Source organism: Alternaria ventricosa (genome assembly GCF_023758065.1).
Source record: "Alternaria ventricosa strain BMP 2768 chromosome Unknown scaffold_9, whole genome shotgun sequence".
NCBI classification, from domain to species: Eukaryota; Fungi; Ascomycota; class Dothideomycetes; order Pleosporales; family Pleosporaceae; genus Alternaria; species Alternaria ventricosa.
In genome coordinates, this window is record NW_026055689.1 from 222,286 (window position 1) to 1,303,148 (window position 1,080,863).

Consider the following 1,080,863-nt stretch of genomic DNA (forward strand, 5'->3'; position numbering starts at 1 on the left):
GGCTGCGGCGTGACTGCCCTGGTGGGAGGATGAAAGGATCGCATCCTGAAGTGGCGCGATAGGAGCGGTCGAAATCGCCGTGGATCTTGATCTGATCGCATATCGCAACGGGGGGATGAATCCTTTTAACGGAGATATGGGTGCGAAGGAATACACTCCCAACCCCCATCAATGACCACTGCATTATTCGCACAGTTCTCTTCGGCAGTGCTTTGGGCTGCGTATGCCCAAAGATTAAAGGTTTCTCACGGATCACCATTAGGTTTTCGTGAGCACTCTATCTGAGAACGATAGCGACCCCGAGTAATGTCGAAAGTGTATATATCACCTAGGTTCCCACGCGTGTGGTAAACGGACATAGTACCCGTTGTAGACAACAGAACCGATGCTATTTTCTGAGAATAAGATGATTCAGCAAGGGCAGGGTGTCGAGCGTAGTATGTGCTGTGCTGCGGGTTTTCGGATGCTGAACTATCCATGTGGTGCTCGTGGGGCAAGCGTGGATGGGATAATCCAGGGGGTGGGGAAGCCGGAAAACCTAGTTTTGCACTGTAATATTGTAGTCGTAAGAGATGGTTTGGTTTGTAGATTCCTAATCTACAAGTCATGGTCACGTACCCTGGTTGTAAGACGCGTAGACGGATTTAGGTCGTGATGGCTAGCTAACCCACGCGTAGACTATCGTGGCTGCAACATGTTTCCTTTTTCATACCAGCGCGCTCCCGGGTATAGAGCCTCCCGGCAACGTGTACACTTGGCGGCGAGGCGAATAGAGATCCTGATGCGGAACTAAAGTCCCGACGATTTGAGGTTTCGGTGATCCGACCTAGTTGTACAAGGGGGTGCGCTGACTAGTGGAACCCCGCATTTGGGTTCCATGCGTGAAGATCGTTAGCAGCGATTCCACACCCTCGATCGCTCGGGGGACGTCCCGCCTGTAAGATCTCGAACTGTGGTGCGTGGAGATTGCCGTGAGCAATGGAGTGAGATTGGTGGCGTGATAGTCGATGCAGGTATTACCAGGTTTTGCATCGCATTTAGAAACCTGGACAAAGACATGCCCACGCGATGGAAGTGGTTGCTTGTGGGGCCTGTCGAGCGCAGCACACATATCGATGGATTTCGCGACTAGATCTGTACGATACTGAATGCGGTAATTTGGGCGAATCATGGCTCTCGGATGCGAGTCCGGTGACAACTGCCGCGTATCGGATCGGAATCTCTACCGGTGGCACGGGCAAATCTCCCGAACAGAGCCGATGGATGAATGGTTCTGGTGATACCCTCAGCATCCTTGAATAATATCGTCACTGCTCAGCATTTGGTCGTCTGAGTAAGACGATTTTCGAAGAAACAGGCGACCAGCGATTCAGGGTCCATGAGGGTATCTGCCGAGTCGTGCATGGTGCGTGGCTAGCGAACGGGACTTGCCTTTTCACGCTTCTACAAAGTAGTACTACTGCGCTCTAGTTAGGGAGGATAGTGAAACCAGCGCAGCATGACGAAGGACCGATAGCTCAAATCGGGTTTTCGATTCGAGATGCGTCCGTTGTACAAAGTGAACCATACTATCTTCAACTTTGAGAACATGGTGTGGTTCAGGCGACGGGGTGGAATCTTATTTTCGCAACGCATCGCGGATAACTCCGTCGCAGCTGCGACCGGGGACATATGACGTAGAAATCGGATGATTAGTTGGAGAAGAACCGTATTCCTAGGGTTCGAGAGCCTTGTCAGCAAGTGAGGCTGCGTGCCCGCTAGGATAGAGACTTTAGTATACCGGCTTTCTATATAAAATAGGAAAGGTGTCCCCGAAGCAATCGAACTTTAACCATAAGGCGAGCAATTCGACGGAAAGTCGGCCAAGACGTGATCGGCCATGACAGCTGAGCGGAGATGGCTCCGTAGCTGTCTGGTCGATCATAATGCAAAGCTTTAAAGTCCGGCTGTTGATAGCGGACGCTGAGGAACTGTGCCAACGTCGAAGCGCGTCTAGAAGTATGCGGCCGGCGTTACTTTCGTGAATTATAGGCGGGGTGTTGCGCGGCTGTCAACGTGTCGCGTTCACTCTCCTGAAGATCATCCACTGAGTTTACCAAAGCGGACACTAGCCAACGTGATGCTGATCTCCAGAGGTTCGGTATGGGGCTCCGCCATGTCGGGCAGGCAGCGTGGCGACAAGACTGGACGTTCGAGAGGCGCTAGAAAACGTGGTGACTGCCAAGTTAATATGGGCTTGGTGTTGAGGAGTGGTGTGAGGGCCTCAGCAAACTCAAAGTAGTGAGAAACGTTCATCTCAACGATGTGCTGGTCTGAATTCAAAGTGATGCGATTGGTCCTGCATGCTCGAGCGCAACCACCCCCAGACTTCGGGCAGCGACGGTCAGTATCACGAACTTCCTAACCTCCAGCGGCCTACGCAAGGTTTGACCAAGGCGCCCTTGCTCTTAGAGATATTTTCCTTCTAGACGATGAGCAGTCCAGGCGTGGTTGTATGACTAGCTTATATCCGAGTATCTGCCCGTAACTAGCTCTTGAGAAAGCGAATGCGGAGACCACATAGCCGGGAATGGTCGCGCGTATGCTTTCAAAGCAATTCACCGGTATACGGAGTACGGTGCGTTGTCGTTGCATAAGAACGAAGATGTTGCATATGCGCAAGGATCAATGACTGTATCATGCGAAAGAACTGCCGTGGTGTCGATAGTTGCTCATATGGCTCAGGCGCAGGACGTGATAGTCGCCAACGTCGAATCGAGCATTGAACGAAGAACCCACATAGAAGGTGGGAATGCATTCTGCGATGTGACATATCCAGTCTGGCGGGTCTGCCGTATCGTTTGAGCTGGCGAAGGATTTGCTATACGCCCGGCATCTGTGTCTTTGTTGCCTCGGCGAAGCCTGACCAGATGGAGGTTGCACCACGGTGGTGCCATGGCGCAGGCTGCAGGGCTGTGATGCAGCAATAGTCGTACACCCTTCTCCAAGAGTCCCGGAGATACCGCAGTACAGTGATTGTCGATGTAGTGAGACAGGTGGGGTCGCAATGCTGACATTCGTGCCCCAACCCCAACGTGGGGGCACTGTGTCGTCTCTGCTATAGGCAGGAAGTACCAAAGCTACGCAACATTGATACGGCTCTGCGATGTTGGTACTCGTGCTTTGATAACGGGGTGGTAATGTCGGTCATGTCCGCTGCCACCTACTACGAGAGGCTAGCAGTAGTGTCGAGCAGTGCTGGCCTGTATGCGTGAGGACGGTGGAAGAGACGATGAGGTGGTGGAGCTTGATATCGCGCCGCCGGCGCATGTCACCACGGCCAATCAGGGCGTGCTGGTGGTCGAGGTGAAGGACGCGCGGGGTTTTGGAGCTCTTGCTATCTGTGCGCATCATGACACTGCAATTGGCAGGCGCGCACCACAATGACCCAGGGTGGAAGTTGCGATTAAGCGAGCCAAGACTAGCGAGGGGGAGGGCACGATGCAAGCCTCGCACGAGCGTTCACGAACGGATGAAGCGCCGTTCGCCTGTGCAGCGGCGCAAACACCAACTACTGATCACCAGTTATCCCCGACTTCTTGATAGCCGGCGCTCCGCCAAATCGATCGGTTGATGTCCGGTACGTTTCAGATACACTACACTACCGCGTACAATTTAGCCAGAATACATGACTGAACTCTGCGCACGACCAAAGCGACTCGCATCCTCAGGCCTAAGGGCTGGAGAGTCGGGGGGCATTATTACCGACGACCTGGTCTAAAAGCGTCAAATCGATATTACCCTCCAATGACGTGCAAAGCTAACACAGGCTGTCGGCACCGGCAGGATGCAGTGCTGACCGCGCGAACACGATGAGTAGCGGACACATGGAAGACAAGAAAAATGGAGAACGTGGGATAGCTTTCCCTGCTTCTTGGGCGGCGCTGGCGCACTGGGAAAAAGAAATATCCTACGCCTCACCATAGACGCGCCACTGCGGACCGGTGGGGGGAGACGCTGTGCAGGTGCCGTCGGGAAATAGCAAGCCTGCTGGAAACCGTCTGACCACCGAAAATTCGAGACGAATTAATAGGCCCGAAGTGCTTTTGTATCAGATCGGTCTTCCACGTGCAATCGCCTGTCTTGGACAACGCCCGTACTATTGGTGTGCAAGTCATGCAGCGACCGTAGCCAGAGCGCTGGGTCAGGCCTCATGCGCATTAACCGACGACCGGCGGCCATCACGTACTGCAATCCAGCTTGGCCAGTGACATGCTCGCTTGACCACGCTTGTGCAACGCAACTGTGGAATCGCTGATTATCCTCAATCGCGATGACGCGAGTGGAGATTAGTCGAGCCTTTGCCAGGGCCTTGCTAGCGAGATGAACACTGTGGAGAAGGACGCGCCTTCGCAGCCAATTTGTCGCAGGATAGCATACCATGACAGCGCCAGCAGTTCACGTCGGCGTCATCCCTGCACCACACTTCGAGACCTCTCCAACGACCGCGAGCATCGGGGGATCATCGCAGCGGGCATTCGCTACTGGGCGGTCACGTCACGACGTCTGCGTATTGGGCCCTCATCTGCGCAAACCAAACCCTACCAGTCTCCAGTCTGCGTCAGCTCTCTCGCTCAGGCACTTCGGCCCTGTCTCCATTGAGGCCTTTATCGCCGTCCTCATCATCTTAGATCCGGACACTGTTGAATCTCACCCTGGCTCAACCACGCTTCCCCGGCGACGTTCGTACGCACAGAGCCATGCTAAATTAACCTCACAGCTTGCATACTCCTTAGCATACTGCCTTGTATAGGCCCCTTACATACGTTCCAGAAATCGGGGTCAGGCAGACAGTACATCCGTCTCTTCACCAATCCAAGGCCATCCACATGGTGGCTTGACTAGACCTTCACACAAGACGATGCAAGTGGATCGCGCCGCCGCTGACGCTAGGCGGCTACCGCTGGCTGTCATCGCATCCCACCGTCGAGACGTGACAGGCAAAGCATCCCAAACAGCGACTGTGCGAAGGGTCCGAGCCATCAAAGTCATGACGCTCGGACTTTGCTGGCCTGCACACCCATCCATCCCGCACATCACTTGGTCCAAGCGGGCCCACCAACAGCAACCTGGTCGCTTGGCCTCTAGAAGATGATCTTGTGCTTGTGAGGAAGGAGGATTGATGAACCCTGTGAAATCCTCTGGTGCGAAGAGGCGCTCCAACGCAGCAGTCCGGTTGCGTAGTAGCGTGGATATACTTCGCCACTTTTAATCATCCACTTGTTCAACCAAACAGCGTCGTCTAAATTTCTATATTCGGTCCCTACTTCTTTTCGTATGTACGCAGGCTTTTGCTTTTGGCGCCTGTTGTCCTGAAGATTGCAATGCGCCCCCGCTAACGAACGGCCGTGGTAACGACTAGCTGCCTTGAGCTGTCACTGTCGGTGCGCAACTGCTTCACCATCGCTTCTGCTACTTGGTTATTTACCTGGTTCTTGACTATTACTACCTCTTGGCCCCTGCTGTCAGTGCGCCTCCAAAGCATTGATTAGATCGAGAATCCCATGGCACGGTAGATCAGCAAGTGTCCCGTCGACCGCTCCGCAAGCAAGATCTTGTAGTGCCGGCTCCAGCGTTTGAGAAGTCGCCTCGTTTGACATCCCAGGTATGTACACTGTTTAGCTTCCTGTCCATCATGGATCTTTGTGGGGCCTTGTTGAACTTTAAACATTAAATGCTTATACCCTCAGGTCCTTCAATGCACTACGTATTGCCGCGTCTTGATATTCGGGTCTTGCGACAAGAGTGCGCCTCACATGGCTGTGGGTACAGAACGCCGCGCGAAGAAGACGGCAGCTAGATTAGAGCACTCGTTGCTTTTACAGCCCCTTCAGGACGCCATGTCATTCAACCCCCCGAACCATAACACTGGGTTTGGTCGTTCCCATGCCGCCGACACTGCTTCTACACCAAGCCCCACAGATCGACTCGAGTCCGCCCATGATTCTGCGACCGGTCAGGAACCCGCTACCCAACCTCACCAACATTCGAATAAGAAGAGACGCTCCTCTAAGAGCAAAGTACCGGGAGAGCTCCGCAAGTCCTCATCAACTCCACACATGCGCCACTTAGCACTTGGAAACCCTGGTGACCTGTCGCCAACAAGTAACAAACCAAGGAACAAGCTAGGATACCATAGAACCTCAGTTGCGTGTGGTAAGTGAACAAACATCGCATTTTGGTGTCGTTCTCGATCACTGACTGTTGGGAACAGGACACTGCAGGCGCAGAAAGATACGATGTCTTTTAGCTCCCGACGATCCCGCAGGCCGTTGCTCCAACTGCATTCGGCTGAAAAAGGAATGCAACTTCTACCCAGTTGAGCATAACCCTGATATGCCGCAGCCCCAATCTATCTCGTCGAAGTCGGGCAGTGCAGTTCAACCAGCTACACCTGTCTCTACTTCCCCTCGGCACCCCTTGTCCTCCTCAGGCGATGCCATGGAGTTCCGTACACCATTCTCTGGACCTGCGTCGAACGGGCACCCTCCAAGCTTCGGTTATCATGGCGAACACGAAAGTGATCCTCATCATGCATCTGTCACTAGTGGCCGTAGGTTCAATGCTGCCTCAGGCCCGCATTCGCTGACGAACAAAGTCCCAGTACAGCACCCTCCTTACCCTTATCCTCCTCCAATAGAAACCCACTGGCCACCAACGAACAGTTTCCTACCTTCATCCACCGTAGGCGAAAGCCCCACGTGGCGCAATTCACCTTCAACCGCAAATTCAGCGTACGGCAGCGAATCAAACGTTTCAGGTGGTCATACACCAGCTGCGATGAGTACGAGCTCGACCATGTCCTACGGTCACCAGGACGGCCACTGGAGCCAGCAACCATCGTTTCAACCACCATCACGCTCGATGTCATACGGGAACATCGAAGGACTTCCGCAACAATATCCAGGCCAAGGTCTCGGTATCCAGCACGAAAACTACCGGAGAACTTCTCCGTATCCATATCCGACCACGATAGACACAAACCCTTCCACCATCCACGCGACCACGATAGGCGCATCCACGGCGGCGCCATTGTCTGCACCCGTTGTTCCGAACCACTCCTATTATCCGGCTCCCTGGTCATCATACGACGCCATGCCCAACCATGGACCACCAATGCCTACAGCTGGACGTTCTATGAGTGCGCAGTGGTATGGGGAGCCAGGACATCTCGACCGGGTACAAGAAGAGGTGACCCCACCAATGGCATACCATCACCAAGGGCTACCGCAGTTCTACTCCGGAGCATAGTTAGCCACCAAGCGCATTGCGGTTACAACAATACAACTTTCGCGCGGTTTCTGAAACTGCGAGCCTCAATTTCACACTCTGTATGGTGGCCAATGGGATGGGTCATGGGCTACTTTGGCGGCATCTCCGATGCGAGCGGTCTTATCAAAATCATCATTTCCGGAGTTTTGGGCGCGACACGACTGGAATTACGATACATGGTTGGGAGATCATGCTTCTCCAATGGGCCAATAAGTGATCTTGGGCGTTACTAGCATTGCAAGTTTTTGATTTTCAGCTTCACAAGGACTCCATAACGGGGCGTCATTCTTCCAGGTTCATTCAGGTTTTGCTTGGGCAGCCTTCATGTCCCAATTTCGGCGGTTTCGTTTCACACTTCCAATCAGCATCTCACAGCCACTATCACATGTACAAACAACGCCGATTGGAGGATCATTTAGAGAGATGCTACATGTAGCTTTCCGAATACTTCGAAAGCATATGCGCCGAATTCGATACCCAGATAGTAACACATCGCTACTTCACTACCTGAGCACCTCGGCACGTTTGTGACACCTGTTTTCTGTCGTTCACGGTATGGCGTCCCCGCAACTACAGCAAGCATACGTTACCCACATGGTTTCATGGGGACCGCGGGGTCACCAATGCGAAACCGACTTGTCAAATTCCACCGGGTACTTTGCAGGTCATAATTAGGTTCAGAACATGGCACTTCCTGGTACCAATGAAAGTATTGTTCTGGAAGGTGGCATGGCTATCTTGGCTTTGGCCTGAGGCACACACGCAATGCTCGGCGAAGGCAAGGCGCTCCGAAGTAAAACTACGGTTGAACGGAGTATTCCCAAACACCTACACTTACATCATGCTTACGAAAGTCCCATGATCAGTAATCTTTGCACAACCCCATTTTATATACCTCCTCTACGTCAATATCAGCAATGCAATGGGTACCATCATGGTACAATTATCTATGTGTCAATCAGACAATGCATGAAGGTCACGGACCGGCTGTTAGCGAATGGCATCGCACTGAAGCCTCATTACACGCGCGACGATGAAGCCACGCAACTAGCTGTACCATAGCATCTTCGTACCTGCGTCAACATAGTACGATCTATAAAACCGGTTCTATGAACTCGGTCTTTCAGCCTTGAAAAGAGCCTTGGATAATATCAAAAGTCAACCGTCGTCAGCAAACCCTAATGACGTTTGACCTTTGTGCAAGCGAAGCATGTATCCCAGGGCCCGGAACAAATTCGCTTCCCAGCCCAAACCTGCGGACATTGCGCAGACACCCAGGCCTCCTGTCCAGACTTCTTGAGACTGTCGTATGCAACTTGGAATACGTACCCGAACCTCGGTCATTCAAGGTCGCAGTTGATCCACTTTTTCTCGTCGCTTCTCTACGATACTGGGAAAAGCTCGGACCGTGAGTAATCCTCCTTCAATTCCGGACCATGAGACAATGGCTGCGGAGGGAACGGAAATTGCTTTTGCCTTTGGCTCCCAGTTTTGCTGGACCAGGACTCGACTTTTTCCCCGCTACCACACAGCCGGGTAGGAGGCCCGTCGACGTTTGCTCCGGAATGACCCTTGATCTTTTCCGACCATGTTCTTGCTGATCCCGCTTGGCTGAATCATGGGCCTCCAAAGCCTCGGTTGTTAATCCTCTCGGCGCTCTTACCACAAATGTAGAGGTGTGCCTGTACGGACTAAATCGAACAAAGAGGATGTGGGCTCAGCGCATGGACACGATGTGAAGAGGTGCGTTTTTCTGCTTATTCCCAGCAGCAGCTACTGCATGGGCTCAAGGGTCTCTGTGGAGAGGCGTGCGTAAAAATCGCTAGTTTGCAATGACCACGTTAGTCGAATTCAGCGTAGTTACGTACACGAGCTGGTGGTCACTACGTTTACAAGTTTCAGCGACACTCTCGAACCACTCGGCAGCCGCGAACTTCATGCGCGCAGACACTCCTCAAAGTTACACACATGTACGCGCAAGCCACTGCAGCCCTATGCGCGAACGACATACTGGCAGCACGATGTTACATCATTTGGTGACACAAGTTCAGGGTTTCTCGAAGGATTCAGAGGCGTGTCTAGGCATCCAATCGCGCATTTCTCCCATGCAGGATACTGGGGCACAAGAGATTTGTCCTGTCACAGTTAGGCGTGCTGGCGGGATGTCTTCCGGCAGTAGTACTGTATCCACACAGATCCTCAGCATCATCGGTCTGCACACCAGCTTGTTTTCATCACAGTCCACCACGATTGCCAGCTTCTTAGCGTCGCAAAAGCCGGCCGTTGCCGTATGACAGTTATCGGCATCTAACCCCTGCAACGGAAGGTTGCAACGAGTGTCGCAATCGCGTTCGTGCGCGTCTGCAGGGCAAAGTTGAAGGAATATGCACGCAAGGTTGGGAACGCTACCTTCCCCATCGCTCGACTGACGCATATCCAACCGCAAGAGTCACTGGCCTGTTACTCATGGAAAATTCACGCGTGTAAAGCCGCGGAACTGAACCCTGTCAGATCCGCCTATCCGTGCTTCCTGTCAGTCATTGAGCGCGCACCGTACCTCCCGTTCCGCTGGGTTTTGACGCGGTTTCGACGATCCAGGCTCCTTTGCGAATATCAAGCATAAACGCCTGCAACCACCCTGGCGGCCATGTACGCCTAGAGGATTTCGAGACATACAACGAGTCGGAAAGCATGCAGCCACTACATTTTCCCACACCACCCGATAGCCTTTCCCTCGCGTCTCTGACCCAACCACCACGATTGTCATACAATCTAAACTGCATACCAACAAAGCAGCGTGACTTGCACGCAATGCGCTCATGCTGCACCGCGCCGCGAGGCCACACCTGCAGCATTAGCCGTCCATCTTTCCAAAGTCCACTTTATTATCCTTCCATCCGATCCGGGCAGGATTTCCGAGCTACGCCCCAATCGTACGTGTAGATGAACAGCACACACGAGCGGCATTAGGCAAGCAACCCAAAGACTCTGTTCTCTGGGTCCGCTGCAAACGCATCATGCGCGGTCGGACCTCTCTCTCGTTTTTGCTGCTCGTGTGTCATCACATATAGGCAGCGCGTGCTGCACTCCAGACTCTTGGCTTCACGCATGGCGCTATTGCGCAAACTTACATCCGCACGCTATGGCATCGACGCTTTGGTTGCATGTCCGGACTGGCGGTTTGTGGAGTACCTGCATGCCTGTTCACATAGCTATAGGCGGGCAGGGCGATGTTGTGCATGCGCCTTCCCAGTGTAACATGGCTGAACCACATGGTAGGTAAGATGGACAGTATGCAAGTCATTTCGGCGGATGGAAGCCTTCCCGGTGTCAGTGGATGCTGTGGGTCTGTCGAGATGCAGTATATCCTCATGAAGATTGAAGCTGGCTCTTGCATCGCATCATGCACCGCTACGTCGAGATAGGAAGACCACGATGACCTCTAGCTTAGCCCTCAAGACGGATATCCGCGCAACTGCCCCGTAGCCCCCTAACCACCTACGTGTCTCTCTACTCCGGAGTAACCAACCCCGATAAAGACCTTCCCTTACGCCTACAATTCCATAAACACTGCAAAGCAAGACGGTCCGAATAGCAAGCGGAACTAGTACATGTCAAATAGTGCTTGATGTGGGTTGCAGACTAGATGCTCTTCCACCGGCTGCTCTGCTACAGTAACCGGTGCGGCGTGCCCTAGGTTTGAGCTAGCTGCTGGCTGCCTACTGTACGCCTGCTGATCACTACAGATGCGTAAAGGCTTGTTTGGATGTTGAAACAGAGTCTGGAGCTAGGAGATTGCCGGTAGCTTACATGCGTGTTCGCTAAGGTGTCTTGGTGTGATTGAGAGTATTCATGCGTGTAGGGAGATGTGCCCTATCAAGACGACGGGGATGGTCACTGAGGATGGTGCTAGGGATTCTAGGCGCAGTGTGTCGTACAGATTTGGAGAGGCTTGAGATAAAGGTACCTAGGTACTATGCTGAAGTGAGACCTTGGTGCACGCGCATGGCTGACATAGTCAAAAGTCGATTGGACAGGAGAAGATATAAGGCGATAGATGCATATACTGGCGTTAAGGGCTTCCAGAGAATTGTACGTTGCGTAATGTAGACCCCAAACCTATCTTTTGGCTAAAAGGTAGTTGCAAGTCCTTACTTATCGTAGCGCACTTTTCGTACAGAATCCACGCGTTGTATTGTCTTCAAGTATAGAACGAGAAGAACGATAGGTAAAAGAAATACACGGAAGCCATATTTTGTCCATCCAGAGACTGAGATACGGACTATACTATGCCTTTGCTCACCCGCGGCCATGTTAACTGTTGAATAAAGTCACAGCCATTGAGGCTTCAATCTTCTATCGCAACGATCGGAAACTGGATTTTCCTCGCCTACTTCTTCGCCAGTATTCACTGCCGTGGCTTTGCACCTTGTTTGCGCGAGGACGGTGCTGCGACACGACTAAGTCAAAAGCTACAGCGCACGGGAATGAGCTATCAACGACCGGGAACTCTTTACAAGCTTCCAAGGCCTGTCTGTTCTTTGTGTAAAAGCTACGAAGAAGGCTTAAAAGAGGCGTGTTCTATTGAAGTGAAAATAGGCTCTTACCAGATTCGTACAAAACGAAAAGAAAAGCACTCACTAATCAAAAGCAAATCTATACGAAGACTACATATAGCTAGCATAGTGCCGCGTACATTCGAAGAGCTACTGCTACTGTCCCTGTCGCGTCGTCGTTGTCGTGATCGTCGTGCATCATTTTCCAAAAACATGCTTCATCACCACCACACCATCCCCTCCCCCAGGACAGGTACCACATGCAAGCAAAAAGGAAAGCCCGACGTGGGGGTCGAACCCACAACCTTGAGATAACCAATCGAGTCTTTAGGACGTGAAAGCTAAGAGTCTCACGCTCTACCGATTGAGCTAGCCGGGCGATTTGATGAAATCTGATGATTTGATGGAGAGTTTGAAAATTACAGTATTTATAGACTCAACAACACGAAAAAAGAGCACAATGAAGGGATCAAACATTCTTCCTTGGTTCTGATGTGTCGGTGGTACATCTTGGGCTGCGCAAAGTGGGGTAGGAGAAAAAACTGCAGTGGGCCGAACCACGCCGCATCGAAGCAAGGGAATGCATTGCAACACCAGAACGGCACCAACAATGCTACCCAAAGGCACTCTTTCGAGACGAAATACAGTTCCGATGTTTGAAGTCCAAGAAAGGAGAAATTGGGGTATGCTTAGCTCTGGCGCGTATACATGCTCTTAGGTCTCCGCGCTTGCAACCGGTGTCTGATACGTTATTCATGGCAATGTGAGAGGACGGTATCTACGCTGCATGCTGCCTACGTGTCCAGACTGAGGAATTTGACTATAGTGGCTAAGATTATTTATACCCCCATCTTTATATTGTGTTTGACAGGATGTTGGTAACATGCGCCACAAGTTTCGTCGTCATGCAGTGAACGAAATAAAGGACCATCGTTATGGCAGCTAATATGTCACTTTGTTCTTGTACCTCGCGAACCTGAGAGGACCAAGATTAAATAGGGCAACTCGAAGGGCTAATTGTCCTCAACGCGACATGGAAGACATGAAGCTCTGATATTTACTACCGTGTCATTGCATGCTCGTGATACAAGCTTAGTGTATGTAGTGTTGCTAGGCTACTTATCATTACATTACTATTCGAGAGCTGAAGGTTTATCGAACTATCTTTCGCTAACAAAACGCCGTCATACCCAGAGTGGCTGCATCCCATCGTAATGTACAATCTATGCGAACGATTAACATCGAAGGCCATACTTGCGAGAGTGCAGTTCTTGCAGTCATGCGATAGATCCAAACGCCCTCTCTAAGACTTATTTGTTGCGCCGCCGCATTCCGTGACCTTTTCGAAAGGCCTGAAATCACCAGCGAATACCCACGAAGAAATCTCACAAGTTCATTCCATCCCAATCATCCTGCGTCGGCCCTCCGAACCGCTCCCGCCGTAGCCTATCATTCTCCTCAATCAACGCATCCCTCTCCTTCTCAATACTCTGAATATACTCAATTGCGCTCGCCAAAATCATCGCCTTACTCGGTTTCGGCTGACCAACCGCACCAACCTCGTCGCTCTGCCTCAATATCGGCACCGATTGTCTTAGCCTCTCCAGTTCGGAATTTAGCCCCTCACGATACTTGCGCTCAACCTGATTATGCGGTAACCGTTTCGAGCGCTGATACTTTAGAGTTGGAGAAGACATGACTTGGCTGTCGGTAGTACTGCGGTCCATCTTCGGGCGACCCCGCTTCCTCGTGGGGCGTTTGGGGGTGGATGATTCGGAGGCAGAGGTTGGCGAGGATGGGGATTCGTGCTTTAGCATGTGTGGGGAGAGAGATGGCGATATGAGCGGTTGGGGCGCGTCTCCACCGTGCGACGAGGATTGCGACGTTGTGCTTGTGGGGGAGAAGCAGTTTGGTTCGTTCGGTTGTGCTGACCTGGTATCTAGGGTGAAGTCGAATGGGTATGGCTCGAATGGACTGGGGTGTATGGTGTTGAATGTTTGCGTCATAGTCTGGTTGTTGTCCCTGGTCGATATGCTGGCCCTGAAAAACGTCGCATTGCAATCTTCTTCTGTCTTCGATGTCGTGCCGGATACACTTTGAACAGACGTGAGATTTTGATCGAAAAATGTATCGGAGTCAAAGAAGGTGTTCAGCGAGTCGTCTGGGCCTGGCCCGCCAAGGTAAGGATTGTCGAAGTAGTTGGTGTACGGCATGGTATTCTGTGGTGGAGAATGTTCGGTATGTTCGGTCTTGGTTCCCTGCGCATCCCTCGGGAAGTTCATTCAGACTGTGTCGACTCGTGTATCGGTGGACGTGTTCGTTGCTGTTTGGCGGTTGATGTATCGGTGTCGCTGGGAATGACGAAAGGCCTGGTATTATAAGAATACGAGGACGTAATTGTATCGACGATTCGAGAACAGCACATCCAACAGAGTAGGTAATAGGTCCTCGTGACTTGCTGGGATCCCACCACTAAGGTTGATCAGGTTCCGGTGTAGTGGCTCAGTACAGTCAAGATGCTTCCAGTAGCTGTACGGTAAACCCAAAATCGCAAGTTAGTTGTGGATCCGTCCTATACTCAACCATTATTGGCACGGCTAAGTAAGCCTTCCGCTTCCGCGAGTTTCACTGCAACGTCTGCTACTCATTCAAAGGATCGAGTTTTTACAATGACTGTAAACGTCGAACGATAAGCACCTCATCGGCACAGTCCGGTAGGAGCAGCATCTCGTGTAGTCCCGGGACGAGCTCCACTACGCCGAAAGTCGGTTTCCGCATATGCTCCGAACCCGAGTCTCCGATATGACTCTGAAGCCGCATTGCAAAGACTGCGATATTCGTTTACGTGCGTGTAACCTAATTTACCCTGTTGATCCTGGTAAGGCCGCGAATTGCGGTCTCAGAATGTACTCAACAAAGCCATGATGCAGGATCTGATTTGCGTTCGCTTGTACGCGGCTAACTCGGGACGGATCGTATAAACCACCTGCGATGCCGGATGGCTTCCTCACGGTATGATTACCGGCTTGCTTCATCAGCAGAAGTTTTGCGGTACCCCGATCGCCAGGCATATGTCAGTAAAGTATCCCTAAAGCCTCATTCTTGCCAACGGTAGATTCCCGGATGATCCCGGATACAGCGCGTTGCTTCTAGATACCACAAGTGAGTTTGCTTACTCCTTGGTATTGTGTCCTTGTGCTCTGCCTGATGAGGGTTGAGGTTTTCCCCGAGCACCTGTCATGGTACCACGTGTAGACATCGGCGTGTGCCAATGGGCATCTCCACTAATCTGGTATCCGAAGGGAATAGCCCGGGCTTAACGAAAGAGGCTGAAAAAGTCGAGAAGTCCTTGCGGTGCACAGTGCGCATGTGGCTATGTTGAGGTTGGTGCAAGGCAGCTCGTGAGAGTGGCGTGATACTTGTCGGCAAAGCCCGAAGTAGTAAGTCCAACCGGCAAGGATATGCATAACTCGTGGCCATCGCGTTTTTCTGCGACCTTGGCGAGTGCATCGTAAAGAATGTTAATCCTGCATGAGGCTCCCCGATAGAAGTCATAGACGTGTATAGACTGACAGCGAGTAGCAGCATTATCTCGCAGCCGAATTTGTAGCTACCATGGCAGACGAAGGGTATGGTAGCAGTGTTTTGAATATCACCACTAATAATAGACATGGAAGATAATGGACGTTTCTTACATTCATGAAGGTAATGTTGTTGCCTACAAACAAGATATGTTTGTCGATTGTAGACACTTGCGATTTATTGAGGTCACAGCTTCCCAACCCCGCTACCCCTCAACGCGCGGACTGAAGCTTGTAGCTCCCAGCCTCCGCCATGACAACCTCAACAACCTCAACGTCTAATCGCGTCAAAACACGCTTTCTCATCATCTCAGATACTCATACAAAATCTCCTTCCGATAACATCGCACATGATGAGGCTGCTTTCCGCCCGCCACTGCCCACGGCAGATGTGCTTCTTCACTGCGGCGACCTGACCATGATCGGTCATCTGGATGAATATGAAAAGACTCTGGACATGCTGGAAAGCATAGATGCGGGCTTGAAGCTCGTCATAGCTGGAAATCACGATATCACTCTGGATGAGGCGTATTACGCCAGGAAAGGCGAATACATGCACAGAGGGGACAGATACGACAAAGACCTGCCCGCCAAAGCGAGAGAGATGTGGAAGGGCGAGCGGGCTAAGAGAGCTGGTGTGACGTACCTGGAAGAAGGAACGCATACATTCCAGCTCCAAAACGGGGCCAACCTAAGGGTATGCGCATTGCTAGACAGCCGACACTTCCTTCAAAGCTAACAGCGTTCAGGTCTACGCGTCTCCGTACCAGCCAGAATTCTGCGACTATGCCTTCCCCTATTTCCGCAACGAAGACCGTTACAACCCTCCTCACCAATGCACGCCGAACGCCAAACCCATCGCCGAGAACCCCGTCCCAGACTTTCCCAACATCGATGTTATGATGACCCATGGACCGCCTATGGGTGTCATGGACGCGACAACATCAGGACAGCACGTCGGTTGCGACCACCTACTTCGCGCGGCTCGACGCTGTAAACCCAGACTTCATTGCTTTGGGCACATACATGAGGGATGGGGCGCGCAGAAAGTGCGGTGGAACAACAACGGTCAATTGGATGTCAGGATTGAACAGCATATTGAAGATGTGGACAATGTGCCTGTTGATCACGATGCGGCTAGGCAGAGAAGGGCGGCTACTGTTGACATTGGCCAGGGCAGCGATACCGCGGTCGAATTTGGGCGGGCGACTCTGATGGTCAATGCGAGTATCATGAGCGTAACGTATAAGCCGTGGAACGCGCCTTGGCTTGTGGATATGGACCTCGAAATGTCAAAATGATTCGGAATGATTGTACGAAGAAGACAGCAAAGAGACTCAAGAGCGCAACTAGCTCAAGGAGTGGCATCGATGAGAAGAACCAATTCGTAGGCCTGCGCGATACGGTTATCGGTATTACCAGAGAACGATCGATCGATACCTAAGCAGCCGGGTTAAACCTATGAATAAGTTACATGCGACAACCTTCTACGCATCTTCCCACAGTCTTTACATTGGGTCTTGCATTGGTCACAACTCGTATCTACAGAAAGACTGCTAAATGGAGTTGAGTCAGGATCGAGCGAAGACTCCCGGGCACATTTTGATTCTATAAAGCCCACGAGTTGACGCCTCGTAAGTATGATGAACTAGTAAAGACCCCACCACATCGAGCCGGTGATCAAAACGTGACAGCGCGCGCGGGTGGATCTATAATATCAGTGATGCAATCATGACCTGCGTCAATCGAAGCCCTCTTCAACGCGTTTGAAACGCGATTTTGCGTCCATTCCCCCCCATTCGGATCTCAGCCTTGTTTGATTTGTTCAACCAAAGCCCAATTTTATTAATTTCGAAGACTAGATTTTCGCGATGTCGTTGAGAGTCCCACACGTCACCTTGACGCGCTTTGCAACGCGGTGCTCATACCGTGACGTCAGACCGTTTACCCGCTATATCACAACTTCTGCAGCACGACCTCTCCCCTCTTCAATCTCTGCGCTCTCAAATCGCATGCAATCAATTGAACGCACGAAACAAATCACAAATCAATTTCAACCACAAAATCAACAGCGCAACTACGCAAACATGGCTCCTACCAACAACGCCGAGCTCCAGATGGGCCAAGTCTTTGATGTCAAGGACAAGGTCGTTCTAGTCACCGGTGGTGGCTCTGGAATTGGTCTCATGATCACACAAACTCTTGCTGTCAACGGTGCCAAGGTGTACATTGTTGGACGAACAGAGGAAAAGCTCGAGAAGGTCGTTGAGGTGCATGGCCAGAACATTTCAGGACAAGTAAGTCTTCGACACGATGAGAACCAGGAATGTAGACTAACAGTCACTAGATCATTCCTATTGTCGGAGACTGCAGCACCAAGGACGGCGTATCGTAAGTCACCCGTGCCATTCGATCGAGAACGGAGTCTAACTACCTCACAGCAAGATCAAGAAGGAGATCGAATCAAAGGAGAAGTGCCTATGCGTCCTCGGTAAGTTCTCTCCTACTTATACATATCTCGGATAACGCCAACTAACACCCCCAGTCAACAATGCCGGCATCGCCCCCGGCAAGACCGAAGTAAAAGGCTCCGCTGAAGACCTCGTCTCAAAGCTCTTCGACGGCACAACCGAGCAAGAATGGCTCGATGTCTATCAGACCAACGTCGTCGGCCCCTTCCTCATGTCCACCGCCTTCCTTCCTCTCCTCCAAAAGTCCACCGAGACACACCCCGGCTACTCCGGCACCATCATCAACATCTCCTCTATTTCCGGTCACATCAAGATCTCGCAAGGCCACTTTGCGTACAACTCCAGCAAAGGCGCTGCGATACACCTTAACAAGTTGCTCGCGTCTGAGATTGCGAAGAACGGGATCAAGGTTCGGGTTAACTCGATTGCGCCGGGTGTGTTCCCTTCGGAGATGACCACCCAAGAGAGCAGAGACGACAACCAGAAGAGCGAGATGCCCAAGGAGCACAAGGAGGGTCTGCCGGCTCAGCGTCCGGGTAAGGATCAGGATATGGCTGCGGCTATCTTGTTTGCGGTTGGCTGCCAGTACCTCAACGGTCAGACTGTCACTGTTGACGGTGGCTACGCGATTCAGGTCGGCAACTAAGCTTGCTGCTTGGTTCTTCTCTTCTTACGATTCCTACTGCTTCACTCGGAGATGAGCTTTACGATAATGTAAAACATGGATTAATTGAGCAGTTGATTGCCTCACCATAATGAATTACTTGCTCCACTGCAACCAATCGTTACCGTGCTTGCTCTCCTTGCTTTCCACTCCCAAGACCCAACCAGGCAGACCAGGTAGCCTTTGTTTCCCAATGTCACCAGCCTCTTCAATCGCCATTTCTAAACCAATATCTCTACTCCACCTCAGAACATTCTGCATATGCGCCGCAGTTCTCTTGAAAAGGCTCTTGTTACCCGCGCTTAGAGTGGGGTGTTTCGCTCGATCGGATGTCTCGATCATGCTGCCATCAACATCTCTACCGAGGCATACGCGCTGGAACCTAAGGATTGCTTTGTAGAGCCTCCTGATTGCGAAATTGTCTGCGAACGTTTTGGGGTCATTTCCATCTTTGCGAGAGGGCATCGTGGAATAGGCGGTGGCGGGTAGATTTGGTACGTTCGCTCGCGTATATACGGCGTTTGTTTGCTCGCATCTTCTCGTACGCAAGCGTATGTACCCTTTCATGGCCGAGTGTTTGCGCTGTAGCAATCTAAGGAAGAGTTATATGCCGGTGGCACGACTGTTTAGTAACAAGCTGATCTGCGCTCTTTTGCCTTTCCCAACTCAATCATCAGCCCGTCACCGCAATCTCCTCTAAACGAACCCCCAAGATGTGCGGCCCCGGTCCTCTGGAAAAGCTCTACTTTCATGGCTGCTTCATCGATCCGTTCTTTTCCCTCACCACCGAAGCCGAGAGAATGGACTGTCTTACCGGAAACGTGATGAGCCCGCTAAAAGATATGAAGTATGTTTACTTGGGTACGTGGGGTAAAGATAAGTTCAGAACGCTCGACGAGGAGCAAAAGCGACACTTCAAACGCTGTATGAGCAAGATCACGGCATATCTGGAAGAAATGAATGAATGGGTCGATGAGATCGAGGTGGAACTTGAGGAGGAGGCTGGGATACGGCGATGGGATTGCAAGGTGGAAAAGTAGGACTGTTATTGACAACATCCGCTATGTAAAAGAAACGTAAAACGCCAACCCAGGCGCCATGCAAATATGCAACAACCACTCATTAACTTCATCAAAATCCTCTTGATACATCTTACAACTTGGACTTCGGCCACTGGTCCATCAAATCCGTCATCTCGAACCTAGGCCAGTCGGGGTTTAGGCTAGGCGCGGGCCTCTCACGATCCCATGCCCACTTCTCCTTGAGCGCCGGTTCCAGCTCGTCTTCCAGCATCTGCACGACGTACTTGCCGAGAACAGGGAAGAACTTGTAACCGTGGAAGGAGCCGCAGGTAGCGACGTAGAGGCCCTTGGCACCGGCGTGGGGCGAGATGATGAAGTCGGATGAAGTCGTGAATGCGTCCCTGGGTGATGTTAATACTGATCGCTCAGGAGAGATGTGGGTGTAGAACTTACCAGCAAATGCGATGCTTCTCCATCTTCCAGTTCGCGCCCTTCTTGCCGTAGAACACATCATTCGCATGATCAATATCCAGCTTCAACGGGCCAGGCACATCCCACTGGTTATAATCCTTTCCAGACGGTGGCGCAGAAACGAAGCGACCGGGTAGTACTTCATGTGTGTTCTTGAAGATCTTCTCGCCCCACCACTTGAGCTCACGGTCCTTGGTAGGCGGTAAGCTGCCGATGAAGGGTCCATATGCGGCGGTGTAGCCCTGGACACCAACGGGCATGTCCTTGAACTTCTCGTACGACTTCTCGTCTAGAGTCGTCATGCCGGTCGTGATACCACCAGCAACAATTCTTGAGCCAGAACGTAGGTTGGGGTTGCCGCTTTTCTGGGCGGCTTGCTCGAGGAGCTTGGCGGTGTAGGCGCCGGTTGAGAGGATGGTGTGTGTGGCTTTAATGGTGCTGCCTTGCTCGGTGTTGACGCCTGTGCAGCGGCCGGCGCTGTCGAAATCTAGGTCTTTGACCTTCTCCGTGATGTACTTGACGCCCTTTGCGATCGACCACTTGGTAACTGCTCTTAGCGCGTCGCCAGCCTGTGCCCAGCCACTCGTCTTGTTGACGAGTACACTCTTCGCGCCATCATAGTTCGCATCCTCGAAAAGACCACCGAACAACTTCTTCGCCTCCTCAATGGTGACTGATTGCAAGTCTGCTTCGCGTCCAAGCTTCTTGTAGTTGTCGATGACTTCTTGTGCGTAATCTGAACGGCAGACCCAGAAGATGCCGGTCTCGTGGAAGTATGGTTGCCATAATGGGTCCTCCTTGAAAACATCTTGCGCCTCAAGCGCGAGTCTGCAGTAGATGACATCGTCGTAGTCGGCGCGCACGACCTTGTTCCAGTCCCACGAAGCTGCTACACGGTTATCGGCGTCCCAAGCATCCTGGTCGACAACGGTAACTTGTCGGTCTGGGTACTTCTTGATAAGGTGGTAAGCTGTGGAAATGCCAAAGACGCCGGCGCCAACGACGAGGTATGAGGGCTTGCTCGACGACATGTTGTTCAGTAACCACGGTTTATCGTCGCAGAGCATAGAAGTGGGAGAGGTTTGATGCGGCGATGACCATCCAAGACCATCGCATTGCGTATTTATACCATCACGCACTACTACCATCACTCGCACCACAAGCGGCTAGTGAATATAGTGGGCCGAAAGCGGCCATGTCGTTGTGGTCGCTGTAGACTAGGCGCGGGGCATTCGTGGAGGTTGTTTCCTTATCGAGCAAGATTTTGCGACGGGCAAGCTCCGTCTCTTTTCCCGATGCCCTCTACGCCGGCTGCCATGGCTCCAATTGGACATGGCTCGTGATTAATCGTCTGCCTATCTGCTGATATCAAAGTCTGGAGAGTTGCGCAGTCGTCACCGACGGTTCCGATTATCGTGGCCGTTGGAGAGGTCGCCGCATCTAAGCGAGATGGCGGCCGTAGCGTGCTAACCCGATTCAGCTATGCGGCGCGATGAGTGAATCCATCTGAAGTGCAGACTGACACCACGTTGAGCTGTTGAAATCTGGTAATGTTGAAATAAATAGAAAATAAGAGATCTTAGATTCATCATGCACTGGTTGATCCAATATATGGTGTAATGACCATATAGTGCTGCACCCAGCTTGGCAGACCGTCGCGAGCTTGTGCTTTCATGGAATACCATCACTATAGTCATACTATTCGCGATGTATTTGAGATACACCTTTGTATGTTGTGCGGAAATGGGGTGTCTGGGTCGCAGGGTGCTAGCATCGAGCGTCACTGTAGTTAGCGGCACGATCGAACCCATGGCTTCGTCGCGAATTACGCGACATCTCAGCTTTGCTGCAAGGTACACAGTAGTTCATGCTACATAAGACTCTTACTATAAATAACAAGCTTAGGTATTTCGAGAGGACGGTGGGTCTCCCAACCAGTACAAGGGGCTTCAACGTATCAGACGGCCTTCAAGCCAACCATAACCAGAACCGAGACAACCATACATCGACTAGAACGTCAAACAGAAGCTTTTGGATACGCTAGTTGCAGACGCGAATGCAAGCTCGATGCAGTACCGACGGACTAGGGCTGACAACGCGGCCCAATGGCCCTGCAGGATGGCGTCGCGAGTCTGCTGCGCGTGGACACGGTACATCAACCGATCTAGTGCGACAGACTCTCGGCCATTGCCCAATAAGAGATCTTATACAATCACATGGCAGCTGCCTTCCAAGATAACCCACTATCACCATCGCATCGCTCGCTCAGTACCGATACACTATGCCTCTTTCAGGCAGTGCGGTTCTGTCCTCCAGTCCACTGCGGACAGCACAGCTTTCCTGAGGACCGGGCGCATCCTCACTATCTGATGACTCCGGGCTAGAAAGAACGATGTATCGCGGTGGGGCCGCGCGGCCAGGAGTGCCAGCTCGCGGTTTCTTCTGACTACTGCGCCCGTTGGGTCCAGACTGTACCCGCTTGTGAGGTGCTTTCTTCTTACTGACTTTTGGCTTCAAGATGAATATTTCCTGCTCTGGTTTGTCGCGTGTTCGGTAGAAGTCATGACTCCCCGGAAAGCTACCTCCCCAGTCGAGCGAGTTGTGCTCAATCTTGGAGCCGAGAACTTGCGAATGTCAGTTCGAGAGGACAAATGTTGAGGTATTAGGTATACTAACTATGCGAATCTTCCTTGCGCTGTTTTCTCAGGTCCGTTTGTATCGGCTTACGTCGCACCTGTGGTGGCTCGAGGCTCGGGGCCGCGAGCGGAGTTGGCGGAGCCATTTGACCTGATGAAGACGGACTTATGCTTGGTGGCTGATAGAGAGACACGCTATCTTCCATATCATCATCATCGCTGACACATGGGAGTTGGTGATTGAAACACGACCGGACTGGATATGTGGCATCGGAGCGTGAGCCAGTCTCAGCCAAAGCTAGATATGTCAGTAGAACATTCTTTGAAGATTCGAGATATGGTATGACGTGACTTACGTAGTACAGGCTCTTTATCCGCTTCGAGATCCGGTAGGATAATGTCGTCTTCCTCCAGAGGTTTCGTAGACTTCGGCCGTGGAGAAATGAAAGCCCCCTCAACGTCTCTTGAAACAGAAGGGACGTATTCATCGCCGATACTGAGGCCTGTGAATGTGACTCCGTCGCTGACAGCTTGTGACACCTCAAGAGGGCAGGAGCAAAGTCGATCTGTTCGTTGTTAGCATGGAATCCATAGCCATAGTGCTCAAGATACTTGCCGCCACCATGTACAAAGTTCCTGTCCAAAATGTGTTCTTGTTCGCATCCGCGCCGATGCAAGACTACCCTGACGGTCTTGCAGTTGTGCCTATGTGAGTCTACTGACTCCCAGGTGACCCTGAGTTCGCCTTTCTTCTCTGTTGTGTAGCATTCAACCGATCGGGGCATCTGCGACAAGCGACTTCTTGCCATACTCTTAAGCCAGCACTCGTCGGCAACAACTTGAGGATATTCGCCATCAGCCATGAGCTGAGATATCATAACATCCCACAGCTGTAGAACTGCATGATCACACGAGAACAGCTCTTGTCCAGCGGATTGATCCTCCTCGCAGAAAGTCTTCTCATGCGCTCCTTCCCAAGTCAGCCACTTGTTGTGGAATTTCCACGTGCCCGAAAAGAATCCAGCGTTGATGTTCAAGTGCTCGCCTTTTACAAAGTTGAGTTTCATACCCTGCGTCGCCGGCGAAGACAAAAGTAGGCATTTCAACAGTTTCTCCATGTGTGTCGCAAAGCTACCGTGGAGATTTTCCACGACTTCTGCAGATTTGAAGCGGTGAAGCAGCTCATCTTTAGGTTGTCGACAAAGGAAGTACTTCTTCAAGATCCTCCATAGCTCGGGGTCGATCGGGACGGGGTTCTTACGCAAGCTTTGTTTGATAATGTGAGCCTGCTGAGATGCTGAATTAGTTGAGGTAGATTCAGTAGATATCTTTCGCTTACATCTTTTCCCTCAGCAGACGAATAGTAGAAAGCTACCCGACCCTCTCCATCCGTGTTGAGCATCAACATTTTCGCCCAGACCTGTCTGGCGATATCGCCAGGCATAAGCTCGTTGCCTCCATCTTCAATCTGCATCATTACGTCGCCCTTCTTGTTGATGGATTCTAGAAGCAGTTGAGTGTAGTCAGAGACAAGCTTAGAATCAGTCGACTCATCTGCTCGTATCGCAGCTATCCATATGGCGGCAATCCCTTCACGCTCTTCTCCTATTCCCGAAAGCGCATCGCGATCAGAGCTAGTACTTCCTTCAACGAAGTTATAGCCGTATTTGTAGTTCCTTCCATTCGTTCCGCCACTTGGTAAACGAAGGCCACGCAGGTACATGCGTCCTTTGTATCTGGGATCGCGGATGAGATCGCCATGAACAGTGCGGATAAGATCTTTGGGTGGATTGATGTCGAGTGTTACGGTGATCCATCTCTTGAACTCGCTGAGATTCAGCCGCTTAGCTGATATACGACGCCCATAAATGTCTCGGGTAGGTCCGGCAGCACCAACGATCAAGCAAACATCTTCCCAGGGATGAGAGGTATGAGTCCTGGGTTTGCCCTTGGTATCCCATTTCCTGAGAGACAATTTTGAGTCGGTGATACGAGTGAGAGAGCAGGCCAAGTTTCCCTTCTTGTAGATGAACCTCCACTTGAAACTGCTGCTCTCATAACAGACGTTATAGTTGTTGCGCCGATAAACAAGAGCAGAGAGTTTCATGCCGTCGCCATGCTGTCCGGTCTGTCTATTGTCATGGAATTTGGTTGTCGCTCCAGTACCCAAGTTACGATACTGCAGAGCGGCTCTGAAGTTGACAATCTTGAGACCTCCCAAGCAGTATCCGTCCTTGTCGTGTTTGAACTGAATGAAGCCAAGAAGTTCTTCGGTATCCGGATGGCGCGCCTCGATGAGTACGGAGTGTTTTTTCTCGATATACGTAGGAAGAAGCTGGGATAGATTGAGGTTGAAAGAACTCAGAATGCCGTCTCTCCTGTGGCTTGTCAGAAATTGCTCTTTGGGAACTGCCAACACATATGCTCACCAGTTTTGATATGACTCGCGAAATGCTTCTTCGCAAGACCAATGTGGTCTGTACGTGTTCACAATATTGAGGTCTTTTGTAGTGCGATTGATACCAGAGAGATCAGTATTCAGATCAAGGTAGGGACCATCCTCATCTGAATATCCGCCTGCGTACTCTGAATCAAGGTCGTCATCGGAGTCGACGTTTCGTGCGTCATATTCCATAGCTTGATATGGAAATGATACCGCACTCTTGCATACGCAAGTGTTGTGGTAGCGTAATGTTGATGAGGTGAAGCGTAGGAAGCGAAGACTTAGCCGTCGGTCGTGAAATACGGCAAGGGTAGAGATTGTGAAGCTACCAAAAAGCAAGCTGCCTGAACGAGAAGGAGGGGAGGGGAAAGCTGGAGCAGCGGTTGTTTGCTGTGACACGGGCCACACTTAGCGTGGCGCGGTGTCACGTGGCCATGCGATAGAATCGAGCTGTCTTCTCTGACCCCTCGTAAACAACACACGCAACCTCAAACAACAGTAACCGTCGCGTTCCCCCTCAAATCCATCGAGCTCGCCCCAACATGCACAACAAAGTCCCCCTTCTCAACCACATACTGCATCTTCCTATCCCAAAGCCCCCACTTAGCCACATCCAACTCGACACTAACATCCACCGTCTCACCCGCCTTGATCATAACCTTCTTGAAGCCCTTGAGCTCCTTGTTCGGCACAACAACACTAGCGAAAACATCTTGAACATAGACCTGCACAACTTCCTTGCCATCCACATCAGATTCGTTCGTCACGGTTACGGTCGCGGTGATCGTGTCACTGGGGCTGACTTCGGTCTTGGAGAGTGTGACGTTGGAGTAAATGAAGTTTGCGTAGGAGAGGCCGTAGCCGAATTCGTATAGTGCTTGAGGGCTGTTGAGGACGTATTGGTGGCCGAATTGGAGGGTGCCGTTTGGCAGGATGGCTCCGGCGTCGGTGGCGCGGCCAGAGTTGAGGTAGTCGTAGTAGATTGGCAGGGTACCGACGTCGTAAGGGAAGGAGGCGGAGAGTTTGCCGGAGGGCGTAACGTCGCCGAAGAGGACATCGGCTAAGCCATTGCCGCCCTGCTCACCAGGGTAGAATTGTTGGAGGAGTGCGGCTGCGTTGTCGGAGATCCAGGGCTCGGTGACAGGCTTGCCGGAAGAGTATACGACGATGGTGGGTTTGCCGGTCTCGATGATGGCTTGGACGAGCTCGCCCATGGCGCCGACGAGATTGAGTGATGCGACGTCTACGTGTTCACCGGTAGTGGCGTTCAGTCCTTGCCAGAGCTCTTGTTGATCGCGGGACCAGGTGCCGACGACGACTACTGCGACATCTGCAGCCTCGGCCGCGGCAACGGCATCGGGAAAGCCGGACTGGTCATTTGACCAGCGCTCGCAACCCTGGGCATATGTGACAGTGCCACTGGCTGCGCTTTGAATACCCTGCAATGGGGTAACGTTGGTAGGGTTGTACTGAGAGCGGTAGACCACGTAATCTCCAAGGTTGGTGATGTTCGCCATGGGGCCAATGACAGCGATGTTCGCAGACTTGGAGAGAGGCAATGTGCTGTTCTTGTTCTCGAGCAAGACGATGGAGTCAGCCTCAAGCGTCCTGGCAAGCTGCACATGCTCTTCAGGGTGGATGATAGACTCAGTCGCGTTCGTGGAGAGGCCTTTGTATGGGTTCTCGAAGAGACCCATTTCGAACTTCGCTCGGAGCTGGCGGCTCACGGCTCGGTCGACGATCTCGATGTCCAGCTTGCCTTCTTCGACCAAGCGTGGGATGTTTGCGTAGTTGTATGAGCCTCCACCCATCTCCACATCGTTGCCGTTTGGTAGAGCCATGAGTGTTACCGCTTCGCTATCGATTGGTGTGTCTTCTGTTTTGCATTGGCACAGCTTGAAGTTGCAACACAGCCTGTCTGTAGCGCCCGCATCCGAAGTCAGCCAGTACTTGTAACCCCATTCCTCGCGGAGAATCGTCTCTTGCATATGACCATCCGCGATTGAAGGTATTCCATCGTAAGAGTGATAAGCACCCATGATGTTCCAGGCACCAGCATCCATGATTGCACGATGAAACGGCGGCAGCCAGGTAGTCCGCAGCTCTCTTTCGCCTCCATGAACTGGCCCAGTGTTGAGACCTTGCTCTGGATTACTGAATCCGGCAAAGTGCTTGACTGTGGCGCTAACATTAAGACTTTGCACTCCCTTAACGTATTCGTATGCCATTTCGCCGGCCAGGAAACCATCTTCGCCGTATGTCTCTTCCACTCTTCCAAAACGCAGCTCACGCGCCAGATCCGCGAGTGGAGCGAACAGTTGATTGATACCGAGAGGAGCCGATTCCTTTGCAATCGCCACAGCCATGTCGTGTATCAGCTGCGGATCCCACGAGCATGCCTGCCCAATCGGGCTGTTGTAGATGGTCGCATTGCCGACGAGCAAGCCATGTATAGCCTCCGTCTGAACCATTGCTGGAATGCCCAATGTCGTGTTGTGTAGCAGGTAGTCCTGGCCAATTTTGACGCCATTGCTGATCCATTCTGCAGGTATCGGATATCCGACGTAGAATTGACCCGCACGCACGCGGAAATTCCATTCCAGACCTGTCTCGTTGACAGCATTGGTGGTGGTGTTGATCCAATTTGAGATATCTCCCTGAATGAGCTGAGCTGTCTTTTCCTCGATAGTCATGCGGGAAAGAAGATCCGCCACTCTGTCCTCGACTGGTGCGGACGCATCCTTGTAAGTCGCATTCGCTGCTTGTTGTCTGCGAACCAAGTCGTATGCACTGCTTGGAAGGAGCAGAGCGCACCCAGCAAGTAGGGAGGCTGAACCGGAGAAGAATTGCCGCATGCTGGAATGGAGTATACACCGTGTGAGTGCAGTCTCGCCCAGATACTGGGTTCTAGACAATGTACCGTAAGTCTTATAGATGCTCTCCAGGGTCTACGGGCCGTTGGAAGGGGTGCATGCAGACTTCTGGAGGTACTGCGGGCAATCTTCACCCGAGACGCTCATTGCATATTGAGGTACCGGTTCAATGGGCGACGATCTATGTCATACTTCCCAACCGAAATGATGCCGCCGGTTGTTGGGCTGCATGCGACGCGTGCCAATTCATCGCGCGCATCATTGGCGGAGAACGGAAGGCCAGCTATTATCGCATTTTCGTTATAGACGCGTGATTTTCGAATTTACGCGTGGAATCGAAGCGAAGACGGTGATGTAGAGTGCGTGGAAGATGGGGTTTGATTGACGGAAGAAATCGTGGCTTGCGCTAGCCAAGGCGCTCCTCCCCCGCTCTGATCTCCAACGAACAACGCTCTCCGCACTTCAACCCCGGATCATCTCAGTCGTTGAACTTTTTGGACATAGTCTGATGTACTGATCTTGTTCTTTCGGAAACTAGGGACTAGGTCCGTAAGCTTTGCAGCGATGTTGCAGCTAATTGCAAACTCGATGACGTCGCCGGTTTTGAACGCAGCCCTGGAGTGTATGGCAAGTTTGCTTGACTGAACATCTGCATTTAACATTATATAATATTCTCCCAACATCTAAAGCGCTTCAGAACTCATTGTAGCATACCCCGTAGACGATTGCCCATTCGACATCAAACCCAAGACCCCGACTCTAGTATAAACGCCATCTATACGCCGCGAAACCTGGTATATCCTCCTCTTTCCTCAATCCTATCCTATCCCATCCCATGTCCGCCCAAATTACTCATACAAACATTAAATAATATCATCGTAATAAACACATAAGAATCGTAAACGTCTTCTCTCGTAACAACAACTCCGTTCCATTCTTACCGCATCTACCCCAAAAGCAACAGAGGCACAAAGAAAGCGACCCACCACACCCTCTCTTTACTCCTGTCACTCAGCATACCACTCGCGCCTCCGGTGGCAGCCGGCGGTGCAGGTGGTTCACCGGTGTATTGCGAGATGCGTGTTGAGGTTGAGCTTGGTGTGCTGGCGGTGCTGAGCGTCGAGCCGGCGACGAGGGCGCTGGAGGGTTCGGGAGTGGGGCGAGAGATGGGGGATGCGGAGCCACGGGAGGCAGAGGGGTTGTAGGAGAATGGCGGGGCGGTGGGGAAGGCCGTGTCAGTGTTCGAGGGTGATGATGGCGTTGAGGATGTGACGGTGACGGTGGAGAGAATGGTGGATGCGGAGTCGGTAGGTGATGATGACGATTCATCTGCATCGCTGGTTGATGTCGAGGTTGGCTGGTCTACTGATGCCGATGCGGAAGCAGACGTGAGTGTAACCACGGTCGCTGTCGTTGTCGCCAATGCAGTAGATTCGACGTCTGAAGTGGTCGGAACTGGCGGCGTGGGCAGCGTCAGAATGACGGTGGTTGTCGTGGTCGTGGTCGTAGTGAAGATGGTTTGGTGGTTGACATCGGGTATCAAGATCGACGACAGGAGCGGGAGGTTGATGGAAGAAGCAGCCGGCTCATCAGCTTGACCAACTGCAGCTATGGCCAGTCCAGCATGGATGCTGGCAAGAACTGACGAGGGAGTGGCGCTGGGAGTTACTGCAGTTGAAGCAACTGAAGAGCTCGGCGTTCCTGAGTAGTATACTGTCTCACAGACAACCTCGACTACTATAGGCACATAGCCTGGGGTAGGAACCGAAGCAGGCGAGACGACGGTTGCTGAGCCCGATAGCGATGGGTATATGTATGTTGAGTTCTGAGTAGTGGCATTGAGCGAAGTCGATGTTGTCAGTGCCGCTGGTAGTGCTTCTTGCGAAGAGCTGGACACTGCATATGGAGTTGATAACGAAGGAGGGGCGGCGACGACTGATGTATTTGATGGCGACGGAATCGGGTACGGGACGATTATTGCTGAGCTGGGCTCTGGTATTAATGTCGATAAACTGTATGGCGATATTGGGAGATCAGTAGCATGTACGTGCGGTCGTAGTGCTCCAACGGTAGTGGCTATTAGGGTCAGTGAGTTGAAACACCCAAGCAACTACTTCATGTACTTACTACTATTCATCTCATAGCGCTTGGACATAGCACCACCAAGTACACCCACCGACAGCGTACTCAGCACCATTATTGACGAACTTCCCCTCATGATGAACGAATGTGGAACTGTGATTGCGCAAGGAACGACGTGCTGCTGTTGGCCAGACACAGATCTCAAGAAGATCCGACGAAAGGGACAAAAAGAGTGCGGATTGACAGAGACACAGAGCGTTGAAAGAACTACTCCGAAGAACCAGCCCTCTGATCATATGTATTAATATTGGGGGGCTGATATTGACCGTTGCCAAAAACCAGGGTGGCCGGTCATGCCAGCCACCGGGCGATCCTACGAAGAAGCATGTTTGTCGCACACCAATGTTCGGCGTAGCGCAGCGCATGCACAACCTATGCACCGTGCCAGCGGCAGCTATCTGAAACTTTCCGGCTCATAGATTTAGACGCATGCGATGGCAGTCGAGATGATGCGATGTTGCGGTGAATGAGGCGACAGTGAGAGTTGGCAAGGAAGGCGCGTCACGCACGGACCTTCACCACGTCAAAAACCTGGTACAACGCGCTACTTTGGTGTCACGATGGCTTGTCGCGCTGGCTACTGACAGCAGAAGCTGCAAATCGCCGTGGCACTGACCACTGCGCGACAACACAAGTTATAGCAATCTCACCGCCAGCGCAAAGGGCGGAAAGCGACAAATCGTTGACAGCCCTGCCTAAACTTCAAGTTCAGCGAGACCTTGGACGTGAAATGAAGTGTGACGTCGACGATGCGGTGGAATAGAGTCACAAATGAAGGAACATGTGCAGTGGAATGAGGGTTATTAATTCAAGTCTAGTATGAAGCGCGCAAATGCTGGGATGCACACCACGTAAGATCTGTAGCCTCTCTCGTTAGCGGAGCTCTCAAGAAAAGGCGGTTCGAGAATGGGAGTGTTGGATGCAAATCAGACAGCAGTTGGTACAATTTTGGGTCGACAGTAAATTCCGATCAGGTCTGTGATTAAAAGGTTTTTTCATCATTGCATGGGGGAGTGGGGGAAAAGTGTAGACTTACCAGTGACAAACAGATCATTCCACTTTGCGACGCTTGAAGAAAGTCTCGATGCTTCTCTGCGATGCATCATGACGAGAGCTTCCGACACCACCGCCAGTGCGTTTAAGGCTGCGGAGATGGTCCTTACCATTGATCGCAAGGATGGTTGCGCACCACCCTTCAGCGAGTCGCGGTGAAGATTGACCAGGTACCCGGGTGGGTGCTTCTGACTCCTGCTGGCATGCAGGGCCATGTTCGGTTGCCGCTTGTGGTACTATGACCTCGCCCAGACCTTGATCCGTGGCCGGCATCTCAGCGGGTGACGAAGAAGGTTCTGGGGTAGGCACCACATGCACATCGGCAGAGGTGCTATGGTCATCAGGCTCTGCCTTCGTCATGTGCAGCTCGAGGTAGCCAGTGTTAGACCAGCCACCGAGATGCTCAAGCGAAGGTCGCGCCGTCGCTTGGAGCTCTGGAGAGAGCGCAACACTTTTGTGCGGAAGGCGCAGAAGCAGGCGCTTCCAAAAAGTGGAGAGGAAGATGCCGTGCGAGACGATCGCAACCACGGCATCAGCGTCTTTCGAAGCTTCGCCGAGGAGCGGCAAGAGATGCTCATCAAGGAATGAGTCGGCTCTGTGCGCCATGATCTCTTTCGACTCCACTTCCACAAAGCCTGGTGTATCCTTGTTGTCCAGTCGATCGTGGAACTTCTTCCCTTCCTTCGATCCGAAGTCCTGCTCCATCAACGCCCGTAGCTGCACGACATCCGGGACCGCTTTCGCAGTGTTATCGTCGCTTGCGGGCGTCAATTGAGCCTCTCGAATCTTGCCAGCTGTTTTCACAGCCCGCTGGAGGTGCGACGAGAAGATGTGGGTGAACGTCAGACCCTGGGACTTGAAATGCTGACCAAGGCGGGTGGCCTGTTGGTAGCCGTGGTTGGTGAGCGCTGAATCTCTGCTACCGGCACTGTAATAATTAGCAACGAACGCCGATGACGACATACGGAAAGCTTACTAGAGTTGGGCGACATTGTCAACTGTCTCCCCATGCCGGATCAGAAACAGCCTCATCGATCGCGCCATGGTGCCCACATAGGGCGGTATGAAGCGCCGTCGAGCTTCATGGATGAGTGAGGCGGGTAGAGATAGACAGAGCTCTAAGAAATTGCGCGCGTCATTTTGGGGTGGTATGGTCCGTGTTAGCGTCGTGATGACTAAGTAAGCCAGCTCCCTACAGCAGAGCATCACGATCTAATTTCAGCGAAGACAGCACCATCAGGCAGCTACGTTAACCTTTGGATAACGCTACGGGTACGCAATATTCTACCCACAGGTATACGTAGCTTTATTCAAGTCTGGACGCCCACACATACGCTCTAGCCACAATCGCTTTTACGGACGCAAGCAGGTTATGACTACCTAGGTAACGGGCAATCTGTCAGAATATTACAGATCGTCAACGAGTACTCGTTGCTCGAGAATCATTATTACATTTCATCGCATTACTTTGTGTCTTCGGGTACAAACTTACGGATAAGTTGATGCTGTTACGACATGGCAGAAGTTCACGTCCGTGGATCTGTCGCAATTTCAACCCCTTCAATGGAGAATCCTACGCTATAAGAACAGCAAACTAGAGCTCTTCTCTACGTCTTTCGAATCATAAGTTTTCCGAATCTTGTCGTTTGAGACAGACGGAAACCGCGCGCCATAGCCCAGCAGACTTGTGCATACCCAAATCATTTCATCATGAGGAGCACAATTCGGATCACCAGCATATCTACCTTCCGGTCGTTGTGATTTTGATATCTGGATTTCTTCCATTGGTACCATGTGGAGATATGAGGTTCTCCGCCTTGAACTACAACGAACCGACCCCACCCGGCCGTTCGCTCTTGGAGATGTCTCTCACCTCGCTCACACCGACTCTTCCACCGCTATGTAATAACACCTCCGGTCAAACATTCTCTTCGCTAAACTTCCAGTCCAATATCACTTCTTTTCATACTTCCTTCAGCTTTTGCGTTTAGCTAAAGTTATCAGACCCTCGGTTGCCCTCTTTGAGATCTGCTTCTGCTGCTGAGCGACAGATCATTTCTCATCTTCACCCCGATTCTTTCGCTGTCATTAATTTGGTCCTAACAAGACCATTGATGTTTGCTAAACTCTGGCGCACCTAGACTCACCTCTCAGCCTTCTCAAGCGCCAGCGTGTCTATCACTAACGCACCTCCGTTCTTATGTTGGCTACGGAATTCCACACACGTGCTTCTATCACCAGCCCCGCACTTCGGATGGACTTATCCTATCACTGTACCATTTCGACTTAACTATCAAAACCTCGACGTTTCCTTCATCACTACTCGGCGCGCAGATCTTCAACTAGCATGGAAGACGATGCCATGCCAGCTCGTCCTGAGGTCGAGTTCGACTTCAATCTCCCGCATGGCCTTGACACCGAACAAGAGACAGTCGCGCACAATGCTGATCACGATGATGTAACGCGATCCAGAAGCGAGGGTGGCCTTGATCATCATGAGCCGATGGAAGATGTTCAGCAAGTGGTGCAGGGAGATCTTGACCTGGGTCTACCTCACCAGAACGCAGCCCAACACGATATGAACTACAACGCCTTGGAAGAAGGATTTTCCGACGACGAGGATGCCCCGGAAGCATTCGACCGCTCTTGGACTGCTCATCAAGCTCGAAGGTCTTCGCCCAGGACCAAGAAGTCGCCGAGAACCGATGATGGCGACGATGAACCCAGTCCTAGGAGCAAGAAACCACGCCAGTCACTTTTTGGAGGCTTGGCAAAGGAGGTGGAAGAAGACCATTTCGACGATCTTTTCGAGGAACAGCCTGACGATCCCCTGGTAGATGAGGAATTAGACTTACCTGAGACGGAGATGCCCAGACATAGCATCGGCAATCGCATGTCTAGTCTCAATCTCGACCAGCAAGAGAGCGAAGTCAGTCCGTTCGAGCAACAATTCAACCTTGGCTTTGAGCAACCCGGAGACTCCGACAGAGAAGGCATGTCTTCACGAGCATCTCCAGCGCCATCTGACGGCGAGATCGTCATTCCCCCAGATACACAGGTGAGACTGGTCATTCTATAACCACTGTCATAGTCAAGTACTTACTCTACCAGCCAGCCTATGGATTGCGACAAGGTATCGACCGAAAGAAGACTTATACCTATGTCGATCAGGACGCCTCTGGCAACTTCGATCCCGCGCAAGAGACGCAAAATAAGGCGCTGAAGTTGAAGCAAGCAAAGGCTGCCAAAGCCGCCAAAGCTGCAAATCGTTTCAAGAAGGGGAAGCAGCGCGCACCTCAAGAGAATATCATGAAGTGCATTGTCAAACTACCCTTCAAAAGCTTCGGCAATGTGAGGAACGTTACCAACGAGGAAGACCACTGGCCGGAGGAATGGTCTGACATCGATTCTGACGCTGAGCGCGAACTGCAAGAGTATCGAGATTTCTTCCGCCGTAAGACACCTGATCGCACCATGCAGCAACCCATCGAAGATCCGCGTTCCGAGATCGACGATTTGACAGGTCATCCAGTAGCGCGAGGCTGCACATCTTGTCGCAACAACGAAACAGATTGCTCTCTAGTAGCAGGCGGTACATACCCTTGCCAGGAATGCTTCGACATGGCACAGGAGTGTGAGCCGATCATCTCGCCTACCGAGAAAGGCCGCTGCAAGCAATGTGTCGAAGACAATAACGAGCGCTGTTCTTTCGAAGACGAGCCGCGTCAAGCCATCTGCAACCATTGCGCCGACAACGAGTACATATGCGAAGCACTTCCGCCGGTGGGCTACCGCGCTGAACGGATTATCATAGATGAAATCATCTATACCGAGAATCGGCCCCACATACAATGCACGCACTGTCGCCTGGAAAAGAAGCGCTGCAGCCTGAAGAAGAAGACCGACAAGCCCCCGTGTAAGCGCTGCAAGAAGAATCACATCGGCTGCACGTTTCAGGATCTTCCAAAGGTCGTCAAAGAGAAAAAGAAAAAGGTATTGGGTCCGACTGAGGGAGACGCACCGGAAGTCGCTGTACCTGACCACGACTACTTCACTAAGGAAGACCTTGAAGATCTATACGGAGAAGACGTACCGATGTTCTCACGCTCCCCAACCCCTGAGCTCGAGATGGAAGACGAGGCTGGCCACAAGGGTCTGCTGACAAAGATCAAGACAAGTTTCGCACATCCTATTCAGTTTGGTGGGCACAAGAACACTAGCGACTGCAATTTTTGCGAAGTCCCGGTGTTTGGATTCACCGGAATGTTCGAGAAGGAAGTTCATGTGATCCGCTGGCACAACGGGATGGGATACACCGAAGTTGGCGGCGGACATGCAGAGAACAGCAACGGCGCAACGACTATGTGCCAGGCCTGCACTATGAGTAAGATCCTTTCTTTTCCATGCTCATCAATGCTTTGACGTTTCACAGATCATGTTTGCTAACTATTCTACCAGGCAGAGCGCAAACTATGCTTTGCCCCGGACACGAAATTCAACATATCTTCCCTAACGGCGCGACCCCGAATTTCGAACAAGCAGCCGCCGATCTCATGAAATCTGCCGATACATCGGCCGGTGTGCAACAGCAACTTCAGCGCTGGTGTTCGATGTGTTTCACCCCCGCCACTTTCGTCTGCTGCACGCGCCAGGGCTCACTGCTCGACGCTAATGGCGACGAAGAGATTGATGGTTGTGGTTTGAGACTCTGCATAGGCTGTCAGGTCAGGCTCACCGAGCACTTTGAGAACGACAGCAGCCTCATGGCAGAGACGCTGGACCGCGAGCCGAAGGCTAGCGGGGATGACGATGACGATCCCGAGAACACTATGGTGGTCAGGGCAGACGTTGGTTTTCTTTCGAGGGATGGACTACTCATGGCTAGTCTTGCACATGAAGAGGAAGAGCCAGAACTCTGAGTTGGGTACTTGTTTTGGTGTGTCGATATTGGAAAAAGGCGTACCGGCGCTATGGATGCGCGAAAGCTTCGGGTGTGGAGTGAAACTTCGGCGTCATGCGGAGCCAGCATCTTTCTCATTCATGAATCTATTACACGATCTCGTTATCTATTCGAATATACATCATTCAGCTCATAGGACAGTACTCTATCTGTTCTGACTTTCATGATGTTCTGAGCAAGTACGCGTTCGTGGGCTTTCCTCCGCGCCAGCTATGACGTATGCGATCTGGCGTGTCTCTTCCCTTTCCCAACCTCGCCATTTGTTCAACTCGGACAACGTCACTGCCAACGTCGCTCAACCCTCAATGGAATATCATCTCTCCTGTTCACTCGACAAGATTCCAGGGCGACACAATAAAGTTCCGATGGCGGCTCCAAAGAATGACGCGTGCACTTCAGGGCACATCATCTGTCGCGTAACACACTCTGAACATGTCGACACTCAGGGGAATAACAACTGCATATAAGATCGCACACTGACTCTACTAGTACTCAAAGCCAGCCGCCTTCTTTTCCTCGACATCCGTCTCAAAAGGCGCCTCAGCCTGCGGCGTAATCCTCGCCAAATGCCTGCGCGCGCCATCATCCCAGTCGAGCAGCGCACTGTGCGCCGTCACGCGATTATCCCAAACCACAACCGTACCCGGCGCCCACTTGACGCGTGCTTGGAAGTCCTGTCCTTTCGCGATATGATCGTACAGGAAGTTGAGTAGGAAATCCGATTCTTCCTTCTTGAAGCCCACAATACGTCGACTAAACTGAGGGTTCACGAAGAGCGCTTTCTCGCCTGTCGCAGGATGGGTTCGCACCAGCGGGTGGATTGAGGTTACTGGGTCGCGACGCACGATGCCGCCACGGTTCTTGCTGTTGTCGGCTTGCTCGACGGCTGAGGTGGTGTTAGTACTTCTCACGGGCCGTTGTTCGGCGTCGACGCTTACCTGAGTGTACGACTCTCAAGCCGTGCAGCCGCTTCCTGAACTCTGGCGAGAGTCTGTTATACGCTACCGCCTGGTTCGCAAACAAAGTATCGCCTCCCGCCGCCGGCCCATCAAGAACATACAGGAAGGTAGTACCGGGTGGCTGCTTCTCATACGTCACGTCCGAATGCCAGGTAATCGAGTTCGTCCGCTCTTCAAAGAAGTCTCGCGCCGTGGTATCGTCAGTACCTCGGTGGACGAGATGAACCTCAGGATAGCCCTCAGGAGCACCCGATGTAGGATGGATATGGTGTCGACCGAAGTATCCACCGAAAGCGAGTGCGTCTTTGATTGGGATGTCTGCGAAGTCTTGATCACGGAACGCTACGACTTTCTTCTGGGCGACAAAGAGTGCGAGTTCATCTTTTCCAGCATCTGTCAGCTTGCTCAGCTGGACGCCATGGACTTCAGCGCCGATGTTTGCTGTGATGTCGGCGACAGTCGCGTTCGCCAAGAGGTTAGGGAAAGAAGGGTCGGCATCTTTTCCGTGCTCAGTGTGCTCGAATGGCTCCCATGGTGGGTATCTATGTCTTTGATCAGTCTCTGGCACCACTATCGGTATCGCAATACTTACTTTCTGCCCTGCTCATTGTCCCAAGTCGGGAGGTAATGCGGATACTTGGCAGGCGCGTGCTTATCAGTGCCGCGCAGCTCGAGTTCCTTCTGGAAGACCTTTGGACCACCAAAGGCAGCTTCTTTGTACTGACCAACTCCAGACTTGTAGCCGACAGTTGTCTGCTCGGTGACCTCTTCGATGAGTGCTGGAGCCATGTTGCTATCAAACAATATTGCTTAGGGTGATGGTGAGGAGCGTCAATCTGGAAGTCTATCACATCACCCATGAAGTGGCCTTATATGTACGAATCGCATCATGAGTGTGAGTAGCAATGCTTCATTGCGACTCGACATTGGCTACGCGCAACCCCGCTCTTGCGAACTCAACGCCAAGTTGCCACAATCATCGGATGTCGCAGTCAAGTAACCTATCTTGGCGATCCAGTGAATTTGACTGCCGCGATATGCTCCGATCAATCAGCGTGCGATCAGATTGCATCAAGCATGCACTGTATTGCTTCATACTTTCTTCCTACCTGAGACTAACCGCGAGCAGCAAAGACCAACGAGTCATGCAAGGCTTCATGCAACCGAACCATCCCACGCGATGTCGAATATACCAAGACTCTGGCGTCAGTATTATCTCCGAACGCACCGTTGTAGTAGTGGCGGATATGGTGTTCCATATCTATGTCGCCAACACCCCAGCCAATCACGCAATCCATCATCGAAAGAGACCACGACGAATCAACTCCGGATATACTGCACAGAACCGCTCGACCCCGCTGCGAAATGACACCCACTGTTTGCGTGCTCGTTAGATATGGCGGCACGATTGTCGCTGTCAGTTCCGCGGCCAGTATCAGAATCCAAGTGTAACCGAGAGGCGCAAAGATGGCGAAGATGCATTGACAGTCGGTGGATACACGGTCATCGTGCGTTGCAACGCTAGCAAAATTGCGAAACTGTTGCACTGAAAGATGACAACCCAGAAGCTTTGCGCATGGGACAGTTATCGCATGGGTCAACGAGCGAGAGAGCGCGCACAGATATAATGAGAGCGCATCCTCGTTGCATTCTCAATATGAGAGTACTCCATTGACCTTAAAGAGCAGCTCAAGTTTCAAGATGGTCGCCAATGATACTGCCGATGACTATCCCGTCGATGGTAAAGTGATTCTCAACACTGCGGGAAGCGACAACGACAGCGACACGGCAGTCAACACATCCGGTACCAAGACAAGATATGGCACGACCTTCATCTCTTCAGACATCGGAAAAGACCGATACAGACCCGTAGATTCCTACGAGGGCATCCATCGATACGATCCGGACTTCGTCTGGGACAAGCCAGAAGAAAAGCGTCTCGTGCGCAAGGTAAACAGCATCGTTCTTCAAGTATCCACGGAGCTCACGCTGACCTACCCCAGATCGACAAGCGCATCTGCACCTGGGCCTGTCTAATGTTCTTCGCCCTCCAACTCGACCGAGGCAACATATCGCAAGCCCTCAGCGATAACATGCTCGACGACCTTGGCATGAACACCAACGACTACAACTACGGGCAGACCATTTTTTACCTCTGCTTCCTATGCGCTGAGCTTCCATCGCAACTCATCAGCAAGAAGCTCGGACCCGATAATTGGATTCCTGTTCAGATGGTCAGCTGGAGTCTTGTGGCTAGCTTTCAAGCTTTCCTGAGCGGACGTAGTTCGTTCTTTGCTTGCCGCGCGCTGTTGGGATTGATTGAAGGTGGATTCATTCCTGATAACATCCTTTACCTCAGTTACTTCTACACAGGGTGGGAGTTACCTGGGCGGTTGAGTTGGTTCTGGGTGAGCTACCAGTCTACTCAGATTGTCTCTGCCTTCTTCGCCTTTGGCATATTGCGTCTGCGCGGACACAACGGTATGGAAGGTTGGCGTTGGCTATTCGCACTTGAGGGCATGTTGACAGGCTGCATCGGCATCGCATCTTGGTTTTACCTGCCACCCAGTCCGACACAGACTGCGAGTACGGCATGGAACCCGTTCCGTGGAAAAGACGGATGGTTCAATGAGAGAGAAGAGAAGATCATGGTTAACCGCATATTGAGGGATGACCCTAGCAAGGGCGACATGCACAACAGACAAGGTCTGAGCTTCCGCATGCTGTGGGATTGTCTTAAGGACTATCACATGTGGCCGATTTACCTTCTTGGCTTATCATGGACAATACCGACAACACCTTCAACAGCGTATCTCACGCTTCAACTCCGCTCCCTTGGCTTCGGCACCTTCGAAACCAACCTTCTCACCGTAAGCACCCCCTTCCGATCTCCCTACTACGACTAACAAACCCACAGATCCCCGCATACGTCCTCTTCATCCTGCAACTCCTCTTCTGGACCTACATATCCGAGCGCTTCAACCAACGTTTCCTCGTCGGCCTGATATCGCAGATCTGGGCGTTACCCCTGCTCATTGCTCTAGAGGTACTTCCTGCAACAGCGTCGCCCTGGTCACGCTGGGTGCTATCAACCCTTCTCGTCGGACACCCGTATATCCACGCTATCCTTGTTGCCATCACATCGCGCAATGCAGGCGCAGTCAGGACGCGGACGGTGGCTAGTGCGCTGTACAATATGTGTGTGCAGGCGAGTAGCATCATCAGTCAGAACATCTACCGTGATGATGATAAGCCGCTTTATCGGAGGGGGAATAAGGTCTTGATTGCGATCTGTGCGTATAACTTTGCGCTGTTTGTTGGGGCCAAGGTGTATTATGTTGCTGTTAACAAGAAGAGAGATGGGATTTGGGAGAGTATGACCAAAGATGAGAAAGAGACGTATCTGGAAACTACGAAGGAAGAGGGGAATAAGCGGTTGGACTTTCGGTTTGCGCATTGAGTTCTCTATTGGATGCGAGCAGTAAGGAGTTCTAGTTCTTTTGCGTTGTGCTGTTGGGTTGATTGCGAGATCCCCGTAGCTGAATACCGGAATGTAGACTAGCTAGATTCGGTATCGCGCAACCATCGAGACTACCACGAGCCACTCAATATAGATCCATCGACTTTGCTTGGCCTTGAAAATATCGTGATCTTGCATGTCACAAATGAAGCATCTAGCACACTCATCTCACGGCCACTAGATACAGGAGTAACGAAAAGATCGCTACGTTGTAAGATAGACGTCATCAACGTCATAGGCCATTTCCTCCATGTATAACAAGAACGATCATCTCAAGGTGCCCGATACTTAGACAATAAACCTTACCGAATATTACTGGATCGTTAATCCAACCTAAACTCAGGTTTCACACAAACTAACACCAAAGTTACCATCACCACCACAATGCCAACAGCAGTAATAACAGGCGCAAACTCTGGCATCGGCCACGCCCTCGCCAAAATCCTCATCAACGAAGTCCGCAAAACCCCCCATCTCCATTCCCCTCTCCCTCCCTTCAACAGCCTAACAAGCCCCCATCCAGAACTACACCGTACTAGCAACAGACCAAACCCTCGGCCCCACCCTAACCTCGCTTCCCTGCGAAACCCACCAGCTCGACGTTTCCTCGCTTTTATCAATCCAGTCTTTCGCCCAGTGCATCGGCGCAGACACACCGATTGACCTCCTCCTGCACGTCGCCGGCGTCATGGAAAGACCGGAGGACGATGCGCTCCGCACAGTTGATTTGGATGGACTGCAGAAAACGTTTGCGGTGAACACTTTCGGCCCGCTGCTCCTGACGCAAGCGCTCTTGCCCAATATCACCAAATCCTCCTCACCGAAAATCGCAGTGGTGTCGAGTCGTGTGGGTAGCATGGCGGATAACACGTCTGGAGGCCAGTACGCGTATCGCGCGAGTAAAGCGGGGGTGAATAGTTTGTTTAAGAGTATGAGTGTGGATTTGAAAGGGGATGGCGCGGTGGTGTTGGTGCTGCATCCGGGGATTGTGAAGACGGATCTAGATCCGCGACATAAGGAAGGAGCAGATGTACCCGGGGCGGTGGAACCTGATGAGGCGGCGAGGGGGCTGTGGGATGTGTTGAGGGAGAAGGGAATGGCGTATACGGGGAAGTTTTTCCATAGGACGGGGGAGGAGTTGCCTTGGTAGAGAGAGACATGTTGTCATTTGGAGCAAAGACAGTATATCCACTCCCCTGCGTATCCATTGAGTTTCGTTGAACAGGTAATCTCGTACACATATCGCAAACCTACAACCTGGAAAAAGGGCACAGCAAGCAAATGACAACAAAACGCCGGCGCGGTCTACACACGCAACCCACAGACGTATCCTCCAAACACAAGAAGAAGAAGAAGCAAGACACAAAACGTACACATACAACACCGCCTATCCAACCTTTTTCTTGTCACAGTTAAGCGCCCACACCCGCAACACTCACACCTCCCGCTGCCAACCCCATACCCAACCCCATCCTCGTCCCCCCTCTCGGCCCCACAAACCCCTGTCTCTGCCTCCCCGTCCTGCCTCTCCCCAACCAATTATATTTCAACTCCTTATTCAGCCTCCCGATTTTCTCCTGCGCATCATCGCTCGACTGTAGAGATACAAGTACGGACACGCATTGCAGCATGCGACCGACTGTTTCGGTGACTTTGGTGCTGTCCATGGGTGTTTGCCGCAGGGAGGAGGGGGCGTTGGATGAGAAGTTGCTGTGGGATGTTGGAGGTGGATGGAGGTGGGAGATGGTTGGGTGGAGGGCGTTTGAGGAGGAAGTAGGGTGGTGGAGTGATTGGGGGTGGTAATGCGGCGGCGGGTGGGAGGATGGGTTTGAGGAGAAAGATCCAGCGGAAGTGTTAGACGTCGCCCTACTCCTCGTACTGTTCGCGAATGTCGAACTCGTCATACTCGTCGTCGACTCCAAGTACCCGGCTGAAGACGTAGACGTCGAGTTCAGACTCCCCATCTCACCCACCCCTCCACTCTGTCTCTCCCCCGCACCACCAACGCCACTCCCCGCCGTCCCAGGCCTATGATCTGGAATCGGACTCGGGCTTTCCAGTCCCGCATTCAGATTCTCCAAACTAAGTCGCGAAAAAATCGCCATGAGCGCCTCATACCGCGGCAAAATAACAATATCCCTAAACATAAGCAGCGTAATCCGCCTAACCTCTAGCTCGCCCAAGATAGGTATATTTCTATGTTCAGGACTCTTGGTATTCATCTCATCAGGCAACATAACGCCCCAGAACTCGCCTGCCTGGGCACTCGTCATTATGCCGCTGCCTCTGAACTCGAGGTCGAGGGGGAGGAAGACGGCTTGCAGGAAGGGGAGGATGGTGGTGAAGACTACGAGCCACATTTCTACTAGGTGTGGGATGAGGCGGTCGTCGGGGACGTGGCGGAGTGTTTGGTCCAGAGAGCCGAAGCCGGTTTGCAGGAGTTCGTTTAGGTCTTCGATGAGGATTATGGGGGAGCGTTTGTGGATGCAGCGTTTTATGTGGACGGTTACTAGGGCGTTGAAATCTTCGACAGGGGGCCGGGGGTCTTCTCCTTCGAATATTAACAGTACTCGTGCTTTGAGTAGGGGCCAGGCGTCGTCGGGGGAGAGGCCGTTTATGCCAAAGGAACTGCCTAGATGTAGCATCTCTGTTGTGTGAGAGATGGTTTGGCTGGGCGTGCTCATGTTGGGGGTTGTGGTTATGCTGCTAGCTAGAGACGGCCATTCTGAGCGCTCGGTGCTAAACGACTGGTTCCGCTCTCGGTATGGGGGTTCGAGTTGCGCGTCTAGAAATGCGGCGGCCTTCTCTTCCTTCTTCGCTCGTCGGAGGTGGCGTCCTCCATGCCGGAGATCCAGGCCGGTGACTGAATTTGCAAAACTACTCGAATGCCCTGGCGATGAAGGCGCGGCAAATGAATACAGCGGCTCTGGTGCGCTGGGATTTGTAGGTTTGGAGTTACTGCTGGCAGATGACAATGGCAGCGCGAAGCCATCCTGGTCTTTCAACTTGTTCTTCTGCCGTGACAAGAAGTGGTGTTTGTGCTTCTCTTCTTTCCTCTCGGGTAGAGAATCATTCCGTGGAGGCACTAGCGTGGATGTCGACGCGTTGGCAGAAGAGTACAAGGAAGCATTACTGCTATTTGTCGCCGAATCGACCAAGCTCGTCGTCGACCCCGCCATCATCATGCGATTCAGCGCCTGCGAGCTATGAATGCCAATGCCAATCTTGCCCGGCGACGGTAGAGCCTGATGTTTGCCATCCAACCGGTTGTCCACCTTGATGTTCTTCGGCTTGGACGAGAACAGCTTCCCGCCTATCCTGCTCTTCCCCTCCTTCGGCTTCTGCAGCTGCGGCGGCTCAGGCGTCGACACTAATTTAGGCGACGCGTGCGGTTGCTGTGTCCCTTCAATGCCAGGCGAGTTCAGCGGACTCCGTGGAAAAGCCGCGTTCGCAGCACTCGTCGCGGCCATCCTGCCGCCCCCGACCCCATTCGAATATGTGATGCCATTCGTCCTGAACGTGACCTGCGCCGGCACAGGCGGCGGACTCATGGGCTGGCCCCGTCCCGCAGGCGCAGCTTCGTTCGGCGCGGGTATCGTGGTAGAGCGCTTGCGATTGTGCTGGGGGTTCGAGGCATATGCGGCCTGGGCGGCAATCTGCGAGGCGGTAAGATGGGTCTGCGACGCCATGGTGTTGTCTCGGTCCCGTATCGAGCCCTCCTTCATGGAACTCAGACTGGGCTCGAAGTAGCCTTGGGAGCGCTGGCGGGGGCGGTGTCCTAGATGCGCGCCAATGTGACTCTGGCTCTGTGTTGCATCGCGCACAATGCCTGGACGCGAGTAGTTTTGCGCTGGGGCGCCGCGCGAGTCTGCTGAGGTCGGCGACTTTGCGGACGAGGGCGAGAGTATCGAGGCGGGCAGGGGAGAGCGGCGCTGTTGCTGTTGCTGCTGCTGCAGCGTGGCCTGGGAGCCGTCCGAGTCGGAGTCGTCGAGCGAGGGGCGGTGTATCGAGGGCGTGTGGATGGATGGCGTCTGGGGAGGGGGTGAGGAGGGCGCCATCGTGGGCCGTCGCACTGCAGGCCCTCTCGTATTACCGCGTGGGTTGCTTTTGCGACAGTGTGGCTGTTTGCAGGGACAGGGTGTAGAGGCGGTGGCTGTAGGCCGGGGCTGCACACACGGGACGGATGGAAAGTGAATATGGGAGGGAGGAAGAAGAAACTCGTGTCTAGTCGTATTCCCTCATGGCCTGCATGGAGAGAGTAGCAGATACAGCGTTATCCAAGCTCAGGTGGAGTCGTGGGAGGAGCTGACGTGCATCCTACTGCCACTGTTACATGCGCCGTTGATGGATCTACGTCGCGTGGCCGTGCTGTCTCCACCCCGAGCCGCTTGACCCCGCCTATCTTCAATTAACCTTCACTCCAACACTTCAACACACCAACTACATATCCACCCCTACTCCGAAAATACCACCCGCTGGAACTCACCACCCAACATGCCCTCCCTAACAGCAACCTACACATCCCCAACCTCGGACCCCCAGACCTTCACCTCCGAACTCCCCGCACTCGCCTCACCACCCACAACCACCGATCGTGTCGCATACCTCGATACGCTCTCCTCGTCCCTCAAAACCCTCCAGGCAGACGTAAACGCCTTTCTAACACAAAAAATGGCCGACGACAAAGCCGCCGACGACGCAAAAGACGAGGAGACATATGGCGAGGAAGTCGTTGATGAAGACTGAGGCACGATTTCATCAAGAAGAGCATTCTTGACGGATAATACATCTTAACCACAAGCTCTTCTGGAATATGCTATAGCACGCTCCACGACAATCCCATACTACCGCCACCCCGCACCCCCAGTCCTCCTCCCAGACGCAGCACCTCCAAACCCACCACCAGTACCCGTACCCAAACTCCCCCTTGCACACCCACTATGCACAACCCCATTATCCGGAAACACCCTAATCGCACTCCCCCCAAACCTCTTATGACAGACCGCACAATGCCTCTCCTCATCAATCACGACCCTCCTATTAAGACCGCCCGGCACCTTCCTGCCATACGCATCCCTCTTCTCCTCTCCGCCCAACAACACCGCCGCCTCCACAGCCACCTTCTCCACCCCCCTCAAACGCGCCACAATCCTCTCTTCGTTGAGCAAGGAATTGGCGTTGCGGATGCGGCCGAAGAAGTAGGATTCCAGGTCTTTGACGGGGAGGCTCGGGGGGATGAGATCGAGGGTTGTGGCTGCGGGGAGGCGGGCGCCGTGCTTTGATAGGAGGTCTAGGGCAGGGGGCCAGTTTGGTTGGTGCGGGGGTGGGGGTTGGAGGTAGAGGGAGAGGAGGACGTGGTAGATTGATAGTTCCGTGTCTTCGATTGTGCCGCGGGTTGTTTGCGGGGAGTGGGGGCGCGAGGAAGGGGATGAGGTGGGGGGTGCTGTGTAGACTTGGTTGCAGTATCTGTGGTGGTGTGTTAGTGAGATGTTGTTGCTAGATAGTAATAGAGTGGGTTGGGAGGAAAGACGTACTCCTCAGCTTTCTGGTAATCCTTCAACTGGAACACGTAAATCGCCAATGCCTGCTTGTGACTCCCCATTTTACTCAGCACAATAGCTCTCGCTTCGTAGTAATCCGGATCTACATCTGTTAGCAACAACAATCTCATCTCCAACTTGCGATAGAGAAACATACCATTCGCAGGAAGTTGCTGAAACACCCTATACCGATTATACTGCGCATTCCCCTTCTTCAAAAAAACCTCCAACCTCTCCTTCCAATCCCTCTTCTCTGCCTCCCCCTCTTCCCCTTCCCCAAACTCTCCCGCCTTTTTCAATCTCTCCAACAGCAAATCCACAAGCCTCTGGTGGAAATCCACATTCAGGTCATTCAGCTCCTCGATAATGTGTTCGAGATACCTAACCGCCAGTTTCAAATCAATGTTTTGCAGAAACTCCAAAACGCGGTCGCGAGGTAAAGTTTCGGCGTTTTCGGTGTCGGCGAGGAAGATTTCCATGCCGAGTTTGGGGTCGGTGCGGAGGGGCCATTCTGCGTATTCGAGGATGAGGTCGATGAGTTCGGGGGGCAGTGCTTGTAGATAGCCTACTGTTCTTTGCGGTCCTTGCAGTGCGGGTGAGACCTCTTCGTCGGCTTCGTTCTTGCCGAATTTCTCGAGTAGTTCTAGGGCCTGGCGGTGCAGTTTCTTGCCGTGGAGGAAGTCGATTAGATCGGCGTAGCGGCCTGTTTCGTAGAGCTTCTCTTGCACGACGTCTGGTTCGCAGAAGTTGGGGAGCCGGAAGAGGGAGCCGGCTACGCTGGGGTTGGCGATCATGTAGGCGCGGAAGAGGGTTGTGTCGACGAGTTGAGCGACTTCAAGCAGTTTTGCTTTCCAATCGACGGGAGATTGAAGTGAGGATTCTTCGATGAAGATGTGGAAGGGTGGCTTCTCGGCTTCGAGTTGGCTGCCGCTCGGTGTGGGGAGAGGTTCTTTCAGGTTACCGTCTGTGTCGATGTAGCGTTTTATCTGGACACGACATTGAGTGAGGAAAGACTGCAGAGCGCGAACAGAATCTTTGAACTCTTTCTCTGCGGCCGCTTTGTCGGGCTGGGAGGGGTCGGTTGGCCTCTTCTTCACACTCGCCGGTTCCATGGTATCGTCTTTGGCAGAGTTGGTGCGAATAGATGCAGCGTCTGAATCAACCTTCTTATGGCCTCCGACTCCGAACCGACCCATCATTGACCGACCAATCGTGGCTACAGGAGCGGGCGTGCTTTCTTCTTGCTCTTTCGTTGGCTTCTCTCCATTCGTCTCTTCCTCGTCCGCCACACTTCCATCGCCCTTAACACTCTCTTCTGGCGCTAGGTTGCCAGCGATAGACCGGGGATACATTGCGATGACGCGCTCGGGCGGGGCCTTTGCATCGACAAACAGCTCCATGGCCTCACGATACTTCCTCTGATCGAACAAGGCCTGCGCCTTCAGTATCTGTATCTCCCGCACCCTCTCCTCCTTGTCAAGAAGCAGAGTATCTTCCAGCATGTTGAGGAGACTGAGCGACTCGTCGTAACGCCCATGAGCGACCAGCTCATCAATCTGTGTCTCGTAGCTCTGTGCTCCCATGCGCCATATCGATCGATCGCTCGCGACGAGGAAGCCCTTCCCGGCGTGGGCTAAGCTGATGTTCGGCTGCGGTACGTGAAGGAAGCTGACATTTGGTAGTGCGATTGTCTGTAGCAGGCTCAGGGTATCCGGATTCCTGACTTCCAGACTGCCCTTCGAAGGAGGTAGTAGCGTGAGCATATATGGGTACGAATATGCGATGGTCTCGGGGGCGGAGTGCCAGGGTACTTGTCGCTTCTCGAGGGCATTCCCGTCTGTATCGATGAACAGGCTGTTGACATCTTTCGCCAACAGCATCTCGCCCTCTCCAAGTCGTGTCGCGAGCGGCTTCGGCACCCAACTACCCATGCCCATGTATCCCATGCCTGACGACGAAACAGCACCGAAGCGTGCTCCGCCCTGACTCCCGTTCTCAGCCAACGCGCCTGGTTTGATGATGTCCTGCACCTCCTGCGTCTCGATGTTGACCATTACGAAGCCGGGGTCCATGCCAGCGACTATCTTGGTACCCGTCGCCCATGTCAGGCTCTTGACCGAAGCGATGAGCGAGATCTCCACCGCGTCACCCGTCAGCTCCATGTCCTGCCATGTCCACAGTATGATCTTCCGCTTCACGGCGACAGCCAGGTGGCTCACGATGGACGGAATGCCAGTCGAGGGATCCTTGACGATATTGCTTGCCGCAGCGAACGTAGTCGCACCCCGTGTCTTCTCGAGCTTCTCCTGCAACTGGTACGTCTGAATGTCGTGGATCGAGACATAGTTGTCCGACAGCGAGACCAGGATATTCGCTTCCTTGATAATCGCCAGCTGTTGTATCGGGCGTCGGGAGAACTTCTCCTCTTCGCGTAGGAGGTCGGCGGGTCTGGCTTTTGGCGTGGCAGGTGCTTCGCTTTCGCCGTTCGGGTCGCCGTTCTGCTTGCGGTCGGGCTCTACATCCTCGATCTGGTCGTTTACGCGGTAGATGCGCAGAGCGCCCGTGTTCAAGCCTACGAGCACGCGGTCGCCTGGTTGTGTTAGTAAGCTGGGGAGATGCTGCAGGCGGGCGCTGTACCATATGCGAGGATGGACTCGATCTTCGACTTGTCGCGCTGCTTGAGCTCGACGATGGGTCGGGCGGTGAATGCAGAGAGCATTGTGGCTATTGTATCGACTGCGACTTCATTTGGACATGATCATGCCCTATGCGACGGGTGCTGCAAGCTCCATGGGTGCATGGGATGCGCCTGGAGCTCGGCGGTCATCGTCATTGCCGCGGAGCTTTGGCCAGGGTCCAGCCAGCCACGTGCAGCCACATCACTCTCGGACACTTGACTGCTCAACAGATACAAGCAATCACTTTTCGAAGGACAATGTCGAGATCAGATGCTTTGCATTGATAATCTATCTAATCTATCTAAGACGCTCGCCTGATTAATAGGCATTTGAGCAAGAAACAGAATGAGAGTGGGTGTTGCTGGTTGAGCGAGTGGGAAAACAACTTCAAACATGATTGTGCAGTAACAGGATAAGGGAGGATATTTGAAATTTCTACCGTTGGCCCGTCATGCGGCGGGACCATCTCTCCCTTATTTTTCACACCCACTGACACACCACTCGAGTGGGGTTCTTTCGGGCTATCCAGCAACCACCACCAACACCCTAGAAAAACGCCTGCAATAACAGGTCCCGGGCGCAAGCGCCTCCAGGATCAACTCAAGCGGCGGTTCTAAAGGAAGAACACAGCAGAAACCAACCCTTCATCCAGAGGGACGAGGATGCTTCCACCCGTACAAACAAACACAAAAATGTCGGCTTTCAACGTCAACATATCTTCCTTTATTCTCCCAACGCGGCCCTCTCAGAAAGCACTGGAAGAAAGGAAAACAGGAGGAAAGCACAACGCTTGTTACCAATCAGCACATCAACCCCTCCTCTTGACCCCCAAACACGCAGCCACAAGCAACGGGTGCAAAGCATACAAAGCCAGAAGTGGGCTGGTGAGCCAAAACAGGAGTCGGAGGGGCGTGGCGAATGAGCGAGTCATATCCACATATTGCCGGTTCGTGTCCAGCAAACACAGCACTACCCCCGTTGCAGCCTCGAACCACAATCATCATGCACACCAAGAGGTCACCTGTGCAGCGCGCCAAGCGGGCAAGCCACGGCGAGGCGGGGTGCGGCGGCGATACAGCGTCGAGGTGTGGGAATGAAGGGCAAGGGAAACGGGGATGTAGGAGGGCTGGACAGAGGATCGGGCGTAAGGGACCTCGGGAACAGACATACTCAAGGAGATATACACAAAACCTCATCATTTGATGGAAAGACATCTGCAGACAAACACACAAAACATCTCGAGTAGCATGGAGAGTGATGGAAAGTTACAAAAGTAGTTTGTCTGCAAAGCTTCGCTGTCAAACTTTTGGCGATGAGGGGATATCAATCCAACACGCACTCGCAAGAGAGAGCAGTAACACAAGACAAATAAACACAAAGAGAATTACATCGTGGTTTAGGGTATATTGAGAAAAGGGCCAAAATGTAAGAATCAAAACACCGGCACAAGCACAGCGGAGAAGCAAGCTTCATCAACGCGGTATGCATGTGCCCGAACCCCTTCCTCAGAGAGCGTGTTATCGCATCATCGTGAAAGGAAGGGGAAAAGAAAACTTCAAACGCAAGGTTCGGTCTGAGCAATTACGGCTCATCGCAGGTCGGTCAGGTTCGTAGGATTGTCTCGTAGTAAGACCAGTCGTTGGCCGGTTGACGCAGAAGGCAATCCGAAAGGTCAGGTGGTTGACGACTGGCTTACAGATGTTTTCGACAAAATACGGATCTTAGATGAACGGGTTCTGCTGCTGTTTTTCCTGCGGATAGGGCGACTGAGTGTATTGATGGGGGTCGGAGAACGGACCGGAGCGGTCGTCGGCAGGTGAGGGATCAGCGAGCTGACCATGGCTGCTTGTGCGTAGATGCCCTGGGCGTGCGGAGTCGGTCACCGCGCGTAACCCAACTCGGCCGACCTTCTCTGTTGCTGGCTCGATGTTGTCGCCAGATTCAAATGTTGAAAATGGTCGGGGGGCAAGCGTGTATGGCGCTGCCTTGTTCACGTTGTAGTCGTTGGGTACGTATTGCGGTGGCGCGGTGGTGGGGTAATCGGCGCTGGCCTTGGGCTCACGGTCGAGAGTGGGGTCGACGACATAGGGATTGCGTCCGAGTTCTGGATCGTCACGGCGGAATAGATGGGTCGAAGCGTAGACAAGGCCACCAAGGGCAATGAAGAGCCAAATAAGGATCAGGGCGGTGGAGATGAGCGCTTCGGTTTGAATGCCGCTCATCAGTTTGTCGATAACGCGTTCCACGGCTTCGGTGATCTCGTCCTTTGCTTTGCCGTTCGGGTCAGCGAGCAGTTGGTTGGCAGAGTCTGAGTCGCTTTGCTCAGCAAGGGCTCCAATAGATAGCGTGTCGTTTGCAACGCCAGGAAAGTTGACGTGGGCGTGCTCTTGGACCCAAGTGAGACCACTTTGGAAGCTGGCAATCTTCAGGCCGATCAGGCAGTTGAGAACTTCCTTGATCGGGTCGTAAAGTACAGTGCCACCGAACGTGTCGTTGAGCGTGGTGCTCATCTGATCCACAAAGGAGTTGAGAGTGTCGTTGACTGCCGTCGTACTGGTGTTTACCCAGCCGAAGATGTCGTCGTTGATGGTGTTGTCCAAGTCAGCGACGGCGCCGTTAACGCCGTTAGACCATGACATGGACGCGTTGTTCATCGATTCAACGACTTTTCCGGCAAAGTCAGCGACTTGATCCGTGAGCTCTGGGGTCTTGTCTTCGATGGCCTTGAGCAAGAGGTATTGACAGAAGCATGCAAAGAGACCAGCGATGCCCAGAGAAATCAAGAACATCATGGGAATGGAGGTGGCGTAGGCCCAGGCCCAGCGCATGACAGCTTGTCGACGAGCTGAGCCGAAGCGCCTGCCGAACCACAGGCCGATGCCAGAAGATGTTGGCCGGGACGCGAGAAAGACGACGTCCATACCATCGTGGCCCTCGGCGAAGAGAGCAGCACGTTCTTGCATCTTCCGGTAGCGGCGCATCTCCATCCACGCCATCGGGACGCAAACAAGGATGGCGGCGACGATGAGCACACCGAGCGCGATCTTCCGTGCGTTGTAGGCCAGCTCGATCAGATCATCGAAGAACTCGTTGATCGAGTTGCCGTCGGAGCAGAAGCTTAGTGCTTCCTTCTGTGGCACGGGAAGAACTGTGCGGTCGAACTCGAATGTGTCCATGCCGCGGATCAACTTCTTGACCTCTTCGAAAGGCAGGCGAATGATACCATCCGTAAAGTTTTGCACCTGTTCGAAGTTCGGAATGGAGTTGTTAAGCTTCTGGAGACCCTCCGACATATCAGGAGGCATCTCCAGTGATTTGAGCTTCTTGATCTGGTCGTCCAGGTTGATCTCTGGTTTGTTAAATCCCGGGAGGTTGAAGTTGATCTTGTCCATGATGGAGTTGATGCCGTCGGAAACGGACTTGACGGCGTCGCCCATGTCTTCGGTGACAGACTCGATTGTTTCGTCGAGCTGTTTGTTGATAGCTTCGCCGATTTCCACAGCGGCGTGAAGGCTGCCGCTGACAGCGAGGGTGATTAGGCAGAGGTAGGTACTTGTCATCATGTGAATGACGAAGAGGATAATCTCTTCGACACCCGTGACACTCATTTCGAGCATTTGCATGAGGCCACTGATTGCCTTCTCAACCCCGGAGGCTGTCATTTCGTTGACACCCTTGGCCATGTAGTGGGGCATGGAGGCCATGGAGCTGCCGATGTTCTCGACTTGGGTGCAAGCACTGAGGGCTTCCCGACGGGCGGAAACGAGGCTTGCGTCGGTGCTTGCGATGGCGATAAGTAGTCGCACAAGGACTAGGAGCAGTAGGATCGTCCAGCGATTGATCCATATCTGTGAGAGCCTAGCTCGAAGGCCGAGGTATGGTTTGAAGTTTGGTGTCTGGTTTATTGTAGGTCGTGGTGCATCTTGCGATGGGTAGTAGTCTCGCATCTCATGACTATCGCCAGCGGACATAGATGGAGGCACAGGTGGAAAGAGTTGCTGTTGGTTCGCGGAGGAAGCCATGGCGAAGATGTATGGCTGTGAAACGTGGTCTGGCTGGCGTATTAGACTCTGAGGTTCAGGATCGATGATAAATCAGTAAACAAGTGCGGTCGTGGTAGTAGGCCAGCTAGGTCATGAATGTCTTCCAGAGACAAGGTAGCGACGTAGGAAAAGGTATTAGGCGAAGTATTGCAATGTGAAGACAATAGACAACAATAGGAAAACCCAACGCTCCGTACAATGCAATAGGAAAAGGTGGTAGTGAAGCAGCGTGGTGAAGGAGCCTGGAGTGGGGAAGACCGCTGTGAATATCTACTTCACAGCGACTAGGGTGAAATGACTGGAGAATCCACGTACCGCGAGAGAGCGAGGACCAGTAACAGGCCTCTCCACTAGGTACCAATGATACCTCGAGAAGAGGCCTGCACGACCAGAGAGTTTCAGCAGGGCATACACGATCGTGAGGCTCAAGTTAGAATAGGCAAATCTAGGAAAGGTGGTGGCCCGAGAATACGCGCCCGCAGAAGTGGAGCAAGCCACTCCCGACCAGTCACCCGGTCAGTTGTAGAAAGGCCCAAAACAAGACGCTAAAACAGATCGAACTGCCAGCGTCTGTTATTTTGGGCCGATTTGTCCTCGAGTGGTTGTCGCAAGTCGAGCCGGGTGTCCTTTGTTCCACGGCTTGCGCTCTTTGGCGTGCGATATTCCCGCAGACGGTGGAGAAAGGCAGGTGCACGACCTCGTGACATCTGGGGTCGTCGCAGGATGGGGTTGTCGAGCGCAAGGGAACACGACCTCTGAACGTCGGTCGATGGCAGAGGAGGTGCTCAAGGCGCGGAGAGATGCGCGACGCCGACGTTATGTAGCAACACGTCGCCGCACGGCTGTCCGAAGGCCTGTGGCGCCGTCATGCCTTGATTTCGCGTTTCTGCAGCTAGCGAAGACGTCATACCCAGTCTGGTCTTCTGCAGCTGTCAAAGACCCAACTTCACACCCAGAAATTCCATCAACAGCGCCGCCAGATGTTGCGCATTCGATGAGTTCCAAAATAGAACGAGTGTTCATGTCACGCGCCGTCATGCTTGACCGTGAAGATGCCGTAGCCAGAAATCTGATCAATACGCCAAGTTGCATGCGTGGCTGCGGCGTAGCGCTGGTGTGGAGCCATGCGCCGGTCGCTCCTGCCCGGCCGCCTCTGTCCAATCATGCCATTTTCGCTTAGAAGGCTCAAACACGGCCCTGTCGTCCCAACTTCATCTCCTCGAACCCGCTTTCAAACATTCTTCCGTACTGCATCAACGCCAACGACGACAGCTCACGTCCAAGATCTTTCTGCATGGCCACGCTGTACATATTGATGCGACTCCTCTCGGTTACGCATTTGCCTTCCGGATCACACGTCTTTAGAATTCAACACCGAGACCACCATAGAGTTCACCGCACCACCGATATATCCAACCTATCTTGTATATCGGCATCGCCTCTGCCATCTCTCTTGTCCTCTGGAAGATTGCTGAGGTGTTAGGTTGAGTGACATGACTGACTCTCACAATGTAGAACCTGCTTCATGAGATGCATGACCTCGTAGGATGTATGTCTAATCGCCGCTGAACCGCTCATGTCAATTCCCCTTGGTAGTCTTGTGATACAAGTTCACTGCTATGGAGTGCGACACGTCGCTGAATGAGAGGAGATGCATAAGTCTTGCCGAGGTTGTCGTTGCCAACAGTCCTCATGGGCAGTCGCTTCCTCACGTTGCACGCTCTTGTCGTATTCTGAGCGCGCTTTCCTTACATCTCCTGCTGACCAAGACATATAACAGCACTTCATCTTTGAGCCTTCGACTCCTCTCCAAATCACCATCTTTTTGTCCGAACCCCTTTCGTTTATTCTCACCATCACCGTCTATGATTATCGTCCGCTTGCCTCTCCTTGATAGCGCTGGTCGCTACACGTCATCCGTTATCCGCTTTTGGTCTGCTGGAGTCTGAGGAGTGGTGAGGTGAACTCGAGCTTCCAGCACGTTCCGCGTCAACGATGAGCCCGGGCGTCGTTGTTGCAACTCGACCGTGCAGGCCGTGCTCAGTGACGAGAAACCTCACCTTACCCCACCAACCGCAAATTACGACTTGTTTACCCACTCCGCTTTGCCCACTCGTTCACTACGCTCGCGCCATACTCGTTCCGGAACCTCCCAATTGCTCGCACTTTGCATTGCCTGACGTGACGTAACTTTATTAACCACTCGCAGTACATATCAGATCCCTCCGCTTTCGAACCGACCGCACTTGTTACTACTCGCCCGAATCGTCCCTCCTGTCCTCTACTTTGTTATCAGTTTGGAGAGCGCACAGCCGAAGAGACCGCAATCGTTTTCCAATATTACCGCTCTCGCGACAGCGTACCGCATCCCAGTCCCCGCTCCGCTCAATACACCGCTGGTCGAGCAGGTGAACACGTACCTGAGCCCGGTGACCGATATCGCAGGCTACTACTGAGAGTACAATAACTTCGATCACGCAGAACGTACGCTCTCATTCTCACCTTCTATCATCGCTAGGCAGGACCTATGGCAGCTAAGACATCTATTAGGCAACTTTCAGCGCTACAATAACACACATTTCTGTCGGTAAACCTCTTCTACCCAAGACTTCACCAAATAATCAACTCAACTTACCAACTACACTCCTCGTAAGCTTGTACATGTGAGCAATCAGGTCTGCCTCATTCGCTCACTTTGAGGTTCAGAACAAGCGCTCGGGTTCAACAACTTGGCGCCTCACTATCTCCCCGGGTATCTTGTAAACCCCGCACTTGCAAGGCCCAGACTCTCAGGTATGTGACAAAAACATTGCACATCGATGCCGCACTCTCCGAAACTTTGGGGCGGTGTCGACTCAAACCTCGTCTACTGGTCTCCCGCAGATGACAGAAGGTTTTGCGCTATCTATCTCATCCCGCGAACCAAGTGTTCGGGCAGCAAACTTATACCGACCACCATCGCGAAGGCGGTGACGCTGTCTCTTGACCCGAACCAGCGCACGTGTAGTGAATCTTTGCTAATTGAACTTCGTGTATAGTCGGAGTACCTAGATTGATCTAGTCTCTCGTAACCGCTTGGGCTCCTACCATTACCACTCTTGGCTCTATCAGACCTACAAATTACAGTCTCAACACATCGCTGCTCTCTACCATATCCACACATCACCTACACGCTACAGCCCCACGCAAAGTTGAACACCGTTGGCCTTTACCTCTAGGGCTCGAACCATTGCACAGCCTCAGCGCCTATCTTTCTTCCCACACCACCCCATCAGGCATCGTTCAATGTCACCTTCTATGGTCGATCCCATCAAAGTCGTAACTGGGGACTCAGTCGTGACGCCCAGCAAGGCTTTTGCACCAGAACTCCAGGATACCAAAGTCACATCTCCGACGTCCGACTCTAGCGGCGATACCCTTCATGACGAGAGCTCTGACGTTCGCTCCAGCGGCGATGGTCTTGAGACTCCTAATAGCCCCATCAGCCCAGACAACCTCAACTTCAACGGTTTGGCCATCGGCGGTGGTGTTGATCTCCGCAGGAGCACCGTAGACCGCTACACTAACCCTCATCAGCGCGGACAGAAGCAACACAACGAGCCGAGTGTGTATGGTCCTCCTGGTCGTGGGTTCGGTGGCAACAATCGATTCGGAGCTGGCTACAACGGTCGAGGAGGTGGTGGTGCGGGTAGTTACCGCAACTCTCGTACTTGGATGTCCCCGGACGCACAGGTCCAGCAAGAGTTTCTCATGATCCGTAATGCAATGCGCCGACTCTTCAAGAACTCTGACGTCTCAAAGTGGAAGTTGAGCGACTATGTTGCTCACAAAGAGGCCATGCTAGCATCGCAGGCGAACAAGCTCGCAAACCAGGTCAAGAGCAAGGAAGACGCCCGTTTCATATCCTCCCCCATCTCCTCTGACATCCAGAAGACGCTCACTAGGTGCGGTCTAGAAGGCAACTTCGAAGAGATTGGAAACTACGGCCGCGCTCTAGGTGAACAAACCATCTGGTGCAACGACTGGGAGAACGGCAAGGACGAAATCGCTCCGTGGCCCTCAATGGCTGAAATGAAGTGGGAGGGCGATGACCGAGCTAAGACAGGTGTTGGTCGCTTCCTTCCTCTTCCCCGCGAGGAGGGTCCTCCGGGTCTCATGTGGAACCAGCTCCCCGCCATCGAGCAGTACCCCATGGACCAGGTTTGCAAGATCCCCACCATGGAAGACGTCTACCTCCCCGTTGACTACCACATCGAGCCAGACCACGAGTACCTCTGGAACAAGGGTCTGGAGAAGGAGATGGACGACTTCCTGGAGTCATAACAACCTCCTTCCACGCACAAAGCCCCACACTATGACACTCACGCTGCTACATCATGGTCTGGATGTCAGCTTTCACCTTTGGAGTACTTCCGGTTTCGCATCGATTTGGCGCACGCCCAGCTTCCAACCAATGTGACTATTAGCTACTACAACTGTCACCGACCTATCTGTGGCCAAGTCGATCCTCTTCCCGGCGAGATGCCGGTTGTTTCTCTTATGTTCTGGGCTTTGGCTTCCTTTGGAGTTTTTCGCGTCTTTGGGATTTGGAGTTCCGATACGTAGACGACACGGCACGATTCGAGTCATGCACACAGCCTACGATTACGACGAAATTGCACAAAGCCTCTACTTCACTCTTCGATACCCCGGCTGTCATGACTTGCGTTGTTGGCTTCTGGTCTGACTGGAAGGTGACTTTGGAACACGCGTCATTGACTCATGTGCACTGCTTGCGTTGAATCTTTTTGCTTTCTGAATTACGACAAAATGGAGGGTCACTGGGAGCATGTGGCGGGATTGATATTGGGCATCGGAGCCGGATGCGTTCGGTTTCATTGTGCTGGTGCGTTCTGCGATAACATATCCTAGTCCCCTCAAAAAAAAAGTGTTTTACACTCTTGCCTCCCGCTGCTCCATCAAGTGAAACCGTGACTGACACACTCGTACCCGACTTCGGCGTCGTCAGGAATTGCCGCAATGGCTCTTGTCGCTGCTACCCAATTCCGCCAGCGCTTCCGTCTAGACCTCTTCTCCAGTCCAAATACTCTTCGCCCCGCTCGCTGTTCGTAATGCTGGCAGACCGCGCGTATTGAAGCGGTAGGTGCCTTGTTGGTCCGGTGATGATCATTGCTTCGCGTGCCATTGGCCCTCGCATCCTCGTGGCAGGTTTGAGTGACTTCACATGCCACCGCCTGTCCGGAGAAGACCAAACACTCCCCGGATTTTTACGCCATTCGAACCCCAGAATGACTCTTCTCGTCCCCGGTGAGCAACTTTAACGGCTAGACTCTGAAGCCATAAGCCACGTATGCTGGCATTATCGAATGGACGTCGACGGTGAGACTACGTGCCCGATGGTACGGTGATGATGACAACAGCCGTTGACAGCGCGGCGGCTTTAGGATCGGACATGCTGGCGGTGTATGATTTCAACTCCAGGGTGAAGCTAACAATCCAAATATCGGCGCCTTAGTTATAACAATTCGCGTGATCCGCGAAAAAGAGGAACTAGAAATCGTCTACTCAAACAACCGGAAGATCTCGCATACTTGATATACGAGCCACCAAGCTTCTTACTCGAGTTCTCTTTCCTGCTCTACCCTGTGATACCCCAATCAAGACCGCACCATAGCGCCACAAGCAGTAGATACGCCCGATCGGGTGCCTTACCGCGAGGCGTCCATCATCCACTAACCCAAAGCGGCAGGGTTCACGCTTCCTTGACAACACATCACCGCATTTCACCAGCGTGCAGGAAGTCGTTAACACGGGTCATCATTGCGCCGTGTACGGTACCACTTTAGATCTCGCTTACAAGCTCACGGGTCACGGCTAATACCACGATCGTGACAACCTTGGAAGGGTCGGTTCGCAGAATGTATCTTTAGGTCTACACTTTACCAACTCCCTCCTCCCCTTCCCAGCCCTATCTCAGACCCCATCTATTGCCTCCTCCTCATCCAAATCCTTAGTCATATGCAAAATCCGAATCCCCTCCCCATTCGGACACTGCACGACATCCACCCTCCCACTCCTCACATACCCACACCTCTCATACAACTGCACTCCACTAAGCGTCGCCCCCATCTCCAGTGTCTTAAACCCGTCCGTCTCATCCGGCTTGCCTTCCCTCGCCCTCGCCTCACAATACCGCATCATCATCGTGCCCAGGCCTTTCCGCGCATACTGCGGGCTCGTGAAGATTGCTCGTATGCTCGCGCGGTCAACGGCTGGATCGCGTTTTTCTGGCATGCGCAGGGGAGAAGGTGCGGAATCACCGCCGTACAGTGTTTTGCGGAAGGACCAGCCGCCGCAGGCGCAGATTGTGAGGGGCTGGTTGAGGGGGTGGAGGATGTAGTATGTTCTGTTGCGAGATCATCAACCTTACTATCCTTAACATTCTTCCCCTCCCCATTCCACTACTAAGGTTTCTGGATCTGGTCTTTGGCAATGTGGAGAAGAGGGGTACATATCCCCCCTACCTTCCGCAAACGGATGATGCTTGATGACACTTGATGACGGACGCCTTATTCTTGTTGATCTATTGGTTGGAATTATACGTACTGGTCTTTTATCAGAACGGAATCTGGACCGAAGAGATAGCCTATCGAGCCATCGAGCTCGGCGTCTGTGTAGTATCCTTTTCCCAAGCTGCGGAGTGAGGATGCGATCATGGATTGTAGGGCAGGTATGTCGGCGGGGGTTGCGGGGCGGAAGGTGTATTGGTGGGTTGCTTCTTGGGCTTTTGCTGAGGCGACGGGGTCGTGCATTTTGGAGTTTGGAATTGTTCTCTTGTTCTTTTCGAGTCCGGATTGAGAGTTGTATAGGTCTTGTGCAGCGTGAATGTATCTTCCTTGGTCGTTGGCTTGCTTGGCCCAACCATACGTTATCGTTATCGCGAGGCTTGGGAGTGGGATGCTTTCCGACGGGAACCATCCCTGTTCCGCAAGGTTGGTTGCTTCGTATCAATCATTCCGAAGTCTGTATGGCGCGTCTTCCTTTCCAACGGTTACACGTACGAGTCGTAGAGGTGTATGTTCCTCGTCTTTAACGCGCATCTCATAAGGTTCGCCGGACGGCGCGCTTTGACCACCGCCGGGTGAAGTCGTCATTCTAACTTTCCGCCTCTGGCACCCACGTGGCACCATCGTCTTCCTCCAACGACCTCCTTACAACGACTCTCGAACGACTCAAACCCCCGGCACTGACCGCAATAGACCTGATAACGAAGATTGTGCAATGTCAATGTCGACCCGGCTCCAGGCCCAGAGTGTTCAACAGCGCCCCGCACTTAGCGAGATGAACAGTCTGGAAAAGCGAACGCGAGCATCGACATGTTCATCACAATCAATGCCGTTTTCCCTCCGAGTCATATTGCCAGAAGCTCAGGGTTGGAGCGACTCAGCGACTCATCGACTCAACGGTTAATACCAGGCGTAAGGTTAAAATGATCGCGCCTTCCTTGCGAGTCATCCAGCGCGGGCAGGTGGTGCGGATGAATGGGGTTGCAGAAAGATCATGGAAGCATCGATCGCAAGATCCAAGATCCTCAACAACGGCAACACCCTGCAGTGGCTGATGCTGTACCTGCTTCTTTTGCTCCCAAGAACTGTTCGTTTTTGGTGTCCGCAGGATGAAGCAGGGTATAGAGTCGTGCACTAAGGGTGTTGCGATGGCTGGCACCCTTGGCCAAATTGCATCAGCATCGCCTGAAGCATCCTGACAGCAGAATGCCGTGGGTGGAAGCAAGCTCGTCTTACATGCCCAGTCTGCCAGCATCGCATACACCAAACACATCCATCTATTGGAGTACCTTTGCGAAAAGAATTCCAACGTCACCAGACGTCGCAGTCAAAGGCAAGAAGGCATGGCTTCCATGTGCGGCGCATTCCGCTCACAACGGTCAAGTTGCGATGCTGGCGTTGCCAGCGTTTGGCCATCTTTGGTGCGCTTGCTTTTTGTATCACGTTGGGTGTTGAAACAGCTAAGAGCGTCAGGCGAATTTAAAATAGCACACGGTCCATAACGGGACGCTCCCGTGACGTCGATCAGCCCTATACCAGCAACGGCAGCAAATATGCGAAAGCTTATTTGCGTTTGGAAGCGTTCTTGACAACGAACAGGAACTTCGCTATATGCAAAACCGCAGTATCATGCAGGAATATCGCCATCCGCAGACTGCCCAATCGCATCTTATGTCGAGAGTTTTCCTCGCATTGCTTGCGATGAAGTCATTCCGCTTTTTCGAGACAGCCGTTTTCTTGTCAGCTCAATCTCCTACACTGACAGCTCGGAGACGGACGTCACTATGGCCAATGATTCACAGCAGACTTCACAGCGTACCGAGGCACGGCAGGCACGTTGCGGACGCACTAGGAACATCCTCGCGTGGGGCACTGCCCTGTAGCAAGATCAGCCGGGGTGACTAAAAAGTAAAGTCCGAGCGCATGAATGATCATAGTGCTTTTTCGGTTGTCGGATCACTTGAAGGTCCTGAATGGTTGACCGTACAGGTTGTTCGAGTCGAGGAGGCTCAAAGTGGGACTGGTATTCCTCCGTACCCCATCTCCACCATGACTCTCATGAGAACTCAACCAACTTGGCAGCACTTGGTAGCAGTTGCATGACTGGGGCTTGTTGTCCTTGTAATACATCGATACAGAGTTGGCCAATCCAGTGTCGAGTCGACGAACACCTTCCTCGGCTGCGATTTTAGTTACCGGTTGTTTCCACTTCATCGATGAGCCCACTGATACCTTGGCGGTGCCTGGCACTATGCCCTGTCTTTTCGACTTGATCGTCGTCATGGGTAGATTGAGCTTGGCCATACGTCTGGCCGAACATCTTGGGATTATAAGAAGGTAGGACGCCGGCTTCAGTTGGAGATCATCATCAGTCAACACTGCCAGCAACACTACAGTTCACAGGCCCGGTGCTTACATTCGCTCCTACCTTTTTCACTTCTTCTCTATCTTCTTGTCAATAGCAGATTCAACTTCCATCCCACTTCCCCCTATCCATTCACCACTCAACACCATGTATACCAAATCCGTCCTCATCGCCGCCCTTGCCGGCTTCGCTTCCGCCAGCCCCATCGAAATCGAGAGCCGCCAGCTCTTCGGTGGTGGAATCGGCGGCACAGGATCCAGCTCGAGCGAGTTCAGCCGCGGCGGCTGCAAAGACGTCCTCTTCGCCTTTGCCCGTGGCTCCACCGAGATCGGCAACATGGGAACCGTCGTCGGACCCCCTACCTCGAACGGCCTCAAGAAAGAATTCGGGGCCGACGCTGTCGCGACCGAGGGAATCCCCTACGCCGCCTCCATCGGCACCAACGTCCTCCCCGGCGGCACCGACACACGCTCCAAGAACATGATGGCCGACACCCTCAACAGCATGGCGCAGAAATGCCCCGACTCCGTCATCGTCGCTTCAGGCTACTCCCAAGGCGCCGCTGTCTGCCACCGCGCCATCGAAGGCCTCGACCCCGCCGTCATGGAGCAAATCGCCGGTGTCGTCACTTACGGCGACACCCAGAAGCTGCAGGACAGGAACCAGATCCCCAACTTCCCCAAGGAGAAGGTCAAGATCATTTGCCAGCCCGGCGATGCTGTTTGCCTGGGTACGCTGAGCGTGCTGCCTGCGCACTTGACATATGGTGTCCGCGCGGATGAGGGTGTTGCTTTCCTTGTCCAGCAGATTAAGGGTGTGCAGGCGAAGATCAAGGCGAGGAACGCGAAGAGGGAGGCGGAGCAGATGGCCGGGGACGCTGAGTTGCAGAGGCAAGCTGAAAAGATGAACGCTGAGATGCAGGAGGCGATTAAGCAGGCTGCTCAGGAGATCGAGGCTTAAGCGTTGAGTTGATGGGATTCGGGGCTGGATACATGTGTGGCTGGATCACTTGGGGATTTTTTACGACCTTCTTTACTTTCTTTTATCTTTTCTTCTTGGATTGTAGTGTTGTCTTACGAATTTGATTGAATTGGGCCCAGAATCATTGAGCTTCTTGTCTTGAGTGTTATCTGCTCGTCGACTAGCCTGTATCCCAGATAGGCAACTTACGATAAGGTGTTGATCGTGGCACCGTCGCTTGCCCCGACTGCCCCGAATGCTCCCCGCTGACTGCCCCGCTTTGATAAATCGCCGCAACGACACAGGCTTCAGCCACCATTTTGATGAGAAGGCGACACCAGCGACAACTCTCGATGCGTGAAAGTTTCATTGCGGCTTTTTCCCTTTCAGAATTCTCTTTGCCTTGTGTTTGTCAAACTTCCAGCATGAGAAGCTCACGGTACAAAGATGACATCAATACGGAGCGCATATCATACTACGAGCCTAAAGGCGCACGAATAAACAGATTCAACCCTCTCATCCTGAAGACGAGAAAATATCTGGTTTAAGGCAACGTTCAGTGTACTATCAAACCAGATCGTTGACGACAACTGACGCCCCGCCACCCAGTCGTAGAATTCCATGGTCACGCCGTACGACATGCATACTAGCCTTGTACACGTGTACAAGTTGCAGACAAAGGTACGGGATTAGGAAGTGCCCTGATGCTAGTCGTAACCATAGATTGAGCATGTCCTCCGGCCATTCACATTAAGCCCCGTTACACCATCACGCAGTGAGCCAGAAGCGGCCTCCAACGGCGCCGGCAGAAGACCCAAATCGCCAATCACCATGTTACGCAGCATACCAAGAAGATCCGAAGCGAGACTAGGTAGTCTGCCACTATGGTGGAGTTACGCAGTAGCTCGCGGACGATCATTCGCTGGGAGAGCAGCTGTGCGGACCATTCGAGCACATACACTCTCCTACCTCTACCATATCAAGACGAACTACTAAATTACTTACCAACGCGAAATCCATTAAATATCGTCTCTCAGACAAAACCAAACACCACGCACCCATCATGCCCTCCCCACCACCCACGCCCGAAGAAGCCCAGCGCCGCCAAACCGAAGCGCGCGCAGCCGTCACGGCATCCCTCGCCAGCGTCGGCGCATCCGTCGACAACGAGATGCGCACACGCACCGCCGACCTGCACGCCAACTCTGCCGCAATCGCAAAGCAGGAAAAGGAGCTAGCGAAGCAGACGGCGGCGCTGGCGAAACAGACTGCCGAGTGGGATAAACTGCTGCAGGGGGGCACGAAGAAGTTGAATGAGGTGGGGGATATTCAGAACTGGGCGGAGATGATTGAGAGGGATTTGCTGGTGTTGGAGGAGACAGTTCGGTTGGTGGATGGGAAGGGGAGGGAGAGGGAGGAGTCGGCGAGTGGGACGGGGGGTTGGTAGGTTTAGTGGTGCTGGACAAGACTAGGGAATCGCATGAAGTCGACGATGGTGGTTCTTCTATGGTCATCGATGTGTTGTTCAGTAATGCGTAATATCATTTTCAACTCTCGGAGTTACATGCTCATACATGCAACGTCATTTGGTGTCGATAGTGACATGTCTGCTATCGGGAATTATCTGGGACGACGGACGTCAGTGTAATCGACCCATGGATTGACATACGAGCGCCCCAACAGGCCCGGCGTAACCGCAAGCGTGATACCGTCTCTTCACCGTCTGCAGAGACAGTGAAGACAGCGCGTCGCTTTCGTGACGCTCTAAGCTTGGATCAGCGGGCACGGACCACGTCTCCATCATTGCGGAAACTGCTACTTGCGGTGCTCGTAGCTGGAGCTCCAACAACACCTTCACCTCACCCACCGCCCGCCTGCCGACACAGAGGCTCCCGCTATTTCACGGTTGGCACCTGCACCCTGCCACCAAGCCCCCAACTAGCTGCCCAAGATCCACGCCTGCACCGTGGAATCTACCAGCAACCCACCACCCACGCCTCTTGTCCGCCAACCCGCCCGCTTGTAGCCATCGCAACATTTCGCGGCGACCGCTTTTGTGTGCAGACCCACCGACGACATACATCATCACGACCCCGCTTTTCGCTCCACTAAAGCCGCAGCCACTTTGGGTTTCTGCGCTTCCGGTAAAGGCAATCGCAGCCTGCCTGTAGATATCCTCTCACGCCACGACCACCGCGCCGTGATATCCGACCGCCTACACGCAACCACTGCTCGCTAGACACCGGCTTCATAGAGCTTGCATGTGAGCAAGCTTCGTCTTCCGAGCGCCCGGCGCAAACATGAAGATCAAGAAACAGGCTACATCGCGACATGAGTCGACTCTGGTAAGCTGCAGCTCCCCGCGCTCCCCTCCTTCGCCACTACTAACACAGCGCGTAGTCGTCGATGATAGCAGACTTTGTGAAAGCGACAGAGTCAATACCGCTGTTCCAGCTGCCCGCACATCTCGCCTCGTTCCCCAGGCACTGGCCCTTTCCCCGCGGTGACGCATACCACTGGATCCCCGCCCTCAACCGCTTCGACCACATCCTCGAGCTCTTCAACAAGGAATATGGCCTGGTAGATGGGCCCCAGACACAGGCCTTCCAGCGCCGGCTGCTGCTCAAGGGCGATGCCGAGGAAGGAAGCACCAGCTCCGAGCAAACCACGACCGATGCCGTCCTGGATACCCTGCACGTATCCCGGGATGGCGATCGCGAGCTGGTCGAGCAGATCCTCAACTTCACGCGCATGCTCTTGGAGAACTGCGGGAACCGTAGTCTGTATTCCAGCAGTGAGCGCCTGGACAAGCTGCTAAACACGACCTCCACATCTCTCCTCAAGGCCACGCTTCGTCTAGGCCATCGCCTCGCTCAGCGCTATGCTGCCGCACGCATGCGCTTGGCCCCGGCCACCCTGCACCCGTCCCTTCTCTCCAGCCACTACAACATCAACCTCGACAAGGTCCAGAAGCTGGCTAGCCCATTCGCAAAAGGTCCCGCAACGGCAGCACCTGTCTTCGGTACTCCAGCAGGCAAAGGCAAGGACCGCGCTGGCAGCACTGATAAGGTCAGTCCGTCCGACTTAGTCGCTCTGTACTCTCTGTCCGAGTCCTCGATGAGGCAGGAGTTCGGAGGTGTCCTTATCTCGTACTATGAGCCCACCCCCTCGTCCGAAGCAGAGAGCGGCAAGCAGGCATCTACAGAGGCACCCGCGCCCACCACCCCGACTCCCGTACGGAGGACGTCCAGCATGGGACCCAACCGAACACCGAGACAGCCCCAGCCTGCACCCGCTACCGATTCGCCGAGCACACCTGCCTTCACTCCCGGACAACCCAGTAATACAACCAACGGACCCAAGACTTTCCAGCTGTCAGCGGACAAAGTACACAAGACCGACATACACGACCTCATAAAGGAAGGACTCGCAAGTCTACCGGAGACGGTGCACTACGAATTCCTCCACAAGCTCCGCATCGCAAAGATGTTCAACGAGGGACGCACAGGGCGCGACAGTGCAGTTGCCATCCGCCTACTGTCCATTGCGAACATCGGTTACGTACACGTCGAAAAGGAGTTCATGGCCAAGCTGGGTCAGCAAGATGCAGACGAACCACGCCGGTTACAACTTGCCTACCAACTCTCTGAGCTCGTCCATCCGCCTGGAAACGGCGAGACTGGCATTTCGATGGAGCTGCAGACATATACCATGAGCGCGCTCGAGGCCCTTGCAAAGCACAAGTCTAAAGCGGCTGATGTTTGCACCGCCCTTAGTGTCAACGTCAACCACGGCGTGTTGTTCTACGTTGTGCGCAAGCTGGTCGCTGGCCTTGGCGAGGAAACTGGTAACCCGGATGATATCGAGGAGGACGAGTGGCGCGACGCTTTGTTCTCTCTGCTGAACACTCTGCCGACGTCTCAAACACGCACTGGTGAGCAGATGGTGGCTGCGGGTCTTCTGGAAATTCTTGTCGATGTCCTCAAGCTGCGTACAGCAAAGGCAGAGCGCAACCACCCCAAGATCCTCAACTTCCTTGATACCTTTGTGTACAACCTGCGAGACGCCTTCTCAGCCCTTGTGGCCGCGAAGGGGCTCGAAATCATTGCTGATCTGATGCAATATGAGGTCGACACGTCCAAGAAGCTCGCAGAGGAGGACAAGGGAATGCCCAAGGAGTACAAGACGCAGCTTACTGATTATCAAATTCCGTTCTATCACCAGCAGAGTCTACGCTGGCTTTTCAAGTTCCTCAACCACATGATGTCGCACACAGGCGGAAACTTCGATCGCTTGATGCGAAACTTGCTTGACTCACAACAGCTGCTCAGCAGCTTGCGCACTGTGCTATCAAATGCCAAGACGTTCGGCTCAACTGTCTGGAGCATGGCGGTTACGATCCTTACCAGCTTCATCAACAATGAACCCACTAGCTACCAAGTCATCGCCGAGGCAGGTCTTAGCGATGCGTTCTTGGAGACAGTCGCTGGAGAGCCTGCTTCAGAATCGACGGCTGCAGCCAACAATGACCCCAGTGCTTCAACACCAACGTCATACGCTCCTAGGGAGGGCGGAAAGCCACTTGCCGAGGGTATTTTGCCTGTAGCTGAAGCCATCTCGACCCTGCCCCCGGCTTTCGACGGCATCTGCTTGGCTGAAGCCGGTATGAAGCTGTTCCAGTCATCGACGGCCCTCCAGCGATTCTTCGAGATCTTCGAGAGCCCTGCTCACATCAAAGCTCTTGACGCTGATACGGAGATGCCTACCCTGATCGGAAACTCTTTCGATGAGCTAGTGCGCCATCATCCACCTCTAAAGGCACGCGTTCTCGCCTGTCTAAGCGAGCTGATCGCGCGTGTGGTCCAACTTTGCGCGGACAAGGCCGAGAAGGAAGGTGTAGGAGCCAAGCTCTGGACCGAGGATGCTGCTGGAAGGCTCACAGTAGCAGGCGGCCGCCAAGCGCTTTCTACATCAGGCTCGCAGCAAAGTACAGCTCAATCATCAGGGACTACAAGCACTGATGTGGAGATGAAAGATGTTGATGAGACTGCTAACGAACCAGTCGCTTACAGTCAAATCACCGAGACTGAGGACAGCACCAAGGGCCCTACCACCGGTCAGTACATCCGCGTACTCTGCCGTTTTCTCTCTGGGTTCTTCTCAAACCACGCCATGTGCGCTGCGTACGTCGAGCTTGATGGTGTAGATTCTATCCTTGACATTTCAAGTCTCGCTTGCTTAGACCCAAAAGCAAGCGAGTACCGCAGCATGTGCGAGCAATTTGGCCACGTTGTCCAGGTACTCGTTGAGCAGAAGCCCCATATTGCGGTACCTTCTCTGATCAAGCGGACACAAGTGGCCTTGGAGCGCCTGCAACCACTCCTCGATCACACAGGCAAGCAAGCCTTCTTCGCACCTTTCACAAGCACTGGTACTTCCCAGAGTCCAGAGCATATGCAGCAAGGTACACAATACGTCAAAGCATTAGTGTCGGCCCATACCCTCGTCGGAGCCATGACCTTGACCTTCCAGAGTCAGATGTACACCACTCGTTCCTCTCACAATGTCTCCAGTCAAGTCAATCTCGCAGACATGTACGCACGTCTCGTGGACAGCCTCGGAAAGCTACACCGAAGCTGTGTTTGGGAAGAGCTTTTGCTCCAGCGTAATATGCCCACAGAATGGGAGAAGGAGACGCGGATCACCAGTTCTGGTTTCGGCAACGATGAAGCCGACAATGTGTTCCGTCTTGGAAACAGTGCGGCCGAACCACCTGCCAACGGAGACGCTGCTGCCTCTGGATCAGCTTCTGAGACCACGGCTCCAAGCCAGAACAGTGCACAGTTCAAGAATACGCAAACTCTCCGCAATCTGCTTAGTAGGATACCTATGGAAGTCGCACCGTTCTTCCAGTCGCTTGGCAAACTACTCTTATTCCGCCGCAGTCTTGAGGCTTACCAGAGGCAATGTGCAACGGTCGTGTCAGACCAGCTTGCCCAGGCAGTCATTGACCAGCTCGAGTACGAAGGTCCCAAGGAATCAGAGATCATTGAAGACCGCTATGCGTACTGGATCATCATTCTTACTTCGCTGTCACAGCTTATCGTGGAGGTAAACCTCGACCGATCGCAAGCGTTGACACTGTTGCTTGTGTCCTTCCGCAACCTTGGTGGATTCGATGTTCTGGCGAACATCCTCAACCAGTTCTACGAATCGGCGCTTGAAATCACCCAGAAGCAGGCAGAAGATACTAGTGAGGAGTCAAAGCGAGTGCTCAACCTCTCTCTCGGAGGTATCAAGATCATTCTGGCCTTCTTCTCCCAGATCATCAACTTCAAAGTCATCTCAGAGTCGCCACAGACATCATCGATGCAAACCCGGCCGGATCGCGATCGGGAGAGGGCTGATCACTTCTTGACTGCTCAGTTCCTCGTTGAGATACGCTACGCCGTTATCGTGCCTGTGGAAAAGATCTGGAATTCTGATCTCATGGATAAGGCTACTACGTCGTTGGTGAAGACGTCTGTCAATATACTGAAATCTGTTCTCGAGTGCGAAGGTGAGCATGGAGCTTACAAGAGCATCGACAAGATTCCAAAGCGTAGCAAGCCCATAATCAAGCCTTGGACTGCCCGAAACGGAGACCACTTGCCACGCTTGAAAGACAAGGGATACGAGGAGAGCCTTGCTGAAGAAGCCTTGTATCGATGCTGCGACAACTTCAACATGGCGGAGGAGTATTGCAAGAACCAAGTCCGTCCAAGTGCCTCAAGAAATCCTATACCACAGTATGAGATCCAAGCGCGAGGCCCGCCATCCGCTTCACCAAGTCGAGCTGAAGTGGTGGTTCCCGAGCATCCAGACGACGCTAGCATGACAGGGAGCGAAGTAACGCGGGATGAAGATGGTTCTGAACACCCGGAGACACAGTCCGTCCACATGGAAGACGCCGACGCTTCGACTGTAGAGTCAGATGCGCCTACGTCTACTACACCTGTACCAGGTGATCAGTCAGGTCAAGCACCCGCGCCACAGGACGCTCTTGCTTACCAGAAGCGGATGGCTAACGGCAATTCGACCCAGCTCGTTGCCATAGACCAGTTGGATGAGCAGCGAGCCAAGCTCCGCCAGAACCTTGTTGATCGATCTCTCGACATGCTCAACTCGCACGACGATGTCACCTTTGAGCTGGCAGATCTCATCATTGCCGCCGTTTCGAAAGCGCCCGACCCACCCGAGATGCGTGCCGAGATCGGCATGATGCTCGTGCAGTCTCTCATGTCGCTACAGAGTGAAGACGACTTCCGAACTCAGAGCAAGAAGATCGCAGCTTCGGCCCATCTCCTAGCGTTGGTGCTTCAAGAAAAGGATTTCTATGACGTTATTGTTGAACAGCTAAAGGAACACTTCACTACCTTGTTGGGCTTCATCAAAATCTTCCCAGATCAGTCTCCGGAGGATTCATCACCTTGGATCGGTCAGGTCTTGCTGATCGTCGAACGATTACTGGCTGAGGATCAACTCCCGCATCAGGTCCAATGGACTCCGCCAACAGAAGAGTCCCAGGAAGAGACCACAGTCGACGATTTACCGCAACCTATCGTCAGTATCGAGGAGAAGGATCTGCTTTTCAACGCAATCATCGAGATGTTGCCTCGCATCGGCAAAGATGAGTCGCTGGCTCTGTCTGTGACACGAGTGCTAGCTATGCTTACTCGCACGCGTAAGATTGCCACGCGTCTTGCAGAGAAGCGCAATGTTCAACGTCTGTTCCTCATGGTAAAGCAGCTCGCTGGTATCACTAATGAGGGCCTTCGAAGCGCTTTCATGATTGTGCTTCGTCACATGATTGAAGACGACGAGATGATTCGACAGATTATGCGTACCGAGATCCAGCAGATGTTTGAGTCGCGCGACCGAAGGCAGACAGACACTACTGGCTACACTCGCCAGATGTACGCACTAGCCATTCGTGCGCCTGAGATCTTCGTGGAAGTCACCAACGAGAAGCTTCAACTTAAGGGATTCGATCCTAATCAGCGACCGCAGACACTTATCCTCAAGAAGACTGATCCACCTCCGGCTGAGCCAACTGAGCCAACAAGTGTCGTTGAGTCTTCAGAGGTTACTGCTGAGGCCGATAAACCCAAGGAGTCTAGCGAAGCGCCTAAGCAGCCGTTCCTTGAGCGAACAAAGACTTCAGATCTTAAGGTGCCTGTAGTTGAGAACCCCGATGGTGTTATCCATTACCTTCTCTGCGAGTTGCTAGCCTACAAGGAGGCTGAAGATAAGCCTGAGCCTGCTAAGCCTACCGAGAAGCCCGCAGAGAAGCCCGCAGAAGGTGTAGCTGAAGGACAGGCAAGCAAGGAGTCGAGCTCGGACGCCGCCACCACCACCCAAGCCACCGCACCTACAGAGTCTGCGAAGCCCGAGAAGCCTGTGTTCAAAGCTGAAGCACACCCAATCTACATCTATCGCTGCTTCATCTTGAAGTGTCTCGCTGAGCTTCTGCAGAGCTACAACCGCACGAAGATTGAGTTCATCAACTTCTCCAGGAAGGCAGACCCTTACACCGTGACACCATCAAAGCCTCGCTCCGGTGTCCTAAACTACCTTCTCAACAACGTGGTGCCTATCGGCAGCTTGAGCCATGAAGGCGACCTCGCTTTCAAGAAGAAGCTGGCGACATCGAACTGCGCCATCGACGTCATTGTTTCACTGTGCAACAAGACGGGAGAGTTCGTTCTACCCAAAACCGACGTACCATTGTCTCCATATACGGAAACTGAGCCAGACTTGCTTTTCGTACGCAAGTTTGTCCTTGAGCATGCTCTGAAGGCGTTCAAGGATGCAAATGCTTCGGATGAACCACTCGACATGAAGTACTCTCGTCTGCTGAGCATTGCCGACATCTTTAGTAGGATGGTGTCGCAGCGACCCAACGGAGAGATGCTTACTCAGAACGCTGATCTGACACCCAACCTAAAGCAGATGGCCAAGATCATGTACGAGAAGAACTTTGTCACTATCCTGACAACAGCGATTTCGGACATTGATCTCAACTTCCCGAATGCCAAACGAGTGGTTAAGTACATTCTCAAGCCGTTGAAGTGGCTTTGCTACGTTGCCATGGATCTGAGCATGCACTACGATACTGGTTCAGCCCCAGACTCTGCCGACGAGTACGAGATCTCGACAGCATCCGACGACGATCTCGTTGATAACACACGCGAAGAGACGCCTGATCTGTTCCGGAACTCCACGCTCGGCATGTTTGAAACTGGTGACTCGGAATCTGACGAAGACTCTGAAGACGACGAGGGTGAAGAAATGATGTACGACGATCCTTACGCGGATGACATGGAGTATGACGAGGCTGATATTGGTGACGACGATGTTGTTTCCGATGACGATGAAGAGATCCTTGGGGAGATGGGTATGGATATTGACGGTATGGGTCCTATCGAAGGTCTCCCCGGCGACATCGATGTCGAGATCGAGGTTGACGACGATGGCAACCAAATGGGCTCTGATTCTGATGACAACTCTGATGACGATTCAGAAGACGATGAGGATGACGACGAAGATGACATGGATGACATGGACGATGGAGGTGACGACGATATGGACGATATGGATGAGGCCATGGATGCCATGGAGGAAGTCACTGGTGATGACGAGAACGCCAGTCTCGCTGAAGATCAAGAAGATGACTGGAGTGATGACCAGGACGACTTCCCAGGTGGTCCCAACGGCGAGGGCAACATGGGCCCCGGCGCGCTCGGCTTTGTCCTTGATCCTCCTCAACTTCTCGAACAAATGCGTCAACAAGGCGGAGATCTCGAAGACTTCTTAGATGACGAGATGGCGGAAGAAGGTCCGTTGCTTCATAGGATAGAACGCTTATCACGGTCGCTAACCCAACTAGATATGGACGAAGAAGAAGAGGAGTACGATGAAGAAATTCACTACGATCCTGGAATGGAGGATGAAGATGACGCCATGCCCGAGATGGGTTGGGGAGGTAGCTGGGAAGACGCTCAAGCCCCTGCCGTTCGACACACCCACCGCCTCAGCCCATGGATGTTCCCCGCAGGGCCGGGAGACCGCATTCTTGTACCAGCTTACCGTTCGCACCGCCCAGGTGCGGGTCCTCGTGTTACTGACGACGGTATCAACCCCCTGCTTCAGCGAGGTGGTCGCTCTGCTGGACGAGATGGTCTGCCGCGCAACGAAGGCCAGAGCGACTGGGTTCATGCTATTGAAGGCCGTGGCCCCCGCGTCTTCAGCCAATCCGACAGCCCAGTCTCGTTCATCAGCAATCTTTTGAACGCGATGAGTTCTACTACTGGCCCGACAATACACCAGCACGGAGGCGCATTGCACCTTTCTTTCGCCAATCCCATGGGCATGCCACCCTTCGACAGCGGGATGCGACGCGACATTGCTCGCATGCGAGAGTCGTACACATCACGCACTGCTCGCGAAGACCCACATTCTGCGGTATCGTTCGTCAAGGCGTACACCAGCCAGCGCTGGCAGGAAGAAGCCCGGATCCTGTTCGGTCCTGGCGCGATAGAGAAGAGCCAGCGAGTGGTCAACTCCATTCTGAAGGTCATGGTTCCTCCTGCCATGGAAGCGGCGAAGAAGCGTCTAGAAGAACGCCAGGCTGAGGTCGCACGCAAACTCAAGGAAGAGCAGGAACAGAAAGAGAAGAAGGAGCGTGAAGAGCGTGAGAAGCGCGAAGCACAAGAGAAGGAGGATCGTGAGCGACAGGAACGTGAAGCTGCTGAGGCTGCGAGCCGAGCTCAAGAAGAACCCGCAGAAAGCGAGCCAAAGACTGAGGCCGAAACTGCACCTGAAGCGCAAGCCATGGAGGGCGTTGAGGTCGGAGAGTCCTCGTCAGCGCCCGCCGACGCCTCCGCTGCGGCTGAGCCCGCGCCTGCGGAACCTGCTGCGCCTCCAGCACCGCGAGTCACAACAACGATTAGAGGTCATGAGTATGACATTACGGACTTGGGCATCGACACCGAGTATCTAGACGCTCTTCCCGAGGATCTGCGCGAGGAAGTCTTGATGCAGCAGGTAGCTGAACGTAGAGCCGAACAACGGGCTCAAGCGCGACGACAGGAGCAGCAGCAGTCGCAAGCCCCGGCACAAGCACAAGCCCCGGCCGCGCCCGAGGAGGCAGGTCCAGCAGGTGAAGCACCTACAGATATCAACCCAGACTTCTTGGCTGCTCTTCCTCCAGAAATCCGAGATGAGTTGCTTGCACAGGAGGCGCAGGAGCGTCGACGCCGAGAGCGGGAAGAGCGCCGCCGTCGCGACCAAAGCAGTGCTGGCGCCGCCCCTCCACAGGCAGAAGACATGGATCCTGCAAGCTTCTTCGCATCGCTGGACCCCAATCTGCGAGCTGCTGTACTTATGGATACTGATGAGAGCATTCTGCGCCAACTTCCACCTGACATGTCTGCGGAAGCTCGAGCAATGGGAGAAGATCGCCGGTTACACCAGTTCAACGACTTCGGCTATAGACGCGATCGCCGCGCGCAGCCAGACGACCCTTCACAGAAGAAGAAGACCCGTCCTTGCGTTCAAATGCTTGACAAGGCAGGCGTTGCCACGCTCCTTAGGCTCATGTTCATCCCACAACAGGGAAGCGCCAAGGGTAGTCTGAGCTCCATCCTCCGCTATGTATGCGAGAACCGTCAAAATCGTGCCGAGGTCATTAGCATCCTGCTCTCCATTCTTCAAGACGGTAGCGCCGATGTGAATGCAGTTGAAAAGAGCTTTGCTCAGCTGTCCATCCGAGCAAAGCAGCCTCAGCAGCCAGCAGACAAGACTCCGAAGATCTCCCGCAAGAATGGCGCTCTATCGATCAACGCCGATGTCTCTCCACTCATGGTCGTTCAGCAATGTCTCAACACACTTACTCAGCTGACGGAGAAGAACCCTGCTGTATGGCAGTTCTTCCTGACCGAGCACGAGACTGGTGTTGGCTTCAAGAACCGTGCCAATCGCAAGGGCAAAGCCAAGGAGAGCAAGGCGAACAAGTACCCAGTCAATGCTCTCCTTACCTTGCTGGACCGCAAGCTTATTGTTGAGAGCTCTACCATCATGGAGCAATTGACATCACTGCTCAAGGTCATCACAGCACCACTTCAAGTCCTCAAGAAGGAGAAGGAGAAGGCTGCTGAAGACGCAAAGAAGGAGGCGGAGGCCTCTGCGGAGGGTCAGACTACTGACAATGAGCCCGCTGAGACCACAGCCACGGAGACTCGTCCAGAAGGTCAAGATACAGAAATGACGACTGCTCCCGAGAACGCTGCTCAGCCAGATCCCGCTACTGAGGGCGAGGGCAGTACTTCCAAGCCTGACGAGTCAAAGGCCGAAGAGGACAAGAAGAAGCACCGTACGCTCACACCACCCGATGTACCTGAAGCCAACCTTCGACTCGTCGCTAAGATTTTGGCTGCTCGGGAGTGCAACAGCAAGGTCTTCCAGGAGACTTTGTCGGTTATCAGCAACCTCTCGCCCATCCCAGGTGCCAAAGAGATCTTCGGTCAAGAATTGCTTGGTATTGCCAAGGATCTTGCTAGCTCAACACTTCAGGATCTTGCGAGCTTGACAGTTCAAGTCTCAAAGGCAAGCTCGCCTACTGACGTCCAAGGCATCGCACTTGCCAAGTTCTCCCCAGCAAGCTCCGACCAAACCAAGCTGCTGAGGGCCTTGACGGCGCTCGACTACCTCTTTGACCCGTCGCGCGATAGCAAGGACAAGCCTGAGGCTGCTGCAGAGGCGCTTGAGCCCGCTCAGAAGGAAGACATCCTCTTAACCCTATACGAGGATTCTGCTTTCGCGCCACTATGGGAAAAGCTCAGCGAATGTCTCACTGTCATCCGCCAGCGCGGCAACATGCTCAACATTGCTACTACGCTGCTTCCGCTTATTGAGAGTCTCATGGTCGTTTGCAAGAACACCACACTCAAGGACATGCCTTTGTCCAAGATGCTTCCCAAGGAGTTCGCTTTGTCTAGCCCACCACCTGAGAGCAGGATGGAGAACTTGTTCTTCAATTTCACTGAAGAGCACCGTAAGATTCTCAACGATCTTGTCCGCCAGAACCCCAAGTTGATGAGCGGAACTTTCTCCCTCCTTGTGAAGAATTCCAAGGTGCTGGAGTTCGACAACAAGCGCAACTACTTCAACCGAAAGCTTCATTCGCGAGGTGGCGACCGACAACAACACCAGCCTCTCCAGCTCTCTGTTCGTCGAGACCAAGTCTTCCTAGACTCTTTCAAGTCGCTGTACTTCAAATCGGCCGATGAGATGAAGTTTGGCAAGCTCAGCATCCGCTTCCACGGTGAGGAAGGTGTTGACGCTGGTGGTGTTACCCGCGAGTGGTTCCAGTCTATCTCACGCCAGATGTTCAACGCTGACTACGCTCTCTTTGTACCTGTCGCTTCCGATCGCACGACATTCCACCCCAATCGCCTTAGTTCGATCAACCCTGAGCATCTGATGTTCTTCAAGTTCATTGGTCGCATCATCGGCAAAGCACTTTACGAAGGCCGCGTCCTCGACTGCCATTTCAGCCGAGCGGTCTACAAGCAGATCATGGGCAAGCAGGTCAGCCTCAAGGATATGGAGACGCTTGACCTTGAGTACTACAAGTCCTTGGAATGGATGATTCACAACGAGATCACGGATATCATAACGGAAACCTTCTCAGTTGAAGTCGAAGCCTTTGGAGAGATGCAAACCGTCGACCTCATCGAAAACGGCCGCAACATTCCCGTTACTGAAGATAACAAGCACGAGTACGTCCGCCTCATCACTGAGCACCGTCTTGTAGGCGCCGTTCAAGAGCAGCTCGAGAACTTCCTCAAGGGCTTCCACGACATTGTGCCTGCAGAGCTGGTTTCCATCTTCAGCGAACAGGAGCTCGAACTTCTCATTTCCGGTCTGCCTGACATCAATGTGGATGACTGGAAGAACAACACCGAGTACCACAACTACACAGCTGCCTCGCCACAGATCCAGTGGTTCTGGCGCGCTGTACGAACGTTCGAGAAGGAAGAGCAAGCCAAGCTGCTTCAATTCGTCACCGGTACTAGTAAAGTGCCGCTCAATGGTTTCAAGGAGCTTGAGGGCATGAACGGCTTCTCCAAGTTCAACATCCACCGCGACTACGGCAGTAAGGATCGTCTGCCATCTAGTCATACTTGCTTCAACCGTAAGTCATTCCCCTTCCTCCTCACGTCAACTCCAAGCTAATAACCATCACAGAACTCGACCTCCCTGAGTACGAGACGTACGAAGATCTTCGCAAGGCCCTCTACACCGCCATGACAGCTGGTGGCGAGTACTTCGGCTTCGCCTAAACCCATCCCGCTCGCTGTCACAAACAACGAACGAACGGCCTCTTTTCCTCACGAATATCGCTTTTTCGATGATTACATATTACGATCTTCTTTGCATTGCAGGCGCAGGAAGGGCGTGTATGTGTATACGGGATATAACTATACCTTTTCAGATGAGCGTAGGGCGCGAAGGAATGGAAATGAGCATTTGGCCGATGAGAGGAAGAGTCAGTAGTGATTGATGGTCATGCTCGATCTTTTTTTCTTTTCAGTTTTCTCTCTGTGTAAGAGTATTAGTCAAAATTGGAGTGAAGGGAGTATTTTTCACGAGGTTATGAGATGAGGATCATGCAGGAAGTCCGGTTCAGCTTGGCTGGTTCGAACGGATGGGGAAAGAGGATGATCTGGGAGTGCAGGCCTGGATTGTCTTTCTTTGTCTTGATGGGAGACTGGTTGAGCGGACCGGGTGAGAGGATTAGTGCGGTAGTAGATAGAATCTATGAGTTTCTTTACCCAATATGCGAAGTCTCGAGTCGGTGAATGGCGTGAAGTTCCATGGGCTCTTTCGCGTGAGAGTTGCAGTATTGGTATCGTCACATTTGCTTAGCATACTATAGCGCATCGCTAGCCACAACATTCGCTTCGTAGTTCCCCATTCATCTCGGTTCAACTGTTACGCTCATTACGTACCATGTCGAAAGTGCAATGGAGGGGCTTACCTGACCTGGGCAGTCAGGCACGGCTTACCCGATTAGGGCAACTATCGCATCCCACACATTGTGGGGGAAGACACACGAACAACATCATCTTGGTTCTTTATAATCTGCTTTCAGTACTGAGTCTTCAAGAAATACCATCTTAATATCACTAACCAATTCGCTTTATCCAAAACACATCAAATAGTAAGCTAAACCCTCCTCCCGGATGCGATAGAACCGAGGTGGCGGTCTCACAACATTACTAACGCGCATCGTGCAAACAGTGTCTGGAAACCTCGTTCCCCTTACCGTCATCAAAGGCGCAGGCCATGAATTTATCCCCCTGCCAAAAGGCGACAACGCGACTGTAGCCGATTTCCACACGTAAACAGTCCCCTCCCTCCCTCCTCGCCAGCCATTTCACTCTCCCCAAACACTAACCCACCCACGCCAGCATCCGTACACAAACCCCCTCCTCACCCGCCCACCTAACATCCGGCTTCTACAAGATCGAAGCCGGGCCCTCGAAACCCGCCTCTTATGATTTCGAAGAGACGAAATATGTACTCAGCGGCCAGATCGATGTGCTGGATGAGGCAACGGGGATTGCGCATCATCTTGTAGCGGGCGATTTTGCGTTTTTCCATGTCGGGAGCAAGGTGCAGTTTTCGACGAAGAGTGCTGGGATGGCGTTTTATGCTGTTACGAGGCCGGTTAGGGTGGCGCATCCGGGGTTGGTGGGCAGGGAGGAGAGGGCGTCGAAGTTGTGAGGAGTGAGAGGATTAGGAACGGGAAGAGAGGGGAGGATGATGCCGAACTTTGGTGGTATGAAGGGAAGAGGGAAGGGTTGGTTGGTGCCTAATACGCGGCGAAGGAGCTGTTGATGATCGATCAAGGCGGAGGTCGCTGCAGCAGAGACATTCTTCAGCGGCACGTACGGATTCGGGGTGTATATAGTGCACGAAAAATTGATGAATAATGCTACGTCAAAGACAATACTCTCTGTCTATTGTGCGATGGCTGAAAATCGCGCGGCGAAGTCCTTCTTTGTGCGACGATATTCTGGTACAGTCGCATAAACGTGCTGCGATTTGTAGCGCCGTAATGATAGAACGCCACACACTTTGTATTCAGTACAACTGCGTCGCATGATACGAACGGATTGATCCCGTGCTAGGTCAAAGTGCGCGATAGTGGTGATGGGTTGAATTTTAACCACCAAGATTACCATGAAAAGAAAGAGAGCAAAGCAAATATCACACTTGGAGCCCAGCCCAGAGTGGATCCATGTACACCATGTGTATTGTATTATGCAAGCTCTCTTTTAGGTAGCCAAGGCCATGGTATGGGATTTCCAGGTAGCTCGAGTCAAAGCACACTCCACTGAAGCTTCTCGACCAGGTACACCGCCTGCACCTGCAGTTCACGATGCTTGATATGGATACGTCGGATGGAGACTGTTTTAGCTAATCGCTTCGATTGGCTCTTATAGTAGTCTATTGATTCGGAGCTCTAGAATGTCGGAAGGGGTCGAATGGTCCGATGTTGGCGCTCTGGTGGAGGATTTGGCGATTTGGGCCACCTCCGACTTTGAGATCAACGCCGTGCTGGTCTGATGCCTGGTCGCAGTCATCGATATCGCAGTCCGTGTTGGAACTGAGGGGCAAGAGTAGCGTTCAGGATGCGACTTCAGCGACAAGACATTCGGAGCGATAAGACCTACCAAGCATCGTCTCTCCCGCATGCTTGAACAGTGATGTCTGCGCCGCCGGTTCTGCCCGAAGCAGCCCCCAACCCGCCATGCGAGAGCCATGCGAGGACCCCGGGTTCCACCCACCTACCCAACAACACGGGCTGGAGAACGGGGGAAGACGAGGCTGGAGCGGAGCATGTCGGACGGCGTACTTTAGTAAGGTATGCGCCCTCTGCGCTGCCCTCCCGGCTCGTCCCAAACAGGCATGGGCGCCGAAGTAAAGCGTTTTCTCCGATGGTGAGGGGATATGCATGGCCTTCACACCAACCCGCCCCTCTCCCCATGCTCCGATTCCGATGCACGCATGGACTTTCTGATCTTGGGGGAATTGCTATTCGCGCCGTTTCCTGACACATCACGAGGGCGTTCGACGTCATTGCGCGCGTTGTTTGTTGGCGTAGCGCGCAGAGTTTGGTATTGGTTGGGCCGTTCGAGATGCCTGGTAGTTTGGGAACTGCGAGAACTGGTCGCGAACGTTACGCCATGCGCCACTGCCGCATGTTCCGCGATGCTTATCTTCATGTCAAACTTGGCGCCCTCATTGCCAGCGATAAAGAAGCCTTGCTGTGGTATGCAAAAGTTCCTCGAGACGACTACACGCGCGACCTTCCACACCTGTCCGGAGAGTATTTCGGCAGGAATATTGGATCCAACCGCAGAGCCGCATGTGGGACGCTAGAAGCTTCTTTGCAGCCAAGCTCCACCAAGGCGGTCGGTCCTTTGCTTGTTTATCTCCACCCGTCTATACTCTTCCTGGGCAGCCCATGATAAGTCTGCAACAACCGGCTTTGCGCTGGTGCTTACTACCCCGGCATTGCGATCCGCGCAAGGCAAATTTTTTGCCGCGTTCGTGCCATGGAGACTCCACGCGTACGTCACGTCACGTTGGTGGTGGGATGGAGAGCGCCATGGGGAGCTTCTCCATGGGCATGGGTCGTCTCCACTGGGGTTTATAAAGGGCGGAGATGCGTCCGCTTAGGAGGGGGTTGTGAGATACCAGCCTTTTGCTGCAGCCTTTCTCCCTTTCTCTTCCTCCCTTCCTCACTGTTGATCTCTTGTTGATCACTGCCCGTCATGGACGAGAAGGACACCAAAATGGTTGAGGAGACCTCGTCGCCGCAGCACACTATGCAAACTGAAAAAGCCGACAAGATCCAGGTCGTACCTACACCGGACTATTCCGCCCCCAAAGCGAAGACGGAACAACTCGAGGATGCGAGAGGATGGGAATCCGAGAACCTGATCCAGGATCTTGAGAAGGAGCTGGAGCAGGCCAACTACAAGAAGGGCTTCTTCGACATCGAGTTCAAGAACCCCAAGCATTTCACATGGATGATTGTCGCGTTCGCATCCATGGGTGGTCTGCTATCTGGCCTGGACCAGTCGCTCATCTCTGGTGCTAACCTCACACTTCCCGACGACCTCCACCTTACTGCCCAGCAAAACTCGCTCGTCAACTCTGGTATGCCGCTCGGAGCCGTCGCTGGTGCCTTCCTCATCTCGCCATGTAACGAATACTTTGGTCGCCGCTGGGCCATCATCATCTCGTGTATCCTCTACACCATCGGTGGTGCGCTCGAAGCCGGATCCATGAACTACGGCATGATTGTCGCCGCTCGTGTCATCCTCGGTGCTGGTGTCGGTCTCGAAGGTGGTACCGTACCCGTCTACGTCGCTGAGACTGTCGAGAGCAGACTCCGTGGTAACCTCGTCTCCCTCTACCAGTTCAACATTGCCCTCGGAGAAGTTCTTGGCTACGCCGTCGCCGCTATGTTCATCACTGTACCGGGTAACTGGCGTTACATCCTCGGCAGCTCCCTTGTCTTCTCCACCATCATGGGTATCGGTATCCTCTTCATGCCCGAATCCCCTCGATACCTTATGCACAAGGGCAAGCCTCTGGAGGCCTTCAAGGTCTGGAAGCGCATCCGCGGTACTGCTACCCATGAGGCTCGCGAGGAGTTCTTCGTCATGAAGGTCAGCACTGAGATGGAAGAGGCTGAGGTCGCTGCTGGACGTACCAACCGCTTCCCATGGATGGACTTCTTCACCAAGCCGCGTGCTCGCCGCGCCATCATCTACGCCAACATCATGATCTTCCTAGGTCAGTTCACAGGCATCAACGCCATCATGTACTACATGTCCGTCCTTATGCACCAAGTCGGCTTCGACACGGTAACCGCCAACTACATGTCTCTTGTCGGAGGCGGCTCCCTCCTCCTCGGTACCATCCCCGCCATCTTCCTCATGGAGACCTGCGGTCGTCGTTTCTGGGCCATTGCCATGTTGCCCGGTTTCCTGATCGGTCTCGTCCTTGTCGGTATTTCATACCACATGGATTCTCTGAGCGCCACTCTCGGCACCTACTTCACCGGTCTCATCCTCTACGAGCTGTTCTTCGGTTCCTACGCCGCATTGACCTGGGTCATTCCCTCCGAGGTCTACCCCACCTACCTCCGTTCTTACGGTATGACCACCTCCACCGGATGGCTCTTCCTGTCCTCCTTCATCGTTACCTACAACTTCACCGGCATGCAAAACACCTTCACCAAGACTGGTCTTGCGCTCGGTTTCTACGGCGGTATCGCCGTGCTGGGCTGGTTCTACCAGATCTTCTTCATGCCTGAGACCAAGGATCTGACGCTTGAGGAGATTGACCAGTTGTTCCAGAAGCCTACACGCCAGCTTGTTGCTGAGAATGCGAAGAGCTCGTGGCAGGTTACTAAGGACTTGTGCCACTTTAGGTTCAAGAAGGTCTTCATTGATAACAACAGGAGGCGCGGACGCGAGGAGTAGGAGATGAAGGGTCTCGATAGGAGGGTCTCAGGTTGCCACGTGCATCTGAAACTGTAGAGGTTCATTACGATGAACACTCGTCTTATGAGCGTATGATGAACGCCGCAGTATTAGGTCGGAAGATATGATAATTACAATATACCCACAATGTACATTTTGATTTAAACACACTCGTTACCATCCATTGTAGCCTCGTGATTAAGGTCTTTTCTTCGGTCTTGTCTCGGTAGACGTAACGGCCAAATTTTCTTAGCAAACACTGCGCGCACTGCTCTACACACGGCCTCTGTAGCAAGGAGAGACCTCAAGAAACCCGGGCGTCTCCAGAAATACTAATCACATCTACATTGCGCCAGAATATCATTAGCTCTCACCCTCTGTCCCCACCCCCCATTACGCCCTCAAACAATCCATCAACCCCCAACCAAAAGCCTTCGTCTCTTTCCATCTCCCCGTCGAACTCGTGCCTGGTGTTGAAATTACATCCTAACTCAGACAAATCTAAGACAGTCCCAGCGTCTCCACCATAGCGTAAGACGAAACCCAGACACACTCACTCTACACCGATGACCAGCGCCTCCTACAAAACACGCTCTTCCGCATGCCTATCGACGCTCTTTACGCGTGACTCCGTCGCGCTGATCGCATCACGCTCGTTCTCAACAATATCAATCATCCTTCGCTCATCACGCTCGTTCTGAGGGTAACGCAACAAGATCGATCATTCACATCGCTATTATCTTTACTACGTTTATTTCACTTCTCAAGCTGTTCGTTTCTCAGACCCACGAACCGAACGATCCTACCAACCTACGAATCCATCGCCATCATCATCCACTAATCCATCAAACGACCAATCATGACACCAGACCACCTCCCCACCATGTTGACGCCCATCGAACTCCCAACCATCGTCAAAGAAAACGCCTCTTCCGCTACCAACATCCCCGGCGCGCTTCTACTCATTCTCGTCACCAGTCTAGCGGTCGTTGGAGTGAACATTGTGGGGTTTGTGATCGGAGTGGCCGGTTGTATGGGCTGGGGTACTTTGAGTGGAGGAAGAAGTGGATATGGTATGTTTTTGTTTGTTCTTCTTCCGACATGGGGTTGGGTGATGTTTGGGTACTTGGGAGTGGTGAAGCTAATATGTTCCTTTTGTTAGACGAGATCACTGCGAAGGGTCAGAATGCTATTCATGACCATCTTATCGGGGATGGAAGAGGTCATGTGGTAGCAGAGGGTATCGTCAAAGTATGTGGAGACACTGCGTAGTTGGGTGGATTTGAGGAAGCGGACACATGTGTTGTGGAACGAAAGCATGGCGCTTCTTGGCCAGAGGAATGATATCGAGCTATTGGAAAAGAAAAAGTCGCAAAAGAGAGAAAGCTACGCAGCGGGAAATAGCAGCGGAGCTACTTAGACAGAAACGACGAAGCGTCGCGAAAGTTGATACACAAGCCGAGGAGAACACCGTCTCTAGACCAGCTTCCCATCCATACCAACTACATCCCGCGCACTCAAATTTGCACCTTCTTGAACTTCAACGCCTTCGTCGGATCAGGCATACTCTGCGTGCCCACATCAACCATTGGATACCTTTCCGTTTCGTCGTTCGGCATCTTGACATCATACTCCAGAATCAGCCTAACCAAAATCATCTTAATCTCATTGGCAGCAAAGAAGCGACCAGGGCAAGCGTGGGCTCCGTAGCCGAAGTTGAGGTTGGTCTCGTTGGTGGTGACGAACTGGTTCCGTGCGATATCAGCTGCTTTGCCGCTCTGGCGTGCCTTGTAGGCGCGTAAACCGTCGAATTCGTCGGCAGAGGGGTAGTTCTTCTCGTCAAGGTAGACGGCTGCGGACGGAACTTCGATGGTGACGCCGGGCGGGATGTATTGACCATTGCTGAGAGTGATACCCTTGAGGACACGGCGGTTGAAGGCAGCTGGAGGGGGTAGGGTTAGTTGCGATATTCTTCAAGAGGGATACAAATCGACAGGGTATAACTTACTGTAGCCTGTTGGGTAGAAACGAATGACTTCCTTCATGTAGCTATCGACTTTCTCCATCTGTTGCAGAGCGCGCGAAGTAATGATTCCATCGTTGTTGGCCATAACATTGCGGATCTCCTCACGGAGGGGACCGATGTACTCTGGTGTTACGGCGAGTGTGTGCATGATGCTGGTGACGGTCATGCTTGTGGTGTGGATGGCGGCGAAGATGAGACCGAGTTGGAGCCTGGTGATATCGTCGATCGAGTCTTTACCATGGCCCCTCGCAATCATCCACTGCAGCATGTCGTCTGGCTCTTGCCAATTCGGGTCTTTCGACTTGGCGGTCATCCTCTCCTCAACGATCGGGTGCAGAAATTCGCTCAATTGTTGCTCGATCTTGCGAAGCTTAACGATCTCTGGGAGGCGGGGACACAGGAACGGCTTCAGCCATGGGCGGACCTTTTTGCAAGCTGAGACTCCTGCTACGAGATCCATTGTATAGTTCGTGCCGAGCTTGATGTATTCTGGGTTGCGACATAGTTCTGGTCCGACGAAAATGCGACCGGAGACTTTAGCAATGACATCGACAAGCTCTTTGAAAATATAAACGTCAGTCCATTCTTCGCATGGTGGCATAGCCTCTCGTAAAGCCATGTCGACTTCCGAGGCGATTGTTGGGTTTAATCGAGCTACCATTATATCAGCTTCACTAGCTCGTGAGCAGCGTTGGTCTTTTTCACATACGGAGTGCTGGCGTAAGGTCCTGCTTGACCGAGTGAATACCGGTCTGCCCCTCAACCTGCAGCCTGGTGTATTTGACTTCCATGAGCTGTAGGCGTTTAGCTTTGTTTCGATGTCAATTGCTCATGTCTACATACGTTTTTGACGGCGGCAGGGAAGCTGAGAACATCATCTGGGAGTTTTCGCAGCTCTGGGAGCAGACTTGAGGGTATGACGATGTTGTCTTCGCCTAAAGAGGTATGAGCGATGCGCTTTCTTTTTCTCGGGACGAGCTGACGTACCCTGCTCTCCTACAATTCGGTAAACCGAGTCTTTGAACTGGCGGCGTTGTAAGCAATAGCATCTCAAAACACTCACGAGTAGCTTACTTTGGCGTAACCATCTTCATACATCTTCTTAGCAGAAGTGAGGTATGCCTGTCGGTGTTTCTCTCCGCTCTCTCCGCCGAGAACCGGCAGGCTTCCCAGCTGGGCCCTTCGTTTGAGCTTGGGAACATATGCGCAGACTGCGAAGAAGAGGGTTGCTATGGCCACAGTCTGCAGCGTGTGCGTTAACTGCGCCATGGTTTGGCTGTCCATCATCGTAGATTCCTGTGTAGGAGGCACCGCGGAGGTGTTGATGTTTTCGAATTTGGCGGCCATCTTCGAAAAAAGCAGTGGGGTTGCCCTTAGGTTCGATATGTCACCTGCGGGTGCTGCGTGTTGGTGTCAGGGAGGTGGACAGCGGGTGGCGGATGGAGTCGCTACGTGGTCGTCCTTCTACATATACCGAGAATGTTTCCCCTGGCCGAGAAACGCCAGGATCATTGGTGCGCTTCGCTCTATACGGTTGATACGGTGTATACACAGACCGGATCCTTGGTTCCGGCGGTCGCGCTGTTAGCGATGGAGCCGTCTAGTGACCGCTAGGGTCTGACGGGCAAAGCGCTCGACGATCCCCAGGCCAAGCCTGACCGTTGCGTTTCGGGGTCACACCTTGAGTTCAGCCCTCCGCTCTCCATTCGAGTTCGACGTCAGACCACCGGGCCAAGGGGGAAATCGGACGTTCTTAGCGGATACCTCATATGTTCTCCGTGTAGGTTGCTGAATATGCCTCAGCGCCATGGTGCCACCGATCTTTATCTTTGACGGTGTGAGACGATCCAATCGATAGCCTTGTAGTACGGGAAGTACGCCCGAAGTGCTTCACCAAGCAGCCTAGACTGACGCGTATGTGCGGCTCGGAAGGATCTATACCCTGGCAGGGCGTTGGTGAGCACGGTGAGGAGCATCAGCGCAACCCTGACCGCGTTCCGCACGCGCCCGTTCCGGCGATCAAAGAGCAATCGCCCATGGTGTCGGTGCATGCAGTGCACGATGAAAATGTTTGTGTAACCAGGTCGTTAAAGAGAGGCAGGTGCAAGAAGGAGCTGATGGACCCTTGCTGCGGCTGACGCCTCTTCCGTCTTCCGTTCATCTAACCGAGATCTCTACGCGAGGCTGCTGCACCAGCACGGGATTGTACCCGAATCTGAATCCTTCGCTGGCCATTCTCCATCATTATGATCCTTGCTGATTCATCCAATATGAAGTCGATGGATACGACATACGACTGTCTGTGCAGCTACCCAACTTTGCGACAGTCAATACCTGCAGCAAGGACTCCACAAGCAAGGAGGGATGGCTGCCCACACCGGATCACGATATTCCGACATGTCGCTGCACCACCTTCCTCCCTCTTGGTCCTCCAACAAACGCATCGTAAGCACTTTATCATGGAGGACCCATGGACAAACCACATAACCGATGCGAAAGACGCCTCATCGCTTACCCTAGTACATGGACATGTCCACGCGTCCAACCAGGCAACGAAGAAGTAAGCGCCGTTAAACCAGACCGATATGTCGCGCAGCAAGCCACGCTCACCACGTAGTACATACCACAAGGAAACGCTCAATTGCACATCTTCAACAGCACTGTGGCACTTGGCGATTGTAGGACAATCTTCGTCTCGACAAACTTTGGCCCACCGTATCGCGCGTATTCCGATACCCAATCAAAGCGCAGAAGAGCTCTACTCTCTCTCCAACGCAAATGTGTATCTAAACTTTCGCGTTCGCGTTCGTCGCTGAGGTTGGCCGTCGACCTGGGCGGACCGATTCCCCCGCCTCTTCGCCGTCATCAATCCGGGCTGTAGATCGCCCGGTGCTAGCACACCGGTGCACTCACGTGATTTTCACATCTGCGCAAAAATAACCCGCCCTTGGTAAGCTATCTATTAATGATTAGTACGGCAAGCATCGTGAAGGCCATAAAATCTGGTGCAATAATAATCCGTGGCGCTCTTGGCATCATCAACGATAGAGTGCGCCTTAACCTCAAACTAGGGCCTGGTCTTGGCTCGGGCTGGTTATTGAGATTGCACTTTGGCATACGGCATGATTGCGATGGGTTTGATCTTAACTGGGCATCACCGAAATCACTTGCGCAGCATCAAACTTCATGTGCCAAGAGTCTCACGACTTACCTGTACCTGATGGTGAAACGGCGTATGGAGCTGTGAATTTCCAGTATCTTCCGGTTTCAAAACGATCATATCATGAAGTGTAGTTGGCAATTTTGATATTCCATTCTATGCGAATAGATAGTTTCCTAGTGTTACTATCAAACCATCATAGCGACAGAATGAGACCAAAAGGTTGCAAAAGAAGCTTCACAGATGAAGAACGAGAAGTCCGGTAAAGTGTAGAGACAAACGTGGATCTGATCACGATGACTATATTCAAAATCATGGACCTACACTCCCGGCAACCGAAGTCAGAGAGAAGAGCACTTAGGCATAGAAGAAGGTTTGCGAATAGAGATGAGATCACGAGGAATAGCCGATACGAAAGATATAGCTCAGCGGAGTAGAACGAAACGTGTTATGCTGCCGCTGATCTAAACTAACCCTAGACATATTATGTCGATCCGAAGAGAGTGGAGATGCGTTTTGTACATTAGAAGGTGCGAGGACGAAGCACGAATGACACCGACGCAAAGCACCTCCCCTGCGAGATGCGAACTACTAAGCTTTTTCAACATATGCGGCGTACAGACTTCTGTTAGTGAGACAAACGATCAACAGCTACACAGGCTGGGCGAGTATTGTGGTGCGAAATAGAGATCCTGATGTAATTTTTCTATTTTCAGAACGCGATGTAAGCAAGAAAGACATGTATGGCAACAGCTACGACATGCAACCGCTCCAGCTCTTGTCTTGTACTCTTCACTCGTATATCATCTCATCGCCGCTCCGTGTCATACCCCGAACGATTGAGTCTACCTCCTTTCCTTCGAAATCATCTCTTTATCCCTCTACAGCGTCTCAGCACAAACCATCGGCCCCTCCACCTCCTCCCTCTTGTCCTTCCCACACATCACCTCCACGATCGTAAGCGCAAAAAGCATCGCAGTCCCCGGCCCTCGACTCGTGATAACCATGCCATCAACCACTACCCTCTCCTCGCTGTACTCCCACCCCGCCTTCTCGACCTCCTCCCTCACACTAGGGTGGCTCGTGACTTTCCTCTTCCCCTCATCCACTGTCTTTTCCATAGCAGCATTCTCCGAAGTAACAACCGCCGTCGTTGCTGCGCAAATGGCAGCAACCCATTTCCCGTGGCGACGGAAGTCCCAAATGAGTTTGAGGACGTGATAGTTTTGGCAGAAGGTTTTAGCGCCGGGTGCGCCGCCAGGGAGGATTAGGATATCGTAATGTTCATACGCCTTATGTGCCGTCTGATTTAGCAGATCGGTGACTCTTCGGTAGTCTGGTACGATACGGATATTGCGGGACATGCTAAAATCCTGAGTGAGTTGCTTTGCTACGCGCGGATTTGTGGGGGACAGAACAGTGCAACATAACAATTGGGATGGGAGATGGTGGAGAACAAGATGGGTAAAGCTTACTGTGCATAGCCTTCATTCTTGAGCTCTACACCAGCGGATTTCACCTCGAAGCCCGCGCGGGTTAGAACTGCGATGGCATGTTAGCGTCGGCATCTCCATCAGCAGATTGAATAGATCTCTCCTTCACGACCGTGAAAGTAGCCCACTAATCGTCCTAAAGCAGTATGCCTCAAGTGCTTCCAAGCCATCCACAACATCCTCTTGCGTAATCTCTTTGTGCGATCCTCAGATTGGAAACGACTTTTTCGGACTCGCGCATGGGTATAGTTCATGCTCAGCTGCTAAGCATCGGTGCAAAAACCAGGAAACGGGCGCGGTTGTTGAAAAGTTTGAGCTTGTAGCTCGAACAGTTCGACGGTAATCCAGTTGAACGGCACGTGCCTTTCAATAGCTGGGGGGTGTGATGAGATGAGATCTTATTGAACGTACCGTCGTAAGGCGTCACGAATTCGATCTCCTCGGATCCATCCGCGACCAAGATGAGAGCTTTCGGCATCGTGGATATTAAACCGCACTTCCTTGATGAAAATTGTGGTGGTACTACAAGGTACGTGTGGGGGAATTGTTTGAAGCAATGGCTGAGAGAGGGTCGATGTTGAGCATGCTCCTCACTTTAGGCTAGGGTGACGTATGTGGAGCAAGAGAGGAGGGGCTCGGAAGCACGTTCCGAATGTTTCCTACAATCATGTCTTGCAATGGCACACAAGGTAAAGCATTCCAAGATCCATGATATATGTGAAGGAAGTTAATTAGTTTATATCACAAAGTCACGACATCACAGCCAACTCCATGCGGAAAAAGGTCGTCAAAGATATAGCATTCGCAGCCTCTCCTCCACGGTACGTTACGCCCAAAACAATCGGTCGTCAAGGATATCACAAGAATAGAGGACACAGTGTAAGCCTCCCCGTCCGCTATCTACACACCTTTCGCCCGTCTTGTGTGCTTTGCTCGTAGGGGTCCACCTAGATTCCCATCCCGTGTGTAAAGTAGAAAAGCAAAGGCGCTTGAACAAGATTCGAGTCGAACTCAGCAGCATCGTCGAAAAACACCAAAATGTGCAGCAGATGCATAAATCACCACCATCTTCTTCTATGCATTCGCGTGGAACCCCGGGGATATCTCTCTTCCTCTCTCATTCTCTCTCATAAGCTCATGCAATGTGACACGAACCACCTCACTCTCATAAGACAGGACGTCTATAAGAGCGAGCGGTCCTCCGTCTTCGTCAAGATATTAGAGCGGTTATTGCAACGTGATGGAGCGCCTGCCTCCTCCATCTTTGCCAGCTGGGAAAAGCAAAAAGCAAACAGGGTATGTCACAAAGAACCGGGAAGAAAAGCAGCCAGACCGCGTCTATCGTTGCAAAGTGGTAAATCGCATCGCGGAAAGTTTGGAGGTATCAAAGGCGAGGTAAAGACGTGTGGGTGAACAAGCAAAAGGTCTCCTAGCATGACCATGCTCGCGGAACTCCGAAACACCGGGTACATCGTGAAAGCAAACGCAGACATAGGTTCGTAATGTGCCCCAAAGGGCCTCCCAGATCGGTGTGTAGAACTGGTGGTAGTGATAATGAGGAATACGCAGGAGTTTGCGGAAATCACAAACTCATAGTCAGCCATTCCTGTAAGTAGCTTGTTAGCATTCGATCTTTGATCTTCGAGAAGATATTACTTACCCATTCAGCAGGACCAGATGATTGCAGGCCTTGGCCCATGGCACCCATCGGAAGTGCGCCCAGATTCTGGCTTGGGAAAGGACTGGGACTAGCGATGGCAGTGTCTTTTCTGCGCAATGGCGCTCTCCCACTCGTATCGTCCGCATCGCCCATTTCGAGCTCCTGTGATTCCACTTTGCTCGAGCCGCGAACGCGCTTCGGCGCAGGAGCGACAGTGCGAGTCTGTGCCAAGTTTACGGAGCTGTTGGACTTAGGCGGACCAGGCGCGATTGGAACCACACCGCTCGGTTTTGAGGATGTCGGTGTGGTAGATGAGGACATGGTACCGGAGGCGCCTCCACCCGAGCCAGTAGATTTTGGAGACTCAGACTCGGCCGCCTTGTGGGACGTGGGAGTCGTCACCGGGGTGTGCGCGATTGAGTTCTTTCGCGACGACTTCTTTGACGATCGCGTAGATGTCGTGCCTACAGGTGCGTTGCCGCTCCCGCGGTTGCGCTTCTTGATTACATCGGTCTTGAGCGACAAGGGCCGAACAACTCCGTGCAGCTTTAAGAATAAGCCACATGCATTGCAAAGTGGATGTCCCTCCGGGTTGCGTCTCCACAAAGGCGTCGTCTGGGTAAAGCAGTTGGTGCAGGTTGTGGGGGCACCGCCGTCACCCTGCTTCGATCCACCAGGACTCTGAGGCCGTGATGGGGCTGCAGAATTAAAGCCAGACTCTGGCGGTGAATTGGGTGACGAGACTAGACCATGCATGCCCTGGTGCAGCATTCCAGCAGCGTTAGGTGTTGAGCTAGTGCGGGGTATTTTCTGGCGTCGTGGATCGCTCCCTCGATTGCGTATGTCGCTTACAGAGGCAGCCGAGCCATGCGTCCGCCCAAGACTGCCCCCAGGACTCCAGTGATCTTGCGGTGAGTGCACCATTTCGGTGCCGCCAATTGTGACTGTCTTGCGTGGGGGTCCTGCCGGGTACCGCGCTTGCATCGGGTTGAATTGATTCGAGAGATTTGTCTCCCACTGGTAGCCAGCATTGAAGTCAAGTGACCCGTCCTCCATCTGCGAGTAGTCCTGTGGCATGGTACGGTCTGCAAACGCGCTTCCCTCATCGTCCTCGGCGTCAGAATCTGCGCCGAAGGTGAACATGTTTTCCTGGCGTCCCATCTGCATCTCGTGCTGCTGTCGTAGCGGCAGATGGTTGTGGAGAACTTGGGACGGGTCTACGTGACTCGACTGGCCAAACGACGACGCTGAGGAGAATGGTAGCGACCCGCTAGTGCTCGTGACTGGACTGAAGACAGAGTCGGGACCGCCGGCTCCAGGATTGAAGATGAACTGCGGCTGCATGGAGGTCGACAGGTTAGAGGGTCGGTGGGGTCCATACGAGGCGTTGCCGTGCGAGTTGCGGATGTCCATGCCACTCCGGTCAAAGTACATCTGGTTGTCCTCGGGGATGGGCTGTGGGGTGGAGACAGTGGAAGGGAAGGCGGAGCTGGGCGGGGAGTAGTAGTCGGTGGAGTTGAGGGAGGAGGCCATGGACTGCTGGTTGAACATGTTGGAGTTGAAGGCGTTGTGGCTCATGAGGGGCGAGCCGACAGGAGAGAAGCCCGAGAAGTTCTGCTGGTAGGGGCCGGCGGAATGTATGACGGGGTCGTCGTGCATGGAGAAGGTGTCTATGCTGAAGGGGGCCTGGGCCTGTGAGGCTGGGAAGGTGGGGGGCTGCATGGAGTGGTCGAGCGAGTACTGGTGCAGGTCGTGCTCGGCCTGGGCGTCGGTGGGTATCATGATACTGTTGACGGGAGGGACCAGAGGAGAGGCTTCGGCGCGCCGCTTGGGAGGCTGATAAGAGGTTAGTGAGGAAATGGCAGGGCGAGAGATAAGGAACTCACTCGTCGCTCGTCGATGCTGGTCTTGCGGACGTGTCGCGGAACGTAGCCAAATTCATCCTCTCTGTGGATAGTAGGAGGCACCGAGGGCGCGGAGGCGCGGGCGAGGGAGAGGTTGTGGTCGTTGGCTAGATGCGGCTTTCTTATCGGTATCGCTGGGGCAGTTGCATTAAATGGAGCCGCATCCTCATTCGACAATTCGGGCGACAGGCCTGCAGGACTGCCGACGGACGACGGAAATATAAAATCGTCCAGGTTCATCTGGTCGTGGGGCGAGTTCTGCTGTACCTGCGCTTGCTGGTCCTGCGACTTGCGCAGCTGCTGGGCGATGCCGCTGGGAGCGGATCTTGGCGGCGGTCTTGCGCCTGCTGTTGAGGGCGGCGGCGGCATCATTTCAGCGTGGTGCGCATCGGGAGCGGGCCTGCGCGCTCAGAATCACAGTTAGCCAGCTGGTCGTGGGGAGTCAAGTGGTAGCGACGCAAAAGCAAGTGCGGCATATGCGTACCCTTTATTGCGATCCATCTCGGCGCGGCGCATGTTCATGGCCATCATCCGCCAGGTCAGGTTCTCCATGCGCTCAGCATTGGGGAGCTGCGTCTTTGCCCGCGAGTAGAGCTTCCAGATTTGCGTGCCCAGCGGGTCGTTCTTCTGCAGCTGCTCTGGCGATTCCACGCTGGGGGCGCCCGCATCGTTGCCGAAGGCTGGGAAGATGGCATCCTGGAGCATGCCCCTCTTGGAGCTCGTGTCATGGGCCGACTGTACCTCCATTTGGCCCTCTGGTCTGTCAAAGTCCATGGGTTTTCAGACGGGGTGGTGCCCTCTTTGGTGGGCGGCGGATATTGCGAGTGTGCCTCTCACGGGAAAGCGATGATGTAGCTGCGTCGGCGCGTGCTCTGAATCGGATGGGCGCACCCCACGTTAGCTGCGGACCTCAGCTGCAACCAAGCCGAAGTAGGCCCTGCACTGACTGGAGGCAAAGGCACCTGGGCAGACTGCGAGAGCAAGTAATAGTATGGCAGTAAGTTCCAGTGTGCTTGTCGTTGCTTGATGCGTGCTGAGTGCTGGCCTCGCACAGCGACAACGGCCTGTCACGAGTAGATATTGGACTGTGGCTGCTGTCCTCCACGGGGAACAAGGCTCGAAATGTTCGCGCTCCCGGGACCAGTGAGCGGCGCAATAATTCAAGACGACGGGCAGCCGGTGGCACTGGGTGGGTCGTGAGTCGTGACGCTGGGCCTTGGTGAGCAGAATGAGATGCCTGTGTGGAGCGTTCGGCACCCACGCTCAGACTACGCTGCCCCCACCATTCACTCTCTTCACTCTCGGACGCCAATCACACGTGCAGCCTGCACCCTAGCTGCTAGGGTCCTGTTTGGGGCGTTCCCTACCCTCGCAGCGCGGCACGCCCTCTCCACACTGTCGTCAAGTGCGCGACTCAGAAAAGCAAAGCTGCGCGCACACGACACCCAGGCCTGACGCGTTTGCGGCGTGAAGCCTCCGGGCCCGCAGCCACTGCAACCTCAGATGTGCGATGACCCACGGCGGTTGAGCTCATGGCCCGCGAGGTGTGTGTGGGCTGAACGGGAGAATGCTTGCCTGCCGCTTAGCATGCACGCCCTTGCTCCTATCGAGACCGCCTGAACCGTGCTGCGAGGATACTTGGGAACCCCGGACAGAGTCTCGGAGCTCAGAATTACGAGCGGCCAATTTGTCGGCGAGCTGTGCTGTCCAACACCAAAGCCCTACCAGAACAACCTTAGGCCCTCGGTGTCTCGTTTCGAGAACAATTAGAGAAACCACGATGCACGATGCCATCTGCACTGCGCTGATCCCGGGACGTCACTTGCTTCAGGCCTCGCCAATGTTCCCTCTTGACATGTTCTACTGCACGACTACGGCCCACCAACACCAGCCGGCAAAAGCTTACGCGAAGAGACAGCCCGCCTCGATTGGCTCCTGTGCATTGCCTACCCGCTCCTGTTGACGTCTAAAGCGTCTAGTACCCAGGCGATGCTGTAGTCTCGATGGAGGCTGCACTTCACAACCCAGGGCAAGTATGCCTTGCCACGCTGCCTCACCGTCAACGCGAGCCTGTCAGCCGACTGCATACAGCAACAGCATCGTGTCTTGTGACCAGCCCGAACAAGAGGGCTTTCACCGCGTGTATAGATCCATAGCACTCCCATCGTTTACCCGACGGTGGAGCATGTCATCCGAATGGTGCCGAACGCGACTGCATCTCGGCACTTCCTCTCCTAGATTTCCCGATAGCCTCACAAATCTCAGGGTCTTTGTTTACCAGACCCACAGTGTATCGACGGGCGTGTGCGACAACGGATCCACCGCACATAGCGCTGAGCACGTGGTCGCCAGTGAACTGCGCTTCTAGTCGCTCATCCGACAACGCCTGCCGGTACCAAAACACACACGCCATTGCAGCTTTGTGGCGCACTCAACAACAGTAACACTGCAGCTGACGCCATTGGGCCGCGGCTGCTGCTCCCTCACAGGGCATTGGCACAACCAAACTCTGCTTCTTCACAATTATATACTTTCATTCTCTTGCCTGGGGGGCCTGACTGACATGCGGTTCCGCAGTCATGATCCGGACGGGCGGTAGATACATTACCACGACAATGCGAGATCCAACGGTGACGCGGACGGTGGAGACAACTGAACTGTAAAGTCGAGAACATGCAGCTTGTCCTGTAGTCGCTGTCGCAGTGGCGGACGTACCTCTCCTTCTAGAACTATGCACCTATTGCAGTTCAAGATCTCGAATTCATGTTAGGGCCGCATCGGGCAGGGAAGACTCGACGGCTCCTTCAATACACTATCCGACTGACAACGGACCACGTCCACGTTACATTCCCAACGATCGCGAGACACGCTGAGCGGTACCTGTGGATCGGACGCCGTTGCTTTCGCTCTCTCGCACTCGGTCCCCTCCTTTCCCAACCGGACGACAATTTTAGCCGCGAGCTGTCCCTAATATCAGCCTACAGGGAGTTGGCTATTGGTGGACTCGTTTCATGCAGCATATTGCTTTTCCAGGTCGAACTGCGTACCCACCGGGTTACCCACCAAAGTAAAGGGTCCAGGGCGATGTTGATCTTTCCACTCGACTCCCTCCGACATCTGCAATGGCATTACTTCGGCCGTCGATTTCATCTAGCACCAGCCGCGAACACCCAATGTTTGATGTTGCGCGTCCGCTAACCTGGATACAATCGCCGGACCCCTGTTGTCCGACCGCCGTGGTGGAGTTTCACATGTCAAAGGCTCGGAAACAGAAAAAGGTACGAATACACATAGGACGCGCAACAGCGTAAACAACTAATCCTGCATCTCACTCCTACGTGAATCCTACAGGAACAACCCGCCCGCTAGCAGTTACTCATCAATGACAAAACTATGCATAGGCAGGGTATGCCAGATATTGATCGCACGCAGCGACCCCACGCTCATTGCCCCAGAGAGTAAGCGGCCTCGCTGCTGTGTCCCCTGTCTCATGCAAGCCTCCCAATCCACTTGCATCTGACTTGCATGCATGCAATCAGCCAGGATGTGGAGCCTAGACGCTTTGCTAAACCCGACAGAATCCGCTCTAACCTCGCTTGTCGCCGCATTGCCGACTTGGGCACGCTACAGACGCAGATGTCGTTCAACACACTTGCAATTTTACCATGCTATTCTGCTTTCTGCGGTCTTGCACTGGCTGTAATCCTGATTTTTCTTCTGGCCCGACCAAGCGAAGCGACCATCCGATCCCGCTCTATTTCATTTCCTTTGTGCTTCTCCAGGGCTACCGCGGAAATATCCGTTGCGAGCACGCAATGTCCGGTCGCTGTACATATGGCGTGCTGGCAACTTGTATACCAAAATCCACAACTGACGCGGAACTACCCAACCGCCCGACCCGCTGAAGAAATGGTATTACACAGCCCCCCCTCGTCTTAACAAGACGGATGCACGTCTTTGTTGGTCGAGTTGAAACATTGGCTGTCTGCTGAGTGGGCAAGGTCGCATGCGCTCCTGATACGAAAACGCGGGATGCCCGTGGGGGTCCGTGTACGTGATTCATTTAGACGTTGTATATTGGCAAAATGATTCGGGGGAAATTTCCCTCTGGACGATGACGACGGACCCCTCGCCTGTCTGTCCGTCTTCTCCTCATCGACCATACGTCGGTCGGTCGCTTGGACGGACGGACGATCTCCACAGTTGGGCTCGCAACGGTTGGCCATCGTACTGAGGGGCCGATCGTGGGTTAAGACGAGGGCGGACGGGAAAGGGTCCTGCTCGTGTGCTTGCTGCCGCAGCGCTGACGTGGAGGCTCGCGTGCTCGTGTTCCGTTTCTAGTCCTTGTTCCGGTTGATCAGGCCAGGCCAGCCTTGGTCGGGCGCTGCGACTCGATGTCACTCGAGGCTGTTGTAGCGATCAACGCTTTGCCGATGCTGCGAAAAGACAATGACGTCTGACGGCGCTACTCGCCGTCTTGGGCGCCGCTCGGCGGGCATGGATAGCGGAGGTATTGCGTTGCGTGGCTCGGCGGGCGGCGTGAAATGTGCGAATAGCTTCATGCTGTCGTGAAATCGTGAGGCTGTCTCGCAACGAGGTCAAGCCGATCGAGGTTCCCGGGGTATCACCATGAACTCTCCTCACCGTCTTTCCATCTCCATCGTCATCCACTGTCGTCCATCATCTTCCCATCCCAGGTAGGTAAAGTCGCATCAATCCAAAGTATATCGTCTTGGCATTCCGGAAGAGGCAGTCGAACGGCGGAGCGGAATCGAGTCCAGCAGCAAGAGTAAGCACCATCAAATCCAACACACAAAGACGACACCCATCTACTTATAACCCAAGCACACGCACGCTCAGACCCAGCGAAAAACCTTACGCACGCATAGATAGGCCGGTGAGACCATCGCTCGTTATCATTGCGCGATTGATAACGCCACGCTTAGTGGTCCATGATTGACCTGCCAACCCCCCCTCCGAGGCTCACAGGGGCCATTGAGCCTCACAAACTCTGAAACCATGTCCACGATAGGAAGGCCAGCCACAGTTCCCCGGACTTCATTGGCTTGTGGGTTGCCGTTTGATGGCGCAGCGAGGAGATAGTAGAGATAGTGATAGTACCTATCTCTCGGTAAGGACCCTTATCTGATGCAAGGTACGCGGGCGTGCATGTATGTCTGTTGCGGGTATGCGGTTCGCATTGGATGATGGGCAGTGCGGCGCGGCGAGCGGGAGATGTGGTACTGGGAGGTTGGCGGCTCGGTAGCCTGGAGGTTATCGTCTGGAGATGTTGGGGAACTGGGGGAGGGAGGGAGACATCTGTGCGCTCGTTTGATAGTAGGTTGCTAACTAGGGTGCTCGCCGTCGGCCACTGTCTATTCGATCTTTTGAGTGGTTGAAACAGCGATGATACATAAGATGTGCTTCCTGTAAGGGAACATGTACGGTGGGATTTGTGTCGATATTGACATCGCGGTATCTGAGTACATTGCTGGATATCTACGACGGCGCACAACCGTGCACTACGACGCGTCCGTCGCGTCTCGTTGACATGATCAATACATGTGTCTCTGCAGAGAGGCCCATCCTTTGAACAGTATGGACAATTCCAGCCACAATATATGGCCCTGGTATATGTTCCAAACCATCACTTGCAGACGAGGATACCGCGTCTCCTCGGGACGGGGGATATGTGCTCTACCTGTTTCCTCCACAATGTCTCTCGGTGTATTTCCCGCAGATACAACTCCGCGGCGCGTTATCGTCGATGCGTATCGTGGTGCTCTCGGGGTGGGATTGTTGCATAATCTCTCTCCTCTCAGCCCGCAGCCTCACTTATCGCCCTCTTTGCCTTCCTTATCACCACCTCCCCCCTTGACCGTCTCTTCACCCAGAACTTTACTCGCAGCCATAAACCTACACACATCTCATTAGTACACCGTCCTGTTACAAAATCCCAGGCCGGCCCAACACCTTCCAGCCCTCCTGCTGTTCCGCGGGACAACTCACATAGCACCAGCATACCCACCCAGACCACGCATGTCCTGCGCCTGACCGGCTGTCATACGCATCAAGCTTTCCAGATCCGACATATTCGCCGTCAACTGCGCGAGTTGCGCTTGTAGGTGCGAGAGTTGGCGTGGCTTCTGCGAGGGGACGGTGCTGAGGCGTGAACCACCGGCGGGAGTGTGGGAGCGGGGGACGTTTGACATTGCGGTTGTCGAATCGGTTTCTTTTACCCGAGCGGCGATTCGAGGTAAGGTAGGGTCGAGAGGTTTAGACGGCGTGTGTTTGTGTGTGTTGTGCTGGACTGCGTATGGGGGAAGGCGCGTCGCACGGCATCGGCTTTGTTGGTGGGACTCCCGCGGCGAAAAGGCCTTGGCGGTTGATTGAATATCCACCGAAGGTCCTCGCACTTTTTCCCTCCAAGAGCAACGTTTTTGTTCATCGCAACATGACTGTGTACCGCCATTGACACGTCGTCGTACCGAAATACACTGCTTCTGGATTTACACAAGCCATGGCAACTCTTCAGACGGTTCGTCGGTGGATTATGACAGCCGCCGTCGCTTCAATTACGATTACGGGTACTATCTATGGTGCGGGATTGAAGGGGCAGCAGGAAGTTAAACAGGTATGTTCCGTCATCCTTCATATATTGCAGCCCTCCTTCCGAAAGACCTTCACCTCAATGCGCACGCTGAGCGTTTCTTCGCTTCAATTATTTCATCCATCATCACCCACTAACCCCACTCCTCATAGAAAACAAGATATATGATCGAAGCCACGCCCGAAGAACGCATCGCACAGCTCGAGACTACGCGCGCCGAGCTAATGCTCAAGAAGAACGAGATGGAGAGGAAGATGGCTATCTTTGCTGAGCGCAGGAAGGAGAAAGAGGCGCGCGACAATGGGAAATGAGAGGTTGGAAAAGATGGCGTCGGACAACTATGATGAGGGGACGGGATACTTGAATATGGGAGAAAGAGTGGGTAGGCTGGCATACACGAGAGGCGAGGGCTGGGCGATGAAGAGATGGTAGTGTGAAGGCGCGCTGATGAGGGTATCGGCTCTTTTGGCACGCACGAAGTACTCGCGACGAAGGACGTCTGTGGGCGACAAACTCTGCCCGCTGCCAGCATATGTCCATCGAAAAACGTACCGCTATTCCTTCCACCTTCTCACGCACCGCCGATCCAAACGTTCACACGTCCTCGAAACGAAGAGCCGACACCCTCGACACCCTCGACACCCATCTCGATCACCACGCCCACCCCACATACGAGCACCAGCAATTTAAAAATCCACCAAGCAGCGAGCATCGACTACAACCCATGTTCGCTATTGCTATTACCCACACGCTTTGTCGTCCCCTCCGCGGAACACATCGCCACGTCGATCTCTGTCGATCCTGCCACACCCTCTGCCGTCGCTTTCGGGGTTCCCACCTCGCCTCGCCTCGGTTCGCCCTGCCCGCCGCTCTCGATTCGAATGGCCCTGCAGATTTTGTATCCGCTAGAGTATATTGCTGAGGGTCCAGTGGGTGGTCGCGTGAGGCTGCCTTGATGGTCCCCTGTCATGGAGAGGGTGTGCGACATCAACGGCACGGCGTTGGTCTTTACGCGGCCTTGCAGGTGAGCTGTATGGTGACGACATGGGTTATGTTGTGCGGAGATGAACATAGAAACAGCGTCCTCCTCCGCCCATAGTAACCCATGACTCGTTGTCTCCAGTGTGTCGCGCTCCTCCACGAGCAATCACGTCGATGTACCGAAGGATAATATGCTCAGAGTCAGCTTTCCACGAGCAGATTTTGGTTTTGGAGATGGCTTGAGTTGATTCGAAGGTTGAGTATCTCAAGGAGCTGTGAGATGGAATTTCACTACTTGGTCTTGTGAAGGATGGGGTAGAAATGGCTGTTTCGAGGAGATCTTGAGATCATGGGGAAGGTACACTTCCCTTTTACAGGTGGCCTACTAGGGATCTGTTAGATACCAAAGGATCTAATAAATTTTGAAAATACACGAGCTAGACAATTCATGTATTTTCAAAATTGTTTACATCCTTTGGTATCCAGCAGACCCCTTGTGGTCCACCTGTAAAAGAGAGGTACTAGTGCCTGCGTACGTTACTGTTGTTTCTGTACTTCTTACATGCCACTCCTGCTGTTCAAGATCATTGCTTCTCTATTCCCTCTCTCCGCAATCATGCCTTGTCAACTGTCTGCGGCAGCAATTTCCTTCCAAAGACACAAAATGTCATAATTCGGCGCTCGAGCATATGCAGTTTCTTACCACAAGAATCTGCCATCCGCTCCAACACGTGGATTTTCTTTGATCAGCCAGTCGTATGTGCTTCTTCGATCAATAACGATCAACAACGCTTCTTCGATTTCAATACCTGTTAACCGTATGTACTATTCTGGTGTCCATCACCCTCATGGACGACCCTCTTCATGGCCTCCATTCCGTACTCAACAGCATCCTCCCATCAAAGCGTGAAGAACTCAAGATACCCCTCCATCTCGCCACCAATATGTATCACATGCTTCCCAATATTCTCATTCTTCATCGCCACCGCCCCAGGAAGATCCCTCAAGCCCATTTCCCTCCCGCTAATCTTCAGTACCATCATCTCCCCAGCCTCAAACACCATACCCGCCGGCCAAAGCTGAACACGCAATCTAACCACCTCCCCCTTCTCCACTTTGTCCTCGCGCTCCAGCGACAGCGTTTCCCAAGTTTTCCCTCGCAGCGCGTCTGAGACATGGCGTTTAGACGCGCGCAACATGCCGCTGGGACCGAAGTACCGCCATACTCTATTTTGCGTCATTTCTTCTGCGACTCCAGAGGGCGTGTTGGCCGGAATGGGTATGTTTATGTGAGATAGTATGGTACCCGATGCGGAGCCTTTAAATATGTGGGCGTGGATGTCTAGGTCGGTGTGATCCTGTGCTGCGATGGAGAGGACGAGGGTGGAGGGACCAGTTAGTACGGTTTTGCTTGGGAAGATGTATGTGAAAATCAGTTCGGAGGAGGAGTCGGCTTGGTATTCGATTGTGTTTTCTGAGAGTGGCGCGGTTGGGGTGAGGATGCCGTTGGAATGGAGGTGCAGTTTCTGGACTGTGGCTGTGGGGAGGTGCCATGGTAGGTCTGAGTATTCTTGGTCTAACAGGGCTGGTTTGGTGAAGTTTAGAAATGATATGCGGACTGGTGAGGTCTGCGGCCAGTCGTTGGGGGAGCTTTTGAGGTGGAAGTCAAAGAATCGGGCGAGGTCTGCGGTGCGTGCTGGACTGTATAGATCGTACCATTCTTGGGATGCGTGAAGAACGAGCCTATGTGTGGAGTTATCAGTCTCTCCCTACAAATTTGTGAAGAAAGCAAGATGGAGATATACTCACCATTTATCTGGGTGCTCGATCTCCTCGAATGCTCGTAGGGAGCCGACGGTATGGATAGGTGATGAATAGCTCGCCCCGATATAAGCAGGCACCTTGACCCTCGCCATATCCACACGCTTATCGTCGATATATTTCCTAGGCACAGGTTTCATCTTGGCCATTGCAGCAAAATCCTCTATCATATTCCTTCCCATCAACATAGTAGCGACCCATTCATTGAACGCCGTATTCGGAATACCTCCTCGAAGCGTTTGCTCGCGCAGAGGATCTGACAAGCCCTCCAAAGGCGCAATGCACGCCAAGTGTGGTGGCTGCTTAGCCGCGATAAAGTACTGGGATATTGCGAGCCAGGAATTACCCGCTAGGGCCAGTTTGCCAGAGCACCAGGGGAGCTTGGCGAGCTCTTCGATGGCATCGTGGCCGTCGCGCCCTTCGATGCTGCCCCAGAAGTGGATGTTGCCCGAGGAGTTGTTCACGCCTCTTGGGTCTACGTTGACGATGGCGTAGCCACGAGGTACCCATTCTGCAGGGTCGAGACTGGAGTTTTGGTTAGTGAGGGATTCAACTTCTGCTTTCATGCTATCCTGGTTCTTTGCTTACCCTTCGAAGTTTTCGTAGCCTGATAGCTGAGTCTCTGGTATACCGGCTCGCAGTGGCATGGCACCAATGTTTAGCATGCCCGTTCCAGTCTTGCCATATGGACCCCACATGACGATTGCAGGTACCATCTCGTCGGTTTTGGGACGGAATATGTCGGCATAGATCACCGTTCCATCCCTAAGTGTAAGGGCTTGGTCTTGATCGAAGATAGTTGTTGTTTCAAGTGGGCGGTATGTTGGCTGCCTTCTGTGACCGGGTGGGAGTTCGGTCGTTCTTGGATTTAGTGGAGGGATGTTCTGCTTGAAAGCGTCGCGAAATGTGACGTCGACTGAGCCGATCTTAAATGAAGTCATAGTAGCTAAGAGGCGGTGACAAGAAATTGAGAGCCGATAGTAGTTTTTGGGATGAAATTGAATCGATCGTACACCAACAGTGGAACATCCTGCGTAACTGCACTATTTGTGCCCGCATTTCGAAGCATACTTAATAACTTCCTAATGCCGGGTTGAAGTGCCGGATCTACTGTTGCGAACACATGACGTTGAGGTGTGAGTAGGCTCGTGGTTAGAGACATGGATGGTGGAGGACTAAGAGGAGGATGATATACTTTCGGGATGTCTGTTCGTCCGGCTCCGTTGTTCGATCATCGTACAACAGCACTGGGCATGCTCGGCCCGAAGACTTGGCACATACTCTCCAACTATAACTGACGTTAAACGCGTCGAGACTAACAGGGTCGGAAGGATACAATTGCTAGCTCCCGGCAACCTCCTGGGTCAGTACCTGCATTGCATACGTACGTGCTGTGGCGCGCAATAATGCACGGCATGCGCGGGTACCGACCATGGTGACTAAAACCGTGAGTACAAGACGACGACTTCCATATTGCACTGTATTAGTACGTTCATCTCAATCCCAACCTTACTCTCGCTGCTCCAATCCACGAAATAGAAGTTACCAGCCCACCAACACAAACCATGACTACAACATCCAGCAAGGCGCTGTACGTCGACGAAGACGGACAAATCCAGATCCGAAATGACATCAAACACGAGGAAATTGCGGCCAATGAGATAGTAGTGGAAGTGAAATACTCGGGTGTCAACCCGGCGGACTCCAAACACTCACAGCTTGGCATCCGTTCGACAGTCAGTGGCTACGACTTCTGCGGCACTGTTATATCGACACCTACCGGATCGCGCTTCAAGAAGGGAACCACAGTAGCTGGCTATACACCCTCAGGAATTGGCCGACCTTTGAAGTACGGCGTACACCAACGCCGTCTCGCGTGCCCAGAAGACATGGTATTCGAAGTGCCGTCTAATCTTCCGGAGACCCACGCCGCAGCGCTGACTGTAGTGGCGATGACCGCTGCAGACGCAGTATTCAATCTGTTCCAGTTCCCTTTACCAACCGCTCCAGTAGTCTGCACACAACCAGTCCTGGTTTGGGGTGCTTCTTCTAGCGTCGGCTTCAGCGCCGTTCAGTTCCTGCGTGCCAGTGGGTGCAAGAACATCTTGGTGACTGCTTCGCCAGCCCGGCATGAGCTACTGAAGAGGATCGGGGCAACGCTTGTTTTCGACTACGCTTCGTCGACGGTTGTATCTGATATTGCCGCTGCGGTGGAGGCTCTTGGTGAGGGCGCAATCTTCCATGCCCTGGACGCGGTCGGTACTTTGTCTTCAGCGGACCTGGTTGTGAGAAGCGTAAATAATCCTTCGGCTACTTTGGCTTCTGTAACCAAATTCGATGGCGGGTTCCGCATGCCAGTTGCGTACGCAAAAGACAGCTGGCGCATCCAGCCACCTGGTATTCCGCTTGAAATCGAGACTCCTGCCAGACCGGAAGACCATTGGCATGCCTGGAAAGCATTGCAATGGGCCGTGGAGAACTACGGCGACCGCTTCGAGCTCCCGAATGTAGAAGTTTTCCGAGGCACCGCTGAAGACGCGTTGCAGCAGATTGTCAAAGTTGGTGGTTTTGGAAGAGGTTTTGGAAAACTAGTCATCCAACAGCCCCTGCTGTGAGTCGAGTTGTTGGTGTTGTGGAAGCGGTAATGGATTTAACAAAATACTGCTAGCGGTAGTATGAGAAAAGGACATGCTTAATCGTGTAGATACCATACGTGTTAGCAAGACGTAAAGAAGCAGAGCTAAGTAGCACTCGCATCTGCCCCTCTACTACTTACGGTTCTTCAAACTAACTGCAGTCTACTCTATCTGGCACCGATGCAGTTGAAGTCTCTCATGAAGCAAACATGGGTGCAGTGCGAGGGAGCTCTTAGCAGACAACGGATCAACTAGCAGCATCGCATGATCATCGTGTTACATATAGACCTCCATGATCCTCCCCTCGGATGACCGGAGCTATGAGCCTATAGCAGGAAGCATTGCCCTTTTCGAGAAGCCCTTGCTTGCAACGCACCCAGAATGTCGGGTCCACCTTCTCAAGGACAACCCCACCATATGCACGATCATGCGTACAGTATCGGGCGCGTCACCTCGATAGGCGACGTGCTTTCGTCTCCTTACCGATGAGAAACGTGTGATGATGCGTTTGGGCGTCTCATGCACTACCAGTCGGCTTTGAGCGAGCCAATGAAGGGCTGTAGGTTCTGTGGGAGATGCCGTTGAGGGAGGGCAATTCCCGGTGCAGACATCGCTTTTTTCTTGGGAAACGAATTGGTCGCCTTAGCCATTTGAACGTGTGTTCTGGTATCGCTGATAGAGTTTAGGGTGAATCATATTTGCTAACCAGCGACGTGGTAGCACATAACGGTGTGATAGACGTACAAGAGAACGAAAGAGGAAGGCATGCATTGGTGTGAGCATGTAAGTCCTTCGCGCCCGAAGTTTAGGTCCAACGTCGGTGTATTCGCTGACTCGTCACTGATTAGGATCGTTCGATGCAGTCAATTTCAGACACCGGCATTCAGGCGCGAGCCAGTCTTGTGTAAGTAACTGTCAACAAGTCTTTTCCTCACACGTGGACAGAGTGACCTTGGTTACGCCGCACTGCTATCGCGGTAATCGCGGAGGGCGGTCGCCGAGGAAGTTTGAGTACCGGTAAGGATGCGCATTGTTCAAGGGATGTGAGCGTGGTTAGTTCTGACACCTCACCTCAAGCCACACTGTGTACGACAGCTATAACGTAGCATCAGTATAGCTCTACAACGAATTTGTAAAGGTCGAGGCGTCCAGGTGGAGTAATACAATCTACTCAATCATACATTCAACCATCCTTCTCCGTGCCGCACCTTCTCGAAGGCGCATCTGCGACCCGCCATCTAGGTTCAGCCGTGTGATGGGGCGCTCCTTGAATCCGCAACACGGTTTGGACATTGGATCATCACAACAAGCGCCAAACTGTAGTGCGTTACGGGCCGCAATCCAGCGGTGTGGGCGTTCAGAGAGCAGCATCGACTCGTGGGGACGGCAAAAGAGAGGAAGGAAGGTAGTACCAACAGCTATGTTGATTTGCCGTCTTCGCTTCAAGCGGCTAGCGCGAACCACATCGTGACAGCCTGTCGGTCGCCTCGTTATCTCCCGCGCACCATCCCACTCGCAATTATCCATCGCACACCAGCCCAGCAAGCAACAGAGCATTCAGGAGATGGCATATCGGTAAAGGTGAACAAGAAAAAGCAACAGTGAACCGCATAGTTGGTGTAGTTTTAGGCATCCACAAACACGCGCGAACCAATGCACCGGGACATCGGTCACGCCCGCGTCCTTCAGCCGCACGGACATGCACTGTGGCCCTCCCTTCTTCGACGTATGCCGTCATCGAAGCAAAGCCTTTCTCGTAAAACCGCTGTGTAAGAGAAGGGATATGTAACGCCGCGCGGTAAGGGTGGGAAATGCGAGATGGGGGTTAGAGAGCGGCCTGTGCAACGTCGAGCTGCGTTCCAGTGCCTTTGCTTTTTTCCTCGTCTCGATTCAAACGGCATGTCAAAATGATGGTGTCCACGTCGGATTCATGTCAAGGGGTGGCTTTAGCCACTTATTCCTGCTCTTCTTTTTCTTCTCTTCTCTCCTCCCTTCTCGTCGCCGCACCTGTCCCTGAGTGCGTCTCTCCTACCACCCACACATTTTCTTCTTCTCCCTCTTCTTTGCCAAGTGCCCTCATCGAAGCCGTTACGCTAGCTCAGCCTTGAGGATTGCATCATCGAAATCGGGTAGCATTATCCAGGCTCAGGGTTGCTCTTGGTGAGGCTACAAAGGCCGTAGGTGGAGGCAACTGGCAATACTGGATCCGACTGAACCCCGTCAGTTGGGATGTTGTGGCAAGATTGTTAAGAGGTGGTGTCGAGATTGTTCACGATTAGAGCAGAAGAGTATACAAGAAGAGCTCATCGCAGATCCAAAGCGTATCACAATAAAATCCCGAGCTTCGCATCTACCTTCCCTAGAGCCCTAGCGCGATCAACCTCCGAAACGAATATATCACATCGACTCATCTCGTTCCGGTCCTCAATACGCCCATTCCACGACTCATCTACGCTCGATACGACCCCATCCAACGCCTCCCGAACATGTGCTACATCGTCTACACCATACACGTGTGCAACCACTGGATACCCCAACCCCAACCCAACAACGGCCCCATACTACGCATATGCGAAGAAGCCGAGAAGCTACGACTTGGCCACCCTTGCCCGGAAACACAACGAGAGCACAAAGTCATGAACCGAAGTCAAGGAATGTGTACAGGCTGCATGTGGAAGAAAGTCAGCAAGTAAGCCATCCTCAAGATCGCTGAACGTTGTCAAGGAAAGAAAAAGCGGGGACAATATGTGGGGGTTCTTGGACGAAAGAGCCGCGGCAGAATCAAATAGCAGGAATGTGGAGATGGGATAAGGGAAAAGGAAAAGAGGAAAGAACAGGATTACGGGGTGGAGAAGGGCCGATAATCTGCCTTCTTTGCTCGTTTAGCCTTCATAGGCGGAGACAACCGTCAACCGTCGACCGCTTCACTCTGGCTTTCCAAGGTTCTGTGTCGCGGGTCGGCGTGGGCGGTCATGATGACAGGCACACGCCGAAAATAAGGCCGCGTGTGAACGCCCACCTTCCCAACCGGAACTGCCATTGCGAGGCTGAGAGAGCAGCGACACGTGCGGCTTAGCTCTGGCGGTGCATGCACGATACGGCCCGGGTCTCGGTCCGATCAAGGTGTCAGATTTGCCGTTTGTCTGGGGGATTCGCTGGGTGAGCTTGAGGGTTCTTGAGGCGCCAGGAGTCGATGGAATACAAATATACCCGGGAGGTCTCGTGTCTTTTACGTTAGTGTTTGGGATAGAAGGGTGCAACTACCGATAGTAACGTATTTCTAGTCCATGATATGATCGACCATTGCGATACCAAGAGCTCAATGTCTCCATCTCCCAAATCCGCCTTACGCGCAAATCAATGCTTGAAGTACGAATCCATGCATGCTACTCAGTTTAGCCTTGGGTAACGGGTCAACTCTTGCCGTCATAGCCATGTGCTTTCCAAGGGAGCCAAGCGAGGCAAAGTCTTTCAAGCGTTGGCCGTTCTTGTTGCTAAAATTGGAGTCTACTCCAATTGACTTTGGCGTCGTTGGAGTCGCCGCGTGTTATCGGGGCTGTTCGCTAAGGCTGGTCATGTCAGACGACGGGAAGCATGCGGAAGTAACCGGCGGCTTGTTGCGGTTCGGCACAATTTCTCCAGTATGATATGGGGATCTGATCGGTATTCTTGTGGTATAGTAGGTACCCGCGATATGCGACCTGTAGTCTATGCTGCAAAGCTGCGAGGGGCTTGGAACGGGGAGGTTGTTACACTTCCACGTATGAATAGAAGGCCATGCATCATATATCCTACGCTCGCATTACCTACCGTCTGATACCATTGCATATGGCTCCTGATCGCCCAGGATCCTTCCGTTTACAGCTCGGAGAGGAATCGTCCGTGTTGGAAGTGGTAACGTTCATCCAGATAACGGGGTCTTCTCATCATACCAAAATAGTGACTTGAAACCATCGAAGACAACCGGAGACGTGGAATCGTCGGTATCCCCGAACACGACGATTTATACTTTCAACCATTCCCAAGGCAACAGCGTTCCCGCCGAGCACATGATCTCGCACTCATTGTTGAGATATTCCAAAGAACCTGTACCAAAAGCCCGATATCGACCAACCGATCATGGAACACTCTATGGCACTGTGTATGTGAGACTCCAACATATAGTGTAACGATTGGACTATCCCGTAGCCTTTACCACCAGTTTCTTTTGCCCAGGCGCTCGTAACACCTACTAATCGTGTGGCACTGGACTGAGCGACGTTGTCGATATCTCTAAGACCGATATGGTTGCAGAACAAGCACAATGAATGTCAGGCAGACCAAAGCCGCGGACAGGTGAGAAACGGGAGAGACAGCTCTGGCCCAAGCCATTGCCGGTCTTGAACGTGTATAGTGATCCTCACCCTTTGACGCTTGATGAGATGAGAAAGCATGCGACACCACCTAATGTCATGATTCCGGCTGCATTGCTACATATGTAGCACGATATTCTAGCAAGTCACATCTGAGATAATGTAGACTTACACCATAGGCTTTAGCGAGACTTTCTGAATAAGGAATATTTACAGGCTACAAGTGACGAGGATCTAGTGATCCGTTGTGATGATGACGTTGAGTGTAAAGAAGGCCAGGACGCGTAATCTGTGCTACGGTGACATATCGGGCTTTCAGCCCAACCATACAGGCAAGAGACGGAAGACGTCTGTATTCGGTTACTCAGCCTGTAGAATGAGGAGATACTGCTCGATATAGGAGAGAGAGCTAGAGGCGCCTCTTCGTGCGTATTACGCTTAATGATGTTGCGACTTGTTGAAGACGCGCGACAAAAGCATGATCGCGCACAATTTACCACGTGGCTTAGCATCTCGGAGATATGCCCATGAACTTACCATGCGACACAGTATGTGTTCCTGGCTAGTGGTTGCGGAGTTGAGTCTATCAGATTGAGAGGGAAAAGGAAATCTGATCCGACAAGGAGGCACCCATGAAGCTTGACTCGTCAGAATACGAACGGAACCATGGACAGTCATGCCGATGCACTGTTGGAGTTCGGAGTCTCATCCGGTAAATCGTGCGACATATCCATGTGATAGCAAGATGGAATGCAGAGTGAGAGTAACGCGAGGCGTAGAGCTTCGCATCCAGACAGTCTACACTCTGTCTGCGGGATCGGTTCGGCACCAAAGTGACGATAGCCGTAGCGAGCAGCGCCGCATCAGCCACCACACCCTTGCGTGCGTTTTTGCTTTTCTTGATAAAGACGGCCTGCAGCCCGCATGATTGCTCATGCAGCCCGTTTCGACCTCGGGAATGTCATCCCGGAAGGAGAATGGATGTGGTCCCACCTTTCAGGGTTGCACCGAGAGGCCGCCCGGTCCCACACAACCCTGAGGCGAACATCTTCATGGAACATGACAAGCTCATGGCGTACACGAACCAAAGTTTTTCGCAACCAAACAGATGAGCTACGGGTTAAAAAGCGTGGCAATTTTCGGCGGTGGAGCCTCCCTGGAAATGCGAGCGGGGAATATTGCGGGCCTGAGGGAATGCAGAGGTAACACAACGCATCATGCGCTTTCCCGTTTTCTTTGAGCCCTTCTCTGGGCGTGCAGCTTCCTGTTGCTTCGACAATCGAGGGATCAAGTGGGGGGATAAAGTGGGTATCGGAAAATGCTTGACCTTCCCTCCACTAGCCAGGCGACTAAGGGTGTTGTCGGACAGAACAGCGAGGTTGCACAACCTGTCAGCTAACGGCTCTCACCAACCACTTATCTGTGTCGCCGATCGCCTGCATTAGCTATATGCAGACTCACCCGGAAAGCAGTGTAGAGGTGAAGATCGCAGCATTTGGCGGATAGAGCCATGTTCCAGATGTTGTACTCTCCGGGGAGGAACGGTTTGCCAGTCATGTCACAGCGCTGAACGGCGCGCAGCATGCAGGTGAGTGGAAGCATCAAGCGCCGTGAAACGTTCGGATGCGCGATAGTAGTAGGTAGGGGTGAACGTGGATTACCACTGGTATGGACGGGATGTATTGGCTAAATACATGGCCTGCCTTGCTCGCCAATGCGGGGAGGCGGTTTATTGATAAATGGTCATGGTCCTCGTGTTGGCGGCTTATGGCAGGATATGTTTGCTTGCGACGCAGTTCTGCAGGGGCTAGCGACGTAGGATAATAGAGTTTCCTCATCCAAGGACGAAACCGAACAGGTCCTTCTGTAGCATACACTACTAGGAGGACGCAAGTTGAAAACCCAACATTAAAATAGGCGTGAAGGTTGTCGAGTAAGGCATACACTATTCTTTTGCTTTCTGCTGCAATTGGAGACGTCCGGTTTTCCCTTGTCTAGGGTGGAGTCGACAGAAACAAATACCGGGTGCCGCTCGTCAGGCAGTTAGATGATGAACGAAGCAAAATCCCCGGGCCGCAGCCGCCAGCTGGAGCGCCAAGACGAGGCTCAATCCTTGGTCGTCCCACGAAATGTTTCAAAAAGACAATCGCACTCTCTAAAGGTCGTGTCGCTGATGACAGGATGGGGAGCATATATGTATCTATCAAAGATCGACAAACTCTCGGCTTCTCGGGTCACGATGTGAGCGGACGGGCACGATGCAGATCTGAGCCTCGCCATGACAGACACGGACGCGAAGAACGTTTTGCTGGTGCGTTTCGCATGCGCCTCGCCGTTACCGCACAAATCTGCCGCGTTCAGACAGAACGTACTGCAGACAATATTTGGAAGATGGAGAACTGACAGTAGCTCCTAGTGGCAGCGAAATGTTAATTGTTTGGTGAGGGAGCTAGATGGACCTTCCGCATTGGTAAGACCGCAGTCCCTTTAAAAACAGCCTCGCTTACCGGCACGGCTTTGATGACGCGCGCAGGCCAGCCCTGGATCCACAAGCTGGAGTTTCACGTGGGTGCGGTTCTTGAGCCCAGATGCTAAGAGAGGGGCTTTTGCTAGCGGCGGCCCGATGTCCTTTTCTCGGTCACGCTGCTCCGTGGACACCAGCGACGGAAACGGTATCGACAGATGTGCTACGGGTGCGGTGGGCTGCAGCACGCCAAGACAGTTGGACGCAATCATGGCTCGAGTGAAGGGCGGCAGATGCCAGCGGCTTGGTCCTGCACCGAGGCGACGCAATCCCGGTTGCATGCTCATGCGCCAACAAGTGATCGACTCTTGTCAGATTCAGGCTGCGGCAGGGGGTGGATTGGGTGACACGAGCCTTTTTGCCGAGGACGCGGGAGCGGAGGACAACTGCGTCACATTGCGATGCATGCCGAGAGCCGCTAAGCAGACGACGGAGGCTTCTCTGTTCTCATGTGGAGGCTGGCTGATCGCCCGCCCCCGGCCTTTGGACGGTACTGCGTGTGGATGCGCACCACCTGTGTCAGCACCGTCGTAGGCCTTGGTGCCCCTTTTGCAGGCCCTATATCAGCCCATTCCTGGCGGTTCCGAAATGACAACCATGCCGTTTGACCTAGTGGGCTGCGCGAGCTGAAGACGCCGTAGGGCCACGATGGGGGTCTGGGTGGCTGGCATGGCAATCTGGCGACGCCTCCCAGAAAGCCCCGCTGCGCGAACAGGCAGTCTCGGGAAAAGAAATGCACCGTCGCTCAGCGTGGGTGTCGCGCTGTGTTGGGTGCCTTGTCGAGAGTTTATTTTGCAGGGAGAAAGTTGAGGCTGGAACATGCTCGAACCGCGATCCACATGTGTTCGCAACGTCCAACGGCCCCTGCGACCGTGGCTCATTAACTCGTTCAGGCAGAGGGTGTGGCGTTCTGCGCTGGCAGTGTATCATCATGGCAGTAGAAAATCGGCGAACCCAGATTGATGTGTCCTCTAGATGCGGCGCATATAGCGTAATAGCGGTAGCGTGTCAATCCATCGGCTCCGCTGTTGGGTGAACCTGGGACGAACCGTACCAGATCCGACGGAACGATCTGAAACAAACCATTCGATCTGCCAGAATTAAATCGCCTGGCGCAGCGTGATGAAGCAGTCTGGCTCGTCTGTCACCTGGCACCAATGTGATGTAGTAGTACAGTAAGGCGGCGGCGGTGGTTGCATGGGTCGCGGCGGATAGTCAGCGCGTCGATGCTAGGCACGTAATTTACGGCCCACTGGCTGGCACAAAGTGGGTCTTGTGCTAGCCGTGCACGCTAAACCATGCATCCCTGCAACATCTGGTCCCCTTACCCACGTCTGATGGAAGGGACGTTGGAGCGCCCCTTCCATCTGTTGGTCTGCGGCTTCCTCATCTGTTTTCTCTTCCGCGAGGCTGCATCCTACACCAGTCCTTCCTTCTCAACACACGTCGTGGCGAAGACCACCACATCGATTGTTGCTCTCTGACAGCTCTGCCCTCCAAGTCGGGGTCCACACCGTCCGTGTTCCTCTGCGCGCTGCTGTCGTTCTCCGCGCCAACCTCCACGCCTCGACTCGCACCCGTCAGTACGCTTGCGAGACGCGCTCCCACGCCCGACTGTACGTATCCATCCCCCATCACCGCCATCAACCACCGTCTCCTGACTCATCCAGACCGACAGTCCGGCCATCACTCAGTTGCTACAGTCTGCTCTTCCCCTCCATCAGACTATTCCGTCACTGTCGCAGCTTCAGTAGCGCAGACGTCGCATTGTAGCCAGATCGGTCGCAAGCAGCCTTCATGGCACAACACCAGCAACCCTCGCCCACTACGGGCATGCCTCCGCATCATGTAGGGCAGCATCATCCCGCGCACGCGCAGGTGAATGGACACCCGCCGCACGCGACCCAGCCCAAGACACCATCGCAGTACTTGGGGCAATTGACCGAGGCTGTATGGACTCAGATGGGTAAGCCAGTATCCCATGCGCGCATGACCGACACAGACTAACACCCAACAGGCTCCCTATCTGAGCAAATGCAAGACTTAGAAGGCGCCATGCAATGCTACGAACAGGCCTTGAAGTTCAACCAGTGGTCTGTGCCAGCTATGCAAGGTATTGCGTGCATTCTGCGCACCAAAGATGCCTTTCCAGCAGCTGTCGAATACTTGCGCACCATCCTCAAAGTCGACCAAGCCAATGGCGACGTTTGGGGCAGCCTCGGTAAGAAGTCTGCGCGCATCACTCGCGAACCATCTCACTAACAAAACCAGGTCACTGCTACTTGATGATGGATGACTTGCAGCAGGCGTACTCTGCCTACCAGCAGGCGCTGTATCATCTGTCTGACCCAAAGGAGCCCAAGCTCTGGTATGGCATCGGAATACTATATGACCGCTACGGATCGCTTGAGCACGCCGAAGAGGCCTTCTCGCAGGTAATGCGCATGGAGCCTACGTTCGAAAAGGCAAATGAGATCTACTTTCGCCTTGGCATAATCTACAAGCAGCAGCAGAAGTTCAACCAGAGCTTAGACGTAAGCATAATTGGATCTCATCACACGGAAGCCTCTAACATTTGACAGTGCTTCAAATACATCGTCACCAATCCTCCTCGCCCACTGACCGAAGAGGATATATGGTTCCAGATTGGACATGTGTACGAACAGCAGAAAGAGGTTTGTCTCACCAAGCTTCGTAAGCTTTCACCACTGACATGACGATTAGTTCGAAGCAGCCAAGGGCGCCTATCGCCGGGTTCTCGAGCGTGATGCCAACCACGCCAAGGTCCTACAGCAGCTGGGTTGGCTACACCACCAGCAGAGCACCAACTACGCTAGCCAGGAGCAGGCCATTGAGTACCTGGAGAAATCTGTTGCTTCCGGTAAGCATTGTATCCCCGTGTGATTATGCGCGTGTATCTAACCCATTGCTCTAGATCAAACGGACGCGCAGAGTTGGTACCTGCTGGGACGCTGCTACATGTCACAGCAGAAGTACCCCAAGGCGTACGAGGCTTATCAGCAAGCTGTGTACCGTGACGGCAGGAACCCGACCTTCTGGTGCAGCATTGGTGTACTGTACTACCAGATCAACCAATACCGCGATGCGCTAGATGCATACTCCCGTGCCATCCGTCTCAACCCCAACATCTCAGAAGTCTGGTACGATCTCGGCACACTGGTAAGTGCTTGATCGTCCCTGCGCTGGAAGCTCTTCACTAACAATGGCACAGTACGAGTCCTGCAACAACCAGACAGCGGATGCACTGGACGCATACCAGCGCGCGGCCGACCTCGACCCGTCTAACGTACACATTAAGGCTCGCCTGCAGCTTCTGCAGAACGGACAGACATCTGCCGGCGCCCCGAACCAGGGCAATGCTCCTATACCACAAGACGTGCACCCTCAGGCCTACCAGCCTGCCTCTGTACATGGTCCTACTGCTCCGCAATGGGGCGCACCTCAGCCCCAGCAGCCTCCGCAAGGTCCCGCTCCTCCAGCCCTAGCGCCCGGATGGGATCGCCCTCTGGCACAGATCCGCGACCCTGGCCTTCCACCACAGCAGCTGAACCCATATGAGCAGCGCGAGGGCATCCGACCGCCTACACAGCATGCTCCCCAGAGGCCCGTAAGCCCCCGACAGGAAGCTCCCAGGTCATACGCAGAGCCTCCTCGTCCTCCCACAAACGGACCGGGACCTCAAGGGCCAGCTGGTCCCCCACCTCCCGGACCACCCGGGCCAATGCGCCGTGGCATGTCTCCATCACCGAAGACACACCACGCTGCTCCCAGCCCTTACCACCCTCAGCCGCCGCAGCTGACACCGCAGGCGGCTCATGCGCAGCCACAGCCACCTCTGCCCCTACACCAGCAACAGCAGCCACCTCAGCCTAACCGTATCTCCAACCCGAACTACGGTCCTCACGCTGGTAGTGTTCCTCCTCCACCCCCGCCCCCACCTACAGGTCTCGGTGGCCCACCATCTCAGGCCTCTAGCCAGAGTGGCGTACCCCCATACGGTGTTCGCCCTGCCAGCCCACCTCCGGAAGTGCGCCCGATCGTTGAGAATCGAGCGGGATCTCCACGCAACGGATATCAGGGACCGTACCAGCACCATGCTGATCCTTCTGCTACCGGTGGCATTGCTAGCGGAGCTCCTCCACCAGCTTCTGCACAGACAGCTGCTGAGCAAGCTGCCCGCGAGCGCGACGACCGACCGCCGACTGCTCCACCGAAGCGACACCGCGAGTGGGAGGAGAATGACCACGCGAATGCAAAGCCTCCCATGAACGACGAGAAGCGTCAGAAAATGGAAGAGCCTCACAGCCGCCGTCCAACTCCCCCACACCGCATGTCGTCTCCCCAGGTGCCGCGCCAGAGCCCTCAGGAAGGTCCCGACCCCCGGCGCTTCAACGATGGCTATCACCCGTCCGAGGCTGCTCACCACCCGCCGTCGCTCCCACCCATGGCAGCTGCGCGACCACTATCACGCATGTCGGAGACACCAAAGCAGGAGCGCATCGAGCGACCTGAGCACCACGAGCCGGCTGCCCGCCAGATGGACGTGGATGAGAACTACGATGATGAGGGTGATGACGCGAAACCTATCGCGCCCAAGTCTGAGCGCAGCAGCCCTCGCAACGCGCCTACCAACGGCGTTCCTTCTCATGCTCCCACGCCAGCCGAGCAAAAGTCTTAGGATGATTTCATGGAACTCTTCGGGCAGGGCTAGAATTTTGACTGGGCTTTACTTTCTTGTTTTTGCAATTAGTTACATGAGATTTGGGGAGTTGGGGATGTCTAGTTGGAGGGCAAAACATGGAAGAGACGTGGTAACGTACTTCCGCATGGCGATGATACCCTGCGCGCCTTACATAGTCCCCGCGCTTTTCGAGTGTTGTATGTATTCCTTAATCACCCACGAGAATGAAAATGCGATTATCACTATATACCCTTTGCCTTGGTGTGCACTATGACTTGATCGTAGCAATTTAGTGACTATTGTTCATCCGTAGCGTAGGTGGTGCCATTCCTCGCAGTGATCAAGGTCGGCGCAAATGGTGGGGTTGCTCACCTGCTCGTGGAAACGCCCGCAGTTAGCTGCTGTTGCGTCATCGCAGCGCGCTGCATCGCGAAATCATGGAAAGGCTTCTCCAACATCTACCTCGTTATACTGTACATCCTGACTACACGAAGCTCTTTTCTGTCTCATATATTCCCAAACGACTCACGCGCCATAACAACAACCCATCCTCCTGTATCGCTGTCCGAAATCACCAATCCACACGTCGCACCTTCCACTCCATCGTCTCCGTCTCACGTCCTTTCCAACCCATACGTGCTTGTTGCGTCAAAACCGTTCGCCTGACCGCTCTTCGTGACATGTCTTCCGACGCCGACTACGCCGCTTTTCTCGACAAAGCAAATCAGGACACTGGCTCTGCGGAGGCCAAGGACGTGTCGCAGAAGAAGAGCTATGGCACCAAGAGCGTGAACACGGCCGTACCCAAAGCGCTGGAACAAGTAGAGGAGTACTATGTCAGCGACTCAGATGAGCCGTTTGAACCGGTTGCGTTAGAGTTTGATGGCGACAGCGTGTCTGCTGGTGGGATTCCCCTCATTTACGCGCACAGCGACGACAAGCCTCACGAAGTATAACATGCGCTAACATACACACAGACGATTTGAAGAAGCTCATCGGAAGCGACTCGGTAGAAGAGGTCAAAGGCACCGGCTTCGAGAGCCAATACAAGAAGATCATCGACGCGGTGAAGGCAGCCGGTGCCGGGACCGTCAACGTATACCGAGTGGAGCTGTCGGGCACCAGGGCAGAGTACTACGTGGTAAGCGTGGACAAGACGGAAGGCAGGATCGTGGGTCTCAAGGCTCTTGCCGTAGAGTCGTAAGCAGCAATGCACCGGGAAATGAAGACATGAACACGATCACGATGCGTTGCGCCGGATTATACACATGCCGATCTACATCGAACACGTTCCTTCCTGCGATGATGGGGCTCGGTTGCCCATGGCGCGAATAACGCCGTTTGAAACACGTCGCGCTCGCTGGGTTATGGTTGACAGTCAACGGGTCTCACTGACAAGATGGTGGAGCGTGCAGGTTAATGATGCGACGTCAGAAATTCGATTAGTAGATGTAATCTGCTGGTAGATCTGCGCTACGTGCATCTCTACATACTGTACGGTTGTCATAGCTTTGGGCTTCAGTGCGGACTTGTTTTCTCCAACCTCCCCTTCAATTATCGTACATGTTTGGATAAGGAAACATGTATGCATGGTCGCATGATGCCTGTGCGTGTATGCACGCGGCAATGGTGAAGTCCATGCCACACGCATGAGTCGCGCGGCGTACTTCCAACCGCCAGTATTGCAAGAGACGTCCAGCAGGCTCATTGCTCGACTTCAGCTTGCGCGACATATAGATAGTTCAGCCTCGTGTACGTCAAGACCTCAGCCTTGCAATACGGTGTCGATATATAGTTTGATTGGCTGTTCAGACACACTAGTTCGCCTAATCCGGCTATGCCTCGGCCGGACGTTGCAAAGTTCCAGAACCGGGCGGTCAGCTGCGCCTCCGAGCTTCATTTCGGGTGTACCCTAGGGAGCGCTTGGCCCCGGGCAATAGGATCCAGCAGTCTCAACCAGATTGGAAGCCGACCGATACGTGTCGGGAAGCCTAGGACGACGGCAAGCTGGATAGACCGGCGTGGAGCGGGTTGATTAAGATGCAGACGACGATAGGGAACGGTAGAGACGAAACGGATGGGCTAGAGCATTGGCCATTGCATGTCTCGGGGATCCGAAAAGAAGGTGAGGGACGTGGGAAGGATCAAAAAGGATGGTGTCAGATCGCCACGCTATCTTCGGCAGCGATACGGTGGGCGACCTGGTCAACACGAGATAAGATCGTGAAGTTACATGTACGTTTCTCAACGGTCGTGAGCACGAGGCACGTTCTTGTAAATGGTACCTTGGTACAAGTGCGGTAGCAAAAGCCGCTTGCGAGGATGGGGGATTGCGGTTATTATATGTGGGCAGACGCGTAATGGTAGAGGCGATGATCTTAGGCTATCGATTGCGCGTGCAAAGACGCGGATGCGCGTTTGGATTCTTGGAATGCCATGTTGAGGCGCGGGATATGCAGAGCTAGCGGTGGAGATGCAGCGTGCAGGCGGTTTCTATAGAGACAATCGTGTGTACCGTGGAGAGGCTGCAGGTGAGGGGGTGTTGAGGGGCGTGACTTGCTGGTTGAAGGCGTCAAAGTTTGGGTGACAGGCAGACAGACAGACAGCAGGACGACGGGCTTCACGCATGACATGGCAATTTGGGTACTTTTTGACAGGCTCCACCATAGGAGAGGAGTCGAAAAGTGTTGAAACGGGCTTGGTAAATTTAGCAAGGCTCTCCCGCTGGTGTGCGTAAGCGGGCCTTTGAATCTTCGCCGCATGCAAGCGCCGTGGCAGCGACGATTGGCCGCTCCTTAGTCGAGCTTCGAGATCTTCGCCCTCCCTGGAGTCCGTGTGGGCCCGACTCAGGAACAAAGCCCTAACCTCTCCCACCACCCACCGCTGCTTGCCACTCTCTGACCACGGCGCCGTCGCTTGTTGTGTTCCTGTCACTATCCCACAACATATCAGTGCCTCTCTTTGTTGCATTATTTCCCGCATCATTACCATCGCCATTCTAATCTGCACCTTCCAGCCCAGTGCGTCCTGCGTCATCCGTCATTCGCGCCTGCTGCCGTTGACCAGCGCCTGCCCTGCCAAGTCCCTTATCCTGGGCGCCCCCGTTTGGGCCAGGAGCCATCGATTCACCTCCCCTTGAACCTCGACCTCCCCCATTTTTCCTCACGCCGCCCTCCTTCCTGCTCCTCGACGCCCAGCAGCGATACCGAGCAGCATCGCATCACGAGTGGAGGATTTTCGGCTTCCCGCGTGCTTTACCTGACACCACTAGCTGCAGCATAGCCCCTGTTAGGATTTCGCCCACCCGCGTGCCATAGGTTACCGCAACACTCGTTTTCCACCTGCATACCGCCTACGACGATTCATCCTCTTCACTTCGCTCTGCTATCCGAATAGCAGCTAGCCAGAAACTATCGCCAACCCTCACCGCATACGCTCCCTCGCACCATGATGCCGCAATCGCCGAGGGGAGACGGGCCTCCCCATCTCCGCCTCAACTCGGGCTCCCACGAGCCCAGGACCGACGACAACTCGATGCCTGCTGTGCGACCCAACACGGCACGAACCAACTCGGCGCGCTCGTTAACCCAGCCAATCCGCCCCGGCACCGCCCCAAGTCAAGGCATCCGATCGCCAGGCGCGCCTGACGTATACAGCAATGCGTCCATTGCAGAGTCCGCCGAGATGTTGCTCCCACCGCAGAAGATCCGGACGCAGCGTTCCTACCGAGACGAATCGCCCATGCAATCGCCCTCTGGCTTTTCCTCGCGGCGGACAAGTTGGAGCTCAGACATGACGGGAGGGCCTTTTGCTTCGCCTTTCGACGACTCGAGAGCGCCGTCGCGGGCTGGCAGCGAGGAAGATCTCAACACCCAGACTGTCTCTGAGAAGTTCAACATTCACCCTTCGGCTGGATTGTTGCTCTTCCCGGAAGACGTGGAGAAGGACGACTATCTGCATAATCCCGACCCGAACGAGAAGGATAAGAGAGACTGCGATGTCTTCACACGGAGAGGTATAGTCAATTTGGGTGGTTTGGCTATCCTCGCGCTCGGTCTTCTCATGCTTTTCATCGGTTATCCCGTTCTGTACGTATTTGCGACTCCGACGATCTTCGACTCTACTAACGCGTCGCAGCACGTTCGTCGAGGACCTCACGGCACCAGAACGAGGCCCATGCACAGACAATCCTCTGTGCATAGAAGGCAAGCAAAACGAGCCGCTACTCAACAACCTAAGAAAGGGCCTCATTGATCCCGATACGCCCAAGGAGGCCATGACGCGAACATCGTACAACGGCGAGGAGCAGGTCTTAGTCTTCTCGGACGAGTTCAACACTCCCGGTCGCACCTTCTACGACGGAGATGACCCATTCTTCCAAGCTGTTGACATCTGGTACGGTGCTACTATGGATTTGGAGGTAAGTTTCGAAATAGCCATCTTCAAATTGCAGCGCTGACATGTTCCAGTGGTACGACCCAGATCAAGCTTACACTGAAGACGGCGTTCTCGTCCTGAAGTTCACCAAAGAGAAGAGCCACGGCCTCGATTACCGCTCTGGTATGATTCAATCGTGGAACAAGCTCTGCTACAAGGGTGGACATTTGGAGGCCAGCATTTCGCTACCTGGTCGTGGCAACACGAGTGGTTTCTGGCCCGGTTTCTGGACTATGGGCAACCTGGCTCGCCCCGGTTACCTCGCCTCGACCGAGGGTCTTTGGCCATACAGTTACCACGACAAGTGCGACATTGGTATCACACCGAACCAGAGTTCATACGACGGTCTCAGCTACTTGCCTGGTATGAAGCTACCCGCTTGCACCTGCGAGGGCCAAGACCATCCCAGTCCCGGCAAATCTCGCAGTGCTCCGGAAATCGATGCTTTGGAAGGTTCAGTTCATTTCCTCGGCCCCGGAGAGTCTAATGCCATTGGTGTCGTGTCTCAGTCCTTCCAGGCAGCACCCTTTGATACATGGTACATGCCTGACTACGGTAAGGTCTTTCACTTCCGTTTGATTGGATCCAACTAATGTTTGACAGAATACATGGAACTCTACGACACCTCGATTACCACCATGAACGCCTACAAGGGTGGTCCCTTCCAGCAAGCTATCTCTGGTTTGACCAACTTGAACAACGACTGGTACAACGGCAAGCAGTACCAGACATATTCATTCGAATACAAGACCGGCGACGAAGGCTTCATTACCTGGTATGTCGGAGAGGACAAGACATGGACCATGACCGCACCAGCGACGCGTGCCAACGGTAACATCGGCACGCGAGTTATCCCGGAAGAGCCAATGTCCATCATTGCCAACTTCGGAATGTCGAACAGTTTTGCAGCCATCAACATCGAGGACATCGAGGCGCATGACCTCCCGGCCAAGATGCGGATAGACTACATTCGCATCTACCAGCCAAAGGACAACCAGATCATGACTTGTGATCCCGAGGGCTACCCTACTACCGAATACATCAGGAACCACCCTGAGCCTTATGCGAACCCTAACATCACTGACTGGTAAGTTTATACATCGCATCTGTCATGATGGTACTAACATGAACCAGGAAATCCAGCAAGTACGACTGGCCCAAGAACTCCTTCATGGATGGTTGCAAGGCAGAAGTGGAGACCTAGTGACCTGCAACTTCCCAGAGACTGCTGGCTTTCGGTCTCTGTTGTCATCACTTCCCTTGTGTCGACTACCTTACGTGGCCATGGCAGTACGACGAATACCCCTCAAGATTGGAATTCCCTCGCAAAAAAGCACGTTAATTATAGATCATCGTTTCCTCTTTTCGACCTTTTCGAAGGCCACATTAGCATTTGCATGGAGCCGGGGGCGTTTACGACATTTCGAATCTCATATGCCTTCGCCTTCGCCTTACTTGGGGACCCAAGATGTTATCTGGCCTGCGTGCGACTGTCCGGTTTCCTGGGACTAGGGGTCACTACTTCAGCGCTCCACCGCCACGCCGATACACAAGCCGCCGGTCGCTCGCTTCGACTGCGCGCTTCCCTCCGTCTATTGAACGATCCCCTTTCAGCAGCGGCTTCGTCGGCAAAGAATTTTTCTCAACCTTCTCACATATAAACGGCGCGCGCAACTCTGTATATCACGGCATCTGTTCTTCCATGCATCGCCTGTACAAAGCATACTTGCAACATCAAGACTTCTCAAGACCGCCTTTCTGTTTCCCGTCTTCTTTACTCATCTTCTTCCGAGGGTCTTGGTCAAAGTGGAGTTGCTGGGCGGCGCCTTACAACTTCCAATCACCCCAACTTCTTACCTTTCATCTGAATTGTTGTCTTGTAATGCATCGCTTGGCTTCTATTTCTGCTGCTTCATCTTTTTTTGATATTGTTGGATATTTTGGGAGCAAACATGGCAAAGGATTACTGGGGATGGAATGATGAATGAGGAAATCTTGTCTTTTTATATTGATATATCCGGGCGTTTTTAATGTTTAGCAGAGGCAGAGGATGTAGATGTGAGAGAAGGGGTTGAGGGGGGCGGTGGCGGTGGTGGAAGAAGCTGCTGCTGTTGTCGGTAGAAAGGAGACATATGAATGGTGTTGGACATGGGAGAGAGGGGGAAGAGTAGACAGGAAACAACATACCCCCTCATGTGTATACTGAGAGTTTATTCAATCAAGTTCAACAAACAGCACTTCTTCTCTTGCATGTATGAGGCTTGTGGACGTGTGGTATGATATGAAAATGCCATTCAACAAAGGATACACAGGTGTCTGGCTTAAGATGTGGCAGTGCAGTCCTGCAAGTCCGTTCAACATATCCTCACCAAGACTCGAAAGCATAAGGGACCAGTACCCATACGTCACAACATAACCAGTATCAACAACATATTCACATTGAAATCCCATTCGTCATTTCCCAGAACGCCCACCATTCAGTCAATTATCCCAAGAATACGTACAGATATGACTAAATACTAATAAAGAAGCTCTTCTCCCCTTCCTTCGGCTCCACCCACGCACGCTTTAGAATGGGGTCCGCACAACTGATCCTTATCCGCTCGACCGTCGCAGGCGACGTAAGCGACAAAAGCGACGTCTCGCCAAACTGTGCGCGCGCAGCTTTGAGCGCGTCGCGGATGGCGAAGAAGACAGCGCTGCCCATGAAGAGGGGGGGTTCGCCTGGTAGCATCAAGTCAGTAAACAGACATCTGGCACAAAGGAAGACGAGTAGGCAAGGAGAAAGGAAAAGGGGAAAAAAGAAGACAACATACCAACACCCCTACTCCTCTGAATCGTCCTTAGATTCTCCCAGTTGACGTCTTTGAGCAAACTGACGTTCATGATTTGAGGCACATCCCTAAACCCAGGAATCTTATAATTCCCCGGCCCCTTCGTCGCCACACCGCCCGTACCCCTCAACCACAAACTCTCCTCGGTAGTAAACAGCCCCTGACCCTGCACAAACGCGCCTTCAATCTGGCCGTAGTCGATCGCAGGATTAATACTCCTTCCTACATCCATTTTGATATCGGCGCGACGCGTCGTCCAGTCACCGGTGAGCGTGTCGATTTCGACCTCGGCAGCGGCTACACCTTGGGTGAAGTAGAAGAACATTTGGCCCGTGTTGGCGCCCCAGACGTAGCCTATGTCGGGGGTTTTGTAGAAACCCTGTGCGGAGAGGTTGACGCGGGAGAAGTAGGCGGCGTGGGCGAGGTCTTTCATGGGGGCGTCTTGGCCTAGTTTTTCGCGGAAGGGGGCCAGGCGGGCGTTTAGTTCGAGGCAGGCGTTGTGGATGGCGTAGCCGTTTAGGTCGGAGGAGGCGGAGGCGGCGGTCGAGGAACTGTTTGCGACGGTGTTTGTGGCCGTTTCGCTGATGAAGACGGAGTCGAGAGGGACGCCGAGGGTTTCCGCGGCGATTTGCGTCATCTTGGTGTGTAGGCCTTGGCCCATTTCTGTGCCGCCGTGCGCGACGAGGATGCTGCCGTCGTGGTAGATGTGGACGAGGGCGCCGGCTTGGTTGAGGAAGAGGGCGGTGAAGGAGATGCCGAATTTGGTGGGGATGATGGAGAGACCGCGTTTGTTCCACTTGTGTGTTTTGTTGAACTCTTCGATTTCCGCGCGGCGTTGGGCGTAGGCTGATTCTTCTTGGACTTGCTTGTACATGAGTGGGACGTACCAGTCCTTGATTTCTTGGTTGAAGTGCGTGATCATATTTGTCTCGGCAGAGTACATGTTGATTTCTCGTAGCTTCTCCACGGGGATGTTGAGATGGTCGGCGACTTCTTCCATGTAGGTCTCTGCGATGAACATGCCCTGTGGTCCACCGAAGCCTCGGAACGCGGTGTTGGAGACGGTGTTTGTTTTCGCGACACGTCCGCGGACGTGGATGTTGGGTATCGAGTAGCAGTTGTCGATGTGGGAGAGAGACCGCTCGACGACTGCACCAGAGAGATCCTGACTCCAACCACCATTGCAGAAGACGTCTGCATCAAGGGCTTGCAGCTTACCGTCCTTGTTGACGGCAACTTTCCAGCGAGCGAGGAAGGGATGCCGTTGTCCAGAAGTCATGATATCTTCGTCCCGGTTCAACATGCAGCGTACAGGTCGACGAACCTTGTTCGCTGCGCAGGCCACGATGCCAGCGAGCTGGACTGAACGCGTCTCTTTACCACCAAAACCACCACCCATGCGCTTGACACGAGTGACAATCTTGTTGGCGGCGACACCGACGACCTTGGACACGTATGCTTGTGTCTCGGCTGGGTTCTGGGTACTGCTGAAGATCTCCATCTCGCCATCCTCAGGCTTGGGGACGGCGACACATGCTTGAGTCTCAAGGTAGAAGTGCTCTTGACCACCCATGCGCGCTACACCAGTGAAGACGTGATCGGCCTCCGCAAACGCCTTCTCAGTATCTCCCTTCTGGATGTGACGGAAGTGGTTGAAGTAGCTATCTTTCTCGATGGCCTCTTCAATTGTGAAGATAGCTGGAAGCTCCTCATACTCGATCTTGACAGCACGTGCGGCCTGCTCTGCATGTTTCGCTGTGTCAGCCAAGATCATACCGATTGGCTGACCAGCAGTGAAGACTTCATCGAGAGCGAAGAACGTCTCATCGCATGACGGCGCACCCCACCAGTTGGCTTCTGGGGATGCAAGATCCCTGTGGTCGACGTACGTAACAACACCAGGAAGTTCGAGAGCGGGTTCGGCATCGACGGAGAGTAGCTTGGCATGCGCCTTTGTCGAGAGCACCAAGCAGCCGTACAACTCATTCCTTTGCAGGGGAATATCGTCAGTGTACTGCGCTTCTCCAGTGCACTGCTTCATAGCCGCAACATGGTTCTTCGACTGCCCGACTTCATTCTGGATGTAAGCCTCAGCCGCCTTGTCGTCCTTCTTGCCCGAGCTGATATCTCTTTCAATCTCGCCGATTGCGTGTGTATCGACTTCAACTTCCTCAGCGTGCAGCTCAGCCAGGATTTCATGGTAAAACTTGTAGAAGAAGCCGAGCGCGAGAGACTTCCTGTATGTCGCCATGCCACCCGGGACACCGAAGCGCAAATCAAAGTCTTCTTCGAGCTTGTCCATGACGCCCTCCAGTGTTGGGAGATCAGAGAACTTCTTCCCTTGGAGGAAGTCCATTGCTTTCCGCGCGTGGATCGTCGTAGGTGCCATACCACCGTATACCAGGTCCACACTCTCGACTGTGTGCTGATCGTCCAGTGATATCCTCAAAGCAGCATTCACGATCGCAATATCGTCATCTTTCCTCTTTGCCTGCTTGTACGCGCGGATGTACTCGCCCTTCTCCTTTGCAATCGGGATCTTCAAACCAGCAATGATGGCATCCGGTGGCAGTGCAGTCTGCCTGTATCCCTTGAAGAACGTCGACATGGGAATCTCCGTCGTCTCCTTGAGGCTCTTCGCTACGAGCGTCGCGTTTGTCGCAACAAATACCGGATTCAGGTCGGAGATGGGACTCGCTGTCGCAAGGTTGCCAGCCGGTGTGCCCACATTTCTAATCTGTCGTCCAGCAAAATATCGTATCTGCTTAAGGATGGTGGCAAATGGCTGACCCCGTACCGGTCCGTAATGTTCGAGAGCGTCTTTGCAAATCTCCTCCAGATCCGTGAGCACAACGTTTCCGCCGATTTCGAGATGATCGTCGTGCAGCTTGAACTGTCGTAGTTCCGCAATGTCACCGACAAATACCGAGGCGTTGTAGTTCATACCTTTGAACTTGATCTCGATTTGTGTCTCGGTCGAGCCACCAATGAGCTTTGCGGAGGGATAAACGTCCTTGATCTCCAGTAGTTGTTGCAAAGTCGTTGGTTTGAACCACCTCTTCTTCTTATTACCGAACGCCAATGGCTTGAACTCGTGTTTCCGTAGCTGTGGAGGAAAAATCAACTCCGTGTCTGGCTTATACTCTATGAATCCGGGTGGTGTGAATCGCTTGATCGGTTGGTCGTCATCAATGTTCTTGCCGCAACCCCCGCCATTCGCACCGTCCTTATCCATACAACATCCGCCTCCACCATTGGCCTTTGCCTTCGCGCAGCCTGACTTCACGCTGAAGCTCTGCGCCGCGTCTAATATCGGCCTGTATCCAGTACACCGACAAAGGTTACCATCGAAGGCTTCCTCAACTTCGAGTTCGCTTGGCCCAACATTGTTGCGGAGGAGAGCATATAATGACATTACGATGCCTGGTGTGCAGAAACCGCATTGGCTGCCATTGCCTTTTGCTATCCTCTCCTGTGCAGGATGTGGCCGCTTTACATTGCCAATTCCCTCCACTGTTATGACGTGTTTGCCGTCTACGCTGACGAGGGGTGCGAGGCATGCGTTTACGGAGGCGTGGTAGATCTTGTTCGTTGTGGGATTGAACTGCGATATAACCTAGCAAATTGTCAGTTCTCGCCCTTGATATCTTGACCAATCTTTCCGATGGTCCCAGAACCAAAGATCATTATCTTGCACTCTGCATCCAGAGTCCCCCACCACAACCATGAGATAAAGTAAAGTGGCAAACATACCACAGTACAAGCACCACACCCACCCTCCGCACACCCCAACTTCGTCCCCGTTAACCCAATCCCCCTCAAATACTCCAACAGCGTAACCTCAGGATCCGCGCTATCCAACACCACTTTGGTGCCATTCAGGTAAAACCGGAGTGTATCATCGTACTCGGCCGTGACTTCGTTCAGCGACTTGGTCGCATCGTTCGACACGGCTGGTTGTGGGGATATGAGACCCGGCGCCATGTTTGCCACTCGCGGTGCTGTCGGTAATCAAAGGAAAAAGAGAGACGTAGAAGACACAAACACAGGCGAGAGGAATGGGAAAAAGAGAGAGGGAAGGCAGGAATGTCACAATAGGTATCACAAGCTTGATCCTCTAGCTGTTCAGGGTCCTGTCCGTCGGGCTTGTGGGGAATAAGCAAACTAGTTATGGCAAGCGCGGCGGCATGAGGGATTGCAGCGGCGTGGAGCATCGGGAGCATGTATTACATGAGTTAGTTGAGTACTCTAGTTGGTGGACAAAGTGGCTTTGGCGAATCAGCATCAACGCGTTTGTCCCTTATCTTCGTACGCGGTCTAGGTTGCATAGGCAGTGGAGGCTCCGCGTGCAGGAGCTCGCCGATGGCCGTAGTTCGCGTTCTTGCCCCTCCATAGCCCCACCCCACGCCGCACGTGAGCTGTCAGGTCGCTTCCCGCCTACTGCCCAGGATGGCGAGGTCCGCTGTTGTCGGAAAGGAAGGAGGATGCCGATGGCCATAAGGGAGATTATTTTTACTGAGTTGATTGGGGTGAAGTGTGATGCATGGATCCGGGTAAGTTCTACGGTCACATACGCCAACATAGAATACACAGGATATCTTCGGGGTAGGCTTCGATATTTGGATTTACAGCGAGTAGAAACAGGCTTCTTCGTACGGCTGGCTGCGCGGAGTCGTTGTGAGTGTCACGAGTGCACATCATCCAGAGTATCGCGATAGAAGAAACATGCATGAAGGAATTAATTTTGTGTGTTGAGCCACAGCATCTAAAAGCCATGATTCGGAAAAGCTACTATACAAACGATGATTTCCGAGTGCAACGTCCATTAACGCGACTATTTAACCCCAAACGTCACTGCCAACCAAGGCAGATGCAGGTCCAGATTTGTGTGTTGCGCGAAAATACAGGCATGAAGAACAAAGTGACGCTTTTTGGTGGTAGAAGAGTCTTCAAGAGGAAGATTCGAAGACCAACGTCGATCGATGACGGAGGTCTATACCAATTGCACGCCCGTGATAGACATGCAGACAAAGATGTGGGAGTGCGACCTGGCAGACCAGAACATGCCTTGCTGATCAAGATGTAGCAGGCGTAAATGAGAACAAACAGCTGTCGACTTGTTGCGCGGACGTGAGGGTTTGCAGAAAGGGCATCCTTGAAAAGAGCATAGTCGAAGCGATGATCAGCTCACACAATGCAGGCGACAGCGATGACAAGAGTGAAGCCGTGAAAACGAGCCAAAGGCTACGATGTCGGTGACAGCCGAGGCTGAAGAGGAGGCTCTTTTGACGGATGAGCACTCAGCGCATAGTAATGCATGCAACAAGGCGAGGCCGGCTACGCGCAAGTCAAGAAGAAGATTTCGAAGATAGTCCAGGTCATCGGGTGGATATCATGCCAGGCGCAGCAAAGTTCCAAGCAATCGGATCATGCAAACAGGGCAGCATTCGGCGAAGTTCAGCAAAATGTGCATCGGTCACGGCAACTAAGCGACGCTTATGCGCCGGGAGGTCCTTGGGCTCCTTGACCGCCCTGTTGTTGCTGGGCGATGGACGCATACCACATTGCAAGGTAGTTTTGGTAGCCGCCATAGACAGCATATGGGTCAGCAGAAGCAGCGCCATTTGCATCGGGTGCAGCTGCTTGAGGAGGCTGCGCGGCCGCGGCGGGTTGTCCATATGAAGGTGTCTGCTGGTGTGAGTATCCATTGTCGTTGTTTCCGTTGTCACGTCGTCGTGAGTTGTTTTTCTCTCGCTGCGTCGTATTAGCATCCGTGCAGATCTGTCAGACAGCAAACAAACTTACCACTTGGTCGACCTTTTCCCAGATAGCTCGCTTAGCATCATCAATGGCTTGACGGGTTCCGACAAGACCGATCTCGCGCTCAATGTCGGCGCCAGAAGCTTGCGATACGTTGATCTTGCAACCAGTCTCTGATTGCATGGACTTGATAGTTTCACCACCTATGAATCGTTAATACGACAAACACAACATATTCAGAGCGATATTACCTTTGCCAATAATCATGCCAACAGCATCAGAGGGAACATGAATGCTATCATTGATCTTGCCAGCTCCAGCGCCTCCAGCAGCGCCTCCACCGTAGGGATCAAAGTTATCACGCCTGGTGAATGCTTGCTGCGGCGGCGCGGCGGCACCGCCACCTTCCATTTGCTTAGTGTCACTGTCGACAATCTCCATGATGAGCTCCTTGGCATGTGCGGCAGCAGTGGGACTTCCGATGAGGTTCACAGGCCGCAGACCATTCACGCTCTTGTTTTCACCGACAATGTTGACGTGGCAGCCACTGCGCTCTTGCAGATCACGGATAGTCTCACCGCCACGGCCGATGATGAGACCAACAGTACGATCAGGCACCATAATTTGCGACGACTGTTCACCCTCACGAAGAGCGGGCTGTTGTTGGCCAACCATCTTAGCGGCGGGTCGGGCATTGCGGCCAGTCTCACGAGCAGGATTGCCGCCATTTTCTTCGATGATGCGGTTGATCTCGCGCTTAGCACTGATACGAGCACCCGGGCTACCGGTTATACGACACTCGCGCTGCGGTCCAGCCTCGGGGCCGTTGATGAATTGAATGCGTGTTTGGGATTCTTGTTCAATGCGGCGGAGACTCTCACCTTGACGTCCAATGACAAGGCCAACCAACGAAGAGTCAATGAGAATCACCTCAGAGTTGTCATTAGCAGGGGGCGAACGTGCTTGCCCGTACTGCTGCGAAGGAGAGAAGGTGTCACGCCTAGGAGGAGAGCGATCACGTTCACGTCCATAGCCACCTCGGCGCTCATCACGACGCTCATCGCGGTATGGGTTGTAGCTTTCACGCACGGGTTCTCGGCGCGCTGGGGACCGCGAGCGCGACCGAGAACGTCGGTAGGGCTGGCGTCCGCTTAGTCGCGGGTCTTCTTGATAAGCTGGAGCTGTGTAAGTTTGCGCTGGGACACCATAACCAGACCAAGACTCAGGTATACCTGGACGCGCTTCGTGTGCAAGGCCCTTCTGAGCCGCAAAGCCACGCGCCTTGGCCAGCGCATCCTGGATGCTGACTGAGCCGGAGCTTACGGGCTTGATAGCGCTGAGATCAAGACTTCCAGAGTGTGTGGGAGGAGGGAAGTTGTATCCGGGCATGGCGGGCGGGGTGGCAGTTGGCATTGCGCCTGGGAAGCCTGGGGGAAGGCCTTGGGGAGGGGCATGTTGCGCCTGGGGAGGCTGCTGGGGCGTCTGCGATGGGGTAGTCGAGGGACGTCCAGCAGCTACAAGGGCAGTCAGTACAAACGTCGCGAGTGTGGTGAAAGTGTGAGCGACCTACCGAGCGCCGCCAGGATGGCGTTGAGATCGGGGGGAGCGGCCATCGGAAATGCGCGCGACCAGGTGGTTAGTTTCAAAGATGAATTGGGGCAGCAATGTTGATGAGCGACAAGAAAGTGAGTAGGGCGCCGTTGAGTCGAGTGCGCGGGTGGTGTGTGTCGTGTGCAGAGATCTTTGTCGCGGCGAAGAAGGAAAGAGGAGTCGGGCGCAGCTTTCGTACGCACAGGCCACTAGCGTGGTATTAGCCGAGCCGTGGCTGGTTCCAAGGTTCTTTCACCAAGTGAAAACGTGGACCTTGGAATGGATTGCGTTGGAATTCGGATACGAAGAACGTTGCTTGAGTTCACGAGTCAGATTACACGTGCTTTGCGGTTTTGATATAAATTACGTCAATACTGGCTATGATGTGACACGCGCCCGCAACCTGATCGCGCCCAAGGAAAATGACGATGAAGAACAACAGAAAGATCTAGTACAGTCCCAAATGCGCGCGCTGATATACAAAATGAAGACGGGTATAACATCTATGACACCATCCACCAGGCGCCGACCACAATGGAAACCAACACGAGGATGGTGAGGATGCTGGCACCAGCCTTGTCGCCAGTGGTCACGACATCAAACTTGATAGGATCATCACTCTTATCGTCGTTACCAGCGTCGGGGTTACTCTTGGAGATACCGCCCTTCTCGGCAGTCGCAGGACCGCTGGTAGACGGGTAGAGCAGCGCCTGTACGACTTCCATGGCCGCCATCTGCTCACCAACACCGAAGCTGCCGTCGTTTACTCCATTTGTGGTCCACTTGAGCCCACATGAAGTCTGTTGATCACCTCCGTTGCACTGCTTCGCCGCGGCCTGAGCGGATGCCTGGAGGTAAGGGTCAATCTGTTCGCGGGTCCAAGGTGCGACACTGGCTGTGTATGCCATGGAACGTGCAAGATAGGCCTTGAAGGAACGCTGGTCTACGTCACACTTGCCGTTGTTCTCGCAGGCGACTTCAGACATGACCTTGTCCTTGAAGAAAACGTCGATACCGTCAATGACACCCTGGACACGCGTCTTCCACTTTTCGTCCTGTGACACGTTCCACATGGCAGCAGCACCGGCCATGTGAATGCCAGCATTGTACGTCCACTGGATATGGTTGATGGTTGAGCAGTTCTGCGTGTCGTCGGTTCCATCGTAGTAGTGGTAGTCCGGGCTCATAAGTCCTACCGAAAGTTCCCACTCCCAAGCCTTCTCAGCCCAGTCAGCGTAGGTTTGGTTTCCGAGGTATTTGTACAGTCGCGAGGCGATGTTGAAGAAACAACCGTTCGAAATGGTGTTCTTGTAGTTGTAACCTTGGTTGAAGCTGAAGATCTGCCACCTCAAACCACCACCGCAAGTCGACAAGTCCCAGCGCTTGTATTGGGTGTTGAAGACAGCCTGTGCAAGAGACAGCCAAGAAGGCTTGCCATCGGGAAGATCAGGAAACTTGTTCTCTGCAGCCGTCATGGCGGCCATGCCCCAGAAAGCTTGGTCATCGTTTCCGAGCGTCTTGGTCTGGTTATCAGGCATGTAGTTGGCGTTCACTCCGATCTGGGCCTCTAGAGCCTGGGTGGTGATTTTGTTATACTGATCATCACCCGTGTAGTACCAGTAATCAACGAAGGCATTGAACATGGCGCCACATTCCCACCAGTAGTATGGATCTGGGAGATTGCCTGGTGTGTCGCCTGGGTTGTCACCGGTGTAGTACTTGCGCAAGTTCGCAGAGAGTGACTTGGCGGTCTGCTTGATGGAGTCTGTACATGTCAGTACGTGTGCTTGCAGGCGTCGGACTTGAGGAAGTCGCACCTGGGGAGCTAATATCCAGGTCGACGGCGCCCACACTTGCGAACAACAGGTTCGAGGCGCCAAGGGCGCCGAGGGCAGAGGTGAGCTTCATGTTGGGTCGGGTCTAGTCGGCAGTTGCAGCCAGGGTCCAGCGCCAGGCTTGGAGACACACTGCGCAGTGTCGCGAAAGGAGTAGTGTTGAAATGATCAAGCTTTCAGGCCAGCAGGCGGCTTGGCTCTGACGTGGGGTATCGTAGAGAGTGTCGGGTTGATTGACGGGTGGTATGAAAGGAGCGACGGGGATCAGGGGCGTGTACGGCACGGCGGTCGACACGGGATTAGAGGTGTCTATCGATTAGGAAGCGGTGCAGCGAGTGTGTTCGAAGAGAAGGGAACGGGAAACAGGAAGCTGGCGGTGGAGCAAGCGTTGCGCGAACTCCTGAGCGGCGAATGGGTAGCAGACACCGAGACTCAAGACATTGGACACGCGTCTTGGCGGCGATCAGACCCACTTGCCAGGTACAAACGGCGCCTGGCCTGCGTGAGGCCTGGGGATGCCTCTCGCCCTGATAGGCTAGCGACGCAGGCACACTCTATTGTCGACAATGCACGATTCTTCTGTTGCATAATGTGTCTCGTTAACGAAGACGCCTGTTGCTTCTGTTTGTTGCGCAGAGACGTCACGATGCGGGCATCTGGCTGGGCGGCGGCGACGACAGTGATGACGAAGCGCCGACTGCACACTACGTTTAGTGTAATTGTCTTGTCAAAATCCGGTCCGTCTTTGTTCTCGTCGCATGTCGTATTGCCGTGTTGCCACGCCGCAGCTGCGGACGGAAGTCTGGTAAGCAATAAGATTGGCCTCGTAACATCGAGGCTGAGACGATGGTCACATCCTTACTTTCAAAGGCCATCGACGACAGATGGAGGACAGGTGGAATTTATCTTGTGAAGTTTTCGAGCGTGTAGACGGACCGATGACGGATCGTGCAGCACCTGTTGCCTCATGGCCAGAGAGTGTCGTAATCGCGAGGCTGGTGTTCATCACGTGCAGTGGCGCAGGCTGGGCAGCCCAGATCCAGATGGGGGCCGGAAGCAGGCACGGCAGCGATCGCATCAACTTGAATTGAATACCGTCATAACCGTTGGAACATCAAATTCGCTGTTGACTCGACTGTGCACACTGCGCAGACATATTGGCATTCACAGATTAAATTTCCGTGTTGTTGCGCCAGGTTTCACGCAAACATCAGCCTCACTGCTCAAACGGAGCTGACACATTGCGCTCGTTCGCCATCCGGGCTGAGCGGACTCTTGGTCTTCCTCTGGGCAACCGCACCACCATCTCCATCCTCCAGACACCACCTCACCACCCACACCTATCCATCACCACCACCTCTTGAAGCCTACGCAAGTCGCACGCTACCCGGAATTTCCAGCACACTTCATCTCCAACCATGTCGAGCCGCGAAGAGCCCCCGTACGATCCCTACATCCCCAGCGGCGGCGCCGGTGGCCAGCAGGGCGGCCAGGGCCAGAATGGCAACCACCGCACAGCTGCGCTCCAAGCGGTATGTTGTCCTTTTTCTTCTACGTAAGGGTGCGAGCGCTGTGTCGTTTGTCGCATCCTCGCAAGGCACCTATGGTCGAGCCGCAGCGACCGGCAGAGAGCTTGCGTCAGCGATGCGATAATGACTACACTGCTTCGCACCCTCGCTGCACCTTTCCACTCGCTTTGCGCACATGGGCGAACGTACATGCATGCGCAAAGGAGCGGTTCAAAGAAGCTTAAATCATGTGTGAGCTCGTGCTGACTCGTATGCCAGGAAATCGACAGCACCGTTGGCATCATGCGGGACAACATCAACAAGGTCTCAGAGCGAGGAGCCCGTCTAGACTCGCTACAGGACAAGACCGATAACCTCGCCGTGTCCGCCCAGGGCTTCCGAAGGGGCGCCAACCGTGTGCGCAAGCAGATGTGGTGGAAGGACATGAAGATGCGCATGTGCCTCATTGTGGGCATCATCATCCTGCTCATCGTCATTATCGTTCCTTCTGGTAAGCCATCCTACATAAACAACGATGACCTTCATATGGCTAACACACACAGTCGTTGCCACGCAAAAGAACTAAACCACACCCACGAGATACCACGAACCAGTACATTAATAATAGCGCGGACGGGGGAGGTTGCACAGCCATTGGGGGACGGAGGAGAATGGCTACGAGTTGCACTACGATCAACGACAGCGGTCTCACTGTAGGATGTGTGTCACGGCGAACACGGAGCGATGGATCAGATCTGTTTCTTGTCTTTCTTTGCATTCAGACGGTCGTGCTGTGCTGCACTCACGGATAAGCTCCTTTGCATGGAACGAACTCCGCCACCGCTAAGAATATCCAACGAGAGCCCAGTTCCCCAGCATGGTCGTCAGACGAGCAAATGGAGTTTTATGCATTGTGAGTTGCTGTCTTGCATGTCTATAGTCAATTTACATCTTATGCCTTGATTGTGTACTGCTGCGTGAAAGAATGGAAGAGTGAATAGGGAGGTGGATCATTGTTTGGGAGCAACCTGGAAGAGCTGGTACTCAAGCACCGTCCTTTTCACAATGCGTACAAACAGGGACTAGACTGATCACGCAGTATACTCGGTAACGAGCGTTCCAACAACACTCTGTACAACGAACACTGGCATCATATCCATTCTTGAGCGGGGTGATTGCGGCAACCGCCGTACCACCCGACTAGATACGCCATTAGCTCCTGGGGCTGAGGACGTTCTCGGTGAACACCAGCAATATATCGCAAATACATCAGATCTTTCCAGGGATGGTTGGATAGATTAAGGTCCGTGGCACTGGCCTGCTAACATTTAATTCGGCCTTGAGTAAACCATTGACAGTAGTATCAGGCCAACCACACACACACGGCTATGTCGGTAAGCGATCCCCTTGCCATAGGCCGACTGAGCTCCGATCCGGCATTTCTATGCCGAGTTCACCGTCACGCTGCTTTGCGACGTCCTTGTTCAAGAGCCATATGCGTAAGGCGCTCTACACTATAATTCTCAAGGTCGAACTCATGTACGCCACTATGCGCCGCGTGAAAACAAACGCACTCCCTTGGAACAATACTTAAAGCCTGTCAGATGGTATTCGAGCAGTTCACTCTCACGTCCATCTGTCATCTTCCTGTACTTTTCGCTACTCCTCTAACCCCGAGCCTCCCCACGCGTGAAGCACATCTCCGTCTTTCTGATTTGGAAATAGACTCCGCAGGAACAAGCAGTCTTGTGCACGCAACAAGGTAACGCAGCTCGACTTACCTCCAATGGCGAACTGTACAAGCGATCTCAGCCTTACACGAGAAGGCCAATCGAACTGCGACAACGTCCAGGGAACCTGTGCATACGCTCTCTGCTCCGATCCCTTTAACTCGGCACAATGTTACGGTCTAGACGCTCGTCTCGGTCTACAAACCAACTACCCGTCTTACTCGTACAACTGCTACACCAACTGTCCTTTAGCATGGGATCCTGAATATCCGCTTGCGCAGGGGAACACAGCATTGTAAGCTCTGCTATTCAATTACATACCCTGGTCAAATTCAAAAGCACCTGAGCAGCATCTATCCGCAGCTTCTCCAAGTCGAAAACGCATTAACACGACGAACAGTTGTTGCGACGACCCTGGTATGGTGGTGGTGTGTCGACCCAACTGTACCTGTACCGATGTCGACGACGTCGCCCCATCATCGCCACCTCTTTCGTCACTAGCGCCCTCTACGTCACCAGCGAGCTCCTCGGTGGCCGACTCGACCACGACACCCACAGCCGATGTTCCGACGACTGGAACAGATACAGCCTTGCCTTCTAGTACTGGTCCGTCTGCGGGCTCCAAAGCAGGGGTGAGTGTAGGCGTGGTTCTGGGAGTAGCGGCGCTTTTGGGGTTGGGTCTTGCGTAGACGATGCAGATGCGCAGTTGATATGTCCCAGGGTTTGCCAACAGGAGAAGCTGAGGCGAATTATGGTACCCATGGCATGTGGGAGTGTAGTCAAGGAATGTAGGTAGGTTCAGAGGATGTTTTTGCAGCGATGGGTCGTTGTGAGCTGTACGGTAGACAGGTACATGCGGAGGCTGGCCACTAAAGTAGATGCCATAAGGATTATTTGTTTTTTTCATGCGTTTTCGCCTTGATGAAATATCCATGGAATTGTCGAAGAAACATTTTCTACATGCTCGTTTGGTAAAGTGGATATATTTGAGCGATGTTCCGGATGTCACCTGAGTAGGTATGATTTGGTCACTGTTCCGGTAGTGGTAGCGGTTGCTGGATTCCGAGTGAGCATTTTGTGCCTTGATTGGGGTGTAAGAGCTCGATTGGTATTAAAGATACCTGAGCAGGTTTGCTGTATTTCGGGACCATAAAGTAACTTCGCGTGGTTGACAGCTGAGCACAATGTGGCCTTACCCGTTTAGGACTAGGCTCTCAGCTTTCCAGTGTCACTACCACAATCTTTGGTATTTCGCATGATACAATAGATTCAAGTAAGGGAACAATGCATCTAGTGGACCTTGGCCTAATCCTTCTCGTGAACCTAGTGCTAGGTCCTCACATGCTGCTAGTGTCCACAATGCTGTGGGTTGGGCGGCGCAGGATGGGCAAGCTGGGAAAGGGCCTTTTGTCTTGTCGAGAAAATTTGCCTCAACAGCAGCTCGAAGCGCGCAGGCATGCAGGAGTGAGGGCTGAAAAGTCTGATCTGCGGCTGCCGTTCTCCATGCGTACGCTGTAAACTTAGGTAGCTATCTCCGGCGGCGCTAGGAAAGTTCCCTGTGGTCTGGGGAAGCAGCGATAACGGCGCAGCGAAATTTGTTGCTTCCGCGTCATATCTCGAGACCCGTTTGGTCCCTCACGGCTCCACAGTCTAGTCACCGCAGCAATTCGCGTTGGATTAAGTCGCCCAGGGCCCGAGCTGCGACTGCGACTGCTTCTGCTTCTTGGGAGCGACACTCACCATGCAGAGCTTTGTACGAGCCGGCCGTGTGGCTGCCCGATCCTCCTCCCGCGTCCTCGCCAGCCAGACGCCGCGAGCCCTCCCGCGAGCCCTCGTCGCTAGCACCACTCCGAGCCGCCTGTACACGACGTCCAAGGATGGCCGCAACTCGTCCATCTACGCCGCCTTCCTCAACCTGCTGGCCAGCTCCAGCTCCCGCCGCGAAGTCGACCAGTACCTCGGCCAGTTCCGCTCCGTCTCGCCGCACCAGTTCGCTGTCGTCAAGGTCGGAGGCGCCATCCTCACCGACCACCTCGAGGAGCTATGCTTTGCCCTCCAGCAGCTGCACGCCATCGGCCTGTACCCCATCATCGTCCATGGCGCCGGCCCGCAGATGAACCAGCTGCTGCTCGACTCGGGTGTCGAGCCCGACTTCATTGACGGCATACGCGTAACCGACAAGAAGACGCTGGGCATTGCGCGCAAGCTGTTCCTCGAGGCCAACATGGACCTGGTCATGACGCTGAAGAGGGATTGGGGCGTGCCCGCGCGGCCCATCACCGCGGGTGCTCTGCAGGCCGACTACCTGGACAAGGAGAAGTGGAAGTACGTCGGAAACATCACCACCGTCAACAAGAGGCAGATCATGGATGCGCTTGAGAACAAGGAACTGCCCATCCTGTGCTCCATGGGCGAGACGCTCGACGGCCAGATCCTCAACATCAACGCCGACGTAGCTGCCGCAGCTCTGGCGCGCGAGTTCCAGCCCCTCAAGGTCATCTACCTATCTGAAAAGGGAGGACTGTTCAACGCCGAGTCCAAGCTCATTCCCCACATCAACTTGGAGGGCGAGTACGACACCTACATGAAGCAATCCTGGGTTAGATACGGCACGAAGCTTAAGATAGTGGAGGCCAAGAAGCTCCTGGACGGTCTCCCGCGCACGTCGAGTGTAGCCATCACACACCCCTCGAACCTCGGCAAGGAGCTGTTCACCCACACCGGAAGCGGCACTCTTATCCGCAACGGCGGCAGTGTGAAGGAGACCAGCAAGTTCGAGGATTTGGATATCCCTGCTCTTCAAGAGGCTATCACCAAGAGCAAAGCCGCGGACGCTGCGGATGCTGTCAACAGATATATCCAGAACCTCAAGACGCGGCCATTCGAGGTTTTCCATGATGATTCCATGGGCGTCGTTGCCGTCGTTTACCCACCCACTGCCGACGGTGAGTTCGCACAGCTTTCGCACTTCAGCATGACCAAGGATGCCTTCCTGAACAACCTGAACGACTTGGTCTTCCAGCGCATGAAGCAAAAGTACCCCAAGATGTACTGGATTGTAGACGACCAGTCGCAAAACTACGTCAAATGGCACCTGGAGAAGACGGATGGCTTCCTTCGCCGCGAGAAGGAAGTCTTCTGCTGGTGGGGCGCGGCCGAGTCTTCCGAGATCTTCTCGCTCCTCGAGAACTACCAGAAGCAGGGCCGCAGCATGCTCAAGGACAGCTTAGATGCTCAGTTCCGACGGGCGGCCGACTTTGTTGCTAGTTTGAAGCAGGGCCAGCAGACGCGTGGCTACGCGACCATTGCTGGCCAATCTGCAAGGCCTCAACTTAGACAGATCAGGACCCTTCCTGCGTTGTCCCGAGGCTTCGCTACCACTGCATCGCGTTCAATGGATACCACTAACCCCAACCCACCATACGGTATCAAGCACAAGCACAGGGACTACCCCGCCAAGGTTGCACTGATTGGTGCGCGAGGCTACACAGGGCAAGCTCTTATCGAGCTGCTTAACAAGCACCCCAACATGGACCTGCGTCATGTATCATCACGTGAACTTAACGGCAAGAAGCTTGAAGGCTACACCAAGCGACAGATCACTTACGAGAACCTGTCAGCCGAGGATGTGAAGAAGATGGCCGAGAACGGTGAGGTCGACTGCTGGGTCATGGCTCTCCCCAACGGAGTGTGCAAGCCATTCGTCGATGCCATCAACGAGAGCGGCAAGGAAACTCTCATTGTCGATCTGAGTGCCGACTACCGTTTCGACGAGAGCTGGACCTACGGCCTACCAGAGACCGTTGACCGCGCCAAGATCTCCGACGCTACACGCATCGCCAACCCTGGATGCTACGCAACTGCTGCTCAACTCGGCATTGCGCCCCTGCTCGAGTTCATCGGCGGCCAGCCAACCGTCTTCGGTGTCTCAGGTTACTCTGGAGCAGGCACCAAGCCCAGCCCCAAGAACGATGTCAAGAACCTCGAAAACAACCTCATCCCCTACAGCTTGACAGACCACATCCACGAGAAGGAAATCTCACGGCAGCTAGGTACTGAGGTTGCATTCATCCCCCACGTCGCAGTCTGGTTCCAGGGTATCCACGTAAGTTCCCCCTTCCTTCCCATCTAAAAAAGTCTCGATCACGTTACTAACATTCCAAAACAGCACACCATCTCCATCCCCCTCAACCGCACAATGACATCCCGCGACATCCGCAACCTCTACCAGGACCGCTACGCCGGCGAGAAGCTCGTCAAGATCGTCGGCGAGTCTCCGCTCGTCAAGAACATCTCTGGCAAGCACGGCGTCGAAATTGGTGGTTTCGCTGTTCACAGTTCGGGCAAGCGCGTCGTCGTCAACGCTACGATTGATAACTTGCTCAAGGGCGCTGCGACTCAGTGCTTGCAGAACATGAATTTGGCGTTGGGCTACGGTGAGTATGATGGTATTCCGTACTAGGTGCATGGACGTCTTGAGGAATTGGAGTGGGCGGATGGGTGTTGGTGGGTTGGATTGGAGGATTAGCAGGAATGAGGAACAGCAACATGGTTTCTTAACATGGAAAATAAGGAACTATTGGCGCATTTCGTACGTGTGTATACGCTAGACAGGACTTCTTTTTAAGAGAGTTGAGAACTTGTAGATATATCCAATTGCAGAGCGTGTGTTCAAAAGTGGGCTGTTGTTTTCGACTTTGTCTGTTCGTCAGCAAGTTTGGGTACTGGACATCCAAGTCTTTCGTCAACTAAACGCAATCTCCCATGAAGAAAGATGTGTAGTTTAGTCGCCTTATGGGATCGTAGGTGCGGTGTAGGGTAAGCCGTCATGTTCATGTGTGATCTCGAGGAAAGGACATCATCATAGTCGAAGAGCTTAAAAAGGCAGCATCCAGGACTAGTCGCAGGAGATGATGCTGTCTAAGTAAGTATCATCCATGGCTTTTCGACAAAACGGGCGTGAGGCATGCATGCGCTGAGGTATAATTTGCGAGTTAAAAGAGACCTTTCAAGAAGAACCTGTTTGATTGAGGGAAAAGAATATTAGCACAGTTGTTTGCAAGATTTGTACACGGTGACCATATTAATATTGTGGCTGGTATCTTGAAGTTGGCGATGAGCTATGGAAGCGAGACGGGGAGCATGTGGTAATTGGTCTAAGGAGAATTTATTAAGTAGGCGAAGAGTTCTAGTAGTAGAGGGGAGTGGTATGTGCAGGCGTTATGTGTCAGTGTAGGCTCTTCCTAGATAATTTCAGAGGAAGACGTAGCTTGAGTTATCTTTTAGAGTATCTTAATGCAAATTCGCAATTACGTGCTCTCTCAGGACAGAGATATCAGAGTAATTTGTGGAAAACGCTTTCGCATGGTGGACTTTGGGAACAAGCCTTGGCATACAGTCTACCGCACCCCAACAAGCAGTCTAACTACAACAACATCGTAAAGATAGCAGGGTAAGAGCTGAGACTAACAACATGCGATCCATAAGACGTTGGGAAAGTTCTTGTATTACTAGGAGACATTTCCGGAAAAGACATGTCATCCCTATATGCTCGGGCGGGAGGAAGACGGCCAGCGACGACAAGGTCCACATGCAGGCACCGCTAAAACCTGATGCATCGAATAATGATCGTCTGTCCGTTGGCCCAGTATCTTGAATGCCTCTCTCGTCGTACATTGGCTGCTCATACCGACTCTACATGCAGACACTCCCCCATCCCAATCCGGAAGTGTGCAAAAGTGCATTAGGACCATACAAGTCATGCGAATCCCTGTCTTTTCGAACAGATCGAGTCTCTCCAAACTACTTGCGAGCGTTGAAGTCGATTGCTGCAGAAGAGCAAGCAGCCGAGGGGGCGTAGTGGTGGAAGCCAGAGCCCGGGGGGTGTCAGGCGAGAGAAAGCTTGGCGGGCTGCTCGCGCACTGTATATACTCGCACCGCCCACCATCCACCTCTAGTCCCCTTCCACCCTCCTCCTCCCCACTACCCCTCTCCACATAACCATCCCACAACATCTCTTCTTGGTCGAGGAAGCAACTTGGAGGACTTGAGAAGGCTTTGCACATCGCTTTGAACTCTCTTCTCGCTTTTCCCACAACACTGGCTGCATCGATGCCGTCGTCGTCATCGCCAGCACAGCAGTCCGCTCGCCAGACACCAGCCATGGGAGGGCCAAAGCAAGAATGGAACAAGTACCGTCAGACGACATACCACAATGGACGCAATGTCCAGATCGAGGAATCTCGTCGTCGCTCCTGGGCAGTCCGCAAGATCGACTCTCCAGTCCAGGCATATGCCGACTTCGTCTTGTACCCTATGGAGAACGAGCGTACAAGCCCACGAAGCAGTCTTCAGCAGGTCGAGCAATCACCCCCCGCACCGAGAGGTTTGGCCGCAGGGCCCGGTGAGAGACACGTGACACACGTGACTTCTGCCAAGAACGTGTCGAAAGAAAGATCAAAGCCAGTGGTCCTTCATGGCTCGGCAAAGTCGAGCCAGAAATTGCCGTTAGAGTCGAAGGGGGCTTTGCACTTCTCTGCGGGACCAACACCTCCTCCTACGCCTAGGCTAGGGCGGTTGCCGACGCCTGATCTGGATGAATTGAACGAGGAGGCACCCTTTTGCGGTTGTGGTAGAGAATCGTATGTTGTTAAGCGTTGTGCTGAATGTGGCTTGGAGGTTGATCCCTGGTCGGCGTGATCTCCTACTTGACGAGGTTTTTCGGTGTCTCCTTTTCGTCGTGGTCGCCCTGGGTCTGGTACTGTGATTCTTTGCTCTAAGCTTTTCTCTTATCTCCGAAGCTGATTTGTGTGTGCCGACGAAGGCCTATATACAGCGAGCGAGCACTGCTAGTTCTCCATGCTCACGCAGCCGTCGTTACTTTCTCGACGTCCTTTCTTACGACTGCGGTGGCGTTTGGCGTTTGGTTTCCGTTGGCAAGGAATGTTGTCGTTATCCGACTCTTCGCCACACTCCATACATAGCAATGACAATGCTACCCCAAACTGATTGCTCCTGACCCAAACGTGTAGAATAGCCTAGGACGAGAAGATCATTCCTGCGGCCGTTCGCTCTCTACGACAAAGTATTTGCCAGACTTCCGTTCCGCTGAGCCCAGAACATCCCAATCCTCTACATCTCTCGCATCCACAGGCGTAGGATCTCGCTGTAGCCGCTTATGATGTTGTCCTATAACCTTCTCTTTATCCAAAGCATCCCTCAGCGTCTCCAACGTAATCGTCTGCTCTTCTTCTGCAGCCATTGTTTCGTCCCGTATAGCCCGCAACGGCTTCACACCTGTTGTATCCACTTCCTGTATCTTGCCCACAAAGTGTAATTGCGCTGCTAGTGTGTCTAGCATCTTCTGTTCTTGTTCGGCCGTTTCGGGTGGCGGGAGGGCTGATAGGCGGAGGAGATGGTGTAGTTGCTGGGAAGTGATCTGGGGAGCGTCGGGGGCGCGCGTCTTCGGTGGTAGTAGAGACTCGACGGACCAGGTGGGCTTTGCTAGAAGCTCTTCGAGTTCGTCGGGATGGATGCCTATCTTCTTCTGTGCCGGCTTTTCCTCGGTCGACGGATCCTCATATAATCGTACACGTGAGGGCGTGTATGAGCGTATTTGTAGGTATTGTGAAGGCTTGCAAAACTTCGTGAACGCAAACGCGCGACGTGCCGCCATGATGAATGTGATGCGCGAGGCGGGGTAGGACGTTTGTTGGGACGGAACGAGATTTTCGGTGTAGACCGTGTGATACTTCAGCGCATCGATATAACGGCGATCTTCCTCTTCTATCGCGAGACCCGAGCGACGCTGCTGTGAATGTAAAGTCGTGAAGCTCGAGGCGGTTGCAAACACTAGTGCGGATGCAGTAGCGCCGCCGCCGAGGTCACAGCCCTCGCATGGACCAACGTGGGTCGTCATCGCATTGAGACAGCAAGTGCAGCCACCTGTCTCGACCAAAGTTTCAACATAACGTCTGCCTGCGCAGTCACATACTCTATTCATCCCCTCTCCACTTCGTATACCACCAACTCTAGAGAATTCAGCGAATATGGCCGGCGATCCACGAGCGCTGCTGCGACAGGTGGGGCCTACCCTCACGACTCAGCCACACAGCAGATAACTGATATCGAGGTGGACAGGCAGAAACATCATTGCAGAAGGCAGGCGGTGGCTTCAGTTTCTTCAGTAATAAGGCAGACAAGTGTATGATACAGACCGCGGCATACATGCTCTTTTTGGCTGACGCACGTGATAGATGAGGCAGCCGCAGAGCAGTTTATCGCTGCAGCAAATGCGTTCCGCATGCAGAAGATGGGTATGGGCAGATGCATCCTACAACACAACGCGATGTTGAAGGTTAACGAACTCCAGGCAAGGAGGCAGGCGAGGCTTTCGAAAAGGCAGCATCAGTACAACGTCAGCACCTGAACGAACCTGATGACGAAGCAAACACGCTCACAGACGCCTTTAGTATGCTTCTACTCTCACGTTGGATTCAGTTTCGACTAACACGACATCAGAGGCCTACCGTAAAGATGACCCAGAAGCAGCTGCGAGGTGTTTAGACAAAGCCATTGCGCATTACTGCGCCAAAGGCAATTTCCGCCGCGCAGCCACTCACAAGCAGAATCTTGCCGAGCTTTACGAAGTCGAGCTTGGTGACAACGCCCGAGCCGGAGCCGCCTACGAGGAAGCGGCTGGCTGGTACGAGAGCGTAAGTACTGTGTCATGATATACTCTGGGCCACATGCTAACTTGTCTCTAGGACAACGCTGAAGTATTTCAACCAACACCCAACTTTTTGGCAAAAACTAACCAACCCTCACAGGCACTCGCCAACAAGCTTTGGCTCAAGACTGCTGATCTCGTCGCCCTAGAAGGCAAGGACTACTACAAAGCCATCGAGCTTTACGAGAAGGTCGCAAAGACCTCGATCTCCAACAACCTCATGCGCTGGTCCGTTAAGGAGTACCTTCTCAAAGCTGGTATCTGCCAGCTATGCACAGGTGATCAGGTTGGCGTCAACACTGCGCTTGACAGGTACAGGGAGCTAGATCCCAGCTTCCAGCAGCAGAGGGAGCACGCACTGCTTGTTGACTTGGCAGGTGCGGTGCAGGAGGGCGACCAGGAGATGTTTGCCGATAAGGTATGTTTTCCCAAGAGTTACGCTTTCCAAGTACGCATTGTGTTGACGCGTGATAGTTGTTCCAATTCGACCAGCTGAGCAAGCTCGACAAGTGGAAGACTACGCTTCTGTTGCGAGTCAAGAACACGATTGAAGAGGGTGGCGAGGACTTTTCGTAGAACTTGGTTGTTAGGGAGGGTTCCTCCTCTGCACGACTTTTCAGTTTGCTTTTGTGTTTGGTATAGACACTGCGTCTTTGAGTCCCACAATAGAGTGAGCTTTCACAACATCGCCGTATGAAACAGGTAGTGAGCGCGATGTCTGTATCAATTCGTTCATTTGCTATTCAAATCATACACGTGCTAGTGTGAAGTACCTGCTCCGCTGAGAGACATGGCTAATATACAAAGAATATGTCGTAAAGATCGTCGCGCTGCGAGAACATACAAACTCAATGCTCCTATGAAGTCATTACTTACAACTCCATGTTCTCAACAAAAGGCTGAAGGCGCTCCTTGAGGTCTTCGACATCGAGCTCCTCACCCTTCCAGAAGACCTGCTCGCCACCAGCAGTCTTGGGTGGGATCAGGACGTTGGAGACGACCTGGATGACACCATCGCTAGCAACACCGTCGTGGACAGTGACGCGCGAGAAGCCGTTGATCCTAATCTCAACAAAAGGTCCGTAGCGGCCGACATCAACAGCAAGGTTCTTGCCGCAGAGAGCAGTGGGCATGTCGTAGTGGTATCCTCCAGGACGCTCCTGAACAGAGTCCTTGTCATCCTTCTTACGCCCATCGTAGAACGCATCGGAGTAAAGTGTCTCATCAACAACGATGTGGTACTTTAGTAGAGCCTTGAGGTACTTCTCGCCGTACTTTGAGAACAAGAAAGCATTGGCGCGCGCACCAAGTTTCTGGAACGCAAAGTTGTTGGGGGCGAAGAAAGTACCGCCGTTGTGCTCGTACTCTGTGCTGTTCATCTTATCAAACAGACCGGTCTTTCCTAAACCCAGCTCGAGTGTACTGAACTCGCCGGGGAGCAGGTCGATGATGGAGGCGACGTTGGGGGGAGGCACAAGGATGGAGTCTACGCCGTGGACGACACCGTTTGTGCCAAAGATGTTGACGGCTACGAGGCGGCTGTAGAAGTTTATCGCGGGGCCCTTGAGCGTGACGCGGACGGTCAGACGCTGCGAGTGGCCTAGAAGCTTGCTGGGTGCGTATAGAGTTGGGATGGTGTATGTCTTGAGTACGCGGCCAGCAGGGTACAAGTCGTCAGTGACGTGGTACAGGAGGATGTCCTTCAGAACCTCCTTGGAAGGCTTGTGGTGGTGCTCGGGGATCTTCTCGAAAGCCTCGTCTGTGGGGGCGAAGACGGTGTAGTTCGCCTTGGTGCTGTTGAGCGCCTCGACGATGTCGTCGAACTCATTGATCCACTTTGCGAGCTTTGTAGTGTATTTGCTCTCGTTGATGAGCTCGTAGACTGTGCGGTTCGGCTTCTGGTCGTGCGGAGGGTGATGGGGCTTGCCGTGGTGTGGCGGTCCGTCGTGACCGTGATGAGGGTCCTCAAAATCAACAACACTGTCGTCGAACTGGTTTCCCTCTAACCACGACTCAACGTCGGCGCCAGCATGATGGATCTTGCTGTAAACATCCTTGGCACCGTCCTTGACCTTGCTGAACGCATCGTCAAGCACGCTCTGGGCGTTGTCGAGAACATTGTGAGCGCCATCGACAAGCTGCTTTCCAGACTTCTCGATGTTGATGTTGGAGAAGACTTCCGGTTCGGTAATGACAAATGCAGTCGCCAGAGGCAAGACTGGCACAACGCGTGAGAACCGCATGGTGACCTAGTGATTGATGGGGAATCGGGGGATGGGGAAAAGTGGTAGAGGAACACAGGTAAGATGTAGCTAGGCAGCGAAGCTAAAGAGTAAGACGAGTCGATTACAACACCACTGCGTGGCGACGTTATTGGGGGGCGGAGCGCGGGTAAGTGACCCGCTTGTTTGGGTGTCGGACTACAAGGCGGACGAATTCAACGAACCAGAATTGTGCCGGAGGGGATAGAGGAAGATGCTGCAGCAATGCTTGGACAGTTTTGCTTTCGTATTCACTCGTATACCTAGGTACCAACACCCGGCCTTGAGGTATACGCCCGACACACCGTCAAGACCGCGAGGCCGCGAGGCCGCGTGCTGTACGTACCAGGCTGTCAAGGACGCGTCAGTCGATCTTCCCCGCGTTTCCACGGCGGAGGCGGATGTGTTGGATGGCGACGACGTGACTACGTCATGATCACCGATCCATCTCACCACCCGAAACTTTGAGTGTTTCGTAGCCTTCAACCGGGTAAGTCTGCGATCTCAGATCCAGTCTTTGGGATGCCCTAGCGGATGTGTATACACTTCCGCTGGGAATCTCCAACATTCAATCCGCATGGGATGCTCGGGGTGTCTGGCTCATCACGTGATGACGCGCTGTCGGCGAAACAATGTACCGGAGGGGTTTCGTCATGGACCCATCAATAGCACAAACACATCAGGGCTACTTGCTTCCGGCTAATGCTACAACGCAGGTTCGTCACCATGCGTTATTTTCGCTCTGCGCTTCCTCTGCAAGGTACGAGGCTAGAGCAGCCAGTACCGGAAGACGACGCGTGTTTGGTTTCTTTGTTTGCCAGTGCCCCAGTTGAGCACATAGCCAACGCCCGCAGTGGGCCGCGGAAATGCATCCTTCATTGGCTGTCATGCCTTCTCCGAGGCCTTTTCACTGCCGGAAACAAGCTTTTTACCAAGCAAATGTCAAGCTTTTCAGATCAGGTTCTGCCTGGGCTGCAGATGCCAATTTTGCTGCATTGCCGACGTGTGAGGGAGCGACAACGGACGTAATGTGTCGTCATGCGCATGTACGCTGTCTACGTGTACCAGCAAACACTCGTATAAGACTGAAATTCTCTGCACAATACATGCAAAACTTGCATCAATTCCAATCAATTCCAACCGGTACTAACATAACCACCTTCTTCGAACATTCATCACTATGGCCGGACTCGCTAGACACGTTGACACCGATGAGCTCCTCGAGACTCTGAAGGACCACCCCATGCACAAGGCTGGAGGCCACAAAGCCTCGAGCCGGGCAACATCACACATCACACCATACTCAAGTCGCTATGCCGCTGGTACCGAATTGTCGAAATTCAAGATTCCTCAAGATGGTGCTCCGGCGGACGTCGTTCACCAGTTGCTCAAGGACGAGCTTGATCTGGATGGGCGTCCAAGCTTGAACTTGGCGTCTTTCGTCGGAACCTACATGGAGAAGGAGGCCGAGCAGCTCATGATTGAGAACCTGTCGAAGAACATGTCAGATGCTGACGAGTACCCCGCCATGATGGATATGCACGCACGATGTGTTTCCATCATTGCCAACATGTGGGGAGCACAGAAGGGCGAGAAGGCAATTGGATCAGCGACTACTGGTTCGAGTGAGGCTATTCATTTGGGTGGACTTGCAATGAAGCGTCGCTGGCAAGAGAAGAGAAGGGCAGAGGGCAAAGATACTTCGAACCCCAACATCATCATGGGCGCAAATGCACAGGTCGCGCTAGAGAAGTTTGCAAGGTACTTCGAGGTTGAATCACGTATCTTGCCCGTAAGCGAGGAATCGTCTTACCGTCTGGATCCCAAGCTGGTGAAAGAGAACATTGACGAGAACACTATCGGTGTGTTCGTTATCCTCGGTTCCACATACACCGGACATTACGAACCTGTTGAAGAGATCTCCGATATCCTGGACGCTTTCGAGAAGGAGACCGGCAATGACATTCCTATACATGTGGACGCAGCATCTGGAGGCTTCATTGCCCCCTTTACCCATGCAAAGGCTGGCAAGAAGTGGAACTTCGAACTACCGCGCGTCAAATCCATCAACACCAGTGGACACAAGTTCGGTCTCGTCTATGCTGGCGTCGGCTGGATTATCTGGCGAGACGAAAGCTACCTTCCCAAGCACTTGATCTTCGAGCTCCACTACTTGGGTGGAACAGAAGAGTCATACACTCTGAACTTCTCCCGTCCAGGAGCCCAGATCATCGCGCAGTACTACAACCTGATCCATCTGGGATTCTCTGGCTACCGCGCCATTATGGAAAACATGTTGGCCAACGCACGGCTACTGAGCAGGGCGCTCGAGCACACGGGCTGGTACCGTTGCGTCAGCGACATCCACCGCAAGAAGGGCGACTTCAAGTACGAGAAGGGCAAGAAGCAATTCGACGAAGGCGACACAAGTGCAGACTACAACGCTGGCCTACCCGTCGTAGCCTTCACGCTCACCGACGAATTCCACAAAGACTTCCCCCACGTCAAGCAGGAAGCAGTCAGCAACTTGCTTCGCGCCAAGCAATACATCATCCCTAACTACCCCCTCCCGCCCGGTGAAGACAAGACCGAGATCCTCAGAGTAGTCGTCAGAGAGAGTCTGTCACTTGACATGATCGACAGACTCGTTACGGATATCTGTGGCGTTACCGAGATGCTGATGAAGACGGATGCGGTTGATCTTGCAGCATTCCAGCCCGGCGCCAGCCCGAGTATCGAGAAGACGCATGCTAATAAGGGATTGAGGAAGGAGCATAAGCACAAGGCGCAGAGGCCGAGCTCGGACGGTGTGTATCGGACTGTTTGTTAGATGGATCTCGCGATCGGAGATGTGGCAGACGCGGGCTATGCGGGTGGCGTGGGGGAGAGGTGGGATGGTGATCAGGCCATGGTGGAAGGGAGGCTTGCGAGGCGTATGTGGCTTTTGGAGAGGATGAGTCGAGTGCCTGCAGTGGAGTAATGAATACGTATTGATGAGACTGTCAAACACAATCAGTGCATCTTCTCGTCACTCCGATGTCCTTCGCTTGACCCTTGTTTTGTCTAACTAGATCAACTGGTAAACATGATGTTGGTTTGAACAGTCTGCCTCGCAATAGCGTTGACGTAGGCTTATGATCATATGTCGGAAACAGAGGTATACTGATCGAAGATTGGCAACCTCGCATTTGCAACAACACACATCCTGGTACACTACATTTCTGCAAGCTCTCATGCTCTATCGCCGTTTAGATAAAGATTACCGATAGGCCGGACATACTAGTTTGACATGAGCACATTTTACTCAACTACAACATACACTGTGGCTAATGCGAATGATCAGGCTCGTTCTCATGTTATCAAATGGGTGCAGACTGCGCATGCTCTCTGTCAGCCAGCCGTCACGGTAATTCAGATCGGCAGTATCCTGCGGTATTTCTTGACTTTGACTTGAACTCTGTGATGCCTGTCGTTCCCGCAGTGGTGCGAACACTCTTGCGTATGCGGGCGGAAATGTGCTTCCCCGTCGTCAATCTACGTGGCACTGTTACGGCGGTCGCAGCTATTGGTGCCCGCAATGATGTACGCTTGACTTTGTGCCAGGTGCGAGCCATGGATACTAGAAGTGTGTTCATTGCGTTTGGTGTAGGTTTGATGTCCAATGTAGTATGAGACCTTGTTTAGATGAGCAGGTGGGATGGTGGAGATACGACGTATTCGGGCCTCGGTTGCCCGCAGTATATAGTTTTGGGATACGATAAGGAAGGAGTGGTTCAGATCTGCGCTAGGCCCAATCTAGACCGTGGAGGTAAAAGAGAGAAGTCGCGAGCTGTTGAACCGGCCGTTCCCATAGCTTTAACCATGTTTCCTTCATGAAGATGGTTCCCTTGGGCGTTTCATGGTAAATCACATTGACTTTGGAAGAGTGATTACCTAGAGACTTGGCGCGCTGGTGCATTCTTACGGCTCAGCCAACTCCATCGCCGTTCTCCTACGAGATGGCGCGGCCCATGCCCAACACATGGCTCAACCACGATCACCAGCACGACTGTCCCCTTCCATCGACGCACACGTCTGTGATACCCTGCTCAATCAACCACTCTATCCGAAACTCGCACCTATTGGACCACGAATGCAACGGCGGCATACACATGCTGCAGGCTCATCACTACCAGCACTTGGTGATGGGGCGCATAATACAGTGTAGAGGGCAAGCGAGGTGGCACCGCATTAAACAGTCTTTGACCATGTTCTGCGAGTCGGCGAGACATCGGACAGCCTTGGAACGGAGCATGCCAGGTGTCATGTCATACCTCGAGCCGGGTCGCAGCCACGTGCCCCTTGCGGTACCTGGCACACGATTTCCGCCCCGAATCGACAAATATCGAGATCAAGCTGCACGATCAACGCTGCTAAGATGAACGATTAGCGGTCCCTGCGCGGCTGCTTTGGGCGCCGAACCGTCTAGAACTCAGGTGGTCCCTAACCAGTCGCGGCATGGCGCATGCAATGCACGTCTCGCGATCGCTCCGTACTTCCATGACAGCACGACCATCGCCAGCTTTACGCTCCCTACGAACGCTCGGCCCGTCCCCAAGTCGCTCGTTTTGCGTCCCTGCAGCGGCCATAGCGAATTGTGGCGGCGCGCTAAGCCGTCCCTCACGTCATAATCCTGGTTGGCGATGCTGCAGCAAGCATCACCAATCTTGAACCGGATCTCCTCAGTTTCGACCATCTGTACCCCTTCCGGTGGAGAATACCTGATATGGCTGACAGATGACATTTAGGGCACCTTTTAGTGTCCAGCGGCCTCGTGCCCTAGGAATTTCGGTGAGAGCCCCATTGTCGCCTTCATAGGGTCATGACGTCCCACAGGCCCTGAAGCTTCTCTTTTGCCTGCGGCACCGCAATGCTCCCGACTCTCCACTACCAGGTCTTCTATGAATCGTAACCTTGATGTTACGACGTAGTTGCTCCTGGCCGCCGTGCAACACCTGCGATTTATTTGTTTGTTCCGATTGTTGCACTCGCAATTTTAGTGCTGCCGACGACGAGCCTCCGATTATGTCCAGCCGCATTCCTCGCATCTTGCTCTACGTACTCAGTCGCGATGTCCGCCTTTCAGACAATCCTGCCTTCCATGCTGCGTCCCTTCACGCCGCGCGCCCGAATTCCCCCAGAAACTCTCCAAATGGTGACGGACGGCACCGCGATGACTCGTTGACCTCGGAATACGGCGGCGCAAACTTTACGCACCTCTTACCCGTATACGTTTTTCCCGCCAACCAGATCGAAGTGTCCGGCTTCCTCTCCTCCCCAACCGACAAAAGCCCGTATCCCGAGGCGCGCAGTGAGGTGGCCAAAGTATGGCGGACAGGACCTCATCGCGTGCAATTCATAGCGGATGGCGTGTGGGACCTTAAGGAAAAGATCGCAGGGCTGAACTGCGGCTCTGGATTGGAGATGCGCGTGGGCAGAACTCCTGAGGTGGTCTCTGACATTCTCGAGTGGTACTCCAAAGGCGAGCACGAGGGCAAGATCAGCGGTATCTGGATGACCGCCGACGACAACACAGAGGAGAAGAAAGAGGTGGACAGCGTAAAGAAACTCGCCGAAGAGCATGGAGTAGACTTCAAGGCCTGGGCCGACGAGAAATACTACATAGATGAGTAAGTTTTGCCCTGGAGTTTTGTCTCTGGATCTGGGAGAGTATGCTAACGCGCAACAGCCGCGACTTACCCTACGACAAGATCTCCGACCTACCGAATGTATATACCTCATTCCGGAAAGGACTCGAACCACTGCGCGAACGTCCTCGCCAAACTCTACCCACGCCGTCCCAACTCCCACCGCTACCGCCGAGCATACCACCCCAAAAACAGCCATTTACTATACCTTCGTCTTTGGAAAAGTTGAAGAGAGTTCTGCTGTCTCCACTTGAGCAAGACAAAACATATACCCTCACTTGGCCACCACAATGGCCGACTGATGCTCAGTCAGCGCATCCTTTCTCAGGAGGAGAAACTGCTGGTCTGAACCGCATAAACCATCTTATCAGCTCTGGGGCTATGAGCTCTTACAAGGAGACAAGAAACGGCATGCTTGGTCTTGATTTCAGCACTAAGCTTTCAGCCTACCTTGCTCAAGGTCACATCACCGCCAGGCAGGTCCATTGGGCGATGCTTGATTTTGAGGAGGGGCGTGGCCCTGGCGAAAAGATAGCTGGCTACGGAAAGGGTGAGAACGCCGGGACAGCAGCCGTACGTTTTGAGTTGTTGTGGCGAGATTACATGCGGCTTTGCATGCGGAAATTTGGGCATAAGATGTTCAGTCTGTACGGCATTCAAGATCGTGGTACCAAAGGCCAGAACGGCCAGTCACAAACAAAGAAGTGGAAACGACTAGACAAGTCTGGTGGTGCAGGGGACGATCCAGCCAAGACGCTTGAATCTTTCCAACGGTTCCGTTCTGGACGCACTGGAGTCGGTCTCATCGACGCGTCAAACCGCGAACTCTTCGTCACTGGGTACACGTCGAACCGCGCGCGGCAAAACGTCGCCTCTTTCCTGTCGTCACACCTGAACATAGATTGGAGAGTAGGAGCCGAGTGGTACGAATGCTTCCTCGTGGACTACGACCCCGCTAGTAACTGGGGCAATTGGCAATACGTCGCTGGTGTCGGCAACGATCCACGGCAAGGCCGCGTCTTCAACCCTGTAAAGCAAGCACTCGACTACGACAAACACGGCGAATACATCAAAGCATGGGTACCGGAACTACGAGGTATCAAGTTGACACGAACGGTCAGTCACGGAAAGGAAGAGATAGACCAACAACGGTTGATGGGTCTCTACCAAGCCTGGAAGCTCAGTGATTGGGAGAAGCAGAACTTGGGTCTGAAGGGCGTTGACTGGGTCGAACAGCCGCTCACTAGGATACAATTCCAGGTTGGTCGTGGACGTGGTGGCGGTGGACAAGATGGTAGGTTGAAACGAGGAGGCGGAGGCGGAGGCGGAGGCGGAGGCATGCCTTGGCGGGGGAGAGGAGGAGGAGGTCGTGGTCACGGTCCTGATCGCAACTCTCGACGTAGAGACGATGATGGTCCTACCATTGTGAGCAGTGAACGAGCTTGAGCATCACGCTTTGCTCCGGCCTGTCGATTCCCCCCCGTTTCTGTATGATACTTCGCGTGTGCTCTTGCTTAAAGCCGCGCGTGATTCAAATGCATTTTCAGTACTTTTCAATTTCATCATTGTTTTGTGAAGTTTCGAAGTCTCTTCGTCGCAAGACAGTTGCGTCATCATTTGTCCTGCTAATATCCCGTCTCGCAACAGATCGTGACTCTTGTCGTCACCAAAAATAACGGTATGTCACGAGAACCTATGTGCTAAGACTCTCACGCATGATTGCGACACATGGTGCTGGTCTGCTATGAGATGCAAACATCATCATCCATCATTCTATCTGCCCAGACAGATACACTTACTTGTTGTCAATAAACTACCACCAAGGTGACTAGCGACCGTTGTTGTTCAATAATCCAACGCCACCATATTCACAACTACGCCCGTATCGCAACAAATCACCCTATCCATCCACCGAGCATCAAGTCGTATACATTCACCACACGAAAAACCAACTTCACATCCCTCCGATATCTCATTCATACCGCGTGCACACCAAATCTCCCCTCCCCAAAGGCCCCCAAACCGGTGAGGCCCAACCCCACTCGAGCGATTACACTACACTACCCGTCCGGGGCCATGATGACGCGCATGCCCGCCCAACGCCACAGCAGATCATTGAAATGAGAAAAAAGGACGCTTAGTAGCGCCATGAACCCACCCGTCTGTCCAGCCGAACGCATGAGTTATTTCCCAGCCAGTAACAACTGGCCACTGACGTGCATATGGCACGTTTAGCCAGTTACAACCCATGCATTCAAATCAGAGTTGTGAATTCAACGCCAAATCAGCCGCTCTTTCCCCTCGACATGCGATAGGTGGGCGGCGTCGAGTCCCGTTGGCCAATGTTTGCGATACTCGCCCGTAGTCCACCATCTGCCGTGTATCCACGAGAGGGTGTGGTGGTGGATAGTTCGCCGACTTGTGCGTGCGTGAGCGATGACGTGTGGGGACGGGATTAGGCTTGGATAGACAGACGCCAGTCGTGTGCACACGACCATGCGCGTATGTAGAGAAGTTTGCGGGAATTACTGGTTGATATGTAAGTTTAGTTGTGGTGAGTTGTCTTGTGCAGGAATGCACATGTTGATTTACGTGGCATGGACTTTTCGATTGAAAGGTGGTTTCTTCATACAGCTCTGACTACTGCTACTGCCACTGTTACCTAGGTACTGCTTCTGTTCCAGCTCCAACTAAACTCGACATCTGAGTATGCGGGCTATCCTTTCCCCACAACGTCTTGAGCTCCTCGTTATGGAATTACTTTTGCATCGTGTTTACCTCAGTGCATGCTCAAACACTCGTTCAAGCCAAATGTATACTGTGACTACATACATCTTGTACAAGAAACCCTCCGACGGCTCGATCACCTCACTGGGCTGGCGTAGTGTCTTTCCCGATCGAAATTCTAGCGGACGAGCCGCATCCAGCAGGTCTGACGTCCAGAATCTTGCACAATCAACGCTTGAGCCTGTTGCTAGTCGTGTCCCGTCGTGTGTGTTGGAGCCACATGTGTTCTAAGAGTCATGTTGAAAGAATTTCTAATGACGACACTCCATGTACGGATCGTGTGCCGTCGCATCGTCACTTCCCAACTCTGCACTGACCTGATCAGAAGCGCTGCACACACAGTCATTGATGACATCTCGATTAATTCAACAGATGCGTAGTGTCAGAAGCGGCTCACGCATTCTTTGATCCAACTACCTAGGTAGCAATCTGACCTCATCATGCTGTAAGGGTTTTCGAGGTTTTGTTTGCGTAGACTTACAGTTCACCATCAAGCTTTCCGCCATGTATCTGACCTGATATGATGCACCTAATTTTGGAAGTGACATGGCAGTTTGCTAAGCGTTATCGAGCGTCGAGGGTGCACGCGCACCTTATGAGAGTGCAAGACTACCCAATTAAAGATAATTCGGTTCTTCTACCTGTCGTGTCAGCGTCTATTCGGATCTATTGACTATATGGTTACCATCTTTAGAAGCGCAGGCTCATCACTCGACTCATCTGCGTCTTTTTAGGGGATATCGGGAATGCACATGGACTTGCGCTATGGCAGCACAGGAGAGCAGGAGCTGTTTTTGGATTCGTCAGGGGCTCAAGTTACAGGAAAGATGAGAGGAAGTCGAAGTAAGGTCAGACAGACGTTATCACAAGATCAGTAGAAGTTTACTCAATAGCAAAATGCCGCCTAAACAGTCTTCTCTTTATTCCCGTTCAACCTCCTCCGATAATAATCATACAAAGCCCTTGCACTCCACTATCTGAGAACGAGAACGACGAAATGCAGAAACGCCACTGGGTCGAGAACATTACCTCGACAACCCCCAGTTCCCATGCCATGGTATACGAAAGAAGCCAAACACCATAACCCTTTCGTCCCGAATCCCGAAATAGAGAAGCATGCCCCAAACGCCTGATCCTATGCATCCATGCATGTTCTGCTTCGTCAGTTGATACACGTACATCCGTTCTTTACAACCTGAGCGTTATTCCGGCTCCCAATCCCCATCCACGTCGTCATCTGTATCTCCCTCCGCATCTCTATCCGTTCCCCCACCCACGTCTTCATCCGTATCTCCCTCAGCGTCTAGGAAGGAATTCTACTCTCGGGGACTAGCCATATGCTGCTCTTCCTCTTCTTCAACGGAACTCTACTCCGGACTCGCCACACTACCCCCAGGCTCTACACTCGTACTCGCCCTACTCCTCTCCTTCCCACCGCCACCCAGGCTGAGCTTGATCTTCTTCTTTTTGGGTGAATCGCCGCCGACATCATCAACATCTCTGTCACGCTTGCCTTCCCCTCTTTCACTACTCTCACTGTGTTTACGATCACCTATATCCGGTCTTCCTGTTTTTAACTTGACTTTCAACGTGCCGTTACTGCCACCACTCCCATTAGACGGTTTATCACGATCCGCTTTTTTAATATACGAGCTCTTCTTCTTCATCTTGCGGCGTTCGGGAGTATCGTCGGCGTCGAAGTCGTCGGCATCGTCGGTGGCGGCGAGGCGTTTGACGGGCGAGATGCCCTTTGATTTACTGCTTGTTTTGGTCTTTTCGGAGGGGTCTTGGGAGCCAGGCGCAGGAGTACCCATGCGGCTTCCGAGCGGCGTGTTGCCGACGCCTGAGCCTGTGCCGTTTTGACCAGTGAGTTTGGCCATGGCGTTGCGCGAGGACTGGCGGCCGCTGATGCCCAGGCACTTTTCGAGGTGTTGGGCGAATCGCGTTATGAGTAAGCTGCGCTTGCAGTTGGGGCACGTGTGCCAGGGGATGTACGAGGCTGGTTTGCCGCCGGTGTTGAGTTTGATTTCCTTGGTGTCGCCGCCGGCCATGTCGGTGTCTTGGGAGCCGGGGGTGCCTACGCTCTCCTTTTCGGCGTTCTTCTGCTGCTGCTTGATGAGCTCGCGTTCCTTCTTGCTCTTAGCCATGTCGGTGGGGAACGGGTTGCCGTAGACGTCGTGGCCGGATCGCTGGACCCACGGATACAGCATGCAGTACTCCTTGGTCAGGTCCGGGTTCTGCATGCCCTTGCCCATGATGGGGTGCATCAGCCGGGGCAGCTTGCAGTGCGGACATATGATCTCGGGCGTCGTCTTGAGCGGGTTGCCCTTGAGGAAGACGCGTCCGTTCTCGTACTTGGCGGCGGATGTCTCAGCGATGGGTATCGACGTGGCGCCCGTCGTGTTTTGCTTCTGCGACTGGGGCTCGAGGTTGGCGAGGGCGATGGATTCGGCCTGGGTCGCCGCCGACTGCATGCGGAGCAGCTTCTCGGAGCGGTGGCACGACAGGGCCGTGGTGAAGACGATGTTGCTCAGCAAGTCGTCGAGGATGTTGGTAGTCTGCGACAGGATTGTTAGTAGCCGAGGAGGCGGTTTGCGGCGGACAGGCGTACCAATTCTGCCAGCGCGTCCGAGGGCAGGCCAACGGCAGCGTCGACGCCCTCGGCCTGGTCGTCTGCCGGGCGGTCCTCAGACATGACGCAGCTGGGCGTGATGGACTATGGTGTTCAGGGCGTGGAGAAATGGTTGCTGAGACGTTAGCGGCCACGACGGGAGATATCGCGCATCCCTGCTCCGGCACCGATTTAGCGCATGCAGCCAGAGTTGGCCTACCCCACACACCCAACCCACACACCGAGAACTGCCTGTTCACCCAAGAATCTGCGGTGGAGCTGCATGTCTCCACTGATGCATAAGGGTGACTGCAACAAGCAATGGGTATCATTCAGAGCATCTATCCACGGCTATCTTGGCTACCTAGACTACCTCCCATCTCGCCAGCCTGCCGATGGTACTTCCCGCCTGTCGCACAATGCACACGCGATCCGATTTTGGCACGCCCGAGTCAGACCCAGCACTGAGTACCCTGTACATTACCAGATTTGCAACCGCGGTCGGCATGCCCTCTGCGAGGTTGTAGTTGCCCGTTGTGACGAAGCCGATTAGATCCACTTCGTCAGGCACTAGAGGGTAATTCTCCTCGCCAGCGCTCGGTGGGCCGTTGTCTAGGAGACTCCTTGCAAGATCCCTGCGCTGGATATGGTCTGGTTGCTTAACGACACCTCGACTCTGTTGCTTCGTCGACGTACGCTTCGTGCCGGGTTGTGGCAGCTGGGCTAGCCATTGCCCACGGAGTTGTGGGTCGCTAGGCAGTCGGTAGATGCGAGCGCAGTCTGTAGGGGTGCCTCGTTGGACCATTGTGATCTTGACAGTGAATACATCTGATGGCAACGAGCCGCTCGACGAAGCCGTACCGTCAATCAAGCCAACTGCCTGTCTGAAAGAGAGCTGTCTGACAGGAGCTCGAGATTCTTGACGTGAAGACACATCTGCAATCAACCTCTGCCAGTCGCAAGACCACGGATCTCCAATCTCGCCCTTCCTACCCTTACCGAGATCTATAGTCGACCATTCAATCCTCTTCCCCTTCGGACGCTTAGTCCACTCGTGCTTCCTCACTTCACGCTCACGCTCTTCCCAGACCCAACCAGCCTCTGTACCAGGATGGTCGTACGGGAAGTGCGGCTTCGAGCGCTCAAAGTCGACCTGACGTCTCTCTTTCAAGCCGCCGAATCTGGGGTTGCCGCCTGTGGAAACCGGGTAGCGCATTATCTGTCGCCATACAGGCATGACGCATTTCCAGGGAAGGAGAATGGTCCAGGACTTGCTTTCTCGTGACACGAATACAAGTGTCGGAATGCGCGGGTCGGTGGATCGGGCCTCAGGGTCTTCGCCTAATGTGCATGCACCCTTCCGACGATTAATGGATTTTTGAGACGGCATGGTTCGCTGTGCGGCTAGCCGGCTGTTGGTGTCGAAGATTGAGGCTGGAGTCGAGGTATTGTCTACTGGCCAAGTCGCGAGAGTTTCCGTCAAGGCAGTCAGCGACTGTTGATCGTGCGATATGGGCGAAGTTCGAGGAGGATCGTGAAGTCGGGGATCTGAAATATCAAACGCTAACAGCGCACCCGCCGGTAAGGATGCAGCGTCCGTCACGGAAGCCAAAGCCGGCCAAAGAGACTGTGGGGCATCAGAGCCAGCCTCAGGGAAAGGCACAGGAGCAAGAACAGAGCAGAGGGCTTCCGCAGCGGCAGGACCCGTAATCTCAATAGACCCAATTTCGAAACGGAGATCTCGAACGGTAACAGCTGGCTTCTGCACTTTAGCAGTTCGAACAACTTCCTCCCAGAGTTGCAAGAAAGCGCCCGGATGCACCCGAATAAAAGCTTTCGTCTTTTTGCCATCTGCATGCGGTGCACACCAGACGATAGTCACCCGAGCAATCTTCACCAGCGGCTTCGCTTCTCTTTCGTATATCCAGCCTTCCCAGGTCCTAGTGCCATTCCGCCACTTCTTAGCCCTGCCTCTGTTCTGCCATGGGTCCTCTGCGTCCTCTGCAGAGAAGTGCAGACCCTTGAGTAACCCCGCTATACTGGCTTCAGGACCCTCTAGGCTGAGAGTTGACATGTAGCTCATATCCCACGCGACAGCTCCCCGAAGGGTTGCAGCTCTGTGTGTGAGACGATATGCCTTGACCGCTGGCTGCAACGGTATCGCAAACCGCCAGAGCGGCTCCTTAGGGTCCGTCATCTTTGCGCGCTTGGTATGCCACAGGTGCGTAGGAAGCCATGTCTTGTCTCGCTGGCGTCTGCGGAATCGCGATGGAGGGGTAGCCGGCGTGGCCAAGGGCGGGAACTTGCGCTTCGGTTTCGGTAGTGAGGGTTTCGTGACTTGCTTCGGCGCATCCTCCATCTTCGCGTCTCCATCGTCGTCTTTCCCACTGCCATCCCTCCTCTTCTTCGCCTTCTGCCGACTCTGCTCCCTCCCCTCCTTCCTCAGAAACTTCTTCTTGCCCTTCCCAATACCACTCCCACTAGTACCTCTGGCAATGGGCGTGTTGTCTTCTTTAGCTTCCTGCCGCGCCCTGACCCGCAATCTCTTCGGCACGCGCTGCGGATTGTGACTTGCGGTTCTCCTCCTCAACTCCCGTGGCACATCCTGAAAAGCCCGTCGCGAGAGGCCTTTCTTGGCCGCCTTCATGGCGCCCTCGAGCGACATGATCTCATTCTCGTGCGACTTGAGAAAGTTCTTGACGTTGATCTCGCCATTGGGGTACGCGTTGCTAGTCGAAACCGCGGGGATGACGTACTGGGGTCGTTGCTGGAAGCGGGTGCGTTTGACAGGATTACCGGGGCCCGTGTTGGCAGGCTGCTTCCTCTTCCTCGAGCTATCGGCCATGGTGGGACGTCTATCAGCTTATGCTATGCTATCTCAAGCTCACTGGGCCAACGGTCGCGGCGAGTGAAATCTTAGCGAGATCTCCACACCAACGGGCCTACTAGCGCGGAGTCATTCGTCACGTCGGCACGTGTTTGGCCGAAGCACTGACAGCCTACCAGTGCCGCCCTGGACCCTTTGGCATTGGTCGAGCGGACGTGAGCTTACTAGGCCAGCAACTGCATTCTGTTTCATCGCGCCGACCCCCCTAGCCCGTTGTTTGATTAATTACTCCATTCACAACATCTTCATTTCGCGATTCGGCCTAGAGCTCCACTTGCTGTGCCCCCCTGTGATTGCACCTATCCCCTGCATTGTGCGCAGCCACCATGCTGCCCTGTCCATGTGGTCTAGGACATGTCCTGATCATTCAATGTTTTCCCACACTGCGTCTTCACACAACAACAGCATCTCACAGCATCTCTACTTTGAACAGCGCCACCCACAACACATAGCATCCTCTATTACTATCACCAGCTATTGCTAGTACATAATGACCACCCACACATACACCACAATGTCTCCGACTCCCAGCTTTCAACCTCCTTCCGAGCAAATGTGCAAGATAAATTTCAGCCCACTGCGATCGCCCTCTCCACGCAAACGCTTCAACAACCACGGGCGCAATCAGTCTGAAGCCATTCAACGCCCGCGGCCCATTAGTGTAGCAGACAACTCCCCCATGGTGCAGCACACAAAAAGGTCCTCGATATACGTGTCAGAGGGATGCTATACTCTCAAAGGCCCAGCCATGGCCTCGCCGACGAACGACCCCTCGGACGTCGTCGATCACTACGCTATCCTCGAACTCACACCCAAGGCCACCACCGACGAGATCAGAGCTGCGTACCGCCGTCTGCGTTCTGTGTACTTTGCCAACGACGCGAAGAAGTACCGTGCGCTACAGACTGGCTTCGATTGCCTCATGGACCCGAACACTCGCCAGGTTTACGACGCAAGTTACCAGCCAGCTGCGGCAGCGCCGGATTCGCTGTCTAGTATCGGTGAGGTCTTGGATCAGGGAAAGCACTGGCGCAAGGATAGCGCTCACGGCGACGACGCGAATGCTGCTATTCCCGAGGAGGAAGAGGAGGAGGAGGAGCAGGACCTACGGACTGACGACCCGAATTGGGCTCTTAAGCGGTTTCAATGTGAGGGTCATGAGATTATGCTGGGCACTGAGCCGTATCAGTCCTGGATTCCTCTGCCCACATGCTCACTGCGGGCATGTAGAGGACCGAAGTATCTCGGCAATTTCGCAGTGAACGCATGGCCATCCGCGAACTAGCCTCTTTCCCATCGCTCGATACCCCAAATCCAAATCTAACACACAGCCTTATCTACTCGGCTTGATACGCCTGAGTTCTTCATGATTGTTTATAGCAGAGCAGGTCTTGCATGCATTTAGCGGTCTGGCCTTGCGGCGCAACTGGGCGGTCACTTTGTTCCTTGGTCCCTTTTGGTCCCTTTGTCACCTTAGCGTTGTTTTTGCACACAAGCGGCGATTCACCATCATCCCCTTATCTGTACAGGATAGAAAGTCCCAACTTTACTGCAAATTGGCTACACTCACTACATATCTCGTATATCGAGCACACTTTGAATGATAATGTATGACACTAAGAGATTTGGTTCGATCGGCGTGCATATGCATGTGATGAAGTTTATATGGTGAGTCTGAAACATCAGGTCCGCATACTTCGTACGGCGGTGTATACGGTATGCAGGAGATGTGCAGGACTAGACAAACGACGGGAAGACTAATGGTGTCACGCGAAGGGGGTCATGACATCACGAGGTAGCGGTGCAGTGGGGTGGCAAAGTAGATAGACCAGAGTCGCATTGCTGATATCGATCGCTATGATACAGGGCTCTAAGTTGCGAATGCCACTCTGATCCAATCCTGTCCTGCTCTAAGAAACTGTCGCATGCTGGGTGTCGTCGCGAGCTTTCTACTGGTCGAGCTTTACGGGGAAGTTGCCAGCCTCTATATCGTGTGTTAGCTATAACTCTTTCAAGGTTCGTTGCGCATGCAGATGCATTGTTCGGAATCAGATACTCACCACGCTGGTCGTCCCATCGCGATGTCCAGCCGCTGGGGCACAGGGACTTGTAGGCCAACATGAACTATATCCATCAGTATGCATGCCCATCTTCAATGCAACGTTTCCGGGGTGCGCACCTGGCGGCAGGGGGCAAAGTCCTCGCCCTTGGCGATGATGCACTTGTGGTAATCGACGTAGTTTTGCCAGCAGTGCTTGGTCTGGTTCTGGTTGGGGAAGCGGGCATCGAAGCCTATATGCGCCGAAGCATGTTAGCACCCAATATGGCCCATCTCAAGCTCCAGGCGTCATTTTGGCAGGCGATGCAGGGCGCAGTGCAAGTCCGGGGAAGGCGTACCAGCTGTGCGGCGGCAGATTAGCGATTGAAGCTCGACATGCGGAGGTGCGGGAAAAGCTCACCAGTGACAAACTTGAAGGGCTTGGTTACGAGCTCGTCGCCGTTCTCGCCGTTCTCGTTGTCAGACATGATTGCGATGGGGGATTGGGCGTGGTTCGGGCGTGGGCGTGGCGGCAATGGCAGGCGGGCGTGTGCAGTCGAAGTGGTGACGGAGTGAAGTTGTGAGGTTGCGATGGTTCGACCCGAAACGCATTGTCCACACACAATTCGCTCGGCGTTTTCCGGGCGACAGGGCCCGCGAGCTCTCTCAGCATCTGCGTGCCTCACTGTGACGAAAGCCCGCGAAGACGACCTTCGATCCCCCACGACAACGTCTACGAACTTGCCTCCACCCCAATTGCGAAGTCAGCAATACCGCCACCATGTTCAAAGCCACCCGCGCCCTCTCCATGCAGCCAACTCGTATGTTGGCCATGCAGCCGACACGCATGGCGGCCATGCAACCTACGCGCATGATGGCCATGCGCCAGAGCCCCCAGCTCTTCATGAGGCAGACAATGGGCCTGCGCAACCCCGTCCCCGTATGCCTCGCCGACTTCCGTCTTCTGGGAACTTGATGCTGACTATACTGCAGAAGGAGGAGCACGGCGGTAAGCCAATCACAGCATCCACTTTATGACATCCAACATGAATTGACGATTGACCATGTAGCCCACACCGTATCCCAGCGTATCCGCCAGCTCAAGAACATCCCCACTGAGATCTGGCCTCTGAGTACGTCTATCTCTACCCGTATCCCTGACTCTTGCTGACCCAAACTCTAGTCGTCGTCCTCGCGTAAGCCCCTCCATTGCGCCCGCATAAACCCTCATACCCTCATAACACGTAGTCTAATACACCCACAGCATCGCCGTCGGCATGGCCTTCTTCTCCATCACCCGGAAACTCTGGGTCGACAAGACGCTCCGTCTCAAGCGACAGGGCAAGCAGGACTAGATGTCTGGTCGACAAGGAAGGAACCGGATACGAGAAGGACGGAATCGGCGGGCTTGGAAGGGCTCCAGCAGCCATTGTGTATAGGTACAGCATACGGGATAGAGTCCGAGTCACGTTCGATAATCAAGCATGAGATCCCTTTGTGTTGTGTCGTGGGTTTGAATTTGAATCTGATAAACACGAGACATCTTGAATCGTAGCTTTGATATTGCGGCTGACTTGGCGATGTACGAGACAGAGCACCAGTGATTTATGTCGTGGGTTTGAATGTGTAGTTGATATGATATGCACGAGACAGCACTTGGTATCAAATGTTTCCCAAACGCCTGCAAACGCCATGCTATGAGACCAAAGAATCAAAGAGATTACACTGGCTTCGGTCCAGCCTCGTCAAGACCCTCCAGGCCCTGCATAGGGTCCATGGGCCCGTTCGCCTCCTCTTGAATCTGCTCACTTGCTTTGCGATCCTCCTCACTCACGGCGTGCTTGGCCAACCAGCCCTCCTGCATTTTGTTAGCATACCAGACGTGTAAGTTTCAGATTGAAAGCAACGTACCTGCTCCCAGATGGCGGTCTTGCTGCCTAATCCTTCATTCGCGTCTTTCTGTGGCTTGGCTGCTGCTACCTTGATGACGGAACCGTACAGCTCGCTCCGGTCCATGTTGTCGATGGCGTCTGTCGCGTCGGTTGCAGACTCAAACTCAACATAGCCGAACCCCCGATGTTGATCGCCCTGGCTCTGGTTCTCCGGTTTGGGCAAGTTGACTTCGACAATGTCGCCAAAAGGCAGGAAGGCGTGGAAAAGCGTCTGCTGGGTGACTGCCTGGTCGAGGCCGCCGACGAACACGGTGGCCTTTAGTCGTGACGTGTCTGATAAATTCGACATGGCTGCCTGTGAAATGCGATTTGCGGCTTTGGTGGTAGGATGGTCGTGTTCTCAAGAGCGCGCTGAAATTCGATATCACGTGGTTAGCGGGACCCACCTTGGCTGGCGCGCCCGCCATAGACCAGGGAAGGACAGGTGGATGGTCCATGGTGAAGCACGTCGTTGCCTTAACTCCCAGTCCGCGCTCAAGACACATTGCGGACTCTCTTTAACACCACATAACCAGCTCGTCGCCCTCTACAAAACCCACTTCCTTGTCCATCATTTTGTTCGTGCCGTATTCCCCAATTCGCTAATCTGACACCGAGGCGCCATCACCGCCCAACACCGTCATGGTCCGCCTACGAGAAATCCCCCGGACCGCCTGTTTCGCCTGGTCGCCAGGCCCGACGCAGCCCCTGATTGCTACTGGAACCAAGGCCGGGGCTGTAGATGCCGACTTTTCGAATGAAACACAATTAGAGCTCTGGGAGCTCAAGCTGGACGACAGCGAGCAGGGTGTCGAACTCAAGCCCGTTGCTACTGTGAGCGTAGAGTCGAGGTACTAGAGGATATTTCTAAGCCATTGGGACCAAAGAACTAAACGGCATGCCAGGTTCAACGACATTGCGTGGAGTCAACCCAGCGAACAATACCCGCGGGGCATAATAGCGGGCGCGCTCGACAGCGGGGCACTCGTGCTATGGGACGCAGAGAAGCTGCAGGCAGGCGAAGGGTCAGAGCGCATGGACAGCTGCATGCAACCACAGAGTGCTGACGTTATGCAGCGACGATGCGGAAATTGACCAGATTGACAAGCACACCGGCCCCATCCAGGCGATACAGTTCAACCCCTTCCGATCCAACATCCTCGCCTCGGCCGGTGCCAAGGGCGAACTCTACGTCCACGACCTCGCCGACGACTCCAAGTCCTTCCGCCTCGGCAAGGCTGGAGCGAACCCCGACGAATACACTACACTGGACTGGAACAAGAAGGTTGCGCATATTCTGGCAACCGGCAGCAGCGGCGGCTTTGTTACCGTGTGGGACGTCAAGCTGAAGAAGGAGAACCTCACATTAAACCACTATGGACGGAAAACAGTCAGCGCGGTTTCTTGGGACCCCAATGTGCCCACGAGACTAGTCACCGCTATCCCGACTGACCAGAACCCGCTCGTGCTGGTGTGGGACCTCCGCAACACCAATGCGCCCGAGAAGACACTTCAAGCACACGACCAGGGTGTACTGTCACTTTCGTGGTGTGTGCAAGACAGCGACCTTTTGTTGTCTTGCGGCAAGGACAACCGGACAATTGCTTGGAACCCGCACACCGGAGAGCAATTGGGCGAGTTCCCAGTCGTGACAAACTGGACCTTCCAGACCAGATTCAACCCTTCGAACCCGAACCTCCTCGCGACCGCATCCTTTGACGGCAAGATCGCAGTACAAACACTACAAAACACTGGGGCTGACGCGGACCAGAACAAGGCGGCGACGGAAGCGCCTGCAGGCGAGGACTTCTTCGCTCAGACCCACGCAGAACCCCAGGGCGCATCCTTCTCACTGAAGACACCCCCGAAGTGGCTGAAGAGGAGAGCAGGTGTGGCTTTTGGCTTTGGTGGAAAGCTGGTGCGATTCGGCATCGTCGATAACAAGTCCAAGATTTCCATCTCCACATTTGCTGTAGACTCGGACGTCAGCGCCGCGAGCGAGGAGTTCGACAAGGCTCTAGACAAGGGCGACATTACGGCAATCTGCGAGTCGAAGATTGCAAAGGCAGCCAACGAGGAGGAGAAGGCCGACTGGACCGTGATTGAGACTCTCACGTCGGAGAACCCGCGAAGCAAGCTTGTCGAGTACCTGGGCTTCTCTGACAAGGATGAAGAGCCAGAAGAAGAGAAGAAGGAGGAAAAGACAAACGGCGATGCGGCCGAGGGATCCTCGTTCTTTGACAATGCGACAGACGAGGGCAACTTCTTGTCCGATCTCGCGGCTTCCAAGGGCGCGAAGACCAACAACCCCTTCCAGATCTACACTGGTTCCGAGTCGGAAGCCGACACCAAGATCACTCGTAACCTCATGCTTGGTGACTTCAACGCGGCGTTGGACGTGTGCCTAAAGGAGAACCGACTGTCAGATGCTTTCATGATTGCCATCTGCGGTGGAGAGAAGTGCATCGCCAAGGCACAGGCTGCATACTTCAAGAGACAGTCTGACGCACCTAACTACCTGCGCTTGCTTGCATCAGTGGTCGGAAAGAATCTATGGGACTTCGTGTACAATGCCGACCTCAAGGACTGGAAAGAAGTCATGGCTACGATCTGCACGTTTGCCGACCAGGCTGACTTCCCCGACCTTTGCGAGGCTCTCGGAGACCGTCTCGAAGAGGCCATCTCTGAAGAGGAAGGAACGTACCGAAAAGATGCGTCTTTCTGTTACTTGGCTGGTTCCAAGCTTGAGAAGGTCGTTGTCAACTGGGCACAGGAGCTCCAAGAAAGCGAGAAGGCAGGTATCGAGCAGACCGACGGCGACAACAGTTTCTCCATACACGCACGATCGCTGCAGGAGTTCATCGAGAAGGTCACGGTATTCCGAAAGGTCACTAACTTCAAGGATGCCGAACAGCAAAAGGAGGACGACTGGAAACTCGAGCCTTTGTACGCAAAGTACGTTGAATACGCTGACATTGCATCTGCCCACGGTCAGCTCGCAATTGCGGAGAAGTATCTGGATCTCCTGCCTCAAAAGTATCCAGCGGCAGACGTTGCCAGGAACCGGGTCAAGCAAGCCACCAGGAAGGTTGCAGCTCAGCCAGTGGGAGCACAAAAACAGGCCCAATCAACCACTGCTGGTCGTCGTCAAGTTGTGGTCCCGTCGTATGGACAGCCTGCACAAGCAACACCGGCACCGCCCCAGCAGACGCCCTACGCTCCGGTCAACCCTATGCAGACACAACCAAGAGCGTCACCTTATGCTCCAGCCAACCCCATATCCTCACAAGCTCAGTCCACTGGACCATCAACATTCACACCAGCAGCAGCACCCGGCAACTCGTACACACCGGTTGGTTACCAACCATCTCAGCCTCAGGGCTATGGTTACAACGCAGCGCCCCAACAAGGAATCGCACCTCCGCCACGCAACTTCTCAAACTCGCCATCAATCGTGCCAGCAGCCAACAGAGGCAGTATTCCTGCCTGGAACGACACACCAGACTTCGGTCCACCCAAGCCAGCTTCGCGTCGTGGCACTCCTATGAACACTGTAGCTTCTCCGTTCCCGAACCAGCAGCAGCCCCTCGCAGGTCCACCTCAAGGTTCATTCTCCCCAGGAGCAAGGTCGACACCTCCACCTCCTCCAAAGGGTCCTCCTCAAGGCCCTCCCCGGATGACTTCTCCTCCGTCCGGGCCCCCAACTGGTGCTTCGAACCCATACGCACCAGCGCCAGCGTCAAACAACTATGCTGCTCTGCCTGCTGGCTTCGCACCTCCACAGCAGGCACCGGTACAGCGTGGAGCATCGCCATACCAACCACCGACTGCTGCCGCTCCGCCATCGAACCGCTACACTCCTGCTCCAGGTTCACAGCCATCGGCTCCCCCTGGACCAATGGGCGGAATGCCACCACCACGAAACATTGCGCCTCCTCCTGGCCAGTTCACACCCGTAGGATCAGCATACGCACCGTCGCCTGTGCAGCAGATGCCACCCGCAGCCGCAGCACCGCCACCAAGGGGTCCACCTCAAGGACCTCCGCGTGCAGGACCTCCTCCAGGCGGTCCTCCAGGCGGTCCTCAGGGCGGACCACCAAGGCCAGATTCCCGACCTGGCACCGGACAATCGCAAGCGGCAGCGCAAGCAGCGCCCAAGTACCGTAAGTGCTCCCCAAATTCCACAGAATCATCTCAATCTAACCCCGCAACTAGCTCCCGGCGACCGATCTCACATCCCCGACGCCTCGCGCCCCATCTACGAGATCCTCGACGCAGACCTCCAACGCGTGAAAGCCAAGGCACCAGCTCAATACAAACAGCACGTCGCCGACACGGAGAAGCGCCTGAACATACTCTTTGACCATCTCAACAACGAGGACCTGCTCAAGCCTGATACTATCCAGCAGATGAATGAGTTGGCGGCCCAGATTCAGGCTAAGCAGTATGATGCTGCGGTTGCCATTTTCTCGGATCTCATGACAAATAAGACGGATGAGGGGAGTAATTGGATGGTAAGTCATACACGGTCCGTACAACGTGAGCGTAATGCTAATATGTGTGTGTGTGACTAGGTTGGTGTTAAGCGGTTGATTCAGTTTAGCAAGTCGACTGCTTAGGGGGCTGGTACTGCGAAGGCTACTGCGACTGCGGCTGCGCTGGCCGATGGGACTGATGATGGGTATGTCTACGTGGACAAGGTGTATAAGTAAAGGGTTGGAAGGGGAGTAGATGAGATTAGCTGGAATAGAGATAGTTTCGAAGAGACGTCTTTAGCGCTATGCATTGCTTAGAGAATGAAGACAGCTAAACAAGTCGTGTGCGTGTGTGTGATGGCGATGGTGTGAGTGAGTGAAAGCTGTCTGTCGTCTGTATCGGCATGATAATGGATGTGTCTCTATACTTACGCGATAGATATTTTCCTGTAAAGTACCTCTCATGTAGCTGCGCCGTTCCAAGGTTTGCACAGAAACAACACCACCAAAGCCGGATCAACACTCTAAGAAGTGTACGCTATCAATCTCAAATTACGTGCCGGAGTGAACAAGGCATACCTGCTCAACCACGTGGCAACTGCAAACCTTGGTGCAGAGTGAAAGTATGCGAATCCACGAACCGAAGTACGTGCGCTCGTTCTTAAAGCACAATATGGTCACAATGTGAGTGTAGCAACACCCTTCTTTGCCGTCAAACTACCCTAACTAACTCCCACAACAGCGACTGGACAGAACACTACCTACAAGTCAGAACGCAATCATCCTCCGAACAAGGGACACTGTGGACCACATCAACACCACACCACCGCACAAGAGAACCTTGGGAAAGCGTCCACGAAAACGAACACGCGCGTGGAGCCATCTTTCTCCGCAGTTGAACGACATATCTACATATCGTACCCTATCTACAACGCCTGCGACGACGATAATGGTTTTTAAAAGCTTCATCTGGCTGTGGATAGCAGTATGCGTCTTCTTCTTCCTGCATATGGTGTTGCTGATGTGGATCGCTGAAAAGGGAGTGCCGGGGTGGTTGAGGGGGTAGTGGGGATTAGGGGATTAGGGAAGTGGAGGAGAAGGGGAAGAGGAGGATGTGAGGGGCAGTGGTGGAGTGGTAGGGGTTGAGGGTAAGGATGAAGATGAGGAAGCCCGAGAGGGGTGGGAGGTAGACAGGAAGGCAAAGAACAAAGTGGAGAGAAACGAAATTCGTGTAGGTACCGTGGGAGGTGCTGTAGCGCCGAGTTTGGAGAGGAGGCGATGGCCATGTTGATTCGGAGGATGCTCTGACGTTTCGTGTGTTGCAGTGTCTTGGTCTGTTGTGTGGGAGTAGGAGACAGGAGAGGCCTGGCAAACAGGTAGTGTTTAGTCTCACGATGAAGGTGTGAACTCAGTATTGTGATTTGAAGAGAAGAAAAAGGGCGTTGGAGATGGTCTGGTTGTTTTTGTGATGGCTGAGTTTGGAGGACTGCATATGGAGTCACTTTAACATTAGGTTCTAGTACTACTGTGCCTCCTTCAGCCCGTACTGACCTAGGATGACATGATGGTACTATCACCTACTTTTATGAAGGTACGAGGATGCAGAACAAAAAGTAATCAAGCCTATATTGAGAAGTTTCCGGAAACGGCTGTGCTGCTCCGTTCCTTTGGATGGTCTTGCGATATCGTAATAAAGTGATCCGTTTCTCGCGTTTTTCGTGCAAAGTCTCGGTCACCAAGCTAGTGCTTTCAGATACCATCGTGAAAGATTGATCTAGATGCGCTGATGACGATCGAACCCCTTGGATCGCGATATATTCAGGCCATCAGTGGACCGTGTGTTTCAGTGGAGCTTTGCACAAATGACGATTGTGCACATAGATTGTGCATAGCATGCCATACCGCTACAAGCATGGCCAAACATCACAATCGCGATGCTCTGTCGAAGTGTGAATTACGTAGCGATAGCCTCCTTGATGAGACCAGACGAATGCAATTGTGCTCGTGATGGGATTGTTGAATGCGAAAGATGGGATCTGGCATGAGATCGGGCGGGTTCGCTAATCGTAGCCGATCGGGTCTGAGCCGATCTCAGACAACACCAGCGTCATACTATCAAACCTCAATGTAATGACGTAGTCGCGAGCTCGACGCGTTAGCCACCCAATATGGCAATAGAAGCACGGTTCGCGGGTTTCAGCCTCCTTTCAATAAACTTGCTGTTCCTCTGCAGCGGCATCACCTGAGTCCGGACACATGCTACGTTCCCTTCACAGCATCTGCTCTCGTGTCGCATTCCATCCACCACCCCGAGCGACGGCAACTTTTCAAAGATCGCGCGTGATCTCCTATTTTCCAACAATGCCCCCTAAGCGGAAGAGATCTGCTGTAGCAGCTGCGGTGCCTACGACCGAGGAGGCGCCCCCAATGGACCGATCACAGATGCGCCGAACAGACGTGCCTTTGCCGTCAAACGTCGCGAAGCCTCCTCGTCGCCAAACGACGCGTGGGGGAAAGGCTGAGAAGACGGACCCTAATCTCAACCCTGACATCCTCGATGGAGTCACTGCATTACGCGCATCGCCTGACGGACACGAAAGCGCCGCGCATGATGCTGTGCTGGAATCTGCCGTCAGCAACGGTACTGCGAATGAGGCGAATACTGCATCAGGTGCGCCTGCGAAGAAGAAGGCGCCCTCAGCACCTGCCACAAACGGCGATGCGCCCGTAGCGAATGGCGCCGCCCCTGCAGCGAATGCTGCAAAGAACAAGCGAAAGAAGGCCGGCGCCCAGCAAATCAAGGTGGAAGAGGAAGACACCAACAACGGCGCCGTAAATGGCGTAGCTGGAAATGTCACTGCACCTGCAGCCAGCACTGGGGCAGCGGCAGATCCCGACGATGTCGATAACCTCGAGGCTGAGGACGAAGACGAGGCAGAGGTCAAGGAAGCCCTGTCGAGACCCCCACCGGTCAACTCTGAATACCTTCCTCTTCCGTGGAAAGGAAGACTTGGCTATGTATGTGTCCTGCAGGTACCTTTTAATCTAAACTAACGAATGTGCATACAGGCCTGTCTCAATACGTACCTCCGTAGTGCTACCCCTCCCGTCTTCAGCTCCAGAACCTGCCGCATCGCGAGCATCATCGAACATCGCCATCCCCTGAAGGACCCCTCCCAGCCCGAACATGCCACTAAGAATCGCCCCGATAAGGAACAACCAGCGGATGTCGCGCGGGGCATGAAATATGTTGAAGAGATTGGCCTCGCTAATGCGCGGGATATCATCAAGATGGTGCGCTGGAACGACAGGTACGGCATCAAGTTCATGCGCTTGAGTAGCGAGATATTCCCGTTTGCAAGCCATGACGAGTATGGCTACAAGCTTGAGCCTTTCGCTGCCGAGACGTTGCGTGAAGCAGGCAAAGTGATCGGTGAGCTGGGTCATCGAGTGACTACTCATCCGGGCCAGTTCACACAATTGGGCTCCCCGCGAAAGCAGGTCATTGACAACGCGATGCGTGACCTGGAGTATCATGCTGAGATGCTTTCTCTTTTGAAGCTTCCAGAGCAGCAAGATCGGGATGCTGTCATGATCCTACATCTCGGTGGAGCATATGGCGACAAGCCAGCGGCCATTGAGAGGTTCAAGGAAAACTACGCAAGGCTTCCTCAAGGAGTCAAGAACCGTTTGGTGCTTGAGAACGACGACGTTGTATGGAACATGCATGAGTTGTTGCCTCTATGTGAAGAGCTTAACATCCCATTCGTGCTTGACTATCACCATCACAACATTCTCTTCGACGATACTCAGATCCGTGAAGGTACCAAGGATGTCATGGAGTACTATCCCCGTATTCTTGCAACATGGGAGAAGAAAGGGATCACGCCTAAGATGCATTACTCTGAGCAAACACCTCCTGCCATTACTCGCACGAAGCGGAGAAAGCATTCACCCCGCGTCATGACATTCCCTCCCTGCCCTGACACGATGGACTTGATGATCGAGGCAAAGGACAAGGAGCAGGCAGTGTTTGAGCTCATGCGAACGTTCAAGCTCCCAGGCTTCGAAACTTTCAACGATATTCTGCCACATACGCGCCAGGATGAGAACAAGCCTTGGAAACCCAAGCCCAAGAAGGCTGTCAAGAAGAGCAAGAAGAAGAAGACCGACGAGCTTGATGAGCTGGATGCGAAGATTGAAGAGGAAGAGCCAGAGGACGTACCCCCACCCATTGTACCTGACGAGGAAGTAGGCATGGGAGGACCAGAGGGAAGAGTGTACTGGCCACCAGGAATGGAGGACTGGCTCAGACCCCCAAAACGGATCATCAAGAAGAAAGAAGACGGCGCCGCTACGCCAGCGAAGAAGAAGCGCAAGACCGCCGCTGACGCGGCCTCCATAGCAAGTGAAGCCGCTCCACTCGAGGATGTCAAGACGCCCATCAAAACACCAGCCAAGAAGGCCGCACCAGCTAAGCGAGCAGCAGCTTCATCGACTAAGAAGAAGGCAGCAGCAAAGTCCGTGCCAACACCTTCGGCGTCAGACGAAGAGGAGGATCAACTTAGCTCACCCCCGCTTAGCGACCTAGGGACCGAGGACGAGGCTCCTGCTGTGCAGAAGCGAAATGCACGACCTGCCGCAACACGGAAGAAGTCTGGCAGGGCCACGGCCCAAGTCAGCTACAAGGAAGAAGCGGATGAAATGAGCATGTAGACAAGTGTACAACCAATCTCATCGGTAGCCCCAAGGCAGCTAGTAATGTCAATCCAATGTATGAATACGCGAAATTCGGTCCTTCAAACACGAAATAGCGACATCCAAAGCATAATTCACATCATCTCGGTTGTACGAGGTGTGTCAAGTGTGCTTGTGCTAGAGGAAACAAACCTCCGAAGCCTGCTAGATCCTTCCCTTCCCGCTTCAGGCCGTTGTCCCGCCCCCTTCCTTCCCGGCCTTGTCCCCCTCTTTCGTTCTCCGAAACACTTGTCGTTGCTCTGGCCTACTTTGCTCTAATTCAGTCTTCAATGCGCCCTTCCCCACATTATTGACGTAGGAGCCAATGGGTTATGTCGTGTTTCTCGCGCTTACCTATCTATTCACCTTCCCAACCTAGCTGGAGTGGCCGGAACGCATGTACTGTACATACGAACATGCGTTCGTTGGGGGGAAGACACGAACGCATAAACATGCACTATGTGGACCTTGACATTCGCTAGAGGGGGTAGAGGGGGAAAAAGAAACCTTGGAAGGGAAGCAGATAGGTGCACAGCCCAGCCAGCCACCTCCACGTCGTGATACCCCTCTCACCACACCACACATACCCCAATCCAATGGGGAAGATAGTAAACATGTTGTGTAGCAGCGGCTCAGAAGTTCTCGAAGCGGTTATCGAAGCACGGCCCGTTGCTGTGCCGCACTAACCGACGGTTGCCGAGGCATTCCGCATATCTTCTTAGCACCTTCCATTGCATATCCCACGGCCGGATGGGGGTTAAAGGTCTCACCCGAAGCGAGCAACATGTCAGCACTTGTTGTTTGCGGGAGAGAGACAAGCCAGGCAGAGAGAGAGGGTGTGGTAGGGGAAGCAGGCACAATCACAGCACAGTGCATGAGATGCGTCGATAGCTTAATCGATAGCTTCACATGCATGGTGTCATGCATGGATGTGTTGTGAAGAGGTGATCACTGGTTCTAGGCTAGCTAGCTGGCGAGGAGAGGGGAGCTGCAGATAGATGCAGGACCACGTCGGAGGACATGGACTAGAAAAGGGTAGGAGTGAAAGATGTTAGTGCGAACTCTAGAGGATAGTCTGGATAGTTACTTTGAGGGGTATGGTGGTGGGGGGTTGATCGTGGTGTGTCTTGGTTTCAGGTACGAGTCGCGTATTGGAAACCTTGGAAGTGTGGGATGGGGTATTCATGCGTTGTAGTTGAGGAAAAGGGTCTACCAAGACCGTTATCTGTGGATATTTTGAGAAGCCGTTGAGATGTATGGGTTCTTTGATCCGACGTGTATCCATTTTCCCTTTACTCCACTACGATACAGTTCAACATACGATCTCTGGTCTGTTAAATTCCCACCAATGGTACTTCGCAACTGGTCGGTCGATTTACAAACTGATTTCCCCTAGAGCGTCGCTTGGTTTGTCAACACCAGATGCTGGGATCTAGAAGACCCCCCTTCTAGTGTCCGTCGATCAACGATGAACAGCCATGACTCGAATCTAGGCCGTGTCTATTGTCTCTCTCTTGCCTGTTGCCAATCAACCCCCAGTCACCTGGTTGCTATCCGCAATCGGTTAACTTCCCGCGGCTACATATCTGCAGGTCTATCTGCACAGCCTTGCACAGATTGAGGTCCATGCCCGTACCATGTCCATGGACTCTTGAATCGAACATTCGGTGCGCTAGTGGATTTATTTTTGCATTGACGATGTGATATATCATGGGTCGAATGATAGTTACGAGGGACCGGTAGCCTATCCCAAGTCGTGGCTGAGCGTGGGCAGGGGAGTTGGATGTTTTGCTCGGCTGCCGTGCGGAATAGCATTGCGCCGGTGGCCCGTCTTGAGGCCGTACCGCCGTGGCTGGAATTGAGGACCATGTGGAGAATCTGTTTCTGGATGTTTGGTCAGCAGTAGGCGGTGTGGCGTGCTTGTTTGTTGAATTGCAGTGAGCGAATGATGTTTTTGGCGGTTAAGGCGCCGCAAGTAAAGACGATTGTTTCCCGAGGAAGAACGTCTGAACGGTTCGTGTCAGTAGATCATAGCCGTTGTAGAATAACCGAGCCGTCTGAACAAACTCGCGTCGAGACATGATCTTCGGCACTACACACTGTGTATCCGCGGCTTCTAAATTCGCATTGCCATCTTCAACTTATTGCCTTATCACCAACGGACTTGAAAACATGTCGTATATGACGCGGTGTCGCTGCGCTCAGACCTACAGGATCCACATGCGATAAGAACACGAAGACTGTGCTGGACATGGAGAAAATGGAGAAAGGCCGAGCTTGTGAATATCTACGCGAGAGGCCTGAGCTCAGAGAGAAAAAATCATCAAGTGCCTCGGTGTCCGTGCAAGATACGCACAGAGGAGTTCAGAGGATCCTTTCGGCATCCTGATGCACGGTTGCAGTGGAGTGCGCATAGGCTATGCGGTCCGGCAGTCTTGATCTCGATGACAGGTGCTATGATGTAGGAGGCTGACAGAATGTGGTTGTACAGGACGATGATGAAGAATACCAAGACGATCATCATAAGAGATTTGAAGACACTTAAGAGCCGGAATCGTTGCGATGTACTGATAATCGAGGTTTTCGTGCTCTGGAAAGACGGCATTACACCTGGAGGCAGGTCTGTGCTCGATGGCGTATCTACCATGACGTTATGGCCGTTAGACGACGGTAGAGGTTCACGATGGTCATTTTGCCCAGGAGCCGGTACGCAGCTATCGACGTTAGGGTCTGCGATGCTTCATTCTTCGAGTGACGTGCGTTTCCGTGGGGTTGAGCGGGCGTCAGACCCGATGAACAATCATGGTGAAGGCGAGATGGGCGTAACAGTCGGAAGCTCCGGCTTTCACGGCGCGCAACAGCACATGTTTTGTTCTTGTAGCTTTTTAGACTCTTCTTTACAGATATGTTTCAAGTTAAACATTATCACCAAGAAACTACTGCAGCACCGATGTAACCAGAATACAGAACACGTACGTGTTGCTCAAGTCGGCAGCGAAACGGAAGTCGCGGCCTAGGAACCACGTCAAGAGCCTCTATCGCGCCTTCACGATATCTGCTTTTTCCCTCAGCCACAACGTCACCATTCCAAACCTCTCAAACCAATCACTTTGCTCCGGCTCTCCATGGCTAACTCAGCAATGCGCACCCGACGCACACACATCCACTACACAACTCGCCAGCCGTTTCGGCCCTTTGGTGATCGAGTGCTGTGGCCCGCCCCGCGATCACCACCATCCTGCGCCTCACGCTCGCTACCCTTCGCACGCAGCCCAACGCAAGGCCATCCGCACCCCATCACGGAGCCTCCAGCACCGTATCCAGTGGAGACAAGCCAGCAGTTAAAGCGCTTCTCTCCACAAACTACCGGCTATGCTACTCCGCAAAACTAGTTGTGGTTGTTACGTACAAAGATTGTTTCCCCAGATTATCACATGCAAGACATAACCGTCGAGCGTCTGTCAGACAAACTCAAGCTCTAAGCCGCGCGCCCAGCGCAGCCGTCTTTGTAGATAATAGCCGATGGCCGCATTAGGCATTAAGCCCGGCGTGAGTAAGGGGGGAACTTGGAACTTGTAGTGCAAGTGCAAGCGCCCGAGAGGCGTTCTTTTCGTGGAGGTGTGACGAGACGAGCGGTTCCTGCGTATCCGACATAGTCACCACACCAAACCAACGCAACGCGTCTGGCGTCGTGCTTGCGCGTCATCTTGTCTTGGTACTTTCTTAAACCCGTGCGCTGGTTGTTGCGATACTTGGGTGCTAACAATAGGCATGGCCATTGCGACAATAGCGACAGGCTGTCGGTAATTCCGAACGAGATTGTTAAGGTTACCTATATCCCAGGGAAGGGAACTGATAGACCACGTTAATAGAGACGGACTACTCCCGAAATGCGACGGCGGAGTGAAGATCTCGAGTCACGTTCTGCTGCGCAATTGGATCCCATAGCGTCGGGAAACTTGTTACTTCGAAATCCGCGAGTAGTTCCTAGCGCTGATGATGATGGGGCTGGCTTTCATGCTACTGCTACAGTACCCTTTTTTTTTGGTCTTGGCTCGTTCGGCTGAGCTTACTTGCTGCCTCTTCACCATCGCACTATAATAGTCGAGTACCCGTCCGAGGAGCGAAAGATGGAGATGCACGCACGGAGATTGGAGGGGGTAGCGCAGGTAATGCGACACGAAAGAGCGCTGGGGAATATCGAGGGGTAACGTTAGTACGGAGAGAGGGGCAGTAGTAGTGAGAAGCGTGGGGTAATGGGAAAGCGGTTGAATTCGTATTATCGAAATGCCCCGTTACGGGCTGCGCATGAATTACATGTCCGAAAGTATACAGTTTCGAGGCGTCCAACAACGGCCTTCTCTCCGCTTCGTGTCGTTGTACTCCACCCCCTCTCGGATAGCAACTGCGGCTCTCTGAAATTGGACTATACTCTGGTCCCCGCAATGAGAGAAGCAATGCGCCGACGTCGTTTCTGTGTTGCGATGCACGGGGATGACGTGTGTGACTTGAAGGCGCATGGATAGACTTGCTTGCTGGTATGATGTGGTTTGAACAAAGGAAATAATATGGTGTATGTACGTACATGAGCTGAGCCATAATCCCACGCTGTACCTGGCAGAAAATCACTGCAGATCGCCGTTCGGATGTCCATCGCAGCACAGTAGACAGGGCAAGCTGAGCCGGAACGAGCGAGCCTACCATCCACGCGCAGGGACGTACCATTACCACGAGCGCATCGGCATCGCCATGCTACATGTCGTCCCGCCTCTAAAAGCCATCATTCTTTATTCTCCATCCAAGAAACACCAGTAACAGCATGTCGTTGCAGCACCGGCATCTCCGAAACCTCCATTCCTTTTGCCCCGCGCCGCACTGCCACTGCGACTTCCCTACCCAACGCTGTCTGCCGTCCGGTTCGTCAGCACTCTAATCCGCCATAACCGCCTCTTGCGCGCCACGGCCGTTCGCCATCGCCGTGAAACCTTGAACCCTCCTGTGAACCCTGACCCTGCGTAAATGTCCTGTTACGCAAGGTAGCGCTGTCTTGTAAGTATGGTGTCAGTGTGTCAGTTGTTACCACCGTTGCAGCTTGCGGGTCAAGGCATCAGCTGGTGCAGGCATGTGAGATGCGCACATCCTTTTGAGTAATCATTATTGTTGTCGTTTGACTGGTCGGTTGTAGTACACCCTACCAAACTTTGTGCAATGACGATGTTGATCGTTTTTTTTAGGGACATGTGGTTTGATTTTGCTTTCCGTCGCCCGTTCTCCTGTCAGATGCTTGTTGTGCATGTGGACGGCGCCCGGCAATCTACGCAGGGTTGAAAGGACCGACATGTCCAAAGTCAGCAAGTTGTACGATTTGCTGACCGGCGCCGAACCGGTGAGCCTCGTCCGAATGATGGCCTGAGGACATCATTTTTTCTTCACTTCTTTTTTCCCGTGTAACCGCACTTGTAATCCGTTGTAGTGGTAGAAGTCCGGCTCGTGCAGCCTTGCATGGGATAAGCGTTGGGATGCATGTGTGAGACCGAGAGTACGATGTCTGTGCAGAGCCCGATCTGGCTGAGGTTGCGCAATCTTGTAAAGATAGGAAAATTGGATGAAAGCCTTGGTAGGAAGAATCACGTGTCTATTGTTAGCCATGGAAGCAAGGAGCGAGTAGACGTGGGGGTTCGAGTAGATGAACGCTTTTCATTTTCATTTACTGCGTGCTGTTGTTCACAAAACTTCATATCGTTGCAGGGTATGCCGCATAAACGTCGCTACAAAAATATACACAAAACGATGCCGCGACCGAAACCTTGTTTCCCAGGGTCGCTTTTCCCAACCGACCCAATCATGCCAGAATCCCATGAAATGTCGTAAAACCTGTTCATGCACGTTTTTCCTCGTTGGTATGAGCTCCGTATGTGTGTATGTGCTCAACCTCGTATGTATGTGTGTGTTTGTGTGTAGCTTGTGTCCAGCAAAAGCGTCGTAATCAAAGCACAATGTACTCCCCGTCCACGCGATCCATGGCTCTCCTCCATCGGAACGGATGCTGCATGTTGCTGAAAGGTCCGTTCTGCCTCGGTACATGCACATCGCCGTCTGACCATTCGTCGTCTTCGCGCCATACGCGCTCTAGCACTTCTAGACCGCTCAGGTTGTTGAAGAACCCGCTCTCGCGTTGGATCTCTACACACCGTTGTCGTACCACAGCGCGGTGTTCCGGATCAACGCACTCCGTGCCGATAATGAACAATGGCCAGAGTAGGAATTTGTTGACACAGCTGGTGATGCCGATCTGGGATATGTGGTAAAGACCCTGTGATACAAGATTCTGGAAATTTAGAGTCGAGGCGGGGAGAGTCGGTTGTGCTAGGCGTTCGGTGTAAAGAAGCGCTGCATAGCGGAAACTCTCGCTGATGTGGAGAAGCGCAGCCTGTTCTGGCGACATGGCAAGCATGGAAGACGTTGCCTCACAAGATGTGGAGTGCATGTCGCCAGGTGACGGGAACTCCCATTCTTGGAGCCGAATGCGCAGATCGTTCCACTCGCTCCAGAACTCAGAGCGGGGATCATCGCGTGCAGATGTGAAGGGGTCGACGTGCTCGGCAATCGGCGTTCCCCAGCCATTGCCATCCATATTATCGAAGCTGAAAGAGTAAAAGTCTTTGACTTTCTTGGGTCGGGGAGAGGATGTAGGCGTGTCATCGTTATCGCGTACCGGTCGGTTCTGACTAAGCAGGTTCAGTCGTCCAAGTCGTGCAATGAGCTTAAACAGCCTGCCTTCGCAGCCAGAATGGTGTTCCATTGCACCCAAATTGGCACTCAGGTTCATCATGTCGAGCGAATCGCCGCGCACTTCTATTTCTCGGTCATTGACTGCAGCAGTCATAACGTCGAACCAAGTGAAGAAAGTCTCGATCCACCCGACAAACTCGGACCGAATTGTCCTGTCGCGAAGACTAAGCAATTTCTGCACGCCAGCAAGCTGAGTCTTGAACTTGGTAAAGCCGGAATCGCAGACATGGAAGAGACAAAGAATCAGAAGCGTGGCGAGTACGGAGTCGTCCTGCGAACCATCGTAGTCGACAAGCTTTTTGTTGAGGAGGGCAATAGAGTTGGCCTTGTAGTGCTTCTCTTCGTCGGTTGCCTCGCCATGCATCTCGCGCAGCTCTCGTGTCGTCATTTGCGAGTAGGCATGATCTGGTATGAGGCGTGTGTCATGTAGTACACTCAACCGCCTTCCCTCAATACCTCCGCGCATGCGCATGTTGTTGGTAGCGAGAGCACCGATGGCGTTCTGCAACTCCTCGTTGCGCATGGCAAGATGTATGATGTGCATCCGGTAAGGGTTCGTATGGCTATCAAAAGCCACCAGCACCGGGCATATAAATTTGTCGTAGTAGTCCAGAAGGGATAGCATCCGCGGGGAAAGGGGCGAAGCGATGGTAAGGCTCTGAGGAATAGAAGTGGTGAGCGACAGTACGTCTTGAGACAGGGGGCCAGAGCCATAGGAAGACATACCCTCCGACGGGAGAAAGGAGAAACCGGGCTGGAATCCGTTGAAACTCGAGCTCATCTCCCCCTCAACAAAAACATCCTGAAACACAACAGGACCCATTGGTTGCGAAGCTGCGCTCACTTCGGGATAGTCATGTATACTCTGATCTGAGCTTACGCTGGAGCTCATGTCGTCACCAGTGGGTAATGAGCGAGGCGCCTCATGGATGAAGTAGTGGTCCAAAGAGCCCATTGGCGCCTGGTCAAATGGCTGATAGCGTGGTATCGACGGGTCCGCAAACGGAAACTCGTCGACGGGTGTGTTTGGGAACTCGCTCGGTGAAGGGAAGTCGCTATCGCTGTATGTACCCAGAGATGCCGAAGATGCCGACATGCCGTTATCCTCGAAAGGCACATGGAGAGTGGTTTGCAGTCTTTGGAGAGGACCCCTATGAGGCTGGTGGTGTCTGAACTTGGAGGCTTGGGGATGTAGGAATTCGAAGTGCTCCCCATGATGTTGCATAGGATAGCCCATAGGAGTAGACGGAGTGGGTATTGGTATTGGGCTGGTCGGACTGAAGTACTGGTATTCCTGGGGCGCAGAGAACATGGGACTTGTAGGACTCCTTGGTGAATGTGCACCAAAGTCGATACTGGCACGGTTGTTGAAGTTGTGCTGATGTTGGTGGTCACTGGTGGTGGAGGTAGTGCTGGTGGAAGCTATCGAGTTCATCCGTTGGGCCTTTGGCTCCTGTGTGGCAGTTGAAGGAGGCGACTTTGCAATAGGCAAAGACATGCCTCGAAGCTTTCCACGGCTGGCTACTCCCACACCCCAAGTTAGAGTGGTACGGTATCCGGAGCATTCTTTCCCAATGTCGACGCACGGCCCACAGTATGGGCGGCGTCGATCACACTTGACTTGACGTTTCTTGCAAGCAAAGCAGTCATCCGTGGCTCCAGTGGCGGGAGCTCTTCTTCTTCGTTTCCTAGGGGCAGCAGCGGCGGTGTTGGTGTTGGTGGCGGTGTTGTCGACTTTCTGGACCTCAGCAGGCTGAGTGGTGTTGGGAGAGACGGCCATGATGGGTGTAATAAAAGAGGAAGTGCTATTGCAGTACTCTACAACGTTGCATCTGCAGGATGTGGATCGTGTATAGTAGGTGTATGAACAGAATAGACAAGAAGACGAGGGGTAATACTCAATGGAGCATAGAAGAAGCGCGTCACGGTGGGTAAGTATTATTTTGGCTCGACGGGTCTGGGTAAAGGAAGCTTGGTCCCCGTCAGATAAGGTCAGGGCCCTAGCTTGCAGGGCTCTGGTTCTGCCAAGATGAAGGATGCAAAATGCCGCGGCATACTCGACGCTAGGATATTAAGAGAAGAGGTGGTCATCTTGAGAGATGTGCATGAAGGATGTGGCCCGCAGCGAGTAGGCCAGGTGCCCGCATGTTCTTGCAGCGGCAGCGAGGCTTTGGCTGTGGCAACCCCTACCACACCCCACACGGTGACGGCGAATTGCAGGGCAGGGCGAGGTAGCGTCGGGTTACATCGTGGAAAAATGGTGGCACCCCGGCAGCAGAGCAGGGTGGATGGCGACAGAGGCCTGCTGCAGGACGGAGAGGGCTGGACGCCACCAAGACTCCACGAATGAGAGGCTGCAGCGCACACGATCTGCTACCGGCCGCTAAGTTCGGAGCAGCTACGAGGCCACAGCCACTGAGAGAGCTTGTGTCGAGGGCTCCGGGGTGAAGGCGTCCAGGGCGTCTTCGGCTCGCGAGGTGCTGCACAGCTGCAGGCCGCCAGTGCTGGCTGCTGCTGATAGCGTCAGGGCCAGCATGGGCAACGTGAGCGCTCGGGCGAATGACCATTCGCAAATGGTCACGGAGCCGACCGAGGCGATCAAGGTGCCGTCGCGAAGACGCATCGAAGCTGTGTAGAAGGGCGCCAGGACAGCCTGGCATGGCCGCGCTGAGGTTTGCCAGTGGGAGCAGGCAGCGACAAGCCGCCCGCTGTGAAGCCTCTGCCAAGGCCAGCCCTGGACGAGTACGTAAGGTTAAAGAAACGGTCGCTCATTAGACAGGACGAGAGGACGACAGACGACAGGCCAACCCCGCAGCCGACACTGATCTGCCGCAAGGCATAATACAGTAAGGATTGGGATGCGCGAGGGCTGCGCGAAAGGCTGCGTGATGCAATTTGCGCACCTCTGCACGCGAAGGGCACGTCTGACGGCGCGGATATTGCGATGACATCGAGGACTGAGGACACGGCGGGCCCAGGCGTGAATGATGCAAAGCTGCACGCAATGGCCGGGGTGCCTGGCTGTACCGGACGACTGCCAGCACTGCGCAGCTGTCGTTGCTGCTGTCGCCTGCTCCGCATGCCTCTTGGCAGAACCGTTCTTGTGGGACCCGCTGTGATAACAGCCATGCGGGCCTGATGAGCGCGCGATATGACCATGGCCATCCGACTGCCACCCCCACGGCGACTGCTCCTGCACCCAGTCCGTCGCACTCCCCAAACACCTCATGAGCTCATGAGCTCGCCCTCCGCCCTCTCTCATCGCATCACGTCTCCCAACAGCCTCAACCGTCCGGACTAGGCAGTCCATGATGCCGTGGCTGCGGCCGCCGCACAGGTGCCGAACTCCAGGCTGCTAACCCAGCGCGCCTAGTCCTCCAGCCGTCCACCACCTTATTCGTGTGCGTGCAATCCGTCGTCGAATGGCGTCTTCACCGATTCACACACGCTAGCCTCATCATACCATTGTGCACGTGAGCGCCAAGTCAGACATGCATCGGAGACATGCGCTACTTTGGTATGCTGGCTGCGCTCCACCACTCAACGATTTGTCTCAGGTAACAAGCAGCTTCAACCTCCCGTCAGCAGATGGCTTTTGTGTTGCTAGACAAGGTTTCATTCTCAGACAGGTCGCTAGCCGTCCGTACCTGGGGAAGCAGTTCACCGTCCATGCGCCTGCGCAAATGTGCACACGCGGGGTAGTATGGGGATACGAGCCAGACCTCGTTTGCCCACTTGGTACGTCTCTCACGAATTCGTCGTGTCAGTAGTGTTGCCAGTCTGCCCTCCTTGTCCGCAGAAGACCCGCGTATGGTCTCCTGATTCCAGGCCTTGCTATCGCACCGAACAGAACGGAGAGCCTCACGGATGCCGGCAGAAGGCCTAGCTTCTGCCAGGCTAGACAAAATGATAGGACAGTTGCGGCTTCTCATATTCATTGTCAAGCTCCGGGCAATGTCCGACAATCATCCCATTATGATGCATCAAACGTTCAATGCCTGAGGGTCGGAGTTTGTCCGACACGTACGAGTAGAGCAGCTACGCCATGCTGTGGGACATGTCTCGAAGCGAGCGGGCCATGGCTACTCTTTAAAATCCTCATCTCCGCCCTAGCAATTCTTCCGGCGCCAGGTAGAGTTGTACAAGATCTCCAGGGCTCGCTTCCGGGACCCTCAAATCTACGATGCCCGGCCCGACAGCAGACGTTTCAAAGACTCTGGCCAGGCCGAGGCAGTCTGTATGGAGAAATGCTTCCGTGTTTACATCTTGAAGATCGTCATTTCGCCGGCACTTGGTAGGGAACGACAGAAACGAAGGCGCCCGCAAGCGCTGGATCTTGAACAACCGGCGGCTGCGGTTGGAAGAGCGACTAGGGCTCCTCGGACCTCTATTTATGTCTCCACTTGAACCCTGCGCTAGCATCCAGCACCGTCGATAGGACCCGCTGGGTCTTGGGTATTAGCGTCGATATCGTCTGAACGCATCCGGCTCTTGCACACGCGGACACTGCGCTTTCAAGCGACGCAGAAGAGCGGTCTGATGGTTGCGGTTCGACACAATACTGCGTGCAGATCCGCTAGATACATGTCTAGCACGTGAATTGACTATTGGCTGTGGTGGAGAGCGCTTGACAGAGTTTCGGCTCACTAGCTGGAAGCGCCTTAGCTTGCACAGGTAATTTCGACTTCCCACGACGCCATGGAGCTCTCGTGGAGACGAACCTGTGGCCGTCGATGGCGCAATCCAAGTGCACAATCGGAAGTGGGGAGCGAAGGGAGAACTTCCCGAGTATCCCGCCTGCTCGAGAGTCGTGCTCTTTGAGAGATGTTGATGTCAGAGACGGATATCTGGAAGCTTCGTGGTGCAGCGGATGCAGTTAGAGCGTGCCAAGATTTCAGTCAAGGCAGATGTCGTACAGTAACTCCATGTTGCTAGGAGTTGAATGCGATGCGGGTTGCCAAGTACTACAACTCGCTTCACGATGCATGAGATGCAATGCTCCACGTTCACGATGCTCGCGTGGTGAAATGTCGAAGCTTCCTCCTGGGCAAGGCTGGAGCTCCAAGCTCGGCTCAGCGGTCCATGCATAACCTGATCCCCGCAAACATCAACCCCACAAACCGTCTGACAGCTATGCACGTCATGTCCTACCTCTGAATGCAACCCTGAGTCGCACACTACATACACGCAGACTATCGCCATGACGTCCAAGTTCTTCTGCCTCCGTTCAGCGCGTCTCGCTGCGCGTTACCCGTGCCCGCGACGAACATTTGCTTCAGCCGCCTCTAGCCGCGCAGACCACGTTCGCATTGTCGAGGTTGGGCCACGCGATGGATTGCAGAATGAGAAGCAGACGATACCGCTGGCGACCAAGATAGAGCTGATTGAGAGGCTGGCCAAGACTGGTCTGACCACCATTGAGGCAGGCTCTTTCGTCTCGCCCAAATGGGTACCACAGGTGAGCCACGGCTGTTGAAGCTGAGAACATGCGCTGACCACCAAGACAGATGGCCAATTCGGCTGAGATCCTCGAACACGTCCTCTCTCGAGCGCCCCAATCACCGCATCCCATCACGTACCAATGGCTTCTCCCGAACGTCAAGGGCTTCGACAACTTCCTCTCCATGTGGCAGTCCAAGTCGCAGCCAGGCCAGGACGCATACCCAACACCTCCACCATCCCCCGGCACCGACAACGGACCAGCCCTAAATACCTCCTCCTCAGACCCCAACGCCATGCCCTCCGCCTCCTCCGGCGCTGAAGCCATGAACGCGAGCCGCGACGCCCAAGCCCCCATCCACGAACTCTCCATCTTCACTGCTGCAACCGAGTCCTTCACACAAAAGAACACAAACTGCTCCATCGCCGAGTCGCTACAACGCTTCGAGCCCATCATGTCAAAAGCAAAGGAAATGGACCTCAAAGTGCGCGCCTACATTTCCGTCGCCCTCGGCTGTCCCTACGAAGGCCCAGATGTAGATCCACACAAGGTCGCAGAGCTAGCAGTGAGCTTGCTGGAAATGGGCGCGGACGAGATATCAGTCGCAGATACCACGGGCATGGGCACCGCACCGAAAACCCTCGAGCTGCTCAAGACGTTGAACGCCGCTGGTGTGAACAAGGATGACCTAGCACTCCATTTCCACGACACATATGGTCAGGCGCTCGTCAACTCCGTCGTTGCTCTCGAACACGGTATTCGTACGTTTGATGCGGCGGTGGGTGGGCTGGGTGGTTGTCCATTCAGTCCTGGTGCGACGGGGAATGTTGCGACGGAGGACTTGGTGCATTGCTTCCACAGTTTGGGTGCGAAGACTGGCGTTGATCTCGAGGGGCTGGCAGAGGTGGGAGAGTGGATAAGTAAGGAATTGGGTCGGGGCAATGATAGTAGGGCGGGCAAGGCGACGTTGTCGAGGTTGAGAAAAGCGAGGGCGTAAAGGGGTTGGAATGGGGGGTTTGTGTTCAAGTCGGACTCTTGATTGAGGATGCTTGATCATCTGGGTGGAGATTCATGATAGTGAGCCTACACAGTCATTCCGAGTGGGCTTGTTCGAAGCGCCAGAGACTTCCAATTCACAGGTACAGAAGACTGGGGCCTATTTTCCTGACTCTAGTGCGAATCGTTGCGAGAAATCTTGTGGTCATCAAACGCACCTTCCTCACTTGCACCGCGCTAGTAACGAGGCAACTCCCCAAGGCTATTTATCCGCGCCCACACTTGCCCACCTCACCCGTCGCTCATAGATCCTGCTTGACAACTTCAATATAACCACGCTTACTCGCCAGCACTATCGTACGCTCGATACCTTTTGAGGCTACACTACCTCTGACATCTCTCGTTGGTGCGTACAGTCCTGAGCTCATGTAGATGTCGCACCTTCCTCTACTCCTCGTATTAACTGAATGGTAGCAGTAGTCATGGCGGCCAACCTTCCCAGCCTACCAATAGAGCTCCTTCTCAATATCGTATGCTGTGCGGAGACTCGCTCCAGCAGTCGCAAGCTATGCGAAGCGCTTCGTCTTACATGCAAACAGCTCGATGGCAAGATCGTGCGGTATTTTGGTAATACCCACTACAAGCGAATCAAACTACCGTTCAGCGAGACAGGACTCAACCAATTGCTGCGCATCTCAAGGGGACCACTAGCCCACCATATCGAGTCTGTGACTATCCAATGTGGTACCGTCCATCCATTCCGGGACGTATGCATACAGAAGGACCCAAATTCACTATTGGACGAGAACATCAGCACCTGGCTAAAGAATGGTGATTGTGCAGAAATTCTCGCTTCTGCTTTGTCTAAGCTACCGAATCTTGTTGGGTTTCACATCAGGGAGACTGGCTACAATTTCAGGGTCGATGAACGGAAGCAACTCGAGCTATTGTGGACTTACTGGGCTACAACATTGAGAACGCTACTGGCGACGGCAATTCCTACTATCCGGTCTCTCGAGGAGTTATCCATATGCGCCAACAGCACTATCATGGCAGCTGATCCCTCTCACCTGGGAGACATCATCACATTAACGAATCAACTTGGAAAGCTTCGGATGCTTCATATAGACATGGTTCTCGGTACTGGCAAAGGTACGTACATGACTGGGGTTCATACAGCCGCTCCATACTGAATGGTTACAGATAATGATGCTGGAGATATTCGCAATCTTTGCAGCCTGCTCCGAGCCGCCGCAAAATTGGATGATCTACACATTGGATTTGGAGGTGCAAGTCACTGCGACAAAGTCTTCGAATCCATCAATCAGTCCTTGAATCTGCCCACGCTGCGTCGGCTATCCTTTTCTAATCTGAAAACGACACAGACTCAACTCGAAGACTGTTTACGCCCCATCAAAGATACCTTGAAGATCCTGTGCTTGGGGGAGGTATGGACCCGTAAGGTCACCTGGCCTGTCGGAATCGTACGTTTTATTAGGAAAGAACTAAATCTGGAAGAGGTCACCATACGACAACTCGGCTTAGGCGACTTAGGCCTTTACCTGAGGAGGTTCCACCAACTTCGTCCAAGTGTCGTGGAACTGAATTATGAGTATCATCCAGAACTGACTGATGAAGGGTGGGCATATGTTGATTGGGAAGACCGTGGTTGCGATGAGGTTACCCTCAAGTATGAAGATGGTGATGACATCAAGTACTGGCTCAAAATGATTGAAGACAACTACAGGTTGAAGGCGCCTTGGGGTTTTGACGGTGGAAGACGAATGATTATTGGTACTACTGATACTACTAAGTGTTAAACTTCATGGTTATTCTAGCTTGTATCAGACATAAATCAGTCCAAGCAACTGGCAAACGATAGGATCCAAGCATATGGCTTAAATGCCAGGTTATCAAACTATCAGTGCACCTCCCATAACAAAGCGTCTTACGATCAATCGCTTGCAAGAACCAGCTCAGGAAGATCGACCCGATTCCAAACCGCTTTCGGCTTGACACGACACACATCCCTAATCGGCCTGACACGGCACACATCCCTAAGATGAACTAAGAACGACTCTCTAGTGAAAACTTCCCGCTTTATCGTAGTTCCCAAGCAACACAAGCAGTACAACTTCTCCTCCGCCGCCAACGGCACCGTGTCAATCACCGGAGCCCAAACAGAGCACATACCCATGACCGTCCTCTTCGGTACAACATCCACAATCGTACGGCGATAGCCAGTCTTAAACTGCGCCTTCAATTCACCCATAAAGATGCAACGCTTGAACCAATAGTCTGTGTATCGAACACCACCAGTGTCGCGTGGGTTTTGTGCCTGATGCAAATACACCTCATCGACATATTCCCAATCGTACATGTTCTCCTCTGCCTTGATCCAGAACCTGTTCAACCCATTCGTCAACGTGACAGGTAGAACCCGGAAATGGGGCAAAGGGCTCAGATCCTCATGGCCCGTGTTTTCAAGGTGGCGGGCACGCACTACCGCCTCTTTACTCGCGGGCCGCCGGTGGCCGGTCTCTAGACAGGAAAGGCAGAGGCGCGTGCATGTAGGTAGGTAGACTATTTCTGCTGACCTTCCACAACACTTGCCCCCACTCCTTTTGAACGAGCAGCCTCGATGTCGGAGTGTGCGTAACAACATCCTCGGTGTAATGTACACTGTATTCCGTATCGCTATCATTCCTTTCACGGTGTTTGGCGCCCACTTCAACGCGTACCGCAGAGGCGACTCGGTGTCGACGAGGTGCATGGCAAAGCGGCAGCAGCGTCGGAAACGCATCGTGTCTCTGATGGTAATATCTTCGATGATTTTGAGGAGGATTTCTGTGGGGAAGATTTCGAGAGACCCGCAGACACGGGTTTCGGGTGGTGGGTCTATGAGGAAGGAGATTGGTGACATGCGGTCTATGAGGCCGTCGAGGATGAGATGGGGCTTTTTGTGCGGGAGAGTGTAAGTGAGGGTTTCGATGGGTATGTCTTGGGAAGATGACATCGTGGCTGCTGGCACTGCGCAAGCGCTTGTATGATGGGCCGTGGTTGTCTTGGAAGAGGGTAAGAGGGTTGTGAAAAGAGGTTACGGCGCAGGTTGCTCGTACGTGTTGTCGTAAGCGAGTGGGTTAAAGTGCACAGCGTGAGGGATGATTGAAGATAATTTGAACAGTTTTATGACCAACAGAATATATACTCGTCTCTGACTCACACTGTTACCGTGTGGTTGTGATGGCAGAACTATACCGTGGTTACCATCCACTTTATCCCATGGTACGGCCATGACACCTTAATAACGAGCCACACATGCCTCCTGCAACCAATACCATACGCCATCCGAGGTACTTGTTAACTATATAAGCCGTATGTATCGACAAGGAGGAATGGCTTTATTCCCATGCTCGTTTTGTGATACTGAGCTCCACTGGCTGGTAACAAATCCAAGTCCAGATGTGAGATTGAGCATGGTCGGTGTGCAACAAACTGCGACGCAGATTCCAACTGCCTCCCAGATATACGCTGTCTTCGACCAACTATCGGAATTTGATAGTGTGAGTGAGTGTGTGTGTGTGTGTGTGTGCAGCAAAATGTGAGAGAACAAGAGGATAAAGAAGATAAGTACAATCGTCGACTTTAGAGAACCAACATGGAATGTGAGGGAAACCATCTTCAGGATAATACAACATGAATTAGTAAGATCCTGTTTCTTCCGACGCGCCGTTATTCGTCCCAGATGGTTTGATGTCGGCCACGAAGATTATCTCAGCGCTTTCTATGCTTGACTTGTCTTCACCCGATTCCCCACCTTGTAAGTAGACCAGTATCAAGAGAACGAGCCATTACGTCTCTAGAACCTGTTCTTAAAGACTCCTGCGCATTGCCACAGCACCCGGCCACTCTTAACACTGTCTCTTTATGAAGGGCCGCAAATCTTGTGTGAGGCCAGCGAAAGACAAGGAAGTTATGTTGAAGATGCACGGCGCTGCTGAGGCGAGCAAGGGACGGGTATGCTTTCGGAGTATAAGAAAATACGTTCCAAGGTGCTCTCCGTTCTCAGACTGATCTTGTCATTTGAGACCGGCGACGTGTAGTTAGCAGAGAAACTTAGTATGAAGCAGGGACATGTTCTGGCCCATGCGTGCTTGAACGCATGTGAAATATTAAGCCTAGTATCGATAACGGGGACGTTCATAATATTTCCAAGCACAAATTTCATTGCATACCATTACGACTCTTGCAAACCACTCCATCTAGTCCAACTCGTTCTGATCACTTCGAGTGACAGCGCTCGATCGTCATCACAGCCACGGCGCCGCCGACGATCATCGGTAGCAGCCACGACGTCACGCACTGCCACCAATGTCTGATCGCCGGCTAAGGTAATTTCGTGGGGAAGGTAGCGTGCGGCTGCGGAGGGTCCTCCGCATCATAGCAGATAGGGGAAAAGCAACTGCCGCAGCTAAAACGATCACGATCAGGCTGAGTTCAGGTTTTGCTAGTTTGGTTACACAGCACCGCGAGCATTAGACACATAACGGCGCTGCGTACCACTACCGGATCAGACGGATCCGAGATCAACGAACCACGACGGCTTATGCGAACGCGAAAGAAAAAGAAAAGAGAAGCGTGCGTGATGCGGGAACGCTGGGCGTGTGGGCGATGGAACGACGGAACACATTTGTGTTTCTTTCATGTGACGGTTGAAACATTGGAATATCGAAACTTGAAATGGACATGACTTCGATGAGGGCCTGGAACGTGTGCAGGGAGTTACCCGCCTATGTGCATTGTGCCTGTCAGACTGTGGCTTGCCTCGTATCCAGTCGCAGCCACGTCGACGACTTCATCCAAAGAACCCTGGAAAACCACCAACACCTCATCTGCCAAGTTTGCGCTTGAGATCATCTTGCTTGTGGCAGCACCATCACAAGCTCCGAATTTGAGTTTCCTTTGTCGGCGAAACCCTCGGTCGGGGCGCAGTCCAGGACGCTGTTTGGTCGATTCAGGGCACAAGTTTGATGAGATAGGTCGGTGAAAAAAATGACGTGTGGTCGATGGCAGAGTAAAAGCAGGGTTCAAAAAGCGGGCTAGTGGGTAGCGTGGCTGACGCACGGGGCGGGATCGACAGCGAACTTTGACGGAACAAGGCAGGGACGACGGCGCCAATGCTGGATGATGGAAAGCGAGTTGCAAGGCTGCGTCATCGCCCGGGGCAGTATCGAAACAACCAGAGACACATAAATCCTTTTCGCTCCCCCTGTGGCTGGCGAGTATTCACAATCTAACATCACAACAAATACACACACCTTGAGCATCGCCCTTCTCATCACCTCTCCGATCCTAGCACCTCTCTCATCTACCTCGAGTCTTAATTGCGACAATGGGTTTCGGCGGTGCTGCTTTGAAGCTGGGCTCTACAGCGCTGTATGCGCTTGAGTTCTGCTGTGCCGCGATCATCCTCGGTATCTACAGTTACTTCCTGTCTGTAGAGGCGGACCGCGATGTCAACATCCCCGTCTGGCAACAGGCCGTTACCGGCCTCGCTGGTGCGACTGTGCTGTACACCATCTTCGCAGTCCTGTTGACCTGCTTCCTTGGCGGAAAGGTAAGACAATCCCTTGGCGATATAAATACCAACACACACTAATGCCATGTCCAGAAAATCTTTGCTTTCCTCGGCATACTCCTCGACATCCTCTGCTGCGGTGCCATGATCGCCGTCGCCGTCCTGACCCGCGACGGCGCATCCAAGTGCTCCGGCCGCGTGCAGACACCCCTCGGTGACGGACCCGCCAACTCCAAGGAAGGCTTCGGTTCCAACGGCCGCGGCGACCAGATCACCTACTCCGCCTCGCTCGGCACGATCTGCAAGCTCAACACCGCCTGCTTCGCCGTCGCCATCATCGGCGCCTTCCTCTTCCTGCTCAGCGCCCTCGTCCAGGTCTTCCTCATGAAGCACCACAAGAAGGAGAAGGCGTTCGGTCCCGGCCCCAGCAACGGCTACACCAAGGGCTCCGGCATGAAGTTCTGGCAGCGCCGCAAGGCTAACCGCACCACTGGACACCGCGACCCTGAAGTCGGTACCGTCCCTGCTACTACCGCTGGTGGCCTCGCTGTACCTGCTGGCACCCACGACTACCGCCCCAGCCACGACACCGCTTACACCGGCTCCACCGTCGCTGCTCCCCACACTGGTTTCGCGACCGACAAGCCTGTGACCGGTGGATACCACACTGCTCCTCACGTCGCTCCTACTGCCAATTACGCCAACAACGGTAACACCGCTACCTACGGCTCAGCCACCAACTACTAAGCCATTACACCCCATCTTCATGAGAAGATGAGATTGGCGATGCTCTAAATTGAGTAAGGTCAATGCTTATGAGCATGACCACTTTTCCTTACACCTGTACTCTATTACGACGTTTACGCATTATACCACACATGGAGAGGAGGGAGTTGAATACTTGAATTGAGATGAGATCAGAAGAGATTGTATGATGAAGTGGATACGAAACGAAACTTAATACCTAATGTCAATATCAAAGAAATATATATGATCTAAAACACTACCGTACTCTTGGTGATGTTGGTACTAGATCTCCGTCACATGTCATTGACGAATTGTCAAGTACAGCCAGCGATACGCGAACCATCCGGACGTATCATTACACAACATTATCCACCGTCCCAACATTCACAAATGCAAACAAGCTTTTCACGTCCCCGCAAACCAGCGGTGAATTTGGACAACACGCATGATCGACATGTAGCCGCCGAGAGTATTGGATAGACCACTAGTTCGGGTTCTCACGAACCTTGTGCATTGCGCGCCGGCCAGGAAATGCTTGCCGACAGTTCCCCACCAACTGACCCCACTCAACACGATGAGCAACGACAAGTTGTGATTCCTTCAGCTACTGGATACTGCGTCATGTTCGCAGAAAGATAGCCAGGGTAGTCAAAACCTGGTTCAAATGGCAAAAACATAGAACCTCTTTTTGCCCTCCACACGCAAAAAAAGTCCAAAAACATACAACAGCGGGGATTCCCCGGTGGTCACCCACCCGAGTACTAATCCGCCGGTATCTTGCTTGTATATGGCTGAGCGGACGGGAAGCCTAATTCTCAAGATCCTATGGTCGTATGTGAAAGATATGTCCGTTGTGGGAGTAAATATTAACGGTGAACGACGAACGAAAGACTGTTCGCCCAATGCTTCCCGGCAGCTAAGCTACGATAAAGGTTATCGCACAGCGTTGTTAGTGACAAAGTTTCTAATAGCGCTTAGCTTGCAACATCGTTTGACGTGTACATAGAAGCTGTTGCCTTCTATTAGTCGCATAGGGCATGCTTGTCGACCACCTTCCGCTAATTACTCCTACTTAACACGATAAGCAACAGCAACATAAAAGAACAAGTAACATGCTACACTCTACAATTTGTTTACCCGAGCCCCCAAAGCCTTCTTAGGTCTGCTGCTCTACCAGAGGTTATCCAGCCAATCTCCTGCTCTATCTTGGATAGGTGTCTCAACAGCGCGAGCTTCTCTGCCGCATACTTCACATCGTTTGCAATGTCGCTCTCATTCAGTCGTGGTGGGACAACTTGCTGCTTAGTCGAGCTATCGCCGAATACCTGCCCAGCAATGTAAAGAGGCTGTAAGTGATTGCCCCAGTTGGCATGCGATGGATTCGCCAAGCTAATCCCGCAGAGCTCTTTGGCATGCCAGATTGGATCATACCTCTCTGTCTCAGCGTGCATCTCGTCCTGGTATACATTTCCCGTCCGTAGCAACAGAATGGACCCGGCATGGTAGAAAGTGTTGCCGCAAACCGACGAGTTGCTGGTATATAGAACAGTCGGAAATGGGTTCCCTTGATGTGCCTCTGTTCTGATGAGAGAAAGAATTTGCCTCGGACGATGAATTCGCCAATCTTGTAGTTCACGCCACAATGCGTTAATAGTAGACGGGCTGTCAGATAAGTGTCCTTGTTGTTTCCGGCTCATTGCAATGAGATTTATTATCTTCGCGAAGATAAGTATAGCAAGATTGCAGTAAGCGTCAATTGATGCAGTGGCCGCAATTGACTGCACATTGCTGTCATCGACCCAATCACCGGTTGGTATCAGGGTCTCTTCTTCGAGAACAAAGGCTGCCCATACATCTGAGAACGATTCAGCAAGAGTACGTGATGCGATGTAACCATAATGTACCTATACGTGCGAAAGCCCAGAAACAGGCGTTCACAAGTCCTGGACTAGAGCCGTTCCAACCCTTAGACTTCAAGTTCCAGACACAGCCCTGTAGAAGAAGTCAACATCGGCAATCCACCAATCTTACCTGGCAAACGAACCTTAAGATGGCGTCTCCACTCGCCAACATCAGAAGCCATCATTTCATAGACACTTAGGAGGATACAAGTGGCTAATGTAGCTTCACCACACTGAGATGGTTCATAGTGAAGCAGTGACTGCACAGCATGCTGATAAAGGCTTAACGTACTCTGACGCGGACTGTGACGTACGGCGTCAAGCTGTCGGGATGCCAGAGCCATGGCTGCGGCTGCGAACGGTTTGTTCTCCATCAATTTATGAACATATGATCCCGTAAAGTGCCTGCCTGAGTCTGTGGCCTCGCACCACGTTCCCGTTTCTTGCAGATACACACGAACGAGAAGAGCCTGTTCCGCCTTGGATACAGGAAGGTCAGCCTCAATCTCTGATGGCGCAATACAGCTGACGGATCGATCAAGTAGAGATGAGGAGGCTGACGTGCTCACTGACGAAGTATGCCAGGACAGAGAGGGAAAGGTGCTTTGGAGCAAACGACCACCGTCTTCAAGGCCCTGACTTTGAGCCGTCGCGGCCAATCCTGCCGCGACGTTGCGGTCCAACACAGCCGAACTTGACGAGGTGAGCTCCAATTCGGCGTACTCTGCAACGGAAGCTTCCAGATGATAATCAGAAGTGCTCGCGTCCAAGTGGCTTTCTGACCGAGCTGCGGCCGCGCTCGAGCTCCCAGGATCTAGGGATGTGGCAGCGTAGAAATCTTGGTACTCGCGCACGATTTGATCCGTGTTATCCACGATCTGAACACTGTGAGCACGCACACTTGACGAAGACCTATGAAAGCTGTCGACCCTAGCTTACAGTCGTTACGGATTGCCCGCCAGATTGGCCTCGTTCCCCTTCAACGGCAAGCAAAGCAGCGCTATCCTCGCTGGACAATTGTAGCGCCCTGGACGGATGGAACGACGCTTTCAGACCCCAGCGGCACTCATCACCGCGAGCTTGACAACCCCGGCATTGTGGCTGAGCTCCATCGCCTAGGAAAAATGAACCAAAAAACACGCACGAGAACTGGGATAGAACGCACACTTCCGCCTTCTACGCCGGCAGCATAGGCTTCAGCTTGCAACATTAGCATTATGAAGGCAATGATGACGTAGTTTCGATCTTACCAACCCAATCGAGACCTTGTTCGACTGGCTTGCGCAACGATCTTTGAGTCACCTGCCATTAAGGCAATATGTCAGAAACTACGTATTGATGTATCATGTAGGACGGGGGATGGAAGCACTAATGCACTGAGGTGATCGTAGGGAAGGTGGGTAAGCCCTGGAGCGCTTCCACTTGCCCTGACCTCGGGACGCTAGGGTCTCAACGATTACCAAGCACTTTACCGAGGTTGGGCCGTGTCAGAAGCAAGCCGAAGCACCCGATATCCCGAATAGGGAAGCACGCACGAAAATGATCGCACATCGCCTCCCCTAAGCGCTATCTAGCCAGACACAAGCCAAACCCAGCATGTAGTTTGGAAAATAAAAAACGTGCAGTCCAATCTCCATCCGACCAAAGACCTGGCGCTTGCGGTTACACCTGTATGAATAGCCCTAGTGCATACAAGGAACCATCTGCTCGGCGGTGTGGTTTGGTATGCAGATACATAATGTTATCAACATTGGGTTCGATATACTTGGTGCCCCTAGAAAGCTATAAAGGCGCTCAGGTACGATCACCAAGCTGGGTATTCAACTTGCTTCGTCACACCTTTTACCCCTCAATCTTTACACAGCCTATTCGCTATGACCACACAACGAGTTTTTCGACTGCCCCAGCGCACTTCCATCCAAGACCTTCAGGTTAGCGAAGAGAACGTGCCCAAACCCTCCGCTCAAGAAGTCTTGATCCGAATCAAGAATGTCGCTCTCAACTTCCGCGACTTTGCTGTTTCCACCGGAAAGTACCCTTTCCCGGTGAAAGACAATGTGGTGCCTTGCTCTGATCTTTCTGGAGAGGTTGTACGTGTGGGCAGCCACGTGGAGGACTTCGCCGAGGGAGACAAGGTGATTGCATCCTTTGACTTGAAGACCTTGTACGGTGCTATGCCGGATTGGCACCATAGCTTGGGTGGTTGTTACGATGGAGTTCTTCGAGAATTTATTACATTGCCTAGCTCGGCACTCGTCAGGGTACCTTCAACTACTAAGCTCAGCTTCGCTCAGCTCTCGGCTCTGGTCTGCACAGGAACCACCGCGTGGAATGCGCTTTACGGCAACGTTCCGTTGAAGCCTGGCCAGACAGTGCTCTTTCTCGGTAAGGGTTCTTGTCTTTTAATCATAAGAGCTACTGCTAATTACATTTGTAGGCACTGGTGGTGTTTCGATCACTGGGCTTATCTTGGCTAGGGCTGCAGGCGCTGTCACGATCATCACTTCTTCGTCAGACGACAAACTCGCGCACGTTCAAAAGACGTACGGTGCCGACTATACCATCAATTACAAATCGACTCCTGCTTGGTCCCAGGAGGTGCTCAAGATCACCAATGGCCACGGTGCAGACTTCATTCTCGAGAACGGCGGAGCTGGAACGATCGGTCAAAGCATTGAGGCAGTGGCTTACGGCGGGAACATTGCTGTAATAGGGTTCCTTGCCTCCTGTCCCCAGGAGAAGATGCCTGACGTGGCAGCGCTTGCCCTATCAAAGGGTGCAATCGTCCGCGGCATCATGGTTGGATCTAAGCAACAGCTGGAAGATGTCACACGCTTCGTAACTTCCAAGAACCTCAATGTGCCCGTAGAAAAGGTGTTTGGCTTTGGGAGGGATGAGGTCGTTTCTGCCTTTGAGTATTTGGTATCAGGTCAACACATCGGCAAGGTGTGCATTGCTGTAAACTAAGGTAGCTAAAGGCTATTATTTACAGCTTTACTTCTATAAGCCCGCTCTTGAAAGACAGCTACCCTTGAGGCGACAGTCCAGCAGCAATCTGCTTCCCTCTGGCCTCGTCTAGAAGATTCGCTATGTTCTTGTCGACCAAGTCGAATTCTCTTTCAATGAGACCTTTGCGCTCCTTTGATCTCGGCTCAAAGACAGCAACAAAAGGTTTTGGGCCGGACACAAACCCAGTTGTAAACATTTCTTCTGATACCTTGATCCTTGCGCCATCTTTAGAGCGTATGTTGAACGCCCAAAGCAGCCTTGCCATGGCTATTGCTAGAGAGTTCCGTGCGATGAACCGTCCAGGGCAAACTCTTCGGCCGTATCCAAAGTTGGTAGGCTGAGACTTTTCGATCCAGCGTTCAGGCCGGAACACTTCTGGTGAGTCAAATGTGCTAGCGTTCTGGCGCATTGCGGCGAACACAGGAACCACAACCGAGCCCTTGGGTATCAAATAACCTTTGTAGAAGTCCTCCTGAGTCGTAGCATGCGGAATCCCAGCTGGCACGATGTGCCGCCATCTAAAGTTTTCTTCTACCACAGCCTGAAGATAGGGCAGCTTACTCAGATCTTCGAATTCAGGAAGACGATTCGTACCGACGACTTCGTCGAGCTCTTTCTGAGCCGTCGCAATCCAATCCGGGTAGGCTACGCACGCCAGAATGAAAATCTGCAATTGAATTTGTGTGGTTTCGACGCCAGCATCACACAGGATACCGAGGTCCCATGCTATCTCTGTCGCAGCGAGATCTTTTGCCTCCTTTGACTTGTTGAATTCTTTGGCCCAGTTCCATCCATTGCGCTTAAGGGCGTCTTCCATGTTGGCCATGTGGAGATTTTCCCACATTTGGTACCACGCCTCAGCAGTTTTCTTCCATGGCGTCAATGGTGCTGGGAGGCTGTTAAGAGACGGGAAGAGATCTACTATCCACGCGCCGACCTGACCGGCAATAGTGAAGTTCTTGAGACACTCGTGACTGGTCTGAAGTTGCCATTCGTCGCCGGTGATGATGCGCATACCGAAGGTGATGGAATATACTATGCTCGCCGCAAAACGCTCAAACTCCTTGGGGAAGTCGTTTGATTGAAGAAGGTTCTTCAAGAGCTGTTTGCTCTCTAGGTCCTGAATTGCCGTGTAACAGGCTGACGCACGCGGGCTGAGCACAGGAGCTTCTAGTCGTTGGTGCAAGAGAAAGTCACCATCGAATGGCTTGAACATTATGTGCTTGCTCTTACACGTCAACTCTTGTGCCATGACCTTGGAATATCAGGTCGCCATTACAGCTGTCGGCAGAACGGACTTGTGACTTACCATGCGTGGCCGACTACTGTAGATCATTGCCTTCTTGTCGAGCAGATCTTTGGCCACCTCGTGGTCTCCAATCAATATCACATTGGTGCCGCCGAAATTGAGGTACACAAGAGGACCATACTGTTCCACCCATCTCTGGTATGTAACCCAGACTGCTTCTTTGGGAGCCTGGTGTAAGTTGCCGAGAATGGGCAGACGAGGCGGTCCTGGAGGTAAATTCGAGTCTTGTCGTTTACGGAGCCAGAGGTACAATATTGCTAACAGACTGACAACGAATAGGACTGTTGGTGATAATGTGGCCATTGTGACTGGTTTGGAGTGGTTTATATCCAGAAATTCGAGGCATGAGGGAAGGCGCTGTTTATCCGAAGATGCGATACAAGGCGTTGACGGGGCATGTTTCGAGCTTTCGGCGCCTCATCTCAGGCGACCTCGGGAGGCTTCGATACGTCCCGCTCCCTGAATTTGAGTGGGGCGGACGCCGGCCCGTCCTCTGTCACAGCCAATGACAGTGCGTGTGGCTACCGGGTTAATACGAGCGTACCCAGGTAGCGTCGTGTAGGATTGCGGCACAGCTTGAGCCGCCAAATCATGAAAGCTCATGAGACGCTTCTACAGTACTTTCGGCAGGTAGGAAAGTGTGACGCGCCAGAAATCATACGGCGCAAGCTTGGCATACCTGAACGAGCGATAGCACGCTCGAAGGACCCATACTTGGGACCCAGTATGTCCAGGAGCAGTATGTGAACGATGCTCTGCCCTGCGAAGTGTCTTTTGAGTGCCATTACGATGTATTCGAGGTTTTTCGCTGCTCCTTTCCGCCGACATGCATGATTATCGAAAAGTCCTCAATGTTGTTGGGTGGACGCTGGTCTCCTTTTCGTCCATCTTCGTCTTAGCGCGATCATATACACGCGCACGAATCGTGACGACGACTCTGGGCTGGGACGACTGGTGTATGATTGCTGGCCTGGTGAGTTCGACTTTAGATCTCAGTCCTACATTCGATTGCCATTGACTTACTCGAACATCAGATCTTCGCTGTAGTGTGTACATCGCTCGTAACAGCCGGCACTGCACACGGCCTTGGACAACATGTATGGGACATCAGCGATCCAGAAGATCAGGCAGTGGCTACTATGTACGTGCTGTTAGCGCCTTGCTTCTCCATCGTCAGCGCCTTCTTCACGAAAGCCTCAATTATCATCGCACTAATGAGAGTAAGTACACAGGACTATGCAATGGACGTGACTCTCAGCTTACCAGCCTAGATCCGAGGACACACGGCGCGTCTATCGCACAAGTGTATCGCGTACGCCCCTCTGGTCGTCCTACTGATCGCCTCCACACTCTCATGCTCTGTCATGATTTTCTTTTGTTCGCCCGTACAGAAGTCCTGGAAACCGCAGATGGAGGGCACATGCTTGAGCCCCGCAATGCTGGATGTTATCGGAAAGTCTGTCTCAGGTATGTTGGAAGAATGCCAATGTCTCTGCCATGTGCTGAAGCCTCAGTGTATAACGCGATGATGGACGTCTTTTGCGCTATAATGCCATACTTCATCATAAGGACTTTGAACATTCCTCGGAAAGACAAGCAAAATCTTGTAATACTGATGGGTGGTAGCATCCTGTAAGGTCACCTCGCCGCACTGTTGGTGCAATTACTGACGTTGGCAGTGGCACATTCGCAACCATCATGAAGATCATAGCAATGGGCAGCATCTCTAATGTCGCGGACATGACACACTCTTGGTCAGAGATAACGATCTGGTATCTGTGAGTGTAGTGTTATTGATCACAAGGGACCTTGACTCACTCAAGCAGGACTGAAAACAATGTTCTCATGATTGCTGGATGTTTCCCTGCCCTGCGGCCGTTCTGGCGTGTTGTGATTGGCAAATATAGCTCGTACCTCTCGTCGAACGCATCACGCAAAACTCCTCCACGAAGCGAAAACGGACGATCGACCGAAGACAAAGAGCTGCAAGTGTACACGGTGGGATCGCAGCCCAAATTGGGGAAGAAACCCAATCTGTATTCGACAACAATCCGCGTCAGTAGTGAAGAAAGGTTGTGTCCCGGATTAGACGGAACTTCTGTGGAGACCATTGAGAGGATCCTGCATAACCATGGAGACGAGCGCTTCGAGCGTCAGGCCTGCATTGCCAGCACTCGGACAGGTGGAATATCGCCCAGCGATTGCACGAAAATAACGGTTACTAGTGAGGTAGAGATCAAGTGAAAAGCGTATCCAATTGTTTCATGCGAAATTCCTGTGTTCGTGGCATGCCAGTAGCGCCCAGCACTGCGAGTTTTGAAGGATCGCGAGGGAAAACTAATTCTCAAGATTCTGTGGTCGTATGTGGAAGATAAGCTCGTTGTGAAAGGATATATTGGCGGTGGACGGTGGGCGAAAGACCAAATCGCTTCCCAACATCAAGGCAACTCCTGCCCCGTCCTCCCGTCCATCTCATATCTCGCCCTCTCCTGTTCCAACTCAGTACGCCCATCGGGTGGTGCTTCGTGCGTGGAATCCTGCATATCCTTCGGAGCAGCATGGGCCTGATGCATGGTTGTGTCCATGGCCGGTTTCTGCAGTGCTCTTCTCTTCTTGCGCTCGCGGAAGAAGAGCCAAGCGAGCAACGCAATGATGATTATAGCAGCAGTTGCGCCGACGCCGATGCCTGCTCCTGCGCCCGCCGATATACCACCGCTCGACGATACATCGGATTGATCTGTGGTGTTGGTTGCTGTTGGAGACGGTGCGCTGGTGGGTGTAGAGGCCGCTGCACTACCGTCCGAGGATGCGGGTGTACTTTGTGAATTGGTGGAGGTTGTCGCCTCTGATGCTGCGACGCCTTGTGAAGCAGTGGCCGTACCCAAGCTGGCTAGTATACCTGAGCTATCGACCTTCCACCACATTGGCGTCTTTGTCGCGTCTGAATCTTTGTCTTGTGCGTCGCTTACTTCTCCAGTCAGCGGGTTGACATAGCGCAGTTGAGATAGCCCGTCTGTGCAACAGCGATCATTCCCATAACACACGACGTTCTCTCCGCATGATATTAGTCCTATCCCTTGCCAATCTTGTTCTAGAAAATCCTCTTAATAGTGCTCTGTATGAAGACTTAGACTGTATGGACTCACCGGGAAACAAGTCACTACAGCCCGTCCAGTTCTTGTCGGCGCAATATTGCCGGCCAATGTTTCCTGATCTTGTACACAGCAAGTTGCTGCCGCAACTTTCGCTCCATAAGCAACAATTGTTCGTGCCCTTGCCACATGAGACTAATTCATCACTAGTCGGGTTGTTAGATTGGAAAGTCTTGCCTATGAGAAGCGCACGTTAGCAATAGACAGAAGGGCCTATGATGGCAAGACACTTTTAGTTCGGAAGTACGGATGCATACGCACCATCGCGTGAGTAACAATCGGCCCAAACGCCTGCTGCCAAAGTGAAGGATATTACCTGCTGTAGAAGGCGCACACGCATCGCAACGTATAAGGGAGTTAGACGACGAGGATGGCAAGGAGAGGAATGACGAACAAAGGCGAACGGACTCGTCAGGTAGTTAATTAAATAAGACAGACCGATGTAGGCAACCTGTGTCACAGCCCTACGCAGGGCGTAATTGTAAGATTCGGAATAGCGCTTAGGTTTGGCCCCCAGATCCATCTACTTACCCAAGTAGAATCGTCTAATTTGGGATTCAGCCGTGCTGATCTGTGCCAATAACAAGATGATGCTGTGCCGGATATAAAGGTGTTCTCTGAGTGTAGCGCCCCACGGCCTAAGAAACTGGGGTGGGATGAAGTCCCGGGCGCGCAATGGGAAGTGCGCTGTTGTGGCGCGTCAGAAGGGCAGATGACTGCAGATTAGCCAATTGTTGGTCCTGATCGTAAGAGCCACCCAATAGAATAAGATCGTACGAGGCGCCCAATAGAATAAGACAAGTAAATGAAATGGTACCGATGGGAATCTGACGCGAGAATATGCGTGATCATCCATGCGCAGCTTAAAAGAAGTCCTATGCGAAAGGGCTTCGCATCTGTCAAGGAATAACACAAGGAAATTGGCCTGTGGTTACAGTCCCATCAGAAGGCTAAGTCGGTGTTTTAGGTGCTTCCGAACTGCATTGTATGTTGTGTAGAGAATGTAAGGAGAGAAGGAACCATGGACCAGCGGGAGCCAGTCAGCGTGTGGCTGAATAATCCGACAAACGTCATATTTCGTTTGGCCCGAGTTCCCGAACTTTGATTCACGAACCTACATACCTCGCCATTGCGACCACACCACCCTACCCACCAAACATACCATCCACACCTATACAAAAGATGGCGTCAACCACAATCCCACGTTCTGCCATGCGCAGCCTGTCCCGAGCGACACCGTCTCTACGCTCCGCAACACCGCGCATCGCCACGAGATGTCTGCACCAGCAATCATCGCCCATCACAGCTTCGAGATTGCAACATAGACCGACCGCACAGCCATGGAGTCACAGATTAGTAGCTCCATCAGCGACAGTCGTGCGACGAACCATGTTCATCCAAACCGAGCCAACACCAAACGCCGATGTACGCACTCCCTCTAACCCAAATCCTACCCCATACTAACTCCCCCAGGCCCTAAAGTTCAACCCCAACCAGCGCGTCCTCCCCGAAACAATCTCCTCCCCCTTCCTCGAATACCTAAACCCACGCTCCACACTCGCGCCACCACACCCCTCCCCGCTCGCCGCGCAACTCCTCAACATCGACGGCGTGACCAGCGTCTTCTTCGGCGCCGACTACATCACCGTAACCAAGGACACATCCACACCCTGGTCGCACGTGAAGCCTGAAGTTTTCGCCCTCATCAACGAATACATGACGTCCGGCCAACCCATCGTCAACACCGTCGCCTCCAAGCCCGGCGAGCAAGGCCAAGGCGGCCAAGAAGCCGACTCATTGGCCTACGACGAAAACGACGACGAAGTCATCGGCATGATCAAAGAGTTGCTAGATACCCGCGTCCGCCCCGCGATCCAGGAAGACGGCGGCGACATTGAGTTCCGCGGCTTCAACGACGGACAAGTTATGTTGAAGCTGAGGGGCGCATGCAGGACCTGCGATTCGAGTACCGTGACGCTCAAGAACGGGATCGAGAGCATGTTGATGCATTATATTGAGGAGGTCAAGGGCGTGCAGCAGGTGCTGGACCAGGAGGAGGAGATTGCGTTGCAGGAGTTTGCCAAATTCGAGGAGAAGCTTAGGCAGCAGAAGGGGCCGGATGCGACGAAGGGGACTGTGGGGAAGGGAAGTCTGGATTATGTGGAGTAGGCTAAGACTGGGGGTGTTGAGAGGATTGGACATTGACCATGTGATACCAATGCATTCATTCTGCTGTTGTTCGGCGTCTGCGATGGGATGTGTAGTGTGAAGTTGCAGCCAAGTTTAGACTTTTGCCAACGGCGTGGTATATCCACCGGGGTATGCAATGTACCGCTTATTAAACTGTTATGATCATGTCATAGAATTCAGTATATAAGAGTAGCGTTTCGCAAGTAACCAAGTATACTACATAAAAAAAAAGAAGAGAAACAGTAATCATGCAATGCCAATCATCAACGATAAATGGGTATCCAGAACGTACCAATGCTGTTGCGTCAAAGGAAGAAACCAGAGAACGAAAAGGACAACGCCACTCATATGCTCACAACATAACCCAAAGTCTTTCCACAACCGTTCGTAATCCAAATGCAACCACCTCCTCTTTCATATGCAAAACCGCCTCTTCATCCTTCATCATTCATGGGCTCTGGCAACGGCCGTAAATCATCGTAAATCTCAATGTAACATCCAAATGCGTGATTCCAAGATCGTCGTTATAATCGTCAAATGCAGTGTCGGTCGTAGGCAAATGTTCGTAGCCCAAATCGTTCAAATCATTCCTCCAAGAGCAAATTCGAAACCGCATCCAGTGCTTCGCCCATGGAGCCCCAGAAGCTGCGTCGGGGAGGCGATCGGATGATGGTAATAACCTTCCGCTTGGGCGATGACGGCTCTTCAGTGATGAGAGTGTCGACGGTATCGCGTAGTAGTTTGGAGTATTCTTCGTGAATCTCTCGGGATAGATCTTCTTCCTCGACGAGCGTCATACAGCTGTCTAGCATCCCGAGCTCTTTCGATGTGTCGTTGTTGTCGTCGTGTACTGATTCGTCCGACTGTAGCGCCTCGCTCTTTGCGCCGAAATCCGACCAGACAGATTTCGTGAGATCGTCATGATGGTAGCTTTTGTCCAGCTCCTCGCGCATACTCTGGCGGACGGATCTCATCTGCTTGCGCAAGTCGTTGATGATGTCGGTTTGAATGCGGTTCAGTGTTTTGAACTCGTCCATGCGCGTCTTGAGGTCGTAGATGTACTTTTGCACGCCCGCGATGTAGTTGCCTACTTGCGAAACATAAGCTTCGTGGTGCAACGTTTTGGCTTCAAGTTGTTGTTGCTCACCCTCTGCTTGTGTGATGATGGCGAGTTCCTGACTAGAGTCGGAGGAGGGCTTGTCGTCGTGTGTCGCTTCGGTTTGGGCTCCGCTGGGCGAGGAGAGGTGCGCGGTCATGGCTTCGAATTGTCCGACGATGTACTCCATTTGCTCTTCGTCGGGGTGGTGTGTCTGGATGAGGTTCTCGAAGTGTGCGATGCAGGATGAGAGCGCATTCTGTACGGGCGATGAGGATGTCTCCGAGTCGTCGTCCCATGGTGTCGGTGAGGCGGGGAGTTCGGTGTTGTTTCGACGCAGTATGCGCGAGCTATCAGGAGTGTAGGGATAGCGCGGTTCGCCTTGACTTTGCTGATGCGATGCATCGTCATAATACGGCCGTGTGGGTGTGTATGGTGCTGGCTCAGTAAGTCTTGAGCTGGGTTTTGGTCGCGGTCCTGTCGCAGGTGTATTCAATCCGAAGCTATCTGTGACCCAAGAAGGATGGTCAGGCGACCGACTGGCCTCTTTCAGCCAGCGCTGCTCGGTCGCGATAGGATATCGTGGAGGAGAGGTGCCGTAGATGTTGAAGTAGTCTGCCTTGTCTTCGAGTTCCGGAGGGGTCCATGGCCGGTCTAGGGTGCGAGGAATGTCCATTGCGCTTTCGTGGCCGCGCGATGGCCACATCCTCCTCTTTGCTTCCAAAATAATGCGCGCGCAATCCAAAGGCTCTCAGAGGTAAAATGTAGCTCCAACAGCGATGCGCTCTGGTGTTGAAGAGAGCGGACACCTGCGTAAGCGCGGGAGACGGGAGAAGGCTGGTCACCGCTTGTGACGTGCGTGCATCGCCGAGGCCTGCGGAGATCTAGTGCGCCAAGGAATCTGCTATCGATAACATTTTGTGGCCCCTCCGATTGGCCCAAGAATCATCAATTCTGGCTTCAATACACATTACGAGGACTGTATTTCACACGTTCTTCTGTCTTACCGCTTATCAGACGCTTTGTAAACGCATCCTTCATTTCCTACAAAGATGGCGTCACAGGTATGTCCATGACTCCACACACGGCTGGCTACAGAACTGAGCGCATGACCACTTAGCTAGGCGTTCAGCCATCGCTTGACACCATTCGAGAGGTATTGGCTGCAGCAGTCAAGTCGCCCAACCCACCGAACCTCGTGCCCGTTTTCTCCTCGATACCCGCCGAATTCTTGACCCCGTCAAGCATATACCTAAAGATATCCGCAAAGTGAGTGTGACTCATTTCATGCGATGTGGACTGGAGGGGTTGGGTCGCGTCGAAGAAACGCTGTCAGAAACGACTGTCAGAAGCGGGAGGGGTTGGATCGATTGCGCACATGCTAATCGTGGGTGTCAGATCCAAGTCAAGATTATCCTTCCTATTCGAGAGTGCTGCGACAACCGAGACCATAGGGCGGTATAGCTTCATTGGCGCAGGTCGGTACTTGAACAAACTTCCGGCATACACAGCTGACAAGCTTCAGACCCTCGCAAAGTCATCAAGACCGGCCCGGGCCATGGCGAAGAAACCGATCCACTACCCCTCCTCGAGAAGGAACTCGCGAAGAGCCGCGTCGCGACCGTACCCTCGATACAACTACCTCCTATGACCGGCGGCGCGGTGGGATATGTTGGGTATGACTGCGTCAAATACTTCGAGCCAAAGACACGGCGAGATGACATGAAGGATGTGCTGGGTGTACCGGAGAGCTTCTTCATGCTCTTCGACACCCTGGTAGCTCTGGACCATTTCGCGCAGGTCGTCAAGGTCATAACGTACGTCAAGGTCCCAGACAGCATGGACGACCTAGAACAAGCGTACGAGGAAGCGAAGAGTACACTAAAGAAGTACATGACGATACTCAAGGACAAGGACATCCCGCTGCCGGAACAAGGGCCTATCCAGCTAGGCCATCAGTACACATCGAACATTGGCCAGGAGGGGTACGAGAACCACGTCAAGACATTGAAGAAGCACATTGGTGTCGGCGACATCATCCAAGCAGTACCTTCGCAACGGTTTGCAAGGCCGACATCATTGCACCCTTTCAACGTATACCGGAACCTCCGCAACGTCAACCCCTCACCGTACCTCTTCTTCGTCGACTGCGACGATTTTCAGATAGTGGGGGCAAGTCCCGAGCTGCTGGTAAAAGAGGAGCAGGGTCGCATCATCACGCACCCCATTGCCGGCACAGTGAAGCGGGGCAAGACACTGCAAGAAGATGCAGCACTCGCAGACGAATTGTCCAACTCGCTCAAGGACCGGGCCGAACATGTGGGTTGCCTGACATCAAAGTGCATGCAGCGACGTTGGAAGCTTACATTGTGCTGTACAGGTTATGTTGGTCGACCTGGCTCGCAATGACGTCAATCGCGTGTGCGACCCACTTTCGACACGAGTTGACAAGCTAATGGTTGTCCAAAAGGTGAGCAGCGTTCCGTCCGAACCGTGATTACCGTGGATCATGCGATGAGCTACCGTGCGATGATATCAAGCGAGCGCTATGATATCAAATTGATGGCTATGCTAACTGCAATCAAAACCAGTTTTCCCACGTGCAGCACCTGGTCTCGGAGGTGTCGGGGGTGCTGCGACCTGGCAAGACACGATTCGACGCGTTCCGCTCCATCTTCCCAGCTGGTAGGTAGCGCGTTCAAAAAGTTGGAAACGTCGCTAACCGGGTACAGGCACGGTGAGCGGTGCGCCCAAGGTGCGTGCTATGGAGCTCATTGCTGAGCTGGAGCGGGAAAAACGCGGTGTATATGCTGGCGCGGTGGGATACTTTGGCTACGGCAGTATTGATGGCGACAAGGAGATTGAAGGTGCCATGGACGTGAGTAGTCTTGCCTTGTTCCAGGTTGACAGGAGGCTGATTTTTGCAGACATGCATTGCGCTAAGAACCATGCTTGTCAAAGATGGCATCGCGTATCTCCAAGCAGGGGTAAGTTTAACGAATTCCCTGCTTTAGCTGCAAGACACGAGACTAATGATTGGCTGCAGGGTGGCATAGTTTTCGACTCGGACCCCTACGATGAGTGGATGGAGACGATCAATAAGTTGGGTGAGCTTAATTATTCCTTTTGTCGTCTTCCCCGAGTCAAACGCACAGAGCTGACCGCTGTTTGGTAGGCGCGAACACGCACTGCATCACCTCAGCTGAAGAGAAGCATCTGGCCGAGCAGCAGGAGGCGGGCGAAGGGGACAGAGACGGGTCGGCGCCGAAGCTGGAGGGCGATGCAGAGGCGCGCATTTCTCTTGCGGCTTGATGCTGCGGCTTGATACTGCGGCTTTAGACTGCGACATGCGCCACAAGTGGTATTTGCCGTAGGGTGGGTGGGTGATTGGCAGCTGTTGGCCCGGTGAAGAGCGATCTATGGGCCTGGATCTCATCCAGCCCCCCTGCACTCGTGGGGAAGCGAGATTCGTGGGTTCTTGGTAGCTTTGTGAAACGGAAATGAAAGGGCGGGTAAGACTCAAGCGGCAGCCGCTATCTCGACGTCACGACGACTGGTAGTGCTTGAATGCACACAAGATTTGATTAATTTGGTAGCCCGTCACACCAGCGCGAAGACAGATTGTGCGCAGCGACGGTCGAGCTCGGGCAGGATGCTGTGTGAAAGCGTGACTGTGGAGCTGGAAGGCATGACGAAGGTGACGGAGCGGATACCACAGTCGAGCGAGTCGCGACGAGAAAGCTGGTTCGACATGTGAGTTGTACATGCACGTTCGGATATCGGCCCTGGGGTGTGGTTGGCGTGGCTACATCATAGGGTAGGTGCGAGGCGGCATTGGCCAATGGGTGCGCAGGGGACCGGTCGTGCATTCCGACTTTCCCTGCTCTGGCGGCGATCGTGGAGTCTCTGTGCCTGGGCTTGGCTGCTGCTCCCTGCTCGCCGCTAGTCCCGCTACTGACGCGCCAACCCGTCACCAGCCCGTTGCAGCCTCCTGTTTGCGCGCAACTTCACTAACCAGCCACGGCCCAGCCCCGACTGTTTGTGTTCTTACGATATAAACCCACTCTCTCTGCCCTCCCTCTCAATTCCTCATCCAGCATCCTCAACCTCAGCACCTCTCAACTCACCTTGACTCACCCTCACTTCGATACCTAGTATCCTACTTCAATATCCTCTTCACCAAAAACTCTCTCCCCCACCTCCAGTCAAGATGAGGTCTTACGCCGTTCTCGCTGCCACCTTCGCCGGTGTTGCTCTTGCCCAGGACATGCCCATGCCCAGCGGTGACTGCGCCGTAAGTGTCCCCACTGCCATTGACTATCTCGACCAATGCTAACAGTCGCTTAGAACCTGTGCATCAACAACATGGCCCGCATTGCCCAGACCGAGTTCCAGTGCGAGGACTCCGACATCAGCTGCTTCTGCACTCAGTCCAACTGGGCTTACGGTATCCGCGACTGCACTCGTCAGGCCTGCGACGAAGGCCAGTCTGCTTCCGCCGTTCAGTGGGCCTACGCTCGCTGCGCTGGTGTCGCTGCCACTGGCTCTGGCACACCCGCTGCTCTTCCCATCTTGACCTCAGCCGTCGCTAGTGCCACCGCTGTCCAGTCTGATGGCTCAGCTGTCACCTCCGTCATCACCTCCGTCGTCAGCGAGGCTTCCAGCGCTGCCTCCAGCGCCGCCTCTGGCCTCGAGAGCGTCACCTCTTCCATCGCCTCTGACGTTAGCTCTGCTATCAGCTCTGCTAGCGGTGCTCTCGCTTCCGCCAGCTCAAGCATTGCTTCCGAGCTTGCTTCTATCACCGAGTCCGCCAACAGCGCTGCTTCGTCCGCTACCGACTCCGCTGGCTCTGCCCTTTCCTCTGCCACCGACGCTGCTGGCTCCGCTGCCTCCTCCGTCGTTGATGGCGCCGCTGCCAAGGCCACTGGCATGCCCATCCTCGCTGGTGCCGGTATCGCCGCATGGCTCCTTCTCTAAGCGTCTCACCTTCACGTCTGAACCAAGGTCCTCGCTCGATGGAGTAATGTGTATAATGACTGGTAGCATCGGGTCGGTAATGCGAGGCGGGCTTTGGATACGTGGATGCATGGCGCAGCTTTCTCTTCTTTCCTAACGAACACTCACGCGAAGGCATAATGATAATGACGGATTCATTGTGCCTGGGCGGTCTTTTATGACTGCGATTGATACCCCGACATGGGAAATGGATGGGCCATTAGCATTGGCTCCTGTAGATAGTAACTCAATGATAATCTCTCACGACATTACTCTTCCCATCATGACTGTGTTGACACTCACTGATCTTGTTCCTTTAACTGCTCTTGTGTCACCGCCCTCGGAAGAACTGTGTAGCCAACTGTGTACAGCCGTGACGCAGTCGCCATCACCACGTCGCCCAAACCCACATCGCGTTCCGCTACACAGCTCATGCCAAGCATACGTGGCACACCGTCACAGCAGCAGTCGGCGCGAGTCACGGAACGCGCAAGGCCACATTGAACAGGTAAACAAGTTGTCAAAGTCGCGCAACTGAAGACATGAAGTCAAGTTAACCTCCAGCCTTGTCCTCCACTTTTATCCTTTTCCGCCCCAGCAGATCATCAGCATCAGCCTCAGCCTTGTGGGGGCGCGTTTCTTCTCCGAACGCTCCGCGGCCCCATACATGAGGGTTTGTGCGTCCGTCGTGCTTACATACAATACCAGCAACTACTTTTTTTGTGGGAAGTGCTGACGCGTATGTACCGGCCGGGTGCAGATCGTGTGTATCAGATTGCGGGTGATCAGGAGTGTTGTTGTGGGGACTAACGGGTAAGGCAGGTAGAGCAGGGACCATGTGTTTACGACAACGTTGCAGAATGGTGTCAGTGCATAGGCGGGTGCGGCTGCGGGGACTGGCATGAGGTCCGTGGAAGATGGTGATGACGATGATGGGATGGGTAGGCTGGTATGATGGTGGTTGGGATGACCTCGGGATAGCGTCGGGGTGGCTGGCTGAGCATGGGCGGTTGGAGGGGCCGCGGGCTTCCGGTGGGCACGTACTCAGCGTTGCGCACGAACGTGGGATAGTATTATTGCAATCTTAATGTGTAGTTGGTGTTGTAGTTGGTGTTCTAGAGTCATTATCTATATGTGTCTTCGGTTTGGTGAGATGGATGGGTACGTTGGTCGGGGCTTCGTCGTTGCCTGGATACCTGGTCCCTGCCTTATGCATGCTGCGCTCAACAGTGCCGCCTTGGTACTGTCTGTTTTAGTTCTACCCTCGTGACTAAGCATGCTCTACTGCACTCACTTCTTTTGGTCATGTCGCAGCTCTTCCTCTAGAGGTTGCGAATGCGCCATACCCAAGGTTTTTTTCAATGGCGACTCTTTCGCCCGCCTCTGGGCTATTAGGAGTGTACCTTGACGACGAACACCGGGCAGATTTAAGAGCACGAACTCTCTCGCGAGACTTGGTCACCTGCACTAGGGAATGGAAGAACGAAGCGTTCACTGGTACAAGCATTCAATCACTCGACTATACAGCACCGACAAGCATTGCTTCGCGACATGAATCTCAGCTACTTCTGCTCCCAATCTAAGCCTGTGTTGCGCGGACCACATAACAACTCACTACTATGAATACAGTCATGCCTACCGAAACCGAGAAGAAGCTAGAGGAGCTCAGGGTCGGATCAGTTACTACTGGAGTCCACGCAGCTGGGTCTGCAGGTAGTGATTCTAAATCTATAAAGGATGAGAAACCGTCGATCTCGCATGTTAGCGAAGACTCCGTGACAGGCACTCAGCTCGGAAGCGATGACTCCAAACCAGACTCTACCCAGGAACCGCAAAGCGAGTACCTCTTCAGACCACCCCAAACAATATTCAGCTCATTCCGCAGCACACATCAATCCCGTTCCTACGAGCAGATGGTGTCCCGCCAACCCTCCAGACGCAAGTTCGAGAATAAGGACGATGTTCGCGATATTCACGATTGTAGCTACCGGAACATCCTAAACACCCATGGATGTACACCAGAGCGTTTCATGACTATCACTGCCCAACAACTATATGGTTCCAATCCACCAAGTCTAGAAGAACTCCGTATTAGCGATTATGCTCTTGGTCTCATCAGGCCTTTGGCCTTGGGAGACACACCCAAGCAATCATTGACATCCGATACCTCACATCCATTCAACGATGATGAGCCAGTCGATGGAAAGCCAGCAACGCCCACAAAGCGCGGCTTGTTCGATAGTGCTAAGCCAACAGCTTCGTCACAGTCTAGCTTGCCCAACATTCGGAAGGAGTTAGCTAGTGAACTGACGGCTGATCCAACTAGCTCGACAAGCGTCACTGCCAATTCGATCAATCCATCGCCAACGATGAGCGGGAAGATAGATCTGGGAACACGTTCAAGTGGACGCCAGGTCTGGTCGAAGCAGTGCAAACTGTGCCCCAATGTTCGTAGATTTCACTCTGCCGACGAGCGTCTGGCTGCAAGTGACCTATGTGAAGGGTGTGAGACAGAGAGCACGACTTCATGTTAGCTCTGCAATAACAGTGACCCGCAAGATGAAGTAAATCTTAGGTGAATTTCTGAGAAGTAGAATTGGCAGGTCTGGTAGCATAGTGAGAACGACGGTGTATGGTGGGGGCTTCACGGCTTCAAGCGACACGTTATTAAAATAGTGAGTATTGAACCGATTTGATGAGGCCAAAAAAGAACTGAATTGCATCGCGGGCCTGTTCGGCACTCCGCGTCATCTATATACCCAAACGCCCAGAACAAAGGAAACTCGTTAACCCAGCAGATCAACCGCCAGTCTACCACTTCAGCTTCTTGTCCTTGCCGATGAACTCATCAATGATATCCAAGTAGTACTCCTTGAGGTCCTCGACCTTAGGCACCTCATCGCTCTTGCTGTAGAGATCATACGGGTTAAAAGCCTTAACAGCATCCAGCATACGCTCATCCTTGCCATTCATCATCCACTTGTACGCACCACCAGTGTGCCACGGGTAGAAAGAGTGGTACCTGATCATCGCAAGACCCTCATCAGGGATACTGCTCTGCTCCTTCATGATATGGTAGAGGTACTCGTCGTGGCCCCAGCTCAACATGACATTGTCCATACCGCAGCCCGGCGTGTAGATGCCGTGCTCGGTGCTGTAGATCTCGTCCTTGTAGTCTGGGTTGTTCTTGAAGGTGTCGGGGTAAATGATCTTGGGGGAGTAGGCGCAGCCGACGGGGAATGTGTCGCCGACTACGTCCCATTGGCCCTGCGCGTCGAAGAAGAAGAGGAGCTTGCCTAGGTCATGGATCAGGCCCACGAGTTGGAACCAGCGTGGCTTGCCGTCGCGGCGGATGGCTTCGGCGGATTGGAGGAGGTGCTCGATTTGCGAGAGTGAGGTGTCTGGGTCGGATTCGTCGATGAGCGTGTTGAGCTTCTCCATGGCTTCCCAGATAGTCATCTCGGCACGTGTCTTGCTGTGGAAGGCGTTGCGCGCTTTGAGGTTGTAGGCGACGGTTTGCTTCTCGTGTTGCTCGCGGTAGAAGTTCTTGACGCGGTCGCATGCTTCTTCATATTGGCGGAATTGGGTCTTGTCCTTCTCGGCATCGAACTCGGATTGCTCGTAGATGTCTTTTTCCTTTTGGGTTGCGGTGCCGTTCTTGACCTTCATGGCGGCCTTGAGCACGTTGACGTCGTCGATGGCGTCGGAAGTCGCCTCGAGGGCAAGACCATCGCGGTGGTCGTTGAAGTTCTCGGCCACGTTGGGCGTCTCGAAGATGGCGCCGGGTGCCATGGTGTGAAAGGTAGTTGATAACGAAGAGGGGTATCTTAGAAGTATGCAAAGTACAACAAAGCGCTAGGCTACGATGTGATGTTTGATGAGGTAGATGAAGATTGAAGTTGTGTGATAGATGTCTGAATATCGACAAGACGAGAGGAGTACTTATCCTTTCCGTACCTCGATACGACGCAGCATGGTATTGCCAGAACTAGCAAACATCATCACTTCCGAAGTAAGCCCAGCCTGAATTCCTGGAGTCAGATTTCTCATCGTCTCCATCTTTGAGATCCACTCGTGGAGGTCACTCCGCACTACGTAGGGCCGTCGTAGGCTCGAACAAAGATAAGTCTGCACCATGAGGCAATTCTCCCCGTTTTGGGAATCTGCCGTTGAGCAATCGGAGCGAGATCTGGGGTTCTGGAAAGGCGGCTAAGGGTCCAGTTTGGCATTCCGCCCGTAGTGGTTGGTTAGTTGCGTTAGATCTGCCGTGGTTCGGTGGGCACGCATCGCACGCGTCTCTATGGGGTTGAAGGGTGCAACTTTCGCCGCTCGCGTCTCGGAACGGCAATTTTCGCCGCCCCAACAGCCGACGGATTTTCACCTCGTCGTGAACACTCGGAAGGCTGCAGTAGCCCAGAAAACGTGCTGCACTATGACGCCCCAGCTGGCTCCAACTCAGCCCCTCCAAGCACGTGACGCTCGGTGCCACCTTCCCCGACAAACCCCACGAACACGTTGGCTTTCCTGGGCGTCGTCTCCTGCGAAAATTTCGCGTGAGGCTGAAGCGCGTCGAGCGCGTATCAGAAGCCTCCCCGGACCGAAGCTACGCCGGCGGGGGATGCATGGCGGGGCAGCATCGGTCGTCGGAATGAATTATAGAGTCAATCACGGTTGACGTGTGTCCTGAGCCATGCCGGAAGCGTAACATTCAGCCACAATATGGAAGCTTCCAAGCAATGCGAGCAAGCCTGCCCCTGGCCTGGCCAGCAACACCCCACTGCTACTAATACCTAAGTAAAGCCGGAGTCGCGATGAATCCCGCCCTCTCCAAGTTTATGCTCAAGAGTACACCCAAGAGTATCCTCAACCCACAGCCCGAAATGAATACCGCTATCCCTCTCAACACTGGCGCGACCATCCCCGCCCTGGGTTTGGGAACGTGGCAGTCTGCGCCTGGCGAGGTCAAGAAAGCTGTCGTCCACGCCATTGAGAGTGGTTACAGACACATCGACTGCGCCTTCTGCTACCAAAACGAGGATGAAGTCGGCGAGGCGCTTCAGGATGTTATCTCGCGCGGAATCGTGAAGAGAGAGGACTTGTTCATTACCAGCAAGCTCTGGTGCACATTCCACACTCGCGCTGAGGAGGGTCTGCAAAAGAGCCTGGACATGCTCAAGACACCTTATGTCGATCTCTATCTTATGCACTGGCCTGTTCCCATGAACCCCAAGGGTAAGTCAAACGTCTTCAGACAAGACGACAACAAGACTAACGAATGCGCAGGAAACCATCCCCTCTTCCCCAAGCACGAGGACGGCTCGCGAGACATTGACACCTCCATCACCCACCAAGACACATGGAAGAATCTCGAGAAGCTGATCCAATCACACCCTGACAAGGTCAAGGCTATCGGTGTCGCCAACTACTCCGTCAAGTACATGGAGAAGCTCCTGAAAATCGCTACCATCGTCCCCGCCGTCAACCAGATCGAGAACCACCCACTGTGCCCACAACAAGAAGTCGTCGACTTCTGCAAGGAGAAGGGCATCCACATCACAGCCTACAGTCCGCTAGGAAGCACAGGCTCACCACTCTTCAAGGACGAGGGCGTCAATGAAGTCGCAAAGAAGCACAGCGTCGGCCCTGCCGTTGTACTACTGAGCTACCACCGTAAGTCCCACCCACCCAATTCCTCACACCCATCATACTAACTCATCTCAAGTCGCCCGCAACTCTTCCGTCCTCGCAAAATCCGTAACCCCATCCCGCATCGACGAGAACAAGAAGCTCATCTCTCTTGATGACGAGGACATGCAGAAGCTGGAGAAGATTCACAAGGAGAAGGGCATCACCCGCTATGTATACCCGCCGTTTGGCGTCAACGCTGGGTTCCCAGATAAGCCCGAGGGCATGGATCTCAGCGGACCTTGACTGTTTGGAGCAAGCAAGTTGTAGGTTGTGCATGTAGGATAGGGACATAAATTCTATACCCAAGAAGACATTGGAATTTTCATCGCTCTCAAGAAGCACCAAGTGATTTAGATGTTCTTAGGGTATTCTAATAGCTTGAGAAGTTTCGTGTGATGAGATGAGAAGTCAGGTCAATAAACCCCTTGATCCAAGACTACATTGCTTGTTCATGCAAGTTGCTCAAGAAAACGTGCCATTAAAAACTCTCCAGCCATCTACCCACACCAACCTATCTACCAATCTACCTACCCATCCACCCCCCATCAACAGTAAGCACCTCTCCACTAACATACGCACTCGCCGCGCTCCCCAAAAACACCACCGCGCCCTTAAAATCCTCCGGCGCCCCCCACCTCCCCGCCGGAATGCGACTCAAGATACTCTCCGCCCTCTTCTCATCCTTAATCAACGCCTCATTCATATCCGTCGCAATATACCCCGGCGCAATCGCATTAACACTAACCCCCTTGCTCGCCCACTCATTCGATAGGGCCTTGGTAAGCTGGCCCACACCCCCTTTACTCGCCGCATACGCCGGCACCGTAATACCACCTTGGAACGTCAACAAGGAGGCAACGTTTATGATGCTTCCGCGGCGGCCGAGGGGCAGGTCTGCGGGTTGCGATAGCATGTGTGCGCCGACGTCGCGGCAGAGTTGGAAGACGGAGGTGAGGTTTACTTGCAGGACGGCGTCCCAGTCTTCGTCTGGGAACTGGTGGGCTGGGTGTCGCTTTTGGATGCCGCCGCAGTTTAACAGGATGTGAATTCTGTGGCCGTCCGCGAGGATGGTAGGGATCAGGGCGGTGATGGAGGACTTGGAGGAGAGGTCGGCGGTGTAGATTGTGGCTTTACGGCCGAGGGATTCGATCTTTTGTTTTGTGGTTTGGTTGCTGGTGTCGCGCTGGGAGAGGTTGTTAGTGGAGAGGGGATGAGGAGGGGGAGGGAGGGCGTACTTGGACGAGGAGGATGTCTGCTCCTGCTTCTGCGAGCGCGAGAGCCATGGATTGACCGATTCCTCGTGTTCCGCCTGTTACAAGGGCGGTTTGGCCCTCGAGCGAGAAGAGCTGCTGTACGGATGCCATGTTGATGTGTTGGTAGGTGCGGTTCGGAATGCTGTTGGAGAAGAACTAGAGCTGAGATAACGAGCAAAAGGTTATCTGGTGGTCTGAAAAGACAAGCAACTTAAGCAAAGAACTTCAGGAATCTAGCAAAAGGCAACCAAGAAGTTTGAAAGCCTGCGGCAGAAGTCGACGGCTTTTCCTGCAGCGCGATGTTGGGGCAGCTCGGAACTGCCTCGGAAAGCCAACCCCACCACCCTAAAAGAAGCGTCGGCATCTGATGTCCCGCCATTTCAAACGCCGAAGGTGGAATTTGTCTCCATCTGTTGCTGTACTATGAGGCAAGGCGCGCCGAGTGTCTGGCGCGTGATAGCTTCCCATGCTTTGCGAGATGAACTGATGCTCCAGCGACCTTCTCCCTCACTTCTCAGCTTCAATATTGCATTGCCGGTGAGCTGAACGTTACTATACCACGCGTGCTAAGCTTCACTTGTACATTCATACTTCCGAGTGCACTACGAACCACGACAACATGTCCTCAGAGAGCAAGCCAGACGTTTCCCAGGGCGCGAGAAACATCCGCGCCTCAGTACTTCACGGAGCAAAAGATCTGAGAATCGTATGCCACATAGAAGTCCCTCAGACCTGCAGACACTAACATAAAGCCAGGAAAACCGCACCCTCTTCCCACCCTCCCCAACAGAGCTTCAAATCAGCGTCCGCAGCACCGGTCTCTGCGGTTCAGATCTTCACTACTACCGCCACTACCGCAATGGCGACATCATCGTGCGAGAGCCCATGTCGCTGGGCCACGAATCGGCTGGTGTGGTTGTAGACGTAGGTTCAGAGGTGTCGGGATTCAAGGTTGGAGATAAGGTCGCGCTGGAAGTTGGACAGCCGTGCGAGAACTGTGAGAGGTGTAAAGAGGGGCGGTATAACATCTGCAAAGGCATGAAGTTTAGGAGTAGTGCAAAGGCGTTTCCGCATGCTCAGGGTACGCTACAAGATCGGATCAATCACCCGGCTGCTTGGTGTCATAAGTGAGTCTCGTTTCCAACGTGGTTGTTAATGGTGCTAACGATGAACAGGCTACCGGAGGATATGTCGCTAGACCTAGGAGCCCTCCTCGAGCCTTTGAGCGTCGCCATTCAAGCATCGAAACGCGCACAACTAGCACCGGGTTCAACCGTACTGGTGTTTGGAGCTGGAGCTGTAGGCCTACTGGTTGCGGCTATGGCGAAGATATCAGGTGCTGGCACCGTAGTGATAGCAGACATTGACGCTGGACGAGTGCAATTCGCCGTCGACAATAAGTTTGCGCACCACAGCTACACAGTGCCTATGAAGCGTGGAAGCACGATAGAAGAGCAGCTGGATATCGCGAAGGAGGTAGCTGCCGAGGTCGGAAAGCTGTCCAAGGAAAGTGGTGGTGAGATTGGTGAGGTGGATGCCGTATTCGAGTGCACCGGCGTACCATCATGTGTTCAAGCATCGATATATGTAAGTTCGCCCGGCCTAGTTAAGTCGAGTGAATACTAACAGCTCCAGGCAACACGACCCGGCGGCAAGGTTTTGCTCATCGGTATGGGCACGCCCATTCAAACACTCCCAATTTCCGCAGCTGCACTTCGCGAGGTCGACATTCTTGGTGTATTCAGATATGCGAACACGTACCCAACAGGAATTGAAGTCGTGTCTAAGACAGGCGATGACTACCCTGCCTTTGCCAAGCTGGTAACACACACCTACAAGGGCTTGGAGTCGGCAGTCGAGGCATTCGAGATGGCCGGAAAGACGAAAGACGATAGCGGCAAACTGGTTATCAAGGTCGTACTTGAGACTGGTGAGGAAGAGAAGTCGAATCTCTGAAGCAGTCAGTAAGAGTTGGTGTTCATAGGTGTAGAACGATGTAGCAATAGAGCGATGCAGTTGCGATCTCGATCTCGCTCGACGTGATCTTCAACGGACAACAGAATCCCGATACCATCTTTCCCTCTCAGCACTTATTCTGGAATTGGTAAACAAGTGACGTATGCGGGGAAGCACGGCGGTATTCCAGCCTTGAGCATGTGAACTGTCGCTAACCCTCTCTTTCTTTCACCCACGCACCGCGGCCCCAGCCTTTCCCCATCATCGCCATCCGTCTCCACAACGCGAAATCTTCGCATCATACCCCAGAATTAGTGAACGACTTCCCATCGCAAGCCGGCCTGTTTGCGCGGAGTAATTTCGCCCTACCCGATCGAAAGAGGAGATTTTCCCCATTCGCTCAACTCCGCCTTTTGTGCCTGGGCGCGCGTCGACGCGACTCCACGCGTTCCCCACACTTTCCGTCAACACAAGATGCATTTCTCCACAGCGCTTTCGCGTGCCGCATCTGCCATCGACGTAATGCCCGTGCCGGTGATCCGGCCCAGACGTGGCATGTGCGGCTCAGCGTAGAGAAGTTGGCCGCACAACCTGGGCCTTGTACCGGGGGAAAGAATGACGGGTGGCTTCGAGATGCAGTGATGGATATTGGTTTACGCGGATGATAGGGAGGACGAAACTCGGCGACTGGATATGGAGGAGCAGCTGCTTTTGCGTCTTTGAGCCTAGTTTGGACCCTGAGAGGAGCTTTGACCAAGGTAGGATTCTGGGAGGATTGAAAGTCGGTGTATTTCCGTAGATGCTCAGTCTTGCATATATCTCCTCGCTCTTACTGTAGAGCTCCTCCGAATCATACCCTTTCTCAATCTCCTTCCGCCTCTCGCCAACCCATCCTCCACAATGGCACCCGCGATCCGCAGACTCCGTATTGCCGTCGCAGGCCTCGGCCGCATGGGCGCTCGCCATGCCAACCACTTCCTCCACCGCACACCCAAGGCTGAACTCGTAGCCGCTTTCACACCCGCTGAAAACGAGATTGCATGGGCGAAGGAGAACCTCGAGCCATGGGGCGTCAGGATCTACACCGATTATGACGAGATGTTGAAGCACGAGGGTCTCGAGGCTGTCTGTGTAGCTACCGTTACCACAGTACACGCCGAGCAGACAATCAAGGCGATTGAAGCTGGAAAGCACGTGTTGTGTGAAAAGCCGCTCAGCACCAAGTTGGATGTGGTATGTATCTTCTCCGTCCGGATCCTGATGGTCTATAACTAATCGTACTATCCAGGTCCACCAAGTCCTCGACACCGCAAAGCGCAACCCGCACGTCAAAGTCATGTGTGGTTTCTCCCGCCGCTTCGACTCCTCCTACGTAAACGCCTACAACATGACCCTCAACGGCGACATCGGACGTCCCACGATCCTGCGCTCACAAACCTGCGACAAGTAAGCAACGCCTCAGTTTCCCACAAACACACACACAACACGCTCTAACACGTCCACCCCCACAGATACGACCCCTCCGGTTTCTTCGTCGCCTACGCCGAGTTCTCAGGCGGCATATTCGTCGACTGCAACATCCACGACATCGACCTCGCCCTATGGTACTTCTCCGCCGAAACGCGCGGCAAAACCCTCCCTGTCGTAAAATCCGTCATGGCCGTCGGCGTCACCGCCCTCGAACCCGACCTAGCCAAACACGGCGACGTCGACAACGGCGTCGGCGTCGTGGAATTCCATTCCGGCCAAATCGCCTACTTCTACAGCTCGCGCATGAACGCCCCTGGCCAGCACGACATGACAGAGATCATCGGCACAAAGGGCAAGTTAGCTGTCAATTCAAACCCTATGACGGGTTTGTTGGAGAGCCATATGAGCAATGGGATTAATAGGGAGATTCCGCAGAATTATTATGAAAGGTTTGAACAGGCGTTTGTGGAGGAGGCGCGGCAGTTTACGGATGCGGTGCTCGAGGGGGGTGAGGTGCCGGTTGACTTGCAGAGTAGCATGGAGGCGGTTAAGATTGGGGTTGCGTTGCAGGATAGTTTGAGGAGTGGGAGGAAGATCTTTTTTGATCAGCAGGGCAACCGCATTGATGATGCGAGGGCAAAGCTGTAGGCGGTCCTGATGGGCTGATAGGTTAACAGGAGCCTTGGGCACGTAGATGGATGTAATTTTGGATGCAAAGTATGATCATTAGATCGTACAATAGTTTACCATTCCATGGCCAGTCACCATGTTACGATAATAAAGACATAAGCAATGGGCAGCGAGCAAGACATCAGTGTGGTGGGTACAACGTCTTCTGTTATTGGTGTGGCTTATCCTTCGTCCGTGAGGAGTCTCAAAGACCATATCATACGACGTCTATCTACCAGTAGTCCTTCCATCCCAGATCATACTGTTCATCCATTCATGCACATCAGCCATACCGTGTCGTTACATGATAGCGTAAGCCCAACCCAGCCCAATACCCAGAATCCAGTCCACCTCATAAGACCACCAGCACCTATCGCACAGGCATGTTCTCGACATTCTCGAAAGCAAAGCTCGGGTAACCAGGCTCAGCAGTAGCAGCTTGCGGTGGAAGTTCCGACCGTGTCTCACCCTTGCTACCATCTTCCTTGATGACAGTACCGTCCTTGCCACCTTCACTGACGGTGATGATCTCCACATCCACACACTTCTGAACAGTTTGCTTCAACCCGGGTACCATAGCGCGCAGCGTGTTCAGCTCATCGAACGCGAGTTCGCGGTTAAGGACGACATCCTTGGGCTCGCCGTTATCGAGACGGCGCTTGAGGCCGTTGATGAAGGGCATGGCTTTCTTGGACTCGGACTTGTCGATGGACTTGCTGATGGCTTTGATGTCGAGGGTGTCGGCGTCGCGGACCATGTCGATGTACTTTTTCTGCCAAGCGGGCCATTCCTTCGCAGCGAAGATGATGATCTTCTTCTCTTTCTTGGGGTCGAAAGTAGCTGCTTTGCCCTTGGATAGCTTCTTGATGGCATTGCCCTCTGCTGATGTAATGTTCGTCTGTGTTTGGCGGACGAACTCTCGGGCGGCTGTGAGCGAAGCGTTGGGCTCAGGGACCTTGGGCCATAGGGCTTTCTGGACGGTTTCCTTGTTCTTGAGTACCTCGAGCCAGATGTATTCTGACCAGTGAGGTGCGATGGGGGTAAGGAGGAGGGCTTGGAGCTCGACGAACTTCTTGACGAGGTCTTGGTGCATGCCGATGCCTGCTGCCTTGGTGGCCTCACGATAAAAGTCGCGCGCGCTGGTGAAGTCGTAGAATCCTGACTTGAGGGCGAGCTTGTAGAATGTGTTGGAGTAGTGTCCGAAAGCCTCGTGGATCAAAACGTTCATCTCGTTATCGAACATCTTGTCGAAAAGAAGATGCTCGCTGCCGCTCTGTCGCTGGATAACGTCTGGGTTCTTGACCGATCCCGACGTCCTCTTCTCCATGTATGCGGCCGCATCGGGAACGTAGATGGCCTCGTTCATCAAGTCCTCGCACCATTTGCGGAGCTCGAACAACTTCAGGATGTTGGCGTTCGCGACCGTCTCTTCAAAGTTGGCGTCTGTGATCTCGTCTCCTGCGTCGGCAAGGGCAATACGTGTGGCGTCGGCACCAAACTTCTCGACAGCACCAGCGATGGTCAGGAAGTTACCGGTAGACTTGCTCATCTTGTCGCCGTTCAGTAGCAAGTGACCGTTGACACGGAAGCTGCGCGGCCAGTTCTCCTTCGGGAAGATGGCGGTATGTACGTAGAGGTTGAATGTCAGATGGTTCTGGATTAGATCCTTACCACTGGTGCGCATGTCGAGCGGGTACCAGTAGTCGAAGTGTCGTCGCATAGTCTGTAGGGTCTTTGTGGGGATCTCGGATTGTGGGACATCAGAGCGGTCGCGCAGAGCAAATACGTAATCCCAAGCTTCGTCGGTGAGCTGATCGGGCTTGACGCCGAGAGGGCCGGGCTCCTTTCCAAACATATCCTTGTGTAGAAGGTGAGCGAAGGAGTAGTAGGCCTGGTAGATTGTGCTGTCGGACAAACTCTCAACCATCACACTTGGATCCCAGGGTACCTTGGTGCCGAGACCATAGGAACGAGCACACGCCCAGATGCTGAGCCAGTCGACAACTCGGAGGAATTGGTTCTTCGCCTCAGGGTAGTAGAGGTTTAGTTCGCCCTCGATGTGTGAGCGGACCTTCTCGGCCCATTCGCCGTCTCCGCCATTCGCTGCAGTACCGTAGTTCATGTACCATTGGTCGAGAAGAGCTGCAACACAGTCGTCACCACTTCGGCTCATGACCTTGCCGTCGGGTTCAGCGTACGGGAAGGCGTGACCGGCCTCGATGAGCTGCTTGCGAACGAGCGGCTTCGCTTCTTCGACAGTCTTTCCGCTAAAGTCGCCGTGTACCATCTTGCCCTTGTAGAATCCTTCCTTGTAAGCTTTCTCCTTAGCATCGGCAAGCTTTGCAGAGTCCTTGGGTGACTGTATCTTCATCTCCTCTACTAGGCGTTTCGCTGTGAGGTTACCGTAAGAGGGGGTTTCGATGATAGGCAAGAGATCGTCGAACTTAACCCATTCCTTCTGAATACCGTAGTACTCGGCCTTCTTGGCAAGATCGAATGAGGTGATGTAGTCATCTGGTGAGTCTGATGGAACGCATGTGACGACAGCCGTACCCTTGGTGTCCTTGACAGTCTCCATAGGAAGGATGTAAACATCCTTGTGAACGGAAAGAGGGGCGTTGACGACAGTACCGACAACATCCTTACCGGGGAAGGAAGCAACGATGGAGTACTCGCCCCACTTGGCAGTGGTGCCTTGGTATGCCATGTTCCTTGCGGCTCTCTCGCTGAGGACGTAGTATTCGGTGTCGGTGATCTTGACTAGGGAGTAGTTGATCGCAGGTCCTACGAAACATGAGGTCTGACCGTACATGGTTTCTGGGCGGAGGGTGGCTGGAACGAAGTAGCAAGAAGCGCCTTCGGGGACGGCACCAGCGTGAGCCTTTGCGGAATCTGCCCACTTTACAACCTTCATCTTGAGCGCGGTGTACTCCTGGACGGTAACACCTTCTCCCGACTGTCTGTCGTGGTCCATGCATGCTTGGCCATCCTTCGGGCTGTAGACAGTGTAACGCTTCGCGAAGATGATCTTTCCCAGGGCTTTCAGCTTGCGCATCTGCCACGCAACAAAGTTGTCGTAGTAAGGGTTTGCATCGGTGGTGACGAACTGACGTCTCCAGTCTATCCTGGCTCCGAATGCTGTGAGGTCCTTCTTGGCTAGTGGAGGGAAGAACTCGATCCAGTGGTAGGGATCAGAGAACTTGTGGATCTCCTCAAGGGGAATGCCCTGGGCGAGCATGATCTGGAACTGGTACTTTGTCTTGACGGTCTTCGCGTTGGCCTTGCCTTTCGTAGCCTTGAACTTGGTGATGTCGGTCTTAGTCTCGGCCTGTGTTGGCGCTGGCGGCTCTGGTACTGAAGTCTCGACAACATCTTCGACGGGGCAGCGTTCGAAATTCTGCCCGAACATCTCGACCTCGCGGACCAGCTTGTCTGCGCATGCCTTGATGGGCATACCAGTCACATGGTAACCTAATGGGAAGAGAGCGCGCGCGCCAGTCATCCTTCTGAAACCGGCGGTGAACTCGACTTTACTAGCGGTGAAACCATGGCCGGCGTGAAGCGTGCCGTTCATGTATGGGTATGCAAAGCAACCGAACCATTTGGGGTACTTCTCGTGAAGTTCATCCGGTGTGGTAGTGTCAAAGGGTTCATCTTCGAGAGATGGGGCGTCGGGGTTGAAGACTCCCTGCTCTTCCCATGACTTCTGGTACTTTTTCTCCTCGGCGATCAATGTGTCGCGCTTTTCGGTGTTCTCAATCTTGAGTGTCTTTGACTCAGCCTCTTGCGGCTTGAGCTGCTCTAATGTTGCGGCGACAGCGCTCTTTGGCGCGTCGCTGAGTTTTGTGGCCTCCGCCATCACGACAATCCCAGAAAGTGAAGAACGGTCGTAAAAAGAAGTGGTAAAGAGCGCGTGAACAAAAGTGTGGTGTTGTGGAGGGGTGGTGGGAGGAGGGTGGCCAGTGCGTGCGGACGGGGTTAGTCACACTTTTTTTCGGTTCGCGCGAATTGTGGGGCGGTCTAGTCGGTGCCTTAACTGTACAGAACGTCAGTCGAGTATCCTCAGGAAACAACACCGCGAATCCACAAGTCAATCGAACCGCTCTGTCGCCGTCGTCGAACCGACAAGCCAGCGATCATGCTGCGCCTCATCAACCGCCTCCTCGGCCGCCACGAGAACACACTCCCGCCGTTCGACTTCGCGCGCAACAAGTACCCAGCCAAGAAGAAATGGCCGCCGAACCTACGCGCCCTGACGGAGAAGCAGCAGTTCCGGTTCGAGCGCAAGTTCAAGCGACGCATCAAGGCGAAGTCGATACGGCCAGAATGGAACAAGTGGACCAAGGTGGTGCAGTGGAGCATGATCAGTTTCATCGTCGTCTACGGTGTCCTGTTCCACGACTTCCGCAAGGACCCGATGAACCCAAGGCCGGGCGAGCAGCCGTTTGAAGGGTTGAGGAAGAGGATGTGGGGGATGTTTGGAGGGTTCTACACACATACGAGCGAGGAAGCTACGTCTCCCATAGCGGTGGGAGAAAGTCGAGAACGGAAAGGTAGTCGCGACTAGCCATGGCGCTGTAGTGGAGAAGATTAGCATGCGGAAATGAAGAAGAAGAATTGATACAATGGCTTGACCTGCGAAGGATCTATCAAGCGAAGTGTGGAAAGGGAGATGGAGCAAGTGACTTGGGATCTCTTGGAACGGGATGTAATCACCTACCTCCAGACGGGTGGATACTTGGGGGCATATCTCATCCCCCTCGGCGGCCGTGGTAAGACCTCCGGTCTCGGTCCGCGCGACTTGCCAATGTTAGTCAGTTTGCTAAATGGTCTTCAGTAACAAAGGACGCTTACGTCCCACACCCTGTGGTGTTCGGCCCAGAGGGGCTTGACGAAGCACCAGCGCTGGCGGCCGTCCACCTTATCACACGTTCTGATTACGGACTCCGAGAAGTCCAAATAAACGTGGGCGGTGGCCCAGTGCCGGTGCACGCCCGTGGTGCCGTACACAAACCTCAGCTCCACGGTGAAATGAGGCTCTGACTCCTGGTGCCAGCCTTCTCTGACGTACACCTGGGTTCCCGTCGCCCCTGTTGGGAGAAGGGCCTCATTCCACCGTCCGAAGGCGAACTGGTCGACGACGGAGGTTCGGTCCCAACGATTGGCCAGATCGTTGTGGATCCCCACCTGGACCTTGGGGTCGATGCCGTCCCGGAAAACAATTCCATAGGCGAACTCCCTGTACCATTAATCAGTATGTATACTTCAGACTTATACTTGACATTAGATGCAGTAGCTGCTCTCGTGTCTGAGGTCTCCTGGCTCCAATCTTGAATCAAGCCCTATCTTTGTCGGGTGGATGTCTGCCTCTGGATGTGTTGTCGCTAGTTCAAGAGATAGACCCGTGCCATGCGGTATGATTTGGGAGTCGACTTTGAAATCCTTCCGATCCAGCTTCAGCGAGCAACAACCTATTCATCAGTCTCAAGCTCTTCAGGTTATAGAGCATGACTCACTGTTTCTTCTTCCTCCATCCGTTTCCAAATATACCAAACCTGTTGAGCTTCAAATCCACCTCTTTCTTGCCCGCTGTTCATAGCTTTCCAGTTCCCCCTTTCACCTCCAGTGTCAAGCTCTTCCCATCCAACCATATACTTACCTTCCATACTCCCCTCCCCCCAAAACACGCACGCACGCACGCAAGAAACGCCCAAAAACAAAACAGCAAAAGACCAAAAAAAAACACATCACATACCTCTGCCAATCCGCCCTCCCCCACGCTGCAGGCAGCGTGGCCGCGTCCAGAAAACGCGGGCCGGGCGCAGACACTGGTGGTGGTGGCAGCGGCGGCGGCCCCCCTGGGAGGGCGAGCGGGAGGACGAAGGGGTTGGCCCCAGGGTTCGCCATGGTGGCAGCGGCGACAGCAGCAACGCCCACAAGTGAGCGAGGAGACGACGGTGCCGGCGGCAGGGAGGCAGGGCGCAGGCAAAAGCAAGAGCGAGGAGACGACAGCGGCAACAACAGCGGCACGGAAAGGGTGGTGGGTGGGCGCGGAGGAGACGGTGCTGGCTGTTGTTGCTGGAGAGGAGAGGAAAGGCACGCTGGGGGGAGATATCATAACATGGCATGGCACGGCAAATTTTCACGGTGACGGTGAAAATCATAACAAGAGCGTTTGCAGGACGCGCACGTTTCCATGGTGAAGGGAGATGGGATGGTGCGGGGGAGGAGCGGATAGTCGAAGTGAGCGTGGAAGAGACGGTGCAATTTGGACGTGTAAAGCGCAAGGTACAGCATAGATGTATGCTCGTCACCTCGCTGAGGAGTGACATGCTCGTTAGTATGACGGGCTTTGTAGACGCCAGGCTAGCATATGATTTTCAACACGACAGAGCTCCGTATTGTTGTAAGCTTCTGGATCAGGTCTGGTGATGTTGTAGACAAAGTGTGAAGACGATGTAGTACTCAATAACCATGATGTTGAGAAGTGACCTACTGGGTGTATACAACATATGTGAAACGACATGAACAAAGTCTATCCGTCGTAGTATCAACGAGCAGCGCGAACATTCCTACTTCGCTTCTCCATTCTACATCACATGACCCAAACCGACAAGTACACCAGATTAAAGATTCGACAAATTCATATATACTCAATGCAGTATCTCTACCCACATTCCGCTCAGTGAACATGGCCATAGAAGCAGTCCATCCACCATCCCAGACACATACACATGCTAAACTATCTTGCCTACACATCGATCAAGTTGTCATCCTGCTGGCCCTCGCCCGAGTTGTCCTTGGTATCCTTGCTGCCCTTCTTCTTGTCACCGTCGTCACCGCCCCGACTCCTCTGGTAGTATTGATCGAGCACCTTGGCTGGGATACGGTTGAGGAGTTCCTTGGGGTAGATACGGAGCAGCGACCATGCGAGGTCTAGAGATTCGTGGATGGAGCGCGACTCGTAGGCACCCTGGGCGATGAAGGAACGCTCGAACTTCTCGAGGAACTCCAGAGACAGCTTGTCTTCTGAGGACAGGGCCTCCTCTCCGACGACGGCCTTCATGGCGGCGGCGTCACGGCCAATGGCGTACTTGGCGTAGAGCTGGTTGGAGACATCACCGTGATCCTTCCGTGTGCGGCCCTCTCCGATGGCAGACTTCATGAGACGGGAGAGGGATGGCAGGACGTTGATCGGAGGGTAGATACCCTTGTTGTCGAGTTGACGGTCAATGAAGATCTGGCCCTCGGTAATGTAACCGGTCAAATCGGGGATGGGATGTGTGATATCTGGCGCAATTAGCTTAGCGCGGAGTAACAGAAGTCGCAGTACATACCGTCGTTAGGCATAGTCAGAATGGGAATCTGAGTGATAGATCCGTTACGGCCCTCAACACGTCCAGCACGCTCGTAGATAGTCGACAAATCCGTGTACATGTAACCGGGGTAACCACGACGACCGGGCACTTCTTCTCGGGCAGCGGAGACCTCACGTAGCGCATCGCAGTAGGATGACAAGTCGGTAAGAATGACCAGGACGTGCTTCTCGAGCTGGTAGGCGTAGTATTCGGCGGTTGTAAGGGCAAGACGGGGAGTAATGATACGCTCGATGCTACGCTGGGTTAGCTAGGATAGCAGTAGCGCATGCATGTTCTACTTACGTAGGGTCGTTTGCCAAGTTGAGGAACAGAGTGACACGCTCCATACTGCCGTTCTCCTCGAAGTCGCGCGTGAAGAAGCGACTGGTCTCCAAGTTGACACCCATAGCACCGAAGACAATGGAGAAGTTGTCGTCGTGGTCATCGTGTACACCCTTGGAGGGCTTTCCGACAAGACCAGCCTGTCTGCAAATCTGCGCAGCAATTTCGTTGTGGGGTAGACCGGATGAGGAGAAGATGGGAATCTTCTGTCCACGGGCGATCGAGTTCATCGTGTCGATGGCGGAGATACCGGTGGAGATCATTTCTTCGGGGTAGACCTACGCAGTGTCAGTCGCATGAATGAGAGGTATTAAAATAGTACGTACTCGCGAGTATGGGTTGATGGGGCTACCGTTGATATCAAGGTAGTCCTCGGCGAGTACCTTGGGGCCCTTGTCGATAGGCTTTCCTGAACCATCGAAGATACGGCCCAACATGTCCTCGGACACACCGAGCTTCAAGCTGTGTCCGGTGAACTCGACTTTGGTCTGCGACTGTTAGATATAGTTCTCTTGCAGAGGACTGGGTGTAAGTACCTTCTTAACATCGATACCAGATGTGCCTTCGAAGACCTGTGTCGCAATTAGATCGAGTTGCCAGGAGAGTTGAGCATGTCGCAATTTACCTGGACGACGGCGCGGTTGCCTGCAGCTTGTGTCAGTGTTTGGGCGCACTATCAGGGTCGGAGTAGCTTACCTCGAGCTTCAAGGACCTGACCAGAGCGCTCGGTGCCATCGGGCAGAGTCAAGGACACAATCTCGTTGTATCGCGGGAATTTGACCTATCCACCACATGTATAAGCTTCTTCTCACTCCGTCTCATGGGCCCAAGCTACGCACATTGTCGAGGATGACCAATGGACCGTTGACGCCTCCAATAGTGTTGTATCGTATCCTAGGCGTCACCGAGATCATGCGGGGGTCGACAACTTCAGGCATCGTGGCGGTAGTGGGCGGTTCGGAGAGGTGTAGTATTGCTCGGCGTTAGATCGAGGGCCGCGGTCGGTCTGTAGCCTCGGAGATCGTTGGGTGACGAAGTTAGAGGTCGGCCGTCCAAGTGGGTTGGGGAAGCTCTGACCAGGATGCTTTAGCGTCTATGCGACAGATGACGCTGGCTGGAGGCTCGGCCTTGGCGCCTCACCATCGCGACAGACGGCCTCGATTTCGCATGAATTAAACATGAATTGCAGTCTGAACTAAGTTCTATACCGCGCGACGAGACAAGGTTTCATGTCACGGCAAGTACCAACAAGACAGAGTCCTGGGGTTAGGCGGAGCTCAGCAGCTGTGAACAAGGTGCAAGAGATTCACGGAAGAACATGGCAAATGTAGTTTTCGCACCTCATGGTATTCATTTGCTATATATCATGTCACACTATCTAGACCCAGACATGCCACCATCCATCATGGTCGCCGACCAAGGATCTGTCGGGGTACCCACTATCACAGCGGAACGGCCATCGCACATCTGTTTGAACTTGTCAATAATTGCAAAGCGAGATCTCAACAATAACAGAACATAGTATGTGAGGGGTCAGACATCCAAGGAAGGTATTCGCGCTCATTGTCCATCGGTCTTAGGTTCGATTGATGGCTAGCGTGGAAACTGCGAATGTGGAAATGTTTCATCATCCCCAAAAGGGAGGGAGAGTGTGAGGAAAAGAGCGACTGACCTTTTGATCACACTAGACACGCCATGTAGCTGGTGTTAGCTGTCCATCAACGCGCGTACATGTGCATGCCCATGACGTTGCGCAGCAAGACTGTTTGAGTCTGCATTGCGTGCACGTGTAGCAGTGCAGTCCTCACAGGACTAATATAGTGTTGTAAAAATCTCGTGCGCACGGGGCGGCAAGGTGCAAGAGTGTGCGCGGCGATGAGGGGAAGCGAGTATTGCTGAACTGAGCGATGTTAGCAATCTGACGTGCAAAATTTGCCAAAACATTCGCGATAGTGATGGAGGTCAGACGACAGTACTGGCAAGTAGCAGGCGCCCGGCGAAGGGCACCCGAACAGCGCTGTTTTCTTCAAGGTCGAATCGGTAAGGAAAAGAAGTTGCTGAAGGTATAATCTTTCCACAAAAGCAAAGAAAAAAGGAGTCGACTTACGTTATAGGGAGAGCTGGCTTCGGGCCTTCACGAAATCGCATGAAGCGGTCCGAAGCCAGTGGTTGTTCGCAGTCTTCAAGACATGCAGAGTGAAGTGGTTGTCGAGAGAAAACCAGAGACGCGGTCGAAGAAAAGTAGAGCGCCGAGCTAGCGCGCCGCCAAGATTTCTCTCATCACGTGCACGCCCGAACGGGCAAGGGCACTATTTGGAATCGTCATCCGGCCAGCAAGCATCAGCAAGGCAGGTCAGCGTGGTCGCAAGAGACTGCAGAGAGCGTCCGCCCGAGTGCAGCATAATTCCTCAGTCGTCGAGCGCGTTGTCCTTCTGCTGCGCGGTGCATATTGAGCGTGAGTTGGAGTCGGGATAGATTGGGCAGCCCAGCCACGCAGCTTTTCGCGCGATACCGAAACGGCCCCCTAACCTGCGCTGATCTTCGGAAAGGGCCATGCGCCCATCACCTCTCACCACACGAGAACTCCACCACTGACGCCCGCGTCCCTGGCACCGTCCCTGGCCCTGGATCTATACTCGCACCGGACCCATCGTCGCATAGCACGGCGTCTCTAGACACGCTCGCCGCACTGCCTCTGCTGCCCCCAGACGGCCCATCTCACGTTCCCACTCCACCGCTCTGCTGGCGGGACGGATGCGACACGATATCACCCGACACGACACCGCGCCAGACGTGGCTGCACACCTCACCACCCCCGACCCGCTCCTGTGAGTATCGCGCTGCACTTTGCGCGACGTCCTCCGTGACCCTCGCCCTTTTTCCTGTAACCGGCAAGTGCCGCCTGCCGGCCTCATCGCGCCCATCGCGACTTCTGCGCGGGCACTTCCTCAGCCTCCCATATCGGCCACACCGGACCGCACTTCGACTTTCCATCGCGACCACCCACTTCTCTTCTGTCTCCATTGGCATCGACGCGAATTTCCGCGCACGTATGACTTGGACGCAGTAGCATTGCTCCGCCCGTCTCGTCGCCGACTCGGTCGTTCTTCGCATCACGCGGACCCGTCTTCTAATCTCGACACCTATCGCATCCCTTCTACCTGATCCATTCCCGCGTCCGCGAGGCTACAACCCGCACTGAAGAGCCGGCAAGATGATGACAACGAGCTATCCACACAATGGCGGCATGCAACCCCAGGGCATGCAGCACGCGCACCCAGGCATGGGCGGCCCAGGTCCACACCCAGGACAGCCTGGAATGCAGCCCGGCATGCAGCACGTCTCCGGTCCCAATGGCCCCGTCAGTCAGGCAGGGCCCATGATGGGCATGCAGCCGGGCATGGGTGCCAATGCGCATGCCCTCTCGCACCTACAGCCGCAGCAGCACATGTTCCAGCAGCAGCAGCAACACCAGATGAGTGAGTACCGCCGCTTCGTATCATGGCAGAGCATTGGCTAACATATTTGGTAGTGAACCCTGCAATGATGCAGCAACAGAGAACCGCCCAACAGGCCTTCATGCACCGTCAGCAACAACAGGCCATGCTTGCCCACCAGCAGGGTGGCATGGGAATGGGGTTCCAGAATCCCATGGCAAACTTGAACCAGGCACAAGCGCAACAGCTACAAGCAATGAGAAATGGACAAATGGGGCAAGGACCGTTCGTCAATCTTCCTCCCCACTTGCTCCAGCAACAACAGCAGATGGGCCAGCAACCTGGAGGCCCGCAGCATCAGGTCGCCATGGCTCAAGCAGCCCACCAACAAGCTCAGCAACATCACCAAATGCAGGCGCAGCAGCAAGCGATTGCGATGCAACATGCACAGTCTCAGTCGAGCAACCACAGCCAGGCAGGGAATCAAGGACCGCCGCCAACCACCCAGCCCCAGCAAGGGCCTCTTCGCCCTCCATCCGCGATAGGGAGTCACCAGGGACAATCCTCGCCGGCTCCTCAACCTACACCCCAACAGCAACCACAACCACCGCCCCCGTCACAGCAGCAACAACAGCAACAGGCGCAGCAACAGCAGCAGCAACAACAACAACAAGCCCAACAACAACAGCAGCAGCAGGCGCAACAACAAGCTCAACAACAAGCGCAGCAGCAGGCACAGCAGCAGGCGCAACAGCAGGCACAGCAACAGCAGCAACAGCAACAGTCATCCCAGCCACCACAGTCAGGTCCAGTGCCACAACAGCAGACGCCAGCTCCGTCTCAGCCGCCAAATCTACCTCAACAAGCGAATCAGCAGGCCCAGAACCAAGGCCAGGTACAACGGAATCCGGCACTAGTGCAGCAAGCGCAGGCACAGGCGCAAGCGAACGCTGCTCAGAACCAAGCCCGTCAACTGGCGATGATGCAGCAGAAACAAGCACAGAGTGTACCTTCAGGCCAAGGGACGCTTAAGCTGCTGAACTTTGTGGAGCAAATAGGGAACTTCAATGCCTCCAACAACAACATTGAGTGGTGGCAGGCCTTCGTGGATAGGTTCTTCGCCGAGTCTGGGTCTTTCGTTCACGTCGTCTGCTCCTCGAGTACAGAGAGAACGAAGCAGTTCGAGATTGTGTACGCTGCTTTGCCGCGGTACTTCTACACCCTCTTCAACACCGACGTCACCAACTTGCAAATAACTCTAGACGGGGCGGCCGAGAAGACCTCAAATGGTGAGCTCAAAGTGACTTGCGAGCGAGCGAAGTTCATATACACATACAAGAACTCCTGTCAGGTTGTCTACCAAGGCAAGTTAACTGCATTCTGGTCTGGTTCAGACAAGATGGAGTGGCTGGTGTTTGAGGGTGCGAGCCATGAGCAATTCATACCGCTCAATGCGCTGAAGCAAATGTTCGTCCAACCATCACCGAACCAACTGAACCCCAACCAATCGCCACGCATGAAGAACAAGAAGCAAGCACAGCAGCAACGAACCATGCCAGAACCACCAGAGGCGTATCTGCCTATCAACAAGTTGATCAGCGCTAGTACTACAGACTATGGTTTGCCGCACGGCTTGCAAAGCTATCTCGAGGTAAGCATCTTCTCCACGTTTTCCTCCTCGGCATTGACACTGACATCAGTCTTAGATATACGAGCCTATGAACCACATGACAAGCTTGATGGTACACTACCTCGAGAATCCCCACATGAAGCCAAGCGAAGCGTTGGAGTCATGGAACAACAACATGTCGAATAGCCAGGGCGCTCTGCAAGGCCCGCAACACCCGAACCAAGGGCCACAGCAAGGACAAGGCATGCCGCCCAACATGCAACCCGGGCCTCGACCAGGGCCTGGCCAACCCGGTCAGATGTTCATGTCGCCCGCAATGCAGAACTCCCTGCTTCCCAACGGATCAATGGGCGGTTCACCCCACTTCCAGCACACACCGTCGCCCAACTCGCAGCCCATGATGAAACAACAGAGCACAAGCTCGCACACTATGAGCTCGAACACGTCTCCCAACATGATGAACAACAAGCGGCGGCGGAGTACAGCCAAAATGGAAAACGATGACGGTGGCGGAGAGATGAACGGCGCGCCAAAGGTCAAGCAAAGTCCAAGAGTCGGGGGTAACAAGAGGATGAAGGCAGGCCAATAGCCTCCATCGCTTGTCACCTGCCTTCACTCCTTGCCGGTGCCTTTATGCGATGCTCGTTCCGCTTTCTCGCATCTCTATCTCTTGTATAGCGCGGCGTTTGATCTCTCACACTCTCAGTCTCGATTCTCATATCGTGCTCTTGTCTTTCACAAGTCTTCTCCCTTGGCGTTAGATCTCCACACTATTACCCCATTTCAACTCGGGTGGATCTTTCCTGCTTTGCTTTGCTTTTGAGACTTTGCTGGCGTCTGGGGGCGTAATCTTTGCTGTTGTTCTTACTGCTTGGTTATCACATTGTGTCTCCTGTTCCATTCTACCTACCCTCCGTAGGTTACATAATTCGTTCTTGTACATTATCGACGAAGGGGCAGAAAGTAAAGCTGTATAGAACGCAGCTTCAAGAAGAGAAGAAAGAAGTGGTCTTGTTGGGGGCCCTGCTTTGGTGGCTTTTTTTATCTTTGTTTGGAAAGATGGGGGCCAAGTCAGATGATTTGTACGGCCCCGTTCAGTGCATAGGCGAGATATGTTGATGTTGAGATTCATTTTTATACGGAATTCAAGACGTTATGACTTCAGCTTGATGCTCATTATGCAATGGTATATGTGAATATCCAGAGAGTTACGCTTGGCGTGCAAGATAGTGGTCACATGCGCCTCTGTCATTCTTTCGTAAATCTACATTGATCTTAGAACCGTCCTGAGCCCTTGAACCCATATGGCTGTAGCATTCATCTCCTCTGTCACTCGTCATGTTTCCTTGCATAACCGATGGGTCATCATGGCTTGTGAAGTAGCATATGCTATCTCACCGTGTCTTTGTCGTCGTATCACATTGCGACAAGGCTGTCTAGAAAGAAATATTGGACAGGACAAGCACATAGCAGCTATCTACGGAAAACGCTGGCGAAAGCTCTAACTGTCTGGAGCCATCTCAATCAATGGTGTTAACATAGATGGGTGAGGATGACGCACTCGAAGAGCCTTTCTGGTAGTAGCGATTGTGTGAGCGCCGCATTATACTGCATTGGCTGTGTGTCATATGGTTAGTATTGCTGCGCGGTTATCATCACCCACTTGGACTGTTTACCAAATGTTAAGCATACCTCTATTATGCTACGTATCAGGGAAGAAAGAAGCTCATATCATGCTATGGATCGCTCCATGGGCAATAAACCGCAATCCGCAGCTGTGGGGCCCAGACTCCGAAAAGTGCGTACCCGAGCGCTGGATCGACAGCAAGACGGGGCATGCGACGATGAACGGTGGGGCGGGCAGCAACTACAGTTTTCTCACATTTTTTGCATGGTCCGAGGAGCTGTGTAGGAGAACGGTTTGCGAGGGCCGAGCTGAGTGCGCTTGTTGTGGCGGTTGTGGGAAGCTTCAAGTTGGAAATAGAAGATCCTGAGAAGAAGGTTGTCGTGAGTGGTGCAATTGCTAGTAAGCCGAGGAATGGGATGAAGCTTAAGCTGAAGAATGTGCAGTGGGGTCCAGGAGACTTCTGGTGGTTCTGCACGTGGGTAGCGATCGCGGCTGCTACCGTATCATGCTTGGTCCTTTGACTGGCGGAAGTGAATCGTCATGCGCGACGCCGGATCTGGTGAATTATTCCTGTTTTTATCAAGATCGCAGCATGGAGAATCTGCTGCGGAGACGTTGCTTTTCTGCATCTACCGTGATGAGCGTAAGAGACCTGCGTACTAGTGTCGGTGGCAGCCTGGATATAGACTAATACAATGCGGTGGCTGCATCTCAACCAAGGATTTGCTATCGCTTCCATGAGCACCAGAAGCGAATGCGATGGCCCCACCGAATGAGAGCAATTTGGCCCATAAACGTTGCCAGGTACGGCTAAAAACGGTGGTAAATACTGAGTCGCGAGTGCTCTGTTGAGGAATGTGCGGGGATAGTGCCCTCAATTGTCTTTCAGCTATGTCGAAATGGGCGGCATCCGATGACCATGGTGTCCACAGCTTATCTTGACTCGTCTCAAGGTTTGTAAACTGATCTTCTGACTTGTCGAATGCCTTGCGTTTCCACGATGCGCTGAACGAAAAAGTAACCGGTAGTTGCGAAATCCGAAGGCTGCGAGATGGACACGTATAGGAAGCAGCGGACCGGAAATCGCGTAGTGGTCAGATTGCGAACCTACGACCTTGGACGTCAACGGTCGTATAGAGGAGTCTCAGGAAGACATGTATGTGTTAGTTACCGCGCGGGAGGAACGGCGGATGTGCGTCCGGACAAGTGTGAGCGCGCAGATGTTGCCATCCGAAACCTTACAAAGCCGGTTGCCGTAAGGCTAGCCGCAACGGGACTGCAACATCAAGGTCTGCATCTCAGGATCTGATCGAGGTCGACTAGAGCGAGATCCTGAACAAGATCCTGCGATGCATGATTGAGGTCTTATCGTACTTCTGTGGGACGACGCGAATCTGCTGACCGAGTTAAACCGTATCTACCGTACAGAATTAAGCGATATGCACAAGTCGTAAGATTGGGCGTCTACTGATTGGGGCGCGTCTGTTTAGATCGGCGCGGATACTAAAACCTACGTGCCATGCCTGTCCGCGGAGAGTGAAACACATTGACATGTCGGAAGTTTTTTGGGCTGACATAGCGACTCGGAGCATAACGCTGTCGCATTGCTGTGACTCTGCGATAAATCTTCCAGATCAAGACACGAATTCTTTTTTTCATGTTGCGACATGCTCATAGCGGGTACGTTGGTGGACCCCACGTGCGAGGCTGATCGTGGCGAATTTTCTATTGGCTGGCTGTTCTGCGGACGCCACTGATATGTAGCCTGCCTAACGTCATGCATCGACTTGCCATTTCATAAGGTTTCATACTCAAGATGCAGGCGTCGAGTCAATTCAATAACGTTTTTGTTTTGCCGCGCAGGTGACACGACACAATTTCTGTGCGGAATCACTGCGCGACAAGGTCCAGCAACAGCCCTAGATCGATGAATGCGTCTTAGTGCTTGCCTACGCGGGTGTATCCTCGATACGAGTTCCTTAGACCTGACAACGGGGCAGAGGGTGTGCTTCTTTAGAATGACACTCGTTGCGCTAGCTGGGTAGCTAGTCAATTCCAGTAAAGAGCGACAGACCCAAACTTGACGATCAACGGTCGGCATATGTAAAGTGACAAGTACATACTTTCTCGTTATCCGGTATTTCTGTGCCGCAGAGCCGACTTGTCCTTCAGTTCCAAGTTGGCGTATGTTCCAGGCTCAAAGCAAGAATAATGGTGCCATTCGACTCAGTTGATCGAGTCAGCGGCCCCGCAACACCACTGACACGTCCGGTTGTGTTGCAGGGTTGAAGGCTGGCAGCTAGGACCCACGGGAGTATGATTTGCATGCTTCCACAATTGCTGAGCAAGCATTACGTGGTCCAGCTCCTACTCTTATCCTACGAAGGATATCGGGATTGTATTTTCCGCCTGGATCGTATATGCAATGGCGAATAGTCCGCATGTAAGATTTGGCATTAGGTTCTGCATGTCGATCGACTTTCCCATAATCACATAGAATCCTAGTCGATGGCAAAAGCGGTACTGTCCAAGTTGGTGGCCGCATGCGAAGTGGTCCGACCACAACGCCCTGGGAAGCCAAAGTCCTGAATGGGTATCCTGGTTGACAGGCAGCTGCGCAGCTTGTCGTTGGGAAAACGGTTGGCGACTGGATTTTGTGGGTGGCAAATCTTTCATGAAGTTGAAATAGAAGAAATCAACGTTGGATGATGTTCTATGCGACACCAATAACAGGAAAAGAGTGACATTAACCCACAATAATTCTGATGATTGGGATCGGAGGGCCAGGGCTGAGGACTCAAGCCTTGCGCTTATTGGCCACGGTGAAGCATCCCGACGGGATTTCCGAAGGACTGCGAAGAACCGCAAACCTTAGCTCAACAGACATCCAGATGTAAGTGTGTATGCGTACAGTTCAGGGTACATGTGAGATCAAGTGGGCAGGCTTGCATGTACACATCCGGATTGGCAGTGGCCGCTCACTTGAAGCCTCAATGCGGTCGAAGTTGATCTCGGGTAGCCGCCGTAGTCTGGGGTTCTCATATTACTCGCTCCCTTGCCGCGTCGTCTTCTTCTGTTTTGGAATTACGTTCGGTCTTTTGAACAACATCTCCCGTCGATCCATGGTACACTGCCCTGGATCATGGCATCGAACATCCCGGAGCATCATTACCAAGGAAACTATGGCTCCCCTTCGTTCGGGCAACAGAAAGTTGCGATTCCACGGCTGCAGAGAGTCGAGCAAAGACAAAGTGGACTGAAGGACAGGCGTCGAGTCCCACGGGCCTGTACTGGTGTAAGTCTGAATCGCGTACCAAAATTTTGTGCCGATGACCGGTGCTCGATTTTATACGACTCCTGGCAAAAGCAGGAGTCTCAGCCGATAGGCTCTCCGATATGCCTGTTTTCTTTGAATTTGGTACGGCTTCTGACAGCGGCATATTTAGTGTCGCTCCCACAAGATCAAATGCACGGGCGAGAAGCCAAGGTGCAAGCATTGTGCGACCACGAATCGCGAATGCGTCTACATCTTGCCCCGAAAAGATCGGTTGAAGATGTCTGTCCAGCCTCCTTTGGAAATTCTGTTCGCATTGCTGACATTTCAAGCGTGACCGAACAATGCCACCAATTAACGGACTTCCTGACGCAAATAAGGGACCGGGTAAGCGCCGAAGATGGGGATCGGATTGCCGACCTTCTGGAAGATGTGAGTCTGGTCCCGAAAGATCTTGTGCATAAGATGCAGAAGGATGAGACTAGAACGCTGACATGGATTAGATGGATGAAGACCTGTCAGAACAGAGGCGTACTCCGACCCCAATCCCCTCGCAACCAGACGTCGACAGTCATGGTTCACAAGGCAGTGGAGAGATGAGCGGTTTTGACCACTTTGAGAATCTTGAAACTGAGGCGTTGGACCTGCTAGACGAAGACTTGCACAGCACCGACGAAGCCCGGTCGACGGGATTCGTTGGTAAGAGCTCAGAAGTACAATGGTTGCGTACAGTCGCTCTTGCCCAACAAGAAAGACCAGACGGAGATTGGTCCGGATCGAGGTCTCAACGCCGTCCCTCGAACGTTTTCAGCAACGAGCAAGTCAGCTCATTCAGCTTCTGGGCCGATTGCGATGACGTGAGTATCAACCTTTACGTGGATCCGTATGAGCTGCCGCGACCCGATTTCGCCGAGCATCTGGTGCAGTGCTACATGCTCAGAGTGCACGACTCCTTCCCGATCCTACCACGCAACTTCGTCAAACAGACTCGTGTGTACTTTGCGGCGCTACGTGAGGGAAAGGCCCCGCGCCTGAATCCCAAATGGCAGGCAATTCTGAACCTTGTATTCGCTATCGGCGCCAACTACTCGTACCTTTATAACGAAGATTGGCCAGAGGGCGATTCGAATATGTTCCACGCAAGGGCGAGGGCTTTTGGGTTGAACGAAGCCTCCCTGACCACACATCCTGATGTGCCGCAGATCCAAGGCTTAGGTCTTCTTGCATTTTATTGGCTTAGTGTTGGACAGGTTAGTCGGTAAGTCGCATCCCGGACGTGGAGTCAGTCCCAAAGGCAGGCTTGCTAACATATCCAGGGCGTGGACGCTCGTGGGCGTGGCTTTACGTTCAGCCTACTCTCTCGGTCTCCATGTACGAAATGAGGACCCCTCTGCGAACGCGTCAAAACGAGAGACATTGGTACAAACGTGGTGGAGTCTGTACTCACTTGAGAGAATCCTCAGTATCATTACTGGTCGGCCCAGCATCATTGTCGACTCGTGCTGTTCGGTGCCATTGCCTATGACGATTCCAGGAGAGGAACCAGCAGGAGAAGCGGAGACAACACATGGCATGCGTACGGTGGCTGCACCACTGTCAGACTCGCCGACATTTTGCGCCTCTTCAAACACTGCCGCGAACCCTCCTCAGATGGCGATAGGGTCTCGGACAACAGACGCCTACTCGGGCTCTTACTTCAGAGCTGTCGTTCAGCTGTCCATCATATCCCAGAATATTCTGACGTCTCTGTACTCCGCAGGTACGATGATCCGGTCGCCAAGTGAGATACAACAGGATACCTATCTTCTGAGCCAGCGCCTTGACCAGTGGACTTCCTCATTACCACCAGAGTTTAGATCGCATGAAGGATTGCGTGAGCCGCATGATATGTTCGCCCGGGAACGCATGCTTCTCCGGTTCCAGCTTTGCACCGCGCGGATCTTGCTCACGCGGCCGTGCTTGACTGCACGGCGACAACCATGGAAGGATGCAAATGACGCAGGTTTCTCGAGGCGCATGGCGGACAGCTGTATCGAAGCTGCGAAAACAATCGTCGCTTCTCTTCCAGAGGAGTACAATCCTCAGGTGTATGAACAGTGTCCTTGGTGGTGTCTCGTGCATCATATGATGCAAGCGATATCTGTCTGTCTTCTCGGTCTCTCATACCCAGCATCGACCTCGTGTGAGCCTACAATGATGATTCATTGTATAAGAAAGATTATCCGCTGGTTGCAGGCGATGAAGGGACCTGTGGCAGAGCGCGCGCACCGTGTGGCTATTGGCTGCTTCGAGGAACTGGCGAGACGGTACGACGTCGATATATCGGACTTATGGAAGCGGAAAGAGCCTTCGGTCGTGCGATCGTCGACTTCCAACCCTCGTGCAGGCCGGTCGCCGAATTCAGCGGCGCAATCCGACACTATCGACCATGCATCAGGATCGATACCTGCATCTTATCCTCGGGCAGGTTACGGTAGTGGAGGCGCTCATGGCACCTCTTTCCATCCCGAAGCTTCCATGTTCGACGACAGTTACCACATGATGAGGTGAGATGATGCCACCTGCGGTCTAGCCATACCTTCGAACAGCAAGGAGCGTTGGTGGATGCAGAGAAGATGAAGTAGTGTAGAGGAGGGTCCTGATTCTGAGATCCGTCGACGAGCTATCGCATCGTTAGTAGCGATGGCGGATGCGACGTGATGCGAAGTAAACACGGACGCAGGAGGCAGGCGCAGACCGGACAGCATAGATAAGTAAGCACATACAGGTATTGAATCCTACATTGAGATCCCCATGTACCTCCGCAAGCGAAGCTTCGATTCGAATATTGGCGGCATTGGGCCCCGAACCGAAGAGGGAGGAAGGGTCCGCCCTCACCCTGGCGTTGGCGAGTGTTGGTCACCGCGGAGGGTACAACAAAGCCTCGCGACGTACGAGCTTGCCCTACATTGGTTGATACTGCAGCCGGCAGTTACGCGGAGAGCATTTCCGACGCAATCACGAATCCTTTGGTGATACTCTGACTCGGACGCGCATAACCACAAAAGGGCAGAACTCCTCTCGGAGCCTCATCCAGTCCTTAATTGCTATTGCTAGTGACGTATTTGCTACCAGATACATAGTATCGCCATGGATGCGAGTAATTCGAAAGACAGCTAAAGACGCAGGGGCGGCGTATTCGCCCATGAAAGCATAGTGGTGATAGGAAGGAAGGTGCGCTGCGCGTCGCATGAGTCCTGCACAGCTGCTCCAGCTCGAACTCCGTTCTTCGGAGTATCTTCAATTGCAACGCGGAAACCTAGCTTATAACGTGAGCGACGACTGCTCTGGTAGGAGAATTAGACAAGTGAATGTTTGTGCTTGAGTCTCGCATTGCCCGATCGCGACACTGTCTTTGCACAGCCAGCTCCTCGTACCACAGAAGCTGTTCCATTTGTGCCGACGCAGTGATTGCTGCCCGAAGCAGAGCGCGCGTATCGCGCGTATTCGTGGCGCTACTCTTGCATTCCTGATGCCCAAGTTTGGCAGGCAAAAGGCAAAAGTCTTGCAAGCGTGGAGTGGGTATGGTGTGTCGGCCCACCCAGAGGATCGTTCGGCATGCGGCATGCGGCAGCTACGGCAGTGAGTAATTGTGGACTTGCGAGCGGAGTGACGCAAATGCAGGTAGCGTCTTCATTGCTCGACCGTGAATTTGTTGCTGTTAGGTCTCGTCCAAAGGACCACGAGGCAGACATTGCGCTGGGTGAAATCGTGACCTGCTGCCTAGTTCTGCCTGCTCGTACCATTGGGTGAGGGACCCTTTGCCGGAGTTCGCCCGCTGCTGAGCGGACGTGCGCGGTCACATGACTCTAGCGCGCCAAGATTCTAGCGCGGCCCTCGCCAGTATATAATCTACCGGCCCCTCGTCCTCCTTTCTCTTCTGCATCCAAGTGCTCGGGCTTTACGCTTACCAGTGAGGATTCGTCCGAGGTAGCGTTTTTGCTAGTTGAAAACTACAACTATGACCGCTCCAGTTGGTCTTCGGATCGGCTGGGAATTTTTGACACCCATTGCTAGCTTTGCGCTGCTTTTCGTTGATCTTTGCGGCTTGCCGCTCAATCGAAGAAGAGTTTGTCAGCGCCTCCACCATGACTCCTGCAACGTCCTGCCCCCTATGTCTGACTGCGTGGACTGCCTGCACTAACACCGCATCTCGCCGTCACCTCACTGCTAGAATTACCACCGACTCACGCGCCCTCTGTGACCTCGCCAGGAGCGCACTCTTACCCATCGCAAATACTGCGCCATCTTAAACACCACAAGTGATCAACTCCAACGCTGTTTACTCCCCGCCACATCTCTCCGCTTTCCGTACGTCGCAAGCGCTCGCCGCTCGTCGCCTTCGAAGAGGTTGGCCGCTTCTCGTTCACGAGTTTCCTGTTGCATGTCATCACGGCTGTGCGACACGCTTCACACCTCACACGGTGCTTATTTGCACTCATACGGTCTACACGATGAAGGCGATGAAGAGCGTAGATCAGCGTTGTCTAGGACGATGCAGTCCACGGGTGCCTACTGTCGGTATGTGACCGGCTTTGCTTTCGCTTCGCGCTTGGTGCCGAAAAGTATAAATTACGCGTCGCATCGACCGATGCTACCACATGATGATCTCCCAGACGGCTCTCCACTATATCCCCTGGACCCCGCGTAAAGCACCGAGCTCCCCTTGGATCTACGTGGTAGATCCATGCCGTGCGCGTTGGATCGCCGACAACATTGTCCCCATTCAAGACACCATGCTTTCTAGCAGGTCGCATGAGGCGCGTCAACGTTGCTTTCGTTCTCAGGCAGGAACGCTTCTTGGCTCCTGCGACAGCTCCCTTTCCGCTACGCATGAGATCTATGCAGTCAATCTCGACATGGATGGATTTGTCGCTGATTCCAAAGACCGCGTTTGACAGGACCAAGGGAAGAGGGCCACTCCGGTAGATCAAACCAATAACGGTCATCCTCGAAACAACAAGACCATCGTCACTGTTCAATACAGCAACTGTCAGTAATTGCATGACTGGTCTAAACCCTCGGCAATTCTGTCCTAGGGAAACTTCATTGGCACATCCCAGGCGTCCCGCCGCCTAGAGAGAGACAGTACACAAACTTTAAGGCCGACCATGACTATAGACGAGGCTGGAGCTTCGTAAAGTTGCTTCACCACAAGGAGATTTGGCTCTGCATTCGCTTACAAGTCTGGTCACATCGATATTGGCATTCCTCTCGCTCAACGCATTCTGAGTCATAAGCGTCAGAACCGACACGCTATTGTCAGAAGATGCAGAGAAGGTTGTAAACAGACAGAGTGCGCAATCCGACCCAACCTGCGTCTGAGGCCGGCATGTACCGAACCCTACACCACCACGTGTGACTCGGACGTGAAATCGAGCAGCCGGGGATCAGCCGCGGTCGCCCCTAGTCGAAAAGCAGGACGAGATCTCGAATTCCGCCGTTAGCGGCATGGTACGGGCCTTATCGGTGTGCCACAACAAGGTTAGTCTCCTATCAATCAACTCTATTCTCATCAAATCTACCAAGATTGTGTGAGAAAGCCACGAAATGCCTGGAGAAAACGTTATATGGTGGAGAGCGCGCCGATGGTCTTAGGTCCGTTTCAGACCCGTAAGATAGTCCCCAAGGTTTCGGTGCACGGTCTGCGTTCGGCTAGATCTGCAGCAAGGTCATTAGTCTTGCGCCATACCGTCCGAGCTGCTACACTTCGAGCACGCAACATGCAGGTACGCGGGCTTGATGGGCCAACCACAGCCCCTCACACAATGTTCGCGCGCGACAGACTCCTCCACCACACGCCACATGACATCTTCGCAGTGTTCGACGTCGTGCAGACGGCCCTCCTGCTTCCAAACAAAACTGTCAAAAGCGGCATCTAGTTATTGACATGCGACATCAACAGTTCCGCTGCGCCCTGGCCTCAGCCATGCAACATTTAAGCTAACCTAACCCGGTGACTTGCTAACCGTGGCTGCCACGAGTTGGCCCTAAGGGTATAGTTGCGACATTATACCCCCTTCCTCGACTATTTCTGCCTTTCTGCTACCAAACCTGGAGCCTCGCCAGTCGCCACAAGGCAGCATTAGGTCAATGCGCCATGCGATCTGCGCACCGCGACTATCGTACGTATGAGACGGTCGTTTTTGCAGGAACGTGCCCATGGTGTGGAGAGTCTTGTCGATATTGGTCCCCTTCGCGCTTCCAAATGCAGCATGAACGTCGGGAACCTGCGTCTCACTCAAGTCCCCGGGGGCCATTGTCGTCCGACTTTCCTTACCAATGAGCGCTTTTTCTTCTTGAAATATACCGAGCCATCTTTCTACCACTGGCTGTTGTTCAACTTTGTACTGCGGTACCGACCTCGCACCGCATCTCCTATCCCGATCAGCTTTTGAACATCACAATTACCACCTTCTCCGGATCAGCCATTATGGGTGCTTGAACCATGCGCATCTTCGCAGGTCTACCACTCCGACTCCCTTATATTTACAGTTCTACGCACTCTTCTTTCTAGTAGTACGGTCAATATGAATTCGAGTAGCATTACGCCCGCTGGTACCCGGGTTAATATCATTGTACTTGCTTTCACACTTGTTTCTGGCTTGGTGGTGTTTCTACGACTTTTTACACGACTGGTAATATCCAAGGGAGCTGGGCCTGAAGATGCATGCATCGTATTTGCTATGGTAAGCGAACCCGATTGCACAGCGTACATCTTTTGCTGACAACCAACAGGTTCTTGCCATCGCACTTGCTGTGCTGACGGCAGAGCAAGTAATGAATGGCCTTGGAGAGCACGGTGTGCGAATTGAAGACGACAAGCTAGATAGATTGCAGATTGTAAGTCCAGAAAAGCTATTGTTCTCCAGCGGTATACTTGGATATCCCGGCTCATGTGTTACGAGGTGCCTGACCAGAGCACATTTTACGGTCGTCAAGACATGGAGTGATGCAGATGCGTCACCTATATGTACCGAGGAGCTTCTACCTTTCATCACTTATCTGTATTGCGACTAACAATCACGCAGTCATTCTGGGCGAGTGTCTGGGTCTACAACCTCACACTCACTGTGACAAAGATATCCATTCTTGTACAGTATCTCCGCATCTTTCCCGTACGAAACTTCCGAATCGCATGCTTCGCTGTCTTGGGTGTTGTCATAGCCTACGGAGGCTGGGCGACCTTCTCGAGTGTGTTCATCTGCAGTCCCGTCGCCTTTGCATGGGACAAGTCCATCGGGAACGGACGCTGCATGAACCAGCTCGTCATATGGGTCACGAATGCTGGTGTCAACATTGCGCAAGACGTAGTCATCTTCCTCATGCCATTGTCCATCGTTCGGGCCCTTCAAATACCCAAATCACAGAAGGAAGGCTTAGTGGGCATGTTCGTGCTGGGCGCTAGGTAAGGCAATTCAGGCACTTCCGGGTATCATCAATGCTAACGGACCAACAGCGGCACCATGGTCTCCATCATCCGACTGTATACCTTGGATGACATCGCCAACTCGACCGATGTTTCGTTCGACAACAAAGATCACGCGACACTATCTGCGGTCGAGGTGAATGTAGGAATCATTTGTGCTTGTCTACCAGCTATGCGACCGCTCTACGCTCTGATAGCACCGCATTACTTCTCGACGGCGACACAATACACCGACCAGAGAGGCTTCGATATCGAGCGCCAAAAGCCTGGAGCTGGCCCACGAGCGAGCGTCCGGCCTGGTACCGCGGCTGCGAGGACCAGACCCAACACGGCACGAACGACCATGACTCGTCCTCCAACCGCCACTACAAGAACACCCAACACGGCTAGGAATACTATCATTCGACCCAACACTGCTACCACATTGACGAGACCCAGCACACGGTCATCGTCGCGGCCAAGCACCTCGCAAGCCATGAAGCTCGAGACATACACTCCGCCGCGGGCAGATTCGGTCCAAAGCGATATAGTGCCCCTTCAGCCACTTCCAGCGACGCTGGCCCGGACCGCAAGCGGCCGCTTCTCCATCACGAACAGCCGCCCAACGACAATCCGCATGCATAGCTACAACAACCACTCCCGCAACGCAAGCACTAGTTCTGGACGAAGCACACAGAGCACACCACGAGGACGGTCTGCTACCCGTTTCCAAGGAAGCATTGATCCTCTCCGCATGTCGCCTGTCACACCCTTCAGCCCACCCTTCCCCGCCCCTCTACGAACCGTTTCACCGTTGGCACTGGGTCCCAATGCTCGGCAATCAAGCAGTCAGCGGACGCCATCACCACTGCCACCACGGACGCCTGTGCCGGGACAAGATAAACAGCTCCCTCTTACGCCTTTTCCCGTTGGATCCGCAGACTGAACGGGACTTTAGATGAACTTTGCGCCTTCCAGAACAACCTACGATTCATCACACCTAAACAACACACTCGTTACCCAAACACAAAGCCACAGGACATGTCCCTTCCATTAGCTAATGCTACGATGAAGATACGACTCATGCCGTTCTCATGACCCGGAGCAGACTTACTCCAGTCCAACAAATGCAACGGCTCCAACGCCGGTTGTATCAAAGTCGCTCTCGACTACGACGACATGTCACCGCCACACTCGTTATACCACCACATCACCGATGATGACCACGATGGCCGCACACGTGCTGAGACCAGATCATTGGAGAGACACAAAGGCCGCCTCGGGCGCGGGTAATGGTCTCGTCAATACCGCGCCCACAAAGGATCCCGGCCCCTTACTTAATATACCATTGCCACACCACGCTAGACGAAACCTCGAAACGACACGTTTGTCTACTTTCCGCGCGTACATTGTACGCATCACGTCTTTTACTTCAAGCTCGCTTTAGACTTGTTGTCTTGCATTTTTACATCAGTCGTTCCTTCTCTAGAGCTATTTCTGTCATACTTCCTCTCTTTTACGCTCAGAATATGTAATATCTAATCACTGGTGTCTGTACTCATCGCATAATCTTCTTAACTACATTCTACTTTGCGTACAGCCGCGATTATGGAAGGAGGAGCATGGAAGCAAAGAAGATTAGATGATAATGTAATACCCAGGTAGCAGGAATTATATGGATTGTTATATTCATCAATACACAAAGACATTGAATGCACAGGCTTCAACAATCAGAATGTGCGGCTTGTGGATGTAGCAGAATACTGCTCCCTGAAACGACAGTTGCGGATGCCATTCGATATCTAAACATCAACCCAATAATACCCATCTGTACAATATAGTATGCTCCAGAACGCCAAACAGGAACACGTCTCGCACGTGGAGCAATCATCTGAACTTGCTGTAAATGACAGCAATAATAAGCAGCACCAACACGGTAATGATAGCAATCGTGATGATGCGGTTCGTAGCCATCCTGCGCAAAACCTCGTTAGCACTCCCTCTCTCGAAGATCAAAAGGGCATCCATCTAGACTCCATATCAACCGGAGTTTGGGTGATACACAGAAGAAGAAGAAGCGGGAAAACATACCGTCTCGCCATACCCCTCAACGTCTTAATACTCCGATCGGTATAACTCTCACTTTCCAGCAGCCTCTCCCTTGTATTCGTAATCTGCTCCCTCTGCCTATGAAGATCGCTCAGTGTGCCCGCGCCAATCTGCTCCGTCTCGAGCGCGATGCGCTGGCTCTCCCTCAGCCGGCCACTCGACCTGTTCAGGCGATCGGTTCCGGAGAGGAGTTGCTGGCGCTGCTCGAGCTGCGCATCGCCGCCTTCGGGGTTGTCGGTGTAGCGGTCGCCGAAGAGCTTGGCCTTGTCTGTCGTGTAGGTTTCTAGCTTGCGCTTGTGCGTGTCGAGGTCGTGTTCGAAGTTGCGGAAGCGCGCGTTGTATTTCGACTTGAGGTTGGCGGGGATGTTGGACTTTTCGAGGCGCATTTGGCCGATCTGGTGGGCGTGTGGGTTAGCAGCGTGGTCTTGTACATGGTGTTGGTGTTGTGGTGGTGCCTGTCGCATGCGCAACAGGTGTGTTCAGGCGGCGACTCACCAGCTCTTCGGCTTCTTCCAGCGCGCGCTCTGCCCTGCTGATAGCGGCTTTTCGGGGCTCTCCGCTGGTCTCTTTGATCTGCTCTATTTGCTGGCTGAGGTCGGCCTGCACCAGCTTCAACTCGGCTTCGTAGCCGCTAAAGCGCTCGGTGCCTGCATCGGCGTCGATAAGGTTGGACATGGCGGCGGTGAAGTCTGGATTGCGCAGTATAGGATTCGGTGATTGTGAAGGGCTAATGTCCTTGGGGTGTGAATGGCGGCCTGGGCTGGATGTGGTCGTGAATGCAGCGTCGAGCCTGGAGTCCGGAGCTCATGAGGCGCATTACGCACTTGCCAAGGTCATCCCTGCCGTGTCACGTGTGCCACTCCCCTTCTGGATCTGGGGAACCTCAAGCGGCGGGGCCACCTATCGTCCTTTACAGCTTTCACGTCGTTACTCCTGCTTGATACGACGAAGACTCTCCTGTTGCAGCTTGCCAGCACAACGCATCATTCAACGCGAGCGTCGTTGATGCCGAATTCGGAATTACGCAATGTGTAGCTCTGGCCCCTCGACAGCCACCTGCATATCAGCCGCGTCGTATAGTTCCTGACTGTCTCATGTATTCCACATGGAAGCAATGCAAAGATGCAGAGTCGACTCCACAATAATGCTGATAATACCATGGGTCCCGGTTTGCGGTGTCCACAAGAGAGCGGGTCTGGAACGCAGGGCCAAGTGACTGTATAATGCCGCGGACCTCTTCCTGCGTTCAGAACACGCAGTTGAGAGTTCACGATACTTGCAATGCCTACATTTCGAGCGTACGTACCTTCCCTCGACACTAGTCATGCGCCGACTGAAACGGCATTCGCTTCAAATCGATGACATCATGACTCGCATCTTTGCAGCAGCAGCTTTCCTTTGCTCAATTTCTTTCGTCACTCTGGTGCGTCAACTCCAACCGTGTACCTGGCTGTTAGTATCCTCGCCATAATCACGCGCTAGTTGATCATGTCCGGAAAGATGGACAAGAAGCGCATAGCTATCGTCGGCAGTGGCATATCTGGCCTGAGCGCCCTCTACGCACTTCGCAATACCCAGCATGAAGTGCATCTTTTCGAGAAAGAGGAACGTCTTGGCGGTCATACAAACACCGTGCCGTGGACACACAATGGCAAGAGCACGCCGGTGGATACGGGCTTCATCGTCCTCAACACCGCTACATACCGTTCGTCTCCTATCGAAATCACATGTCTACATAGATTCAAATCTAACAAATGTCCAGCAAACTTCATCAAATTCCTCTCAGCATTGCGTGTCAAGACCGTCGCGTCAGAGATGACCTTTGGCATATCTCGCGATGCTGGTGCTTTTGAATGGTCTGGCACGTCGGGTAGCTCGCTCTTCGCGCAGCCCTCTAATGCGCTCAAGCTCTCCTTCTGGCGCATGATATTCGACATTATCCGGTTCAATCAGTTTGCCTTAGATCTTCTAGCCATCCCACCAGGCTCGCCTGCCGCTGTCGCCGCTACAGAAATGAGCATTGGTGAGTATCTTGAAAGAGAAGGGTACTCAGATGCGTTCAGAGATGACTACCTCATTCCAATGACGGCGTGTGTATGGAGTACGGGCGCGGATAAATGCGCTTTGGAGTTTCCAGCATTGACGTTGGTACGGTTCATGTGGAACCACCACCTGCTTAGTACCATAGCAGAGAGACCGCCTTGGTTGACTGTTGAAGGAGGATCTAGCAAGTACATAGATGCGGTCCTGGATCTGGCTGGCAATTGCGAGGGCCATCTTGGAACGCCTGTTCTGGCGGCGACAAGGAAAGGCGGGAAAGTCGAATTGAGGCTGGGCGGAAGAGGAGAGGGCCAGACGGAGGCTTTTGACGAAGTAGTGCTTGCTTGTCATGGAGATCAGGCGAGGTGGATGCTGGGTGACGAGGCGACAGCAACGGAGAAGGACATCCTGGATGCATTCGAAACTACACCAAACACAGCATACCTGCACTCGGATCTTTCAGTGAGTCTTAGATACTTTAGAACTACTCAGCTATTGCTAACAGCACCCAGCTCATGCCTCAACGACGCACAGCATGGTCCGCCTGGAACTACCTCACCACCTCCAAGCAGAAAACACCATCATCCGCAAACCTGATTACTTCTTCCGGTGCCCTACAGACCGTTTGCCTAACCTACGACATGAACACTTTGCAGCACATCCCGCGTGACGTCTACAAGAACGTGCTCGTCACTCTCAACCCACCACATCCTCCCTCTCCTGCCCTCACCCAGGCAACATACCAATACCGACATCCGCTTTACAATTCGCGCATGGTATTTGCACAAGACCGTCTCCACGAAATCCAAGGAAAGCAAGGTATCTGGTACGCTGGCGCATGGACAGGATATGGTTTTCATGAAGACGGGTGCCGGAGTGGATTGCAGGTTGGAGAGGCTTTAGGAGGCGACGCCGGCTGGGAAGTAATAGATGCCAAGTTCATGAGGGGAAGGAAACCAGTCCTGGAGTGGAAAGATCAGGTTGTGAGGATAGTCATCATGTTGGTGCAGATGTGGGTCAGCATATTGGAAGGATTCGCAGGGGTGAAGAGACAAAAGGGTATGGCATTGAAGGCAAATGGGAAGAAGCAGCTATAGCCCTGGTACCAACCAAACCCCAAACGTAGTAATCTCTCCTCTTCTCGGTCTACCACCCGACCTCATCTATCGTTGTCCGCTCAACTCTCTCAACCCACCCACTAGCGACGGCGTAATACAAGCTTCCTCGGCTCAGGCGTCAGCAGACCATCAGGCGCATCTGACAGATCCTCCGATAGCGGGCTGGTGAAGCGAGCCTGGTACTCAGCGGTAGTATCTCGCTTGCGCTTCTTCTGGGGACTGAGGTCAAAAGTGACAGTCTTCTTGCGCTTTTGGCTGGTACCCATGCTCCTCGCCGGCCGCAACGGAGTGGTGAAAGCGATGTCTTGCTGAGGAGTCACTGGGCGCGGCATCGGCTCTGGTGAACTCGGTGGGATCCAGACATAGCCGATTGGGAGGCCACCCCTGAGCTCCGCGTAGTGTACAAGCGGAGGATTGAACTCGAGTTTGACCTCTTCAGGTGTAGATGTAGGCGCCTCGCTCAGGTTGAAGTAGGCGGGAACGTGGTAGGGATCGCCCTCCGTAGGCTCCAGGAAGGTGTCATCCTGGGCCGAAGGACAGATCTCGAAGGTTTCGTAGTCGGCAATTGGCTTTTTGACATAGCCGGCGTACGCCGTGAACTTGGTGACGACCTCCCCGGGGGTGGGATGGTAGTTGATCTTGTCATTGGCTGGGCGCTTGTATTTGCCCTGGTTGGTCATGTTGAAGGAATTCTCGAGCAATTCCTAGATGTAGTTGTTAGTAGAGTGTGCTGTACAATATCCGTAGAGATTGTGTGTGAGGATGAGGTCGAGCAAGAGAAACTTCCCATGCGAAAAGTTTTCTCAAGGCTACAGACTCGATGAGTGGTGATGGTGATAGGTGAAGCATGCTGCTTGTGTCTTCGATTTCGTGAAGTGAAGGTGAAAGACATACCTATCAACATAGACCCATCCTTGAAGCCTTACATTGAACGCTCACTGCCTGCAGAGTTCCTCCTGACATGGCCTGGTCGCCACATGATTTGCTCTTGCCATTCTGTAGAGGCACTGTGACCGCTTCGCGTGATGGAAGATGTTCGTGCCCGAGTCTTCGCATCGATATGTCTTTTGATATCGTTATCCCATCTGAGATACTGCTGAAAAGCAGTGATGACGTGAGGCGACATGATAGGCATTTGGTGCTGTGTTCAATAGATGGATAAACGGAATGTATACGGCGAGGGAAAGTAATGGTATACGGCACTCTCAAAGAGGGAACTACGGACTATATGGTACGAGGACGCGGCTCCGGGTTCACGCTCCACTCCAGACAGCACACCGCTATGGGGTAGACAACACCAAGCGGTCTAGCAAAGGGAATTACATCCAAGTCTAGCCTTGTCAACAGCCTCAACGATCGCGCACGCATGATAAGAGTCATTCCATGGAACCAGCTCTGCGCGTGGAGCTCCAGCTGCAGACCCAATGTGAGACATAAGCGTTTGCATCCTACGTGCAGCGCCTTGGACTTTGCAGAACAGTGATTGGTGCGGTCCTGCATTCAGATCTCCGTTACTGCGGGTTTGCACGTCAAGCGAACGATCGTGATGGGAAATGAGGCTCAAGCGGTGTGTCTGATGGTTGAGCTGACACGTGTCTGCGAAGTGACCATGCCGCTTTGGGACGCGCGCGACAGGCATTGTGGCGCGAGGCTTGCTATCGCGCACCTGTCACCTACCATCGCGCAACAAACTTGGTTCAGGGGCGTCGTCGCTGTACATGTCACCCACGCTGTCTGTGGGGGTATCCGCGGCCGTATACCTTCCGCGTAATGCGCGACACGCCCTCTGCGCTACGCCCACGGACGCTTCACGCGCCGATCGAGTACCAGCACCTCGCGCCAGTCCCCGATAGCCATTCTCTCAGCTGCCCAACGCGCATACCTTGTGGGTTTCCGGCTCAAGAGCAGCAGCCTCGATCGGAGAAAAGAAGAGCTACACACTACACGGTCGTTATGGGTGATGCCCCGCATACCAATATACCTGATGGCACGGCCTGTGGGGTCAATCCGGTTATGCGGACAACCATGGCGGAGCTTGCTTCCATCCCAAGTTACAGACGGCTACATACAACACCTTTGAATTCTTTCGAAGTATGACGTGAGAAAGTTTTCCGGCTTATGTATCGCCCTTACCGTGCCTTGTCTTCTTCCAGTCTCAGCGGGCCTGGGTTTCCTTCCCGGGCGCGATAAAATACTGCAACACAAGGATTGGCACCCCCGGGCGTCCATCAAGCGACCGTTGGACGATATGCAAGACAGTGAGGGGTCTCATTCTACCACAATGGATTGTTACCTGCCCCGCGAAACCGAAGTCGTTCTGCGCACCTCGTCGCTTGGTACGTAGCTCGGTATGTCAAAGTGAGCGGACTTTATCACGTATACATCGTCCCCGAATACGTTCATACTATCAACCGTCGAATAGCAAGGACCTGAGCAATCAGTGAACTTTGCGTCTCTTGATCGACGTCCAATAGAAGAGGTCTGGAGATTGACTGCAATGTGTGCCACAAAGCCCATATGAACGATGGCCCACCCAGGCCGGCACTTGCTCTTCTCATAAGACACGTTCAACAGTCATTGACATAGCTTATGTGGGGTAATATCCTTTCTGGAACAGACACTGACAGCTTCCATCCCTTATCGATCGGGCAGCTACTGCGATTGCAGCGATGAGTTGCGATGCGGGCCGTGAGCTGCGTCGTTCGGCACATGCACTTGTGCCTCGAATAGTTTCTCCCGTTGATATAAAAGTCGGAGCACTCTGATCTAGAACACACCTATCGTTCCATCCTAACGCTGTATTCAGACAAAGATAGCTCAAGATGCTCTGGAACTTCCTCGCCGGCCTGGTGCTGATCGCCCCAACCAAAGCTCTCATTCGATTTGGATGCTCGCAGCTCGTCGTGGATCGCCTTGATCCCTTAGTCGAACCAGGCAATGCTCCATCGTCGCATCTCCACCAGATTATCGGAGGGAATTCGTTCGTCCCTGATATGAGCCCGGATGTTCACGACCCACCTGCGATGTCTACATGCACAACCTGTCAGCCTGCAGATGACTTCTCCAACTACTGGACGGCTTCTCTTTACTTTCGCGCAACGAACGGTACCTATAAGCGCGTCAGCCAGAAAGGCAATGCGGGATTCGAAGGTCAAAACGGCGGTATGGTGAGTAGTCAAGGACAAATTGCCTAGAGAAATGCACTGACTATCCACCTCTGAAGACTGTTTACTACATGCAGAACCAGCTTGCCGACTACCAGCAGAAGGCAAAGGTCAAGGCATTCCAGCCGGGCTTTCGTATGCTCATCGGCTCACCAACCGCGTCTACGAGAGCAGAAGCGGATAGGTATCCTCAACTTACATATACTTGTCTGCAAGACCCGAGCACACGCTTTCCAGAGACCAAAGCGTTCCCTACCAAACCTTGCCCAGCAGGCATCATGGTCAACTTGAGGTTCCCGACGTGAGTAGTGACACGGATTTCACAAAGGGAAGAATGCTGACTGAAGCAGGTGTTGGAATGGTAAAGACCTAGACTCGCCAGATCACATGGCTCATATGGTATGATCCCTACGCTCCTCGGACACCATATCCCCTAACGCATCGTAGGCCTACCCCGTATCGGGCACCTTCGAGAGCCAAGGCCCCTGCCCAGACTCCCATCCTGTGCGCATGCCGCAACTCATGTACGAAGTCATCTACGAAACCGCACCCTTCAACGACCCTTCTCTCTGGCCAACAGAAGGTAGCCAGCCCTTCGTCTACTCATTCGACGACCACACCGGGTACGGTAACCACGGCGACTACATCTTCGGCTGGAAAGACGACTCGCTGCAGAAGATCATGGACGAGGAATGCTATGTCGGCTGCTCAACGATGAAAACACAAAGCATGGAGATGATGAACAGTTGTAGCGTGCCGCGCAAGGTCATCGAGGACATCGGTGATCAAAGCTGGATCCCCGCGCTTCCGGGGCATTCGAACGCTACGTGGACGGTTACTTCCACGGGTAAAGCGTTCCGTGCGTAGATCGCATATTTCTCTTTGCCATTGTTCTGCTTTTGTCGACAGCGCAGAGGAGGCAGGTTGGCTGGGAGCTTTGACGCTTGCTCACATGATCACGCGTCAGTATCCTTACTTTTTGGTAGCCTTGTTGTTTCGGCCTCGTAGATCCTGTAGATCTGATGTACGGGGTAGCTTACCGCTTTCTGCATCCCCGTTACTTTTCTTCGCGTGTTCGTACCTGATGCGCCTCTCCCGCAGAGCCCCACTCACACCTGCTTTGATCGGTGAGACCCCACACACACATCGTCTAACGTGCAGTAGTCACTGATGTCTACCGATCAATTTATCTGATCTAGTAGATCACATCACGTTTTTGTGATTGCCATGTAGACGCTTGCAAGATTTTCAGGAGTTACGAGTACGGAAAGAAGCCATGGTGCAGTTCATTACCTTGACGTGCTACTTTAGCCGCTAGATCGCCCCTCCAATTCAAGTTCTTGATATCCATTAAAAGCAGCATATCGTAGTTCTTCCCCACTAGATTAACGTCTTGAAACTTGCTACTTCACAGTCAGCCACCACACTACCACATCATGGCTTGCCATACATATACACTGTCTTCAAGCAATTGTCCGGGTAAGATAAGCCAGTCACAATGTTCGGAAAGCATGTGCCTCTTTCCCAGCGCCAGGTGTCAGGGTCATTAGCCACGGCGGTGTCACTGAAGAAGACGGCGACAAGTATAAGGATTTGCTTGAACAATTTATGGGCTGCGGTACGGCTAGTATGGTGAGTAGAGAGGGCGAAGGTAGATATGGTCACTGCTTGGCCTTTTTTTTTATGTGCCAGTGCGTCGTAGCGCAAGAGGATGGAAGAAGGGAAGGCTTGCAGGAGGATGGGTCAGAAAGATGATGCATGCACTACGTTGAGCTCACAGTATGATCCCCATCGCCTGGACAAACCAATGAAAGGTTCATTGAAGCATTTATTCGCAACATAGAGAACTGAAAGATGCCAGCCTTGCATCGACTGTAGTTTTAGAGATCAACTTCTGGAATGACAGGTATGTAAACCCCTTGTACCAAGGTCGTATACCAAATGAATCTAATTCCAACCATCATAGCTCTTCTTAGTCATTGAGCCCTCTGCTTCAAGCTTTCGGCACACGCGTAATAATTCAGAAAATCCTTCTCTTGCTGCATTGCGGGGAAATTCTGCGTCAACGTGTGTTTCTCTGTGCCTCTAATCCATTCTTGTTTCACTGTCCCCTCTAGACAACAGATACCGCTTTCTTCGACCAGATAGCTCCGGAGTCTTGTGGACAAAACAGACCGGGTAAAGTGGGTGGGGGCGGATTGAAGATCATGATTTGAGCGTATGGTCTGTCGCCGGGCCCGCGGAAAGGTGCGTCGGCTCGACGGTCGAACAACGGTGTACGAGTCCGCGTCCAGTCTGGCTGAGTTTCTTGATCGTACTGTGGACCTAGCGGAGGAAATTGCGAAGACGGTTGAGCGAGCTCAGGCACGGTAACATGCTCTCCTTGCATGGTATCGTGACTTGGAGTTACTGGGTTGTCGCGCTGATCCGGCTTGCGTGGAAGCCTCACAGTGGGTATCTTTGATTCAGGTACTGGCGTATTGTCCATGAAGCCACCGCGCGGGTTTACCAACGTAAATTTCTCTCCTATAAGACGTGCTTCTACCTCCCAGAAGTTGTCCGACATGTTCACTAGCACCACACGAAACTCGCTGACTACTAGTTCGCGAGTGGTCATGTATCCATCACCCGGACGCTGTTGATACATCATAATCGCTCCCGACCGCTCGAGGTCGATCTGGTTGAAGTATCGACCGCGTTGTCCTCTGCGATAGAAGTCGTTCAGTGCGAGCTGGAAAAGTCTGAGGGCCGTGGCCTGAGCGCTGGCGAAGGTATAATAAGTGCCGATGTGATGTACGCTAGCGGGAGTATTGCGAGTGACGGGAGTAATAGAGCTCCGATTGAAACGAACGACTACAAAGCCCAATTTGGGATCTTGCCGGAATAGATGGCCATCGTCGGGTCCCATCGCAGCGATCTGTGTGAGGAAGTAATGCTGAAGCTTGCACCGAGAACTGGCGGGATGGATATGTGCGGAAAGACTGAGATACAAGTGAAGTGTTGGGTGTCGACATGCTGCCCTGATTGTTCTGGAAGATCTTGCGCCAAACATCATGGAAAGACCGGATGACTCTGGAAGTCGCAGTCACCGTGTACTCGCGGTTGCTCAAACAACCGGGAGTCACGACCACGACAGGATGTGGATACAGCGGAACAGCGTGCAAGGACATGGAAAGATCGAATACAGCGGTGAAGGAGAAAAAATGAGAGAAGTGGAAGTGAGATGAGTACTCAACAGTCTCTGCCCGAAGACGATATGTCCATCAGTATGAAGATGAGGTGAAGCCATGTTAGGTGTTGCCGTATACGTACGACGGCGCAATGTGGCAGGTGTCACCAACTCGTCTAACACATAAGCTGACTGGGACGCTCTTCGCAACTTCCTCGAGCACTCACCACACCAAAACCACTTGCGTCAAGCCAAGGGAGGGAGTATTCACTTTGACAGCACGACGTACAAAGTCAAATCGCAGCCGATAATTATGTCACTACCAAGCAGACGCGATCAGGCTACCCACGTATCCAATGTATTGCTCCCGCCCATTGGCAACGCCACCTGGGCAGACGGATGACATCCCACACATGTTGGTCAGCTCTACAGCACATGAGTCGCCTTGCTCAACCCACATTCACAGCAGGCTCTGCAGCACCGGCCACGCAGCGACCAACCCTTCAGGTTGCATAGAAACTCGGCTGTGGTCGAAAGAAAGTCGAGGATCACGATTGCGCACGGGACGGAAATGAGGGCATGGTATTTTTGCAAAGACGGGAGAGTGATGTACGCATTTCCCATGGGCCGCGCTGCGCACCAATGAGGTCACCCAGACTGGTGATTTGAAGGCGTCGCGCTACATCCCAGGCCACGCGAGCATGCGAGTTTTCCCCTGAGCCTCCCGCTGTCGTCGCGTCCACATGCCCACCCTTTTCGGTTGTTGGTGACCTGAAACGCTCGGTCCTGCGAAGCGGAACACCCTTCCAGGAAGATGCTGTTGGGTGACGTCTAAGGGAAACCGGAGAGCGGGAGATGGACAGTCGCACGTGGTGCTTCCTGGCGAAGAATCGAGTAGTTCAGGTACACACAATCGTGGCTTGAATGCATCTTATCGGTACGACCAGGCGCACTCCAGATCCAGGGCTTCGGAAGCAATGGCAGCAACGTTACACGGGAAGAAGAAAAGAAGAACTTCCAGCAACACATCCCGTTTGCAAATCGACTGCGCAGGGTCCAATGCGACGAGACGGACGCCACAGGCATCCCCAATGACGCCAATTTCCCAGTCTGAGGGTTGAGTCCAATCGGTGGGGCCAAAGCGCATGCCACTAGAAGAAGTCTCGATGTTAGCATCAAAGTCCCACTGATCGGGGAGCTGCTAGGCTGGGCGGCTTGGTAACATGCGCTGGCCCAACGCAGAGGATGTTACGCGCATTGCCATAAGATTTGATCGCGCACTGCGAAAGTTTGCGGTGGCAACTATCGTATGCTGTGCACAGAAACGTGATGAGCGATCACGTCTCACAACGCCCGTTGGGGAAACATAAGAGTGCGCGAACCCGCTTTTGGCAATGCCAGGTTGCGACTCGGTCAGTCAGCCTCAGACTTGTCAGCTTTGTCGACTACCAAAGTTTCGGCGACTCTAGCTTCTAGCGCAACATCTGTACCGTTATACGGCGCGTATGAAGCGTTTGAGCTAGCATCCCAGCTCCAGCGCACATTCGTCCCAAGAGCGAGGTACTCTGCAGAAGGTTTCGGTGTTTGCACGCTTGCTGGTAGGCACATGATCGATCATCCATCGGCGGGGACAAGATTTGACTTTCGGTCGTGCTGAGAATCTGGTGTTGATATGGCAAGTACACCGTGTAAGCAGCACTCACGCAGCATGTCGTGTCCTCGACTCATCTTTGGCCTTGACGGATGTCGTCGGAATAGGCCCTTCCTATTTTCTTCATCCGCGGAAACTCCGCAGTCTATACATAGGGGTTGAGTTCAACTGTGAAGATCCTGCACACGACCTATTCGGCCGAGTAATAGCCATTCGTCGTTATCAGGCTGGCTGACACGGAATGAGTCCGATGAGTCCGGACTTCCAAATTCCAGGGACCTGGCGATGGTGGCGCTTTCCCCATCTTGGCTCGCACTCGAAGATGTCGTAGGCGGCATATTTGCTTTTGCCGTTGCTGCATACTAGATTGGCCGTAGCCTGGGCGCCATCAGCTCTTCTTTTGCCTTACCCACCAGTTCGACGTTATCACACTGACTCGCAAGCCACAAGACTACTCCCAGTGGTGAGGGCGTGGAGCAAAGCTTTTGGGGAGGACATGTTTGAGAAGGTCCAGGCTTAAGCGATGGTTGCAAAGTTTGGTACGCATGGTGACGACGGAGGCCGGGCGCGCGCATCCTGACCGCCCATCAGGACGCTGACGGCCGCTGATTGGACTATTGGCGTTCATCTGCTCGCTGGCATTATGCATGCAGCGTCGATCGCGTACAATTATGAAATTTGTGGCTTTCTAAAACAACATTGTGGCTGTCTGAGAGGACGTCACTCGCTCTTGCAGCTTCTCGAAGCAGCTTCTTGACCGTCGCTCGCTTCGGTTCTCCGCCCGCACTTGCGAGCGTTAAGCTTGAGATGCCTCGCATCGCTGAAACACCAAGGCAATCTGACAACGCAGGCGTGTCGAGTCCTCATTTCCCAACGGCTGCACCGCAATGTGACATTTGACCGTCGGCGCCACGGTGTCTCGTGGAAAGCCAAAAGGCAGGCAAACAGGGCAGAGATTTGCAATTGTGAAGGGAGCTTAGCCGGGTCCAGACGATCGACACGGGTTCTGCCCAGATTGCCGACTCCTCATAGCGCGTGGGCCTAGTGCACATCTTGATGTCCCGGCATGCTAGCGTCTACCGTCCGTCGCGATGCCGTCTACTGTACGGCCGCGGTGGGGCGCACCTACTTGTCGGCGACCTCGAGGATCCCATGTGCGACCAGGCGTTGACGTCCCCACGCTACAGCTGGCTCATTTGGGAAAATGCCCGCAGGCGGCAGGAAGCTGTGAAGGTGGAGAGCCATGTGCCTGCCACGAATAGGGACCGCTTTCTGTGAAGACTTGGTGGGAATACGGCCATGCCGAGCAGGCGGGTATAAACACCGCTGCTCGACCGTGACTTTACTTTCTTTACTTTACCTCGCCAGAGGCCACGCGCAAACTTCCTCTACCTCCATCCCAAGCCCTGCTCGCCCTCACTAGTCAGATCCACGCTACCACCCTGCCCTGCGGCAATCGGTCTCAGCGCTCGACTACTGGACGACTACGCAAGTAGCTCTCTTCCAGATCTTCTGCTAGCTTAGTCTCACTACTCCACTCGCCCCATCGGCCGAGTAGGTATATAGCATTCCATCTCCACGCGCGGCACGGTGCGTGTAAACGGTTGCTCCTGCCATCTTCACCAAACGACCACGTGCTGTTGTCACCCCGCAACACCACGTTCCTTCCGCGATCATATCCGACCCCAGAACCTGCCCAATATGGTCTACTCACTATCTTATCGCCGCCCAGAGCGAGCTCCTCGTCCCAGCACTCCCTCTTCCACCAACACCGAGGAGAAGCGGAAGTCGATCAATGCCTCCATCAAGTCCGGCAGCAGCGGCATGTCCCACGGTATTCCCGAGGCACTGTCTTTTGACACCATCATCGCTGGAGGCGCTTGCCCTGTACGTTGCCACTGTTATGAGCATCACCTTTCAAGGTACCTTCACTAACACTTCCCAGCCCTGCACTGTGCGCGACTTCATGAACTTCCTCAAGTACATCGAACTGTCGGCCGAGAACTTGCAATTCTTCCTCTGGTACCGCGACTACGTCAAGCGCTTCAATGCGCTGCCGGAAAGTGAGAGGGTTCTGTCTCCCGAGTGGACTGGCGAAAAGAACCCCGAAGCCAGGCCCGGCACCGTCAGCTACAATGCCGACGCTGCAGCCATGCTCAAGGGCACCGACTTCGCCCACGAGGGCAAGGCCGCTGATTCGGAGAAGGGTAGCAACAACCCCTTCTTCACGCCTCCTCGCACGCCAACCAGCGTCGAACCCAGACGCGAGTACTCTCTCGACTCGTACGATGACAGCATGACTGCCGGCAAAGTTGACCACACTCAACGTGCTGCTGGTGCGTTTGATAACGCAGGACTAAAGTGGAAACCACGTGAGTATTACCTTTGCTAATTTTCTTTCTTCGCCTTTAGGATCCAATCGCTCATCCACCACAGTATCCGTCCAGCCTTACCGGGAAGAGATCAACCGCATCATCTCCATCTACATTGCCGACAATGGTTCACGACAGCTGAACCTTTCGTCGAAAGAGCGCACAGCACTGCTGCATGCTCTACAAAACACGACCCACCCATCGGCATTTACCGACATCATCACGACTGTTGAGTGGTCGCTCCGTTGCCAAGCGCACCCCAACTTTGTTCGGTGGACCATATGCAATGGCAACCGTCCGCGTGTGATCTTCGCCCGCGGTCTCGGTATCTTCGGCATAGTTGCTGGTTTGATCGTCGCGATCATCCTCACCCTCAGCAGCGCCGGTCGTGCGTGGCGCGTCATCTCCCTCATCGGTTTCTTCATCGGTATCTCGACGTTGATCGCAGCCTGGAAGGGCATGTGTGTCGTACTCCACGGTATGCACCACCGTCATCTGCGACCATGGGAGCTCTTCGCTTCGGATGACGAGCCGCAAAGCTACGACTTCAAGTCCGACTCCTTCCAGAGTGTTGACTCGCACGCGTCGAGCAACTCTTGGGAAGACGAGCCATGGGTCGCCCGCTATGAGAAGCGCAATGTCGTGAGGAAGGTGTTTGACCGTGAAGTCTGGATCCAAGAGCCCGCTCTCCGCCAGATCCAGGATACCATCTTTATCCAAGCCATCCTCGGCGCTCTTCTCATCTCTGCCGTAGCCGTCGGTATCTTCTGCGCCATCCCCAAGGGCAACTACTTCTAAGTGCGGCGGCGAACCATCCAGCCACACCCTCATCTTCTTAACCCGAATTCACATCCGAGCGATTTCTTCTCAATTCCCCCTTTGGCTCTATGCAAGCTGCTTCTGATACCCATGTACATGTGTTTACGACACACAAGTGCGCCCGACATTTTGGTCCGTCTGTGCGAAACTAGCGATTAATGGGACATGTTGGTTCGACGCCGGCGTCTGCATTAGCGATATGATCTACTATGTAAAAGATGTTTCCTTACGATATAAACTTTTAACGGAAAGAAGACGATAACTGGAAGAACAGGATGAAAGAAAAGTTTCCTTCTATATAGTCGATATATGCAGATCATGTCTTCACGGATGCAACACCTTGATATCTCCCGTTGTCCACAACATGCGTGCATTCCATATCGAAATCTTCCACAATCCTCCGTCGGCTTCGTCTTTAAGCAGCTGCATGTCGTACAGCGAACTCGCCGTATAACTCGTATCAGCCGCGACAAACGCCTCTTCCTCTCTCACATGGTACGAAATGACATGCGCCGTCATGCGCGCGAAGGTCGACTCCTCGCTATCCACTTCTATTCTCACATTGCTCACGGTATGTGTGGTGACGAGGCTGAAGACGCGATCGAACAAGGGATTGATGGCGTCGAAGCCCGTGACGGTTTGTTGGGCGCCCAGCGGCCCGTAGGTGAATGTCATTTGGGGTGTTTTGTGACAGGCGGATTCCACGAGGGAGCGGTCGTTGCTGTCTAGGCCGAGGGTCAGGCGGTGGAGGGTGTCGGTTATGGATTGGTGGGTTGTGAGGTTGGGGAGGTTGGCGGTGGGAGTGGGGGCGGACATGTTTGGGATAAAGTCAATGAGTTGTGTTGGTTGACTGCTGTTGCTTCTCCTGGTATTTGGGTCGTATGCAGTCTTACCGCCCTTCTACAGCTTATATACAAATTAACTCCTACAGCATACCATATCTAGGTAGGACGGGGCGTATCGATGCCGCTGGCCCAACGTGTCAGGATGGAGCTATCGGGCTTACGACACTGATGCGAACCAATGCAGGCAGAATCGGTGGAGTCCATCGGATTTAACAGAGGTAGCAGTGTCTTTTGGCATTGTAGGATTGCAAGGTTCCGAGTCTCCCCTTCGACTGTGTATACATCGGTGGTTCAGTGCTCCGTCTTCGGCGGCTTCCGGGAACGCCTTGCACAGCCACTTTCTGCCTGCAGCTACGTGCATCACGCGCCTGGCTTGATTACACCTGGGCAACGACTAAAGTTCTTCATGATCTTACGAGAAAGTATGGTCTTCTGAGTACGAGCAGAGCCGCATATCCGGTGAGTGCTTCACTTGGTTGCGAGCTTGTGGTTCTGCGTACCGGTGGATTTAATCGTGTAGCTAGTAGAAATGGAGGCACGAGGCAGATTGTGACCGGTTGGCGGCTGAATATGACAGTCAGCTTTTTGCGCCTGGGGACGTTTGTTCCGTAGTCGCATAGTGAGTGTGGTATCATGTTCTCTGGTGATATAGAGTTGAAAAGTTGGCGAGGCACGTGGTGAGGCTAGTAAGGTGGCTGCAGACCGTGTGGCTGTGCTGAGTGCCGTTTACCGCTGTTCCGGAGGCTGCCGGTTGTGCGCAGAGGAGAGGTTTGGAAGTCGATGTGAGCGCGAAGTAGCTGCAGGTATTTTATACTTGTACGTGAAGGGGGATGCTTTCGGAGGATCTTGTTCTATATTTGCAGTGGGTGGGTAGCGGCTTCCCAGAACTGCAGATCTACAGTCGGTGCATCATAAACCATGGCCATAGTATGGCATATAACTATTGGATCTATATAAGAAAAGAATCGGCCAGGTACCATGAAGTCATAGTGCAACTGTACAGTAGCATCATGGCGAATGCTGCTATTTTTTGCTCGGACAAGGGTTCAGAAGGTGCTAGAGGGAACTATGATGCTTAATACGATACTTTGCTAGTACAGGTACCAGCACCTGCATGTTCACAGCAGCAAATGCGATGAAGACGACTGTGCCGTGACGATATTTCCAAGGAATAACCCATATATCTCAGCAAGGCGAAGATGTGCGAACAGGCGGTGGGCGTTGAACAGAGGACGGGAAGCGAGCAAATAGGGCTTTACCGGCGGTGGGGACGGTGCAGGGCGAAGGCGCGAGGAAGCCGCGACCCGCAATTCACAGACGGCTACATGCGTCACCTAGCATCTTTGTACATCCAACATGGCCGTTGTTGCCGCGCTATGTAAACCTGCCCTCTCCGCCATCTTCGTCTTGTTACTCTTGAGGCCGCCCTAGCTAGTTGCCCAAGCTGAATGCACGCCAAAGCCACTGCCTAGTCTCTCACTGCTCGCCTGACCCTCGCTCACGTACGCCCATACATGTCTTACGAATACGACAGCCGGTACCACCACCGCCCGCGCCATGACTCCCACTATACATCAAGAGAGACGGACCCCTATGGCTATGCGAGGAGCGACAAGACTCTAGCTGAGGCGCGCGAGCAGCTGGCAGACATGCGCCAGAGCAATCCATACACTTCGTCCTACAGCTCGTCCTACAACACCTACACCTATGAGCCCCGCACTTCTCCACCCCTGCCACCTCGACGACCCGCGCCGCATTCGTACAGGTCGCACACGCGCGAGCAGACATGGCCGCCGTCACCGAGCGTCGAGGACGAGAGGGAGGCGCTAGCAAAAGAGGCGCCGTCCTCCGTGGGGTCGCCAGGGCAGGCCGAGGGTGAGCCGCCGAGCAACACGCGGGGCACCGTCGACCAAGACTCCCTGCTCGACGAGATTGAGCAGCCGAGCGTCGCACAACACCATGACCACCGCTACGTGCTCGTTTCCGAATCCAGCACCGATGACGATGGCACCACGCTTCGGGACCGGCGCCGGCGCAGCTTTGCTGACCGTGGGGGCATGTCGCACATCAACACCGACGTCCCAGACCCTCCCGTCTTTACTGAGCGCGTGAGGGCGCCCTATGGTTACTCCAAGCCCCAGAAGGAGTCTACCGCGCCCTCGTCTGCAGACTATGTACGCTCACCAGAACCCATTACGCCTTCGCACAGCAGCCATCCCAGGTCGGGTGCAAGCAGACCGTCGAGACCGATGCCAACTGAAAGCCGACACAATTCTTACACGTCGCCGGCGTCAAAGAAAGAATACGTATTCGACTCCGACTCCGACTCTGAAGCGCACAGCACGACCCACCTGCGAACCGAACGAAAGCCCGCGCGTTACAGCTTCGTGAAGAGCGACCTACAAAGGGAGGATCTAAGGACAAACCTGCGCGATACACAGGACAGGCCCGAACCGCGTCGGCACGACTCCGGGCAGCGTCCCCTGCCGACGATACGTAAGGGTGATTCGTCAGGCTCGTACAAGGAGCATTCCAATGTTGAGTCGCCGCGGTCGTCTTCGTCCTCGGTACACAGCACGCGGAGATCGAGGCCTGTGCCCGTAGATACCGTCTATGCTAACAGCTCGCGCCCTCTGTCAAGACCAAGCTCACCATTGTATCGAGCACCCTCGCCTCAGCTTTCCGCCCGATTGCGAGACTCTCCTCCAGGCTCCCGACCATCGTCCCGCGGTGGCCCTCGTCCAACCTCTCCGCTGTCTTCTACATTCCAGCCTTCTTCGCCAGGCCACGGTCGCGTACCCATATCCGAGTCAGATTATCGCTCGACCTATCCTCCAGCTCCTGCCGACGACCGGTCAAGACAACCATCTCGATATGGCAGACATGACACTATGCCACTTCCGAGGCCTCGTATCGATGTGCACAGTCCGTCTCCTGCAAGGCAATCGACTGGCGACTCTTTACCATATCCCATCGACGACCAGCTCATCGATGTCTTCATGCCACCCGAAGAGCACTATCAGTTTGATCACTCGACCGTCGGTTCGCCAAGACAAAGCTACGTAGACATCCCGAGAGCGACCTCCCCGTCAGTCCCCGGCTCCCCGTACACGCGAGATCTACCTTCCCGGGCTAGAAGGCAAGACACCGAGACATTGGAGGAGCCGTCGCGACCAAGGAGGTCTAGGTCGGGTAGTTTCCGCTCTCACGACGCTCGCCGTGACAGATCATCTCGAAGGACTGCTTCAATGGACAGAAAACTTCCAGATTGCCCAAGACCTTATAAGTCCGGGCCTTACGATGATTGGTACGCGCTCCAAGACAACAAGAACTTCAATATCTGCCCCAGTTGTTACGAGGGTGTCTTCGCCGGTACACCTTTCGACGTGGAATTCAAACAGTTATGGCTGAACGACTACTCGATGGAGCGGAGCTGTGACTTCAGTAGCCCATGGGCACGTCTTGCATGGCTGTTGACCCTTCAGCGAGGTCGCAAATCGCTCGATCTGATCTACGCGATTGCGGGTGTCATGGACACAGTAGCCAAACCGTGTCCTGGAGATCGTGAGGCTGGTGCAGAAGACCGCATTAGCTGGTACGGCATTACAAACCCACGCGACGGTACCCATGTGGCCAACTTCGCTATATGCTCGAGCGATAGGAGGATGCTTGAGGCCTTATTGCCTTCTCTTCGTGGTTGCTTCGCTAAAATGCCGAAGGTTGACAGGCACGTATGCAGCTTGCGTACGAGCTCAACCCGCTTCCCAAAGTATTTGGATCTGCTCGTCGAGCTAGACGCTGAGGCTGAGTTGTCCGGTCAACTACCTGATTTGACCCGCTTCGTCCTATTGCTGCGCGAGAATTCCTATAAAGGCGAGTGCCAAAGGTACAAGATCTTGTTCCGCAAACCGTGGCACTTCATCCCTTCGCTACCAGAGTTTACAGTCTGTGAGCAATGCTACGACGAGCTCATCTGGCCCGCCACACAGTCCAGATCCACGTCATCGTCCATACCGCACATGTTCAACAAGTCGATCCAGCTAGTCCCTGGTGAAGACCCCGATGTCGGGTCCAGCTGCTGTCTGTGGAGTCCAAGGATGCGTGACGTCTGGAAGGAAGCTGTCAGGTACGACGACTTTTCTTACCTGAAGAGCCAGGCGAGAGAGAGAAAGAGGGCGGAGTCCAAGTATATGAGAAACAGAAAACACATTATGACGTGGATGGGCGACGCGGAAAAGGGGACTAGGAAGTGGAAGGAAGCAGAGGATGCTATGCGGGAGCTGAAAAAGAGTTGGTATACTTATGAATGATGAGGTTATGATTGCAACGGGATATGTAGACCGAATGAGAATATGGTTATTACTATTACTATTATTACCGCTTCGTTGGTGCCCTGCATATCTCGTCTCTGGTACCGGATAGGGTCATGGACCTTTTTCAATTCAATTCTGCGTTCGCACGTCTTCACAAACCGCATTCTCACTCATAATGCATCCCTCCAAGAGGCCACGCCTCGAGCCCGTGGCGAAACCATCCCAAGACCATGACATGCGCAATGGCGTACCCCACACGTAAGCTTTTACGCACCCTCAGAGCTCTTTGCCCGAATTTAACTAACCCGCATTCCAGAGCACTTATACACGATGCGATATCCGCCGAACGTCACAATGAAATTGTCCAAGCCATCCTCGTATTCGAAGAACGCCGCGTCTGCAACCTGGCTAAGGAGAACTTACAACTCAAGCGTGACGTCAAAGAAAGGGACGATAGAATCTCTCGGGTGAGAAGGTCTCAACTTACCTTCATAGAACACATGGAAACAGAGAACAACAAGGCGTTGGCCTTGAAGAAGGAGCTGCAGAGTGAGAAGCAGAAAGTAGAGGCATTAGAGAGGGAGCTGAAGCAAACAAAGGAGAAGTTGTGGGATATGTACGAGAAAGAGTGTGAGGGTAGTGCGGCCGAAGCGGACGAAGATGACGATGAAGAGGATGGGGGCTACGAGAGGGAGGAGGAGAGGGAGGAGTTGGAGGGGGATCCACGTGCTGCCCAATTCTACGAATATATGGTGTCCCACGCTCTCAGAGGATGTTGGAAGCCTAAAGGATGATCTGGTTACTTCGTATTTATTTTGCACGCTGTCACATACGCGGTCTTTGTTATGTCTCTGGTTGTATACGTTCTGAGGCGACGAGATCGATCTTCCGTCTCAGCTTCCTTATTGTTATAATTACATCTGTCTTACCTCATCATGCACCCTTCCACATGATCGAACACGCCGTCATCGTAGATAGCATATGGCGATATCGTTGACGCCCGTTTGTAGAGCTGGAATTGTGTTTGTGTCGCAAACACCCACTGCTCATTCAATGTGTCTCGCGAAAAGTATATAGACCAGCGACCTGCACTTCCATATTGACACCTATCCATATATACTACGCCATCTTCCAGTCCCCCCCTCGAAACAAGCGCTGCATTGATATCGCTAGCGATGTCGCCGACGTCCGTTTGCAGAGCAGACAGGGGTCGTAGGTACGCAACTCGCCACCCTCTCCTTTCACTACAACAGTATCAGCGGAAAAACCTATCGGCTGACCGCAAATCCAGTTTTTCCGTCGCTTACGGATTTTGCACCCACGGACCTTTTTGTTGTTTTGACGACTGATATCCCCGCTTTCTTGTTGTTTCTCTCGACACCCACGTCCGTACATTGACACCCGTACACACGCCATCGACGACATCATGGACGACCTCAACGACAACGACATCAGCATGGGCGATCTCCCGAGGTCACTGTGGATGTACCCGATGATAACCAGTCCGGAGGGGAAAGGGACGTCGTCGGTGTTGCCGCCAAGCATCGCGACGCTGAGCACAACTACGAGATCAAAACCTTTAAGATTCTCACGCGCTCCGTACCCCTGCCCCGTCTCTTCGACATCTACTTTCACCCTGAGCGTAGCCTTGTACCTGTCGTTCCTCAAGATATCCAGCTTGACTTCTACTTCTACATGTACAACAGCATCGCCAGCGACAACTTTGTCGCACAGAAGACGCAGCCTCTTGACATCAGTCGGACCATCTGGTTCTACGGTGTGGATAGTACTCATGCATTCACTATGCATTGCTACCAGATCCGCTGGAACGTCATCATCATGTCCTTCCTTTGGGCAACCGGATTCGATGAGCGGTACTGCAAGCCTGCGTGTGGGCCTTTCATCATCAAGTTCATCAAGGTAAGTTCAAAATCCTCAAACGCCTTCCTCATGTGATGGCCTGTACACCTTCAATCCGTTGTTGGCTTTCATGCATCACTTAAAAAGTCCCTGAGGCACTGTTGGCTATCCCATGACCTTGATTTCCAGCTGACAAGAATTAGGCCTGGATAGAGTCACTAGTCTATCAGCACGACATCTCCGACAACATCTTCGCCCAACGCGAGGCTTTCATCAAGTTCTGGAAGAACGGCCCCTTCGACTTATACTACTTCGGCAAGCGCGACAAGGTCAAGATGATCGCCCGCATCAAACATCTGTACAAGCAACTTGAGACGAAAGACCTCCCCAAGCACGACGACCTTGTCAAGGCGCTACGGGACGAAACCCTTGACGAAGAGACGTTTGAGCGGTATGGTCCTACGCTGGCCTTCCAGTGGGTTATCGGACGAGAGAAATATGCGCGCGAGGAGCAAGAGGCGATCGACTACGACAACCAGGTCAATCAGTCTGACCTGGAGTTGGCTGAGGCGGATAGGGAGGTGACGGAAGCGAAGAAGCAGGTGGAGCTCACCGCTGCAGCCCTTGAGAACGAAGACGAGATGGAAGAAGATGATGAGGAAGAGGAGGAAGAAGATGGCTTCGATCCCTACCCCAAAGAGAATCATCCTAGTCTCTCGCGTGTGGGATGGGATGATGTGCATGGTATCGTCATGCCACTCATGCGGCCCGTCGATGCATCACTTCCTCATCCCAGGACGGTACACGAGAAACATCGTCCCGTGGCTGACGAGAGCACGTTCTACGTCACCAGGGACCAGCTGTTCGATGCCATCCTTAGGATTCGGGATGATGAAATTGATGAGTTGGGTGACAGTCTCGCGACGATGACAACCATGATCAACACCAAGTTGACCTAGGTCATACATGAGCCTGTCGCATACGAGTACTTCCTGAAGACATGTCTGGAGTCTGAGCATGCGCTGAGGTCAATCAGCGAACTAGATGTAGATACTGATAGAAACTGAAAATGTGTTGAAGACGATCAGGCTTCATGATGTTTCGTCCATGTGAGGCCATGAGTTCATAGAGCGGTGCGGAAGAACGATGCACCGAGCCTCGGCTCACCCCCAGCTTGCAACATCCGGGGCAAGTTCCGATGACGAACATCTACCCGTGTGTCGCGATGGCTATCCATATTTCTCCTTACGACGCTTGCACTCCTCATTTGACCTATACTAACCATCAAAATGGATAACAGCTCACTCTTCGATGTCAAGGTACGTACCTGCAATTTCCATCTGATCATTTTACTGACTCTCATCAAGGGCAAAGTCGTCCTTGTCACAGGCGGCGCCAAAGGCATTGGCCGCATGATCAGCGAGGGTTTCATTCAGAATGGCGCTACGGTCTACATCTCCTCGCGCGACGCAAAGGCCTGTGAACAAGCGTGCAAGGAACTGAACGCGCTCGGGAAGGGCAAGGCCGACTTTATCGCCGCCGATCTATACAAGGAAGATGCAGCGAAGAACATAGCCGACGAGCTGAAGAAGAGAGCAGGCAGTAAGTCACCCATGAGCTGTCATCTACGCCACTGTCGCGAAATAATGAGCAGTCGCTAACAATGTACAGAGCTTGATGTCATCGTCAACAACAGCGGAAGCAACTGGGGCGAGTCCTACGACAACTATCCCTCCGCCGCATGGGACCGCGTCCTCAACCTCAACCTAAAGCGCGTCTTCCAGCTCACCCAAGCCGTCACCCCACTCCTCGAAGCCGCCTCGACCCCTACATCTCCCGCCCGCATCATCAACATCGGTAGCGTCGACGGTCTGCGCGTCCCCGCCCTCGAGACATTTGCCTATTCCGCCTCCAAAGCTGGTCTCCACCACATGAGCAGAGTGCTAGCAAGCCACCTCGGCAAGCGAGGCATCACCAGCAACACGATCGCGTGCGGTCCCTTCCAAAGCAAGATGATGAAGGCTACATTGGAGAAGTTTAAGGACGTTATCGAGAGCGGGATACCATTAGGACGCATTGGCAGCCCGGAGGATGTTGCGGGTACATGTATTTGGCTATCGAGCCGAGCCGGATCATATGTCAACGGTGCTACTATCGCGCTGGACGGCGGTAGTGTCGTCGGCGCCAAGTTGTAAAAATACATGCCATATACGTGTACGCGATGAAGACTTTGCGGAATACAATGGACATCTGGCGCAGGACACGGTCACCATATTGACGCGTGCTACCGACAAGCTTCACAGATGATATGACAGCACTCGGTGCGCTCTAGATCAAGACGACATTTCTTCGCGCTGCAGACTTCTCTTCGCACTTCATCTACTACATCTACTACATCGGTCTCTGTCTATCTTCTATATGGCTAACAATCAGTACGTATCCTCCGCGCCAACGGTCAACCAAGAGGCCAGGGGCTTATGTTCAGCGGAATGCCTCAGCCTCATGCAATGTATCACGTATCGAGCAACTTCCATTCACGAGCCCTTCTCTCGTCTCGCAGCAAGAGTGTAGAATATACTACCGTCGTAAATGCCACGGATATCTTCCTTCATCATTCGGCCATCTTCAGGCCAAAGCATTATGTACGTGGCAATCCCTGAGTTCGTCAGCATCAATTCCGACAGAGCGCACTGGTAACACGGCTTACATTCAAAAAAGGCACCACCCCATCCAATCGGATCAGCAATGCACCGTTGCCCTGCGAGCACGTTCTTTACGTCCCAGATCGTTAGGTAGTCCCTCCCCTCAGCATACTTCGCGAATATGTCCTCGAACTTCTGTGGCAGAAAGCGCCCTTCGTGGTCGTATGTCCCGGTATCACTGCCATGCTTGTCCCTATGCACATTCTTAAGAAAAAGACCTAGAAGATTAGCGCAATAAGTCAGGGTTTGTCTCAAATGCAGTCCGTGGCTTGGATTCCTTACGAAAGAACGGGTCAGGCAGCCAACCCTCGCATGTAGGGTATGAGAAGTTCGCATGAATCACGAACACCGCGATCATGGATAGAATGACACCGAATCCGAGACGATAGAAGCCTACGAATGTGTCTTGTGGCCATAGGATCCCATCGTGATCGCGATCAAAGAAGTCGCAATGTTGTTGCAGAACAGTCTGGTGAGAATGCTGCTCCGCCCAGCCTTTGGTACCTTGAGGCGACTCTGCTGATGGAGCGAGATTTGCACGGGCGGTACCTGCTCACGTTAGCCTTTGGATGTTGGATCTCCTATAAGCGGAAACATACCGGTGTGTTGAAGCTTTGAGCCTTTTGTGCTCACGTACGGTCTTCGTTGCTCGGTGACAGGCACGTCACGAATTGAGCTCACCACTCCATCATCTCCGTTGGTGAGTCGCTCGGAATGCCTCCTCACTTCAGACATGTTTTCACTAATGCGGGAAATAGGTTTGCGTGGATGCTGAGACCGTGAAGGGAAGAGCGAATAAAAGGAACGCTATTTCCAACTTCAATGACATCACGCCATCTGAAACAGCATTAACCAACTTTTGAATCATGCCCAAGTACACCGTCACCGACTCGTCATCCCAAAATTTCACATGCATCGCATGTTGTTGATACACCGAAACAGTAGTGTCCCGCTAGCCAATGGCAAAGCGCGTCGTCAATCTTGGATGATTTCCGGCTCGCGCCGCCATGTACATCAGCGGACCGGCCACCTGGTAACCCATCAATACTGTGTGTCGTGGCATGTACAGTACCCCGTACCGTGTATTCGACACGGAGCTGATGTTCTACATCTCTAGTAAATTCCTGCATGTATCTGCGTTGCGCGCGACTTTGCACTCCAGGACTGGCTTCGATGACGTCATTCGTTGGCTCTGCCTACATTTGGTCGCGATGTGAACGTACCTAGGTATGTATGCCCAGTGTAATCCAACATGAACTCCAGCAGCTTCTTCATACCGCCTCCAGGAGACCGTCTATAAAAGTGCTCCCTTTGTTAGGTTGTCACGCTCGAATACAGTCATGACGAAGCAGTGAAGACACTCAAAAAGAGCGTCTAGTGACAGTTGTGAAAGTATCGTGACTTGGGCACTGTTAAATGATCTGTCAAGCATTTTGGCATCAGGTATCTTATCGGCCAAGTTTTTCTACTAGTTGTTCGTACCGGCGTTGCGTCAGTAGTCATCAAGGACCAGATTACCTATGCGCTCGACGATTCCCGATGCCGCAGGCATCACTGAAACACGCCCGGCTTAGATCTCTTCTACGTCGGTTCCATCCCAGCAACAATCCTGAATACATCCATGTCACTTGCTACTCGGCTGCCGACCGGACTGTCTATCCTTATCACGAACGGTACTCTTATAAATGACCTTATGCTCTCCTACGACGGAAAGAATGCGCGGGCAGCTACAAACCTTCGTTTTGTGACCCGTCGATGAGAATAGATATATCAAGGCAATAGTATTCAACGGCTGTGTAAAAATGGAAGGCGAAGTCTGCTGCGTTGGGTTCGCGAGCGTTTCGATCGTGACAATGTCTACTCAACAATTGGCGAAGGTCTCGACTTTCCACTTTGCGAATCATGGTGCGCCTAGGGCTTGGCTCTTGTAGATCTTTCGACTGCGACTGTACAAATCCTGTAGTTGTGAGTGTTTACCAGAGTTAATGGATCGAGTAACACACGTATCGAAGTAGGGTCCTGGAGAGGCCAGTTTGACAACCTGTTCGCCACGGTTTGTCTCACTATCTCCGCTATCATCAGATAGTGAAAGACCGGACTGACTCTCGATTGCGTGCTTGCACTCACTCACTCACACAACCCTTCACTGAACCCGCCCCCGCACCGCCCACTCACTCCCGCCTTCACTGGCTTCACTGCCCACCCACACACTGTATATCGCGATTCGAACAGCCAAAATACTGACATATTGGAGTTGAAACCATCTATATAAAGTCTATTATTTGAGATAACTCCTACAAGACTCGGTATAGTGGTCTCCGACCTGCCTATACAACATTTGTTCCATGTCCGTTGTCCCAGTCCGTTCTCGTTTAGGAAGTGCGCCGGTTCGAATCTGCTTTGTGTCTAGGGGATCCATTTCCCTGGGGCAAAGTTGGGTTTAGATTGGTTCGTAGTTACCTTGTCTTGTTTTTTGCCCTTTTTTTTTTTGCAGCTGCCACCGCCACTTCTTTTCTTTGTCTAGATACCTAAGAGCAGCAGCTTAGGCAGGCGATGTTAACTTCCTTTTTCCCTTTGCGCATTCTCGCTGCGTCTCGTTCGCGGAAAGTGTGTAACACTTGTTGTTCTTTTTGCCCTTCCCTAGCCCTATTCCGCTACAACCTCAACAACCGCGTTGCGACGATACTATAACAGTACACAAGCTAGAAGAAAATTTAGATATGAATAGATATGAATATATTCCGATAGAGATATATGACAGGAGTATGGTCTACATGGTTCGCGCCGACATGGCGAGTTCGTAACGTAGGTGTATAAAGCAAAGGAAAGCAAAGTATCTCGTACAAAATAAGAGAAGAGCGCTGACAGGCAATGTAAACATCTCTCCTAGATAAGCGCGTAACCAAACCCAACGACGACGCTCGCAAAGAACCAGTTATCTTACTTCTAGGCCTCCCGAGGTCTCTTGGAGGTACTCCGAATCAACCATCGAGCCCACCAGTTGCCGGCTATCGGTCCAGCCTTCGAACAATATGCGAGCCTTCACATAGTGCGTGCGCGCCGCATCAATGCGCGTTGTTGCTCGGTGTAGCACGATTGGACTCGTTGTGGTTGTGGAATCTCGTCGCCGGTCAAGTTGCGGGTCCAGGGTTCATCTGAGTAGGCAGGGGCAGCAAGGTTTCCATGTCTTCGGACGAGGGGAAACGCGGAATCCGCTATGTATAATTAGTGGCCGCAGGTCGATGCCAACGTCGATGTGCGGAGGTACCTGTTGAAAGGGAAGGAGCATGAGAACGTCGGGATGTGCAACGCCCCCATGTGATCTTTAAGCTAGGCCACGATAGCACTAGAGTGAGTCCGAGTCCGAGTACAGCTACACAAACGCCGATAAGCGTTAGCATTGCTTCAGTCGACAGGGTATGTGATTGGACAGCTTCCCCCGCAGTGGGGTCTCGCTTTGCAGCGTATGGTATGGCGGCTGCGCGGGTAGAGAAGATAATGTGCATGCCCAGCAGTAATGGGGTGTAGTATGAATACATTCTGAAGGACAGATGCAAGACCAATGAAAGGTAGCTAATCGAGTTCAGCAAGTGTAAATAGACGTTTGCGCCGCGAGTGCTAATCTGAGGGCTCTGCCGTCTTGTCAAAATTCACGAGCTGCACGCACTGTATATATCTAGCACCGCTTGGCGGATTGAGGCGGAGCAATTGCCCAGGTGCGATTCAACCACCGTGCACCCTACCCTTGCAAAGCTGGTCAAACGTTATCCGCCGCTCTTAAAATCTAGCCTATCGGCTCGTCGGTTTCAACACACTGCATCACCACAGTTGGAGGAAAAGACATCATGCGAGGAATCTGTCTGCACATTTCATTCTACAGCTCGGATATCATAATGCGCATTCTGTGTGTAACGTCAAGACGCCCTTGTAGCTGCCTTGGTGAATGGGGTCAACGGACTTGTCAGCCAAAAAGAGCCATGGAAGAGTGTTAGTACATGATCTTGATTGATACCTAGGTACCTAGAAAGACTCAGATCGAACGGATCAAAGCTGTAGATAGAAGATGAAGGAAGATTGTAATCTGCAGCGGAAATACGCCCAAGAGTCGCAAGACGCAATTACACAACAACTCCCTTTGAACGACACTTGCCCGCCAACTGCCTGCGCCAACAAAGGCCTTACGGATCGTATCCAGACTGTATATGGATATTTTCGCTGTACCAATGCCCTCAGCATGTAGAAGCGCGCCGCATCAGCTCGCGCTGTTGTTCGCAGTAATCGGATCGCACGCGTTGTGGTCGAGTTATCCCAGCTCCACCTGCGTCGGCGGCTGTCGAGGATTCAGTCGAGACTTGTGGCATCGCATGTTGCTGTGAACCGTTCACGAGCGGAACTCGCGAGTGTGCTAGGCTTCGTCAACATCTTGTCGCGTCTTGTACGATCGTGGAAAGAACATACCAGTGGAGCTGGGACGGGAGCGAGAATGGCGACGGGAATCTAGCCTTGCCCTCAAGCTAGGCCAGATGAAGGGAAGCGCTATACCCAATACAGCTACGGCTATCGCGATTACACCGACGATCGCCTCCACAGATAGACTTTGTGTCTTGATAGGCGAATTTGTGAGATGCTCTCGTTCAAATAAAGAGGGCGAAGGCCGAGCGAATGCGGTCATAGAGAAGTATGCGAAAACGAAGGGTAGAAGTTGGACGAACGGCATATCTGGACGTGCTCTACAAGTATACAAACACGACTCTCATGTAATCCAAAAGACAATGGAGGGCTAGATGTGCTAGAGAGCGATAGGGAGCAGTTGAGCTGGAGGAACAATGTCGTAAAGTCGAGTATATGTGTAGACGCATTCGGATCGCGATAAAGACGTCCGTGAGGATGTAATACCCGTCTAAGGACAGGGGGTGATGAGATTTGCGTTTCTACTTGAACATTTGCAGCTATCGCGATCCTTTCTTCCTTATATGTAATGTTGCCAACTCAGCGGCCAGTGGCAGATTCGATGCCTGAGCTCGGCTTACAGGAGGTGGTGGAGGAGGAGGAGGCTGAATGTGATGCGCGAGGCGCAGCCATCGCACATCGCAACTTGACTGGCCAGCTGCACCTCGCACCCATGCTCTGATTGACTGTCCAGGTGGGCAGCATTCGATAGCTTGCATCAGCTTTCAGGGCCAATAGAACGATAGTAGGTCTTCTGTCGGCCCGATAGAAAGATATTTACTGCTGGGCCGGTCGTCCATTGCCGACAGTTAGCCTTTTGGATCGCTCACCCTTGAAGTGCCTTCACGTGATTGGAGAACATAGCTGGATGAGTCTGCGAGGAACTTGGTGAGCACAGAACTTCGTATCTTAGACTAATTGGTACTATAGCAGCGGAGATGTATTGACTCAGTTCGTCTCCTCCTCGTCAACCCACTCATCCTCCAGCCCAGTAACATCGTCATCATCACTCGGCTCCTCATCGAACATCAACAGCAAGCGCAACAACTCGTCTTGCGGTCTTTCGATATGCTGCGACAAATTGGCGAGTATTGGGTCTTCGACTTCGGTAGTCGCGTTATCGCCATTGTCAAGGCTGGGCGCAAGGCTGATGATGCGAATTGCTTTTGTCGGAAAGATGCGTCCATTGCCTCCTTCTTCCCGTCGCTGGCCGAGTGTCTGCTTTTTGTCAGCCGTTGAATTGTCTTGAACTTTGAGCAGCGGACGTACCGCGTATGTTGTCATGATAGCATCGTCGAATAGCGCCATGAAACTGACTGGCACCGCGAGCTGCGGCGCCGAGCTCGTGAGGAAGGAGTATGAAGGTCCCACTTTCTCAGCCTCGTCTCCGACACTAATGCAATTTTCCTTGTTAAGCGCAACGATATACACTCTGTTCTGAATCTCGAACATAATGCGATGGTTCCGTGCAGAAAGCCAACCACCCAAATCGAAAGTTGAACCATCAGACTCGCACTCCAGGATCTGACTAACACTTGCTAAGTTCTTCGACCCGTCTTCTAATGCCTTGCGGAGATCGGTGCAGACAAAGACACGACCCAGACGTGAGAAGCCTACAAAGAGATTGCTGCTGCGGTCTAGCATACCGGCACCCCACTCGTCTTCCTCGTTTGGGTCGCGAGATGCGTTTGGAAGAGGGCCCTTGCCGAGATGTATAGGCGTCAGGCGGCTTTTGCGAGGTGCTGAAGGAGGGAAGATGCGTCGTGATGGCCGACCATAACGCAAAGCAGCCAATGCTGCATTGGAGGATGGTGGATCGGTGGGTGGTAAGGGCTCAACATGGTACTTCTCTGTACATTGCGATGGTTGTAGGATGCCCAAGGCCTGCCCAGACTTCTTGTCATAGACATGGTAGCCACGCGTTCCCATGGAGTACACAACCACGTCCTCGTTCTGATCTAGATGACCAACTGCATCTTGCTCGATCTCCAGATGCGTAGTCAGTCTTGGCGGGTTCTGCTTCATGTCGTATACGAAGCCCTGGCCCTCTACTGAGACCACAACCAGTGTCCAGTACGAGAGCTGGAACCCTCTTGTTTGGCAATCGTGGTCCAGAACAGCAACTCGCTGGAACTCTCCTCTTGCGGTACCCTCTTGATCTGTCCGCCATACTTCAACTGCATCTCCTTCGCGATCAAAGGCAGCCATTCCATCTTGGTACTCCAGATGCGCATACGGTCTGACGGCGTGGTCTTCAGTCGTGTCTAGGGCTGAAGGTAGCTGCCACAGAATGCGACCCGTATCCATGTCCGATACGTACAAGCCGCCTGCATGAGATGTCGAGATGAAGATGCGACGCTTAAAGTCAGCCTTGAATCGCCACACCGCATGATTGCCAACCTGCAAGATAGACTCGCGAGTGGTCGGTTGCGGTGAGTTCCAATTGCGCTCGAGCAGTGTTTGTCGTTTGCACAGCTCTTTCCATGATGTGATGCCATCAAAGAGCTTGGAGAAGCTGGTGTAGTCGTTGACAAACGAGAAGTCGCGTGCGCCGCCAGCTGGCTGTGAGGTCTTGTGCGGTTGCGATGTCTTGGTCGGTGACGAATAAATGGCTTCTTGATGCGTTCCGTCGATGAATTGGTGCCAGGCGGGCGACACGGCAGTAAGCGATCCTAGAGCCGAGACGGGCGTGAAGTCGAGGATGCGGAGCACGATCTCCGGAGGTAGGACCGTAAGCGGGTCCGGGATGGTGACGTTCATCGTCATTCCTGTCACAGAGGTTGTGATGTTTGTTCGTTATGCTGTGTCTCAGACGCGCTGTCGCTCGTGTCCGCACAACAATATTGCGGATGGAACAAAAGACACAGCTTTCCGATGAAGTCATTGTGGAGAAGTCACGTTCGGACCCCATCACTCATGCACGGAAGTAGCACCAACACCACAAAGCTCGCGATAGTCGCCATCGACTGCATACTGGAGCGCCATATTAGCGACTTGAATCTAATCGCAATAATTCGATCGGCATTGTGAGAACTGCATCGTTGGTCGCTCCCGTGGTCGCCTTATCCCCGGAGGCGTACCTAGATGGTAGCAATCGGCGCGCCTCAGCCGACGAGAAGCCTTGCGCACCTCAACACACGCCGGAGAGATTGCTAACAAGTGCCAGTCTGATGACTGTGACTACCATCCGATATGCGATAAGCAAAAGGTCGGCGTTTTGCATCCGGTTAGGCATCGATTGTGGAGATGCGGGCTGAGCCCGCATTCGCCAAGTCACTAGTAGCTTCGGTAACAGCGTGGTACTCATACCATGAACCAAAGAGGCATCTCTGTAGGCCTCGTTATCTGGGGTATCGTACCAGCCTGAGCCACGGTTCCGCCGGAATGTATATAAAAGCAACAATGACGGCCGCAGATTCTGCAGGTGTGCTCTCCACCGACCGCTCATCATGGCGGGCCGTTTCCTCCTCTCCGGACTGCTGACTGCGAGTCTTGCGTCTATCTCCGCGTTGGCCGCTCCTGTTGTCAAGAGGAACCCTTACAGCTTCGTTCTAGAAAACCCCTACGGTGATGCTGTCTTTGAGCTTGGGAATGTTTCTTACCTGGCGAATACCAAACATCCCAAAGCGAGTGCTGGCTGCACAACCCCGGCCGGCTCTGCTACATCGATCCCTATCACCGTCATCAAGACGAACGAGACGACCATCACGAAGGATGTCCTAGAAAGCGTTGTATCGTCATATCTCGACAGCGACGATGTCTTCAGTCATGATTTCCTCGACGGACTGTACCTCTCCTCCGGCGTTAAGTCGACATTGGATGCCTCGGCTGTCGACTTTCTTGCGTCTTTGAACACGAGTATGCTTTTCGTGGATGCTTCGGTGACTGCAGACGCCTCAATGAGCAAGATGGTGATTGAATCGGCTATCGACATTCCAGCTGGCCCATACCTCGCATCGGTCGAAGATGGCTCTGTAAGCTTTGCGAGTGTATATCGGCTCTACCCGGATACCTACCGCACATTCCTGTTCGGAGCCTACGATGCGAATGATGGACAGGAAAACCACAACCCGCTCGGTGTTTTCCTGCCCAAGTTCTGGGATCCCATGATTCCGTAAGTAGCCAGCCACCAAAGTGGGGGGGTATCAAGCTAATGAAGATCGCAGTGTTCCTTCACGCATCTACTACTGGGGAGATGACAGGCCCTTGGCTGGAGAGCGCGTTGCAATCAAAGATTTGTACGATGTCAAGGGCTTGCAAACTTCCGGTGGCAGTCAGGCATGGGCTCGCATCACGCCCGTTTCCAACGGCACAGCGCCTTCAGTGCAGCAGATCCTCGATCTCGGAGGTGTTGTCGTTGGAAAACAGAAGCTCGCTCAATTCGCTTCCGGTGCCAATCCTTGGGAATGGCAAGACGAGCACTACCCGTTCAACCCGAGAGGCGATGGATGGCTCACGTGCTCAGCTTCTTCTTCTGGTGGTGGCTGCTCCGTTGCCGCGTACGATTGGCTTGACTATGCTATTGGAAGCGACACTGGCTCCTCGATGAGGCGACCGGCTGCAGTAGCTGGTGTGTATGGACAACGCCCCAGTCAAGGCCTGATATCACTCGAGCGTGTCATCCCATTGGGAGCAGCAACCGATACCGCAGGAGTCTTCTCTCGCGACCCCTACAAATGGATCAGGTTCAGCAAGTCTTGGTACACACCCAGCCTCTACCAGAACTCATCTATCACTGGTCTCTCACCGCTTTCCGTCCCAGACACAAACGCATTCCCCAAGACCATTCTCTACCCCACAGACTACCTCCCGCTCAACAACTCGGCCGCAGAACCCATCTTACAAGATTTCATTGCGAATGTGTCCAGGATCTTCAACATGACCGTCAAGGAGTTCAACTTCACCGCCACAGTCCAGAATTTCTCTGACCCCATTGCGAGCAACTTCACCAGGATGGGGCAAGCGACCAGCGCAATCAACGGATGGTCTTCATGGCAAGTCGTCGGGAAACCCCTGATAACCGCTTGGGCCGCACTCTTCGACGGCCGCTTCCCGCCGATTGACCCTGCAAGACGACTCGGGTGGTTCGCCTTTGACGAATCGCGAACTAACCAGACCACCTACGATGAAGCACTCGTAACCAAGAACACAGCCGTAGAGTGGTACGAGAAGGAACTCCAATACAGCACTCCCGAATCGTGTTCAGAGTCTGTGATGCTCTACGACATCGGCACCGGCGGTCTACCTTCATACCGCGAAAGGGAGCTCAACGACTCGCCTTATGCTTCTTACCTAGCTGTCACACCACCCACGGCGAAGATCACTGGCGCGGGCATATGTCCGATATTCGGGTGTGCAGATTTCACGATCCCGATTGGCCAGGTGCCGTACCGGAGTGAAGTTACGTTCCATGAGGAGATGGTCCCTGTTACCATCAATATGGTGGTGAAAAGGGGATGCGATTTTGTGCTTTACAACATGATTGAGAAGTTGGCGGATGAGGGTGTGTTGAAGACTGTCAAGACGGGGAGAACGGCCTATTGATAGTTGAGCTGGCATCGTAGAGTATGCGATGTGACATATGAACGTAATGCAACATGAAATGACAGTTTCTTTGGCCTCAGTAACTGTCGCTTGACACAAGTGTAAGCATCCGACTGTTTCGAGAGTTGCTTGGACGAAAGGTGACTGGTGTTAGTTGTCAAGAGACGCCATATTGCTTTTGAATCGACAACTGTGGACACACCACCGCACTGATAGAGAGGAGATTGCCTGGTAAGGCTGCATTGCATTGTTGCGAACCAACTGGTTCAGCGCTCTGATATCTAGAGCCGGAATGCATCATTCTACCTTTCGAAAAGCGACCACAACGCCAAATGTAGAGTAGACAATACAATGCCCAATGTCTACAGTTCCCTCGACGCTTTTGAGATGCCGTGATGATGCAGTATTAGAAGAAGAACAAAATGCAAAGACCTGCGAGGTCCCAGGTCGTGTCCGGGACTCCTCTCGGTGCTTGTGTGCGACTTTGCGCACCTGCAAGCACCCGTAGCCCATCTATGATCGGTGCATGGTACACCGGTCCAGCGCGTCGAGCAGCTCGGGTCTTTCCGCCAAGGCCTGTCGCGCTTGGGTATAGCTGAACCAATTCCGATTCCGCTTGTGCTGCTCAGGCCACTGAGCTTCCTGCTTTTCGACGGTCGCTTCGAAGAAATGGTACGAGGCCTTTGGGGCCTGAGAGGTGAGCTGGTCGGGTCTGCGCTTCTCAGGGATGAGGCCGAGGTCGTAGTTGATCTTGCATATTATGCCAGCCTCTTCCCAGGCTTCGCGTTTGGCGGCATCTTGGGCAGTCGCTTCGTCCGTCTCCCAGCCGCCCTTGGGGAGCACCCATCCGTTCCGCTTGGTGGACTGGATGAGGAGCACGTAGTACTTGTCGGCAGAAAGCGGGACAACGCCGGCGACTAGGCGCTCGCCTTGGGATCCATAGCCTGCCGCCAATCAGCCGAAAGTTAAAAGCGGTGAGTAGGGAGAGATTCGCGGAGCAGGTTCAGGTTTTTGGGATTCGTTGTGGGGTCTCGTGAGCAGACTTACGTTGGTTCACGCGACCGGTGCGCGACTGCATCGACAGCTGCTGGGTAGCGGCCATGTCGGCGCTGAGGTGTCTGTGAGAGACGCGATAATATCAAGTGGCACCGCTTGTATGCGACTCGCTCGACGCGACAGCCACAAGATTCAAGGAGGGGCTTGGTCGGAAGAGCAGAGGCGAGCCAGGCGGTGAAATGAAATGAAGCCGAGCCGACAGCGAGTGTGTGGGAGGCTTCACAGGGCAGTGGTGGGGAGCAAGAGTAAAGGGGGCGGGAGTGGTAGGCAAAAGGGCTGAGCAAGGCTCAGTCCCGCGGATGACGGGGCTGAGGATGTTGGAGGAGCCTGCGAGCAGCAAAGAAGTTCGGCATGGTGGATGGATGTTTTAGTAGGTGGTTCGGGTCAGGGACTTTTTACGTGGAAACTAAGGGCTCGCGGAAGCGTCACGCCTGTCGCCAAGCCCCGCCTGCAAGAGGAGCTTTGTCCGGGGTGCCTGCCACCCTCTGCACCGCTGCGCATATCTGCACAAAAACTGCAATCAAGCCCCCGGCGCCCTGCCAGACAAGGCAGAGATCTCGCCGGCGCGCGCCAGACACTGGCCGTCTGCGGTCCCAGGGCGCTGCAGCGAGAGCCGGCGGGGCACGCGAGACCAGCGCGCCGCCTGCAGCCTCTCTGCCTGCCTGCCCGGCCTCTGGATGACGTACAGGCATTTAAGGGATGAATTGCCCACTAGAAAACGCGCAATTGCCCCCGTGTAGACGCTGGCCAGAGTCCCTGGTGCGCGCCCTGCACGCTGTGATACAACACCTTCGCCGTGCTGCTGAGTGTCCTGACCCCGCGACCGACCGCGCTTCTCCGCCAGAACACCATCGCAGCCCCCCTAACCGCCTCGACCGACACCATCAGTCCGACGAGCCCTGATCTCCAGCAAGTGGCCGTGGACAAGGAGCTATTATTCATTCCCTTTCCGGCTGTCCTCGCTCGCCGCCGCGACGACGCTCGATTCCGCCTCGGACCACTACCCCCACCAGCTCCCACGCTTATGCTGCCCTCATGCAGTCCAGTGTGACGCCCTTCGGTATCTTCTGCTCCAACCATTTCCCTGGGTTCCGGCTCGTGCCTGTCTGGCTGGCCACCAACCCGTCTTCGCTGCTCCCAGCACTGCGGACAGGCATCTCCGGACCCTGCCATGGACGAGTTGCTAACCGTCACTCTTAGGCTACAGTAGTGAGTCGTGCGGGTACTGCAAAGACGCATCGAATGGCAGTAGAACCGCCAATTCTCGTACGTGGATTTTCATAGTCATGCCTACTCGGTCATGGATGGATCGCCATGCCTGCAGACCGCTGTCAGAGCGGTCAAGCCTTCTCACACGAACAATGGGCGTCAATGTTGCAGCCGGCGCTTTTCCCGCCTGCATTTGATGTTCCGTTAAGGTTACCTGCGCTCACGTGCTGCCCCCGCGTCGCGTGCAATTCTGCCCGATCCCACCCATGCCTCGAGCGATGCGTCGCCGCCAAGCATCGTCTACGCGTCGGCAGACGTCGTAGAGTGTAGATCCTGCGTCGCGAGATGAATTGCATCACGGCGCATAGTTAATGCTGCCATCGCGATGGATGCCATGTCTTACGGACGTGAGCGGGGGAAATCGGAACGAGGCTGAGCGCCGAGAGCACTGGCTGACCTTGCCCGATTAGGAGCAAGCTACTACTTCTCATCGAAAAGCTTGACCGTTGAGGTCTACCAGATCCTGGTGGACCGCGGCTGGAGAAGGTAACGACCCACTCATGCGCGGCTCATGTTTACAAGCATCTTGCATCGCAGCACTATGCCCATAACAGCAGCTGATACCGGCTTCTAGATCTGGTACCATCTTCTATAAGCCCGACGTGCTGCGACACTGCTGTCCGCATTACACAATCCGGTAAGCAGCATTGTAGAGACATCTGACTAGAGACTTACCCGAGGTTAGTCTACCCGTCGCTTCCTTCAAGCCCTCGAAGGATCAGAGGAAGGCAGTCAACCACTGGAATGACTACGTGCTAGGCGAGGGTTATATAAAAGAGGCTTCTAGGCTTTACCCGATATCGAAAGAGTGCGCAACAACACTATGTACTTGTTACTAGGCTGACAATCATAGGGAGAAAGCTCGTGTCAAGAACACTTTTGACCTCACTCGCGAGGTGCACAAAACCGAATTACAGAATGTCAAGCGCCCACCTGAACCCGCACATCGTTTCGAGGTGACACTGGAACCAGCAGCCTTCACGCCCGAGAAGTATGAGTTGTTCAAGAACTATCAGCAAAACGTGCACAAGGAGAAACCTCATGAGATTTCGCAGTCGGGTTTCAAGCGTTTCTTGTGTGATTCGCCGTTGAAGCAGACCAGTAGAACTGTTGACGGGAAAGAGCAGCTTTTAGGATCATACCACCAATGCTACCGGCTCGATGGACGGCTCATTGCGATGGGCATCCTTGATCTGCTCCCTCATTGCGTCAGCGGTGTCTACATGCTCTATCATTCCGATTTCGAGCAATGGCAATTTGGAAAGTTGAGTGCGCTACGAGAAGCGGCGTTGGCGCTCGAGGGTGGGTACCAGTACTACTACATGGGATACTACATTCACTCCTGCGTCAAGATGAAGTACAAGGGCGACTACAAAACCCAGCATGTTTTAGATCCCGAGACGTACGAGTGGCATCCTCTGGATGGTGAGCTGCGCGCTCTGTTAGACAAGAAGCCTTATGTCTCTATGTCTCGAGAGCGTCGTAGGAAAGAGCAAAAGAGCGATGAAGAAACGAGTGCCACAGCAGAGCAGGATGACTACTCCGACTATCCTCTACCAACAGCCGCCGAAGGTGGCAAAGCCGTTTCCGACGGCATGTCGTTGTTCGATTTGAAAGTACCAGGGCTCATGACCGCTGAAGAAATCGAGCAGCAGCTTGACCTGGCTACTATGCCCATTCGGGTTCGTGGGCAAGCGGCTGAAGCTCAGGTACGCGAGCAGCCCATACATGGATGACCATCAATCGGTACTGACTACCTATAGGATCTTGTCTCTTGGGAAGGTAGCGATTTGAAGAACCCCCGTTCGATCAAGGGTATCATTGGTGAGATGGTCGCATGCATGGGCCCTGAAGTCGCATGGCAGGTAGTGGTTCAGCTTGGATGAAGAGTATGAGGTTACGAGAACCACGTCGAAACGTTATCTGATGATGCATGAAAATAGAGACCATGTAGCCCACCTTCGATGCAACGTCAATACAAATCAGCTAGATGCGCAATTTCAAGCTCATGAACTCTGTACGGTTGCTTCCCCTAATGACGAAGTGTCTGGCCCTTTTGAGCCTAGCTTGTACGTATGCCGAGGCTGCCGCTCAGAATATCGTCGACTTTACCAAAAGTTCACGCACAACACGGCGATTGACGCAGCTCGCAACCATGTCCGCGTCGCCCCTTACACTCGTCGTGCGCCCTCGTGGTATGTTCTCTCTGTCCATTGAGTTGGCTCTAGCCTGGCTGAGCGCGCTCTGATTGCTGTTGGCTAACCCCTCTATAGGCCGCCCGATCAAGAATCTCCCCGAGACCATCACCGTTCCGTCCGATGCCACTGCCTCTCAAATCTTTGAGGAAATCGCGAAGGCATCCAGGTTCTCAATCCACCGCTTGAGGGTTACCAAGGGCAGCGACGGATCGCCGATCAACAATGTGCGCGATGTCACGGTCCACGACACAGGCCTGAGGAACAAGAGTGCAGTGGATGTCAAGGATCTAGGTAAGATACACTTCGTCTGACGACGGATGAGATGGCTAATCGCGTAAAGGTCCCCAAATCTCATGGCGAACCGTCTTCATCGTCGAGTACCTCGGACCCCTCCTCATCCACCCACTCATCTACTTCGGCCGCTCCCTCATCTATGGCACCTCGGCGCCTCCCTCGCAGCTCCAGAAGCTCACCTTCCTCATGTGCGTCGCCCACTTCGCAAAGCGCGAGTTCGAGACCCTCTTCGTCCACCGCTTCTCGTCGGCCACGATGCCCATCATGAACATCTTCAAGAACAGCGGCTACTACTGGATCCTCTCGGGCTTCAACTTGGCATACTGGAGCTACGGCCCTAACAGCCCGGCTGCTAAGCCATCGAACCCGCTCCTGACATATCTCGGCGTTGCCCTATTCGCAATCGGCGAGGTCTGCAACTACAGCACACATCTGACGCTTAAGAACCTGCGCCGTCCAGGCAGCACTGAGCGCGGTATCCCTAGGGGACTCGGCTTTGATCTAGTCACATGCCCCAACTACATGTTCGAGGCAATGGCTTGGATCGGCGTGGCGCTCGTCAACTGGAGCTTGAGCACCGTCATTTTCATCATCGTGGCTGTCGGACAGATGGGTGTTTGGGCCTGGAAGAAAGAGAAGAGGTATCGCAAGGAATTTGGCGACAAATATAAGCGCAAGAGGTACGCCATCTTGCCAGGTCTCTGGTAGTTTGACACATCCGGCGATAGGTGCCGGTTCACCAAGGAGGCTGCACTTGCCAGGTGCATGGTGCTACTGAGGCAGAGGCTTTGCACACTGGGGGTAGTGTGTTAAGAGAACCAATTGAAGACAAAGAACAACATATGAGTAACAGCAAATGCCGCTAAGGCTGCGGCGAGGCGGATTTGTAGAACTACAAGACGTAGGCCGTCACACCCACTCAAAACGGTGACACCTCCGCAGGTACCCGTAGCTAGTGCGCCGATGCCTCTGACCAGCTGAATCACAAAAGACGTTCGTCACTTGTTTGCTGAAGGACCTTAGGTGACAGATCTCGATGTAGCTACGTGATGAGTTCACGTCTATCCTTAACTCATCTGTGCACCTCAATATATTGATAAGGCTCGTGACATTGATTGTGTGCTCGATTTCGATTTCCGGGTACAACCATCATGCACACTACAACCCAATGTTTTGCTTTTTTGTCGTGATGGCTTGATGGATCTGCCCGCCCGGCGGCCACTCCCATATCGCCCCGATGAACGCCGAATAAACCCTGCATAAGCGCGGGAAGAGCATGCTACGCACCTGTCACCTCCCCACCCACGCATCTCCCAAAAGGACGCTCACCGACAGTCATAAGCAAGCAAGGCTGAGCCGACTTGCAAATCACGTTCAACATCTCGCTGCCTGCAAGAAACTGCCTGCAAAAAGGCAGATCGGGGCTGAGATGATGCGGGCCCTCATTTCTGCCTACCAGCGGTCAGCCAAACAACCCAGCCGGCAAGCCCGTTCGTGATCAGCCCTAGCCTTAGCCGCAGCACTACCTCGACCTGCCGAACTGGCTAATCAATAACCTTCCATTGGCCATTTACCGTGTTTGGGCAGACCGGGCCGCGGCTTACGATGCCCAGGTGGGAGAAGAGGACCTTTCTTCAGCTGTGACGGGCTGGGCTTGGTGGCGCTTTTTGATTTGACGATTCCCGGTGAGAACTAGAGGGACTGCTAGCTTCAGCCGCAGTTACGCATCTGGTCGTGTGAGGACGCGTGTATAAGAGGACTGAGGCAGGAGCCATTGTGGGACGAACAATAGCCTCACTCCCATTGTCCTCTTGTGCTGAACTACTCGATCGTTCTATTAGCGTTTGATCTGGTGTTGCGCACATATACCCCTCGTTGCTTTTTCTTTGGCTGGCTGCGTGGTCTTCGGCTTGAACTACTTGTATCTGCAAGGCTGGTCGTCACGTTCTTACCTGTCACAACTCGTGCTTGCTACTTCGAGCAACGGGCGAGATTGTTGGACATCGTGACGTCGATTGCAGAGGCGGCAAGAGCACTAGCGACCCCACGAGATACTCTGTGTCGCGTATCTAACAAAGGAACTTCTCGCTGAACGGTGTTCGATTGAATGTAAGCCCGACGGTATCTCTTGTTAACTTCTTCTACTGTCACTCCCATCTCCTTTTGCAATTCCTGTCTTTCCGGTTGGATGCACTTGCCACTTCCAGATCTTCGAGCAAGATGAGGCTTCCAGATTGCCCGCCAAGAAAACTGTCCCTTCTCAAACCAGTTGCAAGATCAGATCTAGCCGAGAGAATGCCACTAACACAACTTTCCAGCACACCCAAAGATATGGCTGCAATAACAGCAGATGCGAAAGCCGCGTGGGACGCCCATGTCGACACCCGCACAGGAGCAGAGCCTCCAAAACCAGCTGACCCATCTGAGATCAGTACACTCAGAAACAAAATCGGCAATTCTTTCAAAGCTGCCGCAGCTTTACTAGGCGCTGCAGCAGCTCCCGTTCCCGACCAGACAGGCGATGGCTCCAAGATTGCCCCAGAAGAGAAGGCTAGCTTGTACAAGAAGATCGAGGGCAGTCTTCGAGATATGTCTCACCTTGGCGTCGATAACATCCAAAGTCTTTTGGAAATTCAGAAGGAGAAGATGCTTGGTGGCTATACCGACGATAAGACTTACCTTATGGAAGGTCTTATCCGGACTGCCGCCAAGCTACCTGACGGATCCAAGACTAGGGACGCAGTTACAGGCAATTTCCTAGAACAGCTCTGGAATGACTTGCAACACCCACCGCAGTCGTACCTCGGAGAGAAGTTCCAGTATCGATCCGCAGATGGCTCCAACAATAGTCTTATCAACCCCCAAGTGGGCGCAGCAGGGACACCATATGCTAGAACAGTCAAACCATCTCAGATGCAGACCCCCGCGCGCCCAGATCCGGGTGTTGTCTTCGACAGCATCATGACGAGGAAGCACGCCGAACTGCATCCTAACAGAATCTCGAGCATGCTGTTCTATCTGGCATCTATCATCATACACGACTGCTTCCGGACGAGCCACGAGGACTTCGCCGTTTCCATGACATCTTCTTACCTCGATCTATCCCCCTTATATGGGAGTAATCAGACCGAGCAAGACATGATGAGGACCGGACGCGATGGAAGGATTAAGCCTGACTGCTTCTCGGAAGCGCGACTACTGTTCTTCCCTCCCGGTGTAGGCGCCATGTTGATCATGTTCAATCGTTTCCATAACTACACTGTCGAGAACCTGGCCGCGATCAACGAGCAAGGGCGCTTCAAGAAGCCTTCGAATGAAGCTCCCCAACCTACTGGCGATGCCGAGGCCGACAAGAAGGCAAAGGACAAGTACGATGTAGCATGGAAGAAGTACGACAATGATCTGTTTCAGACTGGTCGTCTCATCACCTGCGGCCTTTACGTCAACATTATTTTGATCGACTACGTCCGCACCATTCTGGATCTCAACCGCACAGATAGTAACTGGCAGCTGAATCCCCGCGCCGAGGTAGCGAACCTACCCATGGGTGTTGGCAACCAGGTCTCAGCTGAGTTCAATCTCGTATACCGATGGCACTCCACAGTCTCCGATCGCGACGAGAAGTGGACGCAGGAGATGTGGGACGGCATGTTCGGCGAAGGTCGTGATCCCAAGTCTATCAGCAAAGGGGAGTTCCTTGGTACCTTGAACAAAGTCTACAGCAAGACCGACCCGGATCCATCGAAGCGCAAGTTTGCTAACCTGGAACGAAGCGACAACGGCACGCTACCTGACCAAGGCCTTGTCGACATCTTGACATCGAGTATTGAAGACTGTGCCAACTCCTTCGGACCGAACAGAGTTCCTGCTGTTTTCCGTGCAATCGAGGTTCTCGGTATCGAGCAAGCACGCAGCTGGAACTTGGGCTCGCTCAACGAGTTCAGGAAATACTTCAAGCTCGAGCCGCACAATACTTTTGAGGACATCACATCCGACAAGTACGTGCAAGAACAACTCAGGCACCTCTACGACCATCCAGATAAGGTTGAGATTTACCCTGGCATCGTTGTCGAGGATGCGAAGCAACCCATGGCTCCAGGTTCTGGTCTCTGCCCGGGGTACACCGTCTCTCGTGCTGTTCTCTCAGACGCGGTAGCGTTGGTCCGCGGCGACCGATTCTACACTCACGACTACAACCCGCGCACATTGACTAACTGGGGCTACCAGCTTGCCAATAGCGATCTTGGTGTTGATAATGGGTGTGTCTTCTACAAGCTCTTCCTACGCGCTTTCCCACAGCACTTCAAGTACAACAGCGTGTACGCACATTACCCTCTAACGACTCCCTCCGCGATGAAGGTAGCTCTCACCGATCTTAAGAAGGACAACTTGTACGACTTCAGCAAACCGGTGGCAACAGCACACCCACACTTCGTCAAAGAGTACAATCTCGCCACCGATATCATGAAAGATCAAACCACCTTCAAAGTCGTCTGGGGAAGAGCCATGGAATACATCATGGGTCCCGCATCCGCCGACTTCATGCTTGCGGGCGACGGGCCCAAGAACGCCGCATCCAGACAAATGGTCAGCAAGGCGCTTTATGTCTCTTCGTGGGACAAGGAAGTACGCAGCTACTATGCGCTCAAGACCAGAGAGCTGTTGAAAGAGAAGAGTGTAAAGATCGCCGATTTCAACCAAGTTGACATCATCCGCTCCATCGGCAACCTTGTCCACGTCCACTTCTGCTCTGAGCTGTTCATGTTGCCGCTCAAGACGGCCGCACAGCCCTATGGTATTTTCACAGAGGCTGAACTCTACCTCATCATGTCGTCGGTCTTTGCGCTCATCTTCTTCGATGCCGATCCTGCCTCGTCTTTCCCCCTGCACGTAAAGGCAAGGAAGGCAACACAACTGCTTGGAAACATCGTTGAGAAGAATGTCCAGGCTATTGCAAACTCTGGAATCCTATCCAGTATCATGGCGACAATCTGGCCTCAAGAAACTACCATGAAGTCCTATGGTGTGCACATGATCAAGCGACTGCTAGAGAGCGGCATGTCACCAGAAACTCTAACTTGGGGCCATATCCTCGGTACGGCAGGTGGTATGGTGTCCAACCAAGGCCAACTCTTCGCTCAAACGATCGAATACTACATCCTCGGCGACGGCAAGAAGCACTGGCCCGAGATCCAGAAGCTTGCTGAAGATGACAGCGAAGAAGCGTTCGAGAAGCTAATGCACTACACCATGGAAGGAGGCCGTCTGAACGGCGAAACAGGCGTCATCCGCGCCGTCGCGAAGCCCACCTCCATCACCGAGAGCGGAAAGACCACATATTTCAAACCTGGCGATGCTGTTTTCGTGAACCTGCGAGTGGCATCTCACGACCCAGACGTCTTCCCCAACCCAGATGAAGTGGACATCACACGCCCTATGGACTCGTACATCCACCTCGGATACGGTCCACACCAGTGTCTCGGGCTACCGATGACGCGCATGGCGCTGACGACTATGCTCAAAGAAGTCGCTCGACTCAAGAATCTACGCCCGGCTTTGGGTCCGCAGGGGAAGATCCACAAGGTGGAGAAGAAGATGGGTCCGGGCGAGGAGAAATACTCATACCACGCTTATTTGACGGAGAACCAGGATATGTACTTCCCGTTCCCTTGTGGTAAGTCATCCGACCCTCCTGATTTGTCAATCGAACTGTTAGAGAACCGATGCTGACGTGATGTGTAGCTTTGAAGGTGTGCTGGGATGATTAGGTAGATGTAATGCTTGCATCTGGAGCTTGATTGATGGATGACAGTGTATGATGAGATGAAGGGTTATGCGGAGGGTCTCGGTTTAGTTTGCAGAATGCCTCCACTATCTTCGATGGCGAACGGCGTGAGTAGCTGAAATGATGTGTTCATCACTCATCATTGCGTGGACCGATACCTCGTCGTGTTGCACAACGTGTGAAACGCGGGAGTCGATAAGTACAGATCGAGCCCAGCTTGATGTTGTTATAGTAGTTCAGAATAGGCGATCATACTAGAAAGGTGAACCAATAGGTCCATGCCAATGGTTGGGTTGTACGTGATCGCCAGAAAAGCGGCCAAAGACGAAGCGGAGGCCTCAAACTGACCTAGAGGTTTTCCCTAGCCTCAATACGAGCGCTTCATAGGCGGTACACTCGAAGCTTCCTTCTCATCCAACGTCGCCATCTGCACCGCCCTCGTACCAAACGTGACTTCTTCTCCCACATTACCCTGCCACGTCAGACTATGCTTCATCCATTCTTCATCATCTCTTTCTTTGAAGTCATCTCTCGCATGCGCGCCTCTACTCTCTGTCCTGGTCAACGCAGCCTTGCTTGTCTGCGATGCATTGGTGAGCAGATTGCGCAGCTCGAGTGTCTCGATAAGGTCAGAATTCCATATCAGAGACCTGTCTGTGACGCGGAGGTCGGTGGTATATTTCCTCTCGATATCGCTGAGCTGCGTGTTGCCTCTCGATAGTGAGTCGTGGGTGCGAAAGACGGCGGTCGTGGATTGCATGGTGCCTTGCATATCGTTCCGTAAAGCAGCGGTCGGCGTGCTTCCGTTGGCATCTAGGAACGTGTTTATCTCGCTGATGGAGTCGAGACCAACGTTTTCGGGGGCTGGAGTATGAGGCGCAGATGGGGAATGATTCGCAGAGATGTGCAGTGCTGTTGCACGGCCCTGGACATGGTCAGCATGTACAACAAGGTTGCCAGGAGGATCAAGTACTCACAAATACTACAATGTCGAGCAACGAATTTGCACCCAATCGGTTCGCGCCATGAACACTGACACATGCGGCCTCACCTGCTGCGTAGAGGCCATCTACAACGGCTTCTTTCCCACTCTTCGCGTCTACATCCAGCACCTGTCCATGGTAATTCGTCGGTATACCGCCCATACAGTAATGTACTGTCGGTAACACTGGTATTGGTTCTCTCGTGATGTCGATGCCAGCGAAGATTCCTGCTGTTTCCGCGATTCCAGGCAGACGTTCCATGATAACGTCCTTTGGTAAATGTGAGAGCTGGAGATGGATGTGGTCCCGGTTTGGCCCACAGCCACGACCTTCGAGGATCTCGAGATTCATAGAGCGAGAGACGACGTCGCGCGATGCCAGGTCTTTGGCAGTAGGAGCGTAGCGCTCCATGAACCGCTCGCCTTCGCTATTCAGGAGATAGCCACCTTCGCCTCGAGCGCCTTCTGTAATCAAGACCTGTTGTAGTCGTCAGTTGAGAGACTCTGTGATAGGTTGCTTCGTGGACATACGCCTGCGCCATAGATGCCGGAAGGGTGGAACTGCACGAACTCCATGTCTTGAAGCGGCAGTCCTGCTCTTGAGACCATTGCGCTACCATCGCCCGTGCTTGTATGCGCGCTTGTTGCACTGAAGTATGCTCTCCCGTATCCGCCAGTAGCCAGCACCGTGTTCCGAGCGAAGATTCTGTGAGTCGTGCCATCTTCCATGTTCAGCGCCGTTATACCCACGCACTTGCCCTCGCTCATCATCAAGTCGAGGGCAAACCACTCAATGAAGAACTGTACTCCTTCCTTGAGACTCTGTCCGTACAGTGTATGAAGCATTGCGTGCCCGGTACGATCTGCTGCACATGCCGTTCTGTAGGCCTGCCCGCCTTTCCCGTATTTGAGCGATTGCCCGCCCAATGCTCGCTGGTAGATGGTACCCTCGTTCGTCCGACTGAATGGCATGCCGTAGTTCTCGAGTTCGACGACCGCTGGGACGGCTTCGCGTGTCATGTAGTGTATCGCGTCTTGGTCACCGAGCCAATCTGAGCCCTTGATGGTATCTACTTGCGTGTTAACCAGAGTCATCTTGAATAGCACACTTGCTCACCATACATGTGCCAACGCCAATCGTCTTCAGTCATGTTCCCAAGAGCAGCGTTGATTCCACCTTGCGCAGCGACCGTGTGTGAACGGGTAGGGAAGAGCTTCGATACGCATGCAGTCTTGAGTCCGGCTTCCGTGAGTCCTACGGCAGCTCGAAGGCCAGCGCCACCGGCTCCCACCACGATTGCACTGGAATGAAGTTAGCTACATGCATTCCAATAGATCAATGTCGATTACTCATAGTGGTGGTCAATGACTGTGAGACCTTTGACATTCGGCCCATTGACGGAGGCGAATGTCCTGTGGTGTCTTGGGCTAAGTAACTGCCGGTGAGCACTGTATTGGCGGAGCCGAATGGCTCGCGCAAAGGCACGCATCATGAAGAGCGATGGGTGAAGAAAAGATACATTGGGTATTAGCTAGATCGAGAGAAGAACCTCGAGACATCAGAATAGTACACGCGGTAGTTAGCACCAGTGGCGCTAGCATGTAGGCGTTCGGCATGCCCCTCTAAGCTTCCCTCGGCTGTATAGCGATCCAGGGTGGGTGGAGGTTGATAACGCGGAGAAGGACCCCTATACTTCATAGAGCCGAATGCTTCTCGACAGCGGTGTTTCAGGATTGGGAGAGAGGGAAACCATCATTTGCGACGCTGTTGACCTGTCGAGACGCGTCGTTTGATGGAGGGAGAAGTTTGCGGGGTAGACGAGAGTGAAAGCTGGAGACGCGATGTGGCGAAGATCTGGGCAGGAACACCATGACTCGTGCGCGCGCTACCCCGGAAATGCCAACCATCGGCCAATCGGTCACAACACATCACGCAAGGCGAGAGACCGATCAGCCTTCCGTCGGCTATACAACATTGCACTAGTCCAAGACCTCACTTTGTCTTCATTATCGCGCCTGGCATTTCGTAGCAAGTGTTTGCCCTTCATGGGCGTTTCTGCTGGCACGAAGCGTCCGGTGCATGCTCTCCCGTGACGTCATATGACGAGTGGCGATATGGCGGACTTGGTGTGTCCAACCACTGTGCGTCGAGGAGCAAAGGGCGTAGAAAGGGCTGATGCGGATAATTCGGGTGTATGGTCAGTCGGAGAATACCTTTTGACCTCAGTGTGCTCCTAGAAAAGCTATACAGGTCATGAAACATATTTCTTCAATGCGCATGACGGACTTCGTCAAAATCTCCCAATATGACGACCGAATGGGCAAAGAGATGGCTTTCCGACCCCTCGATCACCCCAGCATCTCAACAACAAGTTACCATCATCGACGAGCTTGTCTCCTCCAAGACCCCACCCAAAACCTGTGCCTTCGCAACAGCCTCCCTCGTCGAGGCGCAGGACGACATCAGCTTCGCCCTAGCCGATCTCGTTGGTTTCTACTATTCGGCTGCCGAATCATGTACTAGTTTGAAAGAACTGGAACTACTCGTAGCATATCTCGTTGAACTAGCAAGACTACCCGATGCTGTGAACCGCGGACCAGAGGCCAGGAGCTGGGATGTACCTGGCCTAGAGCCGCCACCAAAAATTGAGGTTGGAGAGGTTATTGTGATAGAAGGGAAGAGGATGTGGAGTCAGTTACCGGGGTTTAGCATGCATCTTACGGAGATGTTTCAGGGTATGTTTGTCAAATCTTTATGCTGCCGTCTGCGACCCCTATACATTCCATGGCTGACGTTTTCATGATAGGGCCCGAGCTATGGACTCACAGCATCGGGAACCCAGCAACCCCTGAAGTCGCAACCACCAAATGGAAAGACTTTAACACTCTCCTCGCACTTACCGCACACGATCCTGACGCTCAAACTACACCGGCTCTCGCAGATTACACTAGACTGTCCCGTGTGACTTTAGCCATGGCATTGGAATACTCGCCTAGTACAAGGCTGGGCAAAAACACAGCTATGCATGTACTAGCCGCTGCACAGTGGTTTTCGATCGCGGGGGAAGAGATAGAGAAAATGTGTAGGGAGGGTATGGAGTCGATACCTGGGGGTGACCTTTGGGTGGAGAGAGGGGGAAGTGATGTTTGCGACGTAGCAAGGTTGCAGTTTTGGAGGGAGAGGATGAGGACATTGGGGTATTGAGTCATTATTGGTAAGAACAAGCCGATGTTAGATACTGTTACCCAGCTATGGACCTCATACAAAGGAAATACTTGAACAGGCTTGGAGCCTACATCGACAGTAGGTCAACTACTTGACATGTTGTCATATTGATGTAGGTTGCAGACCTGTTTAGCTTTTTCCCAGGTTGACGTGTATGCGCGTCAACTTGTTTCCCGCTTCACTGATAACTGGACTACATCCACACCAATTTATCCTCATCCGCCTACCCTAATGCCTCGGTACATACCAAATCGAGCTCTCAGCTTTCCTAGCAGCCTCGCTAGAGATTTCAACCTCAACCGTCACGGTACTTTCATCCAGTCTACCAATATTGCCTGCGTATTGTTCCCCGGGACGTAAATGTCTTAGTACAGGTATGGCTGATGCTGATGTCGATGACGACACCGATGGCCTTTCATCTGACGATGAAGCAGAGCACCCGTTATCTATTGTTGGTCTTTTTGGTTTTGAAAAACGTTTTTGGGTAACAGGCAATTCGATTGGGGCACCATTATTGCATACAGGTATACACGGAGGGTGCACGATGGTTTTCGTACGCTTCTTCGGTAAAGTGCTGGAAGTCGTGGTTGTGGAAAAGGAGCCCGCACGCTTCCGGTCGCTAGAAGGGGATACTGAACGACTTGATGATGATGACGAGCTTTGGTCGGCAGTGTATCCAGACGTTGCGGGCGAAGTGCCAAAGAGGCACAAGTAAGACATCTTGCGTGTCTATAAGTTGAACTCAGGGAGGGAGTGTGACCAGTCGATTGCTATTTGCTTGCTTTCAGATGTCGTAGGACGTGCTCAAAGTCTCACGAGGACTGAGGTAGGTCGTAGATCGCCGCTCGGGGTGAAACAGAACGTCGTGGAGCCAGGTGCCTGCGCCTTCATTCATACAACCGATCTGGCGAAGGTCTTTCGGAATCGTTACTAGCGAGCCGGTCGAGTCTGCGTGGGTGTGGCAGAACATTATGGCGCTTTAGAGTCTGTGATGCAACCACTGCGTCGTGAATGGACGTTATCGCTGTAGAGTAAGTGAATAGTGTCAGACAGCGTGAAGAAACGAAAAGCACAAGCGAGCTCATTTGATACAGTCTCATTTGGTGTAGTACTGTATCCACAATACTCGATCAAAAGATCCAGAAGCTGGCTAATACCAGTCAAGCTCATAGTAATAGCAATGTTCACCTGGGAATAAGAACGCCTTTCCAATGCCAAACGCCAGCGGCTATGCATCCCTCCAGGCAATGCAATCGCTATGTCGTAAACCATAAAATCATAATACAATCGTGTCGTTTCCTGTCGCGCCATTCCCATGCTAAAACGCCCATAAATCCCAACTTTTGCTCGCGTCGGTCATCGTTGCATGTACATACCGGTGGTGACCATGACGTTGCCGTAACGCTCGTTTGCGCGCCATAGGTACTTAAGGAAAACGATAGCTTTGAGGTAGACTTTCATAATGCGCCTCCGTCGGACCCGATCGGCTTCCAGGATTTTGCGCAGCGCTTTGGAGACAGCAAAAGGTGAGGCGACCCTCCGGGATGGTGACTGGATGATGGCGGGCCACGACGTCGCTCGGGTCAGCGTCGGCGGACTCAGGTCGGAAGCCTCGGGTAAGAAAGCTGCTGGGGTCTCGGGCGCGTCGTTGAGTGAAGCAGGGCCAAATTGGGCGTCGAGAGGCTCATACTCGAAGACTTCTGGAATGCTTCCAAGCGTGGGAGAGAAGGCCGCCGAGCGGGGAGTGCCGGGTTGGTGTGACATTTGGGTGGTGGTATTTTCTTTTGGTGGTGATGGACCTCTTCTTGGTGGTGAGGGACGGGCAGGTTGGTGTGGCTGCTTGGGTGCGCGTGGTGAGAGTTGGATGGAGGGTTGGCTGGCTGGCCAGAGCGGAACGGAGAAACGCCTAAACATGGAGCCCGTTTGTTTTGCTGACTGATTGAGGAGGGTGTCGCATCGTTGCGGTGAAAACAGCAGCATGTCGGACAGTGAATGTGTTGCACGACGAGGCTGAGGTGAGGACGAGATTGGGAAAACGAAGGAAAGCAAAGCGATGGCGGCACCGCGGATTAAGGCTGACTTTCGCACATAGTTAGTCGTGTGTAAACAGTTAATCCCCGCTTTTACAGGACGGGAAGGGCACTAGGCACTGGGGCCCAATGATGTTAGCATACGGGCGACGGTGATCGTGTGGACAAACGCGTTTGTTTTGCAGACAACACACTGGCAAGCCACTTCCCGTGGTCACACGAGCTGGGAGCACGCTGACCTTTGACGAGAAGACGCGTCGCTGCTGCCTCACACTCCTGGGTGCTTTGCGAGGAGTTGAATATTACCCCGCTCAGGCATTGTGCGATTGTAGATGAGGCATGACGTCGCTGTGGAAAAAGTTTGGATCGAGAGATCGAGAACTCACATCAACCGGCGCAGAAGCCGCCAACGGTAACGCTAGCGTCTAGCCCAATCACGCGTGAGACACCCCTTCCTGTCCCCAACTCCTTCACACCACCATTGACTGCCTCTGCCACATGGCCAGGGTGATACGCCGTCTGTGTGCAGCCGCCTGATGCAGCGCATCGCAGATGCAAGCGTGCGTGTCCTTTGATGCGTCACCGGGTAACCAAAGCCCTGCCATCTGCCATGTCGCTCTCAGCCTGCTTGTCCCTCCGCGGACTGCCCTTGCCGTGGCCTGCGTCTCACCGATGAGGGCATGCTCAGGCTTTGCACGTTTCACGGTGACGCCCAGCAAAGATAGGCACCGAGTGAGAAGTAATCATCGTCTGCGCTGAGATAGATGTAGAAGGTCCTCGGGACCCTTGTGCGGCGGTAACCTACCGCCTGCTTGGGATGCGGAGAAGCCAAAGCTATACAGCACCAAAGTTCCTCTCATCTCCCGCTGCAGGTCTGCCTGTCTGCCATCGCCTCCGCGACATTGCGTACGACGAATTCTTTCGCTTTTGCTACTACTCTGCTTAGCCGCCTCTAGCATCAACTAGGCTGCCTGACTCCGAGTCAACATCAGCAAAATGACGTACACCAGAAAGCAGGTCGTGACTTGCATCAGCGTGCTAGTAGGGTCTCATACTGTGCGAGCGTTCACGTGCTTGTTCTAACAATATCCAGTATCTCGTCATCGCAACCGCACTCGCAGGGTGAACTCTCATCGTAACCGACGATGCTAGGACCGCGCTAACACGTCCAGGTGGGCTGCTTCCCGCGCGAACGCTCGTTCTGTGCCCATCTCCGACACATTGACCGGCTTCACTACGGCTCTACCCATCGTCTCAGGCCTCCTGCTCGAATGCGGCTATGACTTCACGCGTCGGCAAGAGCGTCGCAAGCATCTGGGGCGCGGCGAGATCCAGCGCCCGCCACTCGTAATCGTCGCAAACACGCTCATCTTCATCTACTCGACTGTCGTCATTACCCTCGTCGGCACTCATGTCGCGCCGCCTTCTGGGTTAGATTGCGGACTGCGCGAGCGCTGGCAGACGTTGTTCAAGCACAAAGATGCGAGTGCCATCCGACAGATTCAGGATGCTTTTGAGTGCTGTGGCCTAGCCAATGCGCGCGACATGGCATGGCCGTTTCCAGACAAAACACACAAGGCCGACGCATGCCAGATCACGTATGCTGGCAGAGCTGATGGATGTTTTAGATTCTGGAAGGCTGAAGAGCAGGTGGTTGCCGGCATGCTCATGTCCGTCGTGGGCATGGTTTTCATCTGGCAGGTACGTAGTGGGGGTTCGCAGTGCTGCGAGACGCCAATGCTAATTTGACTCTCTAGATCCTTATCATCGCCATTCCCACCCAGAAGGAGTCGTGGCTGCATCGCATCGCGCCCGAACGCATCTCCCGCATGATCGCCGACGAGCGCAACGGCGACACCGAGCCTCGACGAGCCATCGATTACATACCCGGCTACAACAGCAACCGCTACTCTGACCGCATCGAGGAGGAGACTGAAGAAGACAGCCAAGACTCAGTCCGTGCTATTGAGGAGGGCAATCGCCGCCTCGATGGTGCGTTGCCAGGACATGTCGAGCGCGATCAGCAGCCTAGTGTCGAGAACGAATGGGCGAGGAACTAGGTCGTTGCACACATGCAAGCTGTGGCAGTTTGCAAAAGCACACTCCATGTTCGGGAAGTGGCATGGTACAAAATCAGGGTGCCAATTCTACGCAAAGTCGCAGCTCTGCGCATCTTGAGACTGTCGTCTCATCCTGATTGCGACTAGAAGCGGGAACACAAAGGGCCAGTTCGGCTGGTCTAGCATCTAGTCTATGAGACAACACCGTCTACGACTGCAGTGTCGTCTTGAACATGTCTTTCCCGAGTCAGACAGTAGGGGCTGTTCCAAACAATGCAACGTAGTGTCTTACATCGTCAGCTATGACTATTTAGCGCACGCTTTCGACCACTATCACTCACAATGCACTTCAATCTCATTCGTATATACTCAAATCAACATGTTTGCTCACAGTGGACTGTTCTTCGAGGCAGACCGACAGAGCATTCTGACATACCTATATAATGTTCGACGCTCAAGTCCTATATACCCGCAGACCGTCACAAACACCATTTCACACCCACGCCCCAGCGATGTCCTCCACGAAGAACACTACCACTTATCTCTGTTCGAACAGGCCACGCCTAAACAGTGTCAACACGGCCCATACCTTCGATGACATTCTCCCACCAGACAGAATGACAACATGGGAAGACTTGGACGCCAAAAAGAAAGACAAATTGTCCCAAAAGGTCAAATCCAAGGTGGGGAGTACAGCGAAGTCCGCTTTGGCCAAGACCAAGGAGAAATTGGCGGAGAGCAAGGCGAAAAAAGAAGCCAAGAAGGCGGAGAAGGAGGAGGGGAAGAAGACAAGGATCGATTCCGTAGTGGATTGAATCAGTTGGTGGAAGAGGTAGGGGTCGTGCATAAGGATGTATTATGAGGTGAAATGAAGTTTGTTTGGCAAATTGAATTCTGAGCTTGGTGATCACTGTGTCTTTGATCGAGTAGGCGTCCTAGTGACTCTTTATCGTTGCATACGTGTCGACTCTCTTGTGGCGAAAGTATCCTTCTTCCGTGCTGATCATTGATAACCTGAAGTACTTTATTGACTATTGACTCAGAGCTAAGAGATGGAACGCTGTCTATGGTGCTCTAGCAATCTTTCTCGTCAGGATGGTTTGGTCACGAGAGCGTCGAATTGCTCTCATAAGCGATACTCTATGCGCTGTCTCTTTCTTTCGCTGCCATCCGGATCCCAGGCTATGACTCGTATTTGGTCGTCGATAGGTGATTCCTGATGTGCTTCTAACGCGTCGCTTACAGCTTCGTCCACGCAAGCAGACGCGAGACTGGTACTTGGCTCATAGAAGACCTCTTCATCAATGTCCTGGAAATTGGAGTCTTCCCAATTGGATGCATGCGCTTTTTCCAAACTGTTTCCATGCCCTTCCGTTGCCTCCTCACTGTCTGTCGCTGTATCATCTTGGTCGAGTGGTGGAGGGTCCAAGGGGTGCTTCTGGTCGCTCTCGTGAACGTCGAGCTCTGACTGCTCTACAGAAACCTCCTCCATTGTTGATAAACTATTCTCTTCAATTTTCTCGGCTTGTTGTTGCTCGGGATGGATGTCTGGTTCCAGCAAGACATTGTCGACTGGTGGTGTAGGTACGGGATGCATGGGCGGTGGGCTGATGACATCTGCATCTTCATCGATCCCTTTGATAGCCTCACTCTCCGGGCTTTGGCTGGTAGTATCTTCAGGTCCAGAAGACCCATTATCGGGTAGATCGGCATCGTACACACGTAGCCATGGCGCATGTACTTGCTCAGTAGTTCCACCATGGTCGTCCGACAGCCGATGCAAACCTCCGCTCACAGAGACCATAGGTGTTTTGTGCTCTTTCACCGTAGCCTCCAGTAACGCAGCTTCTTGGCGCTCAAGCTCAGCTCTCTTCGCAGCAAACTCTGTCTTAATGTCCGCCAATCTTCCGTCCAGTAACTGCTTGTTGCGCACCAGTTCCTCGATAGCATCATGGGCCCTCTGTCGTATATTTGAGAGAAATTTGCCGCATTTATGGTTATGTAAAAGCTGCGCAAGAAGTACAGCATCGGTAAGGTGCTGTAAGAGTCCACTGGATGACAGGCGAACTCGGTGGACGGCATTGTGTCGGAGCTGGACAATCGATTCCATGAGACCGGGCAAAGGCTTTACATCGTCTTTCATGTCGTCCAATTTGAGTTCTTCTCGGTAGATGAGCAATGTTCTGGCCCATTGGTTGAGTTCGACTGCCTCTGCGCAGTCCCAACCTTCTCGATGTAAAAGCCCAGCTAGCCTCTCCTGCGCGAAGTCGAAGCAGACCTTTTCAAGAGTGTATTGGACTCTGACGAGGATGCGATGCTGGTCCCAGAGTGGTAGGGCTACGGAATCGAATGACTGCGTGTGCGAGGATGCTTGAACTCTTATCAGCACGGCTGGTGAATACGTTGATTCAACATACCATTATCGATCTTTTCTCTCTCTTTCCTAGCTTTGAGCCTGTCGCCAATGCCCATGAATTCTTCGGGACTGTATGTACCTGCAACGCGTTGCACAGCTGCTACACTACTTGCTGCAGCGCTGGACTTGGTGACTGCTGGCTGAATAGCCGCTGTACCGTCCTTCCCAGTCTGAGATGCAGAGGCAGTCGATGGGCTGGGCTCAATGGGAAGACCTCCAAAGACATCAGGAAAGCGTACTTTCGCTTTCGCCGTTGAAGCAAAGATCTGGTCTCCTGACAGAGCGAAGGCTACCGCGGTGATGCTTTCCACTCCATATCTCTGGATTAGAGGCGCAATCTTGGCTTCATCCCTATGTTTCTCGATATTTTTACGGATCGTTTTCGCGGTGCTAGGCGGTATGTGGAGTGCGCTGAAAGATTCTCTAAGCGCGAGGTATACTTGCTTCTCGGTGAGCGGAGGGATGGCCATGGCTCTTTATGATAGACTTGAGGTATAGAGGGACGGTGTGCAGTAATATTGTACATCGCGTTTCCGGCTTTGGTGGCTAGCTATATGCGAAGGCGCCTCAACCGCTGCGCCTCAATGTTGCCTTGAGGAGCTTGCGCATGAACATTCACTCAGCTGGAAATGCACCCCGCGCCTGGATGCCTTGCCCAGCGAATGATTGATCCGGGTTGACGCCATGCCTGTGGGCTAGCCTGCGAGCCTCAGGCGTGGCTTGCTTTCCGACGTGGCTTCCTGGCGTAGAAAGCCGAACACGGATCACACTGCCGTCCAAATTGAGGCTCAGTACATGGCAAAAGTCTGCCTGGATGGGGGGCTCATGAATGGCTACTGCCTCGGGCGTGCGGATGATGCACTCGCTGGTGTGACGCGTCGTATGAGCCCATCGCGATCACAATGTGGTGGTGTTGGAGGAAAGAAGCAGGTGCGGGTGCGGGCCGGCGGCGGGAGCCCTGCTGATCCTTGGAATTCGCCGTTCCAGCCCCCCGAATTTGGCGCCCTCGCCTGACGCGGAACCAAGACCACTGAGCTCAAGGGAAAGGCTGAACACCCTAGAGCCTAAGTTACCCTTAAGTCGTTACTTTGCATGTTTTTATCTTAACGTAGGCTGCAGAGCTGTTCAGTTTCTTCCGTGTATAAGGTGAGACGGTCGACACGCCAGAGCAATGTCATGAACTCACATCACATCTAGAGTAGATTATCACTCGCGCAAAGCGCGTTCAAAGAGTGAGAAGACCAGAACACGTGTCGAAGTCTTGCATGTTGAAGGTTTTCTTATCGAATCGTGCTCCCCAGTCACGACCAGGGGGACCGTCTTATGAACAGAGCTCAGCGCCTTGCCTACATAGCTATCTACACAACATCAACTACGCCTACTCCGTAACGAACGTGGAGCTATCCCATCCATACACCTTCTTCAAGCGTCGGGAGTAGATCAGAAGGAGTCGCCCCTCAATACTTGCCTGATGCGGCCGATGAAGCGTTATATCCCTCCGTACCGATACCTTCTCAGGAGGGACAAACGTGTAGATTGAGCCGACTTTGGGATCGATTGTAAAGCCGAAATCGGCCATGGCAGCCACGAACACGTCCCAACGTACTGGGCTTCGAGCTGCGGATGACCTTGAGAACAGCGACGAGAAAACTGCGGCAGTGGAGGGTTTGACGTAAAAGGTTTCCTTTGAGGAAACGGACTGGTCATTTGTGGTGACTTGCGGCATTATGTCGTAGATGGAGGTTTGCGCCGGTCGCGTCTTCTCCTTCTGCTTGCGCTGTTGGATGTTCGATTCTGGGGTTTCGGGGGCTGATGGTGCCTTGTATTCGGCTTGGCCTTGACTAGCTTTTGCCTTTTGCTGCTCGTACTGCTGCTGGATGCTGGATGCGCAGTTCTCGACTAGGTCCTGGTAAAGGAAACCGAGCTTCGTACCTGCCATCTCAACAACATACTGATCCAGCGTTGCAAGAGCGCCTTCAGCCATACCCGGCTCCAGCAAGTTGTCGATTGGTATAGCGTACTCACCAAGGTCGATACTATCTTTCAGCGACCTCAGCTCCCTGTCCAAAGCTGCGAAACCTGGGATGAATGGCTGGCTTTTCTTGTGGTTTGGTGCGGGTAATTGCGCAACTGATGAGAGAGACTGGATGAAAGTGACGATAATGGCCAGATCTCCGAGACAGTCGTATTCTCGCTCCGAAAGATTGTCTCGCTCTAGCGGGTGAGCTCGATGAAGGTCCTCCAGCTTCTGAAGCCATTGCGCAGCCCCAGACCAATTTATGTCGTCCTGACAGAGTCGAAGCATGTAATGTAGCTGCGGATTTTTCAACGTCAAAGACTCGGGGCTTTGCTTCAATGAGAGGCGTGCGATGTCATCTTTCCGTACGGCTGATATGCGCTTGAACCATTTAGTGCCCCACAAGCCTACAGCCACACTGCTTTTAAAACGAGTCTGAGCGCGCAGATACTCGAGATGGCAAGTGTTCGACAGCTCTCTGAGGATGATCGCTCGATATTGTTTGTCTGAAACTGTTTTCAACATATCCAAGAGACGACCGATGTAGTTCCATGTAGCGGCAGTCTTTATTGCGCCATGGACAGCATCGAATACAGCACCACTGATATATTTGTCTGTCTGGGCAGGCAACATGCGTCCCATCTCGTCTGCGACGAGTTCTGGTCTATTGAAGAAGCAAAAGTTGACCTCGTGGGCGAGAACCGCGGGCTCAGTCGTGATCAGACCAAGAAGATCCTCACGAGCCGACATTTGGTCGAGCGCCATGTCCACAAGATCTGACAACTCGAGTTTCTTCGGGGGCGAGTGTATTGACAGCTGTGCCAGTGCCGCGGTAGCCTCATCGTTTGGTTTCTTTGGGCGCTTCGTCTGGGTTCGCGTTGTGGATGCAGTCTCCAGGATATCCTCAATGATAATATTGAGAAACTGCAGCAGGTTGATCTGGCGCATGAGAATGAGCTCGCCGGTAGCTTGAGGAACTATAAGCTTGGCTTCTATGGCGGGCTTCATCTCGGCTAAAACCTCTTCTCGCTTGTCGGCCACGATCCTGACCGATTCTCCGTATTTATCCCCGGTCAAGAAGAGCGTGTAACAGTCGTCGTAATTTGAAGCATCGATCAATTTCAGGTTCTTTTTTTCCATCATAAAGACTATGTGTCCATAGTCGCCCGGAACTCCTTTGAGACCCGTGGTATATTGATCTTTCAACGACAGAGTCGCTCGGTGCTTGAGCAAGTCGAGGAGGAGGTCCGAGGATGGTGCAGTCATGTCGTGTAAGTTCCATTCAGGGACGAATTTGTAGACATTTCCCAAACTTGTGTCTCCGGCATGCTTCAGGACAGCGCCCTCATGAGAGCCTGCTCTCATGACTTTTTCGCGTTGTTCTCGGCTGAGCGAACGCCATATTTGTTCAATCCGAGGGCCATGACGACGATACTTACGAGCGAGGTCGCGATGAAGTTCCTTAACTTCCTCATTCATCTTGTTCCAGTTGAGAAGAGTCGGTGGTGGGACAAGTGCTGCCGGAGCCGCATCGTGTTATGTGTCGGTGAGGGGATGGCGCTAAAGATAACCCCGGGGCTCTGCCAGCCACGCGGCACTAAGCCTCTCTGAATTGAAAGCCATCATCGCAAGCTGAGGAAAGCGACTGCGTCAGAACAAGGAGTGACGAGAAGGATCATAAGCGTGATTGGAAGCCATATCATTGCGACATGAATGGGGGATTGATTGGATAGATGATGTACCTTGTAACAGCGTGCCTGCATGCTATTCTGCAAGCCCAATGGAGCTAGAGCTTATGATGACCTGGAATCTCGACATTTCCAAGGTTGGTTCTACGCCACAATTGGACATGCTTGCAAAGCATCCACATCTCCCTCGCGTAGCAGAAGTACCGGCTGCTGTGTCGAGAAAGGACGCGGAAGAAGCGGCGCGGTCTTTGCTGCAATGCTGATGCAGTTGAGAGCTGACTGAGAGGCGGAGGAAATTGCCGTCGCGGGGTTATTTGCCATCGCTGCACCTTCTGCGTGCACGGTCTTGCTGCCGGATCTTCGCCTTGACGCTGGCGTATTTTACGGTCCAAAACCTCCTCCGAGCCCCGCACAGTCTTGCTGGCACCCATTTGAAGCACGCCGCCCGCATGTTCCCCACACTGGCGTGCATTGCATTGCGAAAACCTCCTCCGAACTTCATACAAACGCTATCTAGCCAATTAGAGGCCGAGCCGAAGATGGACAAAACATCGACGAAAACCTCCTCCGAAAGGCACGAGAATTAGTGATCTGCCCACAATTCGTATAAAATGTCTCCCTCAGAGCGCTTACACCGCGCTCTCTTCATCCAATCTCCTACTACTTTGTTGCCGTGTTCAACTACGAGCTCTTTTACCTATCTTCCACTCGGTTCAACATGGCTCCTCACAGACTGCAAGTCGCTGTTGCCGGTCTCGGCCGCATGGGCGCTCGACACGCTTTGAACATCTTGAACAAGACCCCCCGCGCTGAGCTTGTCGCCGCATTCTCTCCAGATCAACAAGAGCTCAAATGGGGCAAAGAGCACCTTGAGCCATACGGCGTGACACTCTACGACGACTACAAGAAGATGCTCGCGCATAAGGGTCTCGAAGCTGTAGTGATCGGCACTGCAACCTCGGTACATGCTGAGGAGACTCTCCAAGCTATCGAGAAGGACCTACACGTCCTTTGCGAGAAGCCTCTCTCCACCAGTGTTCAGATTTGCCAGGATGTCGTCGATGCAGCTGCGAAGAAGCCACACCTCAAGGTCATGTGCGGGTTCTCCAGACGCTTCGACGACAGCTACCAAGATGTTGCGAAGAAGATTGAGGAGGGTGCTATTGGTCGGCCAACCGTTGTCCGGTCACAAACTTGCGACAGGCAACACCCCGACCCAGGTACGAGCTGAGATGCATCATGTTTTGATAAGCTGTATACTGACATCTCGCCTAGATTTCTTCGTTCAGTACGCTGCATGGTCTGGCGGTGTTTTCGTCGACATGTCAGTCCATGACATCGACCTCACACTATGGTACTTCGGCTCCAACGTAGTACCCAAGTCCATCTCCGCAAATGGGGTTGTCGCCATTCTGCCAGGTCTGAAGCAACACAAGGACTACGACAACGCCGTCGGTATCGTCGAGTTCTGGGATGGCAGAATCGCACATTACTACGCCTCTCGCATGATGACACACGGCCAAGAGGATGTCACCGAGATCATCGGTACCGAGGGAAAGCTGACAGTCAACCTCAACCCCCAGAAGAACCTGGTCAACTACTACTCCAAGGCTGGTATCACCCGAGAGGTACCCAGCGACTACTGGGGTCGATTCGAGCCTGGCTTCGTCAAGGAGGCGAATGAGTTCACCGCGGCGTGCTTGGATAATACCCCGGTACCGTTGGAGTTTCAGAACGCTGTCAAGGCTGTACAGATTGGAGCTTGGTTGCAGGAGGCACTCGTCAGCGGGAAGCAGATTCGATTTGACGAAAGCGGCAAGCGTATCGACCGCGCAAACTTGTAGGCGATGACTGAGAGCGCCGCGGGAGTCGCACGGGTCGAACGACACATCCCTTTCATTCTACGTAAAATACATCAGTCATGCGTATTGCATATTATTACAACAATCGATTGTATTCTGTGCGCGATATTGAAACTAAAGTTTATCGAATTGTAGTTCTCAAACGATGGTGATGTTGTAATCAGTTATTGTTCGTAAGATGTGTTGTGCAACAGTACTGAACCGTCAGCAGACGTTCAACTTTACAAAGCCCGAAAAGCGGGCGCAGCAACCCAACCCCGCACGACCGGTCAGCGATCTGAACAGCGAGAACCAACAAAAATACGACAACGCAGTTGCCAGAACCACTTTAGGTGAAGCTGTCTCATCGCTACAGATCTTAAAACATAGTACTCAGGCATATTGCTAACAAAGTCTTTTCTTATCCGGCTCATATACTCTGCGGATTTTACAGAAATCGGTAAGCCATCGATCTCTGTATGGAAGAACGGCACGGTCAACATGTTCGCCTAAATACCTCAAGGCCTGACAATCTTGGGCAGCCAGTATACGCTTTGTATTTACGCGTTATCGGTCAGATCAATCTTGAACCTGAGGCTCGGAAGCGAACAATCTACGTAAGGTCGGTTTTGCCTACGGTCAGCTGCTTGTTTGCACCGCCCGCACTGCGCCTCAGTCAGCCAGTCAGCCTTGTTTGCCTTCCTTGAGAAATGTCTTGGTATACCAATACCAACGATGCGGCTCTGCGCGCTTGGAGCATTGAAAGCCCGTGCTTCAAGTGGCAGGTAACCCAGGCAGCCAGCCTCCCCAGCAACAGCATATTGCACGTGACTACAGCATTATGCAGGCTTCTAAGGTGTTGGTGTTACTGGTCGTTCACGCCCTCCCCATCAATGTCTCCGCCATCCCAATTCGCTCGCTTGTTGGAAGCTACCCCAGTGCGGCCGTCCATGCTTCCGGCAGCCAGCCTTGGTCGAAACAAGACGTACTCACCCTTGTTGGTGTGTGTGTCGCAGTGGTCACTGTCATAATTGGTTTGGTTGGCGTACTTATCGCGTCGCCTAAAGCACGAGGCTGGCTGTGCAGACCCATCTATTGCCTCGCCCAACGCGGGCAACTCAGTAAGCACATGCTCCCAAACCAAGATGTAATAGCCGCTCACTATTGGACTAGCATCCGAGCATCCTGAAGCTCTGTCTTCTAGACATCGACCATCGACTATCAAGAACTGGAAGAGGAAAGATCACAAAAAGGTCCATCTGCAGCTGCAGGATCAATACACTGAGTTGCTAAAGACGCGGAGGGGCGGCTTCTGACTTTCAAGGTCGCAGTGAAGAGCGGAGCATCTGGAGGAGAAAGCAATGCTGCACGATAGTACCTAGGAGTTGAGATTGCCGACGAGCTGCGGCAAGGATGGATACATAAGATGGGCGATGTTGTAGATACTAGAGAGGCCTTTTGCTGTCTCTGGGGGCTTATTCGAGATATTTAATATTCCATGACAAAACAACCACCCAAAGACGTACCAAATTTCCTAGACTGAGTGTCCTAGCTTGCACATCCATCTTCCTTGGTGTCCAAGCGCTGTCCCTGCACTCTTGTTGTTTTGCAAGGCGTTCGCAAGAATCCTGAGATGATAGAGTAGAGATGTGAGCAACCTGTATCGATTGGAGAGACGACTAAGCATTAATGGATCCTATCCAATGCGAAAACTGAACAGGCCCTGGAGGCTACGTTGGTATCAAAACGGAAGATAGGACGATTTCGACGCATTGCAGACTTGTATGATAGTACTTTTTCTAGAATTCGTTGAGACAAACCAATAACGTCTTGTTACACCTGATGGATACCTAGGTAAGCAACAAGTCCGACGATTGCCTCATCTTCAGTAGCAAAAAACACTCGTGAGTGAATAGCCTTGATTTGAAACCATTCCAAAAAGATATCTGGATTACCGAGAGGCGTTCGTTTTGACATATGATTCGGTAGGGCGGGCATGAAGCGGAATCTGCTTGCACAGATTAGGCTTAATGGCATCCTGATCGAGGTGACTGACCGGTGGTGTCGAGCTGGCCCGTGCAGTATGGGGTGGCTTTCCCGGTGAGATCCTCGAGTGGGTTTATCAAATCGCGCCGAGATCTTTTCTATTCATTTTCCCATCCCGACTCTGCTGTATGTCAAGAAAGCCTCTTGGCGCACGTGACTATAATTCGCGGAAATGTGCTCTCTTCTTGCCGCATCAATCGGCTTTCTTCCAGCTCTCGTTCAAGCCTTCCCTTTTCCACCCGATCATACTGTAAACTCTATCCATCGCTCGACTGCTTCCGGTCAAACGCAAAGCAGGTGGTCGCGACAAGACATTTTCACCCTTGTCAGCGTTTTCGTAGCAGTAGTCGGCATCCTGATTGGCCTGCTCCTTGCCTCACCAAGGTTACGCGAGTGGTCGTACAAGCCTTTCAGATGTAAGTGAATCCCGTTACCCTTCTCACATCGGCTTTCAATGAAGCTAATGCGTTCCCATCAGCTTGCGCGACCGCAGTTCGACGCAGGCGGATGCGCCAGCAGATTGACGCAGACAGACGGCTCCAGGAGGAATACAACGAGTACCTCGAGTTCAAAGACTTTCAAGCGATGAGGAGTAGCTCGCGGTAACCGCCGGACACAATGGAGTGGTTTGCTTAGTGAGGATGTAGAGTAGAGGGCGGTGCCTTGTCATAGGAGTCTGGAGGATTGGTTTCGCAACATATGTACAAATGTATGGAGGTGGTTTGTTCTTTTTTAAGTCGTTGTCAGCTTTTGTTATAATCCCGACTTTCTTTCGAGCGTATCGAACGCCTTGTTTCCGCCGTTGGATTTGTAAATGTTACCCTGGCTTGACAGCCGTTTCCTCTTGTCTAGACTACGAACGCGCGATATGTAAGCCGTAGCAAGAACTCGTTACTAGGATTGTGCGACGAGAGCTTGGAAGTACCTCGACTTTCGTTTCTGATGTGACCCGTTTCGAGGTATTATTTTGGCTAGGTAAACTGGGGTCACCAGGGGTGACTAGAATTCGTGTCGCATGTTGCTGAGTAGACACTATTAAATGTTTATAAGTACGTAGCTTCAAGACATTCTATACTTCTACCTAGATGCTATCTTTGACACTTCTGTAGTGTTTGCAGAATACGACACGAATTCTAGCCGCCGCCGGTGGAATCACAAAATGCAACTCACTCAGCGACCTAAAGAATCGGGTCCGTGTCATTTCCTGACTCTTTGCAAAAAGCAATACGATAGTTTCTCCGGAGGTATCGCATGACTGCACCGCGAGGTGGAGAGTGTAAGTACGCTGACGTCGATCCTGCTATAATTAGGCCCGGGGTGCCTGACTGTGGGGTGACTAATGCAACGTGCCGTGTGAAGCTCTTCATCAAGGCAGGATCGTGGGTAACTGTTCGGGAAGGCGGATGTACGATGATGACGATGTTCGTATTGGACGCCTAGAGTCGTATATAAGTGTGGAGGGAGTGTCGGTGAAAGAAGATCCCATCTCTTATGTACCAACAAGTACTTCGAACCAATCTTCATCATGCACTTCACACAAACCGCTTTCGCTGCCATTCTGGCAATTACCTCTTCAGCCGCTGCATCACCCCTGGCGGCCCGTCAGAGTGCGCTTCAGGACTGGCAAGTCACTAGGGTGAATGTCTACACTCCGTCGGGACGCCCTGGTAGCTACCCATGGGCTTCCATCACAGCCGACGTGACGGACCCCAATGTGATCGATCTCGGTCCCGCACAATTCAGTAATACCAACGTCACCGCGCCAGCCGGAAGTCAAGGACTTGTATGGCTGAACTTTCTTGTCTCTTACTCTAGTACGTTTGCTGATGTGTCCCTAGAATTGCAAAGCGCAATGGTACACCAAGGGCGAGAACCCCCTAGACAGGACTTGGCCGTGCGATGGCACATCCGATGGGTATTGGGTCATGAACGTCCTGGAGGGAAGCGATGGTTTCGGAACTCGCGACTTCACCCTGAAGTTTACCCATGTAGCCGACGTCAAATACCAGGGTGGGCAGTACAAGGCGACATATGAAGCGGAAGGTTACTTCACGGGCGGCCAGAACCTCGCTGGTTCATGTGGTGGAAGTGGAGTCTGCAGCTGGAGCTTGAAGGGTGATGCGAAACCCTTTGCGATCACCCCAAAGAAGCTCTAGAGCTTGGAAGATGAGAGCTTGGAAGGGATGATAGAGGTGACAGGACTCTCGTAGCTAGTGTACCTGTGCAATGGATTAGTCAAGGTATACTAGGGAGCCGTCCGCGAAATGAAATGCCAATCCAAACCTCAACTACGTCATTCGTAGCCCATTGTTTCTATCAGACGAAAGATGATCGGTTTTAAATCCTCGCGCATCTGACAGTCCAAAGTATTCGGGTGCTGGGCTTGTCATGGCTTCGCCCCAAGTCATCGTGTGAGGGTATGGTAACCTCGCCACTCGTAGATGCAAGACAGCATGGTGATATATTGTCGCATGTTCTCAAGCGACACGGTTTACAGTTCGTGCTTTGCATGCGATGCATCATGGTGATCTTATTCCCGTGCTGCTCGCCGTGGAAGGATGACGATCGGTTGACGTCTTCGCTCGGTGATCGACATCGCCCATTGCTGCTGGACATGACTGAGAATCATAAGAACGTTGCGCGACTCCAGGATTTCGTAGAAGTGCCGTGGTCAGAATGCGCACTCTTAGTTGTGCGCGCCATCGGAAGTGGCCGGCGAAGCTATCGGGGACGCGCTTGCTATCACGCATCAGCATCGCGACTTCCGTCAGTTGCCGGCGCACTCCGTCAGCAGCCCCAGATATCCACGAATCCCTCTGAAAATCATTACTACGGCGATACTGCGCAGAGATATTTCGCGTCTACTCGTCTTCTAGCCCACTGTTGCTCAGGGTTTGCTGTGCTGATCGGGCGAGTTAGTGCTAACGGGCTGGGTTATCCCCGCATCTCAGCTCCGGACTTGGCACCGTCACAAGCTTGGAGCTCCCCTCCCCCGAACGTGGGCCTGGCGTTTACCATTCACGGCCAGCCGACTAGCCTGCATCAGTCTGCCGACCCAGAAGATCCTCGGCCCAGACGTCAAGATGGGTGACGTCTGTATCATGAATATATTATCTGCCGACCGCCCAGCCCTCTCCGCACGCTGCATACCCCATTGCGTTCCTCCCTTCGTACCCTGAGTACTCGAACATATCCATCAATTGTACCAGACATATACACATTTCACAATGGCAGCTAGCGCTGATAGTATCCTGCGAGAGGTCAACATCCTCGGCGACCTCAACGACCAGAACCGTCACATCCTCAGCAAGGACGCCTGTGTCTTCCTTGCACTCCTCCACCGCACATTCAATGAGCGCCGGAAGGCGCTGCTTCAGCGACGAGTAATCAGGCAAGCTGAGCTCGACAAGGGAAACCTTCTCGACTTCCTCCCAGAGACCAAGCACATCCGTGAGAACGATGCTTGGAAGGGCGCACCACCCGCGCCAGGTCTCGTTGACAGGCGCGTCGAGATCACTGGCCCGACCGATCGCAAGATGGTTGTCAATGCCCTGAACTCGAACGTCTGGACATATATGGCCGACTTTGAAGGTATGCAATAGACACCTCGACACAGGGAAAACGCGATAACTAATCTCTACCAGATTCATCTGCACCAACATGGGACAACATGATCAACGGTCAACTCAACCTCTACGACGCCATCCGCAAGCAAGTCGACTTCAAGCAAGGCGAGAAGGAGTACAAGCTCCGCACCGACCGAACACTCCCCACACTCATTGCTCGCGCGCGAGGATGGCATCTTGAGGAGAAGCACTTCACCGTTGATGGCGAGCCCATCTCTGGTGGGCTGTTCGACTTTGGATTGTACTTCTTCCACAACGCACACGAGCTTGTCAAGCGCGGAGCGGGACCATACTTCTACCTGCCCAAGATGGAATCGCATCTTGAGGCGAGGCTGTGGAACGATGTATTCAACCTGGCGCAGGACTACATTGGCATGAGGCGCGGAACCATTCGCGGTACCGTCTTGATCGAGACCATCACCGCTGCCTTCGAGATGGACGAGGTACGTTCATTGCACGACTGATATACATGGATTATACTGACTGCTACCTAGATCATCTACGAGCTCCGCGATCACTCCTCAGGTCTCAACTGCGGTCGCTGGGATTACATCTTCAGCACCATCAAGCGCTTCCGCCAGAACCCCAACTTCGTCCTCCCCGACCGCGACTCCGTCACCATGACCTCGCCCTTCATGGATGCCTACGTCAAGCTTCTCATTAAGACTTGCCACAGGCGCGGCGTTCACGCCATGGGTGGCATGGCTGCTCAGATCCCCATCAAGACAGACCCGAAAGCGAACGATGCTGCCATGGCCAAGGTGCGCGCCGACAAGCTCCGCGAGGCACGCGCTGGCCACGACGGTACATGGGTAGCTCACCCAGCCCTTGCGGCTATCGCGAGCGAAGTCTTCAACGAGCACATGCCTACGCCCAACCAGATGCACGTCCGTCGCGAAGACGTCCATATCACCGCCAACGACCTCCTCAACATGAACGTACCTGGCAAAGTCACCGAGGACGGCATCCGCAAGAACCTTGACATTGGTCTCAGCTACATGGAGGCCTGGGTCCGTGGTGTCGGCTGTGTACCCATCAACTACCTCATGGAGGACGCTGCCACAGCCGAGGTCTCAAGAAGTCAACTGTGGCAATGGACCAGGCACAACGTCGAGACTGCCGAGGGCAAGAAGGTGACCAAGGACTACGCGCTCAAGCTTCTGCACGAGCAGGCCAAGGCACTCAGCGACAAGGCACCGAAGGGAAACAAGTTCCATCTTGCGGCCAAGTACTTTGAGGGGCAGGTCACTGGAGAGGACTACGCCGAGTTCTTGACATCGTAAGTTCAACCTCCTCTTCCTTACTTGACAACACATGCTAACAATATCCCAGACTGCTCTACAATGAGATCACAAATGTAGGTGCGCCCAAAGGAGCCGCCAAGTTGTAGTCCACACTTTGCGTAACCTTCAACTTTCTTTATGTCTCTGATATACCTTGTAACCTTATACCAACGTCCAGACCCTGAGAGTCTGTAGCCAAAACGAATAAAGTTAATAAACCTCACTACCACTACCCTGCTTGCACCCGGTATCACTCAAGCATGTGAACGTAAGCTAACGCGGCTACCACAGGTCGGTTCCCCGGTTGCGGCCTCGAAACTCTAGGCGGGCGTGTGCCGAGGTATGATCCAGGCGCTCGGATCTACAGTATGTTGACGGTAGAGATGCGCTTGGAAGAGCGTGGCCAGACTAGAGTGGAAGAGGGGTTGACATGTGAAAGACCGTGGTTCGAATAGTATATCATGGACAGTAGAACAGTCGGTCTAGCCATATCCTCCGTGGTTGTACCTGTGATATGCATGCTACTACTGTGACAACAATATGCCTTGGGTGAGTCGTCGACACATGGTTAGACTGTGTTCGAGAGAGATCTTAGTCGTGTCAAAACCATGATGAGGTGCAATGGAGACAGGACGGGATTGCGAATAATGACTGGAAGAAAAGAACGTTCACATGAACATTTGAAACCCATGATTCGTAGTCTCGTGGTATCTAGAGAAGTGGCGTTATCATGCCGAGTGCATTCAGTGTCCCGCGACTATGCAGACCAGATACATGACTAAACACCCATTTTGACCTGACCAATGCACCGAAGAAGCCCCAAATATCACCCTTACTTCCTGAGCAGACGCTGGTAGAAAGCAAGCTCCTCGCCCTCGAGGACGTAGCCGTCGCAGCGACCGCTCTGGCCGGGACGGGAAGAGACAGCGGCGTACAAACGACCGGCCTCGAACTGCTTCTCAACAGCGTTCTCGATCTTTCCTCCGTTCTTCAAGCGGTCGGCCTGCTTCTTGGAGACCGAGTTGGACTTCTTCTTGTCCTCCTCCTTCTCACCGGCCTTGGCCTGCCTCCTGCGGCCGAGCGAAGAGCCGTAGTGGGCCTCGTACCATTGTCGGAAGGGGGCGGCATCGATCTGGACGATAGCGGAGCGGGTCAGGGTGTTGGTACGGACGAGCTCGTTGTTGGAGGGGTGGTAGACGACACCGATGACACGGGTCTTCTTGGCGATGCCCTCGGAGCCCCAGGAGAAGTTGCCGGCTTCGAGACGAAGAGCACGGAACTTGCGGTTGCCGCCACGGGTGCGGACAAGATGGACACGCTTTGTGCCAATACGGGTATTGGCAGGCTGGCGGCCCTTCTCGAAAGCCCTGAAGCCATGTTAGACATGACTAGAGAAGCGATCGGGTTATGCATACCTCTTCTTGCGGTAGTATGCGCGCTTCGCACCGGACGCGGAACGCTTGTGGCGAGAGTCTCGTGAGATACTGGCGAGTGTTAGTGGCTGCAGCGGAGTGGGGGTGAGGGAAGGATAGATACCCCATGATTGCGGTTGTTCAGAAGACGCTGTGTCCACAATCAAATTAGCCTTTGCTCTCAGTTGCAAGTCGACGAAGCCGCAGCATTGTTCCAGCTGCCCGAAATGCCCCCCGCCTTGTACTGCCTGCTGTGGGAGTGTAGATATCGAGCGACTCGCGTGCGACCATACAATCCATTGGCGGAGGCTGACGGCGGCAGAACATTCGCGGGGCAGCGTCGATGTCGCAATGTTGAGCGGCTCCGTATAATCCAGTAGAGGGCGTTCTGTAAAGCGTACCTGATGTTGGGTCTCCTGGTGCAATCTGTGTTGTCGTTGGGGTTAGTTGGCGCTTGTCAGAAGTCGAAGAGGAAATTCACGAAACTCATTTTCGCAGCTGCGTTGGTGCCAAGATACGCTAGCAGTAAGCGAGTCCTCCCCTCCTGCCATCACCAGAACATCTCAACGAACGTTACCAGTACACATTACTTATGCGTGATAGTCAGAAACATAGCCTGCGCTGCTGGGGGTTCGATTACCGGGGCGCGTTCAATCCTCGACCGAAAGACAAGACGACCAGGAACACCGCGCAGAACCATCAATCACCACACCTGTGATAGCATGAGAACGTCAGCCATAGATGGTCATTAGAAGGTTTGTCGCCTGGCTAACTTTTGAAAAGCCGCTCATCTGTCACGAGATCGATGTCGCTCCTTCTTCGAGCGCTGCAACATGCTCCTCCGCCATCTCTGCAGCTACTAGCTACACATGGTTCGCCAAGATTGTATCTTCCTCAACGTCCACAGGTGCAGCTGGTCCTCTTATCGCATTGGATCGGCAGTACGGGAACCAACAATCCCAGAAGATGCCAGTCTTTTTGCGAGAACGCACGTTGACAGCAGCAGTATGCTACGATGACGATCTCGCGGCCACAGGTGCTTGTAACAACACTGTCTATCGTTTCATCCTCTTCAGCCAGCTTTTTGCATTGGTCCCTGAGTTTTACTAGATGTTCAACGTCGAAAGCAGCTCAAAGATCTTCCCTCGGCCAACGAATTAAGATCCGGTACCTTGTGTAGCTCGGAGTGAGCGAAGCACGCACCGGCAACACGCATGAACTTCCCGCTATCACCCGTGAAAGCAGCTGCGTGATCAGGTTATCAACACTACAAAGACTCTTCCGTGCCCAGAAAGATGCGATCAGCAGGACAGTGAACGCGTGTGGAATGACCCTGGTGCGATATCGAGGGACGTTTCTAGCGAGCACCTAGAAACACCATACATGTCCTCACCACGTGCGTTCAACCTTGCATCGAAGGTTTATCGCCTAGATGGGCCCGGCTGAATGTCACATACGCCACCCGCGACGAGCGCTTCGGACGGGGCCTCCGCAGCCTGCATGTTGGGTCGACAAGTCACCTTTACATTTGGGAAGCCATCGATAACGTTCGAGTGGTCAATAGCTGACTTCTCTTGCGTCATCGGAAATGCGTGTATACCAAGTTTGTATTGAGATCTCAGGCTTGTACTACGGCTGTGTGACAGAACTACGACGATCAAGCTCGGCCAATGTCACGTCAGGTTGCGATGAGCTGACAAAAACGCTGGAGATGACCAACACATCATGCGCATTAGTGTGCTGCTCGGGCACATGGCATTTCTCCTCGAACCCTGTCCTAAAACTCCTTCGACCTGGTTAAAGACTTCTATCAGAAACCTGCGCGATCGTGACTCGTCCGTTCACAAGCACCTCGTCACTTTTGTAGGCAGCCCGGGTATGGTACATGGGTTGCGGCTCGCTAAGGTACCTGGAAGGAACCAGTCTCTGGTAAACATCCAGCCGACGTATAGGGTTGCGTTCCCGCTCCGGGTAAAGCCATCTCCGCATTCGGGCGTTTCCAATCGGCACAATCGTAACCCCAGAATCCAAGAAAGTCTAATCAATAGCAATCTAAGTAGATGTTGTGTACCACAGTCCTAGCCTTTATCTCAGTCACCGGCCATCTCCTCGGTATATGTAGGACGCGGAGATTTTTGATTCATTACCTTTGATTGCTTGCTGAGATCCTGCATTAGGTGTTTTGAGAAGGGCTGTCACCTGGGTGAAATGTAAGACTGTATCATCTGTTCTTCGCAGTCACCACTCCCACATCATGGCTCTTTGAGAATATTCTGTATCTAAAGTCATGTTCATTATGTACTCCGGTGCCGACCTCCGGTTGTGTCATGTCTTGTGCCTATGTGTGACTTGGCTAGGCGTTACATCCGCGCTAGGACAGGCGGGTATGCATTAGCTGTTGGCCTTCATAGGACACTGGAATCATTCGCGCTGACTTTCATACAGAGCTAGCCGACTATGGGTCAGCAGTCGCCTCGAGAGTCGAGCACTCCGTGACAGCGGAACCAAGTGAGTGGCGCTGACTAGCCCAATGTTCTATGGCTGATCCGACATGTCGTGTCTAATAGACTCCAATATTGGTGCACCCACAGATCCTGCACCTCCACTAGACCCAGCACCTCCCTCCAACGCAATACCTTCGCAGCAACCCGAACTCATTCACAGTGCTTCGCTCTCGGAGCCAAATCTCATACCCTCAACCCTAGCCCCGCCTGCAGCCATACCAACTGCGCCATTGCCGATTTCAAACCCATTGCTCATTCCTACCGACGGACCACCGACGGATGTGACGACTGTGTTGACCACGTCTCAAGGAAATGCCACAGGGACGCCGCCAATGCTGTCAACAGTTGAAGGGTTGAAACCAATTCCGCCAGCCGCAACACAGATTGGAGACCCGAATGGGCATCACGAGATCAGCGAGCCAAACTTCAGTTCTACGCGACCGTGTCGAGGATGCTCACCAGTGTTTGAGATACCTGCTACAGGGTGGTTGGATAACCCAGTCGGAGAGCAGCATGGCTCCACTATACAAGAAGAACAGACACAGGCGGCAACAGCAGACCCTCCGCAGGTTACGATATCAGCTGGGATATCTGACATTATCATTGGCCAAGCTCCCAGTCATGGTGACTTCGTGATAGGAAGTTCTTTTACTCTTATACCTGGTCAGGTCGTTACCGTTGGGGACACACCTGTTGTGGTAGAGACTTCAGAAGGCAGAACCAGGATTGTCGTGGGAACTACTGTCATCTCGCTGCAACCTTTTCAGCCTGCTATCACAGACGCGCCCATGTCGCAACCACCGGTCCTACTTCCACCACTTCTCATCATCGGTACCGAAGTCATTGCGCCCAATGCGCAGACAGAATACGTCATTGCAGATCAAACTCTTTCTCCTGGCGGCGAGCCCCTGACTATATCCGGGACAACGCTCATGCTCGCACCTTCAGCGACGGCACTCATCATCAACGGCGAAACATCCAGTATCACTCCAATGTTCGGCAACGTGTATACATCCACAGTCGCAGCTGCATTGACTTTTAAAGACCATGTGTACACGCCAAATCGCGCTGGCTACATTGTGATAAGTCCTGGCACAACTTTGGTTCCTGGAGGCGCCCCCATTACAGTTGACGGCACAACGCTGAGCCTCGAGCATAGCGGAACTGCTGTAGTCGTCCAGGGCACTACAATGAGTCTTCAACCGGTCACGACAGTCGTCACATTGACCAAGGGGCCAGATGCGCTCGGGACAGGCTCGGGTGGAGATGGCGGGAATGTCCATGGGCAGTCGACTGGCAACGGCTATGCTTACCCCACAGGAGAACCGATCATCGCGGGAGCGACGCGGACTGGTAGTGCGATACCAGAAAGTTGGCTTGGGGGCTTGCTGTTGCTGTTATGGTGGGGTATGGGGTATCTTGCAGTCCGACTATGAAAGGGTTGGTGTATTCGCATAGATTGAGTCTGTATATGTTCGCGCGATAGATCTCTCTCAATGCATCCGGCGGCGTTTGACTTGGGATGTTGACCTAATTACAGTTTCGCGCTGTAAGATCCGTTGGCCATTCTTGTGAAAATGTGTGTATACTTCAGGCTGGCGATTGCGATGGCTCCATGTTAATGGCGAAACAGCTTAGTGGTAGACGCTGGAGGGCGGCGCTGTAGCGATGAACGCAGTCATCGTCGGTGGCACACCGCGACACTCGGAGTCACGATAGTCGTCAGATGACCCCTTCGCGGCATCGAGAAAGATCTGGCAACACGATCGTGAGCTTGCGGAAAAATCACTCACTTGCTGTCACACCACACCCCTATCCACACCGTCGTCACGCGCCCCAGCGCTCACCGAACAAAAAATTCTCGTCGCCAAACCTCCAAAGGCATTTCTCTAACAGTTAACGGACATGCGCCCAAGGTAAAACACGGTCTTTACGTACAAACATCCACTCCCAGTGCAACAGCAGCGTCTAGACTAAAAGGACCCAAGCAAACTTGGCATCCGACGGGCAACTCGGGGGCGGGAAAGGGCCTGCGTGGATCAGGTACACGCCGTGGTGCGACGGAGTGTGGCAGCCAATAACAGAGATTTTCCCCGCCATACCTCCAAAGGCAGTCTTCTAGCAGCTAACGGACACGACCGAAAACTCGTCACCGCGCCTTTACACACACATGCGCCCTGCCAAAATTAGCCGCCGACGGGAAACCATCCGGCGCGCCTTCGGAAAAGACGCACCAGGGTAGGGCGTGGACACCTCATTGTCATGATGATGGTGGCACGGATCCTCTCACGCCCTGTGGAGGTGTTCGTTGACAAGAATTCTGTGGGTTTGTCACCCCGCAGCCAATCAGACGGCCGTGTGGCCTCAAATCTCACGATCGTTTCGTCGACATGTGCAGGGCGTGCGCAGAGTGTGCTGAGTAAAATTTTGGCAAAGGTTTGGTCCCAGGGCGTGACCGGTGATGCTTGGCGGGTGTCATAGAGAAGTTTCTGGGGATGGGCTGGGGGAGTATAAAGGGATGGGTGGGTACGTGAGGATGAAGGCATCAACACAGCAAAGCATACCACAGCCTCCAAGCAAAGCTACTACTACAAGTCATCGATCGACTCTCGAACATCTACTTCACATCGATCATCACCACAACACAAACCACCACCACCAAAATGACCAACTTCCTCTCCTCCGTTGCGGCACACGCAAAGGCCCACCACGAGAGCGTCAACGCTGCCTACAACACCTACTACACCGGCTCCTCCGCAACTACCCCATCAGCCTCCGCACAAACATCCCGCAACTCCTCCATGGCGGGCCCTTCCTCCACTCAGCGCAACCCCACCAACGCCGCCAAGGCATGGAAGGCCATCAAGCAACACCACCGCGAGATGAACTCCGCCTTCGCCGTCTACTACAGCCCCGGCAACTCTCCCTCCGCATCCCGCAGCTCATCCCTCGCTTCCAGCCCCAGGCAGAGCGGCGAGGCTCCCCGCAAGGGCGCTGCTACTGGAGAGAAAGAGATGGCTGCTGAGCTTGGCCCAAGGAACTACCAGAAGGCGTGGAGGGCTATTAAGAACAAGGTTGTCGAGCACCACAAGAGCGTTAGCAACGCTTACGAGCAGACCTACGGCATCCACTAGACGCCTCGCTTGCTAAACACGGGGAAGATGTGGGGATGTAATACTTGGGATACGGAAAACGGAAAACAAAAGTGACTTTTTGGGATGCGCATATACCACTGGGATTTGGCTCGGTAGCTAGGCGTTATTGAATATGGGGACTGGCATTGAGATCTTGAGGGATCTGGTTAATATGAGAGAATAATAATATCATGATTGCGCAAACACTTCTATACTTCCACGAACGTTTATACTACGCTATTTACAGCCTCTTGATGTAGTCGACTCGCCGAAAATGGCACGAGAGCTTTTACCAGAAGCAACACACGTCTAGCCTGCCCCTTCACCCACGGTCACTTTCCAACCCTTCAACAGCTCGACATTCATTCCAGATGCTTCCAGGTACTTCCGCGTGTGCTCTTGCCTGTCTTTCACCCACGTACCGCCCTTGTCTATCCCCTTGCCACGCTTACGTTTCCAGTCAGCACCAGTCCATTGCCTCATCTTGCTGGTCTTCATCCAGTCTTTGAGAACTTCGTCTTGAACACTAATGCTCAGTATACCTTGAGGAGTGAAGGATATGCGGTTGAGACTTGGGAGGAATTTCGGATCAGGATGCGCCCAAAGCGAGTTTTGAGTCGCAAACAATGCATCGTGGATGTCTCGATCTTCGACACCGTGAGGTTGAGGGGAGGGATTAAGTGTCCAGACGTCGCACCCAAGCGATGGAGAGGCCTTCATCAGCCGCATAAGGGGAAGAACATCGAAGGGACGCTGTTCCTTCTTGTCAAACTTGTTGAAGAATACCGTAATCTTCGCAGGATGACTAACGGGCCGGGTGGGGATCCTTGGGTTGGAGATCGTCTTGTCGGGGACGGGATGGAAAGTTTCAAGGTACCCTTTGAGAAATCGTACGGAAATGTAAACATGAGTGAGACTATTTTGCAGCGAGCGGAACTCCCCGTGCAGTCGGCGGCATGTTTGGCCCAGTGCAAGCCAGTCTCTCTTTAAGCATCGAAAGTGTGCGTATTCGGCTTCATTTTGAAGGGGTGGGTAAAGATTGAGGCGAGCCATCCGATCTGTGTCTTGTGTATGCTGTTCCAAAAGCGGCGCGATCTCGCTGCACTTATAAGTTTCGTACTCTGTCTGCAAATCCCCAGTGGCAATTTCGTAGATTGTGTTCCGTATTTCTACAGGCTCATTAGATTCGTATGTTACAATGGGCTTGAATCTTATGACCTACCAGCTGGAAGAGACAACAACCTGTTGCTCTCATTGCTCTTGGCTGCTTCGGCGATACTGCCCGCATTTGGCTGCCCCAGCGCGGTCGGTGTGGCAGACCTCTTTGCTTTCGCGGCACGGCGGGATCGCTTGATATAGGAATCAGCGGGCCCAATGGAGCGCTTGCGTTTGCTGTTAATGCTGTTAGTCGTTGGTTCGATACACTGAGGCGCTCGTTTACTTACACCATAGCGGACTTTTTTCGAGTTCGAGTTCCTCTAAGCGCGATGGATGAGTTGAGTATTGCGGGTATTGTATCAACGTTCGGTGTGCGACAGTCAGATGGATCTGAGAGTCGAGGAATAGGGCCGCTTAAATGGGACCCAGGTAGCTCCAATGAATGCAAGTACTTCATATCGGGCGGCAATGGCTCGTGTTTGAGTATACATATAGTGAAATAACTGCTTAGATGAAGACTATCATGCCCATAGCTGCATACCATTCATTGTTTGATCTCCTGGCAATGAATCAGGATAATCCGCGCTCATATCGAAGTGGCTATGGTATGAGTGAATATGCGCATGGGCTATTCCAGTACAGTGAATCGCATTTCCCATCTTGCCATGATTTCTTCATTGTTCAAGCCAGCGGCCTTGAGGAACCGTAGAACATCTTGCCTTCTTGCTCTTTCTTTGTTCATCCGCGTGACAGCTCGTTGCGGCTGGGCGGGGAAGCTTATCGACTTTCCGTCCATCCAGTCACGTCTTGACACAGGAGCGAAGACCACTCTGAAAGCTGCGCTATACCATAGATCATGGTAGTTGTCAAGATTCCCCTCATAAACTCTTCGCCTCCCGTACGGACGAAACATGAACTTCGAAATAGTAAGGGCACCTTCCGGCGGCGCAAAGATATACTGGCGCAGAGGTTGCGCAAGAACCTTATACCAGTCCCCGTCTTCCTTGTAAGCACCCCAAACATTGCATTGTAGGGACGGTGCGCGGTGGAAGAATCGCAAGACTGGCATTATGTCATACATCTGGTGTGAATGGCGTGGTAAAGCAAGCGTAATGCGTGGACCCTGATAGTCCGCGGCAATTGCTGGATCGTCGCTTGGGTAGAATATTCTTACAAAGTTCCAGAACTCATCAAGAGCCACAAAAGGCTGCAGGCGAGCGCGCTGAAAGGATCGGTACTCTGTGAATAACGCGATAACAAGTCAGTGTATATCCATATACATTAACGAACACCAGACTTACCATGCATGAACTGACGTGATATTTGCCCAACAGCCAGTAAGTCTGTCTTCATGGCACAGTATCCATCATGTATCGCAGCTTGAGTGGCTGCGTTGACACGTCGCAACGGATCAGTGTCTGCCCACGGAATGACATTGAAGCCGTTCGGCGCGCTCATAACCAGAGGATATGGGCTATTACGTATTTGAGCAGTTGGAGGACCATGTGGATCTACTCCCCTACGCGTGATCATATATGGTCGATGAGTCACTACAAATTGATCGAAGAGAGCCTGATAGATCCTGTTCCTAATCTCTTCATGATGTTAGCACCCGTGCGCGTTGTAGAAGACGTCTTACTAACCTCCCGGAAATCTGAGAAGCAGATTGGTGGCGTTCACTACGGTGGCTGCTGCGGCAGCCGCTGCTCTTCTGGCACGTACTCGGCGAGTAGCCGCAGTCTCGGCTTCGCGGCGGCGCTTAGGACTGCCAGCATTAGTGATGTTATGACGCCATTATGTGGACATACGGCATATAAGATAGTGTTCAAGTGCTTGAATACAGGTTGTATAGATGTGTAATATTCGTTCAGTTTGAGGAATCGCATCGCACCACTACTTCAGAAGGGCTCGATGTAATTCGAGTAACGAACAAAGGATGCGAGTGTAAAACTGATGGCCGATAGTGGCTTTGTGGCTTTGTCGAGACGGGTCTATCAAGACTCATTGTTTGAGAACAAGACATTGCTTGGACCAAGCGCAGGAACGTGGATAATTTCAATCGATCCACATAGAGTCGCCTAAGTTGACAAAATCGTCAACCAAAACCCGGCCATAACTTTTGACCCTGGGTACAGCCATTTGTATGTCTTTTAGTCTCCCCTCATCAACTTGCATGGCATACAAATAGTCGTGAAGGCCAGAATCCTCGGCTGTGCGGGCGCTTGGCAATGTGGATTGGTCGAGACCGAGTATAGTGATGTATCCCGTCGGAGAGTTTGCGATAGCGACTACATCGCCACCATCAAAGGGCGCTGCCGTGAGCTGGCCTTCGCCAGTTCCCTGCCAGCTCGCTCGGGCAGCGACATCTACCACCTCGCCGGTTGTGACATTGAGGGTAAAGGCCGTAATGACTGCTTGACGCGAAGACTGCGAAAGTGCCCACAACGTGTTTCGAGACGCAGAAATAGCCAAAGATGACGAGTGAAACTGTGTCGCATCCAAGGAAGTAGGAAGCAGTTCATAACGCAGGACCGGAGTAGAATTGCTCACGAGACTGTCACCGGCCAAAGACACGACAACCAGCTCGTTTGAGTCCTTGGTGACGATGTACATTAAGGTTTCGCTGGGATGGGCGATGATTTGTGAAGCGCTTGTGACATTACCGAGGATATCAATACCCACCACGTCCTGCAAATCCGGGTCTTCGGACATGCGGAAGTTTGTGATTGACGTCAAAAGATTTCCGGAAGAGTGCGAGTCCAGTGCGTGCAAATTACGCCCATTGGGAGCCCATGCAATAGAGTGAACGTCGCCGGCGATCTCTTGGGAGTTTATAGTATCATATCCGTCTGGCGACACTCCAAAGACGATACTGCAAGTTCCGGTGCTCGCAGTGCCCCATATAGCCGTGTTTTGGACAGAAGATCCTAGCTTTAGGGACAAAAAGTTCGTAGTGTTGCCTGGATTGGTCAGAAGGATTCATCGGGATGTCATGATGAGAACCAACATGATGAGGGTATATCCATGGTGCCTTCGCTGATGAGTTCGTATGTCGGCGCAATCGAGTGGCGGGTCAGGGTTCCATCCTGCGGACGACTGCTGAAGAGGTGTTGCTTCGAGCGCTACCGAATAGGTCAACGGAGATAATCCTTACCGATGATTAATTCACGCACGTCGAGTGCCAAAGACGGCGATGCTCCACCTGCATCTCTTGCCTGAATCGTATACACTCTTCTGGAGTCATCGTCCGTCTCCAGCGAGTACAAGGCCTGCCCATTCGTAGTGCCGACTGCGAGATGGTGTAGTAGCGCGTGCATGGATGGTACAAACAGTACAATTGCAAGGAGAGTGAACATGGCGCCGTATGATGAATTGAGAACCAGACCAATATGAGTGTAAGGATATGGTTCTATCGTGTCGCGGTTTATCAGCATGTGAGCCTGCCCCTGCATGACACATTTCCGTAAAAGCACATTGTGGGGTGCAGCTGGTGAGAGGGCTTCCAATATCGAGGGCGAATCTCTGGTGATTAACCATGCCGGTAGTTGCCTCGATCTAATATTGCCCGAAATCAGTGGCGCCTGCTGATCACGCGCGCTGCCACTTGATAGGTATCGATGCTTGACGCATGATTATGGGTATGGTGACATGACTAAATCTCTGCGAATTGCGCGTGTCAAACATACGTATCTCGCGGACGCCCGGAAGTGGGGATGGTCATTGAGAAAGAGCAACTGTCTGGTAAGTCGGAAATCGTCACCACCGTTATTGCATCCAGATCGCAGAGGATTCGCGCGCGACGGCGATAACATACGTGGTCAAAAGGATGGCATCTTGCTGCTGAAATGAGGGTTGTGGAAGGAGGCTGGGACGCGCCCGGGCGTGCGCCGAGGCTGTACTGTTAGGCGCTAGTGGCGCTTACGTCATAACCGCGAAGAGCACCATCCCCTTTCCGTCCCTCTCGCGACAAGCTTTCGAAGTTAGAACCAGCCACTACGCGTCAATCCATAAAAAGGAAAAATTGAACACCGTAGAGCCTACATCAAGATAAAAATATGCAAAGTAGGTGGCCCTACGTAAACGTAGGCTCTAGGGTGTTTTTTTTCATCGTATGAGGTGGCATTGAGGATGAAACACCATTTTGAGGATTGACAGCGTTCTTTATTATTTGATTGAGCAATCGTGTAAAATGTACCTTGCATTCACCTGCTAATGGTAAAGGGACAATACAGCGCGCACGTCCATTTGCATGTACACCTGCAGTGTATGTTAAACTGCATGGTCAAGGAAAGCCTGAACATCTTCTGTATCATGCGAAGGCCCAGGCTCAAAATCATCGCGATAGAAACTTGGAAGAAGCTCATCTACCTCCTCCAATGCCAACCGCCGAGAGAATAGCTTCCGCCAAGGCCAACCTAGGAACCCACACAGAACACGTCCGCATTTCGCCAGTCTCCATTTAACAGACTCGTACTTTTCGTCGATGTACATTTGACAGCGACCGATCACCCTCGCAGGCAGCTCATCCTCGTCCCACAACAAATCCCAACGGCAATTCAGCAGAACAGCTCGAAATGAAAGACGCGACTTGAATTTTACCCCGTGATCGTGACGAAACGACTCAAGTCCAGGAGTGCGCGCAGATAGTGGTGTGTACTTCCATCCTGCCGGGCCCGCAGCGAGCGGCGAACAATTTGTATAGCTTACATGCAGTGGAGCCGGAATATGCGGACGCTGAAGGACCGGTTTACCACGAGGATTGGTCTTTGGATAATAGGAGAAGTAGTCCTCTTGCGCTGTTGGTTGGAGTGTCGGGTATGTTTCGGTCCGTGTAACCACGCGTGTGTTTGTTCGACCGTTCATCGTCCTTTGTACCTGTTCTTGGAACGATTATTCACGCCGTTCGTGAATGGTGAATAGGCGGGTGAACGCTAGGATATAGTACTGATACCACATTGTGCGGGTAGAACATGCGCGCTTTGTCTGGCACATGATGTCTGATTCTGAGGTCTCACATGCGCCTTTCACGCACACTGCCGAAGTGGCTGCTGGGTGTTTGACATCCTATTTATCGTTGAGGATACTTCGGTATTGCTCAGGGTGTCGCGTTGATACCGGATCGTCGACACTTCTTAGTTTACGCCGCCTATCCTGCCAACATAGACCCATTCACCATCTCCTTGTACACGCCATGGGCTTGCGAAAATCTGACTCTTCTCCTCAGTATCGTTTTCGGAGACGTCCAGGTACCACTGTTTCCACGTTGAGTCCCAGGTCCAGTCTTCCCACGCACCTAGCATTTCTACCGCGACAGTAGGCATCAGATTTACACCAGCCATGCTCACATGCTCCCAAACGTTCCTGGTTTCATTCAACTTCCAGCGCGAAAGATAAAGGTATGTTTGCTGAGAGGGCATGTAGGTGTAGAACTCATGCCAGGCAGGATCCCAAGTCCAAGAATACGCTGACAAGGTCTGCTGTGGGGTAGCCTGTTCACCGGGGCTTGTAGAGGTGATCAATTGGTCGAGCAGCGTGATCGCGTTTGAGAGGTCGACGATGTCGAGAATAGTTGGTAGTGGTATGTTGAGTACTTGATCTGATGGATGCCAGTCTCCTCGCGATCGCAATCGTTGTTCCAACACTCGTAATTGCATCTCCAGCGTTTCCAGGTGAGTCTTGATCTCTTTGTCAGGCGAGGTTATGATAAGCATATTTCCCGTGCCGTTCTCATCATCTGCGGAAGAGAAGGGTCTTAAAACAAACCCCTCACGCCCTGCTTTGGTGTCTGCGATGAACTTCCGTGTCGTTTGCTGGAGTGTGACAACGGCCTCTGTAAGATCTAGCGCTCGATCTCCGTTGATTGCTGAGGATGCCATGCTCAATTTCGATGTGCTCTGATCGAAATCTTCTCGTGCAGAAGAAACCGCTCGATAGGTGATGATGCTCAAACAAGCATTGCGCACCTTGTCACAGGTGGTGTTGTCGAGCAACAGATCGCCGATACAGCCGAAATTTAGCCCTCATCGCCACCGTGGAATATTTCACACTCATAACAAGATGCGAGAACCCTCATGAACGCGGGTAGCCATCTTTGCATATAGTTCGTGCTGAGCAATTCGAAGTCTCAGTATGAAGCGCAGGAAATACCCTGGAAGCTGAAATTTGGCGCCGCTTTGGTTGATGACCACGGGAGGTTGGGAAAGTGCGATGACGTCATTGCTCTCAAGCTCCACGGCTTCCTTGTGCTTCGTTACCTAGATAGCCTCATGCGCGTTGCGTACAAAATCGAATAACCACTAAATCATGAGGAAAGATACAGAAACATTGAAAGCCGGGTACACCATAATGGGGCTGATACATTCACAGGTAATAGTCGTCAACAGAGACGTAACTTCGAAGACTTCGATGGAAGAAAACTAGGTAGGAACTCGATATTGTTGTGACCCATTGACTTGGACACAGCTTTCGGTTGTCAAACAAAAAAGCCACCCCAGAGAACACTTCCGTGAGTGTGTCCAATATCATTCCATCTTCCACCACCCTCCCCAAACATTCACCCAAACCCCACATAGTACACTCTCAACGAGACTCGAGTCATGCCACACCAGCAGTATACACACATAATACGTCTCATTCCCGCTCATAGACATGTCTCTCAATTTGAACCACACATCCTAGACAAGACTAACAAAAGAACCAAACCCTTACTTCACCACAACCAACTTACCAACTACAAAAGGATCCCCTAAGAATGGCGTCCACACTATCCTACACCTTCACCCCACCACCATACTACCCTTCATCCTTATCTCCCTCCTACCACCCCGCCCTCCACTACCGCCCCTCCATCCCCCCAGACTACCTCCCCAACGATGAATACCGCTACCTAGTCAAGCAACAAAATCGCTCTCGTCTAGAAGCACATTTCGCACAACCCTCTCTCTCCTCGACCCGAAACATGATACCAAAGACGGCGTACCAAAAACAAGGTAACTTGAGCCGTGAGCGACGGGCAGAGATATCTGCCGCGAAGTTCGCTACGCGTGCGGCTCTGGGGGCGGATTTTGATTTCACTGATGAGGGGTTTGATAGAATGCAGGCGCTTGATAATCCACAGGGGTCTTGGGCCAGACCGGACGAAGATGAGGATTCAGATGAGGAACCTATTCCAGCAAGGTATATCGCTGAGTTCAACGAGGAGATGCGGAAGTTTGAAAGGGAGGATGATGAAGATCAGCATCGTTCCGACGTCCACGCATCGCGACGTAAGCATCCAGGTACGTATGCTGACACTAGACCCGTGCCACTTCACAAGCCTTTGCTACCGCGTCTTGAGCGACGTGACAGCGGTTTCGAGGAAAAGAGGGTATGTGAGCCGACTCCACAGCTTCAAAGTAAGTTCAGCTGGGACAATCTCAACGATACCGATGACAAGTCCCCGAAGCGAAGGAGTTTCTGGTCTCGCCATCGTCGGAGCAGGAGCGTTGAACCTACGCAAGTGCCTGAGAAGAAGAAGAAAAAACGTAGAACATGGTAGATCAGCAATGAAAGAAAAGTAACAGTAAACACGGTAAAAATGCAGTGAGATATGTGTGTAGTCACAAGTATGTACATTGAATTGTTGGTGACTGCCATGAGGCTTGACTGTAGTATAAGGCAGCTCTTCGTTTTCGATGCGTCTAAGCAAAGCCGAAGAACTTCATGTCGTCGTCACCCCGAATGGGGACGGTGTGGCCGACACCCGCAGCGTAGATACCCTGGACGTTAGGACCGTAGACGGTCCTGGTGTATCCGCTCTGGGGGTCGTTGGCCTTGGTGCTCTGGGGCTTGTCGTAGTTGTAGCCGAAAACGCCAGCCTAACCAACATCATTAGCACGTGATTACTCGAAGAACTCAAATCGGGAGACTTACCCATTCCTTCATGGTCTCCTGGTAGTTCTGGGGGCGCAGAGTGGTGTCGGCAGAGCCGTGGTAGACCTGCATCTTAGGGCGGGCACCGGTGTAGCCGGGGTACATGTTCTTGACTACGGTGGCCCAGGCTTGGGGAGTGGCGATGGAGTTACCCTGGGCGCAGGTGCTGTTCCAGGCGGCGACACCGTTGGCGGCCGAGGCGAAGCAGCCAGCGGCGACACCAGAGTAGGGGATGGCGGCCTTGAAGATGTCGGGGTAGGTGGCTGCCATGACGTTCTGAGAAGATGTTAGCATGGAACTCGTTTCAGGAGTTGAGAGAACGTACGGTCATCATGGCACCGCTGCTGGAACCAGTAACGAAGACCTTGGAGGAGTCGCCCTTGTACTCCTTGAGTGTCCACTTGACCATGTTGGCAATGGTGTTGCTGTCTCCTCCTCCCTCGTGGCTCAGGGTAGCCTTGCTGCTGACATCCCAGCACTTGCCCTCGTGAGGCGACTCTGGGTAGATGACAATGAAGCCATACTGCTCAGACAGCTTGGCGTAGGGGCTGCCGGTGTAGTAGGCCTGCGCGGTACCAGTGCAGTAGTGGATAGCGACAATAACTCCTGGCGATGCCGCAAGCTTCTTGGGCACGTAGATGTAGAAACCGGCCTTGGTGGGTGCAGCACCAAAAGAGGTAACCTGGGAGAGAGCGCCAGGTGTCACAGCACGCTTGCTGAGGCCAGTGGTTGCAGCCGCAGCTACAGACAGGAAGCTGGTGATAGCAGTGAGGAAGCGCATGGTGTTGACTTGGAATGAATGAATGAATGCGGTGGGGACTCCAAGTGTCTTGGGATACAGACCTTCTTATAAAGCTTGTCTTCGACGGGCGCGTGCGTGCGGTTCAAGGGATGCGTCTGCATTAAAGCGATCTCCCCGAAACTATCCAGCAATCAGCAGTAGGGGAAATGAGGTCACGCAGTTCTCGACTAAAGTGTTTCTCCCCACATCTTCGGCGCCACAACGTAGATGAAGGGTAGACAGTTGTCATTCGCCCTCTAGTCGGACTTGGAACAGAACTAGTGAGCTGTAAATTAAAAGCTTGTTTCCATTAATCCTAGCTCGGCATTGGTTGCAGGCGCGACGTTTCGAACATGTACCGACCCTTGACCTTTGCCATGTGTTTACCCGGTCCGGGGAAATTTAGAAAAGTAACCCCACCGGACAGGTAAGCAGGCGCGCTATATGTATAGAGGCCGCATGAGGCATGGAAGAATTCTTTACGAGTCCGCCGAGCCTGTGTGGACAGGATGAGGGGTCTTCAGTAGTGCCGAGGAGTCTGACACAATATTGACTTCGGGCGCGATGCTGATGCGCCCGGTCCAGATCTAGACATAGAAGAGGCCGGTGCGCCTGGTGAGCTCTGGTTTCGCCGTTGGGTCGTTGCTCTTCAACAATCGAGGCTGTGTAAGCGGTTGGGCTGTTCGGCGCGCCCAACACTCCGAGCGCAACGCTTCTGGCTTCATAGACCTTTGCCTCAAACTCTCTTCTTCACCGTCCAGCCCACATGCCATCTCCCCTTCCTAGACCGCCAAAGGTCAGTCCGCCCATAACACCACCGCCGCCACTACCGCCAATGTTCTTGCCTTCATTCACAGGCCTCTTGGCGACTCTTCCTTGTGCCTTTACGCCTTGAATGACCTTGTCTAATTGCGTTTCTACTACGACTCCACCCACTATCATCTCGCCCAGTGTCGCATGCAGAGTCTCAAAGTTGAAGATTAGGTCCAGTTCGCATACGTTTTCGAAGAGACCGTCGAGCGCTTGTACGAAGACCTGGATGAGATCGAGAAGCGCGAGAGGTGATTCGGTGGATGTGGATATGACGATGAAATAGAGAGTTGCGTAGTGGCGGTAGGTCACGAGGGAAGGGGTGTCGTTGTGGGGAGTCGTGGGTGTGCTGGATTTGGAGCTGCTGGCGAGGAGCGGCGGGAGGCTACGTACATGTTTAGTGAAAACATTGTGTAGGGCCATGAAGAAGCATACGGTAAGAAGTTACATGCTGAGTTTGGGCGGTTGGCGACGAGAGTGAAGATCTCGGAGATGAGGCGCTGCTGGACGCTGGTTTCCTGGGTGGTGGTGAGTACGAGAGCCGTGGGGCGCGTTGTCAGGTCACGTGTAATATACCAGCTGTGTGTAGAACTTGGTCAGTCGCGGCTGGCCGGCATTGTTGAAGACGAGGACTGCGTTGATCATGGTGTGGATAGGTGGTGGTGAGGCGCACACCGGCGTTGGACATGTCCCACCGAAGGATGCGGGGAGGCGCGCGAGGGTCCATGCTCCTCCAGCTTGCGTCCAGCCCAGGAACAGAACACGCTCCCGCTACTCCGTAACTTCCACCACCAACAATCCTCTCAGTCAATTCAACCCATCCAATTCAGTTACAATGAAGCCTGCTACTCGTTTCGCCAGTACCGCCGTCCGTCGCGCCGCCCGAAGTTCCCTCCGCGTCCAGTCGCCCGCCAATTGCATCATCGCCAGCAGAGCTCCTGCCATCAGCCATGCTACCCCCGTTCGCAGCTTCCACGTGTCAATGGGCATGAGGGTGGGTATCATGCCTGGCGAAGAGGACCCGAAGCCCAAGGAGAGCGAAGCACATGACGAACCTGGCAAACCCACGGAGCTCTCAATAGAAGAGTTCCATGAGCGCGCAGACTACTACCTGGGCGAGCTGGTACAGAGGTTAGAGGAGGCCCAGGAGAACGACCCGGCCATCGAAGTAGACTACTCCGTAAGTCCCGATTACAAAGCACAACGTTGGATTGGATACTAATTCGATTGCAGGCTGGCGTGCTCGAAGTCACTTTCCAAGAGAACACATTCGTATTGAACAAGCAGCCCCCGAACAAGCAGATCTGGCTCAGTTCCCCAATCTCCGGACCGAAGCGATTCGATTGGGTCGTCGCACAAGAGGGCATGGACTTCAAGGAGGGTGGTGGCATCGGCGACTGGGTATACATGAGGGACGGCAGCTCGCTCACTGAGATTCTCAGGAAAGAGCTGGGCGTTGACGTCAGTGTCGACGATCAGGTTCCGCGTTAATGGAGTGGGCTGCAGTCAGAAGCATATGCCCCGACGCTGTCTCGTCACAGAGCACGTCTGGAAAGACAGTCTCTTCTGGCTAGGAGAGTATACATGAATGAACGGTAGCATATAGCGAAAAGCGACAACAATATTATATTGCGCATTTCCAACTCAGCTTCGCCAGACATGGCATGTGGTATCTTCCTCGCCTTTGCCAGACCTTAGCAGCATGATATAACCAATCCCCCAAACGCCAATATATGCGTAACAACGCCGTAGATAGTACGAGGCCGAAAGTATGGTTCCCCTAATGTGGTATGGAACTAGGGATCGCGAGTCTAGGCGGTAATGGCAACGCTCTTTGGCGCATCTTCGTTCTCTGGTGGGAGATCGGACTGCAACATGTCAGCGCTCAAGATTCCCCATGTACAGTGGAATGCATACCGGGTCGAAGATAATCCGTATCATCAGACTACAACTGGGACAGCGCGCAATGTCCTCGCCGTCGCGCATGTCGTAGATGGAGATCTCAAAACGGTCGCCGCATGGGCATGGGTGGTGGTAGATCTGCAGCGTCTCGTCGTAGAAGCAGTCTTCGATTTCGATTTCGTCGTACAGGTTCAGCTCTTCGTCGGCCATGGTGGGTAGGTGTGCGCGTGGAAAGAACGAATGAGTCTGTCGCCGACTGCGAGGAAGTGGCGGGGTGGGAACTTTTGGCCGCAGCACACCTCCGGCACGGCACGCTAGCCCTCGACCTGCATCCGCCCCAGACTGCTACCCGTCCATTCACATCACCAGAAGCTCCGAACACGTACGCCCTATACAAACAAACTGAACAGGCCTAGAGCCTACATCGACGTAAGGCTACCTACTTTGCACATATCTATGTCAATGTAGTCTGCAGACCTGTTCAGTTTTTCCTAGGTTAACGTGCGTATAGTACCGTCGAGGCCGCCCGCCCGCCATCTCCGCGACCTTCACCTCGACCGTACCATGGGCGATGTCGAGTCCGCCACGGTCAAGCTCGCGGAGCTACTGCGACATCCGGAGGACCTCGACAAGATACCCGCGCTGAAAGCAGAGTTCATGCGCAAGAAGGCCGCTGTAGATGGCCAACTCCGCCATGGGCTCAAAGAGCAGCTTGAGTTGACCCAGTCGGGCATGAGCAGCATCACCGAGGGCCAGCGCACCGTCAACCTGATCAAGGAGGAGATGATGAAGATAGACAAGCTATGCGCCGAGGCCCAGAATATGATTCAGGACTTCCCGCACATCAACCTGGTTGCGCAAACACACAAGAACTTTGAATCGGTGGAGAAGATGCGCAACGACATCGAGGCCTTTGAGGAGCGCCTGGAGAACCTCGAGATCCTGCTGGCACAGGACGACGAAGACCCCGCCAACCAGCCAAATCTGCTACAAGTACACTACGGTCTGACGCAGCTACGCGACATCCGCGACGAGGCCATGGGCCAGATCAAGAACAGCGACACTTCCACCGAGCTCATCGATAACCTCACACTAGAGAGTGGTGTCACGGTGCAGGACCTCTTCATGCGTTTGGACGATGTCGTAGAGTGGTTTGACAGGCACATCGGCGAGGCGTGCATCAACCTTATACAGTTGGTGCAGACCGACAACGTGGGCATGGTGGTACGCTTGGCCGTCGTCATTGAAGAAGAAGAGAAGACGGACAAGAAGATCAAGGCGCTGCAAGACGCGCAGAGAGAGTTTGGGGATCTCGCCTCTCGCTTCAAGTCCATCACTCAAGGGCCCAAGGAGCTTCGCGGCTACAAGGAGAAGTTCATCACTTCCATCGAATATGTTTGCAAGGCAGAGATGGACGGAGTGAGGGAACAGTTCCAGGAAGACCCCGAGAAGGTTGAAAAGTACTTCAAGTGGTACTTCAATAACCTGAACACAGTCAAGCTGGGTATGGTCGAGCTCATGCCTAAGAAGTGGAAGATCTTTGACACATACACCAACATCTACCACAAGCAGATGCACGACTTCCTCATGGAGTTTGCCGACGACGAAGCTCTTGGGCCGCAATACTTGCTGGCTGTCATCAACTGGGTGGACAAGTACTACGTCAAGATGCAGAAGCTTGGGTACTCGGAGGAGCAACTACAACCACATGTCATCGACAACCGCAGTCCCGAGCTGATACGTACCTACCGTTCCGTCATCATCCAGGCTGTGGATCAATACATGGAACGCATCAATACACAGGATAGGCAGAGATTCGTGCAGCAAGACAAAACAGCATATGAGACCAACTTTGACGGTATCCTCCAAACCAAGGCTCTTGGAGACGTCTGGACGCTTTTCAGCCAGAACATTGGTGTCGCTGCCAGTAGTCAGCGTCCCGACGTTGCTGATGGTGTAGTCGACTCCATGTTCCGAGCCCTATTGTCTCGCCAGCGTATATGGACGCAACTGATCGACGAAGAAAAGGCCAAATACCTCGGACCTACTCCCGCGCAAGATGAAGATGACATATATGTCTTGCAGGAGTGGCTCATCGCTCTTGCAAACGACCAGATCATCTGCATTGACGATGACATTGACGGCAGTGGTCAAGCTTCCTTCTTAAGCGTCTTTGAACGCGAAGTAACGCCTATCGTCTCCCAGGATTACATGATCGACAAGCTGGCCAAGAATGTGGACGAGGCCAAGAACGGCTATATCGATATCTCATCCCACTGCATACAAGTCTTTAGCGAGCTCATCTTCATTGTTGATCTTAAGCCAGTGCTTTCCAAATTCTTCACTGCCGAGTGGTACTCGAGGACCGACATGGCATCGATCATCACAACGTTCAGAGACTACGTGGATGAGTTTCTCCCTAGGATCCACCGCTCGCTGCAGGATCTTATTATCGATTCTCTCGCTGACGAGCTCCTGGTTCAATATCTCGGGGCTGTGCGCAACAAGGGTGCCAAGTTCAAGAGGACGGATCAGTTTACAGACAAGATGAAAGACGACCTTTACACGGCGTTCGAGTGGTTCGCGACGTTTGGTGAGCAAGGTCGCGACATCAAGGACCGATGGCGCGCTGTGCAACAGTTCCTCAAGCTGCTGGAATGCGACAAGTCGCAAGTGCAGTTTGCGTATGTTGAGTTCAAGAATGCTTATCGGGATGTTGGTATTACATGGGTGGAAGCTGTTTTGAGAACAAGGGACGACTTTGACCGGAGCATGTTGAACGCGGTTAAAGCAAAGGCCGCAGAACCTATAGCAGACGATGCGCCTCCTGATCCGATCATGGGCAGGGTGAAGTAAGGCTCGATTTGGCATATGTCTACTTCAGAGAAGAAGGCATGTCTGGCGTTTGAGGTGTTTACATATGGGGTCAGTGTTGCAGCCGTCGGCAACGCGGCATCACTAACGACTCTAGAGCAACACGATATACCCCGGATTTCTGCTCGTCACTAGATTAGCGAATACGAACTTCCTCACATCATGTTCACTGAGCAAAAAGTGTACAATCGCATCGTACTGCTGACTTTTTTGCGGTATGACGTCTGCAGACCCCTATCCGCAGTTCGCGCGCTCTCATCAAACACAAAAGCAGCGATGGGCGAGGATGAGCAGCAAGATCGACAGGTACATTTCCTCGTCGACGGGAGCATTCATGATCGAGGTGATGGCCTAGCCCCATCACGGCTAGCGTCAGGGGTCCGCCCACCGGCGTCTCAGAACGGTGGAAGGCGCCGCGTGCTAATATTGAGCCGTTCCTATCAAAATGACCTTAATATGCAGGCCGCATTTTTGGTTGGAAGCTGTGATTAGGGATGTTTCGAAACAACTCGTCCTCGAGATGTCGCGTGCTGCGATGGAAATAGAACTCAACGCCTTTGTAACAGCAAAAGCAGTCTGAACAGTCGTAACGAGGCGCGCGAAACACAAAAAGCCCAGCATGACGCGCAACACTCCCCCACATTCATCGCGGCAATGGCAAAGCTTTTGCAAACCTCATGACGCGCACCTACCAACCGTCGATCAACAAACACAATTTCCGCTATCGCCCACCCCAACCTGTGAGCAATCCAGCATGCTCGCCACACTTGACATGCAAGGATGACCCAACCAATCTAGACCATCGCCCGCGAGGAAATGAACCAACTCAGTCGATCGATGGGCAAGGCTGGCGCGTCCTCCACCCACCCCATCGCCTGTCATATGACTACTAATAAGAGGGCTGTATAAGACCCATTGGACCGCCTCATATCCCTCCTACTACTCTTCTTCTCTCATCATCCTACGATCCAACATAATCTATAGTACCTAGTGTTCTATTAGCCACTCATTTTTTTTCTTGCAAGCCAAGTCAAACTCACAGTCTTTACTACCACCAACGACTCGACTTTACGTCTCCTAACGCCTTATACCCAATTTACCTTCTCCCAACTTCTACCAACTATCAACATGCGTTTCTCCGTCGTCGCCGCTTCCCTCGTCGCAGTTGTTGCTGCTCAGTACGGTGCTCCCGCCGCTGAGGAGTCCTGCTCTGCTGCCGTCACTGTCACTGTCACCGAGTACGTTTTCCTCAATCAACTATTACCATACATTCTCATACTAACAAATCAACTTAGGACCATGCAGCACACCCCCGTCGCTCCCTCCATGAGCTCCGCCTACTACCCCACCACCGCCCCCATGGCCCCCTCCTCCGCCCCCGTCATGGGCGGCACCGGTGTCCCCATGGTCCCCGATGCGTCCTCCGTCGGTACCGGATACGCCATGCCCACCGGCACTGCCGCCCCCACTGGCAGCATGACCGGTCCTCCTCCCTCTGAGTTCACTGGTGCCGCTTCTGGCCTCAAGGTCGGTGGTGCGCTCGCCGGTGTCGGTGCCGTTGCTGCTTTCTTCTTGTAGATTGAGTAATAGGCGTGGTGGTTTGAGATGGATGGAGAAGGGGGATGGAAGAGAGATTGCGGTTGTTGCGATACCCAAAGGGTTGCGTTCTTTGTTTAGTACCTTTTTTGAATTGATGTTTGAGCCCGGTTGTGGCTTTTTATGAACGTGTCTCTTCTGTTGGTGATGATGTTCTGATGCCAGGTGATGGATATTTGCGGTGACTTAGTGAAGAGTTTTGGCTTAAAGGCAAGTGAGTAGAACGAGATGCAAGCTGAGGAAAAGCTCTCATGGAATCTACTAGTGAAAATCGTTTTGACTGACTAGAGACTACTGCTTTCCTTACCCTCTTCTCCGGAACAGTCTTCTTAAGAGATCTTTCACGGGGTTACCGCAACCAGCGCTGTCATTGCTACTCCTCTTGGCTACCCCTCCACCTTTTAATGGAACCACCCACTGGATATCTCTTTTTATCCTTGGCTGTGGAGGATACGACGGCAGCGGGTAGTAAGGGTAATCACTCTCCCTGATCATTGGCAACGAACCTTGAATCTCCGGTCCCAATTCCAGGGCTTTCGTCTCCCGCTCTACCTCAGTCGCCGGCCGTCCCGTCTGTTCCGTTTTCTCCACGTGCTGAATCTTTTCATCTTGTTCACAGACAACGTCTTGCACAGCATCAGTAAGCGCGATACTCCACGGTCTCGTATCCAAGTTTTCTTTTTCGTTCTCTTCTTCCTCGTCTTCACCGTAGATGTCCAAGTCATCAGGCAGAATATCGCTCATCCGCGTAGTTTGTGACCCCCAACCTTCCTCTTCAGTCGGCCGTACGCTAGATGAGTTCAAACCACCAGATGAACTACTAGACGAGTCAAGAGAGCTAGTACTACCATCTTCAAAAGTGCGAGATATTGGATAAGCAGGCAGATCCTCCGTAGGCCTTGAAGTACGGAGAATGTGATTAGCGTGAAAAAGAGTAAGTGCAGGAGATGGTGGAGAAGGTGGCAGGACAGGCGAATCAGTACGGAAAGATCTTGGACTGAGGGTTACCGTCGGGCTGAGGAGGAAGGTTTGGGCGCCGGGGAATACAGGAAGAGTGTTACCGCTGGCGTGGAAGGTTGTCGTTGTAGGTGTTGGACTCAGCAGGAACGTTTGCTTGACAACTGCATTGGTGGTAATCGTCATATTGGGGTTGCGTCGTGGCATTATCCACGATTTCGGGTCTGGAGAGAGCGCAGGGATACAACGGGTGGTGTATGTAGCTGTGGATATCTTGGTGGCAGCTTTCCGATGTAGAGATGCGAAGCGGTAGACGAAGAGTACTGCGTAGCAAGACAGTGAGGCTTGCATTCTTGCTGAAGGCTTTCATAACAGGCTTATCACATAAGTAAAGGGTTGAGTGTTGGAGATGCACTGGTGAATGAACAAGGACATTGTGGCTGTGTGGAAGTGGACGGGACAAAGACATGACAGCGGTGATGGAATTTGGGATGGAGACAAAGAAAGGACCATGGTAGGCTGGGCGAACAGTGGTGGTTATATACTATGGAACAGTGCAGATTAACACTTCGACTAAATAGCCAATCTGTCGGGCTTTCAGGAAGACCATATCCGCTCCAGACGAACGTAGATAGCTAACCCTTAAGTGAGATACCCGCTATTCACCATCATCTCCCCTTCCTGCAGCAAGCAAGCGTACACTCTGGGTCGCAGCACCCAGGCATCGCTCCAGGACCCATTTGCCTCAACGCTGCATCGCTAGCGACTTCTCCAAGAGCAAATGTCACCTGTGCAAGATCAGCCTGTACTTGGTCAAAAGCCATCCGTTCTTTAGCCCATTTTTTCGCAGCAGCCGCTTTCTCGGCTTCCTCTTTTCTCTTAGCAGCTTCTTCAGCACTAAGAGGTGGCTCGTTGCGACCCTGTATCTTCTCTGTAAACCACGACTTGGCTTTACGCAGTCCTTGACGGCCCGATGCTGTGATTTCTGGTAGGATCTTGGTTTCATTCCATGTCGACAAGTGATGGGTGCTCTTTCTGAGATCTTTGGAACTTTTCTTGAGGAGTAGACGGCTGTTGATTGGTGCCTTATTGCCTATGTTGGACGCTCGTGTGGTAGCTATATCAGTATTATTGTTGCTTAGAGAAGATGTTGATGTGTTGATTCCCATCGGAGCGGTATGCTCTGGCCTTCGTCTGTCCGGCACTTCCGTGGTATCGCTACCTGCTTTGCTCTCAGTGTCGCAATCGCTTAGAACAAGTCGTGGTCTATCGTTCTGTCCAAGATCGACGTATACACCCCCTCGCCTGTTCCGCTTTTCCGTAGTGTTGCTATCTGTGTCTGTGATGCAATCGCTCAAAACGGAGCGTGATCCATCGTTTTGTTCAAGAGCAATGTAGTCAGGTGCTGCTCTGTCAGGCAATTCTGTGGTATTGCTTTCTGTGTCCGTATCGCAGTCGCTTAGAACAGAGCGTGTGTTGGTGGTTTGGTTGACTACGGTGTAATTGCGATCTCGTCTCCTGGGCGCTTCGCCGTTGTCGGAGTCGGTAACAGAGTCAGTTCGAGTGGAACCTTGTCTATACTCGTGTTGGTAAACCTGGTCGCGACGCATCTGTATTGATCGAATGTGGGAGCTATAGGAACTTCGATTGCTGCGATGAGTTTCAGGAACCTCATCTATCACGGCTTCATGTGAGATGGTAGTTGTCTCTCGTTGCACGAGAGCTGTTGGAGAGACAGACGTTGGAGCTGGCGGTAGCGTTTCCGCATTTGCGAATCTCATCGGAACTTCTGCACGGATTTCCTCCCATTCTTGTCTTGTCGAGAATGGTGGGCAGGCAACGATATGCCTAGAAAACCTGTTTGTTGGTGCTGGCTCGGGATACCTTGGAGACGGCAAAGGCGCTGGGTGAAGATGTTCCCTATCGTACAGTTGCTCAATGCCGACTATTCCGTGACGACGATACGAACGGTCATCTGTAGTGAGAGGGTTTAATGTAGGGGAAGGGACTTGGATATCTGCAACAGTATAAACACAGGCCGTAGTTAAAGACGTTGTCGGCTCGGCATCCCCATCCTCTTCCGCTCGAAAACTAGCCCGCAGATCTCCGTTACGCGATTTGTGTGGAACGTCGCAGGCTTCCATCCTCTCGATTTCCAGCTTGCGTTGTCTGGCACTCATCGAGCCCCAAGGTAGAGATGGCATGTTAGGCGCAGGCGATATGTCTCAATCCAGTTGAGAGCAGCTCACCAGAAAATTCCTCTCAAAGTGCGGAGAAAAGGCAGGGCCGACGTGTTTGGGCAACAACACTGTAAAGACACATGTTTGACGGAGGAAGAATGGTGAAATATCGAATGTATGCTAGATGGTAGTCGAAAGATGATTGACGAGCAATCAAGATCATCATGGTGAACATGGTGAACATGGGGGAATGGAAACGTAGTAAAGAAGGTGGAATGTATCGCCGAATGTGTCGAGAAAATGAAGCGCAAAGAAAATCTTGAAGAACAAAACCTTGCTAGGCATCAGCGAATTGTATGGGGATGTCCTCACTTAGAGCCCCCTCCTCCTTCCTCCTTTCCTGCTTGCGACCAGATATCCTCATTGTCAGACATGTTTTCCTCATCCGTCCCCTCCGATGAGCTGTTCGAGGAAGTAGCTGGAATAAGCCACTCTCGCAAATCAGGATCCTTCCTCAACTTTGTGTGTGTGAGGCCGCTAAGTACTAGACGGTCAGTCCGACGATAGTCATTCAAATCGTAGCGCTTAGACTCGTCTATCTTACAGTAATGCTCTCCGCCCTCGCCTCCATCGCGCTTATAATGGGCATTGAGATTGTGACAAGAAGTCACATGGCGGACGTCGCATGCTTCCTTCGTGTAAATTTCGTATTGGCGCTGGGCTTTAGCAATGCGATCCATGGTGCGCTTATCTTCCCTCTGCCGATGTTACGGTGTAGTCCGGTTAGCTCGTACGCCTTAGCAATAAACGCGTTGTTATGTAGTTCGTTTCAACAAGAATCGCTGGGGGGAGCTCTAATTGTGAAACTAACGTCCGTAGTCTGTCGAAGACCAAGCTGGAAGCGATGGCCTGAAGCTGTGCGGCGCAGAACTGGACAAGGCCTGTCGCGCTTTATGCGATTACCGTTATGATCTGATATAAGAGCACAGACCTTCTCCAACCGGGGTTTAGACTGTGGATTGGTAGAGTGGACAGGAGTATAGGGTTCTTCGGTTTCCCTGCGTGTGAGGCGTTGACGTTGTCCTGACTGAGACGACTGGTCGTTGGATCTGAAGACTTTGGCGTGCATACGCGTTTTCTTGGTATATAAGATCGGCATCTGGACTGTGAGAAAACAAGAGTGCTGTCATGTATTCGGCGATGAAAACATTGTATGGTAAGATGGCAATACGTTGTGCAGGCTAGATGAGATTAGAGCTCACAGTATGAATATTTTCAACTGACCACAAGGGAAAGACATGTCTCAGACCGACAAACAGCCTGATTAGCTGCAATAACCTTCCATTGGTCATGTGGGGATACTCCCGGAATGCGGTACGTAGAAGAAATCTAAACTTCGTGTAGATTGCCGTAAGTAAGGTATCAACGCCACCATAGATGAACGCCTATGCGTGAATCCCAATTTTGGATGATCGGACGCGCCAAGTAGTGTGGTTCGCGAGCCGTCGTAGACTGTACAATAATTACGAACTTCCTCTTCACACTCAGCGCCGGCTTTTGAGTCCAGCCCGAGCAGCTGTTGATCTTCGCTCCGGTTTCGATTCGTCTCCGCTCTCAGATTCGCCGTCGTCCAAATCATCGCTCATAGGCTCTGACATGTCCCCTCCCTCATCATCATCCGTCTCTTCTGCCTCATCATCGATGAGGTCTTCATCAGAACCTTCACTACCCTCGTCGGAGACGTCATCCATCTCCATGTTCAGGCCCATATCATCCGACGAGCTTTCATCGTCCTCCTCCATCTCCGGGCGCGATCGCTTCGGGGTTGAAGTGGCTCCCTCAACCGACTCGTCATCGGAGACGTAATCGTCCTGTCCCTCGACGTATACCAGTGCTTCGTCCGCATCGTCGTTGGCGGCTTGGTTTCGTTTCCTGAGGTCAAGTTGGGCTTGAAGCATATCCAGGCGACCCTTCAATGACATGAGCGGCATCAGCCCACTCGAGCGCTCTTTCAGAACTTTATTCAGTGCGGTAAGTTGCTTGACGATTTGGGGCTGGGAAGCGAGGTATCCTCCGTGGGCCTATCAGGTAAGTGTTAGTCGATGCTTTTTCCATTTAGAGGCGGACTCCTTACGGCAAGACTCCATTGTACCCAGGCCATCAACATGCCTGCTCGGCCGGGACTTCGGTGTAGCCTCTCAGCCAACCTCTGCAGTAGTGTTCCAACCAACGGCGATGGCAACCGTTCGACGGTAGCGTAGACCGACTCTACATCGACCACCTGAAGACATGAATCGAGGAGCTCCTTGTCGTTGGTGCGCAGGGCTTGAGTGAGAACGGTGCCGAGAGAGTTTGCATTCGGTGGTGCAAGGGGCCGGTTCTTTGTGGCAGTTACTGCGCGCTCTGGGTTGGGGTCGAAGGCGTCTTCGACGCTTATAATTCGCGATTCTTGGACAGGCTCAGGGCCTTCTGCGCGTAATCGGTCCCCGAATGTAAGCTCCTCTGGTTCCGCGCCATTCTCGTCATCCGCGGCAGCGTCGTTCTCAGCATTGGTCTGTGTGGGATCTTCTTGCGCGCTGTCCGAGTCGTCATCGCTCTCTTCCTCGGCGCTGCTGATCTCTATGACGTCCGCGTCCACCATGTGCGCATCGGCCGGTCCTTCAACAACAGCAGTGGCGTCGTCGACTCGGTCTGCCTGCGCATTCTTGACACTGTTTGTCTTTGCTGTAGGCTTGGACGCATTCCCATTTACTAGTGCTTTGAGACCATTTTGGCGGACTGTCGCAGGCGATTGCGCCAACTTGGGTTTTTTCGCAGGCCGGCGATCGCGATTCTTCGGGGTTGCTACGACGGCGGGCATTTTCGTGAAGACCGTATGTGTCGATGTATCGCAGGCGACGCGTGTGGAAGGCTTCACCGGAAGTTCGTACAAGGCTTCAATGTTGCAGCCTGAAGCAATGCGCAAGATGCAAGTGGTCGCAAAAAATTTGGAACGAGCGAATTACCCACGCCTGCACGCACGGACTTTGCCGACCACAGGGAAGGCCCGTGCGCAGCGAGCTTGCGGCGACGCGTTCACGGCGTCCGCTGCAACAGCAAAGTCATCGGCCAGGAAGCGTGAAAGTCCAGGTGCATCTCAAGAATGCAACAGGACAGGTAAAAAGTGTCCAAACGCGGCGTTGCGGACGCGCATGGTCAAGAAGTCGGCAAGGACACGTTCCCGTCGAGGCTAGTGGCATTTCCAGGGGCTGCTCTGAGGCTTGGCTCGGAGATGGAAGGGCCGGGCTACTTAACCCCAATGCCTCTCCTCTCGCGTCTGTCTTCGACGTTCTTGAGTCCATTTTCCTGATCTGCCTCCAATCAATACGCGCCTGCTCCCGATCACCCAACCTTACTCGCACTCCCCCGCCACACCTCATCACCCGTCCAAGGCCCAGTATACCGCGTCCCAAGTCTAGGCGGCTGCACCCACTACATCCGACATAATTAATACCGCGCATCCATCCCCGTCTGTCTGCATCCGCATCCGCTGCACACACTAGCGCTCACCGCCCGCCGTCTGAGCCCAAGCCGCCGTCACCATCCGTGCACCACATCACCAACGTTTGTGTTGTTGTCGCACATCTTGAGAGGGCGCACAGCTGCACCACGCCGTTATTGCCTCTTCCTCTACGCGCTTGGCCCACCACAACAAACGCGTCGGCGCTATAAAGTCTGACTCATCACCGACTGCCGCCTTCGCCCTGCTACCTCGCCGCCGCCACCATCTGGTACGTAGTCACGTGCGTCTCAGCCTCTGCAACATATAGTCCGCAGCTGCCCCTCCCCATCCCTCGCGTCACTCTACCGACGCTAGCCTCACTTTGCGACCCCACCTTTACCGCAAACGCGCCCATCCCTCTTTCACTGCCGTGTCCGTCATTAACACGCGTATACCTGCGCAGTCGCGTGCGCCTAAAACGGAAGTCGCTAACAAGCCCAGATTAGCAACAACATCAAACACACCATATACTCTGTCAGCCGCGCGCAAACCCGTCTTTGACTTTCATGGCCCCATGGCAGTAATGACATCACCTACTGTCGATAAACCCTCCCTGGACCTTAAGGCGAGCGCTTTTGCGCCGGCAGACGCAATGGCAGTGGATACCGAGGCAAACGGGTAAGTCGCTCTTCCCTTCACCTTCGCTCGCCCCTCCTCTCTCACCTCGCGCAACCTACTAATACCTAGTAGTGTTCACGATGTACTCTTCGACGAACCCGACTCCAAGACCACCACCATCGACGATACCACCGCGCAATCAAAACCCACTACCAACGGAAATCACGTAGACATGGACACGTCAGCACCTGCAGTTGAACCCACTACCAACGTGTCCGCCGGAATCGATGGTGTCGCACAATATCTGCCTGAGAACCAGGACAATAATTCGCTGTTCGGCGACTCGGATGTTGGTGCCACGGTAGCGAACGCTGTCGAGGCGCCCACTTCAGACGTACGCGATGAGCCAGCAACTGCAGAGGAGCTCTCTTCAGCCACCCAGGCAACAGGCGCTAGCACGCAGGAAGTGCCCGAAACCCAGTTGGCCGATAAGGAGGAAGGCCCGACTGAAGACAGTATGGACACCACCGCCGATGCGCCTGAAGAGTCAAAACCCTCAGAGTCCTCCGGAGCGCCTACCAAGCCAATGCACGACCTCACGATCAAGACCGATGGCAATACAGCCACTGCGCCCCAATCCGCTGCCGCTCAATCTCCGGCGATCGTAGACCGGGAAATGGAGGATGCCCCGTCTTCTGGCAAAGTGCGCCCCCGCGAGGATGACGATGACGACATTCCCGACGCGAAGCGCACCAAGACTGAAGAGGAGGCCCAAGCCGACTTCAAGCTGCCGGAGTTGCCGAATCAGGCAGAGCAGACCAGTGTAAATGGAGGTACCCCAGGCCCGACATCTGACTCTGCGCAAGAAGCATCAGGTGTCCACAAGGCTGTTGATTGGGAAGAGTGGCCCACCACTCCGATGACGGATGCACAGAACAGGTTTCTTCTTGAGCGGATAAGGAACACGAAGAAGATCAAGGTTTCATTAGCGTTCAAGGATCCTGTTGACCCTGTAGCCCTCAACATCCCGACTTATCCCGACATTGTCAAGAACCCAATGGACTTGACGACTATGGAGCACAAGCTGAAGGACAAAAAGTACACTTACGTAAGGGATTTCATGGCAGATCTCGATCAGATGATCACGAACAGCGAGCTTTTCAACAACAAAGAGCATCCTGTAACGCAGGCAGGTTACAACCTTCGCGCTTACTTCTTGAAAGGCATGGGTAAGATGCCCCGAGGCGCTGCTGCGGAAGAGCCACCAAAGCCAGCCAAGGCCAAGAAGCCGTCGGTGAGCACCTCGCAGAAGGCTCGACGTGAGTCTCGCGTTGCGCCACCCAACGTCAAGTCTCCTGCTGTCGCTACCCCGGCTGCAACGTCGCCTCAGGCTGCCTGGCCTCTCCAGCAAGACGGCACTCCACTGATTCGACGTGATTCGTCCACAACCGACGGTAGGCCAAAGCGAGAGATTCACAGGCCGTCGAAGGATTTGCCTTACACCAACGCAAAGCCGAGACGGAAGAAGTTCCAACAAGAACTCAAGTTCTGCGAGTCTGTGCTTACCGAGCTCATGAAGCCAAAGTACAGTGCGGTTACTTACCCGTTCATCGCTCCCGTAGATCCCGTGGCACTCAACATCCCGTCCTATCTCAAGATCATCAAGAAGCCGATGGACTTTGGAACGATCGAGAAGAACCTGAAGAATGGTGTCTACCAGAGTGCCAAGGACTTCTACGCGGATGCGCAGCTGGTATTCCACAACTGCTACAAGTTCAACCCCGAAGGTGATGCCGTCAACCAGATGGGACACAAGATGGAAGATCTCTTCGAGAGCCTGTGGAAGGAGAAGGCGGACTGGCTTGCCCAGCATGCGCCTGCTCCTGAACACTCGCCAAGCGACCTCTACTCCGATGAAGAAGATGAGGAAGACGAAGAGGAGGAGGAGATAGACCCTGCTCAGGCACAGTTCCTTGCAATCCAACAACAGATTGCTCAACTGAACGCCACAGCGCAACAACTTCTGCAACAACAGACGGGTGGCAAGCGTGCTTCCCCCAAGTTACCTGGCAAGAAGAAGAAGGCTGTGGCGCCACCAGCAAAGAGGAAGAGTCTTCCCCTTGCGGTGCCGCCTCCTGCCAAGCCCATCAAGACTGCTCCGGTCAAGAAGGCAAAGGCTCCTGCGCCTCTGAGTTTCGCCCAGAAACAGGAGATCTCGGAGGGTATCAGTACGCTCGGCGATCTTGATATGCGCAAGGCGGTCCAGATCATCAGAAACGGCTGCCCGCACCTTGCCACCGTGAACGATGATGAGATGGAGCTCGACATGGACGAGATCAACGATGATACTCTCCGCGAGTTGTTGAGGTTTATCAAGTCTCTCCGTAGCTCTAAGGGAGGTGCCGTGGTCGATGATGACTTCGAACCGCCGAGGCAGGTCTCGAAGCAGGCGGCGGCCCGACCGAAGAAGAACAAGCCTATGGGCAAGAGCGAGCAAGAAGACAACATGCGCAAGATCCAGGAGAAGCTGCAGTCGTTCCAGGGCGGTGCATCGGGATCCAGCCAGTCTCCACCTGGTGAGTCGTCAGTACGTGCACGTTTCAATCACCCACTAACCTCTGCAGTGCATGATGCATCTAGCGATGATGACGACAGCGGCTCCGAGAGCGAGGAGGAGTGATCTTCCGTCCATAAGTCCTGCTATTCTCGTGTGACGTCCTGATTCGATGATTGGTCCAATCTTCTTCCTTCTCTTTGACATGATGGAACGTGGGCGTCTGATGGCCAGGGAGAACTGAGGCAATGTCAGTGCTTGCTCAAGTCGGAGGGCATCGACTCACCACCAAACCCATACACAACCAACCCACATCGATTGTATAGTATTCTCTCTTGCACACCGACCACACCCTAGAGGTGCCATGATCATGGTACCAATGCCGATAACGGATTACGAGTGACGAGGTTTGTCTTTTTAGGTCCCTTTGGTCAAAGGCATGGGCTGTAAGCTCCAAGTGGCACTTGGCGGGGAGGTTCGACTGAAAATGGAGGACATGCGAGTATCCTTTTGCTGTATGAGTATGCTGCTCGGGTAGGCAGCCGAGAACAAAATCCAGATAATATTGCCAAATGTGCGTTGTGCCTCGGTGTGTGATGTTCCACGGTCCTTGTGGTCTTGGCTCGGCAGGCCTCGAGAGTGGATGCCAGTGGGTGCGGCGCAGTTGTGGAGCTGGCCGAAAGGGATATCCGCTATCGTGTCGCTTCGCGTGTATGGTTCTTTCGGATATCCATGTGAGTTTTCCATATGTGTGTTTTCAAGGTAGCCCGTGTTCCCTCAGGGTGAAGGAGTGGCCACTAGATGTTCGGGGGAGGAAGTTCCGAGGGGTGACGGTAGTGATGGCGGTACTCAGGGCGCGCACATGGCTAGGTATGCTCCCGAGGGCGATAAACTGTAGCACTGTCAGGCTCGGACGTCGCAAGAGGGAGATCAGATACTGTACGCTGTGTTGGCGCCTCGCTCAGGCAGTGACCCTGACTGCGACGTCGTGTGACGGGAATGGACAGCAACGCCATGAGGAAGGCGCGATGGTCGAAAATGCTGGCAAATGGTAGTGTGCAGTGCAGTCGGTGGAGCGATAGCAAGAAAGTAGGCAGTATGACGGGCGACCCTGAGACAGGCCCGGGAGTGTGAATGCCCTGCTGCTGTGAGTGGAGGCGGAGGGTGGGGATTCCAGCGGGTGACTGACATAGAGCGCCGGTGCTGCGGTCGACGCGCTAAGCTGTGCCTTTCGCGAACTGCCATCCCTCCCAAAACTTCGAGCTCAAGACCCAAACAACGCGCGCCCAGCTGTACATACCATCACCACCCTCCCCACGCGACTGCCATCCACACCCCGATTGCGAATCTTTGCCGTTCCGTAGAATTGAGCGCTTGCGACACGAAAATGACGACTGTGCCAGTCAGCGAAGTCAAGAGCACGCACGATCGCTCATCCAGAACCGCGGCGCATTCCCATATCAAAGGACTAGGTCTATCAAGCGATGGACGCGCAACTCCCTCAGCTGGCGGCTTCGTCGGCCAAGCTGCAGCACGAGAGGTACTTGAGCCCTGCACACTCTCGTTCAGCCTAGGTACTAACTGGCGCAGGCATGTGGTCTAGTTGTCGACCTCGTCAAGGCGAAGAAGATGTCAGGCAGAGCCGTGCTACTCGCAGGTGGTCCCGGAACCGGTAAAACCGCATTGGCATTGGCTGTGAGCCAGGAGCTGGGTACAAAGGTACCATTCTGTCCGATTGTTGGCAGCGAGATCTACTCTGCGGAGGTCAAGAAGACCGAAGCGCTCATGGAGAACTTCAGGAGAGCGATAGGTGCGCATTCACTCGATCTATGAGCACGGGCTCTACTGATACATTGGAACAGGTCTTCGCGTGAAGGAAACCAAGGAGGTCTACGAAGGTGAAGTGACAGAGCTCACTCCTGAAGAAGCCGAAAACCCGCTCGGAGGCTATGGCCGCACCATCTCGCACCTCCTCATCAACCTCAAGTCTGCCAAGGGCACAAAGAAGCTGCGACTCGACCCATCCATATACGAGGCCATACAGAAGGAGCGCGTCCGTCTGGGCGATGTCATCTACATTGAAGCCAACACGGGGGCCGTAAAGCGCGTCGGACGATCAGACGCCTACGCGACCGAGTTCGACCTCGAGGCGGAAGAATATGTCCCTATACCCAAGGGCGATGTGCACAAGAAGAAGGAGATCGTTCAGGACGTCACCCTGCACGACCTAGATGTCGCCAACGCGCGGCCGCAAGGTGGACAGGACATTATGAGCATGATGGGCCAGTTGATGAAGCCTAAGAAGACCGAGATCACCGAGAAGCTGAGGTTAGAGATCAACAAGGTCGTTAACAGGTACATCGACCAAGGTATCGCAGACCTAGTACCCGGTGTGCTCTTCATCGACGAGGTAAGACATTGTTTCTTGAAATTTGGGCTCGACTAACATATGCAGGTTCACATGCTCGATCTCGAGGCATTCACATTCCTAAACCGCGCTCTGGAATCCCCTCTGTCACCTCTTGTCATCCTCGCATCTAACCGCGGCAACACACATATTCGTGGCGGAGAGAACCTTCCTCCATCAGCGCACGGTATCCCGACCGATCTCCTCGCGCGTCTGCTCATCATCCCTACACACCCATACGGACCCGCAGAGATCAAGTCGATTATTTCCACGCGCGTCACAACCGAGAAGCTCAACATCTCTGCACCTGCGAAGGAGAAGGTCAGCGCTCTTGGTGAGAAGATCAGCCTGCGATACGCGCTGCAACTTCTGGCACCTGCAAGTGTATTGGCAGAGGTCAATGGACGGGAGAACAAGCAAATCGAGGTGGACGATGTGGAGGAATGTCAAAGCCTGTTCTTGGACGCCGGAAGGAGTGCGCGAGCACTGGGCGAGACGAACGGATACATTTCCTAGAGGTTGTGCTGTAGTTTGTACGATAGCCTGGCGTTTGGATGCAGAGGGTGGTGGGCGTTTTCACCCAGAAGGGACGATAGCTTTCTGAAAAGTTACACGCAACATGTACTGGGTCTCGATATCACGATAATAATTCGGAACTGTACATTCAGATATGTAAAATGCTGTGATGCATGTCCACGATCTACGAAAATGCGACCTCCGTTGCCACTGTAAGGCTCCGATTGGCTCCGTACGAACCGCGGCCCAGATCGACAGTCAGGAAAGTCGTCCTCGCCTTCGACTCACAAACAACTTTCACTCCACACGCAACGTACCTCGCGCAAGCCACGCAATTCACAACAGACGTCGTACCTGTGCAAACCCCCAACATGGCCGCCACAATGCGCACCATCACGCGCCTCCCACGCCAGCTCTCCCGCCGCACCTTCAGCATCTCCACCCGACACGCGCAAGCACCTTTTGGCTCCGGCCCAGCACCACCACGCCTCCCCAAAGAAGACCAAGAAATCTTCGAAAAGCTACAAAAGCAAAGCACGGGCGCCTTCAGCACCCCCAAAGACATCGAAACCCCCACCTCCACCCCCAACATCCGCATGCGCATCAACCAGTCGCCAGATTCGTCTCCTACACCCGCATCGCCTGCTTCGGCGTCTCGACCCCAGATAAACCAGTCGCCTGATAGTGCTGCTAGTGAAGGACCGGAAATCAGGTTCGAGAATGGCAAGCAGATTAAGAAGGGAGAGGAGTTCCATCCTAATATGAGGAGAGGGGCGCCGCCGGAGTTTGAGGGCGATGTCAATCCCAAGACGGGGGAGGTGGGCGGACCGAAGAACGAACCGCTTAGGTGGGGGAGTACGGGGAAGACGGGGGATTGGAGTTATAATGGGAGGGTTACTGATTTCTGAGGGGGTGCAGAGAGACCAAGTGAACGAGGGAGATGTGGGGAATGAGTGGAGGAACTAAGGATGATGTGGATATGTATATACCAAGAAACGTGAACAAGCCGCTCAATTGTGTTTATGCTATTGTAGGGAGATGGAAATATATTCGAAGACTGACGAGATGACACATATAACTAGTTGCCTCTTAGATCTAACGCATCTTGAAATGCCTACGTGTGAGAACTCGCACCCGCGCCTACCCCAGCCAATTCAGAGTTGTATGGAGTGGTAGTGAATAAGCGGATAATTGCCAGGAGTGAGTGAGTAAGTAGATGCCAATGTTTCTATTATTATCTAGAACGATGCATTCAAGTATCTTGCGAGATGTGATAACCGGCAAGAAGGGTCGATTGTACACTATCAGAGCACAGGCGCGTTGGACGGTAGCAATGCCATTGTACCTAGGTATGTGCGATCATTTCAAACGCATTTGAGATCAGTTACACTGCATACAATTCGTGGTTCGTACATATGGAAAGCGATACCGGAAGCACAGCATACCTAGGTAGATTTCCGCTGCCTCGCACGATATCATGGGGTAAGCTCCGACCTCGGTATCTTGCAATTGCGGAGCATGTGCTAGATGTTCTTTATATGTTGTAGAAGAATACTGAAATATACATGGTGAGGTGTAAGAGTGGTGGAATTTCTAGAACTCTGGTTTGATGGCTTGCATGGCGTTCGGATAGCTTGGAGTTCCGCGGCAGTGCGCTCCCTCGGATCACCGAATCTAACAACGCTCTGGTGTTTCGATGCGGGGTTCATCCGTGCTCGGTAGACTTTCGGATTCCGAAACTGAAGAGTTGCTGCTTGGTTCTCTGTGGCTGAACCGTGGATGAAATTTATTGATCCGCGACCGTTGGAGCGAACCTTAATGACGCACTTGGACCCTGAGGAGGACCATGTGTTTAGGACGAGCAGGTTTCCAGCCGGGCGAGTGCTTGAACAGCACACACCACACTTGAGGTGACAGCCGACAATGCAGCCGGGGCGTACCTAGGCATTCACAAAAGTTGCAACAGGATCAGCCAAGCACGTCTCGACGTGGCTTTTGAACGCCATTCGGGCATCGCGATGAAGCCAAGTATTTCCACATGGGCCTGCGCTGCATCATTGCTTGCTATGATGAGGCCAAGCAACGAGCGAAAACCTACGAATGCAGAACCTCAATGTTTCCACATAATCTCGTGAGGCGGGTGTGTTGTGCAAGGCCATGGTGGTTTCATTCCTGTGCCCAGGTTTCAGCTGTGCTGGACGGGCGTGGCAGGGCCGATCCTGCCCTTTGGGGGGAAGCCGGCAAGGATGTCGCTTATCATCCTTGGAGTGATCAAGCTTTCGCATCATGGATTTAGCTGCAGGTCCCACATGGCTTTCTGATCATCAACGCTGGCCACCCGCCAGCCGCTCTTGTATCGTAGATCTGATCTCATTGTTGTCGTCAATCCTCATCTGCCGTCCCGTCCAGCGCTAGCCATCATGCTGCATCTCGCCAACTGCCCCTATCGCCGTCCTCAATCCGGATTGAGTTCCGCGGGCCTCAGGTGTCCAACGAAACACAGCCCTGGAGTCGTGCAGTAATGGTCTCGGTGTAATTACACCGTCAGCGCGCGCTACGACCTGTCGGTAAATCACCCTGGTCAGCACTATCCACTTCCCATAGGTCTAGGGCTACCCAGTCACAGTGTCTGTCGCATCCTCATGCATGCGAATGGTCTGGATTTCGAATTACCCTGGCTTGATGCTGTGGCTGGCGGCGGTACGTGTTGAGCAATGCAGCGATATGTACCTAGGTAAGACCAACAACAATGTCGCCCGGGCTCTCTTATACCCGCGGAGTCCGCCCTTCTGTGACGTGGACCTGAGTTGTCGTCCTACCACCGACTCAGCCCTCGAGCTTACGTTTGCTAGCAGCACGATGCTAATGTCACTGATTGTTCCCACGGTATGTACTCACACAATGCCAACAGACGCCACCCGTGAATGCTAACGCCTCGGAAATAGTGTACCTTCTCACGCCAGTTCCCGCTATGAAACTATGATGCAATTGACAAGTTCCTTTGTTTTTCTATCTCGTTCCCCTAGAACAACGATCTACCATAGCCCTGCCGCACTATAGCATAGCTCGTATCGGAACGACCCTTCGGCGACAACCAGGGGCAGCGCGGCCGAATACGATACAGACTGTCGAGATACTTTGGGGCTGCCTTTCTTTCCTCGCTTTCTCACACAGCTGTCGACAATGTTTCGTTTGCTGCTTTGTGCAGCGCTTTTCTTTCAGCACGTCCTCGCATTGAAGGAGACCATCGACCTTGGATACGCACAATACCGTGGGAAGGATATCGGCAATGGTGTCATACGATGGGCTGGTATGCGATATGCCCGCAGTCCAACTCGTTTAGATGGCCTTCGATTTGCTGCACCTCAAGACCCTGAAGAAGAGCGCAATGTTGTCGACGCTACAAAGGTACAGAGCGAATTCACGGTTTGTTGACGCCACGCTAACAGCAGTCTAGTTTGGACCCCTATGTATCGGCACCAAGAGCAGCCTGACAGCTGAGTTTGGGGGGAAAAACTCGGAAGACTGCCTGTTCGTTAATGTATTTGCACCAGAAAGAGCTACGAACAAAAGCATGTTACCGGTTTACGTCTTCATCCAAGGCGGTGGCTTCAACATGAACGGCAATGCGAATTACAACGGTGCAGACTTGATCGATGCCGGCGACGATGGCATGGTCGTGGTCAACTTCAACTATCGAGTAGGGCCTTATGGATTCCTGGCTAGCAGGGAGATTGTTGCAAACCAGAGCCTGAGCCTGAACAACGGACTGAAAGATCAGAGGAAGGCACTCGAATGGGTTCAGAAGCACATTCAAAAGTTCGGAGGCGATCCGGGGCACGTCACGATTGGAGGCGCAAGTGCTGGTGGGGGTTCAGTGGTCTTTCAACTTACGGCATACGGTGGTCGAGACGATGGCCTCTTCCACGCTGCTGCTGCCGAATCTCCTGCCTTTCCGTCCATGCGAGACGTAGAGAACAGCCAATGGCAGTACGATGAGCTACTACACCAAACCGGATGCGCGGATCTTGCCTGCATGGCCAGCTTGGATGCGGTCATCTTCCAGGATGCTGTGCGTACTCTTCAGAAGCCTTTCCCAGGCGGCAAGAACCCGCCGCTTTACTTCTGGAACCCGACGTTGGATTACGACTTCATCAAAGACTTCACCTTCAACGAATTGAAAGCTGGCCACTTCGTCAACGTGCCTACTATTTTCGGTACCGCCACAAACGACGGGATCAACTTTGTGGCCAAGAGTATCATGTCTCAACCTCGAGCTCAAGACTTCCTAGTTGATCAATACCCCGGTCTAAAATGGGACACGATTCGTCAGCTTTGGGATGGCAACATTGGAACCACTGGCGATGCTCGCTGGAGATCATTGACCGCCGATGTCTATGGTTATATCCGCTACAACTGTCCCAGTCTCAACATTACTGATACGTACGCCCTCAATAACACGAACCCGACTTGGCAGTACAGATGGAACGTTGGAACTGCATCACACGTTGGCGAACTCCTGCCAATCTGGAACAATGCCACTTCAGCGGCTGGTGTCTTTGTCCAGGCGTACTGGGCATCATTCATACGAAGCTATGACCCAAACACCCACGCTGCAGAGTATCTAGTATCCAAAGGCTCAGAGCTACAGAGCCCGGACTGGCACTCATTCGGCGCAAGCGAAGGGCAGCGATTGAGCTTCAACGACAAAAATGAAGTGGCCATGGAAGCTATTCCCGAGACTGAGTGGCAAAAGTGCGATGCCATCGACGACATGGGTCTGCACCTGAAGCAGTAAGTCCACACCATCTCTAACCAAGCGGCCTGTCATATGCCGGCAGATTGCGTACCGATGATATTCTTGCCTTATTCAGAAGTTACGCCAAGTCAGGAACGTGAGCTAACGATGACCGTAGACCCGTATTCGACCCCACCTCTCTCGGAACTCGGCACACACCTCTTCCATCCGCGTACATGGGCGCCGCTACCATGCTCTTCAGCTTTTTCTACTGGGCTTACATATGAACAATGCGATGGATAATAGGACGCAAATCAACGAACATTCGTACGCCAAACGGCGACGCACAACTGAGACATCTGACACACGATGTCATTCGGAAGCCATGTCGATACTCCCACGACTGACGCATCGCACGAAGAGAAGGTATGCCGGAAGTGAGCTGTATGGCAGCTCGTTACACATCCGCGAGGAGGCAGTAAACACCTGAGGAAGAGAAGAGAAAGATGCATGAAGAAGAGGCGAAGGCTCAAGGCCCAGAGGAGCTTCGGGTATGGCAGTGAATGACGGGCCGGTGCCTCGTACAAGGCTCTCTGGGCGTCTTGCTCTGTTCACTCATCGAGGTATCGTTCATTGTGAATGATGGAGGCTCCTCTACCCTAGAAGCGCATCGTATAGATGATGTGTTTTCACACTGATTTTTGCTCACAGGCATAAAAGCAGGTATCTTTTGCTCCTAAAAAGGCGTCTTCATCACTGCGAGCTCAATGTCGCACGCATTTTCAATCCGTCACACGTACGCATTTTAGAAGAGCTTTTGCGAAATACAAAGTTCTACTTTTCACCTCGCAAGTCTCGAAACTCGTGTCAACCGCGCTCATGGGCTACCCACGGCCTACAGCATCTGTGAAAGGGAAGATGAAGGCATATGATGATGATGAAATTGGCGATGAAGACTGTCCGCGCGTAGTGGACGACTCTGATGCGGCTTCAAATTTCTCTTTTGACGCGATCCCGCGGGAGCCTTTGACCCACACAATCCCAGGGTGCACAGGGGACTCTACCTCGTACAATGTCGCTGCAAATTTGAGTGAGCTGTTTGAGCAGTCAGTGGCAGTACCTGTTTTCACTTCTTCCTTGCAAGAGCACTTTGGTCCACTCGACACCGACTTCTTGACGCCTCTCGTGACTAGCAACGCGACTAATCGCTCTACAAGCACCGACCCGCAGCCTCGATACCACCTTACAGAGTCAAGCGTGCGTCGCTACTCAAACGACTCTATGTCGGTCTTCTCATGGGAGGACCCCGCGCCGAAACCACGCTACTACGCTCAGGCGCTGTCACCAGAAGACACGCAGTCGCTCTCACAAGGCGAGAAGAACCACAACCTCCAAGAGTGGTCGGTCACGCGCCTCATCATTCATCATGACCAGCGCAAGGCCTTAATCCCCCAGGTGATGCCCATAGAGGAGAAGATGAGCGCGCTCGCGGAAATTGATCACGAGATGCAGCAAAGCCAGCGCGCTGTAGCCAACACGAAGGAGAAGGTGCGTAATAAATTGCACATACCTCGCATTAGGAAGACAACTGACAATACGAAGGATGAGGAACATAGTCGCACACAGTTTTGGCAGTCTTCTCAGTCGACATACGACCTTCGCTCTTCTATGCTGCCACCTCCGCTGCCTCGGTCAACACCAACTGCACAACCTGAGCAGTACGAAGAGCCGCGCAACCGTCGCTACTCACACGCTCGTGCAGCTAGCAGCGGAGACTACTTCTACCAGCCGTCCAGCCCTCGCACGAGCGCATACAACACCCGTCGTATCTCGTCTCTAGCAACCTCGTCAGGCCCGTCATCGTCTAGCTCTTCGAACCATGTACGCAGCCCCCTGAACCAAGAAGTGCAGTTCCGCGCTGACCCAGCGACGACGTTCGACTCTTTCCTCGTGCCACACAAGTCCGGCAGGGGTGAGGTCCTTGCGGAGTCTAAGAACGCGAAGAAGGTTGAGACGCCGACGGCGAGCCTGAGCCCGACTCCGAAGGCGTTGGCGAAGGTTAGGCGGTTGACGAAGATGCCGTCGATGCCACTGCTGCGGAAGCGTAGTAGTGGTTCGTGAGGTGGGTAGTTGCGTCTGGTTTGGAGAGATGATGAGGGATGTGCTTTTGCTCACGTTTTTGAACACGCTTAGATGGTCCCGGATGTACAGATGAGGTTCTTCTTGATTAGAGGCTCATAGACAACGCTTGTATTAGTGTTGTATGCATAATTTTGACGTTCACTTCTGAATTAAAGATGAGTGACGGAAGAAACGTTCCTTCGACGCGTGATGAGCCAAACACTAATCAAGGATAGCGCCTTCCCAGAATGAGCTGTCTCGAAAAAGCACGGTCGCCCCTTCTTCCTGTCTTAACATCCAGGTGTCTCACATCAAGACACCTTACGCTACCTGGTCTCATCTCAAGTGAACGCCGCTTAGGTCTTCATCTCGCTTTTCAACACCCTCTCATACTCCTCCTTTTCAACAGCCTTCACGTATAGCGTGACATCTTTACCAGTGTTCCACTCGGCATCGACCAGGACTTTTGTCAAACTATGGCCCCAGGAGCCTGTCTTCCGGTACTGGCTTTGAGGTTTGTCCCACTTCCACAGTAACATGCGGCCCTCTGGAACCAGCTCCCCACTTTGATCACCGAGAACTGTGAAGCTCAGGATATGGGCTACAACGCTGTGGTCACCATTACCGCTACCATGGTCATCATCGCCAATCTTTACATCTCGTAATCGGGCGACCAGCTTCGATACCGTCGGTGCGTCTTGCGATAAAGCCAGGAGTTCGATCTGGCTGCGGAGGAAGTTTGCGAGATCAAGCTCGGCGACTGGGACGCGTACTTCGCCGAACTCTTCGTGGGACTGGATGAGTTGGATTTGAGTAGGAGTGAGCTGTGTATGCAGCTGTATGCTGGGGCTTGAAGGCGCCCCGTATCTCATGATGGTCGATGATTCGGGTGTAACGGCTACGAGGAAGGTGTAAGGGCGTGTCAGCGTTGTTACATCTGAGTGCAGTTTGTGACCCTTCGAAAAGTCAGCATCGCCACCGATACGCGCTCACTGGATTATCTCCTACCGAAGTCACTGATATCTGGTACGTCATTGTGAGTGTTGTATTAGTTTTTACATGACCCTGTCAAGATGATATAGGCAAGTTCGGATATATCGGCTTTTTGTTTGCACGAAGGATGGTTGCCTAGAGGATCTGATTTGATCGATTGGAGTGCCAAGTGTATGTACCCAAACTGTCATCGCATATGCAGCACATCACCCTCGATGACTACCAGTCAAAAAGTTTATCCTCCCCTTCAAACAGTTCAATGATACCGTTGCTCTCCGCCTGAATCCAAACACCCATAAGATCCACAGGCGAAAACTTGAGCCATCCGTTCCACACTGTTTGAGGTCCTTCACCACCTGGACGACCTCCCATAGCGATCACTTCAGGCCCCTCCATCGTCGTCTTCATTCCAGATAGTAACTTTACAAATGCTTCTTTAGCGTTGTAGGCCAGTTGAAGAGACCTTACGCCTTCTGGCGGCACATCTCCTATGGGCTCCGGGCCGTTCATCAGACTCTCAAGCGCCTCATCATCGATGACTATACACCAGGCCCACTTTGGACCGAATTTCTCCTCATCGGAAATGTCGTCCTGTATTGCGGGAGGCCCAGGTTCACCCATTGTCTCCGGGAAGACCTTTTGAGCATAATGCTGGCGGAAATGCCTGCAGACGACGTCAAGCGATGCGCCAGGCATATAAGCAGCAGGCTCAAGACGTAAGACGTCTATCAATTGTTGGTTGTATGGCGCGGGGTTGCTGTAACGCAGGTTATCTGCTGCGTGGGCGTAGACTTTGCGGATCACTGCTTGGAAGTGCGCATCATCATCGGTCGCATCTGTTGTTCATCAGTACCTGCGCCCAATGAGTTGCATTTATTCCTCTGACCTGCTCTGCTCTCCTTGTCTGCATCTTCGTTTGAGACTTCCTGGCCTTGTGAGCGCGTATAGGTGCCGTAAACGAAGAAGCCCCAGGTCGGATCTGCCCATCTTTCAAACTGCTGCAAGAATTCTTTACATTCTGTCACCCGGCTCTCTTCTTGTGTCGCCATGTTCGCTCGTTCTGTGTTGCGCGAGCGATTGTTGGCAGAAATACGCGTGAGACGCGCGCAGGCTATGTAGGATCGCAGGACTGTGGGAACGCCTGAAAGACCGGGTCGGATTCTGTCGGCTCTGAGAGCGCTGACGTAGGACTGAGCCCTTGCAGAGTATATTCAAGTTTGCGAAAGTACTAACCTCTACTTGATTCACCGTGCATCACAATCAAGAGATGGATTGGCCTGTGAGTTGGAGATCGCGGGTGGGCGCAGGGCGAGGCCACGCCACCTGCGCCCCTCGTACGTTCGAAAAAGTAATCATGCATTCCTTGTTGAATTTACACCAACGCGAACGTCGCTTTGCCCCCAGCTTCCCAATATGACGGCAAAGGTCCAGTCTTGTCCATGGTGAGCCGGCCCATGCCGACTCGTTTGTAGACGTCCGGCTGAGATGTGGATACCAAAGCTAACCACAAATACACAGCGCTATGTCTATCCTCACACACGACACAAAGACAACATGTGACCTCAAGTATGGGATCTATGAACGGATCTATATCGGGGAAGAAAAGCCCTATGTCCTCCTGGGTATGACGCGTGGTCACACGCCGTCCCCACGCTTGTGGAAACAAAGGTGACCAACTACCCAGCTCTACGTCTCCTTTTATAAGATGACCTCGAAGTTGAAGCGACCTCATATCCACTTTTTGGAAACTGATGGTCTGATCTAAAGGGGTTTCGTCTCGACCACAACCTGTCTCATCGAGATCATTACCAGAGTGGCCCAGTTGATCGATCGTTATATCGTAGGATTCAGCCCAATGTCGCACCTGCTTTTGCTCAAACTCAATGGTTTTACCCCACTGCGATAACCAGGTCCAAGAGGGAGCGTCTGGCCTATCGATAGCTTGCTGGCGAGACGAATGTGATGTATCTGCACTGTCACCTCTATGAACGGCCCAAAGTAGTCCCAAAGGCAGGTCATCTTTCCAGAGCCCGTTGATATACGAGAGTTGGTTGTTCTTCGCAAAGACATTCGCAATGCCCGCAATAGCTGGTAGAGCATCGTTTGCGTACGTGAGCGAGCGCTTGCAGTAGTTCTCAACAAGTTCGCACCAGCACCTGAACATATCCTTTCGTCTTTGACTGTCCAAATCCTGTGCAGCTCTACGGTCGTACATCCAAGAACGCAGTTCATGATTTTTGGGGCGCATAGTAGCGTTGCACTTGTGATCATGAGGTAGACTCTCACATAGAGTAGAATGTCGGCATTCCCACTTTAGTTGGCGAGACCCAAATTTCAAAAGTCGTGGTGACAGGAGCTCTTCCTGTAGAACCCATCCTCTTTTCTGAAGGGGCGACTTCTTTGACTCAGAATGTAAGAGGTTGAACGGGTTATAACAAGCATATCTGGACACTTCCAACACACGGCTATCGAAGGTCGCCCTAAAGTCTAGTTTGCAGGGTTTGGACGTGCGAGGATCTCGTGGAATGGACAATCCGGCTTCAGAATCATCTCCTGCTTCCGCAAACAGTGTTATTGTTGACGCTTGGTAAATGCTGCCCATCTGGCTGATCTCATTTTGCAGGTCCTCGGGTGAGTCGTGTATGATGCAAAGTGCATCAATCCATAGATACTCGAAACCCAAACGCTTTGTAACCAACAGGGCGTGCTGAAAGGTCTTTGGTAGGGCTTCAAGCGGTATATTCTGCTTATGATTGGCGATGTTCTCAGTCAAAGTGCAGTATCTCTTCGTATCGCCCCATTTGTAGCTTAGTGTAAGATACGGAAGGCATCTTTCCTGGCCGTCTTCTAAGACAAAATCTCGGGACCCTTTGATACGAATGACGCGGGTAGGTAGGGTGTATTCTGTGTCGATACTACAGCCGGGGTGTTCGCTCATGCATAAGTGAGACCACGTTGACGCAAGTTCCATGTTTGCTTCTGATAGTGTCGAAGAGTCTGCCCAGTACGAATACATCGGATCTTCAGCATTACTATCGCCAGCCGCAGGATTTGGCGAAGCTAATGCCGCCAATGGCTTTTGAAATGCGACTACAGATAGCAGTCTGTCAATGAGACTGCATAACGGGTGGGTAGAGGTTCTTACCCGGTAGATCACTCTCGCATTGGAAAAACCAGTTGCGTTCGCAACTGTACACTGTGAGTTTGTCGAAGCATGGAGTTCCCACCCCTTGATCGTCGTAGTTGAGAGAAAGATTGAAGACAATCTGTTCCCCGGCAACGCGTGTGTCGTTCCAAAGTTCCGTATCCATAGAAAAACGATGCGCAATGGTCTTGCAGAAAGGGCAGCCCGAGTCCGCGGTCTTTATAAGAGAGTCAAGGCCCGGAGAATGCAGATAATACAGTGACGCGTATGGTGATTGGATGACCGCTCCCTGCAATTCGAGTGAGCAATCTTCATAAGGCTTGAAGTGCATGTTGCGGCACTTATGACAGAGCGTCGTTGCAGCAGCGCCGACAGTGGCGCTTTGAGGCTGGACATCTTGACTCCTGTTTGCCCGGTATTGCTGTAGCTTAGTCCCAGGTGTCGTGCGAGTCGAGTCATCTGACAGTACTAGACGAATGCGACGAACGTTATCAGCGTCAGAAACCAAGCTTAGTTCTTCCATGCTTGAAGGCAGGAGAGTCAATGTTGGAGTCTGTCCTAGGCTGTAGCCTGAAGTACCTGGAGTGTAGGGACGGCGGGGTAATACGAGAGGCCTGACTCTCGGCCGAGGCAACGGCACTCGCCAACACATAACATTGACGCCTCACCGTCAGCGCCTTAACAGCAACGGCTTAGCATTGACAACTTCGCCATCAAAAGCAGTGCGCGCGTAAGCTCCGACCTCAGAGCTTCGTCCGAAAGATCAAGTGTTAATGCGAAAGGTGAATATCGCACTCCATCTCAAAACAAGCGAGATACACGTACACCACGCCAAATCCAGGATGTCATGATATGGAAGTAACTAGGTACGCGGACGATTGAACACTTCGTAATAAGCCTGATATTTCATGTGCCTTCGAGACTACTGCATTTCTCCGTTCGGTATTTTGATCGGATTTGATCGGCCCTTAGGTGGCGGTCAGCTGATATTTCGCAGTAATACGACGGCCGTAGCTTACTATGCAAACATCCTTTATGAGCATGGAGTGTCGATCTAACAAACCCCGCCGTTCTCTGGCGGGCAGGTACAAAACCCGTTCACACAGTCTCCGCAACGCCTTCCATAGCAGTCAATGTTTCCGGAGCAGGTATACCCAGTGCATGAGGCCTGTCTCGTGAAGACGCTGTCCTGTTGGGTATTGAGATCAGCATTGGATGACGGGCGAGCTGTCTGATGGTAGCACTCACTGCAGTCTCAGCAACGCTGAACTCTGTTGGTAGAGTGGAGACAAGAGGCAGCAAGGTGGCCAATGCTGCGAGGAAGCTTGATGTCTTCATGATGTTTAGTATGTACGAGAGAGTCGAAGTTTAAGTGAAGTATATTTCGCGGATGAAATGCTGGTGACTACGTTGCGATTGAAGGCAAAAACGTCGTGTTATATACCTGCCGTGCCAGTACTAGGTAATGTCGATGTGATATCCAGTCGGTAGAACGACCGGCTATTCTAGTGGAAGAAACAGCCAATTCGAAGTAGACGTCCACTTTTCAAGTCTTGGTTTACAGCAGTATTCGATGTTAGGCTTCCAGCCAAGCCGCTCTTGTCAAATGCCGACTGATGCTCTTGCACACGGAGCGATTCTCGAATCCAGACTGTCAAATCATGGGACTAGGCAAGACAGATCAGGCGTCCTGAATCATAGAGTACGCGGTGTACGAGGCCCTCCATTCTTGTCACACATGAAACTATTGTGCTGCTACCAAGGGTGCCCAGGTGTATGACGATCTGTCCGGGGAAAGCCCTCGCCTTCATCATGGGCATTGGAGTTGCCTGCAAGGCATTCAGCGCAGTGTGCACGCCTGATGGGGACATATGTAATAACACCGTCATTGAGCCTTCGAAGAGTGCTTAGATTGAGCACGGATGGAGCTGCGAATAAGCCGGGGAGAAGGCAGGGTCGATGGTGTCGCTATCTAACGCATGGTCGCAACGCAATTGGGAGTAGTACGCATACCCGTCCACCCGGAAGAACCTGTCGAAGTCAGCTGCACGGGATGGTGGTTGGACACCCCTGTAACATCTACCCAAGAAGTAGATGTGCCAACTGTCACTTACTCTGCCTACTACGACTACGATGATTCAGCACTCACAGCATCTTCTGCGCCGCCAGTCGCCTCGCTACCGAGCACCAGCATGGCTTACACCGGAAGTATCGGGTTTGATCCGACCAATCCAGCTATGCCAACTTCAACTTCGTCAGCAGGTTCTTCAGCAAAGACAGGCCTGTCGGCATCAATCTTGACGCTATTTCCTATGTTCGCCATCTTGTGTATCCTACTCTTGTAGGCTTCTGGAAGCAGATAAAGGCCTCCATTGCTACATGTACCATATCTGTTTGCACTTATCTTGTTTTTTCCAAATGTTGTTCTCGTAGATATCAAAAAATGCAGGAATTGTCAGCCGGGACCTTTTGTTCGTTGGGCCTCAGGATCGTCGCGTTTTGCAAATACCGCTGTCAGTTCTCGTGGAGTAGTGGAGCAGATTACTTAAAGAGGTAGCTCTACTGTACACTAGCTCCGACGAGGGGAATTCAATGGCCTGTAGGCTGTGATCGCATCAGAGACGTCAGACTGATGCTGTGAGATCATATTGAGTAAACTTTCCCATTCCTTCACATACGACCATAGGACACTGAGAATTAGGCTTCCCGTCCGCTCAGCCATATACAAGCAGTGTACCGGCGGATTAGTAGTTAGGTGGGTGACCACTAGCGAATCCCCGCTGTTGTATGTTTTTGACCCTCTTTTTGCCCATTTTTTTGCCTATGCAAGCGGATGTCCATCTCTTTTTGCAAAATCCTCTTCCTATGTTCGCCGCTGTACGGACATGGTCCAGCCAGTCTCACGTTCTAACCAGATACTAGCTCTAAGCTGTCCACGCTAGTATTGAACATGCCCCAAGAACGCCAATAGATACTCCTATAAATAACCCAAATCGCTAATTGCATTAACTTCGATCGGTCCATCTTCCACCGCCCTCTCCAGGTCTAACTCCAGCCTTCTTCTCACTACCCGAGAACTTGGCCTCTTCCTCTTCCCACTTCTTCCGTTCTTGCCGTCTCCTCGCTGAATAGGCGCGCGAGAACCTCCAGGCCTCGGTATCCGCCAAGTTCCATTGCTCCACGGCTTCGACTACTAGCTTCATGTTCCTGTCCTTGCTCTTGATAGCCTCGCGTGCCTTCTTCAAGCGCTCTTCCTCTTTCTCAATCCACTTTTCGTCCGGGATGTCGATACCCTCGATGGGCTTGGGGGGATCTGGACGGGGGAAGACGATGAGTTCGGACTCCTTGCTGGGTGAACTGGGCTCGGCGTTGGCAGAGGCGTTTTGAGGCAGACCGAAGCCGAAGATCCAGTCCAGGTCGTCTTGGGTGATGCGCTCGGCTGTGAGCCATAGGGTATGGGCGGGAGCTGCTGCTACAAGCTCCTTGAACTTAAGTACGCGGTACTCCTCTGTGTGATCGTCCGGGATAGATTTGTCCGTCAGCTTCTTGATCCACAGGTCCCGTGCCGCGCTGTTGCGCAGGAAGTTCTTGTCTATCATGTCGCGCGTGTAGTGTAACGAGGTAAGCGTATATGGATGGGGAACGGTTCCGATGGTGAAGAACTTGGTCGTGTTTACAAATTCGGGGAACAACTGAAGCTTCATTCCTTTGTTGGCATCGCACGGTTTGCACTTTGGTCGATTCGGCGGGCACGACTTGGGCATTGGAGTAGTCGGACATTGCGTCAGGTTACGCGCAATGTCCGTTGTTTCGCGTAAAAGGGCAGTCGTGTGCTCCGGCGCAGGCTTGACGATTACCACACCTTCCGGATGTTGCTCTTGCCAGGTCAGGTGGAGGTGCGAGTTGACGAGGTTTGCGAGCAAGTCAAGGGCCTCGGCTTGCGTCGTGTTGGTAAACTTATCAGCGACCGTCTTGTACTTGCTGGAGATAGTAGCCATGTTGTAGGATGCGATGCCGTTGGCCTTGCTGTCTACGTCCATGTCCTTTATGTCAAGGAGGTTGACTACCGGGCCACCCTCTTTTTTGGCAAGCTTCAACAGCTTATCCTTGCTTGCGGTGACGTTCTTCAGCAACTCGTTGCCCATGACCTTCTTGATCGCGTCATCAACCATCATCCGATCTCCATAGAAGATGGCGTTATCCAAGGTCTGGACCCTCGACAGCTTGGCGTATTCGTTTCGTCGCAGAAAGCTGAGCATCGGGTTCTCGTACTCGGCCATGGGCAGTGCGAGCCAATTGACAAGAACGCCGCCACCCATGTGCCCCCAGGCCAGCCAGCGCATGACCTCAAACTCGATCTTTGGATCCAGCTTCATGCGCTGGAACAGCTGGTACTGTGGGTGGTGCATAGCCTCAGCCCGCGACAGTACGACAGGCTTGAAGCCCTGCGCCCACCATGCCCGACGCCATGCCAGTATCAGCCGCTGTTCCGCCGTAGACACGTCCTTGTCCTGCTTCTTCGGTACGTCGTAGTAGGTATAAATCGGCGGTCGTTCGCGTAGCGGTGGTAGGAGGGCGGTGTTCTCGTCGAGGGTTACGCGGGAGGAGAAAGGGTTGCGCCATTTGAAATCACTGAGCCACTCTATAGCGCCGTAAGCACTGGCTGTAGTGCTGTTGGCCTGGACTGGCGGCTTGTGTGCTGAGGGACCGAACGGTTTGGGCACAGCTGGCAGCTCGCCCAGGTCAGGCAGGTGAGCCTGTGGGTGCTTTACGGCATCGGCAACTTCGTCATAGGTCGGAATGCTGTCGCGTGTTGGAGTTCCGTAAAAGGTAAAGTTTACTATGACGAAGAGCAGAAGGATGATGATGACCTGGAACCTCCTCGGGGGCATCTGCAGCGCAATGGGCCGGCCCATGAAGGTATGCTGAGTCGGCATGGCACAGTCGGATGTAGAAGTGAGGTGAGTACAAGGCACACTATGGCAACACTGGCGACATGGGCGCTTTCAGACTACTGGAGCCGGTATCCGTGGTGGGCCTGATGTTGCTGATTGAAGGCAAGGCGGCGCGAACTCAGCTCCGCTAGGCGATGCGAACAAGCTTTGAAGCAAACGTAACGAGCGACAAAAAGGCACAAAAAGACGCAGAAGTTGCAGATAGTGCAGCAGTTGACACGCCGGGTGACGCGTCGTGCTAAGGGAACGTTTCCAGTTTGGCGAGGGCGAGGTGCAAGGCTAGCGCAGGGCTGATGATGCGCCCCAGACCCAGACATCCCACGCGTTTCGAGCCTTCGGTGGTGGGGGGTCGCCCTGGCCGATGTCGCCTGAGTCGAGCAATTTGACGGAATGCGTCATACCCCTTCTCTTACTCTTGGTGTCTATGACTCCGAAATCTCCTTCCATTCTTCGATATCAGAGGCTGTGAGAAGAACCATCACTCCAAGCCTCAATTTCGCACCTTCTTCTGTTCGGTCACGTTCCAATTGACGTCCGCGAACTATCTACGCGCATGCGCACACTTATAACGCGACCCCGCCATATATTTCCTTGAACATGCAGGAACAGGTACGCGCGACAATGGCTTCACTTACCAAGGGAAGCATCCCGGATCCGACCGCGGACCTTCACTGGTCTGATTTCAAGGGACCCATCCACGAGATCTTCGCAGGCAATGCTCGCAAGCATCCCGAGCGGCCATGTGTGGTAGAGACGGCCACCAGCAAGACACCCGAGCGCAAATTCACATACAAGCACATATTTGAGGCTACCTCAGTACTGGCCCATCATCTGGTACAAAATGGCGTCCAAAGAGGGGAGGTAGTCATGATCTTTGCCCATCGTGGCGTGGATCTAGTGGTCGCCATTATGGCTGTTCTGGCGGCAGGAGCGACCTTCTCAGTACTAGACCCGCTGTGAGTCTAGATCATCAAACAACAAGTGACCTACTGACATCACTAGATACCCCCCAGACCGCCAATGTATCTACCTCGAAGTCTCCCAGCCACGCGCACTCGTAGTCATCGACAAGGCCACCCGCGAAGCCGGTCCCATCTCCGAGCAAGTGAGGAACTACGTCAAGGACAACCTACAATTGCGGACAGAAGTCCCCGCGCTCGAGCTCAAGGACGATGGAACCCTCGCGGGAGGCTCCAAGGACGGAAAGGACGTGTTGGAGGAACAACAGAAGCTCAAGGCCGAGCTGCCAGGAGTGCTGGTTGGCCCAGACTCAACACCCACACTTTCTTTCACATCAGGGTCAGAGGGAAAGCCAAAAGGCGTCAAGGGCCGGCACTTTTCTCTGACACACTACTTCCCATGGATGGCCGAGACTTTTGGACTGTCTGAAAACGACAAGTTCACCATGCTCTCTGGCATCGCCCACGACCCCATACAGCGAGACATCTTCACACCACTTTTCCTCGGCGCGCAACTACTCGTACCCAGCAAAGAGGACATACAGCATGAGAAGCTCGCCGAGTGGATGCGCAAATATGGCGCGACAGTCACACATCTCACACCCGCCATGGGCCAGATTCTCGTGGGAGGCGCTTCCGCCATCTTCCCAAGCCTGCATCACTCCTTCTTCGTCGGCGACCTACTAATCAAGCGCGACTGCAGGAGGTTGCAGAACTTGGCACCCAACGTACGCATCGTCAACATGTACGGAACCACAGAGACACAAAGAGCTGTCAGTTACTACGAGCTACCAAGCTGCTCCGAAGCCCCCGAATTCCTTGATACCATCGGTGAAGTCATCCCGGCTGGTCGTGGCATGAACAACGTCCAGCTTTTGGTAGTCAACCGCGAAGATCGGACAAAGGTTTGCAAGCCTGGTGAGAGTGGTGAGATTTACGTGCGAGCCGGAGGTTTGGCCGAGGAGTACTTGGGTTTACCTGACTTGACTGCTACCAAATTCGTTGACAACTGGTTTGTGGACCAACGGAAGTGGGTAGACGAAGACAACAAAAAGGTGGAGAGCCAAGGTGCCGCTGAGCCATGGCGAGAGTTCTACAAAGGTCCACGAGACAGACTCTATCGCTCTGGAGATCTGGGTCATTATTCTGAGGATGGTAACGTACACTGCACAGGCCGAGTCGACTCGCAAGTCAAGATTCGCGGCTTCCGTATCGAGCTTGGTGAGATCGACTCACATCTCTCTGCCCACCCTTTGGTGCGTGAGAACGTCACACTGTTGAAGCGTGATGCTTACGAGGAGCCAACACTAGTCAGTAAGTTTGAACATCATCCCAACTCGAAGTTTCAGCTAACACAATAGGCTACATCGTCCCTGAGATGAAGCGTTGGTACGACTGGCTCGAGGAGCGCGGTGCAAAAGACAGTGATTCCGCCGATGACACCAGCATGGTCACTCTATTGAAGCGCTTCAAGTACCTGAGAGACGATGTGCGAGAGCATCTGAAGAAGAAGCTCCCTGCATATGCCGTTCCGTCAATCATCGTCCCGCTCATTCGATTTCCGCTGAACCCGAACGGCAAGATTGACCGACCAGCGCTGCCCTTCCCAGAACCAGCTCATCTAGCAGCCGCAGGTGCAAGGCGACCTTCACAGTTGGGTGCAGCCTTGACACCAACTGAAAAGACCATGGCCGGTATCTGGGCTGAGCTCCTAGGTGACCGTGGTGTGACAGCCGACGGCATCAGCGGAAGTGATTCCTTCTTCGACCTCGGAGGCCATAGTATCATCGCTCAGCAATTGCTCTTCAAAATTCGGCAAGAATGGAAAGACATTGATGTACCCATGACCACAATCTTCCAGTACCCAACCTTGCGCGGCTTCTCGGCAAACATTGACCAGGCTATGGACCCCATCGGTCTGCGTCTGGACACTGCAGAAGCTATCGATGAGGATCCAGAGGACGAGGCCTACTCTGCCGATGCCAGAGAACTCGCTAACCAACTGACCGAGTTCAAGACTAGGGAGCCGTTGAATCCCAAGGAAGAAGTCCATACTTTCCTCACTGGCGCGACGGGCTTCTTGGGTGCTTACATCCTACGAGACGTCCTCTCCAGGCCCGGAAAGGTTACAGTCCTCGTCCGTGCAAAAGACATCGATGCTGCACTTGGCCGTGTAAGGCAAACTTGCTCTGCATATGGCATCTGGGAAGATGGTTGGGAATCACGCCTGGAACCTCTTGTCGGCGATCTGGAGAAAGAGAACTTCGGCCTTGAGCCGAATACTTGGAACAAGCTCGCAGACTCTGTCGATGTTGTGATTCACAATGGCGCATTGGTGCACTGGGTATTGCCATACTCACGTCTTCGCGGACCCAACGTCATTTCTACCATGACCGCTCTCTCCATGTGTGCTGCGGGCAAACCCAAGAACTTCGGCCTTGTCAGTTCAACATCAGTGCTTGACACGGACTACTTTGTCAAGTTGTCTGAGAAGAGCCTGGCGAACGGCGGAACGGGTGTCCCCGAAGAGGACGATCTGGAAGGTGCTCGCAAGGGCTTGGGCACTGGATACGGTCAGTCTAAATGGGCAGCCGAGTATCTCACACGACAGGCTGGCCAGAAAGGTCTGAGTGGCTGCGTCATTCGTCCCGGCTATGTCTTGGGAGACCCAGAGTACGGCACCACCAACACCGACGACTTCCTTGTGCGCATACTTAAGGGTTGCATCCAACTCAAATCACGACCCGACATCACGAATACCATCAACATGGTTCCCGTGACCCATGTTGCTCGTGTTGTTGTGGCATCCTCATTCAACCCGCCCATTGCGCCCCTGGGAGTCGCCCAAATTACCTCGCACCCCCGTATCACTTTCAACGAGTTCTTGGGAGCCCTCGAAAACTTTGGATATGATGTTCCTCTTGTCACCTACTCAGAGTGGAAACAAAACATGGAAGCCTATGTGTCAGACCGCTCTGGTACGAAAGAGGAAAACGCACTGCTACCGCTGTACCATTTCGTCACTGGAGACCTACCTGCTGATACCAAGGCACCTGAACTCGACGACAAGAATGCTGCGGAAGCATTGAAGAAAGACCAAGCATGGACAGGCGAGGATTGGAGCAAGGGCGGTGCGGTGACGGAGGACACTGTAGGTGTGTACGTCAGTTATCTGATCGAGCTGGGTTTCATGCCGAAGCCGGAGAAGAAGGGTATCAAAGAGCTGGTCATGAGCCGACTGACAGACGCCATGCGGGAAGGTATGAAGCTAGTTGGCGGTCGAAGGGGTGTCTAGATCATTCATGTCAGACTTGGTAGTGCACTTTGAGGTCATATCTAGCAAGAGATCCGATCATCCATCTAGGAGAACATTTTAAGAAAAAAAGCACAATCTCTTCCACCTAACCAATGCCGCACTCGATGATCAACATGCATACATGTCGGAAGTGCCGGACGCTCGTGGTTGATCGCGACATCCTCATCAAGACTAACGCATCGTTTGTTGACGCTGAAGTATGCAGGTGCTTGGGCGCTCTGTCCATGGCGACTATCATTTACGTCGAGTGACATCACAACCCCATCAACGTTACAACACCCCGCCCAGCGCCATAGAGCATTCTTCTTCGCAGTGCCAGCTGCTAACCGACGTTTGCCTTGCAGCTTACATTCCCGTCCAGTATTATACCCGGTTCGCTAAAGTTGTCCGCGGGGCGGGACAGAACTCCGCCATGTTATGTATTACCACCGGCTGTGGCTGCCCAGGTGCAGCTACAGCAAAACGCTTATCGCCAGATCACTAATGAATTCTATGCCAAGGACCACACGGTGAATGCAACAACGCTGAGGGCAGACGTCACTAGCAGCACTTCGTGCTGTATGGAATCAGGCGATACCAAAGGAATGGTAGGTTTGGCCCGGTCGCTGCTGTCCCTTCGATCAGGGTGCGAACAGCATGCCGAGAAAGCGACGGGCTTATTGAAGGTCAAAACAAAGCACATGATGGAGACCGAGCCAACATAGCCAGCGGACGCCAGGACAACTGGCGCCTTCAACAGAGTATCTGAGCTTCTCATGTGCCAATGCCAAGATCGAGATCAGCAAGGCCAACTTCGTTTCAGCCACGCTTGGAGCCCGGATTCAGACTCTGCAAAGCAACTTGCAGCTATTTCCGCCAACAAGCGCTATCAAATGCGCTCCGCCGTTCCGACTTGGATTGGCGATGCGACACAAGGAGTGCTCGCGACGTTGCACCGCGGGGCCGTAATCAGCCGCGCCTCTGTGGCCCCCTCTGTTGTCTAGGCGGATTGGAGAACCGCATTGGATTCTTGTGGGGTGTCATGCCTGTGGTACAACAGTCCACGATCCGTGGGTTCAATATTTCCTAGGCACAGCATCACGCATCCAGCGAACACCCTAGACGGACCATGGTAGCGCTTGTTTCCGGCTTGGCGCGTTCTCAGAGGGCATTGCACACGACAATGAGATGCACCAGCGTGCGGCGGTCCGTTTGCTCAGCGTTGCTCAGCATCGTCGGCGCGGGCCAAGACAAAGGGCGAAGATGATAAAGGTGAGAGCTGGGGGCTCCAACGACATGAGGCCAGGTCGCTGCCGCGAATTCCGTCTTTGGTCTGAGCGGCGTCTGGAAGAGAGTTGCGCTGGGACCGCCCACGCGAGCCGTGATTGGCCGTCCCCGTCTTGACATGCTCTGCCCAGCCCCAATGCCGAGCCTTGGGGATGAAAGCCAAGCCCAAGACCTTCTCCCAAGGTCTTGAGAGCGTAATTGTATGTAACAAGAGTCTTGCCTCTCCTGAGGGAAGTCTCCGCCTCTTCTATAACATGCCCGGCACCTCATCGACTTCGCATGTCTCAAAGGGTCGTCTGATGCCCGTCAACCAGTGACGTCGACTACCAATTGCCGGCAATGGAATCCCAGCGTCCGCCGGTGTCATGTTCGGCCACTCCCCCCCAGCAGAGCCAACCGCTGCACCAGCTATCAACCAACGCATCCCCCGACGAGTACAACTACGCATACAACGAGAAGGAACCGTACCAGCGACAACAGACTATCCGCATAGACCGTCATAGCAAGTCGAGTTTTGGCCGTGGCCATGATTCCGTCATCTCGCACCCGTTCTCGCCAAAGGCATCCTCTGCGCCAAGCCCCTGCAGCAGCATCTCCTCGATCGGCCAACAACGCAACTCAACAACTGAGATCCGATACTCTAGCAGATCAGAGATAGAACGAGGAAGCATACAATATCCACAACAAGCGCATCTTGATCCCGAGAAGCATGGCTACGGTTCGTCGCAAGGCCGCCGATCCCCAAACCGTATGTCTGCGGCCGGACCAGACGGCGATGCGATCGTCTACGACAAAGGCGCCTACCATGAGAAAGGCCCGGAGGAGAAGGCATGGCAATTACTGGTATGTGTTGTACTTTTTCGAAGTTCTCCGGAGCGTGGCTAACAGTATGCAGTTTTGGCTCTGCGCCCCCTGTGCTTTCCTCTCCGGCGCCATCGCTCTCTGGACAATCTTCGCTCTCCTGATCTCGCTCGCACTAGCACCATTGCGATTCTGCACCAAACGCCCGTCATTTTCGGAACAGATCACAGCCTTCCTTGCACCAGCGCTGAACCTGCAACTACACCTGGTCTATTCACACGACTCGACGACTGGCTACAGTGCGCCTATGCTCGTTGTCATTCACCTATTTTCACCAATTGTCGCATTCGGTGTCGCAATCGCCGCATGGACCGCTGCAGGATTCTGGTTTTTCTCGTTGATATTAGGAGACCCTGGAGGTCACGACGGACACAACGACGGCAAAGAGAGCATCGTCGGCGTACGGAACTGGTGGGAGCGATGGCTCTCAAGGGGACTGCGAGAGACAAATGTTTGAAGAGAAGGCTATTGCTACGACGACGAGTTTTTGTTTTTACCGTTCGCCCAGTGATGGGAAGGGCGATGTTTAAGCGGCATATACCATGGCGTACTTTTGTTTTCAAGGGCATCGGACATGAAGGAATGCTGATCTGGGATGACAGCACGGCGTTATTGGGCCTCTCTGTGTAAGAGTAGGAGAGCAAACGGAGCTCGACATGATATACCCCATTTTGATCGAATACTACAACATCTCTACAACATCCATAACGTCTCTTGCACATGCAACTCGCAATTGTCAGTGTATCTCGTACGAAACACTTTACACCGTTACATTTCCAAGCAGGTTACCCGCGCTTCCAAGCCACTACCCACGCCTTACCAAGGAGTCCAGGCGCAAACTCACCCGTACTCAGCCCCTCGGCCCCTCCAATGCTTCGAGCAACGCCACACGCGTCCAAGACGCATGGCACCCAGAGAGCGGAAATCCAGTTGCCCCGACCGCCCGATCCAATCTAATTGCAAGCCCACACATGGGTATTGAGCATGTTAACAGCCCAATGCTTACCGCCGCTCCGCCCATTCCGCTACATATGTTTCGACACGTTGTCTGCTCACCGCAACGATAACTTCTTCTTGCGGCAGACTTGCCGTCCAAGACTCGTGCCAATACCGCCCAGGTTCCGCCGCGAATACGCTGTTTGCGCTATGGGGCTCCGCTCGGGCTTGGGGTTGGGGAAGAAGGAAGGGGTGGGAAAAGCAAGGGCGGTGGTGGAATGTTGAAGGGTGTAAACAGGGCACGTGTTTGGGAGTGGAATCGAAGAGTGACGAGCTATGAATCTCCTGATATTGACCCAACATTGCACTGAACATCTTCTCTCTTCCCATCAGCGAGTGAACCCGCGCATTCCTCACGTCTAGCAGCTCATACGACCAACACACCCTACACACAAACCAGGTATCCCCATCACAACCGCCAAGGCCAACACCAACACGCAATGCACCAAGAACCCCAAGCAGTCGTTCGTAATAATCCTCTCGTGATGAGCGGAATAATCTCGTACCTGGACGCACGCCTACGTAAGAACAGCCAAGACGTATTACGGTGGGGTTTCGCCGAGTGAGAGACCCACGGACAGATGTGGTTTCATGTGGTTGCGCGTCGCTGGCGCGTTCGGTTTACGACGCTGAGTACATGTGTGTGTGTGCAGTATAGTCAAGGTAAAGGAAAGAAGTGACCGGATACAACACGGGTATGTCGGCTTGATAGCACTCTTAGGTGGCTAGGATAGAGTTCTGTGGATGTGGCGCGTATGTGTTTGTTACCCATTCCCCGATTCCCGATTCCTGGGAACGGACAGGTTGGGTGATGAGTGTCACAGTGGTAGATCGTTGGATAAGTCGCGATCATTGTACATGTCCGCATACTGCAGTCTGGCGATATGAGACCGATTGCTTGGAATTAGGTGATGAGCACCATGCTCGAGGGAAAGTTCCGCGCGGAAAAAGGCCCGAGGAGATGAAGCTATCTTTCTCGGTCCTTTTCCCTTTCCTTCTGCGAGCTGCGTTTGCGTTCGTTGCCAATGTGAAACCGGGATGCCCATCTGACGTGTGTCTGGGCATGCGGATAGCACGGCTTGCGCTGTTTATGCGATGCGTGTGATCGTCGCTGTGCTATGTGAGGTGATGCGCGTTGTGTTCAGATGCGCTGGATACATAGGAACGGTATGCTGATCGTGTATTCATATTTGAGAAAGTATCTGTATTCATCGAGTGGAGCTTGCGCTGGGGTTTTGATGCGCAGTTGTAGATTGGTGTTCGTATCTATCGTGCTCGTGATGTACTCTGCTACCATGTAGAAATTCTTGACAAAAACATTAGGGCATTAGACATGAGAGTAAACGTATGTGTACAGGAAAAGGTAGGTATGATACAAGAAGGATAAGATGCGGAGAAAGCGCCGTTCCGTCCGCGTTCATACGAAAGCTTTGGCTTCTGTGTGGAACTTGTGCGGGTCGTGAGACGGTATGTGTAAGGTCTCTGTTGTCGCATTGCGACTCAGATGGCTGATTGGCAATACGAAAGGGCGCATTCATATACTCCTGGTCGTGTAATGCTGATGAATATTGTTTTGCTTCGTCGGTTGCTCGTGCCAGTGGCGGCGTGATATGTGGTCGTGCTATCATCTCCGGGTAGGGAAACTTCAATCGTTCCCGCTCGAATGTACTTGTCGTATAGTAATCTGACTCTTCATCTTCTTATGACCTCTACCTCGCATAGTCTCTCTTGCCATACAGTTCTTCAGACACTGCTCAACGATCGAAGGGTCGCTGTCGAGGAACTGCTCGTTCAAGAACCAACTCGAGCTCCGTTGTACAGACAGCCGTAAACAACTTCTCTCACTCCCGATTTGCTTCTGAAAGTAATGATCAAGGAAGGCGTAGGAATCATCGAAAGTCTTGTAGCAACTGTTGCATGCAAAGGTCGCTTTGTCGTTCGTCGCCATTGGGTCGAGCGCAATGTGCGAGGTGAAGAGTATACATCTGGATGCGGGCAGTCCGGAGTGAGCGGCGACGGAGATACATGCATCGCAGTGTGGGCATATCTCCCTGTCGTCGTGTTTATCATGTGGGAAAGCTTTCTTTGCTCGTAGTGTGCTTGATTTGGACTCTTTGAGATCTTTCCGGAGGCTGTCTGCGAACGGGCAGAACTCTACTTTGAAACGCGGAGGGGGCAGAATGGGCGATAGAATGGGCGATTCGAGACGTGCGTATTGTTCGCGCAGGGCAGTAAGGCAGGCGCGACGGACGCTTTTGGCGGTCGTAATTATGTCGTCAATGGGTATTGTTGGTGTCGAGGAGAAAACGCTGTCGTAAAGTGGTTGTCTGATTTCGTATTGGATTCGTAGGAGTTGCGCTGAAAGGATGGTGTTGCATTTTGCTATACACAGTCAGTCTCTATCATCTCGATATTAAATTGCGGACTTACTATCGCCTTCCTCGAATCGTGTCCCAAATCTTGCTTTTCCTTGTTCCATGATCCTTTGGATCTGCCGCCCCAGGCTCAGAGCTTTGCCAACAGCATCGTCGCGGTTCTTCGTGCCGAGACACAACCATATGGAACGCGTGCGACGGTGTCGCGCCTGCCATTGCTCGTACGCTTCATGCGCATCTTGGAATTCACGATCGATATCCCATAGCGTAAGAGACCCATGTGTCGATTTCTCCCACGAGACAGCCATGTTAGACATTACACCAGAAAAATACGCGTATAGAATCGCAAAAACAAACAAACAAGAGGAAGCGGGGAAAGCAGGCGAGCGACGAAGGTGAGTTTCAGAAGGGAACAACTATTCTTAAAGCAGGAAGAGGTCTACCGTATGGGGAAATATCTCCAAACCGCACGATCTCGATTTAGACGCAGAAACCTGAAAACGCAAGGGCATTGAGAAAACAGGGTCCACAAGCTTGCGGGTGCTGCGCTGGCTTACATAGAGCTGCGAAATCCTGCGTCATGTCACCTGCAGGTACCAGGGCCACCGCATAGGGAGGCTCGCAGGCGTGGAAATTAACTGCATATCCATTGCCGTGGCTGTGTGGCGGGTCTGGGCGATATTGAAGGATTGAAGAAGCGAAAGTTGCTCCGGCACCTCATTCTCCTTTCCCAATGGTACGCAAGCTCATATGCGCCGCCGAGAAAGAACGACAGGTCCATGTGGGAACATGCTGGTCCGTGAAATTCAGAGAACGGAACTATAGCTGGTAATCATATCGCGGGTGCCGAGGATCGTGATGAAGATGCAGGGGCAGCAGCAATGATCCCTCGCGCCATGGTCCGAGCACTCCCGTATCCTCCGATTAAGGACGCCTTATTCGAGTCGTGGCACGCCACGGTAATGACTATCACCGCTGCATTGAATTGGCCTTAAATACGGTCGTCGAGGTTGTTCATGCGAGCGGCGTGTCGTCGCCTGTCAGCCTGTCGTCGGTGTTATTGAGTGAAGCTTCGCTACCAGGGTTGCGCCGGATTGAACCCCACGTCTCTCGTCGTGTCGTGCCCCACCATGGAGATCCTCGAGCTTCACTCCTGCTTGCTGGCTTACTCTGTTGATTGATAGTCATACTACATCACACCATGTCTCACGGCCACTCACACGAAGGCGCGTCGCATTCGCATTCGCACGAGGCTGCGGATCACGGCCACACGCATGAGATCCTCGATGGGCCGGGGAGCTACCTGGGTCGCGAGCTGCCCATCATCGAGGGAAGAGACTGGGAAGACCGGTCCTTCACTATCGGAATTGGAGGGTACGATGGATCCCGTGTGACACGTACATGTCAATATACTGCTCGGCCGACATGATGCAGGGTTGGCATGGCAAGATATACTATATTCTCAAGATACTGACCAGCCTAGACCAGTAGGCTCGGGCAAGACAGCTCTCATGCTAGCCCTCTGCAAACATCTCCGAACGCGCTTCTCTATAGCCGCGGTAACGAACGACATCTTCACGCGAGAAGACTGCGAGTTCCTCACCAAGAACAATGCCTTACCCGCGTAAGAGCAGCCGCAATACACACATTGCCAAAGCATGTTTGACACGAGTATAGCGAGCGCATCGTCGCCGTCGAAACCGGAGGCTGCCCCCATGCTGCCGTTCGCGAAGACATCTCCGTCAACCTCATGACCCTCACAAACTTGCACCAGAAGTTCAACACGGACCTCCTGCTCATCGAGTCCGGCGGTGACAACCTCGCTGCGAACTACTCGCGCGAACTCGCCGATTTCATCATCTACGTTATCGATGTCTCGGGTGGTGACAAGATCCCTAGGAAGGGTGGCCCGGGGATCACACAGTCAGACCTGCTGGTTGTGAACAAGATCGATCTTGCCGAGGCGGTCGGCGCGGATCTGGGTGTTATGGAACGGGATAGCAGGAGGATGCGTGAGGGTGGACCGACTATCTTTGCGGTTGTCAAGAGGGATCAGGGTGTGGATGCCATTGTGGACTTGATTCTGTCTGCGTGGAAGGCTTCTGGTGCTGTGCAGGCCAGGAAGGAAAAGTTCGAGCCTACGTTGATGGAAGAGAAGTGATAAGACAATGAAGAAGCGATAGCTTGTTACGCGCAAACCAACTTATTGCTCACGCGGGTTGGCAAATATGGCGTGTATTACAGAACGAGAACGCTACCATTTACAAACTATAAACAGAAGATTTACAGTGAGAGCCTACAACTTGGCCCCACCCTCTACATCCACACTTCCCTTGAGCAAGTCCCAATCCGCCATGGTGAAAACAACGTAGCCTTCATCACTACCACTCTTGCCCTTGCCCGATCCAAGAGCAGCCGGGTGCCAGTACATGGTATCGTATTCCGCTTCTTCCTTGCCTTGCTCCTTTGCCTCCTTATCCGCCCTCTCCATGAGCTTCCTGAGATCGATACCGTCGTTCCTCAGCGGAACCTTGTTCTGCTTGTTGTTGTGCATCGTAGTCTGCTGTTTCTGTATCCTTAAGAAGACAGGCACTGCGTATTTCGGCAGCTTCTCCTTCGCGTGCGCAAGTAGCGCGTTGAAGTTGAACGAGTCCAGATGTGCGGGGTCGATGTAGATGGCTGCACAGCCTGCGCGGCCGTCGTAGCCAGGCACTTCGACACCATAAACGTTTGCTTCCTGGATTCCAGGGAAGGAGCCAAGTGCCTCGCTGACCTCAGCTGTGCTCACGTTCTCGGACTTCCAGCGGAAGGTGTCACCGAGGCGGTCCATGAAGAACCAGCGACCGTCGGCGTCGCGGCGGAGAGCGTCGCCTGTACGGTAATACAAGTCGCCTTTCCTAAAGACATTGCGTTCGAAGCGCTTTTCAGTAGCATCTGGGTTGTTCCAGTAGCCGACAAAGGCTTCCTCGCTCGGCATCTGTACGAGGATCTCACTGCCCTCCTCATAGGACTTGCGTTTGCAGAATCCGGTCTTGGGATCGCGCAAGAGGTCTCCGGTCACGAAATCGATCTCGACTGGGACGTAGGTGTTGTGGAAGCGCCAGCGATCAATGAGACCCTGGTGTCCGACTGAAGTTGCTGTGAAAGGCCCCTTCGAGCCATTAAAGAGCGCCAAGACACCCTCTGTGCTGTTGAAGAACTCGCCGACGGTTTCGATGCCGAAACGATCGACAAAGCGCTGCCATACGTCGGGGCGAAGACCATTGCCGAACATGACTCTGACGTTGTGTTTCTTGTCGAGCTCACTGGGAGGGGCGTTGAGAAGGTACCGGGCTGTCTCTCCTACGTACACAATGGCAGTAGATTTCGAATCGCGCACGTCGGACCAGAATTTCGATGTAGAGAACTTGGTGCCGATACAGCATGTAAGGCCGGTCACCATGCAGACGAGTGCCGTCGAGCCTCCAGTGCCGTGGTATAGAGGCATGCAAACATACCACCTATCGCCGTTGGGCCCTGGCTTCAGTTCCATAGCACCCACACGTTGTGTCAGGCCGACTGCTCTTTGCGTCTCGAAGGGGCAAGCTTTCGGGTGTCCGGTTGTGCCACTAATATTGTCAGCACCATGCTCTTCCCAAAAGCCATCGCGTTGACTAACCTCGTGTAGAACAGGAAGAGCGGGAACTTTCCCTTCATGCCCACCCTCAGCTCATCCTCAGGCCTGGTGGGTTCCAGCCTCGATATCTCGCCCTTCAACCCGGAGTCCAAAACCAAGACAGTCATGCCCAGCTCGCTCTCCAACCTCTCCCTGACAGCCTCGATGCGGTCTCTGCACTCTTGATCTTCATCCACAAGCACCACCTTGGCGCCGCTGACTTTCAAGCAGTGCACCAGCGCATCGCCTGCAAGGTTGTAGTTGATCCACGCCGGCGCACTTCCTATGCTCCAGCTACCCAGATGTGCGAACAGGAACTCGGGCCGGTTCATCATGTACTGGGCAAAGAGCTGCCCAGGAAGGACGCCATTCTGGCGGAGGTATTGGCCGTATCGGCAGGCGTTCGCGTAGGTTTCGGCCCAGGTGTAGCAGCCGGTACGGGACCAGATGCATTCTTCGGTCGAGGGCAGACGGTGGACTTGGGCTTCGAATTGGTACCAGAGGGACTGGCCTCTGCCTCTTGCTGGTGTCTTGTTAGAAAGTGGTGGGTAGGTCGTATGCAGCTCCGGCTTACCATTCTTCTCGAGATCGCGCGCGGCATTCTTCAGGACGCGTTGGCCCTTGAGGTCCTTGGTGATGTGGTATTTGGCGTCGATGTAGGCTGCAGCTGCAGTAACGCCTGCGATTGCGCCTGCTACAGCTTGAGGTGCTTCGAAGCTTAGTTAGCTAGCATGTACGATAAGAGTCGTGTAGAGATGGTCGGGAGCTGGATGGGACGACAAGCGCGCCACGGCCGCTACACGAGATAGGAACACGCACCGATCGGAAGAGCCATGATGAGATCTTTCTGGTGTATCTTTGATTGAAGAATGAACGTGAAAGATGCGGAGAGAAACACTGAAGGTAAATGTCGCGACAAAAATACGCCGAAGTATGCCCAATGCTTCTAGATAACCTGCGACATAGCCATCCGCAACGTGATCAATTGCCGACGTGCCCTCGGTCTCCCAACCGCCGTTCTACGCCAATGCACGCGGCTGGCGGCCCCAGAGTACCTAACCCCACGCGTTGAGCCCCACACCTACCCGTAACTCTACTCTTGCAACCTTTATTGCGATGACTTCGGACCTTTTCCACATTGGCCATGGATTAGATAGTTGGTGATGATGGATCCGCCTGGGCACAGGATAGCTGACGCAACCAATGCCGCAATTAGAACACCCAAGGTTGCTAACAACACACTCACAGTCACAGTCTGGGAAGAAAAGTTCTTCTGTCCTACGTTATATTGCTTCGTATCGACATTACCAGTATTCACACTATAGCTTCGCCTCGGAACCCCTAGCGGAATGAGCATTCTACCCATGTCACCGCAACTCTTCCGACAAACTCACATGTGCTTGTGGAAGAAATCCAACACCATCTTGTATCCGCGCTCATACTCCTTCCTGACCTTCTCCTGCGAAAGGTCACTGCGCGCCGCCATCCAACCGTGGATCTGGTCTGGGAACCACTCAACCACGTGAGGTACCTTGATGCCCTCCTGCCACTTCTTGACGTCATCCTTTGATTCGTCGCCTGATGGAAGCATGATGTAGGGAATCTTGATGCCGGGCGCGTCGTCGCCAGCAACCATCGCGGGGTGGCATGCTGCTGCGACCTTGAACTTTGTGCCTTCCATGGAAGACAAGTTGACAATCTGTACAGTGTCAGGAGATATGTTGGAGGTAATCTGACTAGCTCTTCCGTACCTTTCCGCCCCAGCAGAAGCCAATGATAGCCCACTTCTCAATTCCGTACTTCTGGGTGAGTTCATCAACAATCTTTGGAATGCGCGGCAAAGTCTTGGGTGGTGCAGCCTGCGACTGGAAGAACTCGCCCATCTTCTGCTCCTTCTCCTTAGTGTCTGGGGGCATCCAGGAGATGTCGGCTGGCTTGCCGTCGAAGAAGTCGGGCATGAAGACCTGGTACTTCTGGCTGTCGGTGTAAGCCAAGATATCGGCACCTTGGAGTGTTTGGTTGAAGAATCCGAAAATGTCGTAAACAACTAGGATTCCTTGCTTTGCGTCCTTGGGGCCGGTTTGATCTGTGCAAAGTCAATTGCCGTACATGGTGATGTCGCGGGGTTTGGACATACAAGTCTTCAATCCGTCTGCCTCAATGTAATCGCCCTTTGGTTGGTAGCCCTCGCTGACTACAGCGGGAGTGTTGCAGCATGCCTGCGACTGTGTAGATTCGGTCGACATGGTTGCCGTCTGTTGCTTGGAAATGGCGATTAGCCCTTGTTTACGTGGAGGTGCTGTTGGACGGTGTGTGAAGTATGGTGGTGCAGCAATTGAAACCCTCGTTAAGTTCCGAGGTAATAGTCGAGCAGTTGGAGTTTGAAGAAGTGAAGTTGTTCGGGCAATGACGCGCATTATGAGCTGCTACGGTATTTGTCAAGCTGTCAACGGTCGTTGGGTGGGGAACTGAGCACCGCGGCTACCCCACCATGATGTCACCAATAGCAATGATGAAGTCTACAAAGTGCCTAGGTGTAATAGGGACTAGAAGGGTAGCGCTTCTTCCAGAACAGTCTACTATCATATCGAAACTAGACGCTCTCAGTATGGACTGCTCAAGTGCCCTTCTACTAACAGCAGGTAGCACCGCACCAGAGCCACAAACAACATGGCTCCTACGTTGTCCTCGTTCGCGCGATCCCACACTCCATGCCCACCGGTCGCAGTTTTCCTCGAGTGCAGGTAGGTGCAAGACAATGCATGCCACAAAACACTTTGAAATTGCGGTGTCCGACCAATACCATCAAGCTTCGCGTCCACTCGCAGCACCGCAAACATCACCAAATCTCCCATCTTCATATCGACGCGCAAAGTCCAATTGCGTAGCCCAATGCTCCTCCATGTACTCCGCATCCCTTTTAAGCATCAGAAAAACCCTCAATATTGTATTGAAATTCCACGCGCGCTTAAAGAGAAAAATCTTCTCCTCAGGAAGGTCCTCCTGAAACAAAGTCAAAGCCCTCTTGATCTTGCCCACATGCTCATTCAAATACGGATGAACCTCCGTAACAAACTGCCTCAGCGTAACTGGTCTCCCGTCTGTGTTCTCAATGACAAGATTAGGCGGAGGTTTGCATGCACAGTCTGGCTCTGGGCTGTCGTCGCCATGATGCCAGCCCTCGTGTGATCTCCATATGTCCTCGCTGAGCACCTCGAGACGATGTCGACTGGGTACGGAGATAGGTGCGTTCGCGCAAGGATGATCGAATAGTGGGACGAGTGTTTCTTCGTTTTTGGGTCCTATCGCGATTTTGATGTCTTGTAGAGGGGCTAACAGGTTCCAGTGTAGTCGGTATAAGAGGTCCTCGCGGATTTGGGTACCCATGTCTTTTTTCCCTTCGGTTTCTTGGATGGGGAGTCGGAGTGATTTGAGTAGAAGAGCGGAAAGTGAAGAGAATTTACTGGTTAGTCTGTTAGAATTACGACCGGGCAAGGTGCATGTAGAGAACATCCCATGTGTGGAGCGTACCTGACAATGTAGGCTACTTCCAAGATTCGCTAAGCAATTAGCCGGACTACGCCACGGGCTAGACTCTACGGCACGGTATCCAGATTTCTTCAGTACATGCACAATCTCCTGTCAGAATATCCCGGATGTAGTTGTCAAGTTTTGAGAGCTTCAGTAGATTCGCTATCTAAGCATCCAAGTTCAGCTTCTCAAGCAGTGTATCTATCTTTCCCAGCAAAATCTGATAGTTCATCGCGTCCTGAGCAAACTCATCACCCACTTCCTCGCCGTCCAAATTCCTAATCACACCAGCAGCAATCTGTTGTTCAACAGACGCGATATTCTCATCCTGTTGTACACTGTCGGACGCGCCGTCTAGCGCCAAATCGTCCATTGCGTCAACAAGATCTCCCTCGGTACTAGCTTGCATGGCCGCGTTCTCGTCCATCATCTCATCCAGCCCGCTGTCTTCAAAGCGAAGCCTGAATCGCTCCGAGAGGTAGTAGCGAATATCGTCGACAAGTTCGACAGTGTCGGTTTCCTGACGTGCCTTGACGCGATTCGCGGATTCTTGGACCAGCTCTGCAAACTCCGGTTGATCAATGTAGTGTTCCAGTCGGTAGGCGATGTATCGCGCGGCAAATTCTTCTAGGCGTTGTACTCTTGTATCCCAACCGGCTCGAATAACTTCGTAAATGTCCACGGCTTCATCGGCATCTGTAGCTCCACGTGGGTTGTCTGACTCCACTGCTGAGGTTGCGCCATTGCCTAGCGCGGATATGATGATGGCGGCGCGCTGCTTGAGCTTCTCGATGAAGAGTTGGTCTGCAGCAAAGAGCACGTCGATGGCAATGTCCAGACCAAAATCGGCGCGCTCGGTGTACATGAAGGTGAGGATGGTTTCCAAAACTGCTGGCGAGCAGTCAATAGTCACAATCTGCAAATGTGGCGTATCTTGTGCTTCCTTGAACTGCGAGCTGAACATGGTCAGGAAATACTCGGAGCGCAATAGCATGGCTCGGTGCGCAGGGAATATAGTCGATTTACGGGATGCTCGTTGGCGGGACGGCGACCTCGAGCGCGAGCGACCCGATCCGACTGGTATGCCTAGAAGAGGCCCCGGTGCGTTTCGCACAGGCGGCGTAGATGACTCCGACGGCCCCGGTGACCGATCTGTCCCATCGGAGTCTTGGTCCTCGTCATCATCATCGGCGCGCAGTAATATATCGGCAAAGATTGAGTTTTCCCGGTCCCATTGTATGCTGTCCACTTTTGCAGTGTCTACGACTCTTTTATGCCGGAGGACATTATTCTTGAACCAGCCCTCTAACTGGTCCCTGCCGCGTTCCAGTTCCTCTGCTCTTCGCTGGCGCAATAATCTTCGATCCGAGACCTCTGTTATATCCTCAAACAGGCGTTCAATCTCCAGCTGCTTGCCAATCTTATCTATGCCTTTCAACACAATCAACTCCTGCTCGTCACTCAGCCCATGTAGCGCTCTCCGTATTGAGACTTCCTGGAAGTACAAATACTGCAATGCGACACCCAGCGACTCTGCGGGTATAGTGTTGGGTAGTTTCCACGACGTTGTATTCGGCGCTGTCTCGAGCTTCTTCGCAAAGTAGGGAGATCGTGCCGCGAGGAGGAATTTGTGGAGGTGGAACTCTTGGTCGAAGGCTGTGATGGTAATGTCTGTCGTCTTGGGCGAAGGCCGCGTGAGGAGGGATGTAATGTGTGCTGCCAGCGGTTGTAAAGGATTCGAGGATTTCGCATAGTCGTAGGATAATAACAGATTACGTATACGGTCGTTGAGCGCGTTGTATAGACATCTCTCGCCTTGGAACGTGTCCCGTTCGCAGAGTGCACCGTTTTCGAGGAGCAGGCGTATGACTTCGTAGTGACCGCATAGACTGGCCTTTAGCGGTCAGCGCTCTGAATTGAATAGCGAATTGTTTAGATTTGGACTCGGAGATTGTCTTACTAAGATAAGTGGGGTGTAATCAAACCTGTCTCTGGCGTTGATGTTTACCCCGGTAGATATCATTTCCTGGCAAACCTTCAGGTCTCCCCGCCGGCATGCTTCACAGAAGACCCTGAAATCCTCGCTCGTGTCCAGCGGATTTTCTTCCTTGAGCTGGCCCGAGGAAATCGCCTGGGATTCGGTCGCGAGGGCGGCCTCGATCTCGTGCTTCTTCTTGACGTCCATGGCTGTGGCGAGAGGGAGAGGTCCTCAGTAACGGCGACATGGTGGAGGTGAAAGTGACTATTGCTCCGCGATGACGAGTGGCGGCGGAGATCGGCGTGACTATCGATAAGAGCAGTGACAGGGGTGCGTGCGCCTGGCAACTGCAACACGTGAGGCGCGTGCAGCGTTGCTGGGTTGACGGGCCTTAGCGTAAACAGGGCCAAACACCAAGGAAACTTGGCTTCCATCCCACCCACTGTACATTACATACATCCCTCGCTACCTCCGAGCTCTACTAACCCAGCAGCTTGCTACCCTATCCTACCTTAATAGTTGCATGTCTTTTGAGCAATAGCAATACCTTCACCATGCCCGAGGAAGAAAAGTACGATGTGCTCGAGAAGATTGGTACGGACCGCCCCCGATAGGCGCAAGAGGACGCATACTGACGTTGTATAGGCCATGGGTCCTTTGGTATCATCCGCAAAGTCAAGCGGAAGTCAGATGGCTATGTAAGCAGCGACGACGAAGCCTGCGCGCGCGACGTGCTAACCGCCGCCTAGATCCTGTGCCGCAAGGAAATCAGCTATCTCAAGATGTCGCAGAAGGAACGCGAGCAGCTCCAGGCCGAGCTGTCTATCCTCAAGGAACTCCGCCACCCCAACATCGTCGCCTACTTCGAGCGCGACCACATCAAGGCATCGCAGGACCTTCACCTCTACATGGAGTACTGCGGCAACGGCGACCTCGGACGTGTCATCCGCGACCTGAAGAACAAGAACCAGGTGTGCGAGGAGGAGTTCGTCTGGAGCATCTTCAGCCAAATCGTCAGCGCTCTGTACCGCTGCCACTACGGTGAAGACCCACCTGCGGCAGGCCGCAACGTCATGGGGCTCGTTGGCAACGCGAAGCCTGCCCGTGATCCACGCAAGCCCATGATTCTCCACAGAGACCTCAAGCCCGAGAACAGTCAGTATCTGGTCATCTCCACGTCGCGTGACTCTGCGCTAACAACTCACAGTCTTCCTTGGCGATGACAACAGCGTCAAGCTGGGCGACTTCGGTCTGTCCAAGATCCTCCAATCCCACGACTTCGCCTCTACCTACGTCGGCACGCCGTTTTACATGTCGCCTGAGATCTGCAAGGCCGAGCAATATGGTCCCCACTCCGATATCTGGGCACTCGGGTGCATCATATACGAGATGTGCACGAAATCACCACCCTTCAATGCCAAAACACACTTCGAGCTCATCTCGAAGATCAAACTGGGCCGATACCCCGACATACCGGCCTGCTACTCGGCGGAACTCCGAAAGGTCATTGCGAGCTGCCTGAACACAACGCCCGACAATCGACCAGACACAGCCGCCCTTCTCAACCTCCCAATCGTCAAGCTTATGCGCAAAGAGCAGGAAGTCGTTAAGCTGGGGCAAGACCTCCGTGAGCAGCGCATGCTGACAGCGAAGCGGGAGAAAGAGGCAAGCGAAGCCATTTCACGGATACGCAAAGAGTTGGATGACCAATTACGACGAGAATGGGAAGTCAAAGCACAGTTGGAGATCGAGCGACAAGTGAAGCTGCAAACGGAACAACGAGTACAAAAAGAACTGGCTCATCTCCAGGCGACCTTCGAGGGAGAAGTGAACAGGCGGGTAGAGCGCGCCCTGAAGATGTACCCCAACCGTCTGAGCACATCGCCAAAGCTGGCTCCTCGGTCGAATACACCTACTATGGCGGCAACAGAACCAACGTCTGCTTTGTTCTCAGCAGAGTCTGATGGTGCCGTTAAGAGCGGCTCGCAAAACACCCTAAACACAGACTCCGACTTCGCCAGCGGAACAGACCTATCGTCACTCTCGCTGGACGACCACACCGAAGATGTCACCATCGCAGCTAAGCCAAAGGCAAAGCGACCGTCCCGCGGTCCCCTCGTCCGCGCCCGCACAATGTTCTCTCAGCCCTCCACCACACAAGCACCCGACTCTCCCATGGATGTTCAGATGGCTGAGCCATCGCCGGCACCTATCTCACTCAAGGGACTCTCGCTTTCCCCTCGTCGCAACCAGCAACCTAAGCAGAACATCTTCGCTGCTGCCAAGGAAGGCGCGAAGAAGTGGGAAGCTGACGTTCCCCCGTCGCCAACTGAGGCCGAGTGGAACGCCGACTTTGACGATGATGATGACCTTCCTGTTCTCCCATCGCCAACCCGCGCACGAAGCGCCTCTGGTGGTCGTCCTATGAGTGAGGACCCGTTCAAGGTGCTCGCAAATGCCCAAGCGCCGCTGTTGAAGGCCAACGCTCGATTGGGAAGCACACCAAACCTCCTTGGTCCCAGAACCACGAAGCCCCGTCCTGTTTCCGCCGTACCCATCGTCGCTGCGTCGCCTTCTCGATCGAAGGCCAAGTCCACCGACACCGCATCGACATCGCCGCGCAAGACAGGCGCTACCACAAAGTCCATTCCATTCGCTGGGCTCCCATCAAAGAAGGGCAACGAGGCATTTCGCGTCCAAGCGATGCGCAACAACGGCGGCGTTCAGGGCCGCACACTAGTCGAACTTCAACAAGCGCGCGGTATCCCTGTGCACACTATGAGTGAAGACGAGGGAGGCGCGAAGAAGGGCTTCGGATACAACGGCCGAAGGAGTCCCGTCAAGCGAACTGGCGGTATCAGCCCGCCCGCAGTATGGGACCCCGAGACCGAGCCGGAGATGCCATCTCCCTTTATCCAGCGCAGCAAGCGCATGGTCCGGTAGGACGGACGATGCGTGACAGCCCCGGAACGATTACGACATATACAACAACGACACGACGAAGGGTAAATAATGGGGTGTTTGGACACATGACACTCCACGGCGTTGGCGTGACGAAAGGACGGAGGGCGAATACCATTTCCTTTGTCTCATCAAACGGAGTGGTGTCTGGCGTTGAGGATTGTGGATTGAAAGCCAGCGTTTGCCTCGCGTCCCATCTACCATCTCTTCCCTTTGTCATCATCATTGCATCTGCGCTTTGTTTTACGCACATTTTCCACGAACGCATATTAGCATCTTTCTGGCGATATTGTGGGTTGGGTTTGGATAGGCGTTTGAGGCGTTGCACCGTGATGAGACGGGTTGCATCTGTACTCTTATTTATTGCGACGAATGTTACTACTACCATACTTCACTTTATGCACTTTTGGACGTCGTGGTGTGATTAAGAATGTATTCGAAGTGAAAATATCACCATCCAAAGCTTTCGGTGTGTAGGTATATGCCCTGTGCTCCCGTCCCTTTGTGCACCGCTCGCTCGTCACTCAGTGAGACAACATCGTGCTTTACGTCTGCCACCAATCCCTGCGGTCCACACACCACCACCGCGCTCTCGCCCAACGCTTGTTCCAACGATCTGCGGATGATATCCCGCGTCTTTGGTCGACCAGAATATATCGCTATCGATGGATGGACGACGACTCTTTGGCCCTTCTCGAGAGAGGATGGGGTGGAAGGTGCGAGGGATGCAGGACGAGATGAGGTAGCTGTAGGTTTCGAACAACTGCACACTGCTTTACTAGCTGAAGATGATTCGTCAACTGCGGTGCGGCAACAGCATGTGCCGTTCGGACCACATGCTTCTTGAATATCGAGGCTTTTTGAGTCCACGGATGTTACTTCTTGATATCCCTGCCGATGCAATTTCTTTTCGCTCTTCTTTTCTGAACTCTGTGGGGTCGGTCTGTATTGCACAGCGCCGTGCTCGGCCTCGCCCTGTGATTTTGCCTTCATATTGGGTGCCGTCACGCCCGAAAGTACAGAATTGTGCTCTTCTGTGAAGGACTCGTCGCAGGTGATGTAGACGCTCATTTCGAGTTTGATGTCCCGGAGTGTTTCCTGTAGCGTCCGGAACTCGGTGTATACGGAGGAAAGCTGCTCGGAGAACCAACTTAGCTGCCCTCTGCTCTTGACGACCCATACGAAGCGGATGTGTCGCGTCACCGCACCTGTTGGTGTTTTGAAGATCGAAGTGCTGCCTGTGGTGCCACAAGCATTTTCCTTCCAGCCTTGGAGAAGATCACAGAGGAGAGGCAGAGTGAAAGTCCCGCCGGTACTTCCTGCGAGGAGAATGACGCTGTCGAATTGTCGGAGGGGTCTTAAAGTCCCGTATGGGCCTTCTATGGTCACAGTCCTGGCTTTGACGGACACTCCAGATAGACTGCCGGATTTCTCCGCATGTCTGAAGAGACGCTTTGTACCTCCCTTTTCGGCCTTGACGTAGAACTCCATTTTCCCATCCGCTGGTATTGAAGCTACTGTGAACGGATGACTCTGTAGCGGCACAACGGAGTGACAAGATAGGTATACATGTTGACCAGGGGTCCAGCTGATGGGCGGGTTGGGGATACTTATTCGCGTGGTGTTGTGAGGGAGGGCAGTGAACTCGGCTTTGCACGCCCAGAGGCCACTCATTTGGCCCCTCTTCTTTAACGCAGGATGAAACACGGAGCTGTTGATGTATAATAATCGCAATGCTCGGAAGAGGCGGTCGAATAGGAAAATGGCAACAGCTGCCCAAACATAGCCGTTCATCTCGAGAGGGGTATGGATGTAGACGAACCCAAGGAAAACTGCGAATGAAACAACATGTTGGATAACGAAAATCTCATAGTTCCAGCCTCGGATAGGTGTCATAGAACTGAAGACAATCCATGCCAGCGTGCACCAGGCAGCAAGGCCTTTCCACACAATCTTGTTATTCTTGAGTTGGTAGCCGATGTAGTCGTATGGAGCCCATGCACTTAAAAAGTAACCCATGTGCATGGTGGCCGTAAGAAGCATGCATCGAGCGCACCACCGATGTAGCCAATTTATACGCTCGTAGCTCACACCGCTAAGACATCCCAGGATGTTATTCTTGCCGGCTAGCAGCACGATAATCGGTAGTTGGGCTATCGTAACCACACCGCAACGAAAGCCAATATTCTCCATACTGAACATGTCCGTTACATCGAAGCCGTATAGGCATAGAACGACCAGCACGACTACGTTTCCTACAACCAGCGACGATCGGCCGACTGTTGGTAGTCTGAGTATGCGAGCTTTTATTGGTATGCGTATGGAGAAATTGGACGCTTCGCGCGTCAGGGCGTAGAGTGTCGCATTTCCGAGAGCGAACCATGAGATGGGTTTTGCAGGCGTCCGCGACCCTCCTCTTACTGCGAGCATTCTTTGGCGGTATAGCACATAGTTGTACACGTTGAATAGTGTTGCGACACCAACTGCAGCCCCTATCACTGCGTAGTAGAAGTCTGGCCATTCTGTGAGCGCGGGCAAGGCGCTCATGGAGCCCATCGACATGTGATTGTGGCTCATGATGCTACGCGCTGCTGCAGTGTTGTTGACTCTTGTTTGGTCTGTGTTTCCAGGCTTGCACTGGATGCGAGGTTCGGCGGTCGCCAGTGATGGATGGCGTGTGCCTGTACCGAGGTTTATTGCATGCTGACTTCGTCGCGAACAGTGTGAGATGTAACCAGGTTCGTTGTTTCGTTGGTACGTCGAAGGATCGGTATGGAGACGCACTCTAGGACGTTGGAGGATAGACAGTGTGTGACAATGTCATAGGAGATGTGATAGTCGTCCAGCGGAAGACGCACACGCGCAGCGTCTTCAGCCATGGTCTCGGTAATAGTCCATGTGGCCGTAGTGCCGACTGTAATCAATTGCCTCTCAGATGCAGGGTGGCAGGGTCGATGCACTGCGGGGGCTGCATCGAGGCCCAGTGGGCACTCTGTTGGCCGTGGCTTGAATTAAGCTTCGCGTGCTAACCGTAACCGGCTAATTATGCTCAAAGTCGCTCCTTGGGAGTCCGGCTGCTTAAACGTCGCTCATCCGCCCGAGCCACCGACAGCGTGCCATGACCCATAGAACGCGCATGGATTGGATCTTTCCGTAGATGCGAGATTTGCCTGTCTTACATGTAGGCGGGAAGGCGTTGCCGAGAAATGTGCTCACATGCCCCGACGCTTCACGCCTCAGCCCAGACTTGACCACTCTTGAGTGTCGCAGAATCTTACGCATTCACCACAGGTGTATACACTGCAATACGAAACCAGCGCCTCCAGGTCGTGCATTCATGCTAAGGCGCCTTCATCTTTACGGAACTGGAACCAGCGAACGCGCAAGCCCACAGCGTACCGAGAAGTCTTAAGCGATCGCCTGCCCCAGGACTAAGATAGCAGTCTGGAACTCGGTACCTATTCTTCGATCCCTTATCACCCCGCGCGACCTAAACGGAACCCATCCTGAGCCTCATCAACGGAACCTTCTTATCGCTACACACACGTCGAACCCGTCACCATGGTTGCTCACGAGGGTCACGACATGGCTATGGATTCGATGGATATGGGCGGCATGTCCATGGGTACTTCCTCACATGGCGGTATGGCAATGGCGTTCGTCACGTCAACAACCACTCCTTTGTACTCCGAGGCGTGGACCCCGACAACCGCTGGTCAATACGCAGGGACATGCATCTTCCTGATCTTACTGTCCATAATCCTTCGCGCCCTCTTCACAGCAAAGACATTCCTCGAGGTCAAGGCAGTCAAGAGCGCGCTGAAGCGACGCTATATCGTCGTTGCCGGCGAGAAAGCGGTCGTCGACACAGCTGCAGACGACGCCGACTCGACGACCGGCGTTCTCACAACAAACGGTGTTCAGGAGCATGTGCGCATCATTTCGGCGCCGGTCTCTCACATTCAGCCATGGAGATTCAGCATCGACCTGCCCCGGGCACTGTTGATGACAGTCGTGGCCGGTGTCGGATATCTCCTGTAAGCACTACCTATTCCAGTCAATGCGTCAAGGCTAACTTTTGGGCAGCATGTTGGCAGTCATGACTTACAATGTCGGATACTTTCTGTCTGTGCTAGCAGGTGCATTCGTCGGTGAGCTGGCGTTTGGCAGGTTCAATCAGGTGGCGGCGCACTGAGCCTTGGACCTACATTCTGTTATTCATATTATAAGGAAGCTTCACTAGAGCGTAATATTCATCTTGATACCCCAGACACATATTCTTGAGAAGGTTCCTCAACACTTCGTGTTCGTTCAGTCGCTAGGAGCTTCCTCGCAGAACCCCGTGGGGTGCACAAAGCTTATTTCCAGCAACATAAACGCGATTCATGAACGTGATATTCCCATAATTTTGATCTCCATTACCGGCAATACAGTAGAACCATATTCTAGGCCTCGGCGCGTCACCGGAAATGCCATCGGTGAAATGTAACCTTGTTGGACGCTAGTCGCTTCCGCGGTGAGGAACCACCGCTTTGGTAATAAACTTGCTCAATTGTCGGCCTCCTGCGCGCCACACGATACCATGCCCTAACGACTTGCACATTAGCGACGGTCGCCGCTGATGCAGGATACTGCTCACTTACTGCTATCTGCTTAGATCGTCGACCTATTCGAAACGCGGGTTAAATGCAGGTCGCTTCGAGTGCTCACGCGCGAGCCACGCGATTTACTGGAACGGAATGCACGGCATGGGATAGGGTGCGTCCCAGAGTAAGCTGCAATAAATACGGCAGGTGATCCCGGGGTTTACTTCTTGTTTGTTGTTGTCTTCATAACCTTCTCGCATTCCTCTGCTTCAAGTTGAAAGCTCTATTCCTTCTCTTTCCTACACGACACCAAGACCTACGTTTACCTCCCAACCGTCAATATGCTTACCAACAGCGCTCTTGCGCTCGCCTTCCTTCCTCTTACACTCGCCCATTTCCAGCTCAATTTCCCCAAGGCGCGTGGATTCACCGATGACACTGAGAACAACTTCCCTTGCGGAGGCTACAACGATGTCCAGCAAGAGCGCGCCGATTTCCCAATCAGCGGAGGGCCGATACAATTGCACATGGAGCACCCGCAGACTAACGTCGCTGTGTACATGGCCATTGGCGATAACCCGGGAGATGGATTCAGCATTGTCGCGCAACAGCAGACCCAAGTATCAGGTCTAGGAGACTTTTGCTTTGGTCACGTCTCGATACCGGAAGGATTGAACGTGACAGATGGTACCAAGGCTTCGATACAAGTTGTTACCAACAATCACGAGGCGGGTGGCCTATACCAGGTAAGCTTCTGGAATGGAATGGTCCATCAATGCAAGAAAGTCGCTAATGGCCACATAGTGTGCGGACGTGACCTTGGTCAACAACGCGCAGATCAACTTCGATGACAGCTGCAAGAATCAGACAGGCATTAAGGTTACGCAGGAAAACATTCCAGGAAACCCCAATGGAACGGAGACGGAGACAAGCCCAAGCTCGGCCGCCAGCGGAAGTGCTGCATCAGCTACGCCGACGGGTGCAGCAGTGCAAGCGAAGGCTTTCTCGTGGGCATTGGGTGCTGTTGGTGTGGCTGGAATCGCACTACTCTAGGTAGATCTGGGCATTTTGAAGTAGAGAATTAATACCACTATTTGCAATGAAGCTCAGCGCGAGAGTTCAGCCTGCTGGGACGTGAAGCATTTTTCCTCTGGTGTAAAGTAGATGGGACCGCCATTCCGCATGTTGGCCTTGGTGAGCACCGCGGCTTCGTCTGTGCATCCATATCTGCATGTGAATCCAGTTAAAACGATGAATAACGCGTCATGTTGAGTGTCTCGAGGTGGATGAGATGGTTGTTCAGTAGGCTAAGTGTTGGCGCGTATGACCCCTCTGACGTTGCGGGGATCTGAAGCTTCCACAAGCGAGGACATGCACACAATCGGCGCTTCCGTCGAGTTTCGCCGATGGCCGCAACAACTTCACCAGCAACACCACACTCCAAGTCTCGGCCACGATCCCGAATTTAGGTGCGTACCGGCCCCGCGCTCGCTCTGAGCCCAAGCCCTCCCCCCAATCTGCGCAGAATCCGGACCCGACCGCTGACACTCGACGCCCACAGCTCTCCCCACCTAGTCATCCTTCCTCAACACCGCAAATATGGATCAAGCAAAGTTGGCGCGCATGCAAGCGTCGGTGCGCATTGGTACGTACTCCAATTTTGAGCTGCAATTGCCTCATGGAGCATTCGGCTGTGTCATTCGAGGAAGTAGTTGCTAACTCGTGTGTGTACAGGGTAAGCAAGCTTCTCCTGCTGTATTTTGACAGCCCCGCACCACAGAATATCACGAACCTGCGAAATCCCACCACGACCGCCAATTAATAGCGAGAGGCACTGGGAAACGAGATGGATATGAGGAATTCGAGGCTAACTCGAATATAGCGGCAAGGGTACTCCCCGCAGGAAGGTCAAGAAGGTCCACAGGGCCGCTGGTACCGACGACAAGAAGCTCCAGACCGCGCTGAAGAAGCTCAACGTCCAGCCCATCCAGGCCATTGAGGAGGTCAACATGTTCAAGAGCGACGGAAACGTCATCCACTTCTCAGCACCAAAGGGTACGTCATCCCAAGCGTTGTGACATGTGGATAGGGAAGAGTGCCTTGGTACATCGCGGACATGGCACTCCATGATCCACACTCATGCCACCCTACCTTTCTGTCGCAGTACATACTAACTCACGCATCGTATAGTCCACGCTTCAGTACCTGCCAACACCTTCGCCATCTACGGACACGGCGAGGACAAGGAGCTGACCGAGCTCGTCCCCGGCATCCTCAACCAGCTCGGCCCCGACTCGCTCGCATCGCTACGCAAACTCGCTGAATCTTACCAGAGCATGCAGAAGGAGAAGGGTGAGGACGGTGACAAGAAGGAGGAGGACGACGAGGAGGACGATGATGACATCCCCGACCTCGTCGCTGGCGACAACTTCGAGTCCAAGGCTGAGGTCGAGTAAGAAGTTACGCCAAAAGTAGCTTAAGAAAGATCCGGAAGAGGCAGAGAGGAGATTATGTGCAATGACGGCCTACCGCATGTATATTGATATGGAGGACTTCATGAATGCAACGACTGTGACGGTCAGCAATCGCGGTGGGTCTTGCAGGCAAAATACCGGACTGGCGTTATGTCTCAGGAAAGATACGAATGAAAATCTTCTAGCACGCTCCCACGATCATTGCGCACAGATGACAGACTAGAGCATACCCATTTTTCACTTTGCGAAGCCTTGGAGCCCGTGTTCGCGTTTTGTGGGTTAGACGTTGTGGATGAAGTTTCCAGAGATGCTGCGAAGAACCCGGGATACCACCGACCTCAAGACTAGGTCACACTAGATGCTCTAGCTACAGGATTCACATGTCGCGATGGTCTTGTCAGGAGGACGGAATGTCTCCACGTCGTTCATGGTTTCCAAGCATGTAAGCACCCTTTGCACAGCTATGTATTGTCAGCGACGGATCGGCAGCAAGGGATTCCGGGCGTAAGCGTGAAGTGGCTAGCACCCGCTCCTTAGCTTCCTTTTCCCAAGCCTCCAATATCTCACAATGCGTGTGAACAGCCTGTCCACGAACGCGATTCATAAGCGTGAGCATAAGCAATGCCCAAAGCCGGCTAGAATCCTGATAACGGAATCGTGAAAACCATATATCAAGCTAACAACGCGCTTAGCGCATTGAAACGTCGCACCCTCGATTCAGCATCGACTTAACGATTCGGCGGCTCCCCACCTGCGGTGTCCCTGAGGCTTGAAGCGCGCCCAAAGTTTAATAGCGACGCGTCTCCTGAACTTTTTCTTTTTGCGACGTGTTTGTATCTAACTCTTCGACTTCTTTTCATCACGATACCCAATCCAAGCGCATCTTTTAATTATCGTTCACTATGAGTACCGAAACCATCCTTATCCTCGGAGGATCCTTTGCAGGCATCAGCGCTGCGCACTACGCCCTCAAGCATGTTCTTCCACAATTACCCAAGAAGGACGGAGTTACATACAATGTCACGCTCGTCAACCCCTCCAAAGACCTCTGGTGGCGCATCGCAGCTCCTCGGGAGAGTGTCTCCAAACAAATGATGCCTTCGGAGAAGACCTTCTATCCCATCGAGCCTGCGTTCACTTATGCGTTTCCCAAGTTCAAGTTCATCCAAGGAACTGCGACAAATGTCGACCCCACCGGCCAAACTGTCTGCGTGGAAACCGCGTCTGGCGAGCAGCAAAACGTGGAATACGCTGCGCTTGTCATCGCGACTGGTTTCACTACACCAAGCCCGCTCTTCACACAGGCAACCGACCGCGAAGCATTGGAGAAGGTTCATACCGCCTTCCAGGAGGGCCTGAAGAGCGCAAAGACAGTAGTCATCGGTGGAGGCGGCCCAGTCGGTGTCGAGACCGCTGGAGAGGTTGCAGAGATTCTGAACGGCAGACCGGGTTTCATGGCATCCGCGCCCAAGAACCCAAAGGCAAAGGTTACGCTCATCTGCGGAGACAAGAAACTCTTGCCTCTGCTGCGTCCAGCCATTGGTCAGACCGCTGAGCAATTCCTGAAGCGTCTCGGATGCGATGTTACCTACAACACGAGGGTCGTTGGATCCACCAAGGCGGGCGAAGAAGAAGGCGCAAAGACGAGGGTGGAACTCAGCAATGGCGAAACAGTCGAAGCGGATATCTACATCGATGCGACCGGCTCACGGCCGAACACTGGCTTCCTTCCGAAGGAGTGGCTCGATACCCGCAACCGCGTCGCATGCAACGACAAGACCCTCCGCGTCGAACACGAATCCGCCGGTCCCCGTGTCTACGTCGTCGGCGATGCAGGCTCTTACACTCGCGGAGGCGTCATGGACATGTACGACGCTGTACCTGCGGCCATGACAAACCTCAAGAACGATCTGCTTGCCCACCTGACTGGGGAGCCGCACAAGGGCGATCGTCACTACACGGCGAACCTGAAGGAGCAACAGATTTGCCCCATCGGCACCCAGAAGGGTGTTGGTGCGTTCAATGGCTTCAGGGTACCCAGTCAGATGGTGTGGATGATCAAGGGAAGAGACTACATGATCAGCCAACTTGCCGAGGGCACATTGAGAGGCGATCAGTTCAAGAAGGAAGGCAAATGGACGCCTGTCCAACAGGCTGGTAAGGCTGGTCTCAGCTCAGGATAGGCGGCGAGCAGACTTTACACGTCGATTGAGAGCATCGGATATACTAGTATCGGTTTGTTTGTCGCGTCGCGTTCATAGCGGATCGGAATACCCTTGAGGCGTAGCGCGTAGGTCACATAGTTATAATGTTATGTGAAGTCAGATTGCTTGCTCTTCTTACAGCTAACACATTTGACTTGATACGTGACGATGGGGTTGTGATCTCCATGCCCCACCCATTTAAGCTTAACTCTAGCGCATCATAGCTCTGAGCTCCAAAATTTCCCAGCGCCGACATACTCTAACAATCCGCGCCTCGAACATCGCACCCGATCCAAGCGCGTATCGATTTCCAGTATATTCGCCATGGCAGCCGCAACCCAGCCCTCGCCAGCCCTCACGTTCCCTCGCCCGATCTTCGCTGCCGTCTCCCCGCACCCGTTCCTGCAGGCGCATCTTTCCGCAGAGAAGAAGAAGCCCATACGCGCAAATGGCCGTACCGCAAACGAGTTCCGCACACCAGGCATCAACACTGGAAGTCTCACCCACTGCAATGGCAGTGCAGTCGTGCGACTGGGCAACACAAGCGTCGTCTGCGGCGTGCGCGCAGAAATCTTGAAAGAGGAAGACATCCCGGGCACCTTTGAGTATCCCAGGCAAACTGCCGGGCAGGATGCGGAAGACGAGGAAGACAACGGCGAAGAATTAGAAGAATTGAGGTTACTGGTCCCGAACGTGGAACTATCTACAGGCAGCACACCCTCCCACATCCCTGGCAACGCGCCATCTACGTACGCGCAAACGCTCATAACCCGCATACGTTCTCTCCTCAACTCGACACGACTTCTCCGCGCTTCAGATCTCCGCATACTATACAAGCCATCCACGAACCCCGAAGACCCAGACGCAGAAGCGGAGACACAACTGAAAGGATACTGGGTTCTCTATCTAGATGTATTCTTCATCAGCATCGACGGTAACGCATTCGATGCGGCGTGGATATCCATACTCGCTGCGCTTCGCGACACACTCCTACCACACGCATACTACGACGAGGAGTACGAGGGAATACTTTGCTCAGACGAACCCAAGGAGGCGCATCGCCTTCAGTTACGCGGTCTACCGATACCTAGCACATTTGCAGTGTTCGAGGGCAGGAGAGAAGAGGAGGATGAAGAAGTAGACTTTGTGCTCAGCGATCCTGATGCGTTTGAGGAAGGTGTGTGTAGAGAGACTGTTAGTGTGATGGTGGATTGTGCAGGCGGAAAAAAGGGCACGAAGGACTTGGTTATCAGGAGGATAGAGAAGAGCGGTGGGGGCGTTGTCGGAAAGGAGATGATGGCAGGTCTGATCAAGAGAAGCATCGATCGGTGGGGCGCTGTTGAGAGTGTGCTGAGTGGGAAGGCTTGAGTGAGCTGGTACGCACGCGATTCTCACTCAAGCTTGCGGCGAACTCAGCAATCTTCATCCGCCCCCTATGCGGTATTAGAACGGCACCAATGAAGTTCATCTCGGTACCTGACTGAAGGAATAGAAGAGTAAACGTTGGCATGCCCAAGGGACGTTGTTGCACCTCCGACACCTCTTCAGCCTACTTAGTCAAGGCGTAAGCGATCGTCCAAAGCGAAGGACGACCTTGTTATCGATCGTTTGGTAGCCAGCCACTTTGCGAATGTAAAGCAAAAGCATACGCAGACAGGATGGGTACGCCAGCCTGCTCAGGTAGTTACGAGGCGCGTACGTCACGCAAAGACCCCATCGTCGCTCCAGAATCTTGATTTCTGCCTTCTATGAATCTCCTAGCTCTTCATTCTGCATACACGAGTCTCTTAACCGCTCGACAATTCTAGATGCGACTCGTCACTTCTCACCTAAGTCAACGCCCAAGATTGCGTAACCTGTCAGAACCAACGAACAAAATCGTCCCCCTGAGGAATCAAACGCTCCGCTGTTCCACCGGAACCTTGTTTCGTTTGTCCGCGGCACGCTGCCGCTCTGGTGTACCGGTCGCTACGTCCCGTGGAGGCTCAATAACCGTAGTACGCCTACACGCCTGTATACTAACACAAGCGCGCGACGTATGCAGCGCCTAGAAGGAGCCTCTAGAGCATGTTGAACCATACGTAATCCACAGACCTTCGTTACGCGCCCTCTGTATCCAGGCTTCATCCATGAAGCTGTACAGGGAAGATTTGTGCGCATATAGCCACTCCTTCTACTCGGAGTAGATGCAGACACTACGATATCTCCACTTATGCAAATCGTGACAACGGTGATCTTTTCCAACTCCACATCTGAGCAGTAACCTGCAGTATGTCATTCAAGTGTGGTCTAGACCACGAGTTCCCTCGCACAAGTCCTGTGCGTTTCATGAAGAGTGGGGATGGCAATTTCTTTATCGATACGAGCCGCCGTGCCACGAGCTGTCGTTGAGACGTCAGGTACCAAACTAATCAGCAGTGCAGCTACACTCCGGCTACTGTTAACTTGTTGAACGGCGGCCGCTCTTCTACCGGTCGGAGGATTCTGCCAGGTACGCTGCAGGAACGCGTGTGCTGTAGAATTAGCCTTGGGAGAGGACTTTTGCCTGCTAAACTTGACTTGGAGGTCATCATAAAATTGTGATTCGACGCCACGCACATGTTGTGTTCGGGGACAGAGCGTCAGCTCGGACTGTGGCATGCTGCAGCGTGATGACCCGTGGACGAGTTTAGAAAGATCACGTGTGACCCTTTATCGATTCTGTTTCTAGACACAGGACATGACAGCTCGTCAAGATTACCGTTGCCCTGGATCGTGTCCTCATCGACAGCAAGCGGTCCTTGCGAAGATCTCGTTTCCAGGTACCGGGGCGATCCTCTGAGTGACTCCCGTCGCGGCCCAGCGGCAAACACTTTCAGCTCCACATAGTGTGGGTTCGGTGGAAGAAAAGAGCATGTCTGCCGGATTGTCCTCCTTATCGGAGCCCTTGCATCGAGGCCTAAAAAGAAACATGTGCAGCAAATGGAAGCGCGCGCGGACATTAATCTTAGGCAGGGGGAGTCAGCACCGTTTGAAGATCAGCCACCTGGGCCTCGCGTGCGACGATCGTGACGCTAAGCGCCCCGAACGCCGCCAGGAACGGAATCTGTCTTTCTGTCCTATCGATACGTCAGCCGTCTTCCAGACTCTGGCAAAAAACAACGGGAGTCGCGCGAACTGCATGTTGGTATGTTTCAGATAGCGGCGGCGCGCTGCAAGCCTCGCTGCAGACTAGAGGGAGTTGGGCATCGTCACCACGTATTCCTGCGACTCGCGGCATAGGACTCTCTCATCCTACCCCTGACACCCGCGCCGCCGCCTTCGAACTGCGCGCGGCTCCCCTGGCTCAGATCTCCACCCGGAAACAACTACGCACCTACGCGAATCTAGTCACATCAGTCAAACTTTTGGATGCCTCAGCTAATCTCGTCCTAGAATGGGGCGCCTCAAGCGTGGGCTGGCCGCCCCCATGGCTGCATGTAATTCCCGATGCATGTGGGCGTCCCTGGATATATTATCTAGTAGCCTGCCCACCAGTTTCCTGTTCTTATCGCTGTCTTCACATCGCTCTCTCTTTGGGTTCCGGTGGAATACCATTCTTTCATTTTTTTGACTCTTTACACACTCCTTTTGAAATCAAGAGCCTACAGAGTCTGTGACTCGGTCCTTTCATTTTCACACAGCTCACTCTTTTCGCTGTCTTGCGACTCATACAAGATTTCCACATTCCCCAAACCCACAACCAAGCCAACATGCGTTTCGATATCGTCTCCCTCACGGCTGGCTTTGCCGCCACTGCCTCCGCTCAATGCGTTGGCAACTACTTCAGCTTCTACAACCGCGCCGGCAATGCCATGAGCTACCAGCGCCTCGACCCCGGTCTATTCCCCGGAACCGAGAGCCCCCATCTCCACTCCTTCGACGGAGGAAACGGACTCTCCAAGTCCATGGGCTTTGCGGACACCCAGGCCTCTGATTGCACCACTGCCCGTATCAAGACCGACAAGTCCTTGTACTGGCGCCCCACCCTGTTCTTCACCAACGGAACCAAGCTCTACCGCGTACCCGAGCTAGCCACCAAGATCTACTACAAGTACGGCGATGGCAACAACTGGGCGAACGTCACTGCCTACCCAGAGGACTTCAACATGATCGCTGGTAGCCCTCTCAAGCGCTCCGACGGCGACAACCCCGCGGGTGTTCGCTGGGGCTGCCACGAGCCCGACGGTAGCTCCACGGCCATCTTCGCCAACGGCTTCCCCAAAGGTTTCAGCACCTGCAAATACGGCTTCGCTTCCGAAGTCACCTTCCCTTCGTGCTGGAACGGCGAGAAGATGGACCCCAAGAACCCCAACGCGCACATGGCCTACCCCAACGGCAACGCTGGTGTTGGTATCGAGAACTGCCCTACGACCCACAGGGCTGCGCGCTTCCCTACCCTCTTCATCGAGTACTGGTGGGACGTTACCAAGTTCACCTTCGGTCCCGATGAGGCTCCCTGGGTCCTGTCCAACGGTGACCCAACTGGTTACGGGTTCCACGGTGACTTTGTAAGTCCTCTTTTACCCTTCTTGACTTCTTTTTCTAACAAGATAACAGATGAACGGATGGGAAGCCGGTGTCCTCGAAAAGGCCGTTAGCGAGAACGACGGTTGCAAGTGCGGTTGCGGCTGTGGACAAGAAGAGATGGAGCAGTGCTTTGGCTCTGCCAACGTCAACAAGGATAGCGATGAGTCCTGGAAGAGCTGCTCTGCTATGGAGGCATACGGTGGTGATGACGGAAGCGTTCTCGACGCTCTCCCAGGATGCAACCCCATCCAGTCAGGCCCTGCTTCTGCTACCTCAGCAACCGGCGCCGGGTGCACTGCTGCTGCTGTCCCTGCCGGTAACAGCACCACTGCTTACTCCGCTATCATGACCCCCACTGGTGTTGCTGCCAATTCTTCCGGATACGCCGCTGCATCTTCTGCTGCTTACTCTGCGGCCGTACCCAACGTCTCCTCTGCAGTATCTTCTGCTACCGCTCTCCCCCTTAGCTCGTACTCAGCATACAGCGCTGTGCTTCCAGACAAGCAAATCAACACAGCAACTGGTGGTTACAACGCCCCACAGCCTACCCCGATGGTACCATCTGAGGTTGCAGATGCGACTACCTGCGCCAGCGCACCTATCGTCACCGAGACAGTCAAGCAGACGGTTACTATTACCGTTGACGGAAACAGTGCTAAGAGCACTGGCTCTTACGGCTCATACTAAGCCATGTTTTGGCGAAATGCAACTTCTGAGCGTTGTGAAAACATTCGAACAAAAATCCAGATCGTATAGCTTTACGTTCCTTGTACATATTTCTGCCGCTTTTTAGGCAAACAAAGAGACATAGAGGATGGATAGATTTCCTCAACCAATCGTTTATCAAAGATACTTCTTATATGCCATGAATCCTTTCGACACACGTGTGATGGATGAGTGGATTAGAGCGGGCAAAGTAGCAGGCGGAATGTTGGACAGAATCGGCGCTCATCGTGACCGACCGCCGTCTTGAAATTACCGATATCCACTTATCGACCCCACCAATGTACACACCCACACACCCAAAGTCCGTCGCGACAAGACTCGAAGCTCGAGCGCGAAGCCTGGAAGATCGCCGTTTTGACGTTCCATATTGAACCGAGAGTGACGTAGGTAGTGTGAGATACCACATGCTTACCACATCAAGCTAGTAAAGTTGGTAACAACCCTGGAAGGGTAAAGACCTCGGGAGGGGAATGTGGAGCCGAAACGTCAAAGACAGCGGGGATTCTCGCTGTAAAGTTCATGTGTTCCAGCGTTCGTTGCTGTCCATCAATCTTACCGGGACTAAATGGCAAGTCCTCAGCAGTATCCAGTTGTCATTATAGGGGGAGGCCCTGTCGGCCTCTCTTCCTCGATCCTATTGTCCCTTCGCAACATTCCACATGTACTTTTCGAGCGTCACCTTAGCACTTCGATCCACCCCAAAGCATGCGGCCTAAACCAACGGACCGGCGAGATATTCCGTCAGATGGGAGTGGAGCAGGAGATTATTGCCAATGCAGCACCTCCGAACACATGTTCCAAGACGGCGTGGTTCACTTCCCTGGGACCGACTGGTACCAAGATAGTCTCGCGCGACGCATGGGGTGGTGGGAAACATGCCGACGAGTATAGGACAGCAAGTCCTAGTCGCTATCTCACGTTGCCACAAATACGCCTCGAGCCCATTCTCTCACGAAAGGCCAAGCAGTTGAATCCGAGCGGTGTGCAATATGGTGCCGAAGTTACCGACATCGTGGAGAAGAAGGACTACGTGGAGTTACGGATCGAATTCCGTGACAAATCTAGACCTAGCGAGACTATACGGGCTTCGTATGTTATTGCAGCTGATGGCGGGCGTTTGGTGACAAACAAACTTGGTATTGAACTGCATGGAGAGAAGAACATAGTCGACATGGTCACTGCACACATTCGAGCACCAATATCCCTCAAACATCCCGAACCAGAAGCGTTTATAACTTGGTTCATCAATCCGGAGATGGGCGGAAGTATTGGAACTGGCTATATGTACCACCTTGGCCCATACCCCAACAATCCCGACACAGAAGAGTGGATGTTTGCATGCGGCATCCTCCCGGACGACCCCGTCCGATTCGATAACGACGCAATGATTAGTCGATTAAAGAAGAGCATAAACATCCCAGACTTAGAAGTTGAAGTCATGAGTTTGAGTCACTGGTCTGTCAACGCTATCTCAGCTGAGCAGTATCGCAGTATAAACGGCCGCACTTTCCTTGTTGGTGATGCGGCGCATCGTCTACCGCCATGGGGTGCTCTCGGACTCAACACGGGTATTCAAGATGCTAACAACTTGGTTTGGAAGCTAGCTTTGATGCTCCAGGGCAAACTTGGGAACGGCGACTTTCTGGACACATACGATGAAGAACGCCGCCCGGTTGGAGAAAGAGTAGCGCAATCGAGCCTGGTTAATATGCGCAGTCACAGCTTGATCATGGACAGGGCATTGGGTATCAGCAAAGACTCTTCAGTCGAAGAGAACAAGAGAGCCATTCAAGTCCTGCTTGACAAAAGCCATCCAGGCTATGCTCAGATGCATGCGGATGTGCAGAGAGCGCAAGAGGCCCTCGATACAGAGTTCAAGGCACCAGGGGCAGAAATAGGCTGGTTTTATCCAACTGCTGATATCGACAACGAGGGGCGGGATAACTTTCACGGTGGCCAAGTGGACGAGAATGGGAAGCTGAAGGTCACCGAATACCACCCCTCGACCATCCCTGGGCATCACTTTCCCCACATTTGGCTGAAGAAGGGAGATGATGTCGTTTCGTCCCTCGATCTTTTGTGCTTGGACCGTTTCGTTCTCTTTACGGCAGACCCTATTACTTGGAGCCAGGCTGGAAATGAGCTAATCAATGTTGTTGCTATTGACGGTAGGGAATTAGAAGATGTTGATGGGAAATGGGATCAGCTTTCAGAGGTAGGAGGTAATGGAGTCGTTCTAGTAAGACCAGATGGTATTGTGGCCTGGAGAAGCAAGTCAGGTGGGGAGGCCAATGTAAATAGACTGCATGCAGTTGTTGCGCAGATTCTGCGAAAGTAGTCCGATATAGAGAAAATGCTTGCCTAGCATCGACATCCCGACCTGACCTCATAGACCAAGTAGAAGGTACTGTGCGAGTTGGCGTGTGATTTCGCTCAGATCAGCGATGCAGCGTCCAATCTTCTTAATTTCGTACCTAGCGAATGCGTGTTCGTATGCACTTCTTGCAAGTCGCGTTCTCAGCTAGAATCTGAACAGTCATCCACATGTTACGTACAAGCTACAGGCTCGCCGCCGATGCGATACTGAGGTAGACGGGCCAACGAGCCCCCACCACCCAACAACAGCACCCAAGAGTGTTATATCAAGTAGAGTATAAGACCGCCGGCTAGAGGAGATAAAGGGGACCTAAAAAAATCGTCAACAGCATCTTCCTCAATTTATGAGTTCAATCGGCTCAAATTGGTCATCTGGGGGCTGTCCGCGCAAAAAGATACCCAAAGCCTGGGGAAAAGGCAAAAATGTTCGATGCGCTCTTGCGAGCGCCGATGATGACTCATCGGAGGTTTGAACTCCGGACCTTCAGTGTCCTAACTGGCGTTTGACGGCCGTTGTTAGACTGACGTGATAACCAACTACACCAACGAGCCTTGCTTGATGAAATGAGGTCAAAAAGCGCAGAATATATCCCCAAAACAGCGTCGTCGTAGCTGTTGCGTGGCTCGAAAGAGGCGACCAAAGGTGGGGTTGGAAGGTAGAAAAATGTTGGGCGCCAACTCATTTCGGTAACTAAGACCACGTATCAGACAAGACCCTCTGCTGCTAGCGTGACAGGCTTGGTTCCTCGATTTCACTCATTCGCTTGCCCTTCGTAATGATTGATCCTGAGATCGAGGTACATTTGGATGTGCAAGTCAAATGATATGGTGGTTCTGATGCGCAGACATTGATGACTTGCAAGTAGGTGCAGCGAGCATGCTTGAATGATGGCGAATTTGTACGTTGGTACTGGGCGATCCAGTAGCATCTGTCGCATTGGCTATACTTCGATATGGCTGAGTCGTAAGTCGCGTCGCGATAAGTATCGTCGTAGGTGTACATGGTGCTTAGCGGCGAGGTCCTGAAGTATCTGAGTCAGTTGAAGGTAGGAAAGCAAAGCCTTGAGGATTAGGGCCGTGACTGAACATAATTGGTTTTACGACCAACTTGAATGAGTAGGGGGTACAGGAGTTGAATGCCTTATCCAAGCGATTGCTTGTGGTTGAGTGCGAATTCTACGCGTATGCTCTCGAGGTACTCGCGCAGGAACGCGCATGCCGCATTCGTCGGTGGTATAGCGCAGGTACGAAGACATGATTCCCTGGCATGACCGGGTCGCGTTGCGCCAACGTGTAAATAGTGATAATGGTACAGTTAGAGGTTGGGCATAGTCGGGTGGTGTGAGGTTAGGTTAAAGAAAATTCAGCAGACGTAGACAGCAGTTGCGACTATAGTGACGGTGAACGGTGATTTCCTCATTGAGCGCGTCTGCGCGCAGCCGACGCGAGATGGAAGGAGTCACCCAAACAACACACGCACCTAACAGCCATTGGTCGGCATTCGTCCTCCGGAACCAACTGATCCAAAAATAAAAAGAATCTCTGTCGAACGTCACGTTGTCTCTAGATGCAAATCTTTCCCTGCAAAGATCGCATCAAACGTATACGCGGCATCGCTTCGCCGGCACAGCGTTGTCCAGTTCGGCAGCGAAGCGAACCCCCCAGCATCACACCAGCCACACGCAGCCGTTGACCCACTCGGATCGCTCCACCACAACCATCCGTGCCAGGATAAACGGCAGCTCGACATGCGATTCGACCAAATGTGTCATCCGAAGTGTGGCTAGTGAGGGGCGAATCTGCGGGTGCGCGACCTCATAACCGGCTGTCAGGACCCTGATCTGCATGCCATTCTACCAAGAGCAGTAACGAGACCGGTGGGCTGTGTGGACGATCTCTTGATCAATCGCCACACTGCGACGACTTTGCTTGCTCCAACGAATTATGGACGTCGACGGCATGCGACAATGTACATGGGTGTGAACAGTCAAAAAGTATGGCCACCGCTGCCGCTGGGCACTGGTTTCCTGACTGTTCGTACTATTGTTGCCAGACATGAAGCGCTGACGCATCATTGCGAACATTGACTCTCCGCTATTTGCGATTTATTATTACTGCTTTCTTTACCACACTCGCTCGTTCGCGCATACATGCATTCGCTAAGAGGATGGAATTGGCTGGTCTTGGGGAATGTGGTGGGTTTGGTGTACGGCGCTGCAGTGCCGGTCATCACACCCGCACCAAGACCAGATGTTCGATCGCTACAACATAGACAGGATCCTGATGCGTAAGAGTCCTTGATGTACATAAAATTTGACTGCACTGACATTGACAATAGCATCGAGATCTTGCAAGTGCTTATTACTGCACTACCACTTTCGCTAAGACAGATCGCTGCGACAAACATACCCGCTGTCTCGAGCATACTCTGGGAGGAATTCCTCGACGACAACCGACCGCAATGGTTCGAAGAGCTGCCATACGACATACAATCCTACTTCATACAAGAGTTCGGGCCTGCGACGGCAGCACCACCTGCGAGCGAAGCATTGCCAACTGATGTCACCGCATCACCAACGGCATTACCCACAGAGACAGCTTCAAATACCGACTCATCGATATCTGAGTCATTATCGAATAGCGCAGTGCCATCCTCTGCGATATCAGCATCCGAAAGTTTGAGCACGATTCCCACGTCTACGGCATCTTCGAGCAGTGCCTCGAGCGAAACCACCAGTTCGGCATCCTCCTCTAGGTCTTCTTCTGAGCTTTCGACCACACTAGCGACCTCATCGTCATTGTCATCGTCGTCTTCGGAGACTACCGTCTCAACATCTGCGTCCTCTCCCGCAAGTCCATCTGCGACTTTAGATCCAACCGCAGATCCTGTGGCACCCGCTTCAAGCGACGCTGGCCTGACTAGACGCGAGAAGATCGGACTTGGTGTGGGCGTGCCACTAGCAGTACTCGCACTTGCCGCATTACTACTCGTATGCTGCTTTGTTTTGCGCCGAAAGAGAAGGAGATCCATCGAAGGCAGCCAACCTCCGTCATCTCCGGGCTTCATTCCCCGCTTCTCGTTCCAGGACCGAGGACTGGGCGGTGAGAACTTCGAACATAGGCGACCTTTAAATCCCGCGTCACACCAGACGAGCCGTTTCGTTGAAGATATGAATTGGGAAGATGATGGCTATGATCCGGCTCCTATGTCTACAGCCTACCATGGCCATCAGATTCCACCGGTTGCAGCACCCACACCGTCTCAGGCAAACAACATTGCGACTGCAGGGACAACACATCCCAATGATGGTAATTCAATGCCAGCAGCTTCAACACCAATGGCAATGCAAGATAATCACACACCTATTCTGGCGCCCGCACTCTACCACAGCCACTCGTCGAATCGTGCCCGCGGTCGACGAACAAGCTATACGAGTCTGCACTCAGTGGCCGAAGTGACCGAACCTGACGAAGAATTGAACGGAGACTCGCCAGTATTAGGTCGCAATAACTCACCACCCAAGACAGGTCCTCGGAGACCCGGTATGTCGGCCTTAGACACGCTCCCCGTCCCTGCCGTGGCGAGCATAAAACGCAAACCCGTTCCCACCAGTCCCATCAGCAGCCCAGCAGCCGAAGCATCACGAGGTCTGCTCCGCCCTTCACTCGCACACAACAGCGCCGACCACAGCGGAAGTAGTTCCTCCGGTCTTGCCGTCTCCAGCTTATCCACCAACTCTGGCCGTGGATACCAATCAGACGATTCCGGACCCATCTCTCCCATCACCCACCAGCAACCCTCTTCGAACCCTTTCGCGGGCGGATATGCATACCTTGAAGACTACGGCCCTGAGTACTCAAACAACGGGTACACTGATCAGGACGATGAGCTTTATGGTGGACACAGAAGCTTCGATCGATACCCAGACCCCAGTTCGTCTCTCAAGAAGAGCAGCAAGACTGAGTGGCCGTTGAGAAATGTCATGGGTGGCGGGCAGAAGAGGACGAGAAGTCCCATGTGGGATCGCGTTTACGAACGCGTATGAGTGCACTCGATGCACGGTGACGATTTCCTTTGTTGTATATACGAGCATTTGCATGCTATGACTTAGCACCGGCGTTTGATTATTACGGGGTAACGAGTGTTGATGATATCCACTCCTTGATGCGAAGATACACAGCGTCTCCGAGCGCATGTTTTTGTTATATTATACCCTCCTTCGCAGTACATACGAGGTTCTGTAGTTAGTGGTCGAGAACAGTTGCTCAATGATATCACAGTCAAACATTACTTTCGATAATGTGCATGGAATAAAACTCGCTAAATGTTCCGAGAGGTCTACAAGATCTCGTGCATGTACAGTCTACTCATCAAAACCTCGGTCCGACACTGCTGACGCGGACCTTCGTCTGTGCTGACCCGTGACTGCGGCCGGGCACACCAGCCAACTCATCGTACTCCACGTCCCGACTATCCTCTTAGTCGTGGAACTTCCTGTTCTCGTTCTCACCGAAGAGCGTGACCCTGATGGATGGCAGGGCCTGGGACTCGAGTAGCTTCAATCGTTCTTGGAAGGTGTTGTTGATGTCGATACGGCCGTTTGTACCAACGATCATGGCACCGCCAGCGCTGTCTGGAGTCAGTCATATCCCATGTTCATAGCGATGCTAGACTTACGATCCCTCTGGCAGCGGGTCGCTCTCATCAATAGTAATGGAGACTTCCTTGCCAATGTTCTTCTTGTACTCGGTCTGCGCCTCCTCGATAGCCTTCTTGGTAAGGTCGTAGTCGGCCTTCCGGACCTTGACCTGCAGCTTGTCCTCGTTGAGCGCATAGGCGCCCTCGACAATCAGGTCCTTCATGACGCTCTGGTACTTCTTCTTGTCCTTTGAAACATCGCCCAGCTTCTTCTCGGCGTTCTCAAACAGGCGGTTGAGCAGCTCCTGGCGGGCGGAGAGGATGCGTAATCGGCTCTTGTTGGAGACGGTGGAGCGGGTGATTTGCTGCGACATGCTGGCCTGCTTGAACTTCTTCTCGTAGGATGAGTCGATCGAGGCCTGTTCCTGGCGCACGAGCTTGGACTTCTCGATGGCAAACTCCTCGTCGGCCTTGAGGCGGATTTCGTTGGCCTTCTCCATGGCTTCCTGGCGGATAAAGGCCGTCATCTTCTTGAGCTCGCCGGCGACCTGCCATGGTGGTGCATGTTAGCTATCGTGTTGACGTAGTTGGCGGGGAGCTTGCCGCGGGCTGAGGCGGGTGGGGAGTTGTACCTGGTCGTCGGAGAGGGCGTGGACTTGCGACATGATGGCGGTATTGTGTGGGGTCCTCTGGGCTACGGGGGAGGGTTATGGGTGCTGGCGTCGAGGTATAGCAGTGACGGAGCTTGGAGGTTGAAGTTCAAGCTTGGGCCCCCAGACACCCAGATGCTGCCCGCGGTTACCCAGGTACGTCGGCAGAGGGATCCATGGCACGACGTCGCAGGTACGCGATGGTAATATTAAACGTGTCACACTATGAATGTAATGGATATATCTCTTCTTCAAACTCCTCGCGTCGTCTCGTTGCTGCTCCTGAGCTCTCTCCTCCTGAGTCCAACTACATCATCAGTCGGCTGATCCCTGCAACCTGCACAGCGTCGGCTAGTCTTCCCCAACCGTCTCGTGCACTTCACCGACTCAGCGTGACGTTTCGCGACTTCCACGTCTGCGCTGTCTATTATCAAGACCACACATCCCCGCCTTCATATTCCCATACGCACAGCATGCGCCCGACGACTAGGTAGCGATACGCGCAGTGCAGCGACGACAGCCGACACGAACCATGGTGGAACTCTCGCCGGGCGCGAGCGTTGCTGTGAGTACCCAGGACGCCATACCACCAGCGGGATAGAGCGCTAACGGACGGACATGCAGCTTGGAGTAATGGTCGGCCTTGCCTCTACCAGCATCCAGAGCGTTGGCCTGACGCTGCAGCGAAAGTCCCATCTCTTGGAGGAAGAGAAGGACGACGACGATGAGAGGCGACCCCCATACAAGCGGCGGAGATGGCAGGCACGCACACCCTTCGCGCATTCGGGGACGATTCACTAACAGATATACAGCTGGGCATGCTCATGTTCGTCGTGGCAAACATCGTCGGCAGTACTATTCAAATCACCACCCTCCCCCTTCCCGTCCTCTCCACCCTGCAGGCATCCGGCCTCGTCTTCAACTCGATATGCGCCTCCATAATCCTCAGCGAACCCTTCACGCGATATTCCTTCGTCGGCACAATGCTCGTTGCGATAGGCGCATTGCTCATCGCCTTGTTCGGTGCCATTGCGGAACCGTCGCATAACCTGGATCAGCTGCTGGCGCTATTGGGACGGAACACCTTCATTGTATGGATGGTCATGACGGGCATAGTGGTTGTCATGCTGGTTATTGCCACTTGGTTACTGCACCGCATGCATCCGCGGACCACTCCTCGGCAACGCCTCGTACGCGGTATTCTCTTCGGGTGCGTCAGTGGCATCCTCTCCGCGCATTCGCTCTTAATCGCAAAGAGCGCTGTCGAACTCCTTGTCCGGACTCTCGTCGACCGCCATAATCAGTTTGACCGCTGGCAGTCGTGGATGATCCTAGTTGGACTGGTTGTGTTCGCTCTGACTCAACTCTACTACATGCATCGCGGACTGAAGTTGGTTAGCACAAGCGTGCTCTACCCCTTGGTCTTCTGCGTGTACAACATTATCGCGATTATAGACGGACTCATCTACTTCGACCAGAACGATCGCCTGTCGAGTCTGCACGCTGGATTGATCGCGCTTGGAACTGTTATTCTGCTTGCGGGAGTTGTCTGCTTGAGCTGGCGACTTGAAGACAACGAGGAAGAGCCCATGTCACCAGTAGCAAGCAAGCACACAGGCAGGGTTCCGATGCCTCACAATGTGCTGGAACCCGGCATCGGCCTTGCGCATGGCCATAGCCACGACGAACCCGACTCACCTCTGGACATCGACGAAGAAGCCCCAGGCGTTCATGGCTATGCCTCGGAGCAAGCCAAACGGAAAGCGGTCGACGAAAGGACACCTCTGTTGGCCCGCGCTCCCACAGGTCCCGCGGTGACACTCGCCAATCCGAAGAAGCGAGCATCGGTAGACGCCGGTGACTTGAAAAGTCCTATACAATCCCGCAGATTGCCGAGGAGACGGAGGATGACCATATCGGAAGAGACAAACGAGATATGGGATGAGCTCAACGACCGAGAGACTCTGCCTTCTCCTGCTCGGCGATCCGTGGATCTAGAACGACGACCAAGATCTGGAACTTTGCCTCCACGAAGGAATGCTGCGCAGTCGGCGTGGCTCAATCAGATGCGTCGACGGTCCTGGTTCGAAGGCTTTGGTAGCCGAGGCAGGAGCGTATCGCAAGGAAAGAAGCCCATGGACAGCTCAACATCACTTCTTGATCATCCCGATCCAGAAGATGGAGATATCTCCGATACAGACATGGACGAAACATCCCGCAGACGACAGACCTGGGGGTACGGCCAAGGGAGCAAAAGCCAAGATAATTTGGGCGACTGGTTCAAGATGAAGTGGTGGCGCAAGAAGTGGAAAGAGGACGAAGACCATGAAGAAGAACGACCTGCATGATATCACTACCGCATCCATTAATTTGAATATACCCAGAATGTATTACCAGAATTCAAGACGCAGTCCTAAGGATTACTACGCAGCGCAATCGTCCCTTTCAAGCAACCAGCATCTCCGCTTTGCGAAAGCCTCCTCGAGTCATAGTCTGAACCCACGTTACTACACTAACTCACATATGCACGACGTCCAGATGGAGTAATCCTTTCCTGACGATAAGCTCACAGCCAATCGCAGATTACACCTCATTGCCCCACCTTGAACCACCCCACTATCCCCAGCTACCTCCAACGTTTCGGGGTCGTCTCGCTCAACACCTGCAGCGCACACTAATAGATGGCCGTGGATAAGATCGGAAAGCTTAGCAGAACGCCCGCCAAATCGGCCATGTGTTTGACGCACGCCAAGCGCCATATGCAGTATCAAAGTCCCAGATATACGCTGCTCTACGCCTATATGGCGGCTGACTGGATGACAGAAGCAGGGGAACTCTGGTTGATCGATTGTAACTTGAGAAGCTGATGACGCCGTAAGTGTTGAAGATTGGGCGATGATAGATAAGGTTGTAGTACATAAGGCCGGTTGTGCCTTCGCGCCTTCCACTTACAGCGTCCTCTATAATACCCCTAGATAACCCGAACAATCAACATCATACCAACCACCGACACCATGCCAGCCATGCAATACTTCGAGAAAGCGCAAACAAGCTTCAAGCCTCCTCTAATCGCCAACGAGAACGCCTACCTCGGTGACGTCGTATCGTCGTACGTCGAGCCTCCCTAATTTCCGCCATCCCACTCCAGTGAACTAATTCTTTCTTACCAGAGAGTCCACAGACCCAGACAAGCCCATCAGCGGCGGCTTCTACCGCCTTGAAAAGGGAACACCACTCGTGTACACGTACACGTACGATGAGATCAAGATCATAGTAGATGGCCACTTCTACATCAGCGATGAGACGGGCAAGGAAGTGAAGGCTGAGAAGGGGGATGTGTTTTTCTTTCCCAAGGGGAGCAAGATTACGTTTAAGACGGATGATTTTGGCTTGGGGTTTTTCGTTGGGCAGAGGAAGAAGGATGGTGCGTAGATGGAAGCAAGAGAAGTTTTGGAATGACGATTGCGCGTCATAAACACTGATTGACGCTGTTTCTTGCCTTGCTTACCAAGTCTCTGATGTTTGCAGTTTTTCGCGTTCGAGGATATCCTTGTGTAGCCGGTGGTATGTGTTGCGAAATCGCGCTGCTCGCCTTGCTTACCAATGTCGGCGTATTGCATCCAATCACGAAGTTTACGTCGCAACGTATCAGCCATGAACCTCAACTTTTCGAAACGCATTTGTAAAACCTCGAGTTGGAAGTTGTCGCGGAATAAACCAGAAATGGACGCCTTGGGTGAATGCTCGCTAAGCATTCTCGGTGTCGCTGCATGCTGACTGCATCTCGGTATTGGTGGAGGTATCAGGATGTGGTATAAGTATTCTTACTACAGCTCACGATAAACATCAGAACCTCATCATCTTTACTAAGTCACCATCGACAGAAGAGCACTTCTACAATGTCTACCCCAACCACCTACGCAGCATGGACCATTCCTGCCACAGCTACCAAGCTGTCCGATCTAAGGAAACAGGAAAAGGCCATCCCAACCCCAGGGCCCAAACAAGTCCTCCTCAAGATGACAGCAGCATCCCTCAACTACCGCGACGTCCTCGTCTCCACCCGCTCCCCTCAATACCCAGGAGACCACAAATCTGACCTCGTCCCCGGCTCCGACGGAGCCGGCATCATCCACTCGACCGGCTTAGACTCTGCCTGGGCTGGTAAGAAAGGACTCGCAGTCATGTTCAACCAGAACGGATGGCTATCAGGAGATTTCCGCAACCTAGATTTTGCCACGATCCTAGGCGGCACAAGCCAGGATGGCACGTTGCAGGAGTATCTTGTGTTGCACGATGAGTGGATTGTGGAGCAGCCAAAACACTTGACGGCAGTTGAGGCGGCCTCTCTGACGACGGCGGGGGCGACGGCTTGGTCTGCGATTCGTGGGCAGCTTGATGGAAGGTTGGATGGGAGTGTTGGAGATTGGATGGGGGGCTGGACTGACAAGAGATTGGAAGGGAAGTGGGTGCTTACTTTGGGGACTGGTGGGGTTAGCTGCTTTGCGATCCAGGTAAGTCGTCATGTGTGTTGCAAATGATTGTTGCTGATAGGACGTAGATTGCTTCGGCTCTCGGCGCAACGGTCATCGCTACTTCCTCTTCGGACAGCAAGCTCGAGATTGCGAAGACTCTCGGTGCGACGCACCTCATCAATTATGTCACCACGCCAAATTGGGACGAAGAAGTCTCTCGGATTACTGGCGGCAAGGGCGTCGACCATGTTATCGAGACAGGTGGTGCAGGCACGTTGATGAAATCCATCAACAGCACCCGCGTTGGCGGTTTGATCAGCATGCCCGGCGTTTTGACAGCGAATGCACCTATCGACGCTGCTTTCGTCCCAAGCATTCTATTCACTGCGAAGACTCGTAAGCCTCCGACTATTCATCCTGTATCAGATGCCAAGTATGCTGACAACGAAAACACAGTGAAAGGATGTTGCGCCTTCCCGCGTGATGCAGTTGTCGAACTAGCGCAGTTCGTTGAGGCACACGATATCAAGCCAGTAGTGGCGCATGAATACTCTTTCGACCAGACTGTTGAGGCATTTGAGATGATGGCGAAGCAGAGTGCTGTGGGCAAGATCGCTGTCAAGATTGGTGGGGAGATGTGAGGAGCCTGACGATTCTGATGTTGTCACCACTGTCGTTACGATACTTGCCAAATTAAGTTACACTACACCTGGAATACTTGGTACTCGATGCTATCCCTTTCCATGGTACGATTTGTTTTGCGCAAGCTGTGAGTGGGTCGTATTGCTGTGTCATCGCACCACCAGTCAGCGCCAACCAAAGTTCAAGATGCTAGGACACCTTCCTACGAAGCACCTTGTGAGTATATAATAGTGACTTCTGTGTTTTCAAGCCGTATCTTTACACAGTGCTGTAAGTTCAATTCCATATACCCCACCCTTGTAAAATGGATTCACTCAAGCACATCAGCCGAATCTTCCTGGATCTTAGCGGGGAGCGAAGAAAGGCGAGCATGAATTCATCCTTCAACACGGGTGATTTAGAAGACTACGCAAAGTTCAGAAGGCTGTTCAACCAAACACGCTGGTTGGGGGAGGGCGGAGATGGCACGGTCTACGCATACCAACACAAATATTCCAAAGCGCTTATTGCAGTAAAGACTCCGATCGCGTACAACACTCCTTACCACGCATCTCAAGCATCAAAGCGCATCAAAGCAGAAGTCGAGAATCTTACTATCCTCGGTCAGCATGAGCACATCGCCGGAATGCTAGCATGGTCGCATAACCATCATCCGGCGGCCCCAGCAATCTTTCTTCCATTCTGCGAGCTAGGAGATCTTCGTGCATATATGGCCGACTATAAAGAACAGCAACTCCGGCATTCAAAACTTATCATACGAACACCCGAAGTCACAATCTGGAAGTGTCTTCGCGACATGGCCCTTGCTCTGGATTACTTGCACAACATGAATGACGAGTTTGGCTTCGTCCACAACGACGTCAAACCAGACAACATCCTAGTCGAGTTTCCCAAAGGCTGGAATCCAAAAGATGGGATCCCCGATGAACCGGTATTCAGATTGACCGACTTCGCTCGTATGACACGATATCCTCTACTTGAAGGCGAGAAGCCCAAAAAAGACTTTCTCGGTACACCCGAATACGCACCACCGTTAGTTGAACAAGAGAATCAGCGCCCATCCGTTGATATCTGGGCTCTGGGTGCGACCTTACAAACGCTCGCTTTGAGAACATATCCTGTCCAACCGCGGGAGGCTTTCGTCGAGAGTCAGATAAAGGCAAAGAAACCCGCACCTACCCTGATTGACGAAGGCGCTTGGAAACAACTAAAATGGCGTCTTCTCATACCCACCGTTTATCGCCCCCTCGACGCTACACAAGAGGAACTAATGAATCACCACGACGTCCGCATGTCCATCTGCGCCAACGGTGCCGACGCGTACAGGGCTTGGAAGCATTGGCCGTATACTAGAACACTCAACACCTGGTATAAGAGCATGTGGGAACGAGACGAGGAGAAAAGAATTACGGCAAAGCAGCTTGTCGAGTGGTATGTTCCGTTAGTTGCGAGGTATATTCGTATCGCGCGGCATACGGAAAAGGCGGAAGAGTGCTTTGAGAAGGCGGCGAAGTTGAGGGACGAAGTTGAGGGGAGACAGCAAAATAGGGAGCTGAGGTCCAGGGCGATTGAGCATTTGAATGCGCCTAGCTATGAAGGTAATGGTTATGGTGCTTTTTGAGGCAGAACAAATAAAACTGAAGATTCTTCAAGCTGGACGCATCTTACGTCGTGGCTTGCTAAGAGTACATGAAAAGTTTTCTCTTCTTCGTCGGGTTAATCGCTGCCATCAGCGGAGGCGCTATCAAGACCTACAACTCTTGCTTGACAAAAGTCGAGTTCTTGACCTTTGAGATCTTGAATCCACCAGGCGCTTGGGTCTGGAACATACCCTTGGGGTCGTACTTCTTAGCCGCAGCCCGGATCTTAGCGACGTTTGCGGAGCCGTAGCTACCAAGTGGGTCCTGGTAAGCGTCGGCGTAGTTTAGGTACTGCCAGTCTACCAGAGCGTCTTGACTGGCAGCGAATCTTTGCATCTCTTCGGTGACGGCTCTGAGCGCCTCCCTCGCAATGACTTCGGTCTCTTCCCCTTTGACAGCAATGTCAAAAAGAAGCATGACTGCGTTGTCCTTTACGAGATCAAGACCCATGACGTTTCCACCGCGTTCCTTGCTGTGCTCAGCAAAGGTGGTCGGGATGGCTTGGAACATGCACTGAGTGATGAAGTCGCCGTCGGTACTGATCGCCTTCCATGCTTCGACGAATTTGGTGTGGGCGTCGACAATGTACTTGAATACGGTGGCATCGTTCTTGAAAGTCATGGTGAACCAGATGTCACTAGCTTGGTCAGTCGATTACTTTGCAGCATTCTGTATAACATACCGGTATCCAGTAGGCTGCTCAAGCTCGTCAGTAAGGTTCTTGTGGCTTGCCTTCCTTGTAGTGTCGGATAGAGCAGGGATAGCCATGAACTTGTCGAAGCCTGCGGGAGCTACATTTCCGGCAACATCCTCGTATGCAGCAATGATGACGATATCCTTCATGGCGGGTAGGTAGCTCCAGAACACGATGCTGGAGCCGTCAGGGTAGTTCTCGACGTTGTCGACCCATGCCGTGTAAGCTTCGACGTGTTGCTGTGTGTGGTTCTTGTCGTGAACCCTGACACCACCCCAGAGGTCTCCGGCAGCGAATGTCTGCACGTCGTAGCGGGTGACGATACCGAAGTTGAAAGATCCACCCTTGAGGGCTGTGAAGAGGTCACTGTTTGACGTAGCGTTTGCGTTGACGACCTCGCTGCTTGGTGTTAGCGGCAAGTCATGAATGGTGTGATGATGCGACGGAGTACTGACCCATCCGCAAGGACAACCTCGAAATTCTGCACCTGATCACAAGCAAAACCCCTTCGCGCAGTGTAGAAAGAGTTTCCTCCTCCAGTCAAGAAACCGGCAACACCAACACTGCTTGCTCGTCCACCCGCGACAGTTACCCCGTAAGGTTCAAGTGCTCCATAAACACCACCCCATCGGGTGCCAGGTTGGAATCGTGCGAGGTTTGCTGCCTCATCATAGATAGTTGTGTTCATAAGACCGAGGTCGAGTGTCACGCCATCATTAATGTTGTTGGACCCGGCCCAGGTCGAATGACCACCACTTCGAACGGCAAACTTACAGGTGCTTTGCGCACCCAATGTCTTGACCGCAGTCGACACCTCTTCGGTTGATACCGGTTGGACAATGCAGTTGGGTTGCAACTGAGCACTCACCGACCAGTAAGATGCCGTTCGGTTCTTGTACTGTTCATCATTTTCGTAGAAGACGTTTTTCAGTCCGGCAACCTCCAGCGATGAACACTATAGCCGGTCAGCAATGGTCAAAGTTTGACTAGGGAGTACCCGTCACGCACGCAACTGTCATTCTTACTGCCAAGAACCACGTTCTTGTGCGCACCGGACTGGGCAGCTTCGGCGTGTAATCCCAGAGATGCAACAATAGCCGGTGCAAGGAGCTTCATGCTGTCTCAAATCTAAAACTTAGCACACTCGAAAAAGATGTTGTTGGACCGATATGCCGGGTCGGTTGAGGTTTTATTACCGCCATCGCTGCAGTTACCATGCCAGCGGCGGCTAACAGCACCCGAAGGAGATATCGCTCCAACTTGGCATTTAAACCTGAACAGTCTTCCTCCTACCTAGGTAGGCGGCTCTTATGCGGATCTTAACATGTATAGCAGAACTGTACATATCCAGCTGCCGTTCTAACACGTGGTGTGCGCATCAGCCCGAAGGAGGGGTGTGCTCCTCTGGTCCCTGAGGAAAGAGACGAGGGCCCCATAAATTTTGATCGATATGATAGGCAAATAATATCCTTGAGCACGGGACGGTCAAATGGAACCTATCACACTCTAGACCAATGCCGCGGGCGGTCCGAACGCAAGACCCACAAGCTACGGGAATAGCTAGTGTCGGCCTTGCCCGTCGGGGTTTCAACGTTTTCGATCTGTAGGATCAGATCCTAACCTCATCGCACGCGTCAGCATCGACTCTTCGCTCGCATCGCGGCCAATTACCGTGCTTCAGAAATGCGGATCTGAGAGGTGTTCACCATGACTCTCAGAGCATATCGGTTATCGTATCTTCCGATCTGTTCAGTGGATACTGTGGGATGAACCAGATGAGCACTGGATCGTCTTGTGGACTGGAGTATGGAGGCCTGATACATGATTTGAACTGATCTGAAGTCAGTATACCAGCAGCCCAACGTGCATTGGCCATGGTCTCCCCGATCACATGAAGGTGTCGTATCTATCTGAGCAAGACCCCGGACCCCTTCTCGGTAGTTATTGTGCCTCCATGTCCGTATCCAGGTCAAACGTCTAGCGAAGGAGTCAAGTTTTCCGAGACGGGCCTTCACGTCCAGGCGAGTACTTCGATGCGATCGACATCAATGTCGTTCACATCCACTCCCCATCTATTCCGCCCCTGGACTGGGAATTTAGCGGAATCTTGGCCGTCGAGCCTCCACGACCTTATGTGTGAAGCACCTCCGCCTGCTAGTAGGAGAATAAGGTTTCAAGAGTCCTAGGCGTGCATGCTCTCCCTCGTTGGAGTATTCTTTAGCTGCCGCTCCCGAGACCGTTGTTCATTAATCAACTACCCGTTCTTTGTCCAACGGTTGCTACGTCATGGCGACAGTTAACGGCGTCACAACCATTATCCCTCCACCGAATGGCTACGAGGTCGACTTCGCGAACCCACAGCGGAGGCTGGTGACGGAGACGTATGTGGTCTTCATTGTCGAGAACATCTTGGCCCTTGCGTTTCTTGGGCAGCGGCTCTACACCAAGATTCGGCTTATGAAGCAGTTCCAGATTGACGATGGTATGGTGTCCGATGACAGTGGCAGTATAACTCTTCTGACAGAGGTTAGCGTTGCTCCTCCTTGGTTGGGCTTGTTCAGTTGGTACTCAAGGTCTGTTGGTAACTGGATTTTCGACCGGTAGTATCGGCGTTCACGCCTGGGAAATCTCGATCGAGAAATTTGGCTTTTATTCGCGAGTAAGCAGACAAATCGTTCCCTCACCTACTTTTATTGCGTATGTGCTAATTCGACGACTTGACAGCTCATTCTGGCCGCCCCAGTCGTGTATGCTCCTTGCACAGCCCTAACGAAGGTCGCACTCTGCATCTTCTACAGTCGTCTCTCCCCGTCCGTAGCCTTCCAATGGGCTGTTTGGATCACCCTTTTCGTCTGCGCTGGTTCGTATACAGCGATCTTCTTCAGTCTGATATTCGCTTGCAAGCCAATTGCAGCTAGCTGGGATCCTCTACTGCTCGCAACGGCAACATGCGTCAACAGAGGGGCGATCTATATTGCCACTGCTGTAATCGGAATCGTGACGGATGTGATGCTGATGGCCATCCCCATTCCGACCGTCTGGGGTTTGCAAATGCCGACGAAACAGAAGATTGGACTGACGATCATGTTTTGTGTTGGATCAATGTAAGTGTCCACCGGGAAGGAAAGTCGCGTTACGAACCAATGCTGACTCAATGTAGCACAATGGTCACTTCAATCATTCGCCTCATCGTGTTGATCCCAGCTTTGACAGACATGGACCAAACCTGGATCATAGCGGTGGGTTGCTTGTGGATGTAAGGCTTCGTTGTCCTGTTCTTCGCGTTATGGATCCATCAAACTAACCACAATACAGCGTCGTCGAATCGAATTTGTTCGTCATATGCTGCTGCTTGCCGACCCTGCGACGTTTCCTTAAACACGCGGCCCCGCGATTAGTCGGCGAGAGTCGCGGATCTGAAAACAAAGATTCCTCAGGTCGCAATCGCGGGCTGCGCACCTGGGGAAGTGATGGAAACGCGAAGCGCAAGTATGATACGTTGATGCGCACTGTAGACGGCACGCAACGAGACGGCGACGATGAGATTCCTCTTGCAAGCGTGGCACATAAAGCCTCGGAGGGACGAGAGGCCAAGGTGCCGACCGGGCGCGTCTCCTACAAGGGGGACAATGATAGCGAGGAAGCTATCTTGTACGAGCGGACCGTCCAGGTCACATATGAAGGGGGTAACGGAGGCGACCCTGCGAATCCATACTCACGTCAGGTCTGGCCAGACGGGCACCTGGCACCCAGGGCCCTGTAAGCTTCGTTCCACGCTTGACGCTGAATGTGCGTCTATCGATATGATTGCTTGCTTACGACATTGCGACGCTTTTATGGATTTCCAAGGTATTTAATCAATGGCTGGGTTTACGATGGATGTCGGATGCTGGGCTGGTACCAACTAGGAGTTGGAGGATCGCTTGTTTTTCAGGATAACAGATTACATAATCACTATGTCATAGCAAGTCGCGGTTATTGTGGAGCGCCAGCACGCGCCAGCCTCCGCACCATCACAACTTCTATCAGACATGTCTTCTTCCACAACCAAAGCCATCGTTCACAAACCCCCCATTCGAACATTAGTCGATAGGCCGTCTGTGATTCTCTTTGGAGCTATTCAGTCCGATCCCAACAAGGACTGGCAGACTCAACTCACAGCCTTGCTCTCCGACCTCCCCATTGCTATTCTGAACCCACGCCGAGATGACTGGGACAGCAGCTGGATCGAAGACATATCTTTCCCGCCTTTCAAACAGCAGGTTGAATGGGAAATGGACTACGCGCGCATAGCCGATGTTATCGTTTTCTATTTCGCAGGCGAGGCTAAGGCATTACAGCCCATCACGCTGCTGGAACTAGGACTGTATGCCGGAACAGGCAAGGCGATTGTTTGCTGTTCAGAGTGTTTCTGGAAGAGAGGCAACGTACAGTTGGTATGTGAGAAGTACAACATTGCTTTGGTGGAATCGGTTGAAGAGTTGGGTCACAAGGTGCGGGCAAAACTGGCGGCCAAGCTTCCTGAGGAGTTAACGACGGCGCATCCAGAGAACTCCGTGTGACATTGCATCGTTTTACTTTTGCGCGTTCAATCACTCGCAATCAATGCCTAAGAAATGCGCCCCAAGACTGTTGTGTTCAGGTCATTCGATTTCTAATTCTTCAGCTGCCAAGAAAAGCCACAGTATTGCCCCTCGCATTTGGTCGTCTGCATCATCCGCTTAGCCTTGTGTGGCCCGACAGCATGGCTAACCATTCAGGGTCGTTCATTTATGCGCAAATGTAAGATTGTACGAACGAATCGTAGCCTGGCATTGCAAGCCGCCGCATCGTGGGGGTCGAGGCCCAACGCCGTGTTCAGCGACCGGTCTCGAGCTGAACAGCGGCTTTGCGGGTCTAGCCGAGAGCTGATTCACATCAAGAAAACTCAAATCGGAACGAAAGCCGAGTTTCGCGATATGTTATACCAGGTCGGTGACATCTGTGTCCAAGGTCTTTACGCGCTCCCTGTTGAGCTGTGCATTCGCCTTTCTGCGCGTTTCATCCTTCTCTCGGACGTATGCGCTTTGCATCTAGGATTTACGAATATTACCAAGCTACATAACGACAATGTCGGGAGATCTTCGACTTCTCAGTCTCGATGGTGGAGGCGTACGTGGTCTGGCCTCACTGTACATGCTGAGAAAGATACTATCTTTGGTTGGCAGCCCAAAACCATGTGTCTACTTCGACATGATTTGCGGAACGAGCACAGGAGGTTTGATCGCTATCATGCTCGGTCGACTGGAGATGTCCGTCGATCAGTGCATTGAGGCGTATACCGAACTGATGGACGTCGTCTTCGACCCAAAAGACAAGAAACTGCCTTTCAAAATTCGAAATGGTAAAGTTCAGCCTCGGTACAAGACGAAACACATGGAGAAAGCGATCAAGCAGGTGATGTCCAACGCTGGGTGGACATCAGATGATAGGTTCAGAGGGTCGAAAACTTCAGTTTGTAAAACGTAAAGTCCTAACGTTCTTCGTCTGGGGACCATACGCTGACTTGGCAAGGGTTGTGATTGCCATGACAGAGGAAAGCCGTGTCCCGATACGCTTCACCGATTATGAGAAGGCCGGCGAGCATTCCAACTTCTACAACGAAGTCAAGATCTGGGAAGTAGCTCGTGCTACGTCCGCGGCAACATCGTTCTTTGCACCGATGGAAATCACACATTCTGGTGAGCCTAGACGGTTTCTTGACGCAGGCATCGGATCCAACAATCCCATCGACGAACTCTATCTCGAAGCGATGTCGCTGTTCGAAAAGTCTGAAGAAGAGTTCGACAAGCAGATCCGAGTGTTGGTATCAATCGGTACCGGCAGACCAGCATTACACGGATTCGGCGAAAAGGTCACCGAGGTCGCGAAGAGCATTGCTTCGATCGCAACAGAGACTCAGAACACAGCGAACAGGTTTCATCGGACGCACAAAACGTTGGCGAGCCGGGGCGGATACTTCAGGTTCAATCCTCCTGATCTCTCTGATGTGGCGATTGACGAAGCGAGCAAGAAGGGCATCATTGCGTCACGAACTGATACGTATGGTAACGATGCGCAAGTTATGGAGATGGTGGAACACTGGGTGAAAGTGGCAGGAACTGAGAAAAGTGCGTTGACTCTCGCTGTCGCTGAGGAAATGGATTTTACATAAATAATCCCCCAACTCGGCTATATATGTTCCATCGTACGTAGATCAACGCTGACTACTACCTCGAATAGAACCAATCATCTCACCAACTCCATCTGCAAATCACATCAAGCCTGCTGTGACGAAGCTATTCTATTCACTGCACAAAGGACCCAAGTACATTAAAGAGTATGCGCCGTCGTACTGGCAGCATCTAACTCTGGACTCATACTACGTGTACGAAACAATATACGACAGATGCGACCCCCAAGATAGAAAAGTAACTTGTACGTAGCACAAGCCCAACTTCAAGCCCCAAAAGAGACTAACAGCCTTCCAGTTAGCGCCTTCTTTGAGCAGTTCGGCCCCGATGCGAAGCCATCATCTAACCACGTCTTCGAAACCTGGGCGCGCCTTCTCCGAGATAAGCGCGACGTACGCAACAGCATACATCGGAAGCCGTTCGTGATGGCGATCTTGTACATGCTCCATGTCGAATCTAGTCTTGATATCACCAAGATGACAAACATTGACCCTAATCGGCGCGAGATGCTCAAAAGATTCTCGAAGTGGGTACCATGCAAGTGCGACACTCGCTGTGGCCGCGAGTGGAACTTTGTGAACGAGGTCGGGCTATCGCGCGGCGGAAATGGTGGTGCTGAATGCGATTTGCTCGAGCTATTCGACAGCAGTAAGTGGAAGTTGGTGTTTAAGAGCGATAAAGTGCGGAAACTAGAGGCGACCAGGAAGGTATGGGAAGCATCGGCATGAGGGGAAAGGAGGGTTTGCTTGCTGCCTGTATTCGTTGATCTCAGTCAACAGTGGTCTCAGGGTTGAATTCGGAGAGACTGGAGTGATACGAGGCAATTTCTGATGCGTCCATTTATAATACTTCGCTACTGACTCCTGTCGCACGCAAGTCACAGGTATTCAACACCCCACTCAAGAAATCCACCAGAGCGTCTCTGTAGCCATCAAAAGTTCAAATCAATAAAACCTGTTGCCAAAGCTGCTGCCCGATTCATGTACTGTTGACATCCGCTGTGGCATCTCACTCGCAGTGGGCCCAGACCATTCACTAGCAGCCTCAGATGGCGGCACGTTTGGATTCGCTCCGAGAGGCGTCCGGCCACTCCATGAGGCCATGATCTCGTCCCGAGAACCGCCGTATGAGGGTATGACTTCGGTACGAGGGCCTTGCGTAACAGTCGGTTCGTATGGCAACTGAGAATGTTTGTTGTTATCAACGATGTCGATGTTTTCACGAGATCGCTTGCGCCACCAACAGAAATATCCGATTAGCAGAGCGATGACTAGTACAGCAATACCGGCCACCGTTATGAGTGCAATAGCAGTGGTACTGATCGGATTACTGCTGCTGCCACCGCTACCTCCACTACCACCGGCCGTAGGGTTTTTGCTGCTGGCGGTGGGCTGAAGCCCGCCAGTGATCGATCGAAGGAAATCATCGATACCCGTGGTGCCGGAATCCGCGGTCAGAACTTCTCCTTCGACTGTTGCTGTCGCAAGCACGAGAATGTCATCTGAAGCTGTCCCACATGCCCACGAGTAAAATGTATTCGTGTCGTCAAGGGCAGAAGTGCGAGCGTATCGGAAGCACTGTTGTGCTTGCTGCGAACTGTAGTCTGATATGAGCATTCATTCAATCTGGAAAACTCTAGAAAGCATACCATTGAAGAATTGAGCCATATATAGACGAGCAGGTATCAGCTGGGAGGTCATAGCCGAAACAATCTGTTTGGCCGTACGGTCGGCATGTAGCCCAACTATCGAGACACTCAACGTTATTGCAACATGCAAAGCCGGGCTCAATTTGTCGTGTAGTGATGCAGTTATAGTTCTCCGCACATGTGATGGGTAATTCTGTTCCAGGTTAGACGTTGACTGCTTCCCAAAGTGAAGATCGATGTACCTGAGTTGCCACGTATGAAGCCGCACGTCGCAACGGATCTTTTGAATACATCGCCATGTAAAACAGGAGCCGGCGTGATGAGACTCTCTGGGATCGCTACCTGCACTCCTGTTGCCCGTACCTGTGGATTGGGGATGTCTTTTCCAGCGACCAGCGCGGCGATACTCAAAAGATGGAAGCGGAGGCTGGGTCGCATCGTGATCTACGGTAACGCGGTATAGAACAAGTTCGTGTAGTGTTGTGAGTGCCAGCGAGGAATGCGGTTTGTGCACATGCGCTGTACCTGCCTCTACCCTCGGCTACCCTTGTTCCACGAGCTGAGAGAGCAAAGTATCAGCCTTCCTGCGCAAGTATGCATGTGTAACAAATCGGTCTGGCCGAGCGCCACCAATAATGATATCTCGTATCTTTGGGTATCATGGATGCCGACGGCTTGTAGGACTTTGGGTTAAGCGTGGGGTAGCTCATGCGAGCCTGTTGAAGCACCTGCAGACAGCAATGTCAGCCTTAGTCCGAACGGACCTATCGCGACAGTTCTCTTCCTGAGAACTTTGTATGAAACTAGTGATAGTCAAGTGGTGTTGTACGCTGATCTGTAATGCCCGGGTTGTTCGCGAGAGTGACAATCTGTTCGTGCGATCCGGTCACAAATGCCAAGTTTCCCAAGGCTAAATCTCAGGGTGGATTGCAGTGCGGTATCACTAATGAAGCGTGAGGACCGTTTGAAAGGCACATGCTGGGTGTTGAGCTTGGCGGGCTGAACGTGTGCCTCAGGGATGAGCATGGCTGAATTGCAGCTGCAACGCGCCGTGAAACGCGATTTTCTGGCGCGGTGCAACGGAAGAGCGCCTCTGCAATTCGAGTATCGCATCAGCCCCTAGAATGGTGTCGTTATCGGCTCTCAGCTCCCGAAAAGAACGTGTGTTGTGAAAGCTGTCGCACGTGGAGGAGGCAATGGGGGCGGACTTTCGGGCGTTGCCCATCTGGCAGTGGCGCTAAGTCACATTCGGCGCTACTGCACTCTAGCTTCCTCTAGGGCGCCCGCTGGGTCGCTGTCAATGTTAACTTTCACATCGCTTCGCCGGGCGTGAGAATTAGTGGAATGAAACTGTTTGATTACCAGTGCTACAACGAATGAGCTCGTGGATTACCAAAGACTACACGGGTCATGCTAAGCTGTCGCCCCTCATGCTCTTCCTATAGAGTATATGGCTCTTGCTTCCACGAAACCCTTCTCTCATCCCTCATTCTATCAAACCTTACCACGCTCTGTAACAAAACTTGGGCACCAAGTGCACAGTCCTCTTCCTTGCAGAACTCCCTTGGGTTGTGGCTCACACCTTCTCTGCACGGCACGAAGATCATGCTCGTCGGGCAGCGCTTACTCGCATAGACGCTATCATGCCCAGCACCAGATGTCATCTCCATAGACTGGTTAGGGCCGAGAATACTGCGCGCGGATTGGCTGACAGACGTGATGCAGTCTGCGTGGAACTTGGTTGCTGGGCTGTCGAAATCCTCGACTATCTCAACACTGAGTGGAAGACCACTTGTGCAACCGTGGTTTGAGCCTTCAACATCTTCGCCTGCGGCAATCTTGGGGAAATCGCGGAGGACTAGCTCCTTCATCTTCGCGACTGTCTCGTCTTTCGGTGCCCTGATGTCGAGGCTGAAAGTTACCTCGCCTGGCACCGTGTTTGTTGAGCCAGGCTTCAGGTTGAGTATACCCGTAGATGCTAGTGCGGCGTTGGCAGTTGCAAGGCGATGAGAATGAAGGATCATTTTGCTCGCTGTCAACAGCGCGTCAGCTCGCGACTTGAGATCAGTAGTTCCGGTGTGCGTATCTCGTCCCTTGACTTTGATGGTCATCCATTTGTAGGCTTGCACTCCAGTGACAACTCCAATCTTCTTGTTTGCCATCTCCAGAAGCGGACCCTGTTCGATATGAAGCTCGAAGTGCGCCGCCATGGGCATGGCCTCATAACTCGCTGGTGTACTCCCGAGGTAGCCAATACGCTCGAGCTCAGACTTCATGGTTGCGGTTCCAGGATGAACTTCGCGAAGGTTATGCGCCGTTTCAAGAGGGATCGAGCCCGCCCAAACTCCGCTGGAAACCATTGACATGGGGAAGCGGGCACCCTCCTCGTTAGTCCAGTTGACTACGCCGACAGGGTACTCGGTCTCCGTCCAGTTGTCAGCGAGCACTCTGAGCATCTCCACCCCAGCAGTAACTCCAAGGATTCCGTCGTACCGTCCACCAGTAGGCTGCGTATCCAAGTGACTTCCTGCAAATGTAGGTGGTTTGTCGTTCCGTAGTCCCGGTCGCACAGCGAATTGATTTCCCATGGCGTCAACGGTAACCTCACAACCGAGTGCTTTTGTTGTTTCTGCAAACCAGTCACGTGCAGTCTTGTCTGCATCAGAAAGCGCCAATCGCTTCATACCCGTCTCCGTTGGCTTTCTACTATCGTCAGCCACGGGATATCCATTACTCTGGACTACTTACTCGCCCCATGGCTCGCCTATGCCCCATTCGCATGTGTCGTGTATATCCTTCATCAATCTCTCCTGGTTGACTTTCAGATCTCTCATCGAATCATCATTCATCTCCTTCGTTCTGATCTGCCATCGTGGCGAATTAGAGAAGCATCTGACATGCTTGCATGCTATCCCTGCTCTTGGAGTAGGTGCAGCTCTTGGTGCGGGGTAGCGTCTGCTTGCAATGCCGAGTGCAGTCGGGAATCTGTTAGCCAGCAGAGCCATTATGTGAGGAAAAGTGAGGAGGGAAGGAGGTGGAAGTCATGGCGGCACGGGTCATGGAAGTCGGCATCTCAAAGGATAACATGACATGACAGGCGCCCAGTCGTAAGGAAGGGGCGGGTCGGATGTCCGATAACAGTAGTGCGGGACTATCCCGCTTTCTGATATGCAGGTTATCCGTCGGCTAATGGAAGCATGCGAACACGCGATGATAAGGCGAATGGAATGGACCTTGGTTGAAGAATGGCATTTTTGCTTTGGCAATCTGTTCCAGAAAGATGCTGAACCCATGGGGCGAAATGTGTGCGCCCCATGTGCTAAGAGTGTGTGTATTGGTATGGGGTATCTATAGTGTAGCTTGTCCTTAACGCCTTTGTATGCTGCTCAAATCAAATTGCCTCCGCGACTATTCTGGCTGTGCGACGGATCTCAGACAGCCTTGCCTTTCCCCTTTCCTTCGATCACTGGCTTGACGTCCTCCTCGGAGACCTCTTCCTCTTCCTCGCTATCGCTCATGAACTCATCATCTTCGTCGTCCCACCCGAACATAGCCCGTTGCTGCACAGGTTTTGAAGAAGAAGCGGACGGTTGAGCATCATCCTCGTCCTCTTCCTCTGAGCTGTCTCGTTGTGCCATAAGCATCTTCTCAATAGCTTCTCTCGTCTTGTTCTCTGCTTCCTCTTTGTCTTCCACCCATTTCCCGTCGAGACGTGCTGTACCTCTGCTGTTCTGGAGTTCTTCTTGCTTCCGCTCGGTGCTAGCCACAATGTCTTCCCACTTCTTCCGTCGCTCTTCCTTTTCACGCTGCTCCATCTCTGGCTTGATCGCGAGGTACTCAGCAAGCACCTTGGCTTCAGTGACTGTGCGCAGGCGTCGCCCGTCCAGATTTCGGGATGATCCATTCACGTCGCCCTGCTTCTTCTTGCGTGAGGACATGCGACCACCCTGGGCGCGCAGGATAGATCCGAAACCACCCTTTCCACCACATAGCGGTACGGTCAGGCGTAGGGATAGAAAAGTGTCTGCAGGCGAGGATAGGAGCGACGACACGGGTGCAGCGTCATGACGTACGGAGCGGCGCGAGTTGGTGGTCAGGATGTAGGACGAGTTCTGGATCCATGGCGCGCGCTCGTAGAGTGTATCGTAGATGGAAGTAAGAGGCGCATCCTTTTGCGTCGCAAAGGCGATGTTCTGCCCGCGAATGCTGTTGACGATGACGGTGATGGGGGACTGGGTGGCGGCGTCCATGGTTGCGAGTCGGTGTTTTAGATTTCGCGCGTGTGTGGTGAATATCGCGATCGTTTCAAAATGCGATTGTGGGGGGTTTAGCTCTGATTAGAGTGAAAGCTGCTTGTGGGTGGATGAGAGTGGTTTGGTGATGGAGCAGCAGGCGACTGAGTCCTGAAGATTGGGGACCAGGCCTTGGCGGAACCGCAACAGCTGGTCATAGCGCTCGCTTAGACTAGCTTCGCACCCATCACTCGAAATCGCCTGCCCTCAGCGAACTTCTGCCCTCATCGACCTCAACCACAACTCTCAGCATCCCCGAGTCTTTCGCAAACCGTCAAAATGCTTATTCCCAAGGCGGACCGCAAGAAGATCCACGAGTTAGTCTACCTCTACAACAAACAATGCCACGGCGCATTCGAGCTCTGAGTTTCGCACGAAATGATACGACTTGATATGGGCTGAGCTACACTTGATTCCCTTCCATACAATTGACCACATTGGCTAACCATTCTTCTCTCCAGGTACCTCTTCCGAGGTTAGTATCCCCGCGCACTCGAGCCATGGCTATGGCACAATCATACATTTTCGCGGCTTTGCTGCATATAAGGATAGGCTGACACACGGTCACCACAGAGGGAGTTCTGGTTGCTAAGAAGGACTTCAACCTTCCCAAGCACGGCGAGATCGACACCAAGAACCTTTACGTCGTCAAGGCTTGTCAGTATCACCTACTGCACTGCGACATCGTCGGGTCCTAACAGTCAACAGGCCAGTCTTTGACCTCGCGCGGTTACCTCAAGACCCGCTTCTCGTGGCAATGGTACTACTACACCCTCACCCCTGAGGGTCTCGACTACCTCCGTGAATGGCTCCACCTCCCCGCCGAGATCGTTCCCCAGACCCACATCAAGCAGCAGCGCTCTGCTCCTCCCCGGGGTATGCTCGGTGGCGGTGACGACCGTGAGCGTCGTGGTGGCGGCCGTGGTGGACGTGGCGGTGACCGTGGTGGTGACCGTGACGGCTACCGCCGCCGTGATGCTGGCGAGAAGGCTGAGGGTGCTGCCCCTGGCGAGTTCAAGCCCGAGTTCCGTGGTGGCTTCGGCCGGGGACGCGGCGCTGCTCCTGCTTCGTAAGCAGTTGAGGGCTTTCTGGAGTAAGGCTAGATACGGTTTCATCTTCATGTCGGGCTTTACTGCATTACAAAATGGGATCGGATACGGCGAAATGACCGGATGATACTACGAATGGATCGCTTGTCTAAGTTGCGATGATGCAGTCTTGGACGACCATGTCCTCAATGATACCCCATAACCTTCAGTGAACTATTCTGTTTGACCATCTCTTAGTGCATGTGATGGCATGACCATGTCAGCTGCACACTGTTGATGCTATTCTAGAGAGCCGTTATATATCGTTTCATGCTTGTACTCCTTCACCATGTGGTATGACGGAGCAATGTTCATCTCAATGTCCGCCCTTTCCAGCTTTCATCAATCCATCACCGCTTTGCATCCAGTTTGTGCAAGTCTGTCCGATCGGCTGCCCACCTGATTCCTTCTCCACCAATATCCTCAAGAATTCGAGTCTTCCCTCCACGCTCGCCTGATCATTCTTCCGTCCCTCTTCCTTGGCCGGCACTCTCCCCAGCACAGCGATATTCCTCGTACTAGGAATCCTCAGATGCTCCTTCTCAACCACAAACCCCGTCTCCTCTGTTAAATGGCATACCCAACTGCACAGACTGGCATATGCAGAGGGTTGCTTGGGCTTCTTCGAATCCGCCGTCATCGGATCAGGAATAACGTGTTTTGCATGCGCCGGCGCGCGGAATCTCGTTCCACCAAAGTCATGCGAGCAGCATGGTATGGCGATGAAAGGGGACGAGTTAAGGTGAGCTAGTAATGGTGTCCATGGGGTGAGTTCGTCGGCGTGGTTGCTAATGATGAAGGTGCCGGATGGGAAGACGCCGTTGTGGTGGGGTGTTGAGAGGGTATTTGTGTCTGAGGGAGGTGGTTGGAGGATCTCAGGTACGAGGAGCATCTCTTGCAGTTTCTCAGTGTGGTGTGGTGGGAAGGTTTCCCATGTTTTTCTCTGTCGGGCGTCGAAACCCCAGCCGTGCCAGCCTTCGGCGTTTAGGATGTGGACGAGGAGACCGTTTCCACAGCCGATGTCTACGAAGCCTGGGAAGTTGGCTTGTGCTATTTTGGTCTTTTGCTTTGCTGTATCTTCCTTCTCTTCCACCAAGTCGTTGACATGCTTGACCGCGTCGCTCGTGGGGCCGTACATGTCCGTCCATAGCTCCATGAGGAAGGCAGCAATACCCAGGTCTTCGAAAACATGTTTCTCAGCAGGCGTTTGCTCCACCCATCCTTCAATCAAATCTTTCGCATACTTGCCCTTCAAGAATGCATATGTATCCTGGAACCTCTTTTGGCTGATGACTTGATCGTGATGGACACGCTTCTTATACCCAGCTTGTCGACCGCGCGAGTGCTTGTGTATAACTTCCAGAAGCTTGAGACCAGTGCGGGAGAGGCGGTTATCGAGAGGTTGGCTAGGGAAGAGGGAGTAATGGATAGACAGGTGCCCGGGTGCGGAGATCAGAGATGTATGTGCTGATTTAGAGGTTGATGGAAAGTATGTATATAGCATGGCCAACGAGCGGACTTTGGGGTGATAGTAGGGAATGGCTTCTGAGGTTGCAGCATGAGGAATGTATACAACCATATACCGCTCTGCTTTAACAGTCTCCTTTTTCTCATCTGCGCTTGTGATAGTGACATCCTCGTGCGATACAAACAGATGACAAGTCTGCATCAGCGAGTCATCCAACTTCGGATTCCGAGGTATGAGTTTCCGTACAACCGTGTACTCTAACTCATACCCTTCTATACCTCTGTCGATCAGTTGCGGTCGGCATTCTGGTCGTAGATGCTTGACAATACTCGCCAATTCCTCTGGGGTACTGGCCTTGGGATTGTACGTTGCGTCTGTGAAACTTTGGTAGGAAAGCTCTGCGCGCGCAAGATGGGTCGAAGTTCGATTGGGATTTTCGAGCATGTCGCGACCGGTTTCGAGAAAGTACTCAGGCGCAAGATTGGCCGGCGCGCATTGTACTATAGTCCATAGCTCGGGCGGGAGACCGGTAGAGACTTTGGGCGCACTGGATATATCGTAGGGCGAGAACTTATCTCCTACAGATTCTTGGGTTTCGGGCTTCGCTGATGGTTGCGTTTTTCCCGCTTCTGCTTGATCCGTGTTTTTCTCGCTAATCTGTGACGTTCCGGTTTCGCAGTTTTTTTGTTGCTCGTCGTGTGCCATCTTGTCCATTGTCTATTTCTTGATCTTGAATGACTCTTCCACAATGATAAATTTCAACACCTGCCTAAATCAAGTGATCAGATTGCGGCGGTCCAAGCGATAATCAGGAGCACCCGTCATCGGAAATAAGCTACTTCTTCGGTAGTACTCGTTGTCTTGGATTCTCAAGTTGCGCGGCGGTGATGATGGTGTTGGTGGTAGAGTGCAAGCGAGCAAATCGAGGTTTAGCTGATCTGATCCACCACTACCCTAGAGTGCAGCAACATGCCTGGGATCAACAACAAACACAGTACAACACGCGCTCTATATTATTTTGCGTTGAAACTCTTGATCGTGATGCGTATATTTCTTAACATCTAGAGCATTAGGTCCGGTGCGCAAATCCGGTAGACTTCTCCTGGTCACAATATACGCATCTGAAGAGAGCGACGTTGACGCGCAGCTTCATACCAGAAATCTATGCTTTAGCTGTACTCTGTCGATAGTCTATATTCCATAGATCTAATAGTCTCTTCAACACCTCCAAATAACGCCCTCACTATGCATTTAATCCCCCTCTCACCACGTCTACCGCCCATAATAATGCGCCATCTCCAACCCCGCCCTCTTAAACCCACACTTAACATAGAATCCCTCATTCGCCTCTGAGCAATCCAAAATAGTCTTGTAGCAGCCCACCTTCTCCGCAACAAAGTCCAGCGCCTGGATGATCCTCAGACCCAGCTTCTTGCCCTGCTGATCTTTGGCTACAGCAATGTCCTCAATGTGTCCTACGAGGCCGAGCTGGTGGATGAATTTGCGTTCGACGATGAGGGCGCCGGTGCCGACGATGGCGTTGGACGAGTCGGTGATGCAGAGGAGGAAGTATTCGTCGTTGCGGGCGGACATCCAGTCGTAGCGCTTGTTCCATTGCTGTAGGGAGATTGATGCGTTAGCGGTGCGCTCGTGATACGTGTGTTCGTTTCGGATTAGGTATGGCAGAGCTATGTCTTGCTTGGTCTAGGGATTTGTGAAGGATTTCGTACCTCTTCGGTTATGTCTCCCACTGTGGTGAGTACCCTCAGTACATCTAGGAAGCCATTGTGGTAGTCTTTCCTCTCGAGCGGTCGGCAGCTGTAGCCTTCTGGGAGTGCTTTGAGGACTTCGGGCGAGATGAGCTCGGAGCTGAAGAGCGGGCCTTCGGACGATGACATCGTATGTATGGATTGCTTCGAGCGGGTGAGGTATAGGTACAGGTGGCTAATTGGCTTGTGACGAGGTTTGCGACGCAATCGATCAGTCTTTCCACAGCTGGTGCCAACGCGCGGGACTGGGGGTCGCGGGGGTGTTTTGGTGCTTATCGATAAGCAGGCGGTGAGAAGGTCGCGGCTTTCAGGTTATCCGATAGCTTGACGTGAGCTTGAGAGCGATACTTGAGACGTTGAATATACGAAAACAGTGCAGCGGTTTGATTTTCAAGATACCTAGGTACTCAGCAAGGCGGCTACACGATTCGTTGTGATAGCTGGGCAATGTGCCAAGCATTCAGGAACCAGATCTATATTTGGAACATTCAGGGAAGCCTCGTCATGATCTTCAGGAGCTTCCTCGTGTCGGCTCGTCACGATCGTATTGCGACACCAGAGCATTGATTGAGCCCAGACACAAACTAAAGATATCTCTAATTGCATTGATCGATTATCGAATACCCACTCTCATCCACCTATTACTATCTTTATCGCGAGAACTTGACCTGCCTGACTGCTCTTAGCACGTCCTCCGGCTTCAGATCTCCATCTTCAAGCTCGAGCCCCACAATCTTCGCCAGAGCCTCTGTGAGCTCCATGTTCTGTCTCTGCAGCAACATGGCCCTCTCCTGCAACCGTGCCATCTTGCTGACCGAACTCTCTTCCTCGGCAACGTCGTCATGGCCACTGTCAATCGCGACTGAATCTGACAGAGGTTCTGGTGTGTGAGCTGGCGTCGGTAATGCTCCAGCAACCGGCTCGACATGCTGCTCTTTCTGTTGATACGTCGGCAATGGCTTGCGCTTGATGCGCTGCAAGTCTCGCAGCTTCCGAGCTCTCGTCTGATCTTCTCGATTTGACCGTGCGGGCGATACCGCTAGTGGATGGTCATCAACAGGCACTGACTTTGGTGACTTGGGTAGCCTCTTCGGGCTCCGCGGCGACACAGGAGCCGGCTCGGAGAACGAACGACGCCCATGGCTGGCCATTATACGCTCTACTTTCGGGCTGGCGAGAGGGTTCAGCATCTCCTCGTCAAATGTGATGGCGATATGTCGGGAACGTCGTTGTTTCGGAGGTTGGGATGGGTGAACAGCAATCACCTGAGTGTTGCGGGGGCTTTCGGTCGGTATGACGATCCTAAGATGTCGCGCGCCTCCAGACGTGGTCATCTCGCGGGCGCACGTCGGTATAGGCGCCTGTCTGCGTGCTCGCTGAGGAGAGCCTTCCACGGATCCGACGCGAGCAGCCAGAGTCTTGCGCTGTTTGACTTTGAACAGCTTCATTTGCTTACGCGGTGAGGCCGTAGACTGAGGGTCTGTAGATGGTCCAGTATGTTTCAGGTGGTAGCTGAGATCATTCAGACCAAGATCAGCACTCGCTGTCAGTGCATCGTGGCTGAGAATTGGTGGCGCCAATCGTCCTACCTGCGAGGAACCTACGCGGCCAGCTTGTCCTACGTCAAGGCGTTTTGAGACTCGCTTCTTCGGAACGTGGAGATCACCCTCCAGTTGTTTGTCGTCATCACACATTGAATGTTGCTCCTCATCTACGAAGACAAACTCGTCATGCGTGGAGATGGCCGGCTCGATCTGGGTTGGGAAGCTTGGGTTCGTGAGTCGCTTTGGACTTCGATCGGGTACTGCTGGCGGTGGCTCATGCAGATCTGGTTCACCAATGGCATAGATCTCGATAGGCTCTCTGGTCGACTTCGGAAGAGTAGGCTCAGGCGAAACTGGGAGGGGAACATCTCGTGGGTCTGGTGAGTAGGCGTGGCAGATCGCCTTCGATACAGACACTGGACCACTCGTCTGGCTGTCGAAGTATCTCTGAATCACCCCAAAAGTGCCCATTTCCCCAACTTGCTCGGTTTCGATCTCAGGTAGCAGCTCGCTCATGGTGTCATAGCTAGCCTTGCGTCGATGCTTGGCTACCAGTGGCTCCAGTGGCGCATGTCGTGCGGCATTCGTCAGATTCGGCATCGTTACTTTGAATGGCGTCTGGCGGCGCTGGCGCTTCTTGTCTTGTGGGCGACTGATTGGGATGCTTGCGTTTCCAATACTGGCATTGCGGCCTACACGCTCGGAAGCCAAAGTGGAGCAAGGCTCATAAGTAAGCACTCTAGCCAAAGGAACGGAGGACGAGCGTCGATTTGGCCTGGCTGACGGTTGATAGACCTCAAGTGACGAGGGCGACGAGATGTCTCTGGAGTCAAGCTCGACTGCCTCCCGAGAATCAACCGTGGTGGACCCTCCAGTAGTATGTGATGCTGTCGACGAGCTACAAGCACGTGGACTTGCAGCGACACGATTATTGCTGAGTGAACGGAACCCTTGAGACGTTCTGGGACGCGAGTAGTTCTCTTTGAAACTTCTGGAAGGTTGGTACACGTCGAGTGGCTTTGAAGACCGCATTCCGAAATGTCGTGGGGTATGGTTGAGAAAAGAGCCTTTGCGTCTTCGTTGGCACCCAGACTCATCTATAAATTGCACCGGTGGTGACAAGCCATAGCCAGTCGGTGGAGTCCCTGCAGTGGTCGGCGGGGTGTTTTCGTCCTGCGTCGAGGCCGTTGAATTGCGCTTGAGCGACTCGGACGACACGCTTGTGTTCATCTTACACGTCTCTCCCAACGCCCCAGTATATTCAAGAACACTCCATCTGACATTCCCGAACATTGGGAATGAGTTCAAGAGATTTTCTGTCGAAGCAGACGACATCATGACTGCAATCTGGCTGCTAGGTACCCTTGAAGGCGACTTGGGAACCAGAGTCCTCCTTCAAACCCGATGCCTAAACGTGAGCTGTAAGTAATGCTTAGCAGGGAAAGCTGGCTCAGATTGTGGTACAGTCAGGAGATGGGTAACTCAGCAGACGCAGTAGTGTTGTATCTCACGAAGACCGCTGCTTGTTGGCTGTAACCCCAAGCAGGGGTAGATGAAGGGTTGTCTTCGGTGATTGGCAGAGGCGGCGTGGGACTGGACTTAGTGTCTAGGAAGCATGGCGACCGGCAGCTTTCTTCGCGCCCAAGCTTGCTGCAGATAAGACAGATTCTCAAATTCGACAGGAGGAAAGCGATGTGGTGTAATCAGGGGCGGATCTGAGTGTAGGGATCACTTCTCGAGCTCGTAATGGCGTGAGGTGAGCAACGTGACACTACAGCGTATTGACAGCGAAGCCGGTAGCCGACAATGAGGTCGCATAGATCGGGAGATGTCTTCGCCCCGGAAATGTTCAAAATGATAGGAGTAGCATTTGAAAGTAGTGGAATCTCCGCGACGCAAAGGGTGTTTGCAGCCGAGGAGCACAAACTTTAATTGTTTGCCCACAAAACATTTTGGAAATCGCCGCGGAACTCGAGCTGCAAGCCAGCCACGATCTGAAGAATGTGTCGCTCGCCGATGACGATAACTGGGCGCATTGCTTTGTAGTACGAGTGCACGACGGTGATTGGTGGCGATGTAGTACAAGTAGAGATTGAGGGCAGTGCGGCTTGCTTGATCCGGCGACGAGGGGAGCGCCTTGCTGATATCGCGCTTCGATGCATTGAGGCATATGCCGATGCAGAATGATCCGCGACAAGGGACTGTCGATTTTTGCTTGAATGAGGTGGAGTGCAGAATCCAATAATTGAGAATGGGCGGTGTGCGTCACGGTGGTACAGGAACGCCTGACTAGCCAGAGGAAGTCGTGGCCCTCACGCACTCGCGATGCTGCGACCACGCATAGTCGTGATCAATGCACTACGCTCAGATGTCTTGAAGACGCCGAACTGCACGTCCTAGGCTAGGACACGCTTTAGATATTCCCCGAGGTCGGGAAAGGTGTACGGTAGTTCACACTCGACGCGATTCAGCTCACGGCACGCACGTCGATCATTACCTGCCAGATCTCAGCCACAGAGCGCCCCTTTAGGCATCGTGGCCGATCTTCATCTAATACGATATCAGGGCATATGGCCCCAGGAAGTAACAATGTGGCCCCAGGAAGTAACAATGTCGGATAGCTACATATACACAGAAACGCGACAGAACGCCAGACAATGCTGATGGAAGTGTCCGCCACGCCAAATGATGCCACATACTGCTAGAAGTAGATGTTGCCAAATCATATACATAAGGAAATCATGCTGCTCCAGCAGCTTCGATTGGCCAATTAATGTACAATCAGCCATTCTTTGGCTTCTTGTTTTTAATAAAAGGGTTTGGTGGTTCGCGAGGTCGTCTGCGGATCTTCGGCTTTGCCATCGACATGCCGCCAATGACATCTCCCGGCGGAGGAGCGACCGCGCCATGCGTTCCGTTACTCGTCTCTCCACTAGGCGTCGAGCTCTTGCGTTGGGCATCGGCCATGCCAGCCGGCGTTGATCGTCCACTGCCACCATTCATAGTGTTGGAGGCAGAGTCAGACGGTGCGTCTTCCATCTCGGCGTCGCTACTCTCGTGCTTGATTGCGCCTGCGTCATTGCTGTCTTGAAACTTGCGCTTCTCGTGATGTACTAGTGTTCGTTCGTTCTTGATCTCTGACTTGATCTCTTGTTTGATAGCCTTGGGTGCTGAGTCTGACGAGGTACTCGACTGGTTGCTGGTCGCCCTGCTCATGGGCTCTGACTTCACTTCTAGCTTGACCTCTGGTGTGGGACGATTGGGTTGTACATAACCCTCTTTTGGTGCCGGGAACTTGCTGGAATGCTGATTCAGCATCTTTGGAACATCTTGAGCGGAGAACCGCTTCCTCTCTTTGGCGTCCAGTATAAGTTTCTTCCAGAACTTTCCTCTCATGAGCGAGTCGGAGTTACCCAACACCCACAAAGACGATTTGGCACGCGTGAGACCGACGTTCATACGGCGAATGTCCTGAAGGAAACCAACGCCACCTGTCGTAGAGGCTCGCACACAGGAGAAGATAATGATTTCGCTTTCACGGCCCTGGAAAGCATCTGTGGTGTTGAAGTCGATATGTTCGATGATGTTCTGACCGTATGCGTTCATGAAACGCTGTTTGAGCTCGCGCAACTGGCTCTTGTAAGGCGTGATAATACCAATCTTTCCCTTGAAGTCATAATCAGGATAGTCGGAAGTGACTCGTTTGTACAACTGCATAGCGACATTGATTTCAGCAATGTTGATAAGCGAATGACCCTTCGGAGCAGCTTGGTGCTGACCCTGGACATCGAAGAAGCGGTAAGGTCCTAGCAGCATGCTCTGATGCCATGGCTGCTTGCGCAGCGCAGCCATATCGCCACCATCCAAGAGTCGGCCGTCATAGAATGTTCGACTGGGGAACAAACTGATCTCCGGGTGCATACGATACTGAGTGTCTAGCAGATGCACATCGTCTGGGTGGTTCTTCTGCATGCGAACGAACAAACTCTGCTCGTATGAGAATTCCGCTGCTTCCTTCGAAAAGACCGTCGGAGGCAGTTGCTTCGGATCTCCGACAAGAATACACTTGGCACAACCATACTTGAGGGGGATAAGAGCGCTCATCTCGACACACTGCGCAGCCTCATCGACAATGACGGTCTCGAACTCAATACTCAGACCCTGGAACATTTCGTGTCCAGAGCCGCTGAGTGTTGCACAAATGACATGGGCGTCATTCAAGACTGCCTCCTGTGCTCGTCGTCGGTTCAGGTCGGCGTTACGGCTGGCGAGCTTCTCGTCATCTTTGACGTTGTCAATCTTCGTACCAAGGGCTGTCTTCCGCCTGCGCAACGCATTGATATCGTCGTCCAGCTTGCTCGCTGCTTCGCCTTTAACTTCGCCAGTGTCCCGCTGCTGGTAGGCCTGCTTCAATTGATCGGAGATCTGTTTGTGTTCCTGGAAAAGCTTTTGAGTCGCTTCTCGGTCGTTGCCGTTTGATGGATCTACGCCTAATCGCTTGTTGACAAGCTCTTCTAGCGTCACATCCTGTACACTGGCTTTGATAGCGTCGCCACGACCTAAACGCACAATGTTGAGTTTGCGCGACTCGCCACTAAGGGTCTTGATGCCGTTCTTGAAACGCATGACCAATTCATCGACGGCTGCGTTACTCGGCGCGCAGACAAGCAGCTTTTTCGAAGCAGTATCTGAACGTTGCTGGCCCGGAATAGCGATGGCGGTGCCGCGGTTGCGAAGACTGTCGCTGAGAATCGCTCCAACGATGGCGGTAATCGTTTTGGTCTTTCCGGAACCAGGAGGCCTGTAGTCTTATTAGTATCTTATTTGACGACGCGCAGATGTTTGAATTACCCTTGGATCAACGTGAACGCATCATTATCGATGGCAGACTTGATAGCCCTTGCCTGCGCCGGATTCACGTCGTAGTTGGCAATGAGCGGCTGGATCTGGCTATCCTTGTAGGTCAACAGCGGAGAGGGCTTCGCGCGGATGATCTCGTCACACAGATCGTAGTACTGAAGACCTTTCAGCGCACCGTACTCGCGCTCTAAAGATGTAATGGACTCGAGTTTGAAGCCGAGGATGGTGTTGTTCGGTTGCAGTGAGGTTGACAGAGGATTGCCTGGTACGACCCGGTACGAAACTTCGATGTGCTGCTGCTTCCTCTTCACACGAAACACCCTGGCAAGACACGTTGGCTCATTCGCAGAAGGCGACTTGGTCCGCGAGAAGAGTATGATGTCTCCTTCAGAGATGAAGACTTCCTTGTTCTCGACGTGGGTCATAGTGCTACCGACTTCCTGGAACATGTCGACAGCAGCTCGCGACGTGATTCTTATTTCGTATGGCTTGGACTGGTTCTCCTCACGGGCCTTGACGAACCCTTGCCATGCTTCCAGCGTCAAAAGAGGCTCGAAGGTGTTTTGGTAATCGTTGGGTGTACGGAAAGTACTGAGAACCTTGGAGTATTGGTCTGCCCTAGACTTGGGCGGGAAGGGGCCTTCGTGAAAGTAGTTCCAGCCAAGGATAGTACGATGGAGGCTGCTGAGATCAGGCGCCAGACGAGCACGCATATCTTTGGCAGAACGCTGAGCTCTCTTCTTCTTCGTCGGCATTTGAATTTTGACTTCATTGACAATGTTCGTCTTCGGTCCAGTTTTGACCTTAGATTTCTTAATGCCAAACAAGTCTTCATCAATGTCACCGTCTGAATCCGATGACTCGTCAGAAGAATGCATCAATCCCTCTCCCTTCGCAGCTTGATCCTTGCCCAGGACACCCAAGCCTTCGAGGCCAGAGCCGGCTTCGGCAGTGAGACCTGAAGCACCCCGAGCTGCCTTTGCCTTAGCGATCGCAGCAGCTTTCTCTTGTTCGCGCCTTTGTTGTTCAGCCTGCCGCTTGCGCTTGAATTCGTCCTGGGCATGCTTCTTGTTGTCATTGAGAGCTTTCTGTTGCGCAGCCTTCGCTTCGGCAGCTTTCATCTGCTCACGTCGCTCCTGGAACTTACTAGACCCGGAAGTCATGCTGGCCAACAACTTAGCTTTGGCATCTGCCGTAGACTGTGCCATTCCAGGAGCCATCCATTTGCTGATAGAGGCTTGCTTGGGTTGCGCGGGCTCTTCTTCCTTCACGAGCGGGCGGCCCAGATGCTCTTCAAGCGCTTGCTGCAGCTCGGCCTGCTGTGTCTGACTCAGCTTGGCGCGGACGTCTCCTGAGAGAACTCGTTCCATGTACGAAAGCGCATCGGGGTCGATCTCGATAGACACACGATGTAGCCGAACAAGAAGCTTGCTAATCAATGTGACGGATTTACTAGATAGAAACTCGTCGCGAAGACGGAGCCATTTAGCCAGACCCTCCATGGCGTTTGCGGGCCGAGCAAGCAGCTCTTTGAGTAACGCTGTTTTCGATGTCGCTTCTTCTTCATCGCCGGTCGGTGGTTTCAGCGCTGTTGCAAAGATGCTGCATTGGTCGAACAGCACATCCGCAAATTGCATAGTGTCTCGGCAAAAGTCCATCATCATATGTTTGTCGTAGAAACCCAAGTTGCTCCAAGCTTCGGTAGTGGCAAAGATCATCGTCAATGAATCCCATAGGCTCTCCCATAGGTTCATCGTGGCTGCAGCGTCGTTGGGGTCGTATTCTCGGCCTCGCAAAATACCGTCTTGAGAGTTACAAAGAATATCAATGATATCGGTACATGTCCGGATCATACTTGGTGCGGGAGCGAAGGCCTTCTTCAGTCGAACTTGGCGAACTGAATCCGAGATACCTCGAACGACGTGCCTGTAATGGGCTCTCAAGATATGTTGTAGAGCACCTCGGCGCTCTTCTTCCCCACTGATAACCTTCAGAAGCTCAATAGCGGAATTGCGGGTGTCTTCCGTAGATGAAAACATCAGCGAGACGATGGCGCTTGCTGCAGGCTGTTGTCCGAACAGAGCTTGCAGTAATTTGGGGTCGAATTCCGACATCTTCTCCACAACGTCGGTGACAGATTGAGAAAGTAGTCTGAAACGATCATTGAAGTGTCGTACCGTTTGTGGTACCTTGTCAACGCCCGACTTCATCTGCAGAGTTTCGATACCGATCAAACCCCTCCCAGCTATCAGCAGATGCGTAGCGAGCTCTAAGCTATCGGGCCCTATTGCTCGTAAAACCGTTTTCCATATGGGGCTTGACGGGGGAGTTTCGGTAGGCGATGGTCGCTGCGCAGAGATAAGCTGCCGCTCGATAATGAGAGACTGCGCTTCCAGCTTGAAGGCATGCTCGATTACTGAGAGTGTCAATTGCATATCCTCTTGGTTTTCTTTGCTTTGCTTGAAGGTTTTGAGGCTCGTAACGAGAGACTGTATGAAAGTCGATAGCAAATCCAGCATGCCGTTGACGGTTGGTTGGCCAACAAACTTGTCGATGGTCTTGCCTTCGCCCATCTTCCTGAAGGCGTAATCCAGTACTTTTAGACCTTCTTTGTAGCAGTATGCTCTAGCCGCAGGGGGGTAGCGGTCGGACTGACAGCGCCCAAGCAGCGCTTGTGCAAACGGTCGGACAGCCGGACCAAGGTTGGACAGCTTGATGGAGTCGAGGAAGACGGGTATCCAGCCGAACGCAGCGTGAAGGTTGTTCATGTTCTGCTCGTTTGCCTCCGCCGTTGCAAGAAGGAGCTGGTTGAAGACAGGGCTATTGAACACCTGCTCTACCACTGTGGCGATGGAAGGAGTGACAGCATTCATGCCGTCCCAGTAGTCAATCGGTGACTTTTCCAGCAGCTGCTTCATGGTCGCAATCAGATCGAGGAAGCCTTCAGACTTCAGTGAGAGGTGATCAAGCATCAGCCGATAGAAGTCGCCATCGAGGCCCCGTAGTGAGTCTGTGACCAAGTCCCTGTCCATCCTTGCTACTATGAGCCGCATGCCGCCCCAGAAGAGCGGTACGATGGACAAGTCCAAGTTGCTCATCTGAACCTTCATCATAACACTCGTGACATAATCCCGTACAGCCCAATCCCACTCCGACTTTAGCATGTTCCTCTTGAAAGTTGACCATGACTCCGTCGCCCACTTATGCCGTCTGTCAACCCTACTGAACAAGAACCGCGTCATAGCAGGGAGGTATGTCTGAACCTTCAACCGCTTCTTTGTCTGTACCATGTCGAATGGTGCGTCGAAGTGTCGCTGGAGGAGTTCTTCGTTCCGTATTAGGGCATCGCAGCTGAGTGCTTCAAAGAAGCCGTATGTGCATTCGTTCGGTAACAGTCGGACTGAGCGCGTCTTCGGTTCGGCTTTGCTGAGTATATCGTTGGCATCGTCTAAGCCCTTCTGTATGCGACCCAGGCATTGGTTATCTACCACTTGTAAGAAATCTCCAATGTTGTCCTCGTCGTAGGAGTCGATCAGCCGAGTTCGCCATTCCGCTCTGCTCTGGTGGAAGACCCTCACACAGACATCGCAGCTCTGCATGAGGCTGTTCAGCCGGCTGACCAGCCACTCCTTGTGCGGTGCTGCCTCCTCTCCATCGAATGCCAGTATCTCGGTTGCCTTGAGCGCGGTCCATTTCCTGTCTTCGGCGGCTTCGAGCTTGAGCTTGCGGTCGGCGAGTTCGGTGGGGTCGGTTTCGGGCGGGTATGCCGCAACGTCTTCGTCGTAGTATACTGATCCGTCATCGCCGATTCGAGGGCAGAACAAATGTTGTTCTTCGGGTAGCTGTTGGAGCTCGCTGTGAGACACAAGGTTAGCCATGTCTGGTATGCGGATGTAGCTGCTGGTAACGACAGGAGGATACTTGTAGCAATATTCCAGGGCGACCAGAAGCATTCAATGTGATAGGAACGAGGCTTGGTAAGCGTCGGTACTTACTTTATCTTCTCGAGGATTTCCGCCATGATGCCTCACCCAGGCCCTTCCTGCTAGGACGACGCCCCACCCACGATCCCTCCGAGAGATGACGAAGCGCAGTTCAGCATTCACTGTCCTCAGAGTCTCTATGCGAGCACAAAGAGCTACACTTGTGACTATCTAGGGGATGCTATCTATCCTGCAGAGTCCGTCGCGCCCGTTCAATGCCCGGCGCAGGTGGTCGAAGAAGGAGAGAAGGCGCGCAGACAGTTGGGTTGTCTTATATCTGTCAAAGGAGCGTCGGTAGGAGTGCGTTTGCCGGGCTCCAAGGGGTGAGGGCGAGGTGAGGTTGCGGTGCGTTGGGCAGAAGAAAGGTACATCACAGACGTCAGTGCATCAGAGATTCCCCCATGCAAACGCGACGCGGTCCACTAGCGCGCTCCACTTCCGCGTCCGAATTGCCAAGCCTATTAACCTTCCTCTTCCATCCCCACAGCAACTTCGGGACGTCACGAAACTCGTATTTCTGGAGCTACTTCTAGGGGTGAGGCTGAGTCTGCAGATTATGGTACCTCATGTCAGCATTGGGCTTTTTAGGTTAGACGTCCACCAGGCTTGCGAAGCCAGCACGATCCAAAAAAGGCGGGCCAAAGACGACACTGTGGGCGACAGTCCTCGCGTCAAACGCAGGGACGGCAAAAATCAAGGCGTCACGCTTACAGCATCTTCATGACGCGTGGGGATGTCTTCGGGCGTTTGAAGCATCCATGGATCTAATCCAGCGAACAACAACAAAGCTATCGCAATCATACCGTATATCAAAGTACCATCTTAAAGACCAGCCCGAATCAGGACCAGACCGCAGTCTGAACCAAAGATGCACTCTTTATTTTGAAGCATATAACCTATACCTCTTCCACCTCGGCAATAGTCAACCCCCGGAGCCGAACTCACACCTCCACACTTCCTTTTATAGGCGCATACGAAGACGGCAGCAACACATAATCCGTATGCGCTGATATCTCAGGTTGTCGAAAGATATTAACTCGGTCGTAGTAAACATCACAATCCAGGTTCGCCAGTTCAGCAGGTCTTGCATACGGATTCAGGTAATTGATCAATGTGAATCATGTTCGGAGTGGTGTGCCACGTTTGTAAGGGTCACAACTGGTCGAACCAGAAAGGACCACAAGGTATGTCATACTGACCGCATACGAGAAGGCATAGGGTAAGGACGGCGGTGTTGAGCGACAGGAGCACAATGCACGTCGTTATCATTTCAAGCTTTGTTGATGTTTATCCCCCAAACTCACGAACTGACAAGCGCACGGAGATCTACTAATTGAACATCACAAACGACGCGACATACAAGGCTCCTGTGATAGCCACCATGGAACTGCTCACATAATGCGCATTTAACGACACATCGGATTGTGTGTGTGAGATAGCCAGTCACCGATGCGCACAGTAGGTAGATTTCAGACGAAACGCACGAGGATCAGCAGCCATCATGCCGAGAAGACTGTCGGATTGACCTGGTTACACTTCGTTAGTAGAGTCAACATATCTAAAAATACTGAATATCTTTTCGTGTTCCCCGGAGGCAATGTATAAACGTTATAGCTGGATATGATGTGCGGAATAGTTTTATAGCGATACTTGAACAGCAAATGGAATATACATCATCAATGTGATTACACCGAAGAGCTGAACGGCAAGAAACACCGAAAGCGAGGTTGCACTCTATGATATTTTCGTGGCAGACAGCAGCTTGGGATGGAATAAGACTGCTCTGCCGAAGACCAAAAGTAGACATGCATCTACCAAAGCGAATAAGCTTTCAACTTACAGCGTAGTCTATTCACTACATTTACCAAAAATACCATCGAGACTTACAAAATATACGTCATCGACAGCAGGTATGGATAAGTGTAAGTAGTGATTTTAAGTATCAGCGTATGCCATGCTGTTGTGACGGAAAGAAAACCCGTGGAAGACGTAGAAAGCATCGCCGATCAATTCCTATAATGCATCCTCCCTAAGAGCCGGCATTAGCTCTCCAAAACGCGGGGACCGCTCAAAGAAGTAAAGAGGCCATCTACGGGAAGACATCCGCACCCGGGAGGCAAAATGACGCGTCTAGTAGCACACAAGCAATCAACAGCCGAAATCAACGTTGAATGAGTATTTCTCAGCGGCAGATACGCAAAGACAAAAAACGATATGAGATAGCCTGGAGACCCATACAGGCGCTACACAAATGACATAGAGGCTAAGTGCTAGTGAGTTCCACCGTGCCGACCCGACGTACAGAGGTCAGCGTACAAAGCGTGAAGACTTCAGTCGCACTGCGTCGATGCTGTGTTCATGGCCCGGCGTAGGTATCCCTCGGCGAATTTCCGCGGTGCGGTCCGTAGTTGTAACCTTGCAGTGATTTTCAAGAGCCGCTGGCCGACTAAATTGGGATCAGCCCTATGACGACAGCTGTCAGTCTTGAGGGCACCTGTATCCCGCGACAAACTTCCATCTCTCTCCTTCGCAAAACACACATTCTTTTCCTGGTGATGTTTATGTGGGAGCGATATCGGAATCGCACGACGTGTTATCAGTTACGCTCAGCGGCATCTCGAGAACATCTTCACACTCGCACAGCCTCATTCGCTCCACTGTGGCGCTCTTTGCATCTCATCAACAACCTCTTTCTAGGTACCCCAGCCCTCGAGATACTTCCGAAGGAGTAGGTGGCGTGCGCCTTTCGCATCCATCGGCTGGATGTGTACTACATGACTGCCACTTGGTGCGACGTATCAGCCATATGCCGCAGTCACGTAGTCATACATTTGGAGGGTATTGCCGTGATCGTGACCGAGTGTCGTTATGGCCAGTGGTTAAAGCCAGGCTCGAGGTAGACGGTACCAGTGTTGCATTGGCTCTGCAAAGCTTCCCGGTACATCGAGTCTGAAGGACGTACGTGGTTCCACGTACATGGTGTGATCTAGAAAGCCGCGCTAGGCGGGCATGGTCGTGCGATTGCGGATGTCACATTTCCTCGAGGGTGTTCTCGAGTCTCTAGTTCAGTTCAGCCGGTAGGCGACAAGAGCCTTGCTCCCAGCTCCCAGCCGTTATCGAGCCGTCATCGGTGTCGCGCACGAGCCTGGAGGCAACGTTGCACATTGCTTTTCACTGGGAAACAAACGTTGCAGTCCAGTGGAGAGAGGTAATAGGGCATCTCAGAGTAGTCAAGCGATGCGTGTGGTTGTTAGTTCTTGCTCCGGTGAGCCAGACACGGTGGGGAGATCGAAACGGCGGATAACGCGAGTTTTGGAAGAAATTACTTCAAAGAGTGGTCCGCGGACAGTTCAGGGTTTTGAGTTGTGGTGGCAAGCTTATTCTCCCAGAAAGGCAAGTTCGAGCGACGGAATAGGAAGCAATGCCCAGACCAGACTAAGCCCTCACGGATAGCGGCCCACGAGGCTAGCTTGGAGTGAATTAAGGTGCTGGATTGGACCGAGACTATGAGTAGAGTTATAGATCTGGTCTACAGCGCCTGGTAAATGTGACAGGAGATGCTAGATATGTTGATCGAGAACAAACGACTGAGAATAAAGAAACCACAGACTGCGCCAATATCCACGTAAGACGTACAGTCGTCCGGAAGTGCAAGTGCATCCCCGCCAACATTGCGTGCCCACATCATATCTTCTCACTCGCCACACCGTCGCATGCGAACTCGCATGCATGCACCTGCGTCTTGGTCGTTGAGCGACACCGTGATTACTTTTGCCATTATGTGGGTATCCCTATCCAGTTACTATGCGCCTTCCGAGTAGTGACCTGCTACCAAAGTGGTAGAGTATGTGTGTATTACGTTTAACCCAGCTTCTGGTCCTGGGGGTAGTGGCCACCAGGATGGCGGGGCATGCCTTGCTGCGCCATGGGGTACTGGTTTGATTGCTGTTGTTGTTGGAGATAGCTCTGGTAGTGCAGGGCAGCCTCGGGCGTCATGTAGGCTTGGGGCATGGGCTGGTTGTTGGGCGGCATTCCGCGTGGCTGACCAGGCGGCACTTGGGCGTGGTTATCCTCTGGCGATTCGACAGTGTCGTTGTCGACGCCATTCGCGTCGCCGCTTGACGGCTCCGGGGCGTTGAGACAGGCCTGGGCGCGGTTAGTAATGCAATGCGACAGGCGCGTGGGTGGTTGCAGCGTACCTGGATGAGGTTCTTGCCCTCGGGCTTGGTGACTAGCGGTTGCAGCTTGGGTGTGGTGAAGGTGTAGACGAGGCCAGTCTCAGAGACGACGAGCAGCAGCACTTGCGTGCCCGTCAGGACGGACAGTTCGTAGGCCTGGGGTCGAGGTTAGCGGAGCGCTCGGTGCAGGCAACGGTTTCAAGCGACGCGGGAGCAGATGCACCACGATGCGCGCGACGGGGGCACCAACGTACCTTCTTCATGATGCCGGCTTTGCGCTTGGAGAAGGTGATGTGTCGACGCGACTTGTCCTGGATGAACTTGATCTCAATCTTTCTTCGCTCGCGGCCGGGCTTGTCATCATCGTCGTCGTCGTCGTCGGCAGCAGCGCGCGCACGCTTGACGCCGCGGTTCTCCATGCCCATGGTGCCATTGCCGTCGTCGTGGACAGACGGCGACGCGTTCTGGTCGTGCTCGGTGATTTCGCTGGCCATGGTGGTGAGTCGCGACAAAGATTGGTTACCCGCAGTGTTTGGGGGACGAAGGCCCTAAGCTGAGTTGGGCCGAGTGTGGGGAGTTGGCAGGCGTTCTTGCGTGGTTTGGGCAGACGCGCAAAATGTTACAGAAGGAACTGCAGACAGCTTGAGTTGGGTTAGACTCTTAGGACGCCCTCAATAGGAAAAGGAAGCGCGGCCTGTTAAAAGATCGGGGCTGGTCCCTTTGATGGCGCAGCAGGAATGCAAGGAAAAGGTGCGCGGGGGAGGAAACGCTTGGTCGCACTGTGCTCGGTGGAAGGCACTAAATTGCTCGGGGGCCCGTGCAGCGCCAGTGGCTGGGGGGTGCTGGTCGAAGGGCTTGGTGCCGGGGAGCGTGACCTGGCGCGGCAGGCCTCGCAGGAGCAGCGCAAGAGAACTGGCGACGTACCTGTTAGACAGCCTGGGGGATCAGGTGCGGCGATGCTTTGTTTTGGCGCGCCGTTGGGGAGCGTGCAAAAAGAGGCAGCGATGGTCTCGTGAACCCTGAGCTTGTGGAGCTTGGCGGGCACGCAGGGACAGACGGAGTGGTGCAGGTGTGTTATAGCCCGAGAGCTGTCTGAGGAAGGAAAGGGACGAACGGTATTGGGAATGAAACGGCGGGAGTGGTCAAGTATTTCTCTCGACGGCTGCTTTGGCTGCTTTGGTGCGGGCAGGCCCTCAACTATCCACACAACTGGGGGCGGATGCGCTTGAGCGCAACCCTGGTCACAGCTCTGAGTCGGAGATCGACAATTATTGCCCTGGCCGCCAGCCTCGCTCGCCGCCGTCGCGACACGCATGAACTGGCAGATTGCAGCGCAGCGCGCCCGTCGTGCTGATACTAACTTTGACCCCTTCCCACTAGATTTTGGCCTGTCAGGTCGCTTTTGGAGATGAACAGCAGCGGCCTTTCCACATGAAAAGTCCGCCGTCCTGAGCAGGCCGAGGGCTGCGCTAGAGGCAGCTGAGCACGCCCCGCTGTTTCGTCTCATGTTGATTGGTGGAATGCCGCCGCTAGTCCCGCTCAAGTCAGATTGACGGTCAACTGGTGAATGTCGGTTCCCACTCCTGTCCGTCTTACAGTTCACACTACCCAGGCGACAGCAGAGAGTAGACGGCCAGCAGACAGGCATCCGCACGAGATGCCAAACTATCCCTCCCGCTGTTCTTGTCCATCCGCCAAACATGCACTTCATGCCACTCCAGAGCCTCCCCAAGACGGTGGTGCTGCGTGGGTCGTGCTGGAAGCCGCGGCTGCACCAAGCCAGCACCAGGCAAGCACCTCCCTTACGCACCTTCCCCGTTTGATCTCGCTTCGCTTGCAGCGACGGTCTAGCCTGCTCCCTCGTCCCGCACGCCTGCGCTGTTGGTGGCGGCCTGCGTGAGGCAGCAGCTTGGTACTCACCACCCCCGCGCCTTGTGACAGCCAAATGCCGCGGCTCCACTGCATCTAATCCCATCCATCACCATGTAATTCAATGTTCCAAACTTCTCGTCGCAGCATCCTCACGCCGCGATCCACTCGTCTGTGGCTCACCGACGTCGCAGCGCCAAAACATCGAACCATTATGCCCGTTCGCCCCCGTGATTGGCCGCCCACAATGCTCCAACACTACTGAAACCACCCACGCATCGCCGTGGTCCAACTGCGACGCGCCTGCGCAGTGCTTCTTAATGCTCAAGGCCCCCGTGTCCCCAATGCCATGCATTTTCCGCGCGAGCGCTGCTCTTGCTACCACTTTCTCTTCTCTTCGCTACTTTCTATCTAATAATCCGCGTTGATCGCTTTGATCGACGTAGTTCACGAGAGTACGCCGGACGGCTCCGCTGCGCTCGACTTCCATTCTTTGTCCAATCGTTTCTTTCTCTCCAGTCTCTTCCGTCAAATCGCACTACCGTCAAGATGCCGACCAAATTGATGATGGCCTTTGTGGGCATGGATTTCCTCTTCGCCGGATGTGGAGGACTGTTGCTGGGCTTCTCCCTCATATCTGAGCAATCGATGCGCGCCACTCCGACCGTAGACAACGTCACGCAGAACCTGCTCCTCGGCCAGTGTCCGCTGACAGGTACGACATTCACAGATGGGCGATGAGGGTGGCGTTGAAGGAATCGATATTCCGGCACCGTCCCACGCATCGCCTGTAAACAAGTAATATCAAGGAGCATCAACTAACAGTTCTCCAGCTGGCGTGGTCAATGCCATCTTCGTTTTCGTCACATTCCTGTTGTCTCTCCCTGCGCTCTTCCTTCCAACAAACCGAGGCTGGCTTCGTACTCAGGGCTGGCTAGTCGTCATCTGTGCAACCTTCACACTCGGACTCGGTATCGCCATCTGGGTGGAAACTCTGCAAACCCGCACCAACCTCAGTGTACTTTGGGGACGTGAGTCGCCGCTTATTCAGAGTCTGCTGCAGCAAAAGGTGAGTCCTCCATGACTGGCGTCAGCACTAGAAGCGCATCTTCAGCACGTCAACGCCGGTCTGCACACAAGCTGACAAGTAACAGTTCGACTGCTGCGGTTACGTGAACTCGACCACCCCTCCATTCGTCCAGGACAGTACATGCCAAAACACCCTGGTCGCCGCTCAGAAGGGAGGTTGCATTGGCAAGTTCTCCTCGTTCGCCAACACGTACCTGGACCGCGTTTTCACTGCCGCCTTTGGCATCGTCGGCGTGGACATGATCCTCGTACTCTGCGTTGCCATGGTTCTCAAGTACCGCATGGAGCAGGAGCGCTACAGGCACATTGACGAGAAGAACGGACTTGGGGGGATATAGTCGGTTGGACGATTTGAAAATAAAAAAGAAGAGGGTTTTGGAAGAGCCGGGAGCGAAGCCAACGAACGTACATGCTCAATCGAACGACTCTTTCTTTCCCTCCATAGTCTACAGCTGGTGATGTGGAAGTAATGACGGAGACTCAGCAGCGCTGATACTCCCTACGACTGGCTTTGTTGGTTTCATTCAGCTTTGCATCGTTTCTGCACTTAGCGTTCTTTGTGTATATAGATCTGGATACCACGCGTTAATTTAGATTCGCGACCCGCATGGAAATAGTATATGAGTCTCATCGACATCACAAGTGGACATAGTCATGGCAATGCTCGGATTCTCCCACCTCCAGCCCACCAACTCACAACCTAAAACACACCCCAAATACCAAAACAGATCAAGCCTCCCCAAGCCCTCACTACACCTGTCACTGTCACACTCGCAGCCCACACGCCGCGGACCAAAGCCGCTAATCCGCATTCTCATCGAGTGCAGCAGTGCATTTTACTTTTACAAGGACCATCCCGCAAAGCCGCCAAACCGTTCATCGGCAAACGGCATCTAGTTCAAACGCGGAAACTGCTATCCGAAATAACAAGAACTGTTACCGAGACCAAGGATACCTGCATGCATGTGGTGGCAGAACGGGGCTAGGTGATGTTTTACCACCGGGATTATTTCAGGTGGAGTTTGTATGGGGATGGCCTGCGATGGGATGGGTCACGGGTTGTGGGCTTCGGCATGTAGGCTCGATATGCGCGACATTTTCGGTCGCTTTGTTAGGGCTAGAAGAGGCGCGAGGATCCGATGGGAAGTGTCTACGTGTGCTCAAGGCAGATGAAATCTGGTTCTTTCGTGACGTCTCAAACACTCGCGCTCTTTCGAGAGGTCCCCGTTCCCTTCCTTCGCTTCGCACCCTAGCCGAGGCCGTTCCCAGCTTTCCACGGTACGCAACCTGCTAGCCTGCACATGTTCCGTCAGTGGACCATCACACCGCCTCAGATAGCGAGTCAGCATTCTGCATGCGCCACAGCTCTCTCATCGTGCATCCTGAAGGACTTGTTTCCCATATCGCCAGATGCATCTGCCATTCGTGAAGCGTACCCGTGCCGCATGCTCGCCGTTCAATCTATCGGCGTCGCATGTACGAGTATCTCTGCACACGTGTTCTTCCCAAACAAAACCTGCGGGTTCTCTCAGCCAAGAACCCGCCTCACGCACGCACGTACAGTAGTTAGATGAGTAAGCCGCCTCGTCGCCCCGCCATGCAATGTGACAGGAGGAGATGAATCTCTTCTTGTGGGCCGCGACCGAGCATCTTCACGGATACAGCTGCGCGCATGATTTTTCTCTCCTGTCTAGACCCTTTGGCTAAGGCGCTAGTTTTCGAAGGATTGCAGTAGGTGAAATTGCATGGTTTTCTCGCATTGGGTAGTCTGCGAAGACGACGGACGCGCTTGAATGGGATACGCCGGTTTGAGTTCTCCTGTAGATCGCCCCCTGAAGTTGTCGCGGAGAAGAGCGCCAAGTGCTGGGCCAACGATGATGTGAACTTTGCTTTCACAGATGCGTTACAGAACTATAGGACCGCGCGCAGTGTCGTATGACATTTTCCAATATGATCTCTGATTATCGTTACATTTCTGTATTGATAGATCATCTCATATTGATTCTCAATAATTATTAATAAAGCTTTGTCAAGACGCGAGGGGTCAGAGCCAAAGTTGGTAGGTAGAATATAGCCAGAGTCTTCTCTCCTCCGCTTGGATGACTGGTACTCGTAGTCGGGGTGGTCGATAGGTGCCTGTGTGGTCGGTTCTGGGTTCATAGATAGGTTGTATTCTTCCCTTCTTCTCTTAGATGACTGGAACTCGTAGCTGGGGGTGGTACTGTCTCTGCAATTGAGATAATTGCCACGAGACGTAAACTGGCACGGTATTGTTTATCGAGGCTGACACCTTGTCAATGCGAGTACCGTTGCATGATCTGAACTTGTCTCCGCAGCAACATCTTTAGAGCGCCGTTCAGGCTTTCGAGGCATCGGCGAGTGATACCGCTACATCGTCCTCTTCGTCGAAAATGGACTTCTTCGGCGCGTCCTTGCTCGTGCTTTGGAAGAACCTTTTGAGATTTGGCTGTGTGCGTTCGTCTTCATCCCCAAACACGTCATAGACCTTCTTTCCGCCTATTCGCACAGCGTGCTCTAGTCGTGCGCGTAATCTCTCTATAGAATCTTTGGCGTCCATGATTGTAAGATCGACCGCAGCGCCAGCCTCAACGATGGAGTTGCTGAGTAGCTGGAACTGCCGAGCAAGCGCATCTACCTCGTTGTTGAAACCCTTAACTTCGGATGACGCTGGTGCTGGTGCTCTGACTGGAGACGAGCCGTTTTCCGAGGTTGTTGGACTTGACAGGGGCTGATACGGGACGTTCAATAAGCCAGGCCCGATGGCAATGTCAAGCAAAGTCAAACGTGCGGTAAGGTGCTCGTAGTCGGTGTCCTTGTCTACTCGGAAGTCCGACGATGTGTCGAGATGTTCGTGAATGATATCAGGCACCTTTGGGTCTGAGAGTTCTACGTCGACTGGTGCTGGGTAGACTAATAACGCGAGAGCCAGGTGGCGTTGCAGGTATGCCGTTGATGGCGAAGTCGCTGGGAAGGAACAGACTAGGTTCCTTTGAAGCAGAGGATGCGTTACTTTTACAAGTAGTTCAGAGATGATATCGCTAAGCTGTGAAGAGATTAGAGCCTGGGTATCGTGTTGCAGTGGAGGACTCCCTACGGTGGAGGTCATCTTGTGATTCTCAAGGTTGCATATGAGAGATTCCATAGCGTCCTGGATGATGTGTAATATGTGAGCATCTGCAATGACTCGATCATCCAGACACACGTGGCAAAGAATAGAGAGCGCACGCCTTCGAGCTTTCGAACGTAGCCTACTAAGGTCAGAAACATACCGTACATGTAAATAGTGCACCTACACTGGCGCTGCTTGTTGAAGCAGTCTGGCGACAGAGACCAGTGACGGCGGAAGCAAGACTTTAGTTTCGGTTCGTGGTACTGAAATTGGGACTAGTTCAGTCTGCGCCTTTAGTTGAGTTGCATTGGCCCCGATTGCCCCGAATAGAGAATCTAGCCTGTCATTATCAAGCAGCGTACGGAGGTGCTTGTTGTGAGGCTCTGATTCCAAGATCTCAATGTATCTGCAACTAAGTGCCTCATTCCGGCTTTGGGAAACTACAGTTCTTAGCAGAAACATTTTATCAAGTCCATGTGATACGCACTACAATCAATCATCCAGGAAGCTAGTTCTTCGGGAAGTTGTTGTATTCGAAAGATTTGTTGCGCAAAGCCGGTCATGAAAGCCTGGTCCCTGGCGTGAGAGTCTTGAGCATGTTAGCAATAGATCCAGCATATCTTCATGGTAACCATCCCACCTTTGAAAATCGAGGCCCATCCATGCTTAGGCAGGCTGCTGATGGGTAACTTGGGCTGCGTTTGTATTGAGTCTGAGTCATCTTGGAAGAAATGATAGACGCTCTCCATCTGTGTAGCATTCGTTCTCTGCATGGCCTGAAGGAGGCGATGCGCTTTCTCTGGGTCATCATCATTGTCCACAGCTTGGCCGAGTAGCTCTTCGTTGAGCGCCAGGGTGGTATCTGCATGCTCTTCAAGGGACTGGTCCAGAAGCGCGCTGTGCTCCTTGATCTGCCGCTCTGTCTCGAGATTCTTCTGGGCTGTCTTTACAAGTACATCAAATCTTGTCTTGTTATCCTTGGCCTTCTTGGTTGGTTTTTGCAGACCATTCTCTTGGTCTTCGGACATGCGCTTAGAACGAGTGGTGGTGGTCGTCGTGACGATGGTCTTGACTTTGGGGGTGGGTAAACCAAAGTCAAGGTCTGGAAGGGAATCATCGTCCGAGTCAAGAACCACCTGCTGGCCATTGGATGTGGTGCGCTTGCTTGCGCCCGAGTTTGCGGATGTTTGGGAGGGGTTGAAAGGCGGCGCATCGGCACTCGCAGCTCTCATTGTGGATGTCGCGCTGGATGCGGGTGGGTTGGACGAGGAAAGCGGGGTATCGACGGCATGTGGATTTGCATCCTGTGCCACTCCAGACAAATTTGGAGCGTTTGACTGACGGGTAGGCGCATTGTTTGCATCTGCAGTGGGATTGCGGTTAGCATGGGGCAGCAACACTGGTGGGAAGCATGTACTTCTCTGAGGCAGCGTGGTTTGCGGGCTAGCAGCGGGCGGAGGGGTTCTGGAAACGGGAGAGAAGAAGTCTCGGATGCTTTTCTTTTGGGGTTTCATGGCGGAGAATAATAGAGGGGTGGTGATGTAGACGGGTGGGGTGCCTGGTGGTGTAACGGCGTGACGCGTGAGGCGCCTCGAGCCGGGACGGGAATAATTCAGCACGCTGTCACGTGCCAGGTCGACGAACCTCCAGGGCTGAATTAACCCGGGGCTAAGCATCTGGGCGCATTCCACCGTGGACGCCTCGCTGCCTGGCGCAGGGCGTGCAGGCGGGCTAGATTCTTTGCCATTGACGACATGCATCGGAATCCGAGTTGGCCGGCATCCGAATGTCGCTGGACGGAGGTCAATTTCGACCTGCAGAAAGTAGCTCGCATCCGAGCGATGCCGCCCTCACAGAGTGGTGACGTCTGTTTCGACGGTTTCGCATTGCTCTCACTGCGCTGGGCGGTCTCAGATCTGAGGTACAAAGGCCTGCACCGTTAGCCGTGTTATATTAAGCACATGGATGCGGCTCTAGACGCTTCATTAATCCGAGTGCCAGCTGTGAAAAGTGACTTGTACGAAGCACGGAACTGAGGATCTCCCGGCTACGCCATGCACAGCGGAGTCGAGGGACAGAGGGCTGAGATGATGCTCCACTCGACCTGCTTAGAAGGGCTGCTGACTGTGGCCCGCGGAAGCTCCGCTGCGATTAGTCCATGAACTGGCACTGGCAAGCCCAAGTGCTGACTGCTGACATGCTGGGGCCATGCGTTGCAGAGGATGTGTTCTCCATCAGAGGCACTGTTGCCGAGAGAATGAGATGGGGATGTGCACTGTGTCTACTGCCTCTGTGCTGGAGCGTCCAGGCCACGCGTCGCCAACGCGCGCGACAGAAATAAATGCTCCTGTGTTGGTGCGTTTAATGATCAGATCGCAGTGCGGGTCCTCCAAGAGCAACTAGCCTCGCATCTTGTTAAGACCGTAGCGGCCGGCCGAGGGAGTGCGAGGCGTGTGCTTCCCGCGCCGATGCTTCTGTAAGCACATGGCAAGCATCGCATCCATCCATTCATCACTGTCAGGGTCTGCGAAGTACCTGCCGCTCCGCTGTTTCCCCTCGTGCTGCTGGGCCTCATCGTGTACTGACGACACTGCACCGCCTAATCAATCGCCCATCGCATCGCCTGCCTGTCGCTCCGCCTCTGCGTGCAAGTTCGTCCGGCATCTTTTAATATCCGACTACACGGGCGCCCATCTGTTCTCACCCTCCGCGACAACAACACCACCACGCTCCCACCGCCCCTCAACACCCGTCCGGCACTACATGCACTGCACCCGTCGCCACGTACCCGCGTCCGACACGATCGAATTGGCCTGCCGCGCCGCGTAGAGCCTTCCCGGCTCAGGCCGTCGCCGCCCTCGCACCGCCGCCGCCTCCCCAACGACAGGCACCATGACGCTGCAACCCTACATGGAGCCCAATGAGACCGAGGTGTCACATCCGCAGAAGCGCATACGTTGTGAGTGACACCACCCGCTGACCGCACAGAGTTGAGAGCACGCGCTGACGGGAGCCATGCAGGGGCAACACACCGCGCAACCGGCATCAAAGCGGCCAACAAGCGACACTCGCTCAAGGAGCGCCTGCACCGGCGCATAGGCTCTGGCGGCGAGAAGCGAGACTCGCTGGGCAAAGAAGGCGGGCCGCCGCTCGACCAGGACCAGTCCCCTGAGAGTTCAGATGCAGGCGCCGACCACGAAGACTCTGGCCGGAGGGTCTACTTCAACGTGCCCCTGCCCCAAACAGAGCGCGACGAAGAAGGCCAGCCCCTCGCACACTACGCCCGCAACAAGATAAGAACCGCCAAATACACGCCCCTCAGCTTCATACCCAAGAACCTGTGGTTCCAGTTCCACAACATCGCCAACGTCTACTTCTTGTTTATCATTATCCTGGGCGTGCGTACCACCACCTCTGACATTTCCGACACCCCCAGACTAACGCAACTGTCTAGATTTTCTCAATCTTCGGCGCCAGTAATCCTGCGCTGAACGCAGTACCCCTCATCGTCATTCTGGTCGTAACGTCCATCAAGGATGGAGTCGAAGATTGGCGGAGAACAGTCCTCGACAACGAGCTGAACAACGCGCCCGTCCACCGACTCGTCGACTTTAACAACGTAAACACGGCCGAGGACTCGATTTCGCTATGGCGGAGGATCAAGAAGGCTACCACCAAGGGCATAATCTCAACATGGCGCTTGATGAAGAACGCGAAGAGCAAAAAGGGTGCCAAGGGCAAAGGCGGCGACGACAACGCTGTCGATGGCACGCGCCCCTCGCACGAGACCCGCAGAGCATCCATCGCATCGCACAGGGAATCCTACTTTGGCGGCGAGAACGACATCCAGATGACACCCGTGCCTTCGCCGCTCCCAGGCCAATCCCCAGCGCAATCCCCTCCATTGACGTCCGGTCCAGGAGAAGGAGACAAGATCCGCGGTGCAGACGCCAATCCCGGTGTGCAAAAGAAGTTCTGGGGAAGCGTCCTGAACCCGAACAAGACGGTCCCGGAAAAGGCACGTTTCAAGAAGGACGCGTGGAAGAACGTTCAGGTCGGCGACTTTGTGCGCCTTTACAACGACGAGGAGATCCCCGCCGACGTTATTGTTCTCTCTACCTCTTCCGACGACGGCGCGTGCTATGTCGAGACGAAGAACTTGGACGGTGAGACGAACCTCAAGGTGCGCAACGCACTGCACTGCACCCGAGAAGTGCGACACGCTCGACACTGCGAACGCGCCGACTTCGTCATCGAGAGTGAAGGCGCCCACTCGAACCTCTACTCGTACAGCGCGGCCATCAGATGGCAACAACACAATGCAAAGGACCCCGAAGCCCCGCCGTACGAGATGGTCGAGCCCATCTCCATCAACAACCTCATCCTCCGTGGCTGCCAACTTCGAAACACCGAGTGGGTATTGGGCGTTGTCGTCTTTACCGGAGAAGAGACAAAGATCATGATCAACTCTGGTATCACGCCTAGCAAGCGAGCCAGGATATCAAAAGAACTTAATTGGAACGTTGTATACAACTTTTTCATCCTGGCCGCCATGTGTCTGGTTTCTGGAATCGTGCTTGGGGTGACATGGGCCCGGGACGACACCACCCATTCCTTCTTCGAATATGGGTCCTACGGAGGTAATCCTGCCACAGACGGTGTCATTGCGTTTTGGGCTGCCGTCATTCTTTTCCAGAATTTGGTTCCCATTTCTCTCTACATCACCTTAGAAATCATTCGGACGTTGCAGGCCCTCTTCATCTACAGCGACATCCACATGTACTACGCAAAGCTCGATTACCCATGTACGCCCAAGTCTTGGAACATCTCCGACGACGTGGGTCAGGTCGAATACATCTTTTCGGACAAGACGGGAACACTCACACAAAACGTTATGGAATTCAAGAAGGCGACCATCAACGGTGTGCCCTATGGAGAGGCGTACACGGAGGCTCAAGCAGGTATGCAACGCAGACAGGGTATCAATGTCGAAGTGGAGGGTGCCAAAGCCCGTGAACAGATAGCACGCGACCGTGTGCGGATGCTCGAGGGGATCCGCAAGATGCACAACAACCCCTACTTGTGGGACGACGACCTGACTTTCATTGCCCCGGACTACGTCGACGACCTGCGTGGAGACTCTGGAATGGAACAGAAGAGAGCTAACGAGGAATTCATGATCGCTTTGGCCCTCTGTCATACCGTTGTTACCGAACGCACTCCAGGCGACCCACCGAAGATCGAGTTTAAAGCACAATCGCCCGACGAAGCTGCACTTGTGGCGACTGCTCGCGACTGTGGTTTCACATTCGTAGGCCGCGAAGACGACCGTCTCGTTGTCAATGTTTTGGGAGAAGAGCGTAAATACCAAGTTCTCAACACTCTCGAGTTCAACTCCAGCAGGAAGCGCATGAGTGCTATCATCAGAATGCCCGACAACCGAATCGTCCTCTTCTGCAAGGGAGCCGACAGCATGATCTACTCGAGATTGATCCCCAACGAGCAGCGACAACTCCGTGCCGATACCGGTGAACACCTGGAAATGTTTGCACGAGAAGGACTCCGAACACTGTGCATCGCTCAAAGAGAAGTTTCCGAAGAGGAATATCAAGAGTGGAACAGGGACTACGACATCGCTGCCAACGCTATTCAGGGGCGTGAAGATAAGCTGGAAGAGGTCTCCGATCGCATCGAAAACCACTTGTGGCTCATCGGAGGAACTGCTATCGAAGATCGACTTCAAGACGGTGTGCCAGAGTCGATTTCTCTCCTCAGTCAAGCTGGTATCAAGCTGTGGGTCCTAACGGGTGACAAAGTTGAGACAGCCATCAACATTGGTTTCTCTTGCAACCTGCTCGACAACGACATGGACCTCATCATTCTCAAGGTTACAGATGACAACATCGGTTCCGTGGAAGCCCAGCTTGACGAGAAGTTGAAAATCTTCGGCTTGGAAGGCTCAGAAGAAGAGCTAGCCGCCGCTCAAAACGATCACGAACCACCACCACCTACGCATGCCATCATCATTGACGGAGATACTCTGAAGCTGGCTCTGGATGATTCGGTAAAGAGGAAGTTCCTTCTTCTGTGCAGGCGATGCCGATCCGTTCTCTGCTGCAGAGTTAGTCCCAGTCAGAAGGCAGCTGTCGTCAACATGGTGAAGACCGGCCTGGACTGTCTCACTCTTGCAATCGGAGACGGTGCCAACGATGTCGCTATGATTCAAGAAGCCCATGTCGGTGTCGGTATCGCTGGTGTTGAGGGACGCGCAGCCGTCATGTCTTCTGATTACGCCATTGGTCAATTCCGCTTCCTCACCCGTCTGGTACTTGTCCATGGTCGATGGTCCTACCGCAGACTTGCAGAGACGATTGCCAACTTCTTCTACAAGAACATCATCTGGACGTTCTCTCTCTTCTGGTACCAGATTTACACCAACTTCGACAGCCAGTATATCTTCGACTACACGTACATTATCTTCTTCAACTTGGCGTTTACGTCACTCCCTGTTATCGTCATGGGTGTTCTGGATCAGGATGTCGATGATAGAGTATCTCTGGCCGTTCCACAACTGTACCGTCGTGGTATCGAGCGGAAGGAATGGAGTCAGCCGAAGTTCTGGTAAGTACAGTATACTCAGAGCGTATGAAAGATTGCTAACATTCTCCAGGGCTTACATGGTCGACGGTATCTACCAATCCGCGGTCGCTTTCTTCTTCTTGTATGAGATCTTCGCACCCGCTACCTTTGCGACCTCTAACGGACTGGACCTGGCTGAATTCCGACGCATGGGCATCTATGCTGCGACCACCGCCGTTTGCGCTGCCAACATTTACGTGTTGTACAATACCTACCGTTGGGATTGGCTCATGGTCCTCATCGTCGTCATCAGTACTCTCTTCATCTGGTTCTGGACTGGAGTGTACACCTCTTTCACGTCAAGTGCTCAGTTCTACAAAGCTGGTGCCGAAGCATACGGTACTCTTAATTTCTGGGCTTACGTCCTCTGCGCTACGATAGCGTGTTTACTTCCGCGCTTCATTTTCAAGGTTGTGCAGAAGATGTACTTCCCCCTCGATGCGGACATCATCCGAGAGCAAGTCAAGCAAGGCAAATTCGACTACCTTAGAGACACTGACGCCTACCTTCCTCCACCGCCCGAGAAGGTGGCTGGTGAGTCAGACTCTAACAAGTCGGAACCCGACGCTACAAAGTACAAAGCCGCTAACGCCGATGCTACCGACGAAGACGTGCGTCCCATCTACCCACCATCAGTCGCCCCGACGGCTACGACGCATAACCCAAGAAGCCAAAACGGCAGTAACAGCACCGACTACACTTTTCGCCGCTCTACGGAAGGTCTTCCACCTGCACCCACAACAGAAGCTCAAGCTCCTCCTCCTCTTGCCCACCGCATGTCGACCGACTATCGTGTGCGACCGAGCTTCGATCGTGCACGCATGTCCATGGACCGTGTACGCCCTAGTTTCGAGCAAAGCAACGACTTTACATCGGCAGCTATGTTGACCCGACTTGAGTCGTCGCATAGCCGTAATAGCTTCCAAGGCCACCGGAACAGCTACCAACATGGTACTCCCAATACACAGCCAGCGGTCATGAGCCGGTTACGCAACGCGATACGCAGAGCAACAATAACACGGGACGAGGCTCCGGAACATCTACGTCAGGATCAAGAAGATGTACCGGATGTGCCCGCAGTACCCAAAAGCCCACCACGGAGTCCACGGAGCCCGCCCAGGTAGTACCTGCAGCGTCGGTAGGACGGGTGGACTTGTTTGCATACTACGCCTTACTGTTTTCCTACTTTGACGAGCCGTTACGACTCTTTTTTGTAAATAACCCATCATATTTCTCTTTCCTGTCACGTTTCGCATTATGCTAGCGAACTGACCATGTTCCTCATCCACACATTACTACTACCACTACTACGCTTTATTCCCTGTCTGCGGTTTTTTCTCACTTGATTAGAGACTGAATGGGCGTTTTCGGTTTTGCATTTTCCTCGCATGTATAGCTGTGATTCCCTCGTTGAGCTTTCCTTGTTTTACATCTTTCTCTGTCTACACTGATATCGGAGCCATGGAGGGGAGATACTCGATATGCTCATTGTGAGATGGATGGAGAGATAAGTGGTGATGAGCATGGCTGTAGATATTTTAATGATGTGTGGCTGGCCTGGCATTTTCTTAGGCTAGCCTCGACGTTTCGCAATATCGTGTTCTGCATGGATGGTTCGTGCGATGTGTGATGGAGTCAATAGTTTTCATGACTCTCAAGCTTTCAACACTTTCTTCGGTCTGAGTCTGTACAGTCATGGCATGCCCCGGACTCATCCAGCACCGCGTGGCTTCCTCTTTCGGCTCCAGCTTGCGTTTGCAGCCAATCCGCTGCTAGCGCGCTCTTTCAGGGTCCATCTGGTACACTCACACCCTAAGTTTACTCACAACCACAACATCGCCGGACAGAAGAGGCGTCAGTCACAAAGAAGATACCTGGACTCAACTCGGTACGTTACTAATATTTCCTTGATATTCATGCAACTAGAGAGGTTGTTGTCACGTTGTTGCTTGGTGCCTGGCGAGCGAGGGTAGTGCAACCACAAGAGCGTGTGGGTCACAACCGTGGAAGTCACGATTCACTGCGGATGCCTTGTATGCGACCACGTCGAGCGCTTTTACTCGGAATAAGAGTCGTAAGTTGCCGCAACTACCATACTGAACATTCCTACACTCACCCGGCAGATACCACCTTTTATTACTTTCACAACACGCGTCTTTCGCTACATCTTCATCGCAACGATTATTTACTACGTGCACAGACCTAGACATGGCTTTCGTACATCCCGATCGCGCGAAAAATGTTGGAGACGCAAGGGCGCAGGCTGGACGCGCGACTCCAGGCAGAGGACGTGCTGGAGACGTAGCACCTGCGCAAGGAAGGAACTGGAAGAGGGAGAGGGAGAGCTATCAAGACGAGCACTTTCCTGTGGGAGGAGGCGAGTTTCAGGCACCCGATGGATATGTTAAGCATTCAGGAAATCCACCCGATAACAGAGGGCCAGAGCATGCCCAAGGCCCAAGAAAGAAGGCGAAATCCGAGCATACCCCCGCGCCGCGTCCGAACGCTTTCGACGCCGATCACAACAAACGACCGAAAGTGGAAGTGTCAGTACCTCCGAAACGAAGTGACCCTCGAAAGAGAGGTTCGGGGCGACGCAATGATCAACTAGATAAGGCACTTCAACTCGCCCCGAAATATCCCGACCTCCAAGATATCGACGCATGGCGAAAACTAGCTCAGACGAACGAGCGGAGTTGGCAAGCAGAGGATGCTTTTGTATATCGGCATCTGCGTTTCGATCAGTGTCCTAAAGGGCTGGCGTTCAAAGAGTGGAAGATCAGAGTACATCGGGAGATGGAGGGGTTGGGCTTGGAACATCCATTTACAGGGCCGCAGACCAAGCATGCACCTGAGGATGAGGTCGACAAGAAGAGTGGCTCTGGGGTGACAGAAGCAACGGTCGCGACAGCGCAGAAAGAAGAAGAGAGCAAAAGACGCGTGGAAATGGAGAGGATGGTTGCGGATGACGGGTTTGACATTGACATCTACGGTGACGAAGAGACGCGGAGGAAGTATGAGCCGTGGATCAGGAGCCGGATGGATTGAGTGTAGATGTTTGGGGAGGCTGTCTCGCTTACTTGGGCTTTTGCATTGCGGCTTTGACGTAAGTCTTCGTTTGTTCTATGGCTAGTTTGGTTGCTTGGACGGATAGTCTTGATCTTACGACAGCTTGGAGTGACCAGTGGGGCCGCGGACGTACGTCATACGTGAATCATGATATTGAGCTGTTTGGCATCGATCTGAATGATTGGGATGATTCGCTAGTGTCACTCTTCTGATCTTGAGCATTAAAGCCACGTTAAAGGAAGCATCTTCGTGCGTTCGCGCGTAGCTTCCCAGCAGTCCGACGCATGCCCAGCCGCCCAAGACGTCACAGATTAGGAAACCTATCAGTACATGGGATCAGCATAAAAGCTATCGAGCCCACGGAATTAGCGAGAAAGATCTGTCCACATTGGCTCTAAAGCTTTCGGGATTTGCTTGTCCTGCATACGACCCACTGATGCGCGTCGATCAGCGAATCTGGTTCGCAGAGCCGCAATCTTGAAAGCTTACCTATGCTTAGGCGAAATCTAAGATTTCCAGAACCATACTCTTTGCGCTGCAATCTGCGATCGATTAGCGACTTCCACCTTGTTTCGAGTGCGATAACGATACCCGATTGGCGAAAGACAGAATACATGCTTCTTCATATCCACAACCTCGATCATCACGCAGATGCCATCACACAAAGAGTGACCTCATTGTGATAATGACGACCAAAAAAGAGGTGTGCGGAAGGATGACTAGGAAGCCTCGCGAAGCGTTCCATTGAAAGGCTGTGCTGTTGAGGCCATCTGGAAGATATACACTTGTGTGAAACCTACAGCTTTGGCTCTATAAACTCTTGTTCACATACATCATGACTACCGACAGGACGGACCAAGATTCTGCTGATGAGACGTCTTACATTGTCTCTCTTTCGAATTATGACACGCAGAGCTTGTGCTCGAACTACACATTGAGGCGCCACAAGTTTGAGACAGAGGCTAATGCTGGATGTCACGAAGCGAGGAAGGACTGGATAAAGTACATCGGGCCGATCGAACAGTTCGGGGGATGCAATCCCATCAATGGCAACTTCTCAGCTGTGGTGCTTCCACTTGCGAAGCCGGAGAGGCTGCGGTTGATTGCATATGTGCTTGAATGTAAGACGCCCGCTCCATACCACACTTCTCTGTGCCCTGAAGCCCTCGATCTTTAAAGTATTGTTTTGCTGACCACACATAGATGCATTCCTGTACGACAATATGATCGAGCTTGAGGAGTCAGATACGGTATGCCATAGGCCCAACAGTTCCTTTTTAAATTCAGATCGCTGATGGGTGTAGTCGGGATCCAACGACCACGAAAAGTGCGAGTGGAAGAACACGAACCCAGCACTAGGCAAAACGCAGATTCAAGCAAAAGTGATGACACAACTCGCATCTGTCGACAAAGCATGTACTGAGCGAGTCAAACACGTGTGGAAAGAGATGCTTGCCACGACCTTACGAGACAAGGACAAGTGCTTCGTCGACTTAGAAGAATATGTCGACTTCCGCATTGTCGACACCGGAGCGCCGTAAGTTTCTCTCTCACTGTGGACAAGCGAATCATAAGCTAATGTCGGTTTGAACAGATTCGTGGAAGCCATGTTACTCTTCGGCATGGGTATGACGCTCACTGAAGAAGAAGACCATCAACTCGAGCCAGTCCGCAAACCGTGCTACGCAGCTCTCGGTCTAGCCAATGACCTCTTCTCCTTCGATCGCGAGTACGCCGAGTTCAAGAACACAGAAACGACGCAAACGCTGATCAATGCTGTCTGGCTTCACATGCAATGGTACAATACGGATGTGCAAGAGGCAAAGACGATGACTTTGGAAGCGACGGGAAGATATGAGGAGCAATTTCTGAAGAGCTGCGCGGAGTTCCGGCAGCACAATACACCTATCTCGGCGAAACTAGACACTTATCTGGATGCGCTGGCTTATCAGGTCAGTGGCCATGTCGTTTGGAGCCTGAACTGTCCAAGGTATCATGCTGAGTACCGATACGACCCAAACAAGGGTATCGAGGACGAGATCACAGCTGATTTACTTCCAAAGAGCCTCGGTATCAAGTACAATGCTACTGCGATGCTGTTAGGCGATGAGAAGCAGGATGACGGCTCCAGGCGTTCATCTACTGACACGTCCCTCCATCTCTACGAAGACGATACCTCAACAACAAGAGATGATGTCTCAATCTCCTCATGTACATCTGTCTCCTCTTCGAGCTCGAAGACGAAAGACATGGACAAAACTTGTTTGCTGGGTCCAGAACATGTCGACGCGCCCTTCGAATACATCACTTCGCTTCCTTCCAAAGGTGTACGAGACACCTTCATCGACGCCCTCAACATTTGGCTCGACGTACCCGAACCTGTTGTGTCCCGTATCAAATCGCTTGGCAACCGTCTACACGCCGCATCACTCATGCTTGATGACATCGAAGACGGGTCTCATCTCCGACGAGGCCAGCCAGCAACACACACAGTATTCGGCACGGCACAAACCATCAACTCCGGGTGTTATGAGATCCTCCAAGCCGTACATGAAGCTCAGACATTAGGTGCAGCGGAGGCGAACATTGTCCTTGAAGAGCTCGCCGAACTGCACATCGGCCAATCTTACGACCTCTTTTGGACGCATCACAGCCATTGTCCGTCTGAAGACGAGTATCTGCAGATGGTGAAGAAGAAGACTGGTGGTTTGTTCCGATTGTTAGCTCGCCTCCTGCTTGTTTCTGCAGACAGTAGCGCATCGAAAGTCGCCTCAGATATCGAAATCGAGTGCCTAGTCAGTCTCATTGGGATGCAGTATCAGATTCGGGATGACTACCAGAACCTCCGGTCGCCGGAGTACAGCGCTCAAAAGGGCTTTTGTGAGGATTTGGACGAGGGGAAAATGTCGTTCCCGCTCGTTCACGCTTTGAACAGCTGTGAAGATGACACGTTGTTGCGCGACCTTCTTCAACGGAGTCGAGACATTGGATGTCTATCGGATGAGCAGAAACGGCTTGTGCTAGAACAACTCGGTCATTTAGGGGAGTATGGTGTACACGCGAAAGACGTTAATGCGGCTACAGAGCCATATTTATGATGACCTGAAGGGAATTGAAGATGCCACAGGGATGGAGAATTGGATCATGAGGGCGTTGTTGCAGAGATTGGAAGTGTGTGACGAGACATGATTGTTGGTATACCTTTTGCGTAGATATCCCACACTTTACGAACGTATATTAACATGGTCACATCAACCTGTCCGTAAGTTTGTTCTTGACCGGGTTTGGTGCCGTTTTCCCTGGATGTATTGCTGTAGGCGCGCACGTGTGCGTCACATCGCGACCTTGGAAACGCCAAGACTAGGCAGTGCTTGAACAGAACTTTGGAGGCTCACATTCACTTGGACTTCTACGCTCGCCTTGCGCAGAAATTGCGACACTTTAAATCTCTGAACCGATCACGAAACCTCGCCCGCTGCCTCTCGACCGAGCCCACTGCTACAACAACTCACACCTCTTGTTCTGTGCTGCCAATTCACACAGCGATGTCGCTCACAAACATGGCCATGACCACAGACCCCGAAAAGGCAGAGCAAGAAGCTGGAGGCCCGGTTCAATCACGTCGCGAGAGCGCGGAAGAGTACAAGCCGCCTGCTCTCCCTCTCCAACAAGCACTTCCCATGACCGGTGGCGATCCAGGCGACCCAAAGCCAGCTGATGCAACATCCAGCCTCATACTCCACGAGCCAGAGATGGCTTATAACTCCAAACAATCCATCGCTCGGAAAGGTAGGGACGAGGAGCTTCGACTTGCACAGGTGGACATCAAGGCCAGGCTCGATGAAGTGGACAGCGGTCTGCGCGAGCTGAAAGCGAAGCTCAAGGCCAAGGAAGATCTTATCACAGCACGCCGCAATTTATCAAAACACGCCGCCGCTGCAGAGAAAAAGTTGAACATCAAAATCGAGAAAGCGAAAGAGCAGATAAGCGCCAGGGAGGAGCAAGCCGCGTTGCGCCGTACCAAAAAGAACAACATGCGCGAGAAGTGGGCCCAGAAGCAGACGACGGACTACGAGCAGCGAGAGGCGAAACGCAGCGAGCAAACACGACAGGAATCAGAGATGGACGATGTTGAGAAGTTGGCAAGCGCAGGAGCTGTGACGGAGCCTACCGACTGGGACGACTTCGATATCGATATCTATGACGAATAGGGCTTGGATGAAGAGCATGGCCTAGCTCTATCCATCTCAATTGCCGTGTCAAGATGGACTGGTTGATGAGACTTTGGGACTGCTGCACACGTAGTATTTTCTTGCGAACTGACGATGCGTTATTCTGGTTGCGCTACTTGCGACACAGAGCTCGGATGCTACTCATGTCGAGTCAGGATATTGTACGATCCCTTACCATGTATGAGAGAAAGACATAGACGCTGTGCTCTCGCAACATGTCTCCAGTCGTGAAGAGTGAATGCCCTGAGTGTAGCCAGGCCGGAGCTGGGTGAGAAACGCGCTAGTGTGTGGACGCTAACCAATCGTATACTAGCCGATCTACGGGCATGTATGTCATCATCGATCGCGTCCCGACCACTTTTCGCGTAGCTCGTGAAGTATCACCGGAATGTCGCGACCATGGCATCTCTCACTGTCTTTCATACATACCCGTCGCGATGCCGCCGTGGTCATTGATCTCACCTGCCTCGCGAGGCATAGGCTTCGCGCTCGCAAGACGGGTGTTGCAAACCACAAACGCGCCCGTTGTCGCAACGGCGCGGAAGGACCTTGACAAGACCAAGGAGGAGTTGCTCGATGGCTTGGATGTCGACGAGTCACGACTGTCGGTGATGAAATTGGATGTTTTGGGTATGTAACCAGCATTAATGGTGTTGTGTGTACAATGATGTTCAAGTGTTGACCACGTTTCAGACGAGACGACTATCGCAGATGCCGCGGCGGCTTGCAAGAAGCAGTTCGGCGGTAGCCCCAGTCAGCTTCAGCTCGCGCTGATGGTTCCTGGTATTCTTTTTCCGGAGAAGTCACCAGCCCAGATCAACGCCGACGATGCCTTGCTCACTTTGTGAGTAATACCGCTATGCCAGGTTACGTGATACATGTGCTGATCTGATATACCAAAACCCAGCCGCACCAACACTTTAGGTCCAATGCTGATGCTCAAGCACTTCTCTCCCTTCCTGCCAAGGAAGAGCGCAGTCATCGATAAGAACGAAGAGCACATGGCAGGTTTACCTGATGTAGCTACGATAGCTATCATGTCAGCTCGAGTCGGCAGCATCAGCGACAACCGCCTCGGAGGATGGTACAGCTATCGCGCTTCAAAATCCGGTGTCAATCAGGTAGTCAAGACCTTCGACAACCATCTGAGGACTGCTTCTGGCGACAACGCGATGGCGGTTGCCTTGCATCCTGGAACTGTCAAAACAGGGTTGAGCAAGGACTTCTGGAGCAACGTCAAGAAGGAAAAGCTATTCGAGCGCGACTGGGTCGCAGAAAGGCTGATTGATGTGATCAGGGAAGTGGCGCCTGAAGGACGGGGGAAGTGTTGGGACTGGGATGGGAAAGAAGTTCCGCCTTGAGACACATACAGAACGCAGGCGCAATCCAATCCCGCCTACTATAGGCATCAACAAAGCCACCCTCTCTTCTCTCTCGCAGCACTATCATATCCGCCCCAACCACCGCTTATTTCACCAGTAGCACTTCTTTTGGCCTTCGTTACCCGACCAGCACACCTTAGACCCATCGCTACCATGGCAGCTCATCCTTTCTCGCAAGACGTAATCGACAACTTGGACGACATGTCTGCAATTCTGCACATACACACATACGACGAAAAGCTACTCCAATCACTCGCTATCGGGCCCACAGAATGGCAGCAGATTTCGGAACCGATCGACTCGACGCATACAGGTCAGCAGCTTAGTCCAGGACAGTACGCATACCATGCTTCTGGCTCAGACAAGACCACCCTGGAGGAAGCTCATGTCTGCACTACTCCGACTCCCGCACAGCATATAGCCCAGCCATCAACATCCTTCCTCGAGACATTCCAGGACAGATACGGGAAGACGCAGATGCCAACCTATCCAAACACGCCCAACCCTCGTCTACCGTCACAGATCCCCAACTGCAAGTCCGCCGCCAATACAGAAAGAGAATCTATGAAAACAAGTGCAGCGCGGTCCGGAGGATTGCCTACAACACATGGCAACGAATCTGCAAATCCTCTCTTGGGCAGTTCCGAATCTGTAAATACTGGCGACTCCATCCAAAGGGTACCACGCGTCTCAGTAGTTTCCGGGGCGTCGTCAAGAGAGGGTACAAAACTCTACCCAGGTAAAGATCAGAATGTTAAGCGTCCAAGTCCTCGATCAGGAGTCATTCACATGACCGCCAAGACATGTAGGTTAACACTCTCTCCTACTTGTGAGAGTTCTTGCACTAATCAGTCGCAGTCAAGCCATTTCCGTTGTCAGCGTACCTACGTCCATATCGTCGTCCGATCCCTGTCGAAGCGACACCAGATAATGCGGTTCCCATTACCATATTGGACGAACCAGACCAGAAATTCCCCATCCGCGACGAACACTGGCATTCTGTTGCCGTTATCAAGAAGTCTATAGCGTCTTTTTGGGCCGACATACATGAGCCGAGAACTGAGAAGCCGGTCAGCCCTAAAGATCCTGTTTTGAACGACGCATCACTTCAAAAGCCTGAGCTTCGAAGACAGTTGACACCAGAAAGGTCGCGCTTGGAAACACTTAAATGCGAGTTCGCAAAGTATCGAATCCGAAAGCACCATGTTGCGCCGTTGCCAAGTCAGCAATACACAAGGTCCAAACAGAACTTTTTCATCTGGGCAAGTCGGCTTGAAAAAGACAAGAAATTGGTAGAGGAATATCGTGCGTTTTTGGCCTCAGTAGACGACGACATACAACCGGCCACAACTGGTAAACTTCGAGGCGGCGCTGGAACACCTGGGCCTTCGAGCGGTGGGCCCCAAGGAGAAGACGACGAGTTCGACGACGACATGCCAGCAGGTGATGATTTCTACGACTCCACTGAGGTTTCTCCGATCACACCCGAACAATATGTTCTACCTGGATCCCCCGGTTCTGTAATGTCGGGTTATTCTTCTTCTTCCGACCTATCAGCCGCTGCATCTGAGCACTTCCATGAACAGAATGAACTACAACAAACCTTTGATGATGCAGCCGCGGCGGCTGGACCATCCGGGCACCCCTCAGATAGGCCTCGGCACGACAGTGACTATTTTTCCCGTAGTCCACGTCTCGGCAGCCCATTTCAATTCGAGAATGCGCCGCTCACTGGGACCCGTGCTCCGTCCAGGTCACACAGTATGGACATCGAGCCCTATACAGGACCGCCCAACGACAGCACAAGCTCAATCGAGCATACTCCGTATGAAGGCCCAAGCGAACGTCAGCCTCTAATCGGCGGCCATGTTCCAGGCGGGGTTCCGCCTCCTGGATACACTTACGATGGTGGGCCTCCTGGATACACGTATCATGGTGGGGAAGAGGATCCCCCCGTGGCACCTCAACCCCCCGTGGCACCTCAACCTCAGGTGGAACCTCAACTCCCCGCATGGCGACGCCGACGGAACAGAGCGATTCAGGCCGTCAGAGAGTATCGCCTTCGTGTAGCGCGCGCACAATTGACGCGGTTTGGCAGGAATCTGCTCGTTCTGGGTAGACAAAGTGGGAAGGCTATACGCAAAAAAGACAAATGATGGACTGGCGTTGAGGGCACTTGTATCGTGAGGTTTTTCTTTAGCGTTATTGGGTATGCATGCAGATAGCTGGTCACATTGACCAACCAATACACTTCAACGTGTATAGCTATCTTCGTGAGAGTGTCAAAGGTACACATGTCTACCAGCCAGCTCGTCGTCTTTGCAGGTCCACTGTGACTATGAACTACCTTGAATCGGTTGTACTTGCGTCGATTTGTGACTTGGCGAGTATCTGGAGGTCTTTCATCGAACTAGGCATGCATACAAAATTTCCCTCTATTTACAGGTCAGAAGGCTGACACGTACATGTATATAGCGTTTTGGGTACATAGAGATATCGTTTCCTAGGGGAAGAACGCAAGGCCTGCCTTACTAGTGGCGCGATCTCGGAGTTGAGCTTCCCCAGAGCGGGGCACCCCGCTCCTGCCTGAACAATACGTGCAGCGTGCACCATCATCTAACCGCCCCGCGCACTTGGAACTCAATGTCCCGAATAGCGAGCCCGATATTGTCTACTTCCCTTTAGAGGCTTGATCTCATTCGCATTGTTAAGTGCAATGATGGTATGTAACTCGAAGCCTGTGCTATTTGACGACAGGCAGCTTGCATCCAGCCACGTACATGCGTTCCACTGAACGCGACACTGGATTTCTGGAAAGCTTCGCAGGGCGACGGTTATTGAGCTGGGTCAAAAAGTTATTCAGCTAGGTGGATCTCTACCTTTTCTTTGTAGTTTTGCGCAGCAACAGCGCAAGGTTTTAAAAATTCCTTAAAATCTAAATTATAGAAGAGAACCTTCTTTATAATTCTGCCTTTTTAGAATATCTAAAACCTTACGCTGTTGTTGCGTAAAATAGCAGAGAAAGGAAAGAACTTTAATTTTCTTGCAAGGCACTTGCAGGCAAGAAAAGAGCTAAGTCTTTTAGAGTTAGCTTATCTCTATTAGGCCTAGCGCGTCTACTTTAGGCTTAACACACCCAGCGGAATAACTTTTTGACCCAGGAGAATAACCGTCGCCCTTCGCAGTACCTGATCACCAGGCACGGAGAAACTTTACGTCAGCGGGCGCATTCTCGAGGATCGACATACATTTCTCCGCAATCTCTATGGAGCCTCGGATCTGGGAAGCTCATTAAGCCCGGTGGCTCTGCAGCTCATCGTATATTCGCGTCACCTTGCATAACGGTTAAAATACGTTGTATGGTCCATGACAACAGCAATAGCACGGCGGAAGCAGTCTGGCTAAATGGGCACAGTTTGGTACGCGAGACGGCCGTCGATCGCGCTTCCCCACAGCAGGCGAGTATCAGCCTCTTGGTTGCAAGGTCGACGGTACGCATAAAGCATCCCCCATCGCCGCGTACAGGGTGGACTCTGTCGAGATCCTCTGGAATTCTTCAAGATGCGGTTTCTACGAAGCATCGTGACAGCTGTCCTCGCATGCGCAGCTCCAACGCTCGCGCAGAACTCAACGTACCTCAACCCAGTACTCCCAGGTTGGCACAGCGATCCATCATGCGTCAACGTGAACGGAACGTTCTTCTGCGTAACTTCCACCTTCATATCCTTCCCCGGGCTGCCCATCTACGCATCGAAAGACCTAGTCGACTGGAAACACATCAGCCACGTATGGAACCGTGAATCCCAGCTCCCAACTTACAGCTATTCCAGCGATGGTCAGCAAAGAGGCATGTACGCAGCGACTCTGCGATTCCACAAGGGTGTTTTCTACGTCATCTGCGAATATCTCGGATCGGATATGGAGGCAGGTGTCTTGTTCAGGACTACAGATCCTTTCGACGACGCGTCGTGGAGCGATCCAGTGACGTTCGAAGCTCCCAAGATCGATCCCGATATTTTCTGGGATGATGACGGCAAGGTGTATGTCGCAACTCAGGGAATCATCGTGCAGGAGATGGACATCGATACTGGCGAAATGGGACCTGTCATTTCGCTCTGGAATGGCACCGGCGGCGTTTGGCCCGAAGGCCCACACTTCTACAAGAAAGACGGATGGTATTATCTGTTGATTGCTGAGGGCGGAACGGCTGAAGACCACTCAGTCACCATGGCTCGCGCCAGAAACATCACGGGCCCTTACTCTCCCAGCCCATACAACCCACATCTGACGAACCGTGGTACATCAGAGTACTTCCAGACCGTCGGTCACGCAGACCTTTTCCAAGACAACAACGGCGAATGGTGGTCTTGCGCGCTCGCGACGCGCGTGGGTCCAAATGGTACATCCTTCCCCATGGGGCGCGAGATGGTGCTCACGCCAGTCACATGGGAAGAAGGCGAGTGGCCCGTCTTCCAACCTGTAAGAGGCAAGATGACCGGCTGGCAACTACCTGCGCGCTCAAGAGATGTCCCCGGTGATGGACCCTTCAACTCGGACCCAGACGTTTACGACTTCCCTCAAGACTCGACAATTCCACGCAACCTCGTCTACTGGCGTGTACCTCGCGAAGGCGCATTCAAGACTTCGCAAAAGGGTCTGCAAGTCGCTCTTGGTCGCAACAATCTCGCTGGCTCGCCAGGCGGGTCTGACCCAGCTTCAAGGGCTGTGAACTTCATCGGGCGCCGTCAGACGGATAGCACGTTCAAGTTTAGCGTAGATCTATCCTTCGACCCGAAAGCTGATGGTGAAGAAGCTGGTGTGACCGCTTTCTTGTGGCAGACAGCAAACATCCAGCTCGGACTCATGCGCAGTAATGGGTCGACATATCTGCGTTACAACTCTACGGAACATCAGGAGAAGAAGACGCCTGTACCCGCGTCTTGGAACGGAAAGCCGATGCGCTTCGAGATCACGATGCCGGATCCAAGGACTTATGTATTTTCGGCTATGCTAGCGCACGGCAAGTCAAGACCGATCTCGTTTGGCAGAGCCTCAACAGAGCAACTGAGTCCATCGGGCTCTTTCGTAGGAACACTCATCGGTGTGTATGCTACTTGCAACGGAGCTGGTTCAGGTCTAGATTGCCCAGCTACCACCCCCAATGCATACTTCAGAAGGTGGAGGTACAAGGGTATCAGACAGTACATCTCCGAGACTGAGAGTGTGCGAAGCGAAGACTTCAATCAAGGTAGATAAAACCTTAGTCGAGGTACCAACAAAAAGTGGTGGAAGACTGTATAAGATTACATCGAGTGGGAGCTATCGTGAGACGTCTCACACTGTAGACCCAGATAACTCTTTCAAGCAAACGTAAACCAGATCTGGCTACATCGTGCTACGCATGGATGTGAGTACTGAAAAGGTCAGAGGAGTGAGCATTCATTTCTAAACACTCTATTCCCACCATTGTACCAGCTGATAGCAAGGCTGAAGCCATCTCAATGGCCGCATATCCATCATGTTTTCCGCCTTATTCATGCCGTAACATCTCTTGTTTTGCTTACGCGCCTCGGGCGAGTGAATAGATGAAGTATCGACCCATTCTGCAATTACCTACAGGACACGTAAAACAATATGTTACAGAATCGATGTGTCTGGTCGATCCGTGGTATCCCTTACACGATCGAGGCTTTCAGATCGACGTAATTGTCCACCAATTTCGAGCCTCTCACGTACATCTCACTTGTTCATGGAGAGTTTTACTAAGCCTGCGGACGATTTCGTATGGCAAGGTCCCACCTCCCACGTGGCTTCCTTTCTTGCAAAGATGCTTGGTAAGATCGCCACTTCGAAACTTTAGTTACTGCCATTTTCCAAAGTTTGGCTCGCACATCGATCTGCTATAATTCAGGGGCGCCAGCATGGAATGCTACCATGATCTCTGTTTGCTCTACGGTCACGCGCCAGTCTCTGCCTTCATTTGCGCTCTCACTCCGACTTTACTCGCAAGCTCTTGTGTTGACGATACTTCTCTTTTTTCGAGAGGACCTGATTGGATGGGTACATATGGATTTCGGAAGTTGTGAGTCGCTCGTCTGCGTCACGTCACCGCAGTACCATGGAACTTTACTCGCGCTCTCGCCCCACCTTTACTTCGCTCTTACCCTACCTTCACTCTCCACAGCCATATATATTCTGTTTGCGCTTCTCTTTCTTTTCTTCCTTATTCTTTCTTTCTTTACCAAAGACAGTTGTTTTTCCAAAAACCTACTCTCGCCACTCCTCTTCTTTTTCGATGAATCAAAACCACACCTCCGCCCATCATGGGTCTACCGGACGACATTTTGTCAGAATGGGTCCTGGCCAACGTCAAGAAGTATGATCGCACGCTTGTTGGCGAACCGGTCAACGGTACCAGAAAAATCTCCGGTCAACTCATGTCACCTCCGGATACTGTGATGGCATCCAGCGCGTCATCCTGCTCTGTGCAAGTCGCACAATCACATCCTGACCTCGAGGTACCACTCCATCTGTACTCCATGCAGGCGTTCGAATTTCTAGGATTCACGTCAAGCGCTGCAGAGTCGCTCCTCGCTACCTGGACCCGTGACGACGAAGCCGACCTCGAAGACGTGATCATCCGTCGCATTACGTACTTCAGCGGTCATGAGTCTGATGACGAGCGGACCATTATGAGTAGAATCGGAATTTCCGCGGAACTACAAGAGAAGGTCATGGACCGTGAGTATGAAGACGTGAGAAGCACCCAGTCGTTGAGTTACTGGTTACTGGAGACTATGTTCGAAAACCTTTGGACTCTCAAGAATTTGAATGAACGACTTCACCGAAACCTGGCTGTTATTCAGTCCGGTAAGACCCCGTTCGCTTCGCTACGTGGCGGCGCCCCTGAGGACAGGTCAAAGTACCACTTGACCCGAGTTGGTCATTCAACTCTCTTCCGGTCAACGTCAGCAGCACAACTCGAGAGTGTCTTCACGCAACGCTCGCTTGAACCCACACCTTATACAAGGGAAAAGCTCAACAGCCTGGAGCATACGTCAACGTTGAGCCAACTACTTTGCACGTTTTTACCTTGATGTCGGCTCTAGGGTGTCCGGTTTTTCCCTTGAATGGGGTACCCAGGGCGAGAACGCGACTCGGGCATATGCATTGCTGTGTTGGGATTCGGCGGGGCCAATTCGCATTGAGCAAGGTTGAAGCAAAAGACAGGGCATGAAGATGCAATAGCCTCAGAGATGGCGAAGGATCGCCGTGATGGCCGTTATGAAGATGTGCATCCTGAACGATCCTTCTGAGCTCGGATATCCCAGGACATCTCAAGACAACGTGGGAAGCTCGTTGAGCCGCGTACGCTTCCGGAGACTTGTAAAACCTGTTCGAGGTAGCATCCAAGTGAAAGCCTCTATGCCTCATAGCTACAAAGACACCAAATGATACACATACGCGGATACGCCCGTGTTTCTGCAATACGTGTGACCTAGCAATGAACCGTACATAGCATAGAGCCTGTCTATCTCTATGCGACTTGAAGATGAGCAATTAGCAGCCTCAATCTATCATGCCTGCAAGTGGCGCAGTCTCATTAGACGCAAAGAACTTGCTGTGCCGCTTCCATCGAGTCATAATCATACTGCGCATGTCAAGCAGTGACACGGTGAAGAAACCGCAACAGCCCACCCAACATGGCACAAAACATCTCTCGTCCCACGTCCCATCTCCCACTAACAAACTTCGCACAGCCTCCCTCCAACCTCGCTCATCCCCTCGCACCCCGCGTCACCAGAAAGGAAAATCGGCCAAACCGCCCGCCTGCCCTCGTCCCAATCTCCACTTTAACCTGACATGTTGCGGTCCGCCGCATGAACCCAGATCCCTACCGCACGCACATGGCTCCCCAGCGAGGCCGCCAGCCAACCTAACCCCTTTTCCGCTGCAAGAAACACGGTACGCTAGATCCTTGGGGCCGATGCTACAGGGCGCTAAGAGGAGAGCAATGGTGTGGGCAGTGGGCACGGAGAGGGTCAAGCACAGGGTAGGTCAGGGCTCCTTCCCGCTGCTCACCGCTGGTTTGTTGGTGGAGGGGGGAAGGGAGGGGAATGGTGCATGCAGTGAGTTTTTCCTCTAAGCGCTGAGAGCTTGTGGGATGTAGCATGTGGAATTAGAATAGTGTTGTTACATGGACGAAGGAATGGCGTGGTGTGGTAAGCATGCTGATAGCTTAGGAAAGCACGCCAACAGGGGTAACAACACGATCGGCCCATGCGGCGTAGTTCGTTGGCACTGGCAAAAGCTCAAAGTCAAGGCAAGTGCAAGGCTGCTTGCTTCCCGTCAGGCGATGATGTGTGATGGATGTGTGATGGGAACGCAGATTTCGACACGCGAGCACACACACACACACACGGCTCGGGCGGCGGAACTGATGGGGTCGCAGGCGTACGTGGCACATTTGACATGTCGGTTACAGCATGCCATGCGTGGTTGCAAGGGATGGCACGGAGGAAATGGGTCCAGGGTGGGAATCCTTTCTGCCGGGCGGACAGCGGCAAGCAACAGCACAGCACCTGGCTAAGCCAGCCAGAGGGAAAAAATGACTTGTGGAGGCGCGTCGTGTGCTTGCTCCCGAATGCAAAGCACGCGCAAAAAAATTGCAACCGTGTGTTGTTGCCAAGGGAGCGCGACGGGCTGTGCGATGTGCAAGCAGGATCAGGATCAAAACTGCCTTGAACGCGCTTGAGGGTTTGACTTTCGCTTTCGTACCCCAACGGAACCTTTTTTTTCCATTGGTCAGCACTACATTTTCTCACTACAGATTACACCAAGGGCTTCGGACTTGCTCCGTCCGAGATGCGATTGCGAAGCCCAAAGGAAGGAAGACAAAGAGCGGTACACTAACATGACTTGTACAAGGAAGGGAAAAGGTCAGGGCTCGCCCGTTGCTCGACTCAGTCTAGGCGGCTATTTGCGACATCGAACATCCCGGCTCGAAACTTCTGCTCGCACCGTCCCGTGACGGGCAACGACTATTTAGCTTGACCACGTCCGAATTCGGAGTTAGAGGGGGTTACCGAGCACGTTCGTTTCGCACAACAGCGATTGACCCTATAGATGTGTGAGGGATTACTATATTACGATCGGCTGAAAGCGAGTCGCATACTAGAAACGACCCCTGGTCCCGGCTGGCTTATGAGAGCAAGATAATTCTTGCTCGACTGAAACGCTGACAGGCTAATGTTGATTCGTGACATGTTGTTGCCCACGATATACTTTTCCAGATTCGAGTACATCGCCGCAACCCTGAACCATGGAAGATTGACCTATCTGTCTGCCTGAAGGAAAAATTGAGTGGTGCGATATATGTCAGCTGAATAGTGTCCGTGATGGCGGCCCAGGCAAAGAAAGTATGCGCGTCGAGGCAGGCAGATAGCGGTACGCTAAATCACTTTAGAACCAAACTCGACCTTTTTGCTTCTTTGCCCTGCATGCTCTGGCAGTTCTCATGACGGAGTTGTCTCCCCTTGTGGCAGCGAATCAAACAGGTCCTGCCTGCTCGCACCGTTCCGTTAGTCAAGGTCGTGTTTGAACGGTACGCTATAGCGGCCAAACCATGCAACGGCCAGCGTGTCAATAGCCAGTAGATGTGAGACATGCGTATGGCCAAGCCCTTCGTTCGTTAGGTCAACATCGGCGGAGTGCGATCCAGAACCTGGCCTCTGGTACGATGCTGCACCGCGCGGCATCTTGAGGGCACAGAAGAGTAATAGAGGCTCTGGGCTCATCAGCTGGCCAAGTGGTATCGTGGTACGCTAGAAATCTAGAGCCTCAACTGATGTCTGGTGGCATTTGGTGCAAGTGCATAGTAACATCGAGCCATCATCGGACGATGGTAGTCCACCCTGCGTCTGAGCCGCGAGACACAATCGTGATAGTGGTACTGGTGAGATCATGTTGATTACATCGTGCATGCCAGGACGCGCCGTACCGCGAGATGACAGACGGCGACGTTCTAGTCGACGGGCTGAGATGATTCCATTTGGCTTTCTACCGTGGAACCCATCACGTCCCGTGCCGATGTAGTTCGAGACTGACAGATCGAGACTTGCGTGGTAGCAGCGCTCCGGCTCGCCGAGACCCCGAGGCCGTACCGTGGTAGAAGTGCTGTGCGGTGCCTTTCCGTGTATGCGTAATTGAATCATGCACGTACACCTGTCAGGCAAGTGTCAGTGAAGACTTGGTATGGTAACGGTACAATCGATACCAAAACAAAGTCCGCCCCATGGGATTAAGATCGGGGCGTGGAGGTGGCTGAATCTGATTGACCTTTGTTTTTGGATGGGACGTGTTGCCCTGGAAAGGAAAGCACAACACGTGCGTACCCGCGCTCGTGTACCTACCATCGGTTGCCCTGCGTGGCTTGTCATGCGTAACGTGCCATGTGATTTGCATGTCAAAATTCTTCACTGACACATGTCTTGGCAATACCGTCGTACAAGGGGCAGGCTGGTTGGCGTGGCAGGCAGGAGCGATGGGTGAGCATGACAGATCGACCTGGGCATCAGAAGTGGTTCGACGGGTAGGATCAGCTCGGAAATGCGGCATTGAACATCAGCACATCAGCACTGACGTGCTCCAAATGCAGTGCGCCGTTCATCACGGCATGCAGAGGGTCGAGCAAGTATTGCACCAGCAAACGTCTCCAATTTAGATAGCTAGTAAAGAAAAAAGGAGACTACGTACAAGACGATGCGCGAAACGTTCGCTTTCCCAAAGTGCTTTGCGATTTAAATCAGATTGCCACCCACCAGTAATAGTTCCCATATAGACTTTCAGATGCGGTAGAGACAGGCCGAGAAGGGGAATACCGCGCAAAACCAGCGTAAAAACGTACGATAGGAAAAAGGTACCAAAAAGCACAAGCGACCACTACCCCAGCCAATATGCAGCGAAGCACATGAATGCCGGACCCAACCCACGCTACGATGATGCAAATATCAACGAAGCCTCCATGTGATGATGCAACCCCAGTTCTAATGTTTGCGGGAAAAGACAGAATAACCACCCAGTGTAGTAGTTTGGGTCACTCGAGAAGGAAGACCGGGAGGGACAGTAGGATGATCCGTGAGTATTAAAGTAGAAAACGTTGAAAGATCTTTGTCGCTCTTGAAGATTCAGATAGCCGCCCAGAAATCACGCTGTTGCCAGCCAGAACTCCTTGCGATAGCAAACGTCGATTGGACGCGAAGATAGATTGTACATTGGAAAGCAGTAAACGACGGCTGACAGATTCGATGGGAAATTTTGCTCTTTGCTCTTCGCTTAATCCGAAATGTGTAGCGCTCTCGAAAGACCAGCTCCAGAGCGTCTCCACTTGCGCGAGGCAGATTTTTACATGGGGCGGCGGTTGAGCATGTTGAGCATGGACGAATCGGTCGAGCTGCGGGCGGGGCCATTATCGCTTACGAGATCATTGATGCGCATGCTGGGCCTAGCCGAGGCTTGCGATGTAGGTGGCGGTGGGGTTCTGCCATCGGTGCGCGCGGGTGGTGGCTGCAAGACGCCGTTGGCCTGCGGTGGAGCTGCGTAATAGGGCGTGGGCGGGGCGCCGGGGGTCGTGGGTGCTTGCGAGTGTGGCGAGGACGAAGTGCGACTCGGCTCGTAGCGATAAGCGCTCTGTGGGGAGCCTTGACGCGGAGGCTGAGCAGCGTAGTACGGTTGGGCGGGGGGAGGCGCGGATGAGTAGGGAGCGGGGGTCGATGCTGTTGAAGCGCCCGAAGTTAGAGACGGTGGCTCTGGATAGGCATAATCTTGCCCAGTGCCTCGATGAGGGGCCTGTGACGCTTGGCCAGGATGCGGCGGAGGCAGGGTAGGAGTGTGAGGCTCTGGGTGGAGTCTTTTCCTGCCTGCCAGCGCGTCACGGGTCGCCTCATCTGGAGAAGCACTAGGCGGACCATAGTCAGAATGAGCTGGGTACGGACCTGCAGTGGGGCTGGGCAGATAGTGCGGCTGGCGCGACGGCTGGCCATATGGCTCGGCGTGGCTGGCAGGAGGGAGAGGCTGCCCGTAGGCGCCGTACATGGGCGGTGGCTGTCCGACACCGCGCCAGACCGTGTGTGCGGGAACAAAGGCCTGCGTCTGGGCAGACACGGGGGTGAAGATGCAGTCCTGGTTGAAGCGCATGCAGTTGGAGCAGCGGCCGTCCTCAGTCGCCTCGAAGCCGGAGCAGCGGATCTAGATAAGGTAAGCAGGCAATCTCGAGTCAATGGCTGGGCCGTGGTGTACCTTGCGACGTCTGCAGTAGCGGCAGGCAATTGCAGTGCGCTGTCGAGGAGCTGGCGGCTGGTGGTGCTGCTGGACGTACTGCGGCGGTGGAGGAGGGCCCTGCTGGTGCTGGCGGTATGGATCGGGGGGAGGAGGAGCGCGCGTCCACTCATTGGGGCCTGGCAGGCGGTAGGGCTGCTGGTGCTGGTACTGAGGATGTTGAGCCATGTCGGGACGGGGCTCTTGGGGCGGCGGAGGAGGGAGCGTGGTGCTCATCTAGTTGACGTCAAGTGTCAGCGCTGTCACCCAGCTTACGAGAGAGACTACGAGAGGCAGATGACGTGCAGGCACGCGTGACTGCAATTCAGAGTGCAACAGAGTGCAGTTCAAGGCGACTTACATGCGGCGGCTGGGCATAGGCGCCATTTGGAGGCTGCTGGGCCGTGGGCGGTTGCCAGTGGGCGGGAAGCTGGCCTTGGCCACCCTGGTGAGGGAACATGGTGTCGCGGCGCGGTGGTCGTGTGCGGTGCTGGCACGGCGGGGGCTCTCCCAGTGCGACGCAGCGGTTGGGTTGGCAGCAGCGCAGAGAGAAGAGAGACGTCGGTGGTGGTGCGGGAGATCCTCTGGGGCGGGTGAGGTGTCACAAAATACTGGCAGGCGGGCCGCAACGTCGGCTGCAGGTGAGAGCGACGGGCAGTGCTGCGTGGGCGAGCCAAGCCTGAGTGGGCGGATTGGAGGGGGGGGGGAGGGTGTAGGGCGGCGCGTATAGACGGGCGTGCAGGCGGGCGTGTAGGCGGGTGTGTCTGCACGAGGAGCGTTGGAGAGAAGGTTGAGTTGGGCGAGGGAGGCTGTGGAGTGAAAGGCTTCTCGAAGCGCGTGGAGGAGACGACGGGACCCAAGAGCGTGGAAGCGAAAAAGGAGATTCAGGTTGGAGCGGCCGCTATTACTACCCACCGCGTGCCCGAACTCAACCTTCTCGCCGCTTCTACTGGCATGGCGTTTTTATCCCTGCCCGCCCCATGCAGCGACGACGGCGACGGTCCGCCAAACGCGCTAAATGCCATGCGGCATCCTCACTTGCAGCGCGACGTGCAGCCCTCGCAGCCCACCCATCCGCGCAGAGCTACCACTCGAAAACCCAGGCAGACACCTGGAGCGAGCCGCCCCTACCACGTCGCCCAAGCCAACTGTCTGGCCTGTGTATTATCGCGCGCCCATGACACGCCCATGACGCCGCCCATGACCGTCAAAGCTGCCCCAACCTTGTCGGCCACCCATGTGCATGATGCTGCTGCGGGCCGGCAGCTTGCTTGAGATGTGTGACTCGCCAAGCCCTCGGGGACTCCCGTCGCGCTGTGATCTACGAGCCTTTAATTACATACACACGCCGCCGCAACAAATACTCTAAAAGGCCACGGCCTGCCAGTCTGCCCTGCACGCCGCGCCCTGCCTGCACCGCGCTTGCTCCAGAGCCTTCCCGTCGCTGCTGCACTGCGCGTGCGTCTACCGTGGCACAGTCGCCGCAGACTCATGGAACCACCTCGGGCTCTTGAATCGTCTACGGCCCGTCTCTGCGTCCCTCGTGTCGCTTCCTCTGCCAAGCCCATAGCTCGCGCATTCGACAGCTCACGAACCACGGTACGCGCCTGCGTCCGGTCAGCTTTGGTCCTACCCTCCGCTCCTGGCCCCGGCCGCCTGCTGCAATATGCTTTTTTGTACACATGCATCGTGACGCTGCCTCGTCCTCCGCTGAACTGCTTCTCCGACGTGTCGACTGCAAGTGGCCGCCTGCAGCACCACCCGCGCACTGCACCCATTGCACTGTCCTTGCCCTACCCGAGCCTCGAGTTCCGACTCACGTCGCCTGCCGTCTGCTTCATTTGCTGCCATGTCTGATAGGGCTGATCCATTCGGGGCGTCGGTCATTTTCCTCGACAAGGACGGCAACATCCCTGTCCGACTGTTGGTGTGTAACACTTCGGCAACCACGTCTGCTTGGACAACTGTGACGTGAGTGCCCTCTGCTCGCTAGTCATGGCCCTGCCGGTGCGTCTCGGCGACTTCAGGCACTCCTTCGCGGGGCAGTGTCTACGGGAGAGCCGATGTCTTGCGCCGGGAGAACCGTTCGTTGAGCGTAGCAGCAGCTCTTTTTCGCCTTCATGCGCACGCTGCTTGGTCATAGAGCCGATTCTGGCCAGTCCTGCCTGTGAAGAAACCATCCGACATCGTCTCTCTCAGCTGCTATTGCTTCGTGTAAGACGGCCGGCATGCGACGCAGCCCACTTTCGTCCTCGAATCACGCCTCTCAATCTGACATCCACAATTTGGCAAACCGTTCATCCCTTGCGCCGGCGAAGGCTTGCGAACTGGTGCCCATGGCAAAACACTTCCTCGCGCCGCTGATTCGACGCCTCCACAATAGTCGAGACAAACCGATACAAAGATTTCGACGGCACTTGTGCCTATTCTTTGGTAGTGGCGGTGCCGCAAGTCCCGCTGGTGACGAATCTCGGACTTGTGCGGATGTAGGCACGGTGGCATGGAGAATCGCGAAACGCCCAGGGCGCTTTCAGCCTCGGCTTCTCGCCGGCCTATTTTCACCTGACTGCATATACCTGACGACGCCGACACCTTGAACAAAGAATCGTCAGCCGTAGTTCATTACTGTCCACGCTTGCCCAAGCACCTCGTCCTGTGCCTCTTGCCTCGAGATTAGGGCGGACGGCCCGCAGTCTCTCGAGCTTAGTTTTCCACCGTCCAGGTCTCGGTCAAATTTAATCGACCAATCAGCACGTCCCTTGCCTAGCATTCAACTTACTTGGGCAAATCTCAGCATTCCAGCTGGCATGTGCCTTGCAGCTGCTGCTCGACGGGTAAATCCTATCGAGCACGACAAAAAACCTTGCTGCGGTCACAAGACGTCTCTACCGGTCAAAGCCGTCGTCCCGGCCACAGTGCCGTTTTCACTCATTGGCACCGTATTCAGCGGGATGACCGCTTGCAGCCAATCGCTTTTAATAATTGTTGTAATTTGATTGACTGCCACACCGTATTTCGCCCTTTCGAGTCAGTCACGAGCGCGTGATAGATGAGGCCCAATGCAGTCATTTGTCTGCGACTATATTCGTCTGAAACCATCAGTCCAAGGAGCGTCATCCTGGACTGGGCCGACAATCAAGGCCAGCAGCCTTGTGTTGCACATTGCAAAAGTGCCGTTGAATGCCGCTGATGACGGTTACACCAAGTGAGCGGATTGTGGGGTAGATCAACCAGGATCTGTTCTGGACGTGATCTTCAGCCGCCTCGGTCGATTCACCCAAGCAAATAGCCGCGCAACGTCCATCGCCACTGCAGTGCAGACTGCAAGCGATGCTCAGCCATGGTGGTGGCCATGGAGATTGCGACGCCGCGCGTGGACAGTGGGAGCTGGCTCAATTGGAACCAGGTGTATCCGCGGCTCGGGACGAGATGTGGAATTCCCGCGTGTGTCCCGTTGATAATTAGATTAACGAAGTTTGTGTCACCGAAGCCTTCCCGCAATATGCATAGCATAGCTGGAGATTGCGGAGTCTACCCATTCGTGTCACCGTAAGCAGCGCAAAAGGGCCATGTCGCTTGTGCCGCATTTTGTGTACCGCCAGCTGCAGGTAAAACCAGATTCAGATATATCAGGCGGGAAGATATCGTCAAGCCTCCGAGACGATGCCTCGCCCGTGGCACCGTTCTAGTGTCTGACAGGCATAAAGAACGCGGGCAATGCTTCCACAGCGCGTCCGTGGCCAGTGCAAAACAAACAACCTCACCGATCTGTCAAGGTGTGCTGGTGCGATAGAGGCGTGGTCAGTCTGGTGATGGCGTTGCATCGGTGTACACGCATTCCTTTGCATCCTGATAATACTTTTGATGCGCCGCAGTACCGCATGTTGCTGATGCTCCAACAAACGAGTTTCCGTCCTTGCAGTAGTGGTGTGAGGGACGACATCCTGTCGGATAAGCGGTATCCCATCTCCGTTCTCTACCCCAGCGCTCGTCCGCCTCATCTCGGGCAGACGACGGTGTATGCTCGCCTTACCGAACCCGGCGGAAGGCCGAGAAGGGCAAGGCGACACGTTTTGGCTTTGCGAGATCCAGCTGTGTCACAAACGCCGGTAAATATCATCTAGAGACGCGGAAGGGGTGGATAAGCGGACGCAAGCCATTGCGGGTCGATGGATCAGCCCGAAGCGTGCTAATTCGCGGAAGAAAGAAATATCTGCAGCTCATCGGTGTGATGGACGGTGGGATTCAATAGACACAACGAGTTGCCTTATAACCACACCGCCTTTTGAAGGCATTCTGAAGCTCCTCAAGGCCTCATTATTCAACTGGAATGCACTGTGCGATGCAAAATCGCGCCGTAGAAGGACCACAGCTCGCATTGGAATTCTGAAGGTTTGGCGTTGGAGCTGCTGGCGTCATGCTTACACCACGTCAAGCGCAGCCCAACAGCGTAAGCCGCTCAACTTTCCGCTTCTCATGAGTGCATGACGCTGAGCGATGCAGCAACTAACCGCCAGCTACTCAAGGCGCCGGTAAAGATTCGCTGAAGCCTTCGTCATGAGATGCAGCTGGCCTCGATCAGACGCGTTAGGGCGTAAACCCATGCATCCCAGACGGACAACGAGTGCGCCCCGAGCCGTAGCCGTGTATAGACTAACGCAACGTGTGCAGCATGTCACTGTGCCAAAATGGATAGTGGGGAGGCCAGCTGATCGGGGCCTGGCGATTACATGAAGCGATAGCTGCACACCCTGGCAAATCCTCTGCTGCAATGTCATGGCGAGAATCTGGCATCGATGCGGTCAGCCATCTATACTGCGCCGTGATCGAAAAGACGGAGAGTGAGCACTGTGCACTGCCTCCCCTCGTTCGTTTAGCCAGGGAAAAGCCGCTAAGAAAGACGGCAGGCCCGCGTCTGAGCGTAGCTTTTAGAGGGGGCCAGGGTACGAGCGAGCTAGATCCGAAATGAACAAGTCTCATCATAAGACCGAAGATACTGCATTTGGCATAAGTGCTCCCGTGACCTACTAGCGCTGCATGTTGATCCCAGTTATCCGCTCGTGCTGGAGCTAATGCTGCACGATGACTTAGTCTGTTGCATGGCATCGGTTGTGCCAACCAGTCAGCGCCACCGTGGCAGGGTTACACCAGCGTCTATTGGCGGTCTTTGCGCTTACGTGGCCCACTCCTCCACGCTCCCACCAATGTGTGCATCTAAATGACTTCGGCTCGAAGCACCGTGCCTCGAACATGCGTTGTTGAAATTGCTCTCATCAAGCCTCGTCATCCTCTGCGGCGTTGCTGTCATCGTCGGGCTCGGCATCGCTTCCTTCGTCGTCGCTCGAGTCTGACGTGTCGTCGTCGGGCATCGCGACGCTGTTCAGATAGGTGATCTGCCACGGTCGTTAGCGGCCTTGTGTGCAACGCCTCCGGGCAGATTGCTGTCGTCTGCCTTCACACCTGAAGGATTTTACGATGGGCGGGTGACTGCATTGCCAACGCACTACTGGCCGGCACTATAGTCACCCCATCGCTTGCAACGTACAGGCAATTCCCTAACAAGTTGCCGCCGCTCTTACCATCTCTTGTCCAATGGGAACGTGAGGCCGTTCATGTCAAGAGTATGGGAGAATAGACTTACAAAGGGTACCAGACTGGCTATGAGTTCGCCCACTCGCTCCAAGCCCCCAGGACCAACAATTTCATCGTCTGCGAGCTTCCGCCCCATGGTGTAGTTGCGGAGCCGCATAAGTTCGATATCTTTGTGGTCATGGTCATATCCCTGGAGAGCTGTCAGCAAACATGAACAGCTGCAGTGAGTTTGAAGTTTGTTCATCATAATCCCCGCGACTGGGCTTTGACAGACTGCTGCGAGCAGAGAACCCCGCCTACTCAAAGGGTGCTAGCTATGACAACTCCAACTCAGCTCAACTTGTTGAGTGCGGGGCGACTTGAAACTCTATTTGCCGGACGGCACACAGTTGTAACGCACAACCTTCCAGTACGAGACTGAAGCTAGTTGAACGTCATCGTGATCGTGTGCCGTTCGCGAGATGGTGTAGCGGAAGAGTTTCACGGATATACATCCTTGTAGGCGGGGAGCTTCCGTGCTAGTTTTGGTGTTGACCCGTGCCAGGCGGCGGACAGTACCCGATCGCGTCAAAGCCGTTGCCAGCCTTGCAAAAATCGACTCTGCTTGTGAGAAAACGTCGTAACCGTTATGTTTCACAAGCATATTTCATGCTTAATGACACAAAAGCTGTCTGCCGATGCCCTGCTGTCTTGTTGGATAGATTGAACAGATGCTGCATACCTTTGGATTGCGTTTCAGAGCGTTCGACTGATTCATCGACAGGCTCGTGAAAGCTTTCACAGCCTTCTTCTCGTCATCTTTGACTCCACCCAGGAAAGCCTCTCGAATACCGGAGTCCGTCAACATGGCCTTGATCTTGTGCGGTTTGCGATCAATGTCGCGTCGTAGTTTGGCGAGAGTCGACGCGTCAGGCTGCCAGAAGCCACCACCTTTCAAAGTCAGCGCATGCTCGTGGCAGGAAGATAGCAATGAGTATGAGGCGCAGGAGCCATTATCGCGCCGCTGATCATGATACCGCTTGCATAGGCAGAATGGATATACACTGACGTGCATCAGATGAATGTACCATCCCGACGACACCTCGCTGCACGTTGCCAAACCCCTAAACGAGTCGATACGTTACCTCACCGATACGGCGCGGTACAACCGAGAAGATAAGGTGTCACTCTACACTGTCCGACGGGGCATAGGCACATGGGTCCAATAGCGTGGCATGGTGACTGTCCATGTTCCCAGCATGACCACAACGTGCAGCGCTGGCCGGATCTGTCAATCTCACCACATGGCGATACATTGTCGTCTCCGGGCCTGCAGTCGTATAATGCGACACATGGTCAGGAGCGCAAGGTCGACCACACGACAACAGTCGTCGTAGAGCCGAGGCTCGTAGCAGATGTCGTGGTGACGAGCATTGGGTACACTTGCATACTTTATGCACATGGAGTCGAAAGAAGCAATGCGGTGGCCACGAGGTCACTTCGCACTGCGCTTGAGTTCCACGACAGCTCGCAGCTCGGGTGTCTCCGCGAAGACGAAGGAGAGGAGAATAGAACATACCTACGAAGCTACCACCGTTGGGTTGCACTTGAATGTAGTAGTGTGCGTAAGGTCCCTTGCGTCCCTGCACGTCGTGTACAATGTCAGTGTGGGTCTCACATAAGCTTGTACCGATGTGACACTTACAGTTCTTGACCAGGCCGCAGAAAAGTAAGTCTAGATCAGGTCAGCCTGCTTTATACGTAGCCATGAAAGGGCATCATGATGAAGCTATTCTTCGGAGCGCAGAGTAGATGCCATAGCGCCATGATGATTCGGCAGCATGCTGTGTCTTTCGACTTCGTGACACGGCTTCAAGGGCATGACCCCACCCTAGCGTGGCAGGTCGATGTATTCACTCACCTTGTACGGGGTTGGATCTTTCGAGAATCGAATGTCTTTCTATTGTGAGCATAACCCAGCTAAGACCACACTTCGGGCTCACCTCTGTAAATCCGGTAGATCTGCGCATTTTAGTAAATCGCACTGCGACAATCCAATCGGAAACACTCACTACATCTTTGACAGGCAGCTCTGGGATGGTCTCATCTGCCTCGATGATCTTCTCGGATACCTCCTCCGCAAAAGTCGTAAAATCCTGGCATGAAACTCTAAAGTCAGGGTCATGGACTACGATATAGACGTCAGCTAGCGGTCCGATCGCGCCGTTCCACGTGAAACAGAGTCAACCACTACTCACGCTTCAGCCATTGGCGGTCGTTGTTAGCCGTCAAGTCCTTGAGGAACAGCATTGTATTTGGGTGGATTGTGTGATCCAAGTACGGCGTGTCGCCTGCATCTCGAGCCTTTGGTTTCTTGATGATCAGTTGCGTTCCTGGTGCGAGCTTCGCACCGGGTTTCCATAGCTCTTTCTCATCAGCGGCCTTCTTGTGTATGGCAAGGCTCTTGGTTCCGCGCCCTCTAGGAGCTGCTCGCTTGCCCTCAAGGTCCTCGTCACTGGCGGTTTCATCGTGCTCAGATTCCGACGATGCATCCTTGTCGCTATGTTCCTCGAAGTCAGAAGCTACATCGTCATCCTCGTCATCTTCGGGCGCCGCTGCTGTCTTGGGTTTCTTCTCCTCGCTATCCGTGTCGCTTTCGGGCTCGACGTAAGACTTCCTTGCGGTAGCCCGTGCTCTTTTAGATTGCCGTGCTGGAACCTCCGGTGCAGGACGTTTGGAAGTGCTCCTGGGGGCACTTTCGCTTTTAGTGGCTTTACGTGGCATTATGTCGAGCAATGCAATTTGGGAAAGTGATAGGCGCGGTACTCAGTTGTCATTGCAGGTGCCTTCGCGGTTGCTTGGAAGATGACGCGCGCACAGACCATCGATGACGCACTCGAACGCGAAAATACAGCGCGTTGTCACGTTTCCACCCCAGCCAGAAAGCACGCCCGACTGACATGCCGACACGCTTCGAAGCTCGCAAGCAAAAGATCTTGGAACAACTGGACGCTCCAGATGGCGAGTACCATGATCTGTCGCCAAAGGGGTCCGTCGATGCGCCCATCCGAGGATTAATCGGCGAGATCAACAGTCTCCCAGGACTAGTCACCACTAGCAGCTGTTCGGGGCGCATCAGTGTGTTTTTGGAAGGGCGCAAATCAGACAATGAAGTACCAGATGCATTGCCTGAAGGCGAGACTTCACGCGCTGGACCAGGCGGAAAAGGTGGTGGGGGTGCATGGCTGTTCATCTCACACACCCCACTCGGGCCACACGAAGCAACAGGTGACATCATGTCAAAGTTTGGCTTGGGGAAGGCTGAAGCAACGGAGGGAACACCTAGCGTATCCAGCAGGTACATTCATCTTAAATTTGAACCTATGGTATCTTCAGTCGTCATAGCACGTTGACATGGTCTGACGTGGCACAGATACTCCACGTCCTGAGTGCATCGATGGATCATGCCCAAGGTGTCCTCACTGCTGCCTTAGCTGCCGGGTTCCGTGAGAGTGGCGCTGTGAGTCTAGGGTCAGCGAAGACAGCAGAGTCAAACCCCATGGTGGCTGTCCGGTCAGCTGGTTATTCATTCGACTCCATCATTGGGTATCAAGATGGTGATGGCCGCAATGTTGCCTTGGTGGACGAGCGGTATCTCCGAACACTAGTAAATATCGCAAACGAGCGATTCAACATCAACTTCGATCGCATAAGCCGGTTTCGCAAGGCCCTCTTGGAGGCGTACGAACCGACGACGACAAGTGGATCCAAGCCAGATTGGGAAGATGCGGACGCGAGGAAACGGCGGAAAAGAGAAGAAGGCCTTGCGCGGCAACAAGCTCTGCAAAACCAAGTCTCTCGAGAAGACAATGATTCATCAGCACCAGAGAATATAGACAGCATGGAAGGGATATTCTCCTGATAAAACATGGCACAACACAGACACATGCGCATCGACAAGAATGCCTGTGTTGAATACAACGAGAGTTCTGCTCTGTCGCAAACGGATATGACTCATGTTATGTCTATCGCGACAGCGGATTCGAGTCCACGATGAGTGGTTGCTTCTCTATATTGTGCGGAGCCATATGATAATGTCTCCGTCGACTAGTCTCCATAGCTCAGATGTAGAATAAGCGACGTTCAGCCAATTGTGCATCCACCGAGCCATCAAATTAGCTTATGTGTACGCAAAACCCTGGATTCGTACTTCTTTCTTTGCATGTTGTGATATCCGGTAACATAATGCCATATACTGTGTTTTCCAATCCCATTTTGGTGATGCTCCACCAATAGAGGCTTAGCGCGTATATGTCTCCGACGCAGATCGGCGACTTTGCTTCCATCTTCGCAACCATCTTCAACATACAAAAGGAGCATTGCATCTTCTCCAAACTTTCCAAACATTACCTATTGCACCTTCAAAATATCCTATATACCCATCAAGACTGCATTACAACTACCGAAATACCAAAACTACCCCTCACCACAACCCACCATCCAAGATGAGCTACGCAGAAGCCAACCGCCGGTACTTTGAGTACGCCACACCCTTCGCATGAAAGTTGATAGATAAACAAGAACTTGTGCTGATAAGTCCCACAGTGCCATATCCGACTCCTACGACAGTAAACCCTGGTTCAAAGTCGTCAACGACCGAGTAGCAACCACTCTACGCTCCGACCTCTCATGGGTAGGCATCCCCTTCACAGATTCCACCACTCAACCAGTCCGTCTTTTAGACTACGCATGCGGAACCGGCCTTATGACACGAGTCTTTGGCCCTTACGTGACGTCCACCCAAGGCATCGACATATCGCCCAACATGGTCTCCACATACAACACACGCGCACGCGACGCCGGGCTCTCCGAAGACGTAGTCCATGCCGTTGTAGGCGACCTTTTCGACAAGTCTGACCCTAACCCTGAAGCGCTTTCCGGAGAGCGGTTTTGGGATTTCGATATCGCGACTGTGGGGTTTGGGTTCCATCATTTTGAGGATGTGGTGTTTGCGGCGAGGCAGTTGAAGGAGAGGTTGAGGCCGGGTGGTGTGTTGGTTATTAATGATTTTCTGGAGGGAGGGGATCTTTTGGCGGCGGAGGATGGGAGTATGATTGAGGGGAGTGAGGGGAATCATGCTGTTCATGGTCATGGTCATCATCATCATGGGAGTGGGGAGGAGAAGGGTTCTGGATCTCACGGGCATGGGCATCACCACGGGCATCATCACCACCATGACTCTGAGAAGAAGCACGATGTTGGCGAAAGCAACACCGAGTTCCGGCAGAAGATGAATGCCTCGATAGTGGTTCCGCACTTTACTATCGACGGCGTAAAGCAGTTCTTCACGGAAGCTGGCTTCGTGGATGTGGATGTCATCACGATGAAAGAGAAGAACTACATGGAGTTCGGTGGCAAGAAGCTGTGGCGCACGATTCTGTTTGCTAGAGGGCGCAGGCCGATGGAAGGACAAGTTGGTCCGGGAAAGAGTGAACTATAAAGTGGAGTTAATAGTACAAGAGACATCAGCAATAGATTGTATATATGGGATATCAGCAACCGACACAGACATAACACCAAACACCAGACCAAGTGCCCTTCTATCCAAGAAAATACCAGTTTACCACTTCCCCTCCAAAGGCAGATCTCGGCTTGAGAAACCCACACTAATACCAAACTCGCCACTAGGCAACACCCAGTTCTGCCTCTTGACATCCCAATAACTCAAATCCCTTCTCGTCACATCAAACTGCACCAGCTTGCCTGCGTTCTTCTCAAGGTGAATCTTCTCAAAGCCGCGCAGCACACGAACAGGGAAGTCAACGGGCTCACCCGTCTCGTGGTCCTTGTAGTTTTGGGGGAAAGAAATGTAGAGCTGGACTACTGATGCGCCATCGACGGGTCCGGCGTTTTCCAGTGACGCCGATACAGTCAGGAGCGTGGTGTAAAGATCAGGGTTGCCACCTGGGCCACCGCCTGCTTGGCTAAGAGGAGATGGTGGTGCGGGGGTTATGGGGTCGGATTTCTTGATACCCTTTACGGAATCTAGCCATGGGTAGATGAATCGCTCGACCTGGTTGAAGCCCTCAGGGAACAGCACAGATTTGGGATCTGGTAGGTCGGTAGAATAGCTTGGTGGAGTCAGGCCGTCAGGTCGAGGCTTGGGAAGAGGCGTTTTGGCACCCTTTTCTTCGATGAGGAGGGACGACAGCTTGAAGTCTGTGTACGAAAGACCGTAGCCAAACTCGAATCGCGGGGCGATGTTCTGCTTGTCGAAGTGACGGTAGTCAATGTAGAGACCTTCGGAGAAGTCCTGCTGAGGCGCCAGACCATCCTTCGGGGTGGGAAGATACTTGATCTTGCTGCCTGGGCCGTAGTCGTCTTCCTTCTTGGCGATTGTGTAAGGTAGACGTCCAGATGGGTTGACGTCACCGAAGAGTACGTCTACGATGGCGTTACCAGACTCGGTACCTGGAAGATTGGCGATAATGACGGCTCTGACATTCATGATGTCGATGAACTTCTCCAGGATGACAGGCCCAACAGTGTGAATGACAACCACGACATCGCCCATGCCTTCTCCGCAGTCTTTAGCAACATCCTGAATTAGCTTGTCGCCGCCCTTTTGCAGATTAAGGTCATTCCTGTCACCACGAATGCCTTCATAGTGCTGGTAGCCCTCTCCGGCGTCGGCGTTGGCGAAGACAATGCAGAGGTCCTGATCGACGAGAATCTCCTTCTGGCTAGGCAGCTTGTTTTCTAGCCAATCGGTGACGTAAACAGTCTCGTTGTCGAACGCGTCTCGAATGGCGGACATAGGCTCCACTAGATACGAGAAGTTGACCGCGCCAGAACCCCATCCTGAGGCTAATGTACCTTCGTTGCAGCTCTGATCAGCGCAGTGGTTGATTCCCTCATGAGGGAGACGTGCATCTTCACCAAAGACACCAACACGGAACTTCGTCTTGGCCTTGCCGCCAGTCTTCCAGCCCTTTCGGTCCAGAGGCAGCATCTTGCCCTCGTTCTTCACCAAGACGGTACCTTCGGCTGCGACGCGACGTACTAGGTGTCCGTGGGCTTCTTTCCCTTCTCCTTGCGCGTTGACGTACTGGTTTACGATGCCTGTCTCGTGGTCCGATGGGCTGCCCTCGTGAAGCTTGCCAACCCTGTCGTTGGTCCACGAAGAGAAGTTTGGTCCGTCGTTTTCCCACTTGTCCTGGCCGACCTGATACCAAGATGCCACAACGCGAGTAACCATATCGTCGACACGCTCAATTGGCACGCTTCCATTAAGAACCGCACGGGTGAGCTCAGGGCCCCATAAGCTGTTGCCCTTGGCCCATCTTAAGCCATCTCCAGGCATGGTCATGTCCAAGCCCGCAAGAGCACTAGCCACGCCTGAACGTTGTGCTAGCCAGTCACTCTGAATGAAGCCCTGGAAACCGAGCTCATCTTTCAAGACTCCATTGAGCAGCTTAGAGTTTTGGCAGGCATAACTGGAATTGACCTGGTTGTACGAACACATGACACTGGTCACTCCAGCTTTGACGGAGTCGGCGAAGGGCCATGCGTAGATCTCGTGGAGTGTGCGGTCGTCGATGTTGCTCGATATCGCGTTTGGGAGGCCCCACTCCCATGCTTGTCTGAAGTGCTCTTGTTCATTGGCGACATAATGCTTCGCGGTAGCCATGACGCCCTCGTCCTGGATGCCCTTGATGGTTTGGGCAGCTGCAATGCCCTGTAGAACGGGATCTGAACCGAAACCCTCCCAGACGCGACCACCAGCTGGCAATCTCCCGAGAGGACCCATGGCAGGACCCAGCAGGACGTTGACGCCCTTGAGGCGTGCTTCTTGGCCGTGGGCCTTTCCACGTAGGTACATGAGTTCCTTGGACCAGGTCGCGCCGGTGGTGATACCGGCAGGGAATGCGGTGATGTTATCGGCGAATCGAATACCCAATGGACCATCCTGAATACATTAGTTTAGTCCTGGAGACATGCGGAGTGTACGTACCTGTAGACACAAGCTGGGGAACTTCAGCCTGTCTACGCGCCCAGTCTGGCCGACGCAGAGATCCATGCTCCAGCCTGTGCCCGTTGTAATGTTGACCTTCTCAGGCAGCGTCATCTGCTTGACCAGGTCCGCAGCTCTCTTGTAGCTGTCCTCCCATGCCTTGTCGGTGCCACCCTTTGGCGAGGGGTACCACGGCGGACTCAGCCCATCCTCAGGCACAGAGACCTTGTATGCCCATATACCACCCGAAGCGAGTATCAAGACGGTGGCGGCGACGAAGACCAGCAGCCAGCAGCAGCACCGTCCTGGCGCACAGCGCGCCTTCCTTTGCTGTATGGGGAATGGGGCCGCGTCCTCGGTGTCTCTGTAGGACGCTTTCCGGACCTTGAGGTCACCGGCACTCTTTTTGCGCCTGATCTTGCTGTCGAATGCGAGTGGGTCGTGTTCTTCAAGATCTTCTAGCGTCCCGTTGGATTCGGAGGAGAAGCGCGTCGGGGTCTCGACATCGTCGTCGACGGGGTTGTCGAGCTTGGCGTACTTGCCACGGCGCATTTCGTGAACTTCGTAGGGCGGCATCTTGGTCGGAGCCGGGGCCTGCTTTAAAGGAAGAGGTGGGTGGTGTTGTGTCGTTCGCGGCTCAAACGGCTAGGCTATCGATGACGGCGCGAGCGTGAAGCTCTATGATGTTGAGGCTAGCATTGAATGCGATAACTCGGCAATCACGGGACCGTGATGCATCAAGTAAAGAGGATGCAAATGATGTTTCTGCAGGACAGAAGACACAGCGTACACAGCGAGAGTCGTGGTTCAAGGCGAATGTTTCACCGGGCTGGCTTGCGCGCGATGGCGTCTCGTCCCTGACTAGGTGCCGATCTCGTGGGTCGACTCCCGCCCGCGCTTGCGTCCAGACGGGCCTTCTGATTGCCCATCATCCACCCTTCACCAAACCACGTTGATATTGTTTGCATAAATGTTTGAATTCATGGCTACATTTCCCAACTATCTGGTTTGTCGCTTCTAACTTCACATCCTCTCCAACACGCCTATGACCTTCGACGCTTATGCGCCGACCTGGTCCAGTATACCCTGCAGGTTGATCGACTTGGGGCGCTCGATAGGCAGACCCAGTGCCCTGTCCCAGATCAGCTGTGCAAGCGGGCCCAGACCACGACTGACACCGAAGGTCGCTGTGTAGTAGAGCGTCTCCTTGAAGCCGAAGTGGTGGAAGAGAACACCAGACGACGAGTCGACGTTCGGGAAGGGGTTCTTGGTCTACAAAACAGGTCAGTAACGGTATAAGTTGATCGAGATATGCCATCTTACCTTCCCATGCTCCTTGAGGACATCCGGCGCAACCTCAGAGTTCTTCTTGACCAGCTGGTAAACTGGGTCTGCCGCAATCTCGGGTCGTGCGTTGGCAAAGTCCATCAGAGCTTCGAATCGCGGGTCGGGCTTCCTGAGCACTGCGTGTCCGTAACCAGGGATAACACGTCCAGACTTGAGGACGCTCCAGAGGAACTCATTTACATCCTTCTCGGTGAACTTCTCACCAACGACCTTCTGCATGTCAAGGATGAAACGCAGCACCTCTTGCGCAGCCAAACCGTGCAAGGGTCCTGCGAGTCCTTGAAGCCCAGCACTGTAGCTCAGGAAAGGATCGCTGAGCGCAGATCCGACCAAGTGTGTTGCGTGTGCGGAGACGTTACCACCCTCGTGGTCACCGTGCAGAGCAAGGTACAACCGGAGAAGGTCTTGGAAGCCCTCGTTCTCCTTGCCTGGCTTGCCCAACATAGCAGCAAAATTGTACGACCAATCTTGGTTCAGGTCAATCTCGTTCGGGAGAGCGCCTCCGCCACAGTATGCGTTCTGGTAGATCTTCGCGGCGATGGTAGGTAGTTTGGCGAGTAGACTGATGCAATCGTCGAAAGTAGGCTCCCAGTAGTCGGCTTTGTTAATGCCCTTCTCGTAGGCTTTCGCGAACTTGGACTCGTAGTTCAATGCTGAGACGGCGCATGCGAACTGTGTCATCGGGTGGAGATCTTTGGGGAAGTCATCCAGCATCTTCTCGACAAATTTAGGAATCTGGCCCTTCTCCGCGAGCTCCCGCGAGAGTGCGCGAGTTTGTGATACTGATGGTACTTCGCCTGTGAGGAGCAGCCAGAACATGGCCTCAGGAAGCATCTCAGTGCCGGAAGTGCCCTTGGGCAGCTCCTTTTGGCAGTCTTTGATGGTCTTGCCGTGGAATCGAATGCCCTCGTTCGCATCAAGAACTGAGCCTTCCCAAACCATGGCCTTAAGACCCCTTCATACTGTCAGAGCACGTTTCTAGGTATATTCTGGGCTCATACCTCATGCCACCGAGCGCATTCTCAACCTTGACATCGCCGAGCTTCTTGTCGGCATGTGCCTTGACCTTCTTGAGGAGTTCGCGCTTTGCGGGCAGAACCTTCTTGAACGTCTCCTTGAGATCCGGCTCAGAGGAGGAAGAGTAGCTGCATGCTTGCACTGTAGCAAACAACGCGTTAGGACGATGGCGGCTGGATTAGGTGACCCAATGGCATACCAGAAATAAAAGGACGCGCCTGCAAAGCGTTTGTCAGCTCTCAATGTCTTGTATATGCTGTCGTATAACTTTTGAAGCTCACCTTGGCGGCCCGTAGAGCTCGGGAAGCTGATCGTGCGCTCAATGCCATAGCTAGCTTTACGTGGGGTAGATGCGGGGGACGGGAGTATCACTCTTCAACACACGGAATGCAGAATTCAAGAACACGATGATAGCGTTACAAACTTCACGAGCAGCTAGCAGAGAAATGTTGACGGCAACTCTCGGTAATGCAGCTATGATGCGCCAGGCACGCGTGGTCCGTTGATGCGAGTGCAGCGTCGAATGATGGACCGAGGGGCAGCTGGACGGCTAGACGTGGGCTACATACCTCGGTAGTGACGTCGGCCACGCGCATCCCTGGAGAAACGTTACCGCAAACACGACGCCGGACGCACTTTTTCATGCGAGCCATCGCTATCTGCCTACGCGACGAAGGATTGGGTCAAAATTGAAAAAGGCGTCTGTGGCGAACGTCGTCACCTGATTCCCTCCGAATTACGGATACTTTTCCGTACCTGATTACCAACTGACTCCGCCGCCATCCTACTAAGATACACAGAGGGATTCTGCTGGCTGGGGTCTCATCCACACATACACCTCCAACATGCTACGCACAGTATCGCGCTCCATCGCGCGCCAGGGCCGATCGTCGAAAATAGCGAGCCGAACACCACAACTCCTACGCCCACTCTCCACCACGGCAATTCGCATGTCGAGCTCGACACTCAAGAATGTAGACCCTCCAGTATCGTCAGCGCTCCCTGGCGATTCCTTCCAGCTGCTCCCCGAAGCTTCGAAAGCGGGCCAGGCGGAGGATGCGCTCTTCGAGGAGCAGGTACAAGCCGTCAAGGACTGGTGGGCGTCACCGCGGTACAAGGGCATCAAGCGCCCATATTCTGCGGAAGATGTCGTGAGCAAGCGGGGAGCGCTTCAGCAGTCATACCCCAGCTCGCTAATGGCACGGAAGCTGTTTAACCTTCTCGAAGAGAGGGCAGCCAAGGGCGAGCCCGTACACACCAGTGCGTTTATCCTAGCCTCCATAGATAGTACAATGGCTGATCATGTGTTTTCAAACTCCAGTGGGCGCAATTGACCCCATCCAAATGTCTCAACAAGCTGCGAACCAAGAAGTCCTCTACGTTTCCGGATGGGCGTGCTCCTCCGTCTTGACCTCCACGAACGAAGTCTCCGCCGATTTTGGCGACTACCCATATAATACCGTACCGAACCAAGTCCAGCGGCTGTTCAAGGCTCAGCAATTACACGATCGCAAGAACTGGGACGCAAGGAGGAAGATGAGTGCAGAGGAGAGGGCAAAGACACCTTACCTGGACTACATGAGGCCAATCATTGCTGATGGTGACACTGGGTACGTTTCCACGATTGGAAAAGCACGTTATCAAGGAATTAACGTGTATCAGTCACGGAGGTCTCTCCGCAGTCATCAAGCTGGCGAAGCTGTTCGCCGAGAACGGAGCCGCGGGTGTTCATTTCGAAGACCAACTTCACGGCGGAAAGAAATGCGGACATCTTGCAGGCAAGATCCTCGTACCAGTCGGCGACCACATCAACCGCCTGGTAGCCGCACGATTCCAATGGGACATGATGGGCTGCGAGAACCTTGTCATTGCGCGCACTGATTCGGAGAGCGGCAAGCTCATCTCCAGTGCGGTCGATGTGCGAGACCACGAATTCATCAAGGGCGTCACAGAAGACACCGAGCCCCTCGCCGAAACACTACAGAATATGGAGGCAGCTGGCGCACCAGGCAAAGAAATCGACCAATACGAGGCTGCGTGGGTGAAGAAACACAAGCTCGTAACGTTCGACGAGGCCGTGGTCCAGCACCTCGAGAAAGAAAGTGCGTCCCAATCAACAATCGACTCATACCTCGACGAGACCAAGCAGAACCCGGACTACTCTCTTCTCAAGCGCCGGAAAGTCGCAGAGAAGTACACCAAAACACCTGTGTACTTCAACTGGGATATTCCCCGTACACGTGAGGGCTTCTACCATTACAAAGCCGGCGTCGCTGCCGCAACCAAGCGCGGTAAGGAATACGCTCCATACGCAGATCTTCTCTGGGTCGAGACGGGCGACCCGAACGTGCAAGAAGCTGCCAGGTTCGCCGGCGAGATTCGTGCGGTCCATCCTGACAAGAAGTTCGTATATAACCTCTCTCCCAGCTTCAACTGGATGGGCCAAGGCTTCTCCGAAGAAGCGCTCAAGTCATTTGTCTGGGATCTGGCGAAACACGGATTCGTCTTCCAGCTCATCTCGCTTGCCGGAGTACACTCTACTGCCACGATCACCTGCGAACTAAGTAGGGCATTCAAGGACGAGGGTATGCTTGCGTACGTCAAGCTGGTACAAGCAAGGGAGAAGGAGCTGGGTTGTGATGTGCTCACCCACCAGAAATGGTCTGGCGCTGGATACATTGATGGCATTTTGGGAGCGATCCAGAGTGGCAGCTCAGGCAGCAAGAGTATGGGTGAAGGAAACACCGAGACGGGTTTCTAGAAATGTAAATATAAGATAGCAGATCAAGAGGTGATTCGAGTGTTCAAAAGATGCCTGATGCTCAGCGCGTGACTAAAGAGGAAAGGCGGGATCTGGGGCTCTTGCCTCGGTCCAGCCATCTTTCCCGAGCAATCCATCATCACGCTCAATACCGCCCCTGCCTTCATCTCGCGTCCACAACATCTGATACCACTTCAAAGCGATTCTGCAATTCGAATAATATGGCCAATAAGCCCGCGATACCCGAATGGCAACGTGCCTCTGCCGATAACGCTGCAACGTCATCCGAGCCCGAAGAAGCGCGCGCGCAACACGCTGTCGAAGCCCCAACACCAACCGAAGACGACGTTGAGAGAGATGACAAGGAAGAGCAGCCATCAGAAAGCCCAGAGCTACTAGATCAGGCGTCGCGCTTTCTTGAGGATGATACAATCCGCGATGCGCCGCGCGAAAAGAAGGTCGCGTTCCTGCAGTCAAAGGGTGTGAGCCCCGAGGACATCGAGACACTGCTGGGTCAAGAGCCACAAGAGAGCACGAATACAGAGCTCGAAGCAGCTGGAGAGCGGTCGTGGTCAACAGTGAGTGCAGACACCCTACAGTTGGAGCGCATGAAGCCCAGGCCATCGACAGTCTCGTAGAAGAAAGATACTAACATATACAGACACCGCCAAAGCCGACCGAGGCACCCGAAGTCACATCTCAGCCTCGCGAAGTCATCATTCAGCCCCGCGAAATACCCCCGATCGTCACCTACCCAGAGTTCCTCGCGAATACCGAGAAGCCACCACCACTCATAACCACTCAGCGCCTCGTAACCACCGCATACGTAACAGGAGGCTTGATGGCGAGCATGTATGGACTTGCAAGGTGGATCGTTGCGCCCATGACACACACCCTCGCCGAATCAAGACAGGATTTCGCATCGCATACGCAAGAACAGTTGAAGGAGCTGAACTCAAGACTGGAGAAGGCAGTGTCCGTGGATCCTGCTAGCAAAGTAAAGGCGGTTACAGATGCTGCAGATGATATCTCAGAGGCAGACACCGATCCCACTGAGCTTTACCATCGCGACTACGGCACCCAAACCACACCCAACCTTTCCCGCCGACCGTCTACCTCTACAGACCCACACCCCACCGTAACAGCGCACGAAAACCGCCTCAAGATTATAAAGTCACATCTTGAAGAGCTCGACACGAACCGTACCAACGACGGCAAATCAAGGGATGGATTGCGGACGAAGGTGTCAGACTTGACTTCATACCTGACTGAGATGGACTACCAGAACCAATACTACCCTGGCATGGGCCGCTATGGAGCCACCTATAACTGGTCTGGTCAAAGTAGCACTGCACAGAATGACCAGATCGAGGTTCTGAAAAACGACATCAGGGCTGTCAAGGGTGTGTTTTTGAGTGCGAGGAACTTTCTGGTGGGAGGAAGGAATGCGCCGCCGATTCCTACCGGTAGAGTAGGTTCGTAAGATGGTAGTCAAATCGGAACCTCAGTGCAATGAACTTTATATGTGAGTGTGTATCAGAATCACGGTGTTGGTGCGCATGAGCATGATACTCTTCTCTGTCAGGTGATGTTCACCTAGGTCATCTAGAGCAGCCTGTAATGCAAGGGAACTCTAGTTTGGACAGCGGAAGTCCGGCTGATCTTCGACATTAGTATGACACTGGACCGTTCGCGGCTCTTGCCCCACTATACGTCATACCCAGGCAGCGACACCTTACCCTGCTCAGTTCAAGTAGATGCCCCTGGACGTCCACTGCACAACCACAACACTGACTTCAGAGCCTTCTTATCCTACAATCATGTCGGGTTGGGCGTCTAAGTTGACCTCCTTGGGTCATTCCAAGTCTGAGGACAAGGACGAAACGTCGCTTACCACGCTTCTCGATGCAGACCAATGCGCGGATCTGACCTTCTTGATAGCGACCATCACCGCATCCATGCGACAGTCCCTGGTCGATACCTTTACCGCCGAGGAATTTCCAATCGACTCCAAGACTGCTAAATCAGAGGAGGAGATACTGCAAGATGCGCCTTCCAACCTCGACGATGTCGATGTTGCCAAGGAAGATAAGATCAAGAAAGAAAGGCAGGCTCGCGAAGAAGATGCGAGGAAGGAGCTCGCACAGCCTGAAGTGCAAGAGTTGAAGCAGGAGATGCTGAAGTATTTTGATGGTTGGCGAGGTAGCGTCATCAGCAGAATCGGCGAGGTAGTCAACTCGAAAGAAAAGGCCAAAGAGCAGACACGTCAGGTCGAAGACAAGAAAGTTGAACAAATCAAGAAGAAATCCGAGACTGGTCTGAAGAGCATTTCGAAGCTCGATGAGAAGGATGAAGACGAGGACAAAATGTTCAACGAGCTTTATCCACCTGTTCCCAACGCCCTCACTCAATTGGAAGAGAGCAAACGAGCACTCATACTGCATTCGCTGGTGCTCATACTTCTGAGCCTGGAGCACTACTCAGCACATTCTCGCGTCCTGAATCTTTACCTCACAAGTTCACTCGGGCTGAGTAGAGCCGTCCTGAAGAAAGATGAGGAGACTGTTGCCCAAGGTCTTTTGGAGGCAGCATCTCAGCAACTGAATGCTGATGCCGAGACCAAGGAAGCGGCCGAGAAATCGCAGAATGCTCGTAGATGGAAGGTCGGCCTTGCTGGTGTTGCTGGTGCTGCGTTGATCGGTGTCACTGGCGGGCTTGCTGCACCGCTCCTTGCGGCGGGCGTTGGAAGTGTCATGGGTGGGATCGGTCTGGGTGCTACTGCAGCCGCAGGATATCTGGGTACTCTTGCTGGTTCTTCCGTTCTTGTTGGCGGGCTGTTCGGTGCGTATGGTGCGAAGATGACTGGACGGGCCATGGACGACTACGCCCGACAAGTCGAGGACTTCGCATTCATCCCAATTCACCGTACTCAGGATCCAAGGAAACAGGACAACGAGTCTCGTCGCCTACGTGTCGCTATCGCTGTCTCCGGTTGGCTGCGCGACCCTGAAGAAGTATCAAAGCCATGGAGATATATCAGTACGGGGACAGAAGGCTTCGCACTTCGTTGGGAGCTGGAAGCGCTGCTCAAGCTCGGACACAGCCTCGAGACATTCGTGACTAGTGCTGCTTGGGGTTACGCAAAGAAGAAGATCATCGAGCAGACTGTCTTCGCTGCGATGACGGCTGCAATGTGGCCACTGGGCTTGCTGAAGATCGCGACTTTGCTGGACAACCCGTTTTCGAAAGCCAAATATCGCGCCGAAAAGGCTGGTGAGGTCCTTGCAGATGCATTGATCAACAAAGTCCAAGGCGAACGACCAGTCACTCTTGTTGGCTACTCTCTCGGCGCACGCTTGATCTTTTCCTGCCTTGAGAAGCTGGCCGAGCGCAAAGCTTTTGGACTTGTTGAGAACGTCGTCCTCGTCGGCGCTCCATGCCCTTCAGATGTCGCTGATTGGCGGCGTGTTCGTTCCGTAGTGAGTGGCCGTTGTGTCAACGTCTTCTCCAAGTCCGACTACATCCTTGGCTTCCTCTACCGCACATCCTCTATGCAACTTGGCGTCGCGGGTCTGCAGCCCGTCGTCGGTGTACACGGCGTTCAGAACGTTGACGTCAGCGATCTTGTCGACGGTCATCTCCAATACCGCTTCATCACAGGTTCCATACTTCGCAAGATCGGCTTCGAAGACGTCGACATCGAAGAAGTAGAGCGTGCAGAGGCTGATCTGGCAAAGGAGAAGAAGAAGGAAGAGGAGGAGAGGGCAAAGAATGAAGGTAGCAAGGGAGAAGGTGACGAAGAGAAGGAGAAGGTGGAGCTGGAGCAGGCTGTCGAAAAGAAGCAAGAGCAAAGCTGGATGCAGGTCACGCAGCAGAAGATGAAGGGCCTCGATATCGGTGGGTTCGTGAAGGGTCTACCGGGGAAGGTGGCTCCGGAATATGGAGCGGAGAAGACGGCTAAGAAGCATACGGGTGACTTCAAGGATACGAAGTAATGCGCAACACTCATATGAGTTTTGTGAGGGACTTTCGGGTCAAGGTTTTTGTACATTAACTAGGGAAATTGCGGATCATCAGGTCTCATTCGGTGAAGGCTCTATGTTTGAAGAACAGGTCGCAAAAGCTGGTGTTTTGTTTCGTAGCATACAAAATCAGCTGCAAAATCCGGTCCATCATCGTAATTGCATGTGCTCCATTCGTTCATGTGAAAGCTTTCCCCAGCTTAAGTCCCAATGCGGTTAGTCGATTTGTGGGGAAGCCGAGGCATTCGTTCACATGTCGCAGGTGAGGCTTACAGGCGACACCTTCTGCGACGTGCTGATCTACCAAACATCACAACCGGCGCGCGCAGTATATTGCATCTCGCTAGCTTATCGCGACGGCATATGTAACTGGCCAGGCCACGATACTACGCATTCCACAACACTGCGTATGTACTGAGATCAGCCACCACGAACCGTTACGCCACGCTGCTCTACGCACAGCGTCAATCTCTCGCATAAGACCAATGCCTCGTCCACGATAGCCATGGCTGTCTTTTCGAAACCGCTCTCTTCCCACCGCCTCACGAGCGCGTCTGCCAAAGCCATAGTCAACGACCTCACACGCCTGTACCTCCAGCACCGAACACGCATATCACGCGCCGTCTACCTCACCCTCTTCGTCGCGCTCATAAACCGCATACGGAATGCCATTGCCGAGCAGAAGGCCGCTTCAATACGGCGTGCCTCCAAAACAGCGGATAAGACGACAGCAGGCGAGGGTGAGGCAACGGGGAGGAAGAAGGTTGAGCTGAACAGGGAGTTCTTCAAGAACCTGCTGCGGCTACTGAAGATATGTATACCTGGGTGGAAGAGCAAAGAGTTCAGGCTCTTGATCGGACATAGTGTGTTTCTGGTGTTGAGGACGATGATCAGTCTGTACGTCGCGGAGTTGGACGGAAGACTGGTTAGTGCGCTTGTACGAGGGAAAGGAAGGGAGTTCCTCCTGGGACTGGTTTGGTGGATGGCTGTGGCCGTGCCAGCAACATTCACGAACAGTATGGTATGTCAGACTTCCTGTCCTCCCACCAGAGAGCGAGACGGCAAGGCCGCAGCCGCCAACGGGCGACCGAAGACATGCTAACAGACCCAGCTCTCGTACCACCAGTGCAAACTCTCCCTCCAATATCGGACGCGTCTCACGAACCATATCCACTCCAAATACCTCTCGCAGATGACCTTCTACACGCTTTCCGCACTTGACGATCGCATCGCAAACGCCGACCAACTCATAACCGTCGACGTCTCCAAATTCTCCAATTCGCTCGCCGAACTCTATTCGAATCTTGCGAAACCGGTACTAGACATCATAATCTACAACTACTCGCTCTCGCGCAGCGTCGGTGGCGAAGGCCTATTCTTCATGAGCCTTCTGGTTCAGATCTCGGCCAACGTCATGAGGGCGCTTACCCCTCCGTTTGGCAAATACGTAGCGGATGAGGCGAGGTTGGAGGGCGAATTCAGGTTTCAGCACTCTAGGTTGATCGATTGGAGCGAGGAGGTGGCACTGTATGCGGGACATGAGGCGGAGAAGGATACCTTGGATAAGGGATACTTCACGCTGATCAAGCATGTCAACCGGATATTGAGGAGGAGATTCTACCACGGAGTCATGGAGGACTTTGTGATAAAGTACTTTTGGGGTGCGCTGGGATTGCTGCTCTGCAGTGTGCCAGTGTTCTTCAAGGTGCCGGGAACAGGCGGTATGACTATGGGAGATCGGACGGAAAGTGAGTACTCAGAATCCGCAGTCCTTGTTTCATATTGCGAGGAGGATGATTACTGACAAGTGTTACTACAACAGGCTTCGTCACCAACCGGCGAATGCTCCTTATGTCTAGCGACGCTTTCGGTCGCGTCATGTTCTCGTACAAGGAGATCACCGAGCTCGCCGGCTACACTTCACGCGTTTCAACCCTCCTCGACGTAATCGACGACATACAAGCTGGTCATTTTGAGAAGAAGCTCGTTTCTTCCGCCGACACCGAGGAGAACGCATCCGTTCTACGCGGTCGCGGCACTGTAACCGAAGGCACGGATATAGAGTTCATCGACGTGCCTATAGTATCTCCAAACGGCGATGTGCTCGTGCGCAAGCTTTCCTTCAGTGTAAAGCCGGGAGACCATCTCCTCATCGTGGGACCCAACGGCTGCGGAAAGAGCAGTCTGTTCCGCATTCTAGGCGGCCTCTGGCCTGTATACGGCGGCAAAGTACGAAAGCCACCGTTCGAAGACATCTTCTACATCCCCCAACGTCCGTACCTCTCGCGCGGAACGCTGCGTCAACAGATCATCTACCCAGACTCGCTACATGACATGCACTCTAAATCCATTACCGACAACGACATCCTTTCGATTCTCGAGACCCTGAACCTAGAATCCCTCATCGACCGCCCCGGCGGCTTCGACGCTGAAGCGCAATGGGAAGACGTGCTTTCCGGGGGTCTCCAGCAACGCGTCGCCATGGCGCGGCTTTTCTACCATAAACCCCGGTATGCTATCCTGGACGAATGCACGAGCTCTGTGACACTGGAGGTAGAGCGGGTGATGTATGAGGAAGCGAAGAGACTGGGTATCACCCTTATGACAGTCAGTCACCGGAGAAGTCTTTGGAGGTACCATACTAGGATCCTGCAGTTTGACGGCCAAGGTGGCTTCTACTTTGGAGGGCTGGATGCGGAGAGGAGGGCGGTGCTTGAAGAGTAAGTTCCTTTCCATTTGGGGTGTCTGTGAGCTTTTTGGAGTATGCGAGAATACGCGCTAACATTTTGATAGTGAGAAGGAAGACATCGACCTGCAGCTCAGAGCTGTTCCGGACATTGAGCAAAGGATCAGGGAGTTGGAAGCTTCGCGGTAACGGATGTGGATGCATGTGGTCGAACAAGTTTAATGGGCGCTGATATGTGGTAGCCGCGGTTCTGTGCGTAGTTATATCATATCTTGCATGGAATATATGAAATGGCGCACTGCAACGAGAGGGCATAGCTTCGTAAGCTCACCGCGTGATATATCACAAGATAATGCATACATACATCCAATGCTGATTAGATACGGATGCATCTATATGCAAATGGTGCACGCATGGCGGTGACATGCATGATACTAAGGGCTTTGCATCTGCGATGTTGAGGCAGAAGGTGGCAGCAGTAGCTTGAGAGTGATGTAGCGCGCAGGTGTAGAAGGCATCTTGCACATGTGGACGCACGACGCGCATGAACACTCAGTAAAAACAGTAAATAGGTGGCGGTATGATCATAGAGGAACATCAAGTGTGAAAGGAACAACTCCCATAGACAGCATCATCATGCTACACATCGCAAGAGGCGTGGCACGGAATGTACGCGGCAGCAAAACTCAGACGCGTCGAGGGGCGAGGTCGGGCATGTCCGGGTGGAAACTGCCTCAAGGCTTACCCCATGTGTGTATATGGTGGCTGGGAAAGGGCGCAGGTGGCCTCATGGGCGTCATGTTAAAAAGAAAGTCGCGGTTGAGCGCGCTCAAACGCGCTCAGATGGGCTAGCGTCGGGTGCTCCCGCCTCTCAGGGTCCATTAGCGCGAACAGCAGCTCATCCGAGACGCGTCCGAGGTTTAGCGCCTTGATCCGAGCCATCGCCGCGCCAAGCCAGCCCTCACGTAAAAGCTGGCCACCTCGCTCCTCCCTACTCACCTGTACACCACACTTTCTGCAGCTGCCCCATGCCACTTTCCACAACCACAACACTCTCAAGCCGCTGCTACTGCATTGCTGCGTATCTGCTTCTTCTTCTGCTCTGCACTCTCCACACTTCAGCTGAGTCAATTGTTCGCAATTGCTCTCCCCCTCACGCGCAGCTGCTTCTCGACGCGTCGCGTCAGGTAACCACACTGCACTCAGTCACCACGCTGTCTGCCACTGCTTCTCTCCACACTCTCAGCATTGCTCCTGGGTAGTCTCCAGCAGCCATGACTACCCTCAATCTCAAGCTCGGCCAGACGGTCGAGACTTCTGGCGGTGTAGACGGCATCGTCCGCTACCTAGGCCCCATACACGTCTCAGAGGGGCGATTTGTGGGAATAGAACTCCCAACTGCTGATGGCAAGAACGATGGCTCCGTACGCGGAGAGCGTTACTTCACTTGCGCACCTCTCCACGGGCTGTTCATCCGCGACACTAGCATTGTCAGCATCCTCTCTGAGGCAGCCCCCGCACCGGCTCCTCCTACTCCACGAGCGGTCTCCAAAACAAAGGCACCACCCACCACACCCAGAGCCCGCCCATCAAGCGTGGTTGCCCCTAAGCCTACAACCACTACAAGGACAACCACATTGAGCAAGCGGCAGTCAGTCGCAGCTCCCTCAACATCACAACCGCCTTCGCGTGGTCCAATCCGCAAGGCCAGCGTGGCGAGCACGTCAAGTAACTCTGCCGCTGAATCATCTCGCGCCCCATTCTCTCGACCCGAATCCTCCCGCGCAGAACCTCCTCGTCCCGAACCTTCTCGTCCTACACCATCAACCTCAAGACCGAGTCTTGCATCTTCAGTCACAAGCAATGCTGGGAAAGCAAGTCGGGATAACAACGTCGACAATCTGCACACCAAGATTAGGCATCTCGAGAAGCAACACGCGGAAGATCAAGAGCGACTCAGAGAATACGCCCAGGTTCGCGACGAGAAGGAGCGCTACAGCGGCATCATCCAGCGGCTCCAGAACAAGTGTCAAGCTCAATACACCGAGATACAGGAGCTGAAAGATAGAGTGAACACACTTCAGTTGGAACAACAAACTCTCAACAGATCACACCAGGACCACGAGGTGGACTTGGAGGATGCCTTGGTGGACAAGGAGATGGCCGAGGAGAGGGCGGATCAAGCCGAGGCAGAAATCGAGTCGTTGCGCAAGCGCCTGGAAGAGCAGACACTGGAGCTGGATATTCTTCGCGATGAGGCCGACCTCTTCACAACAGAAATGTCCGAGGATCAGAAGCAAGAGGCTGGATACTACCGTCTCCAACACGAGAATGATCGCATGCGACAGGCGTTGATCACTCTGAAGGAGATGACAGAGGAGCGGGAACAAGACTTCAAGGCACACATTCTCGGGCTCGAGGGCGACGTCGCACAGCTTGAGTACTACCGACAAGACAACGCAAATCTCCAAGAACGTCTCTCTGTATCCGAGAACCTTGTCGACCACTTGAAACAACAGTTGGACGCTGCCAATGAATGGGAGGAGATGGTCGAGGAGTTGACCCAACAAAACCAGAATCTCCAAGATAGAATCGCGGAGCAGGATCTGGTCGTACAAGATCTTGAGAACCTACGGGAACTCAACGACGAGCTAGAAGCTCAACACCTTGAGCAAGAAGACGACATGCTTGCAGAGCTTGACGCTAAGAACAACGAGCTCGCTGAGCAAGTACGCCAGATCACCGAACAAACCAACATCATCGCCGACCAGGAGTCTTTGATCTCCAAGTTCCGAGACCTCGTCATGGACCTACAAACCAAAATGGCCGACGCTGAGTCTTCCAAGACTATGACGGAAGCCCAAGTCAAGGACACCACCGGCCGTTTCAACGAAGTGATGGACCTCAACCGCCAACTGCGTGCAGCCACTGTGTTGTCGACCACACGAGAAATTGAATCTTCGCTGGTATCGCTCAAGGCAGATCAGCTCGCAGAAAAGCTCGAGATTTGGAACGAGACAGAGTCCAAGGAGTTCACTCGGAGCGAGTCTCTTCAAGCCTACCTCGCAACAGAAAGGATCGCTGGGAAATCCAAACTGCTTGTCAATGTGTTGAGGAGCACCTGTCGTCACATGAGCAATGGCGGTCGATTGGACGATGCCGTCTCTAGACTCGTCTGTGAAGAGTCCATAGTTCACTTGGAGGTTCTTAAAGACGGAAGCAACCGTCTTTGGTCTGCCATTCGTGGCCTGTCACTTCCCGAATTTGCCAATTTTGGCCCGACGTACCAAGAATTGATCTCGGTAGAGCAGGTTCTTGATCAAGGCCTCAACGCTCTCAAGGCAGACACACTCAACTTTGAAGAATTTGCTGGGTCCCTGGAGCGATCGACCAAGACACATGAAGCAATCCTGTCAAGCCACCAAGAGGTCCTTGCTGCACGACCAGAGGGAGACTTCCTCTCCATTGCGACATCGCTCCACGCAAGGATAAACTATATCCTCTACATTTACGATCTGGCACACTTTGTCCTAGAGAAAGTGCCCGAGAGCATACGCGAGGAGTGCGCAAAGATGCTCATCCATTTCAACGAGCCAGTAGATACTTTGCAGGCTACATCCACGGCTGCGGTCAGGTTGCTGCGGACTCTGAAGGCTCTGGTTCAGGATGGTATGTATCCTGAACGGCCATATGATTTCGAGGACGCTTTCAGATACGACGAAAAGCTGGCATCGGCTGCTGGAACCCTTGCCGCTTTCGTTCGCAGTCTGATCGAGGAGGTTGCGAAGTGCACCAGCCTATCCGACACCGATCCAATCCCTACTCATGAGCTCCGCGCGATCAAAGACAACATCGATAATCTCGATGTCGATCAGAATTATGCTTTCATGTTTGCCCATCTGAACACTATTACTATGCACCTGAATTCGTGGGCCGACCAAGTTGGCATACTATCAAAAGCCATCGAGATCGAGCACGGACCTACGCCCTGGGCTCAGAAGGCGAAGGAGGTTGAGGCGGGACGAAAGAAGGACGACGAGGCTGTGCGCCAGCTGCAAACTCTCACCGTTGAGCATCGTGCCACTGTCTTGAAGATCCACGAGCGAGAGCAAGTCATCGCTACCAAAGAGCTCGAAATCGAGCACCTCATGGCCAAGATCAAGGATGCTACCAGCAAGACCGAAGGTCTCGAGGCTCTCCAAGAAGAGCTCACGACGCGTCATGATAAGATCATGGATCTTCAGGCTCTGAACCGATCCCAGATGATGGAGATTGAGGCTTTGAAAGAGCGCTTGGCCAATGCCGACGAGCATGCGCAAAACGACGCAGGACACGCCATGGAGACCATTGCTGCTCCAGTCGAGCAACCTCTGGAGGAGGATGACCCGTTCGCTCATCTCAGCAAGCTCAAGACTATGCTCGAAGCTCTCGATAATGAGAACCATTGGCTGCGCAAGCGCGAAAACGACTGGGCATTCAAATGGAACGTGCGCCAGACGTTGATCAGTCTGGCCACTTACAAGCATGTCGAAAAAGATTGGAGGCAATTCTATGAGAGACTTTACCTCGATGACGATGATGAGTTCATCGTTTTTGAGCCATCAAGCCCAGTGCTCGAGGAGAACCCAACATATCAAATCTCGAACGCACATGGTGCTGGCCGACCTAAGATGTCGGCTATCGAACTCAGTGGCATCAGCCTAGGCTGGGAGGAGCGCGCACACAGTCATAAGGTGGCTTTGGAGCAAGCCGAGGAGGACTTTGTCCACCTGTCCATGCTCTCCGATGATTACGACGACTTGTCCTTCATTGCGGTGTAATTCTAAGATACTCTATCGACTAGAAGGGGAGGAAGAAAAAGACACGACTTCGCATTTACGATTCCACACGACACGGTGTTGCGCATTTGGTTTTTCAGCGACAACTCGAGAGCATGGGAAGATGCATCTTGGGTACTGGGCGTTTATTTTGGCTCTCATCACCTTTTTGAGCATTGGAGTTTTGGGGTTAGCCTTGGTTTTGATTTGGTGTTTATCGCGACGATACCCATGGGTCTGCATTCGCTGCATCGTTCTTGTTGTACTTTGTTTTGTATACGTTTCCTTTCTTGTAGCTAGCTTTTTACTCTTGTCTTAGTCCTCCCGGTTTGAGACCTTGACTCACCCCTTCGGGGGTTTGAGTCGGACTCGCCGGGAGGACGGGCAGGTATTATGACATTATCGTCTTCATCCAGTTCTTCCATTGTGAATCCCTCTGCAAGTTTGCCAGTTGGTGCTTGACTTGGTCGTTCTCACGCTCCAGTTCATGGATTCTAGTCTCTTGCCAAAGAGCTCTCATCTTCGCCTCTTCTTTCGTCTTCTCCACTTCGGCTTCCGATGTTGACCTCCGCTGCCGTTCGAGGACTCGCAACAACTCGTTTGGCCTTGGTTGTTTCATCACACACCACAGCTTGACGCACTTCGATCTGCGCAAGTTGGCGATCGTGATGCTCATTGAAGGTCGCGAGCTCTTTCGCGTGAGTTGTTTTTAGGTCTTCAATATGCTTCTCATGCTCCAACCGCTCTTTATCGAGCGCGCTGCTTAGACTGAGAACCTCTCGCTCCTGCGCCCTTAGTTCTTTGATCAGCGCGGTGAGTGACGATCTCGCTGCAGCAGCGTGCGCTATAGAAGGTGACTTGTGGCTTATCAGTATGTTTCCTCGAAGTACCTCTTTTATTCACTCACGGTGCTTGTCGGCGCACGTGGGCGGATATCGCGACGGGGGAAAAACTCTCGAAAAGATGGATTGCGACCGCGATTGTTTTGTCTTGTCGCTACCATTGCGCATACGAGGGCGAGCGGTTGTTCGACATTTCTGGGAGATTGCAGTATTTTCGGGAGACGAGGTATAAGAGATCATGTTTAGGCTGCAGCTCTGGGAGAAGGCAGAAGTTAGGTTGAGATGCTGCGAACGGAGTGGACGGGGTCTGTAATGGCGGTATGATGGCGGAGGCGAAAGTGAAAGTGAGATTGGGGCTTCAATCTATACATCGACGACCTTGTATGAAATCTTGATATCCGTCTGCGCATATACCCTGGTACTCAGCATCCCGGGTTGCAATTCGCATCTTGCTTTTGTCCTTTCAGCCAGTAGCACAAGTATAACTCCTCTCATCTACTGATGACCCCCCCACAAGCCTTGCAATCTCGGCGCACTTTTCCGTGATACTACGCAACTTCTCGTTTGCGCCTTCATCTGCGATGTGTTTGTCTTTCTCTTGAGCCAACTCACTCTCGAGCTCAGCAACCCTACTGTTTAGCGTCGTGATTCTCTTGCCTTGGACTTCATGCTGTCTGGTGAGATTTTCGATACATGCGACCGCCACTTTCCGGTTGTTGCCCTCTTTGTTCAGACTGCATGAGAGATCCTTGTTCTGCGTTTTCAGTTCGTGGACTTCGAGCTCTAGATCTGCGATAGTTGCGTCCTTCTCTTCTAATAATTTGATGTGTTCAACTGCGAGTTCGTGCATATAGATCTGCGTCGCTGAAAGAAGCCCATTGTAAACCGCGGCAGCGGCGTGAGTCTTTGAGCAGGTTTTGTTCTGCGCAGCATGAGCAACTTTCGATGGGAACTGATCGTGCAACATATACATACGAGGTCGTGAATGGTGGCTGTTGGACGAGTAGACTGCACACCATGGCGGACAGCAAGAGAAGAACCCGCAGTAGAAAACGATTCTTCCTGTGATGGCGTGCGCAATGGAGCCATGTTGCTGGGTGCGAGCGTATAGTGAGTTGTACATCCAGGGTAGAAAGGTCATGCAGTAGAAAGCAGCGAGGAAATGAATTTTTGCGATGAAAGTGAGAAGAGCAGAGCTGCCTAAAGCGGCACACGGCTAGACGCAAACGTGTGGTGAGCGTGTTCATGGTCCTCATTGTCCCCGTAGATGTTATGAGATTACAAAGATATCTAAAGCGCAGCTTTGCAACATTCTTTTCCCTTTAGTCATCACCGTAACAGAAAATTGTGGGATCGCGGTGACTTGGGAATATGCAAGGAAGTGCAGCAGCTGGGTCGAGACGACGGCGATAACATTCTGAGAACATCGGTATCGCGAAAGCGAGTTTTCTCTTTGAGATAGAGACTCTCTACAAATTGGTGAAAGACCCCTTTCGAGGTGAAGCGTTTCTTCCACGTGCCCTAAGCCTGCTCCTTTTCCGAGTGTTCATCACTTCTTTCCTGCACGTTGTCTGGTGCTGTGCACTCTTTCCACGTCATCGCTGATCTTCGTGTACTGCACCGTAAGATGTGCCAGTACTGCTGACGTCCGTTGTTAGCGCTATCTCCAGGATTTGCAAACCGTAGTACGGGCTCAGTTTTGAGGATTTTACTACAGTGTCGCATTCGTATACTGTGAGATCTGCGTTGAGGCGCAGATGTAAAAGTCTATTTCTTAATCCCGGGGTCATGTGAATGCGGGAGCCAGGCTCAGTAGGAGCCGATAAGATCTTCCTTCAGGGCTCGCTTCAATGCCGATATGCAATACATGCTTTCGGCATTCTCCTGTAGGTTCTTTAGTTGCTTTACGAAGTTTGGTTGACACTTGAAACGTGTTGCTCCAGTACACCTAGTGCGGATAGGGTTATGACCACGCGTGAGACTATCACACTTGATCATCCGGCACATAGTGACAAGTCGCTATTGCTAGATGTGCGAGCCGAGAGCATGCATGCGTGCGCGCAAACTTTAGGCGTTATTCAGAGGCGCAATGCGTCGCGCGATCGCCGCTGTGATGTTGATGACGATGTTCAGTCCCGGCAAAACGGCAAAGACGAATTTGTGAATCGTTGTATTTCCAGGTTTCGCGGGGCATAGTCTTCATCCGAGTCGAGGTCGTGAGCGCAACGTCGGCAAGCGCCTTGCTTGTTGAATGCGACGTCGCCTCAGCCACTGTAACGTATTCGCAGGGCACGTGCCACTGCCACAAAACTTGGCAAGTGCGCCGATTCGGTGGTGGACGTTGAAAATGGACCAGGTTAATTTCGAGTAATCCCTCCTTAACTAGTCTTCCTTCCAGAAGACAAGTGCCATCGCTAGCATTAAGTAGTCGTTGCTAACAGCCTCCATCTGCGGACAGCCGACAATCGGCTACCCAGAGATCGGGCCCACATCGGACCCGTAGCTCTGCCGTACCACACACTATCGCAGAATTACGACGCATCGGTTTTATTCTACCGCGAAAGCCCGTCGCAGCTCGGCCGGGTTTGCCATCATTGCGGATACGAGATGATTCGTGTTGTGGAGATGGCAGCACTTGAAGGGATGCCTGAGAGACGCCATCTACGGAACCTGTCGCCGTGATTGAAATTATCATAATACTTAGATGGTGCAATGAATAAGGCCACCGACCGTTCGCCGTTTAGACCTTGTCGCAATCGCATACAGAGATCGCCGACACGTGGAACTAGTGTGATCTTCCACGAGGATTTCGGTGATACTCCGGTGATCTGCGTTACCCTTTGATGGGTCGACCGAAAACACGAGAGGTGGGTGCTTCAGCACCTGTCGATCACGGCAGTTACCACGCGTGTGGAAAGTTACGTTTGGCAAGTAGCTGTTTGAAGGTAAAGTTCGTCTCGAATAGGTTTCAGCACCGGCAGAGGCAGTCGTCAAAGTACCTAGGTAACATGTGTTTATGCGGGGAGCGTCAGGTAGTGCGAAATAATCATGATCATTACTATATCGGATGCGAAACTATGGCCTCTGCTTTCCCTCATAGCTTACCAAGCTAGCCTCATCTGTGTCTCCGTGACTATGGCTGTGCTTCACGTGATACGATGTCTTGACTCTGATGCCATCTTCCACTTTCGTATCGAACGACTCTGAACGCGGGCTCGATATAGCCGTGCCCAAGTTGTACGACTTGTGTTTTTGACTGACGTTCCTGAGTTCGTTGTTGCTGCCGTAGTTGTAGTATTGACGGCTGCGTGCCGATGAGCCGCCCAGAATGGGGAAGAGTCTGACCAGGAGAAGACGGAGGGTTGGAAGGCAGGCGCTGGTAGTTACGTTAATACATGCGATATATGAGTACGAGTAGACAACTTACCACATGATGCCAACGCAGATCTCAATAGAGCTCCACATCGAAACATCATAAAACTCCCAGCTCACGTTCGATGAAGCGGCAAAGTGCACCAAGGCTTGTAGGCGCAGGATACTGACAATAGTGACAAATGTGCCGACGCAGAACATCAGCGCGACGCCGACCTTCTTCTTCCAGTGTAGCTTCAAGCCCCAAAGCTGCCAGAGAGGTACGCCCAGGATCCAGAAGTCCAAAGCGATAGATATGGCCGCGTTCGATGCAGTAATGGCGTTGATCTCTAGACAGGTGCCTTCGTGCATGCCATCCCATTTTGTCCAGAAGTAGTGGATGGGCCGGCATTGAAATATCGCGACGATGATGAAGGCGACGCCCCAGAGTACGGTGAAGATAATTGTACCCCACAGTAGTCGTTGGACTCCCTTGCTTGGAAACACGCGGATATAGAAGAATAACAGCGTGAGTTTCAGCAGCATGACCTGCGTGAAGTAAAGCCAAGCCATGATATAGAAGTATTGCAGCATGTTAGTGATCTCCGTCGGGGTGAGGGTCCAGAGATCTTGGCCAAGTCCATTCTTCACAGTGCCAAAGACAGTGATGACGGCGCTGGGTATAGCGGTTATGAGTGTCGCCAGAACGCACCAGTCGTCGTAGCCGAATTCCATCCTCGATACGGTGGCCTTGAAGGTGAAACGCATTGCAACGAAGGCAGCAGCTATGCATACCATGACGTTTGACAACAAGACATAGCTTTGTCCGCGATCCCGTACTGGGGCTCCGCAGGTGGTCAGGCTTATGTTGCGCGTAACTTCATGTATGTCAGTCTCTTGTTCTCTTCTATCGGGATAGGTGCAAGTACCTAGAGCTTCAGGGATGGTGCAGCTGGCGCTCACACATAGCGTTACGTTGTTTTGGAAGACATCGTTCGTGCAAATGCATGCTTGATCTGTTGGAGAACAGGTGTTCGTAGCGAAAGCGTTCAAGAGGCACAGTTGCTGCAAGGGTGAGCGAGATGTTAAGAAGTTGGGCTGCAAGGTACTTACAGCGCATGCGGGAAGCTTTGACAGGGTAGGCTGCTGTGCTGCATGTACCATGGAGATGGTAACGAGCCACAACAGCATGCATGTGCGAATGAAAGAGGTCATCTTGATGCTCTCACGCCTCGTTTGCGCAAGACAATCCGAATGTTGAAGACAGGTGGGCGGACCCCCGAGTTTGTAACTGGTGCGTAGGATATCGCGGAGGTCTCAAGTAGAGCGACAGCGGGACAGGTTCCACCATTTATCTTCCGCCTCTAAACGGAAGGTGATCCTCGAATATGATGAACGCAGGGATCCCTCGTGCGGTTTATAGTGCGTCTCTTGTAAGGTCCAGGACTGAAACCCACGAGTCGTAGCTACCATGGTGGCTGCCGTCATTGGTATGAAGTGCCGACTGCAGAAGCCTACCCGACCATGGCATTCCAATAGCGCAAACTTTGTTAAGAAGTGCTGGCGCATATTTGGTCGGAACCTAGCATCCATCAGAGATGGCGGCATGTCATCCAGAAAGGGGTCTTGCCTTGTTCAGGCGGCCGGTGCAGCGAAATGTGGGGTGCGGTCCGGTGTGTCATGGGCCTGCGAACGCCACGAACGCCAACCGAAAACCACGGTAAAACCTGAACAACAACTTCCACCATCCATGGCCAACGGAGGATATTGTTAGACTTTTGAAGATGTGACAGAAAGGGCGATGATGATCATGGCGCAATGGCAGAGCCCTAGAGGCGGGCGAGCACGTGGAGCGATAACAGTTGCTCAGTGCGCACCTAGACATCTCCGTTCGCTGTACGGCTGCCGAAATGAGCTTCCCTCCGAACGTTCCAAGACGACGAACGCTCGCCAAGATCTGCACGTCTGCCGGTTCCTGACGCCACATCGCGTCGCCTGAGGACGACTCCCATAGTTTCACCACTGTCAATCCTAGCGAGCAATCCGTCGTTGAGGGTCCACCCCCAAGCGTTAGGCCACCCGGCGAATCCCCCATTCATCGGTTGGTCCACTCTGCCCTGCAGTAGGACATTCTCGCCTGCGGCCATCGATTCCCGCACGAGGTTTTCGCCGGCTTCCAGCCCATTACAAGGCTACCTTGCATTGATACCGGCATGTGGCACAATGTCTCAAGTGGACACTGTCGGCGCTGTAGCCTACAGAGGAAGCAGACATATTCTAAGTTTTCTGCTTTGAGATGGTCTCCGAGATGAGAAGAATAGCATGTGGCAATGCGAAAAAAGATAGTAAGGGGAACAATGGCTATATATGAGGGTCGGGACAAGGCTCTTGGTATTCATCACTACCATCAAGCACTTTCAAGACAAGATGAGGCTCATCGACAACGCTCCGCTCCTTGGAGCCCTACTCCTTGCTCGCTTTGGAAGCGCCCAGGATTGTTACCGTCTGCCAAGCGATGCCGACTGGCCATCCGATAACGCGTGGTCGACACTGAACTCGACCGTGAACGGGAAGCTTGTAGCCACTGTCCCAATTGGCTCCCCGTGTCACGACCCGACATACGATGCCGACGCTTGCGACGCATTGAAGTCATCATGGCTCAACCCGCTGATACAGTAAGTGCAAGAGCTCCGTTTACATGTTGGGGTAGAACTCTAATACTCTTGGCAGCACCCCGTCTTCACACTCGATCATGCAGTCGTACTTTGCCAATCAGAGCTGCGATCCATTCTCCGATAGGAGCATCCCGTGCACTCTGGGCAACTACGTTTCGTACTCTGTCAAAGCTACCGAGGCGGAGGATGTCGTATCTGCTCTTGAGTTCGCCAAAGCGCAGAAGATCCGGGTCGTGGTGCGCAACACTGGGCATGACTTTCTTGGAAGATCTACCGGAGCCGGCGCTCTAGCCATCTGGACCCAAAGTCTCAAGAACATCGCCTTCGGCGACTGGTCCGATGAGCACTACACTGGCCCGTCGGTCACTGTTGGTGCTGGAGTGATGGGCAACGAGTTGCTCGAGGCAGTGCACAAGCAAGGCATGAGTGTTGTGTCTGGCGAATGCGCTACTGTTGGTCTAGCAGGAGGCTTTACCCAAGGTGGTGGACACTCGGTGCTCAGCACTGAGTTCGGGCTTGCTGCTGATCAGACTTTGTCCTTCGAGGTCGTGACTGCTGAGGGCAAGATGCTCACTGCTTCAGCAACCGAGAACGCCGACCTTTACTGGGCTCTCAGCGGAGGTGGTGGTGGCACATATGCTATCGTCCTCTCATTGACTGTGCGAGCATACCCGGCCAAGCAGGTTGGCGGTGCTGCTATGCAGCTTCTCGCCTCGTCCACCACCCCCGAGAAGTACGCCGCAGCAACTGCCAAGCTGATTGAGCTCTTGCCGGCGATGATCGACGCTGGTGCTATGGTCGTCTTTTTGGTCAGCACTCAGTACATTGTGATCAAGCCCGTCACCGTCTGGGACTCAACAGCTGCCTACGTCAAGGACGTTGTGCTTGCGCCTTATGCCAAAGCTCTTACAAATCTCGGTATCACACCCCCAATCGTCTACAGCGAGCTGTCTTACCGCGACCACTTCGATCGCTACATGGGTCCTCTCCCACGCGGCGCATACGAAGTCAACCGATACCAGTTTGGTGGCCGTCTCATTCCCCGAACTGTGGTTGAGAACAAGACCGCCGATCTTGTCAAGGTCTACCAAGAGCTTGCCGCAGAAGGCGTCTTGCTTGCCGGTAGCTCAGCAAACTACAAGAAGCCCGCTGGAGTCGCCGACAATGGCGTACTACCCGCATGGAGAGACGCCATGATTCAGCTGCAGCTTATCACCAACTGGGACTCCACCGCTCCCTGGGCTACCATGGAGGCCGCTCAGCAGAAGATGACCAACGAGCTCATGCCTAAGATTGAAGCCATCACACCAGGCAGTGGCTCATATCTGAACGAGGCAGATTTCCAGCAGCCGAACTGGAAGGAGACATTCTTTGGAAAGAACTATGACAAGCTGAAGGACATCAAGAAGAAGTACGACCCCAAGGATGTTCTCTACATCCTCAAGGGTGTTGGTAGTGAGGCATGGAAGGTCAGCAAAGACGGACGTATGTGCCGTGCGTAGGAGAGTCATGTAATTTGATATTCTTGTACATACCACTTATTATCCTGGCCTTCTCCCAGTTCAAGAACTTATGACCTCTTACCAAATTTTCCACCCGTCAATTCGTGTGACGATGATCGACTTCTATTTTGATCTAAACCCGGCAAACCAATAAACGTTGCGATTGAGCGAGACATGATGTGGCGTAGATGTGTCGTTGTGCATTGGAAGGAGACAGGTAAGGGCATCGCTGTCTCTCGATTCGGTGTTGTGCGTCCGTGCACGATCAGGCCGGCTAAGATTCCACGTGACGTCACGTCACGATTTCTGGACCCTTCATTCACCACACATTCCTGATGTCACCACGGACTCTTCATCATCCCCCATATAGACTCTGCCTGGATACTAAGCCATCGCACTGTGTGGGTCTTTGCCAGGCTGCACACATGGCTTTGCGAGTCGACTCTTGCGCCCGGCCGGTGGCTGCCTGCAGCAATCTAACTCTTTCCCGTTATGGGCATCTCGAGCTTTGATATCGGGATGCACCTCCTTCCTACATCTTCTCAGGGAGCTGCTTTGTTCTTATTGATGTCTCCGCTGGCATTCATCAACTTACGTTCTTCCTCTTGCGCAAGTTTTGTCGCACCATCTTTCTCTCGAATATCATACAGCAATAAAGGAACCGGGGTTCTTCGCCATTTGGTGTATGCCGTCTGTATTCAAATTAACGGTCATTAACTGCGATCGGACTCATCGGTCGTTGTGTTATCAGTACATGTGAAGAGGTACAAGGCTTCCTTCACACCGCATTCAGGGCTAGCTAGTCGGGTCCAAGTCTGTCGGTATTCACTTCACCTTCCACGTGAATTCACACTCGTTGAATTAGTCACGCGCCTCGCATTCCACGTGCTGCCTTGTTTCTACACAATCTCCACACGCCTGAACTATTTCGCGCCCGGTACCGAACTCACTCGACCACTCTACCACGGCGCGCGACTTACCCACGAACGATTACCCTCGCGGCCCTCTTTAACTGATAGGAACTCACACCATACTCTACCCACATCAGCCATTATGTCTAAGAGCTGTGTAATCTGCGGTACAGAGGAGAGCGAAAGCGAACTACTTATCGAAGCTCCATGCCGCCGCCATTTGGTCTGCGCCGACGATCTTGCTAGCTTTTTCGAGAATGCGACAAACAACGAGAGTCTATACCCACCGCAGTGCTGCGATGTTATGTTTGTGTTAGACGAATATGAGGACTATCTGCCGTGGGAGGTTTCTTGGGCGTACCAGGTGAAGCAGCAGGGCGAGTATACAATCCTGGCAAAGTAAGTCCTGAACGAAAAACCTGAACGGTTTTGGAGCCTACATCAACGTTAGGTTACCTGCTTTGCATGTTTCCATGTTGATGTAGGCTACAGATCTGTTGAGTTTTTGTTAGCTCGACCTGCGAGCAACAGATTTGAATTAAGCTAACACTTGAACAGATTCCGAACCTACTGCGCAAACCCAGCTTGCGCGAAATTTCTACCCCCCGGAGCCCACGTCGAAGACCCCGAAACGAAAATCACATATGCCATCTGCGAGGCCGAAGAGTGCGGAAAGTTGACTTGTGTAAAGTGCAGGTCGTTGCTCGATGAAGGGACCCAAAACCACAAATGCGACCAGAACGAAGACGATAAGAAGTTCAAGCAGACTGCGAACGAGAAGGGTTACCAAGAGTGCTTCGTTTGCGGCGCAACCGTGGAGTTGGCCGAGGCATGCAATCACATCACGTGCGAATGCGGCAACTCATTCTGTTACATCTGCGGCGAGAACTGGCCTATAATGCACGGCTGCCCGCAATACGGACCCGCAGAATACGACGAGGAAGGATACAACCAGGAGGGCTTCCATCGCGATAGTGGCCTCAGTCGCGAAGGTCTCACTCGTCGTCAAGAAGTCCTGCGTGCTCGTGCACTAGACGAGGCGCAGGGTCACGATGACGACGATGAAGATGACGAGGAGGAAGGTGAGGAGCAAGATCCCGAGTGGGAAGTTCTGCAACATCTGACTCCGGACCAACGCGCTATTGTCAATATGCTTCCTCACGGGCCCCGCGAAGATGCTTTGGATCAGCATCGCATCGAGTTGTTCGAAAACCAGGGCATTCTATTCGATCAGTTCAATCCTCATCCTCCGCCTCCGACTCCACACCCGCAAGATGATGGTGAGGACGGTGACGAGGAGGGAGAAAATAACGGTGAAGACAACGTTGAGCGCGAGGACAACGAGGACATCGACGCTGGACACGGACCCGCTCTCGATGACTTGCCAACTGAAGCAGCAGTCAATGATCCAAGGTACATTCTCGATGCAAACGGAGAAATGCGGGTTACCCTTGATATACCAAACGATCAGGTCACCAACGAATTGCCAGGAGCATTCCCCGCGGACCAAAATGAATTCTACGACTTCGCCAGCTCCAACATCCAAGTCGCCCCTGCCGGCGAAGAAGCTGCCCAACAAGATACCCCCGCCGAAACCACCCAACCCACTCCTTCCCACAACGACGTCAATGATGATGCACCCGTAGTTTAGCAGCGCTACATCGTCGTTGCCCGCGACTTCGCCCCGGGAACAACAGCACGAGACGTAAGAAAGCATCTAGGTCGGTGGGGGCAGATGGTCGGTCTGACGCTTTTGCAAAGTGAGCCGCCCGTTCTTGCATTGCATTATGGGAGTGTTCGGGACGCGTTGAGGGTGGTTGCTTGGGCTAGGCTGACATTGGTGAATGGCAAGTTTGTGGAGGTGAGGATGCTTGCTAAGGGGAGCTTTGCCGAGGAGTTGTGGGATAGTGTTGGATTGTAGGAATAGTGATAAGTGTCACAAGGCGTTATCTTTTCTGCGTGGTAATCCCAGAAGGACAAAGCATAGATGTCAAAGACTTGTCGGTTACATCATGGTGAATAAAACACTTCATGACGTCATCTCATCGCTCGTGTCTTTTTACTGTCATGCCTGGACTTGCGACTAACGCGTCCGCCTTCACTCTACTCGCTATCTACTTAACGAAAGTGTTAACAGGCAACCTGTAAACGTCGATCGTCCAGTACGGCCTCCTGGTTCCCTCCCACTGATCACTCCCATGCAGCCCCTTCGGCACATCGATATCCTCCCACTGCGTATCAAAGCCCGCCTCATAGAGGTCCATCTCAGCAACCTTGGTATAAACATCATAGCAGATCTGGCGATCAGCCCCAAGACCATTGTACCACCCAAACTTGCCATCCTTGGCCAACAGCGCAACCACGTACTCTGCGAAAAACTCCTTGAGCGCCTTGTAATCCTCGGCAAACGTATCGTAGTAAATCGCATCTAGCACAACACCCTGTTCCACCAACTTGGGCAGGATATCCTGCCACCTCCCCTCGTGGATCTTGACATTGGGCTTGTCGTACCAGCCTTGCTCACGCAGCCGCTGGTGCACTTGCGGGTGCGCTTCGATGATGTGGTGTTCCGCGGGGTCATGCGTGAGGATCGCGGTGTCTACGATACCCATTCCATGGCCTACATTCATAGTGCGAAGACCAGATTTGGGAATCAAGGTCTCGGCGTGGCGCTGCATGATTTGCGTTTCCCAGTCCATCATGACGGCGTTGTCGGATTCGTCGAGGAGGATGCCGGGTTTGTAGCGGAGTTGTGATTTCAGGTATGCCTTGTTGTCTAGGGAGACGTCGTCGAGGACCTTCTCTTCGACGACTTGTTCCACGGCTTTGGCGTCTTCGGCGGAGACTTTTTGCTTCTTGGCGGCGGGCTGCTCGGTGGTATCTTCTTCGAATGCTTCCTCCACGTCGTTGTTGCCCATGCCGAGGGCTTCCAGGCGGGCGAAGAGGATCTCAGCGCGAACACCGGCTTCGACCATCATGTCGTAGATCTTCTTTTGGCCTAGGCGGAGGGCGATGCATCCTGGTGTTTCGTCTTCCTTGTTGAGGTCGTTCCAGATGGCGCCGTTTTGGAGAAGGGTCTCTACGGTTTGGATGGCAGCGTCGCCCGCTTCTTTTCCATCTTCAGCCTTGCCACATGCTGCAATTGCTGCGTGTAGTGGTGATGTTGATACTGTCGCTGTGGGGTCTTGCACATTTGCCGAGCCATCCTTGAGTAGGACGGTCAACGCCGGCACATCATGACGCTCTGCCGCCGAGATGATGCGCTTGGCGAGGAGGATATCTTCTTCTGTTGCTTGTTCGGCCATCTTCAATTGCGATTGTATTGTCGTCGATCTGAGTTGCAGAATGACTGTGGGGTTGGGTAACTTTTTCCTGCAGGGTTCACGATAAGATAAGCGAAGACTAGTGCTTCACTGTGGCTTCCTCATGTGGCATAGACTGATACTCGGTCATGGTCGGTAGACCATAGCTTCTGTAGGGTACAATGAAGATGGTAGATTGAAAATCGTTCGAATAAAGATAAAGTACAGTCACGATCGCTAGTGAAAAGCATGTCCATATCTGCTGAATCATGTCGTGTTTCTATTGATGATCTAATCAACTAGGCTCCCGTTTTGCCCGTCAAAAGATGCTACAAGCCAAGGAAACACAGCGAGAAACACCTTCCATGAGTCTATAGAGATAGACATATGCTGATTCAGTCACCACTTTCCTAAACACCTTGCTCCCATGCCATGCAAGCTAACCAACACGGGTCGTATCCAACTGAAGGCATCCCCATCCGTCCCATCAACCCACAAGTATAGATAGTGATGCGAAACTGATGATGCCAAAGCATAACGCGCAACAAGGCCCCGCTAGAAGTGCTGTTGTACGGGGCGGACATGTATATAGACATTAGAAACGAATTAAGGGGCGATCGACGCGACAGAATAGATCTGATCCCCAACGGGTGGCGGCGCTTGCGTGCTGTATGCAAGTCAACTCGATGCCTTTGATGCAAACAATGAGCCCACTATAGGGCTTACTTCATCATCTGCGAAATATTGTTCCACTTTTGCTTGAGCGCTTCGTGCTCTTCGTTGATCTGGAAGACTGGTTAGCGGTGCCTAGCATCGAACCAGATTGAAACTTACTGTAGCCCATTGCATCTTGACATCGACCAACTCCTTCTCCATCTCAGCCATCGAATCCTCTAAGTTGCGGTTCTCGTTGTGGACGACAATGTTCTTTTGCATGACGGTCTCCATTTCGTTCTTCAGTCTTGCTTCAACCTCAGCAGGTTGGGTGTCGACGATCTTCTGCAGTTCCAAGACCTTGGTCTTCAACGTTTCATTTTCTTCGGCGAAGTTCTCATTCTCGACCTTGGTCTTGATGAGCTCAGAAGCGACCTGGACATGTTCCATGTCGGACTGTTCAGCACGATGCTCTAGAGACCGGACCTTCTGTTCCAGATGCGTGACCTTGTCTTTCAGTCCATGAAGCTCAGTCTCGCGTTCCTTCTCTACGCGTTGCTGTTCTTTCCACTCAGCAGTGTATTGCTTGAGCATCTCTGGCGTGATCTTGACAGAAACCGCATCCTTGACGAGAGTATCGGCGCGGTAGATTTCCTTGTCGATACCGGCCGTCGAACCGAAGAAGCCATTCTCAAGAATGGAGTTGGCTGACGGAGCCTTGTCAATGTAAACATCGAATAGTCGCTCTTTGAGGAACTGTGTCAGGGTAGACATGTCCTTCATACCAAGCAGCGTTTCGGCGTTCTTTTGCATCAGTACAATGCCGAACTTCAAGATCGCAGACTCAAGACCCTCGCTGAGTATTAGATCGTAGATGCGCAAGACGAGCTGTAGCGGGAATCGGTATGCAAACAACGTAAGGAACCATTGCGTTGCGTAAAGCTGAGGCTTGACCTCTCTCCGGCGAAGATGGCAGTAGAGAGCGGGTTCGAGATCTTCCAAGAGGCGTTCGAACTGGTAAAGATGCAGATGGAGTCCAGCCATATCGGCCACAAAGAGGTCGCGCAGACGATATTTGTTCATGAGCGTAACGAAGAGACTAAATGCTTCTTCCTCAGGCATCTACCGAAGTCAGTTGGGAGCGACGATTGTCAGGAAGTTGAGAACTTACGTTGAAGAGAAGAGGCATAGCGATGAAGTTCATGCCTTGAGCGTAACCAACAGCATCGTCGTAGAGCGCATAGGCTTTGCAGATGCCAAAAAGGCCGTCTTGTAGCCCAGCTGCCATGAGGTACTTGGAGTAGCTCGTTCGCGCGCCGAGATCGCGCTTGATGACCTTCTCTAGTTTCGAAATGGTAGCTGCGTTCTGCTTCTTTTCCGCTGCAAGCCTTGCTTGTACCTTGATGGGATCTTCGTCCGACGTGAGTGATGGCGAGCCTAATGGCGCAGTCGTGCTGGCAGCTGTTGTAGCCGGGCTCGAGTAGTCAGAATGCACAGAAGACGAGGAAGAAGCGACCGAGTCCTTTCCGTTCGCACTGGCTTGGCCGGTGCTGACAGTGCTGTTCCTGACGCTCATGTATTCTTTGTCTGTTCCACGAGCGACTAGCTCCCTGTACATGCTCTCCAGCTCTTCGCTTTTGCTTTGCGCCAGCACTTGCCAAATCACACCACGGATCACTTGAGGGATACCGCTGGCGATGGCGCGATTCAGTTCTTCGGAGCTGGTACGCGCGATTGCGGCTGGACCCTCGTTGACCACTGACTGCCACAAATCCCAGTCTACAGGCTCAGCAGCATCTCCTGCCGGACCAGCGGCGAAGCCAGAGGCAGTACCAGGGGCCAACTTGGGATTTATTGTGGGTTGCTTTGCAAGCGCTGGAGGACTTCCTGGCTCTTCCTCAGCAAGAGGGGTGGGGCTAGCAATGCCGAGGCCGAGACCTGGTGATGCTAATGCCACTGCTGGACTGCCATCTCCGGTTGTGTCGTCCAGTGTTATGCCCGCCTCTTCTCTCATCCGCAGAATTTTGAAGCGATCTCGCAAGCTACCCTGGCTTGATCTGTTCTTGGCGCCCATGTCTCCCTCGTCTTCGATCCTGCTCAAAGTGAGCTCAGGATTGCTGCCGATGGTTGCGATAGATGCCCCAGTATTGCGTCGCTCTGCGGTTGTTGTAGCCGCGGGTGGAGACTCGGGCTTCTTGCTGGAACTATTTCTTGAAAGCCACGCAAATGGGCCTGTGAGCTTCCTAGTCGTCGGTGCTGGCGCGGGTTTCTCTTTCTCTTGTACGGCGGGCGGTGCGGGTGGAGGGGGGAATTTAACGGGTGCCATTGTGCCGGAAAGGCCTTGTAGGCCACTTGCGGAGCTTGTGGAGTCTCGGGAGTCTCGCGGTGGTAGTTTGGGGAGTATGCCGGCAGCCTTGGAGCCTTCTGTAGGGAGTCAGCTCAGGTTCTGCGCCCAGCAAGCAGTCGCGCATGACGCATTTATGGCTAGGGAGTGAATGAATGCGGGGCGCCCTCGCTCTTGTAGCATGATTCGCCGAGCATGTACACATCACATAGCCCTGGCTTATGCCAAACAGAGTAGGTGTACTCACCACTATCCAACGACACATCGTCCATGTCTGAGGTGACTGAGACCCTGTGTCCAGTCAAGAGTGGTGACTTGGCTGCCGGTGCAGTCTCGGTAGGCTTTTTGACGATTTCGGGCTCGCTCTCTGACTCGTCGCTGTCATCTTCATCCTCATCGTCGTCGTCGTCATCATCGTCGTCATCCTCCTCGCTGTCGTCGCTCTCCTCTTTGGGCTGTTTTGGCACTGCAGGGTTAGGAGAGACTGGCTTGCCGGCTTGCACGGTGGAGTTGGAGGACTCTCGCTGTAGGAGGGAGCGTGACCGTGACTGCGATCGTTCGGAGTGTGAGTCGGGGCGAGGGGTAATCTCAGAAGCGTCTTCGAAGTCGTCCTACACCGCCGCACGCGTGTTAGCAAAGTCGCACAGTAAGGCCCTCGTCTACCACGAATAGAAAACAGGCATTGCTTACGCCGTCTTTGTCAGAACTGTGCGAGCTCGTGGGCCTTTCCGTCTTGTCCGCCATATTTGCAAGGGTTGGCGGTGTAGGCTACTGCGGGTCGGTCGAGGGTATCTTGAAAGGCAGCTGCCGTCGACGTGCGGAACGTGTAGTGTGGGCGTGTGTAGAGAATAGAGATTAAGACGTAGTATTGCTCGGGCGTCGGGAAACAAGTCGGGGGCGCGGCGGTGTTGTGGTGGTGATGGGGAATTAGGAGCGGGACAGCGACGTGGGTTGGTGAATTAGAGAGAGTGGAGCACGACCCTGGCACCCTGGCCGCGGCCTTGAACTTCGGGGAAGCCACTGAGGAGCCACAGCGACACCTCCACCCCCGTCTGTCACCAACAACGACCGCCCATGGAAGACGAAGTCCGTGACATTTCAGACTCTGACGCGCTGCATGACGTCGCCCCCTTCATGCCTGGCTGTGCATATGCAGCCGCACCGCCAGGCCAGCTGTTCACAAGGCGCGCCGTGGTGGTACAAACAGCCCACCATGGCCTGCCATACATAAGGTTAATCTGAAACATGCACTAACGCCGCCGCGCTTGTTCGTCCTCGTGCGAATCGAGCCTTACACCGTCGCCCACACGCGACAGGCATTCGGCACTATTTTTGGTTTTCGACCTGATCGTCCGCAACTGCAAAAGAATCAGCACATGGCAAGACGTCACTCAGGGGTCCGACGTCTGACGTTCTTGAACAAGAAAGAAGTCTCCTTTGTTCCTTCCTACCCAGCCACCTGTCGATGACGCTCCTTCCTCTTGTGCAACGGCCGCGTCTCAGCCCGCCATCTCTGCTTCACGTCAGCAAATCCGTGCCACGGGGGTTCTACGTCACGCATGCTTCAGGAAAAGGTTTGAACAATAAGTAATGTGAAGTAGAATTGCAAAGTCAAGGTATATACATGAACATCAAGAAGGTATCTCCAATCAAAGTTTCCAGCTCATCTCCGTCTCCCCGATTAATCCCATAGCCATTTTTATCTCAGAAGCTCTCCCTTAGGCGAGGCACTGGGAGTAGAAGTCGTTCTGCTTGACGCACTTGGCAGTGCCCTCGCAGGCAGTTGGGCCAGTCCATCCCTGGCCACCGCACTGGTACCAAAGCTTAGCAGCACCAGCAGTTCCGGAGGGAACAGCACCGGTGGGAGCAGCGATACCAGCAGAGGGCTTAACAAGAGTAGCGAAGGTGGTAGGGGCCTCGGGGGCAGCGCTGGGGATGGTAGCGTTCATCGAGGGGCGGGCAGGAGCGAGGGTAGGGAGAGCGGCGGCGCTGGTCTCGGCAACAACGACAGAAGAGGCGGCGGCGGCGGGAGAAGAGACAGGGACGGTCGAGTTGGCAGCAGGAGAGGATGGCTTAGCACCACCGGCACCTCCGCAGGAAGCAACGGCGCCACCGGGAGCCTTGTATGTGGTCGCGTCGAAGCCGTTGTAGATGTCGGGGATGTAGATGTTCTTGTCCTCAGCCTTGTAGGCGCCGGGGAGCTCAATGGTAGGCGTGCACGAGCCCTCGCTGCCGGTACCGGTGATCTTGAGCTGCATGCAGCCAATGTAGAACTGAGCACCGCCAACAGTCTGGGCGCTGTGAAGTGCCAGCATCTCCGAACGGAGCAAGTACTCGCCGGATGCAAGGCCAGTAGGAAGCGCGAACTCGTGGGTCATGTTGTTCTTCTCCATGATCTCGTTGGCCCACTTGCCGTCGACTTGGTTGAGCTCGTCAATCTTGAACCATCCGGCACCGATACCGGTAGCCTGGGCAGCATCGTCGACGGGTCCGTAGAGCATGTGGGTGATAGGACCTGGGTGGCCGGACTGGTCCCATTGGACCTTGATTGTGTCACCCTCAGCAGCAGCAACGGTCTCGACACCGGAGGGGACCTTGGAGCCGCCGACGTTGCAAACGATGTCGTCGCTGGTTACGTCGGTGACGGGGCTGTTGGAAGGTGGCATCCGGATGCCGACCTGGTAACCGGGGGTGACATCGTTGACCCAGAGCTGGTGAAGGTTCTGGTGAGCCGAGACGGCGGAGAGGAGAGCGCTGGTGAAAACGGCCTTGGTGAACATCTTGAAGTTTCAAATTTGTGTCGTTGGTGTGATATGTACAGTGACTGGATATGCAAAGATATGCTAGTGATGCCTGATCACGAAATGAATGTAGTGTAAAGAATGAAGTTGGCAAAAACCGGAACGAGTGTTGTGCAAGAAAGGACTGGCCTGATGGAATGATGAGTTGGAGAAATCAGGACGACGGCAGCTTTTGTACTCACCCCACGCAGATCTATTCCCTGTCTTAGGCGCCTGGCATGAGATTAATAGATCCGGAGATCAGGACGAACCGCCTGGAATCCTCCATGACACCCGTTCACGCTATCCCAGCCACTGGCAACGGGAACGACATCGCCTTGACAGATGCCAAGAGGCGACACGCCAGCAATATATCTAGATGAAGTGCTAGTCTGCCCTTTTTGGGCGTTGTCCGCGATGCTTGTTTATGCGACAGGCACCATCCGAGATTGGGTGGGCATGGTGGTGGAGAAGCTGGGAAGCGAGCGTTTCCAGTCTCGCTGCTTTGGGTTAGCGAATCCGTTTCAACTGTGCAGCCGCATGTTTCAAAACACTGCGAGAGCGGTTCGCTGGGAACACGATCCTGCAGCGACTCGCTATGAACATGAAAACTTCGGTCTTCTTGTTGCCGAAGCTCGTAGACGCAGCGGACGGGTTTTGTGATACCCGGAGAAATTTTGCAAGGCTGCGTTGATGCAGTAGTCGGTGGTTTGAAAGAAACAGATTAACATGTGCTTGAGAATGCGTATGAATCATGTGAACGACTTTCATTGCAAAAGCAATCTACAGTTCACTGCCTTTGATGAGGCTGCTCTTCATGACGCGCTGCTCCGGCGCCTGGAGTGGGGCAGCACCTCAGTCGGAGAAAATGTCTTCCTCATGGGGCTCGTCTCTTGAAGATGAAACCTGTAGGCGCTGGTACAGTGCGTCCTTCAAGCACCGTAGAAAGACCGTCCATGTCCTTCCCCGTGTCAGGTATTGGTTCGCATGACGGTGCCGTTGAGCTTGGAGTATTTGCAGTGGAAGTAATAGTGTCCGTGGGCAATGCAAGAGTTCTAGTAGAGACAGAGACGCTCCCTTGAAGCACTTCTCCATTGACGTAGATATGAATCTCCTGCACTGTAGAAACTGGCAATGTTGGATGGATGATGGAGAAGAACCGTGCGCCAGCTAGAATCGAAGTGAATCACAGCGTTATGAGGAAGAAAATGGCGAAAAGTACCCACGGCACAAGGATACGTTTTCGCGGCATTCGACTCCGTGTAGGCAATGAGGTTGGGAAACCCGGTCCTGAAGACTGTGCAAAGTGGGGGTGGTTTGTATCCTGGTAGTCGGGCTTGACCTGAGCTTCCTCCATCTCCTTTGAGGCTGCTTTGCTGTAACGCGGGATCGAAGAAGGCGACTCATGCGTGGCTTGATGATAGGGGTTGTTTGAGGCGTCACCTTTTGGTGCTGAACCGGGATTGGCGTATTGGGGCGTATGAGGAGCGGTATACGAAAGAAATCCAGAGCTGTACGTGGGAGCTGGTGAAGGCAAGCTCCCCAGTTCGACTGAAGTCATGTCTAATGACTTTGCTCGGGTCTGGGCGTCCATGGTGGAGGCGGATATTTGGTGGATCTGTACTTGCAACAAGGAAGAGGACCAGCCTTTTAGTGATTATAACAAAGAAACAATGCGGAGCTTGACTGCTGCAGCAATTCAAGGGCGGACAATACAGATAAAGGCACTGCATCTGATGAACAGCGTGGCATCCACGAACAACGATCTATTGCAATTAGCCTACGGAAACAGTCATCAGCAAACGTTTCATCGCTTTCGTGCGCCTATGTATCGTTTCCACGGCTGAATAACACATCTCGACGAATGCAGTGGTGGTGAGAAGAAGCCTGGGGATGACGGGTTTGGAAGGCGCGGCGTGCTGACGAACGATTGGCGTACCGGCGCTTTCCCTCGGATGCAGGGGCTAGCTTTGGGGTGTCAAACTGGCCGCACCCAGTAGTCTCAACCACAGACAAAGTCAGTAGTTGCGCATGACTATTGTAGTTTTGGTTGTTGGCTTGTAAAATGTCCGATCATAACTGTGTGCACAAGATGTACGTGCAGAGCATGCCTTCACCAGGCGTGCTCGAGGGTATCATACCACAACTCCAAAACTCCGAGCGCAATGACCTTTCAGACATGTCCATACATACTTCCCAGGGTGCATTCAAGCTTTTGCCTTGCCCTTGCCAGTACCAGCAGGCCTGCCGCGCTTCTTCCCTGCCGCGGCTGGCTGTGCGCGAGCAACTGGCTGCCCGTCTGCCTTTCTGCCCTCTGCAGCTCTAATGTCCTCAAGCTCCTTCTCCAGCAAGCCTTGCAGTTGTTCGTTTCGTCTCCCAAGTAGTAGTACGTCGTCTGTATTGATTGTATTGCGCCCGGCGTGTTTGGAGAAGACTTCGAGGTCGCGGGCTGTGTTTGCTGTGACAGAGTCAGCACCCTGTAGTCTGGCCAGTATCCGAAACTCGAGGTAGTTCGTACCAATTTGGGTATACACAAGCTCCGTAAGCGCGCCGATGAACTGAGGTGTAGCGTTTAGATCGTTCTCCAACGTCTTCTCGTCAACAAATTGGCCGATTGAGTACCAGAGGGCAGATTTGAGCCGCTGTGCATATTGTCAGCCCGACCTCATCATCAGTTCAGACAATAAGTTCTCTACCTCTTCGCGCTCTGCTTTGGCATCATCGTTTGACGCCATATCGCCTCGTGGTTAAACTTCAATCGCGTGTAATTGCCGGCCAGACGAGCGACGCGACGCGCCTAACGCGGGCCAATAGCGGGGCCTCGGTGATGACCGGGGAGAAAGTCACCGCCCAGGGTTCTGCCACCTGGGGGTCCACGCTTGAGTGATTTATTGTTATTGCGCGCAATTACTTCCTCGCCAACAACGTCTTTCACGCACAATCCCATACGCATCGGTCTATCGACAAAGTCACCCAACACTTCTCTCGAGTCATCTTCCCTCGAAACCGTAATCGCACCCGGACGTCGCTCCTTCACACTACTGCGCAACAAAACTACAACCGCGAATACAAACATCACACACCCAAGATGGACTATGTACTTGACAACGTGGTCGAGTGGAAGGACCGCCTGGTCAACAACTCGATCAAGTCTTTCGAAGAGATGACTGCCCAGCGCTGGGTTCGCATCATCGCCATCGTCGGCGCATACCTTCTCATCCGACCATACCTGCTCAACGCGGCCGCAAAGAAGCAGAAGCAACAACTAGAGAAGGAGGCCGAAGACCTCGGCTTGGGAAAGACCGATGCGTTAGACGCCAACGACTTCAGAGGCAAAGGTGTCAGGGTGAAGAAGGGCGAAGCGAAGAAGAAGGAGTAGCATGCACGAATGAGAATGCGGACGGACATGGGAATAAGGGTGGTAATACTGTGGACTATTGGATGAGGAAGATTTCGATGAAAGCGGAAGGATAGACGGCTTGGGGGACACGATATGGGCTGCATAACAACGGCGTTTTGGACTTAGCCAACATGCGAACCTTTTAGGTCTGCGCGGACCTGGAGTGTCTTTCTGGAGCGCTCCTAGCACGACGACTGCGATGCCTGCGATGACGCGCCTACTGAGAACGACACCACAATACATTTGAGGAGAATTCACCAGCTAAGCTCTGGAACGTCTACTTCTGCTGCAATATCATAATACTAATAAGATCAATTCTACCCCATTCCCATGTCTTCAGCGCTTCGATTCTATTACACCGCACATCGATCATCGGCGTGTTTATCCTGATCGCTGGCTATTGGACCTTGGTCTCGTTCGCATTTGCACTTCCATCCATGACAGAACCCCGTTCGTTCCATGTTCACGCGACATCATCTTCACACATTCACCGCGTTTGCCTGCCCAGCACACCATTCCATACCCCAAACCACACTCCTAGCAGTGGCGTCCGCTTGCTGCCACTTCAGCCCATGATCATCACATTCACAAACCTTCCGCTTCACATGCTTTCCCTCCATAACCCAACTTACTCCCTTCCGACTATGTATCCGCACGCGCAACCTGAGCACTACCGATGCCTGACGACGACGCGTACCGCAAGCAAGTCCAAGGAAAAGTCCAAGACCTGGTCTCGGAACGTCACGAGAAAAGTGGTGCCAAACTGGTCATCGAAGCTGTGGTTGAGGGTGTGAAGTTGTATCGCAGCTACAAAGAAGAGAAGGCAGCAGAAGAGAAGGGGAAGGGGAAAGAAGAGGGGAAGCACAGGAGACATAGGAAGGGAGGCGGTATGGACGAGAGTGGGAAGGATGGGCATAGGAGGCATCGTAGGCATAGGCGCGGTGATGAACATGGCCATGAATCAAGTGGTAGACATCGACACAGTCGTCATCGTTCTAGATCAAGGGATGAAGAGCGTGGAAGACGCCGTCATGAACGATCCGGATCCCGCGATAGACGCTCGAGATCTCGCCGGCGCAGTGACATCCGCGACCCAGTCATCGAGCCTGCTCAGAACGAGGATTCAGAGTATCATGTGACGGGTGGTGCTGGGCCAGCAGGTACTTTGCATGATGGGCATCGGAAGCCAGATGCTCCATTGCATGGAGAAGGGGATCGACCAGGAAGTGGTGGCAGTGGTTATCAAACTTCATGGGAAGACCTGGCACCCGAACCTCGTCCCCGATCGCGGTCCCATGGACGCAAGGAAGCACACCGTACAGAACGTAAAAGATCTCGTACACCCCATCGATCTCATCATCGAAAGTCTGGAGGGCACCGGAGCTCACATCGGCGTGACCGTTCGCGTACCAAACAACCGGATCATCGTCCAGGTAGCATAGGCGCATCGCGATCTCCAACAAGGCAGCAGAAAGGACCGGATGGCACACCGTTCGGTAGCCTACCCGAGTACAAAAGCAAAGGCGGCATAGCCAAGGGTCTCGGGGATCACTTCATGGCCACCTATAGGCACATCAAAGCCGAGCATGAAGCAGGTCACCGGACCAAAGGCGCGTTGGAGAACGCCCTTGACGGGCTGAGGAAGAAGAAGACAGATGCGAAGGATTATAGTGACAGACTTCGAGAGGGCGAAAGGAGAGAGAGGGGAAAAATACGAAAGAGCGAACCTGAGCGTGTCAGATGGGCCGAACGGAAACCTGAAAAGACGCGGGGCGATGAATCGAAACAAATGGCTGCTGAGAAGGAAGCAAGGGAACGCCATCGTCGTGAACAAGACGAGCGCCGCCGTGAAGACGAGAAACGACTTGAACACGAACATCGTGAGAAACGACAACAAGAGGAAGACAGGAAGAAGAACCGTAGCTCGCCGATTCCAGAGATCCGTGTTCAGCCTCCTACGGATAGTGGGACTCCCCACCGTGAACAAGACATGCTTCGTGAGAAACACAGGCAAGATGAGAAGCGGAAGCAAGATGAACAGCGGAAGCAAGATGAAAATCGAAGGCAGGATGAGAAACGAAGGCAAGACGAGAAACGAATGCAGGATGAGAAACGAAAGCAAATTGAGAAACAAAGGCAGGATGAGAAGCGGAGGCAGGACGAGGAGCGAAGGCAAGCTGAGAAGCGAAGGCAAGAGGAAGACAGGAAGAAGAACCGTAGCTCGCCGATTCCCAAGGTTCGTGTCCAGCCTCCTGCACCTAGTGGAACTCACATTCCCCAGTCAACTCCAGTGGCTCGCAATTCTCAGGCCCCTACTGCTCCGAAATATCCTCCTCCACCGGCTCCAAGACGGCCGAGCAGACCTATTCGGCCCAATACTCCTCCCAATCGTACAACCCCCACTGCTTCAGTAGCGCACGACCGGTATGTGCTACCGGCCCAGCCTCCGGCGTTTGAACATGGTGCAGCAGCAGGCTTCTACGATCAAAATCCATATTGGCCGATGCCAGACAGATATGGAAATTATGGAAACAATGATTCGGCCCAGCCTCCGGCGTCTGAACATGGTGCAGCAGCAGGCTTCTACGACCAAGCTCCGGATTGGCCGATGCCAGACAGATATGGAAATTATGGAAACAATGATTATGGAGACCATGATTATCTGGAGCATGGAGGGGCTGATGAACAGCCCGCTCATGATCAAGTGCCGTACCTGGGCACACGCCCTTCCCCTGTTATGGCAGCTCAATATCCCGAGAGCGTTCCTTCTCCTACTATGGCTGCTCAATATCCAGAGCGCGTTCCTTCTCCAACTATTCTCGCTCAACATCCAGAGGGTATTCCTTCTCCTACTATACCCCCACATCAAGATACACCTCCTTCTCCTGTTATACCTCCATACCCGGATACGCCTCCTTCTTCTGTCATACCTCCATACCCAGATACACCCCCTTCTCCGGATGTATCAGAGGGTCATTCAGGATCATCCTCACCAATCATGTCGCACGCACCACGCGCTCCATCGCCATCAAATCGTTTTGCATCCGAGTTCTTACAAAGCATCCCGATGTCAGCTCCCCAGCAAGCGGCATCTCCCCCAATCCCACCACCGTCCCCACCACCACCTCCTCCAGTTCCACCACCTCCTCCAGTTCCACCACCTCCTCCAGTTCCACCACCTCCTCCAGTTCCACCACCTCCTCCGCCCCCACCAGCAGCAAGACCACCTCCTCCATCTGGACCCCCTCCACCACGCTCAGCAGGACCACCCAATATGGCCGCCATATTTGGCGATATTTGCGGCCCACGCAAGTTACGTAGTGTGGCAGCTGAAGAGAAAAAGGACAGGAGTGGTAACCCGAAAGCGGGCAAAGTATTGTACGAAGAAACAGCACACAGTAGCGAGGTAGAAGAGCACGAGCGAGCTCAAGCAAGGGACGCCGATAGCCATCCGCCAGTGTCAAGAGCTAGTGGGTGGAGTACCGCTTACTCCGCAGACGAAGAAGCCGATGATCGACCAGAACCGAACAAGGCGTTCAGAGAGGAACTAGCGAGGAGATTGGGCCCAGGTATTGACACTTCCACGACGGAGACTCCAAGGGGTCCTGGCAATAGCTTACTAACAGCAGGCTCTAGGACGTCGATGAGTGCCAATGTGTCGCGGAAGCTGCAGGATGAGAGTATGTTGACAGAACCCTAGAGCTCGATAGGGTTGCACTGACGTGTCAATAGAAGCCCCATTTCAACGACTTTCTAGATCGGAGAGTGGGGAGGATCTCATCTTCACTTTGGCGGCACATATTGTGCAACCAGGTTGGAGTTTTGACGGGCTTACTAGGAAATGATGATGACGGGATGGAACGAGATGAGGTGAGATGGAATGCTGAGAATGCATATCTGGGCAGGCAAACCTGTGTGAGAGATAGTTGATGTGTGTTTGTCCAAATGGATCCTCGCGTCATAGGGTACTCCGTCCACCTTGTCGCGAATGTGTACATTGTAACGCGTCCGGTTGGTGAAGAGTGAACGCGTACGCACCAGGTCCGTGATGGTGAAGGCTGTTGACGAACGGTTGGCCCAGGCTTCCCAATTTCGCGGCAGAGCTCTGGACTGCCAAGCTCGAGCAGAAGAGCCGGGTTATTAGTCCTCATCCCTATTCCTCATATTATTAGCTATCTCGACCTGGGAACTTCCTTGCGATCTTCGCGCGACAATTGCATCTACACTTCTATCGCTCCTTCACGACTGTTAGTGGTTGCCTCTGACGTTGAGCTGCATCCCCCACATTACTTCAACGTCGCTCCAATTGGACCCTGTGGCATCATCAGGCAGAAGAGCGCAAGCATACCGCCCGCAGCTTTCGCAGTTCAACACCACATCTCCCCCCACACACAATCAACATGCGCTTCTCATCAGGCCTCGTTCTCGCTCTCCCGGCGCTCGCTGTCGCCGAGGAGCAGGTGCCTCTCCTTGACAAGGTGAAGGGCTTCTTCAACAAGGCGACGGCTGCCGTGTCCGCATCCATCCCCTCCATGCCATCGGCGCCGGTCGACACCGCAACGAGCAAGGTGGCCTCTAACGCAGCTGCCGCCATCCAGTACCCAATTACCCTGGAGAACTGGAAAGAGACCCTTACCGTTGACGCTACCGCCAGCCCTCCTACCACACAGGACTGGCTCATCTTCACCACTGGCGGCAACACCACCTGCTTTGGCCTGTGTGGCAACGCAACCAAGGCATGGAACGTACGTATAGCATGCGAACATACAGATGACCGACACTAACATCAACCAGGCTTCTCTCCCCATCATGGCTGCGAAGCCTGATGCGCCCAAGTTTGCGTACCTTGACTGCGAAACCGAGCCTCTCCTCTGCAACGCATGGTCTGTCGGCGCACCGGCGCTCTACTATTTCCAGATCCCCAAGCCCATGGCTGACCAGTCCGCGCCCGTCCCCGTCGTTCGCTACAAGCCCTTGAACCGCACCAGCACCACCACCGAGACCTTCAAGAAGCTCATCGTTGACAACGAGATTGAGCAGGTCACCCCGTACGAGGGTCCCTTCCACCCCTTCAACGGTGCTCTCCAGCAGTACAACCTTGCCATTCCTTACGCATACGTCACCTGGGGATTCTCCAAGATGCCCTCGTGGATGCCCATGATCATCATCTCCTTCCTCAGCAGGTCATTCATGTAAGCTGAATCACTCTGAGATGGAATGCACATGCTAATCCCGATTACAGGAGCAAGCGCATGGCAGGACCAACTCCCGCTGAGGCGCGTGCCGCCGCCGCACAACCCGCTCGGTAAAGGCCTGCACTCCTGCTTCCTGTGAAGTAGAGTCGCACGACAGGAACGTGATAAGTACCGTGTGCGATCTCATATAATACCCAACAGAGCGATGCGAATACAGTGTTGGAATTGGACAGTTTCTGGACTGGCTCGTGGAAGTACTCGGCAAATGGGGATAGAGATTTGGATATGTCTAGTGGAAGAATAATGTAGCTCTGATACCTGGAGAGGCGTTCAATCATTGTAATGCTCAGTTATACTACTATCCATCCAGACTGTTCTTTTTTTGAGTGAACAGTTGACGCATCTCATCTGCAGGGCTGCCAAGACACGATCGCGCTACGGGCGATGCCCGAGAATCTCTCGAACTCCGCAACCCCAGTTCAATATCACATCACAGCAACCATGGTGCACATATTGAAGCGCATGCGCAAGTTACGCGAGGCAAGTAGCTAATCTCCGAGTGCATCTCTACTCTTTCAGCAAGACTAACAAGCACCACAGCACGTACGTAAGATCCACCTCCGCAGACACCTCCGAAAACGTCGAAGCCTACAATCGAACCCGACCAACTCGAGATACGTGAATTGTAACGACGCTGACATTGGTACCTGCGACAGTTGTTATGGATAAGATGTGGACCAGGCGCGCTCATACTGCCCAAAGAGGTGTCGAAGATTAGCATGGAATTCAACACAAAACTCTACGGAGGACATAGAGGGGCAAGGTATGTTGGCATTGCTCCATTACAAGTACCAGAGAAGGGCCAAGAATATGAGGCCAATTCAGGCACATGTTTGAGAGCTGGTAATTGTACGCAATGACAAGATGTAGTGCTCACAGTACGAACAGGAAATTCTGGCGCAATATGCTACCCCGGATGAAATACCGTAACCCGTCCATCCCTATGGAAGTCGCGCGACACAACGACCCCGACGGTCCCTCACTCCTACACATCTTCACAGCAACCAAAACACAGCCATCGACTGGCTCCACAAACTCTCCCACAACGCAACAATCAGACACTTCACCACCGTCCGCAACGCCAAACCCGCGCAATACGCTCGTACCCGATACCTCGAAACCCACGTTTTCGATTGACATGAGAGACCAGTCGGAGAGCGAGATCCTGGAGGCACTGGTGGAGAAGATAGGCGCTGTGGAGATCAAGCCGACGGAGGAGGAGTTGGCCGAGATGAAGGAGATTGAGGAGTTCAAGGAGAGGTCGGAGGCGGATAGAGTGCTGGTCAGGGAGAAGTTGATCAAGGAGCGGAGAGAGGCTGAGCTGCTTAAACTGGCGAGGGGTGAGGCACCGGCTGCGAACTAAATGTGTGGTCTGGAAGAAGTCACGAAGGATTGACATGAGAAACACGAGGAGGCTATGTGGTCTTCTACCAGCAATTGGACTGCAATCTAGCGGCTTCAAGGCTGAGACATTGTAACATATGTATATTCTATGGCATACTCACGACGTCAATACGAGACCATGTGCCTAATGATTATGACATGTTGGAGCTCATTGATGCATGAGGCAGCGGCTTCTGTGCAGAGGGAGGCTTTCGTTCTCAAATCAGCCTCTACGGCTCTTTGCATAGCAAGCGCATTCATGTGACTTCGCGCATGATGCAATTCCTCCAAAACGCGTAAACGCGTCTGTCGCGCTTCTCGAGCGAGTCGCATACAAAGTTATCAGGCTTCACGATGAACCAGCGCAAAGCAGCGCAATCGCTAAAGAATCACTCATGAAGATGGCATGTAGCCGACTGGGTTAGTCCCAAGCATCAGTGGCCAACGGCCTAGCAAAAGGGAAACGGAATCAGTCTGCCTGACAGACAACCATACACCGAGCTCGAACCGCGTGAACGGTGAGCTCAGGCTGCCGGAAGCTGCCAAAGTTGGTCTGCGCTGCCTGTCGTCCGAAGCGTTCTATTGAGGAAGAAGGCTCCATGATGGACGAACTGTCAACATCTCAACCATCACACGGCTCCCCGAAAGGACGTGGACAGGAGACGTTGACACAGGGCGTTGTGGTGAGAACTCGATGGGTGAGGGCGCGCAACTTTTTTATGTCGCTCGGCTGAACGCCGGCGCGCTAGTGGGTAGTGGCTTGGCGGGAAATGTGTGGGCGGAGGTGCGATGTTGCCCGCAGGTCACGAGTAGGCACCCATCACCGAACTTCACCTTTGGGGAATTACTGAGTGTGCTTTCACTCTTTGCGACGATCACTTCTGCACACGGCTCGAAAGTGTATTGAAGATCCTGAACCTCCGGCGCCGTCACAACTCTCCTTCCTGGACCATAAACCTCTGCGTTGCGACAGGACATCACGACCGCATCAGCCATGGCGGACCTATCCATCGATGAGGCGAACAAGATTCGTCTGTCTATGGGCCTCTCTGCTCTCCCCGGTGGAAGCACACCTGCAGCACCCGCAGCCCCCGGTCTCGATTTCAAGGCGGCGCAAAATGGCGACGACTCGGACGAAGAGCCTGCGAGCACCATCGACACGCGCCAGGCCGCCGCTTCGGACAACTGGAAGAAATTGGAGGAAGCGCGACTGGCCAAGATAAGACGTGAAGAACGCGCCGCGGCGATCAAGAAGGAGCGCGAAAAGGCGGCGCGCTTTGCAAAGCTTGAGGGCAAGGGGCTGGCGGACGAAGCAGACGTCGACGATGACCTGGCCTGGCTGAAGAGCAGCAAGAAGCGCCAGAAGAAGATTGCCAAGGAGGAGCAGATGCGCAAGGAGCTTGAAGAGCGCGAGCGCCAGGCACTCGAGGCCATGCAATATACCGACAAGGACCTTGCTGGTGTCAAAGTCGGACACGAGGTCGACCAATTCGACGATGAAGATCAGATCCTCGTTCTCAAGGACACTGCAGTCGATGGGGAAGAGGATGACGAGCTGGAGGCGGTTGAACTCAGAGAAAAGGAGCGACTACAAGAGCGACTCGATTCGAAGAAGCGGAAGCGCGCATACGACCCCAATGATATGGACGAGGGAGGCCAGAAGTCGATACTTGCGCAATACGACGAGGAGATTGAGGGCAAGAAGCGCAATGCGTTCACATTGGACGGCAAGGGCCGAACTGTTGAAGACGTGCAGGCTGAAGTCGCGGGTGCTTCAAGACCAAAGAAGGTTGCGATCAGTCTGGACATACTCAAAGAGGATGCGCCCACCAACGACTACATGGACGTTTCGGAAGTCAAGATGAAGAAGCCCAAGAAGAAGAAGGGCAAGAAGTCCAAGCGAGAACGCGTCGAAGATGATGAGGAAATGCTTGCGATGCCTGCGGAAGACACTGCGGCTGGCGACGACATGGACATTGACGGCGGTGAATCCTCCGCACCACAACAGAAGAAGAAGAAGGTGTTCGACGAGTCGTTCGTGGATGACGACGACCTCCAAGCGAATCTCGCGGCACAGCGTCAAAAGGCCCTCAAGAAGCGCAAGAAGATGCGACCAGAAGATCTCGCACGGCAACTGCGCGAAGATGCAACACCTCAGCCAGACGTTATGGAGTCTACCGAAGATGGTGATGGTGGCCTCGTTATCGACGAGACAACCGAGTTCGTACAGAACCTAGGTGCTGCAGGCGATGCCGACGAAGAGGAGGCCCGCAGGAAACGCAGAAAGTCCAGCCACATCTCGGAGGGCACGAAGTCCATGGGCGATATCCCCGTCGCTGACGAAGACGGTGATGTCGAGATGGGTCAATCCTACGCTGAGGCAGCCGAAGCAGAAGAGGCTCGCAACCGCAGCATCTCGCGCGCTCGCTCCACAGACATTACCGAAACGGGTCTCGAGGCTGAGAAGACTGTCGACCAAGGTCTAGGTGCTACTCTCGCCCTACTCAAGCAACGAGGTCTAGTCACAGAATCCGACGCCTCCGACAAGAACGCCATGTACCGCGACCGCCAAAAGTTCCTCGCCGACAAGATCAAGGCCGAAGCCGACGCCGAGCGCCAACGCAAGATCGCCCGTGAACGCGAACGAGGTTCCGCCCGCTGGAACAACATGACCCCCCGCGAGCGCGAAGAATGGGCCCGCAAAAACAACACCAGCGCCGACATGGTCGAGAGCCGCCGTCTCGCCGAGCTCTTTAACAAGGAGTACACGCCCAACATTGAGCTGAAGTATGTTGACGAACACGGCCGCCACATGAACCAGAAAGAAGCCTTCAAGCAGCTCAGTCACCAGTTCCACGGCAAGGGTAGTGGAAACACGAAGACGAAGAAGCAACTCGATAAGGTTGCTGCTGAGAAGAAGAAGATGGCTGAGAGTTCGCTTGAAGCTAGTAGGAGTGGGGGTGGTGGGTTGGGGAATGCGTTTGATGATCAGGCGAAGAAGAAGGGTACTGCTGGTGTTCGCCTGCAGTAGAGTTTCGATTGCTCAATCTTCCGACGATAGCCACGTCGCCATTGACAGAAACTTTTATGAAAGGTCACTCGGATGGTGTTGCCGTGGGCTTCAAAGGTCAGTAAGCTCCTGAAGCTGTACATTAGAATGTTGTCATTAATACGAATTTGCGAAATAGAACGTCTTCAGTCGGCAGTGATTATGGCATGCACTCCTGTACGTGCACTCTACTGACTTTAGGATGCTTCTTTGTGCATGGTTATTCGTGTTACTGATTGGTATCTCACCATGTCAAGCTCATCGTAGGCTTCTTCGGAGAGTAAGTACACGTAGTTCACATCGACGTACAGGTAAGTCTATGCTTGATGACATTCGTGTAAAAGCAATCCCGTTCCCGTACGGATAAGAGTCATCAAGATTCGTCCTCCATTGTCGGCCATTCCGAATCGCCGGTTAGTTTGACATCACCTATCCCCTCCACGTCGATCTTGAGGCCCGCCAAGCTTGGCTTCCAACGTATCAAGTCATCGAACACGGTCTTCGTCGATTTGGTGTAATCTGGGCTGATCAAAGGCTCTTTCCACAGGCAATCTTTGGTGTCTGAAGCCAGGAGGAGTAGTGCGAAAAGTTTATCCCGAGGGTCTGAAGCGTGGAATCGCCTCGTAAACCTGAGCAGCCACTTCACCTCCATGTATTCGGGTAACGCGTCCCTCGCTATAAGATACGCCCACGCTCGCTGAATCTTCTCATACGAGGTCAATTTCAAACATTTTGCGCTCGTTATCTGGGTGTTTAGTATCTCAAACCAACGCAATGTGCCGTTGCCAATCCTGAATTCGACCTTTTGTCTCGATTCCTCGTCCTTGGGAGCTAGGAGGACCTCTTGCAGAACCCATATTCGGCTCCACCACGGCCGACTAACGAGACTTCTTAAACCGGCTAACATCGCCTTTCTGCATCGGTCAGGCGAGGAGTTGTCGAGCATCTCATCGTCAAGTTCCGATCCGAGTTGACTGAGTACTTTGTCTTGTGCCATACATGTCCACAGAGGGTGTGTATCCTCACGCAATGTACCCCAGAGACCCCACGTCTGCTCAACAGTATCATGATCTATCAGGGGCCGTATGTGTTTAGTCCACGCTCTCATGAAAAATCGAATGTATTCATTTTCCGGTCCCAACCACACAACCACCGACTCAGCAGATGAGTATATCTTCCCCATCAACTGGACCTGATGTGTCTTCTCTCGCGGGTCTTGCTGGTTGATGCATAATGCGTCTATCCATAGACACTGTCTCTTTTCGTTTCGCAGGGCTTGGAGTGCGATGAAGAGGTTCTGTGTGATTCGAAATGGCGCGCTGATTGGCTCCTTACTTGCGCTGGATGGGTTTGTCGATGGGCTATACAACTGGATCTCAACGGTATCTTCAACGGCTCCCCAGCAGTAAGAAAGCGCGACGTACGGTATGCGATCATCAGACTTCTCGTCTATGTTGGTATACACCAACTCGCATTCGATAGGGTTGTCACCATATCCAGGTAGCAGGATGACGCATCGTATTTCTCTTAACCCGGAGTTCAGTGGCAAGAAGGCTGTGTCGTCGTTCTTTACACCACGGAAAGGTAGGTATGGGCGATCTGGGGTTTGCGACAACGAAGACATTAGAAGATAAGCGCCAGATGTGTGAGACATATAGAGGAGGAGGGACGACGGGTCAAGAGTGTCATTGCGGAAAAGGCTGAGGGTACGCAGGCCGTGCAGAGACATGCATATGCACTGCGGCTGAGCCAGCCTATCGCATCTACCCATACACTATAATCTCATCCCACTACTACCCACCCAATCCCTCTTTCGATGTTGAGAAATCTAAGTAGCACCCGGAACATCCCAAATCTTCCCAAAAGGATCATGATGCGCATCCGTCTCACGGTTGTACTCCAACGCCAAACTCAAGAAATGCGCAACCTCTTCCCCATACACGCGACTGACAAACGCATAAGTTCCATCGATACCCGCAGAAACTCCACTGGTCGAGATAATGTTGCCGTCTTCGACCCATCGCGCAGTCGGCACCCAGTCAACGTTGGGGCCGGTCGATGTTGCCCAAGGCCAGGCAGCCTTGTTCGTGGTTGCCTTGCGGCCGTCGAGAATGCCTGCGCGTGAGAGGAGTGTGGCGCCGGTGCAGACGGAGACGATGTATTTGAGCTGTGGAGTAGCTTGTTAGTGATTGCAAGGGTATGTAGGAAATGAGTACATACGTTTGGGTATGTGGCTTTGACGAAGTTGATCTCCTCAGTCATGTCTCTACGAGTCCCTCCTCCGCCAGGGACAAAGAGAACATCGATTGCGCCCTTGTCTGTCGTAGAAGGCATGTCGCCACCACCATTTTCGTTTTGCCTGTTCTTCTTCCAATTAGTTGTATTTACTTCCACACGACCATCACGACTCACCAGATAGTCCGAAAATGTCATAGTGGGCAAAAGTTCCTGACCAAAGCCTCCATCCGTCATGGCCGACGTCACCGGGTCCATGGTCTTGCTGAAGACTGTAAACTGCGGCACAATGGAGGTGTTTCGGTAGTACATGAAGAGCGAGTTGAGAACGTCCATGGGGCCGAAGATGTCGAGAGCTTGGAAGTGTGGGAATGTGAGTAGACCGAAGTGAGTGGGTAGAGTTGTGGTGTTGGCTATCTCGGGTTGGCTTGGTCTTGCAAGAGTTGAGCGTATGGCTAACAGAGCCGGGATCAGGGTGGAGTATCGCATGTTTGGAGTTTTGTAGTCGATAAGATAGTGAGGTGCAGAAGAGAGTGGGCGAGAAGTAGCAAGTCAGAGGTAGGAGGAGGTGTCAAGGGGCAACCAAGTGGGGACCAAAGTAGAAGAGAGGCCTACAAACAAAAACCACGGTGTACCTGCGGCTCTGAAATGGGTATTCTGCCTATTTGACGTTTCAGTGAGGAATTCACATGACATTTTATACTCCTAATTTGGTTGAACATCTTAAACCCGAAATCTCCACATGGATACCCGGAGCCAGCGCTTTGGCGGCAGTGTAATTTAAGTCGCATGGTTGTATTGGTTCTAATGCGCTCATATGCCTCGCCGAGCAGTGATTGAGGTACAAGAGGATCAGGCGGATGCGAAGATCACACACCTCCGATGTCGAGAACGAACAGCTTCGTAAGGCATCCAACGTTTGAGAAGATATGAGCGAGTTGCGAAAATTTTGACTCCACCGGTTTAAGCGACTGGTGATCATCTTGACATTCCGCATGCACCGATGACTTGTATTGCCAGTCAGATTTCAGTGTTCCCGAGGTGTCCAATGGCATTGGCGAACCGCCAGGGCGTAATACATTGAGGATGAGGGGTCAGCCCTTACTAAGTGACCAAGAATGTGGGGGAACATGAATTCCTGGTGTCGCAGCATGCCAAGAAAGCTGCTTCTGGTTTCTTTTTCTTGTCTCCGGATCCTTGGATACGTCGTGTGTTCGTTCGTGTTTTATCAGGTGATCGAGCAGCACGTCCAGTGATGCGACATGAAGCTAGAGTTCTTTGAGTGAACAGCAAAGGTACATGTCAAGCGCAACCCCTGGTATTCGCGCTACAGGTTTATTACATGTTTTCTTTTTCCGACCGCCCTCGAACAATTGCATCCGGCTCCTTGTGTCTGGTTTGCCAGCCTCTACTGCCGGTCGGCATGCACACCGTCGGTGTCGCGCTCATTAGCCTCGTCTGGCCCGTTCGCATGATGCGAACATGGCTCGACGTCCTCCCGGATGAAATGCGTCCTGGTACTGCTGATCATGAGGTAGTTGGGGGTGCCAACGGTGGTCGCAAACAGCGCATCGATCAATCGCACCTGTCTCGACAAAAGAGGAAGTCGACATCACGAGAAGGTGTGAAGAAGGCATTGATTAGTCAGAGACGTGATGGCGAGGCCGCATCGAAGATGGAGATCTCGCGCCAAGCCAGCGGGTTCCTGCGATAGTGACGTAGCTTGAGCCGCGCGTGATCCCAGCTTGAAATCTGCACAGCGAACTGCATCTTTCAGCCTCCTGCATTCAAGAACCCCATCATCAAGTCGCGCCCCTATAGAGTTATCTGACATTCTTGTATAGCCCCGCGCGTTAGTGTCGACATACACAACAACAGCCTTGCGCCAATGCATGCGAAAGCTTGCTGTAATAACTCGGCCTCACTGAGGTAGCACATTCCGCGACAATGCCATCCAACCGGCCAGGACTCGATGCGCGCAGGTCAACGCTCCGTAGGCAACATCTCTATACCACATACACAGGGACGCATACTGACTTGATACATCGCCATGTAGATTATACGACCTTCCCAACGATTCCCCCTAAATCCCGCGGCCGACCACCATCTGACGCCCCGTCCGGTCAAGATGGCAACCGATCCGAAGACGGCAGCCATACGCACCATGATTCGCCCCTACCGACGAAGCAGCTTATCGTTCTAGCTGTTATAGCTCTCGCCGAGCAAACCGCCCTCAACTCGATAGGCCCTTATCTGCCAGAGATGACAAAATCATTTTCCGCAGTCAAGGATGGGCAGACAGGTCTATACGTCGGACTCATCGCGTCGTCTTTCGCGTTGGCACAGTTCACGACAAACTTCTTTTGGGGCTGGTTGTCAGATAAGATCGGACGAAAGCCGGTAATAATTTCGGGCACATTTTTGACCATGTGTTGTTTTCTGGCTTTTGGCTTCTGCAGAGAGCTATGGCAGGCTATACTCGTGCAGGCCCTGATGGGCTTTGTCAACGGAAATTCTGGCGTCGTGTCGACGTGTTTGGGCGAGATTACGGATCGAAGCAACCAATCGCGCGCCTTTACCTATCTGCCCGTCGTCTACGGTATCGGTGGCATAACGGGACCGATCGTAGGAGGACTCTTGGTGCTCTACCAGAACCCGTTCAACAAGAGCCAGTCGAATCCCTACCCGTACCTCCTCCCGAACCTCTTTTCGGCCCTCGTCCTCGCGATAGACCTGATAGTGTGTATGCTCTTCTTGGAGGAGAGTTTGGAGGAAGCCAAGAATCTGCCACCTCTTGGAAAGAGACTGGGAAACCTGTTCTCGTGGATGTGGCAGTTCACCAGCTCCACGCGACCTACCTACGTACGACGCCTCCTAGGCAATCACAAATCCCACAACTCACACGGTGGCGTGGACGATGTGGACGAGGACGACGCGTCCGACGCCTCTGGGGAGTCTGCGCCTACGCTGTTTCCACACAGTAGCGGCGAGGAACTCACGCGGAAGGAGATCTTGAACCGGGATACAGTCCTGCTTCTCATAACCTACTTCATATTCCAACTTGCTAACATCTCGTACAATTCCCTATATCCCATCTTCGCCGAAGAGCAGCCACCTACTGGACGCGGCCTGAAGCCTGAAGCTGTCGGACTATCTCTGTCATTTGCAGGCGCTATCACGATACTGTTCCAGGTGGGCATATTTGGCAGACTTCGAGGCAAGCTGGGGAACAAGATGGCGTACAGAGTCAGCTTAGGGCTCTTCATTGCAGCCTTCGGTCTCATGCCGTTTGTTGGTTACAAAGAGAGCAATGGATACAAGGGCATTGGTACGGGTGCTGGGTGGTTGTGGTTTGAGCTCGGCGTTGTGCTGGTCATCAAGACGATTGCAGGTGTCGGTGGTCTGACAGCTGCACTTCTTATGGTAAGTTACTCTAATTCCAACTTGACGCGCTCTATAGATGCTGACATGAAGCAGATCACCAACTCCGCCCCCAATCACAACGTGCTCGGTACTCTCAATGGCCTCGCCCAGACACTCTCTGCTGCCGGTCGCGCTGCTGGGCCTTTCGTGTCAGGTTCGCTTTTCACGGCCGCTACCAAGCTGAAGCCCAAAGGTGAAGCCTTACCTTTTGGTATCTTTGCTGGAATCGCACTCCTCGGTTTCCTCCTCAGCTTCGGTATTCGTGGCGATGGACTGGAAGCCGAAGGATGGAGCGAGGATGATAGCGAAGACGAAGATGAAGAGGAGGAGATTGGCGAGGGCGCGAATGAACGGACTGGTCTGATACGGAAGTGAAGACTTCATCGTTCTTGGAGCATTTTACAGCATACTTGCATGGCTAAGGCCCCCCGAACCTTGTCTATCAGCGCGGCGTTCATATGGCGGATCTAGAAATCGTTTGCTGGTTGCGGTTTCAGCCAATACAATATCAATATTCTCTGAACATCCGTCGTGACATCTGTTTAGCTGTGGGCAAATATGTAGTCTTCCAAGACGGAAGGCACATAACGACCTGTGAAGATTTTTGCTGGGTGAGGTAAGCTCGGCATGTTTACTGAATGTGGACCAGAATGGCTGTGTTTGCGGTTCCTCCCATCTTCAAATAGCGGGCCTCATGTAAGAACATCAGGCGAGCTGTTAGAGATGGGGCGTGAGGTGCATGAGCATGCACCTCTGGATCACCGGGTGACACATTCGGCTCAGTGTTGTGAGCTTCTGAGGATGGGTGGGACGTGTAAGACCGGGAGCGAGGAGGAGGTGATATCTGCGCAACGCCGGCTTGGTGAGGTTTGATAGTTGCCGAAAAGAGGCTGTGGATGCAAAAGGGCGCTGTTGAGGCAACGTAGAACGCCGAGCTGAGCGGCTGCGGACGGGTGATCGCGAGCTGCGTATAGTGTTACTGCAGCACCTCTACCAATGCACACCAAAACGATGCGTTTCAACTGCTGCAGCAATGACTTCGTCTTACGAAGAGGCTAGCTGGCGAGGCACCTCCGCCACAAACTCGACGCTGGACGCCTGCACCGCTAGCGGCCCGTCTACGGATCCCAGGGCTGAGCTGACTCTCCTATCTTCCACACCGTCTAATTCGACACACCAGCGCGCCAAGCCTCACGTGGAGGTAATGATTGGACCGACGTACGCTACGACCAGTACTCCAGCATCTGTGCCCTTCCGATTCACGATAGCGCTGTCAGCATTGTTGCGCTGGCTTTGCTGCTGAGCCCGACCCGCGCAGGCTTGGTGGTGAAAGCTTCCTCCGGCTTAGCACGACCTAACCCGCCATGCGCGCTCCGCCAGCGCCCACCGTGTAACGCGCCGCTATGCGGTGCTATTGGTACCGTTGCTAGCGGACTCGAAGCGGAACCGTACTTGCTGGCCTGGGCCTCCAACCCTAAGATAGAACATGCGCCATAGCTTGCGGGGCTATCTCGTGTCGCGTGTAGTATGCGAATTGGGATTTGCATAAGAATCTCTGCAGGGCCGAAAACTGCTCGTATTTGTCTTGGTAGCCTTGTCCGTCTGTCTTTGATTTAACCTCGCTGCTCCTTTCCCGACCGTTGTAGTTGAGTTGTGGTTGTTTCTCGTTGACTTCGTGGGAGATTGGCATCATGGGCTGGACTTTTCACGGCCACAAACGCGATGTTGATGCGGAAAAGCATCTTAGACGGCTGCACAAGACAACACCGTTTATCGAATCCCCGCTAGTTGGTGCCGATCACGAACACCTCGTCTTCTCTCAACGGCACGAAGCAAATAGCGTGGAACTTTTCTTCGATTTGTTCTTCGTTGCTAATCTTGCGACTTTTACGGCCTACCACTCCATTACCGACATCGACTACCTGCTGGCATACATCGGTTTCTTTGGCATCTTGTGGTCGTGTTGGTTCCAGATCACGCTGCATGATGTACGCTTTGCGCGGGACTCGCTCTATGAGCGTGTGTGCAAGACGATCCAATTCATCGTCTTTGTCGGTCTGGCGCTAGTCGGAAGCCAGTTCAACCCAGCGAGCGCGAAAGGTCAAGGGAACAATACCGTAAGTTCATTGCCCAAATTGAGGAAAAGATATGCTAAGTCCCGTAGAACTTCCGTATCCTATGCTACACCCTAGTCATAAGCCGCGGTCTTCTCGCCATCCAATATCTAGTCGTGCTCTTCTTTACCTGGAGAGCGAAGTATACCAAGATCTACCTTCCTATCATTCTCATGTTCGCAGTCTATGCGATCGGCATGGGCGCATTCGCCGGGATGACACCCGCCTTCAAGGTTGAGGGCGACCATCGCAGACGCCTGGTCTACCTTGTTTGGTACGTCGTCATGGTAGTTGAAGCCGTCGCAGTCGTTGCTATATCTTGCTTCTGGCGCATGATGAGCTTCAAAAAGACACACTTGATGGAGCGCATGAGCTTATTGACCATCATCGTCATTGGCGAGGGTGCGATTGGTGTCACAAAGACAGTGAGCAGGATGATGGGTAAGCACGGATTGGAAGTCGAGGGGTGCTTCTTGATCATGTGTATCATCGTGGTTCTTGTGTTGATTTGGGCTCTGTAAGTACATGCAGGTATGGAAGACATGACACATGTGGGCTAACAATACTCAGGTACTTCGACAACTTTCCCCACGGTCACTACGGGACTATTCGTCAGCAAATATGGTCGCTGTTACACTTTCCCTTTCAACTCGCTATTGTCGGTGTCGTGGAAGGCTCGCAACAAGTTGCTCTGGCCCGCTACGTTGCCAAAAATACACGGAAAGTCACTACGTCCATCCTGCAATACTGCCAGACGGATCATCTTGACGGTCAACAACTTCAGGATAAGCTGCAATATCTGCTGGAGTACTTTGAGCTTGACAGCAAGTATGAGACTAAGAGCTTCTACAACCAAGCTCAGTCGGCCATCTGGAGTGTCGGTAACGCTACAAACATCTGCTCGCAGCAAAACACCACACAGTACAACATGGGCGAGGAAGATGACGACTGGCCCGGAGCACTCAAGAACGTATCTCACCTTCTCAACAACGGCCTATACACTGGTCTCGGCATGAAGATCCCAGTCGACAAACTAAAGGACTACAGTCCTCTCGAAGTCGGTCTCAAAGGTTTCGAGCTCGTCTATCTCTACTTCTGGTCGTCGTTCTGCCTCCTTCTCGTTTGTCTAATCATATTTCTTTTGTTGATTCGCCGTCACAAGGCCGACCTCTTCGACTTCACGTCTATCATATCGCGTGGTCTTACCCTCGGTGTTGGCGGCGCAATGTTGGCTCTCATGGCTGACACGGAGAGATTACATGCCGTCATTGAGTCCCCTGCGCTCCTACCAATTTGCGTCGTATTCCTCTTCCTCATCCTGGTCAGCGACAAGCTAAGCTCAATCTACTGCAACTGGCAACTCCAAAAGAGCGGGAAACCATATGCGTTGGAGTACGAAGAGCCTGGACACCACGGACACGGACATAGTCCTCATGAATCCGTGCACGAGACGGGTGCGGCACACGGGCATGTGCCGCACGACGCGGGGTTGGAAGAGATGCGCAATACGGCACGGTGGAGCACACGACCCGAAGACATGGTGCCGCTCACGGCACAAAGCACAGAATACGTCTCGCGGCCCCAGAGCTACGCTATGGAGCCGCTTGCTAGTCCGCCGATAACGAGCCCCCCGATGTCAAGCCACGATCCGCTGGCCCCCCAAGGGTATATGGGTCACGCGCCAGCCGGATATGCAGCCGTGAGTACGGGACAAAACTACGGTGCGTAGGCGATTATTGCGAACGGTGTGGTTCTAGATCTTCTTGTAGTTTTCTGGTCATTTAGCAAGCGCGGCGTTATCGTTTTGGAGCAGCGTCATTTGCACATCCGATATCCGGGGGACGGATGCGTCACAAAGATGGATATGGTGATATGGCGTTACTTGTTACAGCGTAATAATGAACTTTGCCACGGCGGGTTCAATAATCTTGAATGAAAAGCCTTTCAACCCTTACATAGCCCTAGTCACGATGATCATTGACGACGCTAAATCGACGGAACGAGATGTGTGGCGTAACGTCGACGCCTCACAAAGACGACTAACGTCGCTGCATCTTCAAATGTTTGGGAAATTCGCTCTTCAAACCGAATGCTATGTCACGGCGGTGCGCGGTGCGTCGTTGTCGTTGAGGTGGCACAATCGTGTTGTATCGGCCCCGAACATAGTGACCGCGTGGCCAACAAACTGCAACACCAACATCCAACTGTATGTGTCATTCCTCACTCTTGTTGTTTCCCGAGTAATACCGCGGAAAGACCCCACTATCACAAAGAGTCATGGCTGATAAGAACCCAGTAGTAGTCGAAGTGCAGACTGAGCTTGTGACGACTCACAAAGCTACACCCCCAGCATATCCATACGTTTTTCGCCGTGCCTATAGCTGCGGTCATCCTGACGAGTTCGTTCAAGTCTCAAAGCCAGCTGACCAGAAGGGAGTCTTACATACAGTCATAGATCCAAACCAAGTCGAGGGACAGAGTAAAGACTGGCCTAGATACACGCTGGTACGGTGCCGACCGTGCGCAACCAGGTTACGTGAAGAGCATTGCAAGATGCAAGAGAACGGAAAAGGAGAAAGAGTAAAATCCGTGGCGACTTACCAAGGAGAGACGATGCGTCCCGATCGAGGATTGCTAAGTGAGGCTCGATCAGGGTTCGAAGCTGCGTTGAAAGAATTGGAACGCATCAGTTGTTGTGGGGGAGAAGAGGACGAACAATGGCCATTGATGAATGAGATCGTCGGTAACGACGATGACTCTATCAGAGTGGTCAGGTTCCTTGATGGTCGTCGCAAGGTGGACTCGCCGGCATCTTCGCCTTCGCCGTTTGTCCACACCTTCGGCGACATGTGGCCTCTTCGGGGAGGCGGCGATAGTGAAGATATTGGCTGCTGGGCGAACTGCGAATCCTGTGGTGGAGGTCGCCGACGAAAGGATAGTGCTTTGGAGGTCCACCAGAACACCGCGCCGAAGTCTAAGAGCGACAAATGCACCGGCACGGAAACAGGGAAGCAACATGAATACCTCCAAGACCTCCATCTTGATGCTCCACGTACGCCAATGGTGGTCACCCTCGGCCCGACAAGCGACCTGGACTGGCTCAGGTTCTCCTACCTGCTCCGCAACAAAAACCTGAGTTTCGACGACATTGCAGAGCTTGTATCCCAGTATGCGCCCGATGATGGCAATCTCCCGGAAAACGATCTCGCGCAAGAAGAGGTTACAGCTGTCGGAGAATCGGATGCGCGTAATAGTACATGGCGGATTTCCGTAAGACGGTCGGGAGTTGTTGAATGGGACGTAGCGACCCTTGGGAAAGAAGGGCATGCGTCAACAATGAGTGGCATTGAAAACGAAAGAGTCCAGTCTAGTGAGCCAAGTTGCGGAGCGGAAGTTCTTGAGTCCAACGGCATAGACGTATGCCACCACGGTCCACCTCAACCCCGAAATCCTCCAAAGACTGTAAGGATTGATGGAGCGACGGAGCAGCCACCCAGACAGGATGACGTCGAAGATCTAGACCAATCTGATGAACGACGTTCCAGCGAAGACCATGAGATATCCCGATCATGTTTCTCATCCGATTCATCAGCTGACTCGGTCGACTTTTCGAAAGCGGAAATTGGTATTCAGGCGACCAAAATGAGACCTACCATGTTATCCTGGCTGAGGCCCAAGAGGAAATACGACAGCCTTCACGAGAACGCAAGACCAAACTCACCAGGTCCCAAGGAATCCTCTGTAGGCCTCTGGAAGCGTATCAGCAGAACGACATCCCATTCCACAATAAACACCACTCTGGTGGAGAAATTTGACCAGAAGCTGCAAGCCAAACTTTCCAATGCCAAGTTACGAGCTTCTGGCGCGAGCCAGATAGCACCCAACCACTGCCATCCTGCGTTCAGGGAACACGCCGACGCGTCAAACGCCCAATCAGATCTATCCACCTCAGCTCACATCCTCAACGCTATGCGAACCCTCAACAGCCATCGCGCCAGCCCAAAAGTACCCAGCGACACCGCCAAATCCCAACGAGGGAGTCACAACTCGAGCTTCAGCAGACCAAGGCCTTGCAGCACTTACTCCACCAACATCATGCCGTATGGTTTCCACCGGCCGTACAGGCCTAGCCCATTGAAGCACGTAACGCGTGTCACATCGCTGGACGTGAACAAAGGACTTCCGCCCCTGCCCCCGGAAGCGCGACGGCTCGCGCACCAAGCTTCACACGCGAAGTTGAAGGACCTGCAGGCTGTGAAGAAGGTAGATATCAGGAAGGCGATCAATGAGTATGTAGGTGAGATGGCGAAGGCGTATTGAATGATACAATCGTTACTTTCCCTTTGTTGATGTTGCTTGGTTCGCGTGCTTGCCTCGTGGACTGCTCGCGTGTGCTCGGCGATATCGGAGATCGAAGCTCGGAGTTATGCTTATCAGATCGCCCCATAGCAAGCTTCCGCGAGCTGGCTGAATGCTCATCCACCACCCCTCCCCAATGCCATCCAATGACTGCTCAATGCTCTTCAGGCGGATGCAATATGAGATACGGGTGACATCCGACATGGCCGACAGAACCGACGTGATCTGTCTATAAAGACGCGTTAACTCGCGCATCCAGAGCGCGTAACTAACCAGCAACTAACTTCCATACTTGAAGCTCTAGTAACATCCTCACCATGCCGCAGCCAGGGCAATCCCACGAAAAGGACCCACGATGGACAGCTGTTGACACCTACTCGTTCGGCCACCTCCACCCCTCCACGCGCACAACCCCCTCCCCATTCGCCCTCCAACACGCCCTCGACGCCTCCCAGAAAGCCGGTCTCCCAGATATCGCCGTCTCGCCATCCCAAGGCAAATACCTCCAACTCACCGCACGCCTCGCACGCTCCAAAAACATCCTCGAAGTAGGCACATTGGGCGGATACAGCACCATCTGGCTCGCAACGTCCAGCCCCAATGTGAACGTAACAAGCGTCGAAGTCGATATGCACCACTCCAATGTCGCACGGTCGAATATCCAGGCCGCGGGCTTGGAAGACAATGTGGACGTCATAGAAGGGCCTGGTTTGGACATTCTTCCTGCTCTGGCACAGCAGGTTAGAGACGGCAAGAGGCCGAAATTTGACTTCGTCTTCATCGACGCGGATAAGGAGAATAACTGGAACTATGTGGATATAGCGCTGGGTATGTGTGAGGCGGGTGCATGTGTTATTGTGGATAATGTGGTGCGGAAGGGGCAGTTAGCGGAAGAGACGGATGATCCGAGGGTTGCGGGGGCGAAGAGGGTGGTGGAGAATGTGGGGAGGGATGAGAGGTTGGATGGGGTCGTGTTGCAGACGGTGGGGGAGAAGTCTTATGATGGGTTCTTACTTGCTGTTGTGAAGTAGAGGGAGAGGTGAGGCCTGGAGTCTGTAGCATACATTATCATTATTCTTTCTACTACTGACGACTTATCTCTTCCTTATCAAGGCCTTTACTAGGGTATCGCCTCGACCCTCCACTACCACCGAATCTGTCGTCGCAGTATTGCGTTTAGGTCGACTCTCTAGGTCTTCAAGATGCTAGCGGCGACCAAAATCGCATCACTAGTCTTTTGCACCCACTCCTGCGCTAACTCCGCATCCTGATCAAACGTGATACTTTCCGTGATACCCGGGAACGTCACAGGCGCATATCCCGTATCGCGTCCAGGAGCGAAAATAGCGTGCTGATAGAACTCTCTGGTAGGCAAGCCACCCTGCGAGGTAAAGCCTCGGGAGAAATCTCTCGCCTTGTGGTTCTGTACAGTGATGAGCTCCGTATCATTCGCAGCAACAGCTTGATCTCTCAGATCGACAAACTCCTGGGCGGAGGTTTCAAATCGGGTGATAGCGGCAGTGAGGTTTGTAAGGTCAACGGTGAAGTTGCTGCTGCTGATGTCCGTTTCAAGAGCTTCCAGGTAAGTGTTGAACTCTGAGACGTAATCTGCTGGCTCGAGTGGCAGGATGGGGTCAGATACCATGTGGTACAAGAGGAGAGTGAGGAATTGGCCCATCGCCTTGTGAGTGACGAATCCAGGGTCTCCGAACGTGGCCATCCAGTGGTACGAGTCGTAGTTGCTGTGGTAAGGGTAAACGGGATCGTTTGGACCTAGAAATGAGTGTACGAAGTCAGTATCTGTCTCGCATACAGTTCGCAGAGGAATATTACTGACCACCTCCGGCACCCATATCGATGGATGCGATACCACGGTGAAGGAAAGCAGTGTAGTCGCTTCCGCTGCCTAGCACACCCACTTCGCCGCTCTCGTGCGACCAGACATCGTACATGGTGAGACCGGTGTCGTTGCGGTAGGGGTACACGACCTTCTTCATCAGGCTAGTGGCGATGGCGTGTAGGTCTGGGGTTGCGGAAACGTCTGGGATTGGTCCGCTGACCGCAACGTCGATGTTGAGGTAGGATACTGCGGCATTCTTCAGCCAAGGGATGTACTCCTCCATCCACTCAGTACTATGATTCATCAGTGCCCTGGCTCGTTCATGTGAGGTTGTAGTCTTACCTTCCAACAAGACCATACTCTTCGGCGTCCCAGCTGCAGAGAACGATTGTTCGCATTGGCTTCCAGCCTGTCTCGGCAAGAGCACCAAATGCCTTGGCAAGTTCAATGAGTACAGCAGATCCGGAGTTGGGGTCGGCAGCACCGCCAACAATCCAAGCGTCACGATGATTGCCCACAATGACGACCTCGTCTTCGTTCGTACCGTTGATGATACCTACTGCGTTCCAGATGGTACCATAGGTGTCGTTCATTACATTGCTCATTGAAAGCGATGCGCCGGATCCCTCGCCAGTGAAGTAGTCTACGCCGGGGATAGCACCAACCCAACGCGTCCTGTTGACTTCGGTGCCGTTGGTTCCAAAGCCGTTAAGGGCTTGGAGAAGCGGTTGAGCCTCAATCCAGGAAATAGGCAGGGAAGGAATCTGCGGGGTGATATCGGTGCGATCTGCGCGCGGGGAGTCTGGCTTGGAGACGTAACCTGGAGTAGTTGGGTCTCCTGGATAAGTTGACAAGAACTGGACGGATCCACGTTGAACGGTTGAAGGGTTCCTCGCTCCGCCGTAGGGGTATGGAGCCACTCCCTTCGCTGGAAATCGTCAATAAGCAGGTCTAGGAAGAGATCAAATGAGCTCACCTTCAGTCATGTTGCCATCGTCACCAGGGTCGGTGAAGATCACAGCACCAATCATGCCATGGTCTTGTGCATTCTTGACTTTCAGTCCACGGAATGGTCCACCGTATTTTGCTAGAGCGATCTTGCCCTCAAGCTCGACACCAAGAGCTTCGAGGCGGTCAAAGTCGACCTGCTGGCCTCTTCCGACGTAAACGTATTCTGCAGATGCGTTGCCTGTAAAGCTGTAGCCATGAAAGACGGGGACACTGTTGGGATAGCTGGTGGTCTCGTCCGCTTCCAGTACGTCTTCCATGAGGGTCGGGGTGTAAGTACTACCGTTGGAATAGGTAAGCTGTAGCGAGTTTGATACAGGATAGTTGAGGAAGACATCTGCGTCTCTTTAGTGCCTGCCGTAACGATTATGAACAGTTCCATACAGTACTCGTCGAGCCTGGACGTGAAGCCATATTCAGACCATTTGTCGGCAGTCCACTGTGCTGTGTCAAGGATTAGTTACATGTCGGATCGGCCCGGAAAGGTTTCAAATACCCATTGACTCGTTCTGACCGGCCAAATGCTGGCCATGGGCTGCTTTTTGTTAGCATACACTTTTCTGTCGAGCCTGAGAGCCATACTGTAGTAGTATGACCATTCCGATATCGAGACGGAATCAAACGAGTTCAGCAAGATCTCTTCATTGGGTGTCAATGCTGGAGGGAAGACGGATTGCCTCTTGACATGCTTATGCGGGTGATGGAAGAATGCACGTTCACGCTGGCAGGCTTGAGCGCCAATGGCAGCGAGCGCTAGAAGTGCCGTTCTCATATTGACTGACAAATGCATACTTCACAGAGGCAGAAGGGTACCGCACAATGGTAGGTCGCATGGTACTTTAAGTACTTGCAGACAGTTCCGTCGGCGTTCGGTACGATAACGTCAAGGTTTCCATTCCGAGGATAGCTGCTTCTACTGAGAGCAGGTGAGCCTGGCGAGTTCCCTGCTCTTTCGTGCCATCGTATCCCGACATGCGGGTAGCTGTAGCTGGACGCAGGCACTGCGTAACCGCGAGGTATACAGGCAATTGGCTAACGCACTCCGGAAGGTCAGAGAGATATGAACGCGGGGCGGAGCATTAAGGTGCTTGGCAGAGAGCAATGACGATATACGTGGTGGGGTAGCTTCTGGAATGAGGAAGAGATGCCGCTTCGATGCACGTATCTTCTGCGGTCAAAATCTGACGGTCAGATAGCAGATCGGAAAAGCGCGGATACCGATGCGACAGTTCCGTGCACGTCGCCAGAGGCTGACCCGAAAGCCGTCCGAAGAAAAGTAACGGTGGTGGAAAGTATAATATGGTTCTGCGTAGACGGCACAGAGCAGAGGATGGCCGGGTGAAGTTGAATGCGGGGGAGTGCGGAGACGCGTGATGGGCGCGTCTTTATTCCGCGATGCACTTGGCAGCGTAGAAGACACAGAACTAGAGCTCAGGGACGATGCGCGGAGAATCTCACTTAAATATTTTGTGCGGTCCATCAAGGTGCCATCTTACGTCGTAATGCGATAACGCGCAATGTTCGTGAGGGCGCAGGAGTCGAGTCCGAAAGTGATCTGCGGCTAGCACGCTTTTGGGCTTAGTCATATCGAAAGGCGGGTGAACCAATGCAAGAGTGCACGGCGCAACATGTTCGGCGAAGACTGCGTCAGTCAATAAACATTGGGCTGCCGGCAGCGCAAACACGACGGCAACAGGAAGGCGACAAAGGATACGAACCACTGACCGTCGCATTGATAGCGACAAAGCCAGCCGCACCTTCTCTGTCTGAGACTCGTCTCCTTTGTACCTTCCTTGTCACCAGTCGCTCTTTCAACTATTGCCAGCCGCCATCATGGACGTCTTTCGGTCGCCTATGCGCATGATCCCGCCCCTCACACCCCGTCGCGTCCCATCACCAGCCATGTCACCCGCCGGCAGACGAGGCAGGACGTATGGCAGCTCGGAAGAGAGCCGTCTCCGCGACCTGTCACCCGAGACGACCCTCCGCGCCTTCACACAGAAGCCCATGCCGTTCGACACAACACGCGACGAATACAAAATATTTTCCTGCATCGAAACCCTCACCGCCGCCGAGAGAGACTTGGGATCGCGCGTTGCCAAGGCTGCGCAGCGGCTGAAGATATGGTGCGCCGAGATTGAGCAATGGGGGTGGTCGGGCAGCTTCGAGCAGCCCAGCGCCCAGGTCTGCGAGGAGAGGAGGCAAAGCATCGAGCTGCGCATTAGGGAGCATATCGCTGATTCCGACATGGGCAATGTCATGCCGCCATTAGAATACTGGGGTTCGATGCTGTCGGTCGAGGTGGAGCAACACGAGGCGCGCCTCGACGACATCGCCGACGAGATGCTGAAGCTTGACGTCGAAGAGCTGAAGAAGCATGTGCTGGATATGCACCCGGCAGGCAGGTCGAGGCCGTCCTCCGCGGGCTACGAGGCCAACCGCCAGCACTACAAGGTCATGGACGACTTCTCCTTTCTCATCACCCAGACCCTACTATCCGCCCTACCGCACCACGCCCAGCTCAAAGCCCGCCTAAGCACATGGACCGCCCGCGTCTCCATCCTCCGCGAAGCCCCCCGTTACACCGGCGAACTCGATACGGCGCAAGAAGCTATGCGGCTAGGCTGGGATGCCATCGAGGCGCCAGCAGACACGTCCGACGCTGCATTCGAGCAGTGGAAAAAGGCAGTAGACACCATATCGCTTGTGCTTCATCAGAAGGTCAGCGACTTGGGGAGGCAACTAGACAAGATGCTCGATACACTCGAAGGACAGGAAGACAGTCTACCCGAGCACTGGATAGATGTCTTTGAAGCTACAGAGGATGACTATGGGCGCTGGAAACACGAATCAAGAAGGAGGGTAATCGATCTCGAGGTTCGGAGACGGGGGGAAGGATTTAACACTATCGAGAAGGGCGCCCCTGAACCTGCGCTACAATCAGAGCTCGACGCGAGTACGACTGCGCATACAGGTGGCGAGCGAGTATTAACAATTGCATCCTCATCAGTCAATGCTGGTAACGATGTGTCCATTGTCGCACCCACTGCAGCTGTGCAATCCGCTACAACGTCCAGATTGGAGGCTCTCAATGCTCGAATCGACTCTGTCGCATCTACGCTCCAATCGCCACCACCCAAGCTTTCTTCGCAGAGCAGCCGCCACAACGCCATGCAGGATGACTACTTCAGTGCGCCCCAGCGTGGGATCTTCTCTGGAGACTATGCCATGAACGCATCGAGTAGCAGCAACTCAACACTTCATACCTCTATCGGTTCCAGCAACGCACGACAAGTCTCGGGTGAGACCGATGCCACCGATCATGGTCTGGTACAAGGTTTCGCGTCACCATCGAAGTCCCCTACTGCAACTACACATGTAGAGAAGATGAGCTTCGAATCAGGACCGGCATCTGGTGACGAAGACTCGGAGTTCGAAGAAGGCGACACTGTTGTACAGTACGATCTTGATGAAGGCCCCGAAGAAGACGCTGTTCATACAGAGACTGACGACCATGTATCCCAAGCATCTTTACAAGGCAGGCCCAAACCTTTGGCGCTTTTCGGCAATCCCACGATCACAAAGAACGATGGACAGGACAGCCCCGTTATGGAGCCTCCTCAAACGCCGCGATCATGGAGGGGCAGTCTTAGTTCGCTGTCCACAGACATATCGCCAGATTCAAGCCCACCTAGTACCATCGAGGAGTCTCCTTCGGTCAGAAACGCCACTAACCGTTCTATGAGAGCGCCGCGTCCTGAACTGAATGCAGCCATGGCGAAGCGTCGACCAGTCAAGACTACCACCACGGCTGATGACACATCAAGCGCGCCATGGCCACCAACGCACTTTGCTCAGAAAGCCAACAACAGCGCTGAAGAACTTGAGCGAAAGATCTCCGACATTCTGACGACCATTCCCGCCCATATTAGGCTCAGGTCAGGCCCAGGTCCCGACGCACCCGAGGTCAAGTCGGCTCGTGGCCTTCTTGCGAAGAGTAGTCGTGGGTATCTACGCGCAGCTCGCTCAGTTAGCGGCTTGAAGTCTCCTGAGCTCACCCTGTCCCCTGCAAAGACTGAGTTCGAACTGAACAACGCTGCAGCAGGACGGAGGTCAGCTGCAGCATCAAGGGGCGACAACGACATCAAGCTGTACCATCTCACCCAACCAGGCAAAGAACAGCCCATCAAACTGTTCATTCGCCGCGTTGGCGAGAACGGCGAACGTGTCATGGTGCGTGTCGGAGGTGGTTGGTCTGACCTAGGCGAGTACCTGCGCCAGTACGCCGAGCACCACGGTCGTAGAACAGCAAGCGAAGGCAAATTTGAGGTATTGGGTCTGGAGGTGAAGAATCCCGATAGTTCGCCGACAAGACCAGACAGCAGAGCGAGTAAGATGGAAAGACGCATCAGTGTTGGCTTTCCCCTGGCCAGCCCATCTACCACACCCGTCAAGTCATCTGGTCTAGCCTTTACAAGTGACGAAGCGCCACCGCCGATGCCCAGCTTTATTCCTGGAACACCAGGTGCCACTACTGAAGACCCGACGATACCCTCGACGACATCATCTCGCAGTTCTTGGCAGGGTAGGGAAGTCGGAATGGCGGGCCCGTCAGCCAAGAAATTGGATCTCAGCGGCGAGAAGTTGGAGTGGATTGAGGGCATGATGAAGCAGGCTCGCACCGTGAGCAGCAACGTCATCACCTCAAGCCATCCAAATTTCGAGCGCACCGACAGTAGGAGTGACAGTCGCCCTGGCAGCGCTGTAGGAGGAAAGAAGACAGAATTTGGTGATTTAGGCAAGGTTGGTGCGACCAAGCGTGTCTTTATGAAGGGTGGTAAGCCCGGTTTGGGCGATCACTAGGCGAAAGAAAAGGAGAGAGAGAGAAGAGGTGGCTTTTAATATTCTACATTGATACCCTGGGCCTATATATTGTATTGTACGTTTTCTCGTTTGTTTACGGTTGGTCGGTTTGGTTTGGTTTGGTTTGGGCGTATGGTATCGCAGAGCAATGCCATTATAGACGGGCAGGCTTCGCAGCATATCTTGGCTGAGGTGCATACCCCACGGCGTTATTTGGGATTCATAGATGGTGGTGTCACTAGCAAGTGATGAAGGGGGAGCGCGATTTCATTTGTGATTCCCAAGAATTAATTCATTACAAGTCTTCATAAGATGTGCCAAAGGCCTGTTTTCGTTCAAGCCACAGAGGGATGCTCCAGGAGCAGGCAAGGTAGACGAAATGAGTGCCAATGGCAGGTAGCTCCACGTTCCACAAAGCCGACGAGCACAAAACGCGCAATGTCGATATGGAGGTCGTGGGCTGGTTCGATCTTCGCACGTAGACTAATCGACACAGTATTGAGGAATAACTTGTGGCAATTTAAGAAAGTGCGGAATTTGGAAAGTGTAGAACCAAGCATTGAGTGGAGGAAAACGGAATAGCGACTGCACGCATTTCAGCCATGGCTATTCGTCATCGTCGTCGTTGTCACCTTGGACATCCATGACACGCTCGCCAGCTTTCTCAAGCGTTCGGCGACTCCATACACGGACTCCTTTGTATACTGCCTGGTTATTGTCAGCGTTTGCACGAGAATGTTGATTGCTGTCCACGTACCGCTAGGAATGTGCCAACACCGATGAGGATGATGATCCAGCTGACCTGCTCATATCTGTCTCGACCAGTCGTCCGACCTCGACCGCCTCCAATCCTGAAGTAAGATAGCGGGCTGGCGATGAGGACTTTCAAGAAACCGAGCACACCCATGCTGGCGAAGCCTTTCGCAAAGTGCTCGTACCAAGTGGCCGACTCATCCTCGTAGTAATAAGCGTAGTCAGACTCCGACGAGGAAAAGGGGGATAAAAAGCTCCATGGGTCCAGATACAAGTTGATAATAGGATCTGCAACGAAGCCGAGGATGAACACGATGGATATCAATATAATGGCAGTCAAACCAACCTGAGCAGCTGTAGTCTATGTTAGCAATGCCCTGTTGAAGTGAAATAGAATACATACCAGCGCTGCCTATGAAACGCCCAACTCCTAAACGTGCAAGTCGGTATTTGAAGCCACAAGTTGGACACTGCCAGTAGTTCCTACGCCCATAGCCAGGGTCTGCATGCCTCCAAGCTTGCAAACAAGCTTCATGAACATACTTGGATGATCCCTTACACATACATGGGCGGATCAGTCGGCCACTTTCATCTTCGTACACAACGTTGGACGACTGTAAGAAGCCAGGAAGGCTTTGCGAGGGAACATTGAATGTCGGCTGGACTGTCTCGAGGCAGATCCTGCATTGTCTGGGCGGCCAGTGGGTGCGTTTTGAGCTGCGCGACTGCGATGATGAGTTGTTGCTAGTATTGGACGTGGCTGAAGGTGGCGGTTGCGATGTGGAATCTGTGGAGGAGGATGTCGCGTGGGCGGGTTCTGTCTTGGGCGCGTCATCAGGCCAGTACCAGCCTGGCATGGCCTGGTATCCGGACGAAGAAGACATGGCGGGTTGTGAAACTGTAAAGGTACAAGGCGGAGGTTAATGCAGCTCTTACCAGTAATATAGCATGTGGGTAGGCATGAGATGACGAAGTGATCAATCAGGAAGCCGCGGGGAAGACATTCGCCAACTTAAGTGTCTCGGTAGTGCGGATCATGTTCCGACACCGCCTCCTTTGGCGGTATGACACTAGGGACACGGTGGCAGGATGTTGTAAACGTGGTGGTGATTTAGAGGAGCAGTTCTGGAAGCTCAAAGAATTCGGGGTTGCAGCTTCCTTCAAGAAACCGGAGCTGTGGTTACGCCGAGCGCCGGTCTTGGCGCTTTCGGCGACGAAGCTCTGGGTAGCCTGGAGCTCTAGCAGATCGCCTCCAGTACCCGCGTCGTCTACCAACCCCACAGAACGTCTCCCTGCCGCCGACTACGTGCCTTCCTACATACCGTCTATAGATTCTGTCAAGTAACCGTCATGGCGGACCGATACTCCTTCTCCCTCACCACATTCTCCCCCAGGTAAACACTGCGCTATCGATTACGCACGACATGTTTGCTAACATTCATGTAGCGGAAAGCTGGTACAAATCGGTACGCGGCCTAGGGATATGACGAGTTCCGCCTTCTTGTAGCAGACCGCATCTAATGCCTGAACAGAGTATGCCTTGAACGCCGTCAACCAGGGTGTTACCTCACTAGGAATCAAGGGTGTGTTATATCGTCCATTAGCCTCCAACAGCGCTGACTAGAGCTCACAGCCACCAACGGAATTGTCCTCGCTACCGAGAAGAAATCGTCATCGCCGCTCATCGACTCGCAATCGTCATCGAAGATCAGTCTCATAACCCCCAACATCGGTATGGTCTACTCGGGCATGGGCCCTGACTACCGCGTTCTCGTCGACAAGGCCCGCAAGGTCTCACATACCGGCTACAAGCGCGTCTACAACGAATACCCACCGACAAGGATATTAGTACAGGACGTGGCGCGAGTGATGCAGGAGGCTACACAGTCTGGTGGTGTCAGGCCGTACGGCGTTAGTCTGTTGATTGCTGGATGGGATGACGGTATCGAGCCGGAGGCCGAAGGCAAGAGCGAAGAGCAGACGAGCGAAGAGAAGAAGAAGGTCAGCGGAAAGACTGGTGGAATCCTCAAGGGCGGACCCAGTCTCTACCAGGTCGACCCCAGCGGCAGTTATTTCCCTTGGAAGGCTACGGCTATAGGAAAGAGCGCGACAAGCGCCAAGACCTTCCTGGAGAAGCGCTACACCGACGGCCTCGAGCTCGAGGACGCTATCCACATTGCCCTGCTTACTCTCAAGGAGACCATAGAAGGAGAGATGAACGGCGAGACTGTTGAGATTGGCATTGTCGGACCACCAGAGGAGAGGCTCCTTGGCACTGAGGGTGTCGAAGGTGCCGTCGGACCACGGTTCAGGAAGCTGAGCCCGTCCGAGGTTGAGGACTACCTCACCAACTTGTAGGGGTAGAAGGTTATGACGCAGCACCATACTGCTCCGAGTCGGTACAGATGGACTTGGTGCTAAGGGCATGAAGCGACTTATGTAGCATTTACGAAAATGATGTCTTGAAATGCCCAACACTTGATCCTATTGGTTCGTAGACAGTGACGTGACAACCCCAATTGGGTTGTTTGTGCAACAACGAGAGCAGATAGCAGTACGTGAGGGGTTCTGCATATCGCTTGTCCGCGGTCAGAACAAGGCTAAGCTAGCACCCTGTCGCCTTTGAGCACCGAGACCCAACACCAAGTTGGGACTTTCAACGCTCTTTTACCTGTGTCGCATCATCTCGATTTACAAATGGATTCGCCAATGCAAGATGATAACGATGCTAAAGCCCCTCCTGTTGTGCCCAGTGAGGCATTCCAACTGCGAGGCTATCAGGCTGAGATGGTGGAGGAGAGCATGAACGGCAACGTCATCGTGGTTATGGACACCGGCTCAGGAAAGACGCACATGTAGGTAGAAGAGTGTCGCCATGAGGAAATATTACTGACAAGTCTGCAGAGCCATCGAACGGACACGAGCGGAGTTGGAGACCTGCGAGCCCGACAAGGTACGGATACCTGCCGCTAAGTCCCCACACTAAACTTCATCTCACCGAATTCGGGACACTTTTTAGATCGTCTGGTTTCTAGCACCCACGGTTACACTATGCGAGCAGCAACATGAGGTCTTCCAGTCTCATTTACCTGGACTCGGATACCAATTGCTTTGCGGAAGAGATGACGTTGATCTCTGGACCACTCAGGCGCAGTGGGACAGCGTTTTGGATCGCATCCGCATCGTAATTTCAACACACCAGTAAGTCCACAGCATGGGCGCAAAGGAAGCCACACGCGCCCGTTAATGCGTTCTCAGGGTGTTGCTTGACGCACTCACACACGGATTTGTTAAGCTCAGCAAGCTGGCTTTGTTAATCTTCGACGAAGGCCAGTGTGTTGCGTTGACAGGAGAAAGCCCCGCTAACATTGTTTAGCGCATCACTGTACTTTGAAGCACCCAGCAAATCTAATCATGTCCAATTTCTATATACCTCAATTGGATGATAGTGGCAAATCACTACCTAAAGTTCTTGGGCTGAGTGCGAGCCCTGTTATGAAAGCAGCAGCCAGCGAGCAGGGTCTCCAGTAAGTTTGGCTTGTTTGGACGCGGGTACTGTTCTGATATTTGTAGGGAGATTGAGCGGAATCTGCACGCCACCGTAAGAACACCAAAGCTTCATAGGTCCGAACTTATACGACATGTTCATAGACCGGAATTACTCCAGGTCAACTACGCGTTAAACGTCCCAGGGCAGGAGCATTCTCAACTACTTCTCGCGTTGCAACATGCATTACGCACCTATGATCTTGCAAAAGATCCATACGTGGTCACGTTATTGGACCAACAAAAGAGTGGCTTCGATGTCTCTCGGCAGCTGAACAAGCTGTGGAACAGCAACAAGACTTATTGCCTCGACCAGTTGAAACAGCTGGTGTCTAAAGCTGAGGCCATGGCAGACGAGCTCGGAATCTCGGCAATGGAGTACTACGTACATCAATGCATTGGCAAGTTCGAAAAGACAACCCACGAGTCGGATCAGCAGCTACTGGATTTGACCACCAATGAGCGACAACATCTCCTGAGCATATTCCAAGGCCTTCCCCTTCGAAAGCCTGCACCTTCACCTGCTACCATTATCGAGAAGATGTCCCACAAAGTTGAAAAGCTTATCGACACTCTGGTTGCTGAAGCCAATGGTACCCCTGGCTTTACCGGTCTTGTATTTATTGAACAGCGAGTCTGGGTAGCATCAATTGCTGAAATTCTGGCATGCCACCCACGAACCAAGGATCTGTTGCGGGTAGGAACATTCGTCGGTACATCGCAGACAAGCAAGCGCAAAATAAACGTATGCGCTCTGGCAGAACCAGCCAACCAACAAACCACGCTCGACGACTTCCGTGCTGGAGTTATCAATCTCGTTCTGGCTACAACTGTTCTTGAAGAAGGTGTCGACGTATCTAGTTGCCATCTCGTGGTATGCTTCGAAAGACCCAAGAATTTGAAAAGCTTTGTTCAGCGACGCGGAAGGGCAAGGCGGCAGGAGTCGCGTTATTTCATCCTCGTCCCAGATACTGGCGAAACACGGTCTCTAACATCGTGGCAAGCGCTTGAAGCTGAGATGAGGAGAGCGTATGAAGACGATAAGCGTAAAGTCAAGGTGGCTCAGGAGGCAGAACAGGAGGATGAAGTGGGCGAGCGCTCCTTCCGTGTCCCAAGCACCGGGTGAGTGAGAAGCCTTTCCTAGCAGCGTTCGCATTCGTACCTCGCCAAATCGGCCTTCACTTACTTGAGACACTAGTGCATTGTTGACTCTGGACAACGCGGCTCAACATCTCTATCACTTTTGCGCGCGTTTAGGGGGCAAAGCCTACGTCGACACGCGACCTGAAATCGACTTTACCAATACCCTGGGGCGGATCACTGCTACCATTACGCTACCAATTTCTGTCGACCCTACTGTGAGGAAAGTTAAGAGTCTGCAGTCGTGGAGCACCGAGCGAATGGCTCAGAAAGACGCTGCCTTTGAGGCATACAAAGCTCTTTACCTGCACGGATTGGTAAACGAGAATCTCCTCCCTGTCCAAGAAGAGGGAGACGACCAGGCGGCCCAATACCAGATTCCCGACGATCGCCCATCCCTTGTACCTGTTTCTCAAACTCTCGATCCGTGGGCAGTGGTCGCGCAATCTCATGAATGCGAACCTGACTTATGGTACCGCACCTTGCTCGAGGTGAAGACGCCAGGGGAGGAACCGATGCGCATGATACTACTGACTCCAGCTCCCATGCACGAGATCCCTAATATCTTACTACATTGGAACGAATCGAAGCAGTACACGGCTACGACCTCCGCTCTTCACGGTACATCTTTGGTTGACATCGACATTGATCTGTTGCGCTCCATCACGTGGAAGATCTTGCGCTCGGTCTTCGGAGCACAGATCATCAAAGGGGTCGACGACTTTCTCTGCCTACTTGCTCCATGCGATTCATCGGGATACATGATGACAGAGAATGAGCTATACGAGTGGAATGCGACAACGGAAGGCCAGCGACCAGCTACCAAAATCCTGGCCCAAGGAAATTTGGACATATCGAACTGGGGTCTGACATCGTTGCAAGGAGACCTCCGGAAGTTCATGCCTATGTCAATCGAGCTTCCAGAATCTCCAGACCTGACAGACGTTGACGAAACCTTGATACAAGCTGTGCGTTTGCCTAAACGTCGAGACTTTTTACATGCGGTATTTGAGAACGCGAACAAGAATGAAGCGTATACCAAAGTAGAGAGTCTACTAGCTTCATCATGTCTTGTGGAAAGTCTTCCGACCAGATACGCCATTCTGGCCTTGTTGTTACCATCGATCCTGCACAAGCTTGAGGTATACATGATTGCGGATACACTTCGGACGACGATTCTTCGGCCAGTTGCTTTCGAGGTATCACACCTTCCGGTCATCATCACAGCACTTACTTCATCTGCGGTCGACAAGCGCGACAACTACCAGAGGATGGAATTTCTCGGAGACTGTATCTTGAAGTTTGTCGCTTCGCTTCATCTAATGGCAGCAAACCTCATCATGCCAGAGGGTATTCTCACTGGAAAGAAAGGCAAGCTTGTCAGTAATGGCTACCTGGCGCGAGCTACACTAGCTGCGGGCCTAGACAAGTTCATCTTCTACAAGAACTTTACCGGCGCAAAGTGGAAGCCGCGATACATTAGTGATACACTCACTGATACCGCACCGCCGGCTAAGCAAGAGAAGTCATCGAAACTCATCGCCGACGTCATAGAGTCGCTCATTGGCGCCTCGTATCTGGTTGGTGGCTTTCCCAAAGCGTTCGCATGTGTGCAAGCTCTCCTACCACTAGAGAAATGGACGCCGATCCCGGAAGCGAACGAGATACTCTATAACGCAGCTCCGTCTCAAGACACAGTAACGAATTTGGCTTTGGTCGAGAAGCTACTTGGCCACACGTTCAACAAGAAGGACCTTCTACTAGAATCGCTTACCCACTCTACATTCCGTGGCCCGAACGTACATTGCTCATACGAGCGCTTTGAGTTTCTCGGAGATGCAGTGCTTGACTACATCATCTCGAAGAGGCTCTATGCCCATGAGTCGAGGCTGCCGCATTGGAAGATGCATGGCGTCCGGACAGCAATGGTAAATGCCGCGTTCTTGACTTACTGCATGTTCGAGACTACGGTAGCGGAAGAGTTGACCAATAAGTCGACCTTCCAGCCAGAAGTGCATCATAGAGCTCTATGGCAGTTTCTTCGATCGTCAAGCCCAGAGCTGATTGCTGGGCGAACTGCAGCCTTGCAGCAACATACCGAGGCTCGTCGTACTATCGCTACAGCTCTAGCGCATGATAACCGCTTCCCGTGGCATGCGCTCTCGCTCACTGACCCACCCAAGTTCCTCTCCGACATAGTCGAAAGCGTTATCGGCGCCCTCTACATCGATTCCCACGGCTCCATCCCCGTGTGCGAGGAATTTGTCCGTCGTCTGGGTATCTTGCCATGTCTCGAGCGTATTCTGAGGGATGGTGTGGACTGCTGGCATCCGAAAGAGCGGATCAATACGCTTGCGGCGGATAAGGGTATCAAGTACGTCCGGGTCACGAGCGAGCAAGGTAATTGTGGTAAAGGAGCGAGTAGCCCGGAGAAGCGGTATAGGGTTCAGGTGAGGATCGGCGGGAAGGATGTGGGAGGTGTGGTCGAGGGTGTCAAAAGGTTACAGACTGAGACTATCGCTGCCTGGAAGGTTATCGCGCTGCTCGAAGGCGGTGATACTGATTCTGCACCAACGAATACAGCAGAGGACTATGAAGAGGAAGAGGAAGAAGACGAGGAAGATGGGGGCGTTGCTGTTGTACCAATGCCGGTAGCCGAGGAGGACGAATCGGAAGAGGAAGATGAGTTCTTCGATGCTGAAGAAGGCGGTGGAGTCATGTTGGAGATTTGATGCATAGAGGGGGAAGTCATGCTGGAGGATGCTGAACAGACGGTGGCCTATCAGGTACGATAACGCAACGATCTTTGCCAACTGGTTGATCACACTCCCATCTCTACCGCCCCTTGTATAGATTGTGGCTTACTGAATTCTTCCACGCCTATCATAATCTGTAGAAGTTCATTGCTGCCTACGACTGTCAACATGTCAGTATCGGTTTTGGCCCCCAGGTAGTGAGACAGTGCCGCTGGAGTATACTTTGGTTCCCCGCATCCTTTCACCCTTCCTCGAACCTAATTGAGGTTTCATAAAAGCCATTTGAGGTACTTCAAGCGCTTATAGAGTATCCTAGTTACCCCTCTGGCATACGGAGGCCTTGCCGAGACGTAGTCTGCCCAATGGTAGTCATTGCTTATAGACGATAACGCATTGTTTGCTTTTGCACAATGACGATGACTGTTGCACGTTGGTTGTGATTGGTACTGCGCCGTACTCAAAACGAAGCGTTCGCGAGTTAAATCTCCGAGGAAGCCTTTGCCAAGACGGGTAGGGTGTGATCTGGAGTCGGAAACGCCGAGCATGCTGATGAGAGGAAAGGTGCAGCCTCGAGAAGACCGCTTGTGCCTATCGCCAGCGGCAAAGTAGCTTTTGCCACTGTTCACTCCCATGTCTTTCTTCAATAGCATCCTAGCTGTGTTGCCAATCGTTGGGATATTCTGTCCACTTCGTCTCTCAGTTGTCATTGTCAACCACTCATCCCTACCATCCAAGGTATGCTTCCTCTCCTACAATGACAAATACGTAGCTTATCGATAGCATTTATCCCGATCAGCCAAGTTCGTGGCTGAAGGTCGCGGTCGTCGCATCGAGCGAGCCGTGCGGCACGGTCGTGGAGGAGGATGTTTGAAGCGCGTTTATGCGTTGGATGCAGCCTGAGGAAACTGAACGAAACGAAGCCAAAAGCTCAGAATCCTCTGCCTGGGTTGACTCTGACGATATCAGCTGGATGATATATTCCTTCGTCAGTTCGGCCGTGGCGTCAGTCATTGGATCCGTATGGCGGCTTGGAGCGCTGAAGTTATCCGGCGCGAGTAGCGTTCTCACTGGCTGGAGAATACGCCATTAGAGTACTCAAGGGCATGATTATGCCTTGCGATAACCAAAAAAGTTAGTTCAATCCCTTCTTCGATTTGTATGATCGCAGTCTGGCGTCGACTTCTTAGGAACTTGCTCCGAGAAGCCCGTGCTCTAGCATCGTCTTCAAACCCAGACGTAAGTCTTGCATCCTACAATAAAAGCTCTAAGCTATAAAGACTCTAGTATCAACTTACATGGAATGCAGGATAATACGTTACCCTAGGATTTGTGAAAGATACGTGGTTGTAGTGTCTCTTGCTTCCGACGCGGAAGCCAGCGCTCACACGACCCTAAAGTCTCGGCAACTCAATCTTCTCTGAAGCTGCCTAAGACAGGACCGGTGAGCCCTTGATATGCTATGCTATGCCCTTGATATGCCCTTGGATGCCTTGTTGATGTCCTGGTGTACGTAGTTGTTGAGGGTAGTCGTATGATACCATAGAGCCGACCGGCCTCATGTCCGACAACGCGGCGAGTCCCCTCAGCTCTACCCGGGAAGCTGGTATGTATGTCTCATTCAACAGCCATCGGGCCGTATGGCATGCTGTATATGGGTAATAGACCCCATGCAGAGTCATTGGATGGATGCGGATGAAATGACGTGCCGGTCAAGCAGAGTTCGGGCTGATGCCTGGTATCGGTTGAGCATCTTGTGATGTAGCGGTATTGATCAGCGGTCTATACAAGAATCCATAGCTCGGGAGGAGCCAATTCACTCACCATTAGCGCCATGTTGGATCGCAAGCACTTGACAGGTAGCACTGTTGCTTCCAGGGGAGGCTATATGTGTGGGTCCGATGTAAGACACTTCGATGATGCTCGGAGCGGAATACGTAAGCTTTTTTGGCTGGTAGGGCTGTTGGAGTGGACCCAAAATTCGATGCCTCAGGCTGTCCGGTGTTGTTGCAATATGTAATCGGTGTGTGCGGCGCTTGCCAAAAGGGCCGGCTCGGCACAGCCGAATTGAAGGGCAGAGCGGAATAGGCATCGCACGATAGGTGTTGCGGGAGAAATTATGTTGTCAGAGCGGCTCCGGGAGTTGCAGACTAGTGTGGCGGAGGCACAGTTGAGGTGGTTTCCTTCCGACGCTCCGTTGTGGTGAGGCGCTCGTGGTGCCGTGTGGCGTATTCGCTGTTCTGACAAGACTGCCTGACGGCCACTTCCCGGGCCCGAACATCAATGCAATGTGACTGCTCTCGGTAGGGGCGAAAATTACCTAGCTACCGTTGCTCTGTCTAGTGATCTTTGATTGAGGCGCGGAAACCGCATAGCAAGACTCGATGGAGAAAAGTATCTTGTGTAACTATAAAGCGCGCAGTGTCTTCGATACGAAATATATAACTACGGAACAGCCATCATTTTTCCAGACCTTCATCTTGCAAGATATCGAGATTCGACACCTACTTCCAATCGTCTCTTCATCCTCTCTCCAGCTTCATCATGTCGTCTTGTTCAAACCAAATGCAACAGTCGTCTACTGGTGGCAGACCTACCGGCGCGACAGGTGGTGGCTACAACAAATATCCATGCCCAAACTGGCAGCAGGCAGGTCACCCATCAAATTACAACTTCGTCGACCAAAAGGATCAGCTGTGCGCTCATTGCATGGTCAGTCTATCAGTTCCACGGTTTCGCACTGCGCTAACCATTCTATCAGTGCGCACCCCGCCGGCGCTGAAAGGAAGCATCTTGCAGCATCAGTGCAGATGGGCGTGGAGAGTCGCAGTCGTTCTTATTTTGAACACGTTGCGAGGGCGTTTTCAGTTCTTGTGGGGTACTATTTGGTTTCTATTTGGGTGTTTGTTGAGTCAAGTGACGATGTTTGGATCAAGCTGCACTGCTTGAGTTGACGCGAATTTAATGGAATGGAAGCTGATTACGCATGTTTCTCCTCCCCACTTTGCAAGTCAGTGTCAGTGTCCAGCACCGATCGCTCTTCTTGCACTCATCATGCTGCAGCTGATCCACTCCGAGCGTTGACTTGTCTACATGACACCCCATGATCAGGATTCGCATACATGCGGAAGGAGCTGCTTGTGGTAAGAGCATCTGACGTCAAAGCGGCATCCGCACCCCAACTAGGGATACTGCGAGTGCCTTCGTCCTCCGTTTCAACCATCTACGCCTCGCACTGCAACGGACCGAGCCTGAACTTCCATGGCTGGAAGGCTATGCGGGCGTCTACTCTTGGAAACGGCAGATGGCGCGAGAATTCTCAGCAGCGGCGGCGACAGGTGGACCCCAACCAACACCCACGTTAATCAGCGCCTTAGCCGGTTCCTCATCAGCCGTGATTGATCGACGATGGATGCACAATGATCAGGCGGGGCAATAACCGAGGGAAATCTGCTTTCTCTGTTGAGAGTGCACGATTGCAACGGAAGGGGCGTCCAATCGGTCTAGCTAAACCCTCGAAACGAGACAACTGATGAGCCGAAGAAGCCGGACAATCACCAGTACCACCAAGATTGCCCATGTTTGGCATCCCGTATGTTGATGCTAGACCGGCTGATAGGCATGAGAGGATATTCAGTGTCGCGATCACCGTCACGGATCGAGATTCCATCTTCAGCGGTCTCTCGATCCATCACTTCGATCTCTTCACCCTTTTGAGTTCGCAGACCCCAAGCTGCCACCGATTGACAACGGCTTCGTACCATGAGAAGTGCCAATTCCACGCCAGCACATTCACTCTACTGCAGGGAAAGCGGGACTTTACGCGCTAAGCGCGCATGATTCGTTGTCTTTCATGTTGGACAGCTTCTGCTTCGACGAATCATGCGCACACTCAAAAGAATCCGGAAGGGCTTGCCACATTCCGTAGCGCAAGGCCATGACAAAGACGCCAAAGATATGGGCTAGCCCTGTTTCACCCAGACATGTTAGGTCCCTTTAGGCAAATGATGCTTGATATGATCTGGTTGGATACCATCCAGAATGACATGCAGAAGCCCGTTATCGAGCAATAGACCGAGGGCCGGTAGCTGGGAGACGGCAAAAGGAAAACTCTAGATCGACGCTGATCTCGACCAGGCGATTAAGCGCGCAAAAACGTGGCATGCCGATTCATTGGAATTGGAAATGCACAGTGGGTCTCTGAGCTTGCGAAGTACTCCAGGGAACCCAGCTCCCCGCATCCTTACATGTCTCTCCCACCGAGTCATGAGCGCGGTGAGTTCCCCAACGGCTACCGGGTTTCGCCAGGACTCAGGGCCGATTCAGTATAGTGTGGTCTCTGCCAGAAGATTGAGCAGTGACGTCGTTTTGGCAGTTCCCACGGTACTAACTCTCACGCTATCTCCATGATGATAGTTTAGTGTTTGCACCAAACCTCCGCACTACGCAGATAGTAGTTGGAGCAGTAGCACGGGGTACAGCGCCTGCCGATCACCACAATTCATCCATCGTGACATGGCGGTGCTTACAGTGTATGCTTGTTGGAAGCGACACATCTCGTATCGTATACAACGGCCGGCCACGGAGATACGCACACGGAAAATAACACATGAGCTGGACCCGAGGTTTGGCTATCCGGACTATTGCAGGATCCTTGATCCCAGGCATCGACCTCTTCTGCGACCACGCTGAGCCTTACGCACACACCAGGAGCGATCCGTCCTCGAGCCACATCATCGGAAAGCAGCGAATGGGAAAATATATTCACGTCACACACGGCTCAACTTGTCATGCGACTGCGCCGTCGGCAATTCTAGCCCAGAAAACGAAGCAGCAGTATATGGTATCCTCAGGTAAATTATCGGGGCCATGTTTTGGAGATAGACAGGTCATCCCGTACGAAGCTACGGGCCTGGTGTAAACTGCGGCCGGCGCTACAAGACAAAGATTCACTGGACGCAGCAATCCAACATCGCAAGCTCTTGAATACTCCACCTAAGCTAATGAAGCAACCTCTTCCGACGTATGAGGTATGTGCTGAAAACATGTGACCGCAGGTCTATGCATGCAGGTGCAGGAAAAAACAACTACTCCATCCCAAATAACTGGGTATGCATATGCAGGTTAGGTTAGCCGAGTAAACGCATATTTGTCGCAACCAACACGATCTTCAATTTCGTTTCATCGCTCATACTCCTCAACAACGAAGACGCAACACCGCTTCCATGATGATATCAGGTGTAGCATGACTAACAACGACCCAACCTTCGGCCTAAGGATTTTGAGCCTGAATGACCTAGGCATGTCATGGACCGCACGGTGGTAAGGACAGAATTCCAAGCGTTTAAGCCGCGGTCATGACCATGCAGCCTTACGATGACCGATGACCTGCACTTCCCATGGCAGCCATGTGCGCAGGCCGTCCCAACAAAGGAAGCCGCGAAACCACCGGCACTACCCACAGCTCACGATATCGATATGAAGTCCACTCGTATGTCTCACTTCCAAACACCCAAGGCACGTAAATCGGGCAGGTGTGCAAGGCGTAAAAAAAAACGTCCCGTCCGTCATCCTTCCTCTAAGCGCCGGCTTGTGCGGCGCGGTCGTAACAAAAGCGAGCCAAAACCTGGTCCTGGACCCAGCTGATCAACGCTAGGCCTTCCCAAAACCCACGTCTTGGTCTAGTCCAGTAAGCATCGCCTGGATATGATGGTGGCTTGCACGCTCTGGAGGAGTGCTGCGGCGCAGCAAGCGCCGGCGCGTAAATGGGGTTGAAGCGAAATGGGCCGATCCTGCCTTGAACAAACGGACGACGACCGCGTCCCTGGAATGAGGGCCAAAATCAATGGGTCGATTGCTAACCAACGAGTCGGTATACGAAAATAGTATAGTGCTGTGGTTCTTTTCAGGCCAGCAATGTGCTGGCTGGGCAAGGCAGACGGTAGCTACGCAGCATCGCAATTCGCGCAGGTACGTCGGATACAGCTCCATCACTGTTTCATGACTACATCATCATCTGTGCTTTTGGACTCCCGCCCGCTTATGTTGGGGTCGTGCTTACGATGTTGATATGATCTTCAGATATTGGTGCACTAGTCGTGACATCCAACGTGCCGCAGCCGAGCTCTCGCATCGTGAGTGCGCGTTGCCATGTTCTCGTGCTTTCCGGTTGATCATAGTACGTTGCGCACTGAAATTGCTCCGAAAGGTAAAAGGTGTTCGTAGTTATTCCCCTGCTGTCTACAGGAGTTTCGTCCGCATGCACCTCTGGATCTCGCGGGAATGAAGCCATGGCCGATCAGTAAAGTTGGTATTGAGATTTGATTAGTTATTATGATTCCTAACTTTGCTTTGACTACCTCATAACATCATGCACCTCGGAATGGAGAGCGTGAGAACTCTCGGCCCTGTCAAGATTGACCATCTTGACGTTTTGCAGCTCCACCAACGCCATGTCGCGAAGTCGAATATGAGAAGAGCTCGTGTAATCGTTGATATGATATCGTGCTCTTTAGTGCAATTATCCGGTTTCTGTGGATGTGTTAGTCTGCACTTCTTGCTTACGGGTATCATGAAGAACTCACCAGTCTCAACACCGGGTTGCCTTCCGTCCAATCCTCCAGTGACCTTCTTCTTCAGCTTGGACAGCCCGATCTTAGCCTCATCCTTTGCGAACTTCGCATTCCGTGCAGGCTTCCATTGCATCAGCCCACGGTGCTTTCTCTCTTCAGCTCTCTTGTTCTGCTTGTTGACACTTCCATTCCCGCTCGATGATGTTTCATCTGTCTCGGCTGTGGTACTTGTACGAGCTGTGGACATGGACTGGCGAGCTTGATGATCCTCGGTTGGCGATAGGTCGGTCTTTTGTGACTTCAGCTGACCATTGCCTTTGCTCTGATCACCTCCGCCCTGGCCACCACTCATAGCTTTTGCGTTGCCTACTGTATCAGCATCTTCGACACCGATATCTGATGAAGAATAGCTTGCGCCATAGTCGTCATCAGAGTCGTCGTTAGCCTCATTGTCGGATGGATGGTGACGGTCGTGTAGTGGCTCTTCGACGCCAGGTTCACGTCTCTTTTGACGTCTGGTGTTCATGTAGGCTTTGGGGTTGTCTCCGAAAGCACCTGACCAGTCCTGGCCATCCTTCGAGAGCCACTGGCGCTTCTCTTCCTCACTTGCATTCTTCAGGATGTCACGTCCAGTAGTCAATGACTGGTCATGCAGCTCCTGCACGCGATCTGGTATCTCCTTTTCGACCTTGTGGTTTCGAACACCCTCCGTAACGCAAGCCTCCCATGTCTCGAAGGTCTCGCGTGTATCGTTGTCGGTGATGAAAGCAGCGTGCGCCTCATCCGTACCGGCCTTGAAGCGCGCACGGAACTGCAAGCGGCCCACCTCTTGGAGGTCGTCGAGACCAGGTTCCTTGTGGCAGTTTGATTCGGTGATGTAGTTCTGTGTGAGTCGAGCAGGAGCGGCAGTCTTCCAGATTGGGATGTTGATGTCTGCATCCTCGTTGTCGATGAAGTGCTGGAGCCAGATCACGGCATAAGCGTCGGCCTTGCGATGATTGCTGATGTGGAACTCGAACACGATTGGTGACCTGTAACGGTGCTTAACTGGAAGTCTGACGTTGTTCTTTCCATTGCCTTCTTCCAAATCCCAGTAATAGCCATCGCCTTCTTGGAGCTTGGTGGCAGCGCTGCGACCTAGCTTGCCAGTGCTACCTCCAGTTCGCAACTTGATCTTGGGGTGATGGTTGTAGCCTAGAGCCAGAATGCGCTGCGACCGGAACTCGAAGGTGCCGACGTCCCAGCCAAGCATTTGTGGTGGTAGACGAGTTTCGATGCTGCGGAATAGCAGAGAGATGCGTATGCGGCCGAAGCCGATACCACCGTCAAGCGGATACCATCGTGTGACCTGGGATGATGTTTCGAGGATGTCAGATAGCTTCAGTGGTACCACGCCCAGAATGGGATCGTGCTCCCTGTTCCTTTGGTCGCGCACCGTTACCGTGATAATAGCCGATCGCCAGTCACGAACAAATCGTTCGGTACCTGCGTTGAAGATGGGCTGGGACGAGACAGCCTTTGAACGAGTTCGGTAGACTAGCTCGTCGTTGAACAAGATTGTACAGTAGCTGTTTGGAAGGTCGCCACCAGTCTCTTCTTTGCCTTCGCCATAAGGCTTCGCAGGCTCGTACTCCCGGCCTCTAGGGTCGGCGCTGCCCTTGACGTTCTCGAGCTCTAGGTTCACAATCTGGTGGCAAACCACACTGCAGATACCACTAGGCCAGAGAGGATCCGGTGGAGTATGCATGACAGCATCATCCTCTTCGGAGTTGATAACGCCCTTCTCGTCCTGTAGTTCGGGCTTGTCCTTCAACTCGTCTGGGAGAGACTTGTTCTTGCCGTCTGTCCGCATCTCTTTCCTGAATTTCGGCTTGGTGAAGTAGCCGACTTCCCAGTGGAGTTCTCCAGGCATCTCACTATCGGCCTCCATACCAGCTAGCTTTGAAGTCTGCGGGTACATCTTGCCGGGGTGTTGAATCATCTTCTGCATGGAAATTTCGACCTTACCGACAATATCATCGGCGGTGTGTCGGTCGGAGTCCCAGAGTTCTACGCTGAGGTTCTCATTGGCTTTGATCAACTCCGGCCCAACAAGAACGGCTGCTGTCTCTTCCCAAATCGGGTTCAGATCATCGGTAATGACCCGAGTGCAGTACATAGGTTTTCCGTATTTCGAGAATGCGATAGTGATGTAAGGGTCGCTTCCACCGTGCTTCGATCCGCGTTTGTCTTGCTTGCTCAGGCCAACAGCACGATGAATACGGATCCAGAGAACACCGAGGGCTTCCGTGTCCTTCTGGACGGAGTCGCCCTGGAGAATGGCTCGCATGTCAATAGACATGGACTTGGGCGCGACATACATGCTTGCCGCTGCCTTGATGGCATAGTTGACGAAGTTGCTGATCAATGGAAGGTTGAGGATGTTTACACCCTTCTCCACCATTGGTGTACATCCGGCACTAACCTGCGGTGCGCCCATCAACGTGAAGGTCAACGTCTTCAGGAAAGGAGGCTCGGGTGTCATGTTGAGACGCAGGCGGACTGTACCGACAAGTCCCTGCAATTCGACGAAGATGGGCAGCGGAACACCGAAGAGACCCTTAATTCCCAAGTAGAATACCAGCTGCATGTGCATGTTTCGTGCTCTCTCCGAAACTCGCTTTCCACTGGGGCTCGCATGATATGCGAAAGAGACCTCCAGGTTGTAGTAGTCGCCACCTTCTTCGTCTGCTGCTGCTTCTTGTGGGTCTTTCGTCCTCTTGTTCTCTTCGTGGATGGACCTCTTCATGTCGCCCATGTGTGAGTCCGGAAGTGCTCGCAAGCTCAAGATGCGCAACGGGTTGCTTCCTTGGTTGATTTCGGCCACGCGGACGTTTTCGATGACACCAGGGACGGAGGCCTGCATGACATCTTCAAGCATGTCCGCAACGCCGGAGAACATGTCGGGATTGATGAGGCCCCACACAATAGCGAGCAGCGTGTTCATCCATTCGACGGACTCGGGTAGCAAATTCAGAGAGGCCTACAAGCTGGTTAGCTATCGCTCATGTGGGTGGACTTTCGCGAATACATACCATCTGGCCACGGACTTGCTCGCTGTCCCATTCTACCTCTCGTCCGCTGCGCACGACTTCCTTCATCCAGAGAAATACACCAGAAGCTAGGCACATGCCAAGTGGTATGAGACCCTTCAGTGCGCCACCGAACATCTTGCCTACGACAACTGTTCCAATCAAGATACCTGCGCATAGGTAGTTGGCTCGTGTTTCGAGTGCGGCAAACATGGGCTCGTAGCTGACTGAGGGTGTCGGGTGGAAGAGAACGTTCGTCTTTTCGCCGTGGATAGGCACGTCGGTCGTCGTGCCTTCAGCGACTGGATCTGGTGGTGCTGTGACATCCTGGTTGTGCTTGTAGTCTTCGAGAGATTGGGAGGCGTCGGTCTTTATGGGCTGCAGAGTGTTAGAGATGGTGTATTGAGCCGACACAGGATACATACCGTCTGTTTATCAAGGTTCGCGTTTGGTATAACTAGATGCGGGTTGTCGACCTCGTCCATCATATCCTCATTGACATCGGCAATGGTGACTTCCCTACCAGTCGTAGGGTCAGTAACCACCTTCTCTGTACCCTTTACTTGTCTTTCCTGCTGCTTATGGGGTTGCGACTGCTGCTGGTTTTGCTGCTTGGATGCTTCGTCTATTCTCTTGTCCCGAGCCGCCTTGTCCTTGTCCAGATTCTCGACGAACTGCCTGACGGTAGGGATTGGGTTATGGCCCGAGTAATGCCCTCCCGGAGCGTGTTGCTGCTGTTGTGACGCCATGCTGTGCTATGTCTCCTCCGAAGTGACCGCCCAAGTCAAAGTCAAGGGTGTGGAGGGGCGAAAGGGCTCACAGCAATTGCGGCTGTTGCGGGAGGATCGAGGATCGTATGGGCCGATGGAGATGTATTGGGAGAGTTTGGGCCTAGCGAAGATCTCCCCGCTTAAGAAGCGAAAGCAAGGAACAAGCAAGCTGCAAGGCCGTAAAAGAGTTCCCGCGCGCGGGGCTGCCAATTGCAGTCAATGACGTAGGGCAGGTGCGCCCAATGCTGCAACAGGAGCAGCCGCGTTACCTTTCTGCGCACGACGCGTACCCAACCTTTGCTTGTGCCACGGCACGAAGCTGTCAAAATCTCCACTGTGGCTGGAATTCTGGTAATCACCCTGGCTGTCGCGTTCATGGATCGTGAGATCCGCCCATAATGACGTCAATGCACATGGTGTGGCTGCATTGGCCAATCAGGCCATGGTGGGGCTGATCGTCCCCTCCACCTTGGAACGACTCATGATCTCCTTGCTCACGCCTTGCTAACGGAAGTTACCCGCGACCTATTTCGAGCGCGCTATTGGCCAGGTTCAACATTATGTCAGGCTGGTTCACCCTCTTCACAAATTGTCGCTACATCCTCAATGGCGAGCTTGTCGAGGACCATCTCGTTATCTCAGATGAGACCGGACTCATCTTGAAAAGAGAAGGCTACATTGGAGGCGAGGCTATCGACCTGGAAGACACTATCATAGCCCCAGGGTTCCTGGAACTACACACCAATGGGGCAAATGGCTTTCATTTTACACATTACGAGGACGAAAAGACGTATGCGACCAAGATCGATGATATCGCAAAGTACTACGCAACTCAGGGTGTCACCGGATTCTGGGCGACCCTTCCAACTGTAAAGACTGATGAATTCCTGAAGGTGAGACCAGTGTAGCGTGCTGAGACACCCTTGTCGTGCAATTGAACGGTCGATAAGTGCATATATTGTGCAAGCCTACTGACACAGCTCCAGATTCTTCCCTCTTTGAAGCCACGGCAGATTACCTCTTCAGCATCTCTTCTCGGAGCTCATGCCGAAGGGCCATATCTACATCCAGACAAGAAGGGCGCACACAATAGCTCCCTGTTTCACCCATGCTCAACCTCCCCTTCGACCGTGTACGGATCCACTAATCTGCAATCTACTGTCAAGCTTGTGACCGTCGCACCAGAACTTCAAGATTCAGTTGCACTTATCAAATCGCTTACGTCGCAGGGCATCAAAGTAGCAATGGGCCATTCTACTGCCACGTATGAACAAGGATTGACGGGGCTTAAAGCTGGAGCAAGTGGATTGACACATACCCTGAATGCCATGCCAGCCTGGGCATCAAGAGCGCCTGGCTTAGCTGGCCTAGTTTCCCTACCAGAGACAGGGAAGATCACACCACCGTGGTATACCATCATTGCGGACGGAGAGCATCTGCATCCCAATACCGTGTCTTTGCTCCATCGCTCAAGCCCAAAGCGGTCGATCCTGATAACAGACAGCATTGAACTTGCTTCACTCAAGGATGGAACATATTCTGGCCACTCGCAAATTCCTTTTGAACAAGTGAAGAGTGGTACACGCGCGACGATAGCTGGAACCGACACGCTGATCGGTGGCTGTATACCGCTCCAGCAGAGTGTGAGAAACTTGATGGATTGGTCTGGATGTGGAATCGCGGAGGCTGTGGGCACGGTTACAGAAAACGTGGCTGCCTTTATGGGCGTTGACGGAGAAGGTGGAAGAGGTGTGCTGAAGGAGGGTAGAAGAGCAGACTTGGCGGTATTGAATGAGCAAGGCGAAGTGCTCCAAACGTGGGTCGCGGGACACAAAGTATGGGACAAGGAACAAGACATCAGGGCACACGAAGACGACGGTGAAGCACGAGGCTGACACTTAGATACACGAGAGCACTGTTGCTAAAGAGCATGTTGACAATGCGACACTAAACAATTACAACGTCGCTGGAGTGTCAGTACCTTCCTACATATAAACGCTGTGTAAGTCGAGGGCTAGCACGAGCGAGCAGCACTTGCGTGAAGTCAAAGAACGTGTGAAGCATATTGACTATATAGTCAGCTCTCGAAGCACAAACAACCTCATCTCTCTAATAATCGATACATTTATTGTACATACTACCCTAAACCATGAACATCGAGAAGTCTGCCCAGTCTATAGCGCACACTCCTGCATCCGAACTACAGAAGCCGTCCCCACCCCTTCTGATCTTCGTTCTCGGCCCTCCCTGCGCCGGCAAGTCGACGATATGCACCATTCTAGCCAAACACTTCAACCTAGACCACTTCTCCCTCGGCAATGAACTCCGTAACCTGGTCTCCTCAAACTCGACTGGCCATCCCGCTCGCATCAAGTGCAAGTTGTCGGTCGAGGAGCTGGGAGATCTCGCCAAGAACGTCAAAGCGGGAACATTGGCGCCTTCCAACAGGACACCAAAGTATGTCCGAGAACGTATCTTTCCTGATGGTGTCGTTCCGCCAAACGTACGAATTTTGATCGACGGCTTTCCTAGGGGAGTGGATCGGTGGGAGACTTTCAAGGAAAGTGTCAAAGACATATGGCGTCCCGATGGCTATACCTGGGTACTGGCATTGTGCACCGATCGAGAAGTAGCAAGAGAGAGGTCCACGAGTCGTGGAAGGGCGGGCGATGTCTTCGATAAGCGATATGATAGTCATGAGGATTCTATTGGCGACATTATTGCTGCGATGAAGCAGGATGGGATGAATGCCATTGAGTGTGAAATTGGGCTGGGCTTCGACCCACAGGATATAGTCGGAATCGTTGAGAGCATCTCACGATTGGTGGAGGGCAATCAGGCATGAGCAGAGGCTCTCCACGTCATGGGTAGCTGATCAGATCAGATCGTGCCAGCCGTCTCTTTAGAAGGAATTTTCATTGTCGCATGGACCGATCTTCCCATCGTAAGCGTAGCCATTATTGGAAAGATGCCGAAAGCGCATTCATTTCGTACGCATTCAAAAGAGCCATCGCGTGTCTTAAGTTGATGTATCGCCACATTCGAGCCGCTAATTCAGGTGAAATCCAAAGCAGTAGATACCGGACGAGATATTCTTCTCACGCGCACAAGTCCCGATCAGTGAAGACCAGGCTGCTTTTCGGACAGGCCATACGTAATGCCGGGATGCCCTGAGCGTGCGCGATGATGAAGAAAGCTCCTCGGCAGCTGTCGACAGATTTTGTCACCAGGCCCCGCTTAGTCACCCACGCTAAAATGGCGCTACCATCTCTCTCCGACATTTCAATCTTTTCCTACAGCTCCACCATGGAAACTCTCGACAACACCGAGTGGGATGTTCTCATCGTAGGCACTGGCCTGCAGCAGTCTCTTCTCGCTTTGTATGTATCTTGCTCGTCGGCGAGGGCGGACGCGATCTGACTGACGCAGCGCGTGAAGAGCTTTGTCGCGCTCGGACAAGAAGATCCTCCATGTCGACGAGAATGACTACTACGGCGGTGCCGAGGCTGCCTTTAGCTTGCAAGAAGCTGAAGAGTGGGCGCAGCGGATGAATGGTGGTAAGGAAGGATGACATTGAATCGTCAGGCTGTCGCTAACGCATTCTAGAAACAGCGAATGCTGCCTTCTCCAACGTCTCCATCACCAAACCTGAGGCCACAGGTTCAGGCCCCGCCCTGTCCTTCTCGAGGGCATACAGCCTGTCTCTAAGCCCCCAGGTCATCTACGCGCGTTCCTCGCTGCTTGGCTACCTCGTCTCGTCGAGGGTCTACCGTCAACTCGAGTTTCTTGCTGTCGGTACCTGGTGGGTATACTCTCCCGATGCACAGGGCGAAAGCTCGTCATCGCATGGAAGACTGCTGAAGGTGCCCAACGGTCGCGAGGATGTCTTCCAGGATCACGACCTCGACTTCAAAGCCAAGCGCGCCTTGATGAAGTTCTTGCGCTTCATCAGCGAGTACGAGGAACAGACTGAAGTTTGGGAGGAGCACCGTCAGCAGCCCTTCTCGAGCTTCTTGTCGGAGCAATTCAAGGTACCGGCCAGTCTGCAAGGACCGCTGATGGCCTTGACGCTCTCGCCCACCGGGGCAGACCGTACGACTACCGAATACGCTCTACCGAGAATCGCGACACATCTACGTTCGATCGGAGTATTCGGTGCTGGTTTCGGGGCCGTTATACCAAAGTGGGGTGGCTTGTCTGAGATCAGCCAGGTATCGTGTCGAGCATGTGCTGTGGGTGGTGGTGTCTACGTCCTTGGAAAAGGCGTAACTCCACCCACTGACAGCGCCCTGGAGACAACCGAGAATGGTACAAAGCTTCGCCTGAAAGACGGCGAAGTTGTCACCGCGAAGTGGATCGTAGGAGGAAACTCCTCATCTGCTTCTGAGGATACATACTGCAAGTCGATGACCATTGTGTCATCCTCTTTGTCGCATCTATTCCCTCCCATCGCTGAGGAAGCACCAGCGCCAGCCGCTGCTGTCGTTGTCTTCCCGTCCGGATCCTTGACGCTGGAGTCGAAAGCTGAAGAGCTTCCGCCAGTTCACGTCTTTGTGCATTCGAGCGACACTGGCGAATGCCCCTCTGGTCAATGTAAGTTTTCTCTTTACTTCACCCCTGCGCTGTTATGATGAACAAACCTTACGAATACTTATCTACATTGTCTGAATACCATTGAAGACAATAACTCTGACAACCTGATACAACGGCACATCCTCTACATTGTCAATGCATGGTCTTCTAGCTTCATGTTACTGACTAGCCCTCAGGTGTACTATACGCGTCGACATCGATGAGCGGCCGAGATGGGTTTGCCCTGCTTCAGAAAGCTGTAGACTCGCTGTTGTCTGCTCATGACGTCTCGCCATCCCCTACCATACTATGGTCCGTTGAATACCAGCAGCAAGCGTCATCCGGATCGGAGACCTTGCCGACCGATACCGATCATGTTATTCGCTTCCCACCTCCGTCTATGGATCTCGCCTTCGATGACACAGTGCTTGACAATGTCAAAGAGGTGTGGCAGAAGATTGTAGGCGACGATGCTGGCGAGTTCCTGGTCTTCCAAGACCGAGAAGTCTACGATGATGACGAATAACGACCCGATTATGTAATGAAGCAATGAATACATGATACCACAACACCGTTAGCGCACTCTGTGGGATATGAAATTCAGTGTACAGGTGGAAGATGTGATGGAATGAAGAGGACATCTAAAGAAAGAACCCGCTCCTGACCATGAATGTCTTTCATTTGAGAAGCCCAGGGTGTTCCGTCTACTGTTCTACTACAATCCACGTTATGTACACCCCACGTGCTCGTCATCCTAAAATACCAGCTCAAATCCCACCATCAGTAGCCAGAAACGTCGCAGTGAGACCGTTCCCTCCAGAGCATTTCACCTCCGCTACATACACAGCACATGGTAACGTCTCCTCAGTCCTTGTCTCCAACCTCCCCTTCCGGCTCTGTATCTCCTTTTGCTGTAGGTAGGTCTGTGTTAACCGGAGCAAAAGCCGCCTTCTCACGCGTCTCCTCCGGCTGCTGCGCACGACCCATGACCGGGCTTATGGTCGTCCATACAACCGTAGTGGTAAGCGACGTCGTTGTATGCGGTAACGTCGTGAACGTAGTAGATTGCACCACTCCTCTGGGTGTGGTTGTAATAATGAATGTACTACCTGACTCGGTGGTGGACGTGGACGTGGACGTGGGCTTGGGTGGTGTAGGTGTAGGATGAGGTTGACCGGGCGACAAGATGTCTAGGACATTGTAGATGCTTTGTAAAGCTGGTGAGATGGACCGCGGAGATATGGGCGATGGTTTCGTTGTGAACGTTGTCGCCGGGCTTCCGCTTTGTGATAGAGCGACAGCGAGTAAGGGTAGCCAGAGGGCGAACAGCAGGCTTGTGATGTGCATGTTGGTAGCGGTGCGCTGTCTGAGTTGCGTGGACGCGACGTGGTTGAAGGAAATAAGTGACTAAGTAGGCCAGTGGTGGGGGTCGTGACTAAATGAGCGGTTGAGTGGAGTCGTGGAGGTGAAGGGGAAGTAATCAGAGAGTGACTGGCAAATGGGCGAGTGGGTCGTGAGTCAATTTGGTCTCAGAGCTAATTCCTGATATTTACTCCACACAAGTCGCCTTTGTGAGGAGTACGTGGAGCAACGTAATCGTGGGGCGGATACTGAAAGGCGCGTGCGACGGTGCGGTATTGACGGGCGACAGACACAATCAAACAAAGACCTGGTTGGTTCCGTAAACGGTCTTGAGGGACATATCACGAAAAGAATACCATGAGAATGTGAAAATACTTATTTTGTCATTTCTGATCAGCGATGTGGTGGTTTTATTCCTGAATATACTTCTTAAGACTCCTCAGCCTCTCCATGGCCTGCTCCAGTACGTCATCGTTCTTGCACACGGCGAACCGTAGCCAATCTTCCACGATGTGCGCGTTTCCTGGCGTGAAGAACTCGGTTGGAGGGATAGCGGCTACTCCGACTTCCTTGATCAGGAACCAACTGAGCTGGAAGTCTCTTGGTCTCTCTGCAACGTGAGGAGGGAACTCATAGTCACTTGGCAACTTGACCTTGGACATGTTCACCAAGACGAAGTAACCGCCTTCGGGATCCGAGTAGGGTAGCCCAAGCTCATTGAAGACCGCGGTGAACTTGTCGATCTTAGCCTTCATCTCTTTCTTCGACTCGTCCCAGAAGTTGTGGGCATCAGCTTGCTCGAACCCAATTGCGGTGGCTTCTTGAAGTGGCGAGACACTGCTGTAGCAGATTCTTGTGTGCGCTGCACTGACGTACTTGATCAGATGCTCGGGTCCGATCAGCCAGCCTACTCTCCAACCGGTAGCGTAAAAGTTCTTGCCTCCTGAACCGACTGTCAATGTGAGTTTGGCGATCTCAGGTGACAGAGTAGCGACACGTGTGAAGGGAACGTAGTACAGACGGTCGTAGACTTCATCTGAGAGGATGATGATGTTGTGCTTTACGCAGAGATCGCCGATGGCTTGCAGCTCTTCTTTGGAAAAGACCTTGCCAATGGGGTTGTGTGGAGAGTTGATGACAATCATGCGCGTCTTGGGTGTAATGGCAGCTTCCAGCTCCTTCATGTCCAAACTCCATTCGGCTGCAGAAGTAGTCTTGGTCGCGCCGTCTTTGGGAGGGTGAAGAGGCACGTAGACGACCTTCCCACCTGGCATCTCGATGTTGCTAATGTACTGGTCGAAGAAGGGCTCGAACACGATGACCTCGTCCCCCTCTTCTAAGAAACCCATGAAGGCGCTGAGCATGCCTTCATTTGCGCCTGTGGTTATTGTGACTTCCTTGTCGGGATCTATCGTGCGGCCGAAAAAGGGAGAGTAGGCATCGGCAATGGCCTTCTTTAACCGCGGGCGGCCTTTGGTGGGCGAGTACTGGTTGCAGTCTACTTGATCGAGCGCAGCCTTGGCGGCATCGAGGACGAACTTGGGAGGGTTGTAGCCAAAGAAGCCCTGGCCCATGTTGACGATGGGCTGCACGGGCGAGGCCGCGGCAGCTTCATTGACGATAGACCTGTGGCTGTTAGCTGTTGTCGCATACTTTGATCAACTGACCTACCAGACATCCTGCTTCTGGCCCGCTACTCTCTTCGCGGGCTTGAAGGGGTCTTCCCTTCGTGTTGTCGCTGACATAGCGCGGAGAGGGGGACAGCTGGTGGGGCACCTTGGAGCTGCGGATTGTCTCTTTGGGGAGGTTCGGATGGATCTTAGAGCCGGAGTCACGATACTTCGCATGGCAATGGCATTGGAAGATGAGTAAACCCAGAAGAGTCACGAACTGCAGCGTCTAGCATTGCGTGCTCCAGTCCGTCGTCTGCCGTCATCAAGCGGGGACAAATCCGAGATAGCGCCGGCCTCGCTCGTCGCGTTACCCCAGAATAATTCGCGTCGCGTGCGCCGAGCCACTCATCTTCGACATGGTCGACTGCCCCATCTGCACTAAGGCTGTCAAAGACGCCCGAATCAACGAACACATCGACAGCGGCTGCGAGGAGTTCCTGCTCGAGCCAGAACCCCAGGGCACGCCAAACCTGGGCAAGGCGTATAGCTTCTTTACGCCGGGCGCACGCAAACCTCCGGGCGCGACACAGAAGAGTGGACACCCAACATCGTCACCACCCGCACAGCCAGCACCGCCGACAGCTACGCAGCGGATAGAGATATCTAAGACTCCCCCGCCAAGTACGAAACGGCCTCTCGAAGAAGCGTCGGATACACAAGCCAATGGCGAGCAACAATCACCATCTGCCCCGAAACGGGCGCGGAAGCTCAAGGCTGTCGAAGATGCTATGCCACTGGCGGAGCGCATGAGGCCAATGTCATTGGATGATGTATATGGTCAAGAGCTGGTGGGGCCAGGCGGCGTCCTTCGAGGCATGGTCGATGAAGGCAGACTACCATCAATGGTACTCTGGGGAAGACCGGGAACAGGTACTACTTTCTCTATATCTTTCGCGCTCCAATTGACGCTTACCCATTCTCTAGGAAAAACCACGATCGCCAGACTCATCGCCAACACATCCGGCTCACGCTTCGTCGAGATCAACAGCACAAGCACAAAGTTGGAGGAAGTGCGCAAGATATTCGCAGAGGCCTTCAGAGACCTACAGCTGACAGGTCGAAAGACCATCGTCTTCTGCGACGAGCTGCATCGCTTCTCAAAGACACAACAAGACGCCTTTCTTGGGCCTGTAGAGTCAGGCACTATAACCCTCATAGCCGCAACAACCGAGAACCCATCATTCAAGGTCATCTCAGCTTTGCTGTCAAGATGTCGGACCTTCACGCTAGACGACCTCAAGGAAGACCACTTGGTACGAATACTCGAGCGTGCGATGGCCGCAGACAACGTCACATCCCCGATCCTAGACAAGCCGATGCTGGAATACTTCGCCCGCTTCTCCGACGGCGACGCGAGAACAGCCCTGAATCTCCTCGAACTCGCCATGAACCTTGCGAAGCAGCCTGACATGACTAAAGAGAAGATACAGCAGAGTCTCACCAAAACCCTCGTATACGACCGCGCCGGTGACCAACACTATGACAGCATATCCGCACTACACAAGTCAATACGAGGCTCCGATCCTGACGCGGCATTATACTACTTAGCACGTATGCTGGAGTCTGGCGAGGACCCGCGATACATAGCCCGCCGGCTTATCGTTGTTGCATCCGAAGACGTTGGACTGGCAGACAACTCGATGCTCTCCCTCGCGACAGCCACATACTCCGCCTGTGAGAAGATCGGCATGCCAGAATGCCGCATCAACCTCGCCCACGCAGTGACCGCCCTATCCCTCTCGCCGAAATCAACGCGCGCATACCGGGGTATGAACAACGCTTACGATGCGTTGAAGGAGCCGGGAGTCGCTGCACTGCCTATACCACATCACATACGCAACGCGCCGACCAAGTTGATGAAGGATTTGGGTTATGGAGAGGGATATAAATACAACCCGCACTACCTAGACGGCAAAGTGAAACAAGAGTACTTGCCGGAAGCACTTCGCGGGCGCACGTTTCTGGAAGATACCGACCTAGGAAGCAAGGTTGATCCAGATCTCGTCGATGACGACGAGTTGATGCCGGAGATTGACTGAGCGCAGCTTTGGATGTAGCAGCGGACAAGAACTGACTGCATACTTGGCATCTTTTGGCGTCTTGCATAGCGAATACGATACCCACTACGCGCTTCAATTTGAATGGATTACATACCGACAGTGCTAATGCTCTTTCACAAATCAGCAGATCCTGTCCTCCCAAAGCGAGAAGCTGACAAAGCCATGTTCCACGTGGTTAAGAAGCGGAAGGCGTTTGCTGACACCGACATCCATGTGTCACTGCCGCCTCGTGGTATGCGCCCACCTCATGGCCACAGACACACTTACCTCCACTGCCACTCCATTCTCTACATCCTGTGACGACGTCTCTCTCATATCAAAGCGCTGAACATTAACACGGCGTGCGAGAATCACCCATCTTCTTCAACTGATCAGACGTTGTATGCAGGCACGTCAACCGGAAATGGACACTACCACCATTGGCATTATCATTTTCTTCCTTATCAGCTCGTGCTTTGGACATACCTTGTTGCATCGCGTTATCAAGACACCGGCGCAGTATCGGAGACCGGAAGCGTATGTGAACGAAACATAGTTGGGCAGGTGGTAAAACATGGGAACGTTTAGTGGAGTGCCGTCGTGAACGGTAAGATCGTCTATTTACATACTGAATTACTATTACATCATACATACTAAGAAGCCCCAGGACGGCTACGCCAATTCGCGCACAAGTCCACGGTCACTATAACCAACCTTCACATCAATCCACCTATCCCGACTTCCTGTTCCTCGCCTTCGCCTTCGCCTTCATATTACCGCCACCACCTCTCTTCTTCACAGGCGTCTTCGCATGCACCGCTTCGACATCTAGACCCTTCTTGTTCCCCATATCTTTCGTACACATGGCACAATACCATTCTTTGTTCTTCGGAATCGCCTTGGAGATGCCGATACAACGACCGTGATACCAACCGATCGGACAAGCGTCATTGTCACAGCCGATCATCAAGCTACCGTCGTCAAGGCCGCGACAAGTGCAGTGAGGGGTTGTATCGACTGGTTCTTGGGCTGGAACTTTGCCTTTGCCTTTAGATTTAGCTGGCGTTTTGGGCTTTGCTGGGGGCTTGAGTTGAGCTGGAGCCCTTGGTTTAGGCTGAGGCTTGGGCTTGGGCTCGATCTTAAGTTGCTCTTCCTTCATATCCTTAGCAGCCTGGGTTTCGACTTTAATTCGAGCAGACTGGCGGCGTGTACCGGGAGCGGCTTCTGGTTCGGGGGTCTCAGGAGCGGGACTGTTTGTTGCGACTCTTGGTGTAGCTTGGCGTACGACTGCAGTAATGGCTAGAGCATGAATCGGCTGAGGAGATGGCGGTGCAGACGACTCCAATGTCTTGGGCGCGGGTGGAAGGTCGGCAGGTACCTCTGAATCTGCACCGCTCAGCTCAAGATACAAGTCTTCTTCCCGTATAAACCTACCCTGTGCATCTCTCCTCCCCTCTTCGATCTTGTACCGTCGAATGACTTCTCCCTCTGCCCCTACCATCTCAATCCGCCTCTCAGACACCTTGATTCCACTGGAGCTGCCAATGTACGCCGCCGCCGACTTCTTCATGGCGTGTTTGGCTTCGCCTAAACTACCAAAAGTGACGATCAAGGAGCGCTCTGCTCCTTCATCCTCCTCGTAGTTGTTATTAAGATACTCAACACATAGACCGTACTGCACTGGCAAAGCGTCCAATTCGCTCGCGCGGCTCCACTGCTTCACGCCGTCCGCGTCTTCGGCGGCGGGAAAGACAATGTCCATTTCGTAGCGTAGAACGACATGGTTTTTGCTGTCGAGGATCTCGTAGAGTCGGTTGGTGCTGAGCTCTTTTGTTCCGCCCCATTTTACGTTTGCTTCGATTTCTCGGGTGGCATGCTCACGCATAGCCTTTTGGGTGGTCTCGAAGACGGGGGACGCGCTGAGGAGCTGGTGACTGGCCGTCTTCGGGTCTTCGAGGAGGTTGTGGGAGTACACGGCGTAGTGCTTTGTAAAGCGTAGGGCCTCTTCGGTGGACGGTTTTTGTGAGTCCAGTCGCTGTCTCTTTGGAGACTCCCGAGGAGGAGAGGAGTTGACTGATGGCTTCCGCTTTAGAGGAGTCGGTGTGGCCGGAGGTAGAGTCATACTGGACGGGATGGTGTCTGTCTGGAAAACGGGTGATGGACCTGTTTCTGATGACATGGTCGCGCCGGTCAAGCAGCAGCGAATTGCAGATCAATCGGTCGCAGTGTGATGGAAGATCCCAGGTTAACGGTCACTGTGTTGTAGAGAGCAATCGGGCAAGATGGGAGCCTAACGGTGATATCGCGAATGTCCGTGCTTTTGATTTTGCTAGCGGGGAGTGTTTCTTTCATGGCGTCGCGGTGAAAGAGGAGAGCAAGCGGCAGGCAACCATAGCTCATCCCAACTGACTCCCGAGACGTGGAGACACGGAGGAGCCGCAGAATCGTTGAACACCATGCAAACGTCGACATATAACCTAAATGACCAAAGACAGATGCCAATCTAATGCATACTTGGTACTTCTTCACGCCCTGAGTGCCACTTCGGCAGCTTTCACGTGATCGACCGTAGTCCGTCCCAACCCCTCCTTCGCGTAAAAGTCCATAGGGTAGAGGTTCTTTCTGTCTTTCGCCTCGAATCTCCTCACTGTATCATCCTCCTCTAACCATGGCGCGTCTCTTACTCCAAGCGTAACAAGCGCCTCATAAGGACTTAGTAACGGCCTCGGAAACGCGTAACCCCAATCAATGCTCAATCTAGGACATGCAATCTGTACCCAAGCCTCTACATCAGACATCATCGCCAGCTTTCCAGGGAAGATCTCTGACATTAGTAGATTTATACATTTTATGCCTTGGCGTGCCAGCTCGTTTTCGATGAGAGTCAGTGTATGTGGGTTGCCTTGCCGTCCTAGCGAACCGAGGATAACGCCCCATGTGCGAGCTTTCCGAGCTGTGAGAATAGCTGTGCGGCGTAAGTCGTATAGTGAATCGTGTTCATAAGTTTCGTGTGTCAGCCTCCGCGAGTATGGGTCATAGCGGTAAGCGGGTATATGTGGATTGGCGATCATAGCGCTCTCGAGGTGGAAGCGTCCGTCGCCGAGATATAGTATCATGTCTGGTACTTCCTCTTCTTTGCCTCGCGCATTGAGTTGGCCCGGCTTGATGGCCATCGACGGTGACGTGCAGCCCAGAATCTCGCCCTTGGATAAAGGCGCGATCTGTGGCACAAACGGATTATATCCTTCCTTCCGTAGTATCGGCACGATGCCATGTATTGTAGCGTTGAACTGAATGGTGCCAACTAACGCCATGGTCTTTCCTACGGGGAAATTCTCGGTGATAGTATTGATCAGATGTTGGGTATCGATACTGATGGAGACGAAGATGTACAGTGTCGCGATCTTCGTTACTGCTACCGGTATCAGACAGCTGTGTGCGTAGTGTATGAGAAGGTCACATCCCAGCGCTCTTGCGGTGTAATCATCTATGCAGCACGCGCCGTACGTGACATCACCCATTATCAGCGTCGAAGTACCGGGACAGAATCGCGTCAGGATATCGGATATAGTCGTCGCAAATAGCAGCAGGCCCTCGGGGAACTGCAGGGCTATCGACTTGGCGCCAGATGTCCGTATGCGATGTATACATTTGTGGATCTCGAAGCTGTAGTTTGGAGGCAGGAGGGCGATCGCGTCGTTGATCTCCTGGTCGTGGAGTATGTCGTTGGGGATGGCGTTCAAGACACGAGCAGTACGTCGAGGCTGGGCAACTTGAAGGGGCGTTAGCTGTCTGCGCTATCGACAGTCCGTGTATGGGCTCCTCACACCTTGTATCGCGCTGGAATCCTCAATGTTGGCATTGGGATCCGCTTGCTGCTCGCCCGCCTTTTCCGCCGTCTTTCTGCCCACAAAACGTCGCTTCGGTTGTTTCTGCACGGGCACAGCCTCCTCCGGCATGCCCTGCTCGGCATCGGGCCCCAAGTTGGTCGCAGCTCTGTCGTCTTCCATTTTGCGCGTCTATGTCGTGGTTGAGCGCGTCGCGGGGTTGGGTGGAATCATGTGGCGGGGCTCAAGACTTTTTTGGTAGGGCTGCATCACTCAGGGTCCACAGCGCTTCTACTTCCACTCCCACCCGCTCCCAGCCATTAATGCGACAATGCATGCTCGTGAACAAGAAAGCTACACACATTACCAGCCAATCTGCGTCGAACTTCTAAACACAGCGATGACTGTCGTACATTACTGCTACCCATAGACCTAGCTGCCCTATATCCTCCACTACAACGCCACGCAAATACTGACACTTCACAGCTTCGCGAAGATCCTGTGCATACGCGCTACGTTGTGGCCTCCGTCGCGTCTGACGACTTCGCCGCCCCCGGGGTCAACCCAGACGTCTGGCTTGGATACATGCGCGATGATACAAGGAGGCTCGGCCGCCGTCTGGCACGTGAAGACTTGGATCTTCTTGATGTACATGTTGCCCAGCTGCGCTTTATGCTGAACAAGCATATATGCGAAGCCTTGGATGTTCGGTGTGCCTGGCTACATGTTAGTCAACGCTTCCTAGCTGTTGGAAAAACGAAGAACCTCCTGTATCACTACTGGAACGCGCAAGACTTACCCATGATTGCGTTCATTTCGTCTGTCCCCCGTTCAAACGTCTCCCCTGGAAAATCTTCTAGAAACCTTTTATTTCGAGTGCGCAATGCTCTCGCCACCACTGCTCTAGTCTCTGGGTTGACGACCAATATAGACACAAAGTAATGGATGTTTTTGATGTCCCCATTGTTCTGGCTCATCATGTGTTGCCATTCCAGCCACGCCACGTCTGAAAATTGGTTGAGCTTCGGCAGTCCGTCACCGGTAACTGGCGGCGATACCTTCGTCTTGCCTGCTTCCTTGGGGCTTGTACGGTCCATGCCTATAATGACGCCGTCCTTGGTGTTGAGTGAGAAGGTAAAATCAGCACCTGTAGCCCGGTACTCCTTGCCGTTAACAATGTACGTTTGATCCTCGAGGGGGAGGACATCTTCGGGTATTTTGTGCTGATAGGCGACGATGTGGTTCTCGCCATCTTGGAATCTGGTTGCCCACGGGTTGAGTCCGAGCGCTTCAAGTGCCCACCCGATACCCCATGTCTTATACAGGTCGAAATAATAATCCTCGGAGAAGTTTGAGTCAAAATAATAAGGACGCCAGCCCCATCCCCAGAGATCCTCGTAGCTCTGGTACTGTGCTGCCGCCGTGGTACGTTGTGGGTCGTACTGGGGTCCGACTTCGCTGTCGTCGTGGCTCATCGCCCACGAGAGCGTACATCCCTTTCTCCTGCACCTATCCCAGACTTCATCAGTCGCATCTGGTCGTTGCGGTACAGGGGGCGGCGGAAGGAACGGAGGAGGCCGAGAGGGCGGAGGCGGAGGCCCAGCGGCGGCGAAAACCTTGCCCTCCGCCTCGAGGATCGTGACATTAGTGGATAGACGAACATCGTTCGAGCAGCTGGATGTCAAAGTCAGCTGCAAGACTTTTCATCAAAGCAAGACGCTGGTACAAGGACTATCAAACCCGCCGGGACGGAAGGCGGGTTACTTGGGAAATGCCTACTCTTGACAGATCTCGCCTGCAACGGCAGCGAACAAGCCAGCAAGCCTGACGAATTGGCGGATCCGCATACTTTTCAAGTTTGTTGCTGATGAGTGTAAGGTAAGAGAGAGAAACACCAGGGTGGTGCTGGAATCAGAGGCGTACTACTCAAGCGGGATTGAACTTATTTTTGGTGCGTAGCTCCCGCCTTCACCTTCACTGCGTATGTAGTGAAATGAAAAAAAAAAGGCGAGAGATCTATGCAGTTCCCAGACCTTGCGTCACTGAGGGGTGCGCTCTTGTTGTGCAACGTCTCCAAGTGGTTATGGTTCGCGGGCTGTTCTTTCCTCCTTCCCCAACTGAGCAGTTCGTCATACAGATCCAAATTTACGCACCTACTTTCCCCCAGAGCGACAAAAAGATCTATCAATGGCTTCCGTGCAACTCCAGGAATAACAGCGATACGTACAAAGGCGTATTTCATTCGAAGCGCGAGCACCTCAACCCATTCGTTTCATCATTCAAGCACTACCGACGCCATCAGACTGGCATATCATATCTGGATATTAACATCTTCCACAATCGTCGTCCAGCCCTCATGGTAAATGATGCGCAGGAGTTCATATAGGGTATCGTGTAACGCAAAAAGCCCCCAATTCGAAGTAAAGAAACAAGCTTGGAACCAGATCAAATGTTCAGTTTACCTCCCAACCAGAAGCCACCAACCCACAACGCTCCCCAAGCCGGCTGAAAGAAGGCTCGAAGCACCGCCGGACCAGGACAAATTCCTGTTAAGCCCCATCCAACACCAAAAGCCGCAGCGCCGACGATGAACCTGCTATCCACATCTTGCAACGTCTTCGTAGGTAGCGAGAACTTGTCAGCGAAAGATGGCGGGCTGGTGAAGCCTTTCATTTGGTTCTCGATCAAGTTGGGTAGGACGCCGAAGAGAATGACCAGAGCGAGTGACGGGTCCCAGTGTTGCAAATCTGGAAAAGAGAAGAAAGCGGCCACCTTATCTGGATGTGACATCTGCGAGATGTGAAGACCGAGGGCGAAAAGTAGGCCCGAGAAGGACTGCGTGGTAAGGCGTGCAGCAGTATGTGTATCCGCAGGCTGGTGTTTGGCGTCCTTGGCTGCGGGTGCGACCGTGACCTGGGCTACGAGTTTGGGTATGGTTCGCGCGGCGAAGATGCTGAATACGGCAAGTACGAGAAGAGATGCGGTCGTCTCAGTTGACGGATACACGGGCTTGTAGCATGGTGCACTGCCGGGGCACATCGGATTCGATAGGCTTGGATTGGCGAGGTGATGTGTTATGATCGCCGAGGGAAAAAAGGTAGCAACTGCGATTGCTGAGCGTCCACTTAGTCTGGGGAGTCCACACAGCATGTGTCCGGATGTACATCCATTCGACATCTGGCCGTTCGCGTTAGTAGTGAAAATTGTTGTATCAGAGGTTTCTTACCTTCGTCCCCCATCCTATCAGAGCACCAATCGCTAGCGTAAACAGAGCACTCTGTGGACTGGTCTGTACAGCAGGATACTCCGTGATCAACTGCGGTGCTAATGCCTTCAACGGAACATAGCTGGCAGCCATGCCCGTGAAGAACGCGAGCAGTTCCTTCGTAGGCGCAGAGAAGAGTCGACGCAGATAGCCGCTGAGCCCCAGGATATCGCCATTCTGATAGAGGAGGTTGCTAGTCGCTTGGTGTAGCAGAAATGCGCCGATGGAAGTCTCGACGGGTGTAAACATCCTCTTGATACCGGTATTCTTGGTTCGTCGGGTCCCGTCCCTTAAAGAATCTCGCTCTAGCGAAGGACTTGTCCCGTAAGGTGCATCAGCAGAACGAAAGCAGCAAAATCAAAGAAAACCCCTGCCAGCGAAGGACAAACAAGCCGTTTGTAGACCACCTCATTATGAAGGACTAGGTCACTAGACCAGATCTTCCCTCGCTAACGGGCCCATGTGCCAATCGCCGTGTAGACATTTTCCCTAGTCGGCGACCTCGCGCTGCAAACGTGGACTTAGCCGAGAATGCAATCATCCCGACGATGGATATATCGTGGAGGCGGACTGGTGGCGCTCCGGCAGCAGATACGCATACACCCCTAAATTGACTAGCGTGGGTACTAAGCATGGCTCGCGCGTGGTAGGCGCGTGGGTCGTCGGCGACGAGAACGCGCCTCAGGGATAGCACATGGGAACTTTACCCGGTTCATGGCTTGCGCGACTGCAGGACGAGGCTTGTGTACCCGCGAACATGATGATGCAGAGTCGACGAGGCGTTTCACGATGTGGGATATCGTATGATTTCTGCGCTGAGGCGGCAGCGAGTGCGAGTGTCATCGTGCCCGGGGTCTTGGAGAGTAGTCGGCGACCGAAGCCTCGCAACGTCGGAATTACCACGGCGTTCCTTCGTGATGGAATGAATTACTAACGTGGTCCGCTAGGTAAAGTTGGTGTGGGTGTCTAGATGGGTTTCTAGAAGGGCTCCGTGCGACGGACGGATGCGAATGCCGGGTGGCGGCTACTGGCGCGAACTTCATCGATGGTCCATCACGGAGGCGACTGACTTCACTTTTTTGTCACTTCTTCTCGCGAACGACTGTTTACCTTTGTCGAACAACAACAGCTTCACACCGCTGCATATTTCTTGCATACGCGGCCCGCTTATCTCAGATTATTCTCCGAGTTGGATCTGCATGCCGCAGCTACCTCGCCGACCAGAATGCCTGCAGTGGACGCGATACAATGCTTCTCGAAGATGAGCAAACATGCCAAGTACCCAACGGACACCGACACACCGTACCGCTGCGCCGATATGTGCATCTGCTCCGATTGATTGCGTGGTCAGTCTGCAAGACAGTCGTCGAACGCGCAGCTCAATATTCTCCTCATTGCTACTATTCAAACCACTCCTCCAACCACGGCTTCGCCAAGTAAATCCTCAATTCATGCAGTCCTACTAGATCCCACAGTCCGACCGTTGGCAGCCACTCATGCAGCCGCTCCTAGTCGTCACTACCCTCCCTCCAACGCTGCATCTAAGACTCGCCATACTCTTCCTCGACTTCAATGTGCACCTTGACGTCTTCCATTCCCCTCCCTTGGATGTAAATACATACGACATGCCCTCATTCACTGTCGAGCTTCGCTGGCGTCGCAGAATCTTCCGGAACTATCTGGCCAAAGTGATAGAGGGACGAAGTGTACTTGCTGCTATTCCTGTTGAGACCAACACGTTTACTCCAGGCCATTGCTGCGTCGAGACACTTAGGTGTCCTATAGAAGTTGAGACCCATCCAGCTTTCCGCACACTCTTTCTTGACCACGGTTGTGGCCTTTAGACCTTCATTCGTACGACTGCTAATGGTGATCTGAGAAAGCGAGCTTGCTGCGTAGACGTCCCAGCGGGGGTCGTGATGGGTGTTGAGTAGCGAGTTGAACAAGCTGTTTTGGCGGAAGTCATCGGTGTCTTCGTTGAGAAAGCGTGCAACCAAGCGTGGCGCCCGAGCGATGATTTTCACCAATGGGAGTATATTGACGGGAAGACGTGTTGCTAAAACCCTTGGCCTCAGCAAGATAATACTACCGACCGCATCGTCGAAGGTGCCACGTTGTGGGTCGACAAACGTGGAGATGTACTGATCGACCTGGTAGTATGGAAATGCGATAGTGGTAGTTCCGAGGTAGATAGGCAGGAATTCATCCCGGACTTGTTTACAGGTTCGTGTGAGACCTAGGAGCGTACGTTCTTGAGCGATATAGTCGATGTTGTTCTTAGTAAGGCTAGGTTCGTGCGAGAGCTTCACCAAAGTGCTCTCCTCCGCTGCATACTCGTATATGTAGTTGCGGAGTTCTTTAGATCTGATTAGCAACTGTGGGATTTGGTTTCGAATTCTTGACTCACCCCCAGATAAGTCCAGAAAGCCGACAGCGCGACCTTGACAAGGCGGGGTGGGCGTAGGCGCAACAGCTGCGGAGTCACTCCCGGGCTTTTGCATGTTGTATGTGGCTTGTCGTGTAACGGTTCCCAAGAAAATGGGCTCCTTCAAGTGACTGCGAAGTAGAGCGAAGAGATCACAGAAGCGAAGTGAGTGAGAATAGCAGGAGTGGTCTTGGCAAGCCACCTGATGCGGAAAGTGGGTCCACAGCAAGTGAGGAAAGTGCGTTTGCGTTTGCGCGAGTGAGAGATTTATGCGAAAGCAAGAGTGCGTACTTGCGAATGTTCCCAAGGCAGCAGCATTGGCGCCTCTAGGACATAGTACTGCACTCCTGGTTGAGATGGAACCAAGTAAAGCGTACCGGGATCGAGGCAAGCGACCCAACCAGACCGTGGGCATTTGCTTAATGTGAAAGATCTACGAGACCTGCTCGATTCGATATTGTGCCGTAAAATCGTTTGAGACATGTGGTACGTGTTACTACAGCCGTGTCGTCGTCCAACTCGTCCTCGACATACCAGTCATTCGAGATGCTTAATATACCTCACCAAAGCCCTTTCTCTCCGCGTCTTGCATCTTGTCAATCTCCGTCTCGCCAATCTTCTTCTCTTCCTCCCCAGATTCCCTATCCTCCTCGCTATTCTCGACAATCATGTTGCCTTTTAACGCTTCCGACAGTATTGGTTCGCCTTCCTTCTCCTTCGCGAACGCAGCGTCATCGCTGGTGGCATCGCCGTCGCCTAATCTATCCGTCCTGACGCCGTTACCCATGCCGGATTCCTCTTTCCAGCTCTGCTCTGTCTGTTTGCGCTGCAGTTTGCGTTCTTTGGATTGTCTGCGCTGCGTAGAGCTCGCTCGGAGGAACTTGCGGTGTTGTATTTGTTGCATGCCCGGGAAGTAGTCGGAATCATCCGAGAAACCCTCGCCTGGTGTCTTATGAGGTTGTAGGTGGCGGAGGACAGCTGCGGTTCTCGGCTGCGCATGGCTACCTGAGCGTGACATGGACGATGTTGCTTCCCCTTCGTCACTGCTTGTCGCGTCATTGGAGGCATCGTTTGGGGATGCTGGCGTTGGGGGCATTTCCGGCATCGTGGCACCCTTAGTACTCTGCTTCCGGGATAGCTTCGCCGGCGAGGGCTCGTTGATTATGGGAGCGTGTTCTGTCTGCTGCGCTGCCACTGGATGGTCCTCCTGTTCGCTTTCTACAGGCTCCATGTGTGAGACTGCCGGCGGGGGCAGCTGTTGCGATTGTCCCATATACTCCATAGTATTCTTGCGCATCGGCCGACGGGGGTAGTTAATCTTGTCATGGTCACATCCGTTGACGCATCCTCCCCATCGGCGCGTGGGTATGGTGGGAGATGCGGTGACGCTGCCTTGGCCCAGTCCAGTCAAAGGTGTGGCCCTGCTCGGCGTAGATGAGGTGGCGCTTTTTGTCTCTTCCTTCTCCTTCGCAGCACGGCGCTTGAGTTCCGACCATGTTCGTAACTCGTTTTGGAGGATGTATCGGCCGTTGTTCTCGCTTCGCTTCATGATTATGAATTCGCAGTGGTTGACGTTACGGAGATCCTCGAAGTACTCGACGGACCAGTGATACCTGGAGCGTGTTAGTTCCGGACTATTGACCCGATTGTTATGCGCCTCACCATTTCATAAGGAAGACACGCGACATCAGCCCGTGTGTGACCAGAACGCATACACTGGGAAAGTTGTCGTCCTGGAACGATCTCCACAGGCTCTCGTTGAAGCCACTGACTCGGTCGTACGCGTCAGCCGCACTCTCGCCATCAGGTATGCGGTAGAAGAAGTGTCCATAGTCGGCCCTCTCTTGCCACATGCGCTCCATCTCGGCTGAACATGGCTGGAAGTTGCCAAAGTCCTGCTCGCGTATCCGGGGCTCTTCAAAGACGGTTATCTTATTGCGAGGAAAGGGCGATGGTGTTGGGTCATCGGAGGTCAGGGTACGGAGTATGCCTTCGGTCGTCTCGCGCGTGCGACGGTAGGGTGAGGTGAAGAACTGGAGGGTGTCGTCTGGCTTGAGGAGAGACCGTAGCTGTCGTCCTGCCTCTTCTGCCTACAATCATATGAGTTAGTCATGTCTCGTCTCAACTCTCACGAGAAGATAGGCGTACCTGAGTCCAGCCATGCTGCGTCAGTTTCACTCTATGGTCGGGAATGAACTGGTGAATATCGCGATTCTTGTTTCCCTCTGACTGGGCATGGCGGATCAATATGATCATCTGCGTGGGAGTTAGCCATTGGCCTTGGTGGTATTGATAAAGTGGACCTACGCGGGGTTTCCCCATGGTGAAGAGAGTGGGATGTGTGTATGGTGTGGTTTTGGCAGACGATGTAAGTGTAGTTGATATTATGCTGTACAGCAAGGTGTCTTCGAGGCAGGAAGGGAATATGTACAGCTGTGCAGGGAAAGTGCGATCAAGGGCGTTTCATGTGCAGCTGCAAGCCCAACGATAGCGGCGACTTCGCTGGCGCAAGTGGCTTGTTCGGCCGCCCGTAGCGCCCCCGAGGTGTTCGCCGCAAATGCTAGCGCGTCATCCCTCGCGACTGTTTCTTAGCCCTCATTCTTCACCACTTTTTCTACATTACGCGACAGCACACACGCACACGCTGCTACTACCCACATTATCTTTTTGAAGTCGCAGAACTCTGAGCAACCACATACAGCGTCACGAAGACATCACAGTCCCAGCCAATCCGTCTATTGGCCAGCGCATCGCATCGCTGACTCTCGTGGTCTCACCACCATGTCTGAACCCATCCCCGAATCAATACCCACGTCCGCCGATCCGCGCTCGCAGCGCCCGACGAAGAAGCGCGCGCTTACTCCCCGCTCGGCGCAAGCCTCAGAAGTCGAGGCTCTCTTCGCGAAGCCTGATCGCGATATCTACATCCCAGGCTCCAGCGCGCTAGCCAAATCCTCCCTACCCCCAGAAATCGTCGCCAATGTACAAGGTTCCAGTGCGGGTGCGGGAAGTGGCGAGTTTCACGTCTACAAGGCGAGTCGGAGGCGTGAGTATGAGAGGCTGAGGATGATGGATGAGGAGGTGAAGAAGGAGGAAGATGAGAAGGAGTTTGCCAAGCGGAAGGAGGAGCTGGAAAAGAAAGACAAGGAGAAGACGGAGAAGAACCGGCTGAAGCGCGAGAAGGCGCGACAGCGGAAAGAGAAAGCCAAGAAGGGTGGAAAGGGCGGAACAGGCAGTGAGAGGGATGGGACGCCAGTCGCAGAGGACTGCAAGACGAAGAAGAAACTGGCGCCGAATGCGAATGTACCAAAGACTGGCACCGACGAGGACGCAGACGCAAACAACGAGGGTGGAGAGGTTAAGAATGCGGAAGAGATCGGTCTAGTCATCGAAGACGACGACTGAGGACCTACACACAGTTCGGAAGAATGATTGCATGAGTGGAACAATAATCATTTCAATTCAGTAAAACTTCATCAAGAGCTGATGGAGATGCTCTTCACATTTGGGTCAAAAGGTGCGATGACATGGATTTCTCACAAACCTAGTGCTAACGCTCAATACAAAAGTCTTGTTACCGTTGTCGCGAGACGTTACACAACCCTCTATCCTATGCGACTCTCTACAGCAGCCGCGCCTTCTTCATATATCGCCCGTCGACTGTCGTCAGAAGCATTTGCATCAAACATCTGCAATCAGGGCTATGTTGCTTGTCGAGGATTAGCGGCACAACAGGAGAATTATGCAGGTGCGGCCCGGCAAAGTTCACGGCTTTTCCCATTCCAACCAACCACCATCTCTGGCCATCGCAGTACCTTGACGGCTTCATCTGTTTGGTTCACTGGCTCATTGCGACCGCATCTCATCTACTCTCGACAACATCCATATACTTCTTCTTCATTTACCAATCAAGTTTTCTGTGACGAACGGTCGGGACTGCCTGCCGGAGTCGAACTCCGATGAGATGCGAGAATGCGGGGGGCTCAGCGCTGCCCCTCATATCAATTTACCTCATGTTCGATCTTGATTAGTCTTTTCAAGCCTCGCAGGATCTATCTTTGCTGACCAAATGACGTTGTCGTCAATTGACATACCAGGTCTCTGAATACGCCGACTTGCCGATGTCCTCTGAGTTTACGCCTCGAGACCCACAAAAACTGCTCCTGCTAAGTTCTGCATGAGCTCACGACTGACCGTCGTGGCGGAGACCCGAGCCGCACTGTACGCCATCGTTGGAGCCTCATGGGAACGACTTGACGTTACTCTGTTCTTCACAGCCAAAGAACTGTGCCGAGATCGGCTAAACAGCCCGGCCGCCTCTATCTAGGAGAGACGCGTCCTCGATCCTAGTACCCAAAGTAAACAATCTCGATTCCATCCCCGTCGGGTTGCATGCAGTATCTATCGGCATTTGAGTACCATTGCTTCCACACAGCTCTACCTGCAGGCCTCTTGCAAGTCCGATCCAACTAGACATCAGTGGCCTCAGGCCACACGCTCAGGATCACCACTACCATTGGATCGTATAGACGAGCTGTTTCAAATCATGCCCTCAGCGGTTGCACAGCCTGTTTCTGCCCTGAATCCAAAGCTTAATTAGACAACGGACCCGGCCACAAGCAACCGATAAATTGGCCACTGTGCTACTCTCCATAAACACCCTGGCGCATCGCTCTCTGCACAACGCGTACGCAACGTCATATCCTCTCAACATGCTCGGTCGGCCCCAAACCTCCGCGAGTGAAAGAATTCTCCGAACTCTGGGCTTTTATAGCCGGGCAAATATGGCGTTGCTGCACTTATACGGGATATTAGGATTCATCAACGTGGGCTTGAGGGCGGAGGAACAGGGAAGGAAGGTAATCTACGCTGACGCACGGTAGCCAGGTACGCGTGTGCTCTGGAAGATGTGGAGACTGGGGGTGAGCAGGAGTATAAGAGAACCTCGTGTCAGAAGTTTAAATCGACATCAACGGACAGTTACCACTTTACTCATTCACTGAACTATACATCCCCACATTATGAAGCTCACCACCGTCATCCTCATGGCCGCTGGGTACATGCCCCTTACCAAGCCACTTCCTCAGCACCCCAACTGACACCCCCCAGCGCCCTCGCCGCCCCCATCGTCGAACGCCAAGCCACTCCCTCAATGCCCGTCGGCATCCCACCCTTCCCCACTGGCCCCCGCCCCACCGGTCCCATGCCAACGCCTCCAGGAGGTTTCCCCGCGTTCCCTACTGGCGCTCCTCCCTTCCCAACCGGCGGCTTCCCTGGCTTCCCCAGCTTCTCAGGCGGTGCGCCTCCGTTCCCTACTGGTGGATTCCCCAGCTTCCCAGGTGGTGTTCCTCCCATGCCGACTGGAGGGTTCCCTGGTCGGCCTAGTAGAGGACCAATGCCGAGGCCTACGAGGAGTGTGCCGGGCTTTTGTGAGTAGATTGTGTTCTTGTAGTGCGTCGGGTTTGTTGCTGATCGTTTGTAGCGCCTATGCCTATGCCTACGCTTGTTGGGCCTCCGGCATAGATGATCCGATGGGCCTGGGTGGAGAATTGGGGTATTGGTTGAGTCTGGCGGAAGAGTGTGGTGAATTTTGTTGTATATAGTTCGAATGGAATATGTTTTCGAATGATCTCATAGCAAGGCGCAGTCTCTTTTCAGCGTGAGCGCATGGTGATCATTCCAACTCAATATCTTCAACCGTCCATTCGCCGATTTTGTCTGCAGGCTGGATCTTGCTTGAAAAGTGAGTCATGTGTTCGTGTTCGACGAGAGCAGGAATGTATGCTGTGCAGATATGCCAGTATCTCCCGCTAGCTTGCCTTCGAACGATGACGGAATGAGAAGATCCAAGTATTCGCCAAATATCATCACCTTCTCTTATGTTGCATTTTGGTATCAGGCCGAAGTGTTGACTGTCTGTTGTGATGCCAGATCTGTGATACAAGCTTCGCAAAACATCTCGAATCGCGGCCCAAGCAGGCTCGTTACTGTTCTTGAGCGGGGCCAGCAGATGTAGAATGTTATCTCCTGCATAGCGTAGGAGTCGACCCGCCTGCCCTGGAATCCTTCCAAATTCCCATAGATACGATAGTCCAGCCTGAATAGATTCATGATCATAATTTCGACCAAAAGTCCCACCGCGAATAGCCCGGGAGAAGTCCCGCGGCAGGCCAGTATCAGTATCCCCAAAGTATGGCAGTATGTACTCACCGAGCGACGACTTCCAGAATTCGGCCACAGTCATCTTATTTACGGGCGTTACATCAAAGATGATGCATTGCCGCACTGAACCCACTTTCATACCTCGGACGCATAATTTCAGATTGCGCATATCGACAGATTCCAAAGAACACTCAGTGTATTCAAAGTACTCTGACCCATGGCCCGCATCCCTCGATAGCGCTAAACCTTCAGGATCACGTCCCATCCAATACTGTGGGATCCACGTTGGATTGAAAGTCTCATTACCGAGAAAGCTCATAACGAGAAAGTCGAGGTTCCGATGCTGGCTAATATGATATGCGGCTGCATCTGCCATTACCTGTTCTACCGTCTTGTTGTAGTTGACTATAATGCGCCCTTCTTCGTAGTCTTTAGCTAAGTGCATAAGGGCGTATAGGCGATCTTGACCTTTGGACACTTCCATCCTAGAACCCCTGCGAAGAATGTAGGAAAGGAGATGTCGGTGCCTCCCCTCACCATTAATAGCGAACATCTCGTCGCTAACAGGCCTGGCTAGTGGCCCTCTCAACTCAACTAGAGCATGGTCGCTCCATTTTCTGATATGGTTATGGGAATATTTCCAGAAAACGTTATCTATGGCTTGCTGAAAGCTTGCAACAGCTATACCGTCGAAAGTAACGTTCATGCAGTGTAGCATTAGTTTCCGCGCATTAAGAACCTCTTGCTGTCTACCAGCATAAAGGCGGCCGCATCAGCTAATACTCTGTAGTGAGGCAGCCGTTAATCCACTTACATCCAACTACGATTCCAGTACCCATTATTAAACATCGGAACCAGAGGATTCCAGAAGCTGGGTTCATCATCCAGGCTACAAAATTCCGCCTCTGGGCTGAGTTTGAAGCTTTTGAGAGCTGCTACAGCCGTACTCTCTTTGTCGAGAGATGGTTCATTGATCCAAACCCGCACACAGGAAGCGTTGTGGTAGATAGTCCGCATCATGGCAACCTGTTCGGCTCGTTCCTCAAGACTATTCTGATTAATGCATATCGCATCGATCCATATTCTCAGTGGCTCCGGTCTTGCAAAGTCGCGCAGATATTCCAATGCTCTGGTCAGATTCCAGGCCGTCGGTATAGCGGCGCCGTCAACGACGACCCGATCGGTCTGCGTCGCATCACCCCACATGTACGACAGCGCATCGTACGCGAAGCCATTGTCAACGTTCACGATGATGAATCTGCCTAGGAATGGGTCTGAACGTTGACCAGGCTGGAGCTCGAGGATGCGTATGCAGCGGGGTTCGAGAGGCTCGTAGCGAAAGCGGGGCAGTGGGTCTGCGCTTGCGTCTCCGGAGCGAAGCTGGCAGTAGCGTCGGCCCTCCTCTTCAGAGTTATCGTTGATCATCTCGCAGGGTCAGTAGGATGGAACGCGAGAACATTGCTCGCGGGTCAGAGCGTGAGACAAGCAGGATGGGTGTCGAAGAGGTAAGAACAGAGAAGGCTGGCTCGTCAGCATGTTGGAAGGTGTGCGGGGTCAAGCGAAGCCACGCCTGACGAGACGAGGCTGAGAGACAAGAAAATGGATTTCTAACGGGTGCGACAAATCTTGTATATGCTATTTACTAAATATCAGATACATTGGCTACTGATACAGCTCAAGCTACTTACTCAGCTACAGCGCGCCTTCAAATGCAGCTTCTGTCAAGTCAACTTTGCGACACGTGGTCAACAATTTGCAAGGGCACGGATGACGAATTTCAAGACCAGTTTGGCGTCTCTATGGGCGAATACGCTGTTATAGGTGCGGATCGTGGGACTATATAATTGTGATACCACTGCGCTCTCAGAATCGTCGATGTCTTCCTCGTTGAGGGTGATGTCGAGCCTACCACACTGTATCAAGACAATAACTCCAAGTATGACTATAACTGAGACTAGATACGACAGCGACTACGCACATCTGGCGCTCCCTAGATCCTGCCAAACACCTGGCCGATGGAACAGAGTTCTGACCGACATCTCGACCTGGAACTTCCCGTCAACTGTAGGCCTGATCTTCGCATTTTCATGTTCCTCTATCACCTCACCCTCCCCAGTGCCAGAAGTACCCTCATCACCTTCCTCACCGTCGCTGTCGATAAACGTAATACCGTTTTCTTCAAACATTTTCTTGAGCACGGTTTTCCGTACATCATCCTCTTCCAAACTCTTGTCGTCTTGTCCGTGGTACTTCCGCCCTAGGTGTTTTTGCACTAGCTCCGTACCTCTGAGCGACGCCACTGAGCCGTAATGGTCAAGGAAGAAATTACGGCGGCGACAGCGTCCGCAGTAGTCATTGCTGTGATACTTGTCCTCAATGCACTCATCGCGCAGGCCTCCTAACAATAGATCTCGGTTGCGTTCGCGGTATATCTCGTTCATTTGCCTGTGAGGAACGATTTGGGCGAGCACGCCGCTAACTCTCTTGTCATCGGAATCCCAGTTGTCGTAGAATTTGTAGAGCTGGGGAACGTTGTAACCAACCAGCTGCCAAGCTACCGTGTGGTATGTGCGAGCCATCTGCTGAGCCAGACATTCGTCGCCAAGCCAGGCTGTACACATCTTGTATTTCGGGCTGAACTCGTGTGACGAACGCTTGTGGATGACTCTCTGGATGCAAGCCCATACCTTTCGAAGCTGCGGTGCGAGATCTGGATCGTTGAGATCGATCTTTTTCTGCTTGGCTGCATCCTCAGCAGCTATCTTGAGGATGTGTAAGCCTAGCCCGGGTGTGGGCTTTGGCATGAGCTTCTCCAGGACCGGGTCTCCGGCTAGTTCCGATAATAGTTCTTTCCATATGTCTCCACAGATTCGGTACATCGAAATCCAGTCGAAATACACGTTCTGCATCTCGCCTTCTATAAATAGAGACAAATCGCGAAGCAGCACAGGAGAGCCATCTGCCGGACCATCCTCGAACAGCCGCACCACCCGACGAGTGTCAATTTCACCTTCAACCCAATCCCGTGATGCGCCTAGCTGGCGTGCTAGACGCCCTTGCGAGGCCTTGTCGCACAGCAAGGTATTGAGGCTGGTGGCAAGCTTGTCGACGGAATCGTTGGTGTGGTCGCTCCATCCTGTCATTCTACTCTCCAGAACCGGACTCAATAAGCTCGTTTCTTGGAATAAACGACTTGATTTGTGGAAACGGTATTTCCCACTGCTGTCTACGCGGGGCATTCTGCTGCCAAAGGCAAGATTAATCTTGCGGTATGATTCGTCAAGGGTCTTGGGTATGCCGCCGTAGAAGATGTGATTTGGATCCTGAGAGTAGAGGAGGTATTCCATGTCAGGCCAAGTAGGATCGTTTGGATAAAGTAGTTTACCCTAGTGGTTGATGTTAGTACTTCCCTGGGTTGACGATTACTCAAAGTCACTGTGTGAACTTTTGGAAATTCCAGAAACAATTAGGCAGGACTGAGCTTTACATACCGCAGTATAGAGGTGGCCTAAGACGCACACAAGGCCACTATGCCTCTCCAGATGCCAGCCGCAAATATGTAGTTGGAAGTAGACATCATACTTGATCAAACCGCAACGTATTGGGTTATATTTGAGTGCAGGGATGTCAGAATGTTCCATAAGCTGGTGATAGATGTCCATGGTGTCCCTGCACCGAGAGCGTTCATCTCCAGATGGAGTATGAGGACCAAATAGCTCCGGGAACGGGGCTTCCCATTCATCGAACGCCGGCCATTCGTTCAGCTCGTCCTCAAGTGTTACTCGAGCATGAGTGAACGAACTGTTGAAGCCTTTGCCTTCACCCATACGATTATCCTTAATGTCCTGGATGTCGAGAAGCATCTGGATGCCAAATGTGACCCAGATAGGGACGACTTTATCTGTGAACATGATTTTCATGCCGCGGGTTACCTAGATGGTGGTGTACAAAGTCAGTGTGTGTCTCTTGCAGTTCATACACCAAGTTCTCTTACTTCATCTTGAGCCCAGAATCGTTGGTGTGCTGAGGTGTACACCCGGAACGCTTTGGCAAGCTCGAACGTCCGCTTGATCTCTGGCACTGATTCTGCACCAATCGCTTGAAGCTCTTCCTCGTTGGCGTCAAGATAGGGGAATTTCTTGATGCGGTTCACACAGAATCGCAGACCTGTGTAGGCAGGCCAAAAGCACCAGTTGGCGTGAATCTTATCGTACTCGTCCGCATTGACCTGGATACTGACATCTGAGGGGACCACTAACTTTTGGATTTTGACATCATCCGGCAATGGGTGGTAGTGATGATACAAAAGCGCAGGAAGAGACCACACAGGAAACTTTGATACCGGGTATCTGGATGGGCGCTTGAGATGAAGGTCGAATTCGCTCTCAGCACGCCTGACAAGATCTATCGCAGTGTTCGTGAGCAGAGCCGACGCCATAAGGTCCCTGTTGAAGTCCTGTGTCTTGAACCAGGAATCTTGTACCACGTCCTGAATCTCGTGGATCCCTGCGAGAAACGAATGTATTGCGAAGAAAAACTCCTCTTCGGCCTCTTCTTCGCTCTGCTCGATATCCGCTGTGACAACCGGCGGCAAAGTGGCTTGCCGTTCAACCTTCTCTTTTGGCGACGTGTCCGCTACTTCCTCCACCGTCAGCTTTTTGAACCGATTGTCGACACCATTGGACTTCTCCGGTTTAACGGCTCTGGCGACAGGAACCAAAGGGCGCAAAATTTCCTGGACTCTGGACAGTATGTTTATGAAGTGATTATGCCCTTCATCTTCAAGTTTAGCAGATTTGTACCAAGCTTGTGCCTCTTTCCTAGCTTTTATAGCTCTGCCGAACACTGTCAGGAGCGGAGATGGCACTTTGACTTTCTTGGCTTGTTTGGCAATAGCCTCGGCGATAGGTATGAAGTCGACGGTCCGGATGTGATATGCAGAGGGCTGGCTTTTGGCAGACTCCTTGGCAGCCTCCTTGGCCTTCTTCCTATCTTTGCCTTTTAGGCGTTGTGACTCTGCCGGCGTCGGCGCCGGTCCACTGTTGAGACTAAACCCGATCTTTTTTGAGGCTTCGACTAGCCAGCCGGCAATGTACTCTGTTGTCGTGTAAGTAACGTTAACCTACTAAATTGAAGCCATTAAGAAAGACGCACCTGTATCCTTCTTGTATTGGCGATAAGTTGTCGAAAGAAACCCAGAATCTAGATTCGTCGACATCTTGAATAGATGTGTGAGAAAGAACAGCGCGGGTGGGAAAAGAGTTGTGGAACATCAACCATTGAAGCCGCTGGATCGAAAGAGCGGAGTAGCGGGACTTCGGATGGACCTAGCGTCAAGTGGAGCTCCCGGCATGCTAATTCGCTCAATCAGTGGATACCAAGGATCCTTCCTGTTTTGGAGCCGGCAATTAGAATAGACGTGCGCGTAGTGGTAGATGGTTCTTCGAATCGGCGATACTTCTTATTCGAGAGGATTCAATTGCATGAGCGTGGTATGGGTGCCGGAAACTGCAAGTCGTTTCTGTGAAAGGCCGTCGCAGTACCACGCGATGGGTAGCGCCATTGAAGACGAGCCCCCAACTACCTAGACCTTGAAAGCTTTCGGGTGTTTCAGAGACAGCAGATGCAACCAGTACCGAGTGAGCCAAGAGCTGGACTTAGTACGGAGTAGACAGAATACTGGAGTTGCACTGAACAGAGAACACTGAAGGCCGGCGCCGTTAGCGTGTCCGTGGGGGTGCGGGGTTAGGCGAATCTCGGGCATGCAAGGTGTCTTCGTTGGCAACAACGCTGTAACCTTCGGTCAGCTTTTCGGTGATGCCTTCGGGCCCCAGGTTCTCGCCACTTCCCTCCAGGCTGTCACCCCCGGTGCAGGCGGAAACAACGTCAAGTGCGAGGTCAAGAATCCCAACTACCCTGGACAGACCTATGCGCTCAACGCATGGAACACTTTTATCGACCTTGACGGGAACTCTAAAGCTGCTATTTCCACCGACGTTACATTCTTCACCATCAAGTGCAAGGTATAAGCGTCCTCTCGAATACCGCTTAGCAGTACACCGGGCGCCGTTTCATGGGGCGCATGAAGCGAGGTGGTCAGCGATAACGTTCTCTTCTTTGTTTGGTGTATTTGGAAAGCGATCTGGGTATACTATCCTAGTATACAACAGTGGTGTATACAATCCTTCGTCCGTGTTATGGGAAGTAGTAAAGCTTCAATAGCTAATATCACTCATTTGCAGAGGCACAACGTGGCTCACGCTGACGCACCTTCAAAACAGCATTGCTGCATACATACGCATGTTCGAGTATGCTGAAGACAGGAAACTAGGTGACACAAGACCCAAAGTTGAGCAAACATACAAAGTATCGTTCAGACCGTCGTACTTCACTATCACAACGCTATGCCAGAAAGACCAAAGTCCAAGAACGCCTTCCATGCTCTAAGCACATTTTGCCTCACCTACTTGGGCCACGCCCTCTCCCTCTGCCCCGTCCTCCTCTAGCAGCCTTGTAAGGCCTCGGCACTGGTGATCCATCACTCGTTCTCTTATCACCGATACGTGACGAGTACCTTTCCTCTCTCTTCATGTTTTCGCAAGCTTCTTCTTGCTCACGGGTCCCCGTAGAATGATTGTGGACCTCGCACCACTGCTGCCGTACTGCGCTGTCGCCTCCCGTAGTAAATGGATCGCGAACGTAGCAAATCCCGAAGAGAAGTTTGGCGACTGCGCGGACTCTTGACTTGACACTTGGGTGCGTGTTCATGAACATGTCCCAGCTGCCATAGTGCTGCGTTTCCCAGAGGAAATTGTATAGTATCACTATCCAGCGACAAAGTGGGGCATGCGTTGGGAGGTACTCAAAAGCGCGGACGACGTTTTCTATGCTAGGCAGCTCTCCGGTCTCGTGGTAGTTCGTGTTCTGGAAGCGAAGCAAAACAGTATAAGCCGAGTGGTACTCCTTACGCAGATACGTGACTATGTAAAGAGTGAAGAGGTTCTGGTAGTATTGGTCGAGAGTCAAGCGGTGTTTGCCAAACGGCTCGACCCTGCCGTGTTTATCCAAGAGGCTGTACATCGCAAAGATGACGGATCTGACCTTGGGGTTACTGTAATCTTGAAAGAGATTGATCTGCTCAGCGAATTCCATCATATCCAGGCCAGGATCCCCGCTTATTGGAGTATGACCGTTATTCTCTTCATCGTTGAACCGCCTTCCATTGGCCGCCGTCATTCTCGATACTAGCGATCCTGGTGTGGCGTTCATCAATGGTGGCGTATCTACCGTTTCACCTCGGTGATGCATGTTCCGTGTATCGAGCCTGAGTGCGGCTGGTCCTGTTGGTGTGCTCGGAGGGGGTTTTACGGCGGCGGGAAGGTCGCATTGTTGATGCCTGACCCGGCAGTTTTGGCAAGTGTGACCAAAATCTATGTGGGCTAGGTTCCCAAGCTGCGGCAAGTAGACTCTGCACTGATGGCCATACTCCGCACACTGACTGCATCCTCCACCGTCAGCCGCCTTGCCATGGTAATGTTGAATCGCTCGCGCATGGGCGATTTCAAATTTTCGCGCATAAGTCAGACTATTCCAATCGCCTACTGGATAGTGATAACCGAATTCATCATCGGACGGCGGATCCAAGACATATGCGGCAAAGTCTTCGATGTGCTTGACCGGGTCTGGTCTAGATGGCGTTGCGGCGTCGCTATCCGTCATTCGCCTTGCGCGCTTCCTGGATATGTTTGGACCGGGCTTCGATTCGATCAGTGCCCATGGGTATATCTTTCGGAGACTGCTTTCCAGCTCAGGATTCTCGCTAACTTCAGTCTCTTCAACCTCGATGATCATTTGCTTGACTCCTCTGGGCTTCTCTGTCGCATGAGCCTCACGAGCCTTGTCCTCTTCGGCTTTCGTTTTGGGCGTTACTATGGTGACGCCGGGGTAGTCGTCTTGTAGCCGTTGGCGCAACTCTGTTGTCAGGTCTTCGTTGCTTATGGTGAAGCTGACGTCCTTGACACACGGTGGGATACCGGATTTCCTGAATGCCTCCCACGACGGAGTCTGGGGTCCATTATCCGGCTCGGGGAGATCAGCAGCAGTATCCTGCGTCTGTGAGCCCAGCACAGAGTCGCGGTCATCGATGTGAACACCTTCGTCAACTTCGGCTAGGTCTTTCTTGCGCTGATCAGGCTCCTTCGCCAACTCCTTCAAGAACGCGGCCGAAGCGCCAACGAAGTCCAGCACCATATTCTCCGGGCTGACGTCGCAGCTTCCCAGCGAATCTCCATTCTCGTCTCTGAGCTGAAGTTCCAGCTTTTGATATCTGAATATGTTAGTTCTGGGGTAGGAAATGTAATGGGTATACCCACAATCTTGGCTGCTCGCTAGGCGTAATGCTCTGCTCTACGGCGCGAATCGCGCGTATGAATTCGCACTCTTTCGCCGTCAAAGCGAACTGATAGGTTGGCTCATTCACAGCCATGGTGAACGACAGCGGGCCCTAAAGCGGGGTTGATATTGATCCCTGGATGTTGCTTGTCTTAGACTTTGTCGCGCCTAACGTTACTTGTTTCAGATTCAGTTGAGTTCTTGATGGACCGCGAAAAATCGTTCTCGCACAACCGAGACCCAACGTGGGGTACGTACGGAGTACCACAATCTAGTTTGCACGAGAGACTGGAATTTCCAGTGTAAAACAATGTCTTGTACAGGCCGTCAAACCGTCGGATGTTCCTCGGGCGGTAGAGACGAGCACGTATCGGCAAGTCGCGTCTCTAGGTGGCCGTGGTTGCTTCTGCGGGCTTCCCGCGCCAATCAGGAAGTTTCCGGCACAGTCGGTCGTTGACAGAAAAGTAATGCTACATCAAACAGGCGCAAGCTGATGGAGACCTAGCGATAGCATCGGCAGATGCAATGAAGGGGCAAAACGTTGGGTGAGCTGATGGCCAAAGGGTTGGAACGCGTCTTCGAGAGGAGTTCGCGAACCTTCCAAGGTTTAGCGCATTCTAATCTTGGTTAATCCGATTATGCGCCGGCCCCACCACCGTCCCGCAGTGGCCCCCTTGTGTCGCCAACAGACTCGACACCAACATCTCATCGGCTGCGTATGCTGCCATTGTATGAGCGCGCAAAGATACACTGAACTCATCTCTGGCATCATGATTCGATGGACTATCATATTGGCTATGCTGCGCCGAGCACCCACCTCGACATTTGCACGGACACGGGGCAACAGCACAGCATCCAGCCGCCTCGCAAATCAAGGTAAGCGCATCGCGATGAAGCAGTTTGCAATGAATATATTGACAGAGAAGTGGTGATATGTACAAGTATGTCAAGAAACCTATTTACAAGAAAGTATGATCCGCGCTGCGCCCTTCCATTTGTTCACCAATCCATCTTCAATTCCTGGGACAAAGCTCGACGCTCATGCTGCCCGAAAAGGCGAATCAGCTTAGCCAGAGCAGGTGCCAGCCTTCTGGGGCTCGCAGCCACCAGCACAACCAGTGTACATCTGGCACTTGGTCTTCGCATCAGAGCAGACGTTCTTGAGGGTAGCAGTGTCTCCGTAGTTGCTGTTAATGCCAGCTAGCTCACCACCGTTGACCGCGGTCACGCCCTCAATGTAGACGTTGCGCTTGCATTGCTTAGAGCACTAAGATCGTGTAAGGGACTATTCAGAAAGCTGGTCTTGATGATTGATATCACTTACGTTTCCGCATGAGCGGTAGAGCTTGCCGTAATCGTTGACGTAAAAGTTGATGATGTTTACAGTTCCACATCCGTTGTGCTGAACGACTTTGTCGGATGCGTGGTAGGCACCACCACCGATGATCCAGGACTGCTTTCCAGCCTTGTCTTCTTTGATGGAGATAGCATCCTCGCAAACATCTTCGAACCAAACGAACTCAAGAGTGCAGTGGCCTTGGCAATGCACACCTTCCGCCTAAACATGTCTTAGCAGGTATCTACTTCAGGGCTAGACCTGAGACTTACCTGGTTCTTGCCGATGATCACGTTGCGGAGCGTAGCGCCTTCTTTGAGCAGGAAGACAGCGTCAGCAGCACCTCCTTCAGACTGACCAGAGCAGGCGCCGCTACCACGATCGAATCGGTACCACTGGCCATCATAGGTCTGACCGGCAGCGACCTCGATGACCTTACTGTTGGTCTTGGTACCAACGGCTTTAGGAACACCTCCAGTGTATCCATTGCATGCAAGGGCAGCAGGAAGGAGGGCCGTGGCGGCAGCGAAGATGCCTGCAAACTTCATGGTAAAAGATTGTGTTCGGATTGGGAAAATAGTGATCGAAAGCGGAAGCTGGAACAGAAGAAATGGTAGAAGGAATGCTACTGGAGCCTTGGATATCGAGATGATTCTAGCTGAAAGATAGAACCTTAACCGGTGGGATGTTCGCTGTTACTTATAGGGAACTGAAGCCCTTCTCTCCCCTCTATCCATAGCACGCTCAGGCACCTTTGCCATGCCTTCTGCACTGCTAACCTCGCACCCTCAGCTCAAGTCATCTTACCACATTAGGACTTTCCTCCTTAATCTTCCCACGCTCATTCGCGCACTTCAACATCGATCCTGCCGAACGTCTTTCCGTCCGAGTCGCGCCATTGCCAAGACTTGTTATGAATGCTTGGTGTAGAAGAACGCGCTTTGAAAGCGCATATCGGATAGTACCACGTGGTTTTGGTATGCTGATTGCACAAGTGAAACGCCCAGCAAACTCCGCCGTGCGTTGGCGCTTGCATCTTTGGGGCGACAGTGACATGCCATAGCGCAATGCTTAGCGCTGCAACCCACCTCTCATTTCCTCTTCCGTCCTTACTTCCGCCAACTAGGATTTCGCCGGTTCTGTTCTATACGTCCGCTCTTAGACCATTGAGGTAGTATCGATAGCGGAAATACCACACGACGGTCCTGACGGTATGACAGAGAGTATCGGAAAGCTGTGCACTCTGAAGCTGTCCCGGTCACCGATATCAATAGACCATCGTTAGAAGCATGCCAGCCTTCCGAATCTTACTTCATCCACAGCCAACTGATCACAGCCAACTGCTGGCTTTGACTCTTTCTCCCTGGAGACACCGCACGGATACCGCCTAGAGAACTGGACTAGCGATGGGAATACCGCTTGCGACGGGCCCCGGCAAACTAGGAAACACCGTCAGGAACGGTGTCTTGGTATGCATAAGACAACTCGAAGTGTCGTTCATGGAGACACTGCGAAGGAACCCGGCTCTCAACAAATCAGAAATCACGCTGTTCATTGTCGCAGAAGTGACGGCGTCGCTTAGGATCGGCATGATGAGAAAGACTTTCTCCGAAGCCCACCTTACACGAATGCGACCGTATGGGAAAGACCATGACGCGGTAGTAGAACGCGGAGATTATTTAACAAAGGCGCAGGATTCTGATGGGTACTGAAGGATGATGTCCTCCACCTTGTGGATACTGATCAGTAAACAGATGTGAGATCCAAGACCAGGAGTTTCATGCGTTAATCAGAAGAAATCAAGGGCTTCGGAAAGATCGATCGATTGTAGAGTGAAAAAATTGTTCCATGTTCACTCGGGCAGTGCACCACGCCATACAAGCCAAGCTCCTTACTTGCAAGGCGCGTGATAGCTACGCTGACTGGTGGAGTGTCCAAGAGACGTTAATATGGGGTACATACTGGAGTACATGGTGGCGTGCATGCAGCGCGCATCGGCAGTGCGACGGCTTTGAAAACCCCGGATTTCGGAGAAGCACTGCATCCTTTAGGAGAGGGGATGGTTGGGGTGTATAATTGCTGAGGTGTGGGACAATGTGACAGCCCTGGGCACTCGCGAGCGATTCCACCAATCAGCGCCATGCGCCTCCGCTCTACGCAACTCTGCAGCTTACGACGTACGACCGTTTCTCGCTGGCATGCACCTTCGACTTGATGCTGATTGCGCACTTTCCATCGTCATCCAAAGCGCACTTACTCAAACCATGGACACCCAAGTTATTGTAAATAGTGGCTCAGCTTGGGCAGTGGCACAGGTGCGTGCTTTAGCGGGGTCAAAGCACCCAAGAATCTCCCGCGACTCTTCTTCATCCTTACCTTCAAGACATTTGAAGCTGAACATCTTCCATCTCCTTCGTCAAAATCACGAGAAAAACGGTCGTCATCGAAACAAAGCCGCAACTAGAGAGGACACCGAGTGGTGGGAGATGCGTCAACCTCGCCGATACCGTCACATGCCGCGCGACGGTTCATTTGCCAAACGTACTTCAATGTTTGATGTCAAAGGATTCTACTAGAGACCCGAACGCGGCGTTGGTATTCGGAAAGGAGGAGATTAAATGCATCGTTATCCGGTTACCCGTTGTGCCTAGAAATGCACATCGCAGCCTATTCAAGACCAAATTTTGACCCGGAGCTCGGTGCAGGGGTCAGAGTGCAGCCATACTTTGTAGGCCCGCAGTATGCCTAACTTTGGTATAGCACTTTTGGTTCAGGGACGCATTGAGCCAGGAACCCGTAGGCATCCACCCTCACCCTTCCACTACTGGTGACCAGTCTCATATTCGTGATGTTTGCAGCTGTGTTGTCGCTGTACGCAGCCAGCTGATGAGATACTACCACCAGGGGCTTGAGCGACGTAAGAAAGAGCCTTTGGTCTTGTGTCGTCTTGCGCAACCTCGACTTTACATTATGCCTTCGCGTTCTGTTGAGATAAGGACGAATCGAGGGACAGCAATCCCATGGTTCGTGAATACCACGCCTTCTACGCACCGCATACCCACAACAACCAATATCGGGAGTTGCACAGCAACATAATGTAATTGACCTTTCATCCACGGTACTCATGATGCAGAGTCCGGTAGTCATGCAGAGCCACCCAGTCAAGCGATCGTCTTCTGTGCGCACACCGATCGTAAGACAACACTCCTCTTCTCACACCTATTGAAACACTGGCCAGGGTTGAACACCACAAATATGCCATCCAACTTCACATCATCCCTTGCAAAGTTCGTGCTTGTCTTCTTTGAGAGTCCAGTAGGTCACTGACAGTACACAGTAACCCGGACCATTCAGTATCCAGCCTACGAGAGCTGAGGACATCGCATATAGCAGCCCTTCCAACTGCGTCCCAGGATGAAACATGCTGCATATGCTTGAGTCTATACGGTCCTTCCCATGAAGCCGTCACTGTGCTCATAACAGGTTGCTACCATCGCTTTGGCCGCAAATGTCTCGGAGACTACCTCGACAGCGAAAGCCCACGCAACAACAGTTGTCCCCAATGTCGACGGGAATGGTACAAACGACCACCTGCGTGGACGGCGCCACGAGACGTCAATCTCACAGAGAGCATGCTAGCTTTGACCATACCACAAGAGCCGGCGCTAGTCGAATCACGAGCGAGAGCTCATCGAACGCGAAACATCTTGGAGCAGGAACGGGCTTCGAACAACGGAGTCATCAGTAGCCATTTGGATGAGATCCTTCGAAGACTGGACATGATTCAGGACATCAGTAGCGAGCAGCACACTTCCACGGCAGATACGCGCGTGCGTCTCCAAGCGATTGAGCGCCGCGCCCGGAGACTTCACCAAGAACTTCAGTCTGCATATGAGAACATTAGAGGTCCGCAGACGTCATTGAATGAGCGTGAAGCATTGTTAAGACGCCGGGAAAGAGAGTTACAGCAACGTGAGAGTGAGATCAGGCGGCAAGACAGAGTCACGAGGGAACTTGACAGCCTCAGACGATTGGACTTGGGAAGAAGAATTGGACCCGGACTTTCCGATGCCCAGTACTCTATGGCGAGCAGCGCAGGTACCAGGGTGACATCTTCACGTACGGTTCCTACGTCAGATGAGAGCCCGGAAGCCGCCAACGCGTCTGCTGACACTAGGGACGATGCTCACCAGCCACCTGCATCACCACCATCCGAAGACCCCATAAGCGCTCGTCAATATAACGCGTACTTACAGCACATTAGTCCGTCAAACGATGACTCGCCCATCGTTCGCGAAAATCGAAAATCCTCAAACCCCGGCATGCCTGTCACACGTGCAGAAAGAGACGAGCCTATCGCATCGAGAGACGACGTGTGGACACGGTCATACGAGCTGATAAACCGGCCCCATCGTAGATTTCAGGGAATTGATCATACCGAAGCCTTTGGGCGAATGGCCAGAGCCTTGGAAAACTATTGTGAAAGCTTAAGTCCTGGGTCGACGCAGCCAGCTACCGCTCCCACACCAACGCCTCCACAAATACCAATTGGTCAGCCGCAACCTCATACGAGTCCTACTAGCGTAACGAATCAACGAGAAGTGGCGGTAGATGCTGGGCCTTTTATATCCCTTGATCCACGGAGAAATGCTGGCTACTGGCCGCCGACGAGACTGAACTAAAGGGCGGCTTCACAAGCTGTGCGGAAGACTGCATAGCGCAGCTATCTTGCGATTAAACAAAGATCGTAACTGTGGCAGTCTAGAACGTGATGAAACTACATTTAGTGGCGTCGCACGACAAATGGGAGAACGGAGAGTCGTCGGAGAAATACTCTACTTACTGCCTGCGTAGATTCTTGATCTGCGGAGGCTGTGTTCTGTATTCTACGTACATGCATACAATAGCTTCTGTACTGATCACTCCCCAAATTATAATACAATGTAAGCAGTAACGCGTCATGATTACCAACTGACAGCAGTGACGCGAAGGAAGCTCGCACACTTCATGCCAATTTGCGCAAGTTTCAAAAAGACTTTATTGCGTAATTTTTGATTGCTTCCCTACTGTATTTTGCTAGCAATGACGAGGATTTGTGAGCTTGTCTCCATATTCAACCAAGGTACAATAGACAATAGTATACAAACTTTTCATCGGCCAGTCAAAGCGTCCACACAACTCACCTTCACTACATGATTTTTCCGCCAACAATGACGTTTTCTCCTCGCTCACTTACTATTGTCTCTCGCTCTCAATAGCGCCAAGCTTTGTTACAGCCAAAGTCTTTTCTGATAACTCTAACTCTACTTCCTACTCTTTACTCCTTACTCTCTACTACCTACACACATTGCGCAAGTCACATACCCGGAACCAAAACCAAAACTCCACGATGAGCGCCGCCTTCTTCATCCGCGACCACACAACCCCAGACGACACCCTCTCCGACCATGAAGAATGCTCAATCTGCCTTGACAACTACAAGACCGAAGAGTGTCTCCGCATCACCGGCATCCCGCGTTGCAACCACCACATCGGCGCCAGCTGCCTTGACCGCATGCTGCGCAGCAACCCCAACGAAGAGAAGAAGTGTCCCCTGTGCCGCGCCGTCTGGATCCCCGCGCACACTCTGCCTTTCCCTCCTCGCAACCAGAGTCTGGGTACCTCACGGCGCATGGCAAACATGTTCGCAGGCCTTGACGGTATCGGTGCGGACATCGCTGGTAACCAGGTAGTTGGCGCTGGCGCCATCTCACCTCTACCAGTCGATACACCTTCATCGCCGGACTTTGCACCCACATCACCAGGATACACACCCACATCCCTTACATTCCCTGCATCCCCGACATCCCCAACGTTTGCACCTACATCACCGGTATATCCACCCACGTCTCCCACGTTCCCAGCATCCCCGGCGTTTTCACCCACCTCACCGGCATACTCACCCACAACCCCCACATTCCCGACATCCCCAACATACACGCCCTCCACGCCACCACCCCACAACAGCCCATTCCCACCCTGGCGCGAGGAGCCCGAGGCTGCTCCAGTGCAGAACCAGCAGCTCAACCCCATCGTCATCGACTCCGATTCCGACGACAACGCAGACTACAACGTCCAGTTCCAGAACTTCAACAACTACAGACGTGAGATCGATGATATACGGAGCCGAGCAAGAGACACGCGCGGGCTGAGGAGTATCAGGAAGAGACGGGCCGCTACTGCTGCTGAGAGGGAGCGTGTCAACGCCAGGAATGAGGGAAGCGGTCGTGCCGATTCGAATGGTAACAGTGAGAACGCTGCTGCGAATGGTGGGACTGGTACCGCCAGGTCACGCGCGTTGAACCGTCTTCTGGGTAACGCGAGGAACCCTTTTCAGCCTTCTGAGTACACCGCTAGCGCTGGCGCTGGCGCGTCTCCTGCTCCCATGAACGAGGTGTTGGAACAGCGCAGCGAGCCACAGGAACGACGTCTAGGAAGCGAGCTACGCCGTGCAAGAACGTTCGAGCAACCCGCCTCGCGGACTGCTAATCACACGAGCGACCGTCGAGGTCGAGCCCCAACACCATACAGACAGACCCCAAGCCCAAACACCTCAGACACGCCGGTAGACCTTACCGCAGATGAGCCTATCGAACTCCCTGCTATTCAGTCAGATTCTGCGCGCGAAGCTGTTCGCAGCAGGCAGCTCGATCGCCGCGAAGCGTCCTTGTCTCGACGCGAGCAAGTGATTATTAATCGGCAGTTGGCGTTGGTAAGGCGGGAGGAAGCGGTTGAGGCGCGGGCGGACAGATCATTCGAGACGATGATGATATTGATGAGGCACAGAGAGGAGATGGAGGAGATGGCCAAGAGGCACAGGAAGGAGTATGAGCGACTTGTACACCGAGACGTACACCGAGACGAGTGAGGGGAGGACGTCATGACAAACGCCAGACTGTAGATGACCTCACCATATGGGAAACCAGGCTTGGTCCCAATGAAGCAGCGAATGAAAACATTGAAATTGAACTCTTAAATTGCTTGTGGTATACATACAGATTCCACTTCGTCGAGCCATGCTTATACACCGACACGCATGCCGACAGGTATTCCCATTTCCTTTCTCTACGCCATAATCCCTGTTGTTATCGTAGACTCGAGAAACAAACGTTGGGACAAAGCTCCTGCGTCCAGAATACACCACCGGAAAGGAAAGGAAGGCTCGAAGCCAAGCATCCCGAACGCCGAGCGCAACTCTAGACTGGCGCGCTACAATAAAATCAAAGAACGGAGGAAACGACCCGGTGTATAATCGCCGTTGTAACGCCAGTGAAATGGTACCCTCGCACACACCGTATATACACACAAACGGCGGACAGGTTACTGAAGGAAATGGATGAAGAAAGTCGTCATCGCCGACGAGGAAGAATCGTGTTCGCGTGCATGAGGTGCGTAGCCAGCCCCATGATTCCCTGCCGTTCCATCCACCCAGCCCGAGTAGGAAAAGTCGAAATTTAGTTTTGGTAACCCGAGTTGCAATCCTCTGGGCGTGAGGATGCAATAATGACGTAACGCCAAGCGCCGTCCATGCGTTGTGAGAGCGACGACGATGCGTCAAGGAGAAGGAGAGGAAGGAGAAGGTTGGGTAGATTACAAGGTCGTACGGGCAGAGCATCGTGATCGTCGGAGCTGCGCATGCCCCACGCTTTGCGTCATTGCCATGATGCAGAGTCATGACAATGGCGGTGTACACGTGTAACATGGTCAGGCAGCTTGTTTACTCCCAGTTACCTGACACACGTGAGTGACTGTCTCAGTATTTTGAAGGATACCGCCCGTTCTCTTGATCGTCGGGGCTAGACTTCCTTTGGGGTTGGTATACGAACCGGTTCATCATCTGGCCTTGCTGCATCGGCATCATGTGTACGCCGTTGGGTTGCATCTGCGCGATGCCATATGGGTTTTGATGGCTAATATCGCTGCCGAGGAAGTTGTTCATGGCGGCGCCATGGAGGCCCTGAGCCTGCGACACGGGGCAGTCCTTGTGAGCTAGAAGAAGAGTCTTGAGGTTAACAATCTCTTCACGGAGCTGAGTGACGGTAGCAGACAGCGCGTCGTTCTCTGTACTAAAGAGTTCGACTTTAGCTTGGAGGTTGGCCAACCATTGCTTCTTGCGCTGTCGGCACTTGAGAGCAGCGACCCTGATACACGTTAGTAGCTTGAAGTAGGAATGGAGAGAACAGACATACCTATTGCGCTCGAGGAAGTTCTTGCGCTTCTCTTCGTCGGTCATCTTGCGGCCCTTGCTGTCGTACTCTTCCTCCTTGATGTTGTTCTCGTCATCAGAGTCGCCGTCGTCCATGTCGTCGCCCATGGGCTGGTTGGCGTTGCTCTTCTTTCTTGAGTTCTTGGGGCCGTCTTCAGCTTTGCGCTTGTTTCCGGCAGCTTGTTTGCCATTAGCGGCGCCCTTCTTCGCACGTGACCGTGTACCAGTCTTGTTTTGCTCACTCTGGCCGCTCTCTGAGAAGTCACCGGTCTCTGCAGATTGAACGCTGTTGATGGAACCCTTGGTGTCACGACGGCCATGGTTGGCATTGACGGGCTGGACGGGCATGTGCCCGGCGTTCATCGATTGCTGTTGGGGGGCCATCGAGTAGGGTGGCTGGTTGTTGCGTGCAGCGCCGTTTTGGCTGGCAAAGGACAGTAGGTCGTTAGCGGCACTGCTGACGTCATGGTTTGGATATGGTTCGTTCTGGGCGCGCTGTTGTGGCTGCTGCGCCTGCTGGTAGTTGTTGTTAGGGCGGTCCATTCCTGCGGTCGCGGCTTCGGGCTGCGACGTGGGCGCGTTGGAGTTGGCTTTGTTGTTGTTAGCTTGGTGTTGAGCAGCGGCGCGCAGAGCAGACTGCTGGAAGTCGGCAGTACCAGGTGTCACGCCAGCACTTTGGAGATTGAAGATGGCTTGGGTGTTCGGGCTAGGAGCTGGAAACATGGAACCACCGCCGCCAGGAGTAAGGCCGGTGCGGAGAGAGGATTCGTTCGGGGTTGGGAAGCCTCGGAATGACTCGCTAAAATAATCTGTCTGTCCAGTCGGCCCGCTCAGCATAGCAGGGCTCAAGGGTCCTGCGCGTAAGCCCTGCCACCCCGGTGTGATGCCCGGTAGGGGTGATGGTGACGTAATGTTCGCAACGGGCGGAAGAATAGGTCGGCCGCCGGGTGTCTGTAGGTTGCCAGACTCGCCGCCAAAGGACTGCTCGAAGACGTTTGGCTCGAGCGAGAAGGGATTGTGGACGGTGTTGAAGTAGTCGGGAGTATCGCCAGTGGTCGAGGGCGCGGGCTTTGGTGGAGGCGCCAACGGCTGGGCATTGGTGGTTGCGGGTTTGGCAGTGTCTGCGTTGGTGGCCGCTTCCGTGGTCGCAGCTGGCGGTGGGTTAGCATCGTGTGCTGGTGAAAGATGAGGTGCAAAGCGACAGTTGACAGTCGACGGTGATGTTGGGACGGGACTACTTACGCTGTACCTTGGGCGAAGACTCGGCCTTTACTGGCTCAGCTGATCACGGTGTTAGTAATGCTTGCATGTGCGATGATGTGACGGCGAGGATGACGACGATGCATGCGCGCGCAACGCAGGCAGGGAAAGGGGCGACGTGGGAAGCAGCAGCGGTGAGGGCTTCACTTTGCAGCAGCGACGGGGGCATACACACCTTCAGTCTTGGTGACGGTAGGAAGAGATGTTTTGCTGTCCTTGGGAGAGGACATCTTGGAGGACGGGGAGGAGGTTCGAGCGGTTTGGGTTGCGGCTGCCATACTTTGGGGTGGTGACGTAGGGGTGGTGTCCTGGTCGATCGTTTGTGGTACCGGGCCTTGACCTCTCTTCGCTCGCTCGCTCACACCCACGCGATTCGGCTTCTCTCGACGGCGGATGGGCGCACACAGGCGACTCGAGCAGAATAGCACCTGTGCTGTTCGGCGGAGCTGTCAGCGCACGGAATTACAGGTGCAGGCACAGTGCGACGGGCTGGGTGCAGACAGACGACGGGCGCAAAGGGCTGTCGCAGACGCTGGGAACGTGGCAAAGTCGGCAGCGCAGATAACAACAGCGGCGGCAGCGGCAGGGCAGGGCGACACGACTACGTACCTCAGCAAAAGGAATCGAGCGCGGCAGATGCGGGGTCGAGCCGTCTCGATCCGATGAATATCGATATTGTTGACCGCCGGCTCTGTGGTCGCAAAGCTGGTGTCTGCTTGTCAAATCCAATAGTGACGTCAAGCCCCTGTGGTGACGCTCGCAGCCGTCGCAGTCTCTAGACGTACACTCGCGCCGACTCTGCACGACTCTAGGCAATCGGGGCTGTGGTTGCGCGTGATGGATGTTCCTGATCTCAATGAGGCTCAAACCGGCGTTGACGGGGATTGTGCTCGTGGTGACGATGACAGTGAGGCGTTCGGCGATGAGGTCAGAGGACAGGACGAGCGAGCAATTTCTGGGAGTGACGCAGCTTTGCCAAGCGCATAACGTGATTTCTTGGGTTCGTAATCAAACCCGGCCGCTAGTCCTATCTGAAGGCCAATCACTGCAGCCGAGGCCCCACCGCCTTCACTGGTCCGCCGATCCGCAGCCCCTTTTGGCTCGTCTGCCACGAGACGCCTTCCGGTACTGGTCCCGTCGAAGCACCCCAGCCTTCCATTCACTGAAGGACTATTCCCGCCCACCGCATTTTCCTCTCGTCCAGCACACTGCGATAAGACACACTGAGGAGGTTGATAATGCATCGTTCACGATGACCGCATCGACAGCTCCTACCACCCCCATCCCTGCCTCTGCACCCGCAGGGAAGGAACCTCAAAGCCACTGGTTCCGACACTCTGCAACGGCCAGCGGATCTGATTCTGCCAGGTGCCGGTCCCGTTCCAGACCTCGATTCACGCATGTTTCGCCGATCTGCATCGTCAACTCGCATCGGCTCAAAGTACCAGCCCTCGCGCGGACTTTGCGACCGCTGTCCCAATCACACCATGCCAAAGTTTCATCGCCTTCTTTTTCCCGATGCTCATCGAGATCGTGATGTCCATGTTGTTTAATGCAACAAGCGCAGAATCAAAGAGTCGGATGTTTGGCATTCTGTAATCAACAAGTGGGCGTGTGGCAGGGCGATGCCAGCCTCCACACCCTAACGACGTATCACGAACGTTAGGGATGACGGCTATTCCGCTTCCCCGTACCTTCTTGCTTCTTGCTGCTTGGTCGCATGGGTCTGGCTCATGCGAGACCAACTATCCGCACGTAGCGCATGAGCGTGCAGCAGGTGTAGAACAAAGCTTAATTGTGACGTAGTTATTGACCTTTGATCTCCACTGGCGTACAACACTGCTGTAGAGCCATCTAGTCTCGCCAGACTTGCAAATTGAGGGTCACACTTCTGCTTCTTCTCATCAGACAGGTATTTTATCTAACTTCCATTTGAAACTCACACTATTGGTGATGCTTTTGGTCGCTACTACAACACCAATCGGATCCAACTCCATCTACACCAGAACATGCTTTTACTTCCAACCACACATGAAATCACATAGCTTAGAATCTTGTCAAATAGATTTGAATACTCTGATAGCTCCGTGTGAAGTTGAAACGACATGGAGGGATAAGTAAATTTGATCGAAGGCAAATCAACTTGCACGTACATGACGGCTCAGAATACTCCATGTGGACGGGTACTTCTTTTCTACCGACTGGATACAAGCAAATAGAGAGGTATTTTGGAAACAGATGAAGCAAAAGCCAAACACTTCTTGCTTCAGCTCAGTAGTCGGAGAACGACGGATGAGATGTGCAGCATCTTAAGGCATGGCATGGCATACAATATACAATATTTTCCTCTTTTCATAAACAGATAATAACGAGGGATCAATACACAATGACTACTTAGATAAGACGCCCAGAGTCTATCTTTTCGAACATCACCATTTGCAAATTATCCTAATGTTCCCCTACCCAGGCACTTCTACGCGGGTGCTGTATTGGCTCTGTAAAATGTGAGCCTCCGCTACGACTTACACGGGAATATGGCAACGAAATGGATCAGAGACCGTAACACCATCCGCCTGAACTCGCATATCAGGAAGAGGGTGCGATGGCTATATGGTAACAAATGTCCGACAGTGTGCACAAGGGCAGAGGAAGAAGTAGGTATGTATCCCAAGTGACCAAGGGCAGGACAACCTTGGAAGTCTTTTGTTCGACCAAGGCGAATTGCATATGTGCCACGAAAGGGGAGTTTTCACATCATCAAAGTCACGATAACATATTCGCTCCGGGACGTCGTCGAGATTAGGTACGCGGCACTCGGCGCGTAGTACAGCATCGGAGAGCTCCGAAGTGGGCTGGAGGGGTAGCTACCGCGTACAACAGCAGGAACGTACCGCAATTCTCTCTTCGCGCAATTATCATATCTGCACTCACAAACACTCTTTCTGTTTGACCTTCACAGATCTACACATCGCTGACCGAACGACCTTACCTCACAAACACTACGCGCTAATCCGCACATCTTTACAACCGCATGTCCACCACGCACCGCATCACCGCCCTCACAAACCACCTCTCCCCACCCACAACTCCTACCGCAAATATGTCCACCCCGGAGAAGAAACCCCCAATAACCTGCCACGTCCTCGACACAACCCTCGGGCGCCCCGGCCCCAACATCCCCGTAACCCTCACCCTCCACCCCACAACTACCACGAGCACCGCCTCCACCCCCAAATTCACCGGCCTCACCAACGCCGACGGCCGCGTAACTGCCTGGTCACCGTCCACGCCCTTCTCCTCCGCGAGTCTGGAAGAAGTGTTTTCGCAAGAGGGAGACCAAAAGTACAGTTTGACGTTTGATACCGAGGCGTACTTTGGGGAGAGGGGGGTGAAGACGTTCTTCCCGGAGGTGGAGGTCAAGTTTCTTGTGAGGCAGGAGGCGAAGGGTGAGCATTACCATGTGCCGGTGCTGTTGGGGCCGTTTGGATATACGACGTATCGGGGGAGTTGAGGAGTTGGATGGGTGGATAGGTGGGAGGTGGGCATGACCATGGATGGGGACGGAGAAGAGGAATGAGTTGGAAGTCAAGGTAATTACATCTTGACTTTTTGTTAATCTCGAGTCCAGGACATCGGTGTCACTGTTCTGTCTTCGAGGTACAGCGGGAACCTGCATTCAGTGTGCTTCCATGCCCCAGTGGTTGGTCAGCACAAGGTGCGACAGTGTACATGAGAAGAGATTCGCGTTGAACACGCGCACCAATCCTCTGAGTCGATTCGTCTCACAATGCGGCTACAACGCGGCTGTCTGTGCACTCGATACATGCCAGTGCTATATCGAGAACACGTTGAAACCAGAGGAGTCCAAGCTCCATGGCAACTGTCTGCACTCACGTCACTCAAGCATATGTCCAAATTTAATGATGATAATGTGGTATCAATTCTTCATTCGCACCTATCTCCCCTCTCATCCCAGCCCAGCCATATCACTCAGCCTCAGGCGCTAACTCGCTCGCTCGCTCAGCGCTCGAATACATACATACAGGAATATAAAACCGTGCGGTGGTCATCGCACCACGTCCGTCAGAGCTAGACGTTAAGTTGAAAAGATCAGAATCAGATCATGACAGAATAAAAGATGCTTGGATATCAATGAACGAAAAAACACGGAAAGTGTGACTAATGCATCCGAGATGCCAGATCTCGGCCGTCGTAATGCCTAGATCCTGAGAAGAGAAGTGGAAAGGAAATGGTGTGGGTGCCGCGGTGGCTGGATATCTTCGCAGATTTTAACATAGATGGTGCCCAGTTCGCTGAAGCTGGGTAAAGTAGGCGCCTTTGGAATCGGCGATATAGAATTCATCATTTACAACCCGCTCTTGTTGTTGTCGGAGAACGGGCTCTGGTCCCTTCTGTTGGAGACGGTGCTGCCGCGTTTTGACGCTGATGACTCCTCTACAATAGGCGTCATCGGTGTGCGGAGGCCGAGCGAGGTGTCGTATGATGTGATGCGTGAAGACATGATGGGTCGCGGTGGTTCGAGCGACGAGCTGTCAGCGAAAGGACTTCGGTCCATGGTCGGCGTGCTGTCCCGGGAATCAGGGTATGGTGAGCCGCGGTCGCTGCCCGAGTTGCTACGAAGTAGTGTTTGTCGTGCGCGAACGTGGTCATCGTCGGATTCGTCTCCAGAGTCGGATGCTAAGCTTCCTCTTCGTGCACGCGAGTGGGCAACACCGTCATCTGATGAGGTGGTTGAGTAGCCGGTGAGTGGGCGCGCAGAGGGTACGAGGACTTCGGGTGTGTTGACGAGCGTTCGGTCTGCGCTTGTTGTCGAGTTGGACGAGCTCTTGGGTGGTGTCATGTCTGAGCTCCCACTCCTCTTCTTGGTAATGTTGAGGGCGCGGACAGGGCCTAGTTGTGCGGTGCTTCGGACGGAGTTTGCGGGGCTGATGCCAGGCATGTGAATGCGGATGGGCTTGACGGTGTGCTTGGGGTCGATTGAAGGTACAGGTGGTGTCTCCATGCTGGGTGTCTCTGCCGGGCTGTTGGTCGCAGTCGACTTGACGCTGACGACAGCTGCCTTTCCGCGTACGATGGTTTGGGCTGGCAGTGGAGAGACGATGGCGTTTTGTCGGTACATGGTCGATGCAACGCTGCCTCGTTGGGCGAGACTTGGAGCGATGCTTGTGCGGCCGGCGGTGCTGGAAGACATCATGGAGTCGCGGAAGTCGGGAACGAAGAAGTGCTGGTCGGCGGTCGAGTACGGGGTGCTCATGCCAGACGAAGGCGACATGGCAGGAATCGGAGGCACGGGAGGGACGAGCAGGTCGGGCGACCCGGGGCCTGAGCGGTTCGTGACGCCGGGGATGTAGGCGATCTGGATGATGTTGGAGGCGCGGGTGAGGACGGACGAGGCCATCGAGGCGACGGTGTGTGTGGATGCGCGCGCGCTCCGCCGTGACTGGAAGTCGTTCTCGGCCTTCTCTTGCGCCGTCATGTCGACATCCTGCCACTCGCTCCGCTGGGACATGGGCCGCCTCTTTCCCTTTAGGCAGTACTTCCATACGATGAATGTGAGAATGGCGATGAAGGCGATTCCTCCGATAACTCCTCCGGCAATGGCACCGACGTTTGGCTTGCTAGCAGGAGCATCGCCTGCCGTGGGGTCGGGCTGGCAGCCGACAGAGGCGCACTGGTCGCATGTTCGTGAGTTCTGGACGCAGACCTCGTTGGCTCTGCATTTGATGCCCTCGCAGGACAGTGCAGCCGTCTCACATGCGACGCATCGCTTTTCTATCCGGAAGACATTCTCAGCGTCTGGCATCGTGTTAGTGGGCTGTCATATGCAGTCTCGTCGCTGCAGGGTCGCAGATCGTACCTCTGAGCGCACGGATAGACATGGCAACGGTGGATGGGGTGGTTAGGGGATCAGCAACCCCAGGTGAAGAAGCAACGAGGGCCAGCTGTCAGCTATGGGCGCACCCGGTGGTGTGCGACGCGGATGGTGAAGGTGTCGTACGGCGGAAATAGCACGGTGCGACGGTTTTGAGCGGTTCGAGGTGCCTGGCGACGGGGACAAAGAAAGCAGGCGAGAATAGGCGGCGCTACGGAGAATGGGAAGGTGCGAAGGGTGGCGGGGCGAAGTCAAGGACGGCGGCGCGAAGGGTGGTAACGAGTGACTGGGGACAAAGGCGACGCAACAAAGAAGCAAAAGCGGTGATGCGGCGCAAAGGTGGTGAGGAACCTGAGGACGAGGGCGCAGTAGCGTGGTCAGATGGGCGTGAGCGTGGCTCTTGGGTGTTGGGGCACCGGCTGGGGTGGGCCCGGGCCTGGCTCGCTGAAATGGCCGCGCGTGTTTCGTCCCTGCAAGCTGGGGCCTGAGGGTGAGGTGTGCCGACGGGCGACAATGTCGATGGGCACGCGAAAATGTCCGAAACGCTCTTGTTTTTTGTCGTTGCCTCAGAGCTGCGATCGTCGTGCACTCGTCCTGGCCGTTGCGGAGGGGGAGACAATGTTGCTGCGCTCTTTGAAGCACCTGACTGGGGACCCAAGCCACGGCCGTTCTGGGCCAAGCGGCTCTCGTGTGCATAACCTTAATCTATTTATTGCAGCCTTAACCGGGCGACCGAACGCCTCCAGCTGCCTCACCACCAGCGCCCTTATCACGGCCTCGATCGACCTCATCTATTCACATTCCGCTCATCGCTTTCTTTCATCTGGTCCCGCACGCCGTTGCACAGATTTGCACCCACCCGCTGCCGGCGCTGACCGGGACTTTGCTGACCTCAGGTACGGGATCCCAGCCGCTAGCAGAGCCTCCCGCACCGTCATTGGCCCTTCGCTCTTGGGTAAATAGTCAATTGCGCGTCTAGATTCATCTCTCCGCAGCGGCCAATATATCGAGCATCCACCTTATCTCCCACCACGTGCAGCCTCCTTCACCCATCCATACTACTGGATACTACTCCCAACTGCTTACCCATTCACGGCGACACCTCCAACTCCGCGCAAGCCACTTCAAGCCTCAGGCTACATGTATCCGTTTCCTCTCCCAGAAACATCTCAGCCAAGCTCCACCCACCTGCAACACTTCTCTGGTCGAGCACCTGTCAGGTCCAACACAGCCGCACCAGCACGACTGCTGCCCGCCTGATGTGCCAGGCACACTGGCTGCCCTACTAACCTGCATGCGAAACACGACGAACCACGGCCGACCATATTTACCCTTTTCTGTGGGGTTAACCCGCATCCGCCCTTTCATTTCCCCAACCCAGCCACTCACAACAGGGCCTGTGAAACTTTTGTACCACCATCCGCTGTTATCGCGATGGGTGTATTATGGGGTCTCCCTTGCGCTACCCATCGCTGATTATCTCCCGCTGCTGATCGAAAAGTCGAGACCGTGGCTTGGTGACACTGCGCGCTCACTGGCAGGTTTGCCGTTGCTGACACCCGAGATTTGCCAAACTCTGATATAGGTGTCGAGTAATAACTGTTCGCAAGAAGCAATTACTATAACATCTCTCAACCCCTCATCAGAGCTCGCGCCGTTCAACGTCGCTAGTGAACATATCTCCTCGGCTGTATCCTCTTCTCGTTGATGACTTCGCAGTATAGTGGAAGTTCTTTTTGTCTTACTTCACTATCCAACAGCCGCATAACCTCGGCCCCATCTTCACCCTCGGGTGACATCTTGCAGTGTCGCAGAAGTTACTTTTCGGACTACTCCATGCTTCACAGGGTCCTGAGCTCAACGGACTTCCGATCTGACCTACCCGTGATGACGGACGAGGCGGTCCGCCACCGGGTACACATGAAACGGCTATCTACCCATGGTCAAAGACTATCACGTCCTCTCGCTGTCCGAGAGAAGTGACCCCTCAGGCGGTCATCATTGCCACTGTTCTTCTGTTGCCCTGTGAGCATCGGGCACGATGTCATCTCTGTCTATTGTTTCATTGTCCAACGGCGTGATGTATCTTCACCATCTAGCAGCGAGGCTTGTGTTTCAGTGTCAACAATAGACCCCGTGGATGGACTATCGTGGCCGGGAATAAGCGGCGCGAATGATTTAAAGTGTGGGTTGAGCACTCTGACGCTGTTTGTACATGGCAAAGTACTGCTACGTACGCTATCTAAGAAACGCATACACCCTGAAAGATGTTTAGTAGCGCCGACGTGGTCATATACTTCATGGCGTAACTTCCTCCATAGCTGCATCTCACACGCTCAACCCAACAAACGGATATGCAAGAGCGCCCAGACTCCATGACGAATCTGCTGCTTTTGTCTTGTACTGACCAAGAGCATCAGAAAGACGCTCTCGCCAATCATCCCCAGTAAAGCTCTGCACCTGCAGTTCATTCATCCACACCCTGCGCCTAGAATCTGAAATCAAACACCCTAAATGTAGATGATCTACCCGCGGCAACACATCCTCCTCTTTAGCAACACGGCTCAGAATATGCCACCATGTGTTGTAGGGATCCGAATTCATGATGTACCTCAGACTCAGCGATCTCAGTGTGTTCTCTGCCGGCTTCAAGAGCGTGAGCAGGTCATCGCCATTCATGATCCTCATGACGGACAATTTACACTGTTCCAACTTTTCGAAGTGACAATGCCGTGCCATTTCCCCAAATACATCCATTTCCAAGATGCTGTAGCAGCTCAGTTCAAGTCTTCGTACATTCCGTGCCTTGGCTAGGAAGCGTACCACGAATGGCGCGCGGATGGTGTCTATCTCGAAGCCAGAGACCGAAGAGCGCAGATCGCGAAGATGCAGTTGTAACGTATCCAGCTTCTCAAAGGCGTAGTCGAAATGACGGAGCGAAGGGGCCAGAGTTTCCAGCTTTCCGATGCTGACTGCGCCGAAGGATCTGTCGCTGTCTACCTGAATACGTCGGACTTGCAATTTCGATTCCGCGATCGCAGACATTGTCGAGACGAATGGCCGCGACATTTCCTGCTGGCTGCTCTTGCAATACCGAGTACAGAACTTTGCGTATTTCTCGTGCATGCCATCGTATGCAAATGTGATAGAATCCAGTTGCTCAAGTCTCTCGAAAATAGTCACCAGGCTCTTGCGATCGAATCTCGTTTCGCTGAAGAACTTGGCTACTTCCTCTGACACTGTGTAATCGGCGATATATTGGATTTCGAGATCGCGGGTAGCTGATGCGGTACCGTATGGCGTAGCAATACCTTGTTTTTCTGCGATCCGTATTTGTGCTTGCCAAAGGTGGATTGAGTGGCGAGGTGTGGCGTCTACGATGAGGTGCTGGATGGCGTTGCCGAAATGCGGATGCGATGTTATTTCTAGTAATCTAGAAAAGGCGGCCTCAGTCCATTGTAGGGTGTGTTGGCGGAAGAAACGATCTTTGAATACATGGAAGGTTTGTTTGCTCAGAGATGGACTGGTGAGGCGGAGTGAACGACTGGATGGGAGATCGAGGTACGTGGTTATGTGCTCGATTAATTCGGTGGGCAGGCGTGACAATGCCATCGCTCTCAGTGCTACTTCCGACGATGATCTATGGAACGGATGTTGATAAGATGGATGAGGCAATCACCAAACGTCTGTGGAGACAAAGAGGCGGGGAACCCGCTGCATGTTGACGATGCACTAGCTGTTTCGGGTATCGTACATACATTACTCGGGAAGGCACAATGTACTGCGCATGCTTGATCTCATTCGTCTTGTATTTTGTTTTGCCGAGTACTACTAGTATTGACTTTCCACAAAAATGCTTCCTTGCGACCGTTTTGATATGTACAGTTGTGGCAGTAAAGGAAGCTTTTTCAGACCTGCAGGTATCCACTGCAAAGACGAGAAGAACAGGACTAGTAATGCCTTGTAAACTCCATCCATTGCTCCTATTTCCGACTCCTAATCGCCATTCTAATCGCTATCGCTATCACTGTCGCTATCGCTGCCGCTGTCACTGTCGCTGCTTCCTGATTCGCTGCTCGAGCTGCTGGCGCTCTTCGCAGAAGTCGCATTGTCAGATCCTGAGTCTGAGTCGCTGCTGTCACCTGAGTCGGAGTCTGAACTGTCCGAGTCGCTGCTGTCTGAACTGCTCTCATCGCTCGATACTTCTGTCCTGCGCTTCCGCTTGCGTGCAACCGGCTTCGCTGGCTCCACATGCTCCATCAACGGGTTGATGCTCGATCTTGGAGTCACTGCTGGTAGTACGGGCTCAGCGCGACCCAAAGCATTCAGGAGCGCCTCAGCTCGTCGCCTTTGCAGACGTCGAATGAACCCAGCACTGTACTCGTGTTCACCAAGGTCTGTGATGTCGCCTTCTGTCTTTCTCCTCTTCCGCTCCTTGAGGATGCGCTCCTGTTCTGCGTCCTCCCGCGCGACCTTCTTGGCTTCCGCGTCATTCATCTGGGCGTCTTGCTCGTCGATGTCTTTCACTGTTGCCCTGCAACGTTCGCGCAGACGTGCGATCACACCAGCTCCTTGGAGACCAGCGATGTATTCAACTAGGGCCTCGGAATGCTCGTTAGGGATGCGAAAGATGTTTAGGGCGTTATCAACAACGTCGTTTTGTTTCGCCTTGTTGAACTTCCAGTTGTCGCGATCGTAGTGGTACTGCCTGAGATAGGCAATGTACACCGAAGGATCCTTCTTCTTTCCCTTTGGCGCAGCTGCAGATGCAGGTGTAGATTTAGCCTCGGCAGGCTTCGACGTAGGATTCGGTGCTGCTTGTGGTGTCGGCTTCGGCTGCGGTTTCGACTTCTCTTCCGGTTCAGCGTCTGGGGTCTTGGAACTGGTGGCGTCTTTGGGTTCTGCTTCTGTCGCTGGTTTCTTGTCTAGTTGTCCGTTCCTCCTCGCCGCCTTCTGCTCCTCAGCAATGATTGAATGGAGTACGAAGTTGGAGACTTCTGGTGGCTGGGAGACGGGTCCAGTTCCCTTCTGTTCGGCAACCCAGGCTTTGAAATAATCCTGGCCCGTATTCCCGTCGGACCGTTTGGTATCGGGGGTGAATGCGACTGATTTTCTCCGGTCTGTCAATGGGGGTGAGTCAGAGGGCTCCTTGCGGCTAGATTTCTTGGGGAGCCTTTGTGGTGTTGTGGCGGCGGCTGGGTTGGCGTGGTCCAACTCAGTGGAGGCAAGTAAAGTTGGACGCGCTGTCGCGTACGCTGGCTCGTGAGTAGGGTGAGTGGAGCCTTGCTTGGGACGCGCCTTGGGCTGAGAACCACCCTCTTTTTCTTCTCTCCGGGGTTTGGCTGGCTTCTCTTTCTTCTTTCGATAATTCGGATCTCCTCCTTTGAAGGGCTTGTTTGTTGCTGGAGTCTGTTCCGTGGGAGCTTCTGGCTCGACATCAAAAGTCACGACTGGAAATTCGTGACTAGTAGCTCCGTTGACGTCGCTTTCCGTGGTCTCAACCCGACTCTTCTTGGCATCCTGTTGATGATCCTCAGCTGCCTCATGTTGGTGTTTCCGTTTGCCAAGCTTTGAGGATTTGCCATTTACGGCACCCTTCTGGGATGGCAAAGATTGCGCACGATCGTCTGTAGTTGTTGGTGTTTTTTGTTCAGGTACGGCGTGTCCGGACTCGGCTTCTACTTCGTGCCTCAGTTTGATCCCTAGCCGTCTCCAAGCCGGGATGTAGCCCGGTTCAAACACGTTAGCCATGATCAGATGCGGAATATGGATATCTAGATGATGGAGTTAAATCGCATCGCGCATGACCGAATCAGCTGGAGTAGAGCGTCCTGTCAGGAGGGAAAGGCCGAATGAGAGGTCGCAGGCAGAGAATTTCGGGGCTGATCTAGGAAGGCACAGACCAAGTGACGGCGATCCCAGAGCTCCAGGCCACAAGCAACGCGTGTAGTGACAGCCAACGCCGACAACCTCGCCTTCAACCCCCCGACCGCGCCCACCGAGCTTACGCAAATCTCCGGAACCCGTTGCTGCAGCTGAAGCCGCCAATTACAAATACACAGATCCACCACCGCCCATCATGTCTGGTGCGTCGAAGCTATAACCTGGTGTTTGCCGCATACATGCTAACAAGTACCCTCGTCATGCAGGAAGCGCAGGCTACGACAGACACATTACCATCTTCTCGGACCAAGGTCGTCTATACCAAGTCGGTACGCATCCCAGCAATGACAGACCCCGCGACTTCTGGAGGAGCCACGACTAACACGATCCCCAGAGTATGCATTCAAGGCGATTACGGCAGCAAACATCACATCATTGGGCGTGCGGGGCAAGGACTGCGCAGTAGTCATCTCGCAGAAGAAGGTGCCTGTACGTATGGCAAGCACGACGGGCCGCACGAGGTACTGACGTATATGCACAGGACAAGCTGATCGACCCCTCCTCCGTATCCCACATCTTCCGCCTGTCGCCCTCGGTCGGCTGTGTCATGACCGGATCCATCGCCGATGCGAGAGCCTCCGTGAGCAGAGCGCGGGGCGAGGCTGCCGAGTTCCGCTACAAGTACGGCTACGAGATGCCCTGCGACGTACTGGCAAAGAGGATAGCCAACATCAGCCAGGTCTACACACAGCGTGTAAGTGGCAATGCGTGAAGAAGGCGCGACTGGATGCTAAGCAACGTGCAGGCTTATATGCGACCGCTCGGTGTGGCCACGACCCTCATCTCCCTCGACTCTGAATTCGGCCCCCAACTCTACAAGTGCGATCCAGCTGGCTACTACGTAGGCTACAAGGCAACAGCCTCCGGACCCAAGACGCAAGAGGCGCTCAACTTCCTCGAGAAGAAGCTGAAGAACAAGGAGCACGCCGAGGGCAACTGGGAGGAGGTTGTCGAGCTGGCCATCACCGCCTTGAGCACCGTCCTGTCGGTCGACTTCAAGAAGAACGAATTGGAGATTGGCATCGTAGGAGGACCCAAGACCAACGGCCAGGAGGGCACAGACTCCGCCTTCAGGGCGCTCACCGAAGAGGAAATCGATGAACGACTGCAGTCAATCGCAGACAAGGACTAAGGAAGGAGCAATGGCCGTGGAGCTGGAACGGCATGTGGGTCGCTGAGGTATGACTGAGACGAACCATGACGATAACAACAGATAGCATGATACGACCTCTCAGACGTCAAAAGTGCTCCAGCAGCACCATGAATGAAGACGTTAGACTGTACTCTCCTGCATAAGCGCAACTGTGACGAAAGCGGCCGGTCCTGGGACAAGAAACATGTGGTGAGTTCAGCCATGACTCCACTTGGTGTCGCCCATGACACCAGATTCCCATACTACCTCAGCTGCAACGGTCTGCAACAACTCGCGAACTGCCCCATCGACGTCATGCGACTGGCTCCTAGTCGTCGGAGTGCCCAGCACAGCTGTCGCGTGGCTGACCGTGGCTGACCGTGGCTTTCGCGAGCGTTGTTCGACTTTGCACGCAGGTTCAACCCTACGCCGGCACGCACTTCCAGGTTCATACTCAGCGGACAACCACGCGAAGACCGCACCACTAATTATAAGCATCGTCCAATCAAAGTGGATGCTGCGGCTGAGATACACAGCTTGGCCTTGATGCCTTACCCGATGCAGCCTACCAGGGCTGGCTCGCTAAACTACTTTGCTCGATGTGGCGCTTTTAGGGCTGCTGAACAGGTCCAGCACAACGCTGCTCATTCCAGCTGGAGAGCAAACGTAGCGGAGCATCGAAAAATAGCCATGGTTAGATGCAGACGCACGGTTCCTGCATGTTTGGCTATCCCGTTGTAGTGGAGACTGGTACTGACGGTGATGCTACTATGCCGATTCTCACACCTCCTCACAAGCCTCGAGCTGCCGAATGCAAGGTCCTGAGTGGTCCATCGAGCCAGGGCCCTAGTACAGCTGGGAGCTACTCACGGTCCCAAAGTGGGACGTCCTTATGGTAGCGGCGGGAGCAGCCCTGCAGGTATGGCTGTTCCTACACTACGCTATCGAGAGCCTTGCTCATGGACACTACCACTACCATCATCATCGTGAATACATGTCTCCTACATGCTATTTAACACTCGCCACGCCGCCTCAATTGACTGTCTTCACACCAGCAAGCCTAGTTCTCTTCTACCATCCAAGACTTACTTCCTATTAGCCAGTTCATCAATCTGTCGCCAGTCGATCTTCATTTCAAAACACCTAAGCCACCATGTCTGACGGTCGTAAGGCTCTCCCTACTCCAGCGAAATCTTTTCATCCTTCCCACATCCTCATTTCATACGGCTCTCCAAACCGCATAGGCTAACATAAACATAGTCAACGATGCCCGTGCTATGCGCATTGCGGAGATCATGACCGACTTTCGTAACCTACAACATTACCTTGTCCAATTACGCGCCACACCCACAGCGGAGGAGTATTACCTTGAGGGTTACTCTCTACTTCGACAGTGCACCAGCGAGGCACAAGCTATCCTGCAGACACCCTTCTCTGGCAGTGCCAGCACGGGTTCAGGGGATCCAGAGGCAGAGAAGCAGCAACTGAGAAAGTAGGTCACTTCCTCCTGCGTGCGTCGATCATGAGGGACTGTAGGTTTTAGCACGGAAGAAGGGTCTGACAAGTTGCAGCATTATTACAGACGCCGCTGTGCGACGCTTCCAATGCCAACGCGCTTACTTACGAGCCCACGCTGGCCTGCGGTGGATGAACAGCCGTAATAGTATCCTGCGTGGCCAGAGGCCCAATGCGAGCCATTTGGGCCTACTCCAGCAGGCCGATGCCACGATGAGAAATGTACGTAGCATGCGACACACCCCTATTTCACTTTGAGACTGGAGGAGAGGGATTCAAATGCGACAAGAAGCACCAGGCTAGAGACATTGCATGCTAGCTCACTAAGATCTAAACTGACTATTGGACTACAGGAACTCCTCGCAATCAGCGATGCCTATGTCGAAAATACGCTGCGCGCCGCAGACGCCTCGCAGGGGAAGTGGCTGAATGAAGACCCTTCGCTGGCACAGATCCAACAAATACTCATGTCTCGACGATAAGCATTCACGATACCAACAACACTGCCCAGAACTCTACATTAGACTGGGGCTATCACGAACGGTTTACGAAGACGCCCATATCTACATCATATCGCAGCGGATCCAACCCTCTTCTCTTCATCGTTTCCCCGCACACGTCTCCTTCGGCAAGCCTCTAGTGCCAGGACATTCCTATACACCCTCATCCCATATTCACGCTTTTCGAATACTATAATTCTAGTGCTGGTCACACTGTTTGGAAAGCACACACACTTTGTTTCTTTGGGGTAGCCCTGGACGATAACCTACTTTAGCGTTGGCGTTGGCGTCTTGAATCATTTTGGTGCGTGGGACATGTTCCGCTCCTTTGGAAGGCATAAGCGACGGGTCGGCAGATATGCATGCGAAGTGATGGCAAAGCATGGCAAAAGCATAGGAATATTCGGGTAAAGTTGATCGAAAGACAGTTGTTAGGGCGTTTCCTCCATTCTTCTTCTCGCTTTTTTTGTCAATTTCGGCTTTTAGGCTGTACTCCCATGTCCTAGTTCCTTCTTGAGTTGTTTCCTTTCTTTCGTCTTGTTTTCTTCTTTTCATGTCAATAACTATAGTCACTATTGGTACTTCAAGCACGTCAACATCATCTCTCTCATGAACACGAAAACGCACACAAGCCTGTTAGTAACCAACTCCTCGTCAAGAACGAATGTGGAACCTGGAGCGACATGGATACCTTGAACCAACTGTCTTTAGCGTTGTGCACTAGCTCTCAGCTTGACAGGCACATGGCCACATTGAACTCGCACCGTCGAATCCCACACTGCGGAGCCGACCGATTATGCACGTGGATGCAATGCAACAGGGCTTTTACCAAACGGTTGTTCGTAAGGCAGACGTCTTAGCGTGGCTCCAATCCTATGGACGTCATACACTAGGCAGGGCTGAGTGAGGAGTAACAAACGCTCTAAAAGTAGCATGGGCATGTGCCAGTGTGCTGCCTCATGAATCACAATGCAACGCAACTTTCCCAAAGCACGACCCCATAGCGCAAAATGAGCAACTGGAAACTTTCCATCGATCGCACAACGCGGCCATCATCACACAACATCGGGCGCAATCTGCATCGCCCAGCATCAAATCCACCATTCCCCGTTCCATGCATTCGGCATCGCCTTGATAGACCAGGTTTACATCCCAGGGCAGCTCGCTTACGCCATGTTCCCGCGCACTTGGCCTGATTGCGGCCTAGGGGATCGTCGGAGTTCCCGAAGTTGGCGGGCTTAGCGTGCGAAGCCACGCTTCGGTACCAGTACCGGACGAATATCATGTGCGATGAGTGTCGTGGGATCGATGCACGATGCCTAGTTGCAGATGGCTACAGGGCGGGGTGCAGTGCAAAAGGTGTTGACGGGAGGTAGGGCGAGGTTCTGGCGCGGTCGCAGAAGGTGGTGTGGAATGCTGAGTGCGATGGGTCGCGATTGGGTAGGCTTGGGGGTTTGCATTTGATGATGACGCGTCATTTTTATCTTACTGCTTCGTCGTGATGCGCTCAGCAGTTAGAGCGGTTATCGTGGGCTTCCGCCTGGCCTTTTCATGAGTTGCGTAGGCGACAAAGGTATAGCCTGGGGCATACACGAAGAAGAGAATGCGTCGTCGATTCAGAATAGGGCCCTGTTTCTGCTTCACGCTGGTTGTTGAAGTCGTGCTTTGTCACGTGAAACAACTGTGACAGCTTCGAGGTAGCTCATGGTCAGCACGAAAGTCTGATACAATAACAGCATGGCCACAAGATGTGTAGATGCCGGACACCACAGACACTGCAGATGCGATCAGGGACGTCTCCAACGGCGAGGAGTTGGAAGGTGACGGCGATTTCAATGAAGTATGTATATCCGTTACAAACAAAATGAATACCGTTGACATTGTGCGAATAGCAATACATCTCCGACGACATCAAGCCCACCGAAGACCCCGCTCCTGTTGTAGATCATGGCGATGACAAGACGGAGAAAGATCCGTCCACGGACGAAGACGATACAAGTGACGGCATCGACGAGACCGAAGAGGAGGAGAGCTCCGACGACGACGCGGCCTCCAAAGGCAAGCCCGCTTCGAAGAAACCCTCAACCGCAAAGCCCAATTCCAAGCCCAAGACCGCTCAAGACAAGAAGGCGGCTAAGAAGGAGGCTACCCCCGAGACCACCGCCAAGGCCAAGCCCGCTCAAGACGAGAAGGCGGCTAAGAAGGCAGCTGATGCTTAGAAGGAGAGGACCGCGGCAGCTAAGAAAAAGATTCACGAACGAGACATCCTCTCTTCCTCCGCAGCCAACCAAGGAAACACCCAAAACCATCGAGCAGGATAACTAGAACCCGGCATTCAATTCTGAGTTGTCGGATTTCGCATACCGACTAAACTACCAATTCCCGAAACTCACTGAACGACAGCTTAAGGATATCATGGACCAGCTGCAAGCCCAGAAGGTTGAGGACGTCGCCGCCATACTCGTGTGGGTAGCCAATATCTCACGACGCGGCTCTAGCTACGACGAGATCATCAAAACCAAACAATATCCGATGGTGGGAGCTTGGAAAGACGCCGACTTCGATGTAAAGCAGTAATAAATGAGCCGCGAAGACTACGACCGAGAGACTAAACCTGCATGTGGGATTCTAGCGGTGCGTGGTATCGACATTAGGGTCAAAAGGACTCCGTGACGGCTTGAGAATGAGTGCGCGAGGAAGACATGTCTTCCCCCACTAACTGAAAACGACGACTGGGCCACCTGAGAAGGCTACATATTTCTCAAACAAAGCTATGCAGGTTCAGACGCGCTGTAAGTATTCTTCCTGCCTCTCCACCTCTTTAAGAATACTCTATAGATTACGGTATGTATACTCCAAGAGCCTGTATCGAGATCACGTCAGAACATCTTTTGTGTCATGGCCCTCTCGCGACCCGCAAATTCCATACAAAAAGCTGAACCCCGTGAAGCCGCGCGACATAATTTACCCTGAGATTCCAGTCTCAATGAGACAGACCCTGGGTAAGATGACTCTAGGGCCGCTCCTGAATCCTTCAAAGTTCGGCTGTGATGGCAAAGCCATCAACACCATTCACTGTTTCACCGCCATTCTCGACCAGACAAACCACTGCACCAACGCGGACTGTGAGGGGTCGCATGTACCTCCCATCAGGCAAGTGTTCGAGTTCATCCTCTGCCTCCAAGCAGAGCATCACTACGAGAATGGCGACGTCGATGACAAGAATCGCACGTTCCTTTACAACGTCCTAAAAGCCTACTTCCTGAAGCATTTTCGCCACAAGACGTTGCCGGTCATCATCGACCTCGGCGCGGCAAGCAGCTCAACACTTACCCGCGAGATCTACAGTACCGCTTCCGTGCGAAGTGTACCGTTCCGAGCAACATGTTTCAAGGAACCATTATCAAGGACATGCTGGCGGAACCCGAGTGACTGAAGCAGATTGAGAATAAGCTGCCACCGCAACCCGGCCTTGCCCCCATGCGTCGCTGGCAGTCAACCCACCGACTACGTCGACAACTGCCCGGACCTTTGGCGCATCAAGTCAAGCGCATCCGTATCGACTACAGCGAAGCATGGGCAGCATGTATTCAGCACTCTTACTAATGCTTGGAGTATTCGTGCATCTGTTAATCCTTTGAGGTTACCCAGTTTGATCGCCGGAAGCAGTCAATCCAAGCTTCCACAACCGCCCTCTACATTATCAACAACTCTGAAGGATACATAGGGCCCGGCCAAGGTCACAAGCAGTCATCATCACAGACTGGAGAAGATACAGGCTGGAATCGCATGCGGGTGTCGCCACATAACCTGCCCGGGGAGTATTCAGTGTTGGTTAACGCTGAATATGCTCAAGGTAATGCGCATCTATTACCCTGCGAAGCTTTCCTGGTAGCGTACCCAAGGAGCCGTCGTATCTGGCGGATTGGTTCCAAGGTGCCCCGTCGCCCTGCCCAAGGTATTATCGCTCTTGTACGCGAACTTGCGCGCATTTCTACTACAAACAAACCTTGAACTCCTAGTGTCGCTTCAATTCTACATCGGAACGGCGCAACCACTCAAGCTCACTGCACACCCATCGCCATGCTTCCGCCAGACTTTAAGCGGCGGAACCCGCTCAGGGTGCGACCTTTCCAAGACTTCGATGACGCCGCCCGACCACCCTCTAATGCCCGAAACAGACTCCTGGACATGGTCCATGAGACTGGAGGGTCTAACCCAACGTGGAGGAGAAAGAAGGTTGAGGAATACATCGCCCCTCAAGAAGATGACGAACAGAAGCCTTCGAAGAGGAAGCGAAAAAACAAGAACAAGAAGACGTAGGAGGCAAAGGACGTTAGTCCCGCACTTCTGGAAAGTCAGTATGACTTGCTGTGGAGTCTGACATAGGAAGGGATCCGGGTTGAATCAGATGATCACACAACGGAGTCGGGGTCGGATTTTGCAACACCATCGGAGCTTACCAATGCGAAAGAGCCCATCGTTCTCGACCCACATCAACGCCATGCTATCCATAGGGCCCTCGAGAGATTGCAGGCAGGCCATCATGGAACCATTGTGGCATACGGCATGGGTATCGGCAAGACGCTGGTAGCCGTAGGATTGTACGCCGTCTTGAAGCGAGATTTCGCCATGCATGGGCTTGATTGGCCTTTGCTTGACAAGACAACTTTGGACGAAGGGCATGATGCGCATGAGTTCGACCCCAGGATGAGCATACAGGGAGGATTCCTGATCGTTGTTCCAGTCGATCTCATTCCCCAATGGGAGAACGAGCTCCAGGTGCACTTGGAAAACCCTCCAAGTGTCATTGTATACCATGGACACCAGTCGTGGCACCACTCCACTGCGCATACTGCAGACGAGCTTGCCGCAGTCGATGTGGTAATAACATCCTATGAGATGTTACGGTCAGATTACGAAGATGCCATGGCCGCTGCAGCGTCGCACGAAGACTTCTTCAAGACACCGGTTCTCGCACGTTTCCCCACCATGGTCGTATACTGGAGGGGCCAAATCTTGGACGAGGCACATAAGATTGCAAACGACAAGACTGGTATCAACAAGGCTGTGAATCGCCTTCGAGCGTTGCTGCGCCTGCCACTCACGGGGACGCCGTGCCTCAATGACCACACGGATATCCAGTCCCAGCTGTCGCTGATCAAGCTCGCGCCCTGCGACGATCCGAATTTTTTCGCTTCTCATTTCCTGTTACATTCCGCGGCCAACCCGTTCGTATACCGCACGTTGACGGGCGAACTCAACGGCGTGATCTCTCTAGTACTTAAGTCAAGCTCTCTCCAGCTAGATCGTGGAGACGATTTTGATGGCGAGACGCCTGCTTCCGAGATCGATGTGGAAACCATTCGACATGATCACGAATTGGACAGCTGGGAGCGACGCGCGCGTGAGGACGTTAAACAACTGTGGCTTGAGACCCCCGAGCCGGGCGAGGGTGGAGCAGCCATCGAGGGCGACGATATTTTCAAGCTCATCGTCTTCGCCAGACTGGCGGCTGTGTACACCGCATGCGCGGAAGCGGGTTGCGGAAAGGATGCGGTTGTCAAGATCGATGTTGGGGAGCTCGAAGATGGTGCGGCTGAAGGCTTGCTCCTAGGCGAGATTTCGAAGTTGCTCTCTCGCGGCGTAGACCCATGCGGCAATGACGTCATAGCTAGCGGACCTTGCGACGCGCTCTTTTTTGATCATCTATTCTCTCCAATTCTACCTAAGTATCTTACAGCTCAGATCTCGTTCAAAGCAGCCGCTTTTCAACAACCTCGGTTACACTCCCATGCTCCATTAATATTTGTAGTCGGTCGCTGTGGTCAGCTTGACTTGCCGACAGCTCTTATCCTACCGCCCCAAAACCACAGGACTGCACACGCTGGTAATCCCAAGCCAATCGGGACGAAACCTAATGTACTGTTGCCCCAGCCGTATCCCAGACTTCTGTACATGTCGGGTGCAAAAATCGGGAAGACGAATGCGAGACCATACGAAACCGAGCGGATAGCTGCACCTGAGGAAGCTGCAAATTGGCCGAATTCCTCGATCTGATATGCGATGCTTGCTTGGTTCACGATAAAGCTACCCAGCGTGAAGATGACAACACCTAAATCGACCATCACCCAGTGGAGCGTGCGCTCGGCAGACCATCCATACCAGAAGAGACCGGCTGGCATAATGATCATTCCAGGAACCATGTAGGGGATGCGGAACTCAGGAACGCCTTGTTCACCAGCCTGTTTAGCTTGTTTTCGATACGACCAGTCCATGATGCGGCCGCCCAGATGACCACATAGGGTCGAGCCTATTGCAACCGAGAGATAATGCAAGCTGCCGACGAGTTCAGATTGACCGTATTTGTCGATCCACAGCGACGCATAAGTAGCGAGCATGAGTGTATAGACGGCGAAAGACAGGGTCGCGGTCAGTGAGATGAGCCAGGTGATAGGTCTTGTGATAAAGATGCGAATTGGACGCAGGAGGTTCTGCGCAATGCGAGCACGCTCAGCTTTGGTGGTTAGGACGTTACCACCCTCGGCTAAGGCTTTGCGACGGAGCAATACTGGTGTGTATGATTCGCGGATCAAGAAGAACCCGACGATCAGAACGACGGCGTTGAAAGCGCTCATGATCCAAAAGACCCACGACCAATGGATGGAATGGGTAACAAGACCACCGATGATTGGTCCGAGAGCAGGGCCAAGGAAGGGAAGTAGGGTCACCATGGCCAGGGATTTGCCGCGTTCGTTCTCACCATACATATCTGCCATGACCGGCCCGTTGAGCTGCGAAGAATTAGTCATGGTAATGTCAGCGTTATTCAGTCTCATCACTTACCGTTACGCCCACACTCGCACCAGCTCCGGTCATAAACCTCCCAACGATCATCAAGCCAGTGTTCCTTCCCACAGGACACAGTGTATTCCAGGCCACGTACCAAGCGTTACATATCAGCCAGATTGGCTTCCTCCCCCATATCTCGCTGGCACTTGCGATCAAGAACGGCGCGATGCCCATGCCGAGGAAGTATACCGACATGGTTATTTGGGCGGTAGAAGCGCTGATGGCGAGATCGGAAGCGATGGCAGGAAGCGACGGTGCAATCATGCTTGCAGACATTATGGGTATCAGCTGGCCGAAAGAGAATATAATTCCCATGGTAATCTTGCGTGAAGCTTGCCAGTTGTAAGGATCGGAGGTGTCTGTGGGTGACGCCCATGTTGACTAATTTGTTAGCAAGAATTGATAAAAGTAGGACATTAACATACTCCGTACTCATTCTTCAAACGCACCAGGCGGTTGTTAGTACTGTCAGTGGTCCAAGACGTTATCTCCGGGTCTTCCCCGTCACGGGCTCCATGCTCGGTTTTGAGTATGCCCGGTGCCGGACCACCAACAATCCCATCCACAGCTTTCTCCGGGTCTTTAGAATGGAACATATTAATAAATACCGTCAGCTAGAATTGCATATATCCAATAAACCGTGACGCGCTTTGCGTACAGTATATACAATGTTCGCTCGGAGTTCGGACCTAGACTCTTATCAGATCGGGATCAGCTCAGGCCCTCCATCCCGATTGTTGCCTAGCAGGATCTGATAAAGTGTCAGTCCTCCATGTCGCCGTTGATGCTCTGACCTTCCTATTGCAGTTGGAATAAGGCTGGCAGTAATGTCAATATGTGTATACTAGTGCCCGACTCTTATCGACGATGCCTGCCACTCTTTACCACTACCTTCCCGACCAGTTGGCCGGGAATGCCGTCGCATTCGAAGCCCAGTTAACGGACTCAGATTCGGATACATCTGTTGACGACGTCTTCGGCCTCAAACTTGTCTCTTCCTCAAGACCTTGGCAGCGCTCTACGTATCCTCCAGGGTCGATCTGATGCCGAATGTGGATGTGGGAAGCTTTGATTGTCTGCTTCTGGCTTACTGGTTTGTGATACGGCGGTCTGATGGGCAGCATTCTGTACAAAGGAGAAGAACATGGTTGGGAATGTCTTAACAGATTCCTTCACTCTGGAGCCTACATCATCGTAAAAAGAGACAAATGTAAAGTTTGGGTGCAAAAAAGTCTCCCGGGTTCACTCGAGGCCTGCTTACAGCTGAATGGTCTTTCTACATCCTACGAGATGAAGTGACGGCAGCTTTACAGGGTAATCGCGGCAAGTAACCAGGCTATGAGCTACAACATGAGGATACGAGATCATTTAGGATACGGAGATCTCTAAATTTCAGTTAAAGAAGGCGCAGTGCAGTTTCTAATGTTGTGACAACGGTAATAGTTCTACCACAGTCGCCTATACGACAGACATTCGATAAAAGATCAATAACACCAGGACTCATCAACTCGTCGAAGATCTCCTTTCCGTAAAGCAAAAACTCCATGTCGGTGACACTATGTATGTCGCCCTGATTCCTTCTCCAGCATCCTCTCTAACAAAATCATATCCTCTGTATCTCCTGTTGCCAGCTGTGATGAGTCTGACCCTCCGGGAACATACTACTGACCACCTTCCCCGTCTTCATATCGTAATGTGATCCCGGTGGCAACTGGTTATGCATGCCACCTGGGCTTGTACTGCCGCCTCCACTTCCTTCGTTCTGTCTCGGATCGAGGAACTGTCCATGGCCACTTACACCAGATCCTGGCCGTTGTGGCTGAGAACTGGATCGCTCGCGCCATCGCTGACTTTGCTCGTCTTCCCGGGTGAAACGTTCGTATGGACTGGGCATGCGGACGTCAGGCTGGAATGTAGCGGCGCGCGGCGGGGCGAAAGATGGTGGTTCCCATTGACTTCTTCCCGTGGCTTTCTCTATGTAGTACCAGCGTTGGCTCCTTGTGTCGTACTCTTGTATCCAACCCTGCGGCACTGAAGGTACACCGCCTGGTGGAGCAGGGCTGCCGGGGTAGCCACCTTGAGATTGCGGCCGGCCTTGCTTTTGCCCGTGGAGGGCCGGCATTGGGTGATATCCATTTGCACGCGGCGGCGATCTGGTTCCGCGTCTCTGTTGCTCGAACTTGTGGATCTGTTTGGTGATGTAGTTGTCTGCGCGCTGTATGTAGGTCTCGAATGACATGGTGGCGTTCGTCTCGTAGATCAGGATAGCGCTAGGCCCGTACCGCAACAACGTTAGACTAAAGGAGTAGTAGACGATGGTAATTGTGGTGCGTTTCACACAGCCACAACGGGGGCTTCACGCTATATATGCTCTGCCCAATCCCTTCCCCACGGCGTGCGTAAGCCACTCCTAGCCACATGTCATCAGCAGCTCTACATCACAATGCAGGACTAGCCGCACCAGCACACTGCAGAAGTCTCATCAAAATGGCGCCGCAATTTTGGAGCTTAGCATGGCTTCTATGGCGCAGGCCGCCGTATGATTGGCCAAAGCAGGGGCGGTGCGGAAAGCGCGGAAGTGTGGCTCGCGCGAGGTGGCTTTTGCGCGTCGCTAATTTGCCGATTTCCGTGGCGCATGCGACATCGAGGGATGCGACACCGAGTTTGCGTAGCACCGAAAGCTACCCGAAACCACAATTTGACGCATACGAGATCATGCGCGCAGTGCCCCCGAACCATGAAGGAGAAGCGATGAGTGTTGGTGTGCTAGAAGTCCATGTCACCATCGTCACCGTGTCCCGAGACCACACACCAAAAGGAATTTGAGAAAAAGCTTACCATTTGATGTTAGTGCTCAGTCATCCCTGGTACCAGTGCTGTAGGGTGAGCCTTCCGTTCAGAACCATATCCACAATTGGGTATCCGGACACAGGCTCCAGGTGAAGGCCAAACTCTCAGATGATGCGAAAAAGCCCCTGTTGACAGCCAATTCCCAGACCGGTTAGTCGCCCCAAATCCAGTTGTTCAGTTCGGCGGCATTGCAAATCGTGCGCACCCTCGTGGGGGCGGTGATCACCTGCAAGGTGGAGCGTTATGTCTTGTGTGAATGCGGGTCCGATAGAGGCAGAGGGATCGATAGGACGCCCGTGTGATCACTGCAGTACAAGGATCTGGTTCTTCTCGTTGGAAGATGAGATATTCGAGCGGTGTACCCAGGCAATATCTCGAGATAGTCAAGCTTGTCATTGTGCTCCTCGAAGATGATCTCTGATCCACACGCACAACGGACGACACTCCTGACGTAGCCGAGTATGATTCTAGGTCAGACTGCAGTATTCCTGGGCAACATACATCTCCTCTTCGTATCGACATAATCAGTGGAACATTTTCGAAAATTGTACGCGCGCCCGGCGTCAGCGTCTGCGATAGCGCACCCATCACCATGGGTGAACGGTCTGATGATAGACTTATTGGGCATTTCCAGAGTACAAACACTGGAGGAATGACCAGCTCCACGAAAGGAAAGGCTGGCAACAGGTGACGGCTCGGTGGAACCTGCGGAGAATAGCCCGCTCGCGCGCTCGGATCGACGGCTGATAACTGCGGTATGCTTGCGATAGGCTCGTAGCAACCAAAGAACGTCAATATCGCGTATGCGCCTTGTTCAGTAGCTTCCAGTACATACCTAGTTGTGCCAATGTGAAATGACTGCTTTTGTGAGTTCTTTCGGGGGTTGCGTTTCGAGGTGTCCCTTGTTACTGTGCTGCAGATCGCCAGCATGCTTGCCACGTGGGATTCACCCGCTGTAGATCTAGAGACATCTGCATGGTGTTGCGGTTAAGTATGATAAGTATCGTATTGACCCCAAGCCTTCTTTTGTGGAAAGCATGATACCTAGGTATTGTACCGAGAAACGCGAGCGCACTACCCTAGAGAAACCAGTCGCCGCTGGAGCCCACCAGGCTCTTAGCTAAGTGTAACATAAAGAGGCATACCCGGAGAGCAAACGTGAGCGCTGGCGTTTGTCGATGAATTTCCTTGTTGCTTGGGTTCCTGGCAGCTCATCGCGCATCGGGAGCGGCAGCTCCAGCTGAATGACGCCACGGTCACTTGCTATTGTCATCCGATCCCGGAACGCTGCACGTTCACGGGTACCTGCAGTCAACTCAAGTATCGGTATTCAACTTCACATTAATACAACCATAACTTCTGACACCGAGACGAATTTCTGGCACAATCGCATATCGTCGTCTTTACTTCGAACTCTTGATAAAGTCGCCGCGCAGCCACTTCGGCGCACCTTTCCTCACGAAGATCATGTCGTTCTCCGTGTCCAATCCGAGTGCACTGAACCACTCCAATGCATCCTCTGGTACGTGCGGTAGCCTTGTCACTGATATTTTACACTGCTTGACCCAAGGCACTGTGCTTTTGGGATTCAGTACCAGCCTCATGCCGAATACGCTTGGTTCCTTCAGCTCCACGCTCTTGAAGACGCCCTCCACTGCGGCTTTCCACTCCGCCTCATAACCAACAAATAATTCGTTGAAGACCGCGCCTCCCTTGCCCACGAACTCGTACTCGAGACCAGGCGCTTGGAAAAGGCTCAGTAGCAGGGGACGGATTTCGATGGGTGTATCGTATTTGCCACGGCGTTCGACATCAGTACGTATGGTGAGCCAGGCGCTGATGGTGTTGCGATCGACGGCAAAATTGCCAGACGACGGGTAGATGGCATCCAGGTAGTCTTGCGCATCGCGGATGTGCACCGATACGGCACGGTCCCTCAAGTACAGTTCGCGGAACTCGCGACGCGTTTGTCGTGACGCCTGAGTCAAGCTGTAGTAAGCGCGCGCAGCCCAGAACCCTTCACTTGTTGTTGTGACACTGCGCCGGCTAACGTGCTGCTCAACAAGGCGCTGCTTGTCGTTCGCGGCAAGCGCGTATATCCTGTTGCGCACCTCTACGCGTCTGTGAGCTGAGAACAAGTTGTGCCGAGGTTGGTATGGTACCTTGCGGGAGGTCGCTAAAGCCCCGGCCCGCAGACCTGCCAGCATTCACAGTGGATGGGTTCGAAGACATTGTGACGCTCATTGCAATGTTGCTATAAGCTTTTGCGCAAAACAAAAGCTTTCTTGGGAGTTCTGGGGGGTTAGAAGAGGTTGTGGATAGAAGCGCATTCAGGAAGGTGAAGGGCTGGGTGTCAGCGTGCTAGCCGCATTAGGCAGGACGTAATCGTCGGCCGCTAGAGGATACGTAATTTGATTGTCGACCGAGCGACAAACGACGCATTCTCTCACACGTCGCCTTTATTCACTTCTTATTGACTAGCAGGTCGTCCTCATAACGTAAAAGTTGGGTCGAAACAGTTTGCCTTGACCCAACGGTCTACGGGCCCGGGGTGCCTTACCACATTCGCCTCCTCATCTTATTCGACTAGCTATCAACATCAACGACTGACCTGATGCCGATACACACTACGGAGAGGATGCAACAGTTTTTGTGAAGAAAGCATTGTCTATCGCATTGCTGGACTGCGAGATCTTGCGCGACCAGTTTGATGATGCATCCCACCGTGACCGTTCACACCAAGTCGCGGACTGGGGGAAATCATGAAGTCAAAGTGCCAACATCAGAAAACCATCTTGGTACGCACTCTCTATTAAACCAGCTGGTTCTCTGGGTCTCTACAGGATATCGACACCGTGCTAGATACTAGCATCGAGATGATACATGTCTATCGGGGAAGCAAGGGTCGCTGTCGAAAGCGGAGCGCACAAGCCGATACCATCAACGAGGCCTCTAATTGTACTCAAGGTTAGTCCAGGAAAAGACCAAAGGTCTGGGATACGTAGCGATATAACTGTAGCGCTCGTAGGGCTACTAGAAGCTGAAGCAGTGATTTAAGCAGTCACAGTAAAGCTGCTTTTGAAGAGGGCTTGTCTTGTCTGAGGAATCGTAGTTGCGCGTAGGCAACTTTCGCCCTTACCACCAGAAAGCTCTGATTCTTTCACTACGATCCTGAACCGTTGACCAGGCTCCGATTGGCTTATAGTCACCTTCACCTATACATATAACTAAACAGAATTGCTCCTTCCACTCTCTTTACTCCATTCCCGATACCTAATTCAACCAATCCCAATTTCTGGTCGAGTTTATACCAACAGCAAATCCCTCCGCCCAGCATGAAACTATTCAGTACATTGGCCCTATTCGTGGTCGCTGGTCTCGCACTTCTCACTGCCGCTGTTCCCACTGTCTTCGATAGCATGACCGACGTCTCGCCTGTTGAATACACGGGTATGGCGCGACTCTACACGGTCTCCTGGCATCTACTTACTGACATCGATAGATGTGACTACCGCCACATGTTGCGATTGGAGCCCACTCAAAGTCCACCACGGCTTTGCCACTGTGGAAGTCTGGGTTGGCCGTCCAGCCATCAACTCAGGTTTTCTCATAGGCGAGGAATGGAAAGTTGCAATTGACCATGTAACGAAATCTCTTTGTGCAGAGCGCGATGGAGAGTGCGTCGAGGGCGGCGCCTTCAACACACCCCGCTATTGCATAAATGTCGAAGAAGTCACTAAGTTGAAACCGTTTCCTGTTGAATGGAAGTGGAGTAAGTAATGTCATCCGCATTGGGTACGCATGCACTCATCTCAGTTCTAGCCCAGTTGTGCTTTGAAGCGAGAGGGAAGTGGGAGAACCCACATATCCACCAGCTTCTCGTCGATTCAGTTGCTATGGTCATGGGTAAGTGCTTGTTTATCGAGCATTATGCAAAATCACTAACTTTCCCTTTTTTGCAGTGGGGTTCACAGATGACGCTTACAGCAATCCCAACTGCTACGAATTCCCCGGCAGGATGATGTGCAACATCCCAAATGCAGTCCATGTCCGCCTCCCCCCTATTGGCGGCCAGAAGAACTCAAGGGTCAACTGGATGGACATCAAGATGACAGACGGTGGTGCTGTTCAGCACGAATTTCATTGTTGTGAGACGCGCAACAAGGTCGATGCGAGGCTCGACACGCTACAAGACCGGATGAAAGAAGTCTTTCCTGTGGGTTATGAGAAATTCAGGTTGGTGAATTGCATGGTTAACAGCTGGATGACCTGCGAACAATGTTACGAGAAGTTCAACGTCGAGAACTGCAAGAAGTGTGGCAAGAAGTGCATAAAGCTATAAGCGCTTTGGGTACACGTCGAGATTTCGCACGCCAACTTCAAGAATGCGACATAGCAAAGGAATACCTCAGCGGCTAAGCTTCTAATTTGGAAAGCTTCATGGGTAGATAGCAGAGAGCGTTTGGCTCTTTCGTATCTTGTCATTACCGTAGAATCTGAGCACTAAACGCATCCACTAGCAGCGGTTACGCATTCTCGACGCCACAATGTAGAGTGCTCAGTTGTCGCAACTCGTGTTTTTGAAAGTCCGACTTTTGGGCGCTATGTTGTATGTACTGTTATGCGTTCCTCTTTGCAAGCCGTTTTGTACAGCAGAAGCATGTGATCTCTTGTGACCTCCGTAGCACGCTCGTATACACTCCCGTTAGACGCAGCCGTCTAGGCTGGTCGAGAAGGTACTCCCAACAACGCCATCACATTCCCCCCTGCGTTATGCTCCTTGATCATCCTTGAGATGACTTGCATCAGGTATGGGCGTCCCTCACCCGGCAAGCTCGCCTTGAACTGTTCAATCCACCGACCTGCGCGCTCCTTGTTCTGTGCAGCTTCTTCTGACGGGTTATCCGGGGTACATAGCACGACCCGCAGACACTGCCAGACCTGTAGTAGGTGGCGATTGATGTTCGCGCGGAGCTGGACGGACAGTTGCGGCGGTGTAGGGTTCGGAATGGAATCTTGAGGATACGACGTCGGATAGCCTTGGGGTGCGGGTGGCTGAGGTGGCTGAGGTGGCTGAGGTGGCGACATCTGCTGTTGAGGAGTGTGAGGAATAGTGTAGTATGGGTCCGGGGGCGACGGGGAGGATTGCACGGGTGTGATGCCCGGTTGAAGCGGGGGCTGAGCGTATACCTGGTGAGCTTGAGGCTGGAACTGAGGCTGTTGAGTCTGATGTACTTGTCCCATCCGCGCTTGGGAGCCCTCCTGAGTTTTAGTCTGCTGCGCCCTTTGCTGCTGCTGCAACTCCATCGCAGCCTGCATGCTGGCCATTGACTGGTTGACAATCGTGGTGGCATTTTGGATGTTCGCGAAAGCTCTCGCTCGCAGATCATTATCTTGAGAGTCGCGCACGACAGCCCCGTTTTCGTGGAGGAGTTTGGCGATCTCCATGCGCTTGTCGGGGTGGAGGATGTTGTAGCGCGGATCGTGCAGTATATCGACTGGCCGGAGAAGAGGGACCTGCTTGCTGGGGTTTGCCAAGTTGTTCAAAGCTGGGCTGGGAGTAGAGGTCTCAGGCAGACCGGTGGCACTATATGACTGTTGTTGGGGCAGCATAGTTGGCGGGGGTAGCATCGGCGCTGGTGAGGTGAAAGGCGAGAGCATGGTTGGCTGCTGACGTGAGTTCGTCCGCGCCAGGTTGTCATCGACATCAGTCGTAGATGATGAGCGCAAGAAGGACGGCTTTTTTTGCTGAACAACAGGCTGTTGATAGACCGGAGCATTCCTCATCTGCGTTTGTTGCCGGGTCATTCGCACTGGCTGCTGCTGCTGCGACGGGCTAAAGCGAAATGCTGATCCAGGCTGGGGTCGGCGCTGCGACGCGTTCGACATGCTACGTTGCGCAATTTCCTTCTCGTGAACAGTGCGGACGCCCTGCGGTGGTAACAACGGATAGAGGGGACTGCCCGTCTGCGGGCGTACATCCAATCCGGGAGTAGTACTGCCGCTGCGTGTGCCACTCATATTGGTATTAGCGAAACCATAGTTTCCGGTTTGCAACTCTCTCATAGCTGCAGGCTCAAGCGTCTCCAGTCGTTCGGCGGTCTTGTAAGACCAAGATCGTGAAGGCATGCTGTTAGTGTACCGGACCGGCGGGGGCGGACTCATGTAATATATCGCAGGGTGTAGACCAGGCTCCTGCGTCACGACCAGGCGCTCGTCGGGTCCGTAGATGAAGTCGGTGTAGGCAGGGAAGATGTCGCAGTCGCGCTGAAGGTCTTCCCAGTCCTGGTCGTGGAAAGGCATTTCTGTGATTGTCGGGTACCAATCGATACCAATGGCAGAGTGAGATAATGACGTGTTCCAGTGGTATTTCAGCGGTGGTGTTGATAAGTCCTGTGCGCTCGGTAGCGCCTAATGGAAGGCGCGCGGTCGCCAAGGAAGGTGCGGTGGAGGAGCGGGATGGTGAAGCTGACTTCCGTACTGGGTTCATTTGCAATAAAATCTTCAGAGTAGTGTAATAGCCGGCTATTCTCACAGGATATTGCTAGTAGCTGAGCGACTCTCTTTGTGTGACGTTGGGCTTCACGGTTCGGACAATCTCGCTTCGTCCGCAGTTGTCTCTGAATGAGCTGGATGTTGATGGTCTCCATCTAGACATGCAGAACTACAAACATGAGGCGAGCGTAGAGAGCGTATTTGGGAGTGCACTGTAGGCGTATCCAGAGGATTCGAGCATTTTGGCTGACCGAAAGGCGGAATCAAAAGTGAGAGTTGTTTCGAATGTCTCCAACTTATCAGGCCTTATTGTAGTACGCTTGGCACTCTGTTGCCATTCTAGAACTGGGTGCTCGAACAACTTCAATTCGATGTCGTTCATAAGCGTCCTGGCAATCTCGAAAATGTTCGGCGCGTGGCATCATGGTGGTGCAACCTACTACCTTGACACTGCGGGTGCCTACGATTCCAGCTAAGCAAATGAGGGGAAAAAAGAAAGCAAGAAAGAACAATGTCACATCTCGGTGCCAGCGATACATGAGATGAATGCCTGCTTGAACCCATCTCTTGAAGTGTGAATTGACGATAGAATAGGGACAAGGAATATTTTGGCGAGATACGTGGGTTCCCGCGAGATCTCTTATCTTCGAATAAGCGCAGACGCGATCTAGAGTCGAGCCTTGAGCATCGAATTGATGGTGACTCTGGTAGTAGGCGGAGTATGTGGATGAAGACAGATGATGAAGCATGCCAGACGAGGTAGGCGTCGGCGAAACCATTCACCGAGACGCCAAAGAATGTCGCGCTCCCCACCACCCCACCATCGTTTGGTCGATCTCACAGCAAAGTACCCACGGTCTCTACCTTAACTCGTTTCCTCCGCTCCCTACCTTGCTTGTCCTAAGATACCCTGCGCCATCACAATGAGCGACGCGACGCCTACACCTGAACCAGAAACCCTCGAAGCGCTACAATCTCGGCATCGCAAAGAGCAACGCGACCTCGTATCCCGTATAACACAGAAGAAGAAACAAGCGAGCAAAAAGACACGAAAGGGCGTCAACGATGAGTGCGAGCGACTCGAGCGCGAATTGAAAGAGCGGCAAGCGCACGAACTCGCTGTGCAGAATGGAGAGGCTGTGGATGCGGAAGAGCAAGCGGAGAATCCGCAAAGCTCCGGGGATGAAGCGCAGGATATTCAAGAAGACATGTCCAATCTCCGAGTAGATGGTCCGGATAGCAAAGACAGCAGCACCAATGGCGATTCCACCGAGCCCAAGAAGAAGAAGCCGAACCGTGCCAAAGCCCGCCTCGCCCGTCGCGCCGCCGAACAAGCCTCCATCATCGCAGAAGCAGAGCGCGAAGCTGCCAACGCACCGAACCCACGCGAACTAGAACGAGAACGCATGGCGACACAATTACGGAAACACGGGCTGGCGCTGCATGAGATACGCGCGGATGGTCATTGTCTATATGCTGCTGTCGCAGATCAGTTGCAGACACGAGAATTGGGCTTGAAGCCAAGGATAGGTGTCACGATCAACGGAGAGGGAGATCAGGGAGCCAGTACCAAGCCAGAGGCATACAAGGCGGTCAGGCACGCGGCAGCAGACTGGATCCAGGGCCATGCGGACGACTTTTCAGGCTTCATGGAAGACCCGTTGCCGGAGCATGTGCGCAAGATTAGAGAGACTGGCGAATGGGGTGGCCATCTGGAACTGCTTGCATTAGCTCGGACATACGGTCTAAGGATATGCGTGCTGCACAGCGATGGGCAGGTGGACAAGATAGAAGCCGAGAACGAGGTCAAAGAGAAGGAAGAAATCTGGCTGGGATACTACAAGCACAGTCACGGTCTAGGCGAGCATTACAACTCGCTACGCAAGGTTGGATGAGGTTGTGAGCGGTAGTGCAGATGCTGGCATTCAGACAACGGCTACCAGAGATATGCAACCTCTCAGCAACCTGCTACGCTCAATGCCACCTCTGCTCGTCCAGACAATCCGCCTTGTGCCGCCACATACTCACGCAGTCCCTTACGAGACCCTTGATCACGCCAATCTCGTGGGTCCGCTTGGGCGTGTAGTGCGCAATCTTGACCAACGCGTTGTCTGCCTCTTCTCTATCCGTCTTTGTCACCACACCCTGGTCGTCATACGAGATATCCCCGCCTGGCTGTTTGAGCAGCTCGGTATGTACGAGAGGCGGAAGCGACCACGGAGGGCCACCTGAGGACGCGGGCTTGTGTGTTGGGAACTCGAGACAGATGAGGACACCACCGGTAGACGAGGTATTCGGGGCAGAGCGGCGGAGAAGCGTGGTCATCCGAGATGCCCACTTTGGCCGTAGTGACAGAGGGAGTGCGCAAAGGAACTAATCGTCGCGTCAGTACAGATGCCATTTCCACGGTCGACGTCAGGAAATCGATTCACCGTATTGTCGTAGATAATGTCGAATCCTTCATCGCCCTCCCAGCCCTCTACATCTGCCAACCAGCCATCCTCAAAGAAGTCTCCACAAACAATCCTCATCGCTCCTTTCCCAATCTTCTCATTCGCAACTGCGTATTCTCCTCCCAGCGGTCCCTTGCCAGGGTCTTCCAGATACTTTCTCGCCGCGTCTGCAGCATGTGAAGACACCTCCAGCCCATAAGCGTCGTACCCATGCGCCGCGAACAGCGCTACATCGTATCCCTTTCCACATCCCGGCACAAGCACCCTCCTCCTCTTCCCATCGTCCCGCAGGGGTCCAGCAAGAGACGCGTAGCCTGCGGACTCGCTGTTCGGTGGTGGTGCGCCAAGGGAGGGATTTGGGTCTGGGGACGACAATGGACGACCACGCTCTTGCAGCAAGTCAATCAAGGCCGGGTTCGCGTGACCGCGATCCCAAGGTAAGAATGTAGATTCTCTCCAAAGGTCATCCCAGCGGTTGTTGTGCTCTTCGTCCGGGGCTGAGGAGAAGTGTGTTCGGAGACGGTCTTGGTTCTGGGTTGCCATGGCGTGAGCTCTCGGGTTCGCGGTATACCGGGCGGCTAATTGAGTTTGTGTTGAAAACCCAATGGCTTCGTGTTGTGGAATAGCTTTCGACGATGACGGAATGAGGAAGCCGAGGCCATGATGGGCCCTTCCAAGCCATTTTGAGCTAATCCATCTTTACCCCGCCAAAACTTGCTCGCACGACAACGCCAAAAGTGACGATAACGGCCCTGCAGATGCGATCGGATTCTGCGATGTCAACCTCAAGGGTTCTTGGACTTGGCTGACAGATGCACACCTAAGCATCAAACGGGCTGACTTCGCTGCGGCCCTACGACAGATCTACGCCTGGTGCTGGCACATCCCGTGCCGTGAAGCTCCAATTACCCGGATCGCAAGCATGCTTCCTACTGGGCCCACCCTTGCTTCGGATATAATTAATGCGATTTGTTTCCGCATGGCAAATCGCCTGTTCCGCTGTCAGTTCTGCTTAGTTATCGCTCAACAACTGCGTCTCGCTGGGCTTCGTCTGGAGTCATGGCCTGGTTTGACTTTTCTTCGCCCACATTCCCCGTGTTGAGGACATGCTGCGGTGTACATAGCGTACAGGTACGCGTTGATAGTATGCTGAAGAGCTAGAGATAGCGGCTGTCGACAACCGAGGTATTACGACGCATACGGAAAAGAGCAGGTGCACGCGGAAATCAATGCAAGCTGTCGATTGACATAACCTTGTGAAGATCGTAGCGTTGCGTTACTTGGCTTTCTTTCTTTCTTGTCGTTTTTTGCAACGGGCGATGATGACAGACGACGAGAGGGCAAGATCGCCTTCCGGGATGATGAAACAGGAGAATGTGCCGGACCGAGGCATCGAAGAAGAGACGAAATTAGAACAGGAAGAAATATCGGAAAAGGACATGCTAGAAACAAGCAACCAAGGGAACAACGACACAATGTCGATTTCGTCATCACGAGCGTCAACCGCCTCATCGCACTCTACGCATGCCGACCAGCCGAGAACATCGAACGCGAAACAACGTCCAGTTGCTCTGGCAAGAACCACCTCAGTCCTACCCGATGCCGTTATTGTTCCACGATCACAGCGCCGTGGACTTCTTGCGCGCTTCGCGCTCATCCCAGAGGTTGAGAACCCAGAACACTACGCGCGGCAAACGAAATGGCTTCTCACATTCATTGTCGCCTTCTGTGCCATGGCAGCACCGATGGGTAGCGCAATCGTTATGCCAGTGTTGCAAGAGATCAGCGTAGCTTTCAATGCAACGGAGACGGTAACCAACATGAGCGTTGCTGTGTACATGCTGAGCATGTCCATCTTCCCGTTGTGGTGGAGCTCTTTCTCTGAGCGATTGGGTAGACGTACGATATACATAACGTCGTTCATATTGTTCGTCTTGTTTGCTATTCTGTCCGCAATCAGCTCTAGCATTGCTATGCTGATCGTCTTCCGCGTCTTGTCTGGTGGTGCAGCAGCATCTGTGCAAGCTGTAGGCGCAGGGACCATCGCCGATGTCTGGGAGACAAAGGAGCGCGGACGGGCGATGGGTATCTTTTACCTTGGACCGCTTTGTGGACCTCTCTTCGCACCCATTATTGGTGGTGCTCTGGGGTCGGGGCTAGGCTGGCGATCGACTCAGTGGTTTCTGGTCATCTACGGTGGGCTGACACTGATCTTCATCATATTCGCTCTTCCGGAGACCCTGCATCGAAAAGAGAAACCCTCCGCAGACCCAACAACACTACCCAGTAACGATGCCGGGAAAGAGCAAAGTACAACACTCGGAAGAAGCACCACGCGTGCCTCCACTGTCCAGAAAACCAAGAGCATATTACTACATCTACGCCACATCTTCATCGATCCACTGCGCATCATAGCATGGCTCCGCTTCCCGCCCGTCTTCCTGACCGTCTACTACGCCAGTATAACGTTCGGCTGCCTCTACATCCTCAACATCAGCATCCAATCCACCTTCGCCGCCCAACCCTACTCTTTCTCCACCCTCATAATCGGCCTCCTCTACATCCCGAACTCTGTCGGCTACCTCCTCGCCTCACTCTTCGGCGGCAAATGGATCGACAGCATCATGCACCGCGAAGCACGGAAAGCAGGCCGCTACGACGACAGAGGCAAACTCATCTTCCGCCCTGAAGATCGGATGAAGGAGAATGCGTGGATTGCTGCTATCCTCTGGCCTTCGGCTCTCATCGTTTATGGCTGGACGGCGGAGAAGGGGATTCATTGGATTGTGCCCATGATTAGTAATTTCTTCTTTGGCATTGGCAGTATGCTTATCTTTGCGTTGGTTAATACCATGCTCACGGAGTTCATGCCCAGACGCGCTGCGTCTGGAATCGCACTGAACAACTTTGTGAGAAATATCTTCTCTTTCACCGGCGCGGTAGTTGCGGAGCCGATATTGAGTGCGATAGGTAATGGGTGGCTGATGACGATTCTGGGTATCTGGAGTGTGGTTACGGGGTGTATGGCGCTCTATGCGATGGGTAGATGGGGTGAGAAGTGGAGAGAGGCCATGGTCAAGGTTTTGGGGTGATGGATCATGTTCTCGAGAGATCTGATGTCTTTATTGCAATCACTTCGCCAACCATCTAGTATGCTGAACGATACTCCTCATCAAATCACGAAACACGATCATTTACAGATCCTCAATACTGTTCCATCCCATGTCAAGCAGAGAGGGGATGCTCGCCAGGTCTGCAGCTATCGAGGTGTGCTCCATGTCCAGTACTTCGAACGCTTCCCGTTGCCCAACGTCCATGGCGCCGAATTTGCAGTTGTTCTGGTCGAGTTGGGCTTCCAGTGTCGAGACCTGTTCCTCGAGCGGGCGTAACTTGGCCACGTCGGACACAACCAAGGCATGTCCCACATCCAGGGTCTCATAGGCTTCTTGTCGAGCGACTTCCATGACGCCGAATTCGTACTTGGCCTGCTCAATCTCATCGGTGAGTCTTGAGACTTTCGCTTCGAGAGGGGCAATGCTTCGAGAGGGGCAATGCTTGCAAGGGCGAGCGCTGTCGAGATATGGTTTTCTGCTCAGAAGTAACACGTTAGCTGATGGACTAGGCGAATACATCGCTCTCGAGCAGACCGAAAACGTATGGAATACCACGTACGTCGCAGTCTGATGGCAGCAGCAGTGCGCTCTTGGATTCGATGAAGAAGGCCCCGTTTTCTCTCGTCCGCGCTACGAAGCAGATCCAGACGAGCGTTGAGATCCTCGACCTGCCGCTCGAGGTCCGGCTCGGACGATTGGGATACCTGGGCTTCTTGCGAGGACTGATTGTCATTGTCCTATTCATCTTCCTTATCTTCGTCAGCGTCGATGAGATCGGTGTGGGGGTTGGGGAGGTTGAGAGTTTGCCGGCGGATGGCGAGTTCGAGCCCTGGGGCGCGGATGTTCCATGGCAGTGTGTTCGCCATCTCAGGATGACTGCGTGAGATGCAGATAATGCGTCAGACTCTTCTCCACGATTCCGCCGCGGAGGTGGGGTGCAGGGTGGCAGATGGCAGGAGAGGAAAGCACGACTCACGACAACCACAGCACGCCACGTGATCACTGGCATTGGGAGTTTTCAAGGTTGGGAAGCCGCACAGATTGACCTGGCGCGATAGCGGAAACGACAAGCCTCCAACCGTACTTGCTTTGCCAACGTAGGATTCGCTCCTGCACCCCAGAGCTATGGCTTCCCGAAGCGGTCTCACTACCAATGAAGCTTTGCATTCGAGTATTGATCAATCTCGCCAGCCCGAAATCCGCCGTTCCAACCCTGGGTAACAATTCCGCTATCATTACAAATTGTGGGTCAATCAGGAGGACGCACCACGAGCGAGCATGAGAGATAACGAAGCAACGAGTCGGGTCTCTTCCGACCACGCTCAACCCGCCGCGCAAATTTGATGGATTCTTCTAGCTTGCACTGGTCACGGCACGACGCAACTACTTCACAAGTCAATCGGAACCAGCTGCGGCGTCTCGCGCAATCTCCAGACAACCCCCTCCTTCATCTAACCACCATGACACCGTTTCCTCTTCTAGACACGAGATCATCCTATCGCGTATGTTCTCCCAGCATGCCACAACTTCCAGTACGCACAACTCGGCATCAAGGCTTCCGCGAGTGGCTTGCCGGCTTTATGCTTGAAGTTCACCAGATACTGCGGGAAGCCTCGGTTCGCTACTACGATGTCGAAGTAGTCATCCGAAAACCCTTCAAGACACCTGGTCCGGACAGCGAGTACAACAAGACTGTGATTGTTTTGGCGGATATCTCGGTGGCAGATGCCCACGCCGACTGGGCCATCGCAGCACGAACGGTTCTGGAGCGGTTGATAGCCCTGGGGCGCGACGACATAAACTTCGAGATCGTGGACCTTGAAGCCGCCTGCGAGTTCGATAACGCCGTCTTTGAAGACGACCAAACAGTGCAAGCCTGGCATAACGTCCATATATAGATGACCCAAGAGCTTGGCGAGATGCAATGGAACAGCATCGATATTCTTGAGAGGTCTTTGGGTCAAGTCAAACAAATGACTTCGCCAACTATGTACATCACAGCGTCTGATACGAACGACCCAAAGTAGTGGTATGAGGCATTGGGGCGCCTTCAAAATCGAGCTCATACACGGCGAGCCAGTCGTTGGTCACAACACGACACCATTCGATGAGGACAGTCGAGCCATGAAACCAAAAAACATGTTCTAGGCCTGAAGCATACATTGTCTCAAACATCACTTACTTGTTAACATTTAATGCTTTGTATGCGGCAACCTCGTATCAACCCGCTAAATCCGTGATCTTCGATTGACTCAACGATCTCTCAATTCATTGTACGTTAACACACGAATGGCAGCGCAAGGCATTCCCTCCGCGATTCGCTCCATCCCTGACTAGATGGTCTCGGTTCCAGGGATGACACCACGAAGCTCCTTAAGGCAGTCTTCCATTTCTGACTTCCATCTGCTCTGTGTAAACATGAGCAGCATGAGGATATTTTTGCGAAAGGTTGATATCTCGCGATTATCGGCAGTGGTTGCGAAAGTAGCGACCCGGTGATCCAACATCATCTGTATCTTCTGCTCGGGACTGCTGCTGTCGAATTCCTGCAGGGTTTTTTGATCAAGATCCTTTCCTTGCTCTTTGTATGCGTCGAGAAAGGCACTGATTGTTTTCTCCGCTGGCTCCAGATAGAGCTCTGCCGCTTGGATTAGCATGCTCCCGTACCAATCATCCGCTGCTACCAGCATCTCGTAACGCTGCGTGATTTCCAGCTCTTCGTTCTTCAAAATGGATTCGGTATGCCTGGGTACCTCTTCCAATTCGGTGATAGCCTGTTGAAGGAGGACCGAGGCGGCCCGCGCCTTCCTGGCTGGCGGAACGATCATATGAAATAGCGCAGTGGTACCCTCCGGGGCGGCGGAAGACTGGTCATTTAGTTTCATCGTCCACTCTTCGAAGGATTCCAGGGGTCCAATATCGTCGAGGCTGGTCACGTTGGCCTTTGTTCTAAGTTAGATCGTGTTAATGCATTCGGGAAGCATAGCTTACGTAGGCATTCTCTGATCTGATGTCTAAGATACCCTGGGCAACCATTCTGTCCAACTCCTCCTTCTGGCTGGCCAACTTTTCCACAAACTGAGTCACTTCATCCGCACGTTGCTTCTGGATTAATGACGCTCGTTGTAACTTCTTTTCGATACCGGTTCCGGTCATGCTTGTAGCGTCGTAGAATTGTCTCGGCTGCACGTTGATTCAGAGCGGACTTCGGGAGTGTGAATCAGGTCGGGCTCTGTTCAGAAGAAAATCGCAGGCTTTATTCAAATATGGTACGTGATGTCCATTGTTTGTGGTTTGGGCGCTGGGACCGTCGCGGTCAAGCGCTCCTCGATTGCTTGGTTGTTCATGCTAGATCTGTGATCACCGGCTGAGTTAGAGTAAAGCACACCTATGCGGTGGCAGTTCGTGTGGTACTAATAGCTGCGCCAACACTCGCTCTGGGTTCGATGGGACTGTGACTTTTTGCGCCCATACATGGCTGATACAATAGCGCGATACGATGATGGAAATCTGAATACACAAATTCGACGACATCACGCATTTGCTACTTCTACGCTACTTCCATATGTATGTCGATCCCACGCGCAGGTCATGGAGAGAGAAGAAGAAGAAGAGGAACTAAAACCTAGTAGAACCAAGTAGATAGACCGCTTTGATGACGAGCGATAGACTGACGCAAAGTGGAATCAAGGACTAGCAAACGTGAGGAACGTTTAAGAGACGAAAAAAGCCCGCTCAGACAAGCGAGAGGTGATAGGTACCCGCTTATGAAAGCAAGAGACTGGTTGTATGCGCCCAATGATGGAGAGGCAAAAGAGGCTCGTGGCATCTGTGACTAGCAGAATGATGTTCACATCCAGAAGTCCAAGCCTTTCCAGGAAGCTTCCCTGTTGCGCTTCGGGTAGACAAAGAGCATCGCCTCGCTGTTGCCATCCTGTTTGTACATTTGCAGAAAACAGCAGATGCGATTCGTTCTGTTCTGGCAAGTGGTGCAGCAGTAGGAAAGACTGTTCCTTGGCTTTCGTTCATGGTTGTTCTTAGCGATCACGTAGCCGAGCATGCACTTGCTTGTTTCCAAAGATCGTGCTTGGTTTTCTATGGCCAAGTAGTTGGCATGTCTTACCTTTCTTTCGTCCGACTGGTGACATTCGGCGAGAATAGCGGCTACCAAAGAGTCTGCAATATGTCTGGGGAAGTCGCGAAGTTGTTTGTATGCGGGCCTTCCGCCGCCACTTGACGGGACCACAAAGACGTATGGTACGAAACGAGCCTCTCGGGTCTTCCTCATTTTAGGGCGTTGGCTTCTCTCAGCCTCAAGTGGTTTGATGTCATCATCAATGTGCTCATCTGACGACATCTCGTCGCCAAACGGAGTTTGAGCTTGATTTCGTCGCGAACGGGCTTCATTCAAGGTTCCGGAAGCTCTATTGAATGTAGATATGTCGCCTGTAAGCTTTCGCGAGCGGGTACCGGCAAGCTTAGGGCTTCGACGAGAGTGTAGGCGTGGTCGATCGAGTCGCTTTGCTTCTGGCTCTGAGTCAAGATCTGACGCGGCACGGTCAGATGAGTCATCAGCCATATACCGTCGGGAACGTTTACGCAATGCGACCGTACTATGACCTAGTGGCTCATGGGCGATCCTGTGGAAGTTGGGAGACTTCTCTGTCTGATCGATATGCTCTAGAAACGGCGAGCCGACTGCCGTCAAATCGATAACCTGGCTAGCGACCGTCCAGTCTCGACCTTCGCGTCTTTTGACTTGGTCTCCCCCTTGTGATGCCGCGGATGAGGCGTGCTGGGCGGGCCTGGCAGATACGAGTAACTTGGGCTCGGTGCTCTTCTTCTCTTTATCGATTCTCTCATGTTGAAGCTTGGCCAGCTCACCTCTAGTCCATGCGAGCTCCTCTTTGGTACGTTCAAGCTTTTGCTGGGCCTTGAAGAGAGCATTGACTTCAGCCTGAGCTTTGGCGTTGCCATCCACATTACCCTTGGCTTCCATTATAGTTTCGGGCTCGGCACAACTGCCATCGATTGGCATGTCAACCGATTTCTCTTGCAACTCATCGGTGGCGGACTGAGTGTCGATGAAATCGTTCCAGTCATCATACAGCTGGCCCACCTGCAATTCATATTTGCGGAGGTGTTCCTGCTGCAAGAACTTCCACAAATCCTCGTCGAGATCTCGCATCTCACTTTTGTTCTTGTCCTTAGCGCTGCGGAGCCGCTTTGTGACGAAGTCAACGATCATTTCCGCGTATTCACCTAACACACGTCAGTGTGGTGCATCTGTGGAAAGACTTGGGAGAGCTACGATGATCTCGCCGAGGTCGATCAAGCCACCAATTCGCTTTGCTGACTGGGAAAGCCCGATCTCGATATCCTTGATCGACGTTGTTCTCTTGATAAGAGTGTGTGGGTCTAGCATCTTTTCTATTGTTAGTGGCGGCCGTAGCGAACATGCATAAAGATCGCTCACCTGGAAACTGACTAGGACTAGTCTGATTACCGAAACCATTACTAGTGCGAAAGCCGAAGTTAGACTGATAGGCTTGGCTAGGGTAATTATAGCTAGGTATGCCTACGCGCTAGGTGAATTAACCTGGAATGCCCGCAGTCTGAGGATACTAGCCTAGCAAACTAATAGACTGCATTAACTAGTATCGAGGCCTAGTCTGTAATATACTATAGCGCGCTCTATACTATAGATGTAATAACTATAAAAGCTTTGCAAATTAATAACGTGTTTTGTTAGCTACTATTTATTAGCAAACTAATCCTACAGCGTAAACTAGTCTAAAAAGAGTAAAGTCTGTTACTAGTATATAAAAAGACATATTTCTAAAAAGGTTAAAATTCTATATTTAGAGGTGTAGGCGTTAGGCAGGCTAAAGCTTAGGTTTTTAGCGCTACTACCTTTAGTATAGTTAAAGCTTTTAAAATTTAGAGTAGTAAGGCAACTATTCTATAAATACTAATGTCTACCTATACTATAGTAGAGAGAATTATAATATAATTATATATTCTTAATAGCTTATAACTAACTAAGCTATAAATTATAAAGTAATAAAATACTAAAATCTTAGCTTACAAAATTATACTTCTATATATATACTTTCTATTCTCTACCTCTATTCTTATTCTATAGCTTATAGTAAAATTAGAGATCTAAAGACTTATTAAAGACGTAAATAGTAGCTTAAATCTAATACTAAAAGCTATACTAGTATACTAAATAAGCTCTTAACTACGTTACTACTCTTTTATAAGTTCTTCTAGTGTTAGTAAGTCTATCTAAAGCTAATCTTATTACTAGTTATATTACCTCTCTCTATACCTATATTAATTATATTCTTATACTACGTTGCTTATTAAAGCTTCTATAGACTACTCTAAGACTACTAAAAAGAAAGCTCTTAGTTAAACTATTTTAGTAATTATTATGTAGACTATTATTAAGGCTATTATAGAAGCTATTATTAGAGCTCTTAAGGCCTACCTTACTTATCTTATATTACGTCTTAAGACTACTAAGACTATTACTACTATTAATACTATTAATACTATTAAGATTATTATACTACTACTATAAAGGCTTCTAATATATAGACTAAGACTTTCTATAGTTCTCTATTATAGCTAAGCCTTTAAGCAACTTACTAGTAATATATAAAAGTTCTTTTATAGGCTATACCTACTCTAAAGAGAGTAATAAAATAGTTATTATATTACTAGCGTTACTCTTTCTACCTAGAGTAATTTATTAATTATCTACGCTATTTATACTTATAACTTTATATATAAGCTTAGGCTATAAACAGCTTTACTTATAAAAATAAAAGTAGCTATTATATACTAGCGTAAGGCGTTTATTAGAATTCTTAGCTAGAGTAGTAATAAATAGACTAAAGAGAATAAGGCGTTTAAGGTCTACCTCTAGTATAATAATACTATTAAATAGATAGTAGCTATATTAGTGTTCTACTATTATAGTTGCTCTTAAGAACTAAGCTATAATAGAGTAGTTATCTTTATTAGCTTAAGTTATATTATATTAATAGCTAAAGATTAAATATAGCAAGGCGTTAATAATATAGACATTACTTAATATAAAGTTTCTCTTCTTAGTAAAGTCTTAAAAGTAATGTGTTATTAGTCTATATAGAAGCCTTAGTACTAATAGCAATATACACTAAATATATTAAAATCTTAAAATCTTCTAGTAGTTCTAAGACAAAAGCTAGGCGTCTTTTAACGTCTTTTTACTAAATAGAGTCTACAAAATTAGGCACAAGGCACTAGTTAGCTACTATTAGATAATATAAAGCAAAATACTTAATATATTAAATATAGTTTTGTGTTACAAAGAGCTTTAATTTAACGTTAATATAGTTATATAATATAACTAATATTATTTTAATAACATAACTAGCTTATTAGCTAACAATACGTTAGAATTTGTAAGCTATATTAGAAATATTACATAGTAAGTAGGTTATATATTTTACTTTATATTAAGCTAAATTCTATTACTATATATAGTTTTAATTATTATCTAGTATTATAAACACGTTGTAGAAAGGCTTTTATAGTGCTTTTATTATAGTTAAGCTATTAATATTATTATATATTTATTCTATAAAGCACTTTATATTATCTTTATAGCTATAATTATAGTATGTAGTTTTAGTGCCTTTTTATATATTTTGTTATTTGCATAAGTCTTATAGGTAGGTAGTTTAATTTAAGCAACTACTTAGATTATTATTTATAGTTACTAATACTATAATATATAGTATTAGAAATAAAATACTAGAAAGACTCTATATTATAAAACTTCTACGCTATTACGCGCTTCTCTAGTAGTACTTATAGCTAATTCTTAGCTAGTATATTAGTGTATATACTCTGCCTCTTAGTAGGCTACTAATATAATATTATAACTAGCTCTCTTATTTCTTATCTTAGATCTCTCTCTATCTATTACCTAGGTCTAGTAAAGCTTTTCTATTAATTCTTTTTATTTATAAAATAGCGTAAGGTATATATTACTTATTATTTATTAATACCTAATACTAGAAAAGTAGCTAGCTATTTATAATAGTAGCTATTATATAAGATTATATATAACGCGTATCTTATAAGTGTAGAGTGTAAGCGTTAAAGAATAGTAGAGAGTTAGTTATTATATATAAAAAGACTAACTACTAAGAATTTAGTAATAAAGCTAGAAATAGGTAGTAGTATTATTAGTTACTATTTACTAGACTACGCGTTTATAGAGAGTAGTGTATAGTAAAAGCTTTCTATTAACTAAGAAGCTAAGCGCGCTTTTTATATAATAGACTAGACTAGAGAAATAGACGCTTTAAGAAGAGAAAGATTTAGTAGTATATAATTTAAGTTATATAATAGGCTAGCGTAGCATAGCTCTAGCTTAGAGTTAGCTTAGAGAACTATAGTTATATTAGTAATATATACTTTATAACCTCTTTTCTTTAGAGTACTTACTTCTAAATATATTACTAACTCTTACTATTATAATTTAAAGGCTAGATACGTTAACATTACTATTATAATATAATATAGCGTTTTAGCTACTTCTTAATATTATATCTATCTATTAATAAGCTTTCTCTTTATTACTCTACTATATAGATATTAGCTTATATTTAGTTTACTAGATACCTATAGACTTTCTAACCTTAGGTTAGAAACTTTTGCTACCTATATCTATACTCTTTCTCTAGCGTCTACTATAGCTAGCCTAGTCTATAAGATATCTATAGATAGAAAGACTTAAAGCCTTTCTAGAATATCTAACTCTTCTTTATTATCTTACTACGTCTACTATAGCTAGCCTAGCCTATAAGAATATCTATAGATAGAAAGACTTAAAGCCTTTCTAGAATATCTAACTTTTCTTTATTATCTTACTATATCTACTATAGCTAGCTTAGCTTATAAGATAAAGTCTATTCTCTCTCTACCTCTTTCTATAATAACTTTATTTATATAGAAGTACTAATCTATATATTAAGCGCGCACTCTAGCTAGCTATTACTACCTACTACTAGACTATTACGTAGTTATTAGTTTACCTTCTTTTACTACTCTACCTAGCTAGCTATTACTACCTACTACTAGACTATTACGTAGTTATTAGTTTACCTTCTCTTACTACTTTACCTAGCTAGCTATTACTATATCTACTCTCTATTAGATAATATAAACTACACTAGAATAGACTTTATTAATAATATATACTATCTCTATTTCTAGTAGAGTATACTCTAAGAAGTCTAGCGCTCTTATAGTATATAATAAAATTAATATCTATATTCTAGGCTAGTTAATATATTATAATAGTTACGTAGTTATCTATTCTTCTTCTCTTTCTTACTACTGTTTCTAGTTATTAAGTCTAGAGTAGGTATTATTAATACTATTACTATCTCTAACACTAGATTAGCTAGTTAAAAGGCTTAAGCTACTTAATTCTTTATAGTAGTAAAGTATTATTTCTTATCTACGCTTAATGTATTTCTTATAATAGTAAAGTATTATTTCTTATCTATACTTAATATATTTCTTATAATAGTAAAGTATTATTTCTTATCTACACTTAATACGTCTCTATTATAACACTATTAGCTCTAGAGAAATATACTTAAGCGTAGATATAGTTACTTACCTTCTAACTTATAAAGGCGCGTAGCGTTTATAAGCCTCTCTTATATTATATATTTACTATTTACTATAATTTTATTACTTTAGAGCTTAGGCTATAAAGCTATCTACTAGTAAAGATTCTTCTATTATTACTCTACCTCTATCTCTATTACTCTTACTTCTATCTCTATCTCTATCTCTATTCTCTTATCTATTTTAACTTTCTTATCTATAGCTACTATAGTAGTAGTATAGCTTCTTGCGATTACGCCTTTTTAATAGCTATTACTAGAAGATTAAAATAGCTAAGACTATTTCTATATTCTATTTAGTAGTAGTAGTAGTAGTAGTAGTAGTAGTAGTAGTAGTAGTAGTAGTAGTAGTAGTAGTAGTAGTAGTAGTAGTAGCTTGCGCTTAAAGAGACTTCTTTTCTTTATAGCTATTCTTATAAAGCTTTTACTTAAAACTACTAGTGTTACACTTTTACTTAAAGCTACTAGTGTTACGTTTCTACTTAAAGCTACTAGCGTTACGCTTCTACTTAAAGCTGCTAGCGTTATAACTATCTACTTCTATATCTAGGTAGCTATTCTTATAAAGCTTCTACTTAAAGCTACTAGTGTTATACTTCTACTTAAAGCTACTAGTGTTATAACTTTTAGTAACCTCTTATTATTAGTTAAATTTAGATGCGTAAATATAACTTATATACTCTATTACTAATAAAATCTTAAATAGATTCTAATTACCTCTTTAATAATATAGTCTGTTACTATATATTAATATTCTTCTTAATACTAAGTATCTAATATACTTATTATTACCTTATATAACTATAAAGTACTTTAATATATATACTATTATTATATACTATTATTACTTACTATTATTACTTACTATTATTACTTACTATTATTACTTACTATTATTACTTACTATTATTACTTACTATTACTACTTACTATTATTACTTACTATTATTACTTACTATTATTATATACTATTATTATATACTATTATTATATACTATTATTATATATCTTATACTATATACTTTAATATTCTAAGTAATAGTTTTTCTAAAAGTAAATATATCTAGATAGAGTTAGAGGTAGCTGTATAGAATATAATAAAAGAGATAGCTATCTAGTAGAGTAAGAATATTATCTACTTCTAAAGAATAATAATCTTAGAATAAGGTTAGAGGTAGCTATATAGAATATAATAAAAGAGATAGCTATCTAGTAAAGTAAGAATGTTATCTACTTCTAAAGAATAATAATTCTAGAATAGAGTTATAGGTAGCTGTCTAGAATATAATAAAAGAGGTAGCTATCTAGTAGAGTAAGAATATTATTAGTATCTACTACTAAGTTAGTATTCTAAGGTATATGTATAGAAGAATAAAAAGGTATAAGATACTAGGCTTAGTAGAGGTCTAGAATACTAAGTAATATTTACTAGATTAGTAAAGGTTTAGATCTAAGAGCTACCTAAAGAGCTAAAAGTATTAGTAAATATCTAGATTATATAGTAACTTCTTAGATCTTAGAGGTAGTTACTTAGCTTAGGTTAGCCTTAGATATAATAATATTCTAGAACATTCTAACTACTATCTAGGTAAGCTTTTAGGTTACTAGAAGTATTAGCTTTATAATTTTTAATACCTATATTCTATACCTAGACGCGTTCTTAGCTATTTTTAACTACTATAATAAGCCTATCTTTTCTAGTATTTAGTGTAAATATTTCTACTTTAACGTTATTATATATCTACTATAAACTAGTTTTAAGAAGTAAAAGCTTAATATTTACCTTTATATATATTCTTAAACTAATAAAATAATTATTTTCTTCTACTAAAACCTTTACCTAGCTACTAAATAGACTCTAGATTTAGCCTTTATATACTAGATAACCTAACTATATAGTATTATTAATAGAGTAGAAGTAAAGAATATATATAAGTAGTATATATAAAAAGAGAAAAAAGAGTAGTATAAGTATAAGAGGTTAAGCTAGTAAGTAACCTAATTAATAGAATATTAGTGTACCTAGGTAGTATATAGAATAGTGTAGTAAAGCTTAGAAATATAATATAATATCTCTAGTAGCTAATATTACTATACGTTAGCCTATCTAGTAGACTAGATTAGTATAAGATAGAGCTAGATAGTTGTTGCTGCTATAATTCTTAGTTAAGAGAAGATATTTTTTTCTAGCCTAGTATAGTAGTTATAAGTAGAAGAAGTAGAATCTATAAACGTTAGATATGCTAGTAAAGTATATTATATTACTAGAATATTAAGATAAAAAGATTAATATAGTAGTTTAGGCTACTATAAACTAGATAATCTTTAGCTACTTAGAGTATAGATAGAATACTTATATATAGAAATAATAATAGTAGACTATAGTTAGCTACTCTTACTATTACAGAGTAATCTAACTCTACCTACGCTAGTTTCTACTTTATTACGTTATATTATATACTAGCGCGTTCTACGTATTACGCGTTCTCTTACTTAAAATTACTTAGACTACTTAGAATTAAGTTAAATTTTATATAAAAACTTTTACTTAGACTTATAGTATTATTTTAGATCTATTATATTAGTTTTAGTAGACTACGCTATATAGTATAAGTAAATAGAGGTGCTAAAGAACTAAGGTAGACGTATTTAATTATAGAAAGCCTTAAAGTAGCTTTTAGAACTCTAGAGTTAACTATAATTAAAAAGAAATATAAAATTATACTAATTAGTTATATATATAATACGTAGCTATAAAGAATAAGAAAATTAGTTATAGAATAGTTCTAAAGTCTAACTACGTGCTATATTTACCTTTTCTATAGCTAAAAGACCTCTAGTAATAGTAAATATAAGAATATACAACTCTAAAATATATATTTACATATCTAGTTTATTACAAATAGGTAGAAGGTATAACTAATAGAACACTACTATTAAACTCTTACTACCTTAATTAATATTATATAGATAATATTATAACTCTAAGTTATATAAATAATAATACACTATCTTAAACTCTTAGTAAAGCTATAAGAATAAGAAGTATAAATGTATATCTACAAGAGGTATAGTAGAGTAGAGAAGTAACTAGTATAGGTAATATATAAGAAGAGCTTAGAGTTTAAGAAGAGTTAATTCTTTCTATAGTAACTAGAGTAAGACGTAGATTATAGAAAGTATAAAAAGAGAGGCTAAGTTATATAAAGTAAATATTCTTATTAATAAATATAAACTCTCTATCTTCTAGGCTTAGAATAATCTATAGCTTCTTAGCTTATAGCACTAGTAGACTAAAGATCTAATACTTTTCTATTATAGTAAATACGTAGTGCTTTAAAACTCTATTATAAAAGATATTTTACTAAGTAAGAGTTTATATAACTTTCTTAGTTATAAAGTTACTATCTATTAGATTAATAATAATAAATAAGTAATAATAATTATAGTACTTATATATAAAGATACTAACTACCTAACTAGCCTTATTATCTAATATCTTAATCTAGTTACTAACTTAGTATAAAAAAGCCTTTTTAGTTACACTACAACTCTATTAATACTTAAATATTACTATCTAATATAAAGAGATATAGCTTATAGATAGAGAAACTTTAACTACTTTATTTATTAGATAGACTAGCGCTAAAGAGTTATAACGTTTAGTATATTATACTTATTTTAGTATACGTTAAGAAGAAGTAAAATAAATAGGTAATTAATCTCTAATTTACAAGGTAACTAGACACTAAGTAGTATATTTTATAGTATAAGCTATAAAGTTAGAATAATTACTATTTACACTTTAGCTTTAAGGTGCGCTATATTAGAATTAATTACTTAAGTATTAACCTTCTCTTCTAACTCTTCTAACTTTTCTAACTTAGAGTTAGTAATAGTTAAGTAGCTAAGAAGAGTTAGGTATTTAGTAGTAACACTATAAAATACGTAAGTAAGCTCTAGATATATACGCTTAAAAGTATTATTAAGAATAAAGATAATAGTTTAGTAGTAGTATTCTATTTTAAGAAGCGTCTAGACTACTTTCTAGAAGTTAGTACTATATACCTAGTTCTTAAAGATGCTATAGAAGTTAGTATACTATAGATAATAATAATATAAATAGAAAGTAAAGAGTGTATCTATAATATAGTTAAGTAAGAGTAGAAAGAAAAGAAGAGTTAACTTACTAGTAACAATTTTTTCTCTATAATATAACTACGTTAAGAATAGAGGTAAACTAAGTAACTATATTATAGAAATAAAGAATTATGTAGATATTTAGCGTAGCTAACTTTCTTATTAGCGCTCTAATATACGCGCGCTCTTTCTCTACCTCTTTTAAAGTAAGCTACTCTATTAGTATAGTTTCTTCTTCTCTAAACTATAGATCTAGTAATTTATCTATATTAGTTAAGCTTTTATAGCTAATAGCTATAGAAAGGTATAATAATAGGTTACTAAAGATAAGATTATCTAGATTAAGATTCTTAGAAGATGTAACTACTACAATATTAATAAGGTTCTAGTATTACTCTTAGCTTTTAATTACTAAAGTGTAAAGATATCTATAGTTATATTAATAGAGCTACTAACTAAGAAAGACTATATTAGCTTTAGCTATTATATTAAAGTAATATATAATAAAATTAACTCTAGTAAAACTACTTTTATCTTTCTACTACTTAAGAAATAGTTAAATAGTGCTATTAAACTTTAGCTGTATATAGATTAGTAATAGCTAATTCTAGAGAATAATAGAGTTAATTATAAAGGCACAGCTATATTTCTAAATAGAATATAAACTATTATATTTCTTAATATATTAATTGCAAGGCTAGCTAGGTAGAAGAGATAGAGTAGTAAATTTCTTAGCGAATTTATTATAGAATAATAACTTTAGTATATTTTTAAATAATACTATAATTATCTATTAAGCTATTTCTTTCTACTCTAAATAGATAGCGTTAGTAGAGCGTAAATAGAAGAAATTAAGTGTAGATATAATTATCTAAAGTAGAGGTAGAGTAATTACTAATCTAAGCTTCTAGAAGATCTTGTCTCTTTCTTAAGTAGCCTTAGTGTTAGTTTTATTTCTATACTATATTATCTTAAAGTAATAGTAGCTGTTTAGTATAGTATTATAGTTAAGATTTCTATATTAGTCTAAATTAATTATATAATGCTAGTAGAAATGCTATACTTACTAGCTCTTATAGCTAGAGTTAGCCTACTACTATAGTATATCTCTAATATAGATAAGATATAGCGTATATATAATAATAGTACTACTATTATTAAGCGTTATCTCTAAGCTAGACTTAAGCTCTATAAGATACTTTATAAACTCTATAATATTATTCTAGTTTATAGTAAAAGAGCTAAAAGTAAAAAGAAAAATATTAATTTAGTAGCGTTACTCTATCTTATCTAGAAAAGTAAATTAGATATATTTACCTATAATAGAGTAATGTATATTATAGTATACGCTAAAAGTATTAATAAACACTATATATAAAAAGCTCTAAGTCTTCTACCTAGCTATAGGCGCTAATAAAAGAATTACCTTTTTTCTATAGGTAAGTAGCTTAAGCTTACTTTAATATAGATATAATAGCGTAAGTTAATATATAGTAATACTACTAGCTACACTAAATAAAATAACTTTTTATAATATATATCTATATAGTAGAGAGTTGCGCTATAGTGTGCTTATACTCTAGTTATAGTTAAGAAATACTTAGTCTTCTAGTTATATAATATAAGACTTATAGATCTTAACTAGTATTATATTCTTAGAAAGAAATAATTTAGTGCGTCTATTTAAAATATTAGAAAGCGTAGACTCTACTTTATTAGTAACGTCTACGTTAATTACGTAGATATTATTAAATGTAGTAATATTACTAATAAAAAGAATTATATCTCTAGTAGTTCTATTTATAATAGTAGTAGCTCTATAGTCTCTTCTAATAGTTAAGATATAACCTAATTAAGTAGAAGATCTAGAGAGCTAATACTATATAAAATTAGATATTAGTATTATCTTTAGTTATAAACTAGACTAGTTTATTATTATAAACTACCTACTTATTATTCTATTTAACCTGCTCTAAGCCTAGAGATACTAGAACTCTACTAGCTTATCTACTACCTTAGCTATACTAAAATATCTATAGTTTATTATTAAGTCTAAATAAATTATGCGCCTAAATATGTCTTGTATATTAAATATATAGAGATCTTTATTATACTTAGAGTAAGTAGGTAGCTTTACTAGGTTAAAACTAAGTTACTACTTATATATCTTTAGTAATAGTAGCTACTAATTAAAAGCTTTCTTAAGTGTATTAATGCGCTTTAGTAGGCGCTTAATTTCTAAGTAGATAGAATTAAAAAAAAGAAGAATAGATTAGAGCTTAGAGTACACTTACTATAATATATAATACTTTATAAGAAAGGTTATTATAGTAAGCTTAAATTCTATTATATTAAAATCTTTAGTAGAGCGCAGCACTTTAGTAGATAGATTATTAGCTAGTAAAGCTAGTAAAAGAGAGCTAACTATAGAACCTTCTTTATCTTCTATATTATTATTACTATTAAATAAGCTCTCTATATAGCTATTATTAGCTATATACTTCTTTTCTAACTTATCTTTCTAATTATCTTTATCTATTTAAACACTAGTAGTAATAGATATATCTATAGATACTTCTAAGTTAGCTATAATATCTATTATAATATTATTATAGTTATCTTATATATATTCTCTTAGTATTACGTCTACTAGCTTAATTATATTACTAAGAGAGGCTATATTATCTAGAGACCTATCTAGCATAACGCGTAAGCTTAGAAATTAGTATATAGAAATATTATAGAAACTTTATAGATTAGAACTAGAGAATTATATAGTAGAAAGATTATTATTACTATTATAAGTATATAATAATGCGCCTGCAATATATAGTGTAGCTAGTTACTTATTAGAGACTAGTAGTTAATTTAGATAAAAGCGTCTATAATCTATAATAAAGTATATCTACTATAATAACCTAAAAGTTAGTATATAAAAACTATTATATACTTAAGAGGCTCTTATAGAGCTAATAAGTAAATTAAAAGCTAGAGTAGATAGTAAGATTAAGATTCTAAAAGAAAAAAGGCTATAAAACTATAAATAAGAAAAACCTAAGATATAACTAGAGCTAGTTATATAAGACTTAATATACGTATAAAAACTATAGATTTAGAAGTATATATAAGCTTAGATATAACTAGAGCTAGTTATATAAGGCCTAATATATCTATAAAAGCTATAAACTTAGAGGTATATATAAGCTTAGATATAACTAGAGCTAGCTATCTAAGGCCTAATATATATATAAAAGCTATAAATTTAGAAGTGCGTATAAGCTTAGATATAACTAGAGCTAGCTATCTAAGGCCTAATATATATAAAATGTCTCTAATATCTACTCTTAGAAATATATTCTAAGAAACGTACCTAAGTAGACTAGTAGTAGGTTTCTAGATATTATAGAATATTAGCTAGATTAAGAAGAGTATAGATCTAAGAGGCTAAAGAGTGTAGAAGAGTATTCTATAATATAGTAGAAGTATCTACACTTCTTAGAATCTAAAAGAAGTAGCTTACTTTAGAATAGATCTAGATATAAAAATATTAGTATATATTCTCTACTATAGCTTAGAACCTTTCTAGCTAGCTAGAGTAAAAGGTTTCTAAGTTTATACTTTAGGTATAGATCTAGATATATAAATTAGCTAAGACTAAAATTTTAAAAGTAGTAATAATAAGAAATAGTTAGAGAGGCTCTATATAGTAAAAGTAATTACTTAAAGAACTAAGACGCTAATTTAACTAGAAAAGCGTCTAGATATTATTAAATCTATCTTAAATATAATTTTACTAAGTTATAATAGTTAGTAATATCTAATATTATATAAGAGGTAATAGCAATTCTAGTTATATAGAAGTACCTTAGAATGCGTATATATATTTAATAGAGCTAAATTATTAATATTCTATAGACTTAAAGATAGAAGAAGTAGAGAAATTTCTTAGTAGAACTAGTAACTAATATAGGTCTAATTCTAGCTCTAATTACTATAAGATATATATATATCTACTATAATAACTTATAGTTAGACTAACGCCTTTTCTCTTCTTAGTAGAGTTATATTAGTTCTCTAAGTTATAGAAGTAGATATCTAATAGAAGTAAGAAAGTTGCGCGTATAAATAGCGTATAGTAATAAAGATATACTATATAGTACTATATTAGAATACACTTAATTACACGAATAGATATATTACTTTAATTTAATAATATAGAGCGTAATAGAGTTAAGTATATATAATATTAATATTTCTATATTTAAAAATATTACTATATACGCTTTCTATACGTAGCTAGCGCCTAGGTAGTAGCTCTACTACTCTACTTTTATAACCTGCCTATTACTACTATTACTATCTATTACTCTATTATTCTAACCTCTAACTCTTACTATTCTATATTCTTTATTCTTATCTTGTATTTTCTTTCTATTTCTACGTACTTTATATTTTTTTTTCTTTATAATGCCTAGTTCTATTATATATAAGAATATTATAAAGAGAAAAGCTATAAGTAAACCTAAAGCTTAAGTAGTAATCTCTAGCACTAAAGCTAACACTATTAAGCTTTCTAATAATAACTATTACTTAAAAAAAGTTTAAATAGAGAGCTAATAACTCTAGCGCAGTACTAGTAAGAAAGATAAATATAGTAATAATACTAATAGTAATTACAATATAGAGCGTCTAGTCTCTTACTAAGTTAGCTACCTTAGAGGCTTAGACTTCTCTACTACTTATTAATCTTACTTATCTACTATACTATCTTATTATATACTACTAGTAGCTAAAGCGAAACTCTTAAAGGCTATACTATTAAAACTAAGAGCGCTTTTTATAAAACGTATATCTATATTAGCTTTATAGTAGTCTAGCTAGAAGTCTAGTTAACTAACCTCTACTTTATAGACTTTAAGCGCTCTAATACTTTAAGGCCTAGTAATATCTAATAATAAGTATTTACTAGAGCTTTAAGAATAAGTCTATACTCTAAAATAGAAGAAGAAAAGTAGTATTAAGAATAAAAAGTAGCTAGTAGTGTATATTCTAGAGAAGTAAAATAGTAAAGCTATAAAAGATATAAGTATTAAGGTTAAGAATTTATTTTAATCTACTTAAGTTTTAGAGTAGCTATTAGAAGATAATAAAAAGAAAGAGGTAGAGAAAAGTAGTATAGAAGAAGATAACTAGAGTATTACTAAAAAGCTACCTATAATAGAGAAGAAGCTTAAGAAGCTTAGCCTTACCTCTATATAGTAATTAGTTCTAAGCTTTATAGTTTATAAGTTAGAAAAGTTTAAAAGTATAAGTATCTTTATCTAGCCTATTATCTATTATACTAATTTAATTTATAGAAAGAGAAGAAGAAAAAGTATAAACTCTACGTTTATAATAAAACTAAGCTTAACTAGATAGCGTTAATTACACACCTACGTAATTTAGTTCTATTAAACCTTCTTTAGGTAATCTACTTAGTAACTTTTAATATAAAGAAATGCCTATATTTTATCTACTACGTTTATTCTAATTACTATAATAGCGCTTAGTATGTATAGGTTATTATAGCTACTAATTTTAAAGTAAGAAATAATATCTTATAGTAGAAGTGCTAGGTAATTAAGAAGATAGAGATAAGTTTTATTTAGTAGTTATTTATTTTAGAGCTATACTAATAAAGTATTATAGAATTTTATAAAGAGGTATTTTTAATATAATTCTAATTACGCTCTTACTAACTACAAAACTCTAGACACTCTACAGCGCTTATTTAATAAACGCTTTAGCTTTAAGAAATTTAATACTATATTTACTTAGGTAAAACCTATAATTAACTAGTTAGCTACTACTAAGATAAAGATACTAGGTAAGCTAGTCTCTAAAAGCAAGTAGTAGGCGCGTAGTAAGTTAATAGAGTACTAAATTTATTTTAAATATTCTAACTAATAATCTATAGCTATCTTTAGTAATATTACTACGTAAATAAAGATAGTGTTTAATATTACAAACTATAAGTCTAAATTTAGACTTCTATATACGTATAATAGTATAGTTAAGATATTTAATAAGCTACTTAAGAATAATATAATCTATAAGAACTACCTAGATATTAATAACTTTACTACTAAAGTAAGCTATTTATATACGTATTCTTATATAAAGACTATACTAAAGATACTATTTAATCTAAACGCTATAAACCTAATTAGGTGTAATTTTCCTTCTAGAGTAATATAGAAGAAAGGTAACTACTATAATAATATTAATCTATAAGATAGTACTATTAATAATAATATATAGCTTAGTTTACCTAGCTTACTCTACTACTACTATTACTTTTTCTTATAATACTTATAATATATTTATTTAGTAGTAATAATCTTTACTTTAGCGTTTCTTTATATAGCAGAATTTTAATAGTATAGTATAATTTCTAGCTATATTTCTTTCTACTTCTGCGCCTAACTAGCTTCTAATCTAAGGCTAGTATCTATACCTATTTTATATATATATAGCGATAGACATATATACTACTACTATTTCTACTTATTATCTTCTATAGAAGTTAAGGTTTAGAGTATTTATTTATATTTATAATATCTATTTTACTAGCTTTTCTATATATTAAGTTATAGATTATATAGTTTATCTCTACTATTTAAGTATGTTCTTTAATATCTCTAGTCTGCTAGGTTCTCTATTTATATAACTTAATTTACCTTTAGATTTATAGAAGTATAAACTACTAACACTATTCTTATATATTATAAAAGGTTATTTATAATAGACGTAGATATATTAAGTAACTAAGAAGACCTAGGCTATTTCTACTTTTATAATATAGCTATATCTAATAGATAGTAATCTAGTAGTAACTAGTTCTAGCTTATATTAATAAACGTATATCTTTATAAGATATATATTAAATAGTAGTAGTAGGCGCCTATAGTATACTTTATATAAGTTAGAAGTTAATAGTATCTAAAAGGTAGAAAGTAACTATTATAATATTAAGATTAATATATAACTAGTAGGTAATAGAATTAAAAGCCTTTTATTATAGTACTAGTTATATTAAGTATTAGAGCTGTTACGTAGTTTAAATTAATAGCTAATATTTTTAAAATAAGTATAAAGCTAGTGTAAAAGTATATCTTACTTATTATATTCTATATTTATTACTCTTTTATGTATTAATAGCTAGCGACGTAAAAGCTCTTATAAATATCTAACTAGCTTAATAGCCTTTATAGTTTAATAGTATAATAATAATAAAATTATAGTTATATAATAAGTTTAGTAGGTAATAATATTAATAGCGTTGTGTAGTAGCTTTATATAAACATTAGTTTTGCAGCTATAACGCGCGCGATCTAATAATAACATTATTAGCTAATAAGATAAAAGCTCTAACCTAACTACTTTATTATTAACATTATAACGCTGCTAACTCTATAATAATCTAAGTTATAGCTTTATACATGCAATTATTGCAAAAGTACTTTGAATATTAATATAATATTCTATACATATTAATCCTTAGCATTATTTCGCAGCCTAATTATTAGACTCCCCTAGCGCGCTACGGTAAGGTCTGTTTTGTAGCGCATCCTTTGCGCATCAAACGGCGGGTTTATCTTATCTAAGGCAGTGCGCGCTTCACGCGACGCACTTAACTATTCGTGTTGCTCAAGTAGTAGAGCCTGCATGGCGTTAGCTCTTCCTGCAACCAAACAACAAGTGCGGGTAGTTACCATAGGACGTGACAAAGTGCATGCGAGTGAGTGAGCTGCGACTGCAATATATTGTGGCTGCCAAGGCTCGGGACGCCCGTGCTAGCGCGGGAAATGGCCATACTAAAGTTGCAGACTGAGCGCCACGTTCACTTTTGCTGTTAACGAAAACCGTGTTTAGGTAGGTAGCGTTTATTAGAGGTATCAAGCCCTCGGGTCAGTTCTGAAGTCAGGAGATTAGGCATTAGCTCACGTGTTGGAAATATCGAGAGCAGCTCCTGGGTAGGAAGGCTTTAGAACAGCTTATAGGTCGAAAGACTCTGCGTGGAGCCCAGGACTTGCGAAGTCTTTCCAGGACCGGACGAGCTGAAACACTGGGGCAATGCGATCAGTCCCTAGTACTTGAGCCTCGACAACGCTATGCATACGCTATATATCTGGTACTTACACGCGTACGTTGGTATCGAAGAGAAGTTGTGGAGATGAACAGAAAGACGACCCGTCTATGCCGCGATCATCTCAATCGCGTCGAGACTGATACTAGGACTCAAATATCCCGTAGACGTCTTTCCAGAAATGACGGAGATCTTCAGTATCTGATACTCCCTCGCGCTCTTCACCCACGCACTTGCCGGTACACTGTACTCATAAACGTAGTTGTTGCCACGGTATGTTCCAACAGTCAGACTTCTGGTATCGCCCTGACCCTTGTCTGATTGCAAAGGAGCGGTCCAGCTGTTCACCGCAATAGCCGGTCTTCCACCAGACATGCCCTCTGTGACACCAATTCTGATCTTTGCGCCATTGGCTAGTTGCGCATCGCTGAGGCGGAAGTAGACGAGGTGGTCGTTGTTGATGTCTTTCCACATGTAGCCGGGGAAGTTGGCGGCGCTGCTGGTGCCCACAATGTAGTTGCTAGCATCCCATTTGGCGAGGCGCGAATCGGATGGATGCATGTATGTAGGCTTCATGGGGCTGTCGCCGAAGTTCAGGAAACCTTTAGGTGTACCATCCCATTCGCCGATTCGCCACACGACAGCTGTATCTGACGGGTCGTTGCAGGTGATCGTATTCAGCGCTACAGTGCCTCCAGCAGTGACGGTAACAGTGCTAGTGTGAACCTCGAGTTCCTGCAAGATCGGGTTAGTTCACATTGTATCAAAGTTCTGATGTATGGCTGTACTTACACCCTTGTATACAGTCAACGTATACGAGCCTGGCAGAATCTTGCTGATTCTCCAGGAGCCGGATGATGCGATGGTCCAGTATTGTGCCTGGGCACTCTTCAGACCGACAACATACTGGTAACCGCTCTTCACGTTGGCCAAACCAACACCAGCGACGGCACCACGTTGACTAGCAGGAACCCAGCCATCGATTCCAAGGGAGTCCATCCAGTCCCAGTTAGCGTTGCGAGCAAAGAGAGCGTTGCTCGGTGCGGCACCGCTATCCGTGAAGTGGAGGACGGAGGGACCTTGCAGGCCAAAGCGCATCACATCAGTATGACCTGAAGCACGTTAGCATATGCCATGAGTTGGAGTCGAGGGCTAATTCGCGTACCCATGTTGTAGTGGTAGATATCATAGAGATCCGGGCCACCACTACCTCCGCGGCGCACCAAACTTCGGAAGAAAGGCCCACCCGACGCTTTCTCGTGATTTGACCTGATCATGTACATGCCGACATTTCGATTGGTGTATCCGACCCAGTCGTAGTCCATAGTACGACCATACAACTTGCCCGAGTAATGTTTGGACCATGTCTGGCCGTTGAGCCCGTTGATGTCACCAGACTCAATGGCAGTCGCACCATCCGGAACCCAGTCCGTGTCTTCGTTGATGTTGTTGGTAAAGATATTCGGCGGGATGCGAAGGATGTATCGCGACACAGTGATGCTGCTGTCTTTCTTGTTCATGAAGATATAGACGTTGGGGTTGCCATAGCGGAAGACGAGAGTGTGAACGAGCGTTCCTACTTTCATGGTCACCTTGATGACGTTGGTGTATTGCTGAATGGTGACAGTGCCGGGTGCAAGGCCAGATTCCACGTGCGAATTCTTCCCATTCTGGCCGTTGTACTCAACGCCACGGTACTTGATCGAGGTCATGTCGGCGTTTGTCTTGCTGACCTTGACGACGAGATTCGCGTTCGTATCGATAACATAGTTTTTGCCGTCATCGGTGTAGCCCCAAGCTGCAAAAACAGCCGTAGGGGCCAGTAGAAGAGCAGTGACGGTCGCTAAGAACCGCATCGTGAAGACTGACGGAGGAAAGACGATGAGCTAGAAACCCCATGTGGATTCATTGTGCAAGACGGCTTTATAGCAATGTATTTGCTTTCCCACGTGTGTGCGCAGATGGCTACTACACACCATCACAATAGCATCTTTCCCGGTGGTAGTATTGTAAACTCCACGTTAGTTACCAGATCGAGCTGGCTCCGCCATTAGGATAGAGCACCTACGCCTTGCGGAGTAGTGCTTGGTGCTGATTGTACAGGACCCGAGCATGGGTATATATCTAGCCAGCGTTTGTAGTACTACTCCGAGTCTAGCACGTCTAGTACCCCGTGCGCACCATATCATTGGTGGGGCTGGCTTTCGGTGTTTCGAAGCAAATCCGGGGAAATTCTTGAAATTAAGAAGGAAGCTTGGTAGGCATTAGCACCGCCGAACTCACAAGTGAGAAGGCATCATGGGCCATCGTAGAGATAAAGTGGTGCGGAGAAACTTTGTGCAGAGGTGAAGTGGGGACCATGATGTGGATTGAAGATGGAAGGGCTTGCAGGAGTAATGAATGAGGGCGAAGGGGAAGGGGCCGTGTCGCGGGCCGAGGTTAGGCCGATTGGTGAAGTTTGCAGAGCCAGGCCCCGTGCCTTGTGACTGCCCCTCATGAAAGGCACATGCCGTCGTGATGCACAATTTCAATGTTTCCTTCTCGACACAACCTGTAAAGGTCCACGCCGAACATGGCGCTGCATCTCCTTGAATGACAAGATGAGAAGGGTTTGACAGATACTTTGGGCCACAGATGTCTGAAACTTTCAGGCGTCCAGGCACATGCCCGCTGTGTGCTGGCGATCCTGTCGTAATCTACGAATGCCATGCTTTTTCTTCGGCGCGAAGTCAAATATGGTTTGCATCCGAACAAGTTTGGCTTTTTGTGTTGATCTGTACGAGGAAGTTTGGTTTTAAACGCCACAAGGTTTACTTTCCCGCCGTCACATGTGCCAACTCATTGCAGCTCGCAACGCATTCCCAACCTGACAGTCACCAGGTGTCTGTTGGGTTTTCGAGTGGTAATTTCAGTGTGTGTTGCATGGAGAGCGAAGGCAGCTGAACCATGAGTGCGAATCCTGTGACACCACGGTTGCCTGTTTCTAGGGGTAGAAATTTCGCGCGCGCTGCGCAACCTGACAGTCAGGCAAGCACACCGTTGACTTCCAATAAACTCCAAGTTGTCAGCGTTGATCTTACAGAATGAGGCGTCGTGACTCACTTCTCATCCTCACGCATACGCGTTCGTAGCAAGTCCTTCCGCTCGTCAGGCTGATTCTCGACCTTGTCAATCTCCTGCTGTGACAGCGGCTCTGGCAAAGTCCCTGCAGCCAGCTCAAACCACTTCTCTTTTTGGCGTGTTGGTGCCATCAGCGAATACTGGATTCGTCAGTTGCGCTCTGAAGTCTTCTGGGAAGCGGCTTAGAATAGCTTTTTTGAGTTCAGGTTTTGTACGACTGGATCAGCAGTAGTATACTTTGGCAGATATGATGCTCACTAAGTCCTTCCGCGGAGAGCACTTTGCGATCTGCAGTCAGCGAGCGCAGAACGCCGTCGTTGCCTAGGAATGTGATGTCGAGGATATCGTTCCAGAAGGCCTTGAGACTGCGCGTGACCTCTTGCTGAAGTGGATCACTGGTGTCGTACGATGGCACCCATCTCAGAGCGGATGATGTTACTACAGTACTTGGGTCGGTCATGATGTTCAAAGCGGAAGGAAAATAACTTTTGATTGATTGCAGGGTATAAAAAACACAAAAGGGTATGATGCTATGAGGCCGCCTGTAGCGACTGAGGATGAGCGTGGTTCGTCACTGGACGGCCATGCGCTTACAAACAGATTGTCCTCCCTGGAAAACATTACAAGTAAATGGGCGGTGCGCCCTGTTACAATCATAAACAGCCATACTCAAAATGGCGTACAGCTCGAACGTGAAGTGCAGGACGTAAGCACTAAGCGCAGGATGCGCATTCGCCCCAAACATTATCAATTCGTCATTATGACATCCTCGGAGCCCTGTCGATAGACATGCGAGCAGCTGCGATATCCATAGACATGCGAGGAGCGCGGCTGTCAATGGATTGCCTCGACAGCTGGTAGCTCATGCGCCAGTCGAGCGGCAGGCGACCTTCGTTTGTGGTCCGTCGGGAAGCGTGGCCGATAACGACGTGCATCTCGAACTTGTCCAATCCAGTCTTTTGCAAGTACGCTTCGTATCCCTCCGACTTGGAAGCCCGCTTCATCCACTCCTCACTCACCGCCGACGGGTAGACTACGCGCAGCAGGGGCTCGGCACCGCGGAATCGGTAGTATTGCCGGATGTCGTCGTGGGGAAACAGATGCAAGTCAATCCTCTTCATGGGCCCGTTGACTGCGGTAAGCCAGCTTTGGTTGCTATTGGCAGGGTTTGGTAGCAACTTGTTGAGCTCACCCACGATCTCAGAGATGCTGCGGAAGACAACTCCCTCGGTGGAGGTGAAGCGACAATCGGTGCGACGCGTGCGGACGAGGCATCGGATGAGCGGCAACAGGTCAATGGGCTCCATATCGAAGCACGCAGCATCGATGTCCAAAGAGACATGGCCCTTGAGCGAATCGATCTTGACCAGGTTCGACTTCTGGCTCCACAGGTCGATGATGTAGTGTGCCTTCTCCGCGTATATCGGTAGGAACTCCTCGCGAAGCTGGTGGCATACCTGCGTGAGGCTGTAGTATTGTCTCCGCTTCGTCGGGGTGGCTTCGCCTTCGCGTTGGACCAGCGCCGGATCATCGTGACGGCACATCCTGATGGGCACCTCCTCGCTCATACGCTCATAGATGCGGTTTCTGATCTCTGTGTTGCATTAGCGCTTATACATTGATATAGACTAGGGGGTAACATACCTGGCGGCATGTCCAGGAAGCACAGCGGCGCGGTCTTCTTGGGAGCCGGGACCTCTTCAACAACATCTTCAACCTCGGGGCTGATGGATGCGACTTCATCGATGGCTAGTTCTGGTGTCTCATCGTGTACAGACGGGGTGCTCGGTTCGGGTTGCTGCTCGGGGGTGATCGCACGGGTTTCTGGTTCAGGTGTCGCACATCGCACAGTTGCAGCGGCGGCAGTGTCGCGGACTTCAGGCTCTACTTGTGTATAGGCGACGGGAGTCGAGTTCCATGGCTCCTGTTCAGGGGTGGCGCAGCGAACAGGCGGGGTGACTGCACGAGCATGTTGTTCGTCGTGCTTTTGTTCGAGTTGCTGCTTGGGCTCCTGCTCCTCGGCTACTGACGATGTGTCTTGCTTTGTGGCGGACGTAGCTGTGACTAGGACCCTCTGTTCGACCATCCATCCTGCACTCGGTTTCGACTTCTCCGAAATGACCGCCAGCTCGACATCGTCATTCTTGCTCAACCCGCTACCGCGACTCTCAAGACCAGACCGTACACTTGCGCGCACCGGATTCGCGACGCGCTCGATACGGTCTTCATTGGGCGAGGGGATGTCGTTCGGCTTCTCAATCGTGGGGTGAAGGGTGGTTGCAGTAGTTCCATGCGCGTTGCTGGGCTCGGGCGTCGCGTCGTTTGTTTCAAGCGGCTCTGTTGACGTCTCACGCGTCCGTCTCGCCCGACCACAACTGAAAAGGTCGCCCAAAAACGACATGGCTGCTCTTCCACACCACCACGGCGAGTGCGTGGATATTAGGAATAAGTACTGTGGGCAAGTCGCACAAAAGTAAAGAGACCGGCACAACCGTCTATTGGGGCACCTGCTAGCTCATATGTTTCTTCAGTCAGGATTGCGGCATCGAGTGAGGACAAAGGCTAAACCCTTTCAATGGTCGATGAAACGCATTGGGCGAATGAAGTCGTCGGTAAGATTGCTATCACACTGAGATGACCGGGGTGGGGCACGTGCTTTACCCCTGATCAGCGCCTTCGATCCCCACTTTCGATGAGACTTATCTTATCTCTATGGGCGCGGCAGATTCACAATTCCAGCACCTGGCATCATGCCCGCATCTTGTCCAGCCTGCCGGTAGTCGCCGGGACGGTGCGCGCAGGTGATGTGTCTGGCGCAACTTACATATCGATTAAGGTTGCGCTGAAAGTTTGTCTGTGACCCGTTCACACGCGGTCGATGGGCTCATCTCGGACTAGCGAAAATCGCCGAAGGAAAAGCTTCGGTCACTTGAGCGTCCATGGCGGAATTATTTGATTCTCTATACCTTTATTGTCTAACGCAAAGCTCTTCGGGTACGTGCATGCTTGCCCAGACATCGCAGCCTAACGATTTGCGGAAATGTCCAACGCGCGACGTCATTGCCAACCACGATCCACCACAACGGGAACTGTCAGGCCGGAGCACCTCATCAAATATTGGTCGGGCCATCTCGATATACGACATACATACGGGAAAATGAATATACGATCACCAGGACTAAAGATGATCTGCAACGATTGGACCCATCTGCAGGGCAGCAGCTCCCTCCTCAACGTCTCCCAGGGTTTTGACGTTCTCGCGTATCTTACAGCATGTCCAAGCAGCCATCTCAAGTGCCAGTAACCCGGTCAAGATCTCCGAGTTGTTGATGTAAGTAGTGTATGGCGCGCCTTCATTGTGTGGGTAATAGTATCGGAGGCACAGGACGCGTACCGCGTTCTCTAAGAGGTGGTAGTAGGCGAGTCGAATGATCGCGTCCTGGGTTGATACCAATTCTGTTGTACTCCAGATCATCGTCCAGTCGAATCGAGGCATGGCGACGCGGTTGCGGTCGGTCGCTGCGGGATCACCAGACACGCCTTCCCAAACATTGTTGAGGAACGTTCCCAAAGACGTCCATTCCCAAGCACGGAGCTCAATGAAAGTTGTAAGGACCAGGATGTTCAAAGGTGATATCGCCAGCCAGGGAATAATCCAGTCTAGGGACCGCAACTTCAAATGCAGCAAACTTGAAAATGTGGCTAGAAATTGTAAGATTAGGCTGGTAGCGAAGAGGCAGTAAAGAAGCTGGTGCTTCGTTTTCTCCAATGAGCGCGAATAGCTTGTGGAGAGTCCGACGAGGCTGAAGGAGATGAAGAGCCAGGTGAGTTGGCTCGGTGCTTCGAACATATCTTTAATGATATTTGCTGCGTCTTTTGAATGATGAAGATCGCCGTACAAGTACTCATGATCTGATTTTCTCAAGTCCGGTATGGATTGCCTACCAAGAAAAAAGTCGCATGCGGCAAGTGAGACCAGCCATGGCAGTATTACTAAACACCCAGTAGTGCCGGTCAGCATGATGTGTGTTTGGCGGTGCGAACGACGTCGGAATTTGTTGAATCTGGAGGGTTGTGGCCTGGATGTTGGAGGGTGCATGTTGACTTTATATAAGATGGTGTTCGCGTATGTCTTCGGTAGGTCCGCTACCACGAACCAATATTGCGTCCGTCCATGGTTCGGCGGTATCACGACCAAGACAGTAGACCAATCATGATATGAGTCTGCGTAGTCATAGTGACGAAGCGTTGCCTGAGACCAACGCGCGGATGTGTGAATAAACTTACCAACATGGACTAGCGCATTGTGGCGGCCGGACGCTCCCGAGGTCACTCTCTCACCAGGTTCTTCAGTCACAGGCATCAACTCCCACCGGTCACCACACTACACAACCACAAACAAACTTCAGTCTCAACCCGCAGCCATCTCGAGGTCACCATGCAGACAGAAAATGTGCACTCGTTGCGCCGACTTGGTACCAAACAAGATGCGACAAAGATCGGCTTCATGGATCTACCCGGAGGTAAAGCAGCAACCTCCTAGGTCGATAGATAGCAGTGCGCTAACCTTCGCTGTAGAACTGCGCAACACAATATACTCATACTGCAAGAAACCTGGGGACGAGAGCTTTACTCGCGGATCACATTCGGTGCATGAGATCGGATATCGGACCTACTTCCATCTCTGCCAGGTCAACTACCAGATTCGGCAGGAAGCGCTTCCTTTGCAATACCAGAATTTCGCACATCGAGTCCCTCTCAGACACCTCGCCGCCTACTTGGAGACATTTCTGTTACCGCATAAAGGGCACTCCCTGGTCGGTAGTACCTCCTTCACCTTTCGATCCGATCAATCTTTCCCTCGTGTCAACATAGCTCCGCTTATTCGAGTATGCAAAAGGCACCCGGAATTTGCCGTCAGGCTTAGCGGCATCAGCTCTGTCCGCCCTGTCAACCTCTTGTTCCGCTCGTACTACTATCCAAGAACGCTTAGCGAGCGAGCATTGGATCTCGACACGCAGTTCCAAGAACTAATCAAGCACTCTCGAGTTCGATCTGCCGACTTGAACAAGTCCACTACCTCTCAGCGCCGATGGAGCAAGTTTCTCGGGAAATCTGTCGAGGAATTATGGATCCACTCTTACAGCAAGGAGCTTGATGTGGATATCATAGTCAAGCCCGAGGTATCTGAACCGTGGATGGACGATATTATCCAGACCAACCGTCGGGCCGGCATCCCTGCTCACCGTCATCGCTACAAAAAGGAATACAAGGCATGGGTATACAACAATCGGTTTCCAGGGTTCTTGATACAGAATGTAGCCTCTGTGATAAGGTCGGATAGCACCCGAGTATAACTGCTCAGCAACGACATGCACATGAAGCAGGCCTTACTTTCGCTACTGAGATAGGCGTATAATCTCAATACTTCAGCACAATCATACGGAGCTACGTCATTACTCATTCAGTTGCACACCAGGGTCACCCATTTCCGTCTAACCCTGCTGCCACAAACTCGTAGTATGTCCCTGAAAGCTAACCCCATCAATCTCCCTAATCTCCTCATTACTCAACCTCCACCCCAGCGCCGCACAATTGCTAACAGCCTGCTCCTCCTTCCTCACACCACATACCGGCGTAATACCCTTGCACATATTGTAGTTCAGCGCAACAGCACTCTGGGGTACACCGCGCTTATCCGCAATCTTCTTCAGTACCGCATTGACAGGCTCAATGTCCTTCATATCGTAGCTGGAGAAGCGGTAGGTCTTTGGCGGCGGGTTATCAGATGTGTATTTGCCAGTCAGCCGACCCTGAGCGAGCGAAGAGTAGGACTGCAAAACGATACCGCGTTCTTTACAGGCTTGAAGGAGGCCGGACAGTTCTGGTTCGCGGCGGAGGACGGAGTATTCGACTTGGTTGATGGCGAGTGGGACGCCGTATTTGGCTAGTTCGTCTTGCATCTTGATCATGTCTACGAGGCTGTAGTTTGCCACGCCGACAGTCTTGGTCATACCCTTTTCTACGCACTCGGCCATGCCTTTGGCGATCATGGGGATGGTTTGAAGGTGAATGGGGCCATGGACGAGGTAAATGTCGATGTAATCGAGGCCGAAGTTCTTTAGTGAAGTTTCGAGCTTCTTGAGGGGTGCCATGGTGGGGTGGAGGACGTCTTTTGCTTGGGGTACGACAAAGTACTTGTCTTGCATAACGAAGCTGTCTCTTGGCATGTCCTTGACTAGTCTTCCGCAGATTGTCTCACTCATGCCTGTGCCGTAGACTTGGGCGGTGTCGATGAAGTTGACCCCTTTGCTAACGCAGTGCTTCCATGCTGCAACGACGTGGGGCTCTTCCTCGGGCTTCCAGTGCCAGGTAGAAGTGTCGCCCCAAGGCCAGGCGCCGATGCACAGTTGCGGAGCGTGGACATCTCCGTTTTTGCCCTTGTATGTGACCTTTTTGTCGGCGGTTGGGATCCAGTCTTCTGGCATGACAGCTGCGAGACCATCAAAGGAAGGGTCGACTGGATTAGGCTTGGTGTGCTTGCCGCTGTGGATGCCAGTGACAGCTGACATACCAGAGGATAGACCAGCTTGAAGGACGTGCTGCATCTTTGCGATTCGATAGTATTGTAATACTAGTACGCCAAAAGAGTTTTGCTTATATCTGAAATCGAAACAGCGCGTCTATCTATTGTTATACTCGTGCGGCATTCAGATCGACGACACGGCAAGCCGTCGGCATTATGGCGAGCACCTTGTATGATGCGGCAATGATTCTTACATTAGTTTTTAGCCTATGCGCAGCGGTTGTTCCTGCATGGGTAGCACAAGTTCGGGAATAGACCGATAAGACCTTGATGTATAGGAGGCAAAACGGCGTGATGTTTGAAGTGGATATCGGGATGATGCGCGGGTGATGTCATGCCTCGACCATGATCTGTTATGTGGGTACTCACGACAGAGACCTGCCAAACCGGTGTCAGAAGTGTAGGGTACGTCTTCATATACTTCGGAGGCATATACTGGGACCTAAAGGTACGTTCAACGGTCGCCGTTGGTAGTCGCGGTCGTTCCTCGGTGCTGGCCGGGACCCATCTCCCGAAAAGGTGATCGCGTTCACCTGTCACGACAGTTCCTGGACGACAACGCGCATGACTCTCGATGTCTTTCGTTTTGCGACGCGTCGAATTAGCATATGTAGGCGAACTAGACCAAATGGCGAGACCAGAGACAGTAAATGGAACAAGAGCGAGATTTGAAGGTCGACTACTTCGTAGCCTGTAAACGTAGAAAGCTTAATTCATATATACTGAAGAACGTAAAGTCTTTACAAGATGCTGTTGTCCGCACATGTAAACGCGCCGTTGACATCTGTGGTGGCAAATGTGTTCATCAAAGCGCGGATACTGGCGTACATGCCAGGCACCATCATGAAGAGTGTGACCGACATGATGAACACGTTGAAAGCAGCTGTCGCAAGCTTCTTTTTACTTGATCGCCACTTGCCGTTCCAGTTGAGATGGAACCAGAAAAGCACGGTAACACCCCAGGTGAACCATGAGAGCAAAAGCGCCGCGGAAATGTTGAGAAGGGAGCTGAACACCGGAATGGCGTTGGCAAGGATCCAAACGACAACCCAGAACAGGGTAACCGAGAAGATCCAGACAGCCCATTCAGTCTTGTTACCGACGTCACCCATCGCGATGGAAGCGCGGCGGCCACGCGACGATCCGGAAGCGCTAGATGAGACTTCGGCGTTGAAGCTTCCATCCTTCTTGGCCTGGCGAGTGCCGATCTCGCGCAGGAAGAAGACGTGCAGGTAGCGCGCGGCGGTCATGCCGAACACCAATCCAGTGCCAAGGAGTCCAACAAAGATGATTCCGTAAGCGACCTTTGCCATCAAGGGTTGTAGAGATCCGAGCGCTGGCGAAGCGACGGATTCACCGGAAAGGGCGTAGACGACCGCAGCGACGATGCAGTAGATGGTGGTAGTGGCGCACTTCTCAATGGTAACAGCGCGTGGGTAGTCGCGAGAGGGGTCCTCCATCTCAGCAAGGACGGTCGGAAAAGCTTGATTGCCGCTGAAAGCAAAGGCGATGTTCAGGAACGCAGCGACAGCTTCCGTGAACGTGGGGCTTCCAATAGCTTTCAGGTTGAGAGGCGCTCCCGCATTGCGGGGACCTTGAACACCAAGCACGATCATGACGAACATGACGGCCGAGAAGATGGAGATGGTGCAGGGCCACGATGCCCATGACACGAAACGCATACTACGCGGTACGCACATGGCCCACATAGCAATGGCCGCAACGACCGAGAAGGCGACCGTGCAGGTCGCGTGTTCGCTGACAGTGTTGAGACCGATCGAGATAGTGACGACTGCCGACGCGCTGATGAGAGCCATGTTGATGAGGAAACCAATGGCAAAGACGGCTTCGAGCCAGGGACCACCGAGGACGCGTCCGTAGTCGACAATGTTGAGCATGTAAGGATACTTGCGCCAGTACTGAATGAGATTGTAGGCAGTGTACAAACTAAGCATTCCCATGCCGACAATGGCAACGATACCAGGAAAGAATCCAAGGGTGTTCAGAGCGGCTGGCAATGACAAGATACCGATGCCAATCTCATTGGTCATGAAGATAATGACAGTTTGTGTTGTGTTGAGTTTCTTCGTTCCTGCGCTGCTTGTGGGGCGTTTGCTTGCATTCTGGATATCGGAAACGTCACCTAGGTTCGTGTCGTGTTCGGAGGAGGTTTCGAGCTTTTCGGGGTCTCCGTGCTTCTTTCGTCGCAAAGGGTCTTCCGGATCGTGAGTAGGGTCTGCTGCAAGGGCTACTGTAGGTCGCTGGGCAGATACAGGCAGATCATTGAGAGCTTTGGGCTTGTTGTCGAGGTCGTGTGTATGTTGCATGGGAAGGTTGCCATGGGCAGAAGGGACGTCTTTGTAATCCATGGTTAGAGGGAGACCAAGCACTTACGCCTGCATGTACCGAGTGAGTGTGGTCGAGACGGGGGAATCGAAGTGACAACGAAGATGCGACCAAGAAACGAACTTGTCAATGGAGACGTTTGATGAGGGCTAAGTTGAGAGGATAAATAGATGCGGGAAAGAACGATAGACTGGTCACAGCGCAGCGTGGAGGAAACCAAGGACATGGAGAATTACGTATTAACGCACATCGCACGCGGACCAAGACAGTAGCTGGTAGTAGCGTATCGTAGAATGCGTCCGCACTCTAACGGGGACTGTGCACCCAATAATGGCTGGACTTGAAGGCAGGGTCTCGCAGAGGCGTGGAGACGGGATGGTACTTTTATCCACTTCAGGTATGTGGGCCTCCCTAGATGCCGTATAGATGAAGCTGTTAGTAAAGGAACCGAGCTGGTGTTTCGCGAAACGCGCAAGTGCGGCACGCTGGGTCCTTCCGGACGATGCGCAGCCTTCCCACGCTGCCGTTCCTATCAAACGATGCAACGCGATGCGGAGGAGGGTCTTGGTGACGTCTGATGGTCATCCACGTCGGGAGCGACCGCGCTAGCGAGAGCCGCATTTGACAACGCGAGAACCGCGCCGAAGCAGCCCGGTGTCACACCCGACAGCTTGGCCGCTGTCGTCATCGGTCTGGGCGTGCTGAGATGAAGTCCATCAAGCCCGAATCCTCAAATAGCCATGTGTATGCGTGAGCGCGTCCCAGATCACAGGAACCTTCCGAGTATTCAGACGATGGACAGACGTTGATTCAGTGTATAGGCCATTCCCGGGGCGAAATGGGAAGGAACCCGAAGGATCCATTCGCGACAAGGACATGCCGAGTCGCATTGGCAGTGAACGCGAAAATTTCGCGCGGTAAAACATCGGCAGCAGTCCATAATCTCTTCATGTTACATCCAGTGAAAGTGAGGCACTTGGAAACCGGAGTGCACGGACGGTTGGCATGGCGGAGGAGTTGGGAGAGCCAAGGCCAGTCTTATGCGATAAACTTCGACGGCAGATGTCCGCTTCGAGTGTTGATAGGTTCGCAGACATGTCCAGAGCCACTCTCATCCCATACTAGAAGCCGCGGACAAGATGAGGAACATGATCTCTTCTTCAATGGTCGCTGTGGGAAGACACTGAGCCGTATATTTCGGTAGATGGTCGCATAAGGTATTGAATCGAAATAGCCAACAGTGAGGTTTCCGTGGGTCGCAGCACATCAATCATTACTCCGGTTCCGCTGCAAGGTACCGACTTGGCTGTATCTGTGGAGTCGCATGTCGCAAGGGAAGTCGCATAGGAAGACGCAGTGTTCTGCTGCTGGCATGTCGCTTTGGAAAGATGATTCGTGTCGCTCTTGGAATAGACCTTGTTGGCCAGGAAGGCTGTTAATTCAGTCAGTAAGACGTGGGGAAGACCGAGTATCTCTCCGCGATATCTGGAGCAGGTAGGTCAGACGAGAGTAAGATATTGAAGTCAGTGTGGGATGAAGTCGTGGGTATTGTCGGTTGTTGGTCACATAGAGTAGGAGTTGACGAGAGGCCCCTATTGAGTGGGCACGCATTTCGGGTTACGCGTCAGCTGAGTCATGCGCCTTCATTTTCCCATCTGTCGCTTCCTCATACGCGATCTTCGATCCACCGATCCTCAAAACTCGGCCACAATCGCGATCTTACACTGTGCGCTCCTTCATCATTGTCATCGCGAAAGATGTCTCCCGTTTCCGCACGTACTGTACCCTCTGCAGGTTCCCAAGGTGCGGCGCAGGAGTGGCTGTGAGGCGGCTGTGAGGCGCACGGAGGCCCTAATAGCCGTTCTTTCCGGGCGGAACGGCGCCAAAAAGCTTGGCCTACGACTATCATCACCATTCTCAAACCTTTCGGGGCCACGCAGGAGCGTCAAGCATGTCAACTCCCTTCTTGGCACGTTGTAGTACGCGCATGCCTTTCCCCAGGAATAACAGGAGGTGAAACGAGATCGATAGCTAGTCCCCACTTCATCTTCGATGTTGCTTCCACGGCTTCTCCATCTTGTCACCTTCCGCTGACTTTCCCTTTGCCGTGTGTTTGAGCGAGAGTCTGCCGTGTACCCTGCTTGTTCGATAATCCGCCCCCGAGAGACCTGCCGCTATTCCCGTCGTTGACGAGTCACTCATTTTTGCGTCGCTTCCTCCTCTCATTCTCCACATTCACCATGATACCCCGGATAGCGCTTTCGGCGCTTTTGTACGCCTCCACCGCATTCGCAGTGTGCACCAAGCTCGAAGACTGCCCCCAGTTTGAGGCACTGAAGACCGACGAATGCCAAACCTACCATCATTTCCTCGCCCGCGGCTCTACCTCGCCATACCCGGGCCACGTCATCGAGACTGTCGGCAAAGTGTGCAATGCGCTCAACACCAAGGAAAACCCCAAGGCCTGCGGATATGAGGATGTGCAGTACTGGGCCATGAACGGCGGAGAGCGATGGTGCATATCGTCGCACGAGGGAGCCATGAATGGCGCCGAGCAAATGAGGAACTACACTGCGAGGTGTCCGGACAGCCACCTGATCGTGATGGGCTTCAGCCAGGGTGGAAGTGTCGCGCTCGACGTCCTTGGTGGCGGTGGCGGTCCACTCTGGGGCTGCACACAGGAAGACAACCCACCCATGAACATCTCAAGTGCGCCGGGATCCAAGAGTACGACTCCAATCTTCTGTCAACCTCGAGGCCTATACTGACATTTCCGCAGTCGTAGCAGCACTTGCTTTCGGTCCCACGCGACGTTCCGCGAACCAGTCCTTCACCCACGGCGGCGGCGAGATCTCGGATGGCGGCGCCCCACGAACAGCGGAGCAAAACGCAGGTCTCCAACCCTATGCCGACGCCGGCAAGCTTCGCGAATACTGCCAGCCTGGCGACCCTATTTGCGCGCCTCATACCAAGGACAAAGACATGTCCAAGCACCTGAACTACTTCGACCTGTTCGGTGACGAGGCAGCGCAATGGGTCATTGACCTCGCAAAGAAAGCTGAGAGCGGCGACCGTACCTCAGGTGCGAAGAGCATGCTCCACCAGACCGTCTCGCACCCCATTGCCAACGTATTCGTCCTGATCTTTGTGCTATTCGCCATATAGTAAGTCTCTTCCATACACCTGCAGTAGTACCATAGAAGCGCGATAGACCGAACGGCGTTAAGAAGACGGACTTTGGAATCATACAGAATGAAGACTTATACCTTGCAGTTTTGCAGTGAGGAAGTTCGCCGTATGGAAGACCACACGCTTCCCCATGTACACCCGCGTCAGCTCGACCGAATCCGTATGAGCACGATTAGCCCCGTTCCACCGCCGGACCCGAGTTGGACAAACACATGTTGCAGGTCTTGGAGATGCTTGGCGCCAAAGGTGTGGCTTCGCAGAGCCGCATATCCGGGACGAGGCACCGCCACACCAGCCAAGGATGGGAGAGAGCTCTTTGAAGAAGAATGAAGGATGCTTAGATGTGGGACGCGCCCAATATGTACCTTTGTCGTACATGCCAAGATACCCTTCAATTGTACCATACTATATGGATATAGCTACATTTAGTACTAGTCGACCGGATCGGCTAATCAAGATATATTAACTTCGCATCTGGCCCTGTTCCGCAATCTCCGTACCCGTCCTCCCAGCTCAAGACCGATCGTTTGCAACATTTTATCATACACGGGCTTGCACCTCGTGCGGGGAAAAAGGTAGAGCGCGTCTGAAGACTGCATTGGGATAAAGCAAGCAAATTGGAAGGTGTTCGGTCTTTTACTTAATGATGTGCTTGTTTTCACGTCATGCATATGGAAGACCTTTGTTTCAAGCCCGTCGCGAATCGCGTGTGAGCCTTTCCATGTTGCTATGGTGCTATTATACATGGGCCAACTGATGCACAAGGCACCTAAGTCTACTCCCCTTCCTCCGCATCCACGAAGGCCTTGTCGCTGCTCGACTCGAAACCTTCGTCCTCACCCTCAGAGTCATCAACGTGCTCAACAGCCGGCACAAACTCCTCCTCATCGTCGTGGTCATCGAGATCTTCCTCGTCTTGAGCATCGAGCTGGCCGGGTACGGCTCGGGCGACATGCTGACGCAAAGCTGGATCGTCTCCCAGAGCGAGCTTGCGGAAGAACGGATGATTCTCCGTAAGCGGCTTGCCAGTAGTAACGAAACCCATGGGGGTGTGCTCGAAGTCTTGACCCTTGCGGCGCAGAGCAAGCCATTCATGTACTGTACGCGTGGTTAGTGGTTTATCTCATGTTACATGTTCAGGAAATACGTACCGAAAGTAAGAGGCTTCTTTGCGAATGCATCCTTCTCGGGGTGTTGGGATAGGTTCTCGTCGAGACCAAGGTACTCCAGCAATAGGTAGTACTCATCCCACTCGAGGTAGAGACGCCCAGCGAATATTCCCATCTCGACCCGAAGCCAGACGGGAGCTTTGAAGTCTGCAGGCAGAGCCGGTATCGCATAATAGTCAAGCTGGTTGAAATGAAGCATCCTTCGCGTGACGGGTGCAGCATAGATGATGAGGTAGACGTTGACACTGTCTTGAAGTACTTGTTGTTCTTGCATGATCGGGATGAGCTGGTTGGCTTCCTCAGGGCTAACAAGCAGCGCTTGCTGGCTGATTGTGCTCCAAAGAACCCAATGAGAGGAACGGATGTAATTGTCGTTGGGAGCGTAAACCTCGATTGTACGAGAGAATTCAGCTGAGATCCACGAACCGGACTTCATCGAAGAATGGACCGTATGCTTGAGACCTAGTGAAGTCATCCGTCCCAGTACCGAAAACATGGGTTGATAGGCATCGCTTCCAGGAACGAGACGTCCAAACTCTGCGAAACGTCGAATATCTCCATGCAGCTTTCTTGTCTTGTGTGGATTGAAGAGGATGGCTTGTTGTACTTCACGAACGTTTTCCACCTCGACTTCGATCTCGCGCTCAGTCTCGCGCTCTTGCTCAATTTCTACTTCCTCTAAAGCTGATGCATGGACGGCTGAACCTCGATCTTGGAAGTGTTTCTTGCGAGTTACAAGCTTACTATAGATACTCTGCAGCGAAGGCTTCCATGCGATAATGGCCGTGTTGGGGCCAGCCCGCCGGTGACGCTCGCCTTTAGGTTCGTATAGCTGTTTCAGTGAAAGAGCCTCCTTGATGCGGACCGTTGTCAGATAAGCCTCTCGCGATGAATCATCATGCAGGTATTCGGGATATTCCAACCGGGCTTGCTCTTGCTGTAGATAATGCAACGTTTGTGCGAAATAGGAGGGCTCGAGCTGTTCCATAGTGTCGCAGGTCTGGCCAAACACCCAGCGAAGGACGTCACCTGAATTGGGTTGATGGAACTCACTGGTGCCCTTTGGTAAGCGATCCAGTATACCCTGATGGACTTCAACAGGAGAAAAGAACGTAATCGACTGGGTTTGACCGAGAAGCCGCAGTCTCATGGCAGCCTGGACCAATGTGTCCTTTGTCAAATGTTGCCCGAGCGTCAAGGCGGCCCTTGCGTGAGGTGGAAATTTGATGTCAGTACCTCTACAGTGGCTCTCGTCTAGGTACACGACGCATCGATCCAGATCGTCGACGAATGGCGATGCGACGAGTGGTACACATCTTCCCGTACGATACAATGCCCATACACGATGATCATCGTCAAAGTATACAGCTGCTGCGGCATCATGGTCGGCATCAAGCCAGGCTTTGGCGAAGTCTTTGTTTGAGTGCTCAAGAACTTGAGCACCGGCATCAATCAGGATTCGTATGCGTCCATCTTGGTTGAAGTTACTCAGGTTGTTTGGAAGATGATGAGTTTGGTAGGTACCATTCTTCATAACATGCGTGTGGCGATTAGCGAGGTTCTCGAGCAGGTCCTTTTCAGTCCACCGCGCTCCATTCCCAAAGATCATGCGTATGTATGACTGATTGCGAGGCGCCAGTAAATAGTAAGGAACTTCCGCATTTGTATGCGCTAGTTGAGGAAGATCTTGCTGTTGCACTAGCAGAGGAAGCTGGTGCCTCGAATCGTTTGTACCAGAAAAGCCAGTGATACGGGCCCCCGTGGTACCCTGGAAGGACGGGAAAAGGTTCCAGCCAGATGCCTGAAGCTTGAGGCTAAAAGTCTTCGCATATTTAGGAAACACAAAGTTGTTCAAGTAGAAGTCCATGAGGGAGGCACTGAAGCGCACGACCTGGTAGAGATCGCTCAGTTGCCGCATGTCTTCGGCATTGATGGCAGCATAGTCATCCAGCTCTTTCGGGATGTCCACGCCCTTGGGGAACCACTTCTCGTACTGGATGCTGGGTTCATCCGTCTTGACTAGGTGGGCGAAGGCCTCCTTGAACTGGGATCCAGTCAGGCCTTGATAATAGAACGACAGGCACGTCAAGGTGATGGCAACATCGGGATGCCCCCACTCAGCTGTAGGAGATGGTACACCCTTAGCTAGATACGGCACCGCGATCGGTGCGCGTGTTGGATGCAAACCATATTGCACATTCCAGCGCTTGCGGAGGGTCGTGATTAAGATACGATGCACAAACATTCCGCGGAGCAAATTGACAGCCCGCATCAGAGTCGGCTTATCTCGAAAGAAGCTGGTGATCCTGGAGACTGCTTGACTGCGCACAGTTGGCTTCGAGATGTAGGCCTGTACATCTTTGACGAGAGCGGCTGGGTACTCCGCACAAGGCAGTATCGACGGAGTCTGGCCCTTGCAGATGATCCTGACCAACAGCTCGATCAAGTAATCCTCAGCGTCTTTGCGCAGGAAATAAATGAGAGGAAATCCACTACTGCCACGATTGACTACCTCAATACTGCGAGGATATCGTGACTGGACGTTTGAAGCAAAGTCCTTCACCAGGTGGAGACATGCCTGGATGACTTGCCAGCGCATCGGATGGCCGTCCACTGTCGTCTGCGTGCCGGATGGATATATGAGTTGCGTCCTGATCGCCAACGAAACATCGCATTCATCCAGAACATCGCGGGTATGCCGATCAAGCCAGCGCTGTGTGTCGATCATCATGGAGGCTGCTTCGAGGTTCTCATCACAGAGTTGTTGCAGTCCACTCAGCTTGAACGAGAGCACATGCTCTGGCAACGCAATGAGCACACCGCGACGATATTTCAAGCGTGCGTGAATCTTTCCGTACAAACTCATCAACGCTTTGGTGGGAGGGGTTTTTCGGGAAAAGGGTATATGCATGAGCTCGCGATTGACTAATCCGCCTAGTTTGGCTTGCATTACTTGCGCCGACTGGAGTAAGAGAGCCCTTGGGACCACGACGCGAGAGAGATTTGTCCGATCAGCAAGAAGTGATGCTACCATGGCTGCTACAAGTCAGTTGAGGAAGGTCTAGATGATAACACTGATACTTACGGAGAATACAAGACGTTTTTCCTTTACCCATCAAGAGCTGCAGGACTGAGTTTTCGTTCGACTGCGGTGAAATCGTCGCCAGAGCAACTTGTACCTGCTCTTCTCGGATGAGAATATCGCCATCAATCTCCAGCAGTAGCCAGTCTGCATAGTCCTTTGGATTCCAATTGCTATGACCTTCATTTGCCCATTCATCCCGCTCTTGCTGATTCTTTCCCCTCTTCTGAGCATCTTGTATCCGAAGTAGTCGTTGAAGTCTGCTTACAGCCACACCGAAAGCTACGAGTGCCTCTTTGGTGTCACTACCGAAAGTGGTGCCGGATCCGATTCGAAGCTCTGTGAGAAGCTCCACCGTTGTCAGCCTAGGCCAAGTATCTGCCATCTCAAGCCATTTTGCTTGCGGATCATGGTGATAGAGAGAATTACGGAGTCGTTCAACTACAGCTGTTGCCGAGTCTCTAACCGATATGATATTCTCTGTTGTGATCTGAGGATGGGTGCCATGAGCTGTGTGCTGCACATGCGAGATTTGCTTCTGGAGAGCATCAATGCTCGCGTCCATTTCTTTCGCATATCTGCACTGCACGAAAGAAGTCGGGTCTTTGAAATTGGCGACGATATTCCTAAGGGCTCCAATCTCTCGTGGCTGCGCGTTGGGTACTCGAGGATAAAATCCTGCCTTCTTGCCTTGAAAAGTGCTCATGGAGTTTTGTGTCTTGACAGGATGATGCGCAATGTTACCCGATCTGACAGCCAAAGCTCCGGCGTAGGAACCGACAGCGACAGAACGCACCTCCCCTGGCGCTTCAATGTTGACGATTGGAGCCTTCAACAGGTCCGAAAGCGATAGATCATCGTGCACCCTAGATCTTGTGGAATACAGGGGCAAAGGTAGCAGCTCCACGTTTGCAGTCACCTTGACGTCTGAGCCAGTCTCCGTCCGGAAGAGTACCTCCTGTACTTGCTCTAGATATCGTGCCAATTCATGATTGCGCGTAAGGCGGGTCCATTCCGGAGCTACATCAGCCAGAGCCCGTTCGATGTCGAGGCATGTCGGATCAATCGCGACCAATACTTCCGGGTCGAGGTCGGAAGTTGGCCACTGCTCCACTATTGAGCTGGCCAGTGACTTGCAGGCTTTATCGACACCGGGGCCGTGTAAGTTTTCGGCTTTCATTAGCTGTGAACGTTTCTTGAAGCTGGTCTCGGTGAACGGCATTCGTGCTTTCTCCATAAGCGATATGAGATAGGATACGGGAGGCGCTCCGTCCACTCGAAAATGAAAGTAGGCGGCATGTGTAGGGGCAGGTATGGCCCGTATATCAGGAATCATTGCGAAAGATATGAGGACACGCAGAAGGTTTAGGTCCGCATCTGAAGAGAACGCGATAGTTCCGAGAAGGAACATTAAGCCAAACCTATCGTCGACACTACACTGTAGGGACCTCTGAGCAAGCGCACCCCACTCCGCTTTGATGTCGACAGCAAGGTGGTCGGTAAGTAGACATTTACGGTAGTATTTGTCATAACCGCCCACGACCGGAGCATCGTGAAGAAGCGCGACTAGTGTGGTGTCTAGTGAGCAAGTTGACTTCCAATTAAGGAGCAACTTCGATACCTCGAGCACATTCAGGCGGTCTCGTGAAGCTTTCCGAGCATCGCGTGCGCTATAGGTAGTGTCGCAGTTACCATTTTTTTTCGTTTCGCAATCAACGGATCTTGCGACCGCTCGAGCAGCCAGATGGACTATCTCTGGGTCTCGCTTTTCCGTCTCCTGAATGTTGCGGTCGAGGTAGAACTGGGACAAGTCGGAAGAAGTTTGCAATATCTTAGCGACCGCATTGGCATAGCGATCGTCTTGCATGTGCACCGTGCATTCAGGACGCCACAGTACCGTCTCCATACATCTGGCGTCTGGCGGGTAATATCCTCGCTTCGGTGATAGTTTTGCAATGCAGTTCAACGTAGAAGTCTCGTCATGTAGCAATGGGTTCCAAGGTTGGTAGGCGCCCGTTTGGAGGAGATAGAGTGCCTCTTCTTTACCCGTCCTCCGGGTCAGTGGATCGGCAATAGCATGCGATGTGTAGGCATGTAGCAAGGCTTTCATATAAAGAAGGCGAGGTTCCGGCGCGCAGTCGATGCGTCCCAAGACATCGTTGATCGCGTATTTGAGGTATACGCCTTGGCCCATCTCAATGTCAACGAACACATGGTGACCGTCCTTCGAAACCCGAATGCCTCCCCAAGGAATCAGTATGCTCTTCTGCCGACGATTGGCAACAGATTGGACGACGATCTTGTTCATGAGGCCATACCAGGTACCCGCATCTTGGTTTTGTAGAATGACGGCACCGAGTCGCAACGAATGTAGCAAGCCTTCTTGGTTGATATGAAAGCTCAATTCCATTCGCTTCAATTCCACGGTGATTCTTCCGTTAGTTGACGCGAATACGAGGATCTGGGAGGGGAATTCAAAGTGAGTGAAGATCCGGGTAATGGTCTTGACCAATGCACTTCCCGCGTCCAACAAAGTTGTCTGCGATGGATCTTGGAACCGCCGAACAGCATGGTAGAAGCCGGACGGGTGCCAACGTATCCACCAATTCCCGTGCCTAAGCACCCAAGGAGAGTTCTGGCGAATCTCGACATGACCACTGTAGACATGTAGCCAGTGGTAGCAAGCTTCAACCAACGGTCTAGGAAGATCGGGTGTAGGGCCTTCCACACCAAAGACATGGCTAGGAATAAATTCGAGCAGCTCGCCGTTGTGGTCAGCCCGAATAATCAGGCGCTTGTTACGGTAGCCTAGATGAACTCGATGACCACGTATGGACTCTGACAAAGCGAAATCCATGCCACGTAGAGGAGATGGGTAAACAATCGGATTCTTGACGCCAAGGACGTGTCGAAAGGTCTCATCCATACGATACGACTGAGGAAGCGTTCCCATCTCTTGCCCGTCGATGAGCAGGGTGCCGTAGACATAGTCATAATGCACGAAGTAGGAGTGCTGCTCCGCCGTTGACTGCAATGTATATGATAGGTACCAAGTATCAGGAACGACCGCCAAGCCGGGCTCGGTAATGTCACATTCCCCGGGTACATGCCATACAGCGTCTAAAGCAGCTCTGAATGTGTCCGCATTTCTCATGATGACCTCTTTCATGGCCTCACGATGCTCGTAAGCGAAGAGAGTATCTTGAGCGATGGCGTTGCGCATATTGAACGGCATTGTGTCGTATCTCCCGGCCAAGTTGTATCGCAGCGAGATTGAAGCATCAATATACATGCGAAGACCCTCAGGGGCTCCTGACCAGTCGTCAATGTGCATTGTCTGCTTGCATAGGAGTGACGCCCATATAGCTGGCTGTAACACGTTTGGATCTTCCGTGACCATCGGTTGCAACTCTCGACGCCAGCCGTCGGTAATCTTGCGGGCTTCATGCAAAATTGTTCTGCCTTCGTTGCGGACTGATGTGCTTGGGCTTAGTGAGGTAACCTTGAGTAGGATGGTAATGAGGATCTCCATCTGTACGGGCTCGCGCCAGTTCCTTCGGATCGCTTCTAGTCGGTAGCAAACCTGCTGGAAGAGCTTGCTGCAAATACTGTCATCCAACAATGAGCGATGAGATTCCGTGTATTCAGATTCCGCCACACGGTCTGACCCCAGCTGCAATACTAGACGCAGGACGAGCGACCATGTGGACTCCGACGAGAAATTCAGATTGGTTGAGCCAAGTTCCCTGAGCAGGTCGAGCCACCTTGAATGAGTGCCGACCAAGAGACCTTGGAGTGCTGTGAACTCGTGGACGCCAACGCCTTGAGGACATCTAGCTTGGTTTGCCTGGATCTCGTTCGATGTCGGCCACAGGAAGTAATTCAGGTCAAGTGACATGAGTGGCGAGTTCAGAGGCAGCTTCACGGGGAAGTGATGCCAAAACGAGGCTTTTCCAGACATATCTGTCCAAGCTCCACCAAGGCAATCGAAATACCTAGGCTTGAGGCCGCAAGTTCGAATGACTTCCTCTAGTCCGATTGGGAAACCCCAATTTGCGTAGTGACACTCTAGATGAGCCTTCTTGTGCGAACCCAGAGTCACTTGACAGCTGGTTTTGTTGACGTACGGAAGAAGCTGCGTGTATTCCCGGATGAGCGACATCCGATCAAGCTTTTCGGTGGGTTCGCGACACAGAGTCGACAGTATAAGCCATGTTGCGTCTCGGTAAGCGGCGAATACCTCTGGGCATTGTAGCTCGAATAGTGCTGCTTTGGCAGCCGGCTCATAGCTTGGCAACGGGTGCTCATAGATCTGGATCCTGATCCCCTTAGCTTCTCGATTGAGGTCATGCCATTCGCACGGTAGTCGATGACGCGACTCAGGCATGCCATCCCAGGCAACGAAAGCATCCCAAACACACTCCTTTTCATTTCGGTTGTCGATGGTCTGAGCATGGCGCTGGCTCTTCTCTTCCCATTCAGTATGCTTGGCGTCGTAGGCACTGTCGGCTTTTGTCTCAATTTCTTCTCGCATGGCACACAATTCGCCCTGATGGTCTTCTCGATCGTAATACTGTGCAGCAAAGCAATCGTCTGCAGGTTCGGCGAAGATAGTCCTGGACTGCGGGCTTGATCGTGCGCGAAACCGAGCTTTTAGATACATGCGTACTTTCTGACTCCGAATCATTTCTTCGCGTGTAAGAAGCTGAATGGGATCCAACAAATCTGGATCGAACCCAGGATGATACTCCTCGAGCAGTGGGTAACAGTTCACAGCATCCTTATCCATGAGAACCCAAAGCTCCATGAGATGGAGTAGCTGCTGGCTCTTCTGGTTGGGATACGCCTGGTCTACCGCATTGATGTTGGTGACGTACTCGCGAATGACGTTACTCAACCGGAGAGCTCGAAGACCTTGTGGTTGCGTTGATTGCTTCGCAGGAAGAACGACGTTCTTGAGGAGCTTTGACGAAGCAATGTGGCTTTCCAGAGCTCGCATGTAGGGCCTGACAGAAGCGACAGATCGCTCGAACAGCTGCAGAAGCTCGGGAGCAGTCCGTTGTTGAGGTCGTTGAGAATATGCATGCTCAACTAGCACCCCTCTCAAGAATCTACCGCTGTTCGTCAAGCGAAGTTGGACTTCTTCTGGATGGGCGTGTTGACGTAGCTTTGGGATTCGACGCTCCCGCAACTTGCTGTGACTACGCCAGACTTGCTTCAAGTAGCCACCAGTCGTTGCCAGGGCGGATTCGAAACTACCACTCAAGGACAGCAGGAGATTAGAATGCCTGTTGAAGGCGGACCTTTCGGCGCCATGCACATCGGAGTTAAGCTTGGCGAGACGACGACCCAGCTTCTGACGGAGTGAGTATGCTGCATCGAGAGGGATCTTTTTCAATACATCTTCCAATAGCTGCGCATGGAGGAGACACATCAACGTCTTGTAGTGTAGACTTCCAACCTCCGCACCTAGGTGGTGATACAAGTAGCGCTGGGCTGCTACTCGGAGGACCAGATAGAAAGCGGATCTCCTCCATGGTGTCCGAGCATTATCGAAGGTAACTGTGTCGCGCACGCGCTTCCGTAGACGAGGAACTGCAACTGCAGCGCCATTGGCCTCCAGTATAGTCATCAACAAGCCAGATATGAGAGCGGGATCGCTGGTGTCTCGGATCTCGGGGATCGTGGCGGCTGCCTTCCAAGTGATAGCGGCAAACTTTGTGACCGACTCGCTGCTAGCTTGTTCGATGAAAGTGGCGACAGCTTCCTGGAAAGCTTCTTCGTTGATGGTCGATGCTGGGACAGATACCGCGCAGCCGGGGACTAGAGTAAGTTCAAGATCAGTAAATGTGCGACATCAATGTATATGTCAGTCACTTACAGTCCCATTGTAGCGCGCCTTTGGCAGCAAGCACCTTGTCGGCTGTGGCAGATGTCTCGAATGCTTCAAAAATGATGTTGCGCTCGCCGGAGGTGTCGTGGGGATACACGAGCAAAGCGCAGTTCTGAGGTGCGATGTGCAAAACAAGCATTTTCCCATGGCTGAAGTCGCGAAGCTCTTTCATCAGCGCCGCCTTGCCGATGGTTCCGTCGACATTGAGAATTTGACATGCGAGCAATGTTTTCCGCAGTCCTTGGACGTGCGGAGCAACATCTGCAGCGACATGGGGGGAAAGCCTCGCAACGGCGTCAAGCATACGCTTCAAGAGAGCCTCCTCGACGTGATGCAGGTTGCCATCTTCGCGGCCAGGCACGTTGCGGGGCAGCGCGATGTGGTAGTACTGCTGCTCAAGAAATGGCACTCGCGCGGCGGACGCCATGGCTGTTTCGAGTGCCTGCTGCAACGAGGCAGCGGGCGGGGGCAAGAACGAGTGTGGAAATTTGCAATACGACGGAAGTGCGGAATTGCGATGTTGCAAGAGTTGGCAGGTGGTGGTGTTGTCGAAAACGCGACTGCTTGATGAGGGCGCGGTACCAGGGTTGACTTAGGTGCCAAGCATTGTTTTGCTAGGCGGCAGCAACGCGTAGCCGCCCTCCCCAACGATGAGCGATGAACGATGAACAGTGAGCCTTGCCAGAAGTCGTGGAACACCAAAGCGCAGTCTCGGGCCAATCCTCTTGCCACCGGTGAACGAGTCTGCATGAGGAGACATGCCGGCTAGCGAATGGGTGACTGAGGCACAGTACGGCGCTACGAGAAACCCTCAGCCTCGCGATTTCCAAGAAAGAGATCATGATGGACATGGCGATTGAGTCCCAGGATTGATAACGTTGAGTGCCTCTATGGGGCCGGTCTTGACGCCCGCAGTTGCGTCCTACTGTCCTCGCATCAAACGAGTGAAGGATGTATGGCAAAGGTAGGAGTAACAAAGAAGAGCGAAACCGTGTTGCTTCCGAAAAGCGATAACAAAAAGAGAGAAGGAATGAGTTCAGATTGGCTGAGAGAAACGCTGCTGAAATGACAAGGATGATGGAGACGTGGCCTGCATCAAATGGAAAGAACGACCTACGTGTGTTAGTGTACTATCACTACAGCTTTTAAACCTTGGAGGCTGTCTATCACCTTGATGTGAAGGTAAAAGATGGGTTCGGTTGTTCTCAGACGTCGATACGGCAATACAAGTGTCGATGGAGCTCAAATAGATATTCCGACGCGCGTGCTGGTGAAGCGCGTGTTGTGACGCGACAAAAGTAGATAGCGGGCAGATTGGTGGCATGTTCTACTTCTCAGCGCATTAATGGTAGTTGAGCGCAAGTCTGTGGGAGCTTCGTGATGATGCATGATGAAGTTGTGGACTCTATAGCTGAGAGAAGCCTGGTGTTGAGAGGTTTGACGACGCGTGAGGTACAATCGCATTTACCCGGCCCCTTGCCTAGCTCTACAGCTAGCAACATAGCGCGTTCCCCTCCCTTGTCTGACTGTCGCATTTCCAGTGCATTTATCTCTCTGCTCCAATAGCATCTTCTACATTTTCTGCAAACCCCCAATGAAGCCGTCGAACGACAGCGGCTAGCTCCAGCCGATCTCGCTGCCTCATGGAGGGCAAACTTCATCCGTAAACGGCATATCGGCTGCAGCACCTGCCTGCCTCGGTTACTCTCTCCCCAGCTATCACCGCTATGCCTTGTGGGTTATTCCCGCTAGATTAATCATCGCCACCATGAAGGCGGGAAAGTGCGAAAGGGCGCCCGCGACTAGCCCATCTCGACCTCCAAGGCGCGACATTGGACGTTGTGGATGAGTCTCTACACGCATCACCACTAGCTGGCTCGATGCGCCTTCGTTTCAATTATTCATATACTGTGTTTATGCTAGAATAAGCAGCGGGAGCTCGTTCGTCGGTACGCATTCGCTATTGGTCGAGTCTGGGATCTCATCGGCGCCGTCATCAGCACTATGTCGCGCAGCAACTTTACCCAAGACGCCGCCGCGGGAACGGCACCAGGAACGGACGCACAGAACACTCCGCCGTCACCCAAGTCGTACACTTCAGACAAGTCCCGCGTAATCGAGGACGTCGAAATCGAAGAGGACCGCGCCTCCATATCCTCAGCGTCGACGCATTCCGACTCGATCAACTCGGTAGTAGATCAACGTCCGTCGATACATCATACATGGAGCAGGAATACAGGGCACTCGTGGCCTGGCGATAAGGAGGATGCGATCGCAACTGTCACAACGAACGCGACGCAAGACCCGCGCTTCGAAATTGACTTCGAGGATGGAGAAGACCCGGAAGACTGGCCCATGTTGAGGAAGGCTGTTGTCATCTTCTTCATGAGCTTTTCGACACTGGTCGTAGTTATGTACTCGACAAGTTATACAAGCGGCATACCGGGCATGATGGCAACATTTGGCATCCAGTCGAAGACGTTGGTGATCTTGGGGATAACAACCTACTTGTGCGGTCTGGCGATTGGATCACTGCTACTGGCACCGCTTAGTGAGATGTATGGCAGGAGACCCGTCTACCTTATCGCTGTCGCATCCTTCACCATCCTCGTCATACCATGCGCTCTGTCGAACAACCTAGCTCAGATCCTCGTCATGCGCTTCTTCGGTGCCATTGCGGGCGCGGCTATGATTTCCAACGCGCCAGGCACCGTGTCCGACATATCCAAGGAAGACTATCGCGCATTGGCTTTTTCGATATGGTCTTTAGGGCCAATGAACGGGCCTGTCTTCGGCCCTCTCGTTGGTGGCTTTGTCTTCCAAGCTCTCGGCTGGCGGTGGACGAACTGGGTTGTCATGATCGGCTCTGGTACATCCTGGTTCATGGTCTTTCTGATCCCAGAAACATACAAACCAGCAATCCTCCGCGCGAAGTCGGCCAAGAAGCGTAAAGAAACGTCCGACCCTCGATACTACTCTCGCTACGATGAGAAGAAGGCTTTCTGGCCTTTACTACGGGAGAACCTCTACCGGCCGCTTAGCATGGCGGTCAACGAACCCATTTGCATCTTCTGGGACGTATACATAGCATTGGTCTACGGAGTTTTGTATTTGTGCTTCGTCTCGTACCCCATCGTTTTCGGTGAGCTACGAGGTTGGTCGCCTGGACTCGTTGGACTGGGTTATATGGGTATTGGCATTGGCGGTGTCATCACGATAGCTTCGGAACCTCTGCTTCGTCGTATGATCAACAGCCACAAGAAAGATCCAGAGACTGGCAAGCCATACCCAGAGGCTATGGTCAGTGTGGTTGTCATTGCTGCGGTGTTGGTTCCTGTTGGCGAGATGATCTTTGCTTGGTATGTACGCATCTTCACCTGGACGTCGCATCTGCTAACACCCACATAGGACATGCACCCCCAATGTTCACTGGATTTTCCCCCTCATCGCCGGCATCCCCTTCGGCGCCGGAAACTGTGGCGTCTTCATTTACGCGTCAAACTACCTCGTCCACTCCTACGGCATCTACGCCGCGTCCGCTCTCGCTGGTAACGCCGTCCTACGATCGGCCATGGGTGGTGCTCTTCCCCTCGCAGGCCCAAAGATGTATCAAAGCCTCGGCCCACACTGGAGTGCGACAATGCTATCGCTAATTGAGTTTGCGCTCATACCCATCCCTGTAGTTTTCTACCTCTATGGACACAAGATCCGGGAAAAGAGCGCGTTGATCAGGCAGATGAGAGAGGACAGGGAGAGGGTTGATGCGAAGAAGAGGAAAGCTGCCGAGAGAATGGAGAGGGTGAAGGGTGGTGTGCTTGATGAGAAGAAGTTAGACGTCTGACAGACTTGCACGTATGAGGATCATTGATGCACCGAATTAGACTCTTGCTCACCAAGAAGCACGGCTGGTATGATACCCTATATTGTCTAACCAACCAGCTCAAGGTCGTGATCATTAAAGCAATCCTCATCTATTCCACTAACAAAACACCACGTCTTACTTCCATCGTGCTCTTCCCCTAGTATCACATATCCATCTTGCGAGTCATCACCCCAGTCACTGAGATCGCTGTCCCAGCCCTGATCATACTCGTTCAGCTTCTCTTCTTCAACTCCCTCTCGCTGCTTCTCCAAAAGAGCCTCATCCTCGCCCATCCTCTCCCTCAATTCTCCCTTAACCCACTCAACAAGACTACATCTCTGCGCATCCTCCGGCGCCGGAACCTCCCACTCCGTCCCTACCCCAAACTCCCGACAAGCACACTCCCCATCCAAAGTGCACCAACACGAACACGTACAAGACCCCTCACACACCTCCGAGCATTTATATCCGCAGCCAAGAAACCAGCACCCAGACAGATTCCTATGCCATTGCCAGGTGTACTCGCCCCACCACCAGAAGCCTGGAATCACGGGTAGAGCGGGCTCGTTGCGGCTACGACAGCGTTGTTTGAGGATTTTTGGAAGTGTGAGGATGCAAGCTAGTGTGGCATGGGCGCGGATCTCGGAGAGGGAGGTGGGGAGGGTTGTTTCGTGGGGGTTTGCGAAAGGCGCGGTGGAGATGGTGGCGCTGACGCGACCGGGTCGCCTGTCGTCGCACATGGTGTGTGGGAGGATGGCCAGCGGCGCGGGGCTCGTGGGTTCGCCGTAGGTGTGTATACGGTGTTCCTTGACGTGCCGCATCTCTGCGATGCGACGCCGGGCCCAGGTGCCAAAGTCCTCGCCTGATGTAATGTCTCCAGTGGCTGTGCCTTCGAAGATATGGGCATTCTTGCCAAAGAGTTCGTAGGCTTCTATGTCGTCCATGTACTCCATGTCTACTTCATGTGCCCATCTGTCGTAGCAGTCGTCCTCCCATTCCTGAATGTCTGCCTGTTGGGACTCGTGCCGAAGCTGGTTCTCTCGTGCGAGGCGATATCGGTCGTTGCGACGACGCTTGTTGCCGCTGTAGATGCGCTCGGGGTATCTCTTCGATCGTTGACGTACGCGACGGGCCGAGCGAAGGTCTTTGAAGGGGTGGTCTGAAGTCCGGCCAGCGGCGTTCATCGCAGATTCGGAAGGAAGGGTAAGGAAGCCGAAAGGCAGGTCCTCGTGTGTTTCTGGTAACTCGCCCATACAGGTTGTGCACCAGTTGGCGGGATAGCCAGCCCAGTGGAGCGTCTGCTACTTCATCGTGACGGGTTCGAGGCGGAGGGTCCTGGAGCGACCCCGAGACGGATAGCCTAGCTATGTAAGTTATTCAGAAGTTAGCCATTATTATAGCAGTCCCAAGTGACCATGAAAACCCCGGCTATGTCACCATAAGGCGTTCTACAATCTTCGCGGCTCAGCCCTCGCACGATGGGCGAGGGCGCATGGTTGCGCAGAAGGGCGGAAGTCGACAGGAATGTTGCCGCAGGATCCAGCGACAACATTGATCTATAATCAATGTGTGTTTGTAATCTTCCGTATTGGGCGCAGACTTGCGAAGCACTTCTCTTGTACTAGATCATAGTGATTGTCCAGATGGGTGTGTGGAGGCAAGGTGTGGTCGCAATGTTGGTGTCGGGCGCAGCTGAGTTCAGAAGGCGCGTGGTAATTTACCAGACACCCGCAATCGACGGCTTTTGTGAAGTTGCCTAATTCGGACTCAACGCAAAACAGCACACGACCACAACCTCCTCCACCTCAATCTCGGATCTACTGAGTTGATCAATGCGCTGCTAGCTTTCGCGCACAATTCCGTTCATACATGAACAATACCTTGTCGATATTGCCAATCCTGGTCGACCGGTGAAGTCTATAGAGCACTTGTCAAATATAATGTTCAAATTGAGGGTGTATCTTCCTTGACGTTGAGTACAAGTTGAATAAAGCAAGCTTTTTCCGTGAGTAGCCAGCAGAAGTTTAATACACATGGAACTCTTCGAGCTCAGATTCAGCAGACCCATGAGGCTGCAACGTCCTGGAAAACACATGATGCAATCGCTCGCGAAATCTCGTCTGATTTGACCACTGAGGAGAAAAGGCAATGCTCTTGATTTGAACGCCGTTCCTACCATCGGAGCAGGGGCGGACGATTATCGGTATCTCAACACCTGGACATCGGATAATGAGGTCACCTGGCTTGACGTTTCGTCGACACTCGCCTATGCCGGGGCGTCCGAGCGGTCCCGGATTGGACCCCTGGAACAGTATTGTTGAGTCGTCCGCTAGAGCATTGCATACGGCGATATGTGTTCTGAGTAGATCGTGGTCTTTGGCCTTCGAAGTTCCCCAACCCGAGCCATCTCGTAGAAGGGAGAAAAGCGCCGAGACCTCCTTGCGTCTGTGTCTGCATATGAAGCGTTCCCAACAGTCGAATTGAGCGAAAGTGCCGATATGTCCGTAGAATGGCAGATTCATGTTCGTTGTCTCCAGGATCTGAAGCAGTCGCCCCAGGTTATGGATGTGTTTACGATATTCGGCTTGCTGGTATGTCGACTGAGTCTTGTAGAAGTCGAAGGTTGCAACCACTACGCCTTGTCGACGACCATGGATTGATATCGCATGATCCCCCACCATGAAAATACGTATGTTTCCTAGATTTTGGCGATCCTTGTTGTCTGCAACTCCACCAGGCGTGGCAAGAACCCGTGTCCGGTCAATAGCATCAAGATCGCAATGTTTGCTTGTGGCGAATGGACACGAGCTCTTGTCACCGCTGGTTACGTGATTAGAGCGAATGAGTCGTTCGATATCCCCCCATTTGTTTTCTCGGTGTTCATTGGGCGTCCAATCAGGCACCCAAGACGGCTGCCCCTTCATATTGTTCATTGCAGCGATCAAGACTAGATGTGGTGACCCTGTTATCTGCACAAGAAGCCGAGAGAACGAAAAGTAGATCGCTTCCTTGGATTCTCCATAATCTACCTGGGGAAGAGGGTGCCGGGTGCGACGTTGCAAGATAGCCCAAAGGCCAAAAGCCATGTCTTTGGATGCTGTAGCATCTCGAGTGTAAACACCGTCAATGAGATCGTTCACATTGGTTCGGCGTTCTCCATTGCGGTACAAAACGCGCGGGGATGACAATAAGACCAGACGTACCATCATTACGAGAATGATGAAGACGGCTGTTAATGAAACGGCCAGAATGACTTTGCGCTCGTGAGGATCGGACCCAAGGAAGGCGGACCAGAGCAGGAAAACGAGTAATAAACCAAGGAAGCAGAAAGTCGTTCGATCGGTTAGGCGGTGAAGTCGGCACATGCGTCTCGAGAATTCTGCATAGACTTCCAAAGAGGAGTCGCCCGCAGGACCTGAAGTTGTGCACTCCGGATTCATGTCTTGCCTACTCATAGCAACTCTCTTCCAAGGGCACATATACGACCCGAGACGAGGGCTCGCAGTAGCCAAAAAGACCAGACTGATTGCGAATCTGTCCCAGCAGATATGAGTACTGCCGCAAACTATGATCGGGTTGGAAGCGAGAAGGATTTCTTGGTAGGTCCAGAGTCTGCTAATCCAAGTCCGCTGTAGCAGATCCAGAAGGTCCTCTTCGGTTGCGTATTTTGATTCTCTGTTGAACAATCGCAGGATGTGAGGACTCAGCGGGCCTCGCCATGTTCCGACTGAATCTTCACAAGTCAGCGTAGATACGAGTTCGATGTTACAACACTCACCATGAAACACGAAAGGGTGCCATGTCAAGCTCCAACGTGCTATAGTAGCAGAACAGGCTGCGAGAATTGGGCGCCCATAATCAGCTTTAGGGGTTTTGGTATCACCGCCCTCCGCCTGGAAGTAGTCCAAGAAGCCAGCGGTCTTCATATATTTGAGTGCGCGATCACTTTTCTCGTTGCCTTCGCCGAGCCACACGTACACCGTTGCTGCTCGCGAATATATGTCTCCCATCAGCGGAATCTGGTGTTCCTTTTCCTTCCTGTTCTTCTGGTCGATGCAGATCGCATCGATCCATATTGTGAAAGCTTCAAGTCGCGTGCGTAGGTGCTGTAACGCTGAATAGCCATTGACAGAAACGACGATATCCACGCCGTTGCATGTAATGGTTCGGGTATCCTTCGGTGAGCCCCAAACGTAGGAGATGGCGGTAAAGTCGAGAGAGGTCTCTAGATCCACGATACGGAGACGGCCGACTACAGCGGCTTTTTCAGTCGATGCTCCATCGACATCGAGAACGCGTATGCACTTTGAGGTTGGAGGTATAGGTAAAGAATGGTATGGCTCTGCGGCGGAGTCATCGGCCATGACAATTGATGACTACCTAGGTATTAACAAAAGCGCAACAAGCCTCGGGTTCCGCGAAAAGAATGTACGCAGCTGGAACATGCCTATGAACATTGTAGCCCAAACACATGCAGGGGAAGCCAAGAAACGTGGCTTGAACAGAACCGTATCGTCTGCACGGAGGGCTGTGTTGTTGGCTATTCCACTTTGGCCCCGGTTCACGATCCTACTGGGGTGGAGGTTGGGGCCGGGCGGCATGATTGTTTGGCTTTCGCAGATGCTGTCTCTCGAAGTAAGAGACCCCGCGATACCGTGGGTAGATTTGAGTAGGTACACATGGCCCCCAAGTCCATGGACGATTCCAGGGGCGTTGATGCAGGAAATGAAGACGGGGCTTGACCTTAGCTAGGTGCGCATATCCGAAGCGCTACCAGCCTACCAGCCACCCGCAGCCGCAGCCGCTCCATTCACCACCCGTGCAGCCTCGCCATACCGACAGCAAGGGATGACCGCGAGGAAACAGCCGTCGTGATATATTCCGAGTGTCGTGCCTGGCTCGGGCGGCTCATGCGACGTTCGTATCGATGCATCGTGTGTCCTGCGCAGTGCAGCGACATCTGCCGAAGAATGATCGACGCGGCTTCGCGATGACGTAATGTTCGCCTTGCACTGATTGATGATGGCAACACGCCCGTGAAGTGCGTTGCCGCGAGCGATATAACTCTTCTCGATCTCTAGAACAACAAGGAGGGGTGAAATTTTCGAGATCGTAATTCATCGCCATGTCCTCAAACACCTCGTCCACAGTCCCCCTCTGGATCGACAACAAGCCCATCCACACGCAAACCACCATCCCCGTGACCCAAGCCAGCACCTCCAAAACCATCCACCACGCCTCCTCCGCCTCCACCACCGAAGCAACCCAAGCGGCCGCATCCTCCTTCTCCGCCTTCAAATCTTGGCGTTCCACATCCCACACAACCCGTCGCAACCTCCTCCAAAGCGTAGCCACCTACTATGCCGACAATGCCTCTACGCTCATCGCCGCGCAAATCGCGGAAACCTCTTGCACAGAAGCCTGGGCGCGTACAAACGTAAACCTCTCCATTTCGTACCTCAACGAAATCGCCGCGCAGATAAGCAGCGTAACAGGCGTTATTCCCCCAACCGAGAAACCAAACACACAGGGTTTCGTGTTCAAAGAACCGATCGGACCAGTGTTGTGCATCGCGCCCTGGAATGCCGCACTCGTGTTGGCAACGAGGGGGATAGCAAGTGCAATCGCCGTAGGCTGCACCGTAGTTTTCAAAGCGAGTGAACTCTGCCCCCAAACCCACGGACTCATCACGCAAGCTTTCGCCGAGAGCGGGTGTCCAGATGGGGTATTGAACCAGGTGCAATGTCGACGGGAAGATGCGGCTGAGGTGACCGAGACGTTGATAGCACATGACGCGATTCGCAAGATTGAATTCATCGGCAGCGCGGAGGTGGGGAAGCGCATCATGGGGATCGCGGCGAAGTATCTCAAGCCGGTCTTGATGGAATTAGGCGGGAAGTGTCCGGCGATTGTGCTTGAAGATGCGGATTTGGAAGAGGCGGCGAAGCAGTGCGGGATGGGTGCTGTGCTGCATCATGGGCAGATTTGCTTTAGTACTGAGAGGATTATTGTGATGGAGGGGGTGGCGGATAGGTTTAAGACGTTGCTGGTGGAGGCTATGAAAGGAATGGAGGGGCCGGCTGGATCCGCGGTGTCGGAGGGTATTGCAAAGCATGCTGAGGACGTTATAAGGGATGCGCAGGAGAAGGGCGATGAGGTGCTTGTTGGTGGTGTTGAAGCTGCTTCGTCTGGGAGTGGGCTTGCGCTTAAACCTACGATCGTTGTCAATCCCTCGCCTTCATCTCGCATCCTCGACGAAGAGACGTTCGGCCCTTCCGCTTCGCTTTACGTCGTCTCTTCAGATGAAGAAGCTATCGCGTTGGCGAATCGCTCAGCCTATGGTCTCAACGCCACAGTTTGGACGCGCGATATGGCTCGGTTTATGAAGATGTCGCGAGAATTGGAATATGGTCAAGTTCATGCCAATAGCATCTCAGTCTATACGTCGCCGACTGGAAGCCAAGGTGGCGTTAAAGGCAGCGGGTTTGGGCGGCAGAACGGTCAGTGGGGACTAGACGAATTTGTCGTCGAGAAGTTTGTCACTTGGTGTGGGTGAAGTGGAAGGTCTTGACATTGCTCAAGAAGAGGCAACACATTCAGGAACACGGCAAGGTAAATTTAGTGTTTTATTGTTTCGGGTGATGACCACGTCGTACTATCATGTACGGAAAAGTCCAATACACCCCAAGTATTAGTACCAATAGGCAGATTATGATTTCCTTCCATCCTTCATTCTCAACCCAGAACATCGACAAACGCCAGTGGCCCTTACCAGGTAAAAGTCATCAACTGTGGGTTGAGTACAATTGGCAACAAAAAGTGGAAGACAACCACGGTGCCCATAGGCCAAACGGCAATGAGCTCCTTGATCCTCCAGTCCTCTTGCAGAGCAAAAGCCATGGTAATCATAACCGCAGTCATACCAATGCAGAACATGAAGCTCCACTTGAACTTCCTCAGCACCCTGCTGATGGCGACGAAGAAACTGACTTGCTCGGTTTCCTTGGAAGTGGAACCCCACTCAAGAGGCCAGCTGACGAAGTGTGCGAGGAGAGCTTGCGAGACGTGCAGAGAGATGCCGCCGAGGAAGATACTGAGGAGAGGGATCCATTTGATGTTTGTCCAGAGGCCGCCGAAAAAGGAACCCTCGCCGATGCGGTAGCGGAGGACGGCGAGAGCAATGTTACCGAGGACACTGAAGACGATGATGATGGCGAAGTAGACTGATGAGTGTTAGTGATGCGCGAGACGAACAACGACGTGATGCTTACCGCGGAAGGAGTTGATGTAGTAATGATCTAGCCATCCGTTGAAGAAACCGATCAAGAAGTAGTTGAGCACGGTAAGGGCCCACGAGCAGCCGAGAGCGTAGTAGGTACCGATGTAGGCCATGATGGTGACTTTAGAGGCGAGAGGCATGTTGGAACTAGTATTATTGAGTCAGTTGACGGACAGACAAGACGACACGGTCTCTGTAGATCTACTCACAAGATAAAGTTGCGGAAGAGCTTGGTGAAAGGACCGCGGGTGAACCAGTAGATCAAGGGGTTGAAGATGAGTTCGTTGCAGCCGTATGCATACCTAGAGAATGTGAGTTAGCAGTTGTAAAAGATGGACGTTGAAAAGGGCAAGCATACTTCTCCCAACGGGCAAGCTCATCGTATACGGTAAGCGATACACCCTCTTTGAAGCCGTCACCCTGGTATGAGGCCAATCGAATGATGTAGCCAGCACTCTGCAGCCGTAGACTCATATCGAAATCCTCAGACACCGTCTCCTCGGACCAAAACTTCTCGAACGTCTGTTCACGTTCTGTGACTTGGTAAGCCACCTTCTGAAGTGCCTCCCATCTTAGGATCGCGTTGTGGCCGACAAAAGGGGCGACGTCGCCACCAGCGACAGCAAATCGGATCATGGTGTAGATCATGTTGGTGAAGAAAGTGATGCCGTTTTCGAAGAAGCTGTTGGTGACGTTCATGACTCCGGAAGAGTACTGTAGGATGGCCACTTCCTGACCCTGGTGCATTTCGCTGACGGCCTCGAGCAGGCAGTCTTTAGGCACACGGGTGTCGGAATCGACAAGGAGAATGTGGTCGCCAATGCGGATGTTACCATCAGCCCAAGCCTCGCCCTGGTGCTCAGCCATGACGGATATCATGGCTTCGTGGTAGAGGTCGTCCTCTTCAACCTGGCTCCAGGTCTCTCCACGTTCATGTTGTGCCATGACCTCTTCAACTCTGCAACTGATTCTTAGAGCGTAGTTCATGTTGGATGCCTTCTTGAATTTTCCGGGGCGAATAAACGGCTTCACTTCGTACTCGCTCAGCCTTGGGCGCTCGCCCTTGGGATCGTGGATTGGGCGCGCTACCCAGCCAATACCATGCTCGTCGTAGTACAACTGGCGCTCCAGGGCTTCCTCGGCTCCGAGAACTTGCACTAGGAAATGTCAGTGTGGCTTACATTACGCACTGGCGCAGCACTTACTTCCATCGTCGTTGACGAAGATATTGGCACTTCCTCCCTGAAGCTCGTAGGTAGAGATGGCTTCCTTGAGCGACCGAATGGTGGGCTCAATGACAGTGCGTAAACCCTCCTTGTAAACGGGCATCTGGATGGTTACATGTGGGAGCGGGCCGCCAAAGTGATCACGGTTGAGGCGCCTGGGGGCTTTGCCGGAGTAGTAACGGCTGTTTTCTTTCATCTGATCGGTAGGGCCAATGATTTGGGCGAAGTTACCAACCAGAGCTTGGAAGAAGAACTAGTAAAGTCAGAAGCGAAATCACAGAGTGCAGACATATAGCTTACCAATGATAGCCAGACTTGCGCGGGCAAGCAAATGAGGAAGAGCAGACGAAGCCAGTGCTTTGGGGCTTGGAACTCTTCGATCGCGATCTGCCTATACCCCGACCCGATAGCTACCGTTAGGAGAAGAATGGACATTCCGCAGTAGGCAGCTTGCCACATCTTCATGTCTCGGGCCTCCTCCTTATTGGCTTCTCGAGAATCACGCGAGTCGTCGTAATCTTCCATATCGTGTGCGGGGTTCTTGCCTGACTTCTCCAACTCCAGATCCTGCGCGTCATAGCCGTATTCAGCTCCACACGTCGTCCTCATCATACAATTGATGATGAACTCGGCGCGTTCGAGCGTCAACTTCGGATCATCCTGCCACACTACTAGCATGCCTCGTGAGGCGATGAAAGCAGCGGACTGACCCCTCTGGCAGTGTGGCAAAGCTTCAAAATCGGGAACGACTTGCAAGCGAAGGCCGCTCTGGATTTGCACATACTGCTCCGAAGTTCGCTCAAGAAGGTACTCGATGACCCTGGTCTTGATGGTCATGGCGCACTGCAAAGTATTAGTGACAAGGCCGTACGGGTGTTTGGCGATTGTTAAACTTACTCGGACGTTCAACTCGGTAACAGCTTCAATGAGACCCGTGCCGTCGGTACGGAGCGCTTCGGGGGCGCAGGAATAGATTCCCTTGGACTTCTTCATGAAGACACCTTCACCAGGTGATCCAAAGGTCCATACCCGCTCCTCCTGCTTGGTGTGAAGCCAGTTGGCCAGCATCTCGGCCTTGACATCGCGAACAGCATCTGTGCGCACGGTACTGTTGCTGCTGTCGATACTGCCGTGGACGCTGCCAGACGCACCGGAACGAGCGCTACTTGGGCCAAGCTGCATAGGTGTGAAGCTAGCCGGTGACTCGTCGCCAGCTCGGGGTGTTGGCGCCAGAGGATTTTGGGGGGGTAGTTCCTCGCTCCCAGGAGCGTCGTTATGCGGTCGAGAGACAGCGTCCCCTTTTCTGAAAATGTTGGTTAACCTCATTTCTGCGTCTTCTCATATGATGCCAGGGGGAGAACGTTTGTGCGATGTGTGTTTGAACGACGAAGAACAAAGGTGCACACGGATGTTAGGTAACGACTGAGAAGAGGGTAACACCAAGCGGGCAGCGAGGAGATGAGATACCCAGCCCGATATCCAAGAAATGCACACTTTTTCGAGGAATTGTACGTGCGGTGGGTGGAGTACCCACACTGCTATAAGCGATTACCAGCAGCCACAACTGCACGAGTTCAGTATGCAAACAGTGTAGTGTGGCGATAGGCAATTGGTACTGGCGCGCCTAACCTGTATTGAAGTTGTCCTGGGTGAGCCATGCAGGATAAGGTGGACTCGGAGCTTCATGGTGCCACGGAACCCCAGATAAACGTAGACTCGTTGGGTCGTGGTGGGAATCGCGTCTGTGCTCTGTTACATGAGCGCTACCGAATGCTCTTTCTTCCCTCCACAACCAGTAGATACAACACTCGGACATGTAACGAGGTTGCTTATGGAGATAAGGTGCGCCATCATCAGTGACATTGGAACCGTACCGACTTGAGAGTATTTGTAGCTTTGGGGTCTTTCTAGCCAATGGCTCGGCAGTGTGTACAAGTGCCAGATACCCCTAAGCGCCGTGAACATGTCAAAACTGCCTGGTAGATCGTTTAAGAAAGACGCGACAGCGTTTTTGTGTGTGTGAGATGACGCGATGCCGAACATAGCTTGTGGGTAACGATACGCGAACGAGAGGTTCGCGCATCCAAAAGAAAATTCCGATCTTCTTACGTGAAGTATGGTCTTTGGGGGGCCAGGCATCCTTTGTCTTGCCACTGAGGTGGGGCGCCTATAGTTTAACAGCGGGCGTATCTTGCGCGCTTTCGGCCACGCGCATCGAGAAAATTGTAAAGCCTGTCATCGCTACGCAACAATAGCGTCTTATTACCAAGATTACCGCAGACCTAGACGATTAGACAAAGTAAGGTTGGCAAGATCAACGGTTCTTTAGCGAGGACCCACGCTTGACGAATCCGCGTCGCTGCGTTCGCATTGCCGACGATGTCGCACCACCGATACAAGCATGGACCGAAAGAGAACGAAAAGAGATTGTGTACGAGCCTGTAAAGCCACAGCAACCACAAGATCACCGCCCCGCCGCAAAGATTGCGGCCGGTCCAGCAGCGCCAGAAGAGCTCTCCAGGGCTGCCCAGGTGGGCTTTGACCCAAACACGTGACCGTTATCGGATACCCGTGGACGTATACTGCTGGAGAAATTGGAACACAGTTACACGATTTTCATTGGTGTGTGAACTCCGTCGCGTAGAAGACTTTGGAAAATGCCGCAAATTTAGTCATCGAATCCTGGAATATGGTGCGACCCACGTACTCCATGCGCCTGGACGAAAAGTCGACAAGATGGAAATTTGGAAAGCAAATGGGATGTTTAGGATCTCAAACACGGCGGATTTTAGTCGGCAAGTCTAGAGAATTAGTATATCGCTTCCACAAGCAGTCCATGAAGTCACTCACCTGTAGCTCACTAGAGTGTCCACACGATGGTTGCTTGTGCTGAAGCTGCGCAGCTGCACCTTCTCCCCATTCTTGATCTCCTTGGCGTCACTGTCACCCCACTCGAGAGGCACTTCAGAGTCGGCGTCGGCATAGACAAGAACGTTGAAGGTGCAGTTTCCGTCCAGCATGGGTAAGAAAGTCACGGAGGCAGTGATCTGCCTGAAGACAGACTGAATCTCGGCCTGGATTTCAGCTTCGGTCTTGTCTTCTGATGCCTCGCTGGCACTGGGAGTTGTCAGCATGTGTTCAAAATGGCTGGCCTTTCTCGCTCACTCTGGGACGGAATTCTCTTGGTCTGCCGTCTTCTTGGAAGATTTCGCCTTGGCGCTCTTTCCGTAGATTTGGACCTGGTTGATGTCAGATACTGGGGTTTGGTATAGTTTATGTGACTTACGTCGAATTGCCAGCGTTCAACATGCTCTCCAGTCTCTTTGCTCGTGATGACGACGACAAGCTTTGAGATCTTGCCCCCGTACATCCACTCCTTCAGCTGGCCCATGATCTTCTTGATGTAGGCCTTGACCTGGTCATCGGCGGTTACTAGAAAGGTTAGGATGCAGCTGATGGTAGCGCTAGCAGGCTACGTACCCATCATAGTCAGCCCATATTTCTTCACGCTGCATCTCGTTAACGACTGATTGGTGTAACGATGTAGAACAAGCTTACGCGGTGAAGTCCTCGGCTGGGTACACGCCTCTTTGGAACCTGGGCAGAGTCAGTCACCGAGATAGTGGGCTACAAGTAGCTCTTTCTACTCACAGGATGGTGTTCACAGAATACTCAAACTAATCGGGTAAGCGTGGGATGCGATGCTTGGCCTGGCCGACTTACAAACTCATTGACGACTTTGGAAGAGCCCTTGAGCGCAAGCTTGTGCACCTTGGAGGAATCGCTCTTTGAAGACTTGGATTCGCCTTTTGAAGATTTGGACTTGGAAGAGGTCTTGGGCTGAGACATTGCGGTAATAGCGCTTGGTGAAGGTTGGCGGTGTGTTGTTTACGGGGTTTGTTGATAAGGTAACTGCGACCAGCGTGACTTGGCGGAACAGGAAGCAACGAGACAGTACAACGAGACAGTTCAAAGAGGGCGCAATCGACGACCGAGTGTCTCCGAAGATCAGAGTTAGGCCTAGTATGCTTGCGGGGTATTGGAGTTGGCGGATGGGAGAGGTCTGGTAGTGGGTCTGGGTGCAGATGCAGGAACCGCCCGTCGCCGATAAGATAAGATCGATCAAAAAAGTCGTCGACACCACCGCCCGAGCGACGAGCAGGCAGGCACGGATCCGACCTCATGCCCACTCATGCGATCATGCGTGCGAACTGCGAGCAGCCTCCTGCACGGCTGGCGGACGCCCTCGGCCCGCTGCAATGGCTTCCCGCGCACCTCACGCCTGCTTGAGCGCCTGCCGCCCCTCGCCAGAAGCTATGCGCAGGCCTTCCGCCCCCAGTCTGAGCTCGAGAAGCGCATCGCCGACATCCCCATCGACCGATACCGCAATTTCTGCATCGTCGCCCACGTCGACCATGGCAAGTCGACCCTCTCGGACCGCCTGCTGGAGATCACGGGCACCATCCAGCCCGGCGGCCAGAAGCAGTTCCTCGACAAGCTCGACGTGGAGAGGGAGCGCGGTATCACCGTCAAGGCACAGACATGCAGCATGATATACAACCACGAGGGACAGGACTACCTGCTGCATCTGGTGGACACGCCCGGCCACGTCGACTTCAGGGCCGAGGTGTCGCGGAGTTATGCCAGCTGTGGAGGGGCCCTGCTGCTCGTGGACGCCAGCCAGGGCGTGCAGGCGCAGACAGTCGCCAACTTCTACCTCGCCTTCGCCCAGGGTCTCACGCTGGTACCCGTGCTGAACAAGGTCGACCTCCCCCACGCCGACTCGCCGCGGGTGCTTGAGCAGATGCACGAGACCTTCGAGCTCGACCCCAAAGACGCCGTACTCGTCTCAGCCAAGACCGGCCTCAACGTCGCTGCCCTCCTTCCTACCGTCGTCGACAAGATACCCGCCCCAGTCGGCGATCTGAAGAAGCCTCTCCGCATGCTCCTCGTCGATTCGTGGTACGATGTATACAAGGGCGTCATCCTGCTGGTGCGCATATTCGATGGGCAGGTGCGGCCTGGGGACACCATACGCTCCTTCGCGACTAAGCTGAAGTACATCGTGGGCGAGGTCGGCATCATGTACCCCGATCAGACGCCGCAGACGGTGCTCAAGGCTGGCCAGGTGGGCTACATCTACTTCAACCCTGGCATGAAGCGCTCGCAAGAGGCCAAGGTTGGCGACACCTACACCACCATCGGATCTGAGAAGCTTGTAGAGCCCTATCCAGGCTTCGAGGAGCCCAAAAGCATGGTCTTCGTCTCCGCCTTCCCCACAGACCAGGACCTCCACGAGCATCTCGAAGACAGCATCCAGCAAATCATCCTCAACGACCGCAGCGTTACATTGCAGAAGGAGTCGTCCGATGCTTTGGGGGCTGGCTGGCGCTTAGGCTTCTTGGGCACACTGCATTGCTCCGTCTTCGAGGACCGCTTGCGTCAGGAACACGGTGCCAACATCATCATTACACCGCCCTCAGTACCCTTCAAAGTCATTTGGAAAGACGGCACCGAGTCCATCATCACCAACCCCAATGAGTTCCCAGATCAGGACCAAGCGCACTTCAGAGTGCAGGAAGTCCATGAGCCATACGTATCTGCGACCATTACAATGCCGGACGAATACCTTGGTGAGGTCATCAAGCTTTGCGAGGCCAATCGCGGCGAGCAGAAAGAGCTTACTTTCTTTACTGCCACCCAAGTCATCCTGAAGTATGACATTCCCCTGTCGCATCTTGTAGACGACTTCTTCGGCAAACTCAAAGGCTCCACCAAAGGTTACGCCTCTCTTGACTACGAAGATGCAGGCTTCCGCAGGTCCTCCATCATCAAGCTCAACCTACTTGTCAACGGCTCCCCAGTCGATGCCGTGTCACGCGTCCTGCACACATCGCAAGTTGATAGGGTGGGCCGCATATGGGTCGAAAAGTTCAAGGAGCATGTCGAGCGACAAATGTTTGAGGTCATCATACAGGCTGCAGCCGGCAGGAGAATCGTGGCGCGAGCTACCATCAAGCCGTACCGCAAGGATGTCCTCGCCAAGCTCCATGCTAGTGATCTCAGCAGACGGCGCAAGCTCCTTGAGAAGCAGAAAGAAGGCAGGAAGAAGCTGCGGTCGGTAGGAAGTGTCGTTATCGAGCAGGAAGCGTTCCAGAAGTTCTTGGCCAAATAGAAAAATCAATAATCTTATCCGCTCTTCGTTGCGTACCCCAGCGCTAAACCACCGGTAACACATGGCAGAACTCGCCGTTGGCCAAGCCCGTCCGCTCGTTCGTTAGGACGGCATGTCCGATTATTCTCAACCATGTGCATAAGTCGCGATAGTACAGTACCAGGCATGCATCGCCATTCAGCGCTTTGACATTCCGTCTGCAACAGGCCCCGATTCTCCCTCCCGTTCCCCTATCAGCCTGGGAAGCGTTGATTCGCTGGTCACCCCATCCGATACCACCCAACAATAGCAACAATGCAACGGTTCATCGCGCTCAGCCGTTTCGGCTAGTAACGAGTCATCTCGATTCCGAACAACTGGTGGTCTGCGAAGTCCGTGCAGTGTCTCAACGTGCTCGATCTTTCAGCTGATCGGCGCTAACAGGTCAATGACATCAGCCAGTCATCGAGATCGTGCGTGTCGGCCTTTTCTAAGAACCACTCGGCTTGCGTTACAGCTCGCGTACCTGACAGCAACGATCTCTAGTGCGGCTTGGATCTGTGGCTAAGCCATCTCCAGCTTGGTGTCGCGATACTCGACCGTGGGCTGCATAATGCTTCGGACGGTACGCTTGGGGAAGTGCGCCGACATGACGTTTGCCAGAGGGCCAACTTTTCTACGCGTCGAAACCGAAAGACACATTGGCAAGGCGTCAACAGCCTTTATTCAAGTATAATCAAACCTACGAAGCGAACCTTCTCAGATTCAGCTGATACTGGGATATTTACACTTCGAGTGACAGGTCGTGGGCTGTATCTTGATGTCTAGCGGCATGTAGCGCATCTCGACAACGCTCGCTAATCTCTGCAGAGCCTAGCCGACCATGTTGACATCAAGGATGCCATGAACGTCCGAACGGCACGCTTGCGACGATCCTGCGGGCATGACGTTAGGCTGATGGCCAGACCAGGACGCCTGGACGGGCGGGCAACATGGGCAAATCTCAAATCTAAGAGACGTGCCGCTGCGGGCTGCAATACCTGCGTTGGTATGAGCTTGGGTTGTTCCTCGCACTCGACAGCCCGCAGGACGGTCTTTTCAACCTTCTGCTTCCCTGCGTGACTTGTCGAGGCTTCATCAAGATGGCGAGATTCTTGGGCCTCAGAGGTCGCAGTCTAGCGAGCGCCATCAGCATCACGTGTGGGCTTTGCTTTTTGTGAGTTACCCCATCCGTGTGTGTCGCGTAGATTATTCAAGGACTAATCGGTCAAAGATGTTTCGGCTATGCCCAGGGTGTTATGGGCGGTCTCTTGACTGTCCAGCAGTTCTTGGACAAATTCCCTCAGGTTGACATTGTCAACCAGAGTTCGTTCCACAATGCGTGGGTCACAGGTACGCCAAACCGATATTCATGCACGCATCAATGCCTGAGCGTGGTACTGGAACATGCAGGGTCCTGACTGACATCAATAGGTCTTACGGTCGGAACATGGCATCTTGGCTGTATCGTCTCAGCCATCGCGACAATCTTCGTTGGTGACCTGCTTGGACGTCGGCGCACACTCATCCTCGGTCTTACCTTTTGGGTGATTGGCGAAATCATTCAGACGTCTTCCTACAGCTTTCCGCAGTTCATTGTCGGTCGCGCGATCGCTGGTTTCGGTAAGCTCTCTTTCTCTTTGTAGGATACACCTTCGAACACGAAGACTGACTTTGCAACATAGGCAATGGCTTCACGACCTCCACAGCCCCCGCATACCAGGCAGAATGCGTCAAGTCGCATCGCAAAGGAACCATTCTGATGATCAGCGCAGGAGCGTTTGTCTCCGCTGGTATCGCGCTCTCGTACTGGTTCGTCTTCGGCTTCGCATACCTCACCAGTTCCTCGGCATCATGGCGCGTCCCTATCGCTCTACAGATCATGTTCGCGCTCCCCGCCATCGCAATGCTCTTCGTACTTCCCGAATCGCCGCGATGGCTCATCCTTACTGGACGCGAACAAGAGGCGCTCACTGTGCTCGCGGCGCTGAACGATGATGAGCCTGACAGCTTCGAGACGAAAGACGAGTTCTTACAAATCAAGGACGCCATCTTGATCATGGCACAGGGATCGAGCGCAGGCCTATTCTCCAACAGGGAGCGCAGAGGTTTCCACCGTGTTGTGTTGGCATACTTCGTGCAAGTCTTCCAACAGGGCACTGGTATCAACCTGGTCTTGCAGTATCTCTCGTGGATCTTCTTGACACGCATGTCCTTCGAAGGATGGCTAGCCCGTCTCCTGGCATCCTGCTCAGCGACGGTCTACTTCCTTGCCTCGTTCATCGTTGTTGTCGGTATTGATCGCTTCTGGGGCCGCCGCTCGCTCATGATGTTCGGTGCTTCGGGCATGTCAGTATGCATGGTTCTCATTACCATATTGCAGTATCTGTGGTCTGAGCGCAACATACAGGCTGGAAGGATCGCCAGCACTGTGTTCTTGTTCATCTTCTCTGTCTTCTTCGCTATCGGATGGCAGGGTATGGCTTGGTTGTATCAGGTCGAAATTGTGCCACTTCGGATTCGTGGGCCTGCTAACGGTCTTTCGACAAGTGCCAACTGGTTGCTCAACTTTGTGTAAGTCACAATCCGGGTCCATCGCATTAGCTGCGCGACTAACATTGAAACAGTATCGTCTTCATCACCCCGATCGCATTCCAGCGCATTTCCTATCGTACATGGATCATCTTCGCCGTCACAAACTTCGCCATCATCCCCTTGGTCTACTTCTTCTACCCTGAAACCGCCTTCCGCTCGCTTGAGGAGGTCGATGTCATCTTCCAGCTTGCACACGATGCGCCCGGTAACCCCTGGCTCACCGCTGTTGGCTTTTCCCAAAGCGAGCCCCTCTGGTTCGGAAAGAAGGATCCCGAGAAACGGCTCAACTTCAACTATGGAAACAGCTCGTGGCACAAGAGACTCGTCGAAAGCGTCCTCAGTCGTGACAGTGGCAGTGGAAGCAACACGAACAGCGGCAACACCGAGAAGCGACCCTGGAGTAACGGCGAAAGCCCAGACTCTGGCGAGACAGCCGCGCCTACCATCCCTCGTGGGCGAAAGAGATCAGAAGAGTCGCCCGTAGACCCTCGCCTGCACCTTTCCCCACCATTAAGCCCAGCGACAACCATGACGACAACTATCACCAGCACTAATCGCCCACGACGCAAGCTCCAGAAGCGCAATAGCAGCACCAGCAGCATGGCGAGTCACGCGAGCCGCTCCCAACCACCACCACCCGTCTTCGGTCTCTACAACCGTTCTGCGGAAACGCATCAACCAACCATGCCACACCACCGCCACACACGCAGCACCTCAACAGACTCCCTCCACTCCGTACGCCCAGAATGGTGGACAGAAGATCTTGCACCCGCACCCGTACCCACACGCAGCAGATCATCAAGCAGACCAGGTAGCGCAATAGAGGCAATGGAGACCCGCGGCCGCCCAGCATCTCGCATGTCCACAAGAAGTATATCAAACAACGCGCTCAACCGCTTCCTGAACGCCGATCTACTCGCTCAACAACAACAGCAGCAGCAACGGCAACAACCTCGAAGAGCGGCATCTCATTCGTCGCTTCATGAACAATTTGCCGACCATGGCTTTGAACCCATTGTTGGTAGGGATAGCGTCGACTACCCCGGAATGCTTGGCGGTGAAGAGCGCGGCAGAGGAAGAAGCGGTGTTGTGAGGACGGAGAGCGATAGGGAGACGTATCTCCCTGATGGTGTGTATGAGGTTGTTGAGGGTAGAGTGAGGCAGCTTAGTGCTGGGCCTGTCAGACCGGATAGCGTGGGAAGTTCGAGGAGGTACTCGGCTAGGGACGCTGGGTACGCGAGATAAGAGATGATCTGCCAACCTGCTACAATTCTCTCGGTTTGTCTCGTGGCGCGAGTCCACGACTAATTTCTTTTGTAAACTTCGGCTAGTAGTTGTTGAAACACGCCTTGTAATACATACATACAACTTTATCGTGTAATCATAAATGGAAACATGTAATATGCACTATCACTTGCAGAGTGTACTATACTGGTGGAAAGGTGTGAATTTCATTTACTTCGTTATGTTTGTGTACTCGTGACTTCTTCATCAACAGGAGGTTTTTGACCTTGATTTGAGATAACAATACTTTGAAGAGGGTTGAACGAGTGTGGTGAAAAGTCAGTTGGGGGAAAGGGTAAGTATGCTAGGATACCTGATGTTTGCACAAATTCTTCATCATCGGTGCCGAAATCATGAGCGCGCGGGTTTTGCGACTGAGCGGTTTCTACGGAAGGATGGTGCTCGTGTGGTTCAAGGCCAGCCATGCTTACACAGACTGGACTTTCATTCGAAGCGCATTCCGATAGCGTAGGCACTGGTCGCAGTTCTTCTGTACGAAGCCTTGAGCATTGCACGTCGTGCAGTCGGGTCCGCGATGACTATCCTCGAGTCAGCAATCTCGACTGTCATTATCCCTCTTGATTGAGAGTGCATGCATGGACTATACCCTTGGGGGCGCCCTTTACATAGCGGACAGGTGGACGTAACCACGGCTTGAGGATGGTCTGAAAAGCACGACGGCGGGCTCAGGCTAGCCGTTGAGATCTGATTGGGGCTGTATGGCATTGTAGTTGACATCGTAGAGTGCGACGAGTGTTTAAATATTCTGCGAGAAGTTGTTCGAAGTAGTAGTGAGATGCAAAGTTGAGCCTGCAGAGTTTGATGAAGCAGATCGATGCAGCGAAACGACCATTGAAACGAGGCATCGTGACTTAACGTCTGTTATATACGGTTGCAATGAGATCATATCTGCTTCGATGCCGTGTCGACAATGTGCATGCTTACTACTCGTCATAGTCTTTGGCGAATATTGCAACGGCCTGTCGCGCTGGCACTCGCGTGACGTTCCAGGAAACTAGATAAGAGAAGCTGCGTAACTATCGTCAAAGCGAATGGTTGTTGGGAGTGTGAGACGCTGTAGTCGTCATTTCTAGGGTTGCACTCACCGGCCTTGGAGAGAGCCCGGTCTATCGTGATCGTGATGAAAAAGTGCCAGGGGTGAGCCAGTAGACACGCGTCGGATAGCAGGCTCTTGTTCCACCAATCATACTCGTGCCTTGGACGCGTCTGGGGTAACCATCATTGCGTTGTAACAACAGCCTCGACCCAAGGTAAGGTTGGACCCAAACCGGTGAATGCAAGTTCGTTCATCTGCCGCACTGATCATGTGCCGGCAGCTTCGCTCGTTTATGGCGCCGTATTGCTCCTAGATATCGTGAACGACTTGAGCAGTGCCTGCATACCAACCTTCCCGATACAGCGGTGAGTACGCGGAACAGTTTCCCCTGACCCGACAGGACGTTGACGGACCGGTCCCTGGACACGTAGTGTACGTTTCGTATCTTCAAGTTCCACGAACGCCCAGATCTTGATCGCATTCCCGATAAGCAGATGAAGGCGACACACTTTGGTGCGGTAGTCATTCCGTCTACCAGGAAATGCCGCAGAAAACAACCGAGACTACACTAAGTTTCACCGCTTCTTTTCTTTTGCGATCCAATCATCACCTGGGTGCTCCGATATATCTTCGGAAACAGCGCCGTTGCGTCAGATCGTTGCAGGTGTCAACACTGTTCCACGGCTAATGCTGTGGCCGACTCGTTGGGTTGGAGAATACGCATCCGGGACTTCGCACCAAGTTGGTGAAAACTAGACAACCACGTCTTCCTTATCGGAAGATGACCGAGTCATCACAGTCATGAGACTAGTCGGAGGAGAAAGAACCACCCTCTGCTCGGCTAGCCATGACAGCTCATATCATCATCGTCAAGAGTTCTGTGCAACATACGAATCGTTCCAATGTCAGGCCATATCTCGCACATGCCACCCGACAAAGCATGTCTCGGACTCTCGGGTACGTGGTCCTTGGAAGCTTTGTCCTGGTTCCTTGCGCGACGCCGGGTGAACGCCGGGCGCAACATGCATGCTTATGCAGTTGAAGTCTGGTATGCTTACAACCAAATCTGGGTGAGCACATTGAAGACGTGCACATGACATGAAGAATCTTCTTTTGGACCGACACCGACGTAATGACGCCACGATGCGTTGACATGACCTTTGTGAAAGAAGCGCATAACAGTCATCGCAGTGACGAAGCCTTGCAATGTAGAGGGGGGTATCGTAAGCGATGATGATCATACGAAATGTGGACTCGAGTTTCCGATCCGTGACCCCCCGTTTATCTCCGGTCCAGCGTCACCGGTCCACGCTACGATGCTGGTGTTCGCTAGTGAAGGGATCGATGGAGTGACCCGATGAAGAAGGAGAGGAAATGTAACAGTCGCGCCGCGAAAAGCTCTTAGGCGAAATCGAAACCTGATGCTGCTGTGACCCGTAGCGTGGCGGCAACATGGCCTTGAACATGGCTGTTGTAGCTCGGGAAAATTTACCGAAGTAACGACAGCGCTTGCTAAAGCATGAATGCCGACTTGTAAGCCTCAAACGAACCTTGATGGCACGACTTGATGACAATGTACAACACAGGGGATACAGCGTTACCACAGCGCACATGAATCGAACACGCGTCAACGGGCCGCATAAGTGCGAACTGTGAGAGTTCTTCCCGAGTTTTCGACGGTGCAGCAACAACAAAGGCATGTCTCAAGCGGGGAAGGAGGCTCCATAGATTGAGACTGTCGTTGATGTTGTTCAATAGCGGATGCGTGATGGACCTTCGATGATCAACGTCATAGGGTCACGCCTTCGCGTCAAAGAGAGTAGTACAGGGGACTCGTACTTCTGCAGGAAAGATCTCGATTCGAAGTGCCTTTCATAGGTGTCGTGAGGTCGTACGCGGTCCATGCGTTTTGTGTGTCTCGGAGAAGGCAGCTTGATGGTTCCGTTTTCGGACTGCTGATCAGTATAACATCATGCGTCAGACATGGGGCTGGGAAGAAAGCCTCACGGAATGCTAGGAGGAACGTAGACCTGTTGTGGTGATTGATGCTACGCCAGAAGGCAGGAGAGGAGGAGGTTGGGGCGGAAGTGGGGCCCCCTTATTAGGTAAGCACGGTGGATCTTAGCTCGTATAGCGTCATGGCAGTCACCGTAGACAAAACTTCTGCATCGTAACCGTATCAATATGGCTGCTACCCGTGTAATAGGCGAATATGGAGAAATGCCTCGAAAATCATTTGTCGCCATTCCACATTGACTCACAGCACCCCTTATAATCGCGAAGAGCTCCAGCACACCCGACCCGCGATCGATCGCTTACAAATACACCGCTTTGTTCCTGACTACACGAACACTCCCTCGTTCTTCACATGTTTCTTGCCTTTCTTCGCCTTTTCGTCCGTCGCGTCGGGCTCGCAGTCCTCTGGTCACGTGGACCACGGATGACCCTCCGGGCCGAGCTTCGCATTCAGGAATCCAAGCTTGAGCAGCTTCTGCTCGGTGATCTCCTGCTTATGTACCTCCATCTCGTCGATATCCCCTGGGAAGATCAGCAGTAACAAATAAAGAGTTGGAATAGAATGAGATACGTACAGTTGACGCTGACGAATGAGCCCTTGAGGTAGTCGGCCTTGGGCTGCGCAAGGTACAGCGATAAGCCACCCGTCTGTATGCCCTTGTCGTGCGCAAACGGCGTGAGCTGGTCGACGACCATACCGCGCTTTGACTCGGTCGCAGCGACGATACCAGGGTGCACGGTGAAGACGCGAAGATTAGGCTTCTCGGCGTCCAGGTACTCGGCCAACTTGAGCAGCGCCATCTTGCTGCCCGAGTAGGCGCTCATGCCGGGGACTGTGAAGGACGAGCCGAGCGTGTTTAGCAAGATGAGCGTACCTGACTCAACGGCCTTGAGGTAGTAGTATGCGAGAATATACGAGCCCTTGACGTTCACCTCGTAGTCGCTGAACCAAGCGCTAAGTTCAAGGTCGCCGACAGGTCCGCCCGCCATACTACCCGCGGCATGGACCACGACGTCAACGGTGCCAAAGGCATCGGTCGCCTTCTTGAACAGGTTCTGGACTTCGTCCTCGTTGGTCAGGTCGGCGGTGGCGCTGAGGACCTTGGTCTCGAGGCTGAGGGAGGCGATGGCGTTGGCGGGCTCTACCAACAGATCTTTGTTGCGGCCGACAAGCACGATGCCCTTAGCGTCGGCTACAGCCCAGGCACGAGCCACTTCCTATTCGTTGGCGTCAGCATCCATCTCGCGCGATCGACAACGGACCATCTTACGCCTCCTAAACCGCCTGTAGCGCCCGTGATCAGGATGGTCTTGCCCTTGGCGCTTAGAGTGGGGTTCTTGGGGTCGATGGCCGGGTACACATCGCGCTTGAGCGACTTGGTGAGCTGGAACGGGGTCGTGAAGGCGTTGGGGTCCATGGTGAGGATGGGGAGATTGCGTTGGAGGAACAGCGGCAGAGAAAGTGGTAAGAAGAAAAGGTGTTCAAGTGATTGAAAAGTGTGAAGCGTAGGGATTTGGATTGCTCTTGTTGCGATTATGTGTGCAGCAGCGACCATCGACAGCCTCAAATAATTGCGGCGTCAGCCTTGTGCAACGCACCGCCAGGCACTGTCGAGCAACGTGCATACTGTATTATCTCAGCTGTGATGCGAGCAAGGGACTGATTTACAAGCAGCAGACGCGAAGCGAAGGCCGACACCGAATTGTATTTCAAAGCATGACTCGGGTCCCGCGCTAGAAACCCCCTTCCTTGACGCGTGATCATTTGCTTTCTAAGTTTGCGAAGCCGCCAGTATGTTCGTGATTGCACGAGCATTTCTTTAGTATACTGACGTGTCGTCAGACTTAATTCGCTCTCCAGTACCGTTCAAATCATTTTGCGAAGCTTTACAGCATTGCCCTAGCTGTGCGTCCAGTCCCGTCCACATTCCTTCACGGTCACATTTCCGCCTTCATTTACATGTTGGGACGAGTACCATCGCAAAGCATGCATTCTACATGGCCCCTGGAAATCTACTCTTCGCGCGGATAGCTGGCCCGAATTTGAAGAATACAAATGGGATAGGTACCATAGCCAGACACAGGAAGCCAAGGAGAGATGTCGCCCAGCCGATCCCGAGAGCATCGTACACTGAGTTAGGTGTTAGCTTGTTCAAGGCTCCAGAACTTGCCATCGGCTGGTTCCGCGTTTGATGACGTACTTTGCACAGTAAAGAGGGGGAAGACAGCCCCAAGCGTGTACCTGACGATCCCATTCGCCGCCATGGCTGACGCGCCGTTCATCGCACCGTATACATCCGTAAGATAGAGCGCAGAAGATGTCTAGAGGTCAAGCTGTTAGTACTAACGGAACATGAACTCGAGCTTCGCAACTTACGAAGACACAAATATTGCCCCATGCAAAAGGTATAACTCCCACTACAGTAGGAGCCCAGTGAACGCCCTTGTCAGCGCACCAGCCAAACCAGAAGAGACCAATGGCCATGCCCCAACTACCAAGCATTGCGCTATATAAGCGATGTTCCGGATTAGCGTTCGGGTTGCCTTCCAAGATGGCCTGCTGATGTTTCTTCAGGTAGATCGTACGGTCTATGACAATGGTAGTCATGCCTCCAACAAAGACACCAATACTGATCGGAATGAATGTGAGCCCAGACTGAGACGGCGTGAAGGAATATGGCGGACGTGAGAAGACATAAGGGAAGGCTGCGAAGAAGAGAAACAGCACCCCAAATGCGAAACCTGTATAGAGCGAGACAAAGAACGCTACAGGCTGTGCGTATTTAGCTCAAGAATGGACGAAGATGCGCGGGGGCTTGCAAGCATACCTCTGTTGAGAGCATGTGAAGGGGTCGAATAAACCTCATAACGATCTCGCGTTTGATATCTCCATTTTCTTGTTTCTTTTGCATTCCGTTCTCCTTCGCTCTCTTCTTCAAGATGATTGGCTTGTAAGTCTCATCCATCGGTATAGAAGCGACATACACAGCCACCGCAAGGAAAAGAATCGACCATTGTGTCCATGGCCAAGTCTTGTACTGCGCCACGAATCCTCCAACCACAGGTCTGTAATCACGTCAACATCCAGTAAAGCAATGGACTCTGGACGATACACATACCCAAAAGACGGCCCAGCAAAAGGAGCCATCAAGTAGAAACTCGTAGCCAAGGCGCGCTTATGTGGTGGAAACAAATCGGCATTGGTTCCAGCACCAACAGCCAGCGCTGGACTTCCGAATAACCCTGCGAAAAATCGACATATGACCAGGCCCGCGAAGGTCTTCGAGAAGCCCGCACCGAGTGTAAACAGCATGAATATGGGGAAGAACACCAGATACACGACTTTTCGGCCTTTTCTTTCGCTAAGTGGTGCGGTCACGATTGGACCAAACGCGAGGCCGAGCGTGTAAAGCGTTATGCCGACGAGCGCAGCCGTGCGCGATACGTCGAAGTCACGCATGACGTCTGCGAGCGCGGGTGTATACACTGATGTTCCAAAGGTGCTGAATCGTCAGTACTTCCTGGTGTTACGGGCTGACTTGTGACTTACACGGTGAATCCAAAGAGGGCTGGTATCATCGTATGATAAGCCAACTTCCATGTAGACCAGTTGTGTGGGTTGTCAGGGTCGTCCGGGCCGTCCCAGTCCATCGGATCGACGGGGCTTGTGAGCGATCCATCTTCGCTAGCCGGCCGTTCAGTACAGCTTCGTTCATCGTCCAATTTGGCGGTATGGCATGGAGATCGATGTTCAGGTTCGGACTTCTCTACGTTGTATCCAGCAATGACAGTCTCGGTCTCATGGATCAATGTCACATGTCCATTCTGGCCATTGTGGTTCATGCTAGGAGTATGGTGAGTTAAGTGGGGATGCTACGAAAGGTAGACGGGATATCCTCCGTTATACTTCACAAGGAGAGGATATGTGCTGTATATACCCGGCGCTACGATCTGTTCCCCGCACGCGTCTAAAGTTACGGCCGAGGGCAAGCGCAACGCATTATCAAATGTGCCATTCTGCATTACCCACAACTTCCACGAAACTGTCATGAAGGAGAGCTGAGCTGTAAAGGAGTGCGCAGTTCTGATTGGCTGGTTGTGAAGCGACCCGAGGCTCGGTATCGGGTTTACTGATCACAGACCACGCATTAAACGGTGGCTTGCTCACGTGACGAGGCGCGTCGAGACCTCGGGAAGGGATGGCATCGCGTAGTACATGTTTGGGTATGGTAGCTTCGGGACTGGGCTAGTGTTTGCGAAAGCGAAGTGGGATATTTGCATCTAGAGGAGGGAAGGGGTGGAAACCCACGATGACGTCATCTAGCTTGGCAAATACCGATCAGCTTCAACCTCAAAGCTCTTTCATCCCAAGCTGAGCGTATCTTGGACATCTTCGTCACGTCTATATTTCCTTGATCTTGTCATGATGTTCTATCGCTGCATAGTGCAGGCTTCTGGCAAACGCGACCGCATACCTAGGTACAGAACGACATCCATGGATTGTTGTGGGAAGGGGCTGGAGCCGACGCGTTCGCGATAATCTGACCGCGACCGCTCTATCAGCTTTTATTCGCACCGGATGGGGTTCGACGACACAAGGAAAGAACGCACCTTAGCGGGTTGTAAGAAACTCGAATAGCTCGCGATACTTTTCTTTCTTCACAAGCGTCGTGTTCCAGCTATGGGGACGCCTGTCGCGGCCTTCTTGTTATTCGGGTACCGACTGTCACGCTGTGATAGTGCGACTTGATCCAGAATAACAACAGACACTGCGTAGTCATACTGACCTCATGATGCTAACAGAAAATAGTATCGTAGGGGTCATCCGCTGCAAACTTGCCCGCGGTGGTATCGCGTTTCGGTACCACTAAAAACCAGGTCTCCGCACCCATATCGCCATGGATCATACAGCCCCCATCGCGACAACTATACGGACCTAGTGGATCCAGTAATTCTGATGGACAACAACAACAAAATTGAGCTAATCCATATAAATGAAGTGAAGAGTTGCGAACGCACGTGCGTTTCCCCTTCAATCCATGGTAGAGTGTTCTTCGATACTAGGCACCCATTTTGAACAGAACGCTCCACCAGATCTCATAACTGTGTCAACCCTAGTGTCAACACCATACGCTCACATCCTTTCACGTCAAGCAGTGAATCCCTCTAGTTCTTAGTATTCCTCCGTAGCTCCTACATACAGCAAACATAATGGGTTCAAAGCGCAAACACCAAGCCGAGAAGGACTGCGCGCCTTCGCAGACGTCCAAAAAGCGCAGTCGTCGCGACGTTCAGGACACACGCGCAGTTTCCCAAAATGGAAGCGATCACGATGGGGGTGCCAGTAGCCGTCGCAGTGATGACAGACGACTTTCGCACTCAAAGCGCGGACCTAAGAAACCTACGAATATTGTCGCCGAGCTTGCGAACCTTGCCGACTACAACGCACCTCCCGTAAAGCGATCGCGTAAGAATACCGTAGCTCAGCTTACCGACGATGAAATGCCTAGGGCCAGGTCCAGCCGCAACCGCGTTCGTGACCTGCGAACTCCAGGGCCTACCGCTCAGTCTGCCCATTTGAGCGGAAAGCTTCGTGTCCAGGGTGCGCGCATCACCAAACCAACAATCACAGGTGCCCACCGAAGGAAGACAAGCTTCGAGGAGAAAGTCAGGGCAGAGGCTGATAAGTTGGGTTCTTGGCTTGGTTGGGTATCAGAAGAAGAGAAGGATGACGACAGCGACGAAGAAGACCAATACGTGCCGCGCTCACATTCCCGTCGGTATCCACCAAAGAAACCAGGTACTCAGAATGCGCCCTGGAGTGATCTACCGGGTGAAGTTCGCAACTTGATATATCGATACGCCATGACCGACGAAGAAAAGAAAATTTTGAACGTTCGCCACTACCCCGAAGGCGTACCTCGGCGCTCTGTTCGCGGCATAGCCTGTCCAACCAACTTTGCGCACTCATATTGGGGCTTCACTCAAACCTGCCACCAGGTTCGGAATGAATTTACCCCTTGGCTTCTAGAGAAGCGTCGAGTTCGTACCGCGCTTGAGACCATCAACAACTACGTCAACATCTTTCATCGACCAGATAAAGACGGTGAGGTGGTAGGGTGGGTGGAGCCCATCTGCTGCGGCGCAGCACTTCCTCATGATGGTGTTGATGCTCTCGCCTTGTTGAAGCTCCGGGAAACCAGTTCAAGATTTCATCTTCAGCTACTTCCAACAACTGTAAGCGAAGCTCTAGACGCCTTGAACATGCCCGCCGATCCGGATGACTTCGATGAGCTGAAGATCATGCGGGATATGGCAAGAACGTTTCGCACTTGGTCACAGGATAATGTTATCAGCTTGATAGGCCTGGATGGCATCAACATCACCTCGGTACCCAAAGGATTGAACACTATCACCAGGACCGCCGAAGACGAAGATGATGCGCAGCATGAGATTCTGATCAAGTTTATCATGAGACCAGGCCAAACGGAAAAAGCTCCTGATAAATACCGCCTACATTGTCTCAACAAGATCATCTTCGCCTCTGAGCTCTGGAAAAAGACCGGTGTGAAGCTAAAGGCTTGTTTTGACACTGGCGTCGCGAAGTGGAAGGTTCGGCGCAATGGGGTTGTCGACACGTGCTGGACAGGAAGAGCTGGTGGCAGCAAGATTTCCCGTCGTTTGATGAAGTACTGTTATTCTCCTGGTTACAAAGGAGAAAGCTTGGACTGAGCTTGAGAGAACGCCTGCTATCTTTTTTTTTGGACATTTACGAAAGGAGCTTGAGAGAGTTCATGGCAGAATGGTCTCGGCTTTTGAAAAATGCAAACGATTTGGCAACGTCCAACGTAGCATTTGTGCGTCGTCTATTGACTAAAGCGGTATCGCAAAGGAACTATCGTGGCTCACAGGATAAGTGAGACGCCAATGTTGAGTTTCACAACTCATCAAGCTTGCTCATACATCATGTGCGTGCTGTTAGTATAGCTGTCGGTACCACAGCGCATCATTGACGCGTCATACACGCTTATACATCAGATAATGAGTAGGCGCTGTCGCTTCGATCTGATTGTTTTCTATTACACTATATCTATATATAAACACTACATCTCTCCATAGTCTACTCCATCTCATCATAGCCAAGATTCCTCACCTTCCCAAGCATGTTCCCCAACCAACCACCTCAGCCCCCAAGAAACGGCCAAGACCAAGCTCAACAGCCCGTACGACCCGCCTTCCAAATCATAGTAACACCAACAGGGCCTGTGCTAGTGCCTTACCCACTCCTAGACCAGATATGTATACCGCAAGCACCGGTGCCAGGTCCAGCACCAGCAGCGACTCAGGCCCAGCCGTGGTGGATGCCGCCTGTGCCTGTTCAGAATGACCACAGCGCACGCCCTCAACAGCAGCCAGAACAGCCGTCCCAGCCACAGCCACTTCTACTGGCACCGTTGCCGCAACCTACGCAAGATCCGAATAATCCTGCGACCCTGCCTAGTGACTACTTTACGTATCGCGACGCGGAATGGAGTGATGAGGCGTTGGCGGAGCTGCTGAGATCGCATAGGGAAGCACGGAGAAAGAAGTAAATACATGGCGCAAACGAGCTCTGAAGGCTGGGTCTTGCAATACATGGAGTGGTATATCTAGCGAGTATATTCATGTAGAGCTCGAGGCAGCTTTGGCAGTTAGGGGCCGCACCGCGCAGATATATATATGTAAAACGCTCAAATAGACTGAATATGGGAATCCTTGCACCTGAAACATGTAACTAGATGAGCTAGTCATGAATCAAATGACTGAATCGCTTGCGCTATGTGCATCATATGATTGGGCATCAATGAGCGAGCCATTAGTTGCACACGTGTGAGCTGTTACCCTATGCTCAGTCGCTCGATATGACATCCAGCTCCTTAAGCTCAGTCGTCCTTTCTCGACGCAACTTCGTCCTCTTGATACCGAACGAGATCAGAAGTCCAATGGCGCCGACGACTGTCATGAGAATCCAAGTCCCTCTCAGCGCGCTCATGAAGCTATGGCGGACTACACTCTTCTGGAACTCTGTGAAGCCAGTGATAGCGGCGCTCTGAGATATCGCTTCACCCCCAGTGAGCTTAAAAGCAACATCGTCTGCGATGCCACTGTCGACAATCTTCTCATAGTGCGGCGCCATGAGGAGTTGGAATACCACTTGGCCGATCACTAAACCGATGGCACCAAACATCGTACGTACAAATCCGAAAGCCGCAGTACCGGCCGCAATATCCGCCTCTTGTATGCGCGTTTGTAGAGCAATGAGAGGCGCACCAAAGTTGGGCCCGAAACCCAGGCCGATAACGACCATGAATGCGATGACAGTTCCAAGGCTTGGCGTGGTGCCGAGCGAGATAAGAAGGCCGACACCGAGCGTCATAACGAATAGACCCGCTTGCAGTACTTCGAGAAAACGCCCAGTCTTCTCTATGACATGACCGGAAGTGAATGAAACAAGTGCTAAGGGTATCGCGACAGCGAGCATACATACGCCTGTTATCTCTGGTTGGAGTCCGAGCACGATCTGGAAGTACAGGGGTAGGAAGTAAGCCACCGAGGTAAAGACCAGAGTGTCGCATGCGCATACGGCCAGCGCGCTAAGGTTACTAATGTCTTTGAAGATGCGCAGCGGCATAATGGGACTGCCGCCATGTTGCGCCACCCAGTGTTGCGAGAAAGGGAAGGCGACGTAAGCGAGCGATCCGAACAGCAAGCACGTAATGACTCCAGCGTTCGAGTAGGAGCTAATACCACCTACTTGGAGGCCCACTAGCAGGAGTATAGTAGCCGTGATTATTGTGACGGTCCCCAGCCAGTCCATAGCCGCAAGTCCTGTTGTAAGGGGCGTTCGTGGGTTGTGTAGGTGTAGCGTAAGATACAACACTATAATCGCTAGTGAGACGATGGGTATGTTGATGTAAAAGCACCACGTCCAATGGAGACGTTGTGCGAAGACGCCGCCGAGTACCGGGCCCAAAGCAGATGCGACGGCCCATACAGCACCAACAGTGCCCATGTAGAAGGACCAATCCCGGATGGTGAAGAGGTCGCTGACGCATACGTGAACCAGTACCACCACTCCACCGCCGCCGAGACCCTGAACGACCCGGCCGAAGATGAGCATAACGGCATTCACACTGACGGCGCACAAGATGCTGCCGCCAAGGAAGATGGCGTTGGCTGCCAGGATTACGGGCTTTCTTCCGAATATGTCCGACAGCTTGCCCCAGAATGGGACTGATGAGGCATTGGCGAGAAGGTAGGAAGACCCTATCCAGGCGTACAGGGAGTCTGGGATATGGAAAGATCGGGAGATCGTAGGTAGAGCGGTTGGTATGAGCACGGTATCGAGTGCTACTAAGAAGATCGATAGACTGAGGGCGATGAAAGCCGCCAGTACGTGAGTTGGAGCACTGGTCTTTCCATTCGAGGCCATCTTAGCTCGTGTGAAGGACTTGAATAGTTAGTTTGAAAGGTTTGTTGTCGCGGTTGTAGTTGCTCGCCTTAATCGATTCCGATGACGCAGTGAGGTCAATGTTTGGCAAGCACTCCCCGTTGAGGGTCGTCATCCTGCCAGATTCGCCGGACCCTACCGTCATAAGGATATGCGCAGGCAAGAACTATGAACAGTCTGTGACGACAGACGATAGAAAGCTGCAGTCGCGCACCTGTCGCGTGGAAATAATGCCGAAGTGATGTGTGAGCTTTGATGTGGCTTTTGACCCTTTATACCGCGACGCTGATGCAGATATCAAAGAGCTCATATTCAGCAAGTATACCATCACTCTATAGGCCCCTCTTAGCTGATGGGTAAACGGGTTACATCCATGCGCTTGCATGCGTCACGGGCATTGGACCGGAGTGCTTGCCTTTGCACTACATGAAGGATGCGATTGGAGATCCCTAGCTGAGCTGGATCTTAGTAGAAGGGGTGGCTTGCTGTCGGTATACTTGTCCAGCACCTAATAAAGATCCCAGAACACCGGGCGACGAACAGTATCGCCACCTGGTCCATGCGGATCGCGTAGTATTAAGTATGCACGGTTCTGGTTGGGCTGGATCTGCGACTACATGTGGGGACCCCGCGTATTATTTCAGGGAAGTAGCTATGCATACGTGAGGGCTAATCGGGCTGCGGCAATTGGAGGCAGCGGCGAGCAGCCGATCCCGCATGCTACTGATGCTGTACTGATCTGCAGCGCTCACATGGTGGGGGTTCCCCTTTCAGAAGCCGAATAACCATCGTGGAGTTGAGCATCGTCCTGCTGGTACTCTTGATACCATTCTCGTCAGAGTCAGAAGTACTGATATGCCGAGACTGGTAACACGCTTTCTTGTAGGACAACTGCCCCTCTAAAGACCTCTTAAGTGGAGGCAAGCCAAATGAAACGAGCCTAACGCAAGCCTTTGCGCCTTGGGCTAAAACTTAGCAAATGACATGTCGACAACAAGTCGAACGTTTTGGGCTGCACTGAGTTGACAGTTGCACCAACTTGCCAATACTTGTGTTCCTCGGGTATGCCGTGTAAGGCGGTCCTTTCCGTATGAAGCTGGCGTCAACGCAGCCGTGTCAATCGGGACTTACGGGCTGCACTCCTCCCGGCATCTGGCAATAGTCTTCGTGCGAGATCCACCGGCTTACGTATAATACGTGACACGTATGTCTTCATGTTCACGTGTTTGCGGCTCATGAATGAACCCTACGCGCGAAGACTGCTGTAGAACGTGTTGCAAATTAGGCATATAAACTTGACCCTCTGTTGTGTTCGACGTTGAAACAGCGGAAGGATACGCTCCGGGGATGATAGTACAGAGATATTGATGCTCAGACTGAGCAGGTTCGATAGATCGTCAACGTCGACTTCTGATGCTTTCGTCTACGATAGATCAGTATCGATTGGGCGAATGGACACCACCAACCGTAGTCCTAGTGGCCAGCTGTAATCGGGGTCACGCTAGTGAAGATACTGTGCAATGCTAGCAGGCGAACAGCATGGTCCGTTTTTGACTACACGCATCGTGGCTGTGGGAGATTGTTGGTGTGAAAGACCGGGGTATGCGTGGATGGTGCAGAGACGTGTGCTAGCGTCGTTTGGAGTCGGTCTGTCGCGCAAGAGAAAGTAGCTGCCGACCTGCAGAAGAAAGACCATATTCCGAGACAGATGAGTTGTTCGTCCTCTGGCTGCTTCGTTTGGGAGTATGATGCCAGTGCCGACGCGCTTCGGCGATGGATGTCGTGCAGGGTGGGCACCGTTCGGAATTGGACACGGGGTCTAGCCGCTCGTGCAGCGTTGCGGAGACCAAGGACATGGTACTGGTAACACAAAGAACCTTTTGAAGATGCTTTGGACGACAATCCTTCGAGAGTCAGCACAAGCACACCCTGACTGTGCGCTCCCATGTGAGCGTGGCCTATTCCGTCCATTTTGGGCTCTTCCGGTATCCTGCATCGGCAAAGAACAAGTTCACTTACGTCAGCCCGCAAATGTACTCAAGAAAATGCGAGTGAGATGGCGCGAGTCAGTGACAAACTTCGAGAGGTTGGCCATGAATGAAGACTGCAAGGCTGCGCCATCGCTGGCGTTCACAGATCCCTTGGCGACGGCCGCCAAGTACCAACTGATGCATTCCGGTACATTGACGCGCTCTGTTCGCACGTGGAATGGCGTTCATCAAGCGTGGCGAGCTGGTAGAGATATAGTCGCGCTGGGTGGCGTCTGCCGTAGGTCTGCATGTGGTGGGCAGACTCGCGTAGGTCTTTCTGAGGGACTTTCGGGAGATGACTGAATAGAGAAGTACCCCAGCCCTCTGCTCAGCTAAGAGGTCGCCATTGACGACGTGAGAAGGTGAAGATATTCGTCCTTTCGTATACGAGGGGTGAGAACCCAAAAGAACGCGTCGGATGATGGCGCAGGACGCGAATCGAACGAAAGCGAGTACCCGAATCGTCGTCGGCGATGATAACGCGCTTCGCTCCCGTTACTCTGTCGAAACTATCGCGATGTCGCGTTGCGATGTCGGTTCTCGAGGTTGCAACATGTGGGGCAGCTCCCTCGGCTTCGCAGGGCCGCCAAGCCCCAAAGGGCGGAAGTGCAGGTGCGGCGAGGAAAAAAATTGTTTATCATGCTGCCCCTTCCCCACTAGAGCGCTCTTACTTTCCAATAACCATGAGCCCAAACGCCATCACCAGCTGGGACAACAATCCCGCCACGCCGCTACGAAGACGACGCCGCCGCCCACACTGAGAACTCGAGTTGAGAGTAGATGGACTGCTGCTGCATCTAGCGCCCAACGGCCATAACAATATTCTTCCACCAGGATACCCCATTTTTGGAGAGACCTGCCGAAACCTTCAGGAACACCACCAGGCTACGTATGTCGTCACTTGTTCTCTTACCTGCTGCCTATTCAATGTCCCGATGATGATTTTGTCATATTATAAAGATGTTAGACTTGCGATACCCCTTGAGCGCACAACGACTTCCTGAGAGACTACCCCACTTACATATCCCGCGTCTTCCGAATTGTTACCGCAACTGACGCGTCTTAGTAGCATATAAACCCGAGTTTTTGCTCCAAGCCTCCCCACACCCCGCCATCACGTCAAAATGTGCGGTATCATTGCTGTGATCCACGGCGATCCCAAGTCGCAATCGGCTTCGGTCGAGGTGCACGATGCCCTCTACCTCCTCCAACATCGCGGCCAAGATGCTGCCGGAATAGTCAGTTGCAGTGCCGGTGGTCGCTTCCACCAGTGCAAGGGCAACGGTATGGCGTCGCGCGTCTTCCAGGACGGCGCACGCGTTTCCGACCTCCCCGGCTTCATGGGCCTCGGCCACCTGCGATACCCTACCGCCGGCAGCAGCGCGAACGCTGAGGCTCAGCCCTTCTACGTCAACAGCCCCTACGGTATCTGCATGACCCACAATGGCAACCTCATCAACGCGCCGGCACTGCGCCAGCGACTCGATCACGAGGCCCACAGGCATATCAACACCGAGAGCGATAGCGAGCTCATGCTCAACATCTTCGCCGACGAGCTCAACGAGACCGGCAAGGCGCGTATCAACGCCGACGATTGCTTTGCGGCGCTGGAGAGGATGTACAAGCTCTGCACTGGTGGATGGGCCTGCACGGCCATGCTTGCGGGTATGTCAATCTCCAATGATTTCTGCTATACTGTAGTCGTATAGGCACTAACATTGTCTCAGGATTCGGCCTCATCGGTTTCCGCGACCCGTACGGTATTCGGCCCATGGTGCTCGGCTCTCGCAAGTCGCAGGACGGCAAGAGCATGGACTACATGATGGCATCAGAGAGTGTTGCGCTGGTCCAGTGCGGCTACAAGGACTTCTTCGATATCCTCCCTGGCCAAGCTGTGATCATCGAGAAGGGCAAGGAGCCCGTCTTCAGGCAAGTCGCCAAGCAAGAAGCGTATACCCCGGATATCTTCGAATACGTCTACTTCGCGCGACCCGACTCTGTCATTGACGGCATCGACGTGGATGAGAGCCGACGTAACATGGGCTTCACTCTCGCCGAGACCATCAAGAAGCAGCTCGGTCCCAAGACCATGGATGAGATCGACGTGGTCATGCCAATTCCCGAAACTTCGATCACTTCTGCGTTATGCGTTGCTGAGGCTCTCCAAAAGCCATACGTACAAGGTTTCGTCAAGAACCGTTACATCTTCCGCACATTCATCATGCCGTCGCAACAATTACGACAGAAGGGCGTCCGGGCCAAGCTGAATCCTATGAAGAAGAAGTTTGAAGGCAAGAACGTGTTGCTGGTAGATGACTCCATCGTCCGGGGTACTACGTCGCGTGAGATTGTCCTGATGGCGCGGGAAGCGGGTGCCAAGAAGGTCTACTTTACCTCGTGTGCACCGCCAATCACCAATGCCCACATCTACGGTATCGACCTGGCCTCTTCCTCGGAGCTGATCGCCCACCACCGCGACTCAGCAGCCATTGCTAAGCACATTGGCGCGGATGATGTCGTTTACCAGAACCTCGAGGATCTACAGAGCGCTTGCGCACGCCTCTCTCCTCGTGATCCTGCGACGCAGAAGTTCGAGGTTGGTGTCTTCTGCGGAAAATATGTCACTCCCGTCGACGCTGGCTATTTCGAGCATCTCGAAAGAATCCGCGGAGAGAGTCGCAAACAAAAGGTCATGGAGAAGGCACGAGAGGCTGTCGTACATGGCACGGCCAATCCTCAGCAAGTGCGCATGGCTGCCAAAGGCGTTGTAAGTTGAGACTTGAGAATATTGTTTGACAAGACTCCCTTTGACTAATGCATATTGCAACAGGAGGTTGACCAACATGGCAACGTCATCCCATCAGATGGCAATGGGCAACCCGATTGGCACCCAGCCAACGGTGTCAGCCAGACATCAACGAGTGATGCCCTCGCTAACGGTAACGGGGAAGAGCGACGCGTTACCAGCAGCCAGGACATCAGCTTACACAACATGCACGATTACAACTGAGCAGCTACTCAATAGTTGTCAAGCGCTGTTTTCCTACTGCAATATGGATGGCATTTTTTATTTAGACAATGATGATACACACGTACCAGGAAAAGTTACGAAAGAGACGATCGGGATACAGCGCGGGACTGCTAAGGCGTAGGGGGGGATTTGCGCTCTTCAGAGACTTTCCGAATGTAGATCTGAGTTCTTGGAGGCCTCAAGACTAGGGTCACGCTGAGATCGAGCACGCACCTTTGCTTATGCTCTCTCGCTTCAGGATACCAATCCAACAGTCGTTTGCATAAACCTTTTGGCCAGGCCTGTCAGCCGGGTCCTTCCGTCCCATTGGTGCGTATTTGGGTTTCTTTGAACCAACACATGATATCCGTGCACCTTTTCTTACCGGCTGCATTGCATCGATTTACACACGCGCTTAACATTTCCAAACACAACACACATCACGTGGCTGACTACCCACCCTGAGAGTTCTCGCCACGCGCACGAGCTATTGTAGGCTGGACACGAGGCCCCCATCTCACAGTCCTTCCAATGAAGGGAGGAGATGACGAATAAATTTCTCGCGCACCTGTTCGCTCAATACCGAAATGAGGTATATAGGGAGTTCACTCAATGCTGAGCTCATGTCTCACACATGACGCCGCTCAGCCACCTATAACTGACGCATCCTCTGACGAGAATGATTTTCCCGCGGACGGACCTCTTGCAGCAGCGGCCCGCAAGCCACTGACCATCAGTCACGTCGATACGAATTGCTCCTATTGACTTATGTACAAGTAAAGTTCTCGGCCAGTGGATCCCACATCGCCATACTCAGCGATCACACTGGTCAGCGTTGTGCTTATAAAACTGAAGCCACGGCGTCAGGTGTACGAGCAAACTTCCTCATACTGCCAACAACGCCCGCTCTTTCGCAAGCTGTCCGGCGATGAGGCATATGTCTGCCTGTGTACGGTCACTTGCATGGCAAGCCCATCAGACATGATGATGAATTACGCTCGTATTCTTCTCACCGCAACAAGCCACGATGAACTCCAACAAACGCCCCGGGCGAGAGGAGATGACGGAGGAAATCGAGAGCACTGAAGAAATGAGGTATAATACCTCCAAGGAAGGGTGCATTTGGGAGGACAACCACGACAGCATCTTCTACAGTATCACTACATTCAATATCTTTTAGCTCCACCAAAAACCCAAATCTTCAAGATGCAGTTCACCTCCACCATCGTCGCCGCCATCATGGCCTCAGTTGCCGTCGCTCAGATCTCGCTTGAGAACGTTGCCTCTTGTACGTCCCTTCCACATCTACGCAGACTACCGTTCCCACTAACACCCACTCCTCAGTCGAGGCCTACGCCAACTCCGACTGCTCACCCCAGGCCGTTCAGGAGCAGAACATCCACAGCAACGAGTGCAAGTACCTGCCCTTGCAGAGCGCCAAGGTCTTCTTCTTGGAGAAGACTCGTGCCAACTGCCGCCGTGAGTCGCGACAACGTTTATTCTGAATGATCGTGATCTAATGGGAATAGTCGAGTTCTACACTTCCACCAACTGCACTGGTGCGCCAACCGACGTCTTCACCACTGCTCCCAGCGGCTGCATCAATGTGTCGCAGAAGTATTCCTTCCAGGCTATCTGCTCTTAAGCAGGTTATATCCATCCAGCTATTTGGGGAGACGCAGTTACGAGTTGATTATTAGACGGAAGGGAGCTGGCAACAGCGTGCATAACTGAGAGGGCGTATTCGGAAGACAGTCATTACAACACCTTTTCGATCTGGCTTATTAGATTTAGTCCGGCTCGTTCGCCGTGTTCAACACACGGTGCGAGCTAGGCTGTATTGGAATATATCAGGTCGCTACTATCACCATCTTCGATTGTAACGTGACCATCGCTAAGGCGTTATGTGATGTGAGCAGGTAGAAAAAAAATGATCTGAGGATTTCGTTTGTATGATGTGCTACTTCCATCTAGAGCAAGCGCTTACTGCAAGAGAATTTGACCGCGCAACATGTGAGAAGAATGTCTTTGCCAAGCTCCTTCTACTACAGCCCAAGGATGAGGTGAGAGGAAGTCGTCAGGGAGTATAGAGAGCACATTGGTCGTATACTGGAGTCACATGAATTTGACCTGGAGATACCAAGACGTCGATGGTCGAAGCTGATCATCTGTTGTCTCGCCATTCCCATATTTATCGCGAGAAAGCACATATAAAGCCACTCCAGGTAACACCTCTACAGTTCATCGCTTTCAACACAATCATCCCGATCATCCTGAACTCATCCACACCTTCAATCATGCATCTCTTCGCCATCACCTTCGCACTTGCAGCGACAACCCTCGCCTTCCCCCTCACACCTAACCACCGTAATCCCGTCCCCAACCCCATTCCCAATGCTGGATCCTTCACATCATGGTCGTGCTTTGACTGTGCAGCCAGTAACCCTTGTCTCTCATTCCCACACGACAACATCGTGTCTGATGAGTGTTATCCTCTCGAGCCAAACCAGGCAAGTCTCAAATTACTAGACATCGCTCTCCAAGGCTGCGTGTGTAAGTAAACTTTTGACCCAGCATGGTGACTGCAAGGGCTGATGAGGTGTGTAGTGCAACTCTTCGACTCAGCGGATTGTTCGGAAGAGGCGGGAGCGCCGTATGTGCTTAACGAGCCGCCGACGTGTGATCCTGTGCCGGTCTTTAAGAGGGGATATAAAATTGTTTGTTAGAGACGTGGTTTGTGGGAAGAAATTGTAGCTTGGAAGTAAGTTTCAAAGGGTTTGGCGTTGTTGCTAGTATGTCGGTAGGAGAGGATGAGCCTGGATTGTCACTAGTTCAACACATAGTAACAACGGACTCTTAAAACTGTTCAGCTTCTTGTCATTGATGTTCGAATCTCTGTGTCGACGGGATACCTAGGTACGTCGGTTCGTTTGACGAAGTCCATTGATTTGAGTTTAGCTACACAGCGTTCAGTTTGTTACAACTTGAGTAGACCTTGAACTTCAGCGTCGTTTGGATCGATGAGATGCATGCGTGGCGGTGTCGGGGCGTACGCGTGGAAGGGGTTTCTCTTGATCCATCATGGTACTTTCTTAGGTATGCTTTCGTCAAATTTTGACCGCTCGAAAAGCTTTAAACTTCAACAACGACCTCTTCCACTACCTTCGGCACGGCTCCAAAGGCGAGAGTAAGATCTGAATGGTCGTAGACCTTAGGTATGTATACTAGAGTCTAACTTATCTTGCAGCCGCATGGGCTGACACGCTTTCCACATCCTGCTCTTCGAGTCTGCAGTTGGAGGCCTGCGCCGGGGTGGCTTAAACTTGACTGCATAGAATGCACTACCGACGACAAGAATCTCTATCGTAGTTTATCGCTTATCACCACTCCGACTTGCGATCCGAAAGTTTCGGGGTTGGGTAAGCATCTCGTGGCATCGTCCCCAAAGTCGCAACTCCAGGCCGCTGCACCTGGGCCCCGACGAACGCCACACCTTCATCCCCATGGACTCGGCAACAAGTAGCCGCCAAACGAAAGATCAGTAATGCGCATTACGATCGGATAAGACTCGCACCGGCCTCTGAGAATCAGGCGTGGGAAGGGCCGAACAGTTTCGGTGATGTAGCGCAATCATCGGACGGACGCCCCGGGACCACCTACGTCATGGACTCTTTGCGCAGAGCCGCATCCGCATTGGGGTCAGGAACAACGTCTTTTGCTCCACACAAGCGGCGCCTGGCACATGGAAATCCATATCATTCCGACACGTTCCAGACGCACGTCGCACGATTGCGGGCATTTCGGCAGTCCTGCAACTGTGGTGGGATGATTGGCCGATGCTGCCCGAGGCGTCTTCTGGATTTCGCAGCTCGATGCTTTTTACAATGTGCAGGAGTAGGCTGCATGCTGTGCTGACAACGCGTAATCGCGACGACATAGCCGATATCCATGAGCTGCATCACAGCTGACAACACCTCGAAGATGCAGCATGAGGAAGCGACTATACCGGATTCGGCTGATCTCAAAATTGTCATGCTGGAGATGCGACCCACAAAACCACGTTTTCTAGTGGCGGTCGACGCACCCAATGTGTAAGGCACGGCGATATCCAGACCCTGGACCCAGAGACCCTGTGCATTATCAATACGCGACGTCATGGGGGAGAAGTTTTCGAACGTAGCTCCAGCGGCATTCATGGCACATGTAAGAATGAGCTGTAGGTTGGCTCTAATCATATATAACAGTAAGTCGCGGTAGTCTTTGTGAACACATCAATCAACATCACATCAACTTTCATCTCTTTTGCAACAAGATACCCAAAAGTTTTTCTATTACATCACCTTTAAACGTATACTACATCACAACACACTACCACCAAGATGCCTTCTTTCACCGTCTACAAGGGCTCCAAGGAGAGCAAGATTGTCAAGTCGCAAACCACCAAGCCCGACCTCGAGAACGACCAGGTTCTCATCAAAGTAACCGCCTCCGGTCTCTGCGGAACCGATGAGCACTACAAGGGAGCCGACATGGCTCTCGGCCACGAGGGTGTCGGTGTCGTAGAAGAGCTTGGACCCAACGTGCAGGACCTGAAGAAGGGTGACCGCGTCGGTTGGGGATACGAGCACAACTCTTGCGGCCGCTGCGACAAGTGCCTCACAGGCCAGGAAACCTACTGCAGCGAGCGCCAAATGTACGGCATGGCCAACCTCGACCAGGGCAGCTTTGCTTCCCACTCCGTCCAGCGCGAGGCCTTCGTCTTCAAGGTCCCCGATGAGCTCACCGACGCTGAAGCCGCACCCCTGATGTGCGGTGGAGCCACCGTCTTCAACGCCCTGCACACCTACAACGTCAAGCCCACCGACCGCGTCGGTGTCATGGGTGTTGGCGGTCTCGGCCACTTGGCCATCCAGTACGCCGCCAAGATGGGCTGCGACGTCGTCGTCTTCTCCGGATCTGAGAGCAAGAAGGACGAGGCCATGAAGCTCGGCGCTAAGGAGTTCATCGCCATGAAGGGCAAGTCTGAGATCAGCGTCAGCCGCCCTGTTGACGCTCTCCTCGTCACCACTTCCGTTATGCCCGACTGGAAGCTCATGCTCCCTGTCCTCAACAACAACGCCATCATCTTCCCCATGACCGTTTCCGATGACGACTTTGCTATCAACCACATGGCTCTTATCGCCAAGGGTATCACCGTCCAGGGCTCTGTTGTTGCTGCCCGCGCTGTTCACCGCAGCATGTTGGCTTTCTCCGCGCTGCACGGCATCAAGCCTATCACCATGGAGTTCCCGCTCACTGAGAGTGGTATCGAGGAGGCAATGGCCACCCTCAGGGATGGAAAGATGAGGTACCGTGGTGTGCTTAAGCCCCAGTAAATGGATGGCTTTGGATGGAAAGATGGTAATGGAAAGGTTAATGAGCGGTGTATGACTAGTAGATACCGATATAGACTTACGAATCTCATTTGTTTGAACGTATACCACATCCTGTATTCTCAGGTGATGACTTATTTGTTCGGACTGACTAGCCATTGTAGGCACATAAGCGCGGCCATTTCCTCTAACCGGGTACATTCATCTCCGCCTCTAAGAACCCGAAATCTATAGAAAGACCCTCTCGGCCTTCTATCCAGACCCATGCAGTTCTGGCTGTGTGTATCGAACCCCCAGCGCAAGACATACATCTATTCCGGAAACAAGCGGATAAGCACCGGTAGAATGGCACTCGGCTCCATCGTCTGCAAAGCCGCAATAGCAGATCTTACATCCGTGACGAGTGTCCCTTCGACCTCAACCACACCACTCTTGACTCCCTTTCCATCCTGCCCCCTAGCCTCATTGGTCTGCGGTACGTACGGAGTCAGAAGCGCCTGCAACAGTTCATTACCACTATTTCCTTCGCCTTCTCCCCGGTTAGGCAACACCAGATTTGCGTTGTCGACATCCTTACCCGCGCTCTTCACCTCCTCAGCACGCACACCCGTCTCCCTCTTTCCAGGCACCACCCCACCAACAAATTTGCCAACCTTCCTCTCGTACCGCTCCCTACCCAACTGTGACTCTGCAACACGCAACTCTGCCTCCCACTCTTTACTAAGCTTCTTCATAGCGTTCTTCAGCAACTTCTTCTGCGCACCCCCGAAGTTCGTGAACAGTTCCCAGGGTCCAGTTTTCCATGTCAGGATGAAGGACTCTCGTGCGACAAAACTGGAAGTGGGCGTGTTGTGGTGTTCGATGACGGCGGCGAGGTATTGTTTTATGAAACGAATGGCTGCGGGAGGGATACGTGCGTGTGTGGGAGTGGTAACCCGTCCGGGGCGGTAGGAGTCTATGGCTCCAGGACGACGATCAACTGCTCCTGCTTCGCCATGTGAGGATTGACGCTGATCGCTAGACTGTGAGTGTTGAGCTAACAGCGCAACGAAGATCGCAGTGTTCCACCTCATGATGTCGTGGAAACGTTGGAATTGGTGCGCTTCGTCGAGTCGGTAGAACCAGATCGCTCGCGTTATCTCCATACTCTGTTTTTCTTCATCTTTGATGGGCTTGCTCGCGTAGCGGTCGATGACGACACGGTTGTGGAGGAAGAAGGGTAGTTGGATATCTGATGGTATGTTGGGGATATCGAGCGCTCGCGGGGTTTGGTCGAGAATGTCCACGAGGGTGACTACGGGGAGGTGGGTAGCCGGTACGCCGCGAAGCTTGTTCTTTAGTAGTAGTTGAAGATCGGCTTGGTCGTGATTGTCAGGGCCATCGGTATTGAGCTGCAAGGCAGTGATGGCGTGCGGCATCTTGGACTTGGGTACTTGATAGTATGAGAGAGCAATGTATCCAAAGTGCAACTATCAAGAATAGTCGGTATTCAACGCACGTGCGCACATCCGTTTGCTCGCTGGTGGGGGAATGGGAAGTGAAGGGCGGGAGCTTGCATACCACCAAACGCCCACACACCGCCGCGGACGGAGGAGCAAACAAACACCTGCGTCTGCATCTTCCCAATCCCGCAAGTGGAGGATTTGACGCAGCGTCAATGTAAATTAGAACAAGGTTGTCGACTAGAAAATATTTGATATGCTATCCCAACTGCCAGGTTTCTCCTTGGTACTCTCTTCAGAGCGAGTCTTATCCAGCCTTGATCAGACCACGGTGCACAACGTTACAACATACCTATGAAGAAATCGTAGCAGGTCATGTAGAAACTGGCCGACGAGAGGCCCCTCGTGTCCATTTGGCCAAGCCGAGAAAGCGAGGAAATCCCATTCGAGGTTGAAGCAAAGGGTGCTTGGGATGTTGAAATCCTTCAATGGTGGCCAGTTTGATGTCAATGCTGGATCATCTTTACCTGCTTCTCTGGCCTTAGCATTCATTAACACCCGCATCATATGGAGCGAAGCCTTCTCTGGCCATCGTACAAATCGGCAAGGGATGCGTACGCGGTAAAAGAGGAAAGCTTCTCGTCGAGAAGCTTGACAAACACGAAAGTACTTGCTGAGGATCTGGTACCCGTAAAGTGTAACGAGGTAGCTGCTTCCACACTCTGCAAGTATTTTGGCGTTGCCACGAAACGCATCTCCTAAACGTTCTAGGAAGGTTATGGATCTGCTAGCCAGGGACTGGAGATGTCGACTTTAACGATGCGCTGACGCCGGATGGCGTGTCGCCATATCAATGATCGGAGTTCTTTCGGGAGTCGTGAGAAGGGGCGAAACGTCGGACCTTCGGCTGGGATACCTGGGTTAAAGATGGGGAATGGAGGTTTTGCAGACATATTGGGCAATAGACTCCTAGATGGGCATTGGAGCGAAGAGAAATACTAGTAACCACAAAACATCTAAAGTCTTGCCCACAGATCTTCATACATAAAAGACGGTTGTGCTAGGCACCGGCTTTGCAAAAGCCATGCCGCGTGCGGGGCGTGATACAAGCTTCTTAGTCAGGTGTTGTTTAGCTGGTAGAAACCCCAGATCTGAGAAACGGGTTTTCGAAGACGTCCAACCGTCGCAGTCAGGTCTTGAGACGAATTGCAAATTCCGACGCACGAAATGAAAGAGAGAAGAGAAGGAAATCCACAGACTTTGGTACAACCCGTTGCTAGTCACGTCAGGCAGCTTCATTTCTCCTGGTGAAGTAAGTCAGAGAACTTGAGTATCTTCTACGAGCATCCGCGATTTTGATGAGAGTTGCCGTCAAACAAAAGATCACAAAGAACGTCGGTAAGATCGTTGATGCAGGTTTGTTGATGTTGGTCAAACGTCCGGTTACGCGTTCGCGCCCACTTGTTGGTGGGGCAGCTCCACCGCTAGGCGCGCATAGGGAAGATGACGATCTTCAGGGTCAGTCCAGTGCGAAAGGTTAGAAGATGAGGCTGCGCAAAGTGTATCGATAGATGTGAGCGGGCCGGAAATCTCTGAGGTAGATGGGCAGATCGCGTGTTTCAGATGTGGGTGAGACGTTCGTTGATCGTTCGCAGACACGCGTTGCGCAGGTGGGCTCATGACGTCTGTCGCATGGCTTGAATGATGATCGTCCGGTGATACAGTGGTGAGTGGTGGCTGGGTAAACACTTTCAGTCCACAGAGGGCCGAAGTGGTGAGGTGGAAACAATGATGTTTACACCGATGCCACGTGAGGACATTACGCAAGCTGCGGATGGAGATGCCGTAGTGCCCAGCGCCCAGAAACAGCAGGCAGACTACGCTGAAGTGTAGTCTTGTGCATCTCGATGTGGTGAAGATGGCGCCGCTTGCAGCGAGTCGACGGCTCATCGACCTCGCTGGCCAAGTGCGCCACAGTCCGATGCGGCATGATTGGCATGATTGGCTGGAGAGGCTGGGTGTAGTCTATTTGCGTGCAGCCATCCGCTGGTGCCGAGAGCACGGATGGGGTCGCTGGCCAGACAGTCCAGACTTGGTGTGCCGCAGGATTCCGGATGGCATAATATTGACATCCTTCAGGGAGCGGTAATGTGCAGCGGGCGGGGATGGGCTGGAAGAGTGAAATGTTGGTTTCGCGCGTATACGGCAATAAAATTAGAGGAAATACGAAGAGCTGGGCGGACCTGGCTGGCAGACTTTCAGTCAGCGCGAGAAGAGGCCTAGAGCGTCGTGTTGATTGGCCCGACGAGATTGTTCCTGCGTGCGAGTGTGGCGAAGCAAGTGCCCCTGCCCCCTCGCCCCTGCCTCATCCGAGTGTTCCAGCTTGGTCAAAGAAGAAGGCGCGCGTTCTGGGGCCTGCGAAGACAAAGGCGTCTTGGAGAGAAGCAAGTGTTGAGGAATTCAGAGCAGCAGAGCATAGCGCGCGCAGGAATATCTCCGACTGTTCTTTGCGATCGCAAACTTGACAGCCGTTGGATGCTCTGAGGCTGGGCGCTGAGCAGGTGCCGCGCGTATTCATCTGGCCCACTCGCCGCGACCGTCGCAGTCTCGCTCCCCTGAAGCAGCCGGCACGCGGTGCATAGACCTCAGCTCCTGCGAGCTGGCATCCTCTTACCATCCGCCCCATCTCCTGCGCTCCTCAGGCACTTTCCAAACACCAGCGTTAGGTGACGACGAGAGCGAGCTGATTCATTTTCATTGGGTTGCGTGCAAGTGCTGATCGCGCCCGTCCGGTCGTTTACACATATCCCCTTGTACTAGCCCTAGCGTCGCCCAGCCGCCGACAGACAGGCCTCTTCGCCTCGCTGCTTCCCGGTTTCCCTTCCCCAGTTGTCCTGCGCAACCGCCTCTTTCGACATCACCGCCCATTCGTCGCTCTCGACTGCCACTCGCTCACCCGCACCTTCACCCGCACCCACCCCTTCTATTCACCCCGACAGGACGCAAACGAACCCCATTCACTGTGACTGACGGACTCCCTCGCGCCGCTGGTTTGGCCGACCTCCCTCCGCAGTACTCGTAAGGAGTACGCCCGCGCCTGAGGTACCTCGCTCCGCGCACCTAATACACCACCACAACACCGCCCACCATGAAGTTCTCCCTCTCCAAGTCGCTGTTATGGCTCGCAGCCATCGCGGCGCCCGTCGTCTCGGGCGAGCGCATCATCGAATCCAAGTCGCTCAACCCGTGCATGTCCAACTCCAGCTTCTCCGCCACCCTCTTCAACGTCGCATTCACCCCCAGCAACCGCAGTCTGGGCTTCAAGATCGAGGGTATCTCCAACATTGCCGGCAAGATTGAGGCCGACATCGAACTGCTCGTCTACGGATACTCCGCCATGAACGAGAAGCTCGACCCCTGCGGTCAGAAGGAGCTCGAGGGCATGTGCCCAATGAACGCCGGACCGTTGACTATCAAATCCAACATCGACATTAGCCAGGACATCATGAGCGTCATCCCAGGTAAGAATTGTCCAAAGTTGCTGCCCAACCCCCCTAACACCACACAGGCATCGCATACACAATCCCCGATCTCGACGCAGTCGTACGAGTCAAGATCAGGTCTGCAGAGACCCATCAACAACTCGCATGTGTAGAAGCAGAGCTGTCAAACGGACATTCGGTTGACCAGAAGGCTGTGGCATGGGTGACGGCTGTCATAGCGGGTCTGGGTCTCATGGCTTCCGCTATAACGTCTGGACTGGGACATTCCAACACCGCCGCGCACGTTGCCGCCAACGCCATGTCGCTATTCGGTTACTTTCAAGCGCAGGCCTTTATCGGTCTCTGCGCTGTCCCTCTTCCACCCATCGTCTCCGCCTGGACCCAGAACTTCCAATGGACCATGGGTATCATCCGTGTTCAATTCCTTCAGGATATGGCAACGTGGTACCAGCGTGCTACTGGCGGAAGCCCGACCACCTACCTGTCCCAGCTGTCGTACATCTCCATTGAGGTCCAGAAGAAGAGGAAGATGAGGCGTGCGCTCGACTTCACCACCGGAGCTGTCGGTCGCCTTATGGCCCGTAGTAACGCTGCCGCCACCGAGGCACAGGCTGGAGGAGACCGCTTGGTTCTCCACGGCATCGAGCGTGTTGGTTTCAAGGCCAAGATTGAAACGACCAACATCTTCTTCACCGGATACACCTTCTTCGTCATCTTTGTCCTCTTTACCGTCATCGGTGTCGTGGCTTTCAAGTACATCTGCGAGGGCCTAGTCAAGGCCGGCAAGATGAAGGGCGACAAGTTCGTCGACTTCCGCAACGGCTGGCAGACTGTGCTCAAGGGTATTCTCTTCCGTGTCGTCCTCATTGGCTTCCCGCAGATGATGATGCTGAGCTTCTGGGAGTTAACTAAGCGTGACTCTGCTGGTCTGGTCGTTCTGGCTATCCTTTCTATGCTCACCATGATTGGTATCCTCGCATGGGCTTCTTCCAAGGTGGTCCGAATCGCCCAACGCTCCATCGCCATGCACAAGAACCCTGCATACATCCTCTACTCGGACCCTGTTGCGCTCAACAAGTGGGGCTTCCTCTACGTTCAATTCAAGGCGGCCGCCTACTGGTTCATCATCCCATGGCTCGGATACCTCCTCATCAAGGCCATGTTTGTCGGTCTTGCGCAAGGTGCCTTCAAGGTTCAGGCCATCGCCATTGTTCTCATCGAGGCTGCTCTGCTTGTTGGTGTATGTGTCCTTCGTCCCTGGATGGACAAGAAGACCAATGGTTTCAACATCGCCATTGCTGCTGTCAACTTCCTCAGCGCCTTCTTCCTGTTGATGTTCACCGAGATCTTCAACCAGCCTGTAAGTAGCGCTCACTTCTACCACTGTTCACGACTAACGTTTGTAGGCTATCGTCACTGGTGTCATGGGTGTCATCTTCTTCATCATTAATGCCGCCTTCGCCCTGATCCTCCTTCTCATGCTTCTTGTCTCGTCTGGATTCGCTCTGTTCACCAAGAACCCCGACACCCGCTACCAGCCAATGCGCGACGACCGTGGCTCCTTCATCAAGTCACAAACTCAGCTAACCACTGAGCTCGACGCACTCGGTGCGACTGCCCGTGGTGAAGGCAAGGGCACCCACCCATACACCGGATCACGAAGCCGTATTGACGACGATGACGACTACTCTTCCGAAGAGCAGCGCCAAATGGCTGCCAAGGAGGGTGGATTCAACGAGCACTACGCTGCCGTGCCACCACGTAGCCAAGGTAATGACGGTACTGTTTCACCAGCACCGCCGTCCTTTTACGAGCGCCGTAGCCCGGCACCCTCATACCGTCCTGGTAGCAATGGCCAAGGTCAACAACAGTACCGACAGGCCAACACCTCGAGCCCATGGCAACGAGGCGCAGGATACGAACATTGACGCCAGAGCGAGCACGAGGAGCAGGTGGGCCAAATCATCGATTCGTATCATCGCTCCTCGGTCGCTCAGCAACAGCAAAGTCAAAATCAACAAAACAGGTTCTGAGCTATCTATGCGTTTTGTGCATATCTTGGGTATCCATACCAATATACTGTAATCATCAATCGAAATGGGTTCACATGGCATCAGTGCAAAGGGCGCAATCATACGATTACCCATCATGAAGCCGGCGTTTTACTTCGATCTCTCTGCGCCGGTTGGGCAGAGAGTTGTACTTTTGGGTTTCCCGTTGACTGATCAGCATGGAGGATGATAATACCTATATCCATCTCGTATATATGTAGTCTTTCTACCTCTAGCACTTCATCGGTTGTCTTTTCTCCTTGTGTATGGGTGTCATTATCTCCTTTGTTCAAGCAATGGGCGCAGCGGAAGACTATTACCAATTCCCTTCAGCGTTTTCGTTCGCAGCATAGTACCGTGGTCCAGCGTAGGACGGTCAGTCGATCGGCGGTGGCTCGGTGAGGAGATAGAGTAGCAGAGCAATGAATCGTCGATTATTCAAGTTGATCTATCTTCTCTCTTCGCACCTACCGTGGACTTGATAAGAAGCAAATTTGACCCAGGAGTTTTTTTGAACCGAAGGATGGCTAACCCCTAAGTATACAGATCTGATGGTTCGCAGCGTGAGGTTTGGTTGGGCTCCACTCTCGTGCATGGCGGCTATTCGAGGTTGGTAGATTGGGCTGTCAAATTTCGCTTATCAGCGTTGTACATGCCTAATCTGGCGTGCGCGATATCAACAGGATGGATCTGAGGATGACTCCCACGTTTTGGTGAACGGGTGGCTTGAGGAATCACCCGATGTGCAGTTGAGCAGTAGCTCAATAGCCCCCACATACAGCCGTGTGCTCATCTAGCGCAATCCGCGAACTATACGTGCGGTCGATAAGCCCACGCCCGTTGCCCTAGTCTTGGATCGAAAGCTTGAAGCTCAGCTACGTCAACAAAAAACACTTTATTGAGCTACCGGCATTTCATCCGGGGTAGTTTGTTCACGATGCTTGAAGCCGCAAGCGCAGAGCAGGGGTGTCGGCGGAGTTGCCCCAGTTTTCACAGTAAGCGCTGACGAAAGAAGGTATAACGAAGGTCACGATGCAGGATGAATCTTTTCGGTGATGACAGCATGTAGTAGATGATCTTCAGCCGCTCAGCTCATCTCCACGTTTCGCTGTCATGGTGGCTCGGACGGGACGGCAGTCAAAAGATACACCAGCGATGTGAGCCAACGACAAGCTAGCGATAACTCACGATAGCTCCACAGCCTTCACGATCTCATGACTTAGCTGTGACAAGTGCGACAAGTGCCGCAGCCCATCTCCACCAGCCACGGTGTTAATAACGACGTCACAGAAAAGAAGCACCGAAAGTCTCCAGAAAAGCTCCGAGCAAAAACGTCAAGTTTCGCATGTCCATCCAAGCAGAGAGCGCGAGGCATGGCACGCAGCCAAACGTGTCGCACACAAAGGCAAACCCTGGATGGGGAATGGTGAGGTCGCGCAGCCCAATCAAACCACGCACGTTCACCCAATGCAGGCCAGCAATTGGGGACCCGTAGCCAAGGACAGCGCGCCATTTGTGCGCTACCGCCATTAGCCAGCTGCGCGACCACCCGGCTAGGAAAGACGTGTGAATGGGTGCGCTTCTGGAATCACGGAGGTGTTCCCAGGGGATGCGCTTTGTCTCTTCCCCCCACCGAATCATCGGCGTCCAACAGCGCTGGCTAAGATTGCTATCGCGTTGGTACGGGTAGGGATTCCACGAGTGCCACCCGTCGTCCCCGGATACTCCGGGGCGCAGCGCTGTTCTTTGCTTATAGACCCGTTTGCAGGTCCCGATCGCTTTTCGACTCATCGACACACAGCCAACAACGCTTTGGCTGCGGGCCTTCCGCACGCGCCGCCCATCGTTTTATTGCGACTATCATCGACAATGCTTCTTACTCTCTAGTAGGTTGCGCGATAGCCTGCTTGTGGATCCGTCCTCTTATCTCGTGTACCTTTACCTGTAGCACTATACTATCTCCCTTTCTTTGTTGGTTCCCATCTCTCGGTTCCAGACCCAGGTTTGACACGCCCCGATCAAAAAGAGACGTCCACTCGCCTTTTTTGCTTTGCAACGTTTCTTGTCTTGTTTGAGAATCTGTTCCTGTTTCGCATCGTCTCTTCAAGTTCCCTGGACCTTTCCCTCACGCGCTGTTGCTTCAAGCTTCAGGCAACAGTTCTCCACGCGCTACACGCACACTGTAACTGTACCGCGTGACTTGTCAAACTTGAACATCGTCAAGCAACTCTTACTGTAAAACGAACATGGCGCAACTTTCACGGTTCACTTTCCCTGCTTCAAGGGAAGATCCGCCGGCAGTCGAATCACCAGCGACACCACTCACGCAGAAGAGGCAACAACCCCAACTTCACCTGCTGACGGACAGCGCATCAAGCCAAGGTCATACGATCGGTGCGGCTGACAAGACATTCTCAAGACCGTTTGCCGTACGAACGCTTTCTACACCACCGACCTCTCCGACAAGGAAAAGATCTGTAACTATGGGTGCGCATGATCCCCGAGGCATGCACAACAGTGGTGCCGTCACTCCTCCTATCACACCCGGCAGCGCCTCGCATTCCAAGTCCAACTCGACATCGTCCGACTTTCTAAGTTCGTTATCGAGTCTACGACGTGGCGATTCGATATCGTCCCTCAGCCGGCCTCGACTGTCACTGGACGAGTCACCGCAACCTGGCAGCACCGAACTCACCACCTTTCCGTATCACCTAACCGACTATGAGTTCAAGACGGACGATCGTGGGCGGAAGAAGACCATCGGCGAAGGAGCCTGGAGCGATGTCTTCCTCGCGAAACCCTGCCCTCCTAAACCAACAGAACAGTCCTCATCACAGCCTCCCTGTGGTCCCGAAATGACTCCACCACTCACCCCAGTCCAAAGCATAGACTCTGTCGTAGACCTCAGTCGACTCCCCGTCACCCCACCTATGTACGCAGTAAAAGTACCAGCCATGACCAGCGCCAAAAAGGTGCTCAGCGCAGAAGCAAGAATCCTATCCTACCTCTCCCGCTTCCCCGACGCAGAAAACCACATCGTTCCCTTCTACGGCCTAGACACCCGCAACGGTGCCATCCTCCTCCAAGCCATGGACGACACGCTGGAAGGCTGGATCCAAAAGACGCTCAACACGCTCGACGAAGAGGCTCGAGCAGCGAGACTGGCTGAAGTCTTCCCTAGCATCGCCCTCGCACTGCTCAACAGCTTGGCATGGATGCAAGACAAAGGGTGTACCCACGCCGACATCAAACCCTCCAATATTCTCATCTCCTCTTCTTCTCCCTTATCAACCGCCGCGCCCAAACCCATCTACACAGACTTCTCCTCAACTATCCTCTCCCACCCTTCCGCCACCATCGAATCCTCCGCGTCTCCCCTCGGCGCAGGGACATGGGACTATCTCGACCCCTCACTGCTCAGCTCCTCTTCTACCTCGCCACCTTCCGCGACCTCAGATCTCTGGTCCCTGGCTATCACGCTCCTGTTTCTTATCCTGGGTGGCTCGCCGTATGATGCGTTCAAGGGGAACAAGTATCAGCAGAGGGAGATGATCAAGGCGGGGTGTCCGCTGCAGGTCATGGGGCATGATGATTTGGGGGTGAGGAACTTGAAGAGGGTGCAGGGGTTAAGTAGGGATCTTGGGTTTGATCTTCTAGGGTGGTTTGGGAGGGTGCTTGTCAAGGATGGGGGAAAGAGGGTTGAGTTGAAAGAGTGGATGGGGGAGTTGGAGGGGAAGCTTTGAAAGGGCATTCTGGCTGGGCAGGGTAGAGGGTTTAGACGCGTTCTTTTCTCTTTCTTGGAAGGGTATGTTTTCAACGGCGCTTGTTAGAGATAGAGAGCTGCTTCCTGTTCTGTGTCGCTGAGGACATTCGTTAGATACCCCCGTTATTTATACCGTTATTGTAATTACATGTCGACACTGGTCTTGATCAATGCCTCAGAGCTCTACCACACTTGTATTCGAAGACGAAAAAAACTTCTCACTTTCATTTGCAGATCCCAGCATGAACATTGCCTAGAAGAAACTCCATTCTGAACTGCCTACTCTACTCTCTCAATCTCAACTGTCCTTCTCTGACCCCATGCTACATCTCTCATTCCACCCCTCAATCCAATTTCGTTGTACCAAACAACCTATGCCCCGTATCCGTACCCCCCTTCCCCTTGTACTTATTCCCGCTCTTTCTCAACGCCACAACCCATAACTCCTTATCATCCCTCAACATCTCCGCAAACACATTTCCATCACCCCCTTCTGCTCCTTCCTTGACTACAACGGCACCCTCCTGCACCACCCCCGCGACGACCACAACCCTAACCCGTGGACACATCTCCCTCAACGGCACCATGAACTCCACAATCGACTTGCCGGTATTGATGACAGAGTCAACGAGGATGATCGTATGCTTGCCCTCGAAGTTCTTGGGGTCGATGTCAGAAAAGACCTTCGCGTGGGCAAATGCCGCGCCGGGAAGCGCTTTGCTGACGCCGAAGGCCATGGGTTCGCCACCGCGCATCAGAGGTATGATCAAGGTGGCCTTTTCGTGGCGGAAGCGGTAGCCGTCTGTGACCCCGCCTTGGACATGCGGAATGACGATTTCTTCTAGGCCGGTGATGGTGCTTAGGTACGAGGTTGCAAGGTGGTAGCCCACACGCTCGTGCGCTTTGCGTAGGCTGTGTGACTGCTTTGTCGCGTTCCGGGTTGGTGTCATGAGAAGCTTTGCGGAGGGCTGGCTGGTTGCATGCACGAAGCGAGTTGATGGATCGCTGTGAACGCGGAAGATGTGGTCTAGTTCTGTGGTGTCTAGGACGGCTTTGGGTAGGGCATTGAGATCAAGACGTGGAGGGACGCTGGGTGGGAGGAGGACCTGGAGAGCGGATAGGTTGTTATTGTTGATGGCTTTGGCGAGGGCTTTCTCCATGGATGAGCTTCGGGTGGCTTCCTTTCCTACTATGATGTATGCGCCGTCCGCTTTGTGGAACATAGTCATGTCGAGGGGACTGTCGCCGAAGGCTAGTACGCGTAGCTTCTTCTTGTGGAGATGGTCGACGACGGCACCTTTGAGTTCTCCAGTCACGACGTAGCCGTCGGAGATTTGTCCGCCTCCGATGACCTTGATGTGTGTCAAGTTGTTGCGTTCCAAGACTAGCTCCCACACTCGGCGGATACCACATGTCACGATGAGTGCGTTCACATGCGGTGTAGTTCCAGCACGTTTGAGCATCTCGATCATATCGGGGTACATTTGAACTTTGGCCGCGACACTAGCACATGTGGCATCGAAGTCATCTGCCTTCTCTTCGTAGAGGAGCATGGTCTGCCGGAAGGCTGCATACGAGTAACCCTTCTTGAAGACCTCAGTCAAAGGACACTTTGCAGAGCCGCCTGAGAGAGTTGTGTCCTTCCAGAACATCAGTCCAGTATCGTGAGGAGCTAGAGTCTTGTCCGCATCGAGCAGAAGCACTGTATCTAGATCTTCTTGGCCACGAAGCGCGTTATCAACGGCCTCCTCAACTGCAGCAGTATTTGCAGCCTCATCATGGCCTTGGAAGTTGTTCAACAGTGCTGCGAGTCGCTCTCCAGTTCGTCCCGAAGCTGTGGTTGGCGTCTCGGTGATTGTAGTAAATAGTATACCGTTATCCCCACAGATGGCACGAAGTTCCGTTATCTCGGCTTCTTGCCACTTCCGTAGGTGCTCAACCGGAAGTTGTTTGCGCTCTCTGATCTTGTCCTCTTTGGTACGCGTGGCAACAATCTCTGGGTCGACCATAAGATAGATGATGTGTGTATAAGTTACCCAGTCCTTCTCTGTACCCACTCTCTTCGGTTCGTCCATATCTCCTGCCTGCCAAAACATGTAATGGCCCGCAACAACCCCTGTGTTGGCGAACGCCTGGCACTCAACGGCAGCGAGGGAGAGGGCTTGTTCGCGGGCCTCGTACTGTTGTTCATCCTTCATCTTCTTGAAAGCATCCAATCCACCGTCCACGACGTTCTCCAGGAGCGAAGAGCCATCATAGAAAGTGAAGTGTTGGTATGCGAAGTCGTTGTCGTTCTTTAGTTGCTTTAGCAGATATGACTTGCCGCTTCCAGGGATTCCGTAGAGTCCAATCATGGTGGGCTTGACAGGTTCAGTCGATCCTGATGAGGTTTGAGTGTCGGTCATCTTGTTGAATGTCTGATATTTTGAGGAATGACGGTAGGTCCAGGTGTACACGGGTAGCTCTTCTATATGTGTGGGAATGCGAGTTGCTTGCTGCCTGCGCACGAGAACTGGACATGCTGTGGCAGTCAAGCACGCTTGCACAGCATAGCTTGCGCCCATCTACGAAAATCAGCTGGGTCAGTGGGGTATGTCATGTGCAGTTTACATCAATCATCTCGACAGCACGTCTCTTGATAATTCTGAAAGTCAGAGTATGCTTCTCTATTCAATGAGGATAATTTATCCTGGCAAAGAGGAAACCGTCAAAGTTGATTCGACGCCATACCAAACGCTATGCATACCGTCCCAATATGTGTTGAATAAGAAGCCCACCCAGATGCTGTTGAACATGCCTAGTGCGCCGAAAACGCCAAACGTCGTCTCATCATACATGATTGTTCCAAATGAAGCTTGTTGAACGCTTCACTCGGGGCTGTACACCTTTTGTTCCATCATAGTCTAGAACATGCCGTTGATCTCGCCGGTCTCAACATCGACATCAATGTTGAGGTATCCGGGAGCAGTAGGCAGACCAGGAATAGTCTGGATATCTGCTGCGAGCGCATACAAGTATCCAGCACCAGCTGCCATGCGGACGTCCCTGATGGGGACGGTGAAGCCAGTTGGGGCGCCCTTGAGGCTGGGGTCGTGAGACAGAGAATACTGTGTCTTGGCTACGCAGATGGGCAGGTTGCCGAAGCCCTGCTTGACGTAGGTGTCGACCTTCTTCTGGGCGAGCTCGGAGAACTCGACAGCGGAAGCACCGTACATCTTCTTGGCGATGGTCTCCATGCGCTCTTGTACTGTACCGCTGTTGACGTCGTAGAGAAGCTTGTAGTCGGGCTTGGGCTTGGCAGAGGCCTTGATGATACCCTCTGCAAGGTCTACGGCACCCTTTCCACCCTCCGCAAAGTGGTTGGCGGGGATAGCGTCCTCAGCACCGGCAGCGATGGCCTCCTCGCGGATCACGTCAATTTCGGCTTGGGTATCGGTGGCGAAGCGGTTGATAGCTACAACGACGGGAACACCATACTGCTTGGCGTTCTCAATGTGCTTCTTGAGGTTGACGCAACCAGCGCGGAGAATGTCAACGTTCTCGGTGCGGTAGACTTCAGGCAGTTGGGCGCCGGGGCTGATGTCGGGGCCACCACCGTGGTTCTTGAGAGCACGGACGGTCGCGACAATGACAACAGTGTCGGGCACGAGACCGGAGGAGCGGCACTTGATGTTGAAGAAGCGCTCGCCACCCATGGTGAAGTCGAAGCCAGCCTCGGTCACAACGAATCCGGTCTGGGCGTCATGGTCCTCATCAGGCTCAGTACCGGCCAGCTTGAGGGCAAGCCTGTCTGCGATGACGGAAGAGGCACCAATACTGATGTTTGCGAAGGGACCAGCGTGAACGAAGACGGGAGTGCCCTCAAGGGTTTGCATCATGTTGGGCTTGATGGCATCAGTAAGCAGAGCAGTCAGAGCACCGCCAGCACCGATGTCGTCGCAGGTAACAGGGTCACCAGCGCGTGAGCTGGCAACGACCATGCTACCAAGACGCTCGCGAAGATCCGACAGGTCCTTGCTGAGCGCAAGGATAGCCATACACTCACTGGCGACTGAGATGTCAAAGCCAGTCTCGCGAGTCTGGCCCTTCTCTGTTGGCGCTTGACCGACTGTGATCTTACGCAGATGCCTGTCGTTGACATCTAGCACACGTCGCCAGGTGATGGTCTCTGGGTCGATGTCAAGCCTGGCGAACTTGGAGATCTCCTCCTCGGTCAGATCATCTGGGTTCGTCTTGTCGATACCGAGCTTCTTGAGACGACGGAACATGACGGGCACAAACTCGCGTTTGCCCTTCTTGGCTGGCACTAAACGCTTGTACAGAGCAGCATCCTTCTGGGTGTTCTCGTGGAACATGCGCGTCTCGATAGCAGCGGCGAGCAGGTTGTTCGCGGCGGTGATGGCGTGGATGTCACCAGTAAGATGGAGGTTGAACTGGTCCATGGGGATGACTTGGCTGTAACCTCCACCAGCAGCTCCGCCCTTGATACCGAAAGTCGGTCCCATGCTGGGCTGACGCACGTTGGCGAAGCATATCCTGCCAAGATGCGCGCCCAATGCTTGCGCGACACCGATCGTGGTGGTCGACTTACCCTCGCCGAGCGGCGTGGGAGTGATACCGGCGATGAGGACGTACCTTCCGTTGCGGCGGTGTTCGAGTCGTTTCAGCAGGGACAGATCGACCTTGGCTTTTGTTGCGCCGTATGGCTCGAGCTCGTGTGGCAGGATGCCAACCTCCTTCGCTACGGTTGTGATCTGCTTCGGGTGCTGCTTCCGCGAGATTTCGTGATCGGCGGGTATGGGGTCTTCGATGCGGATGGGAAGAGCCGAGATCTTGCGCTTCTTCTGCCTGTCGAAAGTCGCGTCGGCCGAATCGACGAGGTTCTGTAGCAACATGGCAATGGTCATGGGGCCTACACCGCCCGGTACCGGGGTGATGTGCGAAGCTACCTCGACGGCGGAGTCGTAGTCGACGTCTCCTACCAGCCTCTGTCCGCTCTTCTTGGTGTCGTCGGGGATGAAGTTGGTGCCAACGTCGATGACGACGGCACCGGGCTTGAGCCAGTCTCCCTTGACGAACTGCGCCTTTCCGATAGCAGCGATTACGATGTCTGCGCGGCGAACGACTTCTGGTAGATCGGCCGTACGCGAATGGCAGACGGTGACGGTCGCGTCGGCATTCTTCAGGAGGTAGCTGACGGGGCTTCCCACAATGTCGCTGCGTCCCAGTACGACGGCGTTCTTGCCAGAGATGTCGATGCCGGCCTCCTCGAGCAGAACCATGACACCCTTGGGCGTGCACGGGGTGAAGAGAGGCTTGCCGCCGCGCTTGGCCAGCTCACCGATGCTCTGGATGCCGAAGCCATCGACGTCCTTCTCGTCGGCGACGGCGGATGTGATGGTGTGCTCGGAGATGTGCTTGGGGAGGGGCAGCTGGACGAGGATGCCGTGGACGGCGGGGTCGTTGTTGTACTCGTAGATCTTGTACAGCAGCTCGCCTTCGGTGAGGTCTTCGGGGAGATGGACGAGCTCGCAGTCGATGTTGGCCTCCTCGGCGGCCTTGAGCTTCATGCGCACATAGGTGCTGGAGTCGGACCTGTCGCCCACTGTCGCGTGTCAGCACTCTGCCTGTATCAGCCCGCCGCAATGGGATGCGACTCACCCTGGACAATCTTCAGGCTCGGGCGGTATCGCGGGTTCTTCTCCTGCTTCTCCTTGATCTTCTGGCCGAGCCTCTCGCGGATGCTCTTGGCAATGGCGGTGCCGTCAATCTTCTGTCCAGCCATGGTGAAGCGTGTGCTGGAGAAGTGCCTCGAGGTCTGCGCAGTCTTGACGACGGTATATAGTTGGCGGGGAGCAGTCGAGCACCAATATTTTCTCAGCGGGGTAGCTCCAGCTTGCGGAAAGCCACGGGCGAGAACTCCAACGCGTCCGCCGCAGATCGGATATACTTTCATCGTCCTACCAATCCTGTCTGCGTATCTTTACCAAGTCTAGGATGCACGGCGCGACGTGTTGATACGCATTTCTATGTATGTTTCCAATGACTCAGTCTGGCGCGTCCGATAGCACTCTGGACCCCGGAAAAAGATCAGAACCCGCCGACGCCAAACTTTTGCTCCGCGACTCGCGTGTGCCCGGGCGTTATTACGTACCACTCAGGGTGCTAAGGTCCGAACAGGCAAAACAAGCAACGCGACTTCTTAAACATGGTTCAGTCCTGTGTATTCATTAACCCTCTGCGGGTCCGCAACACCACATTCAAAGAGAACATCGGACAGGTGGCCTGCAGCCTACATTGGCTTTAAGAAAGTATTTCTGTAACGTAGTAAGGTATTGTAACCTCAAACGTTTTTTCAATGGTAGTACTTTGAAGAGCTAGGTGTCCAGTTTTCCCCTTGAATGGGGTGTCAATATCGAACGAAGCCACCTGGGTTTTACGCTCGCGCTTCGGCCTTGCTAATATCCATCAAGACTCCGTACATGACAAACATCTTCTCTGCTTTGCGCTTGAGATCGTCCACCTGATCTGCATGGCAGAAGCGGGCAAACCTGTCCGGGTGCCAGAGATTCCGTGTCTCTTTAAGCCACTCGTACGAGTATTTACCGGAACCTTGCAGCAGTACCGACAGATCGTGAATGCAGATGCCCAATGACGAGACCGAGATCTTTTCCTTGAGTAGTTGACAACCCGGCCTAGTGCACTCGTCGACGTAGCTTGACATCGCCGGAAATTGCTGTAGCTGACCGGGTGTGAGGAGCTTCTGTAGGTCTTGCTGAAACTGGATGTATACTGCCTTGGGGTCTTTGTGCACTGTGAGGTCACCAAATTCGATCCAGGAGCCGTGCACATAACCCTTGAAACCCTTCCGGTCGATGACTACGAACCAGTTACGACCCTGGTCATAGATGACCTTGACCTTGTCGCCTTTCCTGAGCTCTACCTCCCAATTGTCTGCTTTGTGCGGTCGACCAGACTTCTTGGCGGTTGCCCACTGGAAGGGTACAGGCTCCTCTGGCTTGCCCGGTATGTGCTGCATACGCTGTTCGGGCGCGGGTGCTGGAAGCTTGTTTTCATCGGACTCGTCTTTCTTGACGGTGCTGGAACGGGGACTGTTCGGTGTGGAAGTGTTGTTGGTATGTTCCAGATTGGTGTGTATAGCTTCTCTCTCGAAACCAACAACGAACGGCGCGTCCAGCCCTACCGAGTGTTTCTTGATGAACACGAAGGTCTCTCCGTTCTCTGCGTGCGGGCTAATGAAGACGTACTGGGACATGTCAGTCGCAATATAAGATAGCCCATGTGCATACTCACAGCGAGCTCTTCGTTGATCTTGCGCATGCGCTCATCCTCTTCCAGACCTTTCCAAAGCTTGTTCCATTCAGTGCTCATAAGCTTGGCCTGGAAGTTCCAGAGATGGCGGTCCCCGCTCTTGATGTAGTATGACCCGTTGACATTCCATTGGACGTTGTCTAGCGTATGGACACCCCTCAATGAGCCGTTGGTAACTCCCTTGCCCTCACGGAATCCGGAACTTCCTTCCCGTAGCTTGTCCGCAAGCTGGATTGGAACATCTGCGCAAGCCCATACTGTGCCCGACCATGCGACGAATGAGTTGGCAGCACCAAGCTGTACTCGGAGACCCGACCGGAGGTGTTCGGTATCCTGGATGGTCTGGATGAAAGACTTGAGCGCTGATGGGACATCAGGTCCGACCATGAAGTGCGTTGTGCCGTCTTCAGGCTCCCAGACGAAGAACCAAGACTCGGGTCTGCTGCCATACGAGGCCCATGTGATCTTCTTGACAAGGCCCCGACCTGCGCCGATAGCTTGGAACAGCCTGAGTGGCAGATACGTAGCGCTGTAACCGTTGGGAGTACCGAGGAACTGATCGCTGCCTTGACCCAAGGTCATGATGTACCTGTCCGGTGGTAAAGGCCTGAGCCTTCCTAGCGTAGCTGTAATGATAGAGGGAGGAAGCGCTGCAGAAGCCATATTGAAGGTGGTGAACTAAAGATTTTGGAGCCTACATCGAGGTCAAGTCAGCCACTTCGCTTGTTTTCATGTTAATGTAGTCTGCAAACCTGTTCAGTTCCCCTTCCTGTATGAGGAGGTCGCGAGATCCGCGATTCGAACTTGGCGTATTTGGGAAGTCGCGCTGGAGTATTGTGGGCTTGCCAACCGCGAGGTGGAAGGAGCAGCGCGTTTGCGCCAAGATTTGCGCTCGCAACAAACGGAAAGCGCGACAAAGTCATATTCGGTGAAAGTGAAAAGTGGTAGTTAAGAGTGTGAGAGTGCCAAAATAGACAGAGGAGAGAAACTGGACTACACACATGCGGCTGAACCCGCCACTTCATGCAAAGAAAGTGCTGAACAGCCTTGCAGCGTGCAGCCTACAATAGGCCCACGACAGGCGAGTAAGAAAAGACAGCGTTGATGTAGGCTTCACGGTGTTCGGTTTCCCCTTGAGATGGGGTCCGACAGTCAATCAGTGACTGGTATCATCCGGTAAGATAGTGATCTGCGATATGTAAACACCTCCGAGGCTTTCGACTGGCCTTGGTCTAGATACTCGGTGCCAAATTCAGGTACTTCGTTCAACAGAACTAATGCGGTGTTTGAGCACATGAAAGCTTGACAAAATTGCAGCCGCGGGAGAACACGCCCGCCCTCATCTCGCACATGGTGTAAGAAATGAAGAAAATTACCTGAATCAGATTTGCCAGCTTACCAGATTAATCACTAAGAAACGAAAGCATACTACCAACTTACGAACTGATTGATCTGTGACTCACAAGCTTCTTCCTGGTACGCAACACAGCCTACCCCTTGGTGATGTGTGGCTGCTCGAAAAGAAAGCTAATCTGCTGTGACTCACCTCAGGAAGCATCGTTGAGCCAGGTACAGTCCCGAATAGTGTCTAACCCAGTGTGTATAGTCACTAGCTTTCGCAATGAACTGCTGAGTCAATGCGGAGAGATGATGTTCAGCACGGCGTTCATCTATGGTTGCGGGACAAAGGCGCTAGTCGGCTAGCGCCAAGCAGCCCACTTCGCCCGCTGAACGTCGATATGCACAAGAGTCACCCAAATTTCGAGACGCCGCCCGCCACATATAAGCCGACACACCACCCCGCCTCCACACACCCATCACAAACATGAGGCCCATTCTTCTCTCCGGCCACGAGCGTGCGCTCACGCAAGTCAAGGTTCGCATGCGCCGTGCGTAGGATGAAGGACGAGGAAACTAACGGCATACAGTACAACGCAGATGGAGATATCATTTTCTCCGTATCCAAGGTAGGTCTTTCTCCCGGTTCTCTGATGCGCGGAAACTGACTTTTGTAGGACCATGTCGTTTGCGCCTGGTGTTAGTAAACAACCTGTACAAGAGGGATGCGAATAGAAGCTGATGCGATGCAGACTCACACAACGGCGAGCGAATCGGAACATACCACGGACATCAGGGAGCGCTATGGACGGTCGATGTGAACCCATCCTCTGAGCTACTGGCTACCGGTGGAGCAGACAACACCATGAGGTTATGGCATGTGCAGACAGGCAAGCTTCTCCACACCTGGGAATTCAACACCAGTATCAAGCGCTGCGAGTTCTCGCCAGACGGCAGACAGCTTCTTGGTGTCACCGAGAAGCGATCAGGACATCTCTCCACCATCTGCGTCTACCCCATCAACCCCGACCCGGAAGCGCAACAGTCGGACGAGCAGCTGCTCAGGATCGTATGCGACGAGTCCAAGGCGACAGTTGCTGGCTTCTCATACCTCGCAAAATACATCATCAGTGGACACGAGGACGGCTCAATAACCCAGTGGGATGGCAAGACTGGAGAGCTGCTCAGCTCCAACTACGACGTTCATGAACCGGACATGCAAATCAGTGAGTACCGTGCACAAGTCTTTGGCTTGGATGGAAGCTAACAGTGCGCAGCCGACATCCAATGGGCTCCCGACCGAACCTACTTCATAACCGCCAGCAAAGATAAGACCGCGAAGCTCGTCGATGTCGAAGAGCTCAACGTCCTCAAATCATACGTTGCCGACACACCCCTCAACTCCGCCGCGATCACACCCGTAAAGGACTACGTTATTCTTGGTGGAGGACAAGCAGCCATGGATGTCACCACAACCTCGGCACGTCAAGGAAAATTCGAGGCCCGTTTCTACCACAAGATTTTCATGGAGGAGATTGGTCGTGTGCGTGGTCACTTCGGTCCCCTCAACTACGTCGCCGTACACCCACAAGGAACCAGCTACTGCAGTGGAGGAGAGGACGGTTACGTGCGTGTGCACCACTTCGACAAGCCATACTTTGACTTCATGTACGAGGTTGAGCGGGAGGTCGCGCAGTCGCAGTCGAACTTGTAATAGTATGACCTCACGAAGAATGGTTGATATGGTTCGATATGGCTGCATGCATGCAATGGCGTTCCGGCGGTCGGGTTGGGTGCTTGTCAAGATTAGACGAGCCTTTGTCAAAAGTTCATGAGCGATCAGGGCACATATAGACACTTTATCTAAGCGTCCGAGCACATGCACCTCATCAATGAAAACTTCAAGCAATGTTCTGATGCACAATTCCATTGTAATGTAGATATGTCCCGCCCCAAGCACCAGCGCCTGCCCATGAGGAGCAGACACCCAAGCATTCGGTCAAAAGTACAAGCAAAGGGCTTGGAACGGGTTGGTAGCTGATCTTCCTGCTTTTGACAAACGAGTCCATCATCGAGAAGGAAGGACGACGTATACTGAAGAGGTTGTAGGTACACAAAGTACCATAGGATAAGGACGCGTCGATGCTGCTCACTCCTTCGAGCGCAATGTGAGACGCGAAAGAAAAATATTTGTCAACGACCTATGATCCGAACACAGCGGCTGACTTGAAGGACTAGTAGCTAGCAACAATGAGCTGTGACACACAATGAGTGCGCTCGTATTAGCCAGCGTAAACGAACGTTGAATGTAGTGATTGTTCGATGAAAGAAGAGAAGGGCGGAAGAACATTGAAGGGCTGAAGCGATCGTGGAAGCTTCGAGAGACCCTGTCCTAAGCGAGTTTAGCGCGTGGCGGTGACCTCACCTGCCGCTCCGACTCATCGCGGTCACATATTGCTCTTTGGGCCGCTACATAAGCAAAAGCGCAATCCTCTCTACTACATTGCCCTTCACCTCCACGTCACATTTCCTTACCTCCACGTTCGCCGACTGACAAATCCATCGACGAACAAACACCCATCTCAGAAGGACAGCACCCCACATCTGCGCCCAACTCAGCCTTCCGCACACGACAACCACAACTCCAGCCCCTCTACTTCTCAACACCACATTCAAGATGTCTGACGACTGGAACTCCGTTACCAAGATCGGTAGCCGCACTCGTGGTGGCGCCGCCGGACCCCGCGAAACCGTAGTCAAGGGCAAGTCAGCTCTGAACGCTGCCCAACGTAGCGGCGGTATCGTCGCCACAGAGAAGAAGTTCGCTTCTGCCAACGCCGTGAGTACTTCTTACACGTCCAACTTAGCTTAACAACTTCGTTCTTCGTGATTCCCAAAAGTACACTCAAAACAATACTAACCGACCAGCCACAGGGAGCTTCGTCAGAAGGCCAGCGCCTCACCAAAGTCGACCGTTCCGATGACATCGTCAAACCCAAGACCGTTGGTATCGTCGTCGGCCAAGCCATCGCTAAGGCGCGCTCCGAGGCAAAGAACGACAAGGGCACAACTATGACGCAAAAGGACCTGGCTACAAAGTGCAACAGCACACCCACCATCATCGCAGACTTTGAGCGCGGCACAGCAACACCAGACCAGAAGCTGCTAGGAAACATGGAGCGCGTGCTCAACGTCATCCTACGGGGTGACAAGATTGGGCAGCCCAAGTTCCCCAAGAAGAAATGAGCGGGTCATTGCTAGGGTCGCAGACTGGGCGCAAACACACGGTCAGGCTGTGATAACGCGATGATTACCGCTTCAAAAGGCAGCTTCGGCTGCGATAAGTCTCTTCTGAATTAGCGGGCTTGGGATGGGCGTTTGATGGACATCACGGTAGAATACCAGAATGGTGGACAGCGTACGATAGCTACGGTCTAGCCTGTACTGCGCGGGCTTTGTAGCTTAGTCTCATTGAGCAGCTGTAGAAACTAGGTAAAACTACGATCTACGCGCAAGCAATACGTTGCCTCCGAACATGCAATTGACGTCATCGAAGCTACGTGATGCGCAGCATCACACTAAGTCTCTCAGTTGTATCCTTGTATGCGGCGAGCGAATCTCCACCCCTTAGACCCCGATGCTAGACAGATTTGAGTGCACCGACATATGTATCGTGATGTGGCCCAAGTACATGATTGGTTCGTGCTAGCTAGCGACTCACCGTTACAATCGACAGCCCGCCGCCTACATTCGCAACACAGCATCAACATGATCCCGTGAAGCCCATCCATATTATGCTCATACCCTCATACTCGCACAAAATAAGAATTTGTGGTGTCGGCATCCCCATGTAAACAACCTGCCCATTTCAGCCCTACTGCGACTTCCAACTTCACCTGCGCACTTTTCCACAAGGGTGCATGCGCTAACCTCTCCCAGACCAATTGTCTTTCTCTCTATCCTCCTCGTCTTCTTGTTTTACTTCAGCATGGGTACGACAAATCACACTTCTACGGTGCCTGTCCCGGCAGAGCCGGCGTTGGACTACCACTTCAAGTACACGGTGCAAAAGGGCGTTTTCATGCAGAGCGAGGATGAGACTGATGACAAGAGTTTCGATTTCGTACGTTCAATTCCTTGTCCTCCAAGCTTCACACGCAACTACGTACCTGCGCGATTGAGTCAATCCATCCCTTCATTCACGTTCCCTCAAATCGGGATCTGAGGTAGCTGGCTGACATTCCTACTAGAAGACGCAAAACTTCGGTCTCATCGACCGTTCCTACCCGGGAGAAGACGACAGCGAAGAAAAGCAATGGAGGCGTCTTGAGAAGTACGTGGCCAGTTTGGAAGCTGCGAAGAAAGAGGGTGAGAGTTACAAAGTACTCTTTCTGGGTCGCCATGGTCAGGGTTGGCATAACGTTGCAGAGACAAAGTACGGGACAAAAGCTTGGGACGTAAGTTTAATCCGCCTTACAACCCTTTCTCTTTTCGTGAATCATTCCTCTCCAGATATATGTCATCAAGGAGACATAATGCTAACGCAAACACCAAGTGCTACTACGCCGCCCTCGACGGCTTCGACGGCATAACCTGGGCGGATGCAAACCTCACCACTGTAGGCCAAGACCAAGCTCTCGCTGTGAACAAGCTATGGGCCGAACAACTATCCCTCGGCATCCCACCCCCACAAACCTACTACGTCTCGCCCTTAACCCGTACAATCGAAACAGCCAACCTGAGTTTCAAGTCCCTCCCGCTTCCTGAGTCGCGCCCTTACAAACCCTTCATCAAAGAGCTCGTCCGCGAAGCCCTCGGCGTACACACATGCGACCGCCGCAGCACAGCCGCGTACATCAAAGCCACTTTCACGGATCCACCTCTAACTTTCGAACCCGGATTCTCAAACGAAGACCTACTCTGGGAGGCTGGATACCGGGAACCAAGATCCGCAAGACGGTACCGCCTAGCCACCTTTCTGGACGATGTTTTCGCCACCGACGACAATGTGTGGTTGAGTTTTACTAGTCACTCGGGGGCGATTGGCAGTATGCTGGAGGTGCTTGGGCACAGGACGTTTGCGCTTGAGACGGGGGGTGTTATACCGGTTTTTGTCAAGGCGGAGAGGGTGGCTGGGAAGAGGGAGGTTCCGCCTAAGGAACCTAGTGCTTCGCCGCCCTTGTGTGATGGGCCGCCTGAGTGAAGGTACATAGACACGATGAAGGAAAGGGAGAAAATAGAGGGTATGGGGTTCACGCTGAGATCGGGGACGTGTATAATGCTCTAGTGACCTCGTCTTCTCCAAATAGATTGCTCATAGTTTGCTCCATTTCGTGTATACTCAACCACGTACTTCGTTTGCCGGAGTATCGCATACGACACGTCGACTACATAAACAAGGCAGCCGGCCCCTCTATCAGCGTACATCTCAATAACCACCATCCACCATCCACCATGTCATCTGATCCCCCACCATCCTTCAAGTCTTCCATCACTACCGACACCAACCCACCACCCCTCGGCGAGCGTAACCCCTCCTGGACGCCCGACGAACTCGCCGCGAACTACGACTTCCTCTGGAAACTATACCTTGAAATCACTAAAGCTAACTCCGACGCAATACTCAACGTCCTGAAGCAGAGGGACCCGGTTGCGATTCAGAAGGAAGCCCAAGAGATGAAAATCAACCAAATGCAAGGAATGTTGCAATTGCAGGGTCTGTACAAGTCGGCAGAAGAGACTAAGCAGCTCGAGGCCAAGAACAAAGAGCAAGAGAACAGGATCAGTGAGCTCGAGGCGTCGGGAAAGGAGTATAAGGCCAAGCTTGAGGAACGCAAGGAGAGCTAGGCGCATAGCAAGGCATTGGATGAGTTGCTCGACAAGTACATTGACCCACACAATGTCTAGATGGGGAAGCTAGACGATGCAAATGGGGGCCTCGAATCATTTCCTGTTGAGTACTGTAATCCTCACGCAGACATGAAATGAAATGAAACCCTACTGGTAAAGCTAAGCGAGACAATGGAGAGTTATTGATGTGTTTCATTTGATCATAGGTATAGCTTAAGCAACCATGCCGAGTTCACCTCTTGGTACCGTACCGAAAAGTCCCATCAATTCCACCTCCTGCAACGAATACACGTGCTGTGCTGATATGTCCATCCCATTCCTATACAGACTCGCTGACAAACCTCATGAACGCAACCCAGGTTCATTTTCCACTGCGCCTCTAATACGAACAACGAAGCAGACCCAACATCTGATGCAGATGCATCTCGTGAAGTCGTGACAAAGTAAGCGAGAGTCGTTTTACATCATGCCAAGGTCCTCCATGGCTTTGGCGTAGCTGTCCCAATCGGTCAAAGCACCGAGGGCACGACGCTGATGTGCGCTGAGGAGCGTGAGACCGTAGATGTAACTTGCGTTGACCCATCCGAAGCTGTGACATGTTAGCCATGGACTAGTAAAATGATGTGATAAGAAACATACCCTTCGCGAGGAACACCCTTGAAGTCGCTGCCTTGGTTACCGTATTCGGCCTCAACCTTGTGAGGATCAATCTTCCTTGTGACATCGTACTTCTCAACGACAACGCCGTTGAAGTCAACAAATGCCTTAGTGACCATGAAGAGCCAGCGGTAGGCCAGACGCTGGGCTTCTGCATCGTAACCGTATCGCTGCATACCGACCCAGGCAAGCATCTGCTGCGGCGCCCAACCGAATGGATAATCCCACTGACGGTTGGGGCGGTCAAGGCCAGTTTTGCCGCGCGACTTCTCTGTACCCGAAACAAGTCCTCCGAAGGCTTCCAGCTTAGGCAAAGCCTTCTCGACAAGAATGCTAGCTTGACGGGGAGTGGCGAGACCGGACCACATGGGCCAGAAAGTAGTGGCACTCTCGTAACCGGTGCGTTCTTGCTTGACAGTGTTATAATCGAAGTACATGCCTGCCTCCTCGTCCCAGAGATACTTGTCCACATTAACGCGGCGTTTTCTAGCGCGGCGCTCCCATGTGGAAGAAGTCTCAATATGACCAGGCTTCATGTCGCCAGTGCGGAATCCCTCTGGAATTTCGAGCTTGTCGTTGAAATGGTTGCGAATGCATCGACCAATGTCGACTTCGTACTTGTAGAGTAGCGCATTGACGTCAACGACGGCGAGGTCTGCTGCGACCCTCTCCAGACGGTAGGAGGTGTCGTGTCCGGATTCACGCACAGCGCGGTCATGGAGGAAATAATCATCAAGCTCAGGCTCGTTGACCTTTCCGTTGTTGTATGCATCGACGAATTCCTTAAATGTCATACCATGCTTGTCGGCGTACGGCATCAAGACGTGGTGGAAATGGCTGGCCTCCGTCTCGGGTGGCACACCTCTTCCGCCAGGTCGGTACCTGGTGAGTCCAGTGACAGGGTCTAAGCGCGGCGCGCTCATCCAAACCGAGTGGTATTCCTTGATGGCAGCAAGGATACCGTTGCGCAGGAATTCTTTGGAGTCAGGCTCGTGCTTGATGCGTTCGTAGCATCGCAGAGTCATGTCGGTGAGGAAGGGTGGCTGGGATCGGCAGAGGTAGTATGTACGGTTTGCGTTGAGAATCTTGTTGTAGTGCTTGATGCAGAAGCAGAAGTGAATGACCATGGACTTGACCAGGTCGACGCGATCGTTGACGAGGAGACCAAGCGACTCCATGTAGCTGTCCCATCCGTAAAGCTCGTTGAAACGGCCACCAGGGACGACGAAAGGCAGGCCTCTCAGGTCCTTCTTCTTCGTCTCTGGATCTATCCATTCCTCCATGGCAATGGCGAGCAGGCCGGGTGCCTTGTTCAAGTCGCGCACGTAGTCGTCGTTGTCGCAGTCCTTGTCCAGCCAGATGACGTCGAGACGCATTTCGGGGTGTTCACGAGCAATGCGGGTGTAGTACTCGTGCTGCTCAGGCGCGCCCTGAGGGATGTATATACGCGGCCGTTGGTCGTCTGTCCAGTCCTTGGGGTCGACACCGACCTTCGCAATGTTGGAGCCATCGATGCGGCGGGTGAGACCGTCCCAGAAGGAGAACTGGATGAGGCGGCTCAGGCGGTTTACGGGATTCTCGTTCAATCGCGATTCGTCGAGCACAATGGTCTTGCGGCCGTAGTCTTTGGCGAGGGTGAGCTCCTGGAGCAGGTTCGAGAGCATGTAGGTGCCGCGGACGTCGTGCTTCTTGAAGGCATTGGAGCCGAGCGTACCAAGAGAAATGGTCTGTGTATTGTCAGCCACGTTCTCTGTGTAACTGCAGAGCATCGTACCTTGGGACCCTTGTCGTCGATTGTGATCTGGTAGTTGCCGTCCGAATCTTCGCGGGTGAGGAGCTGGTGGAGCGTCTCTTCGACGTTTATCTTGAAGCGGCGAGGCTGCAGGGAGATTTCATCTGGTTTTGTCAGCCAATGGCGCGGGGTGGGTGCGGTGGAAGGCACGTACCGTGACTGATGCGACGACCAGCAATGGCGCCCTCGGCCAATGGAGCATTACGCGTGGAATTGTCTACGTTCTGCATTCAATTAGCCCCGTCATGTCATTAGAAGGAGGAAGGAGCGCGGTACTCACGGCTGAGTAGGTCCGGGCTCTGGCATGCTTCTTCGAGTGACTCTCGCCATAGTAGACGTGCGGTGCAGCGTAGGGGTCGAGAACAGTCGAGGTTCGGCGGGGCTTGGAAGATTGCGAGCTCATGCTACGGGGGCGGTGGGGCGAAGACACCAGGCAACGGGTGTGGTGGTAGTGGGTGTTGTGGTGGTGAAGATGTGCTATGTATGGCGTAGGTACTGGCCAGCGTTAGCTACGAGCGTGGTTGACGGCGAGGGTGGGGGTGGGGCGGCACCTTTGTATCAAGATGCTTCAGAATCTAGGGAGCGGCGGGCGGCGGTCACACGACGATATGCTGGTAGTGCTAGTCTAGGTGGCGGGTGCAGCGTAGGACTGGAGAGAAAAGATGGATATGCAACGGGCGAAGGTAGCAGTTTTGAGCGCTGCAAGGCCGGCAGGTCCGCCGATGGCAGCAGAAGGGCATAGCAGCAGGCGTCAGTGGTGGGTCTGCTATCACGATAGGCAATGACAGACCAGGCGGTGAAGCAGCTGCATCGTGCCAGACGCAGGCGGCGTGACTGCTATCAATGCCACAGCCAGGCGGCATGATGATGCTGAGCGAAGACTGCCAAAAGGCCCCGTGCTGCGCTGAACCCCTGGGGTACTTCGTCTTCCTCATCACCGTCGCGACTTGCACGCGCGCGCCGACCTCTGCCGCTTCATCATAGTGCCCCACCGGTACGTCATGGCACGATGTCCTCGCTCGACAATCCGCGTGTTTCGAATCTCATCTGTTGAGCTTCAATGCCTTGTGTGCGCCGCCTTTGTTTTTCTCCTGCCTAACTCCGGACGCACCTTCCTCGAGCGACGCGCCTGCTGTGACTGGCTCGGTTGCCGGGGTCAGGCGCTGCGTGTCCGTCAGCCTGCAGGCCTTCCCCCACGGGAGCCAGCAGTCCGCACTACACCCGCAACTCCATCGTGACCTCCGAACAAACTTACTCTCCCTCTTACTCATACAGTAGCTCTTGAGCCAGCTGAGGCTGTCGCCTAATATTACCCCATCAGGTCAGCAGATCTAGATGCCGTCGACCTGCGCTGCATCTGCTGATGGCCGTCTCCGAATCGTATCGAACATGCGACTTTTTCCGTCTGATGTTCACTTCCGGCTCTCCAAGCTCGGCCGTCTGCACGTCGGCCGGTCTTCGGATACCTACCAGAAGCACTGCACAAGCACACAAGTTGCAAGGTAGGACAGTGTGGGGGTTGTCAAACGACTCGTCGAGTCTGTCTTGTTTTGATATATACATTATACACTACAAAGTCGTGCTTTTTCGTAGAATTTTGAGTAGTTCGGCCATTGGCATCGTGACAAAAGAGATGGTTGCGCAGTCTTGAATGGTATCCGTAAACCCCAACGCCTTCGCTAACACGCAAGCAGACAAATAAAATGCAAGACCAGCTGGTCGACGGTAATAGATGACTTTTTTTAAACTTCGAGCTTCTTCGCTGCCTGCTTTCGGCTCCTCCTCATGCCTCTCCAGCTCCACTTTGATCCCTTCTCCATTTCTTGCACGGGTACGCCCAGGGTTGATGAATCTGGTCGTGGCGTGTCCATGTTGCTGCTCCAGCTGGTTGAGGCCGTCTCGAGTGATGTGGCGTTTGAGGCTGTTCTTGAAATGTCGACACTGTAGGCGCTCTCGTATGACCTGAGCTTCGACTTTGGTCGTGATGGGAGGGGTTCTTGAAGAGCGAGGAAGCCGGAAGCGAAGCATCCACCGTACGCCTTCAACACCTCCAGTGATGCGGCTCTCCTCAAGGCGATGGTCTCTCTTTGGGTTTCCACGTTGCCGTCGTCTGACTCAGCAAAGTCACCGTCGTATCGGTAGTAGAGTTGGTCATCCATTTGACAGGCGCTGTCAACCTTTGACATTGTTAGCAGTGAACCGATGAACTATTCTCAAGTCAAGACATACCTTCTTGTGTGTAGCGGTGTGTAATTGCAGGTTCTCCTCGGTGAGTTGGACTTGATTGAAGCAAGTGTCCCAGTTGGGTGTGCGTCCAAGGTTTTGATACATGTTGGCTGATGGTAGGTAGAATGTTCCGATGGGTGCTTTTGATTGTGTTGGTGATTGAGGGTCTTGATGTAAGGCTGGTAGTTGCTGCTCTGTTGGACTTTGAGTTTGACTGAACCAAAAGGCTAGGGCGCTCAAGTGTTATATACCGAGCGTCACTTGGTATCCTAGCCAGCAATCAGGACGGCATCCACCCCAGCATGCGCCATAGCGCCGCGCTCGCCGATTGACCCCAGGGATCGCGCCAGAAACGTGGTACATGGCTGCGGCTCTACCGTTTCCGTCACCTCTCACGCTCAGACCAGATCAGCGTTCGTTGCTTTTAGTTGCCGTCTGCGCAGGGGCCCCATGGCAGATCCTAGTGTACTGAGCCAAGGGGCTGGCTGTTCAGCCATGCACAAACTCCACAATCTCTAGAGGCATGGCGCTCTCGTATAGTGGACCTATCGCAGGCGGCAGACGTGGCATAATTCAAGCCTCAACCCCTCTTGCTGCATTCTATCGCGTGCGCCGATCAGCCACGCTTTGGGGTGCACACCAGACGCCTCAGCCGCACCTTCGTCGCAGTCTGCTGTCAATCTTCTATACTCGCAAGCATGCAGCCCTCACGCCGGCATAGAGGCTAGAGTTGACAGCTCACCTGACGTAGATAGCGCAACGTCTCAATCTGGAGTAGGGAAGCGAGAGACTCTGTAACCAAAAGCACAGTGGGCATCTGGCCGCTGGGCACGTTCAGCATTTCGAAACAACAACAGCCTCTGGCCCAATCTCACCGCTTGCCTGTCATCGTAGGACAACGCGCCTGGGAAGACGTATGCCCCTCACCTCACGGACGCAGAGCTAACTGCATGTTTCGAGACGCCAAGGGCGGTGAGATGAGTATTTGACAGCTGTTGCAAAAAGCACCAAACTGCCTAGCGCGGCGCGCCCCATGCGCCGAACGATGGATTCGCAACCATGTCGAGATCGTGACCTGTGATGCGGAAAGCCTGTTCCTGAGAAGACGCATGGAAGTCCTGGTGCGATGCCTGATCGGGATGCGACGCAGGAACAAACTTCTGGGCCGCCCTACGGCAGGGCCCTCCACCAATCTACACTCGCACCGCTGCCTGCCGATCATTGCCAAGCGTCACCTTATTCATGGTCACATTATCCCATCATCATCGCCAACACACGACGCGACGTGTCCGTCAAAGTATCGCAACCCTCTATCCAAAGCAATAGGCAGGCAATAGACCATGTGGACTCTCATCGATATCCAACGTTGAGTTCACCATCTTCTAATCAGGCGCCACGCTTTCGGTGTCCGCGACAACCTCAGCTAGCCAGAGATGCCCCCTGCCCAAATTGACTAGCGCGCAGGACGTCTTCGCCGTGGCTGGCGCCCACCATGTCCCACCTGAGAGGCCGACAGTTGCTGTAGATACACGGCCACTCGTGGCTCCGGAACGCGACCGAGCGAATAAGCCCTTTGTCCTGGGCGCTGGGTCCAGTTACGCAATCTGATCTGATCTCCCCTCCCGCGAACCAGGCACCCATTTGGCTGTGTACCTCGCGTTCGGGACTAATGCAGCCTTGTGCGAGAGACAGGTATGACAGCAACGTTTATGAGACATCAACAGCAACGCTCGTCTCACTTCTCTCGGGACCTTGGTAGAACAGCTGTGCAAACACACGACACCTTCCCTTTCCTGAATAGACCCGCTCTGCATCATCCATCGCGCCTGCGCACTGCAACAGCGGCCCAATATCATTGTCATGATGTATTCTGCCCGATTCGCATTCGCAACATGACCTCACGATGCCTCTGTGCTCTGTACCCTGCTGCCTCACATCTTGGAGTTGCCTTCTGGGGAATATGGTGCGAACACCACGGCCTCCACTATACGAAGCCTCGCCGAACCGTCAGGCATCATTTCCAAATCAGCGAACCCCAGTCCAATGACGTTCCCGCCCTTTCGCACCCCAGTCGCAATCCAGCAGGCCGGCGACCTAACATCCTCGTATGAACGATTATCGAGAATCTTCATAAACTCCCATGTCCAAGATCGCGATTTGCCCATGTCAACTGACTCGACACCCCCGTCCGGATCGACCCAACTCCGCGGCGCAACTGTGGTGACTCTTCCACAGTAGATCGCCGAGCTCAGTGGAAAGTGGATATGGCAGGATTCCACCCCCGGTTTCAATACTATAATATCGCGAATCGCTATCCTGATCTGTTCGAGATGAGAATAGCAGCCCTGTGTATTTTACCCGCCCGCTTGGTCGCCGGCCAGATCCACCGGCGTAGCGCAAATCTATGTGTGACGTCGTACCTTTAGTCTACAAATGGAAGTCGTTCGTCGCCCCTTTAGAGGGGCGCAGGTGGAGATTTGTGCGACTTTATATATGTTTCGGCTCTTCTACCGCTGCCTGCTGCATGTTGTTTTCTGCCCGATGATGGGGCGTCACAGTGCAGGGTGGATCGACCGGAAGATGCCTGGTCACAAAAGAACGAAAAAGTACACAGCAGAGACGTGGCGCATGGCTACTGTAACCACCTGGACAGCCACCGCCCTATCGCAACTCGTCTCGGTGAGACTTGTTCTTTTGTCGCCCACCTTTCTTCGGCAGTCTGGATGCGGAAGCTTCTTCGGACCTTTTTTCCTTCTCTCTCTCTTCCAAGGTTTCTCCTTTCAGTGATTGCCCTTTTGAGGGAGGGCCTAGATGGTTGGTTAGGTCTAGATGTGATGCGTTCGATCGTGACTTCCTCATCTTTCCTCGCTGAGATCGGTGTCTTGTGCGCGCGTTTGAAATCGCGAGAGAAGGCATGGCGAGAAGGCAAAACAAGGTCAAAGTGAAGCTGGTCGTTACAATTGCAAATATGGGATCTAGAGCTGACATGGGTATAGATCTAGATTGCCTGTCGTGCCTGTCTGTCCGGGATATCCTGAGAACATCAACTCAACACGCGGGTTCTCGCTCAACCTCAAACCAGGACCTTTCAGCTCTCATTTCGTTGCTATTGAGAGATGTTAGGATGGAGCGCAGGTACCTTTGCGGTTTGCTTGTTACTTGCCTGCCTCGGTCATTGCCGTTATTTCAGCTTCTTTGTCAAGCAGCACGGCCGTAGACTTCAGCGACATCTGCCAGCCACCTATCTAGATGCTGTTTCACGTGCAGATGCGGGACGTGCATGTGGAAATGCGAATGCGGGATGTGGAAGTGGTGTTGCATCTTATCTAGGTCCTGCTTGTGAGAGCGGCAGAGGTGTCTTTGGTGATGTAATGGATGTTCGGTAAACTGTCGTTGTATTGATGACAAGAGATGTGTCGTATGGAAGGGAAATTCATACATTCATTTCGGAGAGGAATAGTTCTATCGTTACGCAGTCCTGCTGATTCTCGAGAGGTCCGCGAGGTGGCGTTATGGTGGTATTATGTGGAGTGACTCTCACGATTACGCCCGCTTATGGAGCAGGCAAGGTTGATGTTTAGCCGGAAGACAACCCTCACGCCACATCTACCAACACTGTGACGCAGCGATATGATTTCGCTCACCTACGCAAAATCCCTCTAATGACGCGAGTACACGCTGACTTGATCTTCTTTATCCTCGCTTTCTTCCTTTCTTGATGTTCCTCTTCCTCAAGCTCCATCATGTGCTTTCGCTGCATCTGCTCCCCTGCAGAAGAAAGACTTGGTTGTGGTTGTGTTTGTGGTTCGCTCTTGACAGAAGCAGTAGCAGTACTGAGAACACCACGCTCGCCTCCATCTGGGTCCATACTAGACGCTCGGGTTGTAGGTGCGCTAGCATTGGGACGACCTCGTCGCCTCTTCACACTATGCGCATGTCAGTGTCTGATACCACAGTACAGCCAAGAGGTATCACTCACGCAGCGTCATGGCTCCAACTATTACCTTGACTAGTATGATTCATCATATGCGGTCCCTCCACCTTCCTCGCCCTAACCGACTCAACTCCGAAAGGCCTGCCACGAACCCAGCCCTCATCCCACACCATCCTCCCTTTCCCCTTGTCTACCCTACCAAACCGATCTATTCTGGGATACTCGACGCGCGCCCTGGTCATCTTTCTAGGCTGTGGCGCATGCTCAAGTCCTGGCCACATACCCGACGAGCTAGTGTACATGGAAGACGGGGAAGAGTGGTGCGTGTTGCGAGGAGAGTTTGGAATGTAAGCGAGGGATGAGGGACCGGGGATGCATGGCGAGACTCGGCATGTAGGACTACATGTTTGAGGTCGCGGAGTGGTATCGGCGCAAGGGTTGGGGAGAGCAATGGGGACCCAGTCGAGGACGTGTGGTACCGAGGGTTGAGGATCGTCGGTTGAGGAATGGTAGGTCTGTTGGTAAGGGTTATTGAGGGTGAACTTTATGCTAAGGCCACGATGATACCAGTGATCAAGGTCTGGGTGTTGTCTGCATGGCCGTCTGTTTCATAAGTATACTTGCTCTCGTTGCTGACGACAAAGGTTGACGCGGCGTTGCCTTCACATTCGCTCGATCTCGGCCTTAGCACACTCAGGTATACGGATCGGAACAAAAAGGTTAAAGACCCTGAAGCTGAACTTCCAGCTGTTTCGCCTTCCGAAACATTCGCTGCGAACGACTTACCTCGCACTGTCCTCCTGCTTCCCCGTTAGATGCCATGTACTTCTTCTTTTCTCATCCGTAAATTCAGGGTAAAACGTTTAATTCGGGGTAAGGCGATGGTCTAGGCTTGAAGGAGGCTCCTGCACTGGCTATCTTTATTTTTGCAGCTGTCCAGAACACATGGTACTGTGCGCTTTGGCGAGCGAATGAAGTTGGCCGTATTTAGGATTTTGGTTTTTTGACACCAGGCTGGACTGTGACTCGCTTGGAGCACATGTGGGAGTGAGTCGCTACCACTAAGTTCTCTTCAGCTCGTGGTTTGTGTTGAGTTGTTTCCACGTTGCTGTTCAGACAAGCAACGAGAAAGAACCTGAATCTAGGTACATGCCTCGCGATGCGAAGACTGGTGCACGTAAGCTGAACATCGCGTGGTTTTTGATTCGAAGAACAATGGTACACAGGCGAGGGTGACAGTGATGTGGTGAGGTTATTCGGAATAGCTGCGAGCGTACATATGAGCGTGACGAAGGCTACGTGGGCGAGCCGTGCAGTCTGCTAGAAGCGAAGGTTGCCTTGAAGTTCTCAACACGCCTACCTCGCTCAACACCGGCATACTCTCGCATACTGGCGACACGATGGCTGGTACCATCGCCTAGGTCCGGGTCTTAGCTGGCCGTTTGACATTCGTTTTGTAAAGCGGTAATTGAGGGTGGCTCAGTATTTTGGTTCGGCAGTACCAGTGCCACAGCGTCTTTCCTCACCCACCCTGATTATTTTTTCATCGGAGAAAATGTATCCGCCGAATGATGGAGGGCACTCGTCATGCCGAATTCGCTTCGAGGAATGAGAAAAGAATGTTTCTGCATGCGAGAAAGTCAGATGATAGTGTTCATTGGGACTCTGCAGTTACGCGCGTAGTCAACGAGATCTACAAAGACCCAAGGAATACTAACACGAATACAGTCATGTCTGTGTTGCACAAGCGGTCAACACGCGTTGCAGCAGTCAGAATGAGGATGAGCAAAGTGCATGCACCGTCGTGACTGCCCAGATATGATCACCCTCTTAGCGCCATGACGCACATGCACACTCGCCCTTTCTTTCCTTTTCGGTCACTTAGGGTCCACACCAACTCTAGCAGACCCTCCAACACCACTTACCCCAAAGCGAGCTGGTATCTCTAGAACGAGCTAGCTCCTCAAGCGAACGCGTCGATCGGATAACCTTGCGTAAGAGACTATGGATTTGCTTCTTACACTCTGCGAGGCTTCACGCCAGTTTACTTTTTGGGGTCACCACCACACACCGTAATCTCTCCCTGCAGTAAACTGTCGCTACACCTCCTTTACGACGGTCGTATCTAAACTTCGACTATGGCAGCACTTCGGCATAGGTGATGGCGGGCCTCATTCGGTAACTGGAGCTTCGAATTGGGAAGAAGATGGCTGAGATGGACTAGGACTATCTGCTATCGTAAGACTATGCCTCATTGAACCTCCTACTGTAGATACGTCGCGGCTGCTTGCATGCTGCTTGCATGCTGCCACACGCATCGTCGTTCCGCTTGTCTCGCTTCCATCTAAGTAGTGTCTTGACCACTCTCGTGACCAACACCCCCTGCTGATGCATCCCCTTGAGTAGATGAATCGCCGCCATCGGTGTCCCCATCCATATCTTTCATCTGCAGCATGATACCTGTTAGATCCCCGTGCAGATTACGCAGATATGCCTTCTGTTCGTCGCGCAGTGATTTATTTGCAGCAGAAGCGCCATCGAGTTCCTTCTGCAAGTTCTCGCAAAGACGCAGTGTAGTGTCATTACGTTTCTTCAGCTCTTCATATTGCTTGCACAATGTGTCATATGCTGTCTCTAGTTTTGTGATAGTCCAGTTAGAGTCGCGCTTGCTCGGTGATGTCGTCGACATTGTGAAATCGGTACCTGGGTAGCGAAAAGATGATGCGGAGACCTGGCTTGTAGAGCGACACAGTTATATATGCGAGTTTATTTGCGATAGTATGAAAATCTATATACAGCGTGATCAATGAACTTCACGCAATCGCCCAGCCATCTAGAAGGCAATCAATTGGCACCATGACTGACCTGACAGTGATGTTCGGGTGCTCAGCAAATTATGAGTAATACGGAGTATGACAATCTACCTTTCAAGTCCGCCTGACATATCATAGACAGATACATGACGAGTAGACTTGTTCAATAGGCTGCTCACTTGTCAAAGCGTTCGTGTAGACTGCTTGAGCCTTTTGTGGTTTGGAGATAGACAGCTCGAGCCAGCACGAGGTTACGAAAACCTGATGTCAGAACTGCCGTGGTGACATGGCAGAAGCTAGAGAAACAGGTAGCATTTGTTCTATAGTCGTCTTAAATTTGATGTATCATTATGCCTTCTACGTAGATCTGGTTTAAAGGTTTCATCGCTCCAATATATACTGTATGCTGCAAGACTCAACTCAGTCGCGACGACACTAGAGACTGACCATCATCAGTCATAAGTCTCCGCTACGCATCCCTCACCATTCTCGTATGCGACTGAACATGAGATTGGAAATGAAGGAAATGAAAACTATCGCGAACGTACTCTACGGGCGAAAAAGACTGGCTCTGGACAGCGTCGACGCAGCGGCAGAATTCTTGACTGTGATCTACAAGATGTTACTTTTGCAAGCGAAACAATGCTTGGAGACATACCTGTTGTCCCTCCGTTCCAGTCTGCTAGTCACCAGGCTTCTCGACTTGATGTGGTTGTACCGTGGGCAAGCCTGTGTCACTAGCACCGGCCACCGCCCACTTGCATTTGATTGCAGCGGTCATGCTTTCCAGTGAAGCTCGCGCTCTGTCGAGACAACTGGTCGTACTGGTCAAGACAGTCCTATCTGAGTCTACTCGATCCGTTAGTGCACACACTTCAAGCAAACATTTGACATACCAAGGCTCGCTTTCATGGCGTTGACGTCAATTTGGGTCAGGATGATGGGAGTCCCCAGGATATGCGAGACGGCTGCGCATATTCCCTCGATGTCCTTACTCTCGTGGACAACTGTGGCCGTTGTTGGGTGAGTGAATTTCTTGGTCTCGTTATGCAGTCGTTTGGCGAACTCGAGTGCCGGGCGTGATTCGGCTGCCATCGTTGCTGGGCAGGTGCTGATTCAGCAGCGGCAAAGTCAGATATGATGTTCGTCCGATTCATGCCCGGCAGATTCTGTTGCGCTGAGAAGGTGGGGTGCTCCTTCCCACGGTGACATGCCAAGACCCAGGTATAGAGACCAGCCTTCGACCTCACTCTGATCCTGATCCCGATCTCCTAACACTCTTCCCATTCATTTCGTGCTCCGAGGCCACTCTCGACACAGCGGAATCTTCCTTCCCTTGCTTCTGAATATTTGCATACGGTGACGAGTCACTGCACATGGACAATCGCAGTGGTAACAGCCAGAAGCGGGATTGAGACGTCGAAAGCATGACCAGACGTATTGACACCAGACAGGAGATGAAGACGGAGACGGAGAACACACATGCAGAGATGTACAATCTAACAAAGTTGGATATACGAATCGCACCCTAACGCCACCCAAGCCATTCCATAGTTGGACCCAAACATGCTATTACTACAATGATGCGCGCACTCAGAAGACGCTGATGTAGTTACCAATGCGCTCCTTTTGGTTCTGCGCGATGCACTCGGCTATCCATGTGATGTTCCGGATTTCCTGCGTATCATGTCAGTCATTGTATTCTCTTCATGATGGAATCCACAACATACCTGCTCGCGCAGCTTCACCCATGCGTACACAATGGCGTGAGTGAACTGGTGAGTGAATGCAAGCTTCGAGATCTCCATTTCTTTCTGGTAAAAGAGATCCTCGAGACTCCTCGTCTCACCACCGACACCACCGGCCATGTTGCCCACACCACCGCCACCTCCACTAAGGCCGGTCTGGTCAAAGAACATTTTGTAGTCGGCAACACTCTCTACAGCGATTCGCACACCCTCTACATCGTCCGCTCTCGAGAGCATTGTGGTTCCCTCTGGGTATAGCTTGCCGAAGCCTGGGTAAAGCTTCTTCCTGTCTGCCTTGGAAAGTTCAGTGCCGAACGAGTTGAGGGAGATGTTGATGCTCCTGCGGTCGGCCTCGAACTCCAAAACCTCCGACATGACATCTGCAGTCGGTGTTCCGGCAATGTCTGGGCAGGAATTGATCCACTGATGGAAATCCTCTAGATAGTTCTTGTACAAGGTGTTGCGGATGATCTCGATGTTGAGTTCGTCAAGATCCTGATGGCTGAGCGAGCCCTTGAAGTAGGGTGCGAGCGGCGTCTCAATCAGGACGGAGTTGTACAGTTCCTCGATATTGGTCGCCACGCACAGCACCGGCATGGTCTCGAACCAGCCGAGCGGGTGACACCTTTCCAGCAACTCGCGCGTATCTCTCTCGTGCAGGGTACCCGTAATCAGCAGCGCGACATTGTCGATCATGTATCCGTACGTCAGGTATTCCATGAACTTGGAGAGCGAGCCGGTGGCGTTGGCCTGGAGATAGCGGAACTCGGCCACGAGCTTGTCGGTGGTCTTCGCGGCGAGCGCAGACGTGGACGGGTTCGGGGGCAAGTTGTTGAGGAAGTCACCGTACGCGGGCGAGAGCTGCAGCTTGACATCTGTGGCATTGTTAGAGCGGTTCCAGAGGCAGTAGCGACGGGATGCGATGTACCGTCGATGGTTTCGCACTGGGTCAAGTTGCTGTAGTTCTGGCTGGTGAGCAGTGCATTGCGGTAACCGCGCACGATGCCCTCGATGTAACTGTAGAGAAGTGTCAGATATGAGTGAAGCGACGATAAACGCGTATATCGTACCCGTATTTGACGTTGTAGTAAAGGCCCTCCATGATGCTGATGCTGGCTGCTGTCGACCGTCGCAGGCAAAGAGCTCCAGCTTGGTCGTCATGCCAAGGCGTGGCCCGTGTCGCGCCTGCCTCGATGGTGCTGGGGTGTTTACGCGCTAGCCCCAATGGCCGGAGGTGCATGTACAACTTTCTTAACTCCATCGCAACTTCCCTTGCCAACGCACCCCGACAACGCAACCATCCCAACACACCTTCGCAGCTGCATCTGTCATCAGATCATTCACTGCTTATTGGCAATTGCATCGCAACTGCCTCGTACGTCCCCGCTGCTGTTGCGCACCGCTCCTACTGACCTCGCTCGCAGTACCATGTCCGCTACTACACGGCGCTCAACGCGTCGCACTGCAGCGACAGCGGCCACCGAGTCCTCGCAGCCCGCCTCCAGGCAAAGCTCACAGTCGGCGTCGCCTGCGCCAGAGGCTGCTCCCAAGAAGAAGCCCGGTCGCAAGCCCAAGGCTGCCGCCGCCAAAGTCGAGTCGCAGACCGTGACAGAGTCGCAGCAGACAGTCACCAAGGGTCGCGCTACGTCACGCGCAAACGCCGCTTCCGCCGTCATCACAACAACCACCACATCATCAACAACCAAAACCGCGACGCAAGCGCCTGTTGTCGCCAAGAAGCTCACCAGAGCCGGTCGCCAGGCGCTGAAAGAGGCAGGCGTAGAGGCTTCGCCGCAGCGCAGCCTGGAACAGACGAAGCCCGCCAAGCAAGGACGCGGCACAGCCCGCCAGAAAATCACCAGCGAGAAACGAAAGGCAGTGGCCGCAAAGCTGGCGGCGGCTAAGGCCATCGAGAGCGCCGAAGACGAGGCAGAAGCCGAGAATGAAGATGGCGTGGGCGCCTTCTTCACAAAAAGTAAGCACCAACTTCTCCATAGTTACACCCCTTCAGAGGAAGAAATCGACAACGAGCTCCGCAAGGAAAAGTACGAACAGCAAGAGAGGGAGATTGATCATCTCCGCGAGCGTGTCACAAACCAGGAGGCTCGCATCCAGAATCTCGTAGAGATGATGTGGCAGAAAGATCAGCAGATGTTCCTTTATGAGAACGAGAACCTGCGTCTGCGCATGGAAATCACGCGACTAGAGAATATTCCACACATTAGCTACGGTACTCCGGCTAACGTCAATTACGCAGAATTCGACAGTGAACTAGTAGCAATCAGCGAGTCATCTCCGGCACATGGTGTGTTCGTGAATGGCAACGAGGAAGCCCTTGCGCTCCTCCACAAGATCGAGAGCTCTGCCAAAGAAACCAGGCGCGTTGAGCCCTCAAGCAACGACAGTGAAACATTCTCAGACAATGACGTCGCCATGGAACCTTCACCACAACAGCCGTCTGCTAAGAGAACCTTCGAGGATGTCACAGCAACGCCCAACCGCCCCGTCGCAACACCATCCAACATCTTCAGCAGGTCATTCTCTGCTATCAAATCCCGACTTTTCTCCTCGACCCCCAAGCCCCCGCCAACCCCCGAAGTCGCGTCGCCCACCGTTACCAAGCCTCTACCACCCCAGAACACAATCACCGAGACCCTCTCCCTCCCTCCTACACCTGTCGGCGAGCGCGTCAAGACCCCGAACAAGAGGCGTGCGCCCATGAACACACTGCTGAAACTACTGCTCAAGGGCGTCGACCGCAAGGACAGGCACAAGGCAGAGGAGTGGGCTAAGCAGGTCATTCCTGAACTGAAGAATGATCCTGCTTTCAGCGAGAAGCGTGCGCGTCTTCAGAAGGATGTTCTGTGCAAGGAGCTGTCGAATTTCCCCTCAGCCAAGCCTTGGGAGACTGGCTTCGGCGACCCGCTTGGTGATCTAGACGATGACGATGTTGTACCAGTCTGGGCTGTATATCTCGATATCGTGGCTGAAGAAGAAGAGCACACCGCTAAGAAGCACAAGAAGACCCACGAATTCACGACGGGCGACGACGAAGTTCCTACCATCGACGAGCAGTTCGCCGCCAGCAACGGCGCGCGCACTTCACCAAAGCTTTACAACAGCCATGGCCAGTCCGCTTCACTCCGTGACTTCCACCCTCGTCGCTCAATCGACCCATCACCCATGTTCAGCAACTCCATCTCACACAACACCGGCGGTAACATCTTTAGCGAACTACAAGGACACGACACCGCGGCACAGATCCGTGAGAACGATCGTGAGGTCCTGAAAAGCGCAACCAAGGAGAACACTCACTCCCATAACCCAGGCATGGGCTCTTTTAGCGTCCCCGATGATGATTCTGATGAAGAAGACTCCACAATGGGCAGCGAGAGCGCTGATGCTGAAGCTACTCCTATCTGGACCCAACCACCCCCACCAGCCCCCGTTCCTGCGCATGCTCCCCTGCCAGGCGGATCTACGGATGAAGCGTCTGATGTGCCCGAAGCGCCCCCAACCCCTACTCGCCAGCAGCCTGGAGATGAGATTGAGCGCCAGCGCCAGAGACTCATGAAGCACACACCTGCTAAGCCTTCCCGTCTCCGCGAGGCAACTTACCCATCACCAAGCATTCTATCGGAAGCTGGCAACGTGTCACTTCTTGCCGCTACTCCTGCACAAATGGCAACTTCCGCATCGTCCATGTTCGACGACATGCCAGGAGCGGAGATTATCGAACTTGATGACGAATGTCAAGCTGAATTCGAAGAGATCATCAACAGCCACGAGTATCAGCAGAAGTTCAATGTCGAATGGCAAGCGCCCACCCTCACCTACGAGTCAGATGAGGAGGAGCCAAGCCCTACCTCCTCGTAAAAAATTGTTTATACTGCATTGTTTCGGCGTTCCTCACCTTCACACGAATCGAAATTGATCGGCCGGAATCAAATTCCTTGCCTCTGGGCAATCTTCTTTATTGTATTGCTTTTTCTCTCGTGTTTGCATAGCTGTGCGTTGGTTTTCGCAAGTATACGACCTCTCGTGGGTTGAAAGATGCATTTCTTGTTGGCGTTCTCCAGGGGCATAAACACGGATGATTGACGAAAGCTGTATACCCCTCGGCCGTTGTATGGTCGAACACTAGGCGCACGTTTTAGCCTAGTAATTGCGTTGGTTTCTTGTTCCCATAGTTGCTTGTTTGAATAGCTTTAATATCGACCGAGAAACGTACATTCCTGAATATTGTCGCCCGTGATGTGATGACTCTAGCTGACAACAGGCGGCAAGAAGGAGTTAAAAGAACTTAAGGTATTAATGATCTCAGATCGACGTCAAAGCTGTCAAAGCAGTCAAAGTCGTTACATTCGTGGTTGCCGTAGTCTGAACTCAGCGGGGAGGTTAGGTGTTGCTGCGCTCTGTCTGTGACGATAGTCCGGACTAGGCAACTAACCGCCAGCCGTCGATCGCAGCAGTAGGTGCCTACATTATTACCACACGCCGTCTGAACGTCGAAGACCCATATATGTTAGGTAAGCAATCTACCGAGCGCACACCAATCGAACAAAACTCACATTCTGACAATAATCAAACAATTGTAAAAATCGCGATGTCTTCAGAAAAGAGCCACCGTCGTAAGTAGCAGCAGTTTCACGCCGCTGTGCACGTAGTAATAGTTTGAGCAGTATACGTCAAAGCCCGCCATGTCAGCTACCAGCGCGGCAAACGCAATACAAACCCCAACGTGAGCCTCCTCGCGCTTGAGGGCGTCGACAGCACGCAAGACGCGCAGTGGTACCTTGGCAAGCGCGTCGCATATGTCTACCGCGTTGCCAGCAGCAAAGAAGAAGGTCCTCGTGTGATCTGGGGCAAGATCCGCAGGACACATGGTTCGTACAGCTTGTCAGACTTGCGAAAGAAAAGATATTGATTCAAGAACAGGCAACTCTGGTGTTGTTCGCGCATCTTTCCAGAACAACCTCCCACCAAAGTCGTTCGGTGCGAGTCTTCGGGTTATGATGTATCCCAGCTCGGTTTGAGAGCTGTTGGACATGGGAGAAGGAGATTTGGGAGCATTAGATGGCGTTAAGGCGATTTCGGGAATGGCCAATAGCCAGGATTGGAGTTTGTCTGCAAGATTATATACCATGTCCATTGCAATAGATGCAACATTTTGAGGTTTAATACTGGGCGCGAAACTTCGTATGACAATTCATTGTCGGAGACCACAATAGAGCTGTATTCCCTTGTCGAAGAGCAAGAGTGACGGCAACTGTGGAGCGAGGCTGGGGATTGGTGTCTGTGCTGTGAAGGTTTACGGGTAACACGTCCTCGGCGAGCCTTCCTATATTCATCCACGGCTCTTATGATAAGAACGACACCATCAAGGCTGGCACCAAACGTCGGACAATCATGGTGGAATCTAACTCATATGGTCTCAAAAGAGACATAAGAAGACGTACGTTTTCGTCGCAAGGCGATGCTGTCATCAAGTGCAAGCTCAAGAAGACCATTGCAAGCGGTGCTGCCACCGACCGGACTTTCTTTTTCCTCGGTCTATCGCCGACGGCACCCATCCGACAACCGCCCAGCACGCACCTCGCATCGAAAACCACCACCGGCCCTTCAACAGGGCCACACCAACACCGCGGCTTCTGAGATCGGCAAATGCGCCCCTGCACATCTCCAGTAAACGCTGTGCCGGTTGACAGATGGTCGAACCATACGTCACAGCGACATGCAGATCGTGCAGCACGTGCCGACGCCGCGCATGATGATCCCTCCAGACTACCCCGCAAAAGCGCCGCTTGCTACCCCAGAAGCCAAGATGCTTTCTACCCGCCTCCACACAAGAGGCTCGATTGCGCTGAGGGGAGGCAAGGCATGCATGTAAGTGGGTAACGCTGCCGAAGAAGGTATGCCGTTGAGATGGATGATGTCGGGCTTTGCATTCTACCGAGATGCTTTAAAGGGTAGGGGATGCAATCGTGCATTGCCCTGCCAGCCTCCTCACCCGCCTTTGCATTGAAGCAGACGCGGTGCAATACTCACACGATGGCGACAGTATTCGATCACGGCAAGCTCTCTACTGAGCACCAGCGGGCTGAGAATGTCGCGGAGAAGATCTCGAACTCCTCCGGAACTGGCGAGCTTGAAGCGCAAAATGTCGAACTGGAAGAGAAGGAGGCAGCGCGCGTCTTGAGGAAGGTTGACATGAGACTTGTTCCTATGCTTTCGCTCCTCTATCTTGTTGCGTTCATCGATCGGAGTAACAGTACGTTTGGACATATTCATTTCTGAGAGATACATTGGAACGAATTGCTAACGTGTTGTAGTCGGTAACGCGAAGATTGCTGGTATGACGGAGGATCTCAAGATGAACGGTATTCAGTACAACACTGCCGTTACTCTGTTCTTCGTCCCGTACACAATTCTCGAAGTACCTAGCAACATCGTGCTCAAGATGATGCGACCAAGTCATTGGATGGCGATTCTGATGTTCTGCTGGGGTCTCGTCATGACATTGATGGGACTCACGTCCAGTTACGGTGGTCTGCTCGCCGGAAGATTCTTCTTGGGTGTGACAGAGGTACGCCCCCAACATCTTGGTTCAAGCTGGTGAACACTTGCTCACATTCGCAGTCTGGCTTCTTCCCCGCAGCAACATTCTTGCTTACTCTCTGGTATCGTCGTTTCGAACTTCAGCGCCGCATGGCTGTCTTCTACGTAGCCGCCTCCCTCGCCGGTGCTTTTAGCGGTCTCCTCGCCTACGGTATTGAACAACTTGATGGACGCTCTGGACTCGCAGGATGGCAATGGATCTTCCTGATAGAGGGATTGATTCCAGTAGCGCTCGCGCTTATCATCTGGAAGATTCTCCCCGATAGCCCAGAGACTGCGAAGTTTCTGACACAACCGGAGCGCGACTTGCTGGTTTCCCGTTTAGCGAACGACTCCGGGTCTGGCCAGGGACAAGCCACCAACAGCGACAAGATTGGAAAGGAACAGATTCTTGCTGGTCTTTCTGACTGGAAAGTTTGGGCTGCTACGGTTATTTTCTGGGGAAACACTGTTGGTGTTTATGGGTAAGCTAAAGACACCCACATTTGCTGCCGGTTCCTCTCTGACAGTTTCATACAGATTTACCGCGACCGTGCCCTCTGTCATTCAAGGACTCGGTTACACCTCTGCCAACGCCCAGCTTCTCACGATCCCAATCTACGTCTTCGCCGCTATTCTTACGCTCATCTTCGCGTGGGCCTCCGATCTGACACGCAAGCGCTCCCCATACATCATTGCAGGCTACTCGATCGCTGTATGCGGCTTCATCGCTCAGCTTGCTATCCCCAAGCCTAAATACCCCGGCATCACCTACGGTTTCCTTTTCCCCGTCGCTGGTGGTCTCTACTGCCCCTTCACATGTCTCGTCTCCTGGATCGGCAACTCCCTCGCCCCATCGTCAAAACGCGCTGTTGGCATGGCTCTGCTTATCTCCGTCGGAAACATGGGTGGAATCATGGGCAGCAACGTGTATCTGTCACGGGAAGCACCAAAGTACACGACAGGTTTCTCGGCTAGTCTGGCCATGTGCTGCACCGCGATCCTCATGACTTTGGTATTGAGGTGGGCGTATGCGAAGGAGAACCGCAAGAGAGATGAGTTGATCGCTGAGCATGGAGAAGAGGCTATTCGCGCGAGATACTCCGAGCAGGAGTTGTTGCTCATGGGTGACAAGAGTCCTTTCTACAGGTACACTTTGTAGTCCCTTTCATGGGAAAATAGTCTAGTATATATTCTACATGTAACAACCAAGGAAAGCAGCGTTTATCTGACATGAGGAAGAGGCCGCGAAAGTTGCTGATCCTCACATGAAATCAGCTATCAACAAGTGCGCAGTGGCCAAGACATACTTCTAACATGCATCGATACTAACCTAGGCAGAGGTAATAAGGGACTGATGAGTGAGCTGTTAGCGTCGTCCCACTGAAAGCACAAGCCTCATCAACTATTACAGTCAATCGGAAGCATATCAGCCTGTTGATTGAATCGACTTTGTAAGTGAGCGACAGATTCTACAATCCTTTTCAACACAAGACAATAAAATCGAGTCTCCCCCGTATCAATTAAACAGCCATGAGACGGAACTCCGTGTTCTCAGAGCCGTCAGAAAATTGCCAGCCAATCATGTCGGTACCGCTGGTCTTGCCACCACCAGCGACATTGAGCTGCGTCTTCCCATCGACATTGTTGATACTAAGACAGGCACACACGCGTCAGAAGGCGAACTCAAGCCCAAGTGGAACTGTACGGGACCACTTACCGGTAAGAACCGTTTCCGCAGTGCACGATCTTCCAGCGGATGGTGCTGTCGAGCGGCTTGCGAAGCTCCGTCTTGATGTAACCAGCTTTTGGCCCTAGGTAGATCAGTCAGATAAGGAAAACATATATGTCAGTCTGGTCTCGACTTACCGGCCGAAGTCAGATAGAGGCCAGAGCAGGCGGCGATGATATGGTATTCACGATCGCCTTTTTCGGGCTTGGCGTCTGTGCCTCCTGCTGCTACGATCTCAAAATGAGTATTGTTGGCGCTTTTGGTTCTCTGGCTGGATGAAGTTAGTCAACATGCTCTCTATCTCTGACCGTTCGAGTAACTTACTATAGCTTCACTTGCGTGCCGGCTGTCTCTGCTGCGCCCCAGACGTTCAAGCTCATCTCCGGAGCATATCTGGGCAGGATTTCGTACAGTCCGGGGCCGGTGTAGTCGGACATTGTGATATGTTTGAGAAATTATGAATGGTCGAGAAGAGTGTTAGTCTGATTATGATGAGGAAGATGCGATGCTGATGGTATTGAAGCTTTCAGTGAGCACTGGAGGTCTTATGTAGACTTTCAGAGCAACAAAAGCAAGTCCCTTCGTCTCATACTTTCTGCAGAAAGTGATCAATAATCTTGGCTGCAGCACAGCTTGAGAGTTCTCGGCTGCCAGATGTATCCCTGGGAGCCGGATGCCTGAAAAACAAAGAAAGATTTGGGCCTATGATAGAACCTACCAGACCTACTCATCTGAGTCATCTATAGTACTCTGAGCCCTATGTGATGGACTGCTAACAACGTCTTTGGTTGGTGTCTAGTCTGCACATGCAGATGCTTCTCTTTGCCACCAACTAGTGTTGCTCGACACCATCTCAATTGTCCTGATCTATTTCTAGTAAGGGCTAGTTGTATCGTACGATCCTCGTAAACGGGGTAAGGGGAGGCGGTGCAGGACATCAACCCAGTGCGGATTAGAGCAGTCAAGTTTTACCGTGGCGAGACAATCAAGCAGACGCCCATCACCATCATCTGAAAGATACATCAAGTACATGAACAACGGAATAGGCGGATAAAATCTGCTGAGCCAGAGTTTCCGTCCATATAACAAGCATGAAGAAGTGCTCCTACCTTCAGACTGTTGTCACGGATTTACTCTTGGCACATCGGACAGGTGGCACACCCACTGGCCGGTTGGATGACAGAGTTCTCTTCTGTAGTATGCATGGGCAGGTGCTGAATATGATATCGGTCCGACTCGCAGTACCGTAACAATCAACGTGGTGTGTGTCGTTCGGCGCGACGACGCAGTAGGTTTACTCAGGCATAACGGAGGTTGTACTCTGTAAACAGATTTTCGCAGGAAGAAGAATCCCCATAATCGGCTTTGCTCGAACCAATTCCTTTCTCCGTGTCTGTCAAGGCGACGTCCCCATGATGTGCGCTGATGAAGTAGACCGATGATGCTTCACTCTGGCTGTTCGCTAATGCAATACGTGCGCTGCGGCATCACCCTGACGATGCCTACACGTATATTAGCACCCACATGCACAAACAAACCTACGGAAACACCCGGATCTATCCCAAAAATGGCATTTGGGTTCGACTAAGACCTTCCCGACCGATGCGAGATGCTTGCGTGGGGCACTGATAGACTTTCTCGAATACGGCTTGAGTGCTTTCAGAGGATGGAGACTGTGAAGGTCGTACCCAACAATCCGCAACTTGCCGTGCTCTAGTAGAGCTGCAACAAAAGGGTAGAGAGGGTGTGTGGTCCTGCATCAAAGTTGAATCCTACCGGCCATGTCCCATGGGTACTCCCGATCCCGCGCGCCCCGTCCCGCACACCTTTTGCCCACACCCATCGCAGGGGAGTCGAGTAGGTTACCTGTGACTGGACTAGACCCCTTTGCTAGTCTGTTCTTACGAAAGTGTACCCACACACAGCGGACATGCTATTGGTTCCCGGGGGACTCGAGCGGGATGCGGGCAGTCTGCAGCTTGTTAATACTATACCTCTTGCCATCACCCAGGCGGCTGGTACATCAGCCGACGTGCCCGCATGGTAGCAGCAGATGTGGGTTAGATCAATTATATAGGAAAGGCGGTCAGCTACAAAACGCAGATGAACGTTACACAGACTTGAGAAGGCTGCAACAAAAGCAAATACAGCCAAGGACAGGAGGACAGGAGGACAGATGTAGCGCCTTTAACAAGAACCCAGCCGCTTTCTGGACGTGCTCCGTGGTACTGATCACGTAAAGTATGCGGGGAACCTGCCTGATGTGGCTCTATAGGCCAATATAGCTGTCGTCGACGTCTGCCCAAGTGGCAAGGCAGAGTGGTTGCGTGCCCGTGAGGTGAGTCTATGGAGCCAATCGAGCTCCACTCAAGCCGAATTCCGCTGCCATGTATTGTGTAGGTTTGTCGGGATAAAGGGATCTTATCACGCCTTATGTATTAAGTGTTGCAGTAGGAAATAGTGAAAGGATTGTAAGAGGTATCGAAGTGTCAAGGTCGAAGTCCAGTGGGGCGACCTCGGGAACTTTCTAGATCACGGGCGGCAGCTGCCTGGCGCGACTAACTTTCTTTCAACCCTCCCATACCTTGAAGGATCGCGCAAACATAATTACACGGACGTTCCAACGCGCTACACATTTTTATCGCACGATCGCGCAAAGCACATATCGACTCACTGTATCCAGTCTAACGTGCCCGCCTTCGCCGTCGACCAGCTCGGCCACGCATCCTCCACGGTCGCACACCTCCAACTCCAAGTTCAGATCCACACGCAAATCCACCCACCATGGGCTCCGTAGTCCTCCCCCACCTCCGCACAGGCTGGCACGTCGACCAAGCGATCCTCAGCGAAGAAGACCGACTCGTCCTCATCCGCTTCGGGCGCGACTCGGACCCCGACTGCATGCAACAAGACGAAGTGCTCTACAAGATCGCCGACCGCGTCAAAAACTTCTGCGCCATCTACCTCTGCGACCTCGACGAAGTACCCGATTTCAAAGCCATGTACGAGCTCTACGACCCGTGTACCGTCATGTTCTTCTTCCGCAACAAACACATGATGTGCGATTTCGGAACGGGAAACAACAATAAGCTGAATTGGGTGTTGGAGGATAAGCAGGAGTTTATTGATATTATTGAGACGGTTTATCGGGGCGCGAAGAAGGGGCGGGGTTTGGTGGTTAGCCCGAAGGATTATTCTACCAGGTACAGATATTGAGGGGAAGCTCATGATGGGGGCACCAGGTTGGATTTATGGCGTATTTGGGATTTGGACACCAGTAGGAGATTGATACCAGTATGGAAGAGATTGGGCGCGGTTCCTGCTCCGAGTTCAGGAGACATGGATGAGCCGTGTGTAGGAAGTCGTAACGCAGCGAATTTGAAGGTACGACTGCATCATCACGACAGCCTTTCAGAGTGCTCACTTAGACTTCTCGTCAGGCGTTGTTTGGGACGTAGATAGTGTTCTGGTCTGAATGTTTGACCATTACGACACGCACGCAAACGCTTAACGACATGTCTGTCTACGACGTCCTTCGCTTTCTTCACGGCCCTGTTTTCTCTCTCGGTGCTCTGACGCTATCTTCCCATAACCCACCCCTGACGCCCCGCCAAACAGTCTCCAGTGTCGCCCTTCTCGGTAGCAGTCTCGGAAAGACGACTACCACCTCTCCCTCTCCTTCCACTACGATCATGAGGAAGAACCTCACTTCGAAGCCCTTGAAGGCCTCGTGTATGAAGACGTCCTGTATACTTGTAGTCGGTATGAAGCGCGTAGTGGGTGTTTGGAGATACGTAGAGGAAGTGGTCGAGGTCTGGACGCCGAGGCCGCGAAGTACGGTGAGTGATTCTTCTGTAATTTGTATTAGCTTGGGCTTAGGAGAGGCGGAGAAGACGGCGAAGGATGTACCTGTATAGTTTCGGCGGAAGACTAGGAAGAGTATGAGCAATGTACTAGGTACCAGATATCGCCATTGGCAAGCTTCCGCCAGCTTTACTAGTTGCCTTTCTGTCTCATGGCCCAATACACCCAGCGACAGATCCAGGGACTGAGCTTGTGTAACGCGCCATTTCATCCATAGCATCAGTACACTGGCTATCCCCAGCAAGACTCTCGTGAATATTCCTGCATAGTATGCTACCAAGGCGGGAAGGGTCTTGGGTACAGAACGCGTCGAAACGGTGTATGTGATGGTCGACGATGTGGGCTGTAGGACTTGCAGTGTCTGCGCAGGCGGAGAGTTGAAGCGATCGATAAGCTTCAACATCATATTTGAATTGAAGGAAGCATCGCTAAAGGGGGCCAAGTACAGACGGCGGGATGTGGGGATGAAAGGAAGCGTCGCGGGACGGGATGACGCGCTCCTGCTAGCTTCCTTATCGATAAGCGCAATACCGAGCTCACCTTTTCCACGCAGCTGCCTTACCTGCACTTGCTCTTCCCTCTCCACCAACACAACACATATCTCATACACACATCTATAGCTATGGAGTCTTCAAAGACAGAGCGCTCGCGTTCGCGCTCCCCTAGAAGATCCCCCGGCCCGCGCAAGCCCAAAACCTTCAGCGGCCTCAAATTCAAAGGCGACCGCGACCGCCGCGACCCAGACAGACGACGCGACGATCGCGACCGAGAAAGGCGACCAAGAGACTCAGATCGCGATCGCGACCGCAGACGCGATGGCTCCAGAGAGCGCGACCGCCGTCCGCGAGACAACTCCCGCGACCGAAGACGAGACTCAAGCCGCGACCGACGCCGCCGTTCCCGCTCTCGCGACCGCAAACCACGAGACAGCGACCGCGAGAGCAAACCCAAGGAGAAGAAACCCGCAGCCGCTCCTGCGGCACCTTCTGAGCACATGATCCTCGTCACTATCAATGACCGTCTCGGAACAAAGACACAAGTGCCGTGCCTTCCCAGCGACCCTATCAAGCTGCTGAAAGCCATGGTGGCAGCGAAGATTGGTAGACCGGTGCATGAGATTATGCTCAAGAGGCAGGGGGAGAGGCCGTTTCATGACAATTTGACGTGTGAGGATTATGCTATAAGCAATGGCGTGCAGATCGATTTGGAGTTGAATACTGGGGATTAGATGCGGGATGGTGGACTTTGGGATATCGGGGTTAAGGGAAAAAAGGCGAAGGGGGATTGAAGGATGGATTACCGTGGCAAAGATTGGAAGATGCAGCAACAAATCATGATACCCAATGAAGTTTCTCTTTTGCTCGACCAGACATGTTTCGATTGTAGTGTCGTGTGGAACGAGATGATCCGGGTTTAACCTACGCTTCTAGTCACCTACTCGTCCCCATCATCATCTCCCGTTTTAACGCGAGCATCAATACCCCTCCTCACTCTATACCGTTCGTTGACCACCTCAACAGACTCCTGCCTCTCCCTCTGCAGCAACGGCGTATAATTCCCCTTCGCCTTCCCGATATCCCCTCCATCAAACAACCGCGGTCCGCCCCTCGCTATCCCAATACTCTGCTGCTCAACCGGCACCTCAGCATCCAGCGTCGACTGTCCCAAACCCGCGATCTTATCAAGCAAAAGCGCCGAAAGCGTCTCATCGACCTTGTTCCCCCGCCACATCTCCCAGACATCATCGATCACACCGCCACGACCCCATTTCCCGCGGCCGATCGTGCTGGGACCGCCGCCTTTGCCTGTTCCCCTGGCTTTGGGCTCGCTGCCGCCTTCGTCGCCGATGTATACCCATTCTAGGCGGTCTTCGTAGCCGTGCTCTCGCTCTTCGGAGGTTTGCACTTCCGAGGCGTGGGGGAAGATGCAGTCCCATAGGACGAGTGGGGCGTCGGATGCCATTTCGTATTTGGGCCGTGTGGGGTTAGCGGTGATGTCGAGGAGTTGAGGGACTAGGGAGGGCGATTCGAGACCTTGGCCGATAAGGAAGAGGATCGAGACTAGGGAGCGGACTTGGTGCCAGAGGAATGCGGAGCCGTGGAGGGTGAAGGAGTATAGTTTTGGTTGCTCTCCATTCAGAGAGGGAGCGGAAAGAGCGGGGTGCGACAGGAAGCCTGGGAGAGATAGTGGGGAGACTTCCTCGATGTCAGCGTGGTAGATTCGCCGTTGGAAGTTTATTAGCTGTTTGCTCGCGTCGATTTTGCAGAAGTTGCGGAAGTCGTGGAGGCCGATTAGCTCTTTGCATCCTTTTCGCATGGCTTCGATGTCGAGCCAGCCTTCGCGCATCGTTTCTTGGTCATCTGCCGTGGTGGCACCGTATGCGCTGGGTTTGTATAGACCAGAGGAGCCGGGTACGGGCGCGAAACAAGGGTTTGTGAAGAAGTACTTATATCGCCGCTCTTTACAGGAGAAGCGTGCGCTGAAGTCTTCTGGTGGGTTTGGGCACCACGCGTAAACGCGAATGTCGGGAGGAAGGACGCGATTCAAAAGTTGGATGTATGGTAGTTCGTCGGTGACATCGTTGAATGGCTTCAAGGCAGCATCTTGAGTATCGTTTGAAGAAGGCAAAGATTCTTCGTTGTCCACTTCCTTCTCCCCTTCCACCTCTTCTACAGGTTTGGGCTTGTTACTCCTGACTCTCACACCGATGACCTGCCCAAACGCACTGACACCCCGGTCTGTTCTGCCACACTTGGAGTATTCGCAGCCATCCCAGTTTACATCTGCGCCCTCCCTATCCCATTTCGCAAAGGTCTTTCTATCGATCCTTTCAAATCTTTTCTCATCACCGTCCGTAGGTACGGGATTTATCAATCGTGTCTTGACCAGCGCCTTCCATACCTCTTCTTCGATTGTAGGCAACGGCGTGGTATTGTTGTTGTGATGCTCAAATCCATTGTATTTCTGCCCCAAATATGCGAATTTCAGTGCGATCAACCGTGTGGCGTATTTCGAGGCATCGAAGGCTTTGGGTGGCGGCTTGTTGGCTCTGCGAAAGGCTAATGAGTTTGGCGAGTCCGGTGGGGGAGTCTGTTCGTTCGTAGGCACCGAGGACTTCTCATCAGTCGGGCCTTGGGTATTCGCTCCGACTTGCTTCTCTAATTCTTGTATTCTTGCAATCAATTGCTGTTGCGACCAGTCTTCATACCCCGCCATGTTCACTTTCTTCCCGTAAGCTTTCCGCACTTGTACGCGTCGCGGAACTCTTGAGAGCTTGTGGAAGTCGCGCCGTGAGCAGAATAATCGATGTAGCGACTGTTGAAACTCTGGAAAAGCGTGGGGTAGCGGCCGGCGCATTGTTTGGCGACATGGTGGATGACTCTCAGCATATTTTTGGTATGCAGCCTGACGTTCAGGGTCCAGTGCTTCTAGCCGAGGCAGGCAAGGTCGAGCAATCCATCTCATAACTAGAAACTATGTCCTTTCGCAACTCAGCATCACGGAACTTCACCTAATCTACCTGTCCACATCTAATTACAGAACATGAAGCAAAATTCGTGCTCTATCCCTTCCTAGCAGGGCTCGATGGAAGCTCAATGGATGACTTTCGGGATTTGCAACTCCGCAAATAACATGCTATTCAGATTCGAGCGCTGTTTTATTTTACAAGATACCAATCGCAATGTCTCCCCTGATCCTCGCATAGACCTTGATATCCGCTTCTAAGTCCAGCTTGATGTGCACCTTCAGACTACCCTTCACGTCCGATCCATTATCAAGACCAAAACCCTCGTTGGCCTCTTCGTCTTCCTCTTCGTTGTTGCCATTGCCACCCCTCTTCTTCTTATTCTTGTTCTTCGGTCCTCCTACAGCGCTGGTGGCTGTGTTGCCTAGTTTGCCAATCGTCTCACCGGGTCCACCGTCGCGGCCGCCGGTGGCATTGTTTGCGGTATCGGTGAGGCTATAATCATGTTAGATATGGCATGACAAGAGGTATTGCAGATGTGACTGGCATACTTCTTGGTCGCGTCCGCCATCTTGAATTCAGTTTCTGGTGCGGTTTCGGAGTCCGGTGTTTGTGGTGGTGTGAGTTGGGGGTGCGGTGGAGGTATATTCAAATGCGGTATCTTCGCTTTCCTGCGATGCGGGAGTTGTGCTGACCACGCCAGAACTCAAAGTGTTGGTAGGGAGGATTTGAAGGAGTAGATTCCGATGGGATATGCGAGCAAGACTTGATTGATAAACTTCTCGATCGGAGGTGCTGGACGGACGTGTCCGAAGCTCCCGCATCTATCAGCCGCAGGTACATCATCGATCGACGGGTCGGCGAGGTGATCCTCGCGGGCATGAGTGGTGAATTGGCTTCGATATGGCCTGCGATTCGAGCTTGCTCACAGCTCTAATGCAGGAGGTAGGTAAAGCAATCGACTAATGCTGTAGCCTCGACTACAATTCCTCCATAAGGTTATGGTCTCTCGCCCAAAGCGGGCTCACAACTCATGAGTTCCAAGGATCAGCTATATGAGGCTTGTTGTTCGTCATTGGCGCCGGCATTCACTATTGATCTGTCGATCATCTGGAACTAAGTGGAGCGGGTACCGGAAGTTAGCCGCGCACTACTGCTTGATTGGCTTTGCAACTTTACTCATGCAGCCACATCATGATCGCCTCGACTTTCGTCATGGGCTTTTACGCGAGATGCATGAAGTGCGATTGTGATCTATTGCTTTTTGTCGCGTCGTGATGTAGGGTTTCCGGCACACCGCATGTGCTACCTCACCAGATAGCACATGTTACACTTTGTACCTAAACACAACCTTCAAAATATTCCAACGTACCGTCTCTGTATCAACAGACTGAGGAAAATGGTGTTCGGCCTCCTGGCTCTTGTGGGAACGGTCCCTATGACCGCAACATCCGTTCTGACCCTGCAAAGTCAAACAGAAAATGCAAAGAAAGAGGCCGAGGAGGAGGACGACGACTGGAAAGGCGAGAAATGTCACATGCGATGTCGAGCGACCATGAGAACGCCCGAGGACCGCAAGGAGCTGTTTAAGAACAGTCGAATTGTACTATGCGGCGGCAGGTTGTACGTCCAGCTATCAACATACGAAGGACCGACGCATCATCCTTTCACCGGCTATTACCTTCCTTTCCCAAAGAAAGATTTCGAAGGCATCGTATCTACGATCTCAGATAACCCGCCGCAGCTCAATTGGGTCTATCTGGATACCGACTCCGACATCTTTCAGTTCAGCCATGGACTACGCGTGGACGCAGAAGAGGGGCAGGCTGGGCCTTTCGACGCTCGCGTCGGCTCAAACGGAGAGAAGCGCTACACCTTCGAGAACTGGGAGGGCTTTATCGCCGTTGAGAGCGAAGGCGAGCCGGGTCTATGGAGACTCTGCTTCGACAAATACAACGATGGACTGAAGGGCAAAATCCAAGAGGGCCAAAGGACTGTCGAGGTGGAGCTGATACGGGAAGAGATGGAGGACTGATGGCTGATTGCGGTGTTAACGACTGTCCGTCTAATATCACAATTCGCGACAAACAACGTCTCAGAGGGTATTCCTTCATTTGGCGCGTTCACAACGACCTCCTGGAACTCAACCGAAGACGCAAGCAGTATAGTGAACACTGCCACGCAGTAGGAGGCGGTGTTTACTAGGAATCTGCCTCGTCATCTCCGGCCTCCAAGCAGACTGGCAGGTACCAGACAGCTGCCATCTACTGGCCTGGAACATACTCCGGTATCAGGTTTGCAAAAACGCATCTTGTAAATAGCTAGATTAGCTAGGTCAGGTTCAGGGCAAGCCTTGTTGGTGAATGCAGAGGATCGAATTGAAGAAGCGCATTGCGGCTGACGCGTGTCTCCCGGCGATCGCGAATCGAAGCCCGATGACGACACTAGCGCGACAATAAGCATCGCGACTTCCTGTCAGCCTTCCTACTTCCAACATCTTTATTATCCACTGCATCCCCTCGGCGACTTACAGCACTGTATCGCCTATTCCTGATTAAGCGAATCTACTCGTAGCATCTCCGTCGTCCTCCTCTCGTCAACATGTGCGACTTCGTTCCTCTCCCCTTGTGCATCCAGTGCGGAACGTAGGTAATTCGCGAGCTGAACGTCGATGCCTTTTCTAACAGCAGCAAACAGCGATCAGAACCCATGTCATTGTAAGGTTATTGGACCTACGATCGGCTTCGTAGTCACAGTTGGCATGGCTGTACGGCTACCCTAGATACCCCACGTACTCGCGACAACCCGCTCATGTTTCCCAGATCTTCTGTTGGCCAGCATCGCTTCTCTGCTGCTGTTGCGCAACTGATGCCGGAAAGAGGTAAGTCTCCTGGGCGCATTTTCGAACCTGATACTGACTGCAGCAGTGTACTGGCTTTACCTGTGGACACGGGCAATGCCATCAGCAATGCGATACCCATATGACGAACCTTGACCTATTCGACGAGACTTCCGCGACTTCCTATACAACCTATGCCTCTTAGCGCTTCATTTCGCACACACTATCACATTTGGATGAGCAAGGATTGGAGAACTGGTGAAGAGCTGGCGGTTTGAACATGATACCCACCAGCGACTGGATTTTTACGCGTTATAATACATTCGTACACGAGTTCAAGCTTTTTACGGTGAAGTTCACGGTGAGGGAAAATATGTACGTGATTCAGCGTGTCAGGCTACTACGTCTAGGTATGTGGGCTGACAAGGCGCGTTCACATTACGTGAGAACGCGTTTACGGTTTACAGTTTACAGGTTACCGTTTATAGATTACGGTTACCAGGCTACGGTTTATACGTCACAGTTTACAGATTACAGTCAACAGATTACGGTTAACAGATTACAGTACCCAGATTACTACAACAGATTCCGGCAACGCTTACTTGACTACAAGCCGCCTTCATGCTCCTCAATAGGACTGTTCGCTAACACTCTTTCACTTACAAAAACCTAATTGGGAAGCGAGCTAGAACCAGCGACTACGCACGGCTCCAACAATCAATTACTTCACCCACCTGCAGCGGCGCCCTCTCAACCCCATCTCCTCACCACTTGAGAGATGCGCGTGCACGCGGGTATCAATTGGTCATGAAAGAATAGCGGATACGTGCGCCCGTCTCTACCACCAACAATCTCCGCCTTTGGACACGCCAAAGAGCAAAGAGCTACACGCTAACAAAAGACCGTTTGCACAATTGCCTTTTTTGGATCAGTTTGCTTAGACAACAGACATGCGTATCTACTCCCCCGACCACGACATGGATTTCGAATACGATCCGGACGGATCTTCCGCGCGCTTTGACGACCCGAACCTGCCCTCTTGTACCGCCTATGGTCCCGACTTATTTGGAGAATTGGTTGGTTACGAGATGTTAGAGGCTGAGGTGGTAGCTCCTTGGTCCTTAGGAGAGCTAGGTTACACGAACGACGCGCAACACGTGCACACGGATAGTCGCATCGAAAGCCAGCAACACCTATCGGATTACTACGCGTACAGTCCGCATACGAATACTTGGGAAGATGGCCTGCAGGACATTGAGACATTCGATTGGGCGAGCGATGAAGACAATGAGGTGAACGCTAGTGAGCTGTCAAACAAGAACCAGGGCGAGGAAGAGGTTGAAGCTACCAGTGTCGCCGATACTCAGTGCTTGGATGACCAATGTCAGAATGCTGGTCCCATCAATCGCGAAGCCCCAAATCTCTTTGAAAAGGTAGATTCGCCGACCACTCAACCCGAAACTCCTGTTCAAAAGCTGAGCAAAGCCCCACTGTCTGATGGAACCGCGATCGTTCTCACAGAATCCAAGACGAGCGCGGAACACATACACCCTACGTCGCCAGCCTCGAAGCTTAGCCCGGAATGCGAAAAGACGACTTCGCATACGAACACACTTTCACATGTTACCGAAAAAGTAGAATCTGGTCTACCAGCGAACGATGAGAAGCATGTCGAAGCCCTGGATCTCATGGATATCGACGACCTCACTATCGTTGCTGAAACCGAGCGCTTGAACATCGACTCTCAGATGCAAGATAACGTGGCTGCCGAAGAGGGGACTGTTGAAACTTGCCCTATACCAGTCCTCCATGATGCTGAAGGTAACATGCTTTCCGAGATGCAATCTTGTTCTGGCTCAGAAGATGACAAGGCTGCGGAGGCATCAACGATCAGCCTTGCACCGGCTCCTTCGAGACATGACAGTCTCGCAGTGCACAAATCAAACCTGGAAATCTCTTCACATGCCGACACAGCTTCCCCCAAGCCACCGAAGGGTGTGTCAATGCAGCCAAAATCGCACGTAACCTCAGATGGAGTACAACAGACGCCGCATAATCCTGGTGGTGACTACGATGAAGAAGCTATTCAAAGTGCTTTGGAAGCACTGAGCCGAATCCAGACGCAGAAAGATCCTATGGACAATGAAGAGCAGCTCCATAACGGCTCCGCGATGCAAATTGAACCTGCTACCGAACCTCTACCATTGCCGCCAAAAGCGCTTCCTGAAGCGCGAGACTCTCCGACACACCAGAGAGCTGATCAGGAGCCGGAAGTCAGGTCTGAACTTACAACTTCCGTTCTACCAGATTCTTCCATGCTCACTGATGGTGACTCGCTAAGCCCAAAATCGCCTGAGGCCCTCTCGCGTGTCCAAGAGGATGTCGAAGGGCCATGGCAAGCGCAGTTGCGGGATGCGGCCGCCGATTCACTGCCTAGCGTTCTCTCCGGATCTTTGCCCTCAAAGAATCGTGATCATAGCGATTCCTCGATTAGCAAACCTCCGGAGATCGCAGATGGAGAGGCATCGGTACTAGCAAGTCCATCATCTGCAGGTCCGACGTCAGAGCTGCAGTTGGAAAGCAATGTGGCCTTGCCGCCCCTGCCGTTCCCATCTGAAGACGAAGTACGTCATGAGAAACCTCAGATCTCGCTTGCTGAAGTGTCCGCGAATGAAGAGAACGCAGGCGCGGCGAAACTGGCTCATAGGTTGTCCAAGCCTCCCGTCCCATTCGACGTGGAGCCACATGCTGCGGGTGGAGACAACACCACTAGACGCGACGTCGATGATAATACCAGTGTGGCAGCGATTCCCGAAGAAGATCGAATGGAATATGTATCGTTTGCCTACAATCTGGACACTACCGAGGACCTCGATTCTACAACGGCAGTACCTGAACCAGAAACTCAGCCTAATCACCCCCATAAGCGATCGAAAGCGTCCAAGAACACAGCGAGCGTTTCCGAAAGTGATTCAGACGGTCCAGTCAAGAAAAAGCGGAAGGCTAATGTCGCTTCTCTTGCAAAGGCACGTGCTATCAAAGCTGCAAACAGGAAGACTAGCAAAGCTCCCAGAGACCAGGAAGACGAATCTACGCCATCGCTAGCTAAGGGTAGACGTGCTGCGGTCAAGTCGAAGAAAGAGGCTGTTCATGTGGATGTTACCAACGAAGAACCGGATCTATCGACCAAGCATGGAGGTGCACTGAAACATATCGGATCATCTGAAAAAGCACCCATAGTAGTTGAGTCTGACGATGCCATCATCAGTGCTCAGTCCGATCTGGGAGGCGACAGTGCGGATATGCAAGAGCACTACAGCGACGTCGAGAAACCGGCAACACCCAGCAAGCAAACACACGCTGCTAAGATCGTTCTAGGTACACCAATGTCGAGACCATCAGTCTCAAAACGTGAACTTCAGGACCTTACTTCGACCTCGTATAGACAGCACCCCTCAAAGGCAAAGCCTATATCACGCAAGCTATTTCCACTCCATAAGCCGAATGCTTTGGACGAACTCATGTCGAGCATGCCAGCTTCTGCAGACTCGCCGACTGTTCCGACAAGCGACGCTGACTCTGTTGGTCTGTTCGGAGACTTCGGCGTCCCTGATACCACTACCAAGGCACTCAAACGTCCTGCACCAAAGCCTAGGACTACTCCAGCGAAAGCCGCGAGGGCGAAGAACGGCCCAGCAACTTCAGGGCACATGAAGAAAACCCCCGCTACTCGTAGTACAAGGAAACGCAGTGCTTCGCCCAAGAAGGAGGAAAAGAGCAAGTCTAAGGACGAGGAGGAGTATATCCATTTTACGGAGCCTCGGATTGATACTAAAGGATCTAGCCCGGAAATCGACGTGCCCACACCCCCGAGGCCCCTCAAAAGGTCCACTAAGCAGAGCATCTTATATGAGCCTGAAGGTGACTATGATACTCACGAGGACAACGACGAAAACGAAGACGACGACGATGATTTTGAAGACGCGCAAGAAACCATCGAAGCGTCTGCCGACGACAGCGACACTCCCCCGCCATCCAAGATGCCAAAGCTCAAGAACAAGCCTCTGATGCTCGGTGGCCATACCATCCGCCAAACCAGGTCTCGCGCCACCACCACCCCAGCTCGCAGTGTCGCTTCCAAAGCCAGCCTCGCCAAGAACAAATTCGGATTCACGCCTCCTTTGACACGGCAGGCGAAGAAAGCTGCCACACCTGCCCCTGCACCAGCCAAACCTGCTCCGAAGGCTAAAGCGCCGGCGAAGTCCAAAGCGGCCCCCGAGCCGGTCAAGCAGCCTTCGGTACGTAAGACGCGCCAGGCGTCTGCGATGGAGGAAGAGGGTAAAGTCAAAAGCAAGAGGAAGCTTAGGAGCGGCGGTTGATGGGCTTGAGCGTCAAGTGGGTGTAGTGGAGTAGTGGAGTAGTCGAAGGGATTGGCCAGCTTTGGGTAATTGGATAATGAGATGCTCGTTTTGCCATTGGCTTGAGATGAGTGAGAGATGGATCGGATAGTGTACAGCGATTTTTCGCATGTACGTAGAAAAAACAAAAAGGCTGTCCTGGCACTCGACTTAGGAAGAAAACGAAATACCATGAATGTGGCCAAAGTTTATCCGAATGCACTCTTGAAATCACCTCATTGAAGGGAAACGCTGAACACCCAGGGCCTTCGCTGACTTTCGGTCACATACTTTCCATGTTCCCATCTGACGTAAGCTCAAGAAATATCTAACTTTCTCTATAAATGAGGTGGAACTGTGTCTATATGTATTACTATATTACTAACCAAGTCAATCGGACCTATGTCCGCTTCTACACCGACTTAGTGGTAAAGGAAAGGAAAGGAAACACAAAAGAAGAGATTTATCAACGACGGGAGAAAGACTTGTATATGCAATAGCGAAGTGCAAATGCGCGACGCGAGAAACGCCAGTGTAATGCTTTGCTTCCCACCCACTTCCCCATCAACAATGCACCAACAATGACAGAAAACTCGACAAATGGAACGACAACGAGAGAGAAGCGACAAAAGTGGGAAACCTGATCCTAGACTCCAATATCCAAGTTCTAAGACTCGCCATGAACATCGCGGCACTCACGCCGCTCCTACGCAGCTGAGTAGCCGATGCGGTCGAAGTTTAATTACTGCAGTGAATGTTAGTATGGGGTTCCATATAGCGGTAAAAGAGAGTCGACTTACTAAATCTCCAACGGCGCGATCTGATCGACATTGTACAACCACCCACCACCCCTCTCCTCACTCTCCAACCAATCATATGGCCAAAGTACGATATGGCCCTGGACCAACTCGAGCAGCCGCTTCGCATCTTCCTTGTCAAGCATGATATCCGCATCTGTAGCGTTGAACTGCCTGTTCGATGACTTCGTGGTAGCGCGGCGACGGGAACGCTTGGTGTTAGAGCGATTGGGCGTGTTGTTACAGTTCTGGTTCTGGGGCAGCGCGTTGGGGTGGATAGGCGGCTCGGAGATGGTAACGCGTTGGGAGCGTTCGCGGTTAGAGTGGGATGTTGGAGGTGGGTTTTGCGAGTGCGATGCGAAGTCGGTGTGTGCGCTCTCGTTGGGGACGGGTGGTGGAGCGGGGAAGGTGAAGGTCTTCTCTGGAGGAGCGGGGTTCATGGGGGAGACTACGGCGTCGTCGGCGGGCTCGGGGGCTAGCTTCTCATTCAGCGCTGTGCCGGATGCGGTGTCCAGATGTAGGCCGCGCGTGGCAGGGGGAGGCGGGCTTTGGGACTGTACGCGCTTCTCTTGGTCATCGGCCCATTGCTCTACACCGCCCATACTCGAGTGATGGGTTGTTCCATGGACGTTCTCGCCGTTGACTCTGTCCGAGTTGTTCGTCATCTTCTCCGTGAGCTTCTCGCCTAGAGCGCCAACCTGCTTGCCGACAGTACCAGCAGTCGAGGTGAACTTGCTCGTGAGACCAGTACCGGGCGGGCCAGTCGTACCCGGGGCATCCTGCTGCTTGTGCATCTGGCTCTTGTCTCCGCCCTGGGATTTGGTGAAACGTTCCGAGAATGCAGCGTACTCCTGGTATTCCTTCCATGTTCGGACTTCGTTGTCAGGCATGCAGCGGAAGACTTGGCGGAAGAGCTTGGTGTTGTTCTCTGCAATTTGATGCCAAGTGTCGAGGAAGAAGGTGTCGTTGATAGGATCGCGCATGCAGTCCTCGGTCACAACAGGTCGGCGCATTTCCGAGAGAAGAGGGTTGATGACGGAAGAGGAACCCTGGCTAAAGGTTCGTTGTAGAGCAGGCGGACCGCCAATATCTGTATCATCCGAAATTGGCAACGCAGGCAACTGGCTGAGCTGTGTCAAGCCCAGCTTGAACGTGTCCATGCGAGGTAGCTTGGGAGGTGGGAGACCAGCATAGCCAGTTCCGTCAGTTTGTGCGCTAATGTTGCTGGCCCTGGTGCCGGTAGTACCACTGCGCTTGCGGGTCTTGAGTGTCGCGCTCTTCCTGGGCACGGCTGCAGCACCTTCAGCCGCAATGTCCGTGACGAGTTTCTCATGACCATGCTCGTCGATGTATGAGTCCCTGGCTTGCGTGATGATCGGTCGCAACTGCTCGACCTCCAGCATATGATCAACGCCCTCGCCACGAACATCTTTGCTATGTGCCGTGTTGTGTTGCACACGAGAATCCGCCGATGGCTTCTTGGTGCTTTGCAGATGGGGGTTTTGATCCTGCGCCCAGTCGAAGTCATGATTGAAGCTGTGCAGCTTCTCGGCCTTCTGTATGAGCTCATCCTGCATCTTGTAGTTGTTCTCTTCCAACTTCTGTTCAGTCGCACGCTGAGCTGTTGGTGATCCTGGGCCAGAGGACTCTGTCTGGAAACCGACACTATCGGCATCATCGGACATCTGGCTGAGCATCTCCTCCTCAGAGATGCAGTCGACATCTACACCCAAATGCTCCCGCATGAGGCGCATACGCAACGTGTGCGGGAACTTGCCCACCTTGTATGGCTGACCGCCCATGTACGAATCAAGTAGCTCAGTATCGCGGATGACAGCAGCTATCTCGGAGTCTCGTGATCCCAACATAGAACGCTCGTTGATGTTTGCAGATCCGATGATGGCAACTCGGTCATCGACTACCATGATCTTCGCGTGGATGTACAACTGCTCTGTGACCAGCATCTTGTTCGGGCCAACCTCGCCCCACGATCGGAGTGCGTAGAAGTTGATGTAATCTTCAGGTTCAATGCCGGCAGCTCGCAAGCGTCCGAAAATGGAGCCTTCACCACGGCAAATGCTGTGGTATTGACATGTCATGATGAGACGGACACTGCTGCCTTCTTGTTCGTCGACGGTGTTCTGGTATCCGGGCATCAGCGGAAGCATGATGCATGCTCTCCAGTCTTCGTCGTTGGCGTGGGCACGCTTGATACGGTCGACGATCGCATCGTTAATCTTGTTCTCAATCTTCGTTCCCAGCACTTCGCCGCTACTGATGTAGAACTGGTTCTCGATGTACACGAAATGCTCGGATGTGGCAATCATCTGCACGTATGCGTTCATAATACTGTGCTCAACCTTGTTGGGTGTACCCAAGGACCAGGCACAAGCGGAACGTAGGATCTGTACTTCGCAAGTTCCATCAAGCCCAAGAGCTTCTATATCGGCGGGGTTGAAGTCAGGCGGAGGGAGGAGGAAGGGTGTCGGTCGCGAAGGCTTGCGTTGGCGAAGGAGGTAATTCCATCGCTGTACGAAATGACGGGTCAAGTCACGAGCGGGTTGACCCACGATCTGCATTCCGACGTCGTGCCACGGCATCCTCGGGACTCTCGATCGGTCGTACATCTCCTCGTAGGGTTTGTCGAGAGCGAAGAAGTCTTGCACACGGGGGTTGGAGTAGTCCTTGCCCGGCCATAGCTGGCAGTGGTCAGCGTCCTTGGGTGTATCATCGAGCTCGAAACCTGTGGGCTTGTCGTCAACGACGACGTGTTGTGGTGTGTCCCAGCGACCAAAACACAGGTCAACGCCTCCGCAGAAAGCTACAGTGTGATCAATGACGCAGATCTTCTCGTGATGGGACCAGAAGAATGTGTTCTGGCGGATTTGGTTCGGCGATCGTTGGACGAAGATGTTTGGATGGAGATCTAGCAGAGAGAACTTGGAGTACTCGGAGTCGATAGGAATAGCAGCACCGATATTGCGATACATAATCACAAAGATCTTGACACCTTCCTGTGCTTTGCGTTGGAGTAGTCTGTCGAGTCTCCATTTCTGACTGATAGCAGCTGGACGACGCAAGTAAAGCTCTGGGCTGAGCCACCAGTCGTGAATGTAGATGACGTCGCGCGCCATGCTGATAGCTCGCGACACATTCCACATGTAGTCGCGACCGTCTACAAGCCATTGAGCGTAGATCTTCTTGCGCACTGGAGCGAAGCTGTCGAACCGCTGGCGTTGAGACCACAATGTGTTTTGTGACATGAAGTTGATGGACTCCTCGAACTGATGCAGCATCCGCTCGTTACGAGCAAGCAGCTTCATCTTGCGTTCAGCGTTGACGAGCTTGAGCTGGTGATGACCTGTTGCAGACGCCTTCGCTTCGCTTGCTAGATCTCTAGCTTTCTTATCTCGTATCCTGGCAGATTTGGTATCGAGATGGAAGTCAGCATCGACCAAGAAGACATCGTAGACGTTCATTTCCTCAGGCGAATCTACACAGACGACATAGCTGTGTCTTACTAGGAACCACTTGGGCCAGTGGCGGTTCATCATGGCGATCTTGGTCCAGCCTTTCCTGTTGTCAACGCCTTTGGAGGATTTGATCATCATGTAGCCTTCCTTGCCATGGTAGCCGCCCTCAGCCGCTAGGCGGACACCCAGAGCAGATAGCTCGAGGAACTTGCACAGGCGGTTGCTGTCAGGACGGAAGATGAGGTAGGTCATGAGACCTCGCAGATATTGTTCCAACTTCTTCCGTTGGCGTTCATGATGATTCTGTTTCGCCTGTAGGGGTTGACCGGCGGCGCCAGCAAAGCTGCCCTGTCTCGCTACAAGGGCACCGACAGCACCCTGAGCTTGGGAACCACTTACGCTTGACTGTCTGCGACCTAAGAATGACGACTTGCCTCGCTTGGGTCTGTTAGGGCGTTCGGTAGCGCTTGCATCGCCTTCTGGTCCGCTGGCTCCTGCTGCAGCCTCTTCTTCCTCTTCCTCACCTTCGTCATCAAGGATGCCGTAGCCTCGAAGACCTCTGAGATAGGGCAGTACACTTCTAGGGAAGCGTGGAAGTTTTGTGCGTGGGTCTTCTTTCTCTTCCTCCTTCTCGGTCTCGCCGTCCTTGGATGTCTTGTCTTTTAGTTCTCGCATACGGTTAGCCGGTCGACTACGGAAAGCGTCTTGCTTCTCCTGAACTTTGAACTTGAGATGCAGATTGGCAAAATCAGCAACACTCCTGTAGACAACCCACTTCATCCTGGTCAGGCCGCTGCCGTATTCCAGCTCTATGCGCAAAGCAGTATGCCGATCGCCCTCCTTCTTTGCGGGGCGGTCTGTGTCGGTGATGGTAACCTTGAGCTGCTCGAGAAGGACGGGAATACGCCTGTGGCCGTGCTCGTCGCGTTGGAACATACTGGCGAAGAACAAGGCTGCGGGTGCACCGGCAAGCAGTTCAGCCATCAGCTCAGCCGACTTTGCGTGGTCGATTTGGCGTTCGGCCTTTTGTCGGTTGCCGAGCAGCTTGAGGCTGTTCTTGATGGACTTCCACTTCTGCGCACTCAGACTTGACGTCCGCTCGCTACGCATCCGCCATGGTGAGGGCTGTGTGTCGCCCGCAGCACCTCTGAAAGTAGTCAAGCTTCGCAAGTTGCCGGTAGGACGATTCTGGTGACCCTCTTCCTCGCCGTTGGGGTCGTGCCTTCGCAGACCTCCGTACGAAAGCCCCCTCGCACTGTGTAATCCGCGTGTCCATGCGCTCTCTTTTGCGATGCGCGAGCGGCCCTCGTCCTCTGAGTAACCCTGCCGCTCGTTCTCGGGTATGTCATCCATGGTGGAGCGGCGTAGGAAGCCCGGGCGGGTCGATGTGGGCGTCATGGTGGGTGAGTCACGCGAAAAGAAGCCGCCTGTTGTCTGCTTGGGCGTGGTAGGGGCCGTCTGGGTGCCTTCGCCCTCGCCGTCGAACCAACGCCGGCTGCTCTTCCGCCTCTTTTGTCTCGGTCTTCTTGAAGCACCCTCGCCAGCGCTAGACTCGCCATCAGCATCGGCCTCGCTGTCGTGTCCCTCGAATCGCGGCTCGTCGTGCTCGGATGTGGGCGAAAGCTGGCCATGGGGTGAGCCTTCATGGCCTGAGCTCCCTCCCAATGCACTCAGGCTCCTGCCGTGTCCTTGCATGGGCGCTGCCAGTGCCCTCAGCTTGCCCATGAGCGACGAGCTCTGTCCACTCCGCTCCTTGCCCTTTCCTTCGCCGTCATCGACCTCCCATGACTGCTGCCGCGAGTTGGCGGCAGGCGGATCGGATGTGAATGTGGCGGAGCGGGCGAACTGGACGCTCTTGCGCTCTCGGGGTGCATCGGAGAGTTCGCCCTCGGTAGGGTGTCGGGACATGGGCGCAAAGGGCGGGTAGTAGGAGCTGGTGGACCCATTGGACATGTGCGAGGAGGGCTTCGGGGCGCGGAGGGGAGCCTCAGCGGATTCGACAGGCACGGGGATGCTACCCCCGTTGGCGTTCGCTGGGACATGGAAGGGAAATTCGCCGGCTTCTTTGCTGGAGATGGGCGAGCCGGTCGGGGCAGAGCGCATGATCTTGGGGGCGCCGTCCGAGGGCGAGGGGTTGTGTATGTCTTGCGTCTCATTCCTGGGCTGTCCCAAGCTAAGCGGCGATAGCAGTCGGCCGGACTCGTCTGTCCTTCCTGATACTGCGGGCGATCGTGAGCGCGGGCTGCGCGTCGTGGGTGAGCCCCCGGTCTTGTTGGAGCCAACCATGATGACGACACGGAAGAGGCAGTAAGTGTCGGTGGGCGTCTTCTCACGGCGAGGTCGCGTGGGGGTGTGGTTGCTCGGCTTCTAGGGCGTTATACAGCCATGGTAGCCAGGAAACCTGCTGCTGCCGTCACTCGTCACGGTGGATTGATGGAATGCTGCCCCAGGTGGAGTAAGTGGCAGTATACTCGCAGTGACAGGTCTATGTCATGGATAGGCGAGAGAAAGAGACACGCGGCGCAGCTGATCAGTATACGTCGTGCTGGGTCCTTGCGCGGTTCGAGTAATCTCCCAGGTGCTTTCCCCGGTGAACTGTCTGGTTCCAAGGTCGCGCTAATGACTTTGGCGTCAGGGGCCCTCTCCGCCTTGCTGACCGCCTGCACCGCGTCGATGCTCCACACCACAGATATGTACGATGCAGCGCCCTGCAGCACGCGCCAAATATCGCGTTCTCCATGTTTATAATATCGCATTCACATGCAACGCCCGCTTCTGTGCCAAAAAGACTCGATGATATCGCCGCCGTCTCTGTGCGGCGTGGCTGCACCCCGCACTGTACTCCCAATCATTACGAGCATACCGAATCCACCACACGTATACATAAAGGAAAGACCCTTTGTACCGCTGTATAATCACGCTATGCATCCATATGCCATGGCCAGCACATCGCCCAGTGCCACCTGTGAAGCTTGTCACACGATGATGTAGTTCTGCCGTCGACAGCAGCCTCGGTCGGCGATCCCCTGCCCCTCCGCATGCCCATGTTCCAAGATACACCAGACGAATAGCTCCATATTCTTTTCCCTAGGCTTGCTAATCGCTCAAACCTATATCGATATCCTCACTATTCTTAGACCTTACCAGCCAACATGGCAGCGACCACGAACCCCCTCCACGGGACGCAAAACTCGTCCGACCTCCCCGTCTCCTCCCGCACCATCACAATCGCCGGCATCCTCGTTGACGTCCATGGCCTCGACCAACTCCCTCCTTCCCCATCATCAGTCGCCTGCCTATGGCTCCTCAATCCGCGATTGCAGACGAAAGAGACCATGGCTCCCATAGCCAGACGCGTCATCTCTACCTGGAACAAGCGCATACAAGACGGCCGGGCCGGCAAGAACCCTAAGGGCTTAATCGCTGCTGCGTTCGATCAACGTAACCACGGATCGCGCAAGGTGGACGATTTACACAATCAAGCCTGGAGAGAAGGAAACGAGACGCATGCCCAAGACATGTTTGGATGCTTCCACGGCACCGCGACCGACACCTCCCAACTCATCAACCATCTCGAATCCTACATCTTTACCGCCAAGGATAGCCCGAAGATCGAACAACACTTTGCCCTTGGTATCTCGCTGGGTGGACATGCGACATGGCATTGCTTGCTAGGTGACCCCCGCATCACCGCTGGCGTAGTCGGCATCGGCTGTCCAGACTACACGCGCTTGTTGACTGATCGCGCGCGCCTATCCAAGAGAAAGACATACACGGAAACAACACCACCTGGAAGCGCATTCCTCGGATCCCCCGACTTCCCACAAGCGCTACAGGACGCCATTGCCCAGTATGACCCTGCCGGTCTGCTGCTACTGGGCATGTTCAATCCGCTAGGAAACGACACCCAGCCCGATCAAGAACAACTATCTAGAATGAAGGCCCTGATGAAGGAAAGACTTCAGGGCAAGCGCATCCTGAACCTCAGTGGACAGGCAGATAAGCTCGTTCCCTACTCGGCTGGTGAGCCGTTCTACAAAATCTTCAAACAGGTACTAGCAGAAGACCCAAGTCTTGACATTACCTTCGAAGATGTGTTATTCGAGGGCGTAGAACACGCTTTTCCTAAACCAATGGCAGACAAAGCAGCGGACTGGTTATGTGACATTTTGGCCAAGGACGATGGACCTATGTCAAGTAAGATATAGTGAAGCGCACAGCAATCGCAATCAACTGAAGTTTCAAACGCATCAGCATGACGGCAAGGCAGTGTTCATTCGCATATCTTGTTACTTTCCTTCATTTCCGACTTCTTTTCTTGTTACTACCAAAAGAACTGACCATCTTGCTTCCATGTCCACCTCCGCTCGACGTACCATGCGCAATCTGCGAAACCGCCAAGCCCCAGAACACAGAATCCCGCGCTACCACGCCTTCTCCACCCCCGAAGAGCAAGCAGCATGCATCGATGACATAGCCCCCTCTCCCGCCATCCTCCCTTACGCCGTGAACAGCTCGCCCACGTTGACTGAGTTATCTTTAGCCCGGGAGATAATCATTAGGCCCCTGGAAGAAGACGGAGATGTCTACTACCCAGAAACTTCAAACATCCAGCAGAAAACAGCGGAAGAACACATTCTTGAGCGCATTGGCAGATTAATCGCCATGTTCACATTGTACAACCTAGCCAGGTCGTGTGATGAGATTAAAGAAGATGATTGGGAAGAGTACATCACACCTTACGAAGAAGGCGATCTGGAGATGCTGGAGCGAGTTTGTCCAAAGCAATGGTGGGACGAGGAGATCAGAAAATCATGGCCGAATCTCATCGTTTTTGCGCGGCGGGCAAGGAAAGTCTTCGATAAGAACTGATGGCATCGTGTAGTCCACTCATACTAGAGTAAACCTCTCCACCAACCCCCCATCACCCATCCACTCACACACACCCAAATCCCTCGCTGAAAAAGGAACTTTACCCAACCTCTCATACACATTCCCCTCCCTCCCCTCCACTCTCGCCACAATAATCGCATGATAACTTGCCTCTCTTTCCATCTCCACAGGCCGAACATGCTTCCACAGTATCGCGACCCACAACTCCCTGCCCCTCGCTCTCTCCGTATGAGTCGGCGTGTCGAAACAAGTATACGTAGGCTGCATGTCCCCCTCCAACTTCTCCTTCATCTGTGCTACAGCACCCTTCTGCCGATTCGGAAATACGTCGCCTTCGCCTTCTCTCTGTTCGGCCGCAGGGTATAAGCGTTCCAGCGGCGCGCTGATGTCTAGCCATCCGTCGGTCACTTCCCCGAAAGGGTTTTCTTCGCTCTTCAACGTAACGTTCACATCGTGGATCTTAGCCAGTGCCGTCCACTCCCCCTTGTCCCACCCCACACCCGAATTCGGGCTGAAGAGACCAAACGGCCCGTCGATGGCGGCCCAGGACCAACTTGGTGCGCGGTATACAGCCGGTGCGGTTGTCGTGCCGACAGCTTGCCAGATGAGATCCTGAAGTAGGGTTGTGGACCAGTGTCCCGCGAGGTAGGTGGTTGGAGAAGGGAGCAAGGAAGCGTAGGTGCGTGCGAGACCAGAGAGGGCAGGCAGTTTATCCGAAGGTTTGGTTAGAGAACGGCGGGAGTAGGCGTCTAGAACTGCGTTCCAATGCAGCGTGGGGTTGTCTGGGATAGGTTTATCCGGAGAGGAAGGATGCGTGTGGGATGGGAATGTGCGCGAAGTAGTTGGGAAAAGAGTATCCACTCGCCCTGGCAGGTAGAAACCCTGCTCACTAAGAAAAGAACAATAACACTCGAAGAAAATCTGCTCGGTGCCGAAATGCAGTACACGCGGTGCGAGCCAGCGTTCCTGCAACGCCCAGCCGCGTTGGCTCAGTGGTTCGTTCTTCAGCATTGCGTTGTTTCCGGCCCAGGAGGGTTTCGCGGCTGTTTCGCGGGAAGAGGAGAAGGCGTAGAGGGTTCCTTTGATATCCTCTGTGGATTCGTATGAGAAAGGGGAGTAGATGGGTGCGGGGCGGTTGTCCGAGAAGATGGAAAGGCCGGATGTGGAGGATGGAGAACCGGTTGCGGAGAGCATGATGTAGGCGTTCGAGTAGACGGAGGCCATGCGCGATGTTTCGCGCGACCAGTCTTCTGAGTCGTCTTGGCAGATACTGGGGTTTTTAATGTTAGTGTTTGGTGTCATGAGTAGGATGGGTGAGGCCGGCTCACCAAAGAGAGTCGATCCATACGTATCCGATACCCATTTCTCGCGCTATGAGAATGGCATCTTGGAATGTCTTTGGAAGTGCCTCGACGTCGATGCCCTTCTTGTTGGCTTCGATGTTGATTCGCGTGGTTGCGAACGGGCTTGACTCGCCCCAGACATAACTCAGTGCTGCGTAGCGTCCCAGCTCTTCCCCTGTGGGCTCATAAAGAGCTACTCTGTGCGGCGTTGACCCTCGTATATCCAAGACTCGAGCTGGAAGCGGTGCCGCATCGACATGACAGCGCCGATCCGTTCGTTGTTTATCGCAATTACGTACCCAGTTCAGGGCATGTGCAAGTGTATGCGGAGATGAGGAGAGTGTCTTTCGACCTCGAACGACAGCGGCCAACGGATCGACGTCTACAACACCGTTAGTCGAAGCAACAGCTTCACCAAATCTCTTTAACACTTACAATCAGCACACAACCCCACCGCAGCAACAACCCAGATCTGGTACCAGCGCTCTGTATCGACAGATACCACCATGAAACCCCCAGTGTCATTCACGCCCCTAACGAGACACATCTTCCAATCTGGTCCCCCACTACGCTCTTCACGAATACCGGGTTCCTTCTTCGCCTCACTATGTTCAGGTCGAAATTGTGCGACATCGCGCTGTACGGTTTTGCAGATTGCGCAATCGACTGCGGCGGCTTCGAGGTCTTCGATACTCTGGTGGAAAGGTAGTCCGATGGGTTCTTGATCTTGTGGAAGGTCTTGCTTGTTCTTCCAGAGATCCCTGAGAGGTTGGCTCATTATCTTGACTAGGCACGGGTAGTCGCGTCGAGTGACAGCGTGAATTCTGTAATCGGGTGACAGTTTAGGGATGTCCAGGACGTCGAGCGACTGGCAAAGATTGCATAATGGCATGTTGACTTCTTCGTCACTGTAGAGCTTTTATGTGTGGGTAGTCGTGGTGATAGCCCAAGTTGCACATCTGAGTGCTATGAAGATTCAGCATTGTTGTTCTCTCTGTCGTCATCCTCGCCAGGCAGCCGTGGTGGCGAACATAGATTGAAAGGGCGCTGCACGTGTGCTGGGTTACTTTTGCATGCCGTTATGATTGGATACAATCGCCTGGTATTTCTTGGGGAAGAACTCTATAGGTGCATTTAAAGTGTGAGCGTAGCGGGTTGTGTATACATGTGGGAACGATCGGCCGATGGGCATGGTCCTTCCAACGTTGGCGTGCTACCCAAACATACCAGATATTCTGCTACAATACGCCAGGCATGACTTAGGTATTTACGTAGATGTATTACAATTCCTTCTCCTAAGTTAGACGCCGAACTCGCAAAGGCCGAAGACCAACACGTGACTGCAACACTTTAACAAGAGTATGTAATAAGAAATCGTAGGAACTCAACTATCTGATTGACAATATATTTGAGTCAAAAACTGGTGTTGGTAGGAGAATGGGATGGGCTGACTGCGGGGTCAAGATGCAATTCTTTCACGACTTCTCGCCCTTCCTCCCCCATTATGTGCTTCTCACCACAGCCTTGAAACAGCAGTTCGCCCACGAAAGCTTCACAAAATACATTCGACAAGTACGCGTTTCTCCTTGTGCCTGGTTCCAAGTGCGCACTCCTTCATGCACTCTTCAATCTTGCAATGAAGTCGAACGCTAAGTGAAGCAACCACTCACCCCGAAGCTCGACACCCATTTTCAGAAACCGGATTCTCCACCTCTTCTGGAAGTCAAAAGCCTCTCAAGAAGGCCGCCGTTATCAAAGAAGATATTCCAAGCGTATTGAACATGCTCGAACCAGCACTCGCTTTCATTCGCTAAGTTCAGGAGCCCAAACGCCGATGAAAGCGCGAAGTCCGAATGAGTCGAGAGGGACCTGGCGTAGATCAATCGCGTCGCTCGCAACAAGCATCTATGCAAGACGTAATATGCAGATGTTCCCTCCAAAAGCCCGCGTGGTACAAGATATACCATTACGACATCTTCCGAGCAACCGCTTTTGTCCCAAACCATCAAATCTGAACAGGACCGGCCTTTTGTCCAGCCCTTCTCACAACTCTCATAACAGCTCACATAAAGTATCGAGAAGGGAGACTTTTGGACGTTCACACCATATACCCCGAGAGTGACTCTTCTACGTCTACAGCCCGCATCCCAGTGTTAAGGCCATAGTCACAAGCATCTCCCTTCCCCATGCTACATCTGTACACATCCTTACTTCCACGATACCACATTTCTCCACATGACCCTCTACACCGAAACATCTTCATACATTTACAACCCACCTCCACCGGCCCACCCCCACCTCACGCCACCCTAAAAGACCGTCTCACCTTGCCCCTTCCACCCACAAATCTCGCCCCCCCGAATCGGCCCTACACTCACAATGGAAGATCCAGACTATCCCCTCAGGTCAAGATCCAGAAATCCAAAAATCGTATGATAATACATCAAAGTTCACCATTTCGGACCGTCGAAGACATAGTTGTCACCTGGACCCTGGCGCGGGGTCCCGCCACTTTTCGAGACAATTGCACTCGTAACGAGGCTGGCTGCAGTCTCAATCCGGTGAGGTGGAAAGCGGAAAGGATGTGATAAGGGAAGGGATGCGTTGCGTTACGACGCACGCGATTGCGCCATATAAAGTTCTCACCCGCTCTTGTACACTTTCGGTCCGTTCTGGGGTGCGGACAACTTTAATTTTCCAACGCGGGTTTTTGGGGAATCTGGAACCTGGGAAACTTGTGTCTTCGATGCGAGGCATGGGGGTCCCTTTGGCAAGTCGGAAGTCTCGTACCTTCGTTTGGCTTCTTCCGGCTCTTTGAGTTTATGGGGTGCTGGGGTGCTGGCGGTGCGTGATGCTGGATCCTTGCCTTTGCTTGCATGTCGGAGGACCCTTGGGATCTACTTGCGTGCTCTCGCGCATGTGTTCACGCGGCATATCCTTGTTGTAAGGGGTAGACTGCGTGAATTCTTGAGGCAGCTCGGTAGCCGTGTAGGCTATTGAAACCGTATTCGAAGGGGTTGAGAGAGAACTGTAGTTCGTACCTGCGCTGGTAGAAAGAGCTCGCATTCGCATTCAGCCGTGCGATAGCGTTGATAAAGGGTCTGGAGATGGTGGTCATCTGATGGTCAGTGCTGCTGTGGGGTGAACGGTCCTGCGCGATGGATGCCAAGCATCGCGAGAATGTTTAAGCTTCTTCCACCGTAGTAAAACAGCGACATCTTGTTAAAAAAATGGACGGGCTCACCGCCTCTCAAGCATATTGTACTCAGCAAAATTGAAATGATTTCACTCTGAGACAGCCAAATCACAACTCTCACATTCAGTGCAATGCGCAGCCCGGCCACTCGACTGGCGGCCCTTACGAGCGGCGAGACACAAGTGGCCATGAGTTCCGTTGCATCGCGTGGAACCGTTCTGGACGGGCAGCCGCTTAGCAGCGAACGCTTGTTTGAACATGTTCTCCAGCCACGCACTAGTCATGCCGACGCGATGGCAGAACTTCGGCATCGGTGGATGCGAAAACCACAAGTCCGGTCATCGTCAAACCCCAAAGTTTAAAATCCGTATTTCACGGATATCTCCAGATTTCACCTCCGCTTAACCCACGAGTTAAACATAGCAACGCGTTTGGACCATTGCACTCCTCGGATCGGAGCGGAAGATCGGTGGGTAAAGTGAGCATCGTGATCTTCAGCATGGTTTGAAACCTCCGAGGAGCTTCGGCAGTCGCAGGAAATAACTGGGGAATAAAAGCGACTTGACTCGGCAGGATCTCAGTGATTACCGATAACAAGAACTGAATCCTGAGGGTGGAGGTCGCTGAGTAGTGGTGGGTGGAGCTCACGGAGTCTACCGCGTTTGGTTACACAATCCTCTTTGGGGTATGCTGGCTGCGATATGTGGAGCGTATCTGGAGGTGGCTGAGGCGTACGAACTTGTCGAAGTAACACTAACCGGGAGAGTACAATACTCCGCGTGTTTGTCGATCATCGTTTGATGTCAGTCTAAGGGTGCTGGTTGTGGCTGCATGTTAAGCCTGTCACCGCGCAAGCCAGTACGACGCACATGCATCGTGATAGTACAGTACATGCCTGTAAGCGATATCTAGCGGTGATTGATCCCGCACCTCGAGCATGCGCAGTAAAGATCAGCGAGATCTCGCAGGTCGTGAAACCTTATTTGTGCGTGGGGAGAGTGTAGTTTGACGATGGTATAAAGTTCGATCTGCTCCATGCTAAAAGGGACTAACTCGCTAGTTCGTATCGCGCAACGTGACGGACTAGACAAGTGCCTCACCATGGCGTCCTCTTGCGCATGCATGTCAAACCCGGCTGACAGCGGATTTAGTTTAGACACACCTGCCACGAGTTTAGCGGAAAGAAGATGTTATAGAAACGTGCAATTTCATTAATGCACTTAGTGCGACGCCACATGCTGCAGCAGTGGCTTCGCCAATAGATGCGGGATCTGAAGGCGATCTGCAGATCTTCATAGACTCATGATATCTGTCGTCTGAAGAATAGTCCAAGTCCTGATGCTGATCCTAACGCCGATACCGCCAATGACGCCGTTAATTCATATGCTGGATGACTGCCGTTGACCGAATGATCATGTCTCCCTTAGTCGACGGGCGCGTGCTTGAAGAGGAAACTAACGCTCTCGCCGTTGTGGGTACGCCTGCAGGCCTCGGCAAGCTGTGTGCCGTTAGAACGGCATCTTTCCAAAGTATAGTGAGTTACTTACGGTCGGACTAATATCAATTGTCTCAATGCGGTCGCACAACTCCTTCTTATCTTCGTGGGGTACGGTGTTGGTGACGACGATCTTCTTGAGCTTGCTGCCGTTCAAAGCTTCAATGGCATTGCCGCTCAGGATGCCGTGGGTGACGATCGCGAGCGCATCCTTCGCACCCTCGGAGATGAGAACGTCCGCTGCTTTCACAAGTGTACCGCATGTGTCGGCCATGTCATCGACCAGGATAGCCGTCTTTCCGCGTACGTCTCCGACTAGCACCATACGCGAAACCTCGTTGGGGCGTGTGCGCTCCTTATGGATGAGTGCAAAGCCAAGGTTCAAGCCATCCGCTATCGAAGTTGCCCTGGAAATGCATTAGTACTAGCACATTCTAGAATTCGTCCTACGGAGGACAGCCCGAGAGTTCAGTATGGCATAGGGTAAGACTTCGGGTCCTGAGTTCGCGCCGTTGTACCACTGCTCACTGCCGTGCTCGGCACCAAGACTTGGGGAGTTGTTAGCAGACAGCATATGTGGTCTTACCTCTTCGCGCCTCCCGCATCTGGACTGACAATGACACAGTCCTTGACGTCCAGGTTTTCACGAATCCACCTGAGCGTGCTAGGTTCGGCATAGAGATTATCCACGGGAACATTGAAGAACCCCTGGATCTGACTGGCGTGAAGATCCATTGTAATGACGTGGTTGCAACCGGCGGTTTGAAGCATGTTTGCCATGAGTTTTGCCGTGATTGGCGCACGAGACTTGTCCTTCTTGTCCTGGCGGGCATACGGGAAATTTGGAATCACAGCGGTGATGCGGCGCGCGGAAGCGGTCTTGCATGCATTGATCATAATCAGCAGCTCCATGAGAGCATCATTGATGTCGCCTGGTGGTGTGGACTGCAGGATGAAGACTGCGTTGTGGTAAGCCGAGCACTAGAGGCAGCGGTACTCGATCCCGTGTAGACATGATGATGCATACCATCTTCGTCTCGAACGGACTCTCCAATAGTCACGGAAGTCTCCTGGTTCGAGTACTGGAGCACGAGAATCTTGGTAAGCTCGATTCCGAGACTGTGACTCAGTTAGCGATGCAGTTGGAGCACGTGCTTAATACCCCGAGGCTCTGTTTCTGTGTCTGTTTCACGAGAATCAAAAAGAACCCATCAAAGAAAAGCCGAGAGACTTCGCAGATTGTGCGATACCCATCGCTATTGCATGATGGTGGGGATAAATATGTTGCAGTCGTTGGGCAGCTGCATGCCAAGTCGCAGCCGCGAAAGAGCGTCAAGGGGGAAGAACTTGAACGTACCGGTCGGCAACGAGAGCAGCAAGTTCGGGATAGCTGTTGCCGGTCAATAACTTGATGCTGTTGGTAGCCATGGTGGTGAGTGTGACGGTGTAAATTATGGCTCTCTACAGGTGGTCACGTCGTCGCCCAAAGAAGTGAGGTTTTTCGCCGGGCACGGGCCATGCGGAGAAAGGTGGCGCCGACCCAAAGAGACTGGAGCGTCCGGCCGCGGCAGGTGGAAGCGGACCCTATCACCCGACTACTTGCTCCATCTCGACCAACATGCCGACTTTCGCACCTGCTGAAGAGGGTTCATCTCTGCTAAACGGCAAATATGCCTTAAGTCTCGATGATGGCGGGAAGTCGATGCGGGCCATCTGTTGGGATAGGCCTTGCAGTCTTCTAATCGGCTTCTGAAACTTGACGGCGGCCGAGATCCGTATCTGGCCCGCTGTGTGTTCTGGGCGCGTCCTACGTCTTTGCACAGGTCATTGAATGGAGACGTAATGTACGTTGAAAACTCTGCAAAACTCGTCTCCAGCTCAACAAGGGTGAGAACAAGGAAATTGATGTGACTGCTGCGCGGGTGCGCAACTGTGCATCCCCGCGTAACACTATAGACACCCTGGCAACCTATAGAAACAATACTCTGGGCAGTCCCCTCTCATGTTCCCAGCCCCACCGTATGCCCGTTTCACCGGACACCTCTCAGGACGCTGCGATGTCGTCGAAACAGCCTATAATGGGCATCATATAGCAAGGACGCCAGTCTAGCCACGTGCAGTATGTAGCTCAGTGAAACAATTCGAGCTCTAGAATGCGCACTTCTCCGAAGCTGCACTTGCTCCACTGCGCTCGCAGGCATATTACCTACTATCGTCGTGACAGCAAACGTCACAGCCCGGGCCTGGAAGACGAAAACTGGACGCCGTACGAACCAGGCCCGTCAGTGCGATATCTCACACAAGGCCCGAGCAAGATGTTGGAAAAATGACGATGTCTCGACATGGTCACTAAGCACGATCAGCGCCACCAGGATTATTGGTAAGAGACCGAAACACTTGGCTTTAAAATGTCATTCTTGATTCATCTACCCCTGCAGGTAGTACCTAGATACATGGTGCGCCACAATAGCGTCCTGCCCTTGTCAAAGCTCAAACATGAAACGCCCCCCAGCTGGTCATCGCCATTCCTAACATCGTGATGTAAGAGAAAGTATTGATGCGCAAAAGACTACTTCGAAGAACAGAAAGGATGGGCAAAAGCTCGGGTATATATGCCAACGTATACAATAAAGCAGAATGTCGATGGTATGAGCGTTCTTTTGTATGGACAAATGTCAAGGGGCCACCCTGGAATAAAAGAACGAGTAATGGTAAGAGCAAAGTATGCTTGGGCCGTTATGGTACAGATAAGGAAGTCGTGAGAAGTCCAGGAGTCGAAATTAATGGTACGCCGTCAAGGCAAGGAAGAGGGTATCGATGATGGAAAGATAGAAGAAATGAATGTCGTGAGGCGCTCAGCAAGTCTGCTCGCACATCTTGCCGATGGCCTTCTCAATGTCGGAGAAGAGATTCAAAACGTGTCCGTCGGCGTATATCTTGATAGACTCGGTCTCTTTTCGTTCATGTCGAGATGGGCTGTCGATCTTTACAGGGCTTCGAGGTGGAGTAGTTTCGGCTACCTGATCCCGCGCACTAGGGTTGAGCACAATGGCAGCCGCAACGTGCTCGAGTAGCTTTTGCCGAAGTCGCAAGCGCCGATTTTCGGCTTGCTCTAGTTTCAGAATGAACTCGTCGATCGAGATGTCCAGTTCCGCGAGTGCCTCTTCCTGTTTGAGAAGTGATTCGCGTGAGAAGATGACAGTTTCTCCGCGCCTCAGATAAGCAATCATACGGCCATGCAGCTTTTGGCGGCCGGCACGTAGGGATTTGTAGGTCTTTCGAAGGTAGTCGCAGCGCTCGTCGAGTGCTCTGAGTTCCTGTAGTGAGGTTAGCATTTGTTGTCCAGATGAGGCGGTGAAGAGCTTACCCTTGATAGTGATGCTACATCACGTTTGTTGAGCACCTCGAAGTTGCCTGCCTGATCATAGGCTTGCTTGTGGAGTAGCTTCTTGTCGGCATCACTCATGCGTCTGGCAGCTTCAGGCACACGCATGCCTTCAGGCAGCTTCCATGCGTCAGGAGTAGGTTCAGAGCCGTTAGCCTCTGACATGGTCCGGCTGCGCTCCCTCTTGCTGTTGCGTCGCTTAGGCCGACCTCTTTCCATGATGGACGACTCAGACATGTTGCGGTTGTGAGTAGAGCTTTGTGATGAAATGGGGTCTCTCCTCTCGGTACGCGGTGAGCCTCGGTTCGAGGCGGGTGATGATGCATAGAAAGGATTGGTAAAGGTCGAAGGTGGGGTAGGTAGAGGAATGCTGCCATTGGGTGATCGTCGGAGGTCCATTGCACTCAGTGGTGTGTTGCCGCCTGAGGTCATTGATGCAGGCGTAGTCAGCTGTGGCCGGCTTGCTTTAGAGTTCAGCACGAGTGGGGCTGGAGACGTTTTGCGTTCAACAGCTGGCGATTTAGGCGGTACTTGTGGGCGCAGGTCGGATCCTTCGTCGATGTTGGCGGTCTGAACCTTGAGATACGGTCTAGGGGTGGCACCGGGGCTGAGGATTGGGGACAATGGTCTTCCGGAAGCATTGGGCAGATCAGAAGACATAGGGCCATTGGCGTGCTGAGATGGGACAGGGGAAGGACCTGTCACACAGGCCATCATTGCATCGCCAAAGGGTCCCGTCCTCCAGTTGGAGCCGGGAGCACTGCACGATCTCTCGTGACCGAAAGCCTCGTAAGAAAGCTTGCGAAGAGGTGGTCTTCCTGGAATGGTTGCTGGACAGGTCATCAGCCATGGCTCGGACGGGGAGATGTCAGTTCACACTTACGAGAGTCGATAGACATTTCCTGAACGGTAGTCATGGTGTTTCCAAGTTCGGGTACACTGACTTTTCTCCTTCTCGACAAGGATCCAGTACGCTGCCAGAAGGGTAGACTGCTCTCAGGCAATACGGCAGTGTCACTGAGAGAAGTGGCAGAACGACCAGCTGAAAGGGCAGCCAGCTTGTCAGAAGATTCCTTGTGCTTTGGCAATCCGACAGGGCTTTTGGCAGAAGGCCAAAGTTGGTATCTGGAAGTGCTTGGCTGTTGGAGGGTTGCCAGCGAGGGGCTTTTGGAGTGGGAAGAGATGGTGGGCGATTGGGAGTCTCGAGTAGCCTGAATGTCTCTGAGTGAGCGTGAACGTCGGGGCAAATGGTAGTTCATTGCAATGTGGAGTGGAGCAGAGTGGCTTACCATCCTGGAGGACGTTTCTAGAGTTATATAAACAGGAGACTTTTCGGAATCCGAGCGCATGCAATTGGCAATGTGTGCCATGACGGACGTTTGAGGTTGCCGTGGCTCACTGTCTGAAGTACAAGGTTGGTGAGACTCGGGAGGCGGGCACGTCAAACATGAAGGCTTTCCCTGCATGTATGTGGTAAAAAAGACACTGCAGCGGGTTAAGTGTGGCTCACAAGCACTAGTGTTGATACCTGCAGCAACGAGGAGGGCCCCTGCAAGACGCGAAGTACCAATAACAGCAAAAGTGTCTAGGCTGTCGGCGGCGCGTCCCAGGTGGGATTGGCGGGAGTTGGGTGAAACGCGAGCCTAACCTCGCATGTCTGGCGATTCGTGGGGTAGGCTATATCATCACGCAATTAATGCCTAGGGTGATCTGCACGATGGACAGCGCGGCACCACCCTTAGCATCGAGCACAGCGCATGGTTGCGACGGACGGTGCCTTTTGGCTGCAACATGTTGATCTGCAGCGTAGTGTGGAGGCGAGTAGCAGCGCTCGACTGAAGCATCAGGTGAACATGTCTAGCGCCAGCGAAAACGGACATGATGCAGTTAATCGACTATCATCATCTATCGTCGCCTTGCGGACCGGCTGCTCATATGCCAGGCGGTTTATCAATGCCGGTGGTTTGCACCAAAGCGGTAGGAAAGCCGGCCCACCAGCTGCGAACAGGGCGACGCAGCTAAACGGTCGCTCACGACTGAATAATGGCCCTGGTGGCGAGGTACGGGGCGCCAGTGATTGGCATGTTGTTGAGAAGAAAACATGTGCCCCGTGCTGGCATAGTGCATTTGACTCGGTCGCAGTTCAGATGAGGTTGTGCAGCGGCGCGCCTCTGGCCGGCACGCGGCGAAGACGTTGGTGTCAGTGTGAGTTCGGGGCGAGGGAGGCAGGAGCGCCTCAGGAACAAGGCAGATGCAAGCGAACGTTTAGAACTAGCAGGGGGGCGCCATTGGCTGCGGAAGCGGCCTCGTGGCATCCCTGGGCCGGAAACAGGGTCATCACGGCACAGCTGCTCCCGCTCGACTCGTCAAAACTACGAGCTTTTCTAGACGATGACGCTCAAAGCTTATTGCACGCGTTGGTGCGACCCTTCAACGCTGCCCTGGCAAGGGCTTCCGCTCCACTCCACGACGGCCAAATACCGTGAGCGAGACGGCATATTCCACCGAAGCCCATGTTTGGGCATCCTCTTAGCCAACTCTCGAGACGACGACGATGATCTCCAGTCAGTGACCCCTCACATCACTTGTACTGTCATCTCGTCCCAATCTCCCACACAGCAGCTATAGGCGGGGGCCGCAATCCGTCGCTTAATTACCCACGGAGAACGTCCAAAAACATCGTTCGGTGAAGGATTCAAGGAAGAGAGTTACGTCTAGTGTACGTCTGGTACTAATTCGGTCTGTGGTTTGTCACTTGCCGGTTCCGCTCGACGGTTGCGTGGGATCAGGTAGAGGCCTGGTCCAAGCTGCCGTGGGTCCCTGACACTGTCTCTCCATCTTTTAACTTTGCGCCATACTAGTGCCCATGCCTAGTTCTTCCTTCTTCATACGCCTACGCGAGCAGCATGGGAACTTGCGTCCTTTCACGCCGACATTGATGCGAGCACGAAAGCGAATCTGAAAGACCCGCTTTGCACTTTGTCTGCGATTCCCGTCCGCTGCGGACCACAAAAGCTTCAACACAACACGTGCAGGGCCGCATCTGCCTCTTTCTCCCGAGCCTACTACGCCGTTTCACTCTGCTATCCGTGCGGTGGCTAGTTATCACACACTACAGCCGAGCGTTGACCCCCACGAAACATTATGCGAAAGACATGTGCGCTCATCTTCCTCCCTATCTAGCTATAGGGATGATAGTGACGGTGCTCTCTTCAAAGGTGATGCCTCGTCACGTCAATATGCATATAACTATAGCTGGGTACAGTGCGCTACTCAATTTCGGCTTCGCGCACCGATTGCATGCAAGTGCTTTCCGACTTCACGCCAAGCGACGCAGTGAACGGGCCAGTCTCAGCAAGGGATTGCTGCACGAGAGCCACCAACTTTTTTTCGCAGAGTCAATATCGTCCGATTTGCACCACATGCGGTTACCGTCTTGCCTGTTCCTTATCAAAAGCACTTTCGTGTGCGGTTCGTCTTGCTGTTCATACTTTCGCCTGGCCCATCTTCCCCGAAAGGGGACGTTGTGGCTTCATCGCACCCTGGCTCTTGACTGACTGTTCTGAGTGCAGGCTGCATATCATCACGTTCGGTTGGTTCGCAGGCAGCGAACGGTGCTCATCGTGCAGTCAATATTGGTCCGTTACCTACGAGTAGATCATCTCGCGTACAGCTGCTGCAGCACCAGTCGATCGGGCGTTGAAGGAATCAACTCGCTGCACATGTGAGAAATAGGCCGTTCCCCATATATCATGACATCAGGTCAAAAACGCGTGCGTTCGTTCTGTTTGCTATGTGCCGGTTCCGATCGTTTCGAGAACAAAAAGCGCCACTCCATCATCCAAGGCGCGGGAGTCGGCACACTTCGCCTGATCACCAAGAAGGGAAACGCACAGGGCCTCCTTCCGTTCAGAAAATTCAAGGGAACTGCTCGCCGTGGCCTTGTAATCATGCGCCGACGGCAGGTATCGTTTTCGCAGTTATATGATGATCAAATCCTCCGCGTTATGTACCGTACTAAGCTATTAGGTGCATATTCAGAGCATACCGCGAACCGTTATCATCCGTTCTTAGTAGCGCACTGCTATTGCGCATAACTACCAACATCATTTCCGAAGCCTCTATTGAGCATTGCGGATATGGCGCAATGTCAAGCACAACGCGTCCGTGTTCAAATGTCGCTTCGGTAAGGAAATAATTTCAATGCTTCCATGGCCCCACTCGAATCATACACCTAACAACCGCAACAACGTGCCGAATTGACGCGGCTCAAATCGGACCTCTATCACACGCAAGCTGGCTAAATACGATTCACCGTCACCTCGTTTCAAACCTCATCCGCTTCATTAACGTTATCTCTGTTGCAACATATTGTACTGTCATATGGTAGCACGGCAGGCATCAAAGGAGTACAGTTTCCGTGTATGGCGAGAACAATTCCCCAGCTCTTACTTTGATACTCAAACATTACGAGAGTTTACATCCTTGCAGCTGGCCGTTGCCCAGACACCAAACTCCTGATACCGAAAAGCAAAGGTCAACCACTCGCCGTTACTCAACAATCGTCGATCGAATTCGATCTCGATCTTCTCTAAGAACAACTTCTTTCTATCGTGCTCGAGCTATAGCGTGTGGCTATTTTGATGTTTGTGGGGAGGATTGCTACGGGACGAGTACCCGGGGTCGAGTTACCATGCAAATGAGATGATCGTCAACATGCTGCAACGGCCGTTGAGAAATGCTACATCGCACAGCATATGCAATCCTTTGCTACCTGCGAGGTCGGTAGTTGCTTGTTCGCATCGGCTATTAACGTGTACGACAATGGCATATGGAGTCCCTGTTATCATACAACGGCGACGTATACATGTGGCACAGAACATCGAATTCGAGAACATCAGCCAGCCGCCTCGACACCGACTTCAACATTCCTTGAATTTGACATCAATACGACGAATCAGACGCGTAGGAGGGGATAACAGTATGTAAAGAAAGAAAGCATCAGACGGCTTACCTTCCACAAAGCAAGCAAACAGAGCTCACACGTTCAAAGCTTCCAAAATAAGAGCTTCTCGAAGACGCATGGAAGCCTGAGGCGCAAAAGTAACAACAAATTCGCAGCACTTCCGCCCACGCCACATCAGCCCATGCGCAAAACCCCGAAAAAGCTTCCAAATCCTTAGCGAAGATTCGCAACACCCATCTTTCTTTGCGACGGAAGTGCCTCCTAGTAACCCTTGGAAGAACGGCAGCTAGAAGCCTCCTTCGACGTCTCTTCTAGCCTCGTCGGAGTTTAGGAGGTCCGTCGCTCGCCAGCAAGGCTAAACCTACACCAAACCTGCGCCAAACTTAGACGCCAAAGGCAAAAACATGTCGTGCTTTGGTCTATGGGCTTAGTTCCACCAACCTAGCGACAAGCGCGTTCCCAGGTAAGCAAGCAAGGCGCAGGGTCCGTGACAATTTTGGGTTTGCCTACTTGGGATGCCGCTGCGAACTGCAAGTCACGTCTTATCGCATGCGTCTCGAGCGTGTAAGTTTGAACGGCGCATACCCGCGTTGAAGTTTGGTGTTGGTCTGAAGGAAAACAGGGTCCTTTGCCCCACCAGCTTGCGACCTGCAGGACACGCCGGTGGACTTGGCCACCAACTGCAAACTATAACACAGCCGCATATAGGGCGACCAACAATTACAGAACCTGAGACGCCCACTTTGCTGACATGATGCCAACTTTTTTCTTGCGGCATTGTCAACATCAGGCCTTAGTGCTGCTCAAAGACGTTCAGACTGCTCGCGTGTGGAAACAGGATTTTCCTGCACGGTACCTTGTGTAACTTGTTTTTTACTCCTTCCTCAATCGGAATTTTTGCGGGGTGCCGTGCATGAGGCTTGCGGTCGACAAGAAACGGAGGTGCAGCAGGGAGGTACCGAGTCTGGGACCTAGAAGTACCGAGTACCATTGATCTAAGTGTGTAATAATAGTGATTGTAGCATAGTAGTGTTGCGTCTAAAATTGAACTACGTATGTTTTTACAGCATGTTGTACATCGTGAGTTGCCGGCTTCGAAGAGGCGTCCAGGAGATACGCAAGCATGTAAGCGCCGCCCACTCCTCCACTTTGCATGTCAGGCAATCCGTACGGCAGATATCATCGTGTTTAGAGTTTCGAGGGTGTGATGTCCTGCATACTCAGGCAGTCTGGCCACCCAGAAACCACATTATGCAGTGGACATCGCCGTTAGGATTGAAGGGATCGATAGCCGACATTAGTTTCCTCTCTTACACACACAAACACCCACATCTACATTCGGCAGTCGTCCGTTCGCTCCGTTCCGTTCTTTATCACACCCTCATGTCACTCTGACGGTTTTCCCCACATTCCGATCGAGATCACAGAATCCTGTCTCTTCACGTGGCTATGCTATTTTCATGACATCTCCTATGTGTTCTTTTTGCGTGGCGGCCTGACTCCCGTACCGTTTTACCGCCACCACCGCCACCAGACTATACTCCTTTCATCCTTTTTCTGGATAGGATATGGCGACCTCGTACGGCTTTCGCCGTCCTATCGTACCCATGGCCAGTCGACATTATCTTAGTTCCACGCCCAGCCTCTCCACAAGCATGCCTTTCATCCGCTCATGCAGCTCATTAGTCTCCTTGTTCGTGAGTGTGCGTTCCAAGCTGCGGTAGTTGAGGCGGTAGCACATGCTCTTGCGCCCAGTCTTTGGATGCACGAATTCATCCGTTAGGCGAACATCTTCCACAAGATCACCGCAGACTTCTCGCGCGATTTCCATCACGTCGTTTTCGTGGAAGCTGAAGCATTGTGGCGCCGGGGCTGCGGGTGGAATTGGCGTGCCAGATGGAGTTGTAGGGGCAGAAGATGGAATGGGGGATGTCGTGGATGAACCGTTAGTCACGCCTCCTGCAGGCGGATGAATAGCAGCGGCGCCACCAGCGGCATTCGAGCTACTCTTCAACCAGAAACTTACGTCCTTGAAACATGCAGGGTGCTTGCTAAAAGGCTCGAACCGACGAATGGCTTTCTGCTCGCTGAACTGCGATAAGAAGCGAGAGTCCTTTGACCAAAAGAGGCGTATGTCCGGGATGGAGTAGAGCAACATGGCTATGCGTTCGAGACCAATGCCAAAAGCCCACCCTATACGATTGGGGACCGAGGCATTATTCAGGATGGGCTGTGACACGATGCCGCAACCGAGCACTTCTAGCCAGTCGCCTTGCCAGAAGACTTCCAGTTCCCAAGAGGGTGATGTGAAGGGGAAGTAGGCCTCCACCCAGCGTACCTTTAGTGGCTCGTCTGACGTGGCAGTATCTGCAGCACCCTTTGCAGCATTAAAGATCGTGACCACCATATCCTCAAGACTTCGTTTCAGGTGTGCAGCCATAGCTTCTGTTTCTTCTGCTGAATGCCCTGATTGAAGTGGGTTACGCTCGGCGTGAAATGGAGGGTTTGGGTCTTCAACTGCAACATTATGCTTGGGAATCTTCTCCACATCGTCCCAGATGACCTGCGCAAGTGTCTTGCCCTCTTTCTCTGCTTGCTGACGATCCCAAGTTCTTGCTCCCTCCATCTGATGGAAAACAGGATAATGGCTTCTGTCGATAGCATCTCGTCGGTATACGTCAGCGCTGATGAGGTAGCCCTCGCTTTCATTGTTGCGGAAGGTGTCGGCTTGGTGAGCCGAGGTGTGTGTTCGTAGTACGGTCTCCTTATTTATGTAGTACGTGTCCGTCTTACTTCGACCTATGTGATCTAATGGAAAGCCGAGAGAATCGAAATTTTGGCCGGTGGTGACGATAGGGAAAAGATCATTATGGGTCTTGTAACCCGGAAAGCGTGATTCGATAAGTTTTCGTGTGATGGTCAGAGGGTGATCTGGTTGCAGATGAAGGCGTCTTGGTATAGCGTCGAGGATAGTTGAGGGTGTGTTCATCCATTCATCGGTTTGATACGTTCGTCCTTCTATCTTGACTTCTTTCGGGAATGCGCCTATGAAAACTTAGATGCCATACTCCGAAACTTCTTTATGCTCCCAAAGACACAAAGTCGCTGCTCAACACCAATACAGCGATAGCGGGATGAAAGCATGTTTATCATCTGCATCCTCCGAGACTCGCTCAACGCCGGAGTAGTACATTCGCTGCGATATGGGAAGCCGTGAGTCGCGTCACATGACAGCAAACTCACCAGAAGAATTATATCTCACCGCTTGCCGCCACGGCCAGGGCGACACTGAGCTCCGCGGTACTCGCAACAGGGAATTTCGACCTAATTGACGGCAAATCGCCGTGGAAGAAAGTAGTATTCGCATCTTTGATGATGAGATTCGCCGTTACCTTCGCGACCTCAAAACCACGCGCGCCGCCAAGCCCTGCCCGCCAGCTCCGAGCTTAAATCCGGAAGCAGCACGTTTTGCCGATGACGTCCGCGTGCCGAATTCTCGGTCCCTCAACTACCACCGAAGCTTTGCAGGCTTCCTTACTTTTAAGGCTACAGCTTCCCTGTCCCTGTCAGCTACACATGCTGTTGCTGCGCGGCCCTTCACCTTCAACATGGCGGACGTCAAGAAGCCCGTGAGCGTGCCTGAGCTACGGAAGAGCGAAGATGTGAAGCCTCTCAAGAAGACGCCCATACGCTATCCGTTCTGGTTTGGTGGAAGCGCAAGTTGTTTTGCGACTTTCTTTACACATCCTCTGGATCTTGGTAAGCTTTCCCGCGCTTTTCGTGTAGCATTGGACAGTTGGCTAATACTATGAGCAGTGAAGGTAGCTCTCTCGACAGTCGCGTGCGCCAATTTGAATATACTCACGAATTAAGGTCCGGTTACAAACACAAACGATATCTGGCGTCAAGTTAAATATGATGCAAATGTTTAAGCATGTCATCAAGACTGATGGCGCATTGGGGCTGTACAAGGGCGTAAGTCGTCTTATCCATCCAATTCCAATTTGACCCGTCTAATGCGACAATAGATTTCCGCAGCCCAGCTCCGCCAAGGAACATACAGCATGACACGCTTCGGTGTCTACGAAACCCTCAAAGACCGCATGACGACCGCCGACACGAAACCCTCGTTCCTCACGCTCGTGGGCATGGCCTCCATATCAGGATTCCTTGGAGGATTCGCCGGTAACCCAGGAGACATCTTGAACGTACGGATGCAGCACGACGCAGCATTACCGAAAGAAAAGCGAAGAGGATACAAGAACGCGATTGATGGGATAATACGAATGTCGCGGGAAGAAGGAGTAGCAAGTCTATGGAAAGGCGTCTGGCCCAACTCGTCAAGAGCTGTGCTCATGACAGTTGGACAGTTGGCAACATACGATGGGTTCAAGCGCGTGCTGCTGAACTACACGCCGCTACAAGACAACCTCACAACACATTTCTCAGCATCCTTCTTGGCTGGGTTTGTAGCTACAACGATATGCTCGCCAGTAGATGTCATCAAAACCAAAGTCATGAGCTCCAGTGAGAGTGTAGGACTAGTGAAGACTGTCACAGACACTATGAGAGCAGAAGGGTTCCGCTGGATGTTCAAGGGCTGGGTACCGAGCTTCATTCGCGTCGGCCCGCACACGGTGCTCACGTTCCTGTTTTTGGAGCAACATAAGAAGGTATACAGGCAGTTGAAAAAGTTGGAATAGATAAAAGGGGAATGGGCAAGACGCGCATGTGCTTGGTGCAATATCGGGTATGCGATGAGGCGAGTGATACCACATGGGCGGGCGTTTGGCGCTGACAGCATTGCGCGGCGCGACATCATAGACTAGGCTTGGATGCATTGGTTGGCTTGTATATACATACGACTGATGTGCATGTACCTTAGAAAATATCAAAAAGTACACATCCCAGTACCAATGTTTGTTGATACGCTGTTATACCTTCCAGCAATCTGGACACGCCAAACCCGACTTGACCGTACGTCAACGCCATCTACCAGCTAGCCACTACAGGCTTTGTATTCGCCCAGATTAATCAGAATTGTGTAGTATAGACGCTGGGGGGTCTGAAGAATTCATGGGTTGCGAAAGGATGAGCAACACAGCCTTTGACAGGCATACAAAGCATACAAGATGCATTTGGGTAGGATGCAACACTCTGCATGCTTCACAGGAGACAACACAAAGTTTAAGACATAGTAAGACTGCTACTATTGATACAAAGATCACGATGATCAAGTTCGCTTGCTTCAGTACCTCACTTTCTATCTTCTATCTCTCGCCCAACAAAGTCATATCAAGCATCCCCTCCATTCTCAAGCTGCATTGTCATCCAATCCTCACAGATCTTCTGTACAGCTAACATCTTTTCATCTCCATCTACTTCCAACGAACGGGTGCCCGGCTGTATCTTCATGTCCGCGAAACCCCTCTCGGCCTCCTTTCGTTCTTTAACATACCTCGCACAGGCCTCTTTCCTCTCATTCTGTTTCTGGACCTGTTCTGGCTGCAAATTCTTGATGGCGCTATGTATCTTTCGCGGAAAGTTCTCGAGAAGGAATCCACTGGTCTGTTTCTCACGCGTGTCATCCCTCTGATCATCCGTGCTGGGCTCACCATGCTTCCTCGCCCATCTTTCCATAGCGCTGTTCAAATCCCTCTTAACCATGACAACAAGATTTTCGTCAGGAATCCGAAGCCTGCCGTCCTCTAATTTTTCATTGTATGCCGTGTCATTCGAGAGGGCGCGAAGTCTTTCTTCGCCATCTGATGCCCGAAACTGTTGACAGGTAGCGTTGACATCAGTAGTACGCTTCAGGCACTTTATGTCTGACCTAAGCAGGGCTTCGCCTATTTCTTCAATGCCCGAGTGTTCTGGACCGATGATGTAGATGCGAGCTTCTTTGGGCGTGACGCCGCGATACATCGATTCGTCAGACATGAGTATCTTGAGATCGGAAAGATTGCTTTGGCGAAGGGTTGAGTGCCGTGTGAAAGAGGCTAAGTATATATACATGTTGGATCGCGATTGCTTTGCAAGTTGGGCAAGCGAGCCGGACACCGGACTCAATGTTTGTCTGGAGTTGGACGTCTTTAAAGGATACGGATGACCAGTATCATGCGCTAGATATTGGGAGTGAGGTGCATACGGCGACAGTATGATGCACAACGAGGATATAATCCGTGGGAATCAGGGAGTGGCGCTGATCATATGAAGAGGGAGTACGGAGAATACAAGAGTATGGAAGCATGATGCTCAGAATACCCGGTGGGCGATGCTGAGGCAAACATGGGCCTGGCAGAACATGAGCTTAAGGGATTGCAAGATGTACGCGCGATGGGAAGAAGCGTTGACGATGGAAAAGCTAAGATCAGCAAGGTCGAGATGGACAATGAGAACAGCAAGAGACATGTCGGATACGAAGGTTGTGGAGCGGTCGTGAAGTGATGCAATTGTTTATTGAGACAACTGCCTTAAGCAGTCAGTGGTATGAGAAGCGCCTATTCCCTAGAATGCCCGAAGTTTTCATTCAGATACAGGAGCCCACACCGTTATTTTCGTGCCGACGCCAATGTAATCATTCCACGACCCAATCATGAACTCATGATAACGCTCTAGTGCTTCATGGAAGACGCCCTCCTCTTGCGGGCCTCCTCGTGTGCGGCCTTGGCGTCGTTGATGCGCTTGGAAAGGATCTGAGCGTACTCGTTCTGCAGTATCGTTAGCCTCTATATTGCTTGTAGTGGAGTGGTGTAGACGTACGGCAGCATCCTTGGAAGCCTCCGCGCGACGGCGCTTGAGTGCGAGCCTGTGGCGCTTGTGCTGGAGACGCTGAGGAGTAACAAGACGCTGGATCTTGGGGGCCTTGGTGTAGGGCTTTGCGCCCTCCTTCTTGGGGACGACTTCACGGCGAATGACGAACTTGCGGACCTACACACGCAATGATTAGTACTCAAACCTTCAAACTTTCTAGCTCACTTCTTGTTGCTCAGACTCAATGCGCTGCTTGTAGCAGGATGAGCGAGACTCAATCCGCTATGCGAAGCAGGATTGGCGAAGAAGCTATGAGAGAACTCACATCATCTTCCTTGCTGAGACCGAAGAAGCGGCGGATCTTGGTAGCGCGCTTGGGACCGAGGCGCTTGGGGTGGACAATGTCGGTCAGGCCGGGAATGTCCTCGTCGCCCTTCTTGACGATGCTGAGAGCAAGAACAGAGAGGTCCATGCCGACGATGCATCCACGGACGGACTTCCTCTTGCGCTCACCAGTGCGGCGAGGGCGGTAGCAGGAGTGGCCGTCGGAGAGCAGGAGGCGGACACGGGTTGGGTGCATGACACCCTGCTTCATCGGGAAACCTTGCTTGTCGTTACCGCCGGTGATCTTGACGATGTATCCCTTGAACTCGTCGCCGATGCTGTCGGCGGGGACTTCCTGACCCATGCGGCGCTCCATGAAGACGCGGAGCTTGCGCTCATCGTCGACCTCAATCAGCTTCTGGGTGCCATTGTTGGGGTATGAGATGTTGAGCTTCATCTTGACTGCGGCGTCTCGACGGCGTGTGGAAGCTGCAACGTTAGTAGATTGTCGTGGTGTTGTCGGGGTCGTGGCCTGCGAAATTAGAATTATCGAAATGGGCCTTCGCTTCGTAGTGCGCGCTAATCGGAATGGAGATCATCACGTGCTAGCGCGACTTTCAGGTACGGCCCGCGGGCAACTGCGACCAACAACATGATGCGCCCCACCGGATGTGGACATTTTCAGATCCTCGTGCTTTTACAATCAGAAACTCTCGTTATGCGAGGTTGGAACTTGCAATACGATATCTCATGCTGAGCTCTGCGCGGAGACACGAGCAGTTCATAGCGAAGAGGTAGAGACATGGAGTACTTAATCAACACTTGCGTTACATTGCCATTATTCTGGCGTCGCAATGCCAGGTGGGCTCTGGCTACGCAATCCAGATGACACTGCATACACATGTTCACGAAAGAGACTGAAGCAGGCGAAGTAAAGTTGTACTTTAACGTATTTGTGCTATTCGAACGGGATATCATACTATGCCATACCCACTAGACGTCATTACAACCAGAGTCCTGTCAAAGAAATCCCCACTGTCCTTAACCCACATGCTATCGTTCCTAACTCGAACCCGAGCCATCCCAAAGGTAACCACCAACGCCGAACCATGCACTCACAATGTCATTTGAGCAGATGATGCTTTTTGAAAACAGAAAGAAAGAAACGAACTGGAACATCGCGCGACGGTCTACTGCATGAGCTCGACTGGCGGCCTTGATGTGCTGACTGCTATGCCCTGCGCCTTCTGCGATGCGATGGGGCCCTCGACGCCCTCCATCGCATCGATGGGTGTCAACGGCTCAGGTGTCTCAGTTGTGTCTTCGACGGATATGGCTGGAAGGTTTGGCGAGTCACCGTGGTCTTCGGGGTGGTAGACAACAGTGGTGCTGCCAGTTCGCCTTCTTGTGATCGATGGGCCGCCGTGGTCGGTGGTAGGCGAAGTCGCATCGTGGTTTGCATGTAACCGGGCCAGCGCTGCCGCAAGGTCTTCCGGGTGTACAATCTTGTTCGGCGCATCCTCTTCCTTCATCTCCCAGCCCATAGGTGGTGAGGGCGGCGGCGAGATGAAGAATAGTCGGTCGGACTTGGGGAGGGCGAGGTGCTGGTCTGAGGGGTTCATGGGCGTGTTTACGCCGAAGTAGACGCGGATGCGGTAGCCCATAAGTTGCTCGCCATCGAGGGCTTGTCGGACCTGGATCGCAGAGTCGACGTCGAAGAAGGATACTACGATGCGACGGAAAGACTTGAGTGGCGCCCATGTGTGTACTTTCGCATATTTGTCTACGGTTTCGCGGATCTCGGTGAGGGTTGATAGTGAGAAGATCTCGGGTGCGAGAAGATTCTAAACGCTGTTAGTTTGCGCTCCCAAGTTCAAAGTAGAGGATACTCACGGTTATGATGAGTGTGTTTGATGGAGGTGATGGCTCGACGAGCGGTGGGAGGTCTGAAAGGTCGAGAGAAAGTGGCGACTTGCTCCCCGATGACGCGCGGGAGCGCATTGGCGATGGAGGTAGAGTAGCCTGCATGTTTGCGATCATTTATGTTGCGCAAAGATATACTGTGATCTGTTGGTTGAGTTGCTGTGGTGAGTTGGAGGGCAAGCGACAGACAGCGTGTGTCTTATATCAAAGTTCGCCTTCAGCGGTTGGTCGTTGCAGCGCCCGCATGCAAGCAGCGACCGTTGCTCCGCCTCAATCCGCCAAGGCCAGACTCCGGCCATGCCATTTCCCGCGTCCATGTCCCATGTCTCTGCTTCTTTCGCGCCATTTCCTGGGCACCATTGCACTGCCCCGCCCTATTGCTCCCCAACGCACTGTGCTGCTGGAGGTCTCCGGACCTCGGCGGACGCGTCAATGATGGATTCAACTGACGATAGCACGAGACGCAGAGAAAGGAGAGGGCCTCAGCCTCGCTGATGCATAGTCGCCTGCCACTCAGCCTCATGTCCACGAAAGAAACATCTACCAGTGTCTCGCTGGTTCCACAGAACATCCTTTACTGACTGTTCAAGCACCGAGTCCACTGTTAGTGTCCGGCTTATCCATGTTAGGACTACACAGCATGCATGCAATACCATCAAGGCCTTATCTCGTCCGACTGGGCATCTAATAGGTCATCACTCGGCGGCAGACTCGTTTATTGTCCGTCTGCCATACGCATGCAATACGGCAAGGACAACTGTCCAACTCAGTCGGCTCATTTCGCAACACAGCCATAGGCGCTTTGCGCTTGAGGTTCTTTGTCGGCCAATAGTATCCTTCATGTTTGGGTTTTGTTGTGATGCTCAAGTTAGGCTTGGCCCATGGAAAATGTCTCATGTGTTCAACAGCAAGGCTGATCAAAGGTCATGCTTGTCTCGTGACTGTCTCGACCTCCGCGTACGCCGGGCGCATCCACAAGTCTTGATGCGTACAATCGTTGTACATGTCTCCTGTTTAGTGTGTACATTTAACACGCACGAGACGGTAGCTGCAGGTGATGCTACGACCACTCCGCCTTTGCGAAATCTACGGTTTCCCTAGTAACTCTCGAACATAAAGAATTCAGACGTCATTCAACCATTAATCTTGGTCTATGTGACCCTGCATGCAATTCCGCACTTGGCGTAATCTCGCCAGGTGCTGACCCGCATGATGATGCTACCACTACTGTCAAAGGTGTGGCTGGATCTGGGTGTGGCGTAGATTGCATGCGCCACATCCATACGCTAGGCTGCTTCGCTCCAGACTCACCTCAAAGAATCTCCATCAAGACGACGACCCTAGCCAGCACACCCCACACGCGCCAACACGTCTCTCTTCGCCTTCGAATCCAGTCGCCCTAGTACCTCGGCTCTATCACGAGCCTCGCACGCACACAGCCCTCTCCTCCTTGAAACGACGACGCGATGGACTACGACCCAGATGGCGGCGCAATCAATGTGCGCTTCCTCCAGGTACACCGCCCGCTCCGTCTGCCCCAGGACACGTCGAGCTAACCCAGCTATGCGTAGGCCGACAGCCAGCGCGCCAACTTCATCGTCCAGAACTTCAATCTCGAAACCGCAAACTCACTCCGCCGTGTGATGCTCGCCGAGATTCCCACCTTAGCCATCGATGTCGTAGAAGTGTTTGACAACACATCCGTCCTCGCCGACGAGTTCGTCTGCCACCGTCTCGGCCTCATTCCTCTTTGCTCCAAGGGCGTAGAAGAGCTGCTGTACTCGCGTGACTGCGACTGCGAAGGCTACTGCGACAACTGCGCCGTGGTTCTCACCCTCAACGCGAAATGCACAGGCAGCGAGATTATGAAGGTGTACGCGCGGGATCTGGTGATTGAGTCTCGGGCACCACACGAAGACCTGGGGAAGCCGGTCATCACTGATTCAGAAGAGACGGGTAGTTGCATTGTCAAGTTGAGGAGAGGCCAGGCAATCAACATGAAGTGCATTGCGAAGAAGGGCATTGCAAAGGAACACGCGAAATGGGCACCTAGTGCAGCCATCGGCTTTGAATACGATCCGGCGAACAAGCTGCATCACTTGGACTACTGGCACGAGGAGGATGCGGACAAGGAGTGGTATGTCTTGTTTAAACCATCCGAACATTGTGTAACAGCACGTCTCTAACAGATATCCAGGCCCAAAGACGAAGCCCGCATAAACCTCGACGGCGGACCTCCCAACCCCGACGAACCCTTCAACTATGACGCTGCCCCAACACGCTTCTTCTACGACGTCGAAACAGTTGGCGGTCTCGAACCCGATGAAATCGTCACCCAAGGCATCGGCATCCTACAACGCAAACTTGCCGAGATCATCAAAGAATTGTCTGGCGGCGTTGGAGGCCCGGAGGACTTTGGCGGTGCGCAGAGTCCAACACTGAATGGTGCTGGATATGGTGATGCGGGTGGATATACCCCTGTCGGAGGAGGCGGATATGGAGGAGCGAGCTCGTGGGGTGGTGCAGCACAAGGAGGAACCACGCCATACGGAGCTACGCCTTACGGGCAGTCCAATTGGTAGACGAAGAGAGTGGTGTGTTTGGGTGTACAACATTGCATGGGCCTGGCGTTCTAAAAGGTGTGGGCGTCAACAGACTGCAAGACTGCTCAAAAGAAACGCAGTCCTTCTTCATATATTGGCATCTACCAAGAAAACAAAGACACTTTGCGAATCGCTATCGAAAATGAGTTGATGCGAATGGCATTGATATCTCTGCTAGCTCTTTGGGCTGCCTTCTTTTGCTCATGGTTCGTCATATCTAATATTACAATATACGCAAAGCCATTTCGTCATCATGCTTGCTTCAACTTTTCCAGAATGCGTCTGAGAGGGGAATATATGTACACAAATGTACCTCGTGAATTGACACGAAAACGCCATGCCCCCAATGTACCGTGCCAGATCAAAGCAGCCAACCATACAATGGAGCCGAACCGAAGTAGTCATACACATGCGAAGAAGATCGTGGCGGCAGCGACAGAGGTCCTGGTTCGCGTAGGATGAAGCTCATATTGCTTCTAATAATGTCGGGCTTATGCGTTCTTTACAACGCCAACCTTGGCCGGTCGCAGTGTCCGGCCGTTGAGCTTGAAGCCCTTCTGCTGTGTGTGGAAGCAAGTTCCGTCCTCCTTGTCAGGCTGCGGCGCTTGGAAGACCGCCTCGTGGATGTTGGGGTCGAACTTCTCGGCCGCCTCGCTGGGGTCGAATCGCTCCAAGCCGTGCTTCTTCAGCGTGTTGATGAGGATGGTGTCGGTCATCTTGATGCCGTCGTGCAGGGCAATGAGGTCGGTGTTATCCCCCTTGAGCTTCTCTTCTGGCACGGTGCCGAGTGCGCGGTCGAGGTTGTCGACGGATTCTACGAGGTCGCGGGCGAAGCGCTGGATGGCGAAGTCTTTAGCGGCCTTGATTTCGCGCTGGGTGCGCTCTTGGAGGTTGCGGAAGTCGGCGACTGAGCGGAGGTACTTGTCCTGTGGGTTCATGTCAGTCTTGTGTCGTCTTGCATTCGGGCAGCATCGGAGCATACCTTCAAGTCGACAATTTCCTTGTCCTTCTTCTCTAGCTGCTCCTTCAATTGTGTCGCCTCATTGTTCTCTGCGGGTGCTTCCTCCTTCTTCTCGGCAGCCTCGCCCTCCTTTGCTGGTGCAGCATCCGAGTACCACCGAATAGCGGGCGTCGCTACTGCTCGTGTGATGGGTGATTGTTGACGTAGTGGCGCAAAAGGCCGTATTGAGCGGGCAGCCTGCTGTCTTGAGGCGCGGAGGATGGTTCTTTGCAACATTGTGTGGTATGAGATGTGGAATGCAGCAGAGGATGCAAGGTTTATGCGAAGGCGATAGTGTAGCTCAGGTGGATGCGATGATGAGGAAGACGTTCGAGAAAAATTCGGAGCTGTGAGTGACGAATGCCTGTGCTTCCATCAGGGTCCAATTCTTTCCGTTCCGAGGCGGACCCTTTCCGAACAATTTGCCATCCGGCGATCGCATACGCCTTTGACATGCATCTCGACAAGTCAATGCCATGATGCGTGATGCGTCCTTCGCCAGTCTTCTCCTTGCGTATACGCTCGTTTGTCTCGCGACATGACGTCGTCCCGCCATCTGCGACAGTCCAGAAACCTATCGAGGCGGCCTATTATCGCGGGGGTACATCGCGAGGCGTAATCCTACAGCCGCAAGCCTTGCCTAAAGAGCGCGCAAGATGGCCAACCATATTCCGCCAGATCATGGGGAGTGGTGATCCTTATGGGCGGCAACTTGACGGGATGGGTGCGGGCATATCAAGTCTGAGTAAGATATGTCTCGTAGAACCCTACGGAAGGAGAGTGGCTTTGCCCGAGAGAGCCACTCGATTTCGAACAGGCTTTGGTGGTATTGATGCAGCTCGTAAAAGTGCGCAGGCTGTACAGGCTGCAGAGGCTCTGGAAGAGGCGAAAGCGACTGGGGAGGAGCCAAAGCTAGACATTGACTACACATTCGTCGGCTTGGGCATTGAAGACGATGAAGTCGACGTCGCAGGCAACTGTGGAAATATGAGCAGTGCAATTGGCCCTTATGCTTATAACGCCGGTCTTCTCCCATCAAAAATATACGCCCAAGGAGACGGAGAGGTCACAGTAAAGATACGGAACACCAATACTGGGAAGGTGATCGACTCTACCTTCGAAGTCATAGGAGCGCAAGCTGCCGTCGCGGGTGACTACAGCATTGACGGCGTTACCGGAAAAGGCTCAAAGATCAGATTGGATTTCAATCGTCCATACGGTAGCAAAACTGGCAGAGTGCTACCTACTGGCAGGAGAGTGGACAACATTGGGGGCTACAGAGTATCGTGCATAGATGGCGCGAACCCAGCGATCTTCGTCCGAGCAGACGATGTCGGAGTGGATGGTACCATCCTACCCGACGACTTCAACAATCTTCAGGAAAAGCTTGCTTTGCTCGAAAGCATTCGCAAAGCCGCTGCCGTTGTCATGGGTATTGCATCTACAGAGGATGAGGTCCCTCGTACCGTTCCCAAGATCGGCATCGTATCACAATCATCTGCGCACCCCGTCTTGTCAGGGAAGACTCTCAAGGCATCACAGATGGACATTGTCGTACGTTTTCTGTCAGATACACAGCCTCATCGAGCCATTCCTTTGACTGCTGCACTGACGACAGCCGTCGCGGCGCGCATTCCCGGAACAGTTGTCGAACAGATGCTTGCTCCTGAGCCTTTAATGGAGGGCGCCATCACCATAGGTCACGCAAGTGGTCGACTGCAGGTCAACGCCACGATGGATGCAAGGAATAAACTCATCCCCGCCACTGGTACAGTATACAGAACCGCGAAGAGGCTGTTCGAAGGAAATATTTTCTGGGCCGACAAATTCGGTGAGACGGAACCTAGGGAAGACACTACTGAAACTGGTGCCACTTATGGTAGTAACGGCCGACACTCCCTCGGTCTAGCTTTCGTTTTGGAGAACCGCGGCAAAGACTCATCCCACCTCTTCGAAGAAGACGTCGCACGTGCAAAGCAACAAGAATCGGCTGATGCCGACATGGACCGAATCATAAGCCAACAACCGACTCTAGAGCAGATTGAAGAAAACGAGCAGAAAGAGGAGCCCGAGGTCCCGATCCTAGTTTACAGACCCCTCCCCGACCCGCACAGGAAGCGTCGCGACCTGCGGGAAACACCCAAAGAAGAAGACGCCCTCACACTCGCCATTCAAGGCCTACACTCCGAACTCACCGGACTGCTGCACGATGAAAAGATCATGGACACCACGGAACGGAACTCTAACCTTCTCGAAGCTGTCCTCAGAGCACACCGTTCCATCCAAATTAGCACCCTGAACCAAAGACGGTCAGCCGAGAGGGCTAGCGAGAAGGCGAAGAAATCTGAGGTTCAGAAAAAGAGAACTCGTGCACAGAAGGTTAGAACGAGCGGGAAGTTGAGATGGGACCATGTGGAAAGGGCAATCTCCGCCCGCGTTACGGAGCAGGCAAGAAAGAGGGTGGAGAGTTGGGAGAGGACGGAGAGGACGGATACCAATGATATGGATGAACATATGGGGAAGAGAATGGAAGGGAAGATGGCGGTCCGAGGTGATGGCGGTGAAGAGCAGAAGACGGAGAGGTCGGTGAAAGAAGACATGAAGGGATGGATGAGGAAACGCCAAGACCGTGAGAGATGACATGGAATAATGGGAGAGGAGCCAAGAAGAGAAGGAGGAAAGAAGGACGATGAGAGAAGACTTGGAAGAAATCCTGAGCAGCCGCGAAAAGGGTGACACTTCGATGTTTAGTAGGGACCCGGAATTTGATGCTTTGGTGCAGACAGAGCCGGGAAAGAGGGCTCCTAGAGATGTAGGACCGACGAAGATTAGCAGTTACGTCGTTAAGACGGCGGAAAGGAAGGTAAAGCTGTCGCAAGGTTTGTACTACAAGCCGAGGTCGTGGAATTCGAGATGATGGAATGAAAAGAAGAGTACAGGTTGCAGCTTGTGCTATCTGCGAAGACTGGTCAATGGTAACAGACCGAAGCAGACCTCGATTGTAATTCAGAACCAAAACTTTTGATCCCCAGACTAGGAATAAGTCTGCTCATCTCAACCTATATCCCCATCCATCCCCCGAAGACTTACCTTACCTTACCTACCTGATAATCGTGCCCTGTCTTTCGATACCTCCAGCATAAGGCCCCTCAAGGATATCACTTCCGCCTAACAAGCCCATCGAGCCACCACCCAGCAAGCCGCCCGCACCCACACTACCCCGTCTATCACTCCAAATCTCATGAAACCGAATCGCCATATCACTCGCGGCCACAACAATACAACCTTCCTCAGCACCTCTCCGCGACCACACCCCGTCTTCACCCCTCGCTCGCCCACCATCACGATCGTCGTCTGTTTGCGGACCGCTTGTGGGACCACCTGGATACGCGACTGCACACAACGCGCGATTCTCATCGTACCACGGAACGGCAACGACTTGTTCGCAGCTGGGCCAGGCGAAGACGGCGATGCGGTATGGGTGTTCGGGTTGCGCGAAGCCGAAAGTTGCTGCGATCTCGCGGCGTGTCTGGGACCAGGTAAGGCCAGTGATTTGAGCTGCGCAGTCGATGGTCGCAAGACAGGTGCCGGAGCGGGTGTGGTAGAAGTGGATGCAGCGGTCGTTTGAGCCGCCGCCGACGGCGAGGAGTCCGCGTTGCCAGGGGCAAAAGGCCATGGCTTTGACGGCGGCGTTGAGCGTCCATGTGTGTTTTGCGGCTGATTGCGCGAGATGTAGCACGGCGTTGTTGCTACGGTTGGTTACAGTGTAGATGGATTCGCCACGTGGGCCTTCCCGGACGTCCAAGATGGCTGCTGTGTTTTCACTTGCGGGGTTCGATCGGAGTACTTTCTTGGTTTCGAACAGATTGCAGTTGTTGTCGTTTCCACCGCTCGCAAAAAGCTCACCGTCGGATGACCATGCTAGGCCACAGATCTGTTGACTGTGGATTGAAAGTCGAGCCAACAGGGTCATGGCACCAGTCCAACCGAAGAGTTCACTGTGCGTCTCTGACGGCCACTCCACACTGTAAAAGTAGATGTGACCGACTTCGTCCCCGATGAGCAATTCTTCAGTCGATACAGTCATTGCTCTATCTCGAAGAGAAGGGCGTTGCACAATAGTCGGTCTCCAGGATACACACGATACAGGCTTGGGTTGAGTTGCATCGAATCGTGGCTCAGCATCCAGTGGGCTCCACAGCAAGATGCGGCCATCGGCCCGCCCTACGGCAAGAATCGCTTGACCACCTGCTGTAGAGGAGAAGTCTAAGGAGGTGACGTGCTGAACATCTGCGGGACCGTTTGGCGGCACGGCGTTCAGGGAATCTGGCGTGTTGACACCGTTTCTCTCAGACCACAGATGAACAAAGTTTCCTAGGCCGACAGCCAGACACTTGGAGGTGTAGGAATATGCGAGTAGGGTACAGTAGTAGTCGTCGCGGAGGTTAGGGGCATCGAGAACTGTGAGCGAGGTCAGTATTGAGAAGCAACGGTAAGCAGAAGAACATATCGAAAGGGTAAGATTGGCACTGGTCTTCGCTTTGGTGGTGTTTGACGGGGACCTTCAACCTCAGATTAGCAGCAACATAACACTTGGGTTGCGTAGTAGATGGGAACAAACTCGAAACGACTCCGTCCCTAATCCAAGCTCCGTCTCGCCAGACATGTTTTGCCTGCGATGCAGGGCCACTATGTGGTGAGCTCGACGACACTGGAGAAGACGAGTGTTGGAGAATGCGATCAGTCGGGTCAATGTCGAGCGCCAGTGCGAGACGTCTCTCGTAGGCTTCAAGTTCGGCATCGGGGTCTGCTCGGTTCAGGAAAGCAGATTTGTACAATGGCGCGTTCGTTCCACTTCCAAGCATTCCACCTCTGCCAGTGGAGACTGCTACTACTGTGTCACTCACAGCAGAAGGCCCACCAACATTCCAGACAGCGCCAGCGCTGATCTGGCGAGTACCCAGAGGTAGAGGGGTTTGTCTGAAGTTGACGTTTCTTCTGTTTGCATTTGCGCGGCCTGAAACTACAGAGTGTGCCTCCCTGAGGCCGCGTAGTTCCTCGTTCATACGGCCACTCCTGCGCAGTCGACGGCTGAAAGCATCTGCACCTGTGCGTGTACCGCGGTTGGTGTTCTGTTCCTTGTTCCGACGCTCCGCAGGGCTGTTGAGCTCGAAGCTTTCTCGTGTAATAGTGGGTGGTCGGCGGCAAGCGATGAAACGATCTGGTGTACTTGTTTGGGTTTGGCGAGGTGATGCTAGTAGGCCACCTCGTGCTTGCCATTGACTGGATCTGAGAGGAGAGCTGGCATAGCGCAAGGGAAGACGGCGAAGCTTGGCGGGCGGAGAACTGTCGTCAGCAGAGATGTCAATGCAGCGTAAGTGCGGTAGATTTGGTCTTTCGAACGTAGTGACTGTATCTGTTGGAATGAGTGAAGGAGATGCTGCGCGGCTTGCATTTTCAACTATGCTGTCCGAGGAACTGCGATTGCTGCGTCGTCGCTTGCTGGAAGAGGATCCATCTCGAAGCGGGTTGAGGTCGCAAGGTACCGGCACAGATACGTGGTTAGTCGGACTCAGGTCTGGAGTTGACAGCGCTTCGAGACGAGAGAGAAATTTGGAATTGGACTTCCTAGGAGAAGACAATGGATTTGGGCAATGACTAGTAAAGCCGCTGTCGATGTCCCTGAAGAAGAGGCAGCTGCGACTTTGGCGCGGAGACTGCGGCGTTCGAGGTGATACCCAGCCGTCGGTACTGGCAGTCTTCGTAGGAGACAGCGGCGGTGTGAGATAGCCAGACTGAGACGGAGATGCTTCGTCGCCAGTGTCGCTCATGTTGGAACAGCTTGTGTCAAGATGAGTGGACTGGAGGACTGAGCTATGAGCTTCAGCGCATGTGAAGCTGTCTGAAGGAGAGGAGCTAGGAGGCCGGAGACCGGGTGCTGCCTGGTGTCCCGGTGTTATTGCTGCTGGGTTAGTAATAGCAATGGCTGCTGAGGTTGCTTAGGATGTTCGGAGCATATATAGGGTTGGCAGATGCGGCTAGTGGTGACGGCAACCTTCCGCGAGGGATGACGGAGGGGCAGGGGCTCCACGCGTGTAGTGGGGCAACATTCCGCCGAGGCTGCAACTCGAGGAAGCAACGCTGAGGCCTCCTAGACAGCGCAGAAACATATGGCAAGCGTAATTTGACTTCCTGATCGCTCCACAGGTCCTTGCTGACATGTCTAGCACGGTATATCACGCGGGTCGGGCCCAGTCGTCCGCTCGGAAGAAGCGCGGCAGAAGGAGCTACAACAGATCACAGACTACAAAGATTTGGCGGATCTGGTGAACACGAAGGTAATGTAATCAGAGGAAGCTTCCTTTGGATTCTGCTGACACTCGCTCTGCAGGTTGCCGAGAAGCAATATACGATCGAAGTCCTGGGCCTAGTCACGAAACTCTTGAACGAGAATCCCGAATACTACACAATATGGAATCACCGAAGACGCGTCTTGATGGCTCTGGTGACCGCAGACACCCCCGAAAAATCACCGGACGAACTCTTACAGGGCGACCTGCAGCTCACGTTTGCGCTATTACGAAAGTTTCCCAAGTGCTATTGGATATGGAACCACAGAAACTGGCTATTGCGCGAGGGCGAAGCGCTGATGGGTGCGGATGCAGCACGTAAGCTCTGGTCAGGAGAACTACAACTCATAAACAAGATGCTGCACGCAGACAGTCGCAACTTCCATGCTTGGGGCTACAGGCGATTTGTAGTGTCGCAGATCGAGCGTCTGACCGCATCCGATGACGTTTCCGCATCGGAGACAGCACAGAAGAGTCTGTCAGAATCTGAATTCGAGTACACGACCAAGATGATCAAGACCAACCTCTCCAACTTCTCCGCTTGGCACAACCGTAGCCAGCTTATCCCCAAGATCCTCCGCGAGCGCAACGCAGACGCTGGCTCGCGCCGTGTATTTCTTGACTCAGAACTAGCCCTGATCTGCGAAGCCATAAACACCGACCCCTTCGACCAGTCCATATGGTTCTATCACCAATACCTCCTCTCCATATTGTCTCCGTCATGTCCGCCGGATGCGCTTGTCGTCCAGGACCTGACCAATGGCGAGCGGCAACAGTACTACGAGCACGAGATGGAGTACATCAGGGAAATATTGGAGGACGAAGCGGATTGCAAGTGGATATACGAAGCGCTGCTCGGGCTTGCAGAGGCATATCTGGAGGTAGATGCTGGGACCAAGTCGTTTACAACGAAGGATATGAGGTCGTGGCTAGACGAGCTGAAGCGTCTGGACCCGTTGCGGCGGGGACGATGGGCCGATCTTGAGCGTAGACTGAACCTCTGAAAGCCATTTACGGTAGCCTTCAGGGCTTGCTTTTCGTATTCTCAACACTGCTAGCCGCAGTAGTAGGCGCGGCTTCCGTCTTGTTGTCCTTCTTCCATGCCCAGAGCCCAAGCACGTTTGACCACGAGTTGTCGGCAGGCGCGGAGGCGACAGCTTCCTCTTTATGGGCCGATAGTTGTGCGGAAGGTGGGGGTGCAACAGCACTCGATGCAACGGGGATGGGATTCGGGGTGCTGGAAGCATTTGCAGCGGCGAGTTCCCTGACACGAATGTTAGTGAAAGCGACGAAAGTACCTGTGGAGTCTGCGCACCGTTTGTACTCCTCCTCCATCCGTGCGATTCGCTGTTTCTTGAACTCTCCATCAAACGTAGCTACCCCAATTGACACTCCGACGATAGTCGCCAACGCGACAGGAAGAATTCGTCCCGCCATTTTGTGTGTTCGTTGCTTAAAGTGACGACGGCTGAGTTTGGCGTGTATGACGAAAGCACTCCCGCGGGCAAAAAGTTGAGCCCGCCGCCGTCGCCAGCACGCGCTAAGCGGAGCACGGGACGACGCGCCATGCCTTCAGCCATCACCCAAAACCTCACCCCGCCAGCATCCAACCGCGGAACGACATGCAGGCGCGTCCAAATGTCCAAATGGCGACAGAAAGGTTTTGTCCAGGACTCGGATGAGGAAGAAGACGAGTCTCAGCTCGAGAGTCAGGGTTCCAGGCAGAGTGTCGGCCTGAGTGGACGCGTCGAGCGCGTCGAAGATGGCCTCGTGCCGATCCAACAGCATGAAGCACCCATGGAAGAGGTGCGAGGGGTCGAGAAAGAGGAGGGAGAGAAGAAGTATGACGACGAAGGCATCAATGGGATAGAGAAGCAAGAGACGGGCATCGCCACGCCTACCAAACACAGCTCGCCGAGACGCCCTACGCCATCTCCCTTCACGCCCAAATCGACGCGCAGTATAGGAAGAGAGCCCACCGAGAGCCCTGATCCGCTGCTAGGCTCACCTACGCCTAGGAACCGACAGGCTGTACAACCTCCATCGTCACAGCGCCTGGCATCTCCGATCCTCCAGCCCAGCTCTGCCGTGTCCATACCTCAACTCGATGACGGCCATCTCATGTCCATCTCCGATAACTCGACTACTCCGATACAAGTAGCAGTCACGGAGAAACCTGAAACCTCTACACATGCTTCAAGCATACTCAGAGAGTTCGGCATCGCGCCGTTGTCCGATGATTCCGACGATGATCTCTCAGATCCGCCCTCGGACCTGGAATCGCCTCCTCCTGCTTTCGCTGAGCCCCATCGACGTACGGCAGTCCAAGTGGTCATACCATCCGCAACGGCTCTACAAAGACAAATCGCCGAAGATAGAGCAAGACGCGAATTTCGACAACGGAAGCCCATCCAAATGCACCCATATGCGCTGGAGGGTGAGATGTATCGGAGAGAAGTACAGAGCAGAGGCCTCAAGCCGGTGCGAAGAGAACGTTCACGATCCCCTCAGGGTCATCGCAGACAGCCAAACGATGAGTCGCAAGAACAGGAGTTCAATCCCGATCAAAGCCCTACAAGCAGCCCTCCCGAGGTCGAGATACCTGTTTCTACACCTGTGTTGCCACGTCCAAGAAAGGATCTCGTTCATCGGCCCACTTCTGGTCCCGCCAGACGTCCTCCTTCCACACAGCTCCGTCATCCCCATGCAGCCAAGCGTCGGAAGCATAATTTCTCATCCACACAAGCAGCGGCGGCACCGACAAGCATTTTTGAAGACAGTGAAATGCGACGCGATATCTGGTCCATACCTCCGAACTCGCCGCCGTATTCAAGTAGTCCACCATTACATGGAACTACGTCAGCTCGCCGTCCAGCTATGCTGCGTGTATCAACCCCTGCTCCAAACTTGCCAACGCCTTCTACCTCGTCTGTCATGCAAGAAGACCCTCAGATGCTCCAGGGCTCAGACTCCGAGCCAGCCCCCCACAGCATACAAAGATCCGGCGGAGAACTGCGTCGGCCAACAAGGGTAGTGATAACGGACAGCTCATCTTCGGCTGCAGGCTCTGCTAGTGAGGCAGAGAAGAGTGACGATGACATGCGAAATGTGGGCCGAAAGATCAAGGGAGTTTTGCCTGCTTCTTGGCTGCGATTCGATCGCCAAGCACAAGAGCGACGGAAGGTTCAACAACGCGAACGAGAACGCGCGCGTATCAATGCAGCTGCTTCTCCCGAGCCAACGGCGCCTGTTCGTGGAGTTGCCCAAAGAATCATGAGACCTGCTGGCCGACCTCGACAAAGTTCAGCCTCCAACACGCCTTCACAGGCTCCTGTTGTCATATCTGATGATTCGGATGATGAGCCCAGGGCTTCTGACCCCCGGCCTTTGCAAAAGGTGCAAGACTCCGTGGCCGACGCCTCTGCGTTAGCTGCAATGTTTGACGATCGTTATGCCGACGACAACCTGTCCGACATGGAACACGACCGTCTACCTCTCCCTACGCTTGGTGGGACAGGATCAAAGCGGAGAAAGCAGACCAAACTTACAGACGCTTTCGCGAAATCTAAGAAAGTCAGACTATCAGACGGTTTAGCAAGGAACGTTGCCACTGGAAAACGATCGTCTGGCGGTCAATCCTCGAACAGGAAGCATGGCCACTCCAAGAAATCACGCAGAACCCCACCGCCTGCCATGAGTGTCATAGACATTGATCTTTCGCCTTCTCGACCAGGTGGTAAGATGCCGCAGTTTCTTAGGATCGCCAGACGGCAAGCGCTTCAGAGACCAGATTTAGCCCGTCAAAGTGTACATGACAAGCAGATACGACTGCATAACGCTGAAGACACAGAAGAGGCCAATACCACTTTACGACAGTGGCAACGGGGAACACTGAAGCCAAGACCAAATGTTGCATCGCAAAAAAAGAGATCCCGACATCCTTTGGCCGATCGGATCGATAACCAGCAGCATGCCGAGCAGCTTTCAGTAACGGACGCCGCATCTGCGAAGGGCACTGAGGTACAATCTGAAGCCGGGACGGACGTATCCCGTACACGCCCACGTAAAAGCATCCCCGCAGGCCTCCACATCTTCCAGCGCTCTACGACCCAGGTCAGGAAATCCACGCAACGAGGAAAGAAACATGTCCAATCAAGCAAGAATCCAGGACGAGCTGGGCGTCAGGCGCCTCTTCCGTTCAGAACCGCGCAACTTGAAGGCGATGAGAACGACTTTGGCCGTGGCCACAGGAAAATCGCATTCGAGAAGGGCCTCTTGCGTGTCGATCAGCAGTTTGGTCTTCAGCTGCCTAGCGAACAGCCTTTCGTAAACCCACAGCTGGCTAGGTATCTCGCAGATGACAATACCGAACTGCCGCCCCTCCCCTCCGCGAGAGACGTCGGAGAAGGCCAAACTGAAGGTCCAAGCAAACAACAACCTCCGGTTCGCAGACGCTTGAAGCGAAAGGTACAAGCGCAACGAATTGATGTCGATGCGCGAGAATATCGCCAGCCAAGCGAGCCAGCAGTTGACGAGATCCTCAAGAACACCGACGCTCCTCAACCACAAGAGGTCGACACGGAAGACGGCTTGCCCGTACTCCATGGGTTGGGTCCTTATGGCACCCGTTACCCGATCACGTTCGATGTATACTCTCTAGCCACCGACACGTACTTCCATTCTTCCACATTCATCGGGGCTGACGAGTTTCGCCAAGCTCTACGTGTCAGCAAGCCTGGTAGCCGTGACCTCGATGAATTGGCCGGCCATTGCACCATCAGCCATAGCGTTCTGTCAGTCAGATGTGGCCCATGGAATGATGAGACATTTTCTAGGCTACAAGAGATTGTGAAAGCGGTATCAGAACCTGTCGAAGTCCATGGACCTGACCCTGATACGTCATCATTAGTCCACGAAAGCCCACTGAACTCAGCTCGATTGGCACGATCACTCATCGGCTATATTACCCACCATCTCAGCTTTTTGGATCCCATTGATCGGGATGACTGTGTGGCCAAATTGTTGCGGCTATGCCAAACAATCTTTGACAACTTGTTGGTTGCTCAAGGTACCCTGAACGGCCGAGATCCTAGTCATACTCATGGTGTGGTCCGTGCTATGGCATACCTTCTTGTCATCAGCCTTCAAGTCCACTACATCGCTCAACATCCTACCATTTCTCCAGGCAACCAAGTCGGAGTTATCGGTCTTGCCAAAAGCTTATCCAAGACTGTCGTCGCTCACTTGATGCGGCACGGCATTCCCAGTCTTAGTAGTTTTCTCGAACAAAACCAGCGACACTCCATACGCGAGAAGGGTATACAAGATACCGACGTGGTTGTTGAGAGTACGGTCATATGCATGCATGTTTTGGAAGAGATGGACATACCAGGATGGAGTTTCTGGGATCTGGCCAGTCAAGAGCTTAGTTCCAAGCTGGGCGGCGCTACTACTTTACCTGCCTTCGAGGCTACCTGGGCCACAATGTTCACCTTCCTTCCTTACAACGAAATCGATTTGTCCGGCATACCGCTTAGAAGCCGGAGGGAGACCTTCAAAAGCGACAATTGGGCCTGCATTCGAGATCTCTTGCGCAGACTATTCGAGTTATACCCGAGTACGTACAGGAAGCACAGCACGTCGCTGAATGGATACGTCCGCGCCAATCTTGCACGATGCCATCGGTTGATTGCTCATTGGCACTGGAGACGTCCGGAGTTGATGCTTAACGCTGTATTGGATTTCTTTGGCAAGAATGGACTCAAAAGCCTACGACGTGAAGCAGGCGCTGGGTCGGTACCCTTTCTCAATGACCTTGCCACTGCGCCATCACTCAACGTCGAGCCGAACGAGAACTCCTTTCACATCTCACTGAAGTGTCTCGCTCTAGGTCTCCAGGGTATGAGCAACGCCTATCCCGAGAAGAAGATTCGTAGCTTTGTCTTCCGCTCACTGCCTAATCATGGGCGTGCTTATCCCAAGGATCAGCCCCTGGACGAAGAAAATCTTGCAGCGCTACGCAATCACCACGACCTACTCTCAACGCTCTACTGGGCTGCGCCACCCGCTTGTCGGCCAAAGCTTGATCACATTCGTGACCTAGTCAATCACGAAAGCTCTCATCGCGAGGCATGTAGAGTTAGCGTTCGAGCCTGGGCCAACCTTGCTACGTTTCAGCTATCAACCGAAGAGCCATATACCTCTGCACGGCCATTTGCATCCTGGCACAAAGACATCATGCACCAAACGCTCATTCAGTACAAGTTGGCAAAGACTGAAGCTGACGACTATCTCAAGTCTGGTGTTCTGGACGGCACTACTGATGTCTCTGCCGTCATGGTTCGTCAAACGATGGAAAAGAACCAGGGCCAGGTTATTGCGACGCTAAGAGACTGCATTGCAGGTATGAGCAGGGCCATCCAACATGCAAAAGATCAATCATCTTTAAGGGCATTTTTGGTGGACTCCGACATCATGCATCTTTTGGAGCTCCCTCATCTGGAAGATCATCGACTCGTGAACGTTATTCGCGACGTCATGAAGGTCCTTCAAGATTATGCGAAGATTCAGAAAGCCAACTTGAAGAAAGACGTAAGCCAACAGACAAGTGAAGAAAGCCAGGACTACGGTGACTTTCCCGATATGGATGACCTGGAAGATATGGATGTCGATGTCCCCGCAAAGACCGTTCAACAATCGGGATTGGATTTCATCCAGACTCCACTTTGGCACTTGCTGTCGAACGCCTTTGGCGCGGAGAACTCGCCAGACGATAACCTGCTCATGGATTGCATCGATACATGGGTTCGGATTGCAGAAGGCCAGGTCCTATTGGGTGAAAGATCATGGTCGTACTATCTCGATTCGTTTAGCCAAGTATCGTGGAAGCAGTTACGCCAGACCGAACAGACGCGCAAATTCGGCCCATACTTCATGGCTGCTCTCGCCGACTGTGACTCAGCCGCGTACGAAGAGCATCGACATGAATTTTTCCAAGCTCTAATGGTAAGCTTGGTCGAGCGAGAGTCGATGCTGAGGTTCCAGCACAGACTGCTGCACGCGATCGCGCAAACAGACGAACATCACCCGCTCATGCAGAACCTGCCTTTCTTCCGCGATCTAGAGACTGGGAAATGGGACATCACTGCCGACACTCTGCGCACGCGACGCCTTGCCCTCATCTCCAGCATTCTCTCCAACATGCGCGACGACATCCACGCCATCACTCGAGCCGAACCATTACGTCTCGGCGAAATGAAACGGCTGTACGCGTCGATGCTGAAGGACTTCATGACATCTATGAAGTACAACTACCAGCAGCTCCGCCAAGGCACAACGGTGACAGGCGCATATGTCGAATTCGTGCAAAAGATCGTCCAATTCCTCAAGCAATACGCGAACGACATCTGCCCTGTACTGCCTTTCTTCACAGACTCGGTCGCTTTCCCACTCCCAGCCGGAGATCCCACCTACGTAGTCGCTCGCCTCTGTGGATACGCGCCCAAGCTGTCAGATGCTGGGACTGCGAAACAGCTGTCTTTTTTCATCCAGACTGTCGCACAACAAGCCGCTGCGGACAATCAGCAAGCTTATCTGGTCAACCAGCTCACAACTGCTCTCTGCACTGATGAGGCGCCGACTGGCGATAGGGTAGCACTGCGATCGGTCTTGCTACAGGGCATCTTTCCCGCATACTTGGAAGAAGCCTTCTCATCCAGCACAGCCTTCGCCATTGCTAAGCCCATACTGCAAGCACTTCCCGCGACCCTAGAAACGATGATTTTCGACCTGCGTATCACTCAGCCTGAAAGTCTCGCTTCGACCGTCGGCTGCATCGTCTCGATTTCACACGCCTTCATCCGGGGTACAGAACAACTCAAGGACAATCATCATCTGCTCCAGCTTCCCTACGTCCTTGCCGCGCTCACGCATATGCTGCAAGCTCTCAAGTCCGTTTTGTCTCCGCTCGAATACATATGCAATCGCACCATGCCCTCCGCACATCTCAATCCACCACCACTAGTCACCTACATCGGGGAGCTCATCATCTTCATCGCCCACCTTCTCCGCGGCGCAACACCAGATACCATCCCCTCTTACGCTGGTGATGCACATGCGCCGCCCCCAGAGAGACAACACGCAGATCTCCTAGCCTTCTGCCGTCGCGGCCTGGAAGACAGCTTGAAGACGAACTGGAGCGAGAGCGCTGGATCGATATGGTTCGGTCAGGGCCATGCTCGCAGAGAGGTGCTTTTCGATATCGGGGGTGTGGAGGAACAACGAGGGAGACTGGAAAGAGGGATAGAAGAATTCCAGGCTGCGCTTCATGATGCTTATGGATTTGGGGACGCTGTGTGTTACGGTGAGGAGGGACGGAATGTTGGGTACGACATGGTAGTTTAGTAACGTCTTGGATTTAGCGGCATGAAAACGGCGTACACGGGCATTTCTTGGATTACAAGTATATAATAAGAATCACGATGAAACAATCACGCTTCACAGGTATGCGCGGATTGATCAACTAAACACCATGAGAGCACCTCAAACAAGGTCAAGCCTGAACACGTCTGCAGCCTACGTTAACGTAGAAAAATGCGAAGTAGGTGGCTAACGTCAACGTTGGCTCTAGGGTGTCGAGTGTTTTTCCATAAATGAGGGGTGCGCAACAAGTCAAAGCATAAATCACGCGAAATCATGCATACAAGTGAAAGTTTCTATGTTCTCCTTTCGTCTCCAGCAGATGAAGAGCGAACCATACCAGCCTTTGCGGTGTGGGATGTGGTTATTAGCCTCATCCACGGTACACCATGAGAGAATGAGGATAACAAGCAATCGAAAGCCATGATCATCCCTCTCCCAAGCTCCAGCCTCTTAAAGTCCATCGCCAGGCACGTCTATCCATCAAGCATCGACCTGAACGGTCATTTCAAGCTGTGAACACAATTAGCTACATCGCGCTTGAGGGTTGAGTGAAACGTACACGTCATGGACAATAGGCCAGCGTCTTTTCGTTCCTCAGCTAGCGTGTTCATTCAGATCCGCAAGGGTTCGAGCAGCCCTTCTGCTCTCTTCAGCATCCCTCTCCATTCGCGCGTTTATAACCGCATAGAAAGAGGTAGTATCGTACTTGTTAGCCCGACGAATGGCATCTATGTGGCTCATTTGGGACGAAAAAGGATCATAGCTATGATAGTCCCCGTCGATGGGTGGATCGGGATCAACTGAAGGGAGGACGGCTGCGGTCTTCTTCTTCTTTGGTTTCTTCTTTTTCTTCTTGGGTGCTACAGTCGGGGTGGCGTCGAGTTGGGGTGCTTCATCAGGAGAGACGGTTCGCGAGGAGTCCGGGTGGGTAGGGGCAGGAGGGGTAAGAGCAGACGGTAGCACTCGCTCTTCTCCGACTAGCGTGGAAGCGGAAGAGCGGCGAGAGTGACCTGGAACGTGAGTGTGTTGATTGGAAGTGAGGTTATGGGGATCATTTACTTCCTGGGCCGGCATCTTATGGGAAGGGCCTTGTGCTTTTGGGGTAATTGAAGGGACAAACGGCGGGGTTGAGGGTGTCGGTTCAGGAACTGGGGTTACCCCAAAGTCTCCCGAAGATCCCTGGTTGGCTGGCGCGGCGAGGTAGGCCTCCATCTTTTCCGCCTGGTGAGTTACTGAAGAGACATCCTTGGAATCGTTGATATTACCATTGGGTTTACCATTCTCCGATTCGGCAACAGCCTTGTCTTCGCCATCGGCAGAGCTGGCACCAGCTGGCTGCATCTTTGCCTTGCCTTTGGACTTCTTGTTTCCTGTGGTGCTATCACCGCCAGACTTTGAGTTGGCCGCTTCTGGTTTAGCAACTGTATCTGTAGCTCCAGAGGAGTTCACAGAGTCTCCTAGAGACCCAGTCTCACGCTGAGCGGAGGGAGCGTCGTTGGGCTTTTGCGAGGATATGGCCTTATCGGCCTTCGCCTTAGCGACCCGATCAGCATCTTCTTTCTGTAGAAGTGAAAAACCAAAGTCAGCATATGTTTCATGTTTTTTCGTACATTCAAGACTCACCTTCTGCTGCTTCTTTCTAGCCTCCTTTTCTCGTTTAGCCTGAGACTTGTTGCTCTTCGCGAACGGGTGGAGCGACTGCATCTGCTGAGCACCAGCTTTCTTGGTCGCATTGACGGGTGAGGTCTCTGCAGCTGTTGACATTTCTTCGTTTCCTTGAGCAGTAGAGGTTGTTGTAGGATCTTGTGTACTGTCCGACGCTGGAAGCTGAGGGGCGGTATCTTCTTTTGGCGGCGCAGCTACAGTTGGATCAGACTGAGTAGTATTGCGCGGGGTGATCAGTTGTGGAAATTCATCCAGGCTGGTCTCGGTAGGTATAGACGGCGATTTTGTGGTTTCTATGTACTGTCAGACGTTTTATATGAGAATTGGGTTGGGGTCGCAGTACCATGGTTCGTAATCATCGCCTCGTCCTGGAGCCCTGGTTGCGGCTGCGCTGGCACAGACTCAGGCTGGATTTCTGGCGCAGAATGGAAGCTAGTGTCGTTCTTGGCCTCATCGTCCGAGACGTCGTTGTCTGCTAAATGCGCAGACGATTCTATCGGAGTTGAACTCGAAGGCCCACCACCTGTGTTCTCACTATCCTTAGCGATGGGAGTAGCGTCAGATGTAGTCGCTAGATTCTTGGCAAGGGCGCCCGCGAAGTTGAGAGGGACGTCAGTGTCACGCTCTTTCTGTGTTGTCTTGGCGTCTTGTCCTGCCTCCAGGGTCTCCGAATCCTTGGGTGGCAGTACGGTAGAGACGTCGGCTACATTTTCTGGCTGGTCTATCGCTGATGTAGATTCGGAGGGAGAGGACTTATGTTCTTTAGCCGAAGAAGTAGGCCCATCGACAGTCGCTGGCTTCGTAGGTTCAGTGATGGTTTTGGTAGACTCTGTGCCGGTCTCTTCCTCTTTCGCGACAGCTGGGCCATCGGAGTTCAGCTTCCCAGCAGCTTTCGTGTTCTCATCGGCTGCATCAGTGTTCTTGACTGCTGATTCGCGCCTACCTTTACCCTTGTTCTTCTTTGTAGGAGACTTCTGCTGACGTTTGGGCATCTCGAGCTTGACGTCTCCTGTCTCTGGATAGCTAGGAACGTCCGACTGCGGGGATGGCTTCTTCAACAGGCCGCTTCTAGCATCCTGGGGAGAGTACGATGCCTTGGCGCTCTCTGTAGGTGCATTTGACTCTACATCAGTGACAGGCTTATCGTCTTTCTGGATCAACATGCGTGAAGCATCACGCCCAGTATGTGACTGATCGAAATAGCTTGAACTCGATAGTGAATCCCTCTGGTAGAAACGCCTTGGTACCGTCACAACGGGACGGACTCCACGTACTTGAGGATTAAACCTATTAATACCCAAGGCTACGCTGGCATCTGCAGTTGATACGAATCTAGATGTGTCAGCGGATCCACAGAGCCAACGGCGAGTGGACTTACGTAGCAAAGGCATGAAAAGAACTTGCGCCGATCTTGTTGCCCTTCAAGGAGACCGCGATGGGGCTAATGCCGACCGTCTGCTTGAACATTTGTGCAATTTCAGACTCGCCGGTTTCGGGCAACAAATCCCCGATCCAAAGCTCGGTGACGGTCTGGTTCTTGGGTCCAATCCATGTATGACCGCAGCCAGAGACGGAGTCGCCAGTGATAGCCGGGTCGTCTTCCGATGGGCGACGTCGATTGTTGTAGTCGGCATATCGAGGTCCGCCGGATGGCACGTTGCCGTTGTAATCAGCGTTGGACCTGTTATATGACTCCCGCCCGCCTGGGTTGGACACTTTCCGGCCACGACCAGACTGAGTGGCGAAGCCGTTGTTACCACCCTTCCGACCTATGTTGTTGTGTCCCGGGGCACCGTTGAACTTAGGGTTGTTGCCACCGTAAGGGTCGTAGAGCTCTTGGGGGTTGCGCGGTGGATTGGAACGACGGGGCACCGGTGCACGAGGATCCTGGTGTTGAAGCATCATGTTGTTGGTCATGTCGCCCATCGAGACGTGCTGGCTGTGTGGCTGCTGCGTGAATATAGGGCCCATTGGCTGAGCTTGCATCATGTTCTGCTGGTAGTTGAGTTGTGCTCGAGACATCAGGCCAGGGTCGGGATGCTGGAGAGCAAAGCCATGATGGACCACCTGAACATACGGAACTACACCCGACATCATTGGCTGAGCGATATGTTGGCCCGGTGCCATTTGCGGGGGTAGGAAGTGAGGCGACTGCATGGCAAGCATAGCGCCAGAAGGCTGTCGTGGGTATGGACCATACGCAGTGCGGTTATTGTTCTCAACCCAGCCGTGTTGCTGAACGTAGGATCCGGAGTTCATGTTACGATTGGATTTTGGAATATTCAAGGATAGCGCGTGCATGTTGGGCGACGGTCTCGAGGGTCCCGCCGGAACACCCATATCGCCGCTCCTCAATGGAGCAGGATGGCCTCCAGTCTGAACGAGACCCTGCGACGGGATGCGTGGAGGAGCATAGCGCACGTTAGGCTGGTTTGGTACTCCGGAAGACACATTCGCGACATGGTCTGGCTTATCGACGGCGGGCGAAGGCTCTGCCGGTGTGGTCAGTTTGCTGGGTCGAGATCGTGTTATCTTGCGGTTTTTCTTACTGCCTTTATTGTCTGTAGACATCTCGACAAGGGTGGACGAAGGCTGGGTTGCTTCATTGGTGGACTGTTGACCCCAAGTGCGTGCTTGTGGCGTCAGGCTCTCGCGCAGTGTCTCGTTAGTCGCCTTGTTCATCTCGATCCAGGTTGTAATCAGAATATGAGCGACGTGCCAGAGGAACACACGAGGGAACCCAAGAGGCTCGCCGAACACGAAGATCTGGTCGACGATGGCAAGCGGATCGTTGATGTCGTAGACGTTGCCCATCTGAAGCCCGATAAAGTCGACTCGATCTGGATGCGCGAGCGCCCAATCCTTAGCGAATCGGTTCGCCGCGTAGTAGGTGTTTCGGGAGATGAAGATCAACATCTCTTCGCAGAATTTCCTGCCCTCGATGTGGACATCTTCGGCATCCCACAGGTCTTCCACGGTCCACCCCTGTGAGGGTAGAATGCAGAGACACCTAGTTGAGTCAGCATAGGGCTCGAGTAGGGCGGGGCAATCTACTCACTGGTTCTTGTACTTTACTTGCCAGTGGGTCGCTGCTTGCACCACAGCCGCAGGACCTTGGACGCTACGTGCGATGACGGGCGCACGAATTGGACCTAGTGAACGGGGAGCGCGGGTACCAAGTTCGGTAGAAAAGAAGGCCTGGCCGACTCCCGGACTGAACTTGGGGTCTCTAGTTGCATGGTTGATTGGGTCGACGACAGTGTTGTTCATATCGGTGGGGGACGCAGGCTGCTCGTCTGCAGTTATTGCGGTCGGCGTGTCTGCAGCAGTAGGCGGAGTGCCCGGTGGCTGGGCAGTATCCGACATGGCTGAACTCACTACTGGCTCGATAAGGGAGGTGCGAGTGAGCAAGCGTGGGACAACTGGAGGTGGTGTCTGCAGCAGGGGAAGGTCTTGAGCGGCGCCGAATGCCGGTAGAAACTAGCAACTGCGATGGAGAACGCGAGGTGGAGAGTACCTGAGAGATTTGTAACAAGCGCGAGGGTAGCACAACGAACAAAAGTTCGTCGCTGCTTCAGGTGGAAGGAGCAACAAGTCTTGGCGCTGCTAGAAAGAGGAGGTGAGCGTGAGTGACCAACGCTCGAAATCTCCGCGCGCCGCTCTTCCGCCCACGCTATTGGTCGCAGTGTATAGATTTGGCGTGACATTGACATAGTAAAATGCTGGGTGACTGGAGAGGAACAGAGACAGAAAAGAAGTAGTCACAAAGGATTCTGAGAGGATGAAAGCAGAAGCACGCGCGCAGTAGAGAATTACAACACTTACGTTACGATATGCTGAAAGAGGCTTTTGCTGGGATTTCTTTTGCATTTGCATTCATTTGCATCAGTGTCTCACCGCCGATGCAGCCACTGGCTGCCTAGCAAAACGTCTCTTCCCAAGCTACCGAGCGGTAAGGCCTTGAGACATACCGAGTCGAGAGGCAATCTCGCAGGCCAATAGTACTTTCCAGTGTGTAGTATCCGGAATCACAGGCTGAGTGGAGTGGGTATAATACAGATCACATCTCTCCACGCTCTACACCTTCTCTGTCTCCTTCGGTACCGACCGTATCAGCTTCATGATCTCGCTCTCATTCTCTCCAGCGACTACCAGGGTTAGCGCGAGTAGCCTCTTGTTTCCTTTGCGGATACATACCAGCTTTTCCCTGATTCCAGTCCACGACAAGCGGTCTCTGGAACGCGCTTCCGTCCGCCTTCAGCCTCCTCATGGCATCAGTCTCGTTCTCCGCCCCGCTTATAACCTTGCCTGCCGCGCCTGATCCGCCCAAGTAGTCCAAAATGTTCTTGAGCTGGTCGGTTGTCGGTGGGGCTTCTGTGACATCAAGCTCGAACTCTGTGCGCTCGGCCTTGTCCTGCGCTTTGTGGGAGCTGGCTTGGTCTTCAGTCGCATGCGCAACGGATTGTGCGTTGGCTTGTTTGAGGAGGGTGAGGACGCGAGTGGAGGCTTGGTTCGAAGGCGCGTGGAAGAGTGTCACGACGTTCTTTGCACCGTGCTGGATGGTATTAGCAGGTGATGCTGGGAGCCAATTCTAGAAGGCTCACCTCTCCGAAGAATCGCTTGAACATGTTTGCTGTTGTTGTTGTTGGTGTTGCACTGTTGATGCTCTGCAAATGGAGGTGTTGGTGCTCTGACAGCTCAAGTGGAGTGAGGTTCGGGTGTGACGTAGATCGCCGCTTGGACCTGCCGTTCCCACCGCAGTATGATCTTAAGAGATCTACGATGCAGCACTCGAGGATTGGACTAAAGACAGACAATGCAGAGCTTAGAAAGCTCTTAGCTTATAGATCTGGATGAAGGCAAGCCTACCGAGGTTGCTTCGCTGTTGATGACGGGTTTTTTACAAGCTGGACGGGCTTGTCCGCTTTTGAATGCGACCAAGATGCTATGATGGTGCCAATTCGAAGATGTGAACTAAGCTGTCACATCAAGGTTGGGACGCCGTTATATGAGCGAAACACAGCATCGTATGTCAGAGACAAGCATGGGGAGTCAGCGAACACGATACGGTGCAACACATAGCGCGCAATTCAAGATGATCAGTTGGGAACACAAGCAGCTAGAATTCGTGATGCAGCTGTGCAAAAAGCAGAATGTACATGTACGCCATGAATATGCCCCCATCATCCCAAAGTGTGGGATCATGCTGCTGCTGAGGAACGTGCCGTGGCGACGTCCGTGATTCCCACTTCCCTCTGATCCAGAGTCATAGCCTTCCTGAAGAAACCGAATTCATGACCGTATTCTCTAGCTCATAGTGCTCGTTTCGTTCGCCCTTCCTCTCGTGGTTGGCTTATGAGGTTGGGTTAGGGTTCATCTGGGACGTTTCAGCTCTTGCCCATTGTGCAGATACGCGATCTCTACTGACCTTGCGCTTGCCACCGGTCATGGTGACGTTCACGAAACGGCGGGTGTATGTGAGCCTCTTCTTGGCGCGGCCCTTGGGGGTCTTCTTCTTCTCCTGGGGCTCAACCTGTGTAGCGCGTCAGTCGGCTGTCCATATCCACATAACATCCACAATCAATCAGTCCTTCTCCTCGGGCGTCGCGTGATCGTGGTCGTGGTGTAACGTGTCGCTATCGGTTGGAGGCGCGGGTGTATCGATGGGTGAAGCTTACCTTGGGGGCTATGCATTGTTAGCAGACATTCGCATTCGTTCCACATGAGCCCAAACTTACTTTGAGACTTGACCTTTCCGGCACGGGCGAGGGATCCGTGAACCTTTCCCATATTGGCGGTTGTTGATGGGTGTGATGAGTCGTTCGAAGTTGTCTGTGTGGTGGCAAAGTCCGATTAGCGGTGTACCTCTGGGGTTTCGGATGTTGGGTGCGAGTTGAAAGTCTTGGTTTCGCAAGGCTTCGCTTTTGATGCAGGTGCAGTCGTAGGGGCGGGCGAAATACGTACAGGTTGCGGTCGTTGGGTGTTCGATGACTGGGCGGCGACGAGAGGGTCAAAATGACTCCAGGGCTGTGGACGGCGGCTCACCGGATTAGCCGAGATCACGTGTAGCGCTAGTGCATCGAGCTGTGAGCATTGAGCTCAGCCGAACGGCCACTGTGCATTCACTATAGTCACTTCCCGTAGGAAATGAATAAGCAGAGCGCATTTAGATAGCTATGCTGGTGCGGAAATCGTCATCTATTAGGTCGCTATGTCTGGATGTCCGATGAATGGGAATCTCGCCTCCACATCTACCAGAGATGATCAGATAAGATAATGCGACCCATCAACAAGTACAACGGATAACAGATCAGACACGCCGACTTCCCCAATGCCCCTCAAGCCACTATCAAGCATCGCGATAATGCTGTGTCTAGATGCTTATGGATGAGCCATCTATGTGCCCGACACGGTCATGCCATACGCAATAGACTTTACCTTTACCCTAGTCGGAGATCCCCGCCACGGTTGGGTGTCGCATGATGCGTCCCGTAGCTTCGCTCGGACGCGTCGCTGTTTGCCATCAGCCACCAACTTCACTGACGCTTCACTGTAGCGATCTAGCTCTCGAAACACCTTACTGTATCTCTATATCATTCAGATACAAGCAGTAGCAAGATGCGTCTCCAAGCTGCCCTCGCAGGCCTTATCTCCGTCACCACAGCGTCCAACCTGCCATCACCACAGCACTTCTTCGCGAACCCGTCCTCCAGCGATGGAACCAGCTTCAAGATTCCAACGGTCCACGAGTCTGCCGTTCAAGCTCGCAGGATCATGCGCCTAGAGAACATCGGCACGTTATCTACCGTCTTCCCAGACTCTCACACCACTGAGCAACGACCCTCGGATGTCGGCGGCGCGCCCATAGGCCTGATGGACTACTTCGGTGACTGCGAGTCCGACACAGGCAACCCGACCATCCTCGCCATCACCATCGCGACCTCCTTCAAGAACGTAGACGCCGGCTCCAACATCACCCTGAGCATGCGATGGCACCCCCAGGACAACAAGTGGCGCAGCCCAGCATCGCTCCCTCGCTTCTCGCTCGTCGGCCGTCTCGAGGACATTGATATGGATGCTGTCAAGAAGCTGGGTGTGACGGCTTGCTATGTCAAGAAGCACCCGGATGCTGCGTGGTGGCTGCCAGGCAATAGCATTCACGAGAGCAAGTGGGTGCGTCTCGTTGTCGAGGAGATATACTGGATCGGAGGCTTCGGAGACCGTGCGTACATTGGATGGATCCCCAAGGACGAATGGTACAGCGTTACTCAGGAGGAGATTGATGGCGTTCAGCTCCCTGGAGAGAAGCAGAGTGCGTGGAACACCCTCGGAAACTGGTTCGGAATGGGCCAGCAAGAAGACGGAGTGTTCGAGCTCTAGATTTATTTAAGAGAGACGGTGCATGATGTTGCTTAGCACCTTCACATGTGGATCATGTAGGGTGATTTAGCTGGACTTCATCATACACTGTGGGGTGCAGACCATGACTTCTGGTGCTCTTCTATATGATATCAGTTCCGACTATCACGACGGGTATTGATGCGCTACCTTTAGCTGACTCTAGCTACTTGCATGTGCAGCAAGACCATATTGAGATACGAAACTCAATTTCCTTTAGATAACTGTTCGAACCACCCGCTATTCGAAGCTTTGTATAGCTCTCATGTGAATGAAACTCCCGAGACTAGCAAAGTTTTCTTCCTTTGATGCACATAGATGTGCGCATTGTTCCGCCGGGTCTGCGGTATCTCTGCGGCGTCGATAAGAAGTTGGTGCGTGAAGTCGCCAAGTGTTGGAGCGCCGAGATCCCATCAAGCTGAGTCCGCAGCGCAACGCTCCTTCCTCCATATAATGCACACGCTATGATGACAGACGAAGTACCTAACCTCTAGCGGAGGCCACCACCTGTTCTCTGCATTGGCACCTCTATCATGGCCCAAGTTACTCGTCTTCAGAATATCTCGAAAGCGAGGTCTTGATGGCCAGCCGCCTCGCGATGGTGGAACAGCTCCTGCAGCTCCCCGCCCCCACGGCTTGTTGGCCTAGCCTCGCCACTTCTCAGCCGCTCTGACGATGTTGCGCTACAATTCACCTTTGGCAAATTCTGCATTACTGGCGATACTGACGATCGCTTCAACGACTGGGTTCGCACACAACGCACCGTTGTCAACCAAAGACTCCGCGCGGGAACCAACGACAACATGCGCCTACTCCGTGCGGTCGACATGACGTTCCACGAGTTCGAAGGCTCTTCCATACCACCATATGCTATCCTGTCGCATCGATGGGAGGGTGAAGAAGTCACCTATCAAGAGATGAGCGATCGGGTAACTGCCAAAGGAAAAGGGGTGCGATCTACTGAGGACCAGGAGCTCAAAATGCGGGCGGCCGCCACTAAAAGGAAGTCTGGTTTCAAGAAGATACAGCAATGTTGCGAACGAGCATTGGAAGATCTGATAGAGTACGTGTGGGTGGACACGTGCTGTATCGATAAATCGTCGAGCGCGGAACTGTCCGAGGCCATCAATTCAATGTATGCTTGGTATCAACGATCTATAGTTTGCTACGCCTACTTGGCCGACGTACATACTTGGCCAACATACCGAGCAGAAGACGCGGACGGGGCCTGGGCGACTGTTGGCTCCGAATACAGTGTTAGTGGAACTGGATGGTCGCGTAGAAATACTTTCTTTTTGCAGGCCCTGGAACCTATCGCGCGTGTAATGAGAAGCATGTGGTGGACACGAGGATGGACGCTACAAGAGCTGATAGCCCCATCCGAGATCATTTTCTTTGCGGCTGGGACATCGGGTTGGAGCATGATTGGCGACAAATCCACTTTGCTTGATTTGATTGTGCGAAGAACCGGTATTGAGAAGTACATACTACTTGGTGGGGACGTCTCGAAGTGTAGTGTTGCACAGCGTATGTCTTGGGCATCTGAACGCGAGACGACCAGGACGGAGGACTTGGCATATTGCCTTCTGGGACTGTTTGGTGTCAACATGCCACTGCTATATGGAGAGGGCAACAAGGCATTTCGCCGCCTGCAGGTAGGATGAAAATGTCTTTGGTTCTTTGTTGTCTCCCGCTCATTTCAGTCAGGAAGAAATCATGAAGCAGTCTGACGACCAAACACTCTTTGCTTGGCAGCTCGATTTCGAAAGCACCAGGAATGATCTCTGTGGGCCTTTGGCTACACATCCATCCAAGTTTCGAGGGGCCAGCAATTTGATGCCGAGTCTTGATGATGATCTCCAGAGTCCTTACTCAATGACGAACAAAGGCTTGAGGATCGAGCTTCCCGTTGTTCACCAGGGCGAAGACCCCTACGGATTAGCTTATCTGCATTGCGGCTACTATGACACACGGACTGCTCTACCTGTTGTGCGCCTTGGGCCACCAGGGACAAATCGGTACGCCCGCGATGCTCGCTCCATCGGACCTTTGATGACTATGAAAGTCGAGGAGCGCAAACCCACAGTCATGTTCATGAGCCAGGAGCCGAGCATCAGAGTAGAAAAGCGACGGCCTCTTCAGATAGTTCTCAGCAAAGACACTCGAGTGTTGTTCAATGAAGCCTACTGTAGTGCTAATGCTCACTCTCAAAACAGGAGGATGGACTCCAAACGAACGTACACATTGCCTCTCGACTGTCGGCGCGGCGCAATACTGCTGGTCGGTCACGAATACTTTAATCATGTACTAATCTTATTCAATATCGAGCTGCAACATGTCGGGCGATATACGTGCAAGGTTATCTATTCGGCGGACGAATTTGACGACGACCTCACGATCGAGCAAGAGAGAATCCATAGGATGGTACAGATTTTGCAAGAGACCCGTCAACGGTCGAAATACTATGCGATGGCCCAAGAGATCGACCAAGAGCCCAAATGGAGTCTGATTCACGGCGACTCTGGTCCACCCAACAACCGGACTAGCTTCGCTGACATACCAGAAAGCCGTAGGATTTTGGCAAGTTTTGTGCCACACGATGCACTCGACGGCAGAGATGAGGGATATTTGGTGCTACACGTCGATGTTCTGGATCAGTTGGAAAGTCCGCAGGAGCTGTATGAGCTGGGGTAGAACGTTTGTGGAGGGGGAAGTGAGTTCAATCGAGATGAGACCGATATTGGTATTGGCACTGAATGCGGGACGATGGGCTGTGCATGTTTTCCAACAAAGGTAGTGAATGAGGAGTGTCTGGTCTGTTCTCATCATGCTCTCGTATAGACGAACGAGACGATAGGCTGGAAGGTAGCTTGTGTATAACTGCATCTTTCCCATGCAGGTACTACCATCCCTCACTGCGCCCTGGTCAGTCGGAACACATGTTTTGCCTGGTCGATATGCACGCGGTGCACATTTCTTCCGCTATATGGCGCCTACGCTCCCGTTTCTCTGCCCTATGTTTACTTCCCAGATCTGGCCGCACCAATCGCATATGCTTGAACAACATTTAGATATGCTCACTGAAACTTATGCGCAACAGCCTTTACAGAAGAGATGCAGTTATGAAATGGCCTCAAAAGAGGACTTGAATGACCACATTATTACAATGTAATACATGGTAGATTGAGGGAACTGATACGAAAGTGCTCTGTTGCATCATCAGACCATACAAGTCGAAGGACTACGTTATAATCACACTGATCGATGACCATGGACTGCTTCCGGGCATCAGATACTGGATATGGGTCTCTTCGTCTGGCATGCACTGTCGCGAGCTACCTGCATCTACCTGCACCATCCTCACTATGTCTCGGTCACTTCATCCTTGTCTTCTACCTCGTCCACGCTATACACAGTTCTACCGCTAGATGGCGCCTACGCCCCTTTCTTTCTGCACCGTCTCCCTGCACTACGCCAGACCTCACCGAAGCACAGCTCCAAAGCAGTCGGCTCTTTCCCCAGACACAAATCGCATAACGCCGCATCGCATCAAGCTTGCGTCAACACCACGTGTCTGCTGCGCCGTGCTTGCGTGTACAGCTCGATAGATCGTACGTTCTTCACATACGGCCAAATAGGACACATATCGAGACGTGCTCACATCCTCTCCAGTCCGCTCGGCTTCACAACAACGCATTCGCCCCTTCGCGGCGTATTAGTAATAACGATCGGCTGCAAGTCAGCGCAGTCAGGTCACTCGACCTCAACGCCGCTCAGATCTGTGCTCTTTGCGGCTCTTCGGTCGGCAAGTTCAGCCGGTATACTTACGGAGCAGCTTCGTGGGGACTCTACGCGCCCCATCGGCAAGGTCAACCGATACACTTACAGAACAGCTTCGCACTCTTTCGGCTTCAGCCGGTACACCTAGGAAATAGCTTCGCGGGATCTCCTCGCGACTCTTCGGCATATTCAACCGATAGACTTCCTTCGCAAGAACTCTTCGCAACACGTCGGCAAGGTCAGGCGGTACCCCTTACGGAGCAGCTTCGCAGGAACTTCCTCGCGATCCACATGTTGCGCTGAGTGACTTCGAGTAACCTGGAGCAACCTAGTCGATGGATTCACGAGGCCACCCGCTCCTTCTCTTTCTCGGCGAGCGTACGCATTTGGCGATAGCTGACAGCCTCACATTCGCACACCGCATGGTCTTCGCATCGCGTAGGCAACAAGTGCGCTGGCGCTGGCGCGGAGGAGTCGTGCGCGCAAGGATGACGATAGAAAAATGACAAAGGAGAAGACAGCCCTGGATCGACGATGGAGAACGTGTTGTCTCGATGAACTACTCAACATTACCATCGCAAGCTTACCAAGCATCCTCCATGTAGACAACAGCTTCATTGTCGCCCGAACAACCGCATGATTCATCTACGCCCCTTGGGCAGCGTCTGTACCTGAGCGTGCGCGCAACCAGGTCAACCCCAGCTTTTCCAAAATCCTCGGTCGTTGCTCATCCACGTTGTGTGCCTGATGTTGACAAGGAGCTTCCCAGCAGCGACAAAACCACGTGGCCCGGCCGTTCCTGCCTGAAAAGGACCTACTACACACGTCCCTATAACAACCATAATATGATCCTTTGAAAGGCGGTGACGTGGTGCATCCCAGTCGCATGAACGCCGCACAAGCGCGGCACGAAGATGAAAGGGTAGAGCCTGTGAATCCTTCGGTCTGATCATCAATCACGTTGCAAACAGGCATCATGCTGGTAAAGATTCTCTACGCGAGATGGACGTGAACCATGGGACAACACGAAACAGTCTTGCGCGATATGCGCGATTCTAGTTCCCGCAAGCCAGCCAAACTCAATCGCTGCTCGTCGCTCAATGGCGAAACTCTCTTTCGGCGATGTCGTCATTTGGTAGCGAGAGTGGTAGTGAGGCGATCCCGAACGGTGGATGCCCAACGCTGTCCCTAGCATCAGGTCCCGGAACGAGGCACAAGGAGAATACGAAGGTGATCCGGCGATGGCGGCATGGCGCAATGGTACTTTCCACGAGTCGGCCCTTGGATGTGATCACTTTTGGCTGACTCAAACGTTGTTCCGGGAAGAGAGTGAGAGTGTGCTGAGTTGGACGATGCGGGTGTGCAGGGACGAGCCTCGATGTTGGCTGGAAGCTGGGATCATCCCATCTCTGATCGTCCGCACGGCTGCATCACTCCCCAAGAAGCCTTAGTCCCGGAGCATTTGCCCGCCTGGCGCTAGAATGCGGTTCGTGTACTCTGGGATGCGAACGGGCAAAGGGTGGGCGTGGGCGTTCGCGCGACGCGGAAATTGGGCGATCACAGCTGTCAGGCTGGGTGTCCTGGGTGCAGCTATGACTCTGGCAGCATGCTGGTACACTGTGGATGCTCCGACGGTTTGGCCTGTCTCGTCGCAGGCGCAAAGGCTGGTATTAATGTCCGAGATAACTGATATCGGCTTGGGGCTCGTTGCGGGATACGGTGCTTGCTGATACTCACCGCCACGTGCTGCCAGCACGAATGCGTTACAGATATCCACAATAGCACCGCCGTTGTTGGCATAGCTGCCATAGCTGTCGGCACTTGGGATTCTCACAAAGACGGCGCAGACGGGTGTCGATCGCGGTTCTTTAGGCAAATCTTCGCGTCTTACCATGACAGTGGCATCACCTGCTCTCTCTGTCGGAAATTTCGGACGAAGCTCGCGGTGATGAGAAGGGGTCCTGGTCGACGGCAGGATGCGAGTCCAAGGTCCCTGCTTGACTGCCTTGTCATGAATAGCGGAGAGGAGGAGGGGCAACGGTCGGTGTTATGGATAATTCCGTGCAAACCTCCTTCTCGAAGGTCTGGCGCGCAGGGATCATGGCTGATAGTTTAGAGTGCTATTCGCAAGGCCGCGTAGGGCGGCAGTAGTAACAATCTCGCAACAATTTCGCGGGCAAGTCGCCCAGCCATGATAATCTAGGGAAAGATTACCTGGAGCAAGATTGCATGCATCCGATGATAGAGCGCTCTGAGCCGCGCAGCTGCAGAAGTAGGTGTTGGAGGTTCTGCGTGGTGGTGTTATTCCGAGAACGTCTTCATCCCACCAAGAACCATCGCGCGTTTGGTACCGACGCAAAGGTTCGTTGATTGGTGATGGTGCTTATTAGAAGCAGCGCTGAGTGGCTGTTATTACGAAGGTACCCCTCCCTCGGTACCTTCGATACTTGACAGCACCAGTCGTGACGGCAAAGTGGTACGATACGTTCCCTTGATCGCCGCTGGGCGTGCGCATCGGTTCTTGGTTGTCGGAATTGATAGACGCATGGTGACAGCATACGTTGGCGCACTGTTTTCTGTAAGCGGGTGCGCGCAGCAATAGGATTGTTGTGTGGCTGGGGAAATCGTAGGCGTAGGCTTTGTGTTAGATGGCTGCTTAGATCCTCCCCTGCCGTCGCCGTATGGCCCGTATTGTCAGGCTCATCAATCTTCTCGTTCTGGATGCGCCATGATTGCAAGCGAGATGGAACTAGAACCTGAGACACTTGCGCAAAACCAAGATGATGCGCAGATCTTTCGCGAGCACGATCCAAGGGCTTGAAGGGGCGCTCCGATCCACCTGCACCAACAACCCGATTGGCAGGAACCGTGTGCCAGCTCGAATCAAGGGAACTGCTAACGAGGCGGCGCTCCTTCATCTCCATCCCGCGATTGCTTTTTGTAGTCTTGTTCAGCGGCCGTCTTCGCCTAAACTTTATCACACCTCCGGCAAGTAGCACACTCTCCGTCATCAATGCGCACGGGAGCTTCGAATTGCTTGTTGGGTTTCAGGGCCTCGACCGAGGGGATTGCTTTTCGCCGTTCTGTGGGGAGACAATGCGTGGCGGCGCTCTGTGCGGTGTCGTGTCCGTTGCGAAGGATTCAAAGGATTCATCCTCCGCCAAACGGATAGACGAGTGGACAGGGGTCCCGGAATCAGACCATTTGTTTTCCTTTTGACGGCAGCCAGTGAGCCAAACGCAACCGACCTCACTCAATGTTGACGTCGGCCCCTGGGTGGAGAGCCCGCATCGACGAGTTTGGTTAACGAGCCGTTACCGTTACGATTGCCGCCGCAATGCTGGTTTCAGTATTATTGAAAGCACGACTTTGTTATTCCGTGATATCCCACATGGTTTGATGAGAGACCCGGGGTTCGGAGAATAGTTAAGTGACGATCGTCGCTCAAAGCTCATGCGTTCATGTGCTGGAACGCCTGCGGGAGGATGGGGCCAGACTATGTTGGCAAGCCACATGCGATTCCGAATAACCGCTGTATGCTGCAGCCGAACATCGGACCTGCGCTGAGCGTTGTTGAGGGCATGCCATCAAGCCCTGAACAGACGGCTCAGTATAGAAGAAGCAGCAGCATGCAAGCATAAGCGACGTTTGGCAACCACGTTTGGAGTAGAATGCGGACTTTTGCATTACGGAGAAACTTGTTCCCTAAAATCAGTCGATTATCGGAGAGGACATGGGCTAGCTCAGAGTCAGTGGCACAGTATCGCCTCCACGCCTCCTAACTGACGGCGCATGACAGTTGACTCCGTGTACACCTTCAGCGCATTCGCTTTGTTCCAGAGTGGGATTCACCGATCGACACGGTAATGGGCTCGGGAAGACGTGCCTCTGAGCAAATGCATATTTTTATCCATATAGACCGTGGCGAGGCGGAATGGTTCGATAGTCCGGACTTGGCTTCATGGACAACCATTTTGGGGTCCACAGATGTCGTTTACAGAACGATATGGCCTATCTGGGAAAGAGTGGGCGGGTAAATGTCTCCTTGAACTTGAGCCCTGATCATAACGCAGTGCAATAAGCATCCAACGTAAGATTGACACGGGAGATGCCCCAGTGACTCCAACGATCTGCAGGAATCGAGAAAATCGTTATGACTGCTCGTATAGTCCAGGAAGATGCGGTAATCCCAGAGATGTATCAACTACCGTGGGGTCTTGCCGGGTTGGAAGCGTGGGCAAGCAGCTTGGAAGTCATGGCGACCGATGGCGAGTTCCTCTCGCATACGGATTAATTGTTACGCGAAGACGGCGACATGGATAACCCGTCACGAACGATCTATGCGCGCTCGACGTGTCGTAAGTGTCAAGTGTGGCTCTGACGTGTCCGGTTTCCACTAGGTTTAGAAGGCGACTGACATGCAATGCGAAACATCGTTTCGCTCAATAAATCCACAACAACACAGGCAATAGCATGAACGTGACTGGATTTCGTAGACAGTATTGATTTGATCGGTTTTGGCGCACTGTGGAGCATTGAATTCGCTCATGCAGGATCCCTACTATAATACAAGAAAATAAGGGCGGCTTGCTGGACTAATGCCATGCGCCTTGATGCGATAGCAAACAGCTGACCGGACTAGAAACTAAAGTTGACTGAAGGTAGCGTACATTATCGCAGTAGTAGCGATATAGGATATCGTTGGTGACACGAGAAAGAAACTCCGGTGAAATGCATGACACGATGGGAAGCGCCCGAAACGCCGATGCGTGAAAGTGGTATCGTTGGCAAGATGCGGCTGAACAAAGCATTTCGTGGGTGGAGACCACTACATGGTAGGTCAAGGCTTGTCAGGCCGATTGCGTGAGACGGTTGGTGAGGGCTCTTAGCTCGTTATGTCGTCAGGGTGGTACTGGAAGCCGCGTGGCAACCTCGCTCGTGTCGCTTCATGTTGCTGCGCACGCTGAAAGCTTTGCCACATCCAGGCTGCGGGCACTTGTAGGGCTTCTCGCCTGTGTGACTGTGGCTGTGGATGCGCAGGCTGCTTGGCCGCGAGAAGGCTTTGTTGCAAGTCGAGCAGATATACCGATCCTGAGACTGGGGAAACTGAGACTGGCTAGAGGTGCTAATGTAGTGGTGGTGTTGCCATGGGTTGGAGCCGTTCGAAGCCGGGCTGGGCACAGGAGCCGGCAGGGGTATCGAGTGTGGCTGGAAGTTGGAAGGAAGCGGGCGCTGCGCATACATGGCAGTACTGTTGTAAGAGTGCTGCTCAGGCGAGTAGAATGAAGTCGAAGAGGCAGCGCCCGGTGATGACTGATACGGAGACTGGGCATAGATGGAAGTACTGTAGGGAGACATGGAGTGCGACTGCAGCGAATCGCGCTTCATTGGAGGCATCGATGAGAAGGACTGGCGTTGCTGGTGCGGCTCCATGTTGTTGAGCGAGCCGCCGACGAAGTAGGGCGCGGAAGCAGCAGAGTGGTTTGATGCAGCCGAAGGAGACTGGGTACCGTCGTGCGCCACGTCTGGGTGCATTGGCGGTGTCGGAGGCAGTGTCATCCTGGGGTTGCTCGGCGCAGGCACTTGAGCGTAGACGGTTTGTGATGGTTGCTGCATGGCTCCTGCCCCTCCCTGCTGTGCCTGCCTTAGTTGCGGTGATGACGACTGGCGGTGTTGCGACTGGGGACTTTGGGAAGCTGCGATGAGTCAGTATGATAGTGAAGGAAGGTGCAATGATTGGCGCCTACCTGTCTCGGAAGCGGCCTTGTCGTTCCCAGTAAACTCGAGGAGACTTGAGATAGATGGCAGTGAAGGCTTCTTCTCCTCTGCTGGCGGTGATGGCGGCGACTGTGGCCGTTGTTGCTGCGGTTGTGGTTGGTGTGTGTATTGTTGGTGTTGATGTTGCTGCTGCTGCTGTTGTTGCTGGCGGTATTGCTGCTCGACCTGAGGTTGAGATGGAGTATGCACGGGATATGAGGAGGCGGCAACACCCGACATGGGGAAGGCGCGAGGTTGCGACTGCTGGAAGTAGGCCGGGTGCTGGAACGACTCGCGCTCCCTAACGCTGCCGTGTACCATACTGGCGAGATGCATTGCCATGGAGGAGGTGGTTGTCACGGGTCACAGCAGTGGCTGCGTAACAAGAGAGAGAGAGGAGTGGGTGAAGGGAGTTGGATGATGACGAGATGGAGAGTAGTCAAGGCGACGGGTACAAGCAGATGTAGAGCCAGGAATTCGGGCCTGCAGCATTCAAGTACGGTGTCGAGGGGATTGGCGAGATTCAGCACGAAGCCCGTTCGCACCGTAGCGTCGTCAGTGGGCCTGTCGTTCCCTGTCCAAATTGCGTTTGAGCGGGCGATGAGGCGGCGGACCGTTGTCAAAAAGCCCACGTCCCACTCGAGTTAGCCCGAGACGCTCAGTCCCTTGCAACGGCAATGCAGATGACAGACGGACGAGGTTTAGAGTGAAGATGTGCACGCCCCGTAGTAATGCCTTGGCCGAGCGATCCGCCCACGCATCCCAGACGTGCCAATCGACGCTGCACCGGCGCAACAGCGCTTTTGGGACAGCCCAGGCAGGGGCCCTGGCCGCGGTGCCAGGACAGGCCACTCTGCACTGCAGATCGACCGTTCCAGGAGATACCTGAGGAGAATCCTCGTGGGCTTGTCGGAAGCAAGTAAGCTGCAGAGCCGCTGGGATCGAGTGAATGCCCGCGACGTTCCCAACGGGGCGGAACAACCCTCGCCGAGTCCTCTCACGCTGCTGCCGCCAGATGACGACTCAGGCCGCACGTCGCCGACTGCTGATTGCTGCCAGCTGGCCTCCAACGGCGCTTGGGTTGACGATGCAAAGGGTCCTGGCTGCACGGGCGCCGGGGCTGCACCGATCGGTACTCTTGCCAGACTCCAGAGCCCACTGCCGACGTGCTTCCAGCAGTCGAGAGATCCACCGCGGCCTGTATCTTTGGGAGCGGCGGCGAGACAATACGGATCGCGCTGACGAAGGATTACGCAGGGGGTGAGGCTTGGGAACGGCTGCGATGCTGGCCTTCGGAAAGAGACAACGATGAGACGTGCGAGTCTCGGTGCTGCGCCTTTGGCACACTTTAAAGAAGCCACCACTGTCCACCCACCTCATGCCGCCCTCGTGAAAGGCACCGTCGCAAGCCATGTCAGTCAACTAGACGATAGCACCGTATCGTCCCGGGGGCGTTTGGCTCGAGGCAAGTCACTACGGAAGCGAGCCAAGCGCCTCGTGCAGCAGAAGCTGTCTAGTCCTACCCACCAGGCGCTGCCTTGACCATTGCTACGACTGCATTTCCTAAAAATCTGATGCCGCATTAGAGAGGGTCCGCCTGCAGTGATGCACATGGCTGCAGCCGCGCTGGGTGAAGCGAAGCATCGCGTGCGGGATGATTTGCTGGCAATTATTGGAGGCGGCCGACTTTCAGTCATGTCTTGTGGTGCGCGGTCCTACACAGCTGTCCTGGCGACCGTCACCGCCATGACGGGCGAACTCGACGGGCGGTCACGGGACTGACTCGTCCCAACCTCACTCATTACCTTCTCCAGGACATGTCCCAGCACGCTGCATCGAGAACGCTCACCGCATGTTTGCTTGCTCCAGCTAACAGGTTAGGCCGTGTGCCAGCGACACATTGGTTTCAGCAAAAAGGCAAGCGCGGGACGTCAGAACGACGGCTCGACGGCTGTTGCCTCTTTGCAGCGACAGTCTCCGACCCCAGCACGCGACGTCTCTGCGGCGCCGCCAGGGCGGGATGGCGGCGTTATCCCAGGTCTTGGCCTCGTTCGTCTGTGGAGGATCTCGTCGAAAGAGGCGGGTCGATCAGCGACAAGCGCATGCAGCTAATCCCGGGGGCCACGTTGGCTGTCACCATCTGCTCACTACTGTAGCCGACCTCCCGCCATCCAACCACGCTGCCCTCTGCCATGCTTAGGAGCGCCTTCGAGAAACAAGCTGCGCGCGAGTGAGATGCCACCGCAGCCTGCCACCGCGTGCTTATGTATCGTCCACCACGAGGCGCTGCAGATCCAGCAACCAAAGCCGAGTGTCTAGTGCTCAAAAGGAAGACTGCAGTTACCGTGCAATCTCTTTCCTGCATCTTCAAGAGCATGATGCGTTCCGGCGTCGCACAGCATCTTCCCAGCTCGGTGCAACACGACCTCGTGGCTCCTTTCTTCGCTAGAACAATCGAAGCACAAGACTTGCAGGGCTATCGTGTGTACCACCACCGACGCAGACGTGAGCGACCGTGGCATCCCGCTCGATTGGTGCTGGTGGTCTAGAGAGATGGGCACAGACGTGAACTCAGGGCTTCCGTTGATGGAATTTGGGAATTTCATCGCTTAGGCCTGCGCGAGTGCCGGGCGTATCGCGCATCACATTACCACCGTCCTGGATACCGCGTTCGCAGTCCACACCAGATGCCATCGTCCGCACTTTACAATCTGTGAAATGTGAATAGCTGCACCACCATGCGGAGCATGATCCTGTTCGGTCACCAGTCACCAGCAACAAAAACTGCGTATCTGCATGGCAGAATGCGAACGCTGAACAGGGTGCATGATCTCCCGGAAGACCACCACCCAGGGACGCCGCGTCCGGTCTCAGGGTGCGCGGGACTGGCAGGGATACCGATACTTGGACCGCATCATGATCCATCATCAGCGGGAACACGCTTACTGCAAGGAGCCTCCCTAGTGCTTTCCGAGCGATCGTCTCGGCGTTTCATTTTCACGAATCGGCAACCCAGCGGCATGTCACCCACCTTCTTCCCCGAAGCTTCCCCGTGTCTTCCAACACCGCTTCCCAAAACCCGACACCGTCCTCAGTTCCACGGAGTATCGCAGGGCGAAAGTGATTCTATCAAATGCCCGCTGCTTTCCACGGGTCAGTGGAAGTAGCTTTGCCCTGTCCCCTGTACGTCGCACCCCCGTCTGCTCCATGCATGACGCTCTCCAGGGTTTCTCCGGCTAAAACGCCCAAGCTGGATAAGCCCGAAGATTGCAAGGCTGTTCTCCTCGTCAGGCGTCTCATTGGCCCTGACCGACAAAAATATTACATCGATCTGCCGCGATTCGTCCAGCGTCCACATCGTGTGATGCTCAGATGAGGGCTATGCGAACTTGCACTTTAAGCCATGACGCAGCCACGCGCTCTCGCCAAGAGCAACAACAACGTTGATCATCCTAGACATCACGGTACAACTCACCGTCATTTGTACAGCGAGTAGCTACAATCAATCTGCAGCAAACGCTCTTGTGTGGGTACGTTTTTTGAAATGCCTCACCAGAAGATGAAGGCAGAACGTCATGCACAAGCTCTGAGCAACTACCCGGACAACTGGCTCCGCAATCGTGTTCGTTGCATACATCGGTGGGTTTGGTTCTGAACTCGTAAGGGTATACCCTGGCAGCTTGACTGCTCTAAGCGCTTACTCGTGTAAATTAGGCAAAGAAATGAGCCCAACCAGAATGAGGCGGAACCGACAGATTGGAGATATATCGTGAGAAATCCAGCGGTACCCGGTACGCAGGATTGTTAAGAACACATGGTCTGCTCTGAGCTGCATCGGACACCTCTATCGAGCCTTGTTCTTGCACTACGCTGCAAATCATGACCTTCTTCTCTTCTTCCGAGCAAAATCGAGTCCAGTCCAGATTCAGAGTTCCTGGTGCAACGGAAATTATGTTGCGATACCCTCTGACATGATAAGATTCACCATCCGCGATCCTTCAATCGCGGTGCCATCAATGCAATGGGTCAAATTGGTGCCTACCCGCCAGAAGATCAAGTCCGATCCTTTGCGCCTCTGTTACTGGGGCGCAATTTGCCCTGCAAGAACCCCTTGCGGAGTTAGACGGCGTTGTCAATACGGCTAATACGTCGTGTCTGCGATCAAACAGCACTATGGTGCGTTTTGAGGCGTCCCCGGGAATCGAGCATACTTTGTCTTCCATCTCCCCAACCTCGTCGCTGTTTTGAATCCATACACAGGGGTTCGGGTGAAGCAACAACAGCAGCCACCAAGCGGGCCGAATGGGGCAGCAGAGAACCCAAAGAGTCAACGGCGAAAATGAGCGGCCCAGTCGTGTGTCTCGCACCCTGTTCCCTTCCCACCGTTTTGAGCATGTTTTCCGGATCCATTACGCCACGACAAGGGACCGCGTAGATCATTCCTGATCACCGCGTCGAGGTGGGCTCGGCTGACAGTGAGATTCACCAGGATTTCGTGCGGCCAAGTCTCAGATCAGCCGGATCAGAGGGGCTGCCAACCAATGCCGTCTTTGCCGGATCACGGGTGAATTATATTTCGCCTTCGATCTAACCGTACTTTCGTATGCTATGCGCATCGCCGCCGACGAATCCCCATAAGCAAGGTGTTCGGTACGACTTCCATTCATGGTTGCGGCGGTACCTGCCGCGGATATGCCTTCCTCGTCAGAAGACGGAGAAGCTGATTCAGTATGGGGAACCATATGTCCAGTGCCGCTGTTTCAGCCGCTCAACTTCGAGATCCACTTCTGCAAGACATTCAAGCCATTCACCAGCTAACCATCTCTGGCTCTGCAAAAGCACGACCACATCAAACAAGGCATGTGGAGCTCGCAATGTGAAGCTCATGTAACCTTCGAGCCGGACCAGTTGCGTATCAGCGGCCGCCGATACTCGATAGTGGATTCAAATTGTGGAAAAGCGATATCTTCCAGACATGACTGGATACCTGAGGCTTCTTTTTCTAGGCCCCTGTTCAAGTGACTCGGCCTGACCCACCAACGTCCGCGTCGGCCTGCCTCACTCCCCTGTCATTGCAGAAATCGTTAGCGCACCCTCCTCCGCGTGGCTGACGCTCAGCGAGTTTATTCGTGAACGTTGCGTGACAGGACGTTAGTATCGTTTGGCCGGCGCCATCACAACGCTACCGGCGATACCATGAGATCGCTGCTACTGCTACTTGCTCACGGCCTTGCTCACCGTATCCGGTCTACTCCAAGTGTCAGATCTCGAGGAGTCGCCTCTAGTGTTACCCCGTTTCTTCCTTATTCAAGCCAGCAGTGCGACGGGGTGAGGAATCAATAGGTGACCTGGTGAGAGTCTCCTGCGGCAGCACAAGGCTTGCTTCTGAAAAGTGGTCCGACATACGCATACGGCTTGTAGCCCGCCGCATGATTTCCACCACTGGGAATCTTCCTCCCTTTGCAGTGCTCCAGAAGGATCACATAGTCGCGATCGGCGTCGATCTATGCTCAACATGATCCGCAATTATAGCGCCAGGGGGTACTCAAGGAGAGTTTTGTTCACACGGCGGTCGATTCACAGGTGCATAATGAACGCAGGACCAAGCTCACCAGTTTGCCGCTGTCAATGCGCTGGACTCTAGACCTGGGATTATGCTGAAGCAGTGGCCTACGCCGTTAGTGACCGTTGTTCTTGTTTTTTCCGCAACGTCTATCCGAAGGAAGCTCTTTGTGGGACACAAATGCGCAGGCCATCGACGATGCGAAGGAGTCGAAGGATGCACCGCAAGATTAGCCCGAGGGGCCCACGACACGTCAATCACGAACCCACGATCTCCGTTTGAACTTCGGCTTCTAATGACTAGCACAGGTGAGACCCGGTGCCGCGGGCAGATCCCAAGTGCTTTCCAATGATTACGGATCAGCCTGCCCGTCTGAGATCGAGTTCATGTGTCGGCACCCGCGCATATCTCGCATTCGGAAGCCCACCCGCTACATCCTAATCTGCAAAGGTCATCACACGTAGGGGCACAACCGCGCCAGGGTTTTGGATGTCGGGCCCCGCGACAAAGACGAAAAGGTCGCGAAAGACTTCGCAGCTCGATGACCCAGTGACCCTGTTGATACAGCGAGGCGCTTCAGTGTATGCAGCTGCAACAGTATCCTCCGAAGCTACTGCTGCAACTGAATATTGGGTGTGTTGCATTGCATATCGCCGAACAGCGCGCAGCAAACGACACTGCCGTGAGCAAGGGTGGGGCACAAGATCACTGTCACGGTCTGTCGGTCCTTTAACAACGTGAAACTGTCAGCAGATCCACGTTTATCGACCTGGCTGTCGGGAGCCGCACCGCCTAAGTCAGATGTGTACGTGGACATCACTCTATCTAAACCTAATCTCCATCAACTCCGGGTAAGGGCTTTTACGTGTGGTGGGCATGTAATACCGGTCGGGCTTATGCAGCCTGAGGATCATAGCATGGGTCTTTGTCCTTGCTCCCTTTGACCTACCCCATGTTGGTAAGCTCCGTGCAATCTCGATCGTTCAAGAATATGGGTTTTATTTTTCGTTGCCAGACTGCATGCATGCGATACGATGGGCTCCGCAGGCAACGCAGCATATCACTGTGCCGTGCGTGAAAACTGTTGCAGATACATTGGTACTTCGCCGACGACGTTTACCTGCAGCCGAAGGAAGGGGGTGGTTGCGGGCCTAAGTTCGATGAGATGTAACGTACATCGCAATATCTGTTTAGCTTCTGTCCTGGATCATGTCGATACCCGAACCCAGTGCGGGATCTGCCAGCCTGCGCGCTCCAAACTTGATATGCCGCAACGGAGGCAAGTATGACGACATGAACGGGCCCACAACGTCTATCACCAAGGTCCCAGATCAAGACACTCCGAAGCCCCCACTTTCCGATACGTGACCGACATCATACTGGAACAACAACTTGGTCGGAACACGAGGAAGGGGTCTTGGTTACTGTACCAGAAATGCAAGGCAAGCAATATACCTGCCACTGCGATCCTTCTACGTCATTCGTGGGAAAACCACACCCCTGGTAGATGTAAGAGCACGCACGCATAACTCATTGCACTCCCGCACACATCCTGCAGCCAGCCAGCCACCCCAGCTTACCCGAGCTCGGAGCCGCCGCAATCCCATCCCTCCCTTCCCTTCCCTCATCACATCACACACCCTCGCTCTATACCAGGGTAATCTTATCATCTGCATCTCTCCCTCGTATATCCCGCCAATTCGCCAAAAGGCTTGGGTCATAATGGCAGGCCCCCAGTCTACTAATTACTAACTTGGTTCCGGCAGCGGTTCTTCTTTTCTCTCCGCATATGCGCCGTTGATCCGCCCCTTCTGCACTGTTGCTCTCTCCACGCTCGTATGACGTGTGCCATTCCGCGCACCAAGCTCTACAGTACAGTGACGCCGGATGGAAGGGTCTCCGTGAAATAATGCCGCGCCTTATATGTACGCTGTACCTTCGCTTCACCTCAGCCTTTTCGTCTGTCTGGCGAATCGCTTAGGTGTACACCGTACCATATACTCTTCTCGCTCAGTCGCTCACGCGCGCCTTTATGCACACGCGAATGCATGATATCCATACACTAAAGCCGCAAGCGAGGGCTGCGTTCTCTGTCTAGTCTGCTCGCGATTCGTCTCCTCATCGTCGATTTTCCGTGCGTTCATTTCTGCCACCGGCCAATGACTTCTCCTGCATTTTCTTAGTGAAAGTGACGGTGTGTTGTTGGAACGAGCTGTCAAGGGTAAGCGAAGGATTCTTGACAGTCGCAAGATGATGCGATGCGGGCTTAGCGCGGATCTATGATCTGAGGTGATCGCGCGGGTCAAAAGATGGGGCTGGCGTTTGCAGAAAGGTTGGTCGTGATGGAGGGTGGTGACGTGGTTGTGACGGCTGGGAAGGCAGTGTGTGGCTCGGGTGAAGGGCTGGTGTATGGCTGTGTCGATGCCAGCGCGGTGTATTGTGCCGTATACGAATGGCGGGTCATGAATGTGTAAGGTGTTGCCTGCGGGAAATACTCTGCAGTTGATACGTCAATGTGAAGTCGCCCGGGTCGGATCCACGGCCTCCAGTATATTGTTTGATACCCATTGCGAGGTGTGGAAAGCCAAGCAGCTCAAAGGAGACGACGCCAGCATTCGATATTGCAACCGATTCCATAGATTACAGGAAGACCAGACAAACAGGACGCTACATGTGAGAAGAAAGACCACCATATCAGTGCCTTTCGCGTTACCTCCAGGAAGTGCTGAGACATCGCTATCTTCGTATGCCCTCAAGCTTTTCACTTTTATACGTGCGTCACTTCATCTATATTTCCACCTTTATCTACTCACTTGCAATTTTGAACGACCTTTTCAACAACATCTGCTATATTGTATGCGCCATATCAGCAACTTATCAACCGTGAATCGAAATCATGAGATACTGCTGTTCTGTTGGAGTTCTACTTCACAACCTAAGATTATAATCCGGTAATATCCTCGATACAACGGGAGAAGTGCTTCTATGCGCATCAGCGGAGGCAAAATAGGGAATATAACCACTGTAACATGATGTCGTCTTGGGGTGTATACCTTGCGCTAGTAATATAGCTACGTAAAGGACAGACGACATAGCGAGCGGCCTGGATAACATGCCTTCCGCCACGTATACATGGTTAGTAGCAAGTGTCATTCTCACGAGACTGGAAATCGCGCAGATAAACAGTATCAGAGTCTGGAAGTATGAGCTCAACATGCTTTCATTGGTATGTGTGGAAGTTCTATTTTTAGTGAGCGCGGAGTCTCAGTCTCAAATGCATCGCCAACTCTTCGATCTCGACTGTCACATGAATTGAGTGAGTATCACAACTACTCGCAATCGCTTGATCACCCGATGCAATTGCGCGTATCCGGCGAGGTACGCATAGCTCTATACCTGGGCTGCCTCGATGAATATGCACAAGTTATGTCGAGGCACTACTTGTCGACCGCTTCAGATGCGGAGAAGTTGCACGCTCGCCTGGAGTGCGAAATGAAGATATGGATGCAAACATCCACTGGTATGCGTACATAGTACTAGCGAGCCGTTCGGCTCGGGTCAGGAGAAGGGGAGGGGAGTGTGATGCACGTTATTATGCACAAATGTGGAGACTGAACATAGGAATACAACGAGATATGCCAATTGGAGCTAACGTGGAACCCTTGACATGTATGACAACACCCGCTCATACCTGATTGTTATGCGTATCCCCGTTCTGCGTAGATAGCCGCAACATCAGACTACTCTCCTCGTGCCCACATATCCATACCCGTGAACCAGTAGTAGGCATCCATAGGGAACGTATCGAGATAGAACATCCCAATCAGCTTTTGCCCATCCATGACCCGCGTATAAGACTCGAGCATCGTCAAATAACGCTTCGTCTCCGGGTCTACGAAGCGCCGCGGATCATCTCGTTTGTATACGGCACGGTCGACGTTGCCGTAAATCTTATCTCTGAAGTCACTGTTGACGAACAGAGCGGCAGGGCCTTTGCCATCTGGTGCGGCGGCTGCAAGATCAGCAACTATCTGTTTGGTTGGAACCATCGCGAAGGCTGAGTATACAAGCGAAGATTCGTCGATGGCCAAGAAACCTTGAGGATCAGTCACTACCTCGATCGGTACAGGCAACTCAGAAAGAATCTGGCGATCGCGGACGGTGTAAGCGGGATCTTGCGCAACGATTCTGATGGGCTTCTCGAGTGGCATGCCTTCTGCTTCGTACATTCGTGTTAGATATTGAGCGAGAGCAGAGGCAACGATGTGCTGTGTTATCGAGTTGATATGGTTTGGATCTAAGGTGTGCAACGTTCCTAGGCCTATGCAGACGATGTTGGAGATTCGAGCCGTGTGCTTGAGCTTTTGCACGCTGTCGAGCAAGTGAGAGCGAAGGTGACTCTTGCGCCAGAGTCTTTTGGATACATCCACCATATCCATCAGTTCGCTGAAGTCGTGAAAACTCCCACGCTCTTCTACCCTTTGACCAGCTTCGATCGAGATCGGGGTTATGTCGTCGTTGTTTATGCGGTCATCTTGCCAATCAGTGGCAAGATAATGTATTCCCGCGTATATCAAGACAGGTATTTCACTGTCGACACGTTAGAATCAGAGGTAGGAGATCTGATGTGTACAAGTTGATCAAACATACTTTGGTTGAAGTAGACGTGGCGCTGAGCGGACCCGCCTCTCACCACGGTAGTTTGTCAGTGTGACGTCTCGACCATAGCGAGCTGCAGTAAGTTGATTTGCGGCATCAAGCATTGTCGAGCGATTGAACATTGGTCGATCTCCAGTTGAATCTCTGAAGGCCTTGAGGTCTATGACAATTTGGGAACCGTTTGTGGATCCAATTCCGATTTCATCAAGTACATCGGCGAGACGGTCGTGGGCTTGGAGTGGAGGTGTTTTGTCGGTTGAACACTGGAAATCCTGCCAGGTCATGGGGTACATACCCGCCCACATCGTAGCTGCTGGCATGGCTGAGAGGTTTGTCCCAAAGGACGCAGGGCACACGCCCCATGTGTTCTCCATTGCTATTGGTTATCGTAGTGCTAGGAAACTCGGTATCGAATGAGACGTCGAGAACGATCGGAGTGGATAGTCGGAAACCGTGACGGGCGATATGCTGACAATGGTGGAAGTGTGGGACGATGTTGTGTTGGGGTAACGATGTTGACAATGGATTGATGATGATGCAGAGTGTAAGAGATGCGTGAGGATAGAAGTAGACATGACCCAAGCTTGTGAGCAGATGCCTCATGTACGTATGCCACTGCCGCTGACGGTAATGTGAGGGAAGAACAGACCCGGATCCAAAGGTTGGGCAAGATCGTACCACAGCATAGCCGATAAGTCCATGTGGAAATGTTCCAATCGCCACTTGAACTGCTTTTGTAGCCATCAGAAGTATATTCCAGTTACCTTGCGATCCTTGAACTGCTTTGGTAGCCATCAGGAGTGTCTTCCAGGTACCCCGTACTCCTTGAGCTGCTCTTGCGTATCATTCATCAGAAGTGTGGCTTCCGCGCAGGCGATCGCGATACCGTATTCAATTTCCTACATTGAGTAGAAGCTGCGAATGAGATGAGGACATCTTCCTTGAGAGACAATGAGCGAGCGCAACGCGTAAGACACGCGCATGCATGAATGCGAGGCTTCTGTGGACCATCGCGAGGCGTGACTCTTGGAGTGAGGCTCATCGTAGCCGGCCTGAGCAAGCTCCGCGATCCTGAGCGAAAGCGCGTTGAGGTAAGTTGGGAGGTGCAACCACTCTTGAGGTGGCTGCTGTGTTGCAGAGTAGGCGCGCAGGGACGATGACGCGATCGCGCGGAAGTGGACCACTAGCGTCCTTTCCTGTCGCGTTGTCCCCACGTGACGCGTCTCTTACCCTCCAGTACCTTATACAATGGATAACATGAGCAGGTGCGCTAAAGACTACATTACAACAAAAGCGTGAGTTGTGAGAAATAATGAGGCGATCTTATTAGTGTTTTTTTCTTGAATTTACTTTGTGGAGGTAGCTGTCTAGTTTTTCACCTGGATGGGTGCCAGGGCTCCTTCGGTCCGCATCGTCATATGGTCGCAAGCTTCATCCAGGCGCTCGTTCACTGTCAAGATAATTGAAAAGACTGCTCCAGGTACATACTACCTGTTGGTCTCTGTTCCGTCGGCCATAGCTTGGACGGCCTCAATTTTCACCTTGGCTTGGGCGCGTGTCGCCACCCGTGTGGCGCCTAGTATCAGCGAAGAAGAGAATGCGCCTTTAACTCGGACTAGACTCTAGTATTAATCCTGGCGGGTTGGAGAAACTGTATCTTGGTATGTGGGTTGATTGTGATAGCTTTGAGGTCGTTCGCTCGAATGTTGTTGGGCGCTTCACCGCAGTACCGTGGTCGTTGATATCAAGCCCGTTACGCGCTCGCTATAACATGTAATACATGGTTTCAGCATCCAGCACTCCCAAGGAACATTGTATGAGCTCTTTCGATTCTTCAGAGCATGAAATGGTAGTATACTCCAAGCATAAAACATAGTATAGATAGTCTCTAAGCGGCCTTGGTATACTCGTAGAGTAGCATGTTCAATGCCATAGCGCATGAAGTTTGCTGCGACAAGAAAATCACGCTCGAAGAGCCCAGAGCTTCGTTTCATGAACAGAAAGCCACAATGGCGTGCTTTCCCTGGCCGTTCCCGATGCTACGAGCGGGATTCACGTCCTCTGACACTCACTCATTGCGTAACCCAATCTAGCCTTGCGGAGTTATTCACGCCTGGGCATGCCTAGACGACTGTAGGTAAGGCAGCATCACCATTTGCAGGTGGATAGAGATAGATCAAATCACCTGGATAGAGTGGTACTCTGGCTATAGCCTGGCCTGGCACATCTAAATCGTGGTGATTTCTGGAGTGCAAGACACCTATGGACTGGCACATAAGCTGCGACATTCCTCTACCGCATACGTGTGTTCAGCTGACCACATTTAAATTTATTGCAGCTCGCAGCCATGTGTAGCGCTGAGCCTCTGCTTACCAAGATACAATTTTGAATGTCGAGATAGCATCCACAATACCATGTTTCGTGGATAGGGTCTTGTGTACCTGCGGCAGTTATCGTTGCTAGCATCGGCTACAGGTACTTTGTTAGTAAGTCGCTCAATCCTTTTGTTGAGACTTTCGCGCGCTAACGCCGTTAGTGTTTGCGTGCCTTACGCTGTTCCGGCAGTAGTTCTGCATACAGTGTTCTGGGGTATTCAAAGACGAGATTGTGGTACAAGTGACGGATGCGACGAGGAGCAAGGAGCCTCGAATTACGGACACGCATATGATGCTCGGGCATCAGGGTCCAGTTGTAACTGGACGAGACGCGTGCGACACCGCAAGCCAGGTTTCGAAGCCTCTCGGGCTTTTGAGTTTGTCGCATCAGAGTCGCGTCGACAAGTTTCCTTTACCATGTTTCAGCGTGAGCCAATTAGGCATGTGCTCTGGTAAGCAGAGATACGGTGTGGGCGCAGGAAGGTATATCCGGCGAACATCAGGAATGCAGGGAGCCGAAGGGGACTAGGGCGGGCGAAAACCATGCAGACCCGTGGGTGGAATAATCAGAATCTGAACAATTTTAGTGCAGCCAGCGCGCGTATATACAAGCCGCCCCTCCACGCTCCCTTCCGTCTATCTGCCCTCGCTTTTGCAGTTTTCTTGTATTGTATAGACTCTCCACTCTTCCGTTGGGGCGTCTCTACATTCTCGCTTGATACCCGGGGTTTTCACCCTCTCGCGCTGTCGGGCACCGCTTACGCTTCAGCCGCCGCGAATAATTTCATTCCGTATCGATAAGCCCCTCCACCAAAAAGAAATCGCTCGTCGCAGATTCACAGCGCAGCACCACCCAACCCAGAGACCGGCTTCTTTCGCAGATGCCGCACTCTGAGTCGCCGCCTATGGCTCCCGCTATTGTCGTCGACAAGGCCAGCGCAGCCCCTGCGCCCTCGCAGGAGGATGTCAACGCCTTCATCAGCAGCATCGTCACCGCAAAGACGTCGCACGCCTCGGTCGACGCCGCCTACGCCCTCACCACGCTCCTCCAGAACTCAGTAGGCTTCCGCGGCCTTACTGGCTATGGCATACTCGAGGAGATCAAGAAATCGGCGGCCAACAAGAAGGATGCCGTGCGGAGAGAGGGCGCCATGAACGCCCTCGGTGCCTTCTTCGAGCGCCTCCCGCGCACACAACGCCTGACTGAGGCCATCTTCCTCGTCCAGAACGAAGGTCTCGTACCCATGGTCCTTGACCTGCTGGCAGACAAGACTGGCTCCGTCAAGGAGTCGGCCAAGTACGCTCTCGACTCGCTGTTCGAGAACCTCAGCGCTGAGGCCAAGGTCTTCGGCCTCTTGCCTGTGCTGACCAAGTACCTGGGCAAGAAGTCCGGAAAGTGGCAGGGCGCTGCTTTCGCCTACGAGCTCATCGGCCGCATGGCTGACAAGGCCAAGATGGGCATGGAGAGCCTCGAGGTCGAGAAGGAAAAGGATGTTCTCCGCGAGTCCATGGGCAAGAAGCTCGAAGGTCTCATCCCTATCGTCGAGGCCGGCATGCACGATCTCAAGAACGAAGTAAGATCTCCTACGCACTATTTCACAGCCACCGTACTAACCATGAACAGGTCGCAAAGCAGTCTGTCAAGACGATGAACAGCCTCACTACCCTCCTCCAAAACGACGATATCGCACCCCGGATACCCCTCCTCGTCAAGGCCATCGAAGACCCCTCCACAACAAGTCTGCAGAAGGCCATCCACGCTCTCTCCCAGACCACCTTCGTTGCTATCGTCACATCACCCGTCCTTGCTATGGTCACACCTCTGCTTGAGCGCTCTCTGAACATGCCTTCCACATCACAGGAGGTCACCCGCCAGACTGTCGTCGTAGTCGAGAACTTGACCAAGCTCGTTCACGACCCTATCGAGGCCCGCGCCTTTTTGCCCAAGCTTCGCCCAGGTGTGCAGTCCGTCAAGGACCGCGCTTCCCTGCCTGAAGTCCGCGAGATCGGCCAGCGTGCGCTGGACGTTATCGAGAAGGCCATGGCCGACCCAGACCACAACATCGACAGCGGCGCCATCGCGAGGACACAACCATCGGATGTTCAGAAGGTCATCGAGAAGCAGATCACCGCTTCTGCCAACCTCCTTGACTTCCCCGGAGACGCGGAGGTCTTGGCTATCACCAAGAGGTACATCTCCGAGATGATCGCTGAGGTTGTCGATCAGCGCGAGCTTCAGCGCCTCCCAAAGCTCGTTGGCCCCTATCTGGAGCCTTTGCTCAACGCCGGAGACGCCGATAAGGTCGCAGAGGCCGTGCACCAGTTCTACGTGGACGAGGACCACCGCAAGTTCGGTCAGCCCGTAAAGGAGGATGACGGAGAGACGGAGATTGTCAACGCTGTCTTCTCTCTAGGATACGGTGGTATGTTGCTCCTCTCGCACACCAACCTTCGCCTGCTCAAGGGCCACCGCTACGGTCTTTGCGGTCGCAACGGTGCTGGAAAGTCAACCCTCATGCGCAGTATCGCGAGCGGCAAGCTGGAAGGTTTCCCTTCTCAAGACGAAGTCAAGACCTGCTTCGTCGAGCACAACCAAGGAGAAGACGCTGATCTCTCTATTCTTGAGTACATCGTCCGCGACCCGCGCTTCGCGGACGAGAGCCGAGAGCGTATCTCCGAGGTTCTCGAAGAGGTCGGCTTCACCGCTGGCCCCGAAGGCAGGCAGTCCGCCAAGGTCGGCTCTCTGTCCGGAGGATGGAAGATGAAGCTCGCTTTGGCCCGTGCTATGCTTATGCGCGCTGACGTGCTCCTCCTTGACGAGCCCACTAACCATTTGGATGTTGCCAATGTCGCTTGGCTCGGAAAGTACCTCAAGTCCCACACTGAAATCACTAGCTTGATCGTTTCTCACGACTCTGGTTTCCTCGACGAAGTCTGCACCGACATTTACCACTACGAGCAAAAGAAGCTGGTCTGCTACAAGGGCAACCTGGCTGATTTCGTTCGACAGAAGCCTGAAGCGAAGAGCTACTACACGCTCTCGGACACCCAGGTCAAATTCAAGTTCCCTCCTCCTGGTATCCTCACTGGTGTCAAGTCGAACACTCGCTCCATTCTGCGCATGACCAACTGCTCTTACACCTACCCGGGCGCTTCCAAGCCATCGCTCACCGATGCTTCTTGCAACTTGTCTCTGTCATCCCGAGTCGCCATTATCGGGGCCAACGGTGCCGGTAAATCTACTCTCATCAAGATGCTTACTGGCGAGACCGTCCCTCAAGAAGGTACCGTCGAGAAGCACCCCAACTTGCGTATCGGTTACATCAAGCAGCACGCTCTTGAGCACGTCGAGATGCACATGGAGAAGACTCCCAACCAGTACCTCCAATGGCGTTACGCCAACGGTGACGATCGTGAGGTGCTCATGAAGCAGACACGTGTGCTCAGCGAGGAAGACAAGAAGCAGATGGAAACTCCCATCGATCTAGGCGACGGCTCAGGCCCCCGTAGGATCGAGGCACTCATTGGTCGTGCGAAGTACAAGAAGACCTTCCAGTACGAGGTCAAGTGGTTGCACATGCTGCCCAAATACAACACCCAGATCTCGCGTGAGACGCTTCTCGAGAAGGGCTTCTCCAAGCTTGTCCAGGAGTTCGACGATCACGAGTCGTCGCGTGAGGGTCTCGGTTACCGTGTCCTGGAGCCCAAGGTCATCTCCAAGCATTTCGAGGATCTCGGTATGGACCCCGAGATTGCGAACCACAACGAGATCTCTGGCCTTTCCGGAGGACAGAAGGTCAAGGTCGTGCTTGCCGGTGCCATGTGGAATAACCCCCATCTTCTCGTCTTGGACGAACCCACCAACTTCTTGGACCGCGACTCTCTCGGTGGTCTCGCTGTTGCCATCCGCGACTACAAGGGTGGTGTGATCATGATCTCGCATAACGAAGAATTCGTCGGTGCTCTCTGCCCCGAGCAGTGGCACGTCGCTGACGGTCGCGTCACGCACAAGGGTCACCTTGCCGTCAACATGGACCGTTTTGAGGACTCGCGCCCTGGATCCAGCAATGTTAGCAGCAACGTGAGCTCCGCTGCGCCGTCCACCACCGGTACTCCAGTCATGAGTGACGCCGAGGGCAACAAGGACGATATGAAGTTCAGGTCGAGGAAGAAGAAGAAGATGACCAAGAAGGAGCTCAAGGACCGTGAGGTCAGGCGTAGACTGAGGTACATCGACTGGTTGAACAGTCCCAAGGTATGTTCTCTCCATTTCCATCCGCACCGATGCAGATTACTAACAATTTAATTAGGGTACTCCTCAGCCACCCAACACTGATGACGAGGCCGAGTAGATGTTGTTGCAACTGTTTCGGATTACGATCGCATTATGATATCTTAGACTATGCAGATTTGCATTGCTTGGCGTTTAATAGAGGCCTGGATGATTGACTGCATTTGCGTCACCGATAGATTTTGAACGTCTAGCTGCATCCTTATGATAAATCAAAAGCATTTCCTTTTCTTCAAGCTACAGTCTTGTTCCTAATTTGCGTGAGACTTCCTTCTCTATATGAGCTACCTTCGCCTATTATGACGTGCGAACACCAACGCTACCCGGTAGGGTTCAGCAACGTGAGAAGGTACCTAGAGTGGATACATCATACTGCCGTAGTAAGGTAATTACTCGGTGGTCTTGATTGTGCTTCTGCGTTCAATGGTGTAGACGTATACTAAGCTGCTTGGGATGTCGTCGCGTGCATTGTCTTTGTTGTCTAGAATACCCAATGCTTCAACTCCTACAAACCGACCGGTCGTGTTTTCATTTGACTTCTTCACTCATTCATCAGTGTGGTGGTTCAATCGGTGGGTGCAGAGCACAGATTGCGTGCCTTCGCTCCTTCCACCTTCACTATCTCACCAATCTCACCAGTCCACTGCCCCACCCAACGAACACCCACGCTCCGCAAGTCGGACCCTGAAAGGTCCAAGGTGAGTATCGCCACTCAACAGCTTTTGCCTAGCGGGATAGCAAACGCCTGCAGCTGCTCTTTCGCCTCGCTCCGTTGATATAAGCCCGCCTTTCTCTTCCTCTTTCCATCACCTTCCCCCACCACCTCTCTCCACTATCAACCCCTCCACACTCTCTATATCACACACAACCACGACGACAGTACCTGCAAGTACGCTTCCATGAAGCTCATCACTGTCGCCCTCGCTGGGCTGGTGGCGCTCGTCGCTGCCTCGCCGGTCGAGACTACCACCGCTGCTGCGGCTTCCAAGTATGAGAACGATGATGTCCACACGTAAGTTGCCTCGCCTTTCGTTGATGTTGTAAGAGGATGGTATACTGACTATCAACAGATACAAGTGCGACAGCGACAAATACGTCCTCTCTTGCCTCCGCTCCGGCACCTGCTCTTTCGTCGAGGCGTGCTCCTTTGCGTGCGCCGACAACAGCAAAGGTGCTTGGTGCACTGGTGAACCCGAGAAGCGTGACGTCGACTTCGATGTTCACATCGAGGACAAGAAGACCTACGAGTGCGCCAAGGATCGCACTGGTGTCTTGGTCTGTCAGTACGGCTTCTGCCAGACCGACCACTACTGCAAGAAGGGCTGGAAGTGTCGCGACAACTGCAACTGCTGCAAGAAGCCCAGCATGTTCGACCGAGACGTCGACGACGCCGACATCACTGAGGCATCTCCACGGTCCAAGGACCCATCTGTCTCTTCTGCTCATGTAAGCAATCTCCTGTATTCTCATTGAGCTTGAAGAGATCTGTACTACAGATTCGGAATCGCTCGCATCTCACCTCCGATGGCTACAATTTGTGTCGCAGATCTTTCCAGGTCGAAGTATACATCGTCTTAGCAAGTATGTACTTGTTAAGATTTAGTTGCATGCATGCTACAAACTGCGACATGAAATCTTTCCACCCCTGACCAATACGTCCTTCTCCCGCAATAGCACATTGCTAACAAAAGTCTTCAGGCCCCCACCGTCGTCGAGTCGGACACTTTGGCCAAGCGTGATCCTCCTCCCTGTGCGCCTGGAACCTATACCTGCTTGGACTCCGCCACAACTGGTGCCTGGATCATGACCTGCGACTACAAGGGTACGTGGAAGTACTCGTCGAACTGCGGTACTTTGAAGTGCCTCGAGCGATCCGATGGAGCCGCCCATTGCTGGAACCCGGGACCGGAGTGGAACACGGATCCAGCAGTCGCCAAGCGTGAGGATCCCTGCATGCCTGGGACCTATGACTGCCACACCGACGAAACAGGTGACGCCTGGATCATGACCTGCGACTACCGGGGCAAGTGGGTGGAATCTGCCAACTGTGGCGATTTGAAGTGTCTCGCGCTATCCAATGGTGCCGCGCATTGCTGGAACCCAGGACCAGAGTGGAATACGGCAGTTGAAGCTCGTGATGAACCATCGGAAGTTCCATCGGATGTCGCTCCATCTCAGTCTTGTGAGCCTGGAACATTCGATTGCACCTTCAACTTTGGCACAGGAACGAGCTGGGTAATCACTTGTTCTCCATCTGGAGTCTGGTAAGTTCTAACCCTACGAAGTGTATTTGAGGCATATACTGACTTGGTACCTCTACCTCTGCAGGCTCTGGTCAGCCGACTGTGGTCAGGGACAGATCTGTGATCGAGCAGCTGACAAGAAATCTGCCCACTGTAGGCAGGGTGCGAAGCTTACCCTTGGAGCTCGCGATGAGCTTACCCTTGAAGCCCGGGATGAGCTTCTCCAAGTCCCATCAGAGCTGGCTCCATCTATGTCTTGCTCACCTGGAGCGTTCAACTGCGCCTATAACAACGCGACTCAGACGGAATGGACTGTTACTTGCGAGCAGTCTGGAGCCTACTGGCAGTGGTCTGCCGACTGCGGTAAGGGTTGGAAGTGCGTTTCGGACGGTCGTGTTGCACACTGCGTCCCAAAACAAGCTTTATTCGAAGCCTGGCAAGCTTGGGAGGCCACCCAGACCTCCACATCGACTCTCGAGGTTGAGACTTCAGCAAAGGCTTGAGCGGAGTCTCAGATAACAGAGTAGAAGGATGTGAGGATGAGAGCGATCGGTGCGCGCGGCCTTACAGATACGCCTTATGGGTACGCCAAATCCACCAAGAGCATGCAAGGCGCAGATGGCAGTCGCTAGTAGGGCTTTAACCACTCTTCATGACGTCGTTTCTGAAAGTAACAATGAACGAGATACTTGCGGTACCTTGGCCCTTCTCTTGTGTTGCATGTGATTTCTGACAAGCGGTGACTGGTCTTTTCGCAACCCGGTGAGCGAATAGTTGAGGATGATGTCGTGAGGCAGAAGGATGCGATCGATCGAATGCGACGTCGCTAATGGTTGGTGGCGCTAAGGATCTTATGCCGCGGATCTGAAGCTTAGCAGCTGCACAACAACAGTTTGGCTGCAAGCTGCATGCTGCGCTACATGTTTTTGTGGTATCTACAGGAAAGGCACGCGAAGACGCGTCTATCAAGTCTAATCAAGAAATGAAGATTAAGAGCAAAGAGCCGACAGGAGCCCGTCGCAAGCAAAAGACCCCTTAGAAAACTGGCGGGGCTCACCCAGCACCTAGTCTCAGATCGACATCGCGTCCCTGCATACACTCGTCATACGTTAAAAAACAACCCTCTTCCAGCTGACCAAGAAACATGCACAGTAGCGCCAAACGTCTACCGCGATTCGAGGCCTGTAGGATGTTGAAGATCTAGACTTTCCTCTCCCCCTCAGCTTCTTCTTCCTGCTGTGCACCTTCTACGAGCCTTTACTTTCGCAGATTGACCTTCCGCGGAGCTTCGTCTTCGCATCCAGGCAACAGCCACGATGTCGTTCATCGTCGAACATGCGAAACAGGCCGTCACCGACAAACAAACCAATGTCGTCATTTTTTCGGCCACGGCCATTGCCCTCTATGGGTACGATCAGGGAATGATGTCCCTCATCAACACGAATTATGACTACCTATCCACCATGGGCCTCGAGGAGGAATCACCAGTCGTGGGTGTGATCGTAGCGGTTTACTACCTCGGCTGCGCTGTCGGCGCTGTGCTCTTCTCCATGCTCGCTGATAAGCTGGGAAGGAAGAAGAGCATCTTTGCCAGTCTGGCAACAGCTAGTTTGGGAAATCTGATCATGTTCGTGGCTGGAATGGGCATGTTGGGAAAGAGCACGGAGATCGCATTGGGCGTTATGCTTGCTGGACGTGTAGTCATGGGATTGGGTGTTGGAGGCATTGACGCAGTCATTCCTACCTACTCTTCCGAGTTGAGCGCCGACGACTCTCGTGGCAAAGCGCTGGCCCAGGAGTTCCAGTCCAACATCTTCGGTCTCGTAATGGCATTTGGTATCAACTTGCTCGTCACCATCCTCCTTGGAAAGCAAAACCAATGGGCGTGGCGCGTCCCCATCATTGTCATGCAGGTCTATCCCGTTCTGCTGATGGCGTTTGTTGAACGCCTTCCGGAATCACCACGTTGGTTTATCTTCCATGACCGCCAGGAGGATGCGAAGAAGGCATTGGACGATATCTATGGAGATGAGGGCAAGGAGAAGCTTGATGAGCTACTCGAACAGCACGAGAAGGAGAAGGATGTCAAGGTTGGGTACATGGATATGCTCACGCCCGGTCACGAGCAGTTCCATCCCACTATGGTTACGGTAATGTGCCAGGTCAACCAGGCGCTTACGGGTTACGGTGCAGTCAGTGTGTACGGGCCGCAGATCTTCGAGGTAAGTTCTGTCCATGATCGGAGTCGTACGGTTCAACACAATACTAACATGTGAAAACAGCTCCTAGGCTTCTCAGTCCGCAACTCTGAATACCTCACCCTTGGCAACTACGTGTCCTACTTCTTCCTCATGACGCTCGCTTGGCTCTTGATCGATGCTATGGGCCGACGCAAGATCATGATCCATAGTTCTGTCATCCTTGCCACCTCATTCGCACTTCTCGGTGTTTTCGGTGGCTTAGCAGCAAACTCTGAGCCCATGAACATTCCCATTATCGTCCCTGGAATCATTGGAACCGTCATCTTGTTCGTCGCCACCGGCGCTTTCGGAATCGGCTGGCTCTCAACCGTGTGGTTGTTCCCCACTGAGGTCTTCCCGACCACCGCTCGCGCCCAAGGCACCGCCATTTCCGTCATCATCTGGGGCCTCGCCAACTTCGCCATCACTTTCCTTACGCCCGTCCTGTTCAACAACCTCGACTACTGGATTTTCGTCGTGTTCGCTGCAACCAATGCTTTCGCCGGGCTATGGACGTACTTCTACCTCCCAGAAACTGGTGGCAGAACCTTCGATGAGAACATGGACTTCTTCAAAGAGGCAGGCGAGCAGGGAACATGGAGGGTTGGTAAGGTCGGCAAGGGCGAGTGGAAGAAGATGTACTACCCTGATGCCGAGGGAGGCGATGCCGTCGAGGCAGAACGCGTACCGCTGTTGCAGAGGGTGGAAGACCAAGTTCCTAGCGTGGAACAGTCTAGAGAGCCGAGCCAACAACGGGAACAATAGAGAAAGGAAGCCCAGCCTTCTATGAAGCGGGGGTTCTGAGGAACCCTCGCGGCATAGTAAAAGCGGCGCAAAAGGTAGGTCATGCTAGTCAACTTTACTCAGGGCTGCACTGACGTCATCATCTACAGTTATCGTATCAATTAGCATCAGAATGAAAATCCCATTTTTCCTCCAACAAGACTTTCGGGTGCTTCAAGATGTCGATCTAAATGACCTACCTGGTTGATGCTCGACGTTCTGCCCCACAAACTAATATACACGATATAGCCAACCCGGTTGCGGAGAATACCCGGCATCTACGTGATCCAAGTACCGACCACGAGCCACGACCATTAGATTGAAAGCGATCAACACTATCGTCATGGCTCTGCATGTAATCTGTTTTCCGCGAGGCCAAGCGATCTTCACACATTCTACTCATAAGTCTTGCAGCGTCCGCATTGTGTGCGCGACATCTTGTTATCCTCTGTATCGACCGCCAAAATGCGCTCACTACCGTATGCGATTGCGCTCTGCGTCTCTCTAGCTAGCGCTGTTCCGTTTGCGACGGCACAAAGAACAGGCTCACCGTCCGACTCACCCCAAGACTCCGACATCTACCAGTCCTCCTATCTCGGCGGCGAGCACAACATCGATCCCTCAGACCTTCCGCATTTCACACAACTCTGGAACGCGACCTTCAATCTGGACGAGAAAGTAAATTGCCGTCGCTGCATCTCACCTCTGACCCGTCGTTAACATCACCACAGCACTGGGCGCGCCCTCTTGTTCACACACTTTCCTCCACCGGCCGCCAAATCGTCTTGACCGCGTCCACTGAGAATCGCATCAGGACCTTCGATGCAGAGACCGGCAAGCTACTGAACGAGCGCCAAGTCGCTCCACCATGGCCAATGGACCAAGCCTACTGCACGACGCACGTCAGCAAAACACTAGGCATAATGGGCACGCCCGTCATCTACCGCGAAGACGGCAACGAAATCGCATTCTTCTACGTCAAGAGCTACATCGAGGATTACAGACAACCAGGCGGCGCGTATCCACCTTTGAACTCCGTGTACTATCTCTACGGCGTGTATCTCGACACGCTACAGGATCTCTACAAATACCCCATGATCATCGATGGCAAGCCTTCCGACAACGACATGCGCAAGATATTCCTCGGCGGTTTGGTGTTGCAGCGGCCTGCGCTTCTGCTGCTGGGCGATGTGCTGTATGCGGGGTTCGGCGGGCTGTGCGACGCATTCAACTACACGGGGAGTGTTGTCGCTGTTAATCTCGCGACGCAGAATATGTACACTTGGACGACGCAAGCAGGAAACGCGAGTTTGTACAACGACGACTGGACGGGGTGGCATGGGGGTGGCGCAGGTGGCATTTGGCAGGCTGGCGCGGGTCTCTCGTCGGATGGCAAGGACGTCTTCTTCACAATCGATAATGGCGGCGGGTCGACGGCTGCGACACTCGATGTCACGCCGAGGAAGGGTCACGAGCCTTTGGGGGTTCTTTCAGAAACAGTGGCGCGTATCACGCTTGATGAGGCGGATGGTGCTGGGATTCAACTTGTTGATTTCTTCCGCCCGTCGGACTGGCAGACGGACTCTGGACAGGATATTGGGAGTGGGGGATTTGCTGTCCTCGATGGCGATGTGTTCACGACTAATGATGGAAAGAGGATCGGTATAGCGACCTCTACGAACCCGAAGATGTACGTCACGGAAGTTGACAACTTGGGTGGGTATCTGCAAGGCACGAATGGCACGGACGAACTGCTGCAGACTATTCCTTTGGAAGGCGAGGTATTTGGTGCGATTGGGTCTTATCCGCTAGAAGGCGGTTATATCTATGTCAACCCCGGTAACACCGCGTTATCGACCTACGCATTTACTCCGAACGCATCTTCCTCGCTCTTCAGCTTTGCTGGCAAGTCCTCCGAAACGAACGGACATTGGGGTGGTGCTGGCCTCCCGACTGTCACTAGCAACAAAGGCCAGCCTGGCACAGGTATCGTGTGGGCCACGGATGTGCAGGCTGGGCTGAGAGCTTTCAAGGCGGTGCCGGTCAATGGGACGTTGGTTGAGCTGCCGCTGCCGAAGGTGGAGGGTGCGGTGAAGTTTGGGCGACCGGTGTTTGGTGATGGCAAGGTTTTTGTTGTTGATGGTCAGGGACGCTTGATTGCGTTAGGGAGGGAGAAGTAGACGTAGATGCAGTGGTAGCGGTGGTTGTAGACAGAGGGAAAGAGCAGAGGAGGGGCGCTGGCTGCATCCACAAAGGTAGCGTGTCCATCTTTGAAGCGCCTTAACGTGTCCTTGTGGTGTACGCAAACGCCCCGTCACCTCCTCAAAACCAAAACTCTTGTACCGTCTCCCAAATTGCTGCCTTGGCTCTTCTCTAGGGCTTACTCGTTGATCTCGGACACGTCTCTCGGCGTTAACAACGCCATCCCGGGTGAAACACATCAGAGCCGCGTCTTCATCCCGCCTCATCTTCGTCTCACACTCCCAGGCAACAGCATAACAGCCAACATCGGTCTTTCAAAAGAGCGCGACCCGCGATCCTGCTGTCGGACATATGTGCATATGTCCCGGTTATTCATGCCCACCAACGAGAGTGGGCGCGTACAGACCCCCGCCCGCTGCATCATGTCGGCCCCGAGGATCTCGTTCGCTGGTCCAAGTGAAACTAGTCCAGTTTGACCATTAGCGCCACCAGCTGATGTGTGCACAACATGTGCATGAGGTGTTGGTGTGAGGGGGTGGTTCTTGATATAAAGCTTCCCCAGACGTTGTCGCTTCCTTACTTTCTCATTCAATCACCTCATCTCACAACCATCAATATTTCAGTCTTGCCACGGTCTTCGTCAACTTTGGAGACGCTCAGGTCATCGTCCGAGGACCATCTAGAACTTTGTGTACCTAAGCATATCTCTGCGGACCAATCACAGCATACGCGTTTGTGAGCAAGCAGCGAAAAGAGGCGTAATAGGACGGACGGGGATTATATAAACAAAGCACCGGACCGACTTCAACTTTGAGTATCAACATCGACGTCGAAATCACAGCCAGCAAGAAAGAGAAGATACGGTACCACACCCTCACTAAACACACACCGATATGTCGACCACACACCTCACAATCCACGACCTCCTCCGCATAACATATACATACGAAATGCGCGCCCTCGAAGCACAAGCGCAAATGCAACCACGACCGCGCTCAGATTCAGCTTGTTCGGTAGGTCTCAAGTTCATGAACGAGAGACGCGAAATGGTAAAGACTAACAACATACAGATGCCAGAAACATGTGCCCACCTCTCACCACCCACACCCTCCAGCCCAGAACACGCAATCCTCGAAACCGACTTTACAGAAAAGTACTGCCGCAAAAGCCGTCGAGCTTGAACCGCCCAGCTCTCCTACAATGCCATTCTGGTCAGTAGACCATTCGACATGTGATGCCGAAGAAGACGCCACCAGCACTACCACCACGCTATCAGACCGCCAGGACGCCAAAATGCTCTCATCGCAAACCTTGTTACAATGATACTACTACGCCAGCTCCCTCATTCCGACCTCGATGACGGCAAACGCATCATCGCTTTCTGTCCGCTCATGCCCATGCGCAAGATGGTGGACTTGGTTTGCGCGTCCCGGCGCGCATGGGGCTTGCATGTGCATGATGGGTGTGTGAATCGGTCCGACTGCGGGAGTGATCATTGGCCGCGGGAAAGAGGAGCTGACGTCGCGTGGGGAAGGCGAGGAGATGAGGGATATAGGGTTTTTCGCGCATGCGCTTCAAGCGCTGGAGTCGTATGATGCGCGGTGGATGTAGCAAGGGGTGATTCAAGACTTGGGATTTGTTGAGTAGTAATATTTTGGTTCATTGGACGCGCTATGCAATATACCCCTTCTTTCTTCACGTAATTGATATGTCTTGAAGCTTGGTTTCGCATGACTTTGTGGTATTGCATGTGATCTTTGCGATTGTCTAAGAATACTAAGTACGTTGCTGCGCTTTTCTACAACCACTTAACCAAATATAACTTGCCTTCGGAGACGGCAGCTCACCTATAGTGCTCGCATATGTCCTGTCATCGAACAAGCCGCTGTTCTAGAGGGAGGTGCATTTGTTTTACGCCGCGCATTCAACCCCAGACTTGATATTATATCCGTAGACTACAACACCAGATGTACAAAGGTCTTTTCAAGCCATATCAAAGCTCATCTTAATCTTGAAAAGCTTGCCTCTTGCACCAAAGCTCGCGAATACTATATCGCTTCTCTCCGCCCTCTAGTGGAGGCTTTGTCAGATAGTGATAATGGCAATCGGGATAACAGGAGCTCTTGCGCGCCGCGGGAGTGCCCATAAACTTAATGAGCGGCTTTTGCAGTAAACGCAGTATGCTGTCGCATCCCTACGCGTAGTGCATGGCAGACAAGTCTTCTCTGCTTCTCACGATATTGCAGCAGCTGTGCCAGCTTGCTGCATAATAGTGAGAGTAGCGGACGCGTTGTTAGAAGTGCGCGATACCGTAAGATGAGCTTTAAAGTCCACCACAACAGCGCAAACTCTTTCGCAGATACCTAGGAAGCTCGCTATGCTTATAAGCAAAGTATAAGCAATAAGATGTGCTTCTAAAGTCCGAGAAAGCTCTTCTAGTTACTAGAGATAGCTGTGTAGAGGTTGTAGCGGTGTACTAAAGCGAGTGCGTTGTAACAGAGCTCGCAAAAAAGGGCAAAAAGAGACAAATCAGCAACAAATATACCTATAATCAGCGTGAACTCCCGACCCACCATACATTTCTAAGTCAGAAGAACTGGTAAAAAGAGGTTGGAGCACATAGGACAATATACTATGCGGGGGAACAAAAAAAACAAATGGCAAAAAGAAATAACAAGGACGTACCTGATGCCCAACTCCAATACCCAGCCGATCCCATGGGGGATCGACCCACCGCACGTTGTCGAATTGCCGAACCTCTTATGCAAACTCAACGAAAGACAGGGACGTACCTTAACCGTATCCTAGACCGCTGAGCCAGTTCGTTTTGTATACCGAGAACGGTCGCCCGGTGTGGTTTGATGGAAGATAGAGGTATTAGTTGATATATATGCCCCAAGGACCTCAGATTGGGTGGGTCCAATGGCATTTTGGATTCTGGGGCGGCGACGTGGGCGATTCGCTAAGGCGGGGCGACGACAGGGTTGCAGGGGACCTCTAGGCGACGGGGAGCACCAGGTCTGCATTGTAATGCTTCATCTGATGTTCGACTTTGTTGGGGTGGCTGCTCTGCCGCTTGAGACTCTTCTCCGCGACCACAAGCTTGACTCCCTCCCATCTCCTTGACTAGATCACCATGCGCCAACGTTGAGCTGGATTGGACCTCGATTCCACGAGAGTTCTATCCCAATCGCCCTCAGTGCAGCTTGTTGTGGTGTTGCATCTCATCTGGCTCGGTGGTGAGCCTTGGCGCAAGTTTGGCTTGATACTGCCCTCCCTCGACGGCAGCAACACCATCACCACGCCACCTTTGCGCACTCGAGCGACATACTAATGCTCGGAAGAGACGTAGCATCTAGCTCCTGCAAATAGAAGCGGCATTGCAGATGTTGAATCTGCCTCACTTGCGGACCTCCGGGGCGGCGGCAGCGCCGGGCAGCATCCAGCAAGACACCCACCAAGCCGGCAACCACCTCGAGCAGCCTGCATAACATAGAGCAGGCAAGCGGAAACGGTACTCAACCCCCTCGTCGCAGCAGAGGTATCGCTCATCCAGCCTGCGCCCATCGTAGACATCCGGCGCAACGGCAAGTTTTCAACAGCATTCGGTATGACACACAAAGAGCCAGCGCTCAACTCGCAAGCATCCGCTGACTCTTGTAAGCCCTCAGGGAACTATTGGATAGCCTGCAATGCTCCCTGATCGCGACGGTGGCGGCGATTCCTCGAACGAGATCCCCGCGATCATAAGTATCTCTCGTCACCTGGCGACCTCCCTCGCACCTCTCGGACACGACGACTGCAATACGCATAGCTACACCCAGGGGTGTGGACAGTATTGCGAACAGACAGAGCGAATACACACGACCATCCGTGCGAAGAGCTCCTTTCTCAAGGCTGCCTGAAGGCCGCATTCGCCACAACACACTCCGCGGGGGTTTCCAAGTGGACCAAGGGGCGTACAACGCCGTTCTCGCAGTGATTCGGGGTAGACAAGGACAGAGGCTGGGGAAGACAAGGGGCATTCACACCCACCCCAGGTGAGGCAGGAAGTACCGTTACCTCTGAACCTCGAGCGCCTTCGGAATGGCCTGCACTCAACTCGGATCCCGGGGTTGAGGACTCTGATGAAGACGTAGGCTTGCAAAGGCTGATAGTGCTGTGACAGCAGATGCTCGACATGCACGGCCTGACCCCTGGCCCTTCCTCGAAGACTTGAGAAAAGTCGGGCGCTCCTTCCGCACAATGCGCGTTCCAGCCGTACGCTACCACACCTCGAACGAATCGAGAAGCCACGAAGCAGGACACCGTACGACCGATCTCGTAAGCCACCTCTCGAGGCATCTGCGGCGATGCGCCAACGGCCGTTGCAGCAGATGGCTATGGGGCTATCGCAGCGACACAGTAGGAGTCTGCATCGCTCACACGCAGAGCAAGGGCAGGACCGAGGCGCCAAGGGCCGAGGGAACATACAACCATCAAGGGAACATCGCCGTATGATTGGAGGTAGAAAGGCGCTGCGACCGCTGGATCTGAGAGACTGGTATGCTGGCAACATTCTTGGGCAGGAAGAAAAAAGATCGGAGGACATCTCCAGGCGTCGAGAAATGAAGACTTGAAGACCAGAAGGGCAACGGTACAAATGAGTAGCAAAAGGTATGAGCGGAGGCTTCGAGTCTCCTGACCGCTTACCATAGGTAGGTAACCTCTTGTTGAGCCTCTTACCCAATTCGCGTAGCAACCTTCTCTTACCTGAACAACGACCCTCGACGCGAACGCAAACGAACCGAACCTCTTCGACCAGGAGGATGGAACACCAGGACGACAAGGGCAAAGTACTGGCAACCTACACGAGGTACTATTACCTTACCTCGGCCTTTCGAATCCGCGAAGTCTGGCATAATGACTGGCTCGAGTACTGAGTGTCTTCCCTCGACGCTTGGTCAGAGCCGTCTCAGTTGTCTGATGGTATACCAACAGCACCGCAGCAACGTATCAACAGATTGAAGAAGATATACATGTCTTTCGATACATCTGCTAAACGCCCGAGGGCGTCAAGACAGGTTCATGAACCGCATGCGTAGAACCCTCACGTCCACTATGACAGTATCTGGAACTGCTCTAGTCCATGCCGTAGGTGTCGGGCCATAGCGCACCCCAAATCTGCTACGGCAAAGCGTGAGACGACGGTCACAGCACATCACCGCCGACACGTCTTTGTCAAGCCGTTTGGCGCAAAGAGATGATGTGAGGTCTTATCTAGCCTGTCCTCGCAATCGGCGACTGAAGGGTAATGATGACATTCTGACGCTCGGTAACGGACTTTCCAGACAGTAGACGCCATCGTCGAGGCTCTACAATGAAGTAGTCAAGTCGAAACAGTGCGCACACGAGGGCTCCGCTTCTTGACCATACTCGCTGTCGAAAGAGGATATATAATCCTCAACTGAAAGTCTAGGTTGCGGCCGGCAACGACTCCGGCCCATACTTCTTTCAGTGCGAAAGAGTTGGTCATAAAACGTTTGTGGTCCCATGTCGCATCGGAGTTGCATTCGTGGCGTTGTGGTCTTGGTCTGTGTTGCAACGGTATTCCGGCATCGCAGACTCCCCTGACCACAACGAACGCCGCTCGAACCCCGGATTGATATAGGGTTTGCGCGACCAAGTTGGAGTTCAAATTGCACCGACTTAATTAATCGAGACACGGGAACCATCTCTGAGACTCACTACCATGTGGTCTATCCGCTCCAACACTCAATCCTGTCCAGGAGTGCTGCAAGACATTGATTATTAATTCTTTTCGTGACAACAATGCGAAGATGCATATCCAGGTCTCCAAGTCGGTCTTCTTGTCGACAGTAAGCTTGATGACACCTTCGAATGATGACAAGGTTGTCCGTAGGAGACGTCGGCAAAATGAGTTGTCGAGGTTTGCCACGCGGTCAGCGCCGACCACGGTACCACGACCGCCACCGTAGCCTTGCCACAAGAGGAAGATGGCGGTGTATATCCATATACGAAGGCGCTGAAAGTTTGCCAAGTTGGGAAGGTATAGGTCGGGTCGATACATGCCAGCGGTGTCCTGCTGCCGAACTTCCCGTCGCTGTCGGAATGCACGAATGCCCCGAGCATGAGGGCCTTGATGCGTCCTTCCGCTCGACTGATCGAACGCATGCGCTCTTCTACATGGTCCAAGAAGATTGTAATCCTTCAGGCGCGCAACATGCCAGAACTCACCCGGGGTTCTTTGTCCAGCTGTGTTATCCATTGCCGACATCGACTACATCGCATATGCTAGTCGCTGGCCATCGCTTCGTTCGAGCCTCAGATCATCGTTGCATTGCGCCGCAGCAACTGTCGAGTTCCGTTGCTCATTGCCGTCAACCTGAAGAAGGTAGCAAGCTTGAGGCCAGCTTATGCAGAGGCGAGACCTAGCAGAGACTGGTCTGAGAGAACATCGTCTGTTCTTTGACCGCTCTGGAGTCGGAGCATGCCTCGTTTCTTGCGACATCCTCGCGTTTCACCTTTCGCCGATGGTGCAAAGCGCAGTGCTGTTGTTGGTATCTCCTCCGCTTTTCCGACGGTAAATGTGCCGACGCTGGTTCCACGTTCGTGACAGAGGCAGAACACCAGCCTCCCCCCTCGTTCATTCAGTATGACATGGTGTTCAGGCATCGTGAGGAAATGGTATCGAGGAGCGTACGATGGTCGCGGGAAGAGGGTATTGCAGAAAGGCGAAGCGTCCGTACCGTTTTGTAAAGTGGGAGGTCTTCGCAAACGTCGGTTCGATCAGACGCGTTCATACAGCGACCAAAGTAAAAGAGGGGCAGTCGGCGCCGCAACTCGGTAGTGAGATTGCTGTCGGTTAGCTTGCCGGCGGTTGCAATGCAGTACCAAAGCCATGGAGTCTATCATATGTTCTCTAGGCGTTGCGTGGTATGACCATCGCGATGTTGTCCGTGGCTTCGGAGGTGCCCGGCGAAGTTGTGCAGGCTCTGCTCCGCCCGAATGGCAGATGCATGCCGTATGAGCTTGCAGCAACTTTCAGCCGTAAGCGCGTACCCATATAAGTGTCAGCAAGGCAGGAGTGTGCGAAGTGGTCGCGATCTGAGGCTGCGGTTGACTGTCGCGGAGCTCCGCCTGAGCTCTCGATGCTGGAGGCTGACCCGCGAAAGTATCAGAGGCGCCCAAGTGCTGCAGATACTTCGAGATGCCGGCGCATCCTGTACAGCTGCTCGAACCGTCGGCTTGGTGTTAGTGAAGCCCATCGCATCGTCTGCGGTGTGAGTCGTTCTGCATTAGAGGCTCCTCCGTGCCCCTTCGGAGAGCATCGCGGAGCTCCCTGGCAGCGACTACGGTATGTGCTGCATCATGTACGACCGGGGGTATTTATCACGAGAAGGGCGGCTCTTTCGGAGAGGCTTGCGAATTATGCGGTCGTTGTACGTTTCGTTGACGGAGGGTGGTGGCGGTAGGTAGGGTGGGGATGAATTTGTGCGGTCTGCCGCGACCAGGTCGGCCACTTCATGGCAGCCAAGACACCCCCAAATGCCTTCGCGACACTGGATATCATCGCCTTGTTCTACTCTCCATCGCGCAGGGGTATCGAGAAGGAGCCGAAGACGAGCGGAGTCCCAGTAGATGAGCTAATATCTGCGTGAGAAAGGGTCGTGGCAGCAAGACGCAGGCTGTGCAGTGGAAAAGCTGCGTATGCCTAAGGCGAAACTGCTAAGGCGGTAGGTATCGTCGACAGCAGGACAAATGATTTCCGCGTATCTTTGGGTGTGGTGGCAGAGGGTTCGGCCGCCTCAAGCTGGGCCGCCAGAAGGAGGGAGTAGCGTCGGCGAGCATCCCCGCCATCCACTTCGAACTTGGGAGCCTTCCCACGCAAGCCTGTACGACAGCCCCAAGACACGCAGAACCACACCTGCGAACATGCGGAGCTCATAATATGCAAACCTGGAAATGTAGGAGCTACTATCAACATAGGACACACTACAACGTCTGCAGTAGACGCGTGCTGTATTAGCCTGATAAGAGAAACATGATCGGTCTCAGACACATTCAGTCAACGATGGGAGCGAACAAGATTTGGGTATTGGAATCGTTATTCATTTTCATGCTATTCATCCTGGTCAGGGTTCGGCAACAGAGCCAGCAGAAATTCTGCTCTGCCAATGGGTTATGTGCCTATCATGCTCTCCAATCGTCCATCCAACGCCAGGCTTGCAAGGCAATCAATGGCCAGTATCGTACAAAGGAAATGGGCAGTATCGGAAAGGCCAGTCAACTATGAAGACTAGGCTAACTCAATCCACAATCGCCAGGAAACAGCCACAGGAGAACCCTCCTCTGCTATCTCAGATTGTGTCTTCCGAAGGCAACACCATGATCTTGCCTGTGCTAAACCGCATAGTATACGTAGTCTTGGCTATTTCGACGCTCATGGCTTCGCATACTGCTGGGTCCACTCCTGGGCTGTCTTGATTGCTTGTGCCTGGTTCTCCTTCCATGCCTGCGCAACGTCGTTCGCGAGAGGGTCGTCAGGATTGGGCGCGCCCAAGAGAGCCTGGATCGAGAGGAGGATGGTGCGGATCTGGAGCGCGGGCGACCAGTTGCCTAAACACGTTAGCCAGGTCGTCCTTTTGCAAGGCCGGGTTCCACCTACTCTTGAGGACGTCGAGGCAGATGCGCCCTAGACGGTCGATGTTGGGGTGGTAGATCTTGGTAAGGAAGCGAACCTTGGGCGGCGTCATGGGGTAGTCATCGGGGAGGAACAGTTCGAGCTTGAATACGCCTCCTACGAGGCTTGTTAGCCACGAATCGAAGGTTGCCGCATGTGCAAACATACCCTCATAGGGAGATTGGCTGGGGCCGTCGATGGTGACATCAAAGTACCGGAGATTGTCGTCGTGGGGTGTCGCGCTGATGCCTTGCACACTGCACAAGTAACATTATTAGTGAATCTACGGAGATTCATATAGCAGACATGCTCACGGTTCGTTGACCAGGCGCTCGGTTTCCTTGATGATTCGCTTGGGCAGCGACATGATTGAAGGCGGGGCAGGACTCGTCGGTGGCAGAGGAGGGGTGATCGCGAAAGATGTGCTTGACGTGTAAGAAGTTGCGACAGTCGTTGAAGCCTAGTTGGAGGAAGTAAGTTTATTCCTCGAGGTAAGAGAAGAAGATGCCGCGCCTTCGCAGTAAGAGCCACTGCGCTAAACCTCCCGGGCTGGATGTTTGACCTTGCGTAATCGGTCGGGCATGCCACCGACGTTGCCGAACGAGGCCTAGCCCAACAGCCAGCATCTCCATCACTGGGAGGCGCGCCAAGGGGCCAGGGCTATCACCAACATCAACACTCGCACCCTCCTTCATCACGGCCAAGTCTGCCAACGCCCAAGATGGCGGCCACAGGGGGTGGGCCATCGTCGGCATTCAAATCGCCAACATTCGACGACAATGTCTTCATAGATGTAGACGAGGACATTGGTGCCGCAAGCATAAGCCCAGCAGGACGCGACGTGGTACTCGCCAGCAAGAATGGCCTTCGCATCATAGATCTGGATAACTTGTGGTCTCAACCCCTCATCATACCAAATCAGTCTTCGTGGGATGTCGCAGATGTACAATGGTCTCCCTTCGCGGCACGCGCCGAGTGGATCGCGTCCACCCGAAACCAGCTTGCGCTTGTATACAATCTCTCCATGCCTTACAACAACAATAAAGCGCCTATCGAGTATACCCTACGCGCGCATGACCGAGCTATAACAGACATCAACTTCTCTGCACACCATCCAGACCTCTTGGCAACGTGTGGTGTTGACAGCTTCGTCTTCGTCCATGATCTTCGCAGCCAAAAGGCGCCGCTGAAGCTTGCCGACTACACCGCAGGAGCCACTCAAGTCAAGTGGAACCGCCAAAACGACAAGATCATTGCAAGTGCTCACGACAAATACCTCCACATCTGGGACACTCGTCATGGAGCCAATCCTCTTTCTACCATTACCGCGCACACGACCAAGATTTACGGCATCGACTGGAATCGCAACGACGCGAACAAGATCATGACCTGCTCACTCGACGCGACTATCAAACTTTGGAACAACGTAGGATTGAAAGGCAACATTACTGTTCCTCGCCGCGTCATTCGCACTGATTACCCTGTGTGGCGAGCGCGGCACACGCCCTTTCCACATGGTATCCTCGCCATGCCGCAGCGTGGCAACTCCTCTCTTTGGCTATACAAGCACGTTGATGGTAGCGATTCTTCAACCTTTACCAATACATCTGCTACACACTTTCCCAAGCACGCCCCTGATGCCCAAGTTCGCGAGTTCCTCTGGCGCACGCGAGGCTCTACCGATGACGGGTTCGACAATCGGGACTTTCAATTGGTTTCTTATGGCACTGACAGGCGACTCATACTTCATCGTCTTTCTTCAGAAGATTTGGAGAAGTGGGTCGGCCACCGTAAAGGCGAGCCACTTGTCGAACAGCCCAGCAGGACGCGAAAAGGTGCAATGTATGTTTCATATCGCGATGGGCCTATTCCTACTACCACAAGTACAACCACTCAGGACGAATTCGGCCCACCTCGCAGACAACGCAAGGGCAATCTTTCCACTCTCCTCCAGAACTACTCACTGAAAGAAGACGCTTACGCTCCGCGCTACCATGACCGAACGCATTCTCGGATTCAACATGAGACAATTCCGCGAGAAACAATGACGGCTCGCCCGATTCGGCGACATGATCCACGTGTAGTCAATCACATGAAGTGGATTAATGGCATTAAATTCGGGAGTGACCGTCACAACGATATCAACGACCTACATGCTCCCCCCAGCCATCACGACCGCAATAAGAAGCAGCCATTTCAGGAGCAGAACGACCTTGGTGCAGAGATTGCTTTGGTAGGCCACAAGTACAAGAAGCTTGCTTTTGAAGAAATCGATATTCCCGGGCGACGCATCAAGGTCTCCTTCAGCGGTCCATGGGGTGATTGGGATGCAGTGACAAACGAACCCAGATTAGTGTTTCTTCGCTTCACAATCAACTTCCCAGTTTCCTACCCGAGAGCAATCAAAAGGGAAGAATCGGGCTCCGTTCTTAGCAGGATATCGACTCCTTTGCACATTGAGTTTGAGAGAACGACAGCGGCGATTAGCAAAGAAACCCAAGAGGAATTAACAAACAACATGCACCGCATTGCGGAAACTTGCGCAGACCAACAGCGAGAAGGCCTAGAAGCAGTCCTATCGTACGCGTTGGGTGAACGAGCTCTGGACGACAGCCTGGATCTAGCCGAAGATGATGACCCGCTCGCAGACCTTGGACCACTGCCTGGCGAGAGCTCTAGTGAGGATGAAGACCAAGAGGGCGAGTTCACTGATGACGTCATGCAATCATCCCATACTAATGCCAACATACCGCTGCCGGTTCAGTGTACTGCACGGTTCTCGGTAGATGGATCCCTTGTAGTCGCAAGGATACCCGTAGCAAAATCTATGCCTGGCGCAGATACCTTCAGATTTCAGATTACCAGGAATCTTAGACAGGGTGTTTCGAAGAATGACATCTTCGACTCGTTCGGCCGCTTTACGAATCATCATCCGGGAGCCTCCGATGGCGCATCGTCGCCATCCTCCTCCGTGGGATCATGGGAAACATCCTCCACCCTATCTTCATCGTCCGACTCCCATCATGCAGGAAATTCACATATAGGCAACTTCCAGCCACCGCTTGCTTGGCAAAAATCGGCATCCCGCTTCCAGTCGCGAAACTCGATTCCCTCTTCGACTGGCGGAGGGAAGCAGGCGGCCAAACCTAAGTCGACGGTGTCAATACTATTTTCTGCCACAGATGATCTGGTACCCAGTAAACGTGAACTCGCGGAGGAATACAGGATTTTTGGACCTGGACCGGGGATTTGCGAGCATAACTCAGAAGTAGCTCGGAAGTACGGCTTTGATGATCTCGCGGACATTTGGATCCTTTGCAAACTCATCTTGAGTAATGAGGTACCCTTGGAGATATTACCTCAAAAGTACCGGAGGGACCAGGTTCTTGTGCTCGCCCGAAGAGCTCTTGTGAGAATCAAACGCAAGGATAGTGGGCTAGACCTACAATTCGACGAGGCAGATACCGTGGCCAATCCTAAGCTCAAAGCTCGCGTGAAGTGGGGACACCACATTGTCGTCACGTGGTTGATACCGTCACTTTTCGACCACTTCGAACGCCTAGCAGATACGCAGATGCTTGCTATGCTGTCATGTATTTTTGCAGAACCTGCTGCTCGCGAAGGTGTCACTTCGGCTATGGCCAAGATGCGACAATCCCAGCTGCCTATGTCCATGGAAGCACCAGCGTTCTCATTGGACTACTTTCCTTCAGTGGATGCTGCGTGGAGCTTATTCCAGCCCACAATTTCTGTTCCATCTACGCCATCGCAATCGCGTTTTGCAACGCCGGCCAACGAGTTTGCTTGGCAGAGACTGGCCAAGAATTTCGATACGTACGGTAGTCATGGAAGCTCCAATGGCCCGTGGGGCAGCGACCATATCAGCTCCGATCCTGTTACACCATACTCCACCGGTAACACGCCTCCCGCCCTGTCCAGGGCGTCTACAATGAGAAGTGCGCAGACGGCTAATCACACGCCATACGGAACATCACCAGAGCAAAGTCACACGGCGCACAAGAAAAGCTCCACTGCAAATTTCGCAAGTGCCGTTGCCGCACTGTCGCGCCCTTTTGCGAATGCCATGTCCTCTTCACCTCCAGTGAGGTCACGCATGGACGATCTCTCAACTTCAGCACCCACCAGTGGTGTTACCTGGGGCACAACCACATTCTATGGAAGCGACTCCCATGATCAGAACAATCTCTCAACCTCACGCTCAAAGCACGGCAAGCGAGCAAGTTTCGGACAGTCAGAGCAAGTCAATGTCAACTACATAGAGGATTCGGACTCTGACTACGAGAGAGTCGAGGATGACGGTGGCGACAGACTAGCGAACTCCAAAGAAAGTGGCGCGTCTGACAAACCTAAAGATGGTGTAAGTAACAGAGGAGGCATCAAGGTCACGCTCAAGAACCAGGATCAATTCGATGATGAGGCATGTTTCAGTAGGCCACTACTAGACACAAGCAAAGACTGGTTACATCGGGCTTGGCGCGAGCAGTATGCTGAGATGCTAAGCCGCTGGGGTCTGGTCAGCATACGGGCCGAAGTACTAAAGTTCAACGGCCTTGTGTCCTACTTCCCAGCTGAAGCTCCTCGTACCGGCCTCAAACATGGCTCAGTATCGCTCGCACTAAAGACATCCGCCGACGAAAGCGGCGACGAAAAGACATCAAGACATCTATCTCGAGCTTCATCAACACTGGTTCCGCCAACACCCACCACATCGCAAATGAAGCGCACGTCGGGCGCATCACCTCGTCACTTCTCCTTCAACCCCGAAGCAATGGAGTTCCAACCTGGAACGATATCTGGCGGTATATCAGAAGAAGGTCTACCGTCTTTCAACACACTCATCCCAACAGAGCAGTATCTCCAACTTTCAATACCCGTCCCAACCCCAACGAAGGAGTTAGACGAGAGCGTTGCCGGCCTAGACACGTCGCCTGGACAGAATCGACTGCAACCCCCGCCCAGCAGAGCGAGCCGACCCAGCCTCTCACGAGGCACATCAACTGTCTCAGCCGGTTCATCATGGCGTGACGGACGCTCGCGCACCAATATCACCACTACATCCTCCAAGCCCACCAAAACAGACCCCGTGTACAGTTGCAGTATCTGCTGGATCCGTGTCTCAGGTCTTTTCCATTTGTGCGCCGCATGCGGACACGTCGCACACATGGACTGCATGGACGACGAGATCGGTATGGAAGACGGCGAATGCGTAGTCGGCTGCGGATGCGGCTGCGGTCTCGAAAACGACGATGAGCGCAGCAGGATGGAAGCTTACATCGAGGGCGTACGCGCTGCGCAAGCTGCTGGTATCGCATGGGAGGAAGGGAGCGAGTGGTTCCCTAGCGGCGCCACGACGCCTGTTCTGTATGCCGAAAGCGCCTATGGTGACTTCATGACGGGCGGCGCGAGTAAAATGGCGGGAATGAATGGTGGTGATGAGAAGAGGAAGGAGAGGCTGGGTGGGCGCAGTAATGTGGTTAGTCCTACGCCGGCTAAGAAGAAGAAAGGGAAGAAGAAGGTGAGGGCTTCGGGGTTGAGCTACTATTGACTGTAGGACTACGAGAGGAGATACCCTTTTCTTTTCTTTCTGTTCGTGCCCTGCATTCTAGGCGTCATGGCTATCCTGGCGTTTGTGTATGGCGCGGCTCTTTATTGACGGTCCATGTACAATCTGGTAAATGTAATTTTAGCTGCATCCTGCTCAACTGACCTTGTGCGACCGTACCCTACCCCGCGCCCCTCTGCTCCGCTTCACCTTCACTTCTCCACCGTTTACACCTTCGTTTCCCCACCGGGACACCACACGCTCAAAATTCTTTTTTTGGAGGATACTACCTAGATGCCTTTTTGATCACTTGCCACGCCACAAACAGTCCCAAGCTCATCATGGGATTCTTCGACAACGCTTGGAAGGCCTTGGACGGTTTTGGACAGGAAGCTGGAAAGCACGTGGGCCATGTCGCGCAGGAGACCTGGAAACACCTCGATGCTTTCGGTCAAGACGTTGGACCAAAGATCGGCCCTGCTCTCGGAGAAACCTGGAAACACATGGATGCCTTCGGTCAAGACGCTGGAAAGCACGTCGGCCACGTCGCGCAAGAGACCTGGAAACATCTTGACGCTTTCGGCCAAGATGTAGGACCAAAGGTCGGCCCTGCTCTCGAGGAAGCCTGGAAACATGCAGATGCTTTTGGTCAAGACGCTGGAAAGCACGTTGGTATCGCGGCAGAGCACACCAAGCAATGGATTGAGGAGCATCCAGGAGAGACCGCTGGGATAATCGCCTGTGCCGTTGCTGCTCCTCTCGGTATCGGTGCTGCGCACGGCGTCCTACGTATGGTGGGTTTCACGGCTAAGGGAGTTGCTACTGGTACGTCACGATCTCCTTGTCCACTTTGTTACACACCCGACTGATAGAATGATAGGATCTGCCGCTGCTGCAGTTCAATCTGGCATCGGAAAGGTTGCAGCTGGAAGCGCTTTTGCGGTTCTCCAAAGCGCAGCAGCAGGCGGTAGTGGTGCTATACTCGTCAACGGTGTCGCCGCGGGCACAGTCACCGCAGTTGCTATCGCTGCTACGGCTCCTGGACTCATCAAAGCTATGCAGGAAGGTAAGAACGAAGTCACTGTGGATGGTATCACTTACGAGATCGAGGACAAAGGAGAGGTAGAGTCCTCGCCACCAGATCAGTAGAGTGGCGGCGGGCTCAGATGGTGATGGAAGAGTGTGAAGATGCTTGGGCACTACATGTCGCTTGAGACTCACACCGCATGCTTCCGTCTTGTGAAGAACGACGTAGAGATACGAAAAAGCTTAGCCTCCTACTGTTTTGTGTCTTCTGTGCGCAGTGCAACCAAAAGAGGCCGGCTCCAGGTAAGCCTGGTCTAGACTCACTGACGTAGAGTTCCCAAAGCGAGAACGTTCCTGATACATGCTCCACGGGATCTCCCACGGCTTTGCGTCGCTCCCGAAACAAGGCTGAGCCGTTCGTGGAGCGGTTCACGGCCGGCTGCAAGGGTTCCGAATGCGGATAGCGTCGATGAAGGGCACCTGGGGCCTGCACCACGATCCCAGCCAACGGCTAATACCAACTGTCAGCCGTCGCACAAGATACTGGACTCGAGTAGCTACCGCCGCATATCACTGAGCACAAGACCTTGAAGAAGAAATTTCGCGATTGCGCAGAGTGAGGAAAAATGCTGAAACCGGACCCCACGCGTGATTCGCGAACCCGATAGGTAAGGCGCTAATGACTAGCCGTGCATCTCCCCAGCTTCTTCTCCACTTTAGATACCGCTGCCTTCCTGCTTATCTACCAAACCTCCGGTGATTCTTCTCGCTTCTGCGTAGCTAGTCAATTGTTGTTTTGCATATGATATCTCGGGCCGCCGACAAGTTCGCCCAGCGACCGAACGCTCGCACCTTCCGCGGCAGATGGCTGAGGCTATCACTGTTTCGTCATCCTCATCCGTGCTGAGATCACCCGAGACTGCTCCGATCGACGTCAAGCCCGCTAAGCAGGTGTCATCTGCATCATGTTCCGCGAAGAAGAAGGCAACCAAAGCCTCCGATACTTCTGGCGTCACTAAGAGAAAGCAGTCCAAGAGCCGTAATGGTATGCTTCCCCTTGTCAACTCTTATCGCTCACATGATAAGCGTAACTGGACTTGTTCTCACCTGTGACTATACTGACCTATATATAGGATGCGTTTCCTGCAAAGCAAAGCGCTTGAAATGTGACGAAAGACATCCTTCATGCAAGCAATGCGAGAGACGTGCAATAACATGCGGCGGGTACGCCAAAGATTACAAATGGAAGCACTATGACGAGCTGAACACTGCGACCAAAGCGCCCATCAATCCACGTCAAGGTCAGTGTCTGCACAGTCATACTGATACGCAACTAACAGACTTAGACCCGACCCTCCAGATACCAACAGCTGTGCCTTCGCAATTCCAGGGACAGTGCGGTCTCCAGGAGTACCAATGCACCTTCGGTAACCCGCCCCACCCTGGGGTATACTATCCGCCGCGCCAACACTCATACCCTTTCATGCATGGTCCGCCTATACAGATACCCTTTTCACAAACCCCCTTAGCACCTATGGAACACTTGTTCACCGTCCCGACGACATCGCCATTCATCATCTCTCAGTCGATATCACCAGTGGAGTCGTTCGCGCCAGGTCCTTTCGAGCCTTTCAGCATCATTGGAGCCGAAAGTACGACTACTGCGCGGACCAATACGAATACTGACTCAAGCCTTTCGTCAGGCCAGTCTCCCCGAATCGTAGACCTCCTACTCCCAGGGACAGATCTAACTGTGCCACCGGAGGAGTACTCTTCCTTTGTGTCTCAGCATGAAGCTTTCTACCAGCCCTCTGGTATGACGCCGCCAGCGCCATTGGATGACGATGTCGATGAAGAAGTTGTACGCGATAAGATTGACGAGTCTGCAGCTTGCGTTATGTGGCTACCATCGCCCGCGACACCAAGCTCATCAGGCTCTTCCACGAATTCTCCCGACTTCAAGATCCCGGCCCAGTTGCATGTACCTATGACATCGGCGGAGTCACTCACACGGCGTTATCATAGGGACACATGCGGCGTACTGTCACTGAAGGACGGGCCTACAGAGAACCCATGGCGGACCCTCATCTGGCCTCTCACGAGAGATTGTCCAGCACTCTATCATGCCATCGCATCGATGACCTCCTTCCATCAGGCAAGAGATATGCCTACTTTGCGCATTCAGGGTATAGATCATATGCGGAGCGCCGTACATGCATTGGCTGCTGGACTCCAAAACATGCGTGTCGACGCAGCTATCTCGACTACACTTGTTCTCGCCTTTGCCGAATCATGGGACCAGCATATCAGTACCGGTATCAACCACATCAAAGGAGCTAAGATCTTGATTAATCAAGCACTTGTGAACCATCGTCTCATGCCAAAACAAGGCGAAGAATGGGCTCGCCTGAAGTTTCTTTGCAACACTTGGATTTACATGGACGTTCTTGCTCGCCTTACTTCTGCTGAAGAAGACGACGCATACGATGTCGACAATGTAAGAGAGAGCATATATGCTGCCGGAGACACCGACTCTACTCTTGACCCGTTGATGGGCTGCGCGCACACGCTCTTCCCCATCATTGGCCGAGTGGCCAATCTGGTGAGGAAAGTGCGGAGGTCCGATAGCAACGGACCCACCATCATTTCGCAAGCAGTACAATTGAAATCTCAACTCGAGGAATGGACCCCGCCTTCTCACATTGAAGAACCAGAAGACGAGACAACAAGTCCGCAAGATGCTATCAAGACTGCGATCGCTTATCAGTACGCAACACTGCTCTATCTTCACCAAGCCGTGCCGGAGGTTCCATCCCAGCCACCCAGCGTGCTCGCAAACAAAGTGCTGTGCGCCTTGGCTACCGTTCATCCGCGCTCACGTGCAATTATCGTACATATATATCCTCTAATGGCTGCCGGCTGTGAGATGACTAAGTCAGATGAGAGGGAATGGGTCAAAGATCGCTGGTCCCTGATGTCTACCAGAATGAAATTGGGGATTATAGAACGATGCCTGGAAGTCACAAAAGAAGTTTGGAATCGGCGCGACAACCATGCGCTTGAGCGTACAACCATGAATATGGAGAACTTGCGAAGCGACAGCTTCTCATCAGACGCATCCATGATTTGCCAGAACGACACCTATCCTGGTGATTACGACGTCGATCGCGACTTCGGTTCCCGAGAAACACCGTACGGGATGCCGATGCCATCCAGTACTACAGAAACCCAGGATTCGGGAGTAACAGTCAAAAGTCGCTTGCATTGGTTGAGTGTCATGAAAGAATGGGAATGGGAGGTCCTCCTCGGTTGAACCCTGACCAAGCCTTCAACTGCGTTTCTGCATTCACCAGTCTTTCCAGCAGATCTTACACATGCCGTTCTCTCTTCGGAGGCTTAACTTTTGCATTTCAAGGTCGGCTTTGCTTCGTAATGCCTGTTTTTGGAGTTGGCGTTGCGATGTACAAGGAGCGAAACTAGCCATATCGCTCAACAATGTCCAGATTAGGCCCAAACCTCGTTCACTGACAGAACAAGAGGTACAACTTGAGGGCTCATATCTTACGCTCCAGCAAAAAAAACTGAGATACTCAACGCTTCCAGCATATTGCCGTAATACACATCGATCTTACTTCGATGGACCTTCATTCGAATCACACTGGGCCGCCCTTCTGGCGGTAAGAAGTCTGTCCACCAACTCTCAAATGTCAACGATTGTACTTCGTTTCAAACGACCCAATCGAGCTCACCGGTCTTGTGCGCTCAAACGATCGCACATGCGTCACTCGGGCGGCCAGTATCAACGTGCGCGCACGACATGCACTACGTATTCCCCTCGAGGTGGCTTGCATGTTGATAAACTGTTCGAAATGAAGACACGTTGTTATAGGCTACAGCAGTATCATCATGAATACACAGGCTGTCAGACAGCAGCCACAGACTGCAGTGCCTGCTGTCAGAGCAGCCAACCGCCTTACAGCGCAGAGGTGCTACAGAACGCATGATCCATGCTTGGAAGACCGATGATAAAATTTGGAGACATATCTAATGCGACTAGAGTTGGCTCAGTACGCCGATCATGCGACTTATCACATCCTACCGCAAGGTCCCGTCTGTGTCTTGCATTCCAAGTCGTCGTCATCCATGCCAGTTCTCCACCCAAGGGAGCTAGTAAGCTGCAGCCGTCCGATCTCAACGGGCGTCTACATGAGCAACAGACCTACTACGGTCCCGTGATTATATGGACCGGGCATACGCCGCTAGGGTCGAGTATTGGGTCGTTGCGCAAACAAGGTACAGCTCGGCCGATGTAACGCTTGATGCTTTCGGTATTCTCGCTTGACTGCCGCGAGGACCAAGCGCCAGACAGTAGGTATGACGGAAGAGCGGACTGAAAATACCGCATGACGCTATCGTAATTCGAGACAGTTCCCGGAACACACAGATCAGTGGTCTACGATTGTGTCTCGTCACAAAGCAATCCCACATCAAACAAGGGTCTTAGCCTTTCAACCAAGCAAGCCGACTCAACCGATCCAGTTACACTGCCACCTAAGGTAGACGCGTCATGGCCAGGTTATTGATACCATTCAAATAAGGCGAACGAGGCAAAGAATATTCTATGGGTACAGTACCCGTCGTCAATTCTTACTCCGTTTGGAATACCCTGCAGCATGCAGATCATCAGCGCACCTACTCGGCAAAAGAGCCGAATGACCACAAAGACGATGGGAACATGTATCTTGGCATGCGACATATATGCAGGTACATTCTGTTTCGGAGTCTCGGAGACCAAAGACGGACGATGACACAGCAAAGACAGGCGCCTGACAGCCCACTACGTGTCCCACGGAACACCAACACCGACAGGCATCAACCTAGTCGACCACGCTATCGTAGTCTTTGAGCGACTCAACAGCGACACAGGCGTTTTTATGTGATGTGCCTGAGGGGCATTATTGGTGGCGTCCAGCACGGAACAAGGATTGACCCAACAGCAGTACATGACGGATCATGTGATTACGCGATACATTGGTGGCGTCTTTCGCCTTACGTGACACCTCGGAGATTCTCTTGTTGGGAAGTGAACTGGAGGCGCAGCGGATTGACGTCGAGGGTGTTACTGTGAAGTGTGCTACGGTTATTGCAGCATGGATGAGCGGGACTTTGACGGAAGCTGCTAGCATTAAGGGGCAGTGGAGAAGAAAATCATGAATGATGAAGAGCTGATAGTTGAAGAAATGGACGAAGAATAGATCCGAAACGTTGGGAAAGATGTAGAGTGCATTATGTAAATATCGCCTAGTCCGACTACTATTTACCAATCACTACGCCATATTATCAAGCCGTATCACCTACATCTACACCTCAGCACCAGCATCATCCACCGTCTTCGCCCTAGCCCTAACCTTCATATTAACCATCATGATAGTCTCAACCCAATCCCTGCCCAAACTCTGCTCAACCTCCAAACGCTCCTTCAGCTTCTGGATGCGCTTATCAGATTTCGCCTGCCGACAACGCAGGAAATGAATCGTCTTATTCTTGTCTTGGAGCTTGGCCCAGATCAAGTCGTTGACATCTTCTTGGGTGGGGGACTGCACATGGGCAGCTTCCAAGGAGAGGTGGTGTTGCTGCTCTTCGGAATCAGCTAGTTGAACATCGTGCGAAGTATTGGTGTCTTGGGCTTGTGCGAATTGCACAGCTAGCTGGGCTTCACGCTCAGCTGCGACGCCCAGGTGACTCCGCCAATTGCTCTTCCAGAGTCTGGAGCTGCTGTCCCAGGACCTGAATAGTCTCGTTGGTAGCTTCAGCATTGGAGTGAAACCTCTCTTTCAGCTCCACAAATTCGCTTATTTTCGCTGTGAGCTCTTCGGAGGTTTGTTGGAAGAGTAGTTGGTTAAGTTCAGACTGCTGCATCAACTCTTGATTACGCTTTTGTAGACGAGTGTTGATCGCAGCCAGATTATCGTTGTCCTGACTTAAAGATGCGAGAGAGGGCGCCAGGGAAGGCGTAGCAGAGCCTGTGGGTGAGCCCATTGCGGAGTCATTGCGACGAAACCGGCTGAAGAAGCCGCCTTGTTGAGGCTTACACGCCACTGAGGCGGACATGATGCTAAGTTCTTAGGTGGGCGTGATGTGAGTCGATGGATTTCCGCGACGTAAGACACCGAACAAGTGTTACCGAGATGACTACAACGACTCTGGGATTGAGCCTGTTGCTGCTACTCTGGAAGATGTATGCGGTACCTGGAAGTCTTGACTTATATATAAGCATGTAGAACATATTGCATTCACAATGTCAAAATCACAAAATCGCGAAGACACCACTGTACACACACCAAGAACACATGATATGCGGCACACCACGCGATGGAATTTGATGCCAGTCTATCTAAGAAAAATCACAAAAATCAAAAAACTCGGAGGGGAAAGAGGAAACAAGACGGGGAATCAGAATAGTACCGAACCACCTAACCCATCTTCAAACATCTTTGAAGATGCCAGACCAGAGTTCCTCTCCGACCCGCAGAACCACCTTCTTGTCGGGCACAATGTGGGTTTGGACGAAAACCCCCTTCACCTCGTCCATCATCTTCTTGCCGAGAGTCTCAAACAAGGCGCGCTGGGTGTCTTCAAGATCTGCGATCTTGGCGGCCGCAGCCGACTTCTCTTTCATCAGCAGCTCGACGAGGTGCTGGTACTGCTGCTCGATACGCCTGAGCGCATCAGCGGCGGGGCCGGCGGCAAGAGCGGGGTGCTATACAAGTAACTTTGTCAGTACTGATCTGATTATCATAGAGGAGCCGGGAGGTACTCACGTCGCTGGCCGTGAATATGTCGAGCTCGGTGGCGACGATGTCGGCATCGTGGTGGCCTGGGAGGTTGGTCTGGTGAGACATCGTTAGTGTATGTAGATGTCGGGCTTGTGTGTGGTGAAGTTTGTGAGAGGGATTTTGAGGCTGTAGTCGGCAAAAGAGGTTCTGGCGGCTGAGGAAATAGGAAGATGGGAGGCGGATGAGCAGTTTATATGCTACGCAGAAGATGGGATGGTGAGGGTGAATGGGGATTTGGAAGTCGAGGTGAATGAGAAGTGGACTCTTGAAGACGGTCAATTCGGGCTATACAGAGCTATTATGCTGTGCTCTCTTGAGCTATTTGTATGCCTGTTCGTCCTTCGCCTACGACTCTTGTCTGCTTCATTCGTCTTCCTTCCCAGTATGTATTCATGCGCCCTTCTGTACCAGCTCTGTGACTTGTTGTTCAATGGCCTTGTCGTCCAGACCCTTCAGTGACAGCTTCCGTTCCTTTCCGAAGTCTACCCCAGATTATTAGCATCGCTCTCGTATGTCCTTCTTGGGAGTGACGCACCGAATCGCGCATATACGGTAGGCTGGGTGTTGCTGGCTTCGCGGATCATGATGGGGATGGATGGGTTGGCCTTCTTCATGGCGGGGTAGCTTCGCATAAGGAAATTCCTGTCCAGTCGGTCAGCGCGGTTCGCTCTATCCTGCCTCTCCTGTCTATCCCGCTCTTGTGCAATGGTCTGCGCGTTGGGTTGCGCTCCTTCACTCGGTTGTCGCATACCTTGTCGCGGCGCTGTGCTCGCTGGTCTGGCAGAACAGGAACCTCAGCTCCTTGAGGCCGTTTGCGAATGCTTTTGACGCCATGGTAGGGACCGGTACTGGTGTGCGGGGGTATCAATCGGTGTCTGTCGTCACTGGGCCGGCAGCGACATTCAATGTTCGTCAAGCTGCCAGACGCACGCCTTACCCTTTTGGGCCTAAAGCAGTCGGAGCACCCCCATCGATAGTCCCGGATTTATCATCTCAGTGCTTGAGCCCGACATCGCGACGGCTCTCGCACACGACACTCGCCAAGGCCTCGACCTCGCTCTCGACGCCCCAATTGCTTCTCCCGCTCGAATCGCCGACCTCGAGAGTCCAGGACACAACTCGCGATCATGTCGTTCCGCCCCGGCTCCCGCATCTTCAGCTCCTTCCGACCCTTCTTCCAACGCGCAAATGCCCGCCGCCATGCGTCCACGGCGGGCGCTGAGCCCGCTGGCTTCCAGAAGTTCTGGAACAGCCCCATTGGTCCCAAGACAGTCCACTTCTGGTACGCCGCCTCGATACCACCTCTATGCCCACCCGCAATGCGCTGCCAGCTCCCCGCACTCTCCGAAGCGCATCCGCATCCGCAGCAGCAAACACCCACCTCCAAAACCCACCACACCCCGCCCAAGCCATCGCACAAATGCTAACACCCCAACAGGGCCCCAGTAATGAAATGGGGCATGGTCCTCGCCGGTGCCTCCGACTTCTCCCGCCCCGCCGAATCCCTCTCCTTCACCCAGAACTTCGCGCTCATGTGCACAGGCGCCATCTGGACGCGCTGGTGCTTCGTCATCCGCCCCAAGAACGTCGCTCTGGCTGGTGTCAACTTCCTCGTCTTCTGCGTCGGTGCCACACAGGTCGGTCGCATTTACATGTACAACAAGAGTCTAGAGAACACCGAGGGTCAGGCCAAGGGCGAGATGCTGGATGTTAAGCACACTGCTGAGAAGGCGGAGAAGAAGGCTGAGAAGGCTCTGAAGTAAATTTCGAATGGATGAGGATAGGGTTGAGAGGTTGGAAAGTGGATTCCCCGGCTGGAAAGCTAGGCTTCGGGTGCGGGCAGATGGGAGGGTTGAACGAGCTGGATGTATATCTACTACGGAATCATGTTGGAGCATATGCACCAGCGTGTTACTTGACAATTATTCCTTTGCTTTAAGTAGCAAACAAACAACGATCAGAATCCTTCGGCACTCGAAAGTTTCGCGTGTTCAGGTTTTTTTTTTCAGCTCTATGGTCTATCTTGCATGCTAACCATGACTCTCCACTGAGCGATAGACATGTCTGGTCAGGAGCATGCTCTTTCTCAGAGTCGACATCAGTAGTATCTAACGCGTTGTTGAAGTACAGTGTTTCCGACAGACCGAATGACACCAGCGCGCAAACGCACGTGTCCAGTCTAGAGCTGTTGTTGCATCCCGTCTTATCTCCTCCACTTGCGTACCTTGTTTTTCAGTCCAGCACCCACGTTACGCATAAACGTGTAGCAAGAAAATTCTCGCATGAGATCGCGGAGAGACTCCTCCTCCCCCAAAAGCATAGCCTCCCCATCCTCATTGCTATCATCGACACTGAACCGTTCGGGCTGTAGGAGACCAACCTCATCGCCCTCGATGATCGGAGATAGCGCGTCAGGGCTGGAGGATCTTCGCAACTCGACCTCTTCATCTGGTTCGCGTCCCCTCTCTTCGGCCGCCCCACTTTCCTCCACCACTTCTTCTTCTCTCTCCCACCCCTCAAGCGGCAGAAGAGCATGATGAAGATCAGCGCAGTGTTGCAGAATCACACCGTCAGGATCACGCGGCTCAATGATAGGAGATGGGTGTCTGAGAGATCCCCCATGTCTGGGTGGATCGCGTGCCCGTGCCTCGAGAAGGAAATTGAGACTGAAGGCCTGTTTGACCATAACCCTATGAGGTACTCTCTTAATAGCATGCGCGGTTATCACGGACGGATTAGGTGCCATGGGTTCCCTTCGGAAGCGGTTGGTGTGTCTTCGGTACTTCCTTGGGACATGTATGTGGGATAGTGGACGTGTGATGAAGGGTATCCGTCGAGGATTGCGGTCTGTGCTATGCGAGGCAAGGCTGACTGGAGGAGTTGCTGGCCGTTGTGCATCGTCTGCCTGGCCTGATTCGGAGTTGTATGGTGCCTCGTCATTGAGTGGGCCGACTACACTGTCGTCTCTGGATTCGGTCGTCAAAATCGAACGACTGCTGAAAGAACCCTCGTCACTCGTGACACTGTTTCTCGGCCTCAGGCTTTCGTCATCTGAATCATCGGATTCATTGCCATCCTCTATGTCGCTCAACACGCGTACGAGTTTGCGGCCTATCTTCAATCAGCCCGAATATGGCACGTCAAAGTCAAGTTAGACTAACCAAGAGGACGTGGAGGGGGAGGTTTCGCCGGTACGACCTCTGGTTCACTTTTCCAGACAAAGTTGTGTTTGCAAGTCCTACAAGTCTGAGAGGCGTGTCTGGAGAATAGGTATACTGTCGCTCCACAATTAGGACATATCCTACGGTCCATGTAGAATCTGCCACAGTGGTGCATGCGGCGAGCTCGTCGACTGGCTTTCCCAAACACGATTGGCATGTCGATTGACCTGTAGTCTGTATGCTATGTGTCTGGATAGGTAGGTGCACCTGCTGTGGATGTTTTTGCGGAGAAAAAGCAAAGCGCGAATACTTCAAGTGCTGCCTCTAATGACTGGATGCCGGTTGTAAGGATGAGATGAAATGACTGCTGCATCACATTAGAACAGTCCCGAATTAGGTCATGTTCTGCATACCTTTAATGACGTTATCGATAGGCCCCGATGCCAACGGATGATAGCGATAGTGCTGTAGCGATAGAGGCGACGAGTGATGAGCGGAAAGTTGTGGTGGGAGAGTATAGCAGATGCCACTTTGAAGGTCAGAGACCATCAGCATGGCATTTTGCACGTGCTCTGCCTCTCTGGAAGTCGCAATGGCGAGTGCTTTCTGTCGTGTCGGCGTGTTGGCATGTGTCCAAGGTAATCGCGTTCGAGCAGCGTGCAAAGCTCTCCAGGCACGCTCCCACCTTTTACTCAGTCATCCACCTCTTTCACATGCGCTCTGCCAGACTTCGGTTCGCCATATTCTGGTTCTGCGATGACCCATAGACCCCTAACGAACCACTCACGACTCCAGTAACAAAGGTCATTCCTCAACAACAACGGGCTTGTTGAATGATAAATACCGCAAATATCTGAGGGGTCTTGCTATTTCTCCTCGCTTTCCAGGTTTCTGCGTCAGGTGAATGCCTTGCAACACCCAGCACAGCATTCGCCACAGCAGTCTCCGCAATTATTACACGCATCGCCCAAACAACCTGACATACTCGCAAAACACGCAATGATTGATTCGATGCACCATGGGCCTGCCAGCGTGCAATCGAGCCGCTGGATGCATCGTGTGCAGCAATCTTTTGGCTCGTCATGCGCGGGTGTGAACTCCTCTGTCTCTGGGTTCATCGGGGCGTAATTCATCTTGGATGCGGGGAGAGAGTGGCGACTGCTGGATGATTTTGGTGGTAGAGGGTCGGTGCTGAACGAAGGAGGAAGGAAGGATGATGTAAGAAGAGACCAGGTGAGCTTGTAAGTCAGGGTCAATGATGTATTCTGTTGAGAGCAGAAACAAAGTAAGATGGTGATAATTGACACGTCGTGAACACAAAATTGAACGCGATAAGAGCCTTGGTGAGCGGTGTTCGAAGTTTTTGATTTTCGACCCGCGAAGTTCAAACGCGCTTCGCGTGAGATCAGGCACGCCAGGCCACCCACAGACACACAGCCCGCCCCCTCGGCTAGCAGCACGTGGCTGTGAGCGCCGCCGATCTTGCAATCGAACTCAGGGTAGGAAAACACAGCCTCTGCAATCGCACCGTTATCATCGAAATACGGGACATGCGGTCTAGGACTGAATGCGGTGGCTGATTGCGAACACGCGCAGAAAGTGGGTACACGTTATTTTCGTCACACGCGATTCTCAAACAAGTAAAGGACGTGGCAACGGATCTTTTGACATGGGCAATGGAGAGTAACAGTAGTATTCATTCACAATGTGGGTATCTTGTATGCGCGCCCGCAATAATGGCCTGTAGCAAAACTAAACTCCCAACTCCCTGCCCAGAGGGCAATGTGACAATTTGAGAAATGTAGCAAAAACTCCAGTGCTGGCGTCAGTGACCAGGTAGTCACGCGGCAGCCTATACTCTGATCACAATGTGGATGCCTAGACCTCTGGCCTCGCGAATGGAGCAACCCAAACAAGTCCTTCCTACGCGACTCACGATCGCATGAAGGCCCTTTTCCGCACACCAGGCTCGTGCGAGCAACTGAAGATCAGACGAAGCCCTGGCATCTAGCACCAACACAGCCTTCTTGCTATTCTTGATTGTCTCCGCTGTGTTGCTGTCGTTGCTCCGCGACAGATCAAGTAGGCGCTCCGTAGACTTGGACGTGTGCAGCTCGAACGGCAGTAGGAAGTCAGGATCCAGAACATCGGTGACTGGCACGATCTTGTACGAGTACGACTGGTGTAAAGGATGCGCGTTCATGGGCTTGATGCTAGTCGCAAGCGCCTCGACTTCTGGTCCCGCAGATGCTTCGTACATCCGCTTTGGCGCAATATCTGCGGCGTCCGGGGGATGCGATAGCAGCGGCTCAAAGCCGTGGCTGTTGCGGCGTGACAGAGTTACGCTGTGTTTTGAAGAAGATCTCGAGATGGTCCCGGTACCAGAGCGCCTCAAAACCTTGGGCCGATGCGTGAACGAAGGAGGCGCAGACGCAGCTGTGGTGCAAGGGAAAGAAGTGACAAATTGAACATCGTATGTCAACGTGATGGTGTGGCTCACTGCATCTCCTCTGGAGACGAACGTCATTGATGGGGCATGGATGTCACTTTCGGTTGGCGGTCCTGTCAAGCTGTCACCGTCGATGAGGTCCGTGTTGATTGGCACCAGTTCCCACTGCGAGAAGACCAAGGGGGGAGTCGGGTACGAATCAGGATCCTGAGGAAGGACAAAATCCTCGGACCTCAATGAAGCTAGAGAATCGACTGGCGCGATAGCTGACTCTTCGGCGACTGTGTCAGAACCGTCTCTTGGTCGTAACCGGTTCTCGTGCGGAAGCAATTCGCTGTGAATCGAGTACCAACGGTCTGCAGGGCTGTCGGGCAGCTTTGGACATGAGATCCAGCCCATAGACTCTGTAGAGCCTTTGGCACACGCCAGAATACGCCCAACAACAGAAGCTTTGCTCCAAAAGGTTCTGTCGCCAAAGGTGAATCCGCCGTACAAGTTTGCTGATTCTCCCAGGTTGGCAATAGCGTTGCTGTCGTTCTCAAGCAAGGTCGACACGAGGAAGTGTGAGATGGCTTCTCCGGGGAGCACAAGACCGGTCAGATAAGACCGACTCAGCCACCCTCCGATATTGTAGCTGGACGTGGCATCGTTTTCCGAGATGATCGATACGGGAGAAAGTGGCATGCGTAAGGCACGAGAGTTGTTGCGATTCAGAGCAGGCTTCCCAATATGGCCGAAGTAGCTGTCCAGTTGTTGACCGGAAGCGAGGGGTGTTTGCAGTGGCGTGCCGTATACACTGATGCCGGAAGGGGTGGCCATGTCGAGCAACCTGCCGCTGGGCGATGCTGGGGTGGGTTCCTCGATCTTGTCTTGCTCTCCAAGCTTCCGAGCTAAGTCAGCCGAGACCGTGTCAAGGCTAGGCCATTGTAGCGTCTTCGCAAAGTGGAGAAGCCCAGACAGTTGTCTGGCTTGATGCTGCGGAAGTACGATGAGGTCCGACTGCGGTATCTGGGCGTGAGCGCCTTGGCTTAGTAATGACAGTAGTCCACGCAGTTTGGGTTTGGGTGAAACTGGCGCATCGCTGCCTCTCATGATGACGACGTTGTCGAGAAATCTTCGTGCGAGCACCAAATCCCAGTCGACCTTCCTCGTCTTGATTTTGACGAATCCTTCAATATCTTTTGCGTCGATTCGAAGTCGGATCTCGGCGTCGGTGGCATCGGCATTCGTGAAGGCATCCAGCCGAAGCAGTAACTCGCAGGCCAAGGTGATCTGCAGTAAAAGTATCTCCCGCTCTGTCCACAAAGGGTGATGGTCATTTTCGGAGGCTGGCTCGGGTTCACTCCACAGTATCTGGCCGAGCCTTATCCTCCATTCAACAAGGCTGAAGTCGTACCAGACACCCTTCAATCCCAATACCCTGAGTAGGGCCACGATTTGTGTCTGTAAGCCTGTAGGGTCTGCGGTAGAGTCGTCGTAGCCCGGTGGGGTAAGGAACTTGGTGAATAGGTTCGCGTAGAGATCTCCAGAGCTTTGGTTGTTGAGTATTGTCATGGGCTCGGGGCTGTCTTGGAATGCCTCGTACATGTCCTGGAACTCGGCCAAGCGGTCGTATATCAAGTTCAAGTCCACCGGACGGATACCCAGTCGCTCGGGAGTTGCCTGCATGACGTCCTTATTCCTGACCGACTCAGCAGAGTCTTGACTTGACTGAGACTGGTCCAGCTCACTGGCCAGCGTGTCAGACCTTGGCAACTCGAGGAAATGCGAGAAGCCAACAGTCCCTGGTTCGATACCTTGGGCACTGACCATGCTCGGCATCTCCACCACGTCCACCTGATATCCATTGTACTGTTTCGAAGTCTCGGGTAGCTGTCGGGTCTTGGACGGATGTTCGTCTAGGGTCGCGGCCGAGAAGGCGGGTTCGGCAAGTGGAAGTGTATCGGATGCTTCCTTGAGCACAGCATCGGCGTTCCAAGGATGAGTGACGGTTGGTACGTAGCGACTGCCTGTCTTTGTGATGCCGAACTGCGGGGCCCCAGCGAAGAGCGTACGCAGCTGGCCCTCACCAAGAGTTTCCAACTTGTCCTCCCTGGTTTCTTGCGGTGGTGTAGGTACGCGATCTTGCTCCAGCTCTTCTACGGGTGCCATGCTCTCATGATCGACTGCGGCACTCGGTTCCTCTTGGGGTATCGCATCGAGTGTTTGTGGAGGGGCTGAGAGCGGGGCAGTGTTATCGTGCTTGGGCGGTGCCTTTGTTGGGAAGTTTGCTATCAGCTTCTTGATCATGATGCGAGTATCGTGACGATAAGACCAAAGAGAAGGAGCAGGTGACATACAGGTACAGCGACTTCACCCTGGCGCTGTGTTTGCTTATGCTTGAAGGACCTAAAGAACTTGAGGACGCGCTGTCTCTTGCTGTCCCTCCGGAGCAGCTTTCCGGCATTCTCGTCAACCATGTCGTGATGCAGTCGTCGCAGCATCGTGGCGGCCTGCAGCAGGCAGGCGAGGCATACCGGCGGCGGACATTATAAGGGGATAAGGGGACGTCAACAAAGCTCAGCAGGCTGGGCGCGACACAGGCTGCACACATGCACGTCAAACATGGCAGCCATCCCTGCACTGACAGGCGCGCACGTCTCGATGGTTGGTGCGAGGCCGCTGCCGGTCCCTGTCCCGCACATCAGCCAGGGCGATCAGACGAATCCACGGATGACGTTCAGCCTATCGCCCCGCTTAAGTGGCCCTGCATCACCTGCACCTCTCACGCCAGACACTCACATTCCTGTTAGCAGCGCGCCACTGCGCCTACACGGCGCGCATACATCAATCAAACACTCACAGCCCGTTTGCCCTATACACGCCATCGTCTAAAGGCCGTTGCCTATGACGCTATATCGGTCCGCTCGCCTCCAGGTTCCAAGTCCTGCTCAACGGGCCCGTGCCAAGCTTCTAGAACGTGGACCCGGGTCGGTCATTTCCGCGTCTCTAATCTTATCGCCTCCACGAGCGACTGCATTGTATACGACGAGGCTCTCTATCTACAACTGCAGTATCATAGAAGAGCTCTCTAGCCTTGGTTTGGGTTTCGTTGGTGGACCAGCAAGACAGAGTTACAGTCGCAGAATTCCAGTAGCAATTGCTAGGCACCGTTCATGCCTCATCGGGCACGATTCACCCCAATGTTTCATAACGATCGATGTTGAACTGGGCCAATGGGAGATTGAATGGACCATATACTTACAAGACTTGTCGTACGACTTAGCCTTGTGGATACATAGTGTGCAAGGTATAGTTCTTGGTTCTTCTTTTATGCGAATAGTGCATTGTTGTTCTGTGACAACTTCCAAGGTTCAATAATGTTGTGCAAACAGTCTTCAGTATACAGCTGGTGGTTACTACAAACTCTGGCCTCTGCGACTTTCATGAGTTATTGAGACTGTCGTACCGTCGGCAATGGCCTCCATGCGTGGACCCCGCATGTCGTGGTGTCACACAGCAGCACCTCCGCATTCACCTATCCCACGCTAGTGCAAACAATGATTTCTATCACGCAGCAACACAGAGAACACTGTGCGCGACCCCACGAACACAAACCAAATCACAATCTCCGACAAGATGGGATTGCTTGAAGACGCGCGAAGACTCGCCAACACCTACGGACCAGAGGCGGCGCGACATGTAGCATCTGCTGCAGACAAGGCATGGGCACACGGTAGCGCTTTCGGCCAAGAGGTAGCAAAGCGTGCTGGCCCAGTCGCCTCAGACGCCAAAACCCATCTAGCGAAGCTCAGTAAAGAGGCCGGCAAGCACGCTGCCCCCATTGCCGGAAGTGCTTCAAAGCATGCTATGATACTCGCCCGATCCGCCTACAATAGCGGTAAACAGGGTCTACACGCCCTACCTCAACTCCCAGACGGATACATCAACAAGGAATACGACTGGAAGTTCATCGGACAGTTTGGAGAGGACATGGCGAACCATCTTGGTACTACAGCGGGCGACTTCTGGGACAAGCTAAGCAGCGGCGACATCATGCACGACATTGGCCAGTCTGCTCTTCCGAAGATTGAGTTCACCAAGGAAGATCTCTCGGGGTTCAGCGAGAGGCTCAAAGCATGGATTCTCGCCAACCCCAAAAAGTTCTCCACGTTGCTGGCATGTATCGCTTCAGGCCCCATCGCTCTTGCTGTCACACCAGCCACGCTGGGCCTTATCGGATTCACACCCATCGGTATCGCTGCCGGTACGTATCAACCACCCATTGTGTCTCCAGATTGATTTCTGACACATCAAACAGGCTCCATGGCTTCTGCATTCCAGGCAGGCGTCGCTCCAATTGCTGCAGGGAGCGCGTTCGCCATCCTCACTAGTGCTGGGATGGGAGGCTATGGACTGGCGATCGTCCAGGCGATTGCTGTAGGCTCAAGTGTGACAGGAACTTGCGGTGTCGCAGCCAGCGCATTCATGGAAGCTGTCAAGGAAGACCAACAGTCTAGGAAATCGAAGGTGGAGTAAAGACAACGTTCGAGGAGACAGAGCATCAAGGACCGGATGATAGAAAGAAGATATGGTCCGTATGAGCATTCATTACTTCCCCGATGATATGTACCTGGCCCGATGGCCACATCGTAATCAGCTAGACCAACAATTCGAAAGAGCTTCAGAGCGGAATTAGCGATACATCGACGACTGCGCTTTGTTCGCCCCATCCAACTCCACATCAGCTCTGCTCCCGTCGTGAAGCTCGTACACCTGTCTCAAAGTTAGCTCAACACCCCTCTCCACATTAGCATGTCAACATACCGGTTCCTGATGCGGCATCTCAACCACGTTGTACCCCTTACTCATCTCCTGCTTCTGTCTCTCTTCTGCAATCTCGCTTTCGATCGCACGAGTCTTCTGCTTCGACTTCCGTCTTCGCAGTAAAATGGTCACTGCAATACCCAGCAGAGCCCCGACTCCAGCGCCAACACCAACGCCGATACCAACGTTGCGTCCCGTGTTCGATTTCCCCTCATCCTTTTGCTCTTCATTTTGGCCGGAAAGGTTCGCTGCGTCGGACGATGGCGTGGGTTCCTCACCCGTTCCCGTCCCCGTCGCTACCGGTGCCGCACTCCTAGTTGTCGAACTCCCGATCGAAGAAGCTGTGCCCACACGTGAGGAAGCCGGCCCAGCACTTGGCGATGCCAGCGCCGCACTGGCAGAAGCTACTTGCTCGCCTCCAAGTTCCTGGGGGATCCTGATTCTCTGGAACACCAGCGCATCAGCGGAAGCCGAACAGCACGCGTTGCTGTCTCCACAACACCAGTACTCTGATTTGGCTGTTCCGTCGCAAGGCGTCAATTGTGAGACGGAGTCTGCTAGATTCTAGTCGCTTGTTAGCTCTCTGAAACTTATGCACCCAGCCACATGCATAGCCACAAACGAGGAAAAGCAACATACCCCGTCTCTGCAGACATCCAAGCAACCCTCCCAATTCGCATTTGCACAGTAAACGCGATAGAAATGTGTCCATGGCTCTGCTTCTTGTCCAGGTGCGCTGCTGAAGCCTCTGTTCTGACACAGCCCGTTCGGCATGCATTCATCCGCCGTAGGGCCGTTTATAACATCGCCGCCCGGTGGGTTCGGCCATTGCGTTTGGCAGCATGTGTTGTAGAGCGGGGAGCCAGATATGGAAGAACAGCGCGAAGTTCCTTCGTCCTGGTGCGCGGTACCGTTGGGGAGGAAGCAGGTGGGCGTGCTGGACGGGAGCGACGCTAGGAGGAGGAGAAATGTTGCAGATATCGGCGCTTGCGACAACATGCCGGGCATCGAGTATGCGGACTGTACTCCGCAAAGGTTGCTTTTCGTCGCTGTCGACAGCTGAAAGTTAAGGTGGAGAGAAGCGGGAAGAGAAGAGTCTGAGGAGCGATCTGAGCGGAAATACACGAACGAAGCTCCCACTTCTTTCCTTGCACTGCCTGATCGTGATGCGAATAAGGCAAACCATCGAGCTAGGGTCATCCCGAATTAGCGTTGGGGTCGAGGGGCCGCGAGATTAAAATTGGATACCGTCCCGTCCCCTTTCGGGTAATTTCCACAGCTCATCAGCGGCTTCAACCGTTGAATTCCGTTAGATGATAATGTCAAAGTGGGTTGTGGTCGCCGACCGTTACGGCGAGGTAAAAATATACATTGAACGACTGTAGACTGTTGATGATAAGAAGCATGAACGAAAGGATGGGGTATCTTGCACGCGCTGTAACGAAAGACAAAATCGCAACGCCTACCACAAAAGGAAATTATGTGTCTCGAGCGAAATCCTTCCGACTGCAAACACCAGCTCATGTCTGCCGACTAAGCAGCAGTTCCACCGCTCGGTCGACCCTCAATCCGTCTCCTAGATCGGTTAACCTTAGCGCCTCTCGGGCCTGCTCGGCTGTGAATCCCATCTCGACAATCCGCCATATGGCCTTATCGGCTGTGTTCTCATGACTCCGCGATCCATAGATATGGTGTTGTTGTTCGTGCTGTTGAAGGGCTCCACTTCTGGGTGTGGAGCTTCCGGTAGATGACTGGCTACTACTCTGACGCATGTGGCGGCCACGGTAAGGTATTGACATGGGATGGGGGCGGAATGCGGGGTGAGGCGGCCCGGGTGGTTCGGACAGAGGATGGTGTAATGGATCTTCGAGGATAGAAGGCATAGATGTACCTGTACTGTAGCGATGCCAATCACGGCTGTTTGTCACCGTGGAAGCGGACGGTGTCGGCAGAAGCGGCTGAGCGAACATGCGGCGGGGTGGAGAGCTTGCGCTTGATACGCTGCCCATGGTGTATAGATCCCGGTTGCTCTGGACTGTCGTGACCGAGGGAGATGGTAGAAGGGGCTGAGCAACCGTTCGACGTGGCGGTGAGGGTGTTCGTTCCCTGATAGGTGCTAGGATCGAAGCGATGCTATTTCGATCATAGTTACTAGGAACTGTGGAGGGGGGCGGTGATGGGAGTAGAGGCTGAGCCACAGTTCGCCGAGGCGGCGAAGCCGTTCTGCTAGATGTCGACCTCGATCTAGGAAGAGGCACAGATGTCGATATGTCCTCTGCAGAAGATGATCTCAGTGCTGGGACATGAGTGATGATGTCCTTTCCCGGGCCTTGTGGTGGTAGAGGAGGGCGTGTCAAGCTTCGGAGCACTGTATCCCAGTCTGACATGGGTCTTTCTTGAGACATGAGAACCATTGGTCGTTGCTCACCATTCTTTTTGCGATCCTTGAGTTCGTCAATATGTTTCTGGATCCGAATCTTGGACTGTTGGCGCTGCACGTCGCGGATTGAGATCTTAGCATATGTATGCGCAATCTTGTCTTCGTAGACGCGTCGGGCTGCTTCTTTGAGGAAGTATTGTCGTGTACCGTCAAGCACAGGAGGCTTCCAGTTGACCCATCCGTTCTCCGCCGCAATAACGAAGGCTTTGGGATCCGAGGGGTGAAACGGGCCGGTGAGCTTGAGAACAGTGTCAAGGCCAAAGGTGAGGAGGTGGTAGATCCATTCGTCTGGTCTGGTTAGTAAGATGCAGAATCATGCAGCGGATAGACGAACCAAGCATCATCTCCTCGCCGTCAATATCGCCACCCCGAATGTCGGTGTTGTCGTAGATGCCAGCTTGTCGGGCTTGAACAGTGCGCCCTTCGAAGTTTTGTAGCAGGACTGAAAGACAGGTCCATAGTTCCATCATGTCGAAGAGCTGCTCGGCGGTAAGGCCGCCTTCGTTCCCTTGCCCGAAACACTCAGGCGCACCGACCAATGTGTCGCTCATGAGGTCTGTGCTCATCATGCTGAAGGTACAGGTCGCTTGATGGACTAGCATACCACCATTGAGCCAGTCCATCTGCGCAACAAGATCCTCTTCACGCCCTTTTCCCGAGCCAAATAGCTTACAAAATGTCCATATGCGCCATAATGCATCGTCGACCCTAGCAGACTCGGCTGGGCAGGCGCTCATGAGCGCAGCTGATATTTCCGGTCGTACGAAGGACTGGCATTTCTCCATAATCTCCAACTTGATTGTGCGGACGACCTGAATATCTCGCTTCTGGAGCTTGAGATACGACGTGGGGGTGTATTCCTCTGCAGGTCGTGTCGTCTCAAAGTCTGCTGCAAGTAGAAGTTCGTGTCCAGGGAAGGCGATCTCTCTGAACTCCCAGGCTGGCGGTGACATCTTCCGCAAGGTAGATTTGATGAGATCGAGTTCATGTCGTTTAAACACACGATAGAAGCCTCTGTTGATAGAGGCCGCGGAGAATAGATCGTTGAAGTGATCTAGATGCTGGAAGATGTTGAGTATGACCTTCTCAGCTCCATCAGACGTAATCGGCGGTTTGGTAATCTTGGTAGAAACGGCTTGCGGAGAAAACACCAGATCCACACTGGAACGCTTGTATTGCGGAATCATAAGTGTCAATGTTCTGCTCGTTCGAAACGACTTCCGCTTCAGCTGTGAAGCGATATGGTCTCGCGGTAGACGGTTGGCTTCAACAGTCGTCCTGGCTGCCAATCGCCGCCTGCTGGATTTACGAGGGACAGCCGGAGGAGGATTATCAGGTAGCACGACATTAGCGAAATCTCTTCGGGGCTGGCCTGTAGTATCAATAAGCTTCCCGTCTTCAGCTGACGCCTGACGCATGCCTGTCCAGGAAGGGTTGCATTCTGCAAGGGGCGTCCCAGCCTGGGCAAGCATGCGAGGATCGCCGTTGCTGCCAAACGAAGAAGCCAGTTGAGCGTGCAGGTCGAACTCAGCCTCGCTCAACGTAGGGCTAGACGCACGTGGAGGAATTGGAAACGCTTCAGATCCAGAGGCTTTCGCCTCGTTGATCCTGCCCATACTTGCATCCGCGGCTAAGTTCTGCCGCGGACCGCTCCGCTTTGAGGACCTTCGGTTCAATCGTGGCTTGCGCTGAGCTACATGAAGAGCACAAGTTGGTTGGAAGGGGAGATTCTCATCGCTAGAGGACGGGTGGACGTATGTTCGGGGCGCTATCGACGGCGGTGCATGGGATTGGCTACCGTTGAAAGATAGGGTGAGCTCAGAGCGAGCGTGTAGAGTACCTCTAGGCGCCAGGGTCTGGCCACTCGGAAGATGCGCTGGAGGTTGGCAGGTGCTGCCTTGTGTCGGAGATTTATCGACTTCCACGCTAGTCTCTGAAGAGTGGTTGCTGTGCAGTGACGAAGCATCGCTATCTTGCGACTCATTACAGGAACTGTTTGACTCGAAGCTACTCTTGAGTTGATTCGGTGTGTGTCGCGTGTCTACGGGGGCACTTTTGCTGACTGTGGGCTGTGTTTGCGGATGCGCGAGTGGAGATACAATGGAATCTCGCATTCGATGGTGGCTTGCTGACGGAGGCGAGACCTCGTGGTGGCTTCCGAGATCGAAAGGGCTCGTTTCGAGAAATGGAAGAGCGGGCAGTGGCTTTCCACAAGGGATTACCACTTGTATCTTAGGCTTCGCAGCCGGATGTCTGGCCCCGCTCGGAATGTTCTTCTTGTGCTTAGCGAGCGTTTTGCGACTCTTCTTTCGCCATTGGATTTTGCCGTGCTTATACGTGCCGATGGTGCCTGCAAGCGATGCGTGGCTTGATGCCGACAGTCCAACTGCAGCATTACTGGCTCCCGTTGCAACCGCTACCGAAGCAATGCTCTTCCGTCTCCTACCCCAGATAGATGTTGATCTTGAAGGCAACGGTACGGTCAAACCTGCTGACGACGGTCGGTTGCCGTCATTGCCGTCCCTGCGACCCTGGGTCTCTGTGTTGTGATTGTGAAAGGGGAGAGCCGCATCGTCTTTAGTATTCTCTGGAACTGCGCGTAAGGTGGTAGCTGACTTTTTCGGTTTTAGCTTAAGTAACGCTGACATCCTTCTCTTCAATGCGCCAGGTGAGGCTGATCATTCAGAGCAACGTGTCAACATGGGCAGTCGGTCTTGAGCAGGTCGATTAATGACGTATTAGGCTGCAGAAAATATACGAGTAGCTGTCTGGAGTCGCTGAGGATGAGTAGTTGGATAAGGGATCTCCCATCGGAGCCGCGACTTGGGCATGGTGCAGGGCAGGGACTGTATATCGTCCGAAGCCAAGATAAACATAACCTAAGGCGCTGCTAGACACCAGCAAGCTCCATGAATAGCCCGGCCGTGGCGTTCCGCACAGAAGATGCATGCAGCGCCCGGCGAAAGCTGAGCTGAGTGAGATGAGATGGAGGCCAACTCCGAGTGGGCGGACAGGATAGCATGGGTAGGCAGGCGGGCGGAAACCCAATGACGCACGCCCCCGGGACATACACGGCTCCTCATTGCGCAATAAACGTTATCACAAGGATGCATTGTAGTGAGGCAGAGCAATGGGGAGCAATCAGAGACATCCAAGGTTGTTGTGTTTTGGCGCTGGGGCCGTGCTATTTGCGGCGCGACTGCTTGCTCAGCCCTTGTGCCGCACTAATTTGGGGCCATTGTGCCGGACACGACGTCCGCCTCGAACTACTCCAAGCACTGCGCCTTACTGAGGCACACCTCATCTATGTCTAAACCCCACGGCACCGTGCATCGAGTTCCATCTCGTTTCAGCTTCTCGACCCCAACATCACTGATCATTTGCATCTGCCTGGTCCTTGGACTAGCGGTGATCCAAGGTTCGCTCTAGCTGTGACCATGACGTCGCTGACGTCGCACTGCAAGGAGCTGTGCTGGCCTTACTGGGGTGAGGCTGTTGGCTACACAGAACATCTTCAACCGAAGCGGAATGATCAGAGACTTCTGGAGAAACCTGGCCCCTCCAGACCCTTCGTGTAAGGCGTGCGCATACGAATAGGAGTGGGCGTATGGCGCGGTGATACACACTACGGCCCACACGGACTTCGACATCGCCCATCTAGTGCTCCGATCAACTTTTAGTCCGCACATGATCGAGGGTCCGTGACTGCGACCCTGTTGCGTATCGTTTGATTGCCGGTCACACCCGTGACGGTGGCTTCGGCTCATTTCATCGGAGCCTTTCTCAGATCTTCTATCATCGCGGCCTTGCAACGCATGAGGAGATAAGAGGGCATCAATGCAACCGCTTATACGTCGTAGCGATCCGTTGCTTGGAGGTCACCTTGCTGGCTTCGATAGTATGAGAACGTGTCGACGCTGCCAACACCCAAAGGTTGGCATAGAGAGTCTTGTCATCCCGCTCCCGAATTCCGGGTAGTCAACATAGTCGATTGGAGGAAGATAACACGCTACATGCTGTGTAACGTTGCGCATAGAGCTGAATGCCATCCTTTGTACTCTGCGCTAGCAATGAGGTAGATACAACATGTATACGGTCTAGTATCATCGTGATGTCGAGAAAGTTTCGAAGCTTCATTTCTTCTCCCGCGACTCAGCGCTACTGAAGCTAGCGATCGCTGTAGATTCAACGGCGGGAGATTGACGTTTAGCGAGATATGGACGCCAACCTGTGCACCGAGCAATGGCAGCGCACGATCCTGAAGTATATCAACCGTATTGCAATTTCTAGACACACTACTGACTAGATCCAGGAAGAGCAGATTGCTCAAGCAGACTCAAGAGCAGTATGCACCTTAGTCTGTCTCAAAGTCTTACCACTAACCTCTCAGGATCGCCGATGAAATCAAAGTCATTCACATCGCCAGATCGGAACAGAGAGCAACCCGCGTCGGCAGATCGGAACAGCTCGACATTCTGCGAAATCGGGAAAGCGCCATCACGGAGTGAGTCTGGTGTGTCTGCGATGGTAAAAGCGGTCGCTAACATGGCCAAGTCAAATCAAAGCCGACCTTGAACAATGCTCCGGTCAGCTTCTCGCACCTCTGCTGAGCGAGATCCACGCCTCGCTGCCATTGGAGCTCCGTGAGAGTATCTACGAGCATGTCTTCGACACCGGCAAGCCAATTATCATCCAGAGAACGGAAGCTGCCGGTAAACCGTTTACGAACGGAGAGATACAACCTGGCGGCGCTGAAGCGAGCGACCATGCGATAGTCACGCGTGGCACCCTCAACCCATTCGTACAGGACTTCTACTTCTCTGTCACTGTGATGGGTACAGAAACCAGTACTGAAGTTCAAAACCTAGCGCTGCGAAAAATGCCATTCTACTTCCGCGGTTCAAATGACGCGTTGTGCGTTAGAGACCTACTAGATACCGAGATCCGGCCGGGGGTATACTTCCGTCATCTCGTCCGCCATCTACGTGTATACCTTCGTACCGATGCTTTCAAAGACGAAGCCAAGTACTTCGCACCGGGTGTGGTGACGACTCCAACAGCAGCCGATTCAAAACATGAAATACTGGACGAAGCATCCACGTATGGGATGTATCTCGGTCGCCTAGAAGGCTTGGAGACGCTCAAATATGCGGATCATACTATAATGCTGGAACTTTGCGTCTTTGCTCCCGAATGGATCCCGCACCAACCCAGTGTTAAGCGCAATCTGTACGAGATGGTGGAACTAGTATACCGCCATGCAAGAGATCGTGGCGCCAATGTGAAAGTACGGTATGAGACGCTCAGCACAGGAGCTGGAGAGGACTGGACGGAGTATCTTGAAGTGCATAGACGAGGCGTGGTGCAGGTACATCATCCTCACATTTTCCCATCTTACATGTGCTGACTTGCCCTAGTCCAAACAGCCACAACGCGCGCTCGACGACGATCCACCGTCAGCCTCCTCACTTCACGATCTGTTCAACGCGCCAATCCCAACCTCCACAACAAACATAAGCTGGAAACACGGTCTCTATGAAGGACCTTGTCCCGAATGTTACTGCGAATCCTGCAAGGAGGATAAAGCGAGGATATGTCCAAGCTGTGGGGTCCGCGGGCACTCACATACCTTTCCCCTGACTTTGGACGACGACGAAGGAGACAACAATCCTAAGTCAATGAGACGCTGGGCACGAGCCGCAAAGGCTGCTGCAAGACAGGCGCGGGCGAGCGGGTCGTGAGATTCACGTGGTCTACGCCTGCGGTAGTAGATTTGCAAACCATTCAAATGTAAATCACATATCCAAGCTGCGTTGCATCAGCATCTGACATTACATCTTTCACAGTCTTCTCCAAGACTAAAAGGATGGGAAGATTACGACAGCATACAGATGCGAGACGGCGGTTGTAAGAGGAACATAACGAATACCTCTGCTTTAATGATTTCATGGATTTGCGGGAGGGATTGCAAGCTCTATTCAGCCTGGGTGATGTTCGCATATGTGGAAACCCTAAAGCTGGAGCGTTGTAGTCAGAGGAGTTGCGTTGTCTTCCATGCTTGGGCACCCATCAATGTCAAGTAGTTGCCACCCCAAAATCATCAGTATCATCAAATAAAGCGGAGTTTTTCCGAAAACTTCCTTCGCCCCAAACAGTGTCTTGGTACCATGGCTCAATCGCATTGACTCATGCGCAATTCCACCCACCAAACCAAGCAACCAGTCACAAAAGCCTTTTACTTTCACAACAAAGTCAGCAGTGTACATGCGCAGCATAGTCACTTTCACACATCTAATATCAAGTAGTGTGTCAACCTCCATCTGAAATGAATTTTCCTTGTCCTCATTCTCTACTTTACATTGTTTGCTACAAAACGACAATCAACCCAAAAGAAGAAACTGTTCAACTAGCCATCGCAACAAAGCACACATTCCAAGCACAAAACATGTCGTCAAATACCACCACCAACAACATGCCATCGCCTCCAACGGCCGCACGCACATCACAATCACAATCTCACATCCAATTCGGCGCGACACCACACCGCGGCCCGATACCACGATACCCGTCATCTTATAAGCACAGCACCCATTCAACCCGCTCATCTCACTCCGCTCACTCAAACCAACCCAGCTTCTCTCCGCCTCAAACCATGTCGCGGCCTTCAACCTTAAAACAACCAGCCGAGGACTTCACAGATATATTGTCGCAGGAGCAGCTGAAGTCCATGTCTGATCTGGACAAGGAAGAAGAAGCCAGGCTGGCAAAGACACATCGGGCCAAGGCGGTGAAGATGGGTGTGGGGATTTGTCGGTGGGTTGGGAAACTGGCAAAGAATAAGAAGGAGGGCCGCGTTGAGAAGGACGAGGAGGTTAAGTGATGGGTGACTGATAAGGGCGAAATGAAGTGGTGCCGAGAAATCATGTTTATCCATGGAGTCTTGATGTAGGAGCTGAAAAGGAAATGGGGAAGACGGCTGATATACGTTGAGAGCCATATCTTTCACATGACATTCGATTTCATAACCATTCAAACATGGCAATGCCTTTCATGTTTTATAGACTTGGTGGCGTTACATCGCACAAAAATAACAGCAAGAACAAGTTTCGGGGTCTCTCCAAGAAACCCACGGAGTATGGTACAACGACCGTCCTTTTCGATCAGATAACTAGACAAGGAGATCGTGATAAAATCAGGGTATGTAACGAAACCACTACAGGTCCAAAAACAACACATGTTCTTACTAAACCAGATACACACCGAAAGCAGAAAGGAAATAGCTGCAGCGACCGGTAAACTCGGGGTATATATCGTAAAGTCATAAATTTGGTGGGCGCAATGTGAGCCCGTCATCTAGCGACATGACTGACTAGTAGCGACCGGTGTAGTCGCAGTATGTTTTCTCATCTTTCCTAGTTCCACCTCGATCTCGGGTAATCATCATCATCGTATACAGATCGGGTCTGAGAGTCGAAAGGGGCGCCCATGCCATTGGTACCACTTCGTTGGCGGGTGTGCCTCTTGTCGGACTCCCGGCGGCGATGGGGATCATCTGCGGTATTGTGCATGTTGGAGGCGTAGTAGTTGCTGGGAATGTCGCGCACCGTGGGATCAGACTGAGTGCCGAAGTTGGAGAAGCTTGGGCTTCGCGGCCGGGCGTTCGGGCCACGAGGGGGAGGTGGCTGCTGGTGATAGTGAGCGTCCATAGGAGGAGCTCCCCACGGTCCCTGACCGGCATTCGATTGCGCGCGCCGACGCTTCTCGTTCGCGGAAGTATCAGAGTAGTTGCTGGAGCTCATGTCTTCGGTATAGGATTTCCCGCCACCAGGAGCTGCTGAGTAAGGCTTGCGCTCCCGCTCGATAGGCACGGACGTAGACATGGGCTCATCTTCAAAGTCCATTGGCCTCACTTCGGGCCTCGAGGAATATGGACTGCGTTCGCGTTCAAGACTGGGCCCTGGAGGAGGGCCTTGAGCCTTGGGCGGCGGTGGTGGGAAGGTAGGTGCCCTACGAAGCGGCCCAACACCCTCAGCGGACAAGGCTGCGGCGCATCTTTGCTGCGCATGTAGGTTCTCGATGGTCGGGAACATCCTACGAGGAAGTTCTTTCGGGAACCGTTCCTTCCGATCGTCTGCGTTGCTGATCGGCATGTCCAAGATGGCCTTTACTAATCGTTCGTATTCGGTGTCGGGATATGCCTGGATCATAGTCGTCATCCATTCCTGAAAGCCTTCGGGAGTAAGCGCAGGGATGTAAGGCGCTTCTGCGGGATGCTCTTGGATGAGATGGTGCTGGCATCGCATGTCGCGGTATACTTTGGAAAGAGCGGAATACGAGAGGTCTCCAAAGATGGCTGTATATGTTAGCATGTGAATGAGAGATCGGACTTGGGAGTGCCTACTTTGCCATGGATAGATTTCATCTTTGAGCTTGACTTCCTCATAGAACTTGAGCATTTTGGCGGGGGAGATGACTAGGCTGTGCTTGGGTTCGTAGTCTTCAATCTATATTGCGGTTAGCGCATGATCTCTCTGTCATCATGGATACGCACCAAGTGCAGAGCCAGTCCACGCAAGAGCTGGCCAAGACGAGGCAGAGGCTGGCCGTCTGGCTCGAACAGTCGCTGCCACATCTTCTCGATCGGGGTATAGTCTTCGGTCATCATCCTGGGCGCAGGGCCTGGCCGCGCAGATGGCCGTTCTCGCTCGACTGGTGCGCTTCGCTCAGGGCGCGGGGTAGGCAGGTCGCTATTGCCATCCAGTAGTGGGTCGCGATATAAGGGGTCGCGCTCGGGAGACTGCTGGCTTGGAAAGTCGGTGCGCTTTGGGGATGGCGGGGTGTACACGTCTCGAGGCGGAATCGAGTTGGATGTCGACACTGGTGAGGGCGGGACCCATTGCTGCGGGGAGACGGGTATGTTCTGTGCTTGTGTAGCACCAGCCATGCCGCTTGATTTGATCTCGTCCAAGACGGACCTCTTCACTTGCTCTGTAATCTGAGCAATGAGGTCTGGGTCGACAACCCGCGCAGCATCAGATTTGTCAAAGGCATGTCCGATGGCAGTCTTCAGTGGCTGCTGGATGGGCTGCGAGCCACTGTCGAAACTGCGGCGGTCCCAGGCAGGACTGGAGTCACGAGGCTGAGAGTCGGAGGCATTGGTGCCAGTGCGAGACTTGGGTCTCGTGGCATAGTCGGGGCTTCTCCCACGGTCGTAGTATTGTTTGTCAAAGGGCGATACGTAGGAAGCGTGGTGAGGGTCGGGTTGGTCGCGGTAGGCCATGCTGGAGCCCAATGGCAGGCGCTCGGGAGCCCCTGCAGTATGACGTTGCGAGGTGGGAGTTGTCGAGTAGGCGACCGTTTGTGGAGCGCAGCGAATAGGTGCTGCTGCTATTGCAGAAATCCCATGCACGCGCGAAAGTGACAGGTTGCTGGAGAGAACTAGCAAAATGGAGATGTGGGCACGGAAGAAGGAAGATGTTGGCAGAAAGGCTGTGGTGACAAACACGGCTCAGCCCGGTGGATTGCGGGCTTTTCGTTTTCTAAGGCAGCGATACCCTGGGCAGAGGGAGTGTGAAGAGGGCAACAAGCAGCAGGTCGGACAAGCGTGTCTTGAAGGGGGGTTTGACTGGCTGCGGAAGGCCATGTTCTACGTGCAGTGCCATCGACGTGCCGCACCGCAGGCTGGGTGCAGGGCGACTGCTGCGTCATACGCAGGCCTGGGAATAGCAGGACGTCATCACGTCTATTTGCAGTCGACCCCAGCCGAGGGGCAGACGGGCAGGATCTTCAGGACAGGCAGAGGATCTTCAGGAGCAGAGGATTGGGGGCACAGAATTGGGGGCACGATGAGCGCGGACTGGCGGTAATTATGTTTGTTTGGTTTAGTAGTCGTCACTTCTAGCGCACGTTGAGCGCGGTAGCGACAGCTGTCAGTGACGGCCATGTTCCGCTCGTTTGCATGCCTCTTGTTTCAACCACACGGCGCTGCCAGCTGCTGGCCACTGCGCTCAGGTCACGGCATGACATTCAACCCATTCATCCCCGTCTACCTTATGAGAAACCGCCAAAAGGGGTGCCGAGCCGGTGGCATGAGGACGCCTTATCAGACGGTCGGCTTATGCGCATCGGGGCGGTTACGGGCTCATACAAGAGGAGCCGAACATGTGTACTACAAACAAAGCAAGTTAAGATATCTGCAATGATATACATGTGTATTCTAGACTAGCATGAATAATAAATTCTTGATGCTTTCGACTGTGTACCGTAGTGGGTGATATGTTCATGTTCCCGTGGATACGGTGCCGGTGGGGCGCGAGTGACGAGCAGTGAGGCGGCTGAAGTGAGACAGTGTGCGTGAGAACAGGCGCAGACAGGCGCAAAGCAGTGAAGCAGCACAGCATGCGTAGGCGCCAGTTATCTTCATCTTGCATGTTGACGCGTTGCAGCGGTCTGTAACGCGCCAGGCAGCGTCAGCAAACAGAAACACGAGGTCGAGCAGAATGGCAGATAGATGACAAGTGACAGGTACCGGGATGGATACAGGGCCTGCAACTATTTCCAGCTGGCGAGGCAGTCCCTGAACATCTTTGCGAGGCGGCCAAGATTATATTAAGTCGGTCTGCGGTGAGGCAGATGCGGGCTAGTCGCTAACGGCGCCGGAGCCCCATGCATACAAGCGCCCGCTGGCTCAACACTCGACGATCTGTAGATACATGCGAAGCAACGGGTGCATGAAGCTCAACACGCGTCTTTGATGAGGGCGCGGGACGTTACTTGAGTGACTGTCGTGTGTCGCTGCGCGCGCTGATAAAGACAATGCCGTGTGGGCGCGCCGTCAGTGGCAGCGCCGAGTTGGGGCGCGTGCGATTGGCGGAGTGCCGTGACCCCAAACCCGCTAGCGTTTCAGGCTTGGAGCCATGGCAAAAGGTGTCTCCGCGCTCGCGCTGGCCCTCAGCAGACGACGGGATCATCCTCTGTTTCGAGCCCGCGTCTTGTTTCCTGCCCTCGTCGACCTCCTCCGAGCCAGCATCCCGGGCGCCCGTGTACGCCGCAATAAAGAAGGCCGAAACCCCCATTCCACAAAGACAAGGCCGTCCGCCCGCAACCCACACCAACTCCACGACGCCGGAGACCCGCATCCAACACGCATCCTACACGCAAACTGCATTCCGCAGCGCCCTCTGTTTACGCCCTCTATCTACGACCTCCTTCTATCCTGTCACGCGTAGCAACCATAATGCATATATGAGATAGAGTGAACAGACCGACCGCCCGACACCGATCTATCCTCCTAATTAGTCCATCGTACACGACTTCCCTCGAACATCCGCTCACATGGCCATGCTCGCCGCAAAGTCTCCGTATCCCGCGCCCTCCATGAGTGGGAGTGCCTCGCAGTCGTCCGCCCAATACAACGGCGGCCTCTCCGGCTACCGCAGCCATGCCTCAAATTCACGAGCCGAGCAGACCATGTTTGCTTCTCCCACCGAGTCAGAGTTCTCGGAGATATACGACGCTCCCGACGCCATCAGGTAGGCTTATCAGCTGTTAACTCCATGACAATCATTAACATGGACAGACATTGGGACGAGGACAAAGTTGGCGACTGGTTGAAGCGTATCAACTGCGCCCAGTATGTCGACCTCTTCAAGCGTATGTCACTACACCTGCCACACCAACGACTACTAACATCCCCAGACAACCACATCAACGGCGAGAACCTCATGGAGATGGACCAGACCCATCTCAAGGACATGGGCATCAAGAAGGTCGGCGACCGTGTCCGCATCGGTTCGCAAGCAAAGCAGCTGCGCAACAAGGAGTACAAGAAAGCCTCAAGACGCACATCAAATAGGCAATCGCTAGCCACGCTCGACAACGCCGCATACACTCCGCCATCCTCTGGCTCTCCCCGCCCGCTCTACTCTGCACGATCGAATCCTCCCGTTTCCAGCTCGAACCCCGTCAGCTCGCGAACCGAGAAGCGCATGTCGAGACAGATCATGAACTCCGATTTGAGCAGCTTCGCATACGGTGCCAAACCTCCCTCGCGTCCCGCCTCTCCTCTCGTCGACCAAGAAACGCGGAACCTTCGGTCACAACGGCAGGGAGGAATGAACAGCCCCAAGGAGCTTGGCAACAAGACCTACGGCGCGCATCCTCTCAGCGCCTCCAGCAGCTCCGTCAACATCGCTTCCCAGTTCTCGCGCAACCAACGCACTACACCCACCGAAACACCACAGACAGCCCGCTTCGCCCACCACGTTCGTGCGAGTCCTAGCGTGGACAGTGCTACCAACAGCGCCATCTTGCCACACGACAAGGCTCTGGTGCGTGTCATCTACGACGGCGGACGCACCTCAGTCGTGAACATCGAAGGCTGCAAGACTGCCGAGGAGGTCATGCTGAAGACCCTGACCAAGGGCCATCTCAACACCGCCCATGTCAAGAACTACTGCTTCTACATCCTCAACAGCCCAGAGCCGGACCCATCACTATCTGAACGCTTGAGTGACATCGAGCTCTTTAGACTCGTCAAAGACGCGAACAGGCATGAAAGAGGTCGGTTAATACTTCGCAAGGTCCACGCTGGTGAGCCCGATGAGGACCAACTGAAGGCCGCCGCTGGCATCTACGCGCAACAGAACTTCCAGCAGAGTTCCACCGTCTACGTACCGTCAAGCAACCGCAGCCAGATCAAGATTGAGAAGCTCACGGGCGAGTCACTTGCTGCTGTCAGCTACCCTCTGTCGCCAACATCCGCGAGAGAACGAGAACGCCACATCAACTCAACAGCCCAGAATCTGGAAGGGCCCTCTGATCCAAACAGGTCACCGGTCTTCCAAGCTCGTGCCCGGAAACTCAAGCAGTTCTACGGTGCTCGACCTCCCAGCGAACTCATTACATCTGACCTGACCTCCTACTTCCCTGACGTTGGAAAAGATGAGATTGACAAGACCGTCCGCATGTCAATACGTCGTTCTCATCGCCTCAGCCGCGCGGCCTCGCGTCTATCGATGGCATCCAACTTCAGCGTTGCTTCCAGCTTGAAGGATGCACCGCCACTACCATCCATCGCCGACACTTGGCTCCAAGGGGGTGCTCAAGCCCGCCCACTTCGCCCACTTTCGGTCATGCGGCTTGGTCTGCCCAACCAATCTGGGTACCGTGACTCTATGGCATCTTCTGTTCTGGAACCTCTCGACGAGGAGTCACCTCTCGAACCCAACCGAAAGTCGTATGTGTCATTTGGTGGTGAATCAGATACCCTTGCCATCACCGACCCAGAGGGCAACACTACTCTACAATCCTACTTCGACGATGGCGGTAGCAGCCTTACGGGTAGCAGTAGCAGCAACACAGAAAACGGCGATTCGCTCAACAAGCGACTGTCCGAAGCCATTGCCGAGGATGGCGAGGAGTCAGACGACGAACTGGCGGAGTACCTAGAACAGGACTCCTGGGACAACGTCAAGTACATGAAGGGAGCTCTTATCGGACAAGGTTCTTTCGGCAGCGTTTACCTTGCCCTACATGCCGTCACCGGTGAGCTCATGGCTGTCAAGCAGGTCGAGCTTCCCTCCGTGGCTGGCGCCTCCCAGATGGACAGTAGGAAGACGAACATGGTCGAAGCCCTGAAACATGAGATCGGCCTGCTGCGAGAACTCAAGCACAAGAACATCGTGCAGTACCTCGGCTCCAACTCCGATGAAAGCCATCTCAACATTTTCCTCGAGTACGTCCCAGGTGGTTCCGTGGCAACCATGCTGGTAAACTACGGCCCCCTCGGCGAATCCCTCATCCAGAACTTCGTACGCCAGATTCTGACCGGTCTTTCGTACCTTCACTCGCGAGACATCATCCACCGCGACATCAAGGGTGCAAACATCCTCGTTGACAACAAGGGTTCAGTCAAGATTTCCGATTTCGGTATCTCCAAGCGAATTGAAGCCTCTACCTTGGGCGGCAGTAAGAAGGGGGCTCAGCGTGTCTCCCTCCAAGGCTCAGTCTTCTGGATGGCACCAGAAGTTGTTCGACAGACAGCCTACACCCGCAAAGCCGATATCTGGTCACTCGGCTGCCTGGTTGTGGAGATGTTTACCGGAAGCCACCCGCATCCCAACTGCACTCAACTGCAAGCCATCTTCAAGATCGGTGGTAGCGGCGATGCCAGCCCTACCATTCCCGACAATGCTGGCGACGATGCCCGAACCTTCTTGGCGCAGACCTTCCTCATCGATCACGAGAAGCGTCCCAGTGCTGACGAGCTTCTCGCCAGCCATTTCATAACTAATCAGGGTGCATAAATTTTCACATACGGCGCACAACATATTTCTAGCATGGAACGGAGAAGCATCATTGGGAATTTCGTGGTATATCCTGATCATCTAGTGGTCCCCAAGGTGTTCTGTTCTTTGGGAGTTTTCCCTTTCTAACGCCCTTAACGCTTACATGCGCGAATGATTCTGTACTATACCACTTTTCGATACGCTTTTCCAGTAGAAGGAAAGGGAGGTGCTACGCAGCATGTGTATACGCTGCTAAACTTTTAATGGGTGCTTTGGATGGGGCGCAGACAGTGTATCATAGCTGTCTATTAGATCTATCTCAACCCCTTCACAACCATTATCTTCATATACATATTCAAACATGTCTCTAATTGACAGACTTCGTTCACCCCACGTGCTTGCCACAGTGACGCGCCTTCCACAATAAAGTTCAGTGGCTGAAGCTGCCACAGTCGCATCACCACAAGCTCTACCCCACCGTCCCAGACTCCATACACACAGGAACGCAAAATCCAAACCACCGACTGTATCACCAAAGAAAAAGATTGTAGATCAACTGCACGCCTTGCTACATCCCAATTTCCGACTAAATCCACATCTGATACTCGTAGCTTACTCATACGTGCAGCAACGGAACTTCGGACGTCTTGGCTCAACCCCACATCCGCGCTCACATGCATCCCGCCTGACGTAGTCTAGTTCGGTCCCTCGTTCCCATTCCACTTACAGCTTTCCCCCCAATCGCGGGTGCGGGGTAAACTTCAGCTATATGTGGTCACGCGTTTTGGCTGTTTGCCTCGGCTTCGGTTGTTTGGGTATGTTGCCTTGGGTCTGTGGATACCTTGTGCTGACGCGTGTGTTTATCGTGGAACACAGCTGGGCATGGATGGCGGTCCGAATGTGACAAGAGTGTCATTGGTCCGGTAGATGGATGAGGTAGATTGTGGGCGAGGGAGCTGCACTGTTTCTAGGTAGGTATGCAAACCGGTACGTATCTTTTGTGTTGGACGGGGCTGGTGTGGGGTAGAGATACGGTTGTTAGCTAGGGGAGAGTCAGTGTGGGTAGCTCGACGCGTTATGGAGCTTGGGTGGTGCGGGGAAGGGTATATGTATTGAGGTGTCTCTCATTCTGCCTCAATTCGACTTCAATCTACTCCTTCTTACTGCTCCTCCTCCCCTCCCCGAAGCGTCTCGTCCGAATCGTCTCTACATCGAGCAGTACACTACATCAACCACCCAACATGTCCCTCCCCTCTAAATACAAAGCCGCCATCTACGATGCGCCCGGCTCAATTTCCACCAAAATTGTCGACCTCGACATGCCAGAGCCAGGCGCCGGCGAAGTCTTGATCAACTTAACGCACTCTGGTGTTTGCCATTCCGATCTAGGCGTTATGATGAACTCCTGGAAAACATTACCTTTCCCCACACAGGCAGGCCAAGTAGGCGGTCACGAGGGTGTAGGAAAGATCGTAAAGATGGGACCAGGAACAGAGAACTCAGCGGTCAAGATGGGGGATCGTGTGGGTATCAAGTGGATGGCGGGAATTTGTGAGGCATGTGAGGCTTGCAGAGCGGGCATGGACGCTTCGTGTTTCTCAGGAGTGAGTTTTACCTATGACTATGACCGAGTCTTAGACTGCGATCACTAACACGAGTATATAGAAAGTATCAGGATACTACACACCAGGAACTTTCCAACAATACGTCCTCTCTCCCGCAAACTACGTCACGCCCATCCCCAACGACCTCGATTCCGCAGCCGCTGCACCGCTCCTATGCGCTGGCGTAACAGTCTACTCTGCGCTCCGCAAGACAAACGCTGAGTCAGGTGCTTGGGTCGTGATATCAGGTGCTGGAGGTGGACTAGGTCATTTGGCCGTGCAGTTCAGTGCCAGGGGAATTGGCCACCGCGTCATCGGCATCGACCACTCTTCCAAGAAGGACATTGTCATGGAAAGCGGCGCTGAACACTTCATCCCCGTAGACGGCACAGAGAACATGGTCGAAGCTGTTCAGGCACTTACAAACGGTCTCGGTGCTCACTCCGTTGTTGTATGCACAGCGAACAACATGGCCTACGCTCAATCAGTTGACCTACTTCGTTTCGGCGGTCGCGTGGTGTGTGTTGGTATTCCCGAGGGCGACGTTGTACCCATCAAGAGCGCAAACCCTGGAGTTATGGTCGCCAAAGCGCTGCAAATTGTGGGATCGGCTGTGGGATCGCGGAAGGAGGCCATTGAGACGATGGAGTTTGCTGCGAGGGGTATTGTTAAGACCCATTTCAGGACGGAGAAGATGGATAAGCTTACTGATGTCTTCAATGAGATGCATGCGGGCAAGCTGCAGGGTCGGGTTGTGCTGGACATGACGGAGTAGATGAGTGTGGTGGATGTCGTAGTAGTTTAGTCAAGACGAATAATATTGTTGATAAAGATAGTGTTCAAAATACGCGAGTGGGTATAAGAAGGATACATTGTGTGAGACAGGATGAGAATAATGTGAAGTTAAAAAAAAAAGAAACAGTCCTGCTTTCCGTCACTCTAAACTTCCAACGCACCAAGTAGCTCGCCTTCTGCTGTCATCAAGGTCGACTAACCCCCGAAGCCTCTCCTCGCATCTCAAGAAAGTCGTTGAATCTGAGGTATTCATTGTATTGTTCTTGGAACTGTCGTCTGGCGTCTACGCGTGTTTGTAATCGTTCCATCCGTCTCCTCTTGGAGAAGTCTTTGTGAGGCACGTGTATGTCAGCCATGAAGCTCTCCACAAGCTGAAGCAGGGGTAGGTAGGGTTGCTTACATCTAAATGGCTTGCACAGCCACTGCCGCAACTTAGGTGAAGAGAGAAGGCCAACCAGGATGCCGACCACGGCTACGCAAACACCAAGCAAGGTAAAGATGGCTTCGTTGGACCATTGTCTCATAGTATCGGCTTCCGCTCTATGCACTGTGGGTAAAGCAGACGTGCCGGTTACTACACAGAGGAGAAAGGGTATGTATTTGTACGCTTGAGACATGACTGCTTGCGTGGGGTAGGAGTGTCGCGATACTTCCAAGATTGTCTTGCGCATGATTGACAGAAGCGGACCTCAAGAGCTCTTATGGTCGTTGAAGAGATGTCCTGTGCGCAATGTGGTGGCTTTACGCTTGTCATTACATGTTGTTCCCTGCAGGCGTTGAGATCTGCAGCAGAGGTCCACATTGATGGGTGCCCAGCCCGCCTCGGGCTCGCTGATTTGGTGGAATGTAAGTCTTCTAACCACACCTGTTCAAAGTCATGCAAGCGGCGACGGTTACTCCGCCTCAATCCGCCAAGACACGACTCCGGCCATGTCATCTCCCGCGTCCATATCCCATAACCTGGTCGATGTGGTACGTGCACTATGCGGTTGCTCTACCGGTGTGCTTTGAACCAAATCCGCTGATGACGGCTGACCGTTTGTGAGCCAAGCGAATAGTCTGGTAAAAGCTATCACAGAGAACGTATAGCTGTAGGTCAGCAATACCTTTATTATTGATATGGACTACTTATGCCCACGCTGCGGTGTATACGATGGCTCAGAGCTACATCATAAGCATGCTCAGAATACGATCGTGATGCCTGAGAGCGGCTATCTCGGTGAGCCAGGCCTGTAGTATGCGGCTAGATAGCCAACTGGACGTGCGAACGCAAGTATCCAAACACTCGAACAGAATTGCCTCGCAAAGTCATGATGTACATTTCAATCATTGTTTCCTGTATGGTGTACAGTCTTCCGCTTCGATACCGTATATGGGGAGTTCCGCCATTCAAAGCCTCTCGAATAGCGGCACGCGGCTGGTCGTCGGTTTTGACCTACCAGACTTGCCAACAGTCGGTATGAGCTCCTCGTCCGGAACATAGTCCTTGAAGTCGTCGTGGACGCTGTCCCTGACGTCCACCTGATTCCGATCTCTTGACTTCCACCTGGGCGCCTCCCCATTCTCTGCTCGACCAACACCCATATCTCTCCACTTCTTGGGAGGCTTGACACCCATCTCCACCAGGTTCGACCATATCCTCTCTCCGCGCTTGTTCCACCTCTCCATCCTGGCCTCGTATTCTGCGTCGGAGGGTTGCCACTTGCTCTTCAGTATGCGGCGAATGGCTTCGGGCGAGACTTTGAAGTGTTGCGCGAGGACCGGTGTGGTGAACTTATCGGGTTGTGTGCTGTGCAAATGCCGTATGCCTTCCATGGTGTCGGGCGACAACTTCTTGCGCGGGCTCCATGCCTCGCCTCCCAGCTTCTCTTTCAGCGCTTCCTTTTGTACAGCCCACGCTGGGCGCTCGCGCCTTCGTTCTCGCTCGAACTCTCCCGTGAGAGCATCTTCTATCTCGGCTTGTTTCGGTTCCGCTGTTTGTGGTTCCGCGGTGGGTATTACAGGCCCTACTTTGCGCAGTCGGCGCGCATCGGTCGAGAACCGCGGTCGTTGCGGACGGAGTAGCGGTCGTCGAGCAGCGAGGACTTGCTCGGTGTTTACGAAGGAGCGGATGAACAGGGTCAGCGTCGTTCTGGCGCAATTGTGGCAACTCATGGTTGTTGGTGTTTCAGTATCGATAGTGCTTTCCTTTCGAAGTTCCTGAGGCTATCGCACGGACCTTCACCTCTTGCCACAGGCGGGCGACTAACATGCACTCTAATACCGATAACACAGTCATAGACTTGTAAACGGAACATCTCAATGCGTCAAGACGACTAACCCGAATCAAGGCATTCCATGTCTTTTCTTGAAACAAAGATCCGCTACTCAGAGAGCAGGAGCCTCCTCTTATCGCATGACAACGCCCTCAAGGCTCGTAGCCGATATCTTTGGGAAGTCGGACAGCGATACGACCATTACTACTCGGCATCAATAGCAGTGTCTCTAAGAGCGTATGCAACAATCTCGATGATCTCCTCTCTTCGTATCTTCGGTTTCCTTGCCTGGTGCATTATCCGAACAGCTTGAGCCTGTCTTTCATTCCTCTCATCCATAAAGCTATACCGTTTTTATCATATTCTGTTCTTGCTGTCATCTATCTGAATCCTCCTTCTTCCAGTAAACTCTGGCCTTTTCTGCTTCCCAAAAACCGAACAACAGCCTCATCGTGGTACTGCTTCAGCCCCCAAAGCCAAGACAACACCTCGCTTCCTGCGACCAGCTCTCGTCAATTCGAACCTTTTTCAGCTTCACCCCATGTACACACGATATTGAAAAAGTCTCCGCAGACATACCGAGCGGCTGCTGAACAAGTGACGGTAGCTGTCACAAGGCTGCAAACTGCGGCTGACTCGAATGGCTTTTTCCATTGGTCGGAAATTACTCCCAAGCAACGGAAGGCTTTCGCTAATGTAAACGGTGTGCTACAACATCCTCAACTTCATGCCCAGATGTAGAACGCTGCGCAGGTCGCGGTGCGCCTTCGGTGGAAGTCGTTCTATTGAGGGATGGCAATTCGGCGACCATCTCATACGACACATCAAAGAAAGCCCAACAGCAGCTCAAACATGTGCTTGCTTCCTCCTGTTTTCTGGCTGTGACTTCTAAATCACCCTGCCCTGAACTCTCATTCTTTCCCCACAGCAAGCAATCAACAGTTTCCAAGATGACCATACGACTTCGCCAACTCTTCACCATGGCACTAATCGGGGGCTATCTCACATTCGCAGCAGACGCATTCCCGACCGACCTTCGTATATCGAGCCCCAAGCCCCGCGACCTCGTTACCACAAACGCGAAGAACCTCAGAGAGCACATCGAAGTTTACGGCATACCCTACGGTGTCCTCGGCGCGGTCTCCCATGGCTTGACCTTCTACGTAATCCTCTGTCACTTCTTCGGCAGAAGACCTTTGCTCCCATGGATGGCTTTGGAAAAAGAACGCTGGAATATCGCGGTGGTCACAATCTCATCGCTCATCTCGATCATCCTTTCTGGCGTTACGATGGCTCGCACAAAGGGCTCCCGTCCCCTGCTCATACTTGCGGGAATGCAAATCGTCCTCCATGCTCTAATAGATATCATCCATATACATCGCATGTGCGTTGGACATCCTGGTTGGAGTAATTCGACATCCTTTTGGGGGATCCCTCTCGTAGTGGTGTCGTGCTTCTCCATATATGCCTTTTACGAGTTTCCCTGTAAGTTGCGCTGATTTCATCCGTGTGCAAGGCAGACTGACACCCACTCCACAGTCGAAGAAGACGATGGCGATGTCGGAAGCCTTCTCGGTTCTGCCATCTTTATTGTTCTACTTGTGTGGATTGGCTTGACTGGATTGAAAACCTTGCTCGGCATCTTGATATGCATTATGTACAAGTTCAAGAATTGTGCGGCATTTGGTGTTGCGGCGGTCCTGCTCAGCTGCGGGCTCTTCTGGTTCGGTGATTTCGGTATGGCCATTGTGAGCAAGAGTAGGATGGGGACGCCGTCAAAGCAAGTCGCGGCACTGTATTACACGTACTGGGTCGTTGAAAGGCTCCCGCTATTCACATTCTGAGGAGCATTTCGGAGGGAGAGTGAAAGGAAACCACACATGATGTACTTGTAGTTTTCGTCGGCATTCAGGATCCGTTCGGGTTGACCCAGCACTAGGTGCAACGCTACGTCGAAATTGGCTCGCTCTCCAGACTTTGGGATTTTGTGCCGCACTAGTACGCGACGGAGTGGTGACATCAACGAACATGCGTCAGTGCCTCCTGCCTCTTCACGCTATCTCGACAGCGAACGCTTCCGTCGCAGTTTCCTCGCAAGATCGATCGCGGGGCGATCGCGGCAAAAATGGAAGTGGATCCCCTCATACCCATGCGCGCTAAGGCCTCGGTATCATATGACGGACCATCTTCGCCGTACATCGTGTAATAATTATCTCTTGTCGAATATCTGAGTGTTTGACAGTGTCGACATCGTCCACCTGTGTTTCTCTATCATTCACTCAATTATGGCTATGCCAAATCTGTTCCAGAGGCGAACAGCCAACACTAAAGAGTACGTCCAGAAGCGGAAGACAATCGATGGCGCACACTAACCGCTATCAGCTGCTGGGGATATCGATTCGAATGGACGCCTGAACATCTTACACCGGAGCAAATGAAGCCTATGAAGTTTTCGTACGATGTACTAGCAGAGGAATGTCTTGATCGTTTGAACGCCATCTCGCCACCGCACAAGGGTGCTCTGCCAAGGAACGATAGCAACCGCGCCGCGCTATCATCAGTTCCGGGCACCGAAGAAGAGAAAAAAGAGCCATTGCCGGTACCCAAGAGGGATCTATACGCTTTACTGGAAGAAAATCACGACTCTGATCCTAAGCTTGCGGAACTGTGGCGCGAAGTGCATACGGTGCCGGATTGGGTGGATTGGGACCAGATCGCCAGAGGACAGGATGTGTTCTATCGCTATGGAGGACCCGCTTTGACAGGTCTCACTTTTCAGTCACTCTTAGGTGGCATGGGCGCTGCGCGGGTGGTGGAGACATTAGCGAGAACTGGAGGCTTCAGCACAAAGGTAGCAAGAGGCAGACTCTTTGAAACTACACAGCACATCCTCCAATGCACACGAACACTGGATGGACTTAAACCAGGTGGAGAAGGTTTCGCCTCATCGATACGCGTCCGCTTCCTACATGCCGCGGTCCGGCAGCGCATTATAAAACTCGCAAACGAACGCCCAAGCTACTTCAACGTGGAAGAATGGGGAATACCAATCAATGACCTGGACCAAATAGCCACAATCGGAACTTTCTCATCAACTCTGATCTATCTCAGCTTCCCCCGCCAAGGCATCTTCCTCCGCAAACAAGAAATCGACGACTACCTAGCCTTATGGCGCTACATCGGCTACTTAATGGGCACACCCGACGAGTGGCTATCCACCCCAACGAAAGCCAAAGCGATCATGGAATCGCTCCTCTACCACGAAGTCGACCCCTCCGAAATGTCTAAAACAATGGCCAACAACATCATTTATGCACTCAAAGAAGAGCCCCCGACCTTCTCATCGGCCGACATGCTAACCGCCAGCGCCCGCTGGCTAAATGGCAACGCGCTCTGCGACCGCCTCGGTTTAAAACGCGTTTCCGCATACTACTGGTCCCTCATGGCAGGCCAATGTCTCTTCTTCATCTTTTACTGCTACACATACCGCCTGTTTCCCAATGCAGATCGCAGGAGGATCGACCGCGCGAAAGAGATCTTCTGGACGCTGATAGTGAAGGCGAAGTGGGGGCTGGCGGGGACGGAAACATCGTTTGACTTCAAGTACGTGCCGCAGTATGATACGTTGACGCATTTGGGGAATATCGGGGAGAGAAAGAAAGTGGCGTTGAGCAATGAGATGAGGAATTTGAAGGCGTTGGGGATTGGAGTGGGGGTTTTGGCGGTGGGGACATTGGTTGCGGTTAAAATTGCGGTGCGCGTCGTTGGGAGACTGTGGTAGATGATCTTGTAGAGGGTTTGTATGATATTGATATGATGGGTTAAGGGCTCTGTTATTAGACTCGAGGTTCGACGAATATACCCAGGTGAAGGTACCGGTCACTTCCACCCTGTGTCACCCCATCATTCGCCTTTACTGCAGTAAGAGATTCGCTCACCCTTACGTTGTTGCGTAAAGTCACCGTCGTTGTACATGCACAGCCAAACCCCACTTGCCATAGCCCCATCAAATATAAGTTCGCGTCCTCGCCTCTATCTTCTGTCCTTGCCAACTTCGATCGCAATAACCACACAACTTCCGTGTGTGCTCACACTTGGCACAACCTAACACAAGCCAACACGAAAATGGCAAAACGCAAGTGTCCCCGAAATCCAGAACAAGATGGTGTATGCGGCTGCCCTTCGTTCTGGAGGTATCTGAACGCCAGTGCCGCGTCCAACAACAAGACCCCGTCTTCCCCAACCACCAAGTCTTCGTCCCCGACTCTTGTCATCATTGAGAGTGAGCGTGACGAAGACAAAAACTTGCATCAACGGAAGCGACAGAAACGCGAAGACAGTGTCATGACACAGAGTGGTGTGATCGGCCTCTCAGCGTCAGAGTCGCAGGCGTATATGGCCAGCAAGTATGTGGTCGGAGAGTCCGATAGGAAGATACAACATGTCATGGAGGCGGCACGGCGCGCGCAGAAGAGTCGCAGGATGGAGAAGGACAAAGCGAAACCGATCAGGCCGGTGCGGATTCTGGTCGACTATAGCTTACCTACTGGTGCTGAGAGGCTGGATTGGGACACAGATGAAGTTCGTCGGATGGTCGGCGAGATTGCTTGATAGAGGTTGTGGTGGATGAAATTGGACCACGGCGACGAGCATGGAAGATTCATGGAAAGGGAGCGGTAGCAAAGGTCATGAAACAACAATGCATATACATTCTAGTATGTGGGTATAGGTACTGCCTAGCGGAGATTTTGCGAAGAGCATGCAAGGATATGAGAGTCGTAAACGTTACGAATATCTTCAGTTGTCACCAGATGTACGGCTAGGTCAATGTCAGTAATTGATTCGCGGGTGGGGTGTGAGGCACTGACCTTGTTCTCGTAAGTCCAGAAAGTGCCACTGTGCTGTATGCCTTTGCTCTTGATCACTTCGATCATCTTCATCACTGACTCTTCTGGTGTGATTATGCCCTGGACTTCCCACGGTAGCTGAACGTTCGCCATGTCTGTTGCGACTTCTCCCGGGTGCATGCACAAGATGATGGTATCATCGTCTTTTCTCTTCAGCTCGGCGGCCATGTGCCTTACTGCCATGTTGAGTGCAGCTTTTGACGCAGCATATGCAGCGAACCCGTCCTCCATCTCCCGGAAATTACCTTGCGAGCCCGAATCGCTGGACATGAAGACGATGGTGCCGATTGGTATGTTTGTTTTCAGCAACTTCTGCGCTGTGATGATGGGCCCAATGGTGTTGGTGTGCAAATGGAAGGCGAACTCGTCGAAAGACCTAGAAAATGTCAATTTCCAGTACTTCAGCCACTTCAGATTGATTGTCGTTTATTGGAAATGCACGCTTTAGCCATAACCAGCAAGGCGTAACGGCAACGGTAAAGGAAGACTCACAGCTCAGTGGCCCTCTACTTCGGTTAGTGCGGCTCCCTTGCATGCTGTGGACAATGTCGGACTTACGTTTGGGTATCTTAGCACTCCTGCGTTTAGTACGACGTAGTCTATCTTCAGGTTCGGTATCATGGCCAGTTGCGCAACGAATTTCTGCGGATCGCCAGTTAGTTTCCCTCTGGGATGACAACGCCATCGTCAACAGCACACACCTCTATGCTTTGCTCTGACAATATGTCGCATGTGTACATTTGGCACCGGCCATGATCGCTCCCCGCTTGTCCCCACAGACCGCTGGCATGGCCGGCCCAAGGCTCCCGTACAGTAGCGATGATGCGCTCATTCTTAGTTAACAGCTGTCTCACGAACTCTAGCCCTATGCCTCTGCTGGCGCCGAGTATCAGCCATGTGGTAAAGTCCTCATCGGCGTATAGAATGCCCGGAATCTGGTCCATCCGGTCGGTCGAGGTGTGGCGGGGCACGATGATGTCAATCGTCGAGCTGGGGCTGAAGTGCGACTGACCAAGACTAGAAGGCTGTTTGCAAAGAGGGCAGAATAGTGTCGATCCTGGCCGGCGCTTGAAATAGTAATGTGCTGCTGTGCAGATAACAGAGAACGTTATTCATGACCCTGGCCCGTCATGTTAGGGAACCAGGTGCGTGGAGGTGCGCGGGTTAGTGGGCATGTCACATCGATTTGCGGACCCTTGTACAGGCTTCACATATCGAATTCGGGCCAGGGAAAGCAGGGAAGAAGCGTCCTGCAGGGCAACGAAATAGGCCAGACGCTGCTTATTCTACCACCGGAGGAAAGAAGAGCGAAATTCATCACGATGATTGACGGCAGTACAAGTGCTAAAAAGACTCGCAGCAGCCAGCGCAGCACTTGGTGACGGCATCATCCCACAAGCTTGATGCGAGATTGCCGAGTAAGTTGCGAGATAGTGTGAATCGCAATTGACGGCGTGGCGTGAAAGTACTCCGAGTAGCGACGGCAAGTTGGCTGAGGAACAGAGGCCTGATGCGGCGAGTGCACCGCCATTTGATCGCGATTCCTGTTTGCCATCCCGGACCGGTTCCACCCGAGCACTTTTTGCTACTGAGTTATACCTGTCGCCTGATTGGCTAGTCCCGTGACCCGTGCTCGCGTCAGGGCCCTGGGCCCGTCATTTCGTCGCGGCTAACGGCAAGATTCTTAAAACTCTCTCAAGCCTCTCAACTCCTACTTGGCCATCTTTCCTCTCACAACCTCGCAGTCACGACTAAAGTTACATTAACTTTCACCACTCCACCTCCACCAACACTCAATCTTACCCCAACCACCACCACATCTTCAAAATGGGTTTCGAGCAGGGTACGTTTTCTTGACACCGGTTAGACGTCATCGGCCGTCTGTCACTTTGTCGACCATCGTCTGCTACCCATTGGGTCTGCGCGCATACCAATATCCGACTCCTATGAGGACTCAATTATTCCCGGTGTACCGTCCGAATAATTGACAACTCATGAAGCGGTGAGCGCAAGGTGGCAGCTTTGCGACGAAGGGCGGACGGTGGCGGATTGTTTGGCTGGGCAAAGAAATTTGTCACCACATATAACTAACGCTTTCCACAGGCGATGCTAAGAAGGGTGCCAACCTCTTCAAGGTACGAACACACCGAGCCGGCATTAGCGCCATCGAACACGCCTCCCGAACGTAGTCTAACGAACCTCCAGACCCGCTGCGCTCAGTGCCACACCCTGAAGGAGGGCGAGGGCAACAAGATCGGCCCCAACCTACACGGTCTCTTCGGCCGCAAGTCCGGTCAGGTTGAGGGTTTCTCATACACCGACGCCAACAAGCAGAAGGGTGTCGAGTGGGGCAACGAGACTCTCGTATGTTATACCACAAGAAGACGCTTACTCGGTGGGCATGCATGCTAACGAAGCACAGTTCGAGTACCTCGAGAACCCCAAGAAGTACATTCCCGGAACCAAGATGGCTTTCGGTGGTCTCAAGAAGCCCAAGGACCGCAACGACTTGATCACCTTCCTCCAGAACGAGACCAAATAAGCGTATCATCTCTCGAACGTTTATACCATCCTATCGACACGCCATGACCTTTCTATAATACCTTTTCGACCCAAAAACTGTTTGGATTGTACCATCATCGATGATAGACGAACGACGGAGGCGGTGAGCGCAGTTAGACCGCAATACCCCTTCATGTAGATTATGTTAGGTGTATCATTTCAAGGCGCTTTTCGACTTTGGTGCGGCATAGAGCCTGTTTGGACGTAGTTGCACTTCGGAATACCAAATCTCCTCTACCGATCATTCAATGTGCTCATCATTTTCCGTGAACAAGTCGCCAACATCGTGCAATCTCCAGTGATTCCACTCGACTGACTTTCAAAGACGGCAGAATTGGTCAAAGCACCGGTTTCTTATCTCAGACTACAAACATCCAACTGGTGATGAGCCAATTGCATACATCGCAAATTTTCTGACACGTTGAGCGGCATTTCCACAAAATGTACAGACTAGAAGAATAGTCTAGTGCTAGCCTCTAGGGAGCGACTCACGCGAGCAGCGAGCACCTTGCATCCTCGGACCTGAGGAACATGCAGCCAGGAACATGCGCTCTACCGGTGCTTTCTCCGACAGCTAACCGAGGATCGTGTGGCTGGAGCTTATGGATGCTTGCGGAAGACTTGCAATGGCAACAACTCGTTTCGCTAGACAGCGTGGGTAGTAAAAGCAATAGAGAATCAAAAAAGTAGACACATGGTGTCTCGTCAGCTGCGGGATGCCAGCAGTCAAAGCGTGAGGCTTCGTGGCGCCTTTTCCACATCTTCTCCACGTGAAAGCAGGTCAAGTGTGGGGGAAGTGCAGGTGCTCGTCGCAGTGGTGTCATCGCCGGAAGACTCCGTGTACATCAGCCATCTAGTCTGTGTCATAGGGCACACGAGCACATGCGTCTCTCTTCCACTTCACTCTTCTCTTTCTTGAACCGCTTCCTAGCATCCAGACGCGCCGTTACCTCGGCCTGTAGCAGCGAGACCAATTAGCGTCATAGTGGGGCGGGAACTGTGCTTCGGGTAGCTCGACAGTGAACACCACCATCACCAGCACCACTTTGGCGAATACGCAGCGACAAAGGCCGTTTCGGCCTGTACAATTGGCATCATGTCGTGGAAACGGAGCGAGAGGCTGATGGACACCATCAAGGTGGGCGAGCCTGTCGCACAGTCGCGGTTGTAGCTAACATTTGGATAGCACTACAGCAACTTTCCAGCAACCGGTATGCAGCACGCATGTTCACTTACAGTATTCGTCTGACATACCACCAGGTGTCTCTTTACGGCAAATGGTGCAATTTGGAGAGAAGCCATCTACGGGAACCCTCTTCCGCGCGTCACAATTCCTTTCTGAAGAACTGCCCATACGGTTAGCCCACCGAGTGGAAGAGCTCAACGAACTCCCAGATGGCCTCAATGAGATGCCATCGATCCAAAGAGTGCGCGACTGGTATGCGCAGTCATTCGAAGTGTGTATTGCTAAGGTTCTCGCTGGAGCGCGTTGACTCATCTGACAGGAACTCGTCGAACTGCCCCGGCCGACCCTCTCGAGCGAGGTCAAAGAGCGACTCCTCAAACCAGCGAAGAAAGCCGGCGACAAGAACCTCATGAGCAAGCCAACGCAGAATCCCAGCATCAAAACGGGACAATACCGGTCCGCGCCGACGACGAACGGTAACGGTAACGGCAATGGCAACGGGAACGGCGGCACAATCACGAAAGAAGTCAAAGGCGCAAGCCGGAGATACTATGCCGCGGCAGACGATGGACAGGAATGGCCGCCAGAGCTGGGCGCATACAACACAAAGTTCGCAGACACATTGGAGAAGATCAAGAGGCGGCACGACAGCGTCGTTACGACGGTCGCACAGGGCATCCTCGAGTGGAAGCGCAAGAGGCAAAGGATGCAGATCGACCACAACATCCAAGCCTTCCTTGACCGTTTTTACATGTCGCGTATCGGTATCCGTATGCTCATCGGCCAGCACATCGCCCTCACAGACCAACGCTCGCGAAACGATCCCAACTACGTCGGTATAATCTGCACAAAGACCAATGTCCAAGAGCTGGCCCAGGAGGCTATTGAGAATGCGCGCTTCGTCTGTGAGGACCACTACGGACTATTTGATGCACCGAAGGTCCAGCTCGTATGCAACCCGGATATCAGCTTCATGTACGTGCCAGGACATTTGTCGCATATGCTCTTCGAGACTCTCAAGAACTCGCTGCGTGCTGTGGTGGAAAGACATGGACAGGACAAACAAGAGTTCCCTGTAACCAAGGTCATCGTTGCAGAGGGCAAGGAGGACATCACAATCAAGATCTCAGACGAAGGAGGCGGTATCCCGCGATCATCGATACCGCTCGTATGGACATACATGTACACGACCGTCGACCAAACACCGAGCCTGGACCCTGACTTCAACAAGAGTGATTTCAAAGCACCCATGGCTGGATTCGGCTACGGATTACCCATCTCAAGGTTATACGCGCGCTACTTTGGAGGAGATTTGAAGTTAATTTCCATGGAAGGGTAAGGCTCCCCACTCACACCCGAGGATAGTCTCGTCACTAACAAAATTGGTTATAGATACGGCACAGATGTCTACCTCCACCTCAACCGCCTCTCCTCCTCCTCAGAACCTCTGCAATAGCAATTACCCGTCATGAGGGGCGGATGGACGTCGAGCGAACTCATCCGGTCATCCCGAGGAATGGCGCAAGGTAACGGTTCGCGAAAATACAACCCTTTCCTGGCGAGCAAGGCAATGAAGCTGAAGCTGTCGGGTCAGGTCAGCAGAGAGATTAGTGAGAGGAGACAGGTGGGCGATGCAGCAGATATGTTTGCTGATAAGGCTAGTGGCGAGGATGGTAAGCCTTGGTGGAGGAATGTCGGTATGGAGGAGGGTATGTGAGATGTACGATTTTCGGTTTGGCAGACATCGTCCAGAGATGTGGTTGAAAGTTCGGGGGCAACAGATGGGCTTTGACATTGGCATTTTCCGCGACCTTTGGTGATAAGGTATCGATCGTTCTTTGGGTTCGGTCAGGCCTGGGCTAGCAAAGGCTTGGGCTGCAGCACCTAAGAAAGACACGGCGTTTGGCGAAGGCCATGTATGATCTTGGAACACAAATGAGAATAAGATGGAAGCAAGCAATAGTTACGCAACGCAAAATAGTAATGTTGTACGTCTTGCCACTGCAAATGTCCCTCATACGAACAAAACAAAAAATTGGGGTATAACGCGATCCGCCTTGAATCCAAAGTAACGCCAAAGAACCTTATCATCGACTCACAACCTTCCGTTCAAGTAGGTCCTTGTCCTGAACTAACTCTCTTCCTCATCTTCGCAATATCCCTCTCCTTACCCTTTCCACTCCTCGCCGGACTCCCACTGCCAGCCAAACCCTGCCCTTCTGCGGCTCCACTTCCAGTCCCTTGTACCTCCCACTCATCATTCCAATCCGCAGGCGGTTGTTCGAGACCGAGGACGATGTTACGGTAAAACGCGCGCGTTTGCGGTGCACTCTGCATCCACCCACGAATTAGCAACCAATCTCCTCTCCAACTTGTGTGATCATTCGCAGGACATACCTCATTCCTCACCCCCGCAATCCACATGAGCATCTCCTCGCTCTCCAATATACTAACCGCCTCATCCCTCTTCTGCCTCTCCTCCCACGCCCTTCCCTGCGCCTCATTAGAGAAAGAATTCCAATTCTTGCCCCGCGCCTGCAGACTCTTTCGTGTTTCTAGCGTGGTTTTACTGGGTGGAGCTTCCCCTTTACCAGCACTACTCCCTCCTGTTTGTGGCGCTTGCCCATGTAAGCGGTGCGCGCCGTGTCCACCGCTGCTGGAACCAATACCGTTGAGTGTATCGTAGTCTAATATGGTAGGGGGTCCAGTGAACTGGGCGTTGAAGGCGGCTTCTGATTCGATTTCGTCGTTGGTGATGGGTGCGTGGCCGCCGGTAGCGTGGGTGAACGAGGGCTGGTGCGCGTGGTGCTGGTTGTGGCTGTTTATGATTTGTTGCGCTTCGGCGATGAATTGGAGGTTTACGCCGCCGGGGTTGGGGGGTGGCCATGTCATGATCGCATCGCTGGGGCTGAGGCAAGAGCTCCGACGTTCGATGGAGACGTTCGCGGGAGAAGTAGGTTGTTGGGTTGCTGTGTATGCGCGGTGTTGAAGGAGCTTGGGGTTTGGGTGGGGTCGCGATGATGGTCAATGTCCGCGGGGGAGGCTGAGATGGGAAGGTGGCAGCGACGAGGCACTACCATCATGCTTCCCAAGACTGGTAGTACGTGCTTGTTTGTTAGTGCTTCGTGTGCTGCTGCGTCGCAGCTTTTCGTAAACCCGGAGCATTTTGGTAAATAGAGAACCGATCTGATATCGAATGGTTTTTGACATTGATATCTAGTAGCTACTGCTATGCTTAGAGACGTCGACTCCTTCCCATCTTGACCGTCGACCTTGGATATTGCCGTCTAGTGATCTGACCAAAACGCTGAAATGCCAATCTATGCCCAATGCTTAACACGCGCCGAGAGATCAAGTCCGACTTGATCGAAGCGCAAATCCCTGGTAACCTTCTTTGTCCGTCTATAGTGCCGAGCCAGACTTGCACTGGCCTAATTCGTTACGATTCTTCCAACATCCGCTCCCAGGGGAGCAGGCGCGCCGCAGATTTCCCCGGGAGCTGGATAGGAGTTAGGCTATGTGCCGCCATTTGCCTGCTGATGCTCAGCCTTGCTGCCCTTACCTCGCCAGGTGCTGACTGCCGGTATGTCGGCTTTCAGTCTCTCTTCCTGTGTTGAGTACGCCTTGGGCGTCAATTTTATCAACGTGTGTAGCGGGACCTCCATCCACGGGCTCTGCTCTTGTGGTACGTTCATGAAGTATGCGTAGATACACCTCAGGATGGCCTGGTGCGTAACGATCAAGATGTTCTCACTCCGCTCCAACTCCATGATAATGGGCTCCAAACGAATGACAACATCGCGATATGACTCTCCACCCAAGTAACGGTAGTTGTATTTGTCCTCGTCGCGTTGCTTGAAGTCTTCGGGGAACTTCTGTTCGATTTGAGCGTATGTGAGACCGTCGCAGACGCCGGAGTCGAGTTCGTCGAGCGCTTTCCATTCCAACTTCTCGAATGTGAGGAATCGTGCGGTTTGGATCGTTCGCTTCAAGGTTGAGGTCCAGACAGTGAGTTTGCGACCGTCGCCGACCGATTTTGCAACCAGACCGGGTAGCGCATGCGCGTAAGCATCTCCTCGCTCTGACAGGTTTGCGTCTCCTCCAATTTGACCCGTGAGGTTGTACTCGGATTCACCGTGCTGCCACGATTAGTTTTCATAGCACGGGTTGGCAACATATACTTACTCGTGATAACCAGATCGAGCGCGGCTTGATGTGGAGATTCATCAAGTAGTAGACGACCCTACTCTGGAGGTAGTCCTGGATCTGGTTAATGATGACTTGCTTGCCCACGTCGATGAGCTTGACGTATGTAAGATCGCGCTCGTCCTCGTCTATGGTCTGGTACACCTTCTCGTAGTTCCGGATACGGTTGCGGAAATCCGCTGCAGCTTCCTCGGGGTCTTGACCGACATAGTCTGGAGACGTCGTCTTTACTTCCAATATGTTGCTCATGATGAGGTCTTCGTCGTCGCACTTTGACTCAACGAATAGTGTCTCGATGTTCTCGGCAGCGCATCGCTCCTGTATCCACCTGCGTCGGCTCTTGGTAGAGTTTGTGGCGTCTAGTATCGCGATCAAGCCCCTGCCCTCAGAAAACCATTTGCACATGTCATTAACAGCTGCTTCGGCGGCTGCTTTCCGGAGGCGCTCTCCTTCTGGATTGGAGGTATCGAAGAACTCGGCGGAGGGGTTAGGGGTCGCAGTACGACGATACTGGCCAACGTTGAACGTCTTGGATTTGATCGATAACCAATGGAGGTAGCGAACCACTGCATTGCAACTCATTAGTGGTTAAACCAGACCATGCAGGGGAAACGTACCTTTTTGTGCAATCAAACTCTTGCCCCGCGCGGGCAAGCCTACCATGACGACGCATATCCGCGTGTCTTCGGCCTGTACACCAGCACCGTTAGTCTTTCTGCTTGGTCTTACAAAGTCGCCAGCGGGCACCGCGCGCATATTGGGCGCATAGAATCCATTGGAGTCGGCATTGGAGTCGGTCATTGTAGCGGCAAGTCCAGCTCCCTGAAATCCAGTGACGATGCGACTGGCGAAGCGAAGTAAAAGTTATATGGATCGGAAATCTAGCCGAAGGTATTCCGAGATGCAGCGAGAATGCGGCTTTTAATCAACGATGCAGCAAGGGCAGATGCTAGGCGGTCAACAGAAGGCTGTGGAGTCGCACGGCTGAAGCGTCTGTTAGGTGAAGCAATAAGTGTATGGACGTCGAGTGTCGTGTTGCAGGGTCGTAAGGTCGGCCCGGCAGTCAAGAAGCGAGAGGAGATGGATTGATTGACGATGATTCCCCCGCATTCGGTACGGCGTCCTTCTTTTCACAAGCCAGAGCAATAAGCGTTCGGATTGCGGCTCCAGGCTAGCGGGCGCAGTGGAGCAGATGTAACGGGTGATTCTCATTCGATAGCACGTGTGGCTGCAGTCCAATGTGTCCACATGTCCGGCAGTCGTGACAGCGCAAACAACGGTCGTCGTTGGCGCCTGCCCATGCGCATTCCTTGGTGCTTGCCCACAGCAATGGGCACCATCAGGACAGCTCCAAGACGCTCAGCCGTTGCCATGCTGCTGCGAGCTCTCCGGATCGTGTGCCATGATGCCGCCTGCTTCTGCGGTATGACGACAATGGCTCCAGCAGCATAGCTAGGGGGTCCAGAAACATGCCTGCCTAAAGCCGCCGATTGCCGGAAAGACGTGATGGATGGGAGCGAAATTTCTTTACATTGTCGTAGTCGCGCGCCAGTCGTCGTAAATCGGCAAAAAACAATGGTGCATCCTGGAGATCCTAGCAAGGAAAAAAGACTACTTACAGTCGATATGGAGTAAGTCCGGTGATGCATCGTTGACATCAGTCCTTGTACGCGTTGTGATGAGGGCGTCACGTAAGCTTTCGTCGTGGCGGGGCAGTGGGCTGCCAATGTACTGTATCGTGTACCTCGCGATCTGTCGCTTGGGCGTTGGAGGTTGAAGGATCAAATGCACACCACGCAAATGGGATAGACTGCTCTTGCTTAAGGTGCGTACACGCAAGCCCGGGGTACGTCCAGGCCGCTATCGCTCTGGTACTGCGGTGTGTGATCGCCGCGGGATTGGTTACCACTCTCCCCACGTGTGGCTGACCTGATAACAACGCATTGCAGCCATAGGCGTACCGTTGGAAAAGCACTCATCGACACAGATAGATAATGCGAAAAGTAAAAGTTTTCTTCATGTCGTGTGCAACACCTCATTACATCGTTTCCCAGAATTCGCCGACGCTATGTGCAATCCTACGCCAGAGTCAAGCTATAAAAGATGCGGGTATCTAGCAATGCTAAAATCATCCTGCGCTACAAATGCCATGCTAAATCGCTCTCCAGACGGCCGTTATATGTCATGGACCTTGATCCATCCAACTAAATCTCAAGCATGCAGTTTGGTCATGCCATTGACCCTGTGGGTGTTGTCGATACCCCTTTGCAAAGCAAGCAGAGTCGCGCTGGCATCCAATCGCCGCTTCAATGCTGCCGCTGTTCGTTCCTGTCCTCGGCTGCCGATGCCTTCTTCAACCCATCGAATCTTATTGATCATGAAGCTGAGACCCTCGTGAGCCTTGCTCTTCCTGCTCGAGATGCCATATTCGACCGAACCGGTGTACTCCTGAAGTTGCGGCAAGATGAGAATCTCAATCTGCAAGTCCATATCGGCGGGTGGTGTCACAGGGGCCGCTGGCACCTTTGTTAAAACGTCGGCAGCATCGGCTGGGTCGTTGGGCGCAGTGATGCGTGGGTCGAGCATAGTGACGTCGACAGTCTCATCCCATTCACCACGGATCCATCCAGAGTGGATCGCAGCAGCAATAGGATCTGAATCGTCCCGATACACGCGCGCACCCCAAAGATGCCTCTCTAACACGACGTGCTGGCGTTGTCGTGGCTTCAGGTAGTAACGCGGCACTCTGATAGTAAAGGTGCAATTGATGGGATTGACGTCGAAACGAGGCAGCCGTTGAGGTTTCGAGGCGTATCCGAACTGGTCATCTAGCGATGAGTTGGGCTTGGGCAGCTCTGTCTTTGCATCGTACAGCTGTGATCCAAGATGTTTGCGAGGGCGTTTCGCAGCGTCGTCAAGAACAGGCTGTACATCATGGACCTTGTTCAGGATCTTTGTTACTTGCTGCAACGGCTGAAGGTTAGGTCGAGGGGCGTGGTGGTGGTGATGATGGTGATGAGGGTTTCCTCCAATGTGGTGGTGGTGATGAACTGATTGGCCTGGGCCAGCTTGTGGTAGACTGGGGTGTCGCCCGTTAATGGTAGTTGAGGTTGGCTGGATCGACGTGTCTTCGTCAGGCTTGTGTTGGTGGTGGTGGTGATGGTGGTGACTATGCTGTTAGTACGCATCTTGTATGGCAATGAGGGAACTCACTGATGATGATGGTGCTTGTTCCGTTTGGTCCCACGCGCACCGGGTGTTCCTCTACCATCGGCATTCTCGATGTCGAAGATCCCCTCCTCATCCTTGACTCGCTTCGGCTTCCTTCCTTGCTGTGACCCAATTCTTCTCATCATTTCGCCGTTGTCCGATTCGAATGAGCCCTGGCCGTTCTGTGGCATGGGACTTCCCCGCGATGGGGTCGTCGATCCCAGCCCGCTGCCGAGACCGGAGAACATGCGCCCGAATTCGCTCTTGATTCCAGGATCTTTGCCAACGGACAAGGGCTGCGCCGAGGCACCTTGAACAGCCTGTGGAAGCGGAGACGCTCTGCCCGTTCGTCTGCTCGCCTCCAAACCAAAGCCAATGTGCGATTTCGAGTGTTGCATAGCCTCACCCATCCTGGAAGGCTGATCGTAGAGCGATCTTCCGCTGGAGGATAGAGAGCGTGCGAGTGGCTCGGTCCTCTGTCGGTCTAGGGAGTTGGGGTCGGAGGTGGGAGGAGCGTGGTACTGCTCGACTACGCGATGGCCCAACTGGTCTACACTGCGTCGCAACATATCCTCTGAACTTTGGGCGCCGTATCGGGGAGCGCCCAGCATGGATGGGGGGTACGGGCCATAGGTGCGATGCATCGGCGGAGGTTCCTCTGCGCGACTGTCGTGAGGAGGTTCATGGACAGTACCAGTGGGCGCTGATTGCCGCCACACACTGCGTGGAGGTTCGGATGAGCCAGAGATGTTGCGCTGCGCCTGAGGTGGACTGAAGCCAGACTGCGACACAGGGTGAACAGTCACGGGCCGATCCCTCTCAGAAGCATTGTGGTTTGTGCCTGCTAAGAGTTCTGCAGCATTGGGCCTTGCGTGATGCGACTCCCCCAGTGTGCGTCGCCGCTCCTCGTTTGGCCCATAAGCGTTGCGCCGGCCTGGAAATCCGTCGTACGAAGATCTGCCCTCTTGTTCGGTGTTTGCCAGAGGGCCCATCGGTTGGCTATTCGGTCGGGGTGGGACATTCCCGGCAGGCTGTCGAGCTGTATCTTGCGCATAGGGGCGGTGGCCGGCGAAGTTCATGGGCTTGTAGGGTTGTGTCGTTGGTGGCAGCGACTGGCGGCCCGGATCAGGCGAGCCATGGTTGCTGTAGGACTGTCTCGGTGAGCCGGCCGAGAAGGCATGACCTTCAGATGGTCGCGAGGTATTGCTGCCGTACATGTTGCGTTCTGGGGTGGGTTGACGGCGAAACAGAGGGAAATCCGATCGTGAACCAGCGGGCAGGCCACGTCGAGGCGAAGGTGGCTGCATGCTGTGGCCGTTGGGTACTGGGGCGTTGGTGGGAGGCGAAGGCTGAGATTGCGCTGTTTGGTTGAGTGCACCTGTGTCACCGCCGCCGCCGATAAGAGATGAGATGGACATGCTGCTTCCCGGGCGCAACGCCTGACCTAGACCAGGAAGCTCTCTGTTGGCGCCAAAGTTGGAGGTGTATTGTGGACGCTGCGACTGGGATGCATGGAGATGCTGCTGTGTGGGGGAGGATGGAGGAGGCATTTGGGGCCGCGCGAAGGATGGTGGAGGTGGAGGTTCGTGAGACGGGCCTGGAGGAGAGTTAGTTTGGGACAAAGCTTGACCATTGCTTTTGGGAGCGGGGCTGTACCATAGGGGTTCGGCGAACTGGCAGCGTTCAGCGACGAGGCGCGCGCAGCATCGAAGCTATAGGGCGCCGGGGCTGACGGGTTGTTGGAAGTGGACATTTGCGGTGGAGGGTGCGACTGGGAGTGATGAGTCTCGTAGTGTATCGGTCGCGCTAAAGACATGGATCAGCACAAGCTCGGACGGCGAGTCGCGACTTTTCGAAAGAGGTTTAGAGGCCCGCGGATCGTGCATTAGCTAGGAGCCACATCTGCGGAGTGCGCCATAGAATTCGCCAGACCCATGCCATCTCCACCGACAAATGGCGCGCACCGTTGAGCAACGCAGATGTTGGTGTGGCTCGGGATGGCATGGCGACACTAGTAAGGAAAGACTGCCTGCATTTGCCTGCGTCGATATGACGGCGACAGGCGGTGAAGTGCTTTTTCGCAATTGACGTGTCATGCAGCCATCCATGCAGGCAATGCCTTCCCACTACCGTCTCTTGCCTTCCTCGAGCACCAGACAGCCACGCGAGCGGTGCCACAGACTTGAGACATACAGGTCAAAATGCAGCCTGGATGGCTTGGGCACCTTTTGTGAACTGGTGAGAGCTACAAAAATTGTACACATCCATGTCCAGGCTACACAGACCCGCCGTCCTCAGTGCGTACTGCGCAGATGTGTTCTCCAAGACATTTGTGGAAATGGTAGCCCGTACCTGTATTTGACCAGCCACCCTGCCCTTGTCCCTCATTCTGGCCTTGCGGCGCATTATTACCAGCCGGTAGTCCTTGACTACTGCGTCGAACGTGTTGTGGTCCCGAAGGAAAGAATGGGTCGCGCCGGGGCATCGAGTACGGGTCGACGGCATACGGAGCGTGGAGTGGCTGTTGCGATTGTGGTTGTGAGGCGGGCGGGTGGCCTGGGTAGGCTTGCGTCGTCTGCGGGTGGTAGTTCATAGGGCGATCTGGTGGTCGTTGGTAGGGCGGCGGGCGGTCCATAGTCGGCTTGGGCTCATCGGAGAGGTGGTGAGGATGAAAGTGTCGCAAGTACGGGATAGCAGTATACACTCCCGCTCGCTAGCGTAGTATGGAGAGTACAATGGTCGTCGTCGTGTGGAGGGGTGCGGCCCAGAGCGAGCAGCAGTATTGCAGAAGAAAAGAAGCCTCGAGCATGCGAGGAAACGAGAAGGCGCAATGGGACCAAGCGTCACGATCCCTGTAGGTTTCTAGCGCAGCCCCGCATGCAGCGAAAGCGAGAGCCCGACTAGAGGGCAGGCACTGACGATGTGATAGGGCTGCTGCCCACAAAGCGCCTACACCACGCCCACAAGGCCACAAGACGTTTGCTCGACACAAAGCCCTCTGGCGCATGATGATGCGTATATCAGCGAGCCCCTGGCCATAGTTCGTCGTAGCCCCGCCCAGACTGCCCGCGCTGCGCACAAAAAGAAATACCCATGCTCGTCGGAACATGCGACGCCCGTTCCCATGCAGCCTGTTCCTGAATCGTTCCTTCCAGTTGACCGCCTCGCGCCAAGCCCGATCGGCAGGTGCACCCATCCATGTCCGAGTCCAGCCCAGCCATCAACACCGGCACGGCCAGCAGCTGCCCCTCGTCATCTGAGGCGCATGACACGTGCCCGTAGCTTTCACCCTCCAGCCTGCGATATGTGAAGCAACACCAACTTCTGCATCCTATGCCGCTCCTCCCCATGCCTGGCTCTCCCGCGTCTTCCTGGGCCGTCTACCGCGCGCGCCTCAAGGCTGTCTTCCATGGCGCCGACCCACGCGTGTGCGCCGCCTTCTGGTTGTTCGGTATGCATGCACCTGAACCCCCAAAGAGGGGCACCAACACTTTCCGGTCCACCGCGACTAACACGCCTAGGCCTCATCAACAACGTCCTCTACGTAATCATCCTCTCCGCGGCCCTCGACCTCGTCGGCCCAAATGTCCCCAAAGGCGTCGTGCTCCTCGCCGATGTCATTCCCTCGTTCCTGGCCAAATTGTGCGCCCCGTACTTCATCCACAAGATCCCCTACAATGTGCGCATCTTCATATTTTTCGGTCTCTCCGTATGCGGCATGCTCATCATCGCCCTCACGCCTCCACTGCAGGACTCGGGGACCATCGCCATCAAGATGTGCGGAGTGATGCTTGCCAGTCTGAGCAGTGGAGCTGGCGAACTGAGCTTCCTTGGCCTGACACATTACTACGGCCACTTTGCTCTGGCTTCCTGGGGCTCGGGCACGGGAGGCGCCGGCTTGATCGGTGCCGGAGCCTATGCCATTGCGACCAACACGCTCGGCATCACCCCTCGTACAAGTCTACTCGTCTTCTCCTTCCTGCCGCTGATCATGGTGCTGAGTTTCTTCGTCATCCTTCCGCTCGGCCCACTGCGCGCTGGCATCCAGAAACAAGGCGATTACGAAGCCATCGATGACCATGGGGACGACGACGAAGAGGACGTAGGCCAGGCGCAGGAACAAGACGACCTGTTGTCTTCCTCTATGCACTCGGCTTCAGGGCGCAGTTTCCCCTCTGTCACTAACACCGGTGCTAACAGTGCGCTGAGCAGCTTTCGCGCAAACCTCAACCGCGCGCGAGGCCTGTTCTTCCCATAGTAAGCCCGATCCTTAAACCTCATCCGCTCCAGACTAATTCATCACAGCATGCTGCCCCTCCTTCTTGTCTACATTGCCGAGTATACCATCAACCAAGGTGTCGCACCCACTCTGCTCTTCCCTCTCGAATCCTCTCCTTTCGACGAATACCGCTCCTTCTATAGCACCTATGGCGCCATCTACCAGGTCGGTGTCTTCATCTCGCGATCCTCCACGCCCTTCATACGCATACACCACCTTTACGTCCCGTCATTTCTTCAAGTCGCCAATCTCATTATCCTCACACTGCACGCCATGTTCAATTTTATCCCGAGCTATTACATCGTTTGTGTAATCATTTTCTGGGAAGGCTTATTAGGCGGGCTGGTCTATGTCAGCACCTTTGCCGAGATTACGGATAACGTGCCGAAAGAGGATAGGGAGTTCAGCCTGGGCGCGACTAGTGTGAGTGATTCTGGAGGTATCTGCATCGCTGGTTTCTTAGGCATGGCTGTTGAGGTGAGTCTGTGTCGCTGGCAAGTAAACCATGGCAGAAATTACTGCAAGCTGCAGTGAAGTTTAACCAAGTCGATTGCGCATCCTATGACTCTAGCTTTCGCGCCCCACCTTTAGAAACACTCTCGCTCTCGTTGGCGCGTTACGATACGTGAGCAATAATGACATATTGTCAGAAATAGACCCATGGTTTGCCTCTAGTTATCTAAAGTATATCTCCGTCTTGAACCTTTTGTCCTGAAAAGCCTACACATCCCCATCACAAGTTCCTACACAATATCACATCAGTCCTAATCTACTACATCATGTCGAGACAGTTCACAACAAAATCGGCTAAGACTCAGGGAGTCTTCTCAGCCCTCTCTTACGCTACGTCCGACACGGAGTGCGATACAGACTCCGAGACGCCTTTCGACTCCGACGACGACTCCTCCTCCGACGAGCTAAGGCAACAAGAAAAAGTCCTACCACAATACCACATCATCGGCATACTAGTAAAATGGCAACCCGATAAAGACTACATCGCCTCCTATCCCGCACAAATCGTAAGTCGCCCTCCCAGTCGCCAGACTATGGTCGAGCTTTGCTAACGCCTACTCACTAGATCGGAACCACGGTCATGGATGAGGGTATCGAGGTCAACCCAATCGTCTACGGCTGGGGTGATGTAGCGAACTTGCGCCGCGAAGTGAGGGGCAGGTCAGGCAAAGAAGCCCGGGAGAAGTTACTGGTCAACCCTGTTAGTATTTTTGACGGGTTGGGGCCGTGGGAGAAGGAGTGGGATGATATGTGTGGATGTGAGGGAAGTGAAGATTGTTCGCGGATCGATGATGGGGATGAGGATGAGAATGTGGGGTCGGAAATCATCATGGAAGATGTAGGCAGCTTTGCCGGGGGCACTGTCTGCGATGAGGATGACGAGGATGGCGACTCTGTCATGGATGTTGACGAGAAGGTGGGCGTCGAGCCTTGTGTTGGCATGGAGTATGTTTGGCAGGCTTAAGTTGGTCGGTTGGTCATTGGAGGGAGGTTAGGCTTCAGTTTTCACACACGTACATTCGAATTCAAATAATTCCACCCAAAGTGTTTCATCGCTATGTCCATATTTCTGCCATGCTGACTATGGCGATCCCATGCGCAATCCCATGACGCCGTTCGCCTGATTTTCCACTCCTTAGCGACATCGTGATACACGTCACGAGCTGATCCACTTTTCCTCTCCAAAACCATGGTCCCTCCATTCGTCTGCCTACACGTGAGCCTATGAGTGAACTACAGTTAGCAATATGATAGTACGGAGTCATGTTAGAGACACGTACAGTAAATATGTGGCATGCGTTCCAAGGTTTCTTTCTATCTCTCAAATATTCTTTTTGGTGCCCATCTTCTACACCATCTCAAACTCATACCCTTAGCTGGACTGCAACGAACAAACTTTACCTTCAATCAGTATACCTTCAAATCAGCAACTATGAATATGCCCGCGCAACGATCGCACAACCCAAAGACCTGGCATATCGCCACTCTAGCACCAGGTTTCGATGACCCTCGTCTCCGTTTCCCCATTCTCATTGTAAGTATACTCCTTTCTACCCTAAGCAACCGCAACATGAAAGAGTGATCAACTAATAAGTAAAATTAGGCTACCAACGATACCAGCAGCAAAACTCTTATCTCCTCCCAAAGCGAGCTAGATACCCTGCTCAAGACACACTATGGGGATGCTGCATTCGACATACCTACCACAACCTCTTCATCACCACCACGAAACGACAGTGTAGTAGACCTATCCACTTCAAACGATAAATCCCCATCAAATCCCCTCACAGACGACTACCTGACGCCGTTATCCTCCCATTTCATCGACGGGGAACTAGTATGCACAGGCGGTCTTGCGATCGAACATTCAGAGTCCCCAGACTCTTCGGATTCCGAAGACTACGCAAACTGGCTGAAAAGGGAAGAGACTGAAGTAGTGTATGGAGGCGACGGGCGTTCTTTCACTGTGAAACTGGGTGCGAGGAGGTGGAGGAGGCAGAATCGGGTGAAGAAGGCTGTGTCCAGCCTGAGGAAGAGGTTGCTGTTTTTTGGTGCAGTTTGATACCCTTTTCTTGCTATTCGTTGTTTTCGAGCAGTGCGATATTATACCCAATCAAATTAGATCGATTACTCGAAAATAGGATGGTGCACCTACTGAGGTCCTTGGTTGGATGTGCTTCGCCGCTGTATTCCCAAGTGGCTGCACTGCGCTGTGGTGGTGAACCATAGTTGAGATAACCTCAACCATGTATGGCCAGAATCGAGACAGGAATTCACTGCGAACATCATATATGAGCCATGAAGAACTCTGCGTACTTTCTCTTCATTCCCAGAACATACCATTCACCGCACGCATTCACGATCAACCAAGCACTCTGCAATGTCTTCAACCACAGCTACGATGTCGCCAGATACGACTACAACGTCAGCGTCCACACTAGAGTTACCTTACCAACGAACACTCTACATCCACGAGATCGAAGCGACGCCCATTTCGCTTATGAAATTCCCTCTGACAATTGTAAGTACACCGTGACCTTGCGTATATTATCCAACCGCTTCAGAAACAGTATTTGACGTTGCAACTGATGAAGGATGCTAACTTCCCGCAGATCGAGCCCGACTACGAAGTCCCCGGAAAGGAAACCACCGAAGAGGTACATACCCTAGAACGCCTCACCGAGCTACTAAAAAAGTATTATGCCTTCCTGGCCAAAACTTTGTATACTAAGCAAGGGTGGGTTTTCCGAGCTGTTGAACAGCCGCAATGTCCCTGGATGGTGGAAACTGGTATGCCAATGGCAAGCGACAATTTGGTGGTACCACAGCCACCCGAAGCTGCCGCGTGGGCTGCGGCCAATGGAGATGAGCCGTGTGTGCTACCGAGCATACGCGTGCGTTTTCCAGGACTCTTCGACTCGAAGAAAGTTGATTACTTCGACTCGAAGAAAGTTGATTACTTCAACTCAGAAAGTTGGTTACTTCAACTCAGAAAGCAAGGTGTGAAGAGGCCAGCGTTTGAGTGAGCGTCTTGGGGTTTCGTATGGTAGGTGGAGGTCACCTCATACAAGGGAAAAACTGGACAGGTCTACAGACTACATTACGATGAGTACATGCAAAGTGGGTGTGTTAACATCGATGTAGACCCCAGGGTGTTCACTTTTTCTCTAGGTCGACGTGGGGGCTGTGCCAGTGTGATGGCGTATTGTAGCGCGGTCTGTAGCTGGTATTCGTCGGTTCTGGACAGGTTGAAACGGTATCCGGTGAGCTGACAGAGCACGCTCATTGCTACACATATTAGAGGGCCACGAGGGCGATAGTTTACTGTCTTCTGTATAATATCAGCTGCTCCAATGTATTTCTTAACAAATCCAAGCTCAAGTCATCAGTCGGTCATGGCGCGTCGCCAGGTGGTAGACGGTAGTTAATTGCTCTTTTCCAAGACTCATCTAGAATACACATGCCTACCCCTCACATCCATCGCCATGCGCTCTCGCTCTATATTTACAAAGTATCCTTGAGGAGCTTGTTCATCTTGGCCATCTTTGCGGCGACGGACTTGTCGATGGTGCGGTCGGCGATCTCGACGATGAGTCCACCGCGGATCTCGGGGTTAACCTTGGGGACGACCTTGAGGGTCTGGCCGTTGGCGACGTATTGCGAGTTCTTGATGGCGTTCTCGAGGCGGCTGATGGTCTTGTTGTCAAGGGGCTGCACGTTGTCAGTTCTGAATTCCAGCAGTTCCCTTTTTTATCCCTGGGCTCTGTTCTCCCATCCCATCTCAGGATCAACGTACCGCAGCGCTGGTGACGGTCAGCTCGACCTCACCACGGTGCGCACCCATGAGCACACCGAACTTCTCTACGACACCCTGTAGTACGCCCAATCGGTTGTTCTCAGCGAGTGTGCTGAGGAAGTTCTTGACAATGCCGTCCTTGTCGGCGCCGCCAATGTGCTTCTGGAGCTCCTGGACAATCTGCTGCTTGTCCGAGACGGAGAGCGAGGGGGCGTGGAGGATCTGGGTAAGCTTGGCGTCCTTCTGGAAAACGCCCTGGAGAGCCTGGAGAGACTTTGCGGTGGGGTCGAGGGCGTTGGTCTTGGAGGCCGCGGTGTACTGCCACAATTGTTAGCCAAGCTCTTGTTCCCCAGCCATTGGCCCGTTTTCCATCCTCGTATCATCGCGAGTATGCCAATTGGAGTCGTGGGAATCGTACCAGAGCGCTCGCGTAGGTTCCGTCGACGCCAAAGAGGGCAACCGGGGGCTTGTTGGCAGAGCCAGTCGGGGCGGCGGCGGCAGCGTAGCTTCGGGTGGCAGCGTAGCGGGCGGCCATTGGGGCGCGGGGCGCACCCGCCCGGAAAGCGGTGCTGAAGGCACGAGCGGCAGACATGGTGGGTAGAGGGGAGATGGATTGCGGGATGGGGCTGCGTTCGGAGCGCGGGTGCAGTTGAGGATGCTGCGATGAGGTTTCTGAGCCCGGCTCGGCACTCGCTGAGACTAGCACCGATTGGGTCGCGGGACCTGAAATGTCACCCAACCAGCGCAACCCCATGAACATCTTCATCCAGTCTTCGGGACCTACATTGTTTTGTTTGAATAGGTACTTGGCGCTTTTGTTGCAGAGTTGTGTCGCTCAACTCCGAGGGCCGGTGTGTTGAGGTCAACGTGGATATCATCCCACCTTCAAGCAATATCTTGCCCAGGTGGAGCTTGGAAGAGCCGCAAGCACCTAGATTCGCACTGTAATTTATGATAGCTACTATATGGCGGTACTTTGAAATGCGGGCTTTCGAAGCCAAATGGATGCGCAACAGGCGAGGCTCCTTTTCTAGTCATCCCTACCCCTCCACATTGCTCGCTATTGCGGTCGTGTAGTCCAGCGATCAGCTCAACTCATCACCACAAAATCTGTATTCTCAAGAAAACAATTCCGTACCCACTCACATCTTCCTGTTCGCCCACTGTTTACCATGTGTACCTGTACCGACGTGTTAGTCGAGCCCACGAAAAGAGCGGCGGCCGTCCATCACCGTTCACCTTCACCTCACCTTAGCTTTTACACTGTGGACTCTGCGTCGCCATGAGTGTGGAGACACCCCGCCTAGTTCCCGCTGTAGCTCTCTCTCACCTTCACATATCCTCCTGTAGCCCATCTATTTGCGTCTTGCCTGCCTCACTTCTCTATCAACCACCATATATCAATCCTCCTTATACCCATCGCGATCCACGTTCAGCATGGTACCTCCAGTCGAGCGACCACAGACGCCTCCGCCAACGTATCTCATGACACCGCCTTCGACCGGCGGTATGGCTAAACGCGTTCGTTTCAGCAACGTCGAGTACCTTGACGCCAGTTCCAACAAGGCAGGACGCGCAAAGAACTTCAACGAGGGAGAGTCATCCGACGTCTTCTTCCACGAGCCAGAGGAGACCTTCGACACCGAGATCCGCGAGAATAGCGACAACGAAGGCAGCACCTCAACTGCTAGCAACTTCGATCTCCCTTCTCCAGTTCCAGCAGACTCGTACACTGCCAAACCCACAGCTCTCGAGAAACACGATCCGTTCGCCTCCCTTGCTCTCGCAATCGATAGCCCCGTGTCGAACAAGGAACCGTTCCCTTTCATGAACCTCCCCATCTCCGTTCGCAACATCATCTACACGTATCTCCTAGTCGTTCCTGGCCCGATCTGCGTCCGTCAGAAGCACACGGTATTCCACGACGAGAAGAAAGCGTTCCTCCACGCCGAGCGCCGCGAGTTCCTCCCTGGTATTGCATACGCACTCGTCCACCTCCACGTCGACGGCCACAAAACCCGCTTCTCGCTCGTCGGCCGCACAAACATCAACGTCCTCCGCGCGAACAAGGAGATCTTCGCCGAGGCCAAGGCCATTCTATACGGCAAGAACATGTTCGAAATCGTTAGACCGACGAACGAGCTCTGCCCACCGCCCGACTACAGTGTTAGGCTGTTTCCCACCGGATGTCAGCGTCTCGTCACCAAGCTCAACATCAAGATCCGTTCTTTCTACGATTTACACTGGTTGCTAAGCGGCGGGTACAACGTCATGAAGAACTACTACCGCGGTCTTGTCTCCCTTACTCTTGTTCTGGAAATGGACTCGACTAGCAAAGGCTTCGGGAAGACTTGGACTAGGAATGGTACTGAGGAGAAGTGGGCGGACTACGTTCAGCGCCTATGCGGGGAGATGGCGAAAGAGCTGTTCAAGAAGATGAAGGTCAAGGGTGCGGAGACGAAGATTGTTCCGGTCTGGATGCACTTGCGCGTTCTGTTCTCGGGCGAGGCATACGATGGCAGTGTGGCTGCTGTTGGTGATACTGGGGATGAGCAGCGAGCGAAGCAGGATGAGACTAGGCAAGGCTTGGGTGAGGCATGGGAGTTGTTCAAGAAGGGAGGGAAGTAGCTTAGAGGCAGTTACGGTTGACTTGACAAGACTTGCGTCTTTACTATTGTCTAGTATCACACACGGATTGTATGTGCTAGTACGCCATCCTGGAGACCCTTTTTGGAGTTGCGGAGGTCTCGGACGAGCTCGAAGGACATCCTGAGCATAACGGCGCGGAACAGCGGACCATCGTGCATTTGCCGCTACATACGTCTTCTAGTTGATTTACCAAGTATATAGATTGATTGCATTACGCATTATACCAATATCTATCCAAAAAGGTCCCAGGTCCATCCAAATGCCGACTGTCGTCCTCCCAATATTTTCCCAAGTCGTTATGTATCCCTATTTCCCATCCAAAAGTACCAAGCGCCGCGCTATATGATAATGCATCAAATCGTTACCACCCAATTTTTTCCAAGTCCTGCAGCGGCCAAGCTCCTCACAGTAGCAGCGTAAGCCATCCCGCCGCGCCAATAACTAAACTCTCAATCCACTTGTCCAAACCGCCGGTGTGTGTGGATGGTCCGACTCCCTTGCTCGTCTCGCCTATTCCACTCGCAATCAAATCCCCAGCGTCGCGACTTCTGGTTGTAGAAGCGGAGTCTGAACGCGTCGTGCTGGCGCTGTTGCTCTTGGGTAGCTTGGGTATGGTGCTAGTTCGGCCATTGATGATCAAGGCCGTGCCTTGATCATCTAGGGAGTACGTGGTTCCGTCGATTTCTATAGATGACCCAGGGGCGAGCGTCGTTCCATCATTCAGAACGTATTCGGTCGTTCCGTCTCGGACAGTGTGTGCATACGTCACGCCATTGATGGTCAAGGCTGGTGCGGCTGTGATCTCAGCACCAGCAGCCAAAGTGGATGTGACGCCGTTGACGACAATGACAGAACCGGATGCACCCGTAGGCATGGAGTATGTTGTCCCGGAGATCGTGAGGACGCCACCAGGTGTGAGTGTTTGGTCAGGAGCGAGAACATAGGCTGTCATGCCGCTGACGACTTGCGCAGTAACGGATCTTCCACCATCGAGAGTAATAGCTGATTGTCCAGCGTTCAACACCGATGTCTGTCCGTTGATGACAAGAGTTGATCCATGACCCTCTGCCGGCATGCTGTAAGTCGTGCCATCGACGACAAGCGTGCTTCCTGCACTAAGCGTCTGACCAGGCCCCACGACGAAGACTGTTGAGCCTCCCACAACAGTTGCTGGGACGGGTTGACTACCGACCGTCAAAGCGGGGGCTCCGATAAGCGCCGGAAGGTTTGCGATAGTTTGTGTGGCACCATTGACGATCGCAATGCCGTCCGGAGCCATGCTGACAGTGTTCCCGTTGATAGTGATTGGAGGGCCGCCCGGCTTCAACGTCTCGGATCCGAGGACATACTCTCCATTTGAGTTTGGTGTAACGGACCCCCCACCCACAATGAGCACAGGTAAACCTTGCGTCGTTGCCGGATTGAGAGCAACCGTGCTGCCATCTACAACGATCCTTGTTCCTCCACCATTTGTAGGTACGACCACAGGCACGCCGTTGATGGTCTTCGTTTGCCCTTGTGTAATTGTTACGGTGCCAATGATGATTACTGGGGGAATCTGATCGTGATGATCGTTGTTCGGTCTATCGGGGTTGGTCTGGGTCGGTCTGGGAGTGTTGACGGGTAGAACCACTCCCCCAATCGTCACACTCTTCGTCGAGGTCGCGTCTGGGATGCTCGGTGAAGTCTTCCCACCACCCTGGGTCGGCTTGGCCGCATTCTCAGCCGGTTTATTAGGTTGGCTGGGTGACGGAGAGTTGTCGTTATGCGTATCGTCCTCGTTGTCGCTTGTTGGAGTAGCATCTGCAATTTTGGCTGAGACCGTAGGGTCCACGGCATCTTTTACAGATGTATCTTCACATCTTAAACATCCCCGGACCGTGACGTGAACTGAGGTGGACTCAAAGCTGGTCGCAAGATACGTGCCTGTCAAGGGCGACAGGAAGATGGGAAGCGATGATAGAGGTGGTGCAGCCGGTGCGGCGATTCCCGAGGGCAGTGGACGTAAATTCGATTCAGGCGGTCTACTGTAACTACACGTAGCGATGTCCGCGCCGTGAAATTGTCTCTGGATGTCTGTGTCATTTTTCAGATACTGAATTAGTTTGGAAGGTAGAGGCACGGGCTCATCCCTTCCTGGGCTTGGAGGAGGTTTTCCAGTGTAGGTTGCGATGAAGTAACTCCAGTCTGCGGATGCCGTTCTTGCAGGGGCCCAACTCGTTAAAGGTGCGACGTTTGACGAGCATTCTGCTGCTGTCATGTTATACTGAGGCAAGAATACCTCTTGATATTTATCTACTCCACCAGACAGCCGGTTGTAGATGACGTAGGTTGGACCTGCATCAAGGTGGAAGAATACACCTGGCGTTGGCTGTATGGTGAATGTTGGTGTCGAACGTGTAATTATTTGACCCTCATCAAGGGTAAGAGTTTTTGTCTGGTTGACAGTCCGCTCCTCGGTGACGACAGTATCGACAGTATTGTTGTGCAAGTAGGTAGAATACTCCGTAACAATTGTCTCGGTTACCACTATACTGGTCCATGGGTTGTAGAACTCCCCAGGATTGTAAGACGTGGTAATGGGACCATACGCTGCAATGATACATCCGGTACACACACCAGTAGGTATCGGAGAGTTGCTATCGACTGACGTGATGTTCGGGAATGGCGGCGATTGTCCATAGGCAATAGATGTGACGACTGCCGGTGTCATTGGTGAAAGCAAGGTACTATTGCTATTCGTAGAGCCCGGAGCCAGAGGAGAGGTAGGTATCTCTGGGGGAACAAGGGAAAATGGTGTGGGTGTGTCCCAGGGGTGCACCTCATGAACCCAATCTAGACTGGTGACGGGGGAAAGAGATGAAGCTTGCGGCGCAGTCGAATCATGTGATTGAGTGTTGGTCGAAAGTGTCGTGACTGCAAACTCCTTGCCTAGAAACATTTAGTACGATGCCTTCAATTCGAATTTCGCTACATACCGTCTGGGGTATGTTAGCTAGATGATCTCGATGGGGAAAATGACGTACCTCTTCTGTTGTACCCATTGACGTCTGAGCCAGCCGCAACCAGTGCAGGCCCGACAAGACTGATAAATCTCCGCATCTTGCTATGAGCCTTCTACACCAAGCGAGTGACAGTGTGAAGGTCAAGCAAGACGTTGTGGACGTAAGAGAGTACCGCAAAAGCGAAAACAGCCAGTTTCTGCCCTAAACAGGTCGAATTCGAACCATTCGATGAAGGCTATTCGGACGCATGATCAGGTTGCGATCCATGCACGGCCCTAGTCATAGCCATGCTTAGCGGAAACACGAGGCACATACCGTTGACGCGTATGACTGCCAGGGCATCGTTGGACCCTCTCTGCCGTGCTGATCAGTTGGATTTGCATGCTCTCGTAGGTCCGCCTAGAACCAAGCTTAATGCTGACATGACCTGCAATTAATTGACTTCAGAAGCAACCGTGGCAGTCTACGACTTAGCTATCAGTAGCGCCATATGCGAGGCTTGTCTCGATTTCCTGGTGTCAATCGGCATACCCTATATCACCTAGGAGATCTGCCCCGCAAGGCAAGAACGATCGAGCCTTGAACCGATCTCCTGGAGGTTGGAGCGACGAACTACTGGGTTTGCCCTTTAGGGCCAAGTGAAGAGACTGCTGGGCTACGTCTCAGGTTCTCGGCAAGAACAACACGACCATGTCAGGCGAGATAGTGCGAGATACGTGACATGTCAGCGTGCCTTAGCCGATGCGACATGCGACCACACTGGTTGAGATGTCGCCGTTGACTTTTGGCATGCATTTGTCGAGCGCCATCCAGAGGGAAGTTGGAACCGCATGACGAAGGCGCTCAAGGCGTGGCCGCTTAGGCCGAGATGGTGTCGAAAGGAGGCTGAGAGGATCAGCGGGAAGTCGTTCCAGAGCTCCGTCATTGGGCAGGAGGCTGACTAACGACGCGCTACCCCTTAGCATGCCAACGGATACGCCTCTCCCATGATACCCTCGTATCCAGCCCGACTAATCAGGCTGCACTGCCATGCAAATCTAATAATTAGGGTGGGCGATCGTCACGCAGCGCCCGCAGTTGTTGAAGTGGGTTCTTGGAGCAAAACGCCCATGAACCGCTCTGGCCTTGAAAGCTTCCGATGGCCCTGGAACCGCATTCCCGGTAGCTGAGCTGACTCAAGCCGGCCTACCAAGTCCTTCGAAAGGCGACTTCGCTATGTGTTGCACGCTTCGCACTCTCTAAATCGTCGACCGATCGCTGCCAGGTCCATGTAGGGACGTCTCACAACCCTCGCTACCATTCGCTCGTTACACCATGCGCCTCACGCCGCGCGCTACCGAGGCCCCGGAGCCGTATGTTGTGCCACCTTCGAATAAGTTCGACGGTGCCGATGGGAGCTGGAGCACCTTCAAGATAAGCGTGGGAACGCCAGGACAAGACTTTCGTGTACTGCCCAGCACAAAGGGAGGTGTCACATACGTCATTGCGCCAGAAGGTTGTTTAGAGGGATTCGACCCTACGGATTGCCCACAACTCCGAGGAATTGAGGTCTTTCAAAGCACGCAAAGCACCGGCTTCCAGGTCGACGCGTCGACAACATGGTCGGCGATAGGGCAATACGATGTCGATTTGGAGGATGCGCTCAACTACACAGGGAGAGGACTGTTTGGCCTGGATACTGTTACTCTAGGAGCAGCCGCGGACAGTAGCTCTTCTGTGTCGCTAACGCGCCAGGTCGTCGCTGCCGTTGCCGACCCGGACTATTATCTAGGAGTTCTGGGCCTCGGTCAGGCAAAGTCCAGCTTCAACAGTGGAAGTCAGCCGGTTGACTCGTTCCTCTATCTGCTGCGCGAAAGCAAGAAGATCCCCAGTTTTGCATATGCGTATACGGCAGGCGCGAAGTACAGGTTGAAATCTGTATTCGGCAGTCTAATATTGGGCGGCTACGATGCGACGCGGTTCGAGACTGGCGCGAACGATTTCTCCTTCACCTTCTCACAAGACCCCTCACGGCTTCTCACTGTTGGGGTGGACTCGATCATGGCTACAAACACGCTGCAGGGCACCTACTCCCTGACTTCTGGAGCACACTTCTCTGTCATTGATTCTACTGTCCCGCATCTGTGGCTACCCGCAGACGTGTGTGCTGAGTTCGAGACAGCCTTTGGCCTGACTTACGATCCTCAAACAGACTTGTACCTTGTCAACGACACGATCCACGAAGAACTCCTATCCAAGAACCCGACCCTCACGTTCAAGCTCGTCGACTCCCTCGAAGATACGACTACAAATTACACCAATATAGAGCTGCCGTATGCGGCATTCGACCTCCAAGCCTCGTACCCGTACTACCCAAACGCAACGAATTACTTCCCAATTCGCCGCGCCGCGAACGACACACAATATGCACTGGGCAGGACACTTTTACAGGAGGCATATCTCATAGTAGACTATGAGCGCGCAAACTTTACGGTTGCGCAAGCAGTCTTTCCTGATCCTCTGCCCGCGTCAGAAGTCTTCACGATCACATCTCCGAGCGATTCTGCTGCGACGCCAGCTTCGTCCTCGTCTTCAGGTCTCGGCGTAGGTGCCATTGTCGGTATCGTAGTTGGTGCAATCGCTGCTCTCGCCCTGGTCGCGCTTGGTATATTCTTCTTCCGAAAGCGTCGCGGCAAGCAGCAAAAACAGCAACGATACGAACTCGCAGGCAAGCACATATCGGAAGTTGGTTCAGGGACCGATGTTCTCGCCGGCAGCCAGCCGCACAAAGCTGCGGGCCCGCAGGAACTCCACGGGACACCGTTGACTGAACTCGCCTCTCCTACCAATGAACAGTTCGTCGGCCATGCATATCCGCAAGACCAGAAGACGGTCATCAGCATGGCAGATGAACCACAAGAGCTTCACGGCGAGTCAATGATGCCAGTCACACCTAGATGGCGAGAGGTACAGCTGCCGCGATACCCTGGCCCACGCGAAGCGGATGCCGAGAGTAGCACAGGGCGCAGTGTGAGCGGCATAGCTAGCGACGACGGATACGCGACAGGCGAGTTTGGAGTGCGCTCTGGCGTATCGCCGATGACACCCCAGTTTCCGCATCATAAATATTAATGGCCGACCTTGAATCCAGGGCGGCAGTCGTAATAAGGCGTTTGGATTTGGCGTACATCTAGAGATACCACGTGGCTAAGGAATGGGCGAGATTTTGGACATGAGCACACGAAACCGAATTTAATAATAACCATTCCCAAAGAGACATACAACTTAGGCACCGATAGCGTGTTATGCGCGAACCACGACGTCCGGAGCCCTTTCACCAAACAATGTTCCTGCATCGTGGTGACTGGAGAAGCTACCACGATATCTTGGGTGCACAGGCAACTTGATGCCGGTATCGACAGACAGAGAGCATCTGCCAAGAAGTACCCGGGTGATCGGCTCGTAGGGCTGATAGGGACGCAGTATCGTGACAAGGGTAGTAACACAAAGTTGGAATTGTGGGTTACTGGCATCATAATCTCCAGCCGGGAAGTGGAGACATCTACGATGAATTTGATGTACATGGTTCCAGCTGTGTGCATACTTCATTTTTCACGCAAGGACTTTCGTGGAAGTCTAACCACTGGGGTATCGCAGTTATAATCTTGTAGATGGCTCCTCGCCATTCTACGAACTATTTTCGAAAGTCGAATACGAAACGCAGGGACAAGAATGCTAGAGCCATAATTACCACTTGCAGCTTCCCAGGGTGACCGCGACGCGTCCCGCTCGTGAGGCTGATGTCAGACACCACGTTGGCAGATGCAGCCCAAGCATAAGAATGAGGACCACCAAATCCCAAGCCACTACAAGGCGTTCGCTGCATAACCTGGAAATGAAGTGCATGGATCGCGCTTGCCTAGATCCACCTCCAACAGGGCAGCTGGCAGCTGGACTATGTTGAAGCTATGACGTAGGTGACACGCATGGCTGAAGCTACCATCACCCCTCATCCCCGCGCGCCTCCTCCGACCTAGACAACACACCAAACACCTAACACCTGCCTCTGCTATCCATCCACGTCAACAATACACACATACCCCGATACCCCAATCCACAACCTAAAACAGTCAATTGAAAATGGACAAGATCAAGGAGAAGCTCCACCTTGGCAGCAGCAAGAACAAGACGGCTGAGGACGATGTCCGCGCTGGTCATGTCGGCACTATCGAGGGTAAGTCACGCCTCCGAGTTCTCGACGATGTAATATACACATGTTCTTCGCAAATCACCAATCCAACATCGCGCCTTCCTAGACTTCTCAGCCCTCAGCCTCACCTAACCCACAACTAACCCACCCCAACAGAGAACCGCGACTCAATCGACTCTGAACTCGCCGCGATGCCTCCCTCAGAGCGCGTCGCCTACCTAAAAGAATTCGAAGACTCAGACAAGCACGACACGCCCAAGAAGGGCGGGCTCCTCGAGAAGCTCATCGCCCGAGGCAACAAGAAGACCGAAGACCAAATCGCCGCCGAGACCAAGGAGCGCGAGGCACGCGAAGCAGCCCACCGCGACGCGACACATGCGTCTCTGGGCCCCGGCGCCGGAGCCAGCGCGCACTCAGCTGCCGGACCCGGTGGATTGTAAGCGACACGAAGGAAACAAAGGGAGCATGATTGATGGATTGTGAGCGACCAGCATAAAGGTCCCGGGCGAGTATGATCGGGCTTCGTGGACACACTTTCTGCCTGATTCGATTCGATTGTGAAGAAGGCTTTCTTGGCGATGGACTGCGATTACATCTACATACACTTTTCGAGACATGATGACTTCAATGATATGGTTATGAGCTGAGTTGTGATTTCATGGCTTGTGCAGTGAATGACACTGCGTGATATGTATCCCTTCTTGCTTCCTCCATATGTCTCTAAAGTCGTCTATGGAGACCAATGGCCACTTACGCGCGTTCCACTATAGACCACTGATTCTTCCTCACTGACATCCATAACCACCTTATACAAACGAAAAGATTGAACAGGTCTGCAGACTACATCAAATCAAAAACCCACAAAGCAGGTGACCCAGCGTCAACGTAGGCTCTGGGGTGAGGTTGGCGTGTCCATGTCCGCGTCGAATCCACTGCTGTCGTATGGGGTGTTTGGAGGTGCAATCACATCCTCACCCTTTGTGCTCCGGCTCCTCTGAACCTCCCTTTCATATAACATTTGCCGGATATAAGCGGGAGAGAGAACAGGAGTCGGCGTGTGTACGAGCTCCCTGGCTTGCTGGCAGTGTGGTGCTGGGTGTGAAGGTGATGTTGGGTCAGAACACCGCACACATGAAAATACGTACAGGCCGCCGGGTGGCTGTATGGGTGGTGGGTGTGGAGGGTATGCGGAGGCACTTTGGTTGATGCCTTCCTCTTCAGTCGGCGTGACAGACGCCTTCTCCTCTTTCTCCTTTCCTTGCTCTTTCTCCTCTTCGACTTCTTTCTCTTTTACATTACTATCTTTCTGACGCTGACGCTGTTCCCACCGCTCAATAGCTAGATTCGCTCCAGCTAGCACGCCTCGACCGATGATGCGAAGTTCATTTCGGTACAGATATACCGTTCCTGCCAGGACAAGCGCTTTGGCCCATCTACCTGTGAACGAGCTTGAGGCGCCCGGTTCCACGTAGATTTCGCCTCTGACTCCTTTGTTCTTCAGCTCGATGTTCAGTGCTGAATTGCACTTTAAAGTGCCGTTTGGGCGGAAGAAACTAGAAGCGAAGATGTAGGTTAGTAATGCTTTCATTGGGTAAGTGAGAAAGGGAGGGAAATGTACACTCTGCCGTCTTCATTCTCGATCTTGAGACTGATGCCCTCTTTGAGAGTCTCCGCTCTGATGCTGTCTCTTATTACTCTTTTCAGATCCATCGTATCGTTTTCATGCTGTAGTTTCTTGGTCTTGTCTTTTAGTTCTTGCATTGAAGCCGTCTTCAAATCGAACGTCTTGTAGAGAGAGTCCATTTTGAGTAGGGCAAGTATTTCCAAGGTTGTGTTGCTTCGAAGTTTGTAACAAGAAAGGCGAGGACAGTTCAAATATTTAAAGTGACGGAAGGGGAAGCAGAAGCGAGTTTTTTCGTTGTGTCGAACATGGTACTGGTAACTGTGCTGTGGGCAAGGGTCTTTGGTTCTGCCTATGGGGTGCCACAACAAAGGGACGTAAATGAATATGGATAGATGAAATTACTGTCGACCATGAGTCCTACGTCCTAGACCCCTGACTTGCTCAAGTGATGAGCTGGTATACTACAAGTGCTTTCCAACACGCTTCCTTTTTCCTTCCCAATATCCAATATGTATGCCATATAACCCTAGTCATGTACAAAAGGTTATAATGGGCCCTAAGGGGAAGCGGCTGATGAGAAGCTGGGTAGCGAGATGCGGAAGATCAGTGCTCTGCCCCAGTTGTTGCGATGTGGTTCAGCGTGGAGCTGGTGGTAGTGGATGCCACTTGTATGGCCCCCTTCATACAGGAAGACCCTGTTCATCAGGTGCCTCAGGTGCCCCGCTCACAGCCCCGTATACCCGTATCGGTACCTGAACTTCAAAGCTCTCGGCAGGCAATCGTTGCGCCGCTGCTAATATGACACCCCGGTCGTCGCTAGATATCTCCTCCAAGAGATCATCCCACGATGTCTCCTCACCGTCCTCATGCGTTAGTCGCGGAGTGATGAACTCGATTCTGAGCTTCCACTCCAGGCTGACACCGCTGGTAATAAACTCCGGTGTCGCATTGGGTGGTATTGTAGGCGAGAAGGCGAGCTTTTGCGCAAACAGCGCATTCTCCGAGAATGATGCGTGCACTTTCTTTGTGACGCGGTATATCGACGCATTCGAGCGAAGTGCTATCGCAGGGTCAACCTTCTCTGAAGTCTCTAGTGAGATGTGTATTGAGTAGCAGGGAATGCGCGAGTCTGTAAAATCGATTACAGCAGACATTGTTTCGCCTAACCGGTAAGAGGGCCGCGCCAACATGATGACCGCGACACGGCGGCCGCTGCGAGCGATCTCAAAGCGGTTAGCGCTCTGGTTGGCAGCGCCTGTCAAGTTGCTGCGCAAGATGGCTGTATCAATAGCCTCCTTCATGGTCTGAGGCCCTTCGGCAATCGTTGAGCGCCCAGGCATGGTGCCCGTAGGTGAAAGCAAGCCCATGCTAGAATTGTGCCTGGGCCGATCGAGAAGATTGTCGACATACTCTAGGAAGTCGCTGAAAGTATTCTCTTCCGACTTGCCCGAAGAAGCGCCCTTCTTTGCTGGGGAAAGTTTGACGCTCGACGAGGGGTCTATGCTGGCTGTTCGAGCTTGATCGCGCAATATGATGTACGGAGACATTAGATCATGTCCAAGAATCTCGCCGCGGCCTGCAAAGGGGTTAGCATATCATCACCCGTATCCTCAGACCAAACATACTGTTCACACTGCCAAACACCCGAAACGGAACGTCCACATGCTTCACTTGTTGTTCTTTGGTCGATCCCGCGCGTTGTGTGCCAATGATGAGATTGTATGCTACCTTCATCGACCGCCCCTTGTGCGAAGGTGGCAGACCTCGCGGTATTGTAAAGCTGTACGTGTAGCTGCGGCTTTCGCCAGGCGCAAGTCGCAAATCGACGAACAGAATGGACTGGGGAGTGGTGATGAGCGGGACAGTCTTGGAGCTGGCAACGCCTCGCATCTCTCGGATACTGGAGGGCTCTGAAGCGCCCAGTAGTCCACCCAGCGACTCTCCTATGTTACCCCAACCGAGCGCGCCAAAGAGCCCACTTTCGCGCTTTGTCTTCTCTACTCCTACGACACCACCTCCGCCCTGGCCGCCTACTACTCCCTTCCTCTTTACCTCCTCGAATGGTGCCTGGTTGATCAGGGATCCGTCCAGCGTGAAGGAACCCATTATCTGCGCATAGCCCATCATTATCGACTCCGGCAGAGCCTGTCTATTGGGTGGTGCCAAATGCGAAGGTCGTCGATGATGCATCGGCCGCTGTAGTAGACGCGCTGAGGGATGAGCCGCATATTCCGAAGCCAATGTCTCGTTGGAATTGTTGCTCATCGAGTAAAACTCTCCACTACTACGCGGGGTGTCGTTCATGCTCGACCCAGATATTATCCGTGCAACAGGTGAAAGCACCTCGAGATTGTGGCTTCCAGATGACCGTAGGTAATCATGCGGCGGTTGTGGGGAGTTGCGCCGTACATGTATGGGTTGCTTTGTAGGGCTGCTACTAGGCTGCGGATGGGTGGCATCGTCGGGCGGAGGTGCGGCGGGGAACTTGAAGTTCTGGGAGAAGGAGTTGGACGGTTTTCGCCCTGTCGTCGGAAGAGCTGGGGTACTCGGGGTGGTCGTGACGCCTGGCCGTCTCCTGTTTTGACGCGCGGGAAAGGCAAAGTCGTTGGTGTCGCGGGCGAGTGGGGATGACGCCTCACCAGACAGTGGAGATGGATGAGTCGCTGATCTATGACCTGGTGAAGCAACTGCTATCATGTTAGCCAATGACGTGTATTGTATATGTCGTCCGTACTTGGATATGAGTTTGGCCTGCCGGGCACGACCTGCAGACTGGCTGATCTTCCGTGCCCTCTTGCCGGGCGTCTGATGGGTATGCCCCTCTCGTGGCTGGCTTCAGTTCCCGCATCTGCCCCTAAGGACACAATTGACACGGATCTCCCATGTTTGTGTGTTCCCGTGTTGTTGGCATGGATGATGCTCGGCGCAACAGACGATCGACGGTCTCCAGCTGTCGATGGCGTATGTAGCGATAAGGCAGGGCGATGTCCGCGAAGCTGTGACGGCGGCAGCTGCGAGGCAAATGACGAATTGCGGGATACCGAGGGGCGCGTCGAAGAGTGGACGGGCGGTAGTTTGCGCTGTCTCTCCCCGCCCGTCGCAAAGCCGTTCTGCCTGCGGACCGGGGAGCGGTCGCGTCCCTCAGGCGGGGCGACATTCTTGAAGGTAATGGTGCATTCTATGTCTTCGCCGGCGAACACGGTAGAGTCCTTCCATTGTACGAATACCCGGATGTTCGACGCGGACATGGTAGGGAGGCTGGGCGGCGCGGGCTGCGGGTTCGTAGGCAGCTCATCGGGTACGGCGGTCAATCGGCATGGCGACTGCTAGGAATTGGCCCCCAAGACGACTGAAATAGCAGTAAACTCCAGTTGAGGGTTGGTGGTGATGGCGGATCTCGACTGACAGCTGCGCCGTCATGACAGGGATGTCCATGGTCTAGGCGGCCTGTGCTTCTTCCTTACCTCGTACCTGTTCATCGCGTCTTTGTTCAGCCAGCTATGACCAGTTGTCTTCGCCCAATCCTGTACTTTCTATTATCTCATCTGCAATTGTATCACATAAATAAAGAAGTAGCGCTTGAAATTAGTCTATACACCACTCCATCCACTGAGGGAGTATTTCCACCTCCTCGCTCACCACGGTCGCGTCGACCACACTCTCCATCCATACATCCTCCTGTCCCTCCCACAACATCCGCACCCTCACACGTTCGATAACACGGGCATGGAATTGGTTGTTGGAACTACTACCGAGCTTTTCGACCACCAGTCCAGGGGTTTGATCCACATAGCCCTTGATAAAGCGCATCAGGCAGATAATCATCAACGGGCCCGAAGTATTGCAGTGAACAGGAAGCTTGTCATAGGTTTCAACGGAAATTAAGCCGCCATTTGTGGTTCTGAGGAAGCACATCGCAGGTAGCTCACTCGTACTAGTCGAACTCACAACGAAGCCTGGTGCTAGAAACAACAGACCATTTTCTGTCCTGTTTGCGGTTGTGCTCTGTACTGACTCGTAACTTCTGATGTCTAAAAGACATGCGCCTTCATCTTGAAGTAAAGATGCGGGGGCCCACTGAAGTCCTGGCTGGGATAACCTCTCACGCTCGTCGAAGATGAGCGGCAAAGGTATGTACGATACTAGTTTCCAAAAAGCCGTCATTCTGCTTATTGGATCTGATGCTGGAACCTGGGCTATAGTGGAATTGTCAATGCGAAGCAAATTCGCCAGACACAGTGGTTCATCCGAGGCCACACTTGTCGATCGAAAGCGTACGGCGTTGACCAAGATTGTTAAGGCACCCGCCTGATCGGAGGCATTTACTGGAACCCGAAGCTGCTCGATATGGTATACGATCGATGGTCGCGCGACCAATCGTATACTTGGGTCTGCATTCGCCATCATCCTCGAAAGCCCTAGCTGAAGGTCATACGGACCATCCGCGAATTGAAAAAAGATCCTCTGGGCTAGGGCGCCTTCCTGAAGAGTCCATAGCCGGCTGGTCCAGTTGCTGCATACGATCCGCCATAATATCTCCACATCACTGAGATTATGTGCTGCTTGTGTCAGCAGTGAGTGATCCAACACTAGGACGGCTGAGGCATCCTCATACGTAGTCTTCATCTTAGCTATTGCCATCGTTTGTATTTCTGATCCATCTTCGACCGGACAACAAATTGTGTCCAGCCAGAAAGATGAATATGGCCCCAACTCTGCTGGATGAGGAACGTTGCGTACTAGTCGCCGCAAGTCACTCAGCTGGCAAAACGGAATAGAGTTCTCGCGAGGGTTGCCTAAGCCGTCCGACCAAATGTGCGATATGGCCACGTATGAAATCGGTGCATGATGAGCACTAGCGACCTGCCTTGGATTTCCGACAGAACTCAAGCAAAGCTTCTCTTCAGCCGTGATTGGACCGAACAAGTCAATGACAGGATAAGCGCCTTCCTCCAAAATGACGCTCAATCTTTTAGCGTCTGCAGCAACAGAAGAGCAACCGTCGCAACTAGTAACGTGTCGGGTGTGATAGCTAGATTTGTCGACACAGGCATGGCAGCAGATCATTCTAGTGCACGCTTCATGAGTGAGAGTCTCATGGCGTGGAAGGTTTGCGACATGAACCAGATCCGTGAGCCTGAGCTTCATCAAACATTCTCGTATACGAGATGGACACCAACCGCGGTCTAGCATCCGTTGCTCGTAGGCTCCACCCAGACGACTGGAAGCCACAAACAAACTTGGGTTCCCGGGGCCGTTGATATCCGGCTGCCGCCATTGCTGAAGTGTGAAGGGAGACGAAATGTTCATATAAACGACGTCGAAGAGGTCTCGGAGTAACCAGATTGAGTCCAGAATATCAACTGGAAGAGGATTGCGATAGTTAAACGTGGTCATGAACTTGTAAAGCGATAATACGTCCGATCCTAGGCGTCCATTTGTGTTCGTCGTAGCTGTTATTGATAGGACCCCTTTATAGAACAGTTTGCCCATCAGCGTGTTGGATTGATATATGCGAGATATCAGATCTCCCTCCTGGATTTCGTAGCCTTCCGGAGTATTTTCCACGTAGTTGTCAACCATCGCGATTAGATTGGATGTGTCAACCACCCTACTTCCGCCGTCACCACCTTTGGTAAACAATTCCACAGCCGTGATCCCGAAGACTGAAGATAGCAATCCAAAGTATTGCCAGAGCTGCAAGAAGGCAACAAACTCCGTAGAAGGATCGTCGAAAAGCTTCTTCCAGTCCAGAGCAGTCCTGTCAGGGTAGCCTTGTCGCGCGGGAAACGTTTCGAAATCTCCTCCGTCGTACTCTTGATCGGTCAGGCAGGGCACTTCGATGTAGCCAATCGTCGGGTTCTGGGGTAAGGGTATGTGCTGCATGGTGTTGTTGGTAACTCAGCCGTTGCGGTTGCCCTTCAGATGGCATTGAACGTGCAGCATGATATACACTGCTACCTTGTTTGGCTGACACTGAGCAAGCAACTTAACAGTACCTGCACGAGACGCGTACAGGCACCTGATAGCGACACCATCACAACGAATAAAGGAAATATACAAAGCCTGCGATGCGAAAAGAAACAGCGATACGCAGAATTGATGCGTAGTGGGCGCATATTGCCCTTGCTAGTAAGCGCCTTCGGGCGTGTGCGAGGAATATTGTAAGCTCTTGTGTTGACGATACTTCTCTTTTCGAGAGCACCAGATTGGATGGGTACATATGAATCTCGGAAGTTGTGAGTCGCTCGGCGTCGCGTCACGCAGTACCATTAGGAACATTGTAAGTAGTTGTTGTTAGGACGAGCACCTATACATCAGAGATGTGTCATGTAAACAGATCATATTTGTGACTACGAGCGAGAGAGCCACAACAACCTTGGAACCGAACACAAGAGAGCAGAACATCAGAACACGAAAACAGCCCCTAGAGCACAAGCCACAATAGATCATCGACTCCCTCATCCATATTCTTCTGACAGGCCACCACCACACAGAACATATGCTTACTCGCATTCACACTAATCACCTCAAGCAGCTCACTCTCCAGCACTTTTGCAAAGTCGACCAGAATGCGCCCAATCGGTCCCTGCGACACCTTGCGTATCGACCTAAAGTTGCTACGAATATCCATGTTGTGCCAGATGATATCGACGTCGAAGTCCTCATGCGGAGTGGTATCTGGCGGAGGCGATTCTAACCTAGGGGCAGTGGGGGCATTGGGGGTAGTAGGCCCTGAAATTACTGTTAGAGTTATGTTTGCAGAGGTCGAAAAGATAAGACAACTAGTGGCTCTGATGGGTAGCAACAGTGGGCGTGTGGAGGATTGGGAGCGCATACTCGGTGCACCTGCAGTATCGGTTACACTCTGCATCCTGGCAGTTGTAGACACTTTTGCTGTTGCAGCGACAGCCAGCCGAGCCTCCTTCGTAGCAGCGTGGTAGGGTGTTACCTCCGCTGCGGCAAGTGACTTCGTATTTCACAAGCGCGTGGAACGTCCCGTTATTCGAGCTCTTGTCCTCTGGAGGGGTAGGCGTGGCAGTGATGATCGTGAGAAGAGTTGCTAAGGCAGTCAGGTTGGGGAGGAGCATGCTGTTGCCTACACTATAGCCGGACGAATGAGGAGCTGCAGACCACAAGCACGGGATGATGGCTACAATAACGAGAGGACCAGCAGGCTCCTTTTATATTCGAAGCATGCCTCACAAGCAGAGATGTTGCGGCACAAAACACCGACCTTCTGCGCCCTTGGATAGAAGCTAACCCTCCCTCCCCGTGTAGCGGAAAACCTGGTCGGCCGGAACTAGCCAATAAGAGAGCAAGGTCAGCAAGCATTCCCGCGAGATGCTGTATCTTATATCAGGTCTTTCCGGCCTACTAGGGTTTCCGTCACACAGTTAGGGTAGTTGTGTTGGTCGTCACCAGAGCTGCCCACAAGTGTTTGGATTAACTTCATTGATTCAGGATTCAGAAGCTCAAATAGGTCAAGCTTAATCCAACTGCAGTACAACAATCTCACGAATGCGCAGTGCTGAACTACGCCGCAATATACAGAAGATAACAAGGTGCTGTGGACACTGCTGCCAGAACCCAACCCGCTCTACGAGCGAATGATGCTGTAGATAGCGGCTCAAGACACCGAGAATACAGGGCACTGTAAAAGCATGCTTCGGTCGGTCACGCTTGCCTTCCGGCCACTGCAGCTGAAAGAGATCGCCGCAGTCGCAGGCCTTCCTAGAGATCAGTTCGGTGACATGCAAGCAGTCGTCGACCTTGTTAGCCGGTGCGCCTCGTTTCTAACTGTGCGCAAAGGCATGAAGATGCTATCACATATCAAAAACGCGATAGGAGCATTAGGGTTGGTATTGTAGTTCTAGAAACATTAGGGTAGAGCGTCTCATAAGGCAGGTGCAACGGGACGCACGAAGCCAGTCGCGCTTGTCATGCTCAACGCTTCTACCTACAACAACCACGAAATCGGATGCACCTTCGCATCTCGTACCCTACAGCTCAGATGAAGCAGGAAACATGCCTCTTACTGTGTTTGCTGCCCAGCATTGGCGTTCGCATGCGCTAGTTGCATACGCTTCTTCCATGATCCCAATATCTTGGGATCACGTGTCGCCTTGAAGTCCTCCTTGAACTTCTCATACGTCGGTAGCCAAAGCTTGTTGTGCTGCGTCGGGAAGAAAGACCACGCGACCATGTTCTGCTCCTCCGCTTCGGTCATCTCAAGACATACGTACTGGCTAGCGTTGCTACCAGCGCTCCCGTCGTGGCTCTGGGTAATGGACAGACGGTTACCAATGCAGGTTTCATCACTGTTCGACCCTTCCGAAAACCAGCCCTGTATCATCGCGACAGACGGAACCAGTGTGACTGTGATGATCACGAGTTGGACGGCAAGGCAGGCCATGCCTAGCGTGACAGCGTGGACACCGAAAGCTAGCCAGCAGATAGCACGGCTTACCAGGTGGAGTTTCTCGGAGGCTGGGCGAGCTTCGGTGAGCAGAACATCTTGCGCGATGCCAGTCGTGGTGATGACAGTCAGACGCTTACCATTTGGCAAGGTGATGAAGAGCTTGACTTCATTCTGTTTGGTCGCCTGATCGTCCAACTTGCTGACAGCCTTATCAATGCTGCCGCGGAAGTCAAAGAGAATGCAGACTCGAACAACAACCAGAGCGACAAGACTGAGAGAAGCAGCAAGACCATACCAGTCTTCGATCAGCACCGGCCACATGACCAAGAAAACGTTCACCAACAAAGCTAAACCGATCACAAACCACTGCTCAGTCTGAGGTCCAGAAGCACGAGGAACAGATTGAATCTCAAGCCGCGTAGAGTTGTAGGACAGCTTCTGAAACGACAGCCAGCGCGTGAACCAAGCGCTTAGATCGGTTGCCTTAATGCCTTCGGTGATGTTATATAGTTCAAAGCCTGGAATCGGTTCCATAACTGAGTTGTCGGCGAAGATGTAACCGGCGAGGAGAGGATAGTATTCGAAAGGTGAGTAGACGAGGCGGCCAAGAGACTTGCGGACCGCGTCGGCGCCCAGGAGCGTTACAATACCGAGCGCGTCGATCTTGAAGGGACTCCAGTTCTTGATGTTGATTGGTGGTGTCATGATGAGACGCGAGATGAGAAGAGTGAGGGCGGTGACAAAGACGGTGGCGACGACAGACGCGGTACTGCAGTGATGAGCATATTTTTCGAGCGCCAGAGCGGTTTATACGTACGATGGATCCATTTTTGTTTGCTCCGGCGGGTTGAGCAATTACGAGTGTGGTTGAGATGGAGAGTGGAAACCGCGGTGAGTTTCTGGAGCTTTATGGAAGGAGGGAGACTGGAAAGAGGTGCTTCTAGGCTATGGGCAAGAGGGGGTTGTGCAAAGCAAACGACTGTGTCACGAGTGAAGCTCAGTGCACGCAGGGCATTGTAAGTACAACTCAGTCCATTCACTGAAGCGGCTGATATCGATTGGCCCTATCATGCACATATCCATTCCCTACTACTTCCACCACAATACCTTCACGATTTGTCTGTGTCCTCTCCTTGTGTCTCATTCTTCTTCAGCATCCAGTCCTCAAGCTCCGGAGGGCCATTCTCTGGCTCACCACTCTCCCGTAAAGAGACGAGGTGAGAAGTAGACATGCGGTCAGTCCTCATCTGCCGACGAATCTCGTCACGGTGTATAGGGCGACTGAATTCGGGCGGCGAGATGGCGCTGGGATATGGGAGATGGAGTTTCCTGTATTCGCGTTAACCAAACTTCGCCTGATAGTGGAAAAGAATTACTTACCGGCACCGTTCTTCCAGCTCCTCTGCGAAACCCCCATACTGATCCTTGTACTTAACGAAGACCTCTGCTATACGCTCCATGTGTTTCGAAACTACCAGGCCAGTGTCTATATCTTTTCTGGCGGCGTGTAGTGCAGCCTTTTCTGCTTCCAGTAAATCGGCCGGGAGAAGGCAAGGATGCCGATTGCTGCGCTCTCCATGTAGTACATTCAATGCTTCCTGAAGCATCTGCGAGCAAAATCTCGCTGATTTGGCGTAGTTGAACATACAGTTAGCTAGATCGAGCGACAGAAGCATGCGGAATATCCCCAGGTAGTTATCTGGATTCGATCTTCTGAAGTCAACTTGTATGTGCTCGATGGTGGATAATGTACCATCCATTGCTTGTATAATGCGACTTTCGTAAGCATTGATCGTCGACCCGCCCATGGTTTCCTGGTGCTGGTAATTGTACATGATGGCGCGTAGCATGGGGATTGAAAGGTCAATGGAACGTGGCTTCAAAGGTCGTGTATCTCTGTCCAGGCGGCGCCTGTTCCTCGCAAAGTCATGAGCCTTGGCACCCATTGCTAGCCGAGCTCGCGCAGAGCAGTCTTTCACACTCTTTGGTACGTCTGATGCACAAAAGATCTTCTTCTTTTCAAAATGTGCCATCGCTATATCGAGCATCTCCCATCCTTTCTCAAGGATTGCTTTAGTCGGATCATTGGAATGGCGGAGCTGCAAGAGCGCATTTTGAAGATGTGCAGCCGAAGAGACTGACCCCTGCACAAGTACTTGGTCAGTCTCTTGCAACTTGACCCCAATGAAGCGGTAGAGTAGTCGAAGACCAGCCCAGACGGGGTTGAGCCCGAGATATACGTTCATGAAATCATTGGCGTCTCCAAGATTTGCAGCACCTTTACCTGGGATATGTGGCCACGCGCAAAGAGTAAGGGTATCCGCTGTCGCATCCTCAGGACGAGGCCGTTTGTGTAAGTCGAGAAGAGCCATGTCCGTATCGAAGATCAATTCGAACACTTCATCGATTCGGCTACCAAGCCATGAGCCGCCATCCGGGAGATGCGTTGTTGTCAGAACGTCTAGGAATATCTGTGTTACCATGACTTGTTCAACACCAGGCTTAATAGCACCAGATGCTGGAGTGAGAGCGTCATACCACATGCGGGTAAAGCTATCAGCGTCAGGGAGTAGCGTCTGTCGACTGACATCTGCCTTTGAGTGTATGCTCTTGAGAGTGCGCAAACATCCTTCAAGCCTGTCGAGAGGAGTTGTGACCTCATCACCCCGACGCTTATACTCTTTAAACTCGTCTGAGGCCTCAGCAAGGTTGATACGCGGACAGTTCTCTATTCCCTCAAGCGCGCTTGAATCCCCCGCAAACTGGAACGTCATGAGGTAGGTGTGCTGGAGTATGTCCGCGGCCAACTTGTGATGCTCAGTCTGTTGTGGCGCTGATGTGTCGGCTGTTGAGATTGCGTGTTCATCATCCGGTCTTGTCGTAGGCTCAGTAGGGATTTGCAGGCCTACTTTCACTTCTGGCTCAACTAGCAACATCAAAATTTCATCCATGGATTTGATGTCTGGAAATTTCTCCGTGAAATCACGTGCAAGTGTACAAGCAATCTCGTTTGCACATTGTGTCATCGCGGCAGTGAACATCAGGTCGGCGAAGGCTCCTTTCCTGTCCATGAAGATTTTCCAGTGATGTCGAACAGTGAGACGGAGCTCAAAGAAGTCTTCCAGCAAGCAATGGATGGCCATCAAGGTGTCACCCTTTGAGTCGAGTTGATACAAAGTCTCCTCGGGAAGGTTCTTGGAATTTGACGTTGGTTTGGGTGCTGGTTGGACCTCTTCTTGATCGTCCTCGTCCTTGTCCGACACACCCATCCGTTCGAGCACCCCAAAGGTATTCCTAGACCCCGGCGCAGCAGCTGATACGGACTTTGTGGCGCGTTGTGACTTGGGTGGACGCTGGACAAACGGCTGAAGCAGCTTACTTACAGTTTCTAACGTCGTGTTGAAGTGGCTGTGCGTATCGTTGCTTCTTTGGAGGTCTGCATTACCCGAACACTTTTCTTGCAGCTTGGACCAGGTAGAGCACTCCACGCGAGCAACCAGGGCATTTGATAACGCGTCATACACAGAACGGGGTACATGGGATGGCGACGACTTCGTAGATGCAATATGCTTCGCGCACTCCATGAGCTGGTGCGTGGTGAGCTTCTGTGAAGATCTGTGGGGTTCCGATTTCTCCCGTTCACGGGCTTCTTTTCTAGCCTTTCCCTTCAGCCGTGGGCCTTGACGAGCGGCTGGCTGAGGAGAGTCGGACGTATCAGAATTCTCTTGAAGACGAAAACCAGAGCTTCTCGCAGTCACAGCCAGCCATGTAACGAAGTAGTCTGTGTCCTTCTTGTATCGCCTGAAGGATCCGTTGAGGTGATCAGGAAGCATGTTCGCGTCTGAATGAGTAGGTCTGCTTTGTGCGAGTGGGGTAGCCCAGAGGTTTAAGTGGTATCGGTGATGAGGTTGGGAGTTGTGGGGGCGAGCGTCAAAGCGCTATTTTTCTTCGGTAGACAAAGCTGGATCTCTTTAGATTGGTAAAGTCAAACCTCTGCCTTGTAAGAGGTCGTACATTAAATAGTGCCCTCTTTTTATCAAGGCTTGATTTTGAGAGACATATCCCTCGCGGACAAGCCACCTGAGACAAGCCCATATCACGAGCCAAGAAATTGAGGCTTTGATCAAGACCTCATGGGCAATACCATAGCTCTCTCAGATCTCGCCACATGTGAGATCTGTGTCAGTAGCTCAGGTATCAGTAGAATCTGATTCAGGGAAGATGGTACCCACTAGAAACGCTAAGAATATCTCCGCGGTAACATTTGGAAGTGGACGTGCATGTCCCTCCTTCACACATACTGTATTGTACCAAAGTAACCCAGCTCCTCGGTGATGCAAGCCTAAATGAGGCTTCCAAACCACAGAGTAGAGAAATGATCAAGAAAGGCCGGATCGTGTCGCGAATGTTGGAGGTGTGTAGGAAGTAACGTGCTCCGGAGATGACGATCGGATTGCGCGGTCGCGCCATGGCCTCCTCTGACCAACTCTCATCGATGCTTGACGCGTAGCTGTATGATTAACACGTAACTGTATGTTTGTTGACTAACGACACTGGATGGGCGGTCGCTGAACTGTCTTGAAGCTGAGGTTCGTGTGTGTTGGCCTGGCCACAGCGCGGCTGTGATCGGGACGCCCCCGACGCGAAGATACAAAGTGGGTCTGCTTAGTCATCGAGCGCCTTTAGCCCGCAGCCGCGACCTGGACAGGCGCACGCGTCGCAGCGTCACCGCACGGTAAGATGTCAAAAGGAAGTTACGCACGGTATTGCTATGGAAAGCCCATCCCGCGATGGGAGAAAGCGCATTCGAAATCGCACGCCTGAACTGCCAAAATCCCTACTTGAAGCATGCTTTCCGGCAATGGAGATCCTCCGCCTGCAAACGCCTGTCACAGTTTCTGACACCAGCGGCATGCAAATCAGTTGTTTGAAGGATAACGGTAGTCAACGACCGGGAAAAACTCCTCCTTGATCTGCCGTGGAGAAACAAAGCGAAACATTGGGTTCGAAGAGCCTGCCTTATCGTTGGTTCCACTTGCGCGACTTCCGCCGAAGCTCTGCTGGCCGATGAGCGCGGCGGTGGTCTTGCAGTCTGATGGCTCGTTAGCTTCCGCGCTGATCGCCATTCCGGTAAGACTCACTGATGTAGAAGTTGCCCGCAGAATAGCGGAGCGCGTCTTCTGCCTCACGTATAGCGGTACGGGAGTTGGCGAAAACAGCACCTGTGAGCGCGAAATTACCACCAGCTTGATCAACCTTCTCTAAAATGTGGTTCCACTCCGCATCAGGGTAGACGTATATTGCGAGTACAGGACCGAAGATCTCATAGTTGAAGAGCTTGTGGTCTGGCGAGTCTGCGAGGTAGACGGTTGGCTTGATGTAAAAGCCTTCAGAGTCATCATAGGTACCGCCAACCAGGAGTTTGAGCGAAGAATCCTGATTGCTTTCGTCGATGACAGTCTTGATCTTTTCGAATGAACGACGGTGAATGACTGGGCCCATGAAGGCGGCGAGATCTTCGTGTGGATTACCCTGAGTAATACCCTTCACATCCTCGACCAATGTGTCAATGAACTCCTTGGATCGAGACGCTGGGAGATAGAGGCGAGACGTTGCCGAACACTTTTGGCCTTGGTACTCAAATGAAGCGCGAACGACGTGCTTCACTGCAGATTGGACATCCGCCGTTGGATGTAGTAGAGTGAAATTCTTGCCGCTAGTCTCTCCTACCATTCGTGGAAATTCGCGATATGTGTTGTTTCCGATACCCTGACCAATACGAGCACAGAGAGATCTGAAGACGTCTGAGGAACCTACGAAGTTGAGCCCAGCGAAGTCCCGGTGATTCAGCACGACGTCGTTGATGTCTTCAGGCTCGCCGGGCACGAACTGAATGACATCAGGTGGCAGACCAGCTTCAAGCAAAATCTTGTACACGAGGGTGCTCGCGTAGATGTTTGAAGGAGACGGCTTCCACAGTACCACGTTGCCCATTATGGCGGGACCAGAGACCAAGTTGCCACCGATAGCAGTAAAGTTGAACGGCGAAACAGCGTAGACAAACCCTTCCACCGGGCGGTAGTCCATGCGGGACCACATGCCATCTGTACCTCGCTCGGGTTGTTTTCCCAGGATCTCCGCTGCGTAGTTACAGTTCAACCGGAAGAAGTCCGCCAGCTCAGCAGCGGCATCTACTTCGCCTTGCCAAATGTTCTTCCCTTGCCCAAGCATGGTTGCCGCAATGAGCTCATAGCGGTACTTGGTCGCTACTAGCTCCGCGGCTTTGAGAAAAATCGCTGCTCGATCAACAAAAGCCGTATTCTCCCATGACTTCTTGGCTTTGAGGGCCGACTCGATGGCTATTGAGACCTGCTCTTTGGTTGCGAGTGGGTAATTGGTGAAGGTAGTCTGGTGCTCCGCAGGTAATGGCTGATCCCAAGATCTAGAAACTTGTTGCGATTTGCCATTGAAGTGGATCTCGCTTTGAAGGGGAATCTGCGACTTCATACGCTTTAAGGTCACCTCCAGCTGGGTGCGCTCCGGAGAGCCCCTCTCGTAAGTCGGATTTGGCTCGTTGCGTGCATGAGGTAGCCGGAATGGTACTGTGGCCTTTGTACGTAGCTGGCATTGGGGGAAGCGGAATCTCGATACATTTTTCAGAGGCCACCTTGTGTTCTCAGAGAGCCGTGCGAGGCTTCGGGTGGTCAACATGGTGGGGCAGAGAGAGGTAGGATAGGCACTCTGTCGTGGATCTACCTTCTATATTTTCAAGGTTGCCTCTCCACGATAGTTCGCAACGGCAATGCCTTCCGACGACACATACTATGCCCAGCGATATCGCTGTGTCTCTCATGCCCGCGAATACCCGTTTGCGACAAACAGCACGGCGACTTGTGGTTGGCTGATAAGCTTACCATGCCATGCCTGCCTTCGCATCGCTGCGCATGTTGATCGGGAGGTCTCCCGACGTATGGTCGCGTAAATGGCATTACGGCCAAGGCACTGAACCGGAAAAGACCTTCACACCCAGATAACATCGCCTCTCCATTTTCAACCACAAATCCTTCCCAACGGGGCTAAGAGCTCCAATGGGTCAATCTGTAAAGCGGTGGTTGGGACGCTCGATGAGGAACGCTCGTGTGAGGGACGGAAGCGCACCCGACGCACGGCTCAGTGCGCGAGGCGCTAACCCAGCCGCTTAGATTGATCATCCAGGGGAACGCGTACGGCGTCATTACGTCGACGCGTCACTTCAGAGTCGCGGCCATACCACAGACTACGTTGCGATTTCGGAAGGTATGCGTGAGAAAGCTCAACTGGTAGACGGATGATCTTTGGTGAGGATCAGGGATGCCCACTTACGCACGCGGGTGCCAAGCGATGACATCAGCTCCCTATCAGTCCCCGCATTAGCGCCCAGGTGGTATCTAGCCGGAATCGGCCGTCGATGTCTCTGGCTCATGACTGCAGAGTTTCTGCATGCGAGCTTACACGCGTTACTTCCGCATCGTTAGCGACAACCTCGATAAGCTGCCCAGGTGTCCATCCGATTTGTGAATAGCCTCGGCAAGCACGATGCCATCCTCCAACGACCACCAAAGAGTGACTAAACGATCATCAAACGCGTACGCAGCTTGCGTGGTGCCGATGTGATGCACTATTGACAACTACGGGCAGTTGCTCGCGATGCAGGAGGCAGAAAATCAAATGCTCAGGACAGCAGCCGTGTTCCAATTGTGGCAGACGAAGCCTTACTTGCATCTTCGATGATAGAGAGAACAAGATCCTAGTGACTCAAGGGTAGCTTACGAGCACTACTATCTGGACAAGCAAACTCTAATGGTGCTCAGATATCTCTCCGATCTCCGGGCAAAGATAGCCCGGTTGGAGCAGAATCCAATATACGAGTCGGGTGCATCACAAGCACGAACGACGGCTAACGATAGGACGGCTCAGACCAGGGATGGGAGCTCACCAGCAGCGGATGACGATCCTCCACCGGCGAACCCATCGAGCTTTGAGGGGACAAGGGATAATTCACCCATACCTAGACCCGACCCAGATGAAGCGAATCTGATGAACCCGCTTATTGAATCCTCCAAGTTCATGTCTTCATCCTCTGGACGGCCATGTAAGCTCTTGTTATACGCTTAATGAATCGTAACTAAGAGCTCCCATAGTTTATCTAGGCACGTCTTCGAACTGGTCTTTCCACGGACAAATCCTCAATTTGGTGCATGAGCACATCCGAAAATCACCGCTACCTAGCGCCGAACTGCTATTTGATGGCTCGGCTTACGAACATCTCTGGGGTGGCACACGTAGCCTTCCAGACTCCAACTCTCCGATCATACCTAGTATCGACTACGCCATCTTTCTGTTCAATGCTGTGAAATTTCACTGCGCCCAGCTTGTCCATCTCTTTGACGAAGACGAGTTTATGACCAACTTGCATGCTTTCTACTCGAATAATGAGAGAGATACATGGAAAGACAGCTTGTGGTACATACACTTCCTTCTCATCCTAGCTTTTGGGAAGACCTTCATCCAAGGGAAGAGTCAGACGCCGCGGCCGCCAGGCGCCGACTTCTTTACCCACGCTGTTCAACTTCTGCCTGATATTAGTCGTCTTTGCCGTGAGCCCTTGATGGCAGTCGAAATACTTTGCTGCATAGCGCTATTTCTGCAGGCCTTGGACTCAAGAAATGCAGCACATGTAACAGTACGGCGTCAATTACATCTTGTCAATATTGACTAACATCGCTAGATTGGTCAAGCCATGCGCATATCAATGATTGAAGGAATGCATACCGATATGCCGGTGGAGAATCTAGGCCAGGCTCTTGTTCAGCGATGCCGTAAGATCTGGTGGACGGTATATATCCTCGACCGGCAAATGACATCTTTGATGGGACTACCTCAATCGATTCGAGATGAGGATATAACTTGTCAGCTTCCAGATTTTGGGGGCTCAGTTCAAAGAGTGACAGCCCTCGACATGCAGATCAAGCTTGCACGTATCTATGCGGAAATAGCTAAGAGTATGTGGGTCGACATCCATCTCATATACGCGATTGCTGACCAAATGCCTAGCTGTTTATGGTTCTAAAGGTCGGCTACGCAAGAAGTTTGTCTTAAGCATTAAGGCTGTTTTAGGCGATCTTACGTCCTTAGCGGAAGAACTCCGACATTCATTTCCGCTGCACGCGAACGAACGCTTTGGCGGAATCTCGAGGATGCCGGCTTATCTACATCTACTCTACTATCAAGTATGATCCACATCTCTTGCGATACCGAACAACTCTGACAAACTACTAGACAATCGTTGTTGTGACGAGACCGTTGCTCTTCTGTTGTGTGAAGAAGGTCTTTGAGTCACCAGGAGAGCTGCAACCGCTGATCTCATCACGCAAGATACGCCATCTACTATGCATGTCACTTGAATCATCTCAGAAGATTATCGATATCCTAGAGATTCTACACGATCAAGGGTTACTAGGTATAGAGCTCAGCCATTTCGCAATGTCGTGGACTGACTATGATGCAGAAACCTTCCTCCCCTGGGATCTTGATGCACTCTTTGTATCAACTATGGTCGTCATCTTGACGCGTTTCATCGACCCTAGTCTAATGGACGACCAGAGGCCCTATCTAGGCAAAGCCTACAGCTTCTTCAATACCATCATGTCTAGCGGTAACCGTATCGCAGGATTTCGCAACGTGGAGCTCCGCAAGCTTGATGAGATGTTGGCGGAGTACTCCGAGAATAGGGAGCGGCCATTAACATCACCTAACACTATCGGTCTGGAACCAAACATGCAACGTCCACTCTCATTCCCTCCAGGCTATCAATCTGTAGCCGGTCTGCCGAATTCGCAAGATACGGTGCGCCCTCCATCTTATACAGGAATCAGTGATGAAGGGAGTGGATTTGGTGATGATTTGACTGCCGAGCAAATATTGGCTGTAGCAGAGTCTATGGACATGGAAGGGACTGACTGGCTGTCTTTTGCAACGTTGGACGACTACCAGATCATTGATCCGAACATCTAATGACTAAGATCACCACCATACGAACCACGCGCAATGACCACGACGAGTTTCACGGAAGGCGCACATGAGCCGAAATACCTACATCTTCGGCTTTATCGCTTCCTGTTCTTGCACATCGCGAATCTCTCTGACAGTTCCTATCCGCCAGCTCACATCATGGTCAAAGCTCTCTCCCTTGGCCTTCTGCTTTGGCACTCTCCAACGCCACCTCAGAATACTCTGCTTTCCGTCGGGTGCGTTCAGCAGGTTATCCACCCACCTTCCGACGATTGGGAACATCTTGAAACCATGACCGGAGTCACCCGACAGTATCATAACAGAAGAGGAAGTGTTCGGCACGTAGTCGACGATGAAGTCCGAGTCTGCTGTGTCTGCAAACCAGCATATGAACTTCTCGACCAGAGGTCGATCGGCGAGGTAGGGCAGTGTTTGGCGGAGAAGTTCGCGCATCTGTCCTTCGTCGTCTTTCGGCACGAAGCGCATGAGCTCTTGCGGTGCTTCAGAAATCCCGGTGCCTGGGTTAGTGTTGATGTAACCACCTCCCATCGGGCAAATCTTGAGGAGATTTGTCTTTGGGTCTGGCTCGAAGAAGAAACCGAGGTCGCGGGCGTATGTGACTGGAATACCGCGAAGTGCCGCCGTCTCGTTATCGGTAAGGCGGACGTGTGCAACTGACCAGGATTTCGCGGACACTTCGGCACCGACCTCAGGAACAATCTTGTGGGCTGCGGCACCAACGGCGACGATGACTAACTTGGCGGCATGGAATTGCGCAGCCTTTGTTCGGACACCGATGCTCTTTCTGCTCTTGCCCGATCCCTCATATACGATCTTCTCTATCGCACCGACTTTTTCACCCAAGAAGAATCTAACGCCATTCTTCCTGGCCTCGCGATAAATCCCTCTCAGCGCATTAGCTGAGTGCACATAGCCGTCGTACTTGGACACGTATCCCTTCCAGCCGGGCATGTCACCGGTAAACTGCCAAGCCCCAGCTACATCACGTACGTCTTGAGGGCCCGATATGGGATGAAAGAAAGGCTTCATCTCCGGGTGCTTCTCCGCAGCCGCCTGGAATCGGCGCAGCGTTCCCACTGCTTTTCGGGATGCAGCTCCAGAAACAACATTAAGATAGCCCACTCGGTGGAAGTATGGCGCATAGAGGGGTGTTTGCCAGGCGTGGGTGGCTTCCTTTTGTAATGTCAGTCATTGCTCGAACGATCGGTCCCTCATAGCGTTGCCCGAGGTGCAGATAGCTACATACCACGGCCAAATCCGTATAGAAATCGTCTTCGTATTCCGCTCGCATGATCTTGTTCAGATCGTTGCCAGCAGACCACCGGGATGGGATCTCGTCATCTTTCTCGAAGACCGTGATGTTGGTGTAGCCTTTCCTGGAGAGCTCAAGAGCCGTAGAGAGACCGAACGCGCCTCCCCCGATGATAGCTATAGCGTCGCTTTTAGAAACACTCATGGTGATAAAGCCAGGAAAGATGCGAAGTACGAGTGCAAGGATAAACACCTTGAAGCGTCACAGTATGTCATGAGACCCTGGAAGTACAGGTGCAGTCGTGCGACGTGAGTGTCCAGTCCATACATGACACGAAGCCATCGACCAAAGTCTCGTCAGACTGTCGATACGGGATCATATCCGCTGTCGCATGCATTCTCAGCCCCCGCAGATGTTGCAAGCGTTATCGTCGTGTTGTGATGCTTGCTCCTGACTTGCCCAGTCCACGCTAGAGTTATCGATAAGGGTGTCCCCACAGAATGTCTGACGCTGTTTGGTCCGCGTCTTCTCCTTTCCTGCAAGGTCGGATGGCCTCCCGACACTTCGAAAGCGAGACTGGTATCGCCCAACCGTGTTTCATGCCCTCTTCTGGCATGGATGATATGTCGACTTGCTGGCATTGCGACGACTAAGCACAGCCGTGATGCCTGTGACCGAAGTCGCGCGGTCAGCGACAGGTCCCAGATTGACAGCCTCCAGCAAGTCCTTCGTACATTGGATATCATCTTCTAACCGCATGCCAGAAATGTAGTCAAAATAGCACTCTTAGACAGTGTTTTCTTGCTATACACGTCTGCGATATAGTTCTTGAACTCATTTCGACGGCCACGGCTGTTCTTCGCAACGAAGCTGTGTCCTACATATCGAAGCTTTATGCACCCATATGCGGCCAACGATAGGCTTGATAGCATAGTTGCCACATGGATGGATGAATGACCGAACACTTGCCAGCCTCATTCATCTTCTGTCAAGACGCTTCGCCAACGTACTTCTCTAACTAGGTGGAAGACGTGCGCTTTGTTCCGACATGTTTCGAGAACGCTGCAACGAGATCACGTATCAGGACAAGGCATACCTCCTTTCGCTATACGGACGGATTATACGAGTGTTCACAAACGTAATACTTTAGAGGTAGCTTCGCTCTTATATTACGCCGACATCGTCATGCATAACCCGATCCAAGCCGCATCGACAATCAACCCCGCATTGGCCTACTTCCAGAAGGATGTCGCGTTCGGTCGTTATCACCATTGGTCTCGTTCTGCTTATCACTTCGCCTCTTGCATTATACTATTGGTAGTGTCGACCACATCCGGACTTTCCACGCGATTCGGCTGCACGTCCGAGCTATGGACCTGGACGCGATAGTCACGAGCATGGCGATGCCCCACGTTCGAGACGTGGAGCGGGGTCGTGCATCATATGGTAGAGATACGGCTTGAGATAAGGAAGGCGATGAAGAGGTAGAGTTGAAGGAGCACTCTACATATCAGCTTCAATCGTCTATCTTGAAACACTCTTCCATCTTTGGCTGGCTTCCTTAGTCTCGCCACCTCACATTGGACTCATGATGCTTCATCAACAGCTTACTAGATCAACACTGCGATGTGTAGCCAGCAGGAAATGCCTCATCAATGGCTTCAACACGTTCGAGACACGTCTCAGCTCCACAACTGCACTTCCACGGATGAAGGCTTCGGCTACACATATATCAAAACCGTCACCCACACAATACCCGCTCTCAGCAATGCCGACGCACATGTTGCTCCGTTCGCTCTTCGTCGCCACAATATCATCTAACAAGTTCCTTCTGATACCATCACTCAACATGCTCTCTTTCTTATCGAAACCGAATCGAAGCTTGTTGTTCAATATAGATCGAAACCCTGTATTGAAAGCTGTTTTGAAGAGAACGCTATATAATCAGTTCTGCGCCGGAGAAACACAACAAGAGACACGAGCTTGTGTAAAGCAACTGAAGGATCTGGGGTTCAAGGGGGTGATCTTGACATATGCGAAGGAGATGGTGTTCGATCACAAGACCAAATCTGCAAATCATCATACGTCGGATAGCTTTGTCGATGAAAAGACTATTGTGGCGCATGATGCAGACATCGAGGCCTGGAGGGTAGGCACACTAGGAACGCTCGATCTCATCTCCGAAGGAGACATCCTAGCTCTGAAGTAGGTATAGTTACGATGACTTACTGAATATATCACTGACATGGTCTAGAACGACAGGCGGTGGTCCAGCCGTTTCATCAGCATTCAGCAAAGGCGAGCTTCCACCCCAGCAAATGCTCGACGCCTTAGATGAGATAGCGACCCAATGTAAAGCACGCAATGTCCAGATCATCATCGACGCTGAGTCTCAGCACTGGCAAGCAGGCATCGCTCGCACGACACTCGAACTAATGCGCAAGTTCAACCGCAATGGTAAAGCTGTCATCTACAACACATACCAAGCTTACCTCAAAGATACTCCCACAGTTCTCGCACACCATATGGCCGAGGCAGAAAGAGACGGGTTTACTCTTGGCCTTAAGCTCGTGCGTGGTGCATACATCCTCTCCGACAACCGCTCTCTGATTCATGACACCAAAGAAGACACAGATAACGCCTACAATACGATAGCACAGGGTGCGCTTCGTCAGCAAATAGGCAGCTTCGGGGCATCTGGATCATCTGCCCGCCGGTTCCCTTCTGTAAACCTCTTCCTTGCATCTCACAACCGCGAAAGCGTGCTCTCGGCCCATAAGCTCCACCGACAGCGCTCGGAAGCCGGTCTACCTACTGTCCCCGTCGCTTACGGACAGCTTCACGGCATGTCGGATGAAGTCAGCTTTTCCCTGTTAGCGGAGAAGGGTGCGGGTGGTAAGGCGCCTGAGGTGTTGAAATGCACCACTTGGGGTAGTATGGGCGAATGTGTGGGGTATCTACTTCGGAGGGCTGTGGAGAATCGCGATGCTGTGTTAAGGACTAAGGATGAGTTTACGGCGTTGAAGAAGGAAGTTAGGAGGAGGTTCTTCTGGGCGTCATAGCGACTGGCGGGGTCACGATTAGGGTGCAAATAGGGATGAAGTTGACAAGTACCCATGCTCGTAAGACGCACATGAAGTGTCGTTCATATTCTAGAGGTCGTAGCCCTAAGTGTACCTAGGTATCCAAATGAAAGGACTTCCTCGTGATGAACTATCGGCTATCATCGGTATCTGGGTGTTATCTCATCAAGAGCGCGTTCGGATGCAGAAGAGATGCATGCGCGGAGGTGGATCTCCGCAGTCGCTTTCCCCGCTGAGAACAGCGCAAAGAAAAGTGGGGACCGGATTCCTTCCCGAGACCATGAGACGTGTCTGTCAATGTCAACACATGAAGCTGGAATAACATCAGCTCGGTAGCAGAAAGCCTCCTAAAGCTCTTCCAGAAAAGTTGGAGCGATAATAAGGAGCCTGATTGAGCAGAGCTACGTCAAAACTCACTTTCAGATACGGAAACACCGACACACTCGCAAGCAATCATGTCGGACCAAACATTATGCATGTTAGGGTGTGGTAAGTGACTCCCATTGAGAACAAAGACGAGTTTCGAACGAGACCTCTAAACCTACTCTTGAACAGGTAATCTCGGTACTGCCATCCTACAAAGCCTTGTAGACGCCCCTCCCAACTCGTTGTGTGGCATCTCCAAATTCATCGCCTGCGTTAAAAGCGAACAGTCAGAAAGCCGACTCAAACGCCTGTTCTCCCAGCACGAAAATGTTCTTATTATGCGAAACGAAAATTTAGCAGCTCTCAGAGCTTCACACGTGACCATTCTCGGCGTCGATCCCGCACAAGTGGAGGCAACACTAGGAGGAAACGAGAACGAGCAATCAATCGGCCGGGGACCGCCCATAGAGAATGCGTTAAAGCAAAAACTGCTGATCAGCATCGTAGCGGGCTGGACGCGTCCAGCTCTGGAGAAGCTGCTCCATTCCGAGACAGATGTTTTTGACAGGAAATATCCTGATTGCCACAGAGTATGGGTCTTACGTGCCCTACCCAACGTGGCAGCGCTCGTTTCGCAATCCATGACCGCCATCGAAGACCATCCCTCACCTTTATTACCACCGCACTTCAAAGACATAGCAACAGCCATCTTCACGCAAATCGGTAAAACAATGCCCATACCTCCCGCCCTCATGCCCGCCACAACAGCCGTCGCAGGCTCCACACCCGCATTCTGGGCCATCATCGTCGACAGCCTCGTCGATGCTGCGGTAGCCGTAGGAGTTCCCCGGAAACTAGCTCAGGAGCAGATCTACCAGAGTATGAGGGGCAGTGCGGAGATGCTTCAGAGTGGGATACAGCCGGGCGAGTTAAGGGATATGGGGACGAGTCCGGAGGGCTGTACGATTGCGGGGGTCATGGTGCTGGAGGAAGGTGGGGTGAGGGGTGTGTTGGGGAAGGCGTTAAGGGAGAGTGTTACGGTTGCTAGGGCGATGGGGAGCCTTGGGGGGAAGGGTGGGAAGGAGGTGCATGTCAATGATACTAGGAGGATCTAGTGAGGGTCATCCGATTTCGAGTTGAGGCATATGATACAAAGGCCTACAGTACAGTCAGCATGGACACTCAAAGCATGAGAAAGCAGACCACACCACCACGTCACATACACACAAACAGCGAGGGAAGGTTTAGAATCATCAACATCTGCTTACTACTCACTACCTACTCACTGGATATAAACTATACCACAGCAAATCAACCGTCGCCGTAGCGTAAACGTACATCCATCCCGACTAAAGGGGCGCATGTGCGTGCGAACACAAACTACGCCTGATCCTGTTGAACCCATGCTATGCACCTCCCTGTGATCAAGGTATTTCCCCCACCTTTCGCTCAAACCGAGCTGTCCGTGAAAAGATATAAACGCCAGTTGGTAGTAAGGTTGAAAACGCCAAAAGTAACCCAAATAGGTATACCGGAGCTAAGTAGCAAATGAGATTTGTTGTGACGCCCAAAGGAGAATACACACGTGGCTGGTTCGGAGGTGGTGAAGGAAATATACACGGTAATGTAGAGTGTGACTGTGTGTGTGTATGAAATAAGAACAGTGAATAGTTGCGTTGATACTTCCTTCTCTTTCTTTGTTCTTTAGCCTTCTTTGGGCTTTCAATACTGTGATGACGATGTTGTCATGTTTAGAGGATGCCAGCCCACATGCCTGGGCCTTGTGGGCGGTAGGCTTGCGCGACCTCGGTGCTGCAGCACGACCTCTTCTTGCCAAAGTCCTTCTGGATAGGAAGACGCGAGCAATGAGGAACAGTGTTCTTAGGGGACTGCAGCCCCTTTGGTTCACTGCGCGAGAGGGCGAATGAGTGCGACACTGATCTATCAGGAAGCACAGGCTTCTGACCACGAAGGTCGAATGCGGAGCGAGTGCTGTGAAGCAAGTGTCGCACATTCTGTTGGAGATCAACTGAAGACCTTCCACGCTTGCGGCTTGCGGGAGTGACGCACGCAGGGCTGTCGACCTTGCCTGGCGACGAATCCGAATCATCAATATGGAAGCTGTCCAGATCGGGTGAGGACATGGGCTCACTTGGAGCATACTCGTACTGCTCCTTGCACTTCGACAAAACCGGGTACGGGAGCTTCGCGCTGCGGCAGGTCGCCAACCGAGCCAAGCTGGCCTGGCTTTGGTTTGGCGCCCAGCCGGCAGACGAGACCGACGAGATTGATGAAGCACGAGAAGTGCGCGAGTTGTCCGAGATCATTGACTCTGGAGAGGACGATAGGGATGAGTTGGAAGGAGCCAGGGAAGGTCGTCGGCTTGGGAAGTGGTAAGCTTCCAATCCGTTCCTGATGCTTGGGTTGAATTGGTCTACACAAGTGCGTGCCAGTGAGGAGCACTGTGCCTGTTGCATTGCCGTGCACATCGATGGGCGGCGCGATCCGAAAGCCATGGCACTCGCTGCAGGAGTGTTGCTGGTGATGGATTGCGGCGTCAAGGATGGGGTTGGTAGTGGACCCAAGCGAGCCAGGGATGGCAGTGACGGAGTGTGAGGAAGATCAGGCTTCGGCTCCAGGAAGCGAGGCACTTGATAGCGAGATGGAGTTGGTGTGCTCTCTTGCGATCCGTAGCCATCCATCGATGGGCAGCGGTAGGGCGACGCGTTCAACTGAGGCCTCAGAGGAGGACGGACGGGAGTGTTTGCTGACTTCTTGGGAGCCAACTGGACGATATCCAACTCAGGTGTCAAAATAGGAATGACATCTTTCCAAGTGTTGGGGATGCTAGCACCAGGTGATGGCGGTGGAAGGGTAGGCGTGTGTCGCAGGACGACTTCTTGCCACTTCTCCCATACCGAATCAACGATGTGCAGTTTCCAGTTGACAGCTTCGAGGAAAGCCATCTCGTTGGTGTTGATTTCGCAAACCTTGAGACCAGAGATCTTGCTCCATGCGCGAGCCGAGTAGTTGCGGTCCTGTAAGTACTTGGATGCGAGGATAAGCGCAGCAAGGAACATGCGACGACCACATTGCAGCGCACGAAGAGAGGCGTCTTCAGGCTGGGACATGGTGAAGTCGTGCTTGGGCAAGTGAGGCTTGATCAGGATCAAGTAGTACAAGGCAACTTGGAGAGTAGAGTAGCTGGTGCGAGAGCGACGGAGTGTCTCCTGGATGAACATGCGGAGAGGAAGCACTCCGCGTCCAGAAGCATTCTCACAACGGCTCTTGGGCTCTGAAAGTTGCCAGATGACCTCAACCATCTGAGTAGCGGAATCTTAAGGAGGAATAATCAGCGGTGGAACCATGGTCCAGGGATAAAGCGTGTACTAACCGACGAGGCAATCGACGAAGTTGACCTTTCGGTCGGATTGCCGTACCAATTGAGGTGGGGGCTTCTGGTTGACAGTGGTCGACGATCGGCGAGGATTCTGTCGCTGCTCCAGAGGTGCCAATAGCTCAGTGCGCAGGGAAGGTAACCTCTCCTGTGCAGGCTCTCGGCACACCGTAGACTGGTACTGAGGATATGTGCTCACTCGGCTGATGGGCTGGAAAGCTGACAAACTTGCAGGGTCGACAATAGTCGGCGGTGCCACTTGGTTGCGACTCCACTCTTCTGAGTCCCAGTTTGAGTGAGATGATGTGGAGCTTGCACTTGACGCTTGTGACGCAGCGTCTGAGAATACTGAGGAGGTGGAAGAGGAAGCGGAAGAAGAAAGGGGAGCGGCATAAGGGTGGGTCTCAGCCATGTAGCCGTGGCTAGGGAGAGGAATGGCAAGACTCATGGTGAAGGAGGGGTGTACAGGACGGGGCCTGGTAAGGAAAGGTAGACAATAAAGAGTGAGCGGAGATGTGACTAGGCTTTGTCGTTACGTCTCGAAGTGCTGACCGTTAGGTAGACCTGGAGGGGTGGCGCAGAGCGTGATCGGGTGGTCGTGGGGTGACCGAGAACTTAACCGATGGGACAAACCGTAGAGGACAACCCTGTGACCTCTGACGTATAATTCGAGACGCTGTTCTCTTGTTGGGATCTTTTCCTCGATCGCGAAATCTCGTCCGTCAAGTGGCCTGATCGTGTGTGATCGAGGGGTGACGGAAGCGGTCTAACGGTCTGAAGAGCTGGGAGAGGGTAGGTTTCGAAGGCGGAACGTATACGTAGGAGGTTGGTAGGGTTTGACGAGTCGCAAGTGGAAGTAGGATTCGAGCAGTGTCAAGTGGTCGAAAAGCTGCCAGGTGCAGACTAGAGCGGGCTCCAGTCACTGTCAACTGCAGAATCACCGAAACAAGACCGTGGTAGAAGACCGTCCGCGAAGCACTCTGATGATACAGCTACTGAACAGCGGGCGCTGTCGCAAGAGCTGGATGTCTGAGGGGATGCGGGGGTCTAGCAAGCGAAGCCTTGGGTGAAGGCTTTGGTTTCGGAAATGGTGGTGAATTCTGAGCGACGAGTGACTGAAGTAGTGTAGGCCGAATGGCACATTGTGGTGATGAGGTGCGACGTGGGAAGCGTTCGAGGATGGTGACTACCTTGACGGGATCACCAAGCTGAGCGACTTCGCGTATTCGCGGGGAGGGCGGTCGGGTGTTTGAGTGTTTGTTTGTTGCAGGTGTTTGTTTTATTATTATTGGGGGTTGGTGTACATAAGAGCTGTTGGTGGTGGAGATGGGAGGTGTAGGTCTGACGTGTGAGGAAGTGGCGGTCGGGGAGTCGGTAAAGGTGGGAAGGCGCGACTAGAGGGCGTCGGATCGCGACGCAGGTACGGGAAGACGAGGTATAAAAGGACAGGCTCTCTCGTCTCGACTCTGACTGGAAGCGCGAGATGAGTCTATGCGGTAGGCGGCAGTGTGGCGGCGACAAAGGTCGATGCGGAGACTGCTACCTGGACAAAGATGGAATGGGTCGGTTTGGGTAGGTAGACGGGTAGGCGACAGAGAACAGACAACACTATTCGCGGTTGGCGTCCTAGATTAGGCCGCAGGGGGCGCTGTAGATGTTCGTGAAGTCCATTGCTGCTGTCTTGATGAGGGTGACGGGCTGGGCGGCGCTGGCGATACTAATAGGAACCCCGTACCTACAGCGCCCCCAGTCCAGTCATCGCACCCGGGCGCACTGGCCAGCTTGCCTCTTTGCCACACAACCCAACCTTGGAAGACTCATCGCGCTGGCTTTTTTTTATTTGCCATCAGCCAGACATGGCAGTGCGTGATTTGCAGCTGCGTTGCTTGGGCAGCGACGTCGCTTTCTTGCCCCCACCGCACCGCTGTTGCGTGAAGCAGTTGCGGGTGCTCTGCCCTCATCTCGTGAGGCGTGAGACGCTCCATCATCACGCATGGCTCCAAGGCTACAGGCATGCCAACACGGCCTGCCGCCATGCCTGGCGCAGCGGTAAATGGCCCTCTGTAACCCGCCCACTCCCTGCGCGCGCTGAGGCTGTTCACGCTGATTGCGACGCGACCAGCTGCTGCGACACACGGCGTCTCCTTTTCTTTCACACTAGGCGCGTTTGCTCTCGAACGCTCCGTGCCATGGTACGCTGGTAGCGCCAGAGTCGCAGACTGCCTGCTACACCCCCTCATTCTGCCTCTCAGCCATGTTGAGATGAAGGGACCGGCCGACTGGGAGCCAAGGACGCGTCTTCCCATTGCCTGCTGCGCCATTGGACGTGGAGACGACGCCATGCCAGGAAGGGCTATTTTGTGCCTTCACCGTGCTTTTCGTGGCTATATTTGCGGCCGACCCCCTCGACGGCTGCTGCGACGCTCGTAATCTCAGCTGCTCAGCATGCGACGCCCTCATTTGCAGCCTAGCCGGCCATCGCGGTGCCGTGATGCAGCGCTGCAAACACGGCAGGAAATGCCTCAGCGCAATCGCCATGGCACACAAACCCATCGCGATGACGCAAACGGCCCAAGCAGCAATGAACTGCTGCCAACACATCGCCGCCTTGCGCTGCGACGGCCCAGCTCCACTCCCCTCACCGCAGTGGCTGATGACGCCGGGCCTCTGTCCCAAAGCGATGCCAAACGCGTGCATCCGTCTCTGGCCTCGGCTCTCTACATCCGCGACCATTCGACCGTGTCTCGAGAGCGCGCGATGACCATGGTTCGCGCCTCCCACGCTCACAGCAGAGTTTGCAGCTGCATGTTCATCGTCGCCCCTTCCAGAAGCGCCAAGCGCCCGACGAGCTGACGACTCATCGGTGTTGCCCGCCCCCCATTAGCGCACCTCGGCTGCCGAGATGATCCGCCTTGGTCCAGGGCTGAGTCACCTCGACACACCAACGAGAGCCCTCTCACCATCTCCGCGCAGGCAGAAGAGACACCCGTCCTAGCGTGCCACAGACTAGTCCATAGCCTCACCCAACGGCGCAGATTTGCGCCATCCTGTGTGACCAACTTCCAAGTTTCTTGTACGAGTTGCGAGGCACCTGACACCGTGTCTTCACCAGTCGCGTCGAGTAGCCTGGCGCGTAGCCACAGACTAGCATGAAACCATGATCACACGTCTTATTGATGGTGATGAAAGGAGGTATGACTCACTGTTGCCTGCGCAAGCCATCCTAAACAGAGGCCAGCCCAAGAGGGTTGGGCAGGCAACCACGGGCGGCAGGAAGGCTGTGGCGGGACCGTTATGCCACTCCGATATCGACTTCCGAACCTCCAAACATGAAGACACATATCTCCCGATAAGATAGCGGTGGTTCAGGAAGGGTATGCTCAGGGTCTACAATATCCAATTTCGGTGAATAATGACATACTGGAAAGCACGGGTGTATAGTACAACCGGAGTATACCCAGATACATGTTGAGCTCGATGATTAGTGTTACCCACTGTACGCATACGAACTATCGAATCTTGCTAGCCGGCTGGAGAAGACATCGGTTCAAGTTGTACCCACTGTCGATTTCGCCGTGCATGTAGCCCCCATGGTTCACGCAGCCAAACGTACTTGCGAAAAAGATCGAAGTTAGAAAACGTCCAGTCGCTCACTCCCGAAACAATGCTATGGCTTCACCTCTTCAGTCCGCGTCTATCTTCCCACGAGCTACCTGCGAGGTCTTGGTATATATCCTTCCATTCCATGATCTTCTCCCCTACGTCAATGGTAACCTCTTCACCCTCCTTCAGCTCTCCAGACGCCTTCCTGGGGCGTCTCTTTTGCGCCCGCAATATCGCTCTCTCCGAGTCTGTGGGCTTCAACGGCTTTCCTTCTTGCTCTCTCATCCTCATGTACTTTATCTTTGCTTCTCTTCGTAGACGACGTGCCTCAAATCTCCACTCGTGCTTCAACGAGCTGCGAGGTCCAACTTTGCCTGCCGCCTTCGCATCCTCTAAGCAGCTGCGCAGCAACACTTCTAGCTCTTCCTTCGCATCCTTGGGCTGCTGATGCTTCAGTCTGATAGGGGAAAAGTTGATGTCGTACTCCAGAAGCTCTTTCGGCGCCACCGCCATGACCTTCTTCTTGTACTTTCGGGAGAGTCTCTGCACCCGCCTATGACCTTCAATTTTCGTGCGGTTCGGTACAAAATGCAGGTCTATCTGCATACCTCGTTCCTTGAGCTTCCTTGCAACCTGCTGTACCCTCTCGATGAGAGCTTCATGCCGTCCCCACGAAAGATCGCGGCTCTTTTCAAGATTCGCAAGTACTGCTTGTGCATTCGAGAACACGATCAAGTGATCGATGTGGTCAGCCAGCGTTGCAGCAGCACGGAAAGCTTCCTGGATAGCGATGAGGCTAGCTTCAGTCCAAGAAGGATGATGGCTGACGGTGATGTGCACTTCCCATTCTCCAGATAAAGGGTCGCGGTATCCTATGGCTGCTGTGCATGGGCCGTCGTCGAGGCGTTTACCTCCATTGCCATCGGCCCATACGACTAGTGTGCGAGGAGAGGGCGGCTGGATATAGGTATTGAGCGCGAATTCTGTGGAAGGGACGGCATCTTGGATATGAACCGCTCCGGGGAATGTATGTGCAGTCTTCTCCTGGGCAGCCGCGGGTTCAAAGGATTCGTGCTCATGCATCTTCGCTACGAGTTTGAGCGGGTTGACTGTGTTGATCGCGAGCTGCACAGTATGAGGGGTAAGAGTTTGCCGGGTTGTTTGGCTTCGACGAGGGATGAACAGATGCTCTGATGTCAAGGTTTCGATCCTGGGAAGGCTCGCGAGTTTGGGTGGTACCAGACTTTCATACCCAGTCAGCTTTTCCTCTGCATCTATATGGTCGATGAAATCGAACCGCGGATCATGATAGAATTTACCACATCCAACACGCCTTCCAGTCAAGAGGATCCATATTTGCAATCAATGCTTGGGATGCATAAAAGGGTACGTTCTTCCACTTTCAAGTCCTCGCACCACACACTTTCTTCATCCCATCTGAGTCAGGATGGCATCACATCGAACAGACATCGGACGTGAAGACAAATTCTTGTCGGAGCATGAACTTTATGAATTCCGATTTCTCACTTCAGTCTTATCCTGGACAAACAACATTGACAAGTCTGCTGGCCACACCAGAGTCAATAATCCAGCCTCGCGACACGCACCACTGTACAGGTTCACCGCCGATCTAGCAGATTTGCTCGTCCGTCACTTGGAGATTGTTGCGGTAACAGCTTCGGACGAAAAGAACCTCCTCGCAGTATATGACAACAGTGGAGATGCAGAACTAGATCCCCAAGAAGATGAGGAGGTGAATGTTACCCAGAATCTGCAAGACTTTAACCGAGGTGCAGAGTCGGGAGACAAGGGAGAGCATCCACCCGTTAAAATCAATTCCACTTCGACTGCGACGACTTCTGCGGACGCCCCATCGACCTCTGCAGGGAGATGGCTCCTCCGTGTGACCTTAGCTCATCCTGTCGCCCAGAAATTTCCGAAGACCAATGTCACTTTTGGTACGCATTTTACAAACATCGTGAAACTCGCCCAAGCCACGTACACCGCCGGCGACAAGAAGGCTGCTCGCACCCTACTCAACAACTACATCCTCTTGTCTTCCAGTGCAAAGATCATGGTGCGGATCAGGAAGGGAATGCCGAAGGCTCGAAACTTGTACGAGTTCCTCACCAAGCCAGGAAGCGACCTGATGCATGGACTTCGGAAGACCGAGCTGGACTTTTCGATCATCCTAAGAATCGTCGCCAGCGAAGATACCCTCGGAAAGACGCTCACTCAACGCGAACAGAGTGTCATCAAAGAAACTATGCAGCTTCTAAAAGTTAAATCTGAAGCCAACTTGGGTGTCCTTACCAATTACGACGCGAAGGTAGTTGTGAAGACCAAGACGCTGTACGAACCCATGAGCAAGATCGCAGATGAACTCGCAATCAACGAGGCGATGTCATACAACGAGCAAACGGCAGAGTTCCTACAGTCGATGCTCAGCGCGGTCTTGATCAACGTGAAGGGAAGCTTCAAGGCCCTAACGTTTGCCAAGCGTCAAGCGCAACTGTACAAAGCTGGCAACTACGATTTGGCATTGGCAAATGACCCAGTCGTAAGCCAATACATACAGGACTCTGGTCACTCCCTCGACAAACTGGCCACCGAAGCAGGCTTATGGTTACACGTACTGACAGTATGCAAACAAGTTTTGCGGGAGTATTTGAAAGCCAATCTCCGACTCATTCGTGTTGTCTACGCTCTCAAAAACGTTCGCAGGCTCAAAGTCTTGGACAAGCAAAAGCACCAGATGGTAGACCCTGAGGTTGCAGATCTCGATTCAATTTCCGCGAAGAAGCAATGGGAGGACGCAGCCATGGCCTGGATCGATCTTATCTGTCTCTATCAGACAGCCTTTATGAGCCTAAGCTGTGCCGAAGAGCCAACGCAACGCAATAAGGGCTATGAGTTATACCTATTCGCTGCTAACTTCCGATATCTCGAGGCATCTACGAGCCAAATGGACAAACGGCTGTTCTTCACCAAATATCTGAAAGAGTTCGAGAAATGTCCGGGCGAACTTCTTACAAATGCTGAAGTCCAGACCATCCGACAGTGGTTGCTAACCGACGGACATGGCTTTGGTTCTGGTGTCACTTCCAAATTCGAGAATCCGACGCTCGAGATGAAGAATTTCTCAGGTACATACCATTGCGAGACAACGCTGATTTGCCTCTACTTGCTCGGTCGCAAACGCGACTACTTCGTGGACAAGGATGCCGATGCTGATTTACCCGAGAACCTCCACCATTACCTACGCTTACCTCCCAAGAGTATAACTGATACCATGCGGAAAGCAATGGATGTGTTGCCAGTATCCAAGCGTTGTTGCCCAGCGTGCCATGCCTTGGTGCGATATCTGGTAACATATCACAAGTGCAATCTCATGTATGCCGGTAACCACGCTGTATGGTTTGCAGCTGCTCTCCCGCCCTGGATCCCCAAACCTGCCGGTCTTTATGTTTTGGCGGAAGCTAGAAGGGCCCTCGGTCTCCGGGTCCAGAAAATCTTGAAAGGAGAGACAGTCCCACCAGGCTCAGACGATAGCTGGAGAACCGACGAAACCTCACATCACTTTTCGACTTCTCTGCCGCAGCCTGGAGCCTACAGCTCTCCGCGACTGCCCACGGTCGTTGAAGGCTGGATATATCCGTCAAGCAAAGCGCGAGCCAAATGTTACGATTGCGACGGGCGGATCGCGGGCATCTACTCACGCTAGGCAAGTTCGGTCAACTCCCACATCGCGTGTCGAATCTGCGTTCGCGCGGGCCTCACTCGATACTGGGCAAGAAGCAGCGGGGAAGCTACGATGGAGGCGCGGACGGCGGGTGATGGATAATCAGGTACCCCGACGTATACAACGAGCGCTATGCGGAGAATTCGCGTCCCGAAAGCAAGGGCTGGAGATCGTCGGCTTGTCAGGGCAGTGTTGGTGTTAGTGTCGTTGGAGGTGAGGCAATGCGCATAGGAACGTTTGGTTCACTAGCAGCCGCTATGGCGTCAGACTTAACTAGCCAGCATCGTACCAAACGGCTTTAACTTGCTCGGAAGATCATCCCGATATGCAGCATCGTCTTCGCCGACGTATGATTTGAGTTGTTTGCATGCCGGGGAGGTACGATCAGTCCAGCCGCATAGATGGGCGGTGTTAGTGCGTCTGCTTGAATCGGTAGTATCATACGGAAATACTTCTCGTGGTTTTGGGTGCATGGCAATAAGGAATGTTACTTTGCTCGAAAGTGGCACTCAGAGATGACTGGGAAGCGGGACTTGGCAAAAATGTTCGATTGTAACAACATGGTATATGCTAATAAGATCTAAACTCGAATTGCTTGATCTGCTTCCACGCTCATTAAGTACCCGCTCATAACTCCCTGTGATCCAAAGATATCCAAATGTTCCATCTCTCTACTTTCACACATACACATGCACCTCAGTTGAAGCCTCCGGGCATGAAAGGACACCTGCCGCCCTCGGCCTCGTCATTAGAAGACGAAGACACAGCAGGGTGATCAGCAGGCAAGCCCTGGGTGGTCGACATCTTCTCTTCGACCGTCATCTTATCAAGACGTTCGATGGTCTCTTTGACTTCCTCTTTGCTCTGGATGAACTCATCGGGTAGCTCCTGCTCCTCGGGCGCCTTGATGCCAGCCTGAGCTTCGTCGAGTGCGTCTGCGGGTGACATGTTCTTAGGCTTTTCCTCCTTCTTCACGACGCCGTCAGGCGCGATCTGCCTGAACATGTCCATCGGGTCGAACCAGGTGCGAACGGACTGTAGCTGTACCTTGTCGTTGACCGTCGCGACCGTGACACCTTGGATATCGATTGAACCTCCGTGTGCTTTGGCTGTGACCTTCTCGCCCTTGTTGTTGAAGCCGACGTAGTCATTCTTCATTTGGCCCCAGTGACGCCATCGGAAGCTGACTGTTGGTGGGCCGCTGTAGACTTCTAGTACCTCCCATGCAAAGGTAGGCATCATTCGCTTGAACGTCTTGTGTGACGAAGCGAAGTCGGAGTAGTCGGGCGAGTAGTATTCGTTCGGCGCAATGATAGCATTGTATGTGCCGACCTTGAGCATAGCCTCTGCGCCTTCAGCCTTGCCGCCATTGATAGCGAATGAGTAGTTTTTCCGATCGATCGTACGCCAGTCATCAATGTTGGGCTTGAAGGACGCTTCGACCTCCCAATTCTTGACGAGATTCTGGACGAGCTCAGGAAGAGACCCGGCTTCGTGTGTCATTTGCTTTGCTGTGCATGATTAGTAAACTGCGTTGTGTCTGACATGCAGGCTCGTTGCCGCATCTGGTAACTTACTCTCTGAGAACACCTTTCTGGTTTTTGAATAATCAGGCGCTCTGCCGTAACGCCATTTGGCATCATTGTCCCCCAGAACAGCATCAGGGTTGGTGAGGTAGTCAGGTAGTGCGGGTGCAGCTTCCTGTGCAGGTGGTTGCTGAACGTCTGCGCTCGCCATTGTGGATAGTAGGTATGTGATGGAGTAACTTGGATGAAAAGAATGTACAAAATTGGGAAGACTAGTACTGAGTACGCGCGACTGTGCCTGGTATCAACCTGATGTGGCAAAGTGCTATGAGTTTTGGAGTGGTACAGATATGCTGTCAACCCGAGGAAAGACGCCCATGCTTTATATGTTCGGTGTAGTCTGTAAGCAGGGTAATACCCACACCAGTCGACGCCAGTCAACAATGGCTTGATGACCCTGCAGCCGTGATACACAGCCTCTATCCAGTAGTTTGCGGGCGGAAAGGGTAGAAACCTCCGCAAGGGGATGCTGAAGCGCCTGGGCGAACTTTCCCACCGTGAAGCAGACTGGAGAGGCAAAGTGATGTGGGGTGCCAGCCGTCAAACTGATAGCCGGGACGAGACGGGGCAAGAACTGCCTGGGCCTAGGGGTCTAGTCCGTTAGACGAGTACGCCTAGATGCATACATGGTCAGGTTGTACCATGTCGGAATTCACGTTATATTCCTCTGAACTCAGGTTGCACAGGCCGTTAGCTTTGTGAGACTGTTACCCAGCGGAGACTCCGTCTCGAGGCTCTTACAGCATTCCTGTCCAATATATTTTCTTCTCTTTGAGGTCGCAACAACGCATTTGCCATCGCGCTGCTCCTCGCCGTTGCAGCGCTATAGCGGCACGCTTAGCGCGATCACATAAGGGCCCAGGGTGAAACAGCGGAAGACGTGCCGAGCGGGAGATCGCTTGGGGCGTACTCCGTAACTCCGAGGAGGCAATATATAGCTCGCTTGTTTGAAGTTATCCAGATCCGCGTTCGAGACTCTGGTTCCGAGATGCAGTGATATTGCCAAGTAAGCAAGGCGGCCAAGGTGGAGAGGTTGAAGCAATCGTGTTGGCGAGAAGGAGCATCAAATCTAGATTTGGGAAAATGCCATGAGCAGATTTCGCAGCAGTATTCGCGCTCCATCCACTACCCGTGTACAACCAGCACATTCCCTGACAGTCGTGTAGGCCGAACACGCGGAGATCCCGAGGTAAGGCTAGTCATGCTCCGTACGGCTTGTTGCGTCTCAGGATAATTGCAAACTTTGGTACAGAGCTGATCTTCTCATTGTAGTGCCTCTTGCAAGGTTGCTGGTGACGGCTCCAAGACACGAATTAGGTCTCGTTGAACGTACCAGATACCGGGAAATACTACCTGTAACACGCGCACGAGGTACACAGAGTTTCTCTCGTGTCAGACAAGATGGTTGAGAGCGTATCGGCAAAAGCCTTCCTAGACGCCCTCGAACGCGGCGGATGAAATCAAACTGTGGCGCTTTTGTGGCGGTTATGCTGGGTGCTAAACGTTAGCTGCAGCGAGAGAGAAGCCCGCCAGCCGTCTCGTCAGGTCTAGCCGACCCTCGAAATTGCTCATCCACATTGGGGCACTGGGGAGAACTCCGAATCTTCGTGTGAGCTGCTCAACAGATGCGTTGATGGAATTTGGCGCGCTGGTGAAGATGTGATGGCGCAGGCAATACACGCCTTGAGGAGGCTCATCGTTAGCGCAATGACATCATCCTGACATTCACGGGCCTCGAGAATGTAGCGCTTCACGCGTCCGCAACGCTGCCTTCTGTGTACTCTACCAACAACAACCGCGACAAAACTAAAATTCAACATGGGACGTCGAGACCGTCTCATCAGCGCATCTATATTACGCGCCATCTTCAGATCGGACTCGCCTCGCAAGGATGAGAGCGCGCGCCTGGGTCTGTTTGCGCGTATCTATGCCTTCTTCGCTGTCTTCAGTCTGGCTCTCGCTCGTTATCGCGCATCTCTGTTCAAGAAACTGAGGAACGACACGTGGGAGATTGAAGAGGAAGGATACATCGAGAGCTTCCGCCCAAGCAAGAGCAAACGGACCGATCTGATCGCCATTGGGGACCTGGGCTACTCAGGCTCGGTACGCGCGGAACATGGCATCTGAAGACGACTAGCTAATGCGCATCAGACATTCTTTACGACACCTAATTCCAAGTACCTGATCAAGTCCCTGCCGCGAAAGTTTGAGCAATCCTTCTTCCGTGATCGCCTTCTCGAGCCATATGTCGAACACATGGAGCTGAACGAGGACTCCCTCCTCGTCCGCATAACCGACCTCCTCTACTGTCCCACAGCGACCGTCGGAGCCGCTGTAGGCACCGCTCCGAGCCATCACATTATAATGGAGAACATTCTGTACGGGAAGTCGAGCTGCAGCAAGGCCCAACAGAAGCGATGGGAGACATATGACCTCAAGCCCAATGACTACTTCTACCCAGAACGTGACGTGGCTAACGGGCGCCTGGCGCCTGACAGCGTCAAGGAGCGCCTCATTGACGAGTTTGAAGATAAGATTCGAGTGACTATCGATCAGAAAGAGGAGCTTGTTGCGCAGCTATCCAGGGATTCTAAGATATTACAAGCCAATAACGCGGTTGACTACTCGCTATTCCTCGTCCGCTATCCCGCCGACCTGAACTCGGGTGACGTGCCGCCGCCCCCTGGCCGAGGATCTACATGGCGCACAGGTGTCGTATCGCGCGACGGCAAGTGGGTTTACCGGGCTATCGTGCTCGACTTCTTCTGGGCAAAAGACGCACTCCAGGCCCAGACGATGACGGGACTCGTCAAGCTCTTCAACACGTTAAAGTTTGGAAAAGATCATGGCCCGATGAGCATTACGACGACGAGCGATGAATATAGACAGAGGTTCCTGGGAATGGTAGAGGACATGGTCGAAGTAACAGACAGCGCTGGCAGACCAGCAGGGGAAATACGCAGCCCTGCATCGGTAGCTGCTGATCAAGTGTAGTCGAGCGGCCCACGATGACTGAATGATCTCCATCTCATTCTCTTCTTTGTCGGTCTGGCGTTGGGTTATTCCGGAGTAGTAGGATGCATAAGATACCCGGTCCATGCGCATGCAGCTGGACGCTCAAATTCTAATCACATTCCTCCATGAAATGCGTACGAGTGCGCGTAGAAAGCCATGGTGGTGTAACCCATGTCATGATGGCGGTGAAGCACAAAAGTCCAGACGTGGCGTCATCGCACATAGCCCCAACCCTCCGAGTGGTCGATGTCACGAAGCCGACGAGCCTTGCCAACGCACAGCAATGTCACGATAGGCTGCACCCTGGTCATTCCTAGTAGATACCCTGGGTTGTAAGGAGTTGCAACCCGGTTTTGGGCAAGGGGATTGGAATGTGTATTCGGAGTAGTCTTGGCCCGCCGCCGGCTAGGAGGCCAGACTCTATGTAGGATTACACGCGGAGAGTAGGTGTAATGCCGGCCGTGCGTCCCTTGCATTGAACATGATCTCCGAGGGCCACAGTAGATGGTATTCGTGCTGTTGCTGCTGCGTCCATGAGAAGAATGAAGAGCAGAAAAAAGGCGCATTGATGACATGGACATGTGCATGAATGACTGCAAGATCACCGTTGATCGAGGTGCTTTTTCCATCGTGGGATTCATCTACCAGAGAGGCTGAGGGAGCGACGATCCCCAGGTTGCGGCTCCAATGACTGCGGCGCACGAGCCAGGCGGATGACGTACGACGTCATTTTGGCAGTTTGTAGGAGGCGGCTGCCACGGCGTCGCACGTATGCGCCGAATCAGCTATATCATCGTCTTTAAGCGCAGCTACCCAATTGCCATATGTAATTGCTTCTTGCCGCCATCCGTCGAGGTCACTTGCCGCGGCGCATCCCATAATCCTTTACCTCGCCTACACCCCCGCGCACTTTCTTCAAGACAAATTCTCTGCCAACCCACCTCACACTCTCCAGGTACCATCTACATCGCTTATACACACCATAAGGCGCGCTGAGTAGTCCGGCCTATCGCTATCCGGCCTTGCTGCAGACTATCCTCCCAACCTTTGGAACTAGGCCCCCTCGTCGAATCGCTGGGACCGGTCGACTGCGCTCCAATCACAGCGCTGCTCGCAAGACAGTCCTACGTCACATCACGACATCCGGCTTTCGCGGCCCCCATCTGAAGGATGGCGGCCCTAGCCTTCAAGGCCATCAGCTACGGCGCAGAGCAGATTCCCGACAGCTTCTTCCACAAGTTACCCGGCGGCTACTTTGCACCCCCAGACTCGAAAGAGGGCAAGAAGAGAGGCAAGCACCTGAACCGCAACGAACGAGACGCAAGACAACGGCACCGGAGCGAAGACCGATCCAGTAAGCGCAGCTCCCGGCAAGAGCGCAGCCCGCCGACAGAGTACTCTGACTACACCGACGACACCGACTACGAGCGCGAACGCGAGCGCCGAAAGAGGGAGCGACGACGCGCAAAGAGCACGGGAACCACTGCTAGTAGGAGTCTGAGTCGCGGACGCCACGGTAGACACAGCAGCGACCTGGACGGGCAGCACAGCGATTCAAGAGACATGGCCTCACCTCAGCAGGGACAACCTTACTTCCCTCCTCCGCCCACTTCCGAATACAAGCCCTATAATCCGCAGGAATATGCACCGAGCCCCGTGCAGGATCGCCGCCCTTCTGTCACTCCAGCCTACGGATACTCTCCTCAGGTAAATAATTTTTCCTCTTTTCGACGCGCGACACTTGCGACCATGCCCGAGCATCCAACACCGGCGACCTCTTGTCCGCCCATGTTGCGAAGCCGGACCACGTCAGCGACTTCCAGCCCTTTTTCCTTTCAACCTCATCTACTTCGCACGCTTTCTCGTGGTTCTCCAGTTTCTGCTTCTTTCACTCCGTCATACGAGCCGCCTCTTGCGGCCTTGCTCCAGCGCCCACTTACTAACTCTCCGAAGCCACCACCTACAGAGCCACGCAATGTCTCGCTGGATTATGGCCAGTACGATGCGCCCCGAAGCTCTAGGTACGCTCCCGGCCCCGGCTACGCTCCCTCGCCTGCCGTGGATGCGCCTATCCCTCCTCCGCCTGTGGGATCGAATTCCCCTATGAACCCTTACCACCACTCTGAGTTCCCTGCGAGCGGCGCTGGCTACCAGCCATCTCCCCCGCCCTTCAACCGTCAGCGCTCCAACTCTCAGCCTACTTTCACGCCAGTGCCCAGCGCAGTCTACCCGACCTACATACCTCCATCTGCTGAACAGTCGATGGCCGCATACACCGACACTCGTTCCTCCCGCCGTGAGAGCACCAAGCCTCGTCGCGAACATCGCCACAGGGCTAGGTCCGTTGACTCTAACTCCCATCAGTCCCGCTCTAGCAAAGATTCCCGTCGCGATGATTCACGCATGACTAAAATGCGTGATAGATTTGACGGCATGGATCTGCGCGAAAAGAGTTTGGCGGCTTCGGTGGGAGGTGCGTTGGCGGGAGGACTTGCGGGCAGGTCGCTGGGTAAAAGTAGGCTGACCACACTTGCAGGAGCAGCTGCGGGTGCGTTGGGTGCCAGGCAGATGGCGACACGCTCGAGGTGAGTACTGCGCACAGTCTTAACTGGTCTTCGTTCTAATTCCATCACAGAAGCGGAAGCGACCGCCACTCCAAGTCCCGTTCGCGCTCCCGATCACGAACGCGTGGGCATGACCGCGAACGCAGCAAAGGTCCCAGCCTACGTGCTAGAAGCCGCAGCGTAATCGACCGCCTCCGTTCCAAATCGCGCGGACATGACGATCGCGACGCACGAAAGGATGACAGGCGCGACCGCGATCGCCGTCCAGACCACGGATACGACTATGGTCGCGATGATTACGACTACTTCAGCAGCGACTCTGAGGGTGATGGCAGCCCCGTGAAAACGAGGCGCCATCGCAGGAGGGACTATTAGAGTCTAGACGAGGACCGTGGGTAAGCGTAGACACCCTACGAGTGTATTATTATATTTCCTCTTCTTTCCGAGTTTCTTGCGTTCCATCTGTGTTTGGTTTTGACTGCGATTCCGGATCATGTATGGATACGAGACGACACTTACGATTTACGACGATGATGAAGGATACGACAAGACCAAGAATGTGGTCAAGGATGGTTAGCTTTCGTTTGTTTACATCGCGAGTCATACGCGTCAAACTTGTTAGCTTGTTTGTTTACATCAACCAGTCGATATTTCGATGGACAGACGTAGAGATGTGAATATGATGCTTTCAAATGCTATCTGTACCCATAATGCCAACCACCGATCTAAGTTTTGTAAACCAAAAACGCCCTCAAATGCTCAATGTGCTCTCAAATCATGGTATCATGCCAAAATGCTTGTCCCAAACGATCCCTCCAATTCACCCAACCTTCGTAAACACCAAATCCTTAGCACGGAAACGGAATCAAATTCACGACACCCGCCTCGGCAACCTCGCTCCCCACACCCACCTCCTGCAACGCAGCTTTGAACCTGATCTCTGTTCTAGCCGCCAACACCTGTCCCGCCAACTCCACCAAGCTCTGTCCGCACAGCCTCTCCCTTCCCACCACGAAATCAAAGTAGCTCTCCGGGAAATCAAAATGCAAAGTAATGTCCCTAACAAGCAGATCCTTCATCGCCTTCTTGAACAAGGTGTTACTATCCGCCATGTAGAACCCCGTAAGCAGCTTCTGAACTTGCAATCTCTCGGTATCGGCCTTGAACTTGTCGCTGAGAGCATGAGCGTCCTGGCCTGTAGTACTTCCAACGTAGCGACGCGTGTCTGCGCAGATTTTCAAGCTGAGCAGACTGGGCGAGACGGTGCTGAGCAGGTAGGATAGACTTGTCGTATAGCGGTCTGCGCCCGTGCAAACGGGTTTCCAAATTCCGTCGCGCGAGTCTAGGGACGTGGTCATGGAGGTGGGGTAGTAGAGGAGGTCGACTTCGAGATGGCGGACTAGGGGGAGGTCGGTGAGTTGGAGAGGGGGTTCAAAGGCGCCGGATCCTTCTTCTTCTTGTTGCTGGTCGTCGATGGCATCTCTGCTGGAGGGAGTGGGTGGTATGGATGTTATGTAAAAGGTGTTTTTGCCGAAGAATACGGAGCGGGCTTCGTGGTGTATTTGTTTGTTTGTTCGGAGGATGGCTGTGTGGAGGTCGTATTTTGTGTCTTGACGGGCGACGGAGCCTTTGATGGATGTTGGGGCGACGAGAAGGTGTGTGTAGATGTGTAGACGGAGCTCTGGGGGAAGGATATCCAGGAACGGTGAGCGTGTTGATTTCGCCATGGTGGTTGACGTGATCAAGGAATTGAGTTTATCCGCCAACTTATAGTAACTCGACTCGACTGATTAGTTGGCGACAGGAAGGATATGGGCCGATATGTCGTATCGAGAAATGAGGTTCAGATCCTTAGCAAGGCCAGCCCTATGGATCGTGAGAGAGTCGGAATAGTAGAGTGAGCAGCTTTCCACAACATCAACATCAGCCACAGCAGCGCACACCCCCGGTCTTTATTCTCGAAGACGGCATCAAGTGACCCATTCCGCAATCGTCATCCTGTTGCAAGCCCATGAATTCATTACACTTGACTCGCTCCACCTGGCTATCTAGGAAGCCGTGTAGCCAGGAACCCCTTCACTGGCAACGGCCTTAGGAGACCCTTAGCCAGAAAAACGTCCATGCGCTCACGATGCAGACTTCCAAATACTCCTAGCTCTGCCGTCCAAAGACGCGATTGACGTGCAGATCATCGATGTTCGCAAGGATCATGTGGAAGGACTGAGGCGTTCGGCTGCAGACATCCTTGCGCCCAATGTACCGGTGTAGAAGGTGATGAAACTATGGTAGGTGCTCAAGGCGGTTCGGCAAGGCTCCGGAGGGCATGTCGAGCGGCTGGCTAGCAGGCACGAAGCAGACGCCCCGATATGTCAGGGAGAAAGTCCGGTAGCGCGGCCATGGTGTGTTTCTAGAAACATTGAAAAGAAGGTTTATTCGATTGAGAACAGACGTCCAAGAAGCGTAGTCTCGCATGTCGGATGCGCTAGGTTCCAAGTCTTGTTCTAGAGTGTTTCCACGGGCGAGCGCGGAAGAGTTAGTCCGCGCCTGTCTGATACAAGTCTCAAGAAGAGCGTTGGTGATGCCCCAAACGGCCAACACGGCGAATATGCGGCATCGTGTGCAAGTGGAGAGTTGATGTCAAAGTTGCTCCCTTGCTTTTTTTCCCGCTTGATTGCCGAATCGGCATGTTCCTTTGTCCTGGGTAACCAAGCCGGGCTATCTTAACTCCAGTCGGGCAGACTTGCACTCGTTTCCTGCTGTTCCGAACAACTCAGTACCTGTCGGCCGAAGACTCCGGCACACACCCCGTAAAACAGCGCCGTTTTGCTGTCCTTTGTTCGACGCACGCCCGAGGTCCACCCTCGTTGACCTTCCAAACAGCCTCAAGACCTGAAGCACAGCCCGCTGTATCGACCAACTAGCGAAATTCCGCTGTAGTAGATACTCTAGCTGCAGCACTAGATATTCACATGCGATTCGACGGCGCGGCGTGCATCTACCATGCCGCGCAAGGCTCAAACGCTCGGCATCACAACAAAGCCACAGCAGGTAAGATACAAGAAACAGAAGCGGGAACGCACATGGCACGCTAGCAAGATCAGCACTAGAGGGTCGGGAAGAACAGTTCCACGCGAATGATAAACGAGGGAGACGCTCAAGTCGGGCTCCACACTCGTCTCTAGTTCCATTGAACCGGAAAGGGCGTTGTGCCTCACTCATGCAATGTCATGCACCGACGAGCCATCGCCTGACCTGACTTTGGGCCTGAATGTGGTCTCCTCTTTACCGCTACTCATCGCACACCTGGCGCGCTTGTCGAACAAAGACGATCCCAAGCTACGAGCCGTGTCGAAACAAACCATCCAGTATACGAGCGAACCATGGAAACAAATCTGACATGCGGCAAGCCACCGAAGAGACTTCCCCGTGTCATGGCATTGGCATTGGCATGGGCGTATCGTTGGGTCTCTCCGAACGACAATCGGACCCTGAACATCCATCATCCCACCTATCTTGCATGCGCATCGTCGATATACCCCTCCGTCCGGCTTCTGTCTCCGCTCCGCTCCCATCGCTCCCCCCAACCCTCCCTCATATGACGACGTACCAAGACCGCCCGGGCAGCAACGTCGACGCTTTCATACCACCTGGGCAGCGAATCGCACCAAATGCCCAATGGAATGTTGAAAAAACACGCTTTGAACCAAGCAATAGATAGCGGTGTGTAACCGGATCCAACTCCGCAGGCACCTCCTCAATCAACCTGCATAGCCCACATCATCTCTCGTGACGAGGCGGGGAGGGGCGCTTACCATCACAAACGGTCCGATCGCAGGTCCCGCTCTCCAAGCAGAAAGGAAAAGCGAGAAAAACCGCCTTTGGATGCATTTGTCGTGCATGTAACTTCGCAATCTAAATCCATCAACTTGGCCGAGAGGACAGGAAAAATCCAAGATAGATTGCTGGCTCCCTCTCGCGCTACATACGGAAGGCGTACCGAAACAACGTGATTCGCTGCCCTCTTTTTAATCTTCTCCTCTTTGTTTTCTTTTTTTCGCTTCCCTTATCACGAGAGAAGAAGCGAGGCTAGCACATGTCCATCACCATCACAACATGAGCATGGGCGGTCGTCAGAAATGCCAATGTAGGTAAGCACGTGTACTTTGGCGGACGCAGGGTAAACGCATGTACCACGGCCATGTAAGATTTTGGAAAGAAGGTGAAATGCTCAACATGGGTCATGCTGGTCGCGTCGTGTTTCTGCCAGTTGCCGGTGAGACCATTGGTGCGGGAGAGGGAGGACAGAGCGTCGGTGTTGCAAAGTTTGGCACCCTGGACGCAATGAGGTCAGAATCGTAAGATGTTTACCATAAGACGGGCGGACGTCGGTGCTTGGGGGATGGGCGTACGGCGTATGCTCATTACGCGGTTTCGTTACCTGTAGCCCCAGGTTCGCGAGATGATCCTGTAGATGGGGGTGACAGCATGTCAAACCTGGGTTTGCTCGGGCTTGGGTCGCAATTAAGCTTTTGGGTAAGCGGCGTCCACTTGGGAATTGGCCGGTCCGGATGTTGTTCCTGGCCTCTGGGAGTCGGTATCGCTCACGGTATGACGGCCTTGTGCTTCACGCATGCAGTCTGGGGAGCGCTTGGCTTGGGGGTCGGACAATAGCGTATTTGGCTCTCAAACTACCTCTTTCGGTAGCCTTGTACTCTACTCTTGTCTATCTTGTGGTCAGGCCCGATTAGTATCCCGCAGAATATCCCGACTATGTCCACCAGTAGGAGGCTTTGCGCATAAAGGCCTCAGTTTGGAGTGTACGGAGTGTTCTCCTAGACATTCTACGGATACATGGTGTGCTATGACGCGATGGAGCTAGTGAGGCGCGTTATCAAGATCGAGCATTGTCGCGCCCTCTCGAGATCCATGGATAGCAAGGAAAGCAGGCAACATCGCGTGTAACACATCCTGTCACGCATACACATAGGTCAAGAAGTGGAAACATCTTGTGTATTCTATATACAAGTTGACTGTGACTTGGAACTAGGAAAACGTAGTATGCACGTACTTCGCTGTACAAGTTCCTCACAGACTATCCTTGCAACCTAGATGTGAAACGAACTGTATTCACACAGATGGCGTGTAGCTTGTCACGATACCCGACTGCTTCAATGCACATGACTCGATGTTTCAGCGACTGCTTCTGCTCAAGTAGATTTAGGCGGAGCAGCTTCCGAATATCCATGAGATCAATTCACGCAGTAACGATTCCCTCCTCTTCAGATAGAATCTCAAAAGGTCATTCGCTGTCGCTGGGAATATGGATGACTTCGTCATCGTCGCCTGGAATACTAGGTTCGCGACGTCGTCCGGTGGACCTGCTGGCGGAAGCGGTGCTCCTATTCGCGAAATTACTGATGCCATCCAGCACCCCATCGAGGAGATTCAAGGACGGAAAGCCGCTTGCATTCCTTCGTCGTGGTTGCATCGACTCTGCCGTATGGCGCGTGGAAGGCGATGCAGTTCGCGACTCAGTAGCTCTCGCCATCCTAGAGCTGGCAGTTCGAGAAGGTCTGGAGGGTGTTGCGCTTCCGGTGAAGCTGTCGAGCCGTCGCTGTTGAGGAGCGCTCTCACCGCTCTGTTCCAGAATCAAATCCAGATCAGAGAGGTCATCTTCTGCTCCGATAAGGCCCTTTTCAAAGGCTTCTAGAGTTTTCTTAATAGTCTGGTAGATTGCTTGGGCCATGATTGGTGGGAAGGCATTGCCGATCTGCTTCGTGGCCTCACCATTGGCACCAGTAAACTCATATACGTATGGGAAGCTCTGGAACAGAGAGAGTTCGCGAGGTGTGAAGTTGCGTGTGCCCGAAGGATGGCAGGCTGTTGTACCGCCGGTTGTTATACAGCCGCGGAGGAAAGTCCGCGCATCGTAGGCTGGTTTGGGGATGGGAAACAGTTTAGGCTGATGGTAGGGGTCGTTCATGGCTCGCCTGCCCTGGCGAGTGATGTGCTTGAGGGCCTCATCGATGTACACATAGGGCTTCAATCCAGTTCCTGGGGCGCCATGTGTGGGCTTTGGGAAAGGAGGGAGAGGCATACCCCGTCTGGCATCTATTAGCATGAAAAACATGGAGATACTAGGACCTCTGTGACTGACCTGGCAGCAATGATGAGCAATCGCTTACGCTTCTGCACGAGGCCGTACTGCGAGAGATCCTGGATCTTGTAGCGGACATCGTAGCCGGCCTTACCGATGTCGTACAAGAGCATAAGGAAGTTCCTCTTATGCTGTTCGTGCGTCGCGAGGCCAAACGTCTGCTCCAGGGTTGCGACACGCGGTTTGACCTTGTTAAGGATCGGACCAACGGTGTAGATGGCTTCGTAGTTCTCCTGATCCTTAGGTCCGTCTCTGGTACTATTAATTATTAGTAGATGATCCTATTATGAAAATGTTGTCTTACTGTGCGGGGCTCCAGTAACAGCAAGGAGGCGAGAGGTGAAGCACATCGACCTTCCAGCTCTCCTTGCTAATACCGGTTGGCGGAAAGTCATGCGCATTCATCTTCCATGCGTACGCGCCAGGATGATTCAGGCGGTATGCAGCAAACGCGTCTTCATCATTGTCGAGACCCCATTGAACATAGTACCCGGCTTGGGCCGCGCCTTGACTTGCACCTCCAGCTCCGCAGAATACGTCGCCGAATACCAGATGGCCCTGCTTCGAAGGATGCCGAATCTTTCGTTTTGATGGCTCATGGTCCAAGATCTCGAAGTCAGGAGACTCATCGCGTGCACGCCGCTTCTTCGCGGAAGGCTCCTCGCTCACGACAACGTAGCCAGGCTCTTTAGAATCTTCTATCGTTATCGACGTCTCACGAGAAAGACCAGGACCCTGAGTGGGAGCTGGAGTCGCAGTTGCATCCGCCTCGTGAGTATATAGATGACGAACAATACCGCCGTATGGCTTTGATCTGGTGCCGCTCATGTAGAGAATGTTGACAACACGGCAAGTGAGCCTGCCACCGTGGAATATTTGCTTCTTGACGTCGTCCTTACTCATACTATTCGGCCATGCAGCACGGCCCTCGGATCGGAAGCTGAGGAACGGATAAGGTTTGTTGGTCAGCGTACACTCGCGCGCTCGGTCAACCTCTTCGATTTCGACGTCTTCCATGCCCGCGACAAAAGGTGGTCTACGATCATCTTCGTCAAGACGGAGGACCAGGCCCAACTCGTTCATCTTCCCTTGAGAGAAGTTAGTATATGTCCTCAAGGCTGTCTCTGTCGTACTCACAATCGAAAATCTGGCCAAGGTACTTAGTGCGTCGCATCCGCCAACCTCGGAGTCGCACCTCATCCGTCTCCATGTTCATGATGATGGTTTTGATACGAAGAAAATCTCCCGAATGCATGGCACCCTCATCTTGGTTTGAACGATCTTTCAATTCTACGGTATCGCCCGGCTTTATGACGAAACTTGTGCTGATCTTGTATCTCTGGATTGCAACATCTGGTAGAGATATGTCGCTGCTTGGGGGAGGTTTGCGCGTGCGGCTCTTTCCCTCGTTTGAGCTCGGAGTGGTTGGTGTAGCAGACGCCTCACGAGAACTGACCGCGGTGATCTCAAGATCGGACTCGGAATCTGGATATTAAATATCAGTCAATGAACTCAGTCGAACGAAAAAGTAGCGACTCACCATAGTCGAGAAGCTCGATATCACTGTCGTCATCGTTCCAGGTCTCGTTGTAGTCATCGGGTACGATGCAGGGTCGTGTTGACGACATGTTGTCTGCTGCTGCTAGTTAGTATTTGCGACACAATCATGAAAGTTAGAGTGGAAGGCGCGACGATCCACGCGACGTACCTGGCAGTTGCCTTCTGCACGAAGTCGTGACTAGGCAGTTGCTACAATGCGCGCGAGCAACGACAGCTGGAGATTTCGTGCAGCTTGCGAGTTGCGAAGTGTAACAGAAAGGCGGGCAAGGTGTTGCTGCAGCCGCCGATTAAAGACTGCTTGCGTGGTAGTGAGTAGTTGAAACTGCGAGAGACACTGTGCTGTTATTTTAACAAAGAGGCCAAAGCGCCAAGGCATCAACGGTGAAGGTGAGTCTGGTAGACGCCAGAAGGGGAAGGAAGGTGAGCTGTAGCCCAGTTTTGTCGCAGATGGCGTAGGCAGCCTAGAGAACTCACGCGTTCTGACGCGCGGTGAGGGCGACTTGTGATGATGAAAATTGCGATGCAAAGGTGATGCTCGTCCACTGGTAGCCAAAGCCATGGACAAACACACGTAAAATGTGAGATCAATCTCTCAAAATGTGCAAGAAATAGAAGATAGTTGTGGCGACTGAAAGAACCGACAGTTGAAAGAGACGTAACCCACAGTCATAAAAACATCGCAGTAAAGGTACCCTGCGCGATTCTACATGGATAGTGTAGTAGCGGTGTATTCAGCAAGATGCAAGTAATAAGTAACGTAGGGATTTGGAGATAAGAAATGCCCTCAAGGATGCTATATTTCCACCCGACCCAACTATACAAAGGCGCCCGTACCGAACCTCACCGTGACAATCTCGCGTCGTGGCTCATCGGATGGTCTTTTGTACAAACTCCTTCTCCAGGCGTCCGACCTCCTGCTTGAACGTCTCAACTTCTTTCCAGCAATCCAGCGGTCGGCGGTCGTGTGTCCGCAGACATGAGACGACAGCCTCCTTGGCCTTGGTGACATCGGCATCGGCCTGCTCCAACTTCTTCCTCTGCTCGAGCTTCTCCTTGAGCTGCTCGATCTCCTTGGTGACACTGTCCCTGCCCATGTCCTTTTGTCTTTGCTTCTCGGCGAGGGTGGAGCTGCTGGATGTCGCATCCTGGATCTTCTCGACTAGGGAGGGTTCATCGGACTGTGGGGTCTCGCTGGAGAGTGTTTCGCTGAACTTGGAGAAGTTCTGGGTTTCTTGCTCGCGCAGCTTCTCGAGCTCGGCGGTTAGGCGTTCCTGGTACTGGAGTTCTTGCTGTCTTGATCGCGCCGAGTCTGTCTGCACGTGTGTTAGCCCCAATTCGCCCATTTGAACCATTGGACGTACGAAAGTGTTCTTCTGCAGCGATCCGACGAGTTCATTGGAGAAGCTGTAGGGGTGATCTCTGCGCGCAAATTATCAGCACACGACGTCACTGGTTGATTCATCTCTATGAGGGGCTGGAGCCATTGGATGTGGACTATGCGACGTACGAGGAGAAGACATGCTGCTTGACCTCTGACGAGGGTTTCGAGTTCTCGGCGCCCATGGTTGCGGTGGTGGCTCCTGGGGATTTCTAGAGCGATGATGCTGTTCCTGCAAGAAGTCGGAGCTGACGGCTTGGCCGACGAAAGCACGCTAGGAAGCATCCCTGCAAACGATCCGAAGGCGCGTCAGGGAAACACCAGAAGCCTCCCCTCATGTTTGTGTTTGTGGGTTGCGCTTCCATTGCTTCACAATTCACAACGCATCGCGAGGATACAACTTTAGCAACTCGCTGTCATCCACGTGACCATCCATTAGCTATCATTACCCAAACCACGACCCACAACGACATCATCACAGCCAACCCAGCCCCTCTCTGCCCGCGATGCAGTCCTCCTTGAACAACTGGCTCAAGAAGCCAAGCCTCGATAAACAACCTGCGCCGCCCTCAAACGCTCCTCCAATGGCATCATCAAAGACGAACCGGCCGCCGCCTCCCCCAAAGTCAGTCTCTGCGCCGACGCGCGTTCCCTCCAATCCGACCCCTACGCCATCGAACATGGAGAACTGGAACGACATACCCGACGACTTCCTCCAAGCACCCTCAAGACCGCGATCGAAGAAAAGCCCTCGTCCCTCCCGAAACGTCACGCCTGCTATCTCGCGCATACCCTCACCCATCTCCCTCTCTACCCAACAACCAGCCATCCCGAAGCTCTTCGACCTACGCCCTCTACCGCCGAATGTCCAACTCGTACCCCTCACCGAAGACTTGTTACCAGCATTCAAGCGCTTGAATACCCTCACTCTCCCCATATCCTACCCAGAGACCTTCTACAAGGAAACCATGACCGAGCCACACCACGGCATTACCCTCGTAGCAGTATGGCACTCGTCGCCCACGAATATCGGCTCGGCATCATCCACAGAGAAACCACATCTCGTTGGTGCCGTCCGATGTCGCATACTTCCATCCTCGAACCTGTACATCTCCACCATTGGCGTCCTGGCTCCCTACCGCTCCCACGGCATCGCTATGCATCTTCTACAGACGATAGTAAAGAAAGCCGTTGAGCTTCACAGTGTACGCTGCGTCACAGCACATGTGTGGGAGGCCAATGAGGAGGGCATGGAATGGTACAAGAAGCGCAACTTTGAGATACTCGAGAGAGAAGAGGGATACTACAGGAAGCTGAGGCCACAGGGCGCCTTCCTTGTGAGGAAGTGGATTGGTGTTGGAGACCTTCTGGGAAACGGTACTCAGCAAGAGAATGGAGCAGGCGGTGAGTGATCAGGTACTACCCTCTGGCCCCGGACAGTAACTACCGTTCATTTTACCCATGTGCCTCTCAAAGCATCACTACCAGCACTCGCCTAGAGCTGTCTCGAGCAGTGTCAACCCCAAAATCTGGACCAGCATGCAACAAGCCCACTTTTCTGCATCTCAATTATCCGCCCCCGGATTACGGCACAATTCTGCGATCGTCTCAAGCGTCGCGCGGGTTTCCCGTCAAGTGTTCCGGCAACCAGTCTCACTGCTTGTATCGAAAAATCTATCCTCTCGCCATATAGAGAAAAGAAACGAATCACGATCGCTCTGGAGTGAGTGTGAGTCTGGTGTTGGGACATGGGTCGACTGGGTATCAATTTGCGGCTAAAACGTATCCCAGTCTATAAGCGTGGCCATGGATAAGAATAGCATCAACGACAGTCGCGAAGCATCTCGCAACGCAGGCGAGCTTCGATTTGCCTTTAGGCAAGGATTTTTCGTGCAAGGCTTGTAGCTTTGTATCGTGGGTAACCCGTCTAAGAAACGCTCTACAATACACAGCAACAAATGCGGATACCTCCTCCATAGATCGCAGCGCATTCTATATGTCCAAGGCTTTCAAATGCGTTTTTTTGAGTGCTTTGTCGTGTTTGGCTGACTGGATGAGATCTCGCCATGCTTGACATTGCCTGTACCGTCACAATGGCACACAAACTCGCTAGCCACAATATAGGCGAATGCAAGAGCAGATTGGGATGGCCTCGTATCTGAGCTTGGCCCTGGCCAGACTGCATGTCTACAATGGAGCCGCGGGTGTTCAGAACAGGAGCCACGAAGCTATCACTGAGCCTGTCGTTCACTTCCTAGACTTGAACCGACTAGTAGCACAAGCTCGTGGGTATAAGAAGCTGTCGGTGTCCCATGAATCCAGGCTCTTCATCTGGGGCTGAATTTTCGTTCAAGAGCATATCATTATCTGACTATCAAACCATCATGCAGCTCACCACGCTTGCGCTTTTGACAAGCCTCTCGGCAGTATGCTTTGCGGTATGTAACTCGTTACTCGCAAGAGTGTCTCATACTGACATAGCAATAGGCACCAGCAAATAACCATGTCGACATTGTGCCTCGCCAGACGTACATCATAACATGCATTGGAGGTCGCTGCACCGACAACATCAGCCGGCCTACATCGGGTGTTCCACAGCCAACAACAAGCAAAGTCACAACGACAACGACCAAGAAGCCCGAGCCCGAGCCGACCACATCAAGCAAGAAGCCAGAGCCAACACCTACAACTACTTCAAAGAAGCCCGAACCACCCAAGTCAAGTACGAAGCCAGCACCAACGTCAACCACTACGACCAAGAAGCCTGAACCGCCCACGACTAGCAAGAAGCCAGAGCCTACCCCGACAAAGGTCAGTCATTGTAGTCCCTCATCGCGAATATATACTAACCTACTTAGACTACTATCAAGACGACTACAAAGACGACTGAGAAACCCACACAGACCACCACCGGTGAAGAGACTGGCCCAAGCAGCACGAAATGCCCTGTGCCCGCGTACTACAAGTGCGGAGGCTGGGACTATACCAAGCCTTGGGACGGCTGCACGGTTTGCGAAAAGGGCTCAACATGCGTGGAACAGAACGGTATGTGGACACTAATGCGTCGTTCTTCTGCCACAAAACTAATCTTTGTTAGAATGGTACTTCCAATGTGTGCCAAACGACGCCATCGTAGCGGAGTGATGAGATAGATCAGCTTTTACACGTATCTCGATGAAGAGTACCGCAATTGTCTTCCTGTTTGTATCTGCCCAGGCATCTTCAGGAAGGAGAGCAGTTCCGTCACTGTACCAAATGTCAGCCAAGATACCTCACGCTCGTCTGTTACACTCGCGCCACTTGCTCTTTCCTTTTGCAGAAGTGAATGCGCTAATCGTATCATCAAAGCTACCTTATATTGAAGTGACCTAACAAGGTGATGACCAAGGCTTACTATGCGCGTCGAAGCATGACAAGGCGCGTGTAGCGGACATGGTGGGGTAGCTCCAACACGTCCATGGCACGCCCCACCATGCTAAATAATTCCCCATACCAACGTCATACCTACGGACTGAGCTCCGGTAGCTGCCGTGATGGATGCATACTTCATTCCGCGCTTTCTTTAGACTTTACATTCATAGCGTTTCTTCTAACCTCATCTTCTGCACGCGCTTTTGCCACCGAACTTTCCAGTTGATCCATTCCCTGCGCGTCGCGTCTCGTCACTCCGATCTTCCTCTTCCAGCAGCCACAACAGCAGGTATACGAATAGACACAATGCCCGACCCACGTGTCTTCATAATCCGCCACGGCGAAACAGAATGGTCGCTCAACGGACGCCATACAGGAGTTTCGGACATACCACTTACAGAGAACGGCGAGAAGCGTGTGAAAGCCACTGGCAAAGCGCTCGTCGGCGACGACAGATTGATCGTACCAAGCAACCTAGCACACATGTACGTCCCGAATCCCTTCTCTAATCCCCCCAGATACAACCCAAGAAACCTCAAACTCTCAGCCACTGACCCCACCCACACAGCTACGTCTCCCCGCGCACGCGCTCCCAACGCACCCTCGAACTCCTAAACCTCGGCTGCAAAGAACGCTACCCGTGGCACTCCACCTCAACCCCCCACACGCCCGACATCCGCACACACGCCACAATCGAAGTAACAGAAGCGGTCCGAGAATGGGACTACGGCGACTACGAAGGCCGCGTGACCTCTGAAATAAAAGCCGATCGCGAGAAACGCGGATTGGGCTCGAACTGGGACATATGGAAAGATGGGTGCGAAGGCGGCGAGAGCCCGGAGGATGTGACGGAGAGACTGGATAAGCTGATTAAGGAGTTGAGGGAGAAGTATCATAAAGGCAAGTTTGGGAAGGATGGGAAGCCGAATGATGTGCTTATTGTGGCGCATGGGCATATTTTGAGGAGCTTTGCGGCGAGGTGGGTGGGGAAGAGGTTGGAGGAGAATCCTAGTTTGATTCTGGAAGCGGGTGGTGTGGGGACGTTGAGTTATGAGCATCATAGCATTGATGAGCCGGCGATTTTGCTGGGTGGTGCGTTCGTAGTTGATGTTGTCGAGAAGGAGCAGGAGGAGAAGAACGAGAAGTCGTAGGTATCTTCATGAAAATCACCCAGGAGTCTACATCGCCTCCGGACCTTGTCAGGTATCGGTTTTCGTACTGATGTAGTCTGCAGTGCACATGTTACATCACAGCAATCATCAGTAAGTGGGTTCAGTTCTTTGCATTCGTTGTCGTAGTCCTATCTGTTCTGTCTGTCTCAAAATCTGCGTATCTCATCAAGCTCCTGCAACAGCGACTTTTGGCATGGCGTTCTGGTACTCTCGACTCCTCTTTTTGGCCAACGAGCTGAGCTTATCGGTGTTCTTAAGCGCCCACAAGCCGAACTCACGTACTGCAAAAGCGTTCATCAGACTGTCCCTGCCATACTCGGGGTCGCTCTTCAGTTTGATGGCGGGGAAGTCGCGGCACAAACCATCCAGTGCTAGCTGCGCCTTGCTGAGCGGACCCTGAGCAGCCTTCTCAACAACCTTGGCGATATCGATGGCGCGTCCATGGATCATGCGGAGAGCGTCGAGGTCTGAGCGCAGGTTATAGCCAACGATGATGGTCTCCTTGTCGACGAACCTGTGAAGCGCGTCTCGTGCTGCCGACCAGCCTTTGAAGATCTTGTATCCGGATTTGCGAGCGCCCTCCATATCGTTCCAGCTGAAAAGTCCGGTGACCGAGGAGTACCAATCCTTGACTTTTGCGTGCGGATCAGTACAGACGAGGTGGTTCATAAGGACTCGGCAGGAGATTAGATCAACAGCTGCTATCTTGACAACCTCGGGGCACCCGTTTGCCAGCAGGATTTTGCTGCATGAGATCGCGACTGCGCCAAGACCTGGCTTGGCCATGTTGCGTTCGGGGGAGGTTTGGAACTCGCTTGACAAATACGTGGCCTTGTAATCTTCTTTCAACGCCTTTGGGGGAGGTATGTATTCGCCTTGCAGCATTTTTGGGAGATGGCACAGGCCGTCGAGCATAGTAACCACGTCGTACTGTTTGGCGACGCCGATCCGAGTCCACATAATATCGCAGGCGTTGACCTTTCCATCGTGTAGGATGAAGACGTCAGATTGAAGGAGCAACCGTAGGGTCTTTGCCTGGATGGATTTGGCCTGCTCAAGCTCCGCGACGCCGCCCATATTCGTGCTGATGGGAGCAGGGGGCATTTGGGCGGGCAAGTGAGGTTGCTGCGGCATTGGACGGGCGAAGGCAGATTGCTGTTGTTGTACAGATGGTCTTGTTGAAGAGGGAGCCGCCCGAGGACCGGAAGGTGCTCCACGAGGAGTTGGACGTCCTCCTTGACCGCCGCGACCCCGAGGAGAAGGAGTGTGTTGAAGAAGACCTTCTTGCCGCATTCGTTCTCGCTCGCGATTGCTGAGCATCCATGAGTCGCTGCCGGCCAAGTTCAATGCCTGACCTCCGACACCGTGAGCGTCCTGCTTATGCTGTTTGAGGCCAGCTTCAGACCTGAAGGAGCGATCACAACCGCGGGTGTTGCATGCAAAAGCAGCCGGATTACTGGTAGGCGCGGGGGATACATTAGATGAAATGGGGGCTCGCGGTGTCGGTAAACGAGGAGTTTCTGCCCTCATGTGGTTCACGGTGAGTGAAGAACTACCTGATGCGGTAGCCGGGATCACCTCACGGACTTGTGTGGTCGTCGATACAGGAGTGCAACCCAGCATGTGGTTGTTGTAGTGACCCATGGAGCGGAAGGTTCGCTTGCAGTCGCTGCACTTGATGCCGACATCGCTGTCGACGGAGTCAGATGACGATGATGCACCATCATCATAGTTGGGGACTACAGATGGCTCTTCGTTAGGTCTGTCGAGATCAAGGTACCCCGAGGCAACTACGGAGGGTGTCGGTGGTTGCGGCCTTGGAGTAGTAGTGGTGTGCTTCCAATCAGCGCACGCACTCGCCATGTTACTGCGATGGTTACTGAACTGCTTCTGGGTGGCGAAATGCCTCTGGCAGCGATCGCAGTGAACAGCCATGTCGTCGATCGATGGGGTAAGCGCGGTCGTCAAGCTCGGAGGTGCTGATTGGGAAGGCGCGTGACTGCTCTGGATTTGGTGGAGCTCAAGGGCGTGTGAGTCGTCGAAGTACCAGCCGCAGGTGGCGCACACCAGCTTCGCGGTGCCGGTATCGTCGTAGTTGGCAGTGTGGTAGTTGAGCTCAGCTTTGCTGGAGAAGGACTGCTCACATATCGCACAGTGATAGGCGGCGGGCTTAGCGCGTCCTCGGCGCGCCATTACCGGTGAGATGGCAACTGGCAGTCACCGTCTTCGTTGTCTGTGAGGTGATTTGGCAGATCAGGCTTTGTTTGCGGGGTCAAATATTGCGAGGAAGGCGCGACGGGCACGGACTGTGCGCGGGCGCGAAATCACGTGTATCACTGGAAGCCTCTGCCATTCCCTTCTGGCGTGCCTTTTTGAGTTCACGTTCAGCTGTATTACAGGCATCAACTGATGTAAGAGGTCTAGAGAGGCACTGCTCGTCCACCATCGCAAGCGTCAGCTGTGAGATATATGCGGAAGCACCAAGGGAATTTTCAGATCACAGGTGGGCTTGTCGACTACACGGTCATCGCGAATGATGATCTCGACTTAATACATGAGCTTATCACCCTTCGCGACACTGGACAGAGGAGAGGCTGCTAACACAATGACAAACCTAGCATCGGGAGCAGTTAAAACGCTGCTCTACCTATCCGATGGCCCGACTTCATCTCGTGACCGCACTCGGAAAGATTAAGCAATACAGTGAGTCTGGATGCCTTCGAGGTACTTGGCGAGCTCGATGATCAGGCTATTACAACAGCCCGTATAGCCTGGCATCGGCCCTCGTGAATATTCCACCATATGCTTGTGATACCTTCTTAGAAGAAGATGGTACTCTCAGCCTTACCCTTGCACACACGCAGTCAACGCGATAGATGAGCTGCATCAGTTGGAAGACTCCATGCTTGGGACGTGCAGAACTTGGCAACGTATGTCAGCAGCTATGAGCAACGATTAATAAGATTTAGGATTTGCAGACTAGTAGTATGTGGCGATACGAGTCACTCGGGAGGTATTCGGTGCATTTGAAAGTGATATCTGGTAGCAAATCATACGCCGAGTACCTCCAGGGCATCCTATGTCAGGCGCCCTCTCAACGAAACACGGCCTTCCTCGCAAAGTGATTAGGCTGTGATTCAAATTTCTAGAAGCAACAGGAAACACGAACTCGCGATCCAAGACATTAATTGACAATATTACCAATTACATCTCAAGCTTGGGCTAAGATTTTGCTGTGGCATAGTCCATCCTATAGCTATGGTATGCCGATCTCTTTCCCAAATGCGTCTTTCCCAACTAATCATCACAGGAGTTCGATCAGACAATCCTCCCAAGTTCATACTTCCGGATTCTCTGTGCCACAGCTCTTAGCCGTGTTCTCTTGGCCCGTATGTGCCAACTCTTGCACTTTCCATGAAAGTATAGTCGACGACGGCGCAGCGAATAGTACTCTTGGATGCAGTGATACGTACGACGTGGACAAATGCTTCACGCTTGTAACTCGCCCCAGCTGTCTGAACTACATTCTGACGCCCGCCTCCGCTATTGTCTTACCGATGGGACCTCGCGTAGCCTTGTTCGGAGCTAAGAGATCAATGAGCGCATCGCCCGAGATGAGTTGCTGCCACATCCATTCGTGATCTAGACAGTCAAATCATGTCCAGGGTTTCACGCGCAAAGTCAGTCCCGGAGTTCACACGGTCGTTAAGAATGTTGAAACGCACTAAACAGCGTCTTTGTAGGCGTCTGGCAACTCTAACGCAATTATATAACTGACATTGACACCTACATGCTTGCACTATCTACACACAACCACTTCCCTCACGCACCACCGTCAGCAGACCATCTACTGACTTCCTTGGTAACATCGCTTGCCCGAACGAGTCTTTAGGAAGATCGTGCGCTTCTTTCATGTAGGATTCCGACTGCCTTCGCTATACTCTGCGCCCAAAGGCGTCCGCTTCATGCACTACTTCTACCCTTTGGATTCGAAAGCGTACAATCGTTTTTGGCGCATCCGCGAACCGGCTTACAAGGGTGATGTCGCAACCTTCGACTTCGGAAGAAGGTGGAGGAGAGTACATGTAGGTGCTTCGACAATATGCATAGTCATTGCGAAAGTTGGTCGTATCCCTCTTATGCAGCTGGAGTAGTTGGCAAGCTACGTGATAGGATGGTGTTACGTGGAGTGCTTCCGGTTCTGAGGCTATGGTGTTTTGACTGCCGTGACAGCCGATGTATTCTTGTATTGAGGAGCGGAGAAGGACGTATGTATGTTGTATTGGAGGTAGTATCGAGACTGGTGTCGGAGTCGTAGTCCTTGGTGGCGCAGAAGATCTTACAGGGCTAGGAGTGGGTGTCCGCCACATTCGGGACATTGGGTCAGAATCGAGCTAAGCCAGTGCTTCCCCTTGGGTGAAAAAAAGGCCGTTTAAACCAACGCTATCCTTCTGGTTTGTTCCGCGTAATTGCGCAGACAATCCGTGGTATTTGCGCGTCATCGAGCACAAGCACATTGTCTGACTTCCTGGCTGAGCCACCACGTCGCTCGTGATGACATCTCAACCAACCACCCCATGCCTCGCATCGTCGTACCTCAGGACAAGTCTGAAAAGCTCTTGCATCCCTAGCTTCGAGTGTAATATCCTCCTCTGAGGTCGAAGTCTTCGGTGGCCCAGATGCTTGCCTCCAAAGCGTGCTATGGCGGAACCCAGAAGCAACTGAGTCCTTTCATTCGGCGGGAAGTCTTCGACGAAGACGTCGTCAGCAGCGAGCTTCGTCTGCAAAATTGCAGAGTACCACACGACCGGAAACGGCAATGTATGGCCGAATATTCGTATACGTGCGCAATCATCGTAGAGGTAAGTTGCGAGACGTTTCGTAGGGTTGAACTGATGATCGTTGTAGTCTGCAATCCATGAGCCGACGTACGATGGACACAGCTCCAAAGCCTGGCAGGGAAGGACGAGTTGCTGATATAGGATTCGATAGTCCGATTTTGTATTTAAGCTGTACTGGCCGAGTCGAACGTGCCTTCGGGAGGCCCGTATGAGTTTGCAGAGGGGCAGGTACTCCTTGCGTTCTTGTTTCGTTGTTGGAGAGATTATGACAGGCCTCACTTTTCCGCTAAGTGGTAGATACAGCCGATGTTCCGAAGCCAGTGCCTCGAGAAGTGCTTCCTGGCTTACTCCATACGCAAAAGCTATATTCTCGAGGAGGAACTGGTATAGGTGTTGGGCTTTCCATATGTTGTCTGGTGCAGTCTCTGCTGCGGAGTCCGGAGTGTAGGGTGGTGAGTCCATGATTTTCGAGTCAGTTGGGGGGAATGTGAGTATGAAGGCAAGAGACAAGGAGATAGGAACAACGTCTTGCAGAACTACTCAAACGCTCAGCATTTGTACCTGTGTTTTGATCTCGCCGAGAGTGATCCATGGTACATGCCGCTCTGACTCAGCGAAAGTGTGGTCGCTGGCATACTATTCGGCTACTATGAGATTTGTCGCGCACGCGGTTGGATGTACCATTCTTCACAACGTGGACGAGTAAGAAAGCACTTCAAGTCTGTCTGTGTTGTTAGTACCATGACTTCGAGTTGTACTCTCCATATCGGCTCGCATGCCGTTTGTTGAGAATGTCTCAGAATCCTGCCTCAGTCGCCATGCAGTCAAGTAGAGTGTTCTGGGAAAAAGATGATGGCTCGATTTGCGACATGATGCGGAGCTTTGTTGAGGATCGATCATTCTTTGCGAACGCTTGTTACTGTGTTCTTGTTTCGCGGGAAAGCAACCGAGCCAGGCAGCAGATGTCGAGGGCAAACCAACAAGCCCATGTGGGTTTGGTGGACCTTGCTGACGTGGTTCGGCGTCCAACCCCGTAAAGTCTGCCGGGACAAGATCCCAGCGGGTGTCAGTCGCAACACCAAGTACAGTCGACCATGTTCGCCCCACGGGAACGGCGGAACTCGAGTATGGCGTGAGGGCTGCGGTATCTTGATAGCTGAAGAAAGGAGTTGGAGAAGACGCCACCAAGACTGCGAAACTCGCGACGCGCTGCTCGGACACGCACGGCTAGGCAATTCACGCGCTAAGTCTCAGCTGTGGGGCTTGCGGGGTAGCTAGCGTGCTCTCCGCAAAATTGGCAGCTGCGTCCCGTCCTCGCAGGACGCGACGGCCAAAGTTTCCTGTAAAATGCGCACCTCTTGTGCAGTTTCGCGTCTTCATTACCCTCGAACGCTCACTTTTGATGATATCCAATACTTCTGTATGACGACACAATCAGGCTAAACGCATCTGAGATGCATGACCATGCACCGCGCCGGCCCTGCGTCCTATAGACAAGATAAGACGCAAGGCCAGCCTAGACGTGCGTTTGTCGACAAGGCATTCCCCAATATTGGCACGCAAAAGCCTATGAAATGCCGGCCCCTGTGGGGCTTCAGATGAGAGAGAGTTGTGCGGGGGTCGCAGAGACCACAATTTGAACACTGAACCCCAGAAGGCGCACGCTACCCCTGGTCGTGGAGGTCGACGAAACTTGGGGATGCCGATCGTTCATAACGCGCGCCGTCCCACGTTGTTGACAGCTGCATCCTGGAATTGTTCCTCGGAATCCTTCCATTGCTTTTCGCTTCATCCTTCTTTCACTTTTTCGGAAATTTCCAATAGCATAGTGCGGGTACAACCGTCGCGATGGGTTTCCTCGGTATCGTCGAGGACAAGCACCTTGCCCATGTGCCGGCGACTGTCGTCCTCAGCGAGGAACAAAACACTCTTCCTGTTGCCGAAGGGACAGTGGCAGCCGCGACGTTGAAGCGTGGCACTGGTAGAGATTCAGATGTCATCTTGATACCTCAACCGTATGTGTGCCCGCAGAAGAAGTGTTCGGCGCATTCCAGTCGTAACATAATTGACACCACGCAGCTCCGAGGACCCCAATGATCCCTTGAACTGGTCGTACACCAAGAAGATGACCATCATGGTCATCGTCGCATATGGCTCTGTGCTATATGCTGCTGTTCTGGCTCCTCTTCTGTCGCCCGCACTCGTAGTCATCGCGGCAGACTTCGGAAAAAGCGTCGGCGACATCACAGTCATCTCAGGATACATGCTGCTAGTGACAGGAGGCGTTGGGCCCATCGTCAGTGCTTTGTCCAGGAAGTACGGAAAGCGCCCTCAGCTTCTTGTAGCCTCGCTCTTTGGTCTGCTTGGAACTGTCATAGGCAGTGCTGCATACAGCTATGAGGGCCTCTTAGCCGGGCGCATCATTCAAGGAGGTTCCATGTACGTATAGCTACTCCCAGTGAGGTGCCATATGCTGACTTCTGATAGCTCAGCGTTCGAATCTCTCGTAGTCGCCATGATAGGTGACCTCTTCTTTGTCCACCAGCGTGGTGGATTCATGACACTCATCCAGTTCATCTTGGGCGCCGCATCGAACTTCTCTGCCATTATCGTCGGGCCTATCGCAACAAATCTCGGTTGGCGGTATCTATTCCACATGCTCATTCCTTTCACGGCCCTTGAAGTAATCTTGCTCTTCTTCTTCGTCCCGGAGACCAACTACAACCGCGACCATCGATACGATATCGACGAACTATCCAACGACAACCTCGCCGATCTCGCTGCAGTCGAGAAGAGACATGCTGGGAACGATGAGAAAGCTGGAAGCGACGACATGGTAAAGATCGAGACAGCAACCAGCTCACCGCCTGCCATGCGCCCGAAGAAGACCTTTGTACAAGAGCTGGCCATCTTCACTGGAACCTACTCGAACGACAATCTTCTGCAACTCGTCATCGCTCCCTTTGCCGTTTGTGCAAACTTGGCTGTGCTCTGGATGGTCATACTGACTGGAGGGCTCACCGCTTTCTTCGTCGCGCAATCATATGTCATGGCCCAGATCTTCATGGCTCCTCCGTACGCGCTCAGTGCAGCTGGCGTTGGTTATCTCTCGTTGGGCCCATTCCTTGGCGGTCTCCTGGGATCCCTTCTCCTCGGTGCGACACTCGACCCTCTCATCAAGTGGTGTGCGAAGAAGAACAAGGGTGTGTACGAGCCGGAATATCGTCTACTCGGCATGATCCCATCAGTAACAATCGTGATCGGCTTGTGCCTCTTCGGTTTTCTCGCCGAAGAGGGCAAATCCTACTATCTGACAGCTTTCTTCCATGGAATGGATCTTTTCGGCATCGTCATAGCCGCCATCGCCGCGTCTTCGTACGTCTTGGACTCCTTCCGCGACATCAGCTCAGAAGTCTTCATCATGAACATGGTGTTCAAGAACTTCTTGTTCTATGCCTTTTCGTATTTTGTCAATGACTGGGCAGCCAGCGACGGACCAGCGGTTGTGTTTTACACCTTTGCGGGTCTGGCTGGAGCCATGATTATCACGACCCCTGTATTCTTCTTCTGGGGTAAGAAGTACCGCAGCTACTGGCATAGGCATAACTTATTGGAGAAGTGGGGCATTGCGACGCATGCGGAGATATAACTGTAGCCAGTTGCAGAGCTCAAGAGAAGTTCGATGTTCATGCCAGTGTCAGTTTTTTCGACAATGATCATACTGCATTCCATATTCATCCCAAATCTTGGCTTCGCCGTGCCGCATTGACACCCAAAGCTGCATCTAGACATGCAGAACGGGACATAATGTCAACCCTTGCTCCAAAGCTGAGGAACATCCTCGGATGCTTGAATTACCCTAACCATATGCTCTTGCTATAGGCATATCATCGAGAAACGATTACGGTCCATAATTAGATCGCTGTGCTTGCGATACTTACCTTAACACAACATAACGTGAACCGACCAAGCGAAGTAGCCCGTCGTAAATCCACGAGCAGCGTCCGGAAGCGTGATACGTGAGGAACCCAGGCAGGTGGAAATATATGAGTATGCATGCACAGCGCCGTTAGACGTTCGCTCGCTCCGATGCAGCCTTATCATTGGGCGGATGTTTCGAAACATGTCCTGCATGTAAGATAGGATAAATTGCCGCGCTCAAGCGACACCGATGTGCACGCGGGGCGCAAGTTCTAAATCTGAATAGTCAATGATGCTCAGCTCGGGAGACTGCTGGAGTTGCGTAAGGGAGGCACAGCTCGAACTTGCAGCACATTTCAGTGCGCATTGAAGTGGGAGGCTTAGTGCGATAGCATCCGATATTGCCGGCTGTTGGTAGTTCGATACGTTTCCAAGGAGTTACCTGACATCATCTTGCTGGGGCGGTTCGAGAAGATAACACTGTACTCGACTGAAGATACACGCGCTCGGTTCGGCCGAGCCCACATTGTCTGCTGCAGGTCAACATATACCGAGCAAGATCTACATCGCCACACTTCTCGAAGACGCTTGAATCGCCAGCAGACCCATCGAGACGCCCACGACATCATCCAAGCGCTCAGACTGCACGCCACCCAAGACGTCGGGCTTGCTACATCGTGGCAACTTGACACGTTCGATTAGAGTTGCAGCCACCAACCCCACCGCACGTAGTTGAGCGCGTAGACAATCTGGAAGCATAGCGGTACCTGAAGATCCGGCAATTTGGATTATCGGTTCTCACACTAATCTGATCGCATTGGGTAAGCTGAGGGTTGTAGGGCTGGCGGCTACGCATCGTCCATGTACGTCAACATGCGGGGCGGCCGGCAAGGTGGTCTTTGGGCGCCTAAAGGCTGCAAGATGCTGGAGTCTGTGTTTGTATGTTTGCAAGCAGAGATATGCGACTGGTCTGCTCTGGTTCGCTTGAGCGCTCTGAAGGTCATGCAGGGGAAGAGTCTGAGTCTGAAGGTATGACTGTATCACGGTGACAATCTCTTTTCAAGGAAGGGTGGACCTTACTGATGCCGGGCTGTGACTGCATCTTGTCGTCTGGCGAATGTAAGATCAGAACCGAATCGTGGCAGAACTTCGCGATAGAGAGGACCCACTTTTGCCTAGAGATGGAACGGGAAGAAGGGTGGACCGACCCACGCCGTGCGATCAGACCCTTGACTGACTTGACCGACTCTTTTCATGAGCTTTTCCAGTGATCTACCGAGCTTCAACGCTCGTGCTGTAGTGTCCTTGGTGGTGTGAAGTGTCGGATGAATTGTTCCAACCAACGAGAGCCGAGCGCAGTATCCCAATCAAAAGCTTGATTTTGAGCTAGTCCCGATTAGATCGTCAGCGCTTAAAACCTCGATCGATACCCAGTCAAAGCTTCGCAACACCAATGCACCCCGCTCCACCGGCCTGCTTTTTCCCATGCATTCGCTGCAAGTTTCTCCAGCAGGGCTGCTGGCCTCGGGGCTACAGTGGCCCAATTCGCCCAATCTGTGGTCATGCGAACGAAAGGCCAGCCCATTCAGGTCCACCAGATGGACCTGAGCTACCGAGGGGCGGGAACCCTGAAGTCTGTGATACGGTTGCGAGGTGCGTCTTGGTACCTATACTAACACGCTATGACACTAGGTTGTTGAGCGGGTTATGCTATGGTCCTAGGATGACGAGTTGTCTCACATCAGATGGAAACTCGGTAAGGAGGGGGTTGGGACGTTGATGCAGTGCAACAACTTCAGGACGTTCTGGAGATGAACAGCATGTAAGAAACGGGCACAGATCGAATGGTGATGTCCGCTGCAACCGAGAGCGCCTCCCGCCCGAACAGGATGACCAAGGCCGGTCCGCTTCCATGACGGACCGCCACTCGCCAGTCACAGCGCTGATCCTGCATGATGCGCAGTGCGCAGCGAGGCGATAGCAGCCCTCCGATAATTTAATGTGTATTGCTGCAGCCCGCGAATGTGACGGCGCTTTAGATCCGTCATTTCTCAATTAGGGACCCCTGTTTGACTTGCTATCACACCTTGGCCCAATAGCGCGGGTTCTGGTGAGCGGTTGAATATCATTTACCATTTGCTGCCACGATACGACGGTTCTTACCCTTGCGAGTCACCCGCACTCCACTTGCGCATCGAACTTAAGGAACCGGACTGCTGCTCGCGCACGGTATCTGAACATAAGCATTTTGCTGTTACGTCTTTTTTTGTTTCTTCGCACCCGTTTACGTCTGTACCGAACATCCTTTATCGCCTTTATCGCATTGTATGTCGGATTAAGCGGTGGATAAGTCGTTGCTACACGGGAACCTCTGCGCCACCGTAGGACACACCCCCGGATCCAGGTTCCGCTGCACCTTGCACGCATTGTCACAGCAAATCCTACATCTCGGTACCCATGTAGGAACGGACCCCCGGATGTTCATTAAGCCTCTGCTACCCCAAATCAATATCCGTTGGCCTAGGACGCATTCCCACTGTATTCCGGCTTCTGCTGGCAGAGGTGTTTCACGATCACCACGCCAATTGTTGCGAAAACAACCCCAACGACGCGAATATGCCGGTCCTTCGGGAAGCTCTCGTGGAGCGGACGGGTGTGGCCATGGAGCAGCTGGGCGTGGCAGTGTCGCACACAGAACGAGAGATTGTCGAGTCCGTCTCGGCATTGCTTCGACGTGTGAACATACCTTTCAACAGCACAAGCCCAGCTGGTCTCATAGAAGCCAACACCGTGGACCCGTGGAACAAAAGTGGTAAATATGCGCTTGCATATGTCTACTTTTGCATACCTCTGCTTGTCATCGCAGCCTTGATGCGATACTATCATCTATTCACGGACAAGATCCGGACAGCACTACACCAAGAAGAGGTATTACAGTCCTCGACGACATCCTCTCCCGACACAGATTACGAAATGTCGGTACTTGATACTGACAAGTCCACCATGAAGTTCTTTCCTCGCGAAGGCCCGTTACCCAGCGCGCCAAAACAACAATCCAGCGTTTCTTCTGTCGGGCCGATCAACAACCTGGTGGCGTTCTTCCGGTTCATCTTCTACCGGCCAATCCCACAGATCAGGGTCAAGAAGGGATGGAGGCCAATCGTGTTCCCATCTTTGGCTATCGTTGTGATCGTGTCCTTAGCTCTGATTCTCGGAGTTCTATACTGCACCCTTCCGCAGCCGCTGTTCTGGGACAGTATCGCTTATGGTTCGCCTCCATTGGCTGTTCGCTCCGGCATGATGGCCGTGGCACTGATGCCATGGATCGTTGCGCTTGCAACGAAGGCAAATCTCATCTCGATGATCACTGGCATCAGCCATGAGCGATTGAATGTGTTGCACAGATGGGCTGCGTACATCTGCCTGTTGCTGAGCATCTTGCACACTGTCCCCTTCTACGTCACGCCAGTCTGGGAGAAAGGCGCGCAGCGAGCGTTCCAGCAGCTGCTTCAGCAACAGAGCGGGATGTACATTTACGGAACTGGTACGGCTAGCCTCCCCAATGACGGGTCAAATACTGACAATTCTCAGGTATTGCGGCACTCGTGCCACTGTGCTTCCTATGTACGCATTCTATTGCGCCTCTCCGCCACCGAATGTACGAATTGTTCGTGGCTCTGCACGTACCCGTTGCCATTGTCTTCCTCGGAATGATGTTTTGGCATTGCAACAATTACCTAACGTCATGGCACTACTTACTGTCTACTCTGGGAATCTGGCTCCTCTCCTACTTCATGCGCCTGTTCTATCTGAACTGGACTCGCCCAGGCCAGCTATCCTGGCTCATTGGCGATGAGGCCGCCGTGACGCTCATGCCAGAAAACGCCATCAAGATTACCATCCCAACCAAGATGCGGTGGAGACCTGGACAGTACGTCTATCTCCGCATGCCTGGAATCTCGGTCTTCGAAAACCACCCCTTCACCATCGCTTCGCTATGCAGCGAGGACTTCCCTTCGGAGTACGGCGAGGGCTACCGGGACATGGTCCTCGTCTTCCGCCCATTCGGCGGCTTCACGAGGAAGGTCCTCAACAACGCCCTCGATCACGGCCCATGGCACACATACCGCGCCTTTGTCGATGGCCCGTATGGAGGCATGCAGAGGCGTATTGAGGCGTTTGATGACGTCGTACTCATTGCTGGAGGCAGCGGTATCACTGCCATCGTCTCGCAGTTGCTGTCTCTTATCAAGAAGATGCGCGATGGCAAAGCTGTTACCCGAAAGATCCATGTGATCTGGGCCCTCAAGCGTCCCGAAACCATGGAGTGGTTCAAAGAAGAACTGCGCATCTGCCGCGAGCATGCGCCTCCCGAGACAGTCGAGTGCCAATTCTACATTACCGCCGCGAAGCGCAACCCAGGCGGCGGACTTGTCAGCGCAAAGACGCCTACCCGTCCTGTATCAATGTTCTTTCACGACAAGGTCAACGATGCTTTCCAGAACATCGCGGACCACCGCCTTTCCGGTGTTTCCGGTATTTCCTCAAAACGACACTCCGCTCTGATCCGTGACGAAGCGCAGGGAGACCCAGAGAAGGAGTCTGAACTGCGTCGCGAGAACGAAGACAGCATCACAGCGCTTCCACAAGCGCACATGGTACCCATCAATCGGGGCCACCTCGCACCACCACGTCCAAGTTACAACAGCGGGCGAAACTCTGCCGAATCAGCACATAGCTCGAACCCCGATCTTATAGCGCCTGCGCCACGCGGCCTTGCTGCCCGACGTCAAGAACGCAACCTGTCCCTCGATATCAGTCAAGCCGTCTCTTCGGGTTCCGGCGCGATTAATCCGGACATCTCCCACAACCCTACCGAAGGCGGGCAGGGTTTCGACTTCGGTTTCCCGTCTACACCCACTGAGTTCCAAAAGAATCTCATGCGCTTCGCATTTTTGCCTGCGGCCGTCAAGAAGAAGGATGGCTGGAGCACAGAGTACGGACGCCCGGATATACCATATCTGCTCAAGGGACTGAGCAAGAACTTTGGGCGCAGAACGTGTGTGTTCGTTTGCGGACCCCCCACCATGCGCGTTAGTGTGAGTGAGACGATTGCGCAACTCCAAAGGAGTGTGTGGAGTGACAGTGGGCGCGATGAGATTTTCCTCCACGCCGAGAACTACGCCTTGTAAGGCGTGGATGTACTTTTCTTTACCTTCACTTGTGCATAGCGTTTGGACGGCTTGGTGTATATACCCCCTTTCTTTGTTTTCTTTTTATACCTCTGTATCTGTACGGTGATCGACGACGTTAGTATCTGTCGCAGCTAGAGACTATCGAATAACATCTTGGTAAATGGTTGTAGCAATCGAAGAAGCCTCCTAGCAGACAATGCAGCCACGAAAGGGCTGTATTGTATGTTGCGTAGTTTCTTCGAGTGCTACAACTATCTGTCTTAGATGATACAAACAGTACTTTTGCAGTGCACATGTTAGGATTGAATCTAGAATAATCCAGAGATCAGCTTACTCTGTCTCAACGAAGAATTAGCTTTGCTTTGTTGACTCCATAGAGTTTGCATAAAAGCTGACACGGAATGTACGCGTTCAGGAGACATTGTGCTAGCATTGCCTGGCATGTATTCAGCCTCGGCAAGACGACATCCACCAACGCCATGGCGAAGCACCGCGTGCCATGCCACGGGCAGTAGGAACAGGGAGGCTTGATACTTGGAGTGCTCCCCCAGCGGCACATGGTCGTCACGCTCTCATACCATTGTCACCTTCTGTATCTGGTTCGCCCACGGCCTGCCAGGAGTACCCTACCCCTCCTGATGCGAGCTGGTGGGGTCAACATTCACCCATGAACCTCGCGGCACAATCAATGCATCCTTGTCGCTGATTGTGGAGAGGGTGTGGGTGCGGAGACACTATCCCGCGCTTTAATGGGCGCGACAAGTTCGAGTGCGGCACAGCGCTATGGTCGTACGGGCGCAAAAGCAAGCAGTCGTGGTTCAGCAGCATGTCGCAGTGGGTGAAATCGCTGACCGCCTGCTCGCCCGGTGCGATACGCGCTGCGTCGCGGATGTCAGCATGTGCAGCTTGGGCGACAGCTCAGGGCGGCTGCGTACGGGCGCATGGGGACGGCAGTACATAGGGCTGCAGCCGGCTAAGAGGAGATGAGGGTGTGGGATAGATGGGCGTTCGCAGGCCTTTGCTTTTTGGTGAGAGGGTTTGGGAGCCGGACTGGCCGCTTGGCGCATCTCACTCGCCCTTTCATCCCAAACCACATCAGCGTGCATATTTCCCCTTCCTCCTCCACGCAGGCCTGCTGTAACGTTTCCCAGCAGTCGTAGCCCACTAGTAACAATTGCTCCGCCCGCATCCTCTCCAGCCGTCACACACGCGGAAGCCAGGGCGCAGACTTCCCGATCGACCATGTTCTTAAGATAATTATGTGCACATGTCCGCCATCCCAGTGTCTGACCTGGGCCTCAACTCGAGCGAGAGCAGATATCTCCAGCAGCAAATTGCCGCCTCGCAGCAAGGCTCCAATTCCTCGCGCGCTGCCTCTCACGCCTCCAGCCAAGGCCGTCTCCTCCTGGATCCTTCTAGTTTGCAGGCGCTCAGCGCCCACTTTGACCGTCTGATGTACTCCATCCAGCAGCGCTGGCAGTATGTGAGTTGTCATGTTCATAGCTTCACACGATGTCGATTGTTTGTGGTGTAGTACTGACAATGGCCAGCTCACCCAGCAGACACAAACAGCAACCCAAATACAGTACGACCGCGCCGGCAACGCCATGCAAATGGCAGACGCTGAAATCGCCCGCTTCCGTGCCATCCTCCGCGAAATCGACGAGCTCCAAGTAGAATTCGACAAAGTCCGTCGCATTGGAGAGATTGTCAAAGGCTTCAAGTCGCGCGTCGACCGTCTAGACCGCCGGATATGAACGCAATCCAGTACGCTGGACCGGCACCTCCCAGTACAACAAGCTACCTTACACCCACCAACCTACCTACACTCCTTTACCACTACGAACAGACAAACCTTGTCCCCAAGGACACACCACCACTATACCTACTAAGAATGGAAAGCCTCGCGGCATGGAAAACACTGGGGGATACCTGAGAGATTGGAAAGCCTCACGGCTCATGGCGTTCAGGTCGCGTTTTGCAGGATCCTTTGCTTTTGGGAATACCCACGTCTCGTTTTGCGCATGTCTCAGTTTGCTTCGGATGCTGTACCCTTCTCGTGTCGTTTGTGACACTCTGGACTGCTTCTTTTGGATCGTTGCGTATTGCTGCGAACCACCGCCTGTTGTACGTCATTGTGGATCGCTGTTGCACGACCCGATACCCCGTTCAGCTTCCGTATGTATGCTTTGCCCCTTTGAGTAATTTGCAACACCTGCTTCGTATTGCTTCTCTTCTTGGTGATCAAAACGAACATCGCACCGATCGGGGGATTGTTAAGCCTCATGTGCTGGGTGATGTTCGTGATGCTTCTTTGTCGAACTTGCGTTGCCTGTTCCCTTGCGTGTCGAACAGCCTACTGCTTAATGTTCTTCCCGATGACGCAAAGATATTGCCTACAAATGTAGTGACCGAACAAATCTTCGATGCATTCTACAGCTCAATGCCCGTGTTGCCGCAGTCATTGATCTTGGACATGTACCTATAGATGTTGTGACACGAGGTGAAGCATAGTCGCAAGCAGCTACAACACTTCGCGCAAGCCCGGAAGGCCGCATTATCCTCAAAATTCTCTATAACATTAGAGTCAATTACGCATATTCAAGAATGTTGTCTCAATCGCCAATTGTATGTAAACACATGCATGCCTCTTTCGAGATTAGGCCCCCTGATAGTCCTGAGCTAACCTGACATGGCTAGGCAGCCCTGCATCTACTCCCGAGGTCCCTTGGCTGTTAAGTTGGTACTGCCATCACCGTACCACACTGAGCAGAACCTGGACGTCATTCCGGACATCTAATTTACATCATTCATCGATCTCCATGTGTTCCTATTATCCTCGTCCCGCCCTAAAAGAAGGGCAGATCCAAGCGTGTGTTTGCTTCTCCAATCGTCATTTGCTAACGCCCATGGGGTCCGGGGATGCATCAATCAAACGGCTAGAACGGCCTTGTTCAGGCGGACAATTAGGCCGTATCTGGCCTTAGGGGACGGGCGCAGCAACTATGATGGCAATCATGCAGCCACCCGTGAAGAAGGAATGGGCTGGGCGTCCTCGCGTCTTCGCTCTGTGGCCTTTCTTCACTCCTTGCTAAACAATATGGGCTCGTCGAGATGCCCAAACTTCTTACGCGGCCAGGGAGCAGTCCGCTACGCTCATTATCGCGCACAGCACAGTCGCACTGGAAGTTGATTTTGGCTATTGCTTCCTTGTTGCTTCTCGAAGCATACGTCCACAGACGCAACTACGATGTCCCCCGCCCGTCGCCGCCCCTCGATGCGCCCTTCTACACAAGATGTCAGGACCCCGTTCTGAACACGACCGCGCGCGAAAATGCCGTGTTCATGATGCTCGCGCGCAACTCGGAAGTCAAGGGTGCAGTCTCGAGCGTGCGAAGCGTGCAGGAGCAGTTCAACGACAACTTTGGGTATCCCTGGGTGTTTCTCAACGACGAAGCATGGACTGAGGACTTCAAGCGGAAGGTGGGCAAAGCAGTCGGAGAAGGCGCAGACGTCAAGTTCGAAGTCATACCCAAGGAGATGTGGGGGTATCCCGAATGGATCGATCAAGACCGCGCGAAGAAGAGCATGCAGGATATGAAGAACCGGGGTATACAATACGGTGGGCTGGAAAGCTACCACCACATGTGTCGCTTTCAATCTGGGTACGTCGCATCGTCCACATACTCTTCGCACAGCACTGACAGCAACCCCGTAGCTTCTTCTACGACCACCCCGCCCTCCTCCCCTACAAATACTACTGGCGCGTCGAACCCAGCATATCCTTCACCTGCGCCATAACCTACGACCCCTTTGTCGAAATGGCCCGCCACAAAAAACGCTACGGCTACACAACCGCCCTCTGGGAGCGCGGCCAAACCGTCCCCTCCCTCTTCCGCAAACTTTCCCTCTACAAGAATGAATACCGCCTCCCCACCTCCACGCTCTGGACCGCCATGATCGACGCAAGCTGGATGCCGTGGCCTTTTCGTCGCATGCTGGCTGCGCTGCGCAATAGAGATGAGCGGGGTGATTTGTGGAATATGTGTCACTTTTGGTCAAACTTTGAGATTGCGGATATGGAGTTCTTCCGTGGAGATGCGTATCGAGCCGTGTTCGATTATCTAGACCGGGACGGCGGTTTTTACTACGAGAGATGGGGTGATGCACCTGTGCATTCGCTGGCTGCGGCTATGCTGTTGCAGCCGCAGGAGTTGCATCATTTTAGTGATTGGGGGTATATACATGATGACTTGCAGGTTTGTACTTTTGCGAGTACAGAACAGGAGAAGGCGAAGGGGATCAAGATACCGAGGTATGAGGATAGTGATGGGGATGGGAGGAAAGAGTTGGGGTGTAGGTGTAAATGTGATGATAAAGCTAGGATAGTAGAACCGGTATGCTTGAATAGGATTGGGCTGACGACTGGATAGTCGTCAAGTGCCCTGTGTACAAGGAAACATCGCCACGTCCCGCTTCTAGTCTATGGGGTGTCTGTACTCTGGTGGTGTCTCTGTCTCTGCCCACTGGAGTTCTACATGCCCACCGGACTTCACCACCTCTTCAGTAACATCATTGCCGTTGATGACGAGCTGACTTCCGAACTTGATCCACTCATCAGCTCCACGTACGCGAGCCCAATAATGCCCATCTCGCCGCCCACCCGCAATTTCCATTCCGCAGATAACCATGTCCCACTTGTCTGCTGCAATGATGTGGATACCCTGCACGACAGTTCCTTCGTCGTAGGTACCTGCGCGCACCCGATTGACTGTAAAATGTCAGTAACTCGTCTAACACAAGTGAAAAGTTTCATACATCTTATTGTCCTGAGCGCGACGGTACGCTCGAGTTCAGCCTCGAGCTCCTCTCTGAGTGCGAGGAGCTTCGCGGTCTCCAGTATCATCCGGTAACCTGAGCGAACCGCCATGAATAGGGCAAGCGCTATCGCCGAACCGAGCCAAGCGATTGGTTCGAAATTAAGGAGGGCTAGCACAAGGCGTGTACATCTTGCAGGTAGATTGGTGATGAGAGTCCAGGTGTTGATGCATAGTAGTAAGACGCGAGCCAGAAACCTCAAGATGGCCATCACAAGAGCTTCCAACATGGCGAAGGTGGTGGGTGTTGCTCTTTCTGGTAGGTGTTGGGGTGTTCCGCTTTGCGCAGGAAGATGAGAGCGGGAGTATTTCCCAATCGCTGTCGAAGAAAGTGAGAGCAAGGGTGGGGGACTGGCCAACGGGCACCGACCGCAAAGATTCTCCTTCACTTGAGCAAACGGTGTTGTGCGATCCTCTGCAATCAGCCATATTGCGAGTACGCGGGTAACAAGTAGGCGTATGCGACAGGCACCTGCAGGGTACTGCGTGAATCGCAGGTTTTCACTGATGAACTCGGCCCCTCTTGTAGACTCGCATCTAGAGACAAAAGTTGGGTGAATATTCTTCTTATTATACACAGAGTTGACCTGTGACCGAGTAGATTGAGCGGAGCGGTCGATGCGTAGTTGATGTGTCAAGCTATGATGTTTCGTTAATCAGTATCTCCTTGCCCTTCCTTCTTTGAATGCTCCAGGATCGTTCAACAGCATACTGCGCACGTCTTCCATGGTAAAGCCTTTGTGTCTCGCACAACAAGCCTCCATACATCGTAATATCTTTCTTGGCCATTCCACATATTCCGTCCATTCTCCACTTTTGTCATCGTCTACAGCAGCTATGATCAAGGCATTCCACTGAACAGTCGCCCTTGTAGGGGTTTTCAAAGCCATTTTTGGAGCAGCTAGTGACGACAGGACGAATCGCACGGCGCAAAAGTGGGCCATGATGACGTTGCCAAGCTGATTTGTGCGGTCAAACATGCGCATGAGTGCTTCATGTGGCCAGGTTGAGAAGATCGTAAGGATGACCATCATAGCTGCAAAAGACCGAATGGGGTACGGAGCGCCAGGGAGTGGATCCGTAACGTTTTCCCAGTCGATGCTGTCAAACGCGAGCCCGAATCCTTGTGGTAAGATCGGGTTGGCGAACGGGAAGAGATCCAACATCGAGTCACGACGTTTTGGAAGTTCATCAGTTTCTTTTTCCAGGTCTGAATGCAGCAGGAGTCGAAGTGTTTCGGCGAGCTGGCCGACAATGGCCTTCTCGATGGGA

General features: G+C 52.7%; 336 protein-coding genes and 2 non-coding genes across 338 annotated transcripts; 175 read left to right on the forward strand and 163 right to left on the reverse strand.

The window, feature by feature from the left end:
* Nucleotides 1–12,144: 12,144 nt before the first annotated feature.
* J4E93_005753 lies at nucleotides 12,145–12,246 on the reverse strand. Its single transcript has one exon. It is a non-coding gene; the product is annotated as a tRNA-Lys (tRNA).
* Nucleotides 12,247–13,252: 1,006 nt separating this feature from the next.
* On the reverse strand, nucleotides 13,253–14,080 carry J4E93_005754 (uncharacterized protein; the record flags this gene model as incomplete). The annotated part of the gene is made up of 1 exon (XM_049343673.1): nucleotides 13,253–14,080. One exon carries the CDS (start codon nucleotides 14,078–14,080, stop codon nucleotides 13,253–13,255), a length of 828 nt encoding a protein of 275 aa, XP_049198906.1.
* A 1,786-nt stretch (nucleotides 14,081–15,866) lies between these two features.
* Nucleotides 15,867–16,749, forward strand: J4E93_005755 (uncharacterized protein; the record flags this gene model as incomplete). The annotated part of the gene is made up of 2 exons (XM_049343674.1): nucleotides 15,867–16,145; nucleotides 16,198–16,749. 2 exons carry the CDS (start codon nucleotides 15,867–15,869, stop codon nucleotides 16,747–16,749), a joined length of 831 nt encoding a protein of 276 aa, XP_049198907.1.
* Nucleotides 16,750–17,535: 786 nt separating this feature from the next.
* Nucleotides 17,536–18,565, forward strand: J4E93_005756 (uncharacterized protein; the record flags this gene model as incomplete). The annotated part of the gene is made up of 4 exons (XM_049343675.1): nucleotides 17,536–17,745; nucleotides 17,796–17,839; nucleotides 17,890–17,939; nucleotides 17,994–18,565. The coding sequence occupies 4 exons, from the start codon at nucleotides 17,536–17,538 to the stop codon at nucleotides 18,563–18,565; spliced, it is 876 nt and encodes a 291-aa protein (XP_049198908.1).
* A 1,170-nt stretch (nucleotides 18,566–19,735) lies between these two features.
* On the reverse strand, nucleotides 19,736–21,143 carry J4E93_005757 (uncharacterized protein; the record flags this gene model as incomplete). Its single annotated transcript, XM_049343676.1, has 2 exons — nucleotides 19,736–20,006; nucleotides 20,059–21,143. The coding sequence occupies 2 exons, from the start codon at nucleotides 21,141–21,143 to the stop codon at nucleotides 19,736–19,738; spliced, it is 1,356 nt and encodes a 451-aa protein (XP_049198909.1).
* A 1,198-nt stretch (nucleotides 21,144–22,341) lies between these two features.
* On the reverse strand, nucleotides 22,342–25,347 carry J4E93_005758 (uncharacterized protein; the record flags this gene model as incomplete). Its single annotated transcript, XM_049343677.1, has 5 exons — nucleotides 22,342–22,700; nucleotides 23,069–23,278; nucleotides 23,524–24,001; nucleotides 24,052–25,090; nucleotides 25,142–25,347. The coding sequence occupies 5 exons, from the start codon at nucleotides 25,345–25,347 to the stop codon at nucleotides 22,342–22,344; spliced, it is 2,292 nt and encodes a 763-aa protein (XP_049198910.1).
* A 296-nt stretch (nucleotides 25,348–25,643) lies between these two features.
* Nucleotides 25,644–28,010, reverse strand: J4E93_005759 (uncharacterized protein; the record flags this gene model as incomplete). The annotated part of the gene is made up of 1 exon (XM_049343678.1): nucleotides 25,644–28,010. The coding sequence occupies one exon, from the start codon at nucleotides 28,008–28,010 to the stop codon at nucleotides 25,644–25,646; it is 2,367 nt and encodes a 788-aa protein (XP_049198911.1).
* A 3,210-nt stretch (nucleotides 28,011–31,220) lies between these two features.
* On the reverse strand, nucleotides 31,221–32,255 carry J4E93_005760 (uncharacterized protein; the record flags this gene model as incomplete). Its single annotated transcript, XM_049343679.1, has 2 exons — nucleotides 31,221–32,151; nucleotides 32,200–32,255. The coding sequence occupies 2 exons, from the start codon at nucleotides 32,253–32,255 to the stop codon at nucleotides 31,221–31,223; spliced, it is 987 nt and encodes a 328-aa protein (XP_049198912.1).
* A 1,315-nt stretch (nucleotides 32,256–33,570) lies between these two features.
* J4E93_005761 (uncharacterized protein) lies at nucleotides 33,571–36,142 on the forward strand (the record flags this gene model as incomplete). The annotated part of the gene is made up of 3 exons (XM_049343680.1): nucleotides 33,571–34,281; nucleotides 34,335–35,607; nucleotides 35,940–36,142. 3 exons carry the CDS (start codon nucleotides 33,571–33,573, stop codon nucleotides 36,140–36,142), a joined length of 2,187 nt encoding a protein of 728 aa, XP_049198913.1.
* Nucleotides 36,143–36,668: 526 nt separating this feature from the next.
* Nucleotides 36,669–37,931, reverse strand: J4E93_005762 (uncharacterized protein; the record flags this gene model as incomplete). Its single annotated transcript, XM_049343681.1, has 3 exons — nucleotides 36,669–37,069; nucleotides 37,122–37,684; nucleotides 37,735–37,931. The coding sequence occupies 3 exons, from the start codon at nucleotides 37,929–37,931 to the stop codon at nucleotides 36,669–36,671; spliced, it is 1,161 nt and encodes a 386-aa protein (XP_049198914.1).
* A 912-nt stretch (nucleotides 37,932–38,843) lies between these two features.
* Nucleotides 38,844–40,602, forward strand: J4E93_005763 (uncharacterized protein; the record flags this gene model as incomplete). Its single annotated transcript, XM_049343682.1, has 3 exons — nucleotides 38,844–39,092; nucleotides 39,146–40,012; nucleotides 40,060–40,602. The coding sequence occupies 3 exons, from the start codon at nucleotides 38,844–38,846 to the stop codon at nucleotides 40,600–40,602; spliced, it is 1,659 nt and encodes a 552-aa protein (XP_049198915.1).
* Nucleotides 40,603–42,528: 1,926 nt separating this feature from the next.
* Nucleotides 42,529–44,978, reverse strand: J4E93_005764 (uncharacterized protein; the record flags this gene model as incomplete). The annotated part of the gene is made up of 3 exons (XM_049343683.1): nucleotides 42,529–42,592; nucleotides 42,781–44,693; nucleotides 44,973–44,978. The coding sequence occupies 3 exons, from the start codon at nucleotides 44,976–44,978 to the stop codon at nucleotides 42,529–42,531; spliced, it is 1,983 nt and encodes a 660-aa protein (XP_049198916.1).
* A 528-nt stretch (nucleotides 44,979–45,506) lies between these two features.
* On the reverse strand, nucleotides 45,507–48,921 carry J4E93_005765 (uncharacterized protein; the record flags this gene model as incomplete). Its single annotated transcript, XM_049343684.1, has 4 exons — nucleotides 45,507–46,128; nucleotides 46,197–46,305; nucleotides 46,360–48,792; nucleotides 48,840–48,921. The coding sequence occupies 4 exons, from the start codon at nucleotides 48,919–48,921 to the stop codon at nucleotides 45,507–45,509; spliced, it is 3,246 nt and encodes a 1,081-aa protein (XP_049198917.1).
* Nucleotides 48,922–50,601: 1,680 nt separating this feature from the next.
* Nucleotides 50,602–52,902, reverse strand: J4E93_005766 (uncharacterized protein; the record flags this gene model as incomplete). Its single annotated transcript, XM_049343685.1, has 1 exon — nucleotides 50,602–52,902. The coding sequence occupies one exon, from the start codon at nucleotides 52,900–52,902 to the stop codon at nucleotides 50,602–50,604; it is 2,301 nt and encodes a 766-aa protein (XP_049198918.1).
* Nucleotides 52,903–56,220: 3,318 nt separating this feature from the next.
* On the forward strand, nucleotides 56,221–57,246 carry J4E93_005767 (uncharacterized protein; the record flags this gene model as incomplete). The annotated part of the gene is made up of 1 exon (XM_049343686.1): nucleotides 56,221–57,246. The coding sequence occupies one exon, from the start codon at nucleotides 56,221–56,223 to the stop codon at nucleotides 57,244–57,246; it is 1,026 nt and encodes a 341-aa protein (XP_049198919.1).
* Nucleotides 57,247–58,896: 1,650 nt separating this feature from the next.
* Nucleotides 58,897–59,735, reverse strand: J4E93_005768 (uncharacterized protein; the record flags this gene model as incomplete). Its single annotated transcript, XM_049343687.1, has 2 exons — nucleotides 58,897–59,329; nucleotides 59,530–59,735. The coding sequence occupies 2 exons, from the start codon at nucleotides 59,733–59,735 to the stop codon at nucleotides 58,897–58,899; spliced, it is 639 nt and encodes a 212-aa protein (XP_049198920.1).
* Nucleotides 59,736–62,001: 2,266 nt separating this feature from the next.
* On the forward strand, nucleotides 62,002–62,814 carry J4E93_005769 (uncharacterized protein; the record flags this gene model as incomplete). Its single annotated transcript, XM_049343688.1, has 1 exon — nucleotides 62,002–62,814. One exon carries the CDS (start codon nucleotides 62,002–62,004, stop codon nucleotides 62,812–62,814), a length of 813 nt encoding a protein of 270 aa, XP_049198921.1.
* Nucleotides 62,815–63,877: 1,063 nt separating this feature from the next.
* J4E93_005770 (uncharacterized protein) lies at nucleotides 63,878–77,198 on the forward strand (the record flags this gene model as incomplete). The annotated part of the gene is made up of 4 exons (XM_049343689.1): nucleotides 63,878–64,257; nucleotides 65,087–65,159; nucleotides 65,215–77,050; nucleotides 77,104–77,198. 4 exons carry the CDS (start codon nucleotides 63,878–63,880, stop codon nucleotides 77,196–77,198), a joined length of 12,384 nt encoding a protein of 4,127 aa, XP_049198922.1.
* Nucleotides 77,199–80,702: 3,504 nt separating this feature from the next.
* J4E93_005771 (uncharacterized protein) lies at nucleotides 80,703–82,424 on the forward strand (the record flags this gene model as incomplete). Its single annotated transcript, XM_049343690.1, has 1 exon — nucleotides 80,703–82,424. One exon carries the CDS (start codon nucleotides 80,703–80,705, stop codon nucleotides 82,422–82,424), a length of 1,722 nt encoding a protein of 573 aa, XP_049198923.1.
* Nucleotides 82,425–83,941: 1,517 nt separating this feature from the next.
* Nucleotides 83,942–85,797, reverse strand: J4E93_005772 (uncharacterized protein; the record flags this gene model as incomplete). The annotated part of the gene is made up of 6 exons (XM_049343691.1): nucleotides 83,942–84,366; nucleotides 84,433–85,104; nucleotides 85,160–85,244; nucleotides 85,294–85,385; nucleotides 85,438–85,474; nucleotides 85,525–85,797. 6 exons carry the CDS (start codon nucleotides 85,795–85,797, stop codon nucleotides 83,942–83,944), a joined length of 1,584 nt encoding a protein of 527 aa, XP_049198924.1.
* Nucleotides 85,798–88,491: 2,694 nt separating this feature from the next.
* On the reverse strand, nucleotides 88,492–89,581 carry J4E93_005773 (uncharacterized protein; the record flags this gene model as incomplete). The annotated part of the gene is made up of 3 exons (XM_049343692.1): nucleotides 88,492–88,975; nucleotides 89,086–89,152; nucleotides 89,515–89,581. The coding sequence occupies 3 exons, from the start codon at nucleotides 89,579–89,581 to the stop codon at nucleotides 88,492–88,494; spliced, it is 618 nt and encodes a 205-aa protein (XP_049198925.1).
* Nucleotides 89,582–90,685: 1,104 nt separating this feature from the next.
* Nucleotides 90,686–93,441, reverse strand: J4E93_005774 (uncharacterized protein; the record flags this gene model as incomplete). The annotated part of the gene is made up of 4 exons (XM_049343693.1): nucleotides 90,686–90,709; nucleotides 90,764–92,599; nucleotides 92,650–93,067; nucleotides 93,152–93,441. The coding sequence occupies 4 exons, from the start codon at nucleotides 93,439–93,441 to the stop codon at nucleotides 90,686–90,688; spliced, it is 2,568 nt and encodes an 855-aa protein (XP_049198926.1).
* A 5,057-nt stretch (nucleotides 93,442–98,498) lies between these two features.
* J4E93_005775 (uncharacterized protein) lies at nucleotides 98,499–98,879 on the reverse strand (the record flags this gene model as incomplete). The annotated part of the gene is made up of 2 exons (XM_049343694.1): nucleotides 98,499–98,583; nucleotides 98,677–98,879. The coding sequence occupies 2 exons, from the start codon at nucleotides 98,877–98,879 to the stop codon at nucleotides 98,499–98,501; spliced, it is 288 nt and encodes a 95-aa protein (XP_049198927.1).
* Nucleotides 98,880–99,187: 308 nt separating this feature from the next.
* On the forward strand, nucleotides 99,188–99,588 carry J4E93_005776 (uncharacterized protein; the record flags this gene model as incomplete). The annotated part of the gene is made up of 2 exons (XM_049343695.1): nucleotides 99,188–99,301; nucleotides 99,430–99,588. 2 exons carry the CDS (start codon nucleotides 99,188–99,190, stop codon nucleotides 99,586–99,588), a joined length of 273 nt encoding a protein of 90 aa, XP_049198928.1.
* A 1,569-nt stretch (nucleotides 99,589–101,157) lies between these two features.
* On the reverse strand, nucleotides 101,158–103,020 carry J4E93_005777 (uncharacterized protein; the record flags this gene model as incomplete). Its single annotated transcript, XM_049343696.1, has 3 exons — nucleotides 101,158–102,001; nucleotides 102,068–102,604; nucleotides 102,668–103,020. 3 exons carry the CDS (start codon nucleotides 103,018–103,020, stop codon nucleotides 101,158–101,160), a joined length of 1,734 nt encoding a protein of 577 aa, XP_049198929.1.
* A 624-nt stretch (nucleotides 103,021–103,644) lies between these two features.
* On the forward strand, nucleotides 103,645–104,694 carry J4E93_005778 (uncharacterized protein; the record flags this gene model as incomplete). Its single annotated transcript, XM_049343697.1, has 1 exon — nucleotides 103,645–104,694. One exon carries the CDS (start codon nucleotides 103,645–103,647, stop codon nucleotides 104,692–104,694), a length of 1,050 nt encoding a protein of 349 aa, XP_049198930.1.
* An 8,859-nt stretch (nucleotides 104,695–113,553) lies between these two features.
* Nucleotides 113,554–116,290, forward strand: J4E93_005779 (uncharacterized protein; the record flags this gene model as incomplete). The annotated part of the gene is made up of 7 exons (XM_049343698.1): nucleotides 113,554–113,557; nucleotides 113,609–113,812; nucleotides 113,863–114,125; nucleotides 114,174–114,266; nucleotides 114,316–114,472; nucleotides 114,527–114,771; nucleotides 114,824–116,290. The coding sequence occupies 7 exons, from the start codon at nucleotides 113,554–113,556 to the stop codon at nucleotides 116,288–116,290; spliced, it is 2,433 nt and encodes an 810-aa protein (XP_049198931.1).
* Nucleotides 116,291–116,973: 683 nt separating this feature from the next.
* J4E93_005780 (uncharacterized protein) lies at nucleotides 116,974–117,497 on the forward strand (the record flags this gene model as incomplete). The annotated part of the gene is made up of 2 exons (XM_049343699.1): nucleotides 116,974–117,196; nucleotides 117,271–117,497. 2 exons carry the CDS (start codon nucleotides 116,974–116,976, stop codon nucleotides 117,495–117,497), a joined length of 450 nt encoding a protein of 149 aa, XP_049198932.1.
* Nucleotides 117,498–119,740: 2,243 nt separating this feature from the next.
* J4E93_005781 (uncharacterized protein) lies at nucleotides 119,741–121,934 on the forward strand (the record flags this gene model as incomplete). The annotated part of the gene is made up of 5 exons (XM_049343700.1): nucleotides 119,741–120,381; nucleotides 120,431–120,713; nucleotides 120,763–121,285; nucleotides 121,334–121,817; nucleotides 121,865–121,934. The coding sequence occupies 5 exons, from the start codon at nucleotides 119,741–119,743 to the stop codon at nucleotides 121,932–121,934; spliced, it is 2,001 nt and encodes a 666-aa protein (XP_049198933.1).
* A 1,308-nt stretch (nucleotides 121,935–123,242) lies between these two features.
* J4E93_005782 (uncharacterized protein) lies at nucleotides 123,243–127,548 on the reverse strand (the record flags this gene model as incomplete). The annotated part of the gene is made up of 3 exons (XM_049343701.1): nucleotides 123,243–123,454; nucleotides 123,547–127,180; nucleotides 127,318–127,548. 3 exons carry the CDS (start codon nucleotides 127,546–127,548, stop codon nucleotides 123,243–123,245), a joined length of 4,077 nt encoding a protein of 1,358 aa, XP_049198934.1.
* Nucleotides 127,549–129,060: 1,512 nt separating this feature from the next.
* On the reverse strand, nucleotides 129,061–130,937 carry J4E93_005783 (uncharacterized protein; the record flags this gene model as incomplete). The annotated part of the gene is made up of 4 exons (XM_049343702.1): nucleotides 129,061–129,318; nucleotides 129,370–129,527; nucleotides 129,576–130,838; nucleotides 130,895–130,937. The coding sequence occupies 4 exons, from the start codon at nucleotides 130,935–130,937 to the stop codon at nucleotides 129,061–129,063; spliced, it is 1,722 nt and encodes a 573-aa protein (XP_049198935.1).
* A 480-nt stretch (nucleotides 130,938–131,417) lies between these two features.
* On the reverse strand, nucleotides 131,418–132,822 carry J4E93_005784 (uncharacterized protein; the record flags this gene model as incomplete). The annotated part of the gene is made up of 2 exons (XM_049343703.1): nucleotides 131,418–132,679; nucleotides 132,732–132,822. The coding sequence occupies 2 exons, from the start codon at nucleotides 132,820–132,822 to the stop codon at nucleotides 131,418–131,420; spliced, it is 1,353 nt and encodes a 450-aa protein (XP_049198936.1).
* Nucleotides 132,823–134,167: 1,345 nt separating this feature from the next.
* SYB1 (SNAP receptor, synaptobrevin) lies at nucleotides 134,168–134,843 on the forward strand (the record flags this gene model as incomplete). Its single annotated transcript, XM_049343704.1, has 3 exons — nucleotides 134,168–134,281; nucleotides 134,537–134,768; nucleotides 134,821–134,843. 3 exons carry the CDS (start codon nucleotides 134,168–134,170, stop codon nucleotides 134,841–134,843), a joined length of 369 nt encoding a protein of 122 aa, XP_049198937.1.
* Nucleotides 134,844–137,728: 2,885 nt separating this feature from the next.
* J4E93_005786 (uncharacterized protein) lies at nucleotides 137,729–140,449 on the forward strand (the record flags this gene model as incomplete). Its single annotated transcript, XM_049343705.1, has 2 exons — nucleotides 137,729–140,092; nucleotides 140,156–140,449. The coding sequence occupies 2 exons, from the start codon at nucleotides 137,729–137,731 to the stop codon at nucleotides 140,447–140,449; spliced, it is 2,658 nt and encodes an 885-aa protein (XP_049198938.1).
* Nucleotides 140,450–143,038: 2,589 nt separating this feature from the next.
* On the reverse strand, nucleotides 143,039–143,662 carry J4E93_005787 (uncharacterized protein; the record flags this gene model as incomplete). The annotated part of the gene is made up of 1 exon (XM_049343706.1): nucleotides 143,039–143,662. One exon carries the CDS (start codon nucleotides 143,660–143,662, stop codon nucleotides 143,039–143,041), a length of 624 nt encoding a protein of 207 aa, XP_049198939.1.
* Nucleotides 143,663–144,035: 373 nt separating this feature from the next.
* Nucleotides 144,036–145,291, forward strand: J4E93_005788 (uncharacterized protein; the record flags this gene model as incomplete). Its single annotated transcript, XM_049343707.1, has 8 exons — nucleotides 144,036–144,068; nucleotides 144,127–144,190; nucleotides 144,243–144,302; nucleotides 144,359–144,457; nucleotides 144,508–144,701; nucleotides 144,753–144,764; nucleotides 144,816–145,133; nucleotides 145,190–145,291. The coding sequence occupies 8 exons, from the start codon at nucleotides 144,036–144,038 to the stop codon at nucleotides 145,289–145,291; spliced, it is 882 nt and encodes a 293-aa protein (XP_049198940.1).
* A 296-nt stretch (nucleotides 145,292–145,587) lies between these two features.
* J4E93_005789 (uncharacterized protein) lies at nucleotides 145,588–146,958 on the reverse strand (the record flags this gene model as incomplete). Its single annotated transcript, XM_049343708.1, has 1 exon — nucleotides 145,588–146,958. One exon carries the CDS (start codon nucleotides 146,956–146,958, stop codon nucleotides 145,588–145,590), a length of 1,371 nt encoding a protein of 456 aa, XP_049198941.1.
* Nucleotides 146,959–148,156: 1,198 nt separating this feature from the next.
* On the forward strand, nucleotides 148,157–149,806 carry J4E93_005790 (uncharacterized protein; the record flags this gene model as incomplete). The annotated part of the gene is made up of 1 exon (XM_049343709.1): nucleotides 148,157–149,806. The coding sequence occupies one exon, from the start codon at nucleotides 148,157–148,159 to the stop codon at nucleotides 149,804–149,806; it is 1,650 nt and encodes a 549-aa protein (XP_049198942.1).
* A 2,234-nt stretch (nucleotides 149,807–152,040) lies between these two features.
* J4E93_005791 (uncharacterized protein) lies at nucleotides 152,041–154,109 on the forward strand (the record flags this gene model as incomplete). The annotated part of the gene is made up of 2 exons (XM_049343710.1): nucleotides 152,041–152,645; nucleotides 152,705–154,109. 2 exons carry the CDS (start codon nucleotides 152,041–152,043, stop codon nucleotides 154,107–154,109), a joined length of 2,010 nt encoding a protein of 669 aa, XP_049198943.1.
* A 2,708-nt stretch (nucleotides 154,110–156,817) lies between these two features.
* J4E93_005792 (uncharacterized protein) lies at nucleotides 156,818–158,145 on the reverse strand (the record flags this gene model as incomplete). The annotated part of the gene is made up of 2 exons (XM_049343711.1): nucleotides 156,818–158,008; nucleotides 158,062–158,145. 2 exons carry the CDS (start codon nucleotides 158,143–158,145, stop codon nucleotides 156,818–156,820), a joined length of 1,275 nt encoding a protein of 424 aa, XP_049198944.1.
* A 280-nt stretch (nucleotides 158,146–158,425) lies between these two features.
* On the reverse strand, nucleotides 158,426–160,906 carry J4E93_005793 (uncharacterized protein; the record flags this gene model as incomplete). Its single annotated transcript, XM_049343712.1, has 1 exon — nucleotides 158,426–160,906. One exon carries the CDS (start codon nucleotides 160,904–160,906, stop codon nucleotides 158,426–158,428), a length of 2,481 nt encoding a protein of 826 aa, XP_049198945.1.
* Nucleotides 160,907–161,462: 556 nt separating this feature from the next.
* On the forward strand, nucleotides 161,463–162,233 carry J4E93_005794 (uncharacterized protein; the record flags this gene model as incomplete). Its single annotated transcript, XM_049343713.1, has 1 exon — nucleotides 161,463–162,233. The coding sequence occupies one exon, from the start codon at nucleotides 161,463–161,465 to the stop codon at nucleotides 162,231–162,233; it is 771 nt and encodes a 256-aa protein (XP_049198946.1).
* A 664-nt stretch (nucleotides 162,234–162,897) lies between these two features.
* Nucleotides 162,898–163,474, reverse strand: COX13 (Cytochrome c oxidase subunit 6A, mitochondrial; the record flags this gene model as incomplete). The annotated part of the gene is made up of 4 exons (XM_049343714.1): nucleotides 162,898–162,932; nucleotides 163,009–163,072; nucleotides 163,128–163,240; nucleotides 163,408–163,474. The coding sequence occupies 4 exons, from the start codon at nucleotides 163,472–163,474 to the stop codon at nucleotides 162,898–162,900; spliced, it is 279 nt and encodes a 92-aa protein (XP_049198947.1).
* Nucleotides 163,475–163,767: 293 nt separating this feature from the next.
* On the forward strand, nucleotides 163,768–164,341 carry J4E93_005796 (uncharacterized protein; the record flags this gene model as incomplete). The annotated part of the gene is made up of 5 exons (XM_049343715.1): nucleotides 163,768–163,926; nucleotides 163,980–163,995; nucleotides 164,057–164,119; nucleotides 164,170–164,182; nucleotides 164,251–164,341. 5 exons carry the CDS (start codon nucleotides 163,768–163,770, stop codon nucleotides 164,339–164,341), a joined length of 342 nt encoding a protein of 113 aa, XP_049198948.1.
* A 365-nt stretch (nucleotides 164,342–164,706) lies between these two features.
* Nucleotides 164,707–165,227, reverse strand: J4E93_005797 (uncharacterized protein; the record flags this gene model as incomplete). The annotated part of the gene is made up of 2 exons (XM_049343716.1): nucleotides 164,707–164,844; nucleotides 164,898–165,227. The coding sequence occupies 2 exons, from the start codon at nucleotides 165,225–165,227 to the stop codon at nucleotides 164,707–164,709; spliced, it is 468 nt and encodes a 155-aa protein (XP_049198949.1).
* Nucleotides 165,228–165,559: 332 nt separating this feature from the next.
* Nucleotides 165,560–169,536, forward strand: SEC31 (protein transport protein S31; the record flags this gene model as incomplete). The annotated part of the gene is made up of 5 exons (XM_049343717.1): nucleotides 165,560–165,768; nucleotides 165,823–165,942; nucleotides 165,995–169,080; nucleotides 169,133–169,431; nucleotides 169,492–169,536. The coding sequence occupies 5 exons, from the start codon at nucleotides 165,560–165,562 to the stop codon at nucleotides 169,534–169,536; spliced, it is 3,759 nt and encodes a 1,252-aa protein (XP_049198950.1).
* A 2,217-nt stretch (nucleotides 169,537–171,753) lies between these two features.
* On the forward strand, nucleotides 171,754–174,108 carry MUS18 (UV-damage endonuclease; the record flags this gene model as incomplete). The annotated part of the gene is made up of 2 exons (XM_049343718.1): nucleotides 171,754–172,410; nucleotides 172,462–174,108. The coding sequence occupies 2 exons, from the start codon at nucleotides 171,754–171,756 to the stop codon at nucleotides 174,106–174,108; spliced, it is 2,304 nt and encodes a 767-aa protein (XP_049198951.1).
* A 6,007-nt stretch (nucleotides 174,109–180,115) lies between these two features.
* On the reverse strand, nucleotides 180,116–182,701 carry J4E93_005800 (uncharacterized protein; the record flags this gene model as incomplete). Its single annotated transcript, XM_049343719.1, has 1 exon — nucleotides 180,116–182,701. One exon carries the CDS (start codon nucleotides 182,699–182,701, stop codon nucleotides 180,116–180,118), a length of 2,586 nt encoding a protein of 861 aa, XP_049198952.1.
* A 3,420-nt stretch (nucleotides 182,702–186,121) lies between these two features.
* J4E93_005801 (uncharacterized protein) lies at nucleotides 186,122–187,358 on the forward strand (the record flags this gene model as incomplete). The annotated part of the gene is made up of 2 exons (XM_049343720.1): nucleotides 186,122–186,379; nucleotides 186,429–187,358. 2 exons carry the CDS (start codon nucleotides 186,122–186,124, stop codon nucleotides 187,356–187,358), a joined length of 1,188 nt encoding a protein of 395 aa, XP_049198953.1.
* A 5,391-nt stretch (nucleotides 187,359–192,749) lies between these two features.
* On the forward strand, nucleotides 192,750–193,682 carry J4E93_005802 (uncharacterized protein; the record flags this gene model as incomplete). Its single annotated transcript, XM_049343721.1, has 2 exons — nucleotides 192,750–192,974; nucleotides 193,029–193,682. 2 exons carry the CDS (start codon nucleotides 192,750–192,752, stop codon nucleotides 193,680–193,682), a joined length of 879 nt encoding a protein of 292 aa, XP_049198954.1.
* A 3,775-nt stretch (nucleotides 193,683–197,457) lies between these two features.
* On the forward strand, nucleotides 197,458–198,550 carry J4E93_005803 (uncharacterized protein; the record flags this gene model as incomplete). Its single annotated transcript, XM_049343722.1, has 2 exons — nucleotides 197,458–197,968; nucleotides 198,021–198,550. 2 exons carry the CDS (start codon nucleotides 197,458–197,460, stop codon nucleotides 198,548–198,550), a joined length of 1,041 nt encoding a protein of 346 aa, XP_049198955.1.
* Nucleotides 198,551–198,608: 58 nt separating this feature from the next.
* J4E93_005804 (uncharacterized protein) lies at nucleotides 198,609–200,204 on the reverse strand (the record flags this gene model as incomplete). Its single annotated transcript, XM_049343723.1, has 2 exons — nucleotides 198,609–199,847; nucleotides 199,902–200,204. The coding sequence occupies 2 exons, from the start codon at nucleotides 200,202–200,204 to the stop codon at nucleotides 198,609–198,611; spliced, it is 1,542 nt and encodes a 513-aa protein (XP_049198956.1).
* A 4,238-nt stretch (nucleotides 200,205–204,442) lies between these two features.
* On the forward strand, nucleotides 204,443–205,222 carry J4E93_005805 (uncharacterized protein; the record flags this gene model as incomplete). The annotated part of the gene is made up of 2 exons (XM_049343724.1): nucleotides 204,443–204,478; nucleotides 204,527–205,222. 2 exons carry the CDS (start codon nucleotides 204,443–204,445, stop codon nucleotides 205,220–205,222), a joined length of 732 nt encoding a protein of 243 aa, XP_049198957.1.
* Nucleotides 205,223–205,827: 605 nt separating this feature from the next.
* J4E93_005806 (uncharacterized protein) lies at nucleotides 205,828–207,015 on the reverse strand (the record flags this gene model as incomplete). The annotated part of the gene is made up of 1 exon (XM_049343725.1): nucleotides 205,828–207,015. The coding sequence occupies one exon, from the start codon at nucleotides 207,013–207,015 to the stop codon at nucleotides 205,828–205,830; it is 1,188 nt and encodes a 395-aa protein (XP_049198958.1).
* A 444-nt stretch (nucleotides 207,016–207,459) lies between these two features.
* On the forward strand, nucleotides 207,460–209,651 carry TRP2 (anthranilate synthase component 1; the record flags this gene model as incomplete). The annotated part of the gene is made up of 9 exons (XM_049343726.1): nucleotides 207,460–207,608; nucleotides 207,738–207,817; nucleotides 207,865–208,658; nucleotides 208,720–208,809; nucleotides 208,931–209,024; nucleotides 209,072–209,217; nucleotides 209,267–209,326; nucleotides 209,386–209,446; nucleotides 209,515–209,651. Coding segments are annotated over 9 exons (1,611 nt in total), but the record flags the coding sequence as incomplete, so codon positions are not given.
* Nucleotides 209,652–210,549: 898 nt separating this feature from the next.
* Nucleotides 210,550–211,316, forward strand: J4E93_005808 (uncharacterized protein; the record flags this gene model as incomplete). Its single annotated transcript, XM_049343727.1, has 2 exons — nucleotides 210,550–210,633; nucleotides 210,687–211,316. 2 exons carry the CDS (start codon nucleotides 210,550–210,552, stop codon nucleotides 211,314–211,316), a joined length of 714 nt encoding a protein of 237 aa, XP_049198960.1.
* Nucleotides 211,317–214,145: 2,829 nt separating this feature from the next.
* On the reverse strand, nucleotides 214,146–215,126 carry J4E93_005809 (uncharacterized protein; the record flags this gene model as incomplete). The annotated part of the gene is made up of 1 exon (XM_049343728.1): nucleotides 214,146–215,126. The coding sequence occupies one exon, from the start codon at nucleotides 215,124–215,126 to the stop codon at nucleotides 214,146–214,148; it is 981 nt and encodes a 326-aa protein (XP_049198961.1).
* A 1,019-nt stretch (nucleotides 215,127–216,145) lies between these two features.
* J4E93_005810 (uncharacterized protein) lies at nucleotides 216,146–217,265 on the forward strand (the record flags this gene model as incomplete). Its single annotated transcript, XM_049343729.1, has 3 exons — nucleotides 216,146–216,566; nucleotides 216,618–217,004; nucleotides 217,057–217,265. 3 exons carry the CDS (start codon nucleotides 216,146–216,148, stop codon nucleotides 217,263–217,265), a joined length of 1,017 nt encoding a protein of 338 aa, XP_049198962.1.
* Nucleotides 217,266–217,545: 280 nt separating this feature from the next.
* J4E93_005811 (uncharacterized protein) lies at nucleotides 217,546–218,386 on the reverse strand (the record flags this gene model as incomplete). The annotated part of the gene is made up of 2 exons (XM_049343730.1): nucleotides 217,546–218,205; nucleotides 218,258–218,386. 2 exons carry the CDS (start codon nucleotides 218,384–218,386, stop codon nucleotides 217,546–217,548), a joined length of 789 nt encoding a protein of 262 aa, XP_049198963.1.
* Nucleotides 218,387–218,894: 508 nt separating this feature from the next.
* Nucleotides 218,895–220,231, forward strand: J4E93_005812 (uncharacterized protein; the record flags this gene model as incomplete). The annotated part of the gene is made up of 4 exons (XM_049343731.1): nucleotides 218,895–218,981; nucleotides 219,032–219,402; nucleotides 219,451–219,862; nucleotides 219,911–220,231. The coding sequence occupies 4 exons, from the start codon at nucleotides 218,895–218,897 to the stop codon at nucleotides 220,229–220,231; spliced, it is 1,191 nt and encodes a 396-aa protein (XP_049198964.1).
* Nucleotides 220,232–221,131: 900 nt separating this feature from the next.
* On the forward strand, nucleotides 221,132–222,349 carry J4E93_005813 (uncharacterized protein; the record flags this gene model as incomplete). The annotated part of the gene is made up of 3 exons (XM_049343732.1): nucleotides 221,132–221,464; nucleotides 221,520–221,677; nucleotides 221,743–222,349. The coding sequence occupies 3 exons, from the start codon at nucleotides 221,132–221,134 to the stop codon at nucleotides 222,347–222,349; spliced, it is 1,098 nt and encodes a 365-aa protein (XP_049198965.1).
* Nucleotides 222,350–222,740: 391 nt separating this feature from the next.
* On the reverse strand, nucleotides 222,741–226,229 carry J4E93_005814 (uncharacterized protein; the record flags this gene model as incomplete). Its single annotated transcript, XM_049343733.1, has 1 exon — nucleotides 222,741–226,229. One exon carries the CDS (start codon nucleotides 226,227–226,229, stop codon nucleotides 222,741–222,743), a length of 3,489 nt encoding a protein of 1,162 aa, XP_049198966.1.
* Nucleotides 226,230–226,508: 279 nt separating this feature from the next.
* Nucleotides 226,509–226,937, forward strand: J4E93_005815 (uncharacterized protein; the record flags this gene model as incomplete). Its single annotated transcript, XM_049343734.1, has 1 exon — nucleotides 226,509–226,937. One exon carries the CDS (start codon nucleotides 226,509–226,511, stop codon nucleotides 226,935–226,937), a length of 429 nt encoding a protein of 142 aa, XP_049198967.1.
* A 2,184-nt stretch (nucleotides 226,938–229,121) lies between these two features.
* On the reverse strand, nucleotides 229,122–231,008 carry VMA2 (Vacuolar ATP synthase subunit B; the record flags this gene model as incomplete). The annotated part of the gene is made up of 8 exons (XM_049343735.1): nucleotides 229,122–229,660; nucleotides 229,708–229,982; nucleotides 230,032–230,348; nucleotides 230,397–230,558; nucleotides 230,607–230,642; nucleotides 230,696–230,715; nucleotides 230,767–230,851; nucleotides 230,910–231,008. The coding sequence occupies 8 exons, from the start codon at nucleotides 231,006–231,008 to the stop codon at nucleotides 229,122–229,124; spliced, it is 1,533 nt and encodes a 510-aa protein (XP_049198968.1).
* Nucleotides 231,009–233,284: 2,276 nt separating this feature from the next.
* J4E93_005817 (uncharacterized protein) lies at nucleotides 233,285–235,726 on the forward strand (the record flags this gene model as incomplete). Its single annotated transcript, XM_049343736.1, has 3 exons — nucleotides 233,285–233,549; nucleotides 233,603–235,158; nucleotides 235,214–235,726. The coding sequence occupies 3 exons, from the start codon at nucleotides 233,285–233,287 to the stop codon at nucleotides 235,724–235,726; spliced, it is 2,334 nt and encodes a 777-aa protein (XP_049198969.1).
* A 4,555-nt stretch (nucleotides 235,727–240,281) lies between these two features.
* On the forward strand, nucleotides 240,282–241,300 carry J4E93_005818 (uncharacterized protein; the record flags this gene model as incomplete). The annotated part of the gene is made up of 2 exons (XM_049343737.1): nucleotides 240,282–240,425; nucleotides 240,542–241,300. The coding sequence occupies 2 exons, from the start codon at nucleotides 240,282–240,284 to the stop codon at nucleotides 241,298–241,300; spliced, it is 903 nt and encodes a 300-aa protein (XP_049198970.1).
* Nucleotides 241,301–247,333: 6,033 nt separating this feature from the next.
* On the forward strand, nucleotides 247,334–248,431 carry J4E93_005819 (uncharacterized protein; the record flags this gene model as incomplete). The annotated part of the gene is made up of 2 exons (XM_049343738.1): nucleotides 247,334–247,485; nucleotides 247,537–248,431. The coding sequence occupies 2 exons, from the start codon at nucleotides 247,334–247,336 to the stop codon at nucleotides 248,429–248,431; spliced, it is 1,047 nt and encodes a 348-aa protein (XP_049198971.1).
* Nucleotides 248,432–249,372: 941 nt separating this feature from the next.
* J4E93_005820 (uncharacterized protein) lies at nucleotides 249,373–250,269 on the reverse strand (the record flags this gene model as incomplete). The annotated part of the gene is made up of 3 exons (XM_049343739.1): nucleotides 249,373–249,460; nucleotides 249,577–249,989; nucleotides 250,090–250,269. The coding sequence occupies 3 exons, from the start codon at nucleotides 250,267–250,269 to the stop codon at nucleotides 249,373–249,375; spliced, it is 681 nt and encodes a 226-aa protein (XP_049198972.1).
* An 813-nt stretch (nucleotides 250,270–251,082) lies between these two features.
* On the forward strand, nucleotides 251,083–252,731 carry J4E93_005821 (uncharacterized protein; the record flags this gene model as incomplete). Its single annotated transcript, XM_049343740.1, has 3 exons — nucleotides 251,083–251,299; nucleotides 251,357–252,096; nucleotides 252,147–252,731. The coding sequence occupies 3 exons, from the start codon at nucleotides 251,083–251,085 to the stop codon at nucleotides 252,729–252,731; spliced, it is 1,542 nt and encodes a 513-aa protein (XP_049198973.1).
* Nucleotides 252,732–252,832: 101 nt separating this feature from the next.
* On the reverse strand, nucleotides 252,833–253,432 carry J4E93_005822 (uncharacterized protein; the record flags this gene model as incomplete). Its single annotated transcript, XM_049343741.1, has 1 exon — nucleotides 252,833–253,432. The coding sequence occupies one exon, from the start codon at nucleotides 253,430–253,432 to the stop codon at nucleotides 252,833–252,835; it is 600 nt and encodes a 199-aa protein (XP_049198974.1).
* Nucleotides 253,433–255,574: 2,142 nt separating this feature from the next.
* Nucleotides 255,575–256,783, forward strand: J4E93_005823 (uncharacterized protein; the record flags this gene model as incomplete). Its single annotated transcript, XM_049343742.1, has 4 exons — nucleotides 255,575–255,919; nucleotides 255,976–256,217; nucleotides 256,267–256,315; nucleotides 256,364–256,783. 4 exons carry the CDS (start codon nucleotides 255,575–255,577, stop codon nucleotides 256,781–256,783), a joined length of 1,056 nt encoding a protein of 351 aa, XP_049198975.1.
* A 5,654-nt stretch (nucleotides 256,784–262,437) lies between these two features.
* J4E93_005824 (uncharacterized protein) lies at nucleotides 262,438–263,906 on the forward strand (the record flags this gene model as incomplete). The annotated part of the gene is made up of 3 exons (XM_049343743.1): nucleotides 262,438–262,623; nucleotides 262,682–263,108; nucleotides 263,173–263,906. The coding sequence occupies 3 exons, from the start codon at nucleotides 262,438–262,440 to the stop codon at nucleotides 263,904–263,906; spliced, it is 1,347 nt and encodes a 448-aa protein (XP_049198976.1).
* A 2,380-nt stretch (nucleotides 263,907–266,286) lies between these two features.
* On the forward strand, nucleotides 266,287–271,904 carry J4E93_005825 (uncharacterized protein; the record flags this gene model as incomplete). Its single annotated transcript, XM_049343744.1, has 4 exons — nucleotides 266,287–269,062; nucleotides 269,455–269,837; nucleotides 270,541–271,005; nucleotides 271,149–271,904. 4 exons carry the CDS (start codon nucleotides 266,287–266,289, stop codon nucleotides 271,902–271,904), a joined length of 4,380 nt encoding a protein of 1,459 aa, XP_049198977.1.
* A 330-nt stretch (nucleotides 271,905–272,234) lies between these two features.
* On the forward strand, nucleotides 272,235–273,140 carry J4E93_005826 (uncharacterized protein; the record flags this gene model as incomplete). The annotated part of the gene is made up of 3 exons (XM_049343745.1): nucleotides 272,235–272,264; nucleotides 272,313–272,547; nucleotides 272,617–273,140. The coding sequence occupies 3 exons, from the start codon at nucleotides 272,235–272,237 to the stop codon at nucleotides 273,138–273,140; spliced, it is 789 nt and encodes a 262-aa protein (XP_049198978.1).
* Nucleotides 273,141–273,479: 339 nt separating this feature from the next.
* On the reverse strand, nucleotides 273,480–274,382 carry J4E93_005827 (uncharacterized protein; the record flags this gene model as incomplete). Its single annotated transcript, XM_049343746.1, has 4 exons — nucleotides 273,480–273,601; nucleotides 273,653–273,865; nucleotides 273,930–274,196; nucleotides 274,247–274,382. 4 exons carry the CDS (start codon nucleotides 274,380–274,382, stop codon nucleotides 273,480–273,482), a joined length of 738 nt encoding a protein of 245 aa, XP_049198979.1.
* Nucleotides 274,383–279,044: 4,662 nt separating this feature from the next.
* J4E93_005828 (uncharacterized protein) lies at nucleotides 279,045–280,856 on the reverse strand (the record flags this gene model as incomplete). The annotated part of the gene is made up of 1 exon (XM_049343747.1): nucleotides 279,045–280,856. The coding sequence occupies one exon, from the start codon at nucleotides 280,854–280,856 to the stop codon at nucleotides 279,045–279,047; it is 1,812 nt and encodes a 603-aa protein (XP_049198980.1).
* A 689-nt stretch (nucleotides 280,857–281,545) lies between these two features.
* Nucleotides 281,546–283,640, forward strand: J4E93_005829 (uncharacterized protein; the record flags this gene model as incomplete). The annotated part of the gene is made up of 2 exons (XM_049343748.1): nucleotides 281,546–282,210; nucleotides 282,263–283,640. 2 exons carry the CDS (start codon nucleotides 281,546–281,548, stop codon nucleotides 283,638–283,640), a joined length of 2,043 nt encoding a protein of 680 aa, XP_049198981.1.
* A 513-nt stretch (nucleotides 283,641–284,153) lies between these two features.
* Nucleotides 284,154–284,742, reverse strand: J4E93_005830 (uncharacterized protein; the record flags this gene model as incomplete). The annotated part of the gene is made up of 2 exons (XM_049343749.1): nucleotides 284,154–284,584; nucleotides 284,688–284,742. The coding sequence occupies 2 exons, from the start codon at nucleotides 284,740–284,742 to the stop codon at nucleotides 284,154–284,156; spliced, it is 486 nt and encodes a 161-aa protein (XP_049198982.1).
* Nucleotides 284,743–286,788: 2,046 nt separating this feature from the next.
* J4E93_005831 (uncharacterized protein) lies at nucleotides 286,789–287,851 on the forward strand (the record flags this gene model as incomplete). The annotated part of the gene is made up of 3 exons (XM_049343750.1): nucleotides 286,789–286,796; nucleotides 286,819–287,674; nucleotides 287,729–287,851. 3 exons carry the CDS (start codon nucleotides 286,789–286,791, stop codon nucleotides 287,849–287,851), a joined length of 987 nt encoding a protein of 328 aa, XP_049198983.1.
* A 269-nt stretch (nucleotides 287,852–288,120) lies between these two features.
* On the forward strand, nucleotides 288,121–289,165 carry J4E93_005832 (uncharacterized protein; the record flags this gene model as incomplete). The annotated part of the gene is made up of 3 exons (XM_049343751.1): nucleotides 288,121–288,160; nucleotides 288,239–288,454; nucleotides 288,504–289,165. 3 exons carry the CDS (start codon nucleotides 288,121–288,123, stop codon nucleotides 289,163–289,165), a joined length of 918 nt encoding a protein of 305 aa, XP_049198984.1.
* A 1,587-nt stretch (nucleotides 289,166–290,752) lies between these two features.
* J4E93_005833 (uncharacterized protein) lies at nucleotides 290,753–294,187 on the forward strand (the record flags this gene model as incomplete). The annotated part of the gene is made up of 1 exon (XM_049343752.1): nucleotides 290,753–294,187. One exon carries the CDS (start codon nucleotides 290,753–290,755, stop codon nucleotides 294,185–294,187), a length of 3,435 nt encoding a protein of 1,144 aa, XP_049198985.1.
* Nucleotides 294,188–294,609: 422 nt separating this feature from the next.
* On the reverse strand, nucleotides 294,610–296,717 carry SDH1_2 (succinate dehydrogenase flavoprotein subunit; the record flags this gene model as incomplete). Its single annotated transcript, XM_049343753.1, has 5 exons — nucleotides 294,610–295,167; nucleotides 295,220–295,702; nucleotides 295,756–296,294; nucleotides 296,342–296,526; nucleotides 296,575–296,717. 5 exons carry the CDS (start codon nucleotides 296,715–296,717, stop codon nucleotides 294,610–294,612), a joined length of 1,908 nt encoding a protein of 635 aa, XP_049198986.1.
* Nucleotides 296,718–297,530: 813 nt separating this feature from the next.
* J4E93_005835 (uncharacterized protein) lies at nucleotides 297,531–298,190 on the forward strand (the record flags this gene model as incomplete). The annotated part of the gene is made up of 2 exons (XM_049343754.1): nucleotides 297,531–297,960; nucleotides 298,054–298,190. The coding sequence occupies 2 exons, from the start codon at nucleotides 297,531–297,533 to the stop codon at nucleotides 298,188–298,190; spliced, it is 567 nt and encodes a 188-aa protein (XP_049198987.1).
* A 3,286-nt stretch (nucleotides 298,191–301,476) lies between these two features.
* On the forward strand, nucleotides 301,477–302,540 carry J4E93_005836 (uncharacterized protein; the record flags this gene model as incomplete). The annotated part of the gene is made up of 4 exons (XM_049343755.1): nucleotides 301,477–301,521; nucleotides 301,574–301,602; nucleotides 301,653–302,181; nucleotides 302,238–302,540. 4 exons carry the CDS (start codon nucleotides 301,477–301,479, stop codon nucleotides 302,538–302,540), a joined length of 906 nt encoding a protein of 301 aa, XP_049198988.1.
* Nucleotides 302,541–302,813: 273 nt separating this feature from the next.
* On the forward strand, nucleotides 302,814–303,355 carry J4E93_005837 (uncharacterized protein; the record flags this gene model as incomplete). Its single annotated transcript, XM_049343756.1, has 2 exons — nucleotides 302,814–302,820; nucleotides 303,051–303,355. The coding sequence occupies 2 exons, from the start codon at nucleotides 302,814–302,816 to the stop codon at nucleotides 303,353–303,355; spliced, it is 312 nt and encodes a 103-aa protein (XP_049198989.1).
* A 311-nt stretch (nucleotides 303,356–303,666) lies between these two features.
* J4E93_005838 (uncharacterized protein) lies at nucleotides 303,667–305,426 on the reverse strand (the record flags this gene model as incomplete). The annotated part of the gene is made up of 2 exons (XM_049343757.1): nucleotides 303,667–304,910; nucleotides 304,958–305,426. 2 exons carry the CDS (start codon nucleotides 305,424–305,426, stop codon nucleotides 303,667–303,669), a joined length of 1,713 nt encoding a protein of 570 aa, XP_049198990.1.
* Nucleotides 305,427–306,334: 908 nt separating this feature from the next.
* Nucleotides 306,335–308,338, reverse strand: J4E93_005839 (uncharacterized protein; the record flags this gene model as incomplete). The annotated part of the gene is made up of 1 exon (XM_049343758.1): nucleotides 306,335–308,338. The coding sequence occupies one exon, from the start codon at nucleotides 308,336–308,338 to the stop codon at nucleotides 306,335–306,337; it is 2,004 nt and encodes a 667-aa protein (XP_049198991.1).
* Nucleotides 308,339–309,379: 1,041 nt separating this feature from the next.
* On the forward strand, nucleotides 309,380–310,505 carry J4E93_005840 (uncharacterized protein; the record flags this gene model as incomplete). The annotated part of the gene is made up of 2 exons (XM_049343759.1): nucleotides 309,380–309,881; nucleotides 309,937–310,505. The coding sequence occupies 2 exons, from the start codon at nucleotides 309,380–309,382 to the stop codon at nucleotides 310,503–310,505; spliced, it is 1,071 nt and encodes a 356-aa protein (XP_049198992.1).
* A 3,568-nt stretch (nucleotides 310,506–314,073) lies between these two features.
* J4E93_005841 (uncharacterized protein) lies at nucleotides 314,074–314,704 on the forward strand (the record flags this gene model as incomplete). Its single annotated transcript, XM_049343760.1, has 2 exons — nucleotides 314,074–314,331; nucleotides 314,387–314,704. 2 exons carry the CDS (start codon nucleotides 314,074–314,076, stop codon nucleotides 314,702–314,704), a joined length of 576 nt encoding a protein of 191 aa, XP_049198993.1.
* Nucleotides 314,705–318,289: 3,585 nt separating this feature from the next.
* On the reverse strand, nucleotides 318,290–318,998 carry RPS8A (ribosomal protein S8A; the record flags this gene model as incomplete). The annotated part of the gene is made up of 3 exons (XM_049343761.1): nucleotides 318,290–318,824; nucleotides 318,873–318,941; nucleotides 318,994–318,998. 3 exons carry the CDS (start codon nucleotides 318,996–318,998, stop codon nucleotides 318,290–318,292), a joined length of 609 nt encoding a protein of 202 aa, XP_049198994.1.
* Nucleotides 318,999–324,036: 5,038 nt separating this feature from the next.
* J4E93_005843 (uncharacterized protein) lies at nucleotides 324,037–324,507 on the forward strand (the record flags this gene model as incomplete). Its single annotated transcript, XM_049343762.1, has 1 exon — nucleotides 324,037–324,507. The coding sequence occupies one exon, from the start codon at nucleotides 324,037–324,039 to the stop codon at nucleotides 324,505–324,507; it is 471 nt and encodes a 156-aa protein (XP_049198995.1).
* A 309-nt stretch (nucleotides 324,508–324,816) lies between these two features.
* J4E93_005844 (uncharacterized protein) lies at nucleotides 324,817–325,957 on the reverse strand (the record flags this gene model as incomplete). Its single annotated transcript, XM_049343763.1, has 3 exons — nucleotides 324,817–325,676; nucleotides 325,730–325,899; nucleotides 325,953–325,957. 3 exons carry the CDS (start codon nucleotides 325,955–325,957, stop codon nucleotides 324,817–324,819), a joined length of 1,035 nt encoding a protein of 344 aa, XP_049198996.1.
* A 4,840-nt stretch (nucleotides 325,958–330,797) lies between these two features.
* J4E93_005845 (uncharacterized protein) lies at nucleotides 330,798–331,541 on the reverse strand (the record flags this gene model as incomplete). Its single annotated transcript, XM_049343764.1, has 1 exon — nucleotides 330,798–331,541. One exon carries the CDS (start codon nucleotides 331,539–331,541, stop codon nucleotides 330,798–330,800), a length of 744 nt encoding a protein of 247 aa, XP_049198997.1.
* Nucleotides 331,542–333,344: 1,803 nt separating this feature from the next.
* J4E93_005846 (uncharacterized protein) lies at nucleotides 333,345–334,357 on the reverse strand (the record flags this gene model as incomplete). The annotated part of the gene is made up of 3 exons (XM_049343765.1): nucleotides 333,345–333,521; nucleotides 333,577–333,852; nucleotides 333,902–334,357. 3 exons carry the CDS (start codon nucleotides 334,355–334,357, stop codon nucleotides 333,345–333,347), a joined length of 909 nt encoding a protein of 302 aa, XP_049198998.1.
* A 750-nt stretch (nucleotides 334,358–335,107) lies between these two features.
* Nucleotides 335,108–335,812, reverse strand: J4E93_005847 (uncharacterized protein; the record flags this gene model as incomplete). Its single annotated transcript, XM_049343766.1, has 3 exons — nucleotides 335,108–335,552; nucleotides 335,603–335,685; nucleotides 335,744–335,812. The coding sequence occupies 3 exons, from the start codon at nucleotides 335,810–335,812 to the stop codon at nucleotides 335,108–335,110; spliced, it is 597 nt and encodes a 198-aa protein (XP_049198999.1).
* A 190-nt stretch (nucleotides 335,813–336,002) lies between these two features.
* Nucleotides 336,003–336,658, forward strand: J4E93_005848 (uncharacterized protein; the record flags this gene model as incomplete). Its single annotated transcript, XM_049343767.1, has 2 exons — nucleotides 336,003–336,347; nucleotides 336,401–336,658. The coding sequence occupies 2 exons, from the start codon at nucleotides 336,003–336,005 to the stop codon at nucleotides 336,656–336,658; spliced, it is 603 nt and encodes a 200-aa protein (XP_049199000.1).
* A 320-nt stretch (nucleotides 336,659–336,978) lies between these two features.
* DPH3 (Diphthamide biosynthesis protein 3) lies at nucleotides 336,979–337,279 on the reverse strand (the record flags this gene model as incomplete). Its single annotated transcript, XM_049343768.1, has 2 exons — nucleotides 336,979–337,035; nucleotides 337,085–337,279. 2 exons carry the CDS (start codon nucleotides 337,277–337,279, stop codon nucleotides 336,979–336,981), a joined length of 252 nt encoding a protein of 83 aa, XP_049199001.1.
* Nucleotides 337,280–337,633: 354 nt separating this feature from the next.
* On the forward strand, nucleotides 337,634–339,925 carry J4E93_005850 (uncharacterized protein; the record flags this gene model as incomplete). The annotated part of the gene is made up of 1 exon (XM_049343769.1): nucleotides 337,634–339,925. The coding sequence occupies one exon, from the start codon at nucleotides 337,634–337,636 to the stop codon at nucleotides 339,923–339,925; it is 2,292 nt and encodes a 763-aa protein (XP_049199002.1).
* Nucleotides 339,926–341,071: 1,146 nt separating this feature from the next.
* J4E93_005851 (uncharacterized protein) lies at nucleotides 341,072–341,521 on the forward strand (the record flags this gene model as incomplete). The annotated part of the gene is made up of 2 exons (XM_049343770.1): nucleotides 341,072–341,181; nucleotides 341,239–341,521. The coding sequence occupies 2 exons, from the start codon at nucleotides 341,072–341,074 to the stop codon at nucleotides 341,519–341,521; spliced, it is 393 nt and encodes a 130-aa protein (XP_049199003.1).
* A 4,699-nt stretch (nucleotides 341,522–346,220) lies between these two features.
* Nucleotides 346,221–347,536, reverse strand: J4E93_005852 (uncharacterized protein; the record flags this gene model as incomplete). The annotated part of the gene is made up of 2 exons (XM_049343771.1): nucleotides 346,221–346,757; nucleotides 346,811–347,536. 2 exons carry the CDS (start codon nucleotides 347,534–347,536, stop codon nucleotides 346,221–346,223), a joined length of 1,263 nt encoding a protein of 420 aa, XP_049199004.1.
* Nucleotides 347,537–348,731: 1,195 nt separating this feature from the next.
* On the forward strand, nucleotides 348,732–351,455 carry J4E93_005853 (uncharacterized protein; the record flags this gene model as incomplete). Its single annotated transcript, XM_049343772.1, has 3 exons — nucleotides 348,732–348,835; nucleotides 348,908–351,351; nucleotides 351,400–351,455. 3 exons carry the CDS (start codon nucleotides 348,732–348,734, stop codon nucleotides 351,453–351,455), a joined length of 2,604 nt encoding a protein of 867 aa, XP_049199005.1.
* A 1,261-nt stretch (nucleotides 351,456–352,716) lies between these two features.
* Nucleotides 352,717–354,252, forward strand: RVB1 (RuvB ATP-dependent DNA helicase pontin; the record flags this gene model as incomplete). Its single annotated transcript, XM_049343773.1, has 4 exons — nucleotides 352,717–352,869; nucleotides 352,920–353,139; nucleotides 353,192–353,739; nucleotides 353,785–354,252. 4 exons carry the CDS (start codon nucleotides 352,717–352,719, stop codon nucleotides 354,250–354,252), a joined length of 1,389 nt encoding a protein of 462 aa, XP_049199006.1.
* Nucleotides 354,253–354,623: 371 nt separating this feature from the next.
* Nucleotides 354,624–355,160, forward strand: J4E93_005855 (uncharacterized protein; the record flags this gene model as incomplete). Its single annotated transcript, XM_049343774.1, has 1 exon — nucleotides 354,624–355,160. The coding sequence occupies one exon, from the start codon at nucleotides 354,624–354,626 to the stop codon at nucleotides 355,158–355,160; it is 537 nt and encodes a 178-aa protein (XP_049199007.1).
* Nucleotides 355,161–357,435: 2,275 nt separating this feature from the next.
* On the forward strand, nucleotides 357,436–359,050 carry J4E93_005856 (uncharacterized protein; the record flags this gene model as incomplete). The annotated part of the gene is made up of 2 exons (XM_049343775.1): nucleotides 357,436–357,660; nucleotides 357,710–359,050. The coding sequence occupies 2 exons, from the start codon at nucleotides 357,436–357,438 to the stop codon at nucleotides 359,048–359,050; spliced, it is 1,566 nt and encodes a 521-aa protein (XP_049199008.1).
* An 819-nt stretch (nucleotides 359,051–359,869) lies between these two features.
* J4E93_005857 (uncharacterized protein) lies at nucleotides 359,870–361,111 on the forward strand (the record flags this gene model as incomplete). Its single annotated transcript, XM_049343776.1, has 1 exon — nucleotides 359,870–361,111. One exon carries the CDS (start codon nucleotides 359,870–359,872, stop codon nucleotides 361,109–361,111), a length of 1,242 nt encoding a protein of 413 aa, XP_049199009.1.
* Nucleotides 361,112–361,467: 356 nt separating this feature from the next.
* On the reverse strand, nucleotides 361,468–361,983 carry J4E93_005858 (uncharacterized protein; the record flags this gene model as incomplete). Its single annotated transcript, XM_049343777.1, has 1 exon — nucleotides 361,468–361,983. The coding sequence occupies one exon, from the start codon at nucleotides 361,981–361,983 to the stop codon at nucleotides 361,468–361,470; it is 516 nt and encodes a 171-aa protein (XP_049199010.1).
* Nucleotides 361,984–362,323: 340 nt separating this feature from the next.
* Nucleotides 362,324–363,153, reverse strand: J4E93_005859 (uncharacterized protein; the record flags this gene model as incomplete). The annotated part of the gene is made up of 2 exons (XM_049343778.1): nucleotides 362,324–362,940; nucleotides 362,991–363,153. The coding sequence occupies 2 exons, from the start codon at nucleotides 363,151–363,153 to the stop codon at nucleotides 362,324–362,326; spliced, it is 780 nt and encodes a 259-aa protein (XP_049199011.1).
* Nucleotides 363,154–368,254: 5,101 nt separating this feature from the next.
* On the reverse strand, nucleotides 368,255–370,186 carry J4E93_005860 (uncharacterized protein; the record flags this gene model as incomplete). Its single annotated transcript, XM_049343779.1, has 1 exon — nucleotides 368,255–370,186. One exon carries the CDS (start codon nucleotides 370,184–370,186, stop codon nucleotides 368,255–368,257), a length of 1,932 nt encoding a protein of 643 aa, XP_049199012.1.
* Nucleotides 370,187–370,825: 639 nt separating this feature from the next.
* LYS2 (putative NRPS-like protein biosynthetic cluster) lies at nucleotides 370,826–374,458 on the forward strand (the record flags this gene model as incomplete). Its single annotated transcript, XM_049343780.1, has 3 exons — nucleotides 370,826–371,160; nucleotides 371,207–372,477; nucleotides 372,525–374,458. The coding sequence occupies 3 exons, from the start codon at nucleotides 370,826–370,828 to the stop codon at nucleotides 374,456–374,458; spliced, it is 3,540 nt and encodes a 1,179-aa protein (XP_049199013.1).
* A 1,626-nt stretch (nucleotides 374,459–376,084) lies between these two features.
* On the forward strand, nucleotides 376,085–377,063 carry J4E93_005862 (uncharacterized protein; the record flags this gene model as incomplete). Its single annotated transcript, XM_049343781.1, has 2 exons — nucleotides 376,085–376,588; nucleotides 376,641–377,063. The coding sequence occupies 2 exons, from the start codon at nucleotides 376,085–376,087 to the stop codon at nucleotides 377,061–377,063; spliced, it is 927 nt and encodes a 308-aa protein (XP_049199014.1).
* A 2,184-nt stretch (nucleotides 377,064–379,247) lies between these two features.
* On the reverse strand, nucleotides 379,248–380,285 carry J4E93_005863 (uncharacterized protein; the record flags this gene model as incomplete). The annotated part of the gene is made up of 2 exons (XM_049343782.1): nucleotides 379,248–379,984; nucleotides 380,033–380,285. The coding sequence occupies 2 exons, from the start codon at nucleotides 380,283–380,285 to the stop codon at nucleotides 379,248–379,250; spliced, it is 990 nt and encodes a 329-aa protein (XP_049199015.1).
* Nucleotides 380,286–381,178: 893 nt separating this feature from the next.
* On the forward strand, nucleotides 381,179–382,138 carry J4E93_005864 (uncharacterized protein; the record flags this gene model as incomplete). Its single annotated transcript, XM_049343783.1, has 3 exons — nucleotides 381,179–381,351; nucleotides 381,461–381,601; nucleotides 381,655–382,138. 3 exons carry the CDS (start codon nucleotides 381,179–381,181, stop codon nucleotides 382,136–382,138), a joined length of 798 nt encoding a protein of 265 aa, XP_049199016.1.
* Nucleotides 382,139–382,273: 135 nt separating this feature from the next.
* Nucleotides 382,274–384,467, reverse strand: J4E93_005865 (putative NRPS-like protein biosynthetic cluster; the record flags this gene model as incomplete). Its single annotated transcript, XM_049343784.1, has 4 exons — nucleotides 382,274–383,585; nucleotides 383,636–384,155; nucleotides 384,207–384,341; nucleotides 384,452–384,467. The coding sequence occupies 4 exons, from the start codon at nucleotides 384,465–384,467 to the stop codon at nucleotides 382,274–382,276; spliced, it is 1,983 nt and encodes a 660-aa protein (XP_049199017.1).
* Nucleotides 384,468–384,951: 484 nt separating this feature from the next.
* Nucleotides 384,952–385,878, reverse strand: J4E93_005866 (uncharacterized protein; the record flags this gene model as incomplete). Its single annotated transcript, XM_049343785.1, has 4 exons — nucleotides 384,952–384,973; nucleotides 385,027–385,331; nucleotides 385,384–385,718; nucleotides 385,770–385,878. 4 exons carry the CDS (start codon nucleotides 385,876–385,878, stop codon nucleotides 384,952–384,954), a joined length of 771 nt encoding a protein of 256 aa, XP_049199018.1.
* A 1,451-nt stretch (nucleotides 385,879–387,329) lies between these two features.
* Nucleotides 387,330–389,348, reverse strand: J4E93_005867 (uncharacterized protein; the record flags this gene model as incomplete). Its single annotated transcript, XM_049343786.1, has 2 exons — nucleotides 387,330–389,057; nucleotides 389,124–389,348. 2 exons carry the CDS (start codon nucleotides 389,346–389,348, stop codon nucleotides 387,330–387,332), a joined length of 1,953 nt encoding a protein of 650 aa, XP_049199019.1.
* Nucleotides 389,349–389,695: 347 nt separating this feature from the next.
* On the forward strand, nucleotides 389,696–392,084 carry J4E93_005868 (uncharacterized protein; the record flags this gene model as incomplete). Its single annotated transcript, XM_049343787.1, has 4 exons — nucleotides 389,696–389,735; nucleotides 389,787–389,839; nucleotides 389,891–390,296; nucleotides 390,349–392,084. 4 exons carry the CDS (start codon nucleotides 389,696–389,698, stop codon nucleotides 392,082–392,084), a joined length of 2,235 nt encoding a protein of 744 aa, XP_049199020.1.
* Nucleotides 392,085–392,552: 468 nt separating this feature from the next.
* J4E93_005869 (uncharacterized protein) lies at nucleotides 392,553–394,664 on the reverse strand (the record flags this gene model as incomplete). The annotated part of the gene is made up of 1 exon (XM_049343788.1): nucleotides 392,553–394,664. The coding sequence occupies one exon, from the start codon at nucleotides 394,662–394,664 to the stop codon at nucleotides 392,553–392,555; it is 2,112 nt and encodes a 703-aa protein (XP_049199021.1).
* Nucleotides 394,665–395,663: 999 nt separating this feature from the next.
* J4E93_005870 (uncharacterized protein) lies at nucleotides 395,664–396,297 on the forward strand (the record flags this gene model as incomplete). Its single annotated transcript, XM_049343789.1, has 2 exons — nucleotides 395,664–396,139; nucleotides 396,189–396,297. The coding sequence occupies 2 exons, from the start codon at nucleotides 395,664–395,666 to the stop codon at nucleotides 396,295–396,297; spliced, it is 585 nt and encodes a 194-aa protein (XP_049199022.1).
* Nucleotides 396,298–397,029: 732 nt separating this feature from the next.
* On the forward strand, nucleotides 397,030–399,144 carry J4E93_005871 (uncharacterized protein; the record flags this gene model as incomplete). The annotated part of the gene is made up of 4 exons (XM_049343790.1): nucleotides 397,030–397,434; nucleotides 397,493–397,695; nucleotides 398,571–398,743; nucleotides 398,879–399,144. 4 exons carry the CDS (start codon nucleotides 397,030–397,032, stop codon nucleotides 399,142–399,144), a joined length of 1,047 nt encoding a protein of 348 aa, XP_049199023.1.
* Nucleotides 399,145–400,064: 920 nt separating this feature from the next.
* Nucleotides 400,065–401,345, forward strand: J4E93_005872 (uncharacterized protein; the record flags this gene model as incomplete). Its single annotated transcript, XM_049343791.1, has 1 exon — nucleotides 400,065–401,345. One exon carries the CDS (start codon nucleotides 400,065–400,067, stop codon nucleotides 401,343–401,345), a length of 1,281 nt encoding a protein of 426 aa, XP_049199024.1.
* A 345-nt stretch (nucleotides 401,346–401,690) lies between these two features.
* On the forward strand, nucleotides 401,691–402,734 carry J4E93_005873 (uncharacterized protein; the record flags this gene model as incomplete). Its single annotated transcript, XM_049343792.1, has 1 exon — nucleotides 401,691–402,734. The coding sequence occupies one exon, from the start codon at nucleotides 401,691–401,693 to the stop codon at nucleotides 402,732–402,734; it is 1,044 nt and encodes a 347-aa protein (XP_049199025.1).
* Nucleotides 402,735–405,097: 2,363 nt separating this feature from the next.
* J4E93_005874 (uncharacterized protein) lies at nucleotides 405,098–406,601 on the forward strand (the record flags this gene model as incomplete). Its single annotated transcript, XM_049343793.1, has 2 exons — nucleotides 405,098–405,895; nucleotides 405,945–406,601. The coding sequence occupies 2 exons, from the start codon at nucleotides 405,098–405,100 to the stop codon at nucleotides 406,599–406,601; spliced, it is 1,455 nt and encodes a 484-aa protein (XP_049199026.1).
* A 604-nt stretch (nucleotides 406,602–407,205) lies between these two features.
* On the forward strand, nucleotides 407,206–408,978 carry J4E93_005875 (uncharacterized protein; the record flags this gene model as incomplete). The annotated part of the gene is given in 2 exon segments (XM_049343794.1): nucleotides 407,206–407,212; nucleotides 407,231–408,978. The coding sequence occupies 2 exon segments, from the start codon at nucleotides 407,206–407,208 to the stop codon at nucleotides 408,976–408,978; spliced, it is 1,755 nt and encodes a 584-aa protein (XP_049199027.1).
* A 492-nt stretch (nucleotides 408,979–409,470) lies between these two features.
* Nucleotides 409,471–409,568, reverse strand: J4E93_005876. The gene has a single exon. It is a non-coding gene; the product is annotated as a tRNA-Val (tRNA).
* Nucleotides 409,569–411,510: 1,942 nt separating this feature from the next.
* On the reverse strand, nucleotides 411,511–412,047 carry J4E93_005877 (uncharacterized protein; the record flags this gene model as incomplete). Its single annotated transcript, XM_049343795.1, has 1 exon — nucleotides 411,511–412,047. The coding sequence occupies one exon, from the start codon at nucleotides 412,045–412,047 to the stop codon at nucleotides 411,511–411,513; it is 537 nt and encodes a 178-aa protein (XP_049199028.1).
* A 307-nt stretch (nucleotides 412,048–412,354) lies between these two features.
* J4E93_005878 (uncharacterized protein) lies at nucleotides 412,355–413,062 on the forward strand (the record flags this gene model as incomplete). Its single annotated transcript, XM_049343796.1, has 1 exon — nucleotides 412,355–413,062. One exon carries the CDS (start codon nucleotides 412,355–412,357, stop codon nucleotides 413,060–413,062), a length of 708 nt encoding a protein of 235 aa, XP_049199029.1.
* A 433-nt stretch (nucleotides 413,063–413,495) lies between these two features.
* Nucleotides 413,496–414,320, reverse strand: VMA4 (V-ATPase V1 sector subunit E; the record flags this gene model as incomplete). The annotated part of the gene is made up of 3 exons (XM_049343797.1): nucleotides 413,496–413,646; nucleotides 413,695–414,203; nucleotides 414,288–414,320. The coding sequence occupies 3 exons, from the start codon at nucleotides 414,318–414,320 to the stop codon at nucleotides 413,496–413,498; spliced, it is 693 nt and encodes a 230-aa protein (XP_049199030.1).
* A 517-nt stretch (nucleotides 414,321–414,837) lies between these two features.
* J4E93_005880 (uncharacterized protein) lies at nucleotides 414,838–416,653 on the forward strand (the record flags this gene model as incomplete). Its single annotated transcript, XM_049343798.1, has 3 exons — nucleotides 414,838–414,870; nucleotides 414,930–415,067; nucleotides 415,118–416,653. 3 exons carry the CDS (start codon nucleotides 414,838–414,840, stop codon nucleotides 416,651–416,653), a joined length of 1,707 nt encoding a protein of 568 aa, XP_049199031.1.
* A 666-nt stretch (nucleotides 416,654–417,319) lies between these two features.
* J4E93_005881 (uncharacterized protein) lies at nucleotides 417,320–417,737 on the forward strand (the record flags this gene model as incomplete). The annotated part of the gene is made up of 2 exons (XM_049343799.1): nucleotides 417,320–417,414; nucleotides 417,476–417,737. 2 exons carry the CDS (start codon nucleotides 417,320–417,322, stop codon nucleotides 417,735–417,737), a joined length of 357 nt encoding a protein of 118 aa, XP_049199032.1.
* Nucleotides 417,738–418,204: 467 nt separating this feature from the next.
* Nucleotides 418,205–419,421, forward strand: J4E93_005882 (uncharacterized protein; the record flags this gene model as incomplete). Its single annotated transcript, XM_049343800.1, has 2 exons — nucleotides 418,205–418,819; nucleotides 418,867–419,421. The coding sequence occupies 2 exons, from the start codon at nucleotides 418,205–418,207 to the stop codon at nucleotides 419,419–419,421; spliced, it is 1,170 nt and encodes a 389-aa protein (XP_049199033.1).
* A 710-nt stretch (nucleotides 419,422–420,131) lies between these two features.
* On the forward strand, nucleotides 420,132–421,043 carry J4E93_005883 (uncharacterized protein; the record flags this gene model as incomplete). Its single annotated transcript, XM_049343801.1, has 1 exon — nucleotides 420,132–421,043. The coding sequence occupies one exon, from the start codon at nucleotides 420,132–420,134 to the stop codon at nucleotides 421,041–421,043; it is 912 nt and encodes a 303-aa protein (XP_049199034.1).
* Nucleotides 421,044–421,173: 130 nt separating this feature from the next.
* J4E93_005884 (uncharacterized protein) lies at nucleotides 421,174–422,872 on the reverse strand (the record flags this gene model as incomplete). The annotated part of the gene is made up of 4 exons (XM_049343802.1): nucleotides 421,174–421,699; nucleotides 421,745–422,155; nucleotides 422,212–422,711; nucleotides 422,765–422,872. 4 exons carry the CDS (start codon nucleotides 422,870–422,872, stop codon nucleotides 421,174–421,176), a joined length of 1,545 nt encoding a protein of 514 aa, XP_049199035.1.
* Nucleotides 422,873–424,042: 1,170 nt separating this feature from the next.
* J4E93_005885 (uncharacterized protein) lies at nucleotides 424,043–425,519 on the forward strand (the record flags this gene model as incomplete). The annotated part of the gene is made up of 5 exons (XM_049343803.1): nucleotides 424,043–424,282; nucleotides 424,481–424,616; nucleotides 424,671–424,860; nucleotides 424,917–425,012; nucleotides 425,072–425,519. The coding sequence occupies 5 exons, from the start codon at nucleotides 424,043–424,045 to the stop codon at nucleotides 425,517–425,519; spliced, it is 1,110 nt and encodes a 369-aa protein (XP_049199036.1).
* A 1,346-nt stretch (nucleotides 425,520–426,865) lies between these two features.
* On the forward strand, nucleotides 426,866–428,696 carry J4E93_005886 (uncharacterized protein; the record flags this gene model as incomplete). The annotated part of the gene is made up of 5 exons (XM_049343804.1): nucleotides 426,866–427,236; nucleotides 427,310–427,905; nucleotides 428,018–428,114; nucleotides 428,184–428,212; nucleotides 428,266–428,696. 5 exons carry the CDS (start codon nucleotides 426,866–426,868, stop codon nucleotides 428,694–428,696), a joined length of 1,524 nt encoding a protein of 507 aa, XP_049199037.1.
* Nucleotides 428,697–431,055: 2,359 nt separating this feature from the next.
* J4E93_005887 (uncharacterized protein) lies at nucleotides 431,056–432,621 on the reverse strand (the record flags this gene model as incomplete). Its single annotated transcript, XM_049343805.1, has 2 exons — nucleotides 431,056–432,319; nucleotides 432,365–432,621. 2 exons carry the CDS (start codon nucleotides 432,619–432,621, stop codon nucleotides 431,056–431,058), a joined length of 1,521 nt encoding a protein of 506 aa, XP_049199038.1.
* Nucleotides 432,622–433,047: 426 nt separating this feature from the next.
* J4E93_005888 (uncharacterized protein) lies at nucleotides 433,048–433,866 on the reverse strand (the record flags this gene model as incomplete). The annotated part of the gene is made up of 1 exon (XM_049343806.1): nucleotides 433,048–433,866. The coding sequence occupies one exon, from the start codon at nucleotides 433,864–433,866 to the stop codon at nucleotides 433,048–433,050; it is 819 nt and encodes a 272-aa protein (XP_049199039.1).
* A 321-nt stretch (nucleotides 433,867–434,187) lies between these two features.
* J4E93_005889 (uncharacterized protein) lies at nucleotides 434,188–434,981 on the forward strand (the record flags this gene model as incomplete). Its single annotated transcript, XM_049343807.1, has 4 exons — nucleotides 434,188–434,225; nucleotides 434,370–434,383; nucleotides 434,482–434,565; nucleotides 434,617–434,981. 4 exons carry the CDS (start codon nucleotides 434,188–434,190, stop codon nucleotides 434,979–434,981), a joined length of 501 nt encoding a protein of 166 aa, XP_049199040.1.
* A 331-nt stretch (nucleotides 434,982–435,312) lies between these two features.
* On the reverse strand, nucleotides 435,313–437,178 carry J4E93_005890 (uncharacterized protein; the record flags this gene model as incomplete). The annotated part of the gene is made up of 1 exon (XM_049343808.1): nucleotides 435,313–437,178. One exon carries the CDS (start codon nucleotides 437,176–437,178, stop codon nucleotides 435,313–435,315), a length of 1,866 nt encoding a protein of 621 aa, XP_049199041.1.
* Nucleotides 437,179–437,736: 558 nt separating this feature from the next.
* Nucleotides 437,737–438,362, reverse strand: J4E93_005891 (uncharacterized protein; the record flags this gene model as incomplete). The annotated part of the gene is made up of 2 exons (XM_049343809.1): nucleotides 437,737–438,081; nucleotides 438,195–438,362. The coding sequence occupies 2 exons, from the start codon at nucleotides 438,360–438,362 to the stop codon at nucleotides 437,737–437,739; spliced, it is 513 nt and encodes a 170-aa protein (XP_049199042.1).
* A 521-nt stretch (nucleotides 438,363–438,883) lies between these two features.
* J4E93_005892 (uncharacterized protein) lies at nucleotides 438,884–440,377 on the reverse strand (the record flags this gene model as incomplete). The annotated part of the gene is made up of 1 exon (XM_049343810.1): nucleotides 438,884–440,377. One exon carries the CDS (start codon nucleotides 440,375–440,377, stop codon nucleotides 438,884–438,886), a length of 1,494 nt encoding a protein of 497 aa, XP_049199043.1.
* Nucleotides 440,378–442,558: 2,181 nt separating this feature from the next.
* On the reverse strand, nucleotides 442,559–448,658 carry J4E93_005893 (uncharacterized protein; the record flags this gene model as incomplete). The annotated part of the gene is made up of 3 exons (XM_049343811.1): nucleotides 442,559–444,578; nucleotides 444,629–448,492; nucleotides 448,633–448,658. 3 exons carry the CDS (start codon nucleotides 448,656–448,658, stop codon nucleotides 442,559–442,561), a joined length of 5,910 nt encoding a protein of 1,969 aa, XP_049199044.1.
* Nucleotides 448,659–452,481: 3,823 nt separating this feature from the next.
* On the reverse strand, nucleotides 452,482–453,292 carry J4E93_005894 (uncharacterized protein; the record flags this gene model as incomplete). The annotated part of the gene is made up of 3 exons (XM_049343812.1): nucleotides 452,482–452,766; nucleotides 452,820–452,954; nucleotides 453,053–453,292. 3 exons carry the CDS (start codon nucleotides 453,290–453,292, stop codon nucleotides 452,482–452,484), a joined length of 660 nt encoding a protein of 219 aa, XP_049199045.1.
* A 1,924-nt stretch (nucleotides 453,293–455,216) lies between these two features.
* J4E93_005895 (uncharacterized protein) lies at nucleotides 455,217–456,094 on the forward strand (the record flags this gene model as incomplete). The annotated part of the gene is made up of 3 exons (XM_049343813.1): nucleotides 455,217–455,382; nucleotides 455,501–455,736; nucleotides 455,822–456,094. 3 exons carry the CDS (start codon nucleotides 455,217–455,219, stop codon nucleotides 456,092–456,094), a joined length of 675 nt encoding a protein of 224 aa, XP_049199046.1.
* A 2,018-nt stretch (nucleotides 456,095–458,112) lies between these two features.
* On the reverse strand, nucleotides 458,113–460,118 carry J4E93_005896 (uncharacterized protein; the record flags this gene model as incomplete). The annotated part of the gene is made up of 2 exons (XM_049343814.1): nucleotides 458,113–458,951; nucleotides 459,527–460,118. 2 exons carry the CDS (start codon nucleotides 460,116–460,118, stop codon nucleotides 458,113–458,115), a joined length of 1,431 nt encoding a protein of 476 aa, XP_049199047.1.
* Nucleotides 460,119–461,778: 1,660 nt separating this feature from the next.
* J4E93_005897 (uncharacterized protein) lies at nucleotides 461,779–466,649 on the forward strand (the record flags this gene model as incomplete). The annotated part of the gene is made up of 4 exons (XM_049343815.1): nucleotides 461,779–461,845; nucleotides 461,908–462,284; nucleotides 462,341–465,507; nucleotides 465,557–466,649. 4 exons carry the CDS (start codon nucleotides 461,779–461,781, stop codon nucleotides 466,647–466,649), a joined length of 4,704 nt encoding a protein of 1,567 aa, XP_049199048.1.
* A 902-nt stretch (nucleotides 466,650–467,551) lies between these two features.
* J4E93_005898 (uncharacterized protein) lies at nucleotides 467,552–468,573 on the forward strand (the record flags this gene model as incomplete). The annotated part of the gene is made up of 2 exons (XM_049343816.1): nucleotides 467,552–467,558; nucleotides 467,726–468,573. The coding sequence occupies 2 exons, from the start codon at nucleotides 467,552–467,554 to the stop codon at nucleotides 468,571–468,573; spliced, it is 855 nt and encodes a 284-aa protein (XP_049199049.1).
* An 856-nt stretch (nucleotides 468,574–469,429) lies between these two features.
* J4E93_005899 (uncharacterized protein) lies at nucleotides 469,430–471,692 on the forward strand (the record flags this gene model as incomplete). The annotated part of the gene is made up of 4 exons (XM_049343817.1): nucleotides 469,430–469,715; nucleotides 469,798–469,844; nucleotides 469,899–470,131; nucleotides 470,189–471,692. The coding sequence occupies 4 exons, from the start codon at nucleotides 469,430–469,432 to the stop codon at nucleotides 471,690–471,692; spliced, it is 2,070 nt and encodes a 689-aa protein (XP_049199050.1).
* Nucleotides 471,693–472,139: 447 nt separating this feature from the next.
* Nucleotides 472,140–472,805, forward strand: J4E93_005900 (uncharacterized protein; the record flags this gene model as incomplete). Its single annotated transcript, XM_049343818.1, has 1 exon — nucleotides 472,140–472,805. The coding sequence occupies one exon, from the start codon at nucleotides 472,140–472,142 to the stop codon at nucleotides 472,803–472,805; it is 666 nt and encodes a 221-aa protein (XP_049199051.1).
* A 458-nt stretch (nucleotides 472,806–473,263) lies between these two features.
* Nucleotides 473,264–474,187, forward strand: J4E93_005901 (uncharacterized protein; the record flags this gene model as incomplete). The annotated part of the gene is made up of 3 exons (XM_049343819.1): nucleotides 473,264–473,456; nucleotides 473,520–473,670; nucleotides 473,734–474,187. The coding sequence occupies 3 exons, from the start codon at nucleotides 473,264–473,266 to the stop codon at nucleotides 474,185–474,187; spliced, it is 798 nt and encodes a 265-aa protein (XP_049199052.1).
* A 3,582-nt stretch (nucleotides 474,188–477,769) lies between these two features.
* On the forward strand, nucleotides 477,770–479,464 carry J4E93_005902 (uncharacterized protein; the record flags this gene model as incomplete). The annotated part of the gene is made up of 1 exon (XM_049343820.1): nucleotides 477,770–479,464. One exon carries the CDS (start codon nucleotides 477,770–477,772, stop codon nucleotides 479,462–479,464), a length of 1,695 nt encoding a protein of 564 aa, XP_049199053.1.
* Nucleotides 479,465–480,531: 1,067 nt separating this feature from the next.
* J4E93_005903 (uncharacterized protein) lies at nucleotides 480,532–481,305 on the forward strand (the record flags this gene model as incomplete). The annotated part of the gene is made up of 1 exon (XM_049343821.1): nucleotides 480,532–481,305. One exon carries the CDS (start codon nucleotides 480,532–480,534, stop codon nucleotides 481,303–481,305), a length of 774 nt encoding a protein of 257 aa, XP_049199054.1.
* Nucleotides 481,306–485,611: 4,306 nt separating this feature from the next.
* On the reverse strand, nucleotides 485,612–486,983 carry J4E93_005904 (uncharacterized protein; the record flags this gene model as incomplete). The annotated part of the gene is made up of 3 exons (XM_049343822.1): nucleotides 485,612–486,454; nucleotides 486,506–486,760; nucleotides 486,885–486,983. 3 exons carry the CDS (start codon nucleotides 486,981–486,983, stop codon nucleotides 485,612–485,614), a joined length of 1,197 nt encoding a protein of 398 aa, XP_049199055.1.
* A 4,813-nt stretch (nucleotides 486,984–491,796) lies between these two features.
* Nucleotides 491,797–492,962, reverse strand: J4E93_005905 (uncharacterized protein; the record flags this gene model as incomplete). The annotated part of the gene is made up of 3 exons (XM_049343823.1): nucleotides 491,797–491,916; nucleotides 492,165–492,305; nucleotides 492,837–492,962. 3 exons carry the CDS (start codon nucleotides 492,960–492,962, stop codon nucleotides 491,797–491,799), a joined length of 387 nt encoding a protein of 128 aa, XP_049199056.1.
* Nucleotides 492,963–494,344: 1,382 nt separating this feature from the next.
* Nucleotides 494,345–494,878, reverse strand: J4E93_005906 (uncharacterized protein; the record flags this gene model as incomplete). Its single annotated transcript, XM_049343824.1, has 1 exon — nucleotides 494,345–494,878. One exon carries the CDS (start codon nucleotides 494,876–494,878, stop codon nucleotides 494,345–494,347), a length of 534 nt encoding a protein of 177 aa, XP_049199057.1.
* A 176-nt stretch (nucleotides 494,879–495,054) lies between these two features.
* J4E93_005907 (uncharacterized protein) lies at nucleotides 495,055–496,016 on the forward strand (the record flags this gene model as incomplete). Its single annotated transcript, XM_049343825.1, has 2 exons — nucleotides 495,055–495,480; nucleotides 495,528–496,016. The coding sequence occupies 2 exons, from the start codon at nucleotides 495,055–495,057 to the stop codon at nucleotides 496,014–496,016; spliced, it is 915 nt and encodes a 304-aa protein (XP_049199058.1).
* Nucleotides 496,017–497,714: 1,698 nt separating this feature from the next.
* J4E93_005908 (uncharacterized protein) lies at nucleotides 497,715–500,684 on the reverse strand (the record flags this gene model as incomplete). The annotated part of the gene is made up of 2 exons (XM_049343826.1): nucleotides 497,715–500,063; nucleotides 500,109–500,684. The coding sequence occupies 2 exons, from the start codon at nucleotides 500,682–500,684 to the stop codon at nucleotides 497,715–497,717; spliced, it is 2,925 nt and encodes a 974-aa protein (XP_049199059.1).
* A 483-nt stretch (nucleotides 500,685–501,167) lies between these two features.
* On the reverse strand, nucleotides 501,168–502,801 carry J4E93_005909 (uncharacterized protein; the record flags this gene model as incomplete). Its single annotated transcript, XM_049343827.1, has 5 exons — nucleotides 501,168–501,380; nucleotides 501,432–502,410; nucleotides 502,457–502,613; nucleotides 502,672–502,690; nucleotides 502,754–502,801. The coding sequence occupies 5 exons, from the start codon at nucleotides 502,799–502,801 to the stop codon at nucleotides 501,168–501,170; spliced, it is 1,416 nt and encodes a 471-aa protein (XP_049199060.1).
* A 516-nt stretch (nucleotides 502,802–503,317) lies between these two features.
* Nucleotides 503,318–505,233, forward strand: J4E93_005910 (uncharacterized protein; the record flags this gene model as incomplete). Its single annotated transcript, XM_049343828.1, has 3 exons — nucleotides 503,318–503,732; nucleotides 503,794–504,082; nucleotides 504,135–505,233. 3 exons carry the CDS (start codon nucleotides 503,318–503,320, stop codon nucleotides 505,231–505,233), a joined length of 1,803 nt encoding a protein of 600 aa, XP_049199061.1.
* A 221-nt stretch (nucleotides 505,234–505,454) lies between these two features.
* J4E93_005911 (uncharacterized protein) lies at nucleotides 505,455–506,716 on the forward strand (the record flags this gene model as incomplete). The annotated part of the gene is made up of 2 exons (XM_049343829.1): nucleotides 505,455–505,811; nucleotides 505,895–506,716. 2 exons carry the CDS (start codon nucleotides 505,455–505,457, stop codon nucleotides 506,714–506,716), a joined length of 1,179 nt encoding a protein of 392 aa, XP_049199062.1.
* A 337-nt stretch (nucleotides 506,717–507,053) lies between these two features.
* J4E93_005912 (uncharacterized protein) lies at nucleotides 507,054–509,228 on the forward strand (the record flags this gene model as incomplete). The annotated part of the gene is made up of 1 exon (XM_049343830.1): nucleotides 507,054–509,228. The coding sequence occupies one exon, from the start codon at nucleotides 507,054–507,056 to the stop codon at nucleotides 509,226–509,228; it is 2,175 nt and encodes a 724-aa protein (XP_049199063.1).
* Nucleotides 509,229–509,760: 532 nt separating this feature from the next.
* J4E93_005913 (uncharacterized protein) lies at nucleotides 509,761–512,130 on the forward strand (the record flags this gene model as incomplete). Its single annotated transcript, XM_049343831.1, has 4 exons — nucleotides 509,761–510,180; nucleotides 510,367–511,003; nucleotides 511,078–511,975; nucleotides 512,049–512,130. The coding sequence occupies 4 exons, from the start codon at nucleotides 509,761–509,763 to the stop codon at nucleotides 512,128–512,130; spliced, it is 2,037 nt and encodes a 678-aa protein (XP_049199064.1).
* A 1,085-nt stretch (nucleotides 512,131–513,215) lies between these two features.
* J4E93_005914 (uncharacterized protein) lies at nucleotides 513,216–516,761 on the forward strand (the record flags this gene model as incomplete). Its single annotated transcript, XM_049343832.1, has 1 exon — nucleotides 513,216–516,761. The coding sequence occupies one exon, from the start codon at nucleotides 513,216–513,218 to the stop codon at nucleotides 516,759–516,761; it is 3,546 nt and encodes a 1,181-aa protein (XP_049199065.1).
* A 3,914-nt stretch (nucleotides 516,762–520,675) lies between these two features.
* On the reverse strand, nucleotides 520,676–522,166 carry J4E93_005915 (uncharacterized protein; the record flags this gene model as incomplete). The annotated part of the gene is made up of 4 exons (XM_049343833.1): nucleotides 520,676–520,976; nucleotides 521,028–521,829; nucleotides 521,881–522,016; nucleotides 522,065–522,166. The coding sequence occupies 4 exons, from the start codon at nucleotides 522,164–522,166 to the stop codon at nucleotides 520,676–520,678; spliced, it is 1,341 nt and encodes a 446-aa protein (XP_049199066.1).
* Nucleotides 522,167–523,703: 1,537 nt separating this feature from the next.
* J4E93_005916 (uncharacterized protein) lies at nucleotides 523,704–525,128 on the forward strand (the record flags this gene model as incomplete). Its single annotated transcript, XM_049343834.1, has 1 exon — nucleotides 523,704–525,128. One exon carries the CDS (start codon nucleotides 523,704–523,706, stop codon nucleotides 525,126–525,128), a length of 1,425 nt encoding a protein of 474 aa, XP_049199067.1.
* Nucleotides 525,129–526,181: 1,053 nt separating this feature from the next.
* J4E93_005917 (uncharacterized protein) lies at nucleotides 526,182–527,690 on the forward strand (the record flags this gene model as incomplete). The annotated part of the gene is made up of 3 exons (XM_049343835.1): nucleotides 526,182–526,349; nucleotides 526,404–526,438; nucleotides 526,598–527,690. The coding sequence occupies 3 exons, from the start codon at nucleotides 526,182–526,184 to the stop codon at nucleotides 527,688–527,690; spliced, it is 1,296 nt and encodes a 431-aa protein (XP_049199068.1).
* Nucleotides 527,691–528,153: 463 nt separating this feature from the next.
* On the reverse strand, nucleotides 528,154–529,344 carry J4E93_005918 (uncharacterized protein; the record flags this gene model as incomplete). The annotated part of the gene is made up of 1 exon (XM_049343836.1): nucleotides 528,154–529,344. One exon carries the CDS (start codon nucleotides 529,342–529,344, stop codon nucleotides 528,154–528,156), a length of 1,191 nt encoding a protein of 396 aa, XP_049199069.1.
* A 719-nt stretch (nucleotides 529,345–530,063) lies between these two features.
* Nucleotides 530,064–533,083, reverse strand: J4E93_005919 (uncharacterized protein; the record flags this gene model as incomplete). The annotated part of the gene is made up of 5 exons (XM_049343837.1): nucleotides 530,064–530,126; nucleotides 530,176–531,117; nucleotides 531,167–532,419; nucleotides 532,587–532,950; nucleotides 533,030–533,083. 5 exons carry the CDS (start codon nucleotides 533,081–533,083, stop codon nucleotides 530,064–530,066), a joined length of 2,676 nt encoding a protein of 891 aa, XP_049199070.1.
* Nucleotides 533,084–534,057: 974 nt separating this feature from the next.
* On the reverse strand, nucleotides 534,058–535,119 carry J4E93_005920 (uncharacterized protein; the record flags this gene model as incomplete). Its single annotated transcript, XM_049343838.1, has 1 exon — nucleotides 534,058–535,119. One exon carries the CDS (start codon nucleotides 535,117–535,119, stop codon nucleotides 534,058–534,060), a length of 1,062 nt encoding a protein of 353 aa, XP_049199071.1.
* Nucleotides 535,120–537,326: 2,207 nt separating this feature from the next.
* Nucleotides 537,327–537,854, reverse strand: J4E93_005921 (uncharacterized protein; the record flags this gene model as incomplete). Its single annotated transcript, XM_049343839.1, has 3 exons — nucleotides 537,327–537,577; nucleotides 537,638–537,761; nucleotides 537,816–537,854. The coding sequence occupies 3 exons, from the start codon at nucleotides 537,852–537,854 to the stop codon at nucleotides 537,327–537,329; spliced, it is 414 nt and encodes a 137-aa protein (XP_049199072.1).
* Nucleotides 537,855–538,207: 353 nt separating this feature from the next.
* Nucleotides 538,208–538,498, forward strand: J4E93_005922 (uncharacterized protein; the record flags this gene model as incomplete). Its single annotated transcript, XM_049343840.1, has 1 exon — nucleotides 538,208–538,498. The coding sequence occupies one exon, from the start codon at nucleotides 538,208–538,210 to the stop codon at nucleotides 538,496–538,498; it is 291 nt and encodes a 96-aa protein (XP_049199073.1).
* A 697-nt stretch (nucleotides 538,499–539,195) lies between these two features.
* J4E93_005923 (uncharacterized protein) lies at nucleotides 539,196–539,961 on the forward strand (the record flags this gene model as incomplete). The annotated part of the gene is made up of 3 exons (XM_049343841.1): nucleotides 539,196–539,406; nucleotides 539,617–539,679; nucleotides 539,756–539,961. The coding sequence occupies 3 exons, from the start codon at nucleotides 539,196–539,198 to the stop codon at nucleotides 539,959–539,961; spliced, it is 480 nt and encodes a 159-aa protein (XP_049199074.1).
* Nucleotides 539,962–542,919: 2,958 nt separating this feature from the next.
* On the forward strand, nucleotides 542,920–543,828 carry J4E93_005924 (uncharacterized protein; the record flags this gene model as incomplete). Its single annotated transcript, XM_049343842.1, has 3 exons — nucleotides 542,920–543,264; nucleotides 543,314–543,711; nucleotides 543,762–543,828. 3 exons carry the CDS (start codon nucleotides 542,920–542,922, stop codon nucleotides 543,826–543,828), a joined length of 810 nt encoding a protein of 269 aa, XP_049199075.1.
* An 802-nt stretch (nucleotides 543,829–544,630) lies between these two features.
* On the forward strand, nucleotides 544,631–545,137 carry J4E93_005925 (uncharacterized protein; the record flags this gene model as incomplete). Its single annotated transcript, XM_049343843.1, has 1 exon — nucleotides 544,631–545,137. One exon carries the CDS (start codon nucleotides 544,631–544,633, stop codon nucleotides 545,135–545,137), a length of 507 nt encoding a protein of 168 aa, XP_049199076.1.
* Nucleotides 545,138–546,151: 1,014 nt separating this feature from the next.
* J4E93_005926 (uncharacterized protein) lies at nucleotides 546,152–548,188 on the forward strand (the record flags this gene model as incomplete). The annotated part of the gene is made up of 1 exon (XM_049343844.1): nucleotides 546,152–548,188. The coding sequence occupies one exon, from the start codon at nucleotides 546,152–546,154 to the stop codon at nucleotides 548,186–548,188; it is 2,037 nt and encodes a 678-aa protein (XP_049199077.1).
* A 1,846-nt stretch (nucleotides 548,189–550,034) lies between these two features.
* J4E93_005927 (uncharacterized protein) lies at nucleotides 550,035–550,777 on the reverse strand (the record flags this gene model as incomplete). The annotated part of the gene is made up of 2 exons (XM_049343845.1): nucleotides 550,035–550,373; nucleotides 550,427–550,777. The coding sequence occupies 2 exons, from the start codon at nucleotides 550,775–550,777 to the stop codon at nucleotides 550,035–550,037; spliced, it is 690 nt and encodes a 229-aa protein (XP_049199078.1).
* A 1,611-nt stretch (nucleotides 550,778–552,388) lies between these two features.
* Nucleotides 552,389–554,239, forward strand: J4E93_005928 (uncharacterized protein; the record flags this gene model as incomplete). Its single annotated transcript, XM_049343846.1, has 3 exons — nucleotides 552,389–552,434; nucleotides 552,498–553,864; nucleotides 553,919–554,239. The coding sequence occupies 3 exons, from the start codon at nucleotides 552,389–552,391 to the stop codon at nucleotides 554,237–554,239; spliced, it is 1,734 nt and encodes a 577-aa protein (XP_049199079.1).
* Nucleotides 554,240–555,555: 1,316 nt separating this feature from the next.
* J4E93_005929 (uncharacterized protein) lies at nucleotides 555,556–557,707 on the forward strand (the record flags this gene model as incomplete). The annotated part of the gene is made up of 3 exons (XM_049343847.1): nucleotides 555,556–555,981; nucleotides 556,029–556,495; nucleotides 556,549–557,707. The coding sequence occupies 3 exons, from the start codon at nucleotides 555,556–555,558 to the stop codon at nucleotides 557,705–557,707; spliced, it is 2,052 nt and encodes a 683-aa protein (XP_049199080.1).
* A 1,118-nt stretch (nucleotides 557,708–558,825) lies between these two features.
* J4E93_005930 (uncharacterized protein) lies at nucleotides 558,826–561,241 on the forward strand (the record flags this gene model as incomplete). The annotated part of the gene is made up of 3 exons (XM_049343848.1): nucleotides 558,826–560,267; nucleotides 560,642–561,165; nucleotides 561,222–561,241. The coding sequence occupies 3 exons, from the start codon at nucleotides 558,826–558,828 to the stop codon at nucleotides 561,239–561,241; spliced, it is 1,986 nt and encodes a 661-aa protein (XP_049199081.1).
* A 285-nt stretch (nucleotides 561,242–561,526) lies between these two features.
* J4E93_005931 (uncharacterized protein) lies at nucleotides 561,527–563,975 on the reverse strand (the record flags this gene model as incomplete). The annotated part of the gene is made up of 7 exons (XM_049343849.1): nucleotides 561,527–562,110; nucleotides 562,175–562,470; nucleotides 562,520–563,105; nucleotides 563,154–563,522; nucleotides 563,570–563,629; nucleotides 563,682–563,720; nucleotides 563,768–563,975. 7 exons carry the CDS (start codon nucleotides 563,973–563,975, stop codon nucleotides 561,527–561,529), a joined length of 2,142 nt encoding a protein of 713 aa, XP_049199082.1.
* Nucleotides 563,976–565,018: 1,043 nt separating this feature from the next.
* Nucleotides 565,019–568,048, forward strand: J4E93_005932 (uncharacterized protein; the record flags this gene model as incomplete). Its single annotated transcript, XM_049343850.1, has 1 exon — nucleotides 565,019–568,048. The coding sequence occupies one exon, from the start codon at nucleotides 565,019–565,021 to the stop codon at nucleotides 568,046–568,048; it is 3,030 nt and encodes a 1,009-aa protein (XP_049199083.1).
* Nucleotides 568,049–568,654: 606 nt separating this feature from the next.
* J4E93_005933 (uncharacterized protein) lies at nucleotides 568,655–569,685 on the reverse strand (the record flags this gene model as incomplete). Its single annotated transcript, XM_049343851.1, has 3 exons — nucleotides 568,655–568,756; nucleotides 568,806–569,155; nucleotides 569,367–569,685. 3 exons carry the CDS (start codon nucleotides 569,683–569,685, stop codon nucleotides 568,655–568,657), a joined length of 771 nt encoding a protein of 256 aa, XP_049199084.1.
* Nucleotides 569,686–570,151: 466 nt separating this feature from the next.
* PCA2 (putative proteasome subunit alpha type-2) lies at nucleotides 570,152–571,159 on the forward strand (the record flags this gene model as incomplete). The annotated part of the gene is made up of 4 exons (XM_049343852.1): nucleotides 570,152–570,195; nucleotides 570,248–570,267; nucleotides 570,334–570,384; nucleotides 570,435–571,159. 4 exons carry the CDS (start codon nucleotides 570,152–570,154, stop codon nucleotides 571,157–571,159), a joined length of 840 nt encoding a protein of 279 aa, XP_049199085.1.
* Nucleotides 571,160–571,498: 339 nt separating this feature from the next.
* On the forward strand, nucleotides 571,499–576,219 carry J4E93_005935 (uncharacterized protein; the record flags this gene model as incomplete). Its single annotated transcript, XM_049343853.1, has 3 exons — nucleotides 571,499–571,656; nucleotides 572,453–573,469; nucleotides 573,546–576,219. 3 exons carry the CDS (start codon nucleotides 571,499–571,501, stop codon nucleotides 576,217–576,219), a joined length of 3,849 nt encoding a protein of 1,282 aa, XP_049199086.1.
* A 6,381-nt stretch (nucleotides 576,220–582,600) lies between these two features.
* On the reverse strand, nucleotides 582,601–586,632 carry J4E93_005936 (uncharacterized protein; the record flags this gene model as incomplete). The annotated part of the gene is made up of 3 exons (XM_049343854.1): nucleotides 582,601–585,834; nucleotides 585,887–586,261; nucleotides 586,309–586,632. The coding sequence occupies 3 exons, from the start codon at nucleotides 586,630–586,632 to the stop codon at nucleotides 582,601–582,603; spliced, it is 3,933 nt and encodes a 1,310-aa protein (XP_049199087.1).
* Nucleotides 586,633–587,213: 581 nt separating this feature from the next.
* Nucleotides 587,214–588,548, forward strand: J4E93_005937 (uncharacterized protein; the record flags this gene model as incomplete). Its single annotated transcript, XM_049343855.1, has 2 exons — nucleotides 587,214–587,546; nucleotides 587,640–588,548. The coding sequence occupies 2 exons, from the start codon at nucleotides 587,214–587,216 to the stop codon at nucleotides 588,546–588,548; spliced, it is 1,242 nt and encodes a 413-aa protein (XP_049199088.1).
* A 1,543-nt stretch (nucleotides 588,549–590,091) lies between these two features.
* Nucleotides 590,092–591,751, forward strand: J4E93_005938 (uncharacterized protein; the record flags this gene model as incomplete). The annotated part of the gene is made up of 3 exons (XM_049343856.1): nucleotides 590,092–590,210; nucleotides 590,260–591,246; nucleotides 591,423–591,751. Coding segments are annotated over 3 exons (1,435 nt in total), but the record flags the coding sequence as incomplete, so codon positions are not given.
* A 1,246-nt stretch (nucleotides 591,752–592,997) lies between these two features.
* Nucleotides 592,998–594,332, reverse strand: J4E93_005939 (uncharacterized protein; the record flags this gene model as incomplete). The annotated part of the gene is made up of 2 exons (XM_049343857.1): nucleotides 592,998–594,213; nucleotides 594,259–594,332. 2 exons carry the CDS (start codon nucleotides 594,330–594,332, stop codon nucleotides 592,998–593,000), a joined length of 1,290 nt encoding a protein of 429 aa, XP_049199090.1.
* Nucleotides 594,333–594,616: 284 nt separating this feature from the next.
* J4E93_005940 (uncharacterized protein) lies at nucleotides 594,617–596,299 on the forward strand (the record flags this gene model as incomplete). The annotated part of the gene is made up of 2 exons (XM_049343858.1): nucleotides 594,617–595,130; nucleotides 595,185–596,299. The coding sequence occupies 2 exons, from the start codon at nucleotides 594,617–594,619 to the stop codon at nucleotides 596,297–596,299; spliced, it is 1,629 nt and encodes a 542-aa protein (XP_049199091.1).
* Nucleotides 596,300–597,029: 730 nt separating this feature from the next.
* J4E93_005941 (uncharacterized protein) lies at nucleotides 597,030–598,478 on the reverse strand (the record flags this gene model as incomplete). Its single annotated transcript, XM_049343859.1, has 1 exon — nucleotides 597,030–598,478. One exon carries the CDS (start codon nucleotides 598,476–598,478, stop codon nucleotides 597,030–597,032), a length of 1,449 nt encoding a protein of 482 aa, XP_049199092.1.
* A 346-nt stretch (nucleotides 598,479–598,824) lies between these two features.
* DPH1 (Diphthamide biosynthesis protein 1) lies at nucleotides 598,825–600,309 on the reverse strand (the record flags this gene model as incomplete). The annotated part of the gene is made up of 2 exons (XM_049343860.1): nucleotides 598,825–600,071; nucleotides 600,129–600,309. The coding sequence occupies 2 exons, from the start codon at nucleotides 600,307–600,309 to the stop codon at nucleotides 598,825–598,827; spliced, it is 1,428 nt and encodes a 475-aa protein (XP_049199093.1).
* A 297-nt stretch (nucleotides 600,310–600,606) lies between these two features.
* J4E93_005943 (uncharacterized protein) lies at nucleotides 600,607–601,601 on the reverse strand (the record flags this gene model as incomplete). Its single annotated transcript, XM_049343861.1, has 2 exons — nucleotides 600,607–600,842; nucleotides 600,926–601,601. 2 exons carry the CDS (start codon nucleotides 601,599–601,601, stop codon nucleotides 600,607–600,609), a joined length of 912 nt encoding a protein of 303 aa, XP_049199094.1.
* Nucleotides 601,602–602,571: 970 nt separating this feature from the next.
* On the reverse strand, nucleotides 602,572–603,640 carry J4E93_005944 (uncharacterized protein; the record flags this gene model as incomplete). Its single annotated transcript, XM_049343862.1, has 2 exons — nucleotides 602,572–603,303; nucleotides 603,353–603,640. The coding sequence occupies 2 exons, from the start codon at nucleotides 603,638–603,640 to the stop codon at nucleotides 602,572–602,574; spliced, it is 1,020 nt and encodes a 339-aa protein (XP_049199095.1).
* Nucleotides 603,641–605,022: 1,382 nt separating this feature from the next.
* J4E93_005945 (uncharacterized protein) lies at nucleotides 605,023–605,892 on the reverse strand (the record flags this gene model as incomplete). The annotated part of the gene is made up of 2 exons (XM_049343863.1): nucleotides 605,023–605,747; nucleotides 605,799–605,892. The coding sequence occupies 2 exons, from the start codon at nucleotides 605,890–605,892 to the stop codon at nucleotides 605,023–605,025; spliced, it is 819 nt and encodes a 272-aa protein (XP_049199096.1).
* A 474-nt stretch (nucleotides 605,893–606,366) lies between these two features.
* On the reverse strand, nucleotides 606,367–608,138 carry J4E93_005946 (uncharacterized protein; the record flags this gene model as incomplete). Its single annotated transcript, XM_049343864.1, has 4 exons — nucleotides 606,367–607,429; nucleotides 607,479–607,906; nucleotides 607,965–608,072; nucleotides 608,124–608,138. 4 exons carry the CDS (start codon nucleotides 608,136–608,138, stop codon nucleotides 606,367–606,369), a joined length of 1,614 nt encoding a protein of 537 aa, XP_049199097.1.
* Nucleotides 608,139–608,597: 459 nt separating this feature from the next.
* J4E93_005947 (uncharacterized protein) lies at nucleotides 608,598–609,221 on the forward strand (the record flags this gene model as incomplete). The annotated part of the gene is made up of 1 exon (XM_049343865.1): nucleotides 608,598–609,221. The coding sequence occupies one exon, from the start codon at nucleotides 608,598–608,600 to the stop codon at nucleotides 609,219–609,221; it is 624 nt and encodes a 207-aa protein (XP_049199098.1).
* A 4,727-nt stretch (nucleotides 609,222–613,948) lies between these two features.
* J4E93_005948 (uncharacterized protein) lies at nucleotides 613,949–617,196 on the reverse strand (the record flags this gene model as incomplete). The annotated part of the gene is made up of 4 exons (XM_049343866.1): nucleotides 613,949–615,364; nucleotides 615,470–615,910; nucleotides 615,958–617,075; nucleotides 617,133–617,196. 4 exons carry the CDS (start codon nucleotides 617,194–617,196, stop codon nucleotides 613,949–613,951), a joined length of 3,039 nt encoding a protein of 1,012 aa, XP_049199099.1.
* A 331-nt stretch (nucleotides 617,197–617,527) lies between these two features.
* On the forward strand, nucleotides 617,528–618,007 carry J4E93_005949 (uncharacterized protein; the record flags this gene model as incomplete). The annotated part of the gene is made up of 2 exons (XM_049343867.1): nucleotides 617,528–617,531; nucleotides 617,748–618,007. The coding sequence occupies 2 exons, from the start codon at nucleotides 617,528–617,530 to the stop codon at nucleotides 618,005–618,007; spliced, it is 264 nt and encodes an 87-aa protein (XP_049199100.1).
* A 430-nt stretch (nucleotides 618,008–618,437) lies between these two features.
* Nucleotides 618,438–620,463, reverse strand: J4E93_005950 (uncharacterized protein; the record flags this gene model as incomplete). Its single annotated transcript, XM_049343868.1, has 2 exons — nucleotides 618,438–620,304; nucleotides 620,351–620,463. The coding sequence occupies 2 exons, from the start codon at nucleotides 620,461–620,463 to the stop codon at nucleotides 618,438–618,440; spliced, it is 1,980 nt and encodes a 659-aa protein (XP_049199101.1).
* Nucleotides 620,464–621,435: 972 nt separating this feature from the next.
* Nucleotides 621,436–622,253, reverse strand: J4E93_005951 (uncharacterized protein; the record flags this gene model as incomplete). The annotated part of the gene is made up of 3 exons (XM_049343869.1): nucleotides 621,436–621,636; nucleotides 621,694–621,927; nucleotides 621,978–622,253. 3 exons carry the CDS (start codon nucleotides 622,251–622,253, stop codon nucleotides 621,436–621,438), a joined length of 711 nt encoding a protein of 236 aa, XP_049199102.1.
* Nucleotides 622,254–627,094: 4,841 nt separating this feature from the next.
* J4E93_005952 (uncharacterized protein) lies at nucleotides 627,095–628,612 on the forward strand (the record flags this gene model as incomplete). Its single annotated transcript, XM_049343870.1, has 1 exon — nucleotides 627,095–628,612. The coding sequence occupies one exon, from the start codon at nucleotides 627,095–627,097 to the stop codon at nucleotides 628,610–628,612; it is 1,518 nt and encodes a 505-aa protein (XP_049199103.1).
* Nucleotides 628,613–629,497: 885 nt separating this feature from the next.
* On the reverse strand, nucleotides 629,498–631,440 carry J4E93_005953 (uncharacterized protein; the record flags this gene model as incomplete). Its single annotated transcript, XM_049343871.1, has 4 exons — nucleotides 629,498–629,885; nucleotides 629,934–631,101; nucleotides 631,193–631,231; nucleotides 631,386–631,440. 4 exons carry the CDS (start codon nucleotides 631,438–631,440, stop codon nucleotides 629,498–629,500), a joined length of 1,650 nt encoding a protein of 549 aa, XP_049199104.1.
* A 2,870-nt stretch (nucleotides 631,441–634,310) lies between these two features.
* J4E93_005954 (uncharacterized protein) lies at nucleotides 634,311–634,721 on the forward strand (the record flags this gene model as incomplete). Its single annotated transcript, XM_049343872.1, has 1 exon — nucleotides 634,311–634,721. The coding sequence occupies one exon, from the start codon at nucleotides 634,311–634,313 to the stop codon at nucleotides 634,719–634,721; it is 411 nt and encodes a 136-aa protein (XP_049199105.1).
* Nucleotides 634,722–635,576: 855 nt separating this feature from the next.
* J4E93_005955 (uncharacterized protein) lies at nucleotides 635,577–637,034 on the reverse strand (the record flags this gene model as incomplete). Its single annotated transcript, XM_049343873.1, has 1 exon — nucleotides 635,577–637,034. One exon carries the CDS (start codon nucleotides 637,032–637,034, stop codon nucleotides 635,577–635,579), a length of 1,458 nt encoding a protein of 485 aa, XP_049199106.1.
* Nucleotides 637,035–639,431: 2,397 nt separating this feature from the next.
* J4E93_005956 (uncharacterized protein) lies at nucleotides 639,432–640,715 on the reverse strand (the record flags this gene model as incomplete). The annotated part of the gene is made up of 1 exon (XM_049343874.1): nucleotides 639,432–640,715. One exon carries the CDS (start codon nucleotides 640,713–640,715, stop codon nucleotides 639,432–639,434), a length of 1,284 nt encoding a protein of 427 aa, XP_049199107.1.
* Nucleotides 640,716–641,111: 396 nt separating this feature from the next.
* On the reverse strand, nucleotides 641,112–642,854 carry J4E93_005957 (uncharacterized protein; the record flags this gene model as incomplete). Its single annotated transcript, XM_049343875.1, has 1 exon — nucleotides 641,112–642,854. The coding sequence occupies one exon, from the start codon at nucleotides 642,852–642,854 to the stop codon at nucleotides 641,112–641,114; it is 1,743 nt and encodes a 580-aa protein (XP_049199108.1).
* A 328-nt stretch (nucleotides 642,855–643,182) lies between these two features.
* Nucleotides 643,183–644,178, forward strand: J4E93_005958 (uncharacterized protein; the record flags this gene model as incomplete). The annotated part of the gene is made up of 5 exons (XM_049343876.1): nucleotides 643,183–643,189; nucleotides 643,253–643,315; nucleotides 643,381–643,475; nucleotides 643,528–643,740; nucleotides 643,792–644,178. 5 exons carry the CDS (start codon nucleotides 643,183–643,185, stop codon nucleotides 644,176–644,178), a joined length of 765 nt encoding a protein of 254 aa, XP_049199109.1.
* Nucleotides 644,179–645,331: 1,153 nt separating this feature from the next.
* Nucleotides 645,332–646,175, forward strand: J4E93_005959 (uncharacterized protein; the record flags this gene model as incomplete). Its single annotated transcript, XM_049343877.1, has 4 exons — nucleotides 645,332–645,344; nucleotides 645,439–645,670; nucleotides 645,750–645,915; nucleotides 646,047–646,175. The coding sequence occupies 4 exons, from the start codon at nucleotides 645,332–645,334 to the stop codon at nucleotides 646,173–646,175; spliced, it is 540 nt and encodes a 179-aa protein (XP_049199110.1).
* Nucleotides 646,176–648,057: 1,882 nt separating this feature from the next.
* J4E93_005960 (uncharacterized protein) lies at nucleotides 648,058–648,412 on the forward strand (the record flags this gene model as incomplete). Its single annotated transcript, XM_049343878.1, is given in 2 exon segments — nucleotides 648,058–648,066; nucleotides 648,086–648,412. 2 exon segments carry the CDS (start codon nucleotides 648,058–648,060, stop codon nucleotides 648,410–648,412), a joined length of 336 nt encoding a protein of 111 aa, XP_049199111.1.
* A 554-nt stretch (nucleotides 648,413–648,966) lies between these two features.
* J4E93_005961 (uncharacterized protein) lies at nucleotides 648,967–649,629 on the forward strand (the record flags this gene model as incomplete). Its single annotated transcript, XM_049343879.1, is given in 4 exon segments — nucleotides 648,967–648,972; nucleotides 649,032–649,037; nucleotides 649,189–649,195; nucleotides 649,211–649,629. 4 exon segments carry the CDS (start codon nucleotides 648,967–648,969, stop codon nucleotides 649,627–649,629), a joined length of 438 nt encoding a protein of 145 aa, XP_049199112.1.
* Nucleotides 649,630–650,276: 647 nt separating this feature from the next.
* Nucleotides 650,277–651,999, forward strand: J4E93_005962 (uncharacterized protein; the record flags this gene model as incomplete). The annotated part of the gene is made up of 3 exons (XM_049343880.1): nucleotides 650,277–650,512; nucleotides 650,711–651,823; nucleotides 651,942–651,999. 3 exons carry the CDS (start codon nucleotides 650,277–650,279, stop codon nucleotides 651,997–651,999), a joined length of 1,407 nt encoding a protein of 468 aa, XP_049199113.1.
* Nucleotides 652,000–652,021: 22 nt separating this feature from the next.
* On the reverse strand, nucleotides 652,022–653,321 carry J4E93_005963 (uncharacterized protein; the record flags this gene model as incomplete). Its single annotated transcript, XM_049343881.1, has 2 exons — nucleotides 652,022–652,987; nucleotides 653,040–653,321. 2 exons carry the CDS (start codon nucleotides 653,319–653,321, stop codon nucleotides 652,022–652,024), a joined length of 1,248 nt encoding a protein of 415 aa, XP_049199114.1.
* Nucleotides 653,322–654,648: 1,327 nt separating this feature from the next.
* On the reverse strand, nucleotides 654,649–655,284 carry J4E93_005964 (uncharacterized protein; the record flags this gene model as incomplete). Its single annotated transcript, XM_049343882.1, has 1 exon — nucleotides 654,649–655,284. The coding sequence occupies one exon, from the start codon at nucleotides 655,282–655,284 to the stop codon at nucleotides 654,649–654,651; it is 636 nt and encodes a 211-aa protein (XP_049199115.1).
* A 2,014-nt stretch (nucleotides 655,285–657,298) lies between these two features.
* On the reverse strand, nucleotides 657,299–658,127 carry J4E93_005965 (uncharacterized protein; the record flags this gene model as incomplete). The annotated part of the gene is made up of 2 exons (XM_049343883.1): nucleotides 657,299–658,008; nucleotides 658,058–658,127. The coding sequence occupies 2 exons, from the start codon at nucleotides 658,125–658,127 to the stop codon at nucleotides 657,299–657,301; spliced, it is 780 nt and encodes a 259-aa protein (XP_049199116.1).
* Nucleotides 658,128–659,230: 1,103 nt separating this feature from the next.
* Nucleotides 659,231–660,237, forward strand: J4E93_005966 (uncharacterized protein; the record flags this gene model as incomplete). Its single annotated transcript, XM_049343884.1, has 4 exons — nucleotides 659,231–659,345; nucleotides 659,398–659,667; nucleotides 659,718–659,801; nucleotides 659,858–660,237. 4 exons carry the CDS (start codon nucleotides 659,231–659,233, stop codon nucleotides 660,235–660,237), a joined length of 849 nt encoding a protein of 282 aa, XP_049199117.1.
* A 377-nt stretch (nucleotides 660,238–660,614) lies between these two features.
* Nucleotides 660,615–662,198, reverse strand: J4E93_005967 (uncharacterized protein; the record flags this gene model as incomplete). The annotated part of the gene is made up of 1 exon (XM_049343885.1): nucleotides 660,615–662,198. One exon carries the CDS (start codon nucleotides 662,196–662,198, stop codon nucleotides 660,615–660,617), a length of 1,584 nt encoding a protein of 527 aa, XP_049199118.1.
* Nucleotides 662,199–663,313: 1,115 nt separating this feature from the next.
* J4E93_005968 (uncharacterized protein) lies at nucleotides 663,314–664,285 on the forward strand (the record flags this gene model as incomplete). The annotated part of the gene is made up of 1 exon (XM_049343886.1): nucleotides 663,314–664,285. One exon carries the CDS (start codon nucleotides 663,314–663,316, stop codon nucleotides 664,283–664,285), a length of 972 nt encoding a protein of 323 aa, XP_049199119.1.
* A 79-nt stretch (nucleotides 664,286–664,364) lies between these two features.
* Nucleotides 664,365–665,386, reverse strand: J4E93_005969 (uncharacterized protein; the record flags this gene model as incomplete). Its single annotated transcript, XM_049343887.1, has 2 exons — nucleotides 664,365–664,763; nucleotides 664,823–665,386. The coding sequence occupies 2 exons, from the start codon at nucleotides 665,384–665,386 to the stop codon at nucleotides 664,365–664,367; spliced, it is 963 nt and encodes a 320-aa protein (XP_049199120.1).
* A 776-nt stretch (nucleotides 665,387–666,162) lies between these two features.
* Nucleotides 666,163–667,935, forward strand: J4E93_005970 (uncharacterized protein; the record flags this gene model as incomplete). The annotated part of the gene is made up of 1 exon (XM_049343888.1): nucleotides 666,163–667,935. One exon carries the CDS (start codon nucleotides 666,163–666,165, stop codon nucleotides 667,933–667,935), a length of 1,773 nt encoding a protein of 590 aa, XP_049199121.1.
* Nucleotides 667,936–668,259: 324 nt separating this feature from the next.
* J4E93_005971 (uncharacterized protein) lies at nucleotides 668,260–668,840 on the forward strand (the record flags this gene model as incomplete). The annotated part of the gene is made up of 3 exons (XM_049343889.1): nucleotides 668,260–668,344; nucleotides 668,466–668,497; nucleotides 668,523–668,840. The coding sequence occupies 3 exons, from the start codon at nucleotides 668,260–668,262 to the stop codon at nucleotides 668,838–668,840; spliced, it is 435 nt and encodes a 144-aa protein (XP_049199122.1).
* A 576-nt stretch (nucleotides 668,841–669,416) lies between these two features.
* J4E93_005972 (uncharacterized protein) lies at nucleotides 669,417–669,854 on the forward strand (the record flags this gene model as incomplete). Its single annotated transcript, XM_049343890.1, has 2 exons — nucleotides 669,417–669,424; nucleotides 669,473–669,854. The coding sequence occupies 2 exons, from the start codon at nucleotides 669,417–669,419 to the stop codon at nucleotides 669,852–669,854; spliced, it is 390 nt and encodes a 129-aa protein (XP_049199123.1).
* Nucleotides 669,855–670,289: 435 nt separating this feature from the next.
* J4E93_005973 (uncharacterized protein) lies at nucleotides 670,290–671,112 on the reverse strand (the record flags this gene model as incomplete). The annotated part of the gene is made up of 2 exons (XM_049343891.1): nucleotides 670,290–670,898; nucleotides 670,948–671,112. 2 exons carry the CDS (start codon nucleotides 671,110–671,112, stop codon nucleotides 670,290–670,292), a joined length of 774 nt encoding a protein of 257 aa, XP_049199124.1.
* A 694-nt stretch (nucleotides 671,113–671,806) lies between these two features.
* Nucleotides 671,807–673,381, reverse strand: J4E93_005974 (uncharacterized protein; the record flags this gene model as incomplete). The annotated part of the gene is made up of 2 exons (XM_049343892.1): nucleotides 671,807–673,218; nucleotides 673,255–673,381. The coding sequence occupies 2 exons, from the start codon at nucleotides 673,379–673,381 to the stop codon at nucleotides 671,807–671,809; spliced, it is 1,539 nt and encodes a 512-aa protein (XP_049199125.1).
* Nucleotides 673,382–690,033: 16,652 nt separating this feature from the next.
* Nucleotides 690,034–691,781, reverse strand: J4E93_005975 (uncharacterized protein; the record flags this gene model as incomplete). Its single annotated transcript, XM_049343893.1, has 3 exons — nucleotides 690,034–690,660; nucleotides 690,718–691,037; nucleotides 691,091–691,781. 3 exons carry the CDS (start codon nucleotides 691,779–691,781, stop codon nucleotides 690,034–690,036), a joined length of 1,638 nt encoding a protein of 545 aa, XP_049199126.1.
* Nucleotides 691,782–693,803: 2,022 nt separating this feature from the next.
* On the reverse strand, nucleotides 693,804–695,446 carry J4E93_005976 (uncharacterized protein; the record flags this gene model as incomplete). The annotated part of the gene is made up of 2 exons (XM_049343894.1): nucleotides 693,804–694,639; nucleotides 694,690–695,446. The coding sequence occupies 2 exons, from the start codon at nucleotides 695,444–695,446 to the stop codon at nucleotides 693,804–693,806; spliced, it is 1,593 nt and encodes a 530-aa protein (XP_049199127.1).
* Nucleotides 695,447–698,540: 3,094 nt separating this feature from the next.
* Nucleotides 698,541–699,653, reverse strand: J4E93_005977 (uncharacterized protein; the record flags this gene model as incomplete). The annotated part of the gene is made up of 1 exon (XM_049343895.1): nucleotides 698,541–699,653. The coding sequence occupies one exon, from the start codon at nucleotides 699,651–699,653 to the stop codon at nucleotides 698,541–698,543; it is 1,113 nt and encodes a 370-aa protein (XP_049199128.1).
* A 718-nt stretch (nucleotides 699,654–700,371) lies between these two features.
* J4E93_005978 (uncharacterized protein) lies at nucleotides 700,372–702,000 on the reverse strand (the record flags this gene model as incomplete). Its single annotated transcript, XM_049343896.1, has 1 exon — nucleotides 700,372–702,000. One exon carries the CDS (start codon nucleotides 701,998–702,000, stop codon nucleotides 700,372–700,374), a length of 1,629 nt encoding a protein of 542 aa, XP_049199129.1.
* Nucleotides 702,001–704,217: 2,217 nt separating this feature from the next.
* Nucleotides 704,218–705,142, forward strand: J4E93_005979 (uncharacterized protein; the record flags this gene model as incomplete). Its single annotated transcript, XM_049343897.1, has 2 exons — nucleotides 704,218–704,704; nucleotides 704,757–705,142. The coding sequence occupies 2 exons, from the start codon at nucleotides 704,218–704,220 to the stop codon at nucleotides 705,140–705,142; spliced, it is 873 nt and encodes a 290-aa protein (XP_049199130.1).
* A 799-nt stretch (nucleotides 705,143–705,941) lies between these two features.
* J4E93_005980 (uncharacterized protein) lies at nucleotides 705,942–715,737 on the reverse strand (the record flags this gene model as incomplete). The annotated part of the gene is made up of 4 exons (XM_049343898.1): nucleotides 705,942–706,264; nucleotides 706,318–709,371; nucleotides 709,421–715,240; nucleotides 715,299–715,737. 4 exons carry the CDS (start codon nucleotides 715,735–715,737, stop codon nucleotides 705,942–705,944), a joined length of 9,636 nt encoding a protein of 3,211 aa, XP_049199131.1.
* Nucleotides 715,738–717,314: 1,577 nt separating this feature from the next.
* On the forward strand, nucleotides 717,315–719,151 carry J4E93_005981 (uncharacterized protein; the record flags this gene model as incomplete). The annotated part of the gene is made up of 2 exons (XM_049343899.1): nucleotides 717,315–718,669; nucleotides 718,719–719,151. 2 exons carry the CDS (start codon nucleotides 717,315–717,317, stop codon nucleotides 719,149–719,151), a joined length of 1,788 nt encoding a protein of 595 aa, XP_049199132.1.
* Nucleotides 719,152–719,237: 86 nt separating this feature from the next.
* J4E93_005982 (uncharacterized protein) lies at nucleotides 719,238–720,425 on the reverse strand (the record flags this gene model as incomplete). Its single annotated transcript, XM_049343900.1, has 2 exons — nucleotides 719,238–719,502; nucleotides 719,656–720,425. 2 exons carry the CDS (start codon nucleotides 720,423–720,425, stop codon nucleotides 719,238–719,240), a joined length of 1,035 nt encoding a protein of 344 aa, XP_049199133.1.
* A 3,872-nt stretch (nucleotides 720,426–724,297) lies between these two features.
* On the forward strand, nucleotides 724,298–725,728 carry J4E93_005983 (uncharacterized protein; the record flags this gene model as incomplete). Its single annotated transcript, XM_049343901.1, has 1 exon — nucleotides 724,298–725,728. The coding sequence occupies one exon, from the start codon at nucleotides 724,298–724,300 to the stop codon at nucleotides 725,726–725,728; it is 1,431 nt and encodes a 476-aa protein (XP_049199134.1).
* Nucleotides 725,729–725,940: 212 nt separating this feature from the next.
* J4E93_005984 (uncharacterized protein) lies at nucleotides 725,941–728,859 on the reverse strand (the record flags this gene model as incomplete). The annotated part of the gene is made up of 6 exons (XM_049343902.1): nucleotides 725,941–726,395; nucleotides 726,444–726,598; nucleotides 726,661–726,753; nucleotides 726,810–727,608; nucleotides 727,657–727,930; nucleotides 727,978–728,859. 6 exons carry the CDS (start codon nucleotides 728,857–728,859, stop codon nucleotides 725,941–725,943), a joined length of 2,658 nt encoding a protein of 885 aa, XP_049199135.1.
* Nucleotides 728,860–730,523: 1,664 nt separating this feature from the next.
* On the reverse strand, nucleotides 730,524–731,526 carry J4E93_005985 (uncharacterized protein; the record flags this gene model as incomplete). The annotated part of the gene is made up of 7 exons (XM_049343903.1): nucleotides 730,524–730,794; nucleotides 730,843–730,916; nucleotides 730,964–731,109; nucleotides 731,158–731,186; nucleotides 731,236–731,274; nucleotides 731,329–731,354; nucleotides 731,401–731,526. The coding sequence occupies 7 exons, from the start codon at nucleotides 731,524–731,526 to the stop codon at nucleotides 730,524–730,526; spliced, it is 711 nt and encodes a 236-aa protein (XP_049199136.1).
* A 343-nt stretch (nucleotides 731,527–731,869) lies between these two features.
* Nucleotides 731,870–733,852, forward strand: GUF1 (Translation factor guf1 mitochondrial; the record flags this gene model as incomplete). Its single annotated transcript, XM_049343904.1, has 1 exon — nucleotides 731,870–733,852. The coding sequence occupies one exon, from the start codon at nucleotides 731,870–731,872 to the stop codon at nucleotides 733,850–733,852; it is 1,983 nt and encodes a 660-aa protein (XP_049199137.1).
* Nucleotides 733,853–735,129: 1,277 nt separating this feature from the next.
* Nucleotides 735,130–737,710, forward strand: J4E93_005987 (uncharacterized protein; the record flags this gene model as incomplete). The annotated part of the gene is made up of 4 exons (XM_049343905.1): nucleotides 735,130–735,223; nucleotides 735,305–735,493; nucleotides 735,556–736,444; nucleotides 736,498–737,710. The coding sequence occupies 4 exons, from the start codon at nucleotides 735,130–735,132 to the stop codon at nucleotides 737,708–737,710; spliced, it is 2,385 nt and encodes a 794-aa protein (XP_049199138.1).
* Nucleotides 737,711–741,231: 3,521 nt separating this feature from the next.
* On the reverse strand, nucleotides 741,232–742,240 carry J4E93_005988 (uncharacterized protein; the record flags this gene model as incomplete). The annotated part of the gene is made up of 3 exons (XM_049343906.1): nucleotides 741,232–741,344; nucleotides 741,398–742,040; nucleotides 742,094–742,240. 3 exons carry the CDS (start codon nucleotides 742,238–742,240, stop codon nucleotides 741,232–741,234), a joined length of 903 nt encoding a protein of 300 aa, XP_049199139.1.
* Nucleotides 742,241–746,033: 3,793 nt separating this feature from the next.
* Nucleotides 746,034–747,554, forward strand: J4E93_005989 (uncharacterized protein; the record flags this gene model as incomplete). Its single annotated transcript, XM_049343907.1, has 1 exon — nucleotides 746,034–747,554. One exon carries the CDS (start codon nucleotides 746,034–746,036, stop codon nucleotides 747,552–747,554), a length of 1,521 nt encoding a protein of 506 aa, XP_049199140.1.
* Nucleotides 747,555–748,710: 1,156 nt separating this feature from the next.
* J4E93_005990 (uncharacterized protein) lies at nucleotides 748,711–750,294 on the reverse strand (the record flags this gene model as incomplete). Its single annotated transcript, XM_049343908.1, has 1 exon — nucleotides 748,711–750,294. One exon carries the CDS (start codon nucleotides 750,292–750,294, stop codon nucleotides 748,711–748,713), a length of 1,584 nt encoding a protein of 527 aa, XP_049199141.1.
* Nucleotides 750,295–753,466: 3,172 nt separating this feature from the next.
* J4E93_005991 (uncharacterized protein) lies at nucleotides 753,467–755,352 on the forward strand (the record flags this gene model as incomplete). Its single annotated transcript, XM_049343909.1, has 3 exons — nucleotides 753,467–754,007; nucleotides 754,070–755,109; nucleotides 755,173–755,352. 3 exons carry the CDS (start codon nucleotides 753,467–753,469, stop codon nucleotides 755,350–755,352), a joined length of 1,761 nt encoding a protein of 586 aa, XP_049199142.1.
* Nucleotides 755,353–756,558: 1,206 nt separating this feature from the next.
* On the forward strand, nucleotides 756,559–756,857 carry J4E93_005992 (uncharacterized protein; the record flags this gene model as incomplete). The annotated part of the gene is made up of 2 exons (XM_049343910.1): nucleotides 756,559–756,640; nucleotides 756,697–756,857. 2 exons carry the CDS (start codon nucleotides 756,559–756,561, stop codon nucleotides 756,855–756,857), a joined length of 243 nt encoding a protein of 80 aa, XP_049199143.1.
* A 2,874-nt stretch (nucleotides 756,858–759,731) lies between these two features.
* On the forward strand, nucleotides 759,732–760,727 carry J4E93_005993 (uncharacterized protein; the record flags this gene model as incomplete). The annotated part of the gene is made up of 1 exon (XM_049343911.1): nucleotides 759,732–760,727. One exon carries the CDS (start codon nucleotides 759,732–759,734, stop codon nucleotides 760,725–760,727), a length of 996 nt encoding a protein of 331 aa, XP_049199144.1.
* A 308-nt stretch (nucleotides 760,728–761,035) lies between these two features.
* Nucleotides 761,036–762,142, reverse strand: J4E93_005994 (uncharacterized protein; the record flags this gene model as incomplete). The annotated part of the gene is made up of 1 exon (XM_049343912.1): nucleotides 761,036–762,142. One exon carries the CDS (start codon nucleotides 762,140–762,142, stop codon nucleotides 761,036–761,038), a length of 1,107 nt encoding a protein of 368 aa, XP_049199145.1.
* Nucleotides 762,143–765,314: 3,172 nt separating this feature from the next.
* On the forward strand, nucleotides 765,315–767,597 carry J4E93_005995 (uncharacterized protein; the record flags this gene model as incomplete). The annotated part of the gene is made up of 3 exons (XM_049343913.1): nucleotides 765,315–765,687; nucleotides 765,735–767,029; nucleotides 767,076–767,597. 3 exons carry the CDS (start codon nucleotides 765,315–765,317, stop codon nucleotides 767,595–767,597), a joined length of 2,190 nt encoding a protein of 729 aa, XP_049199146.1.
* Nucleotides 767,598–770,203: 2,606 nt separating this feature from the next.
* J4E93_005996 (uncharacterized protein) lies at nucleotides 770,204–771,463 on the forward strand (the record flags this gene model as incomplete). Its single annotated transcript, XM_049343914.1, has 1 exon — nucleotides 770,204–771,463. The coding sequence occupies one exon, from the start codon at nucleotides 770,204–770,206 to the stop codon at nucleotides 771,461–771,463; it is 1,260 nt and encodes a 419-aa protein (XP_049199147.1).
* Nucleotides 771,464–771,827: 364 nt separating this feature from the next.
* J4E93_005997 (uncharacterized protein) lies at nucleotides 771,828–773,888 on the reverse strand (the record flags this gene model as incomplete). The annotated part of the gene is made up of 1 exon (XM_049343915.1): nucleotides 771,828–773,888. One exon carries the CDS (start codon nucleotides 773,886–773,888, stop codon nucleotides 771,828–771,830), a length of 2,061 nt encoding a protein of 686 aa, XP_049199148.1.
* A 498-nt stretch (nucleotides 773,889–774,386) lies between these two features.
* On the reverse strand, nucleotides 774,387–777,268 carry J4E93_005998 (uncharacterized protein; the record flags this gene model as incomplete). The annotated part of the gene is made up of 2 exons (XM_049343916.1): nucleotides 774,387–777,088; nucleotides 777,145–777,268. The coding sequence occupies 2 exons, from the start codon at nucleotides 777,266–777,268 to the stop codon at nucleotides 774,387–774,389; spliced, it is 2,826 nt and encodes a 941-aa protein (XP_049199149.1).
* Nucleotides 777,269–777,919: 651 nt separating this feature from the next.
* Nucleotides 777,920–779,478, reverse strand: J4E93_005999 (uncharacterized protein; the record flags this gene model as incomplete). Its single annotated transcript, XM_049343917.1, has 2 exons — nucleotides 777,920–778,750; nucleotides 778,798–779,478. The coding sequence occupies 2 exons, from the start codon at nucleotides 779,476–779,478 to the stop codon at nucleotides 777,920–777,922; spliced, it is 1,512 nt and encodes a 503-aa protein (XP_049199150.1).
* A 1,162-nt stretch (nucleotides 779,479–780,640) lies between these two features.
* On the forward strand, nucleotides 780,641–781,867 carry TIF34 (translation initiation factor eIF3 subunit; the record flags this gene model as incomplete). The annotated part of the gene is made up of 3 exons (XM_049343918.1): nucleotides 780,641–780,704; nucleotides 780,906–781,379; nucleotides 781,431–781,867. The coding sequence occupies 3 exons, from the start codon at nucleotides 780,641–780,643 to the stop codon at nucleotides 781,865–781,867; spliced, it is 975 nt and encodes a 324-aa protein (XP_049199151.1).
* A 963-nt stretch (nucleotides 781,868–782,830) lies between these two features.
* Nucleotides 782,831–783,399, forward strand: MBF1 (multiprotein-bridging factor 1; the record flags this gene model as incomplete). The annotated part of the gene is made up of 2 exons (XM_049343919.1): nucleotides 782,831–782,992; nucleotides 783,088–783,399. The coding sequence occupies 2 exons, from the start codon at nucleotides 782,831–782,833 to the stop codon at nucleotides 783,397–783,399; spliced, it is 474 nt and encodes a 157-aa protein (XP_049199152.1).
* Nucleotides 783,400–784,141: 742 nt separating this feature from the next.
* J4E93_006002 (uncharacterized protein) lies at nucleotides 784,142–785,356 on the forward strand (the record flags this gene model as incomplete). Its single annotated transcript, XM_049343920.1, has 3 exons — nucleotides 784,142–784,276; nucleotides 784,404–784,610; nucleotides 784,709–785,356. The coding sequence occupies 3 exons, from the start codon at nucleotides 784,142–784,144 to the stop codon at nucleotides 785,354–785,356; spliced, it is 990 nt and encodes a 329-aa protein (XP_049199153.1).
* Nucleotides 785,357–785,607: 251 nt separating this feature from the next.
* On the forward strand, nucleotides 785,608–786,000 carry J4E93_006003 (uncharacterized protein; the record flags this gene model as incomplete). The annotated part of the gene is made up of 1 exon (XM_049343921.1): nucleotides 785,608–786,000. The coding sequence occupies one exon, from the start codon at nucleotides 785,608–785,610 to the stop codon at nucleotides 785,998–786,000; it is 393 nt and encodes a 130-aa protein (XP_049199154.1).
* A 462-nt stretch (nucleotides 786,001–786,462) lies between these two features.
* On the reverse strand, nucleotides 786,463–788,855 carry J4E93_006004 (uncharacterized protein; the record flags this gene model as incomplete). Its single annotated transcript, XM_049343922.1, has 5 exons — nucleotides 786,463–786,592; nucleotides 786,643–788,387; nucleotides 788,435–788,556; nucleotides 788,607–788,676; nucleotides 788,733–788,855. The coding sequence occupies 5 exons, from the start codon at nucleotides 788,853–788,855 to the stop codon at nucleotides 786,463–786,465; spliced, it is 2,190 nt and encodes a 729-aa protein (XP_049199155.1).
* A 1,339-nt stretch (nucleotides 788,856–790,194) lies between these two features.
* Nucleotides 790,195–790,783, reverse strand: J4E93_006005 (uncharacterized protein; the record flags this gene model as incomplete). Its single annotated transcript, XM_049343923.1, has 2 exons — nucleotides 790,195–790,629; nucleotides 790,682–790,783. The coding sequence occupies 2 exons, from the start codon at nucleotides 790,781–790,783 to the stop codon at nucleotides 790,195–790,197; spliced, it is 537 nt and encodes a 178-aa protein (XP_049199156.1).
* Nucleotides 790,784–798,107: 7,324 nt separating this feature from the next.
* J4E93_006006 (uncharacterized protein) lies at nucleotides 798,108–798,520 on the reverse strand (the record flags this gene model as incomplete). Its single annotated transcript, XM_049343924.1, has 2 exons — nucleotides 798,108–798,274; nucleotides 798,322–798,520. 2 exons carry the CDS (start codon nucleotides 798,518–798,520, stop codon nucleotides 798,108–798,110), a joined length of 366 nt encoding a protein of 121 aa, XP_049199157.1.
* A 498-nt stretch (nucleotides 798,521–799,018) lies between these two features.
* Nucleotides 799,019–800,275, reverse strand: VMA6 (H(+)-transporting V0 sector ATPase subunit d; the record flags this gene model as incomplete). Its single annotated transcript, XM_049343925.1, has 4 exons — nucleotides 799,019–799,102; nucleotides 799,156–800,048; nucleotides 800,102–800,190; nucleotides 800,244–800,275. 4 exons carry the CDS (start codon nucleotides 800,273–800,275, stop codon nucleotides 799,019–799,021), a joined length of 1,098 nt encoding a protein of 365 aa, XP_049199158.1.
* Nucleotides 800,276–803,779: 3,504 nt separating this feature from the next.
* On the forward strand, nucleotides 803,780–804,209 carry RPL33A (60S ribosomal protein L33A; the record flags this gene model as incomplete). The annotated part of the gene is made up of 3 exons (XM_049343926.1): nucleotides 803,780–803,804; nucleotides 803,856–804,059; nucleotides 804,112–804,209. The coding sequence occupies 3 exons, from the start codon at nucleotides 803,780–803,782 to the stop codon at nucleotides 804,207–804,209; spliced, it is 327 nt and encodes a 108-aa protein (XP_049199159.1).
* Nucleotides 804,210–805,224: 1,015 nt separating this feature from the next.
* Nucleotides 805,225–806,932, forward strand: J4E93_006009 (uncharacterized protein; the record flags this gene model as incomplete). Its single annotated transcript, XM_049343927.1, has 4 exons — nucleotides 805,225–805,444; nucleotides 805,506–805,759; nucleotides 805,813–806,255; nucleotides 806,311–806,932. 4 exons carry the CDS (start codon nucleotides 805,225–805,227, stop codon nucleotides 806,930–806,932), a joined length of 1,539 nt encoding a protein of 512 aa, XP_049199160.1.
* Nucleotides 806,933–807,293: 361 nt separating this feature from the next.
* J4E93_006010 (uncharacterized protein) lies at nucleotides 807,294–807,939 on the reverse strand (the record flags this gene model as incomplete). Its single annotated transcript, XM_049343928.1, has 4 exons — nucleotides 807,294–807,423; nucleotides 807,491–807,584; nucleotides 807,640–807,736; nucleotides 807,838–807,939. The coding sequence occupies 4 exons, from the start codon at nucleotides 807,937–807,939 to the stop codon at nucleotides 807,294–807,296; spliced, it is 423 nt and encodes a 140-aa protein (XP_049199161.1).
* A 2,347-nt stretch (nucleotides 807,940–810,286) lies between these two features.
* On the forward strand, nucleotides 810,287–810,718 carry TXNL4A_2 (Thioredoxin-like 4A; the record flags this gene model as incomplete). Its single annotated transcript, XM_049343929.1, has 1 exon — nucleotides 810,287–810,718. The coding sequence occupies one exon, from the start codon at nucleotides 810,287–810,289 to the stop codon at nucleotides 810,716–810,718; it is 432 nt and encodes a 143-aa protein (XP_049199162.1).
* Nucleotides 810,719–811,988: 1,270 nt separating this feature from the next.
* J4E93_006012 (uncharacterized protein) lies at nucleotides 811,989–812,594 on the forward strand (the record flags this gene model as incomplete). The annotated part of the gene is made up of 2 exons (XM_049343930.1): nucleotides 811,989–811,993; nucleotides 812,033–812,594. The coding sequence occupies 2 exons, from the start codon at nucleotides 811,989–811,991 to the stop codon at nucleotides 812,592–812,594; spliced, it is 567 nt and encodes a 188-aa protein (XP_049199163.1).
* A 206-nt stretch (nucleotides 812,595–812,800) lies between these two features.
* On the reverse strand, nucleotides 812,801–814,582 carry J4E93_006013 (uncharacterized protein; the record flags this gene model as incomplete). Its single annotated transcript, XM_049343931.1, has 1 exon — nucleotides 812,801–814,582. One exon carries the CDS (start codon nucleotides 814,580–814,582, stop codon nucleotides 812,801–812,803), a length of 1,782 nt encoding a protein of 593 aa, XP_049199164.1.
* Nucleotides 814,583–815,029: 447 nt separating this feature from the next.
* On the reverse strand, nucleotides 815,030–815,403 carry J4E93_006014 (uncharacterized protein; the record flags this gene model as incomplete). The annotated part of the gene is made up of 2 exons (XM_049343932.1): nucleotides 815,030–815,327; nucleotides 815,384–815,403. 2 exons carry the CDS (start codon nucleotides 815,401–815,403, stop codon nucleotides 815,030–815,032), a joined length of 318 nt encoding a protein of 105 aa, XP_049199165.1.
* An 828-nt stretch (nucleotides 815,404–816,231) lies between these two features.
* On the forward strand, nucleotides 816,232–816,867 carry J4E93_006015 (uncharacterized protein; the record flags this gene model as incomplete). The annotated part of the gene is made up of 1 exon (XM_049343933.1): nucleotides 816,232–816,867. The coding sequence occupies one exon, from the start codon at nucleotides 816,232–816,234 to the stop codon at nucleotides 816,865–816,867; it is 636 nt and encodes a 211-aa protein (XP_049199166.1).
* A 1,754-nt stretch (nucleotides 816,868–818,621) lies between these two features.
* J4E93_006016 (uncharacterized protein) lies at nucleotides 818,622–822,050 on the forward strand (the record flags this gene model as incomplete). Its single annotated transcript, XM_049343934.1, has 1 exon — nucleotides 818,622–822,050. One exon carries the CDS (start codon nucleotides 818,622–818,624, stop codon nucleotides 822,048–822,050), a length of 3,429 nt encoding a protein of 1,142 aa, XP_049199167.1.
* An 817-nt stretch (nucleotides 822,051–822,867) lies between these two features.
* Nucleotides 822,868–828,624, reverse strand: J4E93_006017 (uncharacterized protein; the record flags this gene model as incomplete). The annotated part of the gene is made up of 1 exon (XM_049343935.1): nucleotides 822,868–828,624. One exon carries the CDS (start codon nucleotides 828,622–828,624, stop codon nucleotides 822,868–822,870), a length of 5,757 nt encoding a protein of 1,918 aa, XP_049199168.1.
* Nucleotides 828,625–829,490: 866 nt separating this feature from the next.
* Nucleotides 829,491–830,546, forward strand: J4E93_006018 (uncharacterized protein; the record flags this gene model as incomplete). The annotated part of the gene is made up of 1 exon (XM_049343936.1): nucleotides 829,491–830,546. One exon carries the CDS (start codon nucleotides 829,491–829,493, stop codon nucleotides 830,544–830,546), a length of 1,056 nt encoding a protein of 351 aa, XP_049199169.1.
* A 682-nt stretch (nucleotides 830,547–831,228) lies between these two features.
* On the reverse strand, nucleotides 831,229–833,352 carry J4E93_006019 (uncharacterized protein; the record flags this gene model as incomplete). Its single annotated transcript, XM_049343937.1, has 4 exons — nucleotides 831,229–831,980; nucleotides 832,140–832,501; nucleotides 832,560–832,956; nucleotides 833,010–833,352. The coding sequence occupies 4 exons, from the start codon at nucleotides 833,350–833,352 to the stop codon at nucleotides 831,229–831,231; spliced, it is 1,854 nt and encodes a 617-aa protein (XP_049199170.1).
* A 3,841-nt stretch (nucleotides 833,353–837,193) lies between these two features.
* Nucleotides 837,194–838,693, reverse strand: J4E93_006020 (uncharacterized protein; the record flags this gene model as incomplete). The annotated part of the gene is made up of 5 exons (XM_049343938.1): nucleotides 837,194–837,268; nucleotides 837,318–837,672; nucleotides 837,852–838,224; nucleotides 838,293–838,384; nucleotides 838,623–838,693. The coding sequence occupies 5 exons, from the start codon at nucleotides 838,691–838,693 to the stop codon at nucleotides 837,194–837,196; spliced, it is 966 nt and encodes a 321-aa protein (XP_049199171.1).
* Nucleotides 838,694–840,120: 1,427 nt separating this feature from the next.
* J4E93_006021 (uncharacterized protein) lies at nucleotides 840,121–841,493 on the reverse strand (the record flags this gene model as incomplete). Its single annotated transcript, XM_049343939.1, has 2 exons — nucleotides 840,121–840,582; nucleotides 840,633–841,493. 2 exons carry the CDS (start codon nucleotides 841,491–841,493, stop codon nucleotides 840,121–840,123), a joined length of 1,323 nt encoding a protein of 440 aa, XP_049199172.1.
* Nucleotides 841,494–847,237: 5,744 nt separating this feature from the next.
* J4E93_006022 (uncharacterized protein) lies at nucleotides 847,238–848,605 on the reverse strand (the record flags this gene model as incomplete). The annotated part of the gene is made up of 1 exon (XM_049343940.1): nucleotides 847,238–848,605. The coding sequence occupies one exon, from the start codon at nucleotides 848,603–848,605 to the stop codon at nucleotides 847,238–847,240; it is 1,368 nt and encodes a 455-aa protein (XP_049199173.1).
* Nucleotides 848,606–849,224: 619 nt separating this feature from the next.
* Nucleotides 849,225–850,319, forward strand: J4E93_006023 (uncharacterized protein; the record flags this gene model as incomplete). Its single annotated transcript, XM_049343941.1, has 3 exons — nucleotides 849,225–849,278; nucleotides 849,490–849,591; nucleotides 849,645–850,319. The coding sequence occupies 3 exons, from the start codon at nucleotides 849,225–849,227 to the stop codon at nucleotides 850,317–850,319; spliced, it is 831 nt and encodes a 276-aa protein (XP_049199174.1).
* Nucleotides 850,320–850,911: 592 nt separating this feature from the next.
* On the reverse strand, nucleotides 850,912–851,556 carry J4E93_006024 (uncharacterized protein; the record flags this gene model as incomplete). Its single annotated transcript, XM_049343942.1, has 1 exon — nucleotides 850,912–851,556. One exon carries the CDS (start codon nucleotides 851,554–851,556, stop codon nucleotides 850,912–850,914), a length of 645 nt encoding a protein of 214 aa, XP_049199175.1.
* Nucleotides 851,557–852,230: 674 nt separating this feature from the next.
* J4E93_006025 (uncharacterized protein) lies at nucleotides 852,231–853,150 on the reverse strand (the record flags this gene model as incomplete). The annotated part of the gene is made up of 3 exons (XM_049343943.1): nucleotides 852,231–852,326; nucleotides 852,379–852,546; nucleotides 852,695–853,150. The coding sequence occupies 3 exons, from the start codon at nucleotides 853,148–853,150 to the stop codon at nucleotides 852,231–852,233; spliced, it is 720 nt and encodes a 239-aa protein (XP_049199176.1).
* A 733-nt stretch (nucleotides 853,151–853,883) lies between these two features.
* J4E93_006026 (uncharacterized protein) lies at nucleotides 853,884–854,721 on the reverse strand (the record flags this gene model as incomplete). Its single annotated transcript, XM_049343944.1, has 2 exons — nucleotides 853,884–854,537; nucleotides 854,587–854,721. The coding sequence occupies 2 exons, from the start codon at nucleotides 854,719–854,721 to the stop codon at nucleotides 853,884–853,886; spliced, it is 789 nt and encodes a 262-aa protein (XP_049199177.1).
* A 1,361-nt stretch (nucleotides 854,722–856,082) lies between these two features.
* J4E93_006027 (uncharacterized protein) lies at nucleotides 856,083–857,198 on the forward strand (the record flags this gene model as incomplete). The annotated part of the gene is made up of 3 exons (XM_049343945.1): nucleotides 856,083–856,130; nucleotides 856,188–856,753; nucleotides 856,814–857,198. 3 exons carry the CDS (start codon nucleotides 856,083–856,085, stop codon nucleotides 857,196–857,198), a joined length of 999 nt encoding a protein of 332 aa, XP_049199178.1.
* A 512-nt stretch (nucleotides 857,199–857,710) lies between these two features.
* On the reverse strand, nucleotides 857,711–858,456 carry J4E93_006028 (uncharacterized protein; the record flags this gene model as incomplete). Its single annotated transcript, XM_049343946.1, has 2 exons — nucleotides 857,711–858,145; nucleotides 858,202–858,456. 2 exons carry the CDS (start codon nucleotides 858,454–858,456, stop codon nucleotides 857,711–857,713), a joined length of 690 nt encoding a protein of 229 aa, XP_049199179.1.
* A 444-nt stretch (nucleotides 858,457–858,900) lies between these two features.
* On the forward strand, nucleotides 858,901–860,859 carry J4E93_006029 (uncharacterized protein; the record flags this gene model as incomplete). The annotated part of the gene is made up of 1 exon (XM_049343947.1): nucleotides 858,901–860,859. The coding sequence occupies one exon, from the start codon at nucleotides 858,901–858,903 to the stop codon at nucleotides 860,857–860,859; it is 1,959 nt and encodes a 652-aa protein (XP_049199180.1).
* Nucleotides 860,860–861,319: 460 nt separating this feature from the next.
* J4E93_006030 (uncharacterized protein) lies at nucleotides 861,320–863,499 on the reverse strand (the record flags this gene model as incomplete). Its single annotated transcript, XM_049343948.1, has 3 exons — nucleotides 861,320–862,680; nucleotides 862,910–863,394; nucleotides 863,450–863,499. The coding sequence occupies 3 exons, from the start codon at nucleotides 863,497–863,499 to the stop codon at nucleotides 861,320–861,322; spliced, it is 1,896 nt and encodes a 631-aa protein (XP_049199181.1).
* An 890-nt stretch (nucleotides 863,500–864,389) lies between these two features.
* J4E93_006031 (uncharacterized protein) lies at nucleotides 864,390–865,573 on the forward strand (the record flags this gene model as incomplete). The annotated part of the gene is made up of 3 exons (XM_049343949.1): nucleotides 864,390–864,398; nucleotides 864,447–864,557; nucleotides 864,611–865,573. The coding sequence occupies 3 exons, from the start codon at nucleotides 864,390–864,392 to the stop codon at nucleotides 865,571–865,573; spliced, it is 1,083 nt and encodes a 360-aa protein (XP_049199182.1).
* A 19-nt stretch (nucleotides 865,574–865,592) lies between these two features.
* On the reverse strand, nucleotides 865,593–866,006 carry J4E93_006032 (uncharacterized protein; the record flags this gene model as incomplete). Its single annotated transcript, XM_049343950.1, has 2 exons — nucleotides 865,593–865,833; nucleotides 865,885–866,006. 2 exons carry the CDS (start codon nucleotides 866,004–866,006, stop codon nucleotides 865,593–865,595), a joined length of 363 nt encoding a protein of 120 aa, XP_049199183.1.
* A 201-nt stretch (nucleotides 866,007–866,207) lies between these two features.
* On the forward strand, nucleotides 866,208–872,972 carry J4E93_006033 (uncharacterized protein; the record flags this gene model as incomplete). The annotated part of the gene is made up of 1 exon (XM_049343951.1): nucleotides 866,208–872,972. The coding sequence occupies one exon, from the start codon at nucleotides 866,208–866,210 to the stop codon at nucleotides 872,970–872,972; it is 6,765 nt and encodes a 2,254-aa protein (XP_049199184.1).
* Nucleotides 872,973–873,584: 612 nt separating this feature from the next.
* Nucleotides 873,585–878,021, reverse strand: J4E93_006034 (uncharacterized protein; the record flags this gene model as incomplete). Its single annotated transcript, XM_049343952.1, has 5 exons — nucleotides 873,585–874,550; nucleotides 874,614–874,948; nucleotides 874,999–875,942; nucleotides 876,034–877,665; nucleotides 877,714–878,021. The coding sequence occupies 5 exons, from the start codon at nucleotides 878,019–878,021 to the stop codon at nucleotides 873,585–873,587; spliced, it is 4,185 nt and encodes a 1,394-aa protein (XP_049199185.1).
* A 711-nt stretch (nucleotides 878,022–878,732) lies between these two features.
* Nucleotides 878,733–879,283, reverse strand: J4E93_006035 (uncharacterized protein; the record flags this gene model as incomplete). Its single annotated transcript, XM_049343953.1, has 3 exons — nucleotides 878,733–878,803; nucleotides 878,853–879,210; nucleotides 879,260–879,283. 3 exons carry the CDS (start codon nucleotides 879,281–879,283, stop codon nucleotides 878,733–878,735), a joined length of 453 nt encoding a protein of 150 aa, XP_049199186.1.
* A 725-nt stretch (nucleotides 879,284–880,008) lies between these two features.
* On the reverse strand, nucleotides 880,009–880,445 carry RPS30A (ribosomal protein S30A; the record flags this gene model as incomplete). The annotated part of the gene is made up of 4 exons (XM_049343954.1): nucleotides 880,009–880,188; nucleotides 880,334–880,341; nucleotides 880,394–880,400; nucleotides 880,437–880,445. The coding sequence occupies 4 exons, from the start codon at nucleotides 880,443–880,445 to the stop codon at nucleotides 880,009–880,011; spliced, it is 204 nt and encodes a 67-aa protein (XP_049199187.1).
* An 828-nt stretch (nucleotides 880,446–881,273) lies between these two features.
* Nucleotides 881,274–882,035, forward strand: J4E93_006037 (uncharacterized protein; the record flags this gene model as incomplete). Its single annotated transcript, XM_049343955.1, has 1 exon — nucleotides 881,274–882,035. One exon carries the CDS (start codon nucleotides 881,274–881,276, stop codon nucleotides 882,033–882,035), a length of 762 nt encoding a protein of 253 aa, XP_049199188.1.
* Nucleotides 882,036–890,726: 8,691 nt separating this feature from the next.
* J4E93_006038 (uncharacterized protein) lies at nucleotides 890,727–891,911 on the reverse strand (the record flags this gene model as incomplete). The annotated part of the gene is made up of 2 exons (XM_049343956.1): nucleotides 890,727–891,529; nucleotides 891,581–891,911. The coding sequence occupies 2 exons, from the start codon at nucleotides 891,909–891,911 to the stop codon at nucleotides 890,727–890,729; spliced, it is 1,134 nt and encodes a 377-aa protein (XP_049199189.1).
* Nucleotides 891,912–900,893: 8,982 nt separating this feature from the next.
* On the reverse strand, nucleotides 900,894–901,592 carry J4E93_006039 (uncharacterized protein; the record flags this gene model as incomplete). Its single annotated transcript, XM_049343957.1, has 2 exons — nucleotides 900,894–901,421; nucleotides 901,584–901,592. 2 exons carry the CDS (start codon nucleotides 901,590–901,592, stop codon nucleotides 900,894–900,896), a joined length of 537 nt encoding a protein of 178 aa, XP_049199190.1.
* A 3,500-nt stretch (nucleotides 901,593–905,092) lies between these two features.
* On the forward strand, nucleotides 905,093–908,539 carry J4E93_006040 (uncharacterized protein; the record flags this gene model as incomplete). The annotated part of the gene is made up of 3 exons (XM_049343958.1): nucleotides 905,093–905,761; nucleotides 905,812–908,442; nucleotides 908,498–908,539. 3 exons carry the CDS (start codon nucleotides 905,093–905,095, stop codon nucleotides 908,537–908,539), a joined length of 3,342 nt encoding a protein of 1,113 aa, XP_049199191.1.
* A 974-nt stretch (nucleotides 908,540–909,513) lies between these two features.
* Nucleotides 909,514–909,951, forward strand: J4E93_006041 (uncharacterized protein; the record flags this gene model as incomplete). Its single annotated transcript, XM_049343959.1, has 2 exons — nucleotides 909,514–909,518; nucleotides 909,549–909,951. 2 exons carry the CDS (start codon nucleotides 909,514–909,516, stop codon nucleotides 909,949–909,951), a joined length of 408 nt encoding a protein of 135 aa, XP_049199192.1.
* A 2,086-nt stretch (nucleotides 909,952–912,037) lies between these two features.
* On the forward strand, nucleotides 912,038–913,726 carry J4E93_006042 (uncharacterized protein; the record flags this gene model as incomplete). The annotated part of the gene is made up of 2 exons (XM_049343960.1): nucleotides 912,038–912,943; nucleotides 913,004–913,726. 2 exons carry the CDS (start codon nucleotides 912,038–912,040, stop codon nucleotides 913,724–913,726), a joined length of 1,629 nt encoding a protein of 542 aa, XP_049199193.1.
* A 483-nt stretch (nucleotides 913,727–914,209) lies between these two features.
* On the forward strand, nucleotides 914,210–915,924 carry J4E93_006043 (uncharacterized protein; the record flags this gene model as incomplete). Its single annotated transcript, XM_049343961.1, has 2 exons — nucleotides 914,210–914,422; nucleotides 914,476–915,924. 2 exons carry the CDS (start codon nucleotides 914,210–914,212, stop codon nucleotides 915,922–915,924), a joined length of 1,662 nt encoding a protein of 553 aa, XP_049199194.1.
* An 8,465-nt stretch (nucleotides 915,925–924,389) lies between these two features.
* Nucleotides 924,390–924,754, reverse strand: J4E93_006044 (uncharacterized protein; the record flags this gene model as incomplete). Its single annotated transcript, XM_049343962.1, has 2 exons — nucleotides 924,390–924,565; nucleotides 924,615–924,754. Coding segments are annotated over 2 exons (316 nt in total), but the record flags the coding sequence as incomplete, so codon positions are not given.
* Nucleotides 924,755–932,747: 7,993 nt separating this feature from the next.
* J4E93_006045 (uncharacterized protein) lies at nucleotides 932,748–934,531 on the forward strand (the record flags this gene model as incomplete). The annotated part of the gene is made up of 1 exon (XM_049343963.1): nucleotides 932,748–934,531. A coding segment is annotated over one exon (1,784 nt), but the record flags the coding sequence as incomplete, so codon positions are not given.
* A 3,913-nt stretch (nucleotides 934,532–938,444) lies between these two features.
* J4E93_006046 (uncharacterized protein) lies at nucleotides 938,445–938,668 on the reverse strand (the record flags this gene model as incomplete). Its single annotated transcript, XM_049343964.1, has 2 exons — nucleotides 938,445–938,536; nucleotides 938,590–938,668. The coding sequence occupies 2 exons, from the start codon at nucleotides 938,666–938,668 to the stop codon at nucleotides 938,445–938,447; spliced, it is 171 nt and encodes a 56-aa protein (XP_049199197.1).
* A 513-nt stretch (nucleotides 938,669–939,181) lies between these two features.
* On the forward strand, nucleotides 939,182–939,817 carry J4E93_006047 (uncharacterized protein; the record flags this gene model as incomplete). The annotated part of the gene is made up of 2 exons (XM_049343965.1): nucleotides 939,182–939,336; nucleotides 939,493–939,817. The coding sequence occupies 2 exons, from the start codon at nucleotides 939,182–939,184 to the stop codon at nucleotides 939,815–939,817; spliced, it is 480 nt and encodes a 159-aa protein (XP_049199198.1).
* A 3,250-nt stretch (nucleotides 939,818–943,067) lies between these two features.
* Nucleotides 943,068–946,123, reverse strand: J4E93_006048 (uncharacterized protein; the record flags this gene model as incomplete). The annotated part of the gene is made up of 2 exons (XM_049343966.1): nucleotides 943,068–945,917; nucleotides 946,004–946,123. 2 exons carry the CDS (start codon nucleotides 946,121–946,123, stop codon nucleotides 943,068–943,070), a joined length of 2,970 nt encoding a protein of 989 aa, XP_049199199.1.
* A 1,006-nt stretch (nucleotides 946,124–947,129) lies between these two features.
* J4E93_006049 (uncharacterized protein) lies at nucleotides 947,130–947,945 on the forward strand (the record flags this gene model as incomplete). The annotated part of the gene is made up of 2 exons (XM_049343967.1): nucleotides 947,130–947,133; nucleotides 947,230–947,945. 2 exons carry the CDS (start codon nucleotides 947,130–947,132, stop codon nucleotides 947,943–947,945), a joined length of 720 nt encoding a protein of 239 aa, XP_049199200.1.
* A 3,216-nt stretch (nucleotides 947,946–951,161) lies between these two features.
* J4E93_006050 (uncharacterized protein) lies at nucleotides 951,162–952,328 on the reverse strand (the record flags this gene model as incomplete). Its single annotated transcript, XM_049343968.1, has 2 exons — nucleotides 951,162–952,282; nucleotides 952,325–952,328. The coding sequence occupies 2 exons, from the start codon at nucleotides 952,326–952,328 to the stop codon at nucleotides 951,162–951,164; spliced, it is 1,125 nt and encodes a 374-aa protein (XP_049199201.1).
* Nucleotides 952,329–955,126: 2,798 nt separating this feature from the next.
* Nucleotides 955,127–956,278, forward strand: J4E93_006051 (uncharacterized protein; the record flags this gene model as incomplete). Its single annotated transcript, XM_049343969.1, has 3 exons — nucleotides 955,127–955,173; nucleotides 955,223–955,255; nucleotides 955,465–956,278. Coding segments are annotated over 3 exons (894 nt in total), but the record flags the coding sequence as incomplete, so codon positions are not given.
* Nucleotides 956,279–962,244: 5,966 nt separating this feature from the next.
* Nucleotides 962,245–965,216, forward strand: J4E93_006052 (uncharacterized protein; the record flags this gene model as incomplete). The annotated part of the gene is made up of 3 exons (XM_049343970.1): nucleotides 962,245–962,441; nucleotides 962,489–962,562; nucleotides 962,608–965,216. The coding sequence occupies 3 exons, from the start codon at nucleotides 962,245–962,247 to the stop codon at nucleotides 965,214–965,216; spliced, it is 2,880 nt and encodes a 959-aa protein (XP_049199203.1).
* Nucleotides 965,217–966,439: 1,223 nt separating this feature from the next.
* Nucleotides 966,440–967,577, forward strand: J4E93_006053 (uncharacterized protein; the record flags this gene model as incomplete). Its single annotated transcript, XM_049343971.1, has 2 exons — nucleotides 966,440–966,802; nucleotides 966,864–967,577. The coding sequence occupies 2 exons, from the start codon at nucleotides 966,440–966,442 to the stop codon at nucleotides 967,575–967,577; spliced, it is 1,077 nt and encodes a 358-aa protein (XP_049199204.1).
* A 1,409-nt stretch (nucleotides 967,578–968,986) lies between these two features.
* On the reverse strand, nucleotides 968,987–969,751 carry RRG9 (Required for respiratory growth protein 9 mitochondrial; the record flags this gene model as incomplete). The annotated part of the gene is made up of 1 exon (XM_049343972.1): nucleotides 968,987–969,751. The coding sequence occupies one exon, from the start codon at nucleotides 969,749–969,751 to the stop codon at nucleotides 968,987–968,989; it is 765 nt and encodes a 254-aa protein (XP_049199205.1).
* A 2,129-nt stretch (nucleotides 969,752–971,880) lies between these two features.
* J4E93_006055 (uncharacterized protein) lies at nucleotides 971,881–973,633 on the forward strand (the record flags this gene model as incomplete). The annotated part of the gene is made up of 2 exons (XM_049343973.1): nucleotides 971,881–971,884; nucleotides 972,195–973,633. The coding sequence occupies 2 exons, from the start codon at nucleotides 971,881–971,883 to the stop codon at nucleotides 973,631–973,633; spliced, it is 1,443 nt and encodes a 480-aa protein (XP_049199206.1).
* Nucleotides 973,634–974,014: 381 nt separating this feature from the next.
* On the forward strand, nucleotides 974,015–974,463 carry J4E93_006056 (uncharacterized protein; the record flags this gene model as incomplete). Its single annotated transcript, XM_049343974.1, has 2 exons — nucleotides 974,015–974,019; nucleotides 974,046–974,463. The coding sequence occupies 2 exons, from the start codon at nucleotides 974,015–974,017 to the stop codon at nucleotides 974,461–974,463; spliced, it is 423 nt and encodes a 140-aa protein (XP_049199207.1).
* A 125-nt stretch (nucleotides 974,464–974,588) lies between these two features.
* On the reverse strand, nucleotides 974,589–975,444 carry J4E93_006057 (uncharacterized protein; the record flags this gene model as incomplete). The annotated part of the gene is made up of 2 exons (XM_049343975.1): nucleotides 974,589–975,135; nucleotides 975,437–975,444. The coding sequence occupies 2 exons, from the start codon at nucleotides 975,442–975,444 to the stop codon at nucleotides 974,589–974,591; spliced, it is 555 nt and encodes a 184-aa protein (XP_049199208.1).
* A 1,142-nt stretch (nucleotides 975,445–976,586) lies between these two features.
* J4E93_006058 (uncharacterized protein) lies at nucleotides 976,587–977,301 on the forward strand (the record flags this gene model as incomplete). Its single annotated transcript, XM_049343976.1, has 4 exons — nucleotides 976,587–976,602; nucleotides 976,863–976,894; nucleotides 976,965–977,123; nucleotides 977,182–977,301. The coding sequence occupies 4 exons, from the start codon at nucleotides 976,587–976,589 to the stop codon at nucleotides 977,299–977,301; spliced, it is 327 nt and encodes a 108-aa protein (XP_049199209.1).
* Nucleotides 977,302–978,417: 1,116 nt separating this feature from the next.
* J4E93_006059 (uncharacterized protein) lies at nucleotides 978,418–979,846 on the forward strand (the record flags this gene model as incomplete). Its single annotated transcript, XM_049343977.1, has 3 exons — nucleotides 978,418–978,459; nucleotides 978,560–978,778; nucleotides 978,827–979,846. 3 exons carry the CDS (start codon nucleotides 978,418–978,420, stop codon nucleotides 979,844–979,846), a joined length of 1,281 nt encoding a protein of 426 aa, XP_049199210.1.
* A 770-nt stretch (nucleotides 979,847–980,616) lies between these two features.
* J4E93_006060 (uncharacterized protein) lies at nucleotides 980,617–981,399 on the reverse strand (the record flags this gene model as incomplete). The annotated part of the gene is made up of 1 exon (XM_049343978.1): nucleotides 980,617–981,399. One exon carries the CDS (start codon nucleotides 981,397–981,399, stop codon nucleotides 980,617–980,619), a length of 783 nt encoding a protein of 260 aa, XP_049199211.1.
* A 623-nt stretch (nucleotides 981,400–982,022) lies between these two features.
* On the reverse strand, nucleotides 982,023–983,514 carry J4E93_006061 (uncharacterized protein; the record flags this gene model as incomplete). Its single annotated transcript, XM_049343979.1, has 3 exons — nucleotides 982,023–982,646; nucleotides 982,693–983,279; nucleotides 983,331–983,514. The coding sequence occupies 3 exons, from the start codon at nucleotides 983,512–983,514 to the stop codon at nucleotides 982,023–982,025; spliced, it is 1,395 nt and encodes a 464-aa protein (XP_049199212.1).
* Nucleotides 983,515–984,924: 1,410 nt separating this feature from the next.
* Nucleotides 984,925–987,341, reverse strand: J4E93_006062 (uncharacterized protein; the record flags this gene model as incomplete). Its single annotated transcript, XM_049343980.1, has 2 exons — nucleotides 984,925–985,673; nucleotides 985,961–987,341. The coding sequence occupies 2 exons, from the start codon at nucleotides 987,339–987,341 to the stop codon at nucleotides 984,925–984,927; spliced, it is 2,130 nt and encodes a 709-aa protein (XP_049199213.1).
* A 1,930-nt stretch (nucleotides 987,342–989,271) lies between these two features.
* J4E93_006063 (uncharacterized protein) lies at nucleotides 989,272–990,181 on the forward strand (the record flags this gene model as incomplete). Its single annotated transcript, XM_049343981.1, has 2 exons — nucleotides 989,272–989,374; nucleotides 989,445–990,181. 2 exons carry the CDS (start codon nucleotides 989,272–989,274, stop codon nucleotides 990,179–990,181), a joined length of 840 nt encoding a protein of 279 aa, XP_049199214.1.
* A 4,038-nt stretch (nucleotides 990,182–994,219) lies between these two features.
* Nucleotides 994,220–995,103, reverse strand: ATP5 (ATP synthase F0 subcomplex subunit OSCP atp5; the record flags this gene model as incomplete). Its single annotated transcript, XM_049343982.1, has 3 exons — nucleotides 994,220–994,426; nucleotides 994,512–994,829; nucleotides 994,930–995,103. 3 exons carry the CDS (start codon nucleotides 995,101–995,103, stop codon nucleotides 994,220–994,222), a joined length of 699 nt encoding a protein of 232 aa, XP_049199215.1.
* Nucleotides 995,104–995,948: 845 nt separating this feature from the next.
* J4E93_006065 (uncharacterized protein) lies at nucleotides 995,949–997,139 on the forward strand (the record flags this gene model as incomplete). The annotated part of the gene is made up of 1 exon (XM_049343983.1): nucleotides 995,949–997,139. One exon carries the CDS (start codon nucleotides 995,949–995,951, stop codon nucleotides 997,137–997,139), a length of 1,191 nt encoding a protein of 396 aa, XP_049199216.1.
* A 424-nt stretch (nucleotides 997,140–997,563) lies between these two features.
* On the reverse strand, nucleotides 997,564–1,000,204 carry J4E93_006066 (uncharacterized protein; the record flags this gene model as incomplete). The annotated part of the gene is made up of 2 exons (XM_049343984.1): nucleotides 997,564–1,000,091; nucleotides 1,000,201–1,000,204. The coding sequence occupies 2 exons, from the start codon at nucleotides 1,000,202–1,000,204 to the stop codon at nucleotides 997,564–997,566; spliced, it is 2,532 nt and encodes an 843-aa protein (XP_049199217.1).
* Nucleotides 1,000,205–1,001,479: 1,275 nt separating this feature from the next.
* J4E93_006067 (uncharacterized protein) lies at nucleotides 1,001,480–1,003,276 on the forward strand (the record flags this gene model as incomplete). Its single annotated transcript, XM_049343985.1, has 1 exon — nucleotides 1,001,480–1,003,276. The coding sequence occupies one exon, from the start codon at nucleotides 1,001,480–1,001,482 to the stop codon at nucleotides 1,003,274–1,003,276; it is 1,797 nt and encodes a 598-aa protein (XP_049199218.1).
* A 1,008-nt stretch (nucleotides 1,003,277–1,004,284) lies between these two features.
* On the forward strand, nucleotides 1,004,285–1,004,794 carry J4E93_006068 (uncharacterized protein; the record flags this gene model as incomplete). The annotated part of the gene is made up of 2 exons (XM_049343986.1): nucleotides 1,004,285–1,004,378; nucleotides 1,004,511–1,004,794. 2 exons carry the CDS (start codon nucleotides 1,004,285–1,004,287, stop codon nucleotides 1,004,792–1,004,794), a joined length of 378 nt encoding a protein of 125 aa, XP_049199219.1.
* Nucleotides 1,004,795–1,006,658: 1,864 nt separating this feature from the next.
* On the reverse strand, nucleotides 1,006,659–1,007,601 carry J4E93_006069 (uncharacterized protein; the record flags this gene model as incomplete). Its single annotated transcript, XM_049343987.1, has 2 exons — nucleotides 1,006,659–1,007,554; nucleotides 1,007,595–1,007,601. The coding sequence occupies 2 exons, from the start codon at nucleotides 1,007,599–1,007,601 to the stop codon at nucleotides 1,006,659–1,006,661; spliced, it is 903 nt and encodes a 300-aa protein (XP_049199220.1).
* Nucleotides 1,007,602–1,014,013: 6,412 nt separating this feature from the next.
* Nucleotides 1,014,014–1,015,483, reverse strand: J4E93_006070 (uncharacterized protein; the record flags this gene model as incomplete). The annotated part of the gene is made up of 2 exons (XM_049343988.1): nucleotides 1,014,014–1,015,169; nucleotides 1,015,476–1,015,483. 2 exons carry the CDS (start codon nucleotides 1,015,481–1,015,483, stop codon nucleotides 1,014,014–1,014,016), a joined length of 1,164 nt encoding a protein of 387 aa, XP_049199221.1.
* Nucleotides 1,015,484–1,015,776: 293 nt separating this feature from the next.
* Nucleotides 1,015,777–1,017,984, reverse strand: J4E93_006071 (uncharacterized protein; the record flags this gene model as incomplete). Its single annotated transcript, XM_049343989.1, has 2 exons — nucleotides 1,015,777–1,017,808; nucleotides 1,017,980–1,017,984. The coding sequence occupies 2 exons, from the start codon at nucleotides 1,017,982–1,017,984 to the stop codon at nucleotides 1,015,777–1,015,779; spliced, it is 2,037 nt and encodes a 678-aa protein (XP_049199222.1).
* Nucleotides 1,017,985–1,019,319: 1,335 nt separating this feature from the next.
* Nucleotides 1,019,320–1,021,111, reverse strand: J4E93_006072 (uncharacterized protein; the record flags this gene model as incomplete). Its single annotated transcript, XM_049343990.1, has 2 exons — nucleotides 1,019,320–1,019,492; nucleotides 1,019,542–1,021,111. The coding sequence occupies 2 exons, from the start codon at nucleotides 1,021,109–1,021,111 to the stop codon at nucleotides 1,019,320–1,019,322; spliced, it is 1,743 nt and encodes a 580-aa protein (XP_049199223.1).
* Nucleotides 1,021,112–1,023,832: 2,721 nt separating this feature from the next.
* Nucleotides 1,023,833–1,024,453, forward strand: J4E93_006073 (uncharacterized protein; the record flags this gene model as incomplete). The annotated part of the gene is made up of 1 exon (XM_049343991.1): nucleotides 1,023,833–1,024,453. The coding sequence occupies one exon, from the start codon at nucleotides 1,023,833–1,023,835 to the stop codon at nucleotides 1,024,451–1,024,453; it is 621 nt and encodes a 206-aa protein (XP_049199224.1).
* Nucleotides 1,024,454–1,024,531: 78 nt separating this feature from the next.
* J4E93_006074 (uncharacterized protein) lies at nucleotides 1,024,532–1,025,927 on the reverse strand (the record flags this gene model as incomplete). Its single annotated transcript, XM_049343992.1, has 2 exons — nucleotides 1,024,532–1,025,644; nucleotides 1,025,718–1,025,927. 2 exons carry the CDS (start codon nucleotides 1,025,925–1,025,927, stop codon nucleotides 1,024,532–1,024,534), a joined length of 1,323 nt encoding a protein of 440 aa, XP_049199225.1.
* A 1,840-nt stretch (nucleotides 1,025,928–1,027,767) lies between these two features.
* Nucleotides 1,027,768–1,028,785, forward strand: J4E93_006075 (uncharacterized protein; the record flags this gene model as incomplete). Its single annotated transcript, XM_049343993.1, has 2 exons — nucleotides 1,027,768–1,027,772; nucleotides 1,027,978–1,028,785. The coding sequence occupies 2 exons, from the start codon at nucleotides 1,027,768–1,027,770 to the stop codon at nucleotides 1,028,783–1,028,785; spliced, it is 813 nt and encodes a 270-aa protein (XP_049199226.1).
* A 2,138-nt stretch (nucleotides 1,028,786–1,030,923) lies between these two features.
* J4E93_006076 (uncharacterized protein) lies at nucleotides 1,030,924–1,033,017 on the reverse strand (the record flags this gene model as incomplete). The annotated part of the gene is made up of 2 exons (XM_049343994.1): nucleotides 1,030,924–1,032,509; nucleotides 1,032,567–1,033,017. 2 exons carry the CDS (start codon nucleotides 1,033,015–1,033,017, stop codon nucleotides 1,030,924–1,030,926), a joined length of 2,037 nt encoding a protein of 678 aa, XP_049199227.1.
* A 3,227-nt stretch (nucleotides 1,033,018–1,036,244) lies between these two features.
* Nucleotides 1,036,245–1,037,089, reverse strand: J4E93_006077 (uncharacterized protein; the record flags this gene model as incomplete). Its single annotated transcript, XM_049343995.1, has 2 exons — nucleotides 1,036,245–1,036,952; nucleotides 1,037,084–1,037,089. The coding sequence occupies 2 exons, from the start codon at nucleotides 1,037,087–1,037,089 to the stop codon at nucleotides 1,036,245–1,036,247; spliced, it is 714 nt and encodes a 237-aa protein (XP_049199228.1).
* Nucleotides 1,037,090–1,037,619: 530 nt separating this feature from the next.
* Nucleotides 1,037,620–1,039,896, forward strand: J4E93_006078 (uncharacterized protein; the record flags this gene model as incomplete). Its single annotated transcript, XM_049343996.1, has 1 exon — nucleotides 1,037,620–1,039,896. One exon carries the CDS (start codon nucleotides 1,037,620–1,037,622, stop codon nucleotides 1,039,894–1,039,896), a length of 2,277 nt encoding a protein of 758 aa, XP_049199229.1.
* Nucleotides 1,039,897–1,040,610: 714 nt separating this feature from the next.
* On the reverse strand, nucleotides 1,040,611–1,041,651 carry J4E93_006079 (uncharacterized protein; the record flags this gene model as incomplete). The annotated part of the gene is made up of 2 exons (XM_049343997.1): nucleotides 1,040,611–1,041,425; nucleotides 1,041,492–1,041,651. The coding sequence occupies 2 exons, from the start codon at nucleotides 1,041,649–1,041,651 to the stop codon at nucleotides 1,040,611–1,040,613; spliced, it is 975 nt and encodes a 324-aa protein (XP_049199230.1).
* Nucleotides 1,041,652–1,043,318: 1,667 nt separating this feature from the next.
* Nucleotides 1,043,319–1,044,494, forward strand: J4E93_006080 (uncharacterized protein; the record flags this gene model as incomplete). Its single annotated transcript, XM_049343998.1, has 2 exons — nucleotides 1,043,319–1,043,603; nucleotides 1,043,652–1,044,494. 2 exons carry the CDS (start codon nucleotides 1,043,319–1,043,321, stop codon nucleotides 1,044,492–1,044,494), a joined length of 1,128 nt encoding a protein of 375 aa, XP_049199231.1.
* A 3,433-nt stretch (nucleotides 1,044,495–1,047,927) lies between these two features.
* J4E93_006081 (uncharacterized protein) lies at nucleotides 1,047,928–1,048,806 on the reverse strand (the record flags this gene model as incomplete). The annotated part of the gene is made up of 1 exon (XM_049343999.1): nucleotides 1,047,928–1,048,806. The coding sequence occupies one exon, from the start codon at nucleotides 1,048,804–1,048,806 to the stop codon at nucleotides 1,047,928–1,047,930; it is 879 nt and encodes a 292-aa protein (XP_049199232.1).
* A 3,572-nt stretch (nucleotides 1,048,807–1,052,378) lies between these two features.
* On the reverse strand, nucleotides 1,052,379–1,053,349 carry J4E93_006082 (uncharacterized protein; the record flags this gene model as incomplete). Its single annotated transcript, XM_049344000.1, has 2 exons — nucleotides 1,052,379–1,053,183; nucleotides 1,053,342–1,053,349. The coding sequence occupies 2 exons, from the start codon at nucleotides 1,053,347–1,053,349 to the stop codon at nucleotides 1,052,379–1,052,381; spliced, it is 813 nt and encodes a 270-aa protein (XP_049199233.1).
* Nucleotides 1,053,350–1,053,536: 187 nt separating this feature from the next.
* Nucleotides 1,053,537–1,054,502, reverse strand: J4E93_006083 (uncharacterized protein; the record flags this gene model as incomplete). Its single annotated transcript, XM_049344001.1, has 2 exons — nucleotides 1,053,537–1,054,319; nucleotides 1,054,497–1,054,502. The coding sequence occupies 2 exons, from the start codon at nucleotides 1,054,500–1,054,502 to the stop codon at nucleotides 1,053,537–1,053,539; spliced, it is 789 nt and encodes a 262-aa protein (XP_049199234.1).
* A 1,160-nt stretch (nucleotides 1,054,503–1,055,662) lies between these two features.
* Nucleotides 1,055,663–1,056,359, reverse strand: J4E93_006084 (uncharacterized protein; the record flags this gene model as incomplete). Its single annotated transcript, XM_049344002.1, has 3 exons — nucleotides 1,055,663–1,056,109; nucleotides 1,056,158–1,056,215; nucleotides 1,056,304–1,056,359. The coding sequence occupies 3 exons, from the start codon at nucleotides 1,056,357–1,056,359 to the stop codon at nucleotides 1,055,663–1,055,665; spliced, it is 561 nt and encodes a 186-aa protein (XP_049199235.1).
* A 3,532-nt stretch (nucleotides 1,056,360–1,059,891) lies between these two features.
* Nucleotides 1,059,892–1,060,736, forward strand: J4E93_006085 (uncharacterized protein; the record flags this gene model as incomplete). Its single annotated transcript, XM_049344003.1, has 2 exons — nucleotides 1,059,892–1,060,070; nucleotides 1,060,154–1,060,736. The coding sequence occupies 2 exons, from the start codon at nucleotides 1,059,892–1,059,894 to the stop codon at nucleotides 1,060,734–1,060,736; spliced, it is 762 nt and encodes a 253-aa protein (XP_049199236.1).
* A 186-nt stretch (nucleotides 1,060,737–1,060,922) lies between these two features.
* Nucleotides 1,060,923–1,062,620, reverse strand: J4E93_006086 (uncharacterized protein; the record flags this gene model as incomplete). Its single annotated transcript, XM_049344004.1, has 2 exons — nucleotides 1,060,923–1,062,547; nucleotides 1,062,614–1,062,620. 2 exons carry the CDS (start codon nucleotides 1,062,618–1,062,620, stop codon nucleotides 1,060,923–1,060,925), a joined length of 1,632 nt encoding a protein of 543 aa, XP_049199237.1.
* Nucleotides 1,062,621–1,067,446: 4,826 nt separating this feature from the next.
* On the forward strand, nucleotides 1,067,447–1,069,247 carry J4E93_006087 (uncharacterized protein; the record flags this gene model as incomplete). The annotated part of the gene is made up of 3 exons (XM_049344005.1): nucleotides 1,067,447–1,067,613; nucleotides 1,067,678–1,068,037; nucleotides 1,068,086–1,069,247. The coding sequence occupies 3 exons, from the start codon at nucleotides 1,067,447–1,067,449 to the stop codon at nucleotides 1,069,245–1,069,247; spliced, it is 1,689 nt and encodes a 562-aa protein (XP_049199238.1).
* Nucleotides 1,069,248–1,072,135: 2,888 nt separating this feature from the next.
* J4E93_006088 (uncharacterized protein) lies at nucleotides 1,072,136–1,074,711 on the forward strand (the record flags this gene model as incomplete). The annotated part of the gene is made up of 2 exons (XM_049344006.1): nucleotides 1,072,136–1,073,063; nucleotides 1,073,111–1,074,711. 2 exons carry the CDS (start codon nucleotides 1,072,136–1,072,138, stop codon nucleotides 1,074,709–1,074,711), a joined length of 2,529 nt encoding a protein of 842 aa, XP_049199239.1.
* Nucleotides 1,074,712–1,075,981: 1,270 nt separating this feature from the next.
* On the forward strand, nucleotides 1,075,982–1,076,471 carry J4E93_006089 (uncharacterized protein; the record flags this gene model as incomplete). Its single annotated transcript, XM_049344007.1, has 2 exons — nucleotides 1,075,982–1,076,197; nucleotides 1,076,265–1,076,471. 2 exons carry the CDS (start codon nucleotides 1,075,982–1,075,984, stop codon nucleotides 1,076,469–1,076,471), a joined length of 423 nt encoding a protein of 140 aa, XP_049199240.1.
* Nucleotides 1,076,472–1,077,814: 1,343 nt separating this feature from the next.
* J4E93_006090 (uncharacterized protein) lies at nucleotides 1,077,815–1,078,515 on the forward strand (the record flags this gene model as incomplete). Its single annotated transcript, XM_049344008.1, has 2 exons — nucleotides 1,077,815–1,077,822; nucleotides 1,077,954–1,078,515. The coding sequence occupies 2 exons, from the start codon at nucleotides 1,077,815–1,077,817 to the stop codon at nucleotides 1,078,513–1,078,515; spliced, it is 570 nt and encodes a 189-aa protein (XP_049199241.1).
* Between the last annotated feature and the right edge of the window lie 2,348 nt (nucleotides 1,078,516–1,080,863).